The sequence below is a fragment of the Solenopsis invicta genome, chromosome 5 (assembly GCF_016802725.1).
Source record: "Solenopsis invicta isolate M01_SB chromosome 5, UNIL_Sinv_3.0, whole genome shotgun sequence".
Lineage (NCBI taxonomy): Eukaryota > Metazoa > Arthropoda > Insecta > Hymenoptera > Formicidae > Solenopsis > Solenopsis invicta.
Window position 1 is genome coordinate 6,133,003 of NC_052668.1, and position 1,114,483 is coordinate 7,247,485.

Here is a 1,114,483-nt window from a genome sequence, read left to right on the forward strand (position 1 = left end):
GATTTCATCAACCAATCCCATGACTGGGGACTGTCAAAGATATAATGCGCGAGAACATTTCCCCCTCTAAGAGCAGCAAATTTTTTTACGACGAAACCACTTAATCGTCCAAGGGGAAAACCTTGCAGATCCACGAACGTCGGCACGGACATGTCGCGGTCGAAACGAAGCTTGTGGTCCACATCGATGTATCGTATAATATATATATGCGTGGAATTAAGTGATTTTGCGCACAATGTTTGTAAACGGGTTGTACTGAATCACGCGATCGTGTATCTTCAAGCAATAGGCACTAGTATTTTCTGGTACGTTATCCTTTGTCTCAAACTTCAACCGCACGTCAACGGTTTCGCTCTTGATTGATTCAACTTGCCGACTACAATCTATTATTATGAAAGGACCGTGACGTATAAAATTTGTCACTCTGAGATTCGGCTCGAGATATTCGTATCCGAGGTAAGTTTTGCAGAAACGTGCATACATGTCATACAGAATAGCCTATCTATTTTTACTAATATCTAAATTCATATCTTCATAAGGATAACTATCAGAGTTCAAGTACAGTTTCACGTTGATTAAATTGCAATGGTCAAATCGGCTCGTGTCCTCGGACATGACGTTTTTTCGACCGGTTTGCAGAACAAAGATGACATATCGCGACTTCTCGAGTTGAGTAGCGGTCTTGATAGCCCACGAGTGCTTGGTCGTACGTTGCAAAAGCGGATACTCGTAAAGATCCCACGAGCGAAAAGCCATGCTGAGGTATCGTCCGCTCTCCAATGTGCGCAGCATCAAAAGTTTATTTATTTCATTCAGTATTACGTGCGACATTCGCCACTGAATCTTAAACAATTCTATCACAGGCTCTACCGCTGAATTGCCCTTTAGGCAATTGTTATTGTTGCGCGCTCGTATCAAGATCAATTCGTGATGAGCGCTGATCACTATTCGACGGTAATCCTCGCAGAATCCCAACAGCACGTAGAGCGGAATGCAAAAGTTAAAGTAGCCATCAGCGGTAGTCAACTGTTCTTCCCAGCCGGCATTTTGCAAAATCACGCTTTTGTTGGTTGACAGCGTTACATAGTTTTTGAGTGAGCTAGTTATGCCCACGTTTCTATTACGATCAATCTCGACACCGTCGAGTTCATATCTTATCTCGTCAAACGTAAACGCATCACAATTATTTCTCAAAACCACCGCCGACTTCCTCAGGTTTCTTCTTTTTTGTCAGCCTCCCTTCGACATATAGGAAGCTCTCATACGGCAATGTATACAAATCTTGCTGTATGGGTATTCTTATCTCGTCGCTGTGCGCCCGTACGTTTGCATACGGCGAATAAGCATGGGTCTCAATCTTTACGATTCGATCGTCAAAGATTGGCTCGGCTCCGATATTTAGTATATCAGTCTTTTTTTTTTTTTAGATTGTCGTACCGCGAATCCCAGTGATTGTAAAAATTTAACGTTAGATACACTGAACTTTTTTCTCTTCTCAGTTGATCGAGTCGGATTATCAATCGATGATGATGATGATGATGATGTCACCGTTCTTGTAAAGAATGCGTTATCTCTCTTTGCTCGCTCAGCTCCACTCAACACAAGCATCTCATGTATTACAGTCGCGTTATCGTTTTCGAACGTGCAAACTGACGGTAATTTCCTCCCCTCGAAAGTCCAGCAATCGTCCGTTTTGATCGACAATGCGTATGGTAAGATCCGTAACGCTTCGTATGATCACTGGCAAGTAAATGACTGTTTCACTGAGCTTATATCCTGAAGGCACGCTCAGCGAAAATTCATGGATCGTATGCACACGCGCACCGTTATTGTATGCACCTGCGGTGATACTACATTCGACGCGGATAATATTTACGTTCATAATATTAATTGACATGTCCGATTCGTGCAATCTACGTGGTTGCAGTATACGCTTCGAGAATCCCAGCAGCGATCCAATGCTGTTGGCTTTGTTAAAGTTTATTTTGTAAGAGCATTTAATTTCACATTTCATCGTGTTATGATTAGCTCGAATCACTATCGCTTCCTCGCTATCATCATTGATCACGCCGGTATCGCCGCGGACAACTAGCATGTCACCGGCATCTGGCGCGTTGCGTCGTGGACGTTTCTGCGAAATTGCGCGTTTCAAAAATTCGTTAATGGCCGGCAACTCGTATGATCCCTCGGGTATCGTAATCTCCACATCCTCTTTGCCGAAATAAAATTTATTGTTTGAGGCATTTACGTTCGATATCGTGTTATAAGTTTCAAAAAGCGTTAAATCGAGTTATTCGGCATCGGTCAAATCTATCGCCGGAGAGTAATTTGCAGCGAGAACGCTGCTCTTTCCGCTCAGCGTTAGCGTAAACGACATGATGGAAAAAGCGTTCGACGAATACTGAGACTCTTCGACACCTCATCGATCTTTTTAAAAGTCAACAGATTGTAAAAATCTCAGGCACATTTGTCCGCAAAAATTTTGATTGTAAGTCTGATAGAACGTTTGATTGTACTCTATCGTAACATTGCTTCCGAAATATCGCACCAACTCTCGAGGCGGCCGAAGATTGCCAAAGCTGTCGAAATACACAACGCGGTTTCTCCTTTTTGCGTAAGCCACCCAGTGCGTGCCAGGGCCCGTGGTATCGTCCAAATTAACGATACCGCTCTCGTTTCGACGTACGCCACTCGTCGGCAAAGCATTACGCATGTACACACCTCTAAAATACGGTATGCGCATACGTCTCGCCAGCTGGTTCAATTGCACGTCGGTGGTCACGTCCGCGGGCATTTTTATCGTCTTTTTGACGTTTTTTTTTTTTTCTCTTAGATGATACGCCATGTCCGCGTTTATACGGCCCAAGACAAATTTCTCGTCCGTATTTATAAGGTGCCAAGTATAAACCGCGACATTGTTCCATCGCGCGATTGTGACGTTGCAGTTCTTCAAGTTGACGTCGCGCATCTTTGAGGGCGCTTACCGCTTTCGCTACATTTGCAGCTCCACCAATCAAAGATCCTAGAACGCCCAACATTGGCAGAATCGGTAACATGCCGCCTCGTTTCGCCGACGGAAGTACTCGTTTTTTTTTCGTCGTCTTCGTTTTCCTCTTTCTTGTCTTTGCCTTCATACCCATGCCGATCTTGGTCTTAACCTTCATCGCTGTCCAGATTGCTGCAGCGGCGGCTCTTTCGCACAAAGTCGAATCTCTAGCGGTAATGCGTTTCCGTGCTGACGCTGCGAGTATATCGTCAGCAGCATGTCTATCGACGAGATCGTTACTCTTAGAATACGCAATATCGTGTTCGCGGCACGCTGCGTCCAATGGATTTATGCCCATGTCGCCTCTGACTAATCGTTTCTTCAGCCGAGTGCCCGGACCGCAAAACTGGTAGCCGGGGATATGTAACTCGAAAGGAAGCGCGTTTATCGCTCGATTCAGTAAACTTCTGGTTTTGTTCGACGCTGACATTCGCTGCAATCTTTTATCCTCGATGCAGGACCGTCGATGTGCGTACGCTGCCAAGGTTGATTATAATGCTCGTCGCAGCGACGATAAGTTTGAACTACCGTGTCCACATGTATATGTTTTGAAAGCCGTTCCCAAACGTGGTCAATGTAATTACCGTACACGCGTAACAGTACGACTTTAGGTATATATTGCAACTGCTCAGCGCTTAGGTCCAGAATATCGCTGGGATATGACAGCGCGAGAAACATTTTTGATACTGAGCGACTCAAGATTTCACACATCTATAAATAGGCCCTCAACGTGTCACGCGAGTTTAGTATGAAACATGAAATTCGTGCGGCAGTCGCTGACAATACGCGTCACAAACTGCGACGATAAATTGCGAATAATAGGGGACAACGCGCAGTTGCGGAAACACGGTGAAATGCTGCCGAGAACCATCCGCGCAATAATTTCGGGGCCATCTTCGTGCGGCAAAACTAATGTTCTCAAAAGCTTGTTGGAAAGTTCGCACGGTGTACGTTTCGAGAATATTTATATATATTCTAAGTCGCAGCAGCAGCCTAAGTATCAATATCTTGAAAATCTATTGACATTGTTCGACGAAATTGGCTACTTTACGTTCTCCAATAATAGCGACGTAATTCCGCCGAGCGAGGCGCTTCCGAATTCAATCTTTGTCTTCGATGACGTTGCGTGCGATAAGCAGGATGCGGTGAGAGAATACTTTTCAATGGGCCGCCACTCGAATGTCGACTGCTTTTATCTTTGTCAAACGTACGCGAGGATACCTAAACATCTGATACACGATAACGCCAATCTCCTAATTCTGTTTAAATAGGATGGTACCAATCTCAAACACGTTTACAACGATCACGTAAACACCGACATGTCGTACAACGAATTTTGTGCTTTGTGCCGTGCTTGTTGGCAACAAAATTATGGATTTCTCGTGATAGACAAGGACAACGCGCTTAGTAACGGACGATACAGAAAAGGATTTAACGAGTTCGCGGTACCGCAAAACGATTAGTCATTATCGATACGTCAACGTTGAACGTTAACGTGGCGTAAAATAACAAAGATATACGCAAGCGTGAGCAACTCGCAAAGGAGATTGAAAAAACGAGCGATGCGATCCGCAAGAAACATCGCGCTTTAAAGACCGGCGGATCGAGGAGGAAATTGCAATGGAGAGACGTTTCAAGCCCATCGTCACACCTCTGAAACAGATTGTCGAGGAATCTCAGCCGATTAAAAGAAAAGAAGAAATCAAGGAAGAAAGAATAATTAAGAAAAGACTGAGCAACGACGATGACGACGATGGTGCATCTTACGAATTGTCGAAAGCAACATCGAACAAAAAGCAACGTTTTGAACAAGCGTACGACGCTTTGGATTCACCAGCGATGACGTCAACACCGCGTACTATAATCGGTCCTGCAACATTAATTAACAAGGCTCTCGAAAACGTTTTCGAAACCACAGACAATTCGTTCGAAACGTCTGTTCGACATCAGATGCAAACGTTGGAAGGTCGAAAAACGTTGTCTGAGCATTTAGGTCCGCTCGGTCAAAAGTACATCGGAGATTTCTTCAGCGGTGGTGGAAAAAAGAAAATTATAGACACCGTGTATGGTGTTTGTCTCTACAAGGATGGAATGATGCTTGGTAATAAAAAGTTTGACGTGGACATCAATGATAACATAATTATCGAAGGCGTGCGATATGCTGGCACACACAGTCTTTACGAGTTGATTTTTAAGAGATTCTCCGATGATTTTCTCTATAAGGAGGACGATTTGCAAAAGTACAAGAGCATATTGTTGACTACAAACGTAGTCTGACTACATAGACGTAATTACACCGCGGAGTGTCGACTACGAGACAACAAAGGATACAAGTATAAATACGTGATCGCACCATTGATGTCAATCGAATCTACACCAAAGAAAACGAATAAATCCGGAAAGGGATTACCTCGCGCTATGATACTAAACGACAACGCGATTGATTACGTGCACTGGGACGATCCCAACGAATTAGTAGATCGTCTACGATTGCTAGACGCTTCACATTAAGCGGGCAACGACGTTCACGGCAACGAGATGTTGTCCATCGTGGAAGAACTTTGTGAAACTGACGTAATTATAAATTAAATCGTATACCCACGAAACGAGTCAGACGAGAGGTTGATTTTGTTTAAGAAGAACGTGCAATAGACAGCAAAAATGAGCAGCAATGAACGTCGAAAAGACGGTTACGAACGTTTAACGAATGACTTTATACAATTCTTAAATAAAAATCTAACGTTTCAAGAACGGTTGTCAGAAAATTATCGATCGGCTCAGTATCGCTATGAAAAGACACAAGAAGGATCGTTATCGAATGGCCGTAGATCGAGTCAAGAATGAGTATGAAAAATTGTCTAATCGACAGAATCCGGAATACAAAGAAAAGTTATTAAAGGAAGACAGAAAATACTGATAAACGGAGAAAAAAACGTTTTTTAAACAAAGTAGAGGAACTTTGCAATGCCAGCATTATAAATTACATCGTGTAACCGCTAAACGAGTCAGTCGTAATGCAATTCGTTTACACGCCAAAATATGAGTTCATCGAAGAAAACAATACTCTCCGAGAGGCGACAAATCGTCGAAGAATTACACGCGTCAGCTAGACGCAATTTTCCTAGAAGACGTGTTAAAATCAAAGGATTCAACGATCTTTGGCAAGCTGATATCGTCGAGATGCGTCCCTATTCAAAGTATAATAGAGGTCATAATTATATACTTACCGTCATCGATGCTTTGAGTAAATACGCCTGGGCTGTACCGCTCAAGAGCAAGGCGGGGCGCGAGACGGCTGACGCAATCGCCAACATAATTCGAGAGAGCGGAATATGTCCGAAAAGTTTGCAAACGGATATGGGAAAGGAATTTTATAACGCCGATGTGCAAAAAGTCTTGAAATAGCATGACATTAATCATTATTCTACATATTCGGTTTTAAAAGCATCGATAATAGAGAGATGGAATTGCACACTTAAAAACGATGTGTGGCGTATGTTTACACTTAACGGGTCGCACAAGTGGGTCAACGAGTTGCCGCGTCTGGTGTCGGATTACAACCGCAGGCATCGTACTATCGGCATGCGACCAGTCGACGTTAATTCGGAAGTTGCTGAAAAACTCCTGGGCACTGTATACTCTCACATAAAAACCATGGGGCCAGCGAAATTCAAAGTAAACGATTCGGTGCGCGTGAGCAAGCACAAAACGACATTCTCTAAGGGGTACACCCCCAATTGGACCATCGAGGTGTTTAAGATCGTTAAAGTACAGCGCACTAATCCCGTAACTTATCTCCTGGAAGATTATCGCGGTAAACAAATAGCGGGTGCCTTCTTTGAGTACGAGTTGCATCGCACGACTAATCAGAATGTATACTTGGTAGAGAAGAAAATAAAGAAGAAAGGAAACAAGGTTTACCTCAAGTGGCTGGGATTCGATGATTCGCACAACTCATGGATAAATTAAAAAGATGTTATTTGATTTATTTCAATTAAACATGTATATATTTTATATCATATAAGCGTTTACAAAAATATAGAAAATGAATACAAACAATTTTTTTGGTCTTTATTCTTTTTTATTAATATAAAATGTCATATAAAAAGTTTTATTAAAAAACGTATATCTAAAATTTGAAAAAATATCAAAATATCTTATTCATAAAATGTCAAATATATATTAAACGTGTAACATATATGAAACAATACATAAGGTGTATATAATGAAGCGTACAGAATAAAACGTATACAAAGTACAAAGTATGAATAACGTACTTATATAAAATATTACTAACATATTAAACGTGTAAGAAATATAAAAAAAATGTTATACAATAAAAGATTAAAATGCACAATATTTGTAAAGATGTGGGAATATCTTATGATTATAAATGTATCTGCCAATGTCTCCATGGGCCCAACCGCTATCGCGTTCTTGGAACTCGTCGAGCATCGCCAACGTGACATCGATGACACTCTGTTGATACCACTCGCGCAAATTTGACGATTGATAAAGTTCATTGTTGCTCGTAGTGATATTTTTAATATTACGTTCATCATGATTATTAACATATTCACCATTAAATACGATGTTCACCTTTACACTATCATGTTTCGCGATAGCGTCTTGCACTCGCTTAATCACCAAATCACTGGCGTCCTCCAAAAAATGTCGCGGCTCGATATAATCAATGTTAATAACAGCGCCAGTCACATTGCGATTCTTGAACGCGACCTCGATCTCGCGCCATACGAGCGATTATTTATCATCAGCGCTAGTGCTTGCATAATTGCCACCAACATGCACGAAACGTCTTTCTAACTGCGTTTTTTCACCTTTGAGTCGCGTGATTCTTGACACAAGTGATTGTCTTTTTCCCACGGCGAGTCGAGGACGTTTAGCACTACAATGTTTTTTGAGCTGCGCGAGGCACTCATCACATCGTTGCAACCACTCGAAACATTCAGCTAAATTTGCAATCTGCGAGCATTGCTCGAGCAGTTCGCGTTCCACTCGCTCACTATTTTCCATTTTTTCAATTTTTAGAAATGTTTATCACAATATTTTCATGTTAAGGAAGTATAGCATCATAACGAAGTTCCACTGGTGAAGTTTCACTATGTTCGTCAGAAAGCTTGCCACGAATCATGTGATTGCACGTATAAAGCTTTGAGATTATTTCATCATTACAATTACCATTATAATTTGATATATCAATAAATGTACGATAATGGTATCTGCCATGTAGAGAACAACGAAACAATCTATTTTCATGTTGATGTGTTAAGGTAGCACATTAAGGTATTTACTTGTATCAGAGGCAAGCGCGTTATCAAATCCAAGTTCTCGACCACGAAGGAGATGCACTAACAAACAAGAATGATTAGTGGTTTCCATGCTCTTTTTTCACTAAGCGTATTAAAAAATAATTGTTCAATGTAAGCACACTCTGTACATGTTAGCTGGAATATACACAAACATGGGCTGGTGGCATTTGGAGCAGATACGTCCGTCAAGTCGTTCAAGAAAATCTGTTTCGTAGATTTGAACGGCGTCCATTGAGTCCAATTCGATGTCAGAAAGTTCAGTCATGCACGATGCGCAAACGGCGAGGGCACCACCCATCGAGTAGTAAAATTGTATCATGCAAAGTTTCGTGCAATTCAAAGCGCGTAGTTCAGCAATTGATACAACACGAATCTCAGGATGCTCACTGTCACATCCGCTACCGTTTGACATCTCTTCGTCACTTTCTTCGTCTATTAAATCTTCCAAATTTATTTCTGCATTTTCAAATGCATCACTATGTCCATAAGCTCGTCGTCTGCAATATGATCAACCATTTTTTTTTTATGTTATTTTATTGTTGAGGTATGCAGATTGGACACATATTGGTTGGAAAATATGTAAATAAAGGCAATGCGCAGTGGGAGCAATATTGACCGAAGAGGAAACCAAGGAGACCGGTCTCGTGATCTCGGACGGCGCGCATTAATCCCATTTCATTGTTCGAAAACCTTATCATACACACTGAGCATATGCCTGGCTCCTCCATCGAATAATAATAATAAAATAGAAACATGCAGTGTTTGGTATTTAAACTCAATGCATGGAGTTCCGGAGATGGCACGACTCTTTCTACAAGTTCATCAATATTTTCACTACAATCACTGATATATGCACTTTCATCGGACAACACAGACTCTTCATCAGACGATTCCTCTAAAACTTCATCTTCTATAAAGTCTATGAAATTGTCAGCATCCTCAATACGATCAACCATCTTTTAGAGAGTAACTATTACGACTGATTCGATGTCCACATCGAGACTGATCGTATAATACATTCGCCAAACTTATAACCGATACATGAGTTTTGTTTAATCGATCGAAATATTAACGCTTCCCTCTTGCATCATCTAAATATTGTTTCAACGTGCAGCAGCCGGATTATCGGCGCTTATCTTTGCTAAGAAAGATACCTTGCAAGATTAGACATGCCACTGGGTGGCAACCGCACACGAAAAAGAGCTCATGTAAACAAATCTAAACATCATTTACACGTGTCATTAGAAGCCGGACTATCGGCGCTTCTCTATACTAAGAAAGATATCTTGCAAGATTAGACATGCCACTGGGCGACAACCGCACACGAAAGAGAGCTCACGTAAACAAATCTAAATATTATTTCAACGCGTTATTAGCACAACCGAAAGAGCTGTTCAGCGCTTTTCTCTCTCTCTCTCTTGCATCCACCTTGACCAAAAATTATTAAAGGATAGCGAGCGTTGGGGGGGGGGCGGCGGCGGCGGCGGGCCCTGCGGAAATAGCCGCGCACACCCCACAAACAATTCTCTATCGTATCGCTTATCCCCCTCGTGATGACAGACATTTCCGATTTCAAAAGTACAGTCATACACACCTCCTCGCGATGTGATTCATTATGTTTATGTAAACAGAGTAACAAGTACATGGTCCATGTTTACATTAAATGGTCAGTTGCCTCCACGCGACACATTTCAAAGGTGTCGGTCAAGAACATGGTCCTCAAATCGTTATCACTGTTTATTTAAACATTGATTACGCAGAACTACCGGTTAGGTTTATACACGATTTAATCCCCCTCGCCCCGCACAGTCGCGTGACATCGTTTCCGGTTAGATCCCCCGTGAAACCAGAAAAATTCCCCCCCTTCCCCGCACGCGGCACATTTCAATCGTGTAAAATTTATTTAAACATCGGTCGAAAACATAATCCTCGCGTTATCACTGTTTATATAAACATTGACGCAGAAATACCGGTTAGGTTTACACGCGTGTCCCCGTTTTAATCCCCCCTCTCCCTCTCCCACCCGGTTTGGTCCACCCGCGTGACTTTATCTCCGGTTAGGTCCCTTCGCGCGACACGAAATATTCCCCCCTTCCCCGCACCCCCCTGAGATCACAGTGTTAGAATCTGCGTATGAATTCTACTCACTGGAAAGCCTTTTTCAGCTCTATAAAAAGTCCACTGCACAACTTCTTCTTCTTGACTTAAAATTGTACGTGGGCCTGAGGAAGAATTAATTTTCTTTAGACATTTTACTGCTCTGATGAGAGACGTAGCAAGAACTCCATACATGTTTGCAACTTTTCGAATAGATTGTCCCCCTTTAACTAAATAGACAGCTTTCTCAAGAGCATCACAAGCATAATTTTTTCTCTTTTCTTTTTTCTTATTTCTTGTATTAATAATATTGTCGTACCCTATACAACTACGATAATTACACGAATAGCAACAGGAAATTAAGATTCCTATTGCTATGCATACGCGTAGCGGACTCGAATTCCGCATACGCTAGGAATATCGAAAGACGCTGATGGTCTGTCGGGCTTCCGGCCCAAAATACCATCGCGCTGCGCCAGCTAATGCTGAGTCGCTTTCCGGTATTCGGATTTCGGCTAAGCGTGGGAGCTGCATGCCGCAAGAAACACGATTGGCCGAACCAAACGACGAATTCCCGTATAAATATCGCGACAAAATCGGAAAGCGACGGAAGAGTTTGACAAACAGCGGTGTGTTACTCGCCGTGCGTAACTTACACGTCGAGCTTGTAACACAATCCGGAGATAACAGCCGATCTATATATACCGGGCCGTCCGGGAAGAACAAGCAAACGAGCAACATATATAATCATACTACAAGTGTAACGAGGGCAATACTGAAGAAAATACATTATTTTAACGTTGGAACAAGTTAGTGTTTTATCTTCAACCACCAAGCGGACCTTCCTACGAGTCCTAACTCCTAAGGCGCCGAAAAGATCCCGATATACCTACCGACGTCCCCGGAGCCATCACCGGGGCACAACAATATTGTCTTCTTTTATAGAAACAAATTTGTCATTTAAGGCTTTTCTCTCACTCTTTTCAAAACTCTATAGCTTAGCTCTTCTGGTGTTTTGTTTCTTGTCCTTGCTTTTTCCATTATTATTTTTTCTCAGCTTATTCATTTTCAATTATTTTACTATAAATACGAGTTCAAAAATATAAGATTTAGGTCCAAAGCTTCTAGAGATTTACTGATACTTTGATACATAGGTTATGTTTTTCATTTTCAGTTCATATATAGAAATCGCATATACTTACCAGTAATTACAATATTAAGATTTTAAAAAGTAATTATTAATCGTTCTGGACGAATAAAACTAACAATTGAAGCGAGAAATGTCGTGAATAAGAACTTTTGTGAGCGTGTTTCATAAACGGCACATACAGTAATGATGTGCTCGTGAACTTGGAACGAGTCTTTAAACTGTACCATCCTGGGGGACATAAAAAAATTCGTGTACACAATGTAGAACAGTAATTAAAAAAAAAATTGCTATTGAAATGAATGAAATATTGGTCGATATACTATCTATAACTTATACTTAAACCATTATTATCTTAAAGATGCAGTCTAAAATAATTTTAGTTTGTTTTTGTGCATGAAAGAATAGTCGTGACGTACGCTGATTTTCCATTATTTAGAAGGAAATTTCTACGATTTTTTAGGCGTCTCCGATTAAACATTTTTTTTTATTTTGAAATTCCATAAATCAACTAATTTTTTTTTAATTTACGTATAAAAATGTTTATAAATTTAATAGAATTTTTATATCTGTTTAGAAATACATACTTTTTTTTATCTTTATATTTACCGTACTGTTCCAAATAGGGGACAGAGTTATGAAGATGTTCCACAATAGGCACTTTTACCTTACGCATATTAAATTTAATGTATATCAACGCTTTAATACAGTTGCGTTAACATCGAATGTACTAAGGGAAAAAATAATACGAATTTAATTCATGTCGATTGTCTCCTAGTGGTTGTATTTGAAATTGTAATTTGCTTGAGCTCGTTCTTGACTTTTAAATGGAACATATTATTTATTTATGTAAAAACAAAAGATATGAATAATAATATTGTACAAAAGTGTAGAGCCTGCTTTTACATGTTTCAAAATAGTTACAATATATTCACAGAAAACACATAGTGATTATGATAAAATTACAAGCACTATTTTCTCTTCTACATTTAAAGTAGGCAAGCTTTAAATTTTTTAATTTTAATTTTATTTGTTGAGTTGTTTTATATAAAAACCTTTTTTTTTATATCTTCAACTAATGATTAGAAAATGTCAGTATTGTAAGAAATAAACTAGCGCACTCGATATATTTTCGGTGATAGGTTATCTCACCGATAGTAACTCTCACGTCGCTCCTTCAGAGCACCGTGATTGATTTGCGTCACCACGTGACAAAGAACAAGATAGAGATTGTGGCGAGTCCACATCTTGCACGCGATTGGTTAGATCCCGCGACAGTAACGCGCCCGTGCGTTCATATTTGTTACGTCACCGAAAGAAGCGTTCTCCCGGCATTCATTCTGTATTGTGACGTGTAGGCAGCCGGCCGCCATGCCACTGCAGTGTGGTACAAGAAAAATGAAGTACCAATAAAACTGATCATATTCGCATTGTGGTATCTCTGCTCTTTTTGTTCCTATTCTAACAACTCCCTTTCAGTATGTTTATACTTTTTCCAATCAATTAATAAAATAATTAGGTTTTCTGTTCATAATTCTAAAAAAGTTTGTGTTTCTGCTTCTGTCCATTAACTCTTTTTTTGCAAGATATTTTAATATAATTTATTTAAAGAGACCAAAGATTAGACTAAAACTATTGTAAGAAGACCGATTAATTGAGGTTAGGTTATGTTTAATGCTAGATTCCCTCTTAAACACGTTTCATGTGTTTACATTGTCATTTATATCGTTTGATACCAATTTAGTACGATACTTCTATTTGATACGCTCGTATCAAATTAATCCGACAACGTTTACATCGTGCGTACTAAATATTTGGTATGAATTTGGTTTGAATATAGTGTGATGCACGTATCAAGTGTACCATGTAAACTAAGTCAGTAAGACTAATAATGAAATAGAAGTCATAGGAAAAAAAAAACATTGTAGGAAAAAAACCCATTAAAGAATTTATTGTATGTATTTTATGCATATTACCATCATTACAAGAAATATAATTTAAAAGTACCTAATATATCTGAGTTATTTTTAAAGTATCTGTGTATCTCTGTATCTATATATTTTAATTCTGTATCTGTATATAGATATATTTTAAAAATATTTTACGTCTTACTTCTTAATACAAATGTAAATTGTTGTGTACTGGCATATTAGTCCCATTACGCATAATGGTAGAAGTTATTAAATAATCCCGTAATCACTTCGTCGCCAAATAACGAAAATATTACTAGTCACCATAATTCCAGACCAGAATACCATCTTTTCTTATGTAATAAAATAATGATATTGCAATACCGTCTTGTAATATTTTCTACAAAATATCAAAATTATAATAAAACAAAGAAAACAAAATAAATAAATATAGTTGGGTTTATATAATAAATACAAAATAAATAAAATAATAGAGAGCTGACGAGCCGCATAGGTTGTTATACACTGAAAACAAAACCAGACATGTTTACAAGATTCAAACGTTTTGACCTTTTAATTATTGTTCATCCTCAGTGAAATACAAAATAATCTATAAACAATAAGCTTGTGTTACAATTTCCGCATAATTAAAAGAACATCTGTGTAAAAATATGTAACAATCTGTGTTTTTCCGAGCACGGACGAGCTCAGGGAAAGCCAGGGCTCAAAGAGAGGTTGCCAAGTGAATTAAATCTGAGATCAAGAGTGCGTAGAGAAAATTGTAAATTTAATGTAAAAGAAACAAAAATGGTACATGCAAGTTTATGATATAAAAATAGAGAAACGCGGTATGTACAAGAACGGCAGTGGCTATTTACAATGCTCTTTATTTCTTTTTCAGCTCGCAGTCGGTGCAAGGGAACGGCGCAATAGCGTTGTCCTTATCGTACCCGCGCGGTTACGACGCGTATTCTTGCAATGTTTGCCTCGCGCGGCCCGCGGCGCGGGTTGGGACATTTTTCAGACGGCGCGCCGGTGTTCTTGGAATTCGGTCTCGCGACAGGTGTTTTTCTGGATTCCCTTAGTAGGGAATCCTCGTTCACGCGCCGGTGTCGACTGCCTCGAGATCTCTCGATCGAGAAAGATCACTTGATCCCCAGGGTGGCAGTCGTCACCGCGAATTCTGAGGCGGAGGAGGAATCGGCGGAATCGTCGAGATCTCTCGATGATCGCAGAGCTCGCTCTACCGCTCGGATTTCTCGGGTATCCGAAAAGCGGGATCGGAAATCACTGAGATCTCTCAGCGGTGACAGAGCTCGCTCTACCACGCGGATTTCCTTGGTCTGGCTTGGGAACTGAACCGGGGAAGAGTCGATCTCTTCTCAAGTTCGCCCGCCTTTTATACCCTGATCTCGGAGAGTCGGGGATGCTCGGGTGGAGTTCGGTTTTCTTCGGACTACAGCATCCCCGCTGCTCCGAGATCGGTCCATTATTGCGCTCTCGCTTGCGCGTACGCCGCTCTGTTGCTCCAACGCCAGGAGCGTGCAGCTCAATGCGCATGCGTACGAAGTTCGTACGATTAATGGCGCGTCCGTTCGGCCGTTTAATCGCGCGTGTACGAAACGTTTATCGGCGCATAGCGCCTGTTTGCCTGTCCGGCAGGTGTTCGGTCGGACAGGGGGGCGGTTTGTGGCCCCAGGGAGAATGATGCGGGGGCGCATCGTTACAAATATACCAAAAATGAAAAGTATAATATATAAAACACAACAAATATATCAAAAAACTCTGCGCTATCCGCTTATTAAAATGAGACGCCTTATTCCGTGGTGACCTCGTAGAACGTGCCAAAAAGATAGAATTTTTGGAACAATTGATAGCAATACAAACTGCAAGTTAAAGAAAATACAACCGGTCACAATAAGATAACAAAAAAAATGTTTTTAATTAAAAAGAGTAATAATATAAGCAATAAGTTAAAAATTTAAAAAATTGTAAAGAAAAACGTAACAAATAAATAAAGAAAACAAAACTATGATAAATTAAAAAAATAATAAGGTAAACTGTACAAGTCCATAATTATAAAATTGTAAAGAAGTAAAATTAACAAAAGATTAACAAACCTAAGAATTCTAAAAATTATATCACAGACACTTGAGGAAGGATGTTAACAACACGGAATGCTTAGAGACGAATATCAGGGAACATATGAAAGAAAATTGTCGAAACGGCTAGATAAGAATAGGAGAAAGAAGGAATACAGACTCTAAAAGAGGGAAATACGTTTGAAAATGAGAAAATATGCCTCTGAGAGGAGTTCAGTATCGCTTTGCTTGTTGAATCCGTTTTGTTGTTTCTTAATAAATAATATTTCAGATATAAATCTTTTTACATACGAAGGTTCTTTGTCTAAAATTTTAACATTCTACCAATCAAAATCATGATTATTTCCCATACGATGTATGGAGATAATAGAAGAGAAACTGGCCTTCTTAATATCTGGTTTACGTTCTGTGACTCTTGTTTTTAATTATCATTTTGTCTGTCCCACATAAGATGAGTCACAATCCTTACAATTGATTTTGTAAACTACGTCGTTACAGGACAGACGATCGATATGATCTTTCCCCGTAGTCATGAATTTGTTTAGTTTATAGGGGATTATAAAAGCCACGTCTTAATTATGTGAGAAAGACAAAAATTTTTCCTATACCGAATTGATATAAAGGATGGTGAAAAATCTTTTCGTTTTAGGTTTCTCTTCGTCGGTGTCGTTCTTATAAAAAAGGTATTTCAATCTAAAGAGAATCATAGAAAAAATAAAATCTGACGGGTAATTGTTCTTAAGTAAAATGTTAACCAAATATGTGAGATTTTTTACATGGTATTGTGGATGAGATAGCAAAATTATTTTGTCCAAGATGCTAAAAATGATACCTTTTTTATGGCACAACGGATGATGTAAAAAGAAATTGAGGTATCTTCCTGAGAAGGTGTGTTTATGATACTGTTGTCAGATAATAATTCTGTTGTCAGATTTAATTAACAAAACATACAGAAAGCTAATCCTTTCCTCCACCTCCATTTCCATTGTAAATTGATTATTGCTTATATTATTACACTTTTTAGTTAAAAAAATTTTTTTTGTTATCTTATTGAAACCGGTTGCATTTTCCTTAACTTGCAGTCTGTGTTGCTATCAACTGTTCCAAGAATTCTATCTTTTTCTCACATTTCACAAGATCACCACGGAATGAGGCGTCTCATTTTAATAAGCGGATAGCGCAAAGTTTTTAACTTCTAATTTCTTGGCATACTTTTACACATATGTTTTTTTTAATTATAACCTAACTGCAAAATTTGTAACACAAGCTTATTGTTTATAGATTATTCTGTATTTCACTGAGAATGACCAGTAATTAAAGGGTCGAAACGTTTGAATCTCGTAAACATGTCTTGTTTTCGGCGTATAACAACCTGCGCGGCTCGTCAGCTCTCCATTATTCTCTTTTATTTAAAATTATAATATTTTAGCAATATTTTTGCAATACTTATTGCAATATTACATATTATTAAAATATTTTCGTAATGTTGCAGGAATATTGTATAATGCTGCAAAGATTCTTCTTTTTGCAACGTGTAATAATAATCGGAGATGTTTTGTGTACATATTACAGCAAGATGCTATGATAGACATCACATACTATCAGGACTGCTAATCTCTTGGTTACAGCTTGGCTCAGGCTCGTCCGCCTCGCCCTCGCAGTCACTTTCGCTTGGTGGACTTGGTTGTTCTAGTTGATATTGATTAAAATTGTGCGTTGATGCGTGGTTTTGATGCTGATGATGCAACAGATCATCGTGGAAGCAATGATGCCTATTAGGAAGTATTCGCTGGGGCGATAACTCATGGCTTGGCATATTATGTGACTGTCGGCGCAATCTACGATGGCAGATCAGACAGAGCATCAAAATCACCAAAATACTACCAACTGCATAAGCTATCGGGAGCGTATAACTGTCTGCTTTTACAGCTGCGACACCTGCAATTCATGTTATAATATGTATCCGCTCATATACAAATAAATTTTTAAATATTTTAAAAACAATTCAAATGACCCCTCACAAACCTTATGGAAAATGTGTCCCGGTGGATTTAGCTGAAACTTTGGAAATTTGTAGTTTACATGATAAAAAAACTCCTGATAAAAAACTCCTGATAAAAAACTCTCATTACCCCAATTTGATTCATTGAGCCGTTTGGGTTCTAGAGACAGTTGAAAGTATGAAATAGGCGATTGCGTTTAAGAAATCACCTAATAATGCCTCCCTCTCCTATTTTCTCTCCACTCCTTTTTCTCTCTTTTCCTCCTTTCACGTGTGTGTGTGTGTGTGTGTGTGTGCGTGTGTGTGCGTGTGTGTGCGTGTGTGCGTGTGTGCGTGCGTGCGTGTGTGCGTGTGTGCGTGTGTGCGTGTGTGCGTGTGTGCGTGCGTGCGTGCGTGCGTGCGTGTGCGTGTGTGTGTGTGTGTGTGTGTGTGTGTGTGTGTGTGTGTGTGTGTGTGTGTGTGCGTGCGTGCGTGCGTGCGTGCGTGCGTGCGTGCGTGCTTTTATTAAAGAAGGTTATGGTATTCTTTGTACGTCCCACACGCACGCACGCACGCACGCACGCACGCACGGAGAAGGAAAGAGGAAAAGGGAGGAGGAGAAAAAAAATTAGAGCAATAAGAGCTTTTCATCAGGACCATGTACCATAAACTACAAATTTCTAAAGTTTCAACCAAATTCACCAAGACTTATTTTCCATAAAGTTTGTGCGGTGTCCTTTAAATAAGATACACTATTTAATAAATAAGACAATGTCCAATCAATATAAGTCGCAAAATTAAATAAGTTCTTGAAGATAAAAGTAACGTATAATTTTAGTAATATGCTTGTATTTTAATACTCTCCACAAATCGATTCTTTATGTCTACATGTAAGAAGTGCGTAAAATAATTTTACATTAGAGAATAAATGTTAACTATAATAATTAACAACTAGAATTCTTTATAAAATACCAAAGTAAAAAAATTGAACATCTTGAGATTTACACAATTATTTTGTAACTATATATCAAACGTTTTAGTTCAATTTTATATGAATGAGGTAATGTTGTAATTTATTTATACCACTTGTACAATAGGTGAAATAATTATTGTTCTATTAGCGCAGGGACATCAACGGGACGTTCGGTTACGTTGAACTGGATATCGTAGGGAGTATCTGTTATAGTCCTAAGACGTCCACAGGACATCCTATGGACTATCAAATGAGCGATTCATTCTGTCCTGTAGACATCCTGTGGACGTTATAATTCTATGAATTTTTTTGAAATATCGGGGAAATGTTATATTATTACACCAATTCCAATGAGCAAAACAATATTTTTGTAACGTTTTAAAAAACAATTTTCGCAAAAAATGTGCCTTACTTAAGAATTTCTTTTGGAATTTCCCAAGCAGCTACCCATTCAAGTCGTAACCGCGGAGGACGATGCTGGATTGGTGCCATAAAAGTGAAACCATTTGGAATTCTTAAGAATGCTCTTGGAACAGAAAAAGGAACAAGATTTTATTTCATAATTTGTAAACTCAAAGAATTTTTTAGGGTCCTTTGTGCTATTTAAATACTATTGTACATGTAAAACAAAAGCACGAACATTAGGTACTTCTCAAAAATTAAACGTAAAGCGAGCATTAATATAGCGTTAATCGAAACGTTAATCAAGTGTAAAGAGAGAGCAACAAAATTGTAAGGGAGATGATGGAATTTGTAGGGAGAGTAAATTGGAACATTGAAGTGTAAAGCAAGAGTCAAATAAACGTTCAATAAATGATAACAAAGCGTTACACAACTCTTCAACAAATGCGAGCAGAACGTTTGTCGAGTGTAAACGAAGCGTTATCGATCTGTACGGCAAATGTAAACGGAGTGTTATTGAAATTTACGTCAAATGTAAACGGAGCATTATCGAGCTATATGGCTAACTTCTACTCAGAAAAGTGGTTACCCATCCAACTTGTAATCCTGTGTCCAACTTTGTTGAACACCAAAGATCGTACAGGAACTAATGCTTGTAGTGATCCATAAATAATTGATGTTTATGTATACAAAATTTGTGATATATTAGTTCAATAGACGTTAAATGGTTTTGAAATTTTAGTTAAAAAGCATATAAGAAGCACATGACAGCATATATTTCTGTTCTTAGTTTACATTTTATTAACACTTAAAAAATGTATAGAATGTTCAGTTACGCTTTGTTTATGGTCCGACAGTCAATACTTTTCTACTCTTTTAGAAGAAGCGTAATGTTTTGCGGACATTTATGAAGTGTTTAGAAAATATAAACCAAGAGTAGAGAAATTTTGATCGTTGGAGCGTAGACAAATCGTTACTGAACGTTCTGTACATGTTCCAATATGTTCCAATACGCTCCAACATGCTTCAACGTTACTAAATGCTCCGTACACGTTTACGGAATTTTAATGAAACGTAAGTACAAGATAACACATACTAGATCGTAGATGAAGCATACCTAAAGCCTTTAGAAAACATAAACAAAGTGTTAATCAATAAAGCGTTCATGAAACATTTTGAGCTCTGTAGGTTATTTGTAGAGCGTTTAAGAAGCATCAGTCAATGAAGTTTTTACAAACCATTGCGAAATGCTGTGTAAATATCTTTCCAAACGCTCCACCAAAAAATGTGGACAAAGTGTCAATCAATGAAGTGTTCACAAAGCATTTCAAACTGTTTTATACACGTTTTGTAGGGTGTTCAGGAAACGTAAATAAATAGCAAAAACCACAAAGAGTCAATGTAATGTCAATTGAGTGTCAAGGTAGCGTTAAACTTCTTCATTTACACTTTTTTGACGCTTCAAAAAGCATTCAATTTTCACCAGGGTTATGCTGTTAGTGCTTTATGACACTTGAAGAATGAAAGATATGAAAATATGAAGTGTACAATCTTTCAAATAAATTGCAAAATAAAGCTCATGGTACCACGATGATTACTGATTACACCTTGTAACCATTAGATTTAGTACAATACAATGTGCATTTATTAGATTTGATGTAGTCGCTTTATACAGGGTCTGGGAATGACCAAATTACTTTTTATATGCTGTAGAGCAGGTCAAACTGAGCAAATCTTTACCATTTTGCAAACTTTTCAATAATTAATGAGATATTAATTATTAAAGATAGCCAATATTGGACAGGCAAATGTAAGCGCGTAGATACGTCCGTTCAGCGATCATCATTGCTAAAGCGCGAGGAGTAATTTTCTCATTTGTTTATTACAAGCGTCAATAGACACACGAATGGCATCGTGTTTACTGGCGTTTGTAATAAATAATTCCCCACGCGCCTCGCAATGGCGAGCGATCCTATTGTGCCGTTTGCATTTGACGGTAAACTGGGCTAAATCTAGGTGATTTTTAATATTTTGAAATTAATATTTTGTTAATTATAATGTTTGCAAAATAATAGAAGACTTTTCTGCTTAGTTTTATCTACTGTATCAATTAACAAGAGGTAATCCGGTCAATACCAGATATATTCTGTAGATGGATCATTGGATTTATAGATAGCATTGGAATAGAGATCTTTTTGATGAGTTTTGAGGTGTTTTATTTCTGTAAGACGCAAAAAGATATAAATATAATAATGACTTATAAATAGCAAAAAAATGCTACTTATAATCCTGAGTTGTAGTATATAATAGAAACATATAAAAATCGAGAAACATGAGAAATGAAAACAAAGTTATGGAAGTCAATTAAAGAGTAAGAATATTACATGTAACTTATTCCTTCAACAGAAAAATAATGAATGAAAGAAATGAAACGATGAGAAAGTACGTGGCATTCTGACAATCTTCAATTTTTTTAAATGTACTACCCTTCCAATTGTTTTAAAAATTAAATATACAGGATGTCCTAAAAAGGTTGGGACACCTAAATATCTCGGGAAATATAAGTTTTACAGAAAAATGTTTTAGACAAAAGTTGCATGGTTTCGAGGGGGACATAAGATGGTGTGATTAATTTGACTTTGAATAGTTGCTTGAAGGTCACGTAAAAGACACCTTCAATTTTTTAAAGGAGACTGCCAACTTTTTATTACATATTCTTGTAGTTTATTTCGAGTTATTTATTTTTATTGAGTACTTTCCGAGTTGAAAGCTACGGTGTACTGTAACTTTCAAACGTCACAACTTGGAAAGTATTTAACAAAAATAAACTTTCTTGTAGTATTTTGGAGAAGTCTCGAAATAAGCTACAAGAATACGCAATAAAAGATACAATATTAGAGTATCGGTAGTTCACTAATAAAAGGATATTGCTACTTCTTTAACAATCTGTATTTTTTATAGCATATTCTTGTAACTTATTTAGAGAATTTTCCAAAACACTACAAGAAAATTTATTTTTGTTAAGTACTTTCCGAGTTGTGACGCTTGAAAGTTACAATACACCGTAGTTTTCAAGCCTCACAACTCGGAAAGTACTTAACAAAAATAAACTTTCTTGTAGTGTTTTGGAAAGGTCTCGAGATAAGCTACAAGAATATGTAATAAAAAGTTGGCAGTCTCCTTTAAAAAATTGAAGGTGTCCTTCATATGACCTTTAAGCAACTATTCAAGGTCAAATTAATGACACCATTTTATGTCCCTCTCGAAACAATGCAACTTTTGTCTGAAACATTTTTCTGTAAAACTTATATTTCCTGAGATATTTAGGTGTCCCAACCTTTCTAGGACACCCTGTATTATACTAGATAAATTGAAGATTTTTTTTAATAAAAAATAGTGATAGTATCTCAAATACAATACATCTAATAAAAAATTTTGAAAAAGTTTTGACAATTTTTTTTAACTGCTTTGTTTTTAAATTTTATAATTGTTTTTCTAATACCGCATCATGGATTCCTATAACACTTTTTTTTTGTCAAAGTCAGTTTATCCATTGAAGAGAAATTTCATTTTTTTAATTTTCAGTTTTATCCCCGTAATTCCCATAAAAAATTTTGTTCATATATACCTTTCGGGAAATTTAATTTTACATGACTACCAATTTACAGTAAAAATTTCGACCAGATTCATGCGGAGGCAGCATTCACATACTTATCCTGCTATGGCTTGTGTATTTTTGTATTAGGTTGACATAAACAACATAACTAATAATTATTACATAAGGAGAATTCTCTGGACAGACAAGTGTACTTTTCGCAGTGATGGGCAAATCAATAGGCATAATAAACATCATTATGAGGAGAAAAATCCTTATTGCCGGAAGAAACTGCACATCCAACGACAATTCTATATTAATGTATGGATAAAAAATCTGGATTATCAAGTTATTGAACCGTCCTTTTTTCCAGAAAATGTTACAGCAGAAGTTTATTCCATTTTCCTGAGGAAATTTTGCTCGATTTATTAGAATGTTCCATTTTTTGCAATACCAAATATAATATTTTGACAAGTTGGACACCTTGCTGGCACAGCCCTTCTCGCTCGTGGCGTAATCAAATGGACGATATCCAAATAGATGGATAGTCATTCAAAGTCCTCTGCGAGAATGGCCTCCGCGCTTTTCTGATCTTACTCCTATGGATTTTTTTTTATGATGCTACATACATGATCAAGTTTATCAAATAATATCACGTAATAGAAACAATCTGATTAAAAAAGTACAAAAGTTATTCAAGAATATTTAAATTTGAAACAAATGACATTAACTGATAACCCAATTGACGACGGATTTCATATGTCGCACTATGCGGTAATAAAGGCAGCGAGTAATACCACGGGTTCGCGTAGTTTTTGATGCGTCTGCGAAAACAGAGATTGGTATATCACTGAATGATCTGTTATTAATCGAGCCCAATATACAAGACAACTTGTTTGCACACTTAATTCGATTCCACATATATAGATTCATGCTCAGTGCTGATATCGAAAAAATGTATAGACAAATATAATTACACAAAAATAATCAAAAGTATCAACGCGTTTTGTGGCGTCATAATAATGAAATTTGTACCTTCCAATTTAATACGTTCAGAGTAGTATCATTGCCATGTCTTGCCATCCGTACAAGTTACAAATTAGCGGATGATGAAAGTGATAAGTATCCCGACACTACACGATTGCTTAAAATGCACTCATACGTCGATGACCTGCTTGCTGGCGTGAATACCATTGATAAAGCGCGTAGATTACAAGACGAAGTAATTGCTTTACTTGCTTCAGGTAGTTTTAACATACGACAATGGGTCTCTAACAATTATTATCCGCAATTCTGTTAATTAGCCTACGTAATTTGATTGTAATTATTATTTATTTTCTTTATTCCGTACCGCGTAGCGTTAACGACGATCAGCCAGCGCGAATTTTCTTTGTGGGCACGCAATAGACTTTTCGAGAAGCCGCATGGCCATTTTGAGACACCACGTAATAACAACCGTTCGAGCGCATGACGTAAATATCGCAAGAACATGATATCAAGTAAGTGCGTGTATGGACGGATGCGTTTGCGCGTTTAATATTTTAAGACGGGTTTGTAATTACAATTGACGGGTTTTTACAATAAACATTCATTGTTAACTCAGACATTCCGAGTGCCCTTTATTTTGTACCCGCTGCATATCACATTATTTATCCGCCTGCGTGCTCGACACTTGTTCGCGCACAATTCACAAAGCCTAGAGAACGATGTAATTGCAGCCGACGATCCTGTGACCTTGAGACGTCACCGATCTAGCGAGATCTTTCGCATGGTAGCCAGGCTTGACCGGAAGTCCCTGAGCATCGCTGACAACGCTGCTGGCAACGTGGCCGTTATTATCTAATAACGAGGTGAATCGATTCATTTTGATCGCCACCACGTTATCTGTTCTTTTCTGCTTACGATTAAAGCAGGTGGCGACCATTTCAAGACAGTTACCAAGTTATCGGGATAAGAGATTTTTTTAATAAATTACTCGGTCTGGCTACAACCTAAACCTTTATCACTAACCTCTATAAAGTTATTCGATGATATCTTCGCAAAATTTTAAATTTACCCCTTTGGCGGTAATTTTAAAAAGCTATACAAATAAGCAGTAAATTATGTGACAGATAAAATCAAAGCTGGCAAAATCAAAATCTCTAGCAGCAGTGTACTTGGCGCGCACGCGCCATCTTTAGTATAATTCTTACTAAATATAATTCTTACAGTACGCAGTCCTTCTATTGTTCATACTTCTACTTAAATTACTGACAAATCTCAAAATATTCTATTCAGCTACTTCTAAGTTTACAAATATACTTACATAGACAATTAGGCTTATCATCAAAATGAGCAATTTTATTCAAAAATATAATACTAAACCTTATTAAATTTTATTACAATATTATATATAGAAATTCTGAAACTACTTATAGAAACTACTCGTGCGAGATCGCACTTGTTATTTTTGACAGGCAAATCTATTGCGCTGAAATCAAGTCAGCAGCGGTGTGACAACGCGTGAGCGTCATCGGGAGAGAGCGTGATCTCCTGTGTACGCGCGGGTTTTTAGAAAAAATTCGAAATTGCTGTTGCTGAACAAGCAAAGAAAGTTGTAAACAGCTTTGACGACGACGGATTCTTCTAAAAGCATTTCGCGCGAACCCCATACAAGGCTCAGTGCCATTTGGGGCACTATCGTTTGATACGACAAGCGTCTTCGGTGCGTCGCCGGCATTACGTGTAATAATTCGAATAAAGTTGTACACTATTCATCACAAGCTGTGCTTTATTTTGTTCTCTCTGCGCGCTTTCTACTGCAGTGTCGAGAAATTTACATTACATTTGCGCTCTCGCGAAGTGAACGAGCAAGTGCTATAGAGTGTGTAGTGGGGCCCGACCTCTTAATTATTTAAATAGAGGGGTTATTGGAGCAGCAATCCGAGCTTTGCGGATGCATTTCTCGCATCGTCGCAAATCTCAAGAAGATCGGCGTCGCGAACCCGACCGTCGACCATGTCCAGGCGGCCTTGGCCATTCTGGAGAAGCGATGGGCAAAGTTTGAGGAGACTCACGATAAGCTCGGGTTTGCTCATGGGAAAGAGTTAAAGAGAACCGAGTACTATACGAATGACCTTGCCGAGGAGGTGAAGATGCTCTACACCAGCCAACGAGCTGCGTTAATGGCTTTGGGCGGTCATTGAGGGCAAAGACCGACGGAAATGTCTCGACGACAGTCAAGGCCAAGAGCGTGCAGCGAGCCCCGCGTCCTCGACTCGAGCTTCCAACGTTCTCGGGCAAGTTCGAAGACTGGCCGGTATTCCGCAACCTATTCGATTCCATCGTTGGTCAGGATCCGCACTTATCTGATGTCCAAAGGCTTCACTATCTAAAAACGATGGTAAAAGGGGAGCGGAACAGCTCCTGAGGGACCTGCCTTCAACGGACGCAAATTATGAGCGCGCGTGGTCAACGTAATGGTTAAAAAGCCATTACGAGAAAAAGAGGCTATTGGTCAAGGCTTACTTGTCCACGCTTACCTTGCTGTCAAAAATGAAAGCGGACTGCGTGGCCGACCTGCGTCGGATCTACCACGGCATGGTGGCGTCCACACAAGCTTTGGAAGGTATCGGCGAGCCCGTTTCCAGTACCACTCACTTGCTCGTGCACCTCATGGTGGAGTTGCTCGATGCAAGTACAAGATGCAAGTGGGAAAATTCCATTGCAAAGAAAACCGACCCGCCGTTGCTTGATGAGTTCAAGGACTTCCTCAAGGAACAACTTGCGACGCACGAGTCGCTGCAATCTGTCAAGGCGGAGTCTTCCACGAAAAAATTTACTCATCACTCCGGTAAGTCGGGTGTGAGCTCTGAGCGCAGCTGTGTTGTCTGCAAGCAGAACCACTTTATCCTGAACTGTGAGAAGTTCCCGCGGAAGCCTGCAAAACAACATTTGGAGTTGACAACGGCTAATCGCCTGTGCACCAATTGCATGAGTCGACACCAAGTGAGCGCGTCCCCTTCCCAGAAAACGTGTGCACGGTGCGCCGCGCGCCATAACACACTTTTGCATGACGCGTTCGAAACGGCTTTGGGAGCCGTTGCTGCGCCTACGCCGACGGTACATGCCGCGCAGAACATTTCGCTCGAGTTTCCGCAAGTGCTTGTCGCGACCGCGCGCGTTCTGGTGATTGACCGATTTGGAACTCTACATACGGTTCGCGCTCTTGTAGACACGGGAAACTTCATTGATTGCAGGGTTGCTTGCACAACGTCTGCAGCTGCCACGGACACCGACAGCCGTGGCCATTTACGAAGTGGGTGGATTACGTTCGGACGTGTCGCAAGGACGAATTACAATGACCCTAACTTCGCGTAGCGGGTATGCAACATTCTCCATCTCCGCCTTGGTGCTGCCGAGACTCACGGTTTACTGCGGACCCACCAAAGTTGTCGCATGCGGGTGGTCATACACTCGTGGCCTTGATCTTGCACACTTGGACTTCAGTTCTTCAGATCCGATCGAGTTGCTGCTCGGCGCCAAAGTCTATGCCAGGGTCCTGTGGCCGGGCTTGCGGCAGGGAGGAGACGCGGGACCGATTGCGCAGCAGACCGCTCTTGGGTGGATCGTCCTGGGACCGGTGAACTCTTGTCGAGTGACCGTGTCCTCAACGCAGTGCCTTGCTGCCGAGGACCTAAGCGCGGTGGTGCGCCGATTTTGGGAGCTGGAGGAGGCGCCGCAAGCCTCACTTCCATTGACTCCGGATGACGCGGCTTGCAAGAAACATTACGCGCGTACACATTTGCGGGACGCCTCGGAACGCTACGTGGTCTGACTTGCGACGCGCTCAACTTTGCCTAACTTGCTCGGTACGCGATTCACCGCGCTGCAAGTGCTGTAAGCTAATGAGTGCCGCTTCCTAAAGGATCCTGCACTTCGTGACGCGTACGCTTAATTCATGGCTGAGTATCTCGAGCTTGACCATATGTCGCCGGTAACTTCTCTGCCGGCGGATTGCTCACGCGCGTGTTATCTGTCTCATCATGGCGTGTGGGAGGGCAACGGTGAGGAGGCTAGGATTCGCGTCGTGCTTAATGGTTCGTTACGGACTCTTTCTGGTGCCTCCTTAAACAGCGAGCTTCTTGTCAGACCGAACTTGTTGCCGACGCTTTGCGACGTGATCTTACGCTGGCGCCTGCATCGATATGTCCGCTCGCTGCGGATATCAAAAAGATGTACCAGCAGATCTGGTTGCATCCGGAGAACCGTGGCCTCCAGCGGATCCTCTGCAAGACGAACGATCGAATCCAGGAATTCCAACTCAACACGGTCACCGCGGGCTTGCCAGCGCACCCTACCTGCCTGTTCGGACACTGCGTCAGCTTGCCGAGGACAAAAGCAACTGTTTTCCTCTAGGTGCAGAAGCCCTGCGGCGGGACATCTATGTGGACGATGTGCTATTTGGGGCTTCTTCTCTGCCCGAGACCTGCGCGCTGCGCGAGCAGCAGTTGTGCTTGGCGGACGGCTTCCGCTTGCGCAAGTGGCTCGCCAACCACAAAGACGTGCTGCAAGATGTCCCTGCGGAGCTCCGGCCGTCGCGGCCGTCGACGGTCACGCTGACGTCAGGGAACCACGACGTCTTGGGAATCCGGTGGATTCCCGCTGAAGACAGCTTCGTTCCATCTGCTGGAAATCTAACGGAGGAGCTGGTCACCAAGCGCGCGGTGTTGAGCCAGACCGCGCGCCTTTCTTACCCGCTAGGCTGGCTCGCGCCGGTCGTAGTGAAGGTTAAGCTTCTTATTCAGGCAGCCTGGTTGCAACAACTCGACTGGGATGCCCCCGCTGCCGAGGACGTGGAGTGTTAACGGCAACTGCAGATGAAGCTGTCCGTCTTGGAGGGAGTGCGCGTCTTGCACTGGTTGCGCGCGAATTCCCCGGGCGCACTCGTTGAGATGCACGGGTTTGCCGATGCGTCGGAGCGTGCCCACGGAGCTGTACTATATCTCTGCACTGTCGTGGAGGGCAAAGTTTAATTGACGCTGCTGATCGCAAAGACACAAGTCGCGCCACTCAAGCAGGTCTCTCTCCCGCGTATGAAGCTTTACGCGGCTATCCTTCTAACGCGACTCGCGACACACACCGCTTCTATCCTGGCCTTGGATGGAGAAGCGGTCCATCTCTGGACAGACTCCACCGTCGTTTTAGGATGGCTTCAGGGACATCTTACACGGTGGACCACCTTTGTGGCGAATAGGGTTGCCGAAGTTCAGGGGGCCTTGCCGGGCGCGCACTGGCATCACGTGCCGGGCCGAATCAATCCGACCAACTGCGCGTTACGAGAATCATCCCCTTTGGAGTTACGAGAGCACGAGCTGTGGTGGCGAGACCTTCAGTATGGTCGAGCCCGGCGGCTTGGCCTGCCGAAACAACGGCGGCTTTAAGTCAGGAGCTGCCTGAGCATCGACCTACCCGAACTGACGCCGCCTGCAAAAGACAAGAACCCGAGGAGCTGACTTGTTTCTCCTCGCTGCGTCGTTTGCTCAGGGTAACTGCCCGGATGCGTCGTTGGCTGACGCAAACATCGTTGCGTACTGACTCGGTGCGGAGAGCAGTGTTGTCAGCTGCTGAGCTGGCTAACGCTCAAACCATGTGGATTCAATGCGCCCAAAAAATTCTTTTTCAGGGCAAGGTCAAAGCGCTGGCGGAGGGGCTTGTCAAGCCCTGTCGGGGATCACTCCGGTTGCTGAATCCGTTTTTCAACGATTGAGGACTGCTGCGCGTTGCGGTCGGCTGAGGCACGCGGTGTTCTCCATGGTAGCACCCAGCTGACACTCGCGTTGCTTCGTCGATGGTACTGGGTGCCGCGAGGCCGACAGGTAGTGAGGCGCTACATTCATCGCTGTCTCCCATATCTACAATGGCGGGCGGCGACACTGCAGATAGGTAGTCTTTCACATGCCAGAGTCGTTCCGAGTTGATCCTTCACGCACACGGGCCTGGAATACGCCGGACCCATCCTCCTGCGTTCCAAAAGGCCAAGGCCACAAGGCTTACAAGGCTTTTGTGGCCGTCTTCATTTGTTTTAGCTCGCGAGCCGTTCATCTCGAAGTCGTCAATAACTACACCGCTGACGCCTTGCAGCATTCCAGCGCTTTGTCTCCCGCAGGGAACTGTGCTTACACCTGTACAGCGACTGCGGGACCAATTTCGTGGGTGCCGATTGACAGCTGCGCAGCCTTCTCGGGATGGCGAGCCGAGACAGCCAGAGCATCATGGGCAAGCTAGCGGAGGAGGGTGTGAAGTGGCACTTTAATCTTCCCGCCGTTCCTCACTTCGGCGGGCTCTGGAAAGCTGCGGTCAACGCCATTAAGCACCACCTGCGCCGAGTCACCGGCGAGGCCACGCTGACTTATGGAAATGGCTACATTCCTGGCCGAGGTGGAGGCGTGCCTCAACTCACGACCGTTGCAGACATTCTCGGGCGACGCCAACGACTTGGACGCCGGGTTATTTTCTCGTCGGCGCCCCGCTGAAGGCGCCAAGTCCCCAAGCCGCCACTGACAGAGATTCCGTCCAGCAGGATGACACGCTGAATGTTGCTGCAGCAGATGAGGGATCACCTGTGGCAGCGATGGTCACAGGAGTATCTTCAGACGCTAACACCTCGACCAAAGTGGTAGCATAATAAAGGCGTCTTGAAGGAGAGTCAACTCTGCTTGCTGAAGCAGGAAACGACGCCGCCCACGCGGTGGCCTTTAGTGCGGGTCACGCGCCTCCACCCGGGTGATGACGGCCGGGTTGTGACGGCTGCGGGGGAGCTTCGACGATCGATCGTTAAGCTCGTTCCCCTTTCAACGGACGACAAGTATACACTGCACTGCGTTCTATTTCCTGTTGTTAATTTATTCTGTTGCTACTGACTATGTATTTTGTTGTATTTTGTTATGTTTCTCCTTCGTTGTCTTCAGACTCGTCCGAAGCCCGCGCTCGGGGAAGGCTCGATGATTTGGACGCATTGCAATTTGAAATCGCTCTCTCGTTTGCGCCTCGCAAGTGGGGCAAGCTGTGCAATCAGCTGATTGTCGTGAGAGCATTACGCAAGCGCGGCGTGGGTTAGTGCAATCTAGTCCGCAATATTGTTGCGGGTTGCAACTGTCGACTCGATGGTGCGACATCTCATTGAGCATATAATGTACATAGTGTTAATAATTAATAACAAGCTTTGCATTTATTTATTTTATTAGTAGGTGTGGCGTCATGCTGCATAGACGACTTGAATCGCCGAATTTTTAATCGGCAAGGCGGGCGGAATGTGCGAGATTGCACCTTGTTATTTTCGACAACCAAGCCTATTGCGCTGAAATCAAGTCAGCAGTGGCGTGACAACGCGTGAGCGGCATCGAGAAAGAGCGTGATCTCCTGTGTACGCGCGGGTTTCTAGAAGGAATTCGGAATCGCTGTTGCTGAACAAACAAAGAAAATTGTAAACAGCTTTGACGACGACGGATTCCTCTAGAAACATTCCGCGCAAACTTTATAAATACAAAGTTCAGTGCCATTTGGGGCACTATCGTTCAATACGGCAAACGTGTTCGTTGCGTCGCCGGCATTACATATAATTCAAATAAAGTTGTACACTATTCATTGCTTTATTTTGTTCTCTTTGCGCGCCTTCTACTGCAATGTTGAGAAATTTGGCACACTACTTATTTGTCATTAGAACGACTCGTCCCTTTGTTCAAATGTCATTACAAAATTTTTATTTTTAAAGAATGATTTTTTCATTCTCAATATTTGAGAATAAAAAGATTGATAAACAAATCTTTGGTAATTTGTACCAATATTTTAAACTTTTACTCATTTCGTCATCATGATTATAATAATGATAATCTTCATTGAAATTATCAGTGGAGGAAATGACATTGATTGCGCTACTTCTGAACTACAATATTAGGCAGGTACTGTCACCTGCGCGTAGCGTGCTGAACTGTAATTTGGGCAAAGCGTATGCGTCGCGGTGTATAGAGTAGCTGTAGCACGTGTGCCAGAGCCGGAAGGGCTTATTTGCTCCAAACAGAGTAATTGCGCGGACCGAAGCTCTCTGCTCCGCTCATTGCAGCTAAGATTTCGAATGTTTCATGCGGCTCTTTCTTTGTTGTGCGCATTTACTCGCCTATTTGCTATCTCTCGCAATTGCATTATGTTGCTCGCGTACCGTTTCTAGACTCTCTCGCGCTTATTGTGACTTATTGCAGCTTGTCTTTACTGCATGCACGCTTGATGCACTTCTGCTTGCAACTACGCTCCAGAAATTAGACGACCTTGGCTATCTCTCTCGCACTGACATCGTACGCTTAGCCATAATCTTATTGCTGCGTTTCTCTCGTACTCGTGCGCAAAACTGATTGTAATTGCGTCTCCCACGTTTGCGCGCAAGGCTCGATTCAGTTTGCTACTGCTTCCACTCACGTTCGCTTACAAGTTAAGTTAAAATAGAAGCCCTTAAAAAACAGTCTGCCACTGCAGGTTATATCGACCGTTTTTGGGAGAATGTCGCTAAGTCCGGCAAAGAAAAGCGCGTTTCTTTCTGGCCGCTCGCCTGGATCTCCTAGAACGCTGGACTCGTTTTTCGGACACTCATGATGCTTTTTTCGCTTGCGACAAGGTGAAAACGACTGAGTACTTTACCAAGGACATATACGCGCACATGGTAGAATTAGGTACCTTGAAACGAAGGCCCGCATTACACTATATCTCAAAACCGAATCAGTGCGCCAAAGTCTACAGGCAAAACGTCTACCGTGCTTTGGCAAATTCAATTGCCAAAAATTAGCTTGCCAAAATTCTTGGGTGAGCAAATAGCATAGGAGAGCTTCCGCAATCTTTTTAAATCAATCGTGCACGACATCTCAGATATGACACCGGTGCAAAATCTGTAATATTTTTGCATCTCATTTACTGGCAAGACTGCTGCCGTAATCGCCAACGTGCCGCTGACTGATGACGCGTATGCAGGTGTCTCGTTCGATTTTCTTGCGCGTTACAATAATAAACAATGGCTCTTGTACGTACACCTGCGCGAAGTACTGGAGTGCCCTGCCGCTGCATTTCCAACGGAAATCAAGCGTCTTCTTGGAGTAATAACACAAGCTATTCGCTCATTCGCGTTGCTGAAACGACCAGTGAATCAATGGGACGACTAGATTGTCCACATTCTGGTGAGCAAACTCGATGCTCAAACGCAACTCCATTGGGAAACTTCGTTATCGGACAATCACGAGTTTTCGACATTTAAACAACTCCAGGACTATCTGGAGACTCGTGTGCGTGCTCTAAAGGCGACAAATTCAGAAGCTTCCCTCTCACGTTTCGTTGCTGTATCTACGCAACGGACAACAAAACCCACGCGCGTGTCCGTGAACATTACTTTGACCGTTGTTACATCTGACCGATAAAATTTTTTATTTTTCTGCGCCATCCGTATTAAACCATTTAAATCAAACTCGGAAACACCCTCCAATCAATTAAATAAACCTTGCATTAAAAACCATTATTCGCTATCGTTCGTTTAAATAAATCTCATATGACTGGCAACATTGCGGCGTCGCTCTCTCGACGCGCAACACCCGCGAACGTCTGTAAGCGCTGTACAAACATCACACGCGTTGACCCCTCGGCTCGCAAATCCCTCTCACACGAGATTCCGCACATTGAAATTCTACCTATCGTTCCAATTTAATTAAAAATATTAGGAACAATAAATTGATAATTATTGAAACGTAAGTCTTTTGCGAATAAATGTTGCTACCGCACCATGAGACTCAAATTAAAATAACTTTAAAGTTACAACCAATAAAAATGTTAAAAAGTTTTGGATAAATATAAAAATTAATCTCATATAAATAACAATAAAACTTTAACTTTTTAGACATATATAACAATAGCATGTGCATGGCGCTATCGCCCTGTACACTCCAAATCACGCCAATTTAAAAATTATTACTTATAAAAATTTCTAAGGAATTCCTCCTGTTAAAATTTAGTTTTTTGCAGTAGCAATAATAAAATAATAACTTCTAATATTACATAACGCTTCAGTACATGGTCCTCTACCGTACCATGTACGCCAAATCAAGATCCTTTGAAAAATATAATTTATATTAATTTTCTAAGTGTAGAAATTTGCATCGAAGCGTAGTACGCGGTAGTCCGCAAGTCACGACCCCCGGGAAAGTCTACAAGCACCTCGCGCGAACTATAGGCGCAAGTAGCGCGGTCGTGGAATGATGCGGGCTTCTAAGAGCTACGTGTTTAGAAAAATTATTGCTCCGAATTTTCAGCAAACCTGCAAAAACGTCCCGCAACACCTCTTGCCTATATCCTAGCCTATAAAAGGAGCGAAATCGGAGCCAAAACTCAGATCAATCTTGATGGTCAAGCAAGATTCGCTGCCCGGCAACTGCCAAACTGCAGATCTCCAGGTACGATCTCACTGACGGGTAGGTTTATTTCTAGGCGAAAACGTTAGTCTTTGGGGTGACCTCCGTCGAATCGCCTTTTCCTTCTCTATCATCTTCTCTCTCTCTCTCTCTCTCTCTCTCTCTCTCTCTCTCTCTCTCTCATATCAGAGACTTAGTGGGTTGAACCACATCAAGCATTAGCTAGAGTGTGGCCTCACTCGTTTTTCTATCTCTCTCTCTCCCATCCTAGCGTCGAAAAAGATTCGCTAACGCGACTCCTCGATGTCTTCTTTCTCTCTCACTCTCCCATCCCGTTGAGGAAGATTCGCAAACGCGACTCCTTGACGTCTCCTTTCTCTCTCACTCCTAGTCCCGTCGGAGAAGATTTGCGAATGCGACTCGTCGACGCTTTCTTTCTCTTTTTCTCTTCGGTGTTGTCGAGGAAGATTTACAAACGCGATTCCCTGACGCATTCATTTCTAGCCAGTGACTCTCAACTTTCTCCTAGATGATTTTTACCCTCAAAAAGGCATTCTAACGGGGATCATCTCCGACCCAGCGCATTTGTCCTTTAATACACTTTCTTCTTCATTTTGCCTTTTTTTATATATCTCTATATTTATATACTCAATTAAAAATTTTCCCTTATTAAGAATTAATTATAATTTGTAGATCTCTTGCGCAATTAAACAAGATTCTTCTCTTTCATTTAAAATCTATATTTTTTAAAAGACCGGTAAATTATACTTAAATTTTCTCACATTTTCGTGGCAAATCTTATAATTAATCATAGATCATTTTAAGAAAATATGGCCAGAAAAAGACACACCGTGCCTACGCGAGCGGCCGACGACAATTTTTTCGCCGGGTAATAAAAAATACGATTCGGGTGAATTTGACCCATTAGTATTTCCCAAACAACGATGACCCGCTTACTTTCATCGAAAGAGGTATAAGAGGCTTTAGAAACGGAGAAACTGTCAATGCCTGACCTCATGATAAAAGACTCCCAACCTCTATCTACTGACACTCCACTTCCTTCAACGGATCAAAAACATCAACCCGAAAATCTCCACCATTGGTCAAAAACACCAATCAAACCACCCCCGGCTTCCCGTAAAAAACTGGTCTCAGCCATAGAGAATTTTGTCCTGACGCAGACACCAACTTGCCCTTTACCGCTTTTGGTAACGGCCCGGAAACATAATTATTCAGGAAGCAATTTTGCTGAGGCAGATCTGCGAAAAGTTCTAATGATAATAAGTGATGGCAAACCAAAATAGATATTCAGCGAGTTTTGCACAGATACACTCTTATTATTTATGACTAGCCGCTAATTCACATGCGTATATTATGTTATTATGTTATTTTTATGTTAGCGCCATTACACATATCTATTTTTTTGCGCCATTTATATCCAATCACTCAACACACTTATACAATCATTTATGCAATTCTTCTTATAAAATGTACACTTATATAATCAAACAATTATACATGTACTATCGTTCACACACAATATTTCATTTAATCTCACGCCACGTTCAACCTTGCCCTGCCAAACTTATTTTTATTTAAATTGTAATTTACCGACTTTCCGCGCGCGGATCAGCTCGTCGGATTCTCGGTGCTCGACCGCAAAAATGGTTCGACGCGGGAGAAAGAAAGGTCGGCGGGGCGGTTCAAGATACTTGTGTGGGCCCTCGGTCGGCGTGCCGCGTTCCGTAGGTGTGGTCTACGGTACAATTTGCCGGCTAGCCGTCGCGACGCGATTATCGCGGGCGGGCCGGATTCCCGCGCGGTATAGCGGTTTTTCGACGGGATCGTCGCAGATAGGTTGGACGCGGGGCACCCTGCCAAGTACCTTGACCCGAGACCCCGAACACGGCGGTCGCGGTTTTGGTGGGTGTCATGAGGTGAGGGAGGTTGCCTCCGAGCAACCGGGGCCTGGCTCGCTGACCAAAAACCTTGGTTCCGAGCGGGTCTCGACTTTCGAGCGGCCGTATGTTCAGGAAGGATCGGAGTCGGAATGCGGAGTACCCTCTTGCCGCGGCCAAGCACTCTTCGACCGGTTTTTCTGACTGCTGGGAGCAAAATGTCACAAGCGCAGCGGATCGGTGTCGGGTAGCTGGCTGGTGACGAAGTCGCCGTTTCTCGTCGTGACGGCCTTATTTATATTGAGCGACTCCGCTCGCCTCCATTATCTTTTCGGCGCTTGACGGCGGAGTCGTCAGGGTAGAGAGGACCGCGTGTCCTCCGAGTGCGCGCGCGCGCCGACTCAGCGTGCGATGGCTCGGCGCGTCTTCTCTGGCAGTGTTTGTCGCTAGGCGGTATTGCGGTATTCTAAGTCTTAAAAACAGGTACCCGAGGTACCCCCGGTTATGGCCCGGCGGCCTTTCCGGCCGATGTTCCCCGGGACGATGCTTGATACGGGGAGCATCGTCACAAAATAAATACTCTGCTTTTGCAAAATATCTTTGTTCATTAATTTTCTTAATCAAATATCCTTCTAAATTTTTTCTTTTTTCGTTAAATATATTGTCGTGCATCTAGGTTATCGCACGACCTAGGGACACGACTGGTGACAGCTGCCTTAAATTCTTAAGAATAGAACCAATGAAAAATAATTACGTCTTTGATTCCAAATATCCGCAAATCTACGAATATAACACCGCTAAGGTCAAGAAAGACAAATGCCCACTCTGTACCAAATTGCATTCTCTAGTGTATTGTGAAATATAAGGTCCTGACCGTCGCACAGTGCTCTGAAAAGATGCAGAAATTCAACGTTTGTAAAAACTGTCTTTGTGCCGGTCAAGTCAACATGTGTCCGACAGAAGGACGTTATTTTGTATGTGCCGGAAGACATCATATCACTAATCATGGTCAACCTCTAAGTACGCTTTGGACATAAAAAGTGAAAAGTTCTCGGAGATTTTGTTAACAAGAGTGCATAATGCTAGCATGATTTTTATGACCTTGCAACGTCCGAGAACGGCTTTCCTCACGGCGGCGTTAGTCACAATTCAGGCTGATAACCATTTTTTACCGAATTGTCGAAAAGATGGAGCCGCTTCCAATCTTCCTCGCAACGACTCAACGAGGTCAGCATTCCACGATGAGTCAACTGGAGTCCGTTCTTCTCTAGGGTGAAAGTTCATGGCTTCTCGGACGCTCTGAAAGATCCGCTGCGGTTTATTTTTGAGTCGCCGACGCGGACGACAAAGACGCATCTCTTGCTAGCAAAAACCAAGATCGCGCCAGTCAAGATCCAAAGCGTCCCACGGCTTAAACTTTGCACTGCGGTACTGCTCGTACAACTGCTCATGCGAGTTGCGACAAGACTTGACAACTCCACGCTCTTTGCTTGGACCGACGCACAAATGATCCTCAAGTGGATTCAATCTCACGTTTCTAGATGGACATCCTTTGTCTCACATCAAGTATAGGGACTCATTTCCGGAGACCACTGGCGGTACGTTCGTACCTCACACAACCTGGCAGATCTGACCACTCGTTGCATCATCGCGTTTGAGCTGATCAATCAGCATCTATGGTGGCGCGGTCCCAACTGGTTGTGTCAACTGTGAGAATTTAGCCTCCTCAAGAAACTATTACTTTAAGGGAGCAGGCGGAAAAAGAGTAGCAAACAAAATGCATCTTGGCGCATACTGCCCAGGTCAGCCAAGCGGACAAAATATTGGAGCGTTTCTCTATGCTCACGCTCTTGCACTTAACCGCTCTTTGTTTTAGATTCTTTAACCGGTGTCGGAAAAAGTCAAACGTCAAACGTGGTGTCTTAACATTTCAGGAGCTGCTTCACAGCCGTCTCCGCTGGATAAGTCTTGCGCAGCAACAGACGTTTCCGAGGGAGATTGCAGCGTTGCGTGTCAAGCAAGCAACTTCTTCGAGCTTGTCTCTACGCCGACTGCGTCCTCTTCTCGACGAGCAAGGCTATTTGCGAGTTGGAGGACGCATCGAGGCCGCTCTGACCTCTTACAATAAACACCATTCGCTCATTCTTCCCAAGAAAGGACACCTCACGCTCTTCTTCATCCGTCACGCGCACTACGCAATTCTGCATGGCGGCTGAACTTTGAGGCAAAACTACCTCCTTCGCAGCTTTCTTTGGATTTTTGGAACCGCTACAAAAGTCCACCAAGTAATTCGTCAATGCGTGCTCTGTACATGTTACAAATTTGAGGTTGGCCAGCAACAGATGAGCCAATTGCCGCCGGAGCGGGTCAAACCTGTCAGGCCGTTCGTATTCGCAGGCGTGGATTATGCTCGTCTTATCTACCTTTGAACTTTCAAGGGTCAGAGCCGTGGCATAACTAAAGGTTTGCTTGTTTATATGTTTAGTTGACCAAGGACATTTGGAAACCCTGATTAAGCTGTCCACCGTGGCTTTTCTTGCGGCTTACCACAGATTCATTAGTCATTGAGGCTATTGTTTGCTGCTACTGAGCAATAATGGGCACAACTTTTGAGAAGCGGATGCAGAACTGCGTCGCCTTTTCAAGGCCATTTCCAACTTCCACAAGGATGTCAGCGCTTACCTGGCAAACGTCAGGACCACGTGAAACTTTATTTCTTTACACGCGCCACACTTTGGTGGCCTGTAGGAGGCCGGAGTGCTCTCAGTTAAGCATCATCTGCACCATCTCATGGGCGATTACACTTTGACTTATGAAGAGCTTACAACTCTTCTCTGCCAAATAGAAGCGTGCCTCAATTTGAGACCATTGACCGCTCTCTCCTCAGATCCGTCGGATCTAGTAGCTCTCACCCCCGGGTATTTTCTCGTGTGAGAGCCCCTCACATGTTTGCTAGAGCCCTTTTCTACAGACGCTTCCTGCAACCCTGTAAACATTTGATATCAAACTTACGGAATCATTTTTGGTTTAGCTGGTCTTCATCAACTCCAGCAACTAAGGAAGTGGCAGTAACAATGCCATAGGATACTTGGTGCTTATTGTCGACAAAATACTGCTATCAGCCAAATGGGCCCTTGGTCAGGTCATCAATGTCACCGCCGGACTGGACGGATTAGTGCGAGTGGCGCAGGCGCAAGTTTAATAACAAAGAGTGTCTCCAATTGCAAATAAAAAACAGTATTAACGCAAGACGAAGTCTACGTTCATTCCGTCTCTGTTCCTCCCCTCGCAGACTCGACACTTTCTTTTTCGTGTTGTCTCTGCAACTCACGACGAGTTTGCAAGACAAGCAAAGCACAAAATAGTTAAATAAAATTTATTTAAATTTGTTACGCGATGCAGAGTAACAATTCTTTTCTTTCAAAATTGATGCGGTCAAGCGACCAAAGATTGCAAACAGGTGGTCCATCTTAACCGCGCAAATAAGCTAGAATTGTTTGGTTAATTCAATACGCTTGCTCTACGCTTGACATGTGCTGGTTTCGCCGGAAGCAAGCGTTGAAACGCAGACGATTGATCCCTTCAATGCTAAACACCTGTCGCGCAAAAATTAATAGGTTACGATCTCTTAAGGAACCTAACTGATAGGACGGATTAGCCAGATAAAAAACAGATTAGAAACCAAAATTCTGAGAACACGTAGGCGATAATAAGAGATAGTACATCTGGGGATTAAAATCTTATAAGAATCTGTTGTGTGAGTGCGCCCCTGGCGGTGTGGGTCCAAACGATCGGGCCGGCGGCGTGGAGGTTGCGGCAGATAGCAGCAAGCAAGGCACGCACACGCACGCACCCGTTTATAGTAATCAAACACACCTTATTCTATATTCTACATTCCTCACCACTATCACTACAGAATCATAGGCAAAATCGGGTATAAAAAGAAAGAGCTCTGGAGCAGATTGGTTATTTTGCTATTTGCTGTTGTCAGTCTCGTGATTCATAATTCACTGTTCATTCTCTCATCCTCCAGTTCGATCCGTCGCACATTCCGTGACATTATATGTCCGGGTTTGTAACGTTTGGATCCGTATTCATCTGTGACACTTAAACTCGACGCGGCGTAAAAATTTGGTCAGCGAATTTATTTGCAAGTTCTGAAGACCCTGAGCGCCAACCGTTGACCAGCCGTCCGTCGTTCTAAGCTGAATCTGCTCCGTCAAACGCCAGTTCATTCGCACCTCCATAAAATTCTCAACAAATAGTAAGTCTTACAAGGGAAGGTCAAACACAGGGAAGTGTCCGCCTCAGATTAAAACGAGTTTTTAATATGTTGTAGTACAGATAAAAATAAGGGACACGTATTTTTTTATATGTGCCCATACGCACTTTAAGGGGGTGAAACAGCCCTTTGAAGAAAATCGGTTTTTTTCTTTTGAAGCGTATGCCGTCGAAACTATAAGAGATAGAAAAAAATGTTTTAAATAAAAGTTGAATGGCTCGAAGAGTAATTTATAACAGCAAAAAAAATTTAAAAAAAAAATTTTTTTTAATACTTTCCCCCACCACTTACCTATTTTTTTTTCAAAATTTTTATTTTTTTATAAGCAAAATAAAGCTTATTTTATTACGAATTCAACGGTATATGATAAAGTTACTATACAACATTCCCATTTTCCAAAAATAATTAAAAACCTCTCTATACGCACGGTACGCGCACCCGTCCGCGTGTTCGTGCGCTACGGAAGTGACTCCCTCCGATTTCGACGTGCCTTTAATATGTTGTACAGATTAAAATAAGGGACACGTATTTTTTACACGTGTCCTAATACACTTTTAAGGGTGAACATCCCTTTGAAGAAAATCGGGTTGTTTCTTTCGAAGCGTGTATCGTCGAAACTATAAGAGATAAAGAAAAATGTTCTCAATGAAAGTTGAATGCATGTTTTTCTCGCATAAGATGACAAAAACTTTTCGAAGACAGTCTGTGTCTAACATGAAAATGCAGACATTAAGAAAAACATTTACTACAAAATAAAACGACCTTACACTAAAGAATAATAACAATTACGGTGTTGTAAGACATTGCATAACCACGCTACTGGTGCGTGCACTTAGGGTCATTTCCTATCTTGAAATAGAATGTTTACGTCTTGGCAGTATTGACATGTATAGATTCAAGAGTTACAAATGTAAGGAAATGACCCAAAGTGCACGCGCCAGTAGCGTGGTTATGCATATTTCTACACTAATCGAATTTAATAAACACATTAATTGAATTGTATAAATGCAGTATAAAAGATGAAATTTCTAACTAATTTTTTAATTAGTTTTATGTTAGTTTTCTTGTTGTTAGTTGATGAGCTGGCGTTAGATACTGAAGATATGGAATGTGTGAGTAATAATTTTTTGTAATCCAAGTCTCCTTATCTGTAAAATGTTGAAGAAAACAACTATTCTAGTCGAATCATGTAGACCAGTAAATAAATGTTTAACTTATATTAATTACATATTATTTTCTAAACAAGAAATTAATGTCTTACAACACCGTAATTGTTGTTATTCTTTAGTGTAGTGTCGTTTTATTTTGTAGTAAATGTTTTTCTCAATGTCTGCGTTTTCATGTTAGACACAGACTGTTCTCGAAAAGTTTTTGTCATCTTATGCGAGAAAAACATGCATTCAACTTTCATTGAGAACATTTTTCTTTATCTCTTATAGTTTCGACGATACACGCTTCGAAAGAAAAAACCCGTTTTTCTTTAAAGGGATGTTTCACTCTTAAAAGTGTATTAGGACACGTGTAAAAAATACGTGTCCCTTATTTTAATCTGTACAACATATTAAAGGCACGTCGAAATCGGAGGGAGTCACTTCCGTAGCGCACGAACGCGCGGACGGGTGCGCGTACCGTGCGTATAGAGAGGTTTTTAATTATTTTTGGAAAATGGGAATGTTGTATCGTAACTTTATCATATACCGTTGAATTCGTAATAAAATAAGCTTTATTTTGTTTGTAAAAAAAAAAAATTTTTGAAAAAAAAAATATAGGTAAGTGGTGGGGGAAAGTATTAAAAAAAAATTTAAAAAAAATTTTTTTTGCTGTTATAAATTACTCTTCGAGCCATTCAACTTTTATTTAAAACATTTTTTTCTTCTCTTATAGTTTCGACGGCATACGCTTCGAAAGAAAAAAACCGATTTTCTTCAAAGGGGTGTTTCACCCCCTTAAAGTGCGTATGGGCACGTATAAAAAAATACGTGTTCCTTATTTTTATCTGTACTACAACATATTAAAAACTCGTTTTAATCTGAGGCGGACACTTCCCTGTGTTTCCTTGTTAGTCATCCGTTATTTTCTTTGCATTCCATAAGACTACCTTCTCTCTCTCGTAAAAATTCATTATAAAAATATTTATATACGCATTATTAGTTCACTACTCTTTTCTTTCTTCCTTTATTATTATTTTTTAATTTCTGCTGGATTTGATCAAACCCTCTTTCAATTAAATTCACAACTATTCTTTAATTTTTGGTGAATCCGATCGAGTTCTCTTTTAATTGAATTTGCAACTTTCTGCTGGATTCGATCGAGTTCTTTTTCGATTGAATTCGCAATTATTTTCTAATTTCTGCTGGATTCGATCAAACTCTCTTTCGATTAAATTTGCAATTATTTTTTAATTTCTGCTAGATTTGATCGAGCTCTCTTTTAATTATATTTGCAACTTTCTACTGGATTCGATCAAGCTCTCTTTTTATTGAGTTCGCAACTATTCTGCTGGATTCGGTCGAGTTTTTTTTTTTATTGAATTTGCAACTATTTGTTACTTCAATTAAATTTAAAGAATTCCTTCCATATAATTTAATTAAAACCCCTTTCCTTTTTTTCCTTTTCAAGTAGTTACAATCTAAATTTTATTTTTTTTTATTAGAAAGAAAAAAGAATGTTGCCTTAAATTTTAAAATTATTTTAGTGCGTAATCAAATCCTTGAACGCAAGTCTCGAAGAGCCATTAGGAACTGTCGAAGTCGTCAAAATAAAAAAGTCTGAAAACTCGGAGCATTGCTATCTCTTTCCGCAAAATTAACGAACCACGAAGAGAAAACATTGCTTCCCTCGGTGCTTTAATTAACCCTTAAACACGTAAGTATTTCATGTGCGGAACACGGATGTGCTCCGTATGGCTGGACTCGAGAACCGGGATCTGTTCGAATGCATTAAGAAAAGAAAAATTTCCTACTTTGGCCACATTATGCGAGGTGTGATCAAAAAGTAAGGTGACTTTTTGAATTTCGCGCGCTCTGTACACTCTAATTTCAAAATTTTTTTTTGTGTTGGTACACTCGTTACGATCATATGTTCACAGTTTTGACTATATAGCATGTGTTGTTTTTATGTGAGAGGCATAAAGGTTAGACTCGTGTTTGCGTGCTCGGCGATTTTTTGCTGTTGAAATAATGGAGCAGAGAGTTTGTATTAATTTTTGTGTAAAAAATGGTATTAAGTGTTCAAAAACTCTTGAAATGTTGACAGTGGCGTACGGTGAGTCAACTTTGAGCAAAAAAAATGTTTATAAATGGTATAAGTTATTCCAAGAGAGCCGAGAAAATGTTAACGATGAACCTCGCTCTGGACGCCCCAGCACGTCAAAAACCGACGAAAATGTTCAGGAAGTGAAAGAAATTGTGTTGAAAAATCGTCGAATCACGATTAGAGAAATAGCTGATGATCTTAACATATCGTTTGGCTCATGCCAATCAATTTTAACGGATGTTTTGGGTATGACACGTGTGTCAGCGAAATTCGTTCCAAAACTGCTTAATTTTGATCAGAAGCAGCGTCGCATGAACATCGCCCAAGACATGTTGAACGACGTCAATGATGATCCTGATCTGCTCAAAAGGGTTATAACTGGTGGGTATATGGGTATATGGTTATGACGTCGAAACTAAAGCCCAATCATCCCAGTGGAAAAGCCCAGGAGAGCCAAGACAGAAAAAGGCACGTCAAGTTCGTTCGAATGTGAAGGTTTTGCTCACAGTTTTCTTTGATTACCATGGCGTTGTGCATCAAGAATTCCTACCACAAGGTCGTACGGTAAACAAGGAGTATTACCTTGAGGTTATGCGGCGTTTGCGTGAATCAATAAGAAAAAAACGTCCGGAAGTGTGGAAAGAAAATTCATGGATTCTGCACCATGATAATGCACTTGCGCACACGTCGTTACTAGTGAGTACCTTTTGGCCAAAAACAATACTATCATTATGCCTCAGCCACCGTATTCACCAGACTTGGCCCCCTGCGACTTTTTCCTCTTCCCAAAATTAAAAAGGCTTATGAAAGAACGAAGATTTGTGACGATTGAGGAGATTAAGGCTGCATCGCTGGAGGAGCTCAAGGCAATACCCAAAAGTGCATTTCAGAAATGTTTTGACGACTGGAAAAAGCGCTGGCACAAATGCATTGTATCAGAGGGGGATTATTTTAAAGGGGATAACATAATTTTGGATGAATAAATGAATATTTTTTTATAAATATGAAAAGTCACCTTACTTTTTGATCACACCTCGTACAGGGAGAACGATACCACTTCCAACGCCTCATTCTACAGGGAAAAATTGAAAGTAAAAAGAGAGAACTAGGAAGAAAGAAGCTGTTCTGGCTCAGGAACATCAGACACTGGACGGGGATACATGATTACCAGTCTCTCCAACGGGCTGCTATTAACAGAGTATGACTAGAGAAGAACGGAGGACGCCTACGCAGAAATCTGCATGGCACTTTAAGAAAAAGAAACACGTAAGTGAGTCTGAGAGACCCCGTATAATGCTTCGAACGCTTGCTGTGTGAAGACGGAATGAGATAGGAGATTCGGAACAAGACGTAAAGAAATTTAAAATCTCGTCTTTTGATTGATATGGTTGATCAACTTTTTTGGTCAACTAGACTTCGAACAGCACGACAGCAAAGTTTTGTTAGGGTCAATGCGATCCATATAGTGTGTAAGTAAGAAACTTTTTTTGTGAGTATTTTACATAAAAAATCTGGACAAAATACGTTCGAACAGGTCGATTTGCGGATGTTACTCGCATATACTGTGTTTAAAGTTGGAATACTATAGAATGCTCTAGAAAAAGGATTTTTTCCGAAATAGGTATATCATGAAACACATCAATTTTCAATTTTAGACATGATTTAATCAAAAATACCTCATACTCGCCTTGTTACACATTTTTTAATAAAAATGACACTGATATAATTTTTTTTTAAGTATGAATTTTTAGCTTTAAAATGCTGTATTATAAAGTCCTTAAAAGTTTTTTGTTGCAAAAATGTGATTTTTTTTTAAAGTGGATTTTTAGATGCCCAAAAGTACCTCATATTCTCCATGTTACATAAGTATACTTTTTAAAAGAAATGACTCTGCCAAATTTTATTTCAAAAGTGTGACGCTTTTGCTTTAAAACACTGTATTTGAAAGTCCTTAAAAGTTTTTTGTTACGAAGATATGATTTTTTGAAGGAAAAATGAATTTTTGACCATATTCTCATTTTTGCTTAATGGTTTTTCTTTTATAACTTCACAATCAATTATTTTTCGGCAATGTCGATTATGCAGTCACACTCCTGAGATTCTAAACTTTCATTAAAAAAAAAATTGTTGAAAAATATTGATTGTAATCAAAGTTATAACTTCTCAAAGTTGGAAAAGTCTCTCAAACCCGAAAATGTGTTTCCGTATTTTACAGGACTGGTGTGTTTAAGAGTTAACATAAAAAAATTTTTTACCCTATCACAAAGTTTTTTTTTCTTTCATCGCACATGTTTTTTGTGAACAAAGATGTTATTCCTAAATTACTTATTATTATATATTTAATCACAATTTACCATTGTAATTATTTATTTCTTTTATTGTGTTAGAATAAATTGTAACCTTTAATTTTAACCATTTAATCATTTTAACCGTTTAAATTAATTTCTACCACCTCAAATTCCCATTCCAATAAAATTGCACTTGGTTCGATCCCGCGTAAAAGCGATTAAATTTATTTACGCAAAATAAGCACTACACGAATGCATGAGTTCGAATGAAAGTCATAGGCCGCCTCGACACCTGACCTACATTCTAGCTCACTTGACGCATTCGACTCGTCGCACCCGTCCGGAAACATGTGTGCGCAAGATTAAGCTTGTTGCGTTTTTTCTATCTTACTAAAATCATTTTCATGAGTTTCCACCTACAAATCGACCCGAGAAATTTATTTGAGAATTCTGGACGTAACAAATGCATTAGCAAACTTATTAATTATTTATTCAAACTATGATATTGTAAGCTTAATATTTATTTAACGCAGCTTTTTTAGAATATTATGTTTACACTTGTAAAAAAATTTATTTTATAAAAATAATTTGATAATAAACAAATTGTTTTTTTAAGCTTTATTTAATAAAATCTATATTATTAAACTTTGTAATCAACATAAATGTAACGACCTGACTTTTTCGCGTACGGGGCGGCGTGACTTCGGCAGACGAGGAGAGGTCGCCAAGAAAACTAGACGTTCGTTTGGTGGTGAACAAAAAGCATGATTTATTGCAAGTTCGATGAAATACAACAAGTAGCGTTCTGGACGCGACGCGCGGACGGACGAATGGCGGTGACGCTTGGACAGACGTAACGAGAACTTACTTCTACGCGCGGACGGACCAACGGAAATATAACGCACGGACGGACGAGCGGAAACAGAACGCGCGGACGGACGAAAACGGAAAATAGAGCGCGGACGACGAAGACGGAAATTACCGAGTTCAGTATTTACAAGTCGCGGACTATGTACACACGAAGGATTTTGAGCCGAATTTCTCGGAATTCGGAATCCCTGTTTACGCATCGGTGTCGTGGTCTTCTTTCTCTTACGGACGGAAATTCGGACGGAAAGAAGCCTCGACTGTAGAAGCGGCGGCGCTTATATAGCCAAATCTCAAGGGCAGGGACGGTGCAGGGGTACGGAACAGTGCGGTCACGGAGGGAGGATCCTTGCCGCTCGAGATCGGCAGCGACTTCCACTTCGGTCGTTTCTCAAGCGCGTGCGCGCGAAGATCTCCTCGACGCGCGGATGCGTGTTTGGGCGCTACGCTGGTTTGAAGAGTATTATAGACGCCGTGCACCGATTTTTTGCTGTCCGGCGGTTGTTCGGCCGGACAGTCTGGAACGGTAGACGGTTCGAGGGGGGGAGCGGAAACGCGGTTTGTTACAACTTTGTATTCTGTGAATCCAAAAGTTGCGAAAGAGGTAGTTTTGCATCAAAGCTGAGCCACCATGCAGGGTTGCGTAGTGCGCATGGGGGATGAAAAAGAGCGTGAGGTGTCCTTCCTTGGGAAAAATGAACAACGCAGATGGTGCGCACCATCAGGACCATTCTTTCACGACCGATCGTCAAACTGTGTCATCTGACGATTGACTCGGCAGAAGCGCTGCCACAAGGACGTTCCTAACTCGAGCGTCTCCAAACAATGCACCCAAGCTTTTCATCTTAACTTTAAGGCTTCTTGGTATTGTACTTAAGCGTGTTAAATCTGGGGTTAGCTTCTTGCTTGCCCACCATTTGCCGCGCTTCACGCAACTATGTGAACCACTGCATTAACTTAAGCTGTAAATATTCTTGGTTAAATTTTAAGTTAGGTTATGCTAATGTTACAACTAGTGACGCTCGAGTTTATTACGCCGTCCTTGCACGGCGGGCGGTTACCTCGGGACGCTGGTCCTGCTTATTGTACTCGCTTTCATCCACTGGATGAGGCGGGCGGTATGTTCACGCAACTTGCAAACTATGATATTAGGCAGGTACTGTCATCTGCCCGTAGCGCGGTGATCTGTAATTTGGGCAACGTTCACGCGCCGCGGTGGATCGAATAACTGCGGCACGTGTGCCGTAGCCGGAAATGCTTGCTTGCTCCGAGCAGAGTGATTGTGCAGACCGAAACTCTCTGCTTTGGTCATTGTAGCTAAGATTTTTGTGAATTCTAGAAACCGCAAATGTAAGGGTGTTGTGAACACATTACTCACGATCCCCATTAGTAAGTTTAATAGAGAAAAGTGTCTCCAATTGCGAATAAAGGACAGTATTAACGCAAGATAAAACCTACATTCATTTCGTCTCTGTCCCTCCCCTCGCAGACTTGGCACTTTCTTTCTCGTGTTGCCCCTGCAACTTATGACAATTTTGCGAGCCAAACAAAGCACAAAACAGACAAATAAAATTTATTTAAATGCATTAGCAAACTTATTAATTATTTATTCAAACTATAATATTGTATGTCTAAAATTTATTTAACGAGATCTTTTTAAAATATTATATTTACAGTTGTAAGAAAATTTATTTTATAAAAATATTGATAATAAACAAATTGTTTACACATTGTTTCTTCAAGTTTTATTCAATAAAATCTATATTATTAAATTTTGTAATCAATATAAAATTTGTATTCTGTACGAGGGCGGGCCGATAAGTACTTAGCCTCACCGCTTGATGGTGCCAGTATCGCAGGAGAGATTTACTATCGTGTAGTACATTCTTGTAGACGGCTACTGTCAAAATTTCAGCCGAATGGGACTCGTAGTTTTGTTTTGACCGCGTGTGGAAGCGTGCGTGTCCGCGGATTTTAGAAAAATGGAAAAAGAACAATATCGGTCGGTGATTCGATTCTTATTTTTGGAAGGGAAATCGCGCAGCGAAATCAAAGAGCGCTTGGATGCTGTGTGCGGTGACTCTTCTCCTTTGATGGCGACCGTCAAAAATTGGTTTAACGAGTTTCAACGTAGTCGCACGTCGGTTTTTGATGAGCCACGCCCAGGTGCCCCGAAAATGGCTACCACGGAGGATAACGTGACAAAAATCCACGATCTCGTATTGGCAGACCGCTGATTGAAGATGCGCGAGATAGCTGAAACAGTAGGCATATCAAAAGACCGCGTGGGTCATATCCTGAAATTTTGGGCATGAGAAAGCTGTCGGCGCGATGGGTGCCGCGTTTGCTCACTCCGGACAACAAGCGCAACCGTGAAACCACTTCAGAGCAGTGTTTGATGCTGTTTAAGCGCAATCCGAAGGAGTTTCTGCGTCGTTTCGTGACCGTCGACAAAACATGGATCCACTGGTACACACCAGAGACCAAGGAACAGTCGAAACAGTGGACTTCACTCGGCAAACGTGCTCCGAAGAAAGCGAAGACCTATCGGCCGGAAAGGTGATGGCCACCGTTTTCTGGGATTCACAAGGTGTGAGCTATATCGACTATCTGGAGAAAGGCAAAACGGTCACAGAACTCTACTATGCCGAATTATTGGGCCAATTCGACACCAAATTGCAGAAAAAACGGCTCCATTTGGCAAAGAAAATAGTGCTCTTCCACCATGACAACGCACCGGCTCACACCTCCGCCGTCGCCACGGCCAAATTGGTTGAATTGCACTACGAACTGCTGCCCCATCCACCGTATTTTCCAGATTTGGCCCCGTGCGACTTTTTTTTGTTTCCAAACTTGAAAAAGTCACTCGCCGGGCAGAAATTTGAGTCGAATGATGAGGTCATCGCCACCACGGAGGCCTACTTTGCCGACCTCGAGAAAACGTACTTTTCAGATGAATTAAAGAAGTTGGAGCATCGCTGGGTCAAGTGTATCGAACTAAAAAGAGACTATGTTGAGAAATAAATCGCCACTTTTCCAAAATCTTTGTTTTTCTTTTGTAGGATAAGTACTTATCGGACTGCCCTCGTATAAAGCAATATAATCCAATTAAAATATAATAATGCTATATCAAATAATAACTTCTATTGTTACCGTAATAAAATTTGAAAGTGATATTTTTTATACTTCACAACTTTGCGGATTGTAGCATTATGACCATATGTTGTTCTTGTTGTTAGAGGTTTACAAAAGAGAAGTTCTTCGTGAGTTGTATTGTCAAAATTGTGTCTCACAAAACACATTAGATTGGCATTGTTCGATATGTCTGTACTTTCATCGACTTGCAAGGAAAAAAAACTACACTCTTTTAAGTGACCTGTGACAGTTTTTTCGATATTATCTCCCGATTCTACGCTTTACTGTGTTATTTGATAGCGTCAGTATATTTATTTGGTTCTCTTGTTTTTTATCACATATTTGAGATGCTAACATTTTTATTGCTGGAACTATTAATTTCTCGGCAATTGTGTAAGGATAAACAGTTTCAGCAATTAATTTTGATATTTCATAAGAAGCCATTACAAGGTTTTCAAATTGAGCGCCCTGAGAAAAATTTGAAGACATAGTCTTTTTGGTAGCTATTAATTCTCTTTTTTTATTTATGAAGAAATCTATTGGTTTATTACTGTATTCTGGATGTTTCACTTTCAAGTGCCGCTTCAACTTTGAAGGTTTCATGGACTCGTTTGAAAGTGCCGCATGACAAATAACACAATGGTTTGTCATCAGCACCCTTGATGAAACCGAATAGTATGTAATCCTCAAAATACTGTTGGGTCCAGGACTCCTTTTTTTTGTAATAGTAGACTGCACATCGTGCGGCCATTTGTTAGTGCCACTCTCAGAACTTGTACTCAGCTGCACATCACTCAATTGTTTATTGGTGCTAATCGAAGAGTTCGTAACCGGCTTTGTTTGTTGTCTTATTACCTATTTATCCATCGTTATATTAAACGTAATCAGTAAACACAATAGAAAAAATATGCTCTCTCTCTTGACACTTTACTCAAACTAAACGAGCGGAATGGGTGCGGGCGAGTAAAACAAAAGTCAGTTGATTTGGCGGTGGAGCGTGGTCGCGTGTCTCTCCCGCCGCCCCGCAGCCTCGCTATTGGTTCGGCTATGTTACCGCGAACAATGAGACTGCGAAACGGCGCGGCGCTGACGCGTCATTCGTCTCGATTAATTAAATTATTTATTCAATAGTCCCAATTCAACGTTATTTACTTGTATTTTAAAGTTGCGTGAAAAAACGAAACACCTAGGTTTTTGAGAGTTTTTGCGCGAGAGATTTCCACGAGCCGGCATTTTACTTTCGTGATCCGGTGCCGGGTCGCGACCCACCATTTGGGAAACGCTGACCTAACCTATATTGCTTTTTTGTTGTTTGGATTTCCGCCTTTACTTTAGCAAAAAAAAATTGTATCGATTAGTTATTTAGTTTCGTTTTTATCCCAATTTAAAAATGAAAGAATAAGACGCGCATTTCACACATATTTTATTGTATTATTTCCAAAAAGGTAAGAACGCATCGCAAACACACAAGAAGTTATGTACCGTATGGGAATGAAGCCTTAAAAGAAAAGCAGTGCCAAAATTGGTTTGTCAAATTTTATTCTGGTGATTTTTCGCTGAAAAATGCGCAACAATCTGGCCGTCCAGTTGAAGTTGATGAGACCCATATCAAGGTCATTATCGATTCAGATCGTGTGATCAACACGTGAGATTGCAGAAAAGCTAAATGTATCGCATTCATGCATTAAAAAAAAATTAAAACAGCTTGACTATGTCAAGAAACTTGATTTATGGATCCCTCATCAGCTTATGAAAATTTATTTGACGCAACGCATTAGCATTTGCTTTTAAAACGCAACGAAATTGATTTATTTCTGAAACGACTGATATCTGGCAACGAAAAGTGAGTAGTTTATAACAATGTTAATCGGAAAAAATCGTGGGCGATGAACCAGCTCAGACGACATCAAAAGTTGAGATTCACCAAAAAAAGATTATGTCAGTTTGGTGAGATTATAAAAGAATATAAATTTATAATTTCAGCCAAAAGTTAGATAATATTAATTTTTGTTGACCAATTATTTAGTACTACGTAAATAACATATATTTAACAAATAGCTATAAAATAAAAAATAGTTGTAACGTCTGCATTATATATTATTTAATCTTATTTTTTTGTTTTTTTTTGGGGGGGGGAAAGTCTTGTTCCTCATCAAAACTTAATTTTTTTTTAAATTAATTGATCGTCTTTTGCAGGTATAATTGCATGATATTTTAATGTACCTGAAATTGTTTTTGCTAATACAAATCTTGTTTCCAAAAACTTACTTAATTTGTCGTGATTTGTCTTCAAACTAAATTTAATTGTTGTTTTTTTCATATCATTTTTAGTCAATGTGTACAATACTTCAACATTGAGGATTACTTCCTTGCTCTTCCTTGCAAAGTGACTTTTCGTACTAATTGTTTAAAATTTCCATCAATACCATCTTTCCTATGTGCTGTAGCAAAAAAGTGCCATTCGGCCTTGATACCAAAAAAATCACGCACATGGTAAAGCAAATTCTAATTTAATAATTATAATTTACTTTACCATGCGCGAGATTTTTTGCAATCACGGCCGAATGACACTTTTTTACTACAGCACATGGGAAAGATCTTTGTAATAGTATTGGTGGAAATTTTAAACAATTAGTAAAAAAAGTTACTTTGCAAGAAAATATAATCCTCAATGCTGCGGTTATTCCTGCGAGAGAAGATCAATTAATTTAAAAAAAATTCAATGTTGATGACAAAACAAGACTTTTTTCCAAAAAATAAAAAAAAATAAATCTAAATAATATATAATGCAGACGTTACAACTATTTTTTTTATTTTATAATTATTTGTTAGAAATATGTTACTTACTTAGTACTAAATAATTGAATATATAAATAATTGAATATACCAATAAAAAATGATATTATTTAGCTTTTGGTTGAAATTATAATTTTGTATTAGAAAAAATAATGGTTTTTGAGAAGAAACCCGTTGCAATCCCAAAATTTGATTTATGGTGCAATATTCTACATGTATTGAAGTATTTTTCAGAATTTTTTCAAATTTTTAAAAATGGATAAAATTGCTCATTTTTTTATTTAAAACTAAAAAATTACTTTTTTCGATACTATTAAATTTTTGTCACTAAAATTAATATTTTTATCTGAAAGTACAAAGAAAAAATCCTAAAAAATCATGTTTTTAAAAATTTTTCAATTTTAGCTGAAAATGTTAAAAAAAAAAAAATTTTTTTTTTAAATTTAACCCTTAAACATACCGATCCTGTAAAATATAGAAACACATTTTTGGGTCTTGGAGACTGTTTTAAATTTAAGAAGCTATAACTTTGATTACAATCAATATTTTTCTATGATTTTTTTTTTAATGAAAGTTTAGAATCTCAGGAGTGTGACTGCATAATCGATATTGCCGAAAAATAATTGATGTGAAGTTATAAAAGAAAAACCATTAAGCAAAAATGAGAATATGGTCAAAAATTCATTTTTCCTTCAAAAAATCATATCTTCGTAACAAAAAACTTTTAAAGACTTTCAAATACAGTGTTTTAAAGCTAAAGCGTCACACTTTTGAAATAAAATTTGGCAGAGTCATTTCTTTTAAAAAGTATAATTATGTAACATGAGAATATGAGGTATTTTTGGGCATCTAAAAATCCACTTTAAAAAAAAGATCATATCTTTGCAACAAAAAACTTTAAAAAACTTTACAATACGGCGTTTTAAAGCTAAAGATTCATACTTTCAAAAAAAAATTATATCTTTGTGATTTTTATTAAAAAATGTACTTATGTAATAAGGCAAAGATAAGGTATTTTTGATTAAATCGTTTCTAAAATTAAAAATTGATATGTTTCATGATATATTTCGGAAAAACTCCCTTTTCCACAGCATTTTATAGTATTCTAACTTTAAACAAAGTATATGCGAGTAACAACCGCAAACCGACCTATTTAAACGTATTTTGTCCAGCTTTTTTATGTAACATACTCACAAAAAAAGTTTCACTTACACACTATATGGGTCGCATTGACCCTAACAAAACTTTGCTGCCGTGCCGTTCAAATTCTAGTTGACCAATAAAGTTGATCAACCATATCAATCAAAAGAGGAGGTTTTAAATTTTTTTTACGTCTTGGTCCAAACCTTTTATCTCATTCTGTCTTCACATAGCAAGCGTTCAAAACTATATATGGGGTCTCTTAGACCCACTTACGTGATTAAGGGTTAAACGATAACCTTCAATATCTTTGTTGCAAGGCATATAATGCTTCTTTTTTTTATCATTAACCTTATACAATACACCCTTTAACATGTTTTTATTATTATTTTAAAAATCCCAAACAGTTTACTTTTAAGTGGACCCCTTTCACGTGGAATGCCCCATATATTGACTGACCCTAGTACTTTCCTGTCAATGCCAATTGAGTTTGGATGTATAACATCCAATGCTCTGTAATCGTTTAATAGACAATCCATGCACTCTTTATATGAGATTTTATTCCTAATCTGTGGACCATTTATGAATCTTTCCTTGGCCAGGCTGTCGTCTATTTTGTTCCCTTCTAGGCCTTTATGGATAGGGCACGTAAATCTAGTGTTTAACTCATTATTTTTCATATTAGTGGTAATAAGATTAATCACGTCTTTAACTAACGAATGTAAAAACTACGTGAGAATAAAATTTCACTCTCCTGCATGAATCCAAGAAGGCCAGAGCATTCCTTGAATCCGTGCAAATATTAATGTACTTTATTCCCAGTTCAACAGCTCTCTCAATTACTTTGTTAATAGCGACCACCTCCGTAGTAAAGGATGACAAAAATGAGTCTAATTTAAATTTAAGTTTCTCATTAAGTTTGAAAATGTAAGCTGCACACCTATTCTATAATTATTAGAAATATTATCTTCGTCAATTTGTTCAGTCGTCTCATTTTTTAAGGATCTAGATCCATCAGTGTAAATGTCAATTTCCTCGTCATTGCTTCTATGATTTAGTATCTTATTATTAAAAGTTACGTTGATACATAAATCATCCGTTACTGCTTCCGCCCCCAAAGTCGTATCAATCTCCATCTGTTAACTCGAAGGAGAGGGGATAAGCGAAATACGGATGAAAGTTCCATCTATATAATGTTGTACTCAACGAAATGAGTACGCAGTTCTCTCGCGCAAAAACACTTGTTTTCAGGACGGAAAAGGAAAGAACACTCTTTTATAAAACGGAACACTAATTTTTATTACATCCGGAGCGGATTTCACGATTTTCTTTTTCGCGTCCATCATACAAAATATGAAACGTGAAACAAGTTAAAAGATTGTAAAATTTCTAATACTTATATCCAGAACTCTACGATTTCTCTTTTATAACACTATCACCCGGTTACTATAAGAAAAATCAAATATTGTCTTTGGAATATATAATGGCATCCGGAGCAATAAGTCCGTTAAATAAGCAAAAAGGGAAAAATTGTGCGACGACAAAACTACGAACAACGGCCTATCCTAATACAATAATCCATATGAACAAACAAAGTCTGGACTCAAGAGAAAAAAAGAAAATCTAAATGCTATTAAAGTCTGGCAACAATCAAAGATAAGATTGAGTCGCGACGCCGGACGGAAACTATATAACTATAAAATCAAAACTTACAACCCCGGCTTTGTTTATTCGAACCTATATTTTATCACGAACGGAAAGATGATCCATATGGAAAGCTAGTCCCAAATAAACGGACGCAACGATATAAAAATCGGGACCAAACATTCCAAGAAAAGAAACCGTAAGATAACGAATCCCTTAGGCGATTGGGTGATGCAACTGCTCACCCCTCTTAAAGTTAAGAACAATCAGGAGAAGATGGCAAATTAGCCAACGAGAGATCATCCAAGAAGATGATTGGTAGTGAGCGTTGGTAAACTACCCAACGAACAAGCCCAAAATTTTGATAGCAAAGAATCTCCAAGGAAAGGGAAAAAGCTCAAAAGGGCTTTACCCTGTAACAACCCGTGTTTCTTGATTAGATATCGTGCACGGACATAGCTCGTCGGTAATTCCAAGGCACGATCCGGGTTAAGAGAGAATTATACTTGCAATTTGACTTGTAAAATATGTACAGTTTATTATGGAAAGCACACGGACGAAATACAATGTCTTATTACTACTATTTACAGAGTCGCTAAAGCGTCACCGTTGATACGTCGTCGGCAGTATTGCTCGGAGTGACGATTATCTGGGTAGCGAACGGCGCGATTACAGGTGTGTACCGGATTTGGTGCGCGTATTGTCGTCGGCACGGTTGCCGTTATTCGCGCGACAGGTGCGTGTTTACGTCGCTGGCGTTCTTTTGACACGACAGGCGGTTCGGTGATTATTGGCCTTGCGAGGTCGCGTGCGCGGCTTTCGCAGTCGTCGGAGTGGTAGCGGAGTGCGGGGCAGCGCTCGGCTAAACGTCCCTTTAAATCCGCTGGTTGTACACCGCGTTATTCCGCGCAGGCAGGATGCGACGACTATGTCGAGTACGCTCGACGGAGGCAAAGACGCTTTACCCCGTTTTTCTTTAGCCGCCGCGGTAGGATCGGATCGGTACTAGGAAGTCGGGCAAGTACGCTTGCCAGAGGCCAAGACACTTGACCTCAGGACTATCTCAGGAGACTTCTTCGGAGACTAGTCGGCGGAGTAGCGGTCCGAAAAGTCGGCGGAGAAGAAGCGCAGCATCTCGCTGCTCCGGTGCTTTTATACCCGAATCTCGAGACGTCGGGAACGCTCGGTGGCGGTTCGGTTCGCGTCGGAGCCAGCGCCCCCGCCGCTCGAGATCGGTTGCGTGGAGAGTGAACGGAGGCGAGCGAGCACGTCGTTAGCGCGTGCCGGTTTGGGCCGGTACGCATGCGCGGCGAGATATCTCGACCCGCGGATGCCTCGCTGCTTGTGTTGGCGCGTTTGAAATTGTTTGTCGGCGTGTAGCGCTTCGTTTTACGCTCGGCGGATGTTCGGCCGGCGTTTGGCGGACGGTGACCGGTCCGTTGGGGAGTCGCGCGGAGGCGGTTTGTTACAACCCAATCAAATCTTCATCTCACCCATTAAATCATTTCCACGCCTTTTCCTAAACTCTATAAAATGTGCAATTTTCTGACACTGCGTTGTCATTGTCATTTTTATTTTTCAAGTTTCAAGATCCAAGATTTTTATTCTCAGTCTAAAGTCGAAGCTGTGCGCGTTATTTTTAAAATTGTTTTGAACTTAGAATCTGTGCGCGAGACGCAGACTGTCTAGTTTCAAGATCGTTCTCCATCAACAATCTCCAAAAATCAGAAAACGCGTCATCTCTCTACTACCATTAGTAAGTTTTTTTTTCTCTTTTTTGGTTTTACTTCAATTCTCCATTCAACTCGCCAGGAATCAATCGCTAATAAGCAATCACAGCCGTTCATGTCCCAGGTCCTTGTTCCCAATATTATTTTTATTTCGGATTAATACAACAATTCTCATTTAAGAAAATTCCCGACTTTCCCTCTAAATATTTCTTAAATCTCTATGTAAATGTAAATGTTCTATTTCCATTCTTAAATCTTAGGTTTTGATTTGATTTAATAATTAAAATATGAATATCAACACATAATTACAAACTTATTAAAGAATAAGTTAATTCCATCTCCTCCTGTACACATAATAACGCGTATAGATTAAGTTTTCAAAATTAATTATTTGTAATACCAATGTTAATTCAATATGTATAATTTCTAAATCAATTATTTTTTAATCCTCAATGTAAATGTTACATACAGTATTTTGAATATGCACCGCTTAGCTTTCTCAATTAAACACTATACTTATATTAATAGATAATTAACACTAACGTTAATTCTTTCAAGTAGTCGTAATTAATTATTTGTATTCTTCATAATTAATCATGTACTATCCTGTAATTCTCAATGTTTCCAAACCTCAAAAATAATGTTAACTTCATAGATTTTCTTACCTATATTAAACAATGTACTTAAATTTTAATTTTCTGAATAATCATTACCTAATCGATTACGTACTTCTGTTTTAATTTTTTTCTAATTAATAATAATTACTTAGTAATATTGTTTTCTTCCTTCTATTAAATAACAATAACCGATTATGTATTTATTTGCTAATTCTTTTGAACAACTTTATAGAAACCTTATGTATGTAAATTTCAAGTATCAGAATATATGTTAAATCTTGTTTAAAAGGAAAGTTTAAATGTAAAATTTTATTTCATCTACCCATCTCGTACTCACACTAACCTCCCGACTTAAAAAGACTGCACTCGGTCCGATCCCGAGTTATAGAGATTGAAATCTCTGACTCAAATTAGGACCAACGATCGCACGATTCTGAAAAGGCGTTAAAGCGTGTCATTACACGTCGACGCATAATTTCGGAATCATCAAAAGTGCGTTTGGCTTGTGCCGCACATCCTACTAGTGCGGTTACGAGAATAAACAATTAAAATAACAACAAACAAATAAAACTACGGATACTAAAAAATAGTTTTAAAAGTTTGAAATAAAAATTAATTAAAGCCAATACTAATACTTGACATTTCAAATGTTAATTATATTTTTAGCACATTATTGTACTAATTAAAGATTAAAATTAAAATTTACACTTTGTTTAATAAAATACTTTCTCTTTCAATAATAAATTATACTTAACCAGCAGTCGGGAGACGCCACGATGAATGTTATAACTATTCAGGATATAATGTAATGTTATATTTATTATTCAGCGTGGCGTCTCCTGATTGCTGGTTAAGTATAATTTATTATTGAAAAAAAAAGTATTTTATTAAACAAAGTGTAAATTTTAATTTTAATCTTTAATTAATACAATAATGTGCTAAAAATATAATTAACATTTGAAATGTCAAGTATTAGTATTTGCTTTAATTAATTTTTATTTCAACCTTTTAAAACTATTTTTTAGTATCCCTAGTTTTATTTTTTGTTGTTATTTTAATTGTTTAATTGATTTTTATTTCAAACTTTTTAAAGCAATCTTTTTATTATTATTTTTTAAACAAACAAAACAAAATAAAATTAAAGTTAAGGCTCTTATAAATGAATTAATTTAGAGAAAAGTGAGCTCAAAAGCCACACAGGATGTCGGGTGCAAATAAATAATAAAATTCTTCAATGTCAGGCAAACGTTTCGACCTTTAATGACGGTCTTCCTCAGTGATAATACAATTCTATAAAACAACAATTATATTGATTAAGCTATGAATTTATCACAATAAAGAAATAAAGAACAAAAATAAGAAATGAAAACAAGTTACCGAATAGATTGTATAGATTGTATAGATTGTATAGAGATTGTACAAAACCGCGGTGTACATCTTACTACAGCGTCTTAGAATAAAAATATTATGAAAGACCTCACAGAGCGTGTGCCGAGACAAGAGTTTTGTGAAACCACATAGTTGGTTGCTAACAAATAAATAAATAAATAAGAGAAAGATATTAAAATGATGACTTTAAAACTTGTGGCAAACAACCATAAAAATTAATTAATTGAAAAAGATGAATAAAGGAAAAATCAATAAAAAATTAAATAAATAAATAAAAAAGAATAAAAATGGAAGATGTGCAAGTCATTAGATATAAAATTGTAAAAAAAGACTTATATAAATTAATGTAAATTCAACCAAAAGGGGAAAAAAAGGAAATAAGCCGAAGCGAAAATTATATACAAAATACCTCTAAGCACCAAAACTCGTGTCACAGCCTTGAGATGGGATGTTACATCTCAGTGAAAAATAGATACGAATAATAAGGACCGAAGCGAGGTAGCATTGTTGGCCCAAACGGAAGGAATAGAAGAAGGAGGGATGATGAACCTAAGAAGGGGGAATACGCTCGAGGATAGGAAGATACGCATCCGAGAGAAGTTCCGTGTTGCTTTGTTTATTGAGTCCGTGCATTTGATTTTTGATGTGTAGCATCTCAGATGCTACTGATGATGCATCTCAGATATGGATCTTTTGACATAAGATGATTCCTTGTCTAAAATTTCCACGTTCTCCCAATCGAATTCGTGATTTTCTCCGATGCGGTGTAGCGAAATAACTGAAGGAGAACTGGCCTTTCTAATGTCTGCTTTATGTTTGCTAACTCTTGTTTTTAATTGGCGTTTCGTCGGTCCCACGTAAGAAGAATCGCAGGCTTTACAGTTAATTTTATAAACTACGTCATTACAAGAAAGACGCTCTGTATGGTCTTTGCCAGTAGTTATAAATTTGTTCAGTTTGGAAGGGAATGTGAACGCAACACTGCAGTTAAACTTACATGAGAAAGACGAAAATTTTTCTGATACCGATTCAATGTAAGGGATCGTAAAAAATCTTCTCACACGTTTATCATCCACGCAAGTGTCATCTTTATAAAAAAGGTGTTTGAGTCTGAAATTTATCATGGAGAAGATAAAATTTAAAGGATAGTTATTTTCCAATAAAATGTTAACTAAAATTATGAAGTTCTTCCGGTGGAAGACCGTCATTAAAGGTCGAAACGTTTGCCTGACATTGAAGAATTTTATTATTTATTTGCACCTGACATCCTGCGTGGCTCTTGAGCTCACTTTTCTCTAAATGAATATTATTTTTTAGTTTTGTTGATTTTCTGTTTTTATGTTAATTTGTTTTTTATTTCCAATTTTTTACTAAATTTTTTAATTTAGTTAATTTTTATTAATTTGTTGGTTTTTTATTAATTTTGTAATTTTTTTAATAAACTTTTTAATTTTTTAATTTTTATTTAATTTTAATTAACTTTATAATTGTTTTTAAAATTTTTGAATTTTTTTGTTATTAATTAATTTTTAATCTTAAACTTTTTAATTCTTGTTATTAAACCAACTTTTGGCAGCAGTCGGGAGTTTTTTCTTTTATTAGTAGTAGTAGTAGGTACTTTATTCCTTGCGGAATACATTGCTGACTTCCGCTCCGCTTACATAGTTTCAACCTTTCTTATTCATTGATTCTTTTACAACGCACGAGAGAGAGAGAGAAAAATCACTCATCCATCCATACCTCCACATTCATTCCCTGGACCCCCGTTTCCGCCGCTTTCTTCCATACTTTCCTCTCTTCCTTCCACACTCTCATTCATACCCAGCTACCCTCCTCCCTCCCGCATCTCCTCCAGTTTTCTCATCCAAACTTCTCCCTCCCCCCTCTCACCTAAAACCTCTCCTACCATCTCCTGCCATCCCTTTTCCGTCCCCCAATCCGTGCATTCCTCCCATATATGCTCCCACGTTTCCTTTCCCCATCCACATATCCTACACTTTCTTTTCTCTTTCTCTTCCCAGTATCTACCTCCTCTCATACCATCTCCTAACTTAAACCTCGCAATCCTTTTCCAACTTTCCTCTTTCCAATCCCTCTTCAAGTACTTCGGCACTCCCTTTCCCTTCACTCTGTTGTACCATCTGTTGAACTTCGAGCTCCTAATTTTTTCCCACCTTTCCTCTTCCTGCCACCTCCTCTCTCTTGCCACCACCTCTTCCCCCCTTAACCCTCCCTCTTCTCTCAACTTTTCTATCTCCTTGATATTCCAGCTCTTTTCTTCATAGAAGCTTTTTCTTTTTTCCTCCCATTTTCCCATCACCTTTCCCTCCTTCGCTCTACCTCTTATCTCCTCCCAACACAACCTTGCCAACTCCCCTCTTCCTCCTTCTCCCAGTTTCTTTTCGTAACTCAATGCCCTCAATCCTGCCCTTCCCCTTAATTTTTTCCTCTGCATCTCCTCCCTTACCATGTACCCCGGTGTGTACTTTCCTACCCCTATTACGCATTTCAAATACCTGTCCTGTATCCTCTCTACCTTTTCCCTTTCTTTCCACCCCCAAATTTCTGCCCCATAGCTAACCACCGTCCATACCAACCTATCAAATAACCACATCCTTCTAGCCCAGTTCTTTCCAAATTTCCTTTTTCCTATTCCCCATACTTCTCTCATCACCACCGTTCCTTTTTTGACTCTCTCCTCTATATGTTTTTTCTGTCCCCCATTTGCCATCATCATGTAGCCCAAATATTTATACCTTTTTACTTCCTCTATTTCATTTCCTTTCCGTTTCCATATTACCTTTTTCTGTCTCCCACCCCCTCTTCTACACCTCATCACTTTGTCTTCTCCACATTTACTTCTAATCTTTTCTGTTCTACATATTCTTCTAATGTTTTCATTAATCCTTTCATCCCTGCTTCATCTTCTGCCACCACTGCCACATCATCCGCATACGCCAGGGAATAAATTTTTCTTTCTTTCACCTTTACTACCCCCATCCCCCCTTCTCCAATTCTTCATCCAAATCCGCTAGCAGTAGTGTGAATATGCATGGACTCAACGGACATCCCTGTCTCACTCCTCTATTTGTCCAAGTTTCCCCCCTCTCTTTTCCCCACCCTTACTCTACTTATTGTCTCTTCCAAAACTTCCTCACACCTCACCACCAGACTCTCTCTCACTCCCTTCCTCCTCATTGTCTGTACCAGTATCTCCCTATCCACCGAATCAACCGCTGCTTTCATATCCACGAACGTAACTACTACTTTGCTTTTTGCTTCCGCTATTTTCTTATTTATTAAATAATTTAATACGTATATGTGGTCTATCGTTCCTACCCCTCTCCTAAACCCCATTTGACTCGGTGGTAATATCCCTTTATTTTCCACTTCTTCCCTCAATCTCTCGGTCAAAACCGCCGCGTACACTTTATACGCCGTTTGCGTAAGCGTAACCCCCCTATAGTCTTCTGCCTTTTCCCCCTCCCCCCTTTTCACTATCGGTACCACTATCCCTTCTCTCTAATCTTCCGGCCATCCCTCTCCCTTCCACACTCTATTATATATCTCCCACAGCCATTCCCTTATTTCTTTTCCCCCATATTTCCATACTTCATTCGTAATCCCATCCCCTCCTGCCGCTTTTCCGTCCCTCAATCTCCTTATCGCCCTACCAATTTCCTCTTTACTAATCTCTTCTTCCTCCTCTACCCCTCTTCCCATTACCTCCCCTCTTATCCTCCATTCCACTCCCCCCAGCACCCCTCTAAAGTGTTTTTCCCACTCCCCCATTTCATTCCCTTCCCTGACTCTCTTTCTCTTCCTCCTTCCTTTATTCACTACCTTCCACACGTCCTTTTCGGATCTTATTCCTTCTATTTCCCTCTCCCATCTTTCCCTCTCCTTTTTCTTCTTCTCCTCACAATGTTCCCTGTACCGCTTTCTCATTTCTTTATATTTTTTCCCTTCTCCCCCTCTCCTTCTCCACCATTTTAATTCCTCCATAACCTCTCTTTTTCTATCCCTACATTCCTCATCCCACCATCCTCTCCGTTCCTTCTTGTCTTCCTTCTCTACTCTCTCTAATGCCACTTCTACTTTTCTCTTCATTTTCCTCCAAACCTCCCCTACCCCCTGACCATCACTATCCCTCTTCCCAAGGTATTCCTCAAATTTCTTTTTTCCCTTCTCCGTCCAAACCCCCCTTCTTCCTCTCCCTTTCCTTTTCCCGGTCCTTTCTTCCCTCCGGCCTCCTCCCTCCACCCGTACCGTTATCGGCTGATGATCGGAGTCTACCCAATCTTCCACCTTCATCTTTTCCACCTTCCTTCTTGTCTCCTCATTCCCGATCATGTAATCTATTACGGTCCCTCCCTTCCCTCCTGTATACGTCCATTCCACTTCCTCATCCCCCTTTACGCTTCCATTCAAAATTGACCATCCCAATTCTCCTATATAACCACATAGCTCTTTTCCCTCTCTATTCACCTTTTCATCCTTCGAGCTCCTCTTTCCCTGTTCTACCCCTCCCTCTTTATCCTCACCTATTCTTCCCCCTTCTCTCCCCGTCCTAGCATTGAAATCCCCTCCTATTAACACCCTCACCCCTTCCTCTCTGTCCTCCATCCACTCTCTCAGCCTTCCCATTTTTTCCTCCAAATCTCTATTTACATATACTCCTATTAGTCTCCACCACTCTCCCCCTAAATTTACTTTTACTGCTTGTAATCCCTCCTCTTTTCTTTCCTTATCACCTTTTTCTCTCCCTATCTCTTCCCTTATTCCCACAATCATTTCTCCCATTGCCCTCCCTTTCTTACTCTTCCTTGCCGCCTCTTGCACTTTCCACACGTATCCTTTTGGCAGCCATTTTTGAACTCTTTCCCATCCCTTCTTCTGTAACCATGTCTCACTCAGGAACATCACATCCCATTCTTTTAATCTCTCCCTGAAATCCTTCTCTTTATTTTCCATGCCTGCCACATTCCAAAAGCCTATTTTATACTTTTTGCCATCTTCTTTTTTCTTATTCCTCCTCTTTTTCCTATGCTTCTCATTTTCTATATTTCCTTCTATTTCCCCCTCTCCCTCCACCTCCCTACTAAAAATCCTCTTTCTCTTTTCCCATCCCTCTACTCTTCTCCATCCCCCCCTTCCATTCTCTTACTTCTTTTCCGTGCCATTCCCTCAACTCATCCTTAATCTCATCCCATAACCATAATTTCTCCTCAATCCATATTTTTATATAACCTACTCTTACTTTCCTACCTTCCCTCCTTATTCTTTCCGCTTCCTTCCTTATCCACCACTCTATCCTTCTCTTCTTTTCTGTCAGATAATCCACTATCCACTCCCTTCTTTCCCTCAGCTTCGCTTTTCCTTTTATCACTTCAATTTTCTCCCCTACACTCGCTAATCTTACCCATACTATTTCCCTTCCTTCCTTATCTTTCTTCCCTATACTCCTTATCCCTTCCACTCTCGCTGTCGCCCCCGTTGCCCTCACTATCTCTTCAATCTCTTTTCTTAACCCCTCTATTCCTTTCTCCTTTGCTTTCACTCCTTTTACTATTATATTTCTCTTCCTTTCTTCCCTTCTCCTCTTTTCCCCCTCTAACTCTATTCTCTTCATTCTTTCTTCTAATTCCTTCATCTTTCCCTTTCTCCCTCTTTCCATATGCTTTATCCCTTCCTCTTCCTTCTTTTCCTCATCCCCTTCCTCTTTCTCCTCCCTCCCCCTACCTTTCTCAATCTCTTCCACTCTTTTCTCTAAACTGTTTAATCTTTTCCTCATATCTTCCATCCATTCCCTCATCTCTGCTCTCCCCTCCTTTACCTCTCTTAATTCCGCTTTAATTTCCTTAAAACCCTCCCTTACTTCCCTTAATATCTCGCTCAACCCCCCTTCTTCTTGCTTTTCTAGCTGTTTTTCCGGCCTCTTTTCTGGCTGTTTTTCCGGCGATCTCACTACCTTTATACTTTTCTTGAAGATATCTGCCTGTAATGCATCTATCTCCTTCCTTTTTTCTCCTCTCTTAAACGCCTCTATCAGCGACAGACTATATACTTTATCCCTCATCCCCTCTGTTTTGCTCGGTCTCTCCACCTTCCTCTTCTCTTCCCCTGTCTCCTCCTCTACTTCCCTTTCCCTCTCCTTCCTTCCCTCCTTTCCTTCCTCCATCTCGTCTTTCCTCTAACCTGCCAACTTTCCTATTCAAGAGTTTATTTACTTGCAGTCGGGTTGTAAATAAAGGAATTACAAAAATTTCTTTTTTTTCTTTTTCTTTTTAAATTAAGTAATCTATTTCTTTTTGTAGAAAATATTTACTAGAAAATATGACTCTTTTATATTTAAGATGATCACACTTTTACTCTAAGAAAACAATTTAAACAAGTTTAATAATATTTTTAGCTTATTTTTACAATTAATATACCGATGTAGCAAATGCAAAAATATAAAATCATATATTAAGATATTAAATCGGTTACTCAAACGTTACTCTAATTCAAAATTTCCCGCTACTGCACTTAATCCCTCCTGCTCCGCTTCTCACTTCTACCGCCCGATGTCGCTACCCTCTCTCTTTTCTGTTTTCTCTCTACACTCTAAATTTGCTCTCCCGTCTAACCTCCAAATCCCGTCCCAACCCTACTATCCCTCCTGTCTCCCTATTCTCTTACCCCGGTCCTTTACCCTTATTCACCCTCTACCACCAGCCCCTTCCCTTTCCCTTCACCTCCTCGCACTCCACCACGTCTCACCCTATCCCTAATACCTGCTTATCACTCGCACTCTCCACACACACACGTCAATCACTTTCGCTACCGGAAACGGAAGTCCGAGTTTTTGCTTTTATTAAAAAATATTTATTATTTCAAACTTTTTAAAGCAATCTTTTTATTATCATTTTTTAGTTTTGTTGATTTTCTGTTTTTATGTTAATTTGTTTTTTATTTCCAATTTTTTACTAAATTTTTTAAATTAGTTAATTTTTATTAATTTGTTGGTTTTTTATTAATTTTGTAATTATTGTAATTAACTTTTTAATTTTTATTTAATTTTAATTAACTTTATAATTTTTTAAATTGTTTTTTAAATTAAAAAATTTTTTTTGTTATTAATTAATTTTTTATCTTAAACTTTTTAATTCTTGTTATTAAACCAACTTTTGGCAGCAATCGGGAGTTTTTTTTTTTATTAAAAATATTTATTTCAAACTTTTTAAAGCTGATAAATAATCTTGTAATATTGTATATAAATAGTATAAAAACATATATGTCATATGTATATATGTATACGTATGTAAACGTATATATGTGTTATTAAACATAAATATTATTGTTGCAACTGTTTTGTATTATTGGTTTTTTATGAAAATGATTATTGAAAAATAGATTTGTTTTTATTACGACACTGAACTATATTATTACCTATTTCTCACTTTTGTTAAATTTGAAACATATATCTGATTAATATTTTTTAAGTATAGAAAACGTACGATAGTTGTACTATACTAATTAAAAACAGGACTTAGTGCTTGTTACTTAATAAAAAGAAAATCAGCTCATTTACAGTCTTTGTTTTTAACTGTAATTTATACAGGTTAGAAACCATGTGTAATAACCATAACTATAAACATTAGAAACCATATAGTGGTTACCTTTGATTATAGCCCTAAGATACCCTAGACTGAGCGATTCCCCGGGTTTTTGAGGAGTCGGAGAATTGACACCATTTTAAGGAATTGTTTTAATGGTAAGAATTGACCAATAAAAATATATAGTTACGTATAATGATCAAACTAAGCTATATGAACTTTCTACAATAAGTGATTAGTCGGTGTCATAAGTCGTAAACCGAGAGAATTGATCAATCATAGTCGAATATTCTCTTTACATTCGACTGTAATTAATCAATTCTTATGGCCTATAATTTACGCCATCAACTAGTAGCTTATTGTAGAAAGCTCAACATGGCTGATATTCATAGTCGATTTTTATTTCAAGAATGTCTTAAGTAACGTCTTAAGGTGCTAATACGGCTCTCTGATTTGTTGATGACGTCTTAAGATGATACTTAAGACGATCTTAAATATAAGAATTGAATATGAATACCGGCCCATGTGTACATACATACTGAACGCCATGCTTGTCCAATCGTGTTATAAGCTTAGTTAACATCGAGCACTTACGCGTACTAACTAAAAACTTTATATTAAATTATTTTATAGCGTTTTCGACTGCAGTATGTTCTAACTCAGGTTTGTCGCCATTTGCCGGAATCGTCCAATTAGAACGAACGATTGTGAAAAACGCTCTTACTTTTGACGATGCGTGTATATATGATAGATATATTAAATTATTTCGATTTACATTGTACCAGCTTAATATATTATTCTTTAAATTCTTTGCCAAAATTAAGATAATTTAATAGAAAATTACTAATTAGTACGCGTATCAAGTGTTTGGTGTAAACTAGACCATAGAAGCGACATTTTTTCGATGGTTTTTGGAATGTAGACTTGCTCATTAAGCAAGGCGAACGTAGTTGGTTCTTACTTGTAAATCCAGGAGAATTACCTAGGGGGATCATGTGACTATTTCCGATCCTGTCCTATTTCTGTAAATCACTGAAATTCCCCACGCGGATGCTTTCAACGCACATCATTGGTTAATCAATTTGCTATACCTAACTTTATTGCTAATCAATGATAGAACATATAGACAAATAATATCATTTATTGTCTATTATTTTAATAAAACAATTAATGATAATTATACGCTTTAAACCATGCTTAGTTACTAAGAAGTTCATGTGCGAAAGTTGATATTATATCATATTGTAGTTACTGAGAACTAAGGTAACAAATGTACGCCTTCGGTGAAACGCATACTCCCTCGCTTTTTGCCAACCGAAGGTTGGCAGCAGTCGGTCGTAATAAAAGAGTTTCTGTTGCATCCTTCCCTGCCTTCCTCAAGTCCCAAGCACCTTTTGAGAGATAGCCTCCCTTTCTTTAAGGCTGGATGTAATATTTTAATCTAATAACTTTATACAAATAAATTGTAAAAGAATTATTCGAAATATCTCGTGACAACTCCGCATCCCAGAACAGAACAAAAGCCGGCCGCGCTTCTTTTATCAAATCGATCGATTTTTCTTTGGCCTGCTTCTCAAGCTCATCCGAAAAGCTAGTACAACACTACCCCCCTTTTTAAAACTTGTTGTCCCGACAGCACAAAATTTTCTTACATCTCTAGACCTCTTGTTGTCTCTAGGACCCATCTGAGTGTTACTATTCCAAGCCACTCTTCCTTGGATCCAAACAACACTACTTGAATTTTTGCTATTTGAAAAAATTCTCCTATCTCGAAAAATAACCTCTGCAAAGAAATCCTTCGAAAAATTCTTCTAAGGAATTTTCTTTCTTCAAAAACTTCGAGCAAAGTGGGGATATCTACCGTGGACCCAACGTCTCGAAAGACTGACCAAGCGCCTGCCTCGGCATTTGCTCTCAGTTTCAGGGAAAAAACCACGGCTCAAAAACTCGGGGCGAGGCAGTCTCCTTTAAAAGAAATATTATTTATTTAAGAACGTCGTCTCAAAAGATCCTTATAACTAAAACAAAAAAACAAAATTGGACGAGTACTCAATTTTAAGTAACAAAACCCTGCAAGGAAAAACTTTAAAATCTATAATACTTTTCCTCTATAATTGAAACAAAATATTAAGATAAAGTTTTTCTGCAAAAGACTCAAATCTAACGACTTTCTACTATATCCTGGGTTCTTGCCTCAGATTACCGAGCGCCGTCATCTGCAATTCAGAAAAAAAAGAATCAAAGTTCACTCTCATCTTCTGACAAAAAGCAATCTTTAGAACTTATCTTCCAAGGCGAGGATTTCTAGGGAAGATCATCGATTTCCTGCTCTACACCAGGCTCCTACCACGAGTTACCGAGCGTCTGCAGCGTCACTTCCAAACCAACACTTTTCTGAGAGAATAAGAAATCTTAGACTCTTTCGCTCCATTTCTAGCTTTTGCCACGGGTAACCGAGCATCGCCCTCCGCGATTTAAAATGATCTACTGCTCTACCCTGGGCTACTGCCACAGGTTCCCGAACGTCGTCTTGAGCAATATCATACAAAAATGACGATTTTCTGCTTTTACTCTTTTGCTTCGGAAAACTGAACACTGGTCGCTACGAATCTATTCCCTTATGCTAATCCAAGAAATTCTAAAAAGAATCAAAACTCATTCTCCGTTTCCAAAGAATGAACGATTCTTCGAACTTGTCCTCTAAGGCGTAGACTTTTAGGGAAGCACGACGACTTCCTGCTCTACCCCAGTCTCCTGCCACGGGTGACCGAGCGTCGTCCGTGTCATTCCCAATCCAATACCCTCCAGGAAGAAAAAGAAACGAGAGAACAACTCCCTCCCCCTCTGAGATAAAATTTTAATTTTGAAAAGAAGAAATCCTATAAATCTGAAACCGTAACTCTCTCCCACATCCTCTATTTTAAATTACAAAACCTAAATTGAAACATTCTCTACTTTTTTATTTTCCCCTTTCTGAAAAAACTGTTTTCTTGAATAGTTTTAATTGCTTTTGTCCTCTTAATTGCAGAATGCAAAGAAATAATTCCCTCAAGTTAAAAAGTGTGTTTCAAAAACCCGTTAGAGACTGCAATAATAAATTGAACACAAGCAATCTTGTTGCGCACTTTATGAGGACACTGGCAATAGGCTAAACGTGAAAGTCGTTCTAAATCGGCTCCCAACGAAGGTAAATCTTTTCCAAATTCTTTTTTATGATTCGTAAACTGCGCGTAAAATGTTAAAGTCATATAACTTTCATCAAAACGTAACTCGAACTTAGATTTATTAATTTCTCCAAAACTTAAATCTTCTAATTTTGTTATTCCGTCTAGAACTAAACGTGTTTTTCCCCGTAAATTTGAAACTAACCCAACCGCCTTCTTAGAATCTTCTTAATTATTTGCGCGCACAATTAATTTGAATTGCGTAAAATGTTTGCACAGCGAAACACTCCTGTCGAAAATATCTAGTTTCAATTTCAAATTGACGCTTGCGTTTCCGGAATCTCAAGGAATCTCCGCGGCAAGAGGACAAAAAAAATAAAGGTAACAACTGGCCTGAAAAATGTTTTAACCGCTTCTCTAGACGCTGAAGTCTCTCGTCGCGCTCCTGAAGCAGCGCCTGCATTTCCTCGTCACGTTGCTGCTGCTTTTGTCTGTCAGCACAAAGTTGACGTAATTCTATGGCGACTGCCCAAAGAAAATTCGCCTTGGTGGAGAGTCGAGGTCTGGCAGACGTACGAACACGCATTCTCTTTCGAAGAGGACGTCCCTCCGCTCTCACAGAAGTCGCTGCCATTAAATCTTTGCAGATATCTATGATCTTTCGTGGTACGAAATCGGACAAGCCCCCAAAATGTTGTACTAGACAAAACGAGTACACAGTTCTCTCGCGCAAAGACACTCGTTTTCACGCCGCAAAAAGAAAGAACACTTTTTTATAAAAAAAAAACACTAACTTTAATCTAATATCTTTACACAAATAAATCGTGGCGGAATTATTTGAAACATCTTGTGACAAGTCGCGTCCCAGAACAGAACAAAAGCCGGCCGCACTTTTTTTATCAAATTGATCAAGCTTCATTCGGCCAGCTTCTCAAGCTCAGCCGAAAAACAAGCATAACAATAACAAAGGCATGAAATAGTTGATTTTTGACCATCTCGAAATCAAGAATGGGATGTTAAGTTAAGTTAGATTGCTATTACGAATTTTTTCACTAAAGTTTTTAATTTTGTTAATGAATTTCATATTCTTTAATTGATGAAATTAGGATGATTTTGTTGCTCTGGTTAAATATATAACGTAGGCTATATCATTGGTTAGCTATTTCCCATCTCATTCTCATAGCCGAAAATCTAGGAAGACCTAAAGCTATCTTATAGGCGTACCCAATAGGTTATCAATGATTCTTATGCATGATCAAGCTCCCAAACCAGATAGCCCCCCCCCCCCAATAGAATCTGAGCTCTCAAGATGGCGTTGATAAAGTTGATGCCATCTAAAGAAGATATTTTCCAATTCTTCTCTGTCAACCATTTGAGAATACTGACGAATTTAAAAGTTTTAATTCTTATGAAAACTATGCGGGGTCTCCATCTGAGACCCAAATCCAATGTAATTCCCTGATATCTCATTTGGGATTTGCTAAGGATATCTCCGCTGAGCAGCGTAATGCCTAGCGATATATCCATTTCCTGTTTCTTATGAAAAAAACAGAGCTGGGTCTTTGGGATGGCAATCCCTAATCCCATCGACTCTAGCCGAGCATTCAGCTGAGTAAATGCTTTGAAGATTACATTAATATTGCCTATATTGTTGTCCATACAGAGGATGGCTACGTCATTCGTGAATTGGATTGTTTTATGGAGTTCATCGAAACAAATTTCAAGATATCGCTAACGTAGATGTTAAATAGCAGAAGGCTAAATACCAGACCCTGAAAAACACCTTTGCAAATCGTTCTTGCACCATAGAATTTCCCTCTTTTATAGAACCGGACATATTTACGTCCAAAGATGTTGTTTATGAATAATGTATTCTGAAGGAATTTATAAAGTGTTAATGTTATTCAATAGGATGTTAAGGCTAATATTGTCTATGCAGGCGATCATCAGGGACTATCTCCGGGACAGGGGTACCCGGAGCGGTACGTGGAGACCCACAGAAGAGAGATCTACTATGGCGTTTTGTAAGGGTCGGTCCTGGAGTTTTGAGCCGCATTTCCGACAACTGGTTCCCCGTTTGCGGGTGGTGGTCCCCAGTTTGGGGAAACTGATGTCCAATCTTGGGCAATTACAAGGAGGAGCTCGCCGCCTCTATCTGAGGATGGTTCAGTCCATAGCGATGTATGGAACTCCCGTGCGGTACTCGAAGCTGGTGGCCAGGCATTACAATCAGACACTCCTGAAGGAAATGTAGAGGGGTCTGACCATCCGGGCCGCACAGGAATACAGGACCATTTCTTGGGAAGCACAGACTGTAGTGGCTGAGTCATTGCCGTGGGATCTCGTGACAGGCATGTACGCGCAATTGTACGAGGAGAGGATGACTCGCCGCATGAATCCTGCTGTGGTAATGGCTTGGACGCACACAAATGAGAAGATGCAACGGCTCTAAATTAAAGTCTGAAAAAAGTGCCTGTCTTCGGCGAGTATGAGGTCAGGCACACGCGTCGCCGGGATCATTCGTCCAATCCTACGTGAGTAGACGAAGAGACGGCGATTCGACTCTCTAACTTTCAGATTGGTGCAGGTACTCATTGTGCACTGATGCTTTGGTGAGTACCTGCATCGAATAGGAAGGCAGGCCACTACGGTGTATCACCACTGTGGCGCCCCGATGGACTCGGTGAAGTACACCCTCCTGGAGTGTCCGGCTTGGGAGGGTGCCTGTCTGGTCTTGATGGACGCCTTAAGATTGGATGAGGAAGAAGAGGAGTTGTCCCTGAATGGCATGATACGAACCATGCTCTCCGGGGCGAAGAAATGTGAAGCGGCAATCTCCTTCTGCGAGGAAGTGATCTTGTGGAAAGAGGACGTCGAAAGAAAGAGGGAACGGGCGCCGGACGCTACTTCCACGAGGAGAAACAGGGGAAGGGGAAAAGCTTGGTCATATGCTCGGGCTCCGTAATTCCTCGGGTTTTGGGAGGTGCCATGAGAGCACTTTCCGCCAGGGCCGATGAACTGCAGGAGGCAAACGCGGGAAGACGTCCGCAACCATTGCACGGCGGCTCACGATTAGGGGAGACCTTTGCGTGGTGGTCCCGCAATATCCTTCGAATTAGGACGGGCTCTTTGCTGTCCCCCCGAGGGGGGAGCGGGGGAGACCGTCGAGGGCTCGGAGGCGCCCGTTGATTGAAATGTTTGCGATCTCGGGGCGCCCCCTCGTCCGGACAAAAGGACCACCATGGAGTTTAGTTAGTAGGAGTTTGACATAACTTTCCTCTCTTCCCCAAAAATGGGAGATATTCATGATGGATTTCTCCATGTAAAAAAGGGTTGATATTGTCATAAACTAACTTAATGTTGCAGAAGAGACCTTCAGTGATTTTTTACTCTGAAAAGGCTTTAGATTTTCAAATTGACCAAAGCTAGATAGCCGTCGCACGATTTCTTCCCTCTAAAACCAAATTAGCAATTTGCTAGTATTGTATCTAGTTCAATGAATCTCTCAAATCTATATTTAATAAGTTTTTCGAACAATTTTAATATGTAAGAAACTATCAAAAAAAAGCTATCGGCTTAAATCCTTTGTTATTAGACTTATTAATTAAGGTAATGGAAAAGTCCTGCTATTGATGGGGGAAGCATCCATCCATTATAATCCTATTAAAGCTTTTAGTTAATAGTTCTAATGCAATAATGGGAGTTGTTTTTAGGATTTTGTGATTAATGAGGTTCCTCCTCTAGCTGCTGTTAATTTTAATAATCCGGAAAATAACTTCCTACACCGAAAAAAGATTATTAAAAATAGAAGAGAATAGTCTATCCTAATTGTTCCCATTGGGCACACGCAATGTTCCTCTGCTTTGAGAGGAATAAACTCGAAAATGAACTTATCGATATTTATTATTTTACTAGTCTCGGGAGTATTTGGATTAAGAATTGCGCATTTTTTGAAGCCGTTTATTTTGTCCCAAAACTTCTTAGATCCTGTAACTGGCTATTTTATTAATGAAGTTTTTGAAATTTTTTTTTTTCTGGTTATTACTTTTCTAGATTTAATCTTACTTCAATAGGCTCTTTCTGGAGAGATCACTATAATAACCGATCATATGTCTTCTTCCTTTGTTTAATTGCATCTTCACAATCTTAATCTTATCAAAACTTTTGTTAAATCTTAACTATCTTCTTATTTGAGTTTTTGCCGTCTCTGATTATTAACTTATTATATTTTATATCATTTACAGATTTATCGAATGTAAATTTGATATTATCCTTGTCTATAATACTTTTTCCGGCTTCCAGAATGCACTGAAGCATCAATTTATACTGTAACCTATATAAATTAGCCCCACTTGTGTTGGAAACCTGAAACTTTAAATTTTTCGTCGACCAGGCTTTTACAAATTTATCCTTCTTGAAATCTTTGGGGTTCGGATTTCTTTCATTAATCGGTTCATCTATATGACAAACGACCTAGATGATGCGCTATTTATCTCGACTACGATTGAATAATGGTCGCTACTCATTAATTCATCATTTATCCTTTAAACAAAATTTAGTAAATTGACATTAGTCAAGGTCAGATCTGGGGCATTCACGTGGTTTTGCTTGATAAATATTCTAATGGCTCTTCCCGTATTTAACGTACAAATGATGAGTTAAATAAAGCTTCGCTTAGGTTTTTCCCCACGGTGTCCTGTCTGGAAGAACCCCATTTTGAGTGTCGAGCGTTGAGGTCTCCAAGTATGATTATGTCGGTGGGGATTCCGTCTTTTCCAGCTAGTTCGAATAAGAAATTCTATTTCTTTTGGACATAAATAGGCCAAGAGGTTTATATATTAACATAATAATTATTCTTTTACAGTATATCTTTCTATTGAAAACAGAAATGCACACCGTTTCTAGTCCAGTTTTGTCCAAAAAAGGTCAATATTGTGAATGATAGGGTCCATTGCCAAAGGCACACTGTTGTAGTTTCTCCTTTTTGTATATTTTTAGGTCTATTTTTTTTAAATAATGAGTTTAAATAATGAGTCATTAAAGGAGAAAAAGTTATTAGAATGTAACCAAGTTTCTTGGCATGCTATATTATGGTTTAACAAGGCGTTCGAGAATTCGTTGTACTTCCCTTTTATGCCCCTGCAGTTTCACTGAAGTATTTTAATCATTGTAGATGTTAAGATTATAACTTGGTTCAATCAACTGTTTTTTTCTTTACTTTGCCCTCTCTTTATCTAATTCAGGTTTAAATCTTCAATGTTTTTGAAGGTTATTTTTAAGTAATCAATAATACAATGTCTTTTAACCTAATTGGGCTTATTTATATTCACTAAATTGAACAGATCAAATAGTATGAACCCTTTGGCTCGTAACCCTGCTTCAATTCTTTGTAAGATATTTAAATCTTGGATTGATTCAATTTTTCTTCCGCTAACGCCTGGGAGAGACTTAACAAAAAAATTTTTGTTTGGCCAATTTTCCAACCCGCTGTCATTAGAATCGGAAACATGAGGATCATTTTCCCCAGATATAACCTCATATATATTAATTTAGGAGCTGTTGGTGAAAATTAATTCATTTTTCTTTTTAACATTGCTAATGTCAGAGAGTGACTCTACTGTATTAAAATTTTTTCTAGGAAGATAAATGTAACGCAACTCTTTACTAGGACAATAAAAGTTGTCAAAGATTTATTTTATGAGAGTTATTCTGAAAGTTCCTTCTTTTCTCGATATCGAGTCGGGATCATCTCTGACCTGACGAATTTCAAATGAAAGCATATATTTATTTTGGTTACGTTTGCCTGTGGAAAATTTCTTTTGGAGGATTTCCAACCGCTATATGTTGAGGACCTCATCTCTTTTTCAGTCTGAAAGTATTCCATGAATCTTTCTTTTCTCAAGATTTTTTTTTGCTATAAAACTGCTCACATTACAGTAGACCATTATATTAATCAGCATGAATTTTTTCTATCTAAGGCAGTTTGTGTTTCAGATAGGATAATTTTTTTGTCATAAATAACAATCAATAAAACAGAGTTCTGTATTAGAGTGGGTTATGTTAACTTCTACGCCCCGTTGAGCATTTTGTAACGACCGTACTTCGCGCACGGACGGTTGGCGGTGCGGAAACGGGCGCGAAAGGTCGCCTGGAGGAATTAGACGTGTGTTTTAAGTTGGTAGATATACATACATTTATTTCACGCGGTTAGTTTTACATCAATTCGGTACATTCACGGTTGCGGTTACTAGTACGCAGTACTATTAGCTGTACGAGGCTCTAGAAATCCGGAGATGCGATCAGGCGATGATCAAGACGCGGATCTTAATTAGCTATCTAGACGCGCGGACGGACGTGACACAGAAATTCGGAACTTATCGATATATATCAGCTTGGCATACGCGGTATGGGAATCTATTTACAAATGCTTGGGCACACGCGGTACGGGAATCTATTTACACAGGCTTCGGCGAGCGCACCTGTCGCGCGAAACGCGGTTCGCGGAATTACGTCGGGTGTTTTTCTCCGAATCGCGGCGGCCTTACTATTGTAGCCGTGACGCTCGTGTGAGAAGCGGTGCGTGACCCGTACACGGATCCGTGCGTTGTTGTCGGTTTGTCGCGCGGCCCATCGCGAGGCGGTTAATACCGCGAGTGATCGCCGGAGGACACCCCCTCACGCCAAGTGCGCTTGGTGGAGGCATGGAGCACCGTACCCCCGTACGTGAGGTGGCGTCTGCCTCGGGAGGAAGTTATCGGATGGAAGTCAAGTCAAGTGACTTGGGGGCCCAAGTTCTTCTTGAGCCCAGGTCGACGAGTCGAAAAACGGAGCTAGGACCGAAGGCGGAAGCGGTTGCTAGCTAAGTGGCTTAGGGGAGACCGAGGCGCTCGATCTCGATGGCAACCTAGGACTTCCAGTCGGCGGACCGGCCAGAAGCGGATAAGGTCCCTGCCTCCGGCGAACGTCGCCTTATATACCCGAAGATCAAGGCGAGGGGATGTGCGGCGTGTTACGGGGGAGCGGTCCGGCGGCAGCATCCCCGCCACTCGATCTCGGGTCTCTCGCTTCGGACCACGCGCGCCGAGCGTGGCTGCGGACGGCGCGGAAACGAAAGCGCGTGCGCGCAAAGACGAGAGCGCGGGAGCGATCGCTCCTTCGCTCTGACATGATAACATTTATTAGGCGCTATGCGCCGCTAATTGCCGTCCGGCGGATGTTCGGCCGGACGGTTCGGACGGACGGTTCGGACGGTTGGGCGGTCCGGGGGGGTCGGAAGGCGGTTCGTTACACATTTGATAAAGCATTTTGGCAAGAGAAGGGTGAATGACCCAAATAAAAATACTTTTACATTTATTTCACCAAAGCTATGTATGGGGCAACTTTAAATCTAACCAAGTATATGGAAAAAATCAGGCAATAAATCATCTTGAAGTTTTATTTTAGTAGTAGCAAATTCCTTGATACTATTGCTTGATATATCCCGGAAATTCATTCTGGTAATAGAATTTATTTTTTTCAATGAATTTTGGTTTTCAATTATTAATTTTAATTCATCTAAATTAAAGAAGGGTTCTATACTCTTGATAACTCCGTTTCTGTAAATTTTGTAATTTGGTATAAAAGGGATCCATTTGTCGTCTTTTAATATTCCGTTAGCGGAGCGGGCGGATCCCGATAACGCACGGTGCGATAGCCCACGTTCCGATAACAGACGTCAAATTTAAAATAATTCCCGATAACCCACGTCTCTTTAGCACACGTCTCGATAACGCACGAAGTAGAATGCGCAGTTGCCTAATAACGCACGAAGTAAAATGCACACTTGCCCGATAACGCATGTTGTAAAATGCGCACGTGCTCAATGACGCACGTCCCGACAACACACGTCAAATTTAAGATAATCCCCGCTAACACACGTGTCTTTAACACACGTCCCGATAACCCACAAAATAAAACGCGTACTTGCCCGATAACGCATTTCCCAATAACACATGTCAAATTTAAAATACGGACACGAATGATGTCACAGTTAAGGAAAAAACTCCATGGTTTGTTTTACCTTACATATCACATATTTCGGACAAATTCGTTTCCATTACCAAGAACTTAAATGCAAGATTAGCGTTTTTCAGTCATAATAAGTCGGGCAGGATCATTAGAGTTTAGAAAGACATTCTCTCATCGAATTTAAAGAAAAATGTTGTATATAAAATTTTATGTAAGGATTGTGATGCTTTTTATGTTGGCCAGATAGGCAGAAGATTGAAAACAAGAATAGCAGAACACTGTAACAACAATCGGAATAGTACGCCTCTATCAGTAATTACGGAACACAGAATTAAATGTAATCACGGATTCGATTGGGAAAGCATCCAAATTGCAAGAGCATTGTTTTCATTTTCATTTGAATATTGACGATATGTATCGATTGACTCGCTTTGTTTGTAATGTATCGGACCTCATGTCTAACGCTCAGTCACTTGTAAGCAATACTGACAGAAATATCGTATTACAGCGTTTGCGGAAATAAGAATTATTCCTTAGTTTAAAACAAGAATTACAAGTGTGCCGTTGTTTTTATTCATGGCTAAGTTGGTCTTCGTCGATGTCTGGTGGTGAGTCGCTGCTTTGAATAATTTCTTCAACCCGTCAAATACTATGTAAAATTACACATTTAGAGAGAGAGCATGCCATCTCGTCTACCTACATACACGGTGGGATATTTACATTTTGGGTCTGGCAAACCGTGAGTGATTTTCCGAATATCGGATCGACGATGACCAGACAATTAATCGTTATTAGTATATTACATCTATTATGTTGAGAATGACTCCAAAGAGAGTTGAAACGGTCATATTTAGATTTGTTTGTTGACTGGATCGAATAAACTTTGTACGCACAAACAACAGCGCTGACTTTCATTAGCCTTTACTCTGCTATTTGTTTTAAATTTAAAATAATTCCCGATAACCCTCGTCCCCTTAGCACGGCCCGATAACCCACAAAATAAGATACGCACTTGCCCGACAACGTACGTCCCGATAACACACGTCAAATTTAAAATAATTTCCGACCAACGTCTCTTTAGCACACGTCTCGATAACGCACGACTTTTCAGCACACGTCTTAATAACCACAAAGTAAAACGCTCATGTGCTCGATAACGCACATCCCGATAGCACACATCAAATTTAGAATAATTCCCGATAACCCACGGCTCTTTAGCACACGTCTCGGTAACACACATATCTTTAGCACACGTCTCGATAACCCATGCCTCTTTAGCACACGTCTCGATAGACCACGTCTCTTTAGCACATGTCTCGATAGCCCACGTCTCTTTAACACACGTTTCGATAACCCACGTCTTTTTACCACAAGTCTCAATAACTCACGTACCTTTACCACACGTCTTGATAAGGCAGATTCCGTATGAACACGGGACCAATTGGACACCACCTCTTACAGCGGCCAATGCCTACAGCTTTTCCGTTGGTTGGGTTAGGTAAGTCAAGATAATCAGTTGGTGTCTAATCGAGTTGTGTCTAAACGGGTGTCACCCGTTTCGATATCCCACGTCTCTTTAGCACACGTCTTAATAGCCCACGTTTCTTTAACACACGTCTCGATAGCCCACGTCTCTTTAGCATACGTCTCGATAACCCACCAAGTAAAATACGCATTTGCCCTATAACACACATCTCGATAACGCACGTCTCAAAACAGGTTTATTTACGCGCAATCGGTCTAATTAGTTTTATTTCATGAATATATTCATGTATACTTTAAGCATAACAGTTGGAATACTTGATGCGTTGCAATCATATGTGTATAATGTACTCACTTTCGGCATTTACAAAATACGTGCATCATTAAAGTAACTAATTACAAAACATGAAACAAACGTTCCAGTAACACTCACATTCATTTTGTATGGTTTAATATTATTTTTATTAATTCAATCAAGGGACATAACCTAATAACTTTACATTTGTATGAGAATGAGTGAGCTTAAAATATATATTAACATTAGATAAATGCAATATAAATATGCTGTGATTAACAAACAGCTTATTTATATTGCTTTTATGTAATATTTTACGCTTGCTCATTCTCACTCAGTTTGACAGATGTAAAGTTATGAGGTTATGTCCCTTTGGTTTATTTAATAAAAATAATATCAAAACGATATATAAAAAATGTAAGAGTTACTGGAACGTTTAGTAATTGCTTACTTTAAGGATCCACGTGTATTGTAAATGATGAAAGTGAGATATCATACATTACACATATATGAATTCTACACTTTCAATTTTCCATTTTTTATGATTAAATTGTATAAATACATATTGTATAAGTACATAAATATGGACATGAAATAGAGCTAATTAAGCTGAATGCACGTAATGAATCCTGTTTTTATTTTCCCTCCTTCCTCGATTGCGTATGTCACTTTTACTAGTGAAAACATGTATAGCTTTTCCTGATCTGCCGCTAAGTCATAATTATTTTGATTCTGTTGTTAATGCAATTTGAATTTTTAATAAATTAACGTTTGAAACAAGTATTTAATGAATAAATGAATATACGAAAATACTTCTAATGCCTGTAGTATGATTAATTTTACAAGCTGAGTAATAGAGGTCGCAGCATTGTGAAGTCTATTTGAATTCACAAGAGTGTAATTCAATAAATAAATGAGGTAAGTTTATTTTGAATGGCTTTTATTGTAATAATGTCAAATTAAAATTATTATAATGAACAGCATTCAAAATAAATTTATTATATTTATTAATTGAATCACATACTTCTGAATTTAAAGATATTCCGTAAAGGTGTGACTTCTATAACTCAGCTTATAAAATTAATCATACTACAGGCATTAAAAATATTATTGTATATTCATGTATCAAGCGATGCGGTAGCGTCGCAACGCCAAGTATAAAAATAAATAAATAAATAAAAAAGGTCAAGTCAAACAGTTTGAGTCAACATTTTGTAACTACGGCACTGGCATTGTCAAAACGCTACCGTAGTAGCTTTATCTTGAGTTTTTGCCTTGCCCATTTTCTGATTTAATTAACTCGGAATTTACTCGAAAACGAAGGTTATAATGAAAAAAATTCTAATAATAGATTTATAATAACTTTTTACGAGCTTTCAATTTTAACCAGTTCAGAATCGGTTCAGTCAATCTCAAGATTTCGACAGTAAGTCTATGAAAAGTGTCACTTTGAAGATTTCAGTTTTCAGTGATGGTCGTCGTCTTGTTCAGTATTGCGAGTGTCCGCCAAGGCGCATTTACAACGCTCAAGATGGGCGACTCTTCGTCAAGATAGATTCTTATGTGAAATTATGCACTATGCAGCTACCTGATCGAGAAAGCGCTTGCTCGCTCGAGAGAGAGAGAGAATGACTAAATGAATGAGCTTTTATTGATGTTCTAGGCTCTCTAAGAATATATAGGTTATATATATAATAGTATAGGTTAACAAATAGGTTATATATATAATATAGTATAGGTTAACAAATAGGTTATATATATAATAGTATAGGTTAACAAATGTGCTAGTATAGCAAAAGAAATAAACATATAAAACAATAACAACTAAAAACAAAATAATCAGACTAATAGTATTACATGTAAAAAAGATATCATAGTATAAAGCGCTAGTGAAAAATCATGAAAAGTAGAAACGCAAAATAGGTTAAGTTAACGCCAAGCTATAAAATTACAAGAAAAAATACAGCAATATTGAAATCTACTAGACACCTAAGTTTAAAGATTTAAGGACAATTGTATTTCTTTAGATGAAATTGGAAACAAGGTAGGCGCCTACGTTAGAGTAGAACATAGAGTAACAATAACGTAGAGTGCCAATAAGGCAATGATTCTGCTCTCGTTTTAAAATTCCGACATGAAATTAAGATTTAGAGTGCGCATTCTAAGAACTACCGCCAATCTCAAGCATGGTTCACATTTGCTGTCATCGTATTAAAACTTTATTGTGTGACTCGGTGCTTCCAATTAAATATTTACATAGTATTAGATTAAACGACAGGTTTCGAACAGGAATGATCCTGATTTTTTGCATGTGATAGTCAAGTTAGAATATAAATGAAGATGAGAGAGGAGAGAACAAGCATAAAAATAGGGAAAACATTAAGGCAGTAGAGAGGTCGGAATGAGAAAAAAAAGATGAAGTATAAAGGTACAGAACTAGGATAAAGATCAAGCCTGACCTAACTTCCTTTCACGCTAGTTATGGAGGCAATTCGCCCCCCCTCAGCCGGAGATGATCGTAGAGGAGTTCGAAAGCTTTCAGCCCGGCTGCTTCCTTGACACTTGGTGGAAGAGAGTTCCACCACATGCAGCCAGCACATGTAAAGGAGCGCTGGAAAGTGGAGGTACGACTGGACGGGATAGCAAGGTCCAGAGTAGAGGAAGAGGAACGGAGGTGGAACTGAGATCTGTAGGAGGGTTGAAAATTATAAGCCAGGAACGCAGGAGAACCGGAGTGGATTATGGAATAGATCTGACTGCATGTGAGATACTCCCTTCGATCATCAGAAGAAAGCCAACCAAGCCGTTCATAGAAAGGGGAAACGTATTTATCTCGTCTAAGATCAAATATGAACGCAGACATTCATCAAACGCCTCAGTTTCAGTCTCTGCTGCCTCGTCAGGTCAGTCAGTACTGCAGCACAGTAATCAAAGATTAGAAAAGCATGGGATGTTACTAGCCGTGCTTTTAATGGCCGGGATAGACAGTTTTTATGGTACTTAAGGCGCTAGAAGACCCCATTGACCCGATTAGAAGTACCTCGAATTTACTCCGCCCAGTTTAGACTATTAGAGACTCAGTCCGAGGTTTCAAACTGAGTTTGTGAACTTGATCCGTTTATTACCAAGAAATAGAGCAATGTCAGGTCTGGGCAGTGTTTACATACCTCGCACTACCCAAAAGTATGGCCTTTGTCTTTACAGCATTGAGCTTTAGGCAGTTAGTTGCTGTCCAGTGCTCTATAGCAGCGATGTCCTCCAAGATCAGACCAACAGATTTTGCAATGTCATAAGGAGAAAATTGGATGTAAATCTGTAGGTCATCCGCGTAGAGTAGATGGTTGCAATGCCTGATCGAGTGTCGTAGGTCGTCAATGAAGAGGGAGAACAATACCCAGAACCGATCCCTGTGGTACCCCCGCGCAAATTGGCAGAAAAGGACCGATCCGGACTCCGCACCCTCTGGTGCCTTCCCGTCAGGTAGGATTTGAACCAAACTAGGGCCAAGTGCAATATTTGAAAATTGCGCATCCTTTGGAATAGGATTGAGTGTGATACGGAATCGAACGCTTTCAAGAGGTCGAACATGATCAAGAGTGTGACCATTCTTTTATCGATTCCAAGCCGAACATCATCTACCAGTTTGAGAAGGGCCGTTTTCGTATTGTGACTCTTACAAAAACCCGTTTGATACGGATCAAGAAGGTTGTATCTGGATAGATGATTTAATAGGCTATCATAGACGATCCACTCCAACCGCTTTGCCATGCAACAGAGTTGAGAAATAGGACGACAGTCAGAAGGGGAAAACGGATTATTATTTTTAGGAAGGGGATGGACATGGGAGAGCTTCCAAAATGAAGGAAAAGTGGATGAGCTGAATCAGGCGTTAAATAGGTCAAGGACGACAGGAAAGATGACTGGGAGGCAGAGATGTAAAAGGCGGCGAGTTGTATCATCTGGGCCAGCTGAGTTAGAGGAACGAGAGAGAAAGAGAGAGAAAGAGAGAAAGACTGACTGACTGACTGACTGAGTTAGCGTTTATTATTATTCTAGGGCGTAGCCCTCTAAGAATAAAATACAGGAAAATAATTTCAAGATAGTGTACAATGTAGGTAACAAAAAGAAACAAAATGAAAAGAAAAGAAAAAAAACAATAAAAGTAGAGGTATAAATAAACTTAAAATAAACAAAACTTAAAGTAAAGATATAAAAGTAAAAATATGAAATAAAATAAAATAACAAACATAAGGAAATCGCATTTACAAAAGGTAGCATCTTTACGCAAGGACGGAAGAAAAACGCAATAAAAATAAGAGCATAAGAAGAGAACTAAAAATAAAATAGAAAATACAGATAGTAGAGTTGAGCGCAAAAGAAAAAAAGAAAAAGTCGGATAAGGTGAGCATGAGGAGTAGTGCGAGACACACCCGCAGAGGGAGTCTACTCCCGCAGAGGGAGCGGAGGGGGAGTAAGGCCACGAGGGAGGCGAGGCCCAAGGGAGGCGCGCCCAGTGCGCCCTCCCCGGGGCCGCCCGTCCTCGGCAAGGGGAAGCGGCGATAGTGCCGCTCCTCGGGTGCCCGCCCCTAGCTGCCCCTAGCGCTCGGGGGATGCGACGGGACGGGGCCCAGGCCGATGGGGCCGGGCGCCAGGTGAGATGTCTTCCCTCCCCTGGCGCCCGGCCCGGCCACGCGAGCGCCGTGGACGGGAGGAGGCGGGGCGGGCGGCGGCGACCGCTCGTCCCTGGGGCTCGCACCGGCGATATGTCGGGAGCGGCCCCGTGGCCCTAAATGGGCGCGGGGGTGCGTGATGCCTCGCTCCGCATCCCCGGGGTCGGGCTAGGCCCTACTGGCTGACGTATCTTGGCTGGGCCAGTAAAGCCCGACTCCCAACTCGACGAACTGGCGCGTCGGGGAGCTCCATGCTCCGACCCCCGGTGGAGGGATCCGAGTGTTATGCCTTAGCAATTCCCGATCCCTCCACGCAATGGGGTAAGATGGGCTCGGTGGGTTTTTAGTGGGTAGGCGGACCGGGCCTCGTCAACTTTCTACCGCGCAAGCGGTCTGTGCCGGCAAGGGGTACCGCGTCCCGAGTCACACACTCCCGTGGTCTAGCCAACCCGGGGTGCAATGAGCATTTTTCCCCCGATAAAAAAAAAAAAAAGAGGAGTAGTGCGAGAGATTGAAGTGTGAGCACGGCAGGGTGTGCCGATTGCAGGAAGGACATCGGAGTTCGATGTCGCTCTGGGTAAGGTAGAAAAAAGGAGAGAGAAAAAGAGTTAAGAGTGAAGAACGTAAGGTCGGACCCCACCCTTCCTCCGCAGATGACCGAAGAGAAGGTTCTTAAACGATGCTAGGGAATACGCCTCTTTAATGTGTGGCGGGAGAGCGTTCCACATAGTGCAGCCGGAGAGGAGGAATGAATGCTTGCATGTGGAGGTGCGACAGGACGGAATTGCCAAGTCCCAGGGAGGAGGGGAGCGGAGATGGGAGAGAGACCTAGGAGCAGGCTAAAGATTGTGAGCCAGGAAGGGAGGAGAGTCGGAATGGATAATGGAGAAGATCAGGCAGCAGGTCAAGTATTCTCTCCGGTCATCGGCGGACAACCAGCGATCGTACCAGGGGAACACATGTTTCGTCCCGGCGAAGATCGAAGATGTAACTCACGCAGGCATTCATTAAACGCTTAAGCTTGAGCCTCTGTTGACCCGTCAAGTCGGTGAGAACCGCGGCGCAGTAATCAAAGACCGGAAAAGCAAGCGACCTGATAAGCTGCACTCTTAGAGGTAGCGCAAGGCCGTTTTTAAAATGGTTCAAACGCCAGAAGATCCCACCGACCTAACTGGAAGTGGAACGGATTTGATGAGCCCAGCTCAGATTGTTGGTCAAGAGCAACCCCAGGTTGCGGACATTGTCAGTAAACTGAATACGCGTATGATTCACGAACAAGTCTATGCTAGACGTAGGGATTGAATTGACAAACCTGGCACTGCCCATGAGAAGTGCCTTGGTCTTATCGGCATTAAACTTAAGCAGATTGCTCGCCGCCCATCTCTTGACCGCCGCGATGTCCTCGTTGACAAGGGCAACTGCATTAGGGAGATCATGAGGAGGGAAGTGGAGATAAATTTGGAGGTCATCGGCACAGAGCAGCTGGTGACAGTGCCTGAGCGAGTGCCTGAGGTCGTTGACCAAGATAGAAAAGAGTAGGGGTCCCAGGACGGAGCCCTGAGGAACTCAGGCAGGGACAGGCAGCGCAGATGAAAGAGAGCCGTCAGGCCCTTTAACGCATTGGCGTCTGTCAGAGAGGTAAGATCAAAACCAGGTAAGAGCGGACGACGAGATCTTGAAGCTGCTAAGCTTCTCAAGGAGAAAAGCATGGGAAACTGAATCAAAGGCTTTGGAAAAGTCAAACATAACTAAAAGAGTGATCATATGTCTGTCTATGGCCAATCTCACATCGTCAACCAGCTTGATAAGGGCGGTTTGCGTACTGTAGCCCTTCCGGAAGCCAGTCTGGAAAAGATCGAGAAGGTTGTGGTGAGAAATGTGAACGACCAGGCTGTCGTAAGCAATTCGCTCAAGCATCTTGGAGAGGAAGCAGAGGAGAGAGATAGGACGAAAGTCAGACAGGGCGGAGGAATTACCGGTTTTGGGGAGAGGGATGACATATGAGGTTTTCCAAAAAGAGGGAAAGGTGGAGGAATTAAAGGAGAAGTTGAAGAAGTCTAGGGTAACAGGAAAGATGACGGGGAGACAGAGGAGAATAATATGGCGGTTTAAGCTATCGGGACCTTGTGAGTCGGAGGAGCTTGCTCTGAGGGCTTTGAGCAGAGTTTCAGGAAGGACGTAGGGAAAGTAGAAGGTAGTAGGATCGGAGACAGAGGAGGCATGACAAGAGAAGGAGGTGGGTGGAGAAAGAAACAAAGGAGAAAGAGATGAAAGAGATGAGTGAGGGAGATGAGCAGTGGTAAAGAACGAGTTGAGGTCTCCCAGAGAGAGATTGAGGTGAAGGTTAGAAGAGCGGTTCTTGGCGAGGTCAAGCGAGCGCAGCTCCGACCACAGTCTTGCTGGGCATAATTTAGGATCAAGTCTTTTGCGCAAGTAGTTATTTTTTGCCTCGACCAGGCGCGATTTTGCCAAGTTTCTGAAAGACCGGAACCTTTCCCACTGATCAGGGGAGGGGTGTAGGAGGAAGGATCTTCTGGCGTCACGTTCCCGGAGAAGAAACTTAACTTGGTGGTTCAGCCAAGGAGTAGGGGGTTTGTTTGCCACGAATGTTTTGTGAGGCAAGATGGTCAATGAGTTATTGATAAAAGAGTAGAGCAAGTCGACCTTACGATCCAGGCAGCTAGCAGAGTTAACAGCAGGCCAATCTTGAGAGAAAAGGGAAGAAAAAAAGTCGTCTGAATTGAATTGAGAATAATCTCTAATTCAGGTCACGCGAGGTGGAACTCTATAGATGGAAAAGTCAAGAGTGACTTCGATGAGATCATGGTTTGAAAGAAAAGGGATTGGAAACTGCTGAAAACTTTTTACTAAATTTTTATCGTTTACTAGACAGTGGTCGATTCTAGAGTGTGACGAGGAAGTGTGGTGGGTGTCAGAAAAAGATACTATATGGAGATTATTGGAGGAGCTGAAGTCAAGAAGAAAATCGGAGTCATGAGAAAAACGATTGAGGTCAATATTGAAATCCCCGATAATAATGGCAACTGTGAAGGAGAGATAGAGTCTTTCGAAATCGGATTGGAAGATAGATAGGTGTGCAAGCTTTGGAGGTCGGTAAACTATGGCAAGCAGGAAAAGGCGGCAGCGAAGAGGAGAGATACGGAGGATTAGATATTCCGGCAGAACGCTATAGAGCGTCGGCGATGAAGCGAGGATCTCAGCGCCAATTCCGCGACGCACGTATACCCCAACACCTTCTCCCCCCTTGTCCTCCCTGTCTCTGCGGATTATGTAATAACCTGGAAGCTGGACAAAACTGTCAGGCGCGTGTGGCTTGAACTAGGTTTTGGAGAGAGCAATAAGATCGTAATCACCTCGACCAAAAAAATCGACGAATTCAGAGAAGTGGAGGAGGAGGGATTGGCAGTTAACATGGCACACGCGCAAGGGTCCCAATCGTCCGGAGAGAAGGGGATCGAACCTCATTTAGTGCGCTTAAAAGGAGCCCTGGGAATAGCCCCGTGACTCGCGTCACGGCTCGTCATCGTACGGGTCGCGGACGCGCTAGCGACATTGGCAGCGTCAACCGTCCCCGTCGGGGGAGGAGCAGCCGCGAGGTCGCGCACCTAGTTGCGAAGGTCACGCGATGACCCGCCGGAGGACGATGAGAGCAGAGGGGCGCCGGCAATAAGTGCAGAAAGGTGATCGCTACCCCGCAGTCTGATAGGCGAGGTGTCGAGGTGTCGCTTAACAAATACACGCCCGTTGCGTACCCAAGCACGGTGCAGACGACCCGCGCCAACCGCACCTCTCGCGGCCGCAAAATTCCCGCAAGTGGAGGAGGGGAGACGCTCATTGATATCAATGGTCCCAGGGAGAAAACCGGGAACCGACGAGCCGTCGAGCTTTCCATGAGAGCGTTTGCCCGTAAGAATCCGGTCGCGGACCTCGCGCGAGGAAAGCCTGACCACGAGCGGACAAGGCGGTCCCCCTGGGCAGGGATGCGAAAACAACCCACGATATGCTCGAGGCCGACCTCGACGCTGAGAGCAAGTGCGATATTGCAGAGGATAGTTTTGAGGTTCTTGGAGGGGGTTTCAATCACCCCGAATAGGATGAGCTCGGAGCTTCTACTGACTTGCTCAAGGGCATCGAGGCGGGACTCAAGCCTTCGCACATCAGCATTAGCGGCGGTAGTCACGGGACGCGCCTCGAGCGCGGCGACACGAGCGTCGATATTCACCTGCTGTTGCCGCAGCTCAGCAAGTGAGGATGTGAGTGCTTCTGAGGTGGCAGACATCCTAGTCTCGAGGGCAGCAAGCTGGGGACCAATCAAAGAGAGATCCTGCAATTGAGATTTGATGGTTGATAGATCTTGCAGCTGGGTCTCAATGACGGTCATTTTTGCGAAAAGTGAGGCAACCATAGCACCGAGAGGGTCAACCTCCGACGAGCTCCGGGCAGCGACGTCCTCGGAAGGGGCCGAGCAATCCGCAGGCAGGGCAAAACGGACAGAGGGCCTTAAGAGACTTTGCCCTTTGCAAGCAGGACAGGAAAGAATCGCCGGCGCGGTGCCGCATGTCGACCCGGCAAGCATGGCCACACATTCCTCGTGATAAAAATGCTTTCCTGTGCGCTCGCATTGAAGCGCGTCTGCAGCAGAGATGAACCTCCGACAGATACAGCAAGCGTGTGTCATGATTGGACAGTTGACTCGAAGCAGCCAAACAGGGCGAGGACAGTCGTGGATGCGTGTCGGAACGTAGAGTCCGTAGAGAGGCCGCAGTAGTTTCGGAATGCCGCCTCACAGAGCGGTCCCAGCCGCAGTTGTTTCTGAACGCCAAGCAGACGGACCAGCCCGCAGCGCAAGCGCAGAATGCCACCTCAGAAGGAGAGGTTAGGACGCCGAAAGCAGCACGTCAAACCGCAAAAAAGAAGCAAAGGCGACCCGGATGCACTTACCACGAGAGCAGGAGTCAAGCAGAGAAAGCCTTGACCAAGCAAACTGCAACAGGCAGCCCCGCAAGGCAAAAGGCGGCAGAAAAGAGGCGAGAAAATAGCGGAGCAGAAGCAAAGCGTTATCACAGGTACTCACGTGATCAGAGAGAGGGAGAGAGAAGTATAATAACGCTTTTGAGTGCAGTAAGTTTTAAAATTCAACCCGAGTTGGGTTAACAACGTCGTATATCAGAATTATTCAATCGAAACTTAAAATAAAACATGTGACGTCATTAAAACAAGCGATATAACGCGCATATGCTCAACGCCGCGCTGATTGGATTCTTCAGTGTGATGAAATTGTGGGACAATTTTCTCTCACCGGTCGATTGTGTGCATGCGTTGAAAATATCCACAGCCTACGATTGGTTTATATGTGATTGACGCATGCACACGGAAGACTGTTGAAACAGATCGTTCCATAACCTTTTCACATTGTTTCAGTAATTAAAAATATAATTGATTTATACATTTTGTTGAGGAAATAATTTAAAATTTTGCTATCTATAATAATAATAATTAAAAAAAAAATTTTTTTTTTAGTAAAAACATTTTTTAATTAAAAGAGCATCAAAAAGTAGTGAGATTCCTACAAAAATCTTTTGTTAAAAAAAGAAAAAAATGTACGCCAAGTATACGAGGTGTGTTCAAAAAGTATCGCGAATTTTGTGTTTTTTCAAAAATTATTTATTTATTCATGAATATCTATTTTGTCCCCTTCAAAGTAATCCCCATGAGATATTATACACTTGTGCCAACGGTTTTTCTAATCTTCGAAGCACTTCAAAAAATCATTTTTTTTTATCTTGTTCAGCTCCTCCTTCGATGCCGTCTTTATCTCGTCAAGCGTAGCGTAACGTCGTCCTTTCATGGGCCTCTTCAGTTTAGGGAACAAGAAAAAGTCACAGGGGGCCAGATCTGGGGAATACGGTGGCTGCGGCATCATTAGTGTGTTGTTTTTGGCCAAAAAGTCGCGCACAAGCAACGATGTGTGAGCAAGGGCGTTATCGTGGTGCAAAAGCCAATTTTTGTTCTTCCACAAATCCGGGCGTTTCTGGCGGATTGCTTCGCGCAAATTGCGCATAACTTGCAGGTAATATTCCTTATTGACCGTTCTACCCTGTGGCAAGAACTCATGATGCACCACGCCCCTGCAATCGAAGAAAACTGTCAGCAAAACTTTCACATTCGACCGAACTTGGCGAGCTTTTTTCGGTCTTGGTTCGTGCGGCAGCTTCCATTGAGATGATTGAGCTTTGGTTTCCACGTCATAACCATAAACCCACGATTCGTCACCAGTTATGACCCTCTGGAGCAAATTTGGGTCGTCGCGGACAGAGTCCAACATCTCATTAGCAATGTTCATGCGATGCTGTTTTTGGTCGCAATTGAGCAATTTTGGTACGAATTTCGCGGCGACCCGTCTCATGCCCAAATCATTGATAAAAATCGAATGGCACGAGCCAATCGATATGTTTAGGTCCTCAGCAACTTCTCTAACGGTGATTCGACGATTGGCCAATACCATTTTCTCCACTTCATTAATTTTTTCGTCTGTTGTTGAATGCTCGGGCGTCCGGCACGCTCTTCGTCGTTCACATCTTCTCGGCCTTCTGAGAACATTTTGTACCACCGATAAACGTTGCTTCGGTCCAAGGTAGCTTCTCCGTATGCCACAGTCAACATTCGGAATGCATCCGCGCACTTAATTTCGTTTTTCACACAAAATTTGATACAGGTTCTTTGATCCATTTTTTTGAATAGGTAAAAATCGAAGACGATCCAAAACACGTGCAAGCAAAGCAGCTGTCAACAATTAAGTGAACATTCAAAATGGCCGAGCTTGTCGGCATAAGTGAGAGACATGAGTACCAACATAACGCCACAAAAAGATCGAAATTCGAATATACGTAACCCGCGAAAATTCAAAATTCGCGATACTTTTTGAACACACCTCGTATAAAACTATTCTACAAAAAGATTAGATCATACAATTAGAATATTTCATTAGACATAAAATACAACAGTATTTTCCTTGAAACTCACGTAAATTCTCTTTATATTACGTCTTATATACTTAATACGACTTGGGCATGCCAAGTTTGAGTGAATATTCTTAATATACATGTTTAAAAAAAATTTAGAGTTTACGTGGGTTTAGAAGAAAATACTGTTGAGTTTAATGTCTAATAAAAAACTTGGCTAATTGTATGATCTAATCTTTTTTTGGAATAGTTTTATATACTTGTGTTTTATATACATTTCTTAAAAAAACAAAAGTTTTTTTGTGGGAATTCATTAAATACTTGTTTCAAACGTCAATTCATTCAAAATTTAAATTGCATTAAAGACAGAATCGAAATAATTATGATTTATTGGCAGATCAGGAAAAACAATACATATTTTCACTTGAAAAAGTGACACACGCATTCCAGGAAAGAGGGAAATTAGAAACAGGTTTAATTACGCGCATTCGGTCTAATTAGCTCTTCTTCATATCCATATTCATGTACACTTCATTTATAAAAGTTGGAAAATTTGAAGTTTAGAATCCATATGTGTGTAATGTATGATATCTCACTTTCAGCATTTATAAAACACGTAAATCCCTTAAAATAAATAATTACTAAATGTTCCAGTGTCTCTCACATTTTTTTAAATATAGTTTTAATTATTTTCATTAATTAAACCAAGGGACATAACCTTACAACCTTACATCTGTTAAACTGCATGAGAACGAGCGAGCGTGATATTAATATTAGCTGAATCAAATATAAATATGCTGTGATTAACAGACAGCTTATTCATATTACTTTCATGTAATATTTTACGCTAACAGTTGGAAACTTTGAAGTGTAGCATTCATATTTGCATAATGTATGATATCTCAATTTTTAGCATTTACAATACACGTGGATTATTAAAGTAACCTGTTACTAAACATGAAGCAAGCGTTTTAATGACTCTCACATTGATTTTATTTAGTTTTAACATTTATTTCATTAATTAAATCAAAAGACATAATCTTACATCTGTCAAACTGCATGAGAATCATCGAGCGTTAAATATTATTGTAGATGAAAGCAATATAAATAAGCTGTCTGTTAATTACAGCGTATTTATATTGCATTTATCTAATGTTAATGTATATTTCACGCTCGCTCATTTTTATGCAGTTTAACAGATGTAAGGTTATGAGGTTTATGTCCCTTGGTTGAATTAATGAAAATAATATTAAACCATGTTACGTCTGGCATTCAAATTTTTTCTTCTTTTTATTTCTCACGCCATCCAATAATATTTTTAAATTAAAACATTTTTACAACAACCGTGTTAATCCATAAATTCATTCATGAATTTATAAAATTTACTTTATTAAAGTTAAACTGACATTTGTTGAATCACGTATTTAAATAATTAATTAATATATCAGACTCATTCGGCCTAAATATGTTGAAAAATTATGTTTCTAAAACAGTAGAATTTAAAAGAATACGCTCGTAAACGCGCGCGGCCGTCCAGCATTCTTGAACGTTCGGCGACGCGCGGTCGCGCGGCGGAAGACGGCCGCCTGGCGGAACGCAGTCCTCCCCCCTCCACCTCTGCGGCACGCCTTCGCACGGGCGTCTACAAGCGTGGGAGTCGGCGCTAGCCGCGAAGGCGCGTTGCAGCGCCATTTTCAAATCCATAACCACCCTCGCGCACCCGGAGCGTATAAAAGAAGCGCGCGCGGAGCATTTTTCGAACAGATTGCTCTGAACAGTTGGAGTGTGCGCTTGCCAAGCAACAGCCAACGGTAAGACTGCCAGAGGGATCACAACGACGGGAGGGTTATTGTTGCGAACAAGGCAACCAAGAAATAACATCGGGATGTCTCCTTCCTTCACTTCCTTTCCCTAGTAGGACATAGCAGTTGAACGACACCAAGCATATGCTTGAGTGCGGCCCTGGCCTAACCTACGCTCCTTCTTTCTTTTCTCGTTTCTCCTTTCCCCAAGTGCCTTCCCCAGAAGTTGGTTGCGGCGTAACTTGCTTGCACCACTTCCCGATACCTACTGTCCTCACCTTTACATTTTTTCCTCTTATCCTAAGAAAGGTTTTTTGAGCTGCGCGCGACCGAGCTTCAAACTTGCGTTGCGCCTTCTTCGTCACCTCTTTTCTCTTCTATGACATATTTCCTAACCTCCCTTCCTTCTTTAAAAACCCCAACGGCATCCTGAGTTATTCTTTGACGCTCCAGTATCCAGTTGGTCTGGGAGGCCGGGGGGGGGGATCTCCATACTATAAATATAGAGAGATGTAGTAGAGACGCGGTTATTCTTTGCTGCACGTTGACTCGGTGATCAAGACCCCTGGCAATTGTGGCATTAAGGCTTTTTGTTTATACATTAAATATCAAAAATAATGAAAAAATTAAACCAATAAAAAATAACAAAAACTAATAAAAAAAATATAAATATTAAAAAAAATGTTTTTAATAAAGACAACATCCTCGATTTTTGACTCTGGGTTTAGTTGAGAGCGGTGATGAAAGTGTACATGAATATGGTCATAAAATAAAGCTAATTAGACCGATTGCGCGTAAATAAACCTATTTTTGGACGTGTGTTATCGAAATGTGTGTTATCGGGCAGATGCGTATTACTTGGTGGGTTATCAAGATGTGTGCTAAAGAGATGCGGGCTATCGAGACGTGTGCTAAAGAGACGTATGTTATCGAGACGTGGGCTATTGAGATGTTGCTAAAGAGACGTGGGTTATCGAGACGTGTGCTAAAAAGTCATGGGTTATCGGGAATTATTTTAAATTTGACCTGTGTGCTATTGAGCATGTGCGCATTTTATTTCGTGAGTTATTGCGCAGGTGTGTATTTTACTTTGTAAGTTATAAAGACATGTGCTAAAGAGTCGTGCGTTATTCAAACGTGTGCTAAAAAGACCTGGGTTATCGAGACATGTGCTAAAAGGACGTGGTTTATTGAGACGTGTGCTGAAGAGACATGGGTTATCGATGCTTGTGCTAAAGAGACGTGGGTTATCGAAACGTATGCTAAAAAGACTTGAGTTATCGAGACGTGTATTAGAAAGACGTGAGTTATTGAGACGTATGCTAAAGAGACGTGGGCTATTCAGACGTGTGCTAAAAAGACCTGGGTTATCGAGACATGTGCTAAAAAGACATGGTTTATTGAGACGTGTGCTGAAGAGACATGGGTTATCGATGCTTGTGCTAAAGAGACGTGGGTTATCGAGACATGTGCTAAAAAGACCTGGGTCATCGAGACATGTGCTAAAGAAACTTAAGTTATCGAAACCTGTGCTAAAGATACGTAGGTTATCGGGAATTATTTTAAATTTAACGTGTGTTATCGGGACTTGTGTTATCGGGCAGTTGCGTATTTTACTTCGTGGATTATCGGGCCATGTGCTAAAGGGACGTGCGTTATCGGGAATTATTTTAAATTTAACGTGCGTTATCGGGCAGATGCGCCTTTTACTTTGTGAGTTATTGGGACGTGTGCTAAAAAGACGTGGGTTATCGGGAATTATTTTAAATTTGACGTGGGCCATCGGGATGTGCGTTATCCAGCACGTGCGCATTTTACAACGTGCGTTAACAAGCAGGTGTGCATTTTACTGCGTGTGTTATTGGGCAACTGTGCATTCTCCTCGTGCGTTATTGAGACGTGTGCTAAAAAGTCTTGGGTTATCAAGTATTATTTTAAATTTGACGTTTGTTATCGGGACATAGATTATTGCACCGTGCGCTATTGGTTCCCGTCCTAGCGGAGCACTTGTTAGCGTTCTAACAGTGTTGGGCATAAATGTAATTAATTACAATTACAATTACTTTAATTGCAATTACTATGTAATTATAATTACAATAATTGTTAGATCGCAATTACATTTAGTTCAATTACAATTATAACTGTAGTTGCATACGATTACTTCTACAATTATATTAATTGAAATTATTACCTGATAAATTATCTGGTGTTGTGTAGATTGTAATTGAAAAACAATTTATTAAGAAATTACCTTATAACTTTAATACAACTGTGTAGATAATATATTTGGATATAATTTCGATAATTTGGAATAAGAAATTAACAATTAATACTTCCAATTTAATTATCATAGTAAGATCTAAGGAATTAAAGATACTGATTTAATTTCGAAAGGAAATAAACACGGTTTCCACGGAAACACCAGTGATGAGATCCGCGGTAACGTACGTATCAGGTTTTTTGGGTCATGTGCCGCTAGATTGAGTTTTGACAACAATATTCGCGTCTTGAACAGTGCTCCTTAAAATAAATGTGTATTTAGGTATAGGTATTGTAAAATCTGCATTCAATTTATAATTTTGATCTATATAATTGTGAAAGTAATCCTATGCACTTATAATTGTAATTAAATTAAATGTAATTGTGATTCAACAATTATTGTAATTGTAATTATTTTAATTACAATTACAGTATTTATAATTACAATGTAATTGCAACTACATTGTAATTACAATTAAAATAATTATAATTACATAACTCAAACAAGAACGCTTTCTACGGCCTTAGCTAGATCTCCGTGCTTGCATTGTTTGTGTGATTTTATATACTTTCCTCAAATTCAATGAACTGCGTGCCAAAATTTTTTCAGTCATAACACAGCTCTACGTTGAACAAGATTTAATACTATCACGTATTATTAAGGTTAAAATTAATATTACCCTTTTTCCTCCTCTTTAAAACTGTTAAGAAATTTATTGCGATAAATATCACCTCAGTCAGGATATATTTTTTGCAGTAAATTTCTTTAGTTTTTCAGGAGGAAAAGGTTTGATATTAATTTCAATTTTATTAATACGTGATATTACTAAATCTTGTTTAATGTACAGCTGTGTTATGACTGAAAAAATTTCGGCGCCCAGTTGATTGAATTTAAGAAAAGTTTATCACACAAACAATACAAGCACGGAGATCTAGCTGCAACTGTAGAAAGCGTTTTTATTTGAGTTATATTGTTACAATGACGGTCAAATATCTTTCTACTTTATAATTATAATTGTAAGTTATTACATTTATTAATTCATTATGCCCAACACTGCATCCCAGTAGTATTTAAAACTGACCTCTATTAGTCTGGAACCTAAATTTTTTATACCTTCGACGTATTGCAGATTAGCATCTAATAACTTTTTTCCCACTCCAAAAGAGTATAAATTACTTATATTCTGTCCTTGATCTTTACTAGCAATATAAACTATAAAAAGTCCTCAATAGTTCGCATTATATTTATTTCTTTTTTTGTTGCTCTATCATTTGTGCTATTTTACTTTCAAATCTAATTTGTTCCTCACTGTTGAGTCTTAATGAATCCAAATAATTAATATTATTTCTTGAGAATTTTATCAAAGTTCTCTCTCTTTCAGTAATAATTTCTCTAATAGAACTGTCAGTTAACAGACCTAATATATTACTACAGCTATACACTTCGGTGATTTGCACGACTGGGATGTGTTCCTCGTCTATACAATACAGATTTAAAAATAAACACTCCACCAAACGTAGACCGGTGTCACAAACATAGGTTCAAGTGACCAATTAATGGCCACCCATCCCTATGAGCGTCATGAGCAGAGATGCCTTCGCGGTACGGGCCTACCGGACTGTCTTAGCCAGGATTACGCTGCTAGCAAAATAAAAAAGCCATTTTTTTCTTCTCACTATCCAAAATAGCTCCATTAACATTTCCTAAATTCAAATTTTTCTCTCTTGTTAGCCTAAGATCACGTCGTAGATTCCTCCATATTTCACATTTTCTCAAAATATGATCTGCAGTATCCATTGCAAGCACCTTATAATGCAAACACATTGGCCAAGATACTTTTCGTATCCTGCATAGCAAATAATTCCCATTCAGAGCTACACCTACTTTATGGAATGTGCCGTTGAAAGCGCAATATTTATTTATACCTTTATTACTTTATTCTCTGTTTCTTATCCTTATCATCCGTTATTACAAAAAATTATCGAGCACAATACAATACAATTTTGAAAAGTAGGATTGCAAAGCTTTCAAACCGTTTTTGAAAGTTTGTGCAAGGATATTTAGGTGCTGAGATATTCAATTTCAAGTCTATAACAAAATAGATTCAGCAAGATGTAAATAGGCTAAAAGGATCTGTGATTCGTTTAGTTCTTTCATAATTTTAATAGTTGCGTTCATTATTCTCTAAACAATAATTATTTGCATTCTCAATTCAATGATTTATGTTTATCATTTTAAGGAGACCGAGAAAGTAAGGGCAAACTTTAATTCAAATTCTTTATTTTTTGCAATCAATATTACGAAATAAAGATAAATTGCTTTTGAAAATACCGCTGTCAATTAATCAAATTATAGTTGTAATTTTACTACTCAATGTCAATATGGTTTGGAGTAGGACTGATCAGAATTGTATCTCATTGCGTGCGCGCGCGCGCGTGTGTGTATGCATGTGTGTATGTGTGTGTGCGCCCTCGCGTGTGTACTACACCTATAAGTTCAGGTCACTTATCAAATTATGATAAAATTATGAAAAGATTCGAATTCAAAATTATAATTGTTATTTAATTTACGTTTTGTATTGATCGAAAGATTTAAAGACTACAAAAAATAAATAGTACAATTCATTAAAGACACGTCGCATAAAATTTAAGAAAAGATGTAGAAAATTTCATGCGCTCAGATAATGAGTAGAGGCCTGTATATATTAAACTGCATTCCTCTTTGACATGCTTTCCAAATTACATTGGGTGTAACTATACTTACTCTGACAAAAACAATGTATTTCAACTTTTGAATCGATATTTACACTATGTCGACTTTGTATGTTGAAATAGATAAATTAGTATTTTCTAATTTTATTTCTTATTTTAAAATTACAATTAAATTGAAAAACATGTTTATTGAAAATTAATTTAATTTCAGTAATTAAATTGTAAAGAAACATCAAATAATGACGAACAACATGTCGAACAACATGTCATTATTAAATATTTCTTTTCATTTAAAACGGCATTAATATGATAACGGAACTACACAGGGTTCGGGGTGAGACGCAAGTTTCCGGTGTTTCTGCGACGGCACCCCTTCCGAAGCGGGACACTGGGTGGTGGTATGTCTGTCGTGAGGGCCGTGTACCTCACAGCAGACGTGCTGGTCGCCACGGCGGTTAGGGTGCGGAGGGGGCGTCGTCTCCGTTGCCCGATCTGTCCGTGGGGCCCCCCGGGTGGCGCTACCTGTGACGATGCCCCCGCTGTCGGAGGCGGTGGACCCCCAAAAGCCCGTACGGGGCGAGTCCTTGATGGCTCCTCTGTGCGGGTGTGTAAGGGGCGGGAGGCCAGTGCTCCGGATGTAACATTCCCGGAGCCCGTGCCATAAACCGACCCCCCGGGAGTACCCGGGGCACTTCTTCCCATTTAATGAGGGGAGTGAAAGATACGCCGGTCGGTCCAGCCGTCACGGGGAGAGGGATCAAACAAAAAATGAACGATAAAAACACAACAACTCAGGGAGTGAGCAACGCAAGCTCCAGTGCTTGCGTGGAGGGAGGCAAGGGCGTGGCTGGTCTTCCAGCGCCTGTGGTCTACGTCAACGTGGCCCCAGCGGAGGGTAGAGTGGACACCCCACACACGAGAAGCCCCTACACTGTGGCGGACGGGCTGAAGTATTTCAGCCCGATCCAGAGCGGTGAGGAGGACCCCTTCAAGAAACCAGAACCGAAGTCCAGGAAGGAAAAAGCAAAGGTCCTGAGCTCGGTTAGGGTGGTGACTCTGTACACCCTACGGGATTTTCCTCAACCCCCGAAAAAAGATGGTGGACCCTCCTTGGAGAAAAAAGCCCCTGTTGGAGGTGCGGAGTGTGTGGTAGTGGAGCCCGTCAACCCCATGCACTATTCCGCTGACGACGATTGCGGTGACTCGGACACGAGCACCGCAACGACGGCCACGGCGGCCAGTGGTGCCACCACAGCAAGCCGGAAGAGGAGGGCCAAGAAGGAGTAATCCTCGGACGGCGACAAAAGCAATAAAGCACGTAGGGTCATCTCGGCTGAGGAACGAGAGGACTCCTACACGAGGGTTGAGGCTGAACTAATTAAAAACTGGAATGCCAATAAAAACACTCCGGCGGCCAAAGCCCTTATGAGAATAGAACTAAAGGTAGGGGAGGCTGGTGTCAAGCCAAATGAGCTCACCGTCCAGGAACTGTAACAACAGGTTGACAACAGGGTGGTCCGTATAAGGGAAATTTCCCATTATAGAAAAGGGCTAAGGGGAACTACCCAAAAGGCTTTGCGAGAAATCGCAACACTAGCGGAGCACGCTTTCAAAGAAATGAGCGAACGCTCAACCAACGAAGAAGCCCGCAGACTACAGTCTGTAAATTCTAGGCTAAGAAAGGAGATGAACCTCCTGAAGCACGAGTTGGCGGAATTAAAGCGACAATTTGCCGCTTCGAAACGCCAAATGGAGGATGGCTCCTCCCCAAAACCGTCTTCGAACGGGGCCACTGTCCCCTCGGAGGGAACGGGCCGGAGGGTGAGGCCTAAAGCTCTCAGTTCGTCTGAAGAAGAAGAAGATGAGACGCTGCCCCCTCGGCCGGTCCCAACACCTACGCGGGACGCGCCGGCGGCTATGCCACCTGCTGCGGCAACGGCGGGGCGGGACAGCAGGGAGACATCAAGAAAGACTGACGAATCGGCCCCACCTCAGGACGACCTGCTCGTCCGTATAGTTATGGAGCAAGTGGGGCTGATGCTCGACGCGCGGCTCGGCGTTCTATAAGGGAGACTGCTCCCCGAGCAGCCACTACGCCCCCCGCTAAGTGTCAGGTCCATCAATAAAGCGACCGTGAAGGGGGCGGAGAATAACGGAGGGAAGAGCAACCAAAATACGGCAGCAACGGACAACCAAGTAACGAGGCAGGACAGAAAGGGGGCAATGAAAACGGCGGGCCCTTCCGAGAAGGCGCCTTCCGTCCCTCAGGCAGCCCAGGTGACCGAACAGTGGACGAGCCGTAAGGCCAAGAAAAACGCAGCCAAAGCAAAACCTGAAGCCGTTAAAGGAACGGCCGCGGTAAGACAACCGGCCAGGACTCTCCCGGCAAGTGCCCCCTCAAGGGGTAAAGGAAAGGAAAAAGCAAAAAAAATTAAAATTAAGGTCCCAAGACAAGCGGCAGTGGTTCTCACTGCCGTCGACAAGGACCGGGTAAGTGTGGCGGATGCCCTTGCCAAGATAAGGTCAAAGATTGACCTGAGAAGCATGGGCATTGCCTCGCTGCGCCCCATGAGGGCCCGCACAGGGTCTTCAATCTATGAAGTCTCGGAAGAACAAAGCCAGGAGAGGGCCAATATACTAGCTGCAAAGCTCCGAGAGGAGCTGAGTAGCGAAGAGGTGAAGGTTGCCAGACCTATCAAGATTGCTGAGCTTCGGCTGTCGGGTCTGGATGACCTCACCGACAGTCAAGGGGTGGCCGAAGCTATGGCCAGAGTCGGAAGCTGTGCGGCCCAAGAGATGCAGGTCGGCACAATCAAGCGAGCACGACACGGCCTAGGATCCGTCTGGATCAAGTGCCCCGCGGTGGCGGCTAGAAAGCTGTCGGAGGCAGGTAGGGTACAGGTGGGCTGGGTGATGGCAAAAGTGGAAGCCTTCAAGCCCAGGCCTGCTCAGCGCTTCCGCTGCCTCAGAACGGGTCACACGATTGGCGGCTGCAACTCGCCGATTGACCGCAGTAGCCGTTGCTACAGGTGCGGTGGCGAGGGGCATGTCGCCAGTCAATGCGAGGAGGAAGCTCGATGCCCGCTGTGTGCTGACCTGGACAAACCGGCCGGACACCGCTTTGGGGGACCGGCGTGCTTCCCCCCTTCTGAGAAGAAGGGGAGAACAAAAAAAGCGCGTCGATGATGCAACCCAACTGGGCAGCAAGGAGATAGGCGTCTCCCAAAACAAGGAGATGCAAATTATGGAGGTAGAGGAAAGCCCAGGCCCGAGTCTACAACGAGAAGAAAGTAGCCAGGAGGAGGCTATGGACACGGCTCGCTAATGGCTGGTCATCGTCTCCTCCAAGCCAATATCAACCACTCCGCCAGGGCACAAGACCTTCTAGTCCAGACCATGGCGGAGTGGGACATAGACGTCGCGATCGTGGCCGAGCCCTACGCGGTTTCTCCTGCTGACGCCAGATGGCAGGGGAACGGCGCGGGCCTGGTCGCGATCGTTATACAAGGTGGAGCAGCGTCTGTCCCTCTCATCCCTGTCGAAAGGGGGGAGGGGTTTATCGTCTGCCGCTGGGGTCCGAGGGTCCTTGTCGGAGTATATATCTCTCCCAACATCTCGTTAGCGGAGTACGAGGCGAAGTTGGGGAAGATTGGTGGAGCGGTACGGCGACTCCTCCCGGGCTGGGTGCTAGTGGCCGGGGACTTCAACGCAAAGTCTGCGGATTAGGGCTCCCCGGTCACGGATACGAGGGGAGAGCTGCTGGGAGACTGGGCGGCCGGGCTGGACCTCCTGGTTCTTAACAGCGGCGTGAAACCAACGTGTGTGAGCGTCCGAGATAGCTCCATCGTAGAAGTCACGATGGGGTTCCCAGAGGCGTCCAGGGAGGTCCAGCAGTGGCGGGTGGCGGACGATGAGACTCTATCCGACTGCAGGTACATAACGATGGAGGTCTCCTCGCCCGCGGCTGCCCGGCGGAACCCAGAGACTCGCCCCGGTGGGCGCTGAAACGGTTCAATGGGGACGCTGCTCTGTCGGCCGCGACAGCGAAGGCCTGGGAGGAGGGTCCAAACGTGGACCAGTGTGACGTCGAGGCGGAGGCGTTATGGTTCAGAGAAGCCATGTGGCAAATCTGTAACGCCTCCATGCCTCGGAGTCGAACTGCTCCACGGAAGAAGTCGGTGTACTGGTGGACGCCGGAGATTGCGGCCTTGCGCCAGGAATCCAACTCCGCGCGTCGCCAGTACACCAGACAAAGAAGGCGAAGAACATCCAACGGGGAGGAGGCGGCCCGACTATACAGCGCGTATCGCGACAAGAAGAAGGCCCTCCAGGCTGCCATCGCCAAGGCAAAGGCACAAGCCTGAGGGGAGCTCTTGGGAACCCTGGACGAGAATCCATGGGGGCGTCCGTACTACATGATCCGCAACAAGCTCCGACCGGCGGCGCCCCCCATAACGGAGTCCCTTGATCCGGGGTTCCTGAGGGAAGTCGTGGCCGCCCTCTTCCCGGAGGATCTGGAAGAGGAGAGCCGCCCTAGAGAAGACCCGGCCCTGGTCATGGAAAGGGTCGAGTAGACCGAGGATATGGAGGTCACCGAGGGGGAGCTGGCCAAGGCGGTGAAGAGAATGAGGAGGAAGAACACCGCTCCTGGTCCGGGCGGAATCCCCGGGAGGGCCTGGGCGGTCGCCCTAGGCGTTCTGGGCGATCGTCTCAGGCGCCTCTTTAACAGGTGCCTCCGGACGGGGCGGTTCCCCTCCCTGTGGAAGGAGGCAAGACTGATCCTCCTACCCAAGGAGGGCCGACCCGCCAACGATCCGTCGGCTTACCGACCCATCTACCTTATAGATGAGGTCGGTAAGCTGTACGAGAGAGTCCTGGCCAATCAAATCACGGCGCACCTCTCCTCAGTAGGCCCTGACCTGGAATACTGCAAGTTTGGGTTTAGACCGAGGAGATCAACCGTTGGAGCTATCCGGCGGTTGAGATCCCTGGTCGATAAGGCGGTCTCCCGGGGCAGAGTGGTTTTAGCTATCAGCTTGGATATATCCAATGCTTTTAACACTCTGCCCTGGAGGAGTATAAGGAAGGGGCTTCTCAGGAAGGGCGTTCCCCCGTTCCTCGTGAAGGCCATTAAAGCCTACCTCGAGAACCGCTCTGTCACTTGGCAACAGAGACGGGGAACGCATGAGTCGGAAGATCACACGGGGTGTTTCGCAAGGGTCGGTTCTCGGACCACTCCTGTGGAATATAGGCTATGATTGGGCCATCAATCGATGCACCCCGGCGGGGGTGTCGTTGGTATGCTATGCCGACGACACTCTCATTGTGATCTCCGGCGTCAGCTGGGGAGAGGTGCGGCGAACGGCGGCTGGCGGCATCGCAATGATGCTAAGGAGGATCCGGTCCCTGGCCCTCAAAGTCGCCCTGCACAAAACGGAGGCGCTGTGGCTCGGCGGGCCCAGGGAGGCGGGCCCGCGATGGCAGAATATTGACGTGGAGGGCACTCGGGTCCGGGTGAAGTCCCAGATAAAATATCTGGGACTGATCCTGGACTCGAAGTGGACCTTTGGTCCCCATTTTGAGTAGGTGGCCTCTAGGTTGGGCAAAGCGATCACAAGCTTTGGTCGCATCATGCCCAACTTGGGGGGCCCTTCAGAGAAGGCGCGTCACCTCTACGTGGATGTGATGCGCTCTATCGCGTTGTACGGTGCCCCTGTGTGGTACGAGTCTCTAGTGGCCAACAGGCGCAACCTCGATGTATTGTATCGAGAACAGCGCCGAATGGCCATCAGGGTTGCACGCTCGTACAACACCGTGGCTCGGGACGTCGCTCTGGTGCTGGCCGGGTCAGCTCCATGGGTGTACGTGGCGGGCACGTTGCTCGACACGTACGAATGGAAGGAGGAGCTGGCCCGGGAGGGTACAGTGGTGACGCCCCAAATGCTAGAGGCTAGGAGAAACCTGGTGCAGGAAGGCGTCATCCAGCACTGGAGCGGCTCCCACACGCCAGGGTGAGCCTAAGGGTGGTGAAAACCTTCCAACCTAGTCTAAAAGAGTGGTTAAGAAGGTCTTATGGAGGCTTGACCTTCCATATGACGCAGGCTCTCCGGCCATGGTTGCTTTGGAGAGTACCTGCACGAGATGACCGGGCGGGAGGCCACACCAAAGTGTCACCACTGCCTCGAGGAACGGGGCACGGCCCAGCACACCCTGAAGGGGTGCCCAGCGTGGGCGGCGGAGCGGCGCGCCCTTGTGGAGATGATAGGGGGCAGACTGAATCTACCCACAGTTGTGGGGAGGATCCTGGCTGCCCCCGAAAACTGGGATGCTTTTGCCTCCTTCTGCAGCACTATCATGTTGCAGAAAAAGGCGGCAGAGCGGGCGCGGGAGGAGGCTCCCAACGCGCCGCCGAAGAGGAGGCGAAAGGGGAGGAGGCGCAGAAGGTTCCTGCAACAACATCAGCAGGGACCACCTCCTCCCCCTTAACTATCAAAAATGCGGGCAGGGGACAGGGAGAGGACAAACTTGTTGTTTTCTCCCTGGCCGATACAAGAAATCGCCGGTGTCCTGGCGGCGACGGTCTTATCGGGGACAATTCACCGGCGCGGCTACATTTCCCTCCTTCGCCCTTCCTCAGGGAGGGGTGAAGGGGGAGAAGCCGAGAAGGAACAGTGGGGAAGGGGGATTCTCACAGCGCCAGCTAGACCGGACAGAGAGCCCTACCCTCTCCACTGTTGAGGAGGTACGCCTTGGGCAGAATCAGCGGCGGGGTAGTTGCCCGGCTGACCCGTCTCGGGGCTCGGCATGCGAGAGTGCGTACCTAGGGCCCTCTTCCAGGGGGGTCCGACGCACACCCGGCATCCCGATTCGGGCGGCTGAGGCTTGACCTCGGTCGAGCTCTGACCCCTAACTCCGGAGGGGGGTTCCTGCTCTCGGGCGGGAACCCGTTTGGGCTAGGACGGATCGCGGTGCATGCTTAGTTCGATCCCGTGATTCGTCCCGAGCCCAGACGCCGGAAAAAGTTGGGTTTTATTGAGTATGTCGGCTAGGCAGGTCGACGAGTCTCACATACCCCGCGTTCCTGTCCCCACAGGACCGGGGACCCATAAAGGCGTTTCCCAACTATAAAAAAAAAGGTTCTCACCAGGCGCCCATTGCCCCATATGCCTCATTGCCGAGGTGGGAAAGCTCTTCAAGCGCATTATCGCGTCTCGCCTCACGACCTGTCGGAGTCCCCGACGTGTCGAGAAATCAGTTTGGTTTTAGACCCGGGAGATCGACCGTTGGAGCTATTCGACGGTTGAGATCTTGAGATGACAGGGCGGTCTCCCGGGACGGGGTGGTTCTGAGCGTAAGCCTAGACATCTCAAAACGTTTTTAACACTCTGCCCTGGAAAAAGATTAGGGAAAGCCTTTGGAGAAAGAGGGTCCCTCCTTACCTCGAGGGGGCCGTCGGGGCCTACCTATGTGACAAAGTGATCACCTACAGAGACCGGGATGGCATAATCATTTGCAAGGAAGTGAGCAGGGGGGTTCCACAAGGATCGGTCCTTGAGCCGCTACTGTGGAACATAGAGTATGACAAAGCCCTCGATCATCATTTCCCTGCGGGGGTGTCGTTAATTTGTTACGCTGACGACACCCTGGTCATCTTTGGTTCAACTGGAGAGAGGCAAGGTGCGCCGCGGCGATGGGGATGAACCTTGTTGAGGAGGATTCAATCGCTGAGGGTTGCCGTCAACAAGACGGAGGCCCTCTGGTTCGGTAGGCCGAGAAAGAAATGCCCTGATAGGCCCTTCGTGATGGTGGGCGGAGTTCGAGTCGAGGTGAAGTCCCAGATGAAGTACCTGGGACTGATCCTCGACTTGAGGTGGAGTTTCCGGTCCCACTTTGAGAAGTTGGCCGTCAAGTTGGGCGCCGCCTCAGCCAGTCTGAGTCGGCTGATGCCCAACTTGCGCGGCCCGAACGAGAGGACCTGCCGCCTCAGGGGGTGGTGCGATCTATCGCAATGTACGGGGCACCCGTGTTGTGCAAGGCCCTGGTGGCCTCCGCGCAGAACACCAGGCTCCTACACCGGGAGCAGCGGAGGATGGCCATCAAAGTCGCACGGGCGTATCGCACCATCTTTTGGGAGGCGGCATACATGTTGATCAACTCAACCCCGTGGGTCTACGTGGCCTGCTTGCTGGCCGACACGTACGACTAGAGAGAGGAGTGGGCCCGCGGAGGCAAGCCTCCGATATGATGGAGGCTAAGAAGATTCTGGCTCGCTGGGAAGCGATCGAGCACTGGCAGGAGCGTCTACCCCATGTCAGGGTTGGCTTGAGAATGGCCATGGCTATTGGCTCCGTCCTGAAGGAATGGATGGGCAGGGGGCACAGGGGCCTCTCATTCCACACAACGCAGGTGCTTTCCGGGCATGGTTGTTTCGGATACCTGCATGAGAAGATACCTGACGCGTCGCCAGAGAGAAGGCAAGGAGGGAGGAGTAAAAGGTTCCTGCAGCAACATCAACAGGGACCTCCTCTTCCCCCTTAACGAAAGCAGCGTTGGCAATGGCTAGAAAAAAAGTGAATCCGCCGCCCTCTCCTTGCCCACATCAGAAGCTCGCTGGCGTCCCGTCGGCAATAAACCTTGTCGTCATCGCCGGGAAAATCAGCTAGCGCGGCTCATGTTCCCTCCCTTCTAAAAGGGGGGACCATAAAAAAACTAAGTAGGAACAGTGGAGAGGGGGAGCCCTCACAGCGTCGACTAGATCGGACAAAGGGCCCTACCCTCTCCACTGTTGAGGAGGTACGCCTCGGGCGGAATCAGTGGCGTGGTAGTTGCCCGGCTGACCTAGAGTACCTCTAGTAAGAGTATGGACATTGTTAGTCAATTTTTGATTGGTTCCTCAAATTGCCATATATAATAGGGAAATAGAAGAGAGAAAATTGAATTCGTTATTGTGTATACTAATAAAAACGAAAAATATACGCGTGATTTTTATATATAATTTAATAAACAACTTTATATACTTGTATATAATCGATTTAAGTTGAATCCTGTTAAAACTAATTATTATATTTTGTTATTTCTTTGAATGATATAGTGATGCTTAGTGAAATCAGGCATCGTTCAAGTATATCATCGTGTATTTCTCTAAAGTTATTTATTTTATTTATTTTTTTCTTTTCTTATTCATTTATTTATAAATTATAGAAAACCCGTCATAGGTTCCCTATTAATGGCGGACGGTGTCCATACTCTTATTAAAAGTACTCTAGGCTGACCCGTCTGGGGCTTGGGATGCGGGAGTGCAAACCTAGGGCCCTCTTTCACGAAGGCCCGTCGCACCCCTGGCATCCTGGTTCGGGCGGCTGGGGCTCGACTTCGGTCGAGTCTCGGCTGCTAACTCCGGAGAGGGCTCCCTGTTTCGAGCAGTAACCCGTTTGAGATAAGACGGATTGCGGTGCATGCTAGTTTGATCTCGTGATCCGTCCCGATCCCAGACGCCGGAAAAAGTTGGGTTTTAGTAAGTATGTTAGCCACATCTAAGTCGGAAAGTCTTACATACTTCGCGTACTGTCTCCACAGGCGCGAGGATCCATAAAAGTGTTTTCCAACTATAAAAAAAAAGTGCTCACCGGACATGGTTGTTTCGGTGAGTACCTGTGTAGGATTGACAGAGAGCCAACGGCACTGCCACCATTGTGACAAAGAGCGAGACTCCGCGCAGCACACGCTGGAAGTCTGTCCAGCGTAGGACAAGTTGTGCGGAGTTCTGAAAGAAAAAATTGGAGAAGACCTCTCCCTGCGGACCGTCGTTCGACAGATGGTCTGCAGGGAGAGCGCCTAGAAAGCCGTCTCCTCTTTCTGCAAGCAAATCATGCGGCAGAAAGAGAAGGCGAAGAAGGAAAAAGAGAGAAAGGGGAGGAACACTGCCCCCTCCTTGAATAATGGAAGAAGAGGGGGAGGGCAAAGAAGAGGAGGACGGAGAGCCTCTCCCCCAAAGGCCATTGGACCTGCGAGACGCCGGCGCCGCGGCAAAAATAACATGACGCCGCCACCATCGAGGCGGCGACGCGTTAGACAAAGAACTACTGTTGCTGTCGCCCTCTCCCTCCCGACCATATCGGAAGAAGAAGAGAGCGACAGCGACGCAGAGATTGCAGAAGCAGAACCCGCCGCCCTCCCTGCTGAGGAACCAGCTTATAGAACCCGGGGCAAGGCGGGGGATGACTGCAAGGGCTCTAGCCCAAGAGATGTGGGGCGGGGGATTTGAGTGACCCACGGGTACGCATCCCCCTGTCCACGAAGCCGCAAAAACAGGCCGCCCCTTTTAACAAAGGGGGAAGACGTTCCGTATATTAACTGGGCGCCCTCTCTGGACTTGGCCGGGAGGGGAAAAGGGGAGTCTTGCGCCTCCCTCCCCCCCAATTTCCCCCCGACGGAAGCAGGAGAGCGCACCGGCACAAGTCGGTGCGGAAAGGCCACGGGCTTTCGGCGGGGACCGGATCCCTGGGTCATACCCCCAATAACATCTAGAGGAAGAGGCGGGGGGAGGATGGTGTCCCCCTCCCCCGACCTGAGGCAGAAGATGCCTCGTGGCCCTGTTGGGAGCGCTCCACTTTAAGATCACCCCCCCTCCCGCCGACGAGACAAATCGGCCGTAAAGCCGATGGGTCCGTGGGACTCCGGAAGTATGTTGCACGCGTTCCCGAAGCCCCCTAGCTAAGGACCAGTGTAGGACACTCGAAGTGGTTTTAGTGGGTAAGCCCCCGTCAGCATGTCATCGGCGGGGAAAAGCCCCACATAACCACCGGGCCTCCCCCGGGGCCCGAGGTATGCAGTAACGCATTTCCCTTCCTTTACCAAAAAAAAGGATCGGCGTGTTTAAGGGTTAAACAGCATACACATATTCTCAATTGTTAATTTGATAAGTTAATAATATTTCGAATATACAAGGTGTCCCATTTTAAAAAACGCACTTTAATAATTCATCAATGAAGCATTTTCAATAAAAATGTTTCAGACAAAAGTAGCATGGTTTTGAAGAAAACATAAAATGGTGTTATTTGACCTTGAATAATTGCTTGAAGGTCACGTAAAAGTCACTTTCAATTTTTTTAATAAAACTGCCTATTTTTTATGACATATTCTTGTAGCTTATCTTAAAGCCTTTCCAAGACACTATAATTAAATGTTTTTTCGTTAAATATTTTTTGAGTTACAAGACTGGAAAGTTATAGTACCGCCGGCATAGCATTACTCAAGGTGTACCACGTGGAGGTTGCCCAGTTGTTTATTGTGATGTATCGTAGAAGTTAATTACATATTTGAACGCAAAATTTGTTTTCCTATTTTCGCTGTCAAAATAAGGGGTTACCATTCAAATAACTAATATTGTTACCTTAGTGTGGAACGATAATCCATAGGAGTCATAATATCTCTTCAAATTGAATTTGGGCTCTCTTTTCCAACAGCGCAAATTCAGTGAAAAGTAAGCTTAGAAAAAATTCTTTGTTTATTTCGTAACTTCAGCAATGCCAGACTACACAAAGAACGAAATTGTTGATATTTTTTTAGTTCTTGGAGAATGTCGTCGCAATTATTGTGCAGCAGCTCGAATGTATCATAATCGTCTTCCTGATAGATGTCATTTTAATGATCGAGTGATTGCCAATATCAAACGACGTGAAAGACAGCGTCCTGATGTAGAAGACAACAACGTCGTATTAATGTCCCTGAGCGTGATGACCCATAAGTCTTTTTTGTGTTAGTTGTGGTGCATTTAAATCCACATATTTCACTACGAGATGTTGAAAAACAATTTGATATTTCAAGAAACACAACTCAGAGATTCTTGGTCTTGCACACATTCCATCCATATCACATAACATTGACTTAAGCACTAACACTTAATGATTATCATTGAAAACTTGAATTTTGTAATTGGGTTCAAACTATGTTACGGCAGGATCAACAATTTTTTAGATTTGTTATGTTCTCAGATGAAGCTACTTTCCATAATACAGGCTAACTAAACCAACACAACAATCATTATTGGTCCTATGATAATCCACATTGGCACTTGATCACCAATATCGTTGGAGTCTTGTAATGAAGTATGGTATTGTAAATGGTTACTTAATTGAACCTTTCTTTTTTATGGAAACGTCAATTCAGCGAACTACTTGCATTTCCTTGAACATGAATTGCCAGTCCTCTTGAAGGACATAGACCTGATGAAAAGACAACGCATGTAGTTTCACCTTGATGGCGCATTAGCTCACAAGAGTTGGAGAGTTCGACAGTTTCTACACCGTGTCTTCCCATGTAAGTTTATTAGACTTGGAAAACTTATAATATGGGGATTTATAAAAAATGTGGTTTACGCAGAAATACTTACAACTAAAGACAATATGATAGACCGTATAGAAAACTGTTGCATTCTTATTTCTAGAAATGTCCTTATGGAAACTGCTTGAAATTTTGAACGTCGAATTCAATTATGTATTCAGAATGAAAAAAGAATTTTCAAACACTTATTACAATAAAAAAATTTTAAAATCTTGCCTTAACTGGCCGGATTTTTTCCGATCTTGTCTTAACTGGCTAAATCACCGATCAATCTTGTCTTGTTTGACTGAATCACCGACTGATCTTACCTTGACTAGTTGGATCACCAATCAATCTTGTTTTGACTGACTGGATCACCAACCGATCTTACCTTGACTGGTTGGATCACCGATCAATCTTGTTTTGACTGATTGGATCACCGACCGATTTTACCTTGACTGGTTGGATCACCGATCAATCTTGTCTTGATTTGTTGAATCATTCCCCGATTTTTCTTTGAACACAAAAGAGGTGTAAATCGAACCGAGTTACCTCCACGTGGTACACCTTGAGTAATGCTAATGCTGGCGGTACTGTAACTTTTAAGTCCTGTAACTTGAAAAATAATTAACAAAAAAAAACATTTAATTATAGTGTTTTGGAAAAGCCTTGAAATAAACTATAAGAATATGTCATAAAAAATAGGCAATTTTATTTAAAAAATTGTAGGTTTACTTCACGTGACCTTCAAGCAACTATTCAAGGTCAAATTAATAACACCATCTTATGTCTCCCTCGAAACCATGCAACTTTTGTCTGTAAATGCTTCATTGAAGAATTATCGAGGTGCCTTTTTTAAAATGGGACACCCTGTATAATTTCAAAATTTGCTTCCTAAAGATAATTAAATATGAACAAATAAACAGATAGATGTCGATATCATGTACATTTATTATATATTCAAATTACATTAATTAAAACAAGTGTTTTATACATAACGTATATATACAATCTTGTATCATCTTCTTTTCCCTAAAAGATATCACTCACATCTGCATTCATTTACACCGTAGAGCTGTCAAGCCACGATTAGATTAACTGATATTGTCGTGGCTTGACAGCTCTACGGTGTAGGTGAGTGCAGATGTGAGTGATTATTATTGTACTTCTTAAGCTTTTGTTGTTATTAATATTAAATTGACCTTCCCACTCTAGATTAATATGTATATTTTAATTCTGTAAAAGTATTTCTAATTCTGTAAACCCAATTTGAAGAAATCGTTTGCCAAAAAATGTCACTGTCGTCATCCTCAATTTTGCTAATTGTGTTGAGGTGGTATTTGAGTTGACAGTGGCCAGAACGAAGGCCTACCAGAGTGGTTAAGTCTCTCTTGTCTAGGGAAAGTAACTCCTGTGTTCTTTGTGGCGAATTAGTAATGAACTTTTTGGCCTAGGCCAGTCCCCTAGTGTCGCTCCAATATGAGGACTTTAGTTCGTTCTCCCAGATTGTCTTTTGATGTAGCTAGCATTGACCCCGCACCAGGGCTCCTATTGGGAGTGAGCGTGCCCCCTTCTTTGCGAGTTCATTACCTTTGATGCCCTCATGCCCCGGAATCCACCAAAGTGTAACGTGGTTATCCTCGGCTAAAAGCTTGAGGTTAATGATACATTCCCAGACCAGTGCAGAGTCACACGAGTAGGCTGTGAGAGCCTTGACTGCAGCTCGGCTGTCTGTTAGTATGTCAATTGTTGCGCCTTTCATACCTTTGTCTCGGTTGATCATGGCGCAAGAGTTGATTGCAGATTTCTGCCTGGAAGATGGAAGGCATTACTCCCATGGAGATCGACGTGCGGCAATTAGGACCGCTGATACCGGCTCCTGCTTCACCCTTTGTTGTTTTGGAGCTATCGGTGTACCATTGTAGGGCACCCCTTTTGAAGGGGGGCCCTCCCAGTGCCCACGTCTCTTTGTCTGTATAGACAGCTTCGTAGTTGCGCGCGAAGTTGAATTTCGTCTTTATCGCATCCATGGGGAGTTGAGCAATGTCGCATAAGCCGTCAGTTATGAGTATTTTCATATGACCAGTCCGACTAGTTGGCATAGGTGTAAGGTGGTTCAGTAGACGGATTGCCGAGCTGGCAGCAACTTTACGAACTTGTAGGTGGAGAGGTAAGAGATCCAGAGTGGCATCTAAAGCTGCATTGGGGCAGGTTCTCATGGCTCCGGTGACACTGAGGCATGCAAGCCTCTGAATCTTTTGCAGCTGTAGTTGCGTCGCCCTCTGCTCAGTTTTTGGCCACCATACCGCAGCTGCGTAGGTGACCATGGGTCTAACAATGGCCACATATGACCAGAGAATCATTTTTGGCCTAAGACCCCGGTTCCTGCCCAGGAGTTTGCGGCAGGTGTGGAGTACTAGGGCAGCACTTGGATTGCATCTTTTTTAGATGGGAGTTCCATGTCAGTCTCTGATCCAAGATGACTCCAAAGTATTTGACTTCTGTTTTGAAGTCGACCACTGTGCCGTCCAGAATGGGTGCTGTAAGATGGAGCTTCCTTCTTCTGGTAAAAGGCACGATAATGGTTTTCTTGGGGTTGATGCGTAGTCCCTTTCTTCTACACCACTGCTGCGTGATGTTCAGGGCTCTTTGCATACTGTGTAAGACGATGGCGTCTAGTCGACCTGTGATGGTGATCACTATATCATCAGCATAGCCTTGCACCACGTATCCGTTTGCTGTTAGTGTGTTCAGAAGATCATCTACAACTACCAACCAGAGAAGCGGTGACTATACCCCTCCTTGGGTGCATCCCTTTGCCGTGGTGATAGTTGTGGTCTTCCCAGCCACAGTAGCTTTGACCCTTCGTTCACTTAACATGGCCCTGATCCAAGTCGTGACAGCATGGTGGAAGCCTTTTTTGTTGGCCGCATTCTCAATAGAGTCATACGACGTGTTGTCGAAGGCTCCCTCTATGTCCATGAAGGCACACAAGGCTATCTCTTTAGCCTCATGGGCCCTTTCTATGCTGCTCACTAGTCGATGCAAGGCAGTGATGGTAGATTTTGCCTTTTGGTAAGCGTGCTGGTTTTTGTAGAGAGGTGCATGTAACAGCACCTCATTTCTGAGATACTGGTCCAGCACATTTTCCATGCATGAAGGAAATGAGGCTAATTGGTCTGAACGAATTGGGTTGGGCACTGGACCGCCCTCCACCCTTTGGTATAAAGACCACGTTAGCCCGCCTCTACTGTTCAGGGATATACCCCAGCATAAAGCTGTGTTTGTACAAATTTGTAATATGCGGCAGCAGATAGATTAGGCTTTTTTGAAGTAGGGCCGGAAAGATCCCATTGCCGCCCGGAGATTTATATGGTTTGAATGATGAGATTGCCCATTTTACCCTATTGGGCACAAAGATGTGATTGGCAAGTCCTTTGACTCTGCGGAGTTGGGGGTGATGGGGCAGAGAGGTCCTCTCCTCTCTTTTCGATTTGTCCTCGATAGGATGAGAGTCAGAAAAATAAGTGCTTAGCAAAAGCCTTAACATCTCCCCGGCGTCATCTGTGTATTCGCCATTTGCCCTGAGCAGATGGCCATTATGGTTGGAATGGTCTTTCGCCATTAATCTTTGCAGGCGAGCCGCAACAGGGAAGTCGCAAATGTTTTCACAGAAGTTTCTCCATGATTTCCTCTTGGACCTCCTCAGTTCTTTGTTGTAATCAGTAAGGGCCTTCCTGTACCGATCCTAATCTTCTTGACATTTAGTTCTCTTGGCTCTATTAAAAAACTTTCTGGCCAAGGAGCGCAATTCCTCCAGGCCTTGATTCCACCATGATGTTGTGAAAGAGAACTTTATGCATTTTGTAGGGCAGCAACTTTCGTAGGCCCTGTGAATGGTGTTATGCAGGTCGGTTGAGGCACTATTCAGATCCTCTATGCCTGTTATAGCTACCTTGGAATCCTCTAATTCTCCCCTCAGGAGCTCCTGGTAGAGCGTCCAGTCCGTAAGCTTAGGGATTCTTATTAATTCCTCCACAGGGCCTCACTCCCACATCAAAGACTATGTGTCTATGATTGGAGAGCGAGGCTTCCCGGGATACATGCCAGTTGACAATGTTGGAGTCAAGCAGGGGAGTAGCCAGCGTGATGTCAAGCACCTCCTGTCTGGCTCTTGTAACGAAAGTGGGTTCCTTCCTCCTATTGACTATATCTAGATTGGTTTGGCACAGGTACTCAAATAGACACTCACCTCTATAGTTGTTATCAGTGCTGCCCCAGACCTTGTGGTGTGCGTTTGCATCGCAGCCCAGGATAAAGCCTCTGTTCCTTTCTCGGCAGTATGGGATGAGGTTTCTGACCTCCTCTGGTGGTGGGTCCTTGGTTGCATCCCCTGGAAAGTAGGCCGAGGCTATTATCGCCTCTTGCCATCCTCCATCCGTAGGTAGCATCACCTGTACTGCCACTAGATCCCTGCAAGTAAACCGAGGTAATGGTAGGAATTTAACGTGTTTTTTGAGGAGGACTGCGGTCCTTGGCCTCTCAATTCCTTTCCCATAAACCAGCCTACCTGCATTGATTGTTAGTCTGCGGACTAGGCCTCCATAGACATAGGGCTCTTGGATTAGAGCTATATCTATTAGCTTATCAAAAGTCCTGCACAGCACATCGGAAGCCGTCTTGTTGTGCTGCAGGTTAGTCTGTAGGACTTTGAAGGCGTTGGTTTAGAGGCCTTGACCGAGCGTAGGAGGGATACGGGGAGGTACTTTAGGCCCTTTGGCCCCAGTAGTCCTTTTCCCGACGCCCCGGCTTCCGACGCCATCCTTAACTGAGTCGGACTGCTTCGAGGCTGCTGCGGCTCCTCTCTTTTGGTCTAATTTCCCAGCTACAATAGTGGGGGCGGTAGCACCCTTCGGTTTTTCAGAAGTGGTCGGAGGGTTAGCCCGAGGCTTTGCAGCGTTCTTCGGTCTAATCCCTACCTGACCAAATTTGAAACTGGCTTTGTAGTCATTTTTCTTTAAGGTTTCATGGGAGGGGCCATCGTGAGATGTACGGTAGATCCCTCCTGCGTCCTTCTCAGGATTCTCCAGTCAGTAGTGCTCAGGCCTTCATTCTGGCTTTTAATGAGCTTGAGGATCCTCTCACTCTTGTCTTCCGCACTGTCTGGGAAGAAGGCGTTGACGATGATGGCCTTGGGCAGGTCCTTTTCTTCAACAACCTTTAGTTTGGCTCCTTCCCACGGAGAGAGGGTGCCCACGTTTTCCGATGGCCATTTGGCAGTAGCTTCGTCCGCACAGTTGAGGGCCATCCAACCGGCTTTATAAGTAGAGTCCAAGAATTTAGGCTTCACAGAGCCTTTTCCTGATCCACAATTTTCTGGAGGATAACCTCCTGAATGACCTTCATTTGGTCGTTTGAAAGGCACTCTTCCGGGTAGCCTTGATGGAGGATCTCCACTTTTTTGCCCTCTACCGCCTATTTGAAGCTGATAGGGGCTGTAGCCTTTGGCGCCGTTGAGGTATCCCGGGGCGTTTCGACATCTGTAGGTTTCGGTTTCTTCTTGGAAACAGCTTCAGGCGGATCGGGTCCGTTTAGAGCCCTTACTCTCCGGATTAATTGGCTGGACGGCTTGAATCCTGGCCTGATCCTCAGGAATCCCCTGCTTCAGAAGCCATCTTAGCCTCTTTCGCGCAGCCCCGCTGAGACGTTTATCGCACAGCTTGAGTCGTTCGACTGACTTCTGGAGCTGAGCAGTGTCCTCCACGCTGTTGCTGCCTTCTAGGATGGTCGTGGGGACAGTTGCTGCCTCTTCTGCCTTCATCTCAGTTGATGCATTCAGAGTGGCATCCCCCTCTTTGTTGTTGTACTCAGATTCCATTTTTGGTCCCACGAGAAGCTAGGGAAGGGATGGTCCGCCACGGCAGAGCCCCGTATGCCGCAGTAAGGGAGTTTTGAAACTGGAGGTCCCCTAGTCTTCAGAGTCCGCATGCTAGCGGCCGAGCACTCCCTCGGTTATGCAACCATGGGCACATGCTGTTCCACCACAGGTTTGGGGTTTTTTAGAGAGGTAGTCTCTTCTAGGTCCAAGCGTTGAAGCTAAGACTCCCTCCCCACTGCCCGCGAGACGTGACCACAGACAGCAGTGGGTGGTATGACGGGTGTGGTCCTATAAGAGGAAATCACAACACCCGGCGTCGTAATCCTCAGTGCAGTACTCATTAGCCACGACACGACAGCTTGGAGCGGGGGATGGTTTCTCGACCTTCTTTGGTTTAGATCCGTGGTGTTCTGCGAGACAGGGGCACCTCGAGGTAGGTTGGGGCTCATCACCCCGCACCACAATCCTCGGCAGAGAGAGGCTAGGATCATGAGGTACTATATTGCGCAGCATCTGCCGCTGGTTAAGGTTAACCTTACCCCCCAAACCAATAATAGAAACAATATCAAAAAACTAGTTTTCTAGGATTAATTATAGATATGAAAAATCTACAATTTTTATTTTATGAATACGTAGAAAAAGTTTATTTAAAATATTTATTTTATAAGCTACCGCAAGACCATTTGGTAATGTTCTTTTCATGTATTCAATCAATGGGAGGATATAATAATAATCCCGATGTCAAACAATTTATAACTGCATATAATCGCCTTCTGCATCACAATAAAATTAAACCTTCTACACAAGGAAATTGTATTCCGTTAGATAACATTCCTATTTTAAACGTTTCATCGCATAAAACATTAACTAGTCTGAATACTGAAAAAAAATAAAGATAAAAATAACTTTATATTAATTGATGATATATCACTGTTACACGTCAATCTTGCTAATAATCATGCAATTACGTATATAGCAGGCTACGTTGAGAAAAAGATTTTAAATTCTATTAAATGTTAAATGTGTTAGCAACTATTGAATAAATGTGAGGGAATAACATCGAAGTTTATTGATAGAAAATATTGTGAGTTTTTAAGATATCCTCAAAAAAATAAATTAACTATTACAAGTACTGCAGGAAAAATTTTTAATTTCTTTCAAATAAATAATAAATTAATTAATTTAAATGTATTCAGTATAATGACTTCGAATATATTAAGGAATATACATAACTGCAATTTCAATTTGCATAGTCTTGAGTTTTCACAGACATTTGATGTAATGGAAGACCATAAATATATGATAATTAAATTAATTGATAATGATAATATGATAATTAAATTATTACGTTATTTTTAAAAATAAAATTACATTCTTATGGCAAACAAGTTACTTTAAAAGAGCATAACACAATATTAGGTATCATTTTACCAAAAATATTATTTTTCAGGGTCAATAAAAATATTAATAGTGTAAGAATATTATGTAAAAGTTAGATTATTTTATGTTATATATTATGCGTAAATATTTCATGTATTTTATTGGAATATTAAATAAATGTTATGTTTAATAAATTTTTCTTGTGTTAATTTATTATTCTATTTACAAATTTTTTTTAAGTTCATATTATTATATTATTAATTTTTTTATACATCATATTTTATCATTTGATTATACATTTAAAATAAGAATAAAAAATTTTTATTTTATATTTTTTTTATATTTTTGTCTTTGAAAGTGTTTTTATATTTAACATATTTTATTTATGTAAATGTATTTAATAAAAATATACAATTAACATTACAAATTTAGTAAAAATTAAACTCATATTACACGTTCAATCTAAAATATATGTTTCTTATAATAGATAAGACTAAAAACTCTTATAATAGATAAATATATATTTGAATTTGCCGATTTTTGGTCAATGCACAGTGGGCCAGAATACCTCAAAAAGTGGCCAAAATTCAAAATGTTTATGAATTTGCGTGAAACTTGGTACAGGGCGGTTTTTGAAGTCCCTGAATGATGTCAAAAATTTAAAATTCGAAATGGTGAATATAAAATGGTGAACAAAATTATCAAAATTGACTGGATTTTCTTGAAACTTGGTATAGGGGGGTTTTTGAGGTCTCTGATTTTGAATTTGATGTCAAAAATTCAAAATTCAAAATGGCGGATTTAAAATGGCAAACGCGACAAACAAAAACAAGTCCAATTGTATTGAAAACCTTTTTTTAGAGGTTTTCGGGATCGCTAATTTCGGATTTGACATTATTTTGAAATTCAAAATGGCAAGCTATATTCTTTAATATTTTTCTGATTTTAATCAATCCCCAGAATTCAAAATATAGAGATAAAAAAGCAGACATCTAAATGATAATTACATGTGGTTATGTTAAAAATTGTTCATGACACGAAATTAAAATCAGATATGCAAATAATATAATTAAAATAAAATATTTTGAGAAAGAGAGAAAAAGAAAGAGAAATTTTTGTTTTTTATATTTTTTTTTTATTTTTCATTAAAAAATTTTTTTGTTTATGTTTTAGTTTTTCATACATTTTATTTTTCGATGTCTTTGTCTGATAATACCGTTTCATCCAAATATTCAAAAAACTCTTGCAAATCACTAACATAGACATTTTTGGTTTCGGTGTTATCATATGGTGTTGCCTCGACGCCGACAACGTTTAGAATGCTAAGTAAATCTCGTACTTCAGGAGGAATTGGAATGACTTTTTTCTTATTAAGGCGAGAACGAAGACTTATCGTTGAAATTATCGGATCTGATGTATCAAGCGCTCAATAAAAAACATCTTGCAGATTTGCATCACAACTATGCTTTCTGCTGTGAAACTGTCAAAAATGTTTATAATTTTTATTACGAGCTTCAAAACCTTCTTCGCCCAACATTCCCACAGGCAATATGCTTGTACTAATAATGTCAGCACCGTGCATAAGAATTTTGTGCAATGTCGAAGGCATAGGAAACCAAGAGTACTGTTGGACAGAGATTTTTGCTGTAGCAGTATAATGTTTATCAAATCGTATTGGATCAATCGGTAAATTGCAAGATAAAGCGATTAAAATTGTTTTCAAATGGCAGATTAATGTAACGTCCAGATTTAGTAGTTCAGCAAGAAATTTGGGGTTTGTAAAAGCTCTGCGTGCGGTATTCCCATCGTTACTTGTACCGTATCCTCCTAGTTTTGGCTTGTCCACAATAAGACTTAATCTTTCCCAAAGAATGTTCTGAATCATTTTTTTCTTTTCTGCGAATAAAACTTTTTGTTCCTTACTTGCCATATCTTAATGTCTATCCTATAAGCAATGTGTAAAATACATTCAAAAATTCGTATCCATGCATGTAGAGAACTGAGTCCATACTGCAACAAATTTGGATCTGGTATGAAGACTGTTTCTTTATTTATTAATGTATTGAATCTTTTGGAGTCGCGTAGCAAATTGGACACGTTTGCATCGACTTTGTATTCGTTATAACATTTAATATTTTTCCATTAATTAGTGTTAAAAATAATGAACAGTGTATGCGAATACGATAGGTATCATCTATGGCTCGTGAATTTTTTATCTGTTCTTCAATATCTTGCTTTTGCTTTAAAATAACATCAACTGACTCTCGTATAAATTTTAGTTTGATGGGTCGACAAAATCGAGCAGACTGTGATGTGGGATTATTCCACAAGATGACATTAGACATATATTATCGCAATGGAATGAGACTTGTAACAAACAGATTTTTGTCTGCATTTGGGATGATGTTATCAGTGGTTTTCGATGTGTAATTTTACTTGTAAGCTGAGTGACCCGAGCTACCATCGAATCCCCAAGAGCATATGAATACAGCCTCCGCATCAATTACGTTAGCACTTTGCATAGCTTGAATGATCACTTGTCTGCATATTAACAATTCTTTGTGTTTCAAGAGAGAATACAAAGAAACTTCTACTTTACATTCCTCTATACGAATTGGGTGGTCTACATTGAGATTTAGCTTCTTGAACTAAATTATATGATGGCAAATATCTGCACCAGATGATAGTGATTCTAAGCGTGTATCGATGCACGTGCGTTTCGACAAAGAGTTGTTGAAGATATACGAAAGAGCCTCTTCCGGAGTTTTCAGTTTAAGTGATACTTGAGGAGTGTCCATCAATTTTCTTATTTTTGTTGGTTGTTTTGGACTTTGCATAATTTATTTGAAAACTGCAGTTAAATCAGTATTTCCAGAGCGCCTAGCAGCAAAACAGCACGCGTTTATTATGCGTACAGGGTTATACTTTAACTCAGTACTTATCAGTGAGGCATCTCTTTGTTTTGAGCGATCTGATTTATTTTGAAAATTTAGAGATGATTGACCTGAACAAGAAGGTACTGGTGAAACCAAGTTTTTAGTTGTAAGTAATTGACATCAATTTTAAATTCTGAATCAAGCCACTTAGCATTACGACTTTCAAATTTACTTTTTATTCTTTGTGCAGCCTGAAATTTAGTGTTTTGTCGCGATCTTAAAGCTGATATAAAAGCTCTTAATTGCTTCTTTCCTTGAAGTCGAATATCTTCTTCAACAATATTCAGTTTGTCAAAAATGTAACAAACACCAGAATCTATGTCATTATTTTTAAAAATAACGTCTAATATTTCACGTTTCGTAAATTTTGTCATCTTGAAAACTCTCAGATGGATGGTAGCAAGTTCTACCTGTAACCGGAACACGTTTTAACTTACATGCTCAACGATATAAGAACCGCGAGAGAGGGATATTTCAAGGATAAAATAAACAGTAAAATATACAAGAAATACTGTATGCAAACCTGAAACTTAGTCGTTCCAAATTTGTTGTCGAAATCCGTCATTGGAATTCGGAACGTTGCGTTGCGCATTGTCGCCTATTGTCCGCGTTCGCGTCCGCGCTCTTTTGACGATCGCGATCGATCGTGTCTAAGCATGAGTTATCGGATGCATGCTTGTAAACAAGTGCGCAACGCTTGATCTCCACGCGCGGCACAGCAGCACTTCGCATTATAATTTTAGTATTAAAATTTGAAGTCGCTGAATCTGAATATATCAAAATTCAAAATGATGGATTCAACATGGCGGATCAAAATTTAAGAATCCAATTATTTATTCAAATTTTGATCTGCTATTTTAAATTTTAAGACTTTGATATATTCGAATTTAAGACCTCAAAAACCATAAAATATTAAGTTTCATACAAATCGCAAAAGGTTCTTTTATATATGCATATATGCTACATATATACTGATGGCACGTCTTTTTTCTGTGCAGAAATGCTACATACATTGCAAAAGGATTAAAATATTCACCTGAATAAACTCTAAAATACATAAACTAATCTGTTTGCGTTTTTAAGTCATGTTTAGTTCACCAGACGACTGGCCTAGGCCCGGTTTCTCATAATCTGATTAACTTATTTTTAAATTTACCTGACGTTTTATTCAAAGGACTTCATCTCTAATGATGCCATAGATAAAGCTTATTGGCTAAAACTTCAAATTAAATTTAACCATAAGTTAACTAAATAATGAAAAACCGGGCTCTAGACGGCTAGCGAGAGAATCAATTATTTGTTTGCATGAACTGTCATAATATATATTATTTTCTTGAACGTGTACAAAAACGTGTACAAAAAGTAGCAAAAAGTAGCAGGTATACAATAAAATATATGTTATGCAGAACACAATAAAACTTGATTCACATTTTTATGATGCGTTATGGCCGGTTATGGCTAATCATAATATAAAATTGTACGATAAATTACACAAATTTTTTAATAATGTTTAAAATATTACACGAAATTTAGCTTATGTGCACTTGCGATTCATTTACATGCATTGAATTAATTCTTATGTATGACTAAAAGAAGACAAAAACGTTTAAATTTACAAAATATCTTTTATTTTTCACAATAATCACATATAATTGCGTCTAGAAATATAGTACCTTCTTTGCATTCAAAGTTCTGCCAAAAGAACATGGATCAGTAACACATCATACAAATTGTGCCACAACTACTTTAAAATCTCTACAATATTATGACATAAATTATTTATAAAAATTTAAAAGTTTATTCTTGGCCACATATTCGGCTCTCCTGGCCCACTGTGCGATGGGGCGGAGCTTAAATATTGACAATGTGGATACATGTCCCTCTCTGTCTGTTGCATGGGTTAGCTACCAGTCTAAAGTTAGCTATCCATATTAGATAATCAAAGATTTAAACGAGTGGTAACACTTTATACTCTGTGATTGTGCAACTTGCGCTCCGTCACAAGGACCGTATGGCCTGACCGCGAGGCGACACAGATGCTGGCATCTTTCTGGCTTGGGAGCAGGCGCGTTTCCGTTGGCGCGATCGTTTAAAGCCATGTACACACTTAGCAAACGAACACCGAACGAACAGCAAGCGCAAATGCTCGCATATTCGCGTTCGTGTTCTGAAGTCATTTGCCCTTTTTTTCATTTAGGATGAATGTCAGTATTCAGGCGTGTACAGCCAAATTAGGTGATCGCTATATAGTAATGAAAGATTTTGTAATTTAATTATTGTCAGTATAGGTTATTCAAACAATATAATCCATTTTTGTAAAAATCAAGATAAAATCAAAATAATGTAATTATCTCTATATGCGTTTACTACACAATTTTAATTATTATCGATATGTGTTATACACCTGTATGAAAACAACAACGAACATAATTAATAAATATTTTGATAACAATTAGAATTGTGCAGTAAACGCGTATATAGATAATTATAATATTTTGACTTTATCTTAATTTTTTATAAAAATAGTTTATGTTATTTGAATAACATATACATTTGAATAACATATGTTATTTGAATAACACTATATTTTAGTAATACTTTTATTTTAACAATATGTATACATGGATTAAGTATTTATGAATGTATATGTTACGGTAAATTTGATTATTTGGTTATTATGCATAATAAACGGTTATTATGAATAATTTCCAATTTGTTCGGTTATTATGATAAATAGAAGAGAATAAATCAAATTCACAACATGTGTTATACATAATTCCCAATGCCAAACGGTTATTTTGATAAATTATTTTATTTTAATTTCTTGGCAGTCTGAGGGTGCTCTCCAACAACAAAAAACAGTCAAACACTGTGACACAGTGTTTCACAGTGACGACTTGTAGCAAAAGTTGTAACTTCCACATAAAAGAATTTTTAATTTAATTATAGTGTGGGCCTTAAATGTTTGAAAGGGGGAGCGGCTTCGCCGCTCCTCCCGCCACCCTTTTTTTTAACCCAACCCAACCCGAATCCAAGTTTTAATTCAAAAATTGTTTTGTGTAGAAGTTGTAACTTCAACATGTAGACCTTGCTTCGCTCGAAAGAGCACGGGGAAAATGGGGTGGACCTTGCTTCGCGTGAAAAGTCGCCGACCCATGTGGAACAGTACATTTGTAGATCTTGTTTCGCTCGCGAGGGCAGTGGGTGGGGTGGACCTCCTTTTGTGAATAAAACAAGTTAAGATTGTAAAAAAGAGTCTTATTTTTCAAAATATTTTTAAAATATATTTAATAGTTTATACCATTAATTATATTGTCCACTTGTTTATGGACTTTATGCATAATAACTGGTTATTTGAATTAATTTGAACATTTTTGCTTTCATTCATCAAATTTACCAAAACTAGCGGTTAGTAAGCATATTAACCGATTATTATGTACAATAACCGAATTCATCAAATTTACCGTTGTATGCGTGTGTGTGTGTGTGTGTGTGTGTGTGTGTGTGTGTGTGTGTGTGTGTGTGTGTGTGTGTGTGTGTGTGTGTGTGTGTGTGTGTGTGTGTGTGTGTGTGTGTGTGTGTGTGTGTGTGTGTGTCGTGCGTGCGTGCGTGCGTGCGTGCGTGCGTGCGTGCGTGCGTGCGTGTGCGTGTGCGTGCGTGCGTGCGTGCGTGCGTGCGTGCGTGCGTGCGTGCGTGCGTGCGTGCGTGCGTGCGTGCGTGCGTGTGCGTGCGTGCGTGCGTGCGTGCGTGCGTGCGTGCGTGCGTGCGTGCGTGCGTGCGTGCGTGCGTGCGTGCGTGCGTGCGTGCGTGCGTGCGTGCGTGCGTGCGTGCGTGCGTGCGTGCGTGCGTGCGTGCGTGCGTGCGTGCGTGCGTGCGTGCGTGCGTGCGTGCGTGCGTGCGTGCGTGCGTGCGTGCGTGCGTGCGTGCGTGCGTGCGTGCGTGCGTGCGTGCGTGCGTGCGTGCGTGCGTGCGTGGCGTGCGTGCGTGCGTGCGTGCGTGCGTGCGTGTGTGTGTGGTGTGTGTGTGTGTGTGTGTGTGTGTGTGAGATCGTCTGTATACCGTTCCTGCTATCGTTATTAATTTCCGAATAAGCAACAGATCGGTCAGAAAAACAGTCGATGACTACGAGAAGCCACTTTGTAATAATTGAACGTCTTGTCCACCCGAAGGAAAGCGAGAATCTAGAACCATCACCGACAAATTTACGTACCCCGAGACGCGGAGACTCACAGGTTGTACCCACACTGTTTTTCCACTTGCCGCAAAATAAAAAAGCCTTTTGTCGCGATTTCTATTTTCAGCCGGGGAAAAGCGGTAACAAGGACGACCGTGCAAGAATCACATAGAGGAAGTGTCACGGGCTTAAGGCGGAAGCCACCTACAAGACAAGGGATTTGGTCGCTCGGAATCGCGTGCATTTTTTCTCGTAGAGACCGTGTCGCCGGAGTTATCAAATCTTTCGGCGTGTCATTGTCGCATGGCACTACCTAATAATTAAGCCGCTCCGCATAACATCCGCAATTTTGTAACGCATACCGCACGCCGGCAAACCGCGTGCAAAATCTTATATCTTCTACTAACCCGAAAATCTTGAAATATACTTTGTTACATTTTTATTGTTAATTCTCGCTTAATTATTATGTGATTCTCCCTCGTTTTCTTAATCACCACTTGCCCGCACCAAATCCCCCACCGCCTCTACTGACTTAACGGGGAGCTGCCGGCTTGCCGTACCGTCATGGTGATTAATGTCGATAATTGCGTGTAAGAATTAGCAGTTAAAAAAGAGTAGTACGCTCTTTCGTGCCTGGCGCCCAATGTCATTATGTAATTGCGAGAAAGAGACAATTGTCGCAGAGTAGAGCTACAACGTGAACGAACAACGAAGAATTGTGCCAGGTGCGTAAAAGCATTGTCACAACTTTTACACAGTGCTACGGATGACCTGTTTAAAGCCATCAGGAGCTTTGAAGAACATTTGTTACAGAAGGATGATCGAACCTGTTCTCTCTCTCTCTCTCTCTCTCTCTCTCTCTTTCTCTCTCTCTTTCTCTTTCAGAGTTCGACTTTGCACCTAGAAAAAGTCGTATCTTACGTTTTTTATAATTGTTGTACGCGTAGTAACAATCAGCATAGCGTATCATTTATTAATTACTTTTGTATGCATTAAACAATATTTATTATTCATATCATCATTGTAAATATAATTGCCTAACATAAAATTATATATCATTACTCATTAGTCATCCAAGCCCATCAACCGTTACATCCTTTGTACTTTTTATCTTCTTTCCTTTACTTAAAATTTCTTTTCTTTCCTACATGTTTCCTTTCTTAGTAAAATTTTTTTTTTCTTATAAGTATCACACAGTGAATTGTATACAACAAATTTAATATAAGAAAAACCAAGTCGGTCATAGCTAAATCTTTGCGTTGAAATGATATATTATATGTTTCTATTTATTTTGAACTACGCGTCGTTACTCTCATATTCAAACATAGTTTTTTAAAATAAAACATAATTAAATTAAAAATCAATTTAATAATACTGATAATTTGCATCTCTATAATCCCCTCATCACTGAAAAAAGTAAAAAATTGTTATTTTTTGCAACAGATTTTTCATTTTTTTGGGAGGTGGGAGAATTATGCAAGTTAACATCAATATTATAAAATTAATTTTTAATTTAATTATGTTTTATTTTTAAAAACTGTGTTTGAATGCAAAAGTAGCACGCAGTTCAAAATAAATAGAAAAGTATATTATTTCAGAGCGAAGATCTTGCTATGACCAACTTGGCCTTTCTTTTATTAAATTTGTTGTATACAATTTGCTGTCTGGTATCTATAAGACATAAGAAAATTTTAAATTAGAAAAGAAACATAGGTAAGAAAAGAAATTTTAAATAAAAGAAAGAAGATAAAGAGAACCAAGGAAAGAAGGAAAAACGGTGTTTGCGAGGGGAGGAAAAAACGAAGGATAGAAAAAAGTACGAAATACAGGATTAAAAAGAAAGTATTTACAAGAGAGGAGGAATATGAATAAAAAATTAAGTAATTTTTTTAATGATTGTTGGCTAAGACACGAGATTTTTAGATATATTGATATAAAAATGAAGATTTGTTTATAAGATTTATTTATAACAATATTTTCATTTTTCATACAAAATGAAACGTAATACGCAACTAATATGCAGCATTGGATAAAAAAAGAAATGAAGTAACAAGAGAAGTAAGAAGCCCAGGAATGTGGGCACATAGAACAATAATCTCCAATAGACGTCTAATGAGAGGGGAATGAAACCATCATGATGCCATGATTAATTGCCATATCTATGACCTCCAAACTGAGATAGAAAGTGTGGTTATCCAGGAGCAATCTAATTGGCGATTCTTTTAATGCGTTGGAGTGCTTGATAATATGAGCCATAAACTTAACAAAATCTTGTGCTGTCATCCAACCTGATTCGTTAGCAATGCCCACGGCACCGGGAGCAGCATTATCCATGAACACTTTTTGCATATTTTTCCATAGAAAAAAGTAAAATGGTGGAATCGATTGTCCGGTTACACTTACGCCAAACGCCAGAGAGACTTTCGTGCCTTTTTCGGCTGACGTTTTTTGGCCAACTTTCTTTGACCCTTTCATAGTGACCACCTTCACTGTTTTGGTGGAAACGATCGGATAGCCAGTTTTATCAATGTTCCAAATGCGTTGTGGTTTAAAAGTGTTTTCATCAAACACAGTGTTGAGCTTAGCAAAGAATGCATTCATATTGGCTTTGGAGAAGGCTTTAGCGTGATTTACGCTGATTTGCTTTGGTGTTCTGAGAGAGAGATTTTGATGCTGATGCATATATCCATAATATCAGTCCCATGACGCTTGACCATTAATGTCCCAGGCCGCGGGATATTCAATGTTAATCTTTTTTGCATAGTGGTAGGCCAATGTTTTTAACTCATTTATGTTCAATCTATAGTGAATTGCGCTGGTCTTACAGATATATTTCTTAGAAAACCTGTCATTTTGGCGTTATGTAACAAACTGATCATGTGCCATGGTCACATGCGCATGCTCAGTTCGTTACATTACTCCGAGATGACAGGTTTTCGTACCTCTACAATTGCCAACTTTAACGATTGATATCTCAGTTTGCGAGGCAAAGCCACACTTTTTTCTGTCAAATTTGTTCAATTTGAGCAAAAACGCATCAAATGAACCTAATTTCATCAAAATCGGAGGCGAGGTGGGATATTCTAAACACTTATCCTACAATTAAAACACAAAAAAAATCACAAAAACTACTAAATTCACTATGAAATTACACGAAACGTCCAAACTATGCATGAATATTGCAAAATATGCATGAAAGATGCCAACTTAAGTTGAAAAAATGACAAAAATGTAGTGGTTCACAACTCCCCAAAAGTGGTGGCTCATAATTTCTCAAATGCTACATTATCAAAATAATTGCATAATAATTAACACATCAAATGTTTAAGCAAAATTTCTTTTGTGCATCGAAACGGTAGTTCATCAGTAATAATTTTGTAATATTTTGTAATTTATTTTTGCAATCAGCTCGAAAAAATAAGTAAGATCACAAATACAAATGGTCAAAAAAACTTTTTAAAGAAAATTAAAAATCAAAATCTAGAGAGACACTTAGATTGTGTGTTGACGCGACCAGTACTAGTCAAAAATCGCATGGAAAAAAACATTTTACCATAGTTGGAACATGTAAAAATTTCAAATATTTGACCGACTTTGAATGCTGGTTCACAACTCCCCAAACTCCCCTACAATTTAGTAGATTTACAGAAAAATTAGTAAACATTAGATACATTATTATTCTTAAATGTTTTTAACAGTTTGTAATACATATTACATTGTTAAAAGACTAGAGAATATCATATTGTTAATTAACAGAATTTAAATTTACTAAATATTGTATAATTTCAATACTTTTGATTTCCATATTCAATGTCATTTTAAGTTTAGAATTTTTTAGTTGCTAAATTCATATTTAGCGTGCCAAAGAAGCTATATATATCTAATTTGGAGTAAATATATCCAATAATGCAGGTGAGGTATCACATTCAATATCATTTCAACACTTTCGGCAATCATTTTTGATCCGCCATTTTTAATTGAAGCTTTGTTTGAAAAAAAGGCAGCACTATATTATAGAGCATTTCATTACAAGTAATGTAGAAAAAATTTTTTAGTAATTGGTTAAGAATTGCACTGTTGATCGATTTTTGTTCAAAAAATGAGCTTTTTCGCCCATTGTGCGCTCGTCCGTCGGTCGCCAAGCCAGTGACAGTCGCGGCAGGCGGCGCGCTGAGAAAGAAGAAACAGCAATGGCTGTTGTTCCCGTCTCTCTGCGCCAGTGTTGGGCATAATTTTATTGTTTTTACAATTAACAATTAAAATTTTCTTTTTAATTGCGATTGACAATTAAATAAGTTAATTGTAATTATGGGTTTGTATAAATACTTACAATTAATTAATTGTTTATTGTCCTTACAATTAAAACTAATTGATCAATTATTTATTAATTTTAATTGTGTTTGCAATAAACAATTAATTTTTATAGAATGTTTTGTGATTTGTTCTAATAATATTCTCTTGATGTATTGGGTGTACAACTTAATTTGATCTGTTTTCAAAAGATGACTCTAAATGCTATAAATGGTTGACGGCAACAGCTGATTTTTGTTGTATCGTGAAGTGTTAACATCTGTCAAATATTGTTTACAAGCCTTTGAGTTTTGCACAAGTTTAATTTTTACTGCGTTGAAAATGTCGAGTTTTGTTGCAGATAAGCTCCATTTGCAAGAAGTTTCGATTTTCTGTTTCAGTTGGAAGAAAAATGCAGTTGAAGCGCATCGAATGCTTGTGGAAGTGTCTGGTGAATGTGCACCATCGGATAAATCTTGCCGAAAATGGTTTCGACGATTTAAAAGTGGTGATTTTAGTGTTAAAGACAAAGAGCGTTCGGGTCAACCAAAAACGTTTAAAGATAAAGAATTGAAAAAATTAATCGATCAAGATTCGTGTCAAACGCAAGAAGAGTTTGCAAAAACATTGGAAGTTACTAACAAGCTATTTCGAAACGACTCAAAACCGCGGGATACATCCAAAAGCAAGAAAATTGGGTCCCATACAAATTGAAACCAAGAGATATCGGACGATTTTGCATGTCTGAAATGTTGCTTGAACGGTACAAAAAGAAGTCTTTTCTGCATCGAATCATTACCGAGAATGAAAAATGGATTTACCACATTTCAAAACGCAAAAAATTGTATGTAAAACCCGACCAACCGGGAATATCAACGCCAAAACCGAATATCCATGGTGCCAAGGTAATACTCTGTATTTGGTGGGATCAGAAGGGTGTGATCCACAATGAGCTGCTAAAACCTGATCAAACCATCACTGGAGAATTCTACAGGCAACAATTAATCCGTTTAAAGCAAGCTATAACTAAAGAACGTCCAGAATATGCGACCAGACAAGTCCATAATCTTTTACCATGACAACGCTCGACCTCATGTTGCTGTTCCAGTTAAAAACTATTTGGAAAATAGCGGCTGGGAAGTTCTGATTCACCCGCCTAATAGCCCAGACATTGCCCCTTCCGACTATTATTTGTTTCGATCGATGCAGAACGTTTTGACTGAAATACGCTTCACTTCAGAACAGGGTATCAAAAAGTAACTCGATTCATTCTTGGCTTCAAAAGATGTACGCATTTCCGCGATAGAATCCATAAATTGTCAGAAGGATGGGAAAAAGAGTAGTGCCTAGCAATGGACAATACTGTGAATAAGGTATTAATTCATTTTATTGTTTAAATAAATGCGTTTTTCAAACAAGAAAACGGGCCGAATAAATTGTACACCCAAGAGGATATCCGAGTAAACTGTTTATCAGTACAAAATAACTTTTTCAAAAAAAGGCGCCTGTTTTTGTGCGCGCGCGCCTAAAAGTCTTTATTTTTTTAATCAAAATGATATGTATTAATATTTTCTATAAAAACTCTTATTCAAAACGAAGTGGTATTTACTTAAAATAAATATCTTGAAATTGTGTAATCTAATAAAAATGATATGCATTTGTTCAAAAAAATGTATGAAATCTTTAAAGTGTGCCTGTTATAAAGAGAATATACTTTTTCTACAAAATCCAAGTGGTAATATTTGTACTTTCAAAAAATTTTTAATGCACAAAAACATGGCGCTGCTAGAGATAGTAACAATTAGGTTTTGTATAGAAATTATTCAATTTTTCTCATTGCTTTTCCCATCTAGCAGCGCCATGTCTTTGTGCATTAAAAATTTTTTTAAAAATGCAAATACTACCACTTGGGTTTTGTAGAAAAAGTATATTCTTTTTATAATAGGCGCACTTTAAAGATTTCATACATTTTTTTGAACAAACGCATATCATTTTTATTAGATTACACAATTTCAAGTTATTTATTTTAAGTAAATACCACTTCGTTTTTAATAAAAGATTTTGTAAAAAATATTAATACATATCATTTGATTAAAAAAATAAAGACTTTTAGGCGCGCGGGCACAAAAACAGGCGTCTTTTTTTTACCTTCTTTTAGAAAAGGTAATTTTGTACTAATATCACGCCTTTTTGTAGTGTTAAGCAATATATTTATTTTTTGTAATAAGTCATGACTTCAACTTACAAGATTATAAAAAATTTATATATATATAGCAAATTTCAAAAACTGCTTACGCGAATATAATCAACCTCAGCTCCCATCCACAATAAATAATATGTCTCTTGTATAGACAAGGTTATATATCATGCACTTTGTTCAGTTGAATTTGTTTGTCTCGTACAAAAACACGTTGAATAAGTGTAATATTAATAAATATGTGCAGTTAAAAATATATATTTTGCATTAACTAGAGTCAATATTATATTATACTCCTACGAGTGCTACGTTTAAAATTTTTCAAGGGTCATAAGATATGATTGACAAAGTGCATATGAATATGATAATGAAACATAGCTAATTGGATCACATGCCCCTTATTAAATTTATTTTTATCTTTCTATCTTCCTCTAATGCATATTATACCATTCTCAGCAAAAATGTGGTTCACTTTCTCAAGTCTACCTCTAAGTCATACTTTTTTAACTCTAGCGTAATGTAAATGTATATTTTGAATGAATTGACGTTTAAAATAAGTGTCAAATGATTGAATAAAGGTATAAAAATATGTGTAATTTTACAAGTCTCAGAGGCCTCAACGCTGCGTATTCTCTCTGGTTTCAGAAATTTGTAACTAGATTAATTAATAAGTATGCTAAGTACACTTTAAATCCTGTTTATTAAAGTTAACAAAGTTCAGTCTAGGTCTTACAATATACATTGAGTTCACTAAACTAGTTAAAATAATACATGATATTAAATACGCTCGCTGTGTTACAAAATAAATGTTAATTGTAAATAAATAAAATGTGTTAATCTTACTGTTACCTGATATTAAATAACATTTCTGAGCGTGTTATAAAAGATATTTTCTCTTATAAAAAATGGTTCATTTTGTAACATAGCGAGCGTATTTAATATCCTGTATCATTTTAACTAATTTTCAGTAAACTCTATATACATTGTAAAAGTTACACTTACTTTATTAACTTTTTTAATAAACAGGATTCAAAATGTACTTACCTTACTTATTAATTAATCCAGTTACAAATTTCTGAAATCAGAAAGTACACGCAGTGTTGAGGCCTCTGAGACTCAACTTGTAAAATTACACGTACACCAGGCATTGGAATCATTTTTATATCTTTATTCAATTATTTGATACTTGTTTCAAACGTCAATTCATTAAAAATATACATTTTTACATTAACGCTAGAATAAAAAAAATATGACTTAGAGTCAGACCTGAGAAAGTGAACCACATTTTTGCTGGGAAAGGTAAAAATATGCATTGGAGAAAAATAGAAAGATAAAAATAGATTTAATAAGATGCATCCAATCTAATTAACCTTGTTTCATTATCATATTTATGTGCACTTTGTAAATCATATCTTATGACATTTGAAAAATTTTATACGTAGCACTACGTAAGAGTATAATACAATATTGACTAGTTAATTCAAAATATATATTTTTAACTGCACATATTCATTAATAATAGGCTTATTCAACGCATTTTTGCGCCACGCGAACGAATTCGGCAGAAAAATGTGTCGTTTGCTTTACGAACCAAGATATTATTGACGATTCAGGTTACAGGTTAGGAAACCTGTTATACGCGCAATCATGATCGCGGTCACGTGATGCACATCACATGGTCGCATAAATGCTGATAGTGCATAGACTTAGGAAACTATAGACCAAGCGTAAACTGTTATCTTAGACAAGAGAGGGTGATAATCGACGCAAGGGGAAAAACACACGCTAGCTTATGGGCCAGAGGACAAATAGAGGATAACTTCGGTTAGACTCGAAAATATTCGGCACGTTTACGCATACGTGAAGCCGAGTTTATCCTCTTTTTCCCCTTACCGCGTTTATCACCATCCCAGCAAGAGTACGCTTGGGGTGTGTGATAGTTAGAGTTACTAGAAGTAGAGAGTCTGGACATCTCGGGGTTCCACGTGATTGGATGTACGTGATTGTGCACCTAAAATGGCAGCGCCAATACGGATCCCTGTTTAATCCTCCTTAGCCAATGCGATACAACACGTTCAAGTGCACACAACGATAACATACACACACATAAAGCTCACGTACAGACCGTGCTATTAATGCTTGGGTCACCCATTTTGGGGACCTTATTTCTTTCTTGGTCATTTTTACGTTTATGACTGAATGTCGCGCACGACCACGAATGTATCGTGGTGTGAGTAGTGTTTTGACAGCTAGCCGTTCTAACCTCAATTTTGATCTGTCAAATTTCTGAAACATTCCAAAAGAATATTTAGTAATAAAGTCAGTTGTACATTTGGAATTAAACAAAATTACTCACAATTTAATCGAAAGAAAGTGAATTGAAGCATTTGATACGTCAGATAAGTAGCATTAAAAAAAATAAAATAAAATTGCTAATAAATTATTTGTTAATAAGAAAATATACTTTGTGAGCTGTTCTTCTTATTTACAGGTAATAATAAATAAGCGAAAGGAGTTAACAACGGAGCGTTTAGGGCAACAAGTATTTTATTGAATGCAAAAACAGAAATAATACCTAATCATGAGATATATGACAGAATGTAATGGTAAAGTAGTTCAATATTACTGATCTTGCAAGAATGGATATTGTATGGTTGGATATTGTGTGCATATAATAACAATCATTCAATATCTGAGATATGCACAATATCTTGACAAAGATAACTATGAGCTAGCAAGATCAGCTAACGATGTATTTGTTTAGTTTTAGAGAATCTGATAATAAAAAAGAAGTTAATAAAGTTTATATGTTTGCCAGGACCTAAGTTTGGCAAGAGAGCATGACGTTTTCTCTTGCTGGAAGGCTGGTAGAGTCCAGAGTGTTTATTTTAGTGCTCGCATGCCATTATCATTATATTTTGTACGATGAGCAGTTGGACAACGGGGATGCATCAATGCACTGCTATGTTAGGAAATGTTACAACCAGCTATGGACATCCTTCTTCAGAGTCTCCACACCTGAGGCGCCTGGAAAAATTAGTATACCACTTGAAAACATTGTTCGTTCCTCAGTCAGGTTTAAATTAATATATTATTCTTTAATACATACAATCAATATGTGCGTCTAAACAAGAGTGCAGATAATTTTAAAATGTATGTATCAAAAAATAATATATTAATTTAAACCTGTTTGAGGAATGAACGATGTTGTTTTCAAGTGGTATACAAATTTTTCCAGGCGCCTCAGGTGCTGAGGCCCTGAAGAGGGATATCCAACTGGTTGCAACATTTTCTAACATAGCAGTGCATTGATGCATCCCCTTTGTCCAGTTGCTCATTGTACAAAGTATAATGGTAATGGCATGCGAGCATTAAGATAAACGCTCTGGACTCTATTAGCCTCGAGCAAGAGAAAACGTCATGCTCTCTTGCCAAACTTGGGTCCTGGCAAACATATTAACTTTATTTACTTCTTTTTTATTATCAGGTTCACTAAAACTAAACAAATACATCGTTAGCTGATCTTGCTAGCTCATGGATATCTTTGTCAAGATATTATTCATATCTCAGATATTGAATGATTGTTATTACATGCACACAATATCCAACCATACAATATCCATTCTTGCAAGATCAGTAATATTGAACTACTTTACCATTACATTCTGTCATATATCTCATGATTAGGTATTATTTCTGTTTTTGCATTCAATAAAATGCTTGTTGCCCTAAACGCTCCGTTGTTAGCTCCTTTCGCTTATTTATTATTACCTGTAAATAAGAAGAACAGCTCACAAAGTATATTTTCTTATTAACAAATAATTTATTAGCAATTTTATTTTATTTTTTTTAATACTACTTATCTGACGTATCAAATGCTTCAATTCACTTTCTTTCGATTAAATTGTGAGTAATTTTGTTTAATTCCAAATGGACAACTTTATTACTAAATATTCTTTTGGAATGTTTCAGAAATTTGACAGATCAAAATTGAGGTTAGAACGGCTAGCTGTCAAAACACTACTCACACCACGATACATTCGTGGTAGCGCGCATAGCTTTACAAATAATAGGTATCGGGGAGCCCGTCTCAAAAAGGAAATAGGAAAAATAAAGGAATTTATATGTAAAGGACTTTATCGATTAAAAAATATAGTTATTGTAAGTAATAATAAACTTTATTAATTTTTTGCGTCTACAACTTATTACGAATACCAGCATTTGTTGCAAGGGCAAGAAAAACTGCAGAAAACCTTACTAGTATTTGAACAAATACAAAATTATATAATTATAAATATATTATATTATTGTAACCTAAGAAATATAAATGTTATTATAATAACTATTTAAATAACATATTAACTTGGGATCTCCCGACTTTCCAGAGCGGGTGTCTTGACAATCAACTTAATATCACTCATGCAGCGTCTCTAAATGTACTCTCAATGATATTTTAATTTTTTTTAAAATGTTAGGTCAATTTGCCAAACATCATATTAACAAGGAATAGATATTTATTTTTAATATTTTAAATTATCATTTTATTATTATTCTTTAAATTTATATTTTTTACAATACCTATTTATTATATATGCAATATAGGACTTATGAGGCTGAGAATATAATAATATGTAAATAGAAATTCTATTATAATTATATAATATTAAATTAATATTAATATATAATATTAAATATATGAGCCCCAAATTGCGCCCAGCAGTGTAGCTGAGCACGAGTCTGTCATCAATGCATATGTATGAGTAAAGTCCTATCTGTGATGACTAGTGTTACTGCGCATGCGTCAGAAGTCCCTCAGTCTGAGAACACTTATCGACGGGCGGTCCTTGCGCGCGGTGATACGCGCTTATTTGCAGACTTTATCAATTTTTATTTTGTTAACTATGGCGAGTATTAAAAAATGGTAGAGAACTTTTCTGCTCAGTTTTACTTGATCTATCAATCCATGAAATCAATCCAGGGGCGGTATTTATCTGACACTCTATATACGAGGTGTGTTCAAAAAGTATCGCGAATTTTGTGTTTTTTCAAAAATTATTTATTTATTCATGAATATCTATTTTGTCCCCTTCAAAGTAATCCCCATGAGATATTATACACTTGTGCCAACGGTTTTTCCAATCTTCGAAGCACTTCAAAAAATCATTTTTTTTTATCTTGTTCAGCTCCTCCTTCGATGCCGTCTTTATCTCGTCAAGCGTAGCGTAACGTCGTCCTTTCATGGGCCTCTTCAGTTTAGGGAACAAGAAAAAGTCACAGGGGGCCAGATCTGGGGAATACGGTGGCTGCGGCATCATTAGTGTGTTGTTTTTGGCCAAAAAGTCGCGCACAAGCAACGATGTGTGAGCAGGGGCGTTATCGTGGTGCAAAAGCCAATTTTTGTTCTTCCACAAATCCGGGCGTTTCTGGCGGATTGCTTCGCGCAAATTGCGCATAACTTGCAGGTAATATTCCTTATTGACTGTTCTACCCTGTGGCAAGAACTCATGATGCACCACGCCCCTGCAATCGAAGAAAACTGTCAGCAAAACTTTCACATTCGACCGAACTTGGCGCGCTTTTTTCGGTCTTGGTTCGTGCGGCAGCTTCCATTGAGATGATTGAGCTTTGGTTTCCATGTCATAACCATAAACCCACGATTCGTCACCAGTTATGACCCTCTGGAGCAAATTTGGGTCGTCGCGGACAGAGTCCAACATCTCATTAGCAATGTTCATGCGATGCTGTTTTTGGTCGCAATTGAGCAATTTTGGTACGAATTTCGCGGCGACCCGTCTCATGCCCAAATCATTGATAAAAATCGAATGGCACGAGCCAATCGATATGTTTAGGTCCTCAGCAACTTCTCTAACGGTGATTCGACGATTGGCCAATACCATTTTCTCCACTTCATTAATTTTTTCGTCTGTTGTTGAAGTGCTCGGGCGTCCGGCACGCTCTTCGTCGTTCACATCTTCTCGGCCTTCTGAGAACATTTTGTACCACCGATAAACGTTGCTTCGGTCCAAGGTAGCTTCTCCGTATGCCACAGTCAACATTCGGAATGCATCCGCGCATTTAATTTCGTTTTTCACACAAAATTTGATACAGGTTCTTTGATCCATTTTTTTGAATAGGTAAAAATCGAAGACGATCCAAAACACGTGCAAGCAAAGCAGCTGTCAACAATTAAGTGAACATTCAAAATGGCCGAGCTTGTCGGCATAAGTGAGAGACATGAGTACCAACATAACGCCACAAAAAGATTCGAAATTCGAATATACGTAACCCGCGAAAATTCAAAATTCGCGATACTTTTTGAACACACCTCGTATATCATTAAATAATAGATAAACCTAAGTCGTTTTGTATTCCCCTCCCCCCAATAAATAATTAAAAAGAAGTTGGAATAAACTTAATTTTAAATGATCAAGAGGCGCGGTCGCGTCTCGTGCCAATTCAAAAAAAAAGGCGAGAAGGACCGACGCCTCTTTTACGCGAGTCAGCGAGTTCAAGTATAACAAGATTATCAGATCTCAGCAACGGCTGAACCGATCAAGTTCAAAGTCGTCTCATTCGATAACTTGGGAAAAATTGAATATATAAAAGTGTTTTTATTTTTTCTCCGTGCCGTACGAGCGGAGATATCGCGATACAAATTCTAAGCTCTACATTTTTCTGTAAGATACGTCTCCTTGGTCGTCACCCTCAGGAATTCTCCCTTTCACATTTTCGACACAGTGTGGCGCTCGCTACTACACTATCAGCATCTATGCGATCAAGTGATGCACCATGTGATGTGCATCACGTGACTGTGATCATGATTGCGCGTATGACAGGTTTCCTAACCTGTAACCTGAATCATCAATAATATCTCGGTTTGCGGGGCAAACGACACATTTATCTGCCGAATTCTTTCGCATGGTGCAAAAATGCGTTGAATAAACCTATTATTAATGAATATGTGCAGTTAAAAATATATATTTTGCATTAACTAGAGTCAAAATTATTATATATTATACTCCTATGAGTGCTACGTATAAAATTTTTCGAGTGTCATAAGAAGATATGATTTACAAAGTGCACATGAATATGGTAATGAAACGAGGTTAATTAAATCGGATGCACCTTATTAAATCTATTTTTATCTTTCTATCTTTCTCCAATGCATATTTACCTTTTTCAGCAAAATGTAGTTCGCTTTCTCAGGTCTGCCTCTAAGTCATGCTTTTTTAATTCTAGCGTTAATGTAAATGTATATTTTTAATGAATTGACGTTTGAAACAAGTGTCAAATAATTGAATAAAGATATAAAAATGATTCCAATGCCTGGTGTACGTGTAATTTTACAAGTTGAGTTTCAGAGGCCTCAAGGCTCCGTGTACTTTCTGGTTTCAGAAATTTATAATTGGATTAATTAATAAGTAAGGTATGTACATTTTGAATCCTGTTTATTCAAAAAGTTAATAAAGTAAATGTAACTTTTACAATGTATATAGAGTTTACTGAAAACTAGTTAAAATAATACATGATATTAAATATGCTCGCTGTGTTACAAAATGAATTATCTTTATAAGAAAAAATATCTTTTATAAGACGCTCAGAAATATTATTAAATATCAGGTAACAGCGAGATTAACATATATTATTAATTTACAATTAACATTTATTTTGTAACACAGCGAGCATATTTAATATCATGTATTATTTTAACTACTTTAGTGAACTCAATATATATTGTAAGAGCTACACTTAACTTTGTTAACTTTAATAAACAGGATTCAAAATGTACTTACCATACTTATTAATTAATCTACAGTTACAAATTTCTAAAACCAGAGAGAATACGCAGCCTTGAGACCTCTGAGACTCAACTTGTAAAATTACACATATTTTTATATCTTTATTCAATCATTTGACACTTGTTTCAAACGTCAATTCATTCAAAATATACATTTACATTATGCTAGAATTAAAAAAGTATGACTTAGAGGTAGACCTGAGAAAAAGCAAACCACATTTTTGCTGGAAAAAGTATGCATTGGAGAAAGATAGAAAGATAGAAATAAATTTAATAAAGCTCATACAATCTCCCCGTAGGGGTCTGGAGTCGTTTCGGGGCCTCCCGAGGCTCTGCAACGACTCCAGATACAGGAATTGGCGTTCCTGCGGTTCCCGAGCTCGCTAGGGGGTCTGCGGTCTCTCGTAGGCCGTAGATTCAGGGATTTCAGCGACCCTAGCGCCCGAGCTGGTATACCGTAATCCGTCACGTGCTGAAATTATGCAGGCCACGGGATGGACCGGTGGCCTGGGCCTCCGCCCGGGCTGCGAGGAGTAAACCTCTATAAAAAATCCAAGGGTGGCGTCTGGGGCGCGGGGTGTCGTTCCGTGTAACAGCGGGGCGGCGCTCCGTGTCTCGGGCGCCAACGTATTTAGTCGGTCGGTAGTGCTGCTGCCGGGGTGAGGGTGCCGGTCCGGTGTGGTCCCGGGCGAGCGCTTGCGCTCGTCCGGGGCCTCCCCGGGCCGTCTCCCCCGTCTTGGTGGATCCGCCTACCCATGTTGCCTCGGGCCGATGGTCCCCGGACGTCGGCCTGAGTAGGCTCCGGGGCGAGGGTGGGGTTCCCCTCGTTAAAAAAGACCCCATCATGAAAACACATGGGTAGAAAAAAAAGAGGGTACCGCCCAGGGGTGATCGGACATCCCAGGGCCGGCACGGGGGGGCTATTGTCCCGGGCCCCCCCCCCTGTCGTCATCGAACGACGGGCGGTCGAGCGGAGTCGCCGCGGGCTCCGCCGACCATAGGGCTACCGCGGAGACGAGGGTCTACGATCCTGAGTACGACCCTCGGATAGCGTACTCGGCGTCGCGCTGGAGGTACCTCCGGAAATTATTCCGGAGGGAACTCGGGCGCGATTACGTGCCGAGTGACAAGGAGTTGTGGGAGATGCACACCTTCGACGTGGAGGCACGTGAGAGGATGGGAGTGGACTATTGGAGTTCCTCCGAATCCTACACGTGGTCGAGGGACTACTCCTCCTCCGACGACGATGTGCAGATCCCCCCGCGGCGAGCGGGTGCGGGGTGGAGCCGGCTCAGCGAGCCGTGGCCTCCGCTCCTGGCGCTGTGGAGGGGACGAGTCTGCTGCCCGGCGGACGGCCCGGGGTCGAGCCGGCCGATAAGGCCGAGGCCCCCGTGCCTCCCGCTGGAAAGATTTCGGCCCCGTCGATCGACGACCGCCGTGAGGCGGAAGTCGGTGGACCGGGCCCAGTTTGCGGGGCGCGTCGATTGCGCTCCCTGTCTCCGGGCCGGCTGCTCGGCGGACGCCGCGAGGCGGATGCCGGGCGGCCTGGCGGAGACAGGGAGGCGGGGGCGGCATCGGTCGCGCTCACGCTCGCCGATCCGCATTCGCGGGGGTGGCCGGGGGAGCGAGGGTGAGCCTAGCTCACCCGATGAGTCTCTTCCGGGCACCACCGTGGATGTGGACCGGCCATGTGATGAGGAGGTTCATACCTCCAGGGGCGCGTCGGAGCCGGTCGCCCCTCCGCCTGAGCCTCCGGAGGAGGTCGTGGTCACCCCGGATATCCCGGGTGTGCTCGCCGAATCCGGGACTCAGCGCGGGAGGAAGCGGGCGCGTGGCCGTCCCCGGCTCGATGGGAGCGGACCTTTCAGGTCTCCGTCTCCCCTCTCGGACGGGGCGGACATCAAAGACCGCCTCCAAGGGGTGCCCATGGAGGGCTTCAGAGCACGGCAGCTTAGAGCCAATGTGCTAAGAGACTCTTCGGAGGACGAAGATATGTCGGGGGGACCAGATTCGCGGCCCAGGCAGCGAATCAGGATACCCCCGACATTATTTACTCCCGAACAGCGTCGCGAGCTGGATCGGGAGATCGGCGTCATCTCTCGCAGCACGACGACCGACCTGGCCGGCTTGGCCGACGGTTGGCTGCGAGAGGTGGAAATTGTCCGGAACAAGTGCACCAGGCTAGGGATGCATGGTGCCTTGTCCGGACAACTAAAGAAATGCACCCATCTCGCCCGAGAAGCGGTGATGACCCTGGCCTATCGGGCCATGGGCCGCCTCGGGCGAGATGAGGGGCAAGAAGATGTCGCGGCAGCGGTGCGCGAGGAGGAATTAAGATCCCTCCGCGCTGAGGTCGCAGAATTACGGGGGCAGCTGGGGGTGGCGAGACGAGCACTTGTGTTCGGATCGGGGCCCTCGGCTGGGTCCCGGAGCGACGGGGTGGACTCATCCTGCCCCCCGCCGGCCCTGGCGTCCGTCCCTGTCCCCGACGCGTGTGACCGCTCTTCTTTTGAGGAGAGGGTGCTTGGACTGCTGGGGCGGACGTCTGGGTCGATGGGGGAGATGGAGAAGCGCCTGGCGCGGGTCGAGGATGAGGCGTACTATGCCTCCTCCCCGGCTGGCGCCGGTGCGAAAAGAGTGAGGGGTGGCCGTCGGGGGGACAGGGCTCCGCGGGAGGAGCCCCCTTCCCCCGAGCCACCCAGCGGCCCCGCGGACTCGCCTGCTGCGGCTCCGTCCACGGACGGACCGAGTTGGGCGACCGTGGTGGGCCGCAAAGAGAAGAGGAGGGCTGCGGCGAGGGGGGGGCGCCGACGAAGAAGTCGGTTCCCGCCCCCGCGTCCTCGAAAACCGGCCGCGGACGCTTCCTTCCACGACCGGGCGTGGCCGGTGCTGGTGCCTCGGTGGGGGCGGGTGCGGCATTGCCGCCCCTCCTCCTCCGGGGTCGCAGCCCGGCGGGAAAAAGAAGAAGAAGGGGCCTAAGGGGGGGAAGACCGGGGAGGGGTCGTCGTCGTCACGGGCGGCGTCCGCTGCCCCGGGTGCGGTGGGGAGGCGGATCCCGAGGTCCTCCGTGGTTGCGATCACGGTGGAGCCGGGGTGTGCCTCCTACACCGACGTCATCAGAAGGTCCAGGGCGGCGATCAACCTGGGGACATCCTCCCTCAGCCCGCCCTGGGCCTCAAGTTCAGGGTATCGCAGGCCGGGGGTGTCCTCCTGGAGATCCCCGGCGCTGAGAGTCGGCCCGCGGCGGAGCGCCTCGCGGCCGAGATGAGGCGGGTGGCTGGGGGCCCGGGGATCCGGATCACCTGCCCTATGCGTAGGGTGGGGGTCCGGGTGTCCGGGTTCCTGGACTCAACCCAGCCGGAGGAAGTGGCGGCGGCGCTGGCAGGCGCAGGAACCTGCAGTGCCGCCGAGATCAAAGTCGGGCGAGTTACTCGCGGCCGCCGGGGCATGGGCTCTGTGATAGCACAGTGCCCGGTCGCGGCGGCGGCGAGGCTCGCCAAATTGGGGAAAGTGGCCCTGGGCTGGGCGGCTGCGCGCGTGGAGGCGCTTAAGGCGCCTCCACAGCGCTGCTATCGCTGCCTGGCACAGGGCCACATGCAGCACCGGTGCCCCGGTTACTTTGACCGGTCCCGGTGCTGCTTCAACTGCGGCGGGGAGGGTCACACTCGGGCACGGTGCGCTAATCAGCCATTCTGTCCCGAGTGTGCCTCCCGCAACAGGGCAGCCGGCCACCGACCGGGTGGCGCGGGCTGCCCCAAAATACCCCCCATGCCCCGGAGGGCCGGGGGGCCTCCTCCTTCCTCCCCGTATCTGGGGAGAGAGGAGGAAATGGAAATGGAGCGGCCTCCGTCATCGCCGGACGCTGACGCTGCCCGCGGCGCTCAGGCCGTTGGGGGCGACGGTCCGGCGGTGGCCGAGGCCGCCAAGGGGGGTGCGTCTCCCGCGGGCGGGGTCCCAGTTGATGGGCCCCCGGCTGCGGTGGATGCTCGGCTGCCGGGGTCCACCTCGGACACTTCGGAGTCCGGGGAGGAGCCCCCGCCGCCTAAATCGCGCGCGGTCGATGAGACCGGCGCGCCCGACGCAGTCAGCGTGTCGAGTCACGCTTCCGGGGATAACCTTCCCGTGGCCAGGGTAGTTCTGTCTCCCCTCCCCCGCCAACTCCCGCAGAGGGAGCGGAGGGGGAGTAAGGCCACGAGGGAGGCGAGGCCCAAGGGAGGCGCGCCAAGTGCGCCCTCCCCGGGGCCGCCCGTCCTCGGCAAGGGGAAGCGGCGATAGTGCCGCTCCTCGGGTGCCCGCCCCTAGCTGCCCCTAGCGCTCGGGGGATGCGACGGGACGGGGCCCAGGCCGATGGGGCCCTGCGCCGGGGGAGATGTCCCTCCCCTGGCGCCCGGTCCGGCCACGCGAGCGCCGTGGACGGGAGGAGGCGGGGCGGGCGGCGGCGACCGCTCGTCCCTGGGCGTGGGGCTCGCACCGGCGATTGTCGGGAGCGGACCCATGGCCCGAAATGGGCGCGGGGGTGCGTGATGCCTCGCTCCGCATCCCCGGGGTCGGGCTAGGCCCTACTGGCTGACGTATCTCGGCTGGGCCAGCAAAGCCCGACTCCCAACCCGACGAACTGGCGCGTCGGGGAGCTTCATGCTCCGATCCCCAGTGGAGGGATGTTGGAGAATGCTATAGCAATCCCGGTCCCTCCACGCAACGGGGCGAGATGGGCTCGGTGGGTTTTTAGTGGCTAGGCGGGCCGGGCCTCGCCAACTTTCTGCCGCGCAAGCGGTCTGTGCCGGCGAGGGGTACCGCGTCCCGAGTCCCACATTCCTGTGGTCTAGCCAACCCGGGGTACTATGAGTATTTTCCCCCCGTTAAAAAAAAAAAAAAAAAGGTTCATACCCTAACTATAGAGCTTCTACTCTTATTTATATTATTATATAAACTAATAATTTTTTAAATGATATGCCTGAAATAAAAGAATTATTTTGATAGAATAAATTATGTATAAATTATATACTTCTTTTATATATGTATATATATATATCTTTTTTTTCTTATATATTTATATTTAATAGAATGAAACTATTTCTAAAAATTTCAAAAATTTTTATGCTTCTTACATTAAAATATAATAATTATTTTAATATTAAAAATTATAAACTTTCAATATTAATTTTTTTAATTAATTAATTATTTTTTACATTATTATTATTTTTACTCTATTTTCTAAATATTTTATTCTTGTTAACTTATTTATTGCATTTTTCTTACTCTTATTTTGTACTAATTTATTAATAATTTGATTTTTTATAGAATTTAACAACTTTCTTTCTATTTTTATCCTTAACTTCTCTATTAAAAATTTAAAAAATTTATTTCTGTTGTATTTTTTTCTTCAAACTATTATTTCTTTCTTAATCACCTATTCTTTAATTTTTAATAGTTTATATATATATATATATATATATATATATATATATATACACTCAAACATTAACAATTTTTTTTCTCATTAGAGTCCTAATAATAAAATTAAAAATCCTCTTCTTTCATTTATGATTCCCCCTAATTTCTAAATTTATAAACTTCCTATTTCTTATATTAACAATAATAAAAATCACCGCCTTTTACATAATCTCCTCAATTAAATTAAATTTTATTCTAATTTACATTATTATTACTATATGTTCTTTCTTGCCCCCATACCTAATATTTAACCAATTTCAAAATACTTCCCTCATACTCTTCTATTAATCAATCAGGATGAATAATATTTCTAGATTTTTTTTATTTTTTATCTGATTTAAATACATTATCTTTTACTCTTTTATTTCACTTAGCTTTTTTAATTTAATTTATAAGTTTAAAATATTTTTTCATAGTAATTTCTTAACTTACAATTATGATCAAATATAATTATATGTTTTACCCATAATATTTATATTCAATATAGCAGGCCTTCCTCCCTTTTCTTTTTTTCTCATAAAATAATACAAAATGTTTTTATTTTCTTAATCTTCTGATTATCTTATTATTATAATTATATTAATACTAAGATCTCTCACAATACTTTATATTTATATTAACATAATAATCTCTTCTATTTCCTTTTCATCAATTTAAATCCAAACTCTATAACTTTAAATTTTTTATTAATTATTCTAATTCTTTAATTATCTATAGAACTTTATTTATTTCATCAATTTTATTCTTATTTTTAAATTTTAATTTAATTTAATCTATAAACCTTCAAAGTTTAATATATATAATTTATTTTATATAAATTTTATTTATTAATAAAATTAATCTTACAACTTTAAATTTGCAATTTAATATTTTTTTTAAACTATAAAATATTAAAAAATTTTATTTTCTTAAATAAATTTACAATTTGTTATTTAAATCAGACATAACATTTTTATTCTAAAGTAATAGAGAGAGATATTTTGACCGTTGCTGTATCAATACAATTTGAACAAGAGTGCCTTCTACGATCGTAGCTAGGTCTTTATACTTGTATTATCTGTGTGATTTTATATGCTTTCCTCAAGTTCAATGAACTGCGAGCCAAATTAATTTTCAGTCATAACACAATTCTAAATTAAAATTAAGTAATATCACGTATTATTAAATATTAACCTTTTCTTCTCTGAAAAAACTGTAAAGAAATTATTGCGAAAAATATCACCTTAGCCAGGATACAAACCTGGGACCTTCCGAATCTCCGGTACGGGTGTCTTAGCTAACTTGACCACTGAGGTTGTGATAATATTTCTTGCAATAATCGACTATGAGTTAGATCGCCTTCACGGGCAGCGTGACTTTAAAGTAATAAAGAGAGGTATTTTGACCGTTGCTGTATCAATACAAATTAAACAAGAATGCCTTCTACAGTCGTAGCTAAGGCTTTGTGCTTGTACTGTTTGTGTAATTTTATATACTTTCCTCAAGTTCAATGAAAAAATGAATTTTTATTCTATTTTATGAATAAATGACTCTTCTCAACTAATCATACGATATTGGAATTTTATAATTTTTTCTTGCAATTTGAGCAGGAATAATTGGCTCATCTATAAGAATAATTATTCTGGGAATAAGGGAAGGGATAGGAAGAGAAAAGGAAAGAAAGAAGGAGGGATTACAAGCAGTAAAAGTAAATTCAGAGGGAGAGTGGTGGAAACTAGTGGGGGTGTATGTGAATGGAAATTTGGAAGAAAAAATGGGACAGCTAATAGAGTGGATGGAGGATAGAGAGGAAGGGGTGTTAATAGGGGGGATTTCAATGCTAAGACGGAGAGAGAAAAGGAAAGAATAGGTGAGGATGAAGAGGAAAAGATAGAACAGGGAAAGAGGAGCTCGAAGGATGAAAAGATGAATAGAGAGGGAAAGAAACTATGGGGTTATATAAGAGAATTGGGATGGTCAATATTGAATGGAAGTGTAAAGGGAGATGAGGAGGGGAAGTGGACGTATACAGGAGGAAAGGGAGGAACCGTAATAGGTTACGTGATCGAGAATGAGAAGACAAAAAGGAAAGTGAAAAAGATGAAAGTAGAAGATTGAGAGGACTTCGACCATCAACCGATAACGGTATGGATGGAGGGAGAAGGGCAGAGAGAAGAGAAGACCGAGAAAGGGAGAGGGAGAAGAAGAAAGGGGTTTGAAGGGAAAAAAAATTTGAGGAATATTTGGGGAAGAGCGATAGTGATGGTGAGAGAGTAAAGGAGGTTTAGAGGAAGATGAAGAGAAGAGTAGAAGTGGCATTAGAGAGAGTAAAAAAGGAAAAAAAAAGGAACGGAGAGGATGCTAGGATGAGGAATGTAGGGATAGGAAAAGAGAAGTTATGTAGGAATTAAAAAGGTGGAAGAAGAGAAGGAAAGAGGAGAAAAAATATAAGGAGATGAGGAGGAGGTACAAGAAACTTTGTGAAAAGAAGAAGAAAGGGGAGAGGAAAAGATGGGAGAGAGAAATAGAACAAATAAGATCGGAAAAAGATGTATGGAAGGTAATGAATAAAGAAAGGAAGAAGAGAAAGATAGTCAGGGAAGATACTGAAATGGGGGAGTGGAAAAAACACTTTAAAAAGGTACTAGGGGGAGTGAAGTGGAAGATAAGAGGAGAGGTAATGAGGAGAGGGATAGAGGAGGAAGAAGAGGTTAGTAGAGAGAAAATTGGTAGAGCAACAATGAAATTAAAGGAAAGGAAAGCGGCAGGAGGGGGTGGGATTATGAATGAAGTATGGAAATAAGAGGGAAAAGAAATAAGAGAATGGCTTTGAGAAATATGCAATAGAATGTGGAAGGGAGAAAGATGGCCGAAAGAATGGAAAGAGGGGATAGTGGTACCGATAGTAAAGAGGGGGAAGAGGAAAAGATAGAAGACTATAGAGGAATTACGCTTACGCAAACGGCGTATAAAGTGTACGCGGCGGTTTTGGCAGAGAGATTAAAAGAAAAAGTGGAGAATAAAAAGATATTATCACCGAGTTAAACGGGGTTCAGAAAAGAAGTAGGAACGATAGACCACATATACGTGTTAAACTATCTAGTAAATAAGAAAATACCGGAAACAAGAGGCAAAATAGTAATTATGTTCGTAGATATGAAAGCAGCGTTTGACTCGGTGGATAGGGAGATATTGGTACAGATAATAAGGAGGAAGGGAGTAAAAGAGAGTTTGGTAGTGAGGTGTAAGAAAGTTTTGGAGGAAACAATATGTAGAGTAAGGGGGGGGGGAGGGAAGGAGGAAACTTTGGGACAGGTAGAGGAGTAAGTCAGAGATGTCTGTTGAGCCCATGTATGTGCACACTATTACTAGCAAATTTGGATGAGGAGTTAGAGAAGGGGAAATGGGGGGATGGGGGGAGTAAAGGTGAAGGAAGGAAAAATCTATTCTCTGGCATATGCGGATGATGTGGCGGTGGTGGCAGAGGATGAAGCAGAGACTAAAGGGTTAATAAAAACATTAAAAAGATATGTAGAACAGAAAGGATTAGAGGTAAATGTGAAGAAAACAAAAATGATGAGGTATAGAAGAGGAGGTGGGAGACAAAAAAATAATATGAAAATGGAAAAGGAATGAAATAGAGGAAGTAAAAAGGTATAAATATCTGGGGTACATGATAATGGCAAATGGGGAACAGAAATAACATATAGAGAAGAGAGTCAAAAAAGAAGCAGTGGTGATGAGAGAGGTATAAGGAACAGGAAAAAGGAAATTCGAAAAGGACTGGGCTAGAAAGATGTGGTTATTTGTTAGGTTGGTATGGACGGTAGTTAGCTATGGTGCAGCGATTTGGGATGGAAAAAAAGGGGAAGGAACGAAGAGGATACAGGACAGGTATTTGAAATGGGTAATAAGAGTGGGAAGGTACACACCGGGATACATGATAAAAGAGGAGATGCAGAGGGAAAAATTAAGGGGAAGGGCAGGAATGAGGACATGGAGTTATGAAAAAAAAATTGGGAAAAGGAGGAAGAAGAAAGTTGGCAAGGTTGTGTTGGAAGGAGATAAGAGGTAGAACAAAGTAGAAAAAAGTGATGGAAAAATGGAAGAAGGAAAAAAGAGGTTTCTATGAAGAAAAAAGTTGAAATATCAAAGAGATAAAAAAGTTGAGAGAAGAAAAAGGGTTAAGGAGAAAAGAAGTGATAGCAAGAGAAAGGAGGCGGCAAGAGGAGAAAAGGTGGGAAAGAATTGGAAGCTCGTGGTTCAGGAAACGGTATAACAGAGTAAAGAGAAAGACAGTGCCGGAGTACTTGAAGAGGGATTAGAAAAAGAAAAGATGGAAAAGAATTGCAAGGTTTAGGATAGGATACGATATGAGAGGAGGTAGGTATTGGGAAGGGAAAGAGAAAAGAAAATGTAGGATGTGTGGATGGGGAGAGGAAACGTGGGAAAATATATGGGAGAAATGTATGGATTGGGGGATAGAAAAGGGATGGCAGGAGATGATAGAAGAGTTTTTAGGAGAAAGGAAGAAGGGAGAGGTTTGAATAAAGAGACTGAAAGAGTTGAAGGAGGGAGGAGGTTGGCTTGGAATGAATGGAAGTACGGAAGGAAGAAAGAAAAATGCGGCGAAAACGGAGGTCCAAGGAATGAGTGTAGAATGAGGTATGGATGGATGACTGTGTATTTCGTTCTCTCTTTTCTCTCGTGCGGAATAAAAAGATGCGAGAAGGTATTTTATAAGCGGAGCGGAAGTCCGCAGTGTACCCGGCAAAGGGAATAAAGCACTACTACTATAAGAATAATTATTCGTTTAGAATTAGAATCTTGCAATTTACTAACCAATAACGATCAAATTTATAACACCTTAGTTACAAAACAAATTTTATTACATTTTTTTTTATATTTATACCTTTCATAATTGGAGGATTTGGAAATTTTTTAGTTTCTTTAACATTAGGATCTCCTGATATAGCATACCCTCAAATAAATAATATAAGATTTTGACTCCTAGCCCATCTTTAACTTTTCTAATTATTAGAAGATTTATTAACAGAAGAGTTGGAACCGGATGAACAATTTATTCTCTCTTAGCCTCTAATATTTTCCACAGAGGAGCCTCTATTGATTTATCTATTTTTTCCCTTCATATTACCGGGATATTATTAATTCTTGGGGTTATTAACTTTATTTCTTTAATTATTAATACACATCACAAAAACTTTATTATAGATAAAATCCCCTACTAGTCTGATCCATCCTAATTACAGCCATTTTTCTCCTTTTATCCCTCTCTGTTTTTGCAGGAACTATCACAATATTATTAACTGATCGTAATTTAAATACTTTCTTCTTTGATCCCTCTGGTGGGGGAGGCCCTATTCTTTACTAACATTTATTTTGATTCTTTGGCCACCCTGAAGTTTATATTTTAATCCTCCTAGGATTTGAGCTAATTTCCCACATTATTATAAGTGAAAGTGGTAAAAAAGAAACTTTTGGATCTTTAGGAATAATTTATGCAATAATTGTTATTGGTTTTTTAGGATTTATTATCTGAGCCCATCACATATTTACTATCGGACTAGATGTTGATACTCGAGCTTATTTTACCTATGCAACTCTAATTATTGCTATCCCCACAGGAAATAAAATCTTTAGATGAATCTCTATTCTTCATGGTATAAGAATTAACTACAACCCTACCCTTTAATGATCAATAGGATTTATTTTCTAACTTTTTTTAAATTCTTCTCGAGAATGACAAAACTCCGCTTATCCGATTATCCTCCGCTAAACCATAGATATAACAAAATTCCATTAATTTATTTAATATGGCACATTAGTGCAATGGATTTAAATTCCTTTTATAAAGAAATTAGTTTTTTATTAAAAATTAATACTTGATTAACCGCCCTTCAAAATTCTGATTCCCTTATTTATGATATAATAATTTTTTTCACAATTTCACTATAATTATTCTTTTTTTTATTACAATTTTAATTTTTTTCATTATAATCTTAATTAATAATTTTATTAACCAATATCTCCTCCACGGACACTCAATTGAACTAATTTGAACTATTTTACTTATATTTATTCTTATTTTTATCGCTGTATCCTCAATTAGAATCTTATATCTAACAGACAAAATTCACAATAATAAATTATCAATCAAATCAGACTTCCGTTTCCGGTAGCGAGAGTCATAGTCGTGTGCTTGTAAGGTGTGTTTGGTGAGATTGTATTTTTTGAGAAGAAGGAGGGCAGGATTGGTGCGCAAGGGTGTGAGGGGACAAAGAAGTAGCAGATGAAATTGGGAGAATAAAGGATAGGGCAGGGGTAAGGGAATAGTGAGACAAGAGTGATAGGGTTGGGACGGGATTTCGAGGTTAGACGGGAGAACAGGTATAGAGAGTAGAGAGGAAGCAGAAAAGAAGGAGGGCAGCAATATCGGGCGGTAGAAGAGAGAAGCATAGCAGGAGAGATACAGTGCAGTCGCGGGAAATTTTGAATTGAAGTAACTTTTGAATAACTAATATATTATCTTAGTGAATAATTTTGTATGTTTACATTTTATAAATTTGTATAATGATTTTACAAATAAGCTGAAAATATTATTAACCCTTAAACACACCATTCCTGTAAAATACGGAAGCACATTTTTGGGTCTGGGAGACTTTTTCAACTTTGAGAAGCTATAACTTTAATTATAATCAATATTTCTCTACGATTTTTTTTTAAACAAAAGTTCAAAATCTGAGGAGTGTGACTGCACAATCGGCATTGCCAAAAAATAATTTATTGAAGTTATAAAAGAAAAACCCTTAAGCAAAAATGAGAAACTGGTAAAAAATCCATTTTTCCTTCAAAAAATCATACCTTCGCGCACAAAAAATTTTTAAGGACTTTCAAATGGACTTTCAAGGCAATTTAAAGCTAAAGATTCACATTTTCAAAATAAAATTTGGCTAAATCATTCCTTTCAAAAAGTATAATTATGTAACATGGAGAATATGAGGTATTTTTGGCCATCTAAAAATCCACTTTAAAAAAAAAATCATATCTTTGCAATAAAAAACTGTGAAGAACTTTACAATACGGCGTTTTAAAGCTAAAGATTCATACTTTCAAAAAAAGTATATCATTGTTATTTCTATTAAAAAATGTACTTATGTAACAAGGCAAATATGAAGTATTTTTGATTAAATCGTGTCTAAAATTGAAAATTAATGTGTTTCATGATATATTTCGGAAAAACTCCCTTTTCTACAGCATTTTATAGTATTCCAACTTTAGACAGAATATATGCGAGTACATCCGCAAACCGACCTGTTCGAACGTATTTTGTCCAGCTTTTTTATGTAAAATACTCACAAAAAAAATTTCACTTTCACACTATATGGGTCGCATCGACTTTAACAAAACTTTGCTGCCGTGCCGTTCGAATTCTAGTTGACCAAAAAAGTTGATCAACCAAAATCAATCAAAAAAGGAGATTTCAAACTTTTTTTACGTCTTGATCCGAACCTCCTATCTTATTCCGTCTTCACATAGCAAGCGTCCAAAACTTTATATGGCATCTCTCAGACCCACTTACGTGTTTAAAGGTTAAACTTAATTAAATTGTTTTCTTAGATTGAAAAGTGTGACCATCTTAAATATAAAAAGAGTCATATGTTCTATTAGGAGAACAAATTGAAAACCGCCGTTTTCCAGTAGATGGCGGTAGCGGTAAATGCTGGTGCCAAACGTTAGATCAAAAATTTTAAATGTAAGGTTGGGTATCTGGCAACAATTCCTTATCATTGCAGTTGTGAATTTTTATCGGCGTTATATATTTTTTTGTGATCGAAAATGTCGAAATTTGTGCCCAATAAGCGTCATTTGCGGGAAGTTTTGCTTTTTGCCTTCAATTCAAAAAAATCTGCGGCTGAGGCGCGTCGAATGATTGTAAAAACTTATGGTGAGGCTTCCATTAGTGAAAGAACGTGTCGAGAATGGTTCCAACGCTTCAAAAGTGGTGATTTCGGCGTAGAAGACAAGGAGCGTCCCGGACAGGTGAAAAAGTTTGAAGACGCACAATTGGAAACATTACTGAATGAAGATTCATCTCAAACGCAACAGGAGCTTGCAGATTCATTGGGCGTGACTTAACAAGCTATTTCACATCGTTTGAAAACCATGGGAATGATCCAAAAGCATGGACACTGGGTGCCATACGAATTAAAGCCGAGAGACGTCGAACGGCGTTTTTTCGCGTGCGAACAGCTGCTCCAACGGCAAAAACGGAAGGGTTTTCTGCATCGTATTGTAACCGGCGATGAAAAGTGGATCCATTATGATAATCCAAAGCGAAAAAAATCGTGGGGCTACCGCGGCCATGCATCAACATCGACGGTCAAGCCAAACATCCATGGCTCGAAGCTCATGCTGTGTATTTGGTGGGACCAGCTCGGCGTGATTTATTATGAGCTGTTGCAACCTGGTGAAACCATCACAGGAGCTCGCTACCGAACACAACTAATGCGTTTGAGCCGAGCATTGCAGGAAAAACGGCCACAATACGAGCAAAGACACGAAAAAGTGATGTTGCTACAACGCTCGGCCACATGTTGCTCAGGTCGTTAAAACCTATCTGGAAACATTGAAATGGGACGTTTTACCTCATCCGCCATATTCTCCTGACATCGCCCCTTCAGATTACCACTTGTTCCGATCAATGGCGCATGGCCTGGCTGAGCAGCACTTCCATTATTACGAAGAGGCTAAAAACTGGGTCGATTCGTGGATCGCCGCAAAAGACGAGCAGTTTTTTCGACGCGGGATTCGTATGCTGCCCGAAAGGTGGGAGAAAGTAATGGCCAGCGATGGACAATACTTTCAAGAATAAGTATGTAACCATTTTTCAACAATCAATCCTCAAATTTTGACAAAAAACGGCGGTTTTCAATTTGTACTCCTAATAGTAAATATTTTCTAAAACCGCAAAAATAGATTACTTAATTAAAAGTTATTTCATTTACATTTTAATTACATAAATATTTCAAAACAAAAAAATTTTTTTAATTTGACTGCAAGTAAATAAACTTTTAAATAGGGAAAGTTAGCAGGTTAGAAGAAAGATGAGATGAAGAAAGGAAAGGAGGGAGGAAAAGAGAGGGAAAAAGAAGTAAAAGGGAATGGAGAGGAAAAGAAAAAAGTGGGAAGGCCGAGTAAGGCAGAAGGTCTAATAAGGTATAGATCAAACAGTGCGCCGTTGCTACAAATGTTGAAGAGAGGAGAGAAAAGGAAGGGGTGAACAGATGGAAGAGACTAGAGTAGAGGAGAGAGAAATCTTTAAGAGAAGCAATAAGGTAAAGAGATCGCCGGTGAGACAAGAAGAAGGAAAGCTAAGGGAGATATTAAGGGAGGTGAAGGAAGGTTTTAAGGAAATAAAAAGCAAATTGAGAGAATTGAGGGAAGGTAAGAAAGAAATAAAAAAATGGATGGAGAAAATGAGGAAAAGAGTAGACAATTTGGAGAGAAGACTGGAGGATACAAAAAAAGGTTACGGAAGGGTGGAGAAGGAGAAGGGAGGAAGGAAAAAGGATAAAGGGGAAGAAATAAAACAGATACAGACAAGGGGAAAGGGTGAGATGAAGGAACTGAAAAAAAAGGATGAGGAAACTAGAATTAGAAGGGGAAAAAAGGAAAAAAGAAGAGAGAAGGAGAAATATAATTACAAAGGGGGTAAGAGTAAAAAAGGAGGGAAAAGAGAAATTAAAAAGAGAGATAGAAAAGATAGTAGAAGCAACGGAGGCGGTAGCGAGAGTGGAAAGGGTGAGGAGAATATAGAATAAAGATAAGGGTGGAGGGGTTATGGTATGGGTGAAATTTGCGAGTGTGAGGGGGAAAATTGATGTGATGAAGTAAAAGACAAAGCTGAGGGATAGGAAAAAGTGAATCACGGACTTGACGGAAAAAGAGAGAAGGATAGATCGATGGATAAAGAGGGAAGCAGAAAGGAATAGAAAAAAAAGACAGAGTAGGATATATATGAAAATAGGGATTGAAGATAAATTGTGGATATGGGATGAAATCAAAGATGAATTAAGGGAATGAAGGAAAAGAGATGTAAAGAGAGGAGAGGGGGAAAAAAGAGAAAAAAGGAAAAGATGTTTTTTAGTAAGGAAGGGTAGAAAAGGGGGAAAAAGATGGGAATAAGAAAAATGGAAAATATAATAGAAAGAGGAATAAAAAAAGGAAGGACGCTAAAGAATACAAAATAAATTTTTAGAATGTAGCAGGCATGGAAAATAAAGAAGAGGACTTTAAGGAGAAATTGAGGGAATGGGATGTGATGTTTTTGAGTGAAACATGGTTACAGAAGAAAGGATTGGAGAGGATGCAAAGATGGTTAGCGAAGAGATACGTTCGGGAGGTGCAAGAAGCGGGAAGGAACAGCAAAAAAAGGAGGACAATGGGGGGATGATCATGAGGATAAGGGATGGGATAGAAAGAGAAATAGAGAAGGGAAAGGAGAGAGGTGGGATTACAGGTGAGTAAAGTCAACTTAGGGGGAGAAGGGTGGAAACTAGTGGGTGTATATGTGAATGGGGATCTAGAAAAAAAAACGAGGCAATTAAGAGAGTGGATGGAGGAGAGAAAGGAGGGAGTAAGTGTATTAATAGAGGGAGATTTTAATGCAAGAACGGGTAGAAAGGGGGAAGGTATAGGAGAAGAAAAAAAAAGAGGGGTAGGGGAAAGAGAGAGAAACTCAAAAGATGAAAAGATGAATGGTGAGAGAAAAAAATAGTGTAGTTTTTTAAAAGAATTAGGATGGTCAATTCTGAACGGATGCATAAAGGGAGATGAGGAGGGAGAATGGACGTATACTGGAGGGAAAGTGGGGGACTGTAATTGACTATGTAATCGGGAATGAGGATACGAAAGAAAACGTGGAAAAGATAAAGGTGGAGGACTGCGTGGATTCTGACCATCAGCCATTAACTATGTACGTAAAAGGGGAAGGAAGCGGGGAGGAAAAGATTAGGAAAAGGAAAAAAAGAGAAAGAAGAGGGGTGTGGACAAAAGAAGGAAGGAAGAAATTTGAGGAATACGTCGGCAAGAGAGATAGTGTTTCTGAAGGGGTTGAGGAGGGTTGGAGGAAATTGAAAAAGAGAGTGGAAACAGCATTGAAAAAAGTAGAGAGAGAAGAGAAGAAGGTGCGAAAAAGATGATGGGATATGGAATGTAGGAGTATGAAAAAAGAAGTAAGGGAGGAGTTTAAAAAGTGGAAGAAAAAAGGAGAGAAGGGGGAAAAATATAAAGAGATAAAGAAGAGATACAGAAAATATTGTAAAGAAAAGATAAAAAGGGGAAAAAAGATGGGAGAGGGAATTGGAAGGTATAAGAACGGAAGGGGATGTATAAAGGATAATGAACAGGGGGAGGAGAAAGAAAAAGAGAGTCAGGGAAGGGATCAAAATGAGGGAATGAGAAGGACACTTTAGAAAAGTGTTGGGGAGAGTGGATTGGAGGGTGAGAGGGAAGATGAGGGGAAGAGAAGTGCTACGTACGTGACACATTAAAAGGGTGTCATGCACGACACATTCACACACAAATATATATAAACATATATAAATGCGTACGTTATAATTGTAAATGAAATATACATTCACACACACACATACATGTATGTCTCGGAGAACGGACGACGGACGAGTGACGCCGGGTGAACTTAGATAAAAGAGAATTCTCGGGCAATTCGACATATTTTGCACTTCGAGATTTCCTGTTACTAAGCGAATTTATGTATCGGTATTCCGCGTTACCATGCACATGCTTGTTTATTAAATAAGTGCAATTTGTTATCGGTGTTTTTTTGTCCAAAATATGCGTCTCATCCTGACTACGCTTTCGACCACCGACAAGAGCAGACATAAACGTGTGTGAATTTTCATTTCAGTAAGACCATTAATACTTGAGTCTTCTTCCAAGAGTGATAAATGCGATCACATCGCTACATGATAAAATACGCGCTTGTTACAACGTATGCGCGAGTGACAAAATAACAGAGGAACAACAGCATCTCTTGGACGAATCCGCGACCCAGGGTAGTGACTCCTAGGCGACGTCCTTACGGACTCAGGGCCGCTGCCTTTAGGCGTCGTCGCGGTAGATACACACATCTCCCTTAGACGTCACCACGGTATGATGTAAATACACGAACAAATAAATACTAATTATAATATTGGCAATTTGTACAATATTAAATTAAATAAATCTTTAAAAAATCCAGTGCGCGAAATTTAAGTGTTTCCCACTGAACATTTTTTTGGTGCCTCCTGTGAGGTTTCACGGTTTACTCGAGGACAAGGAAACCTTCGACGAGTCCGCGACTCAAGACAGTGGTTCTCAAACGACGTCCCACGGATTCAATCCGCTGTCTCTAGGCGTTGTCGCGACGACTTCACGTGAGTGGAGGGAAAACAGAATACAAATTCTCATTATACGAAATCGATCGAAGTAAGTCGTTTGATTATTCTTTAATTATTCAACCATGGCCGACAAAATCAAATTAATCATTCAAAAACGGACGTCTTTAAAATTACAACTCACTAACTTGAGTAATATTCTCGACAAAGGTAGTGTAGATCGTTCCTTAATAAAACTAAGAATGAATCGTATCACCGAACTATATCACGCGTTCGAAGGATATAACGACGAGCTCGCGTTGTTAGATCCGAGTGATGCGCATCAATCCAAATTCGAAAACATACAAGAACGTTATTATTTAATCGCGAGTAAAGTAGAAAATATTTTACATCCGCCTGATACAAGAGAGGAGACAGAATCTAACGTGTCGATTAACGGAACTCGTAGTGACAGCACGGAGACAATAATTAAAAATCGACGAATCAAATTACCGGAAGCTTCTTTACCGACTTTCGATGGAATGTACGAGAATTGGCTGTCGTTTAAGAATGCATTTGCTAACATGATCGGCTCCCGAACCGATCTATCCGATATTGATAAATTACATTATTTAAAATCAGCTTTGATCGGAGACGCAGCTAGCAAAATTCAAATATTCGCGATTGACGGGATCAATTATACTAAAGCGTGGGAATTACTTGAGCGCGCCTACGAAGTCAAACGGATTTTAATATCGCGACATTATTCGATGATTCTCAATTTGCCCGCGATAGACAAGGAATCTACTAGCGGGTTGTACAAACTTGTGGATGACGCACAACAACATGTCGCGTCACTGAGTACTCTAGGAATTAACGTCGAGCCGCAATTAATCGTACATATTTTAGAGACTAAACTACCTAAAAATACGTTATAAAAATGGGAGACGAAAAAAACAAGTTTCCGAAAGTTGAGCAAATGTACGAATTCCTGTACAAATCCGCGGTCTGTGCGTCGAAATGCGAAAGAACAAAGGCGATAGAAGGAGATAATAAAGACGAGCCCGCGATAAAGAAGAAAAAATTGTCTCACTCGAATCGTGCACTCTTATTGAATAAGACACGCAGTTGTTTAATGTGTAAAAATAAACGACATCCGTTATATACGTGCGAGAAATTCAAGCAATTGTCCGTACAAAAGCGTATTGATACGGTGAAAAACGCGAAGATTTGCTACAACTGCTTACGTTCACATAAAGATTTCCCTTGTAAATTCTCGAACTGCATCATATGTCAAAAACGTCATAATACACGATTGCACGTTGACAATTACGGCGCCTCAAATAAATCCAACCCTTCTAAAGCAGCATCGAACGGGACAGATTGACTAGCCGATACTCGAATGATGAATCTTGCGTCTCTACACGCCTCCACACCAGAGTTAATGATTAGTGCGATAATTTACATTCAAAATAGTAATCATCAACAAATTAAATGCCGAGCGTTCTTAGACACTTGTGCCACTGCAAATTTTATTACAGTATCCATGGCGAATCGTTTAAAATTACCGATATCGACACAATCATTGTCAATTAATGCAATTAATGGCACATGCACTGAATCGAAAGGCATAGTACGCATCACGATAAAATCTTTACACAATGAATTTACAAAAAATCTAACATGTTTAACAATTCCGTCTATTACCGATTTAGTTCCATCCGAAACATTCCCTCGAAACGCAGTCAAAATACCGCGAAACATCAAACTCGCGGATCCGGAATTCCACTTACCTCGCTCGGTCGATCTATTAATAGGTTCCGGAGCGACACTTTCTTTATTCGCGGTTGGTCAGATAAGCTTGTCTAAAGACGGACACGATTTATATTTGCAAAAGACACGTCTAGGATGGGTGATCGCCGGAAACACCACATCACAAATTCCGTCAAATGTTACGTGCCATTTAACGCGTTTAGAAGAATTGATATCCAAACTTTGGATTACTGAAGAGATTACGACAGACAAATTACAATCTCCGGAAGAAATCGACTGTGAAACATATTATTTAAGAACAGTCTCGCGAAACAAAAGCGGTCGATACGTGGTTCGATTACCGTTTCGAAAAAATAATACCCGTCTCGGCGACTCGCGTATTTTGGCACTCAAACGTTTATCGGCACTCGAACGCAAACTTAACGCGAACAATACTTTAAAAACTGAATACACCAGAGTAATAACTGAATATATCAATTTAAATCATATGTCCGAAATAAAAAATCCCGACGATCATGGGTACTATATGCCTCATCACGCTGTAATTAAAGAATCGAGTAGTACTACGAAGGTACGAGTTGTGTTTGATGCGTCGGCAAAAACAAATAACGGCTTATCTCTCAACGATACATTAATGGTAGGTCCAACTATACAAAATAAACTATTTTCGCATTTAATTCGTTTTTGATCTTACAAATACGTTTTAACAGCAGACATCGAAAAGATGTATAGACAGATTCTCGTACACGATAAGGATCGACGTTATCAACGCATATTATGGCGCGAAAACGGTGAAATAAAAACATTACAATTAAATACGCTTACTTTCGGGATTTCTTCATCGCAATCCGTTTCTCGCAATCCGCACCATCAAAAAATTAGCAGACAATGAACGATCTTCATATCCTCGAGCAGCCAAAGTAATTGAGTCACATCTATATGTAGATGATTTATTAACCGGCACTGAGACGATAAATGAGGCTCGGACGTTGCGAAATGAAATAATAACATTATTAGCTCTCGGCGGCTTTAGTATTAGACAATGGGCATCTAACGATAAACGCGTAGTCAATGATTTACCGATTGGCGCACTACACGAGAATTTTGCATTAAATACAGATTGCGCTTTTAAAAACATTAGGCGTAATGTGGAATGCACGCGATGATAAAATATATTACGCGACGAAATTAATCGGAAATACAACAAAAATTACGAAGAGAACTATATTATCAGAGATTGCCAAAATATTTGACCCCTTAGGATTGCTGGCCCGGTTATTTTATATATTAAGAAAATAATGCAAGACGTGTGGCGATGTGGTCTACAATGGGACGAGTCCGTACCGCAAAACATATATACAGAATGGTTAAAATTCGTAAAACAATGGGAAGCAATGGGCCGAGTTTCTTTCCCTCAAAATTTATTAATCAAGAATTATCAAAACGTACAAATACATGGATTTTGCGACGCGAGCAATATAGGTTACGGTGCATGTATATACGTGCGCTCAACGGGAGAGCACGGTGATGTAACCGTTAGATTGTTATGCGCCAAATCGCGAGTAGCGCCATTGAAGATAACTACCATCCCACGACTTGAATTATGCGGTGCAATAATATTAGCACAATTATACCAAGAAATAAAGGACGTGTTCGTTTTTAACGTCACCAAAGTTGTTTTTTGGAGTGACTCGACTATAGTATTACATTGGTTGAACATATCGCCACACTTGTTAAAAACATACATAGTGAATCGCGTCACCATCATTCAAGAAATCACCGGTTCATATGAATGGCGACACGTCAGAACCGCAAACAATCCCATGGACGCGTTATCAAGAGGCCAGTTGCCTTACGATTTTTTGCAAAACAACGCATGGTCCACAGGACCTACTTGGCTTATTAAAGACGCGTCGCAATGGCCTAATGAGTTTAAACGTTTAACAGAAATACCCGAATTAAAGAAAAACACCTGTTTAACAGTCGTACATAAGGATTACGGCATTTTTGATAAATACTCATCATATTTTAAATTGCTCAGAATAATCGCTTGGTGTCTCAGATTTTGCTCAAACAACAAAAATACGGATAATTTATGTACCGATGAAATTAATAATGCAGAATCACGAGTGTTAAAATTGCTCCAAGACAGTCAATTCTCGGACGTAATTCGAGAATTAAAAAAGAACATCGCATATAAGGGTAAATTCGCAAATTTAAATCCCTTCCTTGATGAAATCGGACTTATTCGTGTCGGTGGACGTATCCAACGATCCAATCTCTCATTTGCGCAGAAACACCCGATTCTTCTCTCGAATCGCCATCGTATTACAGATAACATCATTCGCGAACTTCATGAAAAACATCTTCATACAGGTATTCAAACAACCTTGTATACATTGAGACAACGTTTTTGGATATCTGACGGCCGAAATCAAGTGAGAAGGATCGTTCGCACATGCACACGATGCTCCCGATTCAATGCCAATGCGATTAAATATAAATTAGGCAATCTCCCGGCTGCTTGGGTGCGTGCGACAACACCCTTTGCTCATACCGGTGTAGATTTCTGCGGTCCATTTTTTATCAAGGAACAAAAATTTCGTAATCGTAATGAAATCAAAGTATACGTATGCGTATTTATTTGTATGGCTATAAAAGCCATACATCTCGAAATAGTAAGTGATCTAACATCGGACGGATTTTTTGCGGCTTTACGCCGATTTAACGCCAGACGCGGTATTCCCGAACATATTTACTCAGACAACGGTACCAACTTTGTAGGTGCAAATAACAAATTAAAGGAAATATATGCGTTAATAAACTCGGAAGAACATAAAACACTCGTAAACCAATTTGCAAATCAACACCGTATTAAGTGGCATTTTATACCGCCACTCGCTCCCCATTTTGGTGGAATGTGGGAATCAACTGTAAAGTCATTTAAACACCACTTCAAACGCGTGATAGGTGACTCTATTTTACGTATGAAGAATTAGAAATGTTCACAACCGAAGTCGAGGGCATTTTAAATTCTAGAGCAACCACGTCCATATCGGCAGATCCAAACGACTTACTTGTTTTAACCCCCGCTCATTACCTAATTGGCAAACCTATTACTTCTTTGCCGGAAAGCAATTTATTAAGTGTTCCAGAAAATCGTTTATCCATCTGGAAACATATATCAAAAGTCCGACAAGACTTCTGGGCAAGATGGAGTATGGAATACTTAAATGAACTCCAAACACGAAATAAATGGAAAAAAGACAAATCAAAGCTTAACATCGGTTTTGTCATACTTATCAAAGACAAAAATATTCCATGCACTTAATGGGCGTTAGGCAGAGTTACACACGTACACCCTGGAGAAGATGGAATTGTACGAGTCGCAACTATAAAAACATCTTCAGGAGAAAAAAAAATAGCTGTAAAATCATTATGTCTGTTGCCTATAGAAACCGATTAAGCACGTGGTACAGTATGAAATATTGATCACTAAAATATTCATATACATCATTAGATGTAAATATTTATCCATTCATATCACATGATACATTACATACGCATATACATGTAATATATACATGTATAGCGTATATGTACATGCGAGTATATATTATTGATCCGTATTTCCTCTCAACGGGGGGAGTATGTTATGTACGTGACACATTAAAAGAGTGTCATGCACGACACATTCACACACAAATATATATAAACATATATAAATGCGTACGTTATAATTGTAAATGAAATATACATTCACACACATACACACATACATGTATGTCGGAAAACGGACGACGGGTGAACTTAGATAAAAGAGAATTCTCGGGCAATTCGACATATTTGGCACTTCGAGATTTCCTGTTACTAAGCGAATTTATGTATCGGTATTCCGCGTTACCATGCACACGCTTGTTTATTAAATAAGTCCAATTTGTTATCGGTGTTTTTTGTCCAAAATACGCGTCTCGTCCTGACTACGCTTTCGACCACCGACAAGAGCAGACATAAACGTGTGTGAATTTTCATTTCAGTAAGACCATTAATACTTGAGTCTTCTTCCAAGAGTGATAAATGCGATCATATCGCTACGCGATAAAATACGCGCTTGTTACAACGTATGCGCGAGTGACAAAATAACAGAGGAACAGCATCCCTTCGACGAATCCGCGACCCAGGGTAGTGACTCCTAGGCGACGTCCTTACGGACTCAGGGCCGCTGTCTTTAGGCGTCATCGCGGTAGATACACACATCTCCTTTAGACGTCACCACGGTATGATGTAAATACACGAACAAATAAATACCAATTATAATATTGGCAATTTGTACAATATTAAATAAAATAAATCTTTAAAAAATCCAGTGCGCCAAATTTAAGTGTTTTCCACTGAACAAGAAGGAGTGGAGGAAAATGATATCAGTATGAAAAAAATAGCAAAGGCGATAAGGGAATTGAAGGAGGGAAAAGAGGCGGAAGGCGATGGTATTGTAAATGAAGTATTGGAATATGGGGGAAAAGAAATAAAGGAATGGCTGTGGGGAATATGTAACAAAGTGTGGAGAGGAGAGGGGTGGCCGGAGGAGCAGAAGGAGGGTGTGGTAGTGCCGGTAGTGAAAGAAAAGGGTGGGGGAGAGGGTTAAAGAATATAGCTAGATCACGTTAACGCAAACGGCATACAAAGTGTACGCAACGGTACTTGTGGAAAGATTGAGAGAGGAGTTGGAAAGAAAGAGGATACTCGCACCGAATCAAACGGGGTTTAGGAAAAGGGTAGGCACGATTGATCAAATCTACGTACTGAATTATCTCATAAACAAGAGGGTGGCGGTGAGGAAGGGCAAGATAGTGGTGCTATTTGTAGATTTGAAAACTGCGTTTGACTAGGTGGATAGGGAAATTCTCATACAGATGATGAGGAAGAGGGGAGTTAGAGAAAGCTTGGTCGTGAGGTGAGAGGAGGTACTGAAGGAGACCATAAGTAAAGTGAGGGTGGGGGTAAGGTAGAGAAAAACTTCTAGACGGGGAAAGGGGTAAGACAGGGGTGCCCTCTGAGCCCATGCCTATTTACGCTGTTGCTGACGGATTTAGATGAGAAGTTAAAGAGAGAGGGTTGGGTGGTGTGAGGGTAAAAGGAAGGTAAATATATTCGTTGGCATATGCAGATGATGTGGCAGTGGTTGCAGAAGAGGAGACAGTGATGAAAGGGATGATTAAGGCATTAGAAAGTTATATACAGCGGAAGGGATTAGAGGAAAATGTGGAGAAGATGAAAGTAATGAGGTGTAGAAAAGGGGCGGAAGACAGAAAAAGATAGTGTGGAAATGGAAAGGAAGAGAGATAAAAGAGGTGAGAAAATAAAAATATCTAGGGTATGTAATGATGGCAAATGGAGGTCAGAGAGAACATATAGAGGAGAGAGTTAACAAAGAAGCGGTGGTGATGAGAGAAATGTGGGGGATAGGAAGTTTGAAAAGGATTGGTCAAGAAGGATATGGCTGTTTGATAGATTAGTTCGGACGGTAATGGGATATAGAGTGGAGATATTGGGCTGGAAAGAAAGAGAAGGTAGAGAGGATACAGGACAGGTTCTTGAAGTGGATTTTGGGGGTTGGGAGGTACATGCCGGGGTACACGATGAGGGAGGAAATGCAGAGGTAAAAGTTGAGGAGGAGGGCAGGGTTGAGGGCATGGAGTTATGAAAAGAAACTAGGAAAGAAAAAGGGAGGAGAGCTGGCGAGGTTGTGTTTGAAGGAAATGAGAGACAGGGCGAAGGTAGGAAAAGTGATAGATAAATGGGAAGAGGAAAAAAAAGATTTTTATGAGGAGAAAAGAGCTTAATTGAGATAAAAATGATGAGAGAGGGGGGGAGCTGAGGAGGGAAGAGGTAATGGCATGAGAGTAGGCCGCAAGAAGAGAAAAGATGGGAGAAAATTAGGGGCTCTAGTTTTAACATATGGTATGGTAGGGTGAAAGGTAAGGGGGTTACCAGAGTACCTAAAAAAAGAATGGAAGGAGCAAAAATGGTAGAAAGTGGCAAAGTATAGGCTGGGAGTAGGGATGTTCGATTCTCTTATAAAAATCGATTCTTAAATCGATCCTGCATCAAATCATAAAAATTGATTCTGTAAAAAAATTGGAATCAAAGAATAGATCTTGCTAGAATTGATCTAAAAAATCGTAAAAATTTATATACGTAATTAAAACGTACATTAATATTTAATTAATTATTAACGTTTTATCAATTTTAAATTAACTATTATTAGTTCTAATATTTTAATTTTTAAAACTAACCAATAAATAAAACAGATAATTATATAATTAAGTATTAAGTTTTGAAAAAATAAAAAAATATTTGTTAAAAGATATAGATTGCTTTCACATCATTTTTCGTTTACATACATTCCTTTTATGTACTTTTATACGTTATATTTATAATAAAAATTACATAATATTTTTATAATTACTAATCTTTAATGAACACTGAATTCAGAAATAACAGCATGGCCGCGTCCAGAATATCATATTATATATAACTTCAATTTTAGTCTCTATTGTAGACGACGCTTTAAGGGCAATAGGTAAAGGAAAAAAAATAATTTTTAAAAATAAAAATTGGGTTTTTGATTCTTAAAGTAAATAACTGATTTGCAAAAAATCGAATACCAGAAATCCGATTTAAAAAATCGATTTTTAAACCAAAAAATCGATCTTGTAAAAAATCAAATTGGAATCCAACATCCTTAGCTGGGAGACGGGATAATGGGGAGTAGATATTGAGAAGGGGATGAGGAAAGGAAGTGTAGGATATATGGAGGGGGAATGGAAACTTGGGAGCACGAATGGGAGGAATGCACGAATTGGGGGTTGAAAAGGGATGGCAGGAGATGGTGAATGAGGTCTTGGGAGAGGACGGGAGGAAAGAGAGATTTGGATGAGGAGATTAGAGGAGATGAGGGATGGAGGAGGGTAGTTGGGTATAAATGAGAGTGTGGAAGGAAAAGAGGAAAATGCGGCAAAAACGGAGGTCCAGAGAATGAGAGTGGTGGTATGGATGAATGTAATTTTTCTCTCTCTCTTTCGTGCGCTGTAAAGGATGCGAGGAATAAAATGCTGAATCTATGTAAGCGGAGCGGAGGTCCGCAGTGTACTCCGCAAGGAATAAAGTATCTTATATATAACTTTCAATTAAATCTATCGGACATCAATGATATTGAAGATATGAATACTCTGATTTCCCCTCTATTGAATTTGATTCATTTATAATTCCCTCTGATCAATTAATAGACAATGAATTTTGACTTTTAGATGTTGATAACCGATGTATTCTACCTTTTAACTTCCCTATTCGTATTCTAACCACCTCTATGGATGTTATTCATGCATGAACCCTCCCTTCCCTAGGAATTAAAATAGACTCAACCCCCGGACGTCTTAATCAAACTTCAATATTTATTAACCGCCCAGGAATCTATTTTGGACAATGTTCTGAAATCTGTGGTATTAATCACAGAGTAATTTAAAAAAAATTTGAAATTGGTTAAAAATTGCACTGTCGGTGGATTTTTGTCCAAAAAATGAGTCTTTTTCTCACTGTAGGACGTCCCAGCATGCGGTGAGTAAGGAAAGTACGTGCTAATTCGCTGACTTTACTAATTTTTATCTCGGTAACTATTGCAAATTTTGAAAAATGGTAAAGGACTTTTCTTCTCAATTTGTCTTACTCTATCAACTTACGGAAACATAAGTGAACGATACCAAACACCCTGTATATTTATGTATGAAACAATCATATATGATTTAAAAAATATGTTTTGTAATAACAAAATTTCTTTTTCAGGAATTTTTTTTCAAAAATTTCCAAGCGGCCACCTATCCAAGTCGTGACCACGGTGAACGATGCTGTGACTGCTGTTAACTAATCCCGTGATGATTTGTGAACACTTTGTGCTGATGTGTGTATAAAACTGATAGATCAGGTCAATATCGAACAAATAAAACATGTATAATTAAAGCATATTATTTATATAAATACGTATAAAATTATAGTTTTTTACTATTTTCACAAATGCAAAGTAGCATCTAGAATAACTTTTCTGTTATTCGTTTAAATAAAAATGCAACTAGAAAAGTGTCAAAATAATACAATAATTAAATAAAATGTATGAAGATATTTTTATTTAAAAAACATTTTAAAAACATTTAAAAAATGTTGTTTGCTTTTTGGGATGTAGATTGAGTTTTTTTAAATGATTAAAACATCACTTTAAGAAAGTAAAATTTGCTCTTATGCAATTTTTAGAATAATTTTACTTTAACAAGAGTGCTTTAATAATAGTAAAAAATTATTTTTGTAAGAATGAATTTTGGTCGCTATAAATCGGTAAGTTATTCAAATGCACAAGCTCAATTTTCACTTTGTAAGATGTGAACATTATAAAGTGTAACAATCTGTAACATCTAATGAACATTTAAATGATCCATGTGACGTCGATTTGTCATCCATGAACCCTTTATTAATGATCCACGTAATGTTTAATGGACATCTGTAAAAACGTCCGATGAACGTACGCAATGTGGAACTCTGGATGTCTAATGGAAGGTCCGAATCTCCACAGCAGACATCCATTAGACGTCCATTAAAGGTTATTGTTCTATGTGGATTATAAAGTGTCTAATAGAGATCTAATGAACGTATATCATGTAAAACTATAGATTTCTTTGGATATCTATCATATTTTAACTTATCATCAATTCGTCATTTATTTTTTATTAAAAACTTTGATAATTGCATTCCTATAAAGAGTATTGTTCTGGAAATAAAATTATGAATATGTAGAAATAAAATGTATCAATATAAATGTTTTTGTGTACTTGTAAAATTTGCAGAAAATTTTGACTAAATAAAACAGAAATATTATTCCATCAGAAACGTTTTATAATTTTATTACTTATAACAGATGTACAATGGATATTTATAATGTGTTGATAGAATATAATTGTCATAGAGTTGGGATGGATATCTAATAGATGTCCATCTGACTTCCACCATGGAAATAGACATCTCATGGAGCTATGCAAAAGCGATAGATATGCAGTGGAAATTAATTTCTATGTGCAAGAGAAGAAGTAAGAAAAGAAAAAAAAAAAGTTTAAGAAAAGAAACAAGGTATAAAGAATAGAAGGAAAAAAGCAACAAAAGAAAAAATTTAAAATGAGAAAGGATGAATAAAAAGAAAAAAAAGAAAAAAAGAAGGAAATCAATTTAGGATAAAAATAAAAAAAATATAAAAAAAGGGTACATAGCGATAAAAATAAAATATTTATTTAATGATTGTTAGCTAAGGCTTAATATTTTGATATCGAATTGATTTAATAAAGTAAATTATTTTTACTTTCAGTAATGCTCAAATATTATTAAAAAAAAAGGAAAAAAATGAAATAACGGAAGAAGACAGATAGAAGATAAGCAAAAAAGAAAAAAAAAGGAATAAAATAAGACATGAAGAACACGGAAAAAGTGAAGGAGAAAAAAAGGATAAAATTTATAAAATGAATAAATGAGAAGGAAAAAGGAAGTGGGGAGAAAGACTATAAATAAGTATAATATAAAACAATTTTTTAATGGAATATGATATCCTAACAAGATCGAAATATATAACAACACATTTAATTAACGAGATAGCAATACCGGCCGAAAGCAGATTTTTGTGCTGAATAATTTTTTAAGTAAATTTACAAACATTTAAGAGTCTTTTAACTGCGCGCCGTATATTTACTAGACTTAAAACAGTTTTTTAAGAAAAACCAAGAAATGTAAAATCACAAAAATTCAATTGATGCTCAATTTAATAATTTTTGATGCTTACAAGCATCTCTATTATTCCCCTTTATGTTGAAAAACTGTAAGTGCTTCAATGGTCGAACTAGCTAAAACGCCCAAAGAAGTGAAAGATTCAAGTCCAAACGTTGGCCGAGATAACATCTTTTGCAATAAATTCTTTACAAATTTTCAGAATAAGGGGGGATCTAGAGGCGCGGTCGCGACTCGCGCCTATGTAGGAGAAGCGAGTCGCAGACCGACCCTCTTTTACGCGAGTCAACGAGTTCCAAGCATGCGAGATTATCAAATCTCAGTAACGGCTGAACCGATCAAGTTCTGAGTAGTCTCAAACGATAGCTTGGCCTCGACTTGTATAATAAAAGTGTTTTTATTTTTTCTCTCCGTGCCCTACGAATGGAGATATCGCGACGCAAAGTCCAAATCTCAATTTTTACATTTAAGAAACGTCATCGTCGCTAAGATTTTCTTGTCCAGTACATATTTTCGTCACAGAGAGGCGTTTGCTATTATATTATATTAGCTATATTCAATCAATCATGTCATGCACCATCATCTAACCTGAATAGTAGTTGTCACCTAACGCAACTGACCATTCCGTCACGGCGATTTCGGTGGAGCGAACAATCCTTTAATCCGTTTTCCGCCCGGTTAAGAATAATCAGTACAAAATTACCGTTTCAAAAAAAAGGTAAGAAAAGGCACCAAGTGCGCGCACCTAAAAACTTTTATTTTTTTCTGCAAAACTCAAGTGGTACTATCTCTGTGTTAATTGAAAAACTTACTATGCCAGACCATGTCGTAATATCTTGAACTTTAATATACCTTTGTGAATTACAATATTACATTTTATTCTATTTTTTTTCTTACAATTTTACCAAGTTGAAATCATGTCTTTTATTACAAAAAAATACAAATTGCTTGACACTGCAAAACGCATGATATCAGTATAAAATTATCTTTTCAAAAAAAGGTAAAGAAAGGCACCAAGTATGCGTGTGCGTGCACTTTATCTTTATTTTTTTTCTAAACTCAAGTGATATTATTTTTGTATTTTAACAGAAAAAATTTTTTATGCTAATTTAATTCTACAAAATCCAAGTAGTACTACTTTGTACTTTATATTTTCATTGAAAAATTTTCCTATTCTAACCCAATTGGTATGTACTTGATTCCATAAAACCTAAGTAACAGTGTAAATCATGTCTTATTACAGAAAAAAAAAATGACATATTGCTTAACACTACAAAACGCGTGATATCAGTACAAAATTACCTTTTCAAAAAAAAGGTAAAAAAGCGCCTATGTGTGTTGCGCGCAACTTATTTTGAAATTGTGTAATCTAATAAAAATGATATACGTTTATTTAAAAAAAAAAAAATGTGTGAAATCTTTTAAAGTGCGCCTATTATAAAAAGAATATACTTTTTCTACAAAATTAAAGTAGTCGTATTTGTATTTTCTTTGAAAAACATTCCTATTCTAACCCAACTGGTAGTATCTTCAATTTTTATACAAAACCCACGTGGTACTATCTCTGTATTGTTATTGAAAAATCTTCGTATTTTTAAAATTCAAGTGATAGCATCTTTAATTCTCATTGAAAAATTTTATTCTAACCCAAGTAGTATTTCCTTAAATATTGTGTAATTTAATTCAACCTAAATGCATATTTCCAAAAAATCTTTTAAACAATCAAAGTACTATTTTTGTATTTCCATTGAAAAATCTTTCAATTTTAACCCAAGTGGTTGTATTTAATTTTAATAAGTTTCAATGGAATATATAACATTTAATTTAAAAGATTAAAAAGGAAACGGTACAAAATGAGAAAATTTTATTAAAATAAAAATTTTTTTATGTACAAAAACATGGCGCTGCTAGATAGGAAAAGCAATGAGAAGAATTGAATAATTTCTACTTTCAATTAAATACCACTTGGTTTGGAAGATTTTCAATGACAATACAGAGATAGTAGCAATTAGGTTTTGTATAGAAATTATTCAATTCTTCTCATTGCTTTTCCTATCTAGCAGCGCCATGTTTTTGTACATAAAAAAATTTTTATTTTAATAAAATTTTCTCATTTTGTACCGTTTCCTCTTTAATCTTTTAAATTAAATGTTATATATTCCATTGAAACTTATTAAAATTAAATACAACCACTTGGGTTAAAATTGAAAGATTTTTCAATGGAAATACAAAAATAGTATTTTGATTGTTTAAAAGATTTTTTGGAAAAATGCATTTAGGTTGAATTAAATTACACAATATTTAAGGAAATACTACTTGGGTTAGAATAAAATTTTTCAATGAGAATTAAAGATGCTATCACTTGAATTTTAAAAATACGAAGATTTTTCAATAACAATACAGAGATAGTACCACGTGGGTTTTGTATAAAAATTGAAGATACTACCAGTTGGGTTAGAATAGGAATGTTTTTCAAAGAAAATACAAATACGACTACTTTAATTTTGTAGAAAAAGTATATTCTTTTTATAATAGGCGCACTTTAAAAGATTTCACATATTTTTTTTTTTTTTAATAAACGTATATCATTTTTATTAGATTACACAATTTCAAAATAAGTTGCGCGCAACACACATAGGCGCTTTTTTTTATCTTTTTTTGAAAAGGTAATTTTGTATAGTAGAAATACGCGTAAGAGTAAAACATTATTAAATTGATTAAGTAATTTAATTTTAAAGTAGAGATATGTTTTGGACCGATAATGTAACAACACAATGATAATAAGAAAGCTTTCTTTGGTCGTAGCTAGAAATTTATTAGGAAAAATACCCTGGGTAGGGTGTTATTTTTCGCAATAAATTTCTTTACCGTTTTTTTCAGAGGGAGAATGGCTATATAGATGCAAATCAGCATCAATTATTATATTAAATTAATTAATTTAATAAAAATCGTGATATTACTAATTTTTATTCGACATGCTACAATCAAAAAAAAAAAAAAATTTGGCGCACATTCTGGTTGAATTCGAAAAAGTATATAAAATCATACGAATAAATATAAGCATTAAGATCCAGCTACGACCAAAGGCTTTCTTATTATCATTGTGTAATTTAATTATGTGATGTTACTTTCAAGTCTGTTCACCCTCCGTCTAAACACCTGAGATTAGTACCAAACGAGATAAAGTATTCTCCATCTCCATTGACAAGCAAACTTTGCGAGATTTCACATTATGGTTTTAATGACATTTTGCATATATATAAGTAACATAATTAAATAATTTTAGAAATTCAGTTGCAGCTAGAGCTGTGCGCCGCCACGCCGCGCCGCCACCGCCGGTGCAATTAAACGAGCCGCCGCCGCCGAATATCTCGGTAGTCACGTGGCGACGTGCGAATCGTGGGCCCGGACATCATGCATCTCGTGTCACGTACGGAGAACCACTGCGACTACTGCGAGTCATTTGTTTGCATGCGTGCGCATGTGTGTGTGTGTGTATTTCAGCAGCCACTCGCCAGGCAAGAATAGACGATCGTTACATACACAACTAGCACGCAGCGTTTCTCCTCGCGCGACAAGCTTTGTGCACGTAGTCTGGACCCAAAAAATAAATGATTATTATACTTGACAAAATTTGGTGACAGTGTAGATATTTAGAATATTTATCAACATGTAAGTACGCAAACTAATGCTAAAAGAAAGTTTTTAAGATATCTGGACATGTTTTTCTATTAGCATGTAAAAAAAGAATGTTTTTATGTTTAAACGACTGTCATTACTATTTAAGATTTGTAAAATGGACAGAGGAAACGTCGAAAGCGTTTTTAACAAACCAATTAAAGATTATGAGATTACGTTACTGCACAACAGTAATACAAAAACAAGTTTTGCATGGAAGAATTTTGGAACATTATTATTGAAAGATAAGGATAAGAAAGTCGCAATCATGCAATCCAAGATTTTTTGTCAATCTTGCTTAAAAACAGCTCAAAAAACCTCAGAATCTGAAAGAAGTGAAAAACCGTTTTCGAAGTTAGTATTCTATTAATGTAACATAAAAATCCTTTCGAGTGGTTACGTTGTAGTAAAAAATATATTTTCTGGCGTATAAAGTAGGAAAGTTTATATGACTGGTTTGAAGAATTTTCATAGATTTCCTTACTTATCTTTGATTTTAATACTTTTTTCGTCGATTTCATAATTTTAAATCTTATACAGTTTTTCATAAATTTTCTGATTTTGCCAATATTATTTATTTATACTTTTTATGATATATGATATATGAATTGTCATATATTTTATCAAGCTTCTTCATAGTAATTAGTATTCTTTATAGATTTCTACAATTAGTAGCATACAAGTTTTCATTAACTTTATTAATTTTATTATCTTTTTATAACTTTTTATATAAATATTTCATAACCCGTTAAATATTAAATTAATTGATTAACGGATTTTCACTCTTTTTTATATAAATTTGATGAACTTTGTTCTACTTTCTTGGAAATTTTAATAATTTCACATTAAAATCTGCAAACGCGAATTATGGAAAACTGTTGTAAACTTATAAATATTTTATCATAAATTGTTCTATTATAGAAATGTATAAATTTTCATTATATTATATATTATATTAACTCTGGTTTTTTCAGTACACTTTTTGTATTAGTTGAAAAATACAACTCTTTTGCTCTTGCTTATGCTTTTCGTATAAAATTTAAAATACTTTTTCATAAAAATTTGCCAATACTTTTATTTAAAAAACTACATTTCTATGAACTTTTTTTTAAACTAGTTGTAATAACTTTTCAAATTTATGCAAGTTTCAAACACGTTTTCATACAAGTTAATATAGGTGTCTTAACATAATCATTTTTATCCATCCATTTCAGTTTTTATTATAATTCATTAGAAAAGTTTTCGTATTAAATTTGTTTTGTTTACGTTTTTGTAAGAGTACATGTTATATATTACAAAGCGATTTATTAAATGTAATATCTAATATCGAGATATCGCGTGAAGCATTTATCTTAGTTCTTTTGTTCTTCTTAGATATAAAAAAGTTGTCCTGCATGTCAGATCTATTTTCCATCGTTGTTAATAAATAAATGAGATATTAAAGGATAGACGGTTTATTCTTTGTAATTCTAACATCTTGGTAGCAGAGCGTGGTTTACGAAGAAAAATAATAAAGTGAAACCGACATCCGGAGGAAAAAGCAGGATTAAAAAACGTATTAGACGTAATACAAAAATGGCAGAGAAAACAGCATTGCCCACCATTCCGTTGCTGACTGGAGATAATTATTTTAATTGGCGCGTAAAAATGGAATCAGTATTACAATTAAAGCGATTGGTGAATGTACTCACGTTAGACCGGCCTACGGGAGATGATAAGAAAAAAGAAAAAGAAGAATGGGACGAGAAGAATGCGGACGTCATAGCTTGCATCAGATTGTCGCTAAGTGATAGCCAAATTTTACAATTTGCGAGTGAGAAGAATGCGAAGAGATTATGGAAAGCAATCCATGATACATATGCGGGGCCTGCAGAGGATAGAGCAATCGACGCAGGAGAGGAGTTAAAGAACATCAAGATGCTCGACAATGAAACGGTTAACGAATACATCAGCCGTGCTCGGGGTCTGGGTGTAAAATGTGTATCCGCAGGATTAAATGTATCAGAAAGACAACTGGTGTACAACGTCGTTAGAGGACTTCATAAAAAATACGATCAAATCCGTGAGATATTAAAAACACAGCGTGACAAGAAGCTGGATGAAATCCTTGAGATTCTTAGAGAAAAGGAGAGAGAAACGCTGAAGAAAGGTAACAACAGTGGTCTGGAGACGGCGTACGCAACCAAGAATCCATTCAAGAAGAATTACAAGAGGAAGTGCTTCATATGCGGGAAGACGAATCATCTGGCAAAAGACTGTTATCATCGCAAGAACCGAACGGAGAAGGAGACATCTGAACGATATTTTAAGGATAAAAAAGACAGTGGCAAGGGTAACCAAAGGAGAAATGTAAACCTTGCATCTGAAGACAGGTTAGATTATGCTACTTTTCAAGTTTTTGATAGTGGTAATTGTTTAAGAAATCAGAATAAATGGATAATTGATAGCGGATGCACATCACATATGACTTTTGAAAGAAAATATTTTTTAGATTTTAAATCTATTAAAGGTAAAGTTTATTTAGCTGGTAAAGATAACGTATTAGAATCTAGTGGGATTGGATCACTTCGAGTTAAAATACAAAATGAAAAGGGTAAAATTATTTATGTTACGGTTTATGATGTCATATATGTTCCTAAATTACGTTCAAATTTACTATCAGTTATGAAATTAATGGAACGTGGTCTTAAAGTAAATTTTGCTGAATATGAGGTAAAAATATGCAAAGAAAACGGTCAAATAATTGCGACTGGGGAAAGGATTGATAATCATTTTGTGACGCATATGATTCCTATAATAGAAAACAATTGTAATAATGTATATAATAATGAAGTTGGGGATACAGATGATGAATTTAGTAGAGATCTTACACATGTATGGCATCGTAGACTAGGTCATGTAAATGATAAATACATACAGAGACTTACGAGAGAGAAACTTGCGTATGGAATTAATAATGACATAAAGGATGCTAATTGTAAAGCGTGTAAAACATGTAAAATAACGAGAAAAACACATAAAAGTGTTATGCATGATCAAAGTAAGAGAATATTAGATTTGCTACATTTAGATATTTGTGGTCCTATACCTGTTGAATCTGTGGGAGGTTCGCGTTATATATTACTTATAATAGATGATTACAGCGATATGTATTTTACTTATTTTCTTAAAAATAAGACTGAGACTTTATCTTTATTCCAAATATTCTATAAAAAATGCAAGAATGTATTAGACAAAAACATTAAATGTATACGTACAGACAATGGTACTGAATTTTGTAATAATCAGTTTCGTGAGTTTACAGGCAAAAAGGGTATTGAGCATCAAAAAACTGTTCCTTATAATCCGGAGAGTAACGGAAAAGTAGAGAGAGGGAACAGAGTAATTTTAGAACGAGCTCGTACTTTATTGTATGAAAGCGGATTACCATTGTCATTTTGGGCGGAAGCTGTTGCTTATGTTACTCATGCGGTTAATTTAACTCCGAGGAAGAATAAAAGTAAAACGCCATATGAAATTTGGAATGGTAAAGTACCAAATATTAGTTATTTAAGAACTTTTGGTTGTATCGCGTATTATCATGTTCCTAAAAACTTACGTAATAAATTACAACCAAGCGGAAAGAAAGCGATAATGCTAGGATATTCACGAGAGCGCGTAGGATACCGTTTATTTGATATTGAGAGTAAAATAATTATAGAGGAACGCAATGTTAACTTTGATGAAATTCAAAAGGGAAGTTATTATTTAAAAGAATTTAACAGAAACAAAGAATATGAGTATTGGAATATAGAAGATATTGTTAATATTTTAGACGATAATAAATCGGATAATAGCAATAATAATAATTCAGATAGAGAGGTAGAATTTGATAATCAAAGAGAAAATAGTGAAATAGAGTCGATAAATGATTCAGATGATAACGATATTCAAGATAATGTAGAAAGCATAGATGATCAAAATGAAGAAGAAAATAGAGTTCAGAATAGGGAAATAGTTAGGAGAGGAAGACCAAAAGGTCTTACGGCAGGAGAGAGCTTAAGACGAAAAGAAGAATATTTAGCAGAAAGAGAAACTCGTCTAAGAGAGGAAGGGGTAAGACGCTCCGCTAGGCTAAAAAATGTTCATCATGCTCAGTTAGTGGAAAATATTCCTGTACCGCGTAATTTTAATGAAGCTCATAGTAGCAAAAATTGGGAAAATTGGAAAGATGCAATGGAAAATGAGTTAGCATCATTAAATAAACATGATGTATGGGAGACTTGTAAATGTCCAAAGGGTGTTAAAATTGTAAAAAGTAAATGGGTATTTTCCATTAAAAGAGATGGAATTAATAAAGTAAAATATAAAGCTAGATTAGTTGCAGCTGGATATAATCAAGTAAAAAATCAGGATTATGATGAGTCGTATTCACCAGTTGTAAGCATTGAAGCATGGAGAACAATTATAGCAATAGCAGTTAAGAAAAATTTAAATATAAGATTTTTTGATGTTAAAACTGCATATTTACATGGTAGAATAAAAGAAACTGTTTATTTAAAACCTCCTCCAGGTTTTGAAGAAAGATTTGAAGATGGTAAAGTATGTAAACTTAAAAGAAGTTTATATGGTTTACCTCAATCTGGAAGGAATTGGTATTACAAATTAAAGGAAGAACTTTTTAAAAATGGACTTAAACCTTTAGCGTCAGAGAGTTGTATTTTTATAAATAATAATGAAACATGCTTCTTTGTATTCACTTCGTATGTTGATGATTTTACTACGATAGATGATGATAGTCATATATGTGAGAAAATTTTCAATTCATTGCGGAAAGAATTTGAGATTATTGAAACTACTCAATCGAAGACATTTTTAGGAATGAAAATAGAATGTGATAATACAGGTGTTTATTTGAGTCAAACAGAGTATATTGAAAAACTTCTGAATAAATATGGAATGATTGAATGTAAACCAGTTAATACTCCAATTGTAACAGGCGGAGATAAGATACAGGTAGATGAGAGTGAAAAATATGACATTAGTAAATATCAAGAATTGATTGGAGAACTTTTATACTTGGCGAATAGAACAAGGCCTGATATCGCATTTGTAACATCTTATCTTTCTCAGTATAATCATTGTCCACAAAAGAGTCATTATATATTAGGCAAAAGAGTGTTACGATATTTAAGCGGTACTAAATATAAGCGACTTCATTATGATCGTAAGGATGGAATGTTAAGAGCATATTCTGACGCCAGCTGGGGAAATGCAGAAAATGGGAAATCTTTTTCAGGGGGAGTCATATTTATTGGTAATTCTCTCATTTCTTGGAAATGTAGAAAACAGAGAACAGTAGGAAATTCTACTTGTGAAGTTGAATTATTTGCGGTTTCAGAAATAGTCAAAGATGTTATGTGGCTACAGAATGTGCTCAATGAATTAAAGTGCTCTGAATATATTAGTAAACCAACTAATATATTTTGTGATAATCAAGCTACAATTCAATGGTTAAAGAATGCAAAATCATCTACTAAAACGCGTCATGTAAATTTGAAATTTTATTTTGTACGAGACGAAGTTGAAAATAATATTGTGAATGTTCTATATGTTAACACAAATGACATGATTGCTGATTGCTTCACTAAAAGTGTAACAAAAGATAAACTCGAATGGTGTTGTAACGAAATGCATTTAATTTAAAATATTATTTATAAGTGCAATCGATTTGTAGGGGGAGAATGTAAGAGTACATGTTATATATTACAAAGCGATTTATTAAATGTAATATCTAATATCGAGATATCGCGTGAAGCATTTATTTTAGTTCTTTTGTTCTTCTTAGATATAAAAAAGTTGTCCTGCATGTCAGATCTATTTTCCATCGTTGTTAATAAATAAATGAGATATTAAAGGATAGACGGTTTATTCTTTGTAATTCTAACAGTTTTAGCTTTGCCATTAAATCGTATAATAATACAATCAGTACGGGAAACCTCATAAGACACTTAGCAGATTCCCATGACATCAGAGAAGAAAGAAAAGTCACTGAAAATAAATTGAAGAATTTTTTTATCGTTCGTCCGAAAAATCCGTTTACGAAAGAAAGTGACGAAAAATGGTTACTCGGTAGACATTTAGTATTAATGGCTTGTAGAGACTTATTGCCATTTACTATCGTAGAAAATGAAGGGTTTCGAGACTTTTTAAAAAAATATAACGTTATTAAAGATGGAACAGACTTGCCAGCACGTATGACTTTAAGTCGTACTGCTTTAGGAGACGTCTTTGTTTCTATGAAAGCGCATATAATGGATAAGTATATAAATTGTGTAACTGGTGATTGCTGCTTTACCTTCGATACATGGACAGATAACTATCGTCACAGAAATTATATATGTTTTACGCTTCATTTTATAGATAACGATTTTGAGCTTAAAAATATAACTTTAGGTAACAAACTGATCGTTGGAAAACATACTTCAGAGAAAATCATATTTTATTTAGATGCTATTAAAGACGAGTTTAATCTTAGTAATAAAAAATGTTTTATTGTGACTGACAGCGGTGCAAACATGAAAAAGGCTGCTAAAATTTCCAATTCTGAAAATCATTTGTGTTTAGGTCATGGTCTTCATAATTCAGTTGTTGTTGATGGCATTAAGAAAAATAGGATAGTTAGTGATTTGATTGGAAAGGTGAGAGAAATTGTAAAAATTTTAAAATATAAGTTCAGCGACTTAGAGAAAGAAATAGACGTCGAACAGCAGAAAGTTCTTTTATCAATAGATAATGCATCCGAGTATCTAGAAATGGAAGATAATGATCCGTTACTTTTAGATTTAGATGAGTTTAATGACTTAGGCAAACAAACCAAAGAATTTAATTCACAACTTGACAAATTGAACCAAAACAGACTTAAAACGCCTAAATTAGATGTACCAACCTGATGGCACAGCATTTTGCTTATGCTGGACAGCATACATTGCAATAGAAATGCAATTAATACTTTGTTGGGACGATTAGGAAAAGAACATCTAAACTTATCAATCTCAGAGTGGCAAACTATTGGTGCACTGATTCGTTTTCTTGAAAAAATTAAAAAGATAGTCGAAATCTTATCTAGTGAAAAAACATGTACGCTAAACTTAGCACTTTTATTTAGGAGTGAATTAAAAATGCATTTGTGTTCCGATGAAAATGATTTATGTGTGATAAAGCTAATGAAAAGTAGAATGCTTGACAATTTTGATCACAGATTTCCTATTACAGACTTAGTTGTTCTAGCTTCCTTATTAAATCCTAGATTTCAAAACTTAGACAATATTAAAGAATATTTAGACATACGAGGTGTCAGTCCTTATGAGTTTTTGAAGCGACATGCAGATGCAGATGATTGTACTGAAAATACAAGAACCAAAAATGATGAAATTAACTGTCAAAAACAAACGGACATTAATTATATTATGGGCTTAGTTAGTAAACATTCCTCCTCTACTGACTTGATGCAAAATGATTTAGAAAAGGAATGTCATATTTTATTTAGCAAACATGCGCCCTTTAAAAATATTTTAGACTTCTGGAAAGTAAGAAAACATGATATGCCTGTGTTATCTAAACTGGCAAAAAAAGTATTATGTACTCCTGCAACATCAACGCCGAGTAAACGGGTATTTTCCATTGCTGGATTAATAATAAATAATAAAAGATCAAGTGTATGTCCAAACACAGTTAACAAAATAATATTCATTCATGATAACTACGAATTATGTAAGCAACTGTTGTGCGATAAGTAAATATCATAATAGTATCTGTATTTTTTAAATAAATAAAGAGTTGCATATTCACATGATCGTATTATATGTGCGTGTATAATACACGCCGATTGACGCCGCCGCCGCCGTGACAAAAATGACCGGCGCCCGCCGCCGATACTTATAATATCGGCGCACAGCTCTAGTTGCAGCCAAAAAGCCGTTTGAAGGAATAAAATTACCCCTTATATGTAAAGCAGTTTCATCTTTTTTTGTTGTATCTCAAAAATTATTGGAGATATCAAACAATGTTTTATACAAAAATTTTATAATAAAACTAGCTGTAATCATACGCATCAATAATATTTTTTAAAAATAATTATTTTTAAAATAAAAAAATATTTAAATAATTATTTTTTTTTAATATTATTGACGTAAATAAAGATAATTTTATTATAAATTTTTTGTATAAAACATTTTTTATATTTTCAATAATTTTTGAGATATAGAGGATCAAGGTAAAATTCGCTTTACACGTGAAGACTAATTTTATCCTTTAAAACCTTTGTTTCTTAGCAACAAAAGAACTTTGTAAAAAAATGATTATTATTTAAAAATATTATCAATAATTGACAAAAAGAGATAATTTTATTATAAAACTATTTATAAGTAAATGCAATGTAACAATTTTATTATAAAATTAATGGTGTACTCTCATATCCGTTGATAGTCATATTTTTTATCCTTCCTATCACAAGAAAAGAAAATGATAAAGTGCTATCATTTCCACACCACCTATCATGAGGTAGATAGCATAGCGCGCTTTTTTTATAGTGGTTTCCCTCATAGGCCTATTCCACTCTCATTTTTCAATGCACGAATTCTAAATGCCGTCCTTCTTTTGAATAGTTTGAGACATTTAAAAATATATTTTATAAGCTACATTATTACATAAAAATTCATTCAATATTTATATTACAAAATAACTTACGTTATAAAGCTACAGAATGACAAAATATTTTTTATTTTAAATCTGCATGAATTTCTGTATTTCCATAATATAAATGATGAAAATAAGTTAGCATGCCATATATTTCCTGTAATGTATAAGTATATTTATTATTATAAACAGCAATAAATGTATTTAATAAAAATTTTATAATTAATTATAAATCTTGCTATTAATACTAACGTAATTATATGACAAAATGTTTGCAAATATGATATCCTTTAAAAAAAACGCTGCGTACAAAAATATTTCTTGCACCAAGAACATTATATAGAAAGTGTACCACATATAGAGTAAATTACTTCTTGGACATTCTTTTTTGAAAAACAAAAATCTACTGGATTTTCAAAATGTGATGATCATTTTTCAATGTATCTATGGTAGAAAGACAAGGGTATGCTCCTGCGGACCACAATGGCGGCCAGCTTAAGAGTTTGTTCACCTTTATGAAAATGCTACAAATTGCAAAAGAATTTAATATTACATTCTTTGCAACATAATACAGTCATAGTCATTTTACTGGATTTGTCTACATAGTTTGTGAGAAATCCGAAGATAAAAATCTTTTTTTTACGTATATTCTTATGTATGAGTAAGATGGATATATGGCGATTGTGATTATTTCGTTATAACTACGTAAATAATGCTACCATCTAAATAAAAGTTTATCATTATAAACTACATATATTAATAAATATTTGGTAAAAGCACAATTAACATTCACTGCACAATTTCTGTGTGATAAACAATAATAAATCAAGAAACAATTACTTATCTTTTATCAAAAGTATTGGATTTTAATGAAATGTGACAACGTTGCTTTGTTTTACCTAATACGCGTGATGTTCAATCAACTGTCATACTTAATTTATTATATATCTGTTTATCTATCTGCCAATGTATTTGTCCTCTTCTCTCCCTTCTCTTCCTTCTCTCTCTCTCTCTCTCTCTTTCTCTCTCTCTCTCTTTCTCTCTCTCTCTCTCTCTCTCTCTCTCTCTCTCTCTCTCTCTCTCTCTCTCTCTCTGTCTCTGCGATCACGTGAGTACCGTCACTTGCATGCTTGCTTGCTCCGTTTTTTTGAGCTTGATTTCTGCCCTCCGAGGCGCTTCTTTCAGCTCCTATCTGTCAAGGGCTTTCTTTCACTTGACACCACACTATTGCGATGAGTGTCTGCCTCGCTTTTCTCTCGCTGTTTTCTTGGCTCTTTCTATTCTTGGAGATTATGGGTTTCTCTTTGCGGTATTCTGCTCCTGCGCCTGCGCCTTTGGCCCGAGTGATTCCGGCGTTCCGCTACCCATCGCCGGCAAGCGCGTGCCCAAGCGCGTTCTTAAACCCACCAGCTCTACGATCACAAATGCGTTCTGCAACACATCACAGGCTATCCTGGCAATCTCCAGCCAATCAGAATGCTTCTCATCTGCCGAGTATGCAGAAGGTTTCTGTCGGCGACAACAGCAATACAATGCGAACGCGATGCGAAACACACTTTCCACGTAAAGTGCATAAAGCTCTCCACCGACTCTGCTACCTCTCCGGATAACAATTCTGTCCTATTTGTCAAGAACCCGTCATTCTCGGCTTTACGCTCTCATACCAAGTGACTCAGCCGCCGTCTGCTCTGCTCCACCGGAGTCCGATTCTGACTCCATTCTTTCCGCTCTGCTCTTCAAGATGTCGCGCATCGAGACACACCTGCGGGACCTCTCCACTATAAAGACGCAACTGCTAGATCTTTCTACTATTAAGCCTCAACTCGCTGCCCTCGACGTGCGACTCTTTGCAATGTCGGACACTCTCACCGCGTCCATTCTCAATCTCAGAGCGCAACAAAATGCTCTTGGTAAGCACATGGATGCTCTCGAGACGCACGATCCGCCCGATGATCGGCGAGAGCTCGAGGGGATCGAGGCTAGGCTGGAGGTTCTTGAGCGGGTCAAGCTGAACTAGGAACTTATTATCTTCGGTGTCAGAAAACTACCTTCTGAAACCCTGTGCGAGACCGTATCGGGCATTGCTGCTGCCAGTGTGGAGGTCTCCCCAGGCGATATAACTTCTTGTTTTTGCATCCTTGCCACAAATGGACAACCTCGCCCATCATTGTCAAGCTGACCACCTGCGACGCTCGGCAGGTCCCGATAGCGCACATCCCGATAGCACACAAACCTCTCACAATGGCAGATGCCTAGAGATTTTCCGTAGGTTTAGTTAGATAAATCAAGATGATTGGTTGGTGGGCTATCAGGATGTGCGCTATCGGATACCTGGGACGCTCGTAACCAATAGATCGCCGGGAAGACAGCTAGGGAGATGCTAGATGGATCACGTCCTGGTCTTTTATCTGGAGTCATCGACATCAACAAGCGGCTTTCTCCTCGTGCCCATGAAGTCCTTGGCAAGACACGGCTTGCTGTCGGGGAGGGATATCTGCATCGCTCGTGGGTAAGAAATGGGCTACCCCCGGTTTCTACAGCGGGTCGTAGATCAACTTTTCCCCACCCGTGGGAGGAATATATCAGCCAGGTCCGGTCCCCCTCCGGATTGGACAGAGGAACTGGGGGTCCGAGACTACGAGCTCGAGGAGGCCTTTGCCCGGATAAGAAACAAGGGTAAAGCTCGCGCGCCCGGCCCAGACGGAGTCTATAGCAAAGTCTGGTTCAGGGCCGCACCGGTGGTGGACCTTAAAAGGGTCCTCTCCCAATGTTTTAGAGAAGGCGTCTTTCCCAGGAGATGGAAGAGGGCCCGGCTTGTCCTACTGAAGAAAGTGCGCAAGCCAGCGGAGGACCCCTCCGCATACAGGCCCCTCTGCATGCTGGATGATGCGGGCAAGATCCACGAACGCGTGATTGCCAACAGCATCGTCCGACATATGTCCCGGATTGATCCCCCGATTGATCCCAACCTATCGGAGGATAGGGCTGGCCGGGGGGCCAGTTTGGATTCCGCGAGGAGCGCTCTACGGTCGATGCCATACAGCACGTTCGCGTCCTCGCGGAGTTCATAACGGAAGAGGGAAGAGTGGCGTTGGCGGTGTCGCTAGATATCGCCAACGCCTTTAACACCGTCCCGTGGGGTAAGGTAGTGGCGGCTTTGTCCGAGTACTACGGCCAGCCGCCCTACCTCGTCAAGACGGTAAGGGATTATTTCCGGGACAGAACGCTGGAGTACCCTATCGACAAGGAAGGACTCCAGCAGCAGAGAGACATGACGTGCGGCGTTCCGCAGGGGTCGGTTCTTGGGCCTCTGTTATGGAACGCCGCGTTCGATGTCATCCTCCGCACGGGCCTCCCCCCCGGCTGCCACACGGTTTGCTATACCGACGATACGTGGTGGCTGGGGGGACCTCCTGGGAAGACGCGGTTACAAAGCATTTGCATTCAGTGCAAAGGCTGCTGGCCCTACGCGTTGCGCGCGCTTATCGCACCTCTCCAAACGACGCCATAATGGTTCTGGCGGGAGTGCCACCAGTACAATTCCTAGCAACGGTCCAAGCTGCCATGTACTCTCGGGTCAAAGCCTCCCACCTACGGCGCAACGTCATCCCCACAAGGACCATGGCGTTGTGGAGAGAGAGAGAGAGAGAGCCCGTCGGCGGGCGATCAAAGTATGGCGAGACCTCCTCGTCGAAAACCCGCCGATAGTGGGCACCCCGGTTCTGGAGGCCGTCCTCCCCCACCTGGAGGAGTGGGTGGACCGCCCATGGGGCGGTCTATCTTACCGAATGACGCAGGTGCTCACCGGACACGGTTGTTTCGGTGAGTACCTGTGTCAAATAGGGAAAGAGCCGACAACGCATTGCCACCATTGTGATGCGGAAAGGGACTCTGCGCAGCACACGCTGGAGCTTTGCCCAGCGTGGGACGAGCTGCGCAGAGTCCTGAAGGACGAAATCGGAGAAGATCTCTCCCTGGGGGCCGTCGTTGCTAAGATGGTCCTCAGGGAGAGTTGTTAGAAGGCGGTCGCCTCCTTCTGTGAACAAGTGATGTTGCAGAAGGAGGCGGCCGAGACGGCGAAAGAGAGACAACGAGGGGGAAGACCCGGGGCGGGTGGCAGGCAACGACGACGACGCCGACCCAACCCACGTGGAAATGATGATAGAGGCGAGGATCCCCGCCCCCACGTGATCGACCGACCCCCCCCGAAGCGGGGGTCGCCGAAGGAAACGCAAAAGGACCGCCGGCGCTGCTGCACCCCCTCACTCCAAAACATTGATGAGGAGGGGGAGAGCGACGGAGATACTTCCGCTGTCGGGGGTGAGGAGCGCTTGCCTTCCCTGCTGAAGGCCCTGCCTACGGGACCCGAGGCAGGACAAGGCGGTCCCAACCAAGTCAGGCTCCCAAGAGAGCAACGGAAGCTCGCGCCGACATGGCGCAGCTAGGCCCGGGAACCATTCGGCGGGGGCCGGACCCCCGGACCTGTATCCCCAACACCAATAGGGGAAGAGGCGGGAGAAAGACGGTGTCCCTCTCCCCCGACCTAGGGCAGAACTAGACCCTTAAAACCTACCAGGGGTGCCTACCGCTAAAGCGCCCCTGGCGAGACGAGTCGGCCGTCAACGGGCCGACTGGGTCCGGGGGGCTCCGAAAGTATGCTGCACGCGTTTCCGGAGCCCCCCAGTTATGGACCAAGACAGGACACCCGGAGGGGTTTTAGTGAGTAGGCCCTCGCCGGCACGTCGCTGGCGGGGGAGAGCCCCACATAACCGCCAGGCCTCCCCCGAGGTCTGGGGTTTGCGGTAACGCATTTCTCCTTCGTTACAAAAAAAAAATGGTAAGAAATGGGCTCATCTGTGTTTGGCCTCACGCTAACACCCCCCCCAACCGTATACGCGACTGCGCGCATTTGCAATCAATGATCTCGAGGAAGCCAGTGCCCTTTTCGGGCGGGGATGATGTTGAGCCGTCTTCGAGCGGCACACGCTCCTCCTTTGCGTCTGCGAGCGTTGCTGGCCCTTCGCGGCCTCTCTTGGCTCCGCGATTGACCCCCTGCGCCGTCGGCTCCACTTGGTTCCCTTCCACGAGGTGCTTCTCCTAACACCAACTCGGACGCGGCTTTCTTGGCTAGGGTCCTGCGGTTCAGAAAGGACTGACAGTCTGCCCAGGTCGCCTGTCTGCAGGAGTACCTGCGTCTCTGCCACGTAAACTGCCAGTCGCTCCTCCCTTATTTCTCTGAATTTGCGGACTTTTTCTACCGGGAGACTTTTGACATCGTCGCTATGTCGAAAACTTGGCTTAAGACTCACGTTCCCGACAACTTTGTCTTTCTTTCCGGCTATGGCATTATTCGACGCGATCGCAAGGGGAAGGAGGAGAGGGGTGGGGGGAGGGGAGATTGTCGTTTACGTTGCGCGGCAACATCGGCGCTTCTGTCCTTGCAGCGTCCTCCGATCCCTACAATAGCCAGCCTGAATACATGCTGCTTCGCATTTCCTTAAAGGTTTTCCGTCCTTTTCTTCTTGCCGTCATCTATCGACCTCCTAAAATCGGTCATTTTTCTATCTTTCAAGCCGACTTTGAAAAATTCCTTCCCTCTTTCCGCAACGCCATCATCATTAGAGACTTTAACATCAACCGCCCCATTCACGACACAGAATCTCTCTTGGATATCTGCACCAACAATCATCTTTTCTTTGTTCCTTTTGGCAACACTCACCATACCACCACCTCACATACTAAAATCGACCATTGCCTCGTTAATAGTCTCTCCCTCGTAACGTATCACCATCAGCTCCCTTTTCCGTTCTTGTCCAACCACGACCTTATCGAGGTGTCACTCAACTTTCTCATCCATTGTTTTCCTCCTCGCCTTGTCATTATCCGCGATCATTCCAGGACCGACTTACAGACTTTCCACAGTCTCCTGTCATCTCTCGACTGGTTACGCATTTGCAATTTCCCCCATGTCGATGACATGGTTCTTGCTTTCAGTTAACTCCTGACCTCTGCTTGCGACGAACTCTTTCCGCTAAAATCATTCATAGCGAGGAGACCCTCGTTGGATAAATTACACCATCCGAGATCTCTTGCAAAGGCGGGACGTAGCTAGGAGAGCTTTCCTCTGCCTCTCCTCTCCCTCGAGGGAGGAGACTTTCCGTGTGCTGCGCAACCAAGCCTAGTCCGCTATAAAATCCACCAAAAGCACCTATCTGACCAAAAGGCTTAGCTCGACTTCTAGCGCCACTTGACTGTGGTCTGATCTGCGCTCTCTGGGCCTCGCCAGCGCTGGGGCCCCGTGTCCGCATCTAAATTTCTCCTTAGAAATCCTGAACACCTTCTTTTCCTCAGCTCACCTCGCCTCACCCGATCTTCCTATCCTTCCGCCTGGCTTTTTTTATATTTCTCCTTTCGACCCACCCCATTCTCTCTTTCCTCTCCCCTGCCTTTCTGTCTCTTCCTCGCTCTTAGCCGATCCTTCCACCTTTTATTTTCTTCATATTACACCCGATGCTTTGCTGCGTGCTCTACGCCGCAGCATCTCCAACTTTTCTGGACTTGACGACATCAACCGTGGCGTCATCTTAATGTGTCTTCCGTTTATTTTTCCTCTCATTCCCGATATTTTCAACCGGTCCTTCACCACTTCTTACTTTCCCTCCTCCTGGAAATTCTCTCACATTATCCCACTTCCTAAATCCAAGCATCCCTCCAAACATTTCCATTTCCGCCCTATAACTTTGCTTTGTTTCCTGTCCAAAGTCCTCGAGCGTGTTACCTTCGAGCAACTCTCCTCCCACCCATTGACCTACAACCTCCTTGATCCTTTCCAAACCGGCTTCCGAAGGGGGTACAGCACACAGACGGCTTTCCTGAAGCTGCTAGACGATGTGAGACTGACCATCGATAAAAGGATGTTCACCTTGCTCGTCCTGTTCGACTTTACTAAGGCCTTTGATACGGTCTCTCACGATTTCCTTCGTAAACTACGCTCCTTCTGTCTGTCTCTGTCTTGTCTGAGACTTAGGACAAGAACGTTGTGGGAGAGAATCTTTACACTACCTCCTTGCTTAGTGTATTACGTACTAAAACTAACAGTCTTTTTTGGTCTTGGACCAGAATAAGTTTTTAAAGCTGATGAGGTACTGTAGGTGGAGCGCTGCGTGTGGGGCGCTTTAGACTCTCTCGGTAAAACCTCGTACGCTGGTTTCAAGCGTTCCGTAGAGATAGTTGATGGTTTTTCTTTGATGTTGATTTTAAAAACATAATTTGAAATATGTTCGATGACTTCGTACGGTTTTTCGTACAGCTGATCTAGTGGCTTCTTGACTGCATCCACTCGGACAAAAACGTGTGAGCACGATTACAAGTCTTTGAGAGCGAAAGCTTTAAACTTGATATGATCGGCTAACGCGCACTTTGTGCATGTGTTGTTGCAAGTGTTCCACGAAAATTTGCGGATCCGGTGATGGATCTTTGTCCGTGAAGAATTCTGCGGGTAACCGTCCACATAGAAATTGACCTCCAATGGATGTCCATTGCCCTTCCATAGCTCCATGGGACGTCTATCTCCATAATGGAAGTCAAATGGACGTCTATTAAAAGTCCATGAATTCTCTATAGCTTCTTGAGATTTTACTTCCATCATAAAAGTCAGATAGATTCCGTAAAACGCATAATGCGCATGACGTAATCCTTGTTGATCACCAAAAGTTAAACAAGAATAAAATGTTACATTACGCATATGATGCACTCTCTTTACGGAATTTGGCCATTACTTTTTTATTAAAACAATTATGCAACTAATTTGTTTATAACAGTTATAACAACTATGACAATTAAGGAAGTGTCATACATGTTTCTTTATTAATTTTTCTCGGTAAATCAATCAGTTGTCCTTTACAGTCATTTTTGACAATTTGTTTATAACAATTAATTGCAAAATTGATTTTTGCAACAAGCTTTTTACGTCAATAATGTTTTTTTCATGCTCTGATACTATTTCTAATTGTTATTTTTTTGATTGATTTGGCCATGGGCAGGAACAGGTTTTAATTATTTATATAGTTTATATTAAAAATATCTAAGGCTAAATAAACAAAGGATTAGTGAGAATATTTGCGCGATACTCAAAACGCAAGTTTCTTCTTGTTCAAATCAGCTTTACTTCAAATATAACTTTTTATTAACGATATCACTACTGTACGATTAGCTCAGTGTTAGCGTGTTAAGTTGTCGTTCCGAAATCTTAGGTTCGAATCCCGCCGGCGCAGACATGTGTTTTCAAAAATTTGTAAAATAATACGTAATTGTAATTAATGTATTAAAATGTTATATGTGAAACAGTGAATAAACATTAAGCTATAAAAATAATAAAATCTGTTTAAAAAAAAACTTTGCTGTCCATTGGACGTCCACTAGAAGGTCCAAACCTCCACAGCAGATGTCCATTAATAATCCATATATCGTCTGCCGAGACTCTATAAATTCTCTACTAATGATCCACGTGACGTTTGTCATCCATTAAGGCTCCATGAACCCTTTACTAATAATCAACGTAACGTCTAATGGATGTGCATTGATAACGTTTAATGGACGTCTAATGGACATGCGCAATGCGGAACTGTGAGTGCCTAGTTGCCGTCCATTGGATGTCTATGGGGCGTCCATTGGAAGGTCCGAATCTCCACGGCAGACGTCCATTAGACGTCCATTGAAGGTTTTTATTCTATGTGGACGGAGTGGAGTTCCATAGACCAATTTGATTGCACTAGTTTTGATGCTACCTTGAGACTAGTTCGTAGGCCGAGAAGTACTGTCGGCAGGATTCGGCGTGCAAACAGATAGCTGCCTTTAATGAACGGTAAAAACGCTCAATCATTCCATTAAAAAATGGATAGTACGGTGTTGTTCTTGTTCTTGTTGCTCCTAACAGTTTTGTCAGCGCTTGAAATAGCGTGGCTTCGATTTGCAAACTCTTGTCAAAACGGCTGGTGCTCCGAATCGTGAAACTTAGAATGCATAAAATGTTGTTGCAACGGTGTCGGCTGAGATATCAGGCATCGGCGTAGCTTCTGGCCATCGCGTGAATCGATCAATCGGCTGTTAAGCAATATCTGTATCCCTAAGAGGTAACGGACTTATCATATCAATGTTTAGGTGATAGAACCTTATGTTTGGCATCTTGATGTGTTCTGGAACATTGTGATTATGCCGTTAAATTTTAGCGCGTTAATATGCTAAGAAAGTTTTTACCCAATCAGTAAAATCTTTGTTAATGTTGGGCCATATAAATCTGCAAATGATGAGTTGTCTAGTAGCACGTACTCCTGGATGAGAGAGACCATGACTCACGTCAAAGATTTTTTATTGGAGAGAGACAGAAATGTACGGGCAAACATCTTCCGAAAACATTGCAGGAGATTGTGCGTATGTTGTCATCTAAACCTAACTTACGTAATTTCAGGCTAGATTCGGATTGCAGCAGGGATTGGAGTTCTTCATCGTTAGCTTGTGCATTGACTATCTCTTCTGTGGAGATTATTATCAGTGTGCTAATGACTTGGATGCGTGAAAGTGCATTCACGGGGGCATTTTTTATTTCAGCCCTTGTAGAAAAATACTACTGAGCACTACTGCATTACAGGAGTGTAATAATGTTACAATGTCGCAGTGCAGTAATGGTATTAGTAGTGCTCAGTAGTATTTGATGCACTACCACTATATTTTTCTACAAGGGAAGAAGATGAGTGGAGAACTATCCGATAAAGTCGAGATGACGTAATTGACGTGGTGACGCTTTGTCGGCTTTTTGATCTAACGCGTATGTTAATACGCGTAACGGGTTTGTTATCGGTAGCTATTATGGAACGGGATCCGAAAGCGCACGATGCAATAGCTCACCAATCAATCATCTTGATTTATCTAACCCAACCAACAAAAAAACTCTAAGCATCGGCCGCTGTGATAGGTAATGTGCTATCGGGATCCGCCTGCTATTATGCAATCGCGCCCTTCTAACATGTGATGAAAAAACTCGACGCCACTGTAATCGCGTGGAGTTCGTGGTCATATCTATTATATTTTTTTTGCGCGTCTGATAATTTTAGAGAGTAAAATCCGATAGGTAGGCGTCTACTTTTTTGTACTTGTTGTAGAGCTGCTCCATTTGTTGTGTCCAATGCGTCAATGCAAAGGATTAACGGTGATTTCTCGCTGGGATGAGTTATAAAGGATGCGTTTGAAAGTTGTTGCTTTGCTTCTTCAAAAGCGTGTTCCGTTTTGGAAGTCCATGTTATAGGACGTCTATCCCGTTTATTGTGCTCGTGAGTGCATAAAGAAAAGCTTGAGAGGCAGCTGCGTTTTTGATAAACCTGCGATAAAAGTTAAATAATCCAAGAAATCTACGTAATTTTGATACCATGTTAGGTTTTAGATAGTTTATAATTGCATCAACCTTGTTTTTAAGTGTGATTATTCCGTCTTTGTTAATTAAAGGCCCAAGATACTGAAACTCTGGTGAACCGAATAGACACTTTTCGAGGTTAATAAATAAGCCGTGCTCTTAAAGTTTCTTGAAAACTTCTTGTAGGTGGATTGCATGCTGCTGAAGAGTTTCTGACGCTACTAAAATGTCGTCGATGTAACAGAAGGCGTAGTCTAATCCTTGTAGGACAGTGTCCATCAGCTTCTCAAATGTTTACGAAGCATTACACAAACTGAAAATCATTCAACCAAAAAGTATTATGATTGCAGTTTTTTGTTGATCTTTCGGCGCTATCGGAATTTGATGGGAATCTCTAGATAAATCCAGTATAGTAAAAACTGTGCATCCTCGTAGATGGTGTGCGAAGTCGTGTATGTGTGGAATTGGATATTTATCGAGGTTGTTGCTTTGTCTAGACAGCGATAGTCGCCGTAAGGCCTCTACCCGCTGTAATTTATGCGCACCATATGAAGCAGGCTAGCCCAAAGATTGGATGATGGCTCACAGATGCCATTGGCCATCAAGCGTTTTTTTTTTTTAAACTCGGCGCGTGCTGCTTTGGCACGGATAGGAGAAAGAGGGCGAGCTCTTTTGGTTACTGGCGGGCCTTGAGGCAATGTGATGCTGCATTGTGTGTTTAGGCTCTTGTGCCCTCGTTGAGAGAGTGGTGTTGCTGAATTTTTGTAACAGGTCCTTGTATAGACTATTATTATTAATTGTAGACAGCGATGGAGTTCGGCAGTAGGTTAGACCTCTGTTGGCTTTGAGCTTTGTTGTTCCATCGATGAGACGACGGTCGTGTAAGTCAACTAGCAAGTTGACTGAGGAAGTCCGCTCCTAGTATCGCCTGTTAAATGATGTCAGCTATTAGAAAGTCCCAGCTAAAAAGTCTACATAGCAATAAGTCCAGAGTGATGCTTTTTGTGCCGTATGTATTGATTGCTGTGCCGTTAGCTGCAAAAATTTTGAAATTTGTAAGATTTGCAAACTTAATTTTATTTCTCTTGGGCAAGACGGAGACGTCTGCACCAGTGTCAATCAGAAATTTCGTGCCGAAATTTTTGTGGTAGTAGCAAAGACAGTTGGCAGGATTCTTGGCAGTTTGAGCAAACGAGTTATTAGCAAATTGTCGTCCTTGGCTTCAAGATCGTGCTCGGCAAGGGTGTAATCTTTGCTCAAATTTCTTTGCGAGAGCCTCGACCTGTAATGTTAGCGCCTCTACAGATTTTGCTTGTGCAGAATCACCTTCTGATTTGTACTTTATTCCCGGTGTGACACTCGTGGCAATGATGACTAGAACGGATGGTCTAATATCCATAGCTTTGTCCGTCATCTCCGCTGGAGATGTTAAGTCCTGCGCGTTCGTGATTGCCAAAATTGTGCGCACTTGATTGGGAAGCTGTTCCAGGAACAAAAATTGTAGCACAGGCTCGCTGCATTGCTATGTAGCTAAGCTTTTAAGTCGGTAAAGATAAGCCGTAGGTTTTTCATTTTTATCCACTTTATTACCACAGAGAAGGCGGCGAAGTCTCTTTTTGTCTCCCTCGTCGTACGCTGTGATTATTTTTTCTTGACAGCTTCATATTTATTTTCTCGCGTAGGGGAGAGAATAATGTCTGAGACGCTGTTTAATACGTCTCCGAAAAACTGAGCGCTTAGTTGACAAAACTTGGTCGCGTCTGATGTAATATTATGATTTGCTAACTTGATTTGCGCAAACCATAAATGCGGATTTTGCTTATAAAATGGTGATAGCGTTATTTGACGAGCGTTGGTTACTACTATATCTTAAATAGAAGGTTCGTTGTCTTGCTGATCGGTTGTAGTCGTTGTGGAACCTTTCCTTGGCGGACCACGTGGCGATGAACGACCGGCATTTTGAGTTTTCTATAATACGTTTTCACGTGTTTGAACGTCGGGGTTATCAATTATGTGACTTAAAGGATCACCAATTATTTTATATATGAGCAAAAGGTCGACATTGAATAAATACAAATTTAGTTAACGTGATACAGAAATATAAACTTCTTTATTAGCCAACGGATACAGGAAGAACAATGATGCAATGTGCTTGTTGAAACGTGTTGTTTACGTGAGATATCCGTTTAACGGATTTATAGGAACTTAAACTTAAAAATTACTGAAATAAAAAACTGACTCTTTGACGGGAATGAATTATGTGCGTTCTCATTGGCTGAGACTTTGAACCAGAACGCTGTAGGAAAGAATCTCTATAGTCCTTTGACTTTAACGCCATCTAATGCAAAAGCTCTCAATTACCATGTTACACAATTACTGCTCTGTTACTATTCAAACTGCTTCCGCACGACAATTACATATAAAATTCCCGAAGCGAAATTTCTCTTATACTAAAGCTTCTAGACTTGTTCGAAAAGCACAACTTTGTTTTTTGTTGTAATTCCGAGTGCGAATCATATTTATTTTATACGTACAAACTCAAATTTCTATGCGTAGCAAATGTTGACTAACATAATTAAACTTTTATAATTTTTATTTTGTTTTTTATATCAAATTGTAGTCATCGCACTTTGTTATTGTCCGTACTTTCATTCTATAAGAGGATTTTTCAATCCAATAGAAAGATTTATCGATCCGCTAATACATACGACTCTGGTATTGCCTTAAAAGAATGCTAAACCAACGGGAATTACAGTTTCTTTTAATTTTGTCATTGACTCAAAAAAATCACAAAATCTTTTTATAGAATGAAAGTACGCATCAAACAAAAGTGCGATGCAAGAGATTTTACAAAAAAATAAAAAAGAAGTTAATTATTTCATTGTTGGCTCTTAGATCTGTCATTCTCAATTAACTTTTGTCATATACGTTCTGTAGCTTGTATATATATGAAATGAGTCCCGTAATGCAGAAAACTCTAACGAACGACACTGATTGTGTGCCATTCCAATCAAAATCCTAACAAAAAGATTTATTTTTTTAACAGCTGTACGTGTATAAATTTCGCTTAAAGCACATAAACGATGACAAGCAGAACAGTGGTTGTATGCAACAATAATTGATAGGTCATTTTGCAGATGGTACTACAATTGAAGAACAAAAACAGATTTATGCGTTGGACAAGGAATGCTAACCTGGTGGCTCCCCCTTATGGCAGTCGAGAAAGTTCAGCTTTAAGTTTAACATTTTCTTATTCTTAAACTGCAAATTGGACTCTTCTAACAACGGGCATTTTCCAACAAGCTACATAATTGACACAGTGAATCATTTTATCCTTGTCGTTTCTCAATAAACAAGGATCAAAGTAAATCACTGTGCTTCACTGTGTCCTTCCGTGTCTCTTGCTGGAAGATGCCCAACATTAGCTTAATAAATTATAAACAAATTTTGCAAAATTTAATATTAATTTACTATTAAAACTACGGAAAAATGCATATCTTAAGATATTTATTAAGTTGTGTAAATTTTATTTATAACTAACAATTTATTTTTTAATAATAACGTACCTTTGTATTTAAATTAATCATGATCAAAAAGTAAACTTTTACTGCACAATTGATTCTTTTTGAAAGTATATATCATTGTTCAATATTCACGCTTTTGGCAGCGTGTAGTAACAATGTCACGTATCATGCTTTTGGCAGCAAAGTCATATGTTATCGAGTTGAAGCGTTTGTTCAATTCGCTCTCATCTTCGAGTCAAAGCGTCTCAAAAAGTACTTACAATGAGTTTGCATGAATGTGACGTAATCAAGATACATGTGATGCACAGTAAGGGTCTTAATACTCGGACCCGAGAATAGCATATCTATGTCTTTCTATCGATGTATCCACTTTTAAACCAGGCATATTTAAAAAAATTATGAAACCGCGGAAAATATAGTTGTATATGTATTAAAGGTTGTAATTTGATGATATTATTTTCCAAATGTAAATTAATATTAACGTTTTTCCATATTTTAAATCCATAAATATTTTGGCGGGTTATGTCGCCAATTTAGTAAGTTTGTAATGTAGAGGATGTGAGTTAAAGATTTACTTTACGCCCGTAGCGTTTCTGACTCAAATAAGGCTTTTTAATGAGGAGGCCCTGAAAAAGGGCCGTTTGGTTCTTGAAGTTCAGGTTACGCCGGGTCAGTGTTCGAGAGATCCAAGGATGTAGTTGTGTTGCATGGACTTCTTGAATTGTCGTCCCTCGGGGATAGTGGTTGTATCGTCTTATAGAAGATAGACGTAGGAGAAGCAACCTCCACTGAGTTCCGAGCGTCCTCGTTGGTGGAGCCTGGCTCAACATTTGAACGTTGACTTTTGCCTCGTCAACGGAGCCGGGCTCAACGTCGGTTTCAAAAGTCGATTTTTTTACTTACAGAGCAAGGCTCGATGCAAAGAAGACGGATTATAGTGAGAGAGCGAGTCTCGATCTAAACACTTACAGAGCCAAGCTCGATGTGAGGTAGAGAAAGCGCTTCTTCGAGAGCTAGAACTCGATTGACTTCGTCAGAAGGCAACGGAACGTTGTCTCGTAGACGTAGTCGTCGGAATTGACAAGCGAAGGCTGGTTTCTCGAGGCTTGCGAGACCCCTTATATCTTAGTTTTGTTTGCGCTTGACTCCCAAGTTTGGACGCCACGCAGCGGTGGCGCCGCGGAACTCAGTGGGTGCGCATGCGCGCGTCCGGTGACGATCGGACGGGCGCACCAGCGAGTCCTGAGTTTGAACGCCGCATAGCGGTGGCGCCATAGAATTATTCTAAGCGCGTTGGCGTATTATAGTGGCGGTCGGACGGTCGCCACAAATATCAAGACGTTGATTTCTTCCTGGGCCCCATTCTTAAAATCATGCGAATACATAAATAAATTTCATATATGAAAGTGGTAAAATAGCCAATGAGAGAATACCATCGAATAATTCCATTGACTATTCTGCCACTTTCGTATACAAAAGTTATTCGCATGTTTTCAAGAATAGCGCTCCTGTAGTTTTCTTTAGTTGAAATCCGTATGTCTTCATCTTTTTTTTGACATAAATTTTTGCAGACAGTGTCCGCTCCAAGAACACTACACTAAAACCACCAATAGCGGGTACAAATACATTTGTAAACCAAGACTGAAGTATTATATTAATTTGCCCAACTTTGCTGCAACGAAAACGTTTGCAGGTCTATAATAAAGTTTCTGTTTGTGACTCGAATATTACTATATAAATCACAGAAATCTTGCAATAATTTCTGTATAAAACGTAATCAGTAAATGTACGAGTAATTCAAGTACACAGTCAAAGTTAAACAATGCAAATTGTTAAAATGGTACTAATAAATCCTGCAAATATATATATGGTATATATATTCTTGATACATCAATTATTTTTTGCAAAATTTCAAAAATTTGAAAATACCTGTAAACGATAAAGAAATAGTATTACGCTTTATTATAAAAGATCTTATACCATCTTCAATGAATGAAATGTAGTTAAATATTCAAACTGATACTACGTTAGAATTTGAAAATTGTTGCGAATCAAAATTCCTTGAGGCAGATTTTATCACGGATGATGATATGGAAATAGATGAAAACGATCAAGCAAAAGATAGTTGTATATTAAAAGAACAAGAAATTGTCAATGATGGCTATAAAGAAGAGTTGTTGAATATTGGAAAAGTGTAATAAGGGACGATATTTGTTTTTACGGTAAAACATTTTAAAACAGTAATAAACTTGAGAAATGCTCGTACTGCTGTCATATACAATAATTTAATAAATGGTCAATATACGAACCGACAATTATGAATATAACTAAAATATTTTTAATTCGATTATTATAATTACAATAAAGTACGTTTTGATTGTATTTAGCCTTCTTCAGCCAATAACGCAAGTTTTTTTATTCAAAATTACATAGCTAGTTAAACTTGAACGAGAGATTTTAAGAAAAATTTTTGAATGAATATTAAACTCATACGAGAGATTTTAAGAAAAATTTGTAAATGAATATTAAACTTATACGAAAGATTATTTAAAAAAATTGAAGTCTATGCGGCAATTATATTAATGGAAATGTTACATAAAACGAGGTATCCATAGAAAAAAGATGTTATACATAAATTTCCAAATATGTCTTACAAAATTTTAAAGAAGCTAATAAAAAAAGAATTATTTATGATATGAATATAGGACGATGATCCCTAGAAGCCAAAACACAAACAAATCTTCATTTTAAAGCTGGTACAATATGGAGATTAAATTTTTAAAGAAAATATGGATTTGTGTTAAAAAAATAACAAAATTTGTAAATCGTTCTGCAGCAATAAATAAAAAGCAATTACAAGATACTTGTCACAAATTCATAGCTACCACAAACTCTTATATAAATCTTTTTAAACTAGAGAATATGTACACACGTGGACAGAAATACCTAGCCATCTGAATTTGCACAAGTTTTGAAGCAAGTTCAAGACGCGCGCTTCTTTCTAAATATTTATGCATTATGACTAATCATTATTCGAAAAACGGTAACAAAAACTTAAATCAAATAAAAATTAGCAAGTAAAACTAAATTAAATTTTTTTTTATTTTATTAATAAATAAATAATTTTTAAATAATGTAGTATTATAATACTTTTTTTACTGAAATCGCAATTAGATTACGCAACATCCCACAATTCTTCTTTATTTTGTAAAACTATTTTTCATAAAAGAACAATGCAAAAAATTATCTTTTTAATTTTTCTCTAACCGTACAAACAAAGATCATACAACAGGAAAGAATGTAAAAATATCGATTATTAAACTTTTTCTATGTTAAATGTGCCTAACGTTCAAAATTTTAAAGAACATAAATATTGCCACTTACAAAAATAAAAAAATTAACGTAGAAAAAAGTTAATAAGTTAAAGTTTAAAAATAACTAAAGTTAAAGTTAAAGTTAATAGTTAATGCATTTAAAATTAATTAAATTAACTAAAAAAATTTATACTTAAATAATAATTATATAATTTAATTTTGTAAGTTCTCTTACAGTATTAAATTGACTAGTGATTGATTATTTATCTTCAGCATTAAAAATACTATTGTTAATATTCAAAATAAATAATTAATTATTGTTCAATTTAATTTTGTTAGTGATTTACAAGGATGTATTTAGATTCTTTCCCGCCGTATAATCTCTGTTCGTACGGTGAGAGAAGAATTAAAAAGATAATTTTTCGCATTTTTCAAATAAAATTTCGCGTTTTTTTTATAAAAAATAATTTGACAAAATGAGAAAGAATTGCGGAATGTTTTGTAATTTAATTGCAATTTTAATAAAAAATAATACTACATTATTTCTAATTTATTTATTATTAAGTTTAATTTGAGTTTAATTTAAATTTAATTATAACTTAGTTTTAGGTTTAGTTTTTAGTCTTAGTGTTGTTTAGTTTAGTTTAAGTCCAGTTTAAGCTCAGATTAGTTTAAATTTAATTTTACTTGCTAATTTTTATTTAATATAAGTTTACGTTATCGCTTTTCAAATAACGATTGGCTAGGCATTTCTGTCCACGTGTGTACAGACTTGAGCTAAAAGATTGCAACACATTTTCTTCGATGGTTTTTGGAATGTAGACTTGCTCATCGAACAGCAAACGTAATTGGTTCTTACCTGTGGATCTAACCAATTACGTTTGCCGATCGATGAGCAAGTCTACATTCCAAAAACCATAAAAAAAATGTGTTGCAACTTTTTAGCTCCTGACTGTACATCTAATGCAGACAAAAAAATGGATTAAATTTGGAATTACATTCAGGCAAAAAATTGATCACGCAAAGTGTTAATACAATTGAAATCATAGTTCAATCACAATCAGCAACTACCCAGTCAGAATGGTAACATTGATTCAAGGTTGATTTGACGTCGATATGGTTGACAGTTGGTCAAGTCGATAAAAAAGTTGATATTCCAAAAATATTGATTGCTTCTTATCAAAGCATATTGATTTAAGGTTGATTCAACGTTGAAATGAAACCATGATGCTTGTGCTCTTTTAATTTTGAAGTCTAAAATTTCTTTTTTGAACGTACTGCTGAGAAACATAAATATTATCGATAAATGAAATAAGTCGATAAATGAAGAAACTTCAATCAACATCCCAATGAGCAAATAATATTTTTTACTTATTTTTTAACTATTTCTTCAATGTTTTTTTAATAAACTTTTTTCATATTTAATTTAAATATTGTATTATATTGACATATATTTTCTAATTGCATTTTTATTTAAAAAAAATTATAGAAAATTATTCTAGATGCTATTCCGCATTTGTAAAATTAGTAAAAAAACTATAATTTTATATTTGTTGATATAAATAATGTGTTTTATTTATACATATTTTCTTTTTTCGATAACATATATTGATCTGATCTATCAGATACATACAAGTATTAGTACAAACTGTTCACAGGGATTAGTCCGCAGCGATCACATAGGTCAAGCAACGTTCACCGGGATCGCGACTTAAATGGGTGACCGCCCCAAAAAATTGGGAATTTAAAAAAAAAAATTCTTAAGAATGGAATTTTTTTGCAAAAATTGTTTTTCTAAATATTACAAAAATATAATTGTTTTGCTAACGTAGATTTTACTTGGATGATGCAAAAAAAAACGTGGATTTCAGGTACCCGTTTTTATCGGGTTATTTCGACGTTGAATCGACGTCGAAGCGATAGTTGAATTGTCATTGATATTTGTTACGCTTTCGACGTCGAATCGACCAGAATTTCGACATTAGGTTTTCAACATTGATTCAACATCGTATCAACTAGACATTTCTGATTGCGTACGCATAGATATACAAATATGCCCATAATCTCTTTAAGCGGACAATTGAAATTGCCTCTCTATGTAGTATTGAAAAAAACGAGTGGCAGTTTCGGACTATGTTTAGAAGAAACTTTGTTTAAATCTGCTAACGTTTCCGTTACAGCATCAAAGTCAAATTAACTATGTAACACTTTCAGTCTCTTGGTTTACAAAGGTATTTGTACCTGCTATTTGAAGTATTAATGTGTTGTTATTAGATTTTTGGAGCGAACATTATCTTGCCAATCTGCAAGAATTTATATAAAAAAAATAAAAATATACGATTTTAATACTACACCAAAGAAAACTATGGGAATGATTCAACTCTTTGATATATAAACTAATGTAAACATACATAGAATAAGGATACATGAGATGGACAAAACAAATTATAAATCGTTGATGATTGATAAGTAAGCGTGGTGGTTTATATTAGTTCATAACCAAACAGACTTGTACCATCTGCTTGGCTCACAAAGAGTAGGCAAGAACTGTAAAATGCCAAATAAGATAAATCATAGCTCATACGAAAGGGGGAACGAGTATATTAAAATTGTTAAAGGGTTAGCGTGAATGGGCCTTACTTTCTAAGAAAATTGCAATTAAAGTTTAACATTTGAACGTTTGTACGTTAAGTACTAGAATCTTGAACCATTATCCAAGAGAGCGTCGAGGCTGAGAAAGCTAAGTTCTAGCGTTACATTTTTTTTTTTTTTGTAACAGACCGGGTTCGAATTTCCACAGTATAAAAATTTTTTTTTTACTTTTTTTTAAACATTTTGCTATTATATTTTACAGTTACTTTATCTTTATTATTTTTTAAATTAATTAATAATAATGTATTTACATATAATAATAAAATTAAACTACTTTTTGTTAATAACAAATTAATAAAAATATTTATTAAATTATTTATTATAATAAAATTATTTATTAAAATGAATAATTAGCCTTTACCAAGCAGATTTATTACGAAAAATAATACACTTTAATTTATAACGTTTTATAAATTTATAACATTTTATAATTTATAACTTCTTATAATTTACAATTTCTTATAATTTATAATATTATAGAAACTCTCAAAGTGTATTATTTTTTGGAATAAACTGCTCGTTAAGGCCTAATTATTAATCTATATAAATAATTTTATTATAATAAATAATTTGTTAAACATTTTTATTAATTTTTTATTTGCATATAAAAAGGTGCTTAATTTTATTAGTATATATATATATATATATATATATATATATATGTATATACACCTGACACCCAGTATATATATATATATATATATATATATATATATATATACACACCTGACACCCAGTATATATATATATATATATATATATATATACAGGGTGAGTCATTTTAATCTATGGACCCGAATATCTTCCAAATAACGATATCTACAAAAAAATGGTTTAGATAAAAGTTGACCAGGACAGAGGGGGTCATTCAATTGTACCATTGGTTTTGACCTTGAGGTCAATTTTGAAGGTTATTTCAAGGTCACGATGGTTTTTTTTAAATAAGACACCCTATTTTTGACTGCGGATTTTGAAAGAGCGGAAAATTTTACATCAAACTTGTCTTATAAAAAAATTGTTTTTGCGACCTTGGAAAGGTCAAATGAAGGTGAAGTGCCTGAAAAATGATCTGGTGTACTTTTTCTGAAATGACTTGGTTTTCTGGGTAACACAAATGTGCATAATACTTAAACATTACTACTTGCAACTTTCGGCCGGATTCTTCGACGCACGCCTATTGCTCCCCTCCTGCTGCTCGCGCCTTAGCAACGGCGCCGCCGGACGGCGTAACGCACGGTCCTGAGACGATGTATCGCGCTCCTTAGTTACGCCGTCCGGCGGCGCCGTTGCTAAGGCGCGAGCGGCGGGAGGGGAGCAATAGGTGTGCGTCGAAGAATCCGACCGAAAGTTGCAAGTAGCTGACAGCACTGCGATACCTAATGCTAATAATCAACGATTGAAAAAAACTAAACAATTACGTTTGATTTAAGATTTACAATTATTGTTATAATAGAGTTTTATTCTTTTTCTTTCTTACTCACTTCTGCCTAATTGAAAAATTTACTATTTAAAGTTGCTTAAATTTAAAAATTTCAAACATACATACAGGGTATATAGGTAATTACATTCACAAGTTACTTTCCAGAATGGCTGATTATAGTCCTAATGAGATTGTTGATATTACATTAGTTTTAGGGGAGTGTCATAGCAATTACAATGCAGCATCAAGGCTTTATGCTCAACGTTTGTCTGAAAGGCGACATCCAACTGATATGACAATACGTAGTTTAGTCCAAAGAGCTCGCAATGGACATCTTGTTCGTGAACGTCAACATCATGAATATGAGGAAAATGATGCGCGAGCTGTAACTATTTTAGCAATACTTCACCTTAATCCTCATGTTAGTACTCGCAAGATTGAAAGGGGAATAGGTATACCACAAAGAACTGTTGTTAGAATTTTAAGAGCTCTAAATTATCACCCTTTCCACATCACTCTTACGCAGGCTTTACAGTCTAATCATCATCTGATGCGTATTGCTTTTTGCCAGTGGGCTTTACAAATGTTACACGATGGTCCTAATTTTTTTAGGTATGTGCTTTTCTCAGATGAGGCTAAATTTTATAGTGACGGACAACTTAATAGACACAACTGACATTATTGGTCAAATGTTAATCCCCAATGGTATAGGCCAATAGATCATCAAAATCGATGGAGTATTATGGTGTGGTGCGGCATTGTAAATGGTTATTTGATTGGACCTTATTTTTTTGAAGAGAACGTTGATAGACACAGTTACTTATCGTTGCTAAGAGATCACTTACCAGGCTTATTAGAAGATGTTGACTTAGCAACAAGAGCAAGAATGTGGCTTCAACAAGATGGTGCTGCACCGCATTATGCACTCATTGTACGTGCCTTTTTAAATGCCAGTTACAATGACAGATGGATTGGACGAAGGGGTCCAGTTGAATGGCCTCCTTGCTCATCAGACGTCGCCTGATTTCTTTTTATGGGGATACTTAAAAAATGTCGTTTTTGCTGAACGACCAACCACAAGAGATGATTTTATGGACCGCATTCGTAGAGCTTGTGCAGCCATTCCTAGAGCTATCCTGCTTAGAACTGTGGATAGTTTTGAAAACAGATTGCAGTTATGCCTCGAAGCCAACGGAGGTAATTTTGAACAATTACTCCGTGGGTAATTCATTTAAATTACAGTGTCAGTGAGAGGCGAGGGAACTCACGATAATCAAGCACCCCGACGTGAGAGGCAAGGGGACTCACGATAATCAAGCACCCCGATGTGAGAGGCAAGGGGGCTCACAATTGTCAAGCACCCCGACGTGAGAGGCAAGGGGACTCATGATAATCGAGCACCCCGACGTGAGAGGCAAGGGGACTCACGATAATCAAGCACCCTAAAGGAAATCGAACTTACTACGTCCACGTCGTTGTTTCCGGATAACGCTAAAAGTAAGATAAAAGTGCTTTTGACCTTGATATGACCTTGATATGACCTTCAAAAGGTCAGGTCGAAAAACTAAAAAATCCCTATGCTCATGTAAAAAGTGCCATTGTTTAAGAGCCCATTGTCAAGAAACAGGTTCTGCGGTCAAAAATAGGGTTTACTAATCGAAAAATGCGTTATGAGCCTCAAACAACCTTGAAAATTGACCTCAAGGTCAAGCTAGTCAAAGTGATTAACGCTTTTACAATTCATAGACTTTGTTTAAGCATTATGCACATTTGTGTTACACAGAAAACCACGTCATTTCAGAAAAAGTACACTAGATCGTTTTTCAGGCATTTCACCTTCATTTTTTACCTTTCCAGGGTTGCAAAAACAATTTTTTCATAAGACATGTTTGATGTAAAATTTTCCGCTCTTTCGAAATCCGCAGTCAAAAATAGGGTGTCCCCTTTAAAAAAACCATCGTGACCTTGAAATAACCTTTCAAATTGAACTCAAAGTCAAAACTAATGGTACAATTGAATGACCCCCTCTCTCCTGGTCAACTTTTATCTAAACCATTTTTTTGTAGATACCGTTATTTGGAAGATATTCGGGTCCATAAATTAAAATTACTCACCCTGTATTTATATATATATTTATATATATATATGTACAGGGTGTCAGGTAACTACCGCCCGTGGATTGATAGATCAAGTAAAACTGAGCAGAAAAGTCCTTTACCATTTTTTAATATTTGCCATAGTTAACGAAAAAAAAATTAATAAAGTTTGCAAATAAGCGCGTATCACCGCGCGCAAGGACCGCCCACCGGTCGCCGAGACGTAGGCAGCCGCGGCTGTAGACGCGGCGCTGTTCGGTGAGGAGGAAAAAGCAGCAGTAGCTGCGGCTTGCGAGCGGCGCGGCAAGGAAGAAGAAATAGCAATGAGTACTCGCGAGCGGCGAGCGGTGCTAGATCGTCGCTCTGAGCTTCCCTCATTTTCTTATAAAAATGAAATTTTTTAATACAATATCTAAATATAGAAATGTATCTTTTTTCATTACAAATGTGTAAATACACACATACATGCATGAACAACGCGTGACAGATACGCACGATCTAAGAAGTAATGAAAAAAGATACATCTTCATATTTAGATATTTCTTTTCTGCTCAGTTTTACTTCATCTATCAATCCACGAAACCACGGGCGGTAGTTACCTAACACCCTATACATATATATATATATATATATATATATATATATATATAGCTCCTTTATTCCTTGCGGAGTACACTATGGACCTCCGCTCCGCTTACAAAATTTAAACATTTTATTCCTCGCACCCTTTACAACGCACAAGAGAGAGAGAAAGATCACTCATCTATCCATACATCCACACACATTCTCCGGACCTCCGTTTTTGCCGCATTTTCCTCTCTTTTTTCAACACTCTCATTCATTCCCAAACACCTTTTTCCCTCCCTCATCTCCTTTAATCTCCTCATCCAAATCTCTCCCTCTTCGGCTTTTCCCAAGACCTCGTCCACAATTTCCTGCCATCCCTTTCTACCCCTCAATTCGTGCACTTCTTCCATACGTGCTCCCAAGTTTTCTTTTTGCGTCCACATATCTTACACTATATTTCCTCATCTCCCGTCCCAATGTCTACACCCCCTTATTCCGTCACCCAGCCTATACTTTGCCACTCTCTGCCAGCCTTTCTCCTTCCATCCCCTTTTTAGGTACTCCGGCACCCCCTTACTCTTTACCTTGCCATACCATAGGTTAAATCTAGAGCTCCTAATTTTCTCCGATCTTTCCTTTACCTGTCACCTACTCTCTCTTGCCACTATCTCTTCCTCCCTCAACTCTCCCCCCTTTTTCATCTTTTCTATCTCCTTTAAGCTCCAACTCTTCTCTTCATAGAAATCTCTCCTTTCCTCTTCCCATTTATCCATCAACTTTCCTTCCTTCGCCCTATCCCTTATTTCTTCCCAACACAACCTCGTCAGCTCCCCTCCCCTTCCCTCTCCTAGTTTCTTTTCATAACTCCATGCCCTCAATCTTGCCCTCCCCTTCAACTTTTCTTTCTGCATTTCCTCCTTCACCATGTACCCCGGCGTGTACCTCCCAACCCCCAGAATCCATTTCAAGAACCTGTCCTGTATCCCCTCTATCCTTTCTCTTTCTTTCTAGCCTCAAATCTCTATGCCATATTCAATTACCGTCCAAACCAATCTCTCAAACAACTATATCCTTCTCGACCAATCCTTTTCAAACTTCCTCTTTCCTATCCCCCACACTTCTCTCATCACCACCGCTTTTTTGTTAACTCTCTCCTCTATATGTTCTTTCTGACCTCTATTTGCCATCATTACATAACCTAGATATTTGTATTTTCTTATCTCTTCTATCTTTCTTCCTTTCCATTTCCAGACTATCTTTTTCTGTCTCCCTCCCCCCTTCTACACCTCATTAACTTTGCCTTCCCTTTTATATAACTTTCCAGCGTCTTTATCATCCCTTTTATTCCTATCTCCTCTGCCACCACTGCCACATCATCTGCATACGCCAACAAATATATTTTTCTTCTCTTTACCCTCTCCCCCCTCTTCAACCTTTAACTCCTCATCTATATCCGCTAGCAACAATGTGAATAAGCATGGGCTTAGAGAGCACCCCTGCTTTACCCCTCTTGCCGTCCAGAAACTTTTTCCCACCTTGTCCCCCACCCTCACTCTACTTATGGTCTCATTCAGCACCTCCCTGCACCTCACAACCAAACCTTCTCTAACTTCCCTCTCCCTCATCATCTGTATGAGGATTTCCCTATCCACCGAGTCAAACGCAGCTTTCATATCTAGAAACAGCACCACCATCTTCCCTTTTCTCACCGCCACCCTCTTGTTTATCAAATAATTTAGTACGTAAATTTGGTTTTTGTTTTTGGAGATAGTGATAGCTGTCTAGAGTATTCAGAAAGAATTGGTTTTAAGACGTAGAGTAATTGCAAGAAGTAAGGGGAGAGTGTTGAGTGCGTGGGAGAAGAGGGAGAGGAGTGAAGAGGAGGAGCAAGTGAAGGGAGAGTGATCGGCTAGAGTAAATGAGAAAGAAAATGCGTGGAAGAGTAAGCAGATCAAAAGAGGTTAAGATGTGTGGCGAAAAAAGGGAAGACGAGAGGAGGGCGTGAAAAGAAGAAGAAAGTGCGCGAGCGCGTGCGTCGATCTTAGAAGCGGAATAGGCGAGAGAGTCGACAAGTTTTGCGGCAAGGATGGCGAGGCGCACGCGCGCGGTCAGAGAGTAGGCAGCAGAGAGAAAGGCGACTAGAGAAAAAAGAAAGCGGAAAGCGGTAAGACAGTTACAAAAACAAAGAGAAGAACGGAAAAGAAAGATGGAAAGCGAAATAAAGGAGGATTTATTAAAGGGAAAGGTGATAGGACTGAAGAGTGGATGGAGAGTGCGCAGTAGGAGTACGTCTGGGGTACTGAAAATGTGGAAAAGAAAAAGAGAAACGGAAGAGGGAGGGGAGGAAAAAGTAGAGAGAGAAGAGGCGGAGGAGAGAAAAGTTTTTCAGAGGAGCAAAAAAACGGCAAGATTGCCGACCCAGGAAGCGGGGGAAGGTGGAGATGATGGGAGCAATAAAGAGTTGGATGGAGGAGATGATGAGAAGATGGGAGAGAATAAAGGAGAGGCTGGAGGGGAAGATGGAAGAAAAAATGAAGCGATTAACAACGGAGTTGGGTGAACTGAAAAAGATTGAGGAGGAGTGGAAGAAAGAGAGGGAGAAGATGGAGAAAAGAGTTAAAAAATTGGAAAAGAAACAGGACAAAGGAATAAGGACAGAGGAGAGAGGAGAGGGATTAAGGGAGTTACAACAAAGGGTAAACAAACTGGAGAAGACTGGAGGAGGAAGAAGTGGAAGAGAAGGAGATAGAGGGTTGGAAGAGAGAATAAGGAGGATAGAGGAGAGATGGGAGGGGAGGAAAAGGATGGAAAGAAGGAAGAGATTGGTGATTAAGGGATACAAAACAGAAGAAAAAAATGTGAAAAGTAAAGTAGAGGAGATATTAAAGAGAGTTGAAGTGGAGATGAAAGTAGAAGAAGTGAGGGAGGTGAGAACAGGACGACAGGAGCAGGAAAGGTTTGCAGTAGTGAGTCTCAGGATAGAAGGGGAGAAAAGGGAGGTAATGAGAAAGAAGGGCAGGCTAAGGGGGGGATAGGGTATGGATAGAGGATGATTTAACGTGAAGGGAAAGGCAAGTGAGGTGGAGGATTAGACAGATGGCAAAGAAGGAAGAAAGAAAAGGGGTTAGAGTGGGTTAGAGAAATGTGGGTTAGAGAAAATAAGCTGTTGATTAACGAGATATGGAGGTATTGAAATGAGGAGAAGAGAGGGCTGAAGGATAGAGGGTAAAAAAGATAGAGAGGCAAAAGGAGAAACGGAAAGGGAGTCGGGGGAAGGGGACAAAAAGGGTTAGAAGGAGAGGAGATGGGGAGGAAAGAAGGAGAGGGTGGGGAGAGAAATTACAAGAGGATACGATGTGCAAAGAAGCGAGGAACAAAGAAAAGAGGTGAAGATAGGTTTTTGGAACGTGGCAGGGCTAGGAAATAAGGATAGAGATTTTTGGATAACGGACTAGGACGTAGTGGTGATGTCGGAGAGGTGGGCGGAGAAAAAGAGAGAGAATAAAGGAAAGGATAACAAAAGGGTTCAGGTGGGAGGCGGAAGAATAGGAAAGGGAGAGCGATAGGGGGAATGGTAATAAGGGTAAGAAATGAAATAAAAGTGCTAGAGAAAGGGGAAGAAAGGGAGGTAGAAGGGATAATAAAAAAGGTGATTAAAATTGGAGAGGAAAGATGGAGAATCATTGGCGTGTATGTAAATAGAGATATAAAAGAAAAGTGGGAGGGGATTAGGGAGTGGGTAGAGGACAAAGGATCGGGGATTAGAACAATAGTGGAGAGAGGATTTTAATACAAGGACTGGGGAGAAAGAAGGCCGATGGAAGGAGAAAACAAAAAGGGAGGATGAGGGAGAAAGAAGGTTGAAGGATAACAAACGGGGAGGGCAGGTATTTATTGGAGGCGTTGGAGGAAGCACGATGATGGATCTTTAATGGCGGAGGAAAAAGGATGAAGAAGGGGAGTGGACATACACAGGAGGGAGGGAAGAGTCAGTGCTGGATTACATGATTGGAGATGAAGTTTGGGAGAAGGTGAGCAAGATAAGAGTGAAGGAAAAGATAGAATTGGATCACTTTCCGGTGGTGGTATGGATCGTAGGAGGGGAGGGTAAGGTAGAGAGAAAGATGAGAGAGGGAAAGGCAAAGTGGGTGTGGTTGCCGAAGGGGAAGAGAGTTTTTAGAGAAACGTTAGAAAGGAAGTAGGAAAAGAGGGAAAAGGATAGATGGAAGTAAAGGAGGATATACTGGAGGTCATGAAGGAAGGGCAGGGAAGGGAGAGAGTAAGGAAAAGTAGGAGGTGGTGGGATGAGGAGTGTAGAAAAGGAAAGAGGAGGGTAAGGAAAGAATTGAAAAAATGGAAGAAGACAGGAAGTGGGGGGGAAGGTATAGGGAAGTCAAAAAAGAGTACAATAAAAGATGTGAGGAGAAGAAAAAGAAAGAGAATGAAAAGTGGGTAAAGAAAGCAAGAGAGGCAAAGACAGAGGGATAAGTTTGGGAAGTAGTAAGAAGGAAAAGAAAGAGAAAAGGTGGAGTCAATACAAAAATAAAGGTGGAGAAGTGGGTGAAATATTTTAACGTGGATAAGGGGTAGGGAAAAGGGTAGTAAGGAGGATAAGAAGGGATAAAAGTGGAGATGAAAAGGAAAATATTACAAGAAAGAAAGTGAAAAGGGCGGTGAGGAGATTGAGGGAGGGGAAAGAGGCGAGGAGGATAGTATACCGGGGGACGTCTGAAAGTATGGGGGAAAGAAGCTAGAGAAATATATCTGAAAAATTTGTAATAGGATATAAAAAGGGGAGAAATGAATAAAGGAATGAAGCGAGGGGATAGTGATGCCAATTAGGAAAAAAGGAGGAGGGGAAAAAGTCGAGGAGTATAGAACGGTCACATTAATGCCACTTTGTACACGGTGTACGCAATAATTTTAGGGGAGAGATTGGGAAAGGAAGCACAGGAGGAACGAAGGACCCCCTCGATGATGACCCCCCCCTCGACCCATCTTGACGTGGTGAGGGGGCTCCCTCTTCCTTGAGTCGCCTTCAGGCGAGGAGAGATGGAGGGTCCAAGAAGTCACCTTCCTCCGGAAGGCAGTTACGGTGGCCAAGGCGCGGCGGGCACGAGAGACGGAGGGGCTGGTGATTCCCGTGTCTGGGGACGGTTCCGTTTTCACGGCTCGCGTCCTGGCACGGGGAGAGCTGGCTCTTCAAAGGGTAGGACGGGCCGGCGGAACCTCGGTGTTACCAAACCCGCCGGGTTGGGCCGTCTCCGGGCCGCCTGGACGTATTCCAGGGCAGGGCCAAAGCGGCGAAGGATGTCCCGGCGTGTGCATCATGGGAAACTCTCTCCGGTGCATCGGGTCGGGACGGCCTTTGGGCCGCTCGGACTTTTCCGAGGCAGGGCCGAGGGCGCGTGCGGAAAGCGGCGAGGGGTTTCTATAAAGGGACTTGTCCCGGAACGGAGCACCTCGCCGCTCTCAACCAGACGAGACGGGCCGCTGGGAGCCCGGTTTACCGGACCCAGCGGGCTGGGCCGTCTCCGAGCCGCCCGGAATTATTCCGGGGCAGGGTCGGAGCGGTGGATGACGGTCCAGCGTGTGCCTCGTGGAAAACTCTCCCCGAGATTGCGGGCGGGACAGGCCACAAGGCCGCTCGGAAATATTCCGAGACAGGGCTCGGGGCAAGACGTACAGGCCTGGCATCTCCGTGACGGCGCCTCTTCCAAAGCGGAGGGCTGGGCGGTGCCTTGGTCTCTCCAAGGGATTGTTTCACCCAGGACGGACGTGCTGGTCGCCACGGCGGTTAGGGTGCGGAGGGGGCGTCGCATCCGTTGCCCGATCTGTCTGTGGGGTCCCCCGGGTGGCGCCACCCGTGACGGTGCCCCTGCTGTCGGAGGCGGGGGATCGCCGAAAACCCATACGGGCCGAGTCCTTGATGACTGCTCCGTGCGGGTGTATAAAGGGCGGGAAGCCAGTGCTCCGGATGTAACATTCCCAGAGCCCGTGCCATAAGCCGATTTCCCGGGAGTACCCGGGGCACTCCTTCCCATGTAATGGGGGAGTGGGAGATACGCCGGTCGGTCCAGCCGTTACGAGGAGTGGAATCCTCTTTAAAATGATCAACATAACTTCGACAAAACACAAGGGGGAGAGCCATGTGCCCATGAGCACACGCTCTGGAAAAGATTTGAGGGGGGTGAAATCTTTACCCCTCTCGAAGCAGGAGGGGGGCAATACTTCGCCCGCGGAAGGGAGAGACATCTCCGTTCCCAAGAAGGGACCGCACATGGGGACTGGCGGATTGGAGCTGTTCAGCCCAACTAGCTCCCAGAGCGTCGATGGATTCAAAAAGTCCACCCCCGAATTTGAGGTGGCTCTGGTCCCCCTGTCCAACGTACGAGACTTCCCTCCTCTTATGAAGGTGGAACCCGCAGGAGCTGCTCCCGTTACCAAACCAGGTCCGGTCAGCTCAAAGAAGAAGGTCGGCCGTAAGACCACGTCCGAGACGGGCCTTTCGGGGGCAACCTCTTCAACCATCGTCTCGTCCTCGGACGAAGAGATGACCGACGTAATCGGAAAAAGAAAGACTAAGGCGTGCCGAGCGGCGAATGCCGCCAAACGCGTCATCCTCTCCACCTCGGAGTCGTCCGAGGAAGAAGAGGAAGAGACCAGGAAGCGCGGCAGACCGGCCTTAAACCCCGAGAATGAGGGGAAATCTACGGCCGAGGCCTCCGCCAAAAAGACTGCTAAAAAGGCAGCCAAAAAGCTAGAAGCGGACCACCAGGCCATTATCGACCAGCTGATCCCCCCTACCTCCGCCAGGGTACAAAAGGCCAACGAGGTGGCCGAAAAATTATACGAAGCCTACAACAATGAGCCAGTAAACGCTGTAGCGGCGATAATGACGCAGGGCCTCGCGTCAATTGCCAAGTCAGTGGAGCGTTTGGGCCACATACAGGGCCCCATTCGCAGAGACCTGTGGGACGCGTACGCGAAACTAACCGCGTGCACCAACTCCCTCCTTACCAGGAGGGAGATACAGGCGGCTAGAGCCCTGCAGGAAGTCTCAGAGCGCCGACTAAAGGAGGCGCAAAGAGACTGGGAGAAGGAAAGGGAGGAGTTGCGCCACGAACTCACACTCCTCCAGGCGAAGAATGCCCGGCTTAAGGCCAAGGCCAAACTCAAGACGGCGCAACCATCCCTGCCCGGGGAGGGCTTTGCCCCGGTTGCAACCACGGGGGCTCACATGAGCTGCTCCGAGAGTGAGGAGTTTCCGGCAGCCGCTACTAAGCCCCCCCAGGATGTGGAGATGGGGCCCCCTATGGAGGTCTCCCCCCCCCCCTGGGCAGCACCAGGGGTGGAGGAAAAAGAGACAAACCGTTGTTATAACGGACGAAATCCTGAAGGAGCCCTTTCACCGCCCGGCCATCGCCGGGGTACAGCGGCAGCTGAACCCTTTGTCGAACGCACCAGATAAAAAAGCGGGCGAGGTGAAGCCAGTCTCAAAAAACCCCAACAATCTAGGCGTGGAGGGTGGTCGACCCCCCGGGACCACACTGGAGGCTAAAGTACAGGAGATCTTGGCCAGGGTCCTCCCAGTGGTCCTCGGGGAGCTGGGTCTCTCCTCTACGTAGGGGACTGCCCGAGAGAGGTCAGCCTCTCGAGCAAGGCCTAAGGCCGCGAAGGGGGCTGCCGCGGCTGGTTCTGACGCCGGTAAAAAGGCAGAACCACTGCTGTCACAAGCGGGGAACAGCCGTGGACCCTAGTGGTTAAAAAATCGGCCCAAAAGAAACTGGTCAAGGAGCGGCTACCCAAGGGGGGGTAAACATCCCGAGGGAAACCCCTGCTCCTAGCGCGGCCCCTTCCAAGAAGGCCGCAAAGGAAACAGGAGGAAGTAAAATCCCTGCCTCGGTCCCCCCTCTCCTTTCTAAAAAGAAAAAAGGGGAATCTGCTAGGTCTACCAGACCCGCAAAAATCAGGCCACCGATCGCCGCAGCGGTCTCGGTGACCTGCGCCGACCGAGAATCGTACGTGGAGGTCATGAAACTGGCTAGAAACCAGATCAATCTCGATGCTCTCGAGATCGGGGATCTGAGATCTCGTAGGGCCTTGACCGAAGCGCTCATCTTGGAGGTGCGGGGCATCGACAATGCCGAAAAAAACCGACGCTCTGGCCAATGAGCTTCGCGAGGTTATGGCCCATAGACTCGACATGAGGATCGCTTGCCCCTCCAAATCCGTCGAACTCAGGATAACAGGTCTGGACGATTCCATCACGACACAGGAGGTGGCGAGTGCCGTGGGGAGCATCGGAGGTTGTTCCCCACAGGACATCAAGGTAGGAGAGATCCGCCGGGGCCCCAACGGACTCGGCACCTGCTGGCTGCGCTGCCCCGTGAGGGCTGGCAAAGCGGTGCTGACCGCCCCGCGTTTCAGGGTGGGGTGGTCCAGCTGCAGAGCGACGCTGCTGCCCTCGCGGGGGCTACAGTGCTATAGGTGCCTGGTCGCCGGGCACACGCAGGTGAACTGCAGCAGCCAGGTAGACAGAACTGGCTGCTGCTATAGATGCGGCAGCATTGGTCACCAGGCCAATGCTTGCCCTAACAAAGCGTGCTGTCCGCAATTCATAAACCTATTTTGTATTCTTTACCGTCCCTCCTTTTTCTATTCCTTTTTCTATCATATTTTCCATTTCCCTTATTTCCACCCTTCTCCCCTTCTCCCTTCCCACACCCTCCTACTAAAAAACCTTTTTTCTTTCCTCCTCTTTTCCTCTCCTCTCCTCCTTTCTTACGTCTCTTTTCCTCCATTCCCTTAACTCATCCTTGATCTCATCCAATATCCACAATTTATTGTCAATCCACATTTTCATATAACCTACTCTTACTTTGTATCCTTTCCTTCTATTCTTTTCTGTTTCCCTCTTTATCCACCACTCTACCCTTTTTTTCCGTCAAGTCATCCAAGATCCACTTTTTCCCATCCCTCAGCTTCGTCTTTTCCTTCATCACATCGATTTTCTCCCTCACAATCGCGAATCTCACCCATACCATGTCCCCTCCCCCCTTGTCTTTATTCCCTATCTTCCTCACTTCTTTTACTTTCACTACCGCCCCCGTTGTTTCTAATATTTTTTTCTATTTGTTTTTTTTAACTCTTTCTTTTTCTCCTCCTTTATTCTTACCCCCTTTATAATTACATTTCTTTTCCTCTCCTTCCTTTTATTCTTTTCCTCTCCTAATTCTAGTTTCCTCATCCTTTCTTCCATTTCTTTCATTTCATCCTTTCCCTTTATCTATATCTGTTCCATCTCTTTCCCATTATCCTTCTCTCTTCTTCCCCTCTCTTTCTCCACCCTTTCCCTACCCTTCTCTATATCCTCCATTCTTCTTTTTAAATTGTCTACTTTTTTCCTCATTTCCTCTATCCATTCCCTCATCTCGTCCCTACCTTTCCTTAATTCTCTTAATTCGCTTTTCATTTCCTTAAAGCCTTTCCTCACCTCTCTCAACATCTCCCTTAGATTTTCTTTTTCTTATCTTACCGGCGATCTCTTTACCTTATGGCTTCTCTTAAATATTTTTCTCTCCTCCACTTCAATTTCCTCCCTCTGCCCATCCTTCCTTTTCTCTCCTCTCTTAAACAATTCTAACAGCGGCACACTGTTCGATCTATCCCTCATCAGACTTTTTGCCTTGCTTGTCTTTTCCACCCTTTTCTTTTTCTCTCCATTTCTTTCTCGCTCCCTTTCCCTCTCCCTCTCACCCTCTTTTCTTTCCTCCATCTTATCTTTCTCTTTACTTGCCAATTTTCCTTATTCAAAATTTTCCGCGATTGCGCTCTTCTTCAATGCTTTTCATTTCTGCCGCCCAGCGTCGCTGCCCTCACCTTTTTTCTGCTTCCTCTCTACTCTCTATACCTGCTTTCTCGTCTAACCTCCAAATCTTGTCCCAACCCTTCTATCACTCCTGTCTTACTACTCCTTTAATCCTGCCCTATCCCTTATTCTCTCAACTCCACCTGCTACTTCCCTACCCCCTTACCCCTCGTACTCCATTTCCGCCCTCTTTCTTCTCAAAAACACACTCTTACCAAGCACGCCTTACAAACACTCGACTATCACTGTCGCTACCGGAAACGAAAGTCAATTTTATTAGTGTAAATACATAATTATTAATTATGTATTAAAATAATTAATTAATTAGTTAATTAATTAATTAGAAATACTAAAGATAATGCAATTGTATGATATAATAACAAAAGGTTTAAAAAAACTAAAAAAGAATTTGATACTGCGGAGATTTGAACCCGGTCCGCCACAAAGGAAAAAATGTAACGTTAGAACTTAGCCTTCTCAGCCACGACGCTTTCTTAGATAGTGGTTCAAGATTCTAGTACTTAACGTACAAACGTCTAAATGTTAAACTTTAATTGCAATTTTCTTAAAAAGTAAGGCCCATTCACGCTAACCTTTTTACACTTTTAATATACGTGTTCCCCCCTTTCGAATGAACTGTGATTCATTTCATTTGGCATTTTACAGTTCCTGCCTACTCCTTGTCAATGCCTTTTCGACCTCCGTACTTGACGGCACTTATCATAACTGTTTTTGCGATGTCTTGTTTATTTTAGTTAAATTCTGAGCGCCTTTTGATGCTGTGAATTTTCTTTTATTCGTGCATCATTTAAAACTTTTTGACTACGTCTGTTTTTAAAGTTTCTTCTCTTTTCTTTTAATTGTTCAAGCTTTTTCGATTTTCATTCTTAGTGCAAGCATGTATACATCTTTTGAGTCGAATAACTTGCAATTCATAATACTTCTCTACAAGGAAAACCTCAACCTCACTACAGGCAAAAACTAATCTAACAATGCTAAGGATTCTTGATGTATTTTTGATGTATTTCCACTGAAAATGGCTACAAATTAGAGCTAAAACGTTCGTCTTTGTTATAAATAATTAAATTTTATGTGAAGGTTACAACTGTTTGTTGACTTCGTTTTGCCCATTGTTTACCGCGCCCAACTCGTATTTACCGTATTTATTTACTTTATATTTATACTTGCACGAGTCTCATTATTTCTTATATTTAATTTACGCAAGCTATAACAATAGGTCATCACAATCTGAATAATAATTTCTTCAATTTTGTTTTGTTTTTGGTCCATATGCAAAATTCGTACTTAAAGAATGGATCAAATTTAACAAAATGTACATCAAGAGCTCCTTAAGAGAAAAGTTTTTAAGATTTTGTGTTAGGCAGAACATTGTACCTACACACCTATGCGGTTTTTAAAATCCAGACCAATTTTTCATAATCTTAAAATTAGGTCAAAATTTAATAACAGTGTTGATATATTTATAAACAAAACGTTACGTTTAGAACTGAACAATGTAGACCGGTTAATGACGCCCGTACGCAGATTTTCCGTTTTGCGCGCAGCATTGCTAATTGTCTCCCGCATCAAATTTGTGATTCATCTTTTTAAAAGCAGCACAGATCTCTAGAATATTTTTTTATTTGAGATGGCGTACCATCAGTAACAAAATGTCATGGTTGTTGGAGAAACACAACAGAAACAAATTTAAAGGTATTCATCCCATACAATATTTCTACAAACGCTCAGATAAACATGACAGTTTTTCCAACTTCTATTTTAGATGACACGATTTCTTTTTTTTTCACTCTGATTAATTATCACTCTTACAGCTCTCCTCAATTTTCAATTAATTTAGATCCGGAGGTTTTTGTAAAAAATTCACCATCCCTCTGTCATTTTCATAAGAGAAAAATGGCTTTCGAACCTGTTTTCCACTGACATTCCTAAGGACGTCTGTTGCCTTCTACAGCTTGGTGACAATTTTTCTCTCCCTTGCCATAACAACAACAAAAATTTTTTTGAATTCATAAAGAAACATTGAAAACAACATCAACAGTAGATATAGTAGGTGGTTTCTAATCTACTTAAGAGTGGGGGAAAGAGGAAGTGTGTGACGTCACGGGGGGTGCCTCCTCTTTAATTAATTTAATTGATATCAAGCAATTAGAATAATTTTTATATTAAGCTTTTAATTAAAATAATAATTTTTATATCAGACTATTCATTAAAATAATTTTTTATATCAAGCTATTAACATAATTTTTATATTATACTATTAATTAAAATAATTTTTATATGAATTTTATATCAATTTATTAAAAACTTTAAATAGAAAAATAAAATAACAGTTGTTGGAGAAATTACTCCACCACCGTTACCATAAGTCCCCCAAATAGTTCTCTATCTCTCTCTCTCTCTCTCTCTCTCTCTCTCTCTCTAAGTACCATAAAAACTGTCGATCTAGGCCATTGAGAGTACAGCTAGTAACATTGCTAGCTTTTTTTAACTACTGTGCTGCGGTACTAACCGATCTGACGGAGCAGCAAAGGCTGAAGCTAAGGCGTTTGATAAATCCCTGCGTCCAGTTCATATTTGATCTTAGACGAGGTAAACACGTTTCCCCTTTTCACAAACGGCTTGGTTGGCTTTCCGCTGATGATCAAATGAAGTATTTCACATGCAGTCAGATTTATTCCATAATCCACTCCGGCTCTCTTGCGTTCCTGGCTTGTAATTTTCAGCCCTCTTACAGATCCCAGTCCCATCTCTGTTTTTCTTTCTCTTTCTCTTGCTATCCCGTCCAGTCGCACCTCCACATTTTAGCGCTCCTTCTCATGTATGCACGACTGCATGTGGTGAAACTCTCTTCCACCACGTGTAAAGGAAGCAACTGGGTTGAAAGCGTTCAAACAACTTCTCTCCGATCATTTACGGCTGAGAGGGGTTGACCTGTCTCCATAACTAGCGTGAGAGGGAAGTGAGTTTAGGCTTAATCTTTGTCTCAATTTTGTACCTTTTCACTTCATCATTTTCTTCTCTTTCCGACTTCCCTATTGCCAAAATGATTTTTTTACATTAGGCTTGATCTCTCCTTTCTCATCATCATTTCATTTTAACCAATTACACAACACCACAAAAAAATTTTGAGAGTTATCTTAAACCAGAATAGATGTTTCTTATAGATTTTGTGTTGCTGAATACAATTTTGTAAACCGTTTTGCTTCATCACCTCCAATTTTTTAGGTAATCATGAAAAGTCATGGAAAATTTGTGAAAATTAAAATATTTGAGAAAAGAGCAAAAGTAAATATGACATTAAAATGTGGTCCTAGAATAAATTTAAATATATTTTAATAAGTTAAAACGTAGAAAGTAAAAAAAGTTTTGTTTACTAGTGTTATTACAGCCTATACAGCCTATACAGTCGTAAAACAAATCAACGTAAAGTCGACTATTTTGCAACAGACAGGCGATCTTCATAAGTCTTAGATCTTTTCAGAAATGGATTTTAATTGTTACTGTTGGAAGATAAGTTAGATAAATTAGAAATTAAGTTATTAATCAATTAGTTAATTTGTGAATTAATTAGTTAATTCCTTTTGCATAATTTAATATTTTTATTTTTATACATTATTTTATATTTTATATTTTTATCACATTTACTTAAAAATGTCTGATAGTATAAAAATATAAAAATATCCAAAAAAATAATTAACTAATTGATTAATAACTTACTTTCTAATTTATGTAACTTATCTTTCAACAGTAACAATTAAAATTCATTTCTAAAGGGATCTTAAACTTACTTACAAAAATCGCCTGTCTGATACACAATAGTCGATTTTACGTCGATTTGTTTTATGACGTATAAACTATAATAACACTAGTAAACAAAACTTTTTTTACTTCTTACATTTTATTTAACTTATTAAAATATATTTAAATACATTCTAGGACCACATTTTAATGTAATATTTATTTTTGCTCTTTTCTCAAATATTTGAATTTTCACAGATTTTCCACAATTCTTCATGATTATCTAAAAAACGTAATGAAGCAAAACGTCTTACAAATTTGTATTCAGTGACCCAAAATCTATAAGAAACACCTACTCTGGTTTGAGATAACTTTCAAAAAAATTTTTTTGTGGTCCTGTGTTATCACTCGCAATAATTAAGATCATATCTGTTCAGAACCTATCGTTCCATTTGGAATTCTGTAAATATATAATAGAAAGCACTGAGTCATACATTTAACCTTTATACGATGATAGCAAACATGAATATGCTTGGGACTGGCGGTAGTTCTCAGAATGCGTACTCTAAATTTTAACTTCTTGTTGGAATCGTAAAGGGAGAACCGTATTATTACTTTACTTTATTCGCTTTCATCTATTGTTAGCATATAATCACTTCAACGCGCCTACCTGGTTCTTATTTTATTTTAAGTTATACATTTGTTTTAAATCTTTAATTTAGGCGTCTATCTGATCTCAATGTTACTATCTTTGTAATTTTATAGCTCGGCGTTAACTTAACCAATCTTAAGATTTTATTTTTCATTATTTTTGAATATCGTTCCATATTATGATTTCTTTATGTTAAACTATTACCCTGATTATTTTTAGATGCTTTTATTTTATTTGTTTATTTCCTTTATTATACTAGCACGTTTGTTTTCTTATACTGTACGTATTCTTAGAGGGCCCTGCCCTAAAATATCAATAAAGCTCATTTATACATTCATTCATTCTTTCTCCACAGTAACGTTTTTTTCTCGAATAATTGTTATTTGCTAAACTAATGTTAATAAATTACATAAATTATCATTATACTTATATTAGGTTAATAGGTTATATTAGGTCAATTTAATATGTTCCCCCTCCATTCTTCTTTATAGAAGAGGGAAGGGGGATAGCCGGAAAGAAACAGTGAGGAGAGGGTACCCTCGCAGCGCCGACTAGATCGGACAGAGGACCCTACCCTCTCCACTGTTGAGGAGGTACGCCTCCGGCGGAATCAGCGGCGGGGTAGTTGCTCGGCTGACCCGTATGGGGTTTGGAATGTGGGAGTGTGAACCTAGGACTCTTTATAGGGGCTCGTCGCACCCCTGGCATCCCGGTTCGGGCGGCTGGGGCTTGACTTCGGTTGAGACTCGGCCGCTAACTCGGGACGGGGGTCCCTGCTCTCAAGCGGGGACCCGTTTGGGCTAGAACGGATTGTAGTTCATGCTAGTTCGATCCCGTGAACCGTCCCAAACCCAGACGCCGGAAAAAATGGGCCACGTCTAAGTCGGAAAGCCTCACATACCCCGCGTTCTGTCCCCACAGGCGCGAGGACCCATTAAGGTGTTTTCCAACTATTAAAAAAAAAAAAAAAAAAAAGATCAATTTAATATAACTTCTATATTAACCTCTTAAAAATTAAATTAGCAAATAACAATTATTTCGAATAAACGTATTGCTTTCTCTCTCTTTCTCTCTCTTTTTTTTCCTCCCTCCTGCGCGCTCTCGCTCGCACACATTATGGCTTTTGTATATTGTTATCTCTCACACACACACACACTCACGTTATGTTCGCGCTCGCATAGTATGACTAACGCTTTATCTTGGAAACAATAGATATATAATCGAACAATGATTAAACATCAATTGAACCACGTTGTTCTATGATCGAACGTCTATCAAATCTCGTTGTTCAATAATTGAACATCAATTGAACCACATTGTTCCATGATTGAACGTCTATCGAACCACGTTGTTCCTTAATCGTACTACTATTGAACCATTATTATACCACTATTGATTCTTAACTGTAGGAAAAAGAAAGAAATAAAAAAAATATATATTTATGTATTTTATATTTCTATTTTTTTAAACTACGCAATTTTTCTTTTGGTGTTGTGGCCATCAATTATACATTTTAAATACATTTTGTAATGCGCAATTCTTAACATGTTTTCTACATTGTATAGTGTTAGTAGCATCTAATTTATTCAAAGATTCTATGTCTTCATAATCAGCATCCATGGTCTTGATGATTACATTATCTCTCGTATCAGCATCCAACATATGCTTCAACCACTCTCGTTTTTCATGCTCCTTAACATATACAAGATCTTCATCGTTGTCATCGCCGTCATCATCATTAATGTCATCATTCTTTATCATTCCATACACAGCTCTCGTAATCAGATCTTTCGCCATCCAATACGAGACCATCCCATCGTGCCATTGCAATTTATGATGATAAGTAGTCAACCAGAAAACGCAAAACTTTTCGGATTTTAGCAATGCGTCCCATGGTATAAAATTTGTAATAATATAATATGAGAGAACGTTCCTCTGTTTCAATACCGCCACTTCCTTCACGACAAATCTTTTTTTAACAATGAAACCCTGCAGGTCAACAAATCTTGGCACGACAGTAACGAGTAATTTTTCAAGACTGCTTCTTATTTCAAAACGTCTTGGTTTTTATATGCCAGTATTTATATGATCTTGCGTACTGCGTTGGTCAATGGGAAAAATTCAATCACGCGATCGTGTATAATGAGACAGTAGGCGGTAATATTTGCCGGTGCATTCTCTTTCCATTCAAATTCCAATCTCACATCAACAGTAGCGATCTTAATAGACTCGTTTTGTTGCAAGCAGTCAATGACAGCCATAGCATAACATCTAAATGCTGCTACGTTAAACATCGGTTCCAAACATTTACCATGTTGATAATAAGACGGACAAAAACGTGCATACATGTCATACAAGAGAACGTATTTGCCTTTACCACAGTCTAGATTCAGATCATCGTAAGGATAAAATTTAGAGTTTAAATAAAGTTTTACATTGGTTATTTTATTGGTATCAAGATATCTCTTGTCAGCTCTCACAATATTTTTCTCTCATATTTTTAATTAAAGCTAAGACGCCTTATAAACTCATGCGTGCGGTTCATTTACAATCTTCACAAGGATAAGCACATTTTGGGGTACTACGAAAGGCTGGGGTAGCTCAGCTCTGACGACAGGAAGGAGTACCTCACATGTTGCCTCCTATTTTCTATTACCCTTAATTCGTCTCCCTCCTATCTCTCCGAAAACTTTCGTCCTCTTCAATGTCCTTTTTCATACCTGCGCTCCTCACCCTCCTCTTCCCTCGATCTTGCCGTCTCTTTCTGCCGCACTTCCACCTACCAACATTCCTTTCATTCGACTGCGTGCTCTCTATAAAATAATCTCCCTCCTGCTGTCAGGGAGGCCGCCTCAACTTGCGTCTTTAAGCGCTCGCTCTTCGGCTATTTGAGCCGCGGCCGTGCTGCGATGCCTCCCTCCCCGGCTCATGCATAGCGTTCCTCTACGTTACTTACTGCTAATATCACTGTTACTATTATGTTATTTTATTTGTTTTTGTTTTGTTATTATAGTTTACTTTCTTTTTTTGTTGCTTACTATTTTCCTGTAATTCCGTTTGGTTTTAGTTTGTAAGTGATATTGTTACTCTCTACGTTCAATTGTACTCCTGAGTGTCCTTAGAGGGCTTGCCCTAGGACAAAATAAATGCTTATTCATTCATTCATTCATTCATAATATTTTTCTATTAGTCTGCAGAGCAAAAATGACATCTCATGTTTTTTTTTAGCTGAGTTGCAGTCTTGACTGCCTAGGAATGCTTCGTCGTACTTGGCAATAGGGGATACTCATATAGATTTCATGAACGGAAACTCACACTCAGGTATCGCCCGCTCTGCAAGGTTCGCAACATGGATAGTTTGTTGACTTCATTTAACATAACATGAGGCATACGCTATTGCACTTTGAATAATTCAAGTTTCGGTTTCATCGCTGAATCTCCCACAAGGCAATTGTTATTATTAACTCAAAATTAACTCATGACGAGTATTAACTATTACACGTTTGTAATCTTCACAAAATCCCAATAGCACATTGAGCGGTACGCAAAGTATCATCAGTACGCATTAAAGTATCCATTAAATGTTTCTATTCTATCCCCATATAAAAATCCAGCAAGTAATAAATTTCTTATGTTTAACTCCGGCATTGATACATAAATTTTCATCATACTAGTCATTCCAACGTTTTTAGAGCGATCAATCTTCACACCGTTGAGTTCATATCAAATTTCATCAAATATGTACCCCACACAATTAAAACCAAGCACTGGCGTATTGGCATTTGCATTCTTTGTCGTCAATCTTCTTTTGATGTAGAGGAGACTTTCACACGGTAACGTATATAAATCTTGCTGCTGTATTGGTATTCTTATCTCATCGCTATTCCTAAATGTGTTAGCATACGGATTGTACGTGTGAGTCTCCATCTTGATGATGCAATCGTCAAAGATCGGCTCACCTTTAATGTTCAAGATACCAACCATTTCGTACAGTGAATCCCAATGATTTCAAAAATTGTATGTTTCATGGGGTGAATTTTCTTTTGCCAGGCAATTGAATATTCTTGATTGGCGTCGTTGTCGTCGTTGTTGTCTTTGTTATAAATTGTGTCTCTTGATTGTTTTACCTGCTCGTTGAACACGAGCATATCACGTTATTGTCTCTATCTCCGAACGTGCAGTCTAACGGTGATCTCCTCCCCGCAAAAATCGAGCAATCGACCGTCTTGATTCATAATGCAAATCGTTAAGTCTGAAATGCTCCGTGCAATGACTAAAAGGTAAATGATCTCTGATGGCGTTTCTGATATCTTATATCCTGGTGGTACCCTCAGTGAAAACTCGTGTATCGTGTGCACGCACTTATCGTTGCTGTACGCCCCCGTGGTAACGTTGCATTCTATGCGAACAATATTTACGTTGGTAATATTTACCGGTGCATCTGATTCATGCCACTGTTGAGGCTTTAGTATACAACTCGATGAAAATCCTAGCAGCGAGCCAATGTTACTGAGTTTGGTAAAATTTATTCGATAGACGCAATTAACCTCACTCTTCATCGTATTGTTATTCGCGCGGATCATTATCGGGAACTCTCCTTTCTCACCATCATCAATCACCATACCACCGCGGACGACTGGCGTTGCAATCGAAATATCATCGACATCAAGATGATGAGATTGTAAAATTGCACGTTTCAGATACGTGCTTACGTCGCGCAGTTTATACGATCTTTCGGGAATGATAATTTCTTTATCGTTCTTGTCATAGTAACATTTATTATTTGATGAGTTTACATTAGATATCATGTAGTAGGTTTCAAAGTCTATTAAACCGAGTTTATAATCATCGTCGCTCAAATCTACGGTTGGAAAGTATCTTACCGCGAGGACGCTATTTTTGCCTGTTAGTGTAAACGTCAGTGACATGTCTGAGCGGGTACTAAATTTTAAGCAATGCAATGTCAGTTTTTAAACTTTAACGGTTTGTAAAAATTGCAAAGTTGTCCACAATTGCTTTGATCGTAACGTTGATAAGCCTTGCGATTTTATTCGATTTGTGTCACGTTTAAATATCACACCAATTCTCTTAGTGGACAAAGGTTACCAAAACTGTCAAATTATATAACAAAATTCCCTCTCTTTCCATACGCCATCCAATGAGTGCCAGGTCCCTCAGCATTGTTGAAATTTACATTACCGTTCTTGTTTCTATATACTCTATCTGTTGGTAAGGTGATACGCATGAAAACACCTCTAAAATATGGAATGCGCATACGGTTTGCCAGTTGTTGCAGTTGTACGTTTGTAGTCGTGGAATTTGGCATTTTTAATGCTTTTTTTGACGTCTTTTTCTCGAGATTTTTCGTTCGTGCTTGTATGGAGCAAGATACACTCCACCACCTTCCATGATACGATTATGGCGTTTCAGTTTTTCCAGTTGATGCTGTGCCGCTTTATTATTGTTGAACACTTTCGCGTTTCCCGCCGCAACAATAGCAACTGAACCAAGAACTTCCAACAACGGTAGAATTGGTAGAAAACCAGTACGTTTCGCCACCAGAAGTATTCGTTTCTTTGTCGTTGCCTTCTTTTTCTTCTTTATTTTTGTTTTAAAACCCATGCCAAGTTTTGTTTTAGCCTTCATAGCCGCCCAAACGGTTGCAGCAGCAGTTCTTTCCCCGAAATTCGAATCTTTTGCAGTAATGCGTTTTCGCGCTTTTACTGCAAGTATATCGTCGGCCATTTGTCGTTTAGTGAGATCCTTGCTTTGCAAATAACCTATGTCGTGCTCGCAACACATTGCGTCCAACGGATTAATGCCTCGATTGCCTCTAGCCAATCGTTTTTCTAAATGCGTTCCTGGACCGCAAAACTGATATCCGGTGATATGCAATTCGAAAGAAAGTGCATTTATCGCGGTGTTCAACAAGCCACAACTCTTACATTTCATCGACATTTAACACAATTATTTATCAATTGTTAAACTGAGTATGTAGCAGTTATCCAACACGAAATATTTTGTATACTGAATTTTTTTGCACTCAACGTGATCCTATAAATAAACCAGCTCTCCATATTGTTTTCTATTTTCTTTTTATCGTTATAGAGAGAGAGTGAGAGAGAGAAAGAACAAATATGCGGTTCGTGCCACAGTTGCAGGTGATTGAAGTGACAAATTTTGATGATAAAATACAGTTAACGTCTGAGAAAGAGATGCGCAAGCATGAAAACATGTTACCCATTTCTATACGTGGTATCACATCTGTGGTCCATCAAACTGTGGCAAGACAAACATGTTGATAAACTTCATAAAAAGTCCACATGGAATGCGCTTCAAAAACGTGTACGTGCACTCAAAATCGCTGCAACAACCGAAATATCAATACTTGGAGAATTTATTGGTACCAATAGATGAAATTGGCTATTTTACATTTTCCAACAACAGCGACGTCGTTTCTCCAAACAAGGCGCTTCCGAATTCCATTTTTTATCTTTGATAACGTTGCATGCAACAAGCAAGATGTTATAAAAAAGTACTTTGCAATGGGTCGTCACATGGACGTCGGCAGCTTCTATTTCTGTCAGACGTATGCAAAGATACCGTATAACATCTTATACGTGACAATGCAAATCTGTTAATCTTATTCAAACAAAATGGTACTAACCTCAAACATATATACAACAATCATGTAAACACCGACATGTCGTACGAGAATTTTTGTGAATTGTATAGTACTTGTTGGCAACAAAAGTATGGATTCCTAGTAATAGACAACGATAGTGAGCTTAATAACGGGCAATACAGAAAAAGATTTAACAATTATGCGTTGCTGTGGTTAGTTGTTAACGATACGTTAATTAAGCAAGGTTTCTCCTCCAACATAAACAACAATAACAGCATCGAGGATCGTAAGAGAATAGCAATGCAGATTGCAAAAACGAGCAATTTAATTCTTAAAAAATATCATGCTTTGAAAACTGGTAAAATAAAGGAAGATATAGTGTTGGAGAAACAGTTTAAACCTATTGTCGAACCTCTAAAACAGATTGTTGAAAATACTGAAAAATCTCAACCGATTAAAAAAAAATGTCAATTTTTTCAAGGACACCGAGGACTCTCAGCCGATTAAGAAAAAAGTCATTGATGTTGTGAGCAAAAAAATCAAGAAAGAAACCAATGTTGTAAAAGATTTTAAGAAAGAAACTAATGTTGCGAAAGATATCATAGAAAAAGCAAATGTTGCAAAAAAAATCATTAAAAGAAAACATGAGTTTAACGGTAATAGTGATACATTGTTTGAATTAACACCAACAAAAGCAACGCAAGATACAATTGAATGACGATGATGACGACGACGACAAAGAAACCTTAGACACATCAACTTTCAGTTTTAAACCAACGTTTAAATCTACACCGATAAAACCGCAAAAACCACCACTACCATTCATATCGGAGGAAGAAAATGTCAAAATGAAATATTTAAAACGTCTGTCAGAAAGGCTTTGCAACTACCAAAAGAGCGTGATGTATTGTATAGTCAGCTGAGACCATTGAAACAAAAGTACGTGAACCTTCTCTTTGCTAACGACAAACAAAACAAGATTGATTATGTGTACGGTATATTTTTTGGTAAAAATATAAGAATCGGAGACAAACAATTTGACATCAACAAGGATGACAACTTAATCATAAGTAAAGTGAAGTACAATGGTACGCCAGGATTATACGAATTGATTTTTAAGAGACTTACCGATAAAGTTATTATTACCAAGGATGATAAACATATAAAAATATACTGTTAAAAACAAATGTTCGTAGACGTAGTTGAAGCGTCGATAATCCCATCATTGGTAACAAAGAATACAAATATAAACAAATCATCGCTCCGCTCATGGGTAAAAGAAAAGGGAGAGGCGTGATACTATTCATTATAAGGTTGACTGATAACAAGATTGATTACGTTTATTGGAACGATCCTAACGAACTAGTGGACTGCCTTCGATTGCTCGACGCTTCTCGTCGAACTGGCAACAACGCTCATGATAATTAAATTCTGTTAATAATCGAAGAATTTTGTGAGGTTGGCCTTATTATAAATTAAAACCGCACGATAGAAATCATTTAGTCAACGTCAAAATGCCAAAAAACAAGTTTGGAATATTACTCGGAAAAAATGCAACAGAGCCATACTACCAATGGAACGTATCACTCAGAAATTACGTGCGTGACAATGCTCTTTGCATGATTGCAGCAGACTTTAATGCAAAATAGCGCAAGATTCGACGTGTAGCTCTGCCAGTGGACGATGATGATGTTGCAAACAAACGATACGTGCAACAAAGCATACAAATTTTGAAAAATCGACAGGAAAAATTCAAGAAGAGGATAATAGAGTTCCAAAATAATATACAAACTGCACTACATAAGCTTGAAATAATGACGCTTTTCTCCGATAAGACAGAATAGAAGAAAGAGTAAACATTACACCTCTGCGTTATTCATGTGTCATACATCGTAATCAAACATGTCTAAAAAGAAAGGCTTCGAGAAGCAGCGGCTGGTGAAAGAAATGCATGCCTCAGCGAGAAGAAATTTTCCCCAAAGACAAGTCATAGTTTACGGATACGATGATCTGTGGTAGGCAGGTGTGGTCGAGATACGTCCTTATACGCGATTTAACAAAGGTTACCATTACATTTTCATCGTTATCAATGTCCAGAGCAAGTATGCATGGGCCGTGCCGTTGAAAACTGAGAGTGGAAATGAGATGACTGCAGTAATAGCAAAGATAATTTGAGGCGATGGAAAATGTCCGAAAAATTTGCAAACCAACATGGGAAAAAAATTTTACAACGCAAACGTGCAAAAACTTTTAAAAAAACATGACATTAATCACTATTCTACGTACTTTGTAATGAAGGCGTCAGTGGTCGAACCGTACGTTGAAGAACATGTGGAAACAGTTTACACTCAATGGAAGCTATAAATGGATCGATTTGTTGCCACGTCTTTTATCAGAGTACAACATGAGAAAGCATCAAACTATCAGTATACGATCTATCAATGTTACTCCCATTAATGCTGAAAAACTTTTAATCACGGTATACAGTCACATTAAAATTGTCAAACCAGCGCGATTCAAAGTGGGTGATACGGTACGTGTGAGTAAATTAAAAACAACCTTTGAGAAAGGTTACACACTAAATTGGACGACGGAAGTATTTAGAATCATCAAAGTGCAGAAAACAAATCCTGTGACGTTTCTCCTGGAAGATTACCGTGGAAAACCTGTTTCCGGAGGATTCTACGAATACGAGTTGCATCGCGCGACTCACCCGGACGTATATCTTGTGGAAAAAGTGTTGGGCAAAAGAGGGAATGAGGTTTATGTAAAGTGGCTGGGATTCGATAAATCACATTATTCCTGGATAAATAAGGACGATGTAATTTGATTAAATATATATTTTTTTTCAATTTTAGTTCTTACTTTTTTTTCATTTAATGTAACCATATAAAAATACAGAATATATAAATGTATTCAAAAAATCGTTTTATTATCCCTACCATTACATACAGGGTGAGTCGTTTTAATCTATGGACCCGAATATCTTCCAAATAACGGTATCTACAAAAAAATGGTTTAGATAAAAGTTGACCAGGACTGAGGGGGTCATTCAATTGTACCATTGGTTTTGACCTTGAGGTCAATTTTGAAGGTTATTTCAAGGTCAAGATGGTTTTTTTAAATGGGACATCCTATTTTTGACTGCGGATTTTGAAAGAGCGGAAAATTTTACATCAAACTTGTCTTAGGAAAAAATTGTTCTTGCGACCTTGGAAAGGTCAAAAATGAAGGTGAAATGCCTGAAAAACGATCTGGTGTACTTTTTCTGAAATGATGTGGTTTTCTGGGTAACACAAATGTGCTTAATGCTTAAACAAAGTAAATGAATTGTAAAAGTGTTAATCACTTTGACTAGCTTGACCTTGAGGTCAATTTTCAAGGTTGTTTAAGGCTCATTACGCATTTTTTGATTAGTAAACCCTATTTTTGACCGCAGAACCTGTTTCTTGACAATGGGCTCTTAAACAATGGCACTTTTTACATGAGCATAGGGATTTTTTAGTTTTTCGACCTGACATTTTGAAGGTCATATCAAGGTCATATCAAGGTCAAAAGCACTTTCATCTTACTTTTAGCGTTACCCGAAAACAACGACGTGGACGTAGTAAGTTCTGTTTCCTATAGGGTGCTTGATTATCGTGAGTCTCCTTACCTCTCACGTCGGGGTGCTTGATTATCGTGAGTCCCCTTGCCTCTCACGTCGGGGTGCTTGATTATCGTGAGTCCCCTTGCCTCTCACGTCGGGGTGCTTGATTATCGTGAGTCCCCTTGCCTCTCACGTCGGGGTGCTTGATTATCGTGAGTCCCCTTGCCTCTCACGTCGGGATGCTTAATTATCGTGAGTTCCCTCGCCTCTCACTGACACTGTAATTTAAATGAATTACCCACGGAGTAATTGTTCAAAATTACCTCCGTTGGCTTCGAGGCATAACTGCAATCTGTTTTAAAAACTATCCACAGTTCTAAGCAGGATAGCTCTAGGAATGGCTGCACAAGCTCTACGAATGCGGTCCATAAAATCATCTCTTGTGGTTGGTCGTTCAGCAAAAACGACATTTTTTAAGTATCCCCATAAAAAGAAATCAGGCGACGTCTGATGAGCAAGGAGGCCATTCAACTGGACCCCTTCGTCCAATTCATCTGTCATTGTAACTGGCATTTAAAAAGGCACGTACAATGAGTGCATAATGCGGTGCAGCACCATCTTGTTGAAGCCACATTCTTGCTCTTGTTGCTAAGTCAACATCTTCTAATAAGCCTGGTAAGTGATCTCTTAGCAACGATAAGTAACTGTGTCTATCAACGTTCTCTTCAAAAAAATAAGGTCCAATCAAATAACCATTTACAATGCCGCATTACACCATAATACTCCATCGATTTTGATGATCTATTGGCCTATACCAGTGGGGATTAACATCTGACCAATAATGGCAGTTGTGTCTATTAAGTTGTCCGTCACTATAAAATTTAGCCTCATCTGAGAAAAGCACATACCTAAAAAAATTAGGATCATCGTGTGACATTTGTAAAGCTCACTGGCAAAAAGCAATACGCATCAGATGATGATTAGGCTGTAAAGCCTGCGTAAGAGTGATGTGGAAAGGGTGATAATTTAGAGCTCTTAAAATTCTAACAACAGTTCTTTGTGGTATACCTATTTCCCTTTCAATCTGGCGAGTACTAACATGAGGATTAAGGTGAAGTATTGCTAAAATAGTTACAGCTCGCGTATCATTTTCCTCATATTCATAATGTTGACGTTGACGAACAAGATGTCCATTGCGAGCTCTTTGGACTAAACTACGTATTGTCATATCAGTTGGATGTCGCCTTTTAGGAAAACGTTGAGCATAAAGCCTTGATGCTGCATTGTAATTGCTATGTCCACTCCCCTAAAACTAATATAATATCAACAATCTCATTAGGACTATAATCAGCCATTCTGGAAAGGTAACTTGTGAGTGTAATTACCTACATACCCTGTATGTATGCTTGGAATTTTTAAATTTAAGCAACTTTAAATAGTAAATTTTTCAATTATGCAGAAGTGAGTAAGAAAGAAAAGGAATAAAACTCTATTATAACAATAATTATAAATCTTAAATCAAACGTAATTGTTTAGTTTTTTACAATCGTTGATTATTAGCATTAGGTATCGCAGTGCCGTCAGCTACTTGCAACTTTCGACCGGATTCTTCGACGCACGCCTATTGCTCCCCTCCCACCGCTCGCGCCTTAGCAACGGCGCCGCCGGACGGCGTAACTAAGGAGCGCGATACATCGTCTCAGGACCGTGCGTTACACCGTCCGGCGGCGCCGTTGCTAAGGCGCGAGCAGCGGGAGGGGAGCAATAGGCGTGCGTCGAAGAATCTGGCCGAAAGTTGCAAGTAGTAATGTTTAAGCATTATGCACATTTGTGTTACCCAGAAAACCACGTCATTTCAGAAAAAGTACACCAGATCGTTTTTCAGGCATTTCACCTTCATTTTTTACCTTTCCAAGGTCGCAAAAACAATTTTTTCATAAGACAAGTTTGATGTAAAATTTTCCGCTCTTTCGAAATCCGCAGTCAAAAATAAGGTGTCCCATTTAAAAAAACCATCGTGACCTTGAAATATCCTTCAAAATTGACTTCAAGGTCAAAACCAATGGTACAATTGAATGACCCCCTCTGTCCTGGTTAACTTTTATCTAAACCATTTTTTTGTAGATTATTTGGAAGATATTCGGGTCCATAGATTAAAATGACTCACCCTGTATATTCACATTACATATAAACTTCATATAAGTGCTTATTTAATATAAAACAGTGTATTTAAAATGTATATACAATGTAAAATATATTGTACACAATACATGAAACGCAACCTATAAGATACATATGAAATATTAAATGTAAAATACAAAATTTATGTTGCAGAACATATTTACAATGGTATTTGATAATGTCCCCATGGTAGTGTATTGGTGGAATCGGGCACGATATACTGCTTATCGTCGTATGCATTTAGAATAATTTTTGTTTCCGATATTGTATACACCTCATTCAACTTTGATCGTATACAAGTTTGCTTTTGCGTCAATTCAATTTTGTCGTAGAGACATCTCGTGTAATCCTCAAATGTTATGATTCTGGCTACAACATTGTGTTTTACGCCTTTAACCTTTTTTGTATCTTTTTTACCTTTGACGCGTAAAGCATACATCTTTGCTCTAAGCCCAACAATCTCGGTCATTATAGCACCATTATTTTTATCTTTCATTAAACCGGGAACTTTTTTTTAGCGAAAGGCATACCATACTTATTACTTATCGAGTAGTCGCTTGTGTCAAACCTATAAATATCGCGTTTCATTATTTTATATGTCATCGCATTCGATATGATAAATAAGACTGTCGGTGTCGGTATACATTACTTTGCAATTATCATGATATAATGGAAGCATATACTCGTGGTAAAATTCATATAGGCATGATTTAGAAATATTGAGGATACTCATCCCTACGTATATCGCTTTATAAAATTTCACCTCAAGTTTACGCAATTCAACGGCAATAAGATTTTCTGAGAAAACGCTTCTGCTGTGGAAGTTTGGTTTCGTGATCACTGCCTCCGCACTGTTGCCATCCGTCACATTTAGTTAATAATTGCACATTAACGCGATTACGCACATTTTCCATGGTTTTCCCGAATACCGCGTTATTCATAAGTTTATATAAATTTTTCTCGAAATCGTGTTTAGCATTAGTTCTGAAATTTGTATTAAGTTGTATATAATCGCGAAGCCATGGAGATTGTAAATTTCAATATACGGTGGATTTTTGTTACGCGAAGACCGTGGCGCATGCACTGCTGTAGGTTGCGGTAGTGAATGACGTATCGCTCTTTTTCGCAAATTGTCGCAAGCAGTTTCTCCTTTTGTTTGCCGGGCGGTTTATCGCGTATTGGACAGAAGGGTAGATCGGTGTGCGCATCGTGAAGATGTTGCGGATACTCGGGGTTGACTTCAAGGATATAGCCTGTTAATGATTTGAGCGCGATTGATGATACGTCAAAATTTGTTACGTCATTGACCCATTGAAAACTTTTATAGGGCAAAGATTTACACATTGCTCATCCGTACAAGTTATTTACATTGAAGTACATTAAGTATAACGATGGTTTCAATGAATTGTACGACTATATGTATTTGTTGTTAGTTTGTGCATATCTACCAGAACATTGACTCAAACCGCCGCGTGTACCGCGTTCTATAAACATAATTATGTCAATGTCCGTAAGCAGTTCAAAAGTAACTTTTGTATACTTTAACATAGCATTCCACGTGTATCCTGAGAGAGTATAATAATGTGCGGGATCGGGACTGTAACTTTCGAGACATTTGCGGAAATTTTCAAAAATTTCTGCTACAACAACAAAACATTAATTTTGAGGTATAAATCGCTATATTCACCTAACGTTCGAACGGAGAACCGTTGCCATACATCAACGGCGTAAGCGTAATCACTCTCAGATATCGTATCACCGGTAAGAGAGCTGTGAAATGATGGTAAACATGTTTCCTTCAACTTTTCAACACCGTCAACGTATTCATACTGGAATACCAACTTTCACGTCAATAAATTGAAATTTTCAGCTGATATGTCTTTAAATTGAGATTGTAAAGATTGGAATCTATTCTTATTCAAAAACAAAGCCAGTTTGTCGAGATTAGCATTAAAAAATGTATACAAATTGATAAATCGTAATTTTATACAAGTTTTCTGATGTTCTGTAGCTTTAATATTTTTTGTGAACAAAATATGTTTTTCTTTTGTGATGAGAAATAAATCTACTTGTCATTCGAACGCCGTGGCTATTTTCTTGATTATAAAATGTGAATCGTAGCCTGACAAATTATAAAATATTACCGGAATGTAAAATGATTGTTTATAATTTAAGTTGCAATTTGAATGCGCGGAACCTCGGTATCTGCCGGTTAAATGGCAATAATTGCGTACCCCTTTATCGTCTTAAATGAATGGTTTCTCGCATATATGACAATATGTTGCGTTACGGTATGCCTCCCACTGTTCCTTCGATAACGCGTTCATGGGAACATTGGTGGATATAATTGATTTTACTTTATACGCTAAATTTTTCAATTCTTCAATGAACCACAAGACACAATTGGGATCGCGACAAAACCGGTATGCAAATAATGCATTATCGTACGAATATCGCATGTAATATCCTACGCTAAATACCTCATGCCTTTGGTATGTATATAATGTTTTGCTAGTATCCGGTTCCATCTTTTCGAGGGCATACTCAAGATCAGCGTAAACGATAAAAGGGAGTCGCTCCTTGTTGCAATTTTCAAATTTTCAAATCAAAGTCATTTGTTATCTTCGTTCGGCAATCGGATGGCACAGTTGTTCAGCCTTCCGCAGTCCACCGCGTGCGTCTTCAACTTTTCATTGGAGCTGAAGTAATGTAGACATCTGTAAATAATAAATAAAATGTTTTAAAAATATTATTCAAAAAGGTTTTATTAAAATTTTAATTTTTCTTGAAATTATTTTATTATACGTACCGATCGCAAATGTATTTTTTATTCTTTTTCTTGCTTAATTGTGAGCTCACAAGACGAGACAGATTTTTGATCCACGCGTAATGGCCGAGATTGTTATCTCGTGGATCTTGAATGTACAGCATGTTGACATGTCTCTCCTTGTCGTCGGTGAGCCGTATCGGGAGAACAGTCAGTCTCTTTTCTTCCTTCTCAATATCGTATACATTAATCGACAGATTGTTCACACGTTCAAATTTTCTAATGTCTTTTAGCATCACTGGGAACTCTATGCCGTCAAAGTTAAGTACCGTCGAGTAATGCGGATAAGAAAATGTTCGTTTCACATAACACTCAGCTTGATAAAAAGCAGCCACGCAAAACACGCATTGTCCTTTGATTTTATATTGATCACCGCTCTCTTCAACATAATTTCACGTGGTAATGCGATAATGTCACACCCCGCGTGCATAGGATTAAGTTTGTTTATGTTCACCATCAAATTCAGGATTCGTGACAGCGCCCATCCGCTATCACGTTCCTCAAATTCATCCAACGAGTTCGATGATGCGTTGCTTGTATCACTCCCGCAAATTGGATGTCTGAAAAAGTTCACAGTTTTTCGTAGTAATACTTTTATATGCACGTTTTTTACCCGCGACAAATTCACCATTGAACGCAGTGTTTACTTTTACACTGTTGTGTTCTCGTATGGTATTCTCCACTCGCTCAAGCACAATTTCTTGCGCATTTTCGAGAAAGTAACACTGTTCGATATGTTTAGAATTAATTACCGCATCGATTAGAACACGACTCTTAACCCTTAAACACATACCAAGTAGGTCTGAGAGACCCCATATGAAGTTTTCAACGCTTGCTATGTAAAGACAGAATAAGATAGGAGGTTCGGACCAAGACGTAAAAAAAGTTTGAAATCTCCTCTTTCGATTGATATGATTGATCAACTTTTTTGATCAACTAAAATTTAAACGGCACGGCAGCAAAGTTTTGTTAGGGTCAATGCGACCCATATAGTGTGTAAGTGAAACCTTTTTGTGAGTATTTTACATAAAAAAGCTGGACAAAATACGTTCGAACAGTTCGGTTTGCGGATGTTACTCGCATATACTCTGTCTAAAGTTGGAATACTATAAAATGCTGTAGAAAAGAGAGTTTTACCGAAATATATCATGAAACACATCAATTTTCAATTTTAGACACGATTTAATCAAAAATACCTCATACTCGCCTTGTTATATAAGTATATTTTTTAATAGAAGTAACAATGACATAATTTTTTTTTTTGAAAGTATGAATTTTTAACTTTAAAACGCCGTATTGTAAAGTTCTTCAAAGTTTTTTGTTGCAAAGATATGATTCTTTTTTTTAAAGTGGATTTTTAGATGCCCTCATATTCTCCATGTTACATAATTATACTTTTTAAAAGGAATGACTTTGCTAAATTTTATTTTGAAAGTGTGACTCCCCTTAAAAAAAAAATGTTGATAAACTTGTTTCAATAAACTGATTGTTGATCAGTAACTGATGATATTTTATCAGTTAACTGACGAAATATAATCAGTTACTGATCAGTAATCAGTTTATTGAAACAAGTTTATCAACTTTTTTTTCAAGGGTCTTTAGCTTTAAAACGCCGTATTTGAAAGTCCTTAAACGTTTTTTATTGCAAAAATATGATTTTTTGAAGGAAAAATGGATTTTTGACCAATTTCTCATTTTTGCTTAATGGCTTTTTTCTTTTATAACTTCACAATAAATTATTTTTCGGCAATGCCGAGATTAAACAGTCACACTCCTAAGATTTTGAACTTTTGTTTAAAAAAAAAATTGTAGAAAAATATTGATTGTAATCAAAGTTATAGCTTCTCAAAGTTGAAAAAGTCTCCCAAACCCAGAAATGTGTTTCCGTATTTTACAGGATCGGTGTGTTTAAGGGTGAAACGCGGTATCAATTTCTCGCCAAATGAGTCTTTCCGCGTTATCACTAGTGCCTGCGTAATCATCACTAACGTGCACGAAACGTCTCTCTAACAGTCTTTTCACCCGCAAGTCGCGCGATTCTCGTTACCACAGATTGTCTATGCCCAACAGAACCGAAGATGCTTAGCGCGACTAAGTTCTTCGAGCTGCTCGAAGCACTCTCTACATCGTTGCAACCACGCGAAACAAGGTAGTAATCTCACGACACTGCTCCAACAATTGAAGTTTTATTTCTTCGAGATGCTCCATTTTCTTGAATAACTCAGAGAAAAAAACACACATGAAAAAAAATACACACTGATGAATATATAATTTTTAAAATAGTTTAATTTGTACAAATGTAGTACAAATTACGCATAAATTGATACAACGGGGTGGCACATTCATTACAATATCTCTTGCGGATGTCTGTAATTTTGCGAATCCTGTGTTTACGAACAGCACAGGCACCTCTAAATTCACCACGCAAACTTACTAGGCAGTGAGAGCAGTACTTATGATGTGGGTAGTCTTTCTCTAAGTAATAAAAATATACTACGCACATTTTTTTTAGAGTCATTAAAGGTGTTTATTTCTGCCTGTTTGAAATCTTGAAACTTTCCCGACTGAAGCTGTTTTTCAAGCGTCTCACTTTCATAATTGAAATCGTCAGAAAGAACGTGGTCGGAATCTTCTTCTATTTCAAAATATTCATCAAATTTATCTTCTATTTCCATTTCATCTTGCGGTATTATATTTTCTTCTTCTTCCATCTTTGTAAAGAAAAAATGTATGTTGATATTCAAAATCTTCTTACAGAATTTCTCACAAAACTTCTTGCTAAACTTTTCACAAAACTTCTTACTGAACTTTTTACTGAACCGAGAATTCAAAAACTGAACGAGAGTAGCTCAGATTTCTCTGTTTTATACTGAGTTAGAACAATTGAGATATACATTTTTGAAAAATGTATGTTTTATGATGTTGTCGAGATAAAATAAATTCAATGTTTTTGAAAAAATGACATTTGTCATAAAACAAATCTTTTTTAGCTTTTATTAATTTTAAAAGATAGTCACATATTATTATATGTTTTATAGTAGGGTCTGCATTGAAAAGTAATCCATAAAAATAAGTCACGTCAATCTTGGAAAAGAGCTGATTTCTTATCTCAAAATAAAATAATATATACAATATAATTTTAAAAACGATTGAAATAATACATTGTCTTGGTTTTTACATTTTTATTAAAATTATCTTGTAAAAACAGATAGTTACATGTCATTTCATGTTTTGTAAGGTTTACATTGATAAGCACCTCATAAAGATAAATCGTGTCAATCTTGAATAGAGCGGATTTCCTATGTCAAGATAAAACATTACAATAGATTTTCCATTATTTTTTCTTCCTATGATTAAGTTGAATAAAATTTCTTTTGGAGATTTTTTTTTCAATAAGTAATATTACCATAAAAAGTTTCTAGATTTAAATGATATTATTCTAAAAATTTTCCATAGTATATGATGTAATATTGCTGGCTCTACAAATTAGAAACATTGAGACTACTGCAACCGTGAGAACAGATGTTTCGCTGTTCTCTACATGGCAGATATTGTTATTATACATTTATAGATGTATCAAATTATAATGGTAACTGTGATCACAATACGATCTCAAAGCTGTCTACATGCAATCATGTGATTTGTGGCAAGCTTTCTGACAACCATAGTGAAATTTCATCAGTGGATCTTTGTTATGATAATCTGTATTAAACATGAATAAGTTACATAAAAAAAATTTTTTTTATTGGATATGTGAAAGGGATTACATAATAAAAAGGAGGCCAAAAAACGCTACTGCATTAGTCGATTAGTGGACAGTCGAAAACTCTCAATATATATATATATATATATATATATGTATATATATACACGGGGAAAAAAATAGAGTATTACGTTCCGCTTCAACAGGATAAAACGTGTGAAAAACTGTATCTATAATTTTTATAGATTTTTTAAATATTTTTTTCTTCTTTTTTTACAACTCACTTATCTATCTTTTTTTTATTTACAAAACATTGCCACGTTATACACTTTGCATTTTGGGGAGGAGATTGGCATTGACGTTCACCGCGTATAAATATCTCGACATTGGAATTAGCATGGGACCTACATTGTTTGTGGAGATACTTATTGGTGACAACCGAGGCAATCAAATAACCGTGCCTCATGCAACGTGGACAACACTGTTCCAGAAACGTATGGACATCGAACAATTTGTGCAGTCGACTTTGCTTTCCTCAGCATTACCAAGATCTCATTTTACAACTCATTGTTAAACTGCGTAATGAAAATATTATTAAACTAACATTACGCGATACTTGCATGTATTTGAAACCATAAACTGTACTTTTTCTTTTTGAGCTCGAACATTGCGTTGAGCATATATATTTTTCTTTATATCAATATACATACACAGTAAGCAAAAAATATAAACATTTTGTATTCTTTTTACGTCAAAATTATGTTAATAATAAATGTGATACGGCAAAACTTTTGTAAGAAAAATATAATAAAAACTCGCTTTTAAATTATGAAATGTTAGTTTACGCTTTAGATACTGTTGTACATGATGCATTACATGACAAATAAATAAAAAAAATAAAATTTTAAAACATTGTCTTCAATGTTATCTTTTCCTATTCTTGATTATTGTCCCCCAAAAAGATAAAGCGTTAGTCATACTATACGAGCGAAAACATAATCAATCTAATCATGAACAGCATTCACAACAGGTAGGAACATATATTTAGAAATTGCAAGATTCCGAGAGATGAGTTTCTTGATGCTGTTTGCTTCATTTTGGAATCGACTTACTTTAAATTTAATAACATTATATATATACAGAATTTTGGTACTCCCATGGGCTCTCCGTTGTCTCCTATCATTGCTGATTTAGTACTACAAAATCTAGAGACAATGATGCTTGGAACATTTGACGTTCCTTTTTATTTCAGATACGTAGACGATATTGCTTTAGCAATATTTTTTAACAAAGTAAATTTGATTTTAGAATCTTTTAACTTTTTTCATCTTCTTCTACAATTCACGACTGAAATAGGAAACAAAATGCTTAACTTTTTAGACACTACCATAATTCTGAACGAGGGTGTTGAATTCGATTGGTATCACAAACCGACGTTCTCAGGTCGGTATTTGAATTTTAACTCCTGGCACCCTGTCTCACAGAAACGTGGTGTCGTTATTGGCCTGGTTAACCGCGTTTTTCTTTTGTCTTATCCAAAATTTTACAAGAAGAACTTGGAACTTATAGTTAATATTCTTTTAGAAAACAACTATCCTTTGGATTTTATTTTTGATGTTATCCGTGAACGAGTGAAATGCCTTTTCTCGAAAAAAATCTAAAAAACAAATCTCCGACGTCACCTCAGATGTAAGTGAAAAAATTACTTGGTTTACGGTTCCTCATCTTTCTTTAATTTCCGACTAATTTAATAACATTTTTAAAAATTTAAACATTAAAACTGCCCTTTATAGTTTGAACAAGCTGTGCAATTTCATCAAAGTTTAAAAAGACCCCCTTCCAACTTCTTTTCGTAGAAATATCGTGTATAAAGTTTCTTGTCGCGACTGCAATGCATCTTATATTGGGCAAACAGGCAGGCAGTTGAAAACACGCATTTCTGAGCATCGAAACCACATTTATAGAGATACCTCTACTAATTCTGTTATCACAGATCACAGAATACAATCTGGTCACAATTTTAACTGGGACGATGTCCGAATTCTTGACCATGAGAGATTCTTTCGAAGCGACTCATCTCAGAAATGCTACACATTAATTGACAAAAAAATAGCCTCAACCTACAGTCCGATACTGAATGTCTATACCACCCTTATTTATCAATCATCAACAATTTATAATTTGGTTTGCCCATTTCATGTATCCTTATTCTATGTATGTTTATATTAGTTCATAACCAAACAGACCTGTATCATCTGCTAGGCTCAGTGCCTTTTTGACCTCCGTACTTGATGGCATTTATAACTGTTTCTGCGACGTTTTATTTATTAAAATTAAATTCTGAGTGCCTTTTGATGCTGTGACTTTTCTTTTATTTGTGCATCATTTAAAACTTTTTGACTACGTCTATTTTTGAGATAATTTTTTTCTCTTTTCTTTTTATTGTTTATAATATTCAGGCTCTTTCCTTTTTTTTCTTAGTGCGAGCATGTATACATCTTTTGAGTCGAATAACTTGCAATTCATGTTACTTCTCCACGAGGAAAACCTCAACCTCACTACAGGCGAAAACTAATCTAACAATACTAAAACTTCTTGATGTATTTTTGATGTATTTGAGCTGAAGATGGCTACAAATTAGAGCCCAAACGTTCGTCTTTGTTATAAGAATTTAAATGTGATGTAAAAGTCATAATTGTTTGTTGACTTCGTTTTACGCACTGTTTACCGCTTTCGACTCGTATTTGCCGCTTTTATTTACTTTATATTTATATTTGCACAAGTCTCATTATTTCTTATATTATAATATTAATTTACATTTGAAAAACAATATCATCAAATTACAATCTTTAACTCATTTACAACAATCTTCTCAGCAATTTCATAATCTTTTTAAATATGCCTGGTTTGAAAGTGGATACATCGAAGAATGGCCGCCACATTTCAAAAAACAAATAAATTTTTGTTTCTCTAAAAAGGACACTAAAAAAATACCACTCTGCTCTATTATGTGTTGCACCTGTTATAATATGATGTTCCTGAAGCAATAAATATTTTTATATACAGAATTTTTTTAAGAATATCGTAATTGCGAACATTTTGTCATATAATAATTATAGTAGTATTAATAGTAAGACTTATAATTAGTTATAACATTTATAATAAATTTATTCATTACTGTTTATAATAAAAAATATGCTTATACAGGAATTATGTGTCACGGTAATTCATCTTGATATCATGGAAATATCGAAATTTCTGCAGATTTAAAATTAAACAATTTCATCATTTTATAGCACTTTTCGTAAAAGATATTTTCTCATATAAATGTTGGATGAGTTTTTAAGTACTAATAATAATATGTCTTTTTAAACATATTTTTAAATATTATATCTCAAATTATTCAAGAGAAAGAAGACGGTATTTGAAATTCGTAAAAGTGAGAATGGAATAGGCCTATAAGGAAACTAATATAAAAAGCGCGCCTTGCTATCTACTTCATGGTAGGTGGTCTGGAAATAAAAGCACTTTATCATGTGATAAAAATAATTTAAAAAAATGTCAATATTAACATATATGTGAGTACACTATTAATTTTATAATAAAATTATTACACTATACCTACTTATAAATAGTTTTATAATATAATTATCCCTATTTGTTCTATCATTGTATGGTAGATATATTTATAAATATATTTTAAAAAAATAATTCTTTAAAAAGTTCTGAAATTTTATTGCTAAGAAATAGTTTTAAGAGGTGAAGTCAGCTTTCATCTGTAAAGCGATTTTTAGCTTTCTCCAATATGTCTCAAAAATTGTTCAAAATATAAAAAATGGTTTATACAAAAATTTAAGAAGAGCCGGAGCCTTTCTCCCGCCCACGCTTTCTCTGTACGACGTGTAAAAATTTGAATTTTTCAGTTTTTTAAAAATAATTTTTTGATCATAACTTCTAAAGTATTGGAGTTAGGTAAAATATGTATAGAACCTTATGTGTAGAGCTTATCACAAGTTTCATTTTTGTTTGACACATTTTTTTGTAAAATAAATATTTTCTGAAATAATTAAGAAAAACTGTTTTTTCTTTCTCTAAGTATATCTAGAAATTTGTAGGAGAGCGCCAATTAATTTATAAGGAAAAGTTGTTCAGTATCCTTGTCTCTATAACATATGTCAAGGTCAATAGGATTAAGCCCTATAGTGCACAATTAAAATTGTGCACTATAGGGCTCAATCATGTTTTTTTTTTAAATAATTGTTTAACAAATTTTTTTTATTTTAAAAAATATTTATTTTTAAATATATTATTGGTGCAAATAAATACAGCTAATTTTATTGTAAAATTTTTGTATAAAACATTTTTTGATATCTTGAATAGTTTCCGAAGTAACGAAAAAAGCTGAAAACCGCTTTACACCTAAGGAATAATTTCTCCCCTTTATACCGTTTTTCCGCTGCAACTGACATTTTCTATAATTATCTAATTTTCTATATTTTCTATTTTCTATTATATAATTACCTATTTTATCTATATGTATGCAAAGTTTTATTAAAATCGGAATTTGACACGTCGCGAGGTTCCCTTCTAAGTGCTCTTGATCAGCTAGCCTACAATTTTGTTCATATTCTGGCTGTACTAAAACCGGATAGAAGACTCTTTACGCCTTTACTGAGTGCTTTCGGTACTGTCGCCGCTTTCCTATTCGGCATCCATATTCGATTATTGGTTACACGAAAGAGGAACCCCAGAGAAATGCCCACCGACACTTGTCGCGTTTAAAGCCCGGCGCGTCTATTGTACAAATTCCGCAAATCATAATCTTTGTCTATGCATCCCGCTAGTTTGCGCTTTGCGGCCACGCCACGACTTCGGCAAGCGCGAGCAGAAACTAACGCGTGACGATGCACAGGTGAAATCCATACCATACAAAAACTTATTGCGTTTACTGAACTGATTCCACTGCTAAGAACAACATTATATTTTGTGTATTATTTATTAGAGGTACATTTATTAACACTTACTAACCATTGTAATTTTTTTTCTCACTAGTCGTCGTGGATTCATTCACGTTTTACGTTTCCGCTACCCACATAGAAATTGACCTCCAGTGGATGTCCGTCGCCCTTCCATAGCTCCATGGGACGTCTATCTCCATGATGGAAGTCAGATGGACGTCCATTAGAAGTCCATGAAACCTCCATAGCTCCATGGGTTTTTACTTCCATCATGGAAGTTAGATGGACGTCCGTTAGAAATCCATGAAACCTCCATAGCTCCATGGAATTTTACTTCCATCATGGAAGTCAAATAGATCTCCATTAGACATCCATCCAACCTCCATAGCTCCATGGGATTTTATTTTCATCATAGCAGTCAGATGGACATCCATTAGAAGTCCATGAAACCTCCATAGCTCTATGGGATTTTACTTCCATCATGGAGGTTAGATCGACGTCCATTAGAAGTCCATGAAAGCTCCATAGCTCCATGGGATTTTACTTCCATCATGGAAGTCAGATAGATCTCCATTAGACATCCATCCAACCTCCATAGCTCCATGGGATTTTATTTCCATCATAGAAGTCAGATGGACGTCCATTAGAAGTCCATTAAACCTCTATAGCTTAATAGGATTTTACTTCCATCATGGAAGTCAGATGGACGTCCATTAGAAGTCCATAAAATTTCTATAGCTTCATCAGATTTTACTCTTATCATAGAAGTCAGATAGATTCCGTAAAGCGTATAATGCGCATGACGTTATCCTTGTTGATCACCAGAAGTTAAACAAGGATAAAATGTTATATTACGTACATCATGCGCTCTCTTTACGGAATTTGGTCATTATCTCTTTATCAAAACAATTATGCAACTAATTTGTTTATAACAATTATAACAACTATGACAATTAAAAAAGCGTCATATGTTTTTTTAGTAATTTTTCTCGGTGAATCGATTGCGCAATCAGTTCTCCTTTACAGTCAGTTTTGACAATTTGTTTATAACAATTAATTGCAAAATTAACTTTGGCAACGGGCTTTTTACGTCATTAATGTTTTTTCATGCTTCGATACTATTTCTAATTGTTGTTTTTTGACTGATTTGGCCATGGGCAGAAACAGGTTTTAATTATTTATATAATTTATATTAAAAATATCTAAGGCTAAATAAACAAAAAGTTATGAAGAGTGTTCACGCGATACCAAGACGCCAGTTTCTTCTTGTTCAAATCAGCTTTACTTCAAATATAACTTTTTATAAACAATCTCACAAGTGTACGTTTAGCTCAGTGTTAAGATACTAGGTTATCGTTCCGAAGATCTTAGGTTCGAATCCCGCCGGCGCCGATGCGTTTCAAAAATTTATAAAATAATACGTAATTGTAATTAGTGAATTAAAATGTTATATGTGAAACAGTGAATACAGATTAAGCTATAAAAATAATAAAATCTGTTAAAAAAAAATTTTTTTTACCGTCCATGAGACGTCCACTGAAGGTCCGAACCTCCACGGTACACGTCCATTAATAATCTAAATAACGTCTGCTGAAACTCCATAAAGCCTCTACTAATAATCCACGTGACGTCGGTTTGTCATCCACTAAGGCTCTATGAACCCTTTATTAATAATCCACGCAACGTCTAATGGACATCCGTTTTTAACGTCTAATGGACGTCCAATGGACGTACGCAATGCGGAACTGTGGATGCCTGGTGGCCGTCCATTGGATGTCCATGGGACGTCCACTGGAAGGTCCGAACTTCCACGGCAGACGTCCATTAGACGTCCATTGGAGGTTTTAGTTCTATGTGGGTAAAAGGTAAGGGAGGGTGGAGCATGTGACAGTTTTGGGAAATTTATTACCAAAGTACATTTTTTAAGTTGGTAGTCAAATATTTTGATTTGTACATTTTTGTTTAACCTTTATAAACACAATTTGTCTTTTATATTAATATTATAAACCGTATTAAAGGAGAGATACGCCGTCAAATAGATCTTTGCATTTGTCACTACGTGCCCCAGGCCGGGGTACATAGTGACAATGTCCGGGGCAGATAGTAACAACTCCACTATCATTAAAATCAGAGACTTCAAGATATCACCAAACTTTTAATTAAATGCTATAGGTATTATATTAACGTCTGGTATTATATTTGCAATCTGGGACCCCTATTTTGAAGTAATTATTCAGTTTAAAGTTCTCACCTCCAATTTTGATGAAATTAGGCTTATTTGATGCGTTTTCGCTCAAAATGAACGAATGTGGCAGAAAAAAATGTCGGACTGCCCTGCGAATCGAGATATCAATCGTTAAAGTTGGTGATTGTACAGGTTAGAAAACTTGTCATATCGCCAAGATGCTGCGACATGCGAGTCCTATATCCTATATCCTACACATGGCTACATGTGTATACGCCATGTCGTCACTATGTGCATTGTTGAAAACTGTTACTATCTGACCCAAAGGTCGATGAACATTACATGAAAAATAGAACCCTTACAAAAAAGAACTGTTGCCGGTCGTATGATTATTACACGCGACTGTGTGATTATTACTGGTTACTCTGTAATTATCAAAGCGAATATTATTGCCCCTATAATAATTATTAGCAACGGAATACAGACGAAGATGACTCGCCTGTTGGGTATCACTAGAAAGACCAATGCATTTGTAATAACTACTGAGGGTACAAATAACAGGCAAACATTACTGCCCACACAACACATGGACGTCCCCGGACGTCCGATACATGTTCACAAAAATCCTTGAAACGTCCTAGTATTTTGTACGTCCATAGGACGCTCCAAGGACATCCGCAGGACATGTTTGGAATGATTCGTAATATCTAACATGTTATGTATATTAAACATGTTCCCGACATACATAATAAATATGCATTTGAAAATTGCGAGCGTTGTTCTTTATATTAAATAAAATATTTTGAAGATGTTCTAAGGACGTCCATTAAATGTCCAAAAGATATCGGTGATATGTTCCGAAAAGGTCTGCTATATACATACGAGGTGTGTTCAAAAAGTATCGCGAATTTTGAATTTTCGCGGGTTACGTATATTCGAATTTCGATCTTTTTGTGGCGTTATGTTGGTACTCATGTCTCTCACTTATGCCGACAAGCTCGGCCATTTTGAATGTTCACTTAATTGTTGACAGCTGCTTTGCTTGCACGTGTTTTGGATCGTCTTCGATTTTTACCTATTCAAAAAAATGGATCAAAGAACCTGTATCAAATTTTGTGTGAAAAACGAAATTAAGTGCGCGGATGCATTCCGAATGTTGACTGTGGCATACGGAGAAGCTACCTTGGACCGAAGCAACGTTTATCGGTGGTACAAAATGTTCTCAGAAGGCCGAGAAGATGTGAACGACGAAGAGCGTGCCGGACGCCCGAGCACTTCAACAACAGACGAAAAAATTAATGAAGTGGAGAAAATGGTATTGGCCAATCGTCGAATCACCGTTAGAGAAGTTGCTGAGGACCTAAACATATCGATTGGCTCGTGCCATTCGATTTTTATCAATGATTTGGGCATGAGACGGGTCGCCGCGAAATTCGTACCAAAATTGCTCAATTGCGACCAAAAACAGCATCGCATGAACATTGCTAATGAGATGTTGGACTCTGTCCGCGACGACCCAAATTTGCTCTAGAGGGTCATAACTGGTGACGAATCGTGGGTTTATGGTTATGACGTGGAAACCAAAGCTCAATCATCTCAATGGAAGCTGCCGCACGAACCAAGACCGAAAAAAGCGCGCCAAGTTCGGTCGAATGTGAAAGTTTTGCTGACAGTTTTCTTCGATTGCAGGGGCGTGGTGCATCATGAGTTCTTGCCACAGGGTAGAACGGTCAATAAGGAATATTACCTGCAAGTTATGCGCAATTTGCGCGAAGCAATCCGCCAGAAACGCCCGGATTTGTGGAAGAACAAAAATTGGCTTTTGCACCACGATAACGCCCCTGCTCACACATCGTTGCTTGTGCGCGACTTTTTGGCCAAAAACAACACACTAATGATGCCGCAGCCACCGTATTCCCCAGATCTGGCCCCCTGTGACTTTTTCTTGTTCCCTAAACTGAAGAGGCCCATGAAAGGACGACGTTACGCTACGCTTGACGAGATAAAGACGGCATCGAAGGAGGAGCTGAACAAGATAAAAAAAAATGATTTTTTGAAGTGCTTCAAAGATTGGAAAAACCGTTGGCACAAGTGTATAATATCTCATGGGGATTACTTTGAAGGGGACAAAATAGATATTCATGAATAAATAAATAATTTTTGAAAAAACACAAAATTCGCGATACTTTTTGAACACACCTCGTATATGTCAACAAAGTTGAGTATTTTATTATTATCATTATCATTATTAATATAACACAAAAATTTTATAAACTATAAAATTATAAAGATAATTTTTCGTGTTAAAAGATATTTAACACAAGATATATTTAACCATATATAAACAAACATAAACTATAAATTTTGATAATATGATGAGTTTTAATATATATTTAATATATTTAATATATAGTATATTTTTTAATAAAATTGTAACAAATCGCCTTTGCGCAACCCCCCAACGGACCGGTTATTGTCCGCCAAACGCCGGCCAAACAACCGCCGAGCATAAGACGAGGCGCTGCGCGTCCATAAAGGATTTCAAACGCGCCTATACGAGCAACGAGCGCCGAGTATCTCGCCGCGTACGCGCACCGACTCGAACCGACACGCGCTATCGGCGTGTTCGCTCGCCTCCATTTGCTCTCCGAACGACCGATCTTGAGCGGCGGGGATGCTGGCGCCGAAACGAACCAAACCGCCACCGAGCGTTCCCGACGTTTCGAGATTCGGGTTTAAAAGCGCCGAAGCAACGAGATGCTGCGTTTCTTCTCCGCCGACTTTTCGGAAAGATACTCCGCCAATTAGTTATCGAAGAAGTCTCCCGAGGTAATCCTTGGGTCAAGCATCTTGGCCTCTGTCGAGCGTTCTCGGCGTTCTACCAGTCTCGCACCCATTTCTCCTCGCCGAAGCTAGACTCAAGTGTCTTGGGCTCTGGCAAGCGTTCTTGCTTGACCGGCCTCCTAACACCGATCCTGTCCTATCGCAGCGGCTAAAAGAAAACGGGGTAAAGTGTCTTTGCCTCCGTCGAGCGTACTCGACATAGCCTCGACATCCCGCCTGCGAAGTATAACGCGCTGCAAAACCAGCGAATTTAAAGAGATGCTCCGTAGAGCGCCATCCCGCGCCCCGCTACCACACCGGCAGCCATGAAACTCGCACGCGACCCTGAAGGCCGATAAACATCGGAAAAAAAGAGCGGACCGCCCGTGGCGCCAAATCAGCGTCCGTGACGCTAACACACGCACCTGTCGTGCGAACATTGGCAACCGCGCTTCCGAAGATACGCGCACCGAGTCCGGTGCATTGTTGTAAACACGCCGTCCGGTGCTCAAATAGCACCACACATCTACTGCACGATTATCACCGGCAAATAATACGGCCGACGACGTAAAATTACCGGTGACGCATTCATAAGCGATCCTATACACGCACCGGCATAAATGGTGTCTTTCCGCGCTGACGCTCGGTTGCCGTACACACGCGAGCTACGCGAGGCGCGCACGTACGTGTTTTGTGGCAGCGCGGCGGAAGTCGTGGTGTCGGCAGAAAGTAGTGGGGGGCGCTTCGATACCCCATCTTCTTCGCTCGACGCTGGATCGAGAGAGAAGACACGGAATCAAGGCGCTCGAGAAACTGACAGAAATGGTATCCCTTGCGTCTATACGGCTGATATACGGGATACCGCGGTTCGTCGCGTGCTGTTGTAATTTTTAATTGCATAAAAAAATTTACTCGAATACGAATATTCGTTTGAAAAATAATGTAAATAAAATTACGATTTTTAATAATAAATTAAAATTATGTCATCACGGCAATACAGCACTTACACGAAGAAAAAAATTTTCTTCATCTAAGCAAATTATGTCTGTTTAAGATCATAAATTCTTCCAAGAAGATTTTATATTGTTGCTTATATATGAAACAATGAATTGTTGAATTGACATTTAATTTTTTTCTGTACAGTAATAAATTAAAATTATGTCATCACGGCAATATATTTTAGCTTCAATTTGTGGGACTATTACTTTACGTAGAGACATAATTTTAATTAATTAATAAATGTAAATCTCTTTACTTACTTATTAAAATAATCTGTATTAGAAAATTATTTTAATTCGACTAATTTATAGATATGTTAACATTATCGGGCAAGCCAGTTTACTTTGTAATTGAGGTAAAACAATACTCGGAGAAGTGACAGACTTCTTCATATTTTGACGTTACAAATTACTGTACAAAATTTAAGAAAAATCAGACGTTCATTCGGTTCCTCTCTCAGAGTATTGTTTTACGCCAATTACAAACTAGCTTGCCCGATAATGTTAACATATCTATAAATTAATCAAATGGTTAACTTAACAATTCGTTGTTTCATATATAAGCAACAATATAAAATCTTCTTGAAAGAATTTATGATCTTAAACAGACATAATTTGCTTAGATGAAGAAAATTTTTCTCACTTTTCGTGTAAATGCTGTATTGCCGTGATGACATAATTTTAATTTATTATTAAAAATCGTAATTCTATTAACATTATTTTTCAAACGAATATTCGTATCCGAGTAAATTTCTTTATGCAATTAAAAATTACAACAGCGCGCGACGAACCGCGGTATCCCGTATACTGGCCGTATAGGCGCAAGGGATACCATTTCTGTTAGTTTCACGAGCGCCGCGATTCCGTGTCTTCTCTCTCGATCCAACGTCGAGCGAGGAAGATGCGGTATCGAAACGCCCCGCACTACTTTCTGCCGGCACCCCGACTTCCGCCGCGCTGCCACGAAACACGTACGTGCGCGCCTCGTGTAACTCGCGTGTGTGCGGCAGCAGAGTGTCAGTGCGGAGAGACACCATTTATGTCGGTGCGTGTACATACTTGAGTTGTTTTCGTCCCTCTAAATAAATGTACATATTTTGCATGTTTAAATCACGGTCTAATTCTCTCCCTTAACCCAGATCGTGCCCCTTCGTGCCCGGTTTCCGGCAAACTACGTCCGTGCGCGATTTCTATACACATTTCTATACAAGAAACACGGGTTGTTACAAAATATATTATTCCTTAATATTTAATATTTTATTATATACTTGTATAATATTTAAATTATATCATATTTAATACATATGTATAATACTATAACGATTAATTTAATATGCTATTTAATGCCCATTTTATTTGTGAGAAAAATTCTACTCAAAATATAAATAAATAATAACGTATATTACATCAAATAAAATTTTTCTCGGAAAAAACATTTTGGAACGTAAACTTAAAATATAAAGAAAGTAATTATACATTTAGCAGCAAGGTATATATATTTGATTTACAGAATCATATTTGTTTACATGATTCTGTGAATCAAATACATGTATACATGAAAATTCGATTTAAGTATAATGTATGAAATCCTGTAATTTTGGATTGAAATGGATTTAACAAGTGAGTGTTGGCATCACCGCTAAGCGGCCACGCTGAGTCGAATGCGGCCACAGGCGTTATATCTAGGCACCACCGCGACCGACTCTCCAGCTCATAACTTCAGTGAGACTTAGGAGCTGCTTGTTGTAACCTTGAGACAAATACTCGCTCTCATTCTTTTCAAATGTGACGTGTGTGTGTGGAACGCTGTTCCACATAAATTTTTATAATTTTTACATGTAAATAACAATTTGTATTGTTATTTAATCTTGTACAAAAATTAAATATTTAATTCAAATTTAATCTTTTTTAATCGTTTTTAACGAAAAGAATACAAGAAATATTTTTTTGTAAAGTAAACATTTATTAAGTTTTACATTAATGTATTTTAATAAATCTATTTGGGTTTCGATTTTATTTTCAATCTGTCTTAATATCGTATTTTTGGTGCAGAAATCCCAATTGATTCGGATTATTTTTTTTTTTTAATCAGTTTTAATCGCACATTTTTGGCTGGGTTAATACTACTTTTACTAACAAATATCATTTTTTATTAAATAAAGTCCTAATCGCGCAATATAAAATAATGTCCAAACAACGTCCATAAAAGTCCTTTTTATGTCCTGCCAAGACTAATTACGTCCTAATTACGTCCATTTGGCGTCCAAAGGCGGTACATTGTACGTCCAAAGTACGTCTTCTATATGTCTACAAGACACAATTGGTATGTCACTGGACGTCAAGACATGTCGGACTTCATTGGACGTCCAAAGGACGTCTTGTGTTGCGTGGGTGGATGTCGCTCATGATTAATTTTATTATATATATAATATGAGCAAAGATATTGAAAATATTATTGCAAACATAAAATCTTAAAAATTTTTTTTATATTATTTAGAAATTTTAAATATTTTCTTCAAATAAGGCAGCAAAATATTTTTGTATAAAAAATACAAGAATAATATAAATTCGATTAAACAAATGTTTCAGAAATATATAGTATAAATAGCACACAGCACAAATGACTGTTTGTCGACTAATAGTTGACTTTTTTTAGCCGACTTAAAGTCAGCTATTAAAGTCGACGTTTAGCTGACTATTTCTAGAATGATTTTTGTCGACTTTAAATTGTCAATTTAAAGTCGATTTCGAAAGTTAAAAGTTGACGCATAGTGCGCACGCGACATCATGCGATCGCTGAGATTTTATTCTTTTATCGTCTCTGCGTACAGTGTGCCTCCCGTGTGCTATTGCACGTTTTCAAGTGTACAATGTTTATCAAGATAATGTCCTTTTTTCTTAATTAATATAGCATAAAAATTAATTAATATAGCATAAAAATATTAAAGAATATCGGAGATATTATACACATGTAAATTTTATGTGTAATAACTCGTGATATGTACAATTATATACAAGTGAGATTAAAATCGTCCTCTTTCTTCTCCTCTATTGAGTTTCCGTGTGTCTGTTAGTAACAGTATTTTTGTTTCAAGCTTGTACAAAACATAGAGGCAATGCTTATATTTTGTTAGCCGATCCAAACGTTCTGAAGCAATTAATATACGTAAAGAAGATGAGGCGCCGGCGTATTTGAAGCAAAGCACATGACGGTACATGATAAAGGTAATTAACATGACCTTCTAATTTTTAATCGATTAATTTGAAACACAATATTAACAAAGTGCCGTAACAGTCACAGCTACGTACTATAATATTTATTGTGTGATTTTATATACCTTTTTACTAAACTGCACGCCAAATTATATATTTTTCCATCATAGCTCCAAGTTAAATTAATAGTAATATCACTTTATTAAATTAAAAATTAATTTATTAATTAATGATGCTAACTTGCATCAAAATGTAAAAACCCTTCCTCTCCTCTAAAAAAAACTATAAAAAATTATTGTAAAAAATAATACCTCAGCCGGAAAAATTAAGGGGAAGAGCAGGAATGAGGGCAGGGAATTTTGAAAAGAAATTAGAAGAAGGAGGAGAAGGGGAGATGGCAAGGTTGTGTTGAGAGAAGATAAGAGGTAGAGCGAAGGAGGGAAAGGTGATGGAAAAATGGGAGGAGGAAAGAAGAGGTTTCTATGAAGAAAAGAGTTAAAATATCAAGAAGATAGAAAAGTTGAGAGAAAAGGGAGAGTTAAGGGGGGAAGAAGTGGTAGCAAGAGAGAGGAGACGGCAGGAGAAAAAAAGGTAGGAAAGAATTAGGAGCTTGAGGTTCAAAAAATGGTATAACAGAGTGAAGGAGAAGGGAGTGCTGGAGTACTTAAAGAGGGATTGGAAGGAAAAAAAATAGAAAAGGATTGCAAGGTTTAGGTTAGGATACGGTATGAGAGGAGGTAAATATTGGGTAGAGAAAGAGGAAAGGAAGTGTAGGATATATGGATGGGGAGAGGAAACGTGGGAACATATATGGGAAGAATGTACGGATTAGGGGATAGAAAAGGGATGGCAGGAGATGGTAGAAGAGGTTTTAGGAGAAAAGGGGGAGGGAGAGGTTTGGATGAAGAGACTGGAGGAGATGAGGAAAACTTAGAATGAATGGAAGTATGGAAGGAAAAAAAGAAAGAGCGGTGAAAACGGAGGTCCAAAGAATGAGTGTAGAATGATGTATGGATGGATAAGTGTGTATTTCGTTCTCTCTCTCTCTCTCTCTCTCTCTCTCTCTCTCTCTCTCTCTTTCTCGTGCGGAATGAAAAGATGCGAGAAGCATAGGTATTTTATAAGCGGAGCAAAGGTCCGCAGTGTACCTCACAAAGGGAATAAAACACTATGACTACTACTCAAATAATACCTTAGTCAGGAGAAGATCTATTCGGTGCACAGTTTAACAAACTTGAAAAGCTATATAAAATTACACCAAATATTAACACTAACAAAGAGAATCCGGCAATATCTAATTTCTGATTTTATTAAAATCTTAATAAAATTTAATGAGTGTGGTAGTATTCATTGAAACATTTATTACAGTAAAGGCACAGGTGCGAAAATATGAAAATGTAGTAACGAACTGCAAGACACTCACTCCTCGATTTTGCTGGTCTCCATGAAAGAGAAATAGCGTATTGCTATATTTATATTTATTTTTATATTTTTAATATAAATATTTATACATTTAATATAAGTTACTAGTTTAGTATTATACAATATTATATACGTAAATTTATAGGGTACATACAGTTTTCTTCTTATATATACAGGGTGATTCAGAATAACCTTATGTCTTTGAAAAGACATATTTCTAAGGTTATTCAGAAACAACTTTTCCTTTGGCAAAAACTTGTCCGAAGCTTAATTTTTGAATTATAAGAAGAAATAGTTATCCAGTAATCGGGCGCGTATAGCGGAGAGACAGGGCCGGCGCAACTCACCGTTCAATACGGTCGATTACGTGGGGTGATCGCAGTGACAGATCCAACACTGCTTTCCTCTTCCCCCCCCCTCTCTTTCTCGCCCGTTCTCTCAAAACCACTATCCCATTCTCATTCTCATTCTTTTCTTATTTATTTATCAACTCATGCATTGACACTGAAATAATGCTAGATTTAAAAACGTTATTTAACTATTTGACGTCTTGTCTTTAATAATTTTTTATGTGTAAAAAAAATATGCCTTTTAAATCAAAACTAGCATATTTCAAATGCGTAATTGAAAAATAAACGTGCAGAGAGAGAGAGAAAGAGAGAGAGAGAGAGAGAGAGAAAGAGAGAGACACGTGTCCGATCAAGTTTGAACGTGAATACTCATTTATTATCCCGCACAGCAATCAGCCTTTATCTTCACAAAGATAAAATATTCTTATGAAATTCGCGATTTTCCTTTTCTCTTCTTAAATCACATCACTTGTCACATTCACTATAAGCATTTTTTGTCGAAAAATATTAACACATCACTATCATCACTTTATACGAAGCACTATCGTCAATTACTATTAGTCACTACTAATCACGTGAGAATTACGCGTGAAAATTACTAAAAAAAAGAAACACATGTTTACAACAAAAAGGTTAAGTTATATTCTCTTTACTTTACGAGCGAGCAGTCGACTAGTTTTATTGTTCGCGTAACACTGCGTGATTGACGTTTTAAGAATCAGAACGCGATAATTAAAAATTACAAATATTGTTGCGTCCGTGTGTCGCGCCTGTGACCGTGAATTTGAGAATTTCACGGTCATCCCGGACGAGCCCCCAAATGTTGCACTCGCGGCGCGTTCACGGCTCACGTTTCTCGAGCGACTGTCTCTTGTCTCATACCAAACTCAATCTTTCGACTTTTAAAAATCGGGATGATCTTGAAATCTTCGAGTTTACGGTCACATGCGCGGACGAAACAATATTAATAATTTTTTATCAATACATGTAATTTATTAAAAAATATTGCAAATGCAACATTTTTAAAAAGTTATGTGTATTAAGGAGTAATAAAGAATTAACATAATTTATTTAAAAATATTGCAAATGTAATATTTTTAAATAAATTATGTTGATTCTTCTTTACTCATTTCTCATTAATTTTCGTTGAAAATTGTATGAAACATATCGTACAATTTCCTTGAGTATTTTATTTATTTTTTATAATACCTTGCGAATTGATTTGCCCAATTATTTTGCCAGAGATCCTGAATGGACCATTGTATAAGGACATCTTGGCAGAAAATATTCCTGATTTTCTAGAAGAAATACCATTTGCTGAAAGGAATAGAATTATATTTCAACAAGACAGTGCTGGACCTCACAATGCCAGAGTTGTTACGGACTATTTAAACGAACAATTTTCTGGCCGTTGGATGGGCCGGTATGGTCCAATACCTTGGCCTGTAAGATCGCCGGATCTAAATCCATTGGACTTTTTCCTATGGGGATACTGCAAAAAAGTTATTTATAAGAAGCGTCCTGAAGATTTAGAAGATTTAAATGACAAGCTCCATTATGCTATTTGGGACATCGACAACGATATTCTACAGAAGACTCAAAGAAATTTATTGAGACGCATGAGAGTTTGTGTCGTAATAAACGGTGGCCACTTCGAACATCTATTGTGAGAAAAGAAAAATGAATTAACTAATTAATCTGCTCTTTTCAGGGCAACCAAATATTTCATACGTGGAACATTTTCTTACACACAATTCGCAAGGTATTATAAAAAATAAATAAAATACTTAAGGAAATTGTATGATATGTTTCATACAATTTTCAACGAAAATTAATGAGAAATGAGTAAAGAAGAATCAACATAATTTATTTAAATATATTACATTTGCAATATTTTTAAATAAATTATGTTAATTCTTTATTACTCCGTAATACACATAACTTTTTTAAAAATGTTGCATTTCCAATATTTTTTAATAAATTACATGTATTGATAAAAAATTATTTATATTGTTTCGTCCGCGTGTTGCGCATGTGACCGTAAACTCGAAGATTTCAAGATCATCCCGATTTTTAAAAGTTGAAAGACTGACAAGGGCACCACACACAACCCGGGTCACCGATTTTGATGAAACTTTACAGTTATGTAGTATTAGTATAGAAGTACTAAATGCTAAACGGAGACGATGCACTACTCAACCGTTGACGTGAAATCGTTGTTTGAATTTCACCATATAGCTTTAATACCGTAACATTGAAGGAGTTTGGCAAGTAGCAGCGTGGTGTGGCGGACAGCGCGAGCGCCTATAGTTTTGCAGGTCGCGGCCGTCGCGGGTTCGAGTCCACAAATTTTTTTTTTTTTTTCTTTTACCCAGTACTCTTATTGTTACAATATATATATATATATATATATATATATATATATATATATATATATAATAAAATATATAATAAATAAAAAAAAAAATTGGATTTAAATTGGATTTATAAAATGTTCGTGGTGTAAATCAGTTTTATGTTTTACTTGTTTTTATGATTATTATCACCCGAAAGTGTGCAAAATTACAGAGCAAGACGACGAATAAATTCATTTGTAATTGTTTTTGTACTTACACATAAATAAATATGCATATTAACTCTCACAATCAAATATATCATATAAATATCTCGCCATCCATATAAATCTATGTGTGTATATATATATAAATGTATATAAAGTAAACTAACAAAAGTTCGAATGCAGAGAAGATTTTTTGCGTATTATTATATCTATATCTGTGTATTATTTATTATATATTTTATTATATATATATATATATATATATATATATATATATATATATATATATATATATTGTAACAATAAGAGTACTGGGTAAAAGAAAAAAAAAAACTTGTGGACTCGAACCCGCGACGGCCGCGACCTGCAAAACTATAGGCGCTCGCGCTGTCCGCCACACCACGCTGCTACTTGCCAAACTCCTTCAATATTACGGTATTAAAGCTATATGGTGAAATTCAAACAACGATTTCACGTCAACGGTTGAGTAGTGCATCGTCTCCGTTTAGCATTTAGTACTTCTATACTAATACTACATAACTGTAAAGTTTCATCAAAATCGGTGACCCGGGTTGTGTGTGGTGCCCTTGTGAGTTTGGTATGAGACAAGAGACAGTCGCTCGAGAAACGTGAGCCGTGAACGCGCCGCAAGTGCAACTGGGGGGCTCGTCCGGGATGACCGTGAAATTCTCGAGTTCAAAGGCGCGACACACGGGCGCAACAATATTTGTAATTTTTAATTACCGCGTTCCGATTCTTAAAACGTCAAACACGCAGTGTTACGCAAACAATAAAAATAGTTGACTGCTCGCTCGTAAAGTAAAGAGGATATAACCTAACCTCTTTGTTGTAAACACGTGTTTCTTTTTTTGACTAATTCTCACGCGTAATTCTCACGTGATTAGTAGTGACTAATAGTAATTAACAATAGTGCTTCGTATAAAGTGACGATAGTGATTTGTATGTGTTAGTATTTTTCGACCAAAATGATTGTAGTGAATGTGACAAGTGATGTAATTTAAGAAGAAAAAAGGAAAATCGCGAATTTCATAAGGATACCCAGAAAACATTTTGCGGGTGAACGTCCAGCAAATCACGCGCAAAAGGGATTCCTACAACGCAAGCAAAACCTTATCCAACTGCATTGTCATAGCGCTAGCAGAACACTGTGCGCAATTTTAATAAGCGATATGCACGCAAAACACTAGCACACTTTGCGCGCGATCTCAATAAGCAACATGCACGCAAAACGCTAGCATACTTTGCGCGCAATCTCAATAAGCGATACCCTGTCGAAAATGTGCTATTAAAACCGATTTAAAAAAAGGTAATTTGCATCGATCGGGATTTCTGCACCGAAAATACGGTATTAAGACCGATTGAAAAATAACATCCGAACCCAGATAGATTTATTAAAACAGAATACATTAATGTAAACATAATAAATGTTTAGTTTACAAAAAGAAATATTTCTTGTATCCTTTCCGTTAAAAAAGATTTAAAAAAAGATGAAATTTGAATTAAACATTTAATTTATGTACAAAATTAAATAACAATACAAATTGTTATTTACATGTAAAAATATAAAATTTTTTGTGGAACACACACGTTGTTGTTTTATCAGTAACTACTGAAATTATTCCGAAAAGCTTCTTTTATTTAGGCAGTAATATTTTGACAGTAATATTTTGGCAATAATATATTTCGGCAGTGGTACGAAATAATTGTTGACATTCCGTAATTGCCAATAATATTTTCTGTGATATTTTGTAATATTTCTTGTGATATCCAGTAATATTCTTATGTTATTATCAGTAATATCTATGTGTAATCGGCAATAATTTTTTTTCGTAAAGAAAATTATACAAAGCTGAAATAATATTGTTACACATATCAAAAGTACAAGTAAACGTGCTACCACAAACAGCATTTAAACTACAATTTTTCATTAATATTGAAATTCTGGTATTTAATTGTTCAAAAAAATGCTATTCATACCTGATTTGAGTGAATTCAAAACTTCAGAGCCTATAACAACAGCATATTTTCTATCATAGCGCCACTGTTTTATCGACAAATTGCTTTATACACTTTAAACTTTTTATTTTTGTATATAGATAGCAATGGTACTAAAGAAATAGCGCTCAGCGATGTTTTGTCACTATGTGCGCCTGTCACCTAGTGCCCCACTTTTCCTTACACCATAATGCATTGGTATCCAATCATAATTTCACTTAATTTTAACCTTTTAATATACGATTAAAAAATTAAATAGCAATAACAATTGATGAAATTATATAATTTTGGCAAACATGTAAACAAAGTTACGGCAAATGCAGGGTAATTTTAAAAAATCATAACTTTCTTAAAAATTATCATAGAAAATTGATTGAAAAATGAAATTAGAATTAAAGGATTATATTTTTATTTAAAAAATGTTCCATTGAAATGTTCCATAATTTAATGTTAATTTTGTAACGTGAATAACGTTTATTTTTATGATATACAATTAGCAGATAATATGAAACTTTCAATAAATGTAACTTAAATTTTGTTTAATAAATTTTATTTTAGTGTTAAAAAGTAAAAATTACATCTTTATACATATACAGGGTATCCCAGAAATGGGAAACTTACCGCTTTGAGAACATACGGGGGATGAAAAGGAAAAAAAAAGATCTTATATCATTTTGTGATATTTGCTGTAATTATCGAGTTATAAAATAAAACGTTTGAGCCAATGTGTGGTGACGCTGCGCCATCGCGCCTAACTCATAAGCAACGGCGCGTGGCGGGAAAGGTGACACGTCATTGTCTGAATTGGCCTGAATTGTCTTTTTTTGGTGTAGCTAGTGCAAAAGTCAGCAATCAGACAAACTCACTAAGCCAATGGTAACACATGATTGGTTAAATTGCTGTTACTACACCAAAAAAGAACCTCATTAATGCACCTCATTGTACATACACTGCAAAATCAAACGTGTTATTTTAGATAAGACTTTTTCTTACACATTTTTAAATTACGTATTAAATTAAATGTACTAATTACATCATTTCATACAATTTGCTTTTTAAAAGAAACATGTAGAGGCTTTCATTCAACCAATGTAGCATTTTCTTAATGTTCCTGCGTAAAAATAATGCATCTGGATTTACAGTATATACAGAGTGTTCGATAATGATTTTACCCACGTTTTACCATAGGAGTATGATTTACCGACGGATATATATATTTCTAACATATTATTATATTAAAAATTACAAATGCGTGCTCCTATGGTAAAACGTAGGGACAAGCATTATCGAACATCCTGTATATATGGCCGCTATAGCGGCCATCAACGCGAGTTTACGCTATAACGCCAAATATACAATTTTTGACGCACATTAATGTACCAACAAATAAAACCCCGGCAAAAATTACGTAAAATAATGCGATAAAGTCTCGATGCGTAAATTTGAAACATCGCAGCAAAAACCAAGCAAAAAAGTATGTAAAAAAAATATGCATTGTAACTTTTAGCATGAGCTTTGCACAACGTTCTAATTAATTACGTTGTTTAATGTATTTAATTATGTTGAGACGTATTTAGTCACGCTATCCAGCAAATGGAAAAAAATTGAAATAAATTCGTTATTGCTAAATTCAAATTCTTAATTTTTTTAAAATCTATTTTAATCCAATTAAAGTTTAAGAATCTATTTTAATTCGTGAAGTAGAATTGAAACTACAAGATTCGTATCAATCCATAAAAGATTACGTGGTTTACATAAATCCATTATAATACATGAAACGGGGTTAAAACGGAATTATTTTTATACCATCAATTCAAAAAATGTTACACAGGCAATGCAATTCATTTTAATCCATGACATAAGATTAAAATGACATAATTGCTATTCTAATCCCAAAATGATTCGAGAGACTCAGATCCATTTTTGTCTATAATACAGGATTGAAAAAAGAAATTGAGTCTTATTTCTTTCAATTAAAAGAAAATTTGGTGGGTCATAAATCCATAAAAATTTCAAACAACACAAAACAACAGTTAATGCTCCTATAAATAAATTAAATTAGAAAATAGTGAGCTCAAAAGCCACGCAGGATGTTGGGTGCAAATAAATAACAAATAACTCCAATGTCAGGCAAACGTTTCAACCTTTAATGACGATCTTCCTCAGTGATATTACAAGTCTATAAAACAACAATCGCACTAATTAAGGTATGAATTTATCGCAATAAACAAATAAAGAACAAAAATAAGAAACAAAAACAAGTTATCAAATAGATAAGGTTTGTGCAAAACCGCGGTGTACATCTTACTACAACGTCTTAGCATAATAATATTATAAAAGACCTCACAGAGCGTGTGCCGAGACAAGAGTTTTTGTAAACCACATAAATTGGTTGCTAACAAATTAATAAATAAATAAAAGAATGATATTAAAATGATGACTTTAAAACTTGTGGCAAACAACCATAAAAATTAAATAGTTAAAAAAGGAGAATAAACGGAAATTAAATAAAAATACAAATAAATAAATAGATAAAAAAAAATAAAAATGGAAGCTGTACAAGTCATTAGAAATAAGATTGTAAAAAAACGCATTATAAAATAATGTAAATTCAAGAAAAGGGAGGAAAAAAGAAAATAAGCCAAAGCAAAAATTATATACAAAATACCTCTAAGCACCAAAACTCGTGTCAGAGCCTTGAGATGGGATGTTACATCTCGGTGAGAATAGAGACGAATAATAAGAACTGAAAGAGATAGCCTCGGTGGCCCGAACTAGAGTCCCTAGAAGTAGAGAGTCTGGACATCTGCCCCTAAAATGTCGGTGATGAATATGTCAGTGTATGTACGTGAGCTTTATGTGTGTGAATGTTTATCATTGTGTGCACTTGAACGTGTTGTATGCTGTTATCGCATTGGCTAAAGAAGATTAAACAGGGATCCGTATTGGTTCTGCCATTTTAGGTGCACAATCACGTGCATCCAATCACGTGGAACCCCGAGATGTCCAGACTCTCTACTTCTAGGGACTCTAGCTCGAACGAAAGGAATAGAAAGAGGGATGATGAACCTAAGAAGGGGGAATACGCTCGAGGATAGGAAGATACGCATCCGAGAGAAGTTCCGTGATGGCTTTGTTTATTGAGTCCGTCCATTTGATTTTTGATATGTAGCATCTCAGATATAGATCTTTTGACATAAGATGGTTCCTTGTCTAAAATTTCCACGTTCTCCCAATCGAATTCGTGATTTTCTCCGATGCGGTGTAGCGAAATAACTGAAGAAGAACTGGCCTTCCTAATGTCTGCTTTATGTTCGCTAACTCTTGTTTTTAATTGGCATTTTGTCTGTCCCACGTAAGAAGAGTCGCAGTCCTTACAGTTAATTTTATAAACTACGTCATTACAAGAAAGACGCTCTGTATGGTCTTTGCCAGTAGTTATAAATTTATTCAGTTTAGAAGGGATTGTGAATGCAACACTGCAGTCAAACTTACATGAGAAAGACGAAAATTTTTCTGATACCGACTCAATGTAAGGGATCGTAAAAAATCTTCTCACACGTTTATCCTCAAAGCAGATGTCATCTTTATAAAAGAGGTGTTTGAGTCTGAGATTTATCACGGAGAAGATAAAATTTAAAGGATAGTTATTTTCTAATAAAATGTTAACTAAAAGTATGAAGTTCTTACGGTGAAATTGAGGATGTGGTAATAACAGTAATTTGTCAACTATACTAAAAATAACACCCTTTTTATGACACAGGGGATGGTGTGAGAAAAAATTTAAGTATCTTCCTGAGAAGGTTGGTTTGCGGTATTGATCGAAAATAATTCTATTATTCACATTTATAAGCATAACATCAAAAAAACTGATATTCCCCTCGATCTTTCCCTCCATGGTAAATTGTAAACGGTCATGCATAAAATTAAACGTGTCAAGGATGCCCGATATCGAGTTAGCCGGGGCTGCTAATATAATGTCATCTACATATCTGCAGTAAAAAGGTAGATAAAAAGAAAGAAGTTTTAACGCCTTGCACTCCAAATCCTGCATGACCAAATCAGCTAAGATAGGAGACAACGGTGATCCCATCGGCAGACCGAAGATCTGTTTGTAGCAAGTATTATTAAATTTAAAATACGTAGAATCTATTATTAAACTTAAAACTTTGATAAATTCATTGACCGGAATAGTAGTGTTTTTTGAAATCATATCCCATCTGGTCATGACGCTTTCCACCGCTAAGTTTTTTGGAACATTGGTGAAAAGAGACACGACGTCCAATGACACTAAGACGTGATCTGATTCCACGTGAAGGCCATTAAGTTTATTAACTAAATGGAAACTATTTTTAACGAAACTATCAGCCTCTGGTATACTGTTATAAATTTTGTTATGTAAAAAATAAGCTAGAGAGTGTAAAGGACTATTTATGGAAGAAATTATAATTCTTAAAGGATTGTTAGGTTTATGGATCGGCAAACCGTAGGCTCTCGGCAAAACGTCGTCCGTTGTTAATATATTCCTATATGTATGTTGTTCAATAAAACCTGTTTCTTTCCACTTGGAGAGAAGAGAGCGAGCCTCTTTAAAGTCATCATTTTAATAGCTTTCTCTTATTTATTTATTTATTTGTTAGCAACCAACTATGTGGTTTCACAAAACTCTTATCTCGGCACACGCTCTGTGAGGTCTTTCATAATATTTTTATTCTACTAAGACGTTGTAGTAAGATGTACACCGCGGTTTTGCACAATCTCTATCTATTCGGTAACTTGTTTTCATTTCTTATTTCTGTTCTTTATTTGTTTATTGCAATAAATTCATATCTTAATTAGTGCGATTGTTGTTTTATAGACTTGTAATATCACTGAAGAAGATCGTCATTAAAGGTCGAAACGTTTGCCTGACATTGAAGTTATTTGTTATTTATTTGCACCCGACATCCTGCATGGCTCTTGAGCTCACTATTTTCTAATGTAATTTATAAAATTTTTGTTTTTTAAAACATTAAAACTTTCAAAAGTTATAAATCAATTAAACGTACAAATGCATATTAATGTACACTTTATTATTGTTTACAAGATTACTATAAAAAAAACTATATTAAATTATATGAAGATTACTGTAAAACTTCATTTTAAACTGTATTAAAAACTACAATTTAAACATTTATCGACATTTTTTAAATAAAAGTAGAGTACAATTAAACAAATTATGAAAAATATACAAAATGTTAATTGAATTTCAATCACTAACATGTATTTTATTCATTCATTCCAGGAGTTAACTTATTTTATTAAAGAAAATAAACATAATTACAAAAAAAAGTTAACATACATATATCTGAATCTCCATAATAAAGAATCACGTTCTATTCCTATATGTGAATAAAAAATAATTCAATTTTATTACGTTTAATTACTTCTATCGATATGCATGGATTAAGAATTCGGAATTAAAATCTATTAAAAATTGTCGATCCATTTTAATCAATTTCCGATTGCGGGGTGATAATAATGTGATTTATAACGATATAAGAAATGTGTAAGAAAAAGCTTTATCTAAAATAATACGTTTGATTTTGTAGTGTATATACATGCGGTGCGGCGAATTTAGAGCATCGCGATGTGCCAATTCAGACAACGACGTATCACCTTTCCCGCTGCGCGCCGTTACCTGCGAGCTAGGCGCGATAGCGCGGCGTCATCGCACGTTGGCTCAGACGTTTTATTTTATAATTGGATAATTATAGTCATAATTATAGTCAAATATCACAAAAAGGTATAAGACTTTTTTGTTCCTTTTCAGCCTGTGTTCCTAAAGCGGTTCCCCATTTCTGAGACACTCTGTATATTTCTTAAAACTATATGCATACAGGCTGTTTGATATTGTTTATTTATGCTCTTGTGCATTGATAGAACAAGTCAAACTGCTTGAAAGAAGCGGAAAGAACGATGCGCTGGCCTCTGCTCTTATGGACCTCCCCAGATAGCACACGGACGTCCATAGGACGTTAGAAGTCCGACATTGGGATGTTCATGGGACATCCAAATTAGATCCGGCGGACGTCCATAGGACGTTCATAGGACTTCCGTTTGGACGTCCGTTTTGCACAACTTCGGACGTCTATTGAACATCCAAAAAAAGACGTAAAATGGACATAATTTTTAGTATCCTTCCAAAAAAAAGTTATTTACAAATATTTATTTTAATATTGTAAAAAACAGTTCTCTTAGTGCTAAATAAAATAAAAACGTTACTTAAAGTAAAAAGAATCGGGAATCTTTCTCAAGAATTATTTTTTCGGAAATTTTCAAGCGTCCACCCATCCAAGTCGTAACCTCGCCGAAAGTTGCTTGACCTGTAAGACTGCTGCAAACTGATGCTTGGTGATGATTTGGGAACACTTTGTGTTAACACATGTACATCAAGTCAATATATGTTATTAAAAAGATGAAATATATAATTAAATATATTATTTATATAAACATATATAAAATTATATTTTTTTACGATTACAACTTCGATGAGTAACGGCTTGAAAATTTTCAAAAAAAATTCTTAAGAAAAATTCTCAATTTTTTTTACTTTAAAAAATATTTTTATTTTATTTAATGTTAAAAAAGCGGTTTTTACAGTATCAAAATTAATATTTTTTTAGTAAAAAAATTGTCAAGCCAGCGAAAGTAACACGTCGCAAGCAGACTTAAAAAATTTTTAAAATAAGGTGAACATTTTTAAAATGTCCAAATGTAAACATACTTTGTATTTACGACAAAAGACGCATGAAACATTATGCCTGCGCGGTAATAGCGCGCTTCTCGATTAACATCCAAATCCAAATATCCTATGGATGTCCAAAAATTGGCCATTATGAACGTCCAAGATCTGACATACGATGGTCGTTCATTTCATGTCCATGAACGTGCGGATGTAAAATGGACCTAAAGCGGGTGTCCATAGGATGTCCTGTGCTATCTAGGTCATACACTAAACGTGATAGGCAACGAGCAATGAGCGATATCCAATGAGAGCTTTGCTTTTTCTGACGTCACATCCCACGTCCAACACAAGGACGTCCTTTAGACGTCCAATGGACGTCGCGGTCGGACATGTCTTGACGTCCAGACGACATACCAATTGTGTCTTGTAGACGTCTAGGAAACGTCCTTCGGACGTACAATGTACCGCCTTCTGACGTCAAATGGACGTCTTTAGGACATCTCAGCAGGACATAAAAAGGACTTTTATGGACGTTGTTTGGACATTATTTTATATTGCGCGATTAGGACTTTATTTAGTAAAAAATGATATTTATTAGTAAAAGTAGTATTAACCCTGCCGAAAATGTGCGAGTAAAACCGATTAAAAAAAAAAGTAATCCGAATCAATCGAGATTTCGGTACCGAAAATATGGTGTAAAGACAGATTGAAAATATTATAAAATCGGAACCCAGATGGATTTATTAAACCAGAATACATTAATATAAAACGTTATAAATGTTTAATTTACAAAAAAATATTTCTTGTATCCTTTTCGTTAAAAAAGACTAAAAAAAGATTAAATTTGAATTAAATATTTAATTTTTGTACAAGATTAAATAACAATACGAATTGTTATTTACATGTAAAAATTATAAAAATTTATGTGGAACAGCGTTCCACACACACACGTCACATTTGAAAAGACTGAGAACGAGTATTCGTCTCGAGGTTACAACAAACAGCTCCTAAAAGTCTTACTGAAGTTATGAGCTGGGGAGTCGGCCGCGGTGGCGCCTAGATATAACGCCCGTGGCCGCATTCGATTCACGAGAAGATCTCTCGCGGCGTGGCCGCCTAGCGGTGGTGTTGTTGTTACTCACTTGTTAAATTCATTTCAATCCAAAATTACAGGATTTCATAAATTATAATTAAATCGAATTTTAATGTATACATGTATTTGATTTACAGAATCATGTAAACAGATATGATTCTGTAAATCAAATATATATACCTTGCTGCTAGATGTATAATTACTTTCTTTATATTTTAAGTTTACGTTCCAAAACGTTTTTTCCAAGAAAAATTTTACTTGATATAATATACGTTATTATTTATTTATATTTTGAATAGGATTTTCCTCACAAATAAAATAGCCATTAAATAGCATATTAAATTAATCGTAATAGTATTATACATATGAATTAAATATTACATAATTTAAATATTATATATAATGAAATATTAAATATTAACAAATAATTTATTTTATTAAAAAGCTATATACTGTATATTAAAGCTTCTTATATTATCAAAATTTGTAGTTTATGTTTATATATGGTTAAATATATCTTTTGTTAAATATTTTTTAACACAAAAAATTATCTTTATAATTTTATAATTTATAAAATTCTTGTGTTATAATAATAATGATAATGATGATAATAATAAAAATACTCAACTTCGTTGACATATATGTATATAGCGGACCTTTTCGGAACGTACCACCAATATCTGCTAGACATTTAAAGGATGTCCTTAGAACATCTTCAAAATGTCTTATTTAATATAAAGAACAACGCAATTTCGAATGTATTTTTATTATGTATGTTGGAAACATGTTTAATATACATAATATGTTAAATATTACGAATCATCCCAAATATGTCCTGCGGATGTCCTACGTCATACTGCAGCTATGATAAACCAGGATGTCCTTCGGACGTCTTTGGAACGTCCTATGGACGTACGAGATACTAGGACATTACAAGGACTTTTGTGGACATGTATTGGACGTCCGGGGACGTCCATGTGTTGTGTGAGATCTGTCGCGAGACACTGTGTGACATTGCTCACAATGTTTGCCAAATTCCAACTTTCATCGCTCGTGACGCGCGAAAGCGCCGGCAACTTAACCTAAAAGCACGTGTAAACAATGAGCGCTGTACATAAAACAAAAAATGTGTTCTAAGAATCAGAATTATGTATTATATTATTATGCTTACTATTAATATATGCTTTAGTCCTCATTGAAATATAAACCTTCTCTTCTGAATTTTGATCACTGATTGCTTGTCGCGTTTAATGTGAATGGAGAAAAATTAGATTCTATCAATCCGTCGCGCATTGCCCATCGCGAGACCCATTAGCCGTGAATGTTACCGATAGTCAACTCCCCACCCTGCGCGCTTGGCAACTTTGATCGTGCGCTTGGATTTGGCGGTGGCCGGGACTAATTCGGATACTTTATTAATTTATAACTCATAAACTATGTGCGAAGATCGCACAGTGGTACAGGATTTTTGACTCAGATTGATCCATTCTATCTACATGCGAGAGTTTTATCATTAATTATCAGACACCCTGTATAGATATACAAGGTGTCCCAGAATTAGCAAAGGTTCTTTTATGAGCGAATTTTTTGGAATATTTCCAATTGAAAATTCTAAGACAGAAATGTCAAAGCAATAATGCTTTTTGAATTATAAATTATTGAAGTTATCCAATTGTATTGTCTAAAATTTGCGCATTCAAGCATGGCACGTAGCACAGTAGTGAGGATGCTCTTGTACATACATTGGAAGATTTTCTATACAGGATGATTCAAAACGACCCATGTGTGTTTGTAAAAACGTGTTCTTGGATAAATTCTGAGACGATTTTTCCTGTACGAAAATTTTGTCCGACGCTTACTTTTTGAATTATAAGATGATAAAGTTAGCAAATCACGGGCCCTGTACACATGGTAGACAAAAGCGGCGCAACTCACCGTGCAATGCGGCTGCTTACCCGTATTGCACGCGAATTCTAGGCGCAAATATATTGATAAAATAAAATATTATAAGAAATATAAGAATTACTTACTTCCAATTTTAGCACCTTTAAGGTGGAGTCTGTCGTGCACTGTAAATTTTTCACAGCGACCTATCTATTGAAATAACAGCCGTTAAAAAGCACTATTGCGACGTCATTTCCACACCAACAAAGTTTTCTAGACGAGGTATAGCGTGTAGCACATACTATACCGGTGTATGTAACGTAAGAAATTTTGCTTGGTGGCAAGTGATCCTACGATGGCTAGTAAAGTTCAAATGCACTTTTATTAATCAGTATTGTAACAAACATTTGTTAAGTCTGTTAAAGTATCCATAAATTAAGTTAGTTATTTTTTTTTTTTTTATTGGTACATACCAAAGTAAGTTATTTTCTCGTTTGTATTTTGTATCAGGTTAAATTTGAATAAACACAAATTTCATTATATGTGTTTATGTGTTGATCTCAGTCTAATTTTCCTTGATCCTTATTGAGCCCTGGCGATACCGGTTAGCTGGTCCGCGCTCAAAAACAAGGTCGTTATAGTAATATTACATATATAATTGGAAAGTAATTTTAATTAAAAATTGAGTAATTAGAATAATGGAAACAAAGATTAAAAATGGGAGAAAAATATAAAGAAAAAAGTATTCAGATTTATAATTATTGGAAATTAAAAAAGTGATCTGCGGCACAAGATAATTGATTTAAGTTATTTTTAAGTTGAGTTAGTTGTAAGCTAAATTAAGTAAAATGCTCGGTAAGGAAATAACGTCTTACTTGTAAAGTTATTACCTTTACCATTACTTTTTTTGGTAACAAATGAGTAACAGCGTTACATTTAATTTGTAACGGAAATAGTAACGAGTTACATTTTCGGTAATGGTAACAATTTGAATAGTTACCTTTATTGTTACTTTATCGAGGTACCCCAATAAGAATAGATACGTGGATTCCACATTCTATCCACGTGTATTATGTAAAATTCGTGGATAGGACTTCATCGACTAAATATCCACATGAATTCTACGTGGACACTTCTATGTAGATTTTAATACATTTTATCCACGTAGAATTACTGATGAAATTTGACGGAGATTAAGATAGGTGACAGCAATGTAGATTTCATGAGAATAAATTCACATCGACTTATTTTGTACAATTCACATAGAATTATTGGTTAAATTAAAAGGAGATAAAAATAAGATATAGCAACATAGAATTTACGTGAGTAATTCTTTCATTTTGATTTTGAAATTAACGATTTCTTTCTTAAACACAGTACTGTTGGGAAACATATTTTTTAAAAGATTTTTAAATATTTTCTTAATAATTTTTTTTTCATATTTTATTTAATTATTGTATTGACATATACTTTCTAGTTGCATTCTTATTTAAACAAATAACAGAAAATTTATTCCAGATACTATTCCGCATTTATGAAAATCAGTAAAACACTATAATTTTATAAATAATTCAAAACAAGGTTTGACCCATAATTTTATATATATTTATGTGAACAATATCATTTAATTATACATGGTTCATCTTTTCGAAAATATATTGTAACGACCCCGCTTCGCGCACGGACGATGGTCGGCCAGGAACGAGGGCGCGAAAAATCGCAAACAGAATTAGACAGTTGGGTTGAAATAAAACAGTAGATTTATTATTAAGTAAAAAATACAAGAATAAGTAATGGACGATAATAACGGAACGGAACTAATAATATATAAACTCGCGGACGACGGACGTGACAATTCAGACGATTGACAATATTTGCGGACAAAAGATACGGCAAGAGAAAGACTATTTACAATGCGACGATGTTGTGAGACATATTTCGCGGAATAAGCGCGTATGTTTGCCGAATCGACGGATCCGTGTGTTTATGTCAATCTCGCGCGGGCCGTTACGATGCGATTAATACCGCTGGTGTTAATCACGGTCAATTAGTAGAAAACAGTTAATCAAAAACAATTCATCGAAAATCAATTCATCAACAATTGATCAAAAGACATTTTGTCGAAAGAAAATTGGTTGAAAAGACAATTGGTCGAAAGAAAATTGATCGAAAGGACAATTGATTGTAGGGACAATTGGTCGAAAGAAAAATTGGTCGAAAATACAATCTGTTAAAATTGTTAATTATCTAGAACAAATTATCACAATTTGGCCATAATTTTAAATATAATATCACAACGTTGGATATCATTGGCTAAATTACAACTAAAATAAGGTTGGGTTAGGTTAAAAAAAATATGGGGAGGACTGCAGGAGGAAGGGCAAAGCTCCTCCCCCGCTCACGCGTTCTCTATACCACACGGATTTCTTAATTTATGTTTTTTAGATTGTATTTTTGACCAATTGTCCTTTCGATCAATTGTCGTTTCGACCAATTGTCCCTTCGACCAATTGTCCTATCGATCAATTTTCTTTCGACCAATTTTTTTTTTTTTTTTTTTTTGACAAAATGTCTTTCAATCAATTGTTTTTGATTAATTGTTTTTGATTAATTGTTTTCGACCAATTGTCGCCAAACCGTTAATCGCCAGGTGACACTACTCCGCGTCAAGTGCGCTTGATGGAGGCACGAAACACCGTACTCCCTTACGCGCGGTATCGGACTCGGAAGGCGATGTTGAATATGTTCTTTGCCAAGTATCTTGGCTGGGCCTAAGTTATCTAAGCCCGGTGAAGCGCTAGGAGTCGAAGCGGATCGGATCGGTAAGAGCGGTTGAGAGTCAAGTAGCTTAGTTTCGGAGACCAAGTTCACTTGATCTTGGGTATTTCGACTTAGGTATCTTCTTCGCGGCAAGCCAGTCAAAAGCAAAGAGAAACTATGTTTCTCCGAAATTGGGCCTTTTATACCCAAGAGTCTAGAGAAGAGGATGTGTGGAAAGCGGTTGGTACAATACGGATCTCCCCAACTCGATCTCGGGTATTTTGAGACAGACCGCGCGCGCACACAGCAGCGGACGGCGACGAAACGAGAGAGTGTGCGCGCGGAGATTTCCGACGCGCGAAAGCGTTCGCAGCTCGCTCGTTTGAGAGTTTGAAAATATATTAAGCGCTATGCGCCTATATTTACCATCCGGCAAATGGTCGGCTGGACGGCTTGGAACAGTGGATGGTTCGGGTGGAGGGAGGGGAGAGGGAGGGGGGAGTCAGAAGACGGTTCATATAATATATTCACCTAATCTATCAGTTATTTATACTTATTAGCATAAAGTGTTCAGAGGTCGTCACGAGGAATCCAGTTTGTTGCTATTTTAGAATTCAAGCATCGTTCACCGCGGTTACAACTTGGATGGGTAGCCCGCTCGGGAATTTCTGAGAGAAAATTCTCGATTTTTTTTGTGAAAAATATTTCTTAAAATGTTACAAAAATATTGTATTGTTTGTTGGAATTATGTGGTGTAACAATATAATATTTATACTGATATTTTGAAGAAATTCATAAAAGAATTCGGAACATCGATTAGATTTCGTGGATTCTAGTTCTTGAGTAGATCATCACTCGATTGGTTACGTACAGAGTGTTGCAGATGCATGTAGGACGCACAACTGATTGCATACGGCAGACTGCCAGAGACAGTTGTCACTAATAAAATTTAATTATTTAATTTTTAGTTTGAGAATTGTTGAGGGAATAATTGTAGGAATTTTATGTTTAATTCAAAGAGATATAAAAAGATTGGTAGCTTATTTGTCTATAGTTCATATAAATATAATATTATATGCTTTAATAACTATGTATAAATTAGGTATTTTAGGTAGATATATTATGATAACTTCTCATGGATTATGTTCCTCAGGATTATTTTATACAGTATATGTGTGCAAAATTTCGAATCAATAGTTCATATAGTTTCCGTTAAAAAAATTCATAAAAATATATTTTTTTTTTTTACTGTCCAAAGGGTCCTGTCCTCTTAAGTTATTTATATTTTAAGAAAATGGAGAAATTATTCTACAAATTAATCTTTTATAATTTCTGAGTACAAGCATTGCTAATCAAACACTTTGAAGTAAAGTGTACTTATTATAATAAAAAATAATAAAATAAAATCCAAAAGAAATACTACATATAAAAATTTTTACTTTGAATAAAATGTTATAACATCCATAATTTTTCATATTTTTTAATAAAAATTTAAGAGTTGATTCTTAAAAGCATGTACTTTTATAAAATGAAATTTAAAAAAATCGATTTTTTTACCCTCCAAAGGGTCCTGCCCCCTTAATTTATTTTTCTTTATAAAACTTTTTCTTTATAAAACATATTATTTACATTCTTCGTATAGGTGATATTATACTAATTTTTATTTCTAGACATTATAATAATTTAATACAATAATTAGTGCAAATAAACTGTATGACGTTTATGTTTCTTGTTATCAAATGTGATATATGAGTTGAACAATTTTCAAGTAAACATTTACGTAAAAAGAACCACAAACTCATAATTAAAGAAAGCAAAATTTATTAAAAAGTTAATGGCAAATTTATATTCGCATAAATGTTAATTATTTTATCACATTAATTAAATTCCTGAATCGGTTATTTTCTCTACGAGATATTGATAATTATCAAATAAATCATTTTGTTTTTTAAGGCTCTTGACTCCTCGCACGGGCATATTGAAGTCGTGACGTCATAATCGCAGAATACCACGTAAAAATGTTTGCTTTGATATTTGTAAATAACGAAAATTTGAATAAAACAAAATAATGAGATCGTTTTAAAATACTTGTAAAAATGAAGCTTGACTATTCCTTTTTGCCTAACAATCAGTAAATATTTATAAAAAACACGTAAAGTAAAGCCTATTCAAACAAAAAAATATATGAGCAGTTATTGAAAAGAATGAAAAATATGTTTTTATGTATACAATTCAAAAAACTTTACTTGAGGCCCGTTTCCACGAATTTGATACATATGAGACAACTCACATTTTCACAATAAAACACATAACAAAATGACAAACAAGACAAAATTTTATTGTCAACTGATCATGTTCCACGCCTATTAGTTCTAATTTTTTAGGCAACAATACATTGCTTCCGTCAACGCGAAGTTATTGACTAATGACTCAGGAGCCTTAAGAGTATCGTGATATTGCGTTTCTAATTTTCTGCATTTAATAACTAGAATAATGCATTCAATAATTAAAACAAAATAACAATACATAGTAAATGTTTCAAACATAGTATATAAAATATTTAGTATTATTACAGTGTTTTTAATATACTTGTAACATATATATTTTTTGAACGTTATTTCTTAACGAAAAAATAAAAAAATTGTATTTTTATTTATTTCAGAAATGAGTATATTATAATACATATTTTATTAATGTAAAAAAGGTAACAAAAATAGTAACAGTTCGTTAATTTTGAGTAACGGTAACAAGTTATTTTTATAAAGTAACTTTTCCCATCCTGAGTTACCCCTATTATTTTTATTATTAGGTAACGAATTGTAATAATTGCTTATGGAATTATTCGTTTAGTAGCTCGACGTTTTTTTAATTGCGATAATATTCTATTACACATTAGTTGACAGTTGTTATAATACATTTTTATTTTTGAGCCCTTTTAAACATTTTCAAGGTACATTTCAGCACTTAATTACATACTTATTTCCACATTGTTCTTAAACTTTAACGTATCATCATACGAATGTATAATATATACACTCAAATGTTTTTTTGTTGTTTAACTTTTTTGGCTGTACACATTTTGAGTTACGTAAATTAAATAAAAATAACAATGAACATAAAATTTGTAACGGTACGCGGTTTTGGTGTAACGGTGCGAAAGTTCGAGGTTGGTCCGGATAAGACTCGTCGGTTGGTTAGGTGTTCGAAGTGATGATACCCAGTTGGTTAAGGTGAACAATAAATATAGAATAATTTATTCAAAATAAAATGTAGCCGTTAACAAAAAAATAAATCAAGAGCGTATTTCGCGTTTAAGGGGATGCTTAAAATTGTCCTTTTTTACCGACTAAACACGATTAATTTTTGCAGACAAAATTCTTCTAATTGCATTTACAGATTTCAAAATCCTTCTTGTCATTTAAAGTATAGACATTAATATAGATCTTAGTAATACCCTTTATGCCGAAAACTTTAATTTATCTTTTTCATTTAATCTTAGTCCAACATGGCATCTAGAGCTGTCAATATTCACTTTACATAAATATTTGACGGTCTTTTCCTATAAATCGAGTGTACTAAGACTTGCAGATTATTGGCAAGAACAATGTAGAATTTCCGAAATTTAGCTTAGAGGTCTAATATAAAAGATTTTTGTCTGCAAAAATTTGTGAGCACATGTCCGGTCCGATGCTGGTATATCTCAGCTGATTGCAACAGAAGAAAGAGAAAATTAGTTGCCCTTTATTGTGACAGATGGCAGTGTTCAAGTGAGACAAAGCAATCGATCTGTTTATCGACCAATTGGATTAAATCTAAGCTAAGCGATAATAGGTTAGGTTTCCTGTCAAATTCAACTCTGCAAGCAGATTATCTGCTTCGACTGGCTTGAACTTCTTAGCATTCTGCGTTTCGAAATTCACTGCTAGTATTACAAATCTATAGTTCCGTATACTGTAGACGTTATGTACACTATAGATTTTCAGTAAGTGAATTTCGAAACACAGCCCTTTGCATTACCTACTCTCTAAAACTGAATCAGTGAAATTTTACTGATTTACAGCGCTATACTTCTAACTGTGTCATCAGTGAATATTCACTATTTTTCAATGATACATTACTGACAATAAATAAAATACTTATAAATATATAGTGATACATTCAGTGGAATAAAATAGTTATAAGTATATCACTGAAAACTGCTAGACTATTCACTGCCTGTCAATAAATAATACACTGATTCCAATTTAGCGAGAATATGAATGTTTTATTATATACCGATGAACAATACTTAATAAAGATGTAACGTTTCTTAAAATAATTATTGGATTGATATCTCTTTTTAATTTTTTTATAATTGAAAATAGATTGAATTACGTTTATAGTTGCATTTGTTACATCAGGTTTTCAATTTAACACATTTTTATTTATATTATTATGTTAGCATACAAGAGTTCAACATAAATAAAATCAAAAATAAACAATACATAAAACTTTTCATGTAAATAAGACTCTTACTATATAAGTAATATGTCTAATTGATATTAGTCTAAAATATTCTTCCTTTGATAATATGTGATTTATGCAATTTTAAATATAATTACGTAATAAGAAAGTAAATGAGGAATTCAAATATATATGGCAGTAGAAACAAATTTATATCAGTAAGTCAAAAACTGTTTCACATATACTTTTATTTATATTAATTAGGAATGTGATTTTTATATGAAAAGTTTAAGTGACGTGATAAAATATGATAAATATATATAGATCTATAATATGTTCTTGATCTATATTATAATGACATATATTTATAACTTATTTTTATCACATTACACTCAAATTTTTCATAGATAAAAAATATCTATTAAACAGTTTTTTACTTTCTGATCTAAATTTACTTTTAATGTCAAATATATTTGAACTTTGTATTCAGGTTCTTACTATAATGTAACCTTTTAAAACAGCATAAATCATATTACTTTAAATTGAGAATACTAATATTAATTACATAATATTCATTTCTCATTATATACTAGAATTTTTGCATTACCTTTGAGAAGTTCTTACATATTTCACTTTTTATTTTAATTATGTAGAACTCTTTTATGGTAACATAATAACATAAATAAAAATGTGTTGAATTGCAAACTTGATGTAACATTGTAAAGGCGACTATAAACGTAGTTCATTTTCTTAAAATTATGAAAAAAATAAGGAAAAAAGTAACCTAATCTATAGGAAACTCTCTAGAAGGAACTTGTTCTATATATAAAACTTTACATATTTTACCTTCTACGGTCGCAGCTAGATCTTCGTGCTTGTTTTTATTTGTGTGATTTTATATACCTTCCTCAACTAATTCCTCATTAATAAACAATAAGTTAGAATTCGTGCAAACATATTGCATATAAAATTGTTTTTGTGGATTGTGTATCAATAGATGCAAATGTGCACTTACATTCTAATACTTTCATCAAAATTATATGGAATCTAAGAGAAAAAGGATACTTTGCTGCATTTTTAAATATTATTTTTGTAATGCTTTTTTGAAATTTTTAGTGACTTACGTAAGCCAATAAGATTTCTTGAGATGCTGTCCATTCCAGTCTTGTTCATTATTCATATAAAATTTTATATTATAAAATTTTTATATCATAAAATTTTATATGTATAATGAACGAGACTGGAATGGACAGCATCTCAAGAAATCTTATTGGCTTACGTAATCCACTAAAAATTTCAAAAAAGCATTACAAAAAAAATATATTATAAAATTTATATTATAAAATTTTATATTATAAAATTTTATATTATAAAATTTTATATTTTATAAAATATTAAATTGTTTATAATTATTCAATACAAAATTATTTTTTAAAAAAATTAAGAAATTTAAAAATTCTCTTTTATTATTAAATTAAAATTTCTATGTTCATCTTCATGAACATAGAAAATATTTTTATCATAAAATTTTACAATGATTGTTTTAAAAACGTCAAATTATGTGTTTAAATTGTTATATATCTTGTGTTCAATTTTAATTTAATTAACAATAGAAAAGCAGTTTTGAATTTCTGGACTTTTTTAATTCAAAATTTACGAAAAAGAATTATTTTCATTCTCAGGTTCAAATCTGAAAACTCGAGCATAGTAGTGAACGTTTTTCCACGCATGCTATGCGGCTAACTAAATAATTCTTCTTCCGTAATGTTACTATACGTGCTAGAAAAATTTTATTATTTTCTCGAGAATGTCTAAATAGCCAGTTCCATGGTTTTGCTGTAGTAAATGTATGAGTGAATTCCTTTTATATATATATATAAGACTCTTATTTATCCTGAAGGATTAGTTAGTTTATTTAACTAAATTGTGTTGCTCTGTAAACAAAGTTTTTTTATTAACACCAATTATATTAGCACGATTTACATTATTTACATTATTTACGAATACCCTCACCTGTAAACAAAGAAACGACAATTAAAGTTTATATTTTCTATAACGACGATATAATTTTACAACGACAAAAAAACTTCTCAAATTCTCACTGTCACACGTGTCAGCGATTATCCAGCTGTATCATTTTTCTCTACCGTTCGAAGCGATCTCTATTTTACCTATGCGTGTACGCAAGAGTATTTAAATGAGGAAATATATTTTCTTTACATCTCCCCTTCTGGGGAAGAAAATTTGCAAAAATTTTCATTGTAGCTAAATCTAGTTCAGTCTTTTTCTTCTATGCTTCTTATAGGTACCGGGACTAGCTTTGTGATGTGAAAAAAATTGGATTCTTCCTTCTTGTGATCGATGTTTAATTTGTAGATGGAGTCCGAAATCTTCTCTGTAATCTTGTATGGTCCAATATTTAGTTCGTGCAATTTTTTCCTATTTAATTTATTGCCGTTTTCCACGTATACCATGTCTCCTATTTTATAGTTATAGTTCTTGCGATCTTTGTCAAATAGACTTTTGTTATATGCGTGTGATTTTTTTATATTCTCAATGGCTGTTTCTCGGTCCTTAATCCAGTTTTCTTTTTGTACCTCTTGTTTTAACTTTTTGGTATCAATGTAACATCTGTCCCATATAACAGATATCTTGGAGCGAAACCCGTGACTGTATGCTCAGTATCATTGTATTTATTTACACACTCTTGAGCTATCGTAGTCCATGCTTTCTTATTTCCTCTCTCGTTTATTTTACATCTGATTTTGTTGACTAGTGTCTGGTTCAATCTTTCGTTCAGACCATTGGAGAACGGTGCATTGACTGCTGTGAAAATCATTGTTATTGACTTTTCTTCTAAGAAGTCTTTGACTTCCTTTGAATTGATCCCTGGATATTGATCCGTCAGTAGCATATTAATGTCATCCGTTTTAGTGATTTTCGTAATTAGTTTTACGAAATCCTTTGTACTTTGAGTTTTCGATGTTAAAATAAATGCGAATCTCGTAAAGTGATCTACTAACAGATGCAAATATCTCTTCGTCGATCTTGAGCTCCCGAGTCCACCGATTGTATCTATAGAGACTATTTCAAATGGTTTCGTGGCCGGACCTAAGTGAGACATTAGACCAAGTTTGTCCCGACCTCTGGATTTGTTTTTTATGCAGACCTCACAATTCCGGTAAATTCTTCTTATGTTTCGTGTTAAATTTGTTGATGTATATATGGAGCTTATTTTTTTTGCATTTGTTTTATACCGATGTGACACAACTTGTTGTGTACATCTTTCATTAGTTTCAAAGCTAATTTTTCTGTTAGAATAATTTTTTCTTTTTTTCTAACTCTTTTATAGTACACATTATCCTTTTTTATAAATCTTTTTTTATTTTTCTGAATTTCTTCATTTTTTGTTTGATCTGTTAAGATTTCTTTCAATGTTATTGAATTTACAACTTTTAATTGTTCATCTTCATTTTCATTTTCGCTTAAGACCGGATTTCTGCTCAAACAATCCGCTTCTAAATTTTCCTTACCTGGAGCATATTTGATTTTGAAATCATACTGCGAAAGATAGTAAGTTAGATCCCCTAGCTCTTCATCTGTCCTTGATTTTAGGTTCATATTTTCTAGCGGCTTATGGTCTGAGAAAACTGTGAACGATTTATTTATCAGCCAGTATTGCCAGTATTTCACAGCTTCTTTAATTGTTAGGCATTCCAGGTAAATAGCTTTTTTCTTTTTCTGAGCTTCATTTAATTTTTTTGAAAAGTATGCTACAGGCTTCTCTTTCCCATCCGGTTGTACTTGTTTCAGAACTGCTCCTACACCTATCAAGCAAGCGTCTGTATAAATATTTATTGGCAAATCTTGATCAAATATTGCTAGGACTGGTTTTGTGCAAAGCATATGTTTTATTTTCTCAAACGATTTTTGGCATTTCTCTGTCCATGTAAAAATTTGATTTTTTTGTAATAAGTTATGTAAAGGATCTAAAATTATTGCACTGTTTGGTATATATTCGTGATAAAAATTTATCTTCCCTAAAAATTGTCTGATGTTTTTTTGTGTTTTTGGAACTGGGAAATTTTTTATTGCTACTAAGTTGTCCTTTACTGGTTTAATTGAATTATTCTGGATAATGTGACCAAGGTATTTTACTGAGTCCGAGGCAAACGTGCATTTTTTAAATTTTATTCTGAAACCTTCTGTTTTTATAGCTTGTAGCAATTGTGTTAAGTGATTAATGTGTTCTGAGAAAGACTTCGAGAAAATTAAGATGTCGTCTATATAATTTACTGCAAAACTAGTTAATTTATATTTTCTTAATATGTTACTGAGTATTCTCTGGAAGATGGCTGGGGCTGTCTTTAGGCCAAAAGGGAGACATGTCCATTGATAATGCCCCTCCTGCGTTACAAATCCGGTTTTTCTTCTGTCTTCGATTCTCAGAGGGATCGACCAAAAGGCTGAGTTAATATCCAGCGTTGTGAAAAATATGCAGTTTCTTGTTTTTGCCGTCAGGTCCTCCATTAGTGGAAATGGCTGGGCCTGAGGGACAACTATTTTATTTAGGTCCCTAAAATCCACACATAGCCTAGATCTTTTGTTTTCTTCTTTTTTAAGCGCGAGAGTTACTGGTGCCGAAAATGGGCTGTAGGATTCTTCTATAAGATTTTTCTCTAGTAATTTAGATATTTGATCTTCAATTTCTTTTCTGTCCTCCATAGTGCACCTATATGGTCTCTTACTACAGTATGTATCAACTAGTAAGTCTATTCTTGCTTCATAGTTTTGAGCCAATATCGTATTTATCTCTGGCAAATACTGACTTATATATTTCTAATATTCCGTTTATTTTATTTCTTTGATATGGAGTTAAGTGTTCCATATTTATGACAAAATCTTCTTCTTTTATATGCTCATTGAAATTTACTAAAAATTCTTTTGTATTTTTGTTTTCTTTTTTAATATCTGATACCTCAGACCTTATTGCCTCTGAAATTTTCTCTGTTTCATTATTGTTTGTTCTTTTTTCCATATCAATTTTTTGTGTTATATTTAAATTTTTGTCTTGACATAATTTAAATTTTGTTATCATGTCGAGTCCGATTAAAAAGTCATATTTAAAGTTTTCATCGTCAACAATTACCACATTTGTTTTTTCTTCTATGTCAAAGATCTTAATTTTTAGGTTTGTTGAACCACTTGATTTTTTAACACCATTAATTGTCATCAAATTTTCATTATTAAGGTTATTGTCTTCTTGTTTCAATCTTAGTAGTTTATAATTGATTATAGAAACATTGGATCCTGAATCGTATATTCCAAATATTGTCCACTTATCATTTATCTGTAATTTGATTTTTATTAATGGTGTTATTGGTCGTTTTTTTGATCCGTGTTATTTAATTCTGCCTCTATTTTCGAATTATTAACATGTTTTATCGAAATGTTCTGTCCTTGATCATGTTTTTTTTGTTTATACCAGCATTTTTCCTCCGGATGATAACGATTGGTTTTTCCTAGTTTCTCACAATTTTTACACGGTTTATGTTCTTCATTGTCTTTCCTTGTATTTATTGTGTCACTTCTTTCTGTAAAGACTTTTTTTTTATTAACTATGTGCTCATATTTGCTAATTTCATTATGCAGATCTGTTGTATCTTTCAATGCTTCTCTATCAATTTTGTTGATTATTACCTGTGGTAATCCAGCTGCAATAAGATCTATTAATGTTCCTGCATCTATAGAATTTCTCATATCTAACAATAGTTTTTCTTTTCTTATCGCATAGTCAAGTAGTGATCCTTCCTTATATTTAAATAATAGTACGTATATCACTGGACTCCAACCTTTATTAGCAAATGTCTCGCAGAATTTTTGTTTCCACACTGACCACTCTGAGTTTAGAGATAATTTTATTATCATAGAGCTGTACCAGTCTGTAGTTGACTTATCCATGAAGAGTCTAAAAATTTCAATTTTTTTTTCATCCCTGGTTATATCAAAGCGTAAACACTCTTTTTCAAATATCTCCATCCACTGATTTGCATTAGTATTTTTGCTTGTAAATTTTTCTATTATGAATTGTTGTGAAATTTTCTGTAAATTTTCTTGCTTAGCCGTTTGAGTATTTTCTATTAATTTTTCTAAAAGTTTGTTCAAGGTGCTGCTTTCTTCTTGTGTTTTAGCTGTTCCAAGTTCCTCAGTGACTTCTTCTAAAAATTCCTCTTCAAATTTCATGTTCCCCATTTGATCCATATAAATTTTAGCTAAATCGTCAGTTAATTCTAACCAAACCTTTCTAAATTGATATCTTTTCTTTAAGCTTTTTTTTATCATATCATATGTAGTTGTTCTTATTATTTCTTTATGATTACCTGCTGCTTGATATTCCTCTGGTATTAAGAACGTTCTATCGTCCTCAGTAGTAATTGAGGTTATGCAGATAATATTTGACTTGCCATCATTCCCTGGCTTCACTTTGAACTCAAATTGTAGCTTCTTCATATTTTCCATTTGATAAACAAAATTGTCGTTTTATAAGACTCTTATTTATCCTGAAGGATTAGTTAGTTTATTTAACTAAATTGTGTTGCTCTGTAAACAAAGTTTTTTTATTAACACCAATTATATTAGCACAATTTACATTATTTACATTATTTACGAATACCCTCACCTGTAAACAAAGAAACGACAATTAAAGTTTATATTTTCTATAACAACGATATAATTTTACAACGACAAAAAAACTTCTCAAATTCTCACTGTCACACGTGTCAGCGGTTATCCAGCTGTATCATTTTTCTCTACCGTTCGAAGCGATCTCTATTTTACCTACGCAAGAGTATTTAAATGAGGAAATATATTTTCTTTACATATATATATATATATATATATATATATGTATACAGGGTGATTCAAAATAACCTATTGCTCCCAAAGCTGGCATATTCGTAATCGAATTCTGAGACGATTTTTCCTTTTACAAAGATTTGTCCGGAACTTAGTTTTCAAGTTACAATAAAAATTAGTTAGCGTATGACGGGTCGGATACAAATCGTAGACAGGGACAACGCGACTCACTGTTACACGCGGGTGTTTCCGTGGGGCACCTTCTGCGCTCAAATGACTGACAAAAGTACATGGACAGCACATTCCTATTTAAACTTTCTCTTTCTCCCTCTCTCTCTTTTTCTCTCTCTCTCTCTCTCTCTCTCTCTCTCTCTCTCTGGTGAGTACAGCTTCAACGCGCTTCTTCTTTGCTCCTGTATCTCCGAGACTTTGCTGCCGCTTTCTGCCCTGCGGGGCCACTTGTTGCAGATCCATCGGTCAAGAGCTTTTTGCTTGACGCCTACTCCTAAGGTGAGCGCTTCCTGAACTGTCACGGCTTTTCTTTTACGGCTTTTCACCTGTCACCGCCGCTTAGCCTCACATTTTGGACCGGCTCACTAGTGCTAGTTTCCACCGTCAGCTATTCGAGTCCGTTCTTGCGCGCCGCACTCTGCCTGTCTGCGCGCGCCGCTCTAAGGTTTGTTCATATCCGACGCGCTTGTCTGCGCGCGTCGCCATTGGTCCGAACGTAAGTTGTCCGCCAATCAGCTTCTCTTCGCCATGCCGCTTGCTTGCACTAGTTGTAAGCGTTTCATCTCCGCTTCTGATGCCCTGTGCTGCGACCGCAACCCAAAGCACATCTTCCACGAGGACTGCGCGCATGGTCTGCTTGATTCCGAGTCGGGGTCTTTCGACCCCTCGGTGTTCCCCTGCCTCACATGCTGCGGGCAGGGCCTCCCTGGATGCCTGTTGGACTCTTATGGTCCCGTGGCGATTGGCGATGGCGCGGCGGCGGCTGCGTCCGCTCACCCGGACCCCGTGAGGGACTTTCTCGCCATGATGCTGGCCAAGATCGAGGGCATTGAATGCCAGCTGCGGGATCTGCCTGCGATGCGAGATCGCCTGGGGGAGCTTTCCGCCATGAGGGCGCAATTGGCCTCCCTAGAGCGCGGCGTCCAGCAATCCCTTAGAAGCCGCCATAGAAGCTAGGACGGAGGAACTGGCGGCGTCCGTGCGCCTGGTCGACGAGAGACAAGCCGACCTCGATGCCCGCGTCCGTGTCTTGAAGGCGCTGCCTTCTGGCGGTGCGTGCGCCCCATCGAGCGATATCGAGGAGCGGCTGGACGCACTTGAGCGTGCCAAGCTCAACAGCAAACTCATTCTCTTCGGAGTGAAGGAGCTCCCCGCTGAGGATACCTGCGCTGTTGTTGCGGGCGTTGCCGCTGCGCTCGGGGTCGCCGCCTCTCCCGGTGCGTTGTCTTGCTCGCGCATCCCATTTAAGGGGGATCGTCCGCGACCTATTATTGTCAGATTTCCTTCCAATGAGATGTGCAATCGGTGGATTGATGGGAAGAGGACCAAGGGTGTCCTCAAGGGCGCTGAGGTGTCGGCTGAGCTTCCCGGATCAAGAATCGAGGTCAACGAGAGGCTGACATCAACTACTAGGAATAATTTCAGCGAAGCGAGGCGTGCTGTGCAGGATGGCAAACTACATCGCGCCTGGGTCCGCAACGGCCTGGTCTTCGTCAGGCGTCACGCCGACACTTCGCCCATTAGGATTCGTGATCGCGAGCATCTCAACGGTCTGACGGCTGGTCCCCCGCCTCCGGTCGCCGCCTCGTGCGCTGCATCGGGCGCTGTGGCCGCGGCGACTTCTTCATCTGTGGCGTTTGGGCCCCGTCCGCGGCGGGCGTCCGCTGTCAGGCTCCGTGCGCCCGCGGCTGCCTCTGGCAGCGCGTCCGGGACCGCCTGTAGAACTGCCACCCAACCTTCTGCTCGCAGGACCTGACGCGCATCAGCCGCTGCGGTTGACGGTCCTCTCCGGCTCTGTCACATTAACTGTCAGTCCCTTCTCCTCCACTTTAGCGACTTCCTGAATTACTTCTCGCCTAATCAGTATGACATTATCGCCATGTCGGAGACGTGGCTTAAGCCCCCTGCTTTGGACAATCTAGTTCGCCCGGTTTCTCGCTCCTGCGAGTTGACAGGGGAGGAGGGGGAGGGGGAATTGGCGTTTACGTGCGCGACGGATTTTCGGCGTGCGTGCTGGCATCCTCGCCCACGCATTACTACGGCCAGCCCGAATACTTGCTGGTCCGTATCTCCGCTGCGGGACAGCGGCCATTCTTGTTAGCCATTGTCTATCGACCGCCTAAGCTGGGCTACATCGTCAACTTTCGGCAGGATTTTGAAAGATTTCTCCCATCCTTCCCAGCCGCGGTCGTGATTGGCAACTTCAATATAGACTTAAACCGACGTTCTTTTGATGCCGACTCCCTGCATGACTTCTGCGAAAGCAATCACCTTTTCATAGTCCCATACGCCACTACTCATCATACTGCCACGTCGCACATACGGATAGACCATTGCTTTGTTAGCAATTGGTCGTTTTGTCGCACTTTCAGTGTGCCCTCTCTTTTCTGTCCTGTCACGACTTGATCGGAGTCACCCTGGATTGCAACTTTAACAGACTCCCGCCTCGTGTTATTTCGGTTCGCGATCTCTCAAAACTGAACCCCGTGACGTTACTTGGCTTCCTGGGTGCCCTCGACTGGGCCTCTTTCTACCAGTCTAATGAACTAGACGACATGACTGCCACCCTTGCTCCGCTTTACTCCATCCGCACTAGAAGACCTCCGGCCCCCTGGATCGATCAGAACATTCGGTTTATGATGCGCGCCAGGGACTTTGCCAGGAGAGTACACCGTCGGCATCCTTCACCCGTCAATCTCGCTAATTTCCGCTCTTTGCGTAATAGAGTGAGCGCTCTCTAGGACGCCGCCAGGAACGCCGGCGCTTGAATGCCGCAGCCTTTCCTACACGGCTATGGTCTGAGCTTCGGTCGCTCGGCCTGGCCAGGCCGCGATCCTCTGCCTTGCCTCCTGACCTCTCCCTTGATCAGCTTAATTCCTTCTTCTCCTCTCCCTGCCTCTCTCTTTTCCTTTTTCTTACCCCCCTCCTCCTCTCTCTTCTGCATCCCTCCCCCCTCTCTCCCTGGTTCTCTTCTCTCTTCATCTGCCGCCTTATCCGATCCGTCTTCTTTTTACTTCCTACACATTACTCCTGACACTCTCCTGAGGGCGCTCATCCGGTGCTCATCCAATGCCGCCGAACCCGACAACCTCAGTCGGCATTTTATCCTCGACTCTCTCCCCATCATTTTCCACCCTATCCTCGAACTTCTAAATCTCTCACTCAATTCCTCTACTTTCCCCTCGTCGTGGAAGCGCTCTCACGTCATTCCTCTTCCCAAAGTCACAGCTCCTTCCTCCCCCTCCGAATATCGGCCTATTTCTCTCCTATGCTTCCTTTCCAAGGTCCTGGAGTGCATCGTCTTCGACCAGCTGTCCTTTCATCTTTCGTCTCTCTATCTCCTTGATCCCCTTCAGTCCGTCTTCCGTCGCGACTGCAGCACTCAAACTGCCTTGGTTAAACTGGCGGATGATGTTAGGCAAGCGGTTGACCTTAGAAGAGTAACTCTTCTTATCCTGTTTGACTTTTCTAAGGCCTTCGACTCCGTCAGTCATGATTTACTCATGCGTAAACTCTCGCATTTCTGTATCTCTCCACCGGTCATCCGCTGGTTCGAATCTTATCTTTCCGGCAGAAGTCATCGCGTCCGTGGACGCGACGGTTTCTTATCTTGGTCTTCTATCCGGGTCGGCGTCCCTCAGGGCTCTGTTCTCGGTCCCCTACTCTTTGCTCTCTACATCAATGACTTACGATTCGTTATCCGCCACAGTCGACATATTCTTTACGCTGACGTTTTTTGCAAATCTATGTCGACTTTCCTCCTGCAGACCATGAGCACGCACTTGATAGGATCAGGGAGGACATCTCTGCGGTTAAGCGATGGGCGCGCGTCAACTGTCTTACACTAAATACCAAGAAAACCGTGGCTACTCTCTTGGGCAGCGCCCGCTATGTTAACAACATCTGCGCGAATAACGAGATAGTCCTTGAACTCAATAATACTCCTATTAAAGTCACTGACCGGGTGATCAATCTTGGCCTGACCTTCACCAGCTCGCTCAGCTGGAATAAACATGTTAAATCCGTATCCCAGCACATGAACGGCGTTCTCTGGTGTCTTAAATATTTTAGGCACTCTCTCTCGCGCCCCCTGAGCGTTCGTCTTGTGTCCTCTCTGATCTTCCCCTTCTTCGACTACTGCGCTGCCGTTCTGACTGACCTCACTGGGCAGTTTCGTCTCAAACTCAGGTAATTGCTGAACGCTTGCGTAATATTCATTTTTGACCTTCGCTGGGACGATCATGTCTCCCCCTATTATACCCAGCTTGGCTGGCTGCAAGCGGACGATAGACGATCTTACCTATTTGGATGCTTCATCTACTCTATCATCCGTAGTGACACCCCGTCTTACCTGGCCTCCAAGCTCTCCTCCTGTTCTAGACCCAGAGCCACCTCTAGAGCTTCCCCATTGGACCTGGCCATTCCTTGATGTCGCACCTCCACTTATCAACGATCCTTCGCTGTGGCTGCGCCCACATTCTGGAACTTACTCCCGGTCTCTATTCGCAACGCCGAGACCATCCACACCTTCAGACGCGGTCTCCTCCTTTTCCTGCAGCAGCGGAGTGCCTCTCCGTCCCTGGCCTAGCGGGACGCGCACTTTTTCTCACGCTTATTATTTTTAGCATTATTTGTACTACATTTAGCGTTATCCGTATTTTTCTCTTTTTTTTGCGCTACATATTTAATCATTTTTATTCTTAGTTCTTTGTATTCCTTGCGTTAATTCTATTTACTCATGTTATACGTTATACTCATTCTCCGTCATTTGTATTTGCATTACTTGAGCTTTTCCTTTTTTTTGTTTTTTTGCGTCACTTTTATTTATTTATTTTTTTTAAATTCTACTCTGATATTGCGGCTCTAATTGTTTACCTGCGTTATTGTTATGTTATATTTATTCTATTCTATTTTATTTTATTTTATTTTCTACTTACGCTTGCGATTTGCCTGTTTCTTATCTTACGTTTATACTTCGCTGTCTCTGTTTAATTTAGCTTCTATACTGTCACTAGGCTATTTTGTCTTTAGTTTGTAAGTGCTTTGTTCTTTTCTTTTTGCTGCTCACCTGTGTCCTTAGAGGGCGTGCCCTAGGGCTAATAAAACGCACATTCATTCATTCATTCTCTCTCTCTCTCTCTCTCTCTCTCTCTCTCTCTCTCTGTTACTTTAATTATGTTACATTTAAGTCTTCAAATTTCGATCTGTCATCCGGCCGTTAAATATCGGGATGATCGTGAAATCTTCAAGTTTACATTATTATAATAAATGTACGTACGGCCGCAAATAATAAAATTTAATGCAAATTAAATTACTTAAATGTGCACTTGCAAGTTAAAAGTAGCAGTTTTAAAACGCACAAGAAGGGAAGAAACGAGAGAGAGAGAGAGACAGAGTGAGTGAGTGAGTGAGAGTGAGAGAGAGAGGGACGGGGGAAGAAGGGGGCTTCAAACAAATTTAAGCCCGTTTACTCACGCACACGGCGATCAGCTTATTGTTTCCATGATGTGACAGTTCAATTTAAATTTATCCTTTATCCAGATTTATCCCTTAAAGTTGTTTTACCACATTTCACCACATTTATACTATTTACTCTGCACTTGATTGATAAACGCGGGACTACGCGACGAACCGATCAATCGACTTTATTAATTACTATTAATCACTACTCTAATCACTACAATCATTCAATGCGTTAAAATTACTCAAAGAAACACGTGTTTACGTTACAATAACACAACACATGTTCACTCGACGATATCAAGCAGTCGGCTGGATGTTATTGGTCATGTCGTTATAAGAGTGTCGAACGATTGGTTAAAGCCATAAGTCAAAACGCAGCAATTTAAAATAAAATATTAATTAATACAATTTACATCAATACAATTTATCAAAAAAAAATGTTGCAAATGCATGTTTATCATTATTTGTTAAAAATTGAATGATCCATAAGTGACTCTTTATCAAAATAATTGTTATTTATTCAAAATGATTGTTATTTATTCAAGAAATTATTTCATCAAAATTAATTTATTCTAAATATTTTTTTTTGTTTTTTATTTTGTATTATTTGCAAAAACTGAAAATATTCCTCGAAATGAAATCTTTGGGTGCCCTGAAAAGGGCAGATTATCCATTGCTGCAAGGAGATTTCAAGAATTATATCCTTGAAGTTTTCTTCATAATAAATGTTCAAAGTGGCTACCATCTATTGTAATGCAGGCTTTCATGCATCGTAATAAATTTATTTGCATCTTCTCCAGAATGTCATCGTCGATACTCCAAATGACATGATGCAGCTTGTCATTTAAATCTTTGACGTCTTCGGGAAGCTTTCGGTAAATAATTTTTTTACAGTATCTCCACAGGAAAAAATCCAACGAATTGAGATCCGGAGATCTTGCGAGCCAACATATTGGGCCGTAACGGCCCATCCAACGGCCAAGAAATTGTGAATTTAAGTAATTTGTTACTATTCTGGCATTATGTGGTTCAGCGCCATTTTGTTGTAATCTAATTTTATTCCTGTTTGCTAACGGAATTTCTTCTAAAAAGTCTGGAATATTTTCATATAAAAGTTCCATGTACGACGCACTATTTAAAATGTCGGGCAGAATTACTGGACCCAATATGTTTGTGCCCTTGATTCGTGCCCATACGTTTAATTTCTATCGTGTTTGGAAATTTCTGGCACGAGTTACTTGAGGATTCTCGTCACTCCACATATGCATATTGTGAGAGTTAAAAATTCCTTCTTGTGTAAACAGCGATTTGTCGCTGAATATCACACGAGAAGGAAATTTCTGATTCTCATCTATTCTTCTTAAAAAATTTTCGCAAAATGTTGTTCTTTGTAGATAATCCTCCTCTCGTAATTCTTGCAAGCGAGGATAGTGATAAGCATGCAATTTTTCTTTTTTCAGAATTCTTTGGACTGTAGAGTAAGGTAGATCGTGTTCCTGAGCAATGACCCGAACACTTGTTTCAGGCTCTTGTTCGACAGCACGAAAGACTCTCTCTACACTTCGCAAATTTCTTTCGTTGCGATGTCTACTGAATTTTTTTTTTCGGTAAGATACTTTTGGTCTCGAACAACCGTTGAGATGCTCCCATTATAATGACCGCCGTCGGATGTCTTGCTCTATTCTGATACAATTCTTGATATCTCTTTGCACTAACGTAGGTTTGCCCTGGCACTCACCATAGCCATCAGCACTCTTTGTTCGTGTATGCTGCCATATCGTGTATCATCCTGACGATGGATCTAACGATCGAGGCATTGATGAGAGCATCGGTCGGTGCATCCTATTTAACGATCTTCGCGGGAGGTCGATTCCTCCCACCGCACCTCCCCCGTCGAATATTGTCGCGTGTCGCGGGTGACGTATCACACAATGTTTTGATTCGACGGGGGAGGTGCGGTGGGAGGAATCAACCTCCCGCTAAGACCGTTATATAGGATGCAGCGATCGATGTTCTCATCAATGCTTCAATCGTTAAATCCATCGTCAGGATGATACACGATATGGTAGCATACACAAAGAGTACTACGATATACTGATGGCACTTGGTGAATGCCAGGGCAAACCCTACGTTGGTGCAAAGAGATATCAAGAATTGTATCAGAATAGAGCAAGACATCCGACGGCGGTCATTATAATGGGAGCATCTCAACGGTTGTTCGAGACAGGAAGTGTCTTACTAAAAAAAAAAATAATTGCGGTAGACATCGCAACGAAAGGAATTTTCGAAGTGTAGAGAGAGTCCTTCATGCTGTCGAACAAGAACCTGAAACAAGTGTTCGGGTCATTGCTCGGGAACACAATCTACCTTACTCTACAGTCTAAAAAATTCTGAAAAAAAAAAATTGCACGCTTATCACTATCCACGCGTGCAAGAATTACGAGAGGAAGATTATCTACAAAGAACAACATTTTGCGAAAATTTTTTAAGAAGAGTAGACGAGGATCAGGAACTTCCTTTTCGTGTGATATTCAGCGACGAATCGCTGAATAACTCGAGCCAGAAATTTCCAAACACGATAAAAATTAAACGTATGGGCAGGAACATATTGGGTCCAGTAATTCTGCCTCACATTTTAAATGGCGCGTCGCATATGGAACTTTTATCTGAAAATATTCCAGACTTTTTAGAAGAAATTCCGTTAGCAAACAGGAATAAAATTAGATTCCAACAAGATGGCGCTGGACCACATAATGCCAGAATAGTAATAAATTACTTAAATGCACAATTTCCTGGCCGTTGGATGGGCCGTTACGGCCCAATACGTTGGCTCGCAAAATCCCCGGACCTTAATCCGTTGGATTTTTTCCTGTGGGGATACTGTAAAAAAATTATTTACAGAAAGCTTCTCAAAGACGTCGAGGATTTAAATGACAAGCTGCATCATGCCACTTAGAGTATCGACGATGACATTCTGGAGAAGATGCAAATAAATTTATTATGACGCATGAGAGCCTGCATTACAATGGACGGTGGCCACTTTGAACATTTATTATGAAGAAAATTTCAAGGATATAATTCTTGAAATCTCCTTGCAGCAATGGATAATCTGCCCTTTTCAAGGCAACCAAAAATTTTATTTCGAGGAATATTTTTAACTTTTGCAAATAAAAAAAATAGAAAACAAAAAAAAATTTAGAAAAAATTGATTTTGATACATTAATTTCTTGAATAAATAACAATCATTTTGAATAAATAACAATTATCTTGATAATAGTTATTTATGGATCATACAATTTTTAACAAATAATGATAAACATGTATTTGCAACATTTTTCTGATAAATTGTATTAATGTAAATCGTATTAATCAATATTTTCATTTTAAATTGCCACGTTTTGACTTACGGCTTTAACCAATCGTTCGACACTCTTATAACGACATAACCAATAACATCCAGCCGACTGCTTGATATCGTCGAGTGAACACGTGTTGTGTGATCGTAACGTAAACACGTATTTCTTCGAGTAATTTTAACGCATCGAATGATTGTAGTGATTAGAGTAGTGATTAATAGTAATTTATAAAGTCGATTGATCGGTTCATCGCGTAGTTCCGCGTTTATCGATCAAGTGCAGAGTAAATGGTATAAATGTGGTGAAATGTGGTAAAACAACTTCGAGGGATAGATCTGGATAAAGGACAAATTTAAATTGAACTGTCGCATCATGGAAACAATAAGCTGATCGCCGTGTGCGTGAGTAAACGTGCTTGTTTGAAGCCTCCTTATTCCTCCGTCTCTCTCTCTCTCTCTCTCTCTCTCTCTCCTTTCTTCCCTTCTTGTGCGTTTTAAAAGTGCTACTTTTAACTTACAAGTGCACATTTAAGTAATCTAATTTGCATTAAATTTTATTATTCGCGGGCGTATGTACATTCATTATAATAATGTAAACTTGAAGATTTTATAATCATCCCGATATTTGACGGCCGGATGACGGAGATCGATATTTGACAAGTTAAATGTGGCATAATTAAAGTGACAAAGAAAGAGAAAGAGAGAGAGAGAGAAAAAGAGAGAGAAAGTTTAAATAGGACAATAAGCTGATCGCCGTATGGGATGGTGCGTGAATAAACGTGCTTAAACTTGTTCAAAAGCCCCCTGTCTCTCTCTCTCTCTCTCTCTCTCTCTCCTTTTTCTTCTCTTCTCATACGTTTTAAACGTGCTACTTTTAACTTGCAAGTGCACATTTAAGTAATCTCATTTGCATTAAATTTTATTATTCGCGGGCGTATGTACATTTATTATAATAACGTAAACTTGAAGATTTCACGATCGTCCCGATATTTGACGGCCGGATGACAGATCAAAATTTGACAAGTTAAATGTAGCATAATTAAAGTAACAGAGAGAGAGAGAGAGAGAGAGAGAGAGAGAGAAAGTTTAAATAGAAATGTGTTGTCTATGTACTTTTGTCAGTCATTTGAGCGCAGAAGGTGCCCCACGGAAACACCCGCGTGTAATAGTGAGTCGCGCCACCCCTGTCTACCACTTGTATCCGACCCGTCATACGCTAACTAATTTTTATTGTAACTTGAAAACTAAGCTCCGGACAAATTTTTGCAAAAAGAAAAATCGTCTTAGAATTCGATTACGAATATGCCAGCTTCGGGACCAATAGGTTATTTTGAATCATCCTGTATATACACAGCATACATATAAAAGGAAACGTATATATAGTAATACGTTGCGCGCGCGCGCGCCACAAACTCGGCTCTGCAACACGAAAATCGGAATTTGTAGCTAAAAGCAAAGCTATGCTTGTTATAAAAAAGAAAGAGAACACTCGAAACAGAAGAGGATAGATCGAGAAGGAGAAACTCCTCGAGAAAGAAGGAGACATGAAAAGCTGCCCAGTCCCCACTCGTCACATTGGCTGCTCTCCGCCGCCGCCGCCGCCGCCGTCGTCGCCGTCGCCGTCGCCGTCGCCGTCGCCGTCGCCGTCGCCGTCGCCGTCGCCGTCGCCGTCGCCGTCGCCGTCGCCGTCGCCGTCACCGTAGCTGTCGTCGTCGTCGTCATCAGTGATGGTGATAATAGTGGACGACTGCGACAACGATAGCGGCAGCGACGTTGTCGTCGTCGTCGTCAGTGAAGGTGATAGTAGTGGACGACTGCGACAACGGTAACGGCAGCGACGTCGTCGTCGTCATCGTCGTCACATGCTTGGCGTCAAGGACAGTGCACCGGAAGTAAACGACCGCGGGGATCGCAAGTGCAGACGGAGGGCAGTGTTGTCCGTATTTGCGACGACAAGGAAGAAGGAGAAAGAGAGGTGGTGGCGATGACAGCGGCAGCGGTGAACAACGAGGCCGCCTGCGAAGACAGACAACGGTGGTGTAAGAAACCTATAATGAAACATAATTTAATATCAAAAGGTTTTTTTCGCCATAAACTCTACACCGGTAAACTATTTACTAATTAAAATTACATTTTTAATTACTGCCAAAGGCATTTTGTGGGCTGGTTTTCTAATTATTTTGCCAGGGGCATTTATCGTGGACTGGCTATTTTTAATAAACTATCAGAGACGTTTATCGTGAGCTGATTTTCTAATTTCTTACCAGGGACATTTATCGTGAACTGGCTATTTTTAATAAACTATCAGAGACGTTTATCGTAAGCTGATTTTCTAATTTCTTGTCAGGAGCATTTATCGTAGACTGACTATTTTATAACAAAATGCCATAGCTGTAAATCATGCTTTGGCTACTTTATAACAAAGTGTCGAAGGCGTTTGAACTAGCTAATTATGATAAAATGCTACAAGCATTTATCATATGCATATAAGTTTTATAAAACGTTGTACGTCACTGCACCTCTCTTCTTTTTTTGTTATGTAACAAAAAGTAATAGAGTGTCTGTCTAACAGAGCTCATGTGAAAATAGAAGAGAAACGACGCTTATATAATAAATGTCGATAAATATGTATTATTGATATTTATCATTTTTAGTTCTGCAAAGGTCCGCAGATGTCACATTTAGTTCCACAAAGAACCGCAGATGTCGCAAGACCATTAGAGTCTAGACCCACCTCGATTGAGTTCGCCGTTCACTTTAGCATCCCCTTAATTGGGTTTTAAAGTTTAGTTCAGACTGCACGCAACAAACAGCAAGTGTCCAGATTGCACATGGACGTCCATCGGACGTGTATTTGGACATGGAATATCCTTTTCTGGTACAAAAGATCCGTCGAACGTCTATAACACAAGTTTGGACAAGGACAGGTTCCGAATTCTTACGAAAAAGATATTTATTTTAGAATGCTAAAAACCTATTTTCTTAACGTTAAATAACATAAAAATTTTTTTAAACTTGAAAAATCAAGAATTTTTCCCAAGAATTTTTTCTAGAAATTTCCAAGCGGTTGCCCATCTAAGTTATTTACATAAATAACGTTTTAATTATATGTTTCATCGTTTTAATAACATATATTGACTTGATATACATATGTTAATACAAAATGTTCACAGATCACCACCAGGTCTCAGTTCGCAGTAATAGGTCAAGCAACGTTTGGCGAAGTTACAACTTAGATGGATAACAGTATTGAAAATTAAAAAAAAAAACTTGAAAAATATTTCCAACTTTTTTTAAATTTAAGTAACATTTTTATTTTAATTAACATTAAGAAAACGATTTTTTAGAATATTAAAATAAATATTTTTAAATAAATTTTTTTCATAAAAAAAATATTCTGAGGAATATGACATAATAGAGCAATTTTATTTACGGAATTATTTTCAGCGACAAAAAATATATTACCAAATACACAGTAATAACACAAGAAAACAACACAGGACGTGAAATGCGATTTTATGTATAAACTTTGAGTCCAAAATTTAGAATATTTAGTTAACTTATGTAATATTTGAATTAATATGTAATTAACTTGTCAACATTAGAATATGTTGTATATTGCGGCTGAAGAAGGCCTTAGTGAGGCAGAAACTAGTCCCGCGTTATTTATTTATTTTAAATGTTAATTGAGAAAATATATGTAATTTAATTTTTAACAACTAAAATTACTGCTCGTCATTGGCCTGTTTTTCACACTTAAGTTTAAAAAATATATTGTATAAGAATCATTTTGTCTGGATTGTAATCTAAAATATGTTTAATGTATTAATTTAATCCAGTTTTAATCCATTGCATCCTAAAGTGGATATTTTTAAGAAGTTCATAATGATAACACTGGATGTTTTTAAAACGTTTTTAAAATATCCATGGATCTAAACCGGATGTTTTTAATATGTCCAATATGTACGTTTGAAGTATGTTTTTAAAATGTCAAGTGCTGTCTAGATATATTATTTTTAAGGACGATAAACCAGTCTTTCATAAACCACGTCGATTACTCGCACCTAAACGCGAAATAATCGAGAAACAAGTGGCAGAGTGGCTTAAAAATGGCATAATAGAGGAATGCACTTCCAAATATGCAAGTCTGGAGGTAACAGTAAAAAAGAAGGACGGATCACCATGTGATTAATTACAGAAAACTCAATAAAATTATAGAAAAAGACAGATAGCCGTTATCTTTGGTAAAAGATTTATTAGACCAGCTAGAAGATTCTCGTGTTTTCAGTATTCTAGATCTTAAAAACGGTTTTTTTTTAACTATAGTAGAAAAAGAAAATCGGAAATATACTTTTGTTACACATTGCGGAGAATACCAATTTCTAAAAGTTTTCTTCCAATTATGCAATTTGCCGCAAGTATTTCAAAGATATATAAATGCAGCACTTTGGGAATTAATCAGACGGAAGTTAGTACTGCTCTATCTGGACGACTTAATCGTGCCAGCAGCAAATGAACAAAAGGCGTTAGATCATTTGCAAATAGTATTCAATACGGCTAGTGAACATAGATTGTAAATAAATTTTAAAAAGTGTCAATTTGTTAAGAGATCTATAGAATTTCTAAGTCATGTTGTGAGAAAAGATAAAATTTATTTTTCAACCGGAAAAATTAAAGCTATGATTGAATACCCGGAACCACTGGAATTAAAAGAGGTTTAAAGCTTTCTAGGTTAATCGGGTTACTTTAGGAAATGTGTTCTATCATATTCAATAATTGCCAAACCCTTGATTGATATGTTACAGAAAAATCGACAGTATAAGTTTAATGATAAAACAAAAAATCCATTTGTACAACTAAAAACGATCTTAACGCAGGGACCGGTATTGAAAATATATCATCCACTGCATGAAACGGAACTACATATGGATGAGAGCATAGACGGGTCGGGACCGTTTTTAATGCAACGCTTGCCTTATGATAATTTATTACATCAGGTATATTATATGAGCAAAAAAACTTAAAAAAAAAGGAAAAAAATCACACTAGTTACGAATTAGAGGTGCTAACGATAACAAAAGTGCTTAAAAAATTCCGAGTATATTTCTTAGGAATACGGTTTAAAATTATTATTGATTGCGCAGCATTCCAACGCACTACATGAATAAAAAAGATCTAACTAGTCGTGTCAATAGATGAGCCTTATTATTAGAGGATTATGACTTGCCACGTGACATCCTATCTGGTCGCTCGTATCAGGGGTCGTAACATCTGACCAACAAAAGCACGCTGCGGTTTTACGTCCTCTTGGCTCGGAGACAAACTTGTCGATGTATGCAATTAACAATTTTTGTGTTTTGTCTCTCTCTCTCTCTCTCTCCGAGTAAGTACCTCGTGGACGTGTCTGTGTGAGCTCTGTGTTTCCGACCCATTTTCTGCTGGTTTCTGCCCTCCGGGGCCCTTATTTTCCAGGTCTGAGTCAAGGGTATTCTGCTTGACGCGTTCTGCGAATCTGTGAGTAGCCCTCCTGCAAAATTGCACGAGTTTTTCTCGATTTTCGCTGCACCTTGCATCACTGTCAGGCAACGCGCCTGCGCTCTTTGACGCAGGCTCGGCCTGAGCACGTGCACAGCGGCGCGCTGGTGTTTACTTCGGCGCTCCTCAAACTCACGTTTCGGGACCGCGTTCCTGAACGCACTCCAAGAGGGACTGTTCTTAAACGCATCCAAAGAGGATTTCACCTATTATATCGCGGTGATTGGCTGTGGCTTCGATTTTCAACCCAGGATGCCTCTCGCCTGTTCCGGATGCAAGAAGTTTATCTCCGCCGCGCATTTGCTCCAATGTGACTGCTCTACCAAGCACTTTTATCACGACGAATGCTATGCCTCTCACGCTGGTCCTGGAGCTCTTGAGGACTTGACGGCCGGATCTCTGGTTGCCTGTCCCTTTAGACTGCAACATACCAAACGAGCATCGTCCGCTCCGGTTGTTGGTCCTGCCGCAGCCACTGACTGCTCTTCGTCTGGTGCCTCTCGCCTTGGATTCGGCGCGTCGGGAGACATCAGCAGCACACTTCTTGCCAAGCTATCAGGGATCGAGACGCAGTTACGGGACCTTTCTGACATCAAGGAGCAGCTGCGTGATCTCTCCTCTATTAAGCCGCAGCTCACTGCCCTTGAAAGGCAACTTACTGCGACGACGGCATCATTGTCTGCCTCTATCAACGAGCTCAGGGAACAACACGTCAGGCTCGACGAGCGGATTAGTGCCCTCGAGGGTGGCGCCGGTGTTGGGTCTTCCGGCCTTGACCGTCTGGAGGAGCGTCTGGAGACCCTCGAGTGCGCGCGCCTCGATTCAGAGCTAATAATTTTTGGTGCGAGGGAGACTCCCTCTGAGAATCTCCGCGAACTCGTCGCAAACATTGGCCATTCTATAGGCATCGCGTCCGCTCAGGACGACATTGCGAGCTGCTACCGCATACGCGCGAGCGGCGACCGTCCTCGCCCGGTCGTCGTCAAACTAACTTCCAATGAAGTCCGTAACAAATGGATTGCCGGGAAGCGCAGGAGGGGTACTTTGAACGGTACCGATGTTCCTGGTTTGCATCCTGGTGTCATCGAGGTGAATGAACGTCTTCCGGCCACAACACGCTTGGTGCTGGGGGATGCGAGGAAAGCGGTGAGGGGTGGACGCCTGCAGCACGCTTGGGTGCGGAATGAATCTGTCCTGGTCAGGCGTCAGCCGGGGACCTCGCCTATCCGCCTTCGGGGGAGGGACCATCTTCGCACGTTGATCGTCGATGCCCCGCGTTCCACCCAGGCCTCGTCCGTCGTCTCGGGGGCGGCCTGTGGCGAGACTCTCTCCACGCTCGGAGCGGGGGTCGCCTCGGGCTCCACCCGTGCTCCGGGCCCGCCGGCCGGGAAAACGGGGAGGCCTGGACCTACCTCGGCACGCGCGCCGCGCGCCGATCTTGGCGCTGTTCCTAAGAACCCTGGGCTCATCCCATCGCGTAACAAGTGACGCCCTATGCGCGCATCAGACGGCTACGCTAATCTACGACTATGCCACGACTATTAACTGTCAGTCCCTCCTCCCCCACTTTAGCGAATTCTTCGATTATTTCATCGCCTTGTCTGAAACATGGCTCAAGCCTTGCGTTCCCGACGCACTCGTTGACCTCTGCGGGTATCGCCTCGTGAGACTCGACCGAGTGGGAAGAGGCGGAGGGGGGATCAGCCTTTACGTGCGCGCTGGACTGGGAGTCTCTATCCTCGCCTCGTCTTCCGCTACTTATTGCGCCCAGCCGGAATACCTTCTCGTGCGTATCTCGACTCCTGGTTGCCGCCCGCTCTTATTAGGCGTCATTTATCGCCCCCCTAAACTCGGGTTCCTGGTGAACTTCCGCGCTGACTTCGAGAGATTCCTTCCTACCTTCTCTGTAGCCGTGCTCATAGGAGATTTCAACATCGACCTCAACCGCTTGACTCACGACACTGAATCCTTGCTCGACCTATGCACCTCTAATCGTCTTTTCCTGGTTCCTTTTGCCAACACCCATCACACTCCCTACTCCCACACCCGTATCGACCACTGCCTCATCAGCGATCAGACTCTCCTTGTCTCCTTCCGCCAATATCCACTTTCCTTCCTCTCAATGCATGATTTAATTGAAATCACACTTAACTTCCTCGCTTATCGTTTTCCTCCTCGACTTCTTACTACTCGCGATTACTCACGGTTCGATCCAGAGTCTTTTCTACAGTCTTCTCTACAGTCTCTCTCCTTTCTAGACTGGTCGGTATTTAATTGTGCGCCTACTGTTGACGAGAAGCTCAACTTTCTCAGCAATAGTCTCCTTCATACCCTGGACTTCCATGCTCCTCTTCGGTCCTTTAGAGCAAAAAGACCGCCCGCCCCCTGGCTCGATCGGCCGATTCGAGCCAAGATGCAGCAGCGGGATGCTGCGAGGAGAGCCTTTCAATCTTCCCCTACACCCGGGAAACTCCACGCATTTCGCCTCCTCCGTAACGAGGTCAAGTCTCTGATTGACACGGCCAAAAATAATTACCTCTCTCGTAGGCTTAATAGCGTCACGAGCGGCGCGCGCCTCTGGACTGAGCTTCGCTCTCTTGGCCTCGCGAGGTCCAAATCTAAGCTACCCTCTCTTCCACCTGATTTTTCCCTCGATGACCTTAACCTCTTCTTCACCTCGTCCCAACTCCTCCCCTCTCTCTCCCCTTCGTCATCTGCTCCTCCCCTCTCTCTCCCCTCATCACCTCACTCATCTCCAACGCCTGCACCGGAGTCACTCATCTTCTCCTTCTCCAACATCACTCCTTTTACCCTTAATAGGGCGCTGACACGCTGCTGCTCTGACTCGGTTGGTCCCGACGGTCTCAGCCGTCGAACTCTCATTGACAGCCTTCCTATTATTTCTCCTTTTCTTCTTGACCTCCTCAATCAGTCCCTCTCTTCCTCTACTTTTCCTACCGCCTGGAAATCATCTCATACTATTCCCCTCCCTAAATCCAAATCACCCTCCTCCCCATCTGAATTCCGTCCTATATCCCTACTACCCTACCTCTCCAAAGTCCTTGAGCGACTCGTCTACGACCAACTATATCCTCACCTCCAGCCTCTTCTCGATCCACAGCAAACCGGGTTCAGGGCGGGTAACTGTACTCAGACAGCGCTAGTCCGATTGACCGATGACATTCGCCGTGCTGTTGACGTGCGACACGTGACCTTGCTAATCTTGTTCGACTTCTCGAAAGCGTTTGATTGCGTTGCACAGGATCTTTTGCAAGTTGTCGCGCTATTCGATCTCCCAGCCTGTCCTGGACTGGTTTCTCTCCTACCTCTCCTCTCCTCGTCAGCGCGTGCGCGGTCCAGATGGATCCTTCTCATCTTGGCGGCCTACTATTTGCGGCGTCCCCCAGGGGTCTGTCCTCGGGCCGTTGCTGTTTGCTGTCTTCATTGACGACCTCACGCACCACCTGCGCCACTGCCGCCATATTCTATATGCCGACGACCTGCAAATATATCTTTACTTCTCCCCGTGCGATCTTAGGACTGCCGTAGCGCGGGTGCAGGAGGACGTCGATGCCATTGAGAGGTGGTCGAAGGCGAACTTTTTGCGCCTCAACCTCGACAAAACAAAAGCGATGCTGTTGGGGATCTCTCGTTTTGTCAACAGCATTCGGGCCAACAACAGCATCGCTATTCGACTTGGCGGCCGACCCATCGAGCTCGCAGACGGCGTAACCAACCTTGGCGTCCGTATGACCCCCACCCTCAGCTGGTCGGAAAACGTCTGACTCATCTCGGGAAGGGTGAACGGGATACTCTGGAGGTTGAAACTCTTTAGAAATAGCCTCTCTTTCTCTCTCTATGCACTCGTCTGGTGACTTCCCTCATCTTCCCTCACTTCGACTACTGCGCCGCAGTGTTCACGGATCTCAATGGGGAGATAAGGTTGAGGCTTAGGCGCCTTATGAACTCTTGCGTACGGTTCATATTCAATTTGCGGAGGGACGACCATGTCTCTCACTTGTACGATACGCTGGATTGGCTCACCTCGGATGACCTATCTCACTTGTACCCTACTCTTCAACATCCTCTCCTCTGCCTCTCCTTCCTACCTTGCCACCGACCTCCGTTTTATCAGCAGGGCTCGCGGAGCGTCTCGCGCTTCTCCGCTGGATCTCGACCTACCCTCCTGCCGGACATCAACCTTCCAACGGTCCTTTCTCTACTCCGCTGCTTCCTTCTGGAACTCCCTTCCTGACAATATCAGATCATCACCCACCATCACCTCATTCAAACAGGAACTCTTCGTTCATCTGAGGCGGGCTTAACAGTCCTGGGTCCTGCGGGGGTGCGTGGATGTGGACTGCTTGCCTCTTCCATACTCGGGTGCGCCGTACCGCTGCTCCCTCTTTCTACGTTTACACGTTCTTCTCTTATCTAGTTATATAATCTTATTTTCGTACTGCCTTTATTTTGTTAATTTCGCTTTCTTCCTTATTTTTCTTGCGCTTCTGTTAGTTTCATACTTAGTTTATTTTACGCTAATAACTTATCATCTGTTACCTTATATTAATGTTATATATTATTAATATTAATGTTACAACCGCTTCGCGTACTCAGAGAGATATTATTATTGTTTTAATTTTTATTTTTTTATTTTTATTTTATTTATATATTTACACCTATTCTTGTCGTTACCTTTATTCTTCTAGCACTTTTGTCATCATTTTTTCTTATCCTGCGCTAACTATTGTCTGCTACTTTATTATACGACACTTTATTCTCTCATCCTGTACTGCAATGCATCTACTTCTTTTGCGTTCTTAGAGGGCCTGCCCTAGAACGCCAATAAACGCTTTGTCTGTCTGTATGTGGGTGTGTGTGTGTGTGTGTGTGTGTGTGCGTGTGCGTGTGCGTGTGCGTGTGCGTGTGCGTGTGCGTGTGCGTGTGCGTGTGCGTGTGCGTGTGCGTGTCTCTGTCTCTGTGTGTGTGTGTGTGTGTGTGTGTGTGTGTGTGTGTGTGTGTTGGTCCGTCATTTATTTAACAGCGTTTTGCGCGGACTTAGAGATTAGTGGATAACCTGGCGAATATTGTATTGAGAAAGTCTCACCCGTCCAAAAGATTACAAGAAAGAAGACGTACCGCCACTGGAAATCATCGGACCGCACAGAGGATAGCAAGAACGCGCATTATAGGTGATCTCAATTCATTAATTACTTTTATCGTCGCGTACGTACGTAAACTTAAGGCCGCTACATATCGCAGAATGTAACAAGGAAAAGTGGGAACCTGGGGATATCGACACTTTGTACATATCACACGGGAGACCCTGCCAGTGGAGTTGCAACATAAAATTCCGGCATTGAACCCGAGCGCGGAGGACATGGACAAAAAAAAGTCCGTAAGAAAAACCATCCAGCATTTAGAAAACCACCGGAAGATTCGCGGGCTGCCAGAAGACACCGACTTATCTTAAATTGCGCGCCAAAGCGTGATCACCTGATTAGCGAGGACCGTAAGAACCGTGTCATTACGCGGATCCAATCACAAAGCACGAGTCCTCGTGCGTGAAATGAGCGATCCTGCATGCAGAAGATTCTCGCGCTACTGTTCACTTTGTTGTGGGAACGAGTCGAGAGGACGATCGCAAATCTTGAGAAGGATTTTTTAGTTAAATAGTATGCTGTGGTGAGACGAATTATTCTTTTTGTAAAGCCACCGATTTCACAGATTGGATGGGTTACGCGGTAAGTGTCAGTCGAGTTTACATTTTGTGCAAATGGCTTTTTCGCAAATATTGAAGCGTGCACGTGTTTGAATGCCGTATGCTTTATTCCGTCAACGCCGCCTACGAACTTGTCACGTATTAAATTTCTTTTGTTAGTACGTCCGCTAACACCATAGCTCAGTTTTGCGTTTATAATCTTTCTTATTTTTGTGCGTTGCGTTTAACCACATCTCTTGTCCTTGTCTAGCGATCGCGTATTTCCGATCGCGTGTTTCTTGTCGGATCATTGCAAATCTTTTGCGTAGAATAAATGTGCACGTGCTAAAGAATGCCGTGTGCAAGCGGCGTATATTGTTCGCCGATTATTAGAGTTTCGAGTCTGATTCTATCTCTGTCTTTAGCTTGTACTCGCAACCGCGTGACATATTTTCCAGCAGCGTATAGAAAACGCATTACTGTCGAGGAATGTTGTCTGGTGTTCGTGATACTCGAAAATACGTTTGTTATTTTCATTGTTAATTAATGTATTTTTTTTAAGCTTCTTCGCTTTCTTCTATTCTGTAGCTTGCACCGAACCACCTCTTCTGCCAATTTCGTGATTGAGCTAACGCTTAAGAGAGCCCGGTGTTGCTAGTGTCTATTAAGAGTATTTTAATTTAGAGATTTGTGCAATTTCGCGTAAGAGTGTCAAGCTCACTCGTGCCTGATGTTAAACTTTAGTAATAAATTTTGCGTGTTTGAGGCGAATGATTTTGTATGAAAATCTTTAGTGTAATTAGCGTCACGGGTAAACAACAAAGTTGTACCTTGTTCGTGAGTGCGGTCACAGACTATACTATGGAACACAGAGCAGGAACACGTCGACGCTTTAAGGCAATGCTAGAGTGAAAGAGGAATTTATTCGACATTGGTACTGCAGATTTTTCTTTGAAGGAAAGTCGAGCGACTCTCGGTTGCACGCGGGGCAAAGAGTAAGGGGAATAGGTTAACACTCTTTGTTAAACGCACTCATCCTTGCTCTTCGGCTTTATCGCCATCTAATGCAAAATCTCTCAACTATTATGTTACATAATTACTGCTCCGTTACTATTAATTTAAACTGCTTCTGTACGCCAATTAATCATAAAATTTCCAAAGCTAAATTTCTCTTATACTAAAGCTTTTAGGCTTAGGGGAAGGTGCAAAAAAGGGTAAGGAGGTAAGACGGCTTATCGCCTGTATTGCGCAATTCGAATGCAGAACTTACAATCGAGCATACAAGTTATATGCGGTTCCTCGGTGATTAAAAGTTACCCACAAGTCAGCAAAATAGACAGTTGCGTAGCAAATGTTGATTAACATAACTATATTTTAATAATTTCTTTTTCGCTTTTTATATCAAATTGTAATCAACGTACTTCGTTATTGTCTGTATTTTCACACTGTAAAAAGATCTTTCAATCCATGTCTTTAATAAAAAGATTCGTCGATTCGCGTATACAGACGACTCCAGCATCGCCTTAAGTAGGCATCCCGTTATGACAATATAATACTATCAAAATAATTAAAAATAATGAAAAATATTTTAAGTAAATTTATTACCAATGGAGTGGGAGTCTTATAACCACGTTAAAATTGACCACCAGCCACTTACAGTGTCAAACAGTCGTAAAACTTTAGGCATCGACTGCTTTAAATGGTTATGGTCAATTACAACGTGGTCATATTGGACACTCCCGTACCGATGAGCAGCAATTTATGTGATAGATAAAATCAAAGATGGGAAAAGTCTCTAGTAGCAGCGTACTTGGCGCGCCCGTTTTTTTGGTATAAAATTTAGAAATAAATATCTTTTCAATTTAGACATAAAATGATTGTCGTTCTGTCTTTTCTTGTTATTTAAGAAATAAACAATAGTAAAATGAACTGTGTGTGTATAGATATGTGTATGTTGATTTGCATTTTACGCATGTGCACACACAGATATGTATACATATCAATTTAAAATATAATCTACACTTTAATCATTACTTACAAGACTTGTTAAATAATGATTAAATCAATTTTTAATATTGGCATTGATTGGAATATAGTCGTAATAATGATATTAATATTTAACAAAATTATTTCAAATTTTTGTAAAAATGATAATGCTATAAAATGTGCTCAAAAATATTGAATTGGAAAAATTATTAGGTAAATTTAACATAAAGATAAGTTTGTTGAATGTACAGAATAACTTAGTTTAAATTTTTACAAAATTTATTGTTACATTTGATATTAATCATTTAATATTAATCATCAAATAATGTACTTTCTTGATATCCTGTTCTGAAATCTTGTGATTTACTACAGCATTACAAAAAAATAATGAAAGGTATCAATAAACCGAACGCGCCAAGTACACTGCTGCTAGAGACTTTATCCATCTATGATTTTTATCTGTCACATAATTTGCTGCTCATTAGTACGGGAGTGTCCAGTTTGACCACGTTGTAATTGACCATAGTCATTTAGAGCGGTTGATTTTTCGACTAAAATTTTTCGACTGTTTAACATTGTAAGTGACTGGTGGTAAATTGTGACATGGTCATAAGACTCCCATCACATCGGTAATAAATTTATTTGAAATATTTTTGATTTCAATTTTTTTGATAGTATTATATTTGGTTTTATTCATAGCTGTTTTGGTTTGGTTTGGTTTGGTTTTATATTATAATATATTGTTATGCCCACTTTTTGGCCAAGCTTGAGAATCTGGCCAAAGGAAAAGTGATCGATTTGATAAAAGAAGCGCGGCCGGCTTTTGTCCTGTTCTGGGACGCGGGGCTTTTAGGAGATATTTCGAATAGGTCCGCTACGATTTATTTGTACAAAGTTATTAGAGTTATTAAAGTTAATAAAGTTAGTGTTCTTTTTTTTATAAAAAAGTGTTTTTTCCTTTCGCGTCGTGAGAACGAGTGACTTTGCGCAAGTGAACTGTGTACTTGTTTGGGCGAGTATAACATTTTGGGGGATAATCCGGTTTTGGACCACAAAAGATCATGGATATCTCAGAAGATTTAACGGCAGCGACTCCTGCAAGAGCGGAGGAACGTCCTCTTCAAAAGAGAATGCGTGTTTGTATGCCTGCTAGACCTCGACTCTCTACCGAAACAAATTCTCTTCGGGCGGTCGCCGTGGAATTGCGTCAGCTTCGTACTGAGAGACAGAAGCAGCGGCAACGTGAGAAGGAAATGCAGACATTGCTCCAGGACCGTGACGAGAGACTACAGCGTATAAAGGAACGGCTACAACAATTTTCAGGCCAGTCGTTACATTTATTTTTTCGTCTTCCTACCACGGAGATTCCTCGGAATTCTAGAAACGCAAGCATTAATTTAAAATTGAAACCAGATATTTTCGACGGGAGTGTTCCGCTACGCGAATATTTTACACAATTTGAATTGATTGCGCAGCCGAATAACTGGGAAGATTCTACGAAAGCGGTCACGTTAGCTTCGAGTTTGCGGGGGAAAGCACGTTCAGTTCTAGACGAAATAACGGAATTAGAAGATTTAAGTTTTGAAAAAATTAAATCAAAGCACAAATTACGTTTCAAAGAAAGTTATTTGTCTCAAACTTTTTAAGCACAGTTTACAAATCGTAAGCAAAAATTTGGAGAAGATTTGTTGGGAGCCGATTTAGAACGACTTTCACGTTTAGTTTATCCGGAGTGTCCTCAGGAAGTGCGCGACAAGGTTACTTGTGCTCTGTATTGCTTTGCACTGGGTGCGAGGAATAATAAAGCACTCGAATTGTCACGTGTAATGATGCAATCTTTATTGTGTCTTAACAGAGAGTTCTCTCTAGAAGAGAGACAGGCTGCTCGCGCGCCAACGATACATGCGCGCGCGTGTGTGATTCTCTAGACTCCTGGTTTTAAGTTCGCGAGGGCACTGCTAGTTGCCCGCTTAACGTGTGTATTGTCTAACATCCCCCCTTCTTTATTATTAAATGCTTGTAAATAAAATAACTAACTGTGTTATGTGATTTGTGTTCTCTCTACTTCCTCGTATATGTTAGCCTTTCTAGTGGTTTTCATTGTCGTGAACTTCTCCTTGATATATTTGGAGTGTTTTCTACTTGCGTTGGCGTGTCCTCCTCGTTTGTTTGTTGGTCTCCTTCTTGTAGGAGTTTTGGGTCTTGCGAAGGAAAGAAATCTTCTTCCTCCTCTTCTACTTCTTCTTCTTTTTCTTTATTGGGTTTTTTTCTGATGGATATCAAGAATGCCCGGTTGCGTCGAAGTATTTTCCTTCCGCTTTAAATGTCGTATGATCTGGGCTCTTTCCTGCGCCGTAATACGTTGCCGTATTTCTTACGGTCGTGGATCCACACGAGCTCTCCTTGTGTAAGTTCAGGAAGCTCTTTTGCCCTATATCTTTGGTTATGGTATTTTTGGTCCTTCTTCTTTCGATCCTGTATTGCCCACCTGTATTTTTTTACATATGGCCACCATGGTTGCAATATTTCTGGCAAGCTGGGTATCGTGGTCTGGAGCTTTCAGCCCATGAGAAGTTCCGCGGGACTAAATCCTGTTTCCAGCGGTGATGTGCGGTATGCTAAGAGTCCCAATGTCGGTTCCGTATCTTTTTCTAATATTCTTTTGACTATCTTCACGGTTGCTTCCGCCTGTCCGTTGCCTTTGGGATAATGAAGACTGCTTATGACTCTATTAAAACCTACTTTACAAGCGAATTCCTATTTCTGATATTTGAATTGTGGTCCGTTGTCCCATCTCACTATTTCCGGCACATGTCGTCCGAAAATCTTCTTTAGCTTCTTTATTACGTATGTTGCTGTGGTTGTCCTTAAGTGGATTACTTCTAGATATTTAAAAAAATAATCTACCATTACTAAGTAATGTTTACCTCCTCTCTCGCACAAGCCGACGGCTATTTTTTGCCATGGTCACTTTGGAGATGGGGTAGTTATAAGAGCTTCTACTGGTTGTGGGCGATGACGTTGACATTCTTTGCACTGCTACATCGGTTTTTGATGGCGTTTGACATATTTGGTCATTTTATCTTTTGTTTTGCTCGTTCTTGGAACTTCTTCTCTCCTAGGTGTCCCTGATGGACTCGTTGTAGCATTTCTTCTCTTAATTCTTTTGGAATGTGTATTCTCGTTCCTCGAACGATGACGCCGTTTGGGTCTTCAGCTAATAATGCTCAATGCTCTTCATATGCTTGTAGCTCTGTTGGTATATCTTTAAGATATTTAAGCCATCCTTCCTGGATGTATCGGAGAATCGTTTGGGCTACCGAGTCTTGTTCTTGGGCTTCTCACACTTGTTCCAGTTGGCTATCGGGATGTCTGCTGTAATAGTTAAGTGTACAAAATACTCTATTTCCTGGTGTAGAATATCTTGATCCCGCTCGTTCATTGGTAACGGTGCTCTTAATAATGTGTTTGCCTTGTAAGGATTTACCTGGAACATGTTCCATGTTATAATTAAATCTTAGTAGCCGCATTCTCAATCTTTGCAGTTTTGGGAATAATTTGCTTATCGGTTTACTTCCCAATAGTATCACTCATGGTTTGTGGTCCGTGCGAAGCGTTAATTCTGATGCTCCCTCGATGAACATCGCGACTTTTTTGCATGGCCATATCAGGGCTAAGGTTTCTTTTTCTATTTGCGCGTAGCGCTACTCTGTGTTAACGCCCGCGATGCATAGTAGATGGATTGCCATTCTTTTTTGTCAGTCTTCTGTTCGCATACTGCTTCGAGTCCGTATGCGGATGAATCTGCTGAGATTCTTGTTTTCTTGTTTGGGTCGAAAAAAACGAGAGCTAGTGCTTCTGCTAATCTTTTTTTGATTTTGAAGAATGTTTCTTCTTGTAACACTGTCCATACAAACTCTGTTTCTTCTTTTAAGAGATCCCGTAAAGGTTTTGTCATATCAACCAGTCGCTCGACGAATTTTAGTTGGTAATGTACCATGCCTAAGAATCTTTTAATTTCTGTTACATTTCTTGGCTTTTTCATGTCTATAATGACTCTCACTTTGTTTTTATCCGGCTTTATTTCTTTTCCTACCAATACTATATATCGTAGAAACTTGACGCTTATTTTGCATTTGCTTTTGTTTAGTGTTACTCCGGCTTTGTGAAGTTTCTTTAATACTTCTCTTAGTTTTCTGTCGTGATCTTCTTCTGATGTTCCATAGACTAGAGTGTCGTCTCTCAAATTTACCGTGCCTTTTATGTTATCTAAAATTTGACTGATGTTCCGTTGGAAATGCTCCCCCAACGATGATGGACCCATCGGCAGGCGGTTAAAACAAAATCTTCTAAACGGTGTAATGAAAGTTGTTAGCAGTTTAGATTTTTTGCTGAGAAGAATCTGGTAATAGCCTTTGTTGGCGTCCAAGATGGAAACACCTCAGCTCCTGCTAACGCTGCGAGACTTTCCTCTACTGTGGGCATCATATGGCGCACTCTTATCACGCTTTTGTTTAACTGTGTATAGTCTACGCAGATTCTGACTTTTTTTATTGGGTTTAGGCATTACTACCATTGGGGCACACCATTCTGTAGCCTCTTTTATTGGTGTGATAATTCCCATTTTTGTCATTCGTTTTAGTTTCTTTTTGACTTTTTCTAACAAATGTAAGGGAATTCGTCGTGGTGCGCTGATGGCGAAAGGTTTTGCGTTATCTTGTATTTTTATGTGGTATGATTTGTCTTTTTTTATGCATCCTAACCCTTTAAATATTTGTGCAAACTCTTTTTCTGACTTTCCATCCTTGTTCGTGACTGCTTCTATGAATTCGTCTCATGTTTTTGGCCACGAGAATATATTTAATGCTGCTATTGCTGCTCGTCCCAGCAAAGATTGGATGCGACTTTTTATTACATATATATAATCGATGACTTTTTTGTTTCTCCATTCAAGTTCTGCTTGAGTTTTACTTACGATTTCTAATGGGATGTCTCCTCCCAGCGTGAGTCGCCCTGCGAGACTTAACTTGGTATTGGATAGGTATATTTTGTACAGCTCTTTGCTAATCACCGTTACGTCTGCCCCTGGATTTATTTTCATGTTTAGTTTTTGTTTGTTTAATTTTACTAACGCTGTCTATGAAGGTTCTGGTCTGGCTATCTCGGTTTATTCTTTTTTTATTTTAATGTGGTTAATTTGTTTCACTTTTTTGTTGTATATCTTTTCTTTGATTTGTATGCAACCGAAAAATAGCTCTTCCTTGTTATCACTGTCTTGGGAGGCTGTAATCATTTTGGCTTTTCCCGTCTTACTATTATTTTGTGTTATCTCCTGGATTTTCTTCCTATACATTGCTGCCCAATGTTCTTTTGATTGACATTTGTTGCATATGAAATCCTTTGCTGGACATGCTGAACATGCGTGTTGGAGGCTTACAGTAGCGGCGGAAAATATTTTGACAAACACAATTTATAGAAAATGAATATTTATTTCTGAAACAAAGTTATAACAAAGTTTTAATATTTGTCCACAAGCAACAATGCCTCTCAGTAGAAAAGAAAAAAAAACAAATATCACATTTCAAAACGAAAACTGCGTTATTTTTTATATTTTTTAAACAAATGTAGAAAGAAAGTATTTTGACAAAACCATTATCTATTGCAACTTCCAAACAAAACCTGTAAAGAACCACCGAAAATTAATTTGATTACATCAGAGCCTTTAATATTTAGTGGTAAAGCCCTTAGATTTGATCACAGCCGCACATCTTGCCGGCATAGAGTCAATAAGTTTGGTGATCACAGTTAATGGTATTTCCTTCCATTCTTCTGCAAGACAGGCCATCAGATCTTGTTTTCTGGAGAATTTTCTTTTTCTAATCCGTCTACCTAACTCTTCCCATAGATGTTCTATCGGGTTTAGGTCGGGACTCTGACTTGGCCACTCTAGAACTTTAATCTTCTTAGACGTAAAGAACTCTTTTACATGTGCAGAGGTGTGTTTTGGATCGTTATCCTGTTGGAAAATCCAGTTTCTGGCAAGGTTGCGCTTAGCATAAGAGAGCATTGATTTTGCAGTATTTCGCAATAACAAAATTGGTCCATGATGTCCTTCACTTCGACTAACGGACCGACTCATGAACAAGAGACGCAAACCATGATATGGCCACCACCGTGCTTAACGGTCGGTACCTGATACTTGGGGTTATCTCTTTTGTTCGGAGGTCGTCTAATATACCTTATTCCATCAGATGAGAATATAAACTTGCTCATATTAAACTTGCTTTCGTCGCTCCACGCAGCACACGAGCCCACTCCTGACTAGTCCAATTTTTGTACTTTTGAGCAAATTCGAGACGCGCCTTTCTGTTCCTCGCGGATATGAATGGCTTTTTGGAAAGGCGTCTGCCAAACAAATTTGCGTTGCGAAGGCATTGTTTTACAGTGGTTAAACTAATGTCAAGACTGTGATTCTCATTTAGATTTCTCTTAATGTCAGCTGCTGTCAGACGTGGATTAGCGACACTCATGCGGCGGATAATCCTAGATACGTAGTCAGTGAGTTTTGGCGGTCGGCCCGACCTTTGTTTGTTGCTAACCGAGACTGTTCTTTACGGTTCCAAACCGAGATTATTTGTCTGCTTAGATTAAAATCCTTCGCTAATTGAGCTTGAGATTTTTCATTTTTCAATGCTGCAATAACAGCCGACTTTACGTCGGAGTATTCCTTTTGTTTTGGCATAGCTCCTGAACATAAACAAAACATAAAGTAAACAAAAACCGTAAATAAAGTAACTTACGTGAGCCCCTGCGTGTCTCTTTTAGACAAAACCTTCTGTGTCAAAATACTTTTTGACTTACAGATTAAAGATAACAGCAGCACTTCCGAAACGAAACATCCACTCAATCAAGACTGATGTTGTCATCGCTGCAGACTGCAAAAAAGTATTCACTAACAACAACTTCTAATCAACAGCGCGCCCGGTGTGCGCTTTATCTGCAAAAAACGCGTTGTCAAAATATGCCGCTACTGTATACCGCATCGACCTCATTGTTTACCTATTTCTTTCTTTCTTTTATTGTTTTGCGGGATGTTTCCTTGCTTATCTTTAAAGTTTTTCTGTTGTCTTATGCGGACTATTTCTGAGTTGCCGCTTTCCGAAACTTTTCCTCGTAACCTTCTGTTGTCGCCTAACTTCTTCTGTTTTGGCGTGCGCGCGCAATTGCTTTTTCTAGCGTTAGCTCTGCATCGGGCTGTAAAACTTCTGAAAGCTTTTTGTCCTACAACCCTACAATTAATTTATGTCTGATTAGTTCTTTTTTTAGGTCACCGTATCTGCATGTTTCTGCGAGGCGGTAGAGGTATGCTATAAACTCTGTTATAAACCGATTCCTGCTCATTCTGTCTCCGCAGATTGAAGCGTGCTCAAGTACGACATTAAGTCTTATACCAAAGTGGTCGTTAAATCTTTGCCTAATTATTTTATAATTACTGGTTTTTGTCGCATTTAACCTGAAAGAAAACAAGATATCTTCTGCGCGTGTGCCCATTAAGTAAATAAATAGGTTTACTTGCGTTTTGTTTAAATGCTTGTGTAGTCCGCTTCCTTGTCGATATCTTTCCCAACGTGTGACCCATTGTGTCCATTCCTCGGACTTAAAACTGAAAGAGCCCGGTGGGGGAATTTGCGACGCTGCGTATATAACTGGCGTTCCTGTGTCTCCATCACCATCGTTATTATCTTTGTTGGGCATAGCTTACGTTTCTACGCTGTCACCATGTACTCTTTTGCACTGTGTGCAAGGAATAATAAAGCACTCGGATTGTTACGTGTAATAATGCAATCTTTATTGTGTCTTAATAAAGAGTTCTCTCTAGAGGAGAAACAGGCTGCTCGCGCGCCAACGATACATGCGCGCGCGTGTGTGATTCTCTAGGCTTTTGGTTCTAGGTTTGCGAGGGCGCTGCTAGTCGCCCGCTTAACGTGTGTATCATCTAACATGCTCAATTTATTATTACAGTCTCTGGCGGGTTTTTGAGATGCATTCTTCAACTGGAGAGAATTACTTCCTTGCATTTTGCAATTGAGAGGGCAAAAGCAATTAAAACTATTTAAGAAAACAATTTTTCTTAGAAAAGAGAAAATGAAGAAATAGAGAATGTTTTAATTTAGATTTTGTAATTTAAAATAGAGGATGTGGAAGAAAGTTATGGTTTTAGGTTTAGGACTTTTTTTTAATTGAAATTTTGTTTTAGGGGGGAAGAAGAAAATCTTTGGTTCCTCTTTCTTCTTGGAGGGCATTGGTTTGGAAATGACACGGGCGACGCTCAGTAACCCGTTGCAGGAGTGGGGTAGAAAAAAAAATCATCGTGCTTCCCTGGAAGTCCACGCCTTGGAAGACGGGTTCGGAGATTTGTTCTTTTTTCGGAAAATGAGAATAAATTTCGATTCTTTTTAGAATTTCTTGGATTAGCACAAGAGAATAGATTTGCAGCAAACAGTGTTCAGTTTCCCGAAGCAGAAGCCCGGGTGAGAGCAAAAAATCGTCATTTTTGTTTGAAATTGCTCAAAACAACGCTCGATAACCTGTGGCAGGAGCCCAGGGTGGAGCAGAAAATCATTGAGTGGATTGTGATTGCAGACACGGACGACGCTCGGTAACCTGTGGCAAAAGTTGGGAGTGGAGTAGAAGAATCTAAGATTTCTTATTCTCCCAGAAAGGTGTTGGTTTAGGAATGACGCTGGCGACGCTTGGTAACCCCTGGTAGAAGCCCGAGATAAAGTAGGAAGTCGTCGAACTTCTCTAGAAATCCTCGCCTTGGGAAATGACTTCTAAAGATTGTTCTTTCGGAGTTGAGAGTGAACTTCGATTCTTTTTCTTCTGAATTGCAGAGGACGGCGCTTGGTAACCTGAGGCAAGAGCTCAGAGTAGAGCAGAAAATCGTCAGATTTGAGTCTTTTGCCGGAGAATTTTATCTTAGAATTTTGTTTAAGATATAGAGAAGCATTATTGATTTTAAAGATTTTCTTGGCAGGGTTTTGCTATATAGAATGGAGTACTCATCGGATTTTGTTTTTCGTTTCAGTTTTAAGGATCTTTTGAAACGACGTTCTTCGTGTGGAGGATCGCTATAGTACTTCTTTTAAAAAAGACTGCATCGCTCCGGGTTTTTGAGCCGTGGTTTTCCCCATGGGATTGAGGACAAATGCCGAGGCAGGAGCTTGGTGAGTCTTCCGAGATGTTGGGTCCACGATAGATAGGATAAACTCGGGCAAGATGGCCATAGTTTTTTAAAATGCAAAAAACGCATATTTATTTTTGTTATTTTTTAATAATGTTTGATATATCACTTCACTGAATATTAAAGTTAATAATACTATTAAAGTTAAAAAGAAAATACTTAGTAGAAATCTAATATTAACAAACTATAACATATGCATTGGTCATAGTATTATGGGACAGTTGGCTATATACGTTTTATGTTAAAAATGAATCTAATATCTTCTAAAGTGATAAATAAAACTTATAATTTTATATATTGAACATAAACACGTATATACATACATATATCTTTTGTATATATAATTATATATGATTTAGTTATAATTATAATATTGCAATAGTAATATGAAAATTTTAAAATTTAATATTGCAATAATAACATTATTATAATTTTTTTAATTAAGTAAAAAAAAAACAGATTTCTATAATTTGAAGAAAAACAATGTATGAAAAAACAAAGTGGGTCATCTTGGCAAAATTGTAAGAAAAAGGTAATCATGGTATATTTAAATAAATAGTGAAAATAAAAGCACAAATTATGAGTCATGTTACAATTTAAGTTCCTTTATTATATACGTAACGTTGATTATAATAACTTAACAATTTATTCGACGTAATTTATTCGACGTTATAGCAGTTTTTAGAGGAAACATGCAAAACTTTGCAGGTAGTCAAAAGTAAAAGCATTATATAATATTCAGAATAAGATTGTTTCAAATAGTGTACACATATAAAATAGTGTAAATATTGATTATCTTTTAGAATGACTATAAAAATGCACTATTTAGCAATTACTGGAGAAATTACAGACTATGGTCATCTTTTGCGTATGGTCATAATACCCCAATTTACTCTATCCCTACCTTGCTTGAAGTTTTTGAAGAAAGAAGATTCCTCTGGAATCAATTCTTCGGAAGGATTCTCTAAAGAGGCTATTCTTTGAGGAAGGAGGATTTCTTCAATAAGCAAAAATTCCAGTAGTACCGTTTGGATCCGAGGAAGAGTGGCTCAGAATCTTGTGAGCAGTAACACTAAGATGGGTTTTGGAGATGACAAGAGGTCTGAAGATGTGAAAAGACTTTGTGTTTGTGATGCGAAAAGACTCGGGATGACAAGTTTTAAAAAGGGGGGGCAGTGTTGTGTCCGCTTTTCGGCTGAGCTTGAAAAGCTGGCCGAAAGAAAATTGGTCTATTTATTAAAGGAAACGCGGCCGGCTTTTGTTCTGTTCTGGGACGCAAAGCTGTCAAGAGATATTTCGAACAATTCCGCTACAATTTACTTGTACAAAGTTATTAGATTAAAATTAGTGTTTCTTTTTTATAAAAGTGTGTCTTTTCCTTTCGTGTCGTGAGAACGAGTGTCTTTGCGCGAGTGAACTGTGTACTCGTTTCGGCGAGTATAACAATATATTCTTTATAATTGGCACCATTTTAAAAATTTCACATATTTTTTGGAAATCACTTGATTATTATTTACACTGATGCATGTTTAGTTTGGTTTAGTTTTCTATTACTTATATATATTCTTTATAATTGGCACCATTTTAAAGATTTCACATATTTTTGGGAAATACGTATCACTCGAATTAAATTCATAAGCGAAATATTCAAAGCAAAAAATTTTCTTCAATTTTTCTGTTAAAATACAAAGATAGTACCACTTGGGTTTTAAAGAAAAATTTGAGATGCGCGCATACATACTTACTTTTTTTTAACCTTTTTTTTAAAAAGATAATTTTGTACTGATATCACGCGTTTTGTAGTGTTAAGCAATAGATATTTTTTTTGTTTTGAAAGACATGATTTCAACTTAGCAAGATTATAAAGAATAATGTATTACGTGAGACAATCTAGTATGTAATAAAATTTTGCAAGAAATTTTTGTACAATGCTTTTAGACTACTTCATAATTTCATGCTTTCTTTCCTAAAAAATTAAAAACCTGTTTTAATTAAATTTATATGTAAATGTATATGCTATCCCAAACATACGTTATAAAGTTTTATGATAGTTTACGAAAACAAAATAATAATATACGTTTAGATGCAAATATAATATACGTTTAGATGCACTTATTACTTGTATTAGTGATATGCATTATTTGTATATATGTTTAAAGGGTCTGACGGAATAAGTATGGTGAAAGTGCCCCCACGGCTTTTCGAGCTTTTTTTCTAAGATAACTTACATGAAAAGACTCTTACATACCACCTAAATTATTTTTCAATTTTTATAATTCTATAACATAAAGTTTTTATTTCAAATTTATAAAGGTAAATTGTTTCTATCAGCTCTTTAACGTTTTATTTGTCTAAAAAATTCTATATTGAAATATTTTGCTGATCACAAGTTAAAAATTAGTGATAGCTAAATTATTTTTCAATTTTTATAATTCCATAAAATATAAGGTTTTTATTTTATAAATAAGAAAAATAATTTAGCTATTTCTAACTTTCATCTTGTGATCAGCAAAATATTTCAATATTTTTATAAACAAATATTTCAATATTTTTATAAACAAATAAAACGTTAAAAAGCTAATAAAAACGATTTACCAGCTTATTATGTAGAAAAAATTAACAAAAAAATGGTATTTTAATTTTTTTCATTGTGGCTCTTTTGAAAAAATCTGAAAAAAATATATAGAGGGTGTCTAAAAAAAAAAGGTCACATATTTTGATAGCAGGTAGTATTGATCATATGAGAGGTGGAAATTGTCCGGACGAAGTGCACCAAGCTAGGGATGCATGGTGCTTTGTCCGGGGCCTCCCGAGGCCGTGCGACGACTCTAGATACAGGAATTGGCGTTCCTGCGGTTTCCCGAGCTCGCTAGGGGTCTGCGGTCTTGCATAGACCGTAGATTCAGGGACTTCAGCCACCCTGGCGCCCGAGCTGACACACCGTAATCCATCACGCGCTGAAATTACGTGCGGGATGGACCGGGGACCTTGGCTTCACCGCCCGGGTCGCGAGGAGTCAACCTCTATAAAAAATCAAGGAGGCGGCGTCTGAAATGTCACGTTTCGTGCATCAGACGCCATGGTGGTGTGTGTTCTGTTCAATGTACGGTGTTCGTCGCGGCGGGGGGTCGGGTCGCCTTCTCCCTGCGGAATCCTGGGGCGATCTTCCGGTCGATGGTTAAATCCCGCGCGTTGACCCGCTGGTTGTCGATGTCTCCGGCTAGCCCGGGCGCATCGGCACCGGGCCCTCGGGCCTAGGATCAGCCCGTACACCGGTGGGACTGGCGCTTCCCCTCGGGGATGTTCCTCGTTAGCGCGGGGGCATCGCCGTGGGGGGTGTTAGCTCTCGCCGAGGCCTCTGGCCGGGGGATCGCTGTGGGTGCCTGCGGGGATCGGGGGTCCCGTCTGCCCGCCGCAGTCCATTGTCTGATGCGCGTCGATCGTGGGTCATCCCGGGTGTGCGCTGAACCGCGTGCACTTGGGTTTTGTTGTCTGTTTTTCCCTGGTCGATGCGTGTGATGTGTGTGCCGTCCAATAGAGTCGCCTTGGGCCGGTGGTCCCCGGACACCGGCCTGTAGTATCCCTCGGGGCGAGGGTGGGGTTCCCCTCGTAAAACAATACCCCATCATGGAAAAATAACGGCTAACGATAGGGATATGTTACCGCGCAGGGGGGGTCGGATACCCCAGGGCCGGCAAGGGGGGACTAGAGTCCCGGGTGCCCCCTTGTCGTTATCTCACAACGGGCGGCCGCGCGGAGTGACCACACGCTCCGCCGGCTATCGGGCTAGTGTGGTAGTCAATGTGCGTGTTCGTCCCCGCGCTAGGCGGATAGGCCAAAGGTCTTGTCCAGTTCGCTGGAGAGAATCGAGGTCTGAAGCCTATCAGCGATTTTTGTGGTACCGACGCCTCGGTAGGGCTTTGACGCCCTATTGCAGCTTCACGAGCTTATCCTCGTGGAGCCTCGTCGGTGTGGAGTCCGTGGACGAGGCTTCCTCCTCCTCGAGCGACGGGGGGGTTGCCTCCCTTGACGGGAGGAGTGGAGTTGAGCCGTCCCCGATGGACGAGGCCTCCGCCCTTGCCGTCGAGGGGGACACGATCCTGCTGGCCGGTGACTGCTGCAAGGCAGGCTCCGACCGGCAGGATGATAGCGCGACCGGGTTATCAGCAACCCGATTTTTTGACATGGTGGCGCGTCCTGCGCCACCACAGGGTGAAGGTAGAACGCCGATCCGCGTACGTGGGGGAGCCTCGGACGAGGAAGACCTCGCTGACCCGCCTCGAAGGAGGCGGCAGGGGCTTTCTCGGCTCGATGCCGAGCCCATGGACGTGGATCGGCGAGAGGAGGAGGAGGAGCCGATGGCCGGGAACCCCCTGGAGCCGGTCATCGATTTGGAGGAGTCGGAGGGCCGTGTCCGTGTTCCGGATGTTCCGGGAGATGGGACCGACCTTCCGACTCACGTTAGAAGTAGACGCGCCCGCGGCCGACCCCGTTTGGACGGGAGTGGACCCTTCAGGTCCCCCTCCCCGCTGTCCGACGGAGCGGACGCAGAGGACCGGCTCCATGGGGTTCCCCTGGAGCGATTTAGAGCCCGCCGACTCAGAGCTAACGTCATCCGGAGCTCTGAGTCGGAGGGAGAGGGAACGGGGGAGAACGATGCGCGGCCTCGGCAGCGCATCAGGATCCCCCCGACCCTGTTCACGCCGGATCAGCGCCGGTACGTTGACCGGCAGCTGGGGGTGATCTCGCGGAGCACGACCACGGACCTGGCCGGTCTGGCCGATGGTTGGCTCCGCGAGGTCGAGGGGGCGCGTAACAAGGCCTCGACGGGCTGCCCACTGTCGGGCAACCTGTCGGGGCGTATGAAACTAAACACCCATCTCGCCCGGGAGGCGCTCATGACGCTGGCGTACCGCGCCATGGGCCGTCTCGGGCGGGATGATGGTCAGGAAGAGGCGACGACCGCGGCCCGGGAGGAGGAGGTTCGCTCCCTCCGGGCCGAGGTCGCCGAGCTGAGGGGCCAGCTGGGGGTCGCTAAGAGGGCCCTCATGCTCCAGAGTGGCCCCTCCTCGTCTGCAGCCGCCCCGCAGACGTTGAGGAGAAGATCTCCTTCCCCTTCGCCGCCTCCGGTGGTCGCTTCTGCCCCCGGCTCTTCTCCTTTCGAGGAGCGAGTGCTGGGGACGTTGGAGCGGCTGACGGCGACGGTGGAGGGCCTGGAGAGGCGCCTGGCGCGGGTGGAGATGGGGGCTGTCCCGGCCGCCGTCCCCACCGACGCCAGGAGCGGCAAGAAGAAGAAGAAGGGGAAGGGGGGAAAGGGGAGTACGGGAGCTCCGCCGGAGGAGCCTCCCGCGCCCCCCACAGTGCCGGCGGCAGCGCCCGGCCCCGATACGCCTGCGAGCGATCGGAGCTGGGTCGAGGTCGTCGGCACCCGGAAGAGGAGGAGGGTGGACAAAGGGGGCCGTAAAGCCCCCTCCACTCGGCCCGAGGAGAGTGGCTGGGGGGGGTTCCCCCCAGGATTCGGTACAGCATCGGGCCGACCGTCGGGGGTAGCGGCATCTGCCGCCCTCCCGGCGACCGGGCCGAGCAAGAAAAAGGGGGGGAAAAAACAGGGAGGAGGTCCGCCGCGAAGCCAAACGCTCGCGGCGAAGAAGATTGGGAGGCGCGTCCCCAAGTCATCGGCGATCCTGGTGACGGTGACTGGGGACGACGCCTCCTACGCAGGAGTGATGCGGCGGGCCCGCGAGGCAATTGTCCTCGGGGACGTGCTGCCACAGGGTGGAAAGGGGCTACGAGTCCGCCGAGCCCAGACCGGGGGTCTCCTCCTGGAGATCCCCGGCGAAGACAGTAGGCCAGCCGCGGAGAGGCTGGCCTCGGAGATGAGGCGCGTCGCGGGGGGCCCGGACGTGCGGATCTCATGCCCTCTACGGAGGGTGGGGATCCGCATTTCCGGGTTCGATGACTCGGTGACCCCGGAGGAGGTGGCCACGGCGGTCGCCGACTCCGGGGAGTGCTTCGTGGCGGACCTCAGGGTGGGCCGAGTGGTGCGCAGTCGGCGGGGGCTGGGCTCTGTCATAGTGCAGTGCCCGGTCGCCGCCGCTGCGAGACTCGCCCGAGCGGGGAGTGTGACCCTGGGCTGGGTAGCGGCTCGCGTGGAGGTGCTCAAGGCACCGCCACAGCGATGCTTCCGCTGCCTAGCCCAGGGGCACACGCAGCACCGGTGTCCTGGCGGTGTAGACAGGGCCCGGTGCTGCTTCAATTGTGGGGGGGAGGGGCACACCCAGGCAGAATGCGCGAGTAGGCCGTTCTGCCCGGAGTGTGCCTCCAAAGGTAAGGCGCCGAATCACCGCCCAGGCGGTGAAAAGTGCGCCAGGGTTCCCCCGGCTCCACGACCGGGGAAGAGGGCTCCCCCTCCTCCGCAGCGGGAGGAGGGCGGAGACTCCGAGGAAGACCGGCGGCTGACCCCTCTACTGCCTCCCACCCCGCCCGGCGCTCAGGCCGTGGATGGTGGCGTGGCGGAGGGGCCGGTGGCCGATGTAGAAATGGAGGAGACCCCTCCCGTGGCGGAGGCCTCTGTCGGTGAGGCCTTCATCACGGGGGTAATAGAGATTTCGTCGGAGTCGTCCGGAGCATCGGGGCTCCGGACGAGTCCGCCGACCAAAAAGAGGTGCGACGCGCTCGACAGTCCGAGCGCCGCGCACCTCCCTCAGGCGAAGGTGGTGCTCGAGCCCCTCCCTCTCCCGCAACGGGAGAAGCGAGTGGGACGAGACTCGAGCACGCCTCTCAGAAGGGTGTTGAGACCCCGGGAGGAGAGGTCGTTGACGCCCTCTCCCCCGGGGTCGCCTATCCTCGGAGATAGGGCCGCGAGGTGACTCCCCAGGGGGGGGGTCATCACGCGATCCTGGGCCTCGTTTCCGGCTGCCCCTGCGCTCGGGGATGCTCAGGAGGCGAGGACCCTGGCTGTTGGGCCGCCCGATGAGTAGGGGTCTCCGCTCATCCGGCGTGCCGGCCGCGCGAGGATAGGAGGTAGGCCCGGTCGGTCCCCTCGGGGCCACTGGACCTTGGGTAGGGGGTTGGCGCGGAACGGGTAAGTTCGGCGCTCGCCTCCTGCCCTAAAGGAGCGCTGGGGGGCGTGCGGTGTTTTTCACGGCGCCACCCCGGGGTGGACAAGGCGGCGGCTGACGTATCTCGGCCGCAGCCCTGGCACGTCCTCTCCCAACCTGACGAATTGGCGCGTCGGGGGGCTCACGCTCCGACCCCCGGGGGAAGGCTACTGATGAAATAGCGTACTGCTGGCCGGGGCCTTCCTTCGATCTGGGGCGAGGTGGCTCGGTGAGGTTTTTAGTTGGTAGGCGGGTTAGGGCGAGCCCGGCCGCTGAAATTACGTGGCCGGGTTAGCACCGTCCTGACTCGAGTCCAACACTGTCAGGTCTAGCCAGCCTGTCGTGCCATGAGCATTTCCCTCATCGTACCAAAAAAAAAAAAAAGATAAGGTAGTATTGATCATATGAGAGGTGGAAATTGTCCGGACGAAGTGCACCAAGCTAGGGATGCATGGTGCTTTGTCCGGACAAATGAAGAAATGCACCCATCTCGCCCGAGAAGCGGTGATGACCCTGGCCTACAGGGCCATGGGCCGCCTCGGGCGGGATGAGGGGCAGGAAGACGTCGCGGCAGCGGTGCGCGAGGAGGAACTCAGATCCCTCCGCGCCGAGGTCGCGGAACTACGGGGGCAGCTGGGGGTGGCGAGACGAGCACTCGTGCTCGGATCGGGGCCCTCGGCTGCATCCCGGAGCGACGGGGTGGACTCATCCTGCCCCCCGCCGGCCCTGGCATCCGTCCCTGTCCCCGACCCCTCTTCTTTCGAGGAGAGGGTGCTTGGGCTGCTGGGGCGGATGTCTGGGTCGATGGGGGAGATGGAGAAGCGCCTGGCGCGGGTCGAGGATGAGGCGTACTATGCCTCCTCCTCGGCCGGCGCTGGAGCGAAAAGAGTGAGGGGTGGTCGTCGGGGGGACAGGGCTCCGCGGGAGGAGCCCCCTTCCCCCGAGCCACCCAGCGGCCCCGCGGACTCGCCCGCTCGAGCTCCGTCCACGGACGGACCGAGTTGGGCCACCGTGGTGGGCCGCAAGGAGAGGAGGAGGGCTGCGGGGGGGGGCGCCGACGAAGAAGTCGGCTCCCGCCCCCGCGCCCTCGAAGATCGGCCGTGGGCGCTCCCTTCCGCGGCCGGGCGTTGCCGGTTCGGGTGCCTCGGCGGGGGGTGCGGCATCGCCGCCCCCTCCTCCGCCGGGGTCGCGGCCCGGTAAAAAGAAGAAAAAGAAGGGGCCGAAGGGGGGTAAGCCTGGAGAGGGGACGTCCCGTGCGGCGTCCGCTGCCCCGGGTGCGGTGGGGAGGCGGATCCCGCGCTCTTCCGTGGTGTCAATCACGGTGGAGCCGGGGTATGCTTCCTACACCGATATTAATAGGAGGTCCAGGGCGGTGATCAATCTGGGAGATATCCTCCCTCAGCCCGCCCTGGGCCTCAAATTCAGGATTTCGCAGGCCGGGGGAGTCTTATTAGAGATCCCCGGCGCGGATAGTCGGCCTGCGGCGGAGCGCCTCGCGGCCGAAATGAGGCGGGTGGCTGGGGGCCCGGGGATCCGGATAACCTGCCCTATGCGTAGGGTGGGGGTCCGGGTGTCCGGGTTCCTGGACTCCACCGAGCCGGAGGAGGTGGCGGTGGCGCTGGCGTGCGCTGGAGCATGCAGCGCCACCGAAATTGTAGTCGGTCGAGTTACTCGCGGCCGCCGGGGCATGGGCTCTGTAATTGCGCAGTGCCCGGTCGCGGCGGCGGCGAGACTCGCCAAGGTGGGAAAAGTGGCCCTGGGCTGGGCGGCTGCGCGCGTGGAGGCGCTTAAGGCGCCTCCACAGCGATGCTATCGCTGCCTGGCTCAGGGCCACATGCAGCACCGGTGTCCCGGTTACTTTGACCGGTCTCGGTGCTGCTTCAACTGCGGCGGGGAGGGTCACACTCGGGCTCAGTGCGCGAATCCGCCGTTCTGTCCCGAGTGTGCCTCCCGCAACAGGGCAGCCGGCCACCGACCGGGTGGCGCGGGCTGCCCCAAAATACCCCCCATGCCTCGGAGAGCTGGGGGGCCTCCTCCCTCTTCCCCGGATCCGGGGAGAGAGGAGGATATGGAAATGGAGCGGCCTCCGTCGTCGCCGGACGCTGACGCTACCCGCGGCGCTCAGGCCGTTGGGGGCGACGGTCCGGCGGTGGCCGAGGCCGCCAAGGGGGGTGCGTCTCCCGCGGGCGGGGTCCCAGTAGATGGGCCCCCGGCTGCGGTGGATGCTCGGCTGCCGGGGTCCACCTCGGACACTTCGGAGTCCGGGGAGGAGCCCCCGCCGCCAAAGACGCGCGCGGTCGTGGAGACCGACGCGTGTGACGCCGTCAGCGTGGTGAGCCACGCGTCTGGGGATAACCTCCCCGTGGCCCGGGTGGTTCTGTCCCCCCTCCCCCCCCAACTCCCGCAGAGGGAGCGGAGGGGGAGTAAGGCCACGAGGGAGGCGAGGCCCAAGGGAGGCGCGCCCAGTGCGCCCTCCCCGGGGCCGCCCGTCCTCGGCAAGGGGAAGCGGCGTTAAGTGCCGTTCCTCGGGTGCCCGTCCCTAGCTGCCCCTAGCGCTCGGGGGATGCGACGGGATGGGGCCCAGGCCGATGGGGCCCGACACTAGGCGGGATGTTCTCTCCCCTGGTGTCCGGCCCGGCCACGCGAGCGCCGTGGACGGGAGGTGGTGGGGCGGGCGGCGGCGACCGCTCGTCCCTGGGCGTGGGGCTCGCACCGGCGATATGTCGGGAGCGGCCCCATGGCTCTAAATGGGCGCGGGGGTGCGTGATGCCTCGCTCCGCATCCCCGGGGTCGGGCTAGGCCCTACTGGCTGACGTATCTCGGCTGGGCCAGCAAAGCCCGACTCCCAACCCGACGAACTGGCGCGTCGGGAGCTTCATGCTCCGATCCCCAGTGGAGGGACGTTGGCGTATGTCTACAAACCCGGTCCCTCCACGCAACGGGGCGAGATGGGCTCGGTGGGTTTTTAGTGGGTAGGCGGGCCGGGCCTCGCCAACTTTCTGCCGCGCAAGAGGTCTGTGCCGGCGAAGGGTACCGCGTCCCGAGTCCCACACTCCCGTGGTCTACCCAACCCGGGGTACTATGAGTATTTTCCCCCCGTTAAAAAAAAAAAAAAAAAAAAAGGTAGTATTGATCACCCTCCTCGTCCGCTGTTGTCTCGCAACCGAGGAGAAGATCTCCTTCCCCTCCGCCGCCTCCGGCGGTCGCTTCTGCCCCCGGCTCTTCTCCTTTTGAGGAGCGAGTGCTGGGGACGTTGGAGCGGCTGGCGGCGACCGTGGAGGTATTGGAGAGGCGCCTGGCGCGGGTGGAGATGGGGGTTATTCCGGCCGCCGTCCCCACCGGCGCCAGCGGCAAGAAGAAGGGTAAGGGGGGGAAAGAGGAGTGCAGGAACTCTGCGGGAGGAGCCTCCTGCGTCCCCCGCCGTGCTGGCGGCAGCGCCCGGCCCCGATACGCCTACAAGCGATCGGAGCTGGGTCGAGGTTGCCGGCACCCGGAAGAGGAGAAGGGTAGAGAAGGGAGGGAACCGCAGGATGTTCCCTCCCTTCCAATATCTCCCTCCAAGTGGATGGGTGTCCCCCCCATCGTGCGACGAGAACGGGACTCGGCCTTCGGGGGCAGCGGCGTCTGCCTCCCCCCCGAGCTGAGCCCCAGGAAAAGTCGAAGAAGAAAAGGAAAAAGAAAAAACAAGGAGGTCCGCCGCAAAGCAATGTCCTCGCGACGAGGAAGATCGAGAGGCGCGTTCCCAAGTCATCGGCAGTACTGGTTACGATGACTGGGGACGACGCCTCCTACGCAAGGGTTATGCGGCGGGCTCGTCCTCGGGGACATATTGCCGCAGGGAAAAAGTGGGCTGCGGGTTCGCCAAGCCCAGGGGGTCTCCTCCTGGAGATCCCCGATGAGGATAGTAGGCCAGCGGCGTCTTCGCCTCTTGGCTATCCTCGGAGATGCGGCGCGTTGCGAGGGGCCCGGACGTGCGGATCTCTTGCTCTTTGCGAAGGGTGGAGATCCGCATCTCCGGGTTTGATGACTCGGTGACCCCGGAGGAGGTGGCCACAGCGGTCGCCGACTCCGGGAACTGCTTCGTGGCGGACCTCAAGGTGGGCCGGGTGACGCACGGTTGGCGGGGGCTGGGCTCTATCATAGGGCAGTGCCCGGTTGCCGCTGCTGCAAAGATCGCCCGGTCGGGGAGCTTGGCCCTGGGTTGGGTGGCGTCTCGCGTGGAGGTGCTCAAGACACCTTCACAGCAATGCTTCCGGTGCCTGGCCCGGGGCCACCGGTGCCCAGTCGCTGTCGACAGAGCACGGTGCTGCTTCAATTGCGGTGGGGAGGGGCACACCCAGACAGAATGTGCGAATAGACCGTTTCGCCCGGAGTGTGCCTCCAAAGGTAAGGCGCATAACCACCGCCCCGGTGAAAAATGCGCGTGGGTTCTCCCGGCTGTTAAGCCAGGGAAGAGAGCTCTTCCTCCTCCGCAGCGGGAGGAGGGCGGAGACTCAGAAGATGATCGGCCTCTGATTCCTCCGCCTCCCACAGCGCCCGGCGCTCAGGCCGTGGATAGTGGTGTGTCGGAAGGGCCAGTGACCGTATATAGATATGGAGGAGACCCCTCCCGTAACGGAGGCCTCTGTCGGTGAGGCCTTTGTCACGGGGGTAATAGAGATATCGTCGGAGTCGTTCAGAGCCTCCAGCCTCCGGACGAGTCCGCCGACCAAAAAGAGGTGCGAGGCACTCGACAGTCTGAGTGTCTCGCACCTTCCACAGGCGAAGGTGGTGCTCGAGCCCCTCTCTCTCCTGCAACGGGAGAAGCGAGTGGGACGCGACTCGAGCACTCCTGTCAAGAAGGCGTTGAGACCCCGGGCGGAAAAGGCGTTGATGCCTTCTCTCCCAGGGTCGCTTATCCTCAGAGGTGATAAGGCCGCGGAGTGACCCCCTGGGGGGGGGGGTGGCCACCCTGCGATCCTGGGCTTCGTTTCCGGCTGCCCCTGCGCTCGGGAATGCTCAGGAGACGAGGACCCTGGCTGTTGGGCCGGCCGATGAGTAGGGGTCTCCGCTCATCCGGTGAGTCGGCCACTCGAGGATAGAAGGTAGGCCCGGTCGGTCCCTCGGGACCACTGGACCTTGGGTAGGGGGTTGGCGCGGAACGGCTAAGTTCAGCGCTCGCCTCCTGCCCTAAAGGAGCGCGGGAGGGCGTGCGGTGTTTTGCACGGCGCTACCCCGAGGTGGACAAGGCGGCAGCTGACGTATCTCGGCTTGCCGCCCTGTCACGGCCTCTCCCAACCTGACGAACTGGCGCGTCGGGGGGCTCACGCTCTGACTCGGGGGGGAGGCTACTGAAGGAAAAACGTATTGTCGGCCGGGGCCCTCTTTCATATGGGGCGAGGTGGCTCGGTGAGGATTTTAGTTGGTAGGCGGAGGGGACGAGCCTGGTCGCTGAAATTACGTGGCCGGGTTAGCACCGTCCTGACTCGAGTCCAACACTACCAGATCTAGCCAGCTTGGTGTGCCATGAGCATTTCCCTCATCGTATCATAAAAAAAAGAGGAAAAGGTCTAATTAACATGGGTCCTAAAACTAATATCTTCAAAGATACAAGCTATTTTGTTATTTGAACTTTTTATCATTTTCTTATTAGTCGTATCATCTTTAGAATGTGTCTCCTGATATTTACATTTGGTTTGCAGTAGATACTACCAAACACTGCACTACCAAATACTACCAAACTTGCATTTTTAATGCGTGTCGGCAAATTTCTGACTAACCAGGTGTATTTGAAAGAGTGCGTGATTCTCTAAGACGTAGGGCTAAAACATGCGTGAGAGTGAATGGCAATCACATGGAGCAACTCCTCTAATACTGAGTCAGCATTAAATTTTTTTGTTTTTTGTAAAAAAAGGAGTTTTTATTTTGTTATTATATGTACAGTGCAGTGCAACGATTTGCTGGGTCATAGTAGATGGCTGACTTACCGACACCACAATCTAGCATACATTGTATATGTTAGACTGTGGCGTCAGTAAGTCAGCCATCTACTATAACCCTTCGAATCATTGCACCGCAGTATACATACATTCAGTTTCTTTATTGCAGTTTTTTTTATAGAAGATTAATGATTACATTTCATATTAAAGTAAAAATTGTTTTTTTATCTCTCTTTGTTTATTTTTTATTTTTTAAGGCACTTAGAAAAAAGATATCCCCATTGTACCCCACTCTTACCTACTCCTTTGTTCATTACGTTTTAAAGATGACACGATTAATAAGAAAATGACAAAGAGCTCAAATAAAAAAATAACCTGTATCTTTGAAGATATTAGTTTTAGGACCCATACTAATTAGACCTTTTTTTGTTTTGATCAATACTACTTGCTATCAAAATATGTGACCCTTTTTTTAGACACCCTGTATATGTTGTAAGAGTCACATGTAATTTTTTCAAAGTGATCAATCAACGAAATTAGGGTAAAAAAATGTTTAAAGTTTATTTTTTTTTTTTATAATCAAAATTCGCACTAAAAACAAATGTAAAAAATATTTTTATTATTGTCTAGGAGTAATTAATTTCTCAAAAATTTTTTCAAAATTTTGTTTGATTTGTTACTAACAAGGAAACCTCACGAGGTGTCACATCACAAATTTTAATAAAATTTTACACACATTTAGATACCATAATTAGATGATTTTAGAAACTACCAGTTGCGGCACATATTTGTTTTCAAGGGGTGAACTCATCCCTTATGTGTATAGTGGTTTTTAGCTTTTTCCGTTATATCTCCGAAACTATTCGAGATATCAAAAAATGTTTTATACAAAAAATTCACAGTAAAATTACTTCTATATTTATTTACGTTAATAATATTTTAAAAAATAATTATTAAAAAAAATTTTTTTAATAATTGTTTAAAGAATTATTCTAAAAGATAATATTGACGTGAATAAATAGAGATAAATTTTTTGTGAAGCTTTTGTATAAAATAATTTTTAATATTTTGAATAGTTTTCGAAATATAGAGAAAAAAATTAAAAATCGCTTTACACATAAAGACTGATTTCACATCTCAAAACCGTATATTGGCAGCAACTGATATTTTCTAAAATCATCTAATTATGTTTAAATGTATTGTGATACTTTATTTTTTGGCAATAAAACTTTTAGAACTTTTTAAAAAAAGTATAAATTATTAACAAAATGATAAAGTGCTATCATTTCTACACCACCTTTCATGAGGTAGATTAGCATAGCACGCTGTTTTTATACTGGTTTTCCCTAGGCCTAATCCACTCTCTATTCCATTCTCTATTTTTTAAGGCATAAATTTTAAATGCCGTTCTCACTCTCTTGAAAGATATATTATTATTACATAAAAATTCACACAACTTTTATATGACAAAATATCTTGTATGTTATAATGCTACGAAATAATAAAATTTTTTATTTTAAATCTCTACAAATTTCGATATGTAAGTGAAAATTGTATAAATGTAAATAAATCGTTTTTTTGCTCTATTGGTCACGTCTTCAGATAGAAATCTAAAATTTGCTATGTAAGCGTCTTTTTATATAAGTTATCTTAGAAAAAAAGCCAACTCGAAAAGCCGTGGGGGCATTTTCATCATACTTATTCCGCTAGACCTTTTTTTGATTTATAATATCATGCAGGTTTTGCTGGTGATTTCGGCAAATAGTTAATATTCAAATTTGTCGGCTGCACTTACTGGTTTTTAAAAAAATAAATTTTGTTTATTTTGATTATAACAAAGGTAAGACAATATTCAAGTTAAACATACATACAAATGATACATGCCACTAATACGACCAATGCATCAAAAACATGTATCATTTTTTTTTCTTGTACACTACTATAAAACTTTTTAACGTAATGAGACAACATATGCGTTTACATATAAATTTAATTAAAACAGATTTTTAATTTTTTAGAAAAAAATATCTGAAATTATGAAGTAGTCTAAAAATCCTGTATAAAGGTCTCTCTCTCTCTCTCTCTCTCTCTCTCTCTTGCAAAATTTTATTACATATTATACGAAAAGTAAAATAACTAATATATTAAAAACATACAAATGATACATACTACAAATACGAACATTACATTAACTGCATGTAAACATATATTATTCTAACTTGATAAGGAAACAATGGAAGTGAAAGACGGTGTATATTATTATATTGCGTCCGAGTCTTTGAAAGTTGTCTCTCTCGGTGGAGATTTCCTGTCGGAGTAACTTGTCGTGTCTCTCTTGCCGACAGAATCCAACGTGTTCTAACACACTTTTACAGCGATATTCTTTCTGTACACAACACATCGGCTGAAAGAATGACGCGACGCTTTCGAGAACGACGGCCCGCGAATCGCGATATTATTGTTAACGACAACAACTATTCAGGTTGCATGATACATGTGTAACGACCCCTCTTTGCGCACAAACGGTGGTCGGACAGAAACAAGGGCGCAAAGAATCGCAGAAGGAACCAGACTAAATTTATAGTTGTAATACTGATAGATTGATAGATGTTCATTAAAAGAGAATAGAAGCGTAACAGCAGATATAATAGATATTGTAGTAATATAACGGACAAGAAAACAAACAGATAATGCAAGTGTGATACGAAAAGAAAGATAATATAGAATTGATATCAACGCGCGGACGGACAGACGTGACAATTTATATTCGCAGACGGATAGAAAACGCGAACAGATTGGCTATTTACAATTCTATTTACAGTGGCGACGGTGTCGCAAGACGCGTTTCGTATACGGATGGAGCGCGGCGCGTATACGGATCCGTGTATGTGTTTTGATTGCGCGCAACCCGTCACGAGGCAATTAATACCGCAGGTCAGTGTTCTCAGATGGGACGGGATTTTTGCGCATGCGCGATAATGTTTGCGCGAAAACAGTAGTGTTGTTCTGTGAAACATTATAGGCACCAAAGTCATGACTCGTGATGGCCTGACGGGTATAGGTAAGGTTAGAGGTAAGTATAAAAGGTAAGTATATAAATTTGTTTATATATTGCAATATGGAATGAAAAGGAGCAATTAAAAAAAATTAAAATTAGAAAATTTCAACAATCATGGCTTGATGAAGTTAATTTTAAAGACTCCTCATCCAACAGAAAATAAAGCCATTTGTTACATATGTAATAAGATCATCAGATGCAATAAAAGTGATTTAATGAAGCATTTACAGACGGTCAAACATATTAATAAACTAACTTCCCAAAATAAAGAAAATATTGTTAATAATAGAGTCAATAGCACACATAAAGAAAAAGTAAAACGGACAAAAATTAAATTAACAACATTTTTTGCAGAGCACAATATACTATAGCATTTAGTACTGCGGATCACTTAATTTCACTATTGAAAGATATCTGTGCAGATTCTAAAATTGTGCAAGATATTAAATTGGGTCAACCAAAATGTAAAAATATTTTAACAAATGTAATTGTTCACGTTCCACTGTCATTTTTTTGCGTGAAAATGCCGGATCCACTCCGCGAGAGTGCAAGGCAACAGCGCAATTTTGAACTTTGGGCGTGCTGCGATTCGCTCATGGAAACGCAACGAAGCGAGTGCGGGACAGAGAAGGAGAAAGCGAGAGCGAGAGGAAGCAAGAAAGAACGCGAGAGAGGATAGCTTGTGGAATGAAGTATGCGCGTCACAGTTTGCAATAAAGTGCACTGTTAATCAGTCACAAAATTTATTTAATTAAATCACAAAAAATTGTTCACTTCGAACTCGGCATTACACTTTACTCGGGCGTCGTGTTAATTACGCACGATTGAGTATCAACATCGCCGATGATGCGGCGGAAATCACTGCACGTGCAAATAGTTTATCGTTGGGTGCAATGGACGACTAGCGTTAACGCAGAGTATGGGTTTAGACAAGACGTTTGCATTTCTCGCGCACACTCGCGATTTAAACCTCCCGAACGCAAAATCGCTAACAAGTAAAAGAAAAAAAAAAGAAGGAAAAGAACTCAGAATCACGGATCAGTCGAATGATTCGGGTTTGAGAACATGAAAACGCGATGATTAAAAGCAAGTCCATAGAAAAAAAAAACGGTAGCGCAAACACGAAAATAGAGTGCTTCTACCACAAGAAGTTTCGAAAATTGACTTACATATTTATTTAACTTAGTACATACACAATTTAAAAAAAAAATAGGGAACACTTTTTAGACACTAAAAATTAGGCTATTTTCAAATGACTGTAACTCGGTGAAAAATCGTAAATAAAAAATAAAAAAAGCATTTTGAAGCTTGAAGATCCAACTTTAACGTTCTATCAGCAGATTTTCAAAATTCTTTTAACTTCCTTGTCTTATGCAGTAAAAAAAGCACACCTTGTTTTGTTCCTTAAAACTTCGTATCTTTGACATTTTGCAGCTTGACCAACAAATTTTTTTCAAATAATTCAAGTAAAGTTTCATAAATTACAAAATTTTTCCTACAAAATACTTTTTCTAAAATTTTTCTACGTTTTTTTTTTTTGACCGAATTACGCAACTTTGAAGCTAACCTTGCATTTTTTACAAATGATATCTGTATTCCGGGAAAAATCATTGTAGACAAAAATCAAAAAACCATTTTAAAGCGAAGTTTCAGCTTTAACATGCTATTAATGGTTTTCAAAAATTTTTTTAATTTCTCAGTACTATACCCCAAAAAGGATACACTGCTTTTTCCTTAAAATTACGTATTTTTAAAAGCCTGTAGCTCAATAAAAAATTTTTTTTCGACAATGCAAGTGCCATAAAGTATAACATTTTCTCTACAAAATGCTTTTTTTTAAATTTTTTTTACAATTTTTTTTGACCGAGTTACAAAACACATTTTTTACAGTACATTTTTCCGAAAAATGACGTCTACTGCCGACATTAGCATTACCCAATGTGCACCACGTGGACGTTGCCGGTCGGATTTTTGCACATTGTGTGTGTGTGTGTGTGTGTGTGTGTGTGTGTGTATCACAGCAAAAATAAGGACCCCGCAGTTTATCACTTCTGCAGTATTTAATGACTCCAAACCCTCTCTGCTGTGTGTGTATGCGCGCGCGCGCATGAGTGTTCAATAGTGTGTATTTCCTCCTCTCTGATCAATTACTGCTTGCAAGCGTTCTCGATATTTATACATCTTGTAATACGATCTTGCGGAATGTTGTGCCAAATTTCAGTTAAAATTTCTTCCAATTCTTCTAAATTTTGCGGTTGTACCTTGCGACGCCTTAATCATTGTTCCATTTCATTCCAAATATGCTCGATTGGATTTAAGTTCGGGCTATTGGCGGGATGATTTAACAGTCTAATTGCGTGTCGTTCAAGAAAACGTTGCGTTATATTCACCGTATGAGGTCGAGCGTTGTCCTGCATGAAAATAAAGTTCCGACAGGTTCGATTTAATGGCAAAACGTGTGGTCGTAGAATATCGTTAATATAAAGAACACCCGTCATTGCCGGAGGTGGCAAAATCACTAGATCACTTCGTCTTGTAAGTGATATATACCTTCACACCATCACGGAACCGCCGTTGTAAGATTGTACTGGTATAACACAACGTCGATCATAGCGTTCATTTCGTCGACGCCAATTACGTATACGAGCATCATTGCCATAAAGGCAAAAACGTGAAGACCGGCTTTTCTCAAACGGTTGCCAATTGTTTGTTTGCATACATGGCGCAAATGAATATCATCACGAATGTTTCTTGCGGTAATTATTCGTCTTTCTAATTCATAACGAACAATGGCTCGATCTTGTCTATTTGTCATTATTTGAGAACGACTCCTACCTTCACGTCTTGTGTAATTTCCCGTGTCTTGATATTGTGACCAAGCTCTACTCACTACTGACACGGATGCACCAATATCTTGCGCCACATAACGCAAACCTTGTTGCAAAAACGCGATTATGCGTGCAACTTCTACGGCCGATAAATGTCTACGCGGCATTTTGAAAATTTCTTGTCGCTTATCACACAGCGAGAATCGCTGGCGTACTAAACAAAATTTTATTGTATTGAGCATGCAATGTTTACATATGGTCATCTTTGTCTAAAAAGGGATTTTCTTTAGAATAAGATTATATGTTTACATATAGTCATCTTTGTAATGGTGTAGGGGTGTATATCACTAACAAGACGAAGTGATCTAGTGATCCTGCCAACTCCGGTAATGACTGGTGTTCGTTATATCAACGATATTCTACGACCACACGTTTTGCCATTGAATCAAACCTTTTGGAATTTTACTTTCATGGAGGACAACGCTGGACCTCATACGGTGAATATAACGCGACAACAACATGCAATTAGACTGTTAAATCATCCCGCCAATAGCCCGAACTTAAATTCAATCGAGCACATTTGAGATGAAATGGAACAACGATTAAGGCGTCGCCAGGAACAGCCGCAAAATTTAGAAGAATTGGGAAAAATTTTAACTGAAATATGGCACAACATTCCGCAAGATTGTATTGCAAGATGTATAAATATGCGAGAACGCTTACAAGCAGTAATTGATCAGAGAGGAAGAAATACACACTATTGAACACTCACGCGCGCGCGCGCGCATACACACACAGCAGAGAAGGTTTGGAGTCATTAAATACTGCAGAAATGACGAACTGCGGGGTCCTTATTTCTGCTGTGATGCACGCACGCACGCACGCACGCACGCGCAGAGTTGTCGCTGATTTGCAGCAAACTGCTGCCAGAAAAAACAGCACTCGCTAGCACCCGTTGGCACTTTCTCCCCACTCATCGGCCTACGTAGAGCAGCCGAGGCGCCGAGTGGGAACTCCTTCTGTCTCTTTCTCTCTCGAGCGGTCTCTCTCCTTCTCGACCTATCCTCTTCTGACTCGAGCGTTCTCTTTCTCTCGTATTACAGGCACAGCTCTTGGCTCATGCTAGGTCGAGAAGGAGAGAGACCGCTCGAAAGAGAGAGAGAGAGAGAGAGAGAGAGAGAGAGAGAGAGAGAGACAGAAGGAGTCCCCACTCGGCGCCTCGGCTGCTCGACGCAGGCCGATGAGTGGGGAGAAAGTGCCAACGGGTGCTATGAAGTGCTGTTCTTTCTGGCAGCGGTGTGCTGCAAATCGGCGCATTAGCGGCAAATCTAGGTGCACATTGGGTAATGCTAATGTCGGCGGTAGACGTCATTTTTCGGAAAAATGTACTGTAAAAAATGTGTTTTTTTGAAGTCTTGTAACTCGGTCAAAAAAAAGCGTAAAAAAATTTGAAAAAAGCATTTTGTAAAAAAAATATCATACTTTATGGCACTTGTATTGGATTTGTCAAGAAAAAATTTTTTATTGAGCTACAAGCTGTTAAAAATACGTAATTATAAGGAAAAAACAGTGTATCTTTTTTGGGGTATAGTACTGAGAAATAAAAAAAATTTTTGAAAACCATTAATAGCATGTTAAAGCTGAAACTTCGAACTGTAAAATGGTTTCTTGATTTTTTTCTACGATGATTTTTCCCGGAGTACAGATATCATTTGTAAAAAATGCAGGTTTAGCTTCAAAGTTGCGTAATTCGGTCAAAAAAAACGTAGAAAAATTTTAAAAAAGGTATTTTGTAGGAAAAATTTTGTAGTTTATGAAACTTTATTTGAATTATTCGAAAAAAATTTGTTGGTCGAGCTGCAAAGTGTCAAAGATACAAAATTGTAAGGAACGAAACAAGGTGTGCTTTTTTACTGCATAAGACAAGGAAGTTAAAAGAATTTTGAAAATCTGCTGGTAGAACGTTAAAGTTGGATCTTCAAAATGCTTTTTTTATTTTTTATCTACGATGATTTTTCACCGAGTTACAGTCATTTGAAAATAGCCTAATTTTTGGTGTCTGGAAAGTGTTCCCTATTTTTTTTTAGTAGTGTATAATGAATACTGATTCGAATAATGAAAAGGCATAAACGTTTCTTAACAGTAATTGCAAAACACGAAACAAATAAACTTGTTGAATATTTGAAAATATCTAAGTTTTTGATTTTAATTGACGAAAGGACCGACACTTCTAATACAAAAATGATGTGCATTCTCGTTCGATTTATATCAACAGTTGACAAAATAGTAACGACACAATTATTAGATTTAATATCTATAGATGCAAAAGATGGTACCGCAGAAACTATTTTTCAAGATTTTAAAAATCTTTTAAAAGAAAAAGCAATTTCTATTAATAATGTTGTTAGAATGGCAAGTGACAACGCTGCTGTAATAATCGATAGTAATAATTCTTTTATGTTGCGGTGAAAATTAAAAATACCGGGCTTTGTAACATTAAATTGCATTTGCCATTCATCCGCGCTTGTATCGAATAAAGTTTGTAAACAGTTACCGCAATCGTGTGAACATTTATAATAATTTGTAGTGTAACAACTTATTTTTTCAACAGTGCGAAAAAATGTGCAATCTTAGACGAGTTCCAAATATTTTTTAATGTGGAAAAAAATAAACTTGTAAAATTATCCAATACTAGATGGCTTGTATTACATAAATGTATCATTCGATTTTTATATAACTGGGAAGTGTTCAAACATTACTTTATGTACTGCATTGCCAAAGAAAAATCAAAATCCGCAGAAATTATTTTAAAGCAATTAAATGGTATTTCATTACAAGCATATCTTTTATTTTTAAAATTTTTATTAGATTTTTTTAATAGTTTTAATGCCCTTTTTCAATTACATAAAATTTTAATTCACAAATTATATAAGCAAAACCAATAACTTATTCGTGAAAATGGTCAAAATTTTTTAAATCCAAATTCTTTAAAAAATAATAATACTTTAAATATAGATGATAATAATAATATTCAAAATCTTAATGATATATACAGGGTGTCCGTCCATAAATGTCCGAGCAAATATCTCGTAACTGGTTGAAGTTAGAAGAAAGTTTAATAAGGAAAATTTACATGGTTTTTAGTCGGCTACAAAATGCACGTAAAGAAATTTTTTTTACTCGTCACCTTTTTGAGTTATGAAGGTCAATGTAGGTTTTTTAAATGGGTACCTATAATTTTTTTTGCATATTTACATAGTAGAGGTAATTTTCAATCAAAATTATATTAGGAAAAAAATTGCTACGACGCATCGTTTACGAGATAATCGGCATGCAAAGTATTAAAGTAATAATTTGGATCGAGTATTGTTGAACAAATTTGGAATATCAAATAGGTTGAGAAAGTAAACATTGTTTTTTCATGAAATATTTATTAACAAATTAATTAAGAAATGGTTCGAAATTGTTACCATCATGATCGATACAGCATTCAACGCGTTTTATAATGTTTCTTATTGTTAACTGCAGCATTTCTGTTGTAATACTTTCAACAGCTCTAGTGATTTTATGTCGTAAATCTTCTTCATTTTCAGGAATAGTTGCATAAACAATATCCTTAATATACCCCCAAAGGAAAAAATCGCAAGGTGTCAAGTCCGGAGATCTCGGTGGCCATCGTACAGGACCATTAGTACCCATCCAACAATTAGGAAATCTATTATTTAAAAAGTTAATTACAGCACGTGTATTGTGTGCTGGAGCACCATCTTGTTGAAAAATAATATTTCGAAAAACTGATAATGGAAGATCGCGTAAATAATCTGAGAAAGTTGTTTGCAAGAATTCCAAGTATTTGTCACCATTAAGATGACCATGGAAAAAGAAAGGTCCAATAATTTTTGTTCCGATGATTCCGCACCATACGTTCACCGAAAATCTGCGTTGGAAACCTTTATCTCTTTTCGCATGTGGATTCACATCGGACCAAGTATGCACGTTATGTCGATTTTCCATACCACAATTGGAAAAACAAGATTCATCAGACCATAATATTTTATTAAGAAAACCAAAGTCAGTGCGATAATTAACTCGAAGCCAGTGGCAGAACATTAATCGGCGATCTGCATCTCCTTCATGTAGCTTGTACTAAATTATCACGAAACGGTTTGAATTTGAATTTTTTTAGTACAGCGTGTACGTAACTTTTCGATAATTCTAAATTACGTGCTACTGTTCTTATGGATGTACGTCTGTTTTCAATAAAACTTAATAGCACACTTGTCTCTTTTTCTTCATCTGTTTTGATTGTACGTCGTTGTCTTGTTAGCGATCCTGTTTGACGCAATTGATCTTCAATTCGTCGAAATGTACGATTATTTGGTATTCTTTGTTCTGGATATTTTTGTTGATAAAGTAATCGTGCTTCATTTTCATTACGCATACTTAAATACCAGATCTCGAGCATATCACACTTTTCCGTAATTGTAAACATTGTTCTCACGCGCTCGTATGTAGACGATTGACTAACAGACTCATACTACCCTGTAATTCATATTACGTGCTATACAAATACTTTATTTACAAATCAAACAGTCGTGTATTTTGAAAAGTTGAAGGTCAGCGATCCTGTTCGATATAACAGACTTCATACGAGCGCGTGAGAACAATGTTTACAATTACGGAAAAGTGTGATATGCTCGAGATGTGGTATTACAACAGAAGTTGGGGGTATATTAAGGATATTGTTTATGCAACTATTCCTGAAAATGAAGAAGATTTACGACATAAAATCACTAGAGCTGTTGAAAGTATTACAACAGAAATGCTGCAGTTAACAATAAGAAACATTATAAAACGCGTTGAATGCTGTATCGATCATGATGGTAACAATTTCGAACCATTTCTTAATTAATTTGTTAATAAATATTTCATGAAAAAACAATGTTTACTTTCTCAACCTATTTGATATTCCAAATTTGTTCAACAATACTCGATCCAAATTATTACTTTAATACTTTGCATGCCGATTATCTCGTAAACGATGCGTCGTAGCAATTTTTTTCCTAATATAATTTTGATTGAAAATTACCTCTACTATGTAAATATGCAAAAAAAATTATAGGTACCCATTTAAAAAACCTACATTGACCTTCATAACTCAAAAAGGTGACGAGTAAAAAAAATTTCTTTACGTGCATTTTGTAGCCGACTAAAAACCATGTAAATTTTCCTTATTAAACTTTCTTCTAACTTCAACCAGTTACGAGCTATTTGCTCGGACATTTATGGACAGACACCCTGTATATATAGTACCGGAATGTAAATGTCTTTTAGCTACATTATCTTTACATCATGCGCGCAAAATTCGTTATAAAATGCTTGGAATTTTACATAACGGCAGTTTGCGAAATATTAAAACGGTTACTAAATAATAATAGCATTTTTAAGCAATTAATGTTTTTAGATTCAAAAATTGCGTTGTATAATGAAGATATGCTAAGAATTAAAGATTTAATTTGTATCGCCACACATATCTAAAATATTAACGTAACAAAATTAGCTTACGAATGGAGGATTATACTCTCTTTTTATAATGATTCCCAAAAAGAAGAGTTAGTTCAATTAAAAATTAATGTTATGTGGCGCAAGATATTCGAGTCTGTAGATTTGAATAATAATAAAGTTTTTCCAATTTTAGAAATATTAGTTTAACGGTTTTTTTGTTTCCACATTTGAATGCTGAAGCCAAAAAAATTATTTTAATTGTAACAGATATAAAAGATAAAAAACGAATTATTAAATAAAACCATTTCTGCGATATGCATAACGTAATTTAGTTCTCAGACCAAAGGCATTAAGTGTTTTAATTTTGAAGTACTTCCGGATCATTTAAAATTACATAATTCTAAAAATGTATATGGAAATAATGCATTTGATGGTTCTTAATATATGTATTACACTTTTATTTTTGCAAAATTAATTAATTTTTCAGAGTCTACTTTTCAGATTTTATAAATATATTAATAAATAAATATTTATTTATATGCAATATTATAAAATTTTTACAAAATTAATAGATTTTTTTCAGTTTTTTTACAGTTCCTTAATGTAATGTTCCTTAATTTTTATTTCCTATCTAATATGCACGTTTAATAACTTAGATTTAAGCCAAATAACGTTAAAAAACAAAAATAAACCAAAGAAAGTTTGTAATAAACCGCCCTGCCGCGTCCCCCTCGCATCGTCCACCGTTCCAAGCTGACCGGTCGAACACCCGCCGGACGCCGAACAGCCGGCGCAAGGCGTCGCATAAACGATTTAAACCCGACGTAGCGCTCGTGAATGCATCCGCGCGTCAAAACCGTTTCCGCGCGTACACGCTCGAGGAGCGGCCGAAGTAGCGGCCGTTACCGAATCTCGAATGGCGGGGATTCCCTCTTCGCCGACCGTACCGTCCGTACCACCGTTACCGCCCCTCCTCGCGAGATTTGGCTATATAAGCGCCGCCGCTTCGTCACTCGTGGCATTCTCTGCTGATTCCTCCTATTCCGCCGATTCCGCCGAGACGGCTTTTTCTGCAGCTTTCCTTGTCCGTTCGTATACAAACTCAAGCGCCTTAGGTTCTGCCAAGCGATCTTGACGAAGAGCACCGATCCGTTCTCCGACTCTACGAGTTCAAGCGCTTTAGACTCCACCGAGAGATCTCGATGGGTCGGAAATGCCTCGACCCGCTCTACCGTTCCATCGGCATCGACTCACGACAAGGGGTGTGGAGTTCCGTGCCTCTACCAAAAGATTTTGGCGTGAGTCGTTGCTACCGCCGCATAACATCGCGGTATTAACCGCAGCGCGTCGCGATCGTCTTAGCCTAGTACAGTTGTACTGCGCGCGCGAAGCCCGGGGCCACGGCCTTCAGCAAGGCCACGACACCGACTCGTAAACAGAGATTCCGAATTCCGAGAAACTTGGCTCGAAATCCCTCGCATGTAAATAATTCGCGATTCGTAGTCCGTCCGCGTGTAGATACCGCATCCGTCCGTCCGAGCATGATTATTTCCATTTTTGTTCGTCCGTGCGTTATTTTTCCGTTTGTCCGTCCACGCGTAGATTTAAGTTGCACGTTACGTCCGTCCGCGCATCGCCGCTATTTGTCCGTCCGCGCGCCGCGTCCGCAAACGCTACTCTGTATACTTTATTACGCATTTAATAAACGACATTCTTGTGTTCACTACCAAACACGCGTTTAGTTCTCTTGGCGACCTATCCGCGTCCTCGCCTGTCGAAGTCACACCGCCCCGTGCGCGGAAGTCAGGTCGTTACAAGTTTATTTTTGTTTTTTAAATATAATATTATATATTTATTAAATATTGTATATATTTATTTATCGTTTTTGTAATGTAAATATTTATTTTATTGTAATAGCTTAAATAATGATTTTATTGTAAAGAAAGTTATTTTTATACAATTAATATACAGGAATACTGGTGAGGTTTTTGGGCAGTTTTTCCTTATCCACAGTAACAAATGTTGGTATTCCTTATTTCTACCAAGTAAAATTTCTTTTCAAATAAAACAAGACGAGCTAAAGAGCCGTGCTGGATGTTGTGCGCCAAAAACAAACAAATGCCAAATAAATGTAAACGTTTCGACCTTTAATCATCGATCTTCTTCAGTACAAGAACTTAGATTCTGTAACAACAAGCATTTTAAATTACATTAAGATTACAAATCTCATCACAAATTAACGCATTAAATTAGTTGACAAATAAAAATCTCTTACTGAATATGAAAATGCGACATCCGCTTACAAAATTCGCGATGTGTCGGAAACGCCGTAGTCTAAATGATAATCTCAAGAACCGTGAATAGATATGGTTTTCGGAATATGATCTGGTAAAAACAGAACAAAATGCAACATAAAGAGAATAAGCAAAGACTAAAAGGGGGAACAACTACAAATAATTCAGAAACAAAAAGTGTCAACAAGTCAAATTTATAAAACAAACAGACGAGAACAAAAAGTAATGAAAAGTAGAAAACTGTACAAGTCAAGTAATAAAATTGTAAAAAAAAAAGTATAATAAAGTGAAATCTGTACAAGTCAAAATCATAAAATTGTAAAAAGGAATATGAATGGTAAAAAAATTGTAAAAATATTAGTATATATCATACCTATGAGTTCCGAAAACTACATCTTGTAAGAGGTTGATAAGAATGTCACAACATGAGTGAGAAACGAAAGCGAAAGAGAAATGTCAGAAACAGAAGGATAGGACTGGAGAGAAGGAAGGGATAAGACGTTAAGGAGGGGAAATTCGTTCGAGAATCGGAAGATACGCGTCAGGAAGAAGTTCGGTATCGCTCTGCTTGTTGAATTCTTTTGGTTGTTTTTTGATATGCAAAATTTCAGATATTGATCTTTTTACAAAAGATGGTTCTTTGTCTAAAATTTCTACGTTCTCCCAATCAAAATCGTGGTTATTCTCGATATGATGTTTCGAAATAACCGAGGGAGAACAAGCTTTTCTAATATCTGCTTTGTGTTCAGAGACTCTCGTTTTTAACTGACGTTTTGTCTGTCCCACGTAAGAAAACTCGCAATCTCTACAATTGATTTTATAAACTACGTCATTACACGATAGTCAATATGATCTTTTCCCGTGGTTATAAACTTATTAAGCTTATATGGGACTGTGAAGACTACATTGCAGTCATACTTACTAGGAAACGACAAAAATTTCTTGGATACCGAATTGACGTAAGGAATCGTGAAATACCTTGTCGCATTCTTATTTGCTTCCTCAGTGTCATTTTTATGGAAAAGATATTTTAGCCTAAGTTGGATCATGGTAAATATGAAATTTAATGGGTAATTGTTGTCAAGTAAAATGTTAACCAAAAGGGTGAAATTCTTTTGATGAAACTTTGGGTGTGATAATAAAATAATTGTTTTTAATTTTTTAATTTACGCGAACGTTACAATGCGTTATCGAGATTGTGTACCGTCGGTGCCTAAATTTTTTACTTTTATTAAAATTTATTTTGGTATCCAAACATGCTTTCTTCTTAACAAATTTATCAAATTGAATAAATCTTTGATAGCTTTACACATACGAATACGATTCATTAGAGCATGTTTAAAACACGATTTAACGCTGACACACTTGAAGATATATAGACAACACTCACAAATTGTTTAATATCCTACCTCCACTGATCAAAAATAAGTTTTTAACATATCAAGAAAAAAGGAACGGTTGGTTGTGGCCAATAGATTCTACTTTTTTCAAACTTAACAACATTATTTATAAACAATTCTTTGGTTTACCAATGGGATTCCCGCTGTCACCTGTTTTAGCTGATTTGGTCATGCAAGATTTGGAGTGCACTGTGATAAAAAACCTTCCGTTCTACCTACCGTTTTACCTCAGATACGTAGATGATATCATATTGGTTGCGCCCGAATACTCATTACCTTGTATTCTTGACACGTTCAATTCTGTGTATGACCGCTTACAATTCACATTGGAGACGGAAAAAGAGGACAAAATTAATTTTCTTGATGCGTTATTGATTAAATGTAACAATGTAATTATTTTCGATCAGTATTGTAAACCCACCTTTTTGGGAAGAAACCTCAATTTCTTTTTGTACCACCCGTTATGTCATAAAAAGGGCATTATTTTTGGTATGGTTGATAGAGTTATTTTATTATCACACCCAAAGTTTCAACAAAAGAATTTTACCCTTTTGGTTAACATTTTACTTGACAACAATTACCCATTAAATTTCATATTTACCATGATCCAACTTAGGCTAAAATATCTTTTCCATAAAAATGACACTGAGGAAGCAAATAAGAATGCGACAAGGTATTTCACGATTCCTTACGTCAATTCGGTATCCAAGAAATTTTTGTCCTTTCCTAGTAAGTATGACTGCAATGTAGTCTTCACAATCCCATATAAGCTTAATAAGTTTATAACCACGGGAAAAGATCATATCGTGTAATGACGTAGTTTATAAAATCAATTGTAGAGATTGCGAGTCTTCTTATGTGGGACAGACAAAACGTCAGTTAAAAACGAGAGTCTCTGAATACAAAGCAGATATTAGAAAAACTTATTCTCCCTCAGTTATTGTTGAGGCAGTAACAACAAACGTACTGCACGACAGCGCGTAGTTCCAGGGCGCACGCGATACAGCGCGCGGACACTTCCGGATCTATATCGAGTCCCGCATCTTCACACTCTATGGTCTCTACCAGTTTCCCGCCGATACACTTCACTTCTCTGTATCCGCTCACATCGCATAATCGCTATACTGAAATACACGTGTTGTTAACTCAATTCGCTTCACGATTCACTACCTGCCCCAACAGGTTATGGGCCTAGGCCGCGTGCCGGAAAAGCGAACATGTGAGTATAGACATTTTTCTTTCTTTTTTGTGCGTAAAGCGTGGGAAGCGCGAGCAAAAAGGCGCCGGGCGCTGAACATTGAGGTTAAGTGAAATCAAAGCACGGCAAGGGCAAGATGAACTCGAACGTCGTTAGAATCGAAACTTTAAACTGCAATAATTATGATACATGGAAGCTTTAGATGCAGGTACTCTTAATTAAAAACGACGCATGGGGTTATGTAAACGGCGACATTGTGAAACCCGAACCCGCTGGAAATAATGCTGCCGCAATCGTTGTTTGGACAACAGCCCATCTGAATTGAAACAAATTATAGAATGTGACACTTTAAGAGAGATATGGCTCAAGCTCGAGAGAATTTATCAATCCAAGGGGCCAGCAAGGAAAGTCACCTTCTTCAAGCAGCTACTGCTTCAACGCATGAGCGACGGAGGAGATGTGAAGGACCATTTAGGTAAATTCTTTGATGCCGTCGATAAGCTAGAAGAAATGGAGGTAAAAATAGATAACGATCTGTCATCAATAATGTTGTTATATAGCTTACCTGAAAAATTCGAGAACTTCAGATGCGCCATTGAGTCGAGAGACTCACTGCCAGCTCCTGAGGCACTAAGGATAAAAATTACGGAGGAGTGTGAAGCGCGTTTAAACGAAGCACGGAGTACAAACCAAGCCCTGTATTCGACAAAAGGTCATCCTTTATTCAGGAAACCTAGAAAAGAAGTAAACGGTAAACGTTTATTCAGGAAACCTAGAAAAGAAGGATGGAAGTCCAAGTCAAGCAAAGGCACAAGCAGCGAGCCATTCAAATACAAATGTCACAAGTGCCATAAACCCGGTCATAAGGCAATTGATTGCAGCGAGAAAAAAAAGTCAACGAGGAAAAGAAGGCCGAAGATCTGAGTCTCTACATCAACGAAGCACTACATACTTCGGAAGGAGAATCATCTCGTTGGTGTCTGGAGCTACATCACACTTATGTAACGACTCAAAATTAGAAGAAGGAAGAGTCGGACAAGTAAACATAATGACAGCTCCACCACCATCGAAGCTAGAAGAACGGCGGAAATATACGGCAATAGTTTGGGTAAAGTCACAAAAATTTCCCTTAACACTCTATTCGTACCAGAACTTTGTACCAATCTAATGTCTGTTTCGAAAATCACCGACAAGGGAGTTTTAGTTCTATTCAAAAAGAACAAAGCAGAACGGATTAGATAAGGATGGCAACGTGAAAATGACCGCGAGTCGAGTAGGAGATCTCTACTATATCAACGAACATCGCGAACGGCAGAAAGTCAGCCGTCGCCAACGCCGCTCACGTATTACACAAATCAAAATTGTAGAAATATGGCACAAACAAATGGATCATTTAAACTCAAAAGACTTAATCACTGCAAGCAACAACAGAGCGCTGGAAGGTATCAACATCAAGAAATCAGACAAAGAAAAGGAATGCGAAACTTGTCTAAAAGGGAAGATGACAAGGCTACCCTTGTCAATCCTCCGTCAATCCTTGTAAGGAGCTAAATGTTCTGGAAATTATTCACTCAGATGTGTGAGGACTAATACGCCACGAATCTATAGGCAAAGCAAAATATGTCACCATATTTATAGACGAATCAACCCGCTGGTGCAAAGTATGCTTTCTCAAAACGAAAGACGAGTATTCGACGCTTTCAAAGAAGTCAAAGCAATATTTGAGAATCTCAAAAAAAAGAAAATTAAATTCCTACAAAGTGACAACGGAGGAGAGTACGTAAATCGAAAATTCAATGATCTGCTCAAGAACTCCGGAATTCAAAGAAAGTTATCAATACCATATCATCCCAAACAGAACGGATTAGTCGAACAAAAGAATCGCACCTTACTCGATACCGCCCGCTGTTTGTTAATCGAAGTCAAGTTGCCACCACACTTTTGGGCTGAAGCCATAAATATAGCCAACTATTTACGCAACCGCAGTCCAACGAAGTGCTTAGAATGGAAGACTCCATATGAAGCTTGATACAGAAATTTTCCAAATGTGAGCCACCTGAAGGAGTTTGGTTGCAAAGTGTTCTACGTTGATACAGCTGTAAGAAAAAACAAATTAGAAGCCCGATCAAAGGAGGGTATACTCATGGGCTACTCAGAAATCTCTAAAAGATACAGAGTATGGACAACGGCGAACAGAACGGTTGAGATAACTCGTGATCTCAAATTTATAGAAAGACACAATAACGCTCAAAAGAATCCCGAAGAATTAATTTAAGAAAATGAAATAAGTGAGATCAACTCTGAACCATCAACCGTAAAAATCAAAATTTGGAACGATCCTCCATCAGAGGACGACGAAAACGCTGAAAACGACGTAAACGCTGCAGCCACGGAAGACAGACAAGAAATCGGAAGACGCGAAAGCGGAAGATCTTGAATTGTGAGAACTGGTGGAAGAGGTCGCCCCAGAAAACAGTACCAAGTCAATCAGGAAATACAAGATGACGAAGCGGTTCAAATCATTGAAGAGAAAGATATGACTTTATTGTCAGAAGTCCCAATCAGAGAAGCAATCTCAAGTCCTGACACAGAAGAATGGCTGAACGCGATGGCTGATGAGATAATATCCATAATTAAAAACGATACCTGGAAATTCACGGAACGTCCGAAGAACAAGACCGTCATAGGTAGCCGCTTTGTTCTTCGCAATAAAATAAATCTGGATGGCACAATTTAGAAAAGGAAAGCTTGCTTAGTCGCCCAAGGGTTTCTACAGAAATCCGGAGTACATTTTAACGAGACTTTTTCACCAGTAGTCAGACTAAGCTTAGTGAGAATAATTGTTGCCGCGGCTGTTAAACTCAAAATGAAAATTCGTTAACTCGATGTGTCAACGGCATATCTGAACGGCGAACTTAAAGAAGAGACATTCATGGAAGTTCCAAAATTTCTAAAACAAACACTGGAACGTATTTGCCTAACAAAATCGACTGATCCTGATATTCGAATAAAAGCAAGAGATATGTTAGAAGAACTAAAACACGGTGACCAGGTTTGCTTTTTGAGAAAAGCACTTTACGAACTCAAACAGGCTGGAAGAGCCTGGAACACAAAACTCAACGCAGTCCTTAAAGAAATTGGAGCCAAACCTCTCAATGTCGATCCATGCGTATACAAACTGAAACGAAAGGAAACCAAAGCATTTCTGGTGACATACGTCGACGACATCCTGATTGCAGCGGACTCCGACAACCTTACCGACGAAATTATTCGGGAACTACGCCAACACTTCAAGATAATAGACCTAGGTGAAGTACATCACTATCTTGGACTGGAATTCCGTCTGAACGGAGATGGCATGCACATAAATCAAAGGAACTACATTAATGGGCTGATCAAGAAATATGGTATGCTTGACTGCAAACCCGTCGGAACCCCTCTGGATCCAAGTATCAAACTAAGCAAATCAGAGGGAGGAAACAGTAAAGATAACAAATTACCGTTCAGAGAGCTGGTGAGAGCCCTCAATTACCTATCAGTTGCTACACGAACTGGCATCAGTTTCGTCTGCAGCTACCTGGGCCAATTCAACAACAGTTACGACTGAACCCACAAATTTGGCAGACAGAAAATCCTATACTGGAACTTGCTTTATGTGGAATAAAGGACCTGTCACTTGGAACGCAAGAAAGCAACGAAGTGTTGCTTTATCTAAAAATGAATCAGAGTACATGGGGCTATTTGACGCATCCAAGAAAGCCATATATCTTCGTGGATTTCTTGAGGAACTGGAAATGAGGATCGTCGAGCCTACTCCTATATTCAACGACAACCAGGGCGCGATCAAGCTCGCCGGAAACCCCGTGTACCATGCGCGAAGCAAACACATTGACGTGAGGTATCACTTTGTACGTGAGTCTTTAACAAATGGTCTGATTTCAGTGAACTACGTTCCCACCGATCAAATGTTAGCGGACATTCTCACAAAGAAACTCAACAAAAACAAGCATCTACACCTTACGGAACTACTGAACTTGAGGCCCTGTCGCATCAGTCCAAGGGGAGGTGTTGAGGCAGTAACAACGAACGTACTGCACGACAGCGCGTAGTTCTACGGTGCACGCGATACAGCGCGTGGACACTTCCGGATCTATATATCGAGTCCCGCATTTTCGATCACACTCTATGGTCTTTACCGGTTTCCCGCCGATACACTTCACTTCTCTGTATCCGCTCACATCGCACAATCGCTATACTGAAATACACGTGTTGTTAACTCAATTCGCTTCACGATTCACTACCTGCCCCAACACTTATTTCGAAACATTGTATCGATAATAACCACGATTTTGATTGGGAAAACGTAGAAATTTTAGACAAAGAACCATCTTTTGTAAAAAGATCAATATCTGAAATGTTGCATATCAAAAAACAACCAAAAGAACTCAACGAACAGAGCGATACCGAACTTCTCCCTGACGCGTATCTCCCGATTCTCGAACGGATTTCCCCTCCTTAACGTCTTATCTCTTCCTTCTCTTTACTCCTATCCTTCTGTTTCTGACATTTCTCTTTTGCTTTCGTTTCTCACTCATATTGTGACATTCTTATCAACCTCTTACAAGATGTAGTTTTCGGAACTCATAGGTATGATATATACTAATATTTTTACAATTTTTTTACCATTCATATTCCTTTTTACAATTTTATGACTTTGACTTGTACAGATTTCACTTTATTTTATTTTTTCTTTTTTACAATTTTATTACTTGACTTGTACAGCTTTCTACTTTTCATTACTTTTTGTTTTCGTTTGTTTGTTTTATAAATTTGACTTGTTGACACTTTTTGTTTCTGAATTATTTGTAGTTGTTCCCCCTTTTAGTCTTTACTTATTCTCTTTATGTTGCATTTTGTTCTATTTTTACCAGATCATATTCCGAAAACGATATCTATTCACGGTTCTTGAGATTATCATTTAGACTACGGCGTTCCCGACACATCACGAATTTTGTAAACGGATGTCGCATTTTTATATTCGGTAAGAGATTTTTATTTGTCAACTAATTTAATGCGTTAATTTGTGATGAGATTTGTAATCTTAATGTAATTTAAAATGCTTGTTGTTACAGAATCTAAGTTCTTGTACTGAAGAAGACCGATGATTAAAGTTCGAAACGTTCACATTTATTTGGCATTTGTTTGTTTTTGGCGCACAACATCCAGCACGGTTTCTTAGCTCGTGTTATTTTATTTAAATTATTATTCATAAGAGCCTTGAAATTGTATTTGTTCTTAATTTTTAAAACTTTTTTTGTTATAAAAATATATTATATTAAAATTATTGGTAAACCTTTACAAAAGGGGAGCAGCCTCTGACGACCTTGACCTTGACATATGTTATTAATGGCAAAGTACTGTGTGACATACACAAGGTTTTAAGTAATGCTCACTTTTTATTTAAAAAATATCATTACAGAAAGAAAAAAACAGTTTTTTTTACTTATTTCGGAAAATATTTATTTTACAAAAAAATGTGTCAAACAAAAAATAAAGCTAGTAATAAGATCTATAAAGAAGGTCATATACATATTTTACCTAATTTCAATGCTTTCGTCGTTATTGTAGAAAAACTGTTTTGCGTCGAAAAGGTTTTCGATGCAAAATAGTTTTTCTACAATATACAGAGAACGCGTGGGCGGGGGAGGGGCTCTGCCCCTCCCCTTACACCTTCTCACGGTATTTTTTCTAACCCAACCCACTTTGTCTCAGGTCCACTAATGACGGGGTGGGTGCGGGCGGGGGTGGGCAATAATTTAAAATCTAATATCGCATCGTTAATTATATATTCTTGGTTAACTTACAATTAAAATAGGGTTAGGTTGGGTTAGAAAAAATACCGAGAGGGGTGCGGGGGGAGAGGCGAAGCCCCACCTCCGCCTCTACTTTTCACACCAAACTACTAAAAATTAAAAAAAAATTATTTTAAAACAGTTTTTCTACTATAACAACTAAAGTATTAAAGTTAGATAAAAATGTATATAACCTTCTTTATAGATCTTATTACTAGCTTCATTTTTTGTTTGACATATTTTTTCGTAAAATGAATATTTAGTGAAATAATTAAGAAAAACTATTTTTTTTCTGTAATATTTTTTTAATAAGAAGTGAGCATTACTCAAAACCTTTTGTATGTCACTCAGTACCTTCCCATTGATAACATATGTCAAGTTCAAGTTTGTCAGAGGCTACTCCCCTTTTGTAAAAGTTTACCAAATTATTTTACCTTTTTTGTTCATTCCTTACAGATTTATTAATATTATTTAAAACTACTTAATAAGGATACTCATCAATACCTTTATTTAATGGAAATAAATATTTTTCTAATCTTGAATTTACTGCGCATGCGCCAAAATTTCATCCCATCTGAGAACACTGCTATAAGTGTAATCGCCGAGTAACGCTACCCCACGCCAAGTGCGCTTGATGGAGGCACGGAACACGGTACCCCCTTATGTCTGGTAGCACCGAATTCGGGAAGTGGTAACGGATTGTTTTTTCGTCAAGTGGCTTGACGGGCCCAAGCTATTTTGAGCCTGTTGTAGCGGCGAGGATGTCGAAATGAAGCAGATCGGATCGGTTTCGGGAAGTCGAGAGTCAAGTGGCTTGAAAGAGACCGAGTCGCTCGATCTCTTTCTCGACCTGGAGATCTTCTGCACAGCAAGCCGGTCAGAAGCGGAAAAGGCGATTTTTCTCGGCAATTGCAGCCTTTATATATTCAAGAATCGAAAGGAGGAGATATTCGGCAAGCGGGACGGTCCAGCAGCATCCCCCGCCACTCGATCTTGAGCATCTCGGGACGGATTGCGCGCGTGCGTGGCAGTAGACGGCGACGAAACGAGAGCGCGTGCGCGCGGAGATACGAGACGCACGAATGCATTCAAATGTTCGTTCGCTTGGACCTTGAAAAGTTTACTAGGCGCTATGCGCCAATATTTGCCGTCTGGCGGGTGTTTGGCTGGACGGCTTGGACGATGGATGGTCCGAGAGGGGGGGGGGGAGTGTCGGAAGGCAGTTTGTTACACATAACATGGTCATATAAATACAGCTAATAATGTAGTAGCAAACGCTTCTCTGTGTCAAAAACGTGAACTCGACAAGATTGATGATGAAGGTGTTTCTTACATGTAAAACGTTGAAATTTGGCCTTTGCGTCGCAATATATCTTCGCTCATAGGACACGGAGAAAAAAAATAAGAACACTTTTATATATGCAATTTTCTCCAAACTATCGATTGAAACTACTTAGAACTTAATCAGTTCAGCCGTAAATGAGATCTGATAATCTCGTACGCTTGAAAGTCGCCTACTCGCGTAAAGAGAGGCGCGTTACTCGGCACCGAATCGCAACTGCGCCTCTAGATATCCAGGAATCTAATTGTACCGCAGATTAGGAATCAGCAGGAAAAAGATGACGAAATCAAAGCGTTAATGGAGCTGGAAAGATAAGCCTCCTGACAATTATCATGTTAAGTATTATTAGTCTTCTTTATAAATTTCAAGATGGTCGCGATTTCCTCGTTGTACTTAAAGCGTTAGAATTAGAGATTATTCGGATAACACACGAAAAGGGATATCTTGACGAATATAATCGTTCAAGTTTCAATATAAAATACGAGGTGTGTTCAAAAAGTATCGCGAATTTTGAATTTTCGCGGGTTACGTATATTCGAATTTCGATCTTTTTGTGGCGTTATGTTGGTACTCATGTCTCTCACTTATGCCGACAAGCTCGGCCATTTTGAATGTTCACTTAATTGTTGACAGCTGCTTTGCTTGCACGTGTTTTGGATCGTCTTCGATTTTTACCTATTCAAAAAAATGGATCAAAGAACCTGTATCAAATTTTGTGTGAAAAACGAAATTAAGTGCGCGGATGCATTCCGAATGTTGACTGTGGCATACGGAGAAGCTACCTTGGACCGAAGCAACGTTTATCGGTGGTACAAAATGTTCTCAGAAGGCCGAGAAGATGTGAACGACGAAGAGCGTGCCGGACGCCCGAGCACTTCAACAACAGACGAAAAAATTAATGAAGTGGAGAAAATGGTATTGGCCAATCGTCGAATCACCGTTAGAGAAGTTGCTGAGGACCTAAACATATCGATTGGCTCGTGCCATTCGATTTTTATCAATGATTTGGGCATGAGACGGGTCGCCGCGAAATTCGTACCAAAATTGCTCAATTGCGACCAAAAACAGCATCGCATGAACATTGCTAATGAGATGTTGGACTCTGCCCGCGACGACCCAAATTTGCTCCAGAGGGTCATAACTGGTGACGAATCGTGGGTTTATGGTTATGACGTGGAAACCAAAGCTCAATCATCTCAATGGAAGCTGCCGCACGAACCAAGACCGAAAAAAGCGCGCCAAGTTCGGTCGAATGTGAAAGTTTTGCTGACAGTTTTCTTCGATTGCAGGGGCGTGGTGCATCATGAGTTCTTGCCACAGGGTAGAACGGTCAATAAGGAATATTACCTGCAAGTTATGCGCAATTTGCGCGAAGCAATCCGCCAGAAACGCCCGGATTTGTGGAAGAACAAAAATTGGCTTTTGCACCACGATAACGCCCCTGCTCACACATCGTTGCTTGTGCGCGACTTTTTGGCCAAAAACAACACACTAATGATGCCGCAGCCACCGTATTCCCCAGATCTGGCCCCCTGTGACTTTTTCTTGTTCCCTAAACTGAAGAGGCCCATGAAAGGACGACGTTACGCTACGCTTGACGAGATAAAGACGGCATCGAAGGAGGAGCTGAACAAGATAAAAAAAAATGATTTTTTGAAGTGCTTCGAAGATTGGAAAAACCGTTGGCACAAGTGTATAATATCTCATGGGGATTACTTTGAAGGGGACAAAATAGATATTCATGAATAAATAAATAATTTTTGAAAAAACACAAAATTCGCGATACTTTTTGAACACACCTCGTATTGATTATGAACAAAGTTATTCAATAACGTGAAAATGAGTGCCATATTGCTCTCTTCTTCTATAATTCTTGTAATTTTAATTATTTTAAGAAGAATTGTAGGTTTACAATTACCATATTAAAATTTTTAAACGTAAAATTGCACAAAAAAGAATTTAACTTTAACTAATAAGTATAATTTTTTTATTAAAAATCAAGATTTTTAATTGCATTTTTAGTATTTTAAATTATTATCTTTAAATATTTTATAGGATAAGTGCACCTATTATCGTGACGTTTTCTGAAAAACCCACCTTGTGTATCACGCGCGTAGCGTGAAAAAATGATAGAAAGATAGTGAACTGAATACTTATATGCCAAGTCATTCGCACTTTCACTAAAACGTGAATACCGCGTTAATACCAACAACATATGCATTGCACCTAATTTCGTGGGTAAATTTGATTTATTTATTAAACGTATTCATCTTTACATCTTTATTTAATTTTAATTTATTTTACTATTAATTAGATTAAATGTGAAATAATTTTTTTCTATGGGTACTTTTTTTTAACGAGCTATCATTTATTTTTCAAAAACCACGGTAGTAGGGCAGGCCACGATAATAGTTGTACTTACCCTAGTCTTACAAACTTAAAAAATTTGTTTTTAGCATTGTAACAAAAAAATTTTACAAAGTAAACTTTTTTTAATTAATCTATTTTTATTTTAAGATTCAAAAAATGTAACGGAGAAAGTAACTAATTATTACTTGTTATATACCGGTAAAGAATTACTTCTGAGAATAAGTAACAAATAACGATAACTACTTTTTTACGATAATTACTTTTTTAGATAACGGGTTACTATAACGAGTTACCTTTAAAAAGTAACTTTTCATTCCCTAGTTAAATGTAAGAAGCGAAAGTAATTATAATCCGACTGTGAACAATAAAGCATTGCATACATATATTACAATTTAATAATAGAGTTGGATAATATTTTAATGACATTTCTATAATATTTAAATGTTATGTAATATTACGTTAACATTTTTATAACATTTTAGTTTATATTTATGTTACACAAAGACAATATCCAATGAGTGGAAAAATAATAGTTAACGTGTTTGTTACATATAACAAACACGTTATATTATCTGTTACTGTTGTTATAACAGTTTTATTACGGTAACACATTGTATATCTGTATTTGCTGGGATATAATATTCATTCCAAATAGCTTTTCAATATGGTATATGTATGATTGTGCAATACTGTGAGTGGACTCACGTGAGAAGGGGAGATCATAACATGCCGGATCGTCTGGAAACTTCATGAAGGGGGCTCAGACGGCCACGAATACAAAGCACAGAGAAAGAAGCATGGCAGTAGAGACCCCAGTCAGTGCTGGTGACAATGGGGCTGATGCTGCACCTGCGACACCATACAATCATTCACCCACGCAATCCTACCATTCTCTCACCTTGTACATACATCTACATGTACTACTACTTACCTAGCAAAAATTACAATGTTCTCTTATTAGCCTCGAAACGCTATATGTCAATGTTAAACCGTTTACCATTCCGGGCGTATCTCGTATTCAGAAGATGCGCGAAAGTCGTAATTAAAAACTTTTCCGTCCTTTATATATATTATAGATGTATCAATAGATAGATATGAGTAAATAGATTTAAAAAATTGTAAATCGTACAATGATCTTTTTTTATGAAATGCTTGATATTTTCTAATAAAATAAATGAATAATAATAAAATTTCATGCTACATTTGTTAATGTACTGTTCATTTTATTATCTTTACATATGTATGTGCATTTATCCGTTTAATATATGAGATACGGATTTTTAATATTCTATTTTTTATATAATATTTTTATCAAAATTTACAACATACACATTTTAATATCTTATATATCTTAATAATTTTCATATTTCTATTAAAAAATTTCCAACATACAATTCAATATATTATATATCTTAATACTGAAAATAATCTCATTGCTATGTACATTCTTGATGCAGCAAACTCGTAAATAGAATAAAGGTTATTAACCCAGCAAATATGATGAATATTATAAAAGTAGTGTATATGTGTATTGAAATTCTTCAAATATTACGTATCAATAAAACAAAACGTTTTTTTATTTAGTAGCTTTTAATCGTAAGACGTCAAACAATTAACTATATTGATTTAATTCCTAACAGTAGTGATATAATTAATAGAACAAAAGTTTTGTCCTAAAGTTAGATTTATAGTAGATATCAATAATTGGTGTAGTTTAAAGTACATTTCAGTCATGTACATAAAATTTGAGTATTTATACTCAACGTTGAAATCGATAATACTTATGTATGAGTAATTTATTTTTTATACTAAAAATACAATTTTGTAACAAATCTCTCATTTGGAAATGAGAATATGTGTACTTTCTTCTCCTGATAAATTGCATTTATGTTTTCGCATTTACCACACTCATACATAAGTATTAAATCAAAAAGTCTAATACCATTTTGCAATATTTGCAATAATTTTCGAGTACTAAAATATTAAAGTAAGACGAATAAGAACGCGCGGAGTGTGGAGAGACAAGCAGTCGCTCGCCTGAGCCGTAAGACCGCGAATCTCGACGGTGTGGGGGGGGGCATGAGAAAGCGGTGCCAAGCTATCTTTTTCCTCGCCGGGCACCACTTACCGTAGCCTACAGTCGGGCCGCGGTGGGCGGTCCTACAGCTCAGGCGAGCGATCCCTTGTCTCTCCGCGCGCTTTTATTCGTCTAACTTTAATATTTTATTACTCGAAAATTATTGCAAATATCACAAAATCGTATTAAACCTTTTAATTCATCTCGATCCTTTCTATCACATGGTGACAAAGGTAATTGTGCACAATAGGGGACCCAGTCAATAGGGGACCCAATCATGTTGACCTTGACATATGTTATAGAGGCAAGGATACTGAACAACTTTTCCTTATAAACTAATTGGCATTCTTGTTTAGTTTTAAAAATATACTTAGAGAAAAAGAAAACAGTTTTTCTTAATTATTTCAAAAAATATTTATTTTACAAAAATATGTGTCAAACAAAAAATGAAGCTCGTAATAAGCTCTACAAAAAAAGTTATATACGTAGTTTACCTAACTTCAATACTGTAGTTGTTATAATAGAAAAACTGTTTTAAAATAATTTTTCTTTTAATTTGAGTAGTTTTGCGTGAAATGTAGATGCTTGGGCGGGGGAGGGGCTCCGCCCTTCTCTTGCACTTCCTCCCCGTATTTTTTCTAACCTAACCTAATCTAATACTATTTTAGTTGTAATTTGGCCAAGAATATCTAATTGATCATGTTACGATATTAGATTTGAAATTATAGCCCACCCTTTCCCGCTCCCACCACGTCATTAGTAGACCGACTGAGACGGGGTGGGTTAAGTTAGAAAAAATACGGGAAGGGGGTGCAGCGGGAGGGGCGAAGTCCCTCCCCCGCCCACGCGTTCTCTGTACATGTAAAAATTTGCATTTGTCAAAGTTTTTTTAAAATAGTTATTTGATTATAACTCCTAAAGTGGAGTTAGGTGAAATATGTGTAGAACCTTATTTGTACAGTTTTTTATAAGCTTTATTTTTTCTTTGACATATTTTTTTTTAAATAAATATTTTTTTAAATAATTTAAAAAAACTATTTTTTTTTTCTCTAAGTATATCTCGAAAACTAAACGAAAGCGCCAATTAGTTTATAAGGAAAAGTTGTTCAGTATCCTTGCCTCTATAACATATGTCAAAGTCAACATGATCGGAGCTGAATCCCCTATTGTGCACAATTATCGTGACAAGTTTTATACAATGCTCTGGGACACTAAAGTATATTGAATGTTTAATATATATTATTATATGCATTACATATAGTATATATATATATATTTTTTTTTTAAATACTGTGTATATATATATATATATATATATATATATATACAGGGTGTCATAAAAAAAAGGGTTACATATTTTGATAGCAGGTAATATTGATCAAAACAAGAAGAAAAGGTCTAATTAACATGGGTCCTAAAACTAATATCTTCAAAGATACAAGTTATTTTGTTATTCGAGCTCTTTGTTATTTTCTTATTAGTCGTGTCATCTTTAGAATGTCTCCTGATATTTACATTTGCAATAGATACTACAAGTCAAACAACATTGCGTAAGCCTTGACGAATGTGAGCAGCCCTAGTAAACAAAAGAGTGTTTACTACTGTTGCTATACGAGAGTTCGTCAGTACGAGATTAATCGTCTCAGTCAGCATTAAAATTTTTTGTTTTTTGTAAAAAAAAGAGTTTTTATTTTGTTATCATGTGTACATACATTTAGTTTCTTTATTTCAGTTTTTTTTTATAGAAGATTAATGATTACATTTCATATTAAAATAAAAATTGTTTCTTTATCTCTCTTTATTTATTTTTTATTTTTTAAGGCACCTAGAAAAAAGATATCCCTATTGTACCCCACTCTCCCCTACTCCTTTGTTCATTACATTCTAAAGATGACACGACTAATGAAAAAATGACAAAGAGCTCAAATAACAAAATTGCTTATATCTTTAAAGATATTAGTTTTAGGACCCATGTTAATTAGACCTTTTCTTCTTGTTTTGATCAATACTACCTGCTATCAAAATATGTGACCCTTTTTTTATGACACCCTGTATATATATATATATATATATATATATATATATATATATACAGGGTATTTCAAAAATACTTAACACTGAATACGCTACAAAATTCTTTATATAAAAATAAGACAAAAATCCTAATACAAAAATGTTGAGGCTATAATACTTTTCAAATGAGAAATATTTACAGTAGGCAAATTATGTAGTCTAAAGATCGCGCGCTCAGTGATGATACAATGACAGTGGGTGCTCTTGCACTTTTATAAACTTGTTATTACATTGATGTAGTTACGATGATATTGTATTTAAATGCTTTATTGGTTGAATCATATTTAAATATAAATTAGTATATGCATTGTACATATCATGATCATAAATATTGCAGGAGATTAAAAATAATTATAATAAATTGTCAAAATTTACGAGATGTCAATGATTCACAAGAGAGCCAACTTCAGAGGAGAGATACATTGTTTGTCATACAATACTTAATGAAAAATATGTTGATAAAAACGCGAAATACTTTGACACATAATTACATTTCCATTTATATGAAATAATGTTTTGTAAGGGGGAGATAATTATCGTCGTCAGGATGGGTACACAAGCGGGAAAACATAGGTAAAAAGAAAGGGAGTTTATTGGAGATACGTCTTGCTCCGTTCTGCTCCGATTGCAACTGCCCCTGCGAGCTTCGCCCAGCAACAACAACAACAACAACCGCTAAAACAATTGTATTCGCATAGCGACCGCAATGTCGGTGTATTATCGAGATGAGCCCCGATACTCGGAGATACGATAATAATCTTAAGTACGGTTGACAACCCATTACGCATTAGAGTTTCATATCATACATCATACTACGATATTTATATTCCCCAATAAGTACATTGTGCAAATATTGTTTTGTATAATGGTATTACGAATTGACAAAAATTTTGAATTGCGCTAAGGTGATACGTTATAACGTAGCAGTTTTTTCCAAATAAAGTTTTTAAATAACATTCATCAAAAATCAAATAAAGAAGTAGAAAAATTTTCAAGGATTTTATCCCATTCGGTGGTCGTCCCATTTTTACATTTTCTTATGTGACCGAAAATTATCCATTATTGCTTGATTTGATCCAATTTTGAATTAAATTCTAAATTATTGAAGCATAATTGACGATTTCATGACGACGCGAATAATGATTTATTTACTTTATTTTAATGTGATACCGAGGATTCGTGCACAAAAGGAATTAATTTTTATGACTTAAATTACTGACAAACAAACATTTATATCTACCCGGCATAAAATTTGAAATCATAGTAATCATTACGGAGATTGCTTGTTTGCTTTGGATACATAAAAGGTCCCAATGCATGCGATTAATCACAAATTTTGTTAGACAAGTCCCCAAATTATCGAAACGCCACAGAAGTATGCATTGGCACAAACAAATGTAATCATCATATGCTCTGGACATATAAAGACGATTCCAGCCAGTTTGTCGGTAAAAAATACAACGCGATGAGATATGCTCATCCCCTTTACTTCCTAGAGACCATTGTTACCAAGCAAAATTATTCAAATGGTCCGACACCGTTTGAATGTCTATTGTCGCATATAATAAACAACTCCCCTCCCCCGTTTTGCAAGCATCGAGTCATTTCTAGAAGCGCGTATACAATTGGTGGAAAGCCGGGTTAAATTGATTTTAATTACAAACGTCGCTAAGTTTTGCAAATATTGCAATATGATAAAGGATATTTCTATTTATTTTGTATGTCATCCCAAGAGAGATGAAACTCTTTATAGCGAACACTCTGAATGTAACAAGCGACGATCGCGTGACAAACGCGACTTGTAAATATTAACATTCCTGCACTTAACAAGGAGTGTGCTCAAGGTTGACCACCCAATCCTCTACACAAATGTCTGTTTGGTCATTCTCCTACTAGCCAACGTGTAAATATTTTATTGTTAATTTTTTGTTTACTGACGTATAGGTACTACAACGAATTCATTCCATTTGCTCATTTGATTAAACTGTTAAACCCGTCATTGATTTTTGTGTTAGAAATTATTGGAAGTCGTATGACTTTATTTTCTCAGGCAATAAAGTATAGCTTAGTATATTATTACACTTTTAAATTTTTTAAACAAAAGCATTGTTTGGGGACAATTTTTAAATTGTACAAATTGTTATGTATGCACTCGAGAACGTTCTCAAATTAACAGTGTGTTCTGGAATTTTAAAGGCATATGTTCTGTGTGTCCGTAAAAATGTTTTATTCAAATCTTTCTAGATATACTTTATACAGTTAAAATTTTTGAATCGTAGATTTTTGTACAAAAAAAAAAAAAATAAATCTTTATGGTAATATCTTAAATGAGTGACAAAGATTTAGTTTCATCTTGCATATACATTGAAATAGTTTCAATCATTACGGAGATTGCTCACTTACTATGGAGAAAAAAAGAACCCAATACATGCAATTAATCAAAATTTATCTTTGAGACACGTCCCCAACTATTGAAATGTCCCCGAAGTATGCTTCGACCCAAGCAAATTGTTTTCATTAAATGCTTTGGCCATATATAATTAATTCCAAGCAGTTTTCCGATGAAAGCTAACACTATGAGATACGTTCACTCCCTCCCACTCCGAGCGTCTACCTTTGCGTGGAAACTGTTCTTCAAATGTCCAGATACCACTGGAATTTTTATTGTTGTATATGTACCACAATGTATTCATTCCATTTGTTTATCTAATTAATCTGTTAAAGCCGTCATTGATTTTCGTGTTAGAAATTATCGTAAATCGTATGATTTTATTTTCTCAAACAATAAAGTATAGCTTAGTATATGATTACTTTTTTAAATCTTTTCACTATAAGCATTTGGGGACAATCTTTAAATTGTACAAACTATGTATGCACTCGTGAACGTTCTCAAATTAATGTGTTCTGAAATTTTAAAGGCATATGTTCTGTGTGTTAGTAAAAGGTTTTATCCAAATCTTTTTAGATAAACTTTATACAGTTGGAATTTTTTAACCGTGGGTTCTTGAAATAAATATTACTTGAATTACGTGTAAAACTCGAAAAACGTTGTTATGAAACCCTTATGTCGGAACTTAATGTTTGCTTTAAATTGATCAAAATAGATGTCAGTTTGATAACGTTTTGATCAGGATATTATATCTATTATATAATTTAGAGACAGTTTCCCATCAATGTTTTCATTAAAAAATGTTATAATACATACAGATAAACTTGCATGCTTTCTTATTGCTTTGAGAATAAAATTTTTAATTACACATTAAGATTATTAGTTATTTTACCACTATTTAACTAATACTAACGTAATGATACTATAATTGAATAACAGTACAATAATTAGTTCCTATTAACCTTCTAATATGTTTTCACGTTTCTCTTAAAAAGAATACATGTAAAATATGCATTATATGATTTAATGTAGTCAATGTATTGTTTGAGGATATGCTTCTAGGTGGCGCCACTCTACAGTCATACAATCATATAAAATTTTGGCCCCAAAGTATGCGTTAAATACAGGGTGATTCGGAATAACCCGTTGTCTTTTAAGGGACGTATTCCTGGTCGAATTCTAAAACGATTTTTCTTTTGCCAAAAATTTGTCAGACGCTTAGATTTTAAAATATCAGCCGATTAAGTTAGCGTATCAAGGGTCGAATACAGATGGTACGCAGGGGCGGCACACTCACCGTTACGTGCGGGTGTGTCGTGAGGTGCCTGGTGCGCTCAACTGATACAACACAAGTATTTCTCCTTTCTCACTTTCTCTCTCTCTCTCTCTCTCTCTCTCTCTATCACATCACAATGCTAGCTTTAACTTAAAAATGTAATTAATTTTTATCTTAATTTTAATGATTTTAATAAGAAAAGTGCCAGGAAATTCTTTGTACAGTCAAAGAATTGAACAAAGAATTGCACGAAATCTACAAAAGTATTTACATCTCGAGTTTTTAGAAACAATAGTACTTTTTTTGTTACAGAGAGAGGGGGGGAGGGAGAGAGAGAGAGAGAAAGCAAACGCACGCGCGCACGTGCGCGCGTGCTTGCGTCAACAAGTTTGGACATGCATTTACTTACGTATTATTCTGTACAGCGATCAATTAGTTGTCTCCACAATAAGACAGACCAAAGTTTCCTTGATCCTCTCGTAAATTATCACTTTAATATCATAATACATAATTTATTCACTTGATCAATAAGACTTGAGTAACTAATTAACGATCACTTCGAGTAACGATCATTGTAAATAATTATTAGTCATTCGGCGTGCGAAAATATGTAGCTCGATAAAACCCGTGTTTACGCGCGACGAACAGACAACACGTGTTTACTCGACAACAGGAAAGAGCCGACTGATTTTATGGGATACGTTATGATCGAATATGAATGCGTGATTGATCGAACAGAAGTTAAAACGCGGCAATTTAAAAGTAAAATAGTGATTAATATTGTTTTTAATAATAAAATTGATTGAAAAATATTTTTCTATTTATTTTATTAAAATTATTTTTTTATATCAAGAGATTCTACACTGAGAAAAAAAGTTATTAAATTTTAATAAATATTTGTTTGAATACTTGCAATAACATAATTTATTAAATGTAATTAAATATCTAGATTCGTGCAATTCTTTGTTCGATTATTCGACTGTATAAAGAATTTCCTGGCACTTCTCTTATTAAAATCATTAAAATTAAGTAGAAAATTAATTACATTTTTAAGTTAAAACTAGCATTGTGATGTGACAGAGAGAGAAAGAGAGAGAGAGAAAGAGAGAGAATGAGAGAGTGAGAGGGGAGAAAGACTTGTGTGTTGTATTAGCTGAGCGCAGCAGGCACCACACCCGCGCGTAACGGTGAATGCGCCGCCCCTGCGTACCATCTGTATTCGACCCGTGATACGCTAACTTAATCGGGTGATATTTCAAAATCTAAGCGTCTGACAAATTTTTGGCAAAGGAAAAATCGTCTTAGGATTCGACCAGGATTACGTCCCTTGAAAGACAACGGGTTATTCTGAATCACCCTGTATAGAAATATACAAATCTCCAATGTATGCAATCAAACTCAAATTTTTTTGAGACCATTCCCAAAAGTATTGAAATGTCCCAACAATATGCCTTGGCCCCTTAAAAGTGTCCTGATAGGAAGCTCATGACGCACGCACGCACGCACGCACGCACGCACGCACGCACGCACGCACAATCACATATGTATATATATATATGTATATATGTATATATGTTGTGACGTGGCAGTTTTTTCTGCCTCGCCATTTCGTCCCTCCACCTTCGCGAAGCGCAAATGTGCGCATACGACCGGGTCGGCCACTAAGCGAGAGAGCGAGATCTCCGGCGGGACTAAATTGCATGTATGATATTGTTTTATTTATTCGCGGCTTATTTTCATATTAAATCGGGCGCCTTGTCGAGGGTAGCTAGGAAGTAACAGCGGCGAGGGATATCGACTGCAGCAAGAGAAAGCGGGAATGATCGTCCAGGGCTGGCATCCTTAGGACCGCCGACAAAATGTAGAAAAGGCCAAGCGTGGCGAAAGATAGGCGCCGCGCGCGAAAAGCTTGCAAGCTGTGCAAGGAGAACGGTGCAAGGAGGCTAGAGCGGCCGAACGACCAGAACGAGAGATGCTGGCTGACTATCCGGAAGGATCACGGTAGAGGATCGTTGCCTAAGAAGCATACAGCTGCCGTCCGCGGAGACGGCGAGAGCAACAATGGTTTCAAGTGCCGGTGGGGACCACACAACACTTGCGGCAACACGTCACTGTGCGGTTGTGACGTCACGACTAGATAAGGTCGGCCGCTGATAAGCCGCGCCGCTACGCGCAAGGATATCGCACACCCTGTGGGAGGGGTCGCACCCATTAATCGCGCATCGAGCGCGATCCTCGCGGTTTTTGCGTGCGACCCGGCAATCTACATGCTGGTGAAGCGTTGAGCGAGCGATTGATGTCGGCCTAAATTATCGTAATGCCAAGTATCGGAAGGTGTGCCAGGCCCAGACGAGTTCCCGCAGATCCACGGAACGGAGGAGAAGCTGTACCGTCGTCGAGGTGACCTTTCTAAGCGATGTATAAAATCACGAGATGCCCGTGCCGACTTGCTTGTGTTCTGCGGTATTAGTGTGCGAGTGCGTCCGCCGCGTGGCAATTGAACGCATCTTTTTCGTGTTTAGCGGGCAATCCACCTCAAACACGAGATGTTGTCATCCAGCTGTCGGCTACCGCGTCTTGCGTTAGCTGCTCTACTGTAAAAACTCGCGGACGACCGGCTTCCCGGAAAGCCGCAAAGTCTTCGCGCACGTGCGCGAGTCGTGCCGCGGTCGTGATCGCACAGCCGTCTAGTATATCGGTGCTTCAAAGTACAGCGCGTATTGATATATTTTAGATTTCGGTTGCGACGACTGCGTTGTCGTCAGCGCGTACTTGTTATTGCGCTCTTCTGGAATTAATGGGATCTTATTAGCAAAGTATTAGCTATTGTATTCTCGCCGCGCCTTTCAGAACGCGCGTAATTGGTTGTCGTGTTCCGCGCGTGATTAGCCACCGTAATCTTCGTTTTTAGCGTAGTCGTTGCAGAAGTAAGTTAAATTGACTCTCACGTTCCGTTTATTTTTCTGTCAACTTCTTGTCTAATTTGGTTGCTGGTTTTATTTGCATTTGCTTATTTTCTACTGTACGTCATTTCTATCTTTCATCACAATATATTATGTCTTGCTTGTTACATCGGCCCTACTTCGTTTAATTTCTTGTCTATCCGCTTCCTCCCGTAAGAGAGCCGTTTTGCTCCTGCCTCCGCTTTCCCGCCCCTCTATCGGTTAGCGGAACTAGCTGGCCGCATGTGAGCGACGATTTTGCGTTTTTGTTTGAAGTCCGTTTGTGAATTATTGCGCCTTGACATTCATTAGTGTATATCAAACCCGATGATGCGACCGGTAATCGCGTCTGGCGCCCAACTTTGTAATATAGCAAAAATTTGGATATCGGAACCCTCCCGCGCGCGTTTTGTGTGTAACATCGTCCTTGTCTGATCGCGTATTTCGCCGTAGCTCTCCGGCAACTCAGAACAATACGTGACAATGTAGACATATATACACATATACATACATACATACATACACATACACACACACATACATACATACATACATATATACATACATACACACACACACGCACACACACACACACACACACACACACACACACACACACACACATACATACTACATGGACTAAAAAGTCTCGAGATTTTTAATGAAAACAAGCGTTTTTTTAGCAAAGTTGTATTTATTCCTCAACATAGTTGCTTTCGAATGCGATACACTTGGTATAGCGATTTTCCAATATTTTGATGCCCTGTCTGTAGTACGAAACGTCCAAGCTTTTGAAATATGCCTAGGTTTCTTCGATGACTTCCTCATTCGAGAATCTTTCCCTGTAGCCACCACTTGAGGTTTGGGAACAGTTAATAGTTGCTGGGGGCCAAGTCTGGAGAATATGGCGGATAAACAACCAATTCAAATCGTAATTGGTCCAATTTGGCCATCGCTTTCAAGGACGTGTGTGACGGTGCGTTATTGTGATGCTACAGAACTTTTTTCTTTGTCATATGGGGTCGTTTTTTCTTTATTCCATCGTTTAGTTTGTCCAATAACGTTGCATAATACTCTTCCGTAACTGTTCTTCCCTTCTGTAAGTAATTGATGGAGATTATGCCATGCGCATCCCAAAAAACGGAAGTCAAAACCTTCCCAGCCGAGCGTTGGTCTTTTGGCTTGTTTGGTCGGCTTTCGTAGCTTTCTAGCTACTCTGCAGACTCCCTATTAGACTCAGGCGTATGGTGATGAATCCGTGTTTCATTCATCGTCACAAAAAGTCCTCTCGATTACGCTGCGACAAGATCAAACCGGTCGTTGATTCATCAACGCTCTGCTGTTTTTGATCGACGGTCAGCAAACGCGGCACCTATCGCGCCGACAGCTTCTTTATATTCAAAACATTATGCAAAATGTATCCCACCCGTTCTTTTAAGATGCCAATGGCCTCAGCTAACTCGCGCAACTTTACGATCATTCTAAACGATTCGATACACTTGCTTTACGATTTCCGGATTTGTAGCCTCTTTTGGTCTTTCAGAGAGAGGTACGTCTTCGGTGCTTATACGACCCAGTTTAAATTCACTAAACCATCAATAAACTATTGTTCTCAAAGGAGCAGATGTGGGATAACATTTCTTTAACCATTTCATTGATTGTTCAAGAGTTTTTCCCATCAAAAAACAATGTTTGATCAATGTACGATATTTCTGTTTTTCCATTTCTTTTTGCCACGAAGGCGAAGGTAGCGACACTTAAATGATTGTAGCTTGTAAACAAATGAACGAAATGTCATGAAACTACTACACATAATCTAGTGACAGATGAACCTCTTGAAACAAATCATGTTCTGTGGAGATTCTCTCCACCAATGACAAACGCTGGACAAAAACCCAGTGACGTAATGGCGCAATCATCGCGCTTACGAACTGACTTTCCCTTTCTGGTTGTAGTAATATAGAACATACTCTCATTCTTTAACACAAAAACTTCGTCATTGTACGCCGTTGGAAAAGTTGTAATAATAAACGTATATTCTCAATCGCTGTGTGTCATTGTCATCCTATGCCATAGTAGTGGGACCCGGCATATATTCGCGGTTACAACCCACGCGTCGACCAAACATCCCACATTGGTGACCCCGCCGAGCGAAAAAAGATCACGCCGGTAACATAACCTCTCGCACGACGTCCACGATGACGACCAACGACACCGGCTCGCAGGAAATCTCACGCATCAGCATTCGCCCTCCAAAGTTTAGCAAGGAAAAACCGCTAATCTGGTTTATACAAATGGAAGCGCAATTCGCGACAAACGGAATCACACAAGACCTCACAAAATACTATCACGCGTTGCAATCTCTCGATGCGGACGTCATATCTGAGGTGAGTGAACTTGTTACAAACCCGCCGGCAAACGGAAAATACGAAGCGCTTAAGACTCGTATCCTCGCCGAGTTTCAGAACAGCGAAGAAAAACGCCTAAAACCGCTGCTGAACCAAACTGTACTTGGCGATCAACGCCCCTCATGTTGCGTCATATGAAAGACCTCGCTGAAGACAGAATGTCTGACGATCTACTCAAATCTCTCTAGTTGCAACGTCTGCAAACAAATATGCAGACTGTCCTCTCGGCCAGCGAAGATACCTTAACGTTGGACAGGCTAACCGCAATGGCAGACAAGATTTACGATATAACAACACCCAGCTCATCTGTTTTGCAGGTTGCCGAAGCAACCGCTAGCACCTCGTCGCGAGAAGGCGAGCTCTGCTAAATTGTCAAAAAGCTTGACCAACTCTTATCCAGAAGACAAAGATCAAGCCCACGTCGCCGAGAAAGATCACGTACCAAATCATGCTCAAGATCATCCTCAGCTAACACGAAATACTGCTGGTACCACAGCTGTTTCGGTCGGAACGCCAAAAAATGTTCCGCACCTTGCAGCTGGGACAACAAGAAGGAAGACAAGAAAAAACAAGAGGAAAACTAATGCCCGGGGTGTCAGCGGCGGAGACCACCCCGGACTCTGTTGTACGCCGTTTATTTGTCACCGACCGTCTCTCACGATATAACTTCCTCATCGATACCGGAGCGGACGTTTCTGTTTTTCCTGTTACACATAAAAACAGTCGCAATAAGTCAAAACTTACGCTCTGCGCAGCCAATGGCACGCCCATTGCAACATTTGGTCAAAAGCTTCTGCAATTAGATTTTGGACTGCGGCGCAGTTTTCAATGGCCGTTCTACCTCGCAGAGGTGAGCAAACCTATTTTGGGCACAGATTTTTTATCACATTTTAACCTTTTGGTAGATCTTCGCCGAAGAAGGCTAATTGATGGCAACACAAGTTTAAAGATTTCCGGTCAATTAAACAGCATCTCCGTTTTACAAGTACCTTATCTCAAATTTGGTACTGTTTACAGTGATTTGCTCAACGAGTTTCCTGAGCTCACTCGAAGCTCGATTGCGCCTAAAAGCGCACATCATGAAGTATCTCATGCAATAATCACTCAAGGACAGCCGGTAGCTGCCAGGGCCCGTCGTCTCGCACCCGAGAAGCTGAAGGCAATTAAGCTCGAGTTTGAATTTATGTTGCAACAAGGCCTATGTCGCCCGTCAAAGAGTTGTTCGGCCAGCCCACTCCATCTGGTCCCTAAGAAAAACGGTGATTGGAGGCTATGCGGTGGCCTATCGCAATCTCAATGTAATAACGGAACCGGACCGCTACCCAATCCCATTTCTGCAAGTCTGCGTTCAATTTCTACATGGAGCAACAGTGTTTTCAACAATTGATCTCATCCGTGCCTACCAACAAATTCCAGTCAAAGAAAAGGACATCCCGCTATTATAACTCCTTTTGGGCTATACGAGTTCTCTTTTATGACTTTCGGCTTGCGTAATGCAGACCTTCCAAAGGTTTATGGATGAAGTCGTCCGAGGACTCGATTTTTGTTACGTCTACTTAGATGATATTCTCGTGGCGTCTAAAATGGCAAAAGAACACCGCGAGCATCTCAAAAAATTATTTCAACGTCTGCAAAAATTTGGCGTCGCCATTAACACCGCCAAATGTGTTTTTGGAGAATTCGTTCCTTGGACATCATATCTCTGAGGTTTCGTTCCTTGGACATCATATCTCAGCAAAAGGACTCGCACCCTTACCGCAGAAGGTAGAAGCCATCACCAACTTACCCAAACCTCAGGACGTAAAAGGGTTACGCCGTTTTCTAGGTATGATTAATTACTATCACCGCTTCTTACCTAACATTGCGAGCACCCAAGCTCCATTACAGGAGGCGCTCAAAGGCCAGAAAAAGGGTAGTCAAGCTCTTGTCGAATGGTCACCGAAAAGGAAGGCCGCTTTCAAAAAGCTTAAAGAGGAACTAGCTAACGCTACACTTCTCGCGTTCCCAGATCCTTCCGCACAGTTTGCTGTTCAAACCGACGCATCCGACTCCGCAGTTGGCCGTTTTGCAGCAACGTCAAGGCCAAGAGTGGCGTCCGTTAAGTTTCTTCTCTCGAAGGCTCACCCCAGCACAACGCAACTATAGTGCGTATGATCGCGAGTTGTCGGCGATCTACGCTGCGATCAAGCATTTTCGCTTTATGCTGGAGGAACGAGAATTTTTCGTGATCACTGATCACAAGCCTCTCACGTTCGCCTTCTCGCAGAAGTTGGACCGCGTTTCACTCAGGCAGTGCCGTCAATTAACTTATATATCAGAGTTCACAACAAACATTCGTCATGTTCCTGGCGAAGAAAATGCAGTCGCCGACGCTCTATCCAGAGTGGACTCCGTAATGATGCCAGTCATTGTCAACACTAAAGAATTGGCACAGCAACAAGCGACAGACGAAGAACTTCAACGGGAGTTGAAATTCCCCTCATCCAGCCTTAGACTGCAAAAATTCCTACTACCTGAAACCAATTCGACTCTACACTGTGATTGCTCTCAGGATAGTGTCCGTCCATTTGTTCCAGTCACGCTCCGCCGTCGCATTTTTGACATGGTGCACGGAATGTCGCACCCTAGTGGAAGAGCCACTAGACGACAAATCGCTCAAAAATTCGTTTGGACGAATATGAATAAAGCAACATGGGCCAAGTCCTGTTTCCATTGTCCACGATCGAAGATTACTAGACACAACCAGTTGGTTCCAGAAAAACTTCCAGTCCCGGACGCTCGCTTCGACCACGTCCATTTGGACTTAATCGGACCACTTCCATTATCACGAGGATTCAGGTATTGCCTAACACTAATCGACCGTTTTTCTAGGTGGCCCGAGGTAGTGCCGCTAGCCGACGTCACAGCAGACATCGTAGCTCAAGCCTTTTTTGTAGCATGGGTTTCTCGTTTCGGTTTGCCCAAAGTCATTACAACCGACCAGGGTTCACAGTTTGATTCGAAATTGTTCGAAGCATTAACAAAACTCATCGGTACCAAATGCAATAGAACCACCACTTACCATCCGGAATCAAACGGGCTCATCGAACGCTGGCACCGGTCCCTGAAAACGGCGATTATGTGCCAGTCAAAAGCGGAGTGGATCGACGCATTGCTCGTGGTACTCATCGGCCTCCGCACCTGCTATGAAGAAGATATTCGCGCATCAACAGCTGCACTTCTGTATGGAAAGACACTTAGGATTCCAGAAGAGTTTTTCGATCTCGAAGATATGCCTAACGACCCGCAACCGTTCGTGGAGCCGTTCCATAGGCTCATGCAGCAAATCAAACCCGCGGCACATCACATACGCAGCAAACCATTCGTATTTAAAGATTTGTACACCTGTACACATGTCTTCTTAAGAGAGGATGCAATTAGACGTCCACTGGAGCAACCTTATACAGGCCCTCATCGCATAATCAAAAGGATCTCCGATCGAGTTTTCACAGTGGATGTCGACGGAAAAATACTCAATATTTCGGTGGACCGCCTAAAACCGGCTTACTCTACCGCTCAGCAAGAAGAGCACACTACTCCAGTTAGTGAACCTACCTCAGTGCAACCGTCAACAGAACCATCTTCAACGCAAAAGACTTATTCGATCCTAAAAACGTATCCTAGTGCAAAGCAGTTAAGAAATAAAAAGACTGTAAGTTTTTCAAAGCCAATCAATTCCAAAGAAATAAGTTCCTAAATAGTATTAAGTATTCTTGTATTTTAACTTGTTCTAATATTTTTTATTTTATCTCAAATCATATTCTATATTGTTCTCAGTTTTATCTTTTGTTCTCCGAGTCATATTTTACACAATATTTTATGTTATTATCTAATTTTCTTATAGTATCATTAAATCTCGGGGGGGAGTATTGTGGAGATTCTCTCCACCAATGACAAACGCCGGACAAAAACCCAGTGACGTAATGGCGCAATCATTGCGCTTACGAACTGACTTTCCCTTTCGGGTTGTAGTACTATAGAACATACTCTCATTGTTTAATACAAAAACTTCGTCATTGTACGCCGTTGGAAAAGTTGTAATAATAAACGTATATTCTCAATCGCTGTGTGTCATTGTCATCCTATGCCATAGTAGTGGGACCCGGCATATATTCGCGGTTACAATCCACGCGTCGACCAAACATCCCACAGTTCATCTTCTAGTGGAGCCACCTACTGAAAAATGTCGGGACTTTTCAGACCATGTAGTATATATTGAAGTGTCTGCCAAAGACAGGCTTGCGATACGGTTCACTCGCGCACTCTTATACACACACGCACTAAGAAATTAGTCGACTCGTTTATAAAAGAATTCTTTTTTAATTCGAAACGTGTCACAAGATCAAAACTAGATCCAGAATAAAACAAACAGAAACAGAACACAACAATTTCCAATCGTCAAACAACGCAACTCCGTTCACGCGCCGGACCTCCAATACTGGGCGTAACACTGCTTCCTTTCTTCAAAGTTGTCGTCCCGACAACTAACTCCAATCGTTTTCGAAAAGGTCTTCATTTTATGTCTCGTGCACTTGTTATTTCGTTTTTTGGACAAGGAGGGGGGGGGGCGAAAAAGACTTACCAAGGACCCATTGCCAAAAAGGTTCTCCAAGTCCCCGTCTTGGCATTTGCCCTATGGCCCATGGAAAAACCTTAGATCAAAAACTGAAGCGAGACGGTCTTCTTAAAAGAATAAGGCAATCTTCCACAAGAAGTACATTCTCACGAATAGGTTTCAAAACTGAGAAAGAAAACAAAAATCCGACCAGTACTCAATTCAAAGTAACAAAAACACTGCAAGAGAAAAACTTTAGTAAAAGATTTTAATCAAACGATCTGCTCTACCCTGGGTTTTTGCCACAGGTTACCGAGCGTCGTTCTCAGCAATTTAAAATAACTTGACGATCTCCTGCTCTACCCTGGGCTCCTGCCACAGGTTACCGAGCATTGTTTATTTCATTCTAAAAAAAAGCACCCTTTTGAAAGAAAAAAAAGTTTCAGATCTCTACGGGCTCGAACTCTCTCAACCATCCACAATAAATTTTTTCCTTCTTGTAAAAGGAAGCTAACCTATCTGATGGACTATTCTATTCCTATGTCTGGAAGATTTACATCACACAGAAAACAGAAAACAACATCACTCAATTTTTTAACAATCACAAAAGGCCCCTCCTAATGACTTTGTAACTTAGGAGCTTTTCCTAACCTTCTTTGCGGATTGTACAATCAAACATTCTGACCTTCTTCAAATTGAGTATTTCTAGCTTTTCTATCATAACGACATTTAACTGTTTCAGCTCTATCATTTATACGAAGCCGTGCCTGAGCATAAATTTTATATAACTTTTCTTTTAAATTACGAGTAAAATTTTCCAAAATTTCTTCTTTTTTACAAGGAGGGCGACCACGAAAGAGATTTAAAGGTAAAAGGGGTTCTCGCCCCAAATACAATTCGGAAGGATTTTCTTCTTCCGAAATGTATTTGGAGCGTAAACTTCATGTTTAGAAAAATGATATGATAAAAGAAATAAAGAAATCCGTCGATCCCAATATTTCTGGTTTTTGGAAATAAATTTAGATAATAATTCAAAATAGTCAAATGCTGTTTTTCTACCTGACCATCAAATTGCGGATGTAAAGGTGTTACTCTAGTTTTTCTATCTCTTAAAAAAAAGGATTTCCTTAAATAATTGGGATTCAAAATTCCTTCCCTAATCGGTATGAATCTCAAGAGGGACACCATGTTTTGAGACTACTTGTTCTACAAAAGCTTTTGCAACAAAAGAAACCCTTTTATTCCTCAGAAGAATGACCTCCGGCCACTTTGAGAAACAATCTACTATTACCAACAAATATTTGTTCCCCGAAAAAGTAAGAGGAAGTGATCCAAGGATATCCATCTGGACCCTACCGAAAGGAGCTCCAACATTATAAATTTGTAAAAGAGATTTTCCTTGATCAGAAGGCCCCTTTTTTGCTATACAGATTTTACACGACCTACATCAATTTTCCACATCTCCTTTACAAGTAGCCTAATAAAATCTTTTCCTTATTTTCTCTAAAGTTTTATTGATGCCAAAATGTCCTCCAGTAGGAGAATCATGTGCCTCTTCTAAAATCCGTTTAATTCCCCCTCGCAGAACAACAATCTGAAACACTTCAGTTTTCAAATTTGGAGCCAACCATTTTCTGTAAAGAATTCCATTTTTAACAACAAGAGCATCCCATTGAGCCTAATAAATTTTTGCTGAACTCTCTAAACAAGAAATTTCTTTTAAAAAAGAACGCCTCTCAATTCTTTTTCCTTGTAAAATGATCACAATAGCCTGATCATGCAATTGTTGCTCACGTAGTTCTTTAAAATCATTTTCTTCAAAAACTATCCGACGAACTACATCAGAAGGATCTCTATTTTCTTTTAATTTCACTTCAAAGCAATAATTGCATTTATTTTCCGCGCAACGTTTTCTAGATAAACCGTCTGCATTTTTATGCGCAATTCCCTTTCAATGTAACACTTCAAAATCATACTGCTGAAGGCGTTCTAACAAATGTGCCAATTGCCCTTCCAATTCCTGAAAAGACATAATCCAACAAAATGAAATATGATCCGTTCTAACTAAAAACTTCCGCCCATATAAATACTGATGAAATGACTTAATAGAGTCAACCACAGCTAAAAGCTCTCACCGAGTCACACAATAATTTCTTTCTGTTTTGCTAAGAACTCGGGAAAAGTAAACGATTACTTTTTCTACTTCACCCTGTTTTTAAGAAAGAACTGCTCCAATTCCATGATTCGAAACATCAGTATCAAGGATAGAGTTTTCTCCCTCAATCGAAAAAGATAAAATAGGCAAAGAAACTAACAATTGCTTTAATTTTTCAAACGTTGATTGGCAACAACTATTTCAAAGAAATTTAATAGAATTTTCCGTTAAAGAATATAAAAGTTTTGCTACGAAAGAAAGTCCTTTAACAAACCTTCGATAATACGAACAAAATCCCAAAAAATTCTGAATCTGTTTTCTATTTGAAGGAACAGATCATTCCTTAATAGAAAAAATTTTTTTCAAAATTTGTTGCTATACTTTCTGTAGAAACTATATGTCCTAAATATTTAACTTCTTTACTCAAAAAGATACATTTCTTTGGATTAACTTTTATATTCGCTTCTCGTAAACGAAGAAAAACTTCCCTAAGGTTTGAAATCATTTCTTCAATAGATTTTCCGAAAACAATAACATCATCTAAATATACAGAACAGATTTTAGAAATTAAATTTTTTAGAATTTTTTCCATCAAACGCTCGAAAGTCGCAGGAGCATTACATAATCCAAAAGGCATAACAGTAAACTGCCAAAGTCCGTTTTCAATAGAAAAAGCTGTTTTTTCTTTATCTATAGAAGAAATTTTTACATACCAATATCCACTCTTAAGATCGAAATTTGTAAACCATATATTCCTGCAAATTGACCTAAAATGTCATTGATTCTAGGAAGAGGAAAAAAAATCTTTGATCATAACAGCATTTAACTTTTTATACCACACAAAAACGAATAGAACCATTTTTTTTCTAACCATAACCGCCGGAGAAACCCAAAGGGTGTAAGACTCTTCAATCACTGTTTGCAATTTTATTTCTTCAATAATTTTTTCTATTTCCCCACACATAACTTGAGGAATGCGTCGTGGAGCTTACTTAATAGGGCGAGAATCACTTAAATTAATACGATGTTCAACAACATCACAATTCCCAGCAACAATATTTTTTGAACACACATCCTGAAAATTTGTTAAAAATTCAAAGAAATCTTTTTGAGAAGAAACATCAAAATTTTCCGTACATTTTGATAATATTTCTTCAAGAAAGAAAAGAATCCATTTCGGAATTACCTCCATACGAGAACAGGTAAGCTGAGAAGGATATTGTCTTTAACCTTCAAAAATGGCATCGAAAAATTCTGAGAGACTAGTCTTAGAAAGGAAGAAAGGAAGGAGTAAACAATCTTCCTCTATAACAAACATAGGCATTTCCAATAAAAACTTTCCTAAAGACAACTTTACTAAAATTTTTGATTTTATAGGAACCATTTCCCCTGAAGGATATCTCAATCTGTAATTTCGTAACGCTAAATCATTCTCCTTTGAATTAATAAATTTTTGACTAACAATAGAAACATCCGAGCCCATATCAATCTTAAACAAACATTTCTTTTTTTATTAAAAAATCCCCAGTAACTAAAATGTTTCTCCAAAACACTAATTTCATTAACTTTAAAATCAATTAAATTTTTTTTTAATACAACTGGGGCTTGTTTCTTATTTGTCGAATTTGCCTCGAAGAGTTCGACAAAATTTAATTTTCCTTTATTTGAGAATTTTCCGGACATTGAAAACGGAAATGTTCTTTCTTTCCGCATTGCCAAAATTCTTTTTTATTAATCAAAATTTTTCTTTTAAATTATTAAAATTAGCTTTTGAAACAAAATTTCCTTTAGCCTTCGTTTTATTTCCGTAAAATTAAAATTTTTTTTTTTAAACAATTTTCTCGAATTATTTTAATTGCTCTAGCACTTTCTATCGCGGTTTTTAAAGAAGTAACTTCCTCAAGTTGAAGCGTACTCCTTATATTACTATTACAAAGAGCTGAAACAAATTGTGCACACGCAATTTTATCGCAAAGTGCGAAAGAACATTTAGGGTATGCTAAATGAGAAAGTTTTTACAAATTTGAGCCAAAAGTAGCAATGTTTTTTGTTAGTGAATTGACTATAAAAAGTGTGGGAAAGACAATTTTCTCCAAACTGTAATTCTAATTTCGATTTCAATTCTTCAAATTCTAAATTCTCAATTTTTTGTACACATTCTAAAACAGAACGCGCTTCATCTCTTAAACAAGACACCAGATCAACTGTTTTTGCATGTTTATCCGAATTATTTGCATTAGCAATAAAATTAAATTGCAAAAAAATTTGCAAATCGGGACACTACCATCGAAGACATCTGGTTTTCATTAAAAACCTAATTGTTCTTTTAACAGTGTACGCGCATTAGAAATATTTGCGTTTTTAGTTACGTTATGCGGATTATTATTGGGAAAACTTAGCTGTGCTTCTCGAAGACGCAGCAGCTTCTCATCTGGTTGACGTAACAATGCCAAAATCTCCCTCTGTCGTTGAAACTGCAGCGTGAGCTCCACGCGTAACTGTCTCAGCTCTTCTATCGCCGTCCGGAGAAGCATCTCCGTATTCAATGTCTCAGTCGGAATAAACATCGCAGATGTCTGCTCGACGACATCTTCTGTCGTTTGCTCGAAGGCATCTCTCGAAGATTGCACGCATGAACGCTCGTCGTCTCCCAGAGACCGTTCAGCCAACGCAGTAGAACGCGTGCACATATCTCTTCGTGGACTTCGTTAAATAAAAGCTATCGATTGTTGCTATTACTTGCCCGTTTGATCAAATCGGACGAACCTCAAATAAAGCGTCCGCCAAAGACAGGCCCGCGATATGGTTCACTCGCGCATTCTTATACACACCCGCACTAAGAAATTAGTCGACTCGTTTATAAAAGAATTTTTCTTTAATTCGAAACGTGTCACAAGATCAAAACTAGATCCAGAACAAAACGAACAGAAACAGAACACAAAAATCTCCGATCGTCAAACAACGCAGCTTCGTTTACACGCCGGACAGTACCGGGCGTAACACTGTACACAGTGTGTGTGCGTGCGTGTGCGTGTGCGTGTGTGTGTGTGTGTGTGTGGAGAGAAAAAGAGAGAGAGAGAGAGAGAGAAAAATAGGGTGGGAAAGAGGGAGGGAGGGAGATATTGTGGCTACTGTAGACATAGCTACCCCCATTCATTTTATTATAAGGTGACGAATTCTAATAATTGTTTATGGACTTGTAATAACGCATGCACATAGCATACTTTATTCCCGGCAAACACCAGCCGGAGACCGCTGTTTGGCTTTAAGTAACAGAAGACGCGCTTGCGCCTACCTAAACGCTACAAAGAAAACGCCGCCGGTCGAAGACGGCCGTTAGCACAAGGCAGACTCGTGCGTGATACAAAACCGCGCGCACGCGCATCACCGACCAACCGCAAGAAGAAATCCCCGCGAAAAGCGCGTCTGTACCAACAACCGCGGAGGAACGGGAATCCCGAAATAAAATCTCGAAGAAGAGCAAAAGCGCACGGAAATGACCAAGCGCGCGAGCCAGGAGGTATAAAAGGCCTCCGCTCGCACACTCAGCATCCATTCCGCGATCCTGATCCCGATCCAAAACTCCTCCGGCAAAACAAGCGGTAAAGGTACTTTGCCACTGTCGAGATACTTGACAGAGCCGACGTTCGAGAGAGCATAATTTCCTACTACACAACCACCGGAGACCAAAGGCGGTAAAGGTTCTTTGCCGCCACCAAGGTGGTACTTGGTGGCTCCGGGCGGTCCCGTCCAGTAGGAGACCCGCGACTCCGCACCGCCTATTAAGCCAAAAAACGCGTTTCGAGCATAATCTCGAGGCATTTAAAGCGACACCGGGCTAGCCCGCGCGCTGGCGCCATCGGCGCCTCGCGCCTCGAAACTCGACCAGTCGAAATACTCGGAAAAGCCGACCCCGCTTCCAGGAATCACGAGATTCCCGCTCAGTCCCACGGCCAAGGCCATCTGTAAATAACTTGTAAATAGCCAAGCGTCTGAAACCATTATATTCTTTTCGCGCTCCGTTCTCCGTGTTACCGCGATTTATGTCCGTACCAAAAATGTAATATTCTTTTTTACGCTGCCGTCATTGTACAAACCGCGAAATATACTTGTAGCAAAACATAATCTGTAAATCCGCGCTCACCTTATTTCTCTTAGCCGCACTATCACAACGTAGACTTGTATCGAGCGCGCTATCTAACAATAAACTCAAGCCCGTATTGTCAAAACCACGCTTATTTTCTTTCTTTCGCCTCAAATCTATTGCGTTAACCAAACCGCGAGCTAAATCCGCGCATAGAAAACGGAATATCGGTTGTTTCATGGCGCCCGAACAGGGACTGTACCGGTAGAGAGAAAATAAAACAAGGAAAATGAGTTACTCGTGGATATATTTGCGACGTCGAAGCGGACTGTTCGGAGAACTAGAAAACCTCGGAATAGACACCGAGGGCACGGTAGATGATCTCCGCCGCCGCCTGAGCGATTACGTGGCCGCGCACCCCGAACAGTTCCGCGCCGTCGCGGAACACCGCAAACTGAACAAATTGACATTGCCTCCGCCACCGCCCGCCACACACCCACCGCTGACATCTCCGCTACCGTCACTACCCCTCGCACCACAACCCCGAGACATAGCCGAGGAGTCACCTGCTAAGGCGATGTCTCAGATGCGCAAGTGGGGCCTACACTTCGACGGGAAAGATTCCTGGAGATTCTTGGAACGCGTCGCGGAACTCAAAGCCGCTTACGGGTACACTGACCGACAAATCCTCGCCGGGCTCCCGAAACTGCTGAAAGGAGACGTCCTGCTCTGGCTGCGTAACTCGCGAGAGGGTTGGGATACTTGGGCCGATTTCCTGGACACCTTCCGCGACGCATACCTCTTCCCCCACCCTGCCACCCCCCTCGAGTCCGCGCCCACCTGTTAGACGAGATACACGCGTGCACGCAAAAGAACGGGAAAAGCTGCCTGAAATACGCAACCGCGCTATTGTCCCTGATGCGTCGAGCGGGGGATTCACAAGCAAAGAACAAATTGACCGCCTATACCGCAACCTATTACCGGACTACCAACTATACATCCGCCGGTCCGAAATCCAAAGTCCCGCCGGACTACTCAAGCTAGCCGCCAAGTTTTCAGACATTCAAGAGCGGCGGTTACAGAAAAGATTAAACCACGCAAAGCACCGATCACCGCCGCTGCTTACGACCGTACCGAGTGTTGCTGGCGGTGCAAGCAACGGGGACACATCCGCTTCGACTGCCGCCGACTTTCTCGTCGCTTCTGCTCACAGTGCGGCAAAGACGGGGTATTGACGCGAGACTGTCACCCACCGGCGGAAAACGACACTCGGACCGGCGAGACACCGGCCACTCCCCGATCCACCAAATAAAATTCACCCTCCGGCCGCATATCTCCGTTCATCTCGGAACCCACTCGATAAACGCCCTGCTTGATTCAGGTTCCGAAGTCTCATTCATAAACCAAAAAACCCTCCAGCTAGCAAAGAAACTCGGTTTTCGGCCGCAATACGAAGCGACGACGATACACCTCGCCCACCAACAAGCGTCCGCACTTCCTGGCCAGATCCGCCTGATGCTAAACGTGAACCAGCGCCTCCACTGGCACATCTTTCGAATAATGCCGACCATGCAAAGCAATATCCTGATAAGCATCGACCTATGGGCAAAAATAGGCATACAAATACCCGCCCTGCCCAACCGAATAAACAGGACGGTGAAAGGCCACAACGCCACCACGGAACCGGAAATAATATCGAGACTAGACGCAGAGGAAAAAAAGAGCTACAAACATTCCTAAAAGTCGAGCTACCACAATTTGAATCGATAACCGGACCCACGCACCTGACACAATACGATATCAAATTAAAGTCCGGAAGAGAGCCAATCAAGCAACGCTATCGCCCGCGGAACCGGGTGATGCAAAAAATAATCGACACCAAAGTAGAAAAAAATGGTAGCTGAAGGGGTAATAGAAAAATCACAAAGTCCGTGGAGCTCGCTCGTAGTACTCGTCCGTAAGAATGACGGGAAACATAGTTTTGCATAGATTTTCGAAGATTAAACGACGCGACCGAGCCGGACGCATACCCATTGTCCCAAATTACCGCCACTCTCGAAAAATTACGCGGGGCACAGTATCTTTCAACACTAGATCTAGAGAGCGGGTACTAGCAGGTACCGCTCACCGACAACAGCAAATGATGACCGCATTTACCGTACCCCTATTCCAATTTAAAGTGATACCATTCGGGCTACACTCTGCACCCGCCACCTTTCAAAAACTACTAGACACGGTTCTGGAACTCGATCTCAAGCCAAACGTTTTTGTCTATCTGGACGACATAATCATAATAAACAAAACATTCGAAAAACACTTGCAAACCCTCCAAGAAGTATTCCGCCGACTACGCGGGGCAAAACTACGAATAAACAAAGAAAAATGCCATTTCTGCGTAAATCGCTTAAAATACCTCGGCCACATAGTCGACCAAAACGGAATCCGAACCGACCCGGAAAAAGTAAAAGCCATAACCGACTGGCCACAACTAAAATATGTCAAACAAATATGACAATTCTTAGGAGTCGCTTCCTGGTACCGACGCTTTATCAAAAACTTTGCCACCGCGGCCGCGCCGCAAACCGCACTGACGCGTAAGAACGCGCGCTAGCAATGGAGCTACGAGGAAGAGACCGCGTTTCACACGCTTAAAGAAACACTAACAGCCGCCCCCGTACTCGCTTGCCCAGACTTCACGCGACGGTTTGTCCTGCAAACCGACGCTAGCACGACCGGTCTGGAAGCCGTGCTAACACAATTCTTCCCGGAGGGAGAGCGTGTGATAGCATACGCCAGCCAAGCGCTAAACCAGGCCGAGAGAAATTATAACGCGACCGAAATAGAGTGTCTAGCGGTAATATAGGGCATACGACGGATGCGAGACTATCTAGAGGGATACCCGTTCACTGTGATCACATATCACCAATCTCTCAGGTGGCTACAAAAACTCGACTCACCGACGGGACGCCTTGGACGGTGGGCATTCGAGCTGCAACAATATAACACGGAAATAAAATATCGAAAAGGCACGTTAAACCGTTTCGCGGACGCACTCTTCCGCCAGCCGACGATCGTCGCCGCAACCGATAGACCAGGGTGCCGCTGGTATCAACGCCTAATAATCGCCGTCACACGGAATCCCGCCGCACACCCAGACTATACCATACGCGACGGGAAGCTATACAAACACGTACTACACGACCTAAACTATAATAAGACCCCCATAAACTACCAGTGAAAGCGCTGCGTTCCGAAACTGGAAAGACCGCGAGTCCTACAAAACTACCACGATGCTGAGACAGCCGGACATCTAGGCGTCGCAAAAACAATCGTACGAATAGCACGGATATACTACTGGCTGGGGATGTTCTGCGATATCACCGGGTACGTAAGAAATTGCGCGACATATCTACAACATAAAGTCGAACAGAGAAAACCGGCCGGGAGGTTGCACGCAACAAATATAACGCGACCGTGGCAACAAGTCACCCTAGACCTAATAGGTCCTCTCCCCCGTTCAAAGCAAGGCCACACCTGGTTACTAAACATGCAAGATCAGTTCTCAAAATGGGTAGAGTTGCGTCCATTACGTCGAGCCACCGCCCCCAACGTAGCACGACACATCGCAGAAGCGGTAATCCTCAGACACGGATGGCCCGAGATCATACTATCCGATAACGGAACCCAGCTAAAATCGCGGCAGCTAGAAGGCCTACTCGCCGTCTTTAACATAAAACATACATACGCCAGTGCACTCGCCGCACTGCAACCCGGTAGAAAGGACAAACCAGACATTGAAAACAATGATCGCCCAATACGTAGAAAAAAACCACAGAAATTAGGACGAGAAATTAGCGAAGCTACAGTTCGCTTTCAATACCGCAAGGCACGGCGCGATAGGTTACACTCCTGCGCTGCTGAACCTCGGGCGCGAACTCGACTCTCCGTGCGATGCCGAGCGACCGGCAACCGCGCCTGCCGCACCGCTAAACGCAACGCGCAAAACCTCGAGAAGGCGTACGAATTCGTCTGCGTAAATCTCGCCCGCGCGTTCCAATGGCAACAAAACTACTATGACTTACGCCGCCGACCGTGGAAACCGAAAATAGGAGAATGGGTATATAAGCAAGAATACCCGCTCTCAAATAAAACCGACGCTTTCAACGCGAAACTTGCGCTGAAATTCCGAGGCCCCCTCGAGGTGCGAAAGATCGTGTCACCTGTTATCGTAGATTTAAAAGATCGAAGCGGCCGTTGGTACAGGCACATCCACGTACAAAATTTAAAGCCAGCGACGCGCGCCAACCCCGTCAAAGAAGAAGAGATGGAAACCGAAACAGAAACTGAGAACAGCAAGACCGAGAGAGAGGACGACCAAAACAACGCGAGCGAAAGCGAGAACGACAACCCAAACATATAAACAAGGGAACAGATAAAGGCACTCGAAACTAGAAAAGATAACGTCTCCTCACTCGAGAACGAACCGCCAGCAAGGATGGATTGAACCAAACAACAAGTGATCGACGAGATCAACGCGCTTCTGGGCAAAACAAACGAGGAGTACAATCCGGCCAATCCAGAGATCAACCCAGCCTGGGACTCACTGCGGACGGCACCTCCTCCACCGCCCGAACCGAAAGACGACCCCACGCCACCGATCTGCGCCACCATCACCAAACGGCACAAAAAGATCTCGGCCGTAGGACAAGTGCATACCCGAGTTATCCAGCCATCGGACGCCAGAAACCGGGCCAAGATGGAGTGGCTAACTAACCCTCCGAAAGCACAGCCCCGAAGTAAGAAGCCGCCACCGCAGCAAGCAGCGCCACGACCAACGCTGGAACCAGTCAGGGTGGTCGGACTGCTCCCAGCACCGCCAATCAAGGTCGAGGTGGAACCTGGACACACGATATACGTGCCACACTTCGCCGTGCACTCGGCACGCGAATGGAAAACGCGGTTGGGAGGAAAACGGTGGCACGTCCGATTTAACGGCGATGGGACCGTACGAAAAGTCAGGGAGATGCCCCCACGTCCATATTAATGCATGACGATAGAAGTGTTTCTAAGTTCAGGCACTAAAAAGGGGGAGGGCAATGTAACAACGCATGCAGATAGCATATGTAATTCCCGGTGAACACCAGCCGGAGGCCGCTGTTCGACTTTAAATAACAGAAGGCGCGCTCGCGCCTACCTAAACGAAAACGGCCGTTAACACGAGGCAGACTCGTGCGCGATACAAGACCGCGCGCACGCGCATCACCGACCAACCACAAGAAGAAATCCCCGCAAAAAGCGCGTCTGTACCAACAGCCGCGGAAGAACGGAAATCCCGAGATAAAATCTTGAAGAAGAGCGAAAGCGCACGAAATGACCGAGCGCGCGAGCCAGGAGGTATAAAAGGCCTCCGCTCGCACACTCAGCATCCATTCCGCGATTCTGATCCCGATCCAAAACTCTTCCGGCAGAACAAGCGGTAAAGGTACTTTGCCGCCGGCTCCATCAAGAGCCTGGGCTTGAGGGTGACCCCGGAGAAGACGGAAGCCATTTTTTTCCATAATGGCTCTTCCCGGGTACCGCCCCGGGCCTTCGTCCGGTGGACAACACCCGGGTCCGAGTGGGGGCAACCCTCAAATACCTGGGGTTGCAACTGGACGGTCGCTGGGCCTTTGTCGAGCACTTCGACAAATTGGCCCAGCGATTGGGCAAAATGACGGGTGCCCTTCTGAAGTTGATGCCCAACCTCCGAGGCCCGGGAGTAGGTGCGAGGCGCGCATACGCCTACGCGGCCATGGCCGGGGCCCTGTACGGGGCCCCGGTCTGGTTTCGCGAGGCGTTGGCCAGCCGCCGCATAAGGGATGTGCTGCACGCCGTGCAGCGGCGGCTGGCGCGGAGAATCGTGCGCGCCTATCGCACCGCCCCTAGCGCGGCGACCTTAGTACTGGCGGGACTCCCCCCGCGGAATTCACGGCCGACGCCCTGGCATGGTCATATGCCAGGGCGAAGGCCGTCCGCCTGCAGGGGGGAGTGGTTACCCCCAGGGTCGCCGCGCTACTGCGAGAAAGGGCTCGCCGGCGGGCCATGAGGGCTTGGCGGGAGAGTCTCGCCAATGACCCGCCGGCGGCGGGATCTCGGATCTTGGAGGCCGTCCTACCCCACTTGGACGAATGGGTGGGCCGCCCCTGGGGCAGCTTGTCCTACCGGACGACACAGGTGCTCACCGGGCATGGCTGCTTCGGTGAGTACCTGTGAAGGATAAGGAAGGAGCCGACGCCGCAGTGCCACCACTGCGAGGCCGACAGGGACTCCGCGCAGCACACGCTGGAACACTGTCCAGCGTGGGATGAGCTGCGCGGAGTCCTTAAAAGAGAAGTTGGAGACGACCTCTCCCTGCGGGCCATCATTAGCCAGATGGTCCGCAGGGAGAGCGCCTGGGTCGCGGTCTCCTCCTTCTGCGAGCAAGTTATGCGGCAGAAGGAGGAGACCGAGACCATCAGAGAGAGGAGGCCGGGGGGACGCATGCCCCCCGGCGACAACAACGATGACAGGGGAGGCGGAGACGGGGGCCATGACCCACCTTGGCTCCCCCCCCCGGTCGCTTCGAAGAAGAAGGCCCGCCCCCCGCCCTTCGGGCCGCAGTGGCCCGTCAGCCAAAAGGCGGCGGGGGTGCGGGCGATCAGCTGCCGTCGCCCCCTCCCTTCCCACAATTAGGGAGGAGGAGGAGAGCGACGGCGCAAACACTGTGAGGGGGCGACCCTCCTCCCCTGCGGCTGCCGGCCCCGCTTTCGGGACGCGCAGCCGGGCGTGGAGGGGGGCCCTCGAGAGAACCCGGCGAGGCAGACCCGACCTGACGGTCCGGGGGGACGACTCTGCGATGTAACGCGGAGCCGTACCCCCCTCTGCCTCGCCGGTGAAGGGGGCGAGGGAAGTTTCTCCCTCCCTCCCCCCAGTGCAGTTAGGTGGACCGAGCCGCCGCCAGCGCGGCGCGCGAAGAGGCCCGGGGCTACGGCGGGGGCCGGATACCCCGGGCTTTACCCCCAAACGATCAGGGGAAGAGGCGGGGGGGGCTGGTGTCCCCCTCCCCCGACCTAGGGCAGATCAGGCCCAGCCCTGCCGGGTGCGCCCACGTTAGGGTGCACCCGGCGTGACGAATCGGCCTATGGCCGACTGGGTCCGGGGGGCTCCGGAAGTATGCCGCACGCATTCCCGGAGCCCCCCAATCATGGACCAGGGCAGGACACCCGGAGAGGTTTTAGTGGGTATGTCCCCGCCGACACGTCGTCGGCGGGGAAGAGCCCCACATAACCACCAGGCCTCCCCCGGGGCCTGGGGTATGCGGTAACGCATTTCCTCTCCGTAAAAAAAAAAAAAAAAAAAAAACTACTTTGCCGCTGTCGAGGTATTTGACAGAGCCGACGTTCGAGAGAGCATAATTTCCTACTACACAACCACCGGAGACCAAAGGCGGTAAAGGTTCTTTGCCGCCACCAAGGTGGTACTTGGTGGCTCCGAGCGATCCCGTCCAGAAGGACACCCACGACTCCGCACCGGCTATTAAGCCGAAAAACGCGTTTCGAGCACGATCACGAGGCATTTAAAGCGACACCGGGCTAGCCCGCGCGTTGGCTCGCCTCGCGCCCCGCTGCATACCAGCGCAACCGCGCCTCAAAACTCGACCAGTCGAAATACTCGGGAAAGCCGACTTCGCTTCCAGGAATCACGAGATTCTCGTTCGGCCCCACGGCCAAGGCTGTCTGTAAATAACTTGTAAATAGTCTACCGTCTGAAACCATTTATTTGAAACCATTATATTCTTTTCCGCGCTCCGTCATTGTACAAACCGCGATCTATATCCATACCAAAAATGTAATATTCTTTTTCACGCTGCCGTCATTGTACAAACCGCGAAATATACTTGTAGCGAAACATAATCTGTAAATCCGCGCTCAACTTATTTCTCTTAACCGCACTATCACAACGTAGACTTGTATCGAGCGCGCTATCTAACAATAAACTCAAGCCCGTATTGTCAAAACCATGCTTATTTTCTCTCTCTCGCGCGAACCTATTGCGTTAACCAAACCGCGAGCTAAATCCGAGCATAGAGAACAAAATATCAGACGGTTGTTTCAGACTTTTTTAATTATTAATGCATTTTTTAGTGGTGCTAATATGCCAATACATAAGAGTTAACAATTAATATAAGACACTTTTACTTTAGAGCACTTTTAAACGATTTCAAGGTACAATTTTAGCACTTAATTACACATACTTCCTTATTGTTTTTAAACTTAAATGTATTATTACACAAATGTATGTATACTCGAATGCTTTTTGTTACTCAACTTTTTATTTTATATATATCCTTGAGTTATGCAGTTAGACAATAACATGGGATTTTATTAATATAGTCTTTATTAATATAGTTTTTTAAACAAAGTTTTCCTATCAAAATATTTCTTCAATAAATTGATTGTTACTCTAAAGGGCGATGTTTAAAAGTAATATAGATATCATTAGTAGGATAACGTTGCGTCCACCTAATTAAATAAAAGGACAAAGGAGTTGTAGATGAATATATATATAAGATAATTAGCTCGGACCTCAGTAGGTGTTTTGGAAGCATACCATATCGACGACGTTGAGTTTGAAAACGTTGGAAACATAGACAATAATATGAACACAAAATAAATAGCTAAAACAGGCTAGTGAGAGTCAGCGCGGGTTTAAGAGCGTAAAACACAATCAGTGTTCAAACAATTATGTATTCATAATGAATCAGAAGTAACGAACGTTTCGGCTCTCTTTGGAGCCCTCTTCAGCGAAATTACAAGTAAAATATTATTGTAATCGTCATTTTCAACGCAATTACAAGTGGAAGCTATTCTAATCGTCATGAGTCAGTTACCGGGAATTAAATGAGTCACCAACGGTTTGCCAAATCCGCCGTGGAAGCATTGCCCGTTGTCGTGTCAGTGAAATTCACAATTTTCTAAACAACCATCGTGTTCTTAGATAGCTGACATTACTATAATTAATGTTTCAATGTACTATAATTAATGTTACAAAGGGACACTGAATTTCTACATCACGCATACCTCTCACTATTAAAGAGACTGTAACAGATAAGTTTTATTTACTAGCAACAGTCGTCTCACCGTTAATTCGCTACGTTGATTTTAATTATATTAATCTTCTTGCCGCCAATTCACGTTAAGTCTGTAATTTTATTTTTAATTTGATAATTCTGACATTGTTAATTGTTGTCCGCTAATTTATTTTGTTTTGTATCAAATGATTTCTCCGTTCATATTTACGTATCTATGTATCTATTATTGTTTGCTCTCTCTCGTTTATTTGACTTCCTTGGCGATGGTAGGATGTTTGAACGAAGATTTAGTCAGTATACGTTATTGCGTGAGATAGTAAGCACGCGGCATTACAGAAAATTCAAACGTATACTTTGACAGGCGAATTTTGCTTCCTATGGACAAAGTTATCCAACGCTTCACTGGTCGAGGAGGTCTGAAGAGGGCTCCAAAAAGAGCCGAAACGTTCGTTACTTCTGATTCATTATGAATACATAATTGTTTGAACACTGATTGTCTTTTGCGCTCTTAAACCCGCGCTGACTCTTACTAGCCTGTTTTAGCTGTTTATTTTGTGTTAAATCTTGAGTCTTTTAATACTTTGTTTAAATAATATGAACATTGATAATGATGATGCGTTCAAATATACGCTAGTGAATTTTAAGAATTTAATGGACAAAGTATCTGACAAAGAGTTTATGTTGCTTGACGATAGTGGTTGCAATTAGAGTGAGCATCCTGAGGATTTTGTGGAAAGAGTCGTGTTAAATGCGCAAATCCGTGTTTTGAATTAGAGCAAAAAATATTGCATCATTCATTTTTATTATATGTCGAATAATTCTCGACCACTGTGTGCAAAGTGCATGATTGAAATTGCGCAATACACATGGAGAGTAATGCGCGCTATTCGCGATCATGAAACAGGTTCTTTTATTGCGCTAAACAGTCGATCTTGTACCAACTACAGACGATTAACGTTTTTGGAGATTCCATGTAACATGTACCCAATATGTGTGCCCACACAATAAGAAAGGCATTTCTTATCAGTCAACGCGATCTCAACTTTTGAAACAAAATATGCACGAGACCAATATGACGCTCAGAACATATAGGGGTAGTGTAAATTGTGTAACATGTGCAAATGCTTTGAGACAACGTGTAATACATACTAATAACTAAAAATGGAAAATATTGAGCGAGTGGAACACGAACTGTTCGAGCAATGCTTGCAGGTCACAAATTTAGCGGAATGTTTCGCTTGGTTGCAACGATGCGACGAGTGTCTTGCGCAGATCAAAGGATATTGTAATGCAAAACGTCTTCGACTCACCGTTGGCTCTAGACAATCCGTGGTAACGAGAATCGCGCGACTCGCGGGTGCAAAAGCACAGTTAGAAAGACGTTTCGTGCACGTTGGTGACGAGTACACAAGCACTAGTGCTGGTGGCAAAAAATTGCTCGTGTAGCGCGAGATTGACGCCGCGTTTGAGAACCGTATTAAAACCGGAGCTGTAATCAACACAGATTATATTGAGCCGCGTCTTTTTTTTGAAGGATGCTAGTGATATGGTAATCGAGAAAGTGCGAGACGCTATCGCGAAACACGTAGGTATAAAAGTACACTGTATTCAACGTTGAATTTGTAAACATTTATAGTGACCGCAACAATAAAAGTATTGCGACAAAGAATCATGAACTGTACAGAGCGTCAAATTTACGTGAATGATACGAACTGTGCGTCATCGAAGCGATATGAGCCATGCTCGATGAGTTTCAAGAATGTGATAGTGGCTGGGCACTCTCAAAAATACAGAACCTGACGGGTAATATAAATAAGCTTAATTCCATGCTCGCGAGATGTTGCATCGAATTGTCGCAGGAAGTAAAGAACAAACGTGCGGTAATTAATGTGCATTTGAAAAACAATGCGTGCTTCGCGTGGTCAGTAGTAGCCGCCTTACACCCCACCAAAAATCATGCCGACCGAGAGTCATCATACCCGCATTATTCGACTGTTTTAAAGTTTGATGACATACAATTTCCAATGACTGTGAAAGACATTGGAAAATTTGAACGTTTAAACGATGTGTTTGTGAACGTGTACGGTACCGAATTTGACCGAAAAGAAAAGATACTTTACGTTGTACCGATACGACTGACCGATGATAAGAAGGAGAAACACATTAATTTTTTTTTATGTGGAAGATATTCACCCATGGCCATTTTGCATGGATTAAAAATTTATCGCGATTTATAGCCAGTTCACAGCTGAGCAAAAACAAACACAAGAACTTTATCTGCGATCGGTAAATGTAATATATAAAAATTTAAAACATTTAATTACTGCTAATAAAATAAATTGTTTGTTACAGATGCCTGCATGACTTCTACTCAGAGGAAAATTTGCAGTCGCGCGTAGTTGAATGCAAGAAAGTAAATGATTGCGCCATCATACTACCGAGAGAGGACCAGAAGAGGGTAGAATTTGAAAATTTTAACTGTAAGGAGCGTGTACCCTTTGTAATTTACATCGACTTAGAATGTGTAGTGCGAAAGATGGAGAACGAAACAAAAAACGCGTCGATTCTCGTATCAGCATCAAGAGGTATTTAGCATAGCATATTACGTTAAATGCTCGTACGACGACACCTTATCAAAGTATCACTGTCGTCGTGATAAGAACTGCGTTGCGTGGTTCACGAAAGAATTAGAAAATTTAGCGCATGACATGAAAGCCCGAATATCAGCCTATGTTCTCAAGGAACAATTAATTAGATAGCAGAAAAAGGCATTTATTAATGCGGCGCTTTGCCATATATACGAAAAACCATTCAAATCAAATAAGTGCCTTACTATGAGCTTGATAACCGGCGGGTGCTTGACTATTGTCATGCTTGACCGGCAAGTATCGCGGTCCAGCACATAATAAATGTAATCCAAATTATAAAAATACGTACGTTATTCCGATCGTGTTTCATAATTTATGGTATCTGGTTACGACCCGCATTTTATCATAAAAGAAATTGCTACCGCTTCGAAGGCAAGATAGATTTGTTGCCAATTAATAAAGAAAAATATATTTCGTTTACCAAACATGTCGCAGCTACCGGCATAGGAACAGAATTGGGCAAAGTACTAAATTGCATACGGTTTAGATTTATTGATTCATATAAATTTTTGAGTTCGAGTCTCGAAAAATTGGCGTCATTTCTAAATATTGATCAATTAAAAATTACTCGTTCTGAATTTTCCTCGTTGTCTCACGAGGATTTCGAATTGCTTACGCGCAAAGGCGTCTTTCCGTACAAGTACGTGGATCACGAGGATAAGTTGAATAATACGCGTTTATCTCCGCGCAAATCTTTTTATAGTTCGCTTACCGAGCAGACGGTATCAAATAGTGATTACGCTCACGCGAAGAAGTATGGCAGCGATTCTCAATTGAAACCATGAGCGAATACAGTGACTTACACTTGAAAACCGATGTTTTATTGCTATCTGACGTATTTGAAAGCTTTCGTAATAAAAACATGCAGAGTTACGGTTTGGATCCTGCGCATTATTACACATTGCCCGGCTGTGTTTGGGATACAATGTTGAAGAAAACAGGTATAAGATTCAAGTTGCTCAGAGACATTGATGCTGTTTTGTTCATTGAAAAAAGTATTCGTGGCGGCTTAAGTCAATGTTCTGGCAGATATGCAAAAACTAATAATAAATACATGCAGTCTTACGATCCGTCAAAACCATCTTATTTAATGTATTTTGACATAAACAATTTGTACGGTTACGGAATGTGTCAACCATTGCCATATGGCAAATTTAAATTGGTCGAAGACGTTAAAAATTTTGATGTAAACGGAATCGATTTGGATTCGAACACCGGGTATTCTTGAAGTCAACTTTTACTATCCAAAACATTTACACGACACACAGACCTTCCGTTCTGTCCTTCACGCGATAAGCCGCCAGGGTCAAAGCAAAATAAATTACTCGCGACAGTATATGACAAAAAGCGTTACGTTATCCATTATCAAAATCTTCAACAATGCACGCGTAATGGGCTTATAATGTAAAAATACACCGCGTGTTTCAATTTGCTCAATCTACCTGTCTCCGCAATTATATCAAATTAAATACAAAATTAAAAACAAATGCAAAAAATGATTTTGAAAAAAATTTATATAAATTGATGAACAATGAAGTATTTGGAAAAACAATGGAAAATGTACGTAATCACTCTGACATTAAATTATTAAAGCAATGGGAAGGCCGGAGGTAGCAATATCACGACTCAATTTATGGCGAGGAGGTCGCAATATCACGACCCAATTTTTATAGTCGCAGCGTCTTCACTGAAAACTTAGTTGCCGTCAAATTGCGTAAACTCTCGGTGAAATTTAACTAGCCAATTTATGTGGGTATGTGCATACTCGGCATTTCAAAAATCTGTCTATACGAATTCCACTACAAATATATGCTTCCTTTATATCATGATAAATGTAGTATATTATATACAGATAGCGACAGTCTTTTGTATTACCTCGAGTACGAAGATGTGTATGAGATGATGAAACGTAATATAGCGAGATATGATACAAGCGATTACTCGGCGGACAACGCATACGGAATGCCTCTTGCAAATAAAAAGGTTCCCGTGCTAATGAAAGATGAAAATAATGGTTTAATTATGACTGAATTTGTTGGACTCAGGGCAAAAATGTACGCGGTGAGAGTAGAAGGTAAACAAGATACGAAAAAGACAAAAGGCTGAAGAATAATGTTGTAGCACGACCTTTTACCTTTGAAGATTACATGTGTTGTCTGAATGATAAAATAGACTGTCACGTCCGCGACGTTGCGAGTATAAATTTTTTCGACACCGGTATAAAACAGACGGGCAAGCCGGCATTCGCTAACAAATCTAACTGTCAGGTCGCATCCTGTTCTTAACATTTTCCAGCGCCGGATAGTCGCGGCAGAATGATCTGCACGCACGGCCAGTAAGTCATAAAATCATAGACTAATGTCTATTTAACATTTCCCAGCGCCGGATAGTCGCGGCAGAGCGATCTGCATGCACGGCCAGTAAGTCGTAAAATCATATTTAACATTTTCCAGTGACGGAAGGTTGCTAGAAGAAAACTGCGCCTACGACACTCGAAAAGTAATAAAATCTCAATTTAACATTTCTCAGCGCCGGATAGTCGCGGCAGAGCGATCTGCACGCACGGCCAGTAAGTCGTAAAATCATATTTAACATTTTCCAGTGACGGAAGGTTGCTAGAAGGAAACTGCGCCTACGACACTCGAAAAGTAATAAAATCTCAATCCAACATTTTCCAGCGCCGGATGGTCGCGGCGGAGAAGTCCGCTCGCACGGCACTTGAAAGACACCGCGACAGAGAAATTTGTCGCGCGACCGTTAAAGTCATAAAATCGTGAACTGACATTTCCCTGACATTTCTCAGTGCCGGATGGTCGCGGCGGAGAAGTCCGCTCGCACGGCACTTGAACTCGAGTTTTCTCATTTTAAGAAATCTGAGTGGTGGTTGCATCAGCAGCAACCCCCACTAAGGGCACCGACTTGCCGCGCTTTTTCAGATCTTTGTCTCAAAATCATATAAATAGGGATGCAGCCCGCGACTCCGGGCAGTTCGAACTCGAGAGTAGAGATCAGGGCTAGTGTAGCCAGGACGGTTCCGTGTCGCAATTGTAGCGACCGAGTTCCCCTGAGCTACTAGTTCGCGCTAATCCAAACGAATCACTCCAATTCCAATCTTAATTCTAATTCGAATTCAAACTCTAACTCAAATCCTAAATCGAGACACATCCAAATTCCAATTCTAATTCTAATTCTAAGTCTAACTCTAAATCCATTGTTATTTTTACTGTAAGCTTAAATTCAATGTAATCGTAGTGCTTTATATCGTAGTAATAAAAGCGTAGTTTATTCACAAATGCTTTTTTGCTTAAATTACCACGCTTAACCTCCCCCGCTTCCATGCTTGCAACACCGCGACGCGAGTGTAGTGCCTAAACAGAAGTATCACGATCGAGGCCCGAGGACGACCGGACAGCCGAGAAGGACGAAGACGATCATCACCTGACCAGAGCGGCTACCAAAGCAACAGTTTCAACAGCAACCGCCATACTAAAGCTAAGTCGCAACGTCCAACAAAGCATGTCACATAACGCGTATCCAAGCCCTGGAACGATTCCGACGCCACCATACTCGCGCTCTCGCGGCACCCCTTCTAAAGTTATAAAACTCCCCTCACTAGGCCATCGGTCGCGAAAAATCGGGCCCGTCCGCCGGTAAATCCGGCCACGCGATCCGCTCCTGGGCTGTGGAGTCCCCGAAGCTTAGGCTTCGAAACAGCCAGTTTCGCCGAAACGCGCGTATTCCGCTCAACGGCGACCGCGCTCGGTCGGGACGTAACAAGACAAGAAAACAAAATAAAAGCTAAGGCTCTTATAAGTAAATTAAGTTTGAGAAAAGTGAGCTCAAGAGCCACACAGGATGTCGGGTGCAAATAAATAATAAAAATCTCCAATGTCAGGCAAACGTTTCGACCTTTAATGACGGTCTTCCTCAGTGATAATACAAGTTGAATAGATAGAGATTGTGCAAACCGCGGTGTACATCTTACTACAACGTCTTAGAATAAAAATATTATGAAAGACCTTACAGAGCGTGTGCCGAGACAAGAGTTTTGTGAAACCACATAGTTGGTTGCTCTAAGCACCAAAACTCGTGTCACAGCCTTGAGATTGGATGTTACATCTCGGTGAGAATAGATACGAATCTATTCGTTTCGTATCTATTCTCACCGAGATTTAACATCCCATCTCAAGGCTGTGACACGAGTTTTGGTGCTTAGAGCAACCAACTATGTGGTTTCACAAAACTCTTGTCTCGGCACACGCTCTGTGAGGTCTTTCATAATATTTTTATTCTAAGACGTTGTAGTAAGATGTACACCGCGGTTTGCACAATCTCTGTCTATTCGACTTGTATTATCACTGAGGAAGACCGTCATTAAAGGTCAAAACGTTTGCCTGACATTGGAGATTTTTGTTATTTATTTGCACCCGACATCCTGCATGGCTCTTGAGCTCACTTTTCTCTAACTTGATAAAATAGAGTTAACTCGCCGTCAAACGTGCATACGTTCAAAGTTAAATGAGGTTTATTCTATTAATGAGAAGAAAGTTGGGCTTAGTTTTTTAGACGATAAAAGATATGTATTGCCGCATTCAACAAAAACATTAGCTTGGGGACATTGGCGGATACAATTATAATATATTGTATTACATAATCTCACATTTTTTATACATCTCATGTATTGTTTCACATACTTTTACACGTTTAATATGTATTATGAATAAGATATTTTGTTAAATTAGAGAAAAGTGAGCTCAAGAGCGACGCAGGATGTCGGGTGCAAATAAATAACAAAAATCTCCAATGTCAGGCAAACGTTTTGACCTTTAATGGACGGTCTTCCTCAATGATAATATAAGTCTATAAAACAACAATTGCACTAATTAAGATATCAATTTATCATAATAAGCAAATAAAGAAGAGAAATAAGAAATGAAAACAAGTTACCGAATAGATAAACATTGTGCAAAACCGCGGTATACATCTTACTACAACGTCTTAGAATAATAATATTATGAAAGACCTCACAGAGCGTGTGCCGAGACAAGAGTTTTGTGAAACCACATAGTTGGTTGCTAACAAATAAAAATAAATAAGAAAAAAATATTAAAATGATGACTTTAAAACTTGTGGCAAACAACCATAAAAATTAAATAATTAAGAAAGGTGAATAAACGGAAAATCAATAAAAAATTAAATAAATAAATAAAAAAGAATAAAAATGGAAGCTGTGCAAATCATTAGATATAAAATTGTAAAAGAACGCCTTATAAATTAATGTAAATTTACAAGAAGGGGGAAAAAAGGAAATAAGCTAAAGCGAAAATTATATACAAAATACCTCTAAGCACCAAAACTCGTGTCACAGCCTTGAGATGGGATGTTACATCTTGGTGAGAATAGATACGAATAATAAGGACCAAATCGAGATAGCCTCGATGGTGCGTTTCGATCCTTATTATTCGTATCTATTCTCACCGAGATGTAACATCCCATGTCAAGGCTGTGATACGAGTTTTGAGGTATTTTGTATATAATTTTCGCTTTGGCTTAATTCCTTTTTTCCCCCTTTTTTTGAATTTACATTAATTTATAAGGCATTTTTTTACAATTTTATATCTAATGACTTGTACAGCTTCCATTTTTATTCTTTTTTATTTATTTATTTAATTTTTTATTGATTTTCCGTTTATTCACTTTTTTTAATTATTTAATTTTTATGGTTGTTTGTCACAAGTTTTAAAGTCATCATTTTAATATCTTTCTCTTATTTATTTATTTATTTGTTAGCAACCAACTATGTGGTTTCACAAAACTCTTGTCTCAGCACACGCTCTGTGAGGTCTTTCATAATATTATTATTCTTAGACGTTGTAGTAAGATGTATACCGCGGTTTTGCACAATCTTTATCTATTCGGTAACTTGTTTTCATTTCTTATTTCTGTTCTTTATTTGCTTATTGTGATAAATCCATATCTTAATTAGTGCGATAGATTTATTATCACTGAGGAAGACCGTCATTAAAGGTCGAAACGTTTGCCTGACACTGGAGATTTTTATTATTTATTTGCACCCGACTTCCTGCGTGGCTCTTGAATTCACTTTTCTCTAATTTAATTTATTTATAAGAGCCTTAACTTTTATTTTGTTTTGTTTGTAAGATATTTTGTATTTTTTCATTTGTTTTTAGAAACAGTTTTATATGAATTTTGTAAAATGAGGACAAAGGGAGAATAAAGGAAAAAAGTGTTTTATAATGATATATATTATTCATGTATACATTTATATTGTTCACAATATATGTTTTATACCAAAAAATAAATCAAATAATATTATTTTTACTTATCCAAGAATTATGCGATTCATCGAATCCTAGCCATTTGACGTAAATTTTGTTTCCTTTGTTTTTTTAATTTTTTCAACAAGATAAACATCCGAATATCTCGCGCGATTTAGCTCATATTTGTAGAAAGCACCTGAGATTTGTTGACCGCGATAATCTTCGAGTAAATAAGTAACGGGATTAGTATGTTGGTCTTTCACAGTCTTAAACAACTCGGTGATCCAATTGTGGATGTACCCCTTTTTGAATGCAGCTTTGAACCTGCTCACGCGTACCGAATCGTTTACTTTAAATTTTTCTGGGCCTGCAATTTTGATGCAACAGTGGATAAAAGTTTTGCGGCGATCGTTAGTTACGTCAGGTAGTCGTATGCTGATAGTACAATGCCTGCGGTTGTTGTAATTCGACACCAGACGTAGCAGCGCGTTGACCCACTTGTGCGACCCATTAAATGTAAACATACGCCACATATTGTTCTTAAGTGTGCGATTCCGCCTCTTTAGTATAGACGCTTTTAAAACCGAATATGTAAAATAATGATTAATGTCATGAATTTTCAAGAGTTTCTGCACATCGTTGTTGTAAAACTCCTTGCCCATATCAGTTTGCAAATTTTTCGAACATCTCCCGCTCTTTCGAATTATCTTGGCGATTGCATGAGCCGTCTCGCGCTCGGCCTTGCTCTTAAGCAGTACTGCCCAGGTGTATTTACTCAACGCATGAATGACAGTAAGAATATAATGATGGACTCTGTTAAAGTTCGAATATGGACGCATCTCGACGATATCACCTTTCCACAGATCATCAAATCGTCGGATTATAACGCGTCTTTGAGGAAAATTGCGTCTTGCTGGGGCGTGTAATTCCTCGACGAGCCGTCGCCTCTCGGAGCTAATTTTCTTCGACAAACTCATGTTTCGGCGCGTAAACGAGTTATATTACGACTGAATTGTATCGTGGGCACGCAGTTTAATTTATATGAGCGTCGCAAAGTTCCTCTACTTTGTTTTAAAAGTTATTTTGTCAAGCGTTTTCTTTTGTATTTGTCGTTTTTTTTGTTATAAATTTTTGTCATGCCTCAATAACTTTTTTTTATCTTCCGGTACTTGGCAATTAGATACTTGGTGATAACTATTCTTAACCTTTACGACCGTTTAATAACGCTCTAACACTCGTTCTTGAGTCTTTTCATAGCAATCCTGAGCCAATTGGTAGTAATCTGACAACTATTCTTGAGCCGTACAATTTTTATTGAGAAATCGCTCAAAATCATTCGTTAGACGTAACTATCTTTTTGACGTTTATTGCCACTCATTTTTGTTCTGACTCGGTTTTTGTTTATAATTACACGCTAAGTCCGTCACTTTATTGTAATTCTCGCACATCCTTCTCAAACAAAGTCAGCCTCTCGTTTAACTCGTTTTCGCGAATATGCGATTAATGTCTAATAATATCGGCTTCGCATTGTTTCTCTACGATAGCATCTCGTTGCAGTGAGCGTCGTTGCCGGGTTGATGCAAAGCTTTGAGCAATTGAAGTCGATCTACCATCTCGTTGGTATCGACCCAATGAACGTAGTCTATCTTATTATCGTTTTGTATCATAGCGCTAGGTAATCCTTTTCCGAATTTATTCTTTCTTTTCAGTGTAAATTCGATCGACATCAATTGTGCAATCACGTGTCTGTACTTGTATTCTCTGTTGCTTCGTAATTGCTAATGCCCGGTGTAATTGCATTTATGTGCGCTTGTAGTCAACAATATGCTCTTGTACTTTTGCAAATCGTTCTCCATATAGATAAGATCATCGGAGATTCTTTTAAAAATCAACTTGTAAAGACCGGGTGTGCCAACATATCGCACGCCATCGACAATTATGTTCTCACGTCAGCGGTTCTCATTCTGCAGTCCACGTCAAATTTTTTATTACCAGGCATCATTCCATCCTTGTCGAGACAAACGCCATACATGGTGTCTATAATTTTCACTTTTCTGCTAACGTTGAGACAATCTCCGATGTACTTTTGACCCAACGGTCCCAAATGCTACGACAACGTTTTTCGACTTTTTAACGTTTGCACCTGATGATGGACAGACGTTCCGAACAAATTGTCTGTGGTTTCAAAAACGTTCTCAAGAGCATCATTCGTTGATTTTGCAGCTCCAATCGTCGTACGCGGTGTAGACGTTATCACTGGTGAATCCAACGTAACGTTTGATTGTCTCAAACGTTTCTTTTTGCTTGATGTTACTTTCGACAATTTGTAAGATGCGCTATCGTCATCGTCGTCGTCGTCGTCGCTACGTATTTGTTTTTTCTAGAGTCCCTAGAAGTAGAGAGTCTGGACATCTCGGGGTTCCACGTGATTGAACTGCACTTAAAATGGCAGCACCAATACAGATCCCTGTTTAATCCTCTTTAGCCAATGCGATAACAGCATACAACACGTTCAAGTGCACACAATGATAAACATACACACACATAAAGTTCACGTATATACACTGACATATTCATCACCGACATTTTAGGGGCAGATGTCCAAACTCTCTACTTCTAGGGACTCTAGTTTTTTCTTAATATTTTTCGACACTTCTGCCTTGATATCTTTAGCCTCTCCCTAAATCGGCTAAGATTCCTCGGCAATCTGTTTCAGAGGTTCGACGATGGGCTTGAAACATCTCTCCATTACAATATCCTCCTCAATCTTACCGGTTTTCAGAGCACGATGCTTCTTGCAGATCGCTTCGCTCGTCTTTTTAATCTCCATCTCGAGTTTCTTGCGTTTATGCATATTAGCCATGACAAATGTCTCTGCCCAAGATATCGAGAACAACTAACCGTTTCGCGGTACCGCGAACTCGTTAAATCCTTTTCTGTATCGTCTGTTACTAAAAGGGCTATCCTTGTCTATCACTAAAAATCCGTATTTTCACTGCCAACAAGCACGGCACAAAGCGCAAAATTCATCGTACGACATATCGGTGTTACCGTAATCGTTGTAAACGTGTTTCAGGTTGATACCATCCTGTTTAAACAGGATTAAATGATTTGCGTTATCGCGTTTAGACGTTTAGGTACCTTCGCGTACGTTTGACACAGGTAAAAACAATCAACATTAACAGCCGAGGCACTCGGGTGAAGAAACGATTAGCTAGAGGCGACAGAGGCGTAAATCCATTGGACACGGGGTGTTGCGAACACGTTATTGCGTTATCTGAAAATAATGAACTCGTCGATAGACACGCGGCGGACAAGGTGCTCACTGATAAAGCGCTGAGACGTGTCATCGCGAAAGATTCGATTGTTGGTAAGAGAGCCGCTGCAGTCGTTTGAGCAGCGATGAAAGCTAAGACCAAAATCGGCATGGATGTGAAAGCAAAGACGAAAAAGAAGAAAACGATGAAGAAAAAACGAATACTTCCGTCGACGAAAGAAGGCGGTGTGTTACCGATCCTGTTAATGTTAAGCGTTCTCGAATCTTTGATCGACGGAGCGGCAGGTGTAGCAAAAGCGATAAACGCTAGCAAAGTCGCACAACGTCAACTCGAGGAGCTGCAACGCCACAATTGCGCAATGGAAAAAGGTCGCGGGTTTTATCTTACTCCGTATAAAAGCGAACGAGGATTGTACCTTGGACCATATAAACGCGGACAAGGAGTATCAGCGAAGAAAAAAAACGCCATAAAAACAATAAAAATGCCCGAGGGAGTGACTACCGATGTGCAATTGAACCATCTGGCGAAACGTATGTGCATACCATATTTTAGGAGCGTGTACATGCGTAATACCGACCAGTGGCGTACAAAGAAACGAAAGCGGTATCGTCAATCTAAACAATACCACAGGCCCTGGGACGCACGGGGTCACATACGTAAAGAGAAACAACCGTGTAATTTATTTCAACAGCTTTGGTAATCTTCGACCGCCTCGAGATCTGATGCGATATTTCGGAAGCAAGGTTACGATTGAGTACAATTGAACGTCCTATTAGACGTACAGGGTGTTGCGGATACATACAGTGCAGCATGTGGGTTGCATACCCGGACACTGCCAGGGGCTGGCAGTGGCAGACGCTATTCAGTAGGTAATGACAGCATACACATATATCGACAAAATTATCGATCGAGTGGATCACACGCATTTTTCCAATTAGGCTTGCAGCGTATCAATTATGCACAATTATTCCTAAATTATAATGTAAAAATATTGTTGTATGAAACATTACACATTTAACATGTAACATTTTATATAAAGAATCAAACGGTTTTTTATAAATAATTATAAAATATTTATATCTCAATTTTAAATTTATGTAATCTTTGACAAATATTATTTAGAGATTTTATTTTGACAAAACTGCTTTGTTCAAACGTATCATTTAAGCGCAATTATTTAAAATTTTCATCAATTTATGATGTTATTATTATATAATATTCGCACAATATGCCTATCGGGGGAGGTATTTTAGTCAACACTCTTTTAAAATTTGTATATAAACTATTTAATAAAAAACGTATATAAACTATTTATTAATTTTTACAACATATATTCGAAGTAACCGCCAGTTTCTTCTAAACATAATGCAACTCTTCGCATAATACTTTGCCGCACGTTACTTAACATTGCGGGCGTTATATTCCGACTGGCCGCTCTAATTTTCTCCATCAACTCTTCACGAGTGCGTGGTAACGTTTGTACACCTGATCTCGTATGAATCCCCATGCAAAAAAATCCATAGGTGTGAGATCAGGTGATCGCGGTGGCCACTCGTGAAGATTGCTGTGGATTCCAATCCATCTATCTGGATATATTTCATTTAGCACTCCTCTTGCTAAAAGCGATGTGTGGGCCGGATGACCGTCTTGTTGCAAGATTATTTGATTCTGCGGAATATTTAATTGGTCTTGCGGAATATTGTTTAATAAATTTGGCAGAGTTTCTGCCAGAAATTCTGCATAAATTTCCGCCGTAACATTAACACCTTCTTCAAAAAAATGCGGCCCGATAACAGCATTGTCCAAAATCCCCATCCAAACATTAATATTGTAATGGCCTTGCACGTTTGTTTCTTTTCGACAATGGGGATTTTCCTCGGCGTAATGATGCTCGTTATGGCGATTGATACGGCCATCTTCGGCCACTTCGGAACGTACATTCGTCCGTCCATAAAATTCTTCGCAAAAAATGATCGTTTGCGACATTTTCTATGTCAACCTGCACATACAGTAAAAATATTTAATAATACAGTTGAATTTTTTATTTTTTTAAGTTATAATTATTTTTTCAAGTTATACAAATTATAATTTTTCTATTTATTCTCAACGTAAATGCTTTTATCGCGCAGGTTTTACAAGACATGACTTGTACGATATAAAAATAATAAATTATTAAAGTATTGAAATTACTTGTTCTGAGATCCAATCGCAGAATTGTTCTCGGCGAGGTAGATCCTGAGGAAACAATTTTTGCCTTGTGTGTCTTTTAAAAGGATGCCATCCTAGATTTTTCTTAATTATTCTATGCACTCTAGTGTGATGAATATTAAGATCACGTCCAACACATCTAGTGCTTGTATGTGGATTTGCTGATATAGTCTCTCTTATTTCTTCAATTATTTGTTCATCGCGTTGACGAACATTTCGAGGACGTGTTGACTGATGCACAGTCCCAGATTCGCAAAGTCGACGATATATACTGGAGAAGGTTGAATATGCCGGGTGCCGCCTATCAGGAAACCGCGATTTGCGTACAGAACTGCTGCTCTCCTTTCATTTTTATGGCATTCGCCATAAATAAGCAGCATATCTGCTAATTCTTGATTAGAATATCGAGGAGGCATTGTTGCTACACTACTGAAAGCTGTTGCTATACGACTTTTCTCTAACCAACAACAGCTAGCCACAGCTCGATTGTCTTTTGTCAGATTCGCGTTTATTTTAACGCGGAAGGAGGCTCTACGTTCTTCTTTTCTCACGTTAAAATAAATGCGAATAAAAGACAAATCAGCATTCTTTCACTCTGAGATTTTTTCAAAAAACACATAACGTAAAAAGAAAAATCAGTAATGCAGTCAATAAAACCGTGTCTTTGTTACAGTCGAAGAGTTAGCAAATATGTTACTCATTTATGAAAAATGTCATAAAAATGAAAAGAGAATAGCAGTTCTATATGATAATTATTGTCCTGATAAGTGACAACTGACACACGAACTGTTCGCGAATTTATATAATCGATTTTGCCAACATAGCACTCTTTGCGAATCAACGCGTCTACGAAACGTTTTAATGCCAAGAAATGATCGATCAAGTAAGACTGTATCAATAAATCCGCATATTAGTATCAGATGTATTGAGCACAATATCGAATGTATGTACCTATATCATATCAAGCTGCATAATTATTAAGAAAAATTTAGAAAACTTCTCTTTTAATTGACACGACATAAAAAGTATTTCTCCAAGATTTACCTAGTCAAGAAAGATTTTGTGATTGAATCTTAAACCATGTAAGATTAATATAATATTTTAATAATTTATTATTTTGATATGCAAGTCGTATTTTATAAAGCCTATGTGATAAAAAACGTTTATCTAAATAATAAATAGAAAAATAATGATAATTTCACATATTTTACCAAAAAAGATGATATAAAAAAATATAATTGTATTATTTGATATTTTTATCATAAATTGACATATTGACAATTTGAATAATAACTTTTTAAGAAGTATCATTTTGTAGACGGACAAAGTGACGATTGTATTAATCGCCGAACACCTTTATGCGGAAGAAAATTCCTTTTGCCTGAAAGAAACGCATGTTCAAAAGCAATATATCAATGCTTGAATGGAGATTGTAGACAATCTAATTGTCAGACCAAATTTTCGCGGAAAATTTAATATTACTACGGAAGTTTATGCAGAATTTCTGGCAGAAACTCTGCCAAATTTATTAAACAATATTCCGCAAGACCAATTAAATATTCCGCAGAATCAAATAATCTTGCAACAAGACGGTCATCCGGCCCACACATCGCTTTTAGCAAGAGGAGTGCTAAATGAAATATATCCAGATAGATGGATTGGAATCCACAGCAATCTTCACGAGTGGCCACCGCGATCACCTGATCTCACACCTATGGATTTTTTTGCATGGGGATTCATACGAGATCAGGTGTATCAAACGTTACCACGCACTCGTGAAGAGTTGATGGAGAAAATTAGAGCGGCCAGTCGGAATATAACGCCCGCAATGTTAAGTAACGTGCGGCAAAGTATTATGCGAAGAGTTGCATTATGTTTAGAAGAAACTGGCGGTTACTTCGAATATATGTTGTAAAAATTAATAAATAGTTTATATACGTTTTTTATTAAATAGTTTATATACAAATTTTAAAAGAGTGTTGACTAAAATACCTCCCCCGATAGGCATATTGTGCGAATATTATATAATAATAACATCATAAATTGATGAAAATTTTAAATAATTGCGCTTAAATGATACGTTTGAACAAAGCAGTTTTGTCAAAATAAAATCTCTAAATAATATTTGTCAAAGATTACATAAATTTAAAATTGAGATATAAATATTTTATAATTATTTATAAAAAACCGTTTGATTCTTTATATAAAATGTTACATGTTAAATGTGTAATGTTTCATACAACAATATTTTTACATTATAATTTAGGAATAATTGTGCATAATTGATACGCTGCAAGCCTAATTGGAAAAATGCGTGTGATCCACTCGATCGATAATTTTGTCGATATATGTGTATGCTGTCATTACCTACTGAATAGCGTCTGCCACTGCCAGCCCCTGGCAGTGTCCGGGTATGCAACCCACATGCTGCACTGTATGTATCCGCAACACCCTGTACATTATGTTTAACGTTTCGTTCTTGTACAACGTTGTTGGAACGTGAAAACGTGTCGTGACATGTTCAAGCGATAACGACGATAATGAAATTATTAAAAGAGGGGAAAGTTTTCTCTCTCCTTTAAAAATGCAGAAGCATTAATCTTCAAAGAAATGTCATAATTTCTTGCGACATCAGTATTGCATCAAAAGTTCGAACAAACGAACAATTTGCAATGTACTTTGCCGAGAGAAGTAACATATTGTACAGTGACGAAATGAAGAAGAAATGCAATGGATAAGTTTCAATATTCTAACAGCGTTTATGCAACGTTATGCGAGTAATTTTGTTTTTTTTTTCTTTTACAGCATTTTGTCGGAGCGTTGTACGTTGCTCTTATTGAGTAGACGTTACGCTTTGACAGCTACAAGTTACAAGTTTTTGGAGATTGGAATTAACGTTGGTCCACCGAGTTACGTGGAGATTGCCATAGAAGATCATCACGAGAATTGATACTGTCGAAACGTGGAAAGGACTCTACAAGCAACGATGGAATATTTCTAAATTAATTCAAAATGACTATAAGGACAATTTTATAAGCGTCCGGACCGATAATGATCAGAGTTAGATGAATGACGTTAGGCTCATACATCTCAAATCTTCAAATGAGTACGTTACAATGATTGAATTGACGATACGCCATATGTTTAGTCTATACGAGTGTATCGACATAATGTTCGAGCGCTTAGTTAGAATCGTTGATACAGTTGATGTTAAGTACACACGATTCTTAAACATCGCGTCCACTGTACAAAATCCAGAAAAACAATTCGCGAGAGCAATATCTTCGATATGCGTTAACTCATTGATTGTGAGCTGTTAGCTTTACTTTTTACTACATAAACAATGTATTCAAAACAAGAAGCAATAAAAATTGTTTATTAAATTTAAATTGCAACCTTTTTAATTCTTTCTCTTCCAAAATCCATAATTATACATTAGTATTAATACCACGATATTTATTTTTTAAGAAAAGATGTGAGTATATACGAGAGTATGTAAGAAACAAATTTTATCACTAAAGAATCATGGGTTTTGATAAAAAGGAAATTATATTCTCTTTTGAGGGAGGAGAAGGAGAAAGACATCCTCTTTTCTTCCAAGGAATAGAACGAAGAAAAAATTGTGGAAGAGGAGGAGGAGGAGGAGGAGGAGGAGGAGGAAGAACTGCTTGCCGAAGTACAAAAAAACTATAATATGATGCAATATCTTCTGCACCTTCTCCCTCCGAACGCAAACATAAACAATATGTGGAACTTACAATTAGTGCAATCAGAGATTCTCGATGTCTTCGGGGAGGAGGAGGATGTGCACAAGAAGGAGGAGAAAAAGGACAAAAAACATTAGTTATGATAGTGGTGTGTGGTGGGGTGGTGGTGGTGGGTGACGGAGGACGGCAGTGGGCAGCGCCGCAGCAGTGACAGGCGGGCGGCAGTGGCGACGATAAAGAACAGCGGTTGCAATAAAGGCGGAAAACAGGTAAATTCTTTTTTTAATATTTATTACTTTTTGCGTATTTTGCGCGGTGACGGCGGTGGCGTCAGATCTGTGCGCTTCCGCGAAATTCGCAAATAAGGTAGGCCGTTAAAATTGAACATCGAATGTTCCTTTCCCCCATCCCTTTGGCGGTTATTTAATCACGAGCATAGGTATGCCGCTGACAAAGCACCGCTGTTTTCATAAACATGGGCCGATATACTGCCCATGTTTATCAAAACTGATAACAATGCAAGCACGTGCATGAATCATATTCTCGCAACTTACTCCCCCGCACCCACAGTTCCCCCTCCACACCTTACCTCACTCGTTGCTTCTGGATTAGAACCGGCATAGTTATTCTACTATCATTTTATAATATGTTTACTGTTTAATGCTAAACATCCCAGATAGCAAAACGTGATAACTCAATCTAAAGCAAATCATCGCGCAGATTAAATTGCTTGTTAATTGCTATTGTAAAAGTATTCAACTCGTTTATCGTTTTCACAAGTATTTATTCGTTCTTGTTACAAGAGCTTCGTATCTCCATCACACAAGTACCACGAGTGAGTCTTCGCGTCCAATGCCCCAGGGGGCGAATGCATCTAACTCAAGCAACCAATCAGCGAGTTCGGGGCTTGAGGCTAGTGCGTTAATTCTCTACGGTGCGCCATCATGTTATGGCGGGTAATTTGAATGGAGTTAATCTGCGCAAGACGCTCTTTCAGCCTCGGCCAGCCTGAAAGGACACTCGTCCTCGAGTGTTATTAATTTTCCTGTATAGGCAGGGCTGATGTTGCTTATGGTAGGTGATTGACATCTATACTTAATATTAAACGCAGAACTTAGCTTATGCTTAACACTACTTAGTAATTATATATAAAGGATAAAATAGATAATACTTGTTATACAAATATCAGTCTTTTTGCGCAGTAAGCCACGGCTTCAGCCTATCAGTTGACAATATTCCGTTATAAGGTTTTTGCGTTATTTGACACCCAGGAATGTCTTGTACAACGTATCTGTTATGGTCTAATATTTTGACAATTTGGTAAGGACCTTTATACTGATAGCGTAATTTTTTATCTTCCCCGGTTTTTGAGGCAGTGTCTTTGATCATTACATAATCCCCGTCGTTGTATTTATGTGGGGTCTTGTGACGTAAATCATAATAGGTTTTGTTATAGTTCTTGACACGATCTGAAGCAATGCGCGCAATTTCACGGTCTCTATCTCGTGACTCATTATTGTCGGGATTGTTAAAAGTTTTGTTATACATATCATTTAAGAATTGTGTTAATTTTGTATCGGAATGATTTTTCATGTCGTATCCTAGTAATAGTTTTGACGGTGTGTTTTTAATTGAGGTATGGAATGTATTATTAATAATGTACTGCAATTCATTAATCTTGTCTGACCATGTAATTTGATCGTCAATAATCTTCTTTAGTGAAGATTTTAAGAATCGGTTGATACGCTCTACGAGGCCATTTGCCCAGGGTGCGGCGACGGCGACCATTCTGTGATCGATGTTACGCTCTCGAAGGAAGTCTGTAAATTGTAAGGAGGAGAACGCAGTTCCTCGATCTGATACTAATATTGATGGGTTACCAAAAATATCGAATACTATTTTTAAGTTAGCTATTGTTTCTTTAGAGCTTGTAGTCTTAGTTGGGAACAGCCATGCGAATCTAGTAAACGCGTCTATTATTAAGAGAACGTGTCTAAAAAAAAGTATTTGATTGGATCAACGGGCCGAAATGATCCGTGTGAAGAGTATGCATAGGTTTATTTGGAGTAAGGTGCGTTTGTAGTTCTCCTTCTTTAGAATGTACAGACGTGTTTGCCAGTAGACAAACGAGACAATTATCTATGTGACTGTTGACTCTTTTGCGCACTGAAGGAAACCAATAATGCGAGTAAATGCCCTGCACCGTTTTCTCGGGTCCACAATGTGCGCATTGGTCGTGATAGATTCTTATGATGTTAGCAACCATTGACTCTGGTACAACGAAACGGAGTTTATTATCTTTGCACTTTTTGTAGACTAAGCCTTCTATTAAAGTAAAACTATGGCTTTCTGATTCTTCTAGTGACTTGGCTATAGCTCTAATACCAATATCCGCTTGTTGTTTACATTGTAGTTCTGTTTCTAGGGGTACGGCTTTTAAAGAGGCGACCGCTCTGCTTAGGGCGTCCACGTGTTTCATTTTTTCGCCTTTACGATGAACCATTTTGTAACGGTAATTTTGTAATTTTAATAACCAACGGGAGATACGCGGATTAATATTGGCTTTAATAGATGCGAACACTAAGGCGTTGCAATCTGTAATAATTGTGAACTCTAAGCCGTATAGATAAATATGGAATCGGTCAATCGCGCGTACTATGGCCAGCATTTCCAGTTCGAACGAATGGTATCTACTTTCCGCGGGGTTTGTTGGCTGGCTAAAATATGCGACTGGAGCAAACTTTCCGTGCGTTTGTTTTTGTAACAGTATTGCTGCAATCGCGACGATGCTTGCGTCGGTGTGTAATTCTGTTTCTGCTTTAGGGTTGTAGTGGCATAACACTGGTTTAGATATTAGTGCAGATTTTAGGGCATTAAACGCGTGAAGGCATTCATCATTGAAAGTATAAGGCGTGTTTTTCTTCAGTAGCGCATAAAGAGGTTTGGCGAGTATTGCTATGTTCGCTATAAATTTTCGGAAATAGTTGACGAGTCCTAAAAATCGTTGCACGTACGTTGTGTGGCACTGGAAAATTTTTTATGGCGGTAGTATGCCTTTCGCTTAACGTGATACCGTCTTTATCAATTATATAACCAAGATATTCTATTCGTTTTTTAAAAAGTTGACATTTTTCGTAGTTTACTTCAAAAGAATTATCATGGAGTGCAGTTAGAACTTGCTTAAAAAGCTGTAGACTTTTTTTCACTGTGTTTGTGGCAATAAGGATGTCGTCTATGTATATTAATACTTTTCCCTCGCGTATTAGCGGTTGTAAGATATTAATAATGCGGCGTTGGAATTCAGCTGGCGCTTCGCAGTAACCGAAGGGGAGTCTTTTATATTCGAACTGTCCACTAAGTGTGGCGAATGAGAAATATTTAGTACAGTTCGGGTGAACCTTAACATTATGAAAACCTGCAACAATATCCAGAACGGTGAGTACCAATTTATCGGATAATTGTGCCATTAAGTCTTCCATGATAGGGAACGTAAAATGTTGTTTGATAACTTTGGCATTTAGTGGACGCAAGTCCACACAAAGTCTAGGCTCATCATTTTTCTTTCGGACTAAAACAATACGCGAACAAAAAGGCGATGAGGACTCCTGTATTATGTCGCGTGAGCATAAGTCTTGTACTATTTTATCAATTTCTTGTCGCTCAGACCATGCGAAACGTCTAGCCGGATATGAAAAAGGAATTTCGTCTTTTAGTTTGATAGTGACGTAATAATCATCTTTAGGTTTGGCAACCGTTCTATTTTTTACTTCTAGAATAATATCGTGTACTAAATTATCGACATGTGTGCCAAAATCGGAATTAATAATAGGTACCGTGTTCTCATCGTGCGTTAAAATATCCGCGGATGCAACCTCATTAATTAGTTCTAGCCGTTCTTTGCAGGAAGGGTTCGCTGGATTATAAACGAGAGTAAGGTTGTTTTGTAACAAAAAATCTCTGCCTAGAATAACATGCGTAGGCCAAGATGTTTGGTTAATAATGTGAAATGTGGCATAATACAGAACTTTAGGAGAAATTTGCAAATTAAAATCGAGCTCTTTTTTCCCGTGTACGATAACTTTTGAATCGCTTAAGGTTTGAAATTGAAGAGTTTCGTTTTTTTCTAATTTTGTATTTTGTCCGAGAAGTAATTTATAAGCTGATTCCTGTAAGAATGAGACCGGAGAGCCCGTATCAATGAGTGCAATCATGCTGCATTTCTGATTATTGACGGAAGTAATTTCTACCGTAGTGTTACTTATAGTTAGAGGGCGAGATGATTCTACGCAGCCGACCGCAGGTGGATCCTCTTTGATGGAAGCAGATTCTGTAGGTTCCTCAATATCTATTGACGCCACTTGCGTTGGTGTCCCTGGCGAAGTCTTGTTTTGTTGTTCCCTCTTCTTTAGTTTGTAACACTCTGCTTTAGTATGACCTTGTCGCTTGCAATACACACAGATGACGTCCCTATTCTTCTTTGGTGATGACGACGTTGTGCTTTTGGAGAGTATGCTAGATCTCTCCTTCTGATCCTTTGAATGTTCGCTGCGTACAGGCGGTGGAGGGTGTTTTGTACCGCAGGCACTCGTGATGTATCTCATTTGGTCTAGAAAGTCATCGACCGAATTGACTCTCAAAGAGGCTGCTGAAGCGCGCACAGCAAAATTGGATATACCGGCCACCAGGTATTGTACGCACTCTCTATCAGGAAGGTGTAGAGGATTCAATAGTTTTAATTTTGCCATTGCGTAATCTTGGAACGTTTCTCTTCCGAAATTCCATCGTCTGGCTTCGATTTTTTGCATCGTTTCCCTGAATGGGATGCGTCGATGGAAGCGACGAGACAGGGCCTCCTTGAATGCTTGCCATGAGCTTATTATATGGCCTGGGTCCATATCAAACCATTCTCGTGCTGTTTTTTGTAATTTCTGTGAGGCAGCCAGGATCAATACTTTTTCATTTACTTCATGTAGTCTTGCGACGAATTCCACCTTTTTAATCCATGTATCAACGTCATCATCCTCTGTACCAGAGAACGTAGGCAGTTGCGATACCAGTAGATTCACCATTTGTGCTGGCGAAACAATGGGGAAACCTTGCATCGTGGTCACTGTAGGACCCTGAGAGGCTTGTGACGACTGATAAAATCCAGGCGGCATAGGGATCCTACCGTGAGAATTAGAGGCAGTGTCGAAAAATGCACTTGAGCCGGCCGTTAGATAGTCCAAGTTGGGTACCGACGACGCAAACGGCGAGGACGCCGGTGCGCTGAAAAACGAATTCGGTACCGGTGCCGTTTGTTGCGTGTAGAACAGACTCGTCGCGTTAGGTGGTGGGAGAACCTCTTCTTTTCTGTCCTTTTCCTCTAATTTTTTAAAAATAAAATTAATTTTTTCTTCTAAGGAAAGGTCTGACGTACCTTTATTTATATCTCTGGATGGGGCTTTATCCTGTGTGTAGATTCCGCCGACCGCCACATCGTCAGCATTTTTTGCTCTGCCTGGAACTTTCTTTTTTTCGTAAAATGCTAAGAGGTGGTCTATACTCGCATGTCTGCTTTCATGGAGGGGAATTCCCGCTTTGACAAGCTCGTCGTGAAGCTCGGCGTCAGAGAACTTTTCTAGATCTTCTCGACGCATAGTTATAGTCCCTGAACGGGTAATCACCATGGGATCCTCGTGAGAAATCTCGTACCAAACAATCGTTGACGAAACACTAACCGACGTGTCGTGGACGCGCACGTGTGTCCGTTCGCGTGGGAAAAACTTCGCAGACGGAAGAAAGAGAAAAATAAAAAAAAACGATTGAATATGCCGACTCGTTTATAAGTCGACCAAGACGGACGAGCACTGAGTGAACCGATGGATATTTATCCCACTTCTGAACTGTAAAAGTATTCAACTCGTTTATCGTTTTCACAAGTATTTATTCGTTCTTGTTACAAGAGCTTCGTATCTCCATCACACAAGTACCACGAGTGAGTCTTCGCGTCCAATGCCCCAGGGGGCGAATGCATCTAACTCAAGCAACCAATCAGCGAGTTCGGGGCTTGAGGCTAGTGCGTTAATTCTCTACGGTGCGCCATCATGTTATGGCGGGTAATTTGAATGGAGTTAATCTGCGCAAGACGCTCTTTCACTATTACGTTGCCTTTTATTTAATGCAACAAAAATGTTTTAGTCAATTTGCTGTATCAATATGCTCAGTTTATCAATAGTATCAATATGCTGAGTTTTATTGTCGAGAAAAATTATTGAAGTCAATCTGTGTTATTATATTGTGGTAAGTTGTGTTTAGAACTTGCCATTACTATATTTTAAAAATTGTTTATAGCAATCTGCGAGCAACATGACAGCAACATGTGAGCAACAATTCCCATTTATAACTTGTAATAAGTATAATGCTGATAAGTTGTTGGAAACTTGCTGGTATTATATTTTAAAAACTATTGCTGGCAAGAACGTAATGGTAAGAGGATACCGCCTTCTGTTGCTTTGCTGACAACTAATATGAATATTTGTGACAAGTTGTCGACAACTTGCAATTATTTGGCTATCTGGGATGGTTAAGATGATACTCGTATTTTTAATGATATCTTTAAAATTTTTGAGCACAAGAAAATTTTAAATTAGGGAAATTCTAAACAATGGAAAGTTAAAAATATATAATTTTGTAACAAAATACTATATGGTTTTTTAACTAAACTGACTTTTTATAAATTATTTTTGGGCTAGCCATATTGCCACCACTTTTTTTCTTCCACTGATTATGCAGTGCGTCACATTTTTATAAATCACGTCTTAAGTAAAAAATATTTCATTACTTTTAGTTTAAAATCTATTAAACAACACTGACGAATATAATCGTTCAAGTTTAAATATAAAAGTTTAAATATTGATTCTAAAAAAAGTTATACAACAAAATAAAAATGGGTGCCATATTACTCTTGTTTTCTACTCGTATATACATATGTATACATGTCACGTTTATAATGTTTTATTTTATTTGTTTGTTTAATTGACCTTTAACCTATTTATGAGTTTGCTTTAGCATACACAAACCATTATTTTTATTGTTTTCATTCTTGATATATTTGGTTATTAATAAAATTATTATTTTTTAAAATATTTCATGATTATTTTTTTTTTATATTAAAGCATCAAATTATTTATTTCTAAATGCGACGTAAAAAAAAAGATAAAACAGTAATCAAATTTAAATAAATGGCAAACAACATTTCAGTAAGGAATGATACATTGAATCGATGTCAATTTCACTGTGTTTTGCTATCATTTCTTACTTGAATACGTTGTTTTATTTAATTAATATTAATTATGTAATTTATTATTCATGCTAATTAAAAATAAGTTTTAGTGCCGTTATCTTGCATCTCGTTGTATAAGTGTATGAAAAATTAACGATATTGTTAAAGGATATTGCCTTGGAAAGGTATTACGATACATAAAAACAATACACTCGAAAATCTTTGTAGAATATATCTATTGAACAATCCATAGGACATTACATTTAATAATAGAGTAGGATACGTTGACATATAGAGAGAGAAAAGAGAAGAAGGAGAAAAAGAGATAATGTAAGTTGTAATGAAAGCAAAGTAAAACATCGAGTCACATCGTTTTTCGAAATGCTTACTTCTATTAATATACATTGCATTCTAACGTTAGAGAAACTTACAGTTCTCCTCGTCCGACGAATCGTCTGGCCCGCAATTATCAATGTTATTGCAACGTAGCGATTCATCAATGCAATATTTACTTTTGCTGCATAAAAATTGATTTTCGCAATCTTCGTTCGTGCCCACTTCGGTCCACACTGCTCGAAAGCCAAGATGCCCTACGGCTTTATCCGCTGATATAAAACTGCGAATGTAATGAGAAAATGTTTATAAAAGCGCCTTTCTTAAGACCTCATTGTTTATACAAAGTGTTTTAAAACTGATGATAAATATTTTAATGACAGATTCTTTGGAAGACTTTTAAAAAAAAATTCTAAAATGTCAAGGTTAAAATAATTTTCAATTGGGAAAAGTTTAAAAATTACGACTAAGAGCTAGAATTTCATGCGTTTAGGAATGTCAATGTGTTCAAGGCTAAATCAAATGGCTTTAATAATAATAAAATTATTGTAAAAATACGCAAAGAGGGTTTTATTAAAAAACTAATTCTGTTTATAATAAATTTAAGATGAAATCAGATAAATAATATTTGCACATAATAGTTTAATATTTATGTTAATATTAATGTGTCAAAAATTAAAATTATCAAAATATTAATCATCATCGTTTATTTGGTTCATACGATAAAAATTCTTATGTAAGATCGTGCTATAAACATTATTTTAAAAGTAGAGATATGTTTTTTGACCGATAATGTAACAACACAATGATAATAAAAAAACCTTCTTCGGTTGCAATTAGATCTTAGTGCCTACATTTATTCGTGTGATTTTATATACTTCTTTGAATTCAACCAGAATGTGCGCCGAATTTTTTCCGATTGTAACATAGCATGTCGAATAAGAATTAGTAATATCACGATTTTTATTAAATTAATTAATTTAATATAATAATTGATGCTGATTTGCATTTATATACCCATTTCCCCCTGAAAAAAACTAAAATCATACGAATAAATATAGGCACTATAATCTAGCTGCGACCGAAGAAAGCTTTCTTATTATCATTCTGTTGAAACATTTTTTTGTGATTACTGGATATTAATGTAGGTAGAATATGTACAACTCAATTACATTAACCTGCACAAATAGACATTTTTTCTGCGGATATCATGAGACTATATGTGAATAATTTTTATAGACTTTTGCATGCTGAACACAAATCCGTTGTCCAACTTTGGCTATCACGTTATAATTTTGAGAAAAATGACATCAAAGAGATAAAAAAAATGTCAAGTTTGCGGGTTATATACATAGTTATATACTATGTTAAATAGATAGTTTTCGCAGAAAAGTTTTTCTTTAGAAAATTGGCAGATATAATAAGACTAAGCAATTTTTATAGATTTTTGCGTTTATAGTTGTGCGTTTGAATTATTAATATGATGTTCGATAATGTCTCCAATGAATACAAGTAGTGAGAGTAGTTTCAGACGTATTTGTCAGTGCTAAATATGAAAACATTAATATAAAATCAGTAATAGAATTTGGATATCATGCTAGAAAAGATCAATGGTTTTTGGCGTCTAGAACTAGTATTTTTCTTTCTAATTGCATCTAGGAAATAGAAGCGAAATAGAACATAATGCATTTTAAAATTAAAAGTTTATACTTTCATGTAGCGTTAACGAAAGTTTATACTTTCATGAAGCGTTAACGAAAGTTTATACTTTCATGTAGCGTTAACAAAATTCAGAAAAAAATTTTACTACGGGTACTAAAACACCATGAAAAAACTCAAAATCGTCGTTTTTTTACTTCTTTGATTACCATTATTTTGTTCAAAATTATGAAGTGATATCCAAATTTGAGCAACAGTTTCATGTTCAGCATGCAAAATTGTCTATAAAAATCATTTACAATTAGTCTCATTATATCCTCAGAAAAAATGCCTATTTTCGCAAATTTATGTAATCGATATGTGCACGTTCTATCTACATTAATATCTAATCTCTAATATTCATAAAAAAATATTTTATAGGCTTACATAAAGACTTACATAAAGACTTTTATTGTGTGAATCAAATAAACGATCATGATTGTGACATATTGAAAATTTGGATGTTTAACACATCAATATTGACATACTTATTAAATTATTATCTGCAAATATTATTTAATTGATTTTATATTAAATTTATTATAGATCAACAGAATTAGTTTCATAATAAAATTCTTAATACATATTTTTACAATAATTTCATTATTACTAAAGGCATTTGAATTAACGCGCTTAAGCACATTATCATTTTTAAGTGCGCGAAATTCTGGTCTTGTCATTCGTAATTTTTAAACTCTTCCCATTTGAACATTATTATAACTTCGATATTTTAGTATTAGAATTTTCGTCTTCACGGGAGAATCTAGTGTAAAATTGATTTTTTTATGTTTTGTTTTTTGCTGAAATTGTTAGGAAATTATGTCAAAAATTTGAAAAAAAAACATTAGAAAGTTATAAAAGACTTCCTTTTGTGTTAATTTCAAAGAAAAGTGAGTCGGAGCGCGTAGGTATACAACTATAAACATCTTTTTTCAAAACGCTAAATTTTGCGCGTCGGCCCTGGCAAAAATAAAAACGTTTACAAAGGGTTTCTTTGGGGTTTACGTGAACATTTTGTAAGAATTTGTTAAGACTTTTGAAATGATCAGTAAAGAGTTTGTAGAGCGGAAATTGCAACATTAAGCGTTTAAAAGGCGCTTGTGTAAAAAGTTTGTAAGAGTTTGCTACGAAATTGTACACGTTTACTACAAAATTGTGAGCGTTTGTTGTTAAACGTTTGCTACGGAATTATGAGCGTTTGCTACGGAATTGTGAATGTTTGCTACGAAATTGCAAAAAATTTTTATAACTAAAAAGTAATACACCAAACCAAAAAATTTTTATTTAGTTTTTTTGACAGATCTTATTATTTTTATTTATATCTGTATTTATTGTTTCGTATACAAGGTGATTCAAAATAAAAATTGGTCCCAAAGCTGGCATATTCGTAATCGAATTCTGAGACGATTTTTCCTTTTGCAAAAATTTTTCCGGAGCTTAGTTTTCAAGTTACAAGAAGCGTTAGCGTATGACGGGTCGGATACAAGTGATAGACAGAGGCGGCGCGACTCACTGTTACACACGGGTGTTTCCATGGGGCACCTACTACGCTCAAATGAGTGACAAAAGTACATGGACAGCACATTTCTATTTAAACTTTCTCTCTCTCTCTCTCTCTCTCTCTCCCTCTTTCTGTCACTTTAATTATGCTACATTTAACTTGTCAAATTTCGATCTGTCATCCGGCCGTTAAATATCGAGATGATCGTGAAATCTTTAAGTTTACATTATTATAATCAAGAAGCGCGGTCGCGTCTCGTGCCAATTCAAAAAAAAAAAAAGCAAAAAAGACCGACGCCTCTTTTACGCGATTAAGCGAGTTCAAGCATAACGAGATTATCAGATCTCAGCAACGGCTGAACCCATCAAGTTTAAAGTCGTCTCATTCGATAGCTTGGGAAAAATTGCATTTATAAAAGTGTTTTTATTTTTTCTCTCCGTGCCGTACGAGCGGAGATATCGCGAAATTCTAATCTCTACATTTTTCTGTAAGATACGTCTCCTTGGTCGTCGCCCTCAGGAATTCTCCCTTTCACATTTTCGACACAGTGTGGCGCTCACTACTACACTATCAGCATCTATGCAGTCACGTGATGCACCATGTGATGTGCATCACGTGACCGCGATCATGATTGCGCGTATGACAGGTTTCCTAACCTGTAACCTGAATCGTCAATAATATCTCGGTTTGCGGGGCAAACGACACATTTTTCTGCCGAATTCTTTCGCGTGGTGCAAAAATGCGTTAAATAAGCCTATTATTAATGAATATGTGCAGTTAAAAATGTATATTTTGCATTAACTAGAGTTAATATTATTATATATTATACTCCTACGAGTGCTACGGATAAAATTTTTCGAGTGTCATAAGAAGATGTGATTTACAAAGTGCACATGAATATGGTAATGAAACGAGGTTAATTAGATCGGATGCACCTTATTAAATCTATTTTTATTTTTCTATCTTTCTCTAATGCATATTTACCTTTCTCAGCAAAAATGTAGTTCGCTTTCTCAGGTCTGCCTCTAAGTCATGCTTTTTTAATTCTAGCGTTAATGTAAATGTATATTTTTAATGAATTGACGTTTGAAACAAGTGTCAAATAATTGAATAAAGATATAAAAATGATTTCATTGCCTGGTGTACGTGTAATTTTACAAATTGAGTCTCAGAGGCCTCAACACTGCGTGTACTTTCTGGTTTCAGAAATTTGTAATTGGATTAATTAATAAGTAAGGTAAGTACATTTTGAATCTTGTTTATTAAAAAAGTTAATAAAGTAAGTGTAACTTTTACAATGTATACAGAGTTTACTGAAAAATAGTTAAAATAATACATGATATTAAATACCCTAGTAGCATAAAATATTGGTTCAATATTGGGAAATAATGTAAACCCAATATTCTATATTGGGTGTGAATTGATTTTCAGTATTGGTCCAATATTGCAGAGTATGATATCGACTCTTATTTAACCAATCTTGAAGTTGCAATATTGGTCCAATATTGAAAAACCATGTCAACCCAATATTATCTATTGGATGTGAATTGATTTTCAATATTGGTCCAATATTGCAAAGTATGATATCGACCCTTATTTAACCAATATTAAAAAAAAAAATAAATACAATATTATATATTGGTTGTGCATTGGGTTTTCAACATTGGTCCAATATTAGAAGGTTGACACTTTAACCAATATTAGTCCAATTTTTTTTTTAACCCAAGCGGTCACCCATCCAAGTCGCGACTCCGGTGAACGTTGTTTGACCTGTGTGATCGCTGCGAACATCCTTCGTGATGACCTGTGAAAGCTTTGTGCTGATACTTGTATATAACTGGTAGATCAGGTCAATATACGTTATCAAAAAAATGGAATATATATAATTAAAGGACATTATTTACATAAACAAATATAAAATTATAGTTTTTTTTACTAATTTCACAAATGCGGAATAGTATCTGGAATAACTTTTCTGTTATTTGTTTGAGTAAGAATGCAATTAGAAAATATATGTCAATATAATACAAATGAAATATAAAAAATTTTTATAAAAAATTTTTATAAAAAAAAATTTTTTTAAACAATTGAAAAATATTGTTTGTTTATTGGAATGTAGATTGAGGTTTCTTCATTTATGGACCTATTTCGTTTATTGATAATATTTACAATACAATTATTGACTCGTAACATTGGCAGCACATTAATATTTCTTTTATAACCAATATTCGCTTTAGATTTGGAAATCTTGACCAATAATGCGCTTCCAATATAAGTGCAATATTGTACCATTGTTAACTCGTAACATTGGCAGCACATTACCGTTTCTTTAAAAAACAATATTCGCTTTTGATTGGCAAATATTGGCCAATGCACTTCTAATGTAAGTGCAATATTGTACAATTGTTGACTCGTAATATTGGCAGTACATTACCGTTTCTTCAATAAACAATATTCGCTTTACATTGGCAAATCTTGGCCAATGCACCTCCAATGTAAGTGCAATATTATACAATTGTTGACTCGTAATATTGGCAGTACATTACCGTTTCTTCAATAAACAATATTCTCTTTACATTGGCAAATCTTGGCCAATGCACCTCCAATGTAAGAGCAATATTATAAAATTGTTGACTTGTAATATTGGCAGTACATTACTATTTCTTTAATAAACAATATTCGCTTTACATTGGCAAATCTTGGCCAATGCACCTCCAATGTAAGAGCAATATTGTAAAATTGTTGACTCGTAATATTGGCAAAACATTGTCATTTCTTTAATAAACAATATTCGCTTTACATTGGCAAATCTTGGCCAATGCATCTCCAATGTAAATGCAATATTGTTTATTAATTGGCGAGCAATATTACAAGTACATGTGCAATTGATTCTATGACCAATATTGGCTCTTTATTGGGAAATATTGGCCAATGTACTTCCAATATAACCAATGTTTCACCAATGTTAACCAATGTAAAGCCAATGTACTGTGCTACTAGGGTATGCTCGCTATGTTACAAAATGAATTATCTTTTATAAGAAGAAGTATCTTTTATAAGACGCTCAGATATATTATTAAATATTAGGTAACAGCGAGATTAACACATATTATTTATTTACAATTAACATTTATTTTGTAACACAGCGAGCATATTTAATATCATGTATTATTTTAACTAGTGAACTCAATATATATTGTAAGAGCTACACTTAACTTTGTTAACTTTAATAAACAGGATTCAAAATGTACTTACCATACTTATTAATTAATCTAGTTACAAATTTCTAAAACCAGAGAGAATACGCAGCGTTGAGACCTCTGAGACTCAACTTGTAAAATTACACATATTTTTATATCTTTATTCAATCATTTGACACTTGTTTCAAACGTCAATTCATTCAAAATATACATTTACATTATGCTAGAGTTAAAAAAATATGACTTAGAGGTAGACCTAAGAAAAAGCAAACCATTTTTGCTGGGAAAAATATGCATTGGAGAAAGATAGAAAGATAAAAATAAATTTAATAAGGCTCGTGCAATCTAATTAGTATGTTTCATTATCATATTCATATGCACTTTGTCAATCATATCTTATGACACTTAAAAAATTTTATACGTAGCATTCGTAGGAGTATAATATAATATTGACTCTGGTTAATGCAAAATATATATTTTTAACGGCACATATTTATTAATAATACACTTATTCAACACGTTTATGTACGAAACAAACGAATTCGGCTGAAAAAAGTGCATAATATATAATCTTGTCTATACAAGAGACATATTATTTATTGTGGATGGGAGTTGAGGTTAATTATATTCACGTAAGCAGTTTTTGATTTGCTTGGTGTATATATATATATATATATATATATATATATATATATATATATATATATATATATATATAGTGTGTGTGTACACACACACACACATTATAATCTTACTTGTAAGTTGAAATCATGACATCACAAAAAATAAATATATTGTTTAACACTACAAAAATGCGTGTACAAAATTACCTTTTCAAAAAAAGGTAAAAAGAAGGTGCCAATTTATGTGTGTGTGCGCGCACCTTATCTATAAGTTTTTTTTAAAACTCAAGTGGTACTATTTTTTAATTCAACCTAAATGTATTTTTTCCAAAAAATGTATGAAATCTTTAAATTGCGCTAATTATAAAGAGAATATATTGCTGTTTGAAATAACTGTTGTACTACTTTTAACAAATAAAATGCAAGTGATAGTATATTTATTTTTTAAGTAATACCCAAGTAGCGGTACCTTTAATTCCTTTTTAAATAAAATTCAAGTGATACTGTCTGTGTATTTTTATTGAAACATTTTTTCTGTTCTAATCTAAGTGGATGTGCTTAATTTAAAAAAGTTTCAATAAAATATGTAACATTTAATCTCAAAGAATTAAACAGAAATGAGAATGTTTTATTAAAATAAAAAATTTTTAAACTACAAAAAATTGGCGCTGCTAAATGTCTAACTATAATCTAATTAAAATGTTGTAAAACAGCAGCGCCAATTTTTGTAGTTTAAAAATTTTTTATTTTAATAAAACATTCTCATTTCTGTTTAATTCTTTGGGATTAAATGTTACATATTTCATTGAAACTTTTTTAAATTAAGTACATCTACTTAGAACAGAAAAATGTTTCAATAAAAATACACAGACAGTATCACTTGAATTTTATTTAAAAAAGAATTAAAGATACCGCTACTTGGGTTTTACTTAAAAAATAAATATACTATCACTTGCATTTTATTCGTTAAAAGTAGTACAACAGTTATTTCAAACAGCAATATATTCTCTTTATAATTGGCGCAATTTAAAGATTTCATACATTTTTTGGAAAAAATACATTTAGGTTGAATTAAAAAATAGTACCACTTGAGTTTTAAAAAAAACTTATAGATAAGGTGCGCGCACACACACATAAATTGGCACCTTCTTTTTACCTTTTTTTGAAAAGGTAATTTTGTACTGATAAATGTACATACGCTCGCGAATAATAAAATTTAATGCAAATTAGATTACTTAAATGTGCACTTGCGAGTTAAAAGTAACACGTTTAAAACGTACGTAGTAGAGAAGAAAGGGGAGAAGAAAAGAGAGAGAGAAAGTGAGAGAGAGAGAGAGAGAGAGAGAGAGAGAGTGACGGGGGACGTTTGAACAAGTTTAAGCACGTTTACTCATGTACACGGATTAGTTTACTGCTTTCACAATGCGATAGTTCAATTTAAATTTGTTCTTTATCCAGATCCAGTAGTAATTAATAAAGTCGATCGATCGGTTTGTCGATCAAGTGCAGAGTAAATAGTGTAAATGTGGTAAAATGTAAAATAACTTCAAGGGATAGATCTGGATAAAAGACAAATTTAAATTAAACTATTGCATCGTGGAAACAATAAGCTGATCGCCGTTTACATAAGTAAACGTGTTTAAACTTGTTCGAAGCCCCCGCTCCCGTCTCTCTCTTTTCTTCTCTCTCTCTTTCCCTTCTTGTGCGTTTTAAGAGTATTACTTTTAACTTGCAAATGATATTGAAGTAATCTCATTTGCATTAAATTTTATTATTCGCGGGCGTTCATTGTAATAATGTAAACTTACTTGAAGATTTCACGGTCATCCCGATATTTGACGGCCGGATAACAGAGACCGAAATTTGACAAGTTAAATGTAGTATAATTAAAGTGACAGAGAGAGAGAGAGAGAAGGAAAGAGAGAAAGAAAGAGAGAAAGTTTAAATAGGAATGTGATGTCCGTGTACTTTTGTCAGTTTTGAGCGCAAAAGGTGCCTCACGGAAGTACCTGCGTGTAACAGTGAGTCGCGCCGCCCCTGTCTACAACTTGTATCCAACCCGTCATACGCTAACTAATTCTTCTTGTAACTTGAAAACTAAGCTCCGGATAAATTTTTGCAAAAGAAAAAATCGCCTCAAAATTTGATTACGAATATGCCAGCTTTGGGACTAATATGTTATTTTGAATTACCCTGTATATTCTATTTCACAAATTATGCTCTGTGGTTTTGTCCGTATGGACAATTATACTATAGTAATGTTCCTGCTACACGTTGTCACCAACAGTTTAGAATAGGCAAAAGGTGGCTCCCTTGGTCGGATACTCGCGCCTTCAGTCTCCTACGGTTCTATTACGTTTTGCCATATCATTGTTCTTCTGCTGCACGCAACCAACAGTTTGTTCATTTCTTTTTGATTATTTTGCAGTTAATTATCATTCTCGATATGCCTAAACATAAACATAGGCATCGTTATCGTTCTGTAAGATAATCACGCGAACGAGATTTAAGAAATTTATTGAGAGATTCCGTTTATCAGACAGATCTCGACGCATCCTTAATAAAGGTTAGCTCACGCGCCTCACGCGGGGACTCCCCTGCCTCCTAATCTCAACGTGATGAGTTGACTTCGGCACTCAGGGAGATCCTCACTTTTATGAAAGAGCACATCAATCCGAGGATTCCTGAAATAGACGCTTCGAGCCATATCCAGGACGTCGTAGCAGACGACATTGTACCGGAAGACATTGTTGCTGGGGACATAGGAGACGTCGATGGCTGAGGACACTGACTCTTCCCTGTTGGGAGAGGCACAAATCTCCCATACAAAGATTACTGGGCAGGCAGATAAGCAGATGGTTCTTCAGAACCGGGGCGGCAAACCAGGTATGTTCCTTCGTTACGGCAAAGAAGAAACATAACCGATTGCCTCATCTGACCATGCTTTTTTTTTCAGACCAACGGTGTCCACCGACGGTTCGCTTCGACCCCGAGGTAATTATTGCAAGCTCGCCAGATTTAGATAAAGAAAATGATGCCTCTCTGATAAACAAATTGTTCGAAGAGCATCCGGTTTCAAATGAGTCTCTCTGGGACCCTACTGTTTTTGAATCCACTAAAGGTTAGGTTCGCTCGGGCCTAAAAAAAGAGCTGCGTACGAATCTGTTCTTAAAATTCGAAATTAAAGGAAGTTTAGCAGATATCGGACTTCCTAAGTTAAACAACAAAATAAGGTCGGCGTTGTCAAAGCATCACAGCGTCTTAAAGAGGGACAAATATCAATGTAAGGCTCAGCTACAGGTAGACGCTTGCCTCAACGCTTTTGGCTCAGGAATTTCAGATCTCTTGAAAACCTATTAAGGCCAACCTTTGCAGCCGAATGTAAAACCTGCTATTGCAAAATTGGCGGATGGCATTCACCTCTTGGCGGACCAGTATAGGTTGCCCCTGGCTAGACAATCAGTCATCAAGCCATGTCTGACATTTGTAGGAAAGTCGGCAGTTAATCAATCCGCAGTCGACGAATGGCTCTTTGGCTCGACTTTTGCAGAAGGTCTGAAGTCAGCTCAAGCTTGTGAAAAAGCAGGCAAGGATCTATTAAGGTTTTCTTCAGGATCTAGTATTGATTAAAACAGGCTATCAACTTGGTCAACAACAGCCAACAAAGCAGCTCTTAACCTATAAAGGAAACCACAAAGCCCCTGTGTCAAAACAAGTACCCACGGTTTGCAGCACAGGGGCCAGGACAAAGTCGGACCGATCCCGCAGTACTCGCCATCGATCTCGCTCCCGGATACGATCTCACTGTTAGAAGAAGTAAAAACGGCTGGTAGACTTTCAAAATATATATTGCAGTAAGAAAAGGTAGCGCGGGATCCAGAGGTATTAAAAGCGATTTGAGGCTATGAAATACTCTTCTCTTCACCCGCGCCTATTCATAATCGTTTACAAGAGCCAAATTTCACTACAACCATGGCAGAAGCCTGCGATAAAGAAATTCTGCGCTTACTTTTTAAGGGTGCTATAACAGCTACTTCACCCTCTGCGGATCAATTTTTATCACAATTTTTTCTCATAGAAAAGACATCGGGTTGAATGCGTTTTATCTTGAATTTAAAAAATTTGAATTATTTTTTATCTCCCCCTTATTTTCAGTGAGAGAATTGGCGCATGGTGATTCAATTAATGGTCCAGGATTTATGGATGGCGACTATAGATTTAGAAGACGCTTACTTACTCGTCCCAATCTCTCCCAGAAGTCGCCGCTTTTTTCGTTTTTAGTGGCGTAGCGTTACGTATGAGTTTGCAGCCTTGCCTTTTGGGTTTTCCACAGCACCATATATATTTACTAAAATTTTGAGACCAGTATTGGCCCGATTGCGGAATGAAGGACTTTGCTCGGTTGTCTATTTGGATGATTTTCTGCTTTTCGGGTCCTTACGGAAGGACTGTTTAGAAAATCTAAACGCTTCCATGAACTTACTTTCGTCTTTAGGTTTTTTTATTAACTTTTCAAAATCGCAACTTATCCCTGCACAATCCTGCGAATACTGCGGTATTTTAATTTTTAATTTTTTCGCGCAGTTTATTGCGATTCCTCCCAAAAGGCGCTTAGCTGTCTTTAAAATGATCATCGGTTTCTCAAGAAAGTCTAGATGCTGAATTAAAAATTTTGCAAGCATGATCGGCTCGTTAATTTTAATATGTCCGGCGGTGCAGTACGGACTTTTGTATACTAAAGAATTCGAGAGAGAGAAAAATTTCTAGCATTAAGGGATGCAAACAGTAATTATATGGCCAAAATGGAAATTTCTCTTTTTGCTAAAAAATTCCAATGATGGATTAAGATCTTATCTGATTCTAATCAGGCTTATTTTATTCGTTTGAATGCAGCAGTTTGAGAGATATTTTCAGATGCATTTCTAACGGGGTGGGACGCTTCTTGAGGTGAGTTGCATACTCGGGGATGGTGGTCGGAGAGTGAGAAATCCGCTCATATAAACTTTCTCGAACTAAAAGCTGCCTTTTATGGTTTGAAATGTTTTGCAGAGAATCTTTTAGATTGCAACATCCTTCTCCGCATAGACAACACGAAAGTAATATCATATATCAATCGTTTTGGTTCTGTTCAGTACCCACATTTATCAGCTTTAGCATAACAAATTTGGTCATGGTGCGAAAAGCGTAATATTTTGTTATTTGCATCTTATATTGCCTCGATCGATAACTCTATCGCTGATCGAGAATCTAGAATAGTGAGTCTAGATACAGAGTGGTTCTTATCACAAGCCGCCTTTTTGATAATTCGGTCACAATTTGGCCGTTTTGACATAGATCTATTCGCTTCAATCATTAATGCAAAATGTGCGATTTACGTATCTTGGTTCCCAGATCCGGGCTCAATAGGAGCTCATCACCTGGTTCCCTTATGATTCGCTTTCGCTTGGTATTGTTACAAAGAAATTGGTTTTACTCCTCGCTTTGGGCACCGGCCAACGTGTACAAACGCTTGCGTTTTTTAAACTATCTCAGATTTTTATGGGGAATAAACTTGTTATCAAAGTACCAGGACGCATTAAAACATCCACCCCACGTTGTTCACAACCGTCTTTCTCGTTCTCTTCATTTAAAGGTAACAAAAGTTTTTGCATTTACAAATTAGTTAAACATTATTTAGAGGTAACCAAAAATTTACGAACTTCCTCGAACGATTCCTTTTTTATTTCTTTCGTTTGTCCTCACAGGGCCGGTGGTCAACAGACGATTAGCCGCTGGTTACGTTCAAGCCTAGAAGACTGTGGAGTTAGGACCGATTTCATAGCTTCACACAGTACGCGTCACGCTTCTTGGGCAGCCCAAAAAGGAGTAACCTTAGATTTGATGAAACAGGCTGCAGATTGGTCGGGGTCATCCCAAATTTTTGTGCGTTTTTATAACCGTCCAATTATAAATCCGGAAGAATTTAGCAATTCCGTCCTACAGCTCTAAATATTTATAGGTTTTACTGAGTTTGAAAAATTCATAGATAAAATTTTCACTCTTTATAGATAAGATTTTATAGATAAGAGCAGAAGTACTTGAAGTTACTCTAGAACCTGCGAAAAGCGTTTCGTCTTTTCTTTCTATTCCGTTACTTGTTAATTTAGATTTTAATAGCGCACAAACGCGTGATGTAATTAAGTTACTAGCAAGAAATATCGACAATGTATAATTTTTTGTATTAAGATGTTTAATAAATAGAAAATCTAACAAGAAAAATTTAGTTTTCTTCACTTTCTTCAGAACGCAAATCGCCTTCTGAACATCTACAGTATAATTGTCTATACGGACAAAACCACAGAGCATAATTATAAAATCAAACAAACTCACTGAGTGAAGTTCGATTTGAATTATGATTGTGGTTTTGTCCGTATGGACCTTTTTTCTTCCCATAATAGAACTTTGTCACACCCAATCTTGAAATTTATTTAAGCGATTTGCTTTATTCTCTGAATAAATAATATGGCAGAACGGAATAGAACCGTAGGAGACTGAAGGCGCGAATATCCGATCAAGGGCGCCACTTTTCGTTTTTGGCGCCTGTTCTAAACTGTTGGTGACAACGTGTAGCAGGAACACTATTACAGTATAATTGTCCATACAGACAAAACCACAAGCATAATTCAAATCGAACTTCACTCGGTGAGTTCGTTTATAATTTTATAATTATAATTATCAATAATTTTACACATTTTTAAAAACGCTTTGGCGCAGCGGGATTTGAACCTACGATTTCGGCACGGTAAATTAATACGCTATCACTGAGCTAATTGCACACTTGTAATGTCGTTAATAAAAATTTAAATTTGAAGTAAAGCTGAACAGGAAGATTTAAACAGGCAAAAACTTGTGCATTGGGTACCGCGCGAACACTCTCACTAATCTTCTTATTACACAGACACACAAAAAAGTGTCATATCCAAGAAACTACACTCATATATCCCTATGTATTTTGATGTCCTGAAACCAAATATGACTTCAGAATTGCTCCATCAAGTCAGGATTTTTTTTTACCGAGCTGAATAGTGTGTAAATTTAAAAAACGTAAAAAAATTTTGATCTGATGGCGTAATTCTGGGGTCATATTCGGTTTGAGAATTTCAAAATACATAGGTTTAATCTCTCAAACATGACACTTTTTCCTTTTTGTGTGCCTGTGTTATTTATCCTTAAAAATTTTGAGTGAGTCCCATTGACGCACAGAATAAATATAATCGGACATAGCAAGTTAAACACTTCCGATTTTGATGAAATTAGACTCATTCAACGCGTTTTTGTACAAAACAAACTAATCTAGCAGAAAAGTGTCGGACTAACCCAAGAACCAAAATATTAAGCACTAAATTTGACGAGTATTAATGTTAGGATACCTAGTATATTCTAAAAAGCGTTGCTTGAGCGTTGCCAAACTTTCATCAAACCTTATATACAGCGTTTGCTAAGGGTCCAAAAGCGTTTATTAGCACATTCTAAAAAGCGTTGTTTGAGCGTTTCCAAACTTTCATCAAATGTTATGTACAGCGTTTAATAAGAGTTTAAAAGCTTTACTAGCTCGTACTCTAAAAAGCGTTGCTTGAGCGTTGCCAAACTTTCATCAAACCTTATATACAGCGTTTGATAAGAGTTCAAAAACGTTCTAATTTAACAGCGTTTTGTAAGCGTTCTTACAAAGTTTGAAAGTGTATAAACTCTTAAAAAAACTTTCAACAAATGGTTGTGAACGTTTTATAGTTTAATATTTTTGCCAGGGGACCTCTGTAATTAAAAATTTACTTGATTGATCATCTTTAAATTTTAAATACTCATTCCTCAACTATCTAGTCCCAGCATATACCTATCCAATCATTAATATTTTGCTTTAAACAATAATTATTAACAATTGTTTAAAGTGTTTTTGTTTGTCTATGTCGTTTCTGCAATTTTATGAATTTTTTAAATTATTTAAGTATATAATGTGTGTTTTTACAAAAACAAACGAAATTTTCTTGAAATTTTTGTTTCACATTAATTTTGTGGGTAAATATATCAAATAGGAGAGGCTACCCCGATAACCTTGACCTTGACATATATTGTCAAAGTCATGACCCTGAGTAACGTCTAACAAGTTTTAGCCGTCGCTCGCCCTTTGTTAAAAAGTTATAATTATAAAAAGTTTATGAAAATTAAAAGCGATAACACATATACTCACATATGTTCACATATATTCACACATACACATAAAAATGTGGTACAGAGTACGCGTGGGCGGGGGAGGGGCTTTGCCCCTCTCCCTGCACCCCCTCCCTGTATTTTTTCTAACCTAACCTACCCTTATTTTTGTCGAAATTTGTAATGATATTAAATTTGAAATTATTGGTTAAGTTAGAAAAAAAATTTTTACGTGTAGTACAGAGAACTTTTCCTTGTACCCCGTTCCCGTATTTTTCCTAACCCAACCTAATTCCTAATTCTATTTTAGTTTAATTTTAAATCTAATATTGCAACGTGGTCAATTGGATATCCTTAGCCAAATTACAACAAAAATAAAGTTAGGTTAGGTTAGGTTAGGTTTTCCTCCCCCTCGACGGAGATCCACCTTGACGTGGTGAGGGGGCTCCCTCCACCTCGGGTCGTTTTCGGGCGAGTGGAGGTGGAGGGCTAAGAGATCTCCAAAGAAGTAGACGTCCGCCTTATTAAAGGCCGACGCACCCCCCAAGGCGCTTCACGCGGAGGGGGACTGATGGGGGTGCCTGCGGACCCACCGTGTCTGTTGAGGACGTCGCATGTAGCGAGCGCCCTGTCACGGTGGCAGCCGCAACCTTGTGCGAGGAAGACGGGCCGGCGGGATTTCAGTACTACTGAACCCGCCGGGCTGGGCCGTCTCTGAGCTGCCCGGACTCTTTTCGAGTCCGCGGCAGAGTCGAGACGGCGTGGGATGTCCCGACGCGTGCACCGTGGGAAACTCTCCCCGGTGCATCGGGTCGGGACGGCCGCTCGGACGTTTTCCGAGGCGGGGCCGGGGGCGTTCGTTCGTTTGTTGTCTTCGAGGGCAGCAGGCGTGCTGCGATTGGACTTCCGTGTCCCGTAGCGAAGCGTCTGCTGTTCCCCCCCATGAGGATAGGACGGGCCGCTGGGATCCCGGTGCTCCGGACCCAGCGGGCCGGGCCGTCTCCGGGCCGCCCGGATTTTCTTCCGGGGAGGGGCCGGAGCGGCGGAGGGCAGCCCGACGCATGCCTATTGGGGGGCTTCCCCGGGGCTGCGGGTCGGACAGGCCCCGGGTCCGGTCGGAGGTCGTCCGAGGTGGGACCCGGGGCGGTGTTTTTGGTTTTGGCGGTGTGTGGCAATCGCCACGTTGAAGTACAATAGGTTCCCGTAGGAGTCCGGTGTCGATTCGTGGCCTTCCGAGGCTGCGGACCGACACCGGATACAGGAAGCGGCGTTCCTGCGGTTCCCGAGCTCGCTAGGGGGTCTGCGGTCTCTCGTAGGCCGTAGACACTGGGACTTCAGCGACCCTGGCGCCCGAGCTGAATACCGTAATCCATCACATGCTGAAATTACGCACGGGATGGACCGGGGGCCTGGGCTTCACCGCCTGGGCCGCGAGGAGTAAACCTCTATAAAAAATCCAAGGGTGGCGTTCGCGGCACCGGGACCGGTGACGCGTAACAGCGGTGCTGGTCGCCGCGTCGTGAACGCCAACGGTGGTAACTGGTGGGCAGCGTAGGCGTTCGCCTTCAGCGCGAGGGCGAACGTAGGGCCCTAGGCTCATCGCGCGGGAAGCCTATCGCGAGAAGGGGGGCCGACGACCTCCGTGTCGGGGGATGGTGTCGCCTTGCGGCTCGTCTCCCGGTATGGGGAGAGTCGGCACCCCTCGGAGTGGGACAGGCCGGCGGGACCTCGGTATTACCGAACCCGTCGGGCTGGGCCGTTTCCGGACCGCCCGGACTTTTCCGGGACGGGACGGGGCGGCGTGGGACGTCCCGGCGCGTGTATCGCGGGAAACTCTCCCCGGTGCATCGGGTCGGGACGGCCCCCGGGCCGCTCGGACGTTTCCGAGGCAGGGCCGGGGGCGTGGGTAGTTTGGAGAGGCTGGCGCTCTCGCGAGGGATTTGTCCCGGAGCGAAGCGTCCAGCTTCTCCCAGGCAGAGTGGACGGGCCGCTGGGACACCGGTATTTCCGGACCCAGCGGGCTGGGCCGTCTCCGGGCCGCCCGGAATTATTGCCGGACAGGGTCAGAGCGGCGGATGACGGTCCGGCGCGCGCCTCGCGGGAAACTCTCCCCGAGGCTGCGGGCTGGACCGACCCCGGGGCCGCTCGGAAATATTCCGAGTTCTTGGGCCCGGGATGTTTTTATTGGTTTGACGGCAGGCGACGACCGTTTCCCGTTCCGAAATCGCCTGTCGTCGGCCGGAGTGCCCTCTCCGCTGGATAGACCAGGGGGGGGGCGGAGCGGCCTGCTGGTCGCCACGGCGGGTAAGGTGGGGCCGGGGAGCGGCGACCCACACCCCAACCGTCCGTGGGGTCCTCCCGGGATAACCAAGCTTTGGCAAGCGGCAGTGCGGTGCCCGCGAGGTCGGAGGCGCGGGAGCCCTGAAAAGTCCTCCAGCAATGGGGGGCCGAGTAGGGGCCCGGAGTCCAGTGGGGAGATGCCCATCCTCCCCCAGTGATATATGTCCACCCCCCGGGGGAACTCGGGGTCCGGTGCGAGTCATGTTTTCGGCCGGTGAGGGTACACCCTGGTGGACGGAACCGCACTGCTCCCGGGAGAAAAATCAACAATGATGAAATCCAGAAACACCAAAAAAACCAAGGATAACAGGAGGTCACTGCCCGTGTCGTCCTCTTCGAGTGACTCGGAGGGGGCGCAGGACAGCGACTCCGACATGGGGACGACAAGATCCCGGAGCCCCCGTAATGGCAGCAAGGGAAACCTCAGGTTTCCCGCCATTACAAAGGATGAGATCCTCCGGGCCGTCACAGTGAGGATTGTGAAGGAACCGGGGCTGACCATGCTAACCCCGTCTTCCCAGGCAACGGTCATCGAGGGCCATAAGGAAGCGGAGGGAACTGTGGAGCGCACCGCGATCAAGCGGCCTGCTTCGGCGGTCTCTCCATCACCGCACAAGGATGTAGAGGAGGAGGAGACAAAGGACTCCGAAAAAAAGGATTGTGAGGCGGATGCTGCCCCATCCGGGACTACTGACACCGCCTCTCTGGTCGTCAAGAACCCGAGAGGAAGGCCAGTCATTCATGGGAGGTACGCCGGTATGTTCAGGGCCAGGCGAGATAACGCAGAGGCCGATACGATAGAGATCGACAATGCGGCTGCACGAGAATTCCTATCTGAAAAAGTACAGAGAAAGAAGGAGGCAGCTAAATTTGCGGTCTCGTTGGAGGAGGATGGCGTGACTGGCGAAAAAGCCAGGAGAGCCATCCTAATGAAACAAATGAAGGATGCTGCGGCCACGGCGAGACAGGTCTCCCGTAAATCGGGCCACCTCAAGGGTACCTATCAGAGGGCCCTTAACGACCTGGCCGACAGCATCACCGAGGCCTCCAAGGAACTGGGGGCCCTCACAGCAAATGAGGAGGTGCGAAGGCTGGAGAGGGACAACTACAGGCTTCGTGTGGAGGTGGCCCATTTCAGAACTGAGATTGACTCCTTCAGGAGGTGTCTGCTCGAAGGTCAACCAGTACAACAACAACCAGCAGACCCATCCCCCACCAATGACGGTGGAGGCGAGGAGGTGGCTTCCCGACCTCAACGCCAGGCCAAGAGTCTGAAAATGCAGGGGGGTGAGCAGGGTGCTCCCCCCCCGGCAAAGGATGACGTGGCGATAACCTCAACCCCTATGCCTCCTACCCTGGGGAATGGGGCGGAAGAACTTGCCGCACGAATCATGAGGCAGGTGGGAACAATGATAAGTGCGAGGCTCGAAGCTCTCGAGTCTCGCCTACCACCTGAGGAGATCCTTCGTCCTCCCCTCGCTGCCTCAAAAAAGATTAGTGCCGGGCCATCAAAACTTCCCCCGAACAACGGGGGGAAGCAAAAGGTGGCACAGCCAAAGGCAACCAAAGCCGGCAAAGGGCAGAACGAGCCTCAGCCTCGACCCCAGCCGGCACGAACGACGGCCCCGGTCACGGATCACAGTGGCTTCGGGACTGTTGACAGGGGCCTCGGCGATGACAATATGTCATACGTCGAGGTGGTTAAAAGGGGGAGGAGAAAGAAGGGGACGACGAATGCCCCCTCCGTGCCTCCACCACCCTCCAAAGGGCAGCCCGGGGGGGTTGCTGCCAAATCGAAGGCGGCGCCCAACAACAAAAAAGGGCTGCCCTCGGCGATGGCTGCCAAGACGGCTCCGACCGCCAAAGAGGCCCCGTCGGCCAAGACAGCTCCATCCTCCAAACCAAAAAAGAACAAGGGAAAGAAGGGGGCAAAAGTGAGGACGGCAGCAGTCGTCCTCACAGTCCCCCCTGAGAAGGCAAATGACCTCCCGTATGCGGAGGTGGTGAAAGTTGCGAGGACCAAGGAGGACTCGCGGTTTCGGAAATAGACCACCTCCGCATGCGGAGGGCGGTCACCGGGGGCATCATTCTCGAGGTCCCCGGTGAGGAGAATGCCCCCAAGGCGGACAGGCTAGCCGAGAAGCTGGTCGCCGCTCTCGGGGACAGTGGGGTAAGAGTCTCCAGGCCGGTGCCCACTGCTGAGATCAGGTTAGCCGGCCTGGATGACTCCGTCGCGGCGGCGGAGGTGGCTGCGGCATTGGCGGTGGCGGGGGGCTGTGCCGCAGTCGACATACAGGTCAGTGGCCTCAGACACGGAGCAGGCGGGCTTCTCGGAGCGTGGGCCCGGGTACCGAAAGCCGCCGCTCTCAAGGCGGCAAAGACGGGAAGAATGAGAGTCGGGTGGACTATGGCCCGGGTCGAGCTCCTTGAGGCCCGCCCGATGCAGTGCCATCGCTGCCTGGAGGTGGGGCACGTCCGTAATAAGTGCCCCTCAGAAGTGGACCGTAGCGGGCTCTGTTACCGCTGCGGTCAGGAGGGGCACCTTGCGGGGACATGCCAGGCTCCCCCCAAGTGCCCGAGGTGTGAGGCGCGCGGCCGCCCCTCCAATCATCGCATGGGGGGAAAGGCCTGTGTGGCTACACCCCCTCCCAAGAAGAGGGGCGGACAGGCCAAGTCAACGGCCTCGGCCTCGGCCTCGGCACCGGCACCGGGCACGGCAGCGATGACTGCGCCAAAGAAGGACGGCGGGAAGACGGCGACCAGCACCGTCTCTCCTGCCGTGGGAGAGAGAGCCGTGGCACCCTCTCCCATGGACGTAGTAAGCCCGGAGGAGGCCATGGAGACCGGTAAGTAATGCCAGACACCGGTCTCCGCTTCCTCCAGGCGAATCTGAACCACTCCGCGAGGGCGCAGGATCTCATGTGCCAACATCTCGCGGAGTGGTCCATCGATTTGGCCGTAGCCTCCGAGCCATACCTGGTTCACGGCCGAGCCGACTGGCTTGGCGACCAGGATGGCTCGGCTTGGCCCAGTGCTGACCCCTTAGTGGAATCCTCTGGCGCTTGAATCATTTTAAAAACGGTCTCGCACTGCCTCTGAGAGTGCAACTCATCAGATCACTCGCCTTTCCGGTCTTTGATTACTGCGCCGCGATTCTCACTGACTTGACGGGTCAACAGAGGCTCAAGCTTAGACGTTTGATGAACGCCTGCGTGCGCTACATCTTTGACCTTCGCCGGGACGAGCATGTGTCCCCCTGGTACGGGCGTTTGGGCTGGCTGTCCGCCGACGACCGACGGGAATACTTGACCTGCTGCCTGATCTTCTCCATTATCCATTCCGGCTCTCCCCCCTTCCTTGCTCACAATCTCCAGCCTGCTCCTAGGTCTCTCTCCCATCTCCGATCCCCTCCTTCTCCCTGGGACTTAGCTGTTCCGTCCTGCCGCACCTCCACTTACCAGCATTCATTCCTCATATCTGGTTGCACTATGTGGAATGCTCTCCCGCCGCACATTAAAGAGTCAAATTCCTTAGCTTCCTTTAAGAACCTCCTCTTCAGTCATCTGCGGTCAAGGGATGGGGTCTGATCTCACGTTCTCACTCTCAATTCTCTTCTCTCCTTTTCTCTCCACCTTACCCGCAGCGACTCCGAACCCCGATGTCCTTCCTACCTTCAGCACACCCTGCCGTGCTCACTCTTCAACCTCTCACACTTCTCCTCAAGCATACCCTATCTTACTTTCTCTTCCTCTGCGCTTATTCTCTGCTATTGCTATTTCATTCTAGTTCTCTTCTTATGATCTTATTTTCACCGCGTAACTCTTCCGTCTCTGCGTAAAGATGCTAACTCTTCTTAAGTAAGTGTGATTCCTTTAAGTTTGTTATCTTAGTTTATTTCATATTTTTACTCTTTATACTTTCTCGCATGTTTACTTTAAGTTATGCTTATCTTAAGTTTATTTGTACCTTACTTCTCTTGTTTTTATTTTTTGTTTTTATTTTTGTTATCTACATTGTACTCAATCTTGAAGTTATTTTCCTGTATTTTATTCTTAGAGGGCTAAGCCCTAGAATAATAATAAACGCTCAGTCAGTCAGTCAGTCAGTCTGTCATCTCGCAGAAGGAGAGCGAAGAGAGAAGGAGGGAGTCGGCCCCGAACGCCGCTCCCTGCCGAAAAAAGAGGCCGGGGAGGAGAGCCCGAGCGTACGCGCGGGCCTCGTAAACTCCCCAAACAGTCCCGGGCTGGAGGGAGGAACGGGCGAAAATGTGCCTGGCCCTCCAGCCCTGAGACTGTTAGGAGCTGCAGCGATGGGGTGCGGGGGCACCCTATCCCATTGCACGCAGCTCCACGGTAGGGGAAACCGTTGCGTGGTGGTCCCGCAACGGTCTCCAGTTAGGACGTCCCTCTCCCATAGGAGAGGGGAAGGGGCTCGGGGGGCGCCCGTTGAGAGTATGCCTTAGCAATCCCGGGGCGCCCCCCACGTCTCATGTAAAGGGGACCACCATGGGGTTTTAGCCGGTAAAAGTCCGGCATAACCGCCTCCCTTCCCCCCGGAAGGGAGGGGTATCCTATGAGGATTTCCCCATGTAAAAAAGAAGGTTAGGTTTTCCTCCTTCCCCCTTCTTTGAAGGGGGAAGAAGGGATAGTCGTAAAGGAACAGTGGGGAGGGGAGACCCTTGCAGCGTCAACTAGATCGGACAGAGGGCCCTAACCTCTCCACTGTTGAGGAGGTACACCTCGGGCGGAATCAGCGGCGGGATAGTTGCCCGGCTGACCCGTCTGGAACTTGAGATGCGGGAGTGCGAACCTAAGGCCTTTTCTACGGGGGTCCGTTGCACCCCTGGCATCCCGATTCGGGCGGCTGGGGCTCGACCTTGGTCAAGTCTCGGCCGCTAACTCCGGAGGGGGGCTCCCTGCTCTCGAGCGGGGACCCCTTTGGGCTAGGACAAATCGCGATGCATGTTTAGTTCGATCCCGTGATCCGTCCCGAGCCCGGACACCGGAAAAAGTTGGGTTTTAGTGAGTAAGCCGGCCACGTCTAGGTCGGAAAGTCTCACATACCCCGCGTCCTGTCCCCACAGGCGCGGGGACTTATAAAAGTGTTTCCCAACTATAAAAAAAAAGGTTAGGTTAGGTAAGGTTATTGTAGAAAAAATACGGGGAGGCAGCGCAGGAAAAAGGGCTCCGCCCCTCTCCTGCCCACGCATTTTCTGTACCACATTTTTATGTGTATATGTGAGTATATATGTAGTTCTCGCTTTTAATTTTTATAAACTTTTTATGATTATAACTTTTTAACGAAGGGCAAGCGACGCTTAAAAATTGTTGAGCGTTACTCAGGGTCATGACCTTGACAACATATGTCAAGGTCAAGGTTATCGGGGCAGCCTCCCCTATTCGATATATTTACCATTTTCTGACCAAGGCATAGGCCGGCGCAAATTCAAGAAGCCAACTTCAAGCAGCTGCTGTGCCACCATTTTGAATTTTTCAACAAAATTTTTTTAATTAGTTTAAATAGTGAATATTATCGTATATGTTGTACCCGTGTGGTAAGCACAGCACTAAATATATTTGTTCGGGATTCGCTTTTACCCAAAGAATTAGAATTTACGGGACAGCAGCAGCTCAAACGGGTTGCCAATCAAGATACATCTTTTTTGTTACAACGTATAATGTAGATTTATTCTTAATGCTCTTGTTGTACACAAACGGTCATTAATGCCTTCCCCGAGAAGGTTAGGCGCGCATTAGGCGCGTTCCAAACATACGCATCGCATTTAGGTTTTCATCACGCATGATTATCAAATCTGACAACGTTGTTGCTTCCTGATGTATCGTAACGCGCTAAATTCAAATTATGACAGATAATATATGACAAGTTAAATTAATTTTAAACTTAAAATAATTTATTAAACGTTGAAAGCACATAAAAAACGGATTCTTAAAATCTCAGTCAGAAAAGACAATTACGCCAGAAATAAGTAAAGTAAATAAATAATTTAAACATTTTCATTAATAATTCTTTTTAGTTCAGTAAGATAAATTAAAAAAAAATTATCTTACTGAACTAAGAGGAATTATTAATGAAAATGTTTAGATTATTTATTTAGTTTATTTATTTCTGGCGTAATTGTCTTTTCTGACTGAGATTTTAAATATTCATTTTTTATGTGTGTTGTCAACGTTATATAAATTATTAAAAATTAATTTAACCTGTCATACATTATCTGTCATAATTTGAATTTAGCGCGTTACGATACATCAGGAAGCAACAACGTTGATTGCATGATGTCAGATTTGACAATCATGCGTGATGAAAACCTAAATTTGACGCGTATGTCTAGAATGCGCCTAATGCGCGTCTAACCTCCTTGGGAAAGGCATTAATGACCGCTTGTGTACATGTAGTACTCATTATTAAGTGCTTCGTTATATTGAGTCGCACGTTATTTTCTCTTGTATTGCGTCACGGCTCGACGTAAATGTTACGCACGGCCGTGATGTTACTCTGACGGTTGTTCAAATTATTTTCCGCCGTTTCTCAATTCGGAGGCCTTTTTGTCCTCCAATATTGCTGATGCTGAGTTGCAGGTCGACTGCAAGCTGAATCGATATGACTTCCGGCGAAAGACTACCTATTATACGTCGTTGTCGCATTTTCTGCAAGTCTTTCGAAGGAAAGTTTCGAAAGACAATCCGCGCCTTCCTTGCTCTCGTTTTGGTCGATTCCGAAGCGCGAGTTTTTGCTTAAAATTAATATGCATAGCAACAAAATCGTTTGTTGTTGCTATGCATTAGTGTTAGCTTAGGTTACAACATACGAAGGGTGATCAAAAAGTAAGGTGACTTTTTGAATTTCGCGCGCTCTGTACACTCTAATTTCAAATTTTTTTTTTTATGTTGGTACACTTGTCACGATCATATGTTCACAGTTTTGACTATATAGCATGTGTTGTTTTTATGTGAGAGGCATAAAGGTTAGACTTGTGTTTGCGTGCTCGCCGATTTTTTGCTGTTGAAAATAATGGAGCAGAGAGTTTGTATTAATTTTTGTGGAAAAAATGGTATTAAGTGTTTAAAAACTCTTGAAATGTTGACAGTGGCGTACGGTGAGTCAACTTTGAGCAAAAAAAATGTTTATAAATGGTATAAGTTATTCCAAGAGGGCCGAGAAAATGTTAACGATGAACCTCGCTCTGGACGCCCCAGCACGTCAAAAACCGACGAAAATGTTCAGGAAGTGAAAGAAATTGTGTTGAAAAATCGTCGAATCACGATTAGAGAAATAGCTGATGATCTTAACATATCGTTTGGCTCATGCCAATCAATTTTAACGGATGTTTTGAGTATGACACGTGTTTAAGCGAAATTCGTTCCAAAACTGCTTAATTTTGATCAGAAGCAGCGTCGCATGAACATCGCCCAAGACATGTTGAACGACGTCAATGATGATCCTGATCTGCTCACAAGGGTTATAACTGGTGGGTATATGGGTATATGATTATGACGTCGAAACCAAAGCCCAATCATCCCAGTGGAAGAGCCCAGGAAAGCCAAAACCGAAAAAGGCACGCTAAGTTCGTTCGAATGTGAAGGTTTTGCTCACAGTTTTCTTTGATTACCATGGCGTTGTGCATCAAGAATTCCTACCACAAGGTCGTACGGTAAACAAGGAGTATTACCTTGAGGTTATGCGGCGTTTGCGTGAATCAATAACAAAAAAACGTCCGGAAGTGTGGAAAGAAAGTTCATGGATTCTGCACCATGATAATGCACTTGCGCACACGTCGTTACTAGTGAGTACTTTTTTGGCCAAAAACAATACTATCATTATGCCTCAGCCACCGTATTCACCAGACTTGGCCCCCTGCGACTTTCCTCTTCCCAAAATTAAAAAGGCTTATGAAAGGACGAAGATTTGCGACGATTGAGGAGATTAAGGCTGCATCGCTGAAGGAGCTCAAGGCAATACCCAAAAGTGCATTTCAGAAATGTTTTGACGACTGGAAAAAGCGCTGGCACAAATGCATTGTATCAGAGGGGAGTTATTTTGAAGGGGATAACATAATTTTGGATGAATAAATGAATATTTTTTTATAAATATGAAAAGTCACCTTACTTTTTGATCACACCTCGTATACTTTGTCTACATTCAATAAATTTTGCCATTTTTTTTTAATAAAAAAACGGCTGTTTACACTAAGTTTCACTCTTACAATCTTTTAAAGAATCTGTCATTAGAATATTTATTGACAGTTTTAAAACATCTTGTATCCATATAGCAAAAAATTTTACATTGCAGCAATATTGCAACTTTGCATATCCCACATAATACAGAATATAATATATCAATAATTTTACATTAATATTTTAAATCAGTATATTATAGTATAGCAATATTACAAATTAATATGAAATATTACGGAGATACAGATATACTCGTATTAAATGGGTTTTATTTACTCATTGCCTACAACTTCGTTTGCACACAGTGTATTGCACACAGTGTATTTTACACACGACAATAATGCACAGATTTTTGCTGAAACATTGATAATTTGGAACAATATATTAGGATTTTTGCTACTCCAGGGTCGGATTAGCACTCAAGCCTAATTTAGGCTATTGTCTATAAGCGGTAAATTTAAACGGGTGGCATTTTTTATAACAATTTGTTTTTAAATTTATTTTGTTGGTGCTAGAGAACATCGTAATGGTAAAAATGGTAACTGATCCACCGAAATAGTCCGCCTTGAGATCAGCCGCGCTGCTGAACTGCGAGCGAAAAATTGAGATCGACGTAGACAATGGCGCCACAAGAAGCGTGAGGATTGACTTGTTTCCGAACGTGCAAAACAAAAAGAAAGACGAATCGGTTGCTAAGAGACGAGATGTTTAGTGCGAGCTTGAATTACATTAATTTATGCAAAATTTCTTGACAATCGTCACTGCTCGCTAGTCACTGACACGATCATCTTGACGATGTACTCATTTTTATGCATTTATGCCCACGGTCATTTATATCCATCGATCATCTGATCTATGATTATTTTCACGTTTTATACATAGATTAAAGTACATGCAATTGAATATATTAAACAATTAATAATTTTATAAGTAAGTGAAACAAAATCTGCTACAAATATATATTTCATTTATATTATAAAATTATAAAACTTTTACTTATAATAATCCATGAATTAAGTTACAATGAATTATATTCGATTACAATTTCATTACAATGAAATATATTGTATTCGTAAAAGATTAAATGGTGGAAAGTGCAGAAAACTCTCCAAAGAGAATTTGAATTAAGAAGAAAAAGTGCTTTTGAAGATATTGAAATTCAATTCTTTCTTTTTGCCGACTTCGGTTGCTATTAATTCCCATTTGGAACAATATTTTGAAAATACAAATACCATAAATGAAGATAATTCGAAGATTTGTCCCATATAGCCTACTTCAAATATAAAAACCTATCCCACAAAGCTCTTATCCAACGGTAACATAACATTTACTTCAATATCTGTTTTAAACATTTTAGTAATTACTTTTTTAAAATGAAACATTTTACAATTTTCTATTATAATTGAAAAACAAATTAAAATATATAATCTAACAAAATATTTTAATAATATCAATATTGTTATCGCCTAGCAATAACACGGTACATGATAACTGGAATTACGTTACCATGCCACAAAAATTGAATGTAAAACATTTTTGCAATGCAAAGGAAACCCGAAAACCTAACAAACCATGGCCTAAATGCATTGCAAAAAAGATAACTTACATAAAGATAACTTACATAAAGAACGTTTGCGAACCCAAAAATTCAAAAAGTTCTGAAATTTTGTGTACACATAGAGAAGTTCATTCGTAACACAAAAATATTTTTTGTTTGTGCCCTATTTCAGTTTTAGGGTGCAAGACATCCTTTTGAAAATAATGAAGTAATGAGACTGATTTTTTCTAACAATGTACTAATTATCAAATTATAAAACTTGTTTATCTTCTTCAAAATAGTTCCCTTGGAAGGCCACACACTGCTGCAGACGTTGCTCCCACTTTTCATAACATTGCTGGAACCCATTGAATGAAATGGCTTTTAGTTTTTCGGTTACAGCCTTTTCGATATTTTTCAACGTCTTCCAATAACGTCCTTTGAAACATTCCTTTAATTTTGGGAAAAGGATAAAAGTCACACGGACTCAAATCAAAAGAATAGGGAGGTTGTGGAACAACAGGAATATTGTTTTTTTTTTTGCTAAAAGTTCTCTTACAGACAATGCTGTGTAACAGGGAGCATTGTCGTGGAGCATCCAATCCTTAGCAATGTTTGGTCGAACGCGAGCAACTCTTTTTCTTTCAAGAAACCTCACAATAAAAAATTTGATTAACAGTTTGTCCTTGAGGTACAAATTCTTTATAAACAATCTCTTGACTGTCAAAAAAGTAGATGAGCATGGTTTTGATGTTTGACTTTCTCATTTTTGCTTTTTTTTGACGTGGTGAGGCAGATGTATGCCACTCCATGCTTTGCCTCTTTGTTTCTGGATCGTACTCAAAGAACCATGATTTGTCACATGTAATCATATTTTTCAAAAAGTTTCTGATTTGCTCTTTATTGCTTTTTTTAACATAAGGCAAATGTGTGCTATTCCATCTCTTGCCTCTTTGTTTCTAAATCATAATCAAAGATTAATGATTTATCACCTGTAATCACATGTTTCAAGAAGTTTTTGTCACTTTCAATCCGTTCCAAAATGTCAAGAAACAATTCTTTCGATACTCCTTTTGCTCGATTGTCAGGATTTTGGAAACTAATTTTGCACACACCTTTCTCATGGCCGATTTTTGTGTTCTGATGAACAGTAGTGTGGTTTAAGTTTAACTCACTACTTATTATTCGTACTGTGAGTCGATGTTCTCACCGCACGAGAGCTCGCACTTTCTCCACATTGGTATCAATTTTTGAAGTTAAAGGTCTTCCAGAGCGGTGTTTGTCTTCAATGGATTCATGGCTCTGCAAAAATGCCTTATACTACATAAATATTTGTAATCTTGACAATGCATGCTCCCCATAGGCCTGTTTTAACTTATTGCATGTTTCAATGCCGGTTTCCCCAAGTTTCACACAAAACTTGATTGCACATTTTTGCTCAAAATTTCAAGTCTCCTTTTTTGTAACACACATGAAAAAAATGTTTCGCAAAAAACTACACCAAATTTAGTGTGATGACGGTATCGAGTTGAAATTCATACAGAACATCTATAAGGAATTAAACTAACAAGGAACACTAGGCAACCCAAAAATTCAAAAAAATCTAAAAATTTGTGTACAAATAGAGGAGTTTATCCATAACACAAAAATATTTTTTGTTCGGACCCAATCTCAAATTTTGAGGGTAAAACACACTTTTGAAAAAAATTGGTTTCTTTCTTTCGGAGCGTATATCGTAAAAACTATAAGAGATAGAAGAAAATGTTTAAATAGAAAGTTAAATGGCTCGAAGAGTATTTTATAACAGTGATTAAAAATTTTAAAAATTTTTTTTAATTTTTCCCATTACTTACCTATTTTTTTCAAAATTTTTATTTCTCTTTATAAGCAAAATAAAGCTTATTACGAATTCAATGGTATATGATACAGTTATAATGCGACATAATCATTTTCCAAAAATAATTAAAAACCACTCCATAACGCATGATACGTGCACCCGTCCGTACTATGGAAGTGACTTACTTTGATTTTGACCAGCATTTAATACGTTGTAATACAGATAAAAATAAAAGACATGTATATTTTTATACGTGCTAATCTCATTTTTAGGGGGTAAAACACCTCTTTGAAAAAAATCGGTTTTTTTCTTTTAAAGCGTGTATCGCTAAAATTATAAAAGATCGAGAAAATGTTCTGAATAAAAGTTGAATAGCTCAAAGAGTATTTTACAATAATAATAGAAGGACTATGAAAGTTATAACTCAGGTGCGCCGAGGGGTGATGGGGTGCGCGGGGGAAAATGTGGGTGCGGGGGATAGGAAGAGGGAGATAATAATGTCAACTTTCGGGATTTACCCTTATTTTTGTTTACATAAACAATGATAAGGGTTATCTGTTTACATAAACAATGATAAGAATTATCTGTTTACATAAACAATGATAAGAGTTATCAGTTTACATAAACAAGGAATTATGTTTATGTAAACTGACTGTCGTTCTCAGGGAAGAGAAAAATTCGGTGATTGAGTTAGAACTCGAATTATTATTATCGTGGGACTGGTGCGATGAAATTTGCGGAACAGCGGCGCGTAATTTCGCGGGCCTAACGTAATGAAATTCGCAGAAGCGCGCTGCGCAATTTTGCGGGCCTGACGCGACAAATTTCGTAAAACCGTGCGAACCTAACGCCGTGTAAATGTAATATATTATACACGGGTACAGATAGCTTAATCTATCACCTCGAGTGTGATAATATTTACGAGACAATGAAACGTAATGTCGCGAGATATGACGCGATTGATTATTCCGCGGACAACGTATATAATATGCCTCTTGCAAATAAGAAGCTTCTGGGGTTAATGAAAGATGAAAATTGCGGCATGATCATGACCGAATTCGTTGGACTCAGAGCAAAGATATACGCGGTGAGAGTAGAAGGAAAAAAGATACAAAAAAAGCAAAAGGCGTGAAGAATAATGTAGTAGCACAAAATATAATATTACGTTTGAAGATTATACGCGTTGTCTGAATGATAAAATAGAATTAACTCGCCGTCAAACATGCATACGTTCAAAGTTACATGAAATGTATACTATTAATAACAAGAAGGTTGCGCTTAGTTCAGAAGACGATAAACGATACATTATTTCTGATTTAACAAAAACGTTGCCGTGGAGACATTGGCGTATACCGTTGTAATATATTTAATGTATCACGTTTTAATTTTAATTTGTATTAGTATTATGTGATATACAGGGTGTCTGACAATTAATGATAAATCTCTTGCATGTAGATAGAATAGACTAAACTGAATCAAAAAGTCCTGTACCACTTTGCGATCTTTGCAATAGTTAACGAGTTATAAATTATAAAGTATTCGAATTAGTCCCACGTATCGCCAAATCCAAGCGCGCAATCGAGGTTGCCAAACGCGCAAGGCGGGGAGTTTACTTAAAAAATATGACTGTGGACATTCATGACTATGAGAGGAGGGGGCAGCGTTATGCGCTGTTTTTGCGTAGCCGCGTTGCCGCTAGTGAACTTCGCGCCCTGCATACTTAGCAATATCGCGCAATAGCATACTTCGATCGCGCACTTGGATTTGGCGATGGGCGGGATTAATTCAAAATTTTTATTAATTTATAACTCGTTAACTATTGCACAGATCGCAAAGTGGTACAGGATTTTTCGACTCAGTTTAATGCGTTCTATCCATATGCAAAAGATTTATCATTAATTGTCAGACACCCTGTATTTATACATATTTTACAAGTTTCATATATGTGTTTTATATGCTTTTATAATTGTGTGTGTGTGTGTGTGTGTGTGTGTGTGTGTGTGTTGCATAAAAAATGTGGGTGCTCTCGCATTTAATATGAGGTATTCCCACCTCGTCTTCGAATGACTTCTTGTAAACGGTCATGCATATTAATGCATGACCTAATTGTGGCTTGAGGAATTTCGTGCCATATTTGCTGTAATATTGCTCCTAACTCCTGCAGATTTGTTGGTTGTCTCTCCATATCTCGCAATCTTCTTCCCATCATATCCCAGACATGTTCAATGGGATTCAAATCCGGGCTCATTGCTGGATGTGGTAACACCTCGATGTTGTTTTGTTCGAGGAAGTTAAGAGCAATCCTGGCAGTGTGTGGGCGAGCGTTGCCTGTTCGAGCGTTTGGTTATGGCTCTGTCATGGTATGGGGTGGAATATCGATGCATGAACGCACAAATCTTGTCATCATACCACCTCCTGGATTGACAGGAGAACGTTATGTAGAAGAAATGTTGCGTCCTCACATAATACCCATGCGTCGTCAAATGGGGCGCAATTTTATTCTCATGCATGACAACGCTCGCCCACACACTGCCAGGATTGCTCTTAACTTCCTCGAACAAAACAACATCGAGGTGTTACCACATCCAGCAATGAGCCCGGATTTGAATCCCATTGAACATGTCTGGGATATGATGGGAAGAAGATTGCGAGATATGGAGAGACAACCAACAAATCTGCAGGAGTTAGGAGCAATATTACAGCAAATATGGCACGAAATTCCTCAAGCCACAATTAGGTCATGCATTAATATGCATGACCGTTTACAAGAAGTCATTCGAAGACGAGGTGGGAATACCTCATATTAAATGCGAGAGCACCCACATTTTTTATGCAACACACACACGCGCACGCGCGCGCGCGCACACACACACACACACACACACACACACACAGCAGAGAGGGTTTGGAGTCATAAAATACTGCGGAAGTGACGAACCGTGGGGTCCTCATCTCTGCTGTAACACACACACACACACACACACACACACACACACACACACACACACACACACACACACACACACAGACAGCAGAGAGGGTTTGGAGTCATAAAATACTGCGGAAGTGACGAACCGTGGGGTCCTCATCTCTGCTGTAACACACACACACACACACACACACACACACACACACACACACACGATGTGCGAAATCCGACCAGCAACCTCCCCGTGGTGCACATCGGGTAATGCTAATGCTGACGGTAACTGATCAAAATGCATACATAACTTTGATACATCCTAACTCGTCAAAAAAAAATTGTACGAACCTCTTTTTTTTTAATTTGCAGCGAAAAGTCCAAATTTTACGATGATTATTGTGACATTTGCGAAAAAAATTCGTCCTACTCCGTGGAGTGCGTCAAACTTTGCAAATGTTCGGAGACAAAACATGTCTTTACTTTTAAAAAGACGGCGGAAGGAGAAATTCAAAATTGGCCAAATGCATCTTAAAGTAGAGTCTTTAAGCTTTAAAATAAAAAAAATTTTTTCAAGTACGATAATTTTTAACGAAGTTACGATTATTTGAAGTTGTGCGAAATTTTGATATAAATGAGTGTTGCGATAATTTTGTTGCCCAGTGTATATATATATATATATATATATATATATATATATGTAATTTACCGACTTTCCGCGCGCGGATCAGCTCGTCGGGCTCCCGGCGCGAGGCCGCGGAAATGGTTCGACGCGGGAGAAAGGAAGGTCGGCGGAACGGCTTTGAATAATTCGACGCGAGTTTTGAGTTCGAATGCGGCTTACACAACTATATTTCTTATATGCTACTTACACGTTTGCGCTATTTACAGATATATACAGTACGGTGAGGTAGGCGCGTCTCGGCGTTAGTCCGCACGGGAGCGTATAGGCGCGATTTCGGGGGGTGCGGTCCACGCGGTCTGCGTGTCGTGCTCCGGCGACGCGGTAGGCGTGGCCTACGGTACCGTTCGCGGTTCTGGCCTGCGAGACGCGATCGCTTTGGGCGGATCGGATTCCCGCACGGTATCGCGGTTTCGCGACGGGGATCGTCGCAGGCAGGTCGGACGCGCGACACCCTGTCAAGTACCTTGACCCGGGACCCCGAACACGGCGGTCGCGGTTTTGGTGGGTGTCGCGGGGAGAGGAGGGCAGCCTCTGGGTCACCGGAGGCCGGCTCGTGGACCGAGACCCGTGGTCCTCGGTTCGCGGAGGCTGGTGGCTATCGAAAGGAGTTGCGTCGGAGGCGGAGTACCCTCTCGCCGCGGCCAAGCACTCTTCGACCGGGTTTTCCGACTTTAGGAGCAGGATATCGTCGACGCAGCGGATCGTGATCGGGAAGCTGGTCGGTGATAGAGTGTCTGTTTCTCGTCGCGGTAGCCCTATTTATACCGAGCGACTCCGCTCGCCTCCGTTATCTTTCTCGGCGCTTGACGGCGGAGTCGTCGGGGAAGGGAGGACCGCGTGTCCTCCGAGAGCGCGTGCGCGCCGACTCAGCGCGTGCGATGGCTCGGCGCGTTTCTTCTGGCGATGTCTGTCGCCAGGCGGTATCGCGGTCTTGGATCATTAAAAGTGGGTGCCCACGGCACCCCCGGTTATGGCCCGGCGGCCTTTTCGGCTGATGTTCGCCGTGGCGATGCTTTTTCTATGGGGTGCATCGTCACATCACCCCCTCCCTTAGGAAGTGCCTGAATTCGAGGCACGAGGCATAGGCGTCCCCTCGTTACTTTGGCGGAATTTCTCGGACGCGGCGTACGCTTCCGTCGTGATTGAAGCGTACGTGCCACCGCTTTCCTCCTGAGCGGGTCTTCCACTCTCGTGCGCGGTGGGCAGCGAAGTGTGGCACGCTGATCTGGTGCCCTGGTTCGACCTCCACTTCAATCGGCGGAGGTGGTAGTGGTCCCATGACTCGCGCCGGTTCGAGCGACGGATGTGGCGGTGGTGTTGCCGCAGGTTGTCGGCGGGATTTCGGCCGTGCGGTGGGTGGATTGGTTAGCCACTCCATTTTGGCCCGGTTCCGTCGATCGGAGGGCTGGACGAGACGTCCTCCCTTTTGGCCGGCTATCGCGATGCTGCGCGGGATCTCTGCCGCCGCTGTTTGCGGTGGCGGGGTCGGCTGACGAAGCCGGAACTGGCTCCAGGCCGGATCGATCCCTGGATTCGCCGGATCGTACTCCTCGTACTCCGCCAGGAGTTGGTTGATTTCGCCGATGATTTCTTGCTCGGTGCGATCCATCTCGTTGAGCGGTCGTCTCGCAAGTAGCGATTGCCGGGGGTTTCGACTTTGGCTGTCGTCACGGTGAGCCTCTGTTTATGCCTCTCCGCTCGAGTCATCTCCGTTATTATTGTTTGGTTGCTCGTCCTCGGTCTCCTCTCCGGGGTCGGTTGCTTCGTTATCGGTGTCTCCCCTCCCGTCGGTCTCGCGAGGCGCCGGTTTTAAGTCTTGTACGTGTACGTGCCGAGTCCATCGTCCGCGCCTGTCGCGTAGGTCGAAGATTACGGGCAAGATTTTGTTGCATACCTCGAGGGGCCCTCGGAACTTCAGTGCCAATTTGGCATTGAACGCGGCGGCTTTGTTGGACAGGGGGTGTTCTCTCTTCCATACCCACTCGCCTATTTTTGGCTGCCATGGGCGACGGCGGAGGTTGTAGTATTTTTGTTGCTTTTGGAATGCGCGTGCGAGGTGAACGCGTACTAGGTCATGGGCCTCCTCGAAGTAGCGTCGTGTATCGTCTGGCGGCGGGGAGGGAGGAGGCGTCGCTTCGCCGACGCGCGCGGGGGTGAATATCTCTCGCCCGAAATTTAGGAACGCCGGTGTGTAGCCGGTTGCCTCGTGTCGCGCCGTATTGTACGCCAGTTGTAGTTCGGGGATTCTTTCGTCCCAGTTGCGGTGATCGCAATCCACGTACTGTGCGATCATTGTCTTGACCACGCGGTTCGTTCTTTCTACTGGATTACAATGCGGCGCGTGAGTCGGCGTGCATACATGTCGGATGCGGTAAGCGTGTAGGAGTTCTTTTAGTTGTCTCGATTTCAGCTGTGTTCCGTTATCGGAGATGATGCTCTCCGGGCATCCGTGGCGCAGCAGGACCTGTTCCGCGATGCCGCGCGTTACGGCGGGAGCTGTTGCTTGTCGGAGGGGTCGTAGCTCGGCCCATTTTGAAAATCGGTCCTGCATGACCAGCAGCCACGTGTGGCCTTTCCTGGAGCGGGGGAGGGGCCCTACAAGGTCTACGGTGACCTGCTGCCAGAGCCGCGTGACATTCGTCGCATGACATTCGTCGCGTGCATGTTTCCCGCCGGTCTGCGCTGTTCCACTTTGTGTTGCAGGCAGTTCTCGCATTTTCGGACGTACGCGGCGATTTCTCGGAACATGCCCGGCCAATAGTACGTCTGAGCGATGCGCGCGATTGTCTTAGCCACGCCGAGGTGGCCTGCGGTGGCGTCGTCGTGATTCCGACGGAGGATTTCCGGTCGTTCGTCGCGCGGCACGCAACGCTTCCATTGCTCCTCGGCCGGTGACTCGTTAAAGTCTAGGCTATGCAGCACGTGGCGGTACAGCCTCCCTTCGCGGATCGCGAAGTCGGGTTGCGCGGCGGGATTTTCTCGTGCAGCGCGTAACGCGCGCCTGTATCAGCGGTCCGGTGGGACGAGATTTGCCGCGGCGCTGGTGGGTTGCTGTGATAAGGCGTCCGCGACGCGGTTCAGCGTGCCTTTCCGATACTTAATCTCGACGTCGTATTGCTGTAGCTCGAACGCCCACCGTCCCAGCCGTCCGGTGGGCGTGTCGAGTTTCTGTAGCCACCGTAGCGACTGGTGGTCTGTGACGACGGTGAAAGGGTACCCCTCAAGGTACTCGCGCATCCGGCGGATCCCCCAGATCACGGCCAAACACTCGAGCTCGGTGGCGCTGTAATTTCGTTCGGCCTGGTTTAGCGTTCGGCTTGCGTAGGCTATCACGCGCTCGCCTTCGGGAAAGAATTGCGTCAACACGACTCCGAGGCCGGTGTTGCTCGCGTCGGTTTGCAGTACGAAGCGCCTGGAGAAGTCGGGGCAGGTCAGCACGGGGGCAGCGGTGAGCGTGCGCTTTAGCGCTTGAAACGCGGCCTGTTCCTCGGTCCCCCATTTCCACCTTGCGTGTTTTCTCGTTAGCGCGGTCAGCGGCGCAGCCACGGTGGCGAAGTCTTGGATGAACCGACGGTACCACGAGGCGACGCCGAGAAACTGTCGGACCTGCTTGACGGTAGCGGGCGGCGGCCAGTCGGTCACGGCTTTGACCTTTTCGGGGTCGGTGCGGATACCGTCCCTGTCGACGATGTGGCCGTATTTGAGCTGCTCCACGCAGAACCGGCATTTTTCCGGGTTGATTCGTAGCTTGGCTTCGCGGAGCTGGCGAAAAACTTCGCGTAACGTCTGCAGGTGTTCCTCGAACGTGGCGCTGACGACGATGATGTCGTCGAGGTAGACCAGTACGCGCGGCTCGAGGTCGGGTCCGAGCACGGAATCGAGCAGCCGTTGAAAGGTGGCGGGCGCGGAGTGCAGGCCGAACGGCATGACTTTGAATTGAAACAGTCCCTTGCCGGGTACTGTGAACGCGGTGATTGGTCGGCTCGCGGGGGATAGTGGCACTTGCCAGTAGCCGCTTTTTAAGTCTAGTGTGGATAGAAAACGAGCGCCGCGCAGCTTGTCGAGCGTAGCGGGGATCTGGGGGAGCGGGTACGCGTCTGGTTCGGTCGCATCGTTAACGCGACGGAAGTCGATGCAAAATCGGAACTTGCCGTCTTTCTTGCGCACTATTACGATGGGGGAGCTCCACGGGCTTCGCGATCGCTCTATGACGTCGTCGTCGAGCATCGCCGTGACTTCGGCGTCAATCACGGCGGGGTTTCGCGGTCGGTACAGCTGTTTAATTGGTTCGCGGTCCGGTTTCAACCGGATGACGTGCTGCGTTACTGTCGTCGAGCCGGTCACGCCCTCGAACTGCGCGAGTTCGGTCACGAGGAAGTGGCTCAGCTCGGCTGATTCGGTAGGCGTGAGCAACGTGGACACGTGGGTCACAGCGTGATTCTCTTCGCGGCCCCGCAGCCCGGCGGGGGGGGATAGGTATGGGCGCGCCTACTTTTGCCCACGCGTCTATGCCGAGGAGCATGGCGGTTTTCATGCTTGGCATTACGCGGAATTTGTGCTGGATGTGCCGGTGTCCGATCGTCACGGTCAGGCGCACGTGGCCGGGCAGTTCCACCGACTGACCGTCGGCCAGCTGTACGGTGTTACGCGCGCGCTGTATCTTAAAGCCGCTCGCCTCGGCGCGGCGGGCGGTGGTGAGGTTAAGAAACGACACCTCCGATCCGGTATCGAGAAGTGCCGTGAGGTCCTGGTCGCGCATGCGCACGGTTAGGTGCGGCCGGGACGTAAATTTTATTCGGAGGACCGGGGGTCGGCCGGAGTGTCGCCGGTCCTGGCGCCGTTTCCCGCCGGCGGATGGCAGTCGCGGGTCAGCACGCCGTCTTGGCCACATTGCAAGCAAAATTTGAGCGGCAATCGGCGGCACTCGAAACGTGTGTGCCCTCGCTGTTTACAGCGCCAGCAACACTCGCTTCGATCGTACGTCGCGGCGACGGCGGGGTTCTCGCGTTCCTGCGCGTGACTGGAGGGGAGCGCTCGGCAGCGTTCTTGGACGCGTTCGATCTCGACGACGCGTTGGAGTAGCTCGGCGGGGGTGCGGACGTCGGCCCGTCGTACGTGTAATTGGAATTCGGGGCGCATGTTGTCGTACAGCTGGTCGACTTTCTCCTCGGTGGAGAAACTCTCTGCCCTTCGCATTAAGGAGAGGATTGTCGTTGCGTATTTGAGATACGGTTCGCCTGGCTTTTGAACGCGGTCGCGTATCTCGCGCAGTAGATAGCTCCGGTAGCGCGGTGGCAGGTAGGTTGCCTTGAAGTCGCTGACGAAGTCGCGCCATTCGTCCCACGCGTCTCGCGAGTTTCGGTACCACAAGAGGGCATCCCCCTTTAGTAGTTCTGGCAGCCCCAGCAAGACCTGATGATCCGAGAAATCGTAGCCGGCTCGCAGTTCCTCGATCCGCTCCAGGAAACCTCAGGGGTCTTTCCCGTCGAAATGTACCCCCCATTTCCGCATTTGATTCATAATTTTAGCGGGGGTGGACCCGTCCGGGAGTCCGTTGGCGTTGGTGGGGGTTGCATGATGCAGGGTGAGTCGCGGCGGTCGGAGGAGTGTCAGCGTTGGTGCGGGGGGTGCGGTGGAGGTCGCCGTTAGTGCCGGCGGTCGGGTTGTTGCTGGTTCGGTCGGTGGGGGAAGCGCGGCCGCGCGGAACAGGTCTGGGTTTTCCTCGACATATTGGCTCATGCGCTGCCGTAAAGTATCGAGGTTTCCCTCTGTATCTAGCCCGAGCGTCTCCATCTCCTCGAGAAGGACGTCCTTATGTAGCTCGTAGATCCATTTTAAGCCGGCGGTCCTTCCTTTCTTCCGGTCTTGTCCCTGTTCGGGCGCCATGTAATTTACCGACTTTCCGCGCGCGGATCAGCTCGTCGGGCTCCCGGCGCGAGGCCGCGGAAATGGTTCGACGCGGGAGAAAGGAAGGTCGGTGGAACGGCTTTGAATAATTCGACGCGAGTTTTGAGTTCGAATGCGGCTTACACAACTATATTTCTTATATGCTACTTACACGTTTGCGCTATTTACAGATATATACAGTACGGTGAGGTAGGCGCGTCTCGGCGTTAGTCCGCACGGGAGCGTATAGGCGCGATTCCAGAGGGGTGCGGTCCCCGCGGTCTGCGTGTCGTGCTTCGGCGACGCGGTAGGCGTGGCCTACGGTACCGTTCGCGGTTCTGGCCGGCGAGACGCGATCGCTTTGGGCGGATCGGATTCCCGCACGGTATCGCGGTTTCGCGACGGGGATCGTCGCAGGCAGGTCGGACGCGCGACACCCTGTCAAGTACCTTGACCCGGGACCCCGAACACGGCGGTCGCGGTTTTGGTGGGTGTCGCGGGGAGAGGAGGGCAGCCTCTGGGTCACCGGAGGCCGGCTCGTGGACCGAGACCCGTGGTCCTCGGTTCGCGGAGGCTGGTGGCTATCGAAAGGAGTTGCGTCGGAGGCGGAGTACCCTCTCGCCGCGGCCAAGCACTCTTCGACCGGGTTTTCTGACTTTAGGAGCAGGATATCGCCGACGCAGCGGATCGTGATCGGGAAGCTGGTCGGTGGTAGAGTGTCTGTTTCTCGTCGCGGTGGCCCTATTTATACCGAGCGACTCCGCTCGCCTCCGTTATCTTTCTCGGCGCTTGACGGCGGAGTCGTCGGGGAAGGGAGGACCGCGTGTCCTCCGAGAGCGCGTGCGCGCCGACTCAGCGCGTGCGATGGCTCGGCGCGTTTCTTCTGGCGATGTCTGTCGCCAGGCGGTATCGCGGTCTTGGATCATTAAAAGTAGGTGCCCACGGCACCCCCGGTTATGGCCCGGCGGCCTTTTCGGCTGATGTTCGCCGTGGCGATGCTTTTTCTATGGGGTGCATCGTCACATATATATATATATATATATATATAGTATGTTACGAGGTATGTTCGGAAAGTAAGGTTACGACAAATATTACAAATCGAAAAATGTGAATTTATTTGTGAAACTTACATGGAATGTTACGTAGGTATATATCCATTTTTCAATAGAGTCACCATTCATTTCCTTACATTTAGTGAACCGCGGGATCAATTTTTTTATGCCCTTGTTGCACTTGTTTCCCGCCAACTTTTCCGACCATTCGTAGACCGCGTTTTCTACCTCCAAATCGGACGAAAATTGTTTTCTACTGAGATGCTCCTTTAGACGAGTGAAAAGGAAGAAATCAGACGATGCAAGGTCCGGACTATGGGATGGATAGTTTAAAACATCCCAACCAAAAAAGTTTTTTTAAAACATCCCAACCTTTTTGGTTGGGATATTTTAAACCATCCATTCCATAGTCCGGACCTTGCATCTTCTGATTTCTTCCTTTTCACTTGTCTAAAGGATCATCTCAATAGAAAACGATTTTCGTCCGATTTGGAGGTAGAAAACGCGGACTACGAATGGTCGAAGAAGTTGGCGGGAAACGAGTGCAACGAGGGCATAAAAAAATTGTTTTCGCGGCTCACTAAGTGTAAGAAACTAAATGGTGACTATGTTGAAAAATAGTTATATACCTACGTAACATTCCATGTAAGGTTCATAAATAAATTCACATTTTTCGATTTGTAATATTTGATGTAACCTTACTTTCCGAACATACCTCGTACATCCAACCATAAGGAAAGGAAGGCTATTTCTCAAAAGATGCCTGGGACTTGAGGAAGGCAGGGAAGGATGCAACAGAAACTCTTTTATTCTTGTGACCGCACTAGTGGAATGTGCGGCACGAGCCGAACGCACTTTTGATGATTCCGAAATTATGCGTCAACGTGTAATGACACGCTTTAACGCCTTTTCAGAATCGTGCAATTGTTGGTCCTAATTTGAGTCAAAGAATTCAATCTCTATAACTTGGGATCGGACCGAATGCAATCTTTTTAAGTCGGGAGGTTAGTGTGAGTAGAAGGTGGGTTAATAAAATAAAATTTTACATTAAAGCTTTCCTTTTAACTAAGACTTAACGTATATTCTGATACTTGAAATTTACATACATAAGATTTCTATAAAGTTGTTCAAAAGAATTAGCTAATAAATACATAATCGGTTATTGTTATTTAATAAAAAAAAGTAAACAATATAACAAGGTAATTATTATTCATTAAAACAGGAGTACGTAATTAGTTAGCTTATTTAAAATATAAAACGATTAGGTAATGATTATTCAGAAAATTAAAATTTAAGTACATTGTTTAATATCGGTAGGAAAATCTATGAAGTTAACATTATTTTTGAGGTTTGGAAACATTGAGAATTATAGGATAGTACATGATTAGTTATCAAGAACACAAATAATTAATTACGACTACTTGAAAGAATTAATGTTAGTGTAAATTATCTATTATTATAAGTATAGTGTTTAATTGAGAAAGCTAAGCGGTGCATATTGAATAATTGATTTAGAAATTATACATATTGAATTAACATTGGTATTACAAATAATTAATTTTGAAAACTTAAACTATACGCGTTATTTTGTATACAGGAGGAGATGGAACTAATGAGTTTCGGTTATGGAAACCGTAGATGGGGGAAAGAAATTATAAAAAAAATCCATAGGTACGTAGTATTGGTAGGGAACGTCAGGGAGGAAGACGGGGATCCGGTCATGAGGATTCAGGACCGTAATTATAGAATGTAGGGCATCTAAATCTAAATCGAAGTGCAAGCAGAAATCTGATAAGAAGGGGGGTATATTTTTTAAAGAAAATTGTCGTATTATTTTTTCAAGGGAATCTTGAAGCCCATTGAAACGATAATACCGCCGGCAACGAGGAGGGAGCTCGATTTCTTCCAGAAACTCCACACTGGAGGAGTTTGCTGGAGAAGGAGGGGGGCTTGATGCTGGGAGATCGAAGGGTACCAGAGAATAGGAGATGCTGGAAATAGTTTCGGAAGGGGAATCGGGAGCTATCCTGTAGGTGAGTAACGAGAAATTCGAGACGGCGGGGGACTCGGGTCGGAGCTCCGGAGGAGTTCCGGGAACTTTGAGAGAGAAAGAGAGAGAGAGAGAGAGAGGTTTGGGATCCCGCGAATTGGATGCTTCTTCGGGAGCGCGGTGTTCTTCTGGAGGAGCGGTCTCCTGCTCCACGGGCTCACGCCTTAACCCCTGAAGGTACACCTCGTACGCGTGGTCTAGGATTATCCGCACTCGTCTGACCCGCTCGCGCCGAAGACGTCTTGTGGCCCGGCGACCGATTGTGCAACGGTTCCCGTGGTTGACCACTATCAACCGTATTTGCTTATTAATCGCGATCTTGAGGGAACTAAAGAATAAGGAATGGAGAACTTACTTGTTAGTTGAAAAGGAAAGAGTGCAGATTTTTGTGGGTTGAAAAAGTGCTCGACGCAGCGCAGACTGTCCGCTTTGAGAGATGTTTCAATTGATGGGCCGCTCGGAGGTTTTTAAGATGATTGAGCATTGATCGTTTGAATTCCCGCACAGCTTCCATACTTGCAAACGCGTGGACGTGAGTGCGAATGTGAGTGCCCGAGGCGCTCGAAAGTTGCACAATTTATAGGACTTAGGAGGGCGTGGGTTAATTTTGTGGGTGAGAGTAAATTACCCAACGAACAAGCCTAAAACTTTGATAGCAAAGAATCTCCAAGGAAAGGGAAAAAGCTCAAAAGGGCTTTACCCAATCAAGATTTGATTGGGTAAAAGGGCTTTACCCAATCAAGATTTGATTGGGTAAAGCCCTTTTGAGCTTTTTCCCTTTTCTTTGCTATCAAAGTTTTAGGCTTGTTCGTTGGGTAATTTACCAACGCTCACTACCAATCATCTTGACGGATGATCTCTCGTTGGCTAATTTTCCGTCTTCTCCTGATTGTTCTTAACTTTAAGAGGGGCGAGCAGTTGCATCACCCAATCGCTTAAGGGATATGTTATCTTACGGTTTCTCTTTATGGAACGTTCGGTTCCAATTTTTGTATCGTCGCGTCCGTTTATTTGGGACTAGCTTTCCATATGGATCATCTTTCCGTTCGTGATGAAACATAGGTTTGAATAAACAAAACCGGGGTTGTAAGTTTTGATTTTATAGTTTTATAGTTTCTATCCGGCGTCGCAACTCAATCTTATCTTTGATTGTTGCCAGACTTTAATAGCATTTAGATTTTTTTTCTCTCGAGTCCAGGCTCATATGGATTATTGTATTAGGATAGACCGTTGTTTGTAGTTTTGTCATCTCACGATTTCTCTTTTTTGCTTATTTAACGGACTTATTGCTCCTGATGCCATTATATATTCCGAAGACAATATTTGATTTTTCTTATAGTAACCGGGTGATAGTGTTATAAAAGAGAAATCGTGTAGTTCCGGATATAAGTATTATAAATTTTACAAACAATCTTTTAGCTTGTTTCGCGTTTCATATTTTGTGTGATGGATACAAAAAGGGAAATCGTGAAATCCTCCGGATGTAAAATATGTATGTATGTGTGTATGTATATGTATATATATATATATATATATATATATATATATATATATATATATATACACACACACAGGGTAATTCAGAATAACCTTATGTTCTTGAAGAGATATATTCCTGAGGTTATTCTAGAATAACTTTTTCTTTGGCAAAAACTTGTCCAAAGCATAGTTTTTAAATAATAAAAGGAAATAATTATCTAATAACCGGACGCGTGTAGCCGTGAGGCAGGGCCGGCGCAACTTACCGTTCGATATGGGCGATTACGTAAGGTGATTGCAGTGATAAGCTGAGAGCTCGAACACTGCTTTCCCTCCCTTCTCCCTCTTTCTCATTCTATCTCAAAACTTTTATCCCACTTTCATTCTCATTTTTTTCTGATTTATTTATCAATTTATACACTTACACTGAAATAATGCTAGAATTAGAAACGATATTTAATTATTTGACGCCTTGCTTTTAATAATTCTGTACATATAATAAAATATATTCTTTTATTCAAAAATACCATATTTAAAACGCATGATTGAAAAATAAAAATGCAGAGTGAAAGAGAAAGAGAGAGAGAGAGAGAGAGACGAGTTTCATCAAATTTGAACGTGTATACTCACTTATTATTCTGCACAGTAATCAGCCTTTATCTTCACGAAGACAAAATATCTATGCTAAACTTAAGATTTTTCTCCTTTCTTCTTAAATCACATCACTTGTCACATTCACTGCAATCATTTTCTTGATCGAAAAATACTAACGCATTACTTCATACAAATCACTATCGTCAATTACTATTAGTCACTACTAATCATGCGTGAGAATTACTCAAAAAATGAAACACGTGCATGTGGCCGTGATCTCAAAGATTTCAAGGTCATCCCGGTTTTTGATGGCAGAAAGACTGAGTTTGATATGAGACAAGTGACAGTTGCTCGAGAAACGTGAGCCGTAAACGCGCCGCGAATGCAACGTTTGGGGGCTCGTCCGAAATGACCGTAAAATCTTCAAGTTTATGGTCACAGGCATAACACACGGGCGCAACAGTATTTTCAATTCTTAGTTATTGCGTTCTAACTTTTAGAACGTCAATCACGCAGTGATACCACGAACAATAAAACTAGTCGACTGCTCGCTCGTGAAGCAAAGAGAATATAACCTAACCTCTTTGTTGTAAACACGTGTTGTGTGTTCGTTGTGTAAACACGTGTTTTTTTCTTTGGGTAATTCTTACGCGTGATTAGTAGTGACTAATAGCAATTGACCATAGTGATTTGTATAAAGTGATTAATAATTTTTGATCAAGACAATGATTGCAGTGAATGTGACAATGTGATTTAAGAAGAAAAGAGAAATATTTTGTGTGTAATATGGATATTCTGTTTTCGTGAAAAGAAAGCTGATTGTTGTGCAGGATGATAAGTGAGTATACATGTTCAAATTTGCTCGAACTCGTCTCTTTCTCTCTCTCTCTCTCTCTTTCTCTTTCATTTTGTATTTTTATTTTTCATTCACGCATTTTAAATATGATTTTGACGTAAAAAAAATATTTTTTTACTCGTACAAAATAAAAGAAAGATGTCAAATAATTAAATATTGTTTTTAATTCTAACATTATTTTAGTGTCAGTGCATGAATTGATAAATAATTAAGAAAAAAATGAGAATGAGAAGGATAGAGGTTTTGAGAGAAAATGATAGAAAGGGGGAAGGGAGAGAAAGCAGTGTTCGAGCTGTCAGCTTATTACTGCAATTGCCTTACGTAATTGCCCATATTGAACGGTGAGTTGCGCCGGCCCTGCTTTACCGCTATACGCGCCCGCTTATTGGATAACAATTTTTTTTATTATTTAAAAACTATGCTTCAGACAAGTTTTGCCAAAAGAAAAGTTGTTTCAGAATAACCTCAGGAATATATTTCTTCAAAAGCATAAAATTTTTCTGAATCACCCTGTATATAATAATACGTCGCGTGCGCGCGCACGCACGCGTTGCAACTCGGTTCCACAAGACAAAAATCTGAAATCGTTGCTAATAAGACCATCTTTTAAGACCGATTTGACAAGTAACCGAATTATCCAACCGCTATAGAGACCCCTTCTCTTTCTTTCATCCGGATTACGCAATATAATTGACTCCCCTCCTCTTTTCTTTTTCCTTTTTTATAAATTAATCCTTCATACGGCTTTAACCCTTTTCAGGTCCGATCGAGCTCTGGTGTCCATCCGACTCAAGGGACTCAACCCGTTATTCTGCTTTAACCCTTTTCGAGTCTGATCGAGCTCTGGTGTTAATCTGATTCAAGGATTCTACTTTCTTTTTCCTTTTAATCAATTTGATAACATCCATTTTGCAATCCGCTTAAAACTCCCCCTTCTTCACGGGTAGTTCCACAATAATTTCTATCTGTTCTAATTATTTCTTAGGGACGTAGAGAAAGAGAGAGAGAGAGAGAAAGGGAAAGAGAGAGAAATCATCATTTATTGAACGCTCTAGGTAGTTAGCCTCTCAAGCGCTAAGACCAGAATAAAAGTACGCAAGGTAGAGCTATAACGTGCTAAGAACGTAATACATTAATGTACATTGAAAATATAGAAATGAAAAAGTATGAGTGTGAATTTATAGAATATATGAAATATAAATATGTGTAATGAATGGTGAATAATGAATGTAAGTTTGACGCAAGAAGTATATGTATGAATAGTGAATGACGAGTAATGGGTATAAGTTTGACGCAAAAGAGAAAGAAAGCTGTAGAACAAATAACGTAAGACTTAAAAAATAATCACAATCAAGTTGTGTAGTAACGCATTGCGCAATGGATATTAGGCCTCAGTGGTTGCATTCCATTAGATGTGCAAACAATTTACTTTTTAAGAAAGAAAGAGAGAGAAACGGTGGCTTTATCTTAGAACGGCGTTAATTAAAACGGCGTTAATTATAGTGAAAGATTAGCGAGGCCCACACCTACGCAAAAACAAATCTCGGGTCGCCGCGAAGTGTCGACGGAATCTTTGGAACAGGCGAATGCGCAGGCAATCCATCCAACGCCTACAACTATCTCAAAATTCAGCTTCTCCTCTCCCTCTCTCCTTTTCTTATTCACCCACTCTATATCGCACTCACGTTTCAGTCCTGTACCATTTCAAAGATCATTTTCCGTATGCGAAATCCCTTATTTTGACTCCCCTGAAGGACTCTTTGAGTGTTTTCAGAAACCGACCCCTGCCATTTGCTTTCTAACACCTCCGCCTCTTGACTTCTTCTATCGAAATCCCGATTCCCCGATCCGAAAGCCTCCTAAAGATCCCTACTCCTCTCCCTTCGATTTTCTTTCCAAACCTGGACCTTCTTTCCCTCCTTCTACCTCCGAAAAAAACGGAAAATTTTATGAATAGTTTTGATGTAGAAATACTCGACGAAATAGCTGAGATATTTGAGTCATTTTAACCAAAATCATAAACATCTCTATACTACACGCACGTACGCACGCACGCACGCATGCGCTTAAAATTTTATAGAATTTTGTTAATAAGTTAATTTCTATGTAGTCGATTACAATTTGAGTTTTTATAATAAAATTTTTTCTTTATATTAAGTTTACCTTAATTTTCCGTAAAACTTTTATTTAATTACTCATATCCATTAGAATAGGAATGCCAATTATTCCTAACCAGTTTATATTACTTTTATAAACACTGTAATTAATTAATTTTTTTTTTACTACATTAGAATAAAATGTAATTTTTACCTTCAATCATTTTTACTTAATTTATTTTAACCATCTCCAATTTCTCGCTCTTAAAAATGGTAGCACTAGGTCCGATTCCATGTAAAAACAATTCAATTTGCTTCCAAAATAAGGACCAGACAAACGTGTGAGTTTGAGTAAGCATCATAAGGTCGTTGTGACACTGAGCTTTAAATCAAGTTTACTTGCTACGTTCGATTTGATGCACACGATCTGTAACATGTATGTTCGAGACTAACGGTTCGTTCCGTCCTACTCTAAGCATCTCCATAGTCTCTCGTAACATACATTAACGTTGAGACGCACTCGAGAATTCTGGACGTAACACCTTTATTGTGTCTTCATTAGCTTCAATTGCCTTCCAGAATGTGGTGCATCTTCAACATCAAAAATGCCGGATCAAATTTTTGCAAACCAGTTTTAGCACTAGCGTTCTGTCAATACATCTTCTCCATACACATCGGATAATTTTTTTTTTTTTTTTTTGCTTGAACAGTAATTTTACCTTTTCGATAGTAAAAAAGTAAAATATGGCGAAAATGCTGCTTTTTACTTTCCATATTTGATAGGGCATCAAACAAAAACTACTGCAAAAAATCAATCAAACTTTGTAACAAACAAGCCTTGCTATATCAGCTGCCAAAATATATAATGATTATGCGGCTTAAGTATGAATTTGCCCTCTGTTGGGAAAAAACGAAATTACTTTCCAAACCACCCAATATGTTTCTTACAAAATCAAATAACGTTATTTTTATTTATCCACCAATTATGCGATGCATCAAATCCCAGCCATTTCACTTGTTTCCTCTCTTCTTTAAAATTTTCTCAACTAATTAAACATCATATTGAGGTGCTCGATTATTGATGCTTTTACCACCGAATACGTGAAATAATGATTAATGTCGTGTTTTTTTTAAGAGTTTCTGCACGTTGGCGTTGTAAAACTCATTGCCCATATCCGTTCGCAAGTTTTTCGTACATCTTCCGCTTTTTCGAATTATCTCGGCAATGACGTCAGCCGTTTCTTTTCCGCTCTTGTTCTTCATCGCTACTGCCCATGCGAATTTGCTCAACGCATCGATGACCGTTAGTATATAATAATGGCCTTTGTTAACATTCGAATATGGACGCATCTCGATGATATCAGCTTTCTACAGATTGTTGAATCCTTTAATTATAACGCCTCTTCTTGGAAAATGTCTTGCTGGAGCATGTAATTCCTCGATGAGTTGTCATCTCCGGGAGCTAATTTTTTTCGATGAACTCATGTTTGGGCGCGTAAACGACTGACTCGCAATGTAATTTATAATAATATCAACTTTGTTTATTTTCTATCCTTCTTCAATTACCATTCTTTGTTTTCCGGTACTTGAAATAATTTTTGGTATTTATTCTTCATCCAATTTACGACCGTTTGATAACCATTCAATACTCGATCTTGAGTTTTTTTATAATCCTGAGTCGGTTGATAATTATCTGACAGCCGTTCTTGAACTGTTCGTTATTCATAAACCATTCTGAATCATTCTTTAGACGTTCATACCCGTTTTTTCAACTTTCATTGCCGCTTTTTTTTCAATGCTCACACGTCCTTCTCAAATAAAGTCAGCTTGTCGTCTGACGCGCTTTGCGGCAATTAATTTATAATTATGCCGGCTTCGCCAAGTTCTTCCACAATGGACAACATCTCGTTGCCGTAAGCATTGTTGCGGGCTCTATATGAAGCGTTGAGCAATCGGTGTCGATCCATCTGTTTATTGGGATTGTCCCAATGCACGTAATCAATCTTGTTATCGGTCCATATCATGGCAGATGGTATCATGCCCTTGCCACGTTTATGCGTAGATACGAGCGGACCGATAATATACCTGTACTTGTATTTTCTGTTTCCTCTGATTGGGTTGTCGGCTGTGTAACCACGCTTGTAAACATTCGTTGCCAACAATATATTTTTATACAGCTGTTTGTCATTTTCGGTGTATACGATCTCATCGGGATGTTTCTTGAAAATCAATTCGTACAATCCAGGTGTACCGGCGTATCGTACATTGTCAATGAGTAAGGAATCATCTCTGCCAATGTCAAATCTTTTATTAGCGAGTTTCACACCATTCTTATCTCCGTAATCTCTAAATAGACTCCGTATATCTTATCAATAGCAGTGACATTACCGTAACCGGGGAGTTGGTACTTTTGTCCCAATGGTTCAAACTGTCCGAAAAGCGTTTCCCGACCTTCTCGCGTTTGTATAATCTTTCTGACAGACGTTTTGAACGGTGATTCATCGTCGAAATTTAACTTCCTCCGCATCGTTACTGCCGGTGTTTCCATCGACAGTCCTGGCGATTCTATTGTTGTGAAAAATGAAGCACAGATGAATCCAACGCAACATTCAAACGTTTTCTTGTTTACGATGTTACTTTTGACAATTTGTAAGAATTGTCATCGTTGTCGCTCAGTCTTTTCTTAATTATTCTTTCTTCTTTGATTTCTTCTTCTCTTTTAATCGGCTGGGATTCCTCGACAATTTGTTTAAAAGGTTTGACAATAGGCTTGAAACGTCTTTCTATCGCAATCTCTTCCTTGGTCCTACCGTTTTTCAGAACGTGATGTTTCGTGCGAATCACCTCGCTCGTTTTTTCAATTTCTTTCGCGAGTTTCTCGTGTTTACACATAGTAGCTATGATGAACATCTATGTTTAAGAAATCGAGAACGACTAATCATTTCGCGGTATCGCAAACTCGTTAAATCCTTTTTTGTGTCGCCTGTTACTGAGCGAACTATCTCGTCTATTATTAGAAATCCGTACTCCCGCTGCCAACAAACACGACACAAAGCGCAAAATTTGTCGTACGACATATCGTTGTTTGCGTGGCGGCCCATTCATAAAAGTATTCTTTTATCGCATCCTCCTTATCGCATGCAACGTCGTCGAAGACAAAGATCTAATTCGGACGTGCCTCGCTTGGCGAAACAACATTGCTATTATTTGAAGAACGGACGGATCCCGATAGCGCACGGTGCAATAGCCCACATCCCGTTAGCACACGTCAAGTTTAGTGAAATTCCCGATAATCCACGTCTCTTCAACACACGTTTCGATAACCCACGAAGTAAAACGCGTAACTGCCCGATAACACACGTCTTGATAGCACACGTCAAATTTAAAATAATTCCCGATAACCCACGTATCTTTAGCATACGTGCCAATAATCTACGAAGAAAGAAGCACGTCTGCTCGATAACGCACATCTCGATAGCTTACGTCACTATTGCGCACGTCTCTATAGCGCACATCTCGATAGCCCACGTCTCTATAGCGCACGTCTCGATAGCCTAGGTCTCAATAGCCCATGTCTCTTTAGCTCACGTCTCTTTAGCGCACATCTCGATAGCCCACGTCTCTTTAGCGCAAGTCCCAATAACTCATGAAGTAAATAATGCTCCTTCCCAATAACGCACGTTCCGGTAATATACGTCCTAAGTCAAATTTAATTATGCGTCTATTTTGGGACGTGCCTATAGAGACGGGCAGCTGCACGTTTTACTTTGTGGGCTATCGAGACGTGCGCTAAAGCAACGTGGGCTATCAAGACATGTGCTAAAGAGACGTAGGCTATTGAAACGTAGGCTATCGAGACGTGCGCTATAGAGACGTGGGCTATCGAGACGTGCGCTATAGAGACATAAGCTATCAAGACGTGCGCTATAGAGTCGTGAGCTATCGAAACGTGCGTTATAGAGACGTGAGCTATCGAGATGTGCGCTATAGAGACGTGGGCTATAGAGACCTAGGCTATCGAGACGTGCGTTTTTCTTCGTGGATTATCGGCACGTGTGCTAAAGACACGTGGGTTATCGGAAATTATTTTAAATTTGACTTGTGCTATCGAGACGTGTGTGATCGGGCAGGTGCGTGTTTTACTTCGTGCGTTATCGGGACGTGTGCTAAAGAGACGTGGGTTATCGGGAGATATTTTAAATTTGACGTGTGCCATTGGGACGTGGGCTATCGCACCGTGCGCTATCGGATACCGTCCTTTGAGAACGTAAAATAGCCGATTTCATCGATCAATGTCAACAGATTTTTGAGATATTGATACTTAGGCTGTTGCAACAATTTGGAATAAATACAAACATTCTCGAAACATACACCGTGCAGACTCTCAAGCAAGCTTATAAGAACGGGCAGATCCCGATGGCACATGGGACCGACAGCACATCACCACTTACAGAGGCCGATGCCTAGAGTTTTTCTGTTGGTTGGGTTAGATAAGTCAAGATGATTGGTTGATGGGCTATCGTACCGTGCACTACCGGATCCTGTCCAAAAAGAACATTAGTCTTGCCGCACAAAAATGGTCTTGCAATTATAGCGCGGATGGTACTCGGTAGCATTTTGCCGTGCTTCCGCAATTGTGCGCTGCCCCCCCCCCCATCATTCGCAATTTTTCGCAAGTTGTAACGCGTATCACACGCGACTGTCGCACAAATTTCATGATACACACTAAATTCGCGTGACACGTCGAGCGTCCGTTTATAGGCGCGCGAAACCGCGAGTTGCTCAGTAGCAAAAATGTTTCTCACGTTGTCACATCTTTGTGATATTTTAGATTTAAGCGTTGAGCAGTTGAAATATATACCAGAAGTTGTACTGTTACACATATACGGCAATTACATTGACCACATGTGGGACAAGCTCCCGAGGCATATAAGAGCGGACCCGGAGGTTCGTACGTATAGTCGCTACGACGAGCATTACAATCAACCGTGGCAGCGGACACACATCGACGGTCCCGCGTCGAGGATAAAGGATTGCAGCAAATATTAACGTCAAGTAAAGGCTGCGCCGGAGGTCTGCTAAATCGATTGATAAACTTTTTCTCAAGTTACATATCCCCAGTAACCCAGGCTACCAGTTTTGCGGTCCGGGCACTCGGCTGAAGAAGCGATTAGCCACAGGCGACAGAGGCGTAAATCCATTAGACGCGAACACGATAGTGCGGATTCTGAATGTATAACAACCTCGTTGATAGACACGCCGCGGACAAAGTGTTCGCCGATAAAGCGCTAGGACGCGTTATCGCGAGAGATTTGACTGTCGGCAAAAAAGCTGCCGCTGCAGCCGTTTGGGCAGCGATGAAAACCAAGACCAAGATTGGTGTAAATATGAAAGCACAGACAAGAAAGAGAAAAACAACGACAAAGAAAACGACGATGAAGAAAAAACAAATACTTCCGTTGGCGAAACGAGGCAGTCTGTTGCCAATTCTACTCGTATTTGGTGTGCTTGGATCTTTAATCGGCGGTGCGGCTGATATAATATTGGCGGTAAACAACAGCAAAGCCGCACGACGTTAGCTCGAGGAGCTGCAACGTCACAATCGCGCGATAGAACTAGGTCGCGGGCTACATTTCGCTCCGTACAAGCGCGGTCGAGGATTACCCCTGGGCCCATACAAACGTGGACAAGGCGTATCAGCAGAGAAAAAAAACGCCGAGAAAACTATAAGAATGCCCAAGAGCGTCACCACCGATATGCAATTGAATCAGCTGGCGAAACGTATGCGTATATAGTATTTTAAGAGTGTCTTCATGCGTGAAACTTTACCAACGAGAGCACTATCATTAATTTGGATAATACCACGGACTCTGGTACTCACTGGGTAGCGTTTTCAAAAAGAAGCAACCGCGTAAAATATTTTGATAGTTTCGGCAATCTCCGATCACTTTGAGATCTAGTGTGATATTTTAGAAGCAATGTTACGATCGAGTACAATCAAACCTCTTATCAGACGTACAATCAGAGTTTCTGCGGACAAATGTGCTTGCGGTTTCTTCAGACTGTAGACTTTTAAAAATACCGACAAAGTGCCGCAAAAGCTCAGTATTCGTCGAGCATTTTCTCCATCATGTCATTTACGCTCACGCTGAGCGGAAAAAGCATAGTTCTCACTGCACATTACTTTCCAGCTATAGATTTAACCGATGGTGATTATGAGCTCGATCTAACGCTCTTTGACACTTATCACACAATACCGAATGTGTTCGTGTATTAATTTCAAAAGGACAACGATTCTGCCGCGTTCACTCGCATCAGCGCTCGCGTATTGTTCGTCGCGCGCATGTGCAAACTTTAATGCACGTACACGGTTCTCGTTGCCTATACACATTATCATACATAAGGTTGCACACTCTGTACTCGAGAAGCTAAAATATATACGCTATTCTTTACATCAACCTCAATTGCGATTCATCTACTCATTTAGTTCAAAGTCATTCTGCTGCACGATATTACCAACAGGTTATGGGCCCAGTAGAGGTTTGATTAGATTAAGTAAAACGAGAGAATTGTGAGCACGTGGTAAATTTTGAGGTTAAGCAATGCTGATATGTTCCGTGCCAATTTCACCAAGCTGAATAATGACAATTATTCTGTGTGGAAGATAAAGATGGAGCTTTATTTAATTAAGGATGACCTGTGGACTCAGGTTAGCACAGAAAAACCGTCAGAACTAATGGCTGCGGCGGCTTGGCAGAAAAGGGACAACAAAGCTCGTGCTACCATCGGATTGCTCGTCGAGGATTCACAGTTGATTCATATACGTAAGGCAAAGACAGTAAAAGAGGTATGGGAATCGTTAAGAGACTACCATGAAAAGTCAACGCTAACAAGCAAAGTTTATCTATTAAGACAAATCTGCAATTTAAAGTTACCAGAGACAGGGAACATGGAGGATCACGTTATAACAATGCAGGACTTGGTAGATAAATTAACAGCGCTGAGCGAAAAAATAAAGAATCATCTCTTCGTGGCCATGCTGCTGAGTAGCCTGCCAGATACATACAACACGTTGATCATCGCACTAGAAAGCAGACCAGAGACTGAGCTGACGCTAAGCTTGGTAAAAGGGAAGTTAATCGACGAATATAAAAAGAGGAAGGGCGTCCCGGACACAGAAGAGTCAAGCGCAGCATTGAGAGCATCACAGAAAAAGGGTACAGAGACAGATCAAAGTAAAACATGTTATTTCTGTAAGAAGTCAGGGCACTTTAAACGAGATTATTTCAAGTACAAGAAGTGGAAAGCCAACAAAGAGAAAAGGGGCAAAGCAAATAAAGTCAAGGACGATTGCAAACAAACAGGATCCATTTGCTATAGCGTCCACGGAGTCAACACTCAGAGGCACACTTGGTATGTTGATTCAGGGTCCACGAGCCACATAGCCAACGACGAGACATTCTTCGACATTTTGGAACAAAAGAAAATGCGGGACGTTTTCCTGGCGAATGGCAAAGGGGCAAAAGCCGAGGAAATAGGCTGCGGAAAACTGCGTTGTCTCAATGAGAAAAATAAATTGGTCACAGTCAAGATTGAAGAGCTTCTATACAGGGTGATTCAAAATAACCTATTGGTCCCGAAGCTGGCATATTCGTAATCGAATTCTGAGACGATTTTTCCTTTTGCAAAAATTTGTCCGGAGCTTAGTTTTCAAGTTACAATAAAAATTAGTTAGCGTATGATGGGTCAGGTACAAGTGGTAGACAGGGGCGGCGCGACTCACTGTTACACGCGGGTGTTTCCGTGGAGCACCTCCTGCGCTCAAATGACTGACAAAAGGACATCACATTCCTATTTAAACTTTTCTCTCTCTCTCTCTCTCTCTCTCTCTTTCTCTCTCTCCGTCACTTTAATTATGCTACATTTAACTTGTCAAATTTCGATCTGTCATCCGGCCGTCAAATATCGGGATGACCGTGAAATCTTTAAGTAAGTTTACATTATTATAATAAATGTACGCCCGCAAATAATAAAATTTAATGCAAATTAGATTACTTAAATGTGCACTTGCAAGTTAAAAGTAGCACTTTTAAAACGCACAAAAAGGAAAGAAAAGAGAGAGAGAGAGAGAGAGAGAGAGAGAGAGAGAGAGAGTGAGAGAGATAGAGACGGGGAAGAAGGAGGCTTTAAACAAGTTTAAGCACGTTCACTCACGCACACGGCAATCAGCTTATTGTTTCCACGATGCGACAGTTCAATTTAAATTTGTCCTTTATCCAGATCTATCCCTGGAAGTTGTTTCATATTTTACCACATTACTATTTACTCTGCACTTGATCGATAAACGCGGAACTACGCGACGATCAACTTTATTAATTACTATTCTAATCACTACAATTATTCGATTAAAATTAATCGAAGAAACACGTGTTTACGTTACGATCACACAACACGTGTTCACTCGACGATCAAGCAGTCGACTGGATATTGTTGGTTATGTTGTTATAAGAGTGTCGAACGATTGGTTAAAGCCATAAGTCAAAACGCGGCAATTTAAAATGCAAATATTGGTTAATACAATTTACATCAATACAATTTATTAGAAAAATGTTGCAAATGCATATTTATCATTATTTGTTAAAAATTGTATGATAGTGACTTTATCAAGATAATTAAATATTATTCATTCTAAATATTCAAAAAATAATTTTATCAAAATCAATTTTTTCTAAATCCTTTTTTTATTTCTTATTTTTGAATATTTGTGAAAACTGTGAAAATATTCCTCAAAATAAAATATTTGATTGCCCTGAAAAGGGCAAATTATCCGTTGCTGCAAGGAGATTTCAAGAATTATATCCTTAAAGTTCTTTTATAATAAATATTCTAAATAATTATCTTGATAAAGTCACTTACAATTTTTAACAAGTAATAATAAACATGCATTTGCCACATTTTTCTAATAAATTGTATCGATGTAAATCGTATTAATCAATATTTCCATTTTGAATTACCGCGTTTTGATTTATGGCTTTAACCAATCGTTCGACACTCTTATAACGACATAACCAACAACATTCAGTCGACTGCTTTATATCGTCGAGTGAACACGTGTTGTGTGATCGTAACGTAAATACGTGTTTCTTCGAGTAATTTTAACGCATTGAATGATTGTAGTGATTACAGTAGTGATTAATAGTAATTAATAAAGTCGATCGATCGGTTCGTCGCGTAGTTCCGCGTTTATCAATCAAATGAAGAGTAAATAGTGTAAATGTGGTGAAATATGAAACAACTTCGAGGGATAGATCTGGATAAAGCACAAATTTAAATTAAATTGTCGCATCGTGGAAACAATAAGCTGATCGCCATGTGCGTAAGTAAACGTGCTTAAACTTGTTCAAAGCCCCCCCCGTCTCTCTCTCTCTCTCCTTTCTATCCCTTTTGTGCGTTTTAAAAGTTCTACTTTTAACTTGCAAGTGCACATTTAAGTAATCTAATTTGCATTAAATTTTATTATTCGCGGGCGTACATTTATTATAATAATGTAAACTTACTTGAAGATTTCACGTTCATCCCGATATTTGACTGCCGGATGACAGATCGAAATTTGGCAAGTTAAATGTGGCATAATTAAAGTGACAAAGAGAGAGAGAGAGAGAGAGAGAAAGTTTAAATAGGAATGTGCTGTCCATGTACTTTTGTCAGTCATTTGAGCGCAGGAGGTGCCCCACGGAAACACCCGCGTGTAACAGTGAGTCTCGCCGCCCCTGTCTTCCACTTGTACCTGACCCGTAATACGCTAACTAATTCTTATTGTAACTTGAAAACTATGCTTCGGACAAATTTTTGCAAAAGGAAAAATCGTCTCAGAATTCGATTACGAATATGCCAGCTTCGGGACCAATAGGTTATTTTGAATCACCCTGTATGTACCGGAGTTGGCAGAAAATTTATTGTCAGTAAAGAGGCTTACAGAGGAAGGTCACATCGTACAATTCAGGAACAAGATCTGTGAGATCGTCAAAGGTAACGTTGTTGTGGCCACAGCAAAATTGTCATCGAACATGTACGCAATGAGAGTTGATGATTACAAAGCTCTAGCAGTCAAAGGTGGCGAACATACAAGAACCTGCCAACTTGGCACAGAAGGTTCGGACATAGACATCCCGAGGATGTCCAGAGACTTCAGGATAAAGGGCTGGTGTCGGGCTTGAAGATGCAAGACTGCGGAATCAGGGAAGTGTGTGAATGTTGTATCAAAGGAAAGTTGTCGAGAAATCCGATCCCGAAGAAAGCGGCGACTAGAGCAGCGTCCGTGCTGGAACTAGTGCACACCGATCTCTGCGGGCCCGTGCAGAATGCAACACCGAGCGGAAAGAGATACTTCATGACGATGATTGACGATTACAGTAGATTCACAGAGGTATATTTTCTAAAGCACAAGTCTGAGGCTGCAAAGTATGTCAAAGAATATATAAAGTTCGCAGAGAACAAGTTCGGAAAAAGGGTCAAGGTCATTAGGTCTGACAACGGCCGAGAATATATCACAAAGGAACTGAAGGAATCGCTCATTGATATGGGCATAAAAATGCAGTACACAACGCCTTATTCGGCATTCTAAAATCGCGTAGCAGAGCGCAAGAACAAAACACTCGTGAAAGCTTCGAGGTGTATGTTGATCGACGCCGGAATAGAGAAAAGGTACTGGGCAAAAGCGGTAAACCGCATGCTACCTACAGAATATCTTGCCGCCGAAAGTGGTCACCACAACACCTTTCGAGCTGTGGAATAATAAGAAAGTCCATGTCGGGCATCTAAATGTTTTTGGATGCAAAGGATACACTCACGTGCCAAAAGAAAAACGGAGAAAACTCGACGATAAGGCAGTGCTGTACACATTCGTAGGATATTCAGCTGAGTGTAAAGGCTACAAAATGTTCAACAAAGAAACTAATAAGATAATCATCAGTCGAGACGTAAGATTTATTGAGCACGAGCTGAAGAAGGAAGAAAGTTAAAAGGAAAGAGAAGAAAACATTTCAGATAAGAAATTAGTCATACCAGTTGATGGGCGAGAAACGATCCGTTCGGAAGAGGCTGAGATGAACTTCGAAGACGAATACGAAGTCGAGCAAGGCCAAGACTTGGACAAATCCCTGGAAGAGTTTGAAGAAGCAAATAATGGACAAACCGCGGGAAAAAACGAACAGCGACTACAACCGGAAGTAGATCTCAGTCAAAGCACAATCATGGAACAGACATTGCCGACAGGAGACACTGAGTATATCTACCCAGGCAATTTTAAAAATGCTGATCAAGAAATTAGAATTTCGGATAGGCGAACAAAGGGTCAGCCGCCTGAAAGGTTCACGAATCAAGCATGGCTCACAACAGACTATGAGGAGCCAAAGAACCAACTGAGGCACTCAGCGGACCTGACAAGCATGAGTGGATGATGGCGATGAGTGAAAAAATGAAGTCACTGAGAGAAAACTTTACGTGGGAGCTGACCGAATTGCCCGAAGGGAGAAAGGCCATCGGTTGCAGATGGGTTTTTAAAAGAAAAATAAATACCGTCACTGGATTAATGAAATACAAAGCACGACTTGTCGCGCAGGGATTCAGCCAGAAGTACGGAACAGATTACGACGAAGTGTTTGCACCAGTAGTGAGGGCTTTGACGCTGCGCCTGTTACTCGCGATAGCGACACTAAGGAAACTGAAGATTCATCATTTCGATGCAATGTCGGCATTCCTCAATGCAAAGCTGACCAAAGTAATTTATATGAAACAACCGGAGGGATTCGTTGACGAAAGGAAGAAGTTAGTCTGCAGGCTCAACAGGAGCATATATGGATTGAAACAAGCTGCGAAGGCCTGGAATGAGAAACTACACGGGGCGCTAGGGACGCTAGGGTTCAAACAGCGCTTCGGACCCTTGCCTGTATTCAAAAGAGAGTCAGAAGAGTGTCCAGTATGTGGTCGTGTACGTGGACGACCTCCTGATAGCGGACAAGGACGCGAACAAAATTCAGAACACGGCCGATGGGCTCGCAGCGCAGTTCAAGCTCACGAGACTCGGGGAACTGAAGAGTTACCTCGGAATCAACATCGAAAGGGACGTAAACGGGATTTTTTACATGGATCAGGTTCAATATTTTCAGAAGATAATCAATAAATTCGGGTTGCAGGACGCGAAGATATCCAAGACGCCCCTGGACACAGGCTACATAAAGATAGCTCGCGATGGAAAGGCCATGGACCACGCAAATAAATTCCAGAAACTCATAGGAGCCCTGTTGTATGTAGCAACCCACACGAGACCCGACATAGCAGCAAGCGTGTCGATATTGAGCCAACGCGTCAAACAACCGACAGAGACAGACTGGAACGAGGCCAAAAAAATTGTCAGGTATCTGAAGGGCACAAAAGAACTGAAGCTGAAGCTGACAAGTACCACGAACGGGCTCAAGGTCTACGCGGACGCGGACTGGGCAGAGGACAGGACGGACAGCAAATCACACAGCGGGTTCATATTCCAGTACAACGGAGGGGAAATAGCCTGGGCATGCAGAAAGCAAACGTGCACAGTGTGGTCAAGTTGCGAAGCCAAGTACATCGCCATAGCAGAAGCAAGCAGAGAGCTGCTGTGGGTGAGAAGACTGCTTGGCGACCTCGGGGTAGCACAAACCGGGCCTATCCGGATGTACGAGGACAACCAAAGCGCGATCATGTTGGTACAAACTGGCGAGTCGAGAAACAGGACAAAACACGTCGATATAAAATACCATTTCGTGACGGATCTGATCAAGAAAAAAATCGTTGATCTACAATCCAAACGATGAGATGATCGCCGATATGATGACAAAACCATTGGGGGCCATAAAGGTGAAGAAGCATCGAGAGGAATGTCAACTGGTGGAGTTCGCGCAAACGTTCGGTTAATGAGGCATAATCGTGGAGGAGGAGTGTTGGTGTATCAATTTTGTAACGATAGCATCGTTACGCAGGTAAAATATATCTCTTTCTCGCTCGCACGCCGGATTATAACATATCGTTCCGTCCCTTTTACTCACACACCCGATCACGTGACGTCAGTACTCCCCGTCTCGCTCACTCGCACGCGCGGCCACGTGACGTCGGTCCCATCCTCCATCTCGCTCGCTCTTGCGCCCGGTCGCGTGACGTCACACGTAGCATCGCGCGGGCATGTACGCGTAGGTACACGCCGAAAAGTGGGGTAAACACGTGGTTCCAACTGCGTGGGCGGCTGGAGGGTATAAATACGGAGCCACACCAAGAAGGAGCAACCAGTCGGTTCCAAATCACCGGTACCGACACTCCGGGAGTACTCGGAGCTCCTTGGCTGCGTGTTCTCGGCTTCCTTATACCGGGTGTACTCGGTTTCCTGAAAACCCCTGACACCGGGCGTTCTCGGTTATCCGCACTCCTGTGCCGGGCGTTCTCGGCTTCCTGACACCGGCCGTTCACGGCCTTCCTCACACCGGGCGTTCTCGGGTATCCGCACTCCTGTGCCGGGCGTTCTCGGCTTCCTGACACAGGCCGTTTACGGCCCCCCTGATACCGGGCGTACTCGGTTATTCGTTCCTTTACCTGTTACATGTCCTATAATTTCGATTCTTAATTTTCGTTTTATTTTCAGAGCAGATTTAGAATAATTTCACTCGGTCGGCGACGACGCGTTTACCCGGAGTTACAACTTCCTCGCCGAATTTTCCTTGGATATCCTCCGTCCCGAGCGTTCCGTCCGCACAAGCGCCCTCCTAACAAAGCGAGCGTATCTTGACCCCTTCCTCAGGCGAGCGATAGTTATTAAGTTGCGTTAGCATTAAGTCCGCGTTACTTGTAATATTTTCCGAGCGTTAGTTTGTAAGATCCGCGTCTCGCATTTAGACTTAAGATTTCAATCGACGCCGCGAGCGCTTAATTTAGTTTAAGTTTTCTACGTGTTCTCTATGCGTGTACGTCATAATTAGTTTTAAGTTCTTTCCGCGTGTGAACAAACGTTCCGGGGAACACGAGTTCCGAAGGTGTTAACTTCCTCTCTTCCTAATAAATTTTATTTTTTTTGTATCACGGAGTGTGAGGAGATATTGATTTAAAATAAATATTTTGTTAATTTCTTTTCAAATCGGAGTTTCTTCTTTTCTCGACCCTGGCACCGGCGAGCTAATCCGCGACCGCGAGAAAAGTCGTACCGTTACAATTTTAAAATGACAACGATTCTGCCGCGTTCACTCGTATCAGCGCTCGCGTATTGTTCGTCGCGCGCATGTGCGAACTTTAATGCACGTACACGGCTTTTGTTGCCTATACACTGTAACAAAACGCCCCTCCACCTCGCGCGCACTGCCACTCCGCTCCGTCCACCCGAGCATCGCACCGACAAGCACCACGTGCGCGCACCGAGCTAACCTACCGTCGCGATCACGCGGCAGCACGCGCGCCGCCCGTGGCGTTTGGCAACGTTCCCACTCCGGGCCTGCCGACCGAGCGCGCGTTTGGACATATAAGCCGGCAGTGAGAACACCGAGTGAGATCTTCCCGGTCCTGACAGGTCGAGCATCCTCGACCGCACCTCCGATTCCTGCGAGAACGAGAATACTTGCTTCTCCTAGTATTCCCGACGAGGATCCTCGTCGTCCCGACAGCTGAGAATCGTCGGCTAATCCCGAGCTTCTGAACACCTGCTCCGCAGCCAATCACGGCGAGCATCCTCGCCGCGTTCCGTAGCCGAGCATCCTCGGCGAATCACCGTCCCCAACGAGCATCCTCGTCGAGTCCGTAGGCTAGGTATCCCTGGCCGATAAACTCCGTCCTCTCCCTCAGGGAAGACTCACTATAGTAACCCGAACATCGTCACAGCATCCGCGCTCTGGCGATATCCTCGCCTCCCTTGCACGAGGCGGCTCGGGCGAAGTGCGGAATCGCCACCGTCATACCGACTTCGCGTTCCGCGACTGCCCGACCAATCCGGACACCGTGTCCGATTACACAGCGCGTACTCCGTATCACTCGTATAAATTATTATCGTTATTAGGTTCTTTTCTTTTCTTAACATATATCGTTTTGTTATTCCAAACGGCACTTGATTTTGTTTTGCGATACTAGACTCAGCGTTTCGAACCGCGGCGATTGGTTACCGCGATCTCCGAGAGCCAATCACGTTCTCTCTACGGCTGAGTCCATTTGTTACGAGGCTTTATGATCGAGCAACGATCTCTCTATGTAATTAAGTTCTAAATAAAGATCTATTATTTTCCTATTTAAATTCTGAGTGCGATTATTCTCCCGCACCCGGCCAATCCGGCGAGCCTATCCGCAACCGTATCCTGATCCTCACCGAACCGACCGAAAATCACCAACGTTACAACACATTATCATACGTAAGGTTGCACACTCTTTACTCGAAAAACTAAAATATATACGCTATTCTTTATATCAACCTAAATTGCGATTCATCTGCTTATTTATTTCAAAGTCATCCTGCTGCACGATATCACCAACAGAATGCAAACGCCTCGAACAATAAATTTTATTTCGGCAAAAACGACACGGAAATTACAATACACAAGATCATATGAACTGCTGGCCATAAACGAATTCTTAAAATACGCAATTTTGCAGAAACGTTTACAACGCGATGTGCCTAATGCAATGCTGGTTGACCGCGACGACAATGATGACGGTAAGGAAGAAGACTTCCCGATAGTGATCTGCGCAAACTATAACACGATGAAGTGCGAAATTAGATGTGCATACAGAATAAACTTTAGTAAACCCAACAGCATTGGATCGCTGCTGGGGTTCTCGTCAAATCCTGTACTGCATTTGCGAAGATGGTACAAATCGGACGTATTAATCAACATTATGAATGAGAATATAATTTGCATCGAATGTAGCATAACCGCTGGTGCATACAACAACGGTGCGCGTGTGCACACGATTCACGAATTTTCACTCAGCGTCGCGCCAGGTTATAAATTGGGAAAGGCCAGCACAGATAATTTACCTGCCAATTGTCGTACGGAGCGTTACAAATTTCACCATACGCGTTGTCGACTAAAACGGACAATTGCTGGATTTTCGCGATGAAAAAATAACAATTAGATTGCACGTTTGAAGGCGAGCTTGATGCTCGTGTTGAACGGAGCCAAGCGAGCGCAGAGAGATAACATATTTTTTACAAGGACAATGCCGATCGATATTCCAACTCGATCAGCTGAGAGGAAGAAGCTCAGTGTATCAAACGTTTAATTGTTACAATCATTGAGATTCGCGGTACAAAAATCTTGAAAGATGACTGATATTCTAAACATTGGAGATGAACCAATCTTTGACGATGGAATTGTCGATATTGAGACTCATGTTTATTTGTCGTACGCAAACACAACGTTCGGGTACAGCGACGATATAAGAATACCCATACAGCAACAAGATCTGTATACGTTGCATGCAAGAGCTTCCTATACATTGACCGACAATTAATAAGGAAAAAACCGACTGAGGGGGCCGTCAACGTGGTATTGGGAAATAATTGCGTCGCGTTCATGTTTGATGAAATTTGCTATGAACTGGATGAACTTGACGGCGTCAAGATCGATCGAAATAGAAACGTGGGCATAACCAGCACGTTCAAAAACTATGTAACGCTGTCATCCGACAAAAATGTGATTCTGCAAAATGCCGGCTGGAAACAACAGATGACTACTGCTGATGGCTACTTCAACTCTTGCGTAACGCTCAACATGCTATTGGGATTCTGCGAAGGTTATTAACGCTTGTCACGAGTTAATCTTGATATGAGCGCGCAACGATAACAATTGCCTGCGGACATTGGAGCCCTTGTTCCAGTTGTTTAAGATTCAATGGCAAATGCCACATGTGTTATTAAGCGAGATAAATAAACTAGAAAGATATTCGACCAATACATGTAACATACAAATCTAAACAAAGAGGCTTTCCACGGTCGTAGCTGGATCTTGATGCTTTATATTAGGGTGGTCCAAAAAAATTGACTATTTTTTTTCTTTATGTGTTTCATTGGAAATTGAAAGTATATGTTGCAAAAATAAATTTTTTTTTGTTCAGATTTTTTAAAAATGTTTTAGAGGTCGTTGTAGTCGTTTAAACACGAAAATTATATTAAAATATAATATTTTAATTTTTTAAATCACATTGAGGCATATCCTGTTGAGTTGATCATTGAAATATTGTTGCCAGAAATCAAATATATAAGCTTGAATTTTTGTAACCAAAAATACTGACAGTAAGTCATTCATTTAATTCCTCAAAACTTGAATTTTTACAATAATAAACATTTAAAGGCTTAAAAAATTTATTTTGACCAATCGCAGTTGAAAATCGTTTGTGGTATTGGTTTCCTTGTTCAATGTAGTATATATTAGGATATATAGAAACTTTAAGATTTATTGATAGATAGCGCTGCAATCATAAAATGCTTACAAAATGCAATTTTTCTTAAACCTGGCCTTCATACCAGTACCAGATTTAATTGTGACCAATTTTCGTTAAAAAAAAATATTTTTATATAAAATATATTAGGAGTATAAATAAGTTTCCGCCGTTTTTTATCAAAAATTGGGCATTTATTGTGAAAGAACGGTACTTAATGTTTTATTCGAAGTATTGTCCATCGCTAGCCACTACTTTTTCATATCTTTCTGGCAGCATACGGATACCGCGTCGGAAGAATGCTTCATCTTTTGAAGCTATCCACAAATCGACCCAATTTTTTGTATCTTCGTATAATGTGAAGTGTTTCTCAGACAAGTTATGCGCCATCGATTGAACAAAGAATCCAATACCACAAACGACTTTCAACTTCGATCGGTCAAAATAGATTTTTTAAGCCTTTAAATGTTTATTTTTTTTTTAATTTGAGTTTGAAGAGTTAAATAAATGATTTACTGTCAATATTTTTTGCTACAAAAATTCAAGTTTATATATTTGATTCCTGGCAACAATATCTCAATGATCAACTCAACAGGATATGCCTCAATGTGATTTAAAAAAATTAAAATGTTATGTTACGTCAATTTTCGTGTTTAAATAACTACAGCGACCTCTAAAACATTTTTTTTTTAATCTGAACGAAAAACAAAATTTACTTTTGCAACATATACTTTTGATTTCCGGTGAAGCATATAAAGAAAAAAAATAGTCGGTTTTTTTTGGACCACCCTAGCATTATATATACTTGTGTAATCTTATATCCTTCTCAGATTCAACATAAACTGCGCACCGTTACTTACGGTCATAACACAGTTATAATCGAATAAGGATCAGTAATATGACATTTTATTAAATTAAAAAATTTAATAATACACAATGCTACTATCATCTAAATATTAACCTTCTTCCCCTTAAAAAAATGTAAGTGGTGTAGAAAATAAAAATATAATTTAAATAAAAATTTTTTTATCACTGTTATAAAGTACTCTTCAAGCTATTTAACTTTTAATCAGAACATTTTTCTCTATCTCTTATAGTTTTGACGATACACGCTTCAAAAGAAAAAAACTGACTTTCTTTAAAGGGGTGTTTTACCCCCTAAAAGTGAGATTAGCTACGTATAAAAAAAAATGTATCCCTTACTTTGATCTGTTAGGACGATTAAGAGCTTAACTAAGTTTCCGGCCGCAAATGTTAGATGGCGATGTAAACAGTTCTAGTAGTCATTACTAATGCATCTGATACTTTTTTCTTAGTTTTGACATTTCTCGATAACATTTAGTCAGCGTACACAATTATGCGTAAACAATTTTTTTTGCTTTGTAAAAAATGGAACGCGATAAAGAGGTTTTTTGACATGTGCTTTTGATTTAAAAAACTACTTTGATTTAAAAAAAAGTGTAGCAGAAGTTCATCGATTATTTGAAGATGGTTATGATGATCAAGGTCTATCGCATGTAGAGTGGTATAGACGATTCAAGGGCATTACAAATAATATTAACTCTGGATCAGCATTTTACAGCCTCAATAAACTCTGCATGTTTATCAAGGTTCATAAAGGTCCCCTTCTAGATACGTCCAAAAAGAATGTGGTTTACAAAATATTATGTAAAGATTGCAATGCTTTTTATGTGGGCTAGACAGAGAGACAATTAAACACACGAATCTCTGAACACCGTCAACATATTTGCAAAAACACAACAATTAATTCTGTTATCACGGATCACAGGTTGCATTGCGGTCATGATTTTAATTGAGACAATATACGAGTTCTTGATGTTGAGAAAAACATTTTCAAACGAATTACTTCAGAAATGTTACACATCAAATCTCAGAGAGAACGCTTGAATTTACAAACAGATACAGACTTTCTCAATCATGCCTATTCCGCAATCTTAGACAAGTTATAATGGTTTTGTGTCTTCTCGTATACATATCGGCTATGATTACTTTTTCACTTGTGTTTGTACCGTTGACGAGGAAACATCGACGATCTCTGTGCTATTATTTATTGTATTTATTATATTTATTTGGTTGTATGTTCAACTTATAATGACGTTTACATTTGAAAATCTGTGTTATTTATTATCTTACATATTTGACGTCAACTTAAAAGCCTTGATTTTGGCAGTCGCTGGTGAGTTTTTTAATAATCTTACTTTATAATTTCCGATAATTCATTACCATTGCTCACCACAGATTACGACATGATCGTTTGTTTTGTCCATCTTGGTTGTCAACAATGGATCACTATTTTCAATTTTTGAACATGTGGAAGCGACGTTACGGCTTGTCAATTTTTTACTTTTAAGTCGGAGACAACATGCTGAACAGTAGAAATTTTTTTTTCTTGTCAGTCAACGCGATCACTATTTTACACAGCTCTTAATACAACGTTAATTTTGAATCCTTGAAAATGACTTCAAGAAAAGTTGAAACGCGTCCGATATTTGTATCCATATTTATATACTAAAAGCAAAATACATGTACTATTATTATTGACGAACCAACTACCGCGTTTAACTCGCATTTCCTACGTTATTTTCTAATTTTAAAAGTAATGATTTTAATTTCAATGACAAATCACGCTCAGGACAGCCAAAAAATTTGAAGACAATGAATTGCTAACATTATTACATAAAAACTTAGCTCGAACGTTATAAGAACTTGGAAACAAGCTAGGAGTTACTGAAGCAACTGTTTCTAAACGTTTACACGCCATGGGAAAGAGCCAAAACGAAGGAAAGTGGGTACCACATGAATTGACTAAAAGTGCCATTCCCCACCGTTTCAATATCACGGTTTTCTTGCTTTCCAGGCAAAAAAAAAGAAAAGTTTTCTGTGGAGTGTTGTGACTAGCGATGAAAAGTAGATCTACTATGACAATCCAAATGCAAGAAATTATGAGTAGACCCAAGACAACCATCAACACCGCAGCCAAAACGGAACATCCACGGTCGTAAGGTAATGCTTTGCATTTGGTGAGATCAGCAAGAAGTGCTGTACTACGAGCTGCTGAAACCAAAATTGTTATTGCCGATGTCTACAAACGTCAATTGAACAAATTGAATGATGAGCTGTTGCAAAAAAGACCAGCAATAGCAAGTAACTGGCGCAAAATTATTCTCCTTCACGATAACGCTCGGCTGGAAAAATTGTCAAGGAAACACTGACGCAGCTTGGATGGAAAACTCTTCCTCAACCAGCGTACTCATTAGACATAGTACCTTCTGATTACCACTTGTTCAGAAAGATGGAAAAAAGTGATGGAAAATACTTTCACTGAAATAATTTGTATAATTTTTTTTCAATAAAAGCTTCAATAAGGCTTTATTTCAGCCTTTTTTGGGCAAAAACTAAGTTAAGGTCCTAATACAACATATTAAACGTTTGTCAAAATTGAAATGGGACACTTCTACAGTACACGGACGGGTGCGTATACCATGCGTTATGAAGTGATTTTTAATTATATTTAAAAAATGGAAATGTCGCAACACAACTTTGTTATACAGTTGTATATAGTTAAATTTGTAATAAAATAAGCTTTACATATATTTAAATTACATATATTTACATATATTTAAATTTACGCATTCGTCGGATTTGCGGTGAATTTAGCCTTCGGAAGAATGACGATTTTAGTAACCGGTCGCTTTAATGAGGAAGATGTGGTCCGAACGGTGACCACGCGAACCTGTCCGTCGTCACCAGGATGTACAGCCATGATCCGTGCCAGAGGCCAACGACTCGGGGGCGTTTGTTCTCCGCGAATGAGGCACAGTTCACCGACGTCGGGATTGATCTCTGGTTTCCACCACTTTGTCCGGGCGTTGAGAGTTTGCAGATCTCTCGACCATCTGTTCCAAAAGTCATCACGCATACGCTGCAGGCACTGCCATCGTGTCAGGTGATTGAGAGGCTCACAGGAAAGAGATGGCTCCGGCACGGATGTTAGCGCAGCACCTGTTAAGAAGTGTCCTGGAGTTAAGGCTGCGAGATCTGCAGGGTCGTCTGACAAGGTCTGCAATTTACGAGAGTTCAGGCACGCCTCAATTTGTGTCAGAACCGTGGTCAGCTCCTCGAAAGTCAAGGTCGCCTCGCCGATGACTCTCCGGAGGTGATGTTTAACTGACTTCACGGCTGCCTCCCAGATACCTCCGAAATGAGGAGCGGCCGGAAGAGTGAATCTCCATTCAACGCCCTCGCTTGCTAGAAGTTCAACCAGCTGCCGGTTGTCCTCCACTGCTGCTCGGAAAAGTGCTCGGAGTTGAGCATCGGCGCCCACGAAGTTTGTACCTCTGTCGCTGTACATCGACTGACATATCTCGCGACGTGAGACAAATCGTCGAAAAGCGGCCATGAAAGCATCCGTGGAGTAATCGGACACCAACTCGAGATGGACAGCTCTGGTGGCAAGGCAGATGAAGATGCAGAAGAAGGCCTTCTTCGATTTGTGACCTCGTCCCGCTGCTGTTCGAACCAGCACCGGTCCCGCATAATCCATGCCAGTGTGAGTGAAGGGCCGCGATGCTGTCACTCTGGACTTCGGAAGCTGACCCATTGAAGGTTGAAGAGAAGCCGCCCGCCATCACACGTAGGGAATGCATCGCTGAATGAGGCGTCGAATCTCGAGGCGTCCACCGGGCACCCAGTATCGTTGGCGGAGTTGTCTCAAGATTAGCTGCACTCCTCCATGCAAGGTCTTCTGGTGGCAGGCCTCGATTACAAGCATTGTAAAATGAGACCCACGAGGCAGGATCATGAGATGTCGCTCGTCAGAGTTGAGAACGGCGTGCTTAAGCTGCCCGCCGACCCGAATGATTCCGTGCTCGTCCTTGAATGGGATGAGCTTCACCAGCAAGCTGCGTCTCGGCAACGAACCCCCTTTGGAAAACGCCAGCGTTTCAACTCGGAACCATCTGCTCTGCACACAGCGTATCCAGCGATGACGACGTGCCTCCTCGATTTCCTGTGGTGTTAGTGGAGTACCTGAAAAAGATGAAGTGTGTCGTGTTCTGATCGCCTCGAGCCAACGACAGCACCAAGCGGTCACACGCAGTAGGCGATGTAGTTTCGAAAAGCGCTGCAGCAGAGGTGTGCCCTGATCCTCTTTAGGGTCAACGGTGGTAGCGTGTATCTGCGAACGCTCGTCTGGTAACGGCGATGGTGGCGACGGAAAGTCCTCTTTGAAGGGACACTCGGCTTCTTCAGTCAACCAGGTCGGGCCGCTCCACCAGAATGAATGCTCCACGAGATCTTTTGGAGAGAACCCGCGTAAAGCACAATCTGCCGGATTTGAATTGCCTGAAATGTGATGCCATCGAGCCTCGGGAAGCGTCCGTTGTATGTCTGCTACTCGGTTAGCTACGTAGATTTTCCACCGGGAAGAATGATCTTCGATCCAGGCAAGGGTAACCGTTGAGTCAGTCCAGAGATGAAAAGGCACAGACGTCAATTTTATGGCCGTAGTCACGTGAATTGTTAGCTTTGCTAAAAGAGCGGCCGGGCAGAGTTCTAGACGAGGAAGCGAGACCGGCCGCACTGGAGCTACCTTGGTTTTAGCCTGAAGCAAAAAAGAATGTCGACGACCTTCTTGATCTGCAACCCGGAAATATACAGCCGCTGCATATGCTCGCTCTGAAGCATCTGCGAATCCGTGCACCTCAGCGTGGCCGCCCGCCGTGCTAATTTGTATCCAGCGTGATATGCGTACTTGCTCGAGTAAAGATAACTCGTCGCGCAATCGCTGCCAAACTCGTTCTTCTGTCAAAGAGACAGGTTGGTCCCACTCTAGTTGTTGTAGCCACAGTGTCTGAATGAGGATTTTCGCAGCTATGATCACCGGTGAAAGCCAGCCCATCGGACGTGCTGTTTGTGAGAGCACGATACGTTTCGTTACTTGCCCTGCATCTAATGGCTGTACTTGAAAAGCGAAGTAATCTTGTCGTGGATGCCACAGCAGGCCCAGGGTAGAATGCTCGACGTCGGCGTCCCACGCTCGAGGATCTTGAACCTGGCGATGCTCGAGCGGAATGTCTGTTAAGACTGCGTCGGAATTAGCAGCCCATTTGCGAAGAGGAAAACCACCGGCGGCGCAGAGACCAGTCAGCTCGTCTCTCAATACTTGTGCTTCGTCGAGGGTGTCTGCACCTGTAAGAACGTCAACGTACGTATCTCGTTGTATTACGACGGCAGCGTGCGGGAAACGAATCTCTTCATCTGCGGCAAGTTGTCTGAGTGTACGCATAGCCAGGAAGGGAGCGCAGGCTAAGCCATAAGTGACGGTGTTTAACCGGAATTCCTGCAGATCACCGCTTGTCTCAGGTCGCCATAGTATTCTCTGCAGATCTCTGTCGTACTGGTGCACCAGAATCTGACAATACATTTTCTCCACGTCTGCTGCCAAGGAGAACCTGTGTTGCCGCCATCGTAGCAACACGTCGGACAGCGCAGGCAGGAGATTTGATCCGGTAGCGAGATGAGCATTGAAGCAGTCTCCATCGGCCAAGCGCGATGATCCGTTAAAGACCACACGAATTTTCCCGGAGGACGTCGATCCCTTGACGACTCCGTAATGAGGCAAGTAGCAGACGCGTCGCTGCTCATGCTCGAGAGGTGACGACGACGCCGTAATATGACCGAGGTCAACGTATTCGGCCATGAAGTTGCGATACAGCCGTTGGAAGTCGTGGTTGATCGTAAAACGACTCTTCATGCATTGTAGCAAGCGTACCGTCGCTCGTCGCATTTCGTAGAGTTTCGGTAGCGTGGATTTCACCGGAAGGCGCACAATGTATCTACCCTCAGGCGTTCTGCTATGCGAGGAAACAAAAAGATCTTCGCACATCTGATCCTCATCGGTTAGGGGAACGGGAGCGCTCAGAGGCTCTTCCTGACTCCAAAAACGGCGCACTAGCTCCGTGATTTCTGCGTCCATTTGGCAGAAATGCGTCGAAGACGAGTTGCTCAGCACAGCATCATCGACAACACCTGAGAGGATCCAGTCCAGCGAAGTTTCTTGTGCGATCGGTGTGCGAGGGCCGCCTTTGCGCAAACCCTCCTCGACGATCGCGGAGTGCACATCGGCGCCCAAAAGTAATTCCACCGCATCACCTTTCATGAACTCCGGATCTGCGAGCTGTAAATCACGGATGTGAGACCAATTCGCGCACGTGGCCTCCACTCGCGTCCCGTATGCAGAGATTTGCGGCATGACTAACGCGGAGAATTGCATTAAAAAGTTTGTAGTAAGCGAGCTGATAATTATTGATATTCGACCTTTCGTCGTCCCGGTCTGTTGCCCGCCAACGCCGAAGATTGACACTGAGGCGGGTAAGCGCAGAAGGCGAAGACGCTGAGCGAGCGCCTCGCTTGGAATTGAAATTTCGGACCCGGGATCGATTAACGCACGAACTGTATGACGAGCACCATACTTATCTGTTATGTCTACTCGTGCGGTGGCCAACAAGACTGCGGCTCTCTTTTCCTCGAATTGATGCACATGAAGCGACGTTGAAGAAGCATTGGAGAAAGCCGTCGATTCGGAACTGGCCTTGGAGATGCACACATCGTGAATGGAACTATGATGTCGTGCGTTGCAGGCGGCGCAAGATTTCCGCAATGGACACTCTGTCACAGCGAGTGCCGAAGCAGTTGAAGCACAGCTTGTTGCTCTCCGCAAACTCCTTCTTTTGAGCAGGCTGTTTCTTTTGGAAGTCACTACAATGAAGGATGTAATGCTTCTTTTGACAAAGCGTGCATCGGCTCTGCTTCGTTTTCTGTGCTAAATTCGCACGAGCCGATCGCGAGGACGAACTCGTAGACTTGGCGGAAGTCGTTACGCACGCATTTCCCGAAGACGTTTGAAGAGCTTCCAACGCGAGCAGCCTACGCTCCAAAACTTCTTGAGTACATCGAAGGAAGGGGGATCTCTCAAGTCACCTGTGGTTTCTTCCCATTCTCGTCGGGATTGTGAATCCATGAGCTCGACGGAATGCACAAAAAAGTCATTGTCATAGGCAGACTTTCACTCGATGCTTTCCAAAGTGCTTGCGGTTTGCAACATGCCGTTGACCAATTTCTTGAGATCGGCTACTGATTCTGTCTTCATCCGAGACATCTTGGAGCAGGTTGAAAGACACGAGCGCACGAGTACGCGCTTGTTTTTGTAGCGCTCCTCCAAGATGGCCCATGCTCGTTTAAAATTGTCACTGGTCGTCGGCAGATTTTTAATTCTCTCTTCGGCTTCACCTTGCACTCTAGTCTTCAGGTAGTGAAGTCTCTCGACGTCAGCGAGCATAGGGTGGCGTGAGAGGATTGAGACGAAAAGATCTCAAAAGTCGGCCAGTCTTTTATTCGTCCCGAAAAGAAAGGTAGCTCTATATTTGGAAGCTTTCGTTTGGAGCTGCTTTCTTGTGCTGCGGGAAGCGTTTTCCCTGGCTTGCCGTGCTTGTCACGCAGTGTGTGTATCATGTCAAGGAGGGAGCCTCGTTGTTCGTTGACCATTCCTTCGACCCGTTCGGAAAGATTCTCCTTGAAATAATCGTTGCTAGCTGCAACGGGATGGGCCTTATGCGCTGTCCGGAGCGTGTCGTGATTGCTCTGGAACTTGTTCCAATTCGAATCCAGAGATTGCAGACGAGCTTCCACTGTGCCTTGTGTAAGCCGTGTTGAACCTACTTTCTTCAGATTCTCTTCTGTACGGGCGATGCGGCCGTAGAGCTCAGTTTGAGCATCGATTAATGCTTGCGTGTCCATACTCATGTTGAAGTCTTTCACTTTTCACTGTTGAGCACTATCACTACCAGCTACCGTTGCACTCACACGGATCACAAGCGCTTCGAAGGATGTGGCAAATCCGGCTCAAAGGACCAAAATATAATGTTCGGGGTCGCGATATCCGCCGAACGAAAATTAACTGCGGCGTGTGTGAAGAGGGAGAGTGAAGGGCGAGAACGTGATAATTACAACAAAAAACTTTAATTAATTAATGCAAGAACACAATTATGAGACGCGTGGCGCAATGTTCGCTGACCGAACATGAATACGAAAAAAGGGCTCGAGCCTTATTTCTTATATACGCGTGTAAATGCGAATCGCTTGTTTTTTTGCGCTCCTAGCAGCAAATTGCCTTATATGGTAATGTTTCTAAACCATTGCCATATTTGGCAATGTCCTGTAGCCAAATTGATGGCTTTTTCTTTTGTCTCTCACGCGTTTTCTAAACGGTGCTCCAAATTAATGTAAATATTTATTGCGATACAAATTAATGAATTTTATATAAAAAAAAAGCTGGAGCAGTACCTTGAACATAAGTGATGGGGAAAAGTATTAAAAAAAATTAAAAAATTTTTTTATTAATGTCATAAGGTACTCTTTAAGTCATTTATCTTTTTATTTAAATATTTTTTTCTATCTCTTGTAGTTTTAACGATATACGATTCAAAAGAAAGATTTTCTTCGAAGGGATGTGTTTTACCCCCTAAAACTAAGATTAAGCACTGTTACGTGCGCAGATTCGCACGGTCGCGATCCGGGACGTGATTCCTTTTTTGAAAGAATGAATAAGGGGGCAACTGTCACCAGTCGTGTCTCTGAGTCGTGCAATAACACGCCCAGACACACGACAATATGTATTGATATGAAGAAGGAGGGATGGTGCTTTTTCTGGGAAGATTGTGAATAACAAAAGCAATAAATTATGAGAAAGTAGAGAGTTTATTATTAAAAATAAAAGGGTTAAGCCACAGTGTGGTTGAGCTTGGCGTGGGGTTAAATAAACAATAGTGTGTGAATAGTTAAGTTAATAATTATGTTTATAATTATATATTTGCTATACATGAGAACATAAGAAAATAAATGATAATTTGTGGTCACTGGATTGTTTAACCTTGGATAAAACGAATGGTTCCGTGCCGATCCTTTGTCAATTTTAATTTAATTTTTACATTTTCAATTACCAGCGGCGTAGCCACGGTGTGCCTTTTTTCGATCCACATTGTCTTGAAAAGATACATGATTGAGTTGGTATGAAGGATTGCCACGATATGTGAATGAGTAAATGACTTACCGGTCTTCCAAAAGAAATGATTTTAAGTGATAGAGAGAGAAGTCGATGCGAGAGATCTACAATTTTTAATGAGATAAATTAATAATTATGGAAAAGCAAATGGCAAACAGATGAAAATGTAAGTATATATCGAGAGAGACAAATCCGCTGGGTCGGAGAGGACACCCGTTAGAATGCCTTTTTAAAGGTAGGATTCGACTGGGAGAAAAATGTCCAGAGTCACGGAGTAGAGTAACGGTGAGCGCGAGGCGCTTGCAGACATTCCCGGAGGTCGTGACTCGCGGGGATACCGCTACATACTACACTTCGATACAAAATCTAATGCTTAGAGAATTAATATAAATTAAGTTTGTTTGCGCGGAATTGTCGCCGCGAACGGGCACTCTTTAATGATGCTCGAGCTCCGCATGCCAGCATTACGAATGCTCGTAGGGGGGCCTCGACAGTAGCGAATTTGAGACCCTTATCTCCATCTCGCGGAACGTCGCAAGATTCGGTGGTCGCGTTCCCGAGCCTCGTGCTTTTTCTCCCCCCCCTGATCGGTTCCTCGGTCAGCAATTTTCCGAGCGCGAGCCTTAGCTTACTGTACGACTTCGAGAGAGTAATACCTGTGCGAAAGTCGAATTAAGTGTCCGCTCTTGTTAATCGCGTGCGCGTTATACCACCCGGCTCGACTACTCCTCGTCCTCTCGCAACTTAACTTAATTTAAACAAGAACTATTTGGGAACGCCTTCCTGCAGCGGGAAGTGCGCCACCATAATTTTTGGTCCTTCGAGCCGGATACCAACGGCGTTGGAATCGGAGCAAGGACGAGCGATAGGCCGGCAACTCGCCACGCGGTTTTGCGAGCCATCTTGGATGCCGGCACGGTTCCCAGCGAACATTCCATGCATCCTGCGAACTCTTCGTCTTTGGCGCGTCGCGTGTGTGTGTGCGCGGACTCGCAAGTGCACGGTACGTCAGGTTGTTGACTGGGAGCGAGGACATAGCCGTGCGGAGCACCAGGAGTCGGTCTCCAGGCTTTCTACACTCGCTCGCGCCGTGTTGACGTGCGTGCTTGCACGCGCCGTGGAACAGGACATTAAGAAAAAGGCAATGTGCAAAACCTCGAGTCGTAAACGAGCTTGGGGCAACCGGAGGATCAACGGCGGAAGGTGGACATCGTCTCCGAGCACCCCCCCCCCCCCGCAAGAAACGTAAGTTTGGTAAGAGGGAAGCGGCGCGGTGAGGGATGATACCGGCATCTACGCTTCACGCATCTACGCCTCGCGCACGTGTCTCGCTCGCTTGAAGCACGGTGCAAAATCGGTTGCTCTCTCTTTCTCTCTCTCCACTGGCGTTCCAGCGTGCAGCGCTCTTGCTCGCACGCCCGCGAACGTGCATACTACAGCGTGCTTCGTATTGGACGCTCGCTCGCCCATTTAACGTTTTTTCTGCTTGCGCAATCTGCGGAATTCGTGTGACATTTGCTGACTCATGCAGTATTCGTGCAACATTTACTGACTCTTTTTCCGTCGACTCGCATTATTTATCCGCGACCGGACTCTCGTTTACTTTCCTTCCGCGACAGTGCTGAAACAATACGCGCCTTGAGAATTATTCGCGCCGTTATTTAGCACAAATTTAATTTTGAAACGCGCTGTCTCTACATCATTCCGTTGGAGCGTGCGGAAATTGACGAGACCTTGGCGCGTCAGAAGCGTGACCTCGAGCTGATCGCAAACTTTCAGGCAAATACCTCTAAACAGAAGGCCGCGAAGGACATGACGCTAAGCGATTATTAAACGCGAGATCGTCTCCTTGAAGATTATTGGAAAAACTTCCAGTCAAGAGATTATGTGCTCTTTCCTCATGCCAAAGAACTCAAGGGTCGCACATATTTCAAGGAGAATCTCTACGAGTCAGAATTGTCGGTCTATATGTCGGCGAAGTCGTGGCTAACCGAGCGCATTGCCGCGAGAACGATGCCTGTTCTAAGCGGTGGACCTGCGTGCAGATCTGGTTCAATCGTTTCGACCCCGACTTCCCAACTCGAACGCGTCAAACTCCCGAAATTCGACGGGACTCAGAGGGATTGGCAGAGCTTCAAGAGCAAATTTTAATCGCTCGTCTTGAACGATCCGAGTATAACCGCGGTCATTAAATTCCAGCATCTTCTCAATTCCCTAGAAGGAGAGGCTGGAGGCAAGCTCAAGGGACTGGAGGTCACCGGAGAGAATTTTACTACTGCCTGGGAGTCGCTCTGCAGTCGATACGACAACATTTTTCTTAGGTTTTCCACTCACTTCAATGCGTTGATCGCGCTGCCTTCGTCGGCTAAGGAGATAAGCGCGCATTTAAGTGGCCTTCTCAATACGACTAACGAAAGCATAAACGCCTTCAAGTCACTAAAGCTTCCTGTTGAACACTGGGATATGGTGTTCATTCAATGCATCGAGTCCAAGTTAGCTCCTGCAACACGCATGGATTGGGCAAAGCAAGTTGAAACTCTTCAGGACGGTTCCTTCCCGAAGTTTGAACTTTTCAAAAAGTTTCTTGAGGACCGGATCCAGACCTTGGACAGAGTCGAAGCCGTAACTCAAGCATCAGCAGAGTCCAAGGCCAAATCTTCTAACGGTCAGCAGGGAAGCTCGGGCAAGCAACCAAAGGGGAAGTGCACCGCTGTTCACACGACAGTTTCCTCCTCTTCAAAATCAAACAGTTCGAAGTCCTCGGACCCTGGTTCCCGTGCGCATTGTCAAGGACCACATTCCATTAGCAGGTGCAAGGGATTTGCCGCTCTTTCGCAGGGCAAACGAAAGTACCTTGCTGTCAACAAGGTCTTTGCACGAATTGTCTCAGCAACCGTCACAAGGTCGACGAGTGCAAATCTCAAGGGCGGTGTCTCGTGTGCGCTGGGTTGCACCACACGCGACTTCACCAAAACGGACAGCATTCCGGATCTACAACGCAACATCTCTCCGAATCCTTAGGGGAAACTACCACGCATGTTACATCCAGCTCTTCTCAGATTCTTAGTGAGTCCTGCGGCACTAAGCAACTTCTAACGACGGCCGTAGTCACCTTGCAAACTGAGACTGGGGTGTCTCTGACTGCGCGCGTGCTCCTGGATTCCTGCGCAGAACAATGCATCGTTTCGGAAATACGTTGTCCAGGCGCTCAACTTGAAGCGCAAACCCGCTCACGTTATTGTCAGTGGCACGGACGGCACTCCAAATGCTGTTGCTCAGAGTCGAGTCGGACTCATTCTGAAATCGCAACAAGACGCTAATTTTTCACTCAAGTTTCCAGCTCTGGTGTTGAAGAAGGTCTCCAATCTGGTGCCCAAACGACGGGTCAAGCCTCAGGAGAGGTGGAGCCATCTTGACGGCCTTCACCTAGCCGACCCTCACTACGGAGCGCCCAACAGAGTGGACTGCATCCTCAACTCGGCAGTCTTTGGCGCCGCTATGCTACCTGGGGTGCGAAAGGCTGTCAATCCTCTTGAGACCCCGATAGCACACGAGACCGTCTTCGGTTGGGTCCTCATGGGCAGCGCAGAACCGAACAACGATCTCAGCGAAAGGACTTCCGTGCATCACGTCTCCGTCGACCATGAGCTTACTAAAGCCGTGGCCAGGTTCTGGGAGACAGAGGAGGCTCCGCGTGTACATCAGCTGGCGCCGAGCGACCAGGACTGTTGGGACCAATTCAAGAGCACGACCTTTCGCAACAGAAAGGGCCGCTACGTTGTACGGCTGCCCTTCTCCGAAACCCCTCAATTTTCTGGCATCAACACGACGGCGCGGGCCTACATGATGCGTCTCGAACGTCGATTTGCCAAACAACCCGACGTCGCATCCGCATACTCTGCCTTCATGCGCGAGTACATCGACCTCGGCCATATGGAGGTGATTCCGGAGAGCGAGGTGGCAACAACCCAGGCCTATTATCTGCCACATCACCCCGTATTCAAAAAGGACTGTGGCAAAATTCGAGTCGTGTTTAACGGCTCTCAGAAAGACGCGGTAGGCGTCTCACTTAATTCCAGGCTCCATTCTGGTCCTAAGTTGCAGGAGGATCTATTGGTCGTGCTGTTGAGATGGTGCTTCTTCCGGTATGCATTCACCTGCGATGTGGTAAAAATGTTTCGCCAGATGCTAATACACCGGCAGGATTTGGACTGGCAGCGCATCTTTTGGAGATTCTCACCCGAGATGCCGTTGCTTTCGTACCGCCTGCTCACGGTGACATATGGCACCGCCTCTGCACCGTTTCACGTCAACGCCTGTCTATTGGACCTCGCCGAAGCGGGGGCGCATCGCTACGTGGACGATTTTTTGGTGGGGGGAAACATTCGAGAAAGCGGCAACTGCTAGGACGGAACTTGTTGGCATCCTATCCTCATCGGGAATAGCGGTGGACAAGTGGGCTGCCAATCATGCCGACCTTCCCGGTACAGCTGAGCCGCTGCATCACAGGAGGTTCACAGCAAGCGACGCAGTCTCGACCTTGGGCCTGAAGTGGCTGCCTCACAAGGACGTTTTTAACTTCGAGGTGCGGCTTCCGCCGCCGCCTCCTGCAGTAACAAAGCGCGCAATTTTGTCCCAAATTGCCACGCTGTTCGACCCGGTGGGCTGGGTGTGTCCAGTGATCATACGGGCAAAGCTGCTTCTCTAGTGCCTGTGGCTTCAGGGTGCAGACTGGGACGCTCGAGTCACAAGTCGACTTGCCCTGGCTTACATACTGGACAGCGCTGACGGATCTGAAGGACATAAACATTCCACGCTGGCTGGGTACCGGTGAGACCATGGAGTGGATCTCCACGGCTTCTGCGACGCTTCTGAGCGTGCGTTCGCGGCCACCCTCTACGTCGTGGTACCAGCAACATCTCACTCTTGACTGATGATGGCTAAATCTAAGGTGGCACCTCTGAAGGCTGTGAGTCTTCCCAAACTCGAGTTATGTGGGGCTTCTCTTCTTGCGCGGCTGATCGCTAGCACTCTGCTGCAACTAGAAGTTCAACCGGCGCAAATACATTGCTGGTGCGACTCGCAAGTAGTTCTGTCCTGGCTACAATCGCATCCATCAAAGTGGAAGGCATACGTGGCGAACAGGGTCAGCGACATTTCCACTTCGCTACCCACTAGAGTCCCTAGAAGTAGAGAGTCTGGACATCTGCCCCTAAAATGTCGGTGATGAATATGTCAGTGTATGTACACCCAAGGACTTTGATTCTGTCCATGGGGAAATTTTCCAAACTAAGAAGTCGCTATTTTTCTACATACTTACAGTTCATGATTAACGTAACGACCAATAAGCTCTAGTCGTTTCATTAACCATGAATTGCGAGTATGTAGAAAGTGGTGAATTCTCAGTTTGGAAAATTTCCCCATGGACAGAATCAAAGTCTTTGGGTGTACAGTGCGTTGCATTGATGCCTGGGGTACCGATTTTAGGGACCACGTTTCTTTCTTGATTATTTTTATGTTCATGACTGAATGCTGCGGTGATCGTTGACAGCAGCATTTGGTCATGAACGCAAAAATAACTAAGAAAGAAACGTGGTCCTTAAAATCGGTACCCCAGGTATCAATGCAACGCACTGTATGTCAGCTTTATGTGTGTGTATGTTTATCATCGTGTGCACTTGAACGTGTTGTATGCTGTTATCGCATTGGCTAAAGAAGATTAAACAGGGATTTGTATTGGTGCTGCTATTTTAAGTGCACAATCACGTGCATCCAATCACGTGGAACCCTAAGATGTCCAGACTCTCTACTTCTAGGGACTCTACTACCCACTGCTGTCTGGCGCCATGTCAAATCTGCTCAGAACCCCGCGGATCTAGCTACGAGGGCGTGCACCCCGCGACAGCTGCAGGAATCCGGGATCTGGTGGAGCGGGCCTGAGTGGCTGACTCGGCCACAGACCGATTGGCCCTCCAAAACTGTACTCGAGGCCACTGAACTGGAGTCGCGCGGTCGAGTTAACGTCTGGCTGACTCGATCCGATCTGCCACTTTCCGACTGGCTGCTGAAATTTTCGTCCTTTGACAGGATGTGCGGGATTCTTGCGTACGTTCACCGCTGGCGACTCAACTCGAAGCTGACGAAACCTGATCGCCGCAGAGGCTTCCTGTCCTCGCAGGAACTGGCCTTCGGCTCATTGACACTTCTCAGACTGGTGCAAATGGAGGCGTTCTCAGAAGAATTCCAAAGCCTGGCTACGAGAGGGGAGGTTCGATCTGGCAGCCCCCTTCGTAGACTTCTGCCATTTGTCGACACTCACGGGCTGATCCGCGTCGGTGGCAGACTGCAAAACTCCTTCCTCTCGGAATCCGAGAGACATCCTGTCATTCTCCCCAAGGACCATCACGTCACCGCTCTCCTTATTCGCAAGGCTCACACCTACTCTTCATGGGGGTTACAGACTAGTACATAGCTATTTGTTGCAGAGGTATTGGATCCTGTGCGCCAACACGTCGATCCGAGGCATTGTGCGGAGCTGCGTCAGGTGCGCGCGTCACAACGCCATCACCCTCGAGCAGCAGATGGCACCGCTGCCGGCCATCCGAGCTAAACCAGCGCTACCATTTGCGCACTCTGGAGTCAACTTCGCCGGCTACTTCTGGGTGAAAGCTTCACCCGGGCGAGGTCAAAAGACATCGAAGGGGTACGTGGCGGTGTTTGTCTGCCTTGTAGTCAAGGCCATCCATCTAGAGCTGGTCTCTGACTTGACCACCGACGCATTCTTAGCGGCATACCGTCGCTTTACCGCCCGGCGTGGTCTCTGTCGGGTCATCTACACCGATAACGGTACCACCTTCAAGGGCAGCAAGGCCGAACTGCACAGGCTCTTCTCGGAGACCTCTGCCATCGGCCAAGCTGTAGCGGCTGCCGTGGCGTCGGATGGAGTGGAGTGGCAATACATCCCCCCCTCGAGCTCCAAACTTTGGGGGCATTTGGGAGTCTAACGTGAAGTCGATGAAACGTCATCTCTATAGAGTCATTGGCGACTTTAAGCTCACATACGAGCAACTGACGACCGTGCTGGCTAGTATAGAGGCCTGCCTAAACTCTCGACCGATCAGCGCGCTTAGCTCGGATCCTAACGATGCCTCAGCCCTGACACCTGGTCACTTCATCATTGGAAGGCTTCTGGTTGCTCCCCCGGAACCTTTCACGGAGACCGATCAGGCAGGGCAACCCTGCTCCGGCTGGCATTTGCTTCGGCTGATGAGGAGTCACTTTTGGCGACGCTGGCGGTCGGACTACCTGGCTCAGCTGCAACAGCGGGCGAAATGGCTTAAGCCAAACCGGCAGCTTCAGGTGAGAGACTTGGTCCTGTTCAAGGACAAGCTGGCTCCTCCAACAAAGTGGCCACTGGCGAGAGTGGTGCAACTTCATCCTCGAAAGGATGGGCTGACGAGGGTTGCCACCATCCGCACATCGACGTCGGAGTTGGTGCGACCCGTCAACGGACTCATTCTGCTGCCGGTACACGAGCAGACACTCGTTAAGTTTTCTCAATTTGAGTCCTCCGGCAGGCGGCGCCCAGTAGGAGAGCTGTATCAGGACTGAAGATATGTGAACTCTCTTGTGTACAGTGACTGCGTAACTTAAATTTAGTCTACCAAAGATACCCGCAATTTTTCTGAACTGCCACTGAATGTTTAATCTCTAGGTGTTGCGGGTGCCTCATTTATCTTGTAACATATACTCGTTCTATTAGTTTAATTCAATACTTTGCTTAGTCATGCGTTCTGGTCTCATTAGTTACGAACCTTTCAATTTATTCAACTAGTGTTTAAGAAATTGTAATTTTAAGGCCCTTTTCACGGCCATCTCATTATTGCTAAATCGTGATATCGACCCTGTTAACCTTTAACTTAAGTCTGTGAATTTTGGGTGTGTTTACCTCCGACAAGTTGGGTTACAGTATTATCCTCCACCCTGTGATCTCGTTGGTGTCTATCGCGAATGTATGTTAGATTGTGACCGCACCAAGTTATTCTATTGTTCGATCGCTCGAACCTGACACTTCGAGCAATGGCGGGCAGAATGTTCGCGCGGAATTGTCGCCGCGAACGGGCACTCTTTAATGATGCTCGAGCTCCGCATGCGAGCATTACGAATGCTCGTAGGGGGGCCTCGAGAGTAGCGAATTTGAGACCCTTATCTCCATCTCGCGGAACGTCGCAAGATTCGGCGGGCGCGTTCCCGAGCCTCGCGCTTTTTCTCCCCCCCCTGATCGGCTCCTTGGTCAGCAATTTTCCGAGCGCGAGCCTTAGCTTACTGTACGACTTCGAGAGAGTAACACCTGTGCGAAAGTCGAATTAAGTGTCCGCTCTTGTTAATCGCGTGCGCGTTATACCACCCGGCTCGACTACTCCTCGTCCTCTCGCAACTTAACTTAATTTAAACAAAAACTATTTGGGAACGCCTTCCTGCAGCGGGAAGTGCGCCACCAAAGTTCTTTATAGGATCTCGATTAGGCGTACATGGTACGGTGGAGGACCATGTACCGAAGCGTTATGCAATGTTAAATATTAATATTCTATTAAGGCTACTACAGGGAGTTAATTTTAACAGGAAAAATTTCTATAATTCTTTTATGAGTGTTACTTTTTTAATTATCGTAATTGAGAGTGTACGAGGCAATAGCGCTACGCACACGCTATAGGTTTATGTATAAAAAGTTAACGTTTTATTGTTATTAGTAAGAGATTGATTGATTCAAAGTTTTTTGGCATTTTTATTGGCCGCGATTTTAGAGTGATTTTAATTTGAGTTACATGGTGCAGTAGTAGAAAGCATCCATGAAAGAATTACACGCTTCGATAATTATAATTTTGCTGTTCCTAATATTTTATATTAAATTGGAAAGATGAATGGAATTTCAAAGCGCGGAGCTTGGCGATATTAGAGGGGATCGCGAGCCGAGGGGTCGGCTCGCACGAGGTTTGTCTAGCGTCGATAGATATTCGCGGATGTTACGCGTCGAGGGGGCGGCGCCGCGATGTTGCCAAGCGGTTGCGCATGTAAAAGTCGTATGAGCGAATTATAATTTTGATGTAGGATTTACTTAATTGGTCGGAGGGTGTTCCCGATTCTTAATTAGGCTATTATCAATACGGATGGCGCAGGACAATAAAAATTTTTTCCGCCAGACGTAACAAGCACGAACAAAAAATATCTTTGTGTTATGGATGAGCTCCTTTATTTGTACACAAAGTTTTAGATCTTTTTGAATTTTCGGGTTGCTTAGTGATCCTTGTAAATGTCACGTGATCGCCGAGCCCGCAGTGTTGCCAAACCGTGCGGTACGCAGTCAGTCTCATTACTTTATTTCCAAACCTCGTAATTGGTTTTTTCCTTTCCAAGCGAAAGGAAATTATATCGTCGAAACTATAAGATTAGAAAAAAATGTTGTGAATAAAAGTTGAATGACTCAAAGAGTATTTTATAATAGTAATTATAAAAATTTTTTTAAAATTATTTTTTATATTTCCCCCCAGCACTTTCCCCAACATTCGTTTTTAAAATTTTTCCAATATTTTAATGGCAAAAATAAAGCTTATTTTTATCCAACCATGTATAACAAAGTGTCTTTCCGATATACTATTTTTGAAAAATAATGACAAACTCTTTATACAGGGTGATTTAAAAGGTCAGGTCAACCACCTAGGAAATGAAAGAAGAGTTTGAGTAGAATAAATAACGTAAAAAAATTTTTTTTGATATTCACTATAGTTTAGTAAATATTGCACTTCATGCGTATAGAAAGAGTAAAATTCCTTCAATAATTTTTTTCCTCTGTGTGACGTATTACATAATAAAATTTTTATGACCTCCAATAGCGTTTACACTGATAACGACACAGCAAATGTGAACAGAGTACGAATGCGACAAACAATTAAATCACAACGTTAGGTACTCAACGTAAATAATCTAAAAAATGTACTGTGAGTAAAAATTTCATAAAAAAATGTCTTTTTTGTATTCTCTATGATTTAGTAAATTCACGCTTTGCTTAAAAAACGATGTATTCAACTAGCAATAAAGCATTTTATCCGCCCGACATGCCAATGATTACACCGGCAATTCCCAGCCAGATGGATTGGAAGGGGAGGCCCCGTATGACCAGCATGATCCCTTGATTTGAAGCCACTGGATTTTTTTCTTTGGAGCTGCATGAAGAAAATGATTTACAATTCTATAGAAGATAGAAACGATCTTGTACAAAGAATTAATGCACCTGCAGCAGACATGCGACAACGCAGATTGTGTAAGAATTTAAATGACAAAATTCAAATGCGCGTTGAATTATGCTTGCGTAATAGAGGGCAGCATTTCAAACACCTGCTTTAATGAAAGCAAAAAAAAACATTATGTGTCATGCAATGTATTGCTTATTTTGTAGTTAAAATATAACACACATATTTTTTATACACTCATATACAGTGCAATTATTTATTAAACTATAGCAAATATCAGAAAAGTTTATTTACATTATTTATTCTATTCAAACTCCTCTTTCATCTCCTAGTTGGTTGAACTGATCTTTCAAATCAACCTGTATATGCACGCTATATAATAGTTTAATAAAATAGCAATTTTAAAGTAATGTATGTTGCTATTGTTATGCTTTATATATTAGATATTTTATAAAAATAATAATTCCTTTATTCATAACTCGTTTCTAATTGTTCAAAGTGTTACGTATATACTTTGACATCGCCAAAAAGTGACAAATTTGATTGATTTTATCAGTCAAGTACAAAAAGCTCATTATTGTTTTATTATTTCAATTATTATTGTTTTTAAAAAACTCTTATTTTAATATTCATTGTACTGTATTGATTTGCTTTTCGTCATTTTGCGTAATACGTAATTAGCGATAGGTATGAAACGAATCCGTTCCATCATAGAAGAATCGAATGCACGAACAGATATATATACGTACGACATCACATCGGCTTCTAAATCGCACCACCTCACGTATAAGTTCAATCACAATACTTCTACACTCTTTGTGGGATCATTTGGGAACTACATAACATTACCATCATCCTTTATTGAGCTCAACATGTGAAGAGCAATAAAAACTTTGTTATTAATATTTATAGAAACATCATAACTTTGCAATTGTTCAATACATTTCGTAGCTTGATTGTAAAAAAGGTAAAATAATAAATTTAAATTTTGACAATTTGTAATGATTTTAATATTATTAAATTTAATCAAATTGTCGCCGGCTGTAATATAACTTTAGTTTCGGTTACATAACCGAAATTTTGCTTCAGTTCCGACCGAAACCGAAACTTAGCCGAACCTTAAATTTTTTACCAAAATTGGCCAAAATCGAAATCGAATATTCGGTCGGACTCTAGTGAGTGTACCTCATAAATTTTTATTTTTTTATTTTATAAAACTCCAGTGATTCTATTTCTGTATTACCATTGAAAAATTTTTCTATTTCTAACCCAGATAGTATTTACGTAATACTTAAAGATAAATATTTTAAATTAAATCCGACCTAAATGTATTTTTCCCAAAAAGTGTATGAAATTTTTAAATTGCGCCAATTATAAAGAGAATATATTACTTTTTAAAATAACTGCTGTACTATTTTTAATAAATAAAATGCAACTAATAGTATCTTTACTTTTAAATAAAATCCAAATGGCGATAACTTTAATTCTTTTTTAAATAATATTCAAGTGATACTATCTGTGTATTCCTATTAAAAATTTTTTCTGTTTTAATTTAAGCAGATGTACCTAACCCTTAAACACATAAGTGGGTCTGGGAGACCTTCCCGAAAAAACTTTACTTTAGTGCCATTTTATTTTAGTTAAACAATAAAGGTCAATCATAGTAGTCCATAAAGAAGACTTCAAACTTTTCTTCCACTTAGCCCTAACTTTTTTTTCTTATTCCGTCTTCACACAGTAAGTAATCGAAAATCTCGAGGAATTTTCAATATGTGTTTAAGGGTCAATTTAAAAAGGTTTCTATGAAATACTATTATATAACATTTAATCTCAAAGAATTAAAGAGGAAATAAGAATGAGAAAGTTTTATTAAAATATGTAGTTTTTAAACTACAAAAACTTGGAGCTGCTAGATAAGAAAAGCAATAAAAAGAATTGACATAAGAAATACGAGGATACACGCTTTGAAAGAAGAATGCCGATTTTTTCAAAAGGGTATTTTACCCTTAAAAGTGCATTAGGGCACGTATAAAAAAATACGTGTCCCTTATTTTTATCTGTACAACATATTAAAGGCACGTCAAAATCGGAGAGAGTCAGTTCCGTAGCGCACGAACGCAAGAACGGGTGTGAGTACCATGTGTATAGAGAGGTTTTTAATTATTTTTGGAAAATGGGAATGTCGCGTCGTAACTTTATTATATACCGTTGAATTCATAATAAATTAAACTTTATTTTGCTTATAAATAAATAAAAATTTTAAAAAAATTAGGTGATGGGAGGCAAGTATAAAAAAAATTTTTTTAAATTCTTTTTTTGCTGTTATACAGTACTCTTTGAACCATTCAATTTTTATTTAAAACATTTTCCTCTATCTCTTATAATTTCGACGATATACGATTCGAAAAAAACCCGATTTTCTTCAAAGGGGTGTTTTACCCTTTAAAAGTGCAAACGGGCACGTATAAAAAAATACTTATCCTTATCTGTACTACAACATATTAAAAGCTCGTTTAAATCTGAGGCGGACACTTCCCTGTGTTTTCTTGTTAGAGGCAGATATGAGAAAGCAAACCACATTTTCTCTGACAAAAGTGAAATATACATTGGAGGAATGTAGGAAGACAAAAACACATTCAATAATGCACATTCAATCTAATTAGTTTTGTTTTGTTACTATATTCATGTGTATTTTGTCAATTATATGTTATAGCATTTGGAAAATTTGATACAACACAGCAATCAAAAGAGCATAATACATGACACTGTCTATACAAGAGACATATTATTTACTGTGGATAGAGCTGAGGATTTGATTAAGGACTTTCATTCTTTTTATTTTACACTGGTAAAGAATTAATTTCTGAAAATTTAATTATTTTCGAGTAGACAGTTTTTGAATTAAATTTGTTGCTTCTATTATATATATTTTGAAGTAGCAGATTTTCTTCCTCGCCACTTCATCCCTTCGCCTACGCGGATTGCAAATACTCACATGAGACTGAGCCAGACATTCTCCAAGACCGAAAATTTCCGGCGGGACAGTTGTCGTGTTAATTATTCTGTTACTTATTTGCGGCTTAGTTTCATATAATATTGGGCATCTCGACGAGCGTCGCCGAGGGACAGAAAAGTCGAACGCAGCGAGGGGACAGGAGAACGATCGTCCAGGGCCGACACGTTTGGGACCGTCGACGGAAACATGAAGGAGGCCGAGCGTGGCGGAGAATAAGCGCCGCGCAAGGGAGGCTCGCACACTGCAAAGAGAATGGCCAGGCTAGAGCTGCCATTCTCGAACGAGAAACGAACTGCCAGGAAGAAGACTGTCGGATGCTGGCTGGCCATTCGGAAGATTAGCGGCAGAGGATCGTGCAAGAAAACATGCGGCTGCCATCCATGGAGACGACAAAAGCGGCAAAGAAGATCTCGATTGCTGACGATATCTGCGGGTTTCTATCACTGTACGACGACGACATCACGGTTGACAAACGGCCACTAATAAACCGCGCCGCAACGCGTAAGGGGTCGCGCCCATCGATTCAGCATCGAGCGCGGTCTTCCCGATTTTTGAGTGCAACCCGACTAGCAAAGCGTAACGAACGAGCGAGCGATCATAACTTCTCGAAAAATGTTCTGGAATTTGAAGAACTCGATGGCACGATTGCGGAAGCAAACACTGAAACTGACGCAACAAAAGTAAAGAAAGCGAGAGCTCAGATTATTGTCTCGGTAGATGAGTCACGTGTACATTTAAGGTCACGACGACAATTGGCGTCTGGACGCCGTTGAAACAACTGTTCAATAACAAAGGTCTCACACGAAAAATAACGCTGCTGATGCATCTTATCACCACGCGCTTCGATAAATGCAACTCAATGACGGAATATTTAACGGAGATGTCATCGACGGCGAATAAATTGGTTAGCATCACGGATTCGCAATCACGAACGAGTGGATCGGACCAATTATGCTGGCTGCACTCGGTGAGGAATATCTTCCACTTTTTGGATTGGAAAGTAGCAGAGTGGGACAGACCTCCCATAGTGTAAAGACAAAATTGATCGATGTGGACAGAGGCCGTCAAGATGAGTCATCATCAGCATTCCTAGGTTATCCAAAAGCCGGCGCAAGCAGCGGAAAAAAATTCGGTTTTAAATGCTACAACTGTGGCAAGGTCGGTCACAAAGGGTCTGAATGCAAATCGAAACCAAGAGCTCAATCGGAAGATGCGAAACTGATGAATGCGTTCATGAACAATCGAGTGGTGATCAGCATGAACTGGTACCTGGACAGTTGTTCATCGAGACACATGACGCTGCACTGAAACAATTTACAAAATTTTGGGCCAGGAAATTTCCCGGAAATCTCGACCGTCAACAACCAGAAGTTGAAGGTGGTTGATAGCGGCACGGTGCTAGTGTCAATCGACGGTGTGGACATTCAAATGAAGGAGGTGCTCTACGTGCCCCAATTGGCGGCAAATTTGCTGTCAGTGGTGAAGATCACAGCGGCTGAAAACAAAGTACAGTTTGACGGAACGGATTGCCGGATTTACAACCCAAAAGAGTAGAAGTTACTGCAAGCGCGTGCACGGAATGGTGTGTACATGGTGGACAGCAGTGCGATTGAGTGTCGTCTGGCAAGTGGCCACATGGTTGGTGCCGACGGAATGGAAAAACATGCAATGCATTGACATCGAAAGCTCGGACACCTAAATATCGGTGACATGATTCAACTAAAAGGCCTGGTTGATGGTTTTGAGTTGGACGGAAATAGTGAAGACGTGCAGGAATGCATCACGTGCATGATGGGGAAGCAATCTTGGACCCCATTTCACTTGTCGAATACGGAAATTAAATCGACGGAAATTCTGGAATTGGTGCATACGAATTTATGTGGCACAATAGAAGTGACATCCAGCGGAGGAGCTAGGTACTTGTTGACATTTATTGACAACTTCTCCAAGAAGATATTAGTCTATTTCTTAAAATCAAAAACGGAAGTGAGCGACACCATCAAGGCTTTCTGAAGATGATAGAAAGACAGACAGATCGACGAGTCAAGCGCATTAGGTCCGACAACGAGACTGAGTTCATGAATAGTGCCAAAAAGGCATTTTTTAAACCCCCTCGATGATGACCCACCTTGACGGTGGTGAGGGGGCTGCCCTCTTGCTCGATTCGCCTTCGGGCGAGGAGAGATGGAGGGTCTAAGAGGTCACCGGGAAGGCATCTGCCTTCCAGTGGAAGGCAGCTGCGCTGTCCAAGGCGCCTTTGGCGCGGCGGGCACGAGAGGTGGAGGGGCTGGCAATTCCCGTGACTGGGGACGGTGTCGTTTTCACAGCTCGCGTACTGGCACAGGAAGAGCTGGCTCCTCAAAGGGTAGGACGGGCCGGCGGGACCACGGTGTCACCAAACCCGCCGGGCTGGGCCGTCTCCGGACCGCCTGGACGTATTCCAGGGCAGAGTCGGAGCGGCGGGGGTGTCCCGGCGCGTGCATCGTGGGAAACCCTCCCCGATGCATCGGGTCGGAACGGCCCTCGGGCCGCTCGGGCTTTTCCGAGGCAGGGCCGAGGGCGCGGGCGGACAGCGGCGAGGGGTTTCTGTGAAGGGATTCGTCCCGGAACGGAGCTCCTCGCCGCCCCCAATCGGACGAGACGGGCCGCTGGGACCCCGGTTTACCGGACCCAGCGGGCTGGGCTGTCTCCGGGCCGCCCGGAATTACTCCGGGGCAGGGTCGGAGCGGTGGAGGACGGTCCAGCGCGCACCTCGTGGGAAACTCTCCCCGAGGTCCCGGGCTGGACTGGCCCCGGGGCCGCTCGGAAGTATTCCGAGGCGGGGCCCGGGGCGGTGTTGGCTGGCCCGGCATTTCGCGACGGCGAGTCAGTGGGACGGGGCACAAAGAGGGCTTACAACAAGAAAAAGCCCTCGTATTACATTTCGTCCTCCTCCGAGGAGGAAGAAGGTCCTACCAAGAAAAGACAAGGCAGGTCGGCGAAAGACCCCTCCCACGAGGGGCAGTTCACGGCGAAGGCCCTCGCCAAGAAGGCCCCCGCCAAGAAGGCCCTCGCCAAGAAGGCCGAAGCCGAGAGGGCGAGGAAGGTAAAACAAGACCACAGGGCAATCATCGACCCGGAGGTCCACCCCTCCTCTGCCCGAGCTGCCAAAGCTCAAGAGAGGGCGCTGGAACGAGCGGAAGAGCTGGAGCAACAGCCAACAACAGCTGTTGCTGCGGTAATGACAAAAAGTCTCAGGATGTTGGCCAAGTCGGTCGAGAGGTCCCAAAATATCCAGGGTCTTATAAGAAAGGACCTTTGGAACGCGTACGCGGACCTCACGGCTGGCTTGACCACTATTCTGACCAAACAGGAGGAGAGTCCGGCGGCACAAGTGCAAAGGGAAGAGAGTGCAGCCCTGGCCAAGGCCAAGGCCAAATGGGCCTTGGAAAAGAGGAGGCTAGAGGCCGAGCTGGGGCAAATGCGAGTTCGCATTGCTCTACTCGAGAAGGCCTCCTCGATGCAAGCTCATAAAGAGTACGGGACGGATGTCGAGGTCCAAACAGACCTGGACCTCGACGATACGGTACTGGATGCCTTGACCGGGGAGACCCACCAACAGGGACCGCTAATCGAAGCGGACATGGTGGTGGAGGGGCCCCCCGCCGTCGAGGAGCCCCTCGCCGACGCCAAGACCGCCCGGCGCAAAGGAAGGCCGGTGGTGGTGTCAATGGAGACATTGAAAGAGCCATTCTTCTGCTCGCCGCTAAAGGGGGTCCGCAAACAGATGAACCCCCTGTCAAACGCGGCGGATGAGAGGGTGGCCCCCGCTCCTCGTTCCTGCTTCCTTCCTCTTCCCCCTCCCTCACGTCCCTTGGTAAGGGCCGGTCAGACCGGGGGAGGGGAGAGGAGGAATAAGAAGGCGATCACGGAGGACGGCCTCCGGGAGGTACTAAATAGGGTCCTCCCGGCCGTCCTCCGAGAGATGGGGCTCCTCCCAACCAGCAAGACTGCGGAAAGACTCGGGACGGTCTCTGCTGGAGGTAGGGTAGCCCCCCCCCAGGTCGAGACCGCCCCCCAAAAAAGAACTATGGGCTGCACCGCCATGGCGGCCCGACCCGCTCCGGGTGAAGAGACCACCTCCCCGTCCATACTTGAGCTGTGAACGGAGGTGGTCTCCAGAAAGGCTAAGAGGAGAACCGCCAAAGTCGCCAATGAGGCGACCAAGGCGGTCCCCTCCACGAACAGACCGATAAGGGTTCTCCTAGCCCCCCCCCAAAGAACCTCCCTCCCCAAACTTCTTCGGCATCGTCAAAGAAGAAGAAGAGGGGTGGGAGGGGGGAGGCCAAGGGGAACCCGAGGGACAACCCGCGGGCGGAGCCAACTCCCGAGGGTCGGCCAGGGTGGCCAAAATTAAGCCACCGACCACGGCGGCGGTGACGGTCACCTGCGCCGACCCGGGAGCTTACGCACAGGTCCTCAAGACCGCGAGGGAGAAGGTCGACCTCTCCTCCCTCGGGATTGAGGACCTGCGCCCACGCCGCGCGATAACGGGTGCCCTGATACTTGAGGTCAGGGGCTTCGACAACGGCACCAAAGCCGAGGGCCTGGCCCAGGGTATCAGGGCGGCCCTAGACAACCGGGACGACGTCAGGGTAGCTCGACCGTGCAAAACGGTCGAGCTGCGCCTGACCGGCCTGGACGACTCAGTCACCTCCAACGAGGTGGCCGAGGCCTTGGGAACCATCGGAGCTTGCTCTCCCCACGATATCAAAGTGGGAGAGATCCGTATGGCTCCCAACGGGCTGGGCACCTGTTGGGTGCGCTGCCCCGCGAAGGCGGGCAAGGCAGTCTTGGCCGAATAAGGGTGGGTTGGTCGAGTTGCCGCGCGGCACTGCTCCCTTCGCGGGGACTGCAGTGCCACAGGTGCCTGGCCTCGGGCCATGTCCAGACCAAATGCAGCAGCCGGATCGACAAATCCGGCTGCTGCTATCGATGCGGTGGAATAAGCCATCTGGCCAAGGATTGCCGAGAAAAGGCGGACTGCCCAGTCTGCAAAGACGCGGGCAAGCCCGCCGACCATAGTATTGGCGCAAAGGGGTGCATAGCCAACAAGGCTCAAAAGACACCCCTGAGCGCCGCCAAGAAGCGGGATCGACCGTAATGCCGATCCCGCCCCATACTGCGGACCCCGAGGTGGAGCCTCCTCTCCCGCAAAGAGAAGACACAGCCACCAACTGTGTCGAAATGAAGGAGGTGGAGGAGCCTCGGGAGCAAGACGACAATGCCCCGTAGGCTTCTCCAGGCCAACCTCAACCACACCAGGGCTGCGCAGGATATGTTTGCGCAGTGCCTGGCGGAGGGGGGTGGCGGGCTGGCCATCGTTGCCGACCCGTATAGGATCCCCGGGGACAACCCCAACTGGGTTGGAGACTCCTCGGGGAAGGTGGCGATGGTCAGCCATTACGTGCCGCGCGCTCCGTCGATGATTCCGTTATCGGCTGGTGAGGGCTTCGTTATGGTCGAGTACGAACCCATCGATGTCCTGGGGTGTTATCTCGGGTGACACTCTTTTGGACACAGCACGATTGGACACCAACCAATCATCTTGACTTATCTAACCAAACGGAAAAACTCTAGGCATCGGCCGCTGTGAGTGGTGGTGTCCAATCGTGCGGTGTCCAATCGTGCGCACCCCTGTTATCTCCCCCCTAGCCTAACAAGGAGGGAGTACGAGGCGGCCTTAGATGGCATGGAGAGCGACATACTCAGTCGCTCTCTTAGGCTTGTCGTTGTGGGGGGAGACCTCAATGCCCACACTGTGGCTTGGGGCTCCCCCCGCACAGACGTCAGGGGCCGCCTCGCTCTGGACTTTGCGGCGGGGCTCGGCCTGGTCCTTTTGAACCGGGGCCGGGTCAGCACCTACTGACCGGGGGCCGGGGAGAGTCCATTGTCGATGTGACATGTGCCTCCCCCGGGGCCCTTGACAGGGTCCAAGGATGGGCGGTGGAGACCGGCTCCCTCGGAAAGACGTCCGATCACAGACTAATCTCTATGGAGCTGGTCTCCCCCCCCCCGCGGGGGTGCGAGAGCAACGCCGCCGCACCCGGAACAGGAATCGATGGGTCTTGAGGAAACTCGACCCCGAAGCCCTTGAGGTCAGCTTCCTTGCCTCCACTTGGCCGGAGGGAGGGGCTGACCTCGGAGCCGAGGAGGAGGCGGAGCGCCTATGCGTGATTATGTCGCGCGCTTGCGACGCCTCCATGCCCCGCAGCAGACCTATGGCGCGCCGTGCCGCCTACTGGTGGTCCGCGGAGCTTGCTGAACTGAGGCGGGCTACCGTGGCCGCCAGGCGGGCACATACGCGCGCCAAGCGGCGGGGCGTGGGGGACGTGTTGGATAACGCCACGGCGGTCCTCAGGAAAGCCAGGAAAGCCCTGAGGACCGCCATAGCGCGGGCAAAGGCCACGGCCTGGGAGGAGCTACTCTCCGAGCTGGATCGCGACCCATGGGGGAGGCCGTACAAAATAGTGACGAAGCGGCTCCGCCCATGGGCGCCTCCAGTTTCGGAGACGCTGGACCCCCAGTTCATCGGAACGGTGGTGAACACGCTGTTCCCCACCAGGGGGAGGGACAAACCGGAGAAGACCGGCCCTCCCCCGGGATGGACCGAGGAGCTGGAGGTGTCCAGACACGAGATGGTCGTGGCCTTCGCCCGCATCAACGGAAGAAGGACGAAGGCGCCCGGGTCGGACGGAATATACGCCAAGGTCTGGGCCCGGGCGTCTTCGATTATCGGGGAGGCACTTCGTGTCACGTACACGAAGTGCCTCCGTGAAGGAATTTTCCCCAGGAGGTGGAAGAGGGCCCGGCTTCTCCTGCTCAAAAAGGAGGGCAAGCCAGCGGAGAGTCCCTCCGCATACAGGCCCCTAGGTATGCTGGATGATGCGGGCAAGATTTTTGAGCGTATCATCGCTAACTGCATCATGTCGCGGAATGGTCCCAAATTGTCCCCCGGACAATATGGATTCCGAGAGGCAAGATCGACTGTCGATGCCATAAGACACGTTCGATCCCTCTCGGAGTCCATCACGGGGGACGGGAAGGTGGCGTTGGCGATATCCCTAGATATCGCCAACGCCTTTAACAGTATTCCCTGGGCCGAGGTAGTGGTGGCACTAAGCGAACACTTTCGCTTGCCGCTCTACCTCGTTGCCATCGTTCGGGACTACATCCGGGACAGGGTGCTGGAGTTTCGAGATAAAACCGGACTCCAGCAGCGGAGGGACATGTCGTGCGGCGTTCCGCAGGGGTCCGTGCTGGGTCCCCTGCTGTGGAACGCCGCATACGACAAAGTGCTCCGTGTGGCCCTCCCTCCTGGCTGCCACGTCGTCGGTTATGCGGATGACACGTACGTGGTGGCCGGAGGAGCCTCCTGGATGATGGCGATTGCCATGGGCAATTGGACGGTGAACTGTGTCGTCGGCTCCATCAAGAGCCTGGGCCTGAGGATAGCCCCGGAGAAGACGGAAGCCATCTTCTTCCATAATGGCTCTTCCCGGGTACCGCCCCGGGCCTTTGTCCGGGTGGACAACACCCGTGTCCGTGTGGGGGCAACCCTAAAATATTTGGGGTTGCAATTGGACGGTTGCTGGGCCTTTGTCGAGCACTTCGACAAATTGGCCCAGCGATTGGGCGAGAGGACGGATGCCCTCCTGGGGTTGATGCCCAACCTCCGAGGTTCGAGAGTCGGTGCGAGGCGCGCGTACGCCTACGCGGTCATGGCTGGGGCTCTGTATGGAGCCCCAGTCTGGTTCCGCGAGGCGCTGGCCAGTCGCCGCATACGGGACGTGCTGCACGTTGTGCAGCGGCGGCTGGCACGAAGGATAGTGCGCGCGTACCGCACCGCCCCTAGCGCGGCGACCATGGTATTGGCGGGGTTCCCCCCGGCGGAATTCACGGCCGACGCTCTGGCCTGGTCATACGCCAGAGCGAAGGCCGTCCGCCTGCAAGGGGGAGTGGTTAGCCCCAGGGTCGCCGCGCTATTACGGGAAAGAGCATGCCGGCGGGCCATGAGGGCTTGGCAAGAGAGCTTCGCCAACGATCCGCCGGCGGCAGGATCTCGGATCTTGGAGGCCGTCCTACCCCACTTGGACGAATGGGTGGGCCACCCTTGGGACGGCTTGTCCTACCGGACGACACAGGTGCTCACCGGGCATGGCTGCTTCGGTGAGTACCTGTGCAGAATACGTAAGGAGCCGACGACGCGGTGCCACCATTGCGACGCCAAACGGGACTCCGCGCAGCACACGCTGGAACATTGTCCAGCGTGGGAGGAGCTGCGCGGAGTCCTCAGAGGAGAGATAGGAAATGACCTCTCCCTGCGGGCCATCATTAGCCAGATGATCCGCAGGGAGAGCGCCTGGGTCGCGGTCTCCTTCTGCGAGCAAGTAATGCGGCATAAGGAGGAGGCCGAGACTATTAGGGAGAGAAGGCCGGGAGGACGCATGCCCCCCCGGCGATAACAATGATGATCGGGGCGGCGGGGACGGGGGCCATGACCCACCTTGGCTGCCCCCCCGACCGCCCCGAAGAAGAAGAAGGCCCGTCCCCCGACCTTCGAGCCCTAGTGGCCCGTCTGCCAAAAGGCGGCGGGGGTGCGGGCGATCAGCTGCCGTCGCCCCCTCCCTTCCCACAATTAGGGAGGAGGAAGAGAGCGATGGCGCTAATACAGAGAGGGGGCGACCCTCCTCCCCAGCGGATGCCGGCCCCGCCTTCGGGACGCGCAGTCGTGGGAGGAGGAGGGCCCCTTGCAATAATGGTGAACCCGGCGAGGCAGATCCGACCTGACGGTACGGGGGGGACGACTCTGCGATGTAACGCGGAGCCGTACCCTTCCCCCTCTACCTCGCCGGGGAGGGGGGAGAGGGAAGTTTCTCCCTCTCCGCCCCCAGGGTAGCTAGGAGGACCGCGCCGCCGTCAGCGCGGCGCGAAGAGGCCCGGAGCTACGGCGGGGGTCGGATACCCCGGGCTTTACCCCCAAACCACCAGGGGAAGAGGCGGGGGGGCTGGTGTCCCCCTCCTCCGACCTAGGGCAAATCAGGCACACAAGCCCTGCCGGGTGCGCCCACGTTAGGGAGCACCCGGCGTGTCGAATCGGCCTAGGCCGACTGGGTCGGGGGGGCTCCGGAAGTATGCTGCACGCGTTCCCGGAGCCCCCCAGTCACGGACCAGGGCAGGACATCCGGAGAGGTTTTAGTGGGTATGTCCCCGCCGACACGTCGTCGGCGGGAAAGAGCCCCACATAACCACCAGGCCTCCCCCGGGGCCTGGGGTATACGGTAACGCATTTCCTCTCCGTTATCAAAAAAAAGGGGGGGGCATTTCTTAAACATGCTGGAATCATCCACGAGACATCATGCGCCTACACTCCCCAACAAAATAGTGTAGCGGAACGTATAAACCGGACGCTGGTGGAACGCAGCAGGTGCTTGCTCATTGATGCGGAATTGGAGATACGTTTTTGGTGGAACGGTGAACATGGCCTACATCATCAATTGCCTACATCATCAATTGATCAGTGAACCGTTTGCTTGAAAGAAAAGTCCTAGAGGAAGTATGGCGCGAAAGCGAATTGACGTGTTGAACCTGAAAATTTTTGGCACGCCTGTGATGGTGCCCATCCTCGAGATCTACCAGAAAAAGCTCGATTCAAAGTCGAATCAGTTGGTGTTCGGATATTTGGAAACACAGAAGGCGATGCGGTGTCTGGATGTCAAAACCGGAAAGGTTTTAGTAAGCAGTGACGTCACGTTTCTGGAACCTTAAAAAAGCAATAGTCAAACATTTTATTGATAATGATGTCAAGATCATTCCAGAGAAGCCAGAAAAACAATCAGAAGCAGTTGGGGGCGGATGCCAGAAAGATCCTGAAAGTGATCGAGGCAATGATGGTGGCGGAGCCGCGATCAACAACGTTGTAGGTGATGGGGCTGCGAGTCCGCCGGTCAACAACATCAAAGGCAACGAGTACAAACTATCATCGATAGACGCATTGCGGAAATTGCGGCAAACCCCAAAGCTACCTAAATGACTCGAAGACTACGTCATCTACCAAGTGAAAGACGTGCACTTTGGCGAGCTTGAAACAGCGGAACAGGCGCTGGCTGGATCTCACGCTGTTGACTGGAAGCTAGCGATGGACGAGAAAATGCAAGTAATAAAAGTCAACAAAACGTGGACATTGGAGGAACTGCCCGAGGGCAGGAAAACACTCAAAATCAAATGGGTGATCGTTTGCCGAAGAGAAAGCTTGCCGAGAATGGGTCTGTGTTACAATATAAAGCTCGCCTGGTTACTTTGAGAGCCAAAGGGTGCTCTCAAAAATACGGTCTGGACGTCGAGACGTCCTCTCCGGTTATGCAATACACTTCGATTTGTCTCTTGATCGCACTGGCTGCGAAGTAAAACATGGAAATTAACCAGATGGATGCAGTGACCACTGGACTGCTGGACAGACGGAGGTGAGAGAGACGATCAGACTGGCAAAATCTTGTATGTGACATTTGGATCGACGAGACGCGCTTTTTGTCAGCTGTAATAATTTTTCCCGGCGATTGGGGGGAATTGCAATGGATTGCTCGTTTGAGTCGAAAATGAAGCCCAGATATTTGCACCTGGGTAACGGGTCTACCTTTGGTGAAATTAATTTGTAACAACGCATGCAGATAGCATACATTATTCCCGGCAAACACCAGCCGGAGGCCGCTGTTTGGCTTTAAATAACAGAAGGAGCGCTAGCGCCTGCCTAAACGCCGCCACAAAGATAACGGCACTAACGGCCGAAGACGGCCGTTAGTACGAGACGAACTCGTGCGCGATATAAGACCGCGCGCACGCGCATCACCGACCAGCCGCAAGATAAAATCCCTGCGAAAAGTGCGCCAGTACCAGCAGCCGCGGAGTAACGGGAATCCCAAGATAAAATCTCGAGGAAGAACGAAAGCGCACGAAATGACCAAGCGCGTGAGCCAGGAGGTATAAAAGGCCTCCGCTCGCACGCTCAGCATCCATTCCGCGATCCTGAGGAGAGATCCAAAACTCCTTCGGCAGAACCAGCGGTAAAGGTGCTTTGCCGCTGTCGAGGTACTCGACAGAGCCGACGCTCGAGAAAGCATAGTTTTTCTTCCGCACAACCACCCCGGAGACCGAAGGCGGTAAAGGTTCTTTGCCGCCACCAAGGTACTTGGTGGTTCCGGGCGGTCCCGACCAAAAAGAAACCTGCGACTTCGCACCGGCTATTAAGCCGAAAACGGATTACAAGCGCGATCGTCAAACGTTTAAAGCACGTCGGGCTAGCCCGCGCGTTTGCGCCGCCGACGCGCCTCGAGCCCCGCCGCATACCAGCGCAACCGCGTCTCGAAACTCGGCCGGCCGAGATACTCGAGAAAACCGACCCCGTTTCGGAAAATTGCGAGATTCCCACTCGGCTTCATGGCGAAGGTCGTCTGTAAATATCTTGTAAATAGTCTACCGTCCGAAACCATTGTATTCTTTTCCGCGCTCCGTTCTTGGTATTACCGCGATCTATATCCGTATCGAGACGTAATATTCTTTTCCCGCGCTATCGTCGTTGTACCATCGTGGAATATATTTGTGTCGAAACGTAATCTATCCATCCGCACTCATTTTATTGTCTTGTCATGTAATCGCACTATTGCAACATAGAATTGTATCAGTTGTAGCAATAAACTCGAACATGTATTGTCAGAACCAAATTTATTTTCTCTCTCTTGCCTCGAACCTACTGCGTTAAACCGAACTGTAAGCTAAATCGAAGAGAACGGAATATCAGTTGTTTCAAATTATGAAGCCCAAAATTTGGAGAAAATTCGTCGATGCAAGTACTTTAGCTCTACATTCCTCGTTGGAAGCACTGAAAAGAAGGAAGTCGTCCAGATAAATTACCGATTGATGGCTTTCACTACGTAGAACTGTGACTATTGGACGAAGAATCTTTGTAAAGATATAGGGGGCGGTTGAGAGTCCGAAAGGCAGAGCCGCGAATTCGTACGTTCTATTACGCCACAGGAAACGTAAAAACCGCCTATGATTTTCGAAAATGGAAGCTAGTAAATAGGCATCCTCGAGGTCGAGGGTGGCCATATACATCCCGGGGAGCATGAGACGACTGACCGTACGCCTGTCTTCTAACTTGAAATGCAGGGGATCGATATACTTGTTTAGTTCTTGCAGGTTCAAGATAAATCGTTTCCCATCTGACGATTTCTCTATAAGAAAGAATGATGGTAGGAATTGATTCTCGTGAGGCTCGACGAGGACGATGACCCCCTTGTCTCAAAGGCGTTCTATCTCTTTATCGCACAGCACCGTATCCAACGGGGAGAATTCCGGTTCTGCGACGGAAAGCCTCACTGGGGTAATGAAACGAAGAAAATGTGGTATCCCTGTACCGCTTCCAGGACTATCAAGTCTGAAGTAATATCTGCTTATTGAGGGTAGAAATTACTTAAACGACCGGCAGACTTTACCTCGCTTAGGGGCGGCCCCGTGTCCGAGACCAAGACTGGGATCGATGCGAGCGGCTTTTGCGATAGTGATTTCCTCTTTGGCGAGCCGCATAAGCGCGAGCAGGAGTCCGCTGGTTTTCCGGGTGCGGTTTGGAAGAAAATGGCTGCTTCTGCTGTTGTAGTGTTTGACGCACCGGTTGAAGCGTCTTCTTCCCCACCTGAGGAAGGGATTTTGCCACTTTGCGCCCCGTCTTCTCGCAGGTCTGCGCAGCCTTCAGTGTTTCAGCAAAATTCTGCCCGAAAAGGAGTTCGTTGATACCTGCTGAATCTGCTGCATTTTTACTAATAATATTTAAGGAGGGTTTCACAAAGGCCCTCCTAGCCAACGAAAGTCGATATCGGCAAGTAGATGGATTCCCTCCGAAAAGAGAGACAAGGCCGATCTACACTCGTTGCTGAGACTCTGCGCGACCTCTGATTTTAGCAGGAGAGACACATTCTGACCGAAAGTGTTAAGACAAGCGTTCACCTGCGCTTGTGCTAGAAGTTGGAAAGTTGCGCTTGACAATTGACGGGGTGAGCGCGGCAGTTAATTTTTTATTGAGCTTTAGTGGCATCAAGAATGCTAGACCTCGTATTTAGCTAAAAACTTGGTACGAGTGTTTTGATTTAGGCCCTCCCTGGATTCCGATTGGACGGAATCCAGCACCATTTGATTCCAGGAAGAGGATGCCACCGGTGCTTCAGCCTCTCCGAAGAGTTTTTTGGCCAAAGACTGAGCCTCTAGAGTCGTGTCGTTTGGTTCCGCAAACTCAGTGGTCGGGGAAATAACAAATGACACGTTGCGGACCATTGGAGAAACGTCATCTACCACCAGCGACGTTGTTGGTACGGTTGGTACGACGCCCCGGTTGCTTTGTGCAACCGTCGGTCCTTCAATGCTCTGAGATGACATCGATGGGTCGGCCAGGACTGCGGCTGAGTCGTCCTCTTCTTGTGAGGCATCCCTCGACGGCGATTCATCAAGGTAACCTTGATGAGGAAATTTTCATCAAACAACCAGCTTTGTACAACTCCGAAAGTGGTCATGTGCAAGCTGAAGAAGGCGATGGTTTGAAATAGAGAGGTCGTCAATGGAACATCATTTTGGACAACGTTTTACGATCATACGGGCTCGAGAAATCGAAAATGGACCCGTGTGTGTACCATACAAAAAATACATTACTCATTGTGGCAATTTACGTCTATGATTTTCTAATTTTTTTGTGGGACAAGGAACTGCTGAACCGCCTAAAACTTGAGTCGGAAACTCACTTCAAGATGAAAAACTTGGGCCAAGCCCAAAAATGTGGTCGAATCAACATAACGTACATGCACAACAGAATAGCAATTAGCCAATCGTCATACATCACGAACATGTTGATGCGGTTCGAAATGAAATTTGCAAACCCGGTGCTGACTCCCAGCATTCCAAATGAAAAACTGTTGATCAAAATGAAAAAGGAAGGGGAAGACACAAGCAACATTCCCTATCAAGAGGCTGTAGGATGCTTTTTGTATCTGGTTCAAAGAACGCGACCAGATATTGCATTCGCTGTTGGGAACGTGAGCCGGTTTAACACAAACCACGGACAAACTCACGGGACCACGGATCTTCAGGTATTTGAAGGGAGCAATTAATTATTCGATTCTTTTTAGTCGTTCCAATGACCTGAAACTCCATGACTTTACTAATACTGACTGGGGTTCAGATGTGGACACCCACTGGTCATACACCGGATATGGTTTTATGATGGGCACGGACAGTGTTTTATGGTTCTGCAAATATTAACCAACGGTAGCTCTGTCGTCAACCGAAGCAGAATACATGGCCATGGTAATGGCCACGCAGAAAGCAATCTTGCTAAAGCAGTTCCACGAGCAATTCGAGGAAGTTGAGGAAATCCGCCTTGAATGTGACAATTGGAGTGCGTTGAACATTGGTTACAGACTGTTTTTGGGCCAAAACAAAGCACATTGATACGCAAAACCACTACGTGCGCAAAAAGGCAATCGACGGAACTATTGAGTTGCTGCACCGACCGCCAAAAATGTAACCGACTGTTTCATCAAATATGTGACGGACTAGAAACAAAAGTTCTGCGCTTAACGTGTGGGTCTGCAGAATATTGTGAGCCAAAAAGCCGGTTTAGACCTTCAGTCCAACTGACCATCGTCCTAACTTTGGGCAACTTGGATGAGTCACCAGAGCTCATCAGGCCAATGATATTAATATGCCTTAAACATTGTTTCTTTGAGTTTCTCTTTAGATTGTAGCTTACAATAAGTTGGGGTGTTGTTATGTAAACGCTACATTGAGCGGTGGCGCCGTGTGGCGCTGTAGACGGTAAGCGCTTGCTATTACCGTGCAGCCTCTCTAGTCACTTCAAGTGATCTCATTTCTTCGCACGTGGCCAAAGAATAAATACACGCTTTTCTATACAAAACCGACCTTGTGCTATTTTACGACTAATTCCACCTTATTCAAACCCATCCTCAACAGTATACCAGTTGTAGAAGTACAGAAATTTCCCTGTAGATGGTGCTAGCCATCAGTTTAGGGATCGTAAGACCGTTTCTGCAGCGCCATCATCTCCCTCTAACAGCTGACAAAAATTTTCAACACACAACAACCAAAGTTCCATACACCGGTATATTTTTCTATAACCTTAAACATGTCGAGTTTTGTGCCTACAAACTACGATTTGCGGACAACATTGGTTTTCTGTTATTATTTGAAGAAAGCTGCTGCAGAATCGCATCGAATGCTTGTCGAAGCTTATGGTGAACATGCTCTTGGTAAAACACAATGTTTCGAATGGTTAAAAAAATTAAAAAGTGGTGATTTTGACGTGAGAAACAGAGAGCGTGGGAAACCACCGAAAAAGTTCGCAGACAACAAATTGCAAGCCTTATTGGATGGAGATGATACTTAAACTCAACAAGAACTTGCGGATCAATTGAATGTAACGCAGAAAACCGTCTCCATTCGTTTGAAAGCTATGAGAAAGATTCAGAAGGTGGGAAAATGAGTTCCGCATGATCTGAATGAAAAAAAAGCAAGAAAATCAAAAAACCACTTGTGAAATGCTGCTCGACAGATACAAAAGAAAGTCATTTCTTCATCGAATTGTGACAGGTGATGAAAAATGGATATATTTTGAGAATCCTAAGCGTCGTAAATCCAGGCGAACCATCGACATCCACTGCAAGACTAAATCGCTTTGAAAAGAAAACAATGCTCTGTGTTTGGTGGGATCAGAAGGGTGTAATCTATTATGAGCTGCTAAAACCTGGTGAAATTGTTGATCGCTACCAACAGCAAATGATCGATTTAAATCAAGCATTACGTGAAAAACGATCGGAATATGGAAAAAGGCAACACAAAATCATTTTGCTCCATGATAATGCCCCATCACACACAGCAAAACGGGTCAGGGAAACGATCGAGGCGTTCAGTTGGGAAATATTAGCGCAAGCGGCTTATTCTCCAGACTTGGCTCCGTTCGATTATCATCTCTTCGCATCACTGGGACACGCTCTCGCTGAACAACGCTTTAATTCGTATGAAAATGTACGAAAATGGCTCGATAACTGGTTTGCTTCAAAAAAAGAACTGCTTTTTTTTGGCGTGGCATTCATAAACTGCCGGAGACGTGGGAAAAATGTATAAATAGCAATAAAGATTATTTTGAATAAAATATTTTTTATCATTTTCAAACAACAGACGTGTAATTTTTACAAAAGATTCCGATTTCATACTTCTACACCTGGTATATCTCATAAATAATGTAAAAATGTGATTTTGTAAAATATATGCAAACGATTAAAAAATTTTTTGTTTAATTTTTTGTTAAAAGATATGTTTAAGTTAAAAGAATTAAACGTCTTTTGTAACTCTCCATATAAGTTTAATTATGTTACAATTATATATGTAGCTATATGTTAAGTGTTTTGCGATAAATACTGTCGGTATTGAATGTCTGTAGTTCATATATAGATTTTTAGTACACAAAAAAAGTATGTGGTATTTGTGACTATAATTGCATAGTTGGAAAATTATTGTTAAGATAACTATTTTTAAAATTATAATCACTATATTGTTAGTATGAATAACCTTATATGTATAGTTGTCTCAACTGTGAAAATATTTTACTATAAATTATAATAATCACAACTATTAATAGTAAAATATCAAGATATGTATGAAAATTAAAATAACTATTTTTATATTGTTAATGCAACTACAATTATAGTGAATATAATTATTTTTTTAGCCATGCAATTGTAATCACAAATATCACATACTTTTTCTCTGGGTATAGTAGTATACAAAACCGTCACTAGATGGTTGCTATGGTGTTCTATTTCTCGTAAGAAAGAAATCACATAAATAGCGGAGTTTTATGAGATTTTTCACCGATGAGAACATCGGTGTTATTATACACGATTTGTCCGGAAAGTAATGAGAATGATTCTGGAATAATACATTTATTGAAATCAGGTTCAAATATCCTTAGTAGTTTTTAAAGTAGTCTTCTTGAAAGTCTATACACCGCGTTTAACTGCCGCGTTGCTGCCAGTGTCCATAACAGCGCTAAAATTTTTCAACGGAGACATTATTCAAGATCCTCGTCACAGCCGCTTGGATGTTTCTAATAATTCCAAAATGATTTCCTTTTAGGACAGATTTGATGCGAGGTAACAAAAAAAAGTCGCACGGGGCCATATCCGAACTGTAGGGTAATTGTGGAAGCATTGGAATGTTATTAGTAGTCAAAAACTTCTTCACCGTTAACGCAGTATGGCTCAACGCGTTGTCGTGATGAAGAATCCAGGTGTGCTGGATTTCTGAGCGGACTCGCGCAACCTTCTTTTTCAAACAATAAAGTACCTGGACGTAAAATGCTGCGTTTATTGTTTGTCCGATCGTTACAAACTCTTTGTGAACGATTCCTCTAGAGACAGAAAAAACAATATTTATGTTTTTTATTTTTTACTTGCTTATTCGCGCCTTTTTTTGTCGCTGTGAAGCCGGAGTGTGCCACTCAAAACTCTTTTTTGTTTCCCGGTCGTACTCAAATACCCAAGTTTCATCGCCGGTGATCACTCGCTGAAGAAAATTGGGTTCACTTGTCAAACAATCAGTCAGTTTGCGTGAAAACAAGACACGAATTTGTTTTTGATTAGCGGTAAAAACTTTGGCAACAAATTTTGCACAAATTTTTCTTATGTGCAGATTCTCAGAAATAATTTTATGCACATTTGTATTACGCAATTTAACGATATCGGCGATCATTCTGAGACTGAGATGTCAATTTGAGTCCAACACTTCTTTCACACGTTGCACATTTTGGTCCGATATCGTCGTTAAGGGATGTCCAGAACGTTTTTGCATCCATCCTTGAAGGCCTCATGCCACTGGGAAACTAGAACAGAGGACAGAGCTTCTTTTGCGTAAGCTTGCCGTAATTTCAAATGTTTCCGTGCCCATTTTTCCGAGTTTTACACAAAACATTATCGCGTACCGTTGTTCAAGTGTACGTTGCATTTTGATGTGTGACGCATTAATGAAACAGCACTTTATTTAAATAGCGATCTACACTCTGCACAAACTCAGAGACTACTTATTCCGTTTTAAATGTTTACCCAAAAACACTACCCATCCAAGCCGACACATTTGTCTCCCAACGCCTCTGGCGGTCAAGAAAAAATCATTCTCATTACTTTCCGGACAAACCATGTAGTAAACTAATATTTCTGATTTTTTTTTTAACGAAATCAAATGAAAAATATTTTGATTTACTAATGATTAAAACTAACCTTTCTAAACTTCCAATATTGGAACCATATTATGTAATAAATATAACGATACATTAAAGGTAGAATATTATAATTCAGAATCACTATAAATTATAGTTAAATTATGGTAATGTTGTGCCCGGTGGTGGTCCAGGCACGTCGATAGGTATTTCGGGATTCGCTTTTGCCCAAAGAGTTAAAACTTACGGGACAGCAACAGCTCAGACGGGTTGCTAATCATGAAACACCTTTCTTGTTGCAATATAATGTAGATTTATTGTTGATACTTCTTCTTGTACAGGTATTGCTTATACTTAAATGCCCTGTTACAATGGGCTGCGGTGCGCGTTATCTTCCTTCTATCGCATCACGGTACGAGTTACGCACGGCGATGTTACTTTGACGGTTGTTCAAGTTATTCTCCTCTGTTTCCCGATTTGGAGGCCCTTTTTATCCTCCAATATTGCTGACGCTAAATTGCAGGTCGGCTACATGCTGAATCGGCGGCGGTGCGACATCCGGCAAAAAACTATCTTGTCTTCCGTCGTTGCCGCGTTTTCGGCACGTCTTTCAAAAGAAAGTTTCGAAAGACGATCCGCGCTTTCCGTTGCTCTTGCGTTTTCTGCACGTCTTTCGAGAGAAAGTTTCGAAAGACGATCCGTGCATTGCTTTCGTTTTTAGCGAATATTCGCTTAAAAATTAATATGCATAGCAACAAAATCGCTTTTTGTTGCTATGCACTGGTATTGGCTTAGGCCACTACAGTAGTAACACCATTTTCTTTTCTCAGTGTAACCATATACAATAGTTGCATTAAGACATATTATAGTTATAATGATATAATTATAATTCATTGTTTAGGCAGCTAAAATTTGCTTTAAAATTTGCTGTTAAAATAACTATATACTGTTAAAATAACTATAAACGTATAGTTTGCATCGAAAATTTATGATAACCACTATAAATTGTAGTTGAATTATGGAAATTGTAACCATTCTTTTCTCTCAATGTATCGGCAATATATATTAGAATATAATTTACATCCTACAAACATCAAATAAAAGAGCAACAAAGAGAATCAAAACTTACCATTACTTCGATGTAACATATATGTTTCAAAGACAAATATGTTACATCGCAGGCACGATTATATATTATAGATAGGATAACATTTAAAGTGTTCTGCTACATATCTGTATAGAATAGATCAGAGATGTAATTTTATTGCTGACATTCAATAACACATGTAACGTACATGTATGTTACTTGTTATATAACTCGTAACCTTGTGATACCTACTGTTATGTATTTAAGATGTATACGTTATACTACTGTTTGCTGAGATATTTGTAAAAGTGACACTCTTTCTCACTAAAAGATGGGATTGTAAATCAAGAAGATCGGAAAAGGAAGAACAAGTTTATTAGCGATAAACCGGCGCTGAAAATAACTTTTAAGTCATCTGTTAGCATATGGAGCATTATTTTATGAGTTACAATGAGTTTTCACTTGCAACGAAGTTTCTTGTAACATATACTTTACACATGTATAATTCATAAAATAATGCTCCATTTGCGACTGGATGACTTAAAAATTAATTCTAGTGTTACGTCCGCGGGTTCGCGCGATTGCAATCCGGAAGTTTGACGAATAAGATGGCAGCTGTCACCAGTCGTGTCTCTGAGTAGTGCTATGACGCGCCTGGATACACGACAATATATTTATATGAATGTGAGAGAGGAAATTTGGGAGGGGGTGTGGTAGTTGATTTTACTAGACGAGCGATAGAGTAACACAACGTTGTGCAGGATTGAATGCAAAGTGGGGGGAGGGAAGGCAAGGGTGATAAATATTTAAGTAAATGGATTGAATTTTATATATATATATATATATTATATTTATATATATATATATATATATATATATATATATTGTGACGTGGCAGTTTTTGTCCTCCGCCTAAGTAATGCGCAAGGAGGCGCATGTGACCGGGCCGGGCACAAAGCGAGAAAGCGAAATTTCCGGCGGGACTGCGTAGCGTTTATTATTTTCATTTATTTATTCACGGCTTATTTTTTATGTAAACTCGGGCGCCTCGACAAACGTCGCCGAAGGAGCAGCAGCGACGAGGGATGTTGACGGCGGCAAGAAAGGGAGTAAAAAACGATCGTTCAAGGCCGGCGCACGGAAAGTTGTCGACGGAGAGGAGAACGAGGCGAGACGTGGCGACAAATAAGCGCCACGCGAGAGTCACGCGCGGCATCGAGGATAGACAAGCTAGAGCGACGAACGGCCAGAGCAAGGGCCGTCGGATGCCGGCTGTCCACCTGGAATAATAGCGACAGAGGATCGTCGCCTCGGAAGAAAGCCACTGCTGCCCGCAAAGACGGCGAGAACGGCGAGGATGTCAGATGCCGACGGGGACCGCGCGACACCGGCGGAGACCCATCATTACGCGGCCGTGACGTTTTGGCTAGATAAGGGCGGCCGCTGATAGGTCGCGCAGCTACGCGCAAAGGCATCGCGCACCCTGGGAGAGGGGTTAAGCCCATCGATCGCGCACCGAGCGCGATCCTTTCGGCTTTTGCGTGCGACCCGGCGCTCGGTGTGCATGTCGCGATAATCTAGCGAGCAAGGGATATCGGCCTGGCTATCGGCGTATCCGATATCGGCGAGAGTGTCCGGCCTTGGCGAGCGTGTCCAGTGTGGAGGATCCCAGAGGACCCGAGAGACCAGGAGGAAGAGTCGAAGGACCGGAGTCGTCGTCGAGGTGACCCCTTAAAAACGGTGTAAAGCCACGAGCTGCCGGTGCCGGCTCGCTCGCGCTCTGAGGTGGGGTCATTAGGTGTGCAAGTGCGCCCGCCGAGTGGCAATTGAACGCACTTTTTTGTGTTTGGCTGGCTCTCCATTTCAAGCGCGAGAGCGCGAGGCACCCAGCTGTCGGCTGCCGCGTGGGTGTTCGCTGTCCCACCGTAGAAGCTTGCGGACGACCGGCTTCCCGGAAGCCGCAAAGCCCTTGCGCACGTGCGCGAATCGTGCTACGGCCATGATCGCACGACCGCCCGCGATATCGTCGCTTTGTCGTATAGCGCGTTTTGGGTAATTTTGTATTTTGGTTGCGACAACTGCGTTGTCGTTAGCGCGTATCTTGTATTGTGCCTCTTGTTGAGGGGCTTGTGTGAGCGAAAACGTGACTATCGGATTCTTGCCGCGCCGCTCAGAGCACGCGCGATTGGCTGTCCTGGCCACCGGAGTCTTCGCTGTCAATTGGTAGAAATTAAGTTAATTCTAGCGTTCCCTTTATTTTTCCGCCTTAGCTATTGCGGTCGCTGTCTTTTTTTTGTGTTTATACTTGCCTAATTTTTTTTGGCTGTATGTTATTTCTGTCTCTCATTGCAATACATTATCTCCTACTTGTTACATCAGCCTAACTTCGCTTAATTTCTCGCCCACTTGTCTTCTTCCGTAAGAGAGCCGCTTTGTCCCTGTCTCCGCTACCCCGCCCCTCTGCCGGTTAGAGGAGCTAGCACGCTGGCCGCGTGCGAGCGATGATTTCGCATTTTCGTATGACGAGCTATAGCGTGGTATGAATTGGCGCTTAGTGTTAGCAATCGAATCCGGCGACGCGACCGGCATAATCGCGTCTGGCGCCCAATTTCGCGATTTGGTGTAAGCGTAGCTATCGGTACTTTCGTTGCTCTCGCGCGTGTTTTGCGTATAATCTTGGCTTGTTCGCGTATTTTGCCGTTGCTCTCCGGCGTAAGAAAAATACGTGACAATACATATATAAAATCAAATATAATAATCATAGAAAGCATACATTGTAACAATATTGTTGTAATGTAGCAATATTATTGCAATATTATTAATATTATTGAAAAGTTATTGAAATAATAACATTAATGGAAATTATATTTACTTTACGATATTTAGTTCATATATTTAATTTATGATATTTAGTTCCAACACTAATACAAATTATGCTTATCTAATGCATTTTTGTTTTAGAAGAAAGAATGTAACAGAAAAAGTTTAACTCAGGAAGAATAATATTAACTTGTGGTACAATTTAGGAGACCAGTTGTCTAAATCGCAATATTTGAAAAGTTCTTAAAAATTGTCATTTAAAAATTTCTGACAATGCACAAAATTTTGAAAAAAATTAATATAAAAGGAGAAATGTTATATTTTATCATGACGTACGAAAATTAAAAGTATTCCTCATAATTTCTTAGTTATAAGCCTCTATGTGGTACAATTTCGGTAACCTCACCATATTTTTATTCATACGACCACTTTTGCGTATACACATCCGTTGTACAAGCATTTGTATAATTATATAACTATTCATGAAATCATTGTTATTAACATTTGCGTTCAAACTAGTATACATGCATTTACACAATTATACGCATACACACAGACATGCGTGTATATACATTTATACTCAATCACATTCACATTCATAAGGAAACCTTTGAAGTTGTCCGCCTCAGATTTAGACGATCCTATAATATGTTGTACAGATGAAAATAAGTACAGATAAAAATGAGAGACACATTTTTTTTTATACGTGCACGTTTGCACTTTTAGGAGATGAAACACCCCTTTGAAGAAAATTGGGTTTTTTTTCGAAGCGTATATCATCAAAACTATAGAGAAAAATGTTCTAATTAAAAGTTAAATGGCTCAAAGAGTATTTTATAATAGTGATAAAAAATTTTTTTTTTAATTTTTTGTATATTTTTCCCCACCACTTACCTACATTTGTCAAAACTCTTATTTTTTTTATAAGCAAAATAAAGTTTATTTTATTACAAATTTATGGCATATAATAAAATTATGTTGCGACATTTCTATTTTCCAAAAATAATTAAGAACTACTCCATAATGCATGATACGTGCACTCGTCGGTGTATTATGGAAGTGTCCCCCTTCGATTTTGACGAACGTTTAATACGTTATAGTACAGATTAAAATAAAGGACACGCATTTTTTTATCATAACTAATCTCACTTTTAGGGGGTGAAACACCCCTTTGAAAAAAATCGGTTTTCTTTTTTCGAAGCGTATATTGTCAAAACTATAGGAAATAGAAAAAAATGTTCTGATTGAAAGTTAAATGTCTTGAGGAGTACTTTATAACAATGATAAAAAACATTAAAAAAATTTTTTTATTTTTTTCCTTACCACTTATCTGCTTTTTTTCAAAATTTTTATTTTTTTTATAAACAAAATCTTTTAGTAAAACATTTTTTTGTTTTTTAAAGTTTTGATGCTATATGCTTTGAATGAAGAAAGGGAAAAAACTTCTTCAAAAAAATGTTACACTCCCTAAAATTGAGATTGGGCACTGTTGGGTTTAAATGATTGTAGATGGCGATGATAAGTAGGTTTTTAGTTCGTGCGATTGACTATCTAACGTACTATTATACTTCTATACACTGCGTGTACGGTCGTCTTTCTTTGTCTAATCGTAAGGGTGATAAGTTGAAAAATTTTACACGTGCAAATGCATAGCAGGTAATATTCGTTTAATTATTAAGTTGCAATATTTTTTGTTCAATTTGCGAGAAACAAATTACTTGTATTTTTGTTACAAGCGCTTGCCCATTAAGTATACATTGAGTATATTTCTAATAAAAGTTCAAATTGCATTTCTATCTCAATCGATCTGATTTAAGATTCCCTAATTTTGCACGACTCCCTGCACATTGATTGTATTGTTAATTAACAACACGTATGAAAGAATACATGTATCCCTTATTTTAAGTACTACAACATATTAAAGGCTTTTCAAAATTAGAAAGGGATACTTCCGTAGCGCACAGACGGATTTGCGTACCAATGTGTATAGACGTTTTAAATTATTTTTAGAAAATGTTGGAACGGAACTTTATCTATACATTGTTGAATTGAAAACAATGTCAAAGTAATGTTAAAATGACTGTTAAATGATCATTAAAAGTCACTTTTATTTTAAGTACGATTCACTTTGATGTCATTTTGACTTTTTGTTCTGCTTGGGTACAATAAAAGATACAGAATAATAGAATATTGGTAGTTCCCTTGTAACGAAACGTTTCTCCACCTCGCGTGGGCAATCACTCCGACCGTCCGAGCACCGCGACATCGCGGCGTGCACCGAGCTAACCTCTCGGTGCGATCACGCAGCAGCACGCGTGCCGGCCGTGGCGTTCCGTAACGTTTCCAGACCGGGCCAGCCGACCGAGCGCGCGGATTGGTGCGTCCAACCGCGCGCTTGTATATACAAACCGACAGTGGGAACACCAAAGTCAGAGCTCTTTGGTCCATCGAGCAGTCCCAATCAAGCATTCTTGACGCGCTTCAAACTTCTTCGAAGACGAGCGTATTTGCCTTATCACGAACCTTTGATAAGAATCCTTGTCGTCCCAAGCGATCGAGAATCCTTGAGAAGAATTTGCAACAACTTCTACGGCGAGCATTCTCGTCGAGCCTGCAAGCCAGGTATTCCTGGCCAATTTGCTCCGTTCTCGAGCATACTCGAGGAGGAACAACACCGTCGAGCATCCTCGATACCAACAAGTAAACCAAAATACTGTCAGTACATCCACGCTCTAACAGTACGATCGCCTCACTTGCACGAGACTACTTGGGCAAACCGCAAAACTGCTAAACCGGCACGCCGACCAATCCGCGTTTGTCGCGCCGATTGCAATACGCAGTACACGCCAACAACGCGTTCCGCGACTCACCGACACCCACCGGACGCCGTGTCCGTATAATCCCGCAAAACTCCGACATATATATAAATATATGTATAGACGTACAGATAACCAAAAACCTCGAGACAATTGTATTTCCGTTTATTTCAGACAATTATATTGCCGTTTAGTAAAGTAAGATTTCGAATTAAATATTTATGCAAAAGAAAAACGTTTTTTGCGATATTGCGGGACAGTTGGTAACATGACCGTAAATGGGCAATCTTTGGGGTAGAGGATATTACCATCCGTGGACAGTAAAATGGGTAAAATTAATATTCTCGTACGGTTCAGCATGTGTACTTTGTCACTCCGCTCATTTCGTGCAGCATGCGCTGAGCGTAGAGTCGAATGCATGAGCGAAAGTAGTATACTAAGCTCTCATAACCTGTAACCGGAACAGTGCAAACGCCACGCGTCGAAGTGTTTAGTAACGCCTTGTGCGTTTTCAAGCAGTTGAAGAATGGAGAACAAAGAAAAAGAGGAATGGATGCAGTGCACGCCGCCGGAGCTTGCTGAATTGGCCAACAGTGCACGCGTCGACACTTTGCCAAAAATCTCACACAACAAATACGACACGGCGTACTCGGCATTTACAGAGTATAAAAAGCAGCACTAAACAACGGCATCAATGCAGAACGTGTTGTACGCATATTTTAAAGAGTTGACTAATAGTTGTAAGTAAAGGAGTGAGAACGTTTTGCGAACACGGCGCGTGGCGTGTGTAGTAGCGCGTGATTGCGGAGAGGTTAGTCGGGCCCACCCACGTGCTCGCCTTATGCACGGTGGTCAAGTGTTCAGACCGGAGTGTTGGCGTGCGGTGAAGTGTATCATTACAAATTTCAAAGTTTAGTAACATCAGAAATAGTGGTTTTATTAGAAATAATTTTGTTTGAGTCGGTGGGGCTTTGCCCCCCCCCCAAACCCCTCTTGACCAGGGGGCTTTGCCCCCTGGGTTTCCAACAGGGGGCTTTGTCCCATGCACCCCTAACCTGGGGGCTCTGCCCCCTGGACCCCTGCTGAAGAGGCTTCGCCCCCCTCCCTAGACTCCCCTTTGCCACGCAACATGGTTGGAGATGTTGCAATATTCTTCTGCGGTGTATCGCGAAAAGCGTACTTCCTTTGCATAAAATATCGTATGCACTGTGAAGCCGAATGCGTTCTCAACTTTGGACGCTGTTTTCAGTCGAGAACGGCAAAGCTCGGTTTCGGGGTACATAATGTACTATTCCGTTTTGTTAAATTCGATCACTTTGGGTTAGTTATAGTTCCGTTGAGTCCGCTCATTTCAGGATAATTTCCTTTTTGTTTAGTAAGTCTGATTATAGTAATTATTTTTTTTTGTTTAATAAGTCTGATCATTATAAGACAAACATCTTTCTGTTCGCTCACTACAACGCAACCATCTTGATCAAATCACATGTATTTTAAATTCTAAATAAATACGCAATCGTTACTTTTACACATATAACTCCGAGTGCAATTATTTCAAACAAACTTGGCACTCCGACGAGCTTATCTCAACCAAATCTACAATCCCGACACTGCCCGAAAACCACCAGCGTTACACTCTAATTAAAAAGTATCGGTACTTCTCTAACATTCTATATTTTTTGCATTTTCTTATAGTCGATTTTGAGAACTTTTCAAAACACTCTAAAAATGTTATTTTTCTTTAAGTACTTTCTGAGTTATGACGCTTGAAAGTTATAGTACACTATAGCTTTCAAGCCTTAGAACTCGGAAAGTATTTAACGAAAATAAACTTTCTTATAACGTTTTGGAAAGCTCTTGACACTAGCTACTAGATTCTGGAATCAAAAACAGGGTGTTCTATTTAAAAAAGTTAATGTGATTTTGATATGATTTTGGCGATGCCATCCAAAGTCAAACTGATAAGATTAGTAAATAGATCTTTTGAATCCCTACAACTTTTATCTGAAATATTTTTTTCTAAAGTGCTTAGTTTTCGAGATATTTTGTCCGGTACTTTTTCTACATCCTGTATAATATTCTCTTTTCTCAGTAAAACTGTAAATTATTTTATTGCGAAAAAATAACATCTCAGTCAGGGTTCGAATCTAGATCTCCCGAATTTTGTGAGGGCGTCCTTTGATCACCGAGGCATGTGATTTTTTCTCGCAATAACTAATATAAGTTAAATAAACATCCTTTTTCAGGCGACGTATACTAATTAACATTAAATTATTAATAACATTTAAAATATGTAAAGAAATTATAAAAGTATTTTAAAACTGTTATTTTAGTTGTTAGTTACTAAAAAAGTGTGTAACGTTACGCATCTCCGCCGCACCGCCACTCCGGTCCAAACGCCGAACATAACGCGTAAAATCGAGCACGTGCACGCGCTCGGCTAAGCTTGCCGCGATCACGCGCTACCATGCGTGCCGCGCGCCGCTTTCGGCAAGCGTTCCCACTCTGGCCGGCCAAACCGCGCGCGCTGATTGGTACGTCCGACCGCGCGGACCGCTATATAAGCTGGCAGCGGCCAGCCGAAATCAGATCGCTCCGAGCCACCGATCTCGCACCTACTCCGCTCCTGCACGTATCCGGGTATCCTCGGCGCTCCCTAATTTGGGTATTCTCAAGCACTTCCTTGGGAACGGGCATTCTTGTCGGTCCTAACGGCTGGGAATACTCGGCCGATCCCATTCTCCGTCCACGACGAGAATACTCGCCGTTTCCGCGGCTGGGTATTCTCGACCAGTAGGAACCGTCCGTTCCGCACGTCCGTTCTCGGGGATTCTCGAGACCAACACCGTTGTCGGGGATACTCGACGCCGTTCTGCGGTTCAATCCCTAAACCTAATTCCTACGGGGTGACAACACCCCGCGGGGTGAGACCACTTAGATGTCTCATGCCGATTACCCTTGCGTATCGCGGAACCGTTCGCTGCACCGCGCGCCGACGATTTCGCGATCGCGACCGGCCGTCGCGCGGGCCAATCACGGCCCGTTTAACCGCACTTTAAGTCAGCCGCTTCACGGCGACTCCGATTATTACCTCCGAGCGCATAGCGCATAATACAAGTCCGTCCGCCAGTTTCTTTAATTATCCGAATCCGTTCTTTTGTGTCAATATTAATTCACGCAGCGCATTATATTTTGTCCGGCCCGACCAATCGTCGTTCTTTTGCTTTACGCGGGTCCGATTATTATTTAACCGAGCATTCCGATTATTAATTCCGAGCGCATAGCGCATAATACCAATCCGTCCGTTTCTTTAGTTATCCGAATCCGTTCTTTTGTTTAAATATTAATTTACAGCAAATTATATTTTGTTTGGCCCGACCAATCATCGTTCTTTTACTTTGCGCGGGTCCGGTTATTGTTTAACCGAGCACTCCGGTGCCTTATTATTACTTCTGTATTTCAACTACATCTGATAAATATATTGTTACGTTTATATCATTGTACTCAACACGAAGTTCTTATTACTACCAAAAAACCCTGGCATCCGGCGAGTACTACTGTGTCCAAAAAGTAAGGTGACATTGCATTTATTTCGAAAATTCTTTATTTATTCTTGCAAATCAATTTCGTCCCCTTCAAAGTAATCCCCCCCTGATATAATACACTTATTCCAACGGATTTTCCAATCTTCGAAACAGTTGTAATAATCGATTTCAGGAATGGCCTTTAGCTCCTTCTTCGCAGCGGCTTGAATCTCTTCTATCGACTCCGGTGTCCCCGGAGCGGCCGCTTGAGTTTGCTGAATAGCCAGAAGTCGCATGGAGCCAAATCAGGTGAATACGGTGGTTGTGGAACGATATTAGTCGAGTTTTTGGTTAAAAAATCACGAATAATCAGCGCAGTGTGTGACGGCAAAAAACGAGAAATTCACTTTTAGCAGCTCACAAAACAATGCGTATCTCAAACACTAATGGATATTTTGACGTGTTACTTCTCTTGGATGTCAAAGACAGTCCTACCAATCTAAAAAAAATTTTATTCCTCCAAATCCGTGCGCGCGGGAGATTTAAAATGCAATGTCACCTTACTTTTTGGACACAGTAGTACATCCGAGCAACCGATCATGATATCCCAACGCACCGAAAGATATCCCGATACTCCCGCCGCACCGGAAAAGTACCAGCGTTACAAGTGTAACTAAGTTAAGTTATAGTTACAGATAAAAAAAGAGTAACGAAGTTACAGTTACAGTCTAATTTGCAATAGTAAAGAGTATTATTAATTACATGTATTATATTATAATATTGTTGCAATACTGTATTGAAATATTTTTAAAAAAGGACATTTTGGCAATATGATATTACAGCAACATTTCATAACGGTTTTGCAATCTTGTAATCTTGCAATAAAATAGTTCTGCAATGTATTTGTAATTTTTCTGTGCAATATAAAAAATGTGACAAACCTGAGTCGCATATTATTATCCTCCGACAGAAAACTCCACTTAGCATCGGGATCTTTAACACCACAAAACTCACGTGGGGCGGACGTTAACGAATCCCACATGCGTAACACAGCTGCAGGACAACCACGTTCTAAAAAGAATAATCAAAAAATTAATATAGTTAATATATTAGCTTAAGGATCAAAGGAATGTTGGGATAAAATTTCCAATTGTTACGTCCGCGGTTTGTGGAATTTGAATCCGGGACGCAATTTTTGATTGGTTTTAAAGAGAAAAGCAGCTGTCACCAGTCGTATCCCTGAGTCGTGTGAATAACATGCTCAGAAACACAATTTATTTGATTGTGAAAAAAAAAATTTGGGAAGGTTAATTATTTAATGATTATGAAATTAGAAAAATAGAAAAGTTTATTTTAATGAAAAGAGATTTCGACATGCGTGATTGAGTGTCTGCGGCGTGGGATTAAATGTACGTATGTACGCATGAGTTCGAGAATATATATATATATATATATATATTCTCAAACTCATATATATCTATATATATATATATATATATATATATATATAGGGTGTTATATATATATATATATATATATATATATATATATATATTGTACATACACACAGGGTGTCCGGGAACTAGGAAACCTACCTTGAGAATAAAGAAAAGATGGAAAGGGACAAGAAAGTTTATACTATTTTGCGATATTCGCAATAACTATCAAGTTATAAAATAAAACGTCTAAGCCAATGTGCGGTGATACCGCGCCATCGCGCCTAGCTCGTAGGCAGCGGCGCGGGACAGGTGATGCGTCGTTGTTTGAATTTGCACGGCGCGACAGTCTGAATCCGCCGCACCGCGTGTACATACTCTACAAAAATCAAATGTGTTATTTATCAAATGTGTAAGGAGAAGCTTTAGCTAAAATAACACGTTTGATTTTTGCAGTGTATGTACAGTGTGGTGAGACGAATTCAAACCGTCGCCCTGTGCCAATTTAGACAATAACGTGTCACTTTTAGCGCCGCGCGCCGTTGCCTACAAGCTAGGCGCGATGGCGCAGCGTCACCCCACATTGGCTTAGACGTTTTATTTTATAAATCAATAATTATAGCAAATATCGCAAAATGGTATAAGACTTTTTTGTCCCTTTTCATCTTCTTTATATTCTCAAAACGGTAGATTCCCTAGTTCCCGGACACCCTATATATATATATATACATATGTGTGTGTGTGTGTGTGTGTGTGTGTGTGTGTGTGTGTGTGTGCACGCACACGCACACGCACACGAACACGCACACGTATGTATGTATGTATGTATGTATGTGCGTGAGCGTGTGTGTGAGCGTGTGCGTGTGCGTGAGCGTGTGCGTGTGCGTGTGTGTGTGTGTGTGTGTGTGTGTGCGCGTTTGTGCGTGTGTGTGTGCAGATTGATTGCTTCAGGGACCTAAAATTAAGATAAGTGCATATGATGTCTAATTGATCATTGATTTGTGTATTTTACATGTACTCAGTGTATAACAACTAATAACAGATATATGGACAAATGATTACTTTGAGGACTTTAAATATATGCATTGATTATTTTAGAGTACTTTATATAGTAAGTTTTAGAGTACTTTATATAGTAAGTTTAAAGAAAGGATGAGATTTATATTGGCTGCGTTTCGAAATTCACTGCAAGTGCAGTACATCTATATTTTACGTTGCATATACTATAGATTTTCAGTACTTACAGTAAATTTCAAAATACAACCATTACGATTATTATTGTTATCATAAATAATCGGATAAATAAAAGAAACGATATACATTTTATTAACTTAAAATTGAAATTATTATTTGTCTACCGCAATGTAATGTGTAAATTCAATGAAGTTTCGGATAAAACGGATTATTTTTGTTTTCTTCGAAAATCTCAATTCCAAAATATTATATTATAATTTTTAAATTTGAAACGTTTAAAGTTAATTAATAAAGTTGGTTAAACGGTCATGTAGGTTATTGTATATGTGCATATTAATAAAGGTGCTTTTAAATATTCAAATTTTATAGGTTAATATAATTTAGTAATAATATCAAAGTCGTTTTTACATGTAGACATTTATGTTATTTCTGACAGAAAAATAATCTGTTATAACTGACGGTAGTAATAATAAAATATATTATAGAATAAAAGATACATAAAATTTCTAATTTTTAAATTATGTGCTATTGCTTTTGGTTTCAAACATAATTTTTAGATTGAATCAAAATAAATAATATCTCATAATTAAATTGACAAGTTATTTTTTATATTAGTGATACTAACATAACGTTTTTTTCTATTACCGCGTAAAAAATCTATTACAAAAAATATTCTCTCAACTAGGATGTCGAACAAAAGATGGTGTAGAAAAAAAGAATTTATATTTATTTTACTTTTGTTTTTCTTACTAGTTAATACTTCAATTTGATTTTCTTTTTTTTGTTTTCCATAGTCAAAAAATTTTCTTTTAACAACTGAAATTGACAATTTGAAAAATAATTATAATATATCTTAACAATTTAGAAATAAGAAAATATTAAATAAAGTTAAACAAACAATGAAATAAAAGTTATATTTCAATAAACTAATTTTTAATAGGATAAATTAAAGAAAAATGACGTAAAGAAAAAGAACAATACATGGATAAGTTTTAAATTACAAAAATATTTAATTAATAGATAACATAATTTCCATTCTATTACTTATTTGTAAGTTATAAAATTATTCTCAATCTCTGTTGAATTAATAATATATACGGATTGCATCAACATATAGATTACACAATGAATTATCTTCTTTAGTACTTTATGTTCTTGTTCACAACTGAATAGACTTCAGTATTACATATAACCCATATTATTACTAGGTTTTGGAAAGTTAATAAATTTTTTTAACTAAATTAGGTTAGAGTTGATGGTACATAAAATTAATTTAGTTATGTTAAAAGTTATATAAATGAAATATTAACTCACAAGGGAAGGACCAGGTGAGAGACTCTGGGATTTTGATCCCAATTTTTTTAGTTATTCTGGAGACGAAAAAAAGTTTACGTCTCCCGACTCATCGAATAGGTTTTAGTTTTGAAATAATTTTGTGAAAATTGGCCATACCGCGGCGCGCCATATGAGCCTTTCCGGTAACTGTTCTCGCAACTAGTGCAGTCGACTCCGTGCGTTAGGTGCTTGCTTCACAATCGTAAGATCCGGGTTTGCTCCCGGATGTGTGCAATATTTTTTTTTATTTAATAAATGTATTTATTTATCTGGATGGTATTAATATAGTATGCAAATTTCTAAAATAAAAAATTTAATTTAATATCATTTTCTAAACTTTAATTTAAATTTAATTTGAAGGGAATTTGAATTCAAGTAATATTTGAAATAATAAATAGGTAATAATAATAATAATATATAAGTGATTTGAAATGGATAACATATAAAGGCAACGTATCTAAATTTTCAAATTGTTTAAATTTAACACTGGTAAAAAAAAGCGGATATAAAATGGTAAATAAACGAGAGGTTTTTAATCCCCTTGCAGGTATGTAGTCATTTACATTCACATTCACAATCAGATGTTTGTTTATTATTCTTTTTTTACGATTAATTATTTTCAAAACTAGAACTTTAAAATACTGTTAATATTATTTCCAATTAAATTTTAAATTAAACAATTTAAAAATTTAGATACGTTGCCTTTATATGTCATCCATTTCAAATAACTTACATATTATTATTATTATTATTAGCTATTTATTATTTCAAATATTATTACTTGAATTCAAATTCCCTTCAAATTAAATTTAAATTGAAGTTTAGAAAATGATATTAAATTAAATTTTCTATTTTAGAAATTTGCATACTATATTAATATCATCAAGATAAATAAATACATTTTTTAAAAAAAAAGAAACAAAAATATTGCACACATCCGGGAGCGAACGCGAATCTTACGATTGTGAAGCAAGCACCTAACGCACGGAGCCAACTGCACTGGTTGCGAGAACACTTACCGGGAAGGCTCATATGGCACGCCGCGGTATGGCCAATTTTCACAAATTTATTATTTCGAAACTAAGGCCTATTCGATGAAACGCCAAGAGATGTAAACTTTTCTTTCGTCTCCGGAATAACTAAAAAAATTGGGATCAAAACCCCAGGGTCTCTCACTTGGTCCTCCCCTTGTCAGTTAAAGATTCGTTAAGATTAAATTAATTTAAGTTAAAATAAAAGTTAATTTTGACAATCATTATTTACATAAAATTAGAATATTGTAATTGGACTTCTGTTATCAGTAGCGAGAGTAATTGACGTGTGTGTGGAAAGTGCGATTGATAAGCAGGTGTTAGGGGATAAGGTGAGACGTGGTGCAGTACGAGGAGGTGAAGGGAAAGGGAAGAGGCTGGTGATGGAGGGTAAATAAGGGTAAAGGGCGGGGGTAAGGGAATAGTGAGACAGGAATGATAGTAGGATTGTGACGGGATTTGAAGATTAGACGAGAGAGCAGATATAGAGAGTAGAGAGGAAGCAGAAAAGAGGAAAGGTAGCGACATCGGGCGGTAGAAGTAAGAAGCATAGCAGGAGAGAGTAAGTGCAGTTGCGGAAAATTTTGAATTGGAGTAACTTTCGAGTAACCAATATATTATCTTAATATATGATATTGTATTATCACATTTGCTATAATTATATAATGATTTTATAGATAAGCTAAAAATATTAGTAAACTTGATTAAATTGTTTTCTTAGATTAAAAGTGTAATCATCTTAAATATAAAGAGTTATATTTTTTAGTAAATATTTTCTAGAACTGCAAAATAGATTACTTAATTAAAAATGTTTTCATTTAAATTTTATTTAAATAAACAAATAAAAAAAAATAAATAAAATATTTCAAAAAAAAATTTTTTTTTAACCCGACTGCAAGTAAATAAACTCTTAAATAGGAAAATTGGCAGGATAGAAGAAAGACGAGATGGAGGAAGGAAAAGAAGAAGGAAAGGAGGAAGAAAAGGAGAGGGAAAGGGAAGTGAAGGAGGAGAAAGGGGAAGAAAAGAGGAAGATGGAAAGACCGAGCAAAACAGAAGGTTTGATAAGGGATAGAGTATATAATCTGTCGCTGATAGATGCGTTTAAGAGAGGAGAGGAAAGGAAGGAAATAGATGCATTACAGACAGATATTTTTAAGAAAAGTATAAAGGTATTGAGATCGCCGGAAAAACAGCTGAAAAAACAGCCGAAAAAGCAGCCGGAAAAGCAAGAAAAACGGGGGTTGAGTGAGATATTAAGGGAGGTGAGGAAGAGTTTTAAGGAAATTAACGCGGAATTAAAAGAGGTGAAGGAGGTCTAAAGCAGAGATGAAGGAGTGGATGAAAGATATGAGGAAAAAATTAGACAGTTTAGAGAAAAGAGTGGAAGAGATTGAGAAAGGTAGGGAAAGGGAGGAAAAAGAGGAAGGTGGTGAGGAAAAGAAAGAGAAAAAGGTAAAGCAGATAGAGAGAAGGGGAAAAATGAAGGAATTAGAAGAAAGGAAGAAGAGAATAGAGTTAGAAGGGGAAAAGAGGAGAAGGGAAAACAGGAAGAGAAATATAATCATAAAAGGAGGGAAAGCAAAGGAGAAAGGAATAAAAGGGTTAAGAAAAGAGATAGAAGAGATAGTGGGGCCGACGGGGGAAACAGCGAGAGTGGAAGGGATAAGGAGTATAAAGAAGAATAAGGAGGGAAGGGAAATGGTATGGGTAAGATTAGCGAGTGTAGGGGAGAAAATAGAAGTGATGAAAGGAAAAGCGAAGCTGAGGGAAAGAAGGGAATGGATAGTAGATGATTTGACAAAAAAAGAGAGAAGGATAGAGCGGTGGATAAGGAAGGAAGCGGAAACGATAAGGAGGGAAGGTAGGAAGGTAAGAGTAGTATATATGAAAATATTGAAGAGAAATTATGGATATGGGATGAGATTAAGGATGAGTTGAGGGAATGGCACGGGAAAGAAGCAAAAGAATGGAAAGGGAGGATAGAAGAGGGGTGGAAAAAGAGAAAAGGGATTTTTAGTAGGATAGTGGGAGAGGGAGGGGGGGGGGAAGAAGGAAACATAGAAAATGAGAAGCATAGGAAAAAGAGGAGGAATAAAAAAAAGAAAATGGTAAAAAGTATAAGATAGGCTTTTAGAATGTGGCAGGCATGGAAAACAAAGAGAAGGATTTCAGGGAGAGACTAAAAGAATGAGATGTGATGTTCCTGAGTGAGACTTGGTTACAGAAGAAGGGATGGGAAAAGTTCGAAAATGGCTGCCAAAAGGATACGTATGGGAAGTGCAAGAGGCGGCAAGGAAGAGTAAGAAAGGGAGGGCAATGGGAAAAATGATTATGAGGATAAAGGAAGGGATAAGGAGAGAAAAGGATGGTGAGGACAGAAAAGAGAAGGGTTTTATAAGCAGTAAAAGTAAATTTAGGGGGAGAGTGGTGGAGGCTAATAGGAGTGTATGTGAACGGAGATTTACAAGAAAAAATGGGGCAGCTGAGAGAGTGGATAGTGGATAGAGAGAAAGGGGTGAGGGTGTTAAGAGGGGGGGGGATTTCAATGCTAAGACGGGGAGAGAAGGGGAAAGAGTAGGTGAAGATGAAAAGGGAGGGGTAGAACAGGGAAGGAGGAGCTCGAAGGATGAAAAAGTAAATAGAGAAGGAAAAAAACTATGTGGTTATATAGGAGAATTGGGTCGATGTTGAATGGAAGCGTAAAGGGGGATGAGGAAGAGGATTGGACGATATTGAATGGAAGCGTAAAGGGGGATGAGGAAGGGGAATGGACGTATACAGGAGGGAAGGGAGGGACCGAGAGAGAGAGCCCGTCGGCGGGCAATCGAGGTATGGTGAGACCACCTCATCGAAAACCCGCGACAGTGGGCACCCGGGTTCTGGAGGCCGTCCTCCCCCACCTGGAGGAGTGGGTGGACCGCCCATGAGGCGGTCTATCCTATCGGATGACGCAGGTGTTCACCGGACACGGTTGTTTCGGTGAGTACCTGTGTCGAATAAGGAAGGAGCCGACAGCGCGCTTCCACCATTGCGAGGCGGAGGTGGACTCTGCGCAGCACACGCTGGAGCATTGCTCAGCGTGGGACGAGCTGCGCGGAGTCCTTAAAAACGAAGTTGGGGAAGACCTCTCCCTGAAGGCCAACGTTGCTAAGATGGTCCTCAGGGAGAGTTGTTGGAAGGCGGTTGCCTCCTTCTGCGAACAGGTTATGTTACAGAAGGAGGTGGCCGAGACTGCCAGGGAGAGGCAGAGAGGAGGAATACCCAGGGGGGGGGGCGGCAGGCAACGACGTCGCCGACCCAACCCCCGTAGGAACGGTGGAGGCGAGGATCCCCGCCCTCCAAGAGACCGGTCTGGCCCCCCCGATGGCGGGGGCCCCCGCAGAAAGCGGAGAAGGATCGCCGGCGCTGCACCCCCCTCCCTCCAAACCATCGAGGAGGAGGGGGAAAGCGACGTCGACCTCCCCAACGACAACAAGGAGGACGAGCCTCCTGTCTCCCCTGCCTAAGGCCCTGCATATGGGACCCGAAGCAGGGCGAGGCAGTTCACGCCAAGTTCGGCTCCCGGCGATGCTAACCCCCAGTGACATCGGGGGAAGGGTCCCTTTCCAGTTGGAAGAGGTAACCCTCCTAGCCTCGCAGGGGGGAGGGGAGTGAGGCAAGTGTTCCCTCCCCACGAGAGCATAGGAGCTTGCACCAATGGTGCAGCTAGGCCCGGGAACCATCCGGCGGGGGCCGGACCCCCGGGCCTGTATCCCCAAAACCAACAGGGGAAGAGGCGGGGGAGGGACGGTGTCCCACTCCCCCGACCTAGGGCAGATAAGGCGCCCCTGGCGAGACAAATCGGCCCCAACTAGCCGACTGGGTCCGGGGGGCTCCGGAAGTATGCTGCACGCGTTCCCGGAGTCCCCCAGTTATGGACCAGGGCAGGACACCCGGAGAGGTTTTAGTGGGTAGGCCCTCGCCGGCACGTCGCCGGCGGGGGAGAGCCCCACATAACCCCAAGGCCTGGGGTATGCGATAACGCATTTCCTCTCTGTAAAAAAAAAGGGTAGACCGTAATAGATTACGTGATTCAAAATGAGGAGACAAGAAAGAAAGTGGAAAAGATGAAGATGAAGGATTGAGTGGACTCCGACCATCATCCAATAACAGTATATGTTGAGGGAGGAGGTCGGATGGAAGAGAGGACCGGAAAAAGGAAAGGAAGAGGAAAAAGGGGGGTTTAGGCGGAGAAAGGAAAAAAGAAATTTGAGGAATACTTTGGGAAGAGGGATAATGACGGTAAGGGGGTAGGGAAGGTTTGGAGAAAAATGAAGAGAAGAATAGAAGTGGCATTAGAGAAAGTAAAGAAAAAATAGAAGAAAGAACGGAGAGGATGGTGGGACGAGGAATGTAGGGATAGGAAAAAAGAGGTTATGGAGGAATTAAAAAGGTGGAGTGAGAAAGGGGGAGAAGGAAAAAAATATAAAAAAATGAGAAGGAGGTAGAGGGAACATTGTGAGAAGAAAAAAAAGGAGAGGGAAAGATGGAACAGGGAAATAGAAGAAATATCATCCGAAAAGGATGTGTGAAAGATAGTGAATAAAGGAAGGAGGAAGAGAAAGAGAGTCAGGGAAGGGATTGAAATGGGGGAGTGGGAAAAACACTTTAAAGAGGTTCTAGGGGGAGTAGAATGGAGGATAAGAGGGAAGGTAATGGGGAGAAAGGTAGAGGAGGAAGAAGAGATTAGTAGAGAGGAAATTGGTAGGGCGATAATGAAATTAAAGAAGAGAAAAGCAGCAGGAGGGGATGGGATTATGAATGAAGTATGAATATACGGGGGAAAAGAAATAAGGAAATGGCTTTGGGAGATATGTAATAGAGTGTGGAAGGGAGAGAAATGGCCGGAAAGTTGGAGAGAGGGGATAGTGGTACCGATAGTGAAAAGGGGGGAAGGGGAAAAGGTAGAAGACTATATAGAAGGGTTACGCTTACGCAAACGGCGTATAAAGTGTACGCGGTGGTTTTGGCGGAGAGATTGAAGGAAGAAGTGGAGAATGAAGTGATATTACCACTGAGTCAAACAGGGTTCAGGAAAAGGGTAGGAACGATAGACTACATATACGAGTTAAATTATCTAATAAATAAGAAAATAGCGGAAACGAAAGGCAAAATAGTAGTTATGTTCGTGGATATGAAAGCAGCGTTTGACTCGGTGGATAGGGAGATACTGGTACAGACAATGAGGAGGAAGGAAGTGAAAGAGAGTCTGGTGGTGAGGTATAAGAAAGTTTTGGAGGAGACAATAAGTAGAGTAAGAGTGGGAGAAAGAAAGGGGGGAAACTTTTGGACAGGTAGAGGAGTGAGACATGGATATCCGTTTAGCCTATACATGTTTACACTACTGCTAGCGGATTTGGATGAGGAGTTAGAAAAGGGCGGTTGGGGGGAGTAAAGGTGAAGGAAAGAAAAGTGTAACAACCGTTATTCCGTTTTTGCTGTGCGCGAGTTTAGCTCGCGGTTCGGCTAACGCAATAGGTTCGAGGCGAGAGGGAGAAAATGCTCGTTGGTTGGTCAGGCTGCGTGTGAGTTTATTGCGAAGACGTGTACGCGATACAATTGAGCTACGCTGCCGTGATCGAGAGAAACGACGCCGAGCGCGGATCGACAGATTTATATTTCGGTACAAGTGTAATTTGCGGTAATACAATGACGCAGTGTGACACAGCACATTTACATTTAGAGATCGCGGTATTATTGAAAACGACGTGCGGAAAAGAGTACAATAACTTGGAACGGCGGATTATATACAGTCTATTTACAAACGGCCTTGGCCGTGGAGCCGAACGGGATCCCTAGAAGCGAGGTCGGTTTTCCGCGAATTTCGGCTGGTCGAGCTTCGTGGCGTAGTTGCGCTGGTATGCGGTGGGGCGCGAGGCGCGCCGACCGCGAACGCGTGAGTTAGCACGGCGTTTAAATGCCTGACAACTCGTGTTCGGAGCACGGTCTTCCGTTTCTCGGCTTAATAGCCGGCGTGAAGTCGCGGGGCTTATTCTGGCTGGGATTGTTCGGAGCCACCAAGTACCTTGGTGGCGGCAAAGAATCTTTACCGCCGTTTGGTCTCTGGGGTGGTTTGTAGACGGAAGCTATGTTCTTTCGAACGTCGGCTCTGTCGAGTACCTCGACAGTGGTAAAAAACCTTTACCACTTGTTCGGCCAGAGGAGTTTCGGAATCGAGGTGGCAGAATGGATGCTGAGTGCCCGAGCGGAGGCCTTTTATACCTCCTGGCTCGCGCGCTCGGTCGTTTCCGTGTGTACTCGCTCTTCTTCGAGATTTTATCTCGGGATTTTATTCCTCCGCGGCTGCTGGTACAGACGCGCTTTCCGTGGGGATTTCTTCCGGCGGCTGGTCGGTGTTGCCCGTGCGCGTGGTCTTGTATCGTGCACGGGTCTGCCTCGTGCTAACGGCCTTCCTCGGCCCTTAGCGGCGACGTCACTGTGGCAGCGTTTAGGTAGGCGCGAGCGCCTTCTGTTTTTTAAAGCCGAACAGCGGCCTCCGGCTGGTGTTCACCGGGAATAACGTATGCTGTCTGCATGCGTTGTTACAAAAGTCTATTCTCTGGCGTATGCGGATGATGTGACGGTGGTGGCAGAGGACGAAGCAGGGATAAAAGGGTTAATAGAAACATTAGAAAGATATGTAGAACAGAAAAGATTAAAGGTAAATGTGAAGAAAACAAAAGTGTTGAGGTGTAAAAAAGGAGGTGGGAGACAGAAAAAGGTAATATGGAAATGGAAAGGAAATAAAATAGAGCAAGTGAAAAGTATAAATTTTTGGGGTACATGATAATGGCAAATGGGGGACAGAAAGAGCATATAGAGGAGAGAGAGACAAAAAAGGAGCGCTGGTAATGAGAGAGTATGGGGAATAGGAAAGAGGAAATTTGGAAAATACTGGGCTAGAAGAATGTGGTTATTTGATAGGTTTGTGTGGACGGTGGTTAGCTATGGTGCAGAAATTTGGGGGTGGAAAGTAAGAGGAAGGGTAGAGAGGACACAGGACAGATATTTGAAATGGGTAATAGGGATGGGAAGGTACACACCAGGGTACATGTTAAAGGAGGAGATGCAGAGGGAGAAATTAAGGGGAAGGGCAGGAATAAGGATATGGAATTATAAAAAGAAACTGGCAGAAGGAGGAGTAGAAGAGTTGGCAAAGTTGTGTTGGGAGGAGATAAGAGGTAGAGCAAAGGAGGTAAAGGTGATGGGAAAATGGGAGGAAGAAAGAAGAAGTTTCTGCGAAGAAAAGAGTTGGAATATCAAGGAGATAGAAAAGTTGAGTGAAGAGGGAGAGTTAAGGGGGGAAGAGGAGGTAGCAATAGAGAGGACACCTCAGGTGGCAAAAAGAGGAAAGGAGGGAAAGAATTAGAAGCTCGAGATTCAACAAATGGTACAACAGAATGAAGGGGAAGGGAGTGCCGGAGTATTTGAAGAGGGATTGGAAGGAGGAAAGATGGAAAAGGATTGCGAGGTTTAGGTTAGAAGACGGTATGAGAGGAGGTAGATACTGGAAAGAGGAAGAAGAAAGTGTAGGATATGTGGATGGTGAGAGGAAACATGGGAACATATATGGGAGGAATGCACGGATTAGGGGATGGAAAAGGGATGGTAGGAGATGGTAGAAAAGGTTTTACGTGAGAGGGGGGAGGGAAAGGTTTGGATGAAGAAACTGTGTTGCGTAGGGATCGTTGGTTGACCAGGGTTCGGCGAATTGACACAAATAGAACTCACTTGCGTAGAATGTGGAGAATTTATTGATGAATAGATGTTCGTATATACATGAAGAGACTACGGTCTCTCCTTGTTTCAACGTTTGTAAAGAAGACTCGGCTTCTTGTATTGCTAACGATATTTCGATGCACTGGAGACTCGGCTCCTATGTCAGTACTGACTATTGCTACAAAGGGAAGCTATCTGATCTCTGACGCTTCTTAACCCATATTTATATGGATCCGCGATCCTCGCGTGGGCCAATCGTTATTGTTTCGACGTCGCGTCTCGATTGGCCGACGGCGACCAATCGAGACATGATCCGTCACGCTCGCTCGGCGAGCTTAGCGAAGGATCTCGACGGAACATACTCCCCCCATTGAGAGTATGACGATCAATTAATCTTACGGATTATAAATTCGCTCGCTAACGATACATAGAGTTCGAGTGCTATTGTTCGAGTGGAAGCGGACACAAACATTTCGTTGTCCGTTTCAGGATTCCAGCGCTCGTCTTAATGGTGGCGGCTCGCACCACTCCGTCTTCGCCAGGATGTATTTCTGTGATCCTGCCCATGGCCCATTGCGAACACGGCAGGTTTTTCTCCTTGAGAAGAACGATCGTTCCGACTTCGATATTCCTTTCCTCTTTGTTCCATTTATGTCGCGTTTGTAGTTCACTGAGATATTCTTGGCTCCATCGGGTCCAGAAGTCCTGACGTACCTTTGATAGATGTTGCCAGGTGGATAGGCGTGCAGCTGGGACAGACGAGTAATCATGTTCAGGCATGTTCATAATTGGTTTACCGATCATACAATGTGCGGGTGATAAAATTATAGGATCATTTGGATCGGATGAGAGATAGGAGATAGGTCTTGAATTTAAGATTCCTTCGATTTCTGTTGTAAATGTATTTAATTCTTCGAAAGTGAATAAAAGGTCACCGACAACGCGTTTATAGTGGTGTTTAAATCGCTTTACTGTTGACTCCCATAAGCCGCCGAAATGTGGAGCGATGGGAGGTATGAAGTGCCACGTTATTCTGTGATCGATTGCGAATCGATTAACCCGATCTTTATGCTCGTCGGAGTTAAAAAGGATGTATAATTCTCTTAAATGATTGCTCGCACCGATGAAGTTGGTTCCATTATCAGAGAAGATGTGTGTTGGAATACCTCGCCTAGATACGAATCGTCTCAACGCGGCTAGAAATCCTTCTGTGGTCAAGTCGCTGACCACTTCAAGATGCACCGCCTTGACGACCATACACACAAATACGCAAACGTATGTCTTGATACGATTCCGATTTCTGTATTTTTTCTCTTTAATGTAGAATGGGCCGCAGAAGTCGACCCCTGTATTGGCAAATGGAATCGCTTCGGTTACGCGAGATTTTGGTAAATCGCCCATTTTGTATCTAATTGCATTGGCATTAAAACGGAAGCAGCGAATACATGAACGCACTATTTTGCGGACTTGATTTCTACCGTCGAGTAGCCAGAATTTCTGTCTGATAGTATATAACGTTGTTTGAATGCCCGAGTGAAAATATCTTTCATGTGTTTCTTTGATAATAAGATCTGTTAGGAAGTGATTATTTGGAATTAAAATGGGATGTTTCTGCGCGAATGTCAAATTCGATTTTCTGAGACGTCCCCCGACGCGAATTAGACCGTGTTGATCGATAAATGGATCTAATGAGGCAATTTTTTTGTTTGCTGTTTGTTTGTTGGTAAGTTTTTTCAACTCGGATGCGAAACGAGAGGCCTGAACGATTTTCATTACTCTTATCTCCGCTTCTTCTATTTCTCGGGCGCATAGTGGTCCCTGATACGCGTTTTTTCGTCGAAAACGTAAACATAGCGCCACAATTCGTAACGTTTTAGTGTACGAGGAGTATTTTTGTAAAATGTCTTTGTTACTAATATCAGTGCTTAAACACTTATTCCCCTTCATTTCCGGTATTTCAATCGGTTTCATACAGTCCTGAGGCCATTCATTTTCGTTCTTTATTAACCACGACGGACCCGAGAACCAATGCTGATTATTTAGTAGAGCACCCGGCATCTGACCTCGCGAAAGGGCGTCGGCCGGATTGTCCTTTGAATTGACGTGTCGCCAAATTTGAGGCTCCGTGATTTCCTGGATTTGAGCAACGCGATGGGATACGTATGTTTTCAAACTATGAGGTGACGTTCTTATCCAATGTAGGGTGATCATTGAATCGCTCCATAATATAACTTTATCTGGGTTAAGTTCCGCCGCCTTACGTACCTCGCCGTATAATTTGGCTAGTAAAAGCGCTCCGCATAGTTCAAGGCGCGGTATCGTCACGGATTTTAATGGGGCGACTCTATTTTTGGCGCATAATAGACGGCAATGTACTCTATCATTTTGATTTTTGGAACGTATATAGAGACACGCGCCATACCCTACCTTGCTCGCGTCGCAAAACCCGTGAATTTGGATGTCATTATGTTCGGGAATTACTACCGCGCGATTGATAGATAGATCGTTGATAATCTCTAACTGTGACATAAATTCCGTCCACGTAGATTGTATGCTAGGTGGTATGTGTTCGTCCCATCCTATCTTAGATTTCCATAAATCTTGCATTATTCTTTTGGCAAACAATGTCACCGGTCCTATCACGCCTAATGGGTCAAACATCTTAGCTATCTCCGCGACGACCATTCGCTTTGTGAACCTTTCGACGTGGTTGATTTTGCGAACTGAATAATGTAACGCGTCATTCCGCGCATCCCACGCTACTCCTAGCATTTTCAGAGAGTTGGTTTTGTCAAAGTCAAGATTCGAATTTATAGCGTCGGGATTTAGATCTTCGATGACGCGCCTGTCGTTGGAGGCCCATTGACGTATGTTAAAGCCACCCCGAGCAAGTAACGCGATTACTTCGTCTCGTAATCTGCGCGCTTCTTCGACGGTATCTGTTCCGGTGAGCAAGTCATCGACGTACAAGTGCGTTTTGAGTAAGCGTGCCGCGTCGGGAAACCTATCACCGTCGTCGTCCGCTAACTTGTGAACCGTACGGATGGCAAGAAATGGCGATGATGCTACTCCGAATGTAATGGTATTAAGTTGGAAGGTACGGATTTCATTGTTATAGCGCCACAATACGCGTTGATATCTTTGATCGTCCTCGTGTAGCCATATTTGTCGGTACATTTTTTCTATATCGGCGTTGAGTACGATTTTAAATATGCGAAATCGAATCAAATGTGCAAATAAGTTATCTTGTATCGTGGGCCCGATCAATAACAGATCGTTCAATGACATACCGATCTCTGATTTTGCGGATGCGTCAAAAACTACGCGGACTCGTGTGGTGTCACTCGTCGCCTTTATTACCGCATGATGTGGCATGTAAAATCCGTCGTCACTTGGATCATTAATCAAAGTCATTTGGTTTAAATTTAAATACTCTTCAAAGATTTGTGTGTAGGCTGTCTTTAATTCTGGATTCAATTCCAGTTTACGTTCGAGAGAATAAAAACGTTTAAGTGCGACGTTTCTTGAATTTCCGAGTTGTCTTTCTTTGTTGCGGAATGGCAATCGAACAACGTATCGTCCGTCGTTATTGCGGATAACGTTTTCTAAAAAATGCGTTTCACTATCGTGTGCTGCGATCGATCTCGACGAATTATCTGTTATTTCCTCGGTAGCCCAAAATTTAGCCATTTGCGATTCTAAATCCGTTAGTGAACATAGATGACCCTTTATATAATTATTTCCGGTCGTGACTCCGCCGGCTATGATCCAACCGAGTCGAGTATTCTGCAAATACAGATCGCGGTTTCTATTTGATAAGTCGACTTGACCGGTAGAAAGCAATGATAGCGTCGTGCTAGATCCAATCAGTAAATCTATCGGGCGCGGAACGTGAAATTCTGGGTCGGCGAGGGTAATACCTTCGGGTAATTTTATATTCTTTCGCGAGAAAACTTCGAACGGGACCAAATCCGAGATCGTAGGAACGATCAAACATGTTAACTCTTTAGCGAACTTATCATGTCGTGATTGAATGATTATCCGAACCGCGCCTTTGGTTTTCGTGCTCATATAATCGATCGCGCCGACTGATATTGTGCATGGAGATATGGGAAGCTTTAAACGTTTCGCGAAGTTTATAGAGATGAAATTAGCTGTAGCGCCTGTGTCTAATAACGCCCGACATCTTATCCGGTTAGAGTCACAATCTTGTATAAATATTATCGCGGTTGTCATCAATTGCGGAACAAAGGCGGGCGAAATTGCCGCCAGACATATGGTACCGCCGCCCGATCCTTCCGATAGTCATTCGTTTTTTGCCGTTTTCGAGTCGGTCGCGCTCGAAACTTCCGTGTTTGTTTTTTTCTCAAGGTGCAACAGCGTATTATGCCGCCTTTGGCAAATAGTGCAACTTGTATAATTACACGTTTTCCCCAAATGTGACCGCATGCAGTTGTAGCATAGCTTGGCCCTTTTTACCACCTCGATTCGTTTAGGCACATCTAATTGTCTGAATTTATCGCATTTGAATAATGGGTGTTGATGGATTTTGCAAGCAGCGCAATTGTTTACTTTGCTGACCACGAATGCTTTGTTCCCGATTTGCGCCCTTTTTCCGGCCGGTGATGATTTATCGTCATCTCGTCTAGTGATCTCTGTTCGGACGCGTTTGGAAACACGAGCTGCGGTTCGATATAAGAATTCGTATAGTTCGTCTATCTTGGGAAATTCGTCTCGATCCAACGTTTCTTCCCATTTCTCGGCAGTAATTTTTGGAAGCTTGCTTTCTAGCCAATTTACTAGAACCTCGGATCCTACACTAACCCCCAGCGCGTTTAGTGATGCGACATGTTGTTGCGCGTCGTCGGCAAGTCTAGATAAGCCATCCGTCGTTTCTTTCTCTAACGCGGGTAACTCTCTTAGCATTGAGAGATGACGTGAAACCAAGATTCGTTTCGCTTCGTACGCCCGTGTTAATAATTCCCACGCTTTGCTATAGCTCGCGCCTTCGATAGTTAAACGCTTGACTTTATTGGCTGCATCACCCTTTAACGCGGATTTCAAATATTGCAATTTTTCGGTGTCGGCAAGATCTGTTCGCACGTCTATCATTTCAAGGAACGCATTTTTGAACGCCAGCCATTCTTCATATCGGCCGTCGAAAGTCGGCAAAGCGGTTTCCGGTAACTTTATTTTTCTTTTTATAGGCGCAGTGTTTGTCGTGGTCTCGGTGGCTACGATGATGTTTGAGGGCCCGGCGATTGCGTCAGACGATGACTTGTTCGGATTTATAATTTTCTCTATTTTGGCCGCTAACAAATAATATCGTTCTTGTACGTTCGCGAATTCATCGTCGGGCGAGTCTAATAACGCGAGCTCATCATTGAATTCTTCGTAAGCGTGATATAACTCGGTGATCCGCGCCATACGCAATTTTAACGCGGTTTTGTCATATCGTTCTCGTTCTAGTAAATTCGTCAAACCCGTAATTTGCGATTTTAACGATGTTCGTTTTTGAGTTATGAATTTAATTCGATCGGCCATGTCGGATATTGGAATAAAAGAGGGATCGGCAAATTATCAACATGAAATTCACTCGCCTGATTTTCGTTCCCAGCTGCGCCGTGCGTAGATCCCTCAAATCGGCTGGCACGTGTTCCGACGTGTCGAATCCTGTCCGATCGGGCGTCGCTCGCTCTCTCGTCGATCGCTCTTTCGTCGCTCGCTCTCTCGTCGCGAACGACCTCACAGGAGGCACCAAATGTTGCGTAGGGATCGTTGGTTGACCAGGGTTCGGCGAATTGACACAAATAGAACTCACTTGCGTAGAATGTGGAGAATTTATTGATGAATAGATGTTCGTATATACATGAAGAGACTACGGTCTCTCCTTGTTTCAACGTTTGTAAAGAAGACTCGGCTTCTTGTATTGCTAACGATATTTCGATGCACTGGAGACTCGGCTCCTATGTCAGTACTGACTATTGCTACAAAGGGAAGCTATCTGATCTCTGACGCTTCTTAACCCATATTTATATGGATCCGCGATCCTCGCGTGGGCCAATCGTTATTGTTTCGACGTCGCGTCTCGATTGGCCGACGGCGACCAATCGAGACATGATCCGTCACGCTCGCTCGGCGAGCTTAGCGAAGGATCTCGACGGAACAAACTGGAGAAGATGAAAGAGAGAGGAGGGTGGCTGGGTATGAATGAGAGTGTGGAAGGAAGAGAGGAAAATGCGGCGGAAACGGAGGCCCAGAAAATGAGTGTGGAGGTATGAATGGATGAGTGATCTTTTTCTCTCTCTCTCGTGCGTTGTAAACGATGCGAGGAATAAAATGTTGAAACTATGTAAGCGGAGCGGATGTCCGCAGTGTCCTCCGCAAGGAATAAAGTACCTTTATGTGTGTGTGTGTGTGTGTGTGCGTGCGCGTGCGTATGCGTGTGCGTGCGTGTGTGTGTGTGTGCGCGTGCAAGTGTGTGCGTGTGTGTGTGTGTGTATGCGTACGCGTGTGTGCGTGTGCGTGTGTCTATTTGCGTGTGCGTGTGCGTGTGTCTGTTTGCGTGTGCGTGTGCGTGTGTATATGCGCGTGTGTGTGCGCGCGCGCGCGCGCGCGCGTGCATCCGTGTGTGTGTGTGTGTGTGTGTGTGTGTGTGTGTGTGTGTGTGTTTGTGTGTGTGTAGAATATCGTAATTTTTTAAAATTACATTATTCTAAATAACAAAACAATTACAATATAAATTATCCAATAAACTTTTTGTTTTATTTATAATTTAAGTTTATGTGAAATAAAAAAGAAAGTTTATATTAGGGGAGCAGCCTCTGATGACCTTGAGCTTGACAAATGTTATCAATGGGAAGATACTGAGTGACATACAAAAGGTTTTGTGTAATGTTCAGTTCTTAATAAAAAAATATTGTTATATAAAGGAAAAATAGTTTTTCTTAATTATTTTAGTAAATATTCATTTTACGAAAAAATGTGTCAAACAAAAAATGAATCTAGTAATAAGCTCTATAAAAAAGGTCATATACATATTTTACCTAATTTCAATACTTTAGTCGTTATAGTAGAAAAAGTGTTTTTAAAAAAATTTTTTTTATTTTTAGCAGTTTTGCGTAAAAAGTGAATGCTTGAGGGAGGGAGGGGCTCCGCCCCTTTCCCGCACCTTTTCCCCGTATTTTTTCTAACTTAACCTAATCCAGCCCGTCTCAGTCGGTTCACTTATGACGGGGTGAGTGCGGGAGAGGGTGGGCCATAATTTCAAATCTAGTATTGCAACATCAATTAGATATCCTTGTACAAATTAGAACTAAAATAGGGTTAGGTTGCGTTACAAAAAATACGGTGAGGGAGTGCGGGGGAACTCCCCCTCTCACGCGTTCTCTGTATGGGTTTTCGACGCAAAACAGTTCTTCTACAATAATGACTAAAGTATTGAAATTAGGTAAAATATGTATATGGCTTTTTTTATAGAGCTTATTACTAGCTTCATTTTCTGTTTGACACATTTTTTCGTAAAATGAATATTTTCTGAAATAAGTATTAGGAGTATAAATAAGTTTCCGCCGTCTTTTATCAAAAATTGGGCATTTATTGTGAAAGAACGGTATCTAATATTTTATTCGAAGTATTGTCCATCGCTAGCCACTACTTTTTCCCATCTTTCTGGCAGCATACGGATACCGCGTCGGAAGAATGCTTCGTCTTTTGAAGTTATCCACAAATCGACCCAATTTTTTGTATCTTCATATGATGTGAAGTGTTGCTCAGACAGGCCATGCGCCATCGATCGAAACAGGTAGTAATCAAAAGGAGCAATGTCTGGTGAATACGGCGGGTGGGGTATAACTTCCCAATTGAGTGTTTCCGGGTTGACCGGCGCCGCAACATGTGGACGAGCATTATCATGCAGAAGAATAACTTTGACGTGTCTGGAGTAGTAGTGGGCACGTTTTTCCTTGAGTACTCGGCTCAATCTCATCAATTGTGTTTGGTAGAGAGCTCCAGTAATGGTTTCATTCGGTTTGAGCAACTCATAATACACGACACTAAGCTGATCCCACCAAATACACAACATGAGCTTTTTTCCATGAATGTTCGGCTTTGCTGTCGATGTTGAAGCATGGCCAGGTGGTCCCCATAATTTCTTCTTTTTTGGGTTATCGTAGTGGATCCATTTTTCATCACCAATGACTATACGATGCAAAAAACCCTTTCGTTTATGCCTGGCAAGCAGCATTTCACATGTGAAAAATCGGCGTTCAACGTTTCTCGGCTTCAGTTCATATGGAACCCAATTTCCTTGTTTTTGAATCATTCCCAATGATTTTAAGCGATGTGAAATTGCTGGTTGAATCACTCCTAATGTAAGTGCAAGTGCTTCTTGCGTTTGGCACGAATCGTCATCTAATGTTTCCAATTCCGCGTCTTCGTACACTTTCGACTTTCCGCTACGTTCTTTGTTTTCGACGTCAAATTCACCGTTCTTAAACTTGTGAAACCACTCACGGCAACTTCTCTCACTTAAAGCAGCCTCACCATATGCTTCTACAAGCAATCGATGCGCCTCGGCTGCAGATTTCTTCAAATTATAGAAGTAAATCAAAAGCTCCCGCAAATGACGCTTATTCGGCTCAAAACTCGACATTTTTGGACGAATAAAGATATATGATGCTGATACAAAATCGCTAATATTTTAAAGTTATGTTAAGCCAGATGTCCAACCTTACGATATAACGTTCTACAACAGACAATTTCAACCATAACATACAGTGGCGTCATTTTTTGTGAAACGGCGGAAACTTATTTATACTCCTAATAAGAAAAACTGTTTTCTTTTCTGTAATAATATTTTTTAAAATAAAAAGTGAGCATTACTTAAAACCTTTTGTATGTCACTCAGTACCTTCCCATTGATAACATATGTCAAGGTCAAGGTCGTCAGAGGCTGCTCCCATAATGTGAACTTTTACTAAAAAGAAATATTGTTTTTTATGTAGATATGTATTCTTTTACAACCTTTACATTTTATGATTAAATTATTAAATATATGACGTTACGTAATATAATGTACAATATAACCTTGTATATGATATAAAAATAAAATATAATCCTATTGAAAAAGTTCATCATTATTAAAGTAATTATTAAGTTTTAATAAGATCATTATTTCAAAAAGATCAGTTAACTTTCCTCGTAAGTCATCAACTAATATTCGTACTAATAATAAACTATTCGCACTAAACGTTTGTTCTACATGTGCAGAGGATAGTACCGATGTATTATACTGTCATTTATAAGGATAAAAAGAATTAACGTAAAAAAAAGTTAATAAATTAATGTTTGAAAATAACTATTTGTAGTAAAAAATTAACACATTTAAAATTAACTAAATTAAGTTGAAAGTTATTAACTTTTTAATTTTTTGTTTAACTTTCAGCTTTTTAACTAGTTACTACTTAAGCCTGATTAATTACTTTAGTTTTTGTTGTATCAAATTTCCGATCTATCGATACAATAGCCTATTTAATTTATATCACAAAATTTAATGCACTCCAAATTTTATTGAAAATAGATAGTGATTATGCCACTGAAGTATCTTCATTTGTGAATGACTATGCAAGCCTTCTAGAGAAAGCAACCTGTTATTCTAATTGTATTGATTCAGTGTATGATAGCAAATACACATAAAATTGTTAATAAAATTAACAAATAATAAAAGCTACCTTTTATATTAAGTTTATTTGATAATATTTTGTGTTCTATTATGATCGAACGCTGATATTTCCTGAACTGCGTTACTTTGACTAATTACGAAAAAGAATGTTATATAAAGAGTTGGCAAAAACTGTAAAATACCAAATGAGATGAATTATAACTCATTTGAAAGAGGGAAACAAGTATATTAAAAATGTAAAAGGGTTAGCGTGAATGGCTTTACTTTTTAAAAAAATTGCAATTAAAGTTTAATATTGGGACGTTAAGTACTAGAATCTTAAACCACTATCTAAGGGAGCGTCGTGACTAAGAAAGCTAAGTGCTAGCGTTACATTTTTCCCTCCGTGACGGATCGGGTTCGAATCTTCGCAGCATCAATTTTTTTATTTCTTTTTAAACCTTTTGCTATTATATTTTATAATACAATTGCATTATCTTTATTATTTTTAAAATAATTAATAATAATGTACTTACATATATACTTACAATAATAAAATTAGGAAATTTTATTAATAAAATATTAACAAAAATATCTAATAAATTATTTTTTGTAATAAGATTATTTATAAAGGTAAATAGTTAGGCCTTAACGAGCAGATTTATTTTGAAAAATAATACACTTTAATTTATAACGTTTTATAATTTACGATATTGTGGAAATTCTCAAAGTGTATTATTTTTTAGAATAAATCTGCTTGTTAAGACCTAATTATTTACCTTTATAAATAATTTTATTATAATAAATAAGTTATTAAATAATTAAATATTTTTATTAATTTTTTGTTAATAAAAAATGGCTTATTTTTATTATTATATCTAAGTACATTATTATTAATTAATTTAAAAAGTAATAAAAATAATGCAATTATAAAATATAATAGCAAAAGACTTAAAAAAAAATTTGATACTGCGGAGATTCAAACTTGGTCCGCCGCCGAGAAAAAAGTGTAACGCTAGCACTTATCATTCTCAGCCACAACGCTCTCTTGGATATTGGTTCAAGATTCTAATACTTAACATACAAACGTTCCAATGTTAAACTTTAATTGCAATTTTCTTAAAAAGTAAAGCCTTCACGTTAAGCCTTTTACATTTATAATTTACTTGTTCCACTCTTTCGAATAAGTTATGACTCATCTCATTTGGCATTTTACAATTTTTGTCCACTTCTTGTTAGTAGTTGTAAAAAGCTCTTGTAAATTAGTTCTTATGTCCATTACCATCAATGTAGATTAACTTTGATCTCAGTTTAATTTACGCTATATCTTTCTAATTTGAAGAAGTAGTAAAAGATAAAAAATTTGTTAACCCAAGATCAAAAGTCAATTTGCATTGATGGAAATAAACATTAGTCAAACTCATACATTGAGGGCCAGTTTCACAACCTCCGATTAATTTAACCGATCGGTTAAGTGTTAACCATGATTCGTTACTTCTAGTCAATATCTACTTAACGACAAAATCGATTGATCAATTCTGATACATAAAGTCGATTAAGTTAACTGAAGGTTGTGAAACTGGACCCCAATCGAGCATTATTAAATATAGAAATTCGGTACCATCTCCAATAGACAGTGTCAGTATTAGTATAAAATACAGTACTTAAAACCTTTAGTTTACGTTACATACACTATAGACACTATATTTCAGTAGTCGCAATGAATTTCGGAATGCAGTCGAAACTGATCAATTACAATCATTCCATTATTCAGAGAAATACTCATGATTGGCAATTTTATAACATATATCCTACATAACATCGTACATTCTATGTATATATATTTTTTCTCCATAATGTGAAAATAATGTCCTGTATATAGAATGTATACACATTTCATATACATAATTTAAATATACATTATGGTATATAATATGTATATTCATTAATGTATTTTGCATGTATGTATACTGCATAATATAAAAGGTACATACATTTTATATACATAAGTTGAATATACATTATGGTATATAATATGTATATTTATTAATGTAGTTTGTATATACGAGGTGTGTTCAAAAAGTAACGGAAATTTTTAAATTTCGCGGGTTTGGAGAGTCCAACAGTCAAATTTTTTTTTTTGTTTATGTTGGTATACATGCCCCTGAAGTATGCTGAAATGTTGAGCTGTATTCATTGTTTACTTTGTCTGTGGCAGCCGCTAAGGTTACACGTGTTTTTATGAGCTCGGCGATTTTCGTTTCTGAAAAAAAATGGATCAAAGAATTTGTATCAAATTTTGCGTAAAAAATAACATAAAGTGTAACAAAGTGTGTGAAATGTTAACAAAGGCCTATGGTGAGTCTGCTATGAGTAAAACAAGAGTTTACGAGTGGTATAATCGTTTCCAAGATAGCCGTGAAGACGTTGAAGATGACGAACGCCAAGGACGCCCCAGCACATCAAGAACCGATGAAAACGTCGAAAAAGTGAAAGAAATGGTTATGAACAATCGCCGAATCACAATTAGAGAAGTCGCTGATGATGTTGGCATATCAATTGGCATATCAATGGAAAAACAATTCATGGCTTTTGCACCACGATAATGCACCTGCTCACACTTCATTGCTTGTTCGTGAATTTTTGGCCAAAAACAATACTGTAATGATGCCCCAGCCTCCATATTCGCCAGACATGGCTCCGTGTGACTTTTTCCTATTTCCAAAAATAAAGAGAACCTTAAAGGGCCGTCGTTTTACAAGCATAGATGACATTAAAAGCGCATCGCTAAAAGAGCTAAAAGCTATCCCAAAGATCGAGTTTGAGAAGTGTTTCGGGGATTGGAAGAAGCGCTGGCATAAGTGCATAATATCTAATGGTGACTATTTTGAAGGCGACAACATTAATGTAGACGAATAAATAAATATTTTTTTCAAAAAACGAAAATTCCCGGTATTTTTTGAACACACCTCGTATGTACACCCCATAATATGAAATGTACATACATTTTATACTCGTATACATTATTTGAATGTAGATTATAGTACATATGGTACATTATAGTACATATGTATATCCATTAATGTATTTCCATTAATTATTTTTTATTTGTTTTATTGACACGCTAAAGATGACTCCAAAGCGAGTCGAAACGTTTGTTTAAGTGATTTTGTTATTTCAAGATAAATAAATAATTATATAAATATTATTAATTTTGATTGCGCACCTAAATCCGCGCTGATTCTCATTAGCCTTATTAATTGTTTTGAATTTTGAGAGTCCTGAGATACATATAATATATTTGTTATAAATATTACTGATTGCCAAAATAAGTCCACGAATGAAAAAACCTTGATTTACATCCCAATAAGCAAACAAATTTTTAAATGTTCTTTTAATGTTTTTTTAATAAAAAATTTTTGATAATAAGAAAGCCTTCTTTCGATCGCAGCTAGATCTTAGTGCCTATATTTATTCGTGTGATTTTATATACTTCTTCGAATTCAACCAGAGTGTGCGCCAAATTTTTTTCCGGTCATAACACAACATATCGAATAAGAATTAGTAATATCACTATTTTTATTTAATTAATTAATTTAATATAATAATTGATGCTGATTTGCATCTATATACCCATTTCCCCATGAAAAAACTGTAAGAAATTTATTGCGAAAAATAACACCTCACCCAAGGTTCGAACCTGGCACTCTCCGGTCCAGGTGTCTTATCACCTCGATCACTGGGGCACAGTGATATTTTTCGCAATATTCGTATATGAGTACACTATCGGTCCAACAACATATTTGTAACTTAAGAAATTTTTTTTATTAATTTAATTTCTTTATGTAATTTAATTATTGTATTATATTTCTTTGCATTCTTATTTAAACAAATAACAGAAAAGTTATTCCAGATGCTATTCCGCATTTTTAAAAATCATTTTGTAGCACTGGTACTTTTTGATGCGGGATATCGGGATAGGTTGCTTGGATGTGCTCGCCGGATGCCAGGGTTTGAGAAATGATAACTTCGTGATTCGGTTAAAAAAATATAAAAGTGTAAATATATTTTTAATATAACTCAAATACAAAGAGAAATAAACAACTGGAACGTTTGATTATGCTATGTAAATAAACAATTACATCAAAATATAAACAAACTCGCACAGAAATTGTAAGCAAAATGAACGGACTCGGATAAATGATTAACTCAAAATATAAACGGATTCTTATAACAATTGCAAGCAAAAATCGGACTTGATTACACGATTAATGCAAAATATAAACGATCCGCATAACAATCGCAAGTAAAATAAACAAACTTGTGTAACAGAAATGAATACGTACGCGAAAGCACTTACAAGGGGAGGATCAGGTGAGTCACCCTGGGATTTTGATCCCACTTTTTTTAGTTACTCTGGAGACGAAAAAAAAGTTTACGTCTCCCGGCGTTTGATCGAATAGGCCTTAGTTTCGAAATAATAAATTTGTGAAAATTGGCTAAACTGCGGCGCGCCATATGAGCCTTCCCGGTAACTGTTTTCCTAACCAGTGCAGTCGGCTCCGTGCGTTAGGTGCTTGCTTCACAATCGTAAGATCCGGGTTCGCTCCCGGATGTGTGCAATATTTTTTTTTAATAAGTATATTTATCTTGATAATATTGATCTAGTATGCAAATTTCTAAAATAGAAAATTTAATTTAATATCACTTTCTAAACATTAATTTAAATTTAATTTGAATTCAAGTAATAATATTTGAAATAATAAATAGGTAATAATAATAATAATAATATATAAGTTATTTGAAATGGATAACATATAAAAGTACTAAATTTTCAAATTGTTTAATTTAAAATTTAATTGGAAATAATATTAACGGTATTTTAAAATTCTAGTTTTTAAAATAATTAATCGTAGAAAAAGAATACCAGTGTTAAATTTAAACAATTTGAAAATTTAGATACGTTGCCTTTATATGTTATCCATTTCAAATAACTTATATATTATTATTACTACCTATTTATTATTTAAAATATTATTACTTGAATTCAAATATCCTTCAAATTAAATTTAAATTAATGTTTAGAAAGTGATATTAAATTAAATTTTTTATTTTAGAAATTTGCATACTATATCAATATCATCAAGATAAATAAATACACTTATTAAAAAAAAATAAAAAAAATATTGCATCCGGGAGCGAACCCGGATCTTACGCTTGTGAAGCAAGCACCTAACGCACGGAGCTGATTACACTGGTTGGGAAAACAATTACTGGGAAGACTCATATGGCGCGCCGCTGTATGGCCAATTTTCACAAATTTATTATTTCAAAACTAAGGCCTATTCGATCAAACGCCGGGAGACGTAAATTTCTTTTCGTCTCCAAAATAACTAAAAAAATTGGGATCGAAATCCCAGGGTGACTCACTTGATCCTCCCCTTGTTAGACGGAGTTGCCGTGAAGCGGCAAACTCAGAAAACGGTTAAACGGGCTGTGATTGACTCGCGCGACGGCCGGTCGCGATCACGGAATCGGCGGACGACGCGGAAGGTCCCGCAATACGCGTGGGCGGTCGACGTCGAAGATTTTAATGATCTCACCCCGCGGGGTGCTGTCATTCCGTGGGGTCCGGTTACGAATGAACCGGGGATGGTGTCGAGTATCCCCGACGACGGTGCTGGTCCCAAGAATTCCCGGAAACAGACGTGCGGGACGGACGGTTCCTATTGGCCGAGAATACCCGGCCGCGGGAGCGACGATGCTCAATAAAAATCCAGTCACTTGTAGAGTTGTCAGAACAGTTAAATGTTACTCCAATGACTGTCTCAAAACGCTTGCATGCCAAGGGAAAGATTCATAAAGAAGGGAAATGGCTACCACATGAGTTGTCAGAAAATGCTATTTTGAATCGTTTGATTATTGCGACTTCTTTGCTTGCCAGGTAAAGAAAAAAAAGTTTTTTGTGGCGCAACGTAACTGGCGATGAAAAATGAATTTATTTTGATAATCCCAAGCGGAAAAAATCATGGTTGGACCCCGGCCAATCATCCGCTTCAACGCCAAAAAGGAATATTCACGAGCATGAGACCTTGCTGTGCGTTTGGTGGGACCAGAAAGATGTGCTGTATTACGAACTCTTGGGTCCAAATAAAATTGTTGCAGCTGATCGCTACCAACAGCAATTATACCGATTGAGTGACGCATTGATACAAAAAAGATTATCCGTAGTCAACAATCGATGCAAAGTCATTTTGTTGCATGATAACGCTCGACTGCATGTCGCAAAAAGCATAAAACAGGTACTTCGCAAGTTTCAATGGGAAATTCTGCCGGACTCAGCTTACTCTCCAGACTTGGCACCATCAGATTATCATCTCTTTCAATTGATGCAACACGCATTTACGGACACACACTTCTCCAGTTACAACGAAGTTTAAAAATGGGTGGATGAATGGTTCACTTCAAAACTCACCCCGAAACTCACCACGTTCTATCGTCGTGGGATTGCCCTGTTGCCGGAGAGATAGGAAAAAGTAGTAGAAGATGAAGGAAATTACTTTGATTAAGGTATTCATTTATTTTCAAAAAACGGCAGAAATTAAGTTTAACACCTAATATATGCAATATACATGGATGTATATACACTGTATATATTAAGTATATCCTAATGTTTTGTGAGATTGATGTTGTAACTTTGGCATAAATCAAGCCGTGTAAACATAGTCATTTATTAAGCAGTCCATTTTACATAAAATGCATAATACAGCATATCGTCTGACTGTTGGATCAATAAAAATTTTATGTAAATCAATATGGCAACTTTATGCTGGATGATCAATAGTCTAGCGATCTTATGTTATGCTTGTACTATTATGCATTTTATGTGGAATGGGCTTAATTACCGATTTAAAAATTATCATAAGTTTTTAAGTCTCTAAAAATCTTCCATGCTTCATTAATTGTTGTTAAAAATTTTCAGAAAAGTTGACATTTTTTACATATTATGTGCAATTGCTTTAGAAAGATTCTGCAAATGTTATATAAAGTACTGCAACAAATATGTTTATATATTCTATCACATGCAATAAATTTGAAAACATATTTAGAAGTAAAACAAAATGTCGTAATATTATTAAAATGGTATTAGAAGTAATTTTTAAAAAATCACGATTTGTTATATTATTTTAAAGTTATTGTAATTTGTTCTCCTACTTGAGTATAGTTTGTGATAATCCGTTTGTTCTTTTACAACACCTCAGGCCTGAACTTGCATTGTACTTTAGCTTTTCCTTTTCTCTTATAAATATCTTATATTCATAAGCAAAGAGTTTAAACATTCTTAATTGACTGTTATTTGGTCGAAGCTGGAACTTCGTAATGAAATTTTGTATTTCGTAAGTTTAACATTTGAACTTATTTAATGTTAAGAAATCCTTTAACTTTGCATTCAACAATATAATTGCTAGATACGTGCGTATACTATATTTATATAGTTGAACATAAAATTCTAACATTCATGTTATTTCATTTTTAGTTTCATTTACCTTATGCGATCATTCATTTATGGGATCTTCTCTAGCGGAAAAAATTTTACAAGATTCTATATCAATTTAAAAAATGTTACAAAAACTCACATAAGAATAATAGAATTGGAACTCTTTTTTAAAATTTTGTAATAAATTATTGTATCTTCGTAATGCGTCGTTCTTGCGATTTCTATGAATTTCTCGGTGAAACTGTCAATTTAGCAAACTGTAACATTCTACACATTCTAAGTAACATACCTTGCAAAAAACTTTTTATGAATAAATACAAAATTATACTAAAAATAGAAATTTTAGTAATTATTTATTTTGTCATAAAAATATTAATTTTTTGAATTATTTTTTATAAAAGTATTTATTTTTTCGTGGAAATGTTCAATTATTAAAATTAATAGAGTGTACCAATTCTAACATTTTTCCGTAGATTTTTATAGCATTTCTTAAATTTGTATAGAATTTTATGGAATTTTTTGTCGGAGCCACGTAGTTTTAATATTAAGTAAATATGTCCCCGAAATAATCCTTTCTTGTATACGATTACTTTAGAGACAGTCCTCAAAGTAACCTTAGTGTATATAAAATATTAGGGACCGGGCTCAAAATAATCACATGTCCCCAAAGTAATCGATTTGTATATGTTTTTGTCCTCAAAGTAACCAATTTGTATATATATGGGGCATTCCATGTGAATTCACCTAAAAATAAACTGTTTGGTATTTTTTAAATGATAATGAAAACATGTTAGTGGACGTATTATATAAGGTCAATAATAAAAAAAATAAGTATTATATGTGTTGCATCAAAAGTATTGAAGGTTATCATTAAAATTAAAAAAGATGTTTTTCTTTTTTTAGCATTTGTAGCTATTGTAAAATTAAAAAAATTTTAGACATGATTTTTTTACGATTATTCCTGTACTTTCAGATAAAAATATTAATTTTAGTGAGAAATTTAATAGTATAAAAAAAATCATTTTTTTAGTTTGAAATAAAAAAATAAAAAATATTATCTATTTTTAAAAATTTGAAAAAATTCTCCAAAATACTTCAATACATGTAGAATATTGCATTATAAAGCAAATTATAATTTTTAAATTATAATTATTAAATTAAAATTTGCTTTACCATGCGCGAAATGTTTTTAGTATCACGACCGAATAGCACTTGTTTACTACAGCACATGAGAAAGGTCACTGTGATGGTATTGGTAGAAATTTAAGACAATTAGCAAGGAAAGCTAGTTTGCAAGAAAGTGTAATTTTCAATGCTATGGCATTGTATCTGTAGGCTAAAAATAATATGAAAGACACAACAATTTTATTTAGTTTGAAAACAAATCACGACAAATTAAGTTTTTGGAACCAAAATTTGCATTAGCGAAAACTATTTCGGATACATTAAAATATCATGCAATCATTCCTGCAAGCGAAGATCAATTAATTTAAAAAAAATTCAGTTTTGATAAGGAACGAGAATTTTTTTCTAAAAATTATAGAAAAAATAAATAAGTCTAAATAATATAAAACGCAGAATTCACAACTTTTTTTTATTTTATTGTTAAAAATATATTATTTACGTAGTACTAAATAATTAGTCAATAAAAATTGATATTATCTAGTTTTTGGCTGAAAATGTAATTTTGTATTGATAGAAATATTTATTTTCGAGAGGATCTCACTGCGATCTCATTGCGATCCCAAAATTTATTTTATGACGCGATATTCTACATGTATTGAAGTATTTTTGAGAATTTCTTCAGATTTTTAAAAATGGATAAAATTGTTTATGTTTTTGTTGAAAATTAAAAAATTAATTTTTTCTGTACTATTAAATTTTTTATACTAAAATTAATATTTTTAACTGAAAGCACAGGAAAAATATTAAAAAAATCATATCTCTAAAACATCTCTAAAAACGAATTTAATGCGTTATTTTAGCCGAAGTTTCTCCTTACACATTTGATAAATAACACATTTGATTTTTGTAGTGTATGTACACGCAATGCGGCGGATTTAGACCGTCGCGCTGTGCAAATTCAAACAACGACGCGTCACCTGTCCCGCCGCACGCCGTTGCCTACGAGCTAGGCGCGATGGCGCGGTGTCACCACACATTGGCTTAGACGTCTTATTTTATAACTCGATAGTTATTGCGAATGTCGCAAAATGGTATAAGATTTTTTTGCCCCTTTTCATCTCCTCTATATTCTCAAAGGGGTAGGTTTCCTAGTTCCCAGACACCCTGTATATATATATATATATATATATATATATATATATATATATATACATATATATATATATATACTATATATATATATATATATATATATATATGTATATATATATGTATATATATATATGTATATATATATATATATATATATATATTGTGACGTGGCAGTTTTATTTGCCTCGCTACTTCGTCCTCCACTTAAGCATAGCGCAAGGAGGCGCGTATGGCCGGGTCGGGCACTCAGCGAGAGAGCGAAATCTCCGGCGGGACTGCGTAGCGTATTATTTTCATTTACATATTCGCGGCTTATTTTATGTAACCGCGGGCACCTCGACAAACGTCGCCTAAAGACCAGCAGCGGCGAGGGAGATGGACAGCGGCAAGAAAAGGAGAAGGCAATCGTCCAGGGCCGGCGCACAGGAAACCGCCGACGGAGAGGAGGACGAGACAAGACGTGGCGACAGATAAGCGCCACGCAACAGAGGCTCGCAAGTGGCACAGTTGATGGGCAGGCTGGGGCGGACGAACGGCCAGGACGAGGGCCGTCGAATGCCAGCTGTCCATCGAGGAGGGTAGCGGCAAAGAATCGTCGAAAATTCTGTTGCTGTCGTCTGCGAGGACGACGAGAGCGGCAAGGATGTTGGATGCCGATGGGGACCGCACGACACCTGCGGAGACCCGACACTGTGCTGCCGTGACGTCACGGCTAGATAAGGGCGGCCGGTGATAGGCCGCGCCGCTTGGCGCAAGTATATCGCGCACCCTGTGGGAGGGGTAGCGCTCATCGATCGCGCATCGAGCGCGATCCTCTCGGCTTTTGCGTGCGACCCAACGTTCGGCGTACGTGGTGCGTTAGAGAGAGCGAGCGAGGGATATCGTCCTGTGCTACTGGAAGTGGCTATCGGGTGTCCGGCCTGCTGATCTCCGCCTGGGGTCCCGGAGACGAGGAAGAGGACCGTGTCGAGAGTCGAGGTGACCCGTCTAACCGCTGTGTAAAGCCACGAGCTGTTGGTGTCAACCGGCTCGCGCTCTGAGGTGGAGCCATTAGGTTAGTGTGTGAGTCCGCCGCGTGGCGATTGAACGCACCTTGTTTCTTAGTGTTTGGCTGGTTCTCCACCTCAAGCACGAGACCTCCTTGAGACACCCAGCTGTCGGCTGCCGCGTGTGTTTAAGCCGTTCCGCCGTAGAAGCCTGCGAACAACCGGCTTCCCGGAAAGCCGCAAAGCCCTCGCGCACGTGTGCGCGTCGTGTTCCGGCCGCGATCGCACGGCCGCCCGCGTTATCGGTGCGTTGTCATATCGCGCGTTTTAGGACGAATTTTGTAACTTGGCCGCGACGACGGCATTGTCGTCAGCGGGTATTTTTGGTTGTGCTTCGTTTTGAATTAATTAATGCCTGTTAGCGAAAGTTCGGCTAGTGTGCTCTCGCCACGCTGTTCAGAACGCGCGTGATTGGCTGTCGTGTTCCGCGCGAGACCAGCCGCCGTGGTTCGCGCCGTTAGCGTAATTGTTGTAGGATTTAAGAGAATTCTCCCATTCTGCCTATTTGTTTTCGCCAACTCTTCATATTTTTTGTTCTTTTCTTGCTTTGACTTATACTTTCTTCGTGTTTGGCTGTACTCCGTCTCTATTATACGTTATAATATATGTTATTTCTACCTTTGTTGTATCGGCCTGATTTTACTTGGTTTCTCGCCTACCCGTCTCCTCCCGTAAGAGAGCCGCTCCGTCCCTGTCTCCGCTACCCCGCCCCTCTACCGGTTAGATGAGCGTGAAGCTGGCAGCCAGACCTAGCAGCCAGCCAGGGACGAATAGGGTGCCGGGGCCCCGTAAATAAAAAGTGATTAGAATTACAAAAAAAACAATTGTTAGCCAATGTTAGCTCAAAGTAATAACAGATACGCCATTATTTCAAAGACAAACCATTGTATTAGTAATAAAATAAAATAAACTAATTATTTAACAGTTAGATATGATAACAGTAAATACCAAAGACAAACGCATACCCGTAGAGAGTAAAAAAAAATCACAGACACATCTCTCAATGAGCATAAAACGACGGAGTAGCGACCGAAGCGATGACGGCCCTTATTGTTTATTTAAAAAATTAATTAACAATTTCACTCAAGTAGCAGCCAAGGCGTACGCATATCCGTAGAGAGTTGAAAAAAATCACAGACACATCTCTCAATGAGCATAAAACGACGGAGTAGCGACCGAAGCGATGACGGCCCTTATTGTTTATTTAAAAAATTAATTAACAATTTCACTCGAGTAGCAGCCAAGGCGTACGCATATCCGTAGAGAGTTGAAAAAAATCACAGACACATCTCTCAATGAGCATAAAACGACGGAGTAGCGACCGAAGCGATGACGGCCCTTATTGTTTATTTAAAAAATTATTTAACAATATCACTCGAGTAGCAGCCAAGGCGTACGCATATCCGTAGAGAGTTGAAAAAAATCACAGACACATCTCTCAATGAGCATAAAACGACGGAGTAGCGACCGAAGCGATGACGGCTCTTATTGTTTATTTAAAAAATTATTTAAAAATATCACTCAAGTAGCAGCCAAGGCGTACGCATATCCGTAGAGAGTTGAAAAAATCACAGACACATCTCTCAATGAGCATAAAACGACGGAGTAGCGACCGAAGCGATGACGGCCCTTATTGTTTATTTAAAAAATTAATTAACAATTTCACTCAAGTAGCAGCCAAGGCGTACGCATATCCGTAGAGTGTTGAAAAAAATCACAGACACATCTCTCAATGAGCATAAAACGACGGAGTAGCGACCGAAGCGATGACGGCCCTTATTGTTTATTTAAAAAATTAATTAACAATTTCACTGAATAGCAGCCAAAGACGTACGCATATCCGTAGAGAGTTGAAAAAAATCACAGACACATCTCTCAATGAGCATAAAACGACGGAGTAGCGACCGAAGCGATGACGGCTCTTATTGTTTATTTAAAAAATTAACAATTTTTAAAAAATTAACAATTTTTAAATAAACAATAAGGGCCGTCATCGCTTCGGTCGCTACTCCGTCGTTTTATGCTCATTGAGAGATGTGTCTGTGATTTTTTTCAACACTCTACGGATATGCGTACGCCTTGGCTGCTACTTGAGTGAAATTGTTAATTAATTTTTTAAATAAACAATAAGGGCCGTCATCGCTTCGGTCGCTACTCCGTCGTTTTATGCTCATTGAGAGATGTGTCTGTGATTTTTTTCAACTCTCTACGGATATGCGTACGTCTTTGGCTGCTATTCAGTGAAATTGTTAATTAATTTTTTAAATAAACAATAAGGGCCGTCATCGCTTCGGTCGCTACTCCGTCGTTTTATGCTCATTGAGAGATGTGTCTGTGATTTTTTTCAACTCTCTACGGATATGCGTACGCCTTGGCTGCTACTTGAGTGAAATTGTTAATTAATTTTTTAAATAAACAATAAGGGCCGTCATCGCTTCGGTCGCTACTCCGTCGTTTTATGCTCATTGAGAGATGTGTCTGTGATTTTTTTCAACTCTCTACGGATATGCGTACGCCTTGGCTGCTACTTGAGTGATATTTTTAAATAATTTTTTAAATAAACAATAAGAGCCGTCATCGCTTCGGTCGCTACTCCGTCGTTTTATGCTCATTGAGAGATGTGTCTGTGATTTTTTTCAACTCTCTACGGATATGCGTACGCCTTGGCTGCTACTCGAGTGATATTGTTAAATAATTTTTTAAATAAACAATAAGGGCCGTCATCGCTTCGGTCGCTACTCCGTCGTTTTATGCTCATTGATAGATGTGTCTGTGATTTTTTTCAACTCTCTACGGATATGCGTACGCCTTGGCTGCTACTTGAGTGAAATTGTTAATTAATTTTTTAAATAAACAATAAGGGCCGTCATCGCTTCGGTCGCTACTCCGTCGTTTTATGCTCATTGAGAGATGTGTCTGTGATTTTTTTCAACTCTCTACGGATATGCTTACGTCTTTGGCTGCTATTCAGTGAAATTGTTAATTAATTTTTTAAATAAACAATAAGGGCCGTCATCGCTTCGGTCGCTACTCCGTCGTTTTATGCTCATTGAGAGATGTGTCTGTGATTTTTTTCAACTCTCTACGGATATGCGTACGCCTTGGCTGCTACTTGAGTGATATTTTTAAATAATTTTTTAAATAAACAATAAGAGCCGTCATCGCTTCGGTCGCTACTCCGTCGTTTTATGCTCATTGATAGATGTGTCTGTGATTTTTTTCAACACTCTACGGATATGCGTACGCCTTGGCTGCTACTCGAGTGATATTGTTAAATAATTTTTTAAATAAACAATAAGGGCCGTCATCGCTTCGGTCGCTACTCCGTCGTTTTATGCTCATTGAGAGATGTGTCTGTGATTTTTTTCAACTCTCTACGGATATGCGTACGCCTTGGCTGCTACTCGAGTGAAATTGTTAATTAATTTTTTAAATAAACAATAAGGGCCGTCATCGCTTCGGTCGCTACTCCGTCGTTTTATGCTCATTGAGAGATGTGTCTGTGATTTTTTTCAACTCTCTACGGATATGCGTACGCCTTGGCTGCTACTTGAGTGAAATTGTTAATTAATTTTTTAAATAAACAATAAGGGCCGTCATCGCTTCGGTCGCTACTCCGTCGTTTTATGCTCATTGAGAGATGTGTCTGTGATTTTTTTCAACTCTCTACGGATATGCGTACGCCTTGGCTGCTACTTGAGTGAAATTGTTAATTAATTTTTTAAATAAACAATAAGGGCCGTCATCGCTTCGGTCGCTACTCCGTCGTTTTATGCTCATTGAGAGATGTGTCTGTGATTTTTTTTTACTCTCTACGGGTATGCGTTTGTCTTTGGTATTTACTGTTATCATATCTAACTGTTAAATAATTAGTTTATTTTATTTTATTACTAATACAATGGTTTGTCTTTGAAATAATGGCGTATCTGTTATTACTTTGAGCGTAACATTGGCTAACAATTGTTTTTTTGTAATTCTAATCACTTTTTATTTACGGGGCCCCGGCACCCTATTCGTCCCTGGCTGGCTGCTAGGTCTGGCTGCCAGCTTCACCGCCCCTCTACCGGTTAGAGGAGCTGGCCGGCCGGCCAGTGCGAGCGACGATTTTGCGCTTTAGTATGACGAGCAATCGCGTGTAAATCCGCGTTTAGCGGTGAAAAGTGAACCCGGAGACGCGGCCGGTATTATCGCGTCTGGCGCCCAATTTCGCGATTTGGTGTGAATATATCAATCAATTCGTTCGTCGCTCGCGCGCGTGTTTCGCGCGGAATTCCGGTTCCTTTGTTTGATCGCGTATTTCACCGCTGCTCTCCGGCGTCAAGAAAATACGTGACAATATATATATATATATATATATATATATATTATACATACATATATACATATATATATTAAACTTATTTGTACTCCTAATATATATATATATATATATATATATATATATACATATATATACATATATATATTAGGATTATAAATAAGTTTCCGCCGTTTCACAAAAAATGGCGTCACTAGTATGTTATGGTTGAAATTGTCTGTTGTAAAACGTTATATTGTAAGGTTGACAACAACATAACCTTAAAATATTAGCGATTTTGTATCAGCGTCATATATATTTTTTCGTGCGAAAATGTCGAGTTTTGAGTCGAATAAGCGTCATTTGCGGGAGCTTTTGATTTACTTCTTTAATTTGAAAAAATCTGCACCCGAGCATCGATTGCTTGTAGAAGCATATGGTAAGGCTGCCTTAAGTAAGAGAAGTTGCCGTGAGTGGTTTCACAAATTTAAGAACGGTGAATTTGACGTCGAAGACAAAGAACGTAGCGGAAGGCCGAAAGTGTACAAAGACGCGGAAACCGAATGAAACCATTACTGGAGCTCGCTACCGAACACAATTGATGAGATTGAGCCGAATACTCAAGGAAAAACGTGCCCATTACTACTCCAGATACGACAAAGTTATTCTTCTGCATGATAATGCTTGTCCACATGTTGCGCCGGTAAAAACCTACCTGGAAACACTCAATTGGGAAGTTTTACCCCACCCGCCGTATTCACCAGACATTGCTCCTTCTGATTACTACCTGTTTCGATTGATGGCGCATGGCCTGTCTGAGCAACACTTCACATATGAAGATACAAAAAATTGGATCGATTTGTGGATAGTTTCAAAAGATGAAGCATTCTTCCGACGCGGTATCCGTATGCTGCCAGAAAGATGGGAAAAAGTAGTGGCTAACAATGGACAATACTTCGAATAAAACATTAGGTACCGTTCTTTCACAATAAATGGCCAATTTTTGATAAAAAACGGCGGAAACTTATTTATACTATAATAGTTAGAAATTTCACCTTTTTTACTGCATTTATATAATTCAATTTATGTGTTTATTATATACAAAACTTAATAAGTGTAGAAATATGCATAACGACGCCACTTAGTGCATGTAATTTAGATCATCTCTTATCTTCAAATTCAATTTTTAGGTTTTGGCAATATTGACCTTAGTATGTATGCATTCGCAATTGGGCTGTGGCCTATATTGTTGGCTCCATTAAAGGGCTGGGCCTGAGGGTGGCCCCGGAGAAAATAAAAGCTGTCTTTTTTAAGACGGCTCCGCTGGGGCTTCCCCTCCCTCTTGGGTAACCATCCTACTAGACGATGCATGAATCCAGGTGAGGACAACCCTGAAATACTTGGGGTTATTGTTGGACGGTCGCTGGGGCTTTGTCGAGCACTTCGACAAACTAGCCCCATGATTGAGCAAAAGGGCTCTTATGGGATTGATGCTCAACCTTTGGGTGCCGGTGCGAGGCGCGACTATCTAAACGCCGTTATATCCGGGATACTGTATGGTGCCACGGTTTGATGTGATTAGGCGTTAGACAGCCGCCTTGTTAGGAAAAACTTGCATACTATGCAAAGGTAGTTGACCTTGAGGATAGGGCGTGCCTTTGGCACCGTTTTCGGCGTGGCGGCCATGGTCCTGGCGGGTGTCCCCCTGGCGGAGTACATGGCGGACACCCAGGCTGATGTGTATGTCTGGGTGAAAATTACCCGCCTCCGAGGGGGCTCAACCAAGTACAACCAACCCCGGAGGCTGTAGCGCTACAAAAGGGAATAACTCGTCGACGGGCGATATAAAAGTGAGGAAATAATCTCATCAATAACCCGCCGGCAACTGGCACTCAGGTTCTGGAAGCTGTCCTTTTATGCCTGGAGAAGTGGTTGGGTCGCCCCTAGGGCGGCCTATCTTTTAGACTAACACAGGTGCTTACCGGACACGGTTGTTTTGGTAAGTACCTGTGTTGTATCAAGAAGAAGCCGATGGCACAATGTCACCACTGTAATGCTCTCCGGAACTCCGCGCAGCACACGATGAAGCACTGTCGTGGGAAAAGCTGCGCGGAATCTTGAAACAGGAGGTGGGAGAGGATCTCTCTCTACCGACTGTCATCCAAAAGATGGTCTGCAGAAAGAACTTATGGAAAGCGGTCTCCTCCTTCCGCAAACAAGTTATGTCGCAGAAGCAGGCCGAGAGAGAAAGAGGGAAAGTGGCCAAAGAGGTGGAGTGTTAGAGGAAAGAGAAGAAAAAAAGGCCCCCTGACGAAAAATAAGACGGCGACGACGATGACGATGACAAGTGGCTCCTCTTCGGATGTCGGCGGGGGAGACCTTGCAGAGTTAATTGTCGTCGAGAAAGAGTGAAGGGTGAAAAGCCGCTTTTCACCATACGGGAAGTGGGGAGCGGTGAGAACATGGGGGAACCCTCTCCCTCTTCTTTTCCTGTGTGTGAAACGAGTGGCAGGGCGAGGGGGGGGGCGTCGAATCGCCCGGCCCCGGTGGGGATCTCGGGGGAATAAACAGTGGGGCGCATCAGCTCCGCCGGAGCCAGTTTGGTGTGCGGGGGGGAGGGGTTCTCCAGAGACCCTGTCTTCATCGCCACGCTGCGGATGGCTGGGTTGGCCGACGAGAATGATGGCCCCACACAGGCGTTCTTTCGGGGCATCCGGCATGGCCGGGTAATGCTGGGGGGGGGGGGGGGTGGACGCTGTGAGCATTAGTGTTTTTGGCCTGCCCTCTCATCTTTCCTTCTCGTCGGGATGACCTGGTTTTCTTGTTGTCACGAGCGGCGTAGGCCGGTCAACTTCAATACTTCAGCGGTAAGATACTCCATGACTGCAGCCAGATAAACTGGCGCACCAGCGCCGACGCGCTCGGCGTAATTTTCCTTCCTCAGCAATCCGTGAATACGACCCACGGAGAATTGCAGTCCTGTTTTATTGGAACAAGACTTTGCTTTTCCCTTGACTTTACCACCCTTTCCCCGATCAGACATGATGCTCAGCTAGCAAATGCAAATACCTTTTCTTTGTGAGAAACGAGGAGAGTGTGACCCTCAGTGTCCCTCTTCCCTGTCTAATGGACATGTCTTGCCTGCAAGGCCAAGGACAGAATGTTCCCGGTGGGCATGTACCAACAACCACCGATGGGTCTAGGGGGCTTTGAAAATATGCTGCACACGTTCCCGGAGCTCCCTAAATAAGTAAGGAGAGCGATGGACACCCGAAGAATTTTAGTGGGTATGTCCTACCGACACAGCAGTAGGTGGGATAAGTTCCATATAACTCCGGGTCTTCCCCTGAAGCCTGGGGTATGCATTTCTCTTCCGTGAACAAAAAAGAAAAGAAGTCTTGAAAAACAAAAATAAAATTTCCACAAATTTATTTTGCAAATGACACAGTTAATGTAGTCATAGTAAGTATATTATTGACAATAGTAGATAACTTTATATATGTGTTTGTCGCTTCCTAAAACTGTTTGCTTAAAACTTTTTTTTCAGAATATATTTAGTATAACACTGCTTGTGGGGTGGAACAGATTAAATAGAAAATTTTTAAAAATATTTAAGGACTTTTACAATAGTACAAGTCGTACAATAATCAATAAAAATAATAAATAAAGTTTTGTAAATCAATTTGTATCTATGTGGTTTAGTGATGAGATTAAATGTGGCGATGAAAGCAATCCAATCTTTATACTGAAATTACGGCTTTTACATGTGATGACGTATTAAAAGTTATTTCTAGCAACAATCAGTAATACGTAATATTAGATTGTCTCTTGTAGCTAAGCTGCATAGATAAGCATTTATTCACAAATCTTTGTTAATTAATTCCTCATGTATTATTGTAGAAATTGCAATATGAAACAGAATTTGTCTATTCAAGTTAATTCGTTCTAGTTAGTAAAGCATGTAAAAACTATTATTTGATACCGTGTATACAAAATAATACTTAATTATCAAAAAATTATTTTAGAAATTGATAAACCTTAAGTAATAATGTATAATCTTAAATCTTTTTTTTAAAGAATAAAAGATTTAAAACATATGTCAAATAAAATAAATTAGTACTGAAAGATTTAAGGATTGTCTCTCTGTGTTAATCTATTGTTAATGCCAATTTGATATTGTATTAGGAGTATAAATAAGTTTCTGCCGTTTTTTATCAAAAATTGGGCATTTATTGTGAAAGAACGGTACCTAATGTTTTATTCGAAGTATTGTCCATCGCTAGCCACTACTTTTTCCCATCTTTCTGGCAGCATACGGATACCGCGTCGGAAAAATGCTTCATCTTTTGAAGCTATCCACAAATCGACCCAATTTTTTGTATCTTCATATGATATGAAGTGTTGCTCAGACAGGCCATGCGCCATCGATCGAAACAGGTAGTAATCAGAAAGAGCAATGTCTGGTGAATACGGCGGGTTGGGTAAAACTTCCCAATTGAGTGTTTCCAGGTAGGTTTTGACCGGCGCCGCAACATGTGGACAAGCATTATCATGAAGAAGAATAACTTTGTCGTGTCTGGAGTAGTAGTGGGCACGTTTTTTCTTGAGTACTCGGCTCAATCTCATCAATTGTGTTCGGTAGAGAGTCCCAGTAATGGTTTTATTCGGTTTGAGCAACTAATAATACACGACACCAAGCTGATCCCACCAAATACACAACATGAGCTTTTTTCCATGAATGTTTGGCATGGTTGTCGATGTTGAAGCATGGCCAGGTGGTCCCCATAATTTCTTCTTTTTTGGGTTATCGTAGTGGATCTATTTTTCATCACCAGTGACTATACGATGCAAAAAATCCTTTTGTTTATGCCTGGCAAGCAGCCATTTCACATGTGAAAAATCGGCGTTCAACGTTTCTCGGCTTCAGTTCATATGGAACCCAGTTTCCTTGTTTTTGAATCGCTCCCAATGATTTTAAGCGATTTGGAACTGCTGATTGAGTCACTCCTAATGTAAGTGCAAGTGCTTCATGCGTTTGGCACAAATCTTCATCTAATAATGTTTCCAATTCTGCTTTTTCGTACACTTTCGGCCTTCCGCTACGTTCTTTGTCTTCGACGTCAAATTCATCGTTCTTAAACTTGTCAAACCACTCACGGCAACTTCTCTCACTTAAGACAGCCTCATCATATGCTTCTACAACAATCGATGCGCCTCGGCTGCAGATTTCTTCAAATTAAAGAAGTAAATCAAAAGCTCCCGCAAATGACGCTTATTCGGCTCAAAACTCGACATTTTCGCACAAAAAAGATATTAGATGCTGATACAAAATCGCTAATATTTTAAGGTTAAGTTGTTGCCAGATGTCCAACCTTACGATATAACGTTTTACAACAGACAATTTTAACCATAACATACTAGTGGCGCCATTTTTTGTGAAACGGCGGAAACTTAGTTATACTCCTAATACAATTACATTAAAATTCCAATTTTAGAGAAACTTGGCATAAACGTAGAGGAGGTAAATACACGAATTTAGAAATTTTTAGTTGGGGCTTGTTCACGCTATATAAATTAATTTCAAATTTTGACGTGGAAAAATGATAAGCCCAAGTCACGCAATATTCCTAGAGTTAGTTGCCGCGCTTCCCTGAGTAAAGGTTGGCTGCCTGTGCTTGCCGATCGTCAAGTCAAGCAGTAAGTACGCCCAAGCATATTTAAGGTTATAATCTAAGGAGAACATTTGTCCGACAAGGATAGAAATTTGACACGCGGTAGCTATCGAATCTTGCGCGAGCTTGCACATTCATGGTCCCGCCATTTTGCAGTAGTGTTGTTGTCGAGCCCTTGTCGTAGATCGCGGTGGGCTCAAGCCATTGTCGTCAATTGCAATTGTATGAGTAGCAGTCTGTACATGTTATAATTAATGAAAACGTACGTCAAATCAGTCATTTCGCTCACAAGAGCACGAGTCATTTGCTACAGGGCAGTTAATTCGCTATAACCTGAACCTCTCACACGAGAATTAGCATTCAATATGAACGTGTTAACGTTAGCAGAAGATAAGTCTAAAAGAACGACCATACGCTCAGCAGCCACAATGCTAAAAACTTTTATCAAAAATTTTGATACGAATTATGGTTTGCGGCATGTGGTCGCAGAACAAAAAAAAGGCAGAAGATTACGGTTTCAATTTGAGACGGTGCAATCACATATCGAACGTTTAGAAAACGCAGAACCCGCGAATACAGATAAAAAAGCTCTTTTCAAATAACAATTTGAACAACGTGCTAGTTTTAAAGCGCCGTATTTTTATTTGATAGCTCGTTACAAAACAGCCCTTGAACACTTTAATAGAAGCGTAGCCCTAACGACATCGCAAATCAATAGCAATTAATCGGTCAAAACGAGGGAAAGGAAAACGCGAGTTAGGCTGCCAAAAATAGAGTTGCCAGTGTTTTCAGGTGCCTACGAAAATTGGTATTCGTACCAGGACACTTTCGAAAAATTAATTCATTTAAACACGAGTCTTACTGACATAGAGAAGTTTCACTACCTAAGGTCGTCTCTAAAAGACAAAGCAGCCGAGGTGATAAAATCCATAGAAACTACGACCGATAATTATCATGACGCATGGGCAACAATCAAGAAACGTTTTGATAACAAAAGATGGATCATCCAGCGGCACATTAGAGCCATATTCGATGTGCCTGCTTTTCACAAGGAAAACCACATAGCTCTCAGGAAACTACTCGATACCATCCTCAAACATCTACGAGCACTCGAAGCTCTCAGGAGGCCTACTGAATATTGGGATAATCTAATACACCTAATTGTCTCTAAACTCGACGTAGCTACCACCAAGGCGTGGGAAACCAGCATTAGTAATGCAAATATTCCGGATTTAAAAACTTTACGGAGTTTCTGTCAAAGAGATGTCAAGCGTTGGAATCCATACAAAGTAGGTCGCCCACTAGTCAAACAATTAATACAATCCAAAAGCAAGGTGGTAAGTACAAGAATAACTCAGCCACGAATATTGCTACATCTAATCTTTTTTGTGCATTATGTAAATCGAGCCATCAACTCTATCATTGTGAAGAATTTCTCAAACTATCACCTGAGAATAGATTCAAAGTTACAAAAAAGGCTCACATTTGTTCTAACTGTCTAAGATCCACTGCATACCAAGCAAGAGATTGTACTGTTAGTTGCCGCAAATGTAGCAAGAAGCATAATACGTTGCTACAGATATTAAATTAAACCAGTTTAGAAAAATCATCAGTCAATTCAAAGACGGAACAATCCGTGTCAAATCCAAACGCTTCTTCAAGTCAAGACAGCAGTATTCCCTTACCAATATCAACACAATGTACATCAAGTCATCGTTCCTTAAATATTTTATTGTCAACCGTAATTATAAACATATATGATGCAAATAATACAATGTATTCATGCCGTGCATTATTAGACAGCGGATTCCAAATGAACTTTATAACACAAGAATTAGCTAATTGTTTGAAGCTTAAGGAACGATCATTTGACAACTCCATCGCAGGAATAATGGAGAGCACAGTTTAAGCAAATAAATTTGTTAGCGTATGCGTAATATTGCCAAAAATAACGCAAAATTTACCTCAGCATTTTATACTTATGCAAAATGTGGTGATACCAAAGAATGTCAAGTTAGCAGATTCTAACTTTAATGTACCGTCGAGTATCGACATGTTAATAGGCGCAGAACTATTTTGAAGAATGATATGCGCAGGTCAAATCAGACAATCCAAGAATCAGCCGATTCTACAGAAAACACATTTTGGATGAATCATATCAGGTATTACTGCAAATGCTATGGCTAAACATATTCCCGCAGTTAATTTTCATGTATCTACAATAGATGATTTGATTAGTGTACTAAATAGATTTTGGGAAATTGAGCACATGGCACAGCAGCAGGTCTCCAAAGAACATCAAGAATGCAAACAACTATTTCTACAAAACGTAAGGCGCAACGAAAATGGACGGTTGATTGTCAAACTTCCAATAAAACAAGACAAACTAAACACATTGGGAGAGTTTCGTGAAATCGCTCTACGACGCTTTATAGCATTGGAAAAACGGCTCGTATCACAGCCAAATATGTACAGCGAGTACAGAAAATTCATGAACGAGTACCAAGACTTGAATCACATGCGCGAAGTAACTAACCACTTGGAACCAGAGTCAGCTGCTCAAGCTTTTTACTTTCCGCATCATGCGATTCAAAATAAAACAAATACCACGACTAAGTTCAGGGTAGTATTCGACGGCTTAAGCAAGACTACCACAGGCATATCCTTGAACGATGTATTATTAGTCGGTCCTACCTTGCAAGAAGATCTCTTTTCTATATCAACCAGATTTTGCACCTTTCCGATTGCCCTCACAGCAGACATCAGCAAGATGTATTGCCAAGTATTAATCGATACAAATCAAACAAACCTTCAACGCATCTTGTTGTCTAATTCAACAGAAGAGCCTATCAAGACGTACGAACTACTTACCGTGACTTACGGTACATTGGCGGCTCAATTTCTAGCCATCAGGGCTCTACGGAAGCTCGCCGAAGATCATGCAATTCAGTATCCTATCGCCATAAAAAAAGATTTCTACGTCGACGATTTAGTCACAGGCACCACCGGCAATACCGAACAGAGGGCTCTTGCAATAAAGAAGGAAATTATTCAAATATTGCACGAAGGAGGATTTGAGTTAAAAAAATGGGCATCCAATGCACCGTCTCTCCAAGACAAGCAATCAATGATCGAACAAAGAGAATTCATATTATCCACCGACAAAGAATCAGAAAGACGTACCTTGGGCATCATTTGGAGCTGCAATTCCAACACGCTCAAGGTTGCGAGTATTGCTCATCTGGCACCATTGGAACGGCCATCGAAAAGAAGCATTCTGTGACAAATTGCTTTAATCTTTGATCCACTCGGACTACTAGGTCCAGTCACATTAGCAGCAAAAACTACAATGCAAGAACTCTGGCGGCTCAAGCTGAACTGGGATGAATCAATTCCCTTGCAGTTAAATTCTAAATAGAAGCGGTACGAAACGGACTACAAGAAATCAAATCTATATTCATTCCACGCCGCGTCATACCAATAGAACACTACACTCAAGTAGAAATGCACTGTTTTCCAGATGTCAGTGAAGCTGCGTACGGAGCGTGCATCTACTTATGCTCTACCGCTATCAGTGGTGAACATCATACACGTCTGCTCTGCTCTAAATCCAGAGTAGCGCCATTAAAGAGCTTATCGCTGCCACGCCTTGAATTGTGCGGGGCATTATTATTAACGCAACTGTCTGATAAAGTTTCAAAATCTCTGCCCTTCAAATTAAATTCAGTTTATCTTTGGACGGATTCTACTATTGTCTTGTCGTGGCTTCAATCTTTTAGTAGAACCTGGTCAGCATTTGTGGCAAACCGCATTGGCGAAATTCAGCAGCTCACATCAATTTAGTCATGGAATCATATACGCAGCGGAGACAACCTCGCAGATTCTTTGTCAAGAGGCGTCATGCCAGCGTCTCTAATACAATTAGATATATGGTAAACAGGCCTACCATGGTTCAGGCACAATAAAGAAGAATGGCCTCAAAGCTCTTTCCCTACACAAGTCAAGGACTTACCAAAACGGTGAGCAAAAACTATCACAGCAATGGCAACGACATCGTCAGAATGTGACATTTTTGAAAGATACTCGAGGTTTACGACACTCATTTGAGTTGTTAGCTATATTTTTCGATTCGCAAATAATGCAAGACAAGGAAAAGGGGTATCTCAGAATACTCCACATCAGCAAAGGAAAATCATGTTATTCCGTCAATTACATCTGAAAAGCAAATTCAAGTCATCCTTTGTATAACCAAACAAATACAAGCTGCTTACTTTACAGATGAGCTTAACTCCTTTGCTAAACAAGGTTTTATTAACAAAAACAGTCGCCTTCTGAGATTGGACCCATTCATTGATGATTCTGGCATCCTAAGAGTGGGAGAACGTTTGAAGATATCGTCACTGTCATACTCGGCAAAACATCCTATTTTATTGTCCGGACAGCATCCATTTTCTAAACTTATTGTAACACATGAACATGAAAAACACTTTCACACCGGACCACAGGCAACTCTGGCAGCAGTTCGTGAGAGATACTGACTTCTGCACGGAATATTGTTCGACATATTGTTCAAAAATGTGTAACCTGCTTCCGTAGTCGACCACGCACAGCTTCAACGATTATGGGTCACCTACCAAAATCGCGAGTCAACGTTCCAATAAGAGTATTCGACTAGTGCGGGGTAGATTATGCAGGCCCCCCTGTTTCACAAGGAGGGAACAAGACGAAACACTAAACTAATAAAATGTTACATGGCCATTTTTGTCTGTTTAGCTACAAAGGCAGTTCATATCGATCTAGTCAACAGCTTATCTTCAGAGGCATTTTTAAATATTTTTAAACGATTCACTGCCTGAAGGGGTTGTTCTTCGGACATATATTTGAACAACGGTCTGAATTTGTAGGTGCTGCGCGCGAACTAGGCGAATTAGCAGAACTTCTCAAGCCTCAAGCAATGCAACAGCAAATCAGTAATCAATTGGCCAGCCAAGAAGTGCGTTGGCACTTTATACCTCCTAGAGCACCCCATTACGATGGTATATGGGAAGCAGCAATGAAGGCTGCAAAACATCATCTAGTTCGTATGACTAAGGACGTCAACTTGAAGTAAGAAAAACTCGAAACGCTTCTCATCCAAATCAAAGCGATCCTAAAGTCGCGCCCTATTACACCAATTTCATCGGATCCTCAGGACTTAAGTTCATTAACTCTAGGACACTTTCTAATAGGAGCTCCAATCACGTCTTATCCAAAGCAATCTTTGGTAGAGATACCAGAAAATCGACTATCATGTTGGCAATATGTGCAACAATTGCAGCAACAATTTTGGCGTCGTTGGACGCGGGAGTATTTACAACAATGCCAACAGCAAAACAAGTGGCAAATCAAAGACACAGCAATACACGCCAAATGGTCATCATAAAGGACGATAACTGTTCTCCATTGACCTGGCCGTTGGAAAGAATCCAAAAGATCCATCCTGGCAATGATGGGATAGCTCGAGTTGCTACTGTGCGTACTGCTGGTGGAACTTACAAATGTCCTATTATCCGCCTATGTTTACTCCCGATTGAGGAGAAGGGCTAGTCATGACATTTGCAGTTAGTTTTCTATTTTATATTCATATGCGTTTCTATATTCATTAATTTTAAGTCCGTACCAATTGTATTAATTTATTACATCCTCCATGTTTCTTCGTTGAAAGATGATTCTTTCAAGGATGGCGGCATGTTCACGCTATATAAATTAATTTTAAATTCCCGCGTGGGAAAACGGTGAGCCCGATTCACGCAATGTTCCTAGAGTTAGTTGCCACGCTTTCCTGAGTAAAGGTTGGCTGCCTGCGCTTGCCAATCGTCAAGTCAAGTCCGCGTTTGTTTGGTTTGCGAGTCTGTTGTTCGGCCATTATTCTTCGAGACGTGTGCGAACGAGCATTCATTACGATTAGTAATTTGTAACCATGTTTAAGTTTTATCTCATTTTTGCTCTGTCACTCTGTCACCGTAAGAGCTTGGGAAACTCACAGTTTGTATTCGTAATAAAGTCAAGCGTGCTCAAGCAACTTAGAGTCGTCATTATAATCCTTCACATGGCCAAGGCACAAGCCCAGCAAAGAAAAGGCGCGTGCACATACGCATAAAAAAAGGGTATCACCCACAACACCCTTCATAATTCACAAGACTAAAAAACGGTTTGAAAAAGTGAAATCAAAGATAAAGGGATTTCTGGTTTTTTTTCATTATATTTTGTAAATTAAACAAAATATCACAAAATGTTTAATATCAAAAATTCACAGTATACATATCTTTAACAACTCTATTTATTTTTCTAAAAAGATTTTTATCACTAATTGAACATTTCCCAGGGAGAAATAATAGATCGGATCGACGTCAAGTTGACGTCATTTTGACGGTCAAAATGAGATCAAATTTCACGTTGATATCGATGTTAAAATGTTCAAATTTCGATGCCATTTCGATGTCAATATTAACATCTATAAAACATTTAATAAATGATATTAACATCTTTTCGGTACTATAACTCAACGAGAAATAACTTATATCGAATCATATCGAAATGATTTCGACGTCAAATTGATGTCAATTTGACATCGATTCCATTATCATTTCCCAGAAATCATTAATAGACTGGAAGGATGGGAAAAATCATGCCAAAAGTTAAAACATTTGATTAAAAAATATTATACAATATGCCAAAAATGTGCGAATAAAACCGATTTAAAAAAAGTAATTCGAATCAATCGGGATTTCTGAACCGAAAATACGGTATTAAGATCGATTAAAAATAAGTTCAAAACCCAGATAGATTTATTAAAACAGAATACATTAATGTAAACGTAATAAATGTTTAATTTACAAAAAAAAGTATTTGTATTCTTTTTGTTAAAAAGGATTAAAAAAAGATTAAATTTGAATTAAACGTTTAATTTATGTACAAGATTAAATAACAATACAAATTGTTATTTACATGTAAAAATATAAAATTTTATGTTGAACAGTGTTCCACACACACGTTACGTATAAAAAGAACAAGAGCGAGTATTCGTCTCGAAGTTACTATAACCAGCTTCTAAAAGTTTCACTGAAGTATGAGCTAGGGAGTCGGCCGCGGTAGCGCCTAGATATAAAGCCTGTGGCCGCATTCGACTTACAAGAAGATCCACCGCGACGTGGCCGCCTAACGATGGCGCCAGCACTCACTTATTAAATCTATCATTTTAATCCGAAATTACAGGATTTCATAAATTATGATTAAATAGAATTTTAATGTTATGTGAGACGCTGACAATTCTTGTGTGCCATTTTTAAATAAAGAGATATTTTGATGACAACACTATAAATCACATTAACAAATTTGTAAAATTGTCTGAAGGCTATGCTTTTTTGGCAGTTAATAAACAACTGTCAAGAAAAAAAATAGTTTTTGAACAATTTTACAAATTAGTTAAAATGATTTACAATGTTATTTTATCAAAATAGCTTTTCATTTAAAAATAGCACGCAAGAATTCTCAACATCTCAGCGTATCATTTCTTGCTACTAATGTTAGTATTCCTAAATGTAGTCGCTGTGAGTATTTAGGATTCTTCATTTTTAAAAATTTTTATATTACACTTAAACAATTTATAAAATTAGAAAAATAAAATCTAATAATAATTAGAAAAATAAAATGTAGTATATAATATATGTATATCCATAGATTTAAAAAATTAATATAGATAGTGTAGATGTTGACGTATAAGTGTCAAATAGATTACATTACATTCTTATTTAAAACAATGCAAATAATACTTTTGAACATTAACTTTTAATTTAACTTTATTTAATTTCTTAATGCAATTTTTAATTACTTTATTTTTTATTCAATTTTTAAATTTCATTAAACTTACAATCTTTTTATAGGTATTACTATATAATTCAACGAGAAATGACGAATCAATATTGAAATGATTTCGACATCAAATTGATGTCAATTTGATGTCAATTTTACATCGATTCTATTATTATTTTATTATATTATAGTTTCTGCAGCGCTCCTTTTTTCTATGCACCCAATAACGGAAAACTAAACATCTAAATAATTTAAAGCATGTTACCAAGTATGTAAATAAATTTTTCTATACATACAATTAAATATAATAATAATAATTTAATTTTCTGTTTTATACATAATTAAATTTTAAATTTCAATTACCGGTAAAAAATTTTTACGTAAAAAATATACTGTTACGGCCATGAATGTTGTAAAGTGTAGATCGATTAAATAAAGAGACTGTCGCTCGTTAGCGACGTGTGGTTGTTATGTTCAGATTTTTGGTTTTGACAGTTCGTCTTGTCAATAAAGTCGTTCTTTCTAATAAAAGCTTGTTCTTTTATTAGTGTACGCGTGTGTTACTGAGGTGTGCAAGTGCGAGAGTACGAGGCGATTCACCCGGTCGTAACAATATATATATATATATATATATATATATATATATATATATAATTATATATATATATAATTATATATAAAATATGTTCATATATGTTTCCTTATTGTTTGGTTATTTAAAATAATTTTAAAAATCTAATTAAAAAAATTACATACTTATTTAAAACAATACAAATAATACTTTTAAAAATTGACTTTTAACTTAACTTAATTTAATCTTTTTTAATGCAATTTTTAATTAATTAATTTTTTATTCAATTTTTCAATTTTATTAAACTTAAATTTTTTTACAAATATGTTATTAGACCGATAGTGTAACAACACAATAATAATAAGACAGCCTTCATCGGTCGTAGCTAGGTCTTAGTGTTTTTATTTTTATTTATGTGATTTTATATACTTCTCCAAACTCAACTAGAATGTGCGCCGAATTAATTTTCGGTCATAACACAGCATGTCGAGTAAGAATTAGTAATATCACTATTTATATTAAATTAATTAATTTAATATAATACTTGATGCTGATTTGCATCTATATATCCATTCCCCCCTAAAAAAACTGTAAGAAATTTATTGCGAAAAATAACACCACACCCAGGGTTCGAACCTGGCACCTCCGGAATCTCCGGTCCCGGTGTCTTACCACCTCGACCACTGGGGCACAGTGATATTTCTCGCAATATTTGGTATATGAGTGACAACGCATTTCTAGGCGCGTGATTCAAATTACAAATATGTTATTGGACCTATAGTGTAACAACACAATAATAGTAAGATAAAATTTAAATTTTTTTATCGGTATTATTTAACTATCAAAGATTGTAAATGTTGTTTATGTCTGATTGACGTCGATAATCGACGTCAAATTGTTAGAAAACATCGGCGTCGAATTGACGTCGATGTCTCGACTTGAAAACGTCATTAGACGCCATCGACGTCAAATTGACATCGATTTCTCCCTGGGTTATATACCAGGTTTTCAAAAAAATTATATTTTATTTTAAAAGCGAATTCTTTCAAACATTTTAAGAAAAAAATCCTAGTACAAAAATGTAGAGATGTATAATGGTTTTCAAATTATCTGCGATTAAAGTTTACAAACTACAAAGCTGACATTTCGTATGCTCAGGCACGGTGACATGACAAGAGGTGAAGGTACTACAAGGATAACTTTTGACATTGTCACACAAATATGCAGTGACATTTTTATGAAAAAATAATTTCTATAAAAAAAATATTTGTACATTACATATGGTATGTACCGCACTACGCACCGCGCCTTGCAACGTTTTTCACGGCCACAATAACGGGATTCCGGGAAACGTGTCTTGTGCCACAAGTGCACGTGTAAATACTAATGTAAATAGCTATCTGTTTTACGTCCGCGAGAATATATAGTCACGTCCGTCCGCGCGCCCATATTCATTATTGTGAGATCCGTTCTAATTAGCGGTCGACGGATTTCTTCTCTGTATCGTCGCAGGTACTTTCCGTTATCAAGAACTATTTCGCATTGTCATACTTGTGTTCATTCATCACGATTTATTTTGAATTCAATAAACACCATTATTTCTGTACACATCGAAACCGAGTCTAATTCCTTTGGCGACCCTTCGCGCCCTCGTTCCCGTGCCGATCATCGTCCGTGCGCAAAGTGTGGGCGTTACATATTAAACAAAGCTTATAATACTTACAAATTTTATTTTAATAATAAGTATATTGAAAGACAAATGTCCAACGAGTATTATAAAAATAAAGATGACTCGTTAATTATGAAAACCTAGCTTTTATTCATTCAAAAATTTTTAACTATCCTGTCTTACTCTACGTTCCCCTATCGATAATTGTAATAAACTTATTTTGATAACCAACCCAATGGTTATTGTAACATCTTATTAAGTTCATATTTTGTTGAAAATATTAATTATGCATGTGTATCCAGGAAGCACAGTGATGTTTTAAAAACATTTTTAAAACGTGCACACAGCGTCATCAATTCCGTCCCTCGGAAAATTTTTCAAAGTAAGAAGTCACAATCTTTCTACATACTCGCAGTTTATGATACCTGTGTGAAGTTAGCACTTCAATGTTGAAAAATCTAAAAATTTCTTTTGTAAACGTTTGCCCCGTTGGAATTTTCGTTTGCCCTTTTCTAGTTTAAAAGTTACAGGCAAATCAAATTTAGAGGTGCCAACTTCACACTGACACCCCAATTTTCCACAAATCCACAATTTTTTTTTTTTTTTTGCGAACTATTATATTTGGATTTACCGCCATACACGCTTACGCGCCATACTCGCGAACAGCCACGTCTAGTAAGAAGTATGCTACGCGGTGCTAGTATGCTTTCCTAATGTCCGGTTCTCCCTAGCAATTTTCGATATCATAGTGTTACGACCGTGTATATTTGAATATCGCATGAATGCTGTTGGGTTTCAATTGATTAAGAAAAGGAATTGTCGTTTGTTAGCGACGGGTTGTTGTTGTTTGAACTTTCGGTTTGACAGCTTGTCAATTAATAAAGTCATTTTTAAAATATAAGTTTGATCTTTATTTCCGAACGCGCTTGTAAAGGTAGTGCGCGAGTGCAAAAGTACGACACGACCTCTTCGGTCGTAACATTTTGGGGGCTTGTCCGGGATCGTTCTCGGACCGTTTTCTTGAAAGAACCAACAGTATGGCTTTAATGAATTTCCCAAGGAGAGGAATGTGCACGCACTCCACAGCAAGAACGATCTATGGGAGATGATGAGCGTCCATGCACGCGGTCTTCGGGTGATGTCGAACAAACGACGGAGGATGTTGTAGAGCGGATGGTGGGTGATGAAACGACGAACACTGCGGAGTTGTTGCGTGCTGCGTTGGAGGAACTCCGTAGATGAGAAAGGACCGTCTCCGTTTTCAGCAGCGCGAGAAGGAACTTTGTGAACAGATACAACAAGCTCAACAAGGCCAGTCATTACCTTTCTCTTTTGGTTCTCCAACCGTAGAAATTTTTCGGAATTCCGGTACTAACGCGAGTGTTAATTTAAAATTAAAACCAGATATTTTTGACGGGAGTGTTCCGCTGCGCGAATATTTAACGCAATTTGAATTAATCGCGCGGGCAAATAATTGGGTAGATTCTACTGAAGCGGTTGCGTTAGCTTCAAATTTACGGGGGAAAACGCGTTTAATTCTTGACGGAGTAACGGAACTAGAAAATTTAAGTTACGAAGCAATTAAATCTAAGCTTGAGTTACGTTTTGGTAAAGGACATATGGCGCAAACGTTTTATCAGATCAGTAATCGGAGACAAAAATTTGGTGAAGATCTGCTTACTTTCGGTTCGGATATTAAGCGATTGTTACGTTTAGCTTATTCGGAATGTTCCCTTAAAGTTCGGGACAAAATTGATGCGCGCAATTCATCGCGGGATTATCAGATAGTTTCGTGAAGCAAACGCTACAATTAGAAGCTCAGTCTTCTTTGAGAGCCGCTATAGAGAGGGCAATGGCTATAAAGGTTATTCGGGAAAATAGTTCCACGGAAATTTGAAAGAAAGGAGAGGAAAATCGGTTTTCAAAGAAAGATTAAAAATGAAAATTTTAAGGGGAAAAATAATTTTAAAACAAATTTTGAAAACGCGCGGAAAGAGTGTTGGCAATGCGGAGTTGTGGGACATTTTCGCGCGGAATGTCCTTCTTTGAACTACTTCTGTAGAAAAGGGAAACTCGGTTTCGGTAGTCGGACTTTACGGGGCGGGTTCAACGAGAGGGCGAAAGACTCCGACTGAAAAGAATTTCCGTGTAAATAAAATAAAAGAAAAAATAAACAATTTTTGTTTTAAAGGACGAGTTAACGGCCAAGAGTGTTTGTTTAGAATTGATACGGGTTCTAATGTGTCGGTACTTAGATCGGATTTATTAGGGAAGAACAAGCGTCTTTCTTCGATTTTTGATAGTCGATTGTGTTATCCTACTGGGGAAACAATTCTGGTTAGTTATAGAGTTAATGTGATAGTGGAAATCGGGCAGTTTACTTTTGAAATTCCCGTTTATTTAGCAAAAATCAGTGATGAATGTATTTGGGAGTAGATTTTCTTAAAAAAATTGGTCTACAGAAAATGTTTGTTTCCGTTTTCGGTGAAGAAGAAGAAAATAAGAAAAATCTTTTATGTTTGCGAATTTGTAATTCCTGTGTTAGCGTTCCTGATTTTCTTTCAGAATTTTTTTGAAAACAATCTCAAACTTTGAACGTCTCTCAAAAAGAGAAATTTGCCGGACTATTGGATGAATTTCAGAATATTTTCGCAGAGAGCGTCGTTGCTGGGAATTGTTCATTGAAAATGCATTCTATCGATGTTATAAATTCTTCACCCATTAAACAATTGCCTAGATCTGCATTCCTTTGCAGATGCGTGAGGAAGTAGACAAAATTTTATCTAAAATGAAACAACAGGGTATTATCTAGGAATCACATAGTCCGTGGGTGCTTTCTGCTGTTTTGATGAAGAAGAAAGGTAGCTCAATTAGATTTTGTGTTGATTTTAGAAAACTCAATGCTGTAACTAAAAAGGATTCTTATCCAATCCCTCGGATAGAAGATTTGTTTGACCGTCTGTCCGCGAATTCTTGGTTTTGTACTTTAGATCTGAAGAGTGGATACTGGCAAGTTAAGCTTCGTTTGCAGGATAAGGAAAAAACGGCTTTGTCTATTGGTAATAGTTTATGGCAATTTACAGTGATGCCCTTTGGACTTTGCAATGCTCCGGCTACTTTCGAGCGTTTGATGGAGAAAGTTCTTCGTCCAATTCTCAACAAAATTTGTTTGGTATATTTAGACGATGTGATCATATTTGGAAAAAATTTTGAGGAAACGTTAGCAAATTTAAGAGAAATTCTCCTTCTTTTAGAAAAGGCAAATTTGAAATTAAATCCAAAAAAGTGTTCTTTATTCAGTAGGGAAGTAAAGTATTTAGGTTATGTTGTTTCTGAGAATGGAATTTTTATAGATCCTGAGAAAATCGAGTGTGTTAAGAGTTGGCCTATTCCTCGAAATAAAAAGCAAGTTTGCAGCATTTTAGGCTTTTGTTCTTATTATAAGAAATTTGTAAAAGGATTTTCGCTTATTGCAAAGCCCTTATTTGTTCTCACAGCAAATTTAACAAAGTTCGTCTGGAGTGAAAAGTGTCAGCAGGCATTTGAAAAGTTGAAACAAAATTTAATATCTTCTCCAATCTTGTCTTTTTCAACTAAAGATGGGAAATTCATTCTTGATACGGACGCTTCTAATCACGGTTTAAGGGCGGTATTTTCTCAAATCCAACATGGGAAGGAAAAAGTTTTAGCTTATTACAGTCAAGTTTTTAATAAAGCTGAGAAAAATTATTGTGTTACTCGGAGGAAACTTCTGGCCGTTATTGATTCATTTAAAATTTTTCACCATTATTTGTATAGACGTAAATTCCTAGTTAGGACAGATCATGTTTCTTTGGTTATTGTCCTTCAAGAATTTGGAAAGACAATTAGCGCGTTGGCTAGAACAGCTGCAGGAATATGATTTTGAAATTCAACATCTTGCACAAAAATTACATACTAACGCTGATGCATTGTCTAGGCGACCTTGTATTGAAAATTTTTGCGTTTATTGTAAAAAGGTAGAATTTAGAGAAGAGATTAATAGAGAGAAATTTGTTGGTAGAATAGTCTTTGGGGAAATCGGGTCAATTGATTGGAGGAAAGCTCAATTAGAAGATCCGTTGATTGTGGACTTAATTCGAGGAAAGGAGGCAAATAGATATCCACTTAGTCAAGAGTTGGGGGATACAACTGCTAAGAGTTATTGGCTTTTGTGGGATTCTCTTGAGATTAGGGAGGGACTTTTATGTAGAAGATGGGAGTCTCTAAATTTGCGTTCTGTGGTTTTTCAAACAATAGTGCCACAAGTTTTAGTGAACCAGATTTTTGAAGAAACTCATGATTTCCCTTCAAAGGGCATTTCGATATTAACAAAACTCTAGGAAAAATTCGGAAATTCGGTTTTTACTGGTTGTCCTGCAAGCAAGATGTCGAGCATTGGTATAAAAGTTGTAAAATTTGTCTTGCTAAGAAAAATCCTTCAGATAAGAAGAAGTCTTTCTTTCAGATTTATAATGTAGAGGCACTATTCGAAAGTATTCAAGCGGGTATATTATGTCCAATACCAATTTTTTTCTTCTGGGAATAGATGTTTGTTAGTGATTACAGATTGTTTTACCAAATGGGTGGAAGCTTTTGCGTTAAGAAATATTAGGACTAAGACTGTTGCAGAAGTTTTTGTAGGTAGCTAGTGGTAGCTCAAGTGGTAGCTAAATTTGGTGTTCTATTAGAATTGCATACAGACCAAGGAAAGAATTTTGAATCACGAATGTTTTTGGAACTAACTCGATTGTTGGGAATCAGAAAAACAAGAACTACTCCACTTCATCCACAATCGAATGGTTAAGTGGAACGTCAACATCAAACAATGTTAAATTATTTAGCGAAATTTGTTTCTAAAAATCAAAAAGATTGGGATCGTTAGGTTTTTTAGGTTTATTAGTGTACGAGGTGTGTTCAAAAAGTATCGCGAATTTTGTGTTTTTTCAAAAATTATTTATTTATTCATGAATATCTATTTTGTCCCCTTCAAAGTAATCCCCATGAGATATTATACACTTGTGCCAACGGTTTTTCCAATCTTCGAAGCACTTCAAAAAATCATTTTTTTTTATCTTGTTCAGCTCCTCCTTCGATGCCGTCTTTATCTCGTCAAGCGTAGCGTAACGTCATCCTTTCATGGGCCTCTTCAGTTTAGGGAACAAGAAAAAGTCACAGGGGGCCAGATCTGGGGAATACGGTGGCTGCGGCATCATTAGTGTGTTGTTTTTGGCCAAAAAGTCGCGCACAAGCAACAATGTGTGAGCAGGGGCGTTATCGTGGTGCAAAAGCCAATTTTTGTTCTTCCACAATCTGGGCGTTTCTGGCGGATTGCTTCGCGCAAATTGCGCATAACTTGCAGGTAATATTCCTTATTGACCGTTCTACCCTGTGGCAAGAACTCATGATGCACCACGCCCCTGCAATCGAAGAAAACTGTCAGCAAAACTTTCACATTCGACCGAACTTGGCGCGCTTTTTTCGGTCTTGGTTCGTGCGGCAGCTTCCATTGAGATGATAGAGCTTTGGTTTCCACGTCATAACCATAAACCCACGATTCGTCACCAGTTATGACCCTCTGGAGCAAATTTGGGTCGTCGCGGACAGAGTCCAACATCTCATTAGCAATGTTCATGCGATGCTGTTTTTGGTCGCAATTGAGCAATTTTGGTACGAATTTCGCGGCGACCCGTCTCATGCCCAAATCATTGATAAAAATCGAATGGCACGAGCCAATCGATATGTTTAGGTCCTCAGCAACTTCTCTAACGGTGATTCGACGATTGGCCAATACCATTTTCTCCACTTCATTAATTTTTTCGTCTGTTGTTGAAGTGCTCGGGCGTCCGGCACGCTCTTCGTCGTTCACATCTTCTCGGCCTTCTGAGAACATTTTGTACCACCGATAAACGTTGCTTCGGTCCAAGGTAGCTTCTCCGTATGCCACAGTCAACATTCGGAATGCATCCGCGCACTTAATTTCGTTTTTCACACAAAATTTGATACAGGTTCTTTGATCCATTTTTTTGAATAGGTAAAAATCGAAGACGATCCAAAACACGTGCAAGCAAAGCAGCTGTCAACAATTAAGTGAACATTCAAAATGGCCGAGCTTGTCGGCATAAGTGAGAGACATGAGTACCAACATAACGCCACAAAAAGATCGAAATTCGAATATACGTAACCCGCGAAAATTCAAAATTCGCGATACTTTTTGAACACACCTCGTATAGATCTTCTAAACATGAAACCACCGGTTTTACTCCTTCAGAATTATGTTTAGGTTGAGAACTGGGAGTACCTCTAGATCTTCTTCAAGGTTGTTCTTCGGATTTTTAAAAAACATCTTCGATTACAAATTATTACAATGAACTTAGGAAAAAAATGAAATTATCTCATAATTTAGCCAAAAAACGTATAGAAGTGAAATCTCAAAGATTTAAAATGTTATACGATCAAAAAGTTAGGCAATTAAATTTTGAAGTTAGACAAAAAGTTTGGTTGTTTAATCCTCGAAGGAAACTGGGAAAAACTCCTAAATTTCAGAGTAATTGGGAAGGACCCTATCAAATCGTTACAAAATTAAATGATGTTATTGCATTCAAAAATTTAGTAGGCATAAAAGTAAGATAGTTCATTTAGATAGGTTAGCTACTTTCCTTGAAAGATAATCGTTTTAGGGAATTCTATATCGACAATCGAGAGCCCGTAGGAAGCAAAAGTAAAGTTCTGAAAAAAAATACAAAGTCGTCACTTTATTTGAGATTATTCGAGACGACGCTCGGTAACTTGAGGCAGGAGCCCAGGGTAGAGCAGGAGGTCGTCGAATAGATTGTAATTGTAAAAGTGAACGACGCTCAGTGACATGTAGCAAAAGCTCAGGATAGAGCAGAAAGTCATTAAAAAAATTGTGATTACAGAAGTAGACGACGCTCGGTAACCTGTGGCATAAGCCCAGGGTAGAGCAGGAGGTCATCATTTTAATCTAGATCACTGAAGACGACGCTCGGTAACTCGTGACTGTGATCCGATGTAGAGCAGGAAGTCGTTGTATTAGAATCTTGTGTGCAAAAGTTTTGTTTCGGATAAAAGAGAGTATAAAAATTAATTAATTTTAAAAGTTTTTTTCTTACAGGGTTTAATTATTTTGAGTGAAGTACTCGTCGGATTTTGTTTTTTTCATTTCAGTTTTAAGGCTCATTTAACACTATTTTTGTGTGAAAGATTGCGATAATTTGACTTATTTTAAGAAGATAATTTAACTTATTTTCCGCCTTGCCCGGATTTTTTGATTCGCGGTTTTTCTGTGGGCCGTAGGGCAAATGCCGAGGCGGGGACTTGGGGTGCCTTACAGGCGTTGAGTCCTCGAAAGTTTATCCTCTCTTCCCTCTTGTCCAAAAAATTAAGAAAGAAGTTTTCAAAACTCAAGTCTAAGAGTGAGATCGAGTCATTTATAAACGACATTACGCAGCTCAGAAATCCTTATACAGCAGCTTGGGAAGAGTAAAAAGTCATGGAAGTCTTACAAAAGCTCCTTGGGTTGTCGGGACGACAACTTGAAAAAGGGTGGCAGTGGACCGTGTATATTTGAATATTGCGTGAATGTTGTTAAGTTTTGATTGATTAAGAAAAGGAAATGTTGTTTATTAGGGACGGCTTGTTTTTGTGTTCGGACTTTCAGTTTAACAGCTTGTCAATTAATAAAGTCATTTTTAAAATATAAGTTTGTTTGTTATTTGCGAACGCGTTTGTAAAGGTAGTGCGCGAGTGCAAAAGTACGACACGACCTCTTCGGTCGTAACAACATGTTTGTTACATTCATGTGTATAACTCTGATTTTCAAATAAATTATTATTCAGTGTACTATCTAAACATATTTTTCTTAAAATACATATACAAAAGTAGTGTCAGAAGTGCTAAAATCAATAAAGCATACAAAATGTCAATATCGTCGGAAACTTCATTGACATTAGCTCAAGCAATTATGGAAGCGAATGTTTTCTGAATCAACGGGTATCTCAACTACTACACAATCGAAGCCGCCACCATTCAACGTTAGGGAATATTAGAACCGTGGAAGATTATTTCAGATGCTTCGAGTGGGCTTTGATTAAAATTAAACAAAATTGGGGAAGAACAGTGGGCCAACTTCGCACGCGTTCACTTGGGTACCAAATTTAACAAAGCACTCAAGTTTCTGCTAAATCCAAGATCTAAGAACCTCACTTTTGAACAAATACACATTAAAAATTTACATAGACCGTATCAAAGATAAATTTGCGGAGAGCATTCAATTTCGCCAAATTTGTCAACAAAAAGATGAAACAATAGCAAATTTTGCTCTTTGTCTACGCTAAAGAGTAATTCATTGTAAATACAGAGAATTTCTCGATAAAATGTTAATTGAACAGTTGAATGGACTCGCAATATATGTGATTAAATAATAGCAAAGAAACTCGCAACGTTTGACAAATTTCAGAATGTACACACACTCTAGAGGCATCACGACTCACTGCCAAAACTCCGATGTTGACATCAGCTCCTGAGGCTATGCATAAACTAGGTAACCAACAAAAAAAAACAAATAATAGTAAACAATGGCGCCAGAGATCATTGTCGCGTGTCTGACAATAGCGGCAACATAAACCAAAAGATTCTTCTCAAAGAAAGCAGGAGCATCTGTATCAAGGATGTGGTAGATAACATCCTCGAAGTCAATGTCAATTTCGAAATGCGGATTGCCACAACTGCGGTATAAAAGTTCATATCGCTAAAGTATGCCGGTCAAAAAATAAATAGAAAACTGATCAAGTCTCCGAAGCAATTGTACCAGCGAACCACGTCGATTCTGTTCATTATTTTGATAAAGTCAACGACATCAACTTTACAAGTCTAGTAAGGAATGGATGATGAATGTTGTAATCGATGGTTATTAAAGATGAAATTAGACACTGTAGCTACTTTCGGTAATGTAAATAAAAGGATGTTACAATCTATTAAACTTACGTTTGTATTGCAGAAAACCGATGGATAGTTCGCTAGTTACACGTCGCACAAAATTAATTGTATTGGGCAATTGCCAGTTAAAGTGACGATCGGCCAAACAATAAGGAGGCTTAACTTATACGCAGTAGCCGGCAAGTTCGACACTCTTATGCCGAGAATGGATCTCATACTTTTTTCATAAAATAGACTTTGTAGAACTCTTTTCATTATCTGGTGAAATTTGCGTGATTTCTACGACACCTGCCCGTCTCACCCTGGAGCAAAAAAATTAATTGGACCAACTCTTAGACCGTTTTTAAAATATATTCAGCAACGTAGCAGGAAAACTAATGGGTCCGCCTATTAAGATGCATCTAAAACTGAAAGCCACACCAGTTTTTGCAAACTCACGAGAAATACCCATCACATTTCGCGACACGTTTGCGAAAGAAGTTGATAAAAATATTAAATCAGGATTTTACAAAAAGGTGGAGTATTCAGAATGGGCATCCATTACTCATGTGATAACTAAAAAGAGCGGTAGGATTTGCATCACAGGCAATTACAAGCCGCGCATTATCATAGGCGAGCACCCAATTCCTAAAGTTGAACAAATATTCAATTAAATAAGAGGTGCAAAAATCTTTTGTCATCTTGATATTATAGGTGTTTACTCACACCTTCCTGTGGATGAGGAATTTAGTCATACATTAACGTTGAATAACCAACTCATGGATTGATCCTATCCATATCTAACCTACACGTGCAGTTTATGGTGCTGCAAATATTTCAGCTATCTGACAACGACGCATGGAATTTTTCTTGAAGGCTTTTCAAAGGTTCACAACTTTTTTGACGACGTCCTAATTTTTTCGCATAGTTTTGATGGCTTAGTAACGGTCTTAGAAGAAACATTAGAAAGAATGCGCTCTCATGGTTTACGTTCAAATAGTGCAAAATGCATCTTCGTAACTCTTTCAGTGGAATTTCTGGGTCACAAGATTGATGCTCAAGGCATTTACAAATCGGATAAATACATTGAGGCTATTAGAGATGCACTAAAACTTTCAACTCAAGAAGAACTTCAACTATTTCTTGGAAAAGCGACGTATTACAATGCGTTCATCCCACAGTTTTCGTCAAAAGATCATCTTTTACGAGATATGCTTTGCCAGGAGATCTTTAAATGGATACTTGCTGCGGAGAAAACATTTAAGGAAATCAAGATAACATTGACATCACCGCAAGTTCTTATGCCATAAGATCCATCATTGCCTTTATTCTTAGCTATAAACGCTAGTAAAACAGGTCTAGATGCTGTACTTTCACATTGTCTAAACAATGGATAAGGAAAGTCCAATAGCGTATGCTAATCGTACGATGACTGCGACATAGCAAAAATATCCGCAGATCGACAAAGAAGTACTTGCCATTGTCTAGGCCATACAAAAGTTTTTTCACTACCTGTATGCTCGCCATTGGACTTTGATCACGGATCATAAGCCCTTGAGACTCAAATTCTTCATCCAGAAAAATCTGTACCTGTATTGTGCATCAGCAGAATGGCTAACTACGCAGATTATTTGGCACATTTTAATTTTGACGTGATCTTCAAACCAACAATAGAAAATACTAACGCAGATTATTGTTCTAGAGCTTTGTTGCCTTTGACAGTCAACGCCATCCAACACTTGCCGCAAAAAAGGGAGGAAGAACGAGAAGGAAATGGATTCGACCATTTTACTATTAGGCAAATTAAGCAATTGTCTATCAACGCGAAACAAATCGCTCAAGAAACAAGGAAAGATCCCGTACTCCAAAAAATCGTTGTAGCGGCAAGCGGTCCGATCTGAAATCCATAACTGCCAAGAGAAAGTAGTCAAAACCCGACCAATCACAGAAAAGAAATTTGTCAAGCACAGCTCAGTTACTTTTAGTTCATGACAAACCTCAGACTTTTCCGCGCACTTTCTCTGACCTCACATATAAACCGTAATTAATATTGTATCGTCAATAAAGTTAATTGTTGTGGAAATACGCTCTAGTTCATTACTCTGGTAGAGTCGTACATTTACGGAGTACAGCCACATCGTCAAATTGTTGGAAACAGGACAGAGTCTTGAACGCGCTATTGAGCCTCAGAATCAGTCTACAAACTAGCCTCAAACTGTTTCATGTTTGAACATTGTATAGTGATACTAGGGGCGGTACGGAAAACGATCCTCGAAGAGGTCATCACGTTGCACACTTAGGCATCGTCAAAATGAAGGGAATAGCATGCTAATTCGTTTACTGGCCTGGCATTGATTCGAAGATTGAGCACATCGCCAAATAATGCACCGAATGTGGCAAACATGCTCACGCTCCTCCTAAGTTTCAGCACCATCACTGGAACTATCCAAAAGGTCCTTGGAAACGCACGCAGGCATACACACCCAGCAAAGAGAGTTTGAAGTCATTAAATACCACGGGAGTGATGGGGTCCTAGTCTCTGCTGCACACACGCACGCACAAACGTACGCACACACGCACGCACGCACACACATATACACAGGCACACAAGAGATGTAAATCTGACCGCGCAATATACACGTTGTACACATTGGGTAAAGCTAATGTCGGCGGTATTATAAACATTGTTGCTTCATGACCAGAACCGGAAAAATTACTTTAAAATATTAAATATACGTTATAAATTTGTCTTCCACTTTCGAACTAGAGAAGGGCAAACAAAAATTCTAACGGGGCATTCATGAGCCAACGATGGGCAAACATTTGCAAAAAAACATTTAACAATAAATTAGTTCCAAACTCTTGAAATTTAAATACAATTAGTGATTGGAAAATAGACTAATGAGAGTCAGCGCGGGTAAAAATGCGCAATCACAAGTATCAATATTAAACCATTTATTCAATTCAAAATTACAAAACAAATGTTTTTTTTGAAGTTATCTTTAGCGTAACAAAAAATAATAAAAGTAATACAAATAGAAGCCATCATCAAAAAGCGGAAAGCATTCAACTTGTTAACGTTTTGATAAATCCGTAGTGGCATTTCTAACCGTGATAGTGTTGCAGGACATGACATTTAACTATATAACTGTCGCGTAAATATTTTGGATGTCGAAAAATTATTTTAATTGAAAGTAAATTTTTTCGTGGTTGTGTCGCAAGAAACGACACTTCACTATGTAATTGTCATATAATTATTTTAGATAAAAAATTATTTTTATTAAGACTTTATTTACTTATGAATCCTTATTCGGGCTGATAACGACTAATGAGTTGTTTTACAAAGTTTATTTCACGAGAAAAGTATGAGATCCATTCTCGACCTAAGAGAGTGTCGAACTTGCCGTCTACTACGTATAAGTTAAGACTCTTTGTTGTTTGGCCGATCGTCACTTTAACTGGCCAATTGCCCAACATAATTAATTTTGTGATGTGTAACTGGCGAACTATCTACCGGTTTTCTGCAATACAAACGTAGGTTTAATAGTTTGTAACATCTTTTTACTTACGATACCGAAGGTAGCTAGTGTCTAATACCATCTTTAATAATCATCGATTACGACATTTATCATTCATTTCCTTGCTAGACTTGTAGAGTTGATGTCGTTGACCTTATTAAAATAATGAACAGAATTGACGTGGTTTGCTGATACAATTGCTTCGGAGACTTGATCGGTTTTCTACTTATTTTTTGACCAGCATACTTTAGCGATATAAACTTTCATACCGCAGTTGTTGCACTCGGCATTACGAAATTGACATTGACTTCGAAGATGTTCTCTACCACATTCTTGGCACAGATGCTCCTGTTTTCTTTGAAAATAATCCTTTGTTTTATGTTGCTGCTGTTGTCAAGCACGCAAAAATGATCTCTTGCGCCATTGTTTACTATTATTTGTTTTTCTTTGGTTGTGAATTATCTAGTTTATGCATAACCTCAGGAGTTGATGTCGACATCGAAATTTTGGCAGTGAGTCGTGTTGCCTCCAGAGTGTGTGTACGATCTGAAATGCTTCGTCAAACGTTGCGAGTTTCTTTGCTATTATTTAATCACATATTTTGCGAGACTCGAGTTCATGCAATAACTGTTCAATTAACATTTTATCGAGAAATTCTTCGTACTGACGCAAAATTGGATGCTATCCGCAAATTTATTTTTGATATAGTTTATGTGATTTTTTCATGTTTTTTGTATTTGTTCGAATGTGAGGTCCTCGGGTGACCTTGGACTTATCAGAAACTTGAGTGCTTTGTTAAGTTCGGTATTCATGTGAACGCGTGTAAAGTTAGCCCACTGTTCTTCCGCAATTTTGTTTAATTTTAATGCCCACTCAAACCATCTGAAATAATCTTCCACGGTAGCATTATCGGTTGCACGGTATTCGATAATGTTGAATAGTAGCGGCTTCGATTGTGTAGTGGTTGACCCGTTGATTCAGAAGACATTCGTGTTGCTTCCCTAATCGTTTTTGTTAATGCCAATAAAGTTGTAGCAGTATTAACATTTTGTATGCTTGCTATTAATTTCAGCACTTCTGACACCACTGTTGTATACGTATTTTAAGAAAAATATGTTCAAATAGCACACTGAATAATAATTTATTTGAAAATAAGTCAGAGGCATACACATATATATAACGACTATACGATATCAAAAATTGCTAGGGAGAACCGGACATTAGGAAAGCACACTAACGCCGTTTCTTACTAGACGTGGCTGCTCGCGAGTATAGCATGTAAGCATGTATGGCAGTAAATCTAAATATAACAGTTTGCAGAAAAAAGTTTGTGGATTTGTGGAAAATTGGGGTGTCAGTGTGAAGTTGGCATCCTTATGTTTGATTGTCTTGTAACTTTTGAACTAAAAAGGAGCAAACAAAAATTTCAACGGGGCATTCATGGGCAAACGTTTGCAAAAAGAAATTTGTGGATTTTCTAAAATTGGGGTGCCAGTGTGAAGTTGGCATCCCCAAATTTGATTTGCCTATAATTTTTGAACTAAAAAAGGGCAAATAAAAATTTCACCGGGGCATTTATGGACAAACAATGGTCAAACGTTTACAAAAAAAATTTTTAGATTTTTCAACATTAGGTTGCTAACTTTACACAAATGTTTATGATTAATGTAACGACTAAAGCTTATTTGATAAGTACAATAAGAAATATTTTGATAAATGATCTAAACTAGTGTATAGGTATACTTGTGAAGTTGGAGATTTCGTTTTGATAAAGAATGTGGATACTATTAAAGGAACTCTGCATAATATTATATTGTTCTTAAATTTATAGAACCATATAAAAATGCTTCGCAATAATTGATATGTAATAGTTGTATTAGAGATGTGATTAGCGATCAAATAGCACAGAAACCTTATGAAGATACGCGGCAAGCAATGAACACAAAACTTGAGACTAACGTTAATAATTTTGAGGGTAGAGTCAAGAGATACGAAAATAATAAAGTAAAATAATGATGCGCCATAGTGACATAGACTATATCATTATTATATTATATTAATAAATATGTTTCATTTCTCATAACAGAGAAGCTTTGAGAATTGTCGTCTTGTTGTACAGTGGTGAAAAGAATAACTGCGAGACTTTTTTCAATGGATTTTAAAACACTGTTTTGCTTATCGAGCGACAAACGTAATTGCTTAGATCTATAGGTAAGAACCAATTATTTTCAATCACTCAATGAGCAGGCTATATTCTAAAAACCATCGAAAAAGAAATGACGCAACTATTTTGTCCACTACTGTACGTGTAATCTATAGATTGTTATTTCGTATTATAGTAAGAATTTCCAAGAATCAGTCAAAGCCTAGCTAATGTTTGGGAAAAATTTCCGACTGGATTTCAAATATATTGTTATCCTAACGTCATTTAGCAAAGTATAATTTGTTATTTTGAAAACATGTGCAAAAACGCATTTACAAAAAAATATTCTTTTGTCAATATTTTAAAATATCCGATGCTTATTAAAATTGGAGGAGCACTTATCTTCTTGTTAAAAGAACTAAATAATATCCTATATTAAGTTTTTTCCCTATATAAAATTAATTACTAATAAATATATTACCTATTGGGTCACCTTCCACGGAGAAAAGCTCGAAGTTCAAGAGTATCTGCTGATTTGGCCGAACCCTTATGAACCAATTGCAAGTTTTGCTAGTTAAGTTTTTTGCTGGACCATCATATTTGTTCGGGAAATTCGGACTGGTTATTATACCATAATTAAGACTACTAATATTTGATCCACAATCTATAACGTAATGATTTAAAAGAATTAATTTCATAAATAACAATTGGAGTGTATAATATTTCTTAAAAAATTAAAATTTTAATCTTTTACATCATAATCCAATAAACACTAATTAGCATAACATCAATGTTATAATGTCACATTCAAATGTAACTACCCTATCAGCACAGGAATGTCCACGGGACGTCCTGGGGACGTCCTGTTACGTTGAGCAGGATATTGTAGGGAATACTCGTTATAGTCCTAGGACGTTCACAGGACGTCTTATGGGCTATCAAAGGAACGCCTTATTTTGTTCTGTAGATATCCTCTAGACGTTTTAATTCTATGAATGTCTTCAAAATATTTGCATAAATATTATATTATTACACCACATAATTTTAATGAGCAAAACAATATTTTTGTAACATTTTAAAAACTGAAAATAAAAAAGCTAATAAGAGTATATAGCGGTTGTTAATGCGGTTGTTAAAGTTAAAACAGTTTATTTTTTTTATAACGTAGAACGTTTCAACTCTACTTCGAATCTTCCTCAGCTATCATACTACGTTATAAAATATTTCCGTGTGCGGGGCACTCCTCGGCTGAGCAGTCCAGGTTTCAAGACCAAGGAGTAATGCTTCGTTGGTTAACTATCCAGTGACATTCCCCTCAAAGGTATTAGTACTTTGTTTTGGTTGTTGACCGGATAAATTACATAAGATACTGGTTTGTCGAGTGCTTGGGCTGCCAAATATTTTGCGAGCATTGTTCAGTTTGGTCCTGCGAGTCAACAGATCACTACAGCGAGAATATGTCATATAGAATAATCTATAAAGTTTGATTAATATGACTAGTAATTTCAACATTATGCGTGGTTCTCTTCGATGAATTCAGCGTGTAAAAGAACATTGTAATCAAGCCTACTTACATCTTGTGCTCAATTTTAACACAGTGAATGCAATTATTCCACCTGGTAACTAAAGAAGACTTGAAGTGGAGTCGAAACGTTCTACATTGTTATGAAGAAAATAAAGCGTTTTAACTTACGCTTAACTTACATTAACAACCGCGATACATTCTTATTAGTCTTTTTAATTCCTATTTTATGACAATTTGACAATACCATTTGGTGTATTTTTAATTTTAAAAAACATTTTTCGCAAACAAAAAATCTCTGGAATTTTCTCTCGAAAATTTCCAAGCGGCCACTTATTAAAGCTGTGACCGCGATGGACGATGCTTGACTTCTACGACTGCTGCGAACTGGATTTCTCGTGATGATTTGTGAACACCTTATACTAATACGTTTAAACAGAGTGTTTGGTAAAACCTACTTATGTTCTCGTCGGTTGATAGAGCAGGTCAAATTGAAAGGAAAAGTCATTTATCGTTTTTCAAAATTAGCAATAGTTATCAAGATAAAAATTAATAAATTCAGCAAATGAGTATGTACTTTTCCTATCCACCGCACGCGGAGACCGCCCGTCGGTTACCAAACTAGTGGTAGCCGCGGCAGGCGGCGCAGTGAAGGCGAGTAAGACAACCATTGCTGCTTCTCCCTTCTCTCCGTGCCGACTGCCGGGCTGCCTTTGGTTTGGGCGACGGGCAGTCCTTACGTGCAATGAGTAGGGAAAATACGTGCTCATTTGTCGAATTTATTAATTTTTATCTTGGTAACTATTGCAAATTTTAAAAAATAATAAAAGATTTTTCTTCTCAGTTTGACCAGTTCTCTCAATTCACAAGAGCATAAGTAGGTTTTATCCAACATCCTGTATATCATTGAAAAAATGAACCATGTATAATTAAATCATATTATTTGTAAAAATATATGTATATAAAATTATAGTTTTTTTACTGATTTTTACAAATGCGAAATAGCATCTTCAATAACTTTTTTGTTATTTGTTTAAATAAAAACGCAACTAAAAATATGTCAATATAATACAATAATTATAATAAATTAAATATGAAACAACTTTTATTAAAAAAACATTTAAAAACATTATTTGCTCATTGGGATGTAAATCGAGGTTTTTTCAGCTATAGACTTATTTTGTCTGTCAATAATATTTATGTTTCGCAATAGTAGGGTAATGTGTGGTAAAGTGGGACACCATCAAAATTTCTATGTAGTAATGAGTTTAAAGCAAAACGAAAAACTGTCATCTGTTGCTTATCATGTTTCAATTAGCCATTGAAATTTGTGTACAAACATTTTGTTGCTGTACGAGACCGATATTAAAAGTTATGAAATTTTTATAAAGTTTTATTTGTGTTCATAATAGTGATTTAAACAAGTTTTTTAATTATTCAATAAAAGAAAGTTGTATGCAGTTATCTTTTTTCTATTATTTTTCTAAATAAATAAAAATGTAGAAACATAATCTAGTTTCGGTAATAAATGATTGCGTGCAAATTAACATTGTGGGGTAAAGTGAATTTTTCATGTTTTCTTAGAGGATTAGTGCAAATCAAGTGATTTTATTAATTATTTTGAATGTTATTATTTATACACGGAGAAAATTTAATATTAAATATTATTATAATGTAAAAGTAACTGCGAACTATAAGTCTTTTTTCAAAGAACTATAAGTTTAAATGCTGTAGCCATTATAAAGAGAGGAAAGGATTTTATTGCTCTATTTTCAATTATTTATTATTTAGAAATGTTGATTAAACATATTGTTATGTTCACATAACTGTCGGTTTCTCCGAACACTCGCGGAACCACGTTCACACTCGCGTACAAAATAACAAGACAAACTATATAAAAATGTTTACTTTTAATCTCAGAAAGTCTTACAACGAAAAGCGAGACAAAACAACAACAACACGAACTCTGTCACTCATTGACAGAAGATATTTACAACTTTATTCACGCCTATACCGAGCGTAACAACATAATAGAAATCGATTTAAGTTGGTTTTTATGACTGTTTTGACTGAATTTCTTTGTGTCCCACTTTACCCCACCATTTTTTAAAAGCCCAAAACGTTTCGTTTTTGAAAAATAGCTAAAAATACAATTTAAAATCAAAACTTTGAAAATCCGCAATTATAGAAAGGTAATCTTTTCATCCTCTAGTGAAAACAACCATTGATTATTCTAAAATTCAGTTTTTTGATACTTCTATGGAGGCAAACAAAAACCCGTCCCACTTTACCCCACATCGCCCTACTGTGTTCAAGATAGAAATCTCAAATTTTAAAATCATAAATTCACAAGTATAAGTTTTAAATAGTTAATATATGCTATTCAGAAGCAAGAGATAAACGGAATGACCTTGCAGATAAAAAAATCATAGTGGTCATCAAAATCATACGTGTTTGACGTGTTAATAATCGACACGACAAACCTCTTAGGGGACGTCCTGAGGACGTCCATAGGATGTTGTAACGTCCTAAATCCATCCCATTCACGTCCCTGGACATTCAGGACGGATTCAGAATGGTCCTGAAGACGTTTTATGCTGTTAGGGTACTCAGATAACTAAGCATGATATGGCATACCGCGGAAACTAATACACTACATGTGTAGTTATGTACTTGCTGTACATTTGTTGACATTGACATAGATACATTACATTAATGCAGCAACATAACTGCTTATACATATAATCAGTCTACGAAATTTTAAGAGCAAACAGTACTGATCAACAATACTGATACGTTGTTAGCAATATGACGGCAACATGACAGCAATCTCTTTACGAGTAACAAATTGATACTGATACGTTGCCATTTATTTACCGTTACGTATTTATATTTCATGTTATAAACGCGTCGATTAAACCACTTTGCATGGTAATGTACATGTATCCATATCTATAATGATAATCATCTCGTAACGATTAGCTCTCTGAAACTAAACGGAAACATATTCATTGTGGTTCGTGCTCTATACGTAATCTCCTCGACCATTTTACTCATGACTCAATTTTATCGACTGGATACATGAAACACACGAAACTTGAAGTAATAATTCTTTGTTAAGTATTACATATGGAAATGTTTACTGTAACTAACAAGCAAACCTACCCAACTGTTACACTCCGATTTTGATGAGCTTTGAATATGTTGCAGTCTAGGTCAAAATAAGAGACACGTATTTTTTTATAAGGGCCCATACGCACTTTTAGGGGATGAAACACCTCTTTGAAGAAAAAGACTTTTTTTTTTCGAAGCGTATATCGTCGAAACTATAAGAGATAGAAAAAAATGTTCTAATTAAAAGTTAAATGGCATGAAAAGTACTATACAACAGTGATAAAAAAAATTTTTTTTTTTAATTTTTTTTGTACTTTTCCTCATCACCTACCAATTTTTTTCAAAATTTTTATTTCTTTTTATAAGCGGAATAAAGTTTATTTTATTACAAATCCAACGATGTATAACAAAGTTATATTCCGACATTCCCATTTGCCAAAAATAATTAAAAACTTCTCTATACTCATGGTACGCGCACCCGTCCGTGTGCTACGGAAGTGTCCCTTTCCAATTTTGACGAGTTTTTAATATGTTGTAATACAAATAAAAATATGGGACACGCATTTTTTATATGCCCATATGACCATTAAGGGGGTGAAACACGCTGTTGAAAAAAATTGATTGTTTAATTTCTGAGGTAATACTGTCGAAACGGTAAAAGATATAAAAAAAAGTTTCAAATAAAAGTTTTATGGCTTTCTATGTACTTTATAACCGTTCGCTCAGGTTTTTTGAAAATGTCATTTTTCTCAAAATCTTCTTCCCCTCCTCTTCTAAATTTTTGAAAAATTTAAAATTTATCTTATATCAAAACTTATAGCCTATTTAACAACAAATTTAAACATGTATGATAAAGTTGTAGCCCAAAGACACATTTTTCAGAAATCAACTAATTAATATAGAAATAGAATAAATAGAAAACAACATATTAAAAACTCGTCAAAATTGGAAAGGGACACTTCCGTAGCACACGGACGGGTGCGCGTACTATGAGTATAGAGAAGTTTTTAATTATTTTTGGCAAATGGAAATGTCGGAATATAACTTTCTTATACATCGTTGGATTCGTAATAAAATAAACTTTATTCCTCTTATAAAAAGAAATAAAAATTTTGAAAAAAATTGGTAGGTAATGAGGAAAAGTATAAAAAAAATTAAAAAAAAAAATTTTTTATCACTGTTGTATAGTACTTTTCATGCCATTTAACTTTTAATTAGAACATTTTTTTCTATCTCTTATAGTTTCGACGATATACGCTTCAAAAAAAAAAAGTCTTTTTCTTCAAAGAGGTGTTTCATCCCCTAAAAGTGCGTATGGGCCCTTATAAAAAAATACGTGTCTCTTATTTTGACCTAGACTACAACATATTCAAAGCTCATCAAAATCGGAGTGTAACAGTTGGGTAGGTTTGCTTGTAAGTAAATAAATAGAGACAGTGTAACATAATGTATTAAAAATTTTATGAAATCGATTAATACATTTATGTATTCTCTTTTTGTTAGTATTTATTGGGAAGGAATGAAAATCATTTTTAAATATTTGACTTAAAACAAATAACGTAATAATAAAATTTTCTAATTTATAATTATACAAGGTGTCCGTTCATAAATGTCCAAGCAGATATCTCGTAACTGATTGAAGTTACAAGAAAATTTACATAGCTTTCAGTCGGCTACAAAATGCATGTAAAAAAAATTTTTTATTCATGATCTTTTTGAGTTATAAAAGTCAACGTATGAATTTTTAAATGAGTACTTATAATTTTTTTTGCATATTTATATAGTACAGATAATTTACAATCAAAATTATATTTGGAAAAAAAATTGCTGCTATGCATCGTTTACGAGATAATCAGCATGTTAAGTATTAAAATAGATGGTTCCGTATTAAAATTTGAAAAACACGATTCATCAAACTACATAATATTTTGAAGTTTATTATGTCGAACAGCACCATTGATCTTCAACTTGTCAAAATACACGACTGTTTGATGTTGTCGAAACAAAAATTATTGAACCTTTCTTTTTCCATGATCATCTTAATGGTGACAGAAACTTGGAATTTTTGCAAACAACTTTCTCAGATTATTTACGCGATCTTATCAGTTTTTCGAAATATTATTTTTTTAAATGATGGTGCTCCAGCACACAATATACGTGCTGTAATTAATTTTTTAAATAATAGATTTCCTAATTTTTGGATAGGTATTAATGATCTTGTACGATAGCCACCGAGATCTGCGGACTTAACACCTTGCAATTTTTTTCTTTGGAGTATATTAAGGACAATGTTTATGCAATTATTCTTGAAAATGATCAAGATTCACGATATAAAATTACTAGAGCTGTTTAAAGTATTACAACAGAAATGTTAAAGTTAACATTATAAAACGCGTTAAATGCTGTATCGATTATGATGGTAACAATTTCGAGCAATTTATTAATAAATGTGTTAATAAATGTTTCATGAAAAAACAATGTTTACTTTCTCAACCCATTTGACATACCAAACTTGTTCAACAATATTCAATCCAAATTATTACTTTAATACTTAACATGGCGATTATTTCGTAAACGATGCGTAGTAACAATATTTTTTCAAATGTAATTTTGATAGCAATTATCTCTACTATGTAAATATGCAAAAAAAATTATAGGTACCTATTTAAAAAAACCTACGGTAACCTTCAAAACTCAAAAATGTTACAAGTAAAAAAAATTTTTTACATGCATTTTGTAGCCGATAAAAGCCATGTAAAGTTTTTTTATTAAACTTTCTTGTAACTTCAATCAATTACGAGATATCTGCTCGGACATTTATGGGCAAACACACTGTATATGAAAAAGGTATATAAATATAAATTCTTCTAAACTATACATATAATTCTTCTTTCTTTCCTTATTTATTTTACTACAAAGAAACATTAAAATCAATAAGCGTACCTCCAAAAATAGGTTTAGCGATCTCAAAAGTGTAACGTGCCTTAAAGCCACTGTAAACAAGCTCAGAATCAGAATGTAAGATAACTTTCAAGCCAAGAGCTCCAAGATTCGATTCCACCGGGCCTGGCGCAGTCGCGCCGCAGTATCTTCCTATCAACTTCTCCGTATCATCTCGATACATGTTGTAAATTTCCAGCCAGTCATCCTGGCAGAGTTCGTATCTGATAAATATCAGACAATATAGATTTTAATTAATATATAACGTAATAAAAGGTGTAATTGTGATTCACTCACCCATAACGTCCAGCTGTTACATTATTGTTTCTTGTGCGAACCTTAAAATGATCGAAAATCAGAGCAACCTGCTCGTTTGGCGTTGCCAAGAAAAAATATGTGCAATTCGTATCGCTTGGATAATTACTAGGATATCGTGGTGAATTAAATTCACCACGTTTACGTGAGGAACTACGATAAGTAAAAGTACAGCTGCCATCGGGTGCCGCAGTGCCCGGTATTTTGTATTCCGTTTCAAAAATGTACCTATAAATAATATAACAATATAATATTATATGGAGAAATTTATAATATAAACAAATCCGAAATAACAAAATACTAGAAATTTGCTAACAAATTAACAATAAATCGATTAAATTTTTACTACAGATCCATTTGTTCGTTTAGTTTTCTATTCAATCAGTTTGCTTACAACCTCGACAAATCTTGATGAAATTTGGCGATTATACTATGTCAGCAAATAGCAAATATCAAATATGTGCACACAGACAATTTGATGGCACACTCAAACAGAAATCGAGTACAAAAATTACAAATCTGGCTTGATTACTGCCACTAGTTTATTGAGATAGCATATAAAAAAATTTAATTATTAACCGAGAGAGTTTCCGGAAGGATGCCACGTGCATGTTGGGCACTTTGCCAACGTTTCGCAAACATTGCAGCTTGCATCACCAGGGTTGAGAGCTCTGATACTGAGCTCCCTTCGGTTGTGATGGTCCTTACATATCCTTGTTGCGTCGGGTGGGGGTAGAGGGGGGTGATTTTGTCAGCTAATCAGAGCGTTTTCATTGACCGGCCAGTCAATAAAAAACCTGGGAGAACGGTATGCCAAATAGGATTTACTTGAATGCCTTTTCGCGGTTGAGGTTCTCAAGATGTTTCAAGATTTCCAGACCTTCCCGATATTTTCTGGCGAAGTAACCTTGTGAGGGGCCAATATGGCAGACTTATCATACTGCACGGCATGTCCAGTCTCCATCCTATGTTCCGCCAAAGCTGATTGCGAAAAATGACTGTATTTGACATACCTCTGGTGTTCCTTGATCCGTGTACTGATCTTTCTCCCGGTTTCTCCTATGTACACTTTTCCATAGACGCAAGGTATCTTGTACACATTTGGTGTCTCCAGGCTTGATCTTTGATCCTTGGGATTAGGGAATAATTGAGCAATTTTTTTCGGGAGTTTAAAGATTACTCTGATGTTATGCTCACTCAAAATTTTGCCTATGCGCTGTGTTGTACCTTGAAGATACGGAAGAACAGCCGTCATTTTCTTTTCTTTTTCTTCATCGAGAGTTTTGGTGTTGTTGGGACTGGAGATCTTGTTCTTCAATCTCTTGCTTATCTAATTAATGTTCTTGCTGTTGTACCCATTCCTAGTCAAGGTTTGATTAAGATGCTGTAACTCCTCATCCAGGGACGTTGGTTCAGAAACTGTAAAGGCTCTATATACCAATGATCTGATAACTGAATTCTTTTGTGATGGATGGGTAATGGGAGATTGCGTAAAGATACCAGTCAATGTGGGTTGGTTTTTGGTAAACTGATGGCCTAAGGTAGCATCTCCGTTTCTTCGAACCAACACGTTTAAGAAGGGAATTTGGTTCTCTTGTTCTATCTCCATTGTGAACTTAATGTTTGGGTGTTGAGCGTTGAGAAAAGCGAAGAAGGGTGGGAGAGTCTCTTTTCCGTGGCTCCATATAACAAATGTGTCATCTATGTATGGGAACCACGTAGAAGATTTCAGGGGTGCGTTCTTCAGAATTTTGTTTTCGAGATGTTCCATGAAGATGTTTGCAATAATAAGTGAAACAGGGAATCCCATTGCTGCTCCAGAGGTTTGTTCAAAGAACTCTCCTTGAAACTGGAAGTAGGTTGAGGTTAGGCAATGTTTTATTAGTGGAAAGAGGTTGGCCGAAAGTTTGTCGGATTTTTTGATAATGTCCAACGTATCCTGGACCGGGACATTTGTGAACAATAAAACCACATTAAAACTTACCAGAATGTCATTGGGTTTTGTTTTAATTTTTGTAATTTTGTTCACAAAATCAGTGCAATTCTTGATGTGAAATTCATTGAGACTAGTGAGTTTTTGGAATGATTTGGTGAGATAGCGGGCCAACTGTTAGGACGGTACCCCGATATTGCTGACGATAGTGCGAAGGGGGACTGATTCCTTATGAATCTTGGGGAGGCCGTAAAATCTGAGAGACGACGATTCCCGGGGGGTAAAGTATTTGTTAGTTTCAGAACGGAGTCCTGCATTCGTGAGGAAAACGATTGTTTTTTTCTCTGTGGTGTATGTGGGGTTTCGTTTTAGTTTTCTATAAACGCTGCAATCTGAGAGCACAGCATTGACTTTATTGCAGTAATCTTCTTTGTCCGTTACCTCTGTAGCATTTCTTTTATTCGCCGGTAAAATTAGAATGTTCTTATTCTGTTACAAATTCCGGAGTGCCAAGCGTTTTTCTCTGCTGATGTTTTGACTGGGTGATTTAGCCTTGCGGAGGATGTTGACTGCTCGTTGTCTGATGTCCTTAATTGCTTCAAGTGGAAGGCGGAAGATAGCCGTTTCAATTTGTCTGATAATTGCTTCCGTAGAAATGCTCTTGAGGGTGATGGCAAAATTGTGTCCTTTTGAAAGTACCGACACTTTGGATGAGAACAGGACATGACATTTGCGAAACGTCGGCAAAGTGTCTAACACGCACATGGCATCCATCCGGAAACCCTCTCGATTAACAATATTAACGGCTACAAAAGCCTCAAGACTGAAATAAAACCCCTTAACGGAGAGGTTATTCTAGTGTCGGTAAACTTATTTACCAAATTCAGGAAGTCCTTGTATGTCTAACTGTGCTCTTTAGCATTTTTGAAACGGTGCCCATCGAGTGATTCCTAAATGCTTTCAATTGAAAAAAACCCCTTTGCCTTTCTTTATCCAGACAAAAATCATCTTTTTACAAGCATCCTTACGGTTAGTCAAGGAAGGGATCTCGGCAACCAAGAAAAGCATAGCCGGTACCTCCACAAAACTTTTTGGATTACACCTTTTTCTTGTTGACTTATTAAAGCCGGAGCTGCGGCAAACACTGGATCGTATTACACACAAGGAAGCCATCCGTTCTACCGAGGTGAGAAAACAAAAACAGCAGGAGAAATACAAGGAGATCTTTCCACAGGCTGGAACCCTATTTCCAACACACACAGTCAAAAACTTCAGCAGTCATGTCCTGTCCCCATCCAAAGTGTCGGTACATTCAAAAGGATACAATTTTGCCATCACCCTCAAGAGCATTTCTACGGAACCAATTATCAGCCAAATTGAGACGACTATATTCCGCCTTCCACCTAAAGCAAGCAATGACATTAGACAACAAGCAGTCAACATCCTTCACAAGGCTAAACCACCCAGCCAAAACATCAGCAGAGAAAAACGCTTGGCACTTCGGAATTTGTAACAGAATAAGAACATTCTAATTTTACCGGCGGATAAAGGAAATGCCACAGTGGTAACGGACAAAGAAGACTACTGTAATAAGGTCAATGCTATGCTCTCAGATTGCAGCGTTTATAGAAAAAACTAAAACGAAATCCGACATCCACCATAAAAAAAAACATTCGTTTTGCTCAAGAATGCAGGACTTCCTCCTGAAACTAACAAATACCTTACCCCCCGGGAATTGTCGTCTCCCTGATTCTACGGTCTCCCTAAGATTCATAAGGAATCGGTCGCCCTTCGCACTATCGTCAGCAATATCGGGGGACCGTCCTACCAGTTGGCCCGCTATCTCACCAAATCATTCCAAAAACTCACTAGTCATAATGGATATCACATCAAGAATTCCACTGATTTTATGAACAAAATTGCAAAAATCAAAACAAAACCCTATGATCCTGATATGGTTTTATTGTTCACAAATGTCCTGGTCCAGGATACATTGGACATTATCAAAAAATCCAACAAACTTCCGGCCAATCTCTTCCCACTAATAGAATATTGCCTAGCCTCGACCTACTTCCAGTTTCAAGAAAAGTTTTTTGAACAAACTTCTGGAGCAGCAATGAGATTCCCTGTTTCACTTATTATTGCAAACATCTTCATGGAACATCTCGAGAACAAAATTCTGAAGAACGCACCCCTGAAATCTTCTACGTGGTTCCCATACATAGATGACACATTTGTTATATGGAGCTACGGCAAAGAGACTCTCCCACCCTTCCTTGCTTTTCTCAACGACCAACACCCAAACATAAGTTCACAATGGAAGTAGAACAGGAGAAGCAAATTCCTTTCCTAGACGTGTTGATTCGAAGAAACGGAGATGGTACTTTAGACCATCGGGTTTACCGAAAACTAACCAACACTAACCGGTATCTTCACGCAACCTCCCATCACCATCCGTCACAAAAGAGTTCAGTTATCAGCTCATTGGTATACAGAGCCTCCACAGTTTCTGAACCACCATTCCTGGATAAGGAGTTACAAGATCTTAATCAAACCTTCACTAGGAATGGGACAACAGCAAGAACATTAATCAAATAACCAAGAGATTAAAGAACAAAATCTCCAGTCCCAACGACACCGAAACTCTAGATGTAGAAAGAGAAAGAAAAATGATGACTGTCCTTCCGTATCTTTAAAGTACAATAAAGCGCATAAACAGAATTTTGAGTAAGCATAACATCATTGTAATCTTCAAACCCCAAAAGAAAATTGCTCAATTATTCCCTAATCCCAAGAATCAAAAATCAAGCCTGGAAACACCAAGTGTGTACAAGATACCTTGCGTCTGCAGAAAAGTGTACACAGGAGAAACCGGGAGAAAGATCAGTACACGGATCAAGAAACACCAGAGGTGTGCCAAATACAGCCATGTTTCGCAATCAGCCTTGGCGGAACATTGGCTGGAGACTGGACATGCCGTGCAGTATGATAAGTCTACCATATTGGCCCCGTCACAAGACTACTTTGCCAGTTAATGTCGGGAAGGTCTGAAAATCTTAAAACATCCTGACAACCTCAACCGCGACATAGGCCTTCAAGGAAATCTTGTTTGTTATAGCGTTCTCTTGGGTTTTTTATAGACCGGCCGGTCAATCAAAACGATTGGCTGACCAAATCAACCCCCCCCCCCCACCTCCACCGAGCCCAACGGATATATAAGGATCACCACAACTGAAGGGACCTCAGTATCAGAGTTCTTAGCCCTGATGATGCAAGCTGCAATGTTTACGAAACGTCGGCAAAGTACCCAATACCCACGTGGCATCCATCCGGAAACCCTCTCGGTTAACGATATCAATGGCCACGAAAACCTCAAGACTAGAAGTTTTAATTATATTTTGCAGACAACTTACTAACATCTTCTTGTATAACAAATTTTATATACAACTTTGTTGCCTTTCTTGTCATTAAAAATTGGTAATATATTTTATGTAAAGTCTATTTTTTTAATTTTTTTTATTTGGAAAGTTACACTGTATTAATAAATATATGTTTACTTTCTTTTTCACTTGTATATTTTTGATCCAATATCAGTAAAAATTACTCTTTCTATAAATAAATATAGAATCCTAGTAAACATTAACAATAATATAACGTCAATGTTATAATTTAATTTATAAATATAATAAATTAAAAACGTATTTTTTCAGACTTCAACTTCAATTATTTCATAAATCTGATGTAATAGAACATTTTAACTTATTTTTTGGTTTCTGTTAAAATCTATAAGAAATATCTCTTCTAGTTTTAATTAATTTTCAAAACTTTTTTTTGTAATTTTATATAAAGTAAAGAAAACGTTAAAAACAGTACAAAATTGTATACTAAATAATATACCAAATGTATATTAAATTATCAGTCTTGCTAAAGTAAAAACTGTCATCTTTTTTGTTCCCATTATTATTCATACACTTTTAGGAAACATAATTTATCTTAATTGTTTATTGAGTAATATGATGGAATTGAAAGAAAAAATATATAAAAATACATAAAAAAGAAAAATTAAAACTTGTGTTGCATAACCGGAATACAGCACAAAATATGTAGTTGCAATATTACAAGAATAAATTGTAAAATTAAATTATTTCATGATTAAAACATTTCTGACAGCTTTATACAGCAGTATTTCTATGTCCGTAAATTGTTTTTAAAAAAATATTTCTTTAATATTCTGAAATATTACTAAAACATACAAAAAAATATTACATACATATTTTTAAAATATGCAATATTTAGAAAGTAAGGGAAGGTATAGCAAGAAAGGGTGGGGAGGTAAGATGGAGTATATCCTGTATCGCACTAGTTGAATGCGGGAATCACAATCAAGTATAAGCGTTAGATGCAGCCTCTTAGTCATTGAAAGTTATCCATGAACCAGCAAAATAGGTAGCTGGGTTATTGAGTTAGAATATAATTTATATTTTTTTACTATTTCCTTATGAGACTTTATTTCATTTTTTAACATTTGTATTAGATTATAGTTTCCTTGTCATGTGTTTCTGAAACAAACTTTAATAGACTGTAAGTTAAAAATGTTATTTTCTACTTTTGTTTGGGAAATTATTGATATCATTTCGATTAGACAGGAAGGGACAAGAAGAGGTAACAGAAAAATATTGTAACTGCTTGCAGCATGATTGCGCACCTGCCTGGCTATTTACCATAGCCACTTACAGCGCAATTCTTTCCTTCAGACAGCCAAGACAGATGTGCACAATCAAGTTGCACTTGCATCGAGCAGACTTATGTTTGTTAACCTCATCGAAAACTAACGTTGCTGCGTGTTTCGATCAACCTCTGTAATAGGCATGGGGCTTCTGTAAGTGGAAACGTTAGACAATAGAAAGAGAAAAAATATGAAAGGACCATCTTCATCCTTGTTTAATGTTGGGTGCGTATTGAGCTGAATGTAGCTGAGTGAGGAGGTATCTCTTTCTCTCGCATTGAAACTATTGGGAAGTCTCTCGTTCTCTATCTCTTTCTATTAGTTCACACATTCGTGGTTGGCTTTTCCACTCTATTGTAAATGTAATGGACCGTCTTTCCGCCTACCCCCGGACCGTCCACCGCTTCGTGTTGTCCGGCCGATCACCCGTCGGACAGCAAAAAAAAGGTGCTTAGCGCCAATAATAACTTCCAAACTCTTAGACACCGCCGATTCCCGGGCTCAAGCGAACTTGAGCTCCAATCAAGAGATCTTGGTCATCGGCAGAACCGACATTCGTTCTCCATTCACTGGTAACCACTCATGACCAGGGGTACGGAGTTCCATGCCTCTACCAAGAGCTCTTGGCGTGAGTAGTTGCCACCTGCCGCAACAACATTGCGGTGTTAACCGCTTCGCGTCGCAATCGGAAAAAGCTCTTGTTCAGCTGTACAGCTCGAATATGATCCCGCCGTGCTCGCACGCACATCGCCGTGGCCACGAAGCTCGGCGAGCCGCGCAATAACCCGCTCGCTTGTAAACAGGGATTTCGAATTCAGAGAAATTCGTCTCGGAATCACCTGTTTGTGTATATAGCCGCGTTATTACTGTCTCCGTACCCGCTTATTCTTTTATCTGTTCCGTCCGTCCGAGCGTTACCGAGCATTTTTCGCTATCTGTTCCGTTCGTCCGCGCGTTAATTAATTCTAAATTATCCGTTCTGTCCGTCCACGCGTCATCTTTATCTCGTCCATCTGAGTGTACAAATTTATAAACCTATCCGTTTCGTTCATCCGAGCGTTAGTGGCTTCACTACGTTTGTAAATATATTTTCATGTTTGGCTTTCAAATAAACTCTTGTTTAAGCTAACATCAATTTGCGCATCTAGTTTTCTTGGTGACCTCCGTCGCGTCCTCGTCCTCTAGCCGACCACCAGCCGTACGCAGAAAGTAAGGATGTTATATAATCTCTTTGATTTCAATTGACAAATGTTCAATTGGAAAAAGAACTTATTATCTACTACTTGAGATAAATCGTAATCTGCAGAACAATGAAATTGTAAGATAAGGTGAATAAATCAACAAGAACAAAACATTACTTTATTATAATTCAATACTGTGTTATGTAATATATTTGTTATATTCTTTTAATTGTTTGTTTACTGACTTATCTTCCTATATCATTCAATTGTTTAAAAATAAGATTGTTATTGAAAAACATTAATTCATCGACTGGTGGATTTGAGACATTAATTCTTTGATACGTGGATCTGAGACATTCAATACAATGTAACAATTTTTTTAAATTTATGTTATAGAAAATGTTAATTATTGCGAAATACCAAACAATATTATGAAAACTACTATATACCATCTGGTAGAAGACACTTCCTATTTTGTATTTATGTTTTTAAAGTTTATCTCATTTTGCTCACTGGAATGAGCAAATCTTGTCCTACCCGTAGAGCAAGATGGAACAGAAATGCCTCTTTTTTATTTCCTTAAATAAAGAGACGCAGTAGCGGCACGCGCCATGTATATTTTTTTTTGTTCTTCCACGTAAAACATGCTACTGTGTATCATTTACAGGAAGGAACACAGTTTTTTATAAATAAGTGGATGTTTTTCTTAAACAAATTAATGGTAACAGAAAAAAATATAGTGGGGGAAAGTATCGAGTTTTCCGAATACAATGACACAAGAATGATGTCCGTAAGTGCATTCGATGCTGAGATATAAAATATGCATGTATTTTTCAGCCCAATTTATATCATTCAGATTCGTCGTCGTCATCGTCGTCGTCACAAAATTTCGGTTTATCCCCTTTGGTCCAAGTATACACAACCCGAATGGGGAACTGTAAGAGGATGAATCCAACGGGGGTGAATAATGTTCCTCGAATACTCTAACATTGATTTTTGGTACCAACGCCTATAAAGTTATTCAATGATAATTTTGTAAAATTTCAAATTTGTCCACTTTTAGTTTTGAAAAGATATAGGAATAAATATGAAAAATATTTTAAATACTTTGTCTCTCTTCTTCTTTGTTTCTCACTATCTCCTTCGCTTACTTTCGTTTTTCTTCTCTCTCCCTCTCTCTCTCTCTCTCTCTCTCTCTCTCTCTCTCTCTCTCTCTCTCTCTCTCTCTCTCTCTCTGCGTTCTTAGAGGGTCTGCTCTAGAACGCCAATAAACGCTTTGTCTGTCTGTCTGTCTCTCTCTGTCTCTCTTTCTCTCTCGTTTTCTCTTGCTCTCTTTCACTCTCCCTTGTTCTCTACTGTTTACTCTTATTTTCTCTTGCTTTTTTTCGCCCTCTATCACTCTTCTTCGCTCTATCTCACTCTCTACCGCTCTCCTTCGGTTTCTCTCGCTCTTTATCGCTCTCCCTTGCTTTCTAGCACTCTCCTTCGCTCTCTCTCACTCTTTAACGCTCTTCCCCATTCTCTACCGCTCTCTCTTTTTCTCTCTCTGCAGAGAAAACGTGGATCACATCACTCCCTCAAAACACTAAGTTTTCATTCGTTAACAATGAGAAAAGGCGCAAAATAAGTTGTTTAAAATTAGAGAATAAAACGTAGGAAATGCGAGTCAAACGCGGTAGTTAGTGCGTCAATAATAATAGTACATGTATTTCGTTTTTAGTACATAAAGATGCATAAAAATATCGGACGCGTTTTGACTACCCTTGAAGTCATTCTCAACGATTCAAAATTAACGTTGTATTAAGAGCTGTGTAGAGTAGTGATTGCGTTGATTGACAGGAAAGAACTTCCACTATTCAGCACGTTGTCTCCAACTTAAAAATAAGAAATTGACAAGTCGTAACGTAGCTTCCACATGTTCAAAAATTGAAAATAGTGATCCATCAATGTTGACAATCAAGATGGACAAAACGAACGATCATGTCATAATCTGTAGTGAGCAGTGGTAATGAATCATCGGAAATTAGAAAATAAAATTATCAAAAAATTCACTAGCGACTGCTAAAATCAAGGCCTTTAAATTGACATCAAGTATGTAAGATAATAAATAACACAGATCTTTAAATGTGAACATTATAAGTCAGACATACAACCAAATAAATATAATAAATACAATAAATAATAGCACAGAAATAGTCGATGTTTCCTTGTCAATGGTACAAATACAAATGAGAAAGAAATCATAGCCAATATATATACGAAAGGTCACAAAATCATTATAACTTGTTTAAGATCGCGGAATAGGCATGATCGAAAAAGTCTGTATCTGTTTGTAAATTCAAGCGCTTTCTCTGATATTTGAAGTGTTCTTCTAAAGTAAGTCGTTTAAAAATGTTCTTCTCAAGAACTCGTACATTGTCCCAATCAAAATCATAACCGCAATACAACTTGTGATTCGTAATAACAGAATTAATTGTTGTGTTTCTGCAAATATGTTGACGGTGTTCAGACATTCTAGTGTTTAATTGTCTCCCTGTCTGGTCCACATAGGAAACATTACAATCCTTACATAATATTTTGTAAACTACATTTTTTTTAGACGTGTTTTGAAGAGGATCTTTATAAATTGTTTAAGTTACGCCGTCATAAACCGGAGATAGTTGTAAAAGTTATTTAGCCCGAAAAGTTATTTGGCGATATGTAAATGAGAGAAGTGAATTTATTGTTCGAGACATCGAAGTCTCACAAGACAATGGACATTTATACGTAAACACAATAGTGTTGACGTGTGAAAATAGATCATAAGCGACTTATCACTTACAATGATATTAGCCGTTTCGGCCGGGAAAAGAAAAAAGAATACTATGAAAATACGATACATCTTAGATCTATCGGAGGAAATTCTACGACTATGTGGAAAACCTTGAAAGAAATAATTAGGGGCAAGCCAGTATAAAGAAAGTAAGAAATATAGATTTTGAGATTTTAGGCGATACCGAAGGGTGCAACATAGCTGATAAAACTCCTTTACAACGACATGCGGGGCTCTGCCGTGGCAGACCATCCCTTCCCTAGTTTCTCGTGAGACCAACAATGGATCTGAAAACAATTTCAAAGAGGGGGTTGCCACTCCGAGTGCATCATGTGAGATAGAAGTAGAAGAGGCAGCAACTGCCCCCACGACCATCCAAGAGGGCAGCGTCACGTGGAGGATACCGCTCTGTTACATGAGTCTGTCGAACGACTCAAGCTGGGCCACAAATGCCTTAGCGGAGCTGTGCGAAAGAGGCTAAGGTGGGTCTTGAAGCAAAGGATTCTTGAGAACTAGGCAAGGACTCAAACCGCCCAGCCAGTCAATCCAGAGGGTAAGGGTACCAAACAGACCCGGCTGCCAACAAAGAAACCTCTCGAAGTGTCATACTCCGATTTTAATGAAACTTTACACACATTTAGGTAACATAATTAGATGATTTTAAAAACTATCAGTTGCGGCGCATATTCGGTTTTAAGGGGTGATATCATCCCTTATGTGTATAGCGGTTTTCAGCTTTTTTCGTTATATCTCGGAAACTATTCGAGATATCAAAAAATGTTTTATACAAAAAATTTACAATAAAATTACCTTTATTTATTCACGTTAAAAACATTTTTTTTTAAATAATTATTTAAACAAATTTTTTTTAAAATAATTGTTTAAAGAATTATTCTGATAAAATATTATTGACAAGAATAAATTGAGGTAATTTTATCGTAAAACTTTTGTATTAAATATTTTTTATATTTTGAATGGTTTTCGAGATATAGCGTGAAAAGCTAAAAATCGCTTTACACATGAGGATTAATTTCACCCCTTAAAACCTATATTAGCAGCAACTCATATTTTCTAAAATCATCTAATTATGTATGTAAAGTTTTATTAAAATCAAGATGTGACATTTCGTTTCTTGGTAATAAAGCTTTTAAAACTTTTTAAGAAAAGTATTAATTATTCAGAAAATGATAAAGTGCTATCATTTCCACACCACCTGCCATGAGGTAGATTAGCATAGCGCGCTCATTTTATAGTAGTTTCCCCCGTAGGCCTAATCCACTCTATTCCATTCTCTATTCTTTAATGCACGAATTCCAAATACCATCCTTATTCTCTCAAAAGATATATTATTATTACATAAAAATTTACCCAACTTTTATATGACAAAATATCTTTTATGTTATAATGCTACAAAATAATAAAATTTTTTTATTTTAAATATGCACGAATTTTGATATTTCCATGGTATCAAGATGACTTACCGTGCCATATATTTCCTGTAATGTATGAGAACGTTTTTTATTATAAACAGCGATAAATGTATTATATTGATTATTTTATAACCAATTGTAAATCTTGCTATTAATACTAACGTGATGATTATATGACAAAGTGTTGGCAATTATGATATTCTTCAAAAAAATGCTCCATACAAAAATATTTCTTGCACCAGGAACATTGTATTATAGCAGATGCACCACATATGAAGCAGAGTGGTATTTCTTGAATATCCTTTCCAAAGAAACAAAAATCGACTGGATTTTCGAAATGTGACGGCTGTTTCTTGATGTATCCACTTTAAATTTTTAAACCAGGCATATTTAAAAAGATTATGAAATCGCGGAGAAGATAGCTGTATATGCGTTAAAGATTGCAATTTGATGATATTATGTCTCAAATATAAATTAATATCATAATTTAATAACATAACGCGATCACTGAATTTTAGTGCTATTGTGTTTAGTGTTGTTAGATTCTTAGAGCGGACATTGTCCTATCAATCTTGCAAGAATTTATTCCAAAAAGAGATAAAGATATACAGATTTTAACTATACCAAAGAAAACTGCAGGAATGATTCAACTTCTTGATGTTTATAGATTTAGAATTTGGAAAAACTTTGTGAGAACATTCAGTGATCGCGTTATGTTATTAAATTATGATATTAATTTACATTTGAGAAATAATATCATACATTTGAGAAATTGCAATCTTTAACGCATATACAGCTATCTTCTCTGCGATTTCATAATCTTTTTAAACATGCCTGGTTTAAAAGTGGATACATCAAGGAACGGCCGTCACATTTCGAAAATCCAGTCGATTTTTGTTTCTTTGGAAAGGATATTCAAGAAATACCACTCTGCTTCATATGTGGTGCACCTGCTATAATACAATGTTCCTGGTGCAAGAAATATTTTTGTATGGAGCATTTTTTTGAAGAATATCATAATTGCCAGCACTTTGTCATATAATCATCACGTTAATATTAATAGCAAGATTTACAATTGGTCATAAAATAATCAATATAATACATTTATCGCTGTTTATAATAAAAAACGTTCTCATACATTACAGGAAATATATGGCACGGTAAGTCATCTTGATACCATGGAAATATCAAAATTCGTGCATATTTAAAATAAAAAAATTTTATTATTTTGTAGCATTATAACATAAAAGATATTTTGTCATATAAAAGTTGGGTGAATTTTTATGTAATAATAACATATCTTTCAAGAGAAAGAGGATGGTATTTGGAATTCGTGCATTAAAGAATAGACAATGGAATAGAGAGTGGATTAGGCCTACGGGGGAAACCACTATAAAAAAAGCGCGCTATGCTAATCTACCTCATGGCAAGTGATGTGAAAATGATAGCATTTTATCATTTTCTTAATAATTAATACTTTTCTTAAAAAGTTCTAAAAGCTTTATTGCCAAGAAACAAAGTGTCACACCTTGATTTTAATAAAACTTTACATACATAATTAGATGATTTTAGAAAATATGAGTTGCTGCTAATATAGGTTTTAAGGGGTAAAGTTAGTCTTCACGTGTAAAGCAATTTTTAGCTTTTCCCGCTATATTTCAAAAACCATTCAAAATATAAAAAAAATGTTTAATATAAAAGTTTCACAATAAAATAACCTCAATTTATTCTTGTCAATAATATTTTTTTAGAATAATTCTTTAAACAATTATTTTCAAAAAATTTGTTTAAATAATTATTTTAAAAAAATGTTATTAACGTGAATGAATAAAGGTAATTTTATTGTAAATCTTTTGTATAAAACATTTTTTGATATCTCAAATAGTTTCCGAGATATAACGAAAAAAGCTGAAAACTGCTATACACTGTGACGATGCAACTTGCGTTCGTTGTCCGTCACAAGGGCCATATGGCCTGACCGCAAAACGCGATACGGATGCTGCATCCTTCCGGCTCGGGAGCAGGCGCAATTCCGTTGGCGCGACCGTTTAAAGGGCCTCGCACATGAAATGCATAACAGAGCATAAGCATAGCATAAGGCTTCTGGACCAATGGAAATCTTATGTAAATCAATATGGCGACTTTATGCTGGATATTCATTGGTCCATCGGTTTTATGCTGTGCTTATGTTATGTTATGCATTTCATGTGTGAGGCCCTTAAGTGTGTGTGTTCATCTTTGTGCCGTCCCTGCGCCCACTATTAAGTTCAAGTAAGCGGTAGGTCCGTCAAGGAGAGAGACGGTGACTGCGGGAAAACGTCTTGTACGGGTAAAATGTCTCGTCCACCCACAGGCACCGGGAAGAAAGCAAGAATCCAGGAACATCGCCGAGGGATGTACGGAGCACCCCGAGACGCGGGGGCTCGCAGGTTGTACTGCTCACACTGTCCCTTTTGTTTGCCGCCAAACAAAAACCGTGTCTGTCAGGAGTTCATTTTTCAGGAACGGCAGAGTTACGATTCCGCAGGCGGAAGTTGTGCGAAGCTAAAAGGAGGAAACGAAAACGAGGCAATATCGAGAACCGGGCAGAGAAGGCACCACGGGCCTGAGGCGGCGGCCACCACCGGAGATAAGGCCGTTATCAGTTCCCGGGGAGGCCAAGAATTACCTGCCGAATTTGGGCCTCGCGCGCTGTCGACGTCAGAAGCAAAGAGCGATAGAATAATGCGCACACCGCCAGGATCTAGCCGCCTGATAATAGCCAATGCGGAAGCGGCAGCGGCGATAAGTGGGGCGCGATACCGTGGGGCTCCCGCAGGATTGAGGATCGATACTCACTTGTGCTGTGAGCGTGTCCCAAACCGGAGAGCAGAACACCAGAAGCTAAGTCACGAGAGGACGCAGAAAGAGGTTCCGTGCCACGCCAAAGGGTGAGACGAGCGCAACTCAAGTATTGTAAAGTCACCGATTTCGCGATCGAGAACGAGTGACGTCGCGACTGACAGGATTAAGTAGAGTCCACTCCGTACGGTCACGTATTTGCGTGTAATATTGTAAGCGTAGCCGTTGTTACAGCCCCGACGTTGCTCGCCCGATCCCGCCGTATTAATGCAGTTTCTTTAGTTTCGATATTTGCGCCTGTATCGCCACAGCCAAGCCGTCGTCGTGTCGTAAGTTTATGTAATTGTACGTGTGTGAGTTTTGTCTGATTTCGCGGGTTGAACGTAGCTCAATTACGGTAGTAGCGGTGAAAGAAAATGCGAGATCTTTCGGCTAGCGTGTGCATGACTCCCTTCGCGGAATTCCGCCTTGATGTGTGCACTTCTCCCGCGGTGACCGCCTCGCCGAGGCGATTGAATCGTTACGCTTATGACTGCCGTACGATACCGTCCGATTACTAAGCCGTTTCAAGTAACATTCCGCGAATCTGTACCGCATTCCGCACGCTGGTAAACCGCGTGCGAGGTTTTATAGTTTACTAACCCAAAAACTCCAAATATACGTTGTTATTCTCTTTGTTAATTCTTGCCTCGTTATTCTGCGATTCTCCCTTGCTCCCCCAATCACCACCTGCCCGCACCAACCCACCCCCACGCCTCTACCGACTTAGCGGGGAGCTGCCGGATGGTCGTATCGTCACCGCCCATGGTAGGTACGTTAAGGTAGAGTCGCGAAATTAATGAGCCGAAAAGAGTGGCACGCTCTCTTGTGCCTGGCGCCCAGTTCCGTCCGCTAATAATTATTTGAAAGAAATAACTACCGCGTTCCTGAGATTCGCCGTGAGCGGGCGAATGAAACTTGTGTCAGGTGCGTAAAAACACCGTCACAACACATAAGGGATGATTTCACCCCTTGAAACCGAATACGCGCCGCAACTGATAGTTTCTAAAATTATCTAATTATGTTACCTAAATGTGTGTAAAGTTTCATTAAAATCGGGGTGTGACACTTTGAGAGGTTCCTTTGTAAAACCCGAAACCTACGGGTGTAGAAGCACTCCGGGACACCTTGACGGCGCCAAAGGTCACAACCCCTATCATCTTTAAACAAGCAGTAGAGGGCAAAAAAGTGGGGATCCTTCATCAGAGGTACCTAGAGGAGTGTTTCTCAAATGATTAAATAAAGGTCATTTAGGAGGTCATCCTCCAAAAAATCATGGATCAGGAAAAAAATTCTGTGAAGCCTAAGTTTCTGGGCTCTACATACAGGGCTGGTTGGATGCTTCTCAACTGTGCGGACAAAGCCACTGCCAAGTGGTTATCGGAGAACACGGGCACTCTCTCTCCATGGGAAGGAGCCAAACTAAAAGCTGTTAAGAAAAAAAACCTACCCAAGGCCATTATTGTCAACCCCTTCTTCCCAAATAGCATGGAACATAAGAGCGAAAGAATCATCAAGCTTATTAAGAGCTAGAACGATGGTCTAAGCACCTCCGACTAGAGGATCCTGTAGAGGACGCAGGAGGAATCTACCGTACATCTCAAGATGTCGATAGTCGGCCCTTTCCACAAAACTTTTAAGAAAAGTGGCTACAAACCCAGTTACAAATTTGGTCAAGTAGAAATCAGACCGAAAAGCGCTGCAAAGCCTCCGGCTAACCCTTAAACCACTTCTAGGAAACTAAAGGGTGTTACCGCTCCCATGGTCGGCGCTAGAAAGTTGAACCAGAAAAGAGGAGCAGCAGCCTAAAACCAGTCCACCTCAACCAAGAGCAGCGTCGGAAGCCGGGTTGATGGGAAAGAAACCACTAGGGCCAAAGGTGCCAAAGCACCTCCCCGTGTCCCTCCCATGCTTGGTCAGGGCCCTTAAACCGACACCTTTAAGGTCCTGCAAATCAACTGTCCTGCAGCACAGTAAGACGGCCTCCGATGTGCTGTGCAGGACTTTCGACAAACAAATAGACATAGCTCTAATTCAAGAGCCCTATGTTTATAAAAGCCTAGTTTGCAGACTAACAACCAATGCAGGTAGGCTGGTTTACGGGAAAGGAATAGAGAAGCCAAGGACAGCAGTGCTCCTCAAAAAATACGTTAAATTCTTATCACTACCTCAGTTTGCTTACAGAGACCTCGTGGCAGTACAGGTGATGCTGCCAACGGATGGAAGATGACAACAGGCGATAATAGCCTCGACTTTCCAAGGGACGCAGTTGAGAACTCACATGAGAGGAAGACAAAAACCTCATCCAATATTGCCGAGAGAGGAACAGAGACCTCATTCTTGGCTGCGATGTAAACACACACCATAAGGTTTGGAACACCGCGGATATCAACAACAGGTGAGTGCCTGTGATAGTCTGTGTCAGACTAACCTAGACATAATTAATAAGGGGATAGAACCCACTTTCGTTACAAGAGCCAGGCAGGAGGTGCTTGACCTCACACTGGCTACTCCCCTGCTTAGCTCCAAGATTGCCAATTGATATGTCTCCCGGGTAGCCTCGCTTTCAGATCATAGGCATATAGTCTTCGATCTGGAGGTGGGAAGCCCAGCAGAGAAAATAATAAGAATTCCTAAGCTTACGGACTGGACGCTCTACCAGTGGCTGCAGGGGGGGGGGTGAACTAGAGGATTCCAATAAAGTTATTGCAAGTATAGAAGAACTGAACAAAACCTCAAGTGACCTGCACAATATTATCCACAGGGCCTACAAAAGTAGTTCCCTTACAAAGCACAAATGTCCTCATCTACAACGTCATGGTGAAATTAAGAACTGGAGGAGATGCGCTCCTTGGCCAGTAGACTCTTTAATAGGACCAAGAGGACCGAACATCAAGAACATTGAGATTAGTATAAGGAAGCCGTCACCAATTACAATATAGAACTAAAAAGGTCCAAGAGGAAATCATGAAGGAACTTCTGCAAAAACATTTGCGATTTCCCTGTTGCGGCTCGCCTGCAAAGCGTAATGGCGAAAAACCACTCCAACCAAATCGGCCACCTGTTCAAGGCAAATGGCGAATACACGGACGACGCGAAGGAGATATTAAAGCTTTTTCTAAGCACTCATTTTTTCGGCGCCCATATTGTCACCACTGATAACAAAACGGAAAGGGAAGAAGGGACTTTCCTGCCCTACTAAGCCTATTACCGCAGAGTAAAAGAACTAGCCAATCAAATCTTTGTGCCAAACAAGGTAAAGTGGGCCATTTCATCCTTCAAACCTTACAAATATCCAGGGGGTGATAGAATTTTTCCGGCCCTACTTCAAAAAGGCCTGGATTATCTGTTGCCACACATAACAAATTTGTATAAACATAGCTTTATGCTAGGGTACATCCCCAAACAGTGGAAGCAGTCTAATGTGGTCTTTATACCAAAGGGTGGAAAGCGTTCTAGTGCCCATCCCAAATCATTCAGACCGATCAGCCTCACCTTCTTCATGTTAAAAGGTATGGAAAAGGTGCTGGACCAGTATCTTAGGAATGAGGTGCTGAATCATGCTCCACTTCACAAAAATTAGTATGCTTACCAAAAGTCAAAATCCACGACTACCGCTCTACATCGTCTGGTAAGCAGCATAGAAAGGGCCCATAAGGCCAAGGAGATAGCTCTGTGTGCCATTATGGACATAGAAGGTACCTTCAACAACACAACGTATAATTCTATCGAGGAAGCGGCTAATGGCAAAGGATTCCACCTAGCTGTCATTACTTAAATCAAAACCATGCTAAGTGAACGGAGGGTCAAAGCCACAGTGGCAGGGAAAGCCACAACCATCACCACGGCAAAGAAGTGCCCCCAAGGAGAGGTATTGTCACCGTTTCTCTGGTTGGTGGTTGTGGATGATCTCCTAAACACATTAACAACCAATGGTTACGAGGTGCAAGGCTATGCCGACAATATAGTGATTACTATCAGAAGCCAGCTGGACGCCATCGTTTCACACAGTATGCAAAAAACCTGTAATATTACGCAACAATAATGTAAAAGGAAAGGGCTACGCATCAACGCCGAGAAGACCACCAACGTTCCTTTCACCAGGAGAAAGAAGCTTCGACTTACAGCACCCATACTGGACGGTGGTTGGCTTCAAGACAGAAGTAAAATACCTCGGAATTATCCTGGATCAGAAACTAACATGGAACTTCCATCTAAAAAAGGTTCAGTCAAGTCTAAAGCCTCCTTAGCACTCCACACTTGCCGCAGACTCCTAGGCAGGAATTGGGGTCTTAAGACAAAAATGATCTTCTGTTCATATACGGCTATCATTAGACCCATGTTCACCTACGCAGCCGCAGTATGCCAAAAACTAAGCAGAGGGCGGCGCAACAGCAGCTGTAGAAGATTTAGAAACTTGCATGCCTCACGAGGGCTATGAGAATCTGCCCTACAGGAGCTTTAGAGGTCCTTTTGGACCTGCTACCCCTCCACCTACAGGTTTAGAAAGTTGCCGCCAGCTTGGCAATCTAAATCCTTAATTTCCACATACCTATGTCAATTGATCGGACTAGGCATACAAGGATACTCACAATTGACGGCATATGTGACATAGAATGCTCAATTCCCCATGTATGCGATGAAGACAAAATTCAACTTTGCGCACAACTACGAGGCTGTCTATACAGACAGAAAGACGTGGGCACTGAGGGGACCCTTTTTTAAAAAAGATACTCTCCAGTGGTACACCGACGGCACCAAAACAGCAAAGGGCGCAGCGGGAGTCGGTATCAGCGGGCCTAACTGCCGCATATTGATCCTAGGCAAAATGCCTTCTATCTTCTAGGTAGAAATATTTACCAATAACTCCTGCGCCATAATTAACCGGGATAAAGGTATAAAGGGATAAAAGGTACATCTATTGATATACTAATGAAAAGTTGAGCAGCGGTTAAGGCTCTTACAGCATACTCGTGTAACTCTGCACTGGTCTGAGAATGTATCATGAACCTCAAGCTCTTGAACAAGGACAACCATGTCACACTCTGATGGATTCGGGAGCACGAAGGTATTAAAGGTGAGGAGGCAAATGAGCTCGCAAAGAAAGGAGCACGTTCACTCCCAACAGGGTCGGAGCCTTGGTGCGGGGTCACTGCCAACTACATCAAAAGTAAAATTATAAACTGGGAGGACGGATAGAATTTTCATACTGGAGTGGCATCCAATCTTCAACTGGACTGGCTCAGATCAAAAAGTTCATAAAATACTTACCGCAAAGAACACGGAACTTACTTTCCCTCGACAAGAGAAATCTAACCACCCTGGTAGTTCTTTTCTCTAGCCACTGCCAACTCAAATATCACCTCAACACAATTGGCAAAGTTGAGGATAATGGCTGCCGTTTCTGCATGAAGACAGCCTAAACGGCTGAGCATATCATGTGTGGCTGCCAGCTGTTGGCCATCTCAGATAAGAACTTATGGGGGAAATACTTATCACACCTGACCAGATTTGGGAACTAGATCCCCGGCGGGTTGTAATGTTCTTCAACAGCCTTGACCTGGCGTAACTTTAAGCTAGAGAATTGTTACAATAGATCTCACGGTGACGCACGGGCAACTGTTTGTTATGGCCCTCTTTTTACTATTATTATTATTATTATTATTATTATTATTATTATTACCATTATTAATAACAAATATTATAAAAATTCAAACTAACAAGGAAACACAGGGAAGTGTCCGCCTCAGATTAAAACGAGTTTTTAATATGTTGTAGTACAGATAAAAATAAGGGACACGTATTTTTTTATACATGCCCATACGCACTTTAAGGGGGTGAAACACCCCTTTGAAGAAAATCGGTTTTTTTCTTTCGAAGCGTATGCCGTCGAAACTATAAGAGATAAAAAAAAATGTTTTAAATAAAAGTTGAATGGCTCGAAGAGTAATTTATAACAGCGAAAAAAAAATTTTTTTTTTAAATTGTTTTTAATACTTTTCCCCACCACTAATCTATTTTTTTTCAAAATTTTTATTTTTTTTATAAGCAAAATAAAGCTTATTTTATTACGAATTCAACGGTATATGATAAAGTTACGATACAACATTTCCATTTTCTAAAAATAATTAAAAACCTCTTTATACGCACGGTACGCACACCCGTCCGCACGTTCGTGCGCTACGGAAATGACTCCCTCCGATTTCGACGTGCCTTTAACATGTTGTACAGATTAAAATAAGAGACACGTATTTTTTACACGTGTCCTAATACACTTTTAAGGGTGAAATACCCTTTTGAAGAAAATCGGGTTTTTTCTTTCGAAGCGTGTATCGTCGAAACTATAAGAGATAAAGAAGAATGTTCTCAATGAAAGTTGAATGCATTTTTTTCTCGCATAAAATGACAAAAACATTTCGAGGACAGTCTGTGTCTAACATGAAAACAGACATTGAGAAAAACATTTACTACAAAATAAAACGACACTACACTAAAGAATAACAACAATTACGATGTTGTAAGACATTAATTTCTTGTTTAGAAAATAATATGTAATTAATATAAGTTAAACATTTATTTACTGGTCTACATGATTCGACTAGAATATTTGTTCTCTTCAACATTTTATAAATAAGGAGACTTGGATTACAAAAAATTATTACTCACACATTCCACACCTTCACTATCTAACGCCAGCTCATCAACTAACAAGAGAACTAACATAAAACTAATTAAAAAGTTAGTTAGAAATTTCATCCTTTATATTGCATTTATACAATTCAATTAATATGTTTATTAAATTCGATTAGTGTAGAAATATGCATAACCACGCTACTGGCGCGTGCACTTTGGGTCATTTCCTTACATACGTAACTCTTGAATCTATACATGTCAATACTGCCGAGACGTAAACATTCTATTTCAAGATAAGAAATGACCCTAAGTGCACGCACCAGTAGCGTGATTATGCATATTTCTACACTAATGGAATTTAATAAACACTTTAATTGAATTGTATAAATGCAGTATAAAAGATGAAATTTCTACCTAATTTTTAAATTAGTTTTATGTTAGTTCTCTTGTTGTTAGTTGATGAACTGGCGTTAGATAGTGAAAGTATGGAATGTGTGAGTAATAATTTTTTGTAATCCAAGTCTCCTTATTTATAAAATGTTGAAGAGAACAAATATTCTAGTCGAATCATGTAGACCAGTAAATAAATGTTTAACTTGTATTAATTACATATTATTTTCTAAACAAGAAATTAATGTCTTACAACATCGTAATTGTTGTTATTCTTTAGTGTAGTGTCGTTTTATTTTGTAGTAAATGTTTTTCTCAACGTCTGCGTTTTCATGTTAGACACAGACTGTCCTCGAAATGTTTTTGTCATTTTATGCGAGAAAAAAATGCATTCAACTTTCATTGAGAACATTCTTCTTTATCTCTTATAGTTTCGACGATACACGCTTCGAAAGAAAAAACCCGATTTTCTTCAAAAGGGTATTTTACCCTTAAAAGTGTATTAGGACACGTGTAAAAAATACGTGTCTCTTATTTTAATCTGTACAACATATTAAAGGCACGTCGAAATCGGAGGGAGTCATTTCCGTAGCGCACGAACGCGCGGACGGGTGTGCGTACCGTGCGTATAAAGAGGTTTTTGGAAAATGGGAATGTTGTATCGTAACTTTATCATATACCGTTGAATTCGTATTATAATAAAATAAGCTTTATTTTGCTTATAAAAAAAATAAAAATTTTGAAAAAAAATAGGTTAGTGGTGGGGAAAAGTATTAAAAAGAATTAAAAAAAAAAATTTTTTTTCGCTGTTATAAATTACTCTTCGAGCCATTCAACTTTTATACAAAACATTTTTTTTTATCTCTTATAGTTTCGACGGCATACGCTTCGAAAGAAAAAAACCGATTTTCTTCAAAGGGGTGTTTCACCCCCTTAAAGTGCGTATGGGCACGTATAAAAAAATACGTGTCCCTTATTTTTATCTATACTACAACATATTAAAAACTCGTTTTAATCTGAGGCGGACACTTCCCTGTGTTTCCTTGTTAGTCCGAATCTCCTATCTCATTCCGCTTCACATAGCAATCGTTCAAATATGGGATCTCTCAGACCCACTTACGTGTTTAAGGGTTAATCATAAAAACCTAGCTTTTATTTATCATTAATCCTTAGTTATCCTCTCTTATCCCACCTTATTTATTGCAAAATATTATTACCTTTTAATTGTATAGTACAAACGTATAATATAAAAAAACGTATGGAAAACATGATATCATCAAATAATATCCACAATCTTTCCAAAATGTTATACGCGATTAAATTATGATATTACAATAAAGCCTTGTGACATTTTCTTCATAATATGAAAATTGTAATATTTGTAAAATTTGAAATATCAGTAACATTTGTAACATTGCGTTATTGAAATGATCCTGAAATATTTTTAAAATGTTGCAACAATATTTTGTACTGTACTAAAATTAATTATGTTAAATGTTCACTCACTTAGCTTTAAAACCTTGTGCTTGCAATTCCCCGCTACTGAAAACCATCACAAGCCTCGGCCCATCGCTGACTACAAGACTCGGATTGCTCTTGTTACCACACATCTCATAATCAAATTTATCATAAGAGTCTGTTGCTTCTTGACCTTTTAAATATAATTTTAGATAACCATCGGTACACGTCGCGCTAAAGAAGTCCGAAAAAAAGTATAATACCATTTATGTACCATCATACTATGACGCTTATTGTTAGTCAATACATTCAGTACTCACTCTCCCTTGGGCATCTGTATAGTAAATTTTAGAAATTCCAGTCGTACGCGTTCCAAATGTTGCGAGTCCTGCATGCCATAGATAAAATAACGGCAAACGACTTTAGGTATATAAGGATAAGGAAAATTTGGACTAACAACAAATCCCGATGTTTCCTTCTTGCTGAGAATCTTCTGATCGCACTCAGACCCACGAATATGCTCGCCATGATATTCCGTTATGAAATCTACGTAATAAAGAAGCTGATAAGTACCAATTAATCAAATTGTATAATTTTATTTTTAAACAACAAAGTCGTGATAAATAAGAACAGTAGTGATTATCTTACCCAGGCTAACGAAACTCTCTGAGAATTCAAAGATACCTTTAAATCCTCGATTTTGCGTATTTGCCGTACGCTTTAACGTAGAAAATAGCACAAATAAGCTGTTCTCCGAAGAGTATAACACTAAATTTCGTTGCTGGCCACAATATGTGCCGATAACGGCGCTCGAATTATCGGAACCGTCATAAACTTTCACATAATCCAATGGGCAACTATGGAATAATTTCAAATTTTTTTATTGATTTGAATTAAATTAATAAAGAAATAGTAAAAACTGCAAAATGTCAAATAAGATGATCCATAACTCATTTGAAGGAAAGTATACTCTATTCGAAGGATTAAGTATACTATTGGACTTTAAGTTCTGAGAAAATTGCTATTATCCAATCAGCACATAATATTTTTTAAATGTTTTTTAAATATTTATTTAATATTAATTATTTATTGTACAATTCATTATAACAATAATATTTATTAAACATTTATTAAATATTTATTTAAAATTAATGAAATATTTAAAATGATAATTTAGCAAAAATATTAATTTAATATTTATTTAACGTTTATTTAACATTTATATTTCATTAATTACTCATTTAAAATAATGATTTGGGAAAATGTTTATTTAACAAAATAAAAGAGAATAATAGAAAGCTATTTATTTAATGTTTATTTAATATTTATGTTACATTAATAATTTATTTGTAATAATAATTTTAAAAAACCATTAATTTAACATTTTTTCAACATTAATTTAATATTTATTTTACATTATTTTTTCATTTAAAACAATAATTGCAAAAACATTAATTTAAGATTTATTTAACTGTTACGTCTGGTACTCAAAATTTCTCTTTAACTTTACGCACCATCCGCATGCATTTGTTAACGTAAATTTTAAACCTTCTAGAGAAAATTACAGAAACAAATTTCGACACACAAAGATAATGTAACATAAATAGCCACTTCAAATCTAAAATTATAGTAGCAATGCATAACCGCCCAAATTTTGTAACACTAATAATAAAATAATAAACCTGTGATCGCGTGATGATTGCGTGTACTGGGTGCTATCGCGCCGTACATGCAAACCTGAGATCACTATTTGAAATATAAATTTGATTAAATTGAAAATAATGCGCGAAATGCGATTCACAAACGCTCGCGCGCGGTATCCTCGTGCCTTGCGGCTTTCTGCGTCACCAAGCTTGCGCGGTCCGATCTTAACTATTTTCTCAAACGCAAGAGAAGATAATTTTGCCTAGAAGCAACTATAAATCCGTAATTTTCAACCTAGTAACTTGTTGCGTGTATCTTTTGCCACTATATTAAGTTTATCGCATTTAAATACCTTAAAATCTCCAACGGGTAAAAATCAAAGAAGATCAACGCGTTACGCAGCACTCAATCGCGCAACTGCCCCACACCTCGTGACCCCCGCGAGCGTCACCAAGTGCCCGCGCGCGCCGAGTCTTAAGATTTATTCAAGCACAAAGAAAAATAGTTTCAACACAATGATAGTAAGAAAGCCTTCATCGGTCGTAGCTAGGTCTTAGTGCTTTTATTTTTATTTGTGTGATTTTATATACTTCTCCGAATTCAATCAGAATGTGCGGCGAATTAATTTTCGGTTATAACACAGCATGTCAAATAAGAATTAGTAATATCACTATTTATATTTAATTAATTAATTAATTTAATATAATACTTGATGCTGATTTGCATCTATATACCCATTCCCCCCTGAAAAAATTGTGAGAAATTTATTGCAAAAAATAATACCCCACCCAGGGTTCGAACCTGAAAAATAGTTTCCTCATAGTAGGAATAATGAAATTGCGAACTTCAACACGCACTCTCGTAGAGCGCCTACTCCACTATCCTACTGTATACACGCGGAATTAGAAAAACGAAAAAACTGAGAGCGTTGTAGACGTCCAAAGTTTAAAAATCGGTTTCACCCCGAAGCAATATTAAATTTCGAACTTTTCGGTAACATAACAATTCAGAAAAATCGTCACTACCATCCTGTCAAATCAAAATTAAAATAACTTAAGAATTGTAACATACATAAAGTTTTAAAGGATCTCGGAATAATTTTATATTTAAAGGATCTCGGAATAATTTTTGTCGCAACACCGGTGCGCGCGGGGGTGCGCTCTTCGTGACTCTCGTATGATAATTCCATCTATCTTCACGGGACAATTAAAAGTAGTAGCTTTAATAAATTTATTAATTTCAACCTAAAAATCATTTACACTTGCTCTCGGCTTGTGCTCTGTTTGCACTATATTAAAATCCTATAAAAATTAGAACCGTTAGAGTCTTCTGAAAAATCAAGATCGATAAAAAAATAGTTCGTATTGAAAAATTCTAATTCTTTCGCTATGTAACAACTAAAAAAAATCAGCAGTACAATTTCGCCCACTCAATTTGAAAACCCTTTAGAAATTATATTTTATAGTGAATTTTAAAGCATCGAAATTAATGCTTGATCTCATACGCGATTCCCCCTTAACTCGCAAGCTGCGCGGCACGCCGAAGGCGCGTAATCGTTAAAGGGCTTACCTATATTGAAAACCTAACAGAAATCGGGAACCTCTCCTCCCTGATACTCCTCGTCTACAACCAGACGGTATAAATACGACGTGAAATCGGAAATCAGATCACTTATATCGAGTCAACAATCGGTGAGAGCGCAACCCAGGGCAGCCTCCCAACCTGCAGATTGCTGACAAGATAACGGGTGAGTCAATAATTGATAACTTCCATCAAGGATCTCCAAGATGTCTCTCCCTTGGTTTCCACCCTTCCGCAAAACCCCTCTCAACACCGATGTCGTATACAGCGGCCAGGTAGTACGCTGAATGAGCCGCCGCTCAAACAGCGCCTCCTCAAACCCTGTTCTAGACAGATGAAAATTTTTTTTCCTATCCTAAAACGAGACCCAAATGCGCGCTCTTGAGCCTCTGCTCAAATAGCGCCTTTGCAGGCTCAATCCTAAAAATCCGTACTTCTCTCAAAAATACTAATCCTTCGAAATAGAAGCAAGGGCAAGACAACTCTGATTCTCGGTGGAAGACTTCTAACTAGATTTACATCAAACTTTTCTTTTTCTCATAAATTATCTTTTACTCTTTTAAAAATTCAGATTGCATCCAACCTCGTACACACACACACACACACACACATGTTCATTCTCTCTCTTTTTCTTTTTCCACACGCAAACGGTAAGAAGTACGATCCTTAATTCCTAATGGCAAGCCTTCAGAAAAAAAAGAACTAACTTAAAAACATGTTACTCGTCAGGAAGTCATGGGTCGGAAAACCCACCGCGGCAAAAGAGTCGGCCAATGCGTCTTCTTAAAAGAATTGAAGAACGAGCTCACCACCTTTGGGATTTTCGATCCCTTGGTGTTCACTCAAAGGGTACAAGAGCACGACTCAAACCCCCCTACAAGGAGTTCGAGTCCTCACCGAGAGCCCCAGGAGCCAAAATCCCATCCTTCTTGGAATGTGCGGCTCATACCAATAAAACCATTCTAGATTTCAGGAAGAAAGCTGCTAGACCCCTCGCTAATTTCGTTCCGTAAAAAAGGGCCACAAGACCCCTGCCTTTAAAAATTATAGCCAAGAAGCAAATTTCTACCGCAGAGATCCCCACTACTAAGTCGAAAAAACCATTAATAAAAGAAATAGAGGGGATAGTTTGTTCCTTACGAACATTACCGTCCGGCAAGACAATTTTAAAATCACCGCAGGACTTGCATAAAATCGTTAAGAAACCGGAAGCACCGTAGCCTTCTTCTCCCTCTCCTTTTTCTACCTAAATTTCTTCTTTTACAATTATCTCGGTTATTTTCTTCTTTGTAACGTGTACAAAAATATGTATTAGAATTAAAGCCAATAAAACGCTTTATCAAATTTAATGCTTCTTTTTTTTTTCTTTTCTCTTTTCACCTCCTGTACCATGAACCCTCTTCCACGTAACGCTCATACAATCAAAACTCTTTTACAAAGGAAAATAGTTTAAATGAACAATTGTTGTCATAAGGATGGGCCTATCACCCAAAATCATAACAACTGGGGGTCTATCATGTAACTTTTCCCCTAGGGCGGAAACGTGAAAAGTGAAAAGTTTCACGTGAACTGTACGATCATGTACGATTCCACGGAATCATGTAACTCACTCATGAGCGGAAACATGAACTTTTTCGCCATCAGCCGTGATGGCAAAAAGGTGAAAATTTAGGGAAATAATAAATTGTATGTATTTTGAAATAAGAATGAAAGTGTGGTAACAATGTGGTAACAGTTTGAAGAGGTATTATTGAAGAGGTTAACCTTTTTGGTATTGCATTGCGTTGATAGGATAAAGTAATGTACATACATAAATAAAAATAATGCTTTTGTGATATAATTAGGTTTGATGTTTATATTTGACAAATTAATATTTTGATAATTATATAGAATGAGACTTCATCAAATGCAAATTTAGATAAAAATATACTTTAACGCGTTTTGATACACAATGATATAAGAAAGGTGCGTCTTGTGAAATAGAATATTAATCAATCATGTAAGTGTTTATAACTTATAAATTTGGAAAATACAAGTGTGAGCGGAAAATTCAGTTTTGATCAAAGTCCGTATTTTAAATTATTCAATATTTTTTAATTAAACAAAGTTAAATTTAATGACTAATAAAATTAATTTACTTTAAAATTTGCATAAATATAAAACTAAATTAAAGTTATTTTTGAAAAACATTATATTAAATTACAACGTAATTTTTAGAATTAGATTACTACATAATAAAATAGTTGTTACAGTATATGGATCATCAAAAATAAATGTAATATATGGTATATTATATTTGTAAAATAAGTTTATGCAATATAACTAAGAAATATTGCTATTTATTTATGAATATATTTTTTTACAATTTCTTTTTTTATATAATTAAATTTTTACAGTAAAAGTTATACTATAAAAGCAGGTAGAAACCTTTTTCACGACCGCTTGATAGTTGCGATGACAGATTCGAGCCTCTAAAGGTGAATTTCGGAACACAACCTAAACTTCCCCGCATTATCCATACATAATCGCTGTGCGTGAAAAGATTCACGTGAACTCTCTATGAGTGAAAAATGAAAAAATGAAAAGTGAAAAGTGAAACGTGAAAAGTTCCACGTGAAATTACATGATTGACCCCCTGGTGACAGCGGCCGACACTAAAACCATTACGCTGCCAGTTCACGAAACAGCGGACGTAACATAACATTAATTTTATATTTATTTTACATTAATTTAACATTTATTGAACATTAATTTAATATTTATTTAATATTTATTTTATTTCCTTTTGAATAAACATTTTTTTAAACGTTTATTTAATATTATTTAAGTATTTATTTTTCATGAATTAATTATAAAAATGATTTTAGTAAGCATTTTTTATTTAATATTTATTTAATGTTTATTTAATATTAATTTTTTTACTTGTATTATATGTGAAGTTAGGTTGACGAAATAATATGTGTACACCCGCGGTTATCGATTCTGTCCCTCAGAAAATTTTCCAAACTGAGAAGTCACTATTTTTCTATATACTTGCAGTTTATGATTAACATAGAAATTATTAATTAAATAATGCTAAAACAGTAACAATACAATAATTTAATAATAATTTGATAGTTTTTAAAAATTTATTTTTAATTTATCTTCTTTTTCATCACAAGAATTATTAATCTTCAAAACTCAAGTTTGCGGATTAACTTCCGAAAATTTATCGCATTTGACATAAAGGTTACATTATCTTTATGTTAAATGCGATCGCAAGCGGCCGGCGCGACCGTAAGCTTTAATGTTACGTTAAACATGAACTGCGAGTATATAGAAAGATAGTGACTTCTCAGTTTGGAAAATTTTCCGAGGGACAGAATCGATGACCGTGTACTGTTGAGGTAGTTAGTATAGTCTAATTTTATAATATTTCAAGGTATCGCACACACGATGGTGTGGCGCTCGTAGCGTCGATACCATGACATGCGCACATACACGCGTACACTACATCTTTCATCTTTTTATTTTCTTGCTTATATAATAACATGTTTAATTAGGTGTGTACCTCATACGTATACAGATCGAATATTAGAGCAGTAACGTTGAACAGTTTTGGGTTGACGCTTTGAACGTCGTACAGATAAAGGTTTTTGCTCACCGCTCGGATCGCTTTTGTCGCCAATCGTGCTTTTATTTAATACATGTTCGTTTTTCTCTGATTCTTCCTCGTGCTAGTCTTTAACCTGATTACGGTGATGCTTATGCACTCCTTCCTCCTCTTTGAATTGTATCAAATAATTATGCGAAGATAAAACTTTAACGATTTTTGCTTCTTACATTTTGTCGTGGTGTTTATAAAAATCTCTCTCTAGTTAATATTAGCGAAAGACGTAATCGTCTCTCGCTCACCTACATTAAATTTGTCTGTTTTTTTTTGCCGATGTAATTTTTTATTTGTATTTCTTGTTTAGCTGTAACAATGTCGTTTACATCTGGACGTAATAAATGGAGATGCGTTTGTAATTCACGATTAAATAATAATTTCGCTGGTGATTCACCCGTGATCGTATGTTTTAATATATGTGAATGAAAATCTTTTAAGTGCCGTTTCAACGCTGAAATTTTTACTGCTCACAATCGCTTTGATATTACGCTTAAATATTTTTATTAAATTTTCCGCGGCTCCATTAGTTGCCGGGTGGTATGATGCCGTAAATACATGTTTAATGCCAAGCTATTTTACATAAGTTTTGCATTTATCACTAGCAAATTGTCGACCGTAATTGTTAACAAGAGTTTGAAGTAATCCATAGGTTGCAAAAGTACGTTTAAATATCTTTATTGTTGCTTGTGCTATCGTACTTTTCATTATAAAAATTTCAGGCCATTTTAAAAATAAATCTATTAATAAAAAATAATCATGACCTAAAAATTGCCCTGCGAAATCGGCGTGAAACTTTTGCCCAGGATGTCAGGTCGCGGCCACGGAGTTAACGTCATCTTTTTTGGACCATTCGCTACTTGAGCGCAATACTTGCAAAGTTTAGCTTCTTCTTCTAACATTTTTATAATGTTAAGCCACCATACGACTGACCTTGCCAAAGCCTTCATCCTTACAATACTAAAGTGGGCTTCGTGTAATTTTTTTATGATATTTCTTTATAACTTAGGCGGAATTACCACTTGTTGCCCCCACATTAGACATCCTCATTCGATACCTAGTTCGTCTTTGCGTAGCGCAAAAGGTTTGAGCTTGTCGTTCCAAGTTTTCTCTTTAGTTTCAGTCCACCCTTCTTCGACGATTCGCTTTATAATTGACAATACTTTATCGTTTACAGTTTCACGCGCTACTGTTTTATAATAGAAATTAACTCATATCAGTATAAACAACATAATATAAATAAGTGTATTTGTGGTTTAAATCTGAAAATTTCTTGTTATATGCTTTATCGTTGACTACCTTTTCGCTTGATAATCTTGAGAAAACATCAGCATATCAACATTGTATTATCGTTTGTTCGTATACATTCTATTTTATAATTAAATGCACTTAAAAAGTGTGCCCAATTTTGCAATCAGCTTTCTGCCATACGAAGAATGCCTTTTCCCGGGCCAAAAATTCTAAACAAAGGTTTATTAACTGTTCTATGTATGAATTCTCTCGCATATAAATAATAATAAAAAATAGTTACACAAAATGTAATTGATGCTGCTTTGCGATCAATTTGAGAATAATTCTCTTGAGCATTGGTTAAACGTTTTAAACCGAATGCGATCAGTTTATCACCGTCGCTATATGATTGACTAATAAATGCAGCTAAACCTTGAGGTGATGCATCGCATGTTAGAATAAGTAGTAAATTTGGGTCGTAATTTACAACGCTTTGTTTCAATTGAATTTTTACCTTTCCGAAGGCTTTCTCACACACTTCAGTCCAAATAAATTTGTTTTTCTCATTGCAATTATATAATAGTATTAATATTTCTGACCGTTTTTTAAATAATTTATTATAATAATTAATTTTACTTACAAGGGGAGGATCAGGTGAGTCACCCTCGGATTTTGATCCCAATTTTTTTAGTTATTATGGAGACGAAAAAAAAGTTTACGTCTTCCGGCGTGTGATCGAATAGGCTTTAGTTTCGAAATAATAAATTTATGAAAATTGGCCATACCGCGCCGCGCTATGAGCTTTCCCGGTAACTGTTTTCCAGTGCAGTCGACTCCGTGCGTTAGGTGATAGCTTTACAATCGTAAGATTCGGGTTCGCTCCCGGATGTGTGCAATATTTTTTTTTTTTTAATAAGTGTATTTATTTATTTTGATGATATTGATATAGTATGCAAGTTTCTAAAATAGAAAATTTAATTTAATATCACTTTCTAAACATTAATTTAAATTTAATTTGAAGGGAATTTGAATTCAAGTAATAATATTTGAAATGATAAATAGGTAGTAATAACAATAATATGTAAAGTTATTTGAAATAGATAACATATAAAGGCAACGTATCTAAATTTTCAAATTGTTTAAATTTAACACTTGTATTCTTTGTCTACGATTAATTATTTTAAAAATTAGAATTTTAAAATACTATTAATATTATTTTCAATTAAATTTTAAATTAAACAATTTGAAAATTTAGATATGTTGCCTTTATATATTATCTATTTTAAATAACTTATATATTATTATTATTACCGATTTATTACTTTAAATATTATTACTTGAATTCAAATTAAATTTAAATTAATGTTTAGAAAATGATATTAAATTAAATTTTCTATTTCAGAAATTTGCATACTATATCAATATCATCAAGATAAATAAATGCACTTATTAAAAAAAAAAAAAATATATATTGCCCACATCCGGGAGCGAACCCGGATCTTACGATTGTAAAGCTATCACCTAAGACAAGGAGCCGACTGCACTGGTTGGGAAAACAGTTATCAGAAAGGCTCGTATGGCGTACCGCGGTATGGCCAATTTTCACAAATTTATTATTTCGAAACTAAGGCCTATTCGATCGCCGGAAGATGTAAACTTTTTTTTCGTCTCCAGAATAACTAAAAAAATTGGGATCAAAATCCCAGGGTGACTCACCTAATCCTCCCCTTGTTAATAGTAATTGTAAATCTTTTTTATAACTAGGTGTTTTCATTTCAATAATCGCTTAATATTTTTTCGGATTAATTCTAATTTCGTTCTTAATAATTTCAAAGCCTAAATATGTAATTTTGTTTTTCTATAAATCACATTTTTCTTTGTAAGCTTTGAGACCGCATTTTTTTAATTTTGTCAATGTTTGATCAAACAGTTTTTAATGTTCCTCCGGAATATTGCTTGTAATAACTACATCGTCTGCAAGTATCACAACTTTAGGTATTTCTTTTAATATTTTTTCTATACGCTTTTGGAAAAGACCCGGAGCTGAACTTATACCGAAAGCTAGATATTTATATTGGGAAAGGCTTTTGTGCGTGTTAAAAAAAAAGTTTCTTTATTGTTTAATAAACATTTCCTTTAAATGTTTAATAAACGTTTTTATAATGTAACGACCGTACTTCGCGCACGGACGGTTGGCGGTGCAAAAAAGGTCGCCTGGAGGAATTGTTTTAGGTTGATATGAAACAAAAAACGTTTATTCAGCACTTAAGACGCTGTGAGACCTATATAAGTCCCGTACATATGTATATGGTCGGTAGTACGCAGTACTGTTGGCGGTGAGACAATCCAAAAATCCGGAGACGCGATCGGGCGGTAATCAAAACGCGGAGCTTAACTAGTAATAAAAACGCGCGGACGGTGACAAGAAACTTCGGAAATCTATTTACATGATCGGTGAACGCGATACGGAAATCTATTTACAGGCTATTTATATAGCGCACCTGCCGCGCGAGACGCGGTTCGCGGAACGGCGTTGGGTTCTTTTCTCGGAACCCCGGCGGCCTTGTTATTGTGGCCGTAACACCAATGTGAGACACGGTGTGCGGTGCGGAAAGCGGGGCGCGGCGCGTACACGGATCCGTGTGTTGACTTCGGTTTTTCGCGCGACCCGTCGCGAAGCGGTTAATACCGCGAGTGATCGCCGGAAGACACTCCTTCACACCAAGTGCGCTTGGTGGAGGAGCACCGTACCCCCGTACGTGAGGTGGCGTCGGACTCGGGAGGCTTAGAGGATGGAAGTCGCCTTTTCGTCGAGTGCCTTGACAGGGCCCAAGTTTTTCTTGAGCCCGGTTCGGCGAGTCGGCAAGTGGAGTCGGGATCGGAGGCGGAATCGGTTGCGAGCTAAGTGGCTTAGCGGAGACCGAGGCGCTCGATCTCAGTAGCAACCTAGGAGCTTCTAGTCGGCGGACCGGCCAGAAACGGATAAGGTCCCAGCGAACGCTGCTTTATATACCCGAGAATAGAGGCGAAGGGATGTGCGGCGTGTTACGGCGGAGCGGTCCGCGGCAGCATCCCCACCACTCGATCTCGGGTCTCTCGCTTCGGGCCATTCGCGTAGAGCGTGGCTACGGACGGCGCGGGAACGAAAGCGCGTGCGCGCGGAGATGAGAGCGCGAGAGCGATTGCTCGTTCGCTCCGATGTCGTGTATCTTATAAGGCGTCGTGCGCCGTTAATTGCCGTCCGGCGGGTGTTCGGCCGGACGGCTCGGACGGTTAAGCAGTCCAGGGGGGTGGGGGAAGGGGTCGGAAGGGGGTTCGTTACAATAATATTTAAAAGAAATACTTTTTAACGTTAAAATAAACATTTTTTTTAACGAAAAAAGATGCATTTAACCCATCATTTTTAACATTTTTATAAATGGTTTTAAAAATGTTTTCTAAATGTTTTAAAAACATTTTTAAAATATTGTGTGTTGATTGAGTAAGTTGGATGTCCGGGCAGTTGTACGTTAAATATGTCAATCTTATATCTGTAAACAAGAAAGCGGAGTGATTAATAAGACAAAACTAAAATAGGCTAAAAAATTAAAAAAAAAACAATGAAATTAAAACATTATTAGCAATTTCACTGAAATAAATTTTTTCATTAAAATTAGTGAAAAGTAACTGAAATTGACTTCTCCAGAATTTTATTTCAAAATTTCTCTGAAAATTAGCTAAAACTTTTTGGAAAAACAGAAACTTCTTTTACCTTTTTCTAAAAATAGTTCTTGTTCTAGTTGTTAAATATTTGCTAAAAATTCTGTGAAACTTTTTCATAGTTAAACTAAAATTTCTCCAAAAATGGATTCTAAAAATTTAATATTTCTTTGAAAATATTGAAATTTCTTTATCTTTGCTAAAAGTTTTTAATTAAATTGTTGAGTCGTCGCTGAAAATTCTGTGAAATTAAATTGAAATTCCACTGAAAATTGTTTTGCTAATTTATTGATATTTGTTTGAAGAAATATTGAACTTACTAACATTTCGTAAAAAATATAAAATATTGCTAAAAAATACGTAAAAATTAAAAATCGTGGAAGTTGTTCAATCGCAAGCAATAAGTGAGTATCACTAGATGGACACAAAAATTTTGTATTTTTCTTGTATTTTTGTAAGTAAAAAAATTACAGGATATAGAATAAAAGGGCACAACATTACATGATTTAATTCTTATTTTATTCAAAAGTATCTTTTGAAACAAGACGATTCCAGTTGATCAAAAGATTTCTTAAAAGCGAGTCGCCAAAATTGAACTCCAAAGTGAAACAAAATAAGACAATTTTAACTGTTTTATTGAAATTTATTTGAAATAACTTGAAATTTTTTACTACCTTTATATTAAAATTATATTGAAATTATGATAAAATTGTACTAATATTTTATTGAAATTTTGCTGAAAAGTGTTCCAAAATGTGAAACAAGTTCAAAAAATTTTTAGTGATGCTTCAGTTAAAGTTTTGACAAAACTTTTCGTCACGGTAATGTTTTTATTTTAATCGATTTTCCTTTATACCCTATTCATCATCCTCTTCTTTTGCCTACATTCCTCCTTATTACTGCACTTCCAGCCATTTATTCATTCATAGGTAATACAGTACGTGATACAAATAATACGAAGATATTTGCAATGTATTGTATATTACAATTAGCTTAGAAATTATCTTTAAGACAATTTAGAACTTATATGATAACGTTATACTTTGAGTTTGAGCACTCTCTCACCCATCCTAATCAATCAATTATTAGAGCAAATATAATGAATAAATACAAAAATTTATGTTCAACTTCAATAGATATTATTAAAAAAGTTGTGTAATAGCGCCATTGATATGTACATATTACATATTTATAGATAAACCTATTCACTGATTATTTCAGCAAAAGATTTATATGCTTTGATTGAACTTACGTTGTGAAAAAATATTAAAAATAAGCTAAGAAAAATTGCTTCTTTGTTGTGCGGCATGTTCAAAATGTTGAAAAGTAACAATTTGGATTGCTATAAAAAGTATTCAAGATATTTATCAAGATCATACGTCAGCAATTAGGACTAGTAAGAAATGGATTACGAAATTTAAACATGATGAGTTACATCTTGACAATTAATCTAACCAATTTTGTGGTATAGATGATGACATTGTGCTCAATTTAACGCAAAATAATTCACGAATTTTAACAGAAAAGATTACTGAGACCCAACATTGAGAGAATCAACTTTGATAAATCGTTTTGTTTGGTGCAAATGCGCCATCGCTATGTTTTTCGGATAAGCAAAGAACACGTTTGCAGAAAAGTTGATGATTTTAAGAAGTTATTAAGATACTTAAACATTTGCATTGCTTTAAAGACGTATTTTATACTGTTTACAAGTAAACTCATCGTTTTTATTTCAAACTACACAGGCAAATAAGATTCATTACAAATATTACTATTGTATTGGGTTAATGCGATAGGTTTGATGTTAATAGATACGTCTTAGAACTTTGTTAGCAATAGTCATTCACTTTCAATAACTTAAAGCTCTAGGATCGCATGCAGCAAAATCTGGAGTGCAAGGTCCTGATGATACAGGACTTAACTAATTTTCAGTAAATAATTCTAATCTTTACTATCAGCCTTTTTTAAAACAGGCAATTCGCTGATAGATTTAAACTTGATCACAGATAAGTGTTCACCATCATATAGTAATTTGCATATTAATGTTAAAAATGATGCTGATCCCGTATAGAAAATGATGCTTTTTTTTATTCAGATGTTGAGAAATAAATGTCAAAACTCATTGATATGTAATAGATATATTATGCATTTCATTGAATAATGTGTCTATTACGTTTTAATGAGTTACTCTTCTTGACCTCTATTCTTCCTCTTTCCTTAAGTTACGTATGACCCTTCCCTTCTACCTAGTATTTCAATCATCATCCATTTATCAATCATTCATATCTCATTCAAATTATCAAAAGAAATTTCCTGCTCACGAAAATGTAATGTTCGTAATGATCTTTTGCAAAATCTGACCGCGGATGTAACGGATACGTTAATCCTAAACCCAGTACAAGAAAAATGTATTTTTAATTCATGAAAACACTTTCCTTGTAATATTTTAACCCGTTGTGGTTACACTGGGTCTACGTGTGTTCAAAAAGTATCGCGAATTTTGTGTTTTTTCAAAAATTATTTATTTATTCATGAATATCTATTTTGTCCCCTTTAAAGTAATCCCCATGAGATATTATACACTTGTGCCAACGGTTTTTCCAATCTTCGAAGCACTTCAAAAAATCATTTTTTTTTATCTTGTTCAGCTCCTCCTTCGATGCCGTCTTTATCTCGTCAAGCGTAGCGTAACGTCGTCCTTTCATGGGCCTCTTCAGTTTAGGGAACAAGAAAAAGTCACAGGGGGCCAGATCTGGGGAATACGGTGGCTGCGGCATCATTAGTGTGTTGTTTTTGGCCAAAAAGTCGCGCACAAGCAACAATGTGTGAGCAGGGGCGTTATCGTGGTGCAAAAGCCAATTTTTGTTCTTCCACAAATCCGGGCGTTTCTGGCGGATTGCTTCGCGCAAATTGCGCATAACTTGCAGGTAATATTCCTTATTGACCGTTCTACCCTGTGGCAAGAACTCATGATGCACCACGCCCCTGCAATCGAAGAAAACTGTCAGCAAAACTTTCACATTCGACCGAACTTGGCGCGCTTTTTTCGGTCTTGGTTCGTGCGGCAGCTTCCATTGAGATGATTGAGCTTTGGTTTCCACGTCATAACCATAAACCCACGATTCGTCACCAGTTATGACCCTCTGGAGCAAATTTGGGTCGTCGCGGACAGAGTCCAACATCTCATTAGCAATGTTCATGCGATGCTGTTTTTGGTCGCAATTGAGCAATTTTGGTACGAATTTCGCGGCGACCCGTCTCATGCCCAAATCATTGATAAAAATCGAATGGCACGAGCCAATCGATATGTTTAGGTCCTCAGCAACTTCTCTAACGGTGATTCGACGATTGGCCAATACCATTTTCTCCACTTCATTAATTTTTTCGTCTGTTGTTGAAGTGCTCGGGCGTCCGGCACGCTCTTCGTCGTTCACATCTTCTCGGCCTTCTGAGAACATTTTGTACCACCGATAAACGTTGCTTCGGTCCAAGGTAGCTTCTCCGTATGCCACAGTCAACATTCGGAATGCATCCGCGCACTTAATTTCGTTTTTCACACAAAATTTGATACAGGTTCTTTGATCCATTTTTTTGAATAGGTAAAAATCGAAGACGATCCAAAACACGTGCAAGCAAAGCAGCTGTCAACAATTAAGTGAACATTCAAAATGGCCGAGCTTGTCGGCATAAGTGAGAGACATGAGTACCAACATAACGCCACAAAAAGATCGAAATTCGAATATACGTAACCCGCGAAAATTCAAAATTCGCGATACTTTTTGAACACACCTCGTATATTATTTATGAAATGAAAAACATTTATAAATCATTTCAGAAATACCGAATACGGTTAAAATCCAAGACATTCAATTATTAATAGTTATTTTACACGTGAAAACATATTACGGTGCTTTCAAAAATCGAGCGATTTGCTTTGGTTTTGAGTCTCAAACATAGACTTTGTACTATGTCTATGGCCTTAAAGCTTTTTCGCGACGCCAGCTGCTTGCGCGGCTTCCACTAGGTGGCCATGCGGCGGGGGATTTTCTCGTGAGTCGAGTGCGGCCACAGGCATTATATCTAGGCGCAACCGTGACCATCATTCAGAATCGCACTTCAGTAAAATTTTTGGGAACTATTTGTTATAACCTCGAGACGAATTTTGCTTTCGTTTTTTTTCAAATGTGATGTGTATGTGGTTCGCTGTTCTACATAAAATTTTATATTTTTACATGTAAAAATAATAATTTGTATTGTTATTAAATCTTGTACATAAATGTTTAATTCAAATTTAATCTTTGTTTAATCCTTTTGAACGAAAAAGAAGAAATATTTTTGGAAACTATAATTTTTGGAAACTATAATTTATTACGTTTAATTTATTGATTTATCAACACATATTTTATATAACTATATAATTGTAGTGACTATTAGGCTCAAATAATTTTTCAATAGTTCTATCTAGTGTAATAGTTCGTCCCAATAATCCGCGAAAAAACTATGACGAATAATCCAATAGTTTTATTAATAGCTTTACTATTAATAGTTTTTATTAATAGTTACAATAATCTATTTCCGTAAGGGTACATCCTGCTCTTTATAGATTAAGTCTATCAGGTTTTTCCGACCCGCGTGACTATGTTGCAAGGTTTATGAACATTTGTAGGATCTCTTTTGTTTAATGTTATAGTTCCTAGAAGAAGAAGCATTTGTACTTATGCTCTGTTCTTGTTTGTTTATATGTTTTGGGTCACAGTCTGTTTCCATCTCAGTGACGTTTTTCTTATTTGTAGTTTCCTGTATGTTAGAGTTGACATCATAATGAGAAAGAAAATCATGTGCCTTGTCGCGATTAACATTTTGGGGTTTGTCATCATGATCAAATGATAACATTTGATAGGCATTTTTTGACGATCTTAAATCAAGTCTATTTCTTGTTATAACGTTACCAATACAATTTTGTATTATATATGACCTGGGGTTAACATCAGTTTTTACAATTTTTTCAGGGTCCCATTTGTGCATTATGTGATTATATACAGTTATATCCAAATCATTGTTTAGCGGTTTAAGTTTTTAGCAATTTTATTAAAATTTTTTAATTTAATATTTCTTTTCGCTACTAATTTCTTTCTAACTTCTCCACATCGGGTTGTAAAAGATTTACAGAAATTGGAATTTTCGTCTTACACACTCTACTGTTGAGTAACTGTGACGGTGAATAACCCATATTTTTCAACGGTGAATTTCTATAGTTTATTAACGCGGTTTTTATGTCCTTTTCTTTTCTTTTTTTATGTACTTTTTTGAGTAAATTTTTTGAAATTGCTACTACCTTTTCAGCAAACTTATTGCACCGTGGGAAATTTGAACTCCTTACTGCGAAACTAAAGTTTCACTTCCTGGCAAATTCTCGAAACTTTTCACTGTTATATGGAACGTTGTCAGTTATTAACACGTTTGGGCTTCCAACCTGAAGAATACAGGCTTCAAGTTTTGATGATAGCATGCGTGCTTTTGTCTTTAATTTGTATGAGTTCAAGCCAATTAGAGTAAGCATCAAAGATGACAATCTAGCTCTTATCAGTATACATATGTAAGAATATCTGAGCCTATTCGCTTCCATGGTCTATTATGGATAAGACAGGGTAATAAGGTTTTCTTTGGTTTTTTTTCCAGCATTTCTCTCACAAATTTCACAATTTTGGATGTAATTTTCAATGACGTTATGTCTGGTCGGTAAAAGATTTTTTTCTCTCGTAATTTGGTTTTTTCTATTCCAAGATTACCCTTAATAATTGGAGCATTTTATTTCTTAACCCCATAGGAACTACTAATTTATTCTTTAAAAATAATAGATTATCATTTATATATTGTATATCTTTAAGTTTATAATATATATTCTAACATTTTCTGGTATTGTATATCTCTGACTAGGCCACCCGTTTCTCATATAACTTGCAACTAGGCTGAGTTGAGGATCATTGCTTGCGGTGTGTTTGAATTGACATTTAAGTTTGTCTGACAAGGGAAGCCGATTCGCAATGTACAACAAAATCAATTGTCATATTAGATTTCAAGCCGGTATCTTCTAAATGTGCTCTGGAAAGTTCATTTGAAACACATATATATTTGCCGGGTTTATGAATTACAGTCAAATTATAATTAAGCGTCTTTAGCCGCATTCTTTGTAATCTTGGGGACATGTCTTGTAAGGCTTTTCATCAAATTGACTAGCGGCTTATGATTATTATGCATTTTAATTTTTGATGCCCATAAAAAGAATAATAAAATTTTTGTGCAAACTGCTATTTTTTTCTTCAATTTGGGCGTACTGTTGTTCTGTTTTTATTGAGCTTCGGGATGTAAAAGCTACTGGCCTTCTTTCTTGTTGAAGACTCGCGCCTAATCCATCTTTAAAGGCATCTGGTTCTATTTTCATTTCTTTTTTGGGATCAAAAAGTGCTAGCATTGGAGATGTAGTTAATAAATATTCAAGCTGTTTGATAGCTTCAAGATGCTCACTTGTCCACTGCCATTCAACATCAAGTCTGGTTAGATTACGTAAAAGTGCTATAATTTTGGAAGTATAAATTGAGAATAAATTTCCCTACAAACTTAACTATTCCCAAAAATTTTGACTTTAGGCTCAGACTTAGGACTGGGTATGTCTACAATGGCCTTGACATATTTTCCATTTGTCTGGATACCCTCTCTGGTAAAGATTTGTCCCATGAACTTAACACTACTTTGCTTGAACTGTATTTTTGACTTGTTGAATTTAATATTCTACTTTAACGCCTTCTCCAAGACACACTTAATTTTTTACAATATCGTGTTCGGCTTCCGACGATCCCGTTATAATAATGTCATTAAAATATACGCCTACCCTTTCAAGATTATCAAATATCTCGTAATTTTTCTTTTGAAAAACCTTGGATGCAGATGCAAAAAGCAAAACATACAAATTGATAGAGACCGAACGATGTTCCAAAAGTTTATAAATCTGCGCTCAAATCTACTTCAATTTGCCCAACCATCTTTTATGTCCAGAACTGTAAAATATAACTGATTGCTTAGTTTTCCTATTTTTTCTCCTGAAGGTGTTAAAAAGTGTTCTCGCTACACAGCATTATTTAGCTCTTTAGGATCTAGACACAACCGCAAGTCGCCATTGGGTTTTTCTATGACTGGGTGTACCCACCCTGTAGATTTGTCTATTTTTTGAACAACTCCTTCATTCTCCTAGCTTTTTTTTTTTCCGCTCAAGTAATGCTTGAAGTACATGCTTAATAGAGCCAATGTGAAGGTTTGCGCTTTCTTTTAATGTTGACTTGGAAACTTACTCAGCCCATCAAATGCGTGTGCAAATTGACCTATGATATTTTTAATTGAAGTAAATGTTATTTTATCAATGGTATCAATGCGCTTAATGAGATTTAATGCTGAGCACTTTTGTAAACCTAACAAAAGAATCATCAGCCTCTACTACTACATGCGAGCGCACTCCTTTTTGGGTGGCACTGCAAACAAGTTTGATTACACCTATACATTTAATTCTAAAGTCAGAATTACAACAAGACACTAGAAATAAGCTGCTTTTAACTATATTTGTTTGCGGTGCAACATGTTTAAGAACATAATTGGATAGAATGCTTTTCTTTGCACCTGTGTCCAGTTTAAATTCTATTGATTGATCTTACGCACTAATTTAGTCCACATAGTTTTTGTTTTCTCCTTTTCCACTGAATCGATGTAGACCTTGACTTATTGCTGGTGGTCTCATTTTTCTCCTTTCTGTTGTTTTCGTAACCTCGTGAATTTTTTTTGCTTCTTTTCTGGCTCTCGCTCTGATTTCTTCTTTTGTTAACCTACATTGGCGAAATGATTGCGACCTTGACAACTAGCAAATGTCTTCCTGTACATCGGGCATTTTTGAAACTGATTTTTGTACTTTGTTATACCATCACAAACTACGAACATTTCCGCGTAGCAACAATTGTCACACGTAATTGTTGCCTCGGAAATGCAAGCCAATCGGAAGTCGCGCAAGTGATCGACATCAAACTTTGCACTAACCATATGGTCACGCCAAAATTGCAATGACCATATATGGTAACGCCGACAACCGATGTTCCAAAGTATAAGTTAAGCGACCTAATACTGGGACATCAGAGTTTGATGAGACCAAGCGAAAGATTACGTCCGTGTAAGATTCACTCACCAAGTCGTAACGCGACACGCGCAACATTACGTGCCGAGCCGAGGAGAGTCGAGCGCTCAACTATCAGAACAAGTGTAAAACATCGTAACAAAGTATAAAATAAACCTAACATTGAAACTTCAAGTCTGAATCACTACCAGGCCACTGTCCAGCGTCTTTCACGTGTTTTAACCCCTAAGACACTGCCCCGATCACAACATACCTTATTATTATTTTGTTACAACTCCTCCCGGGTACAACAATCTACATAATTTACAGAAATCGCTTTCTGTCAAACCTTTGAACTTCACGGAGTGCACTTTTGTCTCATTTTGCAGAATTTTGGATTGATCCTTGTTGATTGTGATTGCTCGGCCAATGGTGTAACGAACCAACTTCCGAACCAGCCATCCCGGACTGCCTAACTGTCCGAGCCGTCCGGCCAAACACCCGCCGGACGGCAAATATCGGCGCATAGCGCCTAATAAAGAAAATCACCGAACTCGAGCAAACGCATTTGCGCGGCTCGCATCTCCGCGCACATGCGCTCTTGTTCCGTCGCCGTCCGTAGCCATTCTATGCGCGCGTAGCCCGAAACGAGATACCCAGGATCAAGTGGTGGGGATGCTGCCTCCGGACTGTTCCGCCGTAACACGCCGCACATCCCCTCACCTCGATCCTCGGGTGTATAAGGCGGCAGTCGCCGGCCGAAAGACACCTTGTCCGTTTCTGGCCGGTCTGCCGTACAGAAGACACCCAGGTCGGGAAAGAGATCGAGCGCTTCGGTCTCCGTCAAGCCACTTGACTCCCAATCTCTCCTGACACTATTCCGAGACCGTATCCTTACCCTCGCCGCAACGGACTTAAGTAAACTTGGGCCCAGTCAAGCCACTTGACACAAGGCGTCCTTACAGCTTCCTGAGTCCGGCGCTATCATGCGTAAGGGGGTGCGGTGCTTCGTGCCTCAAGCGCATTTGGCATGGGGTAGTGCCAACCGGCAATTGCATTAAGCGGTATTAACCGCTTCACGACGGGCGGCGCGAAATCGAGAACAAAAAGACACGGATCCGTGTACGCGTCGCGCCCCGCCGTACCGCATCGCGCGCTGCGCTACATAACGCTTTTTCACGGCTACAATAACAAGGCCGCCTGGGTTCCGGAAAAAGAGCTCGACGCCGTTCCGCGAAACGCGTCTCGCGACACAGGTGCACGTGTAAATAGTCTTGTAAATAGCTATCCGTATTTCGTCCGCAAATATATTGTCACGTCCGTCCGCGCGCTTAAATCAATTACTGTAAGATCCGCTCTAATTACCGACTGACGGATTTATTCTCTGTATTGTCATCATCTATCAAGATTTATTTTGCACTATCACAATTATTGTTAATCAGCACGATTTATTTTGTATTTAATAAACAACTCTCTTATTTGCGTGAACATCAAAACCGAGTCTAATCCTTTGGCGACTCTTCGCGCCCTCGTTCCCGTGCCGATCACCGTCCGTGCGCGAAGTATGGTCGTTACGATGTCAATGGCTTTGCTTAGTGTTAACTTAGGTTTCCGTGGTAATTTCTCTTGTGTTTGCTATCATAAATGCCTATTACTAAACAATATCTAACCATGTCATTTGGGTAATGAATAGTTTTTTGGGCTTTTTTCAGCTCCGTTATAATACTGTCAAAGTTTTGTCCTTTTTTTCTACGTAATACTGTTAAATTTATACCGTTCAAATGTTACATTCTTTTGTGGCTTACAGTATGCTTTAAATTTTTCCACTATTAGCTTAAGAGTTTTTTCTTTATTTTCACCGAACAGCAGCGTGTTGTACAACTCTAAAGCTTCGTTAACCACACAATTTAGAAATATTGCGTTCTTCTTGGGTTATGGCTTTAAATCAAAATTTGTTGCTTCCATAAATAAGTTAAATTTTTTGCTAAAACGACGTCAGTTTTCAGATATATTTTTGTCCAGTACGAGCGGCCCAGGGGGCTTGAAAATGTTTTTCATTTTTCTCGTCGTTTCTTCTTCATGGATTAGCTGCTTTTTTGGTCACGTTAGCACGATAAGTTTTTTAGAATTTGTTACACACCTGGCACCATGTATGAGTTTTGGGTGTGATGGAAGAACAAGATGTTGAATGATATATTAAGGTCCTGTTTTATTAGCTTGTTGATGCTCGTGTGCAGTCGCAGCATTTAAGGGGGTATTCCCGTGTGACAGTCTGTTTTCAAGACAATTTTAAAAATGAATTTTAAGTAAATAGTTAGACCTACAGATTTAATGTTTTATACTTATATTTATTCACCTTTGAAGAAGCATCTCAATTTTTTTAATTGTCCCTGGTATCGGCGAGGATTTTGTTATTTTGGTCGATTTTTACTTCCATTATACCCATTATTTGCAAAATTGAATGAAAACTTTCATTAAAAATACAAACAACTAAAAAAGTTGCAATTTGCATCGTTTTCTTCCCATAATGTAAATGTTTTGATGCAAATGTCCAAACTAATGAATTAATCGATAATTAATGGTTTAGGGACACATTTTTGAGATTTTGAACTATAAAAATATCAAAAAAATTAATTTTTATTACCCGTCACATGGGAATATCCTTTTAACATACTGACACCGTGCGACACCGACACATGTTGGCTTCCTCGCTGCTGCCTGCGCCACTTTACAGTATGGCCTTATACTTTATGTGTTGGCGCCGGCCTTAGAAGCGACTCTAGGCACTATTATACAAAATGGTGTTTATATTTTACAATTAATATTGAAATTTCATTATAAGTACACCAGCACATGAATGTCTAGTACAATGTATAGTTTCAATTTAAAAAAAATTCTCATTATATTCAAATTGCGAGTGTACTATCTCAATTCAAACAATATTTCCTTTAGGGACTTACCTTCATAGTAGATAGGATAAAATGTGCTGCATTGCTACTTTGAGAGAAGAATTTCAGTTAGCAATTATAGTCAAGTACAACAATCTCATTTTATACTATAGCACAATTTAAAAAAAATCAAAACTCTAACTGTTAACCCGTTGTGGTTACACCTCTAAAAAATAACGTAATAGTTACACTGGGTCCAGTTGACCCGACGCAAAAAAACAGTTGCCACTTGCGTTCCTTTTGATGAATCGACTCAAATCCTTCACGAAAATGAAGTTTAAGACTTCTTCTTCGTAATCAAATCGTTTATGTATCCTTTATTAAATTTTTTAATATTGAAACGACACGAGGAAAAAAAATTTTGAAAAATGCCATTTTGTACTAAAAAATTCCTGAAAATTCTAATTTTTGAGTAAAATCAAAGTTATTACCGGGGTTCTACTCCAGAAGTAGTATACTTTTAAGGAAAAAATAGTATTATATCGAGCTTTTCAAAAAGTATATTTATTTTGAAGATTGAAGTTGGTAATTGTGTAACGACCCGTCTTTTTCCGCGCACGGGGCGGTGCGTGATTGCGGACGGACCAGGGCGCGGAGGGAGGTCGCCAAGAGAAACTAGACTTAGTTGCTTTAGGTGTTGAATACAAAAGTACGTTTATTTCGCGTTGGTTCTGTACAAAGGGAGTGGCTTGGCCACGACGCGCGGACGGACGGATGGCGGTGACGCTCGGACGGACGCAACACAAACTTAAAGGCTACGCGCGGACGGACGGACGAGAAAACGGAACGCGCGGACGGAACGAACGGTATTTACAATGGTCGGTTTTTCCGCGGTGTCTGAATCGCGCTATTGTCGCGGCTGAGTTCGCGGAATTCCGGCCTCGAGTTTTCCGAGAACTCGAAGCCGGTGTTGACGCGCGCAGACCGTGGCCTTGCTGAAGGCCGTGGCCACGGCCGTAAGTGACGCGCGCTCGGTGCGAGTGTACGCGGAGCGGGGATTCCCGTCGCGAGCGGTTAATACCGCGATGTTCGGCGGTGGTGATCGACTCACGCCAAGAGCCCTTGGTAGAGGCGCGGAACTCCACACCCCAGGTCGTGAGTCGATACCGTAGTGAGGACGGCGGATCGGGAATCGCCGACCAGGATCTCCTGGTGGAGCCCAAGATGTACTTGAGCCCGTTTCTATCGGCGGTATCGGGATTAGCGGAAGGCTCTTGCCAAGACTGCTTGGCGGAAGCTAAGGCTCTTAACTCCCAAGTGAGCGCTAGGATGGGCTTCTTCCGGATCGGAGAGTGGACGGAGAAGAAGACCGCTCGACTCTCGGAGCGGCGACGCTTATATACCCGAATCTCGCGAGCAGTGACGGTGCGGGGGTACGGAACGGTACGGAGTCGGTGGGGGTCTCCCCGCTGCTCGAGATCGGTCCGGCGGTCGCCACTCCGGTCGAGCGCGTGCGCGCGGAGATCTGTCACGCAGACCTCACGTGCGGATGCGTCAACGCGCGCTACGCCGGTGCCGGAGTATATTTTCGGCGCTATGCGCCAGGTTTCTGCTGTCCGGCGGTTGTTCGGCCGGACAGCCCGGAACGATGGACGGTCCGAGGGGGGAGCGGAAAGGCGGTTCGTTACACCACCCCCCCCTTCGAGTAGGCCTGAATTCAGAGGCCTAATTCATCTTATTTCTCCGGCCGTGCGTAGGACTTCTCCTTGCACGACCGGAGCCGGCCGTTACGGTCGAACCGCAGATGCCAGCGGCGGTTGCCAAGTCGCGGCTTGTACTCGCGGCTGGTGTGTACCGCGAAGTGGGGGACCTCGACTATGATCCCCGGTTCCACTTCTACGGCGACCGGTGGCGGTGGTGTGGGTCCGGTGGCGCGTAGCGGTGCCGGTGTCGGTGGCGGTGGCGGCTGCGGCTCCGGGGCGGCGCGTGGCGGCGGACGGGGTGGCTCCAGCATGAGCCAGGCCCGTTTCTCCTGAGTACGTCGGTCGGAGGGCTGTACCAGGCGGCCTCGGCGTACCCCGACGGTGGCAACGGGTCGTCGGTGGCTGGTGGTAGCCACGGGGGTGTCCCCCTGTGCCGGTGGCGGTTTTGGCCTTGGCGGTGGCTCCATTCCGGGCCGTGCCGGGTCGTACGGCTCCGGAGATTCGCCTAGCAGCTCGGCGATCTCGGCGAGGATACCGTCGTGCTCCATATCTCTTCTGAGAATGAGCCGATCGGTTCCTGGTATCCGCGCTCGAATTCCTGCTACCTGTGCGCGCGCTGGTCGTTGGAATTTGCCCACGTGCCGTGGCCGTGCTCTCGTGTTGCTTCTGCCGGAGCGTCGCTCGGCTCGACGGCCGAGTCCCGAGCGCGCCGCATGCCGCGTTGTCGTCGTCCTCGTTGGTGTCCGATTCGGTTTCTTCGGTCGGAGCGGGGGCCGGCTTGAGGTCCTGGACATGGACGTGCCGGTACCACTTGCCCCCCGCGCTTCGGAGGTCGTAGATTACCGGCGAGATGATGCGGCGTACCTCCAGTGGCCCAATATACTTCGGCGCGAGTTTTGCGTTGAACGCATCCGCACGACGGGAGAGAGGGTGGTCTCGCTTCCAAACCCAGTCTCCCCGCTTCGGTCGCCATTCCCGCCGACGCAGATTATAATACTGTTGCTGCCGTTGGAACGCACGGGCCAGCTTGATGCGGACGAGCTCGTACGTCTCGCGTAGCCGGCGCTGCAACGCGTGCGGTCGTTGCGGAGTGCCGGCTGGTGTGCGTTCCTCCGGTCGTCGTAACTCGCGGCCATGGTTCAGGAACGCCGGCGTATGCCCCGTTGCGTCGTGAGTCGCGGTGTTGTACGCGAACTGTAATTCGGCGAGGCGTTCGTCCCACTTGCGGTGGTCGCGGTTTAGGTACTGGCGGATCATTGTTTTGACGGTTCGGTTTGTGCGCTCGACCGGATTGCAGTGCGGGGCGTACGCCGGCGCGAGACGGTGGCGGATTTGAAGCGCACGCAGCAAGTCGGTCAGGGTCGTGGAGCGGAGCTGGGTCCCGTTATCTGACCAAATCTCCTCGGGGCAGCCGTGCCGCAGGATGACGGCTTCGGTCAGTGCGGTAGCGACGTTCGCGGCGGTAGCGCGTCGAAGCGCTCGCATTTCCAGCCACTTCGTGAACCGGTCCTGCATTGTCAACAGCCATGTATGCCCCTTGCTTGATCGCGGAAGCGGTCCTACCAGGTCGATCGTCACGTGTTGCCGTGGCTGTGACACGTCGGTCGGGTGGAGCAATCCGGCCGGTCGCCGTTGCTCCGGTTTATGCGCTAGGCAGGTTCGGCACTGCCGTACGTAGCGCGAGATATCGCGGAACATGCCCGGCCAGTAGAAGTGGCGGGCAATGCGAGCGATCGTTTTCGCGGTGCCGAGATGTCCGGCGGTCGGTGCGTCGTGGTACCGCTGGAGGAGTTCGGTTCGGTTTTCGCGCGGCACGCACTCCTTCCATTGCGCGTCGTTCGGTGCGTCCGTGAAGTCCAGTGTGTGGAGCACGTGTCGGTAGAGGCGGCCGTCCGCGATGCGGAAGTCGGGGGCGGCGTCGGGAGTGGTGGAGGTGATGTCCCACCACTTTCGATACCATGCGCAAACCGTGTTCACGGCGGCGTTAACGGCCGTTCGCCGTGAGAGCGCGTCCGCAACCTTATTCAGCGACCCCTTCCGGTATTGCACCTCGAAGTCGAATTGTCGCAGTTCGAAGGCCCATCGGCCTAAACGTCCGGTCGGTGAGTCTAGCTTTTGCAGCCACCGGAGTGACTGATGGTCGGTGACTACCTTGAAGCGGTAACCCTCAAGGTAGTCTCGCATTCGGCGGATCCCCCAGAGCACGGCGAGGCATTCGAGCTCGGTCGCGCTATAGTTGCGCTCTGCGTTGTTGAGCGTTCGGCTCGCGTACGCGATGACGCGCTCGCCCTCAGGGAAGTACTGGGTGAGCACGGCACCCAGTCCGGTCGTGCTCGCGTCCGTTTGCAGCACGAACTGTCGCTCGAAATCCGGGCAGGCTAGCACGGGTGCGGACGTGAGGGTCGTTTTTAAGGCCTCGAAGGCCGCCTGCTCGTGGTCCCCCCATGACCAGCGGGCATTTTTACGTGTGAGCGCGGTGAGCGGGGCGGCGACGGTTGCGAAGTCTCGGATAAAACGGCGGTACCAGGACGCGAGGCCGAGGAACTGCCGTATCTGCCGCACGCTCTGCGGCGCGGGCCAGTTCGCGATAGCCTCCGTCTTCTCCGGATCGGTCCGGATTCCGTCGCGGTCGACCACGTGGCCGAGATACTTCAGCCGCTCCGTGCAAAAACGGCATTTCTCGGTGTTCGGTCGGAGTCGCGCTTCGCGTAGCCGGCGGAAAACCTCTCGCAGCGTGGCGAGGTGCTCGTCGAACGTTCGGGTGACGACAATGATATCGTCCAAGTAGACGAAAACCCGCGGTTCTAGTTCGGGCCCGAGGACACCGTCGAGCAGACGCTGGAAGGTAGCCGGCGCGGAGTGAAGCCCAAACGGCATCACTTTAAATTGCATTAACCCCCGACCCGGTACGGTAAAAGCGGTAACGGGTCGGCTTGCCGGGGCCAGGGGTATCTGCCAATAGCCGCTCATTAAGTCGATCGTCGAGAGGTACCGCGCGCCTCTCAATTTGTCGAGCGTGGCGGGTATCTGCGGTAACGGATAGGCGTCGCGTTCCGTCACCTCGTTGACGCGGCGGAAATCTATACAGAACCGCGGTTTTCTGTCTTTCTAGCGCACGATGACGATCGGCGAGCTCCAGGCGCTGCGAGACGGCTCTATAACTCCGGCGCGTATCATCTCGTCGACCTCGTGGTCGATGATCGCCTGCATTGCCGGATTTTGGGGGCGGTAGCGCTGCTTGATCGGCGGATGGTTTTTGACGCGGATAACGTGTTCCGCGCGGTCGGTCGGCCCACGTACTCGGTCGAACTTTGGCAGTTCCTCGGCGAGGAAAGCCTGCAAGCGTGCGTCTTCCGCGGGTTCGGTGCTGGCGACGGTTGTCGGACGGACGGCGTCTCGCGGCGGGCGGTCTTCCTCCCGGTGCAGTGGCGGCGGAGGAATCGTGATCCGGGCTCGTGCCATGACATCGACGCCGATCAACATGTCGACGTCGAGTCCGGGTAGCACGCGGAATTCGTGGCGGAACGAGCGTGCCGGGAATACAACCGGCAGCACGAGGCAAGTCTCGACCGGCGTGCTGGAGCCGTCCGCGAGGTAGATCCGGCCGGTGACGGGTATTGTCGTGTACCCCTTCCCGTGGAGGCGTTTGGCGGCGTCGGTGCTCACAAACGAGCCTTCGGAGCCCGAGTCGAGTAAGGCTGTGAGCGTGGTGTCCCCGACGGGGACGTCGACGTGCGGTCGCGGATTGTACCTTATTCGGAGGACCGGGGAGCGATCTCGGTGCCCCCGGCCCTGGCGGCGTTTCCCGGCGGCGGATGGCAATCGCGGGTATAGACGTCGTCTTTCCCGCACTGGGAACAAAACTTGCGGGCCGCGCGGCGGCATTCGAACCGCGTGTGACCGCGCTGCTTACACCGCCAGCAGCACGTGTCCTTGTCGTAGGCGGTGGCAGCCGAATTCGCGGGCGGCTTCGACGCGGGTTGCCGTTCGCGGCATTGCGAGCTAATGTGCTCGAACTCTTCGGCTCGCCGTAGCAACTCGGTGGCCCGGTGAATGTCGTCGCGGCGGACGTATAGCTCATACCGAGGGTGCATATTGTCGTAGAGGAGGTCGAGCTGATCCTCCTCTCCGAAACCCCCGGCGCGACGCATCATTGTGAGTACGTCGGTTGCGTATTTGCGGTAGAGCTCCTCCGGAGCCTGCGTTCGGGCTTGAATGTCCCGCCGGAGTTGAGCAAAGTAACGGCGCGGCAGGTAGTACTCTCGGAATTCTCCGAGGAACGCCTGCCACGTCCCCCACGCGGTGCGGTTGTTGCGATACCAGAGGAGTGCGTCTCCCCGTAGCATCTCTGGCAGTCCGCGGAGGAGCAACGCGTCGTCGTAGCCGTATTCGGCTCGTAGCTCGTCGACGCGTTCCAAGAAGGACACCGGGTCCTTCCCGTCGAAGTGACATCCCCATTTACGGATCTGGTTCATCACTTTCGCGGGGGAGTCTTTTTCGGTCGAGGCGGTCGGTTCCGGTACGGTAACGTTGATCGCGGGCGGATCGGCCATGACTCCGGCCGGCGCGTGTTCGGGGTGCAATACTAGAAACTCGCTGAGTCGGCGGCGAAGCTCGTTGACGTTTCCGTCAGTGGCGAGATCGGCGTGATGCAATTGTCGGAGCAGTTCGGCGCGGTCGATATGGTATATCCAGCTCCGCGGCATTGGATCGGTACGGGTCTAGTTCTCCGCGGTCGGAAGCGTAAACGGTCCCTGTTCGGGCGCCATGTAACGACCCGTCTTTTTCCGCGCACGGGGCGGTGCGTGATTGCGGACGGACCAGGGCGCGGAGGGAGGTCGCCAAGAGAAACTAGACTTAGTTGCTTTAGGTGTTGAATACAAAAGTACGTTTATTTCGCGTTGGTTCTGTACAAAGGGAGTGGCTTGGCCACGACGCGCGGACGGACGGATGGCGGTGACGCTCGGACGGACGCAACACAAACTTAAAGGCTACGCGCGGACGGACGGACGAGAAAACGGAACGCGCGGACGGAACGAACGGTATTTACAATGGTCGGTTTTTCCGCGGTGTCTGAATCGCGCTATTGTCGCGGCTGAGTTCGCGGAATTCCGGCCTCGAGTTTTCCGAGAACTCGAAGCCGGTGTTGACGCGCGCAGACCGTGGCCTTGCTGAAGGCCGTGGCCACGGCCGTAAGTGACGCGCGCTCGGTGCGAGTGTACGCGGAGCGGGGATTCCCGTCGCGAGCGGTTAATACCGCGATGTTCGGCGGTGGTGATCGACTCACGCCAAGAGCCCTTGGTAGAGGCGCGGAACTCCACACCCCAGGTCGTGAGTCGATACCGTAGTGAGGACGGCGGATCGGGAATCGCCGACCAGGATCTCCTGGTGGAGCCCAAGATGTACTTGAGCCCGTTTCTATCGGCGGTATCGGGATTAGCGGAAGGCTCTTGCCAAGACTGCTTGGCGGAAGCTAAGGCTCTTAACTCCCAAGTGAGCGCTAGGATGGGCTTCTTCCGGATCGGAGAGTGGACGGAGAAGAAGACCGCTCGACTCTCGGAGCGGCGGCGCTTATATACCCGAATCTCGAGAGCAGGGACGGTGCGGGGGTACGGAACGGTACGGAGTCGGTGGGGGTCTCCCCGCTGCTCGAGATCGGTCCGGCGGTCGCCACTCCGGTCGAGCGCGTGCGCGCGGAGATCTGTCACGCAGACCTCACGTGCGGATGCGTCAACGCGCGCTACGCCGGTGTCGGAGTATATTTTCGGCGCTATGCGCCAGGTTTCTGCTGTCCGGCGGTTGTTCGGCCGGACAGCCCGGAACGATGGACGGTCCGAGGGGGGAGCGGAAAGGCGGTTCGTTACAATTGTAATGAAAATCACGAAATGACATAAATCAATGTTGAAGGAGTAAAATAATGTAAAAAAATTTTTTTTTGTGTCAAAAATTATATATATATATATATATATATATATATATATATATATCAGGGTGATTCAGAATAACCCGTTGTCTTTTAAGGGACGTATTCCTGGTCGAATTCTAAGACGATTTTTTCTTTGCCAAAAATTTGTCAGACGCTTAGATTTTAAAATATCAGCCGATTAAGTTAACGTATCACGGGTCGAATACAGATGGTACGCAGGGGCGGCGCACACACCGTTACCCACGGGTGTGTCGTGAGGTGCCTGTGCGCTCAGCTGATACAACACACAAGTCTTTCTCCCTTCTCACGCACTCTCTCTCTCTCTTTTTCTCTCTCTCTCTGTCACATCACAATGCTAGCTTTAACTTAAAAATGTAGTTAATTTTCTTCTTAATTTTAATGATTTTAATAAGAGAAGTGCCAGGAAATTCTTTGTACAGTTTGTACACATTAAATATTTATTCAGTAAAAAAATGATAGTTAAATTACATTAGTGATTCTTGTATTAAAGAAATATTTAATTACATTTAATAAATTATGTCATTAGAAGTATTCAAACAAAAATTTATTAAAATTCAATAACTTTTTTTTTCAGTGTAGAATCTCTTGATATAAAAAAATAATTTTAATAAAATAAATAAAAAAATATTTTTTAATAAATTTTATTATTAAAAACAATATTAATCACTACTTTTAAATTGCCGCGTTCTAACTTCCATTCGACCAATCACGCATTCATATTCGATCATAACATAACCCGTAAAATCAGTCGGCTCTTTCCTGTTGTCGAGTAAACACGTGTTGTCTGTTCATCGCGCATAAGCACGAGTTTTATCGAGCTACATATTTTCGCACATCGAATGACTAATAATTATTTGCAGTGATTGTTACTAGAAGTGATCGTTAATTAGTTACTCAAGTTTTATCGATCAAGTGAATGAATTGTGTATTATGATACTAAAGTGATAATTTACGAAAGGATCAACGAAACTTTGGTCTGTCTCATCGTGGAGACAACTAATTGATCGCTGTACAGAATAATACGTAAGTAAATGCATGTCCAAACTTGTTCATGCAAGCACGCGCGCGCTGGCTCTCTCTCTCTCTCTCTCTCTCTCTCTCTCTCTGTGACAAAAAAATACTACTGTTTCTAAAAACTTGAGATGTAAATACTTTTCTAGATTTCGTGCAATTCTTTGTTCGATTCTTCGACTGTATTAAGAATTTCCTTGCACTTCTCTTATTAAAATCATTAAAATTAAGAAGAAAATTAATTACATTTTTAAGTCAAAACTAGCATTGTGATGTGACAGAGAAAAAGAGAGAGAGAGAGTGAGAGGGGAGAAAAACTTGTGTGTTATACCAGCTGAGCGCAGCAGGCACCTCACGACACACCCACGCGTAACGGTGAGTGCGCCGCGTACCATCTGTATTCGACTCGTGATACGTTAACTTAATCGGCTGATATTTCAAAATCTAAGCGTCTGACAAATTTTTGGCAAAGGAAAAATCGTCTTAAAATTCGACCAGGAATACGTCCTTTGAAAGACAACGGGTTATTCTGAATCACCCTGTATATATATATATATATATATATATATATATATATATATATATATATAACTATATATGGCCTTGGGTCATCTACGAGGTGTGTTCAAAAAGTATCGCGAATTTTGAATTTTCGCGGGTTACGTATATTCGAATTTCGATCTTTTTGTGGCGTTATGTTGGTACTCATGTCTCTCACTTATGCCGACAAGCTCGGCCATTTTGAATGTTCACTTAATTGTTGACAGCTGCTTTGCTTGCACGTGTTTTGGATCGTCTTCGATTTTTACCTATTCAAAAAAATGGATCAAAGAACCTGTATCAAATTTTGTGTGAAAAACGAAATTAAGTGCGCGGATGCATTCCGAATGTTGACTGTGGCATACGGAGAAGCTACCTTGGACCGAAGCAACGTTTATCGGTGGTACAAAATGTTCTCAGAAGGCCGAGAAGATGTGAACGACGAAGAGCGTGCCGGACGCCCGAGCACTTCAACAACAGACGAAAAAATTAATGAAGTGGAGAAAATGTTATTGGCCAATCGTCGAATCACCGTTAGAGAAGTTGCTGAGGACCTAAACATATCGATTGGCTCGTGCCATTCGATTTTTATCAATGATTTGGGCATGAGACGGGTCGCCGCGAAATTCGTACCAAAATTGCTCAATTGCGACCAAAAACAGCATCGCATGAACATTGCTAATGAGATGTTGGACTCTGTCCGCGACGACCCAAATTTGCTCCAGAGGGTCATAACTGGTGACGAATCGTGGGTTTATGGTTATGACGTGGAAACCAAAGCTCAATCATCTCAATGGAAGCTGCCGCACGAACCAAGACCGAAAAAAGCGCGCCAAGTTCGGTCGAATGTGAAAGTTTTGCTGACAGTTTTCTTCGATTGCAGGGGCGTGGTGCATCATGAGTTCTTGCCACAGGGTAGAACGGTCAATAAGGAATATTACCTGCAAGTTATGCGCAATTTGCGCGAAGCAATCCGCCAGAAACGCCCGGATTTGTGGAAGAACAAAAATTGGCTTTTGCACCACGATAACGCCCCTGCTCACACATTGTTGCTTGTGCGCGACTTTTTGGCCAAAAACAACACACTAATGATGCCGCAGCCACCGTATTCCCCAGATCTGGCCCCCTGTGACTTTTTCTTGTTCCCTAAACTGAAGAGGCCCATGAAAGGACGACGTTACGCTACGCTTGACGAGATAAAGACGGCATCGAAGGAGGAGCTGAACAAGATAAAAAAAAATGATTTTTTGAAGTGCTTCGAAGATTGGAAAAACCGTTGGCACAAGTGTATAATATCTCATGGGGATTACTTTGAAGGGGACAAAATAGATATTCATGAATAAATAAATAATTTTTGAAAAAACACAAAATTCGCGATACTTTTTGAACACACCTCGTATGTTTTCAATAAACCTTTAATTAGCTATACTAAATGTGTATAAAATACGTTTATTATTCGTTTAAATATTGCTGCAATAAAAACACATAAATATAATTTACGCTTAAACTTTTATTAATATATTTAAAAAGTATATCATACCTGGATATTAAATCCTATTTTTGATACGTTATTTAAAGGGACAACTTTTACAAATCATAAACATATTTAAGAAACGTTTAATTAGTATATGATAATATTTTATAGTATTTTTATACGTGTTATAAACGTAAATACATTTCTGGCATTTTATAAACCATTTTTCAACGTATAAAATACGTTCCGTATTATATATACGTAATAAGAACGATTATAAACGTATATTGCATTAACGTATAAAAACCGTTTTACCTATACGAGTATACATATCTGCCACATACCTATACCTGTTTTATACCATACTTGCGTTTAATAAACGTATAAAATAATCCAGTTCTTATTGGGTTTATTGTGAATAGTCGACTAATAATCATTCATATATTAACTATTAAAGTAGTGTGCTGGTGATTATTCCAAATAACCTGATTATGAAATCAATAATCATTCCATAAAAGAACTATTGGGGAATGATTATTGCAAATAATCTCATTATGAAATCAATAATCACTCATTCAAAAACTATTAGGAAATGATTATTGCAAATAAGCCAATCATTAGATAGTACATAAATAATCACTATTAGAGAATGAATAATCACTATTGTAAGTCAATAGTGATTATTGCTTTTCCAATAGTTTATTTCCGTAAGGGTATAATACTAGAGTTGCCTCTAAGGCTGGTGCCAACACACGACGTATGAAGACTACACTGTAAGATGGCGCAGGTAGCAACGAGAAAGCCAGCGTACACCCAAGGGCTTTGATTCTGTCCATGGGGAAATTTTCTAAACTGAAAAATCGCTATCTTTCTACATACTTACAGTTCATGATTAACGTAACGATCAATAGGCTCTAGTCGTTTCATTAATCATGAACTGCGAGTATATAGAAAGTGGTGACTTTTCAGTTTGGAAAATTTCCCCATGGACAGAATCAAAGTCCTTGGGTGTTCAAACGGTGTTGGTATGATAATACTGCAGCACACGGGCATCAACAAGCTAATAAAACAGGACTTTAATATATCACTTAACATCTTGTTGTTCTTCCATCACATCTAAAACTCATACACTATTTCAATACTAAAATATAAGCAATTAAAAACTTCACGTTGTATACTGTAAGGATCTTTGAGGTTGCCGGGCGATGGCGCCACCATGCAGTGAGCGAGCGTACACTGCCTATTGTTGATTCGACGGCTTATAGTAGATAAATGACTTACCGACGCCACCCTCTAGTATGTAATTTTATATGTTAGACTATGGCGTCGGTAAATTAACCATCTATAACTCGTCGAATCAATGACGAGCAGTGTACATTCAACGTGATTCTATCCCTGGAGAAATTTTCGAAACTGAGAAGTCACCATCTTTTTACATATTCGCAGTTCATGATTAATGTGACGACCAATAAGCTTCAGTCGTTACATTAATCATAAACTGCGAGTATGTAGAAAGTGGTGACGTCTCAGTTTGGAAAATTTCTCCAGGGACAGAATCAAACACGCTGAGTGTACAGTCGTGGTCATTAGAGTTGCTACACTTTTTCTTCGATAATTTTTAAAATGTAGATTTGGTCATCGAGCGGCGAACGTAATTGGTTTTTACCTTTAAATCCAACAAATTACGTTCGCCGGTAGATCTATCTATATTTATTTTTTTCGCGTATACGATGCGACCACAAGTTTGCTCTCACTTGCAGAAGTAGGAGTATTGTCATCGAGCGTGCAATATTATCGCGAGATTTTGGGTGCTATTATCTTTAAACTCATTTTTATTTTAAAACTTTTCTTGCCTCATTTTGTTGAACAAGTGATTTGTTCAATTCTGTAATTAAGCCGACATTTTGAAGGATGAAGTGATTGTAACGGCCACTCTATCAAAAATATATCAATCGTAAGCCAGAACAGTAGCTTTAAGCTAAAGTTTCATTTATGAATAAGAAGATGAATTGTATATGTACGTTGGTAAAATAAATAATTTTCTTTTTTATTTGTTTTGAAATAGGTGTACTTGTAGTGCTTTAATGTGTGAATATGTTGATGGTTAGTCATAATTGTTTAACAAGTAAGCAGTATCAAGTAGATCATGAGACAATGAAGAAGTATGAAATATCGAAAATTTGTCGCGTAAGCTTTTGTACTTTTCAAAGTAACTTAAATTTGTCTTATTTACTGAATATCTGAGCAATTCAACCGATTTGTTGGTTGTATAGAAATCTTCATTCGATAGCAGAAATTCTTTTTGTTTTTTGACAACATTGTAAATAGACATTGATAACTTTTCGATGCTTTGATATAATTGTAATTGACAGTCATTGGATACTTGCATGCAGAGTGAAATATTGAAAAAATTATTCGTTTCATTTAGGAACAATTTAAATTTGTCTTGATATTGAAATTTATTCTACTGTATAACTTTTGATATTGATTCTAATTTATTACGATCATTTGAAGAATTTTAGTTTTACCAATAGTGAAAATTGATGCCTTGTTAAACAAGACATTATTTTTAACATTATTAACTATGTTACAATAAAAAATAGAAATGGCTTTAATCGCCAACTGAAATCTCTAAGAAAACAGCAATGCAGCATATTTTCATACGTAAAGATAAGAGATTTTGTGAATGAGGTAACAAACATAGAACAAACAAAAGTCTTCCTAGAAATGTGCTTATATACATCTTTCACTGGAACAAAATCATAAAAATACAGAATTGATCAAAAAGAATATAGCACGTAATAATAATAAAAAAAAAAAAAATCGATTAAATCTGCACGTTTATCACTGGATCTTATACTACAAGCTCCAATTAGTTCATATGCCTTTTGAAGATTACCTTTTTTTAAAGAATTATATATTTATAAATATTACATGGAATTTTTAAATTAAAAAAAATAAAACATATAATTATATATAAAACATAATTGCTTGTAAAAAGTTGATATTGCAAAGATTTAAACCTTATTGGCCACAAAAATGTGTACTATCTAGTCTTCTTAGCTAAGCCACTTTCTTGCTTACCGATGCAAGAGTTTAATACTTAATGTACAACTGCACATCCAACTTTAACTACAATTTTCTTAAAAACTAAAGTTCATTCATTCTTACACTTTTACACTTTTCGGCTATTTATTTCCGTATTTTAAATGAGTTATGATTTATCTCATTTGACATTTTGCAGTTCTTGTCATCTTTATGTAAATTACATCCTAGACAACACAATAATGTTTTAAAAACGTATTCAAAAAGTATATATTGGATGTTCTGTACTTTAAACACCGGATTAAAACGTCGAATATTTTTAACGAAAAATTTTGTTTTTACTCTTTTGAATTTTCCAAAAATGTTAATTTTAATGACACAACAGAAAATTGGAATCTATTAAAAATATTAGACGAATGTAAGTAAACAAAATAGAGTTAATTCGCCAATGGCATGTGATTAAATTGTTTACTTTTGGAATACTTTATCTAATTAATTACACTTAATTTTCTGATAAGAGTAACTACTTTACCTACTTAAATTTCTATAAGTAATAAATATCCCAGATAACAGAGAATACAGAAAGGATTCTTTTTTTATTTTTCTAATTATGAAATAAAATCCTTTTTCTTCTAATTCAAAGTTGCTTTATTGAAGAATTTTTGCTCAAAGAATTTTATCGCAGTGGACTTTTTGGGAAGATAAAAAGTTAAAGGAATTTTTAGAGGAAAAAATGTAAAGCATAACATAAAAATCCAGTTATGTGAATCATCGGTGATCAAACCAATCTACAAGTATTAGTTTGTTAATGTGATTAGCATTTGCCCTTTAAAATAGTGGTTCTTAACCGGAGGTGCGGAAAAGCATTTCTGGGTTGCGACAGACGTGTCTAAATTCTTAATAGCAACAACTGCTTGTGAAAAATTAATAAACTATTGTTTGTTAGAGTTGTGTTGATGCAAGTTGCATCTCACTTACAATATAGAGACGGTAACTTTGTCAATGTTACTTTTTCAAACATTTTGGCCATCTTGCGTTCAAACGACAAAGCTTCAACAGTGACAGTGTATACGTCGGAGATTCCCACTCCTTCCTTTCTTACGTCTGTCTCAGCGCATCTCAGCCATAGATATAGGATCTTTAGACTGACAATGAGCTATCAAGAAGTGGAGGTAAGGCTCAGGTAGAAAAAAACTGTGTCTGTGACCGTGCGTTCTCTCTCTCTCTCTCTCTCTCTCTCTCTCTCTCTCTCTCTCTCTCTCTCTCTCTCTCTCTCTCTTCGCATATGCGTACAAAATGTACATTGCTGTGAGAGAAGATTGAAAGAGAATATTAAGCATTTTGATATTGAAATAGAACTTGATACACGAATCAAAGTGATCATGAGCATGTTTGTTGTACCGCCCACACTATCTTTCTGTTTGCCGCATGAACAGACAAGCCTCCTAGCATAATCTCTGTTTACAGAAGCAATAAAAATAATATTCGTCTAAAAGCGGAGGCGACGTGGAATTACCCCACGACCAGTCGGAAAAAAGTTGAGACAAAACGGAGGAGACGAAACGGAGGCTATTCCTAGTACGAGAGATACGGCCATTCGACATCAGTTTCCGGATACATAAAAACGCCATTAACGGTCTGCACGATTGCCGAATTTGAGCCTCGCGCCGGAAACGTCATAGGCGCAGAGCGACAAGGCGACGCGCACATTGCCAGGATCTAGCCGACTAATAACAGCCAATGCGGAAGCGGCCGCGGCGATAAGTGGGACGCGACACCAGGGTGCCCAGGTGTGGCGATTTAGAGCCAATTTGGCTATTAGTCTTCCTTGGTGGCGATATGATTTTCAGATTTGGCGACTGGCTATTTTCTGGCTACTGATTACCCCAATAGGCGATTTTGCGGCTATCGTAGCATTCGTAGCTAGTCTCGCTCTCGGTCCTTGCAAATACGCTTGGCGCGCGACCGCCGTCTAGCGTCATCAACGGACTTCCACTAGTCGGGCACTAGTCCCTGTTGCAGTTAGAACACGTGCAATCTTGCTAGCTAATTAGAGTCCCGACGCAGTGGTGTCAGGCCGTGGGATTTTTTCGCGACCGAAGTTGGTGATGGGGATACTCGCACAGCGAAAAACACTAGTGATTTTCGCTGTGCGAGTACTCGCGTCGCGAAAAAATCCCACGGCCTGACAACACTGGTCCCGACTATTTTTGGGTGCGTTCCACTTAACGACCGCAACGCCCGCGAGCATTATCTGTCTTTGTTTAACTTCAGGCGAACAACAAGGATGAAATGATTCCGCGGGCGTTGCGGTTGTTAAGTGGAACGTACCCTTTGTAAGCTCGATTGTATTTTTTTTCAGACAAGACAAAAGAGTCATGCTTATCAGTTCTGTTAGATTTAGATTCATAGGAATCGTTTCAACTGGAAGCATTTGTTTAAAAATTGTTTATAACGATAATGAAAAAATCAAAAGAAGAAAAGGCTGAGAAACCGCAAAAAATTCGAATTTTCAATTACAATAGTAATTGGGAAAAAGAATCGTGGGCACAAGGTAAGTCAGTCTTTTATTTTATTGTTACAAAATTTATTATTTCATTTTATTTTATTAGAAATTTTCTCTCTGACGATTTTACAAATTTTTCTTGAAAAGTTCAAATTATTTATACCTGAATAAAGAACTTTAGAACATATAATAACCAATATTTAAAAAATGATTTATATTGAGAATATCACAAGAAAAAATATTTTTTTTTAATTTACCGCAATGAAAGTTTAGACAGAGAAACAGGTCGAATTATATTTTTTTCTTTTATTGTGTATGTATACATGTATGTGTAGTTTCTAACCTAAAAGTAAAAACCACCCGAAGACTGATTGGTATACTAATTTAGATAAAATGTATTAATTAATGTATGTAATTAATGACTTAGTATGTACAGGGTGTTGCGTCAACATACATGTCAGTATTAAGATTGCCTACTCGACAGGCGCACATGGTGCTACACAACTGCGTACGCTTCGGCATTTCAGCAATATCTTACCGATATGCCGAAGCGTACGCAGTTGTGTAGCACCATGCGCGCCTGTCGAGTAGGCAACCTTAATACTGACATGTATGTTGACGCAACACCCTGTACATATATTATTATATAAATTCTATTTCTAGGTTGGCTGACCAAAGCCGAATATAACAGAAATGATTTAAATCAAGCCTATTGCAAAGTTTGCTTTAAAACGCTGCGAGCTCAAGCTAACGATTTGAAAAAACACAGTGCAGTACCAACTCATAGTACTGCAATGAAAAATGTAAATATTAACATGCAAAAAACTATTGTCTCAATGCGCAATGTGCAATTCAAGAAAGAAGAAAAAGAGAGAGACTTAAAGATTGCAGCATTTATAGCATCTCATACGAGTATTAGAAATATTGATCACCTCAGCAATATTTTAAAAAGTTCATATCCAGAGTTCAAGAATTTTCAAATGCACCGAACGAAATGCAGTAACCTCATCACAAATGTAATTGCTCCAAATATATTAACCAACTTAATAGAAGATATTGGTGACATGGCATACTCTATGATGGTTGACGAATCTACAGATGTGTCAGTAACTAAGTATTTATGTTTATGCATTAAGTATTTTAGTTGTACAAAAAACCGGATAGTTACGGAATATTTAGGCATAATTCAAATTGAGCATGCGGATGCTAATTCTTTGCACAGCGCAGTTATTGAGTACAGTAAAGATATTGGATTAAATTTGTCTAAAATGATTGGCTTAGGTACAGATGGTGGAAGCAATTTATGTGGTAAAAAGCATTCATTGTTTACACTACTAAGATCAAAAAATCCCAATTTACAGTTAGTAAGATGTGTTTGTCATGCATTGAATAATGCTGCATCGGCTGCTGCTGAGGAATTCCCAGCTGCAGTAGAATTTCTTTGCAAAGAAGTGTATAACTGGTTCAATAATAGTAGTGTCAGAAGATCAGCGTACAAATTAACTTGGGATACAATGAACCAATGTGACAAAAGTAACAAAAATGATTCTCAGAAAGATTTTCATAAGTTTGTGAAACTATCTAGTACCAGATGGTTAGCTAGATTCAATGTCATAAGAGTAATTTTAGAACATTATTCGGAACTACAAACTCATTTTAATTTGGTTGTTGATACCGAAAAATGCTATACCTCAAGACTCCTATGTCAAATGTTACAGGATAATAGTAACTTTTTATACCTGACGATAATTAAGCCAATTTTATATGAGGTCAATGATGTTAACTTATCCTTTCAACGAGAGAATGTAGATCTTGGATTAGCATACGACGACTTAAAAGATTTGATAATTTTATTAGCTGGAAAAATAATGAAACCGTCTTTCTTAACAGATTTAAATTTGGTTATCGAATCTTTAGATAATGAATTAGCATTCTTACCAGTTAAAGATGCTGATTTTGGAATAGAATATTATGCTGCATTGACGTCGATTACTATATCTCAAGAATCTAAATTTGAAGTTGAAACACGAGCTTATAAATACATTAAGACCTTATGTGTGCAACTCTCTAGCAGACTACCAACAAATCTGGCCTTTTATAAAAATCTAAAATCAGTATCTCCAACAGTGTGTCTAAATCAAATACGTCCAAAGTTCAAGAATTTGCCTCTTCTTAAGCAATTTGTTGCTCCTGATAGTTTAGGTCTAATTGAAAATCAATACAATAAATTATTGAGCATTGATTGGACTAAAATTCTCGACGAGAAAGTGCTTGAAAATAGTTATGCATTCTGGCCTGCTTTGTACAATTTTAAAAATGCAGGTGGAAAATTTATTTTTCGTGAATTAGCATTGTTTATGTTAAAATTGTTATCGTTGCCTTCGAGCAACGCAGTAGTCGAGAGAGTGTTTTCAATAATGAATATTGTCAAAACAAAAATCAGAAACAGAATGTTGTTAGTCATGCTAGATGCGATTTTACGAATTAGATTACACTTCTATGCGAATAATACTTGTTGTTTTGGTTTTCAACCAACTAATGATATGCTGAAAGATTTTAATTACAAAGTTGTGTACAATTTAAATGATGCTGACGTTGAAAAAGTTATGTATGAAACTGAAATCGCAATTGGTAAAGTATTAGAAAATTTTGAAAATTCATGTAGCTTATAAGTAAAAATTACTTAATTTCTAGTAGAGTTCTATTAGAAATATCTAGTTTTGTAAGAATATCTAGTTTTGTAAGAATATCTATTATAGTTTATAAATATTTTTCTAAAATTTAAGAATATCTATTATAGTTTATAAATATTTTTCTAAAATTTATTAAAATAATGTGCTTTTTTGTGAAATATTCATAAATAAATATTTTCTAATTAAAATAATGCGTTTTCTTAAGAAATTACTATATTTTAACCAATTTTAATAAATAATTATTTGAATTATAATGTAATATTTATTTCAAATTCTAATTGTGCACTATTATGTTGGCTACAAAACTGGCGATTTACACCATTAAGTTGGCGATTTCTGGCTACGGAACGCTTGCAGATGGCGACACACTGCAATTTTATACTGGGCACCCTGCGCGACACCGCGGGATCTCGCAGAATCGAGGATCAATACACACTTGTGCTGTAAACGTGCTCCAAGCCGGTGAGACAACATCGGAGCCGACTCTATATTTCAGGATCAAAAGAAGACGTAGAGAAAAGAAGTTACGTATTGCGCCACTGCCGAATGGTGAGACGAGCGTCAGCAAAAAGATTGTAAAGTCATCGATTCCGTGATCGTACATGGGCGATGTCGAGACGAGAAAGATTTCGAGACGAAACAGATACCGTATCACCGGAGCTGTTAAATCTTTTCGTGTATCATTATCGCGCGGCATTGTCCGATAACTTAGCCGCTCTGCTTAACAACCCACGATTCTGTTACACTGAAGCACGCCAACGAGCTGCGTGCTATCTGTGCATTATACTAACCAATCTTAAAATACATTGTTAAATTTTTGTTGTTAATTGCCGCCTAATTATTATGTGATTTTTTCTCGCTCTTCCATATTCCAATTTCCCCCGTCATTGCCGATTCCGCGGATGAGTCGCTGGCTCTCGGTGCCATCAACGTTCAAGGCTAAGAAAAATCGCTTAATAATCATTGCGTGTAACGTGGAGAAGAGTGGCACGCTTTCTCGTGCCTGACGCTCAATTTTGATACGTCAATTATTGCAAATGTGAAATATCGTCTCAAGATAAAGATAAGCCATGAACGGACGGTAAAAAATTGTTTCAAACGAGTAAAATTGTCGTTACAGTAGATACATTGGTTTCTCTGAATAAAACGTTCCCTCTTCACTGTAAGCTTTGTAACCTTACTTTTAGATTGCCCCTTATATTTAGCCATCTGAATGAATCGAACAAAACAATGCATGGATTTGTAGGAACATAATAACAATTAATAAAAAATTATTTTTATTTATAGAAAAACTAAAAATTTGGAAATGTCGAGCTAAAAATGGAAATTTTGGAAACTTCTTTGCTGGATTCAATTGTTCTGAAAAATGAAAAAATAACAATTATACTTGAAATTACAATACACCATCAACAATTGAGAGAATCATTTTATAGATACTTTACTACGAGATATATTAACAAAGATCAGAGGTGGATTTTAGATCCTTTTTTATTTTACCCAAATTTGATAGACAACAGTTATTTATTAAAGAACGATCTAATTGAAATCCGTTCCAACGCACGTATTCAAATGGAATTCAAAAAATTGGACTTACAAGTAAACCTACAGAGGTGTCACTCACCAATTTTAATGAAATTTTGTATATGTGTAGAACTTTAAGAAATATTTAACACGTATTTTTTTATCGACAATAGTCCTCTTTGAAGGGTGAAAACTACCCCCTAAAAGTAAGGGATAGATTTAACATATTAGATGTAATAAGTTGAAAATTTTAAAAAGTAGAAGGTGTTAAGAGATTTTTGAAGTTGCTGAAACTAAATCTTATGTCAAAAATGTGAAATTCAAAACGGCCAATCCAATATGGCGTACAGCATATTATTTCGTAGCACCCCGAAAGATGAGGATCTTGTATCAACAAATTTTTTGCAAAAATTATAAATTTTAACATGTATAGCTGCTATATTGAAACCAGCATTTTGAATTTTATATTTTTAACACCATATTTAAAGTTATCGACCCAAAAATTAGAAATTTTAATTTTGTGATGACAAGAATTCTTAAAATTTACTCATTTTGATAAAAAAATAATAAAAATTTTAATGTAGTGGACGCCATATTGGATTAGCTATTTTGAATTTCATACTTTTGGCATGAGATTTAGTTTCAGCTGCCCCAAAAACCCCTTAACCCATTTTACTTTTTAAAATTTTCAACTTTTGTTATTTCATATTGGGAGTACAAATTAGTTCGATCCTTTTCCAAAAGATGGCTGTTATAAATGTGTGGAGGCGAAGATTCCCAACAAATACACAATATTAAGGAAAATAACAAAACTTTATCCAATAATGCGTCAGTCTTATTCTTTGGCTTAATTCAATGGCACACATTAAATCTCGTCTCTCTCTCGTGCTCTCTAACTGAGTGAATGACGCTGGACAAGCGCCTCCCCGCTCGCGCCAAGAATCGCGCACAAACTCTGTGCACTATTGTATGCAGCGTTCTGATTGGTCGTGTTGCTTGTCCAGTGGGACTTGTCCAGCCGTCTGTCGGCGTAATAAAAAGCCGCCACAGTACTCTCCCTCAAGTGACATGGTTCCTACTATGTCGCGAATCTGACACGTTTGCCTGGATACACCCTCGGGTTGCTAATCTGCGCGGTTTGAACGGGTGATGGCTTATTTTTCTCCTCCGATGTTGCCTCCAAGAACACTGGTTTCAGTCGATCCACCGAAATGTTGGTAGCTTCTCTTTTAACTAGAATTTTAAATATTTGATCACTAATTTTTTTGCTTACCGGATATGAACCTTTGTAAGGTGGCTCGAGAGGGCTTCTTAATTTATTCACCCTCACAAATAAGTGAGTGCAATTGTATAAGGTTCCGTGGATAAATGTCCTCTTTTTGTTATGGTGGGCTGTGGGTGTAGACCTGACGTTTCGCATGTGCTCTCGAAAACGTGATAAAAATGCTTGAGGTTCTGGCATAAAATCCTCGTTGAAAAATATTCTGCTGGCAAACGTAAGGTAATGCCGTAGACCAATTCTGCTGCTGTCGCTTTCATGTCTTCTTTAATGCTGATATGTAGTCCCAGTAGAACTATTGGTAATGCTTGCAACCAGTTTTTAGACTTTTGACAGCGGATTACGACTTTTAAAAAACGGTGCCAACGTTCAATGATTCCATTAGAAGCCAGGTAATATGTTGTAGTTTTTGTTCAAACACATCCCAAAAGGTTAGTCAGAGCTTTAAACAATTGTGACTCAAACTTTGTACCTTGATCAGTGGTAATAGTCTTAGGCGCGCCAAAACATGCAACCCATTAACAAATGCTTTGGCTACTACTTGTGCAGATATATCTTGGATTTGGACTGCCTCGGGCCATCTAGTAAACCTGTCGATCATTGTTACACAATAACGGTATCCTTGTATAACAGGAACTGGTCCAATTATATCTAAGTGTATGTGATCAAATCTTGTGTTTGGCACTGGAAATTGTTCGGAACCGAGTTGGTTGTGTCTGTGGATCTTGTTTTTCTGGTACTGTAAACAAGTTTTTACCTATTCGGTAATATTTTTGTTCATTGCTGGTCAAACAAATTGTTGTCCAATCATGTTGCGGACAACTCGTCCACTGGGATGTGCTAATCCGTGGATAACGTTGAATATTTTTTGTCGTAGACTTTTTGGCATATAAGGACAAACTTCTTTCAGAGAGACATCGCAATAAACGACGGTATCGAAGTTATCTATCTAAAATTTCCTCAGTTGGAGTAAATGCGTTCCGTTTTGCAGTAAGTCTTTGATTTCTTTGTCTGTGAGCTGTTCTTGTGCGAGTTCTTTGGTTGTAACGATGACTGACATGTCAATTGTCTCGACGCGTGACAGTGCATCGGCGACTGTATTGTCTTTACCTTTGACGTAGATGATTTCCGTACTGAATTGGCCAATTAGATCGATTTGTCTTAACTGCCTGGGATATGCTTTCGCAGATTTCAGTAAAAAAGCATAGATTAATGGTTTATGATCAGTTTTTATTATAAGTTTGCGACCTTCTACCATGGATTTGAAAAATTTGAGGCTACTGTATATAGCTTGGAACTCGCGATCATAAGTGCTGTAATTCCTTTGTGTTAGGATAGACTTCTTTGAAAAGAATCCGAGAGGTTCCCAGCATCCTTTATAATATTGCTTCAGAACAGCACCTATTGCTGTGTTTGAGGCATCTAATTTAATTGCCAATACCGCGTGTTTTCTAGGGTGAGCTATTAAGGCTGCATTTATTAGTTGCTGTTTGCAGTCTAAGAATGCTTTTTCTGCACGTTCGTTCTAGATTATCGGGCGTTTGTTGTTTCTTCTGATGTTAGTCAAATATTTGTGAAATGGAGCTTGTATGCTAGTAGCGTTAGGAATAAATCTTCTATAAAAGTTTATAAGAAACGTTTTAGTCCGCTAATATCTGTTGGTTTCTCTATCTTGTTAATTACTTCGACTTGTGTGTCCAAAAGTTTGATATCTTGACTACTTATGGTGTAACCTAAATAATCGACTTCTTTGCCAAAGGCGTATTTTGCCAGGTATGGATAGTCCATTATTTTGTAGGTGTTGGAATACCTCCCGAAGATGTAGACGGTGTGTTTCCAAATTCAGTGACGCTATTAAAATGTTGATATAACAATGACAGTAATCCAAATCTCTAAGTACACAATCCATAAGTCTTTGGAATGTTTGTGCAGCGTTACGTAGGCTAAAATGCATTACGTTATATTCGTACAATTCTAATGGTGTTATTACTGCTGTTTGGACGGTCTTCCTCGGCGACGGGAATCTGGCGATACGCTCTTGTCAGGTCTAATGTTGTAAACGTAGTGCATCCTTCTAAGTTGTGTACGAAATCGTGTAGATGTGAGATTGGGTACCTATCAGGTATTGTGATTTTGTTTAATTGCCTATATTCACCACATATTCTCCAATCGCCTCCTTTTTTCGGCACTAGATGCAATGGGTTAGCCCAGGGACTAGAGCTGGGTCTACAGATCCCTGCATCAAGCATGTGTTGTATCTGCAAGCGCGTTGAGTGTAATCTTTCACCCAATAGTCTACGTGCAAGTTCTACAACTAGTGGCCCTATGGTAATAATGTGATGTGTTAATCCATGTTTGGGTATTTGAAAATTTGTCGGCTTGATAATGTTGCTGAAATGTTGTAGAAGATATGCAAAAGAGTTTGTATGATCAAAGGTTGTAATTCCCCCAATTTAAGATTCTGATATTACGCCGTTTGCCTTGGAATTTATTCCATCTCGTAGTAGTTTGTGTTTTAAATTGACCAACAGTGTGCTAGAAAATTTGCACCGATTATAGCTTATTTTATGTCTGCTACTACAAACATCCAGTCTAGCTTTCTCCGCAATCCTAGATTTACATGGACTAGTTTCGATTCGTACGTAATTGTTAAGTTGTGATTGGCAGCGTATAATTTATACATACTTAATGTAGTTTTTCCTTTGACTGCTTTCTTTGGTATAATGACGTCTGCTCCAGTGTTTATAAGATAACGCATCCTGTTTTGTCACGGTTAGACGAAATGTTTTTGCGTCGCCTGCTTCTGTCATCTGACTGGACGACGCGGCTGGTTTTCCGCGTCAACGTTCTTTGCAAGTGGCTTTTTCCAATCGCATGGCTGTATGTATCTGTATGCTTTGTTCCCGAATTTCCAATGATAGTACCATGTTTTGGATGCTCTTTTACGTTTTTAGGATCTAATTCTGCTCTTGCGCCTGTACCCGTCGCGTGCTCTGCTTCTAAATCTGCTCCGCTGTTGTATTTCGCACAGTTCGGCCACTTGTTTAGTCAATGCATCCTGTATTGCATGACCTTGAATTCGCTGTACATTGCAGCTTCTTGCACGGCTAGTGCTTTGGTGGCAACGCTAACCTCTGCTACGCTCGCTTTAGACATCTCTATGATTTTATCAGCTTAGAGTGCTAATTTTATCAAATCTGTGACTTCGCTAATGACTAAGATGCTACGTATGTTATCCGGTAGTTGTTCAAGGAATAGTGTCCTGAGTACCGCATTGGTACATTACCCGCCGGGCAAATTCCGCAGCCACTGCAGAAAGATTGAAGGTCTCTCGTCTGCGAGCTCGTTTCCTCGTAACAGTTTCCGCAATTTCGACTCATTGGTCTCGGCAAATAATCCGATTATCTTCTACCCCTCCTTCAGAGTTTCGTACTTTTTTTCGGTTAGTGACGCGGCTATAATGTCTGAGACAAAGGGTTGTGCGTATTGGTCAAGGTGGATAATGACATACCTGTACTTTGTCTCATTCTTCGTTACTCTGGATATCGCAAACGCTGCTTCAACATGCGCAAATCACAGTACCGGGTTTTCCTTCCAGAACTGTGGCAGTTTTCCTAGACGTGGCGCGTTGATGGAGTCTGTTTTGGGTTCGCTGTTCGTTTGCTGAAATGCTGGTTTGTCTCCGCTAAACGAGGATTGATCCAAGTTTGGTTCACCCGCTGATTCGCTTCTCGATGGTGTGAGGTAACGACATTGATTGATTTTCTTTTTCACTTGGTTGGATAGAGGTCAGCTTTCCACGTGGTTCGATAAGTTAACTCACGCGTTGTATTTAGTTTGCTGTAGCGCGTATTCAATAACAAAGTCACCAATATATGTGGGGGTTCCCAACATATACACGATATTAAATAAGATAACAAAACTTTATTCAATAATGCATCAGTCTTATTTTTGGCTTAATTCAATGGCACACATTAAGTCTTGTCTCTCTCTCTCGTGATCTCTAACGGAGTAAGTGACGCCGGAGGAGCGTCTCCCCGCTCGCAAGAAATGCGCGCGAACTCCGTAGTATTGCATACAGCGTTCTGATTGGTCGTCTTGCTTGTCCAGTGGAATTTGTCCAGCCGTCTGTCGGCATAATTGAAAGCCGCCACAAATGTGTCATAGTGATAGCTGATTTTTGTGGTTTCAGAGAGGTTAGACATCTATCAATAATATTCAGTACATTTTGTTTTGAGTTTCATACACAACACCTGTTTTATACTGTGTTGAATATGTCAACTTTTGTGTTAACTAAGCAGAATTTGCGGGTATTGTATACTATGTGCTGCTACAACCTGGCAAACCCATTACGGGCCATCAGTATAGGCTGCAATTGATTCGTTTGAGCTGTGCATTACGAGAAAAACGGCCGAAATACAAGCAAAGACAAAGTTATTCTGCTGCATGATAACGGCCTCATGTCGCAAAAGTCAAAACTTATTTAAAAACGCTCAAGTGGGATATTTTAGCGCACTTGCCGTATTCGCCGGACATTGCTCCATCTAATTACTGGTTGTTCCGACGCATGCAGCACGATTTGGCAGGACACCGGTTCACTTCTTTTGCAGAAATCAAAAATTGGCTCCTAACTTGGATTGCTTCAAAAGACAAAATATTTTTTCGAGATGGAATTCGAAAAATGTCTGAAAGGTGGGAAAAAAGTAGTCAGCGATGGACAATACTTTGATTAATGTGTTTATTCAATTTGCTCTGAAATAAGTGCATTTTTGACCACAATAAAACGGACCGAACTAATTTGTACTCCTTATATTATAGATGAAAACAGGGCAATATGGCACCCATTTCTATTTTATTAAATAATTTTCTTTATAATTAATATTTTCTATTAAAATTTGAACAAAAACATTTGTCAGAGTGTTGTTTGACAGGTTCTAGACTCAAAGTAATAAAATATTTATTATTTAGGACGTGATTTATAAAAATCTAATGCACTGCATAATCGGTGGAAGAAGAAAAGTGGTTGTAATACGGCTATCCAGAAAAATAATTTAAAAAAATTAGTTTAGTTTAAAATCAACACAGTATTTTGTTACAAAATTAAATATTTTTATTTTTCCATTGTTTAAAATTTTCCTGATTTAGAATTTCCTTTCAAAAGCTTTAGAAGTATAATTAGAAATTTCATTAAGAATATCATTTTATCTCTGTTTAACATTAAACAACAAGCATAAAATAATGTCTATAATATTTCTAAACACCACTCGTTAGAATGACAATCAATTTATTGAAGAAATATTTCGAAATAAAAATTTTGCTTAAAAAACGATATTAATAAAATTCTACGTTATTGTTTTAACTTTGTATAACTCGAAATGTTTACGGCCAAATAAAAAATTAAATAATAATAAAATAATAAAAATGAAAAAACAATGTATGTACCTTCGTGTGATAATACACTCACGTTTAAGAATAATGAGTAAATGTATGTAATTAAAGGTTAAAAATGTACCTTGAAAAAGTTTAGAAGTGCTCAAAAGTAAAAATGCCTTATAATAATTGTTAGTCATTATGTATTGGCATATTAGCATCATTAAAAAACGGCGGGCTACTAAACGAATAACTCCATAAGCAATTGTTAGAATACGTCATCTAATAACGGAAATAATAGGGTAGCCATATTGTTGACAATAGCCATAATACCCCTTTCTCCAAAACAAAATAAGTATCTGGACGCCGTATTAAATCGGCCATTTTGAATTTCATACTTTTGACATCAGATTTAGTTTTAACGACCCCAAAAACCTCCTAACACATTTTACTTCTTAAAATTTTCAACTTATTACACTTAATATGTTAATTCTATCCCTCACCTTTAAGGAATAGTTTTTACCCTTTAGAGTGGATTGGTGCCGACAAAAAAATACGTGTCAAATATTTTTCAAAGTTCTACACATATTAAAGTTTCATTAAATTCGGTGAATGACACCTCCGTAGGTTTACTTGTTAGAACAATTTTAGTGTGAACAATTCGAACGATATCCAGAATTAGCAAAAGTTGCATTACAAATACTTTTATCTTTTGCCATCACATATTTGTGTGAAATGGTATTTTCATCCTTTTTATACATTAAAACCAAAACTAAAAATCGTCTTAATCCTTAAACACGTAAGTGGATCTGATAGACCCCATATGAAGTTTTGAACGCTTGCTATGTGAAAACGGAATGAGATAGGAGGTTTAGATCAAGACGTAAAAAAAGTTTGAAATCTCCTCTTTCGATTGATATGGTTGATCAACTTTTTTGGTCAACTAGAATTTGAACGGTACGGCAGCAAAGTTTTGTTAGGGTCGATGCGACCCATATAGTGTTAAAGTGAAACTCTTTTTGTGAGTATTTTACATAAAAAAGCTGGACAAAATACGTTCGAACAGGTCGGTTTGAGGATGTTACTCGCATATACTCTGTCTAAAGTTGAAATATTATAAAATGCTATAGAAAAGGGAGTTTTTCCGAAGTATATCATGAAACACATCAATTTTCAATTTTAGACACGATTTAATCAAAAATACCTCATATTCCCTTGTTACATAAGTACATTTTTTAATAGAAAGAACAATAATATAATTTTTTTTAAGTATGAATCTTTTGCTTTGAAACGCCTTATTTGAAAGTCCTTAAAAGTTTTTTGTTGCAAAGATATAATTTTTTGAAGGAAAAGTGGATTTTTTACCAATTTCTCATTTTTACTTAATGGTTTTTCTTTTATAACTTCACAATAAATTATTTTTTGGCAATGCTGATTGTTCAGTCACACTCCTGAGATTTTAAACTTTTGTTTAAAAAAAAAAATCGTACAAAAGTATTGATTGTAATCAAAGTTATAGATTCTCAAAGTTGTAACAACGCATACAGATTGCATAAGTTATTCCCAGTGAACACCAGCCGGAGGCCGCTGTTCGGCTTTAAAAAACAGAAGGCGCGCTCGCGCCTATCTAAACGCTGCCACAAAGACGTCGCTAACGGCCGAGGACAGCCGTTAGCATGAGACAGACCCGTGCGCGATACAAGACCGCGCGCACGCGCAGCACCGACCAGCCGCAGAAAGAAATCCCCGCGAGAAGCGCGTCTGTACCAGTAGCCGCGGAGGAATCCCGAGATAAAATCTCGAAGAAGAGCGAAAGCGCACGAAAACGACCAAGCGCGCGAGCCAGGAGGTATAAAAGGCCTCCGCTCGCACACTCAGGATCCATTCCGCCACCTCGATTCTGACCCGAAATTCCTCTGGCCAAACGAGCGGTAAAAGTTCTTTGCCGCTGTCGAGGTACTTGGTGGCTCTGGGTGATCCCGAACAGAACAAGCCCCGCGACTTCGCGCCGGCTATTAAGCCGAGAAAAGGAAGACCGCGCTCCAAGCACAAATTATCGGGCATTTAAACGCCGCACCGAGCTATCTCGCGCGTCAGCGCGCCTCGCGCCCCGCTGCATACCAGTGCAACCGCGCCTCGAAGCTCAACCGACCGAAGTTCTCAAGAAGCTGACCCCGCTTCTGGAAATCACGAGATTCCCGCTCGGCTCTACGGCCAAGGCCGTTTGTAAATAAACTGTAAATAATCCACCGTTCTAAGTCATTGTATTCTTTTCCGCGCTTCGTTTTCAGTATTACCGCAATCTATACCTGTACCTAAATGTAAATATTCGGTTTTACACTTATTTATTATACCCTATGATCAGAAAGTACCGGGAATTTTTTATTTAAAAGTACCGCGCATGCGGGAACAGGTTTATTTTTTTTCTTATGTTGGTACGACCTTAAGACGCACATCTGTCAGGTTTTAGTGCCATCCGATCATTAGTGTCTGCCTGGCGTTTGTTTACATCAGTCAACTTTTTTCATTTTGCCGCATTTTACCATGAATAATTTTGTTGAACAAAGAGTTTGTTTGAAATTTTGTGTTGCGAACGAAATTTCGTGTGCCGATGCACTGAAAATGTTGCAAAAAGCATTTTGCGAATCTATTCTATCAAAAACAAGAGCATACGAGTGGTATAAAGACTTTAAAAGTGGTCGTACAGTGGTGGAAGATTTCCCTCGTTCCGGACGTCCATCGACGTCGAACACCGATGAAAACGTGAAGAAAGTGAAAGAAATGGTGCTTGAAAATTGTCATACCAGCTTAAGAGAGATGTCTAGTGAACTTGGCATTGCATATGGAACGGCACAGCATATTGTGGTTGATGTTTTGGATATGAGACGCGTGGCAGCCAGGCTCGTTCCGAAGGATCTGAATTTCTTGCAAAAACACCACCGAAAGACAATTGCTGAAGAGATGATTTCTGAAGCCCAAAGTGATCCAACCTTCATGAAACGGATAATTACGGGCGACGAGACATGGGTCTATGAATTTGACATGGAAACAAAGCAACAATCGTCCGAGTGGCGCTTCGAAGACGAGCCGAAACCGAAAAAACCGTATCAAAGCCGCTCAAAAGTGAAGGTGATGTTGACTGTTTACTTCGATTGCCAAGGCGTTGTGCACTATGAGTACCTTCCACCGGGCCAGACAGTCAACAAAGAATATTATTTATCCGTTTTGAAGCGTTTGAGAGATGCTGTACGTCGCAAACGGCCGGAAATGTGGGCCGACAATTCTTGGATTTTGCATGATGATAACGCACCATCGCACCGAGCCCGAATTGTACTGAATTATTTGACCAAACATCAAGTAAATACCATCAAGCAAGCACCGTATTCACCTGATATGGCCCCGTGCGACTTTTTTTTGTTCCCCAAGTTGAAGTTGCCACTTCGTGGAAAGAGATTTCAGTCGATCGAGGAGATCAAAGAGAATGCGACGAGGGAACTAAAGGCCATCCCTTTGTCGGCCTACCAGGGATGCATGGAGGACTGGGTCAAGCGTTGGCACATGTGTGTTGCTTCAGATGGATCATATTTTGAAGGAGATAAAATTAATTTGCCTGAAATTTAACTCTATTTTGTTTTATTTAAAAATTCCCGGTACTTTCTGATCATAGGGTATTACCGCGAACTACACTTGTACCGAAGCATAAATCCGTCAACCCGCGCTTGCTTCGTTTCTCTCGATCGCGGCAGCGCAGCACAAAGTTGTATCGAGTACACGACTTTGCAATAAACTCACACGCATATTGTCAAAACAACGTTTATTTTCTCTCTCTCGCCTCGAACCTATTGCGTTAGCCATACCGCGAGCTAAATCCGCGCACAGCAAAACGGAATAACGGTTGTTTCATGGCGCTCGAACAGGGACTGTACCGGTGGAGAGAAAATAAAAGAGCAAAAAAGAAAATGTGCCACTCGTGGATATACTTGCGGCGTCGAAGCGGACTGATCGAGGAACTAGAAAACCTCGGGCTAGACACCGAAGGCACGGTAGATGATCTCCGCCGCCGTCTGAGCGACTTCGTAGCTACGCACACCCCGATCAATTCTGCGACGTCGCGGATCACCGCGAACCAAACAAGTTAACACTATCCCCCGCCATCGCCCGCCACGCACCCACCGCTGACACCCCCGCCACCGCCACTAACTCTCGCACCGCAACCCCGCGACACAGCCGAAGAATCACCCGCTATGGCGACGTCCCAGATGCAAAAGTGGGGCCTACACTTCGACGGAAAAGACTCCTGGGGTTTCCTGAAACGCATCGCGGAGCTTAAAGACGCGTACGAGTACACTGACCGGCAAATACTCGCCGGCCTCCCAAAACTATTGAAGGGGGACACCCTGCTCTGGCTACGTAACTCACGAGAGGGTTGGGACACCTGGGCCGATTTCCTGGACGACTTCCGCGACCCATACCTCCCCCCCCCCCACAAGTCCGCGCCCATCTACTAGACGAAATATACGCACGCACGCAAAAGACCGGGAAAAGCTGCCTGAAATACGCAACCGCGCTATTATCTTTGATGCGTCAAGCGGGGGGTTCTCACGCGAAGAACAAATCGACTGCCTATACCGCAATCTATTAACGGACAACCAACTATATATCCGCCGGTTCGAAATACAAAGCCCCGCCAGACTGCTCAAGCTAGCCGCCGAGTTTGAAGATATCCATGAGCGGCGGCGCGCGCTTAGCGAAAGAATTAAGCCACGCGAAGTACCGATTACCGCCGCCGCTTACGACCGCACCGAGTGTTGCTGGCGGTGCAAGCAACGGGGACACACTTTGAGTGCCGCCGGCTTTCTCGTCGTTTCTGCTCACAGTGCGGCAAAGACGAGGTACTGACGCGAGACTGTTACCCGGCGGCGGGAAACGACACTCGGACCGGCGAGGCACCGGCCACCCCCCAGTCCACCGAATAAAATTTAACCCCCGGCCGCATATCTCCGTTCACCTCAAAACCCACTGGATAAACGCCCTGCTTGACTCAGGTTCCGAAATCTCGTTCATAAACAACGAGACCCACCAGCTAGCGAAAAAACTCAGTTTTCAGCCGCGATACGAGGCGATAACGATACACCTCGCTGACGGACAAGCGTCCATACTCCACGGCCAGATTCGCCTGACACTAAACATGAACCAGCGCCTCCACTGGCATACCTTTCGAATAATGCCGACCATGCAAAGCGACATTCTGATCGGCGTCGACCTGTGGGCGAAATTGGACGTACAAAAACCCGCTCCGCCCGCCCAGATATATAGGACAACAAAAGGCCACAACGCCACCACGGAACCAGACATAACATCAAGACTAGACGCAAAGAAGAAAATAGAACTACAGAACTTCCTAAAACTCGAGCTGCCACAATTCGAATCAGTAACCGGACCGACACACCTAACACAACACGATATTAAATTAAAGTCCGGAAGAGAGCCAATCAAGCAACGCTATCGCGCGCGGAACCCAGTAATGCAGAAAATAATCGACACCGAAGTAGAGAGGATGGTGGCTGAAGAGGTAATAGAGAAATCACAAAGTCCGTGAAGCTCGCTCGTAGTACTCGTCTGTAAGAAAGACGGGAAACAGGTTCTGCATAAATTTCCGACGACAAAACGACGCAACCGAACCAGACGCCTATCCATTGCCCCAAACTACCGCCACTCTTGAAAAATTACGCGGGGCACAATATCTTTCGAGACTGGATCTAGAGAGCGGTACTGGCAAGTACCGCTCACCGCTAACAGCAAACCGATGACCGCATTTACCTTACCAGGGAAAGGCCTATTCCAATTTAAAGTGATGCCATTCGGGCTACACTCCGCACCCGCCACCTTTCAAAGACTGCTAGACTCGGTCCTGAAACCCGATTTCGAACCAAATGTTTTCGTCTATCTGGACAACATAATCATAATTAACCAAACGTTTGAGGAACACTTGCGAACCCTCCGAGAAGTATTCCGCCGGCTACGCGAAGCAAAACTACGCATCAACAAAGAAAAATGCCACTTCTGCGTGAACCGATTAAAATACCTCGGCCACATAATCGACCGAAACGGAATCAGAACCGACTCGGAAAAAGTAAAAGCCATAACCGACTGGCCACAACTAAGAAATGTCAAACAAATACGACAATTTTTGGGATTCGCTTCTTGGTACCGACGCTTTATCAAAAACTTTGTCACCACGGCCGCGCCGCTAACTACACTGATGCGCAAGAACGCACGCTGGCAGTGGAGCCACGAGAAAGAAACCGCGTTCCGCACGCTTAAAGAAACACTGACAGCCGCCCCCGTACTAGCTTGCCCAGACTTCACGCGACGGTCCTTTCTGCAAACCGACGCTAGCATGACGGACCTGGGGGCCGTGCTAACACAATACTTCCCGGAGGGAGAACGCATATTAGCATACGCCAGCCGAGCGCTAAACCAGGCCGAGAGAAATTACAGCGCGACCGAATTAGAGTGTCTAGCAGTAATATGGGGCATACGCCGGATGCGAGACTACCTAGAGGGATACCCGTTTACAGTGATCACGGATCACCAATCTCTCAGGTGGTTACATAAGCTCGACTCACCGACGGGACGCCTCGGACGGTGGGCATTCGAGTTGCCACAATATAACCAGGAAATAAAATACCGAAAGAGCACGCTAAACCATGTCGCGGACGCGCTGTCCCGCCAGCCAACAACCGCCGCCGCAACCGACGTACCAGGATGCCGCTGGTATCAACGCATAATAACAGCCGTCACGCGAAACCCCGCCTCATACTCAGATTATACCATACGCGACGGGAAGCTATACAAACACGTACTGCACGACCTAAACTTCAACGAGACCCCCATAAACGACCAGTGGAAGCGCTGCGTTTCCAAGCCGGAAAGACCGCGAGTCCTACAAAACTACCACGATGTTGAGAGAGCAGGGCACCTAGGCATCGCAGAAACGATCGTATGAATAGCACGGATATATTACTGGCCGGGGATGTTCCGCGACATTACCGGATACGTAAGAAACTGTGCAACATGCCTGGGACACAAAGTCAAACAGAGAAAACCGGCCGGGAGGTTACACGTGATAAACATAACGCGACCCTGGCAGCAGGTCACCCTAGACCTGATAGGTCCCCTCCTCCGCTCAAAGCAAGGCCACACCTGGCTACTAAATATGCAAGACCGGTTCTCGAAATGGGTAGAGTTGCGTTCATTACGTCGAGCCAACGTAGAGCGACACATCGCGGAAGCGGTAATCCTCAGACACGGACGGCCCGAGATCATACTATCTGACAACGGAACGCAACTAAAGTCACGACAACTAAAAGACCTCCTCGCGGCCTTTAACATAAGACACACGTTCACCCCAGTGCACTCGCCGCACTGCAACCCGGTAGAAAGAACGAATCGAACGATAAAAACAATGATTGCCTAATATATAGGAAAAAACCACCGAAATTGAGACGAAAAGTTACCGGAGTTATAGTTCGCTTTCAACAACGCAAGGCACGACAGGACAGGCTACACCCCTGCGCTGCTGAACCTCGGACGCGAACTCGATTCTCCGTGCGACGCCAAGCGACCGGCAACCGGGCCTGCCGCACCGCTAAACGCAACGCGCAGACACCTCAAGGAGGCCTACAAATTCGTCCGCGTCAATCTCGCCCGCGCGTTCCAACGGCAACAAAACTACTATGACTTACGCCGACGACCGTGGAAACCGAAAATAGGAGAATGGGTATACAAGCGAGAATACCCGCTCTCGAACAAAGCCGACGCTTTCAACGCGAAACTTGCGCCGAAATTCCGAGGCCCCCTCGAGGTGCGCAAAATCGTATCACCCATCATCGTAGATTTAAAAGACCGAAGCGGCCGTTGGTACAGACACATCCACGTACAAGATTTAAAGCCGGCGACGCGTGCCGTTCCCGCCAAAAAAGGAGAGATGGAAACCAAAACAGAAACCGTGGGCAGCGAGACCGAGAGGGGACGACCAAAACAGCGCAAGCAAAAGCGAGAGCGACAACCCAAACATGCAAACAAAAGAATAGATAAAGGCACTCGGAATTAGAAAGATAACATCTCCTCACTCGAGAGCAAATCATCAGCAAGGATGGATCGAACCGAACAACAAGTGATCGATGAGATCAACGCGCTGCTGGGCGAAATGAACAAGGAGTACGACCCCGCCAATCCAGGGATCAACCCAGCCTGGAACGCACGGCGGACGGCACCTCCTCCACCACCAGGATCGAAAGACGTCTCCACGCCGCCGATCTGCGCCACCACCACCAAAGGGCACAAAAGAATCCCCGCCGTAGGACACATCCACGGCCGAGTGATCCAGCCATCAGACGCCAGAAACCGAGCCAAGATGGAGTGGCTGACTAACCCTCCGGAAGCACGGCCCCGGAGTAAGAAGCCACCACCAAAGCAGGAAGCACCACGCCCAACGCGGAACCAGACAGGGTGGTCGGACCGCTCCCAGCATCACCAATCGAGGTTGAGGTGGAACCGGTGCACACGATATACGTACCACACTTTGCGGTGCACTCAGCTCGCAAATGGAAAACTTTGTGGCGCGGTTGTGCTGATATGCGGCGGGGCGCGAAGTGCGCTGACGGCGCAAACGCGCGAGTTAGCTTGGTGCGGCGTTTAAATGCCCGAGAATTTGTGTTCAGAGCGCGGTCTTCTTTTTCTCGGCTTAATAGCCGGCGCAAAGTCGCGGGGCTTGTTCTGGTCGGGATCACCCGGAGCCACCAAGCCTTGGTGGCGGCAAAGAACCTTTACCGCCTTTGATCTCCGGGGTGATTGCAGATGGAAGCTACGTTCTTTCGAACGTCGGCTCTGTCGAGTACCTCGACGGCGGCAAGAAACCTTTACCGCTCGTTCGGCCAGAGGAGTTTCGGGTCGGAATCGAGGTGACGGAATGGATCCTGATTGTGCGAGCGGAGGCCTTTTATACCTCCTGGCTCGCGCGCTCGATCGTTTCCGTGCGCTTTCGCTCTTCTTCGAGATTTTATCTCGGGATTCCGTTCTTCCGCGGATGCTGGTATAGACGCGATTCTCACGGGGATTTGTTCCTGCAGATGGTCGATGCTGCGCGTGCGCGCGGTCTTGTATCGCGCACGGGTCTGTCTCATGCTAACGGCTGTCCTCGGCCGTTAGCGGCGACGTCTTTGTGGCAGCGTTTAGGTAGGCGCGAGCGCGCCTTCTGTTTTTTAAAGCCGAATAGCGGCCACCAGCTGGTGTTTACCGGGAATAACGTATGCTATCTGTATGCGTTGTTACAAAGTTGAAAATGTCTCCCAGACCCAAAAATGTGTTTCCATATTTTACAGGATCGGTGTGTTTAAGGGTTAATGCAAGTGATGATCTACGCTTGGCTCTGTCAAAAAAAGTAGCCTTGCTTCAAAACTATAATACAAGAAAAACAACAACAGTGTAGCCATTAATTTTGAATTTCAAATAGTTTTTTGTTTATATGTAAATGTTTTTTACATAATGTCCATATATGTATATTTTTGTATTTTCTCAATAAATATTAATTTGTCTTGCAATAAATTTATATTTTATGTCTTAAAAAAACTTATTTGCCAAGGGAATGCAAAAATGCATTTTTTAGTTGAAAAGGGTGCGGGTCACTAAAAAGATTAAGAACCACTGCTTTAAAGGTTAGATGTCGACTCGAGGCGTTATTAATTTTACTGATTAAGAATCATTGTTTTTGTATTCTATAACACACAAGTTCAAGTTCGTTCTGTGTAACGCATGTAACGCACCTATTTTGTTATAATAATATCATTATCAATGTAAAACAGTAATAAACGGTCTGCTTTTACTCAGAAAATTCCAATATATAGAGAAAAAGAAGGTAATATGGCACCGATTTCTATTTTATTCAATAACTTTGTTTATAATTAATATTTTCTATTGAAACTTAAATGATTACATTTATCAGAGTGTTGTTTGACAGATTCCAAACTTAAAGTAATGAAATATTTATTATTTAAGACGCGATTTATAAAAATCTAATACACTGCATAATTTGTGAAAGAAAAATAAGTGGTTGTAACATGGTTATCCGTAAAAATAAATTTAAAAAATTAATTTAAAAGAAGCACAGTACCTTGTGAGAAAAAATTATATATTTTTAATTTTCCATTGTTTAGAATTTTCCTGTTTAGAATTTTCCTGCGTTCAGAAGCTTTAGAAATACCATTAGAAATTTCATTAAAAATTTCATTTTATCCCTGTTTCACATTGAACAACAAACATAAAATGATGTCTCTAATATTTTTAAACATCGCTCTTTAGAATGACAATCGATTTATCGAAGAAAGATTTTGATATAAGAATTTCGCTCAAAAAACCGTATTTACAAAATTCCATGTTATTGTTTTAACTTTGTATAACTGAAAATGTATACTCGGCTGAATAAAAAGTTAAATAACAAAAAAACAGTGGAGTGTATGTAACTTTGTGTGCTAATACACTCAAGTTTGGGAATAATAAAGTGTATGTAATTAAAGGTTAAAAATGTACCTTGAAAAAGTTTAGAAGTGCTCAAAAGTAAAAATGCCTTATAACAATTGTCAGTCGTTATGTACTGGCATATTAGCATTATAAAAAATGGCGGGCTACTAAACAAATAACTCCATAAACAATTGTTAGAATACGTCACCTAATAATGGAAATAATAGGGGTAGCCATATTGTCGACAGTATCCATAATACCATCTTCTCCTCTAGTATTTATCTTTCCCAAAAAATTTCCTGTAAATAAAATCCAAATAAAACCAAAATTTTTTAGAAAACTCTTAATTTCCGGCAACTCTGGTTCCCACCACTGTTCTAAAATGATTCTTAAATGTTTTAAAAATTAAATATCTAAAGTAATTTTCACAAATCTACGAATATCATTACATTATACTATTAAGATATAATATCTCATTTACTTTTACCTCAGAGCTCAATTTTGAAGGTTTAACTTTATTATTTCAATACAACATACTTAAGATGTTATAATACCATATCCAATCTGCTTTTATTCAATCCTGTGCTACGCTTTTTCAATTATAAAAAGTAGAAACGTCGCGTTACTTTCGTTTTCGGTTGTATTTGAGAAAGAGCTCGGAATGTTAGTTAAAGGATAAGGTGCGTTTGATGAGTGAGTGGATAAAGAGGAGGGAGTGTGTGGGTGAGAAGAGCGAGGGGAGAGCAAGTAGAGTGCGTTGGAGTGAAGGAAGGAGAGAAGGGTTGGGAAAATTAAGCGAGCGAAAGACAGAAGAGGTTAGGTGGGTGGCCGGTGCGTAAGGTGACAGGGGGGAGAGAGCGATTGGAGAGCGCGCGAAGAAAGTCACTAGAGCGTGGAACGTGGAAAGTTATAGAGCGGCGATGAGCGGGAGAGTTTCGCAGGTAGAGAGTGTAAAGAACAGGATGGAGAAGTACACGCGTACAATGAATCTTGGCAGACAGAGAAGTGATAGCGTAGGGGAGAGCGTGATGAAAAGCAAGAAGAGAAAAAGAGAGTTGTTAGGGAAAGAGTCGTTGGAAGAGGGAGGGGGCAGAGATTTTTAATCGTAACCACAAGACATCCAGGTCGCCGGAGAGAAAAGGGGTGAGGGAGGAGATGAAGGAGATGTTACAAAAAATGAAAACAGAGATAAAAGAGGGCTTAAGAGGGGTGAGACAGAAAATTAGAAAAAAGACAGAGGGACAGAAAGAGGCAATGAGGATGGAGGTAGAAAAAATGAAGGAAGAATTAAAGGACAGAGAGGAAAGATGAAACAAAAAGAGAGAGAACTTTAGGAGGAGAATAGAAAAGATCGAGAAGAAAATAGAAGGATTAAAGGTAGGAAAAAAGAAAGTAAGAAAAGAAGCGAGGGAGTGGTGGAAAAAGGAGGAGAACTTAAGGGAGTCAGGGAGGTAGAGGAGTGGAAAGAAAGAGTTAAGCAATTAGACAGAAAATGGGAAATAAAAGAGAGGGGTGATAGGAGACAAAACTTGATAGTAAAAGGGATGAAAGGAAGGAAAGGGAACTAAAAAAAAGTGGAAAAGATAATAAAAAAATTAAGAATACGAGTAAAAGGAAAAGTGGAGGAAGAAAGGAGAGTAGAGGAAGGAAAGAGAGAGAAGGGGGAGATGGTTATAGTGAGGATGGCAACTAAGAAATCAGAAAGGGAAATCATGGAGAATAAGTGGGGTTGAAAGAAAAGGAGGTACGGATAGAAGAGGATTTAACATGGGAGGAGAAGAAGATTAATTGGAACGCAAGAAAAGTGGCACGAAAGAGAGGGTGGAGGAAGACAAAAGTAAGAATTGAGCAGGGAGGCGTGGATTGGAAGGGAATGGTGGTCATAGGATAAAGAGAGAAAAGAGCTAAGAATGGGAAGAGGGGAGAGGAGAGCTATAGTAGAAAAAGCAAACAAACAAGGGAAAGGAAGGGAGGGGAAAGGAATGAAAGGAGAGAGAGAGAGAGAGAAGAGAAAGGAGTAAAACTTGATGAGGAGAAAGAAGGGGAAAGAGAGAATCGGCAGATGAAGAGTGGGAAAGGAAAAGAAAGTTATAAGGTGGCTTTCTGGAATGTAGCGCGGATATCAAATAAAAGGGAAGGTTTTTGGAAGGAGGTCAGGAAGTGGGATGTGATCATAATGAGCGAGACATGGTTAAATGAGAAGGGATGAATAAGAGCTAGGGACTTTTTCCCAAAGGCATTTAAATGGGAAATGCAATAGGTGAAAAGAGAGTAAGAAAAGAAGAGCAATAGGAGGAATGATAATAGAGATAAAATGGAGGATAAAGATAAAGAAAATAGAGACAATGAAGGAGGAAGGGATAATTGAGGTGGAGGTGGAGATAAACAAAGAAAGTTGGAGAGGGGTACACATCAGTGGAGACATGGACAGGAAGATGGAAAGTATAAGAGAATGGATGGAAGAAGCGGACGGAATAAGGACATTAATAGGGGAAGATTTTAATGCCAGATTCGAAGAGGGCGGGGGGGGGGAGTAGAGGAGTACAACTGGGATGAAAGTGGAAGGAAATTGAAGGATAAGAGGAGGAACAAGGAAGGAAGAACGACGTTAAAAAGGATAAAGGAGGTGACGTGGACAATCTTTAATGGAAATATAGAGAGGGACAGAGAGGAAGAATGGACTTTCACGGAGGGAAGGGGGGAGGCAGTCATAGACTATGTGATAGGAAGTTTGGAGACTAAGGAAATAATAGAGGGAATGGTGGTGGAAGACTGTATAGACTCGGATCACCACCCATTGATGGTGCAGATTGAAAGGGGAGATGAAGAGCAGCGAAAAAGGGGACGGATCGGGAGAACGGGAAGATGGGTATAGTCAAAGGAGAGAATAGAGAAATTCAAGGAGCCGTTAGGACTGCCATCGGGAGAGGGAGAGGGTAGGAAGAATGTGGGAGGAGATGAGGAGTCATGTGAAAAAGACTCTGAAAAAAGGTAGAAAGGAGGGGGATGGGGATAAAAAAAAGTTAGTAGGACGAGAAATGTAAAGGAAAGGAAAAGGCGCTAAGGAAGACATTGAGGAGGTGGAGAAAAGGGGAGAGGTGTAGGTAGAGATACAGTTGAAAATCTAGAATATGGGAACCTTGTAGAGAGAAAAAAGAAGAAAGAGAATGAGAAATGGAAGGGAGAGTTGAGGAAGATCAAAACAAAAAGTATAAGAAATGGTAGGTAAAGCAAGAAAGAGGAGAAGAAGAAAGGATTAAAATGGACGAATAGGACAAGTATTTCAGAAAATTACTAGGAGGGGTAAGTGGGAGAGTAAGGTGAAGGACGGAAGGGGGAAAGGGGGAAAGGGGGAGATCAGGAAAAGGAGCTAAAGCGAGGAGAGGTGAAAACGGTTCTGTCAGCGATGAAGGATAAGAAAGCGGCGGGGATGGACGGGATTCCTGCAAAAGTGTGGAATATAGGTGGAAAAATATGGAGTTGTGGGTATAGAAGATGTGTAACAGGATTTAAAGGGAAGAAGGATGGATTGAAGAGTGGAACGAAGGGGTGGTTGTGCCGATCGTGAAGAAGGGGGAGAGGAAAAAAGTGGAGAAGTATAGAGGTGTATCGCTGACGGCATCACTGTACAAAGTGTATGCGTCGGTGTTAACGAATAGGCTAAGGAATGAGGTAGAATATAAGGGTTTGATTCCGCAGAATCAAACGTGGTTCAGGAAAGGTCTAGAGACGATGGATAACATTTATGTTTTAAGTTATTTAATTAATAGACAGGTCAGCAAGCCAGGAAGTAAGATAGTTGCGCTCTCCGTGGATTTAAGGGCAGTGTTTGATTCTGTAGACAGGGATATTAATAAAAGCTGTGAGGGATAGGGAAGCGAGAGAAGGTTTGGTGGATAAGCGTAAAGATATTGTTAAAAAGAGAAGGAACAGTAAGGTAAGAGTGGGAGAAAGTGCAGGGTAGTATTTTTGGACGAAAAGGGAGGTGAGGCAGGGGTGCCTTTTAAACCCGACGCTGTTTAATTGGTTGACGGCAGACCTGGAACAGGAGATGAGGAAAGGTGGATGGGGAGGAATCAAACTGGGGAAAGAGAAGGTTTATTTCCTATCATATGCGGACAATATGATGCTCTTAGCAGAAGAGGAGGACAAAATGAGAAAGTTGCTGGAAAGGCTAGAGGGATACTTAAATAAAAAGGGGTTAAAACCTAATCTCAGCAAGATAAGAATAATGAGATTTAGAAAAGGAGGAGGAAGGAAAAAGAAAGTGAAGTAGAGATAAAAAGTGAGAGCAATAGAGGAGGTAAAAGAATTCATGTATTTGGGTACACGGTACAATGCAACGGGGGACAAAATGCGCAGGTAAAGGAAAGATTGAGGAGAGGAGCAGCAGTGATGGGGAAAGTATGGAGGATTGGGAAAAAGCGATTTAAGGGGGATTGGAGCAGAATGTGCTGGCTGTTCAATGTACTGGTCTGGCTAGTTATAGGATATGGGGTAGATATAAGGAAGTAGATATGGAGGTAAAAAGAAGGGAAAGTGCTCTAAAGGCTGCAGGAAAGGTTTTTGAAGTAGGTGTTGGGGGTTAAGTGGGGTACGCCAGGATATATGGTGAGAAAGGAGTTACAAAGAAAAATGTTTAGGGAAAGGGCAGGAATAAAGGTGATAGGATTTGAAAAAAGATTGGCGAAAGAAAGAAGTGAACTGGCAAAAAGATTTTGGGGTGAAATAAAAATAAGAAGCAGAGGAAAGAAAGTTAGGTCGGAATGGGAGGAAAAAAGAAAGAAATTCCTTGAAGAGAGAGGGATGAATGAAGAAGGGTTGGAGGATGAGGGGAGGAAGGTGGAGGGTTTAATAAAGAGGGAAAAGGAGTTGCAAAGAGAGGAAAGAAGGGAGCAAATATTGAGATCTAGATATAATACGGATTATAAATGGATGAAGGGAGAGGGAGTGTTATTTGAAGAAAGGTTGGAGGGAGAGTAAGTGGCAGAGAGTAGCGAGATACAAGTTAGAGAACGAAATGGGGGGTAATCGGTATTGGAAGGAAGAGGGGAGTAGGAGTTGCAGGATGTGTGGGTGTAGAAATGAGACGTGGAAGCACGTTTAAAAAGAGTGTATCGGCTGGGGGGAAAAAAAGGGATAGCGGGAGATAAGAAAAACTGTTTTAGGAGAGAATGGGGAGGGGAAAAAATGGCTGAAAAAACTGAAGGTGGTGAGAGAAAAAAATTAATGGAGGAAGAATCAAATGAGTGAGAGGGTGGAGTGGGGGATGAATAAGAAAGGCTTTTAAGAGGAACCGGAAGTGGAGGTTAGGGTTGCGGGTGTGTGTATATGTGTACGGTAGGTAGGTTTGGTTAGATGTCAGATTCAGGCTAAGATGCGGCGTCGTAGCTATAGAAATAGTTAAGTTAGTATGTAAGGCTTATTGTACAGAAGTTTTTCTTTTGTAACCCTAAGGAGAATTAATAAAGTTAATTATTATTAGTATTAGAAACGTCGCATCTTTCATCTGACAGCAATGTCGTGTAATATTTGTATACTTTTCAGAGTATAAATTTATAAGATAGATATTTTAAAAATATCCAAATGTAAATATACTTTATACTTTAAATCACGTTTTTAAAACATTTATATTAAATTAACATAAGTATAAACATGTATACTAAATAAAAACCATTTCAATATTCAATAGATATTACATACTATCTGATATTAATATGTAGATGGCATATCTAATGTAAATAGATTTAAAAAATGTTAAGAATTGTTCTATTGTAAAAAATAGATAATGCTAAACAAGAATAACAACTATTTTTTGTAAGAAAATAATTGTTTTTATAAAATTTATAATTGTTTTTATAATTGTTTTTAGTGTTCACATTTTTACAAAAATATATAGATATTAAGATATTAAATTAAAATTGTTTTAATTTGGGTATTGTTACAGACTTTGTATAAAGTTTTTAAATGTCTAAAAAGGTTTTATTCTTGTATATACTTACTGTGGACCCCCAAAGAACAAATCAAAGTCACGAAACTCCAACCGCACGCGTTGTCCACGCTGCCCGACAAATTGATAACTACAAATAAGATCTTTTGGATAAGTGCCGGGGTAAGTGGGAGACAATATATTTCCGGTACGTTTGGTTTCCGCATGTATTATGAATGTGCATGGTGTGCTTGGTTCTGGTGTACCAACCTCATATTCGGCTGCAAATGAATTATATTTACTGTTATATTAAAATTTGCACCATTTTCTTAAAAAACAATCAAATCTCCGTATTTTAAACGTTTATATTAAAAAAATTTTTTCCTATGTTGCTCTGCTGTTGCTTTACATTTATAACGTACATAAAGTAAAAAAATAATTTAACAAAATAGTAGGCTTTTATGAGTCAGTTATCAGTGCACTAATGGATAGTTATCAGTGCACTATAAATGATTTGACTTGTATATTTCGTTAAGCTAAAGTATGTGACATGTTTCGGTCATCTTTCGAGTTATTTTCAAATCACTTATACAAAAAAGTCATTCGAAAGTGTGATTGAATGTATTTTATTGATTGAGTATCTTATTCACTTTTCCACATTATGTCGTCAAATCACTTTCACCCATTGGAAAGCCGTATAAGAAAATACAAAGTTTGAATATTGACGACATGGAAAACCCTCATTGAGATAAATAAGAACTATGTGAGTGGCTTGAAAAATTTCAGATCTGACTAAGAAAACATGAATTTTTGGGGCAAAATAAAATTTTTCATATTTTTTTTTAACTTGATACACTTACTCTAACGTTTTTCTAAACTTTTTATATATCTAGTAAAAAACTTTTGTTTAAATTAGAAAAATAATTCACAGCATTTTGCACAGAATTCGATGAAAATTTTGTTAATAGAAGTTTTAGCTGTAATATTTTTTACAATATGTATGAAAAGCTACTTCGAATAGGCATTTTCAAAAAGAATGCGTCCATATATGATTTCACATAATCAACATGTACCAACTCAAAGAGATTTTTGTTAGTTCCCAGTTATGTATTTCTACCTTCGGATCGTTTCGTTATAAATTTACAATTCTTAGATAATTGTTCTATCACTTTATCTACCAAAGTATGGATTCTAAATAAGTTTTTTGTTCTTAATAATAATTGTGGGTATCGTTGCGCAGATATTTTACGTGACAAAAAAGTTGCGCAGCGACACCGACAACTGTTGTTGTTAAGAACAAAAAAACATGTACAAAATATATACCCAGACTAGCAGAAAAAATTTCTTGCTGGAGTTTTTATTCGATCAATGCCTTTATGGCGTTTGTGTAGTTTTAAAAGGAATTATTCTTGAAGTGTACTGGAAATAACAACTTTCTCATTGCACAGAAGTTGTGTACTGAAAATTGCTTGCTTTACAATAAACTGCAAACGTATTTTTTTTTTCTTTTTCATAACATCTTAAGAAAATTATTTAGCTCATAATTAATTGAAGCACAAGCCAAATCTTTTACCGAAATCGATAAATTTTGTACTGTTTCTATTTAATTCATAAACTCAAAATTACGCGTTCTATCGCCAAACAGCGGACATGCAATACTAATATTAATGCCAAAGGTGTTTATGAAGAACGCAAGTATGCCCGGTCGGTCCGTTACATTAATTAGTGGAGGGCCACCTTGCTGACACTTTCTTCTGTTGTCTAACACCGTCGTTTGTTTGTCGCTCCTCGGGAACGTCGTCCGAATCAAGCACTCAGATTTCTCGTTGACAGCAGCTCGAACTAGTCCGTTTGTTTGCTCGTTCGATCACTATAGTGTACCAAGCTGCACACAAAAGCCGGGAGGATTGCGTTTAATCTGCGATCGAAGGGCGCGCTCTTACACACGGAGTGCGCATTTTTATTGCGCGGCCAATTATATTTCGCAACCCTTACAATGACAAGGTCGTATCACTTCGAGTTTCTGCGGGTATCTCGCGGTCCTTGGCACCAGCCAACATCGTTGCTCGTCTTGTAGGATTCTTAGAGTACCGACACTCGTTTCCTTGATTATCTTCTTTCTGTTTTTCCAATGCGCCAAACGACACCCGGTGACCATCGCCTCGGCCGTCAGAATTTTAGCCATTTGGCCCTTAATCTGTAATAGTCACTCCAAAGTCCAAAAGACCCTACGCGTCCTTCTTCTAACTTTAAGGGTACACAGATCATTCAAAATTGAACAACCTAATTTTTATCTAAAAGTATACTCTCTCGAGAATACACTCCTCAATTTTTGTTGAATTATCTCCAAAATTAAAAATTTTATGAATATTTTTGTAAAAAAGTCAAATTTTGCAGTTTCTTCTATTAAAATTTTTTTCATTATTTTAAATTTTAATTTAAAAAAAAATTATTGGATGATAAAGAACAGACCTCAAGGTATGTCCAGTAAAATTTTTGCAACGAAATATCAAAAAGCTGGCAAATGGCGACTGATTTTATGCAGGGGGATCCAGTAGACCCCATGTGACCATTATGTTATTATCCGGAAGTGTGACCATTAAAGATTAATGCATTTAAGCTTCCTTTGCGGCGCTTGCATTTTACCGCAAATTGACTCCTCTTGCTCTCTTTTAACAATCGCGAATGTGTCGGCTCTGAACGATTTCTCTCTTGCATCTCCGCTGCCATTGGTTTTCCTTGATTTCTCCGTTTTTCCATAAGATACCTCATTGCGAGGCTCGTCGAGAGATGCCTGAGATTACATGAAAATAATTTGTGATGAAAACTCTTTAACAGCAAGAAGTTTCCGGCGGGACTGCGCGAAATTTGCGAACGGCGCAATCCCGCCGGAAATTTCTCGCTATCAAAAAGTGCCCAGCCATAGGTGCGTACTCACGCACCGCGGAAGCGGAGGGATGCAGTGGCGATGCAGCAAATCTGCCACGTTACAATGTATAATGAATAATGGACTAATATATTGACTCCATTAAATGTATCTCTTGTATCCATTCACCTCCTAATAATGGTACCTCCTAATAATGCTCCTCATCAAACACGTATAAATTTAATTTAAGGCTTTTACCGCGTAATGTTTACAAGAATCACTCCAATAACTTGAATTGTCGTTTTACAAAATAAAATCAACTGTAAAGACATGGGCACAAGACGTCAGTTTGGAAATTGTTCCACAAGATCCGCAAATGCACTATGATCACGAATCCGCTATTTATTTCAAAACGTAGTTTTCTATCTATTCGGATAGTTTCAAAAAACAATGATATATAACTCAGGACTCTCAAAAATCGAAACAACACACATTTGAGAATAAGGCTAATAAAAGTCAGCGCAGATAAAGGTGCGCAATTAAAATTATTAATGTTCATAAAATTATTTATTCATCTTGAAATAACAAAATCAATTAAATGAATGCTTTAACTCGCTTTGGAGTCGTCTTCAGCGTATCAATATATAGAATAAACAATTCTAGCCGTCATCAGTCAGCAAAAACGGGAGGCAGTCAAGTCACCAACGCGCTGACTCTCGTTAATCTTATTCTCAATTGTGTGTTGTTTAGTTTCAGAAAACTTATTTCAAAAATCAATGCATTCTAGAAATGTCTCTTCAATTTAATTTGACGCTTGTTTGAACTCTTATACATACTCCTTGTAAGTGACCTGACGTACCATTACATTTGATTTTTCTATCTAGCGTATATTTGTTAATTTAATGTTTGCTTTCCCATTTAAAACAAATTAGATTGGCAATTGCATTTTTGCAAGTTTTATGTTTATTTGTTCAAATCACATGTTTCCCGTTTTTGTAGATGATTTCCACTAAGATTGTGATATTTTCTCTGCTTTTAACCTTTGGTATCCATGTAGTTTACTATCGCTGTGAATCTAAATTGAAGTTGATGTGTATCGTTCTCGAACAGTAGCTACTTAAACCGCTTTACTCGCTGCTTTATTCTTTAAAGTGAGATCTCGCATATCTAACAGACAAGATTGAATTCGTACTAATACTGACAGACAGAACATGAACTGATTGCGTAAAGCAGTTTTTGTATGTCCCAAAGTGGACTCTTAATTGCAGTGGACATTTAATTTGTGTAATATTACCACAAAGTCTGTGATTTTCTCGCCTTACAAAAAAAATCACTAGCCATGTATTATGATACAAGTAATAGAAATATTACGATAACCACCCAAAGATATTACAATAACCACACGTAAATATTGAATTTTGTGTAATATTTTTGCACTGTAATCAACTTATTACAGGAAAAGTAATACAGAAAACGTAGTACAGGGATTACAGGAAACGTAGTATATAGATTACAGGATAATTATTCTTATACAATACAGGCTATAAAATTTTATAAGTCAAATATTACACAGCTAGCTATAATATTTGATAATCTGTATTATACGTTTGATAAAAATATGCACAGATGTATAGTATATAAATTATATATTCTTTATTAAATTAAATGTATAAGTATGAAATTAGAAATGACAAATAAGTAGTTTGTTATTTAAGTATGATACACAAACTATTCACTGTATTTCTGTAAGTAATATGTAATAGAAGCAACAAGTTCAAAATTTTAAAACCTGTCTACTTGAATATAACTAAACCTCAGCAGTGAGAAATTAAAAAAATAGATGTCCTTGTTACATAAAACGCTTAGCTCCATCCACAAGAAATAATGTCTCTTGTATAGACAAGATCAGATATTATGCTGTTACGTGTGCTGTGCATCAAATGAAACCAAACTATTCACTGCTTTCTGTAAATAATATATAATAAAAGCAACAAGTTAAAAAAATGCCTATGTGAATATAACTAAATTTCAAAAATCAATTCTTCACCAATGTAAAATGAAAAGAATGAAAGTTCTTGTAACAACAAATCCTCAGCTCCATCCACAAGAAATAATGTCTCTTGTATAGACAAGGTCATATATTACACTCTTAAGAGTGATGTGCATCAAATTTTCCAAGTGTTATAACATATAATTGACAAAGTGTGACATGAATATCATAACGAAGTAAGACTAATTAGATCGAATGCGCGTTATTAAATCTGTTTTTGTCTTCCTATCTTCCTTTAATGCCTATCTCCCTTTTTTCATTGAAAATGTGATTTGCTTTTTCACATCTGTCTCCGAGTCATAACTTTTTAATTCTAACGTTAATGTAAATGTATATTTTGAATGAACTAATGTTTGAAACAAGTATCAAATGATTGAATGAAGATATAAAAATGATTCTGATGCCTGTTTAATTTTACAAGTTAAATTTTAAAGGCCTCAATGCTGCATGTTTTCTCTGGTTTTAGAAATTTATAACTGGATTAATTAATAAGTAAAGTAAGTACATTTCGAATCCAGTTTATTAAAGTTAATAAAGTTAAGTATAACTTTTACAATGTATATAAAGTTCATGCACTGAACTAGTTAAAATAATACATGATATTAAATATGCTTGCTGCATTAAATTAAAAAATAAATTATCTCTTATAAGAAAGAATATCTTTAATAAAAGGCTCAGAAACATTATTAAATATCAAGTAACACAGCGAGATTACACACATTTTATTCAATTACAATTAATATTTATTTTGTAACATAACAAGTATATTCAATATCATATATTATTTTAACTAATTTAATGAACTTCATACACATTGTAAAAGTTATACTTAACTTTATTAATTTTAATAAACAAGATTCAAAATGTATTTATCTTATTTATTAATTAATCCAGTTACAAATTTCTCAAAAAGAATACGCTGCATTGAGACCTTTAAAACTAAACTTGTAAAATGAAATGTATAACAAACATTAGAATCATTCTTATATCTTCATTCAATCACTTGATACTTGTTTCAAACGTCAATTTATTTAAAATATTCATTGCAGTAACGCTAAAGTTAAAAAATTACGACTTACTCGTAGAAGCAGATTTAAAAAAGTGCACATTTTCCCTGAGAAAAGTGAGCATTAGAGGAAGGTAGGAAGACAAAAACAGACTTAATAACGCGCGTTTGGTCTAATTATCTTTGTTTCGTTAAATATTCATGTGCACTTTGTCAATCATAAACATTTAAAAAATCATAAACATTTGAAAAATTTGATACGTGGCATTCGTAAGAGTATAATATTGACTCTAATTAATGCAAAATGCATATTTTTAACTGTACATATTTATTTATAGACTCACTCAACGCGTTTTTGCACGAAACAAACGAATTTGATAGGAAAAATTATCTGCCTCACGAATCAAGATTGATGACTATTTAGGTTAAGAAATCTGTCACATGGGCAACATGAGAACGGCATTAGTACAATAATTACATGCGTGTGATCCATTCTGTAGCATGGCGTATAATCCTACTACAGAATAGTAAAAATTAGACAACTGTAGTATTTGCAGTACAGTAACTATTATACATGTATGTGATCCGTCATATATAATAATTTCGGGTGGAATTATAGTAATTATATGAATTACAATATTCAGTTAGTGATTTTTTTTCGTAAGAGTGTTATTGTTTGTGCCGATAGAAACGAAAATTCCTTACAAAAAAGAACTATTTCCGATTACACATAGATATTACTGATAATTACATAGGAATATTACTAGATACTACAGAAAATATTATTGAATATTACAATAAATATTACTGGATATCACAGAAAATATTATTGGTAATTACATAGAAGTCAATAATTATTTCGTAGCACTGCCAAAATATATTACTGCCAAAATATTACTGCCCAAATATTACTGCCTAAATAAAAGAGGTTTTTTGAAATAATTTCAGTAGTTATTCATAAGACAACAATATTTTAATAATGATTTCCAGTTAATTTAAAAAAAAAATAGTAGACGCAATGATCAAAATATATCATTGCTGTTTTTTCACCACTGAAATAGTAGTAAATATATTGATGATTATGTCCAATAATTTTCGTTTCAAAATTAACTGAAAATTATATTACTAAAATATTGTTGTCTTATCAATACTGAAATTATCCCAAAAAGCTTCTCCCGTAAGATGTCTTATATAATGTCACTTATATACGTCACAAAAAATAACTGAATATTGTAATGAAATGTATGGTTTGGATCTGGTAACTTCTCGACACACACGGTCATGCGCCGTCGCTATCGTACGGATAGACATGCGCAGCCGCGCGGGAGAGCGACGACTCTCAGCAGAGACAGACAGCGGCCATCAGGGTGGGCCGAGTCTTATGGACGAATTTGATATAGTATTTTGGCGCCATCTGGGTCGGGATACCCTAAAAATTGGAACTACGTAACCAAAATTCCAATATGGTCGCCAATGTTTCTCGCCCGTGGTTGTCCGTCGTTACCATTACATATGGTTTGATGTCATTTGATGTGGTTACGTAGCCTAATGGACTTGATTTCGTTATTGTGTGTAGTTACAATTTTTTACTGGTTTTGTTAATGCCCTGCAGTTTAAATCATAAATTGGAAATCACGTAAGCGTCTTATTTGTGAGTGAGTAATCCCTCGAATCGATAAATATATAATCAAAGAACTGAAGATGTGCATAAAATCGCATGTTATTAATCATAGAAAATTGAAGAGGTTATACGAAATAAAAAATGTAATTGAAATAAAAAGAATTGTAATGTAAAAAGAATATGGCGTTATTGGACCTCCAAGTTTAATAAAATAATATTCTTACATAGTTAAAATTTATTATTATATAGTGTTTTTCTAATTTGATTTATCTGCACCAATTTTATTTCAATTGCATTTTTTTTATTTTGTAACATTATTTTTGAATTTTTCACAATTACATATTGTTATTTATTAACCCGTAAATACATTCTTTATTCGTTCTTCTTTTTCTTTTTTTTCCACAGCACTATATAATATTCAAACTTTTAAACAGCATATACTAGTAATATACTTTGTTGCTGTGCTGTTTGATTTTTGCTCGATTAAAAAAACGAGTTACATTGCATACAATACATATATTTATATTATTTATATGATTTTACTTTTAGGCAATCCTGTTAGCGTTTTACCGAAGCCCATTAATAATATCAAGGATACAGGACCCTGTCGATCGTTAAATTTCGAAGATAACAAAAAGAAATGCGGTCTTATCTAACAGTTCGTACGTCTTAATTATCGTAATATTAAGGCTCGACGAGGTTGTCTTAAACTAATGTAAGACATCATCTCATCTATAAAATGCTCCGTTTAATGGCAAAAACAGGTATACCCTTACGGAAAAAAACTACAAGAATACGAAAAAATTACTAGAATACTATTGAAAAACTGCAGTTTTTATATAGTATATCAATAATTTTTTCGCATTCTTGTAGTTTTTTTTTATAAGGGTACATTCTTGTAATTATTGATTGATAGTCTACATTATTTAATATTTGCAATGCTACTACTGATAGCGAAATCATCTGTTTAATATGTTGACTGTGATAGCAGTTTGCTAATTTTATACACCAAGATTAACTATTATTGTATTATAGTTACATAATAGCAAAAGGAATTAATGAAACAAATTATACGATAACTAATGACTTTTAGAATTTTATAACATGATGTTATATTAATAATTAGATCCGTATATGGATACGTGATAATGGCCTAGTTTACACCGAGTACTTGATACGCGCGTATTAACTAATAACTTTCTAATAAGACGAAAAGAGCTATAGATGAGAAGAGCTTATATTTATTTTTAATTTTTTAATATTTTTATATTAAATTATTTTACTTTCGACGATGCGTGTATACATGATACATATATCTAATTATCTCGATTCATATTGTACCAGCTTAATATACTATTCTTTAAATTTATTGCTGAAATTAAGAAAATTACTAGTTAGTACGCGCATCAAGTGCTCATCGGTGTAAACTAGGCCAATTTATGTAAGGTACATCGAAATTATTGCTGACTTATCCAGATGTGTCTTGTACTTTGGAAGAAAGCTGCGATGCTTTAATTTATTTACTTGCTATATGAAGGAAAGAATTCATAAAAAGAACCAGCGTTTATCATGATATTCAACGTATTATTATAAATGATTTTAAGGTTTCAACAAATTTGTTCTTATTCTGTACCTTTGTCATGTCACCATGCCTGAGCGCGCGAAATGTCAGCTCTGTGATACGTAAATTTTAATTGCGAATAATTTAAAAACCATTATACCCTCGACATTTTTGTATTAGGATTTTCTTCTTAGAATTTTCCAAAGAATCCACTCTTAAAATGGGATGCGAGCTTTCTGGGACACCCTGTATATATACATATATGTATACATACATATATATATATATATATATACATATATATATATATATATCAGGTAATTCTATTGTTATCTGTTCAGTGTTCAATTATTTTTTTTATATATAATTTATAAATTATAGAAATATTTAACCTCATTATTTGTCTTATATCCTTTCATGTATTTATATAACTAAATATTTCTTTCTCACTTTCTTTTATTTAAATAAATTACAGAATTATTTTTATATAAATATGCACTCACATAATCATTTACCATAATAACCAATCCCACGCTTCCTAATCTCGCTTCCTAATACGATTAATAATTACACAATAATATTATCACGTCTTAATAAAATATTAAATAATCACCAATCTCAATTTAGATATAAATTAAATATTCCAAATTAAAAATAATAATAATAAATAATTGTCCTGGACTGAGCTCCGGACTGGTGACAGCAGCCCACTCTCACATATTCAAATAATAGTAATGATAAATAATAATAAAAAATAAATATAAATATAAAATATCAAAAACCCAACGTCCAACCCACGCTCGGACGCAACAATCTAAATAAATAATTTAAAACTATCATTTTTTTAATAAAAAAATTTTGTAACTATTGTTTTATAACATTGGATAATAAAAGTTATAATTTTAATTTATATGTTTTAACGTCTTCTATTTTGCAATTGATTTCTCCGTTCAAGTTTTCGTAGTTCGAGTATTTGAATTTAACTCTAACTTTAAGTTTCGAATTATCTGGGCATTTAAACATCAGGATTTTTTAAATATTTGGATTATTTAAATATTTATAGTTTAATTCATACGTTACAATAATTTATTAAAAATCTATTTTATTATTTTCAAAAAGTTTTCCAAGTTTGAGTTGAATATATCTCGGAAGAAACGCACAAAAAACATAAAAACTTTTAGTTATGCATATACCGCAGTTCGATTGAGCAAGAAAGTTAATTGCGATCCGCTAAGATTGTGATCACTTCTGTTACCTCCTGCGGAGTAACAAAACTCTTTTCTTTCAAGAGCGATGCACGGGAAACGGGTTGAGCAACAAAAATTCATCCCCTCTCCAGGGAAAACTCGATTCAAGTTTTCCACTGCACGGCAGCACACCGAGTGCACTGTAAATTTTCAAAAACAGGGTGAGGAAAATCTAGGGTATCAGACGACCGCTTAAACGACGCAGCTGTTAAAATTTTTATGTAAACAAAAAGAAATGTTAAACAATGATTTTCTTCAGATCAAGTCGCCTACTAGCCGGGGAAGTAAAACGGAACAGGTCCCTTTACTTAACGTAGTTGCTCAGCACCGGACACGTGCAAGCTCTGCTAGAAAGAATTAAAGATAAGAATGAAGGCCACTTGTACTTTCAGTAAACATAAAAATCAGCGCGCGTGGCACCGTAATTGAACGAAAAGGTTGTCTCCGAGGTTCACCGGGCCGGCCGCTTCTGTTAAACCAGCGAATATTAAAATTAAATTATGAGCCATTTTAAAAACACGGCGATTTCTAGCAGCGGACGTGAGTCGGGCCTCGTCGGCGAACGCCAGAGATTTGAAAAGTCAAGAAGCTAAATTCACATAGCAGCAATTATCTTAAGTTATAATATTTGGCATAATAAACATGCCAAAGAGTTACCGAGTAGCGACTTTCTAAGGTCCGTCAATGAGTCGCATACATTAGTCTCAAAAACATTAACTGAATTTACGAGATCACTTCCAGGAGCAGTGACTTTTGGCACTAGATGAAAACAAGCTATTGACGAACGGACGGGATCCGATAGCGCACGGTGCGATAGCCCACCAACCAATCATCTTGACTTATCTAACCCAACCAACGGAAAAACTCTAGGCATCGACCGCTGTGAGTGGTGGTGTGCTATCGGTCCCATGCGCTATCGGGATCCGCCCTTGATGAGCATTAAAGATAGTCGCATTCCGGGACCAAAATTCAAAAATCACGTGGAAGCTTTGATAGGAAAAATTGTGCACACGGCCCAAATTTGGCAAAACTGAGTATAAAGGAAATAACTCCGGATCAAAAACTTTACTTCAATTCTATCCGAGTTATCCGACGCACAGTCCGTGACATTTACATGTTCGAGTCTGTGACGCTTGGTGTCTCGGTGTATCAGTGTCTCTATCTGTAAAACGCGAACCTGTAGTCGGTGCGGAAAATTCAGTTAATAAGACCTGTCTTCAAAAAAGATATCTGGTGGACAGTGAGTGATCTCAAGAGTGCGAAACAGCCAGAGGCCCAGGATCCAAACAACCATCTGAATTTACAACGCTGTAGCCATCCGAGATCAGCCGCTGTGCGAAACCATTGTCAGCCAAACTTAGACTGCTGCGGGTCATTCGTTAATCAAATCCGCCCTACCGAGCGTCACATCATCTTTATCCATTCACGTTTTTTCCTCAACAAATAGTAAGTTTCAAACATCCGTTTGTCTTTGTATTTCTTTGTTTTTTTTACCATCTTTTCTCTCTTTCGCGAGTAACTATATTTTTATATTATAAAATTTATTATTCTTCTACTCCTATTACACTTCCTTTTCACTCTCTTTTTCCTTGGATTAAATCGAACTCGCCTCCGATTTAATTCAAATAAATCTTTTATTTGATTATTCTCATAATAATTTTTCTCTGGATTGAATCAAACCAGCTTCAATTTAATTCTTGAGAATCGCTCTTAATAAATCTTTACTCAATTATTCTTATAATAGTCTCTAGATTAAATTGAACCAGCTTTGATTTAATTTGGATAAATCCTTTATTTAATTACCCTTATAATATTCTCTGGATTAAATCGAACTCGCCTTCGATTTAATTTGAATGAATCTGTTTATTCAATTATTCTTATGAGATTTTCTTCTCCGGATTAAATTGAACTGTCTTCGATTTAATTTGAAAGAATCTTTTTACTCAATTATTCTTATGAGATTCTTTCCTCCGGATTAAATCAAACTCTCTTTGATTTAATTCGAAAGAATCTTTCTATTCAATTATTCTTATGAGATTTTTTCTCTGGATTAAATCAAATTGTCTTCGATTTAATTCAAAAGAAATTTTTTGCTTAAATATTCTTATGAGATTCTGTTCTCTGTACTAAATCAAACTTCGATTTAATTCTAAAGAATTTTTTGCTCAATTATTCTTATAAGATTCTGTTTTTTGGATTAAATCGAACTGTCTTCCATTTAATTTGAAAGAATCTTTTTGCTTAATTATTCTTATGAGATTCTTTTCCCCGGATTGAATTGAACTTATCTTTGCTTTAATTTAAAAGAATCTCTTAATTATTTTTACACTTACGGACTGAGTCGAACTCTGTTCAATTAGACAAGAATCTAGTCTGATTTCATACTTTTCTGAGATGGAACAGAAGGGCCTACAAGCTCGCCGCATCTTTAAATCTCCCCCCAAAATCAGTTCCTCACATCGCTGCGATTCTCAAACTGCTGCCATCTCGTAGCAATTTTTCCGGCATTCATACGCATATAAATACACTCAATTTATCTTGTAAACTCAGTAATTCTCCAGCGGAAGTTTCCATTATCCCTAACTCGAACCCTTCTTCCCCTGAATTTATTTCTGCGGTAGAACCCTGCCACACCCCCCTACGATTATCTTCTTATCCCGAACTCTCTTATTCCCCGATCCCTTCCGACGCAGAGGAACCGACATTCCCTCTCAAACCTCTTGCAGACTCCTCAGATTCAGATTCCAGCTACAGAATCTTCCCCGACTTACCTATCTCCCTCTCTCCCACTTTCTCCAGATCTTCGAGCCTCGAACCGGACGATTTCGAGGAGGAGAAACTTCCTCCAAGATCTCCGATCCTGGGGTCTCACGACTTCGAGAAGGAGGAATTTTCTCTCGAACCTCAGGATATCGAGTCTCACAATTTCGAGAAACGGGGACCTCCCCTCTCCCGCATCCAGTATTCAACTTCTAAAAGAATCACCTACGTACCTTCCACTTCCCGCTGTTACTTCACCCCCAGTCCTAATCAAGATTTTGAGTCCACATTGAGACTCTTCCTCTTGTCATCTGACGCCCTTCCGGACGGTTGTTATACTCTTGGGCCCGATGGGTTCAATCTAGATAAAATTTGTGTTGTCCTCCCCCGTCTGCACCCCGACTGTTTTATCACCGTTTACTTCCCCACACTAGGACTTTGGTTTCCGGTAGCGAGAGTGATTGACATGTATGTGGAGAGTACGATTGATAAGCAGGTGTCAGGGAATAAGGTGAGTCGTGGTGAAGTGCAAGGAGGTAAAGAGAAAAGGAAGAAGCTGGTGGTGGAAGGTGAATAAGTATAAAACAGGGGTAAAGGAGTAGAAAGATAGAAAGGAAGTAGGTGGATAGGAGTTAGAAATTAGGCAAGCAGGAGGTAGAGCAGGCCACGAACGTAGTGGTAGAGAAATCACTAAGCAGGAGAAAAGGCGGAGATAGCGGCGCCATCGTGGCAGAAGTGGGAAGCGCTAGGGAAGAGATCAGGCGGAGACGCGTAAAAGGGAAAAGGTAGTGAGATAGGAGAAGAACGGAATGGAAAAAGAAAAAAGGGGTGGAGAGGAAGGAAGGGAGATAGGAAGACAAGAAAAGGAGAAAGGGGAGGAGAAGAGAAAGGTGAAAAAGCCGAGCAAGGCAGAAGGTTTGATGAGGGATAGAGTATACAGTTTGTCTCTAATAGATGCGTTTAAGAGAGGAGCGAAAAGGAAAACGATAGATGCATTACAGGCATATATTTTTAAGAAAAATTTAAAGGTATTGAGATCGTCGGAAAAACAACAGAAAAAACAGCCGGAAAAGCAGCCTGAAAAACAGCAGAAAAAACAGGAAGAAGGGGAGTTGAGTAAGACATTAAGGGAGGTGAGGGAGGGTTTTAAGAAAATTAAAGCGGAATTAAGAGAGGTGAAAGATGGGAAAACAGAGATGAGGGAATGAATGGAAGATATGAGGAAAAGATTAAACAATTTAGAGAAAAAAGTGAAAGAAATCAAGAAAAGTGAGGAGAGGGTGGAGAAAGAGGAAGGGGTGAGGAAAAGAAAGAGAAAATAAAGGTAAAGTAGATAGAGTTAAGGAGAAAGAAAGAGATGATAGAATTAGAAAAAATGATGAAGAGAATAGAATTAGAGGGGGAAAAGAGGAAAAAGGAAGAGAGGAAGAGAAATATAATCATAAAAGGGGTAAAAGCAAAGGAAAAAGGGATAGAGGGAATAAGAAAAGAAATAGAAGAGATAGTGGGGGCGACAGAAAGAGTGGAAAGGATAAGGAGTACAGGGAAGAAAGATAAAGAGGGAAGAGAAATAATATAGATAAGATTAGCGAGTGTAGGGGAAAAAATTGAAGTGATGAGAGGAAAAGCGAAGCTGAGGAAAAGAAGGGAGTGGTTAGTAAATCATCTGACAGAAAATAAGAGAAGCATAGAGTGATGGATAAAAAAGGAAGCGAAAAAGAAAAGAAGGGAAACTAGGAAAATAAGAGTAGGATATATGAAAATATGGATTAAGAAATTATGGGTGTGGGACGAGATTAAGGATGAGTTGGGAAAATGGCAGGGAAAAGAAGTAAGAGAAGGAGGGATAGAGGAAGGTAGAGGGTGGAAAAAAAGAAAAGGGATTTTTAGTAGGAGGGAGAGGAAAAGGGGGAAAAAGAAGGAAATATAAAAACGAGAAGCATAAGAAAAAGAAAAGGAATAAGAGAAAAGAAGATGGTAAAAAGTATAAGATAGATTTTTGGAATGTGACAGGCATGGAAAACAAAGAGAAGGGTTTTAGGGAGAGACTAAAAGAATGGGATGTGATATTCCTGAGTGAGACTTGGTTACAGAAGAAAGGATGGGAAAGAGTTCGAAAATGGCTACCAAAGGAATATGTGTGGGAAGTGCAAGAGGCGGCAAGGAAGAGTAAGAAAAGGAGGGCAATGGGAGGAATGATTATGGGGATATTGATTGACCTTTATTTAGCTTTCACAGCTATTTCTTGTACACAATATTATATTATATATACATTAACTATATAGTAATATTAACTGATATATATTCTTTTAACAGTCTCTTAAACGCTACTAATTCTCTACATTGCTTAATCACAGTGGGTAACAAATTATACATTTTTATACCTTCATGAAAAAGGCTTTTTTGAGCACTTCTAGTTCTACGGAAAGTTACTACTAAGTTTCCTGTTTGCCTTGTTTACCTATCGCATTCTCCTCCCACTATCTCTATTTTATTGTTTAACGCCTCCGAAGCCATGCCATTTAATATTTTAAAGATAAATACATTAACGTTATAACATAGCCGTTGTCTTACAGACATAAACTGTAAGGCGTGTAGCATGTGTTCAATTTTGGTATATCTATTGCATTGTAAAATTACTCTCATGGCACGGTTTTAAGGTATCTAAATTTTATTCAATTGCGTTTCACCCATCCCAACTAATAGAGTGGCACAGAACTCAAAATGAAGTGCTATGATGGACTTGTACACAATACATCTAGTATATGCTGATACAAAGTTACCTATTCTATTTAAAAAGCTAGTCTTTTTCCCTATTTTTTTAAGTATATAATTGCAGTGGTCCTAAAATCTAAGTCTATCGTTTAGCATTATACCTAAATATTTCATGGTTGATACCCGTTCTATTTCAATTTTATCCAGACACTTCACGACAGTAATACCTCTTAATTCTTTTCTAATACTTCTATCATATATTTTGTTTTATCTGCGTTCATTCTTAACTTATTTATATTCATCCAATGTTCAATTACATTAAACGCCATATTCATTTTTATCTCTACATCTGCACTACTTTGTCCACTTACATATATAAGTGTCATTTGCAAACATTTTTATATTGCACCCTTCTGGACAAACTTCAATTATATCATTTATATATAATGTAAATAGGTCCTAGTACTGAACCTTGTGGCACTCCATATTCTGTAGGCAATAATTTAGACCATATCTGATTGAATCGTACCTGTTGTTTCCTATTATTTAAGTATGATTTGAACCACTCTAAGGTCATTCCTCTAATTTCGTATTGATACATTTTTTCTAACAATCTTTCTCTATCTATTGTTTCAAACGCTCTCTTAAGATCCATGAAGATAACTCCTACCATTTTTCCCTCGCTCACTATTAATTTCCATTTGTCTATGACAGATTGAATCGCTGTTTCACACGAATAATATTTTCTAAATCCCGCTTGATGTTCTATTATAATACCGTTTGTTTCTAAATATATTTCAAGTTGTTCTTTTACTACTAATTCTAGCACTTTTTCATATATTGGTAACATATTAATAGGCCTATATTCACTTGCTTTTTTTGGCTTTATCTATCTTTGGTATCGGTATTATAGTAGAGGTTTTCCAACCTTCTGGACAGTGACCTTCTCTTAAAGAATTATTTATTAAAATCGCAAATTCTTCTTTTATTACGGGAAAAGCTACCTTCAATATATCACTAGTTATTCTCTCTTCCGTACTTTTCTTTTTTGGTAATCCCATAACTATTTCTTTTAGCTGCTCTAGTGTAACAACCTCGAAACTTTCCATAATTCCTTTGTTCTCCATGGTATAAATAATTTTCTTATTTATATTCATCCAAAATTCAATTATATCACTGCCGGATCTATCTACCTTTATAGAGTTTACTATACTATTAATACTTTGTATATTGCAACAAAACGCCCCTCCACCTCGCGCGCACTGCCACTCCGCTCTGTCCACCCGAGCAATACACCGGCAGAACGCCACGTGCGCGCACCGAGCTAACCTGCCGTCGCGATCACGCGGCAGCACGCGCGCCGCCCGTGGCGTTCGGCAATGTTCCCGGGCCCACTCCGGGCCAGCCGACCGAATGCGCGGATTGGTCCGCCCAACCGTGCGTTCGGATATATAAGCCGGCAGTGGGAACGCCGAGTCAGATCTTCCCGGTCCGCCGAATCCGACAGGTCGAGAATCCTCGACCGCACTCCGATTCCCAAGAGGACGAGAATACTCGCCTCATCCAGACTCCCCTCGACGAGAATCCTCGTCGTTCCGGCTAGCTAAGGATCCTCGGCTAATCCTGCCATACCGAATACCGCTCCGCAGTCAATCACGGCGAGCATCCTCGCCGTGCTCCGTAGCCGAGTATCCTCGGCGAATCACCGTCCACGACGAGCATCCTCGTCGAGTCCTCAGGCTGGGTATCCCTGGCCAATCACATCCGTCCTCTCCCTCAGGGAAGAATCTCTTGTAACCTAAAGCCTCGTCAGGGCATCCGCGCCCTAACGAGACCTTCGCCTCATTTTGCACGAGGCGGCTCGGGCGAGGCGCGGAATCGCCGCCGTCGCTCCGATCCCGCGTTCCGCGGCTCCCCGATCACCCCGGACACCGTGTCCGTTTAAACCCACGCGATTAGTAAATAAGATCACTGTAGTTTTACGATTCCATCAGTATTATCACGGTTCTAGTAATCCAGTTCTTATTATGTTATGTTAGAATTATTTTCTTTGTCACTTTACCGTTTCATCCGTGTTCTCGCGGTTATTATAATTCTTGTCTTGTGATTCAATCTCGGCTCTCGCCTAGCGTTCTCGTTATTCCACGCGTCACCGTGCGCTTACCGTTACCAACGCTCGCAATTCAGACCGCTCAGCGGCGATTGGTCGTCGCGACCACCGCAAGCCAATCGCGTCCCCTCTTAGGCTGGGTCCACTTGTCACGAGACGTTTAGACTCAATAAGCTATGAGACTACATGTAAATATCCCATCTAAATAAAGATTTAGTATTTTTGGCAACTAAAATACCGAGTGCGATTATTCTACCGAACCCGACCAATCCGGCAAGCTTATCCGCAACCATATCTTGACTCCCACCGCACCGCACGAAAACCACCAGCGTTACAATATAATATAAATTAAATTTATCGGCAATATTGCACTCTTCGGTATTGCCTAAGATCTTAAAATCTATATTTCCTATTTCCCTTATACCTACTGGCTCGCCTCTAATTACTTTTTTCAAGGTTTTCCACATAGTCGTAAGATTTTCTTTATTAAGATCTATCATACTTTCGTAATATTTTTTTTCCCTGATTAATTTTACTACTCCATTTCTTTCAATTTTATACTGTCACCAATTTTGTTCGGTATTGTCATACAATGTTTTCCTATATGCCTTATCTCTCTTATCTCATCTGAGAACCATTTTTTCCCCTCCCACACTTTTGGAATTCTAAATTTTTTCTTCGGTGCCATTATATCTAACGCATCTACTATACTGTTAACAAATTTTTTCGCTCTCTCACTCACATCTATACATTTACATTGCCATCTCTGACTTTCCTGTAATTAGTTTTTTAGTAAAATAACAAATTTATCTTCATCGAACTCTTTGTAATTTCTAGCGCTAAATTCTCTGTATTTACTTTCATTTTTACTCACACTTAACTCTACTTTTAGCCACGCATGGTCCGTAATCTTAGGTTCATGAATTACTTTTACTATTTTATTATTATTAGAGAATATTAAATCTATAATAGTCTGACTGTCTTTCATAACTCTCGTCGGTTTGTTCACAAGTTGTTCACTGTTTCATGTCCAAGCTTAGCATTGTCTCTTGTAATTTCTTTGCATAAAACGAGTCCGTCATAAGGTCTATATTAAAATCTCCTATTACCATGCATTTTCCCTTTATTACTAACTCCTCTATTACTATATCCTCTATTACTATATCCTCAAAAAATCTCATGAAATCCCCGTGTGATGCGCTTGGTGAGTGATATGTTACCATTATCACTCCTTTATAAAGTTTTTCTTTTATTTCTATTGCAGCACACCAGCAATTTGATTCTAACTTTTTTATTAATATTACTTCATGTCTGATATTGTCTCTTATATACATAATAACTCCCCCTGTGTTCCTATTTTCGGCATCGCATCTAACTTCAGTGTAACCCGGCACATTTATTTCACTGTCTTCTATGTCACTAATCAGCCTGGTCTTCGACATCGCTACCACCACAGGATTTATCCTCTTCAAAACCTGATGCTGCAGTTTGTCTATGTGCGCTGGTAAACTCTGCGCATTTGTATACATAATTATTTCTTTTTTTTTCGGTAGTTGCTATTTTGTATCTTCACAACCTGCTTTTCTCTTCTCTTCCTGTAACGCTCTCTTAAAAGTTGAATATTCTCGACTGATGGCTTCATGCTCGTTATTTATTTTTAGATTGTATGTTCTATTTTCGAACATACAATTCACACATTTGCTCTCCGTCGCTGTGCAAACACACGAGTTATGATTCCCTGCGCATTTGCAGCATGTTTCTTCTCTCGTACAATTTTTAGCAATGTGGAAGTACCCCCAGCATTTAAAACATCTTTTGACACTGATGTGATTAAATACAGGACATTTCTTCCATCCTATATTTAGTTTTGATTTCTTCAGCTCGTGCGTCTCTTCATCTACTTCCATTATTATTGATCCTTCTTCATTTCCTCTTCTTTGATTGTTACTCTTTTCTTTAACCATTCTCTTCACAATTCGCATATTTACTGTATCTATTTTATTCTGCTTCTTAATTGTATTTATAAGTTCATTATCATCTAAGTTCATCTCTTCTAAATTTATGTTAGCAATTTTTAGTTTTGGTTTTGATTGAGACGACTCGAGCACTTTATAATTTTCTCCCTTAGCTTGTACTGTCTTTTTCAATTTTTTCACCTCTTCTCCAGTCTCACAACCAATAATTACTACTCTTTTGCTTCCTTTTTTTAATTTCGTTACTCCCATTGCCATATTTTTTATATCTACCTTCTCTTTTATTACTTTTTTCATGTCTTCACTCTCCTGTTACAAAGGATATGTAGGATATGTAGATGGGGAGAGAAAACGTGGGAACATATATAGGAGGAATGTACGGATTGAGGGATAGAAAAGGGATGGCAGGAGACGGTAGAAGGTTTTAGGAGAGAAGGAGGAGGGAAAAGTTTGGATGAAGAGACTGGAAAAGATGAGAGAGGGAGGAGGTTGGCTTGGAATAAATGTAAGTGTGGAAGGAAGGAAGGAAAATGTGGCGGAAACGGAAGTCCAAGGAATGAGTGTAGAATGAGGTATGGATAGATGAGTGTGTATTTCGTTTTCTCTTCTCTTTCGTGCGAAATAAAAAGATGCAAGAAGCATAGGTATTTTGTAAGCGAAACGGAGGTCCGCAATGTACCTCACAAAGGAAATAAAGCACTACTACTACTACCTCCCCACACTTATTGAGATTAACACCTCGTCCCAAAACAAGTATTTTTGAACCTTTTTTCTCCAAACACCGCTGAACTTAAAGAAGTATATCAGGTATAATCTATTTTAATACACGCACGCACGCACACACGCACAATAACATAGAAAAAATACATTCGAGTACTTTAAAACAAATCTAATTATAAGATGCTTGTAATTATTGTAAACCAAATGCTAAGCTAATCATTATTTATTATTGTATTTATATGAATTAAACTAAGTCTTACAATGTCTATTAAATTCTCACTATTCCTCAACAATAAAGTAATTATTCAACCAATGTGTAATGATTTTGAATGTTTATAATCTTTAGAATAGCAATAAATTCTATGTTTAATTATTAATCTAATCTACGCTCAATTAATTTCTTGACCCAGCCCCAGCATTTCTAACTCTTGAAAAATCTACGCACTTGGTCCGATCCTGGGGTAGAGCGATTGAATTCGTTGCCTCAAAACAGGACCCTTAGAGGTAAAATCTGGATGTTGTTCGCAATATCTACTGCCCTACATTTTGGTTTGTCCACGTGCAATACTCATACCGCCAGCCTTAACACGCGTGCGCGAGCTCAGATGATACGCTTTCTTTAGACCTCTCCAAATCGCACTTATTATTGAAATAAATATTCTCTTACTCGGGGCTGGACGTAACATTTCCATCTGAGCAATGTCAAGCAAGCATTATTTTTTATTTTGTCTATCGTTTTGTCAAACAAAACAATAAGTTACGCACTTAACTCAAATTCGAGACAAATATAAGACAAAATATGAAATTGCTAAATATTAAAGAAAAATAAACAATAAAAGACTTGAAAAAAACAACAAGAAGCAATGACAACCATGCAAACGATTCGTGTCAAGATTTGCTTAAATAACTATACAACGCTAGATCGTACTTTGGGACATTCCTGTTAAACTCACCTTCGATAGGTCGTTTCTACCGTAACTATAAAACAAATCCATTTTTAACCCTTGAACACATAAGTAGGTCTGGGAGACCTTCCCGAAAAAACTTTACTTTCGTGCCATTTTATTTTAGTTAAGCAATAAAGTTGGTCAATTGTATCAATCGATAAAGAAGACTTCAAACTTTTTTTTCATCTAGCCCAAATCTTTTTTCTCAATTCGTCTTCACACAGTAGGCGATCGAAAATCTAGGGGAATTTTCAATATGTGTTTAAGGGTTAACACAACGACACTCGCACTTTCACCTTCATTTTATCGTATAATAATATATTAGCGTGAACTGTATCGACAGATCAAGCGCACTTATGTTACCAATACCCCGCAAACTAAAATATTAATTGTTAAATTGACGATTTTTCGGAAACCTCGCACATCGGCGAGATGCAATGAGACAAATGTCATAGGTTACGGCCATGACATGACACGAATGTCATCACATGATCTCGCGTCTCCCATGAATACGGCCAATTAATGTATGCTAGCATTGCCAGCGCCATTGTGTCAAAAATATAAAATGGACATCCCGACGATGACGTTTCTTAACATGAAAAAGTCAAAATTTATACTTTGCATCGCGATATCGACACTTGTAGGGCACAGAGAAAAAAAATAAGAACACTTTTATATATGCAATTTTCCCCAAGCTATCGATTGAGACTACTCAGAACTAGATTGGTTCTGCCGTTACTGAGATCTAATAATCTTATATACTTGGAACTCGCTGATTTGCGTAAAAGAGGCTCGGTCTCTTGTTAACGCGTTCACATGGCGCAATTCGCAATCGCGCTTCTTGAAATATAAAAAAATTTTTGTTTCAAAATAGTGATTTTTAGATGTAATTATTGATTGAGTCAATCGTTACCGGAAATGTAATCCTTGTGTACATTCTAGTAAGCCGTATTTTTGCCTAAAACAAAAAAAAATCAAACGGATTTTTAATTTTCATGAAATTTTGTCTTAAATAAATTAAAGAAAATTATAAATAAGTATAAAAAAAAAATCTATATAGACTTGGAGCGTAAAGCGTAGGAAAGAGACAAGAAGAAAGAAAGGTAAAATAGGAAGATGGAGAAAGAGGGAACGAGGGCAGGGAAAAGCGGAAAGGGGGAAGGAAACGTACGGGGAGTGTAAGTGTATTGGATCTGTGGAAAAGGAAGAGAGAATTGGAGGAGGATGGAGGAGAGGAAGAGATAGGACAAACAGGAAAGGAGGAAAAGCAGGAGATGTTTAGCAAAAGTAAAACGACGCCGAGATCGCTGTGTAAGGAGGGAAAAAGGTTAATGATGATAGGGATGGTAAAAAAATGGATGGAAGAGCTCAAGGGAAAATGGGAGAGGATGGAAGAGAGAATGGAGGATAGGATGACAGTATTAATGGTGGAGTTGGAGAATGTGAGAAAGAGGGAGAAGGTTTGGAGGGAGGAGACGGAGAGGATGGGAAAGAGAATAGGAAAGTTGGAGAAAAAATGGGAGAATGGACAGGGAAAGGAGGGGAGGAGGGAGAAGATAGAGGAGCTAGAGAGGAGATTGAAAAGATTTGGAATAAAGTGGAGGGGAGAAGAGAGGAAGAGGAGATACAGGAAAGGCGGAAATAGAAGAAAGGGTGAGAAAATTAGAAAGAACAGGGAAAAGGGAAGAGAGATTGAAGAGAAGAAGAAACGTAGTGGTGAAAGGCGTTGGGGGGGGGGAACGTGGGGAGAGAACTAGGGAAATATTTAGACAGATAGGAGCGGAGGTAAAAGTGGAGGAAGTAAAAGAAGTAAGGGTGAAAAGGGGAGACTGGGGTGGCCTGGTGGTGGTTAGGCTAGGGTCGGAAGATGACAAAAGGGAAATCATGAGGAAAAAGAGAGGGCTGAAAGGGGAAAATATTTGGATAGGAGATGATCTAACGTGGAAAGAAAGGCAAAGCAAGTGAAAGTTTAGAGGAATAGTAAAAACAGAAGAAAGGAAAGAAGCAAAGGTTTGAATAGGAGAGAATAAGGCATTGGTAAATGGAAAATAGTGGTTTTGGGATGAAAAAGAGAAAGGGGTAAGAAAGGGGTGGGGAAAGAAGGGGATGGAAGAAAAAAAACGCGGGGGAAGGCACAGAGAGGGCATAAGAAGGGGTAGCAAGGGGATAGGAGGAGGGGAAGTAAAGGGATGGCGTTAGAGGAGAGATACGGTAGAGAGAAGGAGACAAGAGAATGATAGGAGGAGTAGCTCTACAGCAATGAAAGTGGTGTTTTGGAATGTGGCGGGGTTAGGAAACAAGGACGTGGAGTTTTGGAGAGATATTGCGGAATAGGATATAGTGATTTTATTGGAGGCGTGGTTAGAGAAAAGAAGGTGAGAGCAAATAAAGAAGAGGCTGCCGGGAGGATATAGGTGAGAGGTGCAATTGGCAGGGAGAAGGAATAAGAAGGGGAAGGCGATGGGGGGAATGTTGATGGGGATAAGGAAAGAGATAGAGGTAATAGGAGTGGGAAACGGAGAATTAATGGAGGGTTTGATGGTAAGGAAAGTACGATTAGGAGAGGAGATATGGAGAATAATGGGGATTTATAGTAATGGGGACTTAAAAAAAAAGGGAGATAATCAAAAATTGGGCAGAAAAAAGGAAAAGGGTGTATGAACAATGATAGGAGAGAATTTCAACGCAAGAACCGTGAAAATGGGAGGATGGTGGGAGGGGAGAAATGAGAGAGAAGAGGAGGAGAGGAGAAGATCGAAAGACAAAAAGGTGAATGCGGAAGGAAAATTTTTAGTAAGTAAACTGAAGGAGGTGAGATGGTACATATTTAATAGTTGTGGTAAGGGAGATGAAAAGGGGAAATGGACATATTCAGGGGGGCGGGGGGGGCAGTTTTGGACTATGTAATGAGGGGGGATGAGGTTTGGGATAGAGTGGTGGGAGTGAAGGTGGAGGATAAGGTGGAATCGGACTATTTTCCGCTAGTGGTAGGGATTAAAGAAGGGTGGAAGGTGAGGAAGAGAGAGGGGAGAGGGAAGAAAAAATGGTGGTGGACAAAAGAAGGAAAGAAAAAATTTGGGGAGAAAATGGAGGAGGTATGGGAGTAGAAGGAAGACCGGTCAGTATGGATTGGGAGGAATTGAAAGAGGAGGTACAGGGGATACTGACAAGGGGAGTCCGCGACAATTGACTCATCGATTTTAATAAAATTTTATGGGTGTGTAATATTCACTCACCCCTTTACTGTGGTAAAGCCGTTCGTTGCGAAACTTAGGCATTCTCGAGAAAATAACAATTAAATATTTCCAGCATCTATAGTACCATTACAGAAGAACGGTTGTCGAGTTGGCGATGTAGCGTAGGTTGTTAGAATGTCGATTAGTACGCGTGGGGTCCCAGGTTCGATCCCCGTAAATAAGATTTTTTTTTTTAATTTAAATCTTATATTTTTAAATTGTTATATATAATTTTTAAAGTGTTTTTCATTATTTAATATAAAATGTTATTAAATAATAACATTATGTTATTAAATAATAACATTTATAACATTATTATAATATTATTATTATAACATTATTTTGTTATGTTATATTGTTATGTTATATTGTTATGTTATGAAGTTCGTTTTCCAAATTCTTTTAATCAAATGAAATGTAAAGACTGTGCACATGAAATGTTAATGATTATATGTGCATGGTGCAATGAACCATTGTGTTTTAATTGTTTTTACGACAAGTATCACCATAAAAACTGTAAACTAATTGTATAATACGAGGTGTGTTCAAAAAGTATCGCGAATTTTGTGTTTTTTCAAAAATTATTTATTTATTCATGAATATCTATTTTGTCCCCTTCAAAGTAATCCCCATGAGATATTATACACTTGTGCCAACGGTTTTTCCAATCTTCGAAGCACTTCAAAAAATCATTTTTTTTTATCTTGTTCAGCTCCTCCTTCGATGCCGTCTTTATCTCGTCAAGCGTAACGTCGTCCTTTCATGGGCCTCTTCAGTTTAGGGAACAAGAAAAAGTCACAGGGGGCCAGATCTGGGGAATACGGTGGCTGCGGCATCATTAGTGTGTTGTTTTTGGCCAAAAAGTCGCGCACAAGCAACGATGTGTGAGCAGGGGCGTTATCGTGGTGCAAAAGCCAATTTTTGTTCTTCCACAAATCCGGGCGTTTCTGGCGGATTGCTTCGCGCAAATTGCGCATAACTTGCAGGTAATATTCCTTATTGACCGTTCTACCCTGTGGCAAGAACTCATGATGCACCACGCCCCTGCAATCGAAGAAAACTGTCAGCAAAACTTTCACATTCGACCGAACTTGGCGCGCTTTTTTCGGTCTTGGTTCGTGCGGCAGCTTCCATTGAGATGATTGAGCTTTGGTTTCCACGTCATAACCATAAACCCACGATTCGTCACCAGTTATGACCCTCTGGAGCAAATTTGGGTCGTCGCGGACAGAGTCCAACATCTCATTAGCAATGTTCATGCGATGCTGTTTTTGGTCGCAATTGAGCAATTTTGGTACGAATTTCGCGGCGACCCGTCTCATGCCCAAATCATTGATAAAAATCGAATGGCACGAGCCAATCGATATGTTTAGGTCCTCAGCAACTTCTCTAACGGTGATTCGACGATTGGCCAATACCATTTTCTCCACTTCATTAATTTTTTCGTCTGTTGTTGAAGTGCTCGGGCGTCCGGCACGCTCTTCGTCGTTCACATCTTCTCGGCCTTCTGAGAACATTTTGTACCACCGATAAACGTTGCTTCGGTCCAAGGTAGCTTCTCCGTATGCCACAGTCAACATTCGGAATGCATCCGCGCACTTAATTTCGTTTTTCACACAAAATTTGATACAGGTTCTTTGATCCATTTTTTTGAATAGGTAAAAATCGAAGACGATCCAAAACACGTGCAAGCAAAGCAGCTGTCAACAATTAAGTGAACATTCAAAATGGCCGAGCTTGTCGGCATAAGTGAGAGACATGAGTACCAACATAACGCCACAAAAAGATCGAAATTCGAATATACGTAACCCGCGAAAATTCAAAATTCGCGATACTTTTTGAACACACCTCGTACTTATTGTAAATTTTTATTGCAAATATATTTTTTGTGTTCATGAGAACTTTTAATTTATTTAATAATAAAAGAGCATGTTTAAATTCCTTGATTTTTTTTTAAATAACATTTTATATTAAATAACGAAAAACACTTTAAAAATTATATATAACAATTTAAAAATATAAGATTTAAATTAAAAAAAAAAAAATCTTATTTACGGGGATCGAACCTGGGACCCCACGCGTACTAATCGACATTCTAACAACCTACGCTACATCGCCAACTCGACAACCGTTCTTCTGTAATGGTACTATAAATGCTGGAAATATTTAATTGTTATTTTCTCGAGAATGCCTAAGTTTCGCAACGAACGGCTTTACCACAGTAAAGGGGTGAGTAAATACTACACACCCATAAAATTTTATTAAAATCGGTCAATCAATTGTCGCGGACTCCCCTTGTGAGAGGGAAACAGAAGAAGGATGAGAGAGGCAAAAAGGGAAGATGATAGGACTTGGAATGCAAGGAGAGTAAAAGACGGGTGAGAAAAGAGCTGAGGGAGTGGAGGAGAAAGGGGGAGGGCGGAGAGAAGTATAGGGAAGCAAAAAGAGAGCACAATAAATTGTGTCAGAGGAAGAAAGAGGAAGAAAGAGAGAAGTAGACAGAAGTAGCAAAAAGGGCGAGAACAGAGGGACGGGTGTGGGAGGTAATAAATAGAGAAAAAAAGGAGAAGGAGGAATGTGAATGAGGGGATCAAGATGGAGGAATGGGTGGAGTACTTTAAGGGACTGTTGGGAAAAGTGGAAGAGAGTAGTGAGAGAGATAAGAAGAGAAAAGAGGGAGAACGAAGGAAACGAAAAAGAGCTTTCAAGGGAGATAAGGAGGGCGATAGGAAGGGTATGAGAGGGGAAGGCAGCAGGGGGGACGAGATACCGGGCGAGGTGTGGAGATATGGAGGGGACAGACTAGAGGAAGCTATATGGAAGATTTGCGATATAGTATGGAAAGGTGAAGAGTGGATCGAAGACTAGAGTGAGGGTATGATAGTCCCGATAAGGAAGAAGGGAGAGGGGGAAAGGTGGAGGACTATAGGGGAGTGACGCTGCTGCCGTCATTATATAAGATCTACGCAACGATAATAGCAGATAGGGTGGAGGAGGAGGTTGAAGAGGAAAATAAAGTGCCACAGAATCAAACGGGGTTTAGGAAAAGAATGGGGACAATGGACAATATATATGTGCTGAATTATTTGGTGAACAAGCAGCTAAGCAAGGAGAGAGGTAAATTGGTGGCCTTTTTTGTTGACTTGAAAACCGCGTTTGATTCTGTGGACAGAGAGGTGTTGTGAAGGGCGATGAGGGAGAGGGGAATTAGCGAGGGGATAGTATGGAGGTGTGAGGAGATGATGAGGGAGAGTAAAAGCAGGATGAGGGTGGGAGGGGAAGTAAGCGAGGTTATTTGGACGAGGAGAGGGGTTAAACAAGAGTGCCCATTAAGTCCAGGGCTATTTAATTTAGTGACAGCGGACTTGGAAGAGGACATGAGAAAGGGACTATGGAGAGGAAAAAAAGTGGGGGGGGGAGAAGGTTTATACGTTAGCATATGCTGACGACATAGTTCTGTTGACTGAGGATGAGGATGGGATGAGGGCAATGATGGCTAGGTTGAAAAGATGTATAAAGGGAAAGGGGTTGGTAGTGAATGGGGAAAAATAAAAAATAATGAGATTTGAAATGGGAGAGGGGAGAAGAAAAAAGGTAAGGTGGAGATAGGAGGGGAGAGAGTGGGTGTCCGGAGTCGATCCGGGGCCTTCCGAGGCTGCGGACCGACTCCGGATACAGGAGGAGGCGTTCCTGTGGTTCCCGAGCTCGCTAAGGGGTCTGCGGTCTCTCGTAGGCCCTAGAGTCGCTAATGACCACTCGGGGACTTCAGCGACTCCTCCAGTGATGGCGTCTGCCTTCCTAGAAGACTGACGCACCCCCAAGGCGCCTTGCGCGGAGGAGTTGCAGAAAGGGGGTGTCGGCGGACCCACTGTGTCTGGGGATGGCGTCGTTCTTACGGCGCGCATCCTGGCATGGTGGCAGTCGGCACTCCTCTTTTTAGGAGAGACGGGCCGGCGGGACCTTGGTGTCACCGAACCCGTCGGACTGGGCCGTTTTCGGGCCGCCCAAACTTATTCCGGGGCAGAGTCGGATCGGCGTGGGATGTCCCGGCGCGTGCATCGTAGGAAACTCTCCCCGGTGTATCGGGTCGGGACGGCCCTCGGGCCGCTTGGACGTTTCCGAGGCAGGGCCGAAGGCGTGTGTCGTTGAGCGGTAGGCGTTTCTGCGAGGGGATTCGTCCCGGAGCGGAGCGTCTACCGTGCCCGTGCAAAGCGGATGAGCTGCTGGGACCCCGGTATTCCGGACCCAGCGGGCTGGGCCGTCTCCGCGCCGCCCGGTATTACTCCGGGGGAGGGTCGGAGGGGCAGGGTCGGAGCGCGCTTCGTGGGAAACTCTCCCCGGGGTTGCGGGCTGGACTGGCCCCGAGGCCGCTCGGAAGCATTCCGAGGCAGGGCTCGGGGCGAGACGTACAGACCTGGCATCTCCGCGACGGCGCCCCTTCCGAAGCGGAGTGCTGGGCGGTGCCTTGGTCCTTCCAGGGGATTGTTTCACCCTGGGCGGACGTGTTGGTCGCCATGGCGGTTAGGGTGCGGAGGGGGCGTCGCCTCCGTTGCCCGATCTGTCCGTGGGGCCCCCCGGGTGGCGCCACCCGTGACGTTGCTCCCGCTGTCGGAGGCGGGGGACCCCCGAAAGCTCGTACGGAACGATTCCTTGATGGTTCCTCCGTGCGGGTGTGTAAGGGGCGGGAGGCCAGTGCTCAGGATGTAACATTCCCGGAGCCCGTGCCATATGCCGACCCCCCCCCGGGAGTACCCGGGGCACTCCTCTACATGTAATGGGGTTAAGCTCTCCTGTCCAGGAGAGAGCTTAAGGATGACCGGGCCCTGCAAGAAAACGCTAAGCGGCGCCTGCGCGAGGCGGAAAGCAAATGGGAGAAGGAGAAGAAAGAAATGAGTCGCGAACTCACACTCCTACAAGCAAGGAATGCCTGCCTTAAGGCCAAGGCCAGGCTTAAGACGGCGCAACCATCTCTGCCTGAGGAGGGTTCTGTCCCCACTATAGCTGCCGGGGCGCAGATGAGCTGCTCTGAGAGTGATAATCCTCCGGCGGCATCTGAGCCCCCCCAGGTACCGAACATTAAGATGAGGTCCCCAATGGAGGACTTTCCTTCCCTGCGTAACTCCAAGGGAGGAAGAAGGAAAAGCCCGTCGTCATAGCTGATGAAATCCTCAAAGAGCCCATCTACCGTCCGGCCATCGCAGGGGTTCAGCGTCAGCTGAACGCTCTATCTAACTCGCTGGACAAAAAGGCGGGCGAGGCAAAATGGGTCCAGGAGAACCACGCTGGAAGCAAAAGTCCGGGAGATCCTGGCCCGAGTCCTCCCGGTGGTCCTTGGGGAGCTGGGACACCCCTCAGAAAACCGGGGGTCGCGCGGGATAAACCGACCTCCCGAGCGATGCCCATGGACGCTAGGGGAACGGCGGGGCAGTGCTCCGGACCGGAAAGAAGGCCGAGATACAGCCGACGCAAGCGGCCCTGGAGGTTCCGTGGACCCTCGTGGTCTCCAGGTCGCAAAAGGCAAAGGCCAAAAAGAGCACGACCGCCCAAGGGAATATAAACCCCCTGGCAAGGAGCCCTGCCTCCAACGATGGTCCTCCTAAAGAGACAGCTAAAGAAGCAGGGAGAAAGAAAACCAGCGCCGCCGCCCCCCCTTCTTCTTTGCAAGAGAAAAGGGCGGAGCTTTCCTGGTTGGCTGGGTTGGTTAAAATCAGGCCGCCAAACACAGCGGCGGTCTCGGTGACGTGCACCGACCGGAAGAGTTACGCCAAAGTAATGAGACTCGCTAGAGGTGAAATAAAATTTGAGGCCTTCGGAATCAGTGACCTAAGGCCTCGAAGGGCTGTGACCGGAGCTCTGATCTTGGACATCAGGGGCAGTGGCAACGCCAAAAAAGCAGCCCTGGCCAACGAGCTCTCACGGCCCACCGTGACGACGTTAAAATTGCCCGCCCCTCCAAATCGGTGGAAATCCGAATAACACGCTTGGATGATTCCATAACCACGCAAGAGGTGGCGGGTGCTGTGGGAAGCATCGGAAGTTGCTCCCCACAGGACGTTAAGGGAAGGATCCGCCGGGGCCCTAACGGGCTCGGCACCTGCGCTGCCCCGTGAGGGCTGGAAAAACAGTGCTGGCCGCCCCACGCTTCAGGGTGGGGTGGTCCAGTTGCAGAGCGACGCTGTTGCTCTCGCTGGGGCTCCAATGCTACAGGTGTATGGCCGCCGGGCACACGCAGGCGAACTGCAGCAAACAGGTAGACAAAACTGGCTGCTGCTATAAATGCGGGAGCATTAGTCACTAGGCCAATGCTTGCGCCAACAAAGCGTGCTGCCCGGTGTGCCTCGACAGGGGCAAACCAGCGGACCACAGGGTGGGGAGCAAAGCTTGCTCCTTCACTACTAAGAAGGGAGGAGCGTCACGGGCTAAAAAGTCACAACCTGCGGCCAAAGGCCCACAACAAAAAATGGGAGCGACGGGAAAAACGGAGCGGGGAACGAGCTCTTAGCCCCCTTCCGGTCCCTCTCCCCTTCCCCCGGCGACGGCTTCTTTCTCCAAGAAGAGAAAGAAGAGGGCAGCTAAAACACAGCTCCCTTTTAAGGACCTCTCCCTCCCTGGTGGAGAGAGCGAGCTCAACGAAGCGGCCGTGAACAAGATTTTGGCCGTCCCAAAGGGCCCCTCCTCAAGCGAGAGAAGGCTCCGGGAGGCAGCGGTGTCCCTAACACCCACCAAAGCGATGGAGGTGAAGGAGCCTCAGCCATCAACAAGTAATGGTTAGTAGGCTCCTCCAGACAAACTTGAATCACGCCAGGGCTGCACAGAACATACTGTTGCAGTGCCTGGCGGAAAGAGGTGGAGGGCTGGCTATCGCCGCCGACCCATATAGGATCCCCGAAGACCACCCAAATTGGGCCGGGGATACCTTGGGCAGGTTGGCGATAACCAGCCAGCACGCACGCGACGCCCCGCCGATGCTCCCTGTGGAGTCCGGCGAGGGCTTTGTCCTGGTCGAGTGGGGACCCATCGACGTCCTCGGGTGTTACTTCCCCCCAAGTCTCAGTCGGGGGGAGTACGAGGCCCAGGAGCGGGCGGGAGAGGCCATCTTCAGGCGCTCTCCCAGGCCCATTATCGTGGGAGGGGATTTTAACGCTCACGCTGTTGCGTGGGGGTCCCCCACCACAAATATCAGAGGCCGTCTCACCCTGGACTGGGCGGCGGGACTCGACCTCGCATTGCTTAATCGAAGTCGGATCAGCACCTTCGTGGGTAGCCGCGGTAAATCCATTGTGGATCTCACGTGGGCCTCTCCGGGCGCCCTAGGTAGGGTCCAAGCCTGGAGAGTGGAGGCCGCCCCCTCGGGGAGCTTACCGATCACCGTCTGATCGAGATGGAGGTGGCCTCCACACCTGTGGAGGTGCGAACGAGAACCCGCCGCCAAATGGCGGAGAGGAGATGGGTCCTCAGGAAGCTGGATTAGGAGGCCCTCAAGGTCAGTCTCACGGTGTCAACGTGGGCTGACCAAGGACAAAATGCCGGAGCAAAAGCGGAAGCGGAGTGGCTATGCGGAGTGCCATGTCACGCGCGTGCAATGCCTCCATGCCCCGCAGTCGGCCAAGGGCAAAACGCGCTGCCTCCTGGTGGTCCGAAGAGATCGCCCAACTAAGGCGGGCGACGGTGGCTACCAGGAGGGCCTTTACGCGCGCTCGACGCCGGGGCGTGGAGGCAGAGGTTGAGGAAACAAGGGCGGCCCTCAAAGACGCCAGAAAGGCGCTGAGGGTCGCCATTCGCCGGGCTGAGGCCTGGGAGGAATTTATCTCAGGCCTCACGAAGGACCCATGGGGGAGGCCATACAAAATGGCAGTCAACAAACTCCGTCCATGGGCTCCTCCCCTCACTGAGACGTTAGACCCCCGGTTCCTAGAGCGGGTCATGGACCAATTGTTCCCCACCCGCGGGAGGGACATACCGGCCGGTCCCCATAATTCCTAGCAACGGCCCAAGCTGCCATGTACGCTCGAGTCAAAGCCTCCCGCCTACGGGGCAACGTCATCGCCCCGACGACTATGGCGTCGTGAAGAGAGAGAGCCCATCGGCGGGCGATTGAGGTATGGCGAGACCACCTCGTCGAAAACCTGCCGACAGTGGGCACCCGGGTTCGGGAGGCCGTCCTCCCCCACTTGAAGGAGTGGGTGGACCGCCCATGGGGCGGTCTATCCTATCGAATGACGCAGGTGCTCACCGGACACGGTTGTTTCGGTGAGTACCTGTGTCGAATCCAAAAAAAGCCAACCGCGCGTTGCCACCATTGTGAGGCGGAGGTGGACTCTGCGCAGCACACGCTGGAGCACTGTCCAGCGTGGGATGAGCTGCGCAGAGTCTTTAAAGAAGAAATTGGGGATGACCTCTCCCTGGAGGCCGTCGTTGCTAAGATGGTCTTCAAGGAGAGTTGCTGAAAGTCGCCTCCTTCTGTGAACAGGTTATGTTGCAGAAGGAGGTGGCCGAGACCGCGAGGGAGAGACAGCGAAGAGGAAGACCCGGGGGGGAAGGGTGGCAGGCGACGACGACTGAACCAACAACCCCCGTGGAAATGGAGGAGGCGGGGACCCCCGACCTCCACGTGATCGACCGGGCCCACCCGATGGCGGGGGTCCCCGCAGAAAGCAGAGAAGAATCGCCGTCGCCGCACCCCCCTCCCTCCAAACCATCGAGGAGGAGGGGGAAAGCGACGGCGACTTCCCAAACTACAGAGAGGAAGAATCCCCTGCCTCCCCTGCCGAAGGCCCTGCATACGGGACCCGAAGCAGGGCGAGGCAGTTTACACCAAGCTAGACTTCCGGCGAGGCTGATCCCAAGTGACATCGGGAGGAGGGTCCCCTTCCCGTCAGGAGGGGTAACCCTCCCAGCTTCGCCGGAGGAGTGGGGCGAAGTGCCCCCTCCCCCCACGAGAGCTAGGGAGCTTGCACCCAAAGGTGCAGCTAGGCCAGGGAACCATCCGCCGAGGGCCGGACCTTTCGGGCCTGTACCCCCAACACCAACAGGGGAAAAGGCGAGGGAAGGACGGTGTCCCTCTCCCCCGACCTAGGGCAGAACTAGGCCCCTAAGCCCTGCCAGGGGTGCCTACCGCTAAGGCGCCCCTGGTGAGACGAGTCGGCCATCAACAGGCCGACTGGGTCCAGGGGGCTCCGGAAGTATGTTGCACGCGTTTCCGGAGCCCCCCAGTTATGGATCAGGGCAGGACACCCGGAGGGGTTTTAGTGGGTAGGCCCTCGCCGGCACGTCGCTGGCGGAGGAAAGCCCCACATAACCGCCAGGCCTCCCCCAAGGTCTGGGATATGCGGTAACGCATTTCCCCTCCGTTACAAAAAAAGGGTGTGTGAAAGAGAAGTGGAGATGTGGGAACATGTGTGGGAGAAATGTGGTAGCTGGGGAGCAAGGGGGACATGGAAGGAGTGGGTGGAAGAAGTATTGGGCGAGGAAGGGAGGAATGGGTGTTGAAATTAGAGTTTTAGGGAAGGGGGTGGATTGGAGACAGGGGTAATAGAGGGGGGAAAGGGGAGAGAGAGAGAAAAAGAGAGTGAGAGGGGGGGGGAGTGAGTGAGTGAGTGAGTGAGTGAGTGAGTGAGTGAGTGAGTAAACGAGTGCTGCCTAGGAGGGGGGATGAAAGTGTAAATATGTACATATGTAGATTTGATTAAGGAGGAAAGATAGAGGCACAAAACTGATGACAAAAACGGAGGTCCCGTGTGTATGTATAAGGCGAGCGATAGGTTAAGATAGGATAAGATTATGATAGGTTTAAGAATAAAGTATAAGTTTAGCGTATAAGATTAGAGTTAAGTATATAGTGAGAAAGATTTGTAACCTGAAAAGGAACAAATAAATCAATTACTACTACAAAAGAAGTCTATGGAACTTAAAAAAAAACAGATTTTCATAAAAATTATTTAAATTTTGAAAGTCTTATAGAATTTTTTTTATGCTTTTTTACAATTTTTTAAATTTATTTAAGACAGAATTTCATGAAAATTAAAAATCTATTTAATTTTTTGTTTTAGTCAAAAATTGGGCTAGCTAGAATATACACAAGAATCATATTTCTAGTAACGGTTAACTCAATCAATAATTACATTTAAAAATTATTTTGAAACAAAAATTTTTTAGGCACCCAAAACCTCAGAATGAGCCTTGTACCTTATTCGCTGAGCCATTTTGATTTACTAGTATATATAAGGTGATCCAGAAGATCTACCCGTATCCTCATGAGGTAAAAAAAAAAATTAATAAAGTCGGCAAATGAGCACGTACTTTTTCTACCTACCGTACGCGGGGACCGCCTGTCGATCGCCAAACCACAGGCAACCGGGGCAGGCAGCGCGGAGAAAGGAGAAGCAGCAATAACTGTCTTATTGCTGCTTCTCCTTTCTCACTGTACACCGCGTGCGGTGGGTAAGGTAAGTACATGCTCATTTGCCGACTTTATTAATTTTTATCTCGGTAACTATTGCGAATTTTGAAAAATAATAAAGGATTTTTCTTCTCAGTTTCACTTGCTCTATCAATCCATGAGGGTATGGGCAGATTTTCTGGATCACTTTGTATATTTTTTATTGCCTATATACAGGGTGTCATAGACCAATGTATAATAATTATCACGATAAGATAGAAGGGACCAAAATAAATGAAAAAAATCTAATACCATTTTGCGATATTTGCAATAATTTTTGAATAATAAAATATTGAGGTCAGCCGAATAAGAGTGCGCGGAGAGACAAGCGGTCGCTCGTTTGAGCCATAGGACCGCCCACTGCGGCCCGATTATAGGCGACGGTAAGTGGCGCGCGGCGAGGAAAAGGATAGCTTGACACCGCATCGCGTCTAGCCGGGCGGTCTTATGACTCAGGCGACTAACCGTTTGCCTCTCCGCGCGCTATTATTCGGCTGATTTTAATATTTTATTACACGAAAATTATTGCAAATATTGCAAACTGTTATTAGACTTTTTTATTTATCTCGATCTCTTCTACCTCATTGTAGTAATCTTTATACATTGGTCTGGGACACCCTGTATATTATTATTGCCTCAAAGAAAGTGTCAAGTTGGTTATAAATATTTTTATATTCCAAATATATTTTTCAGTTTTTGCATTAATTATTTTTTGTAGAATATATAACGTGTTAAATATAAAAAATAATACGAGGTGTGTTCAAAAAGTATCGCGAATTTTGAATTTTCGCGGGTTACGTATATTCGAATTTCGATCTTTTTGTGGCGTTATGTTGGTACTCATGTCTCTCACTTATGCCGACAAGCTCGGCCATTTTGAATGTTCACTTAATTGTTGACAGCTGCTTTGCTTGCACGTGTTTTGGATCGTCTTCGATTTTTACCTATTCAAAAAAATGGATCAAAGAACCTGTATCAAATTTTGTGTGAAAAACGAAATTAAGTGCGCGGATGCATTCCGAATGTTGACTGTGGCATACGGAGAAGCTACCTTGGACCGAAGCAACGTTTATCGGTGGTACAAAATGTTCTCAGAAGGCCGAGAAGAAGTGAACGACGAAGAGCGTGCCGGACGCCCGAGCACTTCAACAACAGACGAAAAAATTAATGAAGTGGAGAAAATGGTATTGGCCAATCGTCGAATCACCGTTAGAGAAGTTGCTGAGGACTTAAACATATCGATTGGCTCGTGCCATTCGATTTTTATCAATGATTTGGGCATGAGACGGGTCGCCGCGAAATTCGTACCAAAATTGCTCAATTGCGACCAAAAACAGCATCGCATGAACATTGCTAATGAGATGTTGGACTCTGTCCGCGACGACCCAAATTTGCTCCAGAGGGTCATAACTGGTGACGAATCGTGGGTTTATGGTTACGACGTGGAAACCAAAGCTCAATCATCTCAATGGAAGCTGCCGCACGAACCAAGACCGAAAAAAGCGCGCCAAGTTCGGTCGAATGTGAAAGTTTTGCTGACAGTTTTCTTCGATTGCAGGGGCGTGGTGCATCATGAGTTCTTGCCACAGGGTAGAACGGTCAATAAGGAATATTACCTGCAAGTTATGCGCAATTTGCGCGAAGCAATCCGCCAGAAACGCCCGGATTTGTGGAAGAACAAAAATTGGCTTTTGCACCACGATAACGCCCCTGCTCACACATCGTTGCTTGTGCGCGACTTTTTGGCCAAAAACAACACACTAATGATGCCGCAGCCACCGTATTCCCCAGATCTGGCCCCCTGTGACTTTTTCTTGTTCCCTAAACTGAAGAGGCCCATGAAAGGACGACGTTACGCTACGCTTGACGAGATAAAGACGGCATCGAAGGAGGAGCTGAACAAGATAAAAAAAAATGATTTTTTGAAGTGCTTCGAAGATTGGAAAAACCGTTGGCACAAGTGTATAATATCTCATGGGGATTACTTTGAAGGGGACAAAATAGATATTCATGAATAAATAAATAATTTTTGAAAAAACACAAAATTCGCGATACTTTTTGAACACACCTCGTATACTTGTAAAATCATATTATATTTAGTATTGTATAAAACTGAAGAATATTGTAGAATATTTGAATATGGTATAAGAATATCGTAATAAGATATTAATAGAATATTTTATGATATCCATAGTGGATATCATACATTAGACATCCATCTTACTTCCATGAATTCATACGTTTTTATTTCTATGCTGGAAATAAGGTTGACGTCCATTACATATCCATTAAGCCTGGATATTCCTATAGAACTTCATTTTCAATAAAAAGCATGTCTCCATTAGACATCTTAACTTCACAGTTTTATAGATTTCTATCTCGACATTGGAAATCAGATAGACGTTCATTAGAGATCCATCTTATTTTTAGAGTTCAATGGAATTTTATTTCAGAATACTCATGAACGTCTATCTGACTTCCATGGTGGAAATAAAATCTCAAGGAGCAATGAAGGTTTAATGGATGTCTAATAAACATTTATTTGAGTTCTATAATAGAAATAAAATCTCATTGAGCTATAAAAGTTTAATGGATCTCTAATAGACGTATATCTGATTTCCATGGTAGAAGTCTAGCTTTCCGAACATGTTTTAATCTAAGAAATTCTGGTCTTTGAATAATCTAGATTTAAACCCTTTGGATGATAACGTTTGAGGCTTTACTGAAAAGATGTCTAACAAATCCAGATATCCTAACGTAATAACCCTTCAGGCAGCATTCGTGAATTTGGACAAGGAGCAGTTGAAAAAACCGTGCTCGCACTTCAGACAAAGGATCGAGACAGTGATCACAGAAAACTGGGTATATAATGTGAAATTAGTGAATATATTGTAAATGAAATATGAATAACGAGACTTAAGAAGAATCCCTTAAGCAACGTACAAAAAACTTTTTATAATTTCAAGTCTTTTCTGAATATAGAAGTGTTTTAATAAACTGTTTTTTTCTCGAATTTAGGTGACATACTCCATAGTATAATGGGTATCAAATGTTTGCAAATAAATTTCTATTATAGATAATTACATTATATATTAATATCTTCTTATTTCTAAAAAAGAAAATGATATTTCATAACCATCTTTTTTTCTTTACTACAATATTGTAAGATACTTAATTTTATTCTAAACACAGATGTTTCTAGACACAAGTCGGTAGAACCGAATATTAAATTCGATAGGATATTCGATAAAACTATTGTATAAGTTTTACATTTTCATGTGATCTGTTTAAATCATAACGATTTCAAGAGTCAGTCGTCCGCGTTGAGGAAGAAAAATAGCTCAAAATGTTACACACCTCAAAAATAATTAATGACAATATTATCGAAGTTTTAAAACCTTTACTTCTGGAATATCTGCTAATATCTAATAATATATCATCATCTAAAATAAAATTATTCGTATCTATAATAAATTTTCAAGCCACTACAATATTACATGCGAAAACAATAACCAAGAGCATTTTTCAACTATGTCTGTGAAATGAAAACGGAAATAAAAAATAAAGACATTGGTTCTGTCCTGATGTGCTACAAATACGGAAGTTTGATTGCAAATGTTTAAGACATATTATCCATTAAATGTTTTGAAAATAGTATGAAACACTTACAGGCATTGAGAAATCTGTAAATACCGCTGAAAATGTTTGGTAGTGTGACATTCTTATCAGTAAAAAAACTGAGAGCAATTCCTTGATAAAGAGAGACTCGTCTGCGTGGTGGAATTGGCCCACAGAATCGACCACCAAACGGTGTCTCTATTAACTTAGTAGTATTTTCCGATCGTATCTCCGAGTATATATCCATATATTCATGAATACAGCTGAAAAGAAAGTATATTCTGTGATTTTTACATGTCAAATTTATTTTCTATAGGCATTTAAATTAAAATTTACTTATCAGTAAAGTAAATAAATTATAAATTCTGCTTCAAATATGAGATTGAATATATTTGCAAGTAAATTTGAATATATGAAAATTTTTTATGATCAATTTAACCCTTAAACACATAAGTAGGAGTCTGGAAGATTTTCCCAAAAAAACTTTATTTTCATACTATTTTATTTTAGTTAAGCAATGAAGTTGGTCAATTGTAGTAGTCGATAGAGGAGACTTCAAACTTTTTTCCACATAAACCGATTTTTTTTCTCATTCCGTCTTCACATAGTACGAGATCGAAAATCTAAGCGAATTTTTAATATGTGTTTAAGGGTTAAGAAGTAAAAGCAACATTTTCCTAAGTAAACTCTAATCTAAAAAAATAATTTTAATCAGAATTTCATAATTTACGAATTTCAAGAAAGCAGAACATTTTCAAGTAAAATCAAATAAAATAAGTTTATAAGTACTTCATTGAAAAGCTGATATTCTTAAAAACTGAAGCATTCATGTAAAAAGATCAACGAGATATACTATTTTTCTACAATTTAAAAGTTTCCTGTCATTATCAGAAAGTGTAATCAAAATTTAATAACACAGTAATATTTAAAATCAAATTTACTTGTATTTTTCAGAGTAATAATTTATAAAAAAATGTATTGTAACTAGAAAAAAGTTTAATAAATTGCACGCACGCACGCACGCATGCACGCGCGCACGCACGCACGCACGCACGCACGTACGCACGCACGCACGCACGCATGCACGCGCGCATGCGCGCGCGTGCGAGCACACGCACACACAACACGCGCGCGCGCGCGCTTACGCACGCACACGCACAGGGAACACCGAAACTAAACACCTCATATTTTGAAGCTACAACTTCTCAGACAATTATTTGTTGTGATTGCTCTAGAGAAATACCTAATATTCGCCAGAAATCTACTAGGAAAAGAAGAAAAGCTGTGTTACGTGAAGTCAGACCAAGGCAAGGAATTCACGGGAGGTACATTTAGAGAAGTGCTGAAAAGAGAAAAGATAGAAACATATTTGCACCACCGTACAACACCGGAACACAATGGAGTTGCAGAAAGATTCAACAGAACATTGCAAGAAAAAGTGAGAACATATTTGACTCGGGATTACCAAAGAGTATGTGGGAATTGGCGGTTGACGCTGCTGTGCATGCGTACAACAGAACTCCACACAAAACTATAGAGTATGAGATCCCGTTGAAGAAGTTTTCACCAGAAACAAGTTGTCATTTTGAGCAAATAAAGAGATTCGGATGTATTGGATATGCAAAGTCTACGTCGAAATTCGATAAAAGAGCTATTATAGACGTGTTGGTGGAATACACCGACACTGGATATACACTCTGGCATCCAAGCATAAGAAAATTTATAGAGTCCCGACACATTCGGTTTAATGAAAAGGTAACATATAAAAATATATATCAAAACAGTCAAAGAGAAAAAGAAAAAGACTCAGATTAAATAAAAGAATTTGTAAAAGATGAGGAAAAGAGAAAACAACAATTAGAGATTTCTGATAAAAAGAAAAGAGGAAGACCAAGAAAACAAACAATTCGGTTAGAAAAACAGAAATAGAAGATCGAACAGAAGAAGAGCAAAACTCCAATGACTAGAACCAAAATCAAAAGAAAACTAGAGGATAAGAGAGACACTAACGCGCGGAGACTAATAGAAGATATCAGTCTCACTAAGCATATTACTGTAAAAAATATTGGACAAAATATAGAAATTGAAGATGAACTGAGTCGATGTCTTTTGGCATCATTACATAGAGAACCCTCGACATATAAAGAGTCGATGACAAGCAGCAAAAGAGAGAATTGGAAAAATGTAGTAGAAGAACTTGAGTCTATGCAGATCAATCAAGTATGGAGGCTTGTTGATAGTTAACCAAAAGAGACGCTAGACGGTAAACGAGCTAATATTATAAATTCAAGAAGGGTATTTAAGAGAAAACTAGAAGCAGATGGCTCAACCAGATATAAAGCGAGACTGGTGATAAGAAGATGTAAAGACAAGAATGTGTATGATCTGAAAGAGACATATGCATCGGTTTCAAGATTGTCTTTGGTCAAATCTATATTGGCAATAATAAACAAGTATAATTTATACACCTGCCAACTGGATGTGAAAACTGCATTCCTGAATGGAACTATAGAGGAAGAAATATATATGGAAATTCTAGACGGAATAGACGTGAATAAAAACACTAAAAAGGCAAAGGTGTGTAAACTGAATAGAGCTTTGTACGGATTAAAAATAAATCCAAAAAAAAATGGAATAAAAGGTTTTCAGAAAAAGCCAAGAAACTTGGATTAGAGAATGATCTACACGAGCCATGCTTGTTCACATGGAGGAAAGAAGGCACAATGGTGATCATACTACTTTATGTAGATGACATGTTAGTTACAAGCAATGATCAGAAGAAATTAGAGGAAATTATAGAGAAGTTGAGTGAAATCTTTGAGACAAAGAATCTTGGAGAACCCAAGAATTTTCTGGGAATAACAATAGAGCGAAACAAAGAAGAAAGATATATGAGTATTTATCAAATGCAATATACGGAAAGAGTACTTGAAAAATTCCATATGAATGAATGCAAGCCTCAGAGTACTCCTATGGTCACTAGAAGGTTAAGCAACAGAAACAAAAAGACTAAATTAAAAGAAAAAAACATTGGAAAAAAAGTTACAAGAGTACTCTATAGAGAAGCAATAGGAAGTCTAATGTATCTGGCTAATGCTACACGACCCGTGTCTATAGTCTTTGCAGTGAATTATTTAGCAAGAAAACAGTTGGAGCCTACAGAAAAAGATTGGCAAGATGTAAAAAGAATCTTTAGATATCTTAGATGAACTACGAATCGAGGATTAACATTTAGAGGTAAAACAGATGAGTTGGAGTCATTGACAGATGCTAGTTTCAGAGATTGCATTAACTCTACATCCACTGGAGGATATATAATCAAACTGTATGGAAATGTGATAACATGGAGATGTGATAACATGGAGTTATAAACAAACTTTTGTTACACTCTTTACTTGTCAAGCAGAATATCTAACAATGAGTGAGGACTGTCAAGAAGTAATCTCGTTGGACAAGTCACTCAGATATGTTGTTGGAAGAACATTCATGCCTGTAACAGTCTGGTGACAATAGCAGCAGGAAACTGCACTAAGAAGGATGGAAGTCACAAACATAAAACGTTTGATGACAACTTAGAGAAAATACAGAGAAATTTGAGAGAGAAAGGGAGAGAGAGAGAGAGAGAGAGAAGAAACTGGAAACAGAAAACATATAGCTGACATTTATTGAGATTTTATCAAACAGTGTGTTGATCAAGGGAAAGTGAAAGTCGAATGGATTGAGACCAAAGAGAATTTGGCAGACATTATGATAAAACCTTTACCTTTAGAAGCATTCGCATATCTAAGAGATAAGATAATGAATATAGAGTCTAAACAAAATTAGAGATTAATTTTACTCGATAACTAATTCTTGCTATGATATTTCAGATAAAGACTGAATATAATGAAGTGTCACGGATCGCTTGTACAAAGGGAGGGAGTATTGCGAAAGCCGGGCTTTAAACGAGCGATGCGTTCCCGCCTCTAGAGATGGCAGCTGCGGTGGCTCGTGTGCCGAGCGCCTCTCATGTGTGTGTCTCGGTAACAGAGTGTGCAATCTGCTTGCGTATTCTTGTTTGAGCCTTAAGCATGATCGAGTCGAGACGTATGATCCTTGTGAGCTAAATAAAGAGTGATATCTATATAAAAAATTATTTGAATTCGTGTCCTTATCTCAGCGTATCGCATCCTGTTCCTGGCACTTTATATTTACCTTAAGTAACGTTTTTAATAAATATTTGTTTAAATTTAATTTTTCAAAGACATAAAATTAATAAATAGTTTTCACAAAAAAAAATTAATATTTTTTCAAAAAAAGTATTTTTTAAAGTCAATTTTTTAATTTATTTAAAATTATTATACTATTTTGTAAAGATTGCTTGAATCAAATGTAATAAATATTTCATTGAAAACATTAAATTATTTATAGTTTATCTTTTATATAAAATATGATACAAATATTTAAGGCTAAATAATCAAAGGAATAGTGAGAGTAGTCGTGCAGTACTCAAGACGCAAATTTCTTTCTATTGAAATCAGCTTTAATTCAAATATAACTTTATAAACGGTATCAGAAGGGTATGATTAGCTCAATGTTAGCGTATATAAAAGGTTATTATTCTGAAGATTTTGGGTTTGAATCTCGCCGATGCGTTTTCAAAAATTGTAAAATAATGCGTAATTGTAATTAGTAAAATAGAAACTTATATGCGAAACATTGAATACACATTAAGCCATAAGAATCATAAAATCTGTTAAAAAATAGAAAAAATATTTAATGTTTAATTAAATTCAAGTAAGGTACCCAAGCTGAATAAAGTCCACCTTAATATTACCATAAGATATTTTATTTTTTATAAATTCTATTTACAAAGATATTGAAATAAACTAAATGAGAATAAAAATGTTTATTTCAACCACTCGCCAAAATAAAATTATCATTTATACAAAACATTTATAGGACTTCCGTTTCCGGTAGCGAGAGTGACTGACGTGTGTGTGTGGAGAGTGCGAGTGATAAACAGGTATTAAGGGATAGGGTGAGACGTGGAGGAGTGCGAGGAGGTGAAGGGAAAGGGAAGGGGCTGGTAGCAGAGGGTGAATAAGGGTAAAGGGCCGGGGAAAGAGAATAGGGAGACAGGAGGGATAGTAGGGTTGGGACGGGATTTGGAGGTTAGACGGGAGAGCAGGTTTAGAGTGTAGAGAGAAAGCAGAAAAGAGGGAGGGTAGCGACATCGGGCGGTAGAAGTGAGAAGCAGAGCAGGAGAGAGTAAGTGCAGTAGCGGGAAATTTTGAATTAGAGTAACGTTTGAGTAACCGATTTAATATCTTAATATATGATTTTATATTTTTGCATTTGCTACAGCGGTATAATAATTATAAATATTTTCTACAAAAAATAGATTGTTTAATTTAAAAAAAAAAATTTTTTTTTTTTTTTTTTTACAACCCGACTGCAAGTAAATAAACTCGTGAATAGGAAGTAGGCAGGTTAGAGGAAAGACGAGATGGAGGAAGGAAAGGAGGGAAGGAAGGAGAGAGAAAGGGAAGTAGAGGAGGGGACAGGGGAAGAGAAGAGGAGGGTGGGAAGACCGAGCAAAGCAGAGGGGATGAGGGATAGAGCATATAGTCTATCGCTGATAGAGGCGTTTAAAAGAGGAGAGAAAAGAAAGGAGATAGATGCATTACAGGCAGATATCTTTAAGAAAAGTATAAAGGTAGTGAGATCGCCGGAAAAACAGCTAGAAAAGCAGCCGGAAAAACAGCTGGAAAGGCAAGAAGAAGGGGGGTTGAGTGAGATATTAAGGGAAGTAAGGGAGGGTTTTAAGGAAATTAAAGCGGAATTAAGAGGGGTAAAGGAGGGGAAAGCAGAGATGAGGGAATGGATGGAAGAAATGAGGAAAAGATTAGATAGTTTAGAGAAAAGAGTGGAAGAGATAGAGAAAGGTAGGGGGAGGGAGGAGAAAGAGGAAGGGGATGAGGAAAGGAAGGAAGAGGAAGGGGTAAAGCAGATGGAGAGAGGGAGAAAGGGAGAGATGAAGGAATTAGAAGAAAGGATGAAGAGAATAGAGTTAGAGGGGGAAAAAAGGAGAAGAGAAGAAAGGAAGAGGAATATAATAATAAAAGGAGTGAAAGCAAAGGAGAAAGGAATAGAGGGGTTAAGAAAAGAGATAGAAGAGATAGTGAGGGCAACGGGGGCGACAGCGAGAGTGGAAGGGATAAGGAGTATAGGGAAAAAAGATAAGGAAGGAAGGGAAATGGTATGGGTAAGATTAGCAAGTGTAGGGGAGAAAATTGTAGTGATGAAAGGAAAAGCAAAGCTGAGGGAAAGAAGGGAGTGGATAGTGGATGATCTGACAGAAAAGGAGAGAAGGATAGAGTGGTGGATAAGGAAGGAAGCGGAAAGAATAAGGAGGGAAGGTAGGAAAGAAAGAGTAGGTTATATGAAAATATGGATTGAGGAGAAATTATGGGTATGGGATGAGATTAAGGATGAGTTGAGGGAATGGCACGGAAAAGAAGTAAGAGAATGGAAGGGGGGGATGGAGAAGGGTAGAGGAGTGGAAAAAGAGAAAGAGGATTTTTAGTAGGGAGGTGGACGGAGGAAGAGAGAGAGGGAGAAATAGAAGGAAATATATAAAATGAGAAGCATAGGAAAAAGAGGAGGAATAAGAAAAAAGAGGATGGCAAAAAGTATAAAATAGGCTTTTGGAATGTGGCAGGCATGGAAAATAAAGAGAAGGATTTCAGGGAGAGACTAAAAGAATGGGATGTAATGTTCCTGAGTGAGACTTGGTTACAGAAGAAGGGATGGGAAAGAGTTCGAAAATGGCTGCCAAAAGGATACGTGTGGGAAGTGCAAGAGGCGGCAAGGAAGAGTAAGAAAGGGAGGGCAATGGGAGGAATGATTGTGGCGATAAGGGAGGGGATAGGGATAGAAAAGGATGATAAGGAAAGAAAAGAAGAGGGATTACAAGCAGTAAAAGTAAATTTAGAGGGAGAGTGGTGGAGACTAATAGGAGTATATGTAAATAGAGATTTGGAGGGAAAAATGGGAAGGCTGAGAGAGTGGATGGAGGACAGAGAGGAAGGGGTGAGGGTGTTAATAGGAGGGGATTTCAATGCTAGGACGGGAAGAGAGGGGGGAAGAATAGGTGAGGATGAAGAGGGAGGGGCAGAACAGGGAAAGAGGAGCTCGAAGGATGAAAAGATGAATAGAGAGGGAAAAAAGCTATGTGGTTATATAGGAGAATTGGGATGGTCAATATTGAATGGAAGCGTAAAGGGGGATGAGGAGGGGGAATGGACGTATACAGGAGGGAAGGGAGGGAACGTAATAGATTATGTGATCGGGAATGAGGAGACAAGAAGGAAGGTGGAAAAGATGAAGGTGGAGGATTGGGTAGACTCCGATCATCAGCCGATAACGGTATGGGTGGAGGGAGGAGGACGGAGGGAAGAGAAGACCGGGAAAAGGAAAGGGAGAGGAAGAAGGGGGGTTTGGACAGAGAAGGGAAAAAAGAAATTTGAGGAATACCTTGGGAAGAGGGATAGTGATGGTGAGGGGTAGGAGAGGTTTGGAGGAAAATGAAGAGAAAAGTAGAAGTGGCATTAGAGAGAGTAGAGAAGGAAGAGAAGAAGGAACGGAGAGGATGGTGGGATGAGGAATGTAGGGATAGAAAAAGAGAGGTTATGGAGGAGTTAAAATGGTGGAGGAAGAGAGGGGGAGAAGGGAAAAAAATATAAAGAAATGAGAAAGAGGTACAGGGAACATTGTGAGGAGAAGAAGAAAAAGGAGAGGGAAAGATGGGAGAGGGATATAGAAGGAATAAGATCCGAAAAGGACGTGTGGAAGGTAGTGAATAAAGGAAGGAGGAAGAGAAAGAGAGTCAGGGAAGGGATTGAAATGGGGGAGTGGGAAAAACACTTTAGAGGGGTGCTGGGGGGAGTAGAGTGGAGGATAAGAGGGGAGGTAATGGGGAGAGGGGTAGAGGAGGAAGAAGAGATTAGTAGAGAGGAAATTGGTAGGGCGATAAGGAGATTGAGGGACGGAAAAGCGGCAGGAGGGGATGGGATTACGAATGAAGTATGGACATATGGGGGAAAAGAAATAAGGGAATGGCTGTGGGAGATATGTAATAGAGTGTGGAAGGGAGAGGGATGGCCGGAAGATTGGAGAGAAGGGATAGTGGTACCGATAGTGAAAAAGGGGGAGGGGGAAAAGGTAGAAGACTATAGGGGGGTTACGCTTACGCAAACGGCGTATAAAGTGTACGCGGCGGTTTTGGCGGAGAGATTGAGGGAAGAAGTAGAAAATAAAGGGATATTACCACCGAGTCAAACGGGGTTTAGGAGAGGGGTAGGAACGATAGATCACATATACGTATTAAATTATTTAATAAATAAGAAAATAGCGGAAGCAAAAGGCAAAATAGTAGTTATGTTCGTGGATATGAAAGCAGCGTTTGACTCGGTGGATAGGGAGATACTGGTACAGACAATGAGGAGAAAAGGAGTGAGAGAGAGTCTGGTGGTGAGGTGTGAGGAAGTTTTGGAGGAAACAATAAGTAGAGTAAGGGTGGGGGAAAGAGAGGGGGAAACTTTTGAACAAATAGAGGAGTGAGACAGGGATGTCCGTTGAGCCCATGCATGTTCACGCTACTACTAGCGGATTTGGATGAGGAATTGGAGAAGGGAGAATGGGGGGGAGTAAAGGTGAAAGGAAGAAAAATTTATTCCCTGGCGTATGCGGATGATGTGGCGGTAATGGCAGAGGATGAAGCAGGGATGAAAGGGTTAATAAAAACATTAGAAGAATATGTAGAACAGAAAAGATTAGAAGTAAATGTGGAGAAGACAAAAGTGTTGAGGTGTAGAAGAGGGGGTGGGAGACAGAAAAAGATAATATGGAAATGGAAAGGAAATGAAATAGAGGAAGTGAAAAGGTATAAATATTTGGGCTACATGATGATGGCAAATGGGGGACAGAAAAAACATATAGAGGAGAGAGTCAAAAAAGGAGCGGTGGTGATGAGAGAAGTATGGGGAATAGGGAAAAGGAAATTTGGAAAGAACTGGGCTAGAAGGATGTGGTTATTTGATAGGTTGGTATGGACGGTGGTTAGCTATGTGGCAGAAATTTGGGGGTGGAAAGAAAGGGAAAAGGTAGAGAGGATGCAGGACAGGTACTTGAAATGGGTAATAGGGGTGGGAAGGTACACACCGGGGTACATGGTAAGGGAGGAGATGCAGAGGGAAAAATTAAGGGGAAGGGCAGGAATGAGGTGGGGTTATGAAAAGAAACTGGGAGAAGGAGGAGGGGGGGAGTTGGCAAGGTTGTGTTGGGAGGAGATAAGAGGTAGAGCGAAGGAGGGAAAGGTGATGGGAAAATGGGAGGAAGAAAGAAGAAGTTTCTATGAAGAAAAGAGCTGGAACATCAAGGAGATAGAAAAGTTGAGAGAAGAGGGAGGGTTAAGGGGGGAAGAGGTGGTGGCAAGAGAGAGGAGGCGGCAGGAAGAGGAAAGGTGGGAAAAAATTAGGAGCTCGAAGTTCAACAGATGGTACAGCAGAGTGAAGGGAAAGGGAGTGCCGGAGTACTTGAAGAGGGATTGGAAAGAGGAAAGATGGAAAAGGATTGCGAGGTTTGGGTTAGGAGATGGTATGAGAGGAGGTAGATACTGGGAAGAGAAAGAGAAAAGAAAGTGTAGGATATGTGGATGGGGAGAGGAAACGTGGGAGCATATATGGGAGGAATGCACGGATTGGGGGATGGAGAAGGGATGGCAGGAGATGGTAGGAGAGGTTTTAGGTGAGAGGGGGGAGAGAGAAGTTTGGATGAGAAAATTGGAGGAGTTGCGGGAGGGAGGAGGGTGGCTGGGTATGAATGAGAGTGTAGAAGGAAGAGAGGAAAGGGTGGAAGAAAGCGGCGGAAACGGAAGTCCAAAGAATGAGTGTGGAGGTGTGGATGGATGAGTGATTTTTCTCTCTCTCTCTCTCGTGTGTTGTAAAAGAAGCAATGAATAAAAAGGTTGAAACTATGTAAGCTGAGCGGAAGTCCGCAATGTACTCCGCAAGGAATAAAGTACCTACTACTACTACAAAACATTTATAAGTAAACAAAAAAAAAATGTTTTTAAACTCGGACATTAGGCCTTATTAAATTCTTGTGTTGTTAATAAGGCCCGAATTAAAAATAAATTAAAAGTAACAAAGGAATTAAATATTATTTTCCAACTCACCGTTAAAATGATTATTAATCACAAATACGAAATCCTTTAAAATCTATTATACTAATAAAACACCACAATTATTTTTAATTTTGTCTATAATTAATATTTTAACTATAAGAAATTCTGGCTATTTTAGTACAATTTTAGCTTATGGAAAGTTAATATCATTGAAAATCGTTATTCTCTGTTGCAAGCCACATACATAATAAACAAATGACAATGGTTATAACAATTAATGTACAAGTGGGCCTTATTTATTAATACATTATTTATAAAAAAGTATATTTATTCCAAAAAATTGATATATATATATATTTGTTTTTTCCTATAGTTAGAAAGTTGAATAATATTATAATATATTGTAATAAACCATAAAATAATGTATATTTATTAAATTTACAACACATTTTTATAAAAACTGATTTATCCACTTTGTTACAAGCTTTTGTTGCACCGAATAAACGTGTTGCCAGTGGTATTAATTTCCTGTTCAGTTTTTATCTGCTTCTTATGACATATCTTTTAAGCATATATTTCAAACATAAAGTGGGTTTTTAACGCTAAATTTAAAAGTGGGCCTTATTTAGTACTGGGTCTTATTCGGCTCAAGTACCTTACATATTTTGTTGCTTTTAAAAAAATAATTTATTTAAAGCGAAGATATATATTGTTTCAAATTCAAGTAATCGTACTTATTGATTCAAACACTGTTTAGACCATTCCAAATAATAAATTTATTTAGATGCAATAAAATTTATTAAGTTTGAAGAAATCGTTTTCTCTATGTAGAATGTCTTTAATTTACTTGAAGAATAATTATTTCTTCACAAATATAATATATCTCTCTATAAAATCTGTTTATTTCTTAGTACTTTTAAAGATTGTTCAATTAAAAAAACATTTTTTTAAATTAAATATAATTATTCGCAAACAAAATCACGTCTTTGCTTTTACGGTATATTTTTATAATTTAAACATATTTAATTTAAATAAAAAATTCCTTTACAAGTATTTAATAAAATTATGTTTTTGAATCAGATAAAATTTTTTTGAATTCGGGATATTTTTGTTCAGTGTGCCGTAGCCTAAGCGACACTCAATATGGTCCTTCGAGCCGAATTATAAGCAACTCAGTAAACACGAAAAAGATAAGTAAATAAACTCGCTGATCTATTAACAAGAAATCGATGGTCGGATTGAAGCCGTAAGCACGTAGCGCTTCTGTGGGGCGCCGCTATGATATCGAAAACTCTTGTACTTGGCCACAGCAACAAGAGCACAGTGCATCCTTACAAGGATAATACAGAGACACTACGTTCGGATAGCAGCAAACACAATTGACTTACCGACGAAGCAAGAAACTAGCAACGAGTACTAAAAGACGAATTGACGAGTGGAATTACAAACACTGAGGAGCGACCGAGAAAAAGCCGCGAAATTCGCGCACAAGATCGAAAATCGTCTAGTTCGAAAGGTTAAGCCGAACGTGCTAAGAACGGAACTGTTGTACCGGAAGAAAAAGGACTTACGCAAGGAAATTCAGCTAAGTGAGCCATATCTTATTTCCTTCCCGCCCCCTTACTTTCGCACCTTGAATTTAGAATAGCCAAAATAATAGATAAATTGCATGCCAGTTCGTGAATTGATTCGTCAATTGTTTGATAAATAATAAGATAAAAAACAAGGAGACTCTAATTAAGACGCGAGTTGCTACAAAAACTAATATCACTATATTTAAAAATTTTTTCACGAAAGTGCATGCAACGCATCCGGACGATAAACAGCCGTTAGACAAAAGAATAAAGTTCCGAAAAAGTAAACCCTCCGATTTGACTCCAAATTAGTATACTACTGTATTTTGGTGCGTTGAAAACGATATGATAATAAAAATCGAACTTTAAAATGCTTCTTCAATTTTTTGTTTATGATGATTTTTCACGGAGTACGGACATCATTTGTAAAAAATGCAGCTTCAAAGTTACGTAACTCAGTCAAAAAAAAAAAAAAAAATCATAAAGAAATTTTAAAAAAAGCATTTTGTAGGCAAAATGTTGTAGTTTATGAAGTTTTACTTGAATTGTTCAAAAAAAATTCATTTGTCTGCAAAGTGTTAAAGATACGAAATTTTAAGGAACAAAACAAGGTGTGTTTCTTTACTGCATGAGACAAGGAAGTTAAAAGAACTTTGAAAATTTGTTGATACAGCGTTAAAGTTGAAACTTCGAGCTTTAAAATGCTTTCTTTATTTTTTATCTACGATGATTTTTCGCCAAGTTACAGCCACTTGAAAATAGCCTAATTTTTGGTGTCTGGAAAGTGTTCCCTATTTCTTTTGAATAGTGTATTTATTATAATAAAATTATTTATTAAAGTAAATAATTAGGCCTCAACGAGCTGATTTATTTAGAAAAATAATACACTTTAATTTATGACGTCTTGTAATTTATAACATTTTATAATTTATAACTTTTTATAATTTATAACGTTTTATAATTTATGATATTGTAGAAACTCTCAAAGTGTATTATTTTTTACAATTAATTATTTACCTTTATAAATAATTTTATTATAATAAATAAATTATTAAATATTTTTATTAATTTTTTATTAATAAAAAATCGCTTAATTTTATTATTATATGTAAGTACATTATTATTAATTTAAAAAGTAGTAAAGATAATGCAATTATAAAATATAATAGCAAAAGTTTTAACAAAAACTTGATGCTGCGGAGATTTGAACTCGGTCTGCCGCGGAGGAAAAACTTTAATGCTAGCACTTAGCTTTTTCAGCCACGACGCGCTCTTGTATGGTGGTTCAAGATTCTAGTACATACAAACGCCCCAATGTTAAACTTTAATAACAATTTTTTTAGAAAGTAAAGTCCATTCACGCTAACCCTTTCACATTTTTAATATACTTTTTCTTCTCTTTTGAATGAACTATGATTCATCTTTTTTGGCATCTTACAATTTTTGCCCTCTCCTTGTTAAATACTTAAAAAGATGCTAAAATAACAGAAGAACTTCCTCAACGTCGGTACTGTAGATTATTTTTCGAGAGAGACCAAGCTATCACTCTTTGTCCAACGCATAGATCTGTTTTTGTGCTTCGATTATATTGCCATCTGCGGAAAGACCTATCAACTACTGTTGAACACCATTATTGCTCTGTTTAAGACAGTTGCGCTGAGCAAAATATGCATGCAATAAAAGCATATTAGCATATCTTTTTTGTTAAGCGTTCAGTCGTAATCTCACACAGTCAGTGTTATTCGTGAATGTTTTCTGAAGGGTGCTTTATTCTCATTTTGTACGTACAAACTACACAATTTCTGTATTAAGATATAGTTAATTTCAGGTGGCGGTTATATGAGTAAATTTTTAATGATTTATTAACTTTCTGTTCAATTTTATATTTTGTTTATACTAATATAAACTTAACAACTAAAAATAAATTCATCTACCGGCATTTAATGTTGATATTTTCTATTGAAAGATCTAGAAAAGTCTATGCAAACAGAGATGTTGCGTTTAAAGAAATTAAAATATCATTTTTATTTAATATTTCTCCCGAAAAAAACTTTACCAAATCTAAACTGTTTTTAATGCATTTGAAATTTTGATCTAAATTATTGGCTACAATCTTATTTTAGAAAAGTAGGCAATGGGTAAAAAGCAGTATTAGTAGAGGAAACTATAATTTTGAATAAAATGTCTTCTTGGGAATTTTTAGTAGGTCATATATTTTAGATGTAAAAGCCATCCGCCTGCGGTGGGATACAGTTACTGCAGTCTGCACCCCAGACCTGTGGCACTGACGAGGGAGAAAACTCGTCGGCGGGTGATTGAAGTACGGCAAAATAATCTTGCCTCAAACCCGCCAGCTGGTACTCAGGTTCTGGAGGCCATTTTCGGCAAGGTCTGGGTCAGGGTGACCCTGACAATTAGTAGGACTCTCAAAAAGATCCTTACCGATTATGTAATAGAAGGAACCTTTTCCAAGAGGTGGAAAACGGCCAAACTTATTCTCTTAAGGAAGGAGAGCAAACCCTCGGAGAGTCCCTCCGCATATAGGCTGATATGCCTGCTGGACGATGTGGGCAAGATCTTTGAACGGATCATTGCCAACCGCATCGTTCGACACCTGTCCCGGAACGGTCTCAATCTGTCCCCGGTCAGTATGGCTTTGGGGAAAAGAGATCGGCAATCAATGCCATCAAGCACGTTCGGTCCCTCTCGAAGTCCATCACGAGGGATGGACGGGGGGGGTGGCGTTGGCAATATCTTTGGATATCGCCAACGTCTTTAATAGCATCCCGTGGGGCAGGGTAGTGGCGGCGCTAAGTGAATACCATCTCCTGCCGCCCTACCTTGTTGCCATTGTCAGAGACTACTTCCGGGACAGAAAGCTGGAGTTCTACGACAAAGTGGGATTCCAGTAAAAGGAAGGACGTGACGTGTAGCATTTCAAAAAGGTCCGTTTTAAACCTCTTGTTACGAAACGTCGCGTACAATGTCGTGCTTCGCAAGGCCTTGCCTCCTGGCTGCTACACTGTGTGCTACGCGGATACACTAGTGGTGGCCAGGGGGATTTCTTAGAAAAGAGCCGTTACTAACGGCAATTGGGCAGTGGCCTGTGTCGTTGGCTCGATTAAAGGGCTGGGCCTGAGGGTGGCACCAGAGAAAACAAAAACTGTCTTTTTTTCACGACAGCTCTGCTAGAGCTCTCCCCCTCAAGCAACCATTCTAGTGGACAATGCACAAATCCAGGTGGAGAGAACCCTGAAATACTTGAGGTTGTTGAACAGTCGCTAAGGCTTTGTCAAACATTTCGACAAATTAACCTTACGCAAAAGGGCTGACGCCCTTACAGGACTAATATTTAACCTTTGGTATTCGGGTGCCGGTGCGAGGCGCGTTTACCAACATGTCGTCATGTCCGAGGCACTGTATGGTGCCCCGGTCTGGTGTGGCGTTGGCCAGCCACCGTATTAAGAAGAACTTTCACACTGTGCAAAGGCGTCTGGCCTTGAGAATAGAGCGTGCTTATTGCGCCGTTTCCAGTGTGGCGGCCATCCTGGCGGGTGTCCCCCCGGCGGAGAGTTGACACCCAGGCTAAAGTATATACCTGGATAAAAACCACCCGCCTTCAAAGGGGGCACAACCAACCCCGAGTCTGTGACGCTACAAAGGGGACTAGCTCATCGGCAGGCCATAGAGAGGTGGCGAGATGATCTTATCAATATTCCGCCAACAACGACGGCGACAACGATGACAAGTGGCTTCCCCACGGATGTTGACGGGGAAGACCTCGCGAATTCGCTCGCCGACAAAGAAGAGGAATGAAGGATAAAAGACTACTCCCCACTATACATGAAGTAGGGAATGGCAAGAACGTAGGGGGACCCTCCTCTGCCCCAGTAAACGGTCCGGCATTTGGAACACAGCGGCTAAATCTGCTCGCGGATTATTTAAATTAACGTGATTTATTTTTACCTGTAGATCCAATCCCATTACATGCCAAACGTTGAGCGTCGAGCGTCAATCAGCAGTCAATCAACAAAGTCTGCTGTTGACGCTCAACGCTTGCATGTACCTGCACCTTTAAATCGCCTGGCGAGCAGACTCAGCCGCTTTGTCTGTTTGAACTCACTCATTGATACGTACAGTAAAGAAGTGCCGGATCCTAATAGCAGTATTACTTAACGATCTAAGGTAATTTGTATCAAATCGATAAATCAAGTGTTACTGGGACCCAGCGAGCTCGTGCTATTCATTGTAACCTAACCTGTGCAATTATTGTGGTCAAATAGTTTCCGCGTCGAGTAAATGTGTGCTGTGTAACATGTTTCCCTCTTAAAGTAATTTCAAGCCAATAAATAAACGGTCGGCAAATAATTAAACGGTAGTGATTAATAGTCATAGAAATAATTTTGTTCGTAAATGCCTCAAGTGCGTGAGTAAATCTGAAAACGTATGATACGTGACACATTTATGAACAAAAATAAATTGTCACTATTATTTGGTATAAGTCATGGGAACGTGACGTGTGATCTTGTGACTTATCGACAATTGTGAAATTTTTCATCCATCAAGCTACAACAGTGTGAAAGCATCGATTCACTACAAGGTGAATATGTGTGTGTATGCGCGCGCGTGCGCGCGTGCGTGTGTGCGCGTGTACGCGTGTGTGTGTGCGTGTGTGTGTGCGTGTGTGTGTGTGTGCGCGCGCGCGCGCGCGTGTGTGTGTAAGGGAGGGAGGAAAAGACAGAGGGAAAGAGAGGGAATGAATGAATAAATAAGCTTTATTTCTGCCTTAGGGCAAGCCCTCTAAAGACAACCAAGTACAGAGTTAGGCACGGTGAGGAATACCATGTAATCTTACAGTCTAATAACAGACAGAAATAACAAAGTAATATAATAATAAGAAAATATAAACTTATTAACTAATAACAAAAATAAAAATGTAAATAACAAAGTATAGAGTAAACAAAAAAGATTAGAAATACATAATAAAAAATAAAAGTAAACAACGGAAGCCATGCTTTTGCAAATAAAATAAACGTGATATATTAATATAGCAATATAGTGATAAGGGAAAACATGCAAAAGAAAAATAAAAATAAGTGCAAAAATAATGGTAAGCGCATGCATGCATATATGTATGTAATAACATAATAAAATAATCTAAGCGAGAGAAAAATAAGCAAAAAAAAGAAGAATAAGAAAAAATTAGAATAAAGATAAACATATGTACATTCCAATGCTCAAGTAAAAGAGCAGACTGAGTCAGCTAGGAGTTTGAGCAGCCTCCCATTGCCGTAAATGTTGGTGAAGGCGACGTTTGAAAGACCCGAGCAAATCCAAAACGTAAGCGCAAATGCGGCAAAGGAACGCTGGTTATTGAAAGTGCAACATGTAGGGACAGCGAGGTCCAGAGGAAAGGCTCTGGGAGCAGTCCTGAACCTGGGACACGGTGATTGCTTGGAAGCTAGATAAGAAGGTACACCTGTGTGAAGGATCGCGAAGATGAGGCAACCAAGAAGATAAAATCTTTTTTCATCCGCCTGCAACCATCCAAGTTGGGAATAAAAAGGTAAAACGTGGGAATAAAAAGGTAAAGCGGAGCAATAATCAAAGTAGGGGAAGATCATAAAGGACACCAGGCAAGTGCGCAGAGAACGCAAAAAGCAGTGTCTATAATACTTAAGGCGCCACAAGATGCTATTTACTCTCTGTGAAACGGATTTGACTTGCGTGTTTCACCTGAGCGTACTGATAAGAGTCAGACCAAGGTTGACTACCTGATTGGTAACTTCGATGGGAGTGCCGTTAAGTTTGAAAGAGATGTCATTGTTTGCTAGAATGTTGTTGACATAACGAGCACTAACCAAGAGAATGGCTTTGGTTTTTCTAGCATTCAAAGTAAGCCGATTAGTACAAACCAATTGCTCAATTGTAAAGATGTTTTTCTTGATCCTCTCAAACGCATTTCCAAGATCCGCAGGAGAAAAATCTAAATAGACCTGCAGCTTGTCCGCATACGATCGATTGAAGTTGCAGTCGAGAGTAACTCCGATGAAATTATGACAAAAGAAAAAAAAAAGCAGATTAAAAGTGAGACAGGATAAAAGACCGGTTACTAGCAAAGCAATGGTCTATTCATGAATGCGATGTGGTGGTGTGGTATCAGCAAACGGAACAATATAGCGGTGATTGCTCTTACAGAAGTTGCATAACAAAATTGCGTCAAAAGATTGCCGATTAAGGTCGATGTTAAAGTCGCCGACAACAAGCGCAACAGGAAAAGAGAGAAGAAACTTTTTAAATTCCTGCTGAAAATTGATTAAGTAGCCCAGTTTAGGTGGCCGATTATCGCCAACAAGAACGGCCTCTGTCCAGCAGCCGAAACGCGTACAAGCAAGTATTCGGGCTGATCGCAGTAGCGCACGGGTGAAGAGGCAAGCACGCCCACGAAGAGCACGTCGTATACGTAAACGCCAATCTCTCCTCCCCCTTTGCCTTCCCTGTCAACGCGCAAAAGCGAGTATCCAGGGAGGCAAACAAGATCATTTAGCACGGAGGGCTTGAGCCACGTCTCCGACATAGCAATTACGCCAAAGATATTGCAAGAGAAATAGTCCCGAAATTTGCTGAAGGAGGAGAAGAGATTGGCAGTTGACATAGCAGAGCCGGAGCGAACCGACGGTCGAGGCAGTCAACGAAAGTCAAGCCTTGCGCGCAGGGGGCCGAGTGACAGCTCTACTGTCGGCCCCAGACGCACCGCCGAAAGCAGCCAGAGACGCACGAGGTTTAACGGGTGGCGCCCCCTAAAGACAGGACACCAAAGAGGAGGTCGCCGATGTCCCGGCGCTCGATGTGACAACCGAAAGCGGGAGGCCAGCCGTGAGGCTGTCAAGATGCTCTCGGTGTTGAACCCTAATAGGTGAAGAGTCAGTGTGACGCTTAACAAAGATTAGGCTGATGCGAACCCAGGCGCGATGCAGCCTGCCTCCACAAACCGCACGTCTTGCCTCGCTAAAGATTGTCCTTGCAGCAGTTGTCAGCCTTTTGTTGATTTTAATTCTGGAGCCGGAGAGTTCCCCCGACACCTTCGCGCTCTCGAGGACGCCCTTAGCCCTCTTTCGTTCGATTCATTGGTTACGTGCTTCATTCGAGGAAAGCTTGACGATGATAGGTCAATCCTTCTTAGAAGGAATCCGAAAGCATGCAGAAATCTCACCAGAAAAGACCACGACCCCTAGCGCAGAAGCAATGCCGTTAACGACGGCGCGAGTGTCCTCAGAGGGAAGCTCCTTAACATCAAAAAGGATGAGCTTGTCGCTGAGCTTAGCGCGTTCGAGTGCATCCAGCCGCTCACCGATATCGCTTGGCATTGCACTAGATGGCATTGCACGCGTCTCCAGGGCACAAACGCAGACATCCAGATTACGCGTGTGTGTGTGTGTGTGTGTGTGTGTGTGTGTGTGTGTGTGTGTGTGTGTGTGCGTGGTTTATGTAAATGTGTATCAGAACACCGTTTGTCATTAGAGAGCAATCAGCTGATCGCCGCTAGTACCCGACGTAAGCGCCCGCGTCGGATGGTGAGCGCGCCGCCCCTGGCGACCTTCCGTATGTGGCCTGTTATTCGCCAACTATTGCTGCTTGTAGTTTAAAAATTAATCATCGCACACAATTTTGGCAAAAGAAAAATCGTCTCAGAATTGACTCAGCTATACGACATTTTAAAGACGAACGGTTGTTCTGAATTATCCTATATGACACGTACACTATAGACTTCTATATAAAAGTACACACACAAACACACACACACACACACGCATACACACACACATACACACAAACACACATATTTTTAAAACTTTGATGATTGTAATCAACTAAATTTTAAAATGCAAGAATTTATAATTGATAGGTGTAAGATTTCATATAATCAATTTTTTATAATTATAATTGTAAAATTTTTGTAATAATTTTGTATTCGTTTTTAATGTTAAAATAAATTTATAATTTTTATTCCAACCCACGCTATTTTTTTATTGTAAAACCTCCGATTCTTTGCTCGAACAAGATTATACTTTGTTCGATTCCAAGTATAAGCAATTAATTTCGTTTACTTAAACAAAAGACTGACAAATGCACAAAACCGAATAAGAATCATAGCGTCCTCTTGGCTCGCTGATGACCTATTCAAGCTCACTTGATGCATTCGACTCGTTGCACGCGCCTTGAAACATGTGTGCACGAGATTAGAGATTACGTCCCTCGTCTCGTCTAGATTGATTACTACAGATACTCTGTAGTAGTGTGCTTGCACACGCTTCGACAACAGTTTTGAAAGCACCACAAAAAAAACAACGTCCCGCGGTGTCTTTCCTTGCGTGCCATCTCTCGGCGCGCGCCCCGACGGACGTGGCCGTCGTGAAATCCCGCGCGACGCCATTTTATTGCGTTCTGTTTACTTGTGGAGACAACAGTATCCTTCAATAATGTGACTCTTTGCGAAATTATGCCGAAGCATAAAAATAAAAACAAACGTTCTAAACGCTCTAGAGGCCGTGAGACTTCCTGCAAGAGTGTTTTCGATAGAAGAAACCGACGAGATTATTCATATGAGTGATCGCGAGATCGATCACGAGACCGATCGCAAAACCGATTGCGAGACGCTGATTCTCGAGGCCGACACTCATCGAAAGACTCATCAACCAGACATGTCCAGAGAGGATGATATCGAGCTCTTGGACTCTTTTTGCGAGTTCCTGTCTAGTTCGGAACAAAACAGCGGTCTGCGTTCCCACGAGCGGCCTTTTAAGGTTAGGTCATCGGTAGAGGAGACAGTACAGAGACACGAGATCCCGACAGCCTCATCAGGGATCTCCCCCTCCAGTTTAGAATATGGCGTTGAAGAACTGACGGTCGCTCAAAGCGACCGGAGCAGCGTACCAGGTATGTCCTCTTGTTGACTCCCCCTTTTTTCCGAGCAACTTATCGCAGCGATCGAGTGAGTGCAACTTCTCCTCTTGCTGAAAAAACTCTGTGGCAAAAAAAGGACATAACCGACGGTTTCTTCCGCCAATTATCTAAAATTATTTAAAATTTTTCTGTTAAACAGCGCCAATGCCGCAGGAAAATCAAGACAAGCTCTTATTGCGGGTTTATAGCGTAGAGTTTTCAGACCCACTGGTGACAGAGGAGACAGAACCATCCCCTCCCTCGAACTCTCAAGCGGTAACCTCGGAACTTTTTGGAGGTTTTCAGCCATCCACTACACCATCCGTCTAGAACCCTGCGATACTGCAGTCGCTTCAGGAGGAGGTCTGCCGAGGACTAGGTGAGAAGGTCCGTTCCAAATTGCTATCTAAATATGAGGTAATAGACAACCTGCTGACACTGGCTCCGCCTAAGTTCAATAAGGAGCTTTTGGCGGCTTTTAAACCTGCAGTGATTAAGAGGGATGAGTATCAGACTCTATCCCAAGCGCAAGAGAGCGCTTGCTTTAATGCCCTGGGTTCCGGAATATCTCTCTTGCTAAAACCGGAAGCGACTCAGGCCTTAAACGAGGAAATGAAATCAGCTTTAACATTCCTGACGGAGAGAGAGTCCATTTATTAGCAGTTCATCATTATCGCCTTTTCTTGGCAAGACGAGCGTTTGCTAAACCTTCGCTTAATATGCTGGGAAAAAACGCAGCAGAGTCAGCTCCGATCGACGATTTTTTGTTTGGCCCAGATTTTTCAGAAACGCTTAAAGCAGCGCAAGTCTGTGAGAAGGCGGGTCGCGATGTCTCTAAGACGCTTCTAACGGTGGGGAAAAAGACTTTACAGCCACATGCAACATACAGCCCATTAACAGCCTAAAGAACAGGCAACCAAACATTTATCCTCGAGAAATCGACGACTTCCTGTTCGGTCCCCAGCGACTCGCCGTCTAAGAGCCTATCACAACAGGAATCGCCCCCATTGCTCTCAATCACGATCCAGGAGTCGCCGCCGTTACTAAGCGATGTAAGATCCGCTGGCGATCCTAGGCCTTTTTTACGATTATCGGCCTGCAATTACATCCGACCCAATGATCCTTGAGGCAGTTCAGGATTACCACCTTCCATTTAGTGTCAAAGCTTTCTGGAAAACTCATTGCCCGGAGAAATCCTTTTCTCATTACTTTGCGACGCGGAGATAAGACGTCTTTGTCTTAAGGAAGCCATCGTTTCGGTGGAGCCATCCGAAGATCGGTTCCCCTCACCGTTTTTTCTCATTGATAAATCATCCGGAGAAAAGCAATTTATTCTGAATTTCCAAGATTTGAATAGAATCATAAGCCCTCCTCATTTTAAATTAGAGGATTGGCGGACAGTGGTCCGGCTAATGCACCCCAAAACTCAAATGGCTACTCTTGACTTGGAGGACGCTTACCTCGCAGTCCCGATTTACGAAAGACATAGGACATACTTGCGCTTCCAATTGGCGTACAATTACGTACGAGTTCACGGCTCTTCCGTTTGGTCTTTCTACAGTGCCTTTTATCTTCTCTAAGATTCTCGCCCAATCTTCACTTATTTACGCGGCAAGAGTTACCAATCTGTTGTATACTTCGACGATTTTCTGTTATTAGGTTCCTCCAGGGACAAATGCGAGAGAAATGTGCCCGCTACAGTAAATTTACTTGCGTCTTTAAGTTTCACAATCAACTTTGAGAAATCCTGCTTGAAACCATCTTCCAGATGTAAATATCTAGGCTTTATCTTCGATTCCAGAGAACAATCTATTTCCATTCCACCTCAACGGCGGCAATGTTTATTAGAATTAACAAAGAAGTGGGCTTGTAGCTCGAGAGGTCGTATTTGCGAATTTGCTAGCTTGATCGGCTCTCTCATTTCTGTATGTCCCACGGTACAATACGATTACTTATATACCAAATTGTTCAAGAGAGAGAAGTTTCTTGCATTGATGACAAACAACGAGGACTTCTCGGTGCGCATGGAAATTACTCCTTACCTCCAGGATGATTTCAAATGGTATTAAGACTTTCTCAAACCCCAACCAAGCCAATAGGATTAGGTCGGACAGATTTGTTCGGAAAATTTTCTTGGATGCCTCTTTGAATGGATGGGGAGTATGCCAAGAAGATCAGAGCACGCATGGCTGGTGGTCTGAATCAGACAAGCTGTTACACATTAATAAGCTGAAACTTAAGGCAGCGTTTAACGCTCTTCGCTGTTTCGTGGCAGATTTCCGCAACTGTGATCCTCCTCAGGATCGATAACACTACAGCCTTGTCCTATATTAACAGATTTGGATCTGTACAATTTCCTCACCTTACCAAGATTTCTAGACAACTTTGGCGCTGGTGCGAGTCTTCGTTTTCGCCTTTTACATAGCCTCCGCAGAGAACATATAGCGGATAGGGAATCACGATCGATTGATCTCGATAACAAATAGTCTCTATCAAATTTCTTGATATAGACAACACATTTGGACCCTTCGACATTGATATTTTCGCGTCGGCAGTCAATAACAAATGCGATATTTATATCTCTTGGCTCCCAGATCCTGGCTTTTATACAATAGACGCGTTTACTATCTCTTGTAAAGGCCTAAACTTTTATGCCTTTCCCCTGTTTATTTTATTACCGCGGGTTCTAAAGAAAATAGCGGATGACAGAGCAACGGGCACGCTAGTCGTACCTTGGTGGCCCTCTCAGGCTTGGTTTCCACTATTTCAGCGCTTCCGGATATCGGATCCTTTAATTCTACCTCCAAATCTCTCATTACTTTCATCTCCTTTCAGAGATTGTCACCCGGAATGGAGGACCCTTTCCCTGGAGGTCACGAGATTATCGGGAGAGCTTTTATGAAACACCGAGCACCCTTAGCAGCGATTCCAATCCTGATGGCCTTGTCGAAGTCAACCATCAGCCAATACCCCACCTCACTAAGCTCGTGGTAGAATTTCTGCAAGCAAAACCGTATCCCTCTTTTCGCACCTTCCGACTCTCAGGTCCTTGATTTTTTGACACAGGAGTTACCAAACATCTCTTCTTATTCAAGCCTAAACACCTTAAGGTCGGCGATCTCACTGATATCACATAATAAAATAGGCAAGCATCCAACAATCAAACGCTTCTGTAGGGATGTGGCGGTTCTAAAACCCCCCCAAATCTCGTTACGACTTTATATGAGATCCGGCTCCGGTGATAGCCAAATTAACAAGCATTTTTTTATACGATGCAGTTCCTTTAAAGACAGTTACGAGGAAGCTAGTTCTTTTTCTCGCCCTCGGGACAGGGGGGCCCAAACCCTAGGCTCTCTCAAATTATCACAAATTTCTATTGGAGAGAGACTTATTATTTGCGTCCCGGATTGGATCAAAACATCGGCGCATGGAAGGCTCCAACCACTGTTCAGCTTCTCCCGCTTCGTAGACCACAAGAACCTCTGCATCGTTCGGCTGGTGGAACACTACATTGATTTAACAAGATCACTTTGTCCTGCCCAATGTGACTCCCTATTCATCTCTCGCAAGACCGTTTACCCCTATCACGACTCAAACAATAAGTCGGTGGATCAAACAGGGCTTAGAAGACTGTGGAATCGATACCTCGATCTTTTTGCCGCACAGTACCAGACATGCATCAACATCTCAAGCAGCCAAAAAGGAAGTCTCTACAGATTTAATAAAGCGCGCGGCAGGATGGTCAGGCAAGTCTAGGGTGTTCGCCAGGTTTTATAACAGACCTATTGTTAATCCGGACGATTACGCCAACACAGTCCTCCTACAGCAAAGAACCTCTTGACTTTAGTGACAATGGTTATCCCTTTTTTTTATAACGTTCTTATTTTTTCTGGGAAATAAAATACACGGCAAATCAAGATTTAAACATCTAAAGAGTATAATCCATCCGGACGAGATAGAGGGACATAATTGTGAGATTGAACAAATTTACCTGAAGTAAAGTTCGATCCTAATTATGGCCCTCGTCTCGTCCGGATGGATCTCCCGACCCTCTCTTCACACCCACCCTAACGGGTCCAATTTGCCGTTTTGAATTTGAGCTTTAAACCGATGAAATAGCGTCGCGCGGAATTCCATGTCCGTCGGACGCGCGCCGAGAGATGGCACGCAAGGAAAGGCACCGCGGGACGTTGCTTACAAAACTGTTGTCGAAGCATATGCAGGCACACTACTACAGAGTATAATCCATCCGAACGAGACGAGAGCCATAATTAGGATCGAACTTCACTTCAGGTAAGTTCGTTCAATCTCACAATTTGTTTTCCCTATTACAAGTCATGTCCCATTTCTTAAGTCTCGCCCGCGACATAAATAAAGAAACTTCCCTAAGAACCTTGGATGTAACAATTGATTTGGCAATCTTTATTTTGGCAGTATGCTGTAGACATGCTGTAAAAAAATGGTAGAAAGTATGCCTCGGCGTTGTCAGAAAATAATTGATAACAGCGGTGATTGAACGACTTATTAATACGTGTATTATGGAGTATTGTAGCAGTAGTATTGTATAGTATTAAGTTTTTAATATATATATATATATATATATATATATATATATATATATACATATACATATATATACACACGCGCGCGCGCGCGCGCGCGCGCACACACACACACACACAAACACACACACACACACAGGGTGTCCGGGAACTTACTGCTTTGACAACATAGAGAAGATGAAAAGGGACAAAAGTTTTATACCGTTTTGCAATATTTGCTATAATTATTAAATTATAAAATAAAACGTATGAGCCAATGTGCGGTGACGCCGCGCCATCGCGCCTAGCTCGTAGGCAAGAGCGCGCAACGGGACAAATAACGCGTTGTTGTTTAAATTTGCATGACTCGACGATCTGAATTTGCCGCAGTACGTGTACATACGTTGCAAAAATCAAATGTGTTATTTATCAAATGTGTAAGAAGACGCTTTAACTAAAATAACACATTTGTTTTTTGCAGTGTATGTACACGCAGTGCGGCGAATTCAGACCGTCGCGCCGTGCAAATTCAAACAACGACGCGTTGTCTGTCCCGTCGCGCGCTCTTGCCTACAAGCTAGGCGCAATGCCGCGGCCTCACCGCACATTGGCTCATACGTTTTATTTTATAATTTGATAATTATAGCGATTATCGCAATGATATAAGACATTATTGTCTCTTTTCATCTCCTCTATGTTGTCAAAGCGGTAAGTTCCCTAATTCCCGGACACCCTGTATATATTTTTTATTTTTTTTTACAATAAATAATTTAAAAGTTATGTTGCTTACGTTCTCACTAAACAGGTTGTACATATACATTTGGCGTAAAAATTAAAGCATTACCTATTTTAACTCCCAAAAATAGCCGAAATTCAAGAGAGTGTGACTTTGTAAAAAGTTATCGTAACAAAATAGTTTTTTGATAATTCATTAAATGACTTACTAATTATTTACGAAGCTATACAAATTCAAATAAGGATGCATCAAATCTGGAAATTTCTTAAATTAGGATTTTAAAATATTAAAAATTTTACAAATTTAAACAAATCTTTGTCTTTTAAGAAAGATTATTTTTATTTCAGTGTAACATAGCTCACTAAAAAAAATCACATAACGCTCAACAAGTACACGAAAATTAAAAATAAAAATTCACGCTTTTAAATACTGTAAACTATATTTGTATAAGATTTTTATTTCACGCCATGGAGCTTTGCAAGTTTGTAAAAAATTTTGCGATTTGACACATTCCCATTTGAATCCGTATTTTGTAACAAATCAGTTAATCGTTTAATAAATTACCAATTTCAAAACTAAAGATTTTTAAGCTGTAAAATGCTTTTTTGAACATTTTTGTTACGATCATTTTTCACAAAGTTGTACTTTCTTGAATTTCATCTATTTTTGAAAGTCAGAATAGGTGATACTGTAATTTTAGTGTCAAATGTTTATTGTAATACTGATGTAACGTTGTATTGAAATATTTTAACAAGCGGTTATTTTACTATTTCTGCAATGTTGCAGCAATATTGCAATAACATTTTGTAACGTTTTCGCAAGGTTGAAATAAGGATGCATCAAATCTGGAAATTTCTTAAATTAGGATTTTAAAATATTAAAAATTTTACAAATTTAATATTTCTTTCTGTGCTGTGAGTCAACTGTCAATTAATTCATAAAGTCATAACTTCTTGCAAATTTATCAAATACTTACGCAGGTAATTCCCCCACAGCAGATCCACTTCATGTCAGGAATATGCAAACAAACAATACATATATTATTATTTAAACAAATGTTTCTTATATAATATCATTTTTTATCTACATTATACACTGAGAAAAAAGTTACTAAATTTTTGAATTTGATTAAACTTTTTCAGTTTAAGTATTTATATATTTAAATCAAATACGTAAAATACTTGAACTTTAATTTAAATGTTAATGTATTCTAATACATAAATACTCGAACGGAAAACATTTAATTTAGTTAAGTTAACAATTTTTTCTCAGTGTGTCACGTGCATGCAAAGAATATTAACCCTTAGCGTACATACACACTATACTGCATTTGATATTTTGCTACATATGGTGTACGTATTTAATGCATAGAATTAGAACAATTTTTTTTAATCGCCAGAAGGTCAAGAAGAAGAATAAATAGGTGCGGGAATCGAGAAATTGAATATATTTGATTTCAAATAAATTGATTAACAGCATTTTTGTACTACAACCAACGAGACCAACCATTTTGAAAATGGTCCGGTAACATACACTCATGTGTGGCAAAACATCAAATACAGTATGGTGTGTATGCTGAATGTTAATATTTTTTGCATGCACGTGGTACACTGAGAAAAAATATTCAAGAGAAATAAAAACGTACTCGCAAAAAAACAGTTTCTTTTTTTAAATTTGTAGTTTCGAAAGGAAAACCATTAGAGAAATTTTTTGACGGATTCAGAAAGGTAATAGAACGTACTTTAAGAAGAAAGTATTGTTATTTCAATTGTTTCCAAAAAATACATTTATTCTGCAAGGTGAAATTAAGTGATTTTTTAGCGTAAGAAAAGATGAGTTAATAGGATGAATCATTCGTTCTCGATTATAAAACTTGAAAAACGTAAAATATATACAACATAATATATTTTATTATTATTTATTGCACGGAACATTCGCAAATTTTTGCTGTAGATATGATGCTTACACATCTGTTTGTCACATTTTAAACATTTATACATTGTTTTCAATTAAGAGTAGACGGACATAATGAACTATCTTTTTGGCTTGACTATTTTATTGTCTGCATAAATTATGCTATAAACAAATTATGAGGATCTTGATCTTGAAAAACGTCTGTGTAGTCTACAAAACTTTCGATTTGTGTATGCAATACCGTTCGCAATGTTGAAAAAACAAGATAATGCGTCAAAAAAGGCTTGATGAAAGCTATAGTTATCTCTCGTATGTAATCTTTACATTTTTCTGGGTTATCTTTTAATAAGTTATAAATTATGAACAAATTAATGTTAGCCTGATCTAACATCTCATAAAAGTATCGTATAGGCCATCTACGCGATTTTACTGCAGTGGTGAAATCTTGACATTTTATGTTAAAACGCAGAAACGAATCAGTCTCTCGTTGATCAGAGTACAAAAATAAAGTCAAAAATTATACAAAATGCTATTAATTAATTTATTTTTGCTTGTTAAAGAAAAATTTAATTTTTTGTTTTGACAATACATACGTTTCTAACACACTGGGTGTAATGTATCCGTGCCTGAAAAAACTGTATAAAATTTTTGGTTGATTCTTAGAGACTGCTATCATGGGGAATCAGTAGTGGAGATATTGATAAAAATATTCCCCAACTCCTGTCCCCCCAATCCTTACGGTTTATAAATGTCAAGTATTTTTGTAAATAGCCTGAATATATCAGACCCAGTGTGGCTGTTGAGGGTTAAATATAAATAATACACAGAACAGCAGATTAAAACTTTTCAAATATAAAAATCATATAAAATAAGCATACCCGAAAAATATTTTAGATATTCATATTTTTAAAGAATAGGGTTTTTTCAATAAATCAAGTATTTGTGAAGTATCGAATCGTCGACCTTTCAACTGTAATTTCAGAAATAAGAAATAATCAAGAGAAAACAAGTAAATTACAATTTTGTCAGCAATGCTGAGGAAAATACTTGAAATAGAAAATAGCAATAGAAATATTTTATTAAAAGATGTATCCATTTATAAATGCTTTTAATTATTATTTGTAATAAGTATTTTGAATAGTATATGCAAAAAATCAAATAGTGTTAGATATATAAGTTTGCTCTCTATTTTCTGTTTATTTAAATAATTAATTAAAGTAACTAATTCCTATAAAACTGTGTTTTTCCTTTATGGTTAGTCCTACTCTTTTCTAATTTTATATTTTTAAGAAATATAAAATAATAAATAAACAATAGAAAATAGAGGAAACTATCTATCCACAATACAACAAAATATAACATAAAGATTTTAGGTAAATGTAAATATAAAAATAAATCAGAAACTCGGATTGAAATAAAATTTTGGTCTGGTTACAATTACGGTCGGTGGCTATACCCAATTTTCGGGTTCTGTTTTGATTCCGATTTTTTTACCGATAACGGTGAATTTGTAATCGTAACTGTTTAGATTTCTGTCTTTTTTAAATTATAGTTCCGGTATATAATTACCATTAAAAAATTTATATTGAATAAAAGTGATAATACAAGTATAAGTTGCATATTATAAAAAAATATATATTTATTGTACAGAAGGTTTATAAATCATTAGAATGAGAGGTTTGTTGTCTTTTAAGATCATCTTTTTTTTACTGTTTTTTTATTTTAGCAACTTGCAGCGTTGCCAATGTTCTTTTTACTAATTTTCCATAAAATAGCAATCTTATTAGTAAATTATCAGAATAAAAGCAAAAAAATAAAAAATTAATCCTCCATGAACACCCTGTAATATCGCTGTTTAGTTCTAGAACCTAGAACTATTTGTAGGAATCAGGAATGATCCACTACGATTAATCTTACAAATGGTATGTTTATTGTATTAGACTATTACAGGACATAGGCGTAAAAGAACAGAAAAGATCACACGACTGCTTGGTCAAACGAGCCAGGCTAAGCTAAACTGCACTTCTTGCGCGGGAGAGAACTCTTTAACTCTTATTGCCTAGCGCCAATGCGCCACCTATATCTATCGCTTACCGATACTCTTCCCACAATCGGTCATCCTAATTAATCATCGCCCTCGATGATATTATTAATATTTGACCAAGGCTTTAAATATTCTGCGCAGGTACTTGTTAAAGCAGGACCTTCTCCAGTATCTATTCGCTTTACATCATAAGTGTTATTTGGTTTAATTTTACATATCTTATAAGGTCCTAAGTATTTTGCACGCAATTTTCGACCTGGTCCTAACTGAACGCGCTTAATAGCTACTAAATCACCTAATTTATATTTTACAGCTTTCTTACGTCTAAGATTGTAGGTACGACAATTCTCTTCTTGCGTTTTCAAAATTTGTTTTTTTTGCTTTAATTCGTATATTATCGCGTTTTTCTTTGAATTGTTCCTGAAACTCTTTCTCTAACAGTTCTCTAATATTTACATTTTTGTGTCGCATTTTAGTACCTATTAGTAACTCAAACGGAGTTGTATTAATACTACGCTGATATATTGAGTTCAAAGTTTGTTAACAGTGATACATGCTTATACCATTTGGTTGGATCATCTAAAGATAGTTTTGTTAAAACGGGAATAATTATGCGATTAATTCTTTCAATTTGCCCATTGGCACGTGATAAGCTAGTAGTAATCATAGTATGTTAAATATCTTCTTGTTTACAATAATTAGCAAATTCTAATGACGAGAATGCTGTTCCACGATCGGAAATTATAATAACAGGATTACCAAAAATTTGCTTTTGTAGTTCCAATTTTGAAATTACTTCTTTAGTAGTAGTCGACTTAACAGAGTACAACCATACAAACTTTGTAAAACTATCAATGACCGCAAAAATATGATTGTAATTCTTATGTGTAGATTCTAGTGGTCCTAAATGATCCACATGGTAGACGTATAAAGGTAGATCTACTTTCTCTAACAGATTCAAGAATTCTTCTTGCTTACCCTCTTTTTTGTTTGCTAATATACAATGAATACAATTAGAAATAAATTTTTCGATCTTTTCTTTTACATGAGGAATATAATAATCATTTTTCAAATTTTCTTCAATTTGTTTTACAGTAAAATGACCTTTATTATGAGCCATCTATATTACTTCATAATACATAGATTTTGGTGGAACCAATAATTCTTGACCATCCTTATATTTATATAAAACATCATTTCGTAAAAGATAATCGTCGTAAGCTTTATGTTTAAGTACTTCTATAATGGTTTTCAATTCTGAGTTATTTCTCTGTGCTTCTTTAATTTTAACAGAAATAGAATTCTCAACTATATTCATTACAGGATATCGGCTTAGTGCATCGACATGCCATATTTGAGAACCAGAACGATGTTCAATGACCTTATCATATTCCTCTAACGCTATAGCCCATCTCGCTATTTTAGGGCATAGTTTTATTTTATCCATCGTTTGTTTAAGAGCAGCACAGTCTGTAACAATTTTAAATTTTATTCCTAATAAGTAATGACGAAATTTTTCTAAAGCTCGAACAACAGCTAACATTTCTAATTCATAACTCGTATAGTTATGTTTATCAACGCTTGTTTTACGACTGAAATAGTACACTGGGTGTAGCTTATTATCATTAGGATTTCGTTGCAGAAGGATAGCATCAAAGCCATCACGACATGCATCCGTGTGTAACTCTGTTTCTAATTTAGGATTAAATATTTCTTAAGACAGGACTTTTGCCTAGCAACTCTTTTAATTGATCAAAAGCTTATTTCTCTGCAATATCAAAATTGAACGGCTTATCTTTCTGTAACAAATCACTGAGAGGTTTCGCTATAATACTGTAGGATTTTATAAATTTACGGAAATATCCTGTTAGTCCTAAAAGTATTTGCACGTCTTTTACATTACGAGGTTCCGGAAAGTGCAATACTGCTGTTATTTTTTTGGGAGACGGATATACACGACCGGCTTCGACTATATAACCTAAGAATGTAATACGAGTCTTCATAAATTGACACTTTTTTTGTTTATCTCTAGACCATACTTACTAGCTATATGTAATACTAATTTTAATCGCTCAATGCCTTGCTTTATATCCGACGAAACAATAATTAGATCATCTAAATATAATAGAACTATTTTTTCGTTTATCAAAGGTCTAAAAATGTGGTTGATAAATCTTTGAAAGACAGGGGGCGAATTGCACAATCCAAACGGTGCTTTCAAAAATTGAAATTGCCCATGATATGTTATAAAGGAAGAGTATTTCCTACTTTCTTTTGCAACAGATACGTGAAAAAATCCATTTGTTAAATCAATGGTACTGAATATGCCAGCTTCTACCAACTGATCAATCTGATCTTCGATAAGTGGTAATGGAAATCTATCTTTAACAATAACTTTGTTAATTCTGCGATAGTCAACGCATACACGCGGGGAACCATCTTTTTTCTTAACAATTAGTACCGGACTTGCAAATTCTGACAAACGAGGTTCTACAATTTCCTCCTTGACCCACTCATCTACAACTTTTTCAATAATTTCTTTTTCTTGAATTGAAGTTCTATACGGCCTTTGATAGATAAGAGATTCATCTTTAAGTACAATTGACAATTCTATATTAGTGCTTTTGCATCGTTTAGGCTCATATGACGTAATTAAATTATCAATTGTTTCTTTAACGTCTTTATCAATAATAAGATCTGTATTAGTGTTTGCTTCCTCTGTTAAATTGATTTGTGTTAAAAATATTTTGTGCTCAATTTTATTAATTAAAATGCCCTCTTGTGTGATTTTAATTTCGGCTTGATTTAAAAAATTTATTCCTATTACTGCATGCATGTTCATCGTATTAGAAGGCACGATATGAAAAGTTAATGGATAGTTGTCCTTATCAATTGATATTACAGTCTGGAAACAACCTAGAGTTTTAGTCTTGCCTTGTGCAATTCCAGTTATCATAGTATATGATTTTAGCAAATCTTTAGAATTTAATCTGGAATAAATGTCTTCGCGTAATAAACAAAGTTGACTACCCGTATCAATTAATGCATTAATCTTAAAATCGTTAATAGTAATTTCTTTGCACATACGCTCAATAGAATTATTAGACTCAATATTTAAATTTACTGCTGTTTTTGTCTCTACGGAAGTTTTACCTTTTAAATTGTCAATAGTACAATTGGGTGATTCATGCCCAAATTTATTACATCTAAAGCATTTCTTTCCCTGATCTTTAAATTTACATGTATTAGCCTTGTGGCCGTTACCATCACAATTATAGCAAGTTAATGTCTTAGTTGATGACTCTTTAGCGCCTTTTTTCACCTGTCTTCATGAATCTTCTTTGTTCTTTGCAAACTCTTTACTTTTCGTTGTCTTTCTGTCTTGTGCCAGCTTCATCTTCTCGTAAGTGCGTAGACGTTCCTTGAAATCAGTGAAATCCTTTGCTCCGTATAGCAGTACTTTATTAGTCTCTTCGTCGGTAATTCCATCGATGATATATTGGATGACAGATTCCTTATCAATGTTACCTCGTGAACGAAGCTCCTTCATGGATAAGTAATATTCTTGTACGCTCTCTTCTTTTTTCATTTTTCTGGTTGCAAGCATTCGATGTATCTCGGCACTACTGATTTTGGAACTGAATTCATCCTCGAGTATCGTCTTGAGTTTTTTCCAGTTTTTAATTACGCCTTCACTTTGCAAAAAGGTCTTGGCTGCGCCTTTTAAAAGCTTTCTTGCAAAAACTAATTTTTGCATGCTGTTCCATTCAAATAACATAGCGGTATCTTCAAAGTCGGCAATCCATTGCTCAACTGGATAATCATCACTTCCATCAAAAGTACGGACTGAGTCCTCCACGTCCTTAAAATTTACAGCAAAGTTTACCTTACTTCTCTTCCGTTTTTCACGTCTACGATTTTCAGAGTGATCACTATCTGTTTGATCATCTGAATTGTCGTGAGATGCACTTTGACTATTATCACTGTGCTGAGAGACGTCTTCATCAGCGTCATCATCTTCTTCTCCGTCCTCGTCTTGGCTTTCGTTTGGTACGAGACTATTGACGTCCATGAGTGCACGAATAACACGCACCCGCAACTCTTCTCTAATACCGGTGTAACATAGACCAAGCACGTTGCACATTGAAGTTAGGTCTCCAACGTTAAAATTGTTAGAGTATTCAAACTTTGCTCAATATTCGTTAGATTCATCCTGAAATGTGAATCCAGAAAATTCTCGCAGTTTACGTCGACTAGTTCTATCTCCTTCTTCTTCAAATATCAGCTTGAGTAATGCCTGTATTGCAGGACAAGATGCAGTCTTAATTTTATCTCTTATGGACTCAATTTGTTCCAAATTCTCCATTTCTGATTTTTATACAAGCAGATACTTTAATTGTGATAGACAATGATATGGCCAGCTAATATTCGAGAATGTATTATGGCGTTCTCTCACTCGCGCTTCAATCATATATATTTGTCGTCGCTACTTACTACTTTTAGCGAGCGGTAGTCTCTCTTTACCTCCTCTGCAGAAAGAACAATGTTGTCGTCTTAATGCTTCTGCCACGTCTTTAACAAAAGCTCGTACACAATTCTCTCTTTAGAAGAAATATTGCTACGCTGTCGTTGCTCACGTCGTCTCCTTCTTATGTGTCATCTTTCTCGTCTTCACGCGCCGTCTATATCGTCTTTATGCGCCGTCTCTTTCTTCTCCTCGTGTTGCTTCTTTCGTCCTCGTACCTCTTTTCCCTTTCTTATTTCTTTTCGCACGGATCCCGGACAAGCCCCCAATTTGTAGGAATCAGGAATGATCCACTACGATTAGTCTTACAAATGGTATGTTTATTGTATTAGACTATTACAGTACATAGGCGTAAAAGAACAAAAAGGATCACACGACTGCTTGGTCAAACGAGCCAGGCTAAGCTAAACTGCACTTCTTGCGCGAGAGAGAACTTTCTAACTCTTATTGCCTAGCGCCAATGCGCCACCTATATCTATCGCTTACCGATACTCTTCCCACATATTATAATAAATACCTACAATCTACTTAAAAGTTCAATTAACATTTACTAGCAATCGTAATTTTTTGTTTCTTAGTATTGGATTACTCACGCTTTTACGCTTTTTTTAAAGGATACACCGTAATGCGATGGTTTTCAACTATAATTTTACTTACAAGTTCCAACCTTCTAATATACGATTATAAAATGAAATGGCAATAACAATTGATGAAACTTTGTAATTTTGACAAATATGTGAACAAAGTTACGGCAAATGCAGGATAATTTTTGAAAAATTATAACTTTCTTAAAAATTATTATAGAGAATTGATTCAGAAAAAAATTAAAGTTAAAGATCCTATTTTTATTTAAAAAATGTTCCGTTAATTTGAATTCATAATTTAATATTAATTTTGCAACATAAATAGTGCTTACTTTTATGATATAAAATTAGCAGATGATATAGGATTTTCAATAATTATAGCTTCAATTCCGTGAGTTTAATAAATTTTAATACAAATTTAGTATTGAAAAGTAAAAATTGCATCTTTATATATATATATTTTTTTTTTTTTTTTTTAACTACGTATGTACACGTAATGCGACATTTCTATAATAACACAAAAATCAAACACTTTTATAATATTGTTACGCCCGATATTGATGGTTCATTGCGTGAACGGCTAGCTAGCCGAATATCAATATAGGATCGATGATCAACCGACAGCTGTTGACGTTCTATTGTTTTGTCTTAACGTTTTGTCTTTGTATTGAACAATTTAAAATAAAATCGTTAATTTATAAAGCCTGCTTTGTCATTTTTTAAACGCGAGTGCTATTGCAGCTCTGTAAGTACGAAGTGAAACCATCCCTTCAAGGACGTAACAATATTAATACAAAGTTGAAAACTACTAATACTGTGCAAATATATCGATAAAATAAAATATTATAAAAAATAAAAATTAACAAAAAGTCACCCTCAATCATTTCTGAGCACATAATAAGCCCTAGTCATAAATTTAACAGGAATAAAATCGAGATTTTAGACAATAAATCTTTATATAAAAAAAAGATTAATATGTGAGTTAATTCACACAAAAAGATAAAAACACGGGCTCAACAAACAAAGTGACACAGAGATTTCTCCGAGGTTTATCTTCCAGTGATTAATAGTTTATCTCACTTAGAATACTTCTTTACCCCGTTTTCACTTCTTAACTTGCACTATGTCCTTCCAAAGTTCCCTTGTTTTCTAACAGTCTGAACAGAAACGTCACGTAGATTACCACGAGCGAGCGTCATGAGAGTTGTTTTATCATTTTAAGTTAAAGACTGTTCTGAATGACACTTGGACCGTCAAGAATGAAGTATTTCTTGTTAATTACGTCTTCATAATAACTATTTTATTTAATAATTTCCCATATTTTGCTCACTTTTTCAATTATTTTTTTTTTGTTTGACACGTTAATTGTCTTAATTATTTACTTCTAATTTTAGCACTTTCACCAGCTAACCTGGGATCAGTCGTGCGCTGTTAGGTAAAAAATTCACACCGACCTAACTATTTAAATAACGGCAATTAAAAAGTGCCACTGCAGTGCAATATTCTCCTACCAACAAAGTTTTTTAGGCGGGGTATAAACGCATGTAGCACGTACTATATCGGCGTATGCAATGGGAGAAATTTTGCTCGAACGCGAGTGACCCCACGATGACTAGTAAGCATTAAAATTTTTAAACTTTTTTGATGCTATAAAAAAGACAAAACAATTAAAATATAATTTTTAAAGCTTTAAAAATTTAGTTTTGTCATTATAAACATCTGATCCTTTTGTATTTACTTTATGTTCAGAAATGGGAGGAAAAATTACTCTTTAAAATCAACTATGATAGTAAATAGTAGTATACACGGAACGTTAAAAACGCTCCGGGGATAACAAATTTTAATTCTGAGAATAGACTTTCGACTCTTACTTGGCTGGTATCATCAGAACAACCATAATTTGTACAATTCTAGTTATACTTTTTTAATAATTAGTATTACTTTTTATAATTACTATAATAACGTTAAAAAAACCCGAATCGAAAATTGTACCAAAAAAACCAATTTTTTTACCGTAAACTAAACAAAACAGGCGTACGCTGTAAAGCTTTTATTATAACATAATTTTTCATACAAATTACAAATTTAATATTATATTATTAATATACAGCGCGATCTCACAAAGTAAGCACTGAATAAAAATCAATCAGCACCACGAAAAAGCGACAATAATGAACTTCAAGAAATCGAGTATCAATGCAATGTACTTTTCAGATAGGAGAAAATGTTTTCAAATTGGTTACAATTCCAGTCTATTAGCCTACACAATGTTTCAATTTTGGTTTTGGTTTCGGTTTGGTTCGGGTCCCTGATGTAAATACATATTGAATCATGTAAATATAAATATATGTTCAGGTTATGGAATACCACGATATTCACAAACTTGTACTGATGGTAACCAAAGCTAATTCTTTGCAACCTGTTTAATCAATAATGTGAAAACTAATAGTTAGTAGTTACTTTGTTGTCATAAGAATAAAAATTCCGTTTCAAAAACAACAGAAAATTTTACAGATACATATGTGTACATATATATAAGTGTTTATTGTTCCCCTTAGAGCTGCAATCTTTGATACAGAATTACATACAAAACAACACTTATCTTATACTTAAACGCTACCTTAAACCTATCTTAAACCTAAAACGCTCGCCATACACACATACGCCCTGGACCTCCGCTTTCGTCACAAGCTAGTTGTTCCTCCATGCCCTTTACTTTTATTACTTTCTAACATCATTTTCAGGCTACTCATTCATTCCCCCTTTTATCCCTTATACATATTCCATACTTACACCTTACACACGCTCTCTCTCATCCATCTTTCATTTTCTCTCTCCGTCCCCTTCTCCAACCCCTCTATCCAGCTCTCTTCCCCCTTCCTCTCCCTCTCCAGCTCCCTCATCCAATTTTTTCCCTCTCCCTTCTCCCCAAAATCCAACTACTTCCAAATACTTCCTGCCAACTCTCCCCTCTCCTTTCTCTCCAATTTCTGCATTCCTCTTACACGTCTTCCCACGACTCAGTCTTTCTTCCGTAAAACCTACATTCCTTCCCCCCCCCCCCAATATGTCCCCTCCCTCATCTCGTTTCCTAGCCTGTACCTTGCCACCCTCCTCCACCTACTTCTCCTCCACCCTTTCTTTAGGTATGCCGGTACTCCTCTACTCTTCACCCCACCGTACTATTTGTTGTATTTTGATTCCACTATCCTCTCTCATCTCTCCTCCTCCTGCATCTTCTCTTCCTTCCTCTATATCTTCTCTTATACTCCTCCCCCCCCTCTTTCTCCCACATGCCTACCCTCCTTGTATCCACTTCTCTTTCCTGAAAAAGCCTTTTGTTTTTCCACTCTGATTAACCCCTATCCCTTTCTGCCCTTTTTTTTATCTCGACCAAGCATCTCCTTGTCAACTCCCTCCCTGCCTTTCTCCAACCTTTTCTCGAACCCCCACGTTTTTCTTGCCGTTCTACTCCTCATCAATTCTCTCCTCAACTCCTCCCTTACCAAATAGCCCGGCGTCCTTTCATTAACATCTATCTCAAAACCTCCCTTGTATCCTCTCCACCTCCTCTCTCTCCTTCCACCCTGAATCTCCGCCCCATATCCTATCACTGTCCAGATCAATCTATCAAATAACCATACCCCCCTTCTCTAGTCCTTACCATATCTCCTTTTTCTAATCCCCCACACCTGCCCCATCACACTTGCAGCTTTCCTTATTCTGTCCCTCACATGTGCCTTTTGCCCCTCATTCATCTGGAACCTACATCCCAGATAGGTACAAATTCCTTCACCTCCTCTATCCTCCTGTCCTTCCATTTCTAGTTTACGTTCTTCTTCCTTCCTCCCTCTTTCCTAAATCTCATTGTTTTTGTCTTTCCAGCATTCACTTCCAAACTTTTCCCATCTATATAGTTCTCCAGCCTCTTCATCATAGTCCTCATTTCCTCTCTTCTTCCGCCATCAAAACAATATTGTCCGCATATAACATTGAATATATCCTGTCTTCCCCCAACATCACACCCCCCACTTCACCTTCCTTATCTTGTCTTCCAGGTCCGCCAATATTATGTTGAACAACAATAGACTGAATGGGCACCCTTGCCTCACTTCTCTCACCGTCCCAAAACTACCCTCTTCTTCTCCCCCTACCATCACCCTACATTTCGTCTCTCTCAATAGCTTTTCCATCTTCTCCTCCAGCCCCTCTCTCACCCCTCTACCCTTCATAGCATCCACCACCTTATTTCTGCCCACTGAGTCAAATACCGTTTTCAAATCTAAATAGTTCAAATAATGCCACCAGCTGTCCTATCTGTCCCTTTTACAGCATCTCCTTCTTCTCCATCTCCCTCCCTAGCCTCTTCACCAGCACCGCCGCATATACTTTGTATATCGTTGGCATCAGCGTCACATCCCTATATTCATTTACCCTTTTCCCCTCCCTTTCTTGACTGTGGGTATTATAACTCCGTCCTTCTACTCTTCCGGCCATCCTTCCCCTCTCCATATCCTATTGCACAGTCTCCACACCCAATCCGTTACTCTTTCTCTCCCCCATACTTCCATACCTCGTTGGGTATCCTATCTATCCCCATTGTCTTGCCATCTTTTAATTCCTTCATCACCCCTGCTATCTCCTCTTCCTATATCCTTCTCTCTATTCGACCTTTCCCCTCTCCCCATCCCCATCACTACTTTTCCATCTACCTCTACCAGTAACTCTCTAAAATATCTCCCCCACTCCCCATCTCTATATCCTTATTCACTTGTTTTCTCTTTTTCCTCTTTTTCTTTACCACTTCCCAAACTTGCCCTTTCTGTATCGCTCCCTCTACTATCTTTTCCCATCTTCTATTCTCCTCCTCCTTTCTTTTGCACAATTTTTTGTACTCCCTCTTCTTACTTCTATATCCTCCTCCTTCTTCTCCTCTTCTCCTCCATTGTCTCAGCTCTTTCCTCAGCTCTCTCTTCACGTCTCGACATTCCTCGACCCACTATCTATCTGGTCTCTCCCTTCCCTTCCCTTCCATCTCACCCTCAACTTTCTTCAACACCTACCTCACTTTACTCCCCATTGCCCTTGAGTCTTCCTCCATCCTTCTTTCCTTCTTCTCCACTTCCCCCAGCTTTTCCTTAAATCTCTCTTTTCCCTCATTCCATACCTCCCATAAATTTTTTCCCTCACCCCTTTTCCTTCCTTCCTTTCCTCCACTTTCCTTCATGCAGACTATTACTGGGTGATGATCCGACTCTACATTCTACCTTACCTTCATCTTTCAAATCTCATCTTTGTCCTTTTCTCTCACCAACACATAGTCTATCATCATTTCCTCTCTTCTTACCGTGTAATGTCGATTCTCCTCCTTTATTCCCCCTTATTCCCCCGTTTAAAATGATTCATCCTTTTTCCCAATACAATCTAATAATTTCCACTCTTCCCTATTTATCTTCTTATCCTTCAATTTTCTACTTCCCTCTTCTTTCCTCCACATACTCCCTCTTTCCTCTGTCCTTGCATTAAAATCCCTCCCCCCACCCTAATTCTTGTTTTCTAATTCTGCCCCCGTTCTTCCACCCAACCTTTTAAGCCCTCTGACCTTTCCTCCATGTCTCCATTCATATACACTTCTACTACTCTCCATCTCGTTTTTCCGCACCTCAGTTTTCCTACCATAATTCACTCCCCCCTTTTTTCCTCTATCCCCCTTTCTACTAATTCTTTCCTAATCTCCATTAACATCCCTCTCATCACCCTTCCCTTTTTATTCCTCCTACTTGCCTCCTGCATCCTCCAAACGTAGCTTCTCGGCGACTTACTTCTCACCCTGCACCTTTCTCTCCACCCATGTTTCCATCATTACTATAACGTCCCACCTCTCCAGTTTTCTCCAAAAATCCTCCTCTTTCCCCCAAAAGCCTGCCACATTCCAAAACACAATCCTCACCCACTTACCCTCTCCCTGCTGTACTTTCTTTACTCTCCTATCTTTTTCCCCTACCCTTCTCTCCCTCTCCCAGTCCTTTCTCCTTACTTTGCCTTTCACCTTTACTTCCCCCGACACCCTTTCATTCCTACCATGCCCTCCCACTTTCTTTCCTTCCTATCTTTTAACCCTCTCTTCTCTTTTTCTCAAAACCACCAAACGTCTATTCTAGTCTTGAGGCTTTCGTGGCCATTGCTATTGTTAACCGAGAGGTTTTTCGGATGGATGCCAGTTGCGTATTGGGCACTTTGCCGACGTGTCACAAACATTGCAGCTTGCATCATCAGGGCTCCGATATTGAGCTCCCTTCGGTTGTGGTGGTCCTTATATATCCCCGTTGCGCCCGGTGGGGGTTGAAGTGAAGAGTTTGACTTGGTCAGCCAATCGGAGCGTTTTGATTGACCGGCCGGTCAATTAAAAAACCCGGGAGAACGGTATGCCAAATAGGATTTACTTGATGGCCTTTGTCGCAGTTGAAGTTGTTAGGATGTTTCAAGATTTCCAGACCTTCCCGATATTTTCTGGCAAAGTAGCCTTGTGATGGGGCCAACATGGTAGACTTATCATACTGCACGGCATGTCCAGTCTCCATCCAATGTTCCGTCAAGGCTGATTGTGAAAAGTGGCTGTGTTTGGCACACCTCTGGTGTTCCTTGATCCGTGTACTGATCTTTCTCCCGATTTCTCCTATGTACACTTTTCCGCAGACGCAAGGTATGTCTTGTACACACCTGGTGCTTCCAGGCTTGGTCTTTGATCCTTGGGGTTAGGGAGTAATTGAGCAATTTTCTTCTGGGGTTTGAAGATAACTCTGATGTTATGCTTACTCAAAATTCTGCCTATGCGCTCTGTTGTACTTTGAAGATACGGAAGAACAGCCGTCATTTTCCTTTCTCTTTCTTCATCCAGATTTTCGGTGTCGTTGGGACTGAAGATCTTATTTTTCAATCTCTTGGTTATCTGATTAATGTTCTTGCTGTTGTACTCATTCCTAGTCAAAGTCTGATTAAGATGTTGTAACTCCTCATCCAGGAACGTTGGTTCAGAAACTGTGAGAGCTCTGTATACCAAAGAGCTGATAACTGAATTCTTTTGTGAAGGATGGTGATGGAAGGTTGCGTGAAGATATCGGTCAGTGTGGGTTGGTTTTCGGTAAACCTGATGGCCTAAGGTACCATCTCCGTTTCTTCGAACCAATACGTCTAGGAAGGGAATTTGGTTTTCCTATTCTATCTCCATTGTAAACTTAATGTTTGGGTGTTGGGCGTTGAGAAAAGCGAGGAAGGGTGGGAGAGTTTCTTTGCCGTGGCTCCATATAACAAATGTGTCATCTACGTATCGGAACCACGTGGAAGGTTTGAGGGGTGCGTTTTTCAGAATTTTGTCTTCAAGATGTTCCATGAAAATGTTTGCAATAATGGGTGAAACAGGGGATCTCATTGCTGCTCCAGAGGTTTGTTCAAAGAACTCTCTTTGAAACTGGAAATAGGTCGAGGTTAGGCAATGTTCTATTAGTGGGACGAAGTTAGCCGGCAGTTTGTCAGACTTTTTGATAATGTCCAATGTATTCTGGACCGGGACATTTGTAAACAATAAAACCACAACAAAACGTACCAGGATGTCATAGGGTTTCCTTTTGATCTTTGTAATTTTGTTCACAAAATCAATAGAATTCTTGATGTGAGATCCATTGTGACCAGTAAGTTTTTGAAGTTGTTTGGTGAGGTAGCAGACCAACTGGTAGGAGAGTCCTCCGATGTTGCTAACGATAGGGCAAAAGGGGACCAATTCCTTGTGAATCTAGGGGAGGCCGTAGAATCTGGGAGCCGACAATTCCCGGGGGGTAAAGTATTTGGTAATTTCAGGAGGGAGGCCTGAATTCTTAAGCAGAACGGATGTTTTTTTCTTTATGGTGGATAATGGGTTCCGTTTCAGTTTTCTATAAACGCTGCAATCCGAGAGCATAACATTGATCTTATTACAGTAATCTTCTTTGTCCATTACTACTGTGGCATTTCCTTTATCCGCCGATAGAATTAGAATGTTGTTGTTCTGTCTCAAATTTCGGAGTGCCAAGCGTTCTTCTCTGCAAATGTTTTGGCTGGGTGGTTTAGCCTTGCGGAGGATGTTGACTGCTCATTGTCTAATGTCGTTGCTTGCTTCGGGTGGGAGGCGGAAGATAGCCGTCTCAATTTGGCTGATAATTTCTTCCGTAGGAATACTTGTGGGGGTGACAGCAAAATTGTGTCCTTTTCAAAGTAATGACACTTCGGATGGGGACAGGATATGACTGCTGAAGTTCTTCACTGTGTGTGTTGGAAGTGGAGATCCAGCCTGTGAGAAATCTTCTTGTATTTCTCCTCCTGTTTTCGTTTTCTCACCTTGGCAGAACGGACAGCCTGTTCGTGTGTAATACGGTCCAGTGTTTGCCACAGCTCTGGCTTTAGTGAGTCAGCAAGCAAAAGGTGTAATCCAAGAAGCTTTTGGGAGGTACTGGCTATACTTCTTTTGGTTGCCAAGATCTTTTCCTTGACTAACCGTAGAGATGCTTGTTGAAGGATAACTTTTGCTTGGATGGAGGTAGGCAAAGGGTTTTTTAATTGAAAGCATTTAGGTAGCACTCGATGGTCACGGCATCGTTTTAGAAATGCTAAGGAACACAGTTGGACGTGCAAGGACTTCCTGAGTTTGATAAATAAGTTTACCAACCCTAGAATAGCCTCTCCGTGAAGGCGTTTTATTCTAGTCTTGAGGCTTTCGTGGCCATTGCTGTTGTTAATCGAAAGGGTTTTCGGATGGATGCCACGTGCGTGTTGGGCACTTTGCCGACGTTTTGCAAACATTGCAGCTTGCATCATCAGGGCTGAGAGTTCCGATATTGAGCTCCCTTCGGTTGTGGTGGTCCTTATATATCCCCGTTGCGCCCGGTGGAGGTTGGGGTGGGGAGTTTGACTTGGTCAGCCAATCGGAGCGTTTTTATTGACCGGCCGGTCAATTAAAAGACTCAAACTCAAACTCCCTACCCCAACCGCTACCGGGCGCAACGGGGATATATAAGGACCACCACAACCGAAGGGAGCTCAATATCGGAGCTCTCAGCCCTGATGATGCAAGCTGCAATGTTTGCGAAACATCGGCAAAGTGCCCAACTCGCACGTGGCATCCATCCGGAAACCCTCTCGGTTACCAAACGTCTATCATCACCTTGTTTCCTCCTACCCATACTCTTGCCCGTCTTCTCTCCTCCTCCTTTCCTACCTTCTTAATCTTCCACTTCACTTGTCTCTCCTTCCATGTTAAATCGACCTCTATACATACCCTTTCCTCTCTCAACCCCTCTTTCTTTCTCATCACCTCCTTTTTTTCTCCTTCTGATCTGAAGCTCACCACTGCAAAACCCCCTTGCTCCTCTCGCCTTGTTTTCACCTCTCTCACCTTCTCCACTCCCACCTCCGCTCCCACTCTTTTCAATATATCTTCCACTATACTCCTCGCGTCTTTCCCCCCTGTTTTATATTCCGTTGTAGCCACCCTCCTCCTTCTTTCTTTTCTATCCCTCCCCTCCTACATGTCCTCCATCTTCCTCTTTCTTCTAGCCCTTATATGTATATGTATGTATTTTTACGTAATTTTTAGAAATATGTTGAATATTAATTGTAACTTTAATCTAGCTTGAAGGCTTTAAATATGGCATTAAAGTAATATAATTAAATTAATTTTGATGACAAATATCTTCTAGCAGTATACATATGTATACTGTCACGTATTTTTCACTTTGCCGGAGAACTACAGCAAAATACGCAATCAAAGGAAGTGCAAAAAATGGTAGACAAACACGCGCGAGGGAGAGTTTCTATATCTAAGTTTGCTCTAAATTACAAAGTTGGGCGCCAGACGCGATTACCAGTCGTCATCGAGTTCAATATACAACGCGAAACAATAGTTTACACCAAGACATAATAATTTGCAAACTGATTTTAAGCAAAAACGCGAAATTGTCGCTCGCACGCGCCCAGCTAGCTCCTCTAACCTGTAAAGGAGCGGGGATGCGAAGACAGAGGCTTTTTTACGGAAGGAGGCGAGTGGGCTAGAAATCAAGTGAAGTCAGGCCGATGTAACAAGCACAGAAAAAATACATATATTGTAATGAAGAATAGAAATAACATACAAAAGAAATTAGCAGATGCACCGAAATGAACAAAACAAAAGAATTACACAAAATGTTGGCGGAAAAAGAAAGAAATAAAAGGGACGCAAAAACCAATTTAAACTTACTTGCACAACGGCTACGCAAAAGTAAAAACTACGGAGGCTAATCACGCGCATTCAGAACGGCACGGCGAGGACCCGATAGCTAAACCTCCGCTAATGAGCCTCCTCTAACTTGCAATGACCGCAAGAAAATGTACACGCTGACGACACTGCAGTCGTCGTAAACGATAACAAATTAATCAAAAACGCGCGGTACAAAGACGCACCGATATACCCGGCGGCCGTGCGATCACGACCGCAGTACGACTCGCGTACGTGCGCGAAGGCTTTGCGGCTTCCCAGGAAGCCGATCGTCCGCAAGTTCCACGGCGAGGCCGATAACGCAAAACGCGGCCGCCGACAACTGGGTAGCTCGAAAGAGTCCCGTGCTTGAGGTGGATTGCCCGCTAATCACGAAAAAGGTGCGTTCAATCGCAACGCGGTGGACGCACTCGCACACTAACACCAATAGCTCCACCTCAGAACACAAGCATGTCGATACGGGCAGCTCGTGGCTGCAGCAAGGTCACCTCAACAACGACACAGCCTCTCCTCCGTCCCGCTAATTCTCGTGGATTTGTCCGGATCGGGCACTCCTTTGACAGCTGGCACGCCAATAACAATTGCCGATATCGCTTGCGTAGTTTCTCTCCGCACGCACGCAGTTTGCCGAGTCACACGCAAAAGCCAAAAGTATCGCGCTCGATACGGGATCGATGGGTGCGACCCCTTCCACAGGATGCGCGATATCTTTGCGCGTAGCGGCGCGTCCTATCAGCAGCCGTCCTTATCTAGTCGTGACGTCACAAATGCGCAGTGAGGTGTCTTTGCAAGTGTTGTGCGGTCCCCTTCGACACCCAAAATCCTTGCCGTTCTCGTCGTCTCCGTGGATGGCAGCTGCATGCTTTTTAGGCGACAATCCTCTGTTGCTATCCTTTTGGATGGCCAGCCGGCATCCGACAGCCCTTGTCCTGACCGTTCGTCCGCTCCAGCCTATCCATCCTCCGTGCATCTCGCGAGCCTCTCTTGCGCGGCGCCTATTTTCCGCCACGCTCCGCCTCGTCATGTTCTCCGTCATGGTCTCTAGCGCGCCGGCCCTGGACAATCGCTCGCGTGTTCTCCCGCTGCGGTCGACATCCCGCGCTGCTTCCTGGCAACGCTTGACGAGGTGTCCGATTTCATACAAAGATAAGCCGCAAATAAATAAAACAAAATAATATGCACGATGCAGTCCCGCCGAAGATCTCGCTCTCTCGCTGAGTGCTTGGCCTAGTCGTATGCGGACTTTTACGCTTCGTGTAGGCGGAGAGATGAAGTGGCGAGGCAGGAAAAACTGCCACGTCACAATACATATACAAAAAAAAGATAACAGAATACCTCATAATCACGTTTATCATACACTACTCAAAAAGAAAATAAGAAACACTTTCCAGACATCAAAAATTTGGCTGTATACAAATGGCTGTAACTTGGGAAAAAATTATCGTAGATAGAAAATGTGAAAAGCATTTTGAAGCTTGAAGTTTCAACTTTAACGCTGTATTAACGGATTTTTAAAGTTTTTTTAATTTCTTTGTCTTATGCAGTAAAAATGTAAACCTTGTTTTGTTCCTTAAAATTTCATATATTTAATACTTTGCAGCTCAACAAACGATTTTTTTTTAACAATTTAAGTAAAACGTCATAAACTACAACATTTTACTTACAGAATGTTTTTTTTTAATTTCTTTATGATTTTTTTTTTTTTTTTTACCAAGTTACGCAACTTTGAAAATAAATCTGAATTTTTTACAAATGATAACTGTATTCCGTGAAAAATCATCATAGATAAAAAATGAAAAAAGTATTTTAAAGCTCGAAGTTTCAGCTTTAACAAACTATCAGCGGTTTTCAAAAATTTTCTCAATTTCTCAGTGCTATGCCGCAAAAAAGATACCCTGTTTTGCTTTAAAATTACATATTTTTGACACCCTGTAGCTCAATAAAAAAATTTTTTTTACAAATGCAATGCAAGTGCCATAAAGTATGATATTTTCTCTACAAAATGGTTTTTTTTATTTTCCTACGATTTTTTTGGCCAAGTTACAAGATTTCGAAGAAACACATTTTTTAGTACATTTTTCCGAAAAATGACCGTTTACCGTTGACGTTAACCCTTAGACATATAAGTGGGCGTGGAAGACCGTCCAGAAAAAACTTTACATTGGTGCCATTTTATTTTAGTTAAGCAATGAAGTTGGTTAATCATAGCAGTCGATAAAAGAGACTTCAAAAGAGACTTTTTTCCACCTAGCCTGAATATTTTTTTCATTCCGTCTTCACATAGTAAGCAATCGAAAATCTAGGCGAATTTTTAATATGTGTTGAAGGGTTAACATTATCCAATGTGCACCATGTGGAAATTGCCAGTCGGACTTTTGCACATTGTGTGTGAGTGAGTGAGTGAGGGTGTGCGTGCGTGCGTGCGTGTGCGTGTGCGTGTGTGTGTGTGTGCGCGTGTGTGTGTGTGTGTGTGTGTGTGTGTGTGTGTGTGTGTGTGTGTGTGTGCGCGCGTGCGTGTGCGTGCCTGCGTGCGTGCGTGCGTGCGTGCGTGCGTGCGTGTGTGTGTGTGTGTGTGTGTGTGTGTGTGAGTGTGTGTGTGTGTGTGTGTGTGTGTGTGTGTGTGTGTGTGTGTGTGTGTGTGTGTGTGTGTGTGTGTGCGCGCGCGATGTACAAAAATCCTACCGGCAATTTCCACATGGCGCACATTGGGTAATGTTAATGTCGGCGGTAAACATCATTTTTCGGAAAAATATACCGTAAAAAATGTGTTTTTTCGAAGTCTTGTAACTCGGTCAAAAAAAAATCGTAGGAAAATTCAAAAGAAAGCACTTTGTAGAAAAAATGTCATACTTTATGGCACTTGCATTGTATTTATAAAAAAAAACAAATTCTTCTATTAAGCTACAGGTTGTTAAAACCCGTAATTTTAGGGAAAAAACGATGTATCCTTTTTGGGGCATAACACTGAGAAATTGAGAAAATTTTTGAAAATCGCTGATAGCATGTTAAAGCTGAAACTTTGAGCTTTATAATACTTTTCTCATTTTTTGTTCATGATAATTTTTCACGGAATACAGTTATCATTTATGAAAAATTCAGGTTTAACTTCAAAGTTGTGTAACTTGATCAAAAAAAAAATCGTAAAGAAATTTTAAAAAAAGCATTTTGTAGGCATAATGTTGTAGTTTATTTAAGACGTTTTATTTAAATTGTTCAAAAAAATTTGTTGAGCTGCAAAGTGTCAAATATACGAAATTTTAAGAAACAAAACAAAGGGTGCTTTCTTACTGCATAAGATAAAGAAGTTAAAAGAACTTTAAAAATTTATTGATACAGCGTTAAAGTTGAAATTTAAAGCTTTAAAATGCTTTTTTCATTTTTTATCTACGATGATTATTCGCCAAGTTACAGCCATTTGAAAATAGCCTAATTTTTGCTGCTTGGAAAGTGTTCCCTATTTTTTTTTTTTTTTTTTGAGTAGTGTATTTTGATTAGTGTCCCGCTACCGGGAATTGCCAGAGATAGTTAGATATTAGTGACTAGAGAAGAAGGTGTTATGACTATTGTGAACATTATGGCTTTTTCTATTTTCTCCGTTATTAAGTGACGAATTCTAACAATTATTCATAGAATTATTCGTTTAGTAGTTCTAACATGTCAATACTAAGAAGCTGACAATTGTTATACAGAATTTTTACTTTTGAGCGCTTCGAAATGTTTTCTAACAAGGAAACTAACGGAAGTGTTCGCCTCAGATTAAAACAAACTTTTAATGTGTTATAGTACAGATAAAAATAAGAGACACGTATTTTTTTATACGTGCCCATACGCACTTTAAGGGGGTAAAACATCTCTTTGAAGAAAATTGGTTTTTTTCTTTCAAAGCGTACACCGTCGAGATCTATAAGAGATAGAAAAAAAAGTTGAATGGCTTAAAAAATAATTTATAACAACGAAAAAAATTTTTTACCTTTTTTTTATACTTTTCCTCACCACTTATCTATTTTTTTTTAATTTTTATATTTTTTATAAGCAAAATATAGCTTACTTTATTACGAATTCAACGGTATATGACAAAGCTATGCTGCAACATTCCCATTTTTCAAAAATAATTAATAATCTCTCTATAGGGAGTCACTTCCGTAGCGCCAAACGCGCGGACGGGTGCGCGTACGCACAGTACACGCACCTGTCCGCGCGTTTGTGTGCTACGGAAGTGACTCCTTCCGATTTCGACATGCCTTTAAATGTTGCACAGATTAAAATAAGGGACACGTATTTTTTTACACGGGTCCGAATACACTTTCAAGAGTGAAACACCCCTTTGAAGAAAGTCGGGTTTTTCCTTTAAAAGCGTGTATCGTCGAAACTATAAAAGATAGAGACAAATGTTCTCAATGAAAGTTGAATGCATGTTTTTCTTGCATAAGGTGACAAAAACATTTCGAGGACAGTCTGTGTCTAACATACAAACGTAGACATCGAGAAAAACATTTACAAAATAAAATGACACTACACTGAAAAATAACCACAATTACGATGTTGTAAGACATTAATTTCTTGTTTAGAAAATAATATGTAATTAATATAAGTTAAACATTTATTTACTGGTCTACATGATTCGACCAGAATATTTGTTCTCTTCAACATTTTACAGATAAGGAGATTGGATTACAAAAAATTATTACTCACACATTCCATACCTTCACTATCTAACGCCAGTTCATCAACTAATAACAAAAGAACTAACATAAAACTAATTCAAAAATTAGGTAGAAATTTCATCTTTTATACTGCATTTATACAATTCAATTAATGTGTTTATTAAATTCGATTAGTGTGCAGAAATATGCATAACCACGTTACTGGCGCGTGCACTTTGGGTCATTTCTTATCTTAAAATAGAATATTTACGTCTCGGCAGTATTGACATGTATAGATTTAAGAGTTACGTTAATGTTTTTCTTGATGTCTGCGTTTTCATGTTAATCACGGACGGGATCCGATAGCGCACGTTGCCATAACCAACCAATCAATCATCTTGACTTATCTAACCCAACCAACGGAAAAACTCTAGTCATCGGCCGCTGTAAGTAATGGTGTGCTATCGGTTCTGTGTGCTATCGGGATCCGCCCATTAGACACAGACTGTCCTCGAAATGTTTTTGTCATCTTATGCGAGAAAAACATGCATTCAACTTTCATTGAGAATATTTTTCTCTATCTCGTATAGTTTCGACGATACACACTTCAAAAGAAAAAAACCCGATTTTCTTCAAAGGGGTGTTTTACCCTTAAAAGTGTATTAGAGCACGTATAAAAGTACGTGTCTCTTATTTTAATCTGTGCAATATATTAAAAGCACGTCGAAATCGGAGGAAGTCACTTCCGTAGCGCACAAACGCGCGGACGGGTGCGCGTACCGTGCGTAGAGAGGTTTTTAATTATTTTTGAAAAATAGGAATGTCGTATCGTAATTTTATCATATACCGTTAAATTCGTAATAAAATAAACTTTATTATACTGCTTATAAAAAAAATAAAAATTTTGAAATAATAGTTAAGTGGTGGAGGAAAGTATTAAAAAAAAATTTTTGTTATTTTTTTTCTGCTGTTATAAATTACTCTTCAAGCCATTCAACTTTCATTTAAAACATTTTGTTCTATCTCTTATAGTTTTTACGGTATACGCTTTGAAAGAAAAAAACCGATTTTCTTCAAAAGGGTGTTTCACCCCTTTAAAGTGCGTATGGGCACGTGTAAAAAAATACGTGTCCTTTATTTTTATCTGTACTACAACATATTAAAAGCTCGTTTTAATCTGAGACGGACATTTCCGTTAGTTTCCTTGTAAGTACATTTTAGTACTTAATTACACATTTTTCCTCATTGTTTTTAACTTAAGTGTATTGTCACATGAATGTATATATACTCGAGTGTTTTTTTTGTTAACTTTTATTTGGTTACACACATTTCGAATTTTACAAAGTTAATAATAAGTTGAGAATTTGTTAATATGGTTTTGTAAATAAAGGGAGTCTAAAAATAGTTACAATTTGCTCTGAATAAACACCTTAAAAAAAATTATTATATAGTTATCATTTTAAGAAACCATATATTTGTGAAAAATGCTTAATGCTACCCAAAAAATGTTAAAAACTCTTCCAACAGTAATAAAATAAGTTATTTGAACGCTTTGCAAAAAAATTGATTTTGTTTCTAATAAACGATATATTTCACAACTAATGGTATGTTTACACATAATACAAAATAGGCTATTAAATACTCTAACAAAAAATGCTTTCAAGGTGACCTCCTTCAATTTTGACGAGCCTTTAATATGTTGTAGTACAGATAAAAATAAGGAACACGTATTTTTTATACGTACTCGTTTTCCCTTTTAGAGGTAAAACATCCCTTTGAAGAAAATCAATTTTTTTCAAAACATATATCGTTAAAATTATAAGAGATAAAGAAAAATACTTTCCCCTACCATTTACCTATTTTTTTCAAAATTTGTATTCTTTTTATAAGCAAAATAAAACTTATTTTGTTACAAATTGAACAATGTATGATAAAGTTATGTTGCAACATTTCCATTTTCCAAGAATAATAAAAAAACACTCCATAACGCATGCCATAATACGCGCACCTGTCGCAATATCAGAGTATTGGTAGTTTCCTAATGAAGGAGGATCAGTATTTCCTTAGAATGTTAGGCGACGCCATGCAAGGTTAAACTAATAAAATCAGTAAATAAATCTGTTTATACCCTACAACTTTTATCTGAAACACTTTTTCCTAAAATGCTTAGTTTTTGAAATATTTCTTAGTCATTATTGATTGTTTCTTAAAATAGGTAGAGGCATTCCTATTAAAAAATTTCAGGACATAGACTGTTGCCAAAATTTTTGTAAGTCAAATAATTTTTCGTTTTGGTATTCCTTCGGAGTTACATACTGATCAAGAGAGAAATTTTGATTCACGAATGTTTTCAGAATTGGCACGTTTGCTTGGGATAAGGAAAACCAGAACTACTCCTCTTCATTCGTAGTTTAATGGTCAAGTGGAACGTCAACATCAAACTTTGTTGGACTATTTATCAAAGCTTATTACAGAAAATTAGAAAGATTGGGATCGGTGGATTCCAATGAGTCTTTTAGCGTATAGATTTTCAAGGCATGAGGCCACTGGTTTAGCCTCTGCGTAAATAAATTTTGGTAGGGAATTAAGATTGCCTTTAGATTTATTTTGTGGGAAACTTCCTGAATCCAATTCAGTTAATTCTAGGGGAGATTATGTTTCAAAATTAAGGAAAAAACTTTCTCAGATTTATATCGGAGTTAGACAACGTCTGACCGTTAGATCTCAAAAAATGAAAAAAGTTTATGATTGTAAGACTCGCCTTATGCACTTTGAGTCTGGACAAAAAGTATGGTTTCACAATCTTCGTAGAAAAATAGGTCTCCTAAACTGCAGAGTAGTTGGGAAGAACCGTTTGAAATTGTCGAAAGATTAAATGACGTAGTATATCATATACGGAAATCACTTAGGCATAAAAATAAAGTAGTACATTTAGATAAGTTAGCTTTGTTCCAAAAAAAAAATTTTTTTTAGGAAAAATACACTGAGCTTAGTTAAATTCTTTATTTTATAAAATTGTTTTTTTGCATGTATTTTTTTTTTTAAGGCAAAAAAGTCTTGTTCAGACAATTGCTGGAAAGCGCTTCTTTTTAAGCGTTTGAAGATACGCTGAGATTATAAAGACAAGTCTTCTGGTTATTTAAACGAAAAGAAGACTGCCTCGCCCCAGGTTTTTGAGCTGTGGTTTTTCCTGTGGGACTGAGGGTTAATGCCGAGGCAGGAGCTTGGTGAGTTTTTCGAGACGTTGGGTCCACGGTAGATACCTTTAATTACTCAAAGTGAGGAAAGAAGATTCCTCAGAAAAATTCTTCAAAGAGGATTTCTCTGAAAAAGTTGTTCTTCAAGAGAGGAGGGTTTCTTCTGTAATCAAGAATTCCAGGATGTCGTTTGAATTCAAGAAAAAGTGGCTTGGAATCTGGTAGCAGCAGCTCAAGAAAAAGAGCAGTAACACTCAGATGGGTTTTGAAGACGACAGGTGGTCTGAAGATATGAGAAGACTTTGTGCTTGTCGGGACGACAAGTTTTAAAAAGGGGGCAGTGTTATGCCCGCTTTTTGGCTAAACTTGAGAAACTGAAGGAAGATGGATCGATTTGATAAAAAGAGCGCGGCCGGTTTTTGTTCTGTTTTGGAACGCGGAACTGTCAAGCGATATTTTAAATAATTCCGCTACGAATTAATTGTACATAGTCATTTAATTAAAGTCAGTGTTTTTTTTTTTTATAAAAGAGTGTCTAATCATTTCGTGTTGAGTGTTCATTTTTTCCTTCGCGAGTGTTTTGTGTGCTCGTCTCGTCGAGTACAACAATATGTATAAAAATTCTGAAACTACTTATGAACTTATATGTCATTAGAATGATTTCTCCCCTTGTCCGAATGTCATTAAATAATTTTTATTTTTAAAGATCTCACTAAGATTATCAATGCAAAAAATGTCATATAAAATTTATTTAAACTAGAACAATACAAACGCGCGCTACGCGCGCGCTATTTATTTAATTTCATGTTTACATGTAACTAAATATAAATAATAAGAACTTCAAAAATTATACATTCATGATTAAGAATAATAGAGTTTACGATGACAAATGACAGATCATGTTCTTGATGATTATGAATAAAAAAAATAGAATATGATTTGATTTATTATTACTCTATCAGTAGATAATGTTTTTTAAATATTTTTTAAATATTTATTCTTTATTATAACGTTTTTTAAATATTCATTCTTTATTATAATGCTTTTTAAATATTTAAGAAACATTTAAAAGATATTGTTTCCTGATAGGGTAAATATCTATAAAATACCATTAATAGTATACGTTAATATCACATTCTTGTAATAGATACCCATATGTACAACTCTTTTATGTTGTTTATATAATCAAAATCTACACAAAACAAAATTTAAACATGTTATAATTATTTATTTTATAATTATTTAATATACAATAACATTTATACTTAGCACGTAATACAATTACATTTTTGTATAATATTAAAAACAAATATTATACACGACTCATCAACTTCCAAGCACACGAGATTATCATATCTCAATAACTTCTAAATCGATCAAGTTCTAAATACTCTCAAACGATGGGTAAAGTTCTATAAAGAAAATGTTTTTCTTGTTTCTGTCTGTATTCTACGGATGGAGATATCATAATGAAAAGCTTACCTCAGAAATTTTTTTTCTGAAATATACGTGGTCATTAAAAAAATTTTCAAATTCGTGTTTAATTCCATTCTTAATTTCTTTTATCCTTTATTTAAAAATCTTTTCATTCTCAGCCTTCTTTAAATCTTTTCTACTTTCTACTTTTTTCCCATTTTACACTTTTACAATTCTTCTTTTTTCTTCCTTACATTATTTTACACATTTTTTTAAATTTTTACTAAAACAGATAATGTTCGGTTAATGAAATAGTAATTCTTAAAACAAAATGTCAATGTACCATAATATGCATTCATTATTAAAGAAACCTTCAAATTCGTGTACAATTACATTCCTAATTTCTTTCATACTTTAATTAAAACTTTACTTTCTCCACCTTCTTTGATTTCTTTCTGCTTTATATTTTTTATTTGTTTTACACTCTCACAATTCTTCCTTCTTCTTACATTATTTCATGTCTCTCCGTTTCTCTCATTGCACATATTTTAAAATCTTTACTAAAAGAGATAATGTTTGATTAAAAAAATTTTCATTTCTATAACACAAAATCTCATAACATGTGAGATGATATTCATTCATTATTAAAAAATTCTCAAACTTGCGTTCAATTGTATTTTTAATTTTTTTCGTTTCTTATTTACAAATTTTTACCTTTACATAATATAGGTATTCAAAGATTATTTTATTTTACATATATTGAGTGTTGTACAAAAATTACAAATTTATAAAATTTTCATTATTTTAAGCAAGTTAAAATAATAATTATTTTTATTAATAGAAATAATTATTATTTTAATTCCATATTAATTTTTTCTAAGATACGGATAAAAATATTTGTTGTCTTTAAAGAGGTTGAACTTCTCTTCAATTAGATTTTATAAATTCGCCATTTATATCCTTGTGTTTTCGGAACTCATTAAGCTAGAATTTTATTAATACATTTGTGTGCTTACATCTTATTATTTACAAATTTCTTTTAATAATTTTAATATTTTAAAATATTAAATATTGTATCAATAAATATTTAAGAATATAGTTACTACAGAAATTTTAAAGAGATCTTTGTGTTGTTCATATAAACAGGCATAAATAATTTAAAATAAATGACTAACTTGAAAAGACTATATAAGAATAATAACTGGAAATACGATCCACGTAACACATGTTGGATTAGAGTCTATATTGCAGGATCCGGGATACACACAATAAATTAAACAATCTGTCGAAATAAAAGAAATAGATATCATAGATAAAGTTATATTAGAAAAATTTTTATTTTTATGACACAAAATATCATGTAATATTAGTACGTTATTAGAAAAAAACCTTTAAACTGGTGTTCAATTGATGTCTTCATTTTTATTCATACTTTATTTAAAAATTTTAACCTTCTCAAACACGTTCAATTAGTTTCTCCTTTCAATTTTATTTTCATTCTACACTCCTTTGATCCTTCCTTTTTATATTATTTTTTTTCTTTTTTTTCTATATCTTTATTTCACATTTTTAAAAATTTTTATTAAAATACATAATATTCTATTACAGAAATTTTCATTTTTATGACACAAAATATCAAAATATCATGTAATATTTGCCCATTATTAAAAAGAACCATTAAACTAGTATTTAACTGCTGTCTTAATTTTATTCATCCTTTATTTAAAAATCTTTACCTTCTCCAACACTTTCAATTCCTTTCTTCTTTCAATTTTATTTCCATTCTACACTCCTTCGATCCTTCCTCCTCCCTCCCTCCCTCTCTTCCATTTTATATTATTCTATTCCTTTATTTCATTATCATTTTATATTTTTAAAAAACTTTACTAAACTACATAATATACCATTAGAAAAATTTTTATTTTTATGACACAAAATATAATATCATGTAATATTTGCCCATGTTAAAAAAAACCTTTAATTTGGTGTTCAATTGATGTCTTAACTCCATTTATCCTTTATTTAAAAATCTTTATTTTCTCCAACACCTTCAGTTCTTTTCTTCATTTAATTTAATTTTCATTCTACACTTCTTTAATCCTTCCTTTTTATATTCTATTCCTCTTCTATTTTATATCTTTACTTCACATTTTTAAAAAACTTTATTAACAGATAATATTCTATTGGAGAAGTTTTCATTTTTACGACACAAAATGTCAAATTATCACCTGAGATATTCAGGATTTAAAAGTATTTACGTTCTTTACCTTCTTAAATTCTTTTCGCCTTTCTATTTTATTTCTATTTTATATTCCTTTGATTCTTCCCCCTCCCTCCCTCCCTTCCTTCCTTCTTAAATTAATAAATTTTTTTTCTTTTTTTACTTTATTGCACATTTTTGAAAATCCTTACCAAAAGAGATAATGTTCAAAGGAAAGATATTTTCATTCTTAGAATACAAATTGTCAAAATATCATGTGATATTTACCCATTATTTTAAAAAATCTTCAAACTCATGTTTATTTACACGCTTAATTTCTTTCATCTTTTCTATTCTAAATTCCTAAACTCTTTACTAAAAAAAATAAATGTTTTATTAACAAAAATTTTCATTCCTAAAACACAAAATGTCAAAATATCATGTGACATTTATCCATTATTTAAAAAGATCTTCAAACCTGTGTTTATTTGCACGCTTAATTTCTTTCATCCTTTTTGTTCTAAATTCCTAACTTCCTTCGCGTTCTTTAATTCCTGTTTACTTTCTATTTATTTCCTATTTTACACTCTTTCAATTCTTCCTCCTTCCTTTCTTCCTTCTTACATTACATCATTCCTCTTCTTTTTTTACCTTTGTTGCACATTTTTTAAACTTTTTACTAAAAGAGATAATGTTTTATTAAGGATGTACTGGCAGTAACGTCTAACATTGACAATGCCTTGAAAATTTTATAAATCGTCTATTTATTATCTGAACACATGTTTAAAATTTGAATTCGATCTTCTATATAACTGGTTCACGAGTTATTCAACTTTAAATTTTGCATGTTATGGTATAGCAGTACATTTCCACTTATATCAATGAAATTATAAAGAAGCAACATTGCCAATATTCTGAAACTTTGTTTATGAGTAAATAAAATATTGAACAACATTTCTAAAAAGGTTTATATCGATTTACTAACTTGTTATTAAAATATCAATGCAATATAAAAACGATGCGAAATTTCAGTAAATGTCAAATTTTCGAATGGGCTACATAACCATACTACATGACCACATTCTACTTTGACTTGTATAAAGTGATAGAAGAGCAAATATTATGTTAATGATATTTATTTAAATATCTTATGGATTTTTAAGTTCCATTTGATATCTGAAATACATTAAATTGCATTAAATGTTATCAATATGCGTCTAGTTTTTTCATTTCTTACAGTTGATTTTTGGTAAAATTTATGTGCAAAAGTTTTTTGTCGACAATCGCAAACATTGCAAAATATACAAATATATTTATTTGTAGTGCCAAATATCACGTTAACTAACATTATTTAAGTCCTATACATGATACGAGTACATAGGGTGTTACCCAGATAGCAATGCATTCTTTGCACAAAAGGAGAAATACTTGCTAATTACAAGTTTTCCTGCGGTTGCAATCACGTTGTTACATCGCAAACACTAATCTCTTTGTATAAGACTATCTAAAGGCAATAGGAAGGAAACTGTTTCTCAGGAACTGAAGGACAATAGTGTACGGAACTTATTAGTATAAAATTTCCAATAACTTGTTATAAATAGCTTTCAACAATTCTTTATTATAATATTTCCTTCAAATATAAGGAAATTGTGTTAACATCATAATTGATTAAAATTATATATTTATGTATTTTAATATATTTTAATGAAATATGTATGTTATACTCAGTTAGCACACAATATTTATGATAAATATTAATAAATATTTATCATAATTTTTTTAGAAATATTATATAAATATTTTATACATATTTTATATACATGACGGAAAAGATTATAAAAATATTTATCCAAAATATTGTTAAAATATTTATTAAATATTTTCTAAAATATTTATCGTAAATGAAAAATATTTATAAAAATATTAATGTAAATATTTATAACACATAAAAAAAATATTTGTAATATTTTGTAAAGCCAGGATTGTATAGCCAGAACATCCTTAAAGAAAATTTTATTTTAATAACAGAAAATCACAAATATCATATGATATTCACCCGTTATTAAAAAAAACCTTAAAACGCGTGTTCAATTACATTTTTAATTTCTGAAATCTTTACCTTCTCCGCCTTCTCTAATTTTTTTGTCCTTTCTATTTTATTATACTATTTTACACTCCTTCGATTTAATCTCCTTCCTTCCTTCCTTTTTACATTATTTCATTACTCTTCTTTTAATAACATTTTAATAGCAGTATTATAATAATATTAAATAAAATTGCTGAAAATGAAATATAACACAAAGTATCAATTCTTTATAATGATATTGTAACCATAAACATAGACGTTTAATAATACTTATCTAAAATAATCGTGAAGTCGTCCAAACGGAAAAGAAAAGTCCTCATCAACGCAGGAAACAGAATCAACACATTATTATTACATCATTAACCTCGCGATGCATGTAACAGTTATGTCTATTAACTGTCGAAACGTAATCTCCGTGATGACAGCAGCTCGCGAAGTACGAGTAAGCACATCGAGAGAACCAATCAGCATTACGGAAAAGCGTCAACAATAAATGCGACTATCGATTTAACATGGATTTTCTCAGATAGTATTTTTATCATTGTTTTAAAGTACTCTTTAAGCCATTCAACTTTCAATCACACATTTTTTTTATCTCTTATAGTTTTGACGATATACGCTTCAAAATAGAAAACCGATTTTCTTCAAAAAAGTGTTTCACCCTTTAAAAATGAGTATAGGCACGTATAAGAAAGTACGTTTTTCCCTTATATTGATTTGTAGTACAATATATTAAAGGCTCGTCCAAATCGGAGGAGGATACTTCTGTCCCTTTTCTTGTAAGTTATATTTCAAAATTGGTTTCAATCTTTCATTAAGAAATTTTCATTATGTATACATATAATAACAGTTATGTTATTTTAATGTCTACTTAATTATTCCTAAAAACAAAATGATATGCCATAATCCCTTCTTTTTTTAAATCAAATAATATGTAATTACTCTCTGTATTATTTACTATAATATAAATCTCTTTGCACATTGGTGGGTTGTGTGCAGTAGACTTGTTTATCTACTATCCCTATTTTGCTATGTAAAGCCGCTCAGGAAAAGAAGACCGGCGTTGGAAATGAAGACCCTTTCCTATCTTAAGGACTAGGTTTATTCTCATGTATCTACAATGTGTAGTTATTTTTGGTATATTTGTTGGTGGCCCTGACAAGGGCCGTTTGGTAGTAGCAAAGTTCTCTAGCTGTGGCAACGCTGGCGCCGGAAACGCCGATTCGGTGGACTCGGTGGTGGTCTGGCGCCTCCTCTCGGCGGGAATTTCGGTACTCGGGCTCATTGTGTCGGCGTCCTTGCGACCGGCTCCTGCGGCAGTGTTCGCGATCTTCCCGTCGTGATATTTGATTATCTCTCGGTCCGGAAAAGACCATTGGAGATGGCTCGTTTCTCGCTAGCGACTTCCTTGAGGGCAGCGCCTCTACTTGAGTACCCGAATCCTTGAGTGTTGGAAGATCGTTCTGTGTCGCTTGGTCCGAAAATGGTACGCGGTTCTGTACCCTAACGTTCCTCAGCTCCCACTTGCTGCCCGACGAGTCAGTGTCCACGACCTCAGCGTGAACCACGCGATATACTCGGGTTGCCCTCTCGGTCTGAGTAAAAGTGCCGTCCATTCGCCGCTTGGTTGGCGAAGGCGGCGGCGAGACAAGCCGCGATATCCTCGGAAAACATGGCAAGGTGTAATGCCAGATCCTGCGATTGTCCTCCGAAAAAAAAAACACAGTAAGGCCTCGTAAAAGAAGGCGGGGAGATCCAATGGCATCAGCCTCCCTTGCGGTCGCTCCGAATTCGCGGCGGCAGCAATTTTCTCGGCAGTAGGTGTTCTCTTCATAAGAGGTGAATTCCAAAAATGCGCTTGTTGTACGAGTATAGATAACGCCTCGTACAGTGCTGAAAAAGGTGCTGATATCCTGGCATATTGCTCCTTTTATTTTCTAATTTTTAAAATTTAAGCACAAATGACTCTTCATTATCCTGGCCACTTGCTGCCGTGCTTCGAAATCTGGGACACGTATAGCGCGCGTATTTTTCCACGCAGTTGTGGCTGCTCGCGGCCGCGAACTTGTTCGCGCGCGGTACCACGAACTGCTTCGTGCTCGCCGGGTCGCTCTTTGCTTGGCGCCTCGCATTGTTTGGCGGGCTGCCGTTCGATAGGCGCCCGTTATGCCTGTGGGCTGCCGTTCGGTAAACGTCCTTGTTGTGACGCATGTGAACGGCCACACACAATCTTTATAAATGTTTTTCTGTTTTATTTTCTTGTTATTTCACTTTTTTTAAATGATTTGCAAAAAAATGAAAAAGTACAGAATAAAAAACGTTAAAAACTTAGAATAATAATGTATACGCAAAATTGACTGTATAATAATTTTAACATAATAGATTAAATAATATGTTGATGTCTATATGTTAGTCGTAAAAGAAGTGATATAAAAACTCTAGAGACAACACTAGGCGAGTTGAAATAAAATAATAAAGACAAAGACTCACTCGGGCGGTTTTCCTCTAAGGCCGAATGAAGTGAATATCAGTTCAACACGTTGACGCGGCCCCGCAAGGAATGTATAAACGCACTGTCGTGGATCTCCTTCAGGATTGATCAACGTTGGGGCGTGAAAGGTTCCGTTTAACGGTCCATCTGGAGTGCTCACAAATTTTTGATCACACTCTGGAAATTAGATATAATTATGATTTACGGTAAGTTGATCAAACATTGCATTCATGAATTAAAATTATTATAATCATTGCAATTGATAGATTGCTATAGAAAAGGTAATAGAAAAGAATGCAAGACATACTTGGTGTTCTGGCAGTGAGCCCTCCCGGTAGTGGTGACAGTGATGGATAGCCTTGTGATACATCAATTGCATCGCGAGCTAAATTAAGGAGAGTGTGATGATACAAAGATTCCGCAACATCCATCACCACCAAAAACACACCATATTATAATCGTACAAATAATTGTAATATTGAGGTTATTTATACAGCATAAAAAAATTACAGAAACGCTGCAGAAATATTTCATTGCAATATTAGAAAAATATTGCAAAATAATACTTTAATATTGGAGCAACATTTAAATTTTTTAAATATAAATTATATTATAACATTATTGCAATATTGTAATACAATGTTGCAGTAATGTTACAACATATTAAAAGTGTATAAAGTCTTTTTAAATGTTTTGAAAAAGCATTTCTGAAAAAATATTTAATACAATATGTACAATAGAATTGTAGAGTAATTACACTTTCGCTGTAGCTGACGCCTATGGAAGCCGAAGCCTTCCGTTCGCGCATGCGCATGGCTCCGATCGGCGCCATATGCCTTTTATTATTCAAAGCGTTCATACGCAACCGGCACTGAAGCGAATCGCAAGTTAGTGTGTTGATTAGGACCTGGGACTTCAAAAGTTTTTTACCGTTTCCGGTTTTTTTATTTTTGTTATTTTGAAATGCAAAAAAGTGATGTGGGTCCTTCAAAGCCTAAGAAACGCAGCTTAGCGTTTAAAAATCCGAAATTACTGGCAGATGAGGAACTTTATTTTGTACTCTAGTGATAAAGATACTATTGATTTGGATTATATGAGCGATTTAGATTTTGCTCCAGAACAGGGTGATTCTGAATCAGAAGAGGAGGATACGGACGAAGATGATAACGGTAAAAATTTTGAATTCTTAAGTTTATGGGTCTTATTAGGTTTATTTTTTATCAATATCGGATGAACCGTCCCTGCCATTACCACAGCCAGATATACCTAATAAGATTTTTGATATCGTCACAAATTTGTTTCGACAGGATACGAACAAACAAAGTAAAGATTTGGACTTACTTTTTTTACGATTTCCTTACGGTTTAATTTTCTTTAGACGCAAATGACGATATGTCGCTTCCACAGACGCATACTGCGTGTGACAATTCTTGATCAAACTGGACTAATGTCCCAGCAAATATGAGACAGTTTCCTTTTACGAAAAGTAATAAACTTTTAGTGACGATTACTAACAATAATCAACCTATTGATTACTTTCCATTACTATTCGACGACGAATTTCTAAATCTAATAGTTGAAGAAACGAATCATTATGCTGAAGAGGTGTTCTGCACGGGAAGAAAATCCAAAGAATCGAGAATTACGCGATGGAAACCGGTTACCTGCAAAGAAATGTTGAAATTTGTGGCACTATTATTGCATACAGGAACAATAAAGCTGCAACGCCTCTAAGATTATTGGAAAAACCACCCATTGTTTAATTTTAAATGTTTTTCTGATCATATGAGCCGCGACCGCTTCTTATTGATAATGCGGTACTTGCATTTTTCTAAAAATCCAAATCAAAGAGAAAAACCCACAGACCGGTTGCATAAAATCAGACCTGTTATAGATTTCTTTAATAATAAAATGTCTTCTATTTATTCTCCCGGCAAAGAATTGTCATTTGACGAATCGATAGTGTTATGGCGTGGACGATTGATTTTTCGCCAGTATATAATAAATAAACGCCATAAGTATGGCATAAAGTTGTACATGCTCATAGAGCCCAGTGGTGTGATCTTAAAATCATTGGTATATACAGGAGTTTTAGAAGATACAAGTGGAAAAGGTCACGCAACAAAGGTTGTTTTATATTTATTGCAAGAACGTTTAGACTCAGGCCATTCCATTTACATGGATAATTTTTACAATTCATTGGCTCATTAGCTAACCAGCCGTGCTACTTACTGGAACTCTCAATTCTAGAAAAAAAGCAATCCTAAAGCCGTCCTTACAAAGAAACTAAAACAAGGTGAAACTATAGCTGCATATTCGAATAATATACTTATAAAAAAATGGAAAGACAATCGAGACGTTTTGTATATCTCTAACGAGCATGGAAACAACATGATCAAAGGATAGGCGAAATCGCAGTAGAACGAAACCTGTTCCCATTTACTACTACAATAAATACATGGGCGGTGTTGACCACCAAGACCAATTGAACGCTTATTATCCCTCGCACAACAAAACGGTGAGGTGGTATAAGAAATTAGAAATACATTTTATACAGCTGATGGTACTGAATTTCCATTTATTACATAAATAATACTCTGGAAATAAAATGTCGCTCTACGACTTCAGACTATCGCTTTTGAGCAGTCTTTTACACATCGAAGAAAGTAAACCGACACCTGTCTGTAGAGATATATCAAAACATGTGCTCACAAAAATTACGTCACTCAGTAACGGCGGCCGAATAAATAGAAAGCGTTGCAGAGTGTGTTCTGGAAAAAAAATAAGAAAACTAACAATATACCACTGTGACAAGTGTCCAGAACAATCAGGATTTTGTGTTGGAGAGTGTTTTGCGATAGCTCATACCTAGTTTGTAAGAGAAAAACGTTCCTTTCATGTTCTCTATTATTCCTCTTTGATTCTTTTGTTTAGAGCATATTTTTTGTTACTATTGTTTTACTTTTATTATAAAAGTTATTACTTTATTTTCATTGACTTGTTTCTTTAGCATAATGTTTAAATAAATGTTTTCTATTTGTGTTATGCAAAAATTGTTTACTTACACTCCATTAGTAAAACTTAGTCAGAAATTTGCGCGACACCAATAGGCGCCGCTCAGCACTGAGCAACATATTTTTAGCTTAGGTGCGCACGGCACCTATCGGCCAGAGCAGAAAAATTGGTCAAAATCATGTAATGTACATTCAAAATGCAAAATAATCGAATTCTGACACCAAACATGCGATATATTTTTAAAAGAACCATTGCCGCGTCCAAGTAACCCCACACCCCCAAAGAGCCGCAGCGAAAGTGTTAAGTGGCACATTGTAATAGTAGTGTAATTTTGGATGTCATTGACAAGGTCACGTAAAAATCACTTTATCATTTTTACAGAAATGTTATTTACACACACACGCACGCACGCACGCACACCAGCAGGAAAAGGGGTTTGGAGTCGTTAACTATTGTGGAATTAACGAACCAGGGGTCCCTGACTCTTTTGTAAAATCATTTGCACACACGTACACACACACACACACACACACACACACACACACACACACACACACACACACACACACACACACACACACACACACAGCAGAGGGGGTTTGGAATCATTACCTACTGCATAAGCACGCACATCGTCCTCGTTATGGACCCTATGCTACTGCGAAATCTCAATGTTTTAATGATCATAACTCTACAAAAAGAAGTTGTAGAAACTTTAGCAACATCGCGTTGTTTTCGTCTCAAAAAACCATTTCTCACGAATCTTTACACAACCACACATAGCATTTAAGATTTTTTTGCCCCCCCCCCTTTCCCTTGCCCCTAAGGATGGCAAAATGAATGTTTGTGGTGTTATGTATAGATTCTGTAATACCATTGTAACTCTGTAATTTCAATCAGAAGTTATTTTTCATTAAGTACTTTCCGAGATATGACGCTTGAATGTTACAGTACACTGTAACTTTCAAGCCTCACAATTCGGAAAGTATACAACAAAAATAAATTTTCTTATAAGGTTTTAAAAAAGTTTTGACACCAGTTATTAGATTCTGGTATCAAAAATAGGGTGTGTTATTTAAAAAAGTTAATGTAATTTCAATCTGACTTTGGCAATGCCATACAAAGTCAAACTGATAATATTAGTAAATAGATCTTTATCTGGGGGGGTAAGGTTAAGTCTTAACCATCGGCAGGCGTTGCGCAATACAGTACTTTAAGGGCCATAGCTTCCTCCTGCTGAGGATCGTGGTGCGGGATGAAGAATCCCACCCTTCTCGAGGTGCCACTGTCTTGCAAAACACCACAGATTTAGACCAGTAAAGGTCGAGAAACTTTCCCCCGTTTCAAGCCGTCGTGTCGTGGCTAATGAGTATTGCACCGTGGTAAACGGCGCCGGGTGATGTGATTTCCTCTTGCAGGACCACGCCCGTTATACCTCCCGCTGCTGTCTGCCGTCATGTTTTGCGAGCAAAAGGAGGGGGGGAGGTCTTAACTTCAACGCTCGGACCAAGAGGAGACTACCTCTTTAAAAAACCACAAGCCAGTGGTGGAACAGCGTGTGCCGACGGCTGCGTGACCGAGGGGGTGCTTGGCCGCTAGCATGGGGACTTTGTAGACAAGGGGACCTCCAGTTTTAATACCCTTACTGCGGCATGCAGGCTTTGCCGTGGCGGACCATCCCTTCCCAGCTTCTTGTGGGCTCAAAAATGGACTTACAGAACAAACCTAAAGAGAGGGATGCCACTCCGAGCGCATCAAAACATATGGTGACGGAAAAGGCAGTAACTGCCCCCGTTGCTGGCTCCAACGACAGCTCTGGCCTAGAAGACGCTGCGCAGCAGCTTCAACACTTTGTGAAGAAGCTTAAACTGCGCGACAAACGCCTCAGCGGAGCCGTAAAGAAGAGACTCAGGTGGCTTCTTAAACAAGGGACTCCTGAGATCCAGGCAAGATTACAAGCCATACAGCCGATGAACACCGAGAGCAAGGGCTCTAAACGGACCCAATCCGACGGCTTGACACCTGAAGCGCTGGCAAAGAAGCCGAAACCTACGGGCTTTGAGAAGCCCCAGAATACCTTATCGATGAAGAAAGTCACACCACCCGTCAGCTTCAAGCAAACTGTGGAGGTAAAGAGAGTAGGGATCGTCCATCATGGATATCCGGAAAGAAGCCTCTCAAATGAGGAAATGAAGGCTATCTAGGAGGCGATTCTCCAAAAAATCGTGGACCTGGAAGAAAGCTCCGTGAAGCCCAAAAGGGTTTTTCTTTTTCTAGGATCCACTTTCAGGGCCATTTGGATGGTCCTCAACGCGCCAATAAGGCCACCATGCAGTGGCTGCTGGAAAATGTAGGCTCTCTGACACCATGGGAGCCAGTTTGAAGGTTATTGAGGAAAAGAACCTACCCAAGGCCCTTATAGTCAACGCCTTCTTTCCAGACAGTACAAAAAATAAAAATGATAAGATCCTCAAGCTTGTTAAAGGCCAAAATGATGGCCTTAATACTAGCGACTGGAAAGTCCTAAAGAGAACGCAGAAGGGGGCTACTGTGCATCTAACGATGTCGGTAGACGGACCCTCCCACGATGCTCTCAAAAAATGTGGCTACAAAATCAGCTACATGTTTGGCCAGGTGGGCATTAGACCAAAAAGTGCTGCAAAGCCTCCGGCTAACCCACCGACCACCAGCAACAAGTCGAAGGATGACTCCACCCTCACGATCACCGGACCTGGGCCAAATCAAAGGAAGAAAGCTGCTTTGAGACCACCCACAGCTGAAGAAGACGTCGGGAGCCGGGAAAGCAGGAGTGAGATTAAGGGGGTTAACGGTGCTAAAGTACCGCCCCGAATCACCTCCACACCCGGTCAACTCTCCAAATAAGAATTGCAATTATAAAGGTCCTGCAAATTAACATGCAGCACAACAAAGCGGCCTCCGATATGCTGAGCAAGACGTTTAACAAACGTGTAGACATTGCTCTTATCCTATGTCTACGGAGGCCTAGTCCGCCGACTAGCAACAACTGCAGGTAAGCTGATCTATGGGAAAGGACTAGAGAGGCCAAGGACTGCAATCCTCCTCAAAAGTCACATCAAGTTCCTTCCATTACTCCAGTTCACTTGCAGGAACTTTACAGCAGCACAGGTAATGCTGCCAACAAAAGGGAGATGACAGGAGGCGATAATAGCCTCGGCCTATTTCCCAGGGGACGCCTCCGACAACGCACTACCGGAGGAGGTCAAAAACCTCATCCAATTCTGCCGGTAAAGGAACACCACACGGTTTGGGGCAATTCGGACATCAACGTTTGAGGTGAATGTCTTTTCAAATATCTGTGTCAAACTAACCTTGTAATTATTAACAAAGGTAGAAAACCCACGTTTGTTACCAGAGTTAGACAGGAAGTGCTGGACTTAACTCTGGCAACTCATGTACTTAGCTCAAAAATTGCTAACTGGCACGTCTCCAGAGAGCCCACGCTCATAGATCACAGGCACATTGTCTTTAACCTAAGGACAGAGAGCCTAGTGATAGAAAAAAAGTGGATAGAAAAAAAGAGTCCCTAAGCGCACGGACTGGCCGCTCTATAAAGAGTTGCTCAGGAGTGAATTAGAGGAATCAAAAAAAATTATTACAGGTATAGAAGAACTAGAAAGGGCCTCAATCGATCTACATACCGCAATTCACAGGGCTTATGAAGACAGTTGCCCGCTGAAACAAATTAAGTCAACAGCCTCAACCTCTTGGTAGAGCCAAGGCCTGGAGAAGTTACGCTCCTCGGCCAAAAAGCTCTTCAACAAGGCTAAGAAGACCAAATGTCAGAAACTTTGGGGTCGGTATAGAAAAGCCCTCACCAATTACAACAAAGAATTGAGAAGGTCCAAGAAAAAATCCTGGAGGAGCTTTTGCGAAATCAGTGACTTCCTGGTTGCGGCCCGCCTACAAAAAGTAATGGTAAAGGACCACTCCAACCAACTAGGCTATCTGATAAAAGCCAATGGCAAGTATACGGATGACGCTGGGAAAGTGCTAAAGCTTGTATTAAGCACCCACTTCCCCGGTGCCCGAATCATCACTGATAAAGACACAGGAAAGAAAGAGGACCTCGGTGCCCTACTACCCTCACTACCATCATAGGGTTAAAGGCTTGGCTAACCATCTTTGCACTAAGCAGTGTAAGGTGGGCCATCTTATCCTTCAAACCCTACAAATCACCTGGGAGTCTTCTCAGCCCTACTACAACGGGGCTTGGACTACCTATTACCTCACATTACAGATCTGTACAAACACAGTTTTGTGTTAGGATATATCCCCAAACTGTGGAGGCAGGCTAATGCGATCTTTATACCAAAGGGAGGGCGGTCTAGTGCCCAACTCAAATCGTTTAGACCAATTAGCCTTACCTCGTTTAGGTTGAAAGGCATGGAGAAAGTGCTGGATCAATACCTGAGAAATGAGGTACTGTCTCATGCTCCTTTCTACAAAAATCAGCATGTCTATTAAAAGACGAAATCAACCACCACCGCTTTATATCGGCTGGTAGGCAGCATCGAAAAAGCGCTTGAAGCCAAGGAGATAGTCCTATGCGCCTTCACGGACATAGAAGGAGCTTTTGATAACACATCGTACGACTCTATTGAGAAAGCGGCCAATGGAAAAGGTTTCCACCCTGCAATCATCACATAAACCAAAGCCATGGTGAATGAAAGGAGGGTCAAAACGGTGGCGGGGAAATCCCCAACCATCACCACTGTAAAGGGGTGCCCCCAAGGGTTATTATCACCGTTTCTCTAGTCGGTGGTTGTGGACAATCTCCTGGATACACTGACAACAAATGAATACGAGGTGCCAGGCTATGCCAATGACATAATCATTACTATCAGGGGACAGTTGGACGCCATGGTTTCACATAAAATGCAAAGAGCTCTGAACATCACGCAACAGTGGTGTAAAAGGAAAGAACTACGCATCAACCCAGAAAAAACCACCCTAATGCCGTTTACCAATAGAAGAAAGCTGCATCTCACAGAACCCGTGGTGGACGGCACTAGAGTCGACTACATAACAGAGGTGAAATACCTCGGAGTAATCCTTGATCAAAAACTGACACGGAACTCACATCTGAAAAAGATCTACTCGAAAGCTGCTTTGGCTCTTCATACCTGTCGCAAGCTCTTCGGCAGAAACTGGGGTCTAAGGCCAAACATGATCCACTGGTCATACACTGCCATAATCAAATCCATGGTCACCTATGCTGCTGTGGTATGGTGGCCTAAAACTGAACAGAGGGCGCCACAGCAACAGCTGCAAAAGTTTCAGAGGCTTGCCTACCTCAGTATTACGGGAGCAATGAAAACCTTCCCGACAGCAGCCATAGAGGCTTTACTGAACCTGCTGCCCCTTTATCCACAGGTTTGGAAAGAAGCCATCAGTTCGGCAATCCGAATCTATAATTATCACAAACCCATATCGCTCAATCAAACCGGTCATATGAGTATCCTCATGACGGACGATCAGAGAGACATGGCTCAACTCCTTATGGACTCGATGAAGACTAGATTCAACCGCGAGCATAATCATGAAGCTGTCTATACAGACAGAGAGACGTGGGCACTGGGAGGACCCTCCTTCAAAAGGAGCGCGCTACAGTGGTATACCGACGGATCCAAAGCAGCTACAGGAAATGTGGAAATCGGGATCAGCACGCTAATTGCCGCATACCGATTTTCCTGGGCAAGGCGCCTTCTGTCTTTCAAGCAGAAGTGTACGCTATCAACTTCTGCGTCTCTATCAACCTGAACAAAGGTTTGAAGGGCGCAACCATAGACATCCTAACAGATAGCCGGGCAGCGCTAAGGGCTCTCACAGCCCACACGTGCGACTCTACTCTGGTTTGAAAATGTGTTACTAACCTCATGCACTTAACCGAAGACAATCAAGTCACACTGTAGTGGATCCTTGGTTATGAGAGCATCAAAGATAATGTAGAAGCAGACGAACTCGCTAAGAAAAGGGTCAGCACGCCCCCTATAGGACCGGAGTCCTGGTGCGAACTGCCAGCTACATCAAGAAACTAATACAAAATTGGGAAGAGAGGTAAAAATCGTCATACTGCGGTACAACAGGGCTTGCTCAAACCAAGAAATTTATTTCATATACGCCGCAAAGAACCACAGACGCACTGTCCTTAAACAAAGGGGATTTAATTATCCTCGTAGGCCTGCTTTCAGGACACTGCCAATTCAGATATCACCTCAGCATAATCGGCAAGGCTGAGGACAATAGTTGCCGATTCTGTATAGAGTCGGCCGAGACAGCTGAACATATAATGTGCAGCTGTCCGGCAGTCGGCCGCCTCAGACAAAAATTCATGGGGGAGGCACTCGTAACCCCTGATCATATTAGGGACCTAGAACTTAGGCGGGTCATGGCTTGCTACAAAAGCCTAGACCTGGCCCAAACCTGAGTAAGGCCTTAGTTACAATAGATCTGAAAGGTCGCAGTGACGTCCTGAGTGTAGTGTTTTAGAAAGGTCTCGAAATAAACTACAAGAATATGTACTAAAAAGGAAGCAGTCCCACTTAAAAAATTAAAGGTGTCCTTTACATGACCTTTAAGCAACTATTCAAGGTCAAATTAATGACACCATCTTATGACCCCTTTAAAACCATGCAACTTTAGTCTCTTTTTACTTTCTCCATGTTCTCAAATCGGTAGGTTCCTTAATTCGGGGACACCCTGTGTGTATGTGTGTGTCCATATTTTTAAATATATATATATATATATATATATATATATATATATATTGTGATATGACGGTGCAACTTGCGTTCGTTGTCTGTCACAAGGGCCGTATGGCCTGACCGCAAAGCGCGACACGGATGCTGCGTCCTTCCGGCTCGTGAGCAGGCGCGGTTCCGTTGGCGCGACCGTTTAAGTGCGTGTGTTCGTCCCTCGTGCCGTTTCTACGCGCGCTATTAAATTAAAATAGGCGGTAGGTTCGTCGACGAGATAGCAGGTGACTGTGAGAAAACATTTTGTACTAGTAAAACGTCTCGTCCACCCGGAGGCACTAAGGAGGAAACAAGAATCCAGGAACATCGCCAAGGGACTCACAGAGCACCTCGAGACGTGGGGGGTTTGCAGGTTGTAACGCTCACATTATCTTTCCCGTTTACCGCCGAACGAAAACCTTGTCTGTCAGGAGTTAATTTTTCAGGAATGGCCGAGTACCATTCCGCAGGCGGAAGTTGCGCAAAACCATGCAAACGAACGCACGCAAAGGCGAGAACAAGAACGAGGCAATAGCTAAAACCGTGTAAAGGAGGCGTCACGGGTCTGAGGCGGCGGCTATCCGCCACCGGAAACAAGGCCGGCCGATATCAGTTCCCGGGGACGCCGAAAATTACCTGCCGAATTTGGGCCTTGCGCGCTGTCGACGTCAGAAGCGCAGAACGAGAGAATAATGCGCACAGCGCCAGGATCTGACCGCCTGATAACGGCCAATGCGAAAACGGCAGCGGCGATAAGTGGGGCGCGACGCCGCGGGCCTCCCACAGGATCAAGGATCGTTGCTCACTTGTGCTGTGAGCGTGCCCCGGGCTGGAGACCAGAGCCAAGAATCCAAGACAATATCCATAGAAGATGCAGGGAAGTTCCGTGCCGCGTCAAAGGGTGAGACAAGCGTAAACAAGAATTGTGATTTCGCGATCAAAAAACGAGTGACGTCGCAAATAACAGAATTAAGTAGAGTCCATTCTGTAATTGTCGCGTATTTGCGTGTAATACTTTCGTCCGTTAACGTAACCGTTGTTACAGCCGCAACGTCGCTCGCCTGATTCCGCCGTATTGACGTAATCTCGTTTGTTCCAATATTCGCGCCTGTATCTCCACAGCCAAGCCGTCGGTGTATTACAAGTCTCGTAATTGTGTATGTGAAATTCGTGTGATTTTGGGGGGAACTTAGCTTAATTGCGGTAGTGGTGAGGAAAGAAATCGCGAGATCTTTTGGCTAGCGGGTGCATGAATTATGTTGCAATATTTTATCTTGGTCCTGTGCACCTTCTCCCGCGGCAACCGCCTCACCACAGTTATTGAATCGTTCCGCTTCTGACTGCGATATTGTCCGATCATCTAACCGTTCCGAGTGACGTTTCGCAATTTTTTAACGCATTTCGCACGTCGGCAAATCGCGTGCGAGGCTGTATTCTACTAACTTGAGGATTCAAAATATACGTTGTTACATTATTTCTGTTAATTCTTGCCTCGTAATTTTGCGATTTTCCTTTGCTCTCTCAATCACCACCTGCTCGCACCGACCCCCCCCCGCCTCTATTAACTTAGCGAGGAGCTGCCGGACTGTCGTATCGTCACCGCTCATGGTCATTAGGGTGAACGTAAAGTCGCAAAATTAGTAAATCGAAAAGAGTGGCACGCTCTCTCGTGCCTGGCGCCCAATTCCGTACGCTAAAAATTATTTAAGAGGGATGACTATCGCGTTCTTGAACTACGCTGTGAGCGGGCGACTGAGACTTGTGTCAGGTGCGTAAAAACACCGTTGCAATATACATATATATATATATATATATATATATATATATATATATATATATATATATATATAGGGTTTTATAGCCAAAGAATTGGGGGAAAATATGGTGTATTTGAACTCTGAATAAAACCATTCTGCTCTGAGAAAGAAAATGTGTTGCATTACTTATCGAACGCCTTGTCTATATATATATATATATATACAGGATGTTTCAGACCACCCGTACACCCCTTTTCTCTTCGCAGGATTAGGACCAATCAAAAATATGTTCAGACGAAAGTTGTAGGGTTTCAAAAGATCTATTCAATGATCTTATCAGTTTGACCTTGGATGGCGTCGCCAAGGTCAGATCGAAATCACATTAAGTTTTTTAAATGAAACACCCTATTTTTGATTCCAGAATCTAATAGCTGGTGTCAAGACCTTTCCAAAACACAACAAGAAAGTTTATTTTCGTTGACTACTTTCCGAGTTGTGCGGCTTGAAAGTTACACTATCGCCAACACCATGTAAATAACAATATAAAATCACGCGTTACGCAGAAAGCCGTGCAGCCGACACAAAGAAAGTAAACACGCGAGCCGGGCCAACAAAAACAGATCATGAAAAATCGTGAAAGTTAGCTGTCGCGACCGTAGATAGTCACATACATATGTATGTCATAATATTATGTAATTACATTATTACTTTAACGGTAGCACACGAGCAATAACGAGCGCGGCTTTCTGCGTAACGATGTCTAACTCGTGATTTTATACATATTGTTATTTGCATAGGATGTAGTAGAGATGTATTCACCACAACGCTATTGTGACTCAACTCAACACGAGTGACAATAACTCTCTCAAACTTGTCACCTACGTCTTCAATAACCGTCATATCAGTATCAATCGCGCAACAAAAATCCGACCCTCTTTATTAGTCTAGGTTTATTTAGCCATGTCCTATTCCAATGAAGAAGCATATGATATGCTGCTAATTTTAGGTGAGTGTCGAGGTACATTCATTGCAGCGGAAAGATTGTGGCGGGAACGTTATCCTGATCGGACTCCTCACTCGCGAAATGTTTTTTCACGTTTGGCTAAACGAATCAAAATTAAAGGTGTCGTTCAGCCTCAACATCAAGGTACACAAATTCGTCGTCCGATTATGGATGAAAGAACAGTGGAAATTCTTGCATCGACAGAATTGAACCCTTATGATTCTTTAAGACGACGAGAACAAGATTCTGGTGTTAGTAAAATCAGTGTTTGGCGCATTCTAAAAAATAACAAATTTCACCCTTACAGAATGTCTGTTCATCAAGCGTTGAATTATAACGATATTAGACAGAGACTTGTATTTTGCAACTTTATAAGACAGCAACCACTTGATTTCCACTTGAAAATTTTATTTTCTGACGAATGTACACTTAAAAGTGATGGATCTGTTAATACTTGGAACTCTCATTATTGGGCACAAAATAATCTTCACTGGTTGAGAGAAGTAGATCATCAAACCATTTGGAAAGTCAATGTTTGGTGTGGAATTATTGGAAGTCAAATCATAGGTCCTGTTTTCTTTGACGAAAATCTAAACGGTGATAGATATTCCGCCTTGATAATGACAGATCTTCCTGTCTTACTAGAAAATATTCCTCTGCAATTGCGCCTGAACATGTGGTTCCAACAAGATGCATGTCCGTCTCATACATCGAGAGTTGCTCGTGCGGCATTAAATACTATGTTCCCCGACAAGTGGATAGGCAAATACGGTCAATCAATCAATTATCCACCCCGATCACCAGATCTCACCGTCCTTGATTATTATTTCTGGGGAAGGATAAAAAACTTGGTCTATCATGAACGTCCGACTACGAGGGATAATATGATTCGTAGAATAAGTGAAGCAATTCGATCCTTACGTGCCGAGGAAATTCTTCGAGCAACCAATGATTTTCAAAATAGAGTTGATGCTTGCATCGCAGAGAATGGTGCTCACTTTGAACATTTAGTCGCTTAACAAAACATACACTCATTCATTCCCGAACGTGAGAGGCAAGGGGACTCACGTGAATCAAGCACCCCAAACGTGAGAGGCAAGGGGACTCACGTGAATCAAACACCCCAAACGTGAGAGGCAAGGGGACTCACGTGAATCAAGCACCCCAAACGTGAGAGGCAAGGGGACTCACGTGAATCAAGCACCCCAAACGTGAGAGGCAAGGGGACTCACGTGAATCAAGCACCCCAATGGGATGAAATTCTCGTCACGTCCACGTCGTTCATTCTGGATAATGCTAAGCACGGGAAAATGCATACAGTCAATCTGGACATGATTGATCATCAAACATAATCAATCCAGTTAATAAACAAAAGCAGAGTACATAAAACTTTGACTCCCCTTTTCCTCCCCCATACACATACGCATGCACGTATGCACACACCCACACACAAGATTAAATCCGACTAAGTAACCACCACATGGTACATCTTGAATAATGCTGATGCTGGCGGTAGTGTAACTTTCAAGCCGCACAACTCGGAAAGTAGTCAACGAAAATAAACATTCTTATAGTGTTTTGGAAAGGTCTTGACACCAGCTATTAGATTCTGGAATCAAAAATAGGGTGTTCCATTTAAAAAACTTAATGTGATTTTGATCTGACCTTGGCGACGCCATCCAAGGTCAAACTGATAAGATCATTGAATAGATCTTTTGAAACCCTACAACTTTTGTCTGAACATATTTTTGATTGGTCCTAATCCTGCGAAGAGAAAAGGGGTGTACGGGTGGTCTGAAACACCCTGTATATATATATATATATATATATACATATACATATACAGGGTGATTCAGAAAAATTTTATGTCCTTGAAAAGACATATTCCTGAGGTTATTTTGAAACAACTTTTCCTTTGACAAAAATTTGTCCAAAGCATAGTTTTTAAATAATAAAAAGAAACAGTTATCCAATAACCGGACGTGTATAGCAGTAAGGCAGGGCCGGCGCAATTCACGCTTGATACGAGCGATTGCGTGAGGCGATCGCAGTGATAAGCTGACAGCTAGACAGCCGCTTTTCTTCCCTTTCCCCTCTCTCTCACTCTCTCTCCCGCTTTTTTAAAGCCTCTATCCCATTCTCATTCTCATTCTTTTCTTATTTATTTATCAATTCATACACTAACACTGAATGAATGCTAGAATTAAAACGATATTTAATTATTTGACGTCTTGCTTTTAATAATTCTGTACGTATAAAAAATAGTTGTTAATGTTTTTTATTCAAAAAGAGCATATTTAAAATGCGTGATTGAAAAATAAAAATGCAGAGTGAAAGAGAAAGAGAGAAAAAGACAAGTTCAATCAAATTTGAACGTGTATACTCACTTATCATCTTACACAGCAATCAGCCTTTATCTTCACAAAGACAAAATATCCATATTAAACTCGAGATTTTTCTCTTTTCTTTTTAAATTACATAATTTGTCACATTTACTGCAATCATTCTTTTGATAAAAAAATACTAACGCATCACTTTATACAAATCACTATCGTCAATTATTATTAGTCACTATTAATCACGCGTGAGAATTACTAAAAAAATGAAACACGTGCATGTGACAGTGATCTCGAAGATTTCAAGGTCATTCCGGTTTTTGACGGCCGAAAGACTGAGTTTGATATGAGAAAAGAGACAGTCGTTCAAGAAACGTGAGCCGTAAACGCGCCGCGAGTTCAACGTTTGGCTCATCCGGGATGACCGTGAAATCTTCAAGTTGATGGTCACAAGTGCAATAGTATTTTTAATTTTTTTTTTTTTATCGTCTTCTGACTTTTAGAACGTTGATTACACAGTGATACCGCAACAATAAAACGAGTCGACTGCTCGCTCGTAAAGCAAAGAGGATATAACCTAATCTCTTTGTTGTAAACATGTGTCGTGTGTTCGTCGTGTAAACACGTGTTCCCTTTTTTGAGTAAATCTCACGCATGATTAATAGTGACTAATAGTAATTGACGATAGTGATTTGTATAAAGTGATGCATTAACCCCTTAACCTACGATTTACGTTCGAGAATTTTGGGCCGGAAACATAAACAAGTTTGCGCAGCCTTCGAGCCATTCGCACGACTTGTGTAATACGCTGATCGAGCCAATCGTAAATATTACGGGCATCGCTCGTGGTAGGACGGTCGCGGTTTGTAAATAGCACAGACAAGTTCGTGATGTATTCCTATTATCTCTTCGTATCGTGATCAGTTTCAAGTTATTCTTGGAAAAAATCGCACATCGAAATTTACTTTCATAAATTTTAGAGAAGCAACCGCACAAGATGTTCTCAGGAAAAAGATTTCGTAATGAAAGCAGTGAGAATTGTGCTAATAATTTTGCTAACGAAAGTGACAGTAGTGACGATATATGTCGTGTTCGAAGAAAGTGTAGGCGATTAGTTATTGATGATACATCCGATCAACTACCAGAGTCCTGGCTTTGGAAAGAAATAAGAAATAGTCCAAAAATCTGGGACTATACGATGATTCCTGACATAAGAGATTTATATTTGACCCGATCATCGTACTACGGGCTATGCCCGTAATATTTACGTTTGGCCCGATCATCGAACACGGGCTATGCCCGTAGTTGTAGGTTAAGGGGTTAATAATTTTCGGTCAAAAAAATGATTGCAGTAAATGTGACAAGTGATGTGTATTAAGAAGAAAAGAAGAAAATCTTAAGTTTAATATGGATATTCTATCTTTGTGAAGATAAAGCTGATTGCTGTGCAGAATGATAAAAGAGTATATATACGTTCAAATTTTATTGAACTCTCTCTCTCTCTCTCTCTCTTTCTTTTTCACTCTGCATTTTTATTTTTTAATGACGCATTTTAAATATGCTATTTTTGACTTAAAAAGAATATTTTTTTACTCGTACAAAATTATTAAAAAAAAAGACGTCAAATAATTAAATATCGTTTTTAATTCTAGCATTATTTTAGTGTCAGTGCATGATTGATAAATAAATAAGAAAAAAATGATAATGAGAATAGGATAGAGGTTTTGAGAGAGCGGGAGAGAGAGAGAGAGAGAGAGAGAGAGAGAAAGAGAAAGAAAGAGAGGAATGGGAGGGAGGAAAAGCAGTGTTCGAACTGTCAGCTGATCATTGCGATCGCCTCACGTAATTGCCCATAACAAACAGTGAATTGTACCGGCCCTGTCTTACCGCTATACGCGCCCGGTTATTGAATAACTAATTCTTTTTATAATTTAAAAACTAAGCTTCGGACAAATTTTTGCCAAATAAAAAGTTGTTTTAGAATAACCTCAGGAACATGTCTCTTCAAGGACATAAGGTTATGACTGAATCACCCTGTATATTATATCCTTGACATTTTTGTACTTTTTTCTTAGAATGTTCCAAGGAATCCGCTCTTAAAAGGGGACCGAGCTTTCTGGGACAACCTATATATAATAGATATAATATACATGGTGATTCAGAATAACCTTATGTCCTTGAAGAGACATATTCCTGAGGCTATTCTGAAACAACTTTTTATTTGGCAAAAATTTGTCCGAAGCTTAGTTTTTAAATTATAAAAAGAAATAGTTATTCAATAACCGGGCGCGTATAGCGGTGAGACAGGGCCGGTAGAATTCTTGTATATACAGGGTGATTCAGAACGACCCGTGTGTCCCTAAAGACGTGTTCTTGATAAAATTCTGAGACGATTTTTCCTGTACGAAAATTTTGTTCGACGCTTACTTTTTAAATAATAAGAGGATAAAGTTAGCAAATCACGGGCCGTGTACACATGGTGGACAAAGGCGGCGCAACTCACCATCCGACATGGGTGAGCGCCCGCGTCGGACGGTGAGTTACGCCGCCTTTGTCCACCATGTGTACACGGCCCGTGATTCTCTAACTTTATCCTCTTATTATTTAAAAAGTAAGCGTCGGACAAAATTTTCGTACAGGAAAAATCGTCTCAAAATTTATTCAAGAACACGTCTTTACAGGGACACATGGGTCGTTTTGAATCACCCTGTATATATATATATATATATATATATATATATATACAGGGTGTCCCAGAAAGCTCGCATCCCATTTTAAGAGCGGATTCTTTGGAAAATTCTAAGAAGAAAATCCTACTACAAAAATGTCGAGGGTAAAATGGTTTTCAAATTATTCGCAATTAAAATTTACGAATCACTGAGTTGACATTTCGCGCGCTCAGGCATGGTGACATGACAAAGGTACTACAAGGGTACCTCTTGACATACCTGGGGCGGTACGGGCGACCCCATAGACGGGGAATCCACCGGGGTGTCCCGCAGGGATCGGTCCTTGGACCTCTCCTGTGGGACCTCGGGTACAATTGGGTCCTCCGGGGCGCCCTCTTTCGCGGGCTGGGTTTAGTGTGTTACGCCGACGACACACTACTCCTGGCCTGGGGGGTAGATTGGAGGAGCACCATTCGCCTCGCAGAGGCCGGGGTGGTACTTCTAGTGGGTCGCATACGGGCTCTGGGCTTGCGCGTGGCCCCCCAAAAGACCGAGGTCGTCTGGTTCGCCGGACTTCGGGTGAGGGGACCGCCGCGCGGGGCCCAGCTGTCCGTGGAGGAGGTCCGAGTCCCAATTGGGACCCAGATGAAATATCTGGGTCTCATTCTCGACAGCAGATGGAGCTTCGTGCCGCACTTCCTGCGCTTGGTCCCTCGGGTCCGGCTCGTGGCTAAGAGCCTAAGTAGGCTAATGCTGAACTTCGGGGGACCGGGAGGTGGAGCGCGCCGCCTTTATCTGGGCGTGGTCCGGTCGATAGCGCTATATGGCGCCCCCGTGTGGTACACGGATGTGGTGGCCAGCCAACGCTTAAGGGCGCTCTTGCAGAGCGCCCAGCGGGGGATGGTCATCCGTGCCGCACGGGGATACCGGACCATAGCCACAGTGGCGGCGATGCTGGTGGCCGGGGCGCTCCCGTGGATACTGGAGGCGCGCATGTACGCGGATGCGTACGCCGAAAAGTGCGCGCGCCGCCTGGTTCCCGGGGCCCCCTGGACACCGGAAGAGCAGGAGGTGTGGCGCCTCCAAGCTAGGAGGCGTGCTGTCGAGGATTGGGGCGAGAGCCTGTCCCCAGACGGACCGGGCTCTCGCGTCGTCGGTGCAATCAAGCCCGTTCTGATGGAATGGGTAGGCCGGCGACGCTTCGGACCTCTCACGTATAGGCTGGGGCAGGTGCTTACCGGGCATGGCTGCTTTGGTGAGCACCTGCACAAAATAGGAAGAGAACCCACTAGGAAGTGCCACCACTGCAGGGCTCGGGTGGACTCGGCGGATCACACCCTGTTGGACTGTCCAGCATGGGAGGATGACCGTCAGGTTCTGCTCCGAGCCCTGGGCATAAACCAGGCCGACTTCTCCCTGGAGAGCATGGTGCGTGTCATGCTCGAAGGGGAGGAGACCTGGGCGGCCGCGCTCTCCTTCTGTGAGTCAGTTATGTCACAGAAGGAGAGCGATAAGAGAAGGCGGGAGTTGGACCCGAACTCCGCTCCCTGCCGTAAGAAGAAACTGGGGAAAAGGGCCCGGGCTTATACCCGAGTCCCATAATCTCCCCACACAGTCATGGGCTGGAGGGAGGTACGGGCGAACTGCACTCCAGGCACTCGCGCCTGGCACTCCAGCCCTGAACTGCCGGGAGCTGCAGGGATCGGGTGCGGGGGTACCCCATCCCATTGCACGCAGCTCCCCCGGCAGGGGAGACTGTTGCGTGGTGGTCCCGCAACGGTCTCCAGTTAGGATGTCCCTCTCCCAAGCCAAATGGGAGAGGGAAGTGGCTCGGGGGGCGCCCGTTGGAGTATGCCTTAACAAGCCCGGGGCGCCCCCCACGTCACATGTAAAGGTGGACCACCATGGGGTTTTAGCCGGTAAGAGTCCGGCATAACCGCCTCCCTTCCCCCCGGAAGGGAGGGGTATCCATGAGGATTTCCCCATGTAAAAAAAAAAAAAAAGGGTACCTCTTGACATTGAGGTTGTCATATAAATACGCAATGACATTTATATTAAGAAATTATTACTATAGGAAACATATTTGTACATTACATATGCACAATTAATGTTTTCAACAAAATATCAATTTAATAACAAGATGTTACGATAGCCGTTGGGTCAGCTGTCAAAATAAGTTCATTACCATGTTCACGTGATAAGAACTTTTATGGTAACATATCGATAATATCGATAATTTATGTGATAATATGAAAAAGATTGAATATGTTGATAAAGTAGAATTCAGACATATAAAATTATATCTATTTGACATTATCGCGTTTATATCAATTAAATTACCGATTTACATTTTTAATAGTTAAAAATGTAAATAAATTATCGATATGTTACCATTATCGATATGTTACCATAAAACTTCTTATCATATGAACATGAACTTATTTTGACAGCTAATCCAACGGCTATCGTAACATCTTGTTATTAAATTGATATTTTGTTGAAAACATTAATTGTGCATATATAATGTACAAATGTGTTTCCTATAGTAGTAATTTTTTAATATAAATGTCATTGCGTATTTATATGACAACCTCAATGTCAAGAGGTACCTTGTAGTACCTTTGTCATGTCATCATGCCTGAACGCGCGAAATGTCAGCTCAGTGATTCGTAAATTTTAATCGCAAATAATTTGAAAACCATTATACCCTCGACATTTCTGTATTAGGATTTTCTTCTTAGAATTTTCCAAAGAATCCGCTCTTAAAATGGGATGCGAGCTTTCTGGGACACCCTGTATATACATATATATATATACATATACTATATACAGGACGCAAGAAAACAAGAAAAAACAGACTCTTGATGGATCGTCGACTGCTACTCGTCACAGAGTTTATTAAAACGAAAAGAATACAGTAAAGTATGATATGGTAATACCTGAGCATGTGCCACGAACGCCCGCGTGTGCAAGCAAGGAGAAAAGAGTGAGTGAGTAGTAAAAAGAGGGGCACATTTATCACCCGCAACAAAGTCAGAAAACACAAACATAACTAGATGGTAACGTTGGTAATACAAAATAAAAAGAATACACGCAAAAAATGAAATAGAAGTGCGCTGAATAATCTTAACAATATGAAATAATATTTTATATCATTACATCATACTGCAATATTTATATTCCCCAATATGCACATTGTCTTTATATGATTTTTGACGAATGTTATTTAGAAACTTTAAACAATTTATGATGTACCATATGCAATTATAATGAGCTTGTTCGGAAAGCAGTTATGTATTTCTTTTACGTCAATTGATCCATCAAAATAAAAATATGTAATTATAAAGACATACAAAATTTAAATTATCAAATTAATTAATATTTGTTAATTTCAAACAAAATAGATTTTACTTATTTTTTTTTTTAACTTTTAATTGCTATAAAGTTATTCTAAAAAATAAGAATATTCTTAATATGTCCTGTAATATTAAAATTATACTATAACATGCATACTAAAGATTTTGTAATTAATATTGTTCACGTCAAAGTTATTAATATTATTTAATCGTAATCATATCAAATTTTATTGTAAGTATTGAACATATTAAACATCTTAATGATAATTCCACATGCTTCTTACTGACCTATAGAATTGTGTGGACAGAGTAGCAATAGTAACAAGAAGACTGGTAAAAGAAAACTATTTCCAGAAATATGCCAGCATATTGAAGCCATCTTGTATCCTGAAAATAGTCACTTCTTGATTATTACAGCCTCGCAAACTTGCATTATAATTAATTCTCTAAACACATTAACAAGGAACATAACACTTTGTCAAATGTGTTTACCATATCGTCAGTGTCCTTCCCAAACACAGGAAAAACGAAGAAAACAGATCCAGAAGTTCATCTGCAATACATAATTCCATTTTTGTTACTACGTAGATAGCATCGAAAGATGAATAAAATTCATACAGAATACATACAGAATTAGAAAAATGAATATCTGAAGAACTTTTCAATAATTAAGTATAACATAGGTCTAAGTGGTTTTTACTGTTTGGAAAACAAACGTTTTCCATAAATTTTCATGAGATGAATTTATAAGTGGCAACATATAACATCAGATTTTTAAGAAAAATGAAGTTAAACTAACTAAAAAATTTTATACCAGTTTTGAAATTTCTAAACTCAAAATTAGCGGTAACTTTTAAGTTTTATAACTCAAGAAAAAATTAATACTTAAAAAATAAAACATTACTATTATAACATTTTGAAAACGTCTTCACTTTAGCTATAAGAATATACTATAAAAAAATGGAGAATTTTTATATTTCAAAATAACTTTACCCTAATTTCAGTAACGCTACTCAAAGTAAAATGGATAAAATTAAGAAATAAATATATTTAAACCCTACAACTTTTGTCTGAAACATTCTTTCGTATCTTGTGTATTTTTTGAGATAACCGTATAGGACAGTTAAATACCCCATCCTATATTGTTACGCCCGATATGGATATATGGGCTTGAGATTAGTTGGTTTTGAAAATCGATATTTTATCGATTGTCCGTTGACAACCGTTGATTTTCTGTCACAGCTTTGGTTCTGACAGTATAATAATTGTTGTTCTATTTAAGTTATTCTTTAGCAATATATATGTCTCATATACAATATACCAGTGTCCAGAAAGTCCGTTCCTATTCCCTATATTTCGGAAACTAAGCATTTCTGAAAAAAATATTTAGAGCAAAAGTTGTATGGTTCGAAGGGGAACATGAAAAGATATTATTGATTCGACCTTGACTGACGTCACCAAGGTCAAATAGATTTTTTTAAATAAAATACCCTATTTTTTATTCCAGAATATAATAGCTGATGTTAAAAGTTTTTTAAAACATTATAATAAAGTTTATTTTTATTAAGTACTTTCTGAATTATGAGATTTAAAAGTTACAGTATTTTGACATAAAATACAAAATATCTTGTAAGACTTTCAGTTTTCGGTATTACCTTAATATTTTATCACCATGTAACAGCCTGTTTTTCTTGAATAGAAAATCATGCACGGACGTAGCTCGTCGGAAATTACCAGAGCACAATCCGGGTCAAGAGAGAATTAGACGGTGTTTTTAAATTTAGAAAATATACACAAGTTTATTTAAGACTAATTTAAATAGACATATACAAGACATATAGAACGCAAGAAAGTATATCAAGAGGCGCGGTCGCGTCTCGTGCCAATTTAAAAAAAAGATAAGAAACGCAAAGCGAAAAAGACCCGCGCCTCTTTTACGCGAGTCAGCGATTTCAAGCATTAACGAGTTATCAGATCTCAGTAACGGCTGAACCGATCAAGGTCTGAGTAGTCTCAATCGATAGCTTGGTGACGAATTGCATAATAAAAGTGTTTTTATTTTTTCTCTCCGTGTCCTACGAGCGGAGATATCGCGATGCAAAGTCCAATACATGTTTTTCAAGAGGCGCGGTCGCGTCTCGTGCCAATTTAAAAAAAAGATAAAAAACGCAAAGCGAAAAAGACCCGCGCCTCTTTTACGCGAGTCAGCGATTTCAAGCATTAACGAGTTATCAGATCTCAGTAACGGCTGAACCGATCAAGGTCTGAGTAGTCTCAATCGATAGCTTGGTAACGAATTGCATAATAAAAGTGTTTTTATTTTTTCTCTCCGTGTCCTACGAGCGGAGATATCGCGATGCAAAGTCCAATACATGTTTTACATGTGTAAGATACGTCATTATCGTCGCCAAGCGAATCTTGTCCAGTACCTTTTTTTGACACGAGTAACGAGTGGCGCTCATTTATAGCCGTTCTATCACGTGATATAACATGGCCGTACCCATAAGCATCATGACCGTCTACCACTATATATGTGTACATACATGTAGTGGTAAGTTAAGGTGACAGTTTTCCTAACCTGTTATTTTTAGATTCGCGAATCAGGTACGTCGCGTCGCGAAAAGCGCGGTGCATTAGGTATACGTTAGTGCCAGGTGATTGTACGTCCTCGTGATCTCTCGACGAGGACAGCAAACTTCAAGGACGCTTTCGAAAACAGCACAAGGTGTCAGTAGTAGAAGTGGTGATAGTGACAGTGGACGACTGGAAATGACGTGCAGTAACGACGACGACGGCGACGGCGACGGCGATGACGCGCGGTAACGACGACGACGACGGCGACGATGACGGCGACGACGCGCGGTAACGACAACGACGACGGCGACGGTAACGACGCGCGGTAACAATGACGACGACGACGGCGACGACAACGACGCGCGATAACGACGACGACGGCGACGATGACGGCGACGGCGACGACGCGCGGTAACGACGACGACGACGCGCGGTACGACGACGGCGACGACGCGCGGTAACGACGACGACGACGGCGACGACAACAACGCGCAGTAACGACGACGACGACGGCGACGGCGATGACGCGCGGTAACGACGACGACGACGACGGCGATGATAACGACGACGACGACGACGACAGACGGCGACGGCGACGGCGACGACGCGCGGTACGACGACGACGACGACGACGGCGACGATGACGGCGACGGCGACGACGCGCGGTAACGACGACGACGACAACGGCGATGATAACGACGACGATGCGACGACGACGACGACGGCGACGACAACGATAGCGACGACAACGACGCGCGGTAACGACGACGACGACGGCGACGGCGGCGGCAAAGGCGATCTGAGTGTTGACGTCGATGTAATCCTCGAGATCTCGAAAAAGCGTCTTATATTCTATTCTAATTACGAATAACGAAAATTTAATTTTCAAACTTAGCAAACACATAGCGTATGTGTTTAATTTAATGTAACGTAATTATTTTGATCTATGTTATATATATTATATACATACATTACATCTTAGAATTATATTTGGTGCTTGTTGGAAATGTTTAATTTTATCATAATACTTTACAATTTCTATTGTTTTCTTTATTATTGTTATTCTTTTGATGTTTCGTATAAAAATAGAAGATAAAAATTAAAAGTTATAAAAATTGGATATTTACTGTTATTATTCAAAGGTAGGAATAGAGGATTGTAGATTAAATTGTGGGATCGATTTTTTTAAAATTTGATGATCCTAAAGATGTGCTACTTAACGATAATGTTGAATTTTTAATAATAAGATTTATTAATGGCTTTTGTTATAAATAATAACGTAAGCATGTATGTATATAGTATATATATATATATGTATATATATTTTTTTTTTCCAAAGAAAAGTAAAAAAAAGATGTCAATTTATGCGTGTGCATGCGCACCTTAACTTTAATTTTTCTTAAAAACCCAAGTGGTATTATTTTTGTATTTTAACAAGAATTTTTCCATACTAACCCATGTGGTAATTTTACCTTTAATTTTAATTCTACAAAACAATAGTAGTACTACTTTGTACTTTGTATTCTTATTGAAAAATTTTCCTATTCTAACCCAAGTGGTATGTATTCTGAAAAATCAGTGAAATCTTTAAATTGCGCTACTTATAAAAAGAATATATTGCTCTTTAAAATAACTGCTGTATTTACTTAAACATAAATATCTTAAATTTAATCTAACCTAAATGTATTTTTTTCCAAAAAATGTATGAAATCTTTAAATTGCGCCAATTATAAAGAGAATATATTGCTGTTTGAAATAACTACTGTACTACTTTTAACGAATAAAATGCAAGTGATAGTATATTTATTTTTTAAGTAAAACCCAAGTAGCGATATCTTTAATTCCTTTTTAAATAAAATTCAAGTGATACTGTCTATGTATTTTTATTGAAACATTTTTCTGTTCTAACCTAAGTGGATGTACTTAATTTAAAAAAGTTTCAATGAAATATGTAACATTTAATCTCAAAGAATTAAAGAGAAAACAGAAATGAGAATGTTTTATTAAAATAAAAAATTTTTAAACGACAAAAAATTGGCGCTGCTAGATGTCTAAATATAATCTAAATAAAATGTTGTAAAACAGCAGCGCCAATTTTTTGTAGTTTAAAAATTTTTTATTTTATTAAAACATTCTCATTTCTGTTTTCTCTTTAATTCTTTGAGATTAATTGTTACATATTTCATTGAAACTTTTTTTAAATTACGTACATCCACTTAGGTTAGAACAGAAAAATGTTTCAATAAAAATACATAGACAGTATCACTTGAATTTTATTTAAAAAGGAATTAAAGATATCGCTACTTGGGTTTTACTTAAAAAATAAATATACTAAAATAAAGAATAGTGAGCTCAAGAGCCACGCAGGATGTCGGGTGCAAATAAATAACGAAAGACTTCAATGTCAAGCAGGCAAACGTTTCGACCTTTAATAACGGTCTTCTTCAGTGATAATACAAGTCTATAAAAAAAAACAATCGCACTAATTAAGAAATGAATTCGTCGGAATAAACAAATAAAAGTCGAAAAATTAAAACTAAAAACAAAGTTACCAAAAAGGTAGAGATTACATCTTATTATAGCGTCTTAGCATAATGATATTGTGAACAACCTCACAGAGCGTGTGCCGAGACAAGAGTTTTGTGAAACAACATCGATTGGTTGCTAACAAATGAATAAATAAATAAATAAGACAATGATGTTAAAATGATGACTATAAAGCTTGTGGCATACAACAGTGAAAATAAATAGTTAAAAAAGAAGAAGTATAAGCGGAATATAAGTAAAAAGATTCTAATAAATAAATAGGAAAGCTGTACAAGTCATTAGATATAAAATTGTAGAAAATCATTCTAAAAGTAATGTAAATTCAAAAAAGGAAAAGAGGAGATAAGTCAAAGCGAAAATCAAATACAGATTACCTCTAAGTACCAAAACTCGTGTCACAGCCTTGAGATGGGATGTTACATCTCGGTGAGAATAGATACAAATAATATAGACCGAAACGAGATAGCCTCGGTGGCCCGAACGAAAGGAATAGAAGGAGAAGGGGTGATGAACCTAAGAAGGGGGAATACGCTCGAGGATAGGAAGATACGCATCCGAGAGAAGTTCGGTATCGCTTTATTTATTGAGTCCGTGCATTTGATTTTTGATGTGTAGCATCTCGGATATAGATCTTTTGACATAAGATGGCTCCTTGTCTAAAATTTTTACGTTCTCCCAATCAAATTCGTGATTTTCTCCGATGCGATGTAACGAAATAACTGAAGGAGAACTGGCCTTCCTAATGTCTGCTTTATGTTCGCTAACTCTTGTTTTTAATTGACGTTTCGTCTGTCCCACGTAAGAAGAATCACAGTCCTTACAATTAATTTTGTAGACCACGTCATTACAAGAAAGACGCTCTGTATGATCTTTACCTGTCGTTATAAATTTATTAAGTTTAGAAGGGATTGTGAACGCAACACTGCAGTCAAACTTATATGCGAAAGACGAAAATTTCTCTGATACCGACTCAATGTAAGGGATCGTAAAATATCTTCTAACACGTTTATCCTCAACGTAGGTGTCATCTTTATAAAAAAGGTGTTTAAGTCTGGAATTTATCATGGAGAAGATAAAATTTAAAGGATAGTTATTTTCCAATAAAATGTTAACTAAATTTATGAAGTTCTTACAATGAGGATGTGATAATAACAGTAACTTGTCAACCAAACCAAAAATAACACCCTTTTTATGACACAGGGGATGGTGTGAGAAAAAATTTAAGTATCTTCCTGAGAAAGTTGGTTTGCGGTATTGATCGAAAATAATCCTATTATTCACATTTATAAGCATAACATCAAGAAAACTGATTTTTCCCTCGATCTCTCTCTCCATAGTAAATTTAATCGGTCATGCATGGAATTAAACGTGTCAAGAATGCCCGATAGCGAATTAGCCGGGGCTGCTAATATAATGTCATCTACATATCTGCAGTAAAAAGGTAGATGAAAAGAAAGGAGTTTTAACGCCTTACACTCCAAATCCTGCATGACCAGATCCGCTAAAATAGGAGACAGCGGTGATCCCATCGGCAGACCGAAGATCTGTTTATAGCAAGTATTATTAAATTTAAAATATGTGGAATCTATTATTAAATTTAGAGCTTTAAGAAATTCATTGACCGGAACAGTAGTATTTTTTGAAATCAAATCCCATCTGGTCGTGACGCTTTCCACCGCTAAGTTTTTTGGAACGTTGGTGAAAAGAGACACGACGTCCAATGACACTAAGACGTGATCCGATTCCACGTGAAGGCCATTAAGTTTATTGACCAAATGGAAGCTGTTTTTCACGAAACTATCTGCTTCCGGTATACTGTTATAAATTATGTTATGTAAAAAATAAGCTAGAGAGTGTAACGGACTATTTATGGAAGAAATTATAATTCTTAAAGGGTTATTAGGTTTGTGGATCTTCGGCAGGCCGTAGGCTCTCGGCAAAACACCGTCCGTTGTCAATAAACTCCTATAAATATGTTGTTCAATGAAACCTTTATCTTTCCATATGGAGAGAAGAGAGCGAGTCTCTTTGGTTAATTTTTGAATCGGATCTTTGGATAATTTGACGTAAGTAGACTCGTCAGAGAGCATGCCCTCCATCTTCGAGATATAATCATTCTTGTCAAGGGCAACTGTTACAACCAATCGATGTTGTTTCACAAAACTCTTGTCTCGGCACACGCTCTGTGAGGTTGTTCACAATATCATTATGCTATTATAAGACGCTATAATAAGATGTAATCTCTACCTTTTTGGTAACTTTGTTTTTAGTTTTAATTTTTCGGTTTTTATTTGTTTATTCCGACGAATTCATTTCTTAATTAGTGCGATTGTTTTTTTTTATAGACTTGTATTATCACTGAAGAAGACCGTTATTAAAGGTCGAAACGTTTGCCTGCTTGACATTGAAGTCTTTCGTTATTTATTTGCACCCGACATCCTGCGTGGCTCTTGAGCTCACTATTCTTTATTTTATTTTAATTATAAGAGCCTTAACCTAAAATACATTTAGGTTAGATTAAATTTAAGATATTTATTTTTAAGTAAATACAGCAGTTATTTTAAAGAGCAATATATTCTTTTTATAATTAGCGCAATTTGAAGATTTCACTCATTTTTTAGAATACATACCACTTGGCTTGGAATAAGAAAATTTTTCAATGAGAATACAAAGTACAAAGTAGTACTACTATTGTTTTGTAGAATTAAAATTAAAGGTTAAATTACCACATGGGTTAGTATGGAAAAATTCTTGTTAAAATACAAAAATAGTATCACTTGGGTTTTTAAGAAAAATTAAAGATAAGGTAAGAATCTACGTAAACATTGTAACTCGCAAAAAAATAAATCAAAAGATATTTACAAGAGAGCGTAAGAGTGACACTGGTAAATTTCGTCATTGGCCGTAGAATTTACCGATGGCGTTTAGCATGCGGCAAGCGCATGACAGATTTGTATGCTGGAAGGGCGGATTACAATTAATGCATCTGACTCGGTGCGCGGATCTCCGAAAGTGCGGTTGCCGATAGTCGCGCGGCCGGTGCTTTCCAACGGACTGGCGCAAGTCTTCCGCGCAAGTTATTGTTTGGTACAGCAAGCGGTCCGTTTTTTCTACACGCGTTTCGCAAAACTAAGTTATGTCGGATTTTACGGTCACCGGTACAGTAGCAAAGCGCGAGGAACGCACAGCTGTGTATCCCTTTAAATCTTGCAATTTCGCGGCGCGTTATTACCTTTTAGACGGGAGGCGATGGCTATGCCGGGTACGCTCAGCGAAACCAAAGACGCTTTATCTCGTTTGTCTTTAGCCACTGCAACGGGATTGAATCGGTGTTCGGATGCCAGGCGGGCAAGAACTTTTGCCAGAGCCCAAGCACGCTTGAACCCAGCTTCGGCAAGGAGAGACGGATGCGAGAGCAGTAGCTGCCGAGAACGCTCAGTAGAGACCAAGACGCTTGACACCAAGACTATCTCGGGAGATTTCTTCGGAAACTAGCCAGCGGAGTTGCTATTTGAAAAGTCGGCAGAGAAAAAGCGCATCTCCTCACTGCTCCGGTTTTTTTTATACTCGAATCTCGAGATGTCGGGGATGTTCGGTGGCGGTTCGTTTTGGCGTCAGCATTCCCACCGTTCAAGATCAGTTTTTCGGAGAGTAAACGGAGGCAGGCTAACATGCCGCTAGTGCATGTCGGTTCGAATAGGTGTGCGTGCGCGGCAAGGTACTCAACGCGCGAATGCCTTGGCGTTTGCGTACGCGCGTTTGAAATATATTACGGGCGCTAAGTGCCTACTCCTTGCCCGGCCTTGTTCGGCCGGGCATTTTGTGGATGATGACCGATCCGTAGGGGTTGGTAGAGAGGCGGTTTAATACAACCAGATGACTGAAAAAAGTGCAAGTTGTGGAGGAGAACATTTTAATAATTTTTGAGCTACGCTTTCATCAATATGAATTGGAAGAAACTGTCATTTGGTTCCAACAAGATAGCCTATAATTTTTAAGATCACTAGGCTTGCAGCTGGTGTACAACATAAAATTGTATATTTTTTTTTCAAAACAATTTTTTTGCATTAGCTGATTCGTCTTTTTATTTTTTGCATAAAGTGTTAAAGTATAATTATCCAAAACTGAATGTTTTACAAGTTATTTTAAATTTTATGTCAAAATACTGTAATTTTCAAGTCTCATAACTCTAAAAATACTTAATAAAAATAATCTTCTTTATAGTGTTTTAGAAAGCTCTTAACACCGGCTATTAGATTCTGGCATCAAAAATAGAATGTTCCATTTTAAAAAATCAATACGAGCTTGAACTGATTTTAACAACGTCACCGAAGGTTAAACTAATAGGATCAATAAACAGATCTCTTTAAATCTTACAACTTTTGTCTAAAATACTTTTTTCGGAAATGCTTAGTTTTTTTAAATATTAAAGGGTTTTTTAAAAGACCCTCATATTCTACAAAGAAAGAGAGTAGTTATATTTAATTCGGATCACTTAGCTGTCTCTCTCTCTTTATGTATATAATAATTTACACATCAAACGAACTTTCAAGTAAAGTTCGATCATATTTATGCCAATGGGTCTCATTTGGATGGAGAATTAATTCTAGTCGTGCGTCAGAGCACATATGATCAACAAAATTCAAAAATTCTGCATAGAAAAATTTTTTTTCTAGAAACGCGCTTGTTACTTGCAAGCGTGAGCATTTTAATAATTCAAAACACCAAGATAAATTACTCATGAAAAAGAAAAGCTCAGGAGGGTAAGGGAGGAAAAATCTATCCCATGGGCATAATTATGATCGCTCTTCACTTGATAAGTTTGATTTATTTATAAATTATGCCTCTGATTTCACCCGAATGGAAATTAATTGTAGATGTTTAAAATATGATTTGTCCGTGGGCCTCAAGAAAAAATAAAAAAAAATCAGATATTGACTTTTAAAAAGCCAACAGCAAAATATAATGCCTAATTTATTAATATTATGGCTTATAAATTATAGCCTAATATTATAGTTTGAAAATTATACAACCAGAACTTATTATTGTAATTTAAAGATAAAATAGATAACTCTTTATTGTTCCTCGCAGGGTTACAATCTTCTATACAGCTATATACAAAAAAACAAAAAAAAAACAAACAAAATCTTAACTTACACTTATTCGCTACCTTAATTTATGTTAGATCTGAATTCTCGCCACCCACACACACACACACACACACGCACGCACGTACGCACGCACGCACGCACACACTCACATACATACATCCGGGACCTCAGCATCCATCACAAGTCAACTTTACCCCATTTATCTTCCTTCTTTTTTACTCTATTTTACCATTCTGAAACTTATATTCACGCCTCTCTCCATTCCTCACACACGCACTTTTCTTTTCTTTCTCATTCTCTCCTTCTCTACCACTCTCTATCCTCTCCCACATTTACCCCTTCCCGTTCTTTCCCCATTCCTTATCTCCTTTCCCCTCATTATCCATCACCCACTTCCCTGAACACCTCCACTTTTTTCAGCCAATCTTTTTCCTTCCCACTCTTCCCCAGAACTTCCTCTACCATTTCTTCCCACTCCCTCTTTGCCCCCCAACTCCCGCAGTTCTCCCAAACATGTATCCACGTTTTCTCCTGTCCGCCACACACCCTGCACATCCTCTCCTTCTCTCTCGCCCAATACCTTCCTCCCCTTTCTCCAGCTTGTACCTCGCCACTCTCTTCCAACTGTTCTCCGCCCATCCCTTTTTTAGATACCCCGGAATTCCCTTCCCCTTCACCCTCTTATACTACCTATTATATCTCGACATTCTAATCTTCCCCCACCTTTCTTCTTTCTGCTTATTCCTATCCCATTCCCATCACCCATCTCAAATACCTTTCCTGCATCCTTTCTATTCTCTCTTTCTCTCCCTTCACCTCCAAATCTCCCCCTCATACGCCATAACCGTCCGAACTAACCTATTAAATAAATTTTCTTTCCCCAATTATTTCTAAATTGTCTCGTCCCAATCTCTCAAACTTGTCCCATCACTACCACCCCCCTCTTTACCCTATCTCTTATTTGCTCTTCTTGCTTCCCATTCCTTTGAAATACATATTCTAGGTATTTGTATCTCTTTACTTCTTCTACTTCCCTACCTTTCTATCTCCATTTCACCTTCCTTCTTCGACCCTATCCCTTCCAAAATCTCATTACTTTTGACTTCTTTGCATTAATCTCTAACCTTTTTTCCTTCACGTATCTCTCCAACCTGCTCATCATCGCTCTCATTCCGTCTTCCTCCTCCGCCAGTAAGATAACGTCGTCCGCTTATACGAGAGTGTAGACTCGTTTCCCCTTCAGTTTTACCCCTCCCTACCCTTGCCTCTTTATGTACTTTTCCAAATCCGCCGTCAACAGGTTAAACAACTCTGAACTTAACGGGCATCCTTGCCTCCCTTCCTGTCCAAAAAACTTCACTCAACCCCCTCCTTCAGCCTTACTCAATTCCTTGTTTCTCTTAGTACATCTTTGCATCTTTTCACCAATCCTTCCCTTGCAGCCCTCTTCCTCATCACTTTCCCCAACACCTTTCTATCCACCAAGTCAAAGGCCTCTTTCAGGTCTATGAAGAATGCAAATAATCTACCTCTTGCTTTTAATATCTGTCTGTTAACCAGATAATTCAGAACATAAATGTTGTCCACAGTTCCCATCCCCTTTCTAAAACCCGTTTGATTCTGTGGTATCCTGTTTCCTTCTTCAACATCCTTCTTAAACATTTTTCCCAAAATCATCGCGTAGATCTTGTACAGCGTCAGCATTAAAGTAACCCCCTATATTCCTTCACCTTATCCCCTTCATCTTGCTTCCTTACTGGCACTACTATTCCCTTGCACCACTCGTCTATCTATTTTTCTCCTTTCCATATCCTATTGCAAATCTCCCACACACACCTCTTCAACCTCTCCCCACCGTACCTCGCCTGGCAATCCATCCCCTTCTGCAGCCTTTCCCTCCTTTAATTTTTTCACTGCCGCTCTCACCTCTCCTCCTACTCCCGTCTTCCTCCATTTTCTCAATTCCCTCCTTACCTCTTTTTCTCTCTCTACATTCCTCGTCCCACCATCCCCTTCCTTTCCTTATCTCCTCTCCTCCCTCAAGATCTCCTTAATATCCTCCTTCACTTCCACCCATCCGACTTCCTCCTCCTCTTTCCTCTCTTCAATAACTTTTCCAATTTTTCTGTAAATAGTCTTTTTCCCTCTGACGACCAAACCCACCTCGTCCTTTTCCCTCCCTGTTTTCTCGTCACTTTTCCCTCTTCTTTTTCAATCCTAACAACCACCGGAAAATGACCCGAATCTGTTTTGTCCTTAACCCTAACACTACTCACCCTCTCTCATATCTACTCATTTTCCATCACATAGTCCAGTACTGACTCTTCCTTCCGCGTACGTCCATTCCCCGTTTTCATCGTCTTTCTCTCCCTTGTTAAAAATCCACCACTCTTCTTTCTTGAACGCCTCGAACAAATATCTCCCATCCATGTTCATTTTCTTATCCTTCGACCTCCTCCCTCTCCCCTCCACTCTTTCCTTCCTCCTCTTCCGACTCTCTTCTTCTCTTGTCCTAGTATTAAAATCCTTCTCCTCCACTATCGTCCTTATTTCCGATCTCCTGCCCTCCATCCATTCTCTGATTCCCTCCCACTTTTCTTTCACATTCCCATTAGCATATATTCCTACGATTCTCCACTTTTCCTCTCCGATCTTAATTACTCGTTTCATAATCCTTTCCGTGATTCCTTCTTCCACTTGCTCTATAATTTTTATCATATTTCTTACTCCTATTACCATTTCTCCTATTGCTCTCCTTTTCTTGTTTATCCTACTTGCCAACTGTACCCTCCATTTAAACCCCTTTGTCATTTTGCCCCTTATCCTTTCCCACCCTTTCTTCTCTAGCCACGTCTCCATCATTACCACCACATCCCAATCATTTATTCTTTCCAAAAATCCCCGTCCTTGTTTTCTAACCCTGCCACATTCCAAAAAACTACTTTCACCCCTTGATTTTCTCCCACCCCATGTTTCATTAACTTTACTTTCCCTTTTTTTCTTCCTGTCCCTCCTTCCTCTCTCATGTTTTCACTTCCCTCCTCTTCCTCTAGCCCTTCCTCATCCCTTTCCCCAATCCCCTTCTTAATCCTACATTGTCTTACCACTTTCTCCCTCTCCTGTCTTTTAACCCTTCCTCCTCCTTATCCCAAAATCACCACACTCCATTGATCATCATTTTATTTCCCTCTATTCACACTCTAGCCTTTTTTTCCCTCTTCTTTTGCCACTTCTTTAATTCTCCATCTCACTTGCCTTTCCCTCTACGTTAAATCGTCCTCTATCCATATCCTCTCTTCCCTCAACCATCCATTCTTTCTTATTACCTCCCTTTTCTCCCCTTCCGTTCTATAACTCACTATCGCAAACCCCCCTGCTCCTCTTTCCCCGTTTTCACCTCCCTCACTTCCTTCACTTTTACGTCTGCACTTACTCTCTTTATTATTTCCTTAATCTTACTTCTTGCATCTTTATCTCCTGTTTTATAACCTTTTATCACCAGCCTCTTCCTCCATTTCTTTTCCTTTCCCTCCCACATTTCCTCCATCTTCCTCACTCTTTCCTCAAGTCCCCGCCTGCCTTCTTCCCTCTCATCTTTACCCCTTTTTTCGCTCTTCATTTTTTCCATCCTTTGCTCCAAATCCCTTACACCCTTTTCCCCTTCCACAAATTCAATCCCTCCTCCCATTTCTTTTCCAATTCTTTCACTCTTCTCTCTCTCTCTCTCTTTCTTCCATTCTTCTTCTCTCCTTTTTGTAATTCTCCCTGTAATTCTCTTTGTCTTTTTGCTTTTCCAAAAAGCTACGTTCTCCTTCTTCCCTTCCATCCCCTCCTCTTCTTCCTCTCCTGCTTCTAACTTCTTTTCCTCTTCTACATTTCCACTACCCCCATACTCCCGCTACGTACCCTCCTTACACTTCTTTCTCCTATTGTCCTTTCCCCTGTCAAATCCTCTTTTATCTCGTTTCCCATCTTTTCTATCCGTCTTTTTCTTTGCTTCCAATTCTCTTACCGTTGCCCATTCATTCTTCTTCTGCACCCTATCTCTTCGTTGCTTAGGGCCTGCTCTTGCCAGTTGAACCCTCCGCGCCAGTACAAGAAGCGCACACTAAAACGCTCTTTTCAGTCTCCGGCCGCCCGCGTGCGCCTCGCCGTCCTTGCCGCCAACCAACTCTCTTGTTCCACCTTTATAATCGCTATACTCCGCGCTCGTGGCCGCGCTCGCGCTTATACTCGCGCACTCCTTCCTCCCTTCCCCGCTCTCCTTTCTCGCTCCACAGCTCTTAACCTCACTACCGCTTTACTTTCGCTTTCAAACCCCACCCCTCTCTCTCTCTCTCTCTCACATACATTCCATTTAATCTCTTTCCCCTCACATACTCCACCTTTCAGCCTTTTTTACTCTCCACCTACACACTCCATTCTCCCCTTTCACTCCCCACAACCATTCTTCGCCTCTAAAACATAATCCTTCAATTCACATTCAACCACTCTTACTCGCTCCGGAAACGGAAGTCTCCCTAAAAATAAAGTAACTAAATCATTTCTTAGTCTGCGAATAAGACTGCATTAACAAACGCATCCGTGTCTATTACTACTTTATTGTAGAAATTCACGACGAACAGAAATTCACCGGATCAACTGGCCGCGCGCTATTATCTACTGGGACTCTTTCCTGGGCAGTTAGCGATGTTACCATGTGACGAGTATTATGAGCGAAGAAAATATCACTAACTGCACAATCCGACAGAACGGTTCTTAATCGTCGATTAATTTTCTAGACCATTGTGTGAGGACGTTAAGAAGAAAGTCACAGGAAGGTAACCGAACATCTCGAGCCCGTGATAAATAATGAAAAAGTATAGACGTAATACATAAATTACTATGCCTTTCAAAACGAGGAAAAAACAACAAAGATGGTGTCCAGCCAAAACCCAAAGTTCTTGAACCGTCTGGAATGCAAATATGAACGATAGTGAACAAAACTTGCAAGATGCAAATATTCACTAGGATTTGACAACGCTGTTAGAAACTGATGTTAAAAATAAAACTAATTCTTTGGTAAGAGTTTTTGAACGATAGAGAATCATGTGAAAAAAAGTGGCAAGTTTCGTCATTACTAGAGAGGAGTCCAAATACTGCGACATCTTTACTACACCCCTCCACGCTCATGCGTAAGCTCTGGCTCTGCAGAATATGCAGGCTATCATGGCGGCAGCGCGCCCGACACGCGCTTTTTTGTTGTACATTGTCACTGTTTTGTTTTAATAAACCACGTGGGATAAATTACCGAAAAAAGTGACCAAAATACAAAAAGTACTCTAACTGCCATAAAATATTATATTAGGACGTTTCCGGGGTCGTTAATTTCGAATCCGATAGTAAAGTTAGAAAATTTAAAATGGCGGAACCAATATGGAAGACCAAAACGCAAACAGTAGTTGTATATTAATATCGACTTGTATTTCTAGATTTTGGGCTTGCTGAACATGAATTTGTATTTAAAATTATAAAACTCAAAATGGCAGATTTAATATGACAACATAAAATAATAAATATATAATAAATAGTGCCTATACGTGCCGACACTGTATGTTCGTGTATATAATTTTTAATTTTTAAATTTTTACGTAAGTCTCCTCGCCTCTCACAAATCGGGGTACTTGTTTCATGTGAGTTCCCTTGCCTCTCACAAATCGAGGTGCTTGTTTCATATGAATTTTCTTGCCTCTCACAAATCGGGGTACTAGTTTCATGTGAGTCCTCTCGCCTCTCACAAATCGAGGTGCTTGTTTCATGTAAGTCCCCTCGCCTCTCAAAAATCGGCGTGCTTGTTTCATGTGAGCCCCCTCGCCTCTCACAAATCGTGGTGCTTGTTTCATGTGAGTCCCCTCGCCTCTCACAAATCGGAGTACTAGTTTCATGCGAATCCCCTCGCCTCTTACAAATCAGGATTCTTATTTTATGTGAGTCCCCTTGCCTATCACAAATCTATATTAGCATTGAAAGTTTCTTCATCAGATAATTCGATTTTTCTAGTAAAAAACTTTCATTGATGTCAAAGTCTTTATGTTCATTGACATGTAAAGAGTGAAGGTTATAGGGAATTATATCTTGCGCAGCAAACTTTGAACTTCGAGAGGTAATGGTAACTTGTCGCATTTCTGCATTCTGGTTTGAAGGCTCACCGTTGATATTACTGAGTCTGAAGTATCCATTACTCTATTGAATACATCTTCCAAAGTTGCAGAGCGACTGCACTTTCTGCTGAAAGTGATTCAGCCTGTAACTCTTGTAGTCTTTATTTCGTACTTCAGCTGCTTCTTCTCCAATTCCTACAGAAAGTACACCTGGTAAAAAAATCCTGGTCTAATGGCGCAATTCTGAAGTTATATTTGGTTTCAGAGCGTCAAAATACATAGAAATACATAGGTGTAGTCTCTCAGACATGACACTTTTTTCTTTTTGTGTACCTGTGTTATCAAATTGATTTTAATTTAATAAACGTGATATTACTAATTCTTATTCAACTTAGAGCTGTATTATAAAAGTAATTTGGCGCGCAGTTCGATGAATTTAAAAAAGTATATAAAATTATACGAATAAATATAAGCACTAAGATCTAGCTACAACCATTGAAGGGGTTCTTGTTTAATCTATGTTGTTATTGGTTAAATATTTTTTATTCTAAAATAAGTTTTGTTATTAAAACATTTCCTAAATTATATTGTATCATTATATCAATAAAATTCAAATTAACGAAAGTTATTTGTTGATTCTACGAACATTTTTTTCAGTGTAAGATTTATTCTATTATTTTAAGACATAAAATATTTAAGTTTCAACCTAAAATTAAAATATGAAAGAAAATTAAAACATTAGTTTTAAGTTTGTAACGTTACGTCCCTCCACCGCACCGCCACTCCGGTTCAAACGCCGGACACAACGGGTAAGACTGAGACGTGCGTGCGCCCGGCTAACCTTACCACGATCACGCGCTACCATGCGTGCGTTCGGCAAGTGTTCCCACTCCAGCCGGCCCAACCGCGCGCGCTGATTGGTGCGTCCAACCGCACAGACCGATATATAAGTCGAAAGTGGACAGCCGAAGTCAGATCACACCGAACTATCAATCTCACCGGAACCTCTCCAGCGCCGGACATACTCAACGTTTCCTCACTTGGACATTCTCGAGCACCTCCTCGAGAACGAGTATCCTAGTTTCCGCCTCCGTACGACGGGCATTCTCGTCGTTCCCGCGGTTGGGTATGCTCGGCCGATCTGTTCCTATTACCGCGACGGATATTCTCGTCGTTCTCGCGGCCGGATATGCCCAGCCAATCCGCTCCACCGTACGACGGGCATTCTCGTCGTTCTTGCGGCCGGGTATGCTCGGCCAATCCGATCCGCTCTACTGTACGACGAGCATTCTCGTCGTGCCAATCGCTGGTTATTCTCAGCCAATCGGAATCGTCCGTCCGCTCCTGGGTATTCTCGGGACCAACCCACCGACGCTGTTCCTCGAGTCCAGCCCACCAGTAACCGTACCCCGCGGGGTGTCCACCCCCGCGGGAAGAGACCGCGTAGGTCTCCGCCGTCGGCTACACTTGCGTAGCCAGAAACCGTCCGCCGCGCCGCACACCACCAATCCCGCGATTGCGATCGGCCGGCACACGGGCCAATCACGGCCCGTGTAACCGCTCACGAGTTCGCCGCTTCACGGCAACTTCGCTTAAAGTATTATCAAAGTAACCGAGTCCGTCCGTGTGACCCGTAAGGTAATTTAACCGAACGCTCTAGTCATTTAGTTTGTTTCCGTATCTGAGTTCTATCAAAAAGAACTTTTTTGCGCTTTCTTTCGCGCTGATGCGCACTTTCCGTTTATATTGCTTAATCGAACGCGCCCGCTGTCTATTTTCGGAGTTCGTGCCGTTGCGCACTGTTCCCGTTTATATTGTTTAATCAAACACTTAACGATTTAGGTTCCCTTGTAATTGCATTATATTAAAGATATCTACACCGTTAAACTTTTTCACAAAGTTGTTATGTTTTTGTAGGAACTCGAATTTGACGAATATATTTACATATTTATATCTTTTCACTTGAAACACGAAGTTATTATTTCTCAAACCCTGGCATCCGGCGAGCACATCCGAGCGACCTATCCCGATATTTCGCCGCACCCGAAAAGTACCAGCGTTACAAGTTTAAATATTTTGAAAAATATGACATAACAACAGAATCTATATTGTTGTACCCTGTACAATTACGTTAATTACGCACATAACAACAGGAACTTAAGATTCCTATTGCTATGCATATGCGTAGCGGACTTGAATTCCGTATACGCAAGAAATATCGAAAGACGCTGATGGTCTGTCAGGCTTCCGGTCCGAAACACCATCGCGCTGCGCTAGCTAATGCTGAGTCGCTTTTCGGTATTCGGATTTCGGCTAAGCGTGGAAACTGCATGCTGCAGGAACACGATTGGCCGAACCAAACGACAAATTTCCGCATAAATATCGCGACAAAATCGGAAAGCGACGGGAGAGTCTAACGAACAACTGTCGGATGTGTTACTTGCCGTGCGTGACTCATACGTCGAGCCAGTAACACAATCCGGAGATAAGAACTACCTATATATACCGTCCAAAAAAAAGCAAGTGTACGAGTGACATATATAATCATACTACAAGTGTAACGAGTGTAATACTGAAGAAAATACATTATATTAACGTTGGAACAAGCGAATGTTTTGTCTTCAACTACCAAGCGGCCCTTTCTAAGAGTCCTAACTCCTAAGACGCCGAAACGATCTTGATGTACCTACCAACGTGCCAGGAACTATCAGCGGGGCACAACAATATATACTCATAAAGAATAAGAAATATGTAAGGACAAATAAAATTTTTATCGAGAAATAATCAAAAGGGAATGAAAATGTTCGGGCAGTACTCAACACGCAAGTTTCTATTCAAATCAGTTTCACGTCAAATATAATTTTTTATTAACGATGTGACAAGTGTGCGATTAGCTCAAGTGTTAACGTACTAGGCGTACTAGGTTACCGTTCCGAAATCGTAGGTTCAAATCCCGAATATTTTTCAAAAATATAAAAAAATATGTAATTGTAATTAGTAAAATAGAATATATGCAAAACAACAAATGCAAATTAAGCTATAAAAATAAAAATATCTGTTAAAAAAATGAAAAAAAGTTTTTTATATATTGGTGTCATGTCATGACGGCACATCGTGCTCGATTTCTGCCGTGTTTCTACCGTTAATATCTGATATGACAGGCAATGTTTTATTCTTGCTGTGTTTTTGATGTCATGTCATGACGATACATCGTGCTCGATTTCTGCCGTGTTTCTGCCGTTATATTATAATGGCAAAGTATGTCTCATTCCTGCTATAATTTAGTTGTTATATTATGCTGGTCTATCGTAACGGCAAAAACTAAGTTTTAAGACGATACAGTGGATAGAAATCTGCTCTGTACTCATGATTGAATTTGCTGGCATACTGTCAACATACTGCTAACATTTTGCTATTTAGATATATTTATATGCTTTATGCAAAAAAGAATATTTCTGTTGTAACTAATAAATTATATATAAGAAATAATGAGACTTGTCCAAGTATAAATATGAAGTAAATAAAAGCGAAAAATACGAGTCGGGCGCGATAAACAGTGCGCAAACAAAGTCAACAGACAGTTATAATTTTCACATCAAATTTAATTATTTATAACAAAGACGAACGTTTTGGATCTAATTTGAAGTCATCTTCAGCGCAAATACATAAAAAGCACATCAAGAAGCCTTAGCATTGTTAGATTAGTTTTTGTCTGTAGTGAGGAATGTCTGTTGCCTTCTACAGCCTGGTGACAATTTTTCTTTTCCTTGCCACAAGAAAATTCTTTTCAAATTCATAAAAACATTGAAAACAACATCAACAAATTGCCCGCTGCTTTACATTTAAATATTAGAAACCGCATCATCCCAATTATCAACGATTTGCAACGTGCTTTTCCTCTACACAACTCTAATCCGGCAACATTTATCTTTAAACTTATTGCCACAACTAACACCTTTCTTCGCAATAATTTTGACCTGATCTTTACCAGAGCAAATAAGGCCAACACTACTGTAGCCATGGACCGCGATAACTATAAGAACAAGATGGTTTCTTTGCTGTCAGTTGATGATACGTACACTAGAGTCAGTAAAGATCCCATCCAACAAATCACAAACAAATCTAGGGTTCTGCTCGCAAGATGGAAAAATTCTAACTATATTTCTCAGTCCATGTACAGGTCCCTCTATTGCAGCGATGAGTTGCTTCCGATGGCTTATGGGTTACCAAAATTACACAAAGAGAATCATCCTCTGCGAATCATAGTTTCCTCTATTGACAGCCCCTCACACTTATTGGCCGGTTTTTTACACTCTGTTATATCAAGTAGCATTCCGGAATCCACCAAAAATATTAAAGACAGCTTTCAACTTGTCAAAAAACTTAATAGCATGCATTTAGAAAACAATTACATTCTTGTGTCTCTCGATGTGGTGTCTCTTTTTACTAACGTATCCATCGATCTAGTCATGAACAGCCTTCATAACAGGTGAGAACATATATTTAGAAATTGCAAGATTCCGAGAGATGAGTTTCTTGATGCTGTTTGCTTCATTCTAGAATTGACTTACTTTAAATTCAATAACAACATATATAAACAGAATTTCGGTCCTCCCATGACCCTTTCCGTTGTCTCCTGTCATTGCTGATTTATTACTACAAGATCTGGAGACAATGGTGTTTGGAACATTTAACTTCCACGTTCCTTTTTATTTCAGATTCTTGGACGATATTGCTTTAGCGATACCTTCTGACAAAGTAAATTTGATTTTAGAATTTTTTAACTCTTTTCGTCCTTGTCTACAATTCACTATTGAAATAGGAAACAAATGCTTAATTTTTTAGACACCACCATAGTTCTGAACGAGGATGCTGTTGAATTTAATTAGTATCACAAACCGACGTTCTCAGGTTGATATCTAAACTTTAACTCCTGGCACCCTGTCTCACAGAAACGTGGTGTCGTTATGCGCCTGGTCAATCGCGCCTTTCTTTTGTCTCATCCAAAATTTCACGAAAAAAACTTAGAATTTATAGTTAATATTTTTTTAGAAAACGACTATTCTTTGGATTTTATTTTTTATATTATTCGTAAATGACTGAGATGCTTTTTCTCGAAAAAATCTAAAAAACAAGTCTCCGACAACACCTTAGATGTAGGTGAAAAAATCACTTGGTTTACGGTTCCTTATCTTTCTTTAAATTCCGACAGATTTAATAACATTTTTAAAGATCTAAACATTAAAACTGCCTTTTACAGTTTGAACAAGCTGTGCATTTTCATCAAAGTTTAAAAAGACCTCCCTTTCATTTTTTTTTTTCGTAGAAATGTCGTGTATAAAGTCTCTTGTCGCGACTGCGATGCATCTTATGTTAGGCAAACGGGCAGGCAGTTGAAAACACGCATTTCTGTGCATTGAAACCACATTCGTAGAGATACCTCTACTAATTCTGTTATCAGAGATCACAGAATACAATTTGGTCACGATTTTAAGTGAGACGATGTCCGAATTCTTGACCATGAAAGATTCTTACATAAACTCATCTCAGAAATGCTACACATTAATCGACAAAAAAATGGCTTCAACCTACAGTCCGATACCGAATGTCTACACCACGCTTACTTATCGATCATCAACGATTTATAATTTGTTTTGCCCATCTCATGTACCCTCATTCTGTGTATGTTTATATTAGTTCATAACCGAGTAGACTGTATTATCTGCTTGGCTTAGTGCCTTTCGACTTCTTGATGGCACTTATCATAACTGTTTCTGCGACGTCTTATTTATTTAAGTTAAATTCTGAGTGCCTTTTGATGCTGTGACTTTTCTTTTATTCGTGCATCATTTAAAACTTTTTGACTACGTCTGTTTTTGAGGTGAGTTTCTTCTCTTTTCTTTTCATTGTTTATAATATTCAGCCTCTTTCCATTTTTATTCTTAGTGCGAGCATGTATACATCTTTCAAGCTGAATAACTCGCAATTCATATTACTTCTTTACGAGGAAGACCTAAACTTCACTACAGGCAAAAACTAATCTACAACAATGCTAAGGCTTCTTGATGTATTTTTGATGTATTTGCGCTAAAAATGGCTTCAAATTAGAGCTAAAACGTTTGTCTCTGCTATAAGTAATTAAATTCGATGTGAAAATCATAACTGTCTGTTGACTTCATTTGCACACTGTTTACCGCGCCCAACTTGTATTTGCCGCTTTTATTTACTTTATATTTATAATAAATTATATATAAAATGAACCAATAATCAAAAAAATTACTTTTAAGCTCAAAATATTTAAACAAAACATTTAAACAAGTGGCAAACAAAGTCGAATCGAACAAAATAAAGATCTTACAATAAAATTTAAAGTTTATCTGTAAGCAGTTTCGTGTACAATCACATAAACATGTTTTGGACTCACTTGTCCGTCCTCAGTATATTATTTCGAATATGTTACTTAGTATGAGTGTGATGATCTTAGACTGAAACGTGGAGTGATGACCCGGATACATAATTAAAAAGCATGACATCTTGGTAATTTTACCTAACGAAAAAGTAGAGGATGTTTTTCAATATTTTAACGATCAACATATACGTATAAAATTTAAATTAGAAATAAAGAATAGTAGACAGTTAAGCTTTTGGACCTACTTTTAATTGTTCGTAACAACATTATTTATATCAATTAATTGGTTCCAAAGAAACATATTCTCAGGACGTATTCTCTCATTCTTTTCTAATCATCCGACTTGTAAAAAAATTGGAGTCATTTACAATTTGATTGTAAGCATTACTTCTTTCACACCCAACTCTCCATAATAAAAATATCAAACATTGCATCAACGTTTAACCCGTTAAGGTCACACTTATAATAATAACACAAATAATAACATAATAGTCACATATGGTCTACTAAAACTCCCTGCTAAAATCAGCCGTAATTTGCCAGCTTTTTAATATTTCGTCGCAAAAATTTACTGGACATATCTTGAGGTCTGTTCTTTATCATCCAATAATTTTTGAAATTAGAATTTAACATAATAAAAAAATTCAAATAAAAAGACAAAACTGCAAAGTTTGACTTTCTTACAAAAATATTCATAACATTTTTAGATAATTACCACCTCCAATTTTGATGAAATTATGATCATTCAACGCGTTTTTAAATGAAATGAACAAATCTGGTAAAAGAAAGTGTTGCACTGCCTCGCGAACTAAGATATTATGCGTTAAAGTTAACGACTATTGAGGATTAGCGTGCTATTACACGTATCCGACGACAAGTTTGTCGGACGTAACGATTGGCTGCCGACATGTACCCAAATGGGGGACATCTGTCGGATAGTCACCAAATTTTTGTTGGACTGAAGTCAGGTAGTGATGAATTTCATACGACAAATTACATACGTCCGACAAAATTCGTCGTACAGACCGACGCACACGCAGTACTAGCTAATTGCTACGTCCGACGACGCTCGTCATTGGGTACATGTAATAGCCTTAAAGCTGTTCTACAATGAATTGCAAATACTCCGTCGCCAGTTGCAAAGAATGGCAACTAGCAACTATTTCCGGTGGCAAGAGGGTGTTGCGGTTGCTAAACGAGAGTTGGCCAACTTTTAATTTTGGCGACAGCAATTGGCGATTGCACCACCAACCCTATAAAGTAAATTGAAAGAGCGTGGCGGAGCGCGGCGAGAATTATAATAAATGTGATTTGTGATAAGACAATTTTCGATAGTGATATCTTAAACGTCTGGAGCTCACACATCTTGTTTAACCAAACTTTCAATTTGCACTTTCAATAATCTCAACATTCAAATGTGGATTAGGCATTGAAATTATTTACAACTTGCGACTGGCAACTAGCCACTCGCGATTTGCAACTATGTTTTAAAACTCATTGTAGACCAGCCTTTAGGATACCTGTCACACCGACGAAATGTAGCGACTTGGGTATCGATTGTCTAACTAAAATATGGTGAAAATGTGAAAAGTGAACAGTTTACGTGATTTTGTAATTTTCAGCATGGTGAAAATGTGAGCCATCTCACGTGAGTTTATTCAACAAGAAATGTCTTGCGGAATAGTGAGATTGAAAAGAGAAAGGTAGCTGCTATATGCACACATGAGAGAAACAAATATGCCAAACTCGCTACATAAAATATTATACGCATCGATTGAAGATAATGGCAGAAATCGTAATCGTTGTTATTTGACGATAAAAATGAAAAGGAAGAACAGATATTAAGAGTTACAAGAAGAAGGTTGAGGGATTAATCGAATCCATGTGCATTACTAGAAACTCAATTTTGTTTGTTATATAGGTAAAGTTATATAATATTAATGGAAGAGGTTATGTCATAACTGTACCTTATTAAATAATGAATAAATTGCAGATTATCTAAAAAATGGATTTCTGTTCAAGCCTCAGTACTATATTTTATTATTTCTAACTCTCACTGAGTCACAGTACCACGTGAAAAAATAGTACAGTCTCGAACAAAATTATATTCCGCATATTAGTAAACTAGTGATGTCGTATTTTTACTTCATAGTTACAATTGGGTGAATATTTTCACGTGAGATGAAAATGTGAGAAGCAAACCATCTCACCAAAGTTAGATAATCGATGCCTTGAACATGCGTTGTAGCCAAATGCACATGCTCCATGGCCACATACATACACAAAAAGTGCGCAAATTTGAAACACAAATATAGAGCAATATTTATGATTCAGTAATAAATGATATAATATTTATTAAATTATTGTGTGGAAAATAAATGCTTGAAAGGGGGAGCGGCTTTGTCGCTGCCCCCGCCTCCCTTTTTCTATCCCAATCCAACCCAAATCCAAGTTATAATTAAAAAATTGTTTTGTGTGGAAGTTGCAAATTCCACACAAAACAATTTTTTAATTAAAACTTAGATTTGGGTTAGGTTGGGTTAGAAAAAAGGGCGGGGGGAGGGGCAAAACCTCTCCCCCTTTCAAGTATTTACTTTCCGTACAATAATTAAATCAAAAATTGTTTTGTGTGGAAGTTGCAACTTTTATACAAAATAATTTTTGAATTAAAACTTAAATTCGGGTTGAATTGGGTTAGGAAAAGGGGAGCGGGGGAAGTGGTGAAGCCGCTCCACCTTTCAAGCATTTACTTTCCGCACAATAATTTAATAAATATTTTCATTTATCATTAAAATTACTGATATTGCTCTATATTTGTATTTTAAATTTGCGCACTTTTCGTGTGTAAATGTGGTCATGGAGCATGTGCATGTAGCCACGGTGTATCTTCATGTCGCTACATCTCGTCAATATGACAGGTATCCTAACCTTAACAGTTGTCAACTTTGCTTGATATTTCAGTTCGCAGGGTAATCCGACACTTTTTTTGCCAAATTCGTTCATTTTGAGTGAAAACACGTCAAATGAGCCTAATTTCATTAAAATTGGAAGTGGTGGGGGTGTTCTGCATAATTACCCATTTTTAATTTCTGAGATAATTCAATAAAAGTTAGGAGTGTATTCTTAAGATGGTATACTTTCAGATAAATTTAACATGATAAAAAAGTTCAAATTAAAAAAACTGCAAAATTTGACTTTTTTTACAAAAATATTTTTACAAAAATATTTATAAAATTTTTAATTTTTGAGATAATTCAAGAAAGTTTAAGGGTGTATTCTCAAGATAGCATACTTTCAAATAAAAATTAATTTCATAGAAGGTTGGTCGATTTTGAATAGTCTATGTATCCTTAAAGATAGCGTAGGCTCTTTTAGATCCATAGTGACCTCAACGGGTTAAATAACGAATATCTACTAGATATCATTTTCTTATCAATCAATAATAAAATTTAAAAAATTAAAAAAATTATCAATAATCTCAATTTTAATAAAAATTTAAGTAATACAAATCAGGATTTGAATACATCAAATAACAAATAAAAAAAAAACAATTTAATTATTATGCCATATATTAAAAATGTTACATACACAATTTCTTATAAATTACAAAAACAGAGCAACAAGATAGGATACCGTTGTTTAAATAAACTGAATAAAATTGTTAAACCACAGAAAGATGAAGTCTCACTCTCTCATAATAATAACGTGGTATATAAAATAAATTGTACAAATTGTGATTCGTCTTATGTCAGACAATCAAAAAGAAAACTAACTACTAAAGTAAAGGAATATATATAGAAATAATACACTACTCAAAAGAAAATAGGGAACACTTTCCAGACACCAAAAATTAGGCTATTTTCAAATGACTGTAACTCGGTGAAAAATCATCGTAGATAAAAAATAAAAAAAGCATTTTGAAGCTTGAAGATCCAACTTTAACGCTCTATCAGCAGATTTTCAAAATTCTTTTAACTTCCTTGTCTTATGCAGTAAAAAAGCACACCCTGTTTTGTTCCTTAAAATTTCGTATTTTTGACACTTTGCAGCTCGACCAACAAATTTTTTTCGAACAATTCAAGTAAAGCTTCATAAACTACAACATTTTGCCTACAAAATACTTTTTTTAAAATTTCTCTACGATTTTTTTTGACCGAGTTACGCTACTTTGAAGCTAAACCTGCATTTTTTACAAATGATATCCGTACTCCGTGAAAAATCATCGTAGACAAAAAATCAAAAAACCATTTTAAAGCTCGAAGTTCCAGCTTTAACATGCTGTTAATGGTTTTCAAAAATTTTCTCAATTTCTTAGTACTATGCCCCAAAAAAGATACACTGTTTTTTCCTTAAAATAACGTATTTTTAACAGCCTGTAGCTCAATAAAAAAATTTTTCTCGACAAATCCAATGCAAGTGCCATAAAGTATGACATTTTCTCTACAAAATGCTTTTTTTAAAGTTTTCTCTACGATTTTTTTTGACCGAGTTACAAGACTTTGAAGATATACATTTTTTACAGTACATTTTTCCGAAAAATGACGTCTACCGCCGACATTAGCATTACCCAATGTGCACCACGTGGAGGTTGTCGGTCGGATTTTTGCACATCGTGTGTGTGTGTGTGTGAGTGTGTGTGTGTGTGTGTGTGTGTGTGTGTGTGTGTGTGTGTGTGTGTGTGTGTGTGTGTGTATGTATGTATGTATCACAGCAGAGATAAGGACCCCGCAGTTCGTCACTTCTGCAGTATTTAATGACTCCAAACCCTCTCTGCTGTGTGTGTATGCGCTCGCGCGCATGAGAGTTCAATAGTGTGTATTTCCTCCTCTCTGATCAATTACTGCTTGCAAGCGTTCTCGCATATTTATACATCTTACAATACGATCTTGCGGAATGTTGTGCCAAATTTCCGTTAAAATTTCTCCCAATTCTTCTAAATTTCGCGGCTGTTCCTCGCGACGCCTTAATCGTCGTTCCATTTCATCCCAAATGTGCTCGATTGGATTTAAGTCCGGGCTATTGGCGGGATGATTTAACAGTCTAATTGCGTGTCGTTGAAAAAAACGTCGCGTTATATTCGCCGTATGAGGTCGAGCGTTGTCCTGCATAAAAATAAAGTTCCGACAGGTTCGATTTAATAGCAAAACGTGTGGTCGTAGAATATCGTTGATATAACGAACACCCGTCATTGCCGGAGGTGGCAGGATCACTAGATCACTTCGTCTTGTAAGTGATATACACCCCCACACCATCACGGAACCGCCGTTGTAGGATCGTATTGGCATAACGCAACGTCGATCATAGCGTTCATTTCGTCGATGCCAAGTACGTATACGAGCATCATTGCCATAAAGGCAAAAACGTGATTCGTCGGAGAAATATACATTTCTCCAATCCCTAGCGGTCCAATTTATGTGATCGCGCGCAAATTGATAACGTACTTGGCGATGTACGAGTGTGAGTCTTGGTACTTGTGCACGAACACGAGAACGAAGACCGGCTTCTCTCAAACGGTTGCGAATTGTTTGTTCGCACACATGGCGCAAATGAATGTCATTACGAATGTTTCTTGCGGTAATTATTCGTCTTTCTAATGCATAACAAACAATGGCTCGATCTTGTCTATTTGTCGTTAATCGAGAACGACCACTACCTTCACGTCTCGTGTAATTTCCCGTGTCTTGATATCGTAACCAAGCTCTACTCACTACGGACACAGATGCACCAATATCTTGCGCCACATAACGCATACTAAAACCTTGTTGCAAAAGCGCAATTATGCGTGCAACTTCTACGGCCGATAAATGTCTACGCGGCATTTTGAAAATTCCGTGTCGCTTATCACACTGCGAGAATCGCCGGCGTACTAAACAAAATTTTATTGTATTGTGCATGCAATGTTTACATATGGTCATCTTTGTCTAAAAAGAGATTTTTTTTAGACTAAGACGACTATATGTTTACAGTTCACAGGATTGGAGAAATGTATATTTCTCCGACGAATCATGTTTTTGCCTTTATGGCAATGATGCTCGTATACGTACTTGGCATCGACGAAATGAACGCTATGATCGACGTTGCGTTATGCCAATACGATCCTACAACGGCGGTTCCGTGATGGTGTGGGGGTGTATATCACTTACAAGACGAAGTGATCTAATGATCCTGCCACCTCCGGCAATGACGGGTGTTCGTTATATCAACGATATTCTACGACCACACGTTTTGCTATTAAATCGAACCTGTCGGAACTTTATTTTTATGCAGGACAACGCTCGACCTCATACAGCGAATATAACGCGACGTTTTTTTCAACGACACGCAATTAGACTGTTAAATCATCCCGCCAATAGCCCGGACTTAAATCCAATCGAGCACATTTGGGATGAAATGGAACGACGATTAAGGCGTCGTGAGGAACAGCCGCGAAATTTAGAAGAATTGGGAGAAATTTTAACGGAAATTTAGCACAACATTCCGCAAGATCGTATTGCAAGATGTATAAATATGCGAGAACGCTTGCAAGCAGTAATTGATCAGAGAGGAGGAAATACACACTATTGAACTCTCATGCGCGCGAGCGCATACACACACAGCAGAGAGGGTTTGGAGTCATTAAATACTGCAGAAGTGACGAACTGCGGGGTCCTTATCTCTGCTGTGATACATACATACACACACACACACACACACACACACACACACACACACACACACACACACTCACACACACACACACACGATGTGCAAAAATCCGACCGACAACCTCCACGTGGTGCACATTGGGTAATGCTAATGTCGGCGGTAGACGTCATTTTTCGGAAAAATGTACTGTAAAAAATGTATATCTTCAAAGTCTTGTAACTCGGTCAAAAAAAATCGTAGAGAAAACTTTAAAAAAAGCATTTTGTAGAGAAAATGTCATACTTTATGGCACTTGCATTGGATTTGTCGAGAAAAATTTTTTTATTGAGCTACAGGCTGTTAAAAATACGTTATTTTAAGGAAAAAACAGTGTATCTTTTTTGGGGCATAGTACTAAGAAATTGAGAAAATTTTTGAAAACCATTAACAGCATGTTAAAGCTGGAACTTCGAGCTTTAAAATGGTTTTTTGATTTTTTGTCTACGATGATTTTTCACGGAGTACGGATATCATTTGTAAAAAATGCAGGTTTAGCTTCAAAGTAGCGTAACTCGGTCAAAAAAAATCGTAGAGAAATTTTAAAAAAAGCATTTTATAGGCAAAATGTTGTAGTTTATGAAGCTTTACTTGAATTGTTCGAAAAAAATTTGTTGGTCGAGCTGCAAAGTGTCAAAGATACGAAATTTTAAGGAACAAAACAGGGTGTGCTTTTTTACTGCATAAGACAAGGAAGTTAAAAGAATTTTGAAAATCTGCTGATAGAGCGTTAAAGTTGGATCTTCAAGCTTCAAAATGCTTTTTTTATTTTTTATCTACGATGATTTTTCACCGAGTTACAGTCATTTGAAAATAGCCTAATTTTTGGTGTCTGGAAAGTGTTCCCTATTTTCTTTTGAGTAGTGTATAACAATTAATATCTTGCTAAAAATAATAAAAATTATTTACAATTGATAAACGTAGCTATTAGTAAAAAAAAAATTGGCATTGCAAAGTTCTGAACACATCTCTTCACGCGGCCGCCGAGGGCAAAATAGGAAGTGCGCTTTAGTCTCCTCAGCCACTGCGCTTCATACTTTAACTTACCGCGCAATCGTACTTAACGCATCGCGCGGCGAATGCCAAACTTCACATGCAAATTTCTCGAAAACGAAGGTCCATGCACTCAAACGCTCTGGTACTTTTTATACCCTCGACCCCCTCCCTCCCTCCCCCTTTCAAATAAACTAAAGCTTATCTGATTCTGTATTTTGCAATTCGTAGCATCTTCTTGTAAAATCCAAGAAGTTATAGAGGAAGGGAAGGGATGGTGGAATACCATTTTGTTTTCTTAAAACAACTCAGTAAATATTATCGAAACACAATTTTTATCAACATCAGTTTGTCAGCCATAAAGTTCTATTAATTATCCTTTAAATAGAAGTTCATCAGGTATATTGAATGAACGTAATTATACAATTAAAGAGGGAAAAAAAGGATAAGTTTGAAATAACAGAGGGATCGTAGAATAACAGCTAATATTATGGAAAACACTTTTATTTATAAAAAAAAACGTAAATTAATTATCTTTCGTAGATTTTACATATAAATAAGCGTCACAAAACAAGGTTTTATAAACATTTCATAAAATATACTTTATTTAAAAAAGTTTTCTTAAATAAACTTTTTGACAAAAAATTTTTTTGAATAAGTCTTAAAACTCTTTAAAAAATTTCTTTACTCCTAATAAACATTATATAACGTTTACAATGAAATTATAAAGTTCTACAATGAAATTATAAAGCAACGTGGCGCTCGTGATGCACATGGCAGATGACCATATTCCACAACCACAGCCTATATACCTATACAATAACATAACTTTATTTGCAGGATTCATACACACATTACGACACACATTAAATTTAATAACATTAATTGAAATTCACATTCAAGGTCTTCAAGTTAGACTAGAGTTAAGAAATAAATATGTATCATATTTTTCAAAATTATGTAGAGAGTATGTCTATAAAAATTTCTGCTACCTACAAAAATTAAATTCAACTCTTATAAAAATATAACAAACACTATAACGACTAGTAATCCTACAATGTTTAAATAGACTATAACGAAGTAATTTTAACGATTGCTCTTAGAATTCAATGCGAATTATACGAGATATGATATTCCACCATAGATATATTCCATGACCGCCACCTTCCTCTATCCTATCTGGAAGAAAATAATTTTTCCAAATAATTTCTTTGGGTTAAAAAATAATGTCTTTGCTATTAATACACATTATGCAACATCCACTATAAACTTTTAAAACCACAAGAGTGATTAAAGTCTTAAGGGGATGCTGAAGTGACACTCAAACTCACTCGACATCAGTATTGTTGTGCCCGTTCGGCCACAAGCTTGAGAAGCTGGCCGAAGGAAGATTTATCGATCAAACAGAAGAAGCGCGGCCGGCTTTTGTTCTGTTCTGGACGCGTAGCTGTCAAGCGACATTTGGATAATTCCGCTTCCAGTAAATCGTATATAATTACTTAATTAAAGTCAGTGTTCTTTTGTACAAAAGAGAGAGTGTAGTTATTTCGTGCTGTGTGCTCGCGCGAGTGTTTTTGTGTGCTCGTCTGGTCGAGCATAACATTTTGGGGGCTCGTCCGATTTCGAACCACGTAATGGACATCTCGGAAGTTTTTACGGCAGCGTCTCCTGCGAGAGCGGAGAAACGTCCTCTTCGTAAGAGAATGCGTCCCCCTACACCTGTAAAACCTCAACTCTCCACCGAAGCAAATTCTCTTCGGTCGGTCGCCGTGGAATTGCGTCAGCTTCGTCCTGAGAGACAAAGGCAGCGGCAGCGTGAGGAGTGATCCATTTGTCTACAACGTTGAGAAGAGTTAGCGACGTTATTTCGTCAACGCGATGGGGAGCTACTACGTCTTCGGAAGGCACAGCTAAGTCCTTCTAAAAATATTTGTTTACGTGCGGGGGATTTTGCTTTGAATATTGAAAGTGTGTTGTGTCCGCGTTGCCTCTGCGCAAGGAGTTTCGTGTTAGATGAATGGGGGGACGTGTTGTTTTGCGTTGTTGCGTTCGCGTTGTTTTGGCATGCCTTTGGTTAAGGAAGAAAATATTTTTGTCAAACACATTTTACGCTTGTATTTACGTCTATTGATTTTTATTGTTTTGATTGACGCATGGCGTGTCGTTTCCTCTTAAAATTTTCTTGAGTAGAGAGAGAAAGAGAGAGAGAAAGAGGGAGTTACGGTTTTAGATTTAGGATTTCTTCTTTTTAAAATTGAAATTTCGTCTCGGGGGGGTGAGGGAGACGTTCTATTGTTCCTTTTTCTTCCTGGAGGGCATTGGATTGGGAATGACACGGGCGGCGCTCCGTAACCCGTGGTAGGAGTCCGGGGTAGAGCAGGAAGTCGTCGTGCTTCCCTGAAAGTCCACGCCTTGGAGGACGGATTCGGGGAATCGTTCTTTCTTCGGAAACTAAGAATGAATTTCGATTCTTTTTAGAATTTCTTGGTTAAATTTAAGGGAATGAATTTGCAGCGAACGGTGTTTAGGTTTGGTTAGCAATATTTAGCTTCCCGTAGCAGAGGCCCGGGTGGAGCAGAAGGTCGTCGAGTAGATGGTGATTACAAACGCGGACGACGCTCGGTAACCTATGGCAAGAGCCCAGGGTAGAGCAGTGGGTCGTCATTTTGCTCTGAATCGCGGAGAACGACGCTCGGTTACCCGTGGCAAAAGCTGGGATGAAACAGAAGAGAATCTAGGATTTCTTTTTCTTCCAAAAAGGTGCTGGTTTGGGAGTAACACTGACGTCGCTCGATAACCTGCGGCAGGGGCCCACGGTAGAGCAGAAGATCGTTGATTTTGGTCTGAAGTGCTATGTTTTGTTTTGAAGATTCTAGTCTGTTGGAAGTTGTGACGGTCTAAGGTTTTCTTTTTCTTCCAAAAAGGTGTTGGTGTGAGGTTAAGTGAGAGGTTAGCGACGCTCGGTAACCTGTGGCGGGGGCTCAGGGTAGAGCAGAAAGTCGTCGTGCTTCTCTAGAAATCCTCGCCTTGGGGGAAGAGGATTCTAAAGATTATTTTTCTTCCAAAATCGGGGGGTGTAAAAGAGGAAGAGAGAGAGGGAGGCAGATTAATGTTTTGTAAATTGAGTACTCGTTGGATTTTATTTTATTTCAGTTTAGAGGTTTGCAAGTTAGAACCATTTCGATGTAGAGGGAAGTCTGCGAAATTCTTTTTTTAAGAAGACCGCCTCGCCCCGGTTTTTGATTCAGGGTTTTCCCATAGGCTTGGAGGCAAATGACGAGGCGGGGGCATGGGAGCCTTTAGGGCGTTGGGTCCCTAAAAGTTCATTTTTCCCCCCATTGTCCGAAGAATGAAGAAGGAAGCACTCAAAATTTAAGATGGAGAGTTTTGTACGAGCGAAGATTGAAGTAAGACGGTTTCGTTTTGAAGAAGAGGTTTCGCAGATTCATGTTTTCTAGAGAACAAGCCTTCCAGCTTGATTGTCGGAACGACAACCTTGAAGAAGGGGGGCAGTGTTGTGCCCGTTCGGCCGAGCTTGAGAAGTTGGCCGAAAGAAGATTTATCGATCAGATAGAAAAAGCGCGGCCGGCTGTTGTTCTGTTCTAGACGCGTAGCTGTCAAGCGACTTTTGGATAATTCCGCTTCCAGTAAATTGTATATAATTACTTAATTAAAGTCAGTGTTCTTTTGTACAAAAGAGAGAGTGTAGTTATTTCGTGCTGTGTGCTCGCGCGAGTGTTTTTGTGTGCTCGTCTGGTCGAGCATAACAGTATTAAAGATTCTTTTTTAAACAAGAGTCAAGTGGCACGCTATCGTACACGAGGCAAAGAGTAAAGGGAATAGCGCTGAGACTCAACAAAGGTTAATGCTTTTTGTTCAACACACTCGTAAATATATTATCTATTCTTGTTTTTTGACTTTAGCGCCGGAATCTAATGGTAAAACCTGTCACCAACAGTGCCCCACAATAACTGCTTTATTTGCCATGGTTCGTCTTCGTTGCAAATTTTCAGATATGTAAATCTTTTATATTAGACTTCTAAGTTAAATTTCGGAAACTCTTAGTTGTTTTTGCGTATAATTTGCACTTCACAGTAATCTCATTTTGTAGAAAAAAACTGTCAAATATTTATATAAAGTAACTATTAGCATCCGTTGACAGCTCTACATGCCATGTTGAACTACGATTAGATAAAAAAGATATAAATTTAACATTCTCAGCGTAAAGTCAATTATTATGAGATACATTAATGCCTATATTTTACTTGAAGAAACGGATTTTTAAATCTATAAATGTAATTAAAAAAATGGCATGCAAGAAAATTAATTGCTTTTAGTCGGTGAAAAAGCCCATCTTCAGCATCCCTTTAATGATTGTAATACAAATAAGTCATGGTTATCTCGCAACTCTTTTTCATTACATCACATAACTTTAAATATTGAATTCATACACACATTACAAAGCACATTAAATTCAATTATATTATTTGAAAACCATTCAAGGCCTTCAAACTGAAATTCAGCTTTTTAAAATCGCAGTAAACGCTAATGACCACTGACCAGTAACCATCCTGCAATGTTTAATAAACTATAACAAAGTAACTCACCACTCCTCATGATCTCGGTCTTTTCCCTACCTTTAATTTCTTTAAAATGTAATCCAAATAATATGGACTTTCTAAAAATTTATGAAATCTTTAAACTGCACTAATGCAAAAAGAAATATATTTCTTCTCTTGAAACATAACTGTTATATATCAACTTAAAAAAAATCCAATGTCTCTATAAACTAGCAAATAAGATGAAGATCAATTAACCGTATAAATAGGAAGATGGAATGTTATAAAAGCACTGTATATATTGAAACAGTCCAAATATTACAATGATTTAACTTCTACCAACTGTGACATAATTAATAGAATGGAAGCTTTGTCATTAAGTTAGCCATTGACAATTGGTGTAGTTTGAATTACATTTCGCTCATGCACGTAAAAATTTATGTATAAAGACTAAAAATATAATTTCCCCACAAATTACTCGTTTAAAGGAAAGAATATGTTTTATCTGGCATCATATGTCAAAAGTAAAAAAACAAATTATGTAAATGTTCTTAAAACCAATGTAAAAAATTTTTAAATATAATCTTAAAAATTATTTTTTTGTAATCTTATGAACCCTCAAATGATATACCTTACTTGAGCATCTAATAGCACACGCGTACGAATTGGGATTTGATATTTTGAATTGTAAATATATTCTGAAGATTAAAATAAAATTTTTTTTTAATTGTATTTTTCTGGGGTATAATTTTCTTACAAATCCAATGGTATCACTCAAATTTATTGAAAAAATTATTTTGTAATACATAGAAAATTTGTTATAAGTAAATTACCGTTGTGAAATAAATAATTTTTTCGAAAAAAAAAACTGTTATATTTTTTTATATAATAAAGCAAAATTTATCGGATTCTTTAGTTAAAATAATGTACTTTAACTAAAATTGTTGTTGCAAAAATAGAAAACAAAACATATTTTTACGTAGTCAGAAGCTGGAATATTTTCTGTTAGTAACTTGTCTTTTATATAAGGATAATATCTTTTAAAAACAATTTCAATAAAAATTAAGTATTTTTTAATGACACATCTTTTAAACTTATGAAATAAATTATTAATGAATACTATTCAAATAATTAAAAAAAATTAAAAGGTATTGTTTATGTTGTGAAAACATGCTGTCGTTATAAACAGAGAAAAAAATGACATGAGATTATGCGCACAAATGTGTTCTATTATTTCATATAATTATATAAAGAAGGAAGATATAATATAATTTAATTTTCCAAACATCAATACATAATATTGCACGATGACCATCATACATTTTGCACAAGTATTTTGGACATTTCATATGTATGCAGTACTATGCAAATCGTAATCCCGTTGTCCTTCAGCCATTTTATAAAAATACAAAACATTTTTTATTTTTCATATTTTTTATAATAAGTGTCTTGTACTTTTTAACTTTTTCTACTATTCTATTTTACATTTTAATCAATTTTTTAAATATAACTTGTCAAAAATTATGTTTTTATAAAAATAATGTTTATAATTCCAAAAAAATTAATCAATAACATGTAGTATACAAAAAAATACTTACTTTAAAAGAAAAAAGCGTTCCGTAAATATCGGAAAAAGACACCGATTTTATCTGTACGAGTATTAATTCGTATGATTTTTTAAAACCAGCTTGAGTAGCTGAGGTTATGCATGTTCATTTTTAATATCCGAAAAGGCAAAGGAGGAGTTTAACAAACGTAGTGGGGATAAGCCACAAAAACTGTTTCTACGTAACTGGTAGTAATTTTAAAATTTTTGAGGTGTGAATTTGCATTGGTGTACCATTTGAAGGTTAAATCATGTCTTATATAATTTTTTTACAAATTACAATTTTTTTACGTTTTTCTTATATAAAATAAGCCAACATGTGATTTGGCATTTTTTTATCACTATTTTCGAAAATGTAGAACATTTCGAAAAGTTGCTTATACACTTTTCAAAGTAATAATTCCAATTCTATTCATTTTACAGATTCCAGATTAGACGTATTTTAAAGATAAAAGAATTACATTTATTTACGTATAACAAAAGTCATACTTTTTTTTAAAAATAGTCACTAGATATCGTCTATGTAGAATAAATTGGTTTCCGCGGCGTGGCGATTGGCGGGCCCTTAATCCGCTGCGTCGCGGTCGTTGTCGTACTGCACCCGTCAGTAAATCTGCGAAAGGCTACAAAAAAACAAAAAATATAATCAACTGTTACTTATTAAAATTTGATAAAATAATAATCATAATAAAATTGTTCATATAATTTATTATATTTCAATAATATTAAATTATATTCAATAATAGTAAAACATTTCAATAATATTATTATTACCAATTTTAATATAAAATATTAAAATTGAAAACAATGTAAATAAGGTAAATGTTGCAGTAGAGCGTTTAAGGGGATCCTAAAAAGGGGGCCCTTTTTTACCGACAAAAAACGATTAATTTTGGATAAGCTGTTCTTCTAATTGCATTTACAGATTTCAAAACCCTTCCCGTCAATTAAAGTATAGACATTAATGTACGTCCTAGTAATGCCCTTTATGCCGAAAACGTTAATTTATATCTTTTTCATATAATTTTAATCCAACATGGCATCTACAGCTGTCAACGAGTGCCATTATTCACTTCATACAAATATTTGACGGTCTTTTCCTACAAATCGAGTGTACTAAGACTTGCAGATTATTTGCAAGAACAATGTAGAATTTCCAAAATTTGGCTTAGAAGTCTAATATAAAAGATTTCTTTGTCCGAAAATTTGTGAGCATACCTACGTCTAATATCAAAATATCACAGCTGATCGCACTCGATCGCAGTAGAAAAAAGCAAAAAATTAGTTGCCCTGTATTTTGACAGATGGCAGTGTTCAAGTCGGACGAAGCAATCGATCTGTTTATCGATCGATTGGATTGAATCTAAGCTAAGCGATAATAGGTTAGGTCACCTATCAAATTTAACTCTGCAAGCAGATTGTCTGCTTCGGCTTGAACTTCTTGGCATTCTGCGTTTCGAAATTCACTGCTAGTATTACAAATCTATAGTTCCATATACTGTAGACGTTATGTACACTATAGATTTTCAGTAAGTGAATTTCGAAACATAGCCCTTTGCATTACCTACTCTCTAAAACTGAATCAGTGAAATTTTACCAATTTACAGTGCTAAACTTATAATTGTGTCATTAGTGAATATTCATTATTTTTCAGTGATATATTACTGACAATGAATAAAATACTTATACGTAAATAGTAATATATTCAGTGAAATAAAATAGTTATAAGTATATCACTGATAACAGCTAGACTATTCACTGTCTGTCAATGAATAATACACTGATTCCAATTTAGAGAGAATATGAATGTTTTAATATATACAGGCGAACAATACTTAATAAAGACGTAACGTTTTATAAAATAATTATTGGATTGATATTTCTTCCTAATTTTTTTATAATTGAAAATAAATTGAATTATGTTTATAGTTGCATTTACAATCCCAAGCAGAACAGGGAGTCATCACGACGTCAAAATGATCATTAAAAGTTACTTTTCAATCAATTACGATTCATTTTGATGTCGTTTTGACACAATTGTGAATCACTTTGATGTCATTTTGACTTATTGTTCTGCTTGGGATGTTACATCAGGTTTTCAATTTAACACATTTTTATTATTATGTTAGCACACAAGAGTTCAACATAAATAAAATCAAAAATAAACAATACATAAAACTTTTCATATAAATAAGACTTGCTATATAAGTAATATATGTCTAATTGATATTAGTCTAAAATATTCTTACTTTAAAGTAATATGTGATTTATGCAGTTTTAAATATAATTACATAATAAGAAAGTAAATGAGGAATTCAAATATATTTAGCAGTACAAATAAATTTATATCAGTAAGTTAAAAACTGTTTTATATATACTTTTATTTATATTAATTAGGAATGGGATTTTTCTATGAAAAGTTTGAGTGACGTGATAAAATATGAATGATAAATATATATAGATCTATAATATGTTCTTGAGCTATATTATAATGACATATACTTATAACTCATTTTTATCAAATTACGCTCAAATTTTTTATAAATAAAAAATATATGTTAAACAGTTTTTTACTTATTGATCTAGATTTACTTTTACTGTCAAATATATTTGAACTTCTTATTCAGTTTCTTACTATAACGTAAGCTTTTAAATCTGCATAAATCATATTACTTTATAATTATATAAATTGAGAATACTAATATCAATTACAATATTCATTTCTCATAATATACTAGAATTTTTGCATTGAGAAGAACTTGCATATTTCACTTTTTTTTTACTATGTAGAACTCTTGTATGGTAACATAATGACATAAATAAAAATGTGTTGAATTGCAAACTTGATGTAATATTGTAAATGCGACTGTGAACGTAGTTTATTTTCTTAAAATTATGAAAAAAAATGAGAAAAGAAGTAATTTAATTTATAGGAAACTCTTTAGAGGAAACTTGTTCTATAAAACTTTACATATTTTGCCTTCTACGGTCGCAGCTAGATCTTTATGCTTGTTTTTATTTGTGTGATTTTATATACCTTCCTCAACTAATTCCTCATTAGTAAAGAATAAGTTGGAATTTGTGTAGACATATTGCATATAAAATTGTTTTTGTGGATTATGTATTAATAGATGCAAATGTGCACCTACATTTTAATATTTTCATCAAAATTATAAGGAACCTAAGAGAAAAAAGGTACCTTGCTGCATTTTTAAATATTACTTTTGTAATGCTTTTTTGAAATTTTTAGTGGATTACGTAAGCCAATAAGATTTCTTGAGATGCTGTTTATTCCAGTCTCGTTCGTTATACATATAAAATTTTTAAATCGTTTTTAATTATTTAATACAAAATTATTTTTCAAAAAATTAAGAAATTCAAAAATTCTCTTCTATTATTAAATTAAAATTTCAATGTTCATTTTCATGAACATAGAAAATATTTTTGTCATAAAATTTTACAATGATTGTTTTAAAAACGTCAAATAAAGTGTTAAAATTAAATGTTAAAATTGTTATATATCTTTTGTGTTCAATTTTAATTTAATTAATAATAGAAGAGTAGTTTTGAATTTCTTGATTTTTTTTTTATAGAAAATTTACGAAAAAGAATTATTGTCATTCTCAGGATCGACTCTAGAAACTCGAGCATAGTAGTCAACGTTTTTCCTCGCATGCTATGCAGCTAACTAGTAATTCTTCTTCGTAATGTTACTATAGGTGCTAGAAATATTTTATTATTTTCTCGAGAATGCCTAAATAGCCGGTTCTATGGTTTTGCTGTATGTAGTAAATTTACGAATGAATACTACATAATCATGAAATTTTTGATCAGGGATCGCCGAGTTCCCGCAATATTGCAAAATTTTTGTCCCATCGCCAACAAAAACGAGAATATTTTTTAGTAGAAAAACCCTAATAGGATGTAACAAAGCGCCTAGAACGGCACTCCGTGCATGCTGACTATCGTCGACCAATACACGTGTACTCGATCGACATCCGTAACGGCGAGGACACCGCAGTTGTTTATAAGTCTACACATCATAAGTCTCACATCATGCTTTCTCTCTCGATCCAGCGTCAAGTAAGAAAGATGCGTGAGGAGTTCTACTGTCTTTTTCTTTCTCAAGCAGTCTATTCTTCTCGACCTATCCTTTCTGTTTCGAGCGTTCTTGATTTCTCTCATTACAAACCGGCAACACTGCACAAGCCGGCAACACTGCACAGCTTAGCGATTTCAGATTTTCGTGTCGCGGATCAGAGTTGCAACGCGCGCGCGCACGCAACGTACTATTCTATATACGTTTTTTACTTATACACACACACACACACACACACACACACACACGCACGCACGCACGCACGCACGCACGCACGCACGCACGCACGCACGCACGCACACACACACACACACACACACACACACACACACACACACACACACACATATACATATATATATATATATATATATATATATATATATATATATATATATATATGTATATATATGCATATATATATATATATATACAGGATGTCAGGTAACGATCGCCCGTGGTTTCGTGGATTGATAAATCAAGTAAAACTGAGTAGAAAAGTCCTTTACCACTTTTTAATATTTGCCATAGTTAACGAAATAAAAATTAATAAAGTCTGCGAATAAGCGCGTATCACCGCGCGCAAGGTACCGACCGCGTCGCCGAGACGTAGGCAGCCGCGGCTGTAGGCGCGGCGCTGTGCGGTGAGGAGGGAAAAACAGCTACTGCTTTTCCTTCCTCACCGCACAGCGCCGCGCCTACAGCCGCGGCTGCCTACGTCTCGGCGACGGCGGGCGGTCCTTGCGCGCGGTGATACGCGCTTATTCGCAGACTTTATTAATTTTTTTTCGTTAACTATGGCAAATATTAAAAATGGTAAAGGACTTTTCTGCTCAGTTTTACTTGATCTATCAATCCACGAAACCACGGGCGATCGTTACCTGACACCCTGTATATACATATGCATATGCATATACATATACATATACATATATACATATATATATATATATATATATATATATATATATATATTACATATATTACATATATTACATATATTAGTAGGAAAATCTCGATAGGACAACATTTATTTATATATTATACGATAATAAAATTTTGCAGAACAATTTTAATCAGCAATTATGTAGGTACATTTAGAAAAATGATGTAGAAACTAGTATTGACTTCTTATAAAATATTGATAATTGTTCAATTAATTTCAAAATAGTATTTCGTAAAACTATAACGATATGCGAATCATCTCAGTGATGTATTTGCAAAATTAAATTTGGAAAGAGATAATTAGGAAAGATATTTTTAGCTGTGCTAAAACCTTTATAAAAGAATTAATCCAAATAAATGTTTACAAAAATGCACAATTCTTTTTAAATTATGATGTAGAAATATTGCTGTATGAAATATTACATAAATGTTTTAAAATTACATCAGCAGTTATCAATGTTTTACAACAGGTAAATATTTCTACATCTATTTTTCTACATGTACTTATATAATTGCTGATTAAAATTTTTACGTAAGATTTTATCGTCATGCAATTTAATAAATGTTGTCCTATCGAGATTTTCCTACTAACTTATATGTATAAATAATTGTACGTGTAATATATAAATATATATATATATATATATATATATATATATATATATATAAGTAGGAAACGTATATACATATAGTAATACGTCGCGCGCGCGCACGTCGCAAACTCGGCTCTGCAACACGAAAATCGGAATTCGTAGCCGAAAGCAAAGCTATGCCTGTTATAAGAAAAAAAGAGAATGCTCGAGACAGAAGAGGATAGATCGAGAAGGAGAGACTCCTCAAAAAAGAAGGAGACAGGAAGAGCTTCTCAGGCCCCATTCGTCACCTTGGCTATTCTCCGCCGGAGAATGTACAAAAGACTCGAACATACGCGCTCGCACCCGTCACCGCGTTGTCCTTATTTTGATAAGGAGAATGAAAGGATAGTTAGTTTAATAAGTCGTGCTTAGTGATTCGCAATTAGTCACAATATTTTATTTATCGCCGAATTTACAGTAACAGTTTGAATGCTCGTGCGAGCGAATACTCTACGGTTCAAGATGCGGTGTGCCAACCGGCGCGCGCTCCGGCGAAGTTATCGCGACGTTGCCACATAGCGCGTTGGCCATGCGACGAAAATTTTGCAAAATTTCGCTAACGAGAGGAACTCAGTAGTCCCTGGTCACCGATTTCATAAAATGTAATAGGATTGTAATTTTTATTTATACATTACTACAGTAGAATTTAGACATTTTTAAGAAAATGATAAAATACTTGTAGCACGTTTAGTACCGTTATGGAAGAAAACTTGTCAAGTTGGCCATATAGCTCTATGATAAAATACGTGGATAGTATGTTGAAGGTTTCAGGTTCGATCTCTTAAGACAATTTTTTTTTGTACATTTAGTATTGAAAAAAATAAAAAAATTAAAAATGCTTTTTTTTATTAATTAAATTGAAATTGGACACAGAACATATATAAAAATTGTAACACTTCTTTTGACGTTCAAACACTCATTGTAAATTTTCATGGCAAATACATCTTTCGTGCTCTTTAAATTTTAATTCGATTGGTAATAAAAGAGCATTTTTAAATTTTCTAATATTTTTTCATAATGACTTACTTAGTGTTAAATAATTAAAAATAGTTTAAAAAATACATGTAACAATTTTAAAAAATCCCACTAACTTTTATATAATTCTACGTACATTATAAATAATTATATGTACGTATGTATTGTAAAAAATAATTTTTTTTTGCAATATTTACAATATCTGTGATTTCATTTGTCACATCTCTCACAAATTTATATATATATGAACAATTGTAAAAAACATTATTTTTGATACATCCGTAAATACAATCATTTATAATGTATGTAGAATTATATAAAAGTTAGTAGGATTTTTTTAAATTGTTATGTATATTTTTTAAACTATTTTTAATTATTTTACACTAAGTTTGTCATTAAAAAAAATATTAGGAAATTAAAAAATGCTTTTCTATTATCAATCAAATTAAAATTTTTCAAAAATACGAAAAATGTATTTGCCATGAAAATTAACAATGAGTGTTTAAAAGTCAAAATAAGTGTTACAATTTTTACATATGTTTTGTGTCCAATTTTAATTTAATTAATAATAGAACAGCATTTTTTAATTTCTTTATTTTTTTCAATACTAGATTTACAAAAAAAACAATTGTCCTGAGGGATCAAACCTGAAAACTTTCAGCGTAAAAGGCGCAAGTTCACGCAGCGAATAAAAGCTGGCGTTTTACCCCCTCTCCATCAATTTGGCAAATCCAGCAAATAAACGCTCAAAGTTCGACACAGTTCAACTTTTAGCGACTAAACGCTGGCGTTTACCCCTTCTCCATCAATTTTCATCAATTTGGCAAATTTAGAAGATAAACGTTCAAAGTTCGACACAGTCCAACTTTTAGCAAAACGACGCTGAAATTTAAATATTACATTTCAAATTAATTACCTTCCAAAAGTAAATATATAAGAAAAAAATTATGACTGAAAGGTTAAATCAATCGACATCATCTGAAAATACAAACAAATTTAATATAATTATATACATATAGTAAGCATACTTTCAGGCTAGGTTGCTTTTTGTTTTTTATTTATTTATGTTAGATAGCTTTACTTGTTATATTGTGTTAATAACTGTGTGTTTTTATATTGTAGGAAATTCTGTTATACTTCTGTTATACCCTCATATACTTGTGGTGTGTGCAAAACAATTGTTTGTACCATACAAGAAAGTGAAGAAATAAATCGGCACTCTTGTATGGAGGGATATAATGAATGTTACATAGATAAAAATTCATATTATTTTTATCCTAAAAGCGGTAAATACATTAGTAACAATTTTGGCCCGATGCAAAAAAGAAACTGTGCTCATTACGATTTACAAAAATCGGAGCTACCAAAAACTTTTTTTTAAATCTATTTCTTTTTCTTTTTTTAACAAATACATTGCAGCAATTGCAGCAGCTATACGTCGTCTTCTAATTTCAGCTATAACCGCCACTGTGTGTTTATAATATTTTACAAACTCGATATATTGATTATAATATTCCAACTCTATTTTTGCGGTTATGTCAGATTATGTACTTAGCAATTGCCTCTTTTAACGCTGCTTTGCGATGCGGTGGAGTTGGGTGGAATAAGGGTAAAACGCCAGCTTTTATTCGCTACATGAAAAGGATAGAGGCGATAGCGTTTAGCTTTTTAACGCTGCTTTGCGTTGCGATTGAGTGGGGGTAAAACGCCAGCTTTTACTCGCTGCGTGAAATTGCACCTTAAGCCACGCATTTTACTATAGAGCTACATGCCCAACTTGACACGTCTTCTTTCGTAACGGTACTATAGGTGCTAAAAATATTTTACTATTTTCTCAAGAATGTCTGAATTGTACTACAGTTTGTATGAAAATTACAATCCTACTGCCGCAACGCGCGAGCGTGTACTGCCACTCTAGTAGTATGGCATCTGATGGCATCTTTGCGCTGTGCTTCATGCCGTTTGTCGCGGGTAAAATTCTTTTTACACGTACGTCTGAGTCTTCGTGAATAACCCGCAGTGAAATAAACGTTCAGACAATGAAGTTGTTATCGTTGCGGCTTGTGAGTTAAGATAATTTACTCCGCACGTACTCCTGCGCATCGTCTCTCTCTCTCTCTCTCTCTCTCTCTCTCTCTCTCTCTCTCTCTCTCTCTCTCTCTCTCTCTCTCCCTCTCCCTCTCCCTCTCCCCTCTCCCTCTCCCTCTCCCTCTCCCTCTCCCTCTCCCTCTCCCTCTCCCTCTCCCTCTCCCTCTCCCTCTCCCTCTCCCTCTCCCTCTCCCTCTCCCTCTCCCTCTCCCTCTCCCTCTCCCTCTCCCTCTCCCTCTCCCTCTCCCTCTCCTCTCTCTCTCTCTCTCTCTCTCTCTCTCTCTCTCTCTGTCTGTCTGTCTATCTCTGTCTCTTTCCTGTCTTTCTTGTTTCTTTCGCGTCTCCATCGTGACGCGTTGTCACTCATGGTCACTCACATTCACCGTATTGTTCCCGCGCAATAGTTTGAGGTTATAATGTAGAGGCAGTAGTCAGTTCATACCACAATAGTGGGCGACCACGACAACCGTAGCGGTAGCGGTAGCGGCGGCGGCGGCGGCGACGGCAGCAGCAGCAGCAGCAGCAGCAGCAGCAGCGTCGTCGTCGTCGTCGTTAGTGCTGGTGATAATAGCTAGTGAACGACTACGACAACGGTAGCGGCAGCGGAGGACAACAAGAAGCCGCCGTATCGTCTGCGAAGACGAACTACGTTATGTAAGAAACCTATAATGAGATATCAAAAGGTTTCTTTCTCCATAGACCAGTAAACCGTTCTAATTATAATTACATTTGTAATTACTGCCAGAGGTGCTTTGTGAGCTGGTTTGTTATAACAAAATGCCACAGCTGTAAATCGTGCTGTGGATAGTTATAACCAAATGTCAGATGCATTTATTGTGTGCTGACTTTCTAATTTTTTGCCAGGGGCATTTATCGTGTACTGACTTGTTATAACAAAATGCTACAGCTGTACTTTATGCTGTAAATAGTTATAACCAAATATCGGAAGCGTTTGAACTAGCTAATTATGACATAATACTATAAGTGTTTATCATACGCATATAATTTTTATAAAACGCTGTACTTTATTGTACTTCTTCTCTTCTCTGTTTGTTATGTAACAAAAAAAATAGAGTATCTGTCTAATAGAGCTCATGTGAAAATAGAAGAGAAACGACGCTTATATGATAAATGTCGATAAAAATGTTGGTATTATCGATATTTATTATTTTTAGTTCTGCAGAGGTCCGCAGATGTCGCATTTAGTTCCACGGAGGGCCGCAGATATCGCAGGACCATTAGAGTCTATAAAGTCACTAGATTAATAAAGTACCGCAATTCATAAGACTCAATGTATAAGGATTTGGAGCCAAAATGGCGTCGGAAAGTGTAAAGAGTGCACACTTTCTTAATGTATGTATCTACACATTAAGTGCAATTATTTACCGTGAGATGCGCTAGATCTGTTGTGTTATTGTTGTACTTTGAGAAATTAAACGTTTAAAAACATGCCTAATTTTGAATAAATTAAAACCTTTAGACTGTATTGAAGTGTTTTTAAATAATTGTCGTACAGACTTTGTGCCATCATGCCACAATATTGTTGTTAAACTTATCAAAACATTTATTATAGGATGCATCCATTTTACCTTAAAAAATATATATTAACACATATAGAATACGCATATATAATATTAACGCATATTGAACACATACAGTAGTAAAAGCGTTGCAATAAAGTCATATGTGAATAAGAATCATTGTAAATAAAATTAATTTATATAGTTTATGATTTTCTTTCTTATTTAAATACATTTATACACATATGCACGTTTTAAATGTGCCGCATGTTGGAGCCAAAATGGCGGAATGATTGCGGTACTTTATAAATCTAGTGACTTTAAGAGTCTAGACTGACCTCGATTGAGTTCGCCAGTCATTTTAGCATCTCCTTAAGGCATTTAAGAGGTAATCCTTATTGTAAACATGACTTTTTTAATCAAAATAATACCTTTTATATAGAGGAGAATGGAGTAATATGTCACCCATTTTAGTGAATAACTTTGTTTATAATCAATATTTTATATTAAAACTTAAACAATTATATTTGTCAAAGTATTGTTTAACAGATTCTAAACTTGAAGTAATGAAATATTTATTACTTAGAACGTGATTTATAAAAATATGACGCATTGCATAATCGATAGAAGAAAACAAGTGGTGATAATATAGCTAGTCCAAAAATATTTTTTTTAAAATCAGTTTAGTTTAAAAAAAAGTATTTTATTAAAAAATTATATATTTTTAGACAGAATCGAAAACAATAACTTTCGAGGTAACAATAAGAAACGTTGTTATGATTAACAATACGACCTTGTGAAAAATCGTTAACGGAGTCTCGGAGTTCAGTCAATCACGATCTGTCAACGAGTTCGTTTGTTTTCTCTCTCTTCGAAATAAACATCAATTTCGTTAAAGAAAGATAGTCTTCCAAAATTCTTAACAAAAATCTTTTTTTAAAAAAGTATCGTACATATCTATCTTATATTAAAAACAAGTTTTTAAATTAAGCTATTCCAAAAAAAGATTAGATTGTCAGATACAATTAGTCAGGTATTTCATTAGACATAAGAAAACACAACAGTATTTTCCTCTAAACCCACGTAAAATCTAAACTTTTTTAAAACATGTATATTAAGACTGGTCATTAGATTAGACTAATTCATTAGATCAATTAGCAAAATGTTCGCTTTCTTATTATTGTACATATTTTTAATTAGATATTAATTATTCAAATTAAATTATAAATATAATATAAAATCGCAACTGATGATATTTAGACTACGGATGCCAGCGATGCTGCCATTATACGTAGCCTGACGTAGCCATGTCAATGACTGAAACAGTGTGAGAAGATTAGGGAACGATCTGTTTCACCCATTGAACTATACTCATACTGGAATGGGCACTGCCATATTACGTCCATAAGCAGAAAACGTGATAGAAATAGCATGATGCGAAGGGCCACCTCTCTTTTTCTAAGTGTTCTGTGCGCATGCGTTAGTATTCACCTTACATTCCTACGCAAAAGTTAATTTTCTTCTTCGTTTCCACGTATCTATCCTCGTATGCCGGTACTGCAAAACTTTCTAACGTGACTGTACTGACAAAGAGAGGTGGGCATTTGAAATGGCTCTCTCTCATCACGTTTTCTGGCGGCTAGTGCTTATTCCAGTATGAGTATAGTTCAATGGTTTCATCAGTTTTTTGTGCGCATATGTCAATCACATATAAGCCAATTGTAGGCTGTGGATGTTCTCAACGCATGCACACAAGCGACCGGTAAGAGAAAATCGTCCTACAATCTCATCACACTGAAGAACCCAATTAGCGCGGCGTTGAGCACATGCGCGCTACCTCGCTCGTTTTAATGACGTCACATGCTCTATTTTAAGTTTTGTTTGGATGATTTTAATAAACGATGTTGTTAACTCGACTCGGATTAAATTTTAAAACTTACTGCACTCAAAGCGTCTCTCTCTCTCTCCCCCTCTCCCTCTCCCGGTATTGGCTGGTTTTTTTTATATTAAAGTATATATTTTTAATTTTCTATTATTTATAATTTTTTTGATTTAAAATTTTCTTGCGTTCAAAGACTTTAGAGATACCTCATGAGAAATATTATTTTATCCCTGTTTAACATTAAATAAAAAACATAAAATGATATTTTTAACATATGATAAAAACTCTCGAAACAAAAATATAAAAATATAATGCGTAGGGCTAATGGGGAGGGTTCCGATAGCGCACATTCCGATAGCCCACCAACCAATCATTTTGACTTATCTAACCCAACCTACGGAAAATCTCTAGGCATCTGCCATTGTGAGTGGTTTGTGTGCTATCGGGATGTGCGCTATCGGGACCCGCCGGGACTAATGAGAGTGCAGCGCGGTTGATTTTGCGCGGAAATGAATAGTCATTTATAGACTGACAATCATTTAATCAATCGATATTAATCTTTGAACGTTTCAACTCTCTTTGGAGTTATCATCAGCAAAAAATTTGAATACATAAATCAGAAATTCATAAACAATCTTATCCTCTTAACGAATCAGTGCTCCAGTTATCGCTGATTTCATGTGGTTGTCACTACCGGTTTGCCGATTCCGAAAATTATTTTAACGTGATATGGGAGAAGTTTTTATCACCCTATAGTTGATGTTACGTAATAGTAACTTTAAAGAGTTGTAGATTTGAGTGACTTACCATTAAAAATCGACGACGACTCGCAAAGCCATGGATAAAGCATTTGACAATAGTAGTTATCAAACGGAATTAAGGAAGGCCGCAGTTAATACAAGATATTTCCAATCAAGCGGTTCCCCATCAATGGTCATTTAGCGTACATAAAGTAGGTCGGAGATACATTGATTCAATAAGATATAGACAAGCAACTCAAAATAAATATAAGTCATGGAGAATATAAACATAAGTACGTGATTTTGCCGTGAAGAAATGTGTCCGTTGATAGAGTTGGTCAAAAAGGATTGAGTAAATAAATTAATATATAATTATTTAAAAAATACTAAAAAGTCGGATTATAAAAATACATAGATAAATTAAATACATAAATAATTGAGTAAGTAAACAGACACGTAAAAGATTCTTACTCTAAGATCGTAATCTCTTTAACAGAGAAAGATACGCATGATAAATATTCAGTATCCAATTGTGAGTTTAAGCCATTCTTTTGCACCTGAATGTGCAACATTTCGGGCACTAGTCGCTTTCCAAGGAAACGTTCAGAATCAAGGATTTTGATGTTCTCCCATTCAAACTCATGATTAAACTTTATACGGTGTTCAGTAATTACGGAGGGGTTTCTATTGTTCCAATTAATGTTGTTGCAATGTTCTGTTATTCTTGTTTTCAGTTTCCTGCTTGGCCAACGTATGAAGCATCGCATTCTTTACAAACAATTTTGTATACAACATTTTTTATAGAACGCATTGGGAGAGTATCCTTCTGTCCTTTAATAAACCTGTTTAATTTGTTGCGACTAAAAAAGGCCGATTTTACATTTAGATACTTCGTGATGGATAGAAATTTTTTGGAAATATTGGGAATGTATGGTAATAAGAACCACGGAGTTTTTTCTCTTACAGTGGAATTATTTGTGCTCTCTGGCTTTTTGTGTGTGTTTATAAATCAGTGATTTCAACCGGCTGTTAATAATCTCAAAAATAAACTTTACAAGGTAGTCATTATGTAACAGTATATTAATGATAAGCTCGAGGTTCTTTTTATGGAATTTAGGGTTCGATAATAAGAATGCTCTGTCAACCATTCCCATAATTGTCCCTTTTTCTGTGACAGTGGGTGTACCGAAAGAAAATTAAGGTATCTACCTAAAAAAGTAGGTTTGTGATACCAGTCAAATTCTAAACATGTGTTCGCCTTGCTAATAGTAACATCTAAGAAGTTGATAGTCTCTTTCCCTATTTCCATTGTGAATTGAAGACGGGAGTAAAATGAGTTGAAGGTCGATAAGGTAAAATTAAATAAATTCTTCGGGACAGCTTTCACAATATCGTCAACATATTTGAAGTAGAACGGTAAACGTATTTCGATTTTTTTCAGGGCCTTGGTCTCCAAATCTTGCATCACTAAATCGGCTATTACAGGGGAGAGAGGAAACCCCATTGGTGTGCCGAATTTTTGTTTATAAAAGTTATTGTCAAAGGTAAAAAATGTCGAGTTAAGCACTAGTTCTACCGCTCTGTAAAAATTCGTGCTTAGGAATGTTACATTTACTTTCAAGATATTGCCATCTATTTGAGAGACTGTTCAGTGCCAATTCAACTGGGATGTTCGTGAATAGTGATGCAACGTCTAGAGAAATTAAAACGTGATCAGTATCCAACTTTTCACCCTTTAGCTTTTCGATTAGCTGGAAACTGTTCTCAACCTTGCTGAAGGCATCTGGAGTATTATCGGATATAATTTTGTGTAGATATGTTGCTAGAGCATACATATGTCTGTCAATTGAAGATATTATTATTCTCAGGGGACATCCCGGTTTGTAAATGACATTTTTATTGTTTCTGAACATCGCCTTTTAGAGTAACAATCGATTTATCGAAGAAATATTTTGATGTAAAAATTTTGTTTAAAACATTGTATTAACAAAATTCTATGTTATTGTTTAACTTTGCATAACTCGAAGTGTGTACAGCCAAATAAAAATTAAATAATAGACAAAACACTCAAGCATACATATATTCGTGTAATAATATGTTCAAGTTTAAAAACAATGAAGAAATATGTGTAATTAAGTGCTAAAATATACTTTGAAAAAGTTCAAAAGTGCTCAAAAGTAAAAGTGCCTTATAATTGTTAGTCATTGTGTATAGTCATATTAGCGCAACTAAAAAACGGTGGGCTACTAATTAAATAATTACATAAACAATTGTTAGGATTTGTTACTTAATAACGGAGACAATAAGGATAGCCATAATGTCGATAGTAGCCATAATATCCTTTTCTTCTATACGTAATGAAAATTACACTTTAAATAAGAGAAATAAAAGAAAGAAAATTATGATCAACTTGTAGTTTATTAAGTATTCGTAAACAATTTTTGCATGTATACCAAGTGTACAAGTATGAAATGTGGATTTAAAAAAAAAACACGTTAAATTCGGAAAAATGATAAAAATTAATTTACTCAAAGTATGCTCCATTGCTAGTTATACATTTTTCCCATCTTTGCGGGTAATTTGTGGATATCAAGCCAGTAAAAATTTTCCCCTTTTGCCGCAAACCATTCATTGAGCCATTTTTTCACATCTTTGTACGAACCAAAGCGCTGCTCAGCAAGTGCGTGACCCATCGAAACAAAAAAGTTGTAATCGGAAGGAACCAAGTTTGGTAAGTAAGCCGCATGGGCTAGCACTTCCCAGCCGAGTGCTTCCAACATGTCGCGAACCGGTTTTGCCGTAGGTGATGGAGCATTGTCATGGAGAAAAATGATCTTGTGTTGCCTTTTTCGATATTCTGGTCGTTTCTTGAGTAGCGAACGGTTCAAATCGATCAATTGTTATTGGTAGCGTTTGGTATTAACCGTTTCAGGCTTTAACAGCTTATAATAGATCACACCCTTCTGGTCTCACTAAACACAGAGCATCGTCTTCCTGCCAAAACGATTCGGTCTTGCGGTTGATGTGGATGGTGCGCTCGGGTCTATTTTTTGCCCTTGGGATTTTTAAAATATATTCACTTTTTATTCTCAGTAACGATACGATGCAAAAACGACTTTCTTTTGTATCGTTCGCGCAAAATTTCACATGTGTTTTCTGCCTCTCGTTCAACTTATGTGGTATCTGCCAACCTTCTAAATCTTTCCTATATCTCGTAGGCGATTGGAAACAGCTTATTGACTAACGCTCTGCGAGTTGTTTTTGTGTTTGTGAATCGTCTTCGTCCAACAATGCTTGCAATTCTATATCTTCATATCTTTTTGGTGGTTTTCCGTGTTCCTTGTCTGCAATATCGAAATCGCCACTTTTAAAACGCCGAAACCATCGTTCACACGTATCTTGCGATGGAGCATGTTCAATATAAGTTTTTCGAAGTAATCGGTATAATTTAGCAGCAATTTTCTTCAAATAAAAACAAAAAATTAACACTCCGCAAATGCTTTTTATTTGGCACAAATTTCGTCATATTGAACACAGCAAAACTATACTATGCAAACATTTTTTTCAATTTATCACTTGTGCGCGTTAACTCTTGTTGATGGCACAACAAAATGGCATATACGTTAAATCTTTATACTACATACTGCATTGGTGCACCATCTGTTGTCTCAAATCCGCATTTCACTTGTACACTATGTACCAATGTCCGGACAGCCTAAAACATGTCCAATATATGGACACAATTTATTCTATCTGATGTCCGACCACAATATCACACTTAGCTATATTAGAAATACGCAAAAAAAAATAGAAACAATGACAAAATTAGTAAACTTATTTTTATTTAAGTGTAAATAAACTGTGTAATTAGTAAAATAATTTAAATTTCTTTAACTTCGTTACTTTGTGATTTCTTTTAGTCGTCTTTACTGGAATAATTTTATATTTTTCAAATAACGTAGTCTTGGGAACAACTAAATACTGCACTTGCTTTTCTTATAAAAACTTTTCTATTTACTTTTTCCAATGTTTTACAAATATATTCTTCAAAATACTTTTTTGTTTTGATAGTTCATATAATCTGTAACGACCCGTTTTTCTTGAATAAAAAATCGCTCACGGACGTAGCTCGTCGGGAATTACCAGAACACAATCCGGGTCAAGAAAGAATCAGACGATAGTTTGAATTTAGAAAATATGTACAAGTTTATTTAGAAACAGATTTAGATAGACAGGTACAGAACATATGGAAGTAATGTAAACAAAGTAACTTGCAAGAAAATTGACCAAAAGATATTTACAAAATAAATGTAAGAGCGACACCGGTAAATTTCCGTTGTCGGTCTTATAATCTACCGGTGGCGTTTGACGTGCGGCAAGTGCACGACGGATTCATATGCCTGAAAGGCGGATTACAATTAATGTATCTGACTCGGTGCGCGGATATCAGAAAGCGCGGTTGCCGATATTCGCGCGACCGTTGTGTGTGCTTTCTAATGACGCGGTGCAAGTCTTCGGCGCGAGCTATTGTTCCGCTCAGCAAGCAGTACGCTTTTTCTACATGCGTTTTTGCAAAACTAGGTTTGCAAAACTAGGCAAAACTGCCGGTGCGGTAGCGAGGCGTGAGGGACGTACAGCTGTTTATCCCTTTAAATTTTGCGACTTTGCGGCGCGTTATTACCTTTTAGACGGGATGCAGTGGCTATGCCGAGTACGCTTGGCGGTGGCAAAGACGCTTTACCTTGTTCATCTTTAGCCACTGCAACAAGATCGGATCGGTGTTTGGATGCCTGTCGCGCAAAAATTCTTGCCAGAGCCCAAACACGCTTGAGCCTAGCTTTAGCAAGGAGAAACGAATGCGAGAGCGGTAGCCGCCGAGAACGCCCAGCAGAGACCAAGACGCTTGACCCCAAGATTACCTAGGAAGACTTCTTCGGAGACTAGTCGACTAATTTGCTATCCAAAAAATCGGCGGAGAAGAAGCGCAGCATCTCGCTACTCCGGCTTTTTTATACTCGAATCTCGAAACGTCGGAAATGTTTGGAAACGGTTTGGTTCGTTTTGGCGTTAGCATCCCCGCCACTCGAGATCGGTCGTTTGGAGAGTAAATGGAAGCGAGCAAGTACGCCGATAGCGCGTATCGATTCGAATTGGCGTGCATGCGCGGCAAAATATTCAAGGGATGCCTCAGCGCTCGCGTATGTATGTTTGAAATGTATTAAGGGCGCAAAGCGTCTACTCTTTGCCCGGCGGATGTTTGGCCGGACGTGTGACCTATGTGAACCTGGCACCCGACTTTAAGAAAAAAATTTTTTAAATATGCATTTGATTAAGCTTGGATTGTACCCGTTTGTACCACATTTCTTTACGTTTGTACCTTAAGGGGTTGAAAAATATAGAGGGTTCAAAAAATGTTAGCACCTCACATTATGATATTTGAAATCCGCAAGCAGGTGCTGTTTCGTAATCGTTTGTACCCAACTGTACCACCGCGCGTTTTGTTTGTACCCCTAAGGGGGTGATTGTACCGCAATTTCAAAATAGGAATAAGAGCAAACTTCGCCATTTTTCAAGATATTCGAAATCCGCAAGCGGATGCTGTTTCGTAATCGTTTGTACCTGATTGTACCACCGCGCGTTTCGTTTGTACCTCTAAGGGAGTGATTGTACCGCAATTTCAGAATAGGGGTAAGAGCAAACTTCGCCATTTTTCAAGATATTCGAAATCCGCAAGCGGGTGCCGTTTCGTAATAGTTTGTACCCTATTGTACGACAACTCGTTTCGTTTGTACTTTCAAGTGGGTGATTGTACCGAAATTTAAAGAAATATTTCATTATGTTAATGGTATTGATATTTAAATGTGTTATATGAGGAAGTTGCACTGAGTTTTGTAGTTCGTGCACATTATCATATTTATTTTTTATTGTGGTATTTTTTATATTTTTTTAATTTTTTTTATGTTTGTTTTTATTTATGTTTTGTTATTATGAATTTTTTTTATATTTTTGTGTATATTGAAAGTAGTATTTTAATTATTCTTTTTACTTTTTCAGTTTTCTTTTTGTATTTTTTATTTATTTTTATTATGCGTGTTGTTTTTATTGTAATGGAATATTGTAATTGATTTTTTATATATTTTTATATAAATTAGAAGTGATGTTTTTTTTATTGTGTTACGCGTTTTGACGCGTTTAATGGTTTGGTATCTCGACAGAGGTCATTATGAATTTCCCATTTTCTAGTTAGTCTTCGAATATATGCTATATAATGACCCATTGTGTTCTCATTATTTTTTCCTTCGTATTCTATTGCAGCAAGCAGTCTGTATACTGTATTATGAAATTGAATTTCATTCGGTATTTCATTTAATGTAAACTTTCCTGCCCAGTTAAATATATTAAGATTTTTTGCGAGATCTGTTGATTGTAAACATTCTATGTCTATAAACAGGAGCTGACCGCAAATAACGAAATGTTCGATGTTGTTTTCGTTACAACGAGTGCATTTTTTATTGTTGTAAGAGTATTGCTCATTCACAACGCGTTCCAAAGCATTCATATATTCTGTGTAAAATAATTTTGGGTTAATTTCTAAAATGTTGTGTTTGTCTTCTCGCGTATATCAACAGTGGAGACAGTTGATATTAATTTTGCATGAAAATTCCTTTTGTAATAAATGATTAACCATTAAATTGGAGATGTTGTAATTGCAATCTATTGTTCTACGTAGAGGCATAATGAATTTATTTAATATCAGTGCCCTCTCTTTATATATTTTTACAGATAGTCCATATTGATAATTCTTTTATGAAACGAAATGTGTCATTTTCTGTTTGCTCTAAATAAAGATGAAAACTTGCCCAGTCGTAATACGCAACCAATAGTGTTTGCGCAATAGCATCAAAAGGACGTGTATTTATTAATGACATAGGTTTCTTTTCAAGTACCACTGGGCCTAAAGTACTACCATTTTTTAGTAATGGTACAGTTTTAGAAGATTACCGGAGGACGACGAGCCAAACGACATCGAAGTTCGGAGGAAAAGTATCCGTCAGCCGTTCGGCTGTTAGTTTCTTCGGCATCCATCGGCGAATGATCGTCGACGGCAGACAACGGGCGATGGGATGGCTGTAGGTGGGGAAGCGGATTATATAAGCAGTCGCAATGCTCAACCTCGTAGTTAATAGCTAGGTTACTGTTGAACGCTATATGGAGCGATTGGCGAAAGAGTAGTGCAATAAACGATCGTGTTTACTTTTTTTTTTTTTAAAGTATCCGTGTCCGATAAGGCCGTGTTTCTCTTTACACTTTTAGCTCTTCTTTCTTTTGTCCTTTTAATACTTTTCTTGTCTTTTCTTTTTTAAAATTTGTCGTTTTTACGATTAATTGTTACTCAACATGCCGCGGAAAGCCGTAAAATATCCGAGCGAGATATTCGAGGCTCTTAAAGACTTACATATCTTGAATGATAAAGGTAAACCGTTAAATTTAACGCATTTCCGGGAGGAAGCATGCATTAAATTAGACAATTCTATGTCCAACAAATACATATTCTTATATGTATCACAGAACAGACACGATTTATTAAATAAATTATATAATTATCGTGGCATTACGATTCGTGACATTTCTACGTCAACTAACGGTAATCAGACTAATTGGTCCATGCAATCCTCAAATAACGTTTTCCCATCATTACGCACTACTATTCGTTTATCATATGAAACATGGATAAAAATAGCACCAGTGGATGTTGAATATAAAAATCGTTCTTACAAAATTTTTAATAAAGGCTGGGCAGATGTAATTGCTGCAGAAATATGAAATGCCTTAAAGATTTCCTGTTGTTTTTCATTCAAAAATGCAAAAGTTAATGATAATATTGGTGAACTATTTCTTAAATTATGGGGAAAGTGTTCCGAATGCGGATCGATTATTAATGCGTACAGTACTGAGAAACCAACAAAAAATAGTTTGGATATTTATGTATCGACTAGTGATACTACGGGCGTGAAACATACAAAAAAACGACAATTACGTGGTGCTAATAGAGCATGCGTTGTAAAAGAATTATGTGCATCATCAACATATGCATGGAGAAGAAAAAAAGCAAATGAAATAATGACATTTGGAGAGGTAGAACCAGCGCATTTGTACAATGAAAATGTCTTACGTAAAGTTAAACAGTTAGAAAATGATCGAGAGTTAGGACTAAGTAATATTTCCGATCCAATTCTATCTATTGTTGAATTAAAATATAAAGCCGAATTCGCCAGTTTTATAAGAGAAATAGGCATAGATAAACTTTTTGTTATGTACTGGAGCAATGAACAAATATTCTTATACAGACAGTTTAATAAACAACAAAATAAAACAGATACTTTAAGTATAGATGCAACTCGTTCATTAATAAAATCTATTAAAAGGCCAGATGGTTCGTCACATACAATATTTTTGTATCAAATCGTAGCTCCTTTTAATGGTAGAATACTTCCAGTGTGTCAAATGATTTCAGAAAAACATGATACCAACATGTTTTCTTTCTAGTTACGAGAATGGTTGCGTACACCTGTTCCTTATCCTTCTGAAATTGTCACTGACTATTCTCTCGCGTTATTAAATGCAATTAGTCTTGCATTAGTCTTGCAATTCTTGCACAACGATGTAAATTTAAGTACATACGTCGATCAATGTATGAAATTTTTAGAAGATTCTGACTGTGTACAGAAACCAAAATATATCATAAGCATTGACATTGCACATCTAATAAAATTAGTTTGTCGATGGAAATGCTTTGAAAATAAACATACGCGAATTAAAGATTTTTACGTACGTTGCGTTGGTCTTTTAACAAAATGTACAGATATTGATAAATTTCGCCAAATTTGTCATGATCTCTTAATCACAAGTATTTTCGGCACCGTAAATATAATTAGTGAGGAAAAAAATAATTGTTTTAGTGCACAACAAAGATTAATTCAATTAATTAAGGGCGGCAAATTCTTATACGATACTGATTGTGAAAAAAATTCTTGTAATGATAATTTTATGATTGAAATAAATAACAATAAATGCGGTACAAAAGTAATGAACTTTTTGTAGCGCATTCAATCAGAAATTGAAACAAGTAGTACTGAAGGAGAAAGGCCAAATCCATATTGGTGTCCTGAATTCGCTAACAATTTACTTAAAATTGCGAAACATTTTCTTTTATGGACAGAACTAATGTCGGCACAAACAGCATCTTCTGCCTGCAGAGAAAAATATTTCAGAGAATTAAAACAATTTATTTTTAAAAATAAATGCATACATGCTGATAAACTTATGGTTACGCACATTAGAACACTTACAGGTGCCATAAAAATATTACACGCTACTGATTCACAGACTGAACATAATAATACTGAAAATTCTGACAAAATCAATTCAAATGAATTTATATCTCCTATTTTATGTAATATCACAACCGATAATGACGATTGCAATATCATAACTATTTCAGCTGCAAGTTCGAGAAAATCAGACATATCTTCAATCAATCAGGACAAAAAAAGTGTAACAATTGCTGACGTTTTACCTATCGATAACAAAGATATTGACCTAGAGGACATATCTAACACGAATATTATAACTACTGATGAATGTACTAACTTAACAAGTCACACTTACCTAAATGAAAAAGAAAATTGGAGAGGGAAAAACAAACGTCCTAAGAACCGTGGCAAGTATTTAACTATTTATCCACATATTGAAAGCATTCATAAAAAACCAAAATTTACTAAAACTGTACCATTACTAAAAAATGGTAGTACTTTAGGCCAAGTGATACTTGAAAAGAAACCTATGTCATTAATAAATACACGTCCTTTCGATGCTATTGCGCAAACACTATTGGTTGCGTATTACGACTGGGCAAGTTTTCATCTTTATTTAGAACAAACAGAAAACGACATATTTCGTTTCATAAAAGAATTATCAATATATGGACCATCTGTAAAAATATATTGTTATGCTCGACCAAACGAGCACACAAAAACACTCGCGTGAGCACACAGCACGAAATAAGTACACTCTCTCTTTTGTATAAAAGAACTCTGACTTTAATTAAGTAATTATATACAATTTACTGGAAGCGGAATTATCTAAATGTCGCTTGACAGTTACGCGTCCAGAACAGAACAAAAGCCGGCCGTGCTTCTTTTTTCCGATCGATAGATCTTCCTTCGGCCAGCTTCTCAAGCTCGGCCGAACGGGCACAACAATATAAAGAGAGGGTACTGAAGATATATTAAATAAATTCATTACGCCTCTACGTGGAACAATAGATTGCAATTACAACATCTCCAATTGGTTAATCATTTATTACAAAACGAATTTTCATGCAAAATTAATATCAACTGTCTCCACTATCGATATACGCGAGAAGACAAATACAACATTTTAGAAATCAACCCAAAATTATTTTACACAGAGTATATGAATGCTTTGGAATGCGTTGTGAATGAGCAATACACTTACAACAATAAAAAATGCACTCGTTGTAACGAAAACAACATCGAACATTTCGTTATTTGCGGTCAGCTCCTGTTTATAGACATAGAATGTTTACTATCAACAGATCTCGCAAAAAATCTTAATATATTTAACTGGACAGGAAAGTTTACATTAAATGAAATACTGAGTGAAATTCAATTTCATAATACAGTATACAGACTGCTTGCTGCAGTAGAATACGAAGGAAAAAATAATGAGAACACAATGGGTCATTATATAGCACATATTCGAAGACTAACTAGAAAATGGGAAATTCATAATGACTTCTGTCGAGATACCAATTAAACGAGTTAAAACGCGTAACACAACAGAAAAAAAAGCATATCACTTCTAATTTGTATAAAAATATAAAAAAAATCAATTACAATATTCCAATAAAAACAATACGCATAATAAAAATAAATAAAAAATACAAAAATAAAACTGAAAAAGTAAAAAAAATAATTAAAATACTACTTTCAATATACACAAAAATATAAAAAAAATTTATAATAACAAAACATAAATAAAAACAGACATAAAAAAAAATTAAAAAAATATAAAAAATACCACAATAAAAAATAATATGATAATATGCACGAACTACAAAACTCAGTGCAACTTCCTCATATAACACATTTAAATATCAATACCATTAACATAATGAAATATTTCTTTAAATTTTGGTACAATCACCCACTTGAAAATACAAACGAAACAAGTGTTGGTACAATAGGGTACAAACGATTACGAAACAGCACCCGCTTGCGGATTTCGAATATCTTGAAAAATGGCGAAGCTTGCTCTTACCCCTATTTTGAAATTGCGGTACAATCACCCCCTTAGGGGTACAAACGAAACGCGCGGTGGTACAGTCGGGTACAAACTATTACAAAACAGCACCCGCCTGCGGATTTCAAATATCATAATGTGGGGTGCTAACATTTTTTGAACCCTCTATATTTTTCAACCCCTTGAGGTACAAACGAAAAGAAATGTGGTACAAACGGATACAATCCAAGCTTAATTAAATGCATATTTTAAAACATTTTTTTCTTAAAGTCGGGTGCCAGGTTCACATAGGTGGACGTGTATGGACAATGGCCGATCCGCAGTGGGGAGTAAATTCCAGTTGCGCACAGACCCGATTGGACACCACCAATCACGTAATCTAATCTAACCCAACCAACGGAAATACTCTAGGCACCGGCTGCTATGATTCGTGGTGTCCAAACGGGTCTGTGCGCAACTAGGACACTTCCGCGGAGGGTGGCAGAAAGGTGATTTGTTATAAATTTATAAATTATAATTTTTGAGTAAATTCTAATTAGTTATATTTAAATATTAATAAAATACTTGAAACTTCTTGAATGAATTAATAGTACAACAGTATAACAAATATTGATCTCTAATAATATAATTTTATATTTTCCGGGTAAGAAAATTTTAGATATGCAAATTATTATCGATATTATTAAATTAATTTTTAATTTAGTTACGCTCCATTTTTAAGAAATATATTTGATATCAAAAGTAGCAGCGCGTAGTAATAATATATTTTACATGTTTCAATTCAATATGAATTTTAACATATAAAACATATTATTGTAGCCTCAAGATCTTGCTATAACCATCTTAGTCTATTGTATATTTAATAATCTTTATCCTATCTGAAGAAGTGCATTGCATCGATACTTGATTTCTCGAAATGTATTGTTGTCGCTTTTCCGATGTACTGGTTTTCATTCAGTGAACGGTTACCTTCGCGGACATCGCATTCTTTAATTATGTGTATTCAGAGGTTAATAGTGTAATATTAAATTTGTAATTTTTATACAAATAACAAAATTCTATAATAATAAAAGCGGAGTTTCGTTTCCTGTAGCGATAGTGACAGTTGTGTGTGTGGAAGGTGTATATGATGAAAGGGTAATTTACGGATTACAGGAGTGCTGTATTAAAGTGCAAGACAGTCAGAGGAAAGGGAAGTAACAGATGGAGTTGGGAGAATAAGGGATAGAGCACGGGCATGAAGAACAGAGATCAGGAGGCCGAACTAAGCTTTTAGAAATGCGACCAAAATCAGATTTTTGAAGTGATATTGGTGATCCTTGATAGGTGGCGTTCGAATCGCTAAACTCCTCAAAAATTGACATAGTTAAGAATATAAGCAGTTATTCTTTGACAGTAATAAGAAGACGTATATTGTCATTGCTGTTTGCCAAAATAATAAAAAATTTTTATGTATAATTTCTCATATTTGTTAATTAAACAGAAATTTGCCCTAGAATATTTTTGTTGTTATAGAAGTATTAAATACTTGAAGTGAATTAATCTTGTAAGTATTAATTTTATATTGATGTAAATACAAACCGTTCGAGGAAATTTAAACATTGTTTTATTCTTCCAACCATGTAATTTAGTTATTTTTTTGCTTGCATTTCCTGATTTGCAATAAGGAAACGAGCACACACGCGTCATTTTTGTGATTTCAAATTATCATTATCATCACTATCACGCAAACTATGTACATGAGGACAATGTTCTGGAACGGAAGCAATATCTCGATTAACATTTTGAACTAATTCAGATGATGAATTTGAATTCATAATCTGACGCATCGTCCATATAAGTTCATCCTCCTGATCTCCATTCTTTATAGGCAGGAATAAGAGAATAGAAAGACACATGAGAAAGTAGGGATTTGGAGGTTAGACGGATAGGAGGAAGAGCAGGTCACGAACGGTGGGGAGTATAGAGAATAGAGAGGAATCAGGAAAGAAGGCGAAAGCAGCTACGCTTGGGGACAGAATCCGATAGCGTACGGTGCGATAGTCCACCAACCAATCATCTTGACTATGTAACACAACCAACGGAAAAACTCTAGGCATTGACCGCTGTGAGTGATGGTGTGCTATCGGGATCCACCCGACGCCGAAGGGTAGATGCGCACGTAAAGGCCAATTCCTCCTCCGTCCCTTCCCACTCGATCAAGTCTCACGAGGCGATACCCCCTGAAGATCGACGAGAGCGTCGGGAATGTGAGGCTTGAGTCATGTTTCAGATAAGGCAATAATGTCGAAAAATTCTTTGAGGAAATACTCGGAGAATTCGCTGAAGTGGAGGAGGAAGAACTGACAGTTCACTTGACAAACTGAAGGTCTGAGTTTAGCGTAGCCGTGAGATACGCGCGTAGGGCGTTACTTATCACGCAGAATAAGCCTAGTGTTTCTGGGAACAGCGCCGAGATCGGCACGCGACGCGCAAGTCGAGGAAAGTCCAAGTCTCGCTGATTCCCCGGCCGGAAGGCCCGAGGCACAGGCGGAGCCCGAGGCGACCCCCTCTCCAAGCGTGGAAAGGGTCCTGCCACGAGCTACCCCCGAAACGACGGACCAAAGTCTGGGTGGAAAGCGGGGCACCGGAGATTAACGCGCGCAGGTGATCCCTCCTCCAAAAACAGACAGGCGAGATCCCCGGCTGATGCCTAACAAAAACCAATCTATTGCGTACCCAGGCATGCTGCAAGTGTCCATTCCTCACCGCTCTTCTCGCATCACCAAGCACAGAGCGTGTTGCGGCCGGAAGCCTCTCATTCACCTCGATGACGCCAGCAGCCAGACCAAGAACCTTGGAACCGTCCAAAGCGCCCTTTATACGCTTCCTAGCGATCCATTTATTATGGGCGCCATTGGAGGTAAGTTTGACAGCAATAGGGCGAGGCCGGTTGCACGTATGCGGTAGCAGCTCACGATGTCGTTTCGAGCAGACGCAATGCCGATAGAGAGACCAATGTTGGTTGTAATCTCACGAAGACTCTCAAAGGAAGTCTCCTTCGCTCCGAAGACTGAGTTCTGAGGCCTGCGCGCTCAAAAATCTTCAACCGCTTTTCAAGTTGGTCAAGACCACAAGGTGCAGCACTGGTACTGCGTTCAAGGACACTAATCCGCTTGTCAAGCCTAACGTGTTGATCTCTAAGCTCGTTAATAGAGGCCGACAACGATGCAGTGGTTGCAGTGAGCTGTTTCTCAAAGGCAGGGAGCTACGGCTTTATGGAGGAAAGATCACGCAGCTGCTCCTTGATATCGAAAAGATCCTGTTATTGCGCCTCAATACCTGATCGTTTGGCAAGGAATGTAGTGCCAATATCTCCTGACCCGCCGAGTCCAAGGCAGGAGGTCGCTAGACGCAGAATAGAGAGTGGTTGTGGCAGGATCAGCAACCGGAGAAAGAGGCACACGTCTGGAGGCGTGTTGCAGCCTAGCAGGCGATTAGAGATTCAGCCGTCAAGTTTTTGAAGGCCTAGGACCGGCGAGAGAAACATAGCATTCGTCGTGATAGAAATGCTTAGTAGAGCAGTCACATTGAAGCGAGTGCGCGGCGGAGATAAATTTCTTGCAGCCAGAACAAGCAAAAAACATTGTGAGGAAAAAAAATATATATAGAATATATAGAAATTGAGACTATAGCTAATCACCGCGATATAACAGGTGGTGCCCTATTTGAATGTGTTTAAAAACGGTCTCAAATCGTGAGTTTTTGGAACGCTAAAATAAGCACCAGCGCACCGCTGTACACGTGCCCAGGCCGAGCCTGCGTCTGAGAGGAAGCATCTATTTGAACACAGTACAATAGGACGCAGCTAATCACAGCGGCTGGTGCCTAGTAATTTTCTTCTGTTCAAGTGCTGTGAGTGGTTTGCGTCCAATTGTACTGTGTCCAAATGGATGTTTTCCGCGTCTAAGAGCGCAGGCGCGTCGTTTGATAGCAATGTAATCCTCTTGGGAAAACACTGAAGTGTGCAGCGAAAAACAAGAAAAACTCTTGCAATACTGCAAGAGGAGTACTCACGGATTCATAGAACGCGTCAAGACTGATTGCTTTCAGATTTGGAAAATAAGGGCTCCAAAGGGCAGAAACCAGCAAAAAATGAACTGAAAACACAAAGCTCACACAGACACGTCTACAAGGTACTTAGTCAGAGAAAGACAGACAGAGAGAGAGAGAGAGAGAGAGAGAGGTGCCTTCTGAGCTCATGCTTATTCACGTTGCTGTTAACCAATTTAGATGAGGAGTTAAAGAAAAAAGGATGAGGAGAAGTAAAAGTAAAGGGAAAAAAAGTATATTCGCTGACATATGCGGATGATGCGGCAATAGTAGCAGCAGAGGAAGTAGGTATGAAAGGGATGATAAAAACGCTGGAAAGATGTGTAGAACGGAAAGCATTAGAGGTTAACATGGAGCAGAAAAAAATAATAAAGTGTAGAAGGAGAGTGGGGGACAGAAGAAGATGGCGTAGAAATGGAAATAAAAAAAAAATAAAAGAGGTAAAAACTATAAATACTTGGGGTACGTAATGATGGTAAATGGAGGTCAGAAAGAACATGTAAAAGAAAAAATTGACAAAGGAGCTATAGTGATGAGAGAAGGGGAAAAGAAAAAAATAGGTTTGAAAAGGATTGGTCAAAAAAGACATGATTATTTGATAGATTAGCATGGACAGTAATCAGTTACGGAAAGGAGATTTGGAGTTAGAAAGAAAAGGAAGGGGTGGAGAAGATACAGGACAGGTATTTGAAGTAGGTTACAGGGGTCTGGAAGTACATACCGAGGTACGTGGTGAGGAAGGAAATACAGAGCAAAATATTGAGGGGGAAGGTAGGAATGAGGGCGTGGAATAACAAAAAGAAACTGAGAAAAGGAGGAAAACTGACAAGGTTATGTTGGGAAGAGATGAGAGATAAAGCAAAGGAAGGAAGGGTGATGGGATAGGAGGAGAAAAGAAGAGATTTTTACAAGGAGAAAAATCAGAGCATAAAGGAAATTTAAAAGATGAGAGAAGAAGGAGAGTTGAGGGGGAAAGAGATAGTGGCAAGAGAGCGGAGGTGGCAGGAAGAGAAAAAGTGGGACAAAATTAGAGACTCCAGATTTAACAAATGGTATTGTAAGGTGAAGGAAAAGAGAGTGCCAGAATACTTGAAGGAGGGATGGAAGGAGAAAAAATGATATAAAGTGGCGAAGTTTAGGTTTAGGTTGGGAGACGGTATGAGAAGAAGTACACATTGGGAGGGAAATGAGGAATGGAAATGTAGGATATGTGAAGGGGGAAAGAAAATTTGGGAGCATGTGGAAAAAGTATACAGACTGCGGGGTAGAAAAGGTAGGAGATGATGGATAAGGTCTTGGGAGGAGTGTCTGGAAGGAGAGGTTTGGATGAAGAGATTGGAAGAGATGAGGGAGGAAGGAGGGTGGCTGGGAATAAATAAGAGAATGGAAGGAAGGAAGGAAAATGCGACGGAGACGGAGGTTTAAAGGATGAGTGTGGTCTTTCTCTCTCTCTCTCTCTCTCTCTCTCTCTCTCTCTCTCTCTCTCTCTCTCTCTCTCTCTCTCTCTCTCTCTCTCTCTCTCTCTCTCTCTCTTTCTTATGCAATGAAAAAGAATACGAGGAATAAGAGGTTCATTAAATTTGTAAGCGGAGCATAGGTCCGCAGTATACCTCGCAAAGAAATAAAGCACCTTAATATTGTAATAAAAAGAAAAACAAATATAATAATAAAAGCTTTGTAGCGCACGCCTGTCTTGTCTAGTTATTATATAATCAAGCTGTCAAACATGTTGATGGACATTGGGACCTAACTTTAACTAGTACCAATAACCGGACATTAAAATATTTATATATAAAATTAATTGAAATAAAGAAATAATATAGAATATATTCAAAGGATCATTTTTAAGTGAAATATCAAAATATTCTTTCAAAAGTTATTTAAGAGAATTTTCTTTCTGTGTTATAAAAATTATTTACCTTTAGAAAAATGATTAAGAATTAAAATCTATCATCTTATATAATAAATTTCAATTCATTCTATTAATTATTATTTAAATAATTGTATTACACAACGACTCTAAACTTTTAAGGGATAGTTACCAAATACGTACAATGCATGCTATTTTTTTATATATTTTGCATTTGATGCTGTTTTCTAAATTAAAGTTTAAAATTGTATTAAGGTAAGTCAAATGAAAACAAGATAGACTGTATACGTCACGTTATACGGTCTGTCTCGTTTTCATTTGACTCACCCTAATAGCTCAATGTTTCAGTCGTCTATTGTTACATGTTAAACCTTTCAGTAATAACAAATTTGTTTGTTATAATTCTTTCTGTAATTAATATGCTACAAAAAATATGATTTAAAAAACCGGTCAGCATATTTAAAATCTCTTAAATTGTATCGTCACCGAAAATACCGAATTTATAAATTAAAGTAATTAAAAATATAAGAAAACAGACTAATATTTATTTTATTAATAATTTATCGAAAAAGAGAACAAATATTCAATAATTAATAGATAACAAATGAATAATTAAGAAATAAAACTAATTTAAATTTATTTTTGTAATTGATATATTTTTATTCATAGGAATTAGTAGTTATGCTATTATCACTTATCAATTGCAAATTAATATCATTTCTTTATAGGGAAATTATATGATACCAATAAGAAAACGTGAAAAAGCTTACTGTTTTAATTTTATAAAAATATTGATTTAATTTTTAAAATAATTGCAAATATGTACATAAAATAATTGTAAAATATTTTACATCAGACTTTCTGTTATAAAAGAATTAATAAAATTGCATAATTACGTTATTATAAGCTATATAAGTTGGTGAAAAATACACATCAAATGTGTCTAATCTAAAATGCTAATAGCATGCATAAAACAAAATAAAACTTGTTAATAACAAATTAAAATCAATATTAGGTCGAAATAACGAGCAAGTTTTACTTTAATTGATCTAAAATTCTTTACTTCATGAATTTTGAAGTTTAAATAAATATATAAATATTTCTTATGGGACATGTTTCGACCTTACTTAGCCCTCTTCAAAGCCGTTTAGTATCAAAAAATTTGCATGAAGTTATAAATACCGTACGTTACGAAACTTGCTAAATTGTGGTCTATATTATTTGTTCTTTTTTTACTCCCTATTCATGCTACTAAATCAAGAAGCTTGGTCAAGCGTCGCGCCAAAGTAGACGCGCCAGCGAGAGACCGACCTTTTTTACGCGAGTCAGTGAGTTCAAGCATAACGAGATTATCAGATCTAAGCAACGGCTAAATCAATCAAGTTCAAAGTCGTCTCAATCGATAGCTTGAGAAAAATTGCATATATAAAAATGTTTTTATTTTTTCTCTCCGTGCCTTATGAGCGGAGATATCGCGATGCAAAGTCCAAATCCTGACGTTTCATTCATTAAGAAAGGTCATTCTCATCATTCTCATCGTCGTCGTCGCTCTCAGGAAATCCCCTTTTCACATTTTCGACACGGAGTGGCGCTGGCATATATTAGTTAGCCGTATGCGACTTGTGTGGTGTACTTGTGGTGTATGTGGTGTAGTATAGTACTTCTTGATCTTGATCATTATGGCCGCAGTGACAGGTTTTCTAATCTAACCTGAATATTTATCAAGAGGTTTAGTCTCAATCGTCAATAATAGTTTTGGTTCGCAGGGCAGTGCGGCACTTTTTTTACCAGAGTCGTCCGTTTCGTGTAATATCATATAAGTTGTGACAGGTTTTCTAAATATATATTATTTATAGTATTCGTCATTTGTCAACAATAATCTCGGTTCACGGAGCAGTGCGACACTTTTTCTATCAGAATCGTCCGTTTCGTGTAAAAACGCGTTAAAATTAATTAAGCCTATTCAATATCGAAAGTCGAAGTAAGTTATACATCGATCATCAATATAAACAGAATGTTAGTGTTGTTAGGATGTTTCATATAGTTAAATATATTTTTTCTTTTACAATTTTTTTTTTTCATTATCATCCATTATCCAAATCTGTATTTTATGTTATTTTGTTAATAATAATGTTATTTTGTTAATAATAATGTTTTTAGATATACTAGAAATTAGATGAGAAACAAGGTGGCAGTTTTTGACTGGGTATATAACATGATGTTACATGGTTACATCTGGAAACTTTGCTGTAGTGCAGGATTGGGTTTATGTATAGTACGTATATACAACAATCAGGAAATATTATGCTTGTCAGTGGATCAAAGAATGGTCACATGGCTTGGTTGGATATATTCATAGGCAAGCTAATTGATCGTTATAACTCTAATTTGGAAAGAATATCTGTGAGTTTTGTAAAATTATGTTTATTTTTGATTAGTCAGGCTATATCTCAGATATTTCAGACTAGCAATTGTTAATTTATACTAGGTGATGATCCAGAATTCAAGTAACACAGTATTAAGCATAGGAAACTCAAAAGGAATAGTATCTATCTTCAAACTCTTATATACCATTGACGAAAATGCTGTGCCATCCTCAGTCGATTATGGCATGCACTATTCATGCATGTGGGACGTACATGGCAACCAGTTTTATAGATAAAACTGTGAAAATATGGGACATTGGACAATTAGCTGGATCAGTGAACAACTTTTATTCATCTTTGTTTGCATTCGCTGTGTGATAAGTGTAATATTTATATTAAGTTATTTTTACATCGGAGAAACTGCTGGAAATTTCAAGCCATATTTACGACACAGAACTGCTTGCAATGTAAATTACGTAAGATTTTGTCCATTTGAAGATGTATTTGAAGATGTAATGGAAATTTCTACGGTGAAATTAATTTTGGTCACTTTTGGTGCCACGAAGTGCAGAAGCAAACTATATAATGCACACGAGATTAATCCATTCCAGACTAAGAGTCAGAAACGAGAGACGGAAGTAAAGGCACTTTTGGAGAAAATACAACAGGAATTTTCATTAATTTTGACTCAACTGAAATACTCGAAGTTGCTGTATCTAGATATAAGGAGATAGTGGAAGCAAAAAAGAAGCCTTTGGTAAGTAATAATAAAAACATTTTAAATTCCAACTATTTTGTAATTGTATGATTATAATATAATTAACAATATTCTTTTTAGTATCAGTATTAAAATTGGACATTGTTCTAAAGTGACAACAGAAGACCTCTAATTTGAAAATTGAAAAAATTATGAAATTTTTGCAGTACATAGAGGCAGGATCGGGAACGTTACTTCTATTGTACATTTATAAGTAACGACAAAAGTAACAATAAAATTTGTGGCTATTACTATTACAAACAGAATAATAGTTTTAAATGATGAAAATAAGATTTGTATATTACTTTGTTAATATGTGTTATAATACTTGATGCTGCATATCAGACGCAAGCACGCACGCACGCACGCACGCACGCACGCACGCACGCACGCACGCACGCACGCACGCACGCACGCACGCACGCACGCACGCGTATATTTCTTTTTTAAGTATTAGCAATGCTTCTCTAGAAATTACAGAAGACTTATTATATGGGCCTGGAGTCGCTGATTTAAATAGAATAGTATTACATTAGCAATGCTTGTATTCTATCTAGATTACAGAAGACTTATTAGATGTTCAAAAAGTCCTGCTCCCTTAAGATGATACTTAAAATAATCTTAAATATAAGAAGGGGCTATATACTTTTAATTGCATATACACATTTATTGAATTATATTTATTTAGTTATAATAAAACATTACAAAGTAAAACATTACAATATTTATTTAGTTTTAGTAAAACATTACATTACAAAGTAAAACATTACATTATTTATTTAGTTTTAAACATTAGAGATAAAATGGTCTGCTATTTCATCTAAGATTTTTTGAGAGAAACGGTCGAGAAGTTTTTCTGCTTCTAGATAATTAAGAGGAGGAAAAGGAAATGTTGATCGGGAGGAGGAAGAAGGAGGGCAAAGGACAGTTTCTTTGATTTGATCAGGATATGTAAAAGCCGGTGAGAAAGGGGTTTCTGCTAAATTTCGCGGGGGTGAATCAAGGGAGTGATAAAAGAAATTGGATAGAAGGAGGGGAATCTGTTAAAGGAGGAAATGATTCGCAAAGGTATGTGAGAGGTTCTGCGGCGGTGTCAAAGGAAAAGGAGGAGTATGAACGGAATGATGCAGAAAATCGGTCGGGAGTAGGCTCTATATACGATACTGGGGAGTAAGAAAATGAAAGAGGGGGAGGAGAGCTAGATTCTTCAACTAATTGTAAACGTTTAATTGGTCGTTTGTGCGCTCGGATGTTCCGTCGATTTCAGCGGCGTTTCGTTGTCGGTCGCGATTTATTTTGTTGACGTGGTGGAGTAGTTTGCTTGCCCACTAGAATTATTTATTGTGTCGGTTTGAAATATTACGAATTAAAAATTGTACCCTCATAATTATTAAAAGTAAAGCCCCCCTTTTCTCTCTTTTATATTAGCATCGAGTTGAAATAGGAATTGAATGAAATAAACTTTAAACAAATAATTATTAAAATAATTATTTTAAAAAGGATAGATAATTGGTAATAAGCGACGCGTCTCCTTCCAAGAGATCAATGAGAGAGAAAGGTACACTTATTCACACAAATAACGTAAAGTAAGAGGGTGGTCAGGTCATATACTATTTGTTGCTCAAAATCGGATCACAAGATCGGTACGCAGCAGGAGAGCTGTTGGATCTCGATGTAGACAGTGAACGGCTGGTTGGATTTGGTTGCAGGGTGCTATGCGGCTTACAATTGAGATTTTTCAAAGTTTGAATGGAATTATATAAATTTATGAACAGCCGAAATCTAAGTCCAATTTGAAACTTTAAATGAATTTGAAGAATGACTTAAAGAATGACGCAAAGAATGATTTTAAAATTGACGCTCCATGCCCTGTGCGGGCGTTTTTAGAAAAAGTGGGCGGACCAGATGATTTTCGGTCCCCCATTGGTTCAACCAAATCCAATCGAAATGTTTCTAATTTGTTTATTGCGTCTTTTTTGTCTTGTGATTGGTCAAGCAGTGTCAGGACCGTAGAAAAATAGGGTGAGATTCTCTGGGTTTCCCATATTTGGTCTTGGCGGTTTATTCCGCCTATCTCATAAACTAGACTTATTTACCGGATAGAGCATGTTGGTCGCCCAATTTATTATCTTGCGAGCCGCGAGTGTTTGGTCTAGTGTAACCGACATCCGATCATTTCATACTTCTCAATGCTCTTGCTGACCGATGTTCGGCATGGGCCTGTTTATTTTATATTTTCCGGTACAAGCCTTCTGCGGTCGAGTTGCCTCAGATAATAGAGACTCTGTACTGACACCATAAGTGAAGGAAAAGAATCGCGGACGTAACAATGGCATAAGAATTATGCGTTTGCTCTTTATGCCAAATAGGTCCGGCGTATTCTTTTGGTCGTGGGTGTGGAAATTCTTGATGACCGGAGTGGGAGAAGCGGTTATTAAAATTTCCAACGGTATATTTTCAAATTATATTTCCAACAGTATATTTTCAAATTATATTTCTTTGTCTTTAACCTTAGCAAGCATGGCTGCTCTCCAATGAACTTTATTTATGAATTTATTTAATAACTTATTGATATTAATATTCTCCGCTAATTCTGAAGGGATGTGCAATATGACAAAGTTATTTATTACTTATACTATCAATACTACCATCATTAAGATTTTAAAAATGAAAGTTTAATTTAAATTAAATTCTTGGATTTTTCTTTGGTGTGGAATTCCACACCCAGCTAAATGGGTGTGAAATACTCCATACAATCCACATAGATTTCAACGGGCCTGATGCCAAAAATCCGGGTTCAAATACACTACTCAAAAGAAAATAGGGAACACTTTCCAGACACCAAAAATTAGGCTATTTTCAAATGACTGTAACTCGGTGAAAAATCATCGTAGATAAAAAATAAAAAAAGCATTTTGAAGCTTGAAGATCCAACTTTAACGCTCTATCAGCAGATTTTCAAAATTCTTTTAACTTCCTTGTCTTATGCAGTAAAAAAGCACACCCTGTTTTGTTCCTTAAAATTTCGTATTTTTGACACTTTGCAGCTCGACCAACAAATTTTTTTCGAACAATTCAAGTAAAGCTTCATAAACTACAACATTTTGCCTATAAAATGCTTTTTTTAAAATTTCTCTACGATTTTTTTTGACCGAGTTACGCTACTTTGAAGCTAAACCTGCATTTTTTACAAATGATATCCGTACTCCGTGAAAAATCATCGTAGACAAAAAATCAAAAAACCATTTTAAAGCTCGAAGTTCCAGCTTTAACATGCTGTTAATGGTTTTCAAAAATTTTCTCAATTTCTTAGTACTATGCCCCAAAAAAGATACACTGTTTTTTCCTTAAAATAACGTATTTTTAACAGCCTGTAGCTCAATAAAAAAATTTTTCTCGACAAATCCAATGCAAGTGCCATAAAGTATGACATTTTCTCTACAAAATGCTTTTTTTAAAGTTTTCTCTACGATTTTTTTTGACCGAGTTACAAGACTTTGAAGATATACATTTTTTACAGTACATTTTTCCGAAAAATGACGTCTACCGCCGACATTAGCATTACCCAATGTGCACCACGTGGAGGTTGTCGGTCGGATTTTTGCACATCGTGTGTGTGTGTGTGAGTGTGTGTGTGTGTGTGTGTGTGTGTGTGTGTGTGTGTGTGTGTGTGTGTGTATGTATGTATCACAGCAGAGATAAGGACCCCGCAGTTCGTCACTTCTGCAGTATTTAATGACTCCAAACCCTCTCTGCTGTGTGTGTATGCGCTCGCGCGCATGAGAGTTCAATAGTGTGTATTTCCTCCTCTCTGATCAATTACTGCTTGCAAGCGTTCTCGCATATTTATACATCTTGCAATACGATCTTGCGGAATGTTGTGCTAAATTTCCGTTAAAATTTCTCCCAATTCTTCTAAATTTCGCGGCTGTTCCTCGCGACGCCTTAATCGTCGTTCCATTTCATCCCAAATGTGCTCGATTGGATTTAAGTCCGGGCTATTGGCGGGATGATTTAACAGTCTAATTGCGTGTCGTTGAAAAAAACGTCGCGTTATATTCGCCGTATGAGGTCGAGCGTTGTCCTGCATAAAAATAAAGTTCCGACAGGTTCGATTTAATAGCAAAACGTGTGGTCGTAGAATATCGTTGATATAACGAACACCCGTCATTGCCGGAGGTGGCAGGATCATTAGATCACTTCGTCTTGTAAGTGATATACACCCCCACACCATCACGGAACCGCCGTTGTAGGATCGTATTGGCATAACGCAACGTCGATCATAGCGTTCATTTCGTCGATGCCAAGTACGTATACGAGCATCATTGCCATAAAGGCAAAAACATGATTCGTCGGAGAAATATACATTTCTCCAATCCTGTGAACTGTAAACATATAGTCGTCTTAGTCTAAAAAAAATCTCTTTTTAGACAAAGATGACCATATGTAAACATTGCATGCTCAATACAATAAAATTTTGTTTAGTACGCCGGCGATTCTCGCAGTGTGATAAGCGACACGGAATTTTCAAAATGCCGCGTAGACATTTATCGGCCGTAGAAGTTGCACGCATAATTGCGCTTTTGCAACAAGGTTTTAGTATGCGTTATGTGGCGCAAGATATTGGTGCATCTGTGTCCGTAGTGAGTAGAGCTTGGTTACGATATCAAGACACGGGAAATTACACGAGACGTGAAGGTAGTGGTCGTTCTCGATTAACGACAAATAGACAAGATCGAGCCATTGTTTGTTATGCATTAGAAAGACGAATAATTACCGCAAGAAACATTCGTAATGACATTCATTTGCGCCATGTGTGCGAACAAACAATTCGCAACCGTTTGAGAGAAGCCGGTCTTCGTTCTCGTGTTCGTGCACAAGTACCAAGACTCACACTCGTACATCGCCAAGTACGTTATCAATTTGCGCGCGATCACATAAATTGGACCGCTAGGGATTGGAGAAATGTATATTTCTCCGACGAATCACGTTTTTGCCTTTATGGCAATGATGCTCGTGTACGTACTTGGCATCGACGAAATGAACGCTATGATCGACGTTGCGTTATGCCAATACGATCCTACAACGGCGGTTCCGTGATGGTGTGGGGGTGTATATCACTTACAAGACGAAGTGATCTAGTGATCCTGCCACCTCCGGCAATGACGGGTGTTCGTTATATCAACGATATTCTACGACCACACGTTTTGCTATTAAATCGAACCTGTCGGAACTTTATTTTTATGCAGGACAACGCTCGACCTCATACGGCGAATATAACGCGACGTTTTTTTCAACGACACGCAATTAGACTGTTAAATCATCCCGCCAATAGCCCGGACTTAAATCCAATCGAGCACATTTGGGATGAAATGGAACGACGATTAAGGCGTCGCGAGGAACAGCCGCGAAATTTAGAAGAATTGGGAGAAATTTTAACGGAAATTTGGCACAACATTCCGCAAGATCGTATTGCAAGATGTATAAATATGCGAGAACGCTTGCAAGCAGTAATTGATCAGAGAGGAGGAAATACACACTATTGAACTCTCATGCGCGCGAGCGCATACACACACAGCAGAGAGGGTTTGGAGTCATTAAATACTGCAGAAGTGACGAACTGCGGGGTCCTTATCTCTGCTGTGATACATACATACACACACACACACACACACACACACACACACACACACACACACACACACACACACACACACACACACACACACACACACACACACACACACACACACACACACACACACACACACACACACACACACACACACACACACACACACACACACACACACACACACACACACACACACACACACACACACACACACACACACACACACACACACACACTCACACACACACACACGATGTGCAAAAATCCGACCGACAACCTCCACGTGGTGCACATTGGGTAATGCTAATGTCGGCGGTAGACGTCATTTTTCGGAAAAATGTACTGTAAAAAATGTATATCTTCAAAATCTTGTAACTCGGTCAAAAAAAATCGTAGAGAAAACTTTAAAAAAAGCATTTTGTAGAGAAAATGTCATACTTTATGGCACTTGCATTGGATTTGTCGAGAAAAATTTTTTTATTGAGCTACAGGCTGTTAAAAATACGTTATTTTAAGGAAAAAACAGTGTATCTTTTTTGGGGCATAGTACTAAGAAATTGAGAAAATTTTTGAAAACCATTAACAGCATGTTAAAGCTGGAACTTCGAGCTTTAAAATGGTTTTTTGATTTTTTGTCTACGATGATTTTTCACGGAGTACGGATATCATTTGTAAAAAATGCAGGTTTAGCTTCAAAGTAGCGTAACTCGGTCAAAAAAAATCGTAGAGAAATTTTAAAAAAAGCATTTTGTAGGCAAAATGTTGTAGTTTATGAAGCTTTACTTGAATTGTTCGAAAAAAATTTGTTGGTCGAGCTGCAAAGTGTCAAAAATACGAAATTTTAAGGAACAAAACAGGGTGTGCTTTTTTACTGCATAAGACAAGGAAGTTAAAAGAATTTTGAAAATCTGCTGATAGAGCGTTAAAGTTGGATCTTCAAGCTTCAAAATGCTTTTTTTATTTTTTATCTACGATGATTTTTCACCGAGTTACAGTCATTTGAAAATAGCCTAATTTTTGGTGTCTGGAAAGTGTTCCCTATTTTCTTTTGAGTAGTGTATATCAAGACAAATATCAGATTTTTAATTGATCACCATTTCTTAAAATATAATGGCAAAAATTACCACCAAAAGTGTAAATAACTAAGAAAAAATTGACTTCATAATTAAAGATCATAGTCTGCACTTAATGCATACTCTACGTCTTAACAATTGTTGAAAATAAGAGAAAGAGAAAAAGATTTTGCATTAAAAAATTTTTAATTAATTTAACCATACTTGGAATTTTGAATAAAATTTCTAGAAAATTTGGAAATTATCAATTTTTTTTAAAATTTGAGTAAACACTCCGTTAGATATGTGTAAGTACGTATGACATAATTATAGCTAATCGATTTTGCATTACAATGTGGCACAGAAAATAACTTTTTTCGAACTCTGGAACTAAACCAATAGTTTCCTGCAGTTTTCTGACTGCTGTATATGAATCCACTGTGCAAATTGCTCCATAACGTCAAAATTTTGAGAAATTTACAATTAAAGTTGCAAAAAAGGGCTATTTTTATATACTTTGTCACATTACATGTAACTACGAAGAGTGACGTACTGGAGAAGTTCGACTGTAGTTAAAATTAACATTTACTAGCCATTGTAAAGTCACTCGCGTTTTACACTTCTATTAAAAAATATACCATATTGCGATGGTTTTCAACTTTAGTTTTAATTTTCTAATATACGATTAAAAAATAAAATGGCAATAATAATTGGTGAAACTATGTAATTTTGCCAAATATGTGAACAAAGTTACGGTAAATTCAGAATAATTTTTGAAAAATTATAACTTTCTTAAAAATCATCGTAGAGAATTGACTCAAAAATAAAATTAAAATCAAAAGATCATATTTTTATTTTTAAAAAATGTTCCATTGATTTGGATTCATAATTTAATAATAATTTTGCAACATAAGTGCTTATTTTTATAATATAAAATTAGCGGATAATATGAAATTTTCAACAGTTATAGCTTCAATTCTGTGATTCTAATAAATTTAATTACGAATTTAGTATTAAAAAGTAAAAATTACAACCTTATAATTATATTTTTTAAACAATTAGAAATAAGACTATCCTACCATAAAAGTCGTATGTGATGAAATCATATACGATCGTATATGATATTGTCACATGTGTTTTTGGGATGCGATCGCATGTGCATAATATACGATTCATATATTTATCGCATACGAAAAAAAGCGCAAAGTTTTTTTGAAATATCTACATAAATATGTATTATATTACACCACATAATTCCAATGAGCAACACAATATTTTTATAATATTTTAAAAAACAATTTTTGCAAAAAAATCCATTCTTAGGAATTTTTTTCGGAAATTCCCAAGCGATCACCCATCCAAGTCGCGACCCCGGTGAACGTTGCTTGACTTCCAAGATCGCTGCAAACTGATCCCTCGTGATGACCTGTGAACACTTTATGCGTATATAACTGATAAATCAGGTCAATATATGTTATAAAAAAAATGAAATATGTATAATTAAAGCATAATTTATATTTAACATACAATATATAAAATTATTATTAATTTTATTAGTTAATAAAATAGTTCTTTTACTATTTTCACAAATGCGAAATAGCATCTAAAATAACTTTTGTTATTTGTTTAAATAAGAATGCAACTAAAAAATATATACAAATTAAACAAGAATGCCTTCAACGGTCGCAGCTAAATCTTTGTACTTGTATTATTTGTGTGATTTTTATATACTTTACTCAAATTCAATGAACAGCGTGCCGAATTAATTTTCAGTCATAACACAGTTCTAAATTGAAAAGATTTGAATAAAGTATATAAAAATCATACAAACAATACAAGCACGAAGATCTAGCTGCGACCGTTAAAGGCATTCTTGTTCAATTTGTATTGATATAGTAACGGTTAAAATATCGATTTACTACTTTAAAAAATATATGTTAATATAATACAATAATTAAATTAAATATGAAAATATTTTTATTAAAAAACATTTAACAAATATTGTCTGCTCATTAGGATATAAATCGAGTTTTCTTCATTCATGAACCTACGCGCTACCATGCGTGCCGCGCACCGCGTTCGGCAAGCGTTCCTACTCCGGCCGGCCCAACCGCGCGCGCTGATTGGTACTTGCGACCGCGCGGACCGCTATTGGCGATGCAAAGATTTTCCTGTGGCGCTCCTGGTGGCAATGGGTAGAAGCATTGCTAGTCAGACACTTTGAAATAAAGTGTATAACTCATAATGGAGAATAATAAAATTAAATTAAAAAGAAATACAACATATTGTTGCGTGGCACAATGCCGTAATTATAAAAAAGAGGGTATCAGTTTTCATCATTTTCCGAAAGATGACAAGCTGAATAAACAATGGGAGATTGCATTAAAAATGGGAAAACAATCATCCGCAAGTATGCGTGTTTGTTCGGAACATTTTTTATTAAAAGATTTTTTTTTCCAAGGTATATTATTTTCTGCAATAAGTCATATGATATGTTTACAAATAGTGGAAAATATTTTTAATTACTGAATTATTTCTTATTATGTAATTTTATTAATACATGTAAAATTACCTATAACCCGTTGGAAAAGACAAACTATAATCACAATATATTTTAATTTTTACAGGTAATAAAAAACGGCATTATTTAAAACCAAATGTTGTTCCTTCGCAGAAAATTCCCATTAGACTGTACGATAAACGAGAAACATCTCCTCAGAGAGAAAAAAAAGAAGCTTGAGAGCAACGTCTTAGAAAACGAAATAAGTATAAAATTTTTATGCGTATAATATTAATACATATTATTAATATTATAATATTATTAATGATAGTACTATTAAAAATTATATATTTTTTATTCTATTTTTTAAAATCACATTTTTTACATTTTTAGAGATAAACCTTTCAGGTTAACTGATACAAATAAAAATAACGACGATATAATTAAAAATGATATTGTGCACTCAGAAAACAGTAACGTTAATACATATTTTGTTGATCATGCTGAAAAGGTTGAAGAGGTTCCAAGTTATGCAGATAAAGGAATTCAAGTATTTATACCTCTGCATATACCTCTCAATAATTCTATTACAACATTAAAAAAAATTGTGCTCATTGATATGCTAACTGATCAAGTAAAATTGAATACTTTTACGGGATTACATTCATTTGAATTGTTGGATGGTATTGTTGAGTGTTTCTGATTTAGAAATAAATAATGTTAGCAAAAGAAAAGAAATGGATTTGAAAAACAGAGTAATCTTAGCCTTTGTAAAGTTAAAACAAAATTTATCCTTCTCAGCCCTGGCTGTGTTATTTGGTATCACGCATCAAACATGTACTAATTATTTTAAAAATAATTTGTAAATCTAAGCGCACCAGTACTCAATACAGACAAATATTTGTAAATTAATTTAACGAAATAAATTTTTTTTTTAATATAATAATTTTTAATTTTATATTACTTAATTATAGTAATGATAAAAAATTTTAAAAAGTTATTAAGTCCAATATTTATATAATTATTAATAATTATTATTAAATACTATTATTATTATTATCATTGAAATTTTGCATAATTCTTGGTAAAATTTTTTCAAAATATACCGAACATAATATTTCAGTCATATTACGTACAAAATCTAAGTCAAAAGAGACACGCTCGTAAATATAATTATGTCCAAATAAAGAATAGTTTACATAATCAGTATAATCTATTCCTAATAAAAGCATTCCAAGCTGAATTTGACCATAATGTGCACATTTTTTACGTAATTTACCATTAGCATCGAAAAATTTTACTGCATGCATGACAATGAAATCATTTGCATCCAAACGTTTGCCTTCTTTTGGACTTTTGAGCTCTAACAAAATGGCAGGTTCCAGTCTATTATTCATCACAATGCCATCAGGACTGTATCCCAACCATGGAATTTCATGTCGAATTAAAAGTCCAGTTTCAATAAGCTCTGAATTTGTTTCATCAACATACTTTTGTTTACCAGGTCCTTCACAATGTAAACCATGAATTGTAGCTTCATTTCCACTAAATTCATTGTGAAATACTTGATTATATTTTCTGTCCCAGTTACAATTTTTGTTGAAATAATAAGTAAATAAATTATATGCCTTGCTCCCGGTAATCCTTTTTTTACGTTCTATGTTCCAATTATCGCTTCCTTGAATTGTTTTCAAAGCAAGGTGAATACTTTCGTCCAAAGTTAATTCTATATGATTTTTATAGAATTGTAATACTTCATATTCACATAATGAAAGTTTAATGTCTGTAAGATATTTTAAGTGACTAAAAACTCTTCATGATTTAAAAGTTAGGATTTTCCGTATAATATTTGGTTTTTCTATCTGTTGATTAGTTGATCTATTATTTTTATCTTCTGTATGTACAAGATTACTGCAACTCATTCTTAATCTGCTAAAAAATATTGAGTATTCACTTAACGGAGCAGCTGAAAATTCAAGTGACATATATTATAGTTGTCACAAGATATCGTAGATTATTTTCCAAACCTACGCATTATAAATTCATCAATGATCTTTTATCTTTTATCTTTGTCTACAACTTTTTTTGTAATTAATATATATATATATATATATATATATATATATATATATATATATATATTCAGTTTATTTTCATGTCAAGCTTTATAAACCAAGAAACCAATTCATTAATTGGGAATCATCTTCAATTAAGTTTTTGTTAACTTCTAGTATTTCATATTAACAATTTGCTAACATGAAGTAACATAAAAAGTAAATAATTCAAAAGAAATTCAATATTATAGAGACTTGCAACGTATTAAAATATTTTTCCATTTCTCTTCCAATTCCGATGTAATCTCTGGTATATGAGTGGCATATATATCTCGTTGATTATTGATATGGCACAATTCTAAAACTCGTCGTGCCTCATATTCTTTTTGATACGATGTCAAGCTTTCCCCATTGTTGTTCTATATCTGTGCAACTTAAATCATCGAGATCATCCTCGTTAGTTCTACAATTAAGAAAATAAAATGTTGTAAAATATAAACTAAAATAATATATTAATCAAAATTTAAAAAAATAAATTAATATGCTCGTTTATCTAAACGAATAATAGGATCATAAAAAAGATAGATCAAAAACAAGCTGTTGTAAAGTAAAAAAAATATATTTAATTAGAAATACTTAAAACAATATATATTATTATCATCAACCTAATAGATCAAATTATAATTAATAAAGTATGTCACAAATACAATGACAGAAATATAATAATCAAAAATCATTAATGTTAAACACATGTGTCGGTATAACTTTGATTTCAAATTTGGATTTATAACTTTTTTATTTATGGAACAACAATACTCTAAAAACCAACTTACCGCTGTATACTTTAATTTTGTATTCGTGTTGATTCACATGTGAATTATAATTCAATATATTTATCTGATGATGACTGTTATAGGTTAAGTCAAAATGTACCTAATTGTTGTATTTTTAATTAAATATATTTTTTTCACTTTATAACAGCTCGTCTTTGAATTATCTTCTTTACGATTTAAAATAAAAAACTAATCATAAATCTATTCACCTACTGAGATGAAGCAATAATGCGATGTAATGTTTGCATTTGGCAGACTCTCCTGCAATACAGGAACATTTTCCTTCTATTATACGTTCACCAGCAGTTTTGTTTGAGTCAATTTTTACATTAATTATATGTGGATGCTCATGAACATGTGAAACTTGGGTTGCTAAACCTTGACATTCCACAATTGATCCATTTTTCTTTGTTATTCCAGCACAAATCAGCAAGCCATTTTTATAAAGATCTTCACCTTCTCTTAAAGGTCTTACATAATCTTTACATGTGTTCATTACATCAAGCACAGATAACATTTTGATAAACTATTCCATAAATGGAAATAACTATTCCATAAATAAGTTTAATATTTTTGTATAAAAAATAATGCTTAGTGTTCTACTTATACTGTGTTACTGGTGTCTGACTAGCGTTAGTTCGCAGTATCTCCATGTGAAGCGCTAGTGAGATCTTTGCATCGCCAATATAAGCAGGCATCGGGCAGCCGAAATCAGATCGCTCCGAGCCACCGATCTCAAACCTACTCCGCTCCTGCGCCGGGTATTCTCTACGCTCCTTAGCTTGGGCATTCTCAAGCACTTCCTCGGGAACGGGAATTCTCGTTCTAACTTTCTCGCGACGGGCATACTCGTCGGTCCTAACGGCTGGGAATACTCGGCCGATCCCATCCTCCGTCCGCGACGGGAATACTCGTCGTTTCCGCGGTTGGGTATTCTCGGCCAATAGGAACCGTCCGTCCCGCAATTCTGTTCTCGGGGATTCTCGAGACCAGCACCGTCGTCGGGAATGCTCGACGTCATCCTCCGGCTCATTCCGCAAACCTGTTCCATACGGGGTGACAACACTCCGCAGGGAGAGACCGCTTAGGTCTCTACCGTCGATCGCTCTCGCGTATCGCGGAACTGTCCGCTGCACCGCGCACTGCCGATTCCGCGATCGCGACCGTCCGTCGCGCGGGCCAATCACGGCCCGTTTAACCGTAAGTTAAGTTAGCCGCTTCACGGCAACTCCGATCATTGCTTCCGAGCGCCTGGCGCATAATACCTGTCCGTCTGTTGCTATAATTATCCGAGTCCGTTCTTTAATATTAAGTGACACCGCGAATTATATTTTCTTGTCCGCGGAACCGATGATTGTTTAACCGAGCAATCCCGATTGCTACCTCCGAGCGCATAGCGCATAACACGTGTCCGTCTGTTTCCAGAGTTTCTAAAATCCGTTTCTTCTAAGTGTTTAGATATTAAGTACGCCGCGAATACATTGTGACCGTTCTCTTAGTTTCACGCGGGCCGACGACCGCACAATTAAGCACTCCAGTGCCGTAATACTATTCGTGGAGTTCAGTATTATCCGATAACGATATCGGGACCTTATGATTCTTTTGTACTAAACCATAGCAAAATATATTTAAACTATTTCGTTTCCACTACCAAACCACGGCGTTATCATTTGACACGAACCCGGACATCCGGCGAGTACATCCGAGCAACCGATCCTGAACCTAAATTCCGTAACCGACACTGAGAAACTACCAGCGTTACATGGCGCCCGAACAGGGACCGTTTTTCCGATGACCGTTCGCTTACGTGTGTGGTTCTTTTTCCGATACACCGTGACCGTTTCTACCGATAGACCGTGACCGTTTTTTTTTTTTTTTTCTCCAATAAACTGTGACCGTATTAAACCGAAAAGAGAGAGAAAACAATCCGTGACCGTATCCACGAATAAATGTCGCTGACCAATTAGGTAACCAGCTTACGGAAAGAACAGCTCGAGGTTTTGGCCCGAACCTACCAAATCGAGACCACCGGTACGGTAGACGAAATCCGCCACCGAGTAATACAACGTTTCTTCACGATGCCCGGACAGGTCGAACCGCTTAACGAATCAGAAGTCGGGGCCGCAAACCCCTTTCTATCAGGAGTCACAACCGACAACATGTACGCCAAAACCATGAACCAAATTCGCAAATGGGGTTGTCACTTTGACGGACCCTTTGTCATTTCTCGAGCGTGTAACCGAACTCCAACAAGAGTACCTCTTTAGTGACGCGCAAATGAAGGCCGGACTTCCCGAACTCCTGCGAGGAAACGCGCTCGCCTGGTATAGGAACGAAAGAGAGGACTGGGAAACGTGGCAGGACTTCCTGAGTGCCGTACGTCACCATTACTTGCCTCGCCGAACAGGCTAAACTGACCAGAGAGATTCAAGAGCGACGCCAACAAGCGAAGGAACCCTACGCCCAATACGCAACAGCGATGTTAACAATGATGCGTTGCACCGGAGGCTTCACTCAAGCCGAAAAAGTGGATCGCCTCTACGAAAATCTGCGCGCCGAATATAAACTCTATGTGCAACTGGACGAGACCACCGACCTGGCCAGTCTAGCCGAACAAGCGGCGGAATACGAAGAGATTACAAAGGCACAAGAGGCCGAAAATAGGGCCGACAAGCGAAAAGTTAGTGCCGCCGCCACCGACGCACCGTACGACCGCGCCCATGCTCGCTGGCGGTGCAAGCAACGGGGCCACGATCGCTTCAACTGCTGACGACCGCCGAAAAAATTCTGCTCCCAGTGTGGAAAGGATGGTGTGCTAACCAAAGATTGCCATCCGCGACCGGGAAACGCCGCAATGGCCGGGGCAAGCGATTCCGACTCCCGGCCCGCATCCAGCTAAGATACCAGCCACGACCGCACCTGCAGGTCCGAGTGGAGTCCCACCGCATCACCGCGCTACTAGACACCGGGTCCGAGATCTCCATGATCAACGCGGCCACCGCAGAGCTAATCCAACCTATGAGGATCCGGCCAGTGGCACGAGAAGAAACAATTAGCCTGGCAGATGGTACCACCGCCACCACTCTCGGACGGGTCAACATCCCGATACGAGTTCCGGGGCAGCGGCTACGCCACCGTTTTCACATCCTACCGACGCTGGAGAGCCCGATGCTAATTGGCACCGACTTGTGGGCCCGACTGGGGATAACGATCCCCCCCGGCCACTATCACGCTCGGTGGGACTCCCACACGACCCGCGTACACGATTGCTACCGGCATTGTCCACCGCACCCCGCAGGAGGAACGGGAACTTCGAGTCTTCCTCGACTCAGAGCTTCCAAAGTTTGACACCGTGCGGGGACCGACCGACCGAGCTACCCACGTGATCCGCATAAAGACCGATGTATCGATCAAGCAACGATACCGACCGCGTAACCCAGCAATGCAGCAAATTATTGACGACGAAGTACGAGCCATGGAAACAGCCGACGTTATCGAACCGTCCACCAGCGCATGGAGCTCCCCCGTCGTTATAGTAAGGAAAAGGGACGGCAAGCCGCGTTTTTGTATAGACTTTCGCAAGGTAAACGAGGTTACGGAACGCGACGCGTGTCCCCTGCCTCACATCACCGCCACCCTGAACAAATTACGAGGTGCCCAGTTCCTATCGACCCTCGACCTCCAACAAGGATATTGGCAAGTGCCCCTGTCACCCGTGACCGCGTTCACCGTCCCGGGCCGGGAACTCATGCAATTCACGGTCATGCCGTTTGGGCTGCATTCAGCCCCGGCCACCTTCCAGCGGCTGCTCGATACCGTGTTGGGTCCGGAGTTAGAATCAAACGTGTTTGCCTACCTCGACGACATAATCATCGTAAGCGCGACCTTTACCGAGCACCTACAACACCTAGCGGAAGTATTCCAACGCCTACGGGAAGCCCGACTGAAGCTCAACCCTGAGAAGTGTCGGTTCTGCGTGAACAACCTGAAATACTTGAGACATGTAGTCGACCGACAAGGAATTCGAACAGACCCCGACAAGATACGCGCCGTAACGCAGTGGCCAGCGCCCACGAACGTCCGACAGGTACGCCAATTCGGCCTGGCATCGTGGTACCGACGATTCACACCCGATTTCGCGACCGTCGCCGCGCCTCTCACCCGCCTGACCCGTAAAAACGCCACCTGGCAATGGGGGGAGGACGAGGAAAACGCTTTCCGTACCCTGAAACACTCTCTCACCTCATCCCCCACGCTCGCCTGCCCGGATTTTTCACGCAGGTTCTTCCTGCAAACTGACGCAAGCACCGACGGACTCGGCGCGGTATTGTCGCAATACTTTGAGGAGGGCGAACGCGTAATCGCCTATGCTAGTCGATCCCTCAATAAAGCCGAAAAGAATTACAGTGCGACCGAGCTCGAGTGCCTGGCCGTCGTGTGGGGGATCCGACACATGCGTGGCTATCTGGAGGGCTATGAGTTCACCGTGGTCACCGATCACCAGGCTCTCCAGTGGCTGCGCCGCCTTGACTCCCCCGCGGGACGCCTCGGACGATGGGCACTCGAGTTACAACAATTTCATTTCGACGTCAAATACCGCAAGGATCAATTAAACAAAGTAGCCGACGCCCTCTCACGTCTACCGGCGGTAAGTAGCGCCCGCCGACCCGTCCTATGCACCTGGTACAGACGCCAGTTGCGCCGCGTGCGGGACCGCCCCTCGGATTTCCCAGAATATGAAATCCGACGGGGGAAGCTATTCCGGCACATCCTGCATTCCACCAATTTCCACGAGAAACCGGCGGACGAACAGTGGAAGGCGTGCATACCGAGGAAGGACCGGGCCACCATCCTGCACCAAATGCACAACGTACCCACGGCCGGACATCTGGGCATAGCGAAAACCATCGCACGAGCCGCCAGAAAATACTACTGGCCTCGAATGTTTGCCGACGTGGCCCGCTATGTGCGCTCATGCCCCAGCTGTTTGGCGCATAAGAGCTCGCAAGACCGGCCGGCACTCTCCACACCACCCACGTGGAAACTCCGTGGGAACAAGTAACCGTCGACCTGGTGGAACCACTACCACGGTCACCACGCGGACACACTTGGATGCTTGTGATGCAAGACCGGTTCACGAAGTGTGTGGAACTTAGTCCGCTGCGCCGTGCCACCGCCTCTGCAACAGCCCAGCACCTGTTAGACAAAATTGTCTACCGCCACGGATGCCCCGCAAACATAATCTCCGATAATGGCCGGCAATTCATCTCGGGACAGATGAAACAACTGTGCAGGGAATTTGGGATCCAGCACCGCACTACACCCGCCTACGCTCCCCATTGTAACCCAGTGGAGCGCACCAACAAAACCATCAAGACCATGGTATCGCAATTTGTCGGACAAAACCACCGGGACCAACACCTCACAGCCTTGCAATTCGCCTATAATACGGCACAACACGAGGCCACCGGGTATAGCCCAGTCTACCTCAATAACGGGCGAGAATTGTCGGAGCCACCCCGCGAGCACCATCGCCAGAATGCACCTGCCGCCGCATCGGACACCACGCACCGCCAACTAAGGGACGCTTACGAGCTGGTACGGACCAATTTGGCCCGTGCGTTCAACCGACAGGAGAAGTACTACAACCTCCGACGCCGTGCCTGGAAACCTGCGGTTGGAGACCTCGTCTGGAAGCGCGAACACCCATTATCCAGAAAAGAAGACGCTTTCAACGCAAAGTTGGCACCAAAGTACAAGAAGTGCGCCCATGGAAGTGCGCAAAATTCTCTCTCCAGTAATTGTAGACCTGAGAGACGCAACCGACAAATGGCACCGTGGAATACATGTGCAGGACCTGAAGCCGGACCGAAACAGCCCGGAAACCGATCCCACCGATCAGGAAGAGGAGGGCAGTACTGAATACACCGAAGACACCGACCCGGAAGAAGAAAGCGATTCCGAACGCACCGAGACCACCGATAACGAGGGGGACCAAGCCGACCCAACCGATTCCGAGCAGGAGTATCCTGCATAGTGGCCAAAGTTCGCCACTTCCGAGAGGGGGAAGTGGTGTAACGTTACGTCCCTCCGCCGCGCCACCACTCCGGTCCGAACACCGAACGCAACACGTAAGACCGAGCACGTGCACGCGCTCAGCTAAGCTTGCCGCAATCGCGCGCTACCATGCCGCGCGCCGCGTTCGGCAAGCGTTCCTACTCCGGCCGGCCCAACCGCGCGCACTGATTGGTACTTGCGACCGCGCGGACCGCTATATAAGCCGGCATCGGGCAGCCGAAATCAGATCGCTCCGAGCCACCGATCTCAAACCTACTCCGCTCCTGCGCCGGGTATTCTCGACGCTCCTTAGCTTGGGCATTCTCAAGCACTTCCTCGGGAACGGGCATTCTCGTTCTAACTTTCTCGCGACGGGTATACTCGTCGGTCCTAACGGCTGGGAATACTCAGCCGATCCCGTCCGCAACGGGAATACTCGTCGTTTCCGCGGCTGGGTATTCTCGGCCAATAGGAACCGTCCGTCCCGCAATTCCGTTCTCGGGGATTCTTGAGACCAGCACCGTCGTCGGGAATGCTTGACGCCGTCCTCCGGCTCATTCCGCAAACCTGTTCCCCACAGGGTGACAACACTCCGCAGGGAGAGACCGCTTAGGTCTCTACCATCGACCGCTCTCGCGTATCGCGAAACTGTCCGCTGCACCGCGCACTTCCGCGATCGCGACCGTCCGTCGCGCGGGCCAATTATACATATTTCATTTTTTCGATAACGTATATTGACCTGATTTATCAGTTACATACGCATATCAGCATAAAGTGTTCACAGGTCATCATGAGGGATCAGTTCGCAGCGATCTTCGAAGTTAAGCAACGTTCACCGGGGTCGCGATTTGGATGGATGACCGCTCGGTAATTTCCGAAAAAAATTCCTAAAAATGGATTTTTTTGCAAAAATTGTTTTTTAAAATATTATAAAAATATTGTGTTGCTCATTGGAATTATGTGGTGTAATATAATACATATTTATGTAGATATTTCAAAAAAACTTTGCGCTTTTTTTCGTATGCGATAAATATATGAATCGTATATTATGCACATGCGATCGCATCCCAAAAACACATGTGACAATATCATATATGATCCTATATGATTTCATCACATACGACTTTTACGGTAGGGATTATAGGATGTTGGAAATATTTAATTCATTTTTTCGAGAATGCCTAAGTTGTGCAACGAACGGCTTTACTACAATAAAGGTATGAGTGAATGCTACCCGTAAAATTTTATTAAAATCGGCGAGATCATTGTCGGATCTTCCCCTTGTGAGAGGCAAGTGGATGTCGAGCTACTGGACACGATTCGGTCGCGTTTGGAAAACAGCATAACATCAACGAGCATGTCAGATTTTTAACTTCTTCGTTTATTATTATTGTAAATTAATTGTGTTTGTTTTAAACGAACACTATCGTTTAGAATGCGTTACTGTTGTAAATACTATAATATCGTAAATTGATTTTGTTTGATTTAAACGAACACTAATGTTAAAATGCATTGTTAATGTAAAGCTATAATATCACACTGAAGAAGACTCTGTTGAGTTGTAACGTATGTCATCATTTTGACTAAATGTAAAAATAGATTATAATAACACCTTAATTTTTGCTCGTCTTATTGGCCTTGTTTCATACTATTTGTTTAACTTATAACTACTTTTATACTAATTTAATTACTATATTATATTGACTTTCTTTTAGTTGTATTCTTATTTAAACAATAACAGTTATTTTTTAGATGTTGTTCCGCATTTGTAAAAATCAGTAAAAAACAGTAATTTTATACATGTTTATGTAATATTCTTTAATTATATTTTCATCTTCTCACTTCACGTATATTGACCTGATTTATCAGTGATATACATGTACACAAAGTGTTCATAGATCATCACTAGGAATCAGTTCGCAGAAGTCACAGAAGTCAAGCAATTAACGTTTGGTGCGATTACGACTTGGTTGAATAACCGTTTCAAAATTTTCAAAAAAAATCTGTGTTAGAAAAATTTTTTTTATTGCAAAAATGTTTTTTGAAATGTTATAAAAATATTGCTTTGGTCATTAGAATTACGTGATCTAATGATATAATATTAACATGGATATTTTAAAGAAATTTTCTTATATGTTGAATAGATGTTAAATCAATATTGAATAAATGTTAAATTGCAATGTCTGTAAGATATTGATTCAAGAGACATTAGATGTTACTGCAATGTTTCCTCAATAATAAATCAATAATTAGCAATGTTGCTGCAACATTCGCAATCTTGCGATTCAATGTTGCTAAGATGTTGATTCAATATTAGTATGCAATACTTTGCATATTGATAGCAATTCTGAGATTAATTGCTTATGTAAAAAGTCCAAAATCATGATCAGAATCATTGTCCAGAATCTTGACATTCTCCGAACCAAAATCATGGTTACAGTTAATCCTAGGAATGTCGTAAGATGCGATTTTCCGAAATCTCGTCTTGTCGTGTCTTGCGGCATTTCTAGGATTTTCTGAAATCTTGTCTAGTCTTGAAAAAAAACTCGACATGTATACTCTTGTCTTGATCTTGAACCCAAAGATCTTGTTTTATCTCAAAAATTTCGACATGTATTATGTTAACAGTAAATTTGGCGACAACGTTTTCGTTAATTAGATATGCATTTAAATATTATTACAATATTATTTATTTGTTACTATTTAATTAAGAAATATATATGCGTAGTTTGATTATTATAAAAATTATGCAAATATTTGTAAGTTTTTTTAAAGGACTTTGAGGCACTCCACAGTAATAGCACTTTTCGTCTCTTGCTAGAGACGATCAAAAATTTTTAAAAATTGTGATTGCGCAGTCAAATCATTGATAATGCTGGTTGCGATTGTTTGTTTTCCAGTTTCATGTTCTCGAAGTATTTCATTTTCTATGGTGTCAAACTGCTACAGACTGCACGCGTAAACGTTGGCAATTAGTATTTAGCAGACTGCGGGATTAAAACAATTTTTGAAAATTTTGAAATTTTTAATAATGAATATAATAAGTAAATTTATTATAGAGTCACAACAAATATTCAACGAATTAAACCAAATATTTGGTAATTATTCGATATTCTTTTTCTTTTCTTTCGATATTCTTCTTTTTTATTTTCTTTTTTCTCAATATTCTTTGATATTCACATGTTCTTGTCCAGAATTAGGAAGTAACACGTTACTCGTAACGTTATTACCATTATAATTACTTTTTTAGTAACAAATGAGTAACGGCGTTACATTTCATAATTCGTAATGATAACGAGTTACATTTTGTCGGTAATAGTAATGATTTGAATAATTATTTTCATCGTTACTTTATCGAGATACTGTATTAAGGCCTTAAAGATATACTCTTAATGATTAAATGGAACATTCTTTTAAAAATTAATAAATGTTTTTGATAAAGTTTGATAAGAAAAATACTGTTCTAAGTGACAATTTATCTGGTTATCAATAAACTTGTGTACTATTTTATAGTTTATTTAAACAAACCTTAGCTTTTGTACTGTGCATTGTTTTCTTAAATATGAAATGCTGTCCCTATGTACTGCAATTATTGTAATTTACTTAATTAAATTTATTTCTTTTCATCAAACTTGTTATTCGTTTTTCTTTTGTATTAATAAAATATTATTTTAACAGATAATATTGACTACATTTTTCGTGGAAGTGATATCCCTAAGGTGTATTTCTACACATTATAATGATTTTAAAAATAACGCAGATATGTGACTGCATGATATTATGCTTTTTGTAAAAAATATGACATACAAGTTACACAATGTTTGATTTATTTGAGCAGTGTTAAAGATGATATTTCCAAAAATTATCTGTAAATGTAATATATTGGATACAAATGCGTGTGCGTGTGCGTGTGCGTGTACAGTCGCTTTCATTATAGTTGCGACACTTTTTTTTAGATCCATTTCTCAACGCGCAACTATAACGAGAGATGAGAACGACTGCAATTGTGGAGGTTAGCGCGAAATGTCAAACGTTGATATACAAGGTGTCACAAAGAACATTTGGGCACCTTGGAGGAAATATAAGATAAGTATACTCGCAAATATTTTTCAAATAGAGTTTATAAAAAAATATTCGCACATTTTTCGTATAGGATTGGCTTTGGTCTAATTGAGCTTTATATATTCGTCATTACAGCAACGATGAGCTGAGATGCTTAGATGTAGTTAAATAAATTATAACTACAATAAATATAAAAAATTAAAATTTTAAATATTTGTTACAGTTATAATTATAATTTATTTAACTACATCTAAGCATCTCAGATCATCGTTGTTGTAACAACGAATTTATAAAGCTCAATTAGACCAAAGTCGATACGGAAAATGTGTTATTTATTAATTAAAGCTAACTTTTTCTTATTTTTAGAAGAAGTAGAAGACACAAGGATGATATTGAAAGAAAGGTAAATAAGATTTTAGTTTAATTACGTAAGACGTAAGAAAAATTTTGTAATAAATATATAATTTATTATTTGCATAGGTATCACTTTAATTCTGGTCCATTGATGCAACAAGCACGCAACATTTTGAAACAGATGGATGGTAAAGTGACGAAGAATGAATTTGATATTCAAATTCTTGATTTATTGGCGAGTTCTTGGCCAGACAGATCACCAGTTGAGAAAAGCTGGAACTATTGAAGGTAATATTATTTTAAAGTATGCGGCTCTTAATATTTTATTATAATATTTATCTATTGCATTATTTCTTAAAAGGATATGAAGACTGGTTAGAAGAAAGGAAAGCTACCTTACTCACGAAAATGTCTTTGGAAGAAGGGAAGCCAGATCCTGTCACATAAAGGATAAAATATTCGTTGCACCACCGAACTTATGACAAGTGATTTATTTATTCCAATTATGTTTGCACCCATTGCTTGTGCGACAGCATTGAAAATATTACATTCTCCATGGAGGTAAAAAATGATTATTTCAGTGTAATCTTTAGCTTTATATATATATATATATATATATATATATATATATATATATATATATATTTTTTTTTTTTTTTCCTAACTTAATACATGCGTTGTTTCTAGGTGAATTAATTTGGCGTCAACAATGTACGAGATTTAATACCAAATGGACGTAATACAGTTATTGTTACGGAAAAGACCAAACTTGAATATATTAGGCTCATGTGTCAAATGAAAATGACTGGAGCAATTTATAAGCAGTAAGTAAATTTTCCAAAATTAAGTAGAAAGATATTGTTTGCTTTAACTATTTGTTTAATTACGTTTTCACATTCTACTTTATTTTTATATTTTAAATCTTTCTAACTACAGGTCTATTCTTGGAAGGATTTTATGATATTATGCTTAAACGACCAATTTTCATATTTAATGAACAAGAACTTGAACTATTGATCAGTGGCTTGCCTACTGTAAATATCTTAAAGGAGGATCTTAAAGCAAATATTGAGTATCATAAATACACTGCTACGTTTTTATAGGTACGTTTTGATATTTTGTATTAGCTCTAGTTTGAAAGTCTTGAATTATACCATCTTTTTTCCACTCACAGATTCAATGGTTCTGGTGCATTGCGAGGTTTTAATCAAGCGGATTGTTCGAAGTTCTTACAATTCATCACTGGTACATCTAAAGTGCCGTTACAAGGTTTCGCTGCGTTAGAAGGCATGAACGGCATACAAAAGTTCCAAATTCACATAGAAGACAAGTTGACAGACAGGCTTTCATTTGCACATATTTGGTAAATATATGAAAAAAGAAATTGTTTTAATACCTTGTCATATGTGTGTATAAGTTAAAATTAAATTGATATAAAATTACAAGACTAAAATTGTATTTTTTAATTGCAGTTTCAATCAACTGGATTTGCCAGTGTACGAGACGTATGATAAACTCTGAACAAATCTACTCAAGGCGACTTACGAATGCACCAAAGAATTTGGATTTGCATAAGCTTACCAGAATTTGCTCCTGTACAATTTCGATTTCATGCGTTCAATCGATGATATTCTAGATACCAAACTTATGGTTGGATCTTTACAGCCAGTGGTAACATTCCGGACGTGCAATGGCCTATTGCTTGCAAAATTTTTAACGTACTTACAAAAATAGTTATACGCAATGCTATATGTAAAACTATCTTGTGAACGTAGCGAATCACAGTGCTCTAATTGCTATAATATGTATTATTACACTTATACGACTTTATAAATACGAAATACATATTTTCATTTTATCATACACATTAACTCTCATGTAACTAATGGACAATAATTTATTCGTTAATATATACGCTAATAAATACGCTGATTTTAAAATGCAGTATATTACATTTCTTTTCATCGTTTTTATTTCTTACAATAAATTAATTAACTAAATAGGTAGAAAATGATAATCTTTTTTTAAAGATTTATAGATTAAATAGATATTAATAATCTATTTAGTAATAATACTAACATTAATCCATTGATGTGTTATTGAAGTAATTAACGTCTATTTAATTATAAGCTCTATTTTGATAAATTAAAAAAAAATTATAAAATATACATTGAATTATACATGCATTTGAATTTTTTGACAGTTACATTTTTATAAATAAAGAATAAATCTTTAAAAAAAGATTATCATTTTCTACCTATTAATTCATCATACATGATTCATAAATAGGAACCATGTAATTTAATATTTGTGTTTGCAGGATCTTGCTTCTCTTCTTCCAAAGTCACTTTGATGCACAAGGTAGCTCCGATTTCTTTTAAAGATAAGATTCATATACATAACTGTAATAGTTAATTAATTTATTGTAAGAAATAAAAAGGATGAAAAGAAATGTAATATACTGCATTTTAAAATCAGCGTATTTATTAGCGTATATATTAACGAATAAATTATTGTCCATTAATTACATGAGAGTTAATGTGTATGATAAAATGAAAATATATATTTCGTATTTATAAAGTCGTATAAGTGTAATAATACATATTATAGCAATTAGAGCACTGTGATTCGCTACGTTCACAAGATAGTTTTACATATAGCATTGCGTATAACAATTTTGTAAGTACGTTAAAAATTTTGCAAGCAATAGGCCATTGCACGTCCGGAATGTTATCACTGGCTGTAAAGATCCAACCATAAGTTTGGTCTCTAGAATATCATCGATTGAACGCATGAAATCGAAATTGTACAGGAGCAAATTCTGGTAAGCTTATGCAAATCCAAATTCTTTGGTGCATTCGTAAGTCGCCTTGAGTAGATTTGTTCAGAGTTTATCATACGTGTCGTACATTGGCAAATCCAGTTGAAACTGCAATTAAAAAATACAATTTTAGTCTTGTAATTTTATATCAATTTAATTTTAACTTATACACACATATGACAAGGTATTAAAACAATTTCTTTTTTCATTTATTAACCAAATATGTGCAAATAAAAGCCTGTCTGTCAACTTGTCTTCTCTGTGAATTTGGAACTTTTGTCTTCCGTTCATGCCTTCTAACGCAGCAAAACTTTGTAACGGCACTTTAGATGTACCAGTGATGAATTGTAAGAACTTCGAACAATCCGCTTGATTAAAACCTCGCAATGCACCAGAACCATTAAATCTGTGAGTGGAAAAAAGATGGTATAATTCAAGTCTTTCAAACTTGAGCTAATACAAAATATCAAAATGTACCTATACAGACGTAGCAGTGTATTTATGATACTCAATATTTGCTTTAAAATCCTCCTTTAAGATATTTACAGTAAGCAAGCCACCGATCAATAGTTCAAGTTCTTGTTCATTAAATATGAAAATTGGTCGTTTAAGCATAATATCATAAAATCCTTCCAAGAATAGACCTGTAGTTAGGAAGATTTAAAATATAAAAATAACGTAGAACGTGAAAACGTAATTAAACAAATAGTTAAAACAAACAATATCTTTCTACTTAATTTTGGAAAATTTACTTACTGCTTACAAATTGCTCCAGTCATTTTCATTTGACACATGAGCCTAATATATTCGAGTTTGGTCTTTTCCATAACAATAACTGTATTACGTCCATTTGGTATTAAATTTCGCACATTGTTGACGCCAAATTAATTCACCTAGAAACAACGCATGTATTAAGTTAGAAAAAAATATATATATTTTTTTTTTTTTTCTAACTTAATACATGCGTTGTTTTTAGGTGAATTAATTTGGCGTCAACAATGTGCGAGATTTAATACCAAATGGACGTAATACAGTTATTGTTATGGAAAAAATTTATATATACATATATAAAGCTAAAGATTACACTGAAATAGTCATTTTTTACCTCCATGGAGAATGTAATATTTTCAATGCTGTCGCACAAGCAATGGGTGCAAACATAATTGGAATAAATAAATCACTTGTCATAAGTTCGGTGGTGCAACGAATATTTTATCCTCTATGTGACAGGATCTGGCTTCCCTTCTTCCAAAAACATTTTCATGAGTAAGGTAGCTTTCCCTTCTTCTGATAAACCAGTCTTCATATCCTTTTAAGAAATAATGCAATAGATAAATATTGTAATAAAATATAAAGAGCCGCATACTTTAAAATAATATACCTTCAATAGTTCCAGCTTTTCTCAACTGGTGGTCTGGCCAAGAACTCGCCAATAAATCAAGAATTTGAATATCAAATTCATTCTTCATCACTTTACCATCCATCTGTTTCAAAATGTTATGTGCTTGTTGCATCAATGGACCAGAATTAAAGTGATACCTATGCAAATAATAAATTGTATATTTATTACAAAATTTTTCTTACGTCTTACGTAATTAAACTAAAATCTTATTTACCTTTCTTTCAGTATCATCCTTGTGTCTTCTACTCCTTCTAAAAATAAGAAAAAGTTAGCTTTAATTAATAAATAACACATTTTCCGTATCGACTTTGGTCTAATTGAGCTTTATAAATTCGTTGTTACAACAACGATGATCTGAGATGCTTAGATGTAGTTAAATAAATTATAATTATAACTGTAACAAATATTTAAAATTTTCATTTTTTATATTTGTTGTAGTTATAATTTATTTAACTACATCTAAGCATCTCAGCTCATCGTTGCTGTAATGACGAATATATAAAGCTCAATTAGACCAAAACCGATCAAATACGGAAAATGTGCGAATATTTTTTTAAAAATCTATTTGAAAAATATTTGTGAGTATACTTATCTTATATTTCCTCCAAGGTACCCAAATTTTATTTGCGACACCTTGTATACCAACGTTTGACATTTCGCGCTAACCTCCGCAACTACAGTCGTTCTCATCTCTTGTTATAGTTGCGCGTTCAGAAATGCATCCAAAAAAAAGTGTCGCAACTATAATGAAAACGACTGTACAGTGCGCGTCAATAATTCGTTGGGTCATAGTAAGTAGCTTGACTTACCGACACTGAGTTGATAACGATAAACGCCCGTGCGCGCGCGTTTATTCGAAAGGGACATGAATAATAACTATTTGGCACAAAGAATATACGTTATTAATTCTCTTAGTTATCCTCTTCTTTCTTCTTAGTCTAATTTAGGTTAAATATTTTTATTATTTATGTTAAAACGTCTACATGTTAAGCTGCATAATAAAATAAATAGTAAAATTAAAATTCAACACACGACTTTGATACTTTGTTTTTAATTTTAAATATGAATTTATTTAGTTTAATGTAATTATGTTTTTTTCTATTGCGTATAAAAAATAAATGTATTCATATAATTACATACGCAAAATTGTTAACGCCGAAATGCACGTAGAATAATCTCCGTTACGTTATGTTTACACCGCTTATAGATCTATCCGTATAAATTTGATTCAGTATTATGTTATTTTTGCACAAACGGAGATATACATAACAACAAAGATAAACGTGTATAAAGAAGTGGAAAAGGTAAAAGAATAAGTCATTTATTAAAATTAAAAATATATTGGTTCTTTAATTTTTTTTTTAATTAAATTTTGCATTCTTAACGAATGTTGCACCGTTAAATAATTTGAAGGTTCTGAAAAGAACCGTTTGAAATAATACTGGCACCAGCTAATAGTCGGTCCAGTATCCTTCCCGTGCAACCATTTGCTGCAATCGCCTCTCTACTGAATCGTTTAAATGTGCAAAATATTGAGGTTTATGCCTCAGATTTTCCCACGAGTTCTTGGCATGTGCAACCAGTTGTTCTCTAGTTCTCTTATGTCTCATGGATAACTAAGAGAATCAGTAACGTATATTCTTCGTGCCAAATATTTATTATTCATGTCCCTTCCAGATAAACGCTCGCGCGCGGGCGTTTATCGTTATCGACTCAGTGTCGGTAAGTCAAGCTACCTACTATGACCCAGCGAATTATTGACGCTCACTACGTGTGCGTGTACGTGTGCATATGCGTGTGACGTTTGCAGGTATAAAATATTAACTTGAAATTGTTCGTTTGTTTAAGATATTTTAAACCTTATCCCTTTATTATTAGAAAGAATTCTGGGATATTATTTACATTTATCAAGAAACATATTTATCATAAAATGTGAGCCGACAGTGTATTGAGTAAACCAAACAATTTATTTCATAAAAAAGAAATAGCAGACATTTCGACCCATGAGTCCTCTTCAATACAACTGAAATTTTACAAGACTATTCATAATTCAAATATTTGACAAAATAGATGAAACAAAACAGTCAGAGAACGCTCGAAACTCAGACAGCTTGTAAACAGCCGCAAGTATTTATATTTACCGCCAAAATATTTATACAACATTTTATTAATGTAAGAAGAAATAATAAAAATAGTAACAATTTGTTAATTTATTAACGGTAACGGTAACGAGTTACTTTTCAAAGAAAAGAACGATAACAATGACAAATTATTTTTATAAAGTAACATTACCAATCATGTTTTTATCTGTGTCAAATATTTACTGAATGTTTATTTGATTTATGAATATTCGGTATTCGTGAAGTGCCGAATATTACTATTTATTGCATCTCTATTTTCTATTTTTACTTCTAAATTTATTGTTATTGTTATTTTGTTTTTTAAGAACATTGCCAAATAGCAGAATGCCGAATAATTGCCAAATAATCGCTACAACTCTTATTTATTATTTAAAACTTGAAAATTTTTAACTTGCTCAATCGTAAACTGTTGGAATAATAACATTTTAACTTATAAATTTTTCTAAAAAGTCTAATTTCTAAAAAATCATTTTATGAAAATATTCTAATGTATACTTATCAGTTTTTGATTTTATCAAAATTAAAATCTATTATCTTCTATCATTTTCATAATTTCTATCAGTTCAGAAATACTTTATAAAAAAATAGAACAATTTCTATACTTCTTTGAGATTCGAGGTTTTCAAGAATCTCGAATGCAGAATTTCGTCTTGAAACCTAACACAAAAGTTCTTAAATTTGTCTTGAATTCGAGACGAGACAAGACGATGATTCTCAAAATCTTAAATCTTAATGACATCTCCAATTAATCCTGTGTTAATTCCGTAATGAACATAAAAAATGTGAAACTTTTCAATTTATTGTCTGATTACGGTGTTCGGAAATTCATGTTTTTAATTTTCTACCAGTTTATTTTACGTAAGAAGCATCGCAGTTCTGACATATAATTTTAGAAACTAGATTTTTCTTTTAGAAATTAAGGGGGGAATGTATTTATATACTTTAATAAATCTATCTCAACTTGTTTATACTATAAAACACTAATTTTACATTAATGTTATTTCAGATTAATTTGAAATAATATCGGGAAAAATTTTAAAAACGTCTCAAAAATATCTTTCATGTTTTATGTTGTAAATGATTAAAAGATATCTAGATGATATTTTTAAGACGTTTTATGTTTCAATTTGAACATGATAGTATCTGGAAAAGAGAGAAAATATAAAAAAAAAACTTTATACTCCAGAAGAAATACCGAAAATTAACTAAGAAAGATTCATGAAAGTTAAAATGTAGAAAATCGGCTTCAAGAATTATCTAACCAATACTAAATTATCTTTTTAAAAAAAGATGAAAGGCGTCTATGTGTGTGCATGCGCATAAAAATCTTTAGTTTTTTCAATTAAAATGATATATATTAATATATTTTCTACAAAATCTTTTATTTAAACCTAAGTGATAATTACTTAAAATAAATATCTTAAAATTGTGTACTCTAATAAAAATGATATGCGTTTCACAAAAAAAAATGTATGAAATTTTTAAAGTGCGTTTATTATAAAAAGAATATACTTTTTATACAAAACTCAAGTGGTAGTATTTGTATTCTACAAAATCTCTTATTTCAACCTAAGTGGTATTTACTTAAAATAAATGCCTTGAAATTGTGTAATCTAATAAAAATGTATTTCCATTGAAAAATCTTTCATCAGTTGTAACCCAAGCGGTTGTATTTAATTTCAATAAGTTTCAATGGAATATAACATTTAATTTAAAAGAATTAAAGAGGAAACAGTATAAAATGAGAAAATTTTATTGAAATAAAAAATTTTTAATGCACAAAATCATGGCGCTGCTAGATAGGAAAAACAGAAAAGACATAAGAAAGAATGCAATAAATGTAAAACTTGTAAAATATGCGTTATAAAAGCAATTTGCAAAATAAGTTTTAGTTTCTTTAACATTTAAGTAACATCGTAAATTAAACTTAAAATACCATCATTTGGATTTTATTAAAAAAATTAAGATTATTAAAAATTATTTATTTCAATAAAATTTTCTCATTTTTGTTAAAATATTTAGATTAAAAATTAATATTGCAAAATTATACATAATTATATTACAAAATTTTAATATATTATTTATTTTCAATTAAATACCACTTGGGTTGGAAGATTTTTAATGACAATAGAAAGAGACAATAGTAGCAATTAGATTTTGTATAGATTTATTCAATTATATATTAGATTTATTCAATTTTTCTCATTGCTTTTTCTATCTAGCAGCGCCATGTTTTTGTACATTAAAAATTTTTTATTTCAAAATTTTTTTATTTTGTACTGTTTTCTCTTTAATTCTTTTAAATTAAATGTTATATATTCCATTGAAACTTATTAAAATTAAATACAATCATTTAGGTTAAAACTGAAAGATTTTTCAATGGAAATACAAAGATAGTTCACTTTAATTTTTTTTTAACAAACGCATATTATTTTTATTACATTACACAATTTCAAGATATTTATTTTAAGTAAATACCACTTAGGTTTGAATAACAGATTTTGTAAAAAATATTAACCTATATCATTTTGATTGAAAAGTTTATTTAACAATAATTTTCTATAGAAAAAAAGAGAAAAATATTGAATAACGGTACATATTTTAATCTTATTTCCAAAAATAATTTAATCTTGATTTTTTCTTACAAGAATTTTTGACACGCCTAACGCTGTAACTCGAGTCAATAACCTATGGTCAAAACCGTCACACCCTTTATGATACCTTGCAACAATAAATTAAAGAATAGAAAAATCCAAAAATTTCATAATAAAAGAATAATTTTGTGTATTCTTGAAAAATTGTTTTTAACTTTTTACAGCGTCGAAAATACCTAAGTTATTAAATTTTGCAAGTATTGGATATTTCAAGACCATGAACCAAGACTTAAAAAATAGGAAAAAAATTTCAAAGATTGTAGCATGTTTAAATAAATAAATACTGGAAAAAAACATTGCCTTTTTAATCATAAATGCAAAGTGTATCGACTTCAAAAGTAAACTTGGAAAGGTTAAATTTATTTTCTGATCAAAGTCAACAAAATCACAATTATTTATACGCTTTGTGCATTCTTCAAGAATCGACACTTTCAAAATTCGCTGTAGAGGACGGCCCTGATCTTACTTTTATGATCTTGCTTAAAACAGGCTTCTTTTTTGCCATAGAAACTCACCCCGTCACAGACCCTTTTTTTCTTTCTTCCTCTTTGTCTCTCTCAAGATGCGGTATTCACTTTGTGCAAATATTCACACGACACGATTCCCGACACGTCTACTGATCACGAGAGCGCGGACAACAAAATGTGCGCGAGTCAACGCGATGATAATCCCGACATATCAAATGAGACATTCGGTAATGTGATGACGACGCGTGGGGCGATTGGGGCGGCGGCAGTAGCAGCGACGACGATGGCGGTGGTGGTGACGATGGTGGTGTCGATGGCGGCGACGGCGGGGATGAAGGCGATGGTGGCGACGACGGCAAGACGGTGGCAGCAATGACGGCAGGGTGAATCAAATCTTATAGGAAAATTTTGGCTAGTATTTTAGCACCATCTATAAGGCAACAGATTCAGAAATTAAAACCAAAAATCCAAAATATATACGCCACACACATATCAATAATAATAATTATATATATATATATATATATATATATATATATATATATATATATATATATATTTTAACAACAATTTTTTATAATATGTTTTCATTATATTAGTAATAATTCTTTTCGAAATTTTTGTATGTCATTGATAGAAGATATTTGCATATTAATAATAATATATCAATAATAATATATATTAATAATAGGTGTGTGTGTGTGTGTGTGTGTGCGCGTGCGCGCGCGCGTGTGCGTGTGTGTGTGTGTGTGTGTGTGTGTGTGTGTGTGTGTGTGTGTGTGTGTGTATATATATATATAACCTATTTTTTAATCATTATTTACAAGATTTGTTAAATAATGATTAAATTAATTTTCAATACTGGCATTGATTGGACATTAATATTTAACAAAGTTAATCCAAATTTCAGTAAAAATGATATGCTAAAAAATTAGAAAAATTATTAGATAAGATTAACATAAAAATAAGCTTGTTAAATGTACAGAATTGCTTAGATTGAATTTTTACAAAATTTATTATTACATTTAACCCTTAAACACACCGATCCTGTAAAATACGGAAACACATTTTTGGGTCTGGGAGACTTTTTCAACTTTGAGAAACTATAATTCTGATTACATTCAATATTTTTCTACGATTTTTTTTTCTTAACAAAAGTTCAAAATCTCAGGAGTGTGACTGCATAATCGGCATTGCCGACAAATAATTTATTGTGAAGTTATAAAAGCAAAACCATTAAGCAAAAATGAGAAATTGGTCAAAAATCCACTTTTCCTTCAAAAAATCATATCTTCGCAACAACAAACGTTTAAGGACTTTCAAATACAGCTTTTTAAAGCTAAAGAGTCACAGTTTCAAAATAAAATTTGGCAAAGTCATTTCTTTTAAAAAGTATAATTATGTAACATAGAGAATATAAGATATTTTTGGGCATCTAAAAATCCACTTTAAAAAAAAAAATCATATCTTTGTAAAAAAAACTTTGAGGAACTTTACAATACAGCGTTTTAAAGCTAAAAATTCATACTTTTAAAAAAAAATTATATTATTGTCATTTCTATTAAAAAATGTACTTATGTAACAAGGCGAATATGAGGAATTTTTGATTAAATCGTGTCAAAAATTGAAAATTGATGTGTTTCATAATATATTTCGGAAAAACTCTTTTTTCTACAGCATTTCATAGTATTCCAACTTTAAACAGAGTATATGCGAGTAACATCTGCAAACCAATCTGTTTGAACGTATTTTGTCCAGCTTTTTTAGGTAAAATACAAAAAAAAGTTTCACTTACACACTATATGGGTCGCATTGACCCTAACAAAACTTTGCTGCCGTACCGTTCGAATTCTAGTTGACCAAAAAAGTTGATCAACTATATCAATTGAAAGAGGAGATTTCAAACTTTTTTTACGTCTTGGTCCGAATCTATCTCATTCCGTCTTCTCATAGCAAGCGTTCAAAACTTCATATGGGGTCTCTCAGACCCACTTACGTGTTTAAGGGTTAATATTAATCATGAAATAATGTAATTTTAAAATCTTGTGATTTACTATAGCATTACAAAAAATAATGAAGAAGTACTTGTTAATTTCTAAATAATAATTATTATTATGAAAAATTATAACATTATTACTAAATCGTTATAAAAAATAACTTTAACGGTATTAGTTATATAAAAAAAAACGGACGCCCCCCCCCCTCCGCCAAGTACGCTGCTGTTAGAGATTTTGCCCATTTTGATTTTATTTATCACATAATTTGCTACTCATCGGTACAGGAGTGTTCCGTTTGACCACGTTGCGATTGATCACAGCCATTCAGAGCGACTAGTGCCTAGAGTTTTTTCACTGTTTAACACTGTAAGTGGCTGGTGGTGAATTGCAACGTGGTCAAAAGACTCCTAACTTATCGGTAATAAATATACTTGTAATATTTTTGATTTCACTTTTTTTTGATGATATTATATTTGGTTTTATCCATTGCAGTTTTGGCATATTACGAAAAAAATATACTTGGCGCATTTTTTTACATTTTTAATGTTTTTTTAAACGGATTATATAAATAGAAACGTGTCAGTCTTCATCACTGTCGTCGTTTATGACAAGATCAACTTTTTCAACATTGAAAAGTTTGATTAACGCTAGTCTTACGAGACACATATCTCGCATGCGTCAAGTAGTATATAATTGCTGCAATATGCGAACAACAGCCAACTGCTTTTAGTCCATTAGCACATTCCCACGTGTAACGTAAAATACCAGCTTTTCCAATTGTATTTGGCGCATATTCTATACAGGGTGTCTTATTTTAAAAAACGAACCTCGATAATTCTTCAATGAAGCATTTTCAGCAAAAATGTTTCAGACAAAAGTTGTATGGTTTCGAGGGGGACATAAGATGGAGTCATTAATTTAACCTTGAATGGTTGCTTGAAGATCACGTAAAAGTCACCTTCAATTTTTTTAATGAAACTGTCTACTTTTATTACATATTCTTGTAGCTTATCTCGAGATTCCCAAAACACTATAAATAAATGTTTTTTCGTTAAGTATTTTTTGTGTTACAAGACTTGAAAGTTACAGTACCGCCACGCCAGCTGGATCACCAACTGATTTTACCTTGACTGGTTGGATCATCCTCCGATCTTTCTTTGAACACAAAAGAGATGTAAATCCGACCAAGTAATTTCCACGTGGTACACTTTAAGTGATGCTAATGCCGGTGGTATTATAAATTTCGAGCCATTTAACGAAAATTACTTTACAACAATAATATAAAATAAATTTTTTTAATTATTTATGGAAATATAAAAAATAATTGAAAAAAAAATTCAATCAAACTTTTTAATGTTGAAAACTAAATCTTGTCATAAACGACGACAGTGATGAAGACTAACTTCTATTTATATAATAACGATTAAATACACTATGTGCTATGGATTTTCGTTTTTCTTTCTTTATTTGCATAAGTAGACTTTTAAGAAGTCAATTAATACAAACTTATCAATATGAAACAAATTTAAGGTTTTTCATCTGCAAAGGTCAAACAACTTTGTATATGAAAAATCTTAACTCTCTTGCTGTTATGTTAGTGCATAAGTAGATAAGTTTATCATATGTAATATATGCTTGATAAGGAAGGGTTTCGATAGCGCACATCCCGATAGCCCACCAACCAATCATCTTGACTTATCTAACCCAACCTACGGAAAATCTCTAGGCATCTGCCATTGTGAGTGGTTTTTGTGCTATCGGGATATGCGCTATCGGGACCCGCCGGACTGAAAAAAACTGAAATCTCATAGTTTAAATTACGTGAACTCTATAATGTTATATTACTATTTGCAGATATGTAATCAGAGGTAATTGTATTTAAAAACAACGGAATATATGTCAATCGAATGTACTTAAGACCGAAAATTAATTTTAAAAAATTGGTTTTTATTTTTTTTCGACACGTTCCACCAAATTCCAAAATCTGAAAAAAATATTGAATTGTAATATATTATATGATTCATTCACTGAATTTTTTAAAAAATGAACACTGTTTAAGATCAAAAGATAATGCGATTTTGAAAATTCTATATTTAAAAAAAAGAATTTTTAGCACGGAACGACGAAAAATTAAAGCTTACGTATATGAATACCCTTTGTAACCATAAATTTTTTTGTTAAGGTTAATTTAGATTTAGCGGAGAAAAAAAATAATAATATTACATTTCTTGCAATATCTCAAAATTGTGGGGATGTTTTGAAGTGAAACTTAGCACAAAATTTTCTTTTATCTAAGTGGATATTTTGCCTTATATGACGATTGATTACGCGCGGGGCATAAAATCACTCTTCTTATTCCGCTATATCCTTTATAATAATTATTTTGAAAATATTCGAAATATCTGCATAAATATTATACATGGTGCGTTCCATAAGTAATGCGACCAATTTTTTCCTGACGCGACGATACACCGCAGCGTGTTCTAACCTGTTGGGAAAGGTGGAGGGGAGTGTTAGCTTCAAAATGCGCCCGGTCTCGGTCGCTTCCGAGCAGCAGGAGAGTCAGGACGTGCATTCCCGTGAACCGCGTTTGAGGTTAACGTAACACGGCGCGATGGATCGTACTGTGGAGCAACGTTACGCTATCAAATTCTGCGTTAAACTTGGAAAGTCCGCCACCGAAACGTTGCCATTAATTCAGCAGGCCTTTGGGAGTGATTGCTTGTCAAAATCACAAGTTTTCCGATGGCACAAGTCGTTCAAGGAGGGCCGAGAGGAAGTCACCGACGAACCCCGCATTGGACGTCCATCAACCTCCCGAATTGACGAAAATGTGACGCGTGTGCGTGATTGTTTAAATTTTGACAGACGGTTGAGCCTTCAATTGATAGCAGAAACTCTTAACATTACGAAAACAACAGTTTTTCGTATTGTAACCGACGATTTAAACATGAAAAAGGTGTGCGCCAAACTGGTCCCTAAAGTGTTGACCGACGAACAAAAGAACATGCGAGTGCTTCGATGCCAAGAACTCTTGGAAATGTGTGAAAATGATCCTAATTTTTTAAACTCAGTTATCACCGGTGATGAGTCGTGGATTTTTGAGTACGACCCGGAGACAAAAAGACAGAGTTCAGAGTGGCACACTCCATCGTCGCCCCGCCCCAAGAAGGCACGCATGAGCAAATCCAGAATCAAAACCATGCTCATTGTCTTCTTTGACGTCAGAGGCATTGTTCACCATGAATTCGTACCTACAGGGACCACTGTGAACGCAGCTTTCTACTTGGAAGTGCTAAAAAAATTGAAAAAAAGGGTCACACGTTGCCGAAGCGACATCAAGAACGCGTGGAAGCTGCATCATGACAACGCGCCAAGCCACAGCGCCTTCGTTGTCAACGATTTCCTGGCCAAGACCCACACCCCATTGGTTTCCCAGCCTCCCTACAGTCCCGACCTGGCACCCGCAGACTTTTTTTTGTTTCCTCGTTTAAAACAAGGCCTGAAAGGAAAACATTGGGGCACAATTACAAACATCCAGGCACATGTGACATCGGCTCTAAAGGACATCCCGGAGAAGGCCTTTCAGGATGCCTTCCAGGCCTGGAAGCATCGCCTCCAAAAATGTATCGATGCGGGAGGGTGCTATTTTGAAGATTTCTAACCATTGGTACAAATATATTCAATAAATAGTTTTTTATGAATTTGGTCGCATTACTTATGGAACGCACCATGTATTACACCACATAATTCCAATGAGCAAAACAATATTTTTATAACATTTTAAAAAACAATTTTCGCAAAAAAATTCCATTCTTAGATACTTTTTTCGAAAATTTCCAAGCGCTCATTTATCTAACAAGGGGAGGACGCGGTAACTCATCCTGGAATTTCGACCTCAATTTTTTTAATCATTCTAGAGATGAAAAAAAGTTTATGTCTCCCAGCGTTTGATTGAATAGGCCTTAATTTTGGAGTAATAGATTTGTGAAATTTGACCATACCGCGGCGGGCCGTATGAGTCCGGTAACTTTTCTTCCAACCAGTGCAGTTGGCTTCGTGAGTTAAGTGCTTGCTTCACAATCATAAGATCCGGGTTTGTCCACCGGAGGTGGGCAATAATTCTTTTTTTTAATAAGAGTTTTTATTTATGTTTATTTATTTTAATGATATTGATATAGCATGCAAATTTTTGAAATAAAAAATTTAATTTAATATCACATTCTAAACATTAATTTAAATTTAATTTTAAGGGAATGTTAATTCAAGTAATATTTGAAATAATAAATAAGTAATAATAATAATAATAATATAGATACGTTGCCTTTATATGTTATCCATTACAAATAACTTATTATTATTATTTATTTATTATTATAAATATTATTAGAATTAAAATACCTTTAAAATTAAATTTAAATTAATGTTTAACTTGTGTTTAACTTAAATTGATGTTTAGAATGTGATATTAAATTGAATTTTCTATTTCAAAAATTTGTATACTATATCAACATCATCAAAATAAATAAACATAAATAAAAACACTCATTAAAAAAAAAATATATTACTCACCTCCGGGAGCGAACCCAGATCTTGTGATTGTGAAACAAGCACCTAACTTAAGACGTAATCACACTACAGGTTGCAAGCTCGATTGCAGTTGGGTTTATGGTTAACAGTTTAAGGTTGATCAATCACACTACATACAGGTGCAAGCTTGGTTACGATTGGAGTTACGCTTCAGTTTTTTTTTTTTTTTTAACGTTGATCAATCACACTATAGGCAATAATTCTTGATAGTACATCTTTTTAAATATGTCGTGAATTCTCCAGATTATGTTTTTCTCAGGATACAAAAATTTTTGCAACTCAAAACTTGTAGCGGTGCAATTGAAGACACCGGTATTTTTAAAGAAAAGTCAGTTTTCAAATATATAACTATATAATTGTAATCACTTGGCTCTTAAGACAAAACGTAAACAAAGCAGGACCACGAAACGATTAGGTTATATAACGTACAAAGCAGACAAAGCAATACGCAGTTAAGTTAGGTTATAATTTAGACTTGTGATTTTTGCAATCTTATTGGCTACTGTTACAACCTCAAGCTTGAAAAATAGACTTGGGTCTAAATTGTTACCTGCAACCTAACCGGCGAACTGCTTCTCTTTGATTAGTTTATTTTCAACACTCAACAGTAACACCAACCGTAACCAAGCTCGCAACCTGTAGTGTAATTACGCCTTCACGGAGACTTCGTGACGTAGCCAACTGCACTGGTTGGAAAGAGAGTTACCAGGAAGGCTCATATGGCGCGCCGCGGTATGGCCAATTTTCCCAAATTTATTACTCCAAAACTAAGGCCTATTCAATCAAACACCGGGAGACGTAAACTTTTTTTTCAACTTTAAAATAATTAAAAAAAATTGGACTCGAAATCCCAAGGTGAGTCACCGCGTCCTTCTCTTGTAAGTCGCGACCCCGGTGAACTGCGTTGCTTAACCTCTGTGATTGCTACGAACTAATACCTCATGATGACTTGTAAACACTTTGTGCTGATATATGTATATAACTGGTAGATCAGGTCAATATACTTTATCGAAAAAAATGAAATATGTAATTAAAGCGTATTATCCCACATAGAACGAAAACCTCCAATGGACGTCTGCCGTGAAGGTTCAGACCTTTCAGTGGACGTCCCATAGACATCCAATAGACGGCCACTAGGCATCCACAGTTTTGCATTGCGTACGTCCATTGAACGTTCATTAGACGTTAACAATGGATGTCCATTAGACGTTACGTGGATCATTAATAAAGGGTTTATAAAGCCTTAGTAGATGACAAATTGACGTCATGTGGATCATTAGTAGAGGTTTTATGGAGTCTCAACAGACGTTACATGGATTATTAATGAACGTCTGCAGTGGAGGTTCGGACCTTCTAGTGAATGTCCAATAGATAGTAAAAAAAATTTTTTTTAACAGATTTTATTATTTTTATAGCTTAATCTATATTCACTGTTTTACATATAACATTTTAATTTACTAATTATAATTACGCATTATTTTATAAATTTTTGAAACGCATCAGCGCCGGCGGGATTTGAACCTAAGATCTTCGGAACGATAACCTAGTATCTTAACACTGAGCTAAACGTACACTTGTGAGATTATAATAAAAAGTTATATTAGAAATAAAGCTGACTTGAACAAAAAAAAACTGGCGTTTTAAGTATTGCGCGAATACTCTTACTAACCCTTTGTTTATTTAACCTTAGATATTTTTAATATAAATTATATAAATAATTAAAATCTGTTTCTGCCCATAGCCAAATCAGTCAAAAAACAACAATTAGAAATTGTATTGAAGCATAAAAAAACATTAATGACCTAAAGAGCCCGTTGCCAAAGTTAATTTTGCAATTGTTATAAACAAATTGTCAAAAATGACTGTGGAGAAAAACTGATTGCGTCAATCAATTCACCGGGAAAAATTACTAAAGAAACGTATGACGTTTTTTAATTGTTATAATTATTATAAACAAATTAGTTGCATAATTGTTTTGATAAAGAGATAATGACTAAATTCCGTAAAGACAGCGCATGATGTACGTAATGTAACATTTTATCCTTGTTTAACTTTTGGTGATCAATAAGGATTACGTCATGCGTATTATATGCTTTACAGAATCTATTTGATTTCTATGATGGAAGTAAAATCTTATAAAGCTATAGAGATTTTATGGACTTCTAATGGACGTCCATCTGATTTCCATGATGGAAATAAAATCCCATGGAGCTATAAAGGTTTCATGGACTTCTAATGAAGGTCTGTTGGCTTTGCATGATGGAAGTAAAATTCCATGGAGCTATGGACGTTTCATGGACTTCTAATGAACGTCCATCTGACTTCCATGATGGAAATAAAATCCCCTGGATATATGAAAGTTGGATGGACGTTTAATGGGGGTCTGTCTTACTTTCATGATGAAAGTAAAATCCCATGAAGCTATGGAGATTAAATGGATATCTAAAGGAGATCTATCTAATTTCTATAATGGAAGTAAAATCTCATGGAGCTATGGAGGTTTCATGGACTTCTAATGTTCGTCCATCTGACTTCCATCATGGAGATAGACCTCCCATAGAATTATGGAAGGGTGATGGACATCCACTAGAGATCAATTTTTATGTGGGAGTAAGATCCCATAAAGCTATGGACGTTTCATGGACTTCTAATGGACGTCCATCTAACTTCCACCATGGAGCTATAGAAGGGCAATGGACATCTACTGGAGGTCAATTTCTATGTGGGATTTATATAAAAGCATGTAAAATTATAGTTTTTTTTACTATTTTCACAAATGCGGGATAGCATCTGGAATAACTTTTTTTTTTTTTTTTGTACGGCTGGCGTACGAAGTCGAACCTAATTCTGATTGACGCCGGAAAGGGTAGAAACCCGCAAAAAGGTATACAGAAGGTATACAGAAGAAAGAGTCCGTTGAGAATGAATGCGTATATTTCGGAGGTATCCAATAACGCTTATGAGCGTAAGCTCGTGTTACAAGCGTAGTATTTTGAGGGATGTAAGTATGAATTGCTAATTGGTGTAACTGTTTTGTATATGTGGTTTCCTCGTAGGTATGACTGTTAAGTGCTTCAGGTTTCTTCATGACATGGCTAACGAACGTGTATGCTTCTTACAATTGCTTAATTAACTTTCTGCCGCTTGATTGTCATGCGACGCTTTTATACTATAAGTGATTGCGCTAAGCCGTTGCTTGGTGCAATTACTTTTGCATGGTCAGCGCTTTCGCAGTATGATTTCGGCCATTGCGCGTTGGTTTTTTGGGTTTTCGAATTTTCTGGTTGTCTCGTGTTGCGAAAATGCTTCACAAGTATTTTTAATTAAGGGCATGGTAACCTGATTGCGGTTGCCATGCACCGTGTTATGGCTTAGGCCCTAGTGTCTCTTGACAGACACAGTCTGGTGTTCTAAAAGATTTCATTGACTTTGAAGGAAAATGGTGAAACCGATCATCAATGGTATCATATCCCCAGGAATCAATCATCAATGGTATTATATTTGATATAATTGAATAAAAACTTCTTTTATTCTTTGAAATTTTATATGTCCTTTACGAACGATCCTAAAATTATGAGAAGTAGATATTTTTGTAGAGAATTTAACGCTCTACAGAAAAGGTCTTATGATTTTTTGGTAAGGCTTTATTCTTTGAAATTTTATATGTCCTTTACGAACGATCCTAAAATTATGAGAAGTAGATATTTTTGTAGAGAATTTAACGCTCTACAGAAAAGGTCTTATGATTTTTTGGTAAGGCTACTGGTTCAAAAGTTATTCGAGGTCAAAGTTTAATTAAAATAAAATCATCAATGTTTTCAAGTATATTTACAAAATAAACAGTTGTACCATAAAATATATTACATTGTAATATATTGTAATATGTTACATTGTAATATACACTACTAAAAAAAAAATAGGGAACACTTTCCAGACACCAAAAATTAGGCTATTTTCAAATGAGTGTAACTCGGTGAAAAATCATCGTAGATAAAAAATAAAAAAAACCATTTTAAAGCTTGAAGATCCTACTTTAACGCTCTATCAGCAGATTTTCAAAATTCTTTTAACTTCCTTGTCTTATGCAGTAAAAAAGCATACCCTGTTTTGTTCCTTAAAATTTCGTATTTTTGACACTTTGCAGCTCGACCAACAAATTTTTTTCGAATAATTCAAGTAAAGCTTCATAAACTACAACATTTTGCCTACAAAATGCTTTTTTTAAAATTTCTCTACGATTTTTTTTTTGACCGAGTTACGCAACTTTGAAGCTAGACCTGCATTTTTTACAAATGATATCCGTACTAAAAAATCATCGTAGACAAAAAATCAAAAAACCATTTTAAAGCTCAAAGTTTCAGCTTTAACATGTTATTAATGGTTTTCAAAAATTTTTTCAATTTCTTAGTACTATGCCCCAAAAAAGATACACTGTTTTTTCCTTGAAATTACGTATTTTTAACAACCTGTAGCTCAATAAAAAATTTTTTTTTGACAAATCCAATGCAAGTGCCATAAAGTATGACATTTTTTTCTACAAAATGCTTTTTTTAAAATTTTTTCTACGATTTTTTTTGACCGAGTTACAAGACTTCGAAGAAACACATTTTTTACAGTACTTGTACTATATTTTTCTGAAAAATGACGTCTACCGCCGACATTAGCATTACCCAATATGCACGTGGAGGTTGCCGGTCGGATATTTGCAAATCGTGTGTGTGTGTGTGTGTGTGTGTGTGTGTGTCTGTATCTGTGTGTGTATGTGTGTGTGTGTGTGTGCGCGCGCGCGCGCGTGTGTGTGTGTATCACAGCAGAGATAAGGACCCCACAGTTTGTCACTTCTGCGGTATTTAATGACTCCAAACCCTCTCTGCTGTGTGTGTGTGTATGCGCGCGCGCGCATGAGTATTCAATAGTGTATATTTCCTCCTCTTTAATCAATTACTGCTTGCAAGCATATTTATACATCTTCCAATACGAACTTGCGGAATGTTGTGCCAAATTTTCGTTAAAATTTCTCCCAATTCTTCTAAATTTTGCGGCTGTTCTTTGCGACGCCTTAATCGTCGTTCCATTTTATCCCAAATGTGCTTGATTGGATTTAAGTCCGGGCTATTGGCGAGATGACTTAACATTCTAGTTGCGTGTCGTTCAAAAAAACGTCGCGCTATATTCGCCGTATGAGGTCGAGCGTTGTCCTGCATGAAAATAAAGTTCCGACAGGTTCGATTTAATTGCAAAACGTGTTGTCGTAGAATATCGTTGATATAACAAACACCTGTCATTGCCGGAGGTGGCAGGATCACTATATCACTTTGTCTTGTAAGTGATATACATCCCCACACTATCACGGAACCGCCGTTGTAAGATCGTACTGGCATTACGCAACGTTGATCATAGCGTTTATTTCGACGCCAAGAACGACGATTAAGGCATCACGAAAAACAGCCGCAAAATTTAGAAGAATTGGGAGAAATTTTAACGAAAATTTGGCACAACATTCCGCAAAATCGTATTGCAAGATGTATAAATATGCGAGAACGCTTGCAAACAGTAATTGATCAAAGAGGAGGAAATACACACTATTGAATACTCATGCGCGCGCGCGCATACACACACAGACACACACACAGACACACACACACACACACACACACACACACACACACACACACACACACACACACGCACACACGATGTGCAAATATCCGACCGGCAACCTCCACGTAGTGCATATTGGGTAATGCTAATGTCGGCGGTAGACGTCATTTTTCAGAAAAATGTACTGTAAAAAATGTGTTTCTTCGAAGTCTTGTATCTCGGTCAAAAAAAATCGTAGAAAAAATTTTAAAAAAAGCATTTTGTAGAAAAAAAATGTCATACTTTATGGCACTTGCATTGGATTTGTCAAAAAAAAAATTTTTTATTGAGCTACAGGTTGTTAAAAATACGTAATTTCAAGGAAAAAACAGTGTATCTTTTTTGGGGCATAGTACTAAGAAATTGAAAAAATTTTTGAAAACCATTAATAACATGTTAAAGCTGAAACTTCGAGTTTTAAAATGGTTTTTTGATTTTTTGTCTACGATGATTTTTCACGGAGTACGGATATCATTTGTAAAAATGCAGGTTTAGCTTCAAAGTTGCGTAACTTGGTCAAAAAAAATCGTAGAGAAATTTTAAAAAAAGCATTTTGTAGGCAAAATGTTGTAGTTTATGAAGCTTTACTTGAATTATTCGACAAAAATTTGTTGGTCGAGCTGCAAAGTGTCAAAAATACGAAATTTTAAGGAACAAAACAGGGTGTGCTTTTTTACTGCATAAGACAAGGAAGTTAAAAGAATTTTGAAAATCTGCTAATAGAGCGTTAAAGTTGGATCTTCAAAATGCTTTTTTTATTTTTTATCTACGATAATTTTTCACCGAGATACAGTCATTTGAAAATAGCCTAATTTTTGCTGTCTGGGAAGTGTTCCCTATTTTTTTTTGAGTAGTGTATATTACATTGTAATATATTTTATGGTACAACTGTTTATTTTGTAAATATATTTGAAAACATTAATGATTTTATTTTAATTAAACTTTGACCTCGAATAACTTTTGAACCTGTAGACTTACTGAAAAATTATAAGACTTTTTCTGTAAAGCGTTAAATTCTCTACAAAAATATTTACTTCTCATAATTTTAGGATCATTCGTAAAAAACATATAAAATTTTGAAGAATAAAAAAAGTTTTTACATGTTATTTTCATAAAAATCTTAGAGTTAATATTAAAAGCTCAAATTTTTAGGGAATTTTTTTTTAATAATTTGAAAGCGTTTAAACCCCTGAGAGCATAAAAATTCGAAAATATCCAAAATAAGGACCACCTTAATTTACATATTCAAAACTAAGGAAGTACGTAGGGATTTTTAAAAATATTAATTTTTATCAAAATAACAGTTATTTATAGAAAAAAGTGTATTTTTCACCCAAAAATTTGTTAAAAAAATGCTGATTACAAAAAAAATTTTCAACATTTTGCAAAAAGCCTACGTACTTCCTTGTAGAATAGTTACAAGAAGATTGTGTTAAAATTTCAAGTCAATCGGATAAAAATTGTAAAAGTAACGTTGCACGCAAATTTGAAAAACTGTGTTTTGAGAAAAACGCGTTTAAAGTTTTGGTAACTGATTTTTTGTGTATAAAATTGAAAATTTTTAATTTATCTCTGATGTACGATACCTGCCCTATAAAGCTGTCCTTCCACAAATTTAGCAGCCTCATTATAATCCTTTCTTGTTGCTAATAATGATATTCTGGTCTCTTTTGCTTCTTGGGTGAGACTACGCTTGGCAAGTACGACGCGCCGCGCATCCAATTTTTAGCAATAATAATGACAAGTAGTGCCCACTGTGTGGTTTTAGACTTGCAAAATTTTTATTAGACTGTTATAGCCATCATTATAATAACAAATAGCCAAGTTTGTTGCATAAACACAGAAAAACTAATGGCGTCGCATAAACACAGAAACCGACGCTTTCAAAACTATTTACTGATATAGTACAAGTAGTAACATCTATATTGTGTTAGTCAAAAGTCTATTTTCGGTACATAAATAAGGCCCAAATAACTACGAAGCATAAAGAAGACGGGGCCGCTCCAAATCGCTTGCAGCTGCTCGGTAGGCGCATAGAGACTATTCATTTAATCAGCTTAAACACTATAATACAGTTTGAATTTTGTTCTAAAACTACTTACAGCACATTTTTATAAGTATAAACTAATGATTTAAGCAAAAAAAGAAATCAATTTTTTTCAAATCTTAAAGGTGGTGTTATCTCTCAATTTGTCGTATTATACAATTTATAATTTAATTTATAATTTGATAAAATGACATTATAAAGTAATAATATTATTAATAACAACATTAATCCTTTTTAAAATTAATATAAATCTGAAGCAATTGTAATTTCTCGATGCGCGGATTAGCTCGGTCAAGAATCGATAAAATTGGTTCGACGCGGGAGAGAGAATAAATTCGGTGATTGCTTTTTTTTAGAAAACAATATTTAAGATATATATTTTCGTGATTCGATAAGGTACTAAGTCTATTTTTTGACGCAAACATATAAGATACATATGGAATGTTTCGCGTCAAGCGAGCCCCTCTCTTTCCAAAAATTAACGTAAGGGAAGAAAACGTTGGAGGGCTCAAATTCGTATATTTGTGTAAATTTGAATAGAACATGGCGATTTGTAAACTTTAATATGGCAGCTGAAACATGGTGGCTAAAATCTGAAAAATTCAGAAATGATCTTACAATATCTTCAAATAAAATGCGAAAACTTGACAAATTGGTTTGAAAATGATTACTATTAGGTTTTCGAAGTCGTTAATTACAAATCTAAAGACAGAATTACCAAATTCAAAATGGCAGATTAAAAATTGCCAGATTTGGAATCAGTACATAAAATGTATTATAATTTTTGTCTATTGTTGTGTATTATTGAGTCAAATACTCTACAGTGACTATTGGTTCAACGGCACTAGAGTATCGCATTACTTGCTATTTTCCTTTAATGACGAGGAAAGCATGTCCAATTTAGATTTCTAAGTTTTCATGTGTTTTTTTTTTTGCTGTGCCGTTAAACCAATGGTCACTAGAATATTAGATTTGACAACAAATAACAACAATTAACAACATTCCCACGTAGCTCTTAATATTGCAATAATATTACAGCAATATCACTGTCTTATTGCAATATTACAACGAAATATACTAGAAATATCACTGAAATATTACTGTGGTATCACAGTAATATCAAAATGTCCACGAAAACGCATTACAGTAATATTATTGTGACATTTCACAATAATACTACTGTGATATTCACAGTAATGTTATTGTAATATGTCACAGTAATATTACTGCGATAATATCTCTGTGATGTTTATGTAATATTTACATAATATTGCAAGGAATTAAATAAATAAAGTAGTAGAGAAATATTTTGACCGTTACTGTATCAATACAAATTGAACAAAAATGCCTTCAACAGTCGCAGCTAGATCTTCGTGCTTGTATTGTTTGTGTGATTTTATACGAGGTGTGATCAAAAAGTAAGGTGACTTTTCATTTTTATAAAAAAATATTCATTTATTCATCCAAAATTATGTTATCCTCTTCAAAATAATCCCCCTCTGATACAATGCATTTGTGCCAGCGCTTTTTCCAGTCGTCAAAACATTTCTGAAATGCACTTTTGGGTATTGCCTTGAGCTCCTCCAGCGATGCAGCCTTAATCTCCGCAATCGTCACAAATCTTCGTCCTTTCATAGGCCTTTTCAATTTTGGGAAGAGAAAAAAGTCGCAGGGGGTCAAGTCTGGTGAATACGGTGGCTGAGGCATGATAGTATTGTTTTTGGCCAAAAAAGTATTCACTAGTAACGACGTGTGCGCAGGTGCATTATCATGGTGCAGAATCTATGAATTTTCTTTCCACACTTTCGGACGTTTTCTTCTTATTGATTCAAACGCCGCATAACCTCAAGGTAATACTCCTTGTTTACCGTACGACCTTGGTAGGAATTCTTGATGCACAACGCCGTGGTAATCAAAGAAAACTGTGAGCAAAACCTTGACATTCGAACGAACTTGGCGTGCCTTTTTCGGTCTTGGCTCTCCTGGGCTCTTCCACTGGGATGATTGGGCTTTGGTTTTGACGTCATAACCATATACCCATGTTTCGTCACCAGTTATAACCCTTTTGAGCAGATCAGGATCATCATTGACGTCGTTCAACATGTCTTGGGCGATGTTCATGCGACGCTGCTTCTGATCAAAATTAAGCAGTTTTGGAACGAATTTCGCTGACACACGTGTCATACCCAAAACATCCGTTAAAATTGATTGGCATGAGCCAAACGATATGTTAAGATCATCAGCTGTTTCTCTAATCGTGATTCAACGATTTTTCAACACAACGTCATTTTCGACGAACATTTTCGTCGGTTTTTGACGTGCTGGGGCGTCCAAAGCGAGGTTCATCGTTAACATTTTCTCGGCCCTCTTGGAATAACTTATACCATTTATAAACATTTTTTTTGCTCAAAATTGACTCACCGTACGCCACTGTCAACATTTCAAGAGTTTTTGAACACTTAATACCATTTTTTACACAAAAATTAATACAAACTCTCTGCTCCATTATTTTCAACAGCAAAAAATTGCCGAGCACGCAAACACGAGTCTAACCTTTATGCCTCTCACATAAAAACAACACATGCTATATAGTCAAAACTGTGAACATATGATCGTGACGAGTGTACCAACACAAAAAAAAAAAATTTTGAAATTATAGTGTACAAAGCGCGCAAAATACAAAAAATCACCTTACTTTTTGATCACATCTCGTATATTTTTCTCAAATACAATGAACTGCGTGCTGAATTAATTTTCTGTTATAACACAGTTCTAAATTGAACAAGATTAAGTAATATCAAGTATTTGTAACGATACGCCCCTCCACCGTCCGTACGCCTCCGTTCTTTCCGCCGAACGACGAACGCCGAGCGTAGCGGGGGACCACGTGCGCGCACGACCGAACCGACCGAACTTCGCCGTACGACTAGGCGGCGACACGCGCACCGACCGTGGCGTTCCACAACGCTCCTACCACGGCTTGGCCGACCGAGCGCGCAGATTGGCTTGCTCAGCCGCGCGTTCGGATATATAAGCCGGCAGTGGGAACGCACAAGGCAGATCCGTCCGACTACCCGACCTGTCTAGAGACCGAGCATTCTCGATCGCTCCCTTAAGACGAGCATTCTCGTCGCACTCCAATATCCTCGACGGGCATTCCCGTCGATATCCTCGGCCGAGAATCCTCGACCAGTCACGTCCGAAATCCTCGACGAGCATTCTCGTCATTATCACCGGCCGAGCATTCTCGACCAATCACCGTCGTCCTCGAGTACCTTCACTGCCGCACCAACATACGGCCGCGTTTCGTAACCTATTCATCGGCAAGGCATAAGCAACCTGTCGATCGAGTGCCCCACTTGCACGGGGCGCGTTCGGGCGAATCGCGGAGGCGAACGCGCCGGCAACGACCCGCACTTGCGCACGCGCTCACACCACCTCATTAGCCAATCCCGCCACGCCCCGCGACTCCCCGACCGTACGGGTAAGCAGCCCGTGTAGCCCACCGCGTAGTATTTTACTGTACACTAGCTTATCCTAAGCATGTAATTAAGTTCTTTTGTTTCACTGTTATGCGCAGTATCATTACCGATTGTGTACGCGTCTTTAGTTTTTCGTTCACGCGTTATCCCCGAGTAATCGTGTTCCACGCGCAATCGAACTAGTGATTATTGTATATATCTGCGAACGACTTTTCTTTCTGTTGTAAAGTTAGCAACTATCTTTTCTTTACTGAATAAATTATTTTCTTTCTTTTGCTACTACATACTCTGGGTATGATCATTACGGACACCTGACCAACCGACGAGCCTTATCCGGACCGACCCCGGCATTCCCGCACCGTACCGCCTAACACCGAAACCGCGTACCGTTACATATTATTAAAATTGAAATTAATATTAACCCTTTTCCTCCCGGAAAACACGGTAAAAAAATTATTGCAAAAAATATCACCGCAGCCAGGATTTGAACCTGGAACCTCCCAAATCTCCGGTACGGGTGTCTTAGCTAACTCGACCACTGAGGCTGTGATGATATTTCTCGCAATAATCGACTATGAGTTAAAACGTTTTTCAAGGCAGCATAACTTTTAAAGTAGTAGAGAGATATTGTTTTCAGGGGGGGGGGGGGAAAGATTAATATTAATTTCAATTTTAATAATACGTGATATTACTTAATTTTATTCAATTTATAACTGTATTATGACTAAAATAATTCGGCACGCAGTTTATTGAATTGGAGGAAAGTATTAGGAGTATAAATAAGTTTCCGCCGTTTCACAACAAATGGCGCCACTATTATGTTATGGTTGAAATTGTCTGTTGTAAAACGTTATATCGTAAGGTTGGACATCTGGCAACAACATAACCTTAAAATATTAACGATTTTGTATCAGCATCATATATCTTTTTTCGTGCGAAAATGAGTTTTAAGCCGAATAAGCGTCATTTGCGGGAGCTTTTGATTTACTTCTTTAATTTGAATAAATCTGCAGCCGAGGCGCATCGATTGCTTGTAGAAGCATATGGTGAAGCTGTCTTAAGTGAGAGAAGTTGCCGTGAGTGGTTTCACAAAGAAGAGGTGAATTTGACGTCGAAGACAAAGAACGTAGCGGAAGGCCGAAAGTGTACGAAGACGCGGAATTGGAAACATTATTAGATGAAGATTTGTACCAAACGCAAGAAGCACTTGCACTTACATTAGGAGTGACTCAACCAGCAATTTCACATCGCTTAAAATCATTGGGAATGACTCAAAAACAAGGAAACTGGGTTCCATATGAACTGAAGCCGAGAAACGTTGAACGCCGATTTTTCACATGTGAAATGCTGCTTGCTAGGCATAAACGAAAGGGTTTTTTGCATCGTATAGTCACTGATGAAAAATGGATCCACTACGATAACCTAAAGAAGAGGAAATCATAGGGACCACCTGGCCATGCTTCAACATCGACAGCCAAGCCGAACATTCATGGAAAAAAGCTCATGTTGTGTATTTGGTGGGATCAGCTTTGTGTCGTGTATTATGAGTTGCTCAAACCGAATGAAACCATTACTGGGGCTCTCTACCGAACACAATTGATAAGATTGAGCCGACTACTCAAGGAAAAACGTGCACACTACTACTCGACAAAGTTATTCTTCTGCATGATAATGCTCGTCCACATGTTGCGGCGCCGGTCAAAACCTACGGAAACACTCAATTGGGAAGTTTTACTCCACCCGCCGTATTCATCACACATTGCTCTTTCTGATTACTACCTGTTTCGATTGATGGCGCATGGTCTGTCTGAGCAACACTTTACATCATATGAAGATACAAAAAATTGGGTCGATTTGTGGATAACTTCAAAAGATGAAGCATTCTTCCGACGCGGTATCCGTATGCTGCCAGAAAGATGGGAAAAAGTAGTGGCTAGCGATGGACAATACTTTGAATAAAACATTAGGTACCGTTCTTTCACAATAAATGCCCAATTTTTGATAAAAAATGGCGGAAACTTATTTATACTCCTAATATATAAAATCACAAACAATACAAGCACGAAGATTGAACTGCGACCATTAAAGGCATTCTTGTTCAATTTGTATTAAATAAATAAATTATTTTAATAATTTCTTTTATTTTTACTGTTATTATTATTAATATTATTTTAAAAATTGTTACATGTAATATTAGACGTAGAAAAAAATAACACTGATACAATTAATTAAATCAATAAGTAATTGTTACAAACTAAAAAGTTATAAACTGTTTACCAATAGTGTGACTTTTTTCTAACACTGCAGTTTAAGGGATAAACTAACAAAGCAAAACTACCCAAGTGTTACACTCCGATTTTGATAAGCTTTGAATATGTTGTATTTTAGATCAAAATAAGAGACACGTATTAGGGTCAGTCAAATGAAACGAGACAGATTGTATAACAAGCATGGATATTGGTAACCCTTGTTGTACCGGCGGATGCAACAAGATAAAATATTGATGCGTCCGCCAAAGACAGGCCCGCGATGCGGTTCACTCGCACACTCTTATGTGTGCTCGCAACTCATAATACACGCACTAAGAAATTAATCGACTTGTTTATAAAAGAATTCTTCTTTAATTCGAAACGTCATAAGATCAAAACTAGATCCAGAACAAACAAACAGAAACAGAAACACAACGATCTCTGATCGTCAAACAACGCAGCTACGTTCACGCGCCGGACCTCCAATACCGGGCGTAACACTGCTTCCTTTCTTCAAAGTTGTCGTCCCGACAACTAACTCCGAGGGTTTTTAAAAAGGTCTTCATTTTGTGTCTTGTGCGCTTGTTACTTCGTTTCGCACCGGACAAGGAGAGGAAATAGACTTTCCAAGGACCCATCGCCAAAAAAAGCTCTCCAAGTCCCCGTCTCGGCATTTGCCCTATGGCCTACGGAAAAACCTTGGATCAAAAACCCGGGGCGATCAGAAAATCGGGTCTTCTTAAAAGAATAAGGCAATCTTCCACAAGAAGTACATCATCACAAATAGGTTTTCAAAACTGAAAAAGAAAACAAAAATTCGACGAGTACTCAATTCTATGTAACAAAATCCTCCAAGGAAAAAACTTTAAAATCAATAATTCTTTTTCCTTATATCTTAAACAAAATTCCAAGATAAAATTTTCCCGCAAAAGACTCAAATCTGACGACTTTCTGCTCTACCCTGGGCTCTTGCCTCAGGTTACCGAGCGCCGTCCTCTGTGATTCAGAAGAAAAAGAATCGAAGTTCATTCTCAACTCCTGACAAAAAAACAATCTTTAGAACTCATCTCTCAAGGCGAGAGAAGCACAACGACCTCTACCCCGGGCCACTGCCACAAGTTACCGAACGTCGCCAGCATTACGTCCAAACCAAAACCTTTCCGAGTGAAAATCTTAGACTTTCTTCTGTTCCAACCTCAACTTTGCCACGTGTAACTGAGCGTCGTCTTCCGCGATTCAGACTAAAATGACGACCTCCTGCTCTATCCTGCTCGATTTCTATTAGAACTGAATAGTGAATGCCCTATATCTCCAATGTAAAATTTCTTCAAGGACTTGAATGCTGGAAAACGTATGTTATTTTCAGATCATTGGTAGCCGTCATGAATCGTTGTGGCTAAAGGTGTAAGAAAAGGACACGAAACTCGGACCAACGCGGTGCGCAAGAGACCATCTTTCACGCACCGTGTTTCCGCAGCTCTCTGTCGGCCCGAATTTTATGGTCTTTTCTTACCTCACTTTTCTTACGACGATTCATAACCCGTTATTAGATTACATTAAGAATACCTAGAAACCTATCTACATTAATGTTTCAGATAAATGCTATAACTATGTAATATCAAGAGAATTATGGATGAGTATAATTAAAATAACTAAAAAACCTAGTGAGGCTGTTTCATCAACATTAAGTCATGCTGCAACAACAGCAACACCCAAAATAGTGAATTTTTCTGGCAGACGTTTTCGAAGTCAGTGGATGAAAAAATTTCCTTGGATTACATACGAAAATGAAAAAATTTTCTGTAAGATATGCGTCAAAGCTGTCAAGGAAATAAAATCACCGTTGCCTAAGTTATCTGGATCAAAACAAAAATCACTTGACGCATTTGTGAATGATGGATTCAATAGTTGGTCAAAGGCTCTTGAACGATTTCGCGTACATGAGAGAAGTTTGGTACATCAGGCTTGCTCTTTAGCTGTTCAATCTGTAGAAACAGGTGCAAATGTCGCACAATGCTTAAGTGACGCCAAATTAATAAAAATGAAAACGGCCAGAAATGCATTGCTCGAGATTATAACTTTACTGCGTTTCTTGGTACAACAAGGGCTCGCGATTAGAGGGCACACTGATGAAAAGTCAAATATCCGACAATTGCTTCTTTTGAGAACAGAAGACAATTCTGCTCTAAAGTCTTGATTGAGTAGAACCAAGTATAAGTGGCTATCGCACGATATTTTAAATGAAATTATATCCATCATGTCAAAAAATGTTCAAAAATCCCTTCTAAACAACATCAAATCGTCCGAATTTTATTCCATCATGATAGATGAAACCGCTGACATATCTGTGAAAGAACAGGTATCCATTTGTTTCAGAACAGTCGATGAAAATTTTTCTGTAAATGAATATTTTATGGGATTTTACGAAATCGCGGAAACCAATACCGAAACATTACATATAATTATCAAAGACATTTTATCAAGATTCTCATTGAACATTCATAAATGCAGAGGACAATGTTACGATGGCGCAAGTGCTGTAAGTGGAAACATATCTAGGCTACAAAGTAGAATTAAAAGCAAAGAACCACGAGCACTATTTGTCCATTGTTCAGCTCATACACTTAACTTAGTTGTACAGGATTTAATGCAGGGTATTCCCATTATTAGAAATTTTCTAACACTAATGAAAGAGTTAATAGCGTTCGTCAGAAATTCGTCTAAACGAGTTGCATGTTTCAACAAGCTGCAAAAAATGAAGCAGAATCACTTAATAACCTGACAGATATAAATCAACTGCGTCCATTTTGCCTAACGAGATGGTGCCTACGGATTATTTCCTTGCAAATAATTGAATCCAACTATAAGGTTTAATTGGCATTTCTTAACAAATTAAATAAAAAACGAGGGGAACCTGGTGCCAAAGCAAGTGGTTTTTTCAAACAAATGTTAAAGTTTGAGAACGTTTTTCTCCTCCAATTGATGATTAGCGTTTTTGCTAGGATAGAAACATTAAATTTTCAACTTCAAAAAATGTCCCTTCACTTACAGGATGTTATTAATAGTATCGACATTTTGAAAAAAGCATTACAACAACAACGAGAAAGTAATTTTGAATTTCTGTGGAACGGCACTTTGAAGAGATGCGCAGAATTAGAAATCAAGCAGCCAGTCTTGCTTCGCAAAAGAAAACTTTCCCGTCATTTGGATGACTTATCATCAACTATTCACTATTTTAAGACTCCCGAAGATAAATACCGACAAACATTTTTCGAAGTAGTTGATCAAACATTGAGTAGTCTTAATGCTAGATTTCAGTCTGACACAGTGAAGCATTTAACAAAAATGAAGCGGTTTGCGACGGGTTCAGAAGATGTGAAGACTGTCACCAATTTTTATGGATCCGATTTTGATGAAGAACGCCTGAAATTATATCATGGTATGTTCTTTGACATTGCTAAGCAGGAAGGTTCTAAAATTGAAAATTTGAATGATGTACTGATTTTTTTTCCGAAATCACAAAAATGGCCATATAACCGATAAAATGCTAAGTGAATTCAAACGGTTCATAACTTGTTTGGTGACAATCCCTACGTCAACATGTACAACAGAGCAATCATTCTTCTGCCTACAAGACTTAAAACCTATATTCGTCAAACTATGAAGCAACAGAGATTGAATGATTTAGCAATGTTACATGTTCACCAAGAAGAAACATGCGCTATAAATATAGAAAATATATAGCAAAGGAATTCATAGACTGTTCGGCTGTGAGACGGAATACGTTTCATCGCGTCGCTAACTGCTAAAACTAAAAACTCGTACTCTATACCTATGCTTATTTTATTAGGAGTATAAATAAGTTTCCGCCGTTTCACAAAAAATGGCGCCACTAGTATGTTATGGTTGAAATTGTCTGTTGTAAAACGTTATATTGTAAGGTTGGACATCTGGCAACAACATAACCTTAAAATATTAGCGATTTTGTATCAGCGTCATATATCTTTTTTTCGTGCAAAAATATCGAGTTTTGAGCCGAATAAGCGTCATTTGCGGGAGCTTTTGATTTACTTCTTTAATTTGAAGAAATCTGCAGCCGAGGCGCATCGATTGCTTGTAGAAGCATATGGTGAGGCTGCCTTAAGTGAGAGAAGTTGCCGTGAGTGGTTTCACAAGTTTAAGAACGGTGAATTTGATGTCGAAGACAAAGAACGTAGCGGAAGGCCGAAAGTGTACGAAGACGCGGAAACCGAATGAAACCATTACTGGGGCTCTCTACCGAACACAATTGATGAGATTGAGCCGACTACTCAAAGAAAAACGTGCCCTCTACTACTCCAGACACGACAAAGGCTACGATCCACTTGACGCTACAAATGCTTCAAAGTATTCTTCGATTGGTCAATTTGTAAAATTCATTGTTCTGATTGGTTAATTAAACGCTTCGAAGCATTTGTAGCGTCAAGTGGACTGCAGCCAAAGTTATTCTTCTGCATGATAATGCTTGTCCACATGTTGCGGCGCCGGTCAAAACCTACCTGGAAACACTCAATTGGGAAGTTTTACCCCACCCACCGTATTCACCAGACATTGCTCCTTCTGATTACTACCTGTTTCGATTGATGGTGCATGGTCTGTCTGAGCAACACTTCACATCATATGAAGATACAAAAAATTGGGTCGATTTGTGAATAGCTTCAAAAGATGAAGCATTCTTCCGACGCGGTATCCGTATGCTGCCAGAAAGATGGGAAAAAGTAGTGGCTAGCGATGGACAATACTTCGAATAAAACATTAGGTACCGTTCTTTCACAATAAATGCCGAATTTTTGATAAAAAACGGCGGAAATTTATTTATACTCCTAATAATTAAACCCATAGTTTGTTTTTAATTTTTAAGTTTATAGTTTTATTTTTATTAAATGTTATCTGTATCCGGATTTTAATGACATACCAGTATCAAATTTTATTTTTATTAAAGGTTACGTATATGCAAATTTTAATAAAGATGTATTTTAAAAAATTAAAAACGATAATTTTAGATTTCTGCCACAGTACTTATATAATCAAATTTTTGTTCGTGCACCCATTGAAATTTTGGAAAGTCGGCGCCCATGATCACAAATCATCATGAGAGATCCAGTTCGCAGCAATTGCAGAAGTCAAGCAACGTTCACCGCGATCACGATTTGGATGGGTGGTCACTTGGAAATTTTCAAGAGTAATTCCTGAGATTTTTTTGCAAAAAATGCTTTAAAAATGTTACGAAAATAACGTTTTGCATTGAAATTATGTGGTGTAACTATATTAATATTTACATTTCAAAAAAATATTTACATTAATATTTACATTAAATATTGTTAAGTTGTTGATATAATATTAGTGTGCTGTATGGGTAATGTTATATATCAAACATTATCAAAATGTTAAAAGAACGTTAGCAAAATGTTAATTATAATTGTTACTTCAACGTTACAGAAACCTCTAAATCAATGTCAAAGTTTGTTCATAGTGATGTTGATTACAACGTTAAATACAACATATTTGGAAACGTTACATATTATTGAATAACGTTGTAATAACATCACAGAAATGTTTGTTTGCTTACTGGGAAGAATACCAAGGATCCCAAAAGCTCATTGCAAAAATTACGTAAAGGATGTCGTTAGGCAATCTACCGATAAGGATTTTAAAAGCCATTTTTGGTAAGTTATTTAAAAATTATTAGTAATAATTAAAATTTAAAACTACCCCTATAACCATTTTTGCAACTGCAAAGGTTAGTAACAGATTTTGGTCCGCATATGGTCCGCATACATTGGTATTTCCAGTCCTGTCAGCAGATTTGTACCAAATATACTACAACCTTGTTGGCAGAGTATATGACAAATTAGCGTTGAAAAGCAAGCAAATCTGTTGAAAGTTTTGATGACAAATTTATAACAAATATTAAACAAGTTTGCTATTGCAAAAATGTTAGCATTTTTCACGCAAGAATGCTATATTATCCTTTTGTCAAAATACACGACAGATTGGAAGTTGATAGCAGACAGATCTGTTGTATGTATGATTGATAAATTGATGGCAGATAGTAAGCAAGCTTGCTATTACGAAAATGTCAGCATTTATCACACAAGAATGCAACATTATTTGAGTTCCGTAAAGCGCGTAATGCGCATGACAATTCTTGTTGATTATCAAAAGTTAAACAAGAATAAAATATTACATTACGCACATCATGCTCTCTTTACGAAATTCGGCTATTATCTTTTTGTCAAAACAATTATGTAACTAATTTGTTTATAATAATTATGATAACTATAACAATTAAGAAAGCGTCATATGTTTCTTTAGTAATTTTTCCCGGTTAATTGATTGGTGCAATCAGTTTTCTTTTACAGTCATTTGTAACAATTTGTTTATAACAATTAATTGCAAAATTGACTTTTGCAACGTACTCTTTACGTCAATAATGTTTTATTATGCTTCGATACTACTTCTAATTGTTATTTTTTGACTGATCTGGCCATGGGCAGGAAAAAATTTTAATTATTTATATATTTTATATTAAAAATATCTAAGGCTAAATAATTATAGGGTTAGTGATAGTGTTCGCGCGATATTCAAAACGCAAGTTTCTTTCGGTTCAATTCATATTACTTTTTATTAACGATATCACATGTGTACGATTAGCTCCGTGTTAGCGTGTTAGGTTGCTATTTTGAAATCTTAGATTCGAATCTCGCCGGCGCCGACATGCGTTTTCAAAAATTTATAAAATAATTCGTAATTGTAATAAGTGAATTAAAATGTTATATGTGAAACAGTGGATACAGATTAAGCTATAAAAATAACAAAATCTGTTTAAAAAAAGATAAATTTTTTTGTTGCTCTCGGAAACATTTGATCTGTATTTGATATCATTCTGTCAGTACGTTTGAAAACAGATTTGGTTTGTATTTAGCATTATTTTGTCAATGCATTTGATAACAGGTTTGGTTTGTGTTTGATACCATTTTGTCATCACATTATTATTATCAAATTTGTTCTGGTATTGGTTTCAATTTGACTTCAAATATGTTTGTCAGATTTGGTTTACATTTGGCATCCCAATGCGGGCACAGTAGAATACGGTTTTGGTACGAAATTCCCCTGGAATTTGGTGCCAATTGGATATCCTTTTGTGTACAAAATGTTTGCTGGGTAATTATAAAATTTCAGTGTGTAATTTTTGAAAGAAATTAATTTATTGTTAAATATTGTAATATGTGTTAGTATTTATCACATATTATAGTAAATTAAATCATATATAAAAAATAAATAATTTCAAAATGTTTTAAAGAGCGTTTATTAGTTCAATACTTTTTGTCCTTTTTAATGTTAAAGTATTTTGCAGTCTCAGTCGACCAACATTTCATTTTTTGTTGGAATTATTAAATCCACAGTTATTAAAAAAATCTGATGGGTGTGGTAAGCAATCCCAGCAAACACAGAAAATAATAGTTATATAACTTGTGTGTGTCACGTTATATACCGAATTTTTACATTCTAGCAATATTGTAGTTATGTAAAATTGAATTGTTGATATTACAACACAATAACTTATAACAGTCATATAACTGCCATTTATCAGGTTTATATAACAAACATTTTATTTTAATAATATAACTGTTATAAAACTGAATTATTAATACAACTCCTCCCTGCCGAAAATGTGCGATTAAAACCGATTAAAACGGAATCCTTTTTAATTGATTTTAATCTGTTTTAATCGATTCAATCCACGAGCGAATTAAAAAGTAATCGGTTTTAATTATATACGAATCGTAATTGATTTTAATATCGCTTTCGTGAATTATTTAAGTGTAATGCATAATATAAAAATTTTTTAAAATTTTAATTCATTTGCATTAAGATTCCTAAATACTCTCAGCGACCACGTTTCAAAATCCTGACATTAGTAGCGAGAAATGATATGCTGAAACGCTGAAAATTCTTGCCTGCTATTTTTTAAATAAAAAGCTATTTTGATAAAATAACATTGTACATCATTTTTACTAATTTGTAAAATTGTTCGAAAACTATTTTTTTCTTGACGGTTGTCAAGAATTATTAATTGCCAAAAAAAAACATAACTTTCGGACAATTTTACAAATTTGTTAACGTGATTTATAGTGTTGTCATCAAAATATCTATTTAAAAATGGTACATAAGAATTGTTAGCGTCTCAACGTGTCACATCGCATTAAAATTTGATTTAATTATAATTTACGAGGTGTGATCAAAAAGTAAGGTGACTTTTTGAATTTCGCGCGCTCTGTACACTCTAATTTCAAAATTTTTTTTTGTGTTGGTACACTCGTCACGATCATATGTTCACAGTTTTGATTATACAGCATGTGTTGTTTTTATGTGAGAGGCATAAAGGTTAGACTCGTGTTTGCGTGCTCGGCGATTTTTTGCTGTTGAAAATAATGGAGCAGAGAGTTTGTATTAATTTTTGTGTAAAAAATGGTATTAAGTGTTCAAAAACTCTTGAAATGTTGACAGTGGTGTACGGTGAGTCAACTTTGAGCAAAAAACATGTTTATAAATGGTATAAGTTATTCCAAGAGGGCCGAGAAAATGTTAACGATGAACCTCGCTCTGGACGCCCCAGCATGTCAAAAACCGACAAAAATGTTCAGGAAGTGAAAGAAATTGTGTTGAAAAATCGTCGAATCACGATTAGAGAAATAGCTGATGATCTTAACATATCGTTTGGCTCATGCCAATCAATTTTAACGGATGTTTTGGGTATGACACGTGTGTCAGCGAAATTCGTTCCAAAACTGCTTAATTTTGAATCAACGTCGCATGAACATCGCCCAAGACATGTTGAACGATGTCAATGATGATCCTGATCTGCTCAAAAAGGTTATAACTGGTGACGAAACATTTTCCTCTTCCCAAAATTGAAAAGGCCTATGAAAGGACGAAGATTTGCGACAATTGAGGAGATTAAGGCTGCATCGCTGGAGGAGCTCAAGGCAATACCCAAAAGTGCATTTCAGAAATGTTTTGACGACTGAAAAAAGCGCTGGCACAAATGCATTGTATCAGAGGGGGATTATTTTGAAGGGGATAACATAATTTTGGATGAATAAATGAATATTTTTTTATAAAAATGAAAAGTCACCTTACTTTTTGATCACACCTCGTATGAAATTCTGTAGTTTCGAATGAAAATGGATTTAACAAGTGAGTTCTGGCGCCACCACTAGGTGGCCACGCCGTGGGAGATTTTCTCGTGAGTCGAGTGCGGCCACATGCGTTATATTTTGGATCACGGCGGCCGACTCCCCAGCTCATACTTCAGTGAGGCTTTTAGGAGCTGCTTATTGTAACCTCGAAACGAATACTCGCTCTCACTTTTTTCAAACATGATGTGTATGTGTGGAACGCTGTTCCATATAAAATTTTATATTTTTATGTGTAAATAACAATTTGTATTATTATTTAATTTTGTACATAAATGAAACGTTTAATTCAAATTTAATCTTTTTTTAATCCTTGTTAACGAAAAGGATACAAGAAATATTTTTTGTAAATTAAACATTTATTACATTTACATTAATGTATTTTGTTTTAATAAATCTATCTGGCTTTCGATTAAGTTTTTATTTTCAATCGGTTTTAATACTATATTTTCGGTGCAGAATTCCCGATCGATTCGGATTACTTTTTTTTTTATCGGTTTTAATCGTACATTTTCGGCAGGGCTGTATAACAAATATGATACAACTGTTATGTAACTGTTATTTTTCTTATGAGTGGGGAAATTACAACTAACATGGACATTACATGTAACGCGCATGTTATATTGCGTGTTACTTTCGATTTTATTTTATTAACATTGCCGTTATGTAACTGTGTTTGCTGGGATGTATATCCCCCGAAAAAACTTTATTACTAGCAATATGGATGATGGGAACTTCTAATTTTTATAGGTAAACTAAATTGAGTAAATTTATTAAAATTATGATTTGTTGAAAAAAATATGTAATATTAACTCAGCAAATATTAATATAACTGTTATATATAAATAAGATAGTACTTTTATATGTATGTTATGTAGCAGTTATATATTTGTGATCTGCTAGAAAGGTAATTAATTAATATTTATCTTTGAATTACATAGATGTGTCGCTGATCGATTTGGTGTTGGCAAAGGAACTGCTTGGAGATGTGTTAAAAAGGTTGTAAATGTCTTATATTCACATATTGACACATTTATCACATGGCCGGATAGCAAAGAGCTGAAGAAATCTGGACATGTGTTAAAGACAAACATAAATTTCCGAAAGTAGGAGCAGTAGATGGCACTCACATAAAAATTGCTGCACCAAAACTAGATGCAGATGCATACATTAATAGAAAGGGCTATTACTCTATATAATTACAAGTATAATATGTAAAATTCTCAACACATACTCACTATATATATATATATATATATATATATATATATATATATATAATTATTATTATCTTTTTATAATAAATGCTTAATCAATTAATTAATTTCTATAATATATCTTTAATAATCTTAGTAAATCAAGGAATATGTCCAGTTTATAATGTTAAAAATATCTTTAAGAACTTAGTCAAAATATATACTGATATTTTTAACTTTGTAAACCGGGCGTTTTCTGGATTTACTGAGATTATTAAAGATACATTATAAAAACTAATTATAGAAGCATTTGTTGTAAAAGGATAATATTTAATTTATTTATTAAACATTGTGGGTCAACAATCAAGGTTTTTAGTTATAATTTTGTGTTCTTAAAATTTATAATTATTTTTTTTCCAGGTGATATGTGACCACGAATTAAAATTTACTCATGTCTATGCAGGACAGGTAGGGTCAGTGCATGATATGAGAGTTTTTAGATTGTCAGGGTTTGAAAACTTATGTACTGACCAATATTTTCCTGAAAACAGTCATCTACTGGGTGACGCTGCATATGGCATTCAAAAATATGTAATAGTTCCATTTAAAGACAATGGACACTTAACAAATGCCCAAATTACATACAACATACATTTATCTCAAGCAAGAATGATGATTGAAAGAGCAATAGGTTTATTAAAAGGAAGATTTAGGAGTCTTCTAGATAAGTTGCCCATGACAAGAACCGATTTAATTCCAAAATATATTGTTGCATGTTGCATTCTGCATAATATCTGTTTAAACCGAAACGATTTCCTGGATATACCTGTTATTGTGCAACAAAATGAATTTGCACAAAATGTTAATAATGGGCCAGTATTGCAAGGTTTGCGACAGGAAGGTATAGAAAAACGTAATGCAATTATATATTATTTACAAAATAAAAACTTTAATTTGTAATAAAGTTATTTGTCTTATTAGTATAAGTATAATTTAGTAACAAGTAAAAGTATCGACAAATAAATGTAGTTCTGACATATTAACAAAGTTTCGTTTCCTCCTTCAACTATTTGTTCTTAAAGTAAAAGAAAAAAATGTAACCTTAAAATAAATAAATATAGTATAAAGTTTTATACCGAAAAATTACTATACTTTTTAATTATTTTTTACCCATAAGAGTTCAGAAATTCATCTTAATGGAATACAATAATAAAAGTAATAAGACGGATAAGTGTAACACATAATATACCCAGATAGCAAAATGTCGGTATCATGCCGGCTTAGTGCACTCCTGTCTGCGGCATGGTATGTCGGCATATTTGCAACAATTGAGTCGCCATATGAAGCGCATGTGAGCAACACGCTCTGCTGACATATTTCGACATGACTTGCCGTCATAATACTGACAAGTTTTGTTGGATTTATGTATATAGTAATAACGATAGGAAAGAAACATACAAATATATATTGATTGACAAACAATATATTTATTAAAATATATAGACAATTCCGCTTGTTTTTGCGCAATATTTGTACTATCAAAGTGGTGTCTCTCAACTAAGCCGCGCAAAAACTTTCAGGTTTACAACAGTGTTTTTAAAACCAGACAAGTCACACTCGATGCCTTCAAGCTTCTTCAATAGAGATTGCACAGAATCTTCGTCTTTGTTATGATCAGATGATGTCAGTTGCGAATGTTTTTCTCTAATCCACTGCTCAGTTTCAGCGGCTTCGGCATAAAACTATAAAACATAAATTTTATTTTTGAGTACCTGTATAAAAAAATAAAATTATTAAATTTATATTATTAAAAATCACAATTAAAATTATATTATTAAATCACTAAGATTATTTACGTTACTTATATATAACAATTAGAACTTAGTAAAAAAGTGATTATAATTAATTTTATATCAGTAAAAGTACAATTTAATTTCTTATCATTTGTGTTTCTACAGCGTCAAGTAATCTCAGCTTCCTGACACTTGCCAGATCTCTGAGATGTGACAATTCCTCTTGCAACTTTTTAGTCAACTTTTCAATCTTATCGGCTGCAAAATGCTCACTTCTAATCATCACAGTCGCTCTGCTGACCAGTGAAGCTACTATGGGTTTTCTGGATAATAATTCCGCTTTCAAAGGGTGACGTTTTTTTATAATCACTGTACAGTGGCCAAGGAGCTGCCGAGATCATTACTTGCGACTAATGGCTCTTTTTCCAAAAGTCAGTGCAATTCATCTTTGACATCTCTCGCAAACTGATGCAGTAACTTTGCATCTTCCAAGTTGTATCTGCATCGGCTCCTAAAAATTGTGATATCTATTGATCGTAACCAATGCTCTTTTTTGAATCTCGTTGCTCAAGAAATGATTCGATTTCTGAAAGCTGGCGGCGGTGTCCTTGATAGATTCGCACGACTCATCGTAACCAAGCACGTCGTTCTTCAAATTGATGTCTCTTCAGCAAATTCGCCACGCTTGAAAGATCCTTACCATGATCCTCTGATTGCCACTGGTTTCGATCTCGTCCATCCACGTTTCGAATTCGTTCAAACTACGACCGAATAGCAAAGTTTGATACAAAGTCCCTAGATAACAAAATGCCTGCATAATGAGTGCACGGTGCGCGCACGTGTGCGTAATAATCGTCACAGTGTGCCTGCACAGCACCATGCAGATATGTCCGCATTTGAGGCTTATATCGCCCGCACGTGTGAATGCCGCACGCATACGGGCGACATGAATTTGATATGAGTGCACCAATTGAGATTCATGTCGTCTACACACGTGAGTGCCACACGCGTGCGAGCGATATGAATTTTATTTTATTGTTAAATTATAACATAATAAATAAAAATATTATAATTATACATATGGTTATCTTAAAAAATGTACACTAATTATATATATATATATATATATATATATATATATATATTTTATTATTGTTATTACGGTATATAACAAACATTATTATTATTATTATTAACGTGATATAACAAACTTTATCGCCATTAGCGCAACTTACAAGTATACGTTTCTTCCGAATATCTGACTGGCGAATCAAATGCTTCGTAGTCAAATGTTAGGTTAGGTTAGGTTAGATATTATGCTGAGGAGGATCCGTCGCCTGGGCCTGAAAGTGGCCCTGAGCAAGACGGAGGTGCTCTAGCTCGGGGGCCGAGGCGAGAGAGGCCCGGGCTACAGGAGCCTCCTCATCGAGGGTACACGGGTCGAGGTGAAGTCCCAGATAAAGTATCTGGGACTGATCCTCGACTCGAGGTGGGGCTTTCGGCCCAACTTTGAATAGATGGCCGACAGGTTGGGTTCCGCTATCTCTAGTTTTAGCAGGCTAATGCCCAACCTGCGCAGGCCATCAGAGAAGGTACGCCGCCTCTATATGGGGGTGGTGCGGTCAATCGCCATGTATGGGGCGCCCGTGTGGTGCGGGGCCCTGGTGGCCAATAATAATAATATAAGGTTGCTCCAAAGGGAGCAACGCAAGATGGCCATCAGGGTCTCGCGCGCGTACTGCACCATCTCCTGGGAGGCGGTGTGTTTGCTGGCGGGCTCGCCTCCGTGGGCCTACGTAGCATGCTCCCTGGCTGAAACGTATGAGTGGCGGACGGAGCGGGCCCGCGGGGGTGAGCCCGCCACGCCTGAAATGGTGAAGGCTCGACGGAGACAAGCCCGTCGAGAGGTCGTCGAGCACTGGCGAGAACGCCTGCCCCATGCAAGGGCAGGCTTGAGGGTGGTCGAGGCCGTTGGCCCGGTTCTAATGGAATGGGTGGGCAGGAGGCACGGGGGTCTCTCGTTCCACACGACGCAGGTGCTCTCCAGGCATGGCTGTTTCGGAGAGTACCTGCATGAGAAGGTCGGGCGGGAGGCCACCACCAAGTGCCATCACTGCCCAGAGGTGAGGGACACGGCGCAGCACACCTTGGAGGTGTGCCCTGCTTGGGCGAATGAGCGCCGTGCCCTCGCCGATAGAATAGGGGTCGGCCTCGACCTCCCTAATGTTGTGGGTCGGATGCTCGCCGACGACTGGGCGGCGGTGGCCTCCTTCTGCGACACTGTCATGTCGCAGAAGGAGGCAGCGGAGCGGGCACGGGAGGAAGATCCCGATGCGCCGCCGGAGAGGAGGCGAAGGAGGGGGGGAGGCGTAGAAGGTACCTGCAGCAACACCAGCTGCAGGGGCCTCCTCCTCCCCCTTAGACTGTCGTGGGTTGTAGATGGGTGTCAGGGAGGCACGGTGGAGAGGGGGGACCCTCACTGCGCCGGCTAGACCGGACGGAGGGCCCTACCCTCTCCACCGTTAAGGGAGGGACGGGGGTGGGAATAGGGCTGGCTCCGCCGCCTTCTTCCTGCTCCACCGGGGTTCGCTGGGGGGCCCTTCCGGTGGCGGCGGCATGCGCGTCGTCGCCGGGATGGCCAGCTGGTGCGGCTTAGGGCTCCCCCTACGGGGGTTTGAGCCGAGCCGAGAAGGAACGGTGGGAAGGGGGGACCCTCACAGCGCCGGCTAGACCGGACAGAGGGTCCTACCCTCCCCACCGTTGAGGAGGTACGCCTCGGGCGGGATCAGCGGCGGGGTAGTTGCCCGGCTGACCCGTCTCTCGGGGCTTGGGACGCGGGAGTGCGTACCTAGGGCCCTCTCCCAAGGGGGGCCCGACGCACTCCCGGCGTCCCGGTTCGGGCGGCTGGGGCTCGACTTCGGTCGAATTCTGGCCGCTAACTCCGGAGGGGGGTTCCTGCCCTCGGGCGGGGACCCGTTTGGGCTAGGACGGATCGCGGTGCATGCTTAGTTCGATCCCGTGATCCATCCCGAGCCCAGATGCCGGAAAAAGTTGGGTTTTAGTGAGTATGTCGGCTAGTGAGGTCGACGAGTCTCACATACCCCACGTTCCTGTCCCCACAGGACCGGGGACCCATAAAGGCGTTTCTCAACTATTAAAAAAAAAAAAAAAGGTTAGGTTAGATATCCTAACCTAAATAGTCGTCAACTTTAACGCTTGATATCTCGATTCGCGGGTCAGTCCGACACTTTTTTCTGCCAGATTCGTTCATTTCGTGCGAAAACGCGTCGAATGAACCTAAAAATCAGAGATGGTGGGAGTAATCTTAACATTTACCCGAACACACAATAATAAACATGTATCTACATACCTCCAAATGATTTAATTATCCCTCCAATCATTTTCTTCTTTTTCTTAATTGGTACGGACTCGTTCAACCTTCCACTCTGCAATATAGTTAACTTAACGAATTATAGGATTGCATGAGCAAAATCCTAAGCACAATCAATGTATGCATGTACACGCGGTCAACCAGTGAATGGAACTTTTTTTTCACAGTCACTGCGGTGCGTTCAGAATAAACATGCGCGCAAGTTTAAACTGAAAAACTGGATTATAATATTGCCTTACAATAAAATGGGATAAAATTTAAAAGTTACAAAAGGAAGCACAATTTTGTAAATTACATAATACGTAATATTTTTAAATTCATAATTAAAATTGAAAATACTTAAAATAGATAAATAAATAGATAATTAATTTAATATATTAAATAAAAAATTATATGTATTATGTGTATATAATATAAAACTATATTATATATAAATTATGTATGTTATATATAAATTTCATATTGAAAATTATTTAAAAATTATAGTAAAAGAGAAACTGTATTTGTCCTATAATTTCTGATTAATTAACAATAAAAATTACAAAAAAATCATGTATAAAATGTTTCCTATTATACTATAATATATATTTTTTATACGTTGTTATATTAATAAAAACATTTATATAAAATTGTAAAATGCATGACGATTTAATATTTTGGTCATTTTTTACTCCGTCACGTTGTGCAGGCAAAGTGATTACGTTGATGCATGCACGTGTGAGTATCACACGTGAGGGTGATATAAATTCTCACCATGAAAAATACACCATGATAAATATACAATTATACACAACGATAGAATATATAAAATATTCTTTTCGATCACTCATATATCTTCTCACGCATAACTTCATAATTCCACCTTCCATGCACGCACACGTGCCGCTATCACATTGATAGGGCAATATGACTGCGATGTTGCACGCATATGTGATATCACGCTGTGAGGGTGACGTGAGCCGTCACAAATTGTTATCAGGGTCTTTGCCCAAATGCAATGCACATTGAAACCCATTTTGCCATTATGATGACAAAGAATAGCGAATCATTCTAAAATGTATTCAATATTTCATCTATATTATTATCAGACATTGTTAATAAAAACGAGCTGTAAAAAAAATATTAATTATTAACTAATATGTTATAACTTAACACTTAATAAATTTTCTCATTAGCAAAGATAATCACCTGGCATTTTCTTGCATAACAGCACATGCACTGACATGCAATATTCATCTTAACCTCACCGCACGTTGATGACCGCGTACCAGTAAGCATGATTTTCACTAGTACGCGGTTAACCTAAAAAGATCTTGTCTCGATCGGTTGCACGCACCACGCACTTAACCCCGCACGTTAATGACTGCGTATCAGTGAGCGTGATTATTACTGGTACATACACGCAACCCAAAAAGACGTGTCTCGAGCGGTTGCTGGTGCCGGTTGCACACACCACGCACTTAACCTCACCGATCTCAATCGACTCGCCCATTACATCATGGACTCGTCCACGCCACCCAGCCAATCGGCATCACAGAAAGCAAAAATGCGACCGCGAAAACGCACTTCACGGATTTTCATTAACTTTTTTATTTGGGATATTTATCAAAACAAAGAAATATAAATATTAATGTACTTTAGCGTTGTCTTTTATCTATTAATAGCAAATTTCTTGAAACACATATGCTTATCATTTTTCTGCACATGATGTGACATTCATGCCCATATAGCACAGAAAATTGCAGCAACATTGCTGCAATGTTGCAATGTTGCAGATTGCAATGTAATATTACGGAGACATTGCAGACACATAAATTAACAATATGCCTGCTACGTCTCATGGCATATGCCAGTAATATTCCGGAAACATTGCAATATCATAATTTTTTAATATTTATATCAATAGACGAAATAGGTCCATATATGAAGAAACATCTACAGCCCAATAAACAAACAATATTTTTTAATTGTATTTTTAATAAAAATTTTTTCATATTTAATTTTTGTATTATATTGGTATATATTTTCTAATTATATTCTTATTTAAACAAATAACAGAAAAGTTATTCCAAGTGCTATTCTGTATTTGCAAAATTACTAAAAAAAAACTATAATTTTATATTTGTTTATATAAATACTGAGCTTTAATTATACATATTTCATTTTTTCGATAACGTATATTGACCTGATTTACCAGTTATATACATATATCAGCATAAAGTGTTTATAGGTCATCATGAGGGATCAAATCGCAGCGATCACGGAAGTCAAGCAACGTTCACCAGAGTCGCGACTTGGATGGGTGACCGCTTGGAAATTGCCGAAAAAGATTCGCGAGATTTTTTTTTGCAAAAAATGTTTTTTTAAAATGTTACACAAATATTGTTTTGTTTATTGGAATTATGTGGTGTAATGATATTTATGTGAATATTTTGGAAAAATAGGATGTTTCAATGCAATATTTCAAAAAGCGGACATCTTAATGTTGCTGCAATCTTCCAACAATGTTGCAGCAATGTTTCGCAATCAAAATGCAATATTACAATGATTTAATGAAATCATTCTGCAATGTTCCTGGAATCTCTCTGTGCTGTATGAGTGTTGTAAATATGCCGACTTGATTATTCAACACTAATACGAATAGTTGTGCTGACATTAATCATGATAATTATGATGCAATTTTTCACGTTAAAACTTTAATTCTGATAACATTTTAGAATAATATCATTAACAAAACCATGTTAATATTTATAAAGAAGCGTTTCATTATTAAAATCACAATTTTTACACATGTAAATTTCTGTATGCGACATATGCTGCACTAGATTTGGCATAGAAGCAGCAAACAAATCCAACAAGGTTTGCTGCTTCTATGCTTCAGCACGTTTTGCTATCTGGGTAATATCACATAATGATAAAATACTGCACAAATATATCACCTAATATTACAACGGTAACACATAATTGTATATTGCTTTTAGCAAACTTATCTTTGTACTTGCTTTTGCTTATTTTGCTATTATAAAAGTACATTACTATATTAATATTAATAAACTCAAATTTATAAACTAAAAATAAATTCAAATAAAGCAATAACAGGTTGTTCACAGTCTGTTCATATTTTAAGATCATCTTAGGTGTAATTTTAAGATGTCTTGAATCAATCACAATATTAGCGTCTTAAAACTAAACTTAAAACCATTTTGAAAGAGATCGATCTATAAATGCTAGCCTTGTATTTGTAATGATAAAATAAAAAAATAAAAACAAACTTAAAAAATAAACTTCAAACCATTTTAAAAGAGATCGATCTATAAATGCTAGTTTTGTATTTGTAATGATAAAATAAAAGAATAAAAACAAATTTAATAAAAAATAAAAACTCAAAGTTGATTTATAATAGCCGTAACCGTAAGAAATCGATTAATCATAGTCGACGTATAAAAGAAATAATCAATTATGATTGGTGAATTTCTTACAGTAGCGGCTATTATCAACCAACCCTTAAACTCTTGTGTTATATCCTAACCCCTAAACTTTTGTGTTATATTCTGTAACACAAAAACGCGATATTATTTTTCTACAATTTTTGTCAATAAATTTTCTATTTTTTGCCATCTTCTCTTCGTGTCGTTTTTGAATCTGTTTTCCTTTTTTTTCTTTCAATCGTATTGATTTTTCACAATAGTCCTCCACTACATGATTTATTTTTCGTTTCTTTAATGCTGCAATGAAAAAAGTAATAATTAGAGAAAATAAAAATGTATGACAAGATATTAAAGAAAAAAATGTTAATATGGATTATATATTAATGTTAGGCTCCAAAACGTCCATTCAGAGCAAAATTTTGCTCGAAATAGTACACGTAATGTATATTGTATTATATTGATTAAAATTTCCATAATACCTATTGGATCTTTGTTTTCAATGTTGCTATTAATAGCAATTACGTTAGACCCAGCTATTGATTGTGGTTGAATCCATGGCTTAGTACCAAATATCTAGTGCATAATCTAAAATAAAAGAATTTTTCAAAAATTAAATTATATATAATAATAAAAAAAATCGTATAATAAATAATGTTGCATAATGATTAATTATTTTGAGTAAAGTATTATTTTGTAATTTTTTATTGCAAAATAACAATACACTGTATCTTTTATAACAAATAATTCAATTATTTCTAGAATTCTAATATAACATACCTCATAATATTCCTATTTTTTTGTATTGTTCCTGATTTTTTATTGTGGTCAGTAATGGATTTATATGTCCTTTTTAAACTTTGAAATTTTGTTGCATTTTGTTGGAGGTATTTGGTATTCAGCCTTATCCATTTCTTTTGACAATATATTCCAGCAGTCCTTTGTCGAAATTTTAGGATTGTCAAATTTTTCTACTTGTTCTTTATAAAGTTTAATAAGTAGTTTTGTTTCTGACCGACTCCGTACATGTTGATATAGAAAATTGAATAATGTATTAATATATTTTTCCAAAAATTACTAATTTTAACTTACCTTTTGTATCTGAAATATGCAGTGTCCTCACTTGTACTACAGCTTGCATCTGTCTCGTGTATATTACCTATAAAAAATTATTCGTTATCTTCATTTAGTACTAATAATATTAATTTCTTAATATTAAGTTTATATTTTTTTGTAATTTAATTTTTAGAATATACATGTGCAGAACTATCGTTTGTTTGAAACGTCAGTATACAGGGTGATTCAGAATAACCTTATGTCCTCTAAGAGATATTTTCCTAAAGTTATTTTAAAACAACTTTTTCTTTGACAAAAACTTGTCCGAAGCATAGTTTTTAAATAATAAAAGGAAATAGTTATCCAATAACCGGGCGCGTATAGCGGTGAGGCAGGGCCGGCGCAACTCACCGTACGATATGGGCGATTACGTAAGGCGATCGCAGTAATAAGCTAACAGGTCGAACACTGCTTTCCCTCCCTTCCCCCTCTCTTTTATTCTCTCTCAAAACCTATATCCCATTCTCATTCTCATTTTTTTCTTATTTATTTATCAATTCAGATACTAACATTGAACTAATACTAGAATTAAAAACGATATTTAATTATTTGACGCCTTGCTTTTAATAATTCTGTACGTGTAAAAAAATATTTTTTTAAAGTCAAAAATACCATATTTAAAATGCGTGAATGAAAAATAAAAATGCAAAGTGAGAGAGAAAGAGAGAGAAAGACGAGTTTGATCAAATTTGAACGTGTATACTCACTTAACATCCTGCACAGCAATCAGCCTTTATCTTCGCGAAGACAAAATATCCATATTAAGCTCGAAATTTTTCTCTTTTCTTCTTAAATCACATCACTTGTCACATTTACTGCAATCATTCTCTTGATCGAAAAATACTAACGCATTACTTCATACAAATTACTATCGTCAATTACTTAGTTAATACTAATCACGAGTGAGAATTACTCAAAAAATGAAACACGTGCATGTACCGTAATCTCGAAGATTTTAAGGTCATCCCGGTTTTTGACGGCCGAAAGACTGAGTTTCATATGAGACAAGTGACAGTCGCTCAAGAAACGTGAGCCGTAAACGCGCCGCGAGTGCAACGTTTGGGGCTCGTCCGGAATGATCGTGAAATCTTCGAGTTCATGGTCACAGGCATAACACACGGGAGCAAACATTTTTCATTTTTAGTTATCGCGTTTTAACTTTTAGAACGTCAATCACGCAATGACCGCGAACAATAAAATTAGTCGATTGCTCGCTTGTGAAGCAAAGAGGATACAACCTAACCCAACCTCTTTGTTGTAAACACGTGTCGTGTGTTCGTCGTGTTAACACGTGTTTCTTTCTTTGAGTAATTCTCACGCGTGATTAGTAGTGACTAATAGTAATTGACGATAGTGATTTGTATAAAGTGATTAGTAATTTTCGATCAAGACAATGATTGCAGTGAATGTGACAAATGATGTGATTTAAAAAGAAAAGAGGAAAATCTTGAGTTTAATATGGATATTTTGTCTTCGTGAAGATAAAGCTGATTGCTGTGCAGAATAATAAGTGAGTATACACGTTCAAATTTAATCGAACTCGTCTCTCTCTCTCTCTCTCTCTCTCTCTCTCTCTCTCTCTCTCTCTTTCACTCTGCATTTTGTTTTTCATTCACGCATTTTAAATATGATTTTGACTTAAAAAGATTATTTTTTTACTCATACAAAATTATTAAAAGAAAGACGTCAAATAATTAATTATTATTTTTAATTCTAGCATTATTTTAGTACATGAATTGATAAATAATTAAGAAAAAAATGAAAATGAGAATGGGATAAAGGTTTTGAGAGAGAATGAGAGAGAGGGGGAAGGGAGGAAAAGCAGTGTTTGAGCTGTCTGCTTATCACTGTGATCGCCATATGTAATCGCCCATATTGAACGGTGAGTTGCACCGGCCCTGCTTCACCGCTATATGCGCCCAGTTATTGAATAATTGTTTCCTTTTATTATTTAAAAACTATGCTTCAGACAAGTTTTTGCCAAAGGAAAAGTTGTTTCAGAATAACCTCAGGAATATGTCTCTTCAAGGACATAAGGTTATTCTGAATCACCCTGTATAGTTAAAAAAATTTTTTTATATGCAGCAGAAAATTTCTCTAATTACTTGGATATTGTTTTAATAATCAAACAAAAGTTACTTTTTGGATAGCTCTTGAACAATACTACAAATAGATAACTATTTAAGTAAAAGATTAAATTTTTAAATAAATTTTAAATCAGTTTCAGTTTGTATCTCAACTTTTTCCTTATCAGATTTTTGAATTTATCTTAACAAAGAGTAGGCAAATTATCTGTAAATAATAATCATAAATAATCATGAATGGGAAATAACGCGTTACAACTAACAAATCACTGTTACTTTGATTTTTTAATGATAACGATTTGATAATGATGTTATAATTTATTATAATCATAATGAAGAATATTTGGATTGAAATGGTCATTTTGACAAGTAACTCGTTACTATTACACGTTACTCATTGTAAAAAGTAATTTATTAGTTAAATCATTGTATAATAAGTAAAAATAAATTTATTATTAAGGCGTTACTTTGATTAATTAAAAGTTACTTGTTTTGATGAGTAATGTGTTAAAGTAACGATGAGTTATAGCCTATCTAGAAAAACTTGCATAATTGCATAAACATATGCATAATAAAATTAGTTGGTCCATTTTGTTATGTATTTGCTTATGGACTCATCATTTTCTTTATGCATATGTTTATGCACTTATGCAAGTTTGTCTGAATAAATCCTTATTTGTCAAAAGTTATGACCTGCGCACAATAGAGAAATATTAAATGTCAGAATTAAGAATTAAAATTTTAGAATCAGTTTTCTTAATATAATATACAATGGATATAAATAAGATATAAAACATAAATGTATGATAAAAAATACAACATAATTTATCTGTAGTGTAAGAAATGTCCTGTCATACTTAGTCCCGGTATACTTAGCAGAGTGCTAGCGTTAGTCGTTAGGTGCGTACACATCGCTCCTTCAGAGCGCTGTGATTGCTCTGCGATATCAGGTGACCCAAGGCAACGATGCCATTCGCTCTGCGCTACTATCTGAGCCACGACTGACTGAGACGCGCTACACTAGCCCGCCCGTGCGTTCTCCTAGGGTAAGCTAGGGGGAAGAAGCACTTCCCGCTAGCAGAGTTGCCATTGAGGCGCCGATTTGCAGCCACACCGACAGCCAGAGGGAACAGACCCACTTGCACCGGCTGGCACTTTATCCCCACTTATCGGCGTACGTCGAGCAGCCAAGGCGACGAGTGGGGAGCTCAACTGTCTCTTTCTTTCTCAAGCGTCTATCTCCTTCCCAACCTATCCTCTTCTGTCTCGAGCGTTCTCTTTCTTTCTTGTTACAGGCGCAGCTTTGCTTTCGACCATCAGCGATTTGAGATTTTCGTATCGCGGAGCCGAGTCACGACGCGCGCGCGCGCGCTATGTATTAATTTATATACACGTTTTCTACTTATACATATATAAAAAATACATGACGATATCGATTTTTTTATCTTAATGGTATATTTATAAAATAAAAAAGAAATTGAAAAAAAATATTGCTGTATTAAGCATGAAACATTTATAAATATAATTAATCCGTATACATGTTTATAAAAAATGCTTAATTATTTCTAAATTACAATGTAGAAATATTGCAGCATGAAATATATTACACATATTCAGCATGGTGACACTTTAAATAAAAAACCAAACGGTATTGAAATAATTTAAAAAATCGTTTGACTTTATTTAAAATGTTATTATGCTGAATGTGTAATATTTCATACAGCAATATTTCTACATTATAATTTAGAAATTGAATTGTGCATTTTTGTTAACATTTACTTGGATTAATTCTTTTAAATGTTTTACGTATAGCACAGCTAAAAGTATCTTTCCTAATTATTGAACAATTTCTTTCTAAATTTAATTTTATATCATTAAGATGATTCGCCTATCACATATCGTTATATTTTTCCCGAAATACTATTTCAAAATTAATTGAACAATTATCAACATTTTCTAAAAGGTCAATACTTTTACATATATTTTTTAAAATATACCTACACAATTGTCGCTTACAAGATTTGGTCATATAATTTAATATCGGGAAATGTCACGCGTCTCATCGCCAATTTGACAACTCTAGATCTGAAGTCACATACGGCTGTTACTGTAGCTGTAACATGATTTCAAATCTCGAGATTCTTCAGTCGAATTCTGGCGATTACAATATTCAGTATTTTAATACAGCAATTCAAATGTATTAATATTTAAGTCTATTCTTGGCCACCATGCGCGTTTTTTATTTAAAATGTATCACGTAACAAAAAATTATGCTCATTTTTTATATGAAATAAATACAACTATTACCGAAATTATTTTTTTCGATAATCTGTTTTCTTACATTTACTTCATTTTACATAAATGTTAATTTACACAAATGTACATAGTGTTGCTCAACGGAAACCGCAAGAAAGTGATGGTCTCTTCCGTCAGGAGAAAAATGTAAAAAATTCTCATCTATACTTAAAAATAATAAGAATTGAAAGTAATATTTAATCAGCTACATTGTTTTACAATATTAACTAGTCACATAAAAAATGGAATTAGTTAACATTGCAAAATAATGTACCTGATTAAATATCACTTTCAAAATAAATTTTTTACATTTCCCTCAATGTGTGTGTGTGTGTGTGTGTGTGTGTGTGTGTGTGTGTGTGTGTGTGTGTGTGTGTGTGTGTGTGTGTGTGTGTGTGTGTGTGTGTGTGTGTGTGTGTGTGTGTGTGTGTGTGTGTGTGTGTGTGTGTGTGTGTGTGTGTGTGTGTGTGTGTGTGTGTGTGTGTGTGTGTGTGTGTGTGTGTGTGTGTGTGTGTGTGTGTGTGTGTGTGTGTGTGTGTGTGTGTGTGTGTGTGTGTGTGTGTGTGTGTGTGTGTGTGTGTGTGTGTGTGTGTGTGTGTGTGTGTGTGTGTGTGTGTGTGTGTGTGTGTGTGTGTGTGTGTACGAGGTGTGTTCAAAAAGTATCGCGAATTTTGAATTTTCGCGGGTTACGTATATTCGAATTTATAAAAACAAAAAATATTGACCATTTCTTGCCCTTTCAGTATCTTCTGGCAAGAATATTATTTGAAATTCTCTATTATTTTCTGCATCAATTAGGGTCAGCTGTTCAGTAGTGATATTTGTGCTGTAGCTGCTTCACCTCTTCAGCCGCAGCAGTTGCAGCAAGAAATGACGACAAAATCAATGACATCATTGCTCTCTTACAGCACAACCGCAGCGCGCTATCGTGAATTTTGGAATAGTGTTCACAACGCTACCAATGCTGACAATCAATTTTGGAACATAGCCTACGAATAGCCCCAATGTCAACTGTGTGCATTATTGCGTATGATCGACAAAAATAGACATCACACAGCAAAAAGTAAACATGAAATGTTTCAAATGCATTCAACTGGGCACGATACATTCAAAGTTTTCAAAAAAAACCTTATTATCTTACATAAATTTCAAAGAAATGCTGACTATCAGAAATTACTTCAACTGTCGCAAAACACATTTTTCACTACTACGACAATATGACGTTGTTGCCAACAAAACTTTGTTAGCAACATCGTTACATTAAGACGTGTTTACAGTGTTTAAAGTAAATTTTTAATATGTACCTATAAAAAGATATTTCCAATTATCGAATTACCCCGTCTAACGATTTGCCCCGGTCTCCCCTATATACTGAAAATAAGGGGAAGAAGAAAATAAAGAAAATTGAACTCAATTAATCATCAATCTCTCGATTTTGATAAAGTTAACTAATTTATGCCCACATATTCCTAAATAGGCAGCTTCTTTTATTTATAACTATATTTTGTATTGTGCAAAACACTATCTTAGACTCAATGAAGGCAACAACTAAATGTTTCAGCTCACAAACTTAGCAATTGATTTTATTTCTATTATGCTTCTTACATCGGATAAATTAAATTAATTTAAATTCACAGATTGGAATAAATATAATTCTTTGAGTTAAAATTAAATTCACTCAATAAATAATTTGGATATAATCTGAAATTCTCTTGAGGATAAACAGATCATTCAAAAAATCCATAAATTAATTATAGAAATGTTTTACTAGTAGGTTTTACTAGTAGGTTCAAGTCATATTTATAGTCATAATTTCAAATGTTGAATTGTTTTCTCTTTTAATTGTCAATTATGCAAAATACACAAATTTGGAGGAAATTTTGTAATTTTTAATAATAGACGATATCTCATTCATCAAATTTGTATTTAATTTTTTAATTTCATATTTGTCTAAAGAGAACTCCTAAATGATCAATAGCTAATCAATAATATTAAACAGTATTAAATTAATTTTAATAACAATATTCCCAATATTTTGGTAAAAATGCATAACAGGGGAGCAGCTTCTGACGCCCTTGACCTTGATATATGTGGGCGGATCCCGATAGCACACGGGACCGATAGCACACCACCACTCACAGCGGCCGATGCCTAGAGTTTTTCCGTTGGTTGGGTTAGATAAGTCAAGATGATTGGTTGGTGGGCTATCGCACCGTGCGCTATCGGATCCCGATATATGTTATCAAGGAAAAGATCCTGGATAACATTTCCTTATAAATTAATCGGCGCTCTCGTACAGTTTTCAAGATATACTTAGAGGAAAAAAACAGTTTTTTTTTATTATTTCGGAAAATATTTATCTTACCAAAAAATGTTTCAAATAAAAAATAAAGCTTTTGAAATTGTCCACAATGAAACTTCTATGCATAGTAATCGCAACGATATACGCGTAATCATACTTTTAAGTAGCGCATGCTCGTAATTGTGCGAAATAAAGCATATAAATGGATAAATATATTATATTTACACCCGCGCGCGCGCATACACACACAAACACACACACACACACACACGGGGGGGCCCACCCCCTTCCGCACCCACCCTGTAATTAGTGGACCGACTGAGACGGGATGGGTGCGGGAGGGGGTGGGCCGTCAGGTCCACCCCCTTGCACCCTATTACGAAAAAAAACCATTACCGATTACACATAGATATTACTGATAATTACACAGGAAAATTACTGAATATTAGAAAAAATATTATTGGATATTCCAAAAAATATTACTAGATATCACAGAAAATATTACAGAATGTCACAGAATATTATTGGCAGTTACATAAAAGTCAATAATTATTTCGTACTACTGCCGAAATATATTATTGCCAAAATATTACTGCCTAAATGTAAGAGGCTTTTTGGAATAATTTCAGTAATTACTGATAAGACAACAATATTTTAATAATGACTTTCAGTTAATTAAAAAAAAGTTAGTAGACACAACGATCAAAACATATTATTGCTGTTTTTTCACCACTAAAATAATAGTAAATATATTGGTGATTATGTCCAATAATTTTTGTTTCAAAATTAACTGAAAATTATATTACTAAAATATTGTTGCCCCTACCGTAAATTCGGTATGTGAATCATATATCAATAGTATACGAATGATATACGAGGGCAGTCTGATAAGTACTTAGCCTACAAAAGAAAAACGAAAATTTTGGAAAAGTGGCGATTTATTTCTCAACATAGTCTCCTTTTAGTTCGATACACTTGACCCAGCGATGCTCCAACTTCTTTAACCCATCTGAAAAATACGTTTTCTCGAGGTCTGCAAAGTAGGCTTCCATGGCGGCGATGACCTCCTCATTCGACTCAAATTTCTGCCCGGCGAGACTTTTTCAAGTTTGGAAACAAAAAAAAGTTGCACGGGGCCAAATCTGGAGAATATGGTGGATGGGGCAGCAGTTCGTAGTGCAATTCGACCAATTTGGCCGTGACGACGGCGGAGGTGTGAGCCGGTGCGTTGTCATGGTGGAAGAGCACTTTTTTCTTCGCCAAATGGGGCCGTTTTTTTCTGCAATTCGGCGTCGAATCGGCCCAATAATTTGGCATAGTAGAGCCCTGTGACCGTTTTGCCCTTCTCCAGGTAGTCGATGTAGGTCACACTTTGTGAATCCCAGAAAACGGTAGCTATCACCTTTCCGACCGATAGGACAGTCTTCGCCTTCTTCGGAGCACGTTTGCCGGGTGAAGTTTACTGTTTCGACTGTTCCTTGGTCTCTGGTGTGTACTAGTGGATCCATGTTTTGTCGACGGTCACGAAACGACGCAGAAACTCCTTTGGATTGCGCTTAAACAGCGTCAAACATTGCTCTGAAGTGGTCTCACGGTTGCGCTTGTTGTCCGGAGAGAGCAAACGCGGCACCCATCGCGCCGACAGCTTTCTCATGCCCAAAATTTCATGAAGGATATGATCCACGCGGTCTTTTGACATGCCTACTGTTTCAATTATCTCGCACACCTTCAATCGGCGGTCTGCCAATACGAGATCGTGGATTTTTGTCACGTTATCTATTGTGGTAGCCATTTTCGGGGCACCTGGGGGTGGCTCATCAAAAACCGACGTGCGACCACGTTGAAACTTGTTAAACCAATTTTTGACGGTCGCCATCGAAGGAGAAGAATCACCGTACACAGCATCCAAGCACTCTTTGATTTTGCTGCGCGATTTTCCTTCCAAAAACAAGAATCGAATCACCGACTGATATTGTTCTTTTTCCATTTTTCTAAAATCCGCGGACACGTCCGCTTCCACACGCGGTCAAAACAAAACTACGAGTCCGATTCGGCTGAAATTTTGACAGTAGCCGTCTACGAGAATGTACTACACGATAGTAAATCTCTCTTGCGATACTGGCACTGTCGGGCTTTGAGGCTAAGTACTTATCGGACCGCCCTCGTATGAATCATATCTGATCGTATAAGAATTATATGCAAATCTTATACGAATCGTATGCGATCACATGCTAATCGCATGATTAGACATATGATGGTATACGAATTACATATCACCGTTGGACGTTTGTTTCGGAATCACATGTGACATGTTTGACGTATGTTCCGAATCATATAAGATTGCGTATAAGGTACATACGATTTTTATATGACTCGTATGCGACCACATGGCAATCGCATTATTAGACATACGATCGTTATGCGATCAAATACGAATTATATATCACGAGCAGAAATTATATAGAATCACGTGTATAACAGGCGGATTTATCGTATAAGAATCATATATGATTCTATACGATAGCACATCCATCATATACGATATACATCTCATACAAAATACATGCATATTTTGCCAAGCGTAACTCTAATTAAATCATTGAAGTCATTGAAAAAGTCTTTTGAAACCGAGTTTCTTCTTGCATAACGACAATAAATGTTAACTCGATTTATAAATTATCTTACATTTGTTTATTTATTTGCAATAATTATAACTATATACATTCTAAATAAATAATTATTTTATTTTGGCTGTTACACATTGGATAAATATACATATATTGTCGATGTATTTAAAATCAGTTTATTTTTTGTAATCTATGCAGTATTTGAAACTTTTCACAGATTATTAATGATATTAATAATGAAAAATATACAATCAAATATATACTTTTAGACAAAATAGGTTCATGAATGAAGAAAACTCGATTTATATCCTAATGAGCAGACAATATTTGTTAAATGTTTTTTAATAAAAATTTTTTCATATTTAATTTAATTATTGTATTATACACTACTAAAAAAAAAATAGGGAACACTTTCCAGACACCAAAAATTAGGCTATTTTCAAATGAGTGTAACTCGGTGAGAAATCATCGTAGATAAAAAATAAAAAAAGCATTTTGAAGCTTGAAGATCGAGCTTTAACGTTCTACCAGCAGATTTTCAAAATTCTTTTAACTTCCTTATCTTATGCAGTAAAAAAGCACACCTTGTTTTGTTCGTTAAAATTTCGTATTTATGACACTTTGCAGATCGACCAACAAATTTTTTTCGAATAATTCAAGTAAAATTTCATAAACAACAACTTTTTACCTACAAAAAGGTCTTTTTAAAATTTCTCAACGATTTTTTTTGACCGAGTTACGCAACTTTGAAGCTAAACCTGCATTTTATACAAATGATATCCGTACTCCGTGAAAAATCATCGTAGATAAAAAATCGAAAAACCATTTTAAAGCTCGAAGTTTCAGCTTTAATATGCTATTAATGGTTTTCAAAAATTTTCTCAATTTCTTAGTACTATGCCCCAAAAAGATACACTGTTTTTTCCTTAAAATAACGTATTTTTAACAGCCTGTAGCTCAATAAAAAAATTTTTCTCGACAAATTCAATGCAAGTGCCATAAAGTATGACATTTTATCTACAAAATGCTTTTGTTTAAATTTTTTCTACGATTTTTTTTGACCGAGTTACAAGACTTCAAAGATATACATTTTTTACAGTACATTTTTCCGAAAAATTACGTCTACCGCCGACATTAACATTACCCAATGTGCACCACGTGGAGGTTGTCGGTCGGATTTTTGCACATCGTGTGTGTGTGTGTGTGTGTGTGTGTGTGTGTGTGTGTGTGTATGTGTCACAGCAGAGATAAGGGGCCCACAGTTCGTCACTTCTACACTATTTAACGACTCCAAACCCTCTTTACTGTGTACTCGTATATGTGTATGTGTGTGCATGTGTATGTGTGTGTGTGTGTGTATTACTGCAGAGATAAGGACCCCGCAGTTCGTCACTTTAGCAGTATTTAATGACTCCAAAACCCTCTCTGCTGTGTGTGTAGGCGCGCGCGCGTATGAGTGTTCAATGGTGTGTATTTCGTGTGTGTTCGTTATATCAACGATATTCTACGACCACACGTTTTGCTATTAAATCGAACCTGTCGGAACTTTATTTTCATGCAGGACAACGCTCGACCTCATACGGCGAATTTAACGCGACGTTTTTTTCAATGACACGCAAGTAGACTGTTAAATCATCCCACCAATAACCCGGACTTAAATCCAATCGAGCACATTTGGGATGAAATGGAACGATGATTAAGGCGTCGCAAGGAACAGTCGCGAAATTTAGAAAAATTGGGAGAAATTTTAACGGAAATTTGGCACAACATTCCGCAAGATGTATTACAAAATGTATAAATATGCGAGAACGCTTGCAAGCAGTAATTGATCAAAGAGGAGGAAATACACACTATTGAACTCTCATGCGCGCGAGCGCATACACACACAGCAGAGAGAGTTTGGAGTCATTAAATACGGCAGAAGTGACAAACTGCGGGGTTCTTATTTCTGCTGTGATACACACACATACACAGTAAAGAGGGTTTTGAGTCGTTAAATACTGCAGAAGTGACGAACTGTGGGGTCCTTATCTCTGCTGTGATACACACACACATACACACATACACAGTAAAGAGGGTTTGGAGTCGTTAAATACTGCAGAAGTGACGAACTGTGGGCTCCTTATCTCTGCTGTGACACACACACACACACACACACACATACACACACATACACACATACACAGTAAAGAAGGTTTGGAGTCGTTAAATACTGCAGAAGTGACGAACTGTGGGCTCCTTATCTCTGCTGTAACACACACACACACACACACACACACACACACATACACACGCACGCACGCACACACGCACACAGGCACGCGCGCGCGCGCGCGCGCGCGCACACACACACACACACACGATGTGCAAAAATCCGACCGACAACCTCCACGTGGTGCACATTGGGTAATGTTAATATCGGCGGTAGACATCATTTTTCGGAAAAATGTACTGTAAAAAATGTATATCTTTAAAGTCTTGTAACTCGGTCAAAAAAAATCGTAGAAAAATTTAAAAAAAAGCATTTTGTAGAGAAAATGTCATACTTTATGGCACTTGCATTGGATTTGTCGAGAAAAATTTTTTTATTGAGCTACAGGCTGTTAAAAATACGTTATTTTAAGGAAAAAACAGTGTATCTTTTTTGGGGCATAGTACTAAGAAATTGAGAAAATTTTTGAAAACCATTAATAGCATGTTAAAGCTGAAACTTCGAGCTTTAAAATGGTTTTTTGATTTTTTGTCTACGATGATTTTTCACGGAGTACGGATATCATTTGTATAAAATGCAGGTTTAGCTTCAAAGTTGCGTAACTCGGTCAAAAAAAATCGTAGAGAAATTTTAAAAAAATCTTTTTGTAGGTAAAAAGTTGTTGTTTATGAAATTTTACTTAAATTATTCGAAAAAAATTTGTTGATCGATCTGCAAAGTGTCAAAGATACGAAATTTTAACGAACAAAACAAGGTGTGCTTTTTTACTGCATAAGATAAGGAAGTTAAAAGAATTTTGAAATCTGCTGGTAGAACGTTAAAGCTCGATCTTCAAGCTTCAAAATGCTTTTTTTATTTTTTATCTTCGATGATTTTTCACCGAGTTACAGTTATTTGAAAATAGCCTAATTTTTGGTGTCTGGAAAGTGTTCCCTATTTTTTTTTTAGTAGTGTATTAACATACATTTTTTAAAGTAGTAGATAGATATTTTGACTGTTACTGTATCAATACAAATTGAACAAGAATACCTTCAACGGTTGCAGCTAGATCTTCGTGCTTGTATTGTTTGTGTGATTTTTATATACTTTACTCAAATCTTGTTCAATGTAGAACTGTGTTATGACTAAAAATTAATTCGGCACGCCGTTCATTGAATTTGAGTATTTTGTATATATTTTTTAGTTGCATTCTTATTTAAACAAATAACAAAAGTTATTTTAGATGCTATTTCGCATTTGTGAAAATAGTAAAAAAACTATTTTATTAGCTAATAAAATTAATAATAATTTTATATATTGTATGTTAAATATAAATATCATGCTTTAATTATACATATTTCATTTTTTCAATAACGTATATTGACCTGATTTATCAGTTATACATATACGCATATCAGCGTAAAGTGTTCATAGGTCATCATGAGGGATCAGTTCGCAGCAATCTTGGAAGTCAAGCAACGTTTACCGGTGTCGCGACTTGGATGGGTGACCGCTCGGGAATTTCCGAAAAAAATTCCTAAGAATGGATTTTTTGCAAAAATTGTTTTTTAAAATATTATAAAAATATTGTGTTGCTCATTGGAATTATGTGCTGTAATATAATACATATTTATGTAAATATTTCAAAGAAACTTTGCGCTTTTTTTTGTATGTGATAGATATATGAATCGTATATTATGCACTTACGATCGCATCCCAAAAACACATGTGACAATATCATATACGATCGTATATGATTTCATCACATACAACTTTTACGGTAGGGTGCCTTATCAGTAACTACTGAAATTATCCCAAAAAGCCTTTCCTGTAGGATGTCTTATATAATGTCACTTATATACGTTACAAATTATAAATGAATATACCGGGTGACCCATTTTAAAGTATCCCCTAGAATATTTCGAAAACTAATCATTTTCAGCAAAAATGTTTCAGACATAAGTTATATGGTTTCGAGGGGGACATAAGTTGGTGTTATTAATTTGACCTTAAATAGTTGCTTGAAGGCCACGTAAAGATCTCTTTCAATTTTTTAAATAGAAAGGCCTACTTTTTATTACATATTCTTGTAGTTTATCTCGAGACGTTTCCAAAACACTATAAACAAATGTTTTGTTAAGTATTTTTTGAGTTGTGAGGCTTGAAAGTTAATTTTTCAAGAAATACACTTTAGATCAAAAAATTAAAAAAAAACAGGTGTTTGATATTTTTTTAAATGCTATGTAATCATGGCTATATTTTTTCATCATACCGCCGGCTTTAGCGTTACCCGATGTACACCGCGAGGAGGTAGCATGGTCGGATTTTGTACATCATGTAGCCCTTAAAAGGGCTGATGTTATAATTGATCTTTTTAAGCAATAAGGTGCTCAAAAGTGGCACCGTTAACCTGTTGACAAAGCTGGATTCGGCGTTGAAAATGAGTAACAGTATGCAGAAGTACTTAGAAGTCAGGCGCAGACTTCAAAAAGTTTTCATCGTTTTAAATTTGCTGTACTGCCCACTGACAAAACAATTGCCGTTCTTTGTGATCCTGCTCATTTAACGATTGGTTCAAGGACACATGAGTGTTTATATTGTATCCACACTGTATCCACGTTACATCCAAGTAGTTACATCTGAACCTTAAAGTCAATAAAATCTTTTGTTTTGTGTCTTCCTTGTGTGTGAAAGTTTTCATTATTTGTTCATTCAAAAATTTCATACTTCAATTTTTGAACAAATTGTTAGATTTACATCATCTGAGAATCGGGCGGAATGGGTGATTACTCTCCGAATGAAATCATGGATATTCTCCTTGTTCTAGGAGAATGCCACTGTTTTTATAAAAGAGCAGCAGTATTGTATTATAGACGATATCCTATGCGACTGCATCACCCAAATGCTTCCGCAATTCGCAAAATTGAATCAAGAATTCGAAGAGGAAATATTCGGCGACAACGAAAACGACGTATGATCGACGAATATCGTATGAATGCGCGCTTTCTTACAGTTTTGGCGACAGTTCGCCAAATTTGAACCCTAACATATCAACGCGCCAAATTCAAATTCAAATTGGTATCCCAAGAGAGACTGCGCAAAGGTACTTGAAAGTCGTGAAGTACCACCCATACTATTTGTCCTTGAATCAAGTGTTAAATGAGCAGGATCACGAAGAACGGCTATTGTTTTATCAGTGGGCAGTACAGCAAATTCAAAACGAGGAAAACTTTTTCAAGTTCGTAATGTTCTCTGACAAAACCACATTTCACAGTGATGGATCATTGAATCAACACAACAGCCACTACTGGGCCCCTGTGAACCCACATTGGATGCAGCAAATAGATCATCAACACCGCTGGACCGTCAATGTGTGGTGCGGAATTGTAAATGGCTACCTCATTGGTCCCTATTGTTTTGATAACACTGTCAACGGTGAAAGTTACTTGCGACTGCTAAGAGACAATCTTCCATTTTTGCTAGAAAACGTTGATCTGCATACAAGAATGAGAATGTGGTTTCAGCAAGATGGTGCTCCTCCACATTTTGCACACGTCGTGAGGAACTACCTTAATGAAATGTATCCTGAAAAGTGGATAGGCAGAGGAGGTTCAATTAAGTGGTCATCAAGATCACCAGATTTAACTGCTCCTGACTTCTACTTGTGGGGCTTCCTCAAAGATTATGTCTATCAAGAAAGACCAACCACCAGAGCCGATATGATAGAAAAAATTCGTGCAATAATATCACACGCGATACTCTTCTGCATACTGTTACTCATTTTCAACGCTGAATCCAGCTTTGTCAACAGGTTAACGGTGCCACTTTTGAGCACCTTATTGCTTAAAAAAATCAATTATAACATTAACCTTTTTAAGGGCTACATGGGCTGTGTTCCGTTTTTACTGGCAGTGCAGTAAATGTGACGTCATGACAGTACACTGTCACAACTGTTCCAATATTACTGCATTACTGCCAGCACTGCTATAGCATCGTATTTCGGAACAGCATTGCAGTAGCCATATTGCACTGTAGCTACCTCACCTTGGAAGCTGCAGTAGTCACAGTGGCAATATGGCTACCATTCATGACGTCATTGATGTTACTAGATGCTGTCGCAGTGCGCTGTGTACCAATAACAGAACGGATTTTTCACCACTGCCAGTACTGACAGTTAAATCGGAACACAGCCATGATATACAAAATCCGACCGTGCTACCTCCTCGCGGTGTACATCAGGTAACGCTAAAGCCAGCGGTATGATGAAAAAGTATAGCCATTATTACATAGCATTTAAAAAAATATCAAACACCTGTTTTTTTTTATTTTTTGATCTAAAGTGTATTTCTTGAAAAATTAACTTTCAAGCCTCACAACTCAAAAAATACTTAACAAAAAAACATTTGTTTATAGTGTTTTGGAAACGTTTCGAGATAAACTACAAGAATATGTAATAAAAAGTAGGCCGTTCCATTTAAAAAATTGAAAGTGACCTTCACGTGGCCTTCAAGCAACTATTCAAGGTCAAATTAATAACACCAACTTATTACCAACACCACTTATTAATAACACCAACTTATTACCCCTCGAAACCATATAACTTGTGTCTGAAACATTTTTGCTGAAAATGATTAGTTTTCGAAATATTCTAGGGGACACTTTAAAATGGGTCACCCGGTATACATATATATATATATATATATATATATATATATATATATATATATATATATATATATATCAGAAAACAATTGTTTTTTGCTCTTGTCGGTTGATACAGTAATTCAAACTGAGAAGAAAAGTCCTTTACCTCTTTGCAATTTTTGTAATAGTTGACGAGTTATAAATTAATAAAAATAGCAGATTTAGTCCAGTCTGCCACCAAATCTAACCGCGCGATCGTGGTTGCCAAGCGCGTGGCGAGTTATTGTTTTCTAATAGCGATGGCTGCGTAATATAATGTTTAATAATATTTTATATGTAGGCGCACAATATTATTTAATGTTAAATAATATTCTAATTAATATACTGTAATGTAAAATTATTTAAATTAAGATTATGTTAAGTAGTATTTTCAAAATATTAATGTAAATATGTACTTTCTTAAAATAAAATAAAATTACGTACAAAATAGTATAATACGTAAATACGTAATACATAAAATTTCGTACCACACAAAAAAATAAGTTTAAATGTACCATTTACTATTATTATAATAATTGTATAAAGAAACATTTATTACTTTAAATCTAAAAACTATAAGAATATTTTTGTAATATTACACATGTACATATTTATATTAATATTTCGAAAATACTATTTAACATAATCTTAATTTAAATAATTTTACATTATAGTATATTAATTAGAATATTATTTAACATTAAATAATATTGTGCGCCTACATACAGAATATTATTAAACATTAAATAATATTACGCAGCTGTTAGAAAACAACTTTCCGCGCGCTTGGCAACCACGATAGTGCAGATAGGGGCGGGACTAAATCTGCTATTTTTATTAATTTATAACTCGTTAACTATTACAAAAATTGCAAAGTGGTAAAGAACTATTCTTCTCAGTTTGACTTACTCTATCAACCCACGAGAGCAAAAACGATTGTTTTCCGACACCCTGTGTGTGTGTGTGTGTGTGCGAGCGTGTGTGTGTGTGTGGGTGTGTATATATAGGATATAAACTCTCTTAATTTAAATCATTGAAAACTCACTGATTTGCAGTGCATATTCACTGTTTGCTGCAGTTATAAGTATACCACTGCGAATCAGTGAATACTCACTGTTTGTACCAGTGACATTGCCTCGTCACTGTCTAAATCAGTGAGTTTCCAATAACCTGTATAATTACTCACAGTAGTTACGTCTTCAGCATCAATCGACTATTATTAATGTGCATATTAATACTTACCTCGGGGCTATGAGTTCATGATGTAAAACACAAACTGGACATACACCACTTGTCAAACAGAGTACAAAATCAAAGTCGACCTTATACCGCCGGACAAACGCATTTATAATCGGATAAACGCATTTTGGCGGGATTTCACTATTTCATCAGTGAATTTGTCATAGTTCACTGATTGTTTAGTGAAATATTGAGTCACTGATGGAATCAGTGAAAATTTCACTGATTTAAATTAAAAGAGAAGGATATATAGGATATATAAGATATAAAAGAAAATACCTACAGAAGTAATAAATTATATATATATATATATATATATATATATATATATATATGATTTATTTCTTCTGTAGGTATTTCTATTTTTAAACTTAATATACCTCTATGCTGTTAAAAATTTCCAAACATTCAAGAAAACTCAAAAGATTTTATTTTTCTAATTTAATAAATTGTTTAAGTGCAATGCATAATATAAAAATTTTTTAAAATTTTAATTTAGTTGTTATAAGACTTAATTTAGTTGTTAAATACTCTCAGCGACCACGTTTAGGAATTCTGACATTAGTAGCAAGAAATGATACGCTGAGAGTTCTTGTGTGCTATTTTTAAAGGGAGGGGAAATACGTTAGAAAATCGGAAGGCACGCATTCTAACGAGGAGTTCGGTATCGCTTTGTTTATTGAATCCATTTTGTTGATTTTTTTATGTGTAATATCTCAGATATCGATCTTTTTACAAAAGATAGTTCTTTATCTAAAATTTCTACGTTTTACCAATCAAAATCGTGATTATTCGCAATACGATGTTTCGAAATAACAGAAGGAGAGTTATTTTTGCTAATATATTTATGTTCAGAGACTCTAGTTTTTAGCTGACGTTTTGTCTGTCCCACATAAGAAGATTCACAATCTCTACAATTAATTTTATAAACTACGTTGTTGCACGATATTCGATCAATATGTTTTCCCATAATTATAAACTTGTTAAGTTTATATGGAATTGTAAAAGCTATATTGCAGTCATACTTATTAGGAAACGACAAAAATTTCTCAGATACCGAATTGATGTAAGGAATCGTAAAGTACCTTGTTACATCCCTATTCGTTCCGTCGGTATCATTTTTATAAAAAAAGGTATTTTAATCTAAAGAGAATCAATATTAATGAATAATTTTTATCTAAAGGTATTTTAATCTAAAGAGAATCAAATTTAATGAATAATTATTATCAAGAATGAAAATTATTTATTGATTCTCACATACTTTTATATTTTTGAAGAATATTTGTAAGGTTATTTAAAAAAAATGATGTATAAATATTATATTTACAAAGTTAATTACAATGCTCGATATTTCAAAGAAAAATATAATATAGAACGACTGACTCATCGTACCAAGTAATAAAAAAAGTAAAATTATATAAAAAGTATGGATTGAATGCATGATACTTACATAAATAATTAGAGATGAGCAAGTTTGTGGGACGATCTGCATCACTCCCAACTAGCAAAGTTGGCAACTTTGATATTACTATAAAAAAATGAGGATTGCAAAATAAAGTGCAACATATATTTAAGAAAGGTAATTCACATACAACTGTTTATTGAGACATGTAGAATACATCTGGTCATACACAAAAATCTTTGACACTTTAAATCAAGCTCCTAGCCCGAAAAAAGGAACCATGTTATAACATTCGTTTTTAAATTCATTAACCATTATGTTTAACTACGTTTCACACTAAAATTAGGGGCAACTTGGAGAAATAAAAATTGCGGGAATTAAAAAAGCGAAGCAATTGGTAGAAGAGGTGAATAATTAAAGAATCCGAAAGAAAACGCAAAATACACTTAGCGGCAAATATGAAAAATTTAGCGATAAGAAATTTTGTATATCTGCTTTATAGCCGCGGAGCTGACATGTAGCGCAAAAGAGATATATACATATGTATCTTTTTCTCTTTCCTTTTCGGGGATTTGGAGGCGGTGTTTTTTTCTTATTGGATCTTTCGTTAGTTATTGTAAGATTTCTCGTTAATTAGTGCTAAATAACATCACGTCACAAAAATGCATATTCGTAGGAATATAATATATAATATATTTATATATATAATTAAAAAAACACGTGGTTCTCGTGGGCCACTTTGAACTAACGTTCGCAACGTTTTCGACCCATAGATCACACAATATCCGCCTGACACGTGAGAGGTGGCCAATCGCAATATAATCGCCCCGTATGATGTGAACAATCCCCCCCCCCCCTAAAAAAGAATATAATGTGCTGCGAATTATTATTATTATCATTGTCATTACTTTAATTGGGGCGTTGGCCGGGCAAAAAAAAGAAAGGCGCGCACGGCTACGGCATCGCCAGCCACAGTGTGTGTGGTGCATTATCCTAAAATGCAACCGATAACCACCCCAGGCACCCCAGCTGCCACACCGATTATCAAAGTATAAAAAAGGAAGGGAAGGAAGATTGAGAATGCGGGAGAGCTAGAGAGCGTGGAAAATTTGGGATAAACAGAGAGCATGGAAAGTTTGGGAAAGACGGAGAGCGGAAAATGGGCATAGGGCGAGGCGGTGGAAAAATAGGAAAGGGGAATTATGATAGTCATATTCTTGGGGCGCCTTTTCAACCGGGGCGGAGCCGGTGGTATTATCGATATAAACGCTAGTACCTAGATCAGTCTAAGAATCTCGTCACCGTGAACTGTCTCCGCTTTAGCCAAGTTATGCTTCCTTGCCCCCGCAAGCCGAACTCTCTCTTTCTTTAATCGTATCTCTGCATATATGTACGTATGTGTGTGTGTGTGTGTGTGTGTGTGTGTGTGTGTGTGTGTGTGTATGTATGTGTATACATATGTAATATATAACATATCCTTTTGCTTCTTTTAATTATCTTTTTTTGTCTTTATTCTTTTCTCTATCATGCTCTTATTATTCCCTTTTTATTGATTACATTTTTTTTTCTTTTGCACGGAAAAAACCAGAATTTTTCTTTTTTTTATACTGAAATATTATCATGTGTTCACAAAAACCCACTCAATTATGATTAGCAATAGCATCCTTATCATATTGTTAATATTAATATTATTATATCCTCGATATTATGCTTTTATAAATAGGATGTGTAGGTAAGTAGAGTAGGTAGGTAGGTAGATATAAAATATGATTGGCGAGTAATCAGGGACGGTGGAAAAGGGAGGAGGGGGCATGAGAGGAATGAAAAGGAATGAAGATATTTAAACGCAAACCGCAATTTACATAATTTGCTTTCGGATTTTCCTTTCCTTTCCTTCTTCTTTTTTTCTTTTCGTTTTTTAAAAACAATGATCGCAATTACTGGGGACAAGACATGTATATAAGAACAGGGGAAATTTTTTTCTTTTGTCTAATCGTTACTACTAGATGCGGTTATATTCATCGCTACCAATAGAACAGTATCGATGATGAAGAATTAGACTTAAGTAAAACATGAATAAAAATTAACAAAATGCTCGTAAAACACGAGATCGAGCGAACAATCTATCATTATTATCCAGACATTTTGTCCATCGGTGTGTCAATTCACATTTTTTCGTATTGTTGCCTGCGTGCGTGTACGCGCGCGCGCGCACGTGTGCGTGTTAGTAAGTCTGTAAATCATTCACAGTAATAACATTACGGTGGAATAATATGATCTTTTTTGTAGTCTCAGGTCAATTTGCGGTTCAATCGTTCAATATCAAATTAAATTTAATATCGTATCTCACACACACGCACGCGCACACACACACGTACGCACACGCGAGCGCGCGCACACACATACACATACAATGTGTGTGTGTGTGTGTGTGTATATATGTATGTATGTGTACACACATTAGTACAACAGCAGAGTCGACAGATGATTGACACACAGACACACACATACGCACGCACGCACGCACGCACGCACGCACGCACGCACGCACGCACGCACGCACACACGCACGCACGCGCGCGCGCACACACACACACACACACACACACACACAGCATCTGTCAACTCTACTATTGTAGTAAATCCAATCCAATATATATTGGATGACCTTTAGAATTGAATTCGGTTTATGTGTGTGTGTGTGTGTGTGTGTGTGTGTTTTCGGATTGGAGTACAACAGTAGGATCGACGGATGATGTGTGTATAACTGTTATATCTAAAGTGTCACGCGTGCGCGCACGCGCACGCGCGTATGTGGTATGCATATATGCGTACGAGCATGCATGCGTATGTGTATGCGCGTATGTAGATGAATAAGTGGATGCATACACATACGTTCAGTATATTTGTACGCAGTTGTATGTGTCGTCTCATTTGGTGTGTTACAACAGAAGTTTGATATGCTATTATGTCCGTTATTAGGATATTCTTTTTTTTCGTTTCCCTTTCTTTTACCTTTACGTCGTATTTGTTTTCATATGCCGGGGGTGTGTGTAAAATACAAATGATCTGTGTTATGTTTTCCTTTTTTTCCTTCCCTTTTTCAAATCATCCAGAACAGGGGGTGTCTGGGCTCCAGGGACAGGGACCAACTACAGCCCGCACTTACAACTCTTACTAATTAACTAACAGACTAACAATAACAACAAGTCAACACTCAAAATGTGTGCTGTATGTGTTCATGCATTTTGTAAACATTACATTTTACATCCTACCTCAATCTGTGACTATCATTATCAAATTCGTAGTCAGTCATCTTTAAAAACTTCTCTTTCATTCTTTTTTTTTTTCATAAAAGAATACAAGAAACAAATTTACTTTTTACATAAAATTTAGAAGAAACAATACACTCTTTTTTTCGTTTCCCTTTCAAAGGGAATAGACTTACTTTAGACATTTGCATTCAACGATCGATTTTTTAATTTTTCAAATATAAAAAAGAAACACATTAACAAATAAATATATTATAATTTAGATCCGAGTTTGCCTTGCTACTTGGATACTGTCATTGAAAAATTTACTGTACAAGTGGATTTCCTCTCGATTGTGTGAGCAATACTCCTTTTTTTCATTTTCTTTTCTTTTTCTTACCCAATAGAACCCTCGCATGACTGATAATCAAAATCTAATCTGGGAGACATTCGCAGAGCCGTTTTTTCATACTCGCTAACTTTCGCATAACCTTGCCTGTGTGACTTAATAATAATAGTTTCACTGACTGTACATGTTTATAGACCAACAATAGAAGGTCTTGCGGCACACTGAGCGTGCTCCACGCACAAATACACACAGACACATTCTGTTTAAAGACAACGTCTTGCTCTCTTCCTCCCTCCCTCCTCTCTCTCTCTCTCTCTCTCACTCTCTCTCGCATACTCACTAAACATTCTCGCCCTATGCCTTCTACTTGTTTACATGTCTAATTATGTTTTTCGTTTCCCCAAAGTTGGATTTCCATCTCTTCAATTTCTTCATTTGTAACTTCTCCATTCTTTTCTTCGCGCTATTTATTTCGTTCGTTTAACCTATCTAACACACATGCTTCGTCACATAGATTCAAAATATCTAACCATCACGTAATAAAAACCATAGGCTTCCATGAGTCTCTCTTAACTAATACAAGCCATCACAATCCCTATGTCAACATCGCTGATCTTCACTTGGCAGTAAACAATGTGACAATGCAGTAGTAGTACTTAGATTAGTATTATCATAATAATAATAATAATAATAGTACGGGGTGGGTGGGTGGTCACACTCCGACGTAATAATTAGTCTCAGTGGCACATCACTGTACATAATCACAACAACAGCGGGCGATGGTGGTGGCGCAGAACAGTTGTTGCTATGTATCATTAATATGAAAAAACATTTACAATTACTTGAATTCGATTAAAAGTGATAATAATACAAATGGATGATCTTTTTCCTTCCCTTTGTCTTGAGTCCCCCCCCCCCTTATTTCCATGTTTTGTCAGTCTGATCTTTTCCCCTTATTTTATACATTTCCTCACTTCGTTTATCATGCATTTGTTCGTGCGTATCTTTATTTCTCATCACTCACAAGATTGCAAAAGTTAGCTCCATGATTGATAAGAGTCTTGATACCATTCGTGATCATCGCCGGAAACACCACCGAGTGTGCCGGCCCTACCTCCGAAAGCTATGTCACCGCCACCACCACCGCTGCCACCATTTACACTCGCCAATCCATATGCATTGCCCAGCGGTTGTTGGGCGAGGGGCTGGTTTCCCCAATTGCTCTGGAAGCGACGTTTAGATTCCCCCTGGTTCTGGTGACCCCCGTCAAATTTTCGTTTACCTGCTGCAAAAAGACATCAAAGTAAATAAAACTGAGTCATGCAAAAAAAAATTAAAAACATTAATCTCTTGAGTGTAAGACGTCAAAATGCCGAAATAAATATTTGCTCAAAATATGCAGAGTATCCGCGTATTGATTTAGATGATGATTTTATATATAAGGATTTTCGAAGTCACTGAATTAATGTCAGAATTTTGAATTTCAAAATGACAAATTCAATGCAACACAATTCATAAAATAGATTGTAGTAATTTCATTTCGTGTACCTTTGTTTAAATGTTAGAAAGTTGCTATGAATTTGATGTTATATTACCAATTACATAATGAATAAATTTTTTAAGATGATGAATCCAATATAACAAAAATTCTTTACAAAATTTAAAAAATGGACATATATTAAACTTTCTTCATGCATCTGTATGTATTATGATTCTTAAAGTCGTCGATTCACAAATTTTATGTTAGAATTGCACATTTTTAATTTTACATTATAACATTTTAAGGCGACAAAAAAATTTTGCAAAATTTTAAGTTTTTTAGCTATACATACGTTTAATTCTTGTCGTGCATCTTTTGTGTAAAACATAGATTTTAGAATCACAAAAAAAGCCTATTCGTATTATTCACAAAATAGTCAATTTTTTTTAAAAATTGATAACTCTTTTACCTCCGTAATTAGCTAAGTAAAAATTAATAAAATTTTAATGATCCCTGAATGTATTATGTAGAAGAAGTGGTAGAATTTTGTAGTACACTTTTTTTCTTAATTTTACATGTTTTGTATTTATTTCTATTTTTTTCCAGATAACACAAGAATTACGTTTTATTTAAAATTTTAAGGAAAATTTGTAATGTGCACACAAAAAATTTATATTTAAAAAAATATTTTAACTGTTTAAAATATATTTTTTTATGTATAAGTTTGTCATTTTAGATTTTTAAAAATTTAAAAGTTTTAATTGCAAATCTACATACTCATATCTCTTTATAACTATTGGGATTTTAACTATGGCCACCTCAATAAGAATATTCCACGTCTATGTTCATATTACATATTACTCTCAAATATAAGTATATAGCATGAACATAGACGTGGAATATCCTTATTGAGGCGGCCATAATTTAAATCGCAGTCGCGCCAAGTAAACGCGTAACGCGAAATCGTCCGTGTCTTACACAAGTTGGTGATTTACGAGCACCCAAGATTATCGGAGTAATGGCTGAACCGATCAAGTTCTGAATAGGTTCAATCGATAGTTTAAGTTTGAATTGTATAATAAAAGTGTTTTTATTTTTGTTTCTCCGTGTCCTACGAGCAGAAATATCGCAATGCAAAGTCCAATGCGTACAATTTTTACATTAAGATACGTTATCATCACTTTTTGAAAATCTTGTTCGTTTCATACGTTTCAACAGCACGTCTATTATGACTGTGTATCTAAATATATACCAAGTGATACCTGTAATATCATACGGATTAAATTATTAAATGTATAATGTGGATTAAATAAGAAATTGGTGTAAGAATGTTAAATAAATAAACACATTTATTTATTAATAATAGTCCGTCGAAAAACATGTCCTCTCTGATGTTATGTCATGATCATAGGCTTTTGTTCAAGAAACACGATAACAAACGCGCAGAACGAGACTGCCCCGTATTCTATACAGGGTGTCCGTCCATAAATGTCCGAGCAAATATCTCGTAACTGGTTGAAGTTAGAAGAAAGTTTAATAAGGAAAATTTACATGGTTTTTAGTCGGCTACAAAATGCACGTAAAGAAATTTTTTTTATTCGTCACCTTTTTGAGTTATGAAGGTCAATGTAGGTTTTTTAAATGGGTACCTATAATTTTTTTTGCATATTTACATAGTAGAGGTAATTTTCAATCAAAATTATATTAGGAATAAAATTGCTACGACGCATCGTTTACGAGATAATCGGCATGCAAAGTATTAAAGTAATAATTTGGATCGAGTATTGTTGAACAAATTTGGAATATCAAATAGGTTGAGAAAGTAAACATTGTTTTTTCATGAAATATTTATTAACAAATTAATTAAGAAATGGTTCGAAATTGTTACCATCATGATCGATACAGCATTCAACGCGTTTTATAATGTTTCTTATTGTTAACTGCAGCATTTCTGTTGTAATACTTTCAACAGCTCTCGTGATTTTATGTCGTAAATCTTCTTCATTTTCAGGAATAGTTGCATAAACAATATCCTTAATATACCCCCAAAGGAAAAAATCGCAAGGTGTCAAGTCCGGAGATCTCGGTGGCCATCGTACAGGACCATTAGTACCCATCCAACAATTAGGAAATCTATTATTTAAAAAGTTAATTACAGTACGTGTATTGTGTGCTGGAGCACCGTCTTGTTGAAAAATAATATTTCGAAAAACTGATAATGGAAGATCGCGTAAATAATCTGAGAAAGTTGTTTGCAAGAATTTCAAGTATTTGTCACCATTAAGATGACCATGGAAAAGAAAGGTCCAATAATTTTTGTTCCGATGATTCCGCACCATACGTTCACCGAAAATCTGCGTTGGAAACCTTTATCTCTTTTCGCATGTGGATTCACATCGGACCAAGTATGCACGTTATGTCGATTTTCCATACCACAATTGGAAAAACAAGATTCATCAGACCATAATATTTTATTAAGAAAACCAAAGTCAGTGCGATAATTAACTCGAAGCCAGTGGCAGAACATTAATCAGCGATCTGCATCTCCTTCATGTAAAGCTTGTACTAAATTATCACGAAACGGTTTGAATTTGAATTTTTTTAGTACAGCGTGTACGTAACTTTTCGATAATTCTAAATTACGTGCTACTGTTCTTATGGATGTACGTCTGTTTTCAATAAAACTTAATAGCACACTTGTCTCTTTTTCTTCATCTGTTTGGATTGTACGTCGTTGTCTTGTTAGCGATCCTGTTTGACGCAATTGATCTTCAATTCGTCGAAATGTACGATTATTTGGTATTCTTCGTTCTGGATATTTTTGTTGATAAAGTAATCGTGCTTCATTTTCATTACGCATACTTAAATACCAGATCTCGAGCATATCACACTTTTCCGTAATTGTAAACATTGTTCTCACGCGCTCGTATGTAGACGATTGACTAACAGACTCATACTACCCTGTAATTCATATTACGTGCTATACAAATACTTTATTTACAAATCAAACAGTCGTGTATCTTGAAAAGTTGAAGGTCAGCGATCCTGTTCGATATAACAGACTTCATACGAGCGCGTGAGAACAATGTTTACAATTACGGAAAAGTGTGATATGCTCGAGATGTGGTATTACAACAGAAGTTGGGGGTATATTAAGGATATTGTTTATGCAACTATTCCTGAAAATGAAGAAGATTTACGACATAAAATCACTAGAGCTGTTGAAAGTATTACAACAGAAATGCTGCAGTTAACAATAAGAAACATTATAAAACGCGTTGAATGCTGTATCGATCATGATGGTAACAATTTCGAACCATTTCTTAATTAATTTGTTAATAAATATTTCATGAAAAAACAATGTTTACTTTCTCAACCTATTTGATATTCCAAATTTGTTCAACAATACTCGATCCAAATTATTACTTTAATACTTTGCATGCCGATTATCTCGTAAACGATGCGTCGTAGCAATTTTATTCCTAATATAATTTTGATTGAAAATTACCTCTACTATGTAAATATGCAAAAAAAATTATAGGTACCCATTTAAAAAACCTACATTGACCTTCATAACTCAAAAGGTGACGAGTAAAAAAAATTTCTTTACGTGCATTTTGTAGCCGACTAAAAACCATGTAAATTTTCCTTATTAAACTTTCTTCTAACTTCAACCAGTTACGAGATATTTGCTCGGACATTTATGGACGGACACCCTGTATATGACTTATGAGCACCCGAGATTATATAAAATTATATCAGATATAGGGTCACTACACTAGTCAATGAAATAAAAAATTGAACCAGTCAATGAATAAACATAAAATAACTTAATACAATTATATTTTCAAATAAAAAATTACATTGTAATAAAATCTTCATGAAAATTAGATTTCAACAATATCAATTAATTTTGCAGTTTATTATTTTGAAGACTTATTATTTTAATAATTTTTCTAAACAGTCATTTATTGGCGACTATTCAGCGACTGGTGCAACGACCCTAATTGCGTCGAGATAACAATCATTTTGAACTTCTGCAAAAGAGATTAAGGTAGTATACTCGTGAATTGAAAATAAGAATGTTTATGAAATTAAAACTATACATTGTACTAGAAGACGTTGATACGCTGGTACAATTACAATGAGATTAACTGTTTCAATACTGAAATAAAAGTAATTAAAAACTGTACGTTTTATACGTGTTACCTAAACAAAGTTCATAAAAATGTCGCATTTATTTTTGTAGTGCTTAAAAATGAATGACATGTTAATGAAAAATAAACATGTGATAGAGAAATAAATAAAATATTGTAAAAAAATCTTAATTTTTAGCGTTTAATTTAGAAAAAAGGCCGTGAAATAAATGCAATTTTCGATTTTGTTTAGTGATTGGAAGAGGCAGCCAGGAAGCATCGAACTCCGTTAGTCTGTGTCTATTTGTATTAATTTCTTTCCACGTATGCGTGCAACCTATGGACAGGCACAACCAAAAGTTTTCTCTCATTGGCGGGAGTGGGAGTATCGCCACTGAGAGCGCAATGGGATATAACTTTTGGATTTTATTATCGCGTGTATATTATCATAATCACAGAATCTAATTTGACTTGTTGATTTTCTACAGAATCTTTGTGAATTACCAACGATTAAGAAACTTGGTGCTGTTAAATCGAATAAGGAAAACACTATATAAGTAATAATGAATATAATCAGTGTATGTGTGACCTTTATTACTTTATTATATTTTGAGGTTTAGCAGCGTAAAGTTTCTTTACATTAAAATTTTTTTATTTTAATTAAATTTTCTCATTTTATTCTTTAATTTTTCATTTTGTTACTTTTTTATAATTAAGATTTATTTTCCAATAAAATATATCATGTTTTCATTATCGATCAAATATTTGTCTATTTTAAAATATATCACTTGGATTAAAACAGAAAAACTTTTAAGTAGAAATACAAAGATACATACCACTTGGGTTTTATTTCTTTTAATGGTTGTACAACAGTTTCGAGAAATATATATATTTTCCTTTTAACTAACGCAATTTAAAGCTTTCATATATATTTTTTTTAATACGTATGGAGTTGAGTTAGATTACATAACTTTATAATTATGTTTTTTCTAAAGAAAATTAAAGGTACTACTTGAATTTTTTGGTACAATATTTTTTATTAGTATACGTATCACTTGAGTTTCAAATTACGTATCACTAAAAATTTGAAATTCTCAATTCTTAAAAAGTCCCCTAAAAGATTATTTTCAGACAATTTTAATAATATTTATTAAAAAAAACAATTAATTCCATGACGTCATTCACACTCAAGGGGTTAATATTAAATTAAGGAGCGATCTTTTTACATCATATGTGAAACGCTTGTAAAATATTGTACGAAGGAAGGTGAAGAAAATATCGAGAGTTCTCGTGTCAATGTAGTGTTCGTAAAATGTTTATACGTACTGTTATAATCATGTGAAATGACAGGCTTATAACAATAAAATAAGTTTTGATGTTTTTTTATTGACGTTATAAAGTTGTAGGAATCATAGATTTTCAAATTGATACATGATATATGGGTAAAATGTCTAACCTACTGCTTTATTACTATCAAATGGATGGGACTTGGGTACCTTGATAGGAGAGTAGATCGTACGTTTACTTTAAGATGAACATTACGTGACAATGTATGTGCAATCGTTTGGCAAACTAATTATTATGCGCTTTGAAAATCTCAGGCTGACTGAAAATATCTGTCATTAGCAAATCTGTAAAAAAATCAAAATTTAATTATCTCCTCGAATAATGCAAAATCTAATAAAATTATTCATTAAACATGTAAATTTGTTAAATAAAAGAAATTATATATACAGGGTGAATCAGAACGACCTATGTGTCCATCTAAAAATGTGTTCTTGGATAAATTCTGAGACGATTTTTCCTGTACGAAAATTTTGTTCGACGCTTACTTTTTGAATAATAAGAGGATAAAGTTAGCGAATCACGGGCCGTGTACAGTGCGTGTCAATAATTCGCTGGGTCATAGTAGGTAGCTTGACTTACCGATACTGAGTCGATAACGCCCGCGCGCGTGCGTTTATTTGGAAGGGATATAAATAATAAATATTTGGCACGAAGAATACGTTACTGATTCTCTTAGTTATCCATGAGACATGAGAGAACTAGAGAACAACTGATTGCACATGCCAAAAACTCGGAAAATTTGAGACATAAGCCTCAATATTTTGCACATTTAAACGATTCGGTAGAGAGGCGATTGCAGCAAGTGGTTGCACGGGAAGGATACTGGACTGACTATTAGCTGGTGCCAGTATTATTTCAAACGGTTCTTTTCAGAACCACCAAATTATTTAACGGTGGAACATTTGTCAAAAATGCAAAATTTAATTTAAAAAAAAAAAAAATATTAAAGAACCAATATATTTTTAATTTTAATAAATGACTTATTCTTTTACCTTTTCCACCTCTTCATACACGTTTATCTTTGTTGTTATGTATATCTCTGTCTGTGCAAAAATAACATAATACTGAATCAAATTTATACGGATAGATCTACAAGCGGTGCAAACATAACGTAACAGAGATTATTCTGCGTGCATTTCGGCGTTAACAATTTTGCGTATGTAATTATATGAATATTGTTTATACGCAATAGAAAAAAACATAATTACATTAAACTAAATAAATTAATATTTAAAATTGAAAACAAAGTATCAAAGTCGTGTGTTGAATTTTAATTTTACTATTTATTTTATTATGCAGCTTAACATGTAGACATTTTAACATAAATAATAAAAATATTTAACCTAAATTAAACTAAGAAGAAAGAAGAGGATAACTAAGAGAATCAGTAACGTATATTCTCCGTACCAAATATTTATTATTTATGTCTCTTTCGAATAAACGCGCGCGCACGGGCGTTCATCATTATCGACTCAGTGTTGGTAAGTCAAGCTACCTACTATGGGTACGTTCGTGGAGCTCACTGTCGATGCTGTAAACGCAAACGCTATTGATACTGTTCGCGTAGCCAATAGCGCGATAGCTATAGCAAGCTCCATGAACACCCATTAGCGCAGCGTTAGCGCACTGTACATATGGTAAACAAAGGCGGCGCAACTCACCATATTAGAGTCCCTAGAAATAGAGAGTCTGGACATCTGCCCCTAAAATGTCGGTGATGAATATGTCAGTGTATGCACGTGAGCTTTATGTGTGTGTATGTTTATCATTGTGTGCACTTGAACGTGTTGTATGCTGTTATCGCATTGGCTAAAGAGGATTAAATAGGGATCCGTATTGGTGCTGCCATTTTAGGTGCACAATCACGTGCATCCAATCACGTGGAACCCCGAGATGTCCAGACTCTCTACTTCTAGGAACTCTATCCGATATGGGTAAGCGCCCGCATCAGACGGTGAGTTGCGCCTCCTTTGTCTACCATGTGTACACGGCTCATGATTCGCTAAGTTTATCGTCTTATTATTCAAAAAGTAAGCATCGGACAAAATTTTTATACATGAAAAATCGTCTCAGAATTTATCCAAGAACACGTCTTTACAGGGACACATGGGTCGTCGAATTATAAGTTATAATAAGATTTGTTATGGCCAACAATTTTTCTACACATAAACAGCTGTTAAAAGGAGTGAAAAATATGCTTTTATGTATAAAATTCAAAAAAACTTTACTTACGGCCTACAAAAAAACTTTACTTTTATGAGTTTGGAAAATAAGAGGACAAGTCACATTTTTACAATAAAACACATAATAATGAAATGATATACAAAGCAAAAGTTCATCGTTAACATGTCACGTTTCACGCTTATTCTAATTTTTTCTTCGATACTACATCACTATCATCAACGCAAAGTTCTTGGCGGAGAAGTTAGGAGCCTTAACAGAGAATACAGTTTCTGTACAATTAGCTTTATCGTGGGAAGTATATTAAAATATATGATAATTATTTAGAACACCTCACTTCATCTCCAATTTTGATGAAGTTAGGCTTATTCGACGAGTTTTTACGCAGAAAAGTGTTGCTCTGTCTCGCAAAACAAAATATTAATCGTTAAATATCAATTTTCCTGATGCGCTTAAAAAGCGTCTTATAATGTGCTAATGTGGACAAAGGAAAAAGTGAGATTTTAACATCTTTTTCATACAAGAATTATCCTGTAGGAAAAAATAAAGCCATTAAAGATAAAAAACTAAAAACAAAAAAAATCTATTCCTGATTCATCAATTGTAATAAAGGTATAGAATGTGATAAAGATACAGCATTCTTTCAATGTATCATAGGCGCAAAAACGTTTGAAAAAGATAGAATTCAATTCCATAAATGTAAAGATTGAGCTTTTAAAGCTTGCATTGATTCGACAAATATTTATTACTATTGAGATTTTTGCAAAATCAAAAAAACACTTAAACTCTCATTAATAAGTATAAAAAACAATATAAACAATGATTAAGGCTCATATAAATAAATTAAAAGCAAGAAATAATGAGCTTAAGAACCACGCAAGATGTAAAACGCAAATAAATAAGTCTAGCATAAATCCACGATAAAGCAAACGTTTCTTTAATGACGGTCTTCTTCAGTACAGATTTAACAGTCTATAAAACAAACATAACAATTACAATATAGACATATCAAAATAAACAAATAAAAGTCAAAATTAAATCAAATTACCAAACAAATAGAAACTGTAAGATATCGCGATGTACATCTTTTTTCAAGATCTTATTATATTAAACAGCCTCAACAAACGTATTCAAAGACAAGAGTTTTGGAAAATCGACATTACTTGATTACCAACCAACAAATAAAAGGTAAAATTAAAACGATAACTTATAAAATTGTAAGCAAAAACAAAGAGAAAATAAAAAATTTAAAGAGATAAAGAAAATAAATAAAAATAAAATAAGAATAAAATAAAAATAGACTGTACAAGTCATGAATTAAAAATGTAAAAGAAAACAATATGAATGAAATAGATGTAATAGAAACTAAAAATTAAAATTACCTCTAAGCTCCAAAACTCGTGTCTTAACCTTGTGAGATGGAATGTTACATCTTGGAAAGTTCAGTTTCACAAATAATGAGGACCGAATTAAATAGCCTCGGCGGACCGAACGAAAGAATAGAAGGAGAAGGAATGATAAACTTAAGAAGGGGAAATACGCTCGGGAATAGGAAAATACGCATCCAAGAGGAGTTTGGTATCACTTTGTTTGTTGAGTCCATGTAATTGTTTTGTAATGTGTAACATCTCGGATATAGATCTTTTAACATAATTCTTGTAATGACGTGGTCTATAAAATTAATTGTAAAGACTGCAAGTCTTCTTATGTGGGACAGACAAAATGCCAATTAAAAACAAGAGTGAACATAAAACGGATATTAGAAAAGCCAGTCCTCCCTCAGTTATTTCGTTACATCGCATTGGAGAGAACCACGAATTTGATTGAGAGAACGCGGACATTTTAGACAAAGAGCCATCTTTTAAGATGGCTCTTTGTCTAAAATGTCCGCGTTGAAAGATCTATATCCGAAATGTTACACATTAAAAAACAATTACATAAACTCAATAAACAACGTGATACCGAACTCCTCTCGGATGCGTATCTTCCTATTCTCAAGCGTATTTTCCCTTTTTAAGTTCGTCATCCCTCCTCCTTCTATTCTTGCGTTCGGTCTGCCGAGGCTATCTCGTTTGGTCCTCATTTTTGTAACTGAACTTTCTAAGATGTTATATTCCATCTCACAAGGTTAAAACACAAGTTTTGGAGCTTAGAGATAATTTCAATTCTTAGTTTCTATTACATCTATTTTATTGATTTTATATTGTTCTCTTTTACATTTTTAATTCATGACTTATACAACCCTTTTTTATTTTATTCTTATTTTATTTTTCTTTATTTTCTTTTATCTCTTTAAATTATTTATTTCTTCTTTATTTTCGGTTAGCAATCAAATCATGCCAACTTTCCAAAACTTGTCTTTGAATACGTTCGCTGAGGTTGTTTAATATGATAAGACCTTGAAGGAAGATGTACATCACGATATCTTACAGTTTCTATTTGTTTGGTAACTCGATTTAATTTTGACTTTCATTTGTTTGTTTCTATATTGTAAATTTGTTTTATAGAGTGTTAAATCTGTACTGAAGAAGTCATTAAAGGTCAAAACGTTTGCTTTATCTTGGATTTATGCTGGACTTATTTATTTGCGTTTTACATCCTGCGTAGCTCTTAAGCTCATTATTTCTTACTTTTAATTAATAAGTATGTCCAGGTTACCCGCCGTTTCTTCCACTGTCAAAAATTAGAGGCTAACATTATCGTATTGTTACTATTTAAATGAAGATGCTTTTATTTATTTTTATTAAAATGATTGAAATAGTCCTAAAGTAAATCTTAAGTGTAATAATAAATGTGAAAGTATTATGTGTAATCTTTTGTGTATTTTATTCAAATGTCCGGGACTACCAAGCTTCCCCTGTGTGTGTGTGTGCGTGCGTGTGTGTGTGCGTGTGCGTGCGCGCGCGCGTGCGTGCGTGCGTGCGTGTGTGTGTGTGTGTGTGTGTGTGTGTGTGTGTGTGTTGTATATACACACCTAGGATTTCATTTATTTAACAAATTACAAATATATCATTAATCTTTTCACATATTCTAAAATCAATATGTTAATTATCTTTAGAGCAGTTAAAGAAATCTTAAAGTGACGGAATTATCAACATTACAAAGTATAAAATTTTACAAAGTATTAACTTTTCAGAATAGAAAGCTTTTTTATTTGTGTAAAATCAGAGTATGCATTTAGAGTATGTTACAAATGTAAAAAAATTTTCTGAGAATTTTTGCTTCCAAATTTAATCAAAATTTCAGGTAAGATTTAGAAAATCTTTTAATGCAGCTTTAAAATAAATTTATTTTATTATATCTTTTAATATTCATTCATCATATAAAAAAACTTGAGTTTTAAATATTAAATTTTAATAAAAAGTACTAAAAAAAAATAATATGAATTAAATGGTATATAATAATTTGACCGCAATAATGCAGCATACTTTAAAATACAGTATAGAAAACGATTAAACACACAACGCCAATTTAAAATAATGTACTTTACATTTTTTGTCTTTATAAAAAAAATGGCAAGTACACAAGATGTAAATGGATGTATATGCTATATTTATTGTTTACTGTTGCCAATCGATTGTCGATATTTTATATTACTAAAAATTTCTTTTAAGTGATAAAAAAAATAATTTTTGTTAGAAAAAGCAAGATGAAATTAAAAGTATAAAAGTAAGATTTCAAAAATATCTGGCTTCCTGTAAACTTTCATGAAAATCCATGATGTTCAAGGCTAAAACAAGAAATTCTCTACATTTTTTACTCAATTCATTGAAACTTCACGATCGCGCATATGGTCAGCATGGTGAGAAAAGTGTAGCACGCTGCTCAATCCGTATACGTAAATATACTACTGTGTCCAAAAAGTAAGGTGACATTGCATTTATTTCGAAAATTCTTTATTTATTCTTGCAAATCAATTTCGTCCCCTTCAAAGTAATCCCCCCCTGATATAATACACTTATTCCAACGGATTTTCCAATCTTCAAAACAGTTGTAATAATCGATTTCAGGAATGGCCTTTAGCTCCTTCTTCGCAGCGGCTTGAATCTCTTCTATCGACTCGAAACGGTGATTCGTGATTTTTTAACCAAAAACTCGACTAATATCGTTCCACAACCACCGTATACACCTGATTTGGCTCCATGCGACTTCTGGCTATGGGGACACCGTTTCGAGTCGATAGAAGAGATTCAAGCCGCTGCGAAGAAGGAGCTAAAGGCCATTCCTGAAATCGATTATTACAACTGTTTCGAAGATTGGAAAATCCGTTGGAATAAGTGTATTATATCAGGGGGGGGATTACTTTGAAGGGGACGAAATTGATTTGCAAGAATAAATAAAGAATTTTCGAAATAAATGCAATGTCACCTTACTTTTTGGACACAGTAGTATATGACATGTTTGGGCCCAAGCTTAGAAAACTGTGCAGGTAAACTAATCTCTACATTTCAATGTGATGTCAAATCGAAATCGTAATATATTTAAATTACACACTTCCTTCAAAAATATTGAACTAAACCGTTCGACGGTATTATTTTGTAAAACAATCATCGTAAGAGTATGTTCTGATACCGCATCGATTATGTCACCCGTTATAATGATTAAAACCGTGGGCGGAACCAACACGAAACAGACGAGTTTTTGCCCAACGCTTAGAGTTTTCTCTTAGTGAAATGGGTACAGATTTTTTCGATTTTTCCCGATAACACTCAAGTGAAAATATATAGAATGTCTGACATTAGGTATAACAACGTTTATGGCAGATAGAGCAGATTAAACTGAATCAAAAAGTCTTGTATCATTTTACGGTTTTCGCAATAATTAACGTTATTAATTTATAAAGATAGCTGAATTCAGCCCACTGCCAAATGCGGCAAGCTACAACCGTCCAGCAGTCATCGTTGTCAGGCATGCAAAAAGATGTTTGAACATGTGCTTTAGGCGAACAGCAGAATTATAGTTACAAATATAGTTACAATTATAATTGTAGTCAAATACAACAAATTACCAAGTAATGTTAAAAGTTTCGTCATTTAAGGTTTTCCTTAATTATAATTGTCGCATGTTGGAAGTGAGGAGATAAACGTTCTATAAACATTAACATTGAAATATATTTTTGTATACAAGAAATTGATGTGATATATACAAGAAAGATATTAAGAAAAATTGCTATCTTTGATGAAATAATTTGATGAAAAAATATCCGGAAAATAACTTTGTTCAAATGTATTGCAGTCCTTCTTTTTTTATATAACAGCATATCGAAGAAGCGCACAATTTTTATTGAAAAACAAAAGAGAATATCTAAAAGCTTTCTAGCGTAGAGAATACTATTTATAGCAATTAAAGATTCATATGATATATATAAGGTGTTCCAAAACTGACGATAAATATTTTAGTGACAGATTCTTTGGAAGATTTTAAGACAAAAATTCTAATACCAAAACTTATAAGCTATAATAATTTTTAACCCATAACGGTTACTTAAGGTCCAAAAGACCCCACGCTAACTTTAAGGGTACACAAACCATTCAAAATCGAACAACCTTCTATAAAACTAATTTTTACCTAAAAGTATACTATCATAAGAATACAACTCTAAATTTTTGTTGATTTATTACTTCAAAAATTAAAAATTTTATGAATATTTTTTGTAAAAAAATCAAATTTTGCAGTTTTTTTAAAACTGCTCTCTTAATCGAATGCCTTTAATATAATAATAATGAAATTATTGTAAAAATACGTAATAAACATTTTATTAAAATACTAATTTTGTTTATTTATAATAAATTTAATATAAAATCATATAAATAATATTTGCATATAATAGTTTAATTATGTCGATGTTGATGTGTCAAATATCGAAATTGTCAAAATGTCAATCATTACCGTTTATATGGTTCGTACGACTTTATGTAAGATCGGCTTATAAAGACATTTTTTTATCATTACTAGAGATTGGATATTAATATAGCGTTAAGATAGAATATGCACAATTTTAAGAAAAAAAATGATGTTAAAGAAGTAAAAAACGATGATTTTCAGGATTTTTATGGTGTAATAGTACTCGCAGCAAAATTTTTTTCTAAATTTTGTTAACACAATATAAAAGTATAAACTTTTAACTTTAAAATGTAATACTTCGACGATTTTGTTTCCTAAATCTATTCTATTCTCGATTTTTTTCTTTATAGACATATTCTTTTATGTGACCCCTCAAAATTGTAACATGATAGACAAATTTGGGTAACGAATTCGTATTTAGCATGCAAGTCTATAATCGCGTACAATTAGCCTCATTATCTCTGCAGAAAAATTGTCTATTTTCGCACATTAATGTAATCGTATGTGCATATTCTACCTACATTAATATCTAATCTCTAGTAATGATAAAAAAATATCTCTATAGGACAATCTCACATAGATTTTTATCGTATGAGCCAAATAAATAATAATGATTGACATTTTGACAATTTTGATATTTGATATATCATTATTAACATAATTATTAAACTGTTGCAAATATTTATCTGATTTTATATTAAATTTATTATAGATAAACAGAATTAATTCATTAATAAAACTTTTATTCCATATTTACAATAATTTTATTATTACTAAAGGAATTCGATTAGAAGAGCACATTGCTATCTCTGAGCACACAAAATTCTAGTCCTGTCATTCGTAATCTTTAAACTCTTCCCATTTAAAAACTATTAAATCCTCTAAATTTTGGTATTAGAATTTTCGTTAAAATCTTTCAAAGATCTGTCTTTAAAATACTTATCATTAGTTTTAGAACACCTTGCGTGTGTATGTGTATGTGTGTGTGCGTGGCGTGCGCGTGCGCGCGCGCATATGTAATGTGATAATTTGTATAAAATCGCAAATATTATATTACATATTATATTACATATTACATAAATATTATATTATATTACTACAAGAGCAATAGTTATAAAAAAAAAGACTTTATATACATTTACCAAGAACTATTGCGAAATATTTTATGATAAAGTAATAGTAGTAGTAATGGTAGTAGTAATGGAAGCGGGTGAGACCATCAGTTCTATACTATACATCACCTAGAACTGTTTCAATGTATAGTACTGCTAGTACTAAAAATCTATAGTTCTCGTTACGTATACTATTGATTTTCAATACGCAGCTTAGATCTAAAGAGCTCCTCTATGATTCCTGTTAAAGGTCACAAATTAAAAAGTTCATGTATATAGAATGGTTCAAATTTGCGACCTATCACTTACAAATTCGTCGCTTTTACATGAAGCCACACATTCCTTTTATGATAATAATCAGCGCTAAAATAACCAAGAAAATACTTCAGCTTATAATGTAATATTAAAAGTTAAGTGTAAAATTATATTACATCACATTTTATATTCTAAGTAATATCTTATTATTGAGCCTTAAGATTCTGCTATGATCACTCTTGGCCTCTTTTATATTTTAATTATATTATAATTCTCTTTGTATATCCTTTTTGTATTAATTCCGCAAAATAGCAAATTAAAATAATATATTAATAAAATAGTATAAAAAAAGTTCTGAATCTCTCTCCTTCACCTTCCCTCTTCCCTCTAACATTTAACTAATTGCTTCATATTAAATAATCAATGTACATTTTTTTATAAGTATTCAAAAACAATGTCTTGATAACATTTATCATTCATAAAATGTTCACACGGTAAGAGTGAAAACAGTATGAATACAAATGTATCGTAATGATTCATGATTATATCAGAGAAAATTTTCTCTTAGAATTTTTATTTTTACAATCATGGTTGTAAAACATGGGATTTCGAAGAATTTTACTGTAATTTCAAGAAAGATTAGTACAATTAAGATTAGTACAAAAATAATTTACAAGAGAAGAACATAGATATGACATCGGATTTTATTCTCCTGCCACATGGTGAATCTACCAAAATAAGTTGAACCATATCTAACTGTTTTATCCAATGCGCCTTTTAAACAATGTTCTTTAATGTTTAAAATTTTAAGAATTTATTTTAGTTATAAATTTATTAAGTTATAAGGCTTAAAGAAAAACGCTTCGGCAACAACGTCTTTTTTTAGCATAATCAGTAAGCGCGAAACTAATACCATACATAGTGAAAATGCAGGATCAAAATCAGTGCTTGTTAAATTCTTTTTAATTCTTTTTGAACTATTTAATATGTAGATATTAAATAGTAGATATTAAATGTAGATATTAATGTGTTATTAATTATATAAAAATAAAAATTTAGTTTTCTATTAAGATACGCATATATTTTAATATATTTATCTGTATAAAATGATAGTCAAATGAAATATTTTTATAAGATTTTTTTGTTGAAGCTTTATGCGTACACAGATACATTTCCTGAAACTTTCACAAATAGTTGATTATACAGAAAGTATTCCTGGTTATATAATAATTTGATACAAATCCTATAATAATGTAACGTACATATAAAACAATAAAAAATTATTAATTGACAGAGTAATAGAACATGACATACAATCAAAATTTATTATAATTTACTATACAAGTACACTTATATAGTGCACTTATATTTATTAATTATTTTTTATACTATAAATATAATATTATAATTTTGATAAAATTTAACATAATTTAGTAAAATTTATTATAACCCCTTAAAGTTTCGCAACGTGAAATAAAAGTTTATATAGTCAAAATAATATAGTCAAAATGATATAAAAAGAAGATATAAAAGAATGTAATCAATAAAACAGTCAATATGTAAAATAATAAACAAAAAATAATAAATAGAATAAAAAGTAAATAAAAATTAACACAACTGTACAATAAAACTCTAAGCAAATTTTAAATAACATTATTCATTTACTCACAAAAAACTCCCAAACTTAGGAATCATTTTAGGGCCTCAGAGTAATTTAACCCCTTGAAAAATGTAAGATTCCTCAGTAGTCGATCGAAAATTCCGGCATTGGCGGTAGCGATGTAGTATCACAAAAAAAAATTAATATTAATTAGCGTAAAACGTAATGAATTTTTATCTTGCATGTCATATCGTTATTATGTTTCATTGTAAAAATGTGAACTTGTCTCGTATTTACCAAATTCGTAAAAAAGTCTCAAGTGAAGTTATCTTCGAATTTTATACGTAAAAGCATATTTTTCTCCTTGCAAACAGCTGTCGTGTGTTTTTCTGTCTAAATAAGCTTTACTTCTCGTGTTTTTTACGACTATTTACTAATTGTCACAGATTTCTAAACTACACTAAATCGTTAACTTAGGTAGTAGGGGGTATAGCAAAATTGAAGCATGCATAGGATATGCCGCCATTTGTGACACGAACAATCGCGCCAACTTCACGAAAGATGTATCGAAAGGTGTATGCTTCTTCTTCGGAAAATGTAGCGTCATTGTTGTCATGGCAAATTGGCACCGAGTATTCTTTTAACCTTGGTTTGTAGGCACCTGGTCTTACCTCATAATCTTTTGAAGTAAAATGATCACTACAGATTACGCTGTTTTACAGGCGTAAAATTATCTCCAACTGTATAAATCCATTTCTCCAATACTTCTCATAAATGGGTATCATATTACAAATATTTACAACATAAAATTTCTCATAAAATAATAAATAAGTACAAAATATTGAAACTTAAATAACATAATTTAACGTCAAATAAAATAATTTATCAAACATAGTTTCGTACAGAACAGAAATTTGTGATATATATGTATGTACGTACGTAAAGAAATATAAACCTGGTCGTCAAATATTTTTACAATATTTTACACAGCAAATTTGTGTCATTTTAAAGATTAATTTTCTATTTCTTTTTTAACACGTTTCTTAATACACACAATATAACACGATGACAGAAATATACAAAACATATGAATTGAACGAAAGTTCGGCCATTTGCAATGCGGATAAAACTCATTGGTTACTTCACTCCCCACTACCTAAGTTAGTAATCTAGTGTAGTTTAGAAATCTGTGCTGATTGTCAAGGGAGAAAAGAATACTTGAGGCCCATTTTTACAAGTGTTTTAAAGCAATCTCATTATTTTGTTTTATTATAAATAACACAAAAGAACTTTTACGTGATTTTTCACTTATGACGTCACGACTTCAACTCGTGGCAACTAATCAGGAGTCTTAACGGACGTTTTAATGAATATTTTCATATTTTCTTTTATACTATAAAATAGAAAAATAGCGTCAGATACAACAGATCCTTTAATAACTCATTAATAAGGTGCCAAAAAACGTATAAAATGGTAAGAATTCAATTCTAACCTCTAATTTTATAAATTTTAATGTTTAATAGAGAAAAATACATTTTATTACTTACAATTGGTTTATCAATTTATTTTATACTTAAGTCCTTCTCTACGGGGCCGTGTCTAAAATTTTGTATTACTGCCTAGGGTGCCAATTTTAGAGCACAATTTTTCAGATGATCTTTTTGGATTATGTTGCAAAAATATTCATTATTAAAAAATACGAAAAGGAATTACAAAAACTGCTATATCATCTGATAGAAGACACTTTCTAGTATTTGTTGTATTTATATTGTTAAAACTATATTTTTAGCTTTTGTTTGAAAAATATTGAAAAATAAGGTGCCAGTATTGGCGACTTTCCTCTAAAAAAATGTAGTTAATTGGAAGCAGTCATAGTAGGTCAAACAGTCACATTCTCTATAATTCTATAAAAAATTCAGAGCCCACTTCGTATTAAATGTCACGTAAAAGGATATAATCAATAAATTTAATAATAAATTTAATAAAAGCAAAACAGCTTCTGCAGAAAACGTTAGAAAATACAATAAAAATCCAAGTCAAGAAAGTTATATGAACTAAACATAATGACCTAAGATGAAGCTTTTTCATGTTGCAAGACAATTCGTCCGGTTTTGAATTTGTTAAGATCCTTAAAAAAGTTAAAAAAAGTTAACAAGCATAAGTTTTGATCCTACATCTTCGCCAGCCATGGTATTACCAAGTCTCGCAGTTATCAATTGTGCTACGCGGAATTACGTGACAAAGTATCTTTCTTTAACTCTTATTATCTATAATAAGAATTCTTGAAATTTTAAACATTAAAAAAATACTATTTACAAAGCGCAATGAATAAAACGTTTAGATCAACTCATTTTCGATGTAATTCGCCAAATGGAAAGAGAATTAGTAACATCGTAATTGTATTCTTTACTTGTTTGTATAATTTAGTATAATTAATACATATAATTTATTAAAATTTGATTAAATTTTACTACAATTTTATTAAAATTATAATATTTATATGGTATAATAAATGATTAGTAAATATAAATAGTATTGTATTTAAATATTGTAGTAAATTACAAAAAATTTTACTGAAATTATAATAAAATTCTTCAAAATCCATGTTGGTCTACAACTAACATGATTTAGAAAGTAAATTTTAAAAAAAATTTTGCGCAAAACATGCGCGCACGCATGTGTTCTATTAAAATTAAATGTAAAAAGTGTAAAAGACGGTTTATTGAGGAGATACAGACCATCCTCACCTGGTAAACTTCCCTTGGCGCGGACCCCCCCACGAGCGGCCAGCCGCTGGACCCCACGGGCCCCTGAAGCTGCGGGGTTGCGTCCCCCCCTGACTGGCCCACGGGCTTGCGGGCCACCGATTCGGCCACGTGGCACTACTCCACGGCCACGTCCAGCCTACCCAAATAACCAACTTATTATCCCACAATTGCACAATTATTTGCATTACATTTGAATCACATTTATGTTTCATTGACTTTCTTTTCTTAAATATCTTTACATGTCTCTTCTGTTTTGTATATGATTCAGTTATATATAATACATTTCACAGTAACAACCTTTAAGATACAATAAAAAATAATAAAAATAAGAATCAGTCGACATGTCGCTGAATAGTCAGAATTCTTTTTCAATACATATATGTGCATTTTGTGTATGAAGTGTAAACGTACACATAAGGTTTTTATATATACGTATACATCTCCACGACAGCATAGTGTGAAGAAAAACGAGTAAACGACAGAGAGGCAGGAAACGAGAAAGTTAATAGGAAAGGAAAAAAAAGACAAAAAAAGAAAAAGAAAAAGTGGAAGAACGTGGCAGAAAAGAATCACCTGTAACCAAATCTTTACTAACCACGTCTTTTACATACAGCAGTAGGAGTTAGCAGAGTTATCCAATGTAGTAAAGCGAAAAGCGAACTGATTGGTTGGCGTAGGAACTTTTAAGCGACACAATCTATTGCACTGGCAGCTAAAACAAAATTCAACCAAAAGGCGTATTATATATAAATAAGCAGCAGCAGCATTGTTATAAAGCGTTAAAAAAAATTGTAATTTAAGCGTAAGCTATGGTTTTTATATACATGGATGTTAAGGATGGTGGAAGAACTGCCAAAGCGAGAACTGCAAAACGTATTCACTGGTGCTATATACTGGGGGCGCAATCCTCTCTATTCCGTTATCTATTCATTTATCTTCGTTGGTCTTTATCATACCTATGCACAATTCAGTGTACAAATTATAAAATATCAATATAAAATATCATTAATTGTCACGCACAATTACGACAAAAAATAACTTGTGAATAGGTTGTTGATTTGAATGACGTTTATCATTCCTTAATTCCAATACTGCTATTTAGAATTTGCGACAAACTTTTCCTCCTGCTTAATAACAGGAAACTTAGTGTTGACGGAGTTGTTTTTCTTTGTTGAAACAAAATGATCTATGTATCATGCTATTATTACAAAATACAAGATATCTAATAATAACCGACAAAAAAATTAACAATTTAACACTAAGTTTATAACTTAATTAAATTAATTAATTCATATGTTTATTTCAAGTATTCATGTATTTCAATTGTATATATATATATATATATATATATATATATATATATATACTTGAATTAACGTTCGTAATTCATGTATTTAAATTAAATTAAGAATGGATTTACATTTATTTTCAAAAAATTATGAAAAAAATTGTAGATTATTCTATATTACAGCTGTTAATTTGACTAAATTATACTAGTCTATGTAACGCATTTATGATTTGTCGATAAGATTGTTTTTTCAAATATAGAATATAAATAGTAAGAATGCAAAAATTTATCTAAAGCTCTTCCTGCAAGAAATTAAATTACAGAATCCAATGATCACAACGAACGTTGTTTATACGCAGTTTAACAGTACAAAACTGATAGAAGAAAAAATCATGTAATCTCAAGTTGGAAAAAGATATTCTCAAATTGAATGAGAATGAATCGTTCTATTGCATTCATATTTTTAATTTAAATTAAATTTCAATAACAGAGAAATTAATTAAAAATTGAATATTTTCATTATTCTCAAGTAAAAAAACTCGATGTTATATAAAACAGAAAATGTATACAATGATACAATTTGCTAATAAAAACTCGTGTAAAAAAATAGGAAACTAATGCATAAAAAAACATGATATCCTGAATATCGGATAAAATACAGCAAAAGGAAAATGATAAATTGAAAATAATTTATAGATATCTCGATAAAAGATGTCTGGAAGAGACTGATACACTTCCTCAGAGAGACAAACGAAATCATCGAGCACGATAGGGATTACATTTAAAATTAATAATAAATCAAATTAAGAATAAGGAATAAGATAATAAACAATTAGAAAAAGGTTTTCCTCGTTTGTCTCTAGTTTCTCCTCTAAAGCAATAGGGCTAACTACATGTATACAGAACAAGGACAACATGTAAAAAAAAATTTGAGTGCACATGTGATATGTTATCGTTATAGTGAGACACTGCCAAGAGAAAAAGTTGATCGCAATGTAAAATATAAAAATAAATAGAATAAAATAAAATAAATTCTTTCTTTCGCGCAGGACGCCCATACGCTCCCTTTTATCATGTTTGGATAACCCTGCAACTTGATATAGAAAAAATTGTAACATCATATCCGAGCCACGAGACGCAACGTCGCTCTACGAAAAAAAAAAAAACAAATTACTCGTACATTGGAAACTGTAATGTATAAAAGACGACGATACATGATTATACATGTGTGTGTGTGTATGTGTGTGTGTGTGTGTGTGTGTGTGTGTGTGTGTGTGTGTGTGTGTGTGTGTGTGCGCGCGCGCGCGCGCGCGCGCGTGTCGTATGTATATTTTAGGTATGTGCGCACGCGCGCGCACGTATGTGTGCGTGTACACACACTACATACTATATAAAAGTCCTGTACACTGCCTTTCTGCCTACATCTGCAAGTCTTCGGAAGCTGCGCTAGAATAATAGTGAGCGGTGGAATAATGTTAAGGGGTCCTGCAATACTATAAAATGTGCAATCTTCTTCCTTGAAGGAGGATTTATGAATATTCTCTTGAAGTCTTCGGTTTTACTCCATTTATTCCATGTATTCCGCTTTTATGTTTTTTCTCTTTTCCTTTTATTCCTTTTTTCTCTTTTAGAGTTTAAATTGCTTTTCCCGGCTGTATCTTGCTTAAAAAATTTAGAATGGGTCTACCATGGCTCAGATATGATTTGCAAGCAATTTGAAAGTGGCAATGTGTTCGGATTACAAGGTCTGATCTTAGTATCAAAGTTTTGATGTTAGTAATCATATAGGGTCTATTGTAAATACAATACATTTATATATTGCGCTCTTAACAGTATTCTTTCCTGATCTTTATCCCTATTCTCTTTCACTCCCACCTCCTTTCTCACTCTCTGCCATACAGCACAGAACATTAAAAAAAAAAACGTTGTTAAACATTGAAATGTAACAATATTGAATGTTAAAATATGACTGTTATCAACGTTGAATCTATGTAAAAGATTAAATATACAAACATTTAAATTATAATTAAAATGTGTGTGTGTGTGTGTTTGTGTGTACACTTAAATATACAAATACGTTGAAGAAATTTCATTTTTATCAACACATTTAAATTAAGAAAAATGGTTAAACGATCGAAAACAGGTCTTAATACTCAATAATAATTTTCTAAGTGATTTTATATATATTTATAAGTCTCACCAAACTGCTGACCGTATGTTCGCCCGACTTCAAAACGCAGCTATTAAATAGAACAAGAAACGTAATATCACAAAAAAATTGCTAGTCAATTTAATAATTGTGATGCCTACAAGCATTCTCTATAAAGCTCCCTATTCCAAAAATTCTAAAGATTTTTGTAACGAAAAATATTAGGCCAGGTTTGAACTTAGATCCCCCTCCATTCCGTGTGGATATCTTACATTTAATCAGTTCGATCACCGAGGCACTTAAATCAACCGTTTTTCTTAATTTAAATACATTTTCCAGTCATAATAGATTATTATTTAATTGTTATGTATTTATATATTTAACATACGTATTTAATAACTGTTTGTATTTGGACATTTAACTGCCTATATTAATTTTTCTTAACTGATTGTTAATATTGCAAAATTGAACAAATTTTTATCTTTTAAAAATATTAGAAAAAATACACAAATATATTAATTTGCATGATTTTCTAAGCAACAAGCCTTCGTTATTACAACTTCAATTATTGATGTCATTATTTAAAGTCAAATAATTCATTACAACTATATATACAGGGTGCGAGAAAAGTTCCGGGACGGCGAAATATCTCGAAAACTAAGCATTTTAGGAAAAAGTGTTTCAGACAAAAGTTGTAGGGTTTAAAAAGATCTATTTACTGATCTTATCAGTTTGACCTTGGATGGCGTCGCCAAGGTCAGATCGAAATTACATTAACTTTTTTAAATGGAACACCTAACTTTTTATTGCATATTCTTGTAGCTTATCTCGAGACCTTTTCAAAACATTACAAGAAAGTTTATTTTCGTTGAGTACTTTCCGAGTTGTGAGGCTTGAAAGCTACAGTGTACTGTAGTGTGGGTCCAGCCAGTTAAGGCAAGTGTGGCGTGTGTCCGGCCAGTTAAGGCAAGTGTGGCGTGTGTCCGGCCAGTTAAGGCAAGTGTGGCGTGTGTCCGGCCAGTTAAGGCAAGAGTGGCTGGACCCACACTACAGTACACTGTAGCTTTCAAGCCTCACAACTCGGAAAGTACTCAACGAAAATAAACTTTCTTGTAATGTTTTGGAAAGGTCTCGAGATAAGCTACAAGAATATGCAATAAAAAGTTCGGTGTTCCATTTAAAAAAGTTAATGTAATTTCGATCTGACCTTGGCGACGCTCATCCAAGGTCAAACTGATAAGATCAGTAAATAGATCTTTTTAAACCCTACAACTTTTGTCTGAAACACTTTTTCCTAAAATGCTTAGTTTTCGAGATATTTCGCCGTCCCGGAACTTTTCTCGCACCTTATATATATATATATATATATATATATAGTTATAATGTATATTTTTTGTTAGTTGTAGTATGTACAGGATTTGATATCGTTCACTTATGCTCTTGTGAGTTGATAGAGCCATTCAAACTGGAAGAAAGATTCTTTACCATTTTTCAAAATTCATAAATTTACCAAAATAAAAATTAGTAAAGTCGGCGAATGAGCACGTACTTTTTCTACCCACCGCACGCGGGAACCGTCTGTCGATCGCAAAGCCAGTGGCAAGCGGCGCGGTGAGACAGTCATTGTTACTTCTCCCTCCTCATCGCGTCGCCTGCCGCGGCTGCCACTGACTTGGCGGACAGTCCCCGTGCGGTGGGTAGGGTATGCACGTACTCATTTGCTAACATTAATAATTTTTATCTCGGTAACTATTGCAAATTTTGAAAAATGGTAAAAAACTTTTCTTTTCAGTTTGACTTACTCTATCAATCCACGAGCGCATAAGTGAACGATATCAAACACTCTATATATATATACGATATCATGCAAATTTAAATTGTTAATAAAATCAACTCTAATAAAAATAAAAGATTCTTAATTTTGCGGAGATTTAAAATTTCAACTTTGACACATTGTTAAAAAAATTTAATACAATAAATGTATAAAATTTAATACAATAAATGTATAAAACACGTTTTTAAATTTTTAAATAAAGATATTAAATTTAAAAAATAATATTAATTCTTAATATTTAAAATTGATTTCTCTGACTTCCTAAAATATACTTTATTCATTTAGATATACAGTACATTTTAGAAAGACGGAAAAATCTATTTTAAATAATAAAAATCGATATTACTTTTTAAATTTACATCTTTTCAACAATTTAAAAATTATTTTTGCATATTTATTTCATTCAATTTTGAAAGTATCATATACATAATATACATATTGTATAAAATTTACATTAGCACAAACATTAAACAAATGTTGAATCAATATTGAACAATGTGATATTTGGCGGACATTAAATAAAGATTAAATGTTTCTAGAACGTTAAATCTACATTAATTTAACATTCGCAATTCAAAATTTCTGACATATTAATTCCACATTGGAGTGCTGTATGGATTTCTCACATTCACGCTCTCATTTTAGATTCATTAAAAATTCAAGTACTATACTGTAATGCATTTAACATTAGTCGGGATTATATCAAAATGTACATCCCCCTGCGTTAATAAAAATGATTATAGTAAAGCTAGCGCATACCCAATTAGTTAATTAATTTACACGCTCAGACAAAGATAATAGACAGATGTCGATCTGTAAATTACAAAAAATTGGAGAGAAATATTAGGAGAATATCGAACACTGTGCCACAGTCAAACTACTGCTGGTATATATATGCGTATATAAAAATAATAATTTCAGAAACGAAAAACGACTTTTAGAACCATTAAAAAGGCGACCCACCGGTTGAGGCTGCCTGCCTCTCCCTCTGGCAGGCGGCGGAGGCGGCGCGTAATCGAAATAGTAATCTTCGTATCGATAATAGTCATCATAATAGGGATCACTGTAGCCACCTCGATAATCCCCATAACCGTAATAGTCGTAATCATAATCTATAAAAACACACATTACAAATAGACCCAAATTTAGCCACGATATATCCAATTAAACAACTTATTAAGATATAATAATACTATTTCAATATTATAAGAAAGGCATGCCGGGAAAAGATATATAATTTGGAAAATGCCAATATAATAATAGAAATAAAAGAGAAGAAAAAACAAAAATAAATTTATCCATTATATCAAGAATAAAATGTTTGTGTGGAAAATATGGTCTCAATCACAAAAAGAAGAAAATTGTAAAAACACTCAGTATATATACAATGCCGCACAATACTGCACTGTACTGTTTACCCTACCACCATCACATTTCTTGAAATAGAAAATTACAAAGCCATTCAAAAAATTCATATTTATTTCAGAAAAAACATTAGTAAAATTTAAAATAATTCTATTCGACAGAAATAAATAACAGAATGTCTCAAATATTAACCAACAAATATAAATATATATTTGTAATAATAAAAAGGTATCTGATATACTAATAATATAACAAAATAATAAAATGTATTTAAATAAACAGAATTGTATCATTTCCAACTTTTTATCGCAAATATAAAAAAATTTATATACTAATAAAATAACATAATATTATATAATAATAAAATAATAAAATAAAATGTAATTTGATACATAGAATTCTATCACTTCTAACTTTTTAAATTTCATAAAAACATTTCGTTAAACATTTCTAAAAATGAGAAAAAGTATACTCCACAATGTGGAAAAATATTAAACGGTAAATTGTATAAAAAAAATTTATGCAAATTTTGTTAAGGAAGATTTGTGATGACCTCGCAATATTGTGTACTTAAATTGATTATTAAAGTTAACATAAAAAGGAAGAAAATACACAGGACTACATATGATACTTTACAATTGTTTGCATTCATCATTCATCATCACGGCTTACCTATTTCCTGGAGAGCTGTAAACAGATTTTCGAATTGATGATGCATCGTACTAGTTAACACTCAAAGTTCACGCACGCTCACATAAACACGAAAAAAAAAGTAAAACGTATATGCGCAATCACAAAAATAATTCTTACTGAAGCATCAAACAAAAGGTACAAAACAAAAAAAATATACATGCAATTTTGTCTTAAGTAAAAAAAAAATGGAAAATGGCAATGGTAAGGCGATAACGTGTTCATATTATACAGAATGCTAAGCACACACAAACACACACACACACTCTATATATATATATATATATATATATATATATATATATGTATTATGTATGTATGTATGTATGTATGTATGTATGTATGTATGTATGTATGTATGTATGTATGTATATATGTATGTATGTATGTATGTATGTATGTATGTATGTATGTATGTATGTATGTATGTATATGTATATATACACAAGGTGTCAAAAAATAATCGTTTTTGCTCTCGTGGGTTGATAGAGTAAATCAAACTGAAAAGAAAAATCCTTTACCAATTTTCATTATTTGCAATAGTTAACAATTTAAAAATTAGTAAGGTTCGGCGAATGAGCGCGTATTTTCCCTGTCCACCGCGCGCGGGGTCCGCCCGTCTGTCGCCAGGCTAGGAGCAGTCGCGAGTGGCGGCGAGATAAGGAGAGAGAAGCAGCAATGGCTACTGCCCAACGCGCTGGCGCTCGGCTGCCATAAACGCGAAGCCGCGTACGCACGTGGTAGCGCGGAAGAGATCGGAAAGCAGGTAGAAGGTGGTGGGGCGCGGTTTGTCATGCATCTTCCTCGCTTGACACTTGGTCAAGAGAGAAAGCATGATACGACGTAATGTTATAAAGAAATGCGGTGTTCTCTGCTCTGCGTTATGCGAGCGTTATATGGAATACCACGGTATTTGGTCGCGCACTGTTTTAATTTTTAATTGTATAAAGAAATTTACTCGGATTCGAAGATTTGTTTAAAAAATAATGTAAATAGAATTACGATTTACAGTAATAAATTAAAATTAACGCAGAGCAGAGAACATCGCATTTCTTCATAACATTACGTCGTATCATGCTTTCTCTCTCGACCAAGTATTAAGCAAGGAAGATGCACGATAAACTGCGCCCCAGCATCTTTTGCCTGCTTTCCTATCTCCTCCGCGCTACCACGTGCGTACGCGGCTTCGCGTTTGTGGCAGCCGAGCGCCAGCGCGTTGGCCGGTAGCCATTGCTGCTTCTCTCTCCTTACCGCGCCGCCATTCGCGACTGCTCCTAGCCTGGTGACAAACGGTCGAACCCCGCGTGCGGTGGACAGGAAAAATATGCGCTCATTCGCCAAACTTTACTAATTTTTAAATTGTTAACTATTGCAAATAATAAAAATTGGTAAAGGACTTTTCTTTTCAGTTTGACTTACTCTATCAACCCATAAGAGCAAAAACGATTGTTTTCTGACACCCTGCATATATATATATATATACGCAGGGTGTCAGGTAACTACCGCCCCTGGATATATATATATATATATATATATATATATATATATACGCAGGGTGTCAGGTAACTACCGCCCCTGGTTTCATGGATTGATAGATCAAGTAAAACTGAGCAGAAAAGTCCTTTACCATTTTTTAATATTTGCCATAGTTAACGAAATAAAAATTAATAAAGTCTGCGAATAAGCGCGTATCACCGCGCGCAAGAACCGCCCGCCGGTCACCGAGACGTAGGCAGCCGCGGCTGTAGGCGCGGCGCGGTGAGGAAGAAAAAGCAGCAGTAGCTACGCCCCCGAGCTTTTCCCTCTCACCGCGCCGCGCTTACAGCCGCGGCTGCCTACGTCTCAGCGACCGGCCGGCGGTCCTTGCGCGCGGTGATACGCACTTATTCGCAGACTTTATTAATTTTTATTTCGTTAACTATGGTAAATATTAAAAAATGGTAAAGGACTTTTCTGCTCAGTTTTACTTGATCTATCAATCCACGAAACCAGAGGCAGTAGTTAACTGACACCCTGTTATATATATATATATATATATATATATATATATATATATATATATATATATATTGCATGTATATATGTATGTATGAATGTACAGTACGGGCAAAAATTATATCACCTTTTGATTTTTAGAGCATAACTTTTATCAAAGTGTATCGAATGCACTCTAAATTTTATAGTAAATTCTTGATGAAAGGTATACCTCGTATATAAAGTATAATGAGATTTGACAACATACACTATGATCTTCAAATTTTTTATTAATTTTTTCATAGTTGCACTTTTGTAATTTTTTTGTTTTTTGTGTCACAATCATTGTTTTTACCACCATAACCTAGTTTTAACAGTTAAATTTAATATTCCACATTATTTATACTTGTTATGACTCAAAATTAATTATGATTCAAATTTTACATATTTTAGAAATTTTAAATAAAAATAATTTTCCATATGTTTATTATTTAATAAAAAGTTATTATTTACGTAAGTTATACTTATCATTAAAATATATTATGATTTAAGAGAGATTCGTGCCTTTTAAAATAAATTATGCTCAAAAATAATCGAAAAGTGATATAATTTTGATCGGTACTGTATGTGTATATGTATATATGTGTGTGTGTGTGTGTGTGTGTGTGTGTGTGTGTGTGTGTGTGTGTGTGTGTCGTAGGCAAATAGCAATTTTAGGAAAATAGTAACTGACTAGGCAAATAGCATTTGCTTAGTCAAATAGCTTAGAATTAAAACACAAAATGCCTGCTTTAAAAACCCAATAATTATACACAATTTTTGTGTTTTTCAAGCAGGCATGTTGTGTATTTAAAGTAGAGAATTAAAAAGACAAAATGCCTGCTTTAAAAACACAAAAATTATGTAATTTATTTTAACCTAATCTAACCTGCTATTTGCCTAGTCAGTTACTATTTTCCTAAAATTGCTATTTGCCTGCAACATATATATATATATATATATATGCATAATATATATTTATACGCGCCATGTGCAGATGTTGGCGCGCGCGCGCGTGTGTGCGTGCATGCGTGTAAACGCGCGTGTGTGTATACGCGCGCGCGCAATGTAATTGTGATAAATGTAATCGTCATTCCCGCCTAATAAATCGTTAAAAAAAACCCTCAAAAAATGTAAATACTAATTCAAAACTATACTCAAACCATATAAGATAAACTGTAAATTACAAATAAATAAATTGCAGGGTTGGGTAATCAATTTTAAAACTAAATTAAATTAAAATACAAATAAATTTTTAGAGAAGTATTATGAACCGTGTAAGTATTATGAACACCCATATTATCTCCGTTATTACGTACAAATTACTAATAATTACTTATGGAATCATTTGTTTAGTATCCTCCCGTTATGTAGTAACGTTAATATGCCAATACACAATAATTGATAATTTTTATAAAGCATTTTTATTTTTAAAATTTCATTAATTTTTACATTTAAAAATTTTTTCAAAGTACATTTTAACATTTAATTATACATACTTCCTCATTGTTCTTAAACTTATCGAGCATATTATCAGATGAATGTATGTATACTCGAGTACTTTTTTATTACTTAACTTTTTATTCAGTTATACACATTTCGAATTATACAAAGTTATTTGATAGCATAGTATTTTGTTAATTGTGGGCATAGAAGCGTGTTTATAATACAAGCATATCGAGATTTTCATATCAAAATATTTCTTTGATTGTCACTCTAGAAAGCTTCCTTCAAAAAAATTAAACTCATTGTACAATTACGTAAACGTGATTATAAACATTTATAAGACACAGTTGTAAGCCACTGTTATCGGTCGTTGTAGAAGATGGTCAAACTTTCTTTCATGTTTACAGCAACGTTACAATTTAAGCATACACAATTACGACAAAGTCGAAACTTTTGATGTTTGTGTTATCCAGTGAGCTTCCACTGTGTTCGATAGTATTTACAAAAGCATGTAATTCAAAGATGAAATAAAAAAAGATAATATAAAAATTTCTAGTTACATGTATCAGACTTGTAATTGATAAAATAAGTGATAAGATAAAAAATTACAAAGAAAGTAGTTAAGACCTGTTTTACATTAAATAAAATTATAAAATAAGATTAGATAATAATAAATGAGCACACACGTCGCAAATATAATATTTTAAATAAAACATATTTCGAGTATTATTTTAAACTTTCAATGATTGACAGTTACAATGGACAAAGTGGTAAAAAATATTTACAATTTTCATAATTAAATATAAAGTTGTAAACGATATAAGTAATATGCAATAATTGATCATTATTGTAAAGAAATCGAAATATTAATAATGTAACTTACAAAAATTATAACAAAATATATACAGGGTGATCCAAAAAATCTGCCCACACCCTCATGGATTGATAGAGCAAGTAAAACTGAGAAGAAAAGTCCTTTACCATTTTTCAAAAATTTCAATAGTTCAACTGTATTATCCAAAACGTGGCGCTGCTAAAATACAGGACAGGATAATAATGTTTAGAGGTTATATGATTTTGTATGATTAATTATTTTTGTAGTATTGCATAAGTGACATATTGTTAATAAAAATTATTTCAATGGTAAGTGCGTTTTTTTTAGATATCTATTCCACGTCATAATAATAAAGGTCACACATCTAGATGAAATATAGAAATAAGTTTTTTTGTTTTCCAAAAGATCCAAAAATGTAATTAATTTTCTCTTTTATTAAATTTTTATAATATATCTATACAGAGTGACTCAGAAAATCTGCCCATATCCTGATGGGTTGATAGAGCAAGTAAAACTGCGAAAAAAAGTCTTTTACCATTTTTTAAAATTCGTAATAATTACCGAAAAAAAAATTAACAAAGTCGGTAAATGAGCACATATTTTCCCTACCCACCGCACGCGGAGACCGCCTGTCGGCGGTGAGAAGAGAGAAGCAGTAATGGCTGTCTTACCCGCCTCACCGCGCTGCCTGCCGCGGTTGCCTATGGTTTGACGACGACGGGCGACGACGGGTCCCCGCATGCGGTGGATAGAAAAAGTACATGCTTATTTGCCGACTTTATTAATTTTTATCTCGATAACTATTACGAATTTTGAAAAATGATAAAGGACTTTTTTTCTCAGTTTCACTTGCTCTATCAACCCATTAAGATATGGGCAAATTTTCTGGGTCACCCTGTATAGAAATATTATAATAAAAATTTAATAAAAGAGAAAATTAATTACATTTTTGGATCTTTTGGAAAACAAAAAAACTTATTCCTACATTTCGTCTAGATGTGTGACCTTTATTATTATGACGTGGAATAGATATCTAAAAAAAACGCACTTACCATTGAAATAATTTTTACTAACAATATGTCACTTATGCAATACTACAAAAATAATTAATCATACAAAAATATAACCTCTAAACATTATTATCCTGTCCTGTATTTTAGCAACGCCATGTCTTAGATAATACAGTTGACACATGCGCCTTGAAATATTATGACAAATTTTAGTAACAGTAGTAACTGTGTATGATTAATGAGCTTTCTACAATAAGCTATTAATCGTTATCATAAAGGCCTAAGCAAAATGGTTGACTTATAATTTTAAGACAAGTTTTACGACCCAAGTCTTATTGTGTGTTAGTCTACAATAGGAGTAGTAAGCCTTAAGCTTTTTGCTCTAAGTAGTAGTCTTGTCTTAAGCAATAAGCTGTAGAAAACAATCTTATATCAGACCCGTCTACAATGTCCCCGAGATGTAATCCACAGTGTCAATAAGCGAAGGCAAAATATTGTAGGTTATGTGTCCCGTTCGTGGTTCAAAAATGGATAATACAATCATATTACCTATCTTTGCTTTAACTTACTTGCGCAATGTACTTTTTAAGCCTGTTCTACAATTGCAGTACACACAAGACGTAAGGTTGTAACGTAAGAAATAAACATTTTTCATTTGCTTATGAGCTCTTAAAACCACGCCTTACAACCTTACGGTCTTGTGTTTATGCTATTGTAGAACAGACTCTAGCGCACGGATGGGACTTTTTAACTATCACTTTACTATAAAAGTTTTGCTCTAACCCTTAAACTTAAGAGTTGGAACTTGGCCAACTCGCTTAAAACTTATAGCGTTTTTCATAGGAAGAACTAGTGCGCACTCGCCGCGGGCAACGCAAGTTTCATTGAGCGTTTCAGTGCGCGCTCAGACGGTGCGCGGTGTTTCATTGGGAAGTTTAGTGTCGATTTTTTGCACTATAGTGCAAAATTTCGGCACGAGCTCCGAGAGACGGTGTCAGTTCAATGCAATATAGCTGCGCCGGATAGTTAGGTACAAGGAACAAAATGTAAATAAGGTTTATAATGGAAATAGAAGAAAACAAGAGGATCTGTTAAAAAGATTAGGAGAAATAAAAACAATTTTTTCGTAATAATTACTTTACAGTTTTTTCAGGAGGGAAAAAGGTTAATACTAATTTCAATTTTAGTAATATGGGATATTACTCAATCTTGTTCAATTTAGAATTGTGTTATGACTGAAAATTAATTCGGCACGCAGTTCATTGAATTTTAGGAAAGTATATAAAATCACACAAACAATACAAGCACGAAGATCTACCTGCGGCCGTTGAAGGCATTCTTGTTCAATTTGTATTAATATAGTAACGGTCAAAATATCTCTCTACTACTTCAAAAACAAATTTGTTAATGCAAAAATTATTTCAATGAAACGTATATATGTCGTAAGCAAATAGCAATTTTAGGAAAATAATATCTGACTAGGCAAATGCTATCTGCATGGTCAAATAGCTTAAAATTAAAAACATAAAATGCCTGCTTTAAAAACCATATAATTTACAATTTTTGTGTTTTTCAAGCAGGCATGTTGTATATTTAAAGTAAAGAATTAAAAACACAAAATGCTTGCTTCAATTATATAATTTTTGTGTTTTTAATTCTAACCTAACCAGGCAAATAGCATTCGCCTAGTCAGATACTCTTTTCCTAAAATTGCTATTTGCGACATATACAATGAAATATTTTATTTCAACTTTCTTTCGCTTACACACTTATTCTTTGAACACGTAAAAACTAAAAATTCACAATTTTTTTTACATTTTAACCATGTTTCGCGTTAGATAATTAGGCAATTATCACAGTTAAAAAAATCCTTTTTTAAATTACAATATCTTATATTTTTAAAATTCCACACTACTAATTGCAACCCCTGACAATTTTATAAGTTGTAAAATTTTTTTATAAACGCAAGTGCCAAAAGAAACAAAACGTACATATTTTAATAAGGCAGTGTATGGCAATGTATCTTCAAAACAATTCAATTTTTATAAGCACTCGCTGCAAACTACGTTTCCAGAAATTTCAAAATTGCATACTACTATGCGCTCCCATTAAGTCTTGAGTATTTCATTGAACATGCAAGAAACTCGGACTTTCAGTGTTGCTCGCAGTGTTGCTTGAACTTGGCGAGTTTCTAGTGCGCACTCCGTGCATCCCAGTGAAAAACGCTACGAGGGATTAAATTTTAAGGTAGCGCGGGAAACAGTTTTCGCCGGAAATTACGTCATAGCATAGAGCTTAAAGCAAAAAATTTAAGGCTTATTACACCTATTGTAGACAGGGACTTATTAAAGACAAAGATTTAAGTCGTAAAACTTGGTTTGAAATTATAAGTCAACTATTCTGCTTAGGCTCTAAAGTTGTAAGCCATAAAGCCTTGTGTATACAATGCTAGAAATCGGTCCGAGTTCTTAATTCAAGTTCTCGAATAAAATAAAAATAGTTGTACTTTGATGTCTCTAGACAGCGTTATAGTCGAGTTTGTAAAGTTAGCTACTAAACTTTATAACTTTTTATACTTTATTATAATAAAGGTTATGAAAATTAGAATTTCCGATGTCCAACATCACATTAACCAACCCCCTCCGACTCAAACTTTTGCCCGTTCCGTTAATAATCAAAAAGTTGTAGGTGGCGATACTATCTAGTTGGCCGGTAAGTCTGTGGTGGGGGTATATTATTTTCTTATTATGGGATCAACTTCGTAATTTTTAAGAGCGGTGTCTTTATCGTCATGTTGTTATTTTGAGTATAATATATAAATTAATTTATACAGAAAAGTTAAACTACGCAACGATGATACTAATTAAGAATTACAGAATAAATTAATAGAGGCAATTAAAGCAATAAATATTTTTTTACAGTGATTTTGTTTAAAAAAATAAAAAAAGTAATAAAATAATGAAATAAAATAATAAAATATCGTAAAATATTATTGTATGATGTTAGTCTGTAACGTCTGTAAATATTAATTTATTCATTTTCAAAAAAAGTTTTTATAAAAGAAATAATTACCCAGATAGCACAAAGAATTTACAAAGAATTAAGTCGTGTATCATTAATTCCGAGTTTATTTTCAGATGCAAAAAAAATTTTATGAAAAGCTCAGAGAAAGAATTCTGTTCTCATCTGAAAACAAATTTAAAATTAATGATGTACGACTTATTAATTCTTTTTGAATTTCTTTTTAACTCTCTGTACTATCTGGGAATACAATAAAATATAAAAAATATTTTTATTACAATTAACCTTTCATGTTTCACAAAATTTGAAAATTTTTTTTATACATTGGTTATGTTTTTTATTATTATTTAAATCGCAACAATAGTTTTAATCTTATTTGTAAATAATAATAAACAATATAAGAAATTAATCTATTTTATGAATTTTACAAAGAAAAGTTAATGTATTTAATTCAATAATATCGCAACCGACAATACATTTCATTTTTTTTTGTTTTAACCTATGCAAAATAAATTTCCTTCACTATTAATTTAATCCTCGTGAACCTCATCAACCCGTAGATTAAGGTTAGTTGGTGGGGTCCTTAGAACATATACTATTGGAAGGCGAATTGGATGCTCAACCTGAAGCCAACATCTGTGCGAGAGAGAAGAGCTAGAGACTCCCACTTAATCGTAATGCACATGTGCCGTCTGCTATTGGTTTGGTTAGGTAGTGCGTCAAAGATCTCGTGTCCCTCATATCTGCAGAGAGGGAAGTGAAGGGAAGATACTGCGCATGCGCATTACGATCAATTGGGAGTCTCTACCTTTCTCTCTTGCACAGATGTTGGCTTCAGGCATTATCAAAGGTGGCATAGACAATTCCTCTTCCAGTAGTATATGTTCTAAGGTTAGGAGCCGCCCACCAACTGGCCAACTAGATAGTATCGCCATCTACAACTTAACGGAACGCGGTAGCACATGGAAAATGTACAAGAGTCGTAGGAGGCTGACATTAACCAACATTCATCAACTATTTATAAGGAAATAATTGACTACTATAAATTTAATCTAGTAACTAGTACGAAAAATGGGACGGGATGCATTTTTCTGTTCAAGGTTTCTATTTGAGATTTTCATCCAAGTTGCCTGTGTCCACGATTCAAGTTTTAATAACTTTTCCTCAAATCGAGAACTCGAACCGATTTCTAGCATCGTGTACACAAGACTTAAGAATTGATGAATAGCCTATTCTATAATAGCCGTGGCATGGAGCCGTAGAGCAAACGTGGTTGTAAGCGAATGAATAACATTCATTTCTTACGTTACAACTTTGTGGCTTGTATGCGCCTATTGTAGAATGGGTTAATCAGTCCCAGTCTACAATTAATATTGTAAGCCATAAGAGCCTGCGCATAATAGAGGAATAATATTAAATATTAAAAATAAGAATTAGGAATTATTTTATTTTGAACCAATGATATGGAATAGACACACAATGAAGGAATTAAGAATAAAAATGGTGAAATATTAAAAGTAAGATATAGATCGGAAACATGGCTGATTATATACAATATCTTTATGAATATATCAGCATTAATAATAAATACGGAAAATATAAATGATATTGACAATAATGTGGAAATTCAAAATGTGGATAATTATGATAAAAAAGAATGATTTGTTAATTGATTTAATAAAATCATATTTATAATCTTTGGGAATAAAGAAAATATTTAAATATTATAAGATATAATAAATAAATATAAATCTTGGCAACAAATAGCTGGTACAATGAAACAAACTGGTAAATATTTTAATATATTAAAGTTATTACTATTAATACTTGTTTTGAGTTATATTATGTTACTTAAAATGTGAAAATGTCATGTTAGAGATTAGAATTAAATATTATATCTTATATCTTATTTGTGTCCATTGTGCATTACGTTTAATACCTATTCCTAATTTTAATATCTAATATTTAATATTTATTCTTATTCCTAATATTTCTTTCATTGTGCGCAGGCCCTAAGCCGTAAGAAATTGACCAACCATGGTCGATTATTCTCCTCATATTCAACTATGATTGCAATGATAGTAACTATGATAATAATTTCTTACGCTTAAGGCTTACTACACCTATTGTAGACTGGGACTCACAGTCAAATATTCTCTTTACATTCGACTGTGATTAGTCAATTATGACCTACAACTTATACCATCGACTAAGAACTTATTGTAGAAAGCTCATTAGAAATAAAGAGAACAGTCACAAGATAAGTCACGTGACACTTTTAGTAACTTTGGTACTTCTTGGTTATACTTTAAGGTACTTTTCGATTTTATTCGGTTTGCACACTGTGTGGATAACCAGGGGACCCAAACTGGAAGTTGAAACTAAACATCTACCAAAACGAGTGGAAGTCTTTAGCACCTATCCAATATGGTGAAATCATTTGGACAGCAATGCACAGCGGTGTAAAGTCAAGTCTCGTCAAGCCAAGTCCATTTGGGGTTTGAGACCATTGAGCCGTGTAAGTGGTACATATTTTGATCAGTTCGGACCACGCAATCACACTGATGTCTCAAACTATTTTTGTTATTAATTGCGTGTGAATTTTACACTGGTCTAGTTTCCACCGATACGCTCAATTCGGATCCACTTCGGTGTAGATTAAGTTTAGTGTTCTGTTTTCATTGAAAGTGGAGTAGAAGTAAAGACGATTGATGTTTCAGTAGGGCCAACTTAACTTTATAATATATATATATATATATATATATATATATATACAGGGTGATTCAGAACGACCCATGTGTTCCTGTAAAGATGTGTTCTTGGATAAATTCTGAGACAATTTTTCTTGTACGAAAATTTTGTCCGACGCTTACTTTTTGAATAATAAGAGGATAAAGTTAGCAAATCACGAGCCGTGTACACATGGTAGACAAAGGCGGCGCAACTCACCGTCCGATACGGGTAAGCGCCCACGTCGGACGGTGAGTTGCGCCGCCTTTGTCTACCATGTGTACACGGCCCGTGATTTGCTAACTTTATCCTCTTATTATTCAAAAAGTAAGCGTCGGACAAAATTTTCGTACAGGAAAAATCGTCTCAGAATTTATCCAAGAACACGTTTTTACAGGGACACATGGGTCGTTTTGAATCACCCTTATATATATATATATATATATATATATATATATTCTATAAAGTTAATATATTAAAATAGAATTATTTTATATAATTTTATCTAAACCTGTAGGTTTTTATTAAATTTCTATGATAAATTACAAGCAATTTCCAACTTCTTTGGACTTTTTTACAGCACCCAACACCGGCAAACACGAAATGAGATAAGTACAGGTTGGCCCTATTCAGTTTTAACTAGTTGCACCGTTTCCACCGTGTAATTCGCTGCCACTCCACTAGAACTTATGGATCAAAGTGAGAGTGAACTTAGCTCAATCCGACACGTTTCCATCAATTTGGTTCTACACCAGATTGGATGCGGATTAATGCCTCAGTGGAAACTAGACCATTGTTGTACACCTAATGAATTTAATTTTGTCCCTGGGGAAATTTTTCAAACTAAGAAATCACCATCTTTCTACATACTTACAGTTTATGATTAATGTAACGACTAGAGCTTATTGGTCGTCACATTAATCATGAACTGTGAGTATATAGAAAGATGGTAACTTCTCAGTTTCAAAAATTTCCCCAGGGACAGAATCAAACACGTTGGGTGTACATTATTCATAAAACTAATAGAAACTTTCAGGCACTGCTATTCAAATGGTCCGCTATATTGGATAGGTGCTAAAAAACTTCCACCCGTTTTGATAGATGACGTTGAGTTTCAACCATTTCAACTTCCTATTTAGGTCCCCTGGTGGATAACGTCGTATAACTCACTCTGCTACTCTGTTTAATAGATCTATTGTAGGCGTAAATATACTACCAGTACTAAAAATCTACAGTTTACGTTATGTAAACTATAGATTTTCAGTACTGGCAGTATATTTACAAACACAGCCTCTGTATAGTGGAAAGCACACGTTCTTGTATAGCTGCACAACCATATGCAAAAGGAAATTGATTGGTCCATTTCCATAAAAGTGATATTGGACCGATCAATTCTCTTATGCATATGATTATGCAGCTATGAAAGAGAGTCTGAGTCCATTTAGGACCTGCGAGATAGGACGTTACCGTTATATTTTTGCGCCTGTCGATTACATCATAATTGACCGCAAAGGCGACTGGTATCGTTCTATGCTTTGAGTACATATACTTTTTTTCGAGGGATGGTGGTAACATTCTCGGTAATAATGGAAACGGGTGCCTATATTGTCTAAAAAAAAAGAAGAAAAAGAAGAAGAAGAAGAAGAAGAAAATGCAAGAGTCTGTGTTCTGGCCTTAACTTTGGTAATTATTCAGTTTAAGGATCCCTTTCTCACCTCCGATTTTAATAAATTTAGGCTTAATCAGTGCGTTTTTGCACGAAACGAACAAATCCAGCAGAAAAAAGCGTTGCTCCGCAAACCGAGATATCAAACAAGGAAGTTGACTATTGAAATTAGGAAACCTATACTGGCGTACAGAAATGTACAGAATTAATGTGTTATGTATGCCGTGCTAGAAAAAGTGTACAAAATTTAAAATTATAAGTACTCTATTTTAATTGTATAAAATACTTGTATACACTAGAATCTCGTTTATCCGAGCTTCGATTAACCGACATTCCGCGTAATCCGAGGCACTGAATTCATCCGAGCACTCCGTATTATCCAAGGCGGTAACTCAAATAATACGGAAAAACTCGCATAATACGGAGCGAAGCCATGTAGGCGCGCGATCGTTGTTGCTATTTTGTTTCAACATGCATAAACTTGCACAAGCTTGTGTGTTATAAACCAAATGCAGCAGTTCCGATCCTAGAGTCGTGATGGCTCAGAACTAATAAAAAGATAGAGAGATATTGCAGCTAAAAAACGCATGAGCAAATTAAAAAGTCTCGTATTACTGACTTTGTTAAGCCAATGACGCATAAGAATAATGTGCATTCGTTATAACTCTTATATTTTTATACATGTATCTGATCATATTACATTTTTTCAAATTCATACATACATAAAAATAAAAAGCCTTTTAATTATATCTGTGTTCCGTATTATCCAAGATTTCGATTATCCGATATACGCTTTCCCCACATGACCTCGGATAACCGAGGTTCTACTGTACTTAAAATATGATAATGTTGACTTAATAAAAATTAATTTTGTTTTAAAGCAGACATCTGCTGCCTGCTTTAATTTAATCTGTTTTATACTCATCAAGTATTTAGTAAAACAAAAGATTTTAGCAATAATTTTATAGAATATTATTTCACAACGATAACCTTGCGTAGGAGCCTTTGCTAATTTTTACTAAATTTATATTTTTAGTATGTAATAGACACATCATTTTAGTAAGGCAAAAGATTTCAACATTATCATATTTTAAGTATACAAGTGTTTTTTTTATAATTAAAACAGTATAATTTTTAATTCTGCTAGCACGGCACATACACAGTACATGCTCAAGTTGCTACATTTAATCGGTATAGCAGGTTTCCTACTTAACCTTAATAGTCATCAACTTCAACGCTTGATATCTCTGTTCACGGGGCAGAGCGACACTTTTTTCCACCAAATTCGTTCGTTTCGTGCAAAAACGCGTCGATTGAGTCTAAATTTATCAAAATCGGAGATGAAGTCCTTAAACTGAATAATTTTCTCATGTGTAAATGTATATTTTACAATATATTTTTCTTCTATAATTAAAAGTCTAAAAGTTTGTTATGTAAAAACTATTCTTTGGACAGTTTATCTGTAATCTTTTTTAATCCTTAAACACACTGATCCGAAAAATTACGTTAATACATTTTCCGGTCTGGGAAACTTTCTCAACTTTGAAAAGCTATATCTTTAATAAATACAATAGTTAAGTTTCAATATAAAATATTAATTATTAACAAAGTTATTGACAAAAATGTAAATGGGTGCCCATAGTACCATTTGCTCTGCTCTATTAAATTAGATTGTCATAATTTTTAAACATACGTATTTGCTCTCGCATAGAGCGCCACTCTCAAACGTAACATACATTAACACTTTTATAATTTTTAATAAAAAATTTAATAAACAAAACTGAAAAAACAACTGTACAAATATAGTATAAAAGGTTGTAAATAAAAAGTCAAAAAGTTTCAGAGTCAACTTTTATGACACATCTGTGCAATTACAAAAATTAGATGTAACCAGAGCGTTTGCCTCACACAAAAGAGAATTAAAAACAGTTCATAAGTTTATTTTACAAATAACTAGTTAAAGTTAAAAATTAACTTATTAACTTATTAATTTTGTAAGTTGTGACTATCCAACCCTGAAAAATTATTACTTTAAGTTAATTTATTTGAACAATTTCTCACTACGATCTTATAAAATTATCTGTATTTAAGTTCTTAAAAGCAATAATAATTTATGTCTCACAACGTTTTTATACAATTTACATAAAGACAATTTAGTTAATTTATTTTATAATATAAAAAATATAATAAAAGGATACAAAATTGCTTTTAATCCAAAAGAAAAAAAATTTTGTTTAAAAAAACTAATAATTACATATTAATGGAAATGTTCGATAAGTATTTCTTATTCATACATTCAAAATAATCTATCATGCGCGTATAAGCTATGATACGTAAATAAAATAGTAAAAATTTCCCAAAAGCATGCAGATATTTATGTTATAAAAAGTACTGATATATATGTAACTAATGTATTAAATATTTTCAGTCTAGAATAAATAAAAATCAAACGAAAGAAATTATATATAATCAACATAAAACTTTTATATATATGAATATTTCTATAAATTTATCTAGAAAAAATAAACTATATACAGATTAATAATATACTTATATTTATATAAAAATATAAATTCAACATTTTATAATTTCGTTAATCGAGTTAATATAATAACTTTAATAAAACTAAATAATAAATAATCTATTAATTTCCTAGTTTTTTTTATCATATAAAAATTTTTTTAATATAGTCTAAATATATAGTTATAATTTATTGTAATTTAGTATAGAATATTTAATTTCATACATATATACACACATATATATATATATATATATATATATATATATATATATATATATATATATATATATATATAATATATCGATATATATTAACACATTAAATTATTCTTAATAGTATATTAACTTAATAATATATATCTCGATATATATTACTAAATATCTTATGGATGAAGCGTACAAACAATTTACAGAGATACTAAAAGAAATGTTTAACATTTAAATAGAAATTGTTAGAGAAACGAAATTACACAAGCGTATGTATATCGCCATATGTGACATAAAGAATTACTAGAATTCTTATTAGCAAAGTCAAAGTAGTTTGTTAGAGCCGTCGCAAAAAAAAACCATGAAATAGTGCTCAGCAAAAGAAAAAAGGAAAGAACCGAAATTTGTACTAACCGTAATCGCCTCGTCCCATCTGTCCACGCATACCTGCACCAGTGCCCCGAGGTCCCTGTGTAGGTCCACGAACTGGCATTGGTCCACCCATCATGCTCGGGTGAGACGGAGATCCACTGCAAAAGGGAAAACTATATATAATGCCTGTTATTTAAATTCCACAATAAATAAAATACACAAATAAACAAAAAGCAATTGAGAAAATGGAATGTAATGATACATAGCATGTAATATTGCAGTAATTATAGTAACATTACAAAATTACATTAATATTAACTACAATAAAATATTACAGAAATATTACTGAGATATTACATTATACAGGCAAGGAAAAATGCCTCTGTGAGCCGTCACTGATTTTTTAACACGTCCCTATTTTAAATAGACTTCACTTCTCATGTGCTTTTTACTATTCACTGACTGCCAATGAAGAAAGAAAAAGTTGAGGGCCATTTTTACAAGTGTTAAAGTGATCCCATTATCTTGTTTTATCTAGATTTTATTTAGTTACAAATGGCACGTAAGAAATTTTAGCTCAACTGTGTATTTTCATGTCTGAATAGACTCCAGATGCTTTCTACTATTTACTGAGGGAGCAAAGAGGGAGTTAAGTATTTTTATAAGTATTTTAAAGCAATTTTATCTATTAACATTACTCATATTTTTTTACATTATTATCATTATGTTGAGTAAAAATTTATTCACAAGATTAAGAATTTTTTAAATACTTTTTTTATTTTAAAAGGTGTTAGAATAACTAAATTAACACTATGTTAATGTAAATAAAATCTTATTCATGTTATTTCAAGCTATCAAAATTTAAATAAAAATTATACTAAACTTAAATTAGCAGTTGAGTAAAATTTTATTCACAGTAACACTTAAGGATTAAAAATGGTTGCGTTCAGTGAGCACAACAGTTTAGTGAGTGCTCAGTAATTCTTGTTTGTGATTGAAGCTGTATCAGATCTTTAAATCCATTATAAATCAAGAAAAATATACTAATAACAGTGTCCATTCAACCGTCGTTAATTAAATACAACCAATATATATGTATATGAGCTTTATTTAAAGAAAGAAGTAACTTTAAATCACTTTCAATACTGCTATATTTAAACCATTTAATTATAGTTTGTTTTTTTAATAAATAAGTGATGTGATTAAATGATGCTAGCAATTGACAATTTCACAAACAGGGAAATGACGTATTGTAACTAATCTACTCTTCTTATACAGCTTTAATCTTGGATAACTTAATTATTATGTGTTAGCTGTATAAACAACTAATACATAATATGGCTATTTCAGTTAGATAGGGGCATCATCAATCAAATCGCGACATCGAAGTCGGTTCTCTCTTTATGAATGGGTTCAAAGTACTGCTACAAATGTTTTAAAGGTTTGGTAGCGGTGCTTTGATCGCATCCATAAAGAGAGAAGCAACATCAATGTCGTGATTTTTGACTGGTTGCATTTAACACAACGGTGTAACACTTGAGTAAGACGCTGCTATCGATGTATTCTTCTAAATTTATAAATAAATCTAAAAGTCTAGTCCAATCACAAGCAACAATTACTAAGCGCCCATTCAACTATTGTGTTCGCTAACAACAATCAATGACTACATTCAGCAGAAAAAACAACTTTGTAACTATTTTAAGACTCTTTACGATTAATTCTTGCTCTTAGTTCTTGCTGGATGTATAAATTAATCATATTAAAGAATCAATAGTTGCGAAGCTGCTTCTTCTGCTGAACGCAATCATTCTTTAATCGATCAAATTGTAAAATTCTTTGTTGTGATTAGTCAATCAAATCCTTCGAAGCATTTATAACATCAAATTGATACTCTTTATGGAGGACTTTAGTATATCAAAAACTTACCCGCCTCTACCCTGTAACATTTGCATCATTCGTCTTTCCCTGGCACGTAGCATTTCTTCCTTCTTCTTCTTATCGGATGGTGGTTTTGCCAATGAAACTTCTATATGGGATCCACCCATTTCCTTACCATTTAATTCGTTCATTGCCTTAAAAACCATCACGTATATATATTTAAAACAAATCTTTATTAGAAGTTAACTGTTAAAAATAAATACACTTCTTTAAATAATAAAAATATTACAGTTGTTTTATATTGCATTTGTAAGTAACATAAAGAATTTAGTAGCCATTTTGTACTCCAATCAAAAATTATTTCAATAAAGAAGAGAAATGTGTTTTAATGAAAATGTAAAAAATAACAAAAATTTTTTATATAAGTACTTTAAGTACTTAAGATTTAAAAGTTCTATTACGATACAGAAATTATTTGTTCCGTAAATAATAAAAATTTATTTATTTATTTACAAAACAACTATGGTCACACAAGAGCATCGGCTAGACTGCTTTAAAAAAAAAATTATTAGGTGATTCTACTATTGTGATATTCATTGAAAAGTAGAGGAAACTACTACGCTTTGTGCTAAAAATGCCAGTATTACTTTCTATTGTGACACGTGATTTCCAAAATGAGAAATGCATTTCAAGGCAGTATTCTTGTATACTTAAAGCAAAGGATTTAAGTATCTTATAAAACTGTTGCTAAATATATTCATAAATCATCTTCATATAAAAATGACACAATACAAACAATAAAAAAATATCAACAATTTTTCGAAAAAGGAAAAACGCGAAGAATATCGGAAAAAAATAAAATCATTTTCAAGACTTTCTGCGAAAGTCTCTATTGACATTGATACAAGACAAAAACAATTAGCCAAAAAAAATGAACATTAACGTATAAATTAGTATAATAATTTTGAAAAGCAGCTAAGCAAGGCAAACATCTCTTAGCATAGTACAACACTAAAACCTTTTCTCAAACTAGAGCATGTCAAAAAGCGACGCTTATGGGGTTATACAAAATTTGAATCGTGATTGACGTAATGTAATTTTTACTGATAAAGCATCTTTTTGTACATATGTTTCTGTCAAACACGGATGGTCTTTTCCGGAAAAATTGCCATTAGAGCGCACCGTTAAATATCCAGTTAAGATCCATGTTAGAGAATGCTTCAGTTTTCATAATTTTGGCACTTTATATTTGTTTACTCACAATCTAAAGCCTAAAAAAATGCTCGAAATCTATTGGCAATCACTATTAAACCGTTAAACACACCAATCCTATAAAATACGTAAACATATTTTCTGGTTTGAGAGACTTTTTTAACTTTGAGAAGGTATAACTTTGATTCCAATCAATATTTTTCAACAATCTTTTTTTTGCAAATAAAAGTTCAGAATCTCAAAAATGTGACAACACAATCGGCATTGTCGAAAAATGATTTACTGTAATGTTATAAAGGAAAAACAATTAAGTAAAAATAAAAAATTGTTCAAAAATCCACTTTTTCTTTAAAAAATCATATCATCGCAACAAATAACTTTTAAGAACTACAAAATACGGCGTTTTAAGGCTAAAGAGTCATACTTTCAAAAAAAATTATGTCATTGTCATTCCTATTAAAAAGTATAATTATGTAATAAAGCAAATATAAGGTATTTTTGATTAACTCAAGGTATTTAAAATTGAAAATTGATGTGTTTTGTGATATATTTCGGACCCTGCGAGGAATCCTCCTTTCCAACAGCACTATACATATAATATTCTAATTTTAGAGAGAGTATATGCAAGTAACAGACCTGTTCAAACGTATTTTGTCCGATTGTTTTTATATAAAATTATTCACAAAAAAATTTTATTCACACCCAATGATAGTCCCAGACCCCAACAAAACTTTGCTGCCGTACCATTTAAATTCTAGGTAACTAATAAAGCTAATCAACCATATCAATCAAAAGAAATTTCAATCTTTTTTTACCGCATAGTCCCAACCTCTTATCTGATTCCGTTTTCACACAGCAAGTATTCAAAACTTCATATGGGTCTCTCTAGCCCCCACGTGTGTTTGAGAGTTAAAGTTTGCTGAGAAGTGTTTAGATTAATGGTTAATAAATCGTAGATACTGCAAAAGGAAAATGACCCGAAACACTGCAACCGCTTATACACTGTGTGGAAAATGATATTCAGAGTTCAGATTGGCCTGCGCAGCCTGATGCAAACTCAATTGAAAATGTGTGATCATGAGTTCACTTTAAAGCAATTATGTTGCCATGTCCAAGCTATTGATCTGAGATGGCAATCGTTACCGCAGCAATATGCAAAAAATCTTGTAGAAATTATGCCGAAACGATGTCAGCAAATACTTTACAACAATAAAGACTGAACGACTTACTAAATAAATAAATGAATGATAGTGGTTCTAGTACACTTTAAATCAATCTAAACTTAAAAACAATAATTTTTCTTTTAGATATGCAGACGATGCTCTTGTGTAACAAACTATAAATTCAGAATTGCAACTTTGCACAAATTATATTGAATACTTAAAATACTTATAAAATAAATTGAGATATATTTGTATAAATTATTGAGTGTATATATTGTATATATAGTTTTACAATAATTTAATTTCAAACAAAAAATAAACTACAAAAATGTGTTATTTAAAATATCGTATTCAAGCAAGTTTTATGTGGGCATTTCTGGATAAAGCAAATTAATCATCTATCAAAAATTTTTTAAATTTGGCACATTAATAGTGCTGATAATACAATTTTGTGCCAAAGAATTTTTTAATTGCAGAATTAATCAAGATATAAACAATTAAAGATAAATATCCTGTTTAGAGGATCATCCTGCAATGACTTTGACATGTGTTGTCAAGGTTACAAACTTAAATGATCTTTAAAAGATTTTAACCATTTGTTTGTTTTTTGTAAAAATTTATAATCATAAAAAAGTAATAAAAATTACTTCCTGATAAAATAAATAATTGATGTATGTGTAAAGTAAAAATTTTAACACTTAAAGCGCTAAAGTCGTCTGTATACGCGGATCGACAAATCTTTTTATGGAAGACACGGATTGAAAAATCCTCTTATAGAATAGTACAGACAATAACGAAGGGTGGTGACTACAATTTAATACAAAAAATGGAACAAAATTATAAAAATATAGTTGTTAATCAACATTTACTACGCATAGAAATTTGAAACTTTGTACGTATAAAATAAGCAATTGGCACCTTAAAAAATTCCAACAAAGAACAATATTGTGCTTTTAGAATGAGCCTAGACGCTTCAGTACAAACGAAATTTCATGTGTAAATTGATGTGGGGAATCAATTTAAAGAGTAACAGCAGTAATTGTATAACATGGTAGTTGAGATCTTGCATTAGATGGCACTAAAATAGAAGAATAAGGACAGACGAGAGCATTTGACAAAAAACGCTAGCCTATTGACCTGGCCTTAGCGCTATTCCCCTTACTCTTCGGTCCGCGCGCAACCGCGAATCGCTCGACTTTCCGTCAAAGAAAAATCTGCAGTACCGACTTTGAGTGAGTTCTACCGTCATTCCAGCATTGCTTTAAGTAGGCGCGCGTGGCAACAAGTGCCGCATCACAAATTTATTATTTGAGTTATAATAATTAAATAAATAATTGTTAAATCGTCATAAAAACAAATAAAATATATTTATAATAAAATATAATATTAAAATTTAATTACAAATTGAAATAATAAATATGGTCAAAAATATTTCTTAATGCTTAATAATTTTCTTGATGAATTTATAAACATTTATAAGATTCCTCCAAACTGCGTACAATTTTGCCGGACTTAAAACATAGCTTTAAAGAAAAATCCGAATGTAATATCACAAAATTTAATTGCTAATCAATTTAATTAATTATTTGATGCTTGTACCTATCTCTACTATCCCCCCTAATCCCAAAAACTTTAAAGAAATTATTGCAAAAAATTATCTCGACCAAGGTTTAAACCTGGATCCCCAAACTATCCAGGAAAGGTGTCTAACCTAGTAGCTAAGATACCCTAAGCCTTTAAAGTATAAACTCAATATTAACATTTTCCATTTGATTTATTTTGCAGGGACCTGAAATTGAATAACACTCAAGATAATTTTTACCTTAACAGCATTATCTCTATCTTCAAAATGAATAAAGGCATAATCCTTGATCTTTTTCACTCGCTCAATTTTGCCATACTGTTCAAAACTTTCCTTCAGCTTCTCCTCAGAGCAATCTTGTGTCAAATTTCGTACGTAAAGCACACGCACCTGAAACAGAAAAATTGTATGATTTGTTAAACCAGCACAAGAATCAAAGAATAACATATTGCAAATAATTAAAAAATTTCCAATAAAAACCAAGCAAGTCCATTAAGAAAAAAATCTTGATTATAACAATTTTATTCCGGTATCAGAACACGGGAAATATAAATATAAATATTGGGTGAGTGCAAAAGTTTGCGCCCGAGTCATTATTAAAACTTGAACAGTATAATGGCATATAAAACTTTTTTTTAATCAGTTATGTAATCGTCGTTGCTTTCTACAATCTTTTCTTAAAGTTCTGGTAGCATACAGATGTCTCAATCATAAAACGACCTCGGTTTTGCGTTAAAAAAGAAAAAAAAAATAGTTTTTGACGGATTCCAAAAATGCGAATTTTTTCCATTAAATCGTTTTGTAATAATCGAAACAAATGATAATCCAATGGTGCGATATCAGGAAAATACGGTAGATATGATATGTCCTACTTCAGTACCTTTAATTTGCGCAAAATCAGTTTTACAGTGTGGTTTCGCCACGTTGTAGTAAAAACTGACTCCACCATACTTAGATATTTCTCCTAAATTGCTACCTTTAAATTGTCTAATTCACAGTTACATGTCAAAATCAAATTTGCCCAATGGGGAGGAACTTAAAATAAATTATTCCTTTGCAATCTCATCAACCAGAAAGCATCATTTTCTCAAGATGCAAATTGGCTTCCCCTGGCACGCTCATCTGTTAGTTTCCAAATGCATTGAACATTATTGTACAGAATCCATTTTTCATTGCTAATCGCAAGTTCATCCACAAACAACTATTTAGTCGGCCAAGTAAAGAAATAGCTGCAGAAACCCAATTCAATTTATTTCAGTTATCAAATATGGCATTCATATATCAAGTTCAAAATCTCTTTTTTAAATGTCAAAATACAGTTGATCTGTCAATGTTGAACCTCTTAGACATCTTTTGTTAAAATTTGCGAATTATTTTGCACTAACGTGTCATTTGTGCCAAAAGATCGGCTATATCATGACTGCTCATCTATGTGAAAATCACTACATTTAAATTTTGCAAATCATTTCTTAACAATTCAAATTGTCGATGCACGATCCTGTTAAACATCTTAAATATTTTTTACGACAGTACCAATTATTATACCCTTCCAAAACTCATAAAACATAACATGTCGTAAATACAACTTTGTATCAATAATAAAAAAAAAAATTTTTTTTTACAACGCAAAAATTTATTCAAAGCACAAAAATTTTTCGCTTAAATGATCATTGAATGGCACTTTTCCATAGATATGTAATACTTATAATTAAGACCTAACAATTCGAGCACGATCCCGGATTGCGCGTGAAGAATTGCTACGTACAAGTCGAGATTAAATTGGATTCAGTTGACGAGCATCGGATCTTCTCAAGAAATGTTGCTTCTTCACTTTAGTGAGCATCCGACTCATTCGTATGGAGCGGTTCTTCGCGCGCAGCACGGAATCGTGCCCAAACTTCTGAGCCCTACTCATAACAATCACTGGCACTAATAGCTCATACAGCTTTTCTAATAACATCTCTTAGAATCGGACTTTTGCACTCATCCAATATGAATAATATGAATATAAATAAATAATAAATAGTAAATGTAAAATTTTGTAAGAACTAAATAAGTTTACAAATCTTAATGTCTCTTTTAAATAAATCCTCAAAACATTAGCCTAAAACGGTAATTATTTACTATAAAGAATCCAGCTCCAATCATGTTGACCTTGACATATGTTATAGAAACAAAAATATTAAACATTTCCTTATAAATTAATTGGCGCTCTCGTACAGAAAAGACAAAAAAAGTTTTTTTCTTAATTATTTCAGAAAATATTCATGTAAAAAAAAATGTGTTAAATAAAAAATAAAGCTTACAAAAAAAATTACAAATAAGGTTCTATACATATTTTACCTAACTTCAATACTTTAGTCGTTATAATAAAAAACTCATTTTTTAAAACAGTATTTTTATTATAACGACTAAAGTATTGAAGTTAGGTAAAATAAGTATATGACCTTTTTTTGTAGAACTTATCACGAGCTTTATTTTTATTTGACCCTTTTTTTGTAAAATAAATATTTTCTTAAATAATTAAGTAAAACTGTTTTTTTCTTTCTTCAAATATATCTCAAAAATTGTACGAGAGCGTCAATTAATTTATAAAGAAAAGTTGTTCAGTATTCTTGCCTCTATAATGTATGTCAAGGTTAACATGATTGGACCTGGGTCCCCTATAGTAAATAATTACCATTATTTACACTAAAATTACCATATTTATATTTCTTAAAAAGTAATATGAAAAGATATTGCATTAAGAGCAATTTATAAAATTTTGAAATAAAAAGTAAAAACATTACCTCTTTATACTTTAAATAACATTTCTTTATCTTATCATTACTTATGTTATAAAAAAGGGAAATACTAATAGATAATAAAACAATAGGTGTAGAATTACAAGAACTATACCTACAATAACCAGAGAGTCTAAAGGTTTTTAATTTTTCTTTTCAATGAGTCATTAAAATATCAATTAAAGCCTAATATTTTATTCTTGAAATCGATTGTTTATCATACTTGATAAAATTTACAAAAATTGACAATTTATTAAAATAATTATAATTTCATTGGTAAATCTAGTGAATTTGCTCTCTTTTGTAATTTCCATCTAAGTTATATGATACACTATCAGTCCTTTTATATCTGTTAAATATCTAGAGAAAAATCATACATTTTTACATAATAAATGATTAGCTTTTCGTATTTTTATAAATTTTTATAAATTTAACTTTAGATTTGTTTGTTTTTTATAGGAAAGCTTTCAACTAAATTCGATTGGTCCGCTTATTTACTTTGGACATGGTTTGTTCATCTGGCTCTTCCTGAGGGTCAGCCCAATCGACAATAATATCACATCCCCAAACTTTGATACGTCCGGTACTCAGCCTTCGCTTCGCTAAAGAAGCTGCTTTGTGAGATTCATACTCCAAAAAGCAAAAACCTCTATTCTTCTTTTTGTCATCCGGTGAACTGTAGATAATCACCTCTGTCAGGCCAGCTATGTTAAAAAAAAACCATACAAAAAGCAGGTGAGTCACTTAAACATGAAGATGATCGCAAAATTTTAAGAATTGCTAAGCCACGCACACATGTACGTACATAAACGCGCGCACGTGTGTGTGTGTGTGTGTGTGTGTGTAAAATAAAAAATAAAAATAATATCAAAACAAAATATCAATTCAAACAAATATTACAACCTTATATATGAAGTACGTCGTGAGAGATTTGATATATATTTTCTAATATACATATAATTGTGTGTATGTGTGTATGTGTGCGCGTGCGTGTGTAATTATATAATAATTATAGTTTATTTCAAATATTTATAATAAATTATATCTTACTATAATAATCTTTTTATTATAAAAAATAATTATCATAGATCACTTTATATTCATATTAAAACTACTCGTATGTAAAAATATCGTCAAAATTTATATTGGTACAAATAATTTAATTTATTGTCCATGTCTATGTTGCTTTTAATGGAGCACAAAAATATTATTTAGCAGCAAAAAATTAGAATAACTTGGATATAATTAAATATATTGCACGCAATATTAATCAATCTGTAAAATCTTTAGAGCACTTTAACAGCTTCGCTCTGGTGGATTAACTTTAATAAAATTTTAGAATAAAATTTCCATAACATTTTGTTAACTTTTATATTCATTTTAAAACATTTCACCCTTTTGATTTCAAAATTTTAAAAAATTCCATGAAAGTCAATAAACTAATAATAAAATGGCAATAGTTATTAAAATATGAATCAAATTTTACATTGAAATTTCATCAAAAATTCATTACACTTTGAATAAAATTTCTTTATTATTTTATTAAATATTACGAATTTTCGTTGAAATTTTATTTTCATCAAATTCACATTAACTTTACCACCCATGGATGACATACCGTGTACGATTTTTTACATTAATATAATTTTTTTATAATAAATTTAAAGACTTGATTTGAGGTTCAAAAAATTTTTAACTATCCATAGATATGATAAGCCTACAAAGATATTCTTTTTGTATTACTTATTCTCAACGTAAGAGTGCACAAAAGTTTAAAAAAAAAACCTGATACAAGTTGCTAACTTGTAAGTTTTCAGCGATCTGGCTAGCTCTTTATTTTTAATTAAAAATAATTTATTAGATTCCAGATAGTATAAAAATAAATACATAAAATTGTAGAATTAAAAAAAATTTTTATCGTAATGTATATATAATGTAATGTTTATTACGGGTTTTGTAATATTCCTTCGTCTTTTGCATATTAACGCGCGCAAATACTGTAAAATTTCTGGGATTCTCTGCGAGATCCGTGCTCTTTAATTATTATATGTATAATAATATTTATTCACTACAATCTTTTATCTGCTATATTGTTCAAATTATATTAACGTGTTCAAACAAAAATTGTTCATTAGTTGTAAAATCGTGATTTATTGATTTTTCACAAATATCGATTTTTGATCCTTCAAATAATTAAACTTTTTTAAGCAAATCATATCGTACTATTTTTGTTTATTAGTCTAAAGGGTCAACTAAAAAATCGCACTGATGTTTTGTTTCAAATTAAAATTAGAAAGTTTCAGATTTTTATTTAAAATATATTTTTTGCAAATTTTTGCAATACAAATTCTTTAAACAATTGCAATACTTAATAATAAAATATTTTTAATTCTGATCTCGTCTTTAACTGGCTCGATTTCATAAATTATGAGCTAAAAAATATGTTCTATGTTCAAAGATATAGCATGACAAAATTACATGGTTTTACAGATTCATAAGTAGCGAAAAAGTAACCAAAAATAATATGTCGCAAGATAAAATTAAAATATCATCTGCTTCTTATTAAATGCAAAAAAATAGTAAATATTTAAATATATTTAAAATTTCATTAAATATTTATTTAAATTTCGTTAAAATCTTATTAAAATTCTTGTACCAAAGCGCAATATAAAATTACTTTGTCATGTATCATTTATTGAGTCTTTTTTAAGCATTATCGGTAATATTTTTTGTTTTAAGCCCATTTTACATGATTATAATTTGCAACAAACTCAAAAATAGAATTTTATTTATAATTTTATATCAAATTATTTACAGAATATTTGATTGTTTCTTTCTTTAACGTTGAGTTATTAAAAAATGTGGTTTCTTAAACATGATTATTAAGAAATACATATATAATATGTATAATAAAAGTTTATCATGGAGAATTCTTTAATAACATTAGTTTCAATAATATCCATAATTACAGCAAGATTAGCTCACAGTCATATACTTCGTAAATACAAAAGAAATATTTGGTACAAGGCATATAAAGAGAGCAAAAGTATACTTAACATGATACATAATGAACTTTTATTCGAAGATCCAATAGTATATAAAAATTTTTTTTAAATTAAACAAAAAATAATTTAAAAATTTATTTAAGTAACAATTTATTAAGTAACATTTTAATTCAGAAAGAAATTTTTTCAATGAATCGGCAGGAGCATATTTATATATGTAATTGACAGACTTTACTACGAATAAATAAGAATATTTTTTAAGTTCAATTAATAAACAAGTAACGTGAACCTGGGATTAAGACATTGTCACATAAACGATCAGATATGACAATAAGTTAAATTGTAGTTTATATCATTAACAATTTACGAATACTAGCAAAACAGGCGCGCGCTATGTGCGCGATACACAACTTTTGATATTATAAATTACAAATTTACTCGATACATACATAATTCTTGATAACTGTCAAAACTCGATTTCTACAATGACAATAGCTCACAAAGTAAGCACAGCATAACAGGCAATTAACATTACAAAAAAGCGTCAACAATAAACTTCGATTATCGATTTAACATGGATTTTTTCAGATAGGATTTATACAATGCGCATATTTCATGCGTCTTATTTGTTCACATGTTTTTTGCATAAAATTATAAATAGAATTGTCCCATATTCTGAAAATAAATTAATACAAATTATAGATCATGTAAAATGAACTTTATAGATTATAAATGTTGTTTTTATTTATTTGTATATTTAAGGACAAATAAATTTAAAGGACAATAAGGACAATAAATTTAAAAACAAGAAAAAATAAGCTTAAGAAAACAAATTTGTCAAATAAATTTTTACATGTAAAAAAAAAATATTCTACAGTTAAATTAAAGGAAATAAGAAATGTGTGTGCGTATGCGCACGCGCTCGTGTGTGCGCGTGTGTGTGTGTGTGTGTGTGTGTGTGTGTGTGTGTGTGTGTGTGTGCGCGCGCGCGCGCGCGAATAAATACATAACACACACACACACACACACACACACACACACACACACACACACACACACACACACAGTTATTTAGATATGTATTTAAATATATATATTTAATATATATTACTATTTAAATGGGTGTGTGTGTGTGTGTGTGTGTGTGTGTGTGTGTGTGCGCGCGTGTGTGTGTGTGTGTGTGTGTGTGTGTGTGTGTGTGTGTGTGTACGTACGTACGTATGTATGTATATATTTAGGGTGTAGCAAAATAAAGAAACCTGGAATATACCATGAGGTAGAGAACATGAATCAAAAAATTCTGAGTCATTTTTTGATCTAAGCCTTCTGTTCCATGCTGTATGATGATAAAGTTAGCAAATCAGCGCCCGTCTATAGAAGGAATGCAGAGACGGACAGTAGACGGGCGGAGCGGAGCTGACAAACTACGGGAGAACAACAATGAGCAGCAAAAATATATAATTAAACACACACACACACACACGGACACACACATTCTCTCTCTCTCTCTCTCTCTCTCTCTCTCTCTCTCTCTTCACCTTGTTTAAAAAATTTTTTTTAATCCTAAGATGCACAATAAAATGAACATTTCGTTGTTTTTATAATAATTTATCAATTCAATGTAAATTAATTATTTATTTTCTTATAATTATAAATATTTGAAGTGTTCTCCTCCTACTTCGATACACGTTCTTGCTCTTTTGTGTACATTTGGCGTAATTTTTCGAACTTGAACATTATCAAGTCCCTCAATAATGCGGAATACTAATTCTGTCATCTCGTCAGCTGTCTCAATGTTGGTGTGCATAAATATTTTCTTCTTGTTTTGCTCTCCCCCCAAAAAAATCATACGGATTGTAATCCAGAGATTGAGCAGGCCACGAAGTTATTAAACCTCTTCCAAATCATTGGAGGGAAGTTTCATCGAGATAACGACAAACTATACCTTTAAATAAGATTTATTGAAATGATATTAAAAATAGTTTAATGGATAATTACACTTGAATATAAAATTTGTCTCAAACAAACGATGTTTTTAATACTAATTCCAATTAATCTAATTAACGAGAAATCATTGTATAAAAGCAAGTTATTCTATGTATGTACACTGTCAAAAAAATTTTCGTGGTTCAAGTAAATACGTTATTAGAACCATTCAAGCAAATTATTTACTTTACATAAATAAATATTACTTGTTTTGTAAAAAAATATTGTTTCTTTATAATATTATTTATTTCTTTAAAGTAATATTTATTTGTGTGAAGTAAATAATTTGCTTAAATGGTCCTAATAACGTATTTACTTAAACCACAAAAATTTTTTTCACAGTGTACATACATAGAATAACTTGTTTTATATAATAATTTCTCATTAATTAGATTAATCGGAATTAGTATTAAAAGCATATAGTTTGTTTGAGTTAAATTTTATATTCAAGTGTAATTATCCATTAAACTACTTTTAATATCAACTTCAATAAATCTTATTTAAAGGTATAGTTCGCCGTTATCTCGATAAAACTTTCCTCCAATAGTTCGGAAGAGGTTCAATAATTCCGTGTCATGCTCGATCTCCGGATTACAATCCGTGTGATTTTTTTCTTTAGGGAGCAATAAAAAAGAAAATATTTATGCACACCAACATTAAGATATCTAACGAGATAACAGAATTAATATTCCGCACTATTGACGAAATTGATAATGTTCAAGTTCGAAGAGCTATGCCAAATGTGCACAAAAGAGCAAGAACATGTATTGAAGTAGTAGGAGCACTCTTCGAACACTTCTTATAATTATAAGAAAATAAATCATTAATTTACATTGAGTTGATAAATTATTACAAAAATACCGAAACGTTTATTTTAATTGTGCACCTATAGAATCTTTAAGATTTTTTAAAGGTAAAGAGAGAGAGAGTGTGTGTGTGTGTGTGTGTGTGTGTGTGTCTGTGTGTGTCTGTGTGTGTGTTTAATTACAACCGTTTCGCTGCTCATCGTTCTTCCGCCGCGTAGTTCGTCAGCTCCGCTCCGCACGTCTATTGTCCGTCCCTCCTTTCCTTCTATAGATGGGCGCTGATTCGCTAACTTTATCATATAGCATGGAACAGAAGGCTCAGATCAAAAAATGACTCAGTATTTTTCAACTTGGATTCATGTTCTCTACCTCATGGTATACTCTAGGTCCCTTTGTTTTGTTTTACCCTATATATATATATATATATATATATATATATATATATATATGTGTGTGTGTGTGTGTGTGTGTGCGTGTGTGCGTGTATATGTACATACATACATACATACACATATATACATATATACATGTGTGTATGTGTGTGGGTGTGTTTTAACACAGGGTGTCCCATAGACACACACACACACACACACACACACACAGAGTTATTTTAGAAAAATAGCTTTTGACTAGGCAAACGCTATCTGTTTGGTCAACTGACTTTCACCCAAGAACAAAAATTTGATTTAGATTTAGTTATATCTTTCGGGTTCCGCCTTCCCTACGGAAACTCCATCGTCCGCATGTATTTGCAACATAAAGGACAAAAAAAAATTGTGAAAGTAATTATAAAGATAAAAAAAGGCAATTATAAAAGATAATTGTTCAATGCATGTTTGCTGAATACCATTTGCCCAACAGCAATTCAGTCAAATGATATTTGCTTAGGAAAATAGCATTTGAACACAAAGATAAAACGGGCAAAAGTCATTTGACCAGGCAGATAGCATTTGTTTAGTCAAAAGCTCCATTTTTCTAAAACCTATTTGTCTACGACGTACACATATGTACAGAGTGATTATTAATGAGTGTGCTCACTTTTTACTATAGAAGCATGGTTTACCAACCGATACGTATTTCTAACATATTATATTAGAAATTACAAAAGCGTGCTCCTATGGCAAAAAGTGGGGACATTCATTAATAATCACCCTGTATATGCGTACGCGTGACACGCACACATCAATATTGGAAGTAACGCATTACTTATAACGCCGTAATCATTTCTGTGTGTAACGATAATAATAATGTCGTTACATTTTTACAGTAACGGTAACAAATTTAATCGTTATTTTAGTTTTCTATTATTCTTATACCTAGTTTAATAATTCGTGCACTAATCGTATGATTGGATAGAAATATTACGATACAGTACTTTATATCTTGGACTGCATTCCGATAGTCACTATCGATATTGATAATTTACATATATGCATATTATAGATTTTCAATACTGGCAGTGATTATTAGAATGCATTTTTATTATTGTCTAAAAAAATGTTTAATTTAAAATCTTGTAAAAATAAATATACTAAAAAATAAAAAATTAGAAAAATCATTAAATATGTAATATAAAAGAAAGCTTGCCCTTTATACAAAATATAAAGCAAGCTTTTCTAGTTTAGAGAGAGAGTTTCAAACTTTAATATTTGTTATTACATTTAACATTATCAAATAAAATCATTTAAAAATCTAATAATTTACTACAGCATAACAAAGTAATGAAAAAGTAACAAACCGTTACTTAAAAAGTCACAGTAATGATAACACGTTACTTTTTAAAATCATAAGTATTGATAACGAGTTACTTTTTACAAAATATAACGGTAACGCGTTACTTTTTTAATCCTTTGGAACCCAATTTTGTTTTCCTTTGAACCATTTTGGACAATTTCTATTTATTGACGTAAAACGGGAATTGAATGGTATATGCGATATCTTGGAGTTCTTGATAGGACATATACAGGGTATTCGATAATGGTTGTCCCCACGTTTTACCATAGGAACACGCATTTGTAATTCTAATATAATATGTTAGAAATATATATTTGTCGGTAAATCATGCTCCTATGGTAAAACATGGAAACAACCATTATCGAACACCCTGTATATCCTTACCTCGTTGGAGTCCAAAGAATTAAGGTAACCTTCTCAAACCTGATGTATACACACATCACCAAACATTTACTCTATATCACAATAAAAGTTCAAATAAAAAGCTACGGAAATCAGGTTAAAAGAATATAGACGGAAAAAATATAGACATTATTGATAGCTACAAAGAGAGAGATCGGAAGCTCTAAAATCTGTAAAACACTCTTCTTTTAATATACACATATCATTCTTTATCACTTTTGAATCTGCATATTTCTTTGGTAAAATTGAGAGGTTTTTTTGTTTGAAAGGCATGTGAATATTATTAAATAGAATAATTCTCATGCTATTAGAATTTCATGCATTACAATGATTCAATTACATTTAAAAAGTTAACATTTTAATATTACGTATCATATCCTTCATCTCTCTGTAATTCATTTCGATCTAATTTGACAGATCTTTTCTGAAAGAATAAGACTAAAAAATAGTTAAACAAAACTTAAAAAACAACTTAACAATCTCCGTGAGACGACTTAGTTAATTTGACATCATTTATCTAAACTTTTAATTTTTAGAGAGTCTTTCTCTCCTTCCTCTCAGTTTAAAACTATACTCAGATAACAAGGCATCTTATACATATTTTAAATGATAAATTTAAGAAGCAAACTGATTGATTTAAAATGTACTGAAATCGTAATTTTAATTAAGCTAAAATAATTTTCACAATTACTCGTTAATTTTATCAATTAATGTTATGTACAAAAATCTGATTTACTTATGCTAATTTATTCAATAAATAAACCAATTCCCTTCATTTCAAAATGTTTCTATTCTCTCATATAAAAAACTCTTATATAAAATAATCAATAAGTTATCAAAAAATTAGGCCTTGAGAATTAAACACAATTATTTTTGCGCTAATAATTAAAATGTTAATTAATGTACTTTATTGCATCCTTCCAAAAATCTTGTAATTACGTTGTCAATATCGGTTCTAATTCAAACTATTTTCAAGACATAGTACAAAAAATGTTTCCAAAACTGTTATCTCATGTTTCTGAAGGTCCAACTAGTCAAAATGTTAGCAATGTAATCACAACACCTTTGGAAAAATGCAATAAAGCACATAGTATAATTATTCACGCAAAAATAACTGCATTTAATTCTCAAACTCTAATCACTCAATAATCTCTTTATTTCTTGTCTGCCAATGATGCAAAAAAAATGCTGAGATACCTTGTATTGTTGCATCAATAACTCTCTTAAAATTTATTTTCAGATCATTCCTAAATTTGAATAATTCAGTGTCATTTGCCTTTATTATTATTTTTACATATTAATCTCCTCTCTGTGTCCATATATCGATGTTACATGCAAGAATTCTTATGCACATACATACAAAATCAAATACATTCATTCGATCACACTGATCAGTCTCTTTTACATTTATGCTCTACAGAAAACAACATTTCTCTTTTTTTTCTTTATATTAAATTTAAACTTTCCGACTAAAACCAAAAATATCACAATAAATACACAATTACTCGTAAAATATGACTATGTCTTTATTTTAATTCGTACGTTTAATACTTTGTATGAAAAGATTAGTATATCTTTTATTTCAAAATATACATATGTACACACACACACACACACACACACACACACACACACACACACACACACAAAGTGGTTCTTATTTCTTATTTTACAACTTTTGAATTTTTTTCATTGCACCCCTTAAAATGATAAAAATCCACAAAAAAATAATCCCTGCCTTTCAGCTCATTTGTACAATGAGAATTCGTGCTTCCATTTCGTTGAATATTTGAATTTCCTTGTATTAAACTTTCTACACTATCAACATTGATTTCTAAATCGTATTTTTCCTTAGGAGACTTTTTTTTATTATGTGTATCTTTTCTACATTTGAAATCCTATACATCTCATTAAATAATTAGGTAAATTGTTAATGACTAAAATAAGAATTACGTTTCTTGATTATTTGCGCTTGTAATATTAATCCATAGATTAAAAATGTTAGTATGTTTAGGGGTCAAAATAAATTTCAAATGTAATGAATTTCACATGTTTTTACTAATAAATCCTTTTTTTTTATTAACATTTAATGTTACATAATAATTAATAATTATATTATAAACATATTGTTATCATCTGATAAATGGCAATTTACTTCTAATAATATGCTGTAAATAATTTCTTATATCTTATCACGCAAATTAATTCTTGAAATTATTGTCAAAAATTTCCCACATAATATCAAATAGAAAATTTCCGCATATATCGGAAATATTCCACTATTAACTCCTCAAAGACTAAGAATTAAAGCTAGAAAATTATCACAATACTGCGCCTTTTATTCCATCTTATGTTTAGTAGAGAGAAATAAATATCTCTCTCTCTCTCTCTCTCTCTCTCTCTCCCTTCCCCTCTCTCTTTCTCTTTTTCCAAGACCATTTAATACAGTGACGCGTACTTCTGAGTGAAGGGTAGTATACATTAATTTTCACAATATTAGCTGCGTTCCGAAATTTACTGTCAGTACTAAAAATTCATAATATACGTAACGTAAATTATAGATTTTCAGTACTGACAATGTATATTAGAAGCAAGATTTGTTTTCTATGTAATGACTTGAAATTATTCAAAGTGATGCCACCAATGATTAACAATTATGTTTATAATATAATAATTATGTAATGGTATATCTAAAAAACCGCTTTATTAATAAAAACATATAAAAGTAATCACGTTTAATATTCATTTTGTTTCCCAACTAATACTTTTTCAGTTCAAGAAACAATTTAACTCGAACAAATCAAACGTAATAACTATTTACATTTATTTTAGTCATTAACCCAGCAAACACCAAGTTACATGTAATGCAAATGTTAGTTGTAATTAGTTTGTTTCTGACTCAAAATTGTAATTATCAAGAGCTTTCCAAAACACTATAAATAAGTTTATTTTCGTTAAGTACTTTCCGAGTTATGATACAGTACACTGTAGTTTTCAAGCCTCACAACTCGGAAAGTACTTAACAAAGTATTTAACAAAAACAAACTTGTTTATAATGTTTTGAAAAGCTCGACACTAACTATTAGATTCTGAAATCAAAAATAGTGTTCCATTAAAAAAATGTTAATGTGATTTTGATCTGACCTTAGTGACGACATCCAAGGTCAAATTGATAAGATCAGTAAATAGATCTTTTAAAACCTTACAACTTTTGTCTGAAATATTTTCTTGTAAAATGCAAAAGAACTATTTAGGAGTTTGCACACTTTTCGTAAACCCTATATAACAGTTACATTGTTGAATAGAAAATTACAACTAACATTTGTATTACATGTAACTTGGTGTTTGCTGGGTAACAATTCACCTTGTTTAATGAGATGTACAAAGTCTCAAATAATGCAGAAAAGCAAAACAAGTGCATTAGAAAAAAAGTCCTCTAAATCAATTTTTATGTAAAATACACTTCAAAAACTAATATTTGATGGTGTAAAAGGTTTAATACAAAAGAACTCAAATGTTTCATAAGTCAGGAGCACGATACCGTTATCCAATAGAGCTGAAATTTGAGAGGGATTGTTTTTTATGGACTGGAACTATTCTGGGGGAAAAAATTTAGAAAAAATGTTAATCAAGAATAAATAAAGATTATCCTATTAAGTAAATACATATATATATATATATATATATATATATATATAAACATATATAAAGCATACCACGAGATACAAAACAAGCATCCAAATCGAAAAGTCCCGAGTCATTCTTTTTGTCTGAGCTTTCTATTTAGTTATACGGTATTATAGTTTGCAAATCAGCGGCAGTCTAGACGGAAAGCAGGAGTGAAAAGTAGCCACTACTCTCCCGTCCCTGCTCTCTATCTATAGACGGCCGCTGATTTACAAATTTTAATACTGTATAATTACGAATAGAAAACTAGATCAAAAAGTAACTCGGGACTTTTAGATTTAGATTCTTGTCTGGTATATCGTGGTATACTGCATGTTTTTTTAGTTACACCCTCTGTGTGTGTGTGTGTGTGTGTGTGTGTGTGTGTGTGTGTGTGTGTGTGTGTGTGTGTGTGTGTGTGTATGCGCGTGTGTAAGGTAAAGTCGGTATACACGCCGTAGCTATCAAAAATTTAATTTATCAAGTATTATTTACTGTGTTTAAGAAAAATAAATTATACCAATAAAAACTTCATACTGTTTACTATTATAAAGAAATTTTAAATATGAAATATTTCTTTTCTTATACTTGAAAAAAAAACTTAAAAAAACCTTTGCATTTTTGTCATATAAAAAAAGTAGTGGGATTTACGACTACTCATGTGTAAGATATACAGCGCATTGATAATTTACAAATAACATTTATAAATATGATGTGAAATAATTTAATGACTTACAAAATGTATTCACAAAGTTTATTAAGGAATAAGAACATTAAATATGTATATAAAGTAATAATAATGCAATATTGAAGAAATTAATATGTACAGACATCAACAGAGTGCAGATATGTGCACATTGTGTTCTTAACATAAGAGCAAGTGCTGCTTTCCAATAACGCAGCGTCCGTATTACGGCATAAATCCCACTCGCTGATAAGGTCGTATATCCTAAACAAGTAGAATATACAAGATATCAAACTAAATAAAGAATACAAGAGCTATGCACTTTTATCTTGCTTGTATTTCATCTTTTACTATCGCTCTACATTTACATACTATGAAATAATCATTACACCTTTTACATTTCTTACAGTCTTACAGTAATCATTTTACGTAGATGGTAATACACGATCGCGCTACTTCTACATTGAAAAAATCAATTCATTTCACGATATTTTCCTTAATATTAACAATAAAGAACTGTAATTACAACACAAAACTAATATTGCATAAAAGTACATAACAAAGTGGTTGTGACCAAACTATCTTTATTTCTTCTATTTTTTCTAACATCTGCGATGTAAATCCCCCGCGGCGTAAATATCGACTTTACCCTATATAAAGTAAAACCTTTAAACATATCTCGTAATTATGTATACATAAAAAATTAATAAACGATACTAGTTATTATAAAATTTGCATTCCAAATTTAAATTTTGTGTCCTAAAACCAAATAAACTCATAATTTCTAAAAAACTGAAACATAAAAATGTCTCTTCCACCCTCCCCCGCCCTCTCCTCGTTCCCGCCCACCTTTCTCTTCCTCTCCCTTACACTTTTCTCTTCTCTCATTTTTTTCTTGTATACGTTTTTATGGCATGTATTGTGGGAAGAAGGGAGTGGGTATATAAATATATGTGAAAGGATGGTTAGACGAATGGATGAGTAAATGGATAACAAAAATTTCTAGTAGAAAAATTTTAACAAAATTTTGAAGAAATTTCAATAAATATGGATTGAATTTTAATTGTATTTTTCAGAAAAGATAATTTTCTATGTACAATAAAAAATAGATAATATTTTAATGAGAATTTAATGAAAATGTAATAAAACTTCAGCAAAAAATTATTAATAGTATTTAACAAAAGTGTAAGAAAATTTTATCGATATTGTAATAAATTCTTGATAAAAAAAAAGTTGTAGATTCCTTGCCAAATCAACTTTATTGAAACTAATGACTTTTTAATGAAATTTTGATTAAATCACTGATCAAAATAAAAATGTAACTAAATGTTACTTAAATTACAACAAAAACAAATAATCTGTATTGTCAAATTAACGATCAAATTTTATTAAATCTAAGAAATATTTTATAAAGTCACCAATCAAAATATTCTAAAATGAATATACGTTACTGGCATTGATACAGCGCGATTACAATTATAAAACAACCTATATCTTTAAAAATGACAGTAAAATCTTGATTTTTATAAAGCATTTAATTTTTCATTTTTACAATTACATGTAGAAATTAAAAAAAAAAAAATGCAATTGTGTGAAAACGTTTTCCTAGAATATTTCATCCTTGGACAAAAGTATTGGCACAATTGATAAATTCTGTGTATTCATGTAGGTAACAATCTAACGCTTTTTATTAAACAAAGAGAGACACGGGAAGTCCCAACGTTTCAATGTGTTAATACTTGTCCATTAATAAGATTCTCAAAAAAAAATTTTTGTTTCTTTTTTAAACTATATTTGTTTAAGTAATGTATTATCATATAAATTTATGTAATATATTATCATAAATAAAGCCTGAAATAAATATTTTTACAGAAATTAACAGTTTGCTGCTATTTTTTTTTTTTTTTTAATACTTATATAATAGCAATTTGGCTATTTTATAGTAACAACCATACTGTACCAATGCTTTCGTCCAACACTGTAAAATCCAATAAAATGATAAAAATTGAATTACATTACTTCGTAAAAATTTTTCTACTAAGGATGGAATGAATAAGTGCGTGCAATATGTGTGTGTACATGTGTAAACAGTAAATAGAATGGCAGCGTAAATTCCATTGGTTATAGGACACAATTCTATTATTAGCCTACTATTAACTATGCACGTTTTGTGAACAAAAAGATTATTAAAAATAAAAATAAAAAAATTGCATCATGAGAAGAGTTCACATTTGGCTTATAAATAAATCGGACAAATTTCATCAAAACATCAATATATTTTCAAAAAAATAAACAATAAAAAATTTCGTCTTTCTGAATTTACGACAAAAAATTTTTAGTTTTATATTTACGCAAGAGGGGTGGATATAACCCACCTGACACCTCTGCTACCGATTAGAGAGAAAGAATACCTGATTCGTTTATAAGATGATTAAATTTTTATTCCATCATCTTTCTCTCTCTTTCTCTCTCACTCTGCCAGAGAACCTGCACTTGGTTACTGCTTGCTGATTTAAGGGACAATTGTCAACTTACGTGCGTGCTTTGTAAACTCTTCGAACAAGTCATCTCGGTCTCGATTCTTTGGAATATTTCCCACAAACAAGCGGTGATTGTTATAAGATACGGTAACACCAATCTTTTTCCCTTTCCGAATCTCATAATCATTCAGCTGTAAGAACAATGTGGAAGGAGAAATGCCAATTAAGCTTGCCATTTATGATTTCACCTGCTTATTGGCTGTCTGAAAGTGGGATTTTATGAAATGTCCTTTGAAGGAGTATGATTGGGAGAAAAGGATAGAAAGGTTTCATATAAAAGAACGAAAAGTATTCAAAGGATCACGGACGTTTAATGATTTGGGAGGATAGATATCGCACAAAATGGGAGTGCCTGTCCGTTTGTTAGCGAGCCAAACGCCCCAGCGGTCCACGCAAATCTCCCATACCCCCAAAAGCTCAAGATTTCGTGGCAAATCACGTTTGCATATTACAAAATCTGCAACGGTACAAGACAGCGTATACGTTTTTTCTGTCAATACGTAAAATAATCTCTTAATCTAAACGTATATCACACGGCTTCCACATTTTCTCTTTTCATTTCATCGCTTCTTCTTTCACCGTTTAGAAAAAAAGAAGGCGAAGAAAATTATATCAATAATAAAAATTGATACATCAGTTGCATAATTTCAAGGACGGGAAGATCTAGAGGAAAACGAGAAGGTAATAATCGCATGTGTAGGATAGGAAGCAGAGATAAAACTTATAGTCAACCCTAAATATATATGCGAGGAAAAGAAGACTTGGACCAGAGAGGTGTTACTGTTCACTAATAAACCGAGAGGCAAGGAGACTGACCAAGAACTAAAGGTGTACCATAAGGTATGTGTGTATATATTCGCAGATCACAGAGCCAGTGTGATCTTCGGATGCTCCGTAGCTTCTATGCCATCTACAACCAACTACTTGAAAGCTAGCACTCTTATTAAGATATACAATACAGGTAAAACAGGTAGGTAAATAGGTAGGTAGGTAGGTAGGAAACACACGCCTCAAATTTCACTTTACCTGTTAATTTACCAAATTCCTCCAAGATCTCCTCTTTGCCTTTTGACTTTGGTATGTTCCCCACGAAAAGTCGTAGATTAGGAACGCTAATGTTTACTTTCAGACTCTTGCCGGGTTTTATTTCGTGATTATCGAGCTGTGGGATGCAGAAAACAGACACATGCCTAATTTTGTTCCAATGAGGCGGTTTCATGAATTTTTCTTTTTTTTTCAAAATTTGGGAAAACATTTTCTAGATATGCAAATTAATATACAAATATTATTAATTATTAACATGGCTCGTGGGTTTTTCACGGAAAGCGAGAAAGTGGCATGCGCTTTATCGCTCGAGTCTTCACAATATAGGAAACCGGCCTTTCACATATATCATTGTACTCCTGTAAACAAATTTTAAGCCTACCAATTTTCAGAATTTTGTTACAAAAATTGTCACTGTCCAATAAAAATCGACCAATTAGACAAATATACCCCTAACCAATTAGACCACACAATTCATTATAACTTTCAGAAAGGTTCTCCACTCCCAATTTTGCCCACTGAGCAAAGAGGAGAGCTGGAAAAGAAACTCATCCATAGGACATCATTAATATATATTTTCCAGTGTTATTAAATATGTAAGGATCAGTTGGATACAATTGCGCATTTAAACACAAATAAATGGTCAGGGACATATACATATAAAACATATAATATGTGGATTGTTCCTACGTGTGTGCGCGTAGAAAAAAAATAAGTATATATATTTTAACTTATTTTATATATGGGATATCCCATCTCTCTAACTCAAACATCTTGAGGGGATTCTAAAATAACAGAATTAATAATATTGCAGGGTACATAATTCTTCTATTTCGTTTTATAGAATCAAAAACTTTTACATGTAAAATACATACAAAAATAAATTGCGAAATATTTAACTTAAGCAATAAATATTAAAAAATTATTAGACATTAATTGTTAAACTTTTTTCGTTCTTAAGTTTAAATTAAGTATCCCGCAATTTATTCTTGTATATATCTTATATGTGCAAAAAAAAATTTCCAATTCTATAAAACCAATTCAAAGAATTTTGTACTGTAATGTCAGTAATTCCATCACTGTAGGATCTCCTTAAATATCTTTGCTATTTTAAATAAGTTAGATTCTATATTCTAAATAATTTAAAAGATTAAAGCTTAAACAAGAATTATTAATTTCAAGAAAAACATAATGACAATACTTCAATACCTAACGAAAGTATTGCTACATAAAATAATAAATTTTGTTCTTTATTACACTGTACTAAACTCTGTCCCGTAGTAAAATTTTTCTTAAAATTGTTTATATCATAATTATCAATATTTCTATATAAATTAATAACTTTTTTAAACAATTTCTCAAACTTTACAAATTGTAACATTTTTCAGAAATACTAAAAAAATAATATGAAAAAATAGAAATATTTCTTGGATTTTTTTAGACAATATATTTAAAATATATTCAAATAAAAATATTTAGACCAATAAATGTTTAAATATAAATCTTTGTATTAGTATATTTCATACACAGTATGGTTAAGACATTTTATTTATTTTTATTTCAGAGCCTAATTTTAAGAACTCGCCTACAAACATCACTTCATAATTAAAACATAGCTGAAAAAGCTCAATGTTGTGCCTTTGCTGCTCCCATTACATTAAAAAAGAAACTTTTGGTCAGAATTCGAAAGAATATGAAAAAGTTTGTTCTTAAAGAAATAGTCATATACGTAAATTCTGATACAATTTAAGATTCTCATTCCATAATTTCTGAAAAAAAAAAAAACTTAAAAAAATAAAAAAAAATTTTTTAATATTTTTCTGAAATCTTTAGAAATTTAAAATAAAAAATTTTTTAAAAATATTACAAGATGTATTAGGAAAATTTTCACCAGTGTGTCAGAATTTCTCTTCTAGTCAAATTTTAAACACATTTATCCTAATTTAAATAGAGATAACACATACATTAGATCGATTATTAAAACATAAATCTGACGTATCTCTCAAAACAATAAAACTTCAATAGCTTGTTACTATTCTTTAGAATAGCAAAGATATTTAAGATTTGAGAAACCCTGCATTAACATATACATATACACATGCATGTGTTTTTTTGTCCCTTTCTTACCCCCCCCCTCTCTCTCACTCTCTCTCTCTCTCTCCTCATCTTTACTCTTACACTTTTTCTCATTCTCACTTTTGCATCCCCCTCTTTCTCTCTTTCTTTCTCGCTGCCCCCCGCCCATTATACACAATGCGCGTATATGCATATGTGTGAAACTTGTTTTCCTAAAATGTACAAATATTATTTTAAATATGTAAATTTAAAAAATCATAAAAAATATACTTGAGAAAATAACGTGACTGCGTTAAATCTACTGGGAAATAAAGAAATATAAAATGGATGATGCAGAACAAGCCACATAGGAATATAGTAACACTCATTCAAAATGTTTAACAAACACATAACGTAGATGTGTGTAGGCCTGTGTGCGTGTACGAGCATACCCGCCCAAACACATACACACACACACACACACACACACGCACGCACGCACGCACGCACAAGTTTATTGTAATTTTATCATCAATATAATCAAAATTCAGTTATAATTTATATTAAAATAATAACTATTTGAAGAAACCAAAAATGTTAGAAATTGAAGCATTGCAAGGAAGTTAAATTTCTCTAATTAATTTATAAACATTTCAAAGGAGTGCTAGGTTGGTAGCAATAACAATTTTGTAACATTTCTAAAAATTTTGAAAATAAAAAAAATAAAAAATCTGAATCATCTATGCATGTGACAATACATTAATTAAGGTAAGAAAGAGAAAAAAATAATTTTATGTATGATGTACGAAAATATACACATAATTATATTAGGAAAGAAATTTAAGAAAAATAATATTAACGTACCTCTCGAACAGCCTGTTGCGCAGCTTCCCTGTTAGTAAATGTAATAAATGCATATCCTCTGTTGGAACCTGACATGGGATCCATCATCAGTCTCAAATCCCAAATTTTCCCACATTTCTCAAATAATGGAATTAATTCATCTTCATACATATCTTTTGGGATTTTGCCACAAAATACCTTTTCATAAAAATATTCAATTTAATACAAGTTTAAAAATAAACAACTTATACAAATACAAAGATATTTAATACATTTCCTTTGATATCGCCCTAAGTTTCTTAATAATAATGCAAACTAAAATTGTATGCCTTTTTAAAATTGTATATACATTTTTTAATTTATATATCAAATTATTTAAAAGCAACACTGACGCATCTTATTTTAATATAAATATGAATGTAATAGCATTATACACACACGCACACGCAATTCCATTTTTCTTTCTTTTTTTTAATGGCAATAACTTTCATGTGTTTAAACAATCGATTTTCTCTGTAAAAATTGATTTTATTAATTGTTCCAAACGCTTTTTTTTTCCCCAATATATTTCCGATATATATGTCTGAGACATTTAAAATGGAACACCCTGTATATACACACAACTTATGAAGACAAAACAAGTTTAAAAACAAATTTACCTCACAACCAGTACCAGGAGTTGGACCTTCCCAATTTGGTGGAGGACCACCATACTTTCTTTGCCCAGTAGTTACATCTAAAGGGTATCCTGTTCGTTCCAGAATCAACTAAAATATAATAATCATTTGTATTAATATAAAGCAGCATCTATACATCGACGCAAATCAAAACAAGTCTAAAAAATTTTATGTACACAAAGATATATTAAAAATATAAATTAATATATATATAAACAAATGTAAACTGCATATCAAATTACCTTGATTTTGTCTTCATCTGGAGCCTTGGGCGTCGTACTAGTACCTGTACCTTGACCAGCGCGACTCTTCTGCCTGTATGTTTTCATTACTCCACAAAGGTACGCCGATTTATTGGATACATGCTCTAGATTAGATTCCAAAAATTGTGTGAGCACATTTAGCGCACCGTCAACTGGAAATTCTTTCAAGGCATCGAGAGCTCTTTCATCCAAATCGATATGAGCCAGTTTTCCCGTCTTGTAAATTTCATCCAATTTGGCAGCCACTTTCTCGTCTAGTCCATATTGCATGAGTTTGTTAAAATCTTCTGTCCGTTCCACATTTTCTATTTCTTGTTTTTCTTCCATTTTTATTTCTCCATTTCCTTCTGCCATAGCTGAAACAATATTGATGTTATAAGATTTTATCTTTTGCCACTATTAAATTCATAATGAACATAACTATTTAGTTACATAACATATTTTACAAAGAAAGTGATACTTAAACAAATTACTTTCTTAATTAAATAATAAAATTTTTAATATTTTCTTAACAAAATATCTATATTGTTTGTGCAAATTCAAATACACATAACACATACAGGGGTCATACAAAATTATATGAATACCTATTCTAACTCCGAAAAATAGGCGTAATTAAGGAGAGTGTAACTTTGTCAAAAATGATCGTAAACAAATTATAAAAAAAGCATTTTAAAACTTGAAATCTCTAGTTTTGCAATTGATAAGTCATTAAATAATTTACAGATTGTTTACGAAATTACGCGGATTTAAATGGGGATGCGTCAAATCTCAAAATATTTTACAAACTTCGCAAAGCTCCACGGCGCAAAATAAAAATTGTACGCAAATGCGGTTTACAGCATTCAAAAGCGTGGATCTTTACCTTTAATTTGCGTTTTAATGAACGTTGTACGATTTTTTTTCACTGAGTTAGGCAACACTGAAGGAAAAATGGTTTCTTTTTCTTGAATTTCTTCTTTCAATTCCTAGTGTAAAAGAATCTTCGAGAAAAATCAACTTAAATAATCGAAATGTTTCGCCGTTTAAATGAGCTCTGGAAGATCTTTACACTTTTTCTTTTTACGAAGTTCAAAGATCGACTTCAGCAAAGATTAAGGGAGCGATCAACAGCAAAATTAAAAGATCGTCTACAGTTACTCTCTTAAAAAATGTGTAACATGATAAATCAACAAAAATGATAAATCAAATGTTTTAAAACGCATTTTACAGCTTAATGTTTCTACATACAATTTTAATATCAACTTTGAAAATGTATATTGATTTTTTACGGAGCTATACAGATAAAAATAAAAAAGCGGCAAAATTTATTGTGTATTTATTTGACGTGAATTAAAAATCGCACACAAATGCAGTTTACAGCATTCAAAAGCGTGAATCTTTACCTTTAATTTGCGTTTTTGTTGAGCGTTGTACAATTTTTATTCACTGAATTATGCAACATAGAAGCAAAAAAGGCCATTTTTGCTTCAGTTTTGCCTAACTCTGTGAAAAAAAATCGTACAACGCTCATTAAAAACGCAAATTAAAGATAAAGATTCACACTTTCGAATGTTGTAAACCGCATTTGCGTGCAATTTTTATTTTGCGCCGTGGAGCTTTGCGAAGATTGTAAAATATTTTGAGATTTGACGCATCCCCATTTAAATCCGCGTTACTTCATAAACAATCTGTAAATCGTTTAATGACTTATTAATTTCAAAACTAAAGATTTCAACCTTTAAAATCTTTTTACCATCATTTTTGACAAAGTTACACTCTCTTGAATTACGCCTATTTTTCGGAGTCAGAATAGATGTTCATATTATTTTGTTCAACCCTTGTATTGTTGTGCACACTTTCTAACATATTTTTTAAAACAACAAAAAATTAACCCAGATTTATTGCCTTTACTTTCTCAAAATTATTTTGTAATATATTTTTATAACAATATATTCATATTAATAAAAATTTCTTTTTGCTTTCTTTAAAATATAAATGTAATGATCAAAATATGCTCCAATAGATACAATTTCCATATAACTAGAACTGTATAATAGGTATTAAAATCAATCGTTAGCAACAAACTGTACACATGCAGAAAGAATAATTAACCATTAATTTAAAAATATATAATTTGTAGTGTAAAGAATATTCTTAATGTAAATAGAGAATTTTCTTACAACGTACTTTTAAAACTGTGACAATCGAGAGACAATATAAACATCAAAGAATTTTGCTTATAATTTTAGTAAAATTTAATAAAAAGCCACAAATTAAGCTGAAAAAAACAAAATAAAAAATGACTGAATAACTTTTGATGAAATGTGCAAGAAAAGTTATTTAGGATAAAAGAAAAAAAATTACTATAGAGATAGGAATCAACTACCATAGTTTCTGAATAATGGAGTCCAGAATTGGACTCCTACCTAATACATTATCACTGAATTCAACTAAAGCTCATGAATCTATTAGCTTCAAGCAATTTAAGAAACTTTTGTGACTATGTAACAACTCTAGCAATGTAAATATTGTTTTTAATCAGTAATAACTGCAAAAAAATCAAATTCCTTAACATAGTCTTGTTTTTATGCAGTTTAATATACATACACGCGCACCCGCGCAATTAATCCATCCAAATCATTATACTTTAACTGATAATACTAAAACAAGTTACAGTTAAATCTAACAATAATACATTGCTATAGAAACCCAATTCCAGGCAGCATTACTCAGCACTATAACACATGAGCTAAATCACCAGACATTTTTCTTTTTTAAACAACCTTGCCTGCAAATTGCATTAAAATCTATTAAGATGTTTTCCATTTCGTTTTTTTTTTTCAACCTAATTTACAGTACAAATTTTATTACTAAATTTTACTTAATATGTCAAAGAACTTACAAAACTATAAAGGACATTAATTAGCATCCAACACAAACTAAGAGATTAATATGACAAAGATTGAACAATAGGGCTAAACATTTTTATAACTAAAATTACTGCAGAGATAAGTAATTAGCAATATAAATTGCAAAAGACTAAGTACAGTCAAAACGTCTAATTTTTTTGTAATTTAAGCTAAAGTATAATATTTGAATATATATAGACTTATAATATTTGAATATATATAGACTTATAACATTTGTATGTTGCTCGGTTATTAACTCTTTTAAATCTGTTAAATTTTACTAAAATTATAATAAATAAAAGAAAGTCATCAATACCTATCCCTCCTAAAATGACACCCCTTTCTCAGAAACTATACATTGCACTGTATTAATACTGATAAAGATATGATCTGCTTAGATAATTAAAGAAATAAAAACTTATAGCATATACATACACAGCTTTTTTTATATAAAATCTGCTAAAATCAAATTCTTGAAGTGAAAATAAAATTTACATAATTTGTTCTTACAAATTACATAATTAAAGTAAGTACACATATTATTATGAGTATATTATTGATATTAGACCATTTTATATGTTTGTAGCTTCCTAAAACTCTTTTGTTTTTATTTTCTTGTTTTATATTTTCCTTGTAATAAAAATTGAGACATAAAATCACAGCTTAATGGACCATCATTTTGTGAAAATAGATTATAACCACGAAATCTCTCTTCAATTACACAATGTCGATAAATATTGCGTGAATTTTTTCAAATTTTCTTTAATATCTCAAGGTAAGAAAAATATTGTCAGATGTAACAAATCTACTAATAAAATGTCAAAAACATATAAAGATTCAATTCTAGCTTTTTAATTTTATAAACTTTATTTAATAAATAAAAATATATTACTTAATTTATCAATAATTTTACTTAGTTAACTCCGTCTCCATAAGTTCAGCTATTACTGTCTAGGGTACCAGTTTTCAGGCCCAATTTCTCAGACAATATTACAAAATACAAAATAGTATTGTAAACAGCTATATCATTTAATAAAAAATATGTTCTAGTTTGTATGTGTGTCTTTAAAATTTTATTTTTAGTCTTTGTTTAAGAAATATTATCTAAAAACAAACTGGGATGCTAATATTGGCGACTTTCCTCTATATCTCTCAATGTCTCATGATTACAGTGATTTTAAATTCCAAGTAAAAATTCTCTTTATAGTTTATAGATCACTATTTTGAGCAAATTTAAAATATCAATCAAGTAATTTTTATTCATAAAATAAACATATTTGTGTATACAAAAATTCATTTCTAATGAAAATATTTGCTCACTCAAAACTTATCGCTATAGAATGGATATCATCAACTCTGATTAACTTATATGTACACATATGTGTGTGTGTGTGTGTGTGTGTGTGTGTGTGTGTGTGTGTGTGTGTGTTTTATGTACATGCATACATGAAATTTATTATCAATTATATGTGTGTGTTTGTATGTAATCAGCCAAAATTAAATTTATCTGTTGCTAACTATAGAACTTAAAGTAACTATTTTTTTTTCTTTTATCCATTTTCTGCAAATTATAATTTTGCATAAGTACAATACTTTTAATTAATAACTTTTTTAATTAAAGTGACTTTTTAAATAGCTTTTTAATTAAAATATTTAAAAAACTAGGTTAGGGATAATCATTTTAAGTTTTGCAATTGGCAAGTTATAAATTTAATCAGAGTTTGTGATAGGTCCCCAGAGTCAGGAGAAAAGCCAAAAACAGGAGCCGATGCGCAAACAAAGAAGTCACAAAGAGCTCCAATCGTGTACTAGGCATTCGATAAATGCATACGTGCTAAAATGTGCCGTTCAAAGAAGAGATATGGAAGAGTACGGACACGTAGAATGCACAAATTAGAGAGAATCGGAGATCGACATTTTCTGACGCGCCAAAAACTCGAAAATAAGCAAATAAAAATATATTCAAGCACAACTGAAAATACAAACATTACGTTTTCGTTTCGTTCGACGCGAAAGACGAGAGGAAGAAAATTTTTGCAATGCACGACGTTACGCATTATCGGTGACACTTGTCGTTTCGTGTACCGATTAGGGCAGCGAATCATCGAGCGTGATCGGTTAGCGCGGTCATCAAGAGCGACGGCGACGGCGACGACGGCGACGGCGACGGCGACGACGGCGACGGCGACGGCGACGACGGCGACGGCGACGGCGACGACGGCGACGGCGACGACGGCGACGGCGACGACGGCGACGGCGACGGCGACGACGGCGACGGCGACGGCGACGCTGGCGCTGTTCGCGACGACGGCGACGGCGACGGCGACGACGACGACGATGACAACGCGCGACAACAGCGCGGCGCGGCGCGGTGCGATGCGGTGCGGAATGGAATGGAACGGAGCGGAGCATACGGTCCGCGTTGCTCCGCTATACGGAGTGACGCAAACGCTGTAAGAGATTCACGCGATAAAAATCATCACGACAAATTGCATAGGTGTTCCTCTATGTTCTATCCTCTCTGATACTGGCGTTGTCTCCAGCAACGCCCTTTTACAGCGCGCCAGCTTGCCGGCCGGCGAACACAGCCACCGCGCTGCGCACGATCGCGATGCACTTGTATGCACTCCAGACATATGCAACTCTCGACACGTTCATCTCTTGGAGCATTCTTCACTCGCGCTCGCGGAATTGCGGACGCGACAAACAGCATGTCACCGCGTGACCAAGCGACAAATCAGTGACACCGACGATGCGAATTCCGACGACGATGACGGATTGTTACCTTGCAAAATAAACGAACGGGCTCCTCCGCGCCGAGGAAATGGCGACAGACGTCAACGTGATTGCAGACTACGGGGTTCACAAAACGACGCGCAAAGATACACTCGAACCCAGCGACACCGACGTGTTGTTGGCCATTTTCTCGGCCGCGCTCACGCGAATTCTGATTGGTGGTGGCGGCCGCCCCGCAAAACGCGGCTGCTCGACAGGGAAAAAAGTCGACCGCCACTCTGCACGCGTCAAATCGAAGTACGCGCCCGGAACACGCTTGAGAATTCTCGCTAGTCGTAATACTGCTGGTTAATTCATTTCCCGCCCAAAAGCTAAAATGTTTTGAGCACCCTTTTGTATAAGATGTGATGTCTTATGTACGTGAAACTTTTTTTTTCAAGAATATGTATAAGATGTGCTGTTTGTTTTCTGTTCCTGAACTCTCTAAATAAGTGTACACTTAAAATGAAATAGATAGATGTTTCAAAGTTAGCGAAAGCAAAAAGGAACGTTCCAGTGCAGTCTAGTGCAGGAATAGAAAACAAGCCTGTGATGTCTTATATGTGTGAAACTTTTTTTCAAGAATATTAGAACATCAAAATTTTCTAAAATCATCATTATTATAATATTGTCTACCTTGAGAATTTTTCTCAGAATTATTATACAAATTAAAATATTTTCCAAAAATACTGAAAAAAATCAATATTTTTATCTCAAAACTTTATATATATATAAAATTACATATAAAAATCTTTTTCTCGGGAAATATTATACAAATATTATATAAATAATTATAATATTATTTACTTTAATATTTTAAAAATTGGGACTATTATTATTACTTTTAAATGTAATAATTATAAAATTTATGAATATTTTATGCATAACAATTAACATTAATTTTTTACCTTAATAATATACAGCACAGAAAATTCCAGCAACATTGCAGCAACGTTGCAATGTTGCAGATTGCAATGCAATATTACGGAGACATTGCAGAAACATAAATTAACAATATGCCTGCAACATCGCATGGAATATGCCAGTAATATTCCGGAAACATTGCAATATCATAATTTTTTAATAAAGTAGTGGCAATAAAGAGCCAAAACAGAATATTCGCGTATAATAATATATTAATTTAACTCATCTATGACCTAGTTTACACCGAACACTTGACCCGCATACTAACAAGTAACTTTCTATTAAATTGTTTTAATTTTGACAATACGTGTAAATGTATACGTGATATCTGTATTTAATTAATTATCTTGATTTATATTATACCAGCTTAATATACTATTCATTAAATTTATTACCGAAATTAAGATAATTGAATAGAAAGTTACTAAATATTACGTGTATCAAGTATGCGGTGTAAACAAAGGCTATAATTATTCATCCGCATTTAGCAAACTAAGATTTTGGGGGCGACGTTACTAAATTTTCCGCTGAATTTCTACATTTCCTAACAGTATAACCGTCCATATATCGACTGTAATGCCCGTTTCCTCCAATGTGGTTCAACTCAGAGTTCATGTGAACTTCGTTCAATTTTGAACGCAGTTTAATCTTCAGTCAACTCGTTTTGCTTTCCTTCAACTTTACCTTCGTCCCGATCAACTGAACGTACACCCAAGGACTTTGATTCTGTCCATGGGAAAATTTTCCAAACTGAGAAGTCACCACTTTCTACATACTCGCAGTTCATGATTAATGAAACGACTAGAGCTTATTGGTCGTTACGTTAATCATGAACTGTAAGTATGTAGAAAGATAGCGATTTCTCAGTTTGGAAAATTTCCCCATGGATAGAATCAAAGTCCTTGGGTGTACACTTCGTGCGTGTTAACTCAAATCAAATTTGTGTCAAGTAATGTGATTGGTGCACAGCTAATGATTGTGACGGAAAGAGAGAAAGGTTGAGCAAGGTTGGGTAACTGGCATTGAAACCGCGGCGGCATAGGTAACGAACTCCGGAAAAAATCTGGATGGCAATAAATTTTGAGGTAATTAAGTAAAAAAGTTGAAAAATATTTAAATAATCTTTAATATTGTAAAATATTAAAGATAAATATTAAAGATATTTTAAATTTTATTTCGTCTAAATCCTCGAAATAATTCATACGTAATTTAAATCTTTTGAGTCTCCTATTTATATATCTTATTATATCTTCATCATCAGATGATGATAAAATATTATATGCCATAATGACTTCAAAACTAAGAATAAATACAGATGACAATATGCATATCTTATTATATCTTCATCATCAGATGATGATAAAATATTATATGCCATAATGACTTTAAAACTAAGAATAAATATAGATGACAATATGCATAACTTCAAACAATCTCAAATGTCAGCGTTTTGCGTTGTCTTCTGCTTAAACGCCGATCAAACCAATTAACTGACCAAAAATGGATGTTCAGAGTGAACGCCGTTTAACTCATTTGAACCTTCAGTAAAAACTTGGAACGCAAAATGTCGTTGATCGGAGTTTAAACTGGGTTCAAATTTTGAACCACGTTGGAGGAAACGGGCATAAGTCGACTCATCCAAGTCAGACTTTCAAAGTTAACTGCAAATCGACTTTGCATAGACGTCTGCAGACATCCTTCAAATGTTAATTCTAATAGCAAATTCGGTCGGATGCATTAATGTGCACTAGTGCATATTAAAGCCGTTGTACATTGATCTAGGATAAAAATAAACTGCAAATATCTTTACTGGCGGAATTTTTAATACTTGTATCGGGAGGGTTCCGATAGCACACATCCCGATAGACCACCAACCAATCATCTTGACTTATCTAACCCAACCTACGGAAAATCTCTAGGCATCTGCCATTGTGAATGGTTTGTGTGCTATCGGGATGTGCGCTATCGGGACCCGCCTGTATCTTATCAAATAACATAAAAGAAAAAAATTTCATAATTTAATATGTTTATATATTTATATTGACAATTAACACACATCTTACATCAATTCATGTACGTTGACCTTAATGTGCATCAGTGCACACTGGTGCAGTCCAACCGAATTCGCTATAAGACGTGTAGAAAAAGGCATGCGGTCCCGTACAAGGTCCGTGGATTGGCGTTGGAGGGGAAGGAAGGTCGTTGCATAGCCGCCATTTTCGAGACAGCGAGTCAGTGTTAGTGTATGTACGTAGATAGTAAGGTACTACAGCTATTAGTTGTGTGAGTGAGCGAGTGTGCAGTAAAAGTATGGCCGCCGCCATTTTCGTTCCACATCGTTGAAGTGGATGCAACGACCTTCCTTCCCCTCCAACGCCAATCCACGGACCTTGGTCCCGTAGTGCTGTGTGCATCATAGTATTGTTAAGAAACATAAGTATTTATATCAATAGATGAAATAGGTCCATATATGAAGAAACCTCGATCTACAGCCCAATGAACAAACAATATTTTTTAATTGTTCTTTTAATAAAAATTTTTTTATATTTAATTTAATTATTGTATTATATTGATATATATTTTCTAATTGCATCTTATTTAAACAAATAACAGAAAAGTTATTCCAGATGCTATTCTGTATTTGCAAAATTATTTGAAAAACTATAATTTTATATTTGTTTATATAAATATTCTGCTTTAATTATACATATTTCATTTTTTCGATAACGTATATTGACCTGATCTATCAGTTATATACACATATCAGCATAAACAGGTCATTATGAGGGATCAATTCGCAATGATCACGGAGGTCAAGTAACGTTCACCGGAGTCACGACTTGGATGGGTGACCGCTTAAATTTTCGAAAAAATATTCCCGAGATTTTTTTTTGCGAAAAATGTTTTTAAAAATGTTACACAAATATTATTTTGTTTATTGGAATTATGTGATGTAATAATATTTATGTGAATATTTTGGAAAAAGGATTGTTTCAATGCAATATTTCAAAAAGCAGACATCTTAATGTTGCTGCAGTCTTCCAGCAATGTTGCAGCAATGTTTCGCAATCAAAATGCAATATTACAATGTTTCAATGAAATCATTCTGCAATGTTCCTGCAATCTCTTTGTGCTATATGGGAATATTTATTGAACATTTTCATAATATTTCACAGATATTAAAATAATATATTACGAATATTTTGTAAAAGCAAATATACATACAATAAAACACTAACATACAATATTTCTATAATAATAAAATATAATTTTTTGAAATATTATTTTAATTTTTAATAATATTTGTATAATATTCTAGGAATATTGTATGCTTATAGGGATAAGCATACAATTGACAGCATACATGACAAATTTAGTATTTTTATTTTGATGATTGTTGCTTTCTTTTCTCAGTGGCTCTGTTTTCACTACTACTACTATATATATATATATATATATATATATATATATATATATATATATACACACATGTCTATATAAGGTGTTTGTTAACGGTTGTCCACACGTTTTACCATAGGAGTATAATTTACCGACGGATATGTATTTCTAACATATTATTATGTAAGAAATTACAAATGCGGGCTCCTATGGTAAAACGTAAAGATAATTATTAACGAGCACCCTGTGTGTGTGTGTGTGTGTGTGTGTGTGTGTGTTTGTTTGTGCGTGTGTGTGTGCGCGCGCGTGTGTGTATATACAGGGTGTCCCAAAAAGATTGGGACATCTAAATATCTCGGGAAATATAAGTTTTACAGAAAAATGTTTCAGACACAAGTTGCATGATTTCGAAGAGGACATAAGATGGCGTTATTAATTTAACCTTAAATAATTGCTTGAAGGTCACGTAAAAGACACGTTCAATTTTTTAAATGAGACTACAAACTTTTTATTACATATTCTTCCCAGCAAACACAAAAAATAATAGTTATATAATTTGTGCACGTTACATAACGAATTTTTACATTTTAGCAATATTGTAGTTATGTAAAATTGAATTCTTGATATTACAACATTACAACTTATGTAAAATTGAATTCTTGATATTACAACATTACAACTTATAACAGTCATATAACTGCCATTTATTAAGTTCATATATCAAACATCTTATTTTAATAATATAACTGTTATAAAACTAAATTATTATTATAACTCCTGTATAACAAATATGATACAACTGTTATGTAACTGTTACTTTTCTTATGAGTGGGAAATTACAACTACCATGGACATTACATGTAACGCGCATGTTATATTGAGTGTTACTTCCGATTTTATTCTAATAACATTGCTGTTATGCAACTGTGTTTGCTGGGTTGTAGCTTATCTCGAGATAAGCTACGGTGTACTGTAACTTTCAAGCGTCACAACTCGGAAAGTACTTAACAAAAATGAACTTTCTTGTAGTGTTTTGGAAAAGTCTCAAAATAAGTTACAAGAATAAACAATAAAAAATACAATATTAGAGTATTGGTAGTGCCCTAATTAAAGGGTATCGGTACTTCTTTAACAATCTATATTTTTTATTATATATATATATATATATATATATATATATACAAGGTGATTCAGAACGACCCATGTGTCCCTGTAAAGACGTGTTCTTGGATAAATTCTGAGACGATTTTTCCTGTACGAAAATTTTGTCCGATGCTTACTTTTTGAATAATAAGACAATAAACTCAGCGAATCACGGGCCGTGTACACATGGTAGACAAAGGCGGCACAACTCACCGTCTGACGCGGGCGCTTACCCATGTCGGACGGTGAGTTGCGCCGCCTTTGTCTACCATGTGTACACAGCCCGTGATTCGCTAAGTTTATCGTCTTATTATTCAAAAAGTAAGCATCGGACAAAATTTTTGTACAGGAAAAATTGTCTCAGAATTTATCCAAGAACATGTCTTTACAGGGACATATGGGTCGTTCTGAATCACCCTGTATATATATACAGGGTGTTCGGGAACTAGCGAACTTACTGCTTTGACAACTTAAAGGAGATAAAAAGGGACAAAAAAGTCTTATATCATTTTGCGATATTCGCTATAATTATCGAATTATAAAATAAAACGTATGAGCCAATGTGCGGTGACGCCGCGCCATCGCGCCTAGCCTATGGCTTTGTTTACACCGAATACGAGTAATATTTAGTAACTTTCTATTCAATTATCTTAATTTCGGTAATAAATTTAATGAATAATATATTAAACGGGTACAATATGAATCAACATAATTAATTAAATATAGATATCACGTATACATTTACACGTATTGTTGAAATTAAGACAATTTAATAGAAAGTTACTAGTTAGTACGCGTATCAAGTGCTCGGTGTAAACCACGGGGGTGAAACTAATATAGCGGTTTCCGGTAACACGGAAAAAGTGGGGCCCACTTGAAAGTGGGAGTTAAAATGACTAATCAGAAAACGCCTTGATGTAAGTTGATAAGAGTGAGCATCTGTTCACTCGATTTTCGTGTGGTAGCATTGATGAACTGGTCTCTCCAACAATGCATGCAGAGTAACGGATGGTTTATGCAGGCAATAACATTTAACTTATGCAGGATCTGGTAAAGTTCAATACTAGAATTTCAAGGCTACTGTTTATTGAGACCTCGGTAAACAGAAGCATTGAAATCCTAATAATGAACTTTACCGGTTCCGGCAGAAGTTAATGGTTATTGCCTGCATAAATAAGCTTCTTCTATTCTCTTTTCTGAAGACTCCCTTGACCCCCCTTCTACAATCCATTTAATTTCCCACTTCACTACGAGATGGCAGTGCTTTTTTGTTTCCCATATTAAGTACAGAGCTTTCATTTCTCATAGTATATGTTCTGTGGTGTAAACTAGGTCATTAACGGGTCGGATACAAATGGTAGACAAGGGCGGCGCGACTCACTGTTACCACGCAGGTGTTTCCGTGAGGCACTTCCTGCGCTCAAATGACTGATAAAAGTACAGTGCGTTGCAATTATGCCTGGGGTATCAATTTTAGGGACCACGTTTCTTTCTTGATTATTTTTATGTTCATGACTGAATGCTGCGGTGATCGTTGACGGCAGCATTTGGCCATAAACGTAAAAATAACTAAGAAAGAAACGTGGTTCTTAAAATCGGTACCCCAGGCATCAATGCAACGCACTGTACACGGACAGCACATTCCAATTTAAACTCTCTCTCTCTCTCTCCCTCTCTCTCTCTCTCCCCCTCTCTCTCTCTCTCTTTCTGTCACTTTAATAATACTACATTTAACTTGTCAAATTTTGATCTCTGTCATACGGCCGTCAAATATCGGGATGACCGTAAAATCTTCAAGTAAGTTTCCAACCAGAAATGACTCATCAAATCGATATCAATTCGACATCAAAAATAGTGATCAATAACTAATCAAAATACTCATCAATTTTAATTCGATTATATCACACTTTTCGATGAATTATTGACTAAAAAGTCATCGATTTTGACCCGATTTCGACTCGATTTCGACTAAATTTCGAATACTGTTTTTTTTACTGCAGCTACATTTAATTGGGTTACTAAAGCAATAATCTAAGTACAGTCGTGTTCATTATAGTTGCGACACTTTTTCTTCGATGCGTCTCTGAACACGCAACTATAACAAGAGCTGAGAATATGATTGGTTCTTACTTGTGGATCCAACCAATTACGTTCGCCACTTGATGAGCAAGGCTACATTCCAAAAACCATCAAAGAAAAAGTGTCGCAACTATAATGAACACGACTGTACATATGAATAACTGTTGCATACAAAAATAATAATTTTTTGACTGTGATTAGCTAATTGTGTACAATATTGCTATTTTCGTATGCAAAAATTATTTGTATGAACTTGAAAATTGGTCTCCAAAAACAAAAAACGAATTATTGTCTTATACAGCCATGGAATTTGATTCTGTCCATGGAGAAATTTTTTAAACTGAGAAGTCACCACTTTCTACATACTCGCAGTTTATGATTAATGTAACGACTACAGCTTATTGGTCGTTACGTTAATCATAAACTGTAAGTATATAGAAAGTAGTGACTTCTCAGTTTGGAAAATTTCCCCATGGACAGAATCAAATTCCATGGGTGTACACCCAAGGACTTTGATTCTGTCCATGGGGAAATTTTCCAAAGTGAGAAATCACTATCTTTCTACATACTTACAGTTCATGATTAACGTAACGACCAATAAGTTCTAGTCGTTTCATTAATCATGAACTGCGAGTATGTAGAAAGTGGTGACTTCTCAGTTTGGAAAATTTCCCCATGGACAGAATCAAAGTCCTTGGGTGTACAGTCGCCTGCATTATAGTTGCGACACTTTTTCTTCGATAGTTTTTGGAATGTAGCCTTTCTCATCGAGCGGCGAACGTAATTGATTAGATCTACAAGTAAGAACCAATCACGTTCTCAACTCTCGTTATAGTTGCGCGTTCAGAAACGCATCGAAAGAAAAGTGTCGCAACTATAATGCAGGCGACTGTACCATACAATAAGAACGCGCTCACGGCGCTGATAGCATAAGTAACAATCAAAGGTGATTGGCTGGATCTAAAAGTACAAACCAATCGTCTCTAATTGCTAACAACTATTAATTTGATAGTAACTCGGCAAGATTAGTTTTGATTGTTTTCTTTCTTTTTTTCTCTTGTGTCACATAGATAAAACGCGGCTACAAACCGATTTAAATCTACTCAGTTGCCATATTGTTTGCGTACACGCAACAAACGTGGCTTCCCAAACAGAACAAGGAGTCATCACGACGTCAAAATGATGTCAAAGTGACTGCAACATGATCATTAAAAGTCACTTTTCAATTAATTACGATTCACTTTGGTGTCATTTTGACATAATTGTAAATCACTTTAATGTCATTTTAACTTATTGTTCTGCTTGGGTTATACATAATATAAGTAATAAAATATAAATCACCCATATATGAAACTTTTTTGTTGTCAATATTTATTTCTTTATAATAATTAAATAATTAATAATAATAATTTATTAATTAAATAATTTATAATTATATAACTAAATCAATTTTTATATACAGGGTGTCCCAAAATTCGCGCAATCGAAGTAGAAAACGTGATACTTTACGATAAAAGAAGCAACTTTTTCCTTTAGCAAAATTGCGTACGACAAGTAGTTTTTGCAGGAAAGCACGTTAAAGTTAACGAATAAGCGTTCTTGGCTCTGCGGCGCTCAAGGCTCGCGTGCGCGCTTCTTATTCACTTGTACTTAGTCGTTGGCTAATGGTTGTAAGTAATGTCTTAAGATGCTGATACGATTCTATTAGTATTACTAATTTTATATAATTATGTAATAATTATAACATTAAAAAATTAATCATTTTAAACAAATTCTTTGTTTTTTTTTAATTTTTATTTTCAAATAAACCTACGGAATCAGATAACTTTTTATTCATTTCTTACATAAGGAATAAAATCAATATTTAATTTATTAACTTTTCATATTTTAAGCAATACGGAAGAGGTTAACGGCCGATATTCATTGATTCTACAGTCTTAAAATGTCGTAACTAATTATAACAGAATTTTATCAGCATCTTAAGACATTATTTACCACCACTAGCCAATGACTAGGTACAAGTGAGTGAGGAACGCACACGCCGGCCCTGAGCGCCGCAGAACGAAGAACGCTTACTCGTTAACTTTAACGTGCTTTCCTGCAAAAACTACTTGTCGCACGCAATTTTGTTAAAGGAAAAAGTTGCTTCTTTTATCATAAAGTATCACGTTTTCTACTTCGATTGCGCGAATTTTGGGATACCCTGTATAATATCAATAAATATAATAAATTTTATACAAAAATTTGAAAAATATTTATTTGTTCTTTACAAAAAAGTGATTTTTCAAAAGTAAAAATTTTAAGTTTTAAAACTTTTTTAAATTAAATTTTATTCATTTTTTTACAAAGTTACAGCTGTTAACTAAAAAATTAATATTGTAACATAATTATTAAATGCTAAAATCTTAAAATTTTTACATTATTTATGTCTGCTAATACAATATAATCCTTTATTCATATTGTATTTTATATAATGTAAATAAAAGTGATTATATAAAATTCTAATCGAAATAATACCGAATCGATATCGAATCAATGAAATATCGATGTCCTCACAAAAAATATATATACTTAAATAAGAAAATTATAATTTAGTCTACTGGTAAGTAGATGTTACAAATAACTTGTTTTTTTTTTAAATATCATATAAAACACAGACATCAAAACAGCTTCAAATTTCGATCATTATTTCGATTCGACGTAATTTCGATGGTTTCGACGTCAATTCGACAGGGGCTGCGTTCCGATATACACTGCAAGTACTGAAAATCTATAGTTCACGTTACGTATACTATAGATTTTCAGTACTGGCAGTGAATTTCGGAACGCAGCCAGGGTGACACTCTTTTGGACACAGCACGATTGGACACCAACCAATCATCTTGACTTATCTAACCAAACCAACGGAAAAACTCTAGGCATCGGCCGCTGTGAGTGGTGGTGTCCAATCATGCGGTGTCCAATCGTGCGCATCCCAATTCGACATCGATTCGACATCGATTTGATAAGTCATTTTTGGCTGGGTTTACATTATTATAATAAATGTACGCCCGCGAATAATAAAATTTAATGCAAATGAGATTACTTCAATATTATTTGCAAGTTAAAAGTAGCACTTTTAAAACGCACAAGAAGGGAAAGAAGGAGAGAGAGAGTAAAAGAGAGAGAAAGACAGGGGGCTTATGGCTTATGGCTTTAACCAATCGTTCGACACTCTTATAACGACATAAGCAATAACATCCAGTCAACTGCTTGATATCGTTAAGTGAACACGTGTTGTGTGATCGTAACGTAAACACTAGAGTCCTATATAAAGAGAGAAGCGACATTGATGTCCGAAGCTCTGATTGGTAAAATGATTGATACTTGATTGGCTAAGCGAGCAGCCATATTGTGACCACAGCTGTTTGCAGAATGATACGAATGGTGTTTGATGACGTTAAAGCGGTCCCAAAATGGCGGTGAAGAACTCAATTGGATACTGAAGGTTGTGGTGGGGGTTTGATGTCGCTTCTCTCTTTATATAGGACTCTAGTAAACACGTGTTTCTTCGAGTGATTTTAACGCATCGAATGATTGTACTAATCAGAGTAGTGATTAATAGTATAATTAATTAATAAAGTCAATCGATCGGTTCGTCGCGTAGATCTGCGTTTATCGATCAAGTGCAAAGTAAATAGTGTAAATGTGGTGAAATGTAAAACAACTTCGAGGGATAGATCTGAATAAAAGCCAAATTTAAATTGAACTGTCGCATCGTGAAAACAATAAACTAATTGCCGTGTGTGTGAGTAAACGTGCTTAAACTTATTTGAAGCCCCCTCCCCGTTTCTCTCTCACTCTCTCTTTTCTTCCCTTCTTGTGCGTTTTGAACATTGAACTATACTCTAACTGGAATGGGCACTGCCATATAACGTCCATAAGCGGAAAATGTGATAGAAATAGCATGATGCGAGGGGCCACCTCTCTTTTTCTAAGCGTTCTCTGCGCATGCGTCAGCATTCACCTTACATTCCTACTCAAAAATTAAATTTCTTCTTTGTTTTCATGTTGATACAGCATGTAACGGAATTCGTGGAAACGAGGAAGAAATTAACTTTTACTTAAAAAGTTACTTAAATATTAAAAAAAATATAATACAATTTTGCTTTTGTTTTATTTATATATATCACTCAAGTCGCTCGTTTATCTATTCTCATGTGCCGGTACTGCAAAACTTTCTAACGTGACTGTACTGACAAAGAGAGGTGGCCCTTCGAAATGGCTCTCTCTCGTCACGTTTTCTGGCGGCTAGTGCCCATTCCAGTTAAAGTATAGTTCAATGGTTTTGAAAGTGCTACTTTTAACTTGCAAATTATATTGAAGTAATCTCATTTGCATTAAATGTTATTATTCGCGGGCGTACATTCATTATAATAATGTAACTTACTTGAAGATTTCACGGTCATCCCAATATTTAACGGCCAGATTACAGAGATCGAAATTTGACAAGTTAAATGTAGCATAATTAAAGTGACAGAGAGAGAGAGAGAAAGTAAGTTTAAATAGAAATGTGCTGTCCGTATACTGTGTCAGTTATTTGAACGCAGGAGGCGCCTCACCCACAATAGGTTTGTTTTCTATTCCTGCACTAGACTGCACTGGAACGTTCCTTCTTGCTTTCACTAACTTTCAAATATATATCTATTTCATTTTAAGTGCACACTAATTCAGGGAATTCAGGAACAGAAAACAAACGGATTGAGTAGAGTCCTATATAAAGAGAGAAGCGACATTGATGTCCGAAGCTCTGATTGGTAATCTGATTGATACTTGATTGGCTAAGCGAGCAGCCATATTGTGACCACAGCTGTTTGTAGAATGATACGAATGGTGTTATTGGTGTTTGATGACGTTAGAGCGGTCCCAAAATGGCGGTGGAGGACTCAATTGGATACTGAAGGTTGTGGTGGAAGTTTGATTTCGCTTCTCTCTTTGTATAGGACTCTAGGATTGAGTAGAGTCCCTAGAAGTAGAGAGTCTGGACATTTGTGGATTCCACGTGATTGGATGCACGTGACTGTGCACCTAAAATGGCAGCACCAATACGGATCCCTGTTTAATCCTCTTTAGCCAATGCGATAACAGTATACAATACGTTCAAGTGCACACAATGATAAACATACACACACATAAAGCTCACATACATACACTGACATATTCATCACCGACATTTTAGGAGCAAATGTCCAGACTCTCTACTTCTAGGGACTCTAGGATTGAGTCGCGCCGTCCTTCTCTACTACTAAAGTCACTAGATTAATAAAGTACCGCAATTCATAAGACTCAATCTGTTTGTTTTCTGTTCCTGAACTCCCTGAATTAGTGTGCACTTAAAGTGAAATAGATATATATTTGAAAGTTAGAGAAAACAAGAAGGAACGTTCCAGTGCAGTCTAGTGCAGGAATAGAAAACAAGCCTATAGTATAAGGATTTGAAACCAAAATGGCGTCGGAAAGTGTAAAGAGTGCACACTTTCATAATGTATGTATCTACACATTAAGTGCAATTATTTACCGTGAGACACCGTGAGATGCGTTAGATCTGTTGTGTTATTGTTGTACTCTGAGAAATTAAACGTTTAAAAACACGCCTAATTTCGAATAAATTAAAACCTTTAGACTTTATTGAAGTGTTTTTAAATAATTGTCGTACAGACTTTGTGCCATCATGCCACAATATTGTTGTTAAACTTATCAAAACATTTATTATAGGACGCATCCATTTTACCTTAAAAAAAATATATTAATATTAACGCATATAGAATACGCATATATAATATTAACGCATATTGAACACATATAGTAGTAAAAGAGTGGCAATAAAGTCATATGTGAATAAGAACCATTGTAAATAAAATTAATTTATATAGTTTATGATTTTCTTTCTTATTTAAATACATTTATACACATATGCACGTTTTAAATGTGCCGCATGTTGGAGCCAAAATGGCGGAATAATTGCGGTACTTTATAAATCTAGTGACTTTACTCTACTACTTGTATCCGAGCCGTCATACGCTAACTAATTCTTCTTATAACTTGAAAACTAAGCTGCGGACAAATTTTTGCAAAAGGAAAAATCGTCTCAGAATTCGATTACAAATATGCCAGCTCCGGAACCAATATGTTATTTTGTATCACCCTATATGCGTGCGTGCGTGCGTGCGTGCGTGCGTGTGTGCGTGTGCGTGCGTGCGTGCGTGTGCGTGTGCATGCGTGCGTGTGCGTGTGCGTGTGCGTGTGCGTGTCACCGCGCGCAAAGACCGCCCGCCGGTCGCGAGTATCCATTGCTACTTCTCCCTCCTTGCAGCGCCGCGCCATCAGCCGCAGCTGCCTACATCTCGGTGCCCGGCGGGCGGTTCTTGCACGCGGTGATACGCACTTATTCGCAGACTTTATTAATTTTTATTTTGTTAACTATGGCGAGTATTAAAAAATGGTAAAAGATTTTTCTGCTCAGTTTTACTTGATCTATCAATCCACGAAACCCCGTATCATATATATATATATATATATATATATATATATATTTATATATATATATATATATATTAGTGCTTGTGAAAACAGAGCTACTGAGAAAAGAAAGCAACAATCATCAAAATAAAAATACTAAATTTGTCATCATATCCCTATAAACATACAATATTCCTAGAATATTATACAAATATTATTAAAAATTAAAATAATATTCCAAAAAATTATTTTTTATTATTATAGGAATATTGTATTTTAGTGTTATAAGTCGGCGGGTCCCGATAGCGCACATCCCGATAGCACACAAACCACTCACAATGGCAGATGCCTAGAGATTTTCCGTAGGTTAGATAAGTCAAGATGATTGGTTGGTGGGCTTTCGGGATGTGCGCTATTGGAAACCTCCCGTTATAAGTGTTATAAGTCTTTTACACAATATTCGTAATATATTATTTTAATATCTGTGGAATATTATGAAAATATTCTTCAAATATTACATTATTGAGGTCAAAAATTAACGTTAATTAAGTAATGTAAAAACGGCAAATACGAGTCAGGTAAGCAGTGCGCGTAAGAGAGTAACAATCAAATAATTGAGTAATCACATGTAAAATTTTCTTAATTTAATACAGAACGTTTCGGCTCTTGCTTTGAGCCATCTTCAGCCATCTTACAAAAGTCCTTGAAATATACAAAACAGCGTATAACTCGTATTGGCCGTTTTTACATTATTTAGTTTATTTTCACGAGTCCCACAGCTTACATTTAATGTTAATTGTTATGCATAAAATATTTATGAATTTTATAATTATTATATTTAAAAGTAATAATAATATTTCCAATTTTTAAAATATTAAAGTAAATAATATTATTTACTTCTTATATAATATTTGTATCATATTCCCCAAAAAAAAGATTTTAATATATAATTATATATATTTTATGTATTATTAGATATATATGTAAATGCATATACATATACCCCCACGCGCGCACACAAACACGCACGCACGCACGCACGCACGCACGCACGCACGCACGCACGCGCGCGCACACACGCACACACACACACACACACACACACACACACACACACACACACACACACACACACACACACATATATACATATAAATTCTTTTTCGGGTGATATAATATTATCAAGATTGGACATATAACCACATTCTATTAACATTTCAGGAATAATATTTAATATTTAAATATTTCCACTTATAGGGATACAATACCGATTATTGCAGAGAGTTTTCAGAAAAGCTTCAACCTTTTCACATTTCATGTGCAACACTTTTGAAAGAATTCTTTAAAATGTCATATAAAATGTTGCAACAAAAATGTTTCTAAAATTGATCACATAAAGTACATTTTTAAACTAAATTTTTTTTAAATTAGTCAAATTTTCTGCTTGGACATGTTAACATTTAGAAATTTTGATTTGTTGTTCTCGTTGATTAAATAAACAAAAATTTTCTAAATTTGCTTGCGAAGTATGCTGAGTTTATATAATAGAGAGAAGAGAAAGAATATTATGCAAATAAAATATTAATGTCTTATACAGGCTGTTTCAAAAATACTTAACACTGAGTACGTTACTAGATTCTTTACATAAAAATAAGACAAAAATCTTAATACAAAAATGTCGAGGCTATAATACTTTTCAAATGAGAAGTATTTACAGTAGGCGAACCGTGTAGTCTAAAGATTGCGCGCTGAGTAACGGTACACCCAAGGACTTTGATTCTGTCCATGGGGAAATTTTCCAAACTGAGAAGTCACCACTTTCTACGTACTTGCAGTTCATGATTAATAAAATGATTAGAGCTTATTGGTCGTTACGTTAGTCATGAACTGCAAGTATGTAGAAAGGTAGCGACTTCTCAATTTGGAAAATTTCCCCATGGACAGAATCAAAGTCCTTAGGTGTACAACAACAGTGGATGCTCTTGCACTTTTGTAAACTTGTTATTACATTGAAGTAATTACAATGATATTGTATTGAAATGCTTAATTGATTGAATCATATTTAAATATAAAGTATATGCATTATACATGTCATGAGGCTTGTTTTCTGTTCCTGCACTAGACTGCACTGGAACGTTCCTTCTTGTTTTCGCTAACTTTGAAACATCTATCTATTTCATTTTAAGTGTACACTTATTTAGAGAGTTCAGGAACAGAAAACAAACGGATGATCATAAATATTGCAGAATATTAAAAATAATTATAATAAATTGTCAAAATTTACGAAATGTCAATGATTCACAAGACAGCCAACTTCAGACGAAAGATACATGTATGTCATACAATACTTAATGATAAATGTGTTGACTCTAAGACGTCTAGAAAAAGGCATGCGTCTTGTGGTGCTGTGTGCATTATAGTATTGTTAAGAAACACAAATATTTATATCAATAAACGAAATAGCTTCATATATGAAAAAACCTCGATCTACAGTCCAATAAACAAACAATATTTTTTAATTGTATTTTTAATAAAAATTTTTTCATGTTTAATTTAATTATTGTATTATATTGATATATATTTTCTAATCACATTCTATTTAAACAAATAACAGAAAAGTTATTCCAAATGCTATTCTGCATTTGCAAAATTAGTAAAAAAAACTATAATTTTATATTTGTTTATATAAATGTGCTTTAATTATATATATATTTCATTTTTTTGATAACGTATATTGACCTGATTTACCAATTATGTACACATATCAGCATAAAGTGTTTACAGGTCATCATGAGGGATCAATTCGCAGCGATCACGGAGGTCAAGCAACGTTCACCAGAGTCGCGACTTGGATGGGTGACTGCTTGGAAATTTCCGAAAAAGATTCCCGAAATTTTTTTTGCAAAAACGTTTTTTAAAACGTTACACAAATATTGTTTTGTTTATTGGAATTATGTGATGTAATAATATTTATGTGAATATTTTGGAAAAATGGGATGTTTCAATGCAATATTTCAAAAAGCGGACATCTTAATGTTGCTGTAATCTTCCAGTAATGTTGCAGCAATGTTTCGCAATCAAAATGCAATATTACAATGTTTCAATAAAATCATTCTGCAATGTTCCTGTAATCTTTCTGTGCTGTATGGGAATTTTTTATAACTGTCAAAATATAATTTCCACAATGACAGTAGCTCACAAAAGCGGAAAAGCGTCAACAATAAACTTTGAGAAATGCGACTAACAATTTAACATGAACTTTTTCAGACAGGAAAAGAATCTCGTAGCGTATTCGGTGTTAAGTATTTTTAAAACACCCTGTATATATTTTGCATTCTTTTTATTAAGTATTTTAAAAATTATATTTACATTTATTATATTAATTACATTTCAAGTATTAAATAAAAACATAAAATATTAATATTAATTGTATTTTATTTATGTTTATTATAATTTTTTAATACTTATAATCCTTTTAATATAATAAATTTAAACGTTATTTTTAAAATTCTTTAAATTTAAAATTATTTTAAATTACAATCAGCAATATTTCAAAAAAATTTCAAATATACTCAATAACTTTTCAGTAATATTTCTGCAAAGTTTCAAGTTTATGAATCAAATTTTGTTAGGTCAGATAGAGACATTTCTGAAACATTGCAGACATATTTCAAAATCTTTCTAAAATGTTTCATTTTTCAGTTAATCTATTTCTGAAAAAGTTCTGTGCAGGATATTATTTATTCCAAACATAAAACATTAAGAACAAATTTTAATCTTATTGCGATTTATATTAAAATAAAAGAAATAGTAAATAATATAAATTCATCAATTTTTATATAAATCATTCTATTGTCGTAACTATCACTATGTAAATTCTGAAATATTTTAAAATTCTTCATTATTTAATTTCGAAAAATACCTCAAACTTTTTTTAGATTTTATAATATATTTAAGAATTATCCAGATTGCACATTGTTGTCTTTGTTGTCGTTTTGACACCAAAATAACACCGAAATTTTCACCTGACATCAATTTGGCGTCAAATTAATGTCAAGTGATAATTTTGGTGTCATTTTGGTCTCAAAATGACAGCAAAGACGACAATGTGCTATCTGGGTATACAGGGTGTCCCAGACCAATGTATAAAGATTAGTACAATAAGGTAGAAGGGATCAAGATAAATCAAAAAGTGTAATAACAGTTTGCGATATTTGCAATAATTTTCGTGTAATAAAATATTAAAGTCAGCCAAATAAGAGCGCGCGGAGAGGCAAACAGTTGGTCGCCTGAGCCATAAGACTGCCCGGCTCGACACGGTGCGGTGCCAAGCTATCCTTTCCCTCGCCGCGCGCCACTTACCGTCGCCTACAATTGGGCCGCAGTGGGCGGTCCTACCGCTCAGATGAGCGACCGCTTGTCTCTCCGCGCGCTCTTATTCGGCTGACCTTAATATTTATTACTCAAAAATTATTGCAAATATCGCAAAATGGTATTAGACTTTTTCATTTATCTCGATCCCTTCTACCTCATCGTGATAATCTTTATACATTGGTCTGGGACACCCTGTAGAATAAAAATTCAAGAATAGAATATTTCAAAATTCGAATCATATAAAGAGTGCCTCAGATCTCGCGTGACACCCATTAATAGCAGACTTTTGAGACCATTTCAAGACCAAAATTCAAGTATCAAAATGTCAAGGTTATAATAATTTTTAACTGAAAAATTTTTAAAGATGGTAAATAAAACTGTCCGAAATTTGCGCGCTTAAGTATGGCACTTTGCACAGTAGTATTTGTAAATATGATACTTATTTCAATTTTACATATATCTTTATAATACAGTAGCTGCATTCAGCAGAGAAAGATACTTTGCAACTGTTGTAAAATTTTTTAATATGATTGGTTTGTGCATTTATATCCGATAGAAACTAAGGAAAAGAACCAATCGCATCCAAGAATTTTACAACAGTTGCAAAACTGCTTCTTCTGCTGGGGGTCAATCATGTAATTTCACATAGAACTTTTCACCTTTCACTTTTCACTTTTCACGTTTCACTTTTCACTTTTCATTTTTCATTTTTCACTCATACAGAGTTCACGTGAATCTTTTCACGCACAGCGATTATGTATGAATAATGCGCAGAAGTTTAGTTTACGTTCCGAAATTCACCATTAGAGGCTCTGTCATTGCAACTATCAAGCGATCGTGAAAAAGGTTTCTACCTTTGAAGGAAAATCCACTTTTCCTTCAAAAAATCATATCTTCGCAACAACAAACGTTTAAGGACTTTCAAATACGGCGTTTTAAAGCTAAAAAGTCACACTTTCAAAATAAAATTTGGCAAAGTCATTTCTTTTAAAAAGTATAATTATGTAAGATAGAGAATATGAGGTATTTTTGGTATTTTTGGTATTTCATCTAAAAATCCACTTAAAAAAAAAAATCATATCTTTGCAACAAAAAACTTTAAAGAACTTTACAATACGGCGTTTTAAAGCTAAAGATTCATACTTTCAAAAAAAATTATATTATTGTCATTTCTATTAAAAAAAGTACTTATGTAACAAGGCGAATATGAGGAATTATTGATTAAATCGTGTCTAAAATTGAAAATTGATGTGTTTCATGATATATTTCGGAAAAACTCTTTTTTCTACAACATTTTATAGTATTCCAACTTTAGACAGAGTATATTCGAGTAACATCTGCAAATCGACCTGTTCGAACGTATGTTGTCCATTTTTTTATGTAAAATACTCACAAAAAAGGTTTCACTTACACACTATATGAGTAGAATTGATCCTAACAAAACTTTGCTGCCGTGCCGTTCGAATTCTAGTTGACCAAAAAAGTTGATTAACTATATCAATTGAAAGAGGAGATTTTAAACTTTTTTTACGTCTTGGCCCGAACCTCCTATCTCATTCCGTCTTCACATAGCAAGCGTTCAAAACTTCATATGGGGTCTCTCAGACCCACTTACGTGTTTAAGGGTTAAGTAAGCAAACTATTTACGTTTAAATAATATTTAAAAAACATTCAGCCGATCCGTTTTTATAATGTATAAAAATATTTAAAAACATTTATTTAAAGTTTTTAATGGATAATTAACATCTATTAAAACATGGAAATATTTCATATAAAAACGATACTTTTAAAAAATAATAATAATAAAATAATACCGTATACTATGATTACGCGTTATTTATTATGTTTACACGTGACCAATAATCAAGTTTAATAACATCCGTAGTTATGAAACCAGCTAATTATAGTCATTTAACTCTTCAGGAAAATACTTGTGATTTGTCAATTTTATAATTGCCAATGTTATTAAATCCGATTGATGGTGCCGTGTAAACGTAGTAATCAATCGGGTTTAATAACATTGGCAGTTATAAAACAAGCCAATCATAAGTATGCCTCTAAAGAATAGAATGATGAACTATAATTTCAACTTCATAACTGTTAGATGTTATTAAACCCGATTAATGGTGACTTATGAACGTAATAATAGTCTTATAATACAAAGATAATTTAAAAACGTATCAAATTTTGAACATCTTATTTTTTAACTTAAACGTTTAAAATTAATTTCTAACATTTAGCTTTGATTATAGGACCCTAGTAAGCGTATTCTGTAACTCTTAACGACAGCTAGAGATATTGTTACGTGTTGCGCAGCTTTTCTACTATGTATAAGATGCGCAACGACGCTGTAACGATATCGAATTATCGCTAAGGAGTTACAGAATCCCGCTACAGTAGTGCTAACTTAACGTCTGCCTGCCCGAAACGCAGTGTGATAAACTTAAAAACGTGTTCTAGCAAAAGTGCGGTTAACTTTTTACTTAGCTTAGTATTAATAAAATTTAAAAAAAAACTTAAAAAATATAAAATTTTTATTATTAGATTATCCTTCTGTAAAAATTGATTAAAATTGTTTTACTTTCTTAAAAAGTCCTTTGTGATAACAAAATTCAAATTTGAAAAAAACTTAACAAGACGGCTCACCTAGCCCATTAAAACTAAAATGCCTAGAATACAAAGTCTGGCCAACTCGTAGACCTTTTTTCATTGGATTAAAGTCAGACACTTTAAAAATCTTGAAACCAATCACCATACAAAGCAGAAATGCGCTCTCTCTCTCTCTCTCTCTCTCTTTTTACTGCCTTTGTCTTTTTTACGCACAGATTCGTATTTGCCATTTTTTAAGGTTTTTGTTCAAGTTGACTGAGCTCTGTATTCAAAGAGGACTCTAAGTCTAGATTCTCATGAAGACATCGGCACTTTGACACCAAGTGCTAATTGGTGAAAAACTAATAGAGTGCTCTTTACCCCCACCACTCATTTTTTACCAATCAACGCTTGGTGTCAAAGCGCCGATATCTGCATGAGAATCTAGGCTAATTAAAACTGGGTATGTAAACCCAGCGTCATTGGCTACGTTCAGCAGACTCAACAGTTGAGTGAACGCTCGCTATTATTGATGGATTCTTCTAAATCTGAAAGTCTGATTGGATGATCTAGAAGAATATCTCAACATGAATCTGCTGGACGCAGCCATTGATTCTGTCCCTCGGAAAATGTTCCAAACTAAAAAGTCGCTATCTTTCTACATATTTACAGTTTATGATTAACGTAACAACATAGGTCTAGTTTCCACCGATACACTCAATTCGGTTCCACTTCGGTGCAGTAGGCCTATTTTCTAACTTCATAACGACAATTCGATATCGTTACAGCGTCGTTGCGCACATATTATACATGGTAGAAAAGCTGCGCAACGACATGTAACTATATCCTTAGCTGTCGTTAAGAGTTACAGAATACGGGCCCAGTAGCAGGATTCTGTAACTCCTTAGCGACAATTCGGTATTGTTACAACGTCGTTGCGCAAATATTACAAATGGTAGAAAAGCTGGGGGTCTATCATGTAACATTTTCCCTAGGGCGGAAACGTGAAAAGTGAAAAGTTTCACGTGAACTTCACGATCATGTACGATTCCACGGAATCATGTAACTCACTCATGAACGGAAATATGAACTTTTTCACGTGAACTTTTTCGCCATCAGCCGTGATGGCGAAAAGGTGAAAATTTAGGGAATTAATAAATTGTATGTATTTTGAAATAAGAATGAAAGTGTGGTAACAGTTTGAAGAGGTATTATTGAAAAGGTTAACCTTTTTGGTATTGCATTGCGTTGATAGGATAAAGTAATACATACATAAATAAAAATAATGCTTTTGTGATGTAATTAGGTTTGATATTTATATTTGACAAATTGATATTTTGATAATTATATAGAATGAAGTTTCATCAAATGCAAATTTAGATAAAAATATACTTTAAAAGCGTTTTGATACTCAATGATATAAGAAAGGTGCGTCTTGTGAAATAGAATATTAATCTATCATGTAAGTGTTTATAACTTATAAATTTGGAAAATACATGTGTGAGCGGAGAATTCAGTTTTGATCAAGGTCCATATTCTAAATTATTCAATATTTTTTAATTAAACAAAGTTAAATTTAATGACTAATGAAATTAATTTACTTTAAAATTTGCACACATAAAAAACTAATTAAAATTAATTTTGAAAAACAATGTTTGAATTAAATTACAATGTAATTTTGAGTATTAGATTACTACATAATAAAATAGTTGTTATACGGATCATTAAAAATAAATGTAATATATATTATATTTGTAAATTAAGTTTATGCAATACAAGAAATATTGCTATTTATTTATGAATATTTTTTTTACAATTTTTTTTATATAACAAAATTTTTACAGTAAAAGTTATACTGTAAAAGCAGATAGAAACCTTTTTCACGATCGCTTGATAGTTGCAATGACAGAGCCTCTAATGGTGAATTTCGGAACGCAAACTAAATTTCCGCGCATTATTCATACATAATCGCTGTGCGTGAAAAGATTCACGTGAACTCTCTATGAGTGAAAAATGAAAAATGAAAAGTGAAAAGTGAAACGTGAAAAGCGAAAAATGAAACGTGAAAAGTTCCACGTGAAATTACATGATTGACCCCCTGAGCTACAGCACGTAACGATATCCCTAGTTGTCATTAAGAGTTACAAAATACGCCTACAGAGACCGTAGGATCGAAGTGAGAGTGAACTGAGCTCAATCCACATGTTTCCATCGACTTCAATTTGGTTTTATACCGGATTGAATGCGGATTAATGCCTCGGTGGAAACAAATTAGACCATAGACGTATAATACATATAGCGTTCTTGACTGCAGTGGTTTTTAACCCAGGTTCTTTGCTATTTGCCGGAATCGTCCAATTACGGACAATCGTCAAAAACGCTAATAGACTGCACGTTCCCTATTCTGCCCATGTTAAGAAAATGTCCTCTACTTAGAAAGGAACAACTGATGTTGAAGAAAAAAAAGAGAGATAAAAAGAAAGAAAGAGAGAAAATTACTGTTCAAAATAAGTTGTCTCTTTCTAAGTTGAGGACAACTTTTCAGTCAAACACGCAGTCTATTCATAATACGTCTATGCCACGGACTTAGGAATAGAGGGACGGTGCATAACTTACAGGGTGAGGTACGTTCGCGGCAGGGGGGGGGAAGGACCGTCATGTTGGTTTCAAAGATCGCACACATTAAAACGTGTACACCCAGCGTGTTTGATTCTGTCCACGGGAAAATTTTCCAAATTGAAAACTGAAAAGTCACCACTTTCTACATACTCACAGTTATGATTAAAGTAACGATTAGAGCTTATTGGTCGTTACGTTAATCATGAACTGTAAGTATATAGTAAGATAGCGACTTTTTAGTTTAGAAAATTTCCCCATGGACAGAATCAAACACGCTGGGTGTATAGTGTGTGTGTGTGTGTGTGTGTGTGTGTGTGTGTGTGTGTGTGTGTGTGTGTGTGTGTGTGTGTGTGTGTGTGTGTGTGGGTGGGTGTGTGTGTGTGTGTGTGGGTGTGTGTGTGTGTGTGTGTGTGTGTGTGTAACATAAACAGTACAGAATAATAAAGTTTAAAATTTTGTTAATCTTTTACATTAAATTTTTCTTTAATTATTTAATAACATATAATATATTTAGCAATGTAATAAGCTAGTATAACAAACATATTAAATAACATTTTACATATAAAAACAAACTAAAAAATAAACTATGATAAAATAAAAAATAAGAATAAAAAATAATTTTTTTTGCTTTAAATAAATAAAGTATCAATAAACACATACATCAATTGTATCAACAAAGAAAATATTTTTTTATATTAATAAAAATAAAATATTACTTATTAATAAGATTAATATAATTTTTTACCTTTGGAATCTAATTTTTATATTTTGTTCCAATACTTTCTGAAATTTATTTTTGTACTTGTCTAAAGAATTTGTCGTGATGAAACAGCCTGGTACTATGCATTTTACCATTTTTATTTTTAAAGAGTGAATTAACGTTGATGAATAAGACGAATAAGTTCAAGTATCTAACCTAACTTTATAGCTGTCACACTAACACAGCGCAAACGGAATGTCACTGACACATATCTATGTATAAGTTTTTTGAAACTAATATGGCGAAAAACGGTTTCCCCTGCATGCCTGAGAGAACACCTCCCTCTTGCCTAAAGTAGGGACTTTATGCTCCGTCCCTCTATTCCTAAGTTTGTGGTTTATGCGTAACGACTAGAGCTTATTAGTTGTTACGCAAGGGAGTGAAACTAATATAGCAGTTTTGGGTAACACGGAAAAAGTGGGGCTCACTAACTAAAAGTGAGAGTTAAAATAACCAATCAGAAAATGCCTTGATGTAAGTTAATAAAAGTGAGCATCTGCTCTCTCGATTTTCGTGTAGTAGCATTGATAAACTGGTCTCTCCAACAATGCAGAACAACAGTTTATGCAAATAATAACAACTAATTTATACAGAATCCGGTAAAGTTCAATACTAGAATTTCAAATCTACTGTTTATCGAGACCTCGGTAAACAGAAGCATTGAAATCCTAATAATGAACTTTATCGGTTCCAGCATAAGTTAATGGTTATTGGCTGCATAAATAAAATTCTATGTTCTCTCTCTTGAAGACCCCTTTACTCCCTTCTACAATTCATTTAATTTCCCACTTCACCACCAGATAGCAGTGTCTTGCTTTTTGTTTCCCATGTTAAGTATAGAGCTTTCATTTCTCATAGTATATGTTCTGTGTTGTTACGTTAATCATAAATTTTAAGTATGTAGAAAGATAGCGACTTCTGGGGTGCGAACAATTGGACACCGCACGATTGGACATCACCACTCATAGCGACCGATACCTAGAGTTTTTCCATTGGTTTTGATTAAATAATTCAAGATGATTGATTAATGTCCAATTGTACTGTGTCCAAAACGGTGTTACCCGCGACTTCTCAGTTTAGAAAATTTTTCGAGAGACAGAATCAATGACGCTGGGTCTACATACATACAATGAAGTGCATGAATAAGTTCTTTTTTTGGTGTAATTCTAGCAATTTAACTAATTATGTGTTACCATTAGCTTAGTGAGTTTGTCTAATTAGCTAAGATTACTGTGACTTTGCACTAGCTAGACCGAAAAAGGAATTCATTCATGCACCTCATTGTACACTTAGCAAATGAACACCAAAGAAACAGCAAATACAAATGTTCGTTATCATTTAAATGTGTTCGCAAAAATAAACAAAACGTTCGATTCACGTACGATTTGATTTCATCATGAAATGGATATCAAATTTTCATATAGAGGAACCCGAGGCATAATGAGCATAGTCATTTTAAACTACATTTAAAACATGTTAAAAGTAAATAAATCACATTGACTTTTACTAAAATATTCTTTGGAATATCTATTTTAAGGGAAAACAAGTTTTATTAAAAAGAATAGATTAAAAAGATAAAATTATTGTTTTATTAAAAACGTGCAAAATCCCATTATGCCCTGTTATACGGGATATAATGAGGTACCTCATAAAACTTGCTTATTTTTTAAAAATAATGTTTAAAATTTATTAAAAGCATTTTAGAACACTTAATATAAGTAGGAATATATCCAGACAGAACATCCACTGGACGTCCAGATTTTGTTTCAGTTTGGTCCAAACGTCCACAGACTTAATATAAACGTTTTAAAAATGTACGTTATGCAACGTACAAAATATGTTTACATTTAGACATTTAAAAAATGACCATTTTATTAACAAAATTTTTTAAGTCTGCTTGCAATGTGTTGCTTTTGCTGACTTATTGACAATTTTTTAAAAATTGCACTAAGGGTTTTACATTCATTTCACAAAACCTTTCGTGTGAAATGTGCTCTCAATCAAGTTTTAACGCTTAATTCAGACTGCACGCAGCAAACAGTAAGCGTTGAGCCCAGATTGCATATGAACGTCCAATGGATGTCCATCGGTGGATATTTTTAAGAAGTCCATAATGGTAACACTGGATGTTTTTAGTATGTTCAAAATATCCAAATGTACAGTCGTGTTCATTATAGTTGCGACAGTTTTTCTTAGATGCGTCTCTGAACACGCAACTATAACAAGAGCTAAGAACATGATTGGTTCTTACTTGTGGATCCAACCAATTACGTTCGCCGCTCGATGAGCAAGGCTACATTCTAAAAACCATCGAAGAAAAAGTGTCGCAACTATTATGAACACGATCCAGCGTGTTTGATTCTGTCTATGGAAAAATTTTCCAACCTGAGAAGTCAGCAGTTTCTACATACTCGCAGTTTATGATTAAAGCAACGATTAGAGCTTATTGGTCGTTACGTTAATCATGAACAGTCAATAGGCTTGTTTTCTATTCCTGCACTAGACTGCACTAGAACGTTCCTTCTTGCTTTCACTAACTTTCAAATATATATCTATTTCATTTTAAGTGTACACTAATTCAGGGAGTTCAGGAACAGAAAACAAACGGAATATGTAAAAAGATAACAATTTCTCACTTTAAAAAATTTTCCTATAGACAGAATCAAACACGCTGGGTGTACAGTCACCTGCATTATAGTTGCGACACTTTTTCTTTAATAGTTTTTGTAATGTAACCTTGCTCATAGAACGGCAAACGTAATTAGTTGGATCCACAAGTAAGAACCAATCACATTCTCAGCTTTTGTTATAGTTGCGCGTTCAGAAACGCATTGAAAGAAAAGTGTCGCAACTATAATGAACACGACTGTACACCCAAGGACTTTGATTCTGTCCATGGGGAAATTTTCCAAACTGAAAAGTTACTACTTTCTACATACTCGCAGTTCATGATTAATGAAACGACTAAAGCTTATTGGTCATTACGTTAATCATGAACTGTAAGTATATAGAAAGATAACAACTTTTCAGTTTAGAAAATTTTCCCATAGACAGAATCAAAGTCCTTGGGTGTACAGTGACCTGTACAGTCGCCTGCATTATAGTTGCGACACTTTCCTTTCGATGCGTTTATGAACGCACAACTATAACGAGAGTTGAAAACGTGATTGGTTCTTACTTGTGGATCTAACCAATTACGTTTGCCGCTCGATGAGAAAGGCTACATTCCAAAAACCATGGAAGAAAAAGTGTCGCAACTATAATGCAGGCGACTGTACATCCAATAAATTTAATTCTGTCCCTGGGGAAATTTTCCAAACTGAAAAGTCACCACTTTCTACATACTTGTAGTTTATGACTAATCTAACAACGAGTATATGTTCTGTGTGTAAAGGGCCTCGCACATTAAATGCATAACATATCATAAGCACATAAGACCGTTGAACCAATTAGCATCCAGCGTAAAGTTGCCATATTGATTTACATAAAATTCCCATTGGTCCAGAAACCTTATGCTACGTTTATGCTTTATTATGCATTTCATATGCAAAGCCCTTAACGATTAAAGCTTATTGGTCGTTATGTTAATCATAAACTGTAAGTATGTAGAAAGATGGCGACTTCTCAGGTTGGAAAATTTTTCAATCAATATGCGCATGCGTTTATGACCTAGTTTACACCGAGCACTTGACACGCGTACTAATTAGTAATTTTCTATTAAATTATCTTAATTTCGGCAATGAATTTAAAGAATAGTATATTAAGTTGGTACAATGTAAATCGAGACAATTAAATATATTATCATGTATACACACATCGTCGAAAGTAAGATAATTTAATAGAAAGTTACGAGTTCGTACGCGTATCAAGTGCTCGGTGTAAACTAGGGCAATATAGGATATATTACGTGCATTGTATGAAAAGATAAAAAAAAAGAACATTGTAAAAGTTTATAAAGATAATATCCCGCTTACTAAAACAACAACATAGTTTATAAAATATCTTGTAAAAATTGCGACACCACATATGTCGGTCAGTCTAAAAGACAATTAAAAACACGTATAAAAGAACATCGGAAGAATACCAATTTAGATCCCGACAAACATTCTGTAGTTTCCGAACACATAATTGCATGTAATCACACTTTCGACTGGAAACACGTAAGGATTTTAGATAGAGAAACTAATTATCACAAACGAATTGTCTCCAAGATGATACATATAAAAGAGCAAAAGAATAGCGTTAACTTAATGAAAGATACTAAATTTCTAGATAAATCTTATTCTAACGTTCTCGTAAAGTTTGCACAATAAGAATAATAATCTTTCAACACCACAACAATCTATTCGAAAGTCACATACACACTTCAATATATTTACAAGATTTTGAAACCGATACTTAAACTCATTTCTGCTATATCTCTTCTCGGAGAGACGGTTAGTTTATCATGTGCTCCGTGAATTTGAAAAACTTTGACCATAGATAAGACATCTTATTATATACACACATATCTCACGTAAGTTCTTACTTTTTTCTTCTTTAATCGCGTTTTTTCTTTAAGTTTTTTCTTTTTTTTACTTTTTTTTACTAAATCTATGTTGATTAGGATAACGATACATGTAACCGTCTTTACGAAGCTCTCGTTCTCATCCAACTATTAGAGATGACATTATACGGACGACATCACATCAACTATTGCGTTCTCATTCGCACCGCGAACGTTTTAATTATGTAAATAATTTTATGTTGATAAGGGGCAAGTTAGCCCGAAACGTCCAGCGTTTTTCATTTATGTAAATATCTAATTATAGAATTTTATTGACATCTTATCTATTCTCGCTCTTATTGGACCTTTTAATGATTAATGATTGTTTTTACACAAAAGAGCACGAACTAATTTATGAAGAAAAAAAGAACTGCATGAGAAAGGCATTAATGGCCATTAAGCCTGTTCTACAATAGCAGTAAACACAAAACCGTAAAGTTGTAACGTAAGAAATAAAATTTTTTCATTTGCTTACGAGCTCTTAAAACCACGGAAAGCATCTATTTGGACACAGTACAATTGGACACAGCCAATCACAGCGGCTGGTGCTTAGTAATTTTTTTCTGTTCATGTGCTGTGAGTGGTTTGTGTCCAATTGTATTGTGTCCAAATGGATGCTTCCCTATAGAAATAAAGCCTTGAGAAAAAAGCATGGTATCAAAATTGGTTTGCCAAATTTTGTTTTAGTGATTTTTCACTGAAAAATGCGCAACAATCTGGCCGTTCAGTTGAAGTTAAAGAGACTCATATCAAGGCCATTATCAATTTAAATTGTCATAGCACAACAAGTGAGATTGCAGAGAAGCTCAATGTATTGCATACATGCATTAAAAAAAATTTTAAACAGCCTAGCTATGTCAAGAAACTCGATTTATGGATCCCTCATCAGCTTAAGGAAATTTATTTGACGCAACACATTAGCATCTGCGATTCGCCTCTGAAACGCCACAAAATTGATTCATTTCTGAAACGATTGATAACTGGCGACAAAAAGTTGATAATTTATAACAACGTTAATCGGAAAAGATTGTGTGATGCAAGATAAATGAACCTAGACGACACCAAAAGTTGAGATTCACCAAAAAAAGATTATGCTGTCAGTTTGGTGGGATTATAAAAAAATTCTGCACTTTTACCAAGAAACCAAACGATTAATTCAAACGTGTACGTTCAACAACTTGTCAAACTAAACAATGCAGTTCAAGAAAAGCGTCTAGAATTGGTAAATCGTAAGAGTGTTGTTTTCTATCATGATAATGCAAACCCCACACATCTTTGGTCACTCGCCAAAAATTATTGGAACTAGATTGGGATGTATTGTCACATCCACCATATAGCCCTGACCTTGCGCTGTCAAATTACCATTTATTTCGTTCCATGCAGAACTTAATGGCTCCTTAAATGGTAAAATTTTTAATGACGCCAATGTAAAATCACATTTAATTCAATTTTTTGCTGGCAAAAATCAGAAGTTTTATAAACATGGAATTATGACACTGCTTGAAAAATGGTAAAAGATCATCGACAAAAATGGACCATACCTAATTGAATAAAGTTATATTTTTAAGCAAAAATTTTGAATTTTCATTCTTATTTCAAATCCGCAATCACTTAGTTACCAACCCAATAGAACAGGCTTTAAATTCATTTTATAATTGCATAAACGTGGTTGTAAGTAGTTGTAAAGTGATTATAAGACAAAGTTGTAAGCCACTGTTATGGTTGTAAAGTATGTTGTACACAGAAGCCTGTAGTAATTGTAGAACAATCTTTAATAAATAAAAAAACTTTCATTTCTTACGTTACAAACTTTTACGTCTTAAACTTATGTTTACAGTTATTAAGAATAAGCTTTATTAATAGCGCTTTCTACTAACATAGCTTTTAACGTAATCCAAGTTAGATTAATATCCACTGCACTCAAAAACGTTATTGTAGATTAACTTTCTTGTACAAAATTTATTACTAATACTACTTCAAAAATCTTATAACCACGTTTACGCAATTATAGAATGAGCTTAAGTTTTAATATGGTACTGTGCTCGCTTGTTCATTTATCTCATGAGCACATATGTATATGCGCACACACGTTTACGCGGCGAATGTTGCATAGACAGAATATTCGTGACAATTTGTAGCAAACAAATCTAATTTCTCAAAATCAAGAACGCGACGCGCCGCAAATTTTGTCACAGTTGCCGCTCAAATTGTATTGATTATAAATAAAAGTAATGATAAATTAATAAAATTTACTCAGATTTTAAACATTCGAATGTATATATTTATCTTCAAAACAGTCTACGAGCTTCTTAAAAAATGATCGTAATTATTAGTTTCTTATAGAGATTTGCGGAAAACTGCAATGTAAATTTAAAAAATTAATTAAAGTTGCTAAAAATTATTAATAAAAAATTAAACTGTTATGAGTTCCCAGAGTATTTAGAAGCTGAGCCGGTTTAGTTAGCACAAGGTGCGAGTTCTTATTGCGTTCTATTTTCATGTATTTGTGGCAAAAGGAAAAAAAATTATATATTGCAAAATATTGTATTATATTTATAATATAAAAGAAATATTTTGCAATAATTCTTTTGTTTCTTTTGTCACAAATGCATAATAACAGAACACGATACTAAATGGACCCTTGAGCAAACTAGATTCGGTCTCCTATACTTTAGGTGTACAGTCGTGAGCTAAAAGGTGGTAACACATTTTCTTCGATTGTTTTTGGAATGTAGACTTGTTCATCGAACGGCAAATGTCATTGATTCTTACCTGTGGATCCAACCAATTAAGCATCGAACCATCTAACCATCGAAGAAAATATGTTGCAACCTTTTAGCTCACGACTGTACGTCCGAAACAACATAAAGTCAATAAAAACTATATTCCGAATGGTGTTAGTTTAGCTTAGTCTTTTTTCTAAAAGTTGGCAGCCATGTAACTAAACGGAGAAGTGTTCCATTTAACCTGCAAACATCGTAATAAATCGTGGACGCTGTGTTAAACCAGTAAAAGATGTCAAAAATGTATTCTTTAAAAATACAAAATGATAATAAAACTTACAATTTTTTGGTGTCAAAAGATATTAACAATTTAACTCATAGTGATAAATATTGTAATAAATTATTACAAAAACAAAATTTTTCTCATAATTTTTAACTTTTCAGATACGCAGAAAATTTTTAATTATGCAAAAACAAAAATATCCCGTGTTATTTAATAAAAGTAAATCTACAAAAATTGAACATATAATAAAAAAATATTAAAATTATTACAAAATTCTAATACTACACAACTTTAAGTATCAAATGATATGTAATTATGATATTTATCTTTGTTAAGAAAAATTTCTATATTTTTATCACTCTTTTATCACTTAAACTAGAACTTGTAAATCCATATATTAATTAAATATCATAGCTTTATTTTGATTTATATTTACATATTTTAGCTACTTTCCTTTTAGACGATACAAATTGACACAAATTAACACACTCGAACACACCCATACAGCACAGAAAATTGCAGCAACATTGCAGCAATGTTGCAATGTTGCAGATTGCAATGTAATATTACAGAGACATTGCAGAAACATAAATTAACAACATGCCTGCAACGTCTCATGGCATATGCCAGTAATATTCCGGAAACATTGCAATATCATAATTTTTTAATATTTATATCAATAGACAAAATAGGTCCATATATGAAGAAACCTCGATCTACAGCCCAATAAACAAACAATATTTTTTAATTGTATTTTTAATAAAAATTTTTTCATATTTAATTATTGTATTATATTGATATATATTTTCTAATTCCATTCTTATTTAAACAAATAACAGAAAAGTTATTCCAAATGCTATTCTGTATTTGCAAAATTAGTAAAAAAAAACTATAATTTTATATTTGTTTATATAAATACTGAGTTTTAATTATACATATTTCATTTTTCCGATAACGTGTATTGACCTGATCTACCAGTTATATACACATATCAGCATTAAGTGTTTACAGGTCATCATGAGGGATCAATTTGCAGCGATCACAGAAGTCAAGCAACGTTCACCAGAGTCGCGACTTGGATGGGTGACTTCTTGGAAATTTCCGAAAAAGATTCGCAAAATTTTTTTTTGCAAAAAATGTTTTTTTAAAATGGTACACAAATATTGGTTTGTTCATTGGAATTATGTGGTGTAATAATATTTATGTGAATATTTTGTAATAATGGGATGTTTCAATGCAATATTTCAAAAAGCGGACATCTTAATGTTGCTGCAATCTTCCAACAATGTTGCAGCAATGTTTCGCAATCAAAATGCAATATTACAATGTTTCAATGAAATCATTCTGCAATGTTCCTGGAATCTCTCTGTGCTGTATGAGCAGTTTCAGACTCTCCTTCTGAGTAGAGTCAAAAAGTGTCGATTGAGTTTGTAAATGGAAAGCAAAGTGTGTCGCTTTGTGTTAAAAGTGTCGACTGTGTTCTTTAAAAGAAAAGCAGCCCTTATTAGAAAAAAAATATAAAAAATTAAGTTATTTAAAAACGTTTTAAAGATGATATGCACAAGTGTTTCTTTAAAATGCCAATCTTTAACTTTGCATTTTCTGAAGTCCAACATTTTAAATCATATATTTAAGAATGCATAAATAGTAAATAAAATTGTATTAATAATTATAAAAAAATATTTTGTTAATTTAATTTTACGGAATTAAAATCAAAAGTGATTTTCATGATCCACGGTTTAATATTTCAAAATTATTACGTTCTTAATAATATAAGTCATTTTTTGTTGAATTTACCAATTCTTATTTAAATTTACCAACTAGTAGATTTTTCCTCAAATTTGGTTTTTGTTATTATTATGGGAACTTTCTGGAACGATAAAAATACTATAGATTTTTACATGTTTTCCTCTAAAAATTTTTCTAAATTTTTATCCTTACGAAAAATTTATGTGATAATAAAATTCAAATTTGGGAAAATTTTCAATTTTGAAAATTATGAAACATGAGACGAAACATTAACCTGCCAACGCAGTAAATATCATCATGCACTTGCTATCGCTTTCAAGCGCGCAAACGCATAAGTCTGCTTTTGGGTTCTGCATACAATAGAGAAATATTAAAAATAGAAATTAAAAATTTAGAATCAATTTTCTGAATAAATATTAAGCATAACACAAATAAAACGTAAGACATGTGTTGTACAAAATACAACATAACTTATTATTTATCTATGTAATATATGTTCATTGAGCAAACTGATACTAAAATTTTAATTCCTAATACCTAATTTTCTTTTATTGTGCACAAGGTTTTTGTCCACGAATACACCATTATTACATTTACAATTGGATTCACGCAAAACGAGTGAATAGTCACGAAGAGAATGCGACTTCGCACCGCATACTTCCATACGTTCCCGCAAACACGAGGCGCGTTTTATTGTTCCGTACAACGTATCTCTCGTCACAGCGGAGTGTCTGTTACCGACCGGCGCAAAAACCCGCCAAGCGCATCGCACGAGTCTTTGGAGCAGCGGGGAAGCCATAACGACCGCGCACGAAAGTGTCGTTTACGTGATACATCCGCGTGCAACTGCATTTTCAATCGGCAAACTCGCGAATAATTTATATATAATGCGTCTACGCATAATTTCGAGCATAATTAAAGCATTAAAACTATTCTTCATTTTTCGTCTCGGAATTCGATTGAACAAGAAAAAAGGAAAAAAAAGACCGATGCAATAAAATCCAAAATTGAGTCATAAGATGTCTTAAAGACGTCATAAAAACAGTTTTGCAAAAACCGTTTTTAGATATCTAGGATTCGATGTTGGGCTTTATGTGGTGTAGAAAATGATTATCGGAAACAAGGAAAATTTGTCCGAGTAACTTTCTTTTTCTTTCACAGCTCTTCCCGCATTACAATGTACATTGCATACATTGATTTATCTTTTATGAAAAAACAATGCATTTGCCAATGCGTTCGTCAGATTATTTCACGCGAGCGAGACAAAGCAACGAGCAAGAAGGACGCGACGACTCCGCATTAAAGTATCATTAAAAGAGACAGAGATAAAGCGAAAGGGGAGAAAAAGAGATGGAGAACGGAGCGATGTACTCATGATAAAAGAGATGCGTGTGTGTACCTGTGCCGAATCTGTTCTTCTTACACCGGGATTATTAATTTAGCAAATTCGTTGTTTCGGCGATGAAGAAATACCAGTTGTGACGGTAACACCGAGAAAAACAGTCAGGATCTCCCCCCAAATGTCGTAAAACTCATAATTAATTGGCACGTCACAGTTTTTCGTGAAGAACGCGTTCCGTACTTCAGGTTGACGACGGTGATGGCAGCGGCAACGGCGGCGACGACAGCGGCGGCGGTGGCGGCAACAGCGGCAGCAACGGCGCTGGCGGTGGCAGTGTTAGCTGCTGCTGCTACGGCGGCTGCTTTGACGTTGTAGGCGACAGCAGCGGGGGCGGGGGGGGAGGCGGTAGCGGAGGCGGAGGCGAAGGTGAAGGCGAAGGCAAAGGCGAAGGCGAAGATGAAGGCAAAGGCGGCGGCGATGGCAACAGCGGCAGCAGCAGCAGCGGCAGCGACGGTGACGACGACAACGACGACGACGGCAGCGGAAACGATGACGACGAGACGATGGTGGTAGTGACAGCGGCTATGGTTGCACTCGCGGTTATATTCACGCCGTTGCGTGTAATTGCACTAAGCGATGTACGAATGTAGCGCAAGAAAAATAAAGGAGGATTTAATGACGAAAGAAATGCCTGTTTTATCGCCGGTACAGCCGTTGCACTTTGCTTCGAATAGTTAAAAAATTTACTTTAGTATAGGCACTTATGTGTAGGATCCAAATCAAAAACCGAAACAGATCAAACAGACACACAAATCCCGTAGATTATTTTGTTGGCGACGGCGGTGGCGGTGGCGATGATGACGATAGCGACGGTGATACTGACGATGATGATGACTATGATAATGGTGGTGGTAGTGATAATGGTAATGGTGTTAGTGGTGGTAGTAGTGGTAGTGGTGGTGGTAGTGATGGTGCTGGTGATGGTAGTGGTATTGATGGTAGTGGTGGTGGTGGTGGTGGTGGTGGTGGTGGTGGTAGTGGTGGTGGTAGTGGTGGTGGTGGTGGTGGTGGTGGTGATGGTGGTGATGGTGGTGATGGTGGTGGTGGTGGTATTGATGGTAGTAGTCCTGGTGGCGATAGTGCCGGTGGTGGTAGTGATGGTGGTGGTGGTGGCGGTGGTGGCGGTGGTGGCGGTGGTGGCGGTGGCGGCGGCGGCGGTGGCGGTGACGGTGGTGATAATGATGGTGGTGGTGGTGATGTTGATGATGATAATGATTACGACAAGACCAACGAGACAACAGTGAAGTAGACTTTAAGACCCGGGCGCAATGTTTTGATATATCATGTAATGCCTACATAGCCGTGATGCATAATTTGGACTGTCTCTCTAAAAGAGCGGTGCAATGGCACAAGCTCCACAAGACTGAAACCAGTTTGCTCGCCTCACTACCAGAGACGCATCCCAGTCCCCCTTTCCCCCATTCCAATTCAACCGCTTACCTCTCTTCGTGGTATACGCGGACCCCGCCTTACTCAGGACTGTCGCGAGCGACTCGAGTTGCCCCACCGAGTACATCGTTTCGGTTTTATTCGACGAAATCTATTTCGAGTTTCAATATTTTTAAATGCCACTTTGTATTTTTATATTGTATATCTAACATAGACTTCTTATTTTATTCAATTTTTTAATCACTATAACGTTCTGTTGTAATCAACCATGCAATTTTATTGTTATTCATATATATGTATATTATGAGAATTACATTTTTAGTTGACGATCAAAAAAGGCTAAGTTAAAACGTTCGTTTCGTTAATTATTATGTTAGAATAAATTGGTATTTTACTTATTTAAACTTCATCTTTCTACTCGTTTATTGTTTTTTATTTTTTTATTGAATTTGCTTTATTTCAACAATACGTGTCTTAAAATATAATTATTTTCTATATCAAATTTACGTGTTGTATAGAAACGCCGTTGTGACACAATTGAATTTTTGTAGTTCAAGTTTTTTTTATACACATCACAATTATATCTTAAACAAAATTTGTTATTTTTTAAATTTTTTATTGTTAATTATTTAATTTAATTTAAAATTTTTATTATTTTTCTAAAAATGTAATAATAAATCAAGCTGCGATGAATTAACACTTTTTTTCATATCATTTTCATGAAGTTAAAAGCTAACAAAAGAATATATTCTAAAAAATTTGTAAAACTCTGTGTGTGTGAAATATGAAAATTCAATATAATCTCACAAAATATTCTCTTCTATATCTATAATAAATTATTATATTTTTAAAATATACTGGAAATTCCACAATATCTAGATTTCGACAAAATAAGATAGAAAAAGTAAAAATAAAAAAAAATAATACACGGTAAAGTAACGTCATGTTTTCGAAAAACAAAATTAAATTTTTCAACAAAACTGCAACAAATTGTGGAATAAAACAAAACGAGCAAAGTATTTCTCTTTTTTTCTCTTTGCGGTCTTCTCTCTTTCTCTCTAATAACACAAATTTCGTGCAGTCAATTGTGGACACGCATATCTGTAACCTCGACATGTCTCCGCGCGTCCGTATCTCGCCGAAAGAGAAACGGTCAGCGATCTTGACGGGCACGAACGGTGGACGGGATCTATCGACAGTGTCACGGCCCTGCACGCTAACCGTAAGCCAGCCGTCTGGTCGGAACATGCACCCGCGTCCCTCCGACGGCACGGCGTGGCGCGACAAGACGCAGCATGGCGTGGTTCAATGAAGGCATAAGTGAGAGCGAAGATACTTCGGTTGACTGACTCACTCGCACGCTCGCTCTCGCTTTGCAGAAACCTGTTTGGCTCAGAACTTTTCTACTTTCTTGACGATTATTTTTATCTGCTGAGAATCGCACGCAACAGGCAGGCAGACAGGCAGGCAAGCAGGCAGGCGAGTAGACAGACTAGCCGGCCGGCCGGCCGGCCGGCCGGGAACCGTACCATGCCGCATTACGTAGCGTCACGCCGCGCAGTGCCGGAAGCGGGCCATCTTAAAAACTATCAACGGTTAGACGAACCGGCAGGCCATATTCTCGCCACAAAAATTTAATTCTCCCCATGTACCGTCATCGCGTACTCACTGTGCGCCTTTCTTTCCTCATTTCTCGTTTCGTTTTATTCTTCCCCCTTTCCTCCCCTACTACTTTTTTTCTCTTTATCTTTTTCCCATATTTCCTCTCTCATGTCGTCGACTTTGTCTCTCTATTTCTCGCATTCCCTCATTATTCTTTGTTCCCTTTCTCTTTCTCTCTTTCTCGATTCTTCGCGCTATCCATATTATACCAATCAACCGTCTGCGTCGGGCAGACAATGCACTTTTTTGCAGTCTTTGCGTGCCATTGTCGTGGGAGGTTAAAATTTAAAAGCTGAGGCAGTATGTAAATTTCTATTTGCGTTTATGAAAATTCACATAGCATGGATTTATGTTATCCGACGACTGTCTTTTGTATTTTTATTTTTAAAGATTTCATACATTTTTTACATGGAAAATTTACATGTAACCCTTGGATTGAGTTAGAGATCACAACATTTATATCATATTTTAAAAGATAATTAAAACTTATCAATTAAAACTATCATCGATTGAAATAGGAAGATTCTTTTTTTGAATGGGAACATAAAGATTTACATTTGATTCCTTTTTTTTTTAAAAGATGAATTTGTAATAATTTCACAATATTTCAAGCGTGTTACATAATAATTGACATTGAAATGTCATGAAACATGCTCGCTTTGTAACTTGATGAATTTTGAACAAATAAATATACAGTAAATATATTTATATAATCATTTTCACTTGAGAAACAATAAATATAATTAAATTAATTACTTAGAAAAAGTATTCTCTTTAAATCTCGTAGAGTGAAACGTCACTCTATAGATTGAAAATTGAACTTGTACAATTTTCCAATAATTTTTATTCTACGAAATTTAAAAAGTTGTTGATAGTTATAGGCATACATAAATAGAATTGAATTTTTCACTCACGTGAAATATAATGTATTTCAAAACACGTTTGTATTATTACGACTTTAATTTCATTCTTGAAAAGCAAAACTTGGAAATTATTATTTCTTTTAAATAAACAGGTTTCCTGTAGATCTCTTTTTTTCAAATTACTATATATCATACATATATTTATGCTATTATTAGCAGCTTAGTATATCCTTCATATCTGAAACAAATTTGATTCAATAAAATTATATTTGTGTGTCTGAATTTATGCTTATGACTTTTATGCTTTAATAATTTACAATGGATTTCTTATTAGAAAAATTGTTCAAACTTTATTAATTTCAAAACAAATTTCACTATTAAAATAGTTTAAATATGAGTATTAATTGCAAAATTATCGGCCAGAAACGGAGTAATTTTTGAAACACATACTATTTATATAAAAAGAGCTGTATACATATATTTGTTTTAGTTTGTAAAGAGAAACTCATATTAAATGATGATTATATACTATCCAATATTTTAACAATGTATTTTTAAAATGCCATAAATAGTGATATATATAAATATATAAATATATATATATATATATATATATATATATACATATATATATATATATATATATATATATATATATATATATATATATATAATTTATGTTATAAATATGAGACAGCTTACATCGGTCATAGCGTATCTTAGTACTAAATAATAATTTTTATAATTTTGGCTTTTACGACTGCGTCCGATTTTCGTCAGACTTGAAACACAATTATTGCATGATACCGGAATAAATAATATTATTAAATTAACGAGCAATAGTTTTGATGCTTAGATCTATAAAATCCTTTCTTCCTGAAAAATTATAAAGAATATTATTGCGAAAAAATAACACCTCAATCAAGATTCGAATCTGGATCTCCCCATGTTCCGTGCGGGCGTCCTACCAATTCGATTATCGAGGCATGTGGTATTACTTTCTCATAATAATCAATATTAAGTTAAGTAAACGCCGTTTGCAGGCGATGTAATATAAACAATGAGTTTGAAATTCGGATCGATAAAAATGTTACTTTTTTACAGCTTTACAGTTTTTTAGGAAGAAGGGATTCTATAGATGCTTCTGAGCATTGAAACTTTATTTTTCAGCATTAAAATTCGCTATGATCGATATAGGTCGGCTCATATTTATGTTTGACATTTTTATCGGTCTGAATTTCAAACTTTTTGTTTAATTTTACGATTATCCGATATACAGGGTGACTGGTATTAACTGTGTCACTTCTAACATGCAAATAGAACAAGTTAACTAAATGAAAATCTCCGTTATCATTTGACGATCCTTGCAACAATTAATAAATATCTACAAATGATTCAGCAACAAGTCTACACATATTTTAAGGAAAAGAAAATCCAGCTTTGAAATTCTATAATTTTTAATAGTATCGGTATTACTGTCATTGCGCAGATACATAGGTATAAAAGCTGCGCAACGACAATGTAACGATATTATCGTTAAGAATAACAAAACCCCGATTCAGTAGTATTATACTATATATCAATTGTAATTGCTACATACGCGGTGAGACATTGGGAAGAGCGCGCTTCTAGTGATCGCTAATGCGTAACTCTGTCTTCTGCCTCTGAATCACCATGGGCGTATTCTGATTCGTGAATCCTTAATAATTGTTATCTCGTTATTTATTGAGTAAATTGTTAAACGGTATAAGATTGTTTGAGTGACTATATTTCAAATATTAAATCGTATAAAACAAACTTTAAATCAAAATAAAACCTAAAATTTTGACGTGTCTGACTCACATTTTATTATATACATTTCCGCGAATATATTTATCTTTTTTATATTACTAAGTAACAATGTCAAATTTGTATGTATAAAGTAAATTACAAGATTTAACAGAAAAAGACGAGGAAAACCACAGGTGTTAACATAAATTCAAATATAAAATTGAAAAGAATCTAAAAATGTTGTAATTACTACATATCAAAACTACACAAAATTTTCATCAACTAATGATGCGTTATACAATTATATAAGGATAAATAATATCGCAAAAAATAATATAAATAAATTTATAAAATATATAATAAATTGTACTTATTAACATGTACAATAAGATGCATAAATGAGTTCCTTTTTTGGTGTAGGAACTCCAACGATTTAACCAATCATGTATTGCCACTGGTTTAGTGAATTGATCTGATTGGCTAAGATTGCTGTCACTTTGCACTAGCTACACTGAAAAAGGAACTCATTCATGCACCTCATTGTACATCACGTGACAACAACGGTAAGAGGCGAATCAATAATAAAAACAAAATTTTGGTTACATACAAATAAAAATTCTATTAGACGAAAAATGAACCATTTATAACTAATATCCTTTTATAGCAGTAGCGTACAGTGTTAGTCATAAAAGTTGCGACACTTTTTCTTTGGTGAGTTTTGGAATGTAGACTTGCTCATCGATCGATGAACGTAATTGGTTGGATCCACGGGTAAGAACCAAATAACGTTCGCCGCTTGATCAGTAAGTCTACATTCCAAAAACCATCAAAAAAATGTGTCGCAACTCTTATGACCAGCATTATACATCTATAATGGACTTAAATCTTAAATTTAATTTCTATAATTACATTCTTCGCTCCTTGACAAAAACTCCGTATCAAGTCCTAGAATCGAAAACTATTTCTATGATCTAAGCAGTATTATTTTGGTTATAATAAAACAATCCGCTTTTAAAAAGTTAACATTTTTATGTGTTTGTAATGAATAATTCGCAACAAGTTTAATTAAAAATTATTTATATGTTTCTCGATTTTTACTTTTAATTTTTTCTTGGTTTGATCCACGAAATATCGCAATCGTTACATTGAATCTTATAAATTACGTAGTCATTTGAAGTGGGATCGTTTTTGTCTTTATGCACCTTGTCAAACATCGAATTTATCCAGTCACTAGTATTCTGTTATGAATTCATTTTTACCTTTTTTATATTTTAATAATTCTCAATCTTTGATTTTAAATATTATCTGTGATAATATCAGTAATATATAATTTTACACAAAAGAAATATAATTTTAAAATTATATACTTCAGCAATTTTGAATCTAACTTGTTTGTAAGTTTATATAATAGTATAACTAATACTTGAGTACTCTTTTTATACTTTATTATATTATATTAATCATGAGTGATAGATTCAAAGATTTCCGTCAAATATTGTCGACGTAGCTCATAACATTTTTATAACATTAAGTATACGGGGCGCAAAAGCAGCGGATGACGATTTTTTCTGACGACAATACTTAATGACACCACGCCGCACAGGTTCGGTTTGTTTCCCACGTTAATATCGACGATCCGCATCACGAGTGCAGACAGTAAGGAAGATTTTTCTCAGGAGGGCCCTCCCCCCTGCGCAAGCCAGCATAAACAGCGTGGCATTAACCGTAGGGTCCTCCCGGACAGACCCCCAACGAATCGTGCATTTCTTCTCGCTCTCCTTCGCAAACCCGTTTATCGCTAAGAGAAATTCTCCCTTTTCGCAGATAAATAGGGGTGAACCTGTATTGCAGGACAATAATAATACCACCGCCCGGTAGAACAACTGTGCGTTACCTGAACGAAGGATGGCGGGAAGAGGGAAGGGGCAAAGTTGGGGAAGGGTGAAGAAGAGCCCGATTCCCTTGGAGAGTCGTTGGACCAGGGCGCTATGTAGATTATCATAATAAAGGCCGCCTAAATGTTATCTCGTATTAAGTCATACTTTTGTTTTCCTCTTGTGCGCTCTGGGAACTGCTCTTACGTCGCGTAGCAAGGGAAGTGTTCTTTATTTCCGCGCGCGATACAGCCTGTGTAATACTCAAATGGTGGTTCACGTACCTGGACCACCATTAAAGGGTGGGATGAGTCGAATTGCGTGACGAGACACGATGCCGAAAGACCTCCGGATGGAATCATAATAAGAATTTAGAAGAAAAGTTTTCGATCAAATGCTCAATCAGTCTAAATCAGAGTTTAGAACGAAAACCCATTAAATTTAACTCGGCGAGAATTCCGAATATATATACGATACACGTTTGATAAAAAAAATTATATTATATGTAAATGTGTAGAACAAATAAAATGTGAGAATAACATTTTACAGAAATATTTTACAAAAATAGTCTTCCCAAAAATACACAATTAATTTAAACATACGTTTAATAAACGTTAAAAATTAATTTTTAATGTTTTAACTGAAAAAATAAACGTTTAAAACTTATTGCATTTTTTAAACTATTTTTAAACTATTTAAAAGTCGTTTTATAAAACCATTTTTAGACAATTTTATTTTTTTACATGTAATTACAATTATAATAAAAGAATGCATAGAAAAGGGCAACATAAAGTATTTAATTTTATTTAAATGTTATTATTCAAATAGTTTATATATTGTTATACTCGATGAGACGAGCATACAAAACTCTTGCGAAGGGAGGCGCGAACGCACAACACGAAATAACCAGGTACTCTTTTATAAAAAAGACTCATTCTCAGTTTCCGAAGAAAGAACGATTCTCCGAACCCGTTCTCCAAGACGTGAACTTCCAGGGAAGTACGACGACTTCCTGCTCTATCCCAGGCTTCTGCCACGGGTTACCGAGCGTCGCTCGTGTCATTCCCAATCCAATGACCTCCAGGACGAAAAAGGAACGAGAGAACGTCTCCTTCCACCGCTGAGACAAAATTTCAATTTCGAAAAGAAGAAATCCAAAACCGAAAATTGTAACTCTCTCCCACATCTTCTATTTTAAATTACAAAATCTAAACCGAAACATTTTCTACTTTTTTATTTTCCCCTTTCTGAGAAAAACTGTTTTCTTGAATAGTTTTAATTGCTTTCGCCCTCTGAATTACAGAATTCAAGGAGGAAATTCTCTCTAATTGGAGAGTGCGTCTTAAAAATCCGTCAGAAACTGCAATAATAAATTGAGCGCATGCAATCTTATTGCGCACTTCCTGAGGACACTCCGGATAAGCTAAACGTACAAGTCGTTCTAATTCCGCTCCAAACAAAGCCAAATCTTCTCCAAATTTTTGTCTACGAATCGTGAATTGCGTGTGAAAAGTTTGAGACAAATGACTTTCTCCAAAACGTAATTCGAGTTTAGATTTAATTTCCCCATAACTTAAATTTTCTAATTTCGTTATTCCGTCTAAAACTGAACGCGTTTTCCCCCGCAAACTTGAAGCTAACGCAACTGCTTTTGTAGAATCTTTCCAGTTACTCGCCTGCGCAATCAATTCAAATTGTGTAAAATATTCACGCAGCGGAACACTCCCGTCAAAAATATCCGGCTTTAATTTAAAATTGACGCCCGCGTTTCCGGAATCCCGAGAAATCTCCGCGATTGAAGGACAAACAGAAAAAGGTAACGACTGGCCTGAAAAATGTTGTAGCCGCTCCTTTAGATGCTGAAGTCTCTCATCGCACTTTTGAAGCAGTGCCTGCGTTTCCTCCTCACGTTGCCGCAGTTTCTGTCTCTCAGCACGAAGCTCCGCAATTCCACGGCGACCGCAGATGTACGGAGATGCATTCTCTTACGAAGAGGACGTCCCTCCGCTCTCACAGGAGTCGCTGCCGTCAAATCTTCCGAGATGTCCATTTCGTGGTCCGAAATCGGACGAATTCCCAAAATGTTATACTCGACGAGACGAGCTTGCAAAACTCTTGCAAAGGGAGGCGCGAACGCACGACACGAAATAACCAGGCACTCTTTTATAAAAAAGAACACTGACTTTAATTAGATCACTATGTGCAATTAATTCGTAGCGGAATTATTTTAAAAATATCGCTTGACAGCTCCGCGTCCCGAAACAAAACAAAAGCCGGCCGCGCTTCTTCTGTCTAATCGATAAATCTTCCTTCAACTAGCTTCTCAAGCTCGGCCAAACGGGCACAACAATATAATTGTTTTAATTACGGAAAATGTTTGCGCTACAATAAAAAAATAAAAGTAAATATATCTGTTAGTTAAATATTGGAGACAAAGTCGAATAAGAAGACTAATAGAAATATACATATACACACACTTAATTTTATTAAACTTTTTTTTTAGATTTTGTGTGTAAAACAATTCCTTCAGCGTCAACAAAAGAAATTAAATTTACCATTAAAAATTGTCTAAAACAAGCTAAGATCAGAGTTATGTTATATAAGATAAATGTCCCAGTGACCGCGGACATGTCCTGGTATTCGACCACATATTAAAGAAACAGTTATTATTAAATATTTATAAATATAAATTTTAAAGTAAATATTTTTAAGTAAAGTAAATATTTTTAAGTAAATATTTTAAAATAAGGATTTTTTTAAATCCTTAATATATTACGCTTATGTATACTAAAAATTTTGCATTGTGTAATATTTACTTAAGCCTTAAACACATATTGAAAATTTTCCTAGATTTTTTATTGCTTACTGTGCGAAGACGGAATGAAAAAAAAGATTTGCGTTAGGTGGAAAAAAAATTTGAAGTCTCTTCTATCGACTGCTACGATTGACCAACTTCATAGTTTAACTAAAATAAAATGGCACGAAAGTAAAGTTTTTTTTGGGGAAGGTCTCCTAGACTCACTTATGTGTTTAAAGGTTAAAGGGGGCACCTCGTGTAAAATCAATTTTTTTCACGTTTTCTGTTTTTCGTTGAAATAGTCAGGAAATTATCTCAAAAAAAAAAAAAAAAAAATATTAGAAAGTTATAAGAGACTTTCTTTTATGTTAATTTCAAAGAAAGGTGAGTCGGCCTCAACGGCTGGAGCGCATAGATATACAACTTTAAACGTCTTTTTCTCAAAAAGCTAAATTTTGCACGCCGGCTTATGTAACTCGAAAACTACTTGATCGATCATCTTCAAATTTTTTATTCTTATTCTTCAACTATCTGGTCCCAGCATATACCTATTCGATCATTAATATTTTGCTTTAAACAATAATTATTAACAAATGTTTAAAGTGCTTTTTTTGTCTACGTCGTTGTTTTTGCAATTTTATAAATTTTATTATATAGGTACGCAGTGCGTTATTACATAAAGTAACGAAATTTTCTCGAAATTTTTGTTTCACATTAATTTTCTGACTTCGGCGTAGGCCGGCGCAAATTCAAAGAGCTAACTTCAAGCAGCTACTGTGTCGCCATTTCGTAAATTTTTCAAAAATAAAAAATTTTTTTAATTAGTTTAAATAGTGAATATTATCGTATACTTTATCTACATTCAATAAATTATGTCATTTAAAAAGAAAAAAACGACTGAACGAATGAAGTGCCCCCCTTAAATAATAATACAATGAGCTAAGGTACATTATATGAGATGATAGAGTTCAATTCTTTGAGTATATTTTATGTGGTTTTTTTCATTTAAATTAATTTCATACATAAATATTTTAATGTACAATTTTATATTGGTACTAACTAAACTTAGTCTATCCACATGTTTGACAGTTTAAACTTATATAATAAAAATAAACCCAAGTAGCACATATACGTTTCAAAAACGTTTTATAAACGTTTTTCCGAAACGTTTTATTACCGATTTCTAGAAACGTTTCTTATGCGTTAAAATGTCTACTCAGAAAAACGTTAACTGAAACCTTTCTTTTCCGATAAAATAACGTTTAAGAAACTATTATAGAAACGTGTTTTTTATTGATAAAAAAATTTTAAAATTTCTACTTTTTTAGAATTTCTAATTAATTGTCAAAAACAGTTTTCTTAATGTTAAATAAAATAGAAATGTTATTTAAAGTAAAAAAAAATTTGGAAATCTTTCTCAAGAATTTTTTTTGGAATTTTCAAGCGGTCATCCCCATTCAAGTCATAACCTCGCCGAACGTTGCTTGACCAGTAAGACTGCTGCGAATTAATGCCTGATGATTGATCTGTGAACACTTTGTGTTAACACATGTATATCGAGTCAATATACACTGCCCACTAAAAAAAGCGGTACACTAAAAATTTAGAAAAAATTTACCAAACTTTAAACGCTTGTAAAACAAGAAATATTTATAATACAGGGGTGTTTCAAAAGAGGAATTAAAGCTTGAAACCAGTACTTTGAGAAACTTTTAATGCCGATTAAGAGGCATGATTAATTTGCTAATAGCCGATGATAGAACAAAGACTTGCAAAATCGATAAATAGAACGTGCAGTTTCTAGAGTTGTGTGGAGTGAAGCAGTTGACGTAACTCAATGAGGCGCGTGAAAGTTCGAATTTTTCCCTTCAAAATGCGATTTTGCGGAACTCGATACGATAATTTTTCGCTAAGTTATGCCAATTTGAAGAAGAGTTGTTTTTTACGAAATAATAATGAATTATGAATTGCAATGTCGCCGTTATAAATGCAAATCACTACAATTCTGTCCAAGACATGTTGTTGGTTTAAAAACATATCCGTGTGTGTGTGTGTGTGTGTGTGTGTGTGTGTGTGTGTGTGTGTGTGTGCGTGCGTGCGCGCGCGCGTGTGTGTGTGTGTGTTTGCATACCACAAGGATAAGGACCCCGTGGTATGCAAATACACACACACACACACACACGCACACACACGCGCACACACACGCGCACACACACACGCGCACACACACACTTTACAAGAAAGGTTTGGAATCTTTAAATACTGTGGAATTGACAAACCACGGGGTCCTTATCCTTGTGATATGCAAACACACATACACACACACACACACACACACACACACACACACACGGATATGTTTTTAAACCAACAACATGTCTTGGACAGAATTGTAGTGATTTGCATTGATAACGGCGACATTGCAATTCATAATTCATTATTATCTCATGAAAAACAACTTTTCTACAAATTGGCATAACTTAGCAAAAAATTATCGTGTCGAGTTCCGCAAAATCGCATTTTGAAGAAAAAGCTTTCAACTTTCACGCGCTTTTTACCTCATTGAGTTACGTCAACTGCTTCACTCCACACAACTCTAGAAACTGCACGTTCTATTTATCGATTTTGCAAGTTTTCGTTCTATCATTGGCTATTAGCAAATTAATCATGCCACTTAATCGGCATTAAAAGTTTCTCGAAGTACTGGTTTCAAGCTTTAATTCCTTTTTTGAAACACTCCTGAATCATAAATGTTTCTTGTTTTACAAGCGTTTAAAGTTTGATAACTTTTTCCTAAATTTTTAGTATATCACTTTTTTTGGTGGGCAGTGTATGTTATTGAAAAAATTAAACATATAATTAAAGTTATTGAAAAAATTAAACATATAATTAAAGCATATTATTTATATAAACATATATAAAATTATACTCTTTTACAATTACGACTTGAATGAGTGACCGTTTAAAAATTTCCGGAAAAAGTTCTTCAGAAAGATTTTCAATTTTTTTTTACTTTAAAAAACATTTCTATTTTATTTAATGTTAAAAAACTGTTTTTTACAGTATTACTTTTTTACAATATTACTTTTTTTACTGTATTTAAAGAAAAAACGTAAAAAATACGTTTCTTAAACTATGGTTTCAAAAACGTTTTTGTTTAAACGTTTTTTAATGGTTCTTTACGGTTATGAAACTATGGATACGTTTTAAAAACGTATTCGAAATCATTATGTACTACGTGGGAAGGTTATATAATTAGTGTCAACATTCATTGTACTGTTGTACTATTTTTTCATTTAATTATAAGATATTTTATGTTTTTTTTATTAATGTAAGTAATCATTCAATAATTCTTCCTTTCTTGACAATTCAACAAATTATATTCACTATTTCATATATACTTTATAGTATTAAATATTAATCACAGTTAGAAATTATTTTAACTTTAAAGTAACACATGGAAATATTAGTTGTGTTCTTTATCTTAATGTTTAAAAATATTACAAGTGATTGGAATTTATTTAAAATAGATTCTTATAATTTACAAATTATATAAAACGTCAAAAAAAAAGTATTCATAAGAAAATATTTAGTATTAGAAGTAAAGAGTATTAGAACTAAAAAGAGGCGTTTCTATAAGAAAGGCAAGTGCAATATTTAATGCTTTTAAAACTACGTTATTTGAAAAACTTAAAAATATTAAAATTGAACGAGGAAAGACTCTGAAGAAGTAAATCAAAATATAAATTAATGCCATACAGTTGCCGTAAGAGCCAACAATAGATGTGCATATGTAAATAATATATTAACAAACAATTTTTAGTACAGACGTTTTGATTCTCAATTTTGGATTATCTTCAGTATGCTATCTGCAAAAGTGTATTACATCGATACTCGAATTCTCAAAGTTGTTGTCGCTTTTTCGATGTACTGATTGGTTTCATTCAGCGCTTATTTCGTGAACGGCTGTCATCTCGGAGATCGCGTATTTTGACTATACGAGGTGTGTTCAAAAAGTAACGGGAATTTTAAAATTTCGCGGGTTTGGAGAGTCCGACAGTCAAATTTTTTTTTTGTTTATGTTAGTATACATGCCCCTGAAGTATGCTGAAATGTTGAGCTGTATTCATTGTTTACTTTGTCTGTGGCAGCCTTAGAACATATATTACTGGAAGGAACATAGGCTTAAAAAGTTGACACAGAGAAGATTGACAAGGATGGATATATAATGCGCTTAGTCGACAGAGCACATGCTTAAAACAAAACAAACCGATGCGCAAATAATGAAATAAATTAGCAATATAACTTCAAAATTCGCATTACCAGAGTTCAAGATTTCAATATATAATGCAGTTATACTTACACATGATAGGTAGACGCCTTATCTCGCTCTTTGCAGATATAGCAATACATCTATATCACCGCGTTCAAATCACTTATACAAAATTTTATTATTTTTCTCACTGTTTCTTTCCACTTACAATTAGGCTTAGCTGTTGCTGCTTTTCATAACCCCGCAGTGCTCGCGCGGCTCGCGCGTATCTATGGTTTTATTTATCGGAGCATGCGCATTGCCGACTGGGCGCATTCTATATCCATCCTCGTCAATCTTTTGCGTATTGTATCTCCATCTTTGTCAATCTTCTCTGCGTCAACTCGAATGTACAGAGAACATAGGTCTATGTTCCTTCCAGTAATATATGTTCTAAGGTGGCAGCCGCTAAGGTTACACGTATTTTTATGAGCTCGGCGATTTTCGTTTCTGAAAAAAATGGATCAAAGAATTTGTATCAAATTTTGCGTAAAAAATAACATAAAGTGTAACAAAGTGTGTGAAATATTAACAAAGGCCTATGGTGAGTCTGCTATGAGTAAAACAAGAGTTTACGAGTGGTATAATCGTTTCCAAAATGGCCGTGAAGATGTTGAAGATGACGAACGTCAAGGACGCCCCAGCACATCAAGAACCGATGAAAACGTCGAAAAAGTGAAAGAAATGGTAATGAACAATCACCGAATCACAATCAGAGAAGTCGCTGATGATGTTGGCATATCAATTGGCTCATGCCATGACATTAAACGCCCGAATTTATGGAAAAACAATTCATGGCTTTTGCACCACGATAATGCACCTGCTCACACTTCATTGCTTGTTCGTGAATTTTTGGCCAAAAACAATACTGTAATGATGCCCCAGCCTCCATATTCGCCAGATATGGCTCCGTGTGACTTTTTCCTATTTCCAAAAATAAAGAGAACCTTAAAGGGCCGTCGTTTTACAAGCATAGATGACATTAAAAGCGCACCGCTGAAAGAGCTAAAGGCTATCCCAAAGATCGAGTTTGAGAAGTGTTTCGGGGATTGGAAGAAGCGCTGGCATAAGTGCATAATATCTAATGGTGACTATTTTGAAGGCGACAACATTAATGTAGACGAATAAATAAATATTTTTTTCAAAAAACGAAAATTCCCGGTATTTTTTGAATACACCTCGTATGTATTGAGGGGTTAACAGTGTAATATTAAATTTGTAATTCGTATAAAATTATGTAATACCAAAAATTTTGTAGCGCATATCTTGCTGTTTTGTCTAGCAAATATAAATTACATGCAAAGACTGAGATAAGCAAACTTGTGTAGCACGGGTACAAAAGATTGGTATGTCCGGAGCCGAAAATAATGCAGTACAATTGGGTTCGTAAATAAATTTTTAAATTGGAAAATTTAATTGTTTTATCAAAATATAAATACTATGATAACGATTTATTAAAATAAAATCAGTTAATTTGTTTATATTTATTTAACAATAAAGTTGAAATATTCATGGAAGTTCAAATAGATGAAAACGCAATGCTATTGGTGTGACGTCACGTCCTTTTCCGCGTGCTTCGAGCCTTCTGCTGCGTGATAGTTTTGCACAATTATTATTATCAAATTATAAACATAAAGTAGCTTTAAATATAGCAAATATTTTAGAATTAGGTTTTATTAAAGCTGACTCAACAAATTTGCCTAAAATAGACGCATTTATGGTTTGTGAATTTATTAAGAAAAGTGACAATTTCGATGCTGCTGAAATTAGGAATGCAAAAGCTGCAATAAAAGTTCATTTATTTCTAATATCAGACGAAGAGCAGTCAAAATCAGTAACCTCTGCTTCGCGTTTCTCAGTAAGATAAAGAGAATGATTCGTTCTCTATCGAGTTGACAGGAAAAAATATATGGCGTAAATCCAGATTTCATGTGCACTTTTTGTAATATTTTTGCACAAAGGCACAAAACACCATCGATAATTAGTGATGTTTATTTGTCATGTTTATAACACGCACAGCCCAAATTAAATAAAAATCGAGCATATAGCTGTACTGAGTACTGTGTATGTACAACCATACTATGCGTTTTCGGCAACAACATCGTGACGTCATCTTCGAGTTTAGATAATTCCAGAGCGTTTAAATGCTCAGTAATTCCAGAGCGTTTAAATGATCAGACGCCCAACTATGTTTTAAAATTGCTATAACCTTATAAATATATATTGAGTATATTGCAAAAATAAAAAAGTTACAAACAAATTTAAATGTATTCTATCGATTCACAACGTTATCAAAAATGGACTTAAGAACTGAATGGACAATACTTATGAGTTTGATACGTTACGATCTGCGTCGTTGAATAAAAAGTTTTTTTGAATAGTCATAACAATAAAGAGCGTTGTTTAACAAGTAGAAGCAGACGAACAAAATAACAGCGACGTAGATGGAACGAAAAGTTACATAAGACACAAAGATATTATTCCAATAAAGACGACTAAAAAAAAGTTTTTTACAAAGAAACGAAATTAAAGAAATTTTGCAGAATTATATTATTTTACTAATCATATATTTTATTCACACTTAAATAAACATTATTTTATTAATATTATTGTTTTTATTTTCTTTTATATATTTCTAACATCAGCAAACTAATTGTCATATTGTAATCGGACATTAGGACAAGTTATGGCCAAATATTGGCACACGGAGCTGTCCGAACATTGATACATATACATGTATGTACATGTATGTATGTACATACAAAAATATTTACGAATATTTAACCCTTAGCTATCATATTATACCATTTTCAATTGCATATATCTTTGTACACAATGCATAGAATTTGAACAATTTTTTTAAATTGATACACCAGAAGGTCAAGAAAAAGAATGAATAGCTGCAAAATCGAGAAATTTAATACATTTAAAATGTTCAGGAGAGCAGGAAATGTACTCGCGAAAAAACCGGTTTTTTTAAATTCATAGTTTTGAAAGGAAAACCATTAGAAAGATTTTTCCAACGGACTTTTAAAGATAATTGAACGTACCCAGATAGCAATGCATATTCTTTGCATAAAAGAAGAAATACTTGCTAATTACAAGTTTCCCTTCGGTTGCAGTCACGTTGTTATATCGCAGATGCTAATCCCTTTGTATAAGACTATCTAAAGGCAATAGGAAGGAAACTGTTTCTCAGGCAACTAAAGGACAATAGTGTACGGAACTTATTAGTATAAAATTTCTAATAACTTCTTATAAATAGTTTTCGACAATTCTTTATTTTAATATTTCCTCCAAATATAAGGAAATGTGTATTAACATCATAACTGATTAAAATTATATATTTTAATATATTTCAATAAAATATGTATGTTATATCCAGATAGCACACAATATTTATGATAAATATTAATAAATATTTATCATAATTTTTTAATATAAATATTATAGAAATATTTTATACATATTTTATATACATGACTGAAAAAAATTATAAAAATATTTATCCAAAATATTGTTAAAATATTTATTAAATATTTTCTAAAATATTTATGGTAATTGAAGAATAAATATTTACAAAAATATTAATGTAAATATTTATAATAAATAAACAAAATTTTTGTAGTAATATTTTGTAAACATTTTTATAAATATTTTGTTCATTTATAGTAAATATAAAAAGATTTATTCTGTTTTAATAATAGGTATTATATATTAATGATTTACTAATTTTTTGTTTTGACTGCTACATATATTAATTTCTTATAATGGAATGCAAAATGACTGTGTATTTAATGTACATGTACATGTGATGATACACACGGACACACACAAATAAAATAACTAGTGATATCGTTACATTATCGTTACGCAGCTTTTTTATTCTTTTTTACATTGTGTCAATATATAATCATATGAACTTATAGACGAAATAGGTTCATGAATGAAGAAACCCCGATCTACGTCCTAATAAACAGACCATATTTTTTTAATTTTATTTTAATGTCTTTTAATAAAAATTTTTTCGTACTTAATTTAATTATGGTATTATATTAACATACATTTTCGAGTTGCATTCTTATTCAAATAATAAAAGTTATTCCAGATGCTATTCCGCATTTGTGAAAACTATAATTTTATCTCTCTTTACATAAATAATGTGCTTTAATTATACATATTTCATTTTTTCGGTAACGTATATTGATCTGATCTACTAGTTATATATACATACCAGCACAAAGTATTCACAGGTTATTACGAGGGATTAGTTTGCAGCGATCACAGAGGTCAAGCATGTTCACCGAAGTCGCGACTTGGATGGGTGACCGCTTGGGAATTTCCGAAAAAAATTTCTAAGAATGGAATTATTTTGCGAAAATTGTTTTGTAAAATATAAAAATATTGTTTTGCTCATTGGGATTATGAGATGTAATATAATGTAATAACTTAAGTTATTTACAAAAACAGAATAATTATAAAACAGAAGAGGGAAATTGTTTCCCTCCGGTTGTGCATAGTTGTTTCTGGCATACATTGTCGGCAAAATTATAAGCAAAAACGGAAGCCGCTTTCCTCATTAAAGATGGAAACTTAGGCAATATAATTTTTATCAAATTGATCGCAACATGAAGGGAACTTGCTATCTGGGTAATTAAAACATTATTTGTATAAACATATAAAGTTATAGTTTTTTACTATTTTCACAAATACGGAATAGCATCTGGAATAACTTTTTTGTTACTTGTTTAAATATTTTGTTTTTTGTTTATCTTTATATACTACAATAATTAAATTAAATATGAAAAAATTTTTATTTAAAAAATATTAAAAAAACATTTAAAAAATATTGTCTGAACATAAATAAATATTATAAAGTAAATGTCATTAATAGAGGAGAAGAGGGTATTATGGCTACTGTCGACAATATGGTTACCCCTATTATCTTCGTTATTAGATATGTATTCTAACAATTGCATATGGAGTTATTCATTTAGTAGCCCGCCATTTTTTAGTGATATTAATATGACAATACGTAATAAGTGACAATTGTTATAAGACATTTTTACTTTTGAGCACTTCTAAACTTTTTCAAGGTTCACCTTTAACCTTTAAATACTTATACTTTCTCATTATTCTTAAAATTGAGTGTATTATTACACGAATGTACATACACTTGAGTGTTTTTTTTTATTATTTACTTTTTTATTCAGCTATACACATTTTGAGTTATACAAAGTTAAATCAATAATATGGAATTTCATTAATATGGCCTTTTAAGCGAAATTTTTATATTGAAATATTACTTTGATAAATCGATCGTCATTCTAAAGAGCGATGTTTAGAAACATTAAAAACATTATTTTATGCTTGTTGTTTAATATTAAACAGGGATAAAATGATATTTTTAACTAAATTTCTAATGGTATTTTTAAAGTTACTGAACGCAAGAAAATATTAGGAAAATTCTAAACAATGGAAAATTAAAAAGACATAATTTTGTAACAAGATACTGTATTTCTTCTAAACTAAACTAACTTTTTTAAATTATTCTTATAGATAGCCATATTTACCACCATATACAACCACTTTTTTTCTGCCACCGATTATGCAAAGCATTAGATTTTTATAAATTTACCCTAAATAATAAATATCTCATTACTTTGAGCCTAGAATCTGTCAAACAACACTTTGACGAATGTAATCGTTCAAGTTTTAATAGAAAATATTAATTATAAACAAAATGATTTAATAAAATAAAAATGGGTGCCATATTACCCTCTTCTCCTCTAATAAATCACAAAAAGCATACATATATAAACTTGTCACACAAGGTGTGTTTCGATATTCACTGTAAATACTGACGATGTGACGTAATTCAAACGTAAAACTGCAGGAGCGTTCCGTTACTGACGCTGTTTTTTTCCGTATATAGCGCTGCAATAACGGAACGATATTTGCAGTACTGGCAGTGAATTTACCATAACCTATAAGAGTGTTTAGAATCCCTTGATAATACCAAACTCTGTTTCAGACGGATTAACGATACATGAACTTTGAGAATTTTTTATATAATTTTTTAGAAGTTGAATATAATTTTATAATTTTCTCAAATTTATTTACAAATTGTAACAATTTTCAGAAATACTCAGAAACTCTACAAATTTTCTTACAAATTTTTATATATGTTATTTATGAAATGTTTTCAAATTTCTATGATTTTTTGTTCCACAATTGAAATGTTACATCTAAAAAAAATGTAAAGAAGTTAAAAGTATTTTTTTTAATTATGAACAATGTAACAATATTTCAGAATTCATATTTATAAAAATTTCTAAGAGATGATATTTTAGATTTTCTAAGTATTTCTGAAAAATGTTCCAATTCGTATAAATAATCTGTGAAACATTTTCACCAATTGAAGCAAAACCCAAAGGTTAAAGGAGAAGAAGCAATAGTATTAAAATTGTGATATTGACTGAATTGGCTAGATGTTTAATGAAATCAGATAGTGATTTATCAGATGATGAATATTGTTAACGATTAAAAAGAAATTAACTCGAATACCGCGTGTGCGTTATAAAAATTATGTAGAAGATATTGTGTTTTTATATACGAGGTGTGTTCAAAAAGTATCGCGAATTTTGAATTTTCGCGGGTTACGTATATTCGAATTTCGATCTTTTTGTGGCGTTATGTTGGTACTCATGTCTCTCACTTATGCCGACAAGCTCGGCCATTTTGAATGTTCACTTAATTGTTGACAGCTGCTTTGCTTGCACGTGTTTTGGATCGTCTTCGATTTTTACCTATTCAAAAAAATGGATCAAAGAACCTGTATCAAATTTTGTGTGAAAAACGAAATTAAGTGCGCGGATGCATTCCGAATGTTGACTGTGGCATACGGAGAAGCTACCTTGGACCGAAGCAACGTTTATCGGTGGTACAAAATGTTCTCAGAAGGCCGAGAAGATGTGAACGACGAAGAGCGTGCCGGACGCCCGAGCACTTCAACAACAGACGAAAAAATTAATGAAGTGGAGAAAATGGTATTGGCCAATCGTCGAATCACCGTTAGAGAAGTTGCTGAGGACCTAAACATATCGATTGGCTCGTGCCATTCGATTTTTATCAATGATTTGGGCATGAGACGGGTCGCCGCGAAATTCGTACCAAAATTGCTCAATTGCGACCAAAAACAGCATCGCATGAACATTGCTAATGAGATGTTGGACTCTGTCCGCGACGACCCAAATTTGCTCCAGAGGGTCATAACTGGTGACGAATCGTGGGTTTATGGTTATGACGTGGAAACCAAAGCTCAATCATCTCAATGGAAGCTGCCGCACGAACCAAGACCGAAAAAAGCGCGCCAAGTTCGGTCGAATGTGAAAGTTTTGCTGACAGTTTTCTTCGATTGCAGGGGCGTGGTGCATCATGAGTTCTTGCCACAGGGTAGAACGGTCAATAAGGAATATTACCTGCAAGTTATGCGCAATTTGCGCGAAGCAATCCGCCAGAAACGCCCGGATTTGTGGAAGAACAAAAATTGGCTTTTGCACCACGATAACGCCCCTGCTCACACATTGTTGCTTGTGCGCGACTTTTTGGCCAAAAACAACACACTAATGATGCCGCAGCCACCGTATTCCCCAGATCTGGCCCCCTGTGACTTTTTCTTGTTCCCTAAACTGAAGAGGCCCATGAAAGGACGACGTTACGCTACGCTTGACGAGATAAAGACGGCATCGAAGGAGGAGCTGAACAAGATAAAAAAAAATGATTTTTTGAAGTGCTTCGAAGATTGGAAAAACCGTTGGCACAAGTGTATAATATCTCATGGGGATTACTTTGAAGGGGACAAAATAGATATTCATGAATAAATAAATAATTTTTGAAAAAACACAAAATTCGCGATACTTTTTGAACACACCTCGTATAGATAAAGAGCTCCAAATGCACTTTTGGTGAGGAAATAAAATGTACTGTAAAAGTTTTTATAAATAAATAGATTTGACATATGTAGACATTATAAAAAATATGTTATTAGGAGTATAAATAAGTTTCC

At 38.3% G+C, this 1,114,483-nt stretch overlaps 10 protein-coding genes and 2 pseudogenes across 44 annotated transcripts; 5 read left to right on the forward strand and 7 right to left on the reverse strand.

The window, feature by feature from the left end:
* Positions 1-17,154: 17,154 nt before the first annotated feature.
* On the reverse strand, positions 17,155-916,529 carry LOC105199486 (bone morphogenetic protein 1). 13 transcript variants are annotated; one of them, XM_039450090.1, is made up of 19 exons: positions 916,259-916,526; positions 860,069-860,289; positions 851,374-851,507; positions 814,757-814,817; positions 814,553-814,651; positions 793,660-793,737; positions 793,352-793,529; positions 758,947-758,973; positions 732,060-732,271; positions 693,214-693,421; positions 627,410-627,618; positions 627,082-627,307; positions 626,810-626,995; positions 603,301-603,546; positions 603,007-603,227; positions 595,909-596,091; positions 528,454-528,583; positions 411,541-411,725; positions 17,155-17,570 (listed from the first exon to the last, which is right to left on the reverse strand). In XM_039450090.1, exons 5-19 carry the CDS (start codon positions 814,641-814,643, stop codon positions 17,224-17,226), a joined length of 2,727 nt encoding a protein of 908 aa, XP_039306024.1. In that variant the 5' UTR covers positions 814,644-814,651; positions 814,757-814,817; positions 851,374-851,507; positions 860,069-860,289; positions 916,259-916,526; the 3' UTR covers positions 17,155-17,223. The 13 variants fall into 13 exon arrangements, 11 of the variants coding, with proteins under 11 accessions (XP_039306024.1, XP_039306023.1, XP_039306026.1 ...); XR_005574951.1 differs by lacking the exon at positions 860,069-860,289 and adding an exon at positions 353,322-353,465 and having other exon boundaries at positions 17,417-17,570; positions 916,259-916,525; XR_005574952.1 differs by lacking the exons at positions 17,155-17,570; positions 860,069-860,289 and adding exons at positions 342,301-343,553; positions 343,618-343,785 and having other exon boundaries at positions 916,259-916,525.
* On the reverse strand, positions 277,970-282,298 carry LOC113003495 (transposon Ty3-I Gag-Pol polyprotein). Of its 2 annotated transcripts, none has more exons than XM_039450102.1 (2): positions 282,061-282,289; positions 277,970-281,981 (listed from the first exon to the last, which is right to left on the reverse strand). In XM_039450102.1, exon 2 carries the CDS (start codon positions 280,104-280,106, stop codon positions 278,613-278,615), a length of 1,494 nt encoding a protein of 497 aa, XP_039306036.1. In that variant the 5' UTR covers positions 280,107-281,981; positions 282,061-282,289; the 3' UTR covers positions 277,970-278,612. The 2 variants fall into 2 exon arrangements, with proteins under 2 accessions (XP_039306036.1, XP_025988916.2); XM_026133131.2 differs by having other exon boundaries at positions 278,756-281,981; positions 282,061-282,298.
* On the reverse strand, positions 566,089-569,336 carry LOC120357963 (annotated as a pseudogene).
* On the forward strand, positions 665,118-668,522 carry LOC120357961. The gene is made up of 2 exons (XM_039450101.1): positions 665,118-665,875; positions 666,491-668,522. The coding sequence occupies exons 1-2, from the start codon at positions 665,782-665,784 to the stop codon at positions 668,497-668,499; spliced, it is 2,103 nt and encodes a 700-aa protein (XP_039306035.1). The 5' UTR covers positions 665,118-665,781; the 3' UTR covers positions 668,500-668,522.
* On the reverse strand, positions 895,446-897,106 carry LOC113005531. Its single transcript, XM_026141238.2, has 2 exons — positions 896,462-897,106; positions 895,446-895,882 (listed from the first exon to the last, which is right to left on the reverse strand). The coding sequence occupies exons 1-2, from the start codon at positions 896,767-896,769 to the stop codon at positions 895,795-895,797; spliced, it is 396 nt and encodes a 131-aa protein (XP_025997023.1). The 5' UTR covers positions 896,770-897,106; the 3' UTR covers positions 895,446-895,794.
* On the forward strand, positions 907,443-908,394 carry LOC113005962 (E3 ubiquitin-protein ligase HUWE1; the record flags this gene model as incomplete). The annotated part of the gene is given in 5 exon segments (XM_039450105.1): positions 907,443-907,572; positions 907,662-907,828; positions 907,900-907,913; positions 907,915-908,088; positions 908,198-908,394. Coding segments are annotated over 5 exon segments (588 nt in total), but the record flags the coding sequence as incomplete, so codon positions are not given.
* Positions 909,188-910,467, reverse strand: LOC113004737 (annotated as a pseudogene).
* Positions 916,530-920,821: 4,292 nt separating the features above from the next.
* Positions 920,822-921,871, forward strand: LOC120357757 (protein GVQW3-like). The gene has a single exon (XM_039449229.1). The coding sequence runs from the start codon at positions 920,822-920,824 to the stop codon at positions 921,869-921,871; it is 1,050 nt and encodes a 349-aa protein (XP_039305163.1).
* Positions 921,872-946,818: 24,947 nt separating this feature from the next.
* Positions 946,819-947,689, forward strand: LOC120357962 (protein ANTAGONIST OF LIKE HETEROCHROMATIN PROTEIN 1-like). Its single transcript, XM_039450103.1, has one exon. The coding sequence runs from the start codon at positions 947,137-947,139 to the stop codon at positions 947,608-947,610; it is 474 nt and encodes a 157-aa protein (XP_039306037.1). The 5' UTR covers positions 946,819-947,136; the 3' UTR covers positions 947,611-947,689.
* Positions 947,690-954,579: 6,890 nt separating this feature from the next.
* LOC113005396 lies at positions 954,580-959,885 on the reverse strand. 4 transcript variants are annotated; one of them, XR_005574874.1, is made up of 5 exons: positions 959,368-959,883; positions 956,352-956,418; positions 956,040-956,239; positions 955,742-955,847; positions 954,580-955,559 (listed from the first exon to the last, which is right to left on the reverse strand). XR_005574874.1 is itself a non-coding variant. In XM_039449675.1 (5 exons), the coding sequence occupies exons 1-4, from the start codon at positions 959,369-959,371 to the stop codon at positions 955,796-955,798; spliced, it is 282 nt and encodes a 93-aa protein (XP_039305609.1). In that variant the 5' UTR covers positions 959,372-959,885; the 3' UTR covers positions 954,580-955,559; positions 955,742-955,795. The 4 variants fall into 4 exon arrangements, 2 of the variants coding, with proteins under 2 accessions (XP_039305609.1, XP_025996716.1); XR_005574873.1 differs by having other exon boundaries at positions 959,317-959,882; XM_039449675.1 differs by having other exon boundaries at positions 956,040-956,198; positions 959,368-959,885.
* A 15,480-nt stretch (positions 959,886-975,365) lies between these two features.
* On the reverse strand, positions 975,366-1,092,616 carry LOC105207511 (heterogeneous nuclear ribonucleoprotein R). 19 transcript variants are annotated; one of them, XM_039449856.1, is made up of 13 exons: positions 1,056,671-1,056,823; positions 1,050,974-1,051,350; positions 1,050,714-1,050,821; positions 1,050,076-1,050,252; positions 1,046,108-1,046,243; positions 1,031,787-1,031,992; positions 1,028,746-1,028,895; positions 1,024,597-1,024,742; positions 1,022,713-1,022,828; positions 1,006,830-1,006,844; positions 1,005,756-1,005,904; positions 999,501-999,657; positions 975,366-980,080 (listed from the first exon to the last, which is right to left on the reverse strand). In XM_039449856.1, the coding sequence occupies exons 2-13, from the start codon at positions 1,051,346-1,051,348 to the stop codon at positions 979,836-979,838; spliced, it is 1,980 nt and encodes a 659-aa protein (XP_039305790.1). In that variant the 5' UTR covers positions 1,051,349-1,051,350; positions 1,056,671-1,056,823; the 3' UTR covers positions 975,366-979,835. The 19 variants fall into 19 exon arrangements, 18 of the variants coding, with proteins under 18 accessions (XP_039305790.1, XP_039305789.1, XP_039305788.1 ...); XM_039449855.1 differs by having other exon boundaries at positions 975,366-980,083; XM_039449854.1 differs by having other exon boundaries at positions 999,492-999,657.
* LOC105194943 (putative glycine-rich cell wall structural protein 1) lies at positions 1,084,659-1,100,430 on the forward strand. Its single transcript, XM_026141594.2, has 4 exons — positions 1,084,659-1,084,673; positions 1,091,934-1,092,192; positions 1,092,510-1,092,707; positions 1,100,135-1,100,430. Exons 1-4 carry the CDS (start codon positions 1,084,659-1,084,661, stop codon positions 1,100,428-1,100,430), a joined length of 768 nt encoding a protein of 255 aa, XP_025997379.2.
* Positions 1,100,431-1,114,483: the final 14,053 nt, after the last annotated feature.

Coding starts and splice junctions, on each gene's coding strand:
- LOC113003495 (XM_039450102.1), bottom strand. CDS start 280,106: ATGGAGGACAGAAAAGAAATTGAAGATCAAATATCTAAATTACTAGAG.
- LOC120357961 (XM_039450101.1), top strand. CDS start 665,782: ATGAAAAAATCAAAAGAAGAAAAGGCTGAGAAACCGCAAAAAATTCGA. Junction 665,876..666,490: donor AAAAGAATCGTGGGCACAAG/GTAAGTCAGTCT, acceptor TTCTATTTCTAG/GTTGGCTGACCAAAGCCGAA.
- LOC113005396 (XM_026140931.2), bottom strand. CDS start 959,371: ATGTGTACGCACCTAACGACTAACGCTAGCACTCTGCTAAGTATACCG. Junction 956,419..959,316: donor GCTAAGTATACCGGGACTAA/GTATGACAGGAC, acceptor AATTTTTTATAG/GTAATATACACGAGACAGAT. Junction 956,199..956,351: donor GCATATTTCAGATACAAAAG/GTAAGTTAAAAT, acceptor ATTTCGACAAAG/GACTGCTGGAATATATTGTC.
- LOC105207511 (XM_039449851.1), bottom strand. CDS start 1,051,348: ATGGCAGAAGGAAATGGAGAAATAAAAATGGAAGAAAAACAAGAAATA. Junction 1,024,743..1,028,745: donor ATAGAGATAATGCTGTTAAG/GTAAAAATTATC, acceptor ATGGTTTTTAAG/GCAATGAACGAATTAAATGG. Junction 999,658..1,005,755: donor GAGGCAGGCAGCCTCAACCG/GTGGGTCGCCTT, acceptor TTATTTGGGTAG/GCTGGACGTGGCCGTGGAGT.
- LOC105194943 (XM_026141594.2), top strand. Junction 1,092,193..1,092,509: donor CAGCGGCAGCAGCAGCAGCG/GCAGCGACGGTG, acceptor CAAATCCCGTAG/ATTATTTTGTTGGCGACGGC. Junction 1,092,708..1,100,134: donor TAGTGGTGGTGGTGGTGGTG/GTGGTGGTGGTG, acceptor TTATTCAAATAG/TTTATATATTGTTATACTCG.
- LOC105199486 (XM_039450091.1), bottom strand. CDS start 814,643: ATGGCTTCAATATGCTGGCATATTTCTGGAAATAGTTTTCTTTTACCA. Junction 758,974..793,351: donor CTTAGAGGAAAACCGCCCGA/GTGAGTCTTTGT, acceptor CCTGACATGAAG/TGGATCTGCTGTGGGGGAAT. Junction 596,092..603,006: donor CGCTAAACCTATTTTTGGAG/GTACGCTTATTG, acceptor ATTACGTTATAG/ATTGTGGATCAAATATTAGT.
- LOC120357962 (XM_039450103.1), top strand. CDS start 947,137: ATGAGAGTTTTTAGATTGTCAGGGTTTGAAAACTTATGTACTGACCAA.
- LOC120357757 (XM_039449229.1), top strand. CDS start 920,822: ATGGATCGTACTGTGGAGCAACGTTACGCTATCAAATTCTGCGTTAAA.
- LOC113005531 (XM_026141238.2), bottom strand. CDS start 896,769: ATGTTATCTGTGCTTGATGTAATGAACACATGTAAAGATTATGTAAGA. Junction 895,883..896,461: donor TTATTGCTTCATCTCAGTAG/GTGAATAGATTT, acceptor TCTTAATTGTAG/AACTAACGAGGATGATCTCG.